A 1,153,433-nucleotide genomic window follows, 5' to 3' on the forward strand; every position below is an offset into this window, starting at 1 on the left:
CTGAGGGTGCTCTGATGTAAAAGGGATGATTTTGTATGGCAGAGGATATGAATTGCGTGTTTACTACATCGACACAGTACGTAGTGATAAATTGCTGTGTTAGATGATATCCGCTTCACGCTCTAATATTCAAGCTCCTGTGCTCAATGGGAGTGCAGTGTAACTGAGTAAGGTTCTTTCCGTATTTGACGATATGTATGTCACTTTGGGAGGTTTAGTTGTTGGTGCAATATGATGATCAGTGTAAAATAGTTTATTGCTGCTGAATGGCATGTCTGTAGAAAGAACGAAAAGGCTGGGTGCTTCCCTAGGACTGAGGAGCATCGTGACATATAGCTTCTGTGAGTGTAGGCATACGATAATTTTTTATGCTGCTGCACTGTTTGTGTAAAATGTGTGTATATTGTATTGTAAAGTTACTGTGGCTTACTTTGTGTAAAATTTGTATATATTGCATTGTAAAGTTACTATGCTTTATGTTGTGGCGTGACTAGAGACAATGACTGTTTTCCCTATCATGGTGGACGTATAGATTCAGCACACTGAATGAGAGATTTTTTACGTTGAAAATTATGTGCGCTATAGGTACTGAGATTCGTTCCAGAAGCACAGTCGTCAAGTGGAGACATTATCTGCACCTCGATTGGTGGCAGACTGTAGCAGCAATCGTAATATTTAATTGTAGTTACACTAATAAATATCTTCCTGGTTCCCAATATTCTTGTGAGTCTCACATGTATTTGATTGTCTGTAGACAATTTTGCGGGTTTAACTATCAATGCAATTTAGCAATCTGTGCAAAATAATTTTACCGCTGAAAGTCCAATCTGTAGAAAGAAAGAAAAGTTGGATGGTGCTTCGATTCTGGCAGCATCAGAAATTTGGTAGGTAAATTAGATAAGAGCTAATCATAACTCTCGATTCATTCACATCCTTTGTGTTGGAATATAAGAGCCTCTACAAAGCGGAGGGAACGTTTGTGTATGTTGAAAGCAGGAAGGATAACATGTGATATAGTGGGTACCAAGTTAGGTTTGTGAGGAAGACTGCATTCGAAGTTATTTTCGTAAACAGGTTCTGTTAGGGAAAGAATTTTCGTGCATACAAGCTGAAACGTCAAGAAAGCGAGCGTTAACTATTTCTGGGCACTATACAATTTGAGCGAGGTCGACTCGGTTCTTATCTTTTACACAGTCACGTGACATGAGTATAAGATTGAGAACCTTGTTAGATGCGTTTGCGAAGATTTGTAGCTACTCAGTCATCAACGGTAAAGACACAGCTGCCCGGAGGTGTCTCACATATGGGAGCTGTGTGAGTGCGCCTTGGAGTTCTGTGATGTCACTATAACAGTGACTGTATACTCGAATATAGAGGCAACTTTCACCTCCATCCGGTTGGGGCTCTTGGCTGTGACGGCGCGTGCGTCCATTTGTGTCATCAATGGCAGATAGGCGATCGTGTATTTCGTGAGGAATTTCTCAGGTGTCAAGTATGAAAAGGGCGCCACCGCCTCATGCGTGCATGACCTTAATGGGCATCTGTGTGTGGTTTTACAGCTGACGGCTGCGTCACTTCGCGGGGGCTGCCGTTAACCTCCTTTGCGGTCTAGTGGACAGGGGGTGGCGGAGGGTGCTTGTGCGCATTGATTGCATGTCTGTTTCATTATTTTGCAAGCAGATCTGTAGGCTGTGCTATGTGTTATTTGGACAGTTTACGATTTCGTGTCTGCACATCAGTGTACTGCATTATTTAGGAGATTTCATGTTTGTGCTGAAATTATTTCGGTAAATTAGGAGTTGTTTTCGTGTCGGAGGGCATTATTTAGTAGTAGTTTGCAGGTCTGCAGACTGCGTATTGTGACCCCATGCACATCAGGGCAAGTGTTTTGTGTCAGTTTGATAAATATACTCCATCCCTAAATAAAATATTCCAAAATAAATAGAGTACACTCCTTCCTCACTCTCCCCAGCAGCTCAGCGCAGGCTGAGACATTTTCGTGCCACTTTCCCTCTCCAGATCACCATCTCGGATTATGTCACAGGATGGATGTGAGCCCCCATCTGGTGGCAGTAGTGTGCACTAGGTCAGTTGGAGTCTAGATCTCATGGTGGAGACACTGCCTGCAAAATAAAGACTCATGTTCAGCACAGGCAGAGTCGTTTTCCTGTCATTTACCCCCACCATCTTGGACCATGTCAGAGGAGAGATGACGGCACCATCTGCTGGCAGTACTGTGTACTAGGTCAGTTGGAGTCTAGATCTCGTGGTGGAGACACTGTCCATTTGTATGCGCCGTATAGGTTAAAACGCATCTACATTCGACCTTTTATTATTCTCTTCTGATGCTCCACAATACTTGCCTTCAGGTGAGTGAATGTCGAGCAGTGATTTATTCCATACAGCTGCATCACGATCTCGAAATACCTATTGTAGAAATCCCCACCGTGTTCGGTTTGGCGGTTATCTGGGCTTTGATTTGTTCATGTGTGTAGAAAATACTCGAAAACATCTGCAGCATTTCTACCCGTTTTTGTTTTGACGGGTAATGCCCATGCAAATTTGGATTATGTATCCATAACCATTAAATATATATTTGAAACCATTATTCTCAGGTGAATATTCCCTTATATCTACAAGATCAGCCTGCCACAGGTCATCCAACCCTTTAATCATAACATGCCTGAGAGGGTACGTTTTGCGTTCTGCTTTATGTAGTTCTTGAACGACTGTCTCCATACTTATTCGATCAAATCTCTCTCTCTAAGCTCCGAGACTATTGAAACAACCTAATTTGAATTAGTTGTATTACCTGCAGCAGCTGATGCCATGAGCAGCTGTAGTCGATCTATTAGTTCGTTGGGGTCGTCATAATATATATACTGAGGGATTCGATTGTTCATTGCTTTATGCTCAATATCAGTACCATCACCGCTGCTGCTGTTGTTGTTTTCACCTTCAAATATTGGTTTTATAATGCATTTATACTTCTTGTTGGTCCGGCTTTTCGTGATCTTCTGCACACCAGTCAGGTGCAGTATTTCACTGTACGTTTCCCTGTCATTAACTAAAAATTTATAGGTTTTTTGGTAGGTCTCAGGAAAATAAGATTCATTAAGCCAGGTGTCAAACCATCTATCACCAATCTGCATTGTGTCATCAGTTACAGTTATAGGACGCATACCCAGCATGTATGGTCTTCCCCTGCTAACGCCAAATGTTCTATCTATCTGACTGGGGGTGTCACGAATAATGAATTCATCAGTGGCAACACCCTCGTTATCGTGTGTTTTTGTTTTTGCTGAGAACTGTCAGAGAGATTCAGCAACCGGCTTAAAGGTCTCTTTTAGTGTTTGCTGTCGATTCAGCAGCCGCAAATTCTCACGAACTGCTTTACACGCCTGAATCACTTTCACTGTTTACCAATCAGACATCTGTGCAGTGTGAGGCTTTATACACCCGGTCATTTTCTTCCTCCATTTACTATGATTCTGATCGCCCTTCTCAACACCAAGGAAGTGCACATCTATTTTCCTTGAATAGCATTGACCTTTTCAGTTAAGTCGGATACTTTCTTACTGACTTGATTAACTAGCTCATTTAACGCATTCACCATTCTCAGAAGAGTCTGGTAATACTTCTCTAGTTCCCTGTACATACCTGTTGCTTTATGCGCCATAGCCTGAATTTCTCTTATCCATGTACAGGCGAATATTCTGTCTGTGTACACCCATCCTCTTGGGTTGAGAGGTAGACATACGCGCGAATTTTTCCATGGTGTAGCGTAGCCTGATGTACTAACCTCTCTTCCCATGCTATACATGCAAAAACTCCTAAAAGTTTCGCCTGTACCTACCATCACACAGTTTTCTTTTTTTTATTAGTAACGAGAAACGCATACTGTGAATGATTCCAGTAATCTGCACATATCTTTACAAAATCATTGAATGACTTGTCTTGTTCCAACATGTGCCTGGTAAATGTGTTTTAAATTCAAGTTGTCTTGTTTGAAGGCTATAATGAGGTTTGCGTTATCCCTAATCAACTGTTTGGGGATCCTGGAATATGTTTGACTTAGATAAAATACATCAGCACCCATATGACAGCCGAAACAGAAGTATTTTCGAATTTGGTCTTGGTTCTCCACAGGAACATCGTCAAATATGAAAATGGTGTTTGGCTTTGCTTTTTCAGGTGGAGGGATATCACCACTTTCACTGAATGTCGTGTATGTAACACCATCTACACCACTCAGTATCTCCTGCAATAGCTGATACTTGGGTAGAAACAGTGTTCTTGAGAATACACAAACATGTACAAACTGTACCCCATATATATGTGTTAGCAGAGTCATGAGGACATTAGTCTCCCCACAATTGGAAGGACCTACAATAATTGCTCGTATATTATCAGGAAGGAGATTTACATTCTTCTTGTTCTCCTTCTTCAGGTCTTGATTTGCATCTCCACAGGCCCAGCCACCAACAACAAAGTTCTTGTGGCGAGGGTGCTTCACCCAGCCTGCCATGATACCTATTGTGTTAGGTACTGGCGTGCAATGGGCTTTTATATGACTAACAATATGTGTGTAGCGTCTATAGCCCAGTCATCTTACCAGATGAGCTACAATGGCTACACGGCTACACAATAGAATGAACTCCAAGTGGTATATTTCAAGGGAAGAGTGTCACATACATTAACGTACACAAATGTGTACTAACGTGCATTAACGTATACGACATTTTGTCTAGAGAAATAAAAACACAAACACAAATTTAAGATTGTAAATATATTTATTTATTCACCCTTAACAATTGTCATCAATGACCAAAAAAATCACTTGATTCTTTTTTAATCGGTGCAGCAGCAGTACAGTTTTTGGAAAATAGCTGATTCTTGTATCCCTCAAATTCAGCACGTATATCTCGTAATGTTATCAACACATTGCAATAGTCTGGAATTCCATTAGTAAATTTGAGTTCAACGTTTTCAACACCCATTCGAGGAATAGCACAAGACTTCGGCACTGCACTTATACAGGTACTAAAACAACTATCTATATCTTCTGTGTGAATGCTACATGTGCAAAGCCAGTGAACGATGTCACTGTATACAGCTTGAACATACGGACGCCATCTACTTAGTGTCTCTATCGTACTAGTTACCACCATGTCTAGATTGAACAATTTATCAACAGTCGAGTGCTGCATGAAAATACTCTGACACTCACCACTTTTAATTCTTAGTGTAGCATTGTCATACATTGATAGAGTATTTACAGTTAGACTGCCGCAGTACATGTCCTGGTAGGTGTGGGATGGATCATATTCAGTAGTCATATACTTCTTGATGTATGTTTTTACGTGACAGAGTTCATCCCACTCGTAGTCTGAAAACCGCACTTCAATATTTTTTGGCGCATTTCGAGCAGATTTGACAGGCTACCGTCTTGTAAACTTCAAGTCCTACATGAAGACATTTTGAACCACTAACTGTTAACACATAGCATGACGCAAATAGTAAAGGTTATGGTGCACTTGGGGGTCAGTATCTTCCCATTCACAACATCCACACCAGTGCAGTTAGCCACATGTTCTTGCACTGATGGTTGTAAGTCTCTTGTGCAATGATCAAGCCCCCTCAAGCACAGTCTCTGGCACTGAAATTAGCACCTCGCTATTCTGCTCCAGCATGCTGAGAAGCTGCACTACCGGATCCTATGTTGAAGAGTCCGAGGCCGCCACGTGTGCGGACCCCGACAGGTTGGCGCCTACTGATGTTGATGTCACAGGTGCAGGTCCTGACATGCTGGAACCCGCTGCTGATGTCAAACATGCAGCTTCTGGACAAAGAATAATATTCATAAGCCTCATATGCTGCTGCTATGGAAATAATGATAATATTGCGAAATAGATACTTACTTTGTTCTGCTTCCTCCTCCTATTCTGCTGCCACTGCTGAGGTGGCTGATGCTTCATCTTGACTGACTGACCAGAACAAAGATTGAGCAGCTGCTGAGTTCTCCTTATATAACATCCACCTAAGTAATCATGAATCTGTGTTCCTATTGGCTGAATCACACGATCACATGACCTATCGAAGTGCCCTCTAGCAGTGAGCCCATGAACAAGCTCAGTTCTTTGGTCTGCTGGATCGGAGGCTGTTGTCTCTTGTGGTCTGGGATCTTATATGGTGGCTTTAGATAAGGCGGACAGATCCAACAGTAGCAGACGTTTCCATGAGTTGGATAACGTAACTTTAAAGCATCTCGATGCAAAGCATTTATTTGCACGACTGTACATCTTCCTCTTCATATGTTCGAGCGTTAATGCCTGCTTCCATTCTACATGTAGGAGGCTATGAGGGCAGTCCTCGGCTGTATGCTTACAAACAACATAGTTGTTAAAGTCGTCCTGGTCAAACGCTAACAACTCATCAACTGAACACATTCGGCATGACCACAAAGATGGGGGTGAGCAGCTGCTCTTCAATGGTATATATCGCGTATATGAATATGTTTAAAAGAAAGCGAATTGACATCAACTGCACATCTCTTCCATTTTGGGAGAGTGAATGCTTCATGACGAATATCTCGGCAGTTTGCACATGCACATGAGCATGAGCTGGTTACGAGATGCATCCTGGCTCTATACCTCTGCATCGTCACACTCTGCAGAAACTGAATGCTTGTGCTTATTCCTCCTTCATTATCTTACTCTTTCATATCCCATGTAGCAAACTGTGGCTACAGTCCCCCTTCAAATGTATAAATGTAATGCAGCTATTGAAAGCTGCTCTAACCTTCACATTCAGCTCGATGATCGAACACATGACAATGGTTTCACAACGACAGCTCAGCAAAGACTGAATGTGCACCATCAATTCTGGTCATGTGAATGAAGAAAAAAAAAAATGCCGCCACCTTGAGTAGCGGTACTTGCGTAATCAGCTGACGTCACGGTAGTGCCCTCTTGTAGTGGTACTGTGTACTAGGTGCAGACCTCATGGTGAACACACTGTTACCCGCCATTTCCCCCCACCATCTTGGATTACATCACAGATGAGAGCACCCTCTGGCGGTGGTACTGTGTACTAAGTCAGTTGCAGTTCAGATCTCGTGGTGACCACAGTAGATAACTGTACTGCATACAATTGTTTAAATAAAGACTTATGTCCAGCACTGGTTGAGCCCTTTTCCCACGAATCCTCTGGAGGAGGTGGCGGTCGGGTGAATGAGGTTAGTGGAGGTGGCCCCAGTGACATATCTTTTGCGCCATTTTATTAGGTTAGTAGAGATAGCCCAATTGACCTTTCCTTACCACCAAAATTCAAACTTCCCATCAGGGGTTGTGGCAGGAGTGTGGCACTTGCGTCATCAGCTGACGTCACGGCCGCCATCTTGGATAACTGTACTTTGGGGTAGAACATACACAGCCCCAATACTCTCATGCTGCACTGCCAGTGACAGGCATATTGTGTTCATTTATGGTGCAGTGCATGGCAATTGCGCTTGCTCGACAGGTACAGCTGCCGGTAGTGTTACTCCATTCTGCAACCTTCATCAATATTTTCCTTCGATAGGGAATCTAAGTATTGTGGGTAGCCAGCAAAAGTATCTAACTTCTCCAAAAGTGTGGGTTTGTTTTCTGTCAAATGTTGCTTTGCAATGTCAGTAGTTTTAGCAATACTGCCTCGGAACTTTTCCTCTGCTTCCTTTAAACCTGAATCTATTTTAGCTGGAAATTGACTTTCTTTCTCTTTTAGAGCTTCTTCTATGGTGTCTGCATAAATTTTGCACTCTGACACTACCTTTTCACCTTATCCAGCATCCCAGCTTCGGTTTTTTAGTTATTTCCTTCACATGTGCACATATCTTATCTCTCTGTTTTTGGTAAATTTTGACTTTAAATGTTACTGGTCTACCGTACTTCTGTAGGTACTTTTTTGTACACTTCTTGCACTTCGCTGACTGCATCCGTCATAATTTTTACCAGCACATCGACCTGGGATTGTGTCTCCTGAATTTGAGAACATGTTTCACTAAGGTTTTGTAACTCACCCGCAAGTTGTTCCTGTTTTTCGTCTACAGAGGATACTTTTTCCGTTAATGTATTTATATTGCGGGATATGTCGGTAATTATTTCTTGTTTTAGTTGTTTGCCTAGCTCTGTCAACTTCCCAGATAGTTCGTTAGTTAATTTAGTGTGTATAGTTTTGCTCACCTCGCTGAACTGATATTATCTTTGAAATCGTTAAATTCCTGATTTTGCTATGTAAACTTTTGTCCTATATTTTCCTGATGTTTTGTGAACTGCTGTGTCATACGCTTATGTTGTTGTGCTACACTTTCCTGAAATTCCTGTTGTTTTGAAAACTGTTGTGTTATTTGTTGCATGAGTTGTATCAAAATTACATTGTTACACGTATTTACATTGTTTTTACGATCTGTTTCCTGTTCTTGCGTTTGCGAGTCATGAGAGGAAGTAATCAAACGACTTTCCACTGTCGCGCCCTTCAGTTTCACTATTTGAAAAAATGTTTCCCAGTGAGAACTGAGAAATTGTCTCACTGGGCGTCATAAAAGTGACATCGTGACTAGTTATATCAACAGTGTCATCATTTTTTGATAGTGGGACGCCAACCTCGTTGTTTTTGTTGCCATCAGCCAGTTCACAAGTTGGCACGTTACCTTCAACTGTTGCAAAACTCGGATTTCCGACATCGTGGCATATTGTAATGAGTTTTCAACACTGGCCAATTCGTTTGATTCCATTGTGAATAGTTTTTAACAAAATTATGAATAACATTTTTTTCAAAAATGAAGTTTTGTCTGTATCGTTACTTTTCAATTAAAGTACACTTAGCTGTGTATTCACTAATGAACCTGCTTATTATCTGACAGTCATAGAATTTGAATGACTTGTCTTACATTTTAATGATAACTCTGTACAAATTTTTGTATTTTCTGTAGAAATGCACTTTCCGTAAAGGATATTAATTGGAAGGAAAAGGAATTATCTAGTCATAGAGTCTGCGCAAAGCACAGCCATATAAGCTTATAGTGTAGCACCTTCCTACCTATACCATTCATTTGTAGCCAGAATTTAATTTTAATTTGCTCCTTCAGTGTTTTCCTTATTTCCAATCTCACAGACATGTAACAAATACAACGCAAAAAAATGGTTCAAATGGCTCTGAGCACTATGGGACTGCTGTGATCATAAGTCCCCTAGAACTTAGAACTACTTAAACCTAACTAACATAAGGACATCACACACATCCATGCCCGAGGCAGGATTCGAACCTGCGACCGTAGCAGTCGCACGGTTCCGGACTGCGCGCCTAGAACCTCGAGACCACCGCGGCCGGCTAAAATACAACGCAAGTTTCATTAGTTTCTTGTAACAATCAAATGAAACATTTATGTCAAAAAAATTTTTTTTTTACTAAACATCTGAAAGGTCTGTGCATATTTCGGTCGTCGCCAGCCTTTAAACGGTCGCCATTGAATAGTGGCATATGTGGGCGGACAAATAATGGAAACTGATTAATAACTGCTGTTTGAATAATTGAAAAAAACTTCTTGGAAAGAATGGTTGAAAGAAACTGGAAGGTAATTCATAAATTTGTTCACATATCCTGGGTGAACATTTAAGATCAATATTCATAATTTGAGTTACGTACTGCTTACATTATTTCCGTTGTGCGTAGTCATTGTTATACCAATGCCGATACAGGATCGTTCCTCTGCTGTTCGCACAACTTCCTCTTGTCCGAACCTTCTGATGCAGGATCTCGGCGACGGACGAAATGATTAACAGACAGGTGTGGTCGTCACGAATGTATGAATAAACTTTTCTTTCCTAATAACTTTTTATAGTATCGGATAAGCTCAGTAAGGAAGAAAGACCTGTGCTCTGTTTAGATTATGTCGCAACTGAAATGACAAGAAACTTATAGGCATAGACCAGGGTGAATGTTCCAGTAATACAGGCCACTACCTGGTCAACTTTTATGTAGTAACATTAGGCTGCATCAGCTAAGTAAAGATGCAAATAAAGCAATGCCAAAAGCAGATTTAAACCTTAACTACTCTAGTGAAATGCTCACACACTAATACTCTAGTGGGGTCTCGGAGTACCCCAATAAGAAAAACGAAACTGTATTTTAAGGATACTTTATTTTATAATTGCACTTTTATCACTGAATATTATAAAGATTTTTACATATTTGAGATATGATTACAACAATTTTGGCACACTGAAAGTCTGTGGTTGGGGCAAACATGTTTTGAACATTTTTCACGCACTATTTTGGTTTTCTTGCCCACATTTCTTGTGCACATGTAGCATCTTGCTTTCCTCATGGGTTCTGGCTCTCAAGATGTTGAGGTAAGAGAAGTACCACCAAATTTAACAACAACGTCTCTCAGTTCACGAGAAAGAGTCAGATATCTCGACATTGTATATGGGGCTTTACTAAATCCATTCGAAGCATTTGTAGCAATTCCCTTCTTTTTAAATCATTTGTTTCATCAAGTTGTTTGGTGCACTGAAGCAAGACAGTGGCATTGACTCCTGATATGTTTCGAATGGCACAAAATACAGACATTGACCATCTGCGTGTTCGCTGTGATAACGAATAGTTGGCGCACATTTGCTCCAGTGCCGGCCGCGGTGGTCTCGCGGTTCTAGGCGCGCAGTCCGGAACCGTGCGACTGCTACGGTTGTTGGTTCGAATCCTGCCTCGGGCATGGATGTGTGTGATGTCCTTAGGTTAGTTAGGTTAAGTAGTTCTAAGTTCTTGGGGACTGATAACCACAGCAGTTGAGTCCCATAGTGCTCAGAGCCATTTGAACCATTTGCTCCCGTGTGTCCACTCCTCCTCTTGTGGTATTGTAATCAATGATCATTTCAGGTTTTTTTCTGTTGAATACTATTTTTCTGATCGTGATGCATAGATGAAAGCAACACAACAGCTCGACCTTTCTGAGGAACATAAGAACAAATTGCCTTTCCTTCGTTATGCCCAAATAATGCAAATTCTACGGGGCGTTTTCTGTTTGGTTTGAATTCTTCTGGGATCTGCTGTTTATTTTGCTTTAGAGTGCCTAAGACAGTCAACTTTTTGGCTTCTAGTTGATCAAAGAGCTCAAGTGACATGAACCAATTGTCTACTGTCACATGTCTATTGCTTCCCTCAATTGGTGTTATTAATTTCAAAACATCCTGTGTTGGGATTGAAAATGTACTTTTATTTGTCCCTTTTCCTGTGTAAACAAATGCATTGCATAAATAGAATGTTCGTGAGTCACAAAGGCACATAACTTTGAGGCATATACATGCGAAATTTGCACATATCACGAAAGAATTATACGTTTGACATTTGTCTACAAAGAGTTCCCACATATCTCTAATAGCTGCAAGTCTGTCATCAGCCTTCCTAGCACCTCTTGTAGTAGCACAATGGAATCGCAAACAAGACAAAATGAATAAAAATCTGTGAACGCTCATAGTGGCTCGAAACACATCACGACCAGTTCCATCATTAGCAAAAAGTCCAACAACATTTTCGTGATTGGATTTCATTACTGTACTCCAGATAAATAAAGCAGACCCAGAAATTCTTTCAGTTCTATTATATCTAGCGGCTTTTGAACGCTGGCTTAGGAGCTCTGTATTCGTTTGACATGTCATGTATCTTGACATTTGTATTGGTGTGTATTAGTTGCAGTAAATCTTCACTAATGAACAGTTCCCAAGCAGATAATATGTCAGTTGAATCAATCCTTTTTGTTTCACGTTTACCACCTGGAAGATGACTATATTGTGAGCACAGGTACGAGTTTTTGGGGGAGCTTCTTTTGACCACTTGTAGCACTGCTTTTTTCCTAAAAAATATTCGTCAGTGGAAGGTCTAATACACGCCTCTTCATCTGATTCTTCACAACTTCTTTCTGATGTAGCTTCAGAGGTGGAATCATGATCACTTAGTATAAATTCATCCTCATCTGCTGTGGTTTCCTCATCAGATTGCAAAAACGCATGATCATTCACTATTCTTTCCAACTTGTCATCTGTTAATGACTTCGATGATGCCATTCTGAAAAATAATGCATTCATACTCACATAACCTTAACAATTAACGTTATCATGGAAAGTGTGCTGTTTCCGAAGTACTCTAAGATTTCAGTCGCGTAAAACACTAATTGAGATGGTCAAAAACAACGTAGGGTAATACTCTGGTGGGGTATTATGAGACCTCTTTTTCTTTATCTCACACAATAATACTGGAAACACCGCATTCAACACTCTTGTGTTAAAAGGCAGCACTTCACTGAGGATTACCAAGAACACAGGTGCCATCTGTTGTTCCACTCACGTACTATGTATTGTATTCTATCTTCTGGGGTTCTCCAGGACTCCACTAGAGCAGTTAAGGGTTAAAACAGGCTTCCTCAAAGTTAAGGGTATGGGAGATAAAAATTTTATATTTAATGAATTTTCCAATGAAAACATGGATATTTTGTGCTTAAGTGAACATTGGTGAAAAGAGGACGAGCTTTAGTACAAAGTATTGGATGATTACACATTACTTAGTTGCTACAGTAGAGAACATCACTTATATGGAGATGTAGCAATATATGCAAAAACACCTCTTGCACTGAACTGTGGTAAGGTAGATCTCAACACCATTTGTGCTGAACTGCATTTTGAAATGTCAGGACTAGTATTTGAGAGTATTAAGCTAGTGGTAGTAGTAGTGTACAGGCTACCTAGTGGTGACCGGCATGTCTTCCTTGAGTAATTTAAGGACCTCTTAATGTACTTCAGTACACCAAAATGGGAGAAATATACTAAAGCCATTGCACAGGATATCAATTCAAGCTTTGATGTTGTACAGTACAAAAAAAACTGTGAAAAGTTCTTAAATTTGCTCTGACAATTTAAATTATACTGTGTTAACTGTAAACCTACGAGGGGCTCTGTCTGTCTAGACAATATATTTACAAATATGAAGAGAACTTGTATGTACACTGATGTAATAAGTTTCCCTTTCTCAGATCATGATGCAGTATTTTTTAGTATTAGTAATGTAACTTCAGACTGTACCAACCAAAAAGCCAAATTTGTGACTACTAGACCAATGAGTAGAGAAAGGATGGGTAGGTTTAGACATGCCCTCATCACTTGTTTCTCTTGGGACTCCCTTTTTAGTAGGTTTTCAACATTGTTCCTCTTATATTGTTTTCACCGAGTTTTCTTGGTATTTTTAAATATATTCAAAAACAACATCCCTATGAAAAAATGTGCAGTAAATATTAGTAGTAATTACAAAAAAAGGAAAAACAAGGAATGGTGTATTCCACAGTTAGGGCAAATGAAAAATACTATTACATTATATTCTGGCCTTTACAAAAATGGTAAATCAGAAGTGTATAAAGAATTTTATGCTAGAGCTAAGCATATGTATAGGCAGACAATCAATGAAGCAAAGAAACTACATAATACAGTAAACATTGAAAAATCCAAAAACAAATTTAAAAAAGCCTGGAGTGTAATTAATTCTATTGCTCACACTAATCAAAAAGGTGATATTGCTATAACCCCAGAAGATTGTAATAAATTTTATATCCAATCCACTGAAGAAATTAGTAGTTCAATAAACAAATGTTTTGAAACTGCACTTAGTATTGTGGACAACTGCTTAGAAAAGCCTTTCTCAAGCACTTTCACTTTCACATAAGTGTATTTTGAAAATAGTGAAAAATGTAAACCTTCAGCTAGTGCTGTTTGCTATGATGTGTCATGTAATTCGTTGAAAGACATTATTGAGTGTATAATATCCTTTAATTTATTGTGTAAATAAATGTCTTGTTGAAAGTAAGTTCCTGATAAATTTAGATTTAGGAAAGGTAAATCCGCAACTGACACAGTGGATTCCTTAGTAAAATTTGTCCTAGGTGTGTTTCAGGCCAGGGACTGCACCCAGGCTACGTTTTGCGTCCTGAGCAGAGCTTTTGATGTATAGAGCATAATACTTTGTTAAATAAGCTACTCTATTACGGTTTTGATGGCAACAGTGTAAATATGTTCAAATCTTTCCTAGAGAACCGCCAACAAGTTGTGTGCATTGGCAGAGAGAAATCAAATTTGATTTATGTTAGGTCTGGAGTATCACAAAATCAGTGCTTGGATCTTTATATTGTTTCTGTTAATGATTAATGATTTGCCTTTATTCATAAATTCCCACACAATATTGTATGCTGAGGACACAACTGTTATAAATAAAAGCTCAGATGTAGCAACACTATAAACATTGACCGAAAATACCCTTGCTCAGTGTTCATTATGCTTTATTGCTAAACGAAAGTAAAACCCAGGGACTTTACTTTAGCTTGAAGGAAATCCCTAACTGCCATGAATTAGAAACCATTAAATTGACCTGAGAACCACACATCACAAATATATTGGGTAGCCTTTCAAGAGTTATTTATGAAACTAGAAATTAAAAAAAAAAAGCATGTTCCAGATAACTATGTAATACCATCATATTTTGCTTTCTTCCAAAGCATTATATCACATGGAATTTTATTGCAGGGTAGTAGTTGTCTCATAAATGACATTCTACTTTTTCAGAAGAAAGTATTAAGACTAGTTACTGATTACAGTAAATCAGAAAACTGTACAACTCTGTTCATTAAATTGCAATGTCTGACATTAGTAAACCTATTCATTTATAATGTTCTGTTGTACATTAGAAACAATGTTTCAAAATTTGTATTGAGAAGTGATATCCACTGCTATAATACTAGAAATAGAACATGTACAAGCAGGTGAAGATATAGGAATTAATAAATTGAAAAGCCTATTTCTTCTTCCTTTCTTCATGCAGATGTATCAAAACATTATCCTTCCCATAAAACAACTCGTTAATTTATCTTTGTTGAGGTCTGTGTCATTCAGTTTACATATAGCTTACATGTACAAAAAGAAAAGAATGAAAAAAAAAATCAACATCATACCTCAATGCTACATAAAGCCTCAGTCCTGTTCATATAATGTAACACTTGTAACTGAACTCTACTAATCTGTGAGTGTGAGTGTTCACTCACTTCAAATATGTCTTATCACCAAAGATAGTGCATCAATAGCAGCCTGAATTGTGAAGATGACTTCACTCACCGCATGTGCAATGGGGTCACAGTTCAGTAGAGCACATCACAAAGATTCTGCACCATATCAGGTGCACTTCCACCAGCCTTTGCATCTCTGGTTTGCAATTCATACTGTGATTTGACCTTGTGCAAACCCATCACTCTGGTCACCTTTGTTGCAGCCATTCTGATACAGATCAGTAAACAATCAATACTTGCCCCAGCAAGAAATCCAAACAAAAACACCAGCTAAATACTTACTTTTACCACCTGCAGCTCACCACACCTATACCCACGCTCCGCTATCAAAATATGCCTCTAGAAGGAGTGGTAGGACTGGATTCAGCTGTGACTGGTCTTTGACCCTTGATAAAATAATTTTTATTTCACGTAAACAAACTTTAAACATTTATTTGCCCAACATATAGTAAATTTAAGTAAATTTTGAGGAAGTTACACTTGCCAGAAAGAGAACTAGTTCATAATTAAATAACAAGTCAATCTGGACCAGATTAATACAACTATCTACCAAAACAGCCAGGTACCAGGGAAATAGTTTTAAACCTTTACAACAGGCAATACATGAAGTACCAATGGTGCTTCACCATTAACATAAATTAAAACTAAGCACATGGTAAACAGTTATTCAGTAATTCATTTGAAGCTTACCAAAATAATTTCTGAAAGACAGTACAAGAGTGACAACTGAGTCTGTCTCTACAAGCAAAACACATGGACACAAATACTGGTAATATAATGTGCACTCATCAGGCTGAATTACACTAAGTACATGCAGCTGCTGACAACTGACTAATTACAACATCAGTTGACACTCAGCAAGTAGGCTGCAGCCCCATCTTAAAACCGACTCACACAGGCAAATTCCTTGTCTCCAGGTTCTGTTTACGGAAAGGACCAGCCAGCTAGCCCTAAAACAAATTGCGCCCAGCCTTGCCATATAGTAAGCACTCAGCCCACTTGTTCCTCCATGTTGCAGCTGTCCCTGCACTGCAGCCATGACACGTATTCAAATCCAACAGCTATTTTCTCCATTGGTGTCTGCCTGCTGCTTGTTGCCTGTTTGCTCACCAGCATCAGCCTACTCATCCACTTATTTTCTCTCTAACTGCCCTTATGGTGGCATCTATGTTGCATCGCCTATGCCACAGTGCCGCCAAGGAGTTAGATTAGCCATCACTGCCACACCAGTAGCATGGATTTGAAACAACTGCTGCTTTGTGACATCTTGCAATGGCACAAAAAGGCTGGATAGTCTCATGAGATGGCATTGACGTGCCACTCTAGTTCCTGTAGGGCAAGAGATTCAGTATGAGAGATGGAATTCAGGAATTTGGGACTGCAGAGCTTTATAGATGGGCCTGATTTATATGGTTTTGTAGGACTAGGTTGCTGAGAGCTATGGACTAACAGAATTTGAAGAGATAAAGGTCATTATGAAAGGTGTTGCAACAGAGATGGGTAATTTGATGGTAAGGCCATTTGGAAGGATACCAGGAGCTAAGCAACAATGCAGGAACAGCATGTGGGATTGTATTATAGCTAGGGATAGGGAACTTTTCTGTATTGGAAGTGGTCTTTAGTGGAGGACAACAAACGCATAAAAATACATGGAGAAACATCGCAAAAAGACGAAATGAATTAAGTATGGGGGCAAAAAGATGAAATTTGAGGAGTAGGTCCAATAGTGAAAGTTGAAAATTAGTTAAAATCACATGAAAATACAATGAGATCAAAGAGAAAAATAATTAAACTGAGACTAATAGTGTGATGCATGTCAGAGGGTGGTATGTATGAAGAAAGGAAGCAACAGGTACAACTGATTTAGGTGATGTCAGTATGTTCAGGCTGGAACAGCTTCTGTGAATGTGTGTGTTCTATTTTGGAAGAATGACTTTTTTGTTCGAAAACTTAAATGTTTAGCAGTCATTTTCATGTGGTAAGTAGCACTTTACCTTTTTCATATTGTGTTTATTCCATCCTGGATTTTCCACTGTTTGATTTTGCCTAATGGCTCTCCTGCCACACAACCTACAGACATTTTCCTTTTTTTACTAATTTGTAATGCCTAATTGATTGCCCTGTATCAAAGGTGACTGCATGCAATGTTGGTGCAGCATTTCATGTCCCACATATTCCTGCACATATAATTAATCCAGACCTTAAAATTTTCTCTCTCTCTCTCTCTCTCTCCCCCCCCCCCCCCTCCCACTGCCCCCCCCACCACCACCCCCTCTTCCATCGACCTGCATCCCACTATCTTTTTATTTATTTTTCTCTTTAATATCATTGTGTTTTCATGTCAATTTTGGTTCATTTTTCACTGTTGTCCCTACACCCTCAGGTTTCACCTGTTTTCCCTCCTTACTTCATCCATTTTGTCCTTTCATGAATTTTTCGCATTAATTTATCCTCCATTATGGATCATTGCTTCTTACATGTCTGTCAATACAGAAAAGTTCACCTGTCCCTAGTAACAACACAGTCCCATATTCTGTACATGTGTTGTTGCCTAGCTCACGAAATGCCTGCAAATGGCCTTGCCATTAAATTACCCATCTCCAGCTGCAACCCCTCATTCCATAATGACATCTATCTGTTCAAATTCCATTAGTCCATAGCACTCACCAACACAGTCTTGCAAAACCATGTAAATCAGACCCAAAGCTCTTTGCAGTACCTCCTCTCCATTTGAAAATTCCTCCTCCTCTGCAATCCCAAATTTCCTTATCTCCATACTGAAACTATTGCACTCCAGTAAATAGAGTAGCATGCACAATGCCATCTCAAAAAACTTCCAACTTATTCACCTATCAATAACCATTAGTTCTACACAGGCTTCCATAAAACCTCCACCCTATCCCCTCATTGCTGAAAATCCTGTCTCACAGACCTGTTACATTCACCAAATCCTCAGAAACTCTCTCCCACCACCATACAGACTCCAGAATCTAAACAAATCTGAAATCCAGTCATGAACTTGTGCTCCAAAAGCCTCAGTCCCACACATGTATCAGTCTTTTCCAGAGGCCTTACCTTTGGTCTCACTCCCAAAGTCAATCATGCTTGACTTTTTCAAGACCCTCTCTTCTTTTCTTGATCCCTACAGTGGATCACTTTTTGCCACCTAACTTAAAAACCAGACTCAACCCAAAACCAATATTCAGGCATTCCACACTCAGTTGACTCCTCCATCCAACTGTCACCCATCCTTACTGCCTCAAAATCACTCCATGTTAACTTTCCAGAATTTCCTAACCTCAAACCTTGCCTCTCCATCATTCCCCCAATCCATCAGAATAGAAACCAACACTACATCCACAGAAAGAACTGAACTTGCTCACCTAGAAATTGATCCTGACCTTATATTCGTACCTGCTGACCATAGTTGGGAGTCATCCACAGAAAGAACTGAACTTGCTCACCTAGAAATTGATCCTGTCCTTATATTCGTACCTGCTGACCATAGTTGGGTGCAAGACTGTTAATCCATTAATCGTTAATTGATGAATTTAACTTTTTGAGTGATAGGTTAGCTTTTCAGTTAATTTTAAAGAACTTTAATAGACACTTTAACTTCTGTTAGTTTTCTTTGAATCCATTAACTGTTAACTAGGTACCTACTATTTATGACAAAAATGATGCCATGCCACCCACTGAAATCATGTTCCAACAAGTCGGATCACGTAGGTGTGTCACTATGTGACTGATACAAACAATCAATTGGAAGTGAGAATAAATAGGTATTTGCATACTATTGTTATTTACGGAGCTTGCATTAAGTACTACTTTTCGTTGCTGGATTTACTGTGGAAATTAAATCACGGAATCAGATTTTTTTTTGGACAAAGACCTTTGCTCTTAAATGAGCCTGGCTCTTAGATGAACACTTAAATAACACGTTGGTGTACATGAAGGGAAATGCTCACCTTATGTCAGACACAATTTAATTCTCCTGTATTTTGGTTCTGATGTGATTTAACACTGTTAACTAACAAACTATAAAACTAAATGATAAAGTGATATCCCCCCACAACCCACCTCCTGACACTGCACCTGACAGTCTCTAGTCCCAGCACACCCTACCAGACAGTGCTCTTCTCTCCTCCTACCTCTACCTTTCTGCCCCTCCCCCTTCCCTGCTTCACTCCAGAGTGCTATTCAAGTGACAACTGCATTTTGGTAGGAGTTGTCAGTGGTGGCACATGAATGTATGTGACGTGCACTTGCCTGTGTGTATGTTTTCTTTACTGACGAAGGCTTTGGCCAATAGCTGCATGTGTAACAGACTTTACGTTATGCCTGTCTGTAACTCAATGGGTCATCTTTACAGTGAGTATCAATCTATCCTATTCCTAATCTTGTTGTTATTTCAATCTCGAGTTTCCATTGTTTGATATTGCCTAACAGCTTTTCTTCCATCTCATAACTCTGTGTTAACTACCTTTGTTAATATCTCCAAAGCATTATGCTTCTGTGTCCTTCTCTTCCCTCGTGTGTGTTTTCATCACCTTCTGAGCCCCACTGTATCAGCAATCTTGTCTGTGCGCAACACATGGCTACATGACCGCACAGATTGTTGTTGCAAGCAAGTCATGCCCCGAACTCTTCCCATCATATTTCCTGCCTCATCCTTGCATGTTTTCGGCTTTTATTTTCCCCATTTATAGGTGCGCATGAACTCTTATACCTCATCCATTCCTTTCTCCCCATGTTTTTGCGCTTTTTTCATGTATCTTTAAATATTTTCACATTATCTGTGCACATTTTCACTTATCTATGTGTGTTTTTGCATATCTGTGGGCGTCTATGTGTACCTGTTTGTATTTCTACATGTCTTTTTCTGTTATCCAGCTCCCTCCAACCACCCATCACCCTCATTCACCCATTTCCTATGTCTTTCCCATTTCCCTAACGCCACCCCTGCCACAATGGACCCTTCTCTATCTTTCTGCACCAGTTAGGAAAACTATCCCTTTTCTTGTCAAAAACCCAGTCCCGCATCCTGTTCCTTGAATACTGCCTAAAGCATGGAAACAGCCCCAATGATCTAACCATACAAATTCCTTACTCTAGATCTTACCCCTCCTTTCACAATGATCTCCACCTTTTCAAATTCTGCCAGTCCCTATCCCTTACAAACCAGATGCTACAAAAACACATCTCCATAACACAGGCATCCCAGAACAACCTCTGCTCCCTCCTCAAGATACTGCTACTGAGCAAACCTTACTGCAAACATCACATTTCTGAAACTGAACCCCTTGCTCTCCAGTATCTGTAAGAGTAATCCAGACACCGCCTCCAGAAGTTATCCAACCAGCTGACACCCTACTGTCGGCTTGGTGCACCAGTATTCAACCTCTAACCTACCCACATTGCTCCTCCTCGTCAACCCTTTGAAGCGTCCAGATCCTGTCTAGCAGACCTTTTCAACCTGCCACATTCCCAGACCTCCCTATCAACAATCCAAACCCAGAGCCCAAACAATCCTGGAACACTGTTGCTAACCTTTCCAGCAAAATCCTCAGCCCCACAGAAGTTTCAATTTCACCCAAAGGCTTCACTTTTAGCCCTACACCCAAATTTAGCCATGTTGGACTTGTCAGAATTTGCTCTCCTTCTCCCAGCCTCTGCAATAGAAACACTTCTTTGCCACCAAACCATCCAACCAAAGCCAATCTAATTCCAACACTTAGCTCTGCCTCTCCCAGTTCATATCACCATCCAACTGTTATCCTCCCGCCTCCCAAATAACCACCCCCTGGTCACCTTCCAGGAATTCCTTACCTCAAACTTGACCTCACCATCCTTCCCCAGGTCCCTTCCTAAGAATGCCAACCTTTCAGCAGAGGAAATGACAGCCATACGCAGTCTCAAAACAGGTCCTGACCTAATCATCCTTCCTGCTGACAAAGGCTCCACCACTGTACTGATGAGTCGCAGTGACTACTTGACAGAAAGCTTCTGCCAGTTTTCTGACTGGTCTATCTATCAACTCTGCCAGAGTGATCCCACCACAGAAATCCAACACAACCTCCAATCCCTGCTTAAAGTCTTAGGCCCTTACTCGTCACCCCTATGATACCCCACACCAACCATCAGCATGTTCCCCAAAAATCACAAACCCAACAACACTGGACACCCTATTGCCGTTAGCTATAGTGTCCCCAAGGAAATCAATTCGGTCGTCATTGACTAACACCTCCAACCGATTGCCCATAATCTAGCCTCCTGAATCAAAGATACCAACCACTTCCTTCACCAACTATCCACCATATCCACCCTTTTACCTCCTGGTACCCTATTGGTCACTACTGAGACCACCTCCTCATACACCAACATTCCTCAAGCTCATGATGTTGCTGCAATTGAACACCACCTCTCCCAACATCCTTCAAACTCCAAACCCAATATCTCATACATCTTACTAACTTTATCGTAACCCAAAACTACTTCTCCTTTGAAGGGAATATACAGGGTGGTCCAGAGATACTGACCGGGCCAAATATCTCACAAAATAAGTATCAAAACGAAAAAACTACAAAGAAAGGAACTCATCTAGGTTGAAGGGGAAAACCAGATGGCACTATGGTTGGCCCGCTAGATGGAGCTGCCATAGATCAAACGGATATCAAATGCATTTTTTTTAAAAAATAGAAGCCCCCATTTTTATTACATATTTGTGTAGTACATAAAGAAATGTGAATGGTTTAGATGAACCACTTTTTTCGCTTTGTGGTAGATGGCACCGTAACAGTCACAAACGTATAAGTACATGGTATCACATAACATTCCGCCAGTGTGGATGGTATTTGCTTCATGATACATTACCCGCATTAAAATGGACCATTTACCAATTGCGGAAAAGGTCAATAGTGTGTCGATGTATGACTATTGTGATCAAAATGCCCAACGTGCGTGTGTTATGTATGCTGCTCAGTATCCTGGATGACATTATCCAAGTGTCCAGACCGTTCGCCGGATAGTTATGTTATTTAAGGAAACAGGAATTATTCAGCCACATGTGAAACGTCAACCATGACCTGCAACAAATGATGGTGCCCAAGTACGTGTTTTAGCTGCTGTCACACCTAATCCGCACATCAGTAGCAGAAAAATTACGCAGGAATCGGGAATTTCAAAAACGTTGGTGTTGAGAATGCTACATCAACATCAATTGCACCTGTACCATATTTCTATGCACCAGGAATTGCATGACGATGACTTTGAACGTCGTATACAGTTCGGCCACTGGGCACAAGACAAATTACGTGACAATGACAGATTTTTTGCATGCATTCTATTTAGTGACGAAGTGTCATTCACCACCAGCAGTAACGTAAACTGGCATAATATGCACTATTAGGCAACGGAAAATCCACGATGGCTGCGACAAGTGGAACTACAGTGATCTTGGCGGGTTAATGTATGGTGCAGTATTATGGGAGGAAGGATAATTGGCCCCCATTTTATAGATGGCAATTTAAATGGTGCAATATATGCTGATTTCCTACGAAATGTTCTACCGATGTTACGACAAGATGTTTCAGTGCATGACAGAATGGCGATGTACTTCCAACATGATGGATGTCCAGCAAATGTCTCGCTTGTGGTTGAAGTGGTATTGAATAGCATATTTCATGACAGGTGGATTGGTCGTCGAAGCACCATACCATGGCCTGCATGTTCACCGGATCTGACGTCCCCGGATTTCTTTCTGTGGGGAAAGTTGAAGGATATTTGCTATCGTGATCCACCGACAACGCCTGACAACAAGTGTCAGCGCATTATCAATGTATGTGCGAATATTATGGAAGGCGAACTACTCGCTGTTGAGAGGAATGCTGTTACACGTATGGCCAAATGCACTGAGGTTGACGGACATCATTTTGAGCATTTGTTGCATTAATGTGGTATTTACAGGTAACCATGCTGTAACAGCATGCATTCTCAGAAATGATAAGTTCACAAAGGTAGATGTATCACACTGGAACAACCGAAATAAAATGTTCAAACGTACCTACATTCTGTATTTTAATTTAAAAAACCTACCTGTTACCAACTGTTCGTCTAAATTTGTGACTACTACAGTGCCATCTATCACAAAGCAAAAAAAAGTGGTCCAACTAAAAAAATCATATTTCTTTACGTACTACACAAATATGTAATAAAAAAATGGGGGTTCCTATTTAAAAAACACAGTTGATATCAGTTTGATCCATGGCTGCGCCATCTAGTGGGCCAACCATAGCGCCATCTGGTTTCCCCTGACAAGTTTAGTTCTTTGTAGTTTTTTCGTTTGATGCTTATTTCGTGAGATATTTGGCCTGGTCACAATCAATGGACCACCCTGTATACAACCAAATCTGCAGAACAGCTGTGGGCACCTACATGGCACCCTCTTATGCCAATCTGTTTATGGGCCATCTACAGGATAGCTTCCCAGCCTCCCAAACCCCAAACGTCTGGTCTGGTTCAGGCTTATTGATGATATCTTCATGACCTGGACTCATGGCCAAGACACCCTGTCTTCATTCCTGCATAACCTCAACACCTTCTCTCCCATCTATTTTACCTGGTCCTGACAGCCCAGTGTGGAGCTTCCTGAACATTGACCTCCTCTCAGATGGCTCCATCCACACCTCTGTCCACATTAAACCCACAAACAACCAACAGTACCTGCATTTCAACAGGTGTCATCCCTTTCACACTAAGAAACCCATCCCACACAGCCTTACCAGCCGTGGATTTACAGTGCCAAGAACTGCCTTTCCCTGTATGCTGAAGGTCTCTCCAAGGTCTTCAAAGATGGGTACTACCCCTCGGACCTAAGCTGCAAACAGATTTCCTGTGTGTTTCCCCCCACACCCCCAAGCCTTCCATTGCCCCCAAGAAATACCTACAAAAGAGTGCACTGTTCATCATCCAGTACTACCCTGGACTGGACACCTGAACCACATCCATTGTCAGGAATTTGATTATCTATCATCATCAGCTGAAATGAGGGACAAGCTACGCAAGATCCTTTCCACCCCTCCCTAAAGTGGTGTTCCATCACCCAACCTACCTCCACAGCATCCTACACCACTCCCAATACCAGTCCCTATAAAAGTCCCACGTGGAAGACCTGTCCTCCCCCCCCCCCCCCCCCCCAGTACTTCCTATTCTGGTCCTATCACAGGCTTATCTTACCCCTTCAAAGGCTGAGCCACCTGTGAAAGCAACCATGTTGTCTACCACCTATGCTGCTATCATTGCAGAGCTTTTTATATTGGTATGTCTGCCAACCAGCTGTTCATCAGGATGAATGCCCACTGCCAAATGTAAGCCAAAAGCAAAGTAGACCACCCTGTGGCATAATATTCTTGATTTCAACGACTGCTTCACAACCTGGTCCATCTGGATTCTCGCCTCCTCCACCACCAGCTTTTATGAACTGCACAGATGGGGGTTATCCTTAGAACACATTCTCCGGTCCCAAAATTATCCTGGTCTCAATGTTCGGTAACCTACTGCCCCCATATCTCCCACCCAACAGTTTCTGCCCCCTCATCCTATTGTCTCCTCCCCTCTCATATTCCCTCATCCTTTTGTGTTCCATGCCCTGCCTATGCACCTGTCCATCCTTTTCCACTTTCCTCTTTTTCCGCTCCTCTCCCTTTCCACACCTCTCCTTTACCACTCTCCTCATTTTTTCCCTCTCCTTTTCCACTCTTTTCCTTTTTCACTCCTTTTTATTCCCTGCCACCCCCATCCCACCTCCTGACACTGCACTTGGCAGTCTCTAGTCCTGCATGCACTGCCAAACAATGCTCTTCTCTGCCCTCAATAATACACAACTATCCCTCCCCCTTCCTCCTCCCACTCCAGATTGCTATTCACATGACAGTCACATTCTGGTTGAATCTGACAGTGATGGCAGCTAAGTGTGCATGACATGTGCTTTGCCCATGTGAATGTGTATGTTTTCTTTGACGAGGAAGGCTTTGGCTGATAGCTACATGTGTAACAGTCTTTTTCTTGTGCCTTTCTGTAACGCAATGGGTCATCTTTATGGTGAGTAGCAATCTATCTTGTTCCTAATACTGTTGTTATTCCAACCTGGAACTCCTATTGTTTTAAATGAGTAAGCTGTTTTTCATTTATCTTTGATGTCCTACCTAGACTTCCCCAACCTAACGTTTTTATTTAAGCAACAATAAGTTTCATTCACTTGCTCATTGCACTACATCCACAGCATAAAGTTTACAACTATGACTTACCAATTAAAGACTAACTTTAACTTCTGATAAATCTCCTATAAAGTAATGCTTTAACATTTCACAATATTAACTGTTAAGTAATGGATTAATGTTGCCCATCTATGCTACTGACAAAGGCTCCACCACTGTAGTTATGAACACCAGGGAATACCACATGGAGGGCATCCGTACGCTGTCGGATATGCCATCCTACAAATCTTGCCACAATGACCCCATTTCAGAGGTCCAGTAGGATGCACAGCCCTCCTCAAATCCTTAGGTCCATCCCGGAAACTCTCTCCTCACCCCCCCCCCCCCTCCCATTCACCATTCTCTGCACTCCTCCCTCCTGCAAGCTTTCTAAATTCCTTGTACCCAACCAAACCAGGGTGCCCCACTGTGGTCCATTTCTGTGCCTCCACTGAGAAGATCTCTGTTCCCATGGACCAATACCTTCAGACTATTACCCATAACCTACCCTCCTAAATAGAAGACATCAACAGTTCCCTCTAACGACTCTCCACAGTTCCTGTTCCTTAACCCCCCCTCCCCAGCACAAAGCTCATCACTGTAAACGACAGCTCCCGTGTGTGCTTTCTAGTTTGAAAGAATAACTGTTTTGTCTGAAACCTTTAACATTTAGCAGTCTTCTGTTGGTGTGAGACCTGCAGCCTGTGAATCCCTGTCATCCACTCCACCATTCCAGTACAGACATGGCAGCTAGTACTTACAGCACATCAGCTATAGATCCTAGTTGTGACAGTTTGAGTGAATCTTCAGCACCATGGTCCTTGTGAGCATCCCTTGCCACAAGGATCATATCCCTGTGGAAGACCCAATCCACCCACTGAGGACTTTGTAATCCAATCCTGTCACTGGTTTATCCTACACCATAAGGAGCTGGGCCACCTGTGAAGGCAGTCATGTCATTTATCAGCTCTGCTGCAATCACTGCACAGCTTTTTATAATGGTATGACTATCGGCCAAGATGAACAGCCACCGCCAGACTGTGACCAAGAGCAAAGTAGACCATCCTGTGTCACAACATGCAGCTGAACATAACGCACTTGATTTCAATGACTGCTTCACTACCCAAGCCATCTGGATCCTTCCCTCCACCACCAGCTTTCCCGAACTTCGCAGATGGGAATTATCCTTACAACACACTCTCCACTCCTGCAGTTATTTCCGCCTCAATCTATGGTAATGTACTGTCCCCACACAGCAGCTTCCACTCTCTTTGTCCTATCATCTCCTCCCCATTCTCCTCTCCCACATTGTTTGTTTGCAGCCCTCTGTCAACACCCCTTCCCATCTTTCCCCACTCCTCTCCTGTTTTGCTCCTTTTTTTCCCTCCTCCCTGTCCCACAACCTCCTGACACTGCTCCTGTTGGTAATCTAGTGCCTGTAAACTCCACCTGACAGTGTTTGTCTCTCTCTTCACCTGCACACTACCATTCCTTTTCCTTCCCCACCTCCTCCACATTGTTACTTGCCTCCATGTTAGTTGTATTCTGCCCCAACTTAATGTGTCTTTATTATGGTAAGTAGTATTATTGACGCTATGTTAAAAAGTATTAATGCATTGTGGACACTTGATGGTGTAATTCCTAATAGCATTTACACCTCTACAGCTGTTACTCTTAAGTTAATTGAACCTATCCTTTATTTTCTTTTGTGATTGTTCCTTTACCATTCTGTATATAGGATAGTAAACGATGACTTCTGTCATGAACATTAAAAATCTGCATTATGTGTGTAAATTTTTCAGTAGCACAATAATTTTTCCCATGATTATTCTTCTGGAAATACCCTCAGACTTCAAAAAGAATATAATAATTCCATTCCCAAAGAAAGCAGGTGTTGACAGATGTGAAAATTACCGAACTATCAGTTTAATAAGCCACGGCTGCAAAATACTAACACGAATTCTTTACAGACGAATAGAAATACTGGTAGAAGCCGACCTCGGGGAAGATCAGTTTGGATTCCATAGAAATGTTGGAACACGTGAGGCAGTACTGACCCTATGACTTATCTTAGAAAATAGATTAAGGAAAGGCAAATCTACATTTCTAGCATTTGTAGACTTAGAGAAAGCTTTTGATAATGTTGACTGGAATACTCTCTTTCAAATCCTGAAGGTGGCAGGGGTAAAATACAGGGAGTGAAAGGCTATTTACAATTTATACAGAAAACAGATGGCAGTTATAAGAGTTGAGGGACATGAAAGGGAAGCAGTGGTTGGGAGGGGAGTGAGAGAGGGTTTTAGCCTATCCTCGATATTATTCAATTTGTATATTGAGCAAGCAGTAAAGGAAACAAAAGAAAAGTTTGGTGTAGGAATTAAAATCCATGGAGAAGAAATAAAAGCTTTGAGGTTCACCGATGACATTGTAATTCTGCCAGAGACAGCAAGGAACCTGGAAGAGCAGCTGAACAGAATGGACAGTGTCTTGAAAGGAGGATATAAAATGAACATTACCAGAAGCAAAACGAGGATAATGGAATGTAGTCGAATTAAATCAGGTGATGCTGTGGGGATTAGATTAGGAAATGAGAGTCTTGAAGTAGTAAATGAGTTTTGCAATTTTGGGAGCAAAATAACTGATGATGGTGAAGTAGAGAGGATATAAAATGTAGACTGGCAATGACAAGGAAAGCGTTTCTGAAGAAGAGAAATTTGTTAACATCGAGTATAAATTTAAGTGTCACGGAGTCATTTCTGAAAGTATTTGTATTGAGTGTAGCTATGTATGGAAGTGAAATGTGGATGATAAATAGTTTGGACATGAAGAGAATAGAAGCTTTTGGAATGTGGCGCTGCAGAGGAATGCTGAAGATTAGATGGGTAGATCACATAACTAATGAGGTGGTATTGAATAGAATTGGAGAGAAGAGAAATTTGTGGCACAACTTGACTAGAAGAAGGGATCGGTTGGTAGGGCATATTCTGAGGCATCAAGGGATCACCAATTTAGTATTGGAGGGCAGCGTGGAGGGTAAAAATCGTAGAGGGAGACCAAGAGATGAATACACTAAACAGATTCAGAAGGATGTAGGTTGCTGTAGGTACTGGGAGATGAAGAAGCTTGCACAGGACAGAGTAGCATGGAGAGCTGCATCAAACTAGTCTGTGGACTGAAGACCACAACAACAACATTCTCCTGGTGCAAATTCTTCGCTGTAAAGGGGAGGATTGTAGTGGCATGTTCACTTGCTTCTGAAAAGCACTGCCTTAAAAATCTTGTCAAGTTGTAACAGTCACCAGAATACTGCTTCAGCAGTCAGGACTCGGCACAATATTAACAACCACCACTTTGTGATTGATTCTCCCAATTAACAGTGCAGAACAGTCTGACACTGCTAGGCCTTTACTGGTCACTCATACAAGTTGCTGTGTACTTAACGCTGGCTCCATTCGTGGCCTATTAAAATGGCTGTCAACCTGCCCATAAAAAGAAGCCAGTAACACCTGCCTCATGTTGATTCAAAGTCTTGGTGTCAGAAGTTCCATCACTGTTAGACTTGTTGTAGATTTGAATTTTGTTGGGAGGACTGTCGCAATAAGTATATTGAAGTTATTTACTGGACTAAGTCCTCAAAGTTAGTACCCCAGTCAGCCAAATGCAGCTACAGATGACACCACTTTTCACAGCCGTGCCATTTCAGCCTCTGTTCAGGAGCCACCAATCTGCAGTCCCTGTAGCACCCATCTGATATGTTGTTGATAAGGCCATCCTGAAATTCTCTATTGTTTTACTCCAGCTTTGTTACAGTTATGTGGTACTGCTTTACCTGGCTGTATGACACTGTAGTTTCCATTATTTAATCTTATTGATAACTTGTTCTCTTCTAGAGGTATACTTATTATGTTGCAAGGTTCTCACTCATTTTTGATATTGTAAATAATTCACCTTTACTGTACTGGGACAAAGATGACTGAGCACACTGTAGGAGTGGTGGATAAGATCCTTTACTCTGTGTGGAGTCTTACCTTTGGTTGACTTGTTAGTTAGTCAGTTGTGCAGCGCTGAGTCATTCTTATTTGAAGTGTACTAGGATGCAGTTGAGGTTTCGAAAGAATATCGGTTTCTTTGCGTATTTGGGAGAAGCTACCTAGAATACTTTATTATGCAGATAAAGAGACTGATGTATAATATTTTCTTCTTCTTATATTGATGAAGATTTTTGAGGAAATTTAAAGGTATGTTTGTGATTTTTGTAATGAGAGAATTTTGTAATTGTGTCTCCTTGTTTTGTACTGCTTTTCCTCCATATTTAGAGTTTGATTTCTCAAAAATGATTTTCTTTAAAGGAAAACATACCTCCACAATTTATAGTACAATTTTGAATTTTTATCATGTGTGCATTGCACCTTGCACCTGAAGAAGCATTTCTGAGAAGATTGTTTACAGAAGATTATTTATCTTTAGCTGCAGCATCTGCTGATTTGTATTTGCTTTCGATAGCGTCAGTGCAAAAACAGCTAGTTGAGTAACAGGTAGGTCACTTTTACATCAGGACATATCTTACCTTGCATTCTTGTGCAAGTGGTGTGTAGCCAGGATTGTCATGTGTCATGCTAGCAAGTACATTAATTTTTAGTGGACAGTGTTGGTAATTTTAAACAGTTTTTTTCTTCTGTGTAGACAGTAATTTATTTTTGTTGATATTCTAACATTGCACTTCACATTATGCATTGTTAATAATGTACTTTGATATTGAGTTTCAGTTATACTGTTTTCATTGTGCAGACAATTAGTTTCTTGGCATTTAATTGTAGTGGTTTTCTTTACTTCAAATTCTGCGTTTTCATGAAATTTAAAGTTTTATTTCACAACACTCTTCACATTTTTGACACCAACAGTTACCCTTGCTCAACAACTGAATACGTAATCTAAAGTACACATTACATAAAGGAAAGTTTTTGAAATCAATGTATTCAGTTTTCTCTTATACAGACAATATTTCATAGAAAGCTTACAAAGTAACCTGTTACAAATAAATTTATATCAATGTTTCACAATAGCATGTGTTCATGTGGTTCTGGTAATGGTGTCGGGAACATTACATTTTATTATTTGTCCTAAATAATGGCTAAATAACTTACTTGTTCAAAATGTTCAAATGTATGTGAGGTCTTATGGGACTTAACTGCTAAGGTCATCAATCCATAAGCTTACCACTACTTAACCTAAATTATACTAAGGACAAACACACACAGCCATGCCCGAGGGAGGACTCGAATCTCCGCCAGGACCAGCCGCAGAGACCATGACTGCAGCTCCTTAGACCGCTCGGCTAATCCCGAGCAGCCAACTTACTATCTATACTAAGTTGATAATATGAAGAGCTAGAATTGCCTTTTTGAGCATGAACTGAGGGTCTGATGAGCTCGTCATAACTATGGTCTAATTCATAAAAGGTATGGCTTGTTCATTTGTTGTCATAAAATCACCTATTAAGAAAAAAATTCTAGTCTTTGGTTTTCAAGGAATTTATCAGTTTTCTATACGGACTATTCTGTTCTTCAGTAATTGTTAATTTTTTGTTGTGTCTGTGTCCAATGTGTCCTTCAAACCAGCCAAAACAGATTTGTGTCACTTGCTAATTTTAATAACTTTTCTGGCATAGCCTGCATATTATTATATAAAATGAGGTGTGGTTCACCCACAGTGCCAAATAAAAATTTTACAGGTTCTCCAGTGAAATTACTTAAGCTACCTTGGGCCTTCAGTAATGTCTAGGAAGTTATGTGACCAAAATGGTCATGGTGTTACCTTCGTTTTGTACCTCTCAAGTTGCTGTCAAGTACATTAGTGTGTTGTGACTGCATTTAAATTTTGTGATCATTGATGACACTACTTTGTGACCTAGTTTGTAATTATTTCTACCTTTGTATGCTTATTCTTTAAATTCATTACATTGACACATACAGCAGTTTAATCACATGCCTCTCATGATCTCTGCTTCCTGTATGTTTCAGTAATTGAGAAAATAATATCAACAATGTAGGAAAAGACAGATTGCTACTTACTGTAATGAAAACATGTTAAGCTGCAGACAGGCACAATTAAAAGACACTCACATAAACTTCCAGCCACAGCCTTCATCACTAAACGAGAGATGCACACCTTTCTTACACACAAGCAAGCACACCTCATGCACACATGACTGCCAACTCCAGCACCTTGGGCCAAGATACTGGAGGTGGCAGTCAGGTGTGCATTAAGTGTGCTTGCTTGTGTGTATCTCTCTTTTATTGATTAAGGCTGTGGCCAAAAGCTTTATGAAAATGTCTTTTAATTGTGCCTGTCTGCAACTTACCATGTCTTCTTTACAGTAAGTAGCAATCTGTCTTTTCTTACATAGTCAGTAACATACTGAAGAACCAAAGAAACTGGTACACCTGCCTAATATCCTGTAGCACCCCCGCGAGCACGCATAAGTGTCGCAACATGACGTGTCATGGGCTCAACTAATGTCCGAAGTAGTGCTGGAGGGAACTGACACCATAAGTCCAGCAGGGTTGCCCATAAATCCATAACAGTACGAGGCGGTGGAGATGTGTTCTGAACAGCATGTTGCAAGGCATCCACAATATGCTCAATAATGTTCATGTCTGGTAGCCAGTGACAGTGTTTAAACTCAAAAGAGTGTTCCTGAAGCCAATCTGCAGCAATTCTGGATGTATGGGGTGTCACATTGTCCTGCTGGAATTACCCAAGTCCGTCGGAATGCACAATGGACGTGAATGGATGCAGGTGATCAGACAGGATACGTACATACGTCTCACCTGTCAGAGTTATATCTAGACACATCAGGTGTCCCATATCTCTCCAAATGCACACGTCCCACACAACTACAGAGCATCCACCAGCTTGACCAGTCCCCTGCTGACAGGCAGGGTCCACAGATTCATGATGTTGTCCCCATACTCCAAACCCGTACAAGTCCATCTGCTTGATACAATTTGAAACAAGACTTGTCCGACTAGGCAACATGTTTCCAATCATGAGCAGTCCAGTGATGGTGCTGACAGGTCCAGACGAGGCATAAAACTTTGTGTAGTGCAGTCATCAAGGGTACACGAGTGGGCCTTCGGCTCTGCTATCCCGTATCAATGATGTTTTGTTGAATGGTTCACACACTGACACTTGTTGATGGCCCAGCACTGAAATCTGCAGCAATTTGCTGAAGGATTGCACTTCCATTATGCTGAATGATTCTCTTCAGTCATTGTCGGTCCTGTTCTTGCAGGACCTTTTTCTGGTTACAGCAATGTCGGAGATTTGATGTTTTACCATATTCCTGATATACACAGTAAACTCGTGAAATGGTCGTACAGGCAAATCTCCACTTCGTCGCTACCTTGGATATGCTGTGTCCCAGCACTCGTTTGCCAACTATAACAGCACGTTCAAATTCACTCACTTCTTGATAACCTGCCACTGCAGCAGCAGTAAGTGATCTAACCACTGCCAGACACTTGTCTTTACAGGCACTGCCAACTGCAGCACTATATTGTGCCTGTTTACATATCTCTGTATTTGAGATATGCCAGTTTCTTTGGCACCTAAGTGTAATAAATCACAGACTCTGAATGAAAAAACTCCTTAGTTACAGTTTTTGTTGTTTTCAGGTTATTTTTAAAATTTTTTGTACACATACAATTACAAGACTTGAGAATAAATAACACTTTAAATTTTTAAGGGAAGCTGTGGGTCGTTCGAGAAGTTTGAGAGAAGAAAAGGCATCCACAACGTTGTGAGGCATGGCAGGGCAGCAAGCTCTCACACAAAGTTAGCAGAGAACTTCATCAGCAACTTCAAGATGTTTGTAGATTCTGAGAGTTATCTGCTGCAATAGGTTTTTAATTGTAATGAGACAGGTCTATTCTGGAAAAGAATACCAAAGTCTACCTTTACAACAGCTGAGGAGAATTCATTGTCCGGTCACTAGCCAATGAAAAACCACCATCTCACACTGCTATTCTGTGCCAATGCAAGTAGTGATTTGAAAATTAAACTGCTGCTTGTTACCATTCAGAAACTCCATGAGCCTTCTAGAAGTGTAAAGTCCAGAAGAGCAGGTGAAGAGCTTTGGAAAAATCATTTCAAACATCGTTGCCTACATCAAGATGATCATAAAGGTGTCAGAAGAGTTTACCAAGAGAACTCTCACTTCTGCTTGGATGAAGCTTTGGCCGAAGTGCATTGTTGAATGTGACTCTGAGGTAATTGAGTCAGTACCTGTGTAGCCGGAAATCAATGAGATTGTGTCTTTGGCCAAGAGCATAGGACTAGAAGTCGATACCAATGATATCAATGAGCTTGTGGAAGATCACAGCCAAGAAATGACCACCGAAGAGCTTATGGAGTTGCCGTGTGTTTCACAGCAGGAAGTTGTGGAGAGGAATTTCTTCTTCTTCTTCAGAGGAGGCGGAGGAGGAGGAGGAGGAGGAGGAGGAGGTGGCAATGTTAAAGCAGTAATCTTGTGGTGCAATAAGATAAATGCTGTAAACATGGCAATCAGTTGCATCATACATTGAAAATCATCACCCCAATAAAGCAGTGTCTTTGAGTGCTACAAATTTATCTGACGATAATGCTGTGTTGCATTTTCACCAAGCGTTGGAAACGTTGGCAAAAACAAATGACTATAGATAGCTTTCCAGTAAAAAAGAATTAGTTATGTATCATGAATAATAAAGTATATAATACTGTATGCATAATTTTCTTTGAATAAATGGCACGAATAAAATAAAACTTTTAGTACTTTTTCTGCATGGATCACGTTATATTATTTTACATTAATTTTTATGGGGTATATTGTTTCACTTAATGACTGTTTTGCACTAAAAGTAAGATACTGCAAGGTTCCACTGTATTTTGGTTAGTGACATTTACATACAGAAAGCCAAAGACAAAGTTCTTGTCATGAACCTGTAACTGTATCAACTAAAACAAAAACTGGAGCTGTAAACTTGAACTGTCTGGAATACTGTCTTCATTGCAAGAACATTTTTCAGTGAGAAAACACATTATTGCAGCCAGATTAGAATTTTAGCAGCAGAAAAAAGACCTCCATCAATAATATGTGGACTGGGCCAACAACTTACAAAAATTACATCAGATTTGTAGTTTTATTTGTTTGAGCTGGCAGAATTATGCAAACTCTCCAATTAGGGGCACTGCATGCATTTTACACAGACTCAGAAGTGAAAAACCATGCAATGGCGAAATCACATTCGTCTTTGATCGAAATAATGTCAACTGCTCAAGACTGTGAAACTGTCCATGAGGCCCCCAAAGTTAGTTTTTGATGGGAGAAGTCAGCTCTTCAGCATTGGTCACACAGTGTGTTGCACCATCTCCAGCAGGCCCCCACCTGCTCCACAGCTTAAACAACTTCTTAAACAATCGTATGGCAACGGGCCACATCAGCAACAGTGCCGTTGTGCCTCACCAATAAACATTGTTTTCTTTGCAACATAGCGCATGCCACCATCAGTATGCGGACACCTGAAAGAGGTATGTTGTAGCTGTTCTGACACATATGTCTCAACCTTTGGAAGTGTATCAAGTGAGTGATACATCTATGGAAGAGCAGACTTTGCAGGACACAGTCCAGCAAAATGCACTTAAGATGCATTCATAGGCTAACACCCTGTGAAATTACTTCTGAACATTGGTGCTTCTGTGTCCTTGCTAAACCAGTTTACGTATATAACTTGATGGTTGCACCCTTACAGGCAGCCGGCAGAAATATTTGGGCCTACGGACATCATCAGGTCTCCTTGGTAGGGAATCTTTCAGACTTCCTACTGGTATCTCACCCCCAACTGGGTATGTTTTTGGGACAGATTCTATCCACACTTTAGGATTTACAACTCATGAAACAGTGCACCATATACAGGGTGGTTCATTGATCGTGACCGGGCCAAATATCTCACGAAATAAGCATTGAACGAAAAAACTACAAAGAATGAAACTTGTCTAGCTTGAAGGGGGAAACCAGATGGCACTATGGTTGGCCCGCTAGAAGGCCAGACAGGTAAAACAGATATCAACTGCATTTTTTAAATAGGAACCCCCATTTTTTATTACATACTCGTGTAATATGTAAAGAAATATGAATGTTTTAGTTGGACCATTTTTTTCACTTTGTGATAGATGGCGCTGTAATAGTCACAAACATATGGCTCACAATTTTAGATGAACAGTTGGTAACAGGTAGGTTTTTTAAATTAAGATACAGAGCTTAGCTACATTTGAACATTTTATTTCAGTTGTTCCAATGTGATACATGTACCTTTGTGAACTTATCATTTCTGAGAACGCATGCTGTTACAGCTGAGAACGCATGCTGTTACAGCGTGGTTACCTGTAAATACCACATTAATGCAATAAATGCTCAAAATGATGTCCGTCAATCTCAATGCATTTGGCAATACGTATAACAACATTCCTCTCAACTGCGAGTAGTTCGCCTTCCGTAATGTTCGCACATACATTGACAATGCGTTGACACACATTGTCAGGCACTGTTAATGGATCACGATAGCAAATATCCTTCAACTTTCCCCACAGAAAGAAATCCGGGGTACATCAGATTCGGTGAATATGTGGGCCATGGTATGGTGCTTCGACGACCAATCCACCTGTCATGAAATATGCTATTCAATACCACTTCAACCGCAAGCGAGACATTTGCTGGACATCCATCATGTTGGAAGTACATCGCCATTCTGTCATGCAGTGAAACATCTTGTAGTAACATCGGTAGAACATTACATAGGAAATCAGCATACATTGCACCATTTAGATTGCCAACGATAAAATGGGGGCCAATTATCCTTCCTCCCATAATGCCGCACCATACACTAACACACCAAGGTTGCTGATGTTCCACTTGTCACAGCCATCGTGGATTTTCCGTTGCCCAATAGTGCATATTATGCCAGTTTACGTTACTGCTGGTGGTGAATGACACTTCGTCACTAAATAGAACGCATGCAAAAAATCTTTCATTGTCCCATAATTTCTCTTGTGCCCAGTGGCAAAAGTGTACACGATGTTCAAAGTCGTCGCCATGCAATTCCTGGCACATAAAAATATGGTACGGGTGCAATCGATGTTGATGTAGCATTCTCAAAACCAACGTTTTTGAGATTCCCGATTCTCACACAATTTGTCTGCTACTGATGTGCGGATTAACTGCGACAGCAGCTAAAACACCTACTTGGGCATGATCATTAGTTGCAGGTCATGGTTGACGTTTCACATGTGGCTGAGTACTTCCTGTTTCCCTAAATAACGTAACTATCTGGCAAACGGTCTGGACATTTGGATAATGTCATCCAGGATACCGAGCAGCATACACAGCACATGCCCATTAGGCATTTTGATCACAATAGCCATACATCAGCACGATATTGACCTTTTCCGCAATTGGTAAATGGTCCATTTTAACGTGGGCAATGTATCATGAAGCATATAACGTCCACACTGGCGGAATGTTACACGATACCACGTACTTATATGTTTGTGACTATTACAGCGCCATCTATCACAAAGCGAAAAAAGTGGCCCATCTAAAACATTCATACTTCTTTACGTACTACACGACTATGTAATAAAAGAATGGGGGTTACTATTTAAAAAACGCATTTGATATCAGTTTGGCCTATGGCGGCACAATCTAGCGGACCAACCATAGCACCATCTGGTTTTCCCCTTCAAGCTAGACGAGTTTCGTTCTCTGTAGTTTTTTCGTTTGATGCTTATTTCGTGAGATATTTGGCCCGGTCACTATCAATGGACCACCCTGTATATTGCAAAAGGCCTTGTGTCATCATTAAGACTCTCTTTGCCAGATATGCTCAAACTTTTCATATAGATTAGGAAGACAATTGATTTTGAAGCTCACACCACTCTTCAAGCCATGTCTGAACCACCTTTTTCTTTTTTTTTTTTTTTTTCAGAGCTGGTCTTATGCCTTTGGCTCTAAAATTTGCTCTCCAAACACAGCTTGACACTCATAAAGGCGTGTTCATGCCTATTCCCCATTGTCAATGGGTTGTTCTCCTGGTAACAGCTCGAAAACTCAGTAGCACCCCGAGAATTTGAAGTGATTTCAAAGTAACAATCAATGTACAGGCAGAAATAGAAATTATCCCATAGTAACTCCACATGAACTCACTGGGAAATTAAACAATGACACTTCATTCAGTAAAATTTGTCTCCCACTGGTATATTTTCAAATCCCTCAGATGCAGCATCTCAGGTTTATTTCATGCTAAATGTGCCACAGGATCTTTACCATTATAAGTTACCTTTTGGAATTTGTTTAGTCCCTGCCACATTTCAGCATGTTGTGGATCACTTCTTACAAGATATTCACAACTGTTCAGCAAATCGTGACTATATTTTCTTCCCAGGTGCTATTCCATCACAGAAAGACTCTGTCACAGCCATCACCCATAGGGAATTGATGTCTAATCTCACTCCTAACATCCTGTGTGGTGTTTTAGTGAACTTAGTGCCATTCCAACTGAATGAAACAGCCCAGCAGAGCACTGTCTCGGCTGGCAATCACATGCTGCACCCACTGTCAATGCATGTCATTGCTAAGGCCACTCCCTTTCCACCATAGCATAGGACCAGAAATTCAGATATCACCAAATCTGGATCTGCAAGTGAACTTCGCCCATTATGAGTCCATTTTGTTTACAGTGGCATCTCCCCTACTGACCAATGCTGCTAAAATCAACTTCACTTTTGCCAGCCTGATCAGGAACAGCTGGTTTCTCCATCCCTGTGGCAACTTGTTCAGCTTCTCTGGCACCCAGTCCTGCTCTGCACTTCCACAGCAACACCTGTAGGTATCAATTTGTTGCCTTTCCCGGTGGTGGCACCTCTGGACTGTGCACCACCTAAATTCTTCTCTGCCATTTGTTGCTGCTGAGGGTAAGGGGATGTAGTGGCACCACCTGATGTCACTATGGGAACCAAAAGATTATTAACAACCGAGGTGGCATCACTACCCAGAGGGCACTGGTTATCTGGAATGCCCCTGAAGAGATCACACAACAATTTGGCTTGTAATATTAAAGAACAGAAAATTCTGCTGGAGAATTGTGAATTATTTACAAATAGAGGAGATGACTCACAAAAAGGCAGAAGCACTGCGTCGTTGATAGGCACACAAACAAAAGGTACAGAGCTTCGCTAGCTTTTGGAATACATTTCCTTTTTCAAGCTTGTAAGTAAAACACATACACACACACACACACACACACACAGGCCCTGAAAGGTAATCGAAGCCCTGACAAAGGACATGGTTGAGTAACGTGGTGTTCTGCCATTCACCCAACTACCCCAATATTTTAGTCCATCCTTATGCCACTCCCCCCCCCAATCCCCCGCCACAGGGATCATACCCTATAGAAAACCCAGATGCAAGATGTGCCAATCCACCTGCTCAGCACCACTTACTCCAGTCCTTACACAGGTTTATCTTACCCTATCAGGACAGGGCCATCTGTGTAGGCATCCATACTACATACCAGCTCTGCTGCAACCACTGCACAGCATTTTACATTGGTATGACAACCAACGAATAGCCGACTAGACTGAATGGCTACATCAAACTGTTGCCAAAAGCAAGGTGGACCACCCAGTGGCACAACATTCTGCAGAGCACATGAGACTGCTGCATAGCCCGTACCATCTGGATGCTCCACACCACTACCAGCATTGCTGAGCTGTGCAGATGGGAGCTATCTTTACAGAGCACATCCTTCACTATCATAACCTTACTGGCCTAATCCTAAGGTAACTGGGACCACGACCCAGTAGAGAGAGAGAGAGAGAGAGAGAGAGAGAGAGAGAGAGAGTGTGTGTGTGTGTGTGTGTGTGTGTGTGTGTGTGTGTGTGTGTGTGTGTGTGTGTGTGTGTGTGTGGTTTGAAAAAGAAAGTACATTCTGAAGCTGGCAAAGCTCTATGCCTTTTGTTTGTGTGCCTATTGACGACCCAGTGCTTCTGCCTTTCAGTGAGTTGTCACTTTTATTCCTAAATAATTTGGCATAAGTCAATTGTCATGCGATCTGTGGACTGAGCAACGAGCGTGCTACTGGTTTGGTGTGTTGGAGCTAATACCTTGGACTCTGTACACAGTGATGGCACCCATTAACAAGCCATGTGGGGTTCCACAAGACTTAAACCAGGCGAACTTGGTCACTGAGACATCAACGTAAGTGCACTATAATGCTACTCAAACCACTGTAGAATGGTTCTGGCTCTGAGACATACACAGTTCTACTGCTGAAAGATGAAATCACCATCAGAGAAGACATCGAGCATGAAGTGATGTAGGTGAGTCGTGGCTGTCAGTGTGTCTTTGATTACTATCACAGGTCCCAAGCAAGTGCAGGAGAATGTCTCCCATTGTATAATACTGCTCCCATCAGCCTGCATCTAAGGCGCTGCATGTTCTGAGCTGTCATTCACCATGGAGACTGTGTTTGTGGAGATGACCAATTACATTGAAGACAACCAACGACTTAGTGTAGCAAAAATGTGATTACCCGAAGAGTTGACACATTTCCACTGATCAACAATCGAATCCCCATGGTCTCACCTCCACTGCAACCCTAATTGACAATGTCGATGGGTCAACATGTGAACATGTAGGGGTGGTCTGCTGCAGAACTCCATGTTCAACAAAGTACGACGAATGGAGAGCTCCGAAACAATTGTGCATGTGCCAGCATTGTGTTGTTTTGGTAGAGAGGTCATAGGTCACCACCTATCCTACTTCACAGAGCAGACAAGTCTCTGAACACGTTCTGTGAACAGTCGTGGATGTCCAACCATTTAGCTCCTAGTGGTAGTTTCATTGTCCTACCTCTTTCCATAGGTGCTCACAACAGCAGCACTTAAACATTCAATCAGTCTTCACCGTTTTTTAGATACTCATCAATAGGCTCTTGCCCTTTGTCAAAGTCGCTTATCTCAATGGACTTCCCCGTTTGCAGTCACCCGGAACACCACCAGGTGGCATCCAACACTGTGCTGGCCAGTGGTCATAATGTTTTGGCTTACAGTATCTTGTTATACGTAAACCATGGTGAGTCCCTGTTAGCTCGTGTACAAATTGCCTTAAGAACTTCTCAGTATATCATCTTTGGACTGAAACTTGAACAATGCTTATTAATGCAGTATTTTTTTACCTTTCTCTCTCTGATACCTCCTTCATTTTTATCTCCCTAGTACTCACGAGTGGGTACCTCCATCTAGTGTTGTGGGTGACCTCTCCTTTTTAACCTTCCTCATCATATCCATTCCCTCCATCCTATCACACAAGATTTATTTTTTATCATCCCATCTTTCCTGTAATTTTTGTACATTCGTGTTCTCAGAATTCTCCAACTTTTGTTATTTTTTTAGCCAAAAGAGCCTCAGATCAGTCCTAGCTTCTGTCCAACTTTTCCTCCTGATGTTAAGCTTAAGATCAGACTTATCTGCACTTATACCACCTCTTAAATAAAGTTGATAATCTTTCAGTAACTATATTTTTCTCTTCTGTCTACATCTGCATCTAAGTTCCGTTCATCACCTTATGGTGTGTTATAGAAGATACTTTATGTACTACAGTAATTTCTCCCTTTCCAGTTCCAGTTGTAAATGGTTCACAGGAAAAACGAATGTGACTTGTAATTTCTCTGGTTTTACAGTCATGACCTTTTTGCGAGATATATGTAGGAGGAAGCGCTATATTGGTTGACTCTTCTAAAAAATATATGCTCTCAGAATTTTAACAGTAAACCACACTGATGCACAATGCCCCCGTTGCAACATCTGCCACTGGAGCTGGCTGAGCATTTACATGACATTTTTGTGCTTACTAAATGAACAAAACACACTGCTCTTCTTTGGATATTCTCTATTTCTTCTGTCAATCCTACCTGGTACAATATAATGACGTGCAATATTCAAGAATAAGATGATCAACGGTTTTGTAAGATACCTCTTTTGTGGGTCAATTACACTTCATGACAATTCTTTCAGTGAATCTGTCTGGAATGTCTTACCTGTGATTAGGTTTATGTGGTTGTTCCACTTTAAATCACCCCATACATGTACTCTTAAGGTAGATTTACACCTCGTTCAAAACATGTTCTGCAACAGTGTTCGTGGCTTGTGGACTACCACAGTTCACAAACTGCAGAAACTGTCCGAGATGGGCTAAAACTGAAGTAATTCCTTCACAGGAATTTCTTTTCTGAAATGTGCGTCTTTCTTTGAAACACCTGGCTCCATAATATTTATTGTAATTTCAAAATCCGAAGTTACGAACACTAGAACTGTCTTGCAATTCAGCTCACACAGCATGTCATTCCCAACACGTCTTCTGTAGTACCAGTAAATAACCTCTAATTACTTTACAAATGTGTTAAATACTTGACATGAAGCTTGTAAGTAATTTTTTTTTTTTTAAATTATGCTTATAGTTTCTTGGACGTCACTACATGCTCTCTACTACCAACAGTAATTACATCTTTTTCTCACTATGAAATGCTAGATGAACATAGTTTCGGTAATTTGGGCTCCATTTTAAGCAAAAACAAATTTTTTGCACATCTGAATATATATTAAGTCATATCTCCTGCACTGTGTGTCACACACCGATAATTTTACTCACACATTCAATGGTTATGTAGATGCTATCAGCAAACCTGTGTTGTAAATAGGGTCTGTAGTAAAAAATTGTCATGTCAGATGCTGATGTTTTACTGCATGAACAGAAAAGATGTAGTACGCCATAAACTTTCCTTTCTTCATTCTGTGGGGGGCGAGGGGTGTCAACAAGAAAAAGGTTTGGAATTACGTGCAGTGTGTGTTGGAAGTCACTAAATGCTTTCATCCGCCAACAGCAACTATGTTTTATTTCCTTATTTTGTCAAGTATTATTAATGCATCACCACATATATATCATTAGTTCTTCCTTGTTACTGTCATATGGTAGCTCTTGCTGTGACAACACAATGCGATAGGTTCGCTGCCAGTTGAGCATAACTGACTATGAATAATTATATAAAAAGGTTGGCACTAGTGTGGATGGAAACACGAACAATGAACCTTACTGCCAATATGTTGCTGATTTCAGTGGAATAGTGTTGCAAACAATGATGTAAACAGAAACATGTTTTTAAATTTAGTGTACATGCAGCTACAGGTGCATCTGCTTCCAGTGACTGTTCTGCACAATCATGTAACCCTACAATTTTGGCTCTTTCTGCCTAATTGTGTGCAACACATTACATTCATTTATGTTGGGGGTCAACTGCCAATCCCTGCATCAAACAATTGTCTGCAGGTCTTCCTGCATGTTGCTACAATTTTCTAGTATTGTGACATGCTGTACACAACAGCATCATTTGCAGAAATCTCATGGAACTTTCATCACTAGGTGATTTATACACGTTGTGAAAACACTCCTTTGGGGTACATCCAAAGTTAATTTGATGTCTAAGATTTCTCTTTGTTGAGAATAACATGTTCTGATCTGTAACAATATTGTGAAAATGAAAGTTGCTACTCACTCTATAGTGGAGATGCTGAGTCACAGGTAAGCAGAACAAAAAGACTATCACAAATAATAGCTTTCAAAGCCTTCGTCAGAATTAGACAGCAAACACACAGACACACCCATTCCATCAGAGGCCACACTCATTCCAACTTGGATTTTCCATTGTTTGACATGTTGTGATCTTTTAATAGAGACTCATCATTCCAATCACATAGCTGGTCCTATATTCCATAGACTTATTTTGTTTATTAGGGGGCACTGTCTAACTGTATCTAGTAGCTTCAGAGGAAGTCAAGGACCACAGCATCAACCTAAGTGACGCTATCTACTGCTTTATGGATCTCATTAACAAAGAGTGAACTGGATTTCACCCATATTTATTCCTTTAGAGGAGAACTTGTCTCCAGAGCCACTGTAATACACATATTCTAAAATTTTAATACAGACCAACATCAAATATACAGGCCTGTTGTTTTGTGCATCTATTCAATGAACCTTTTAGAAAAAAATTGAAATGACCCGTGCTTTCTTCCAATCGCTAGGAACATTTCCCTCCTTCAGAAAACTACATGACACTGCTGCTAGAAGAGGAGAGTGTTCTTTTGCATCATTATGTAGAATCATACTGGTATCCTGTAAGGACCAGTGGTCTTTCCTCTTTTGAGCAATATCAGTTGCTTTTCTATCCATGATGACTTATTCCAACCATCCTCATTTTGACATATTTATAAAGATTTGAAGGAGAAACCAACATGATCTTCCACAGTGAAACAGTTTTAGGAAAAGGTGCTTAGTATTGTGGCCTTCTCTGTATTAACCTCTATTTTGATGCCGTTTTGGTAACAAAGACTGTGGACAGATGGCTTCAATACATTTACTGATTTAACGTTAACATCAAAACTTCTTAGGATTTTCAGCTGAGTTGGTAGAATTTTACTTTTGAATCACGAAACACTTTATGCATGACTCTCTTTGCATTAATTTTGGTTTTCTTCAGTTTTTGTTTGCAAGGCTTTGGCTATGTTTAAATTTGCCCCCTCTGCTTTCGTAGCAACTTTCAAACATGGCTGTCGACCAATGGTTGGTCTTTCACACATCCCTCAACTTTCCTTGGCACTTCGCTGACTAATGCATATTATACAACACTAATTTGTCCATTTATGCAATGCATTGATGTTTGATAATGACCATTCAGATAAACTGTTTCCTGTTGCTTTTGCTAAGCCAAAATATCTTCCTACCTTTCTTTATATTACAATTTACTGCCTTACTCTGGGATGCTATAATGGCCTTATGATCATAGTTTCCTGGCAATTGCAGAGTCGAAAAGTTCATGTCTGTCGATGACCAGGAAATTCAATATATAATTTTTATAATTCAGTTCAACAGTTAACTGGTCAAGGCAATTTTTGGATAAGGCACTTAGAACAATATCACAGTATTTCCTGATTCTACTACCAGACCTGATTACTTGAGTCTCCCAGTCTGCAATTGACGAGCTAAAATCCCCACCTAAGACTGTCACACGACCAGAGAATTTGTGTGTTACTATCCTCAAACATTCCCCTCAAATGTTTCACCACTACTGCCCTTGAAGCTTGGGGTCTATAAAAGCACCCAATGACCATGTCTGATACAACTTTTACATGTATCTTCACCCAAATTACTACACATTTTGAATCTATACTAAATTTATTAGGTACATTTTGACTGCTATAAACATGGCTCCACCACTGGTGTTCAACCTATGTTTGTGATATAGCGTATTCTGATTGGAATTCAGACTTTAATTGCTATTAACGTCTGCTATCAGACTTGTTCTGGGACCTTTCCATTGATGCTCCTGGACTTACTGAAAGTATACTATCACATTTTCTGTCTCCAATCTGCCATGGCAAATGTCACTTTCAGTAAGTAATAGGTATAGTGCTCATCCCTGTCTGAAATCAGGAAGTATATTGTTGGGCTTGTGGAGGGAATAATCATTATTAAAAAAACCAGCGAAATTTACTACACTATCCTACTACCAACTTCTTGCACGTAAAGCATGCCTGACCTATTAAGGGAGGAGAGGGTCTTCCAATTCTCCAGCCAAATGAGGAGGTTGAGAAATTATATCCAACATTGTTAAGGAATCATCTGGACCTTACGCTTAAGTCTTTCACTCGACTCCAAACCACAGGACTGCAGTTGGTTCTGGGAACCACCCTGTGAAATGCTAGCTCTGCTTCCACCTCACAGGTAATGCTAGATGTCTTCTTCACAGCATCCACCTACCCTCTAAACCCAGTCATTCATACTGACAGGAGCCACAATTTGCAGAGCCTCCTCCATATTTCAGATGTGACCTCTCTGACAAGCAGAGTGGACTGACCTTCCTACCCACCTAACCTTGAAGAGCACAATGACAAACAATCCCACCATCAACCTTTCTGGAAGGAGGGGGTGGGGGGAGAGCGTGCAACAACCCCCCCCCCCCCCCCCCACACACACACACACTGAAAATTCTAACTCTACTGTAGTTTCTGATATTTGGTCTTGTGCCCTCATTTCACATTATGTTGTTCAATATTCCAAATGTAATATCACTTTTAAGCAGTTGCTACTTGAAAATGACACACGACTGGATAGAATAATTTTTAAGGACTTCAGAAACATTCAGAAGAAAATAATGTGACAAAGGCGTTTTAATAGCAATGAATATACATTTGTTTCCCAGTGTGATATCCTCACAGACAGCAGAAATCACTGGTCTTCTCAGTATCATATCAGTTGGCCAAGTCTCACGTGATACACATATTTAGAAAAGACAACTCTTACAAAATCAAAACAAAAACTTAAAAGTAACAGCATGAGAAATCAGGTCTAGCCCTGATCGCTATTTTTATCATCCCAGAGGAAACACTCAATGTATTGTTAAATAATGTAACAACTTCACACTAAAAAAAATAGTTCAGGATAGACAGGTAGGGAAACAAAGAAATTTATGTAATCGATAAATATGATTCACCCCAAGCAGGTCTTCATCGTGTTCACACTTCACTGCTCTCTTCAGTTACTCCTGTAGAACAAGCTTCTTGTTCTGAAAGATTAAGTTCTATATTTTAACATATACTGCATACTTGCATTAACTGCCAACTACAATCATCTGCCAAGGGTGATTCTACTGTCTATGCTCTGCATTATTAAAAATAGATATTGCTTTAAATTTTTCAAGTTATAACAGTACTGTTGTGAAAGAGCTTTTAATGTTCGCATTCAACAGACACATTGCTAAAAATCGTGTACATTCACTCTTGTCAAGTGAAACACGAAATGCTACCAATAATAAAGGAGCAGTGGAGCTTTCTTTGGCAGGCAAAAAACAACAGCACTTCAAAAGTTCCACAGCAATATAAATGACAGTATTTTAACCAGGACATACAGGATGTGACCCTGCTTCCTTTACATCTGCTTTTTGTAAGTATACACATCAACAAAATCATGCATATTGTACAATGTGCCTACACACACTGTTTGCTAATGTCAAAACACAACTTTAAACAAATTATGTCCATATGGTTTTATGCCATTAGACAGAACTGCCAGAAAATTAGGATTTGTTGAACAGGGCCTTGTGGATTGTTCCAATATCAGGAGCAACTGATGACTTCGTGCCTGTTGGCAATTTTATTGCTGCATCTGAAGTTGACCGTAAACCACTGAAACATAAAAATATACTGTTTTGTATCAATGGTGACTAACATTTTCCTTTAAGTATTTAAATGTGTTCAGAAAATTTTCAAATTACACTGTTCTAGGGGAAAAAAACCTTTTTTCTATTTCTGATAAAAAATATTGTGATCCTAGTTGTATTTTGAGTGCTAAATTGAAAACTGTTTTTGGTTTTTTCCTGTCATGGATAGTTTATGAGTAATCGCAATTTTATTTCTCTTCTCAGTTTCTGATATAGTGCAGCAAACATGAGGTAAAATTCGACAAACAAATGCACATCTTTATGATGTTATAAGTTCATAACATTAATGGAGGGTGGGATCTAACATGTAACACAGTAACCTGTGTGAATACACTTTGAAGCATTTATTTGACATGAGAAATTACAGAAAATTGACAAACAATGAGCCTTGTAATGCACATCACTTTTTTCTCTTGTATTGTGAATCTTTCTTCTCTCGAATGATATTCCAGCAATTATCTGCTAACACACTTCCCTTCATAGCGCCTTCCTTTATTTTTGCAGCTGAAAGACGGGGGAATTTGGTAGCTAGATATGCAAACCCACAGCCTGTTGGATCCATGGCCTTCACGAATTGTTTCATCAGGCCAAGTTTGAGGTGAAGCAGTAGAAGTAGTATATATATTCAGGAACTACCAGACTTTCACGTTCTACATTCTTTTCGCCAACTTTTTATCTTCGCCTAGGCCATTTCTTTTTCACGTAGTGAGAATTTCGGTCTTGACTATACCACTCGCAAAGAAAACAGGCATACTTTGTGTAACCTTGTGGCATTCCCAGTACCATAGCAATTAACCTTGAAATCTGCACATATTTTCCATTTATGTTCATTCTATTTTAATGAATTTAGCATCCTTTGTACGAATTTGTAATTCTCTTTTGTCAAACTAGTGTAAGCTACTGGAACAGAGGATATTTTATTTCCGTTATGGAGCAAAACACCCTTCAGACTTGTTTTCGATGCATCTACGAAAAGTCTCCACTCCTGTGAAATATAAGTGAAATTCAACTGTGCTCGGAAATATGACAGATAGTTACTTGTCAGCCAAAACAGCCACTCGTTAAGACTGACACAAATTGTGGCTAACACCACTGTTGTAAACTCGATGCCATGAATTGTGAATATACATACATATACATATTACATAGAAAGTATCCCTGACAACAATATTTTGTTTACATATTTGAATTTCCCACAGTAAAATGGTCTAGAAGCACATACTTTAATACCAGAAATAGAACCCATGTCGAACAGTGTTATTGCACTACTACACAATGCACGGTATGGGCAAACTCATTTTCACTTTATTCGAAAATAGCATACAAATGGTATCTAATACATAGTGCAGTTCATTAGCTTTAAGACTATGGCAATAAAAGAGACATTACACATAGTCTCTTTGCTAAAAATATGATTTGAAATAATGTAGTTGCACAAGGTGTATATGCGGACAAGTAAAAATAATTCCTGGATTTCCCGGCTAAAAATACACTTTCTCCCTGATGAAAATACACAGTATACTTTCTCTCTAAAGTGTTAATGTTTTATGCATCAGCTTAAAATTGCCAGTACATCAGTAAACTACGGCAAGTGTAAAGAAAGGAAATATATTTGATGTGCAGCAACAAGTACGCTGCATATTTTCATATTACAAAAGTATATATTCGAATGCCACCAAGCACAGCATGTTAGTTTCCAAAACATTGAAACCAAGATTGCGATGTGCTTTTTTAAGCCAATCGTAGTTCACGTCATGTGATCTCACCAGCCAATAAAAGCAGATATTCAGAGCACACAACTCTGTCATATAGTCAGTCAACAGCAACTTCACTTAAGTAGCATGAATACGCCAAGTAGGAAAATTTAAGGGTTTAAATTAATATAAAAGTGTGGCTACAAGAAAAGCTTCGCTTTCACATATAATACCGGTCTCTAAGATCAATAAGCCACCAGAAAAGCTATGCTTTCATGGATAATTTTGTCCTTTTTTAAGTGTGTGTCACTTTAAGATACATCACACAAATGAGCCAGTAAAATTTTAAATAATGACAAATATCTGGTCTGTGTGTCTGCTCCTCAAAATGTTAAATTTTAAATGAGAGTCAAACACACTGTGATTTAAGAAATTCATTACAATTCACAATATTTTCCCTTGAGCTATTAGAAACAGATTCATTTCAGCACCTGCCATTGACCACCAGAAAACAGTCGTTACTGCGTGTATAGAGATACAATGACGTGGGCAGCCTGTATGTTTATACGTTTAAAGCATTAAGAGAGCTTACATTAAGTCATAAAAGAAACAGGACTCACATTCAGAGTATCAGAATTTCGTAAACCGAACTAACGTGCACTTGAAATCTAGGAAACAGTTTAAATTAGCGAATAGTCTAGACAAACACTTTATTACAAAAAACAGACTGCCTCAGCGGAGAAGATTAATAACAGACAAATTTCTTTAGCAAACTGACGAAAATAACTTCATCATCCGCAAGGTGATTAATGCCTGACTGTCAAAAATCTGGAAATAAAATAAAACAAAAAACTGAAACTAATAACGTGTTTTAGCCTTCCATAATTATGAGGACGTATTTTAATTCAACTTATGGCTCCCGGCCACAGAAATCCATTTTGGTTTCACTTGACACGAGAGCTGCACACGAAGAGGAAACAGCAAAAATCACTAAATATAAACACTGCATGCCAGAAAATTTTTTGCAGGCAGCATTTGACTGCTTGCTACAGTCAATACAACCAACAGCCACACTTGAAGTGGCCAGAAGTGGGAGAATGTATTGTTCACATGCAACTCAACTGCGCAAACGCATGAACCCGCCGGCAACTGCTTTAACGGTGCTAATGTAAATATTTGTACATCACACTCATTGCAAACTGTTTGTTGTTATGAAGTATTGCTTAGTCTTTCGTCCTAATGCCTTTAACACATTTTGCTGTTGGAAGACACTTGCATGGGCAGAGTGTTTCACTGTACATGGCCCATTTCATTCGCAACTTATGTTTATTTTTTTTCTCTTGTATATGTTCTATTGCTGCAGTATTGTTCTGCAGCAGTGGGATACAGTAATATTCTCTGTTAGACTATCAGTTCTTAGCAGACAAAAAATTACAAAAATTTAACTGAAAACTAAAACACTGAAAAATTCCTGAAATTCTAAAAAATTCCCACGTTTTTCCCAGTTTTCTCCCAGATGAAAAAATTCCCGGGGTTTTCCCGGATGTCCTGGGTCATATACACCCTGTTGCTGTATCTTCACAGTCTCAAACAAGACGTCTTTCGGAATGTTTAAGTTTGTCAGCCACAGCCACAGAGATTTATATAGTGAATTTGCATCTTCAACACTTCCTTTAAGTAAATTTTTTTGTTTCTGGAAGCAGAACATGTCTGTAGGTGACAGAGGTGGTGGATAAGGTGAATGGTGCAACAAAGAGCTGCCCACTGTCTCTTGACATTGACATACAAAAGGAGGGAGGTGGGGAAGTGGGGTTAACAGGTCTGGCTTTTTTCCTTTTGATATTCCCACAATCTACAGTTAATACTTTTATCACAAAGCTTTACTTACTGTTCTACTTAAGAGGCACGAATGCTTTGTGAACGGTGCCACAGCCATCCAAGAAAGGGGATTTTCCCAGAAGCACAAACCCTAACCACCCGGCCTCATCCCAAAAGTAGTTTAAAATGTTGTTTCTGGAAAAAACTGCCCAACCAGTTCAATTGTCTGAGTCATCTGCCTTGGCGGCAAAGTATCCAAATGACCATGCTTAGCATTGAGAGCTACGAGTGGGGCATTCCCTCAGGACATGAGCTACTATCCGTAAGGCTTATTACATTAAATAAAACCAGGGGTTAATCTGGCAAGACTGATGCAGAGATGACACTGGGTGGCAGATTCCTTCTGTGAAGAACTGAAGCTTCAGCACCATGCAAGCAGAGTTTATTAGAGCGGTCAGTAAGCCACAACATGCTCAATCTCTGATGAGGGAGCTTATTTGCACCTGCAAATCTGCACCCGAGATCATCAAACCAAAAGCTGTGCAAGTAATAAAATAATTGCTTCTCTGACCGAACTGTAAAGTGTGTTCATTCCCTGACAACCGTACGGCTTGGAATCCACAGAAAGACACTTGCAGAGGCAATACAACTAAGGTCATGAATAGCAGGTATCACAGAGTGAAAAGATTATGACTGATCAAAGGCTTGGAGGTTGCTCAACGAGTCATTACAAATTAAAATGTGGTTGAAGGGGGCCTGTTTAATAAAAGATAGGGCTCTGTTAATGGCTATCAGCTATAAAAACACTACATGTTGTCCCTGGCAGGCAGGAGATGTAGATGAAGTACATTCCCTCCTATAAATGGTTTTAGAGCCATCAGTGAAAATGATTGTAGACCCTGATACTCCTGAAGAACACAGAGGAAAATGCCGAAAGACATGGGGAGAGAGTAGCACCCGAGACGTGATTGGTCCCATTCAGTAAATTGCCACTTAAGAGTTCATTGAATACTTTTCAATATCACCCGCAAAGAACTTTGTCCTAACAGGGTAAAAGGACTGTCCATATGTTCAGGAGTTCACCAGGAACTAAGGGGAGTATAAGTGTCAAAGTCATTTGATTTTGCTTTCGTTCCCTGGCGTGATGAAGGAGGTTTGTAAAGATTTGCACTGAATTGTCATCTATCTGAAGCCACTACCAATGTCTCATTGACAGTGACTGAAATTTGGTTTCATGAAGCCAAACATCTTGCCACCCATTGCATACGAGGGCTCTCATCACGGGAGCCAACCAGCCAGAGCAAAGGCCACCTGGTGCGGTGCCAGTGCCTTGAGTGGACAGGTTAACTCGTTACTTGTTATGTACTGTTATCCATCACCTGCCACGTGCAACTTTTAATTTTGTAGTATTCTATGAGTCACTTATAGCTGTACAAACATTTTTTAAGGAAAGTTTAACCAAGGACAAAATTGATACTACAGCTCTGATATAAGAGTAGATGAAATCACCTTTGGCCTTGTGAACTACAAACCAAAATAATATAGCAAGAATGGGACTAACACCTTAATGAAAGTGTATGAGCCACTCGAGGACAAATGATACAAATAACAGAAATTTTTGGAGAACCGCAAAGTACAGATTCGGCAGAAATAAGTGCATCACAAACAGCTGAAAATTACTCACGTGGAAGAACTCCGACTGCCACTTTGTAAGACAGGAGGTCGAGAATTCACCAACATGCACTTCATTGGCTGCCCATCAAGTTGTCGATTATGATAAACGTCTACTGCACGTAATGCATCCTCAAGTCTAGCATACACAACTTCCGCAGTGCCTGGCCGCACCAAACGTGATACAACTAATGTTCCAATGTCTTCAAACAATTCCTGCAAAACAAGCAAGAATTTTAAAAATCGAACTATTAAGTTTTGCTTAATTTAACTAAAAATAACTAACACCCGCTCCAACCCAATACAGAAAGTTAGTAAAAATTTTACTTCACAGTAACTATGAAGTAAATGTAGCTCATACAACAAAACTCCGCAAAAGATCACAAAAGGATGCTATGAGAAGTAAGTTTATTGTAGCAAAAGAACTCAAGAAGTCTACAATGAAGAGGAAAAACTATTGGTAACTGCCAATAAAGGCAAGTTCACGATTTTAGGCAATAAATACTACCACATTTATCTGCAATTAAAACATTTGACATTCGAGACCAAATTTAGAGAGCGGCAACATTTCTGTCAGGAGGAGTGAAGAGGCAAATGTTCCGATTGCAGCATATTTGACAATTTAATAGTTTTCTTTCTTCCTTCTAAAATGTTTCACAATTCCATTGATCTCACCCTTTATCCCTCTCTGCAAACATCAGAGTCCATGATGCTATCCTTTAAGATCTGTAGATAATACAGTTCAGTTATTTTCATTTGTCCTTGCTATTCTAGAGGTGTAAGGATAAAGTGACATTGTTACTGGATATCAGGCAACTGGCTACTATTAAAAGGTGAAGGAAGACTGGTGTACGAGTGTCACATTTTCAAACTGCCAAATAGTCCAAGACTTTCTTGCGAGTCAATGTGCTAAGAGACCAACATGCTAATTACAACAAACTGAAGGTCTGAATGTGAACTATAAATTATCAAAGAAAGCACGAGGAGTCTCCACTTATGAAAGAAAGGATACACCAGCTGAAAGGCAATAGAGGTATCAAGACGGAGACAGGATGATGAAAATGCAAGGAGGGATAAAGATGCATGGCTGAGAGAACAACAATGGTAGAAAAAGAAAATGGTGGTAATTGGCTTCTAGTTTAGTATTAGTATACTGGTAAAGTTGTTAAATTTCTTGTAAGTTTGGCTTGACATGAATGAGTGATTTCCATGTAGGAAAAATACTAGCATTTTATGTAGTAATTTAGGGACATCACTGAACACTAAATTCACAAACCATGGGTCAACATTTGATCCAAGCTATGTCTGGGTACAAACCCACAGTTAACTACTGCACCTCCTCAATTTGTAGCAGCTGAATGGGTAAAAGAAGTAGCCAATGGGTTGCGAAATAGAGTGTGGAGAACAAAATGAAGGACATGAAACTGATTATCTTACAGGTCACAAATGGAAGAGGAAGACAAGTGGGAAGTTACATGCATTATGTAGAACAGACAATACGAGGCATGTTTTTAACAGAACAGACATAATACGATGCATGTTTTTAACTAAGTACAGTTTTGAAATCAGAATATAACAAGTAAATTTCTGTAAGCAATTTTATTTTTACATGAAAGCCTGTACATTAATTTACTTTTCTACATAAGTCTCAATAATATTAAGACACTTATCATATTGTACAATCAACTTTGAATTTCATCCTAGTAGGAATCTACTGCCAGAATATAACTTTCAATAATTTAAACATTTTGTAACAACTGCATAAAGCATAATTTACTTGAGGAAACACATCACATAACATTAAATCATGAAGTGTCTGTTCTCGCTCATCTTTCCATTAACTTTCTGCATCAAATTATCAGTTAACGACTAAAGGTTGCCTACTTTGTTCTCCTCATGCACATTCGTAGAGCCATCTTTAAAAACTCTCATCCATTTCTGTACCATCCCATCAATGATAAGTGTCAAGAAGTGTGTTTTATGCAATTGTTACAGACCATTTAAACTATCTAAATTTATGCTCAGTCAGCACATTTTTATGAGGATGGTATTCAAAGCTGGTTGTATGGTACTGTAAGTGCCTTAAAATTGATTGGAATTATGCGAAAAGATGATTAAAGTCCAGGCTTTCATCTAAAAATAAAATTGCTAAAGAAGTTGACTGGTTTTATTTTTATTTCAAAATGGAACTTACTTAAAAAAATAGGCCTCACACATAGGTGCTGACTGGCAGACAGGCACATTTTAAAATAGTTGTGCCTCAATGCCTAGAGGCGTTCCTGTCTGCTGACCAATTGTCTCAACTGCAGTAATAATTTATCCTACTTTATATTGTTATTCCCTCCCAGATTTTTCACTCACACATAACACGTAAGTAAACACAGAAACAGCCAAAAATGAAAAACTGAAACTGAGCAATATGAAGACAACTGGGAAGACTATTAGAAATGACATAGCAAGTATTTCACAGAAGGGATGGACAGATGGACTAAATACTGTCTGAGTTTTGTTGTTACACAGTTTCAATCTGTACAGATGTTCAGGAATTGCACTTCAGTTTTACTCCACTGCAACAGCAAAGTGTGCACAGGACAGCCCTGGACTCATGACCACCAAAATAGTGAAGAAGATTAAAGGGTGTACCTCCCAACTCTTCACGCAGTCCATGTCAGACCTGCTCAACTGGACTAACATACGAGGGTCAGTCCAGAAGAAATGCACACTTTTTTTTAATCCATCTTTTATTCTACATGTTTGAAAGTTTTACAGTGTGGAGATACATCCTTTAGGAACAATATTTTCATTTCCCCACCTAATTTCCATCCCTCTCAACTGCCTTACGCCATCTTGGAATCAGCGCCGGTATACCTGCACAGTAAAATAGTGGACCAACCTGTAGGAGCCACTGTTTGGCAGCGAGCACAAGGGAGTCATCATCTTCAAACCTTGTTCCGCGAAGAGAGTCATTCAGTTTCCCAAAGAGATGATAGTCACATGGAGCCAGGGCAGGACTGTAAGGCGGGTGTTTCAGTGTTGTCCATCCAAGATTTGTGATCGCTTCCATGGTTTTTTTGACTGACATGTGGCCGTGCATTGTCGTGCAACAGCAAAACATCCTGCTTTTGCCGATATGGCCGAACACGACTGAGTCAAGCTTGAAGTTTCTTCAGTGTCGTCACATATGCATCAGAATTTGTGGTGGTTCCACTTGGCATTATGTCCACAAGCAAGAGTCATTCGGAATCTAAAAACACCATAGCCATAACTTTTCCAGCAGAAGGTGTCGTTTTGAATTATTTTTTTCTTGAGTGAATTTGCATGATGCCACTCCATTCATTGTCTCTGGTGAAAAATGATGGAGCCATGTTTCATCACCTATCAAGAAATTAATCTCAATTCTTGTACTGTTCCAAAAGTTTGCTGCATACCGTTTTTCTTGTTCCTTTGTGAGCCACTGTCAACATCCTGGGAACCCACCTGGCACAAACCTTTAACATCAACACTTTCAGTATTCCGCAAACACTTCCTTCCCCTATCCCAACGTAGTGTGACAATTCATTCACTGTGATGCGTATGTCAGCAGTCACCAATTCGTTAACTCTCTGCACACTGGAGTGTGTGCAGTACGAGGCCTGCCGCTGCAAGGACAATCCTCGATATTGTCATGCCCACTTTCATCACTTAACCTGCTCCATCGACTAACTGTACTGCGATCGACAGCAGCATCTCCATACACTTTTTCAACCTCTTGTGGATGTTTTCCACTGTCTCGTTTTCACAGCACAGGAATTCTACGACAGCATGTTGCTTCTGACAAACGTCAAGTGTAGCAGCCATCTTGAAGACATGCTGTGACGGCGCCACTCACGGGAACAGGTTGAACTAAGTTTGAAAACAAGTGGAAAGAATGTATCCACACTGTAAAACTTTCACACATGCAGAATCAAAACTGTATTTTTACAAAAATATTGTGCATTTCTTTGGAATGACCTCATACAAACTATTATCACACTACTGGGTAACACGCCACACCAATCCTGTAAAGCAAACATCAACACAATCTCTCAGATCCTGTTTTGGAATGCCAATGGTGTCAAACAAAAGAACTGAAATGGTTGCGTTCATGGAGCAAAAGGGTATCCGAATCGCTCATGAATGAAACACTGCCTACGCCTCACAAACAACTAAACATTCCAGGTTATTGCATCTATCATACCGATTAAACAGGCGGCAGGAAGGGTGCGACACAGCCATCATCATGTACAAAGACACAGAACACACGAACATTGAGCTCCCTGTATTTGAGAGACTAGAGTCTGTGGCTGTCAGGGTCAAGTACAACGGAACTAAACCCCACTCTGGTACCACTATACAACCCACCTAAAAACATAGGCACACATGATACCAGTACAGTTCTCAACATAGCACTGTGGGTAATCACTGCTGGAGATCTAATTGCAAAACACCTTGAGTGGAATTCACAAATATGTATCTCCAATGGCAAGAAACTATATTTAACACGCACTAGGTGAAAACTACATTATACTACGACCAGATGTCCCCAAGTACATGCCCACACAGGCTAGACGTGTTAAACACAGACTTTATCAATGGCATCACATGCACACTCAGTCTTACAGTTGGAAACTGATCTGGACTCAGACCACATGTCTGTAATACTTCACGTGGAAGAAACACTGCAGGACACAGAACCACACAGGATATTAAACTGCAAGAGTGCAAATTGGACTCTGTCCACGGAAATGCTTGCTAGTCATATCCCAGACACTTCTGAAATTAACAACAAACTGATGAGACGATGGAGTTTCTTACTACCAGTGTCCAATATGCAATGTCTGATGCAATTCCACATACAACACTCCAAGAACACTTGACAGCCTTGCCCAGGTAATCCTGGGTCTTCTCTTTATGAGGAACCGCCTAACGAGATACTGGCAGCATACCAGGTAATAATAGGGAGAAAATACAAACATTTAGAAACGATCAATAGGGGCAGAAACCCTCAGGGCCAGATGCCATATGTCTTGGCATGTGGAAGTTCGCCAGACACTTCACCAGGGATAAACATTACATTCCTATTCTACAAGGCCCAGACTGCCCTGCATACTTTGCGAAGGAGAAGGCAGAGCTGATGTCTTTCATGCCACATCTGGCTCCTTCAGACCCAGTATTCACACTTTAAACGGACCAGGAGGTTACACGACTTATAGCCCAGCCCACGTGTAACGAGATCTGACGTACTAGCATGAACGAAATCACTAGAGCTATCAAGTATTTCAAAGCTAGGAAATTCCCTGGTCCTGAAGGCATTCAAAACCATGTCCTCCAGTAGCTCACAGACAGAGCTGCAGAATACCTTACATACTTAACGAATGCCACCTTGTAACACCAATATGTCGCAGAGTTTTGGAAGGCAGCCAAGGTCCTGATGTTCAGAAAGCCAGGGAAAGACCACTCCCTCCCACAAAACTATCGACTCATCAGTCTGCTGTGCTCACTCAGCAAGATTGATGAGAAGGTAATACTAAAACCCATCACTAGGCACTGCATCGTCAGTGACACCTTAAGATCTGAGCAATTTGGCTTTAGGACTCAACAGCACAACTCCTCTGCATAGTTGAACCTATAACACATGGCTACAACACGAACAAAGACACGGGGGTTGTGTTCCTTTCTCAAGCACAACCGCCTCATATGCAAACTAAGTGATGTTGGTTTCCCTGACGGGCTTGTATATGTCATATCTCACAAACAGATGTTTCAACATTGACGTGCAGGGCAAACAATTGACACAACATGGTATTCAAGCTGGAGTACCTCGGGGAAGCATAATGGGGGTCATCTTGTCCAACCTCTACATTAATTATCTCCCAGAAACAAAAAACACAATGCTGGCCATCTACGCGGACGGCGCAGCCATCCTTGCAGACTGGAAACCGTCAAACATTAAATCACGATTACAGACGGCAGTCAGAACTTCCGAGCCTTTGTTGAACGGAACGTCAAAAACTGAAGAAGTTCTGTTCATATGCAGACCAAAACTACAGTGCAAACACCAACACTGTAGGCATGTAATAATACATGCATGCCCAACATGTTTCCGAGAGAAAATCAGATACCTCAGTGTCTGCCTGGACTGGAAACCTGCGTGGCGGAACCACATGGAATACGTTCCCAACAGAGCGTATGTGAGGCTCAAACAAAACGTTCAACAGGGAAAGCATACTAAACTGGAAGGTATCAAGATCCATGTACATGACATGTGATCAGACCTCTGATGTACACAGCTTGTGTCTGGGGATATGCAGCTACTACACACCTGCAATTCATATAAAACAAAGTGCTATGCATCATTAGCAACACTTCACACTGCATTCACACTGTGGACCTTCACAATGAATACTACCTTGAAACCCTCAAGAAAGTACTCAAAAAAGCTCGTCACACCACTACACAGAAACTCTTAGACACACTAACAATCCTTTTATCCTTACTCTGGGGAACTACGATCACAACCGCAGGTGAAAGCATAAGTGACTAAAAAAAAAGCTAGCCACGGCATAACCAACAATGGCAAGCTAAAAAACCGTCACAAATGACAACATCGGCCAGTCCCTGCACATCAGCAATGCCGACAAACTTGCATACTAATGCACAAACAAACCACCAATACTATCCTACACTGTGAATCTAGTGTGTGACCTATTGGACACTAACCTATGAACCAAACTGTTACAGGTATGCTGATGTAGGTTGAGAAGTCAACATCGGTACCCAGCTGTGACAGCCAAGTAACAACGCCTCAAAGTCACAGGCACCCACTTGCATGATACCCACAACTAACTTACCTAACCCTTGCATGATCTGTCACAGATAGCAAGCAAACCACTACTGCTCTCACAACCCGACACAACTACGAGAGATGTTTTTTCCCCACTTAGTGCTTCTTTTTCCCTCTGCTCTTCTCTACTGCTATGCTTCATTCAACACTCAACCTAATATATCCCCAGAGGAGCTTAGTAGTGATTTATCATAACCAGACAAATGCAAACATCAAAGTATGTACATCCTGTGAAGAACTCAGTGAAAACTAACCACTATGCAGAGATGACAGTAGACCTACTGTGTTGAACATAATGCAAGTGCGGGCATAGGGGGGCACTCGTTTTGACAGATTGAAGTTAGCAACCTAACTGAAGAGTACAGTTAGCACCTGTAAATCCAAGCATACAAGTTCAATTTGCAGTCTAAATATAGTATGTTACATGCAAGTCTGCCTATCGGTTTCCAAATTCTGAAACAGCACACGTCAGAGGGCTTCAATTAGTAGTTAATGTTGGATACAGCCAACATTATCTAGTGATAGTAGGGATGGGAAAAACCCACTGGTTAAAACAATACCGGTATTTTAATTCTGAATAATGCATTTTTCAGTATTTGTTTGGTCCTGGTTATAGCAGGTGTATTTCATATTTTACCAATATCCAAAGTTTAGCAGTTTAGCCAATTCACAAATTTTCCATTGCTTTGAAACACTATATGAATATCAACATTCAGAAACTGATCAACACTATCTTAATAACAATGCCTACAAACATTTGGCATTTGCCACAGTTAACACCAGCTTCTGTCAGATCACATGCTCTTGCATTGGTCACAGTAGCATTAATCTGCAGTTGGCATAATTTGCCAGTTTTCTAAATTTTCTCAATCATGTTCCACAGAAAGAACATTGTCTTCCATCCAGTGATTCCAATCTGGGCACACAAAGCAGCTGTGTAATACTTGTGTTTTTATCGATCTTACCAGTTGCAAAATTGCTTTGATGTCTGCCTTTAACCTGACATGGTGCAGATCCCAATACTCTAGCAGTACTCACCAATGTACCATTCAGATTAAACAGGAGATGAAAAGAACAAATGTATCTGAAAACTAGTTGACACAGCAAGAACTGCTATCCCTAGTAGACAGTAATTTCTGAGGTAGCCACTGTTGTCTGCTGTATTGTACTTCAATATTTCACAGTTTCTCTTCCTTGTACTAAGTGCAGTTTCTCTTCCTTGTACTAAGTGTATGCAATCACCGCAGCTACAAATTTTATCACAGGGTAATACACAAGGCCAGTGTTGAGCTTGGTGGGTGTGCAAAACTTCACACGTGTACGAAGTGCCATCCAGGGCTCGGCCAGTCTCAACAATACCCTGTACAGCTCTGTTTTTTCTCAGCTGTCCTCTAAATTGCTCAGTGCAGCAAAATATTTCACCTAGCAGGTTGATGCAACACTTTCTTTGTGCATATGTTGCAGTATTTTTCTGCCGGAACGACACTGCAGTTCAGCGAGTCCTGATATCAGTGGTGTTTATTCTTTGCTAGTCGCTTGTAGTATAAAGGTAATTCACAGGCCCCATGGCTATTCACATAAAAAAGAAGCAATCTCGTGATCTATTTATCACAATCTTCAAAAACGAATAGGAATCACAATTCTTTTTTGAAGAGACGTAATATAATCGAAGAATATAGCAAATTTAATACTGAATGCCATTACACCATAATGCACAAATAATTAAAAGATTTAGCTGGGGAGGGAGGGGGGGGGGGGGTAAAGTGTGAGTAGGACACACACACGCTGAGGAGGGTTCTATGAAAACAATTTTATATGCATATTTTTTCTATCCATCCTGGGAATCTAGGATCTAAATGATTTATGCCCATATTCTGAATAGATACTGTAAGGGTATTGGTCGTGGGAGTTCCAAGATCTTATCAAAATTTCTATAGTAGTTCCTTAGACTAGCCCAGACATATCAACAGAAGCGAGCAGAGGAGTTCAGTTTGTATACAGGTTGATAATTATTGAACAATATGAAAAAAAAGGTAAATTTGTTACAAACTACATCACACACACACTTTATTCAACATGTAAATGTCACTACAGATATTCTGATTTAGGTTCGGACAGATTTGACATGCCTGCCATCTTTGGTGGTGATGTGGTGCAGACAAACAGTAAAATTGCGCATGACCAGCTGACATGACAAATTCGATGCTGTTGATGACCTCCTGAATGGCTGTTTTCAGCTCAACAATGGTTTTGGGGTTATTGCTGTACACCTTGTCTTTAATATAGCACCACAAAAAGGAGTTGCATGTGTTCAGATCCGAATAATATGGCAGCTAATCCCAAACCTTCATGTACTGTTTGGTAGTCACCGTGCCATCAAAGGAATATCGCACTGTTTATTCCGTGACTGGACACTGCGCACCACACAGTCACTCATTGAGGGTTAAGAGACTTCTCAATTGCGAAATGCTGATTCTCAGTCCTCCAAACAAGCCAATTTTTGCTTACTGATGAACCCATCCAAATGAAAGTGGGTTTCATTGCTAAACCAAACCATATTCCCATCAAAGTCATATTCGTCAATTCTGTGGACAACAGAGTTGGTAAAACATAACCCATGTTCCATGGCCCTGGGGCTTAATGGCCAATGTGTTCCAATTTTGTATGGGAAGACATGCAGGTCTTCAGCAACATTTTGTTGCAGTGTCTCCTGGCTGATTTCCACCTGTTGTGCAGGCAGCTTATTTGATAGATTTCCTGATTTGAAAAAACAGCATGCGTCTTCTCTACATTTTCATGCATTTTCACCTTTTTTTGGATGACCGACATTGCCATCACTGTCGTCACGAACACTGACCGTTCTCTCAAAGTTGCAAATCAAATTATTGATTGTTAGGACAACTGGACTCTCTGACTTCAGCTTGAACTTTGTCGCAAACTTCCTCTGAACCCCACGTGGACTGTTGTTTTGACTTCACAAGCGCTATAGATATAAGCATGCTGTACCATGACTTCTTCACGTACAAATGGCCGAGAACAACATGACGCTTGTGCATATGCATACTAATTCCCATCATTTCCCACAGTCAACCACACAGTTTGAATTTCCTAACTCAAACCATTCAAAAGTTATGATGATTTTGTTTCATATACCGGGTGATCAAAAAGTCAGTATAAATCTGAATACTTAATAAAACCCGGAATAATGCATAGAGAGGTAAAAATTGACACACGTTTGTAATGACATGGGATTTTATAAGAACCAAAAAGAAAAACACCCCATATTGCTAGACGCGTGAAAGATCTCTTGCGCGCGTCGTTTGGTGATGATCATGTGCTCAGCCGCCACTTTCGTCATGCTTGGCCTCCCAGGTCCCCAGATCTCAGTTCATGCGATTATTGGCTTTGGGGTTACCTGAAGTCGCAAGTGTATCTTAATCGACCGACATCTCTAGGGATGCTGGAAGACAACATCCGACACCAATGCCTCACCATAACTCCGGACATGCTTTACAGTGCTGTTCACAACATTATTCCTCGACTACAGCTATTGTTGAGGAATGATGGTGGACACATTGAGCATTTCCTGTAAAGATCATCATCTTTGCTTTGTCTTACTTTGTTATGCTAATTATTGCTATTCTGATCAGATGAAGCGCCATCTGTCGGACATTTATTGAACGTTTGTATTTTTTAGTTCTAATAAAACCCCGTGTCATTCCAAGCATGTGTATCAATTTGTACCTCTCTATTTACATTATTCCGTGATTTATTCAGTTTTCAAATTTATACCGACTTTTTGATCACCCAGTACTTCAATAATTGTCACCCTGTATGTAGACATAGAAGGTTTAATAAAATATTTTTTACTTTCTTACGAAAACATGACTACAACTTATATTTCAAGTTTACAGGCAGTAATGTTTGTCTATGGTAAGTGCAATGTATGTTCTAATGGCAAAAACATTTTTTTTTCATGATGTAATTACAATTTGCGATTTTCAAATGTTTTTACTTTACTTTTACAATGAAACTTTGCTTCTTGCCAATTTTCACAATTCTCCATCGATGAGAAATACCTTGCATTTCTTGACTTGTTTTCACATATCAAAATACAGATGGCCATATCTTTTGACTCAATTGACTTACAAGCTTAAAATTTTTATGCTGGCAACAGACTATAGACCTAAATATGTGACAGACATAACTTAGAATGATATACCTCCTTGGCTCCTGCGAAAAAGAGTTCTTAACAGTTGGACAGTCTGAAAACAAAGCTAGTCTATAAGAGTCCCATAATAACACACTGAGGCACAAAGCAATAATTACACAATCAATAGACGATTTGTATGAGATTTACTGTTCTGCATTCTTTAGCCTAAATTTGCATCTAATGAAATTGGTGGTACGAATAATAAATGTTCTCACATCGCAACACTAAGTTTCAACAGTTTTTGATGGAACTGAAAGAAGACTATGGGGAGATTATATATTGGTGCAAAGTACGACTTAAGGGGACATTTGAATTTCTGAAGGAAAAAGGAAAGCCGGAACCAAAATTATAAGATATGGGATGAGTTTTAGATACCAGATTTTAATCAGACTAGAGTGTGTACTGCCCTCAGTAAGATGTTTTGCAAGGAGAGAAGCAACTGATCACCGACTTGATTTAAAAAGAAACTCAATTTGTGGAGCAGACAACATCTGGCAAAGAACACTGTCCACTTCCCCAAGCTCACTGGCATCAAAGAAAACATGAATTATGAGTAATTCATTGAGGCATTGAAAGAATTACAGGAAATGTTTCTGATTTTTTCAAGACACTGTCAGTCTCTCATCTGTTTTTAAGCTGTTTTCAAAATCATTTCAGTTAAAGTCTCTCTGAATGTGCAGATGGAACTGATCCAACTGCAATGTAATTCCTGCTTAAAAGCAATTCTTTGATGTTAAAATTGTCCAGGAGTTTTATGAAGACTTCGTCGTAGAGTTTCACACCTCAACAATGCGGTTGCAAAAGTGATATCCATGTTCCGGGGGGGGGGGGGGGGGGGGGGGGGGGGCAACCGGAGTGATGAAAATCTGCAAAATGTTCAAGTTTATCAGTATGCCAATAGTTTGTGCAAGACAAATTATATTGTATCTTTGGTGAGCCAAAAATAATTAGATAATACTGAAAATTTCTTTATGATCTTTGTTGTTGAGAAATATTGAACTAATTTGCATAAAAAGCTATTGTTCCATGTTTGTTTAACAACTGCATTTCCCTTTAATGCGGCACTTCTCCCACTCACAAGGGAATGATCGAATAAGACATGTTGAAACCTACCCTGAAATTTTTTTTACACAGGAAGAACACAGTGGAAGAAAAACACTGTCAAAATTTTAGCTGCTAAGAGGCACTGCAAGTATTAAGGTCGGCGGTACATTTGGAAACAGGAAACATGACAATCTGATCTTGACTTGTAAAGAACGTTTCAGTTAGTGTTCATTGATAGTTTCTCAGACACTACACTACACTACACTACACTACACTACACTACACTACACTACACTACACTACACTACACTACACTACACTACACAGTCATTATTTTCTTGAATTAGCCACTCAAGTAACATCTATTACGAATTATCAGTTGGGTTTCGCAGTATTGGTAAGTACTGACAATACAGGTAAAACTGAATTAATATTTATTGCGCTTTCGTAAGGCACGCCTGCTAATAGTACCTTGTTTGTTCTTCCAGTTTCACAATAATGTGGAATCCAATTAACGTTCTCAATTTAGCAATGATGATATATTAAGAACGTGGTTTCCAGCTGAAATCACTTACTCCTCCTGAGAACGTACATATGTTTAATTTGTTGACCGATTTCCTTGGCACTAATTTGAATGATGACATTTCATTTGAAATTGTGAATATATTAGAAGAACTAGGAAATAACTCTACTGATTCCATGAACTGTGGTTTGGACGACGTCAGTTGTGCCAGTAACAGATCCGAAGCAGAATACCTTCCAAGTCTAAAAAATACGTACTGCAACAGCTTTCAGTGACAAAGAAAATGCTGCTAAATATTGGATAAACAAAGGAGGGAAGAAATGCTTAAGTTACGCAGTCTGCAAAGGCGTTTTTGTTACGTGAAATCGGACCGTGAAGAATGAATTACACGAAATAAGAAATATGCACCAAATGGAAACTTTAAACCATTTGAATGAAAAACTGAAAGCTTTACAATTGCTCGTGAGACGCTATGCACCGTTACTGATGGGTACCTACGACCCTGTGCCCTCCAAATCACATCTGACAAATACATTTCTAATTTCCAGGCTTCATCAACCCAGCTACTCAGGTTCCAGAAATCTTATAGAATAGGAAGCCACAACATTACCAAGTTTACGTGAGTGTGCAGAGCAGCTGCCACTGATAGAAAACGCTATAGAGAAATTCATGGTTAACAAAGACGAAACTTTTAGTTATCCTCACAACTGCTGTTTATAATGCTGAGCAGTCATGTTTTGTGCAACAACTTCGTGCACACTGCACTTTACCATTTCGGGGTGATACAAAGATGTAGTCTGTTGCCCAATCAATTAATGCAATGACACACACATATACGATAATGCCAGTGATAAGTATGAGTGCAGAGGGTGGGCGGCTGTCCTAAATCCCCTTCCCCCGCGAGAATAATTCACTGTTACTGCTTGATCCATTGTCTGGACATAACGACGCTTCTCTTCTTTTGGAGTACGACGAAAAATCTGTAGATATAATGTGGAAATTGTTTCACTGATAGACAAATGTACAACATTCAAACATTATTATTATAAGGAATGGCCTACAAGAATTGTTATAAAATGTAGTGCTGCAAAACATTTCATTTCAACAAATTATAAGTCCTCATTGATGGAAGTCATCTGCGACATCAAACATTGCCATGGTTTTATTTTCTCTTCTAGAAACTTATCAGAATTACACGTGCTGCAGCAAACAAGCTCACAAGCAAGAGCAAAATAGAATTCTGTCTGGTGTACACAGTAGGCCTCTTGCAGGTCTTTCAACTAGACGCCACAGCACCTACTTACATGTCCCTAACTTTCCCCAGTTACCTACTTGGAAAATGGAGACCTACAGTTTAAAGTGATATCTGAACCACACGTCTTTCGTGGCTACTCCAACATCTGTCAGAAGTGACTGCTCGGTTAAAAATCTTAGTGAAGAAGTTGTAGTCTCAACGGGATTTGATCCCACGCTCTCTGGATCACAAAGCATGCACTTTGCTACTAGACCATATATTTTTTTAATGACAATTAGACCTTACAGTCTTAGCAGAAACACTAGCTGTGTCACCTCTTGAGACGATGCTCGACATTGGTAATTAGTGTTTTGTTTATAAATTTCCCCTCAATGGTAATGACAATCCAGGGGAAAATGGCAGCCGACATACAAAGAAAATTTTGGACCAGTGCTAAGTAGAGAGCGAGGTGCAATTCCGCATAAAGTGCACGATCTCCACACAGGTCTTCCATACAAACAGACACTTAAATTCTTCCTTCAAAATAACTGTCACAGAATAGCAAAGTTTCACACTGTGGATCTAACAAGACAAGGTTTTATCCTCAATGCTGAATATTAGCTCCAAAAACTAAAAACAACAACACAGCGTTCATAGGCAATGTTCGCTACCTCGTGTTCTCTTTCGTTCCTTCTAGTACAAACGATTCTACCCGTAAATTTCTGCAAATGCTAATTCGCATGTATTCGCTTCCATTCATTCCATCGTAAACCAGGCTCTAGATGCTTAAAATTGGTGTCTGTGAACTCCGGGTAATTCCACTATGCGGCACTGCGTGAATGATTCACCCAGTCCTCTATAAGAAAGGTAACAGAGGGTGTACACGCGAATAAGGAAAAAAAAAATTCTCACATTTTTCCAAGATATCTTGGTTAAAAAAAACTTTTTCCCGGGAGAAAATACACTTTTTCCATGCTAAGTGACAGTGGGTTTTCCGTAGATTTCCCTCGGAAGTGTAAATTTTATCAACCTTTTGAATAATTTAAGTTTTATACACTGGCGTAGAACTTCCCGGCACCAGCACTTCAGGGGGGGAAAAAAAAGAAATGTTTTGGAAAGACCTTTGATGAATAGCAAGACATAATATTTTCGTATTACGAATGTACAAATTCGAATTCCACCAAACACAGCACGTCAGTTTACTGGGCGTTGAAATCATGATTGCAATGCCCTTTTGTCAGCCATCAAATCTCATGCCTTGCAATCTCTCCAGCCGATGACAGCAGGTGTTCAGAGCGTAGGACACATGTCGTCAGTCAATAGCAAGATTACTGTTAAGTAGCATGAACACACAAACAGGAAAAGTTAATAGGTTATATTAATATATACTTAGTGTAGCTACAAGAAAAGATAAGCTTTCACATATAATATTGTGTCTCTAAGATTAATAAGCTACATGAGAAGGTAAGTTTCCACATGAAATATTCGTCTTCTTTTTGCGCGTGTTATACTGTACGATAAATCACACAAATGTGACTGTAAATTTAAAATAATGACATAAATGTCTGGTCTTCTGAGCTCAAAATTCTTCTACTGGCTGGTCCGCAATGTGTTAAGTTAAAAAAAAAAAAAAAGAATGAGAAGAAGAAGAAGAAGAGTCAAATGCTCTACAATTTAAGGAAGTAATCTCACGTAACAAAATTCATCTTGCGTAAAAGGAAATTTAGCCTGAAAGTAACGCTTTTCAAACCACCATTGGCAATAGTTTTCCGAGGCTGTTAGAAACAGGTCCATTTTAGATGTCGCCAGAAAACAAGCATTATTATGTGTATGCAGCTGCGGTGATGTAGGAAGCCCTGATGTTCATATGTATAAATCATAAAAGGGGTCTTACATTCGCCATAAAAGGAACAGGACATAAGAGGATACTCTAAGAGCACTGGGATTTCTTAAACCATACTAAAATGCATAATTTGGCTTGAAGCACACATTGGTTTGTACTGATTCACAATGAAGTAGGCTCTTTAATGCTGTTTTCGGGATGTAAATCTTCTTAGAGTACCAGTACTGTACAATCAGTTCTTTATTGTATGGCATTATGGCATATGTGGGAGAAGATAAAAACATGCACCTGAAATTCAGTAAAGATGTGAAACTAGCCAATACTGTGAAATGAAACACTTCGTTTCAAATAAACTGAGGCTCTCAGCAGAAAAGATTAATAAAGCCAAATTTCTTTAGCAAAAGAACAAAAATAACTTCATTGTTCTACAAGGTGATTAATGCTTGACTGCTAAAAATGTGCACATAAAATAAACTGAAATTAATAATATATTTTTGCCTTCCGTAATTATGTGAATGTATTATAATTCACCTAATAACTTCCAGCCACATAAATCCGTTTTGTTTCCATTTGACATGGGAGCTGTCAATGAAGTGCAAACAAGGATTCACTTAATGTAAACATGGGTTGTGTGGTCACTACCCCCACCCACGCTACAACTCTGCGCATGTGTGAATCTTGCAGCTACAGTGTGCAAGAAAAAATTCTCATAGCATGTAGCCACTTGCTGTTAATGCTCATACGGAGTCAACTGCGCATGCACATGAGCCCACTGGCAACTGCTCAAACAGACCTAATGCAAACAGTTGCGATGTCACGTTCATAGAACACAGTTTATTGTTACGAAGTATAGCACAGTCTTTGCCCTAAGGCCTTTGATTCATTTTTTGAAGACCCTTATGCGTGCATGGTGTTTCGTTGTTGTAAATGGTGCATTTCCTAAAGTTTTATTTTGGTTTTTTCTCATTTATGTCCAAAAACTTCCCGAAATTCCAAAAACTTCCCGAAATTCCAAAAACTTCCCGAAATTCCAAAAACTTCCCGAAATTCCAAAAACTTCCCGAAATTCCAAAAACTTCCCGAAATTCCAAAAACTTCCCGAAATTCCAAAAACTTCCCGAAATTCCAAAAACTTCCCGAAATTCCAAAAACTTCCCGAAATTCCAAAAACTTCCCGAAATTCCAAAAACTTCCCGAAATTCCAAAAACTTCCCGAAATTCCAAAAACTTCCCGAAATTCCAAAAACTTCCCGAAATTCCAAAAACTTCCCGAAATTCCAAAAACTTCCCGAAATTCCAAAAACTTCCCGAAATTCCAAAAACTTCCTGGGTGTTTCCCAGTTTTCTCCCAAATGATAAAATTCTTGGAATTTTCCCGGATTTCGTGGGTGATATACACCCTGTAATAGAGAGATTTCAGTAACTAATTACCCTTTCCTTCACTACTAACATTATTCTCCAAAATTTTGGAGTATGTTATGTATTCTAGAATAGTATCCCACCTCAGCAACAACATCTTAACAGTTTGTATTTCAGGAGAGTTGCTCAATGGAAAATACTATTTACACACTCATTCACCAAATTTTATAAGCATTAAAAAATAAATTGAACCAGTTGCTATTTTCCATTACCTATTTGAGGTATTTGACTTTATGAACCGCAATGCTCTCATGGATAAGATGAGGTTTTATGTAACTGACGATACAGTCAACCAATGTGGAAAGTCATATGTAACCAAAAGATTGCAGAAAGTTGTACTTAAAATTAAACCAATAGAGTCCAGGTATGTAATTTTTTCTGACTGGGGAGAAATCACATACTGGGTTCCCGAAGGCTTTATCTTAGGGCCAGTATTGTTCCTCATATATGTAAATGATGATCTGTGTAATATACAACATGCACAATCAGTTCTTTCTGCTGCTGACACTATTACTGTAATCAATCCAAGCATAAATACAGAAACAGAAGAAATGGTAAAGAAAGATCTTAAAAGAATCACCAACCTGAGGTACTACACCAATATTAACTGTAATATATGGTAGGAAAATAATGGATACAGTGGAAACAAATTCTTTGCTGTCCATACTGATGAGAATTTAAACTGCAAAAAACAGTACTCTTGGAACTCCTAAACCAACTTATTTCAGCCGCATTTGCACTTAAGAGTCAATACAAATGAGGAGAGAGAACTCACTAAGTAGACATTTTGCATATTTTCATTCAATAATGTCATATGGAATAATGTTCTGGGCTAATTGAGCTTTAGGAATGGAAGTCTCCATTGCTCAAAAACATGTTGGGAGAATAATAATACACTGCGTTCATCCAAAATCACCTTTAAGACATCTATCTAAGGATTTTGACTATTGGTTCCCAGTATCTTTATTCTCTCAAACTTTGTTGTAAATAATCTTCTACAGCTCGAAAGGAGGGAAGATGTACATAATTACAACAACAGACGAAAAAATGACATTCCTTACTCCACACCAGAGTTGTCTTTAGCACACAAAGCGGTGGAAAAAGCTGGAAGCAAAATTTTGAATCCCTTATCAAATGATAAATGTCTGACAGAAAACTTCTATTCCAAAGAAGAATTTCTATTATTGTAATAAATAAAATGTTTGTAAGTAATTCCTACTCAACACATCTGCATATTTATAAAATAAACAAACAATAAAGTGCCCTTGTAAATAGTCAGCATGTAACCATATTTACAGATTAATTTATTATTTGAATGTAAAATGACTTGTTCCACATTATTGTGATTGATCATGCAAGTTATCCACAGAAGATGGAATTCACTAATGTACATATTTGTTATCTTTCAGGTTTTCTCTGCATGACTGATTAATAATGAGCTAAGTGTCCAGTCAAGTTGTTTCCATTTTTTGCACAATATTCTGATGACTGACCCAGATGTCTTCTTCAGGTGTTCTACTATGCATACTCATTGCATGGACTCCAACCACACTATAAACTATTGATGGTCTTAGGCTTCTATTTATTACCCAGTTCGATTTCAGACGTTCACAGTGTCCTTTGATATGCTTCTTTGTTTTACAGAGCATGCACTGATACTTTGTGAAACACAAATTTCCTCAGCATTTGCCAGTTCTGGTGGGTGTGATGACTGGTGACATTTTAATAAACCGAGTGCCAGCCCCCAAATGTTACTTAAATTGAAACCTCCATCCCTGTTTATTAGGTTTTCTGAGATGTATTTCAACAGACTCCTTAATTATGCTGTCCCACAAACTCAGAATTTGCACTGTGACACTGCCCTCTTGGTATTTCATGATTGTGTTCGAGGCAATGCTCAGTGACAGATGATTTGTTTGTGGGACAGCAATTTATTAAAATCTTAGCGACCACCACATCAATCAGAGTTGGAAAACTGAGGCAATTTTCAGTGCATGCTCTGTAAAAGGGGGCGGTGGAAGTTGGGAATATGACTGTTATAAATAGCAGCATGAGACCAACAACAGCTCACACCCTTCTTGGAGTCCAGGCAGCAAACACACAACCGCAAAACTCTCCGCATCTGAGGAAGATGACTTGGTTGTTTATTGAAATATTGTGCAGGAAGTGGGAATCTCAACTTGGCTGCACATCTGCACGATCACTATTAAATACAGTTGTTACCAAAAATAATTTAACAGTTGAGATACCCTGAAGTACCTCATCCTGTGTTTCTAAAATATCAAGCAAATTCTGTTAATCAGATTAGCTATATTCTCTGTCTCATAACACATTTCATCAACACAAATTTTTCATCCCCCTGATATAAAAAATATTGAAGAAAGCTACAAACTTTCACAAAAATTTATGAAATACAACAAATAATTAATGCTGATAAGAAATGCAATGCCATTAACAAACAGGTCACTATGTTATAAAAATCTAAGGCAATACTTAAGTCTGAAGACAAATGATATCACCCCCCCCCCCCCCCCTCTCTCTCTCTCTCTCTCTCTCTCTCTCTCTCTCTCTCTCTCTCTCTCTCTCTCTCTCTCTCTCTCTCTCTCTCTGTGTGTGTGTGTGTGTGTGTGTGTGTGTGTGTGTGTGTGTGTGTGTGTGTGTCCCTTAAACACACACACACACACACACACACACACACACTACAAAAGCTGTGTACCGTGTACAATTAGTGATTCACAAAATAAAATCATATTTTAATTACATACCCTTATATCTTCCTGGGTCACACTTGGTTGCAAATTGGAAACTACAATTCGATGTCCTTGAGAAGAGGATGGTGTGTGGTGAACACTGCTGGGTGTATCAAGTCGTGCCTTCAGTTCTGAACTCATTCTGTGAGCCCATGGACCCTCCTCTTCTGAATCATCAAGTCCTGATCTGCAATGGCAATATGCAATCAACACCAGAAACAACACTAGTTCTAAACTAATTTTAGTCACAGTGTACAGAAATAATGAAGATAGCAAAATTATTAGAGGTACAGACCGCAATCTTAGGCTACTTGGTCTCAGTAAGCTGTTGTCCCGTTTCCATTCCTCTCGTTCAGAAAGCAGTAACGATCCATGATTCTGTAATTTATTAATAACGTAAGGCATTTCAAGGAACACTTATAATTATTAAAACGTTGAAGAGTAATGTGAAGTGAGTACCTTGTGTGATCGAGCTGCACTACTCCTTACTATCGCTTCAAGACTCGAAGAGTCAGGTGTAGATGTATGACGACTGGGAAGTAATGGACGACGTTCACTCAGAAGAGAACTTGGTGATGGTGGGCAATCTCGACCCCAAGAAAAGGAGCTGTCATGAATTCCATGACCACGAAATGAAGTTTCATTGTTTACTGTGCGTCTAATAACTGGTGGCAGCAGATCTATGTAATAAAGAAAGATCACTGTTCCATGGATATAATAATTGTAATTACTATTTAGAAGTAATATATCTTATATTTTTCAGTATGACTGATAAGGCAATATTTACTCCACTGTCCAGCCAGAGTGATAATCCACCATATACAGAACAATTAGTACCAAAGTAGAGTGAAAAATGGTTCAAGGAAGCATTTCTAGTGGTTGAACAAGACCACAACACATTCCGATTTCAAAGAGCAAGAGTAACTTTAGGTTTGATTACATTTCCCCATCTAGTCAACTCTTTTACCAATTCACTTAAGAGATTTTGCTATAGTAAGGAAACCAGCAGCAAAACTTGCCCCAGCTAAAGGTCTGTCATTCCACAAGCACAGACGAGATCAAAAAACAAACATCTCAGAGAGATGCAAACTATGTCAAAGAGTTCCGTAATTGTTTCAGGGATTAGAGAACACACGGGTTTAAGTGTGTAATATTTAATGGCGACTATTTTTAAGATGTAACACTGATTTAGAAGAATAAATAAAATTCTTTACAAAATAAAAAAATTAATTTTTTTTAACACACCACGTACAGCCTGCACGGACTCTGATTTACGAGGTGTGTTCAAAAAGTAAGGTGACTATACTTTTATGAAAAAAATATTTATTTATTATTCATCAATATTCATGTTGTCCCCTTCAAAGTAATGCCGCTCAGATACAATACGCTTGTGCCAACACTTTTTCCAATACTCGAAGCACTTCTCATAAGCACCTTTTGGTACAGTTTTGAGTACTTCCAGCAATGCACTTTTTATTTCTTCAATTGTTGAAAAACTTCATCCTCTCATAGGTTTCTTCAGTTTTGGAAACACAAAAAAGTCACAGGGGGGCAAATACAGTGAATATGGTGGCTGAGGCATGATTGTCATGTTGTTGGCTGAAAAATCTTTCACGAGTAACTCTGAATGAGCAGGTGCATCGTTGTGATGCAAAAGCCACAATTTGCTTTTCCACAATCCCAGACATTTTTGCACATTGCTTCTTGCATACGGCACATGACGTGAAGTTAATACTCCTTACTGGCCGTACGATCTTAAGGCAAAAATTCATGATGCCACAGTAAATGGAAAAAACTGAGCAAGACTGACATTTGATCGACCTTGGCATGCTTGTTTCAGTCTTGGTTCTCTCCAGGATGCTTCCATTGGGATTACTGCACTTTGGTTTCGATGTCATAACTGTAAACCCATGTTTCGTCACCAGTAATGACCCTTTTGAGCAAATCCAGACCATCATTGACATCATTCAAGAGCTCCTAAGTGATGCTCATGTGACAGTTCTTCTAATCAAAATTGAGAAGTTTCTCAACAAACTTCAATGGCACACCTCTTGCCCAATACATCAGAAAAAATTGCACGAGGCAAGCTGACCGGTATGCCAACATCCTCAGCAACTTCTTTTATGGTAATCTGATTATTTTCCATAAACAATTTTCTTCAAAGTTTCGACATTATAATCTATTGTTGATGTGCTGGGGCATCTGGAGCAGGTTTGCCATTGGCATCTTCACTGCCATCTTCAAAGGCCTTTTACCACTTCTAAACTCACTCACTCTCTCTCTTTTTCTTCCTTAGAGCAGCTCACCATATGCCACTTTCAACTTTTCAAGTGTTTTAGAGCAGTCGATTCCATCTTTCACACAAAATTTGATGCAAATTTTTTGCTCCATTTTTTATAATAATCTAAGATCACCAAGCACACTGAAACAGGTCTAACCTCTCTATCTGTCAAAAACAAATGAAGTATGATGTACACTTTAAGCCAGGGGCGGGCAAACGTTGCACGCGGCTCATGAGCACACGACCATGCACGTGTGCTGCTCGCGTGCAATCGTCAAACGGGACAGTGACGACAGCCGGCAAGTGTAGTACCAGGCTAAGCTGCGGACGTTGAAGCGAAGCGACCACTACATAGTGAACATTGTATTTCAAGAACCGCAAAATGCTGAGTGAATCAAGGAAACAGAAGTGGAGATTTGCTATCTTTTAAAAAGGAATGGGAGAATCATTTTTTCTTTGTGCAAAAACGTGAAAATTCGAAATCTATAATATGTGATATTATTCTCGCTGGTCAGCGGAAGTTTAATATTGAACGCCATCGTGATAATTTTCAATATGTTCCCACACTTAACACAATAAAAGAGGAATTTCTCAAGCGATTTGGGGATATATCACACTTATTTCAGGTTTATGATTAGTTCTCGGAACAATCTGCTGTTTCTGTAGATGATATTAATCCAAGTATGCAAATGGAATTAATAGATCTGCACTGTAGATTCTACAGCATAGTTCTCGTCTGAGAGACAAGTTCCTTTTGGCAAGACATCTAATAGATTTTTATCACAACTTTCCACAGCAAGAGTTTCCTCGTCTCCATCGTGAAGCCGCGAAGATAATATCAATGTTTGGCTCGACATACGTTTGTGAGAGATTTTTTCTGTTATGAAAATTAATAAGTCTCGGTTAAGAGCAAACATCAGTAATGAAAATTTACGTAACTGTTTGCATTTGTCTGTATGTAGAAATTTTGTTCCAGACATTAAATGCATTGTGAACTCCACCTGTGATAATTAAATAAAACGTATCATAGGTAATAGGTACTCTTTCAAACCATGATTTCTTTCAAGCACTCCTACTAACCTTATTCCTGCATTCAATAAAGCAGGCCAGGAAACAAAACGCATTACAGAGGAAGAAGCGGAGAGATGGTATGGTGGGGAGTGGAGAGAAGCACGTGGCCAGCTTGCCCCTCTGTGCACGCAGAACACCTGTTAACTGCACACGTGCAAGTGCATCGCACATGTGCAGGATTCCTGCCCGCCCCTGCTTTAAACTATAAACATAAGTTTGGGACATGTGCACCAATATAAAAAAAAGATCAATAATCTAATGTACATTTCCCAGGCCATTGGAGAAGTCACTTTACTTTTTGAACAGCCCTCGTATACATACCAGTTACTATATGTAGCAAGAATTCCATAACCTGTCAACCAAGAAAAATGATCTGAGACAGTTTATATTAATGTTTATAACAAGAATTTTACTTTGACTAAAAATGAAATGTTGAAATTCTAGCAGTCTAAAGCAAAAACAATTGGTATGAAATATACTCAAAGTTATATTTTCAGAGAATACAATGTGTGACCTTTGCAACAGAAATGAGTGGAAACTGTCTAAGTCAGAAGTATTTTTAACAAAGAAAGTGATTTAATCATTCTACATGTCTCATCCTCTGCATCAAGATGCAAATACAAACTTGCAAAATTAATAAAGAACCCAAATCAATACAATATATTTTTAAGTTTGCTACAAAAGACATGATTTGTTGAGTTTCCACATCTGCCTATAAAGCTTGATGTGCTTATTGTCATGGAGTTTTCAGATACTGATTAATGTAAGTTAATATGCAAAAAAGATAATAAGGGGGGTAGTACAGAGGAAACAATGCACTTCACCTGACTGACATGCCTACCTTCTTTAGAACAGTGACATTTATACTGCATCCACAGTACAAAGAACCACTAAAAGCTGACTGCATTTATACACGTTCCTGCAATTCTTATGTTTTACATACTTTACTCTGAAATTTTTAGATGCTGATACTGTATTTTCTCACAGCACAATAAATTATATGTATCAATTAATAGTAAAGATACATGTTTTGTTCCTGTACAAAACCGTTATACATCAGAAACCATTTTCCATGACTGAAATCAATGAATCTCTATCTTTGTGTTTCAATATGCCTTTGAAAAATAAAGTGTCTAGACAATTCCAAGAATTCCTTGTAAGGGCAAAATTTGAGTGGAATTGTAGACAGGAAAATAATAAGAATGGAAGGAAGTATTTAATGTTTGGTGAATTTTTAGCTCTTAACCATCTTAGAAATTAACACATTCACATTCATGAACTGTAGTTTACAATCAAAACTGTCAACGGACTTTCTTCTAATGTGTACCTAAAATGAGGGTGACATGTAAAGCTGTGCAGCTTCAGAGTGATTGTACTAGTATGAGCACTCTAAGAGCAAATTAGAATTTCCACTGTCACAACTGTAAAACTTGTGTGCATATAGGCTTTCTATTTTGAGCCACTTTCCAGCAAATTACTGTATGTGCGTTACTTTGTTTTTAAAGAGACTCTGCTGGAAAGTATTAAAATGTAGTTTTGTCACCATACTGGTTTTTTCCTCTTTCCACTGAGCAAAGTAGCCACAGAGACAAAATTTTCATGCACACCCTTCCTTCCACCTCCTGCTACAGGCTGTAGAGCAGCTCACTATTACATTCAACAAAAACAACTCCACCAACGGGACAAAAGTACAACAGATTTGGCACAAACTGCAGATACGCATATAGTATCACATCAAATTACTGTAATTTATTTGTCACTCATGAGAAATTTTACACAATGGGAAATACAAGATGGAATATTATGAAAAGAACAATTGCTGAGTCACAGACAAGTACAACAAAAAGACTGTGAGAAATTAAGCTTTCAACCAACATGGCCTGGATTGGAAATAAACAACACACACACACACACACACAGTCTCTGGCTCTGAATCCAGTCTGGCCTTGTTGGCTGAAAGCTTACTTTCTGACAGTGTTTTCATTGTGCCTATCTATGACACAGCATCTCCACTGTATGATGTGTGTTGCTTTATAAAATGTTAACTAGTTCCAGTGGCCGTTCCACTACTTTCTATAGAGCCACAGTATTATTAAAAGTAGCTTAAAGTCTGACTAACCAAGAAAATTTGGCCAAAATCCCCTCAGAGTGCAATGTTATGTTGAAAAGATACTTATGCTCACCATGTTCATCATTGAAATCTATATCCATATCCATAAGAGCTGGTGCAGAACTTCTAAAACCTCTGGAATTTGGAAGTATGTTGTCTTTATTTCTTGGCCAGCTTTCTCTATTTTTGTTTGTGCTCAATGTTACCTGCCCATTGCGATTTGTTCTTCTTGTAATGTTGGCATTAACTTGAGAGCCTGGTCTGCCCTATGGGGAGAAAGAGCTCACATATAAAAATCAGACACAAAATTATGATCAATATACTATTTAAATATTTTTACTGCTACAGTAAACACTATCACATTAACACAATACACCAAGAGCCCAATATTCCATGTTAACGTGGACCTGAGTGTATAGATCAAACAAATCATAAGATTTTGGTAGAAACGGCAGTTCAACGAATTTACAATGCCCACTGCATTACTTACACTTGACCCGCTGTAAACTGACAACTTATTTCCAAAATTACACTTAAAACACAAAGTATCTTGCATCACTTTCAAAAAATAATCATCCTGGTACCTCCGTTTCTGATTTCACATTCACTTTTTTCCTGGAAACATACAGACAGGTAACTGGCAGTGGACATGTTGCATGGGTAGAGTACCAGCATTTACCTGAAGGTTGAATGGGAAACTCCTGAAAAATACTTCAGGGATGGTCAACAGTAGGATTTGTGCCTGCATCGTCTTGCAGTAGAAAAACACAGGTCACATGGTAATATACTAGAAACAGAAATGTTCCTTCTAATTACAAGAGAATATTTCAGACCCAGTTCCTCTTTTTTTTTCCTTCAAAAGTCACTAAACTACAACAGTGTAATAAAGTATAATCCAAACCAAAACTTGCCCTACCAGCAAATATTTGACACTCTTTGTTAGCTTCAGTTTCTCACACTGTTTCTCTTTTACTTTTCTAGAAGTATAAAATGCTTGTGAAATGAAATAACACAGTAAATATAATTCAACCACATTAACAGCAAAAACATTATGAGCTATACACATTAATACTATAAAGACAAATGTTTCTTGCTTGGAAAATTGGCATGATCTACTAAAACATGCTGTCCACTGAGAGGATAAGACTGTGCCTGCTATACACACACCAGTGTTTACTTTTAAAACACTTCCCCTAAAAATCTCATTTGATAGTTATAACAAGGAAACATAACACAACACCCAAAACTGTTAATGTTCAAAGAATTTAGAGTTGGTGAAACATAATGCACATAGTAATTTTGCCAAAAGCAAACAAAAGACCACCCTCATCTTGAATTTAATCTGTGTTGCTGCCTGGAAAGTATTGTACATATATTGCTCTGAAATAACAACAGATCACTATTATTGTTCCATACATCTGCTGCACACAGATGACCCAAAGCTTTATGAAAAATCTTAACTTGAAACACAGTCATAATCTTCAGCAATGACACCAACAAGGAATTTGGCTTAGACAAGCGCACCACACTGGCACAACAGAGGGGTAAAATTTCAAACTGCAGGCATCAAAATGCCAAATTAAGAAGCTATGAAGGGTCACCATGCAGGGAGTAATGCCAAAAGATCTTAATGGCCAGTTCAAGGCCATTTCATTGATATAATATCCATCTGCCACTAGAAAAAGCGAATTGGCTACATGACTTATCCATCGATACATTACGTAATCTTATAGAATTGGAAAGTATGTGAATAATGATAAAATTTGAAAGACAGCACAATGATCTCATTTGCTGTGTTTATTGCTATTCCAACAATAGCAGTAATATGTATTCAGCTAGCACAAACTACAGTAATGGTTGGTTGGTTTAAAAGGTGTGTGTGTGTGTGTGTGTGTGTGTGTGTGTGTGTGTGTGTGTGTGTGTGTGAGGCGGGGGGAGAGGGGGTGGGCAAACTGCTAGTCATCGGTCCCTTGTTCCCAGTAAAACAATTACCCAAGGGAGAGAAGAAAGACATATGGCACTATAACAGGACAAAGTAAGAACTTTAAGAACAACAGGAGGATAACAAACACTACAATGGACAAAACACGACAAGAAAACCACAGAGATACACAAGAAACAGAGAGAAGAGAGAAAAACAAAACAAGAAAGACTAGCATGGCTGGCTTACCTTGAGAATAAGAAAGGAGAAGCCTGCCACCCTGCAACACATTAAGATCTCCACCCTAAAAGCCCTAGGGTGGAGGACACAGAGGGACAAAGGACATGCGCTAAAACTCAGATCAAATGATGTAAAACTAAAGCATCTGTAGAGGCATTGTCACCTAAAACCGAAGGTAGGGTGCTGGAAAAGTTAAAAGTCCGCCGCAGAGTGCCTAAAAGTGGGCAGTCCAGCAAGAGGTGGACAACTGTCACTTGGGAGCCACAGCGACACCGAGGTGGGTCCTCACAACGGAGGAGGTAACCATGTGTGAGCCACGTATGGCTAATGCGGAGCCAACTAAGTGAGAAGCCCGCACAGAAGACTTCCACACATTCGCAGTCTCCTTAATGACACACAGCTTGCTGTCTCCCAAAGCTGAAAAACCTTGTGGTGTAAGACAGAGCGCAGGTCAGTTGCAGAGAGCAGTTTCCGCACAGCCTGTTTGGCCAGCCTGTCAGCAAGTTTGTTGGCTGGGATTCCAACTTGTCCTGGGGTCCAAACAAACACCACTGAACGACTGGACCGTTCTAGAGCAGAGAAGGACTCCTGGATGTTTGCTACCAAAGGATGGCAGTGTTAGCACTGGTCTATAGCTTGTAAGCTGCTCAGGGACTCAAAGTAGACAAGAAATGACACACCATAACAGGAACAGATCTACTGAAGTGCATGAGGTATGCCCACAAGCTCTGTAGTGAATATACTGCAGCCAGCAGGCAATGAATGCTGTTCAATATGGCCTCTGTGGACATAGGCGAAGCCAACATTACTATCAGCCATCGAGCTGTCGGTGTAAACAACTTCAGAGCACCGGAACATGTCAAGAACCAAGAGGAAATGACAGCGGAGAACGCCAGGGTTAACGCACTCCTTAGGGCCATGCATAAGGTCCAGATGAAGCTTCAGCCGAGGTGTACACCATGAAGGTGTACATGAATGAACCTCACAGAAGGGGAGACCAACAGCCCTACAGCTGCTGCTAGGCCGCTGATGGTCACTAAAAATAGAGATACATTCAATACAGAACCCTGCGTAATGCCATTCTCCTGAAAACGGGGGAGAACTATGGGAGGCACCAACTTGGACATGGAAAGTATGGAGCGACAGGAAGTTCTGGATAAAAATCGGGAGCAGGCCCCGGAGACGCCACTCGTACAATGTGGCAAGGAGATGACGTCACCAGGTCATGTCACATGCGTAAATCAAAAACGATGGCAACCAGGTGTAGGCGTCTAGAAATGGCTGTTCAGATGGCAGACTCAAGGGACACAAGATTATATGTGGTAGAGCGACCCTAGTGTAAGTCGCCACCTTACTCCAGGACCCAACCCAACCACCAACACATCATATGTTCCAGCTTACATAGAACGTTGGTGAGGCTGATGGGCCTATAGCAGTGCACATGAAGTGAATTTTTACCAGGTTTTAGCATCAGAATGATGGTGCTCTCCCGCCACTGCGATGGAAAAGACACCTTCACACCAGATCCAGTTGAAGACGATAAGGAAATACCGCTTGTAGTCAGACGAGAGATGTTTAATCATCTGACCGTGGATCTGATCCAGCCCATGAGCTGTGTCGGGGCAATGTGCAAGGACGCTGTAGAGGTCTCACTCTGTAAATTGGATGTTACAGGGTTCACTGTGGCTTGCAGTGAACGAGACGACTTTCCTTTCCATCCGTCATTTGAGGGTGCAAAAGGCTGGGGGTAGTTCTCGGAAGCAGAGGCTGGAGCTTAGTGCTCAGCAATCGCATTTGCTTCGGTGGACAGCACGCCACTGATGTTAATGCCAGGGACATCTATTGGGGGTCCAGTACCCAAATAGATGCCTGACCTTCATCCAGACTTGGGAAGTGATGTGTGGCACCTAATGGTCAACATGTACCTCTCCCAACACACTTTTTTTCTTTATTCTATAAGCTGGTGCACGCGGGCACGGAGCCACTTAAAGGGTATTAGGTGCTCCGGGGAAGGGTGCCACTTATGTCACTGAACAGCTCGCCAGCATTCTTTAATTGCCTCAGTGACTTCCTGCAACCACCAAGGGATTGTCTTTCCCTGGGAGCACCCTGAAGATTGAGGGATTGCATTTTCCGCCACAAAATTATCATTGTAGTGACTTGCTCAATCACAACATTGATGGCACCACATGGAGGAGATTCAATGGTGACAACAGAAGTGAAGGCTATCAAATCTGCCTTGTTTAAAGTCCATGTGGGTAGGCATCCGGTGGAGTGACAGGAAGATGGGTAAGTGGTCACTACCACACAGGTCGTCATGTGCTCTCCAGTGGACAGATGGGAGAAGTCCTGGGCTACAAATTGATAAAGCAATTGCCAAGTAACTACCAAGAGCCACACTGAAATGTGTGGCAGCCCCAGTATTTAAGAGGCAGAGGTCGAGGTCGAGTTGGGACAGCAAATTTTCGACATCTCTGCCATGCCCAGTAAGGATGGTGCTACCCCACAAGGGGCTATGGGCGTTAAAATCTCCCAAAAGTAGGAAAGGTTTAGGGAGTTGATCAATCAGTGCAGCCAATACGTTCAGGGGTACTGCACCATCTAGAGGGAGATACACGTTGCAGTTATTTCCTGTGTCATCTGTATCCTGACAGCCGCAGCTTCAAGAGTTTGAAGGAGCATAGGTTCACTACATACAGAGTTCAGGACATAAACACAAACTTCACCTGACGCACTATTATATTCACTATGATTCTTGTAATATCCCCTGTAGCTGCGAAGGGCAGGGGTCCACATTGCCAGGAACCAGGTTTCCTGGAGGGCAATGGAGAAAGCAAGTGTAAAGCTTAACAGTAGCAGTAGCTCATCCAGGTGGTGGAAAAAACTGCCGCAATTCCACTGGAGGATGACATGATTGTGAGACTGTGAAGGCATGAAACACTTAATGAGGCAGTCTACAGTTCAGGGTCAGGATTGGAATGACTCCTTACCCTCTTCCTTAACACCCACATCCTTTCGTTTTTCCATCTCCTTCCCTCTTTCCTGATGAAGCAACCGTTGGTTGCAAAAGTTTGAATTTTGTGTGTATGTTTGTGTGTGTATCAACCTGCCTACAGTGTTGACCAACCTCAAAGCTGAAAGCGGTTTTTAAAATGAGATGCTGCACCATCAGTCACATACAAATGTTTAGGAAATGCATGGCCTTTGGATGCTATGTCATCAATTATCATACTGACCGTCACAAATGAGATCATCTCTGACAATAGCAAAACAGTGGGATGTTCCTCCAAGGAAGTGAGCCACACTTGTGAATATTGATATCTGTCATGTGTGCCAGTGGTAAATTAATCTCACTCTGCAAAGCAACAGACCAGTTCTCAGCAAAGTCAAAATGAGGAACAAATGTGTCAGTATTCTGGGATGTGGCTGATTTTGCTTCTGCTATGGCCTGTATCTGAATCCTCCAGATATGATGGTGAGCTATTCCTTTCATGACCCAATGCCTAACCTCTGTAACAAACTCCTCTGGCTCTAGTCGTCTTTGACAGCTCTCCTCCTTTCCACAATGCATAGGTTACGTCAATGTCAGCAACCTGATGATATAAGCTTCAACTGTCATCACTTCAGCACCAGGACACACAGCACACTCCTGCAAGCAACATTTAGCTTGCTGCTCTTGACATATACACAAAAGCATCAGGTCCATACCTGTGTACTTCTTTCCTGTGACACTGCTTATGGCAAAACAAAATTTCAAATTAGAGCAGTGAATACATGTGCACACTTTCTTCACTGGCTAGTGTTTTATCCATTTTTATCATAAGGAGTAGAACTTTGTGAGACTAATTTTTAAATTTGGGTTCTCCTTTTCCATTGGAAGTTATGCTTCTCTTGTTGATCTAGTCATAAATCTTATCATTTTAATTTTTTCAGCATTTTCACTAACAGACATAACAGCAGCCTGGTTAAGACTTCCGACTGTTGCATTCTTTGCCATCACTTGGGTAGCATTCCAGCAATAGTAAGCGTATCATCTTACAACGAATACAGAAGTACCTTTCTCATTCTTTATTTTACGAGCTTTTGAAAACAAACAATATTAGGAAGTGGGTGTGTGTTTCTGTATCTGCTGCTTAGAGTGGCTACTTGGTATCAATGTCAGTAAATGCACCTTCTCAGCACAGGGTGCTGCTGAGATAGCAGTATTTAGGTTTTGAAACAACACGTCATATTTCGTGCACATATCACTATCTTCAGGTTCTGTGTTAAGTGCATCTACACTACTGGCCATTAAAATTGCTACACCACGAAGATGACATGCTACAGATGCAAAACTTAACCGATAGAAAGAAGATGCTGTGATACGCAAATGATTAGCTTTTCAGAGAATTCACACAAGGTTGGCGCCAGTGGCGACACCTACAACGTGCTGACATGAGGAAAGTTTCCATCCAATTTCTCATACACAAGCAGCAGTTTACCGGTGTTGACTGGTGAACCATTGTTGTGATGCCTTGTGTAAGGAGGAGAAATGCGTACTATCACTTTTCAGACTTTGATAAAGGTCGTATTGTAGCCCATCGCGATTGCTGTTTATCGTATCGCAACATTGCTGCTCGCGTTGGTCGAGATCCAATGACTGTTAGCAGAATATGGAACCGGTGGGTTCAGGAGGGTAATATGGAACGCAGTGCTGGATCCCAACGGCCTTGTATCATTAGCATTCGAGATGACAGGCATCTTATCCGCATGGCGGTAACAGATCGTACAACCATGTCTCGATCCCTGAGTCAACAGATGGGGATGTTTGCGAGACAACAACCATCTGCACGAACAGTTCGACAACATTTGCAGCACCATGGACTATCAGCTCGGAGACCATAGCTGCAGTTACCCTTGACGCTGCATCACAGACGAGCGCCTGCGATGGTGTATTCAACTACAAACGCGCAAGCACAAATGGCAAAACATTTTTTTGGATGAATCCAGATTCTGTTTACAGTATCATGATAGTCGCATCTGTGTTTGGCGACATCGCGGTGAACGCAGTTTGAAGTGTGTATTTGTATTTGCCATTCTGACGTATGACCTGGGGTTATGGTATAGGGTGCCATTGACGGTACTTTGAACAGTGGACGTTAGGTTTCAGATGTGTTACGACCCGTGGCTCTACCCTTCATTCAATCCCTGTGAAACCCTATATTTCAGCGGGATAATGCACAAATGCATGTTGCAAGTCCTGTATACGGGCCTTTCTGGATACGGAAAATGTTCTACTGCTGTCCTGGCCACCACATTCTCCAGATCTCTCACCAACTGAAAACATCTGGTCAATGGTGGCCGAGCAACTGGCTCGTCACAATAAGCCAGTCACTACTCTTGATGAACTGTGGTATTGTGTTGAAGCTGCATGGGCAGTGGTACCTGTACACGCCATCCAAGCTCTGTTGGACTCAATACCCAGACGTATCAAGACCGTTATTACGGCCAGAGCTGGTTGTTCTGGGAACTGATTTCTCAGGATCTATGCACCCAAATTGCGTGAAAATGTAATCACATGTCAGTTCTAGTATAATATATTTGTTCAATGAATACTCGTTTATCATCTGCATTTCTTCTTGGTGTAGCAATTTTAATGGCCAATAGTGTATATTACACACTTCACAAAGTTTTGAAGATGTTGCAATTTCTTCCACTTTTCTTTTTGCAAACTGTTTTCTTCTTGTGCTTCTTACTTGTCCTGGACATTTAAGGGGAGATGTAGTAGGGGCTACAGCAGAAATGCAAACTTTCAACCCATCACTCCCAGAAATATAAACACCTGCAATGTCTTCTTCAGTTTCACATTTGGGTGCTGGTGGTAGTTCACATGGGTTGTCACTAAATTGTTTCTTGTAGTGAGTGTAGTAATTCCTGCACAATGGATGTGACGCTAATACCATTACTGGAGGACCATAATATCACTGCAATTGCTCTGACAAACTTCCAACAACTATGAAGTATTTTTCACTTTTCTGAAATACCATCTCCTTGTGTTTTTTTTTTTCACAGTTCACATACCTCACTCTTTCACTACTATATTTCCTCACTGACATTTTTTCTAACAAAAAGCTCAAGCCGACTACAAAACTCAATGCAGAATGTTTCATGTGCAAGTTCTCATTCTTCTGTTATAAACAGATCACTGGGAACAGTGTTGTCAACATGCATATTTTACACAAGAAATTCAGTGATGCGAAAGATGCAGAATGTTGAAAACTTGTTAACACTTTACACAAAAAAATATTGTTCACTGTTTCTGCACTGACTATGAACGTATTAACCTAACGTTTTTTTGTTTAATTCTCGTAAGTACTCAGATGGGGCTTTTCAAGTAAATAATTTGTAAAAACTCATAAACATGGAACTTTTTACAGTTTTTAGTAATAAATATTTCAATAATACAAACTGCTGGAGCAGAGAATATATTGTTTATAAATATATCAGTAGAATCTGGTAGTATGACAGAACACAGCGTTCTGTGACTTTCCGAATTGGGGGGGGGGAACTTAAATTCCGTGTTTTAATCTTAAAATGTAAATTAAAGAAAGCCCATAAGTGTGCAGATGTCAACTAAATTTCAACACATTGCAAGGGAGCTTTAATGCGAAACATTTGTCAGGTCTCCAGTACTCTAAGTTTATTAGTCACACTTTTTGCCTTCTAATGTTTACAGAGTTATTTACAAAATATACATTTTTCAAATGGCCATACCATTTACAAAAATTAAAATAAAACAAAAATACATTATTTCTTAACACTTTGATATGAATGTCTAATATACATTTTTTCCAGAGAAGTTCATAACCATGAGTTGACATGACCTGTATGATCTGAGATATTACCCTAGGTATGTGCAGTTTCCTTAATGTTTTTTCAAAGAAAATCTTACACAGATCCAGAACAAAGAAAATATTTTTCTGCAAAATTTTTAAATTTATGATTTTTTAAGTAAAATGGTGAATTAAGTCCGTGTCTATTTGTGTGTTTACGAGGCATAGTCTCATATTTAGTAACTAGTGTATAAGTTTTGAAGCCTGTATCGCTGCTATCATTTGTTCGGCTCGAAAATCCAACAATCACTGTGGAAAGCTCTGTCAGGTTCCATCCCCTATTCAGGAACCAAAAGAGTAGATCGGTTGTTTGTGTCTGAAAGCATGGAGTGAAATGGTGTCAGTGACAGACTAAGTGTTTTTGTACCACCTTTCTTATGTGTTCTCATCAAGTGTGGTAATGCAAATCCTTGGGCAACAGACAAGGTTAGTTTTCGTCATTTTTATTTACGTATTGGTTTCAAACTAATTTTAGTAACAGGACGGACAGGGTCTGTGCATCCCACTTAAGAGTTGGTCACAGTTCAGGAACAGCCAAGGATGTTGTTATCTGCAATTAGCTTTCTGCAGACTGCTACCTCAGGGTGTTGTGGCAGCAGGGAAACTGACACACTCCATGGGACAACTCATGTGTCATTTATTTTTTTCCATGCAATGTACTGCCTAGACACTTTCCAGCATACCCAACTTGGAGCAGCCACACTCACCACAGAGGAAACCAGCAAGTTATCAGGCATTTGCGTTGCTCAAAAAGGATAGTCATATGGGGATTGGCCATTTGTCCTCACTCATTCGCCCTGTGAGCGCACACATGGCTGCTCCTACAGCAAGGCCCAAGAAAGCACGTTGGGGGAAGGGATCTGCTACTTATCACGATTGTTAGGCAGATTGTGGAGCCCTTTAGGGAAATAGTATCCAAGGTTTGAAAGGAGTTCAATGTATGCTCAGCAAAATCTACAGGAAGGGGGAGGGGGGGAGGGGAGGAGGAGGAGGAGGAGGAGGAGGAGGAGGGAAGTCATGTCTGAAAGGAAGTAGAGGCATCAAGGAGGCATTCATCTGACATGTGCAGCAGCCGGCAGCTATCAACATTGAAGAGTGTAGTCATCTTCAAGTTGAGGCTCATGTCAGCATCAATGACACCTATCATGTCGGCACCAATAACACCTATCACTTGGAATCTGAGACCATCCTCAGTTCATACAGGCAGCCACTAAAAGTGTTAAAATACTGTTGGTCTCACTCGTGAGGTACAAATAGAGCTTAGAATTTGTAGTATCAAATCCATAATTGACGGAGGTCCTTAGGTTTTCAATGTGAGTGGAGAGTGTCAACCAAAGCCTCTGTCAATTCTGTGACTGTCTTGGCTAAAGACTTCTGGAACTCCGTTACAGAGTGGAGAATAGGCATAGCAATGCAAGGGGCACCCAAATTTGTTATAAAAGTCAGTAGATCACTCAAAGGACGGTATTATTCAGTACAGATATTTCGTTCATTCCAAGCAAGTGTCCATTCGTGACATTGTCCAGACATGAGTTGCTGCAATCTGAATCCATTTTAGCAAACTAATAGTTTCTCTCAGGTGATAAAATTTATTGATTATGAAACACAGGATCTTTAAGTTTATTTAGAATCCGGAAATATTTAATTAGTAATAGCATGTCATAATTTATCTGTTTAATATAAAGGTGTTTTGATTTTGTATGCAAAACGAAGTGTGAATTTGTGTGTGGCTTTTACTCCGATATGAGTTATCACTTAGAGTGTGTAACATTACAGGACATATTGCAGTATTCGATACTGTAGACTTTTAGGGGATGTCGATACAGGTATGCAAAATGTAAAGGGAAACTTTGGTGATGTTTAAATATTGTACTGTGTCAATATTAGGACATTTTGCACAGAAAGAACAAAAATAGAATTAATGTAAATATATATTAGTGTTAGTAACTTATTTTCATTCAATTTTGTAATTATATTTCATTTTGTAAAAGAAAGACTCACTGTTTGCTGTAGCTCTGATTAATTGTATAAATTTTCAGTTTTGAGCTAAATTATTTCGTAAAATATGGACAAGATACTTTTGGGGAGTCACCAGCTAAGGAGGGATGAACGTTTAATGCACACTTCTGGAACTTTCTATGGAGAAATTCTATATTATGATCGCAAAAATACGAAAACTTGTGAAAACTGTTTCATAACCTAATTTCGAAAGACGATTTGTATCAAGAAATATTGCTAAAAAGATTTATTTACGTTTTGAAACACGATTTAAATCATTTTACATATAAATAGTTGTTCTAAATCACTCAAGAAATATCCAGAATCAAATGTCAAGATATTTCTGGAAACGTCGGTGCAAATCTGGTGAAGGTTATCCAGAAGCTGGTAGAAAAATGTTATAAAATCTATTTGGAAATTATGCTTGTAAGAATTTATATGTACTGATCCTTTTACTTACTTTAATCTGTACTAAAATCCTGTAATGTCTAATTTAGTTTTAAGTCGTGAATTGCTATCGTATTGTAAACAAAACATTGTCAAAGACTCTCATTGTTTGGAAAGATTAATACACCTAGGAGTTGTCTGTTGCCAGTTCAGTTCAGTTCGGATATGCAGTGCGGTTAGCTCGGAGAGTCAGTTGTTGATTCTGTGAAGTCTGTCAGTTCTGTTTGTAAACAAACGTCTGTAATGAAGAATTACTTGTTGTCGTCACTATGAACTCTAGACCTTTTGCACGAAGCAGACACCTCCTAATGCAACGTTTTAATTTGGTGTTGAGGAGCTGAAATGTTATAATTTGGTGCAGAAAGTCCTGGGACGTTATAATTTGGTTGAGGAAGCTGTGATGTTATAATTTGGTGGAGGAGCTGGGATATGTCGACCACCCAGTGATTCTTCAAAATAAAATACGTCTCTTCTGGGACCACAAGAAGAGGATATACGACGGACCAGTCATTCTTCAGAAGTAAATACTTCTATTTTGGGGTCACAAGAAGAGGAGTGAATCAACCGAGCGAAACCATCCTGGAATTGAAGAAATTTCGCAAAACACGAACACCAACGACCGCCGACGCACACTAAGATAAGTACCTGCTTCCTAAAATAATGGAAAAGACGCAGATTTCAGTATTGACAGCGGTGTAGCGAGTACACCTATTAGGGAAAGTGCTTCCGACAGTGTAGGAATGTTGGAAATGTTAAAACAAATGTTTTCAGAGTTAAACTCGAAGATGGACGATTCTCGTGCCGAATTAAGTCAACAAATTGAACAGACACAACAACAGATGGACAGGTCGATTTCGAAGGCTGTGTGTGATTTAAAATCAGAAATAAATTCAAATACAGAACAGATTGCTCACACTAATCAGGTTCTCGAAGAATGGCGAATTACTTTAGAGTCAAACCAAAAAGAACTTAGTTGTCGTGTGGACACGGTTGAGAGCAAAATTTCTGTCCTTGAAACTGATTTAAGTAACGAAATTTCAAATAACCAGTCAAAACTTAAAAAAGTTGTTGATTTTGTAAATGAGGAAAATTCTCAATTGAGAAATGAATTTGACCAGACAAAACGATTTTTTGAAAGCGAAATTGAATCTTTCAAATCTGATTCTGACAAAAAGGTCACAGAAATTTGTAGTAGAGTAGGTAATGTCGAAAAAACTGTAGACGGAAAATTTGTAGAAATACAAGAAACTATGTTGCAAAAAGGTTTTAGTAATAGTTGTAATGGGGTATGGGGAAATTTTCCCATTAAAACTTATCCCGGTGACAAGAATATACACCCAAAAGACTTCATGCAATTCTGCAAGGAGCAGTTCACGTCCATAATGACAGATAGTGTTAAGATAAAATTTGTAAAGAAATTACTTGATGGTGAGGCGCTTTCGTGGGCCAATCAGAATTGTTCCTCGGAAATGTCCTTTGAAGATTTCGAAAAATGTTTTCTAACCAAATTTTGGTCTGAAACTGAGCAAGCTCGAATCAAAAGTGAATTCTTGAATGGTCCTAGTTACAGAAAATCTGATGGGTCAATGAAAGCCTATTGTGAGAAACAGTTGCAAAAATTAGTGCATCTGGATAAGCCATTTGATGAGCTAACTCAAACTGATGCACTAAAACGGAGACTTCCGAAAAGAGTACAATGGGGTTTAGTATATGGCCCAGACGAGTCCGTAGAACAATTCTTGAAATATGTGGACAAACTTGATAGAGCCTTTGAACAAAAACAACAGATTTAACGACTTTGTAGGTTCATCACACAGAGGGTGGGAACCGAACAGTGGAAATAATAACAATAATAGTGAACGAAGAAACTTTAACAACAACAGGGATAATTATAATAGCAATGACAGAAGAAATTTTGGTAGGAATGATCAGCACTTTAATTCAAACAGAGAATGGGAAAATCGGAACAGGTCCTGGGGTAATGACATGAGAGAAGGTAACCCGAGGCAGGGAAACGACAGACATAGGCCTTTAAACGACTAAATGCTCCACTGGGAATCTGTCAGTTTGGGGCAAGGAATTTTCAAAATCAGGCTAATTTCACCCGGAACAGACAGCACTATAATCAGAGACCTATGTTGAAGTTAAGGAGGATGTTATAAGCAATAGTGTTGAGAATAGTTGTGCCAGGAACTCTAACTACATTCCACATGAGAATCAGATTGTGCCAGTTCAGCTTAGTAATACATCAGGAGACAGGGGGGTTGATTGTGCTGATGCATCTGAGATTATTTTGAAATCCGTTTGGGACAAATTTAAAGATTACAGTGATGACAATGATGTTAAGATCAAATTAAGGGAAATTTGTGAACCAGTTTCTGCTTTTAAGCCTAATGAAATCATCAAGCGGGGTACTAGTCAGGATGTGTGTGAGGTAAATAGTAATCCAGACATTCCAGTAAATTCCAGTAGACCTAGAAGTTTGAAGAAAGTATTGCCTAATAAAGAAAACCTAAATATGGAACAGAGGTATGATGAGATAGCAGAATATCTTTTGTATGAAGAACAGGAAGAAAGGGAAAACACCACTATTGGTAGTCCATACATAAAAATTAAAGCTGCAGGTTGGGAAGGGTATTGTTTGATTGACACAGGGAGTCCAATTAGTGCCATTTCAAGCAAATTAAGAGATATAATTAAGCATGATCCTGACTTTATTGAATTACCAGTTGTTGGAATAAAAATTAGAGGCATTACCGGCAAACTGAGCAAAATTGTTAATAGACAGGTGGTGTTGTCCTTCAGTATAAATGATGTACAGTTTACTAAAGGATGTCTTGTAATAAGTGACCTAAATGAGAATGTACTGTTGGGTATGGACTGGATATTAAAAGTTAATGCAGCATTTGATTGGGAAAAGAGTTTGTTTACCTTTATTGATCCTAAGATGAGAGTATGTTCCAGTAGTGACATGTCAGTTCAAAACTGTGCTGATAAGGGAATTGAAATTAGGGACGTTACATTTTCTAAAGACAGTGGTTATTGTGTAGAGGAAATTACTGAGGATTATGATGATGGAGAATATGGGGATATAGTTCAAGAAAAATTACGGGAATCAGATAATTTGAACCAAGAACAGAAGGTAGAGTTAGAAAGATTATTGTAGAATTACTGTGATGTTTTTGATGATAGACCTGGCAGAGTAAAGAATTATCAATGTAAACTCAGATTAAAACCACATGAGCCATTCTTTATAAAACCTTATAGTGTACCCATTGCAAAGAGAAAAGATGTAGAAAAGGAACTTCAAAAGATGGAAGAGTGGGGCATCATTGAGAGAAGTAAGAGCCAATACAATAATCCTATGGTAGTTGTTGCAAAACGTGATGGCAGTGTCAGGCTTGTACTAGATTCAAGACACCTAAATAAGTATCTGGAAAGAGAGACCGATCATCCCGAGAATATAGACTAATTACTTCATACATTTGAAAGAATGAAATACATGACCAGTTTAGATCTCACATCAGGATTTCACCAAGTAGAATTAAAAAATGATTCCAGAAAGTATACTGCCTTTTTGTATGGGGGAACATGTTACCAGTATTGTGTGGTACCATTTGGGCTGAATGTCTCAGTAGCCGAATTCATTAGAGCACTTGACTTTGTTTTGCGAAAAGATCTTTTATCAAAATTAACTGTGTATGTAGATGACATTTTGATTACTGGAGAAACTTGGGAAGAACATGTTAATACTTTGAGGGAGGTTTGCAATAGATTAAGGAAAGGGGGAATGTCACTTAAATTATCTAAATGTAAGTTTGGTATGAAAAAATTGAAGTTTCTGGGGCACAGTATTTCTGAGGAAGGTATTTTGCCAGATCCTGAAAAACTCGAGGCAATTGCAAAATTCCCAATTCCAAAAACCAAGAAACAACTAAAGTCATTTTTCGGGATGTGCGGTTACTACAGAAAGTTCATTAGTACCCAAGCTCTAAATGCTCCAAGTCTTAACAGATTGCTGAAGAAAAACGCAATGTGGGTTTGGGATCAGGAATGTGAAGCTGCTTTTGAAGAAATAAAAACACAGTTATGTAACAGTCAAATTTTGTACCGTCCTGATTTAAGTTTACCTTTTTGCATTATGGCAGACAGTAGTGATTATGGCCTACATGCTCACCTTTTCCAAGAAGTAAATATAAATGGGAAAATAGAACACAGGTCTATTGCTTTTGCTAGTCGAACCTTGAAAAAACATGAGAGGCAATACACTGTTACCGAGAAAGAGCTTTTGGCCATTTACTGGGCATTTTCTAAATTCAGAAATTATTTATTGGGAAACCAGATAGTTGTCTACACAGACCATAAGGCATTAATTTATATTCAAGAATGTAGGTTGCATCATGGAAGGATTACCAGGTGGGCACTCTTGTTACAACAATTTAATTACTCAATAAAATATCTTAGAGGACCCGATAATGTAGTGGCTGATGCTTTATCTAGACTACCTGTGGGGGGTGACTTTGAAGATGACAGTGGGGAATGTGAAAAAGAATTCAAAATTATGTATTTAAGAGGGGTGGACAATGAACAAGAAATCAGAGACATTTGTAATGACATCCGAAGGAATCAGAACCACGATGAGAACTGTAAACTGGTCAAAAGTTATTTAGGGAAAAAGGGACATGAAAAAGTGGGAGATTATTACAAAATCTACAAGGGGATTCTATTCAAGAGAAACAGTGTAGATAGCGATGTATGGAAATTATGTTGGCCTGAACAGTACATCAATGTACTCATCAAGTACATTCATGAAAGTTTTGGTCATTGTGGGATTCAAAAGTGTATCCAGAAAATCCAAGAAAATGTGTACTTTAACAACATAGCCAGGAGGGTTAGGAAAATTTTGACGAGTTGTGACAGGTGCCAAAGAGTAAAAGTATCCAACCAAACTTGTCGAGGATTGATGCAAAACATCTTACCAAAAGAACAACACGAGTTAGTCACTGTCGACTTATATGGACCATTACCGAAGACCAGAGGAGGCTATTGCTACATTTTTGTTATGGTTGATGTTTTTTCAAAATTCATTAAGTTATACCCTCTTCGCAAGGCAAACAGTAAGAGCATTATTTCAAAAATCAGAGGAGACTATTTTGGCAGGGTTGGAAAACCTCAGAAAATCTTATCAGACAATGGGACTCAATTTACTTCTGGAGTATGGAAAGCTTTTGTTGAAGCTGAAAATATAAGTCACATTCTTATTTCAGCTTATCATTCGTCAGGAAACCCTTCGGAGAGATACATGAGGGAAATTGGGCGATTCTTTAGAACCTACTGCAATACTGATCATGCTAGTTGGATTGACTATGTTGACAAAATTCGAAGATGTTGTGAACAGCCTACAGCATTCCTCAATAGGGTTTTCGCCTTATGAAACACAGTATAATAGCAAACCACCACATCCAATTAGTGATTTCATTGATTTTCCAGTCTACAAACCATTAAGTACTCAAGAGAGAGAGGAAATAGTGAGAAAGACCATGAAATCTCAAGGTGATAAGAGGAACTGTAGACATGACAAAAGACTGAAGCCTACTCAATTTAAAATTGAAGACTTGGTCCTTGTTAAAACACAAGAGAAGTCTAAAGCCATCAGTGGTGAATTAAAAAAGTTTTTTGACATATACATTGGACCTTTCAAGATTCAGGACAATCCTCATCCGAATGCTTACCGTCTAGTCTACCCAAATTCTGGCAGACTGTTTGGCCTACGAAACGTGACCGAACTGAAATTGTATAAAAAATGTAAAAAAGTATTTTAGATAATAGATGTTTATAGACTTTTATATGTAATCTTACCAGGATATTTTTGTATACTTTGTTATGTTGTATTTATCTGATTCCTCAGGGGAGCATACATTCTTTGTGTGCTAAGTGTTTGGCGAGCACTAGGTCCCCTAGCTATGCAATTGTCATATTTCATTTTCGTATTCTGGCATTGCATCTTACACTTATTCTGTGATCCTGTATAATCAATTTTCTCCATCTGTCAGTCTATCCTCTCTTAGCTTTAAGAAATTATTTAGAGTAAATTTTCTTGAGTAATTAGACTTTAGAGAATTCAAATTTCTGTGTCCTTAAAAAACCGGTCCACCGACTATTAAATGCTTTTGCTAATGTTTAACTGGGTTTGACCACTGTATGCTGTATATTCATAGCGGACTGTGCTATTGCAGCCTGTGATAGCCTGCAGTGTATATGGAAACCATACGGACTGTGAAGATGAGACAAATACAGTGTGTGGCATTGAGGTATACCGACCTTTAAGGAAGAAGATCACCGACCTTCAAGAAAGAAGATCACCGGTCTTCAGGAAAGAAGACACCAAAGATATGTGTAAAACTTTTCTGTTTTGTAATGTAAGGACATCAACCCTTCCGTGTTTCACGTGGAAGTGCTGATGGGGGGGTTGTGTAACATTACAGGACATATTGGGACATATTGAAGTATTTGATACTGTAGACTTTAAGGGGATGTCGATACAGGTATGCAAAATGTAAAGGGAAACTTCGGTGATGTTTAAATATTGTACTGTGTCAATATTAGGACATTTTGCACAGAAAGAACAAAAATAGAATTAATGTAAATATATATTAGTGTTAGTAACTTATTTTCATTCAATTTTGTAATTATATTTCATTTTGTAAAAGAAAGACTCACTGTTTGCTGTAGCTCTGATTAATTGTATAAATTATCAGTTTTGAGCTAAATTATTTCGTATAATATGGACAAGATACTTTTGGGGACTCACCAGCTAAGGAGGGATGAACGTTTAATGCACACTTCTGGAACTTTCTATGGAGAAATTCTATATTATGATCGCAAAAATACGAAAACTTGTGAAAACTGTTTCATAACCTAATTTCGAAAGACGATTTGTATCAAGAAATATTGCTAAAAAGATTTATTTACGTTTTGAAACACGATTTAAATCATTTTACATATAAATAGTTGTTCTAAATCACTCAAGAAATATCCAGAATCAAATGTCAAGATATTTCTGGAAACGTCGGTGCAAATCTGGTGAAGGTTATCCAGAAGCTGGTAGAAAAATGTTATAAAATCTATTTGGAAATTATGCTTGTAAGAATTTATATGTACTGATCCTTTTACTTACTTTAATCTGTACTAAAATCCTGTAATGTCTAATTTAGTTTTAAGTCGTGAATTGCTATCGTATTGTAAACAAAACATTGTCAAAGACTCTCATTGTTTGGAAAGATTAATACACCTAGGAGTTGTCTGTTGCCAGTTCAGTTCAGTTCGGATATGCAGTGCGGTTAGCTCGGAGAGTCAGTTGTTGATTCTGTGAAGTCTGTCAGTTCTGTTTGTAAACAAACGTCTGTAATGAAGAATTACTTGTTGTCGTCACTATGAACTCTAGACCTTTTGCACGAAGCAGACACCTCCTAATGCAACGTTTTAATTTGGTGTTGAGGAGCTGAAATGTTATAATTTGGTGCAGAAAGTCCTGGGACGTTATAATTTGGTTGAGGAAGCTGCGATGTTATAAGTGCAAAAGTGTGCGTGTACAGTTCGTTGACCTGTGCGGTGAATTTTATTTCTATGATTTTGACTCAGATGGACACAAATCTAGTTCCAGTTAGACTTTACGTGAGATAACGTTATTACAAAAAGAGTCGTTTATCCCATTAGGGAAAACAAACTTGCGATCTCGATTTAAAGTACATTACACACCAGTGCGTAAGCAAGCTGCCCTGTAAATCATGTACAATAGTTACAAATGCGCCTGGACTTCATGCACTAAGTTGGAAGATAATTTTGAGACAAGTACTGATTTTGACAAAATGAACTGAAAGTTAAAATATCGAGGTCCAGTTTTAATAGAGACACGTATCACAATGTTGATTATGTTACCTAGCAACACTTTAATGCAGCTTAATTTATCTGAACGTTTTGTGATGCAGTAAGTCCCATTACACACAAACAACATGTTACACATGACTGCATGAGAATCTTTTCTTTCCATAAATGCTAATAAACTTGCAGTTTTTAAAAGTTAAATCACAAACTGTTACGTGACACACTACGGAACTTATTATATCTTATCTCTTCACCAGGATATCTCAATAAGCTGGGACAAACAAAACTATAACTAAAAGAAAAGGCATTGGTAAACAGGTATGTCACAGGTACACTAAACAGAGGAAGCAGCTACTCGTGTAGCTGAGTACTTGGGGAGAACACACAAAAGGTTTATTAGGCTAGGTGATAGTTCGATCCACAGTCAGAATTTTAGCAGTAAACTGCAAAGCATACATTGTGAAGTTCTTGACTTAATCCTTCTGGAATGCTGTTGCACTCAAATTATACTTGGAACGAAGATGCTGATGAAGCTGAAGTAGAAAGGTCTGGATTATTTAGTGATAGACGGAAAGTATATTGAAAAAACCAGTTAGCTGACACAGAAAGGGAATGAGGGGATTCACTGCATTACACAAAAAAAATTGTGTCTTTGGAGGTCTAAAGTAAGCCTGACCATGAAATTATCCAGACAACCAGGCTAAGGGAACTACATTCATTGGATGATTCGACTTAGCAGTAGTTCAATCATTGAAGGCAAGAAAACCAGAAGTAACCCCGTCAAGCTATATTATTTGGAGGCAACTTGACTAGAGGAAGGGATCAGTTGGTAGGACATGTTTTGAGGCATCAAGGGATCACAAATTTAGCATTGGAGGGCAGCGTGGAGGATAAAAATCGTAGAGGGAGACCAAGAGATGAATACACTAAGCAGATTCAGAAGGATGTAGGTTGCAGTAGGTACTGGGAAATGAAGAAGCTTGCACAGGATAGAGTAGCATGGAGAGATGCATCAAACCAGTCTCAGGACTGAAGACAACGACAACAACAACATATGTTATGTAAATATTTTAGACATTTTAGTTACAAACAAGCCTGATCTTATCAACAGCGTCAGTATGAAGACAGGCATTAGTGAGCATGATATGCTAACTACAATGGTTGTCAAAAATTAATCACTCAATTTAAATCCATCAGAACGGTTGCAGAGTTTTTGTGGTTAAAGGAGCAGGTAAGAAGTTGTTGGCCTCCCACAGAGAACAAATAGAAACCATTTAGTTCTGATGTGATTGACATAGAGGAAATATGGGATAAGTTTAAACTGACTAGAAATCATACTTTGAAGACATATGTAGATTAAGTATGGAAGAGTTTCACCTTGGTTTAGTAACAGAATTTGGAAAATGCTGAGGAAGCCAAGTGTTGCATTCTTGTTCAAAAAAGAATGTGGAAATGTTGCCAGGAAAAGTTAGTTGACTTTCATATATGTGATGTACGCAACATTCACACTCACATCTCAACAAAAGATCTTGCTGAGAACCCATGAAAATTATTCTCCTACATAAAAATCAGTAAGGGGGTCGAACACTTCTTTCTCGTCACTTGTTGATTGGCCCGATATTGCAACAGAAGGCAGCAAAAGAAAAGCTGAAGTTTTAAGGTTCACATTTAAAAGAATTGTTGACACAGGACAATTTGGGTCAATGGAAGCATCTGATTCCACCCATCTGCTTTAACCCACGACATAAGGGTGTTGTGTGTGACTTCATTATGGCGCGGAGTTTACGAGTTGGTTGTGTTTGTATATGTCGTCTTTGATGGGCCCTCTCAACATTTGTTGGCAGTAAGTAATTTTTTTGTGTATTTTTTTGTAATATTTTGTGTACTGAATGTGTTTTAATTTATGTAGAGATGTTTGACTTTTTAATTTTTGAGGTGTTGACATTTTGGTTGTTTTTCATATAGTTTTAGGTGGGTGGTTTTTCATATCAATACTTATGGTTTAAAGTTAAAGGTCAAGGTAAATGACCTATTTCAATTTTTGTAGTTTTTGCTGTAGGCATTGGTGTTTTGGTATCGTCAGCTGTGGTTGACCTATGTAGGTCAAAGCAAGTGTCCGATTCCAGTAGATTTTCATTACTTTCTTTTCGTCATTTTGCGTGGATCGTGGTGTCTTTTTTATTGTTATATTCAACTTGTCCCCTCCCTAAAACCACCAATTTCCCATGGCTGCCCTCTTAGTTCAATTGTATTTTTTGAGGGAGAGATAATTATCTTATTTATATGTATTTTCGTTTTTGCTGCCGTGTGTATGTAGTGACATCATAGGTGCCATATTGGAGATGCTTAGAATAGCCATTTCCGCCATATTGATGGTGTCATGGGTCAAAGCAGATGGGTGGAATCTGTCAATTTCATAATCACTGATGTATCATCATTTGACTGTAGCAAGGATTCCATAAGTTGGGCAGTGAAATAGAAATTCTGGCAGCCAGAAGCATGTGAAGGAGTTGAAAACAAGTCAGTCATCAGTTCCAGATGGAACCCCAGTTTGGATTTACAATAAGTCCTCTTTCACCCTGGCTCCCCACTTGGCTTGCCTTCTTCACAAATCTCTCCCCAGTTCAAAGTACCAACTAACTAGAAAGATGGCTGATAACTGCTGTATAAGAGGGGTAAAAGAACAGACCTGCAAAATTAGACAAAAATCCTTAACACTGGGTTGCTAAATAAATTTGTATGTTTGGGTTATGTGACAAGTAACACTCACTTTCATCTGTGAACACAGAAACTGAAAAAGATATTTTTGGGGCCCAACACAATATGCAACTAGCATATCATACAAAATGCTTAGTAACAGTTTCTTAAGCTTCTGACTTAACTTCCATTCTGGAGGAGACAATAATAAAATACGGGTCGACCACAGCGTCCGATCCCACCCGTCGGCTTTGACCCGTGACGTAAGGCTGTTGTGGTGTGTGACGCCACGGCGGTGCGGAATTTAGTTTGTGAGAGGGGTGTGTTTGTAGGTGTCGTTTTGATGTGATTGGTGGTGCTCTCTGGCGGTGTGTTTATGGGTAGCATGTTACGTGGTGTATGGGGTTCATTTGCGTGATAGCATTGCATGTGTGTGGTATTGGGACTGTGCTTTCAGTGGAACATTTTTCTGTGAGTTAATGATTTTAGTTTTGTTATTTCGACGTTATTGTAATCTCCACCCAAAAACCCCCAATTTCCCACACTTGTCCTATCAGTTTCATTAGGTTTCTTGTGGAACGCGCGTGTGTGTGTGTGTGTGTGTGTGTGTGTGTGTGTGTGTGTGTGGTCAGGTTTACGTAATGACGTCATAGGCGCCATATTGGAGTCATAGTGTATGATCGTTTCCGCCATATTTGTGATGCTGTGGGTCAAGGAGACGTTTGGAATCAGACGCTTCTCTATTTCCTAAATACATTACAGAATCAGATAGAAACACACTTTTTTTCTGTCTAGCTGGCACAGCCAGAACTCTAACCAAATTTTGCAATTTTTGTTTTCCACATTATCTCTAACTCCAAAATCTGCAACTGTCTTTCCGAAGTACTAACTGTTGGATGCCAAGGTTATGTTTGGATTTTTTTTTATGTGACTAGAATTTTGTAATAAACCTGATTATTCATCTGGCTTGTTTCCATGACCAGGCAGGTCACCCACATTCTCCGAATAGCAAATAGGGACCCCTACAGTTCTTAATATGAAAGGCTTCTTCAGTCTTTAAATATATTTCAGGGTGCTCTTACAAAGCAAAAACAATAGAACTTACACTTTGATTAAAATAACTGTCATTGATGTTGCGGTTGGAGTCAGCCAGTAGAAAATCTAAGGACATTCTCAAGTGCCTCACGTGTTGTCAGTTTTATAAATTGCCAGAGTACTGTCTTCACACCAGGAACAAGCCCTTCCCCATCTGCCATTACAATCTTGAGGTTTAATTTCAGTGAATACAAAAAAGAAATTGGAATAAGCACTTTGTGTGCCAATTAGTACAATTTTGAAATTGAAATTTGATTTCACACACTTCTGTTAAAAGAACTTATGAGATAGCAGAACATAATGTCAGACTTATCTATTGCTGAAATGAAGTAAAACCTAGCAGTAGTACAGATGAGCATACAGTTAAGAAACAGGTCTTTGATACTTTTGGAATGCCTGTAAACATACTAAAACAAAATTAAGATGTCAAGAGAAAAATAGCTAAAATAAAAACAAACAGAGTCAAATACACATCTCCACTGTACATCTAAGGAGAAACTAACACTTCAAAAAACAGACAGTACATGGCAGCAACAATATTACATAGCACCTGATGATGGCAATATGCCAAAATGGGCTCACTGTGAATGATGTATAAAATAAAAACCATTTAAAGAGCAGTGCAACTGGCTTATATTCATAATAATAATGTCATTAGAAGACATATTTTGCACTGCGGGCCCCAGATAACAAAAGCTATATGTCGTAGCATTTCTGATGTATACCAGCAGAAGAGTTGCCTAAATATCAAGAGAGCTTTTTGGGTCATATTTCACCTCAAAGTATCTCAATAAACCACGCACTTTAGTAAGCTAAATTTTGTAGACTCACAAAAAAATTAATACAGAAAAAGCTTCAGAAATTTTTTGTCAATACAATAAAATTTCTTTATCCCTCATGCAGTGAACTCTATTGAACTATAATGGCACTCTTTCACCCATCTGTACTATCCCATTAGTTTACCAACTCTCAGGACTACAGCTTACCTATTTAATGAAAGATGTAACCTCTTAGTTTACCTTAACTTCTGATCCTCATCACAAAATATCTAAAAATTTGACTTGCGTGCACAGCAAGTGAACTGACAATGTTTTGTCATCCCTATGGGCATGCCCAGTTAATTTGTGGTACAGTTACTAATTACTCTTACTAATAACGTAAGCATGTGCATATTACAAGTGCAGACATATTTGAGCAGGTAGTATTGATGCTGCTTCATTTTACTGTTAATTTCTAGAATTGTTCCATGGTGTTCTGACTGAGAAAGAAAGGAGGAAGACATTATTTTGAAGCAAGAGACAAATTATGCATCAACAATGTAAAGCAAAAAATAATTACTGAATGAAGCAGAATTAACGCCTAGGAAAATTAGAAAAAGATATAGGGCAACCCAATTGTAAGGGAGAGAAGGGTTAAAGTACAACAGTAAATCGCAACTCACTAAAGTAGTCAACTCTAATAGTCAAAAACGAAGTGAAATATTGTACATGGTTTTCACCAAGAAGACTTGACATTCAGCTAAAGTGAAACCAACAAAAACCTGGATCACAACTCCCAAACATAACATTAGGGGAATACTGAAGAATGGGATACAACGCACAGGCTTTGGAAAATGACGTTAGATGTTATCACATACAATACATAGCAAAGATAGTCTAACGTTAAGGAACAAAGGGATGTAGTACAGACAAAAAACATTGTTGACAAACACTTTATATGCCTATATTTCGAATCAAATTTTACATATATTGCCCCCCCCCCCTTTTTTATTTTTACAGTAGATAGGCCTTGTATCCTATTCTTCGTTTGGTCTACATAAATCATCTGATGGACCGGATACCAATACTGGCAAAGACAGAAAAGCAACAAATGTAAAATTTGTGACCTGTACTTCAGCTGACCTATACAGGTCATAAGTCAACTGACGAATAGGACACCTATGTAGTTCAACTGGGATACAAGATGCCAGTGTTGTGTGCGTCACTGTTTTTGCTTTCGCTATCACTAGTATTCTATTCTTAAGTTGGTCTACACAATACAGGATATGAATCAACCGCAGAGGAAACCAACTGAAAAAACTCATTATGAGAAAAAGGTATAACTCAACATGTGTACACAAGTGATTTGAGGTTACACAAGCAACAAAAAGCAAGCAACATCTACCTCTTTGTAAAACATTTATTTTTATATACAATTATGCTGCTTTGCCACAGAAGATAACCAATTTGTTATCTACACCTCAAGAATAAACTAATATCTATGATTAAAATACGAAAACACTGGTCAATGCCTAAGAGTTGTATCCTGTTCTTTAATTGACCCAACTTAAGGTTTGCCTGTGCATAAATGTAGTACCCTGTTAGGTACAGTGATGAGAAGACTAACTTGGGGAACATACTGAATTATTAAAGGAGCAGGGTTGCAATAATACAAGTGTATCAATATATTGTTCTTAACAGCTTACTTCTTCCTAGCCTACTAAAATCCATTACTCTACCTTAGGCTATTATTTATACCCCATTCACAAATATTGCAACTGTTGGCAAACAGCCCATGATGAATTACATACCTACGTAACTGGTTTCTTATCCGCTGACGCTATAAATTATTTGACTACTCAAACCGACACACGGAACGACAACAAGCAAACACGGGATTACTGGATAAGAATTTGTCTAAAGAGCCGAAAAGAGCACACCAATTTCTGCATTTACAAGATACCCAATTCTATTTAATAAACACGTAATTGGTATAATTTCATAGGTAGATAAGCTGTCACTAAAATTATTTTCAGTCCTGGGAGTGAACAAAGCCATTGAATCACGTAATAAGTTAAAAATGACATCAAAACCATGAGACTTACAGAAGCCGACAACAGTTACTCAAAAATGTTTATGAACACATCTTTAATTCAACGGATTAATGACGGTCTGTTAGCCGTAACCGAAACAAAATTTGGTTTCAAATGTCACAACAAAAGAGTGACGAATCTATGACTATATTTTGAAACTACCAATATTACACTCACTTTCATCCGTTTTAGTCGAAGTTTCTCCAGTTTCTCTCTAGCATCACTCTTCTTCGCGATTTCAGCCAACTTATCTCGGGCATCTGTCAACTTCTGTCGTTTATTTTGTATGATTTTCAACCGAGCATCGCTGATTTTTGTTATGCCCCCTCTCTTACGAGGCGCATTATTTCTTTTAACATTTCGCGAAGATTCATTTTTCTGCTGGTTTCTTTTCAGCCTATAAAATAAAAACCTCATAAACACTTCACCTTATAACCACTACTTACAATGCACTGAAGAGTTTTAGTATAATATTGAACATTAAAAGTCGAACTTTTTTTAATGAACATTAAATTAAATACACGTCACATACGGTTTCGCTGAAAACACTTGCCTTGCGCGCCCATAAGGGGTTTTCACTATTTTCTTTTGAATGATATCGTCAAGACTCATATCTACACTCGCCATGCTTTAACAATGTTTGGCTGTATCCAGAGACACATTTGAATTTTATTCCCACAACACCATAGGCAAAGAGACAGTTAAAAAGGGCGACATTTCAAGAGCCACGTAATACGCCTTTCTTCGTAATTACATTTGTCCTTAGTTTTACTTGCAGTTTGTTATAAAATATTAAAATTATCTGATATATCTGTAAATGCAGATGACAACAAATAGCAACATTAATAACAAACCCGATACTGTAAAGTTTGTTAAACGTGTTTTCCAGATCTACTATGTCAATCGCAGAAAAACGTTCAGAGAACTCGCTTTTGCTCTTTGTAGAAAATGAGATTGATTGGGTGATAAGGTAATAGCTATATACTGATTCTAAATTGAAAAGCATACACAGATACTTAGGTAACAGAAAATAAAATTTCAATATTAAAAGCATAGCTTTTACAAACTTTAAAATCCCTGTCTTTATTGATTTAATTGCGACACGGTCATGGTGTATAGCACATACTTTTCCTGTGTCATGAATCTGATTTACATTATCTTGGTATTTTGGATGCTTTCTACGTCCATCTTCATTATACTAAAAGTGAAACTGTGAAATAAATGTTAAGCCTAGTTTACACGACGACATTGGCTTGCGCCACTCGTTGCGTGGAATGTGCTGCACGCAAGTAGTTTCATATATGACTGCAGACACGGCAACACCAGTGTACACTTAAGTCTCGTCGTGTCTGAAATGAAAATTTTAGCAGTTGCTTGTGCGTGGAATCGCTACATAAGGAGAAAAAATTAAGAAATGTGTTTCGATTCGTGACTGGATAAAGAAAAGACGTTAGCTCGGTTGCTCATAATCCTTGCTGCAATTTATAACGGAAGACCCAAGAAGTTCTTCTAATTATCTCATAATCTCACAAGAACTGTTCACTTTTCTTCTAAATAGAGTTAATTATGCGATAAGGAGTAAAGGTATTGTAACGCATGAAGCACTGTTGCCAGAACTGAAATTACATATAATATTGTGTGCATTACAATCGAGAACACTCGGCATGATACAAGATGCGGTTTTAGGTGGTGATGACGCTTTTTCATTAATACCAATAATTATTAACAATAATAATTATTAACATTAACGGCAATAATTATTCGAAGCAGGGCGCACTAAGAAGATAGGTCGCACTATTGAAGATAGATCTGAACACTGGCATTATTTCGAAATTCCAACATATGTGAATGGAGAGCACTGCAACAACATATTAAATAGATGAATATTGAATAAAGGCTGCAGCTTTTGGAATTTGTATAGCCTTCCCTCCTGTCAACAATATTCCTTAACAAAAAGTTGGCCAGCTCGAACGATGGGATTTTAGTCTTGTAGACGAGAGCATTGCCACAGCTAGACTTACACTTGTTTGTATTTTTCTTAATACAATTATATACGTGCTCCTAACTCAATAAATTTCGCCCTGCAGCTTGGATATTGTCAAACCATCTATATTATAATCACACATGAAGGTCTCAGCAGCAGCAATACATTGCTTATTTTTGTAATCAGCATCACTGAAATCCTACAAACACCTATGAAAAGCATAGATATCCATAAAGCGAACATTATTCTCCGTTTCCCACTTCATATTTCAGTTTGTCTACACTCTACAAACACACGTACCCTCAAAACTCATGCAACTAGTGTTCAGTTTCACCAACGAGTTGCGCAAACGCGAGGTTCGCATGTGCAGTGGCCGCTACCGCAGCTGCCTGCAACCTAGTATCGTCGTGTAAATTAGGCGTTAGAGTTCAATGTCCTATAGACACTGATGGACGGGAAAACATCAGGAATGAAATCATACATGCACTTGGTAATTGAAGCAATCCAAAATTTATCGCGAGTGATTTAGGTAAGTAACGTAAATACTAAATAAGGTTTTCTGGGAACCTTACCACCAACTACCCATTTTTTGTGTACAGCAACAAGGTAGTGCAACTTCTCAGACTCATCTGACAGATTTCTTTAATCAGTTGAATTGAGAAAATTCTAACAGAATACAAATAACCCTTCACTGAACTTGACTGATTCTAAGTACATCTTGTGTGCCTGTTTTCACAAACTTTTGACCGAGTGGCGTGACGCAGTGGTTAGACACTGGACTCGCATTTGGGAGGATGACGGTTAAATCCCGCGTCCGACCATCCTGATTTAGGTTTTCCGTGATTTCCCTAAATCACTCTGAATGGGCACGACCAACTTCCTTCCCCATCCTTCCCTAATCCGATGAGACCGATGACCACGCTGTCTGGTCTCCTTCCCTGAACAACCAACTAACCAACCACAAACTTTTGGCTTCACCTCATTAAGGATCAGTTCTCACAGGATGTCAACAAGTGCAATGGGTGACAATAAGACACTTCGATTAGCCCAGTGCCAAATACTGAAAGAGAGGTTGTGAGATACCATCCAGGATATAAAAATTCGGAATATAGTATCAGAATTAAGAAACTTGCTACAATAAAGTTTATGAGCGGCCAAAGCAAATTCCTTAAGCATGTTTTCCAAAATGACTGTTAGCTCAGATTAAAAAACAAACGATATTAAATATTAAAGAATCAAACATTAATATCAGTAACATCAATCAAAAAAATTGCAATAATTACAATCAATTGCAACAGGGGTTTCTGAACATCTTTATTGACTGGTATAGGAATGCTCAATATCGATAGATACAACTTAGTTGTAGCACGTCAGGTGTGGAGAAAGGTGGAGTTTGTTGTGTAGTATGAGTTGTTCTGTTGACAGTCTTATACTGTCCGCTATCTGACTACATTAATTCCCAAAATTCACGAATTTGATCGTCAAGATATTCATATGCCCTTAGAAATGGCATTATGTGCAGTGAAAATTGGGGTGTGGATTGCCATAAAGCGACTTTGAATTATGTGGCCAATCTTTTTCGAAACTATCTTCACTTCTGATGTCTACTTTTCCTAGATAATTTATCCATTTATCGCCCTGTTGAATGAAAATGAGACCAGCCATTAATTTTTCCAACAAAACAACGCTACTGCTCATATAGCATATCAATCCCTATGGCTTTTAGGTGAAATCTTTTATGACAGAGTAATTACAAAAGGCCTTTAGCCACCACATTCTCTAGATTTGGCTCCAGCTGAGCATTTCCCCTGGGGTGCAGCTAAAATATTTGTGTATCAAAATTCTACTCTCACAGAAGTAGATGTACACAGGGCTCAACAAGCTTTCAGCAGCAAATTGATTAAGAATGTAGGGAAGTCTGCAAAGAGAAAGAAAGTCTTGTTGCTAGGTAGTTCGCATGCTAGGGGTGTGGGCCAACTTCTGCAGGATGAATTAGGGTTGGATTACCAGGTCACAAGTTTTTTCAAACCTAGTGCTGAACTTGGGCAGGTTACAGAGGATTTAGGTTCACTATGTAAAGGTTTTACTAAGGAAGACACCGTGGTTATTGTGGGTGGGCCGGGCAACAGTATTGACAGAGATCCGGGGTACAGCATAGAGTGTGACCTGGCAAAGATTGCATCGGCATCGAATCATACCAGTGTTGGGTTTGTGTCGGTTCTGGAGCGCCACGACCGACCTCATTTGACCTCTTCTGTCAGGAGAGTTAATTTGGAGTTGGAACGGCTACTTGGATCTGGTGCGGGGTCACACATTGGTGTGGTTCGTGTTGATTCACTCTGTAGGTGGGACTATACTAGACATGGCCTACACCTCAACAGGAAAGGGAAGGGTAAACTGGCTGGGCTGATAGCAGGAAATTTAAAGGGGGGAGGAACTACATCTCATGGTGGAAACTCTTTTTTAGTGTAAGATCAGTGTCCAGTGGGAAACTCAGCCATGCAAGTACTAAAGATGTCAAAAAAGTTCAAGATAGTTGCAAAAGTAAAATGAAAAATGTTAGTATATTTCATCAAAATATTGGGGGATTGAACAATAAAATTGATGAGCTTCTGCTTTGTTTAGAAGATATAGAAACTGAGAATGTAATAGATGTACTATGCCTGTCTGAGCATCACATTGTCACTGATATGCAAAAGGTTAGCATCAATGGGTACAAATTAGCTGCACATGTAAGTAGAGATAATATGATGAGAGGAGGAGTTGCCATATATGTGAAAAGCTTCCACAGTGCAAAAAATTTAGAAACTAAAAAATTTTGTGTAGAGCAACATATGGAAGCATGTGCCACTGAACTTAAACTAAAGGATGGCACTTTCATAATTGTAACAGTGTATAGGTCCCCCTCAGGGAATTTCCAGCTATTTCTGGAAAACTTGGATGCTTTGTTGTGCTATCTGTCAGACAGGGGGAAGCAAATTATCATTTGTGGGGATTTCAATGTTGATTCCCTGAAAGAGTGTAATAGGAAGAATGACCTTTTAGTATTACTCAGTTCTTTCAATTTGAGCTCCATCATTGATTTTCCTACTCGGATAACAAAGAACAGCAGTACATTGATAGATAACTTTTTTATAGACCAAGATAAGTTTAAGGACATAAATGCTTATCCTGTTGAGAATGGTCTTTCAGATCATAGTGCACAGCTTGTTACAGTACATGACATAGCTCCATGCAGTATAATAAATCAGACTTTCAAAGCAGTGCGTTCAATTAACAATATAAATATTGCAAACTTTAGGGAAAGCCTACAGCAGCTAGACTGGGATGAAGTGTATAAGGAACCCGATGCAAACTTGAAATATAACTTATTTCACAATACATTTTTAAGGGTATTTGAAAATTGTTTTCCCAAGAAAATAGTTAAACATAATTCCAAGAAAACATATAAAAAACCTTGGCTAACTAAAGGAATAAGAATATCTTGCAACCGCAAAAGAGAACTGTATCTAACAGCAAGATGGAGTACTGACCCCGAAATTGTTCAATATTATAAAAACTATTGTGCGGTACTAAGAAAAGTTATTAAAAAGTCCAGAAGCATGTGTATCATGTCTGAGATCAGTAACTCTGATAATAAAATTAAAGCAATTTGGAATATTATTGAAAGGGAAACAGGGCAACCAAGAGCACAGGAAGACTTTAGTGCAATAAAATTGAATGACAAGTGCACTAACAAACAATCAGAAATTGAAAATATTTTGAATAATCATTTTTTAAATGTTGTGGAGAAAATAGGATCTAGATCTTCACTAGAAGAGGCAAGGCTATTAATAGAAGAGGCCATACCTGCACAGTTTGAAACAGCTGTAATTCCACCAACCTCTCCCTCTGAAATCAGTAAAATAATAAACTCACTGAAAAGTAAAAGCTCTTACGGAATTGATGGCATTTCCAGCAAAGTACTTAAAGCTTGTTCCCCACAGATAAGTAGAATTCTCAGCCACGTATGTAATAGCTCTTTGGAGCAGGGTGTTTTCCCTGATAGACTGAAATATGCCATTGTAAAACCATTGCATAAAAAGGGGGATATGTCGGATGTCAACAACTACCGCCCAATCTCTCTTCTGACAGCTCTATCAAAAATTTTTCAGAAAGTAATGTATTCAAGAGTAGCCTCCCATATTTGTAAAAATAAAGTACTAACAAAATGTCAGTTTGGTTTTCAGAAAGGCTTTTCAACAGAAAATGCTATATATGCTTTCACTGATCAAATATTAAATGCTCTGAATAACCGGACATCACCCATTAGTATTTTTTGTGATCTCTCAAAGGCCTTTGATTGTGTAAATCATGGAATTCTTTTAGATAAGCTAAATCATTATGGTTTGAGTGGGGCAGTGCACAAATGGTTTAATTCATACTTAACTGGAAGAATGCAGAAAGTTGAAATAAGTGGTTCGTGTAATGTTAAAACAGCTGATTCCTCAAACTGGGGTGCTATCAAGCACGGGGTCCCACAGGGTTCGGTCTTAGGTCCTTTACTGTTCTTGATATACATTAATGACTTACCATTCCACATTGATGAAGATGCAAAGTTAGTTCTTTTTGCTGATGATACAAGTATAGTAATAACATCCAAAAACCAAGAACTAAGTGATGTAATTGTAAATGATGTTTTTCACAAAATTATTAAGTGGTTCTCAGCAAACGGACTCTCTTTAAATTTTGATAAAACACAGTATATACAGTTCCGTACAGTAAATGGCAAAACTCCAGTAATAAATATAGAATTTGAACAGAAGTCTGTAGCTAAGGTAGAATTTTCAAAATTTTTAGGTGTGTCCATTGATGAGAGGTTAAACTGGAAGCAACACATTGATGGTCTGCTGAAACGTCTGAGTTCAGCTACGTATGCTATTAGGGTTATTGCAAATTTTGGTGATAAGAATCTCAGTAAATTAGCTTACTATGCCTACTTTCATTCACTGCTTTCGTATGGCATCATATTCTGGGGTAATTCATCGTTGATTAGAAAAGTATTCATTGCACAAAAACGTGTAATCAGAATAATTGCTGGAGCCCACCCACGGTCATCCTGCAGACATCTATTTAAGGATCTAGGGATCCTCACAGTAACCTCACAGTATATATATTCCCTTATGAAATTTGTTGATAATAATCCAACCCAATTCAAAAGTAATAGCAGTGTGCATACCTATAACACCAGGAGAAAGGATGATCTTCACTATGCAGGGTTAAATCTGACTTTGGCACAGAAAGGGGTAAATTATGCTGCCACAAAAGTCTTTGGGCACCTACCAAACAGCATCAAAAGCCTGACAGATAGCCAACTAACATTTAAAAATAAATTAAAAGAATTTCTAGATGACAACTCCTTCTACTCATTGGCTGAATTTTTAGATATAAAGTAAGTAAAAAAAAAAAAAAAAAAAAAAAAAAACTTAATCATTAGTGTCATGCAATATTTTGTGTAATGTAATTTCTTGTACAGACATCTTTTATTAACCTGACACGTTCCACATCATTACGAAGTGTCGTATTCATGATCTATGGAACAAGTATTAATCTAATCTAATCTAATCTAATCTAACCCAAAGACAATAGATGAACTTAAGACAGTGATAATTATCTGCATTTGATTACATGTAAAACACTGGTAAAAGTGTTCACAAATAAATGAACTGCACCTTCAATAAACAGGAAAACATTTCCACTACCTGCTGTGTTATTGGTGAGTACAATGTAATTAATTATAATTAATATAATTAATTAATGTCATTGTTTTAGTTGTACTAATATCGAATCCCATCTTCCAACATAGCTGCAGCCACTAACAGTGAATCCCACCCCCTAGCTTATACAGCGACATGAATGTGCTACAACATTGCATGTCCCGCAAGGCAAAATACGTGGAGGTCGCCACCGCCACTGCAGAGAGACTTTGTGGACATACTGTACCTGCGGCTTAGTGAATCTACCTCCATATCGTCAGGCAAATTTAAATATGAACCAGACGTTAATAAATGAGGTATAAAGAGAAGTGCTTTGTAAACACTACAACATGTCGCCCTACAATATCTTCAAGAATGTATCTCACTGCCTCATAAACAGTGAGGAGCTCTCGGTCAAAGACTGACCATTTGAACTGAAAGGATGTGAGTTTCTGTGAGAATAATTGAAGGGGTTGTGCCTCCACAGTCGACAGCTTTTGCAGTGCAGCGCCAGTTGTGGCGTTGCTTGCATCATTGCTGACTGTGAGCTGTGTGTCTGGAAAGGGGTGGGACAAACTGATTGTGTGTGCAAACCAATCCTTAGTGAATTCGAATGTCTCCTTCGTTATTGCTATCTACTCAATCTTCCACATCCCTTGCTTGTTAGCAAGCAATGTGTCAGTGAGGGGTGCTCTAAAGCCATTGCTTGCAGCAGGTGATGCTGAAAAAAGTTCAAATTTCCTAAGAATCGATGGAGCTCATGATAATTCTGAGAAAGGGGAAACTGTCTTAAGGTGTCAGTTCGGTCCAGGATTGGTCTGATTTCTGCAGTGTCCAAGGAAGACGTTCATCACCAGACCCCCATCTCTCAGAGTAGTGAGAAATTGTTTCAGGGAGCCGGTCGCGGTGGTCTCGCGGTTCTAGGCGCGCAGTCCGGAACCGTGCGACTGCTACAGTCGCAGGTTCTAATCTGCCTCGGGCATAGATGTGTGTGATGTCCTTAGGTTAGTTAGGTTTAAGTAGTTCTAAGTTCTAGGGGACTGATGACCACAGCAGTTGAGTCCCATAGTGCTCAGAGCCATTTGAACCATTTGTTTCAGGGATCGGTTGTGGTCTTTGGGGATAGTCAGAAAAATGAGAAGTCATCCAAATAGGCATAGCATAAATGAAACTTGTCAAGTACTTCTTCAATGAAACAATGCCACATTTGTGCTGCCTTCTTCAACCTGTATGGTGTAAATTGATATTCACAGATACAAAACAGTGTGATAATTGTGGTTTTTGTGATATCAGGTTTCTGCATCAGGATTTTTAGGAAAAATTTTTGCACTCAATCACAATGAGTATAGCTGCACCTACTAGCGAGTGGATGAAATATTGTGTATTGGGTACTGGTTTCCTGTCATAGGGTTTTTACGTCTCTGCAGTCGCCTTAAGAGTCTCAAGGTGACGTCTTTTTTTCGGTACTAATTTGATCAGCCAAGCCCACAGGCCGTCAGATGGGCGTAATATCGGTGCCCGTAACACTTCGTCAAACGCCACTTTCGCATCACGGAAGTTATCTGGAACCTCGTGTCATCCTGTCGACTCAGCATCATGCCATTATTTGTCACACAAGCTTCTGCCATCATGTGAGAGTGAGTGGAGAGGGTGGTGTGGTCTATGTCCAAGGTGCTGTGCGTCGAGGCAGAGTGCGCTATACTAACCTTCATGGTGTGCCATGCCACCAGGTTACTAGCTGTACAGGTTCTGGGTCCATGGAGGTCCACAGTTGATCGGTCAGGGTGAGGCCGCGCTTTCTTCCTCACACTCATTAGAGTGATGGATGCATGAGAAGACTTAGAGGTGCACATGTGCTAGCAGGAGTGCAGCAGATTTTTCCTTGATTCATTGTAGGAAATACTCTTGGTGCAGAGTGTGTTAGAACTAGGTCATAGTCTTTGTAACACAGTTGTGCCAACATCAGTTTTTATTTCATCATGACACTCTCCCTGAATGTATAGACGTTTGTTGCCCAGATGGACAGCACATTACGTCATGTAGGAATGGGGTTCTCAAGGTGAATTGCCCTAGGATGCAGCAACCCATATTCTGCTGCAGGAGCATAGCATGTTGTATGTCTGGAGAGGGATAGAAGTGATGTAGGAAGCCAATTCCCACTGCCACTTCTGTGATGCCCATGAAGTAAAAGATCCATGTGTGTTGGTGATGAGGCAACAGTTGTAGGAACTGTGCAACATGATTTTTGATTAATTAGCCAAGTGAAACGTAGTGATGATGTTTTGTTGAATGCCAATGTGCTCTCCAGCAGTATTTGGCTAATGTTGGATCCAATGTCTACCAAAATGCCCTGTCTTGAAATTAGGTCGAAGATGTACAGTCAGACATCCAGGTGTGCCATTGAGGGGACATGTGCTTGAATCACTTGTAGTGACCTTTGGAGACTTTACAATATGATGTAAACCTATGTGTCTGTTATCACCCGCCGGCCACGGTGATCTAGCGGTTCTAGGCGCTCAGTCCGGAACCGCGCGACTGCTACGGTCGGAGGTTCGAATCCTGCCTCGGGCATGGATGTGTGTGATGTCCTTAGGTTAGTTAGGTTTAAGTAGTTCTAAGTTCTAGGGGACTGATGACCTCAGATGTTAAGTCCCATAGTGCTCAGAGCCATTTGAACCATTTTTTTGTTATCACCCAAGTCTGGATTGTGGAGGAACACACACAGTGCAAAGTAGTTACGTCCAATGGTGCAAGACTAACAATGGTACCAGCATAACTTTGACCTTGTATCTAGGTACCAATGAAATGGTATGACGGCTGCTTGTTGTTCCATTTGGAAGATGGGTGATGACGTTCTCTTGGTGAGTAATCGTGAGGATCGTGTCGGGTCAGTGAGTTGGGTGCACGGCGATGGTCATGTGCTGTGTGGTGTGAATTTATACTTGTTGCTGATTTTATTTGTGCACTACTACAGTAAATATTCTGTACGCCAGAGCTAACCGTTTTCCTTTGGGTTCAGCTTTGTGTGCTATCACTGGCAATTGTACTTTTGGCAGAAACTCAAGAATCCAGAGCATATGAAGGCCAGCATCCAGCAGGAAGTTAATGTCAAGTCACCAAAGCTGAGATGGCGTTCTAGCAGCCAATTTATTGTCACAGATACCTTGTTTTAACTGTTGCTTGGATATTCATAAAAGTCGTTGTAACAGAGCAAATTTGGCAGCATAATACTTTTTGTGGGTAGGCGGCGCTAATATGTCGTTACTGATGTTTTCTGCCAGATGATAAATCAGGAAGACAAATTGGATGATGTCATCTGAAATGCCTAGTTAACTAAATAAACATTACACGATGACAAATCATATAGCAAGTTGCTATGGTCGAATCTGTGTCAGTGTAGACTCAAAGCTGATTCTGTGAGGTTGGTAATGGCTGTGTTACAGTCGGCCAAGCTGGTGTTGGCGACAGTAGAATTTGATGAGGTGATGGCACAGTATGGAACATGGCTCCTAAGATGTCTGCATACCCAACTGCCTGTGTAGGTATGTGCAAAGCAGGTGAATGTCTGGTCGCATTATGTGCTGCAGGCATCCCAGTTAGCTCATGAAGTTAATTACTTCCAGATTTTGTGTACATTCTAAGTGAAATAAAAATTTGTTTGTTGGCTGTCATTGTAGAGTAGTAGGAATTGTTTTGGTCAGTACTCTTCTACTCATAGCCACGTTAAATTTGTGTATTATCACAGGTTGATGATCGACACAATGATTGCACTGTCAGTATACTACACGCGCATTATACCCAGGAGCGATGTTCCAAAGAACAGGTTGGTATGTTTTTACAACGAAACAGGACTGCTTTGATGATACACATCAAAATATTCATACAAAACTTTCCATGAATTGTTTTGAAGTTATCACTACGGAAGTATGACAGAAAACAGGAGTCGAGACTAGTGATGACACATATAACATGTCTACATTGTATCACCTCTCTGCTGTTTTTCACTCGCCCACAGATATTCCTGTGCTCTCTGGTTAGCGATGTGTGTAACTACCGATGTCCCAACAGACTAAACGTCTAGACCTACAATATCATTTCACTCATGAAAAAATGAATGTGACAGATCAGAAATCAGTTGAAGTGCATGTTTATTAAAGCATTTGTCAAATAAAAATGCTGTAGGTGATTTAAAAAATGAAGAAGCTTGTCTATTCTGGATATTTCCTTTCCTTAATGCGTTATGGAATCATCTTGTGGAGAATGGAACTTACAGGGACAGTATTTTCAGAAAATAGAATGACAGTTGTATCTGATGTTAATTCTAGAACTTATACAGAGAACTCTTCAAAAATCTGCTATATTGACAACTCGTTCACAATACATATATATTCATTTAAGTCCATTGTCATTACCATTATTTCTCTTTTCTCCAAACACAATACAAAGCATGAATGTAGAATTACAATCAGTAACAGCTTCTATAAAGACAGAAAGGAGTAAGATGCATGGGTATATGTTTATGTCAGCTACAAACCACCATACCAAATTCTATGTGAAATAGACAATGTAATGCAGTTTAAGACTAAATTAAGGAACTTTCTGTTGGGCACCTCCTTTTACTCCATTGTAGAGTATAAATCCTTAAATTTAATGTTTTAGCTTATTTTGTAATTAGAATTAGAACAGTAGTACAAAAAGTTATACTAATGTTATGTGTGGCAGACATTTCTGTATCTTTAGCAATTATAAATTAGCAAGCATGTACACAGTTGGTTTGGTTTTTGTACTTGAACTGAAAGGGAGCAAAATGGTTCCAAAGGATGTTATTTGATATAGACTTATCCCGTATATTTTCAATTATTTGTTTTGTATTTTTCAATTTGTTTGAGGTGTTCTTTCGGCAGTGTGAGGCAAATGAAGTTCATCTTCAGGCCCTCTTTGTCTCAGCAGGTGCTGAACAAGACTACCATCGCCATACAGTGTGTCTAGGAGAACCTCAGAGTACTTCATGTTATGAAAATCGAAGATAAAGTCAGCTGGTATGTGATGTATGAGATTATGCAAAAGATAAGGTTAGAATTTGAGCCTGTCTCTGTTCAAGTCAGATGTATGTATATCTGAAACAAGAGTTAACAGTTATTTAAACGAATGACAGTTATTTCAAAGAGAAGAATACTAGTATATTATGAATTAATTCTGTTAAAAGAAGAAGGATGTACCCAAAACAGGAGTTGTATTTCATATGGCGACCACGTTGAGAAACGAATCTTCAGTAACCAGAGGAGTGTAGTAAATAAAGATGAAGAATTGGTTACTACTACATGGTTTTTCAATATTCAGAAAGATGAAAAGACTTATTGAAATCATTTTAATTACGACTCTGTTCCTTGCTATCCAAAATTTTCTCCACTTTCATGTGACAACCATGTTGGGTAGTGCATCTGCGAGAACTGAATACATTCATTCTCTGTGGAGACACTGTCATACAGTGATCAAAACTCAATGATTGTAAAACATCGTAAGAAGTGAAGAAGTATGATTACTTTGACTTTAATATAAAACTGAAAATGGGACTGAAAGACTGTTTTCTAAATTGAGATGATGAATTATTTTAAAGTGATATTGACGTACTGTACTTCAGTGGGGCATGAGCGACATGCATAATTTTAGAGTGATAATGAATCAACATTGATAAGAAGTCACACTAATGCTTAACTAAGGCAGAAGATTGTTAAACACTTTATTAAACGGATGTTAAATAATTTTGAACTTATTAATATTACTTTCACGAAATATATATGAGAGTATTCTTGATAATAACAGTAATAAAATAAGACATCATCATAAATCCGACATTAGAGCAAACAGCAACAGCAATTGTTTGAACTGACTGAGTGGAATTTTTCTTTGACAAGTGCTTTTGTAAACATGCATACCAATTAATTTCTGACTTGTCACAGGATCCAAGAACAGAACCGTCATTCATTTTTCCACGAGTGTAATGAAACTGTTTGTCTAGGCATTTAGTCTGTTGCGACATCGACAGCAACACACATCGCTAATCAGAGAGCTGAGGAATATCTGTGGGAGAGTCAAAGATAGCAGTCATGATACAATGTAGATATGTCATATTCGCCATCAACAGTCTCGATTCCTGTTTCCTGTCATACTTCCATAGTGGTGACCCTACGTCAGCTGCAAAATACCTCATGGAAATATTTGTACGAATATTTTGATGCACATTATTAATGCGGTCACGTTTTGTTGTAAATACAAATCAGTCTGTTCCTCAGAACTTCGCTTTCTGACGTTAATGCGAATGAAGTGTGCTGACAGTGCAATCATTGTGTCAGCTGCTTGGTGCGTATCAAGCAAAACCAAGACAGTCATAAATTCTAAGAGTCTATATGTAAGTGTGACACATATCAGAGGCAGATGATAGGCATCTAAGTTACTGGACTCCAGGAAATGCAAAAGAGTTACAAGTATAGAGATACAATGATTTAATATGTTACCACCTACAGCACACAGTGTATCGCTGACTGTCTTCAGAAATATTCCGAGAAGGTAGGTTCTATATGATAGAAAAGTTTAAAACACATAATAAAAATGATCAAACCTACTAAAGCTCCTGATATGATTACTATATTACTTGAGATATTCCAAAAAGTTATGTATCATACTGTTCCATTTTATTTTCATAGTGGATTTATACTTAATGCATCTATCAAACATATCTCTAAACCATGTATAATCCTTGACCATGTTAGAAATGTATGACTTATTATGTAGCTATTTAAAATGTATGTAGCTACATAAAATATATGTAAAATGACGAAACCAATTGCATGGAAAATGTATAAAGATGGGTCAATAATTCAAATCATTATCATAGTTCTAGTGTGGCTGCAAATGTGTTAAGTAATAGAATGGTAAGTCATGTTGGTAAAAAGACCAAAAAGGCTAAAAGAAATTCTTGAGTGACAGAAGATGTATTGAATTTAATTGACGAAAGGAGAAAATATAAAGAATATACTAAATGAATCAGGCTAAAAGGAATACAAACCTCTAAAAAATGAGATCGACAAATAGTGCAAAATGGGTAAGCAGGGATGGCTAGAGGACAAATGTAAGGATGTAGAGGCTTATCTCACTAGGGGTAAGATAGATACTGCCTACAGGAAAATTAAAGAGACCTATGGAGAAAAGAGAACAACTTGTATGAATATCAAGAGCTCAGATGGAAACCCAGTTCTAAGCAAAGGGAAAGCACAAAGGTGGAAGGAGTATAGAGAGGCTCTATACACGGGCAATGTACTTGAGGACAACATTATGGAAATGGAAGAGGATGTAGATGAAGATGAAATGGGAGATATGATACTGCATGAAGCGTTTGACAGAGCACTGAAAGATCTAAGTGGAAGCAAGGCCCCGGGAGTAGAGAACATTGCTTTAGAATTACTGACGGCCTCGGGAGAGCCAGTCCTGACAAAGCTCTACCATCTGGTGAGCAAGATGTATGAGACAGGCGAAATTCCCTCAGACTTCAAGAAGAGTATAATAATTCCAATCCCAAAGAAAGCAGGTGTTGACAGATGTGAAAATTACCCAACTATCAGCTTCATAAGTCACAGCTGCAAAATACTAACACAAATTCTTTACAGACGAATGGAAAAACCAGTAGAAGCTGACCTAGGGGAAGATCAGTGTGGATTCCATAGAAATATTGGAGCACGTGAAGCAATACTAACCCTACGACTTATCTTAGAAGATAGATTAAGGTTAGACAAACCTACGTTTCTGGCATTTGTAGACTTAGAGAAAGCTTTTGACAATGTTGACTGGAATACTCTCTTTCAAATTCTAAAAGTGGCAGGGGTAAAATACAGGGAGCAAAAGGCTATTTACAATATGTACAGAAATCAGGTGGCAGTTATAAGAATCGAGGGACATGAAAGAGAAGCAGTGGTTGGGAAGGGAGTGAGACAGGGTTGTAGCCTCTCTCCGATGTTATTCAATCTGTATATTGAGCAAGCAGTAAAGGAAACAAAAGAAAAATTCGGAGTAGGAATTAAAATCCATGGAGAGAAAACAAAAACTTTAAGGTTTGCCGATGACATTGTAATTCTGTCAGAGACAGCAAAGGACCTGGAATAGCAGTTGAACGGAATGGACAGTGTCTTGGAAGGAGGATATAAGACGAATGTCAACAAAAGCAAAACGAGGCTAATGGATTGTAGTCAAATTAGGTCGGGTGATACTGAGGGAACTAGATTAGGAAATTAGACACTTCAGGTAGTAGATGAGGTTTGCTATTTTGGGACCAAATTACTGATGATGGTCGAAGTACAGATGATATAAAATGTAGACTGGCAATGGCATGGAAACCGTTTCTGAAGAAGAGAAATTTGTTAATATTGAGTACAGATTTAAGTGTCAGGAAATCCTTTCTGAAGGTATTTGTATGGTGTGTAGCAATGTATGGAAGTGAAACATGCACAATTAATAGTTTGGACAAGAAGAGTTTAGAAGCTTTCGAAATGTGGTGCTACAGAAGAATGCTGAAGATTAGATGAGTAGATCATGTAATTAATGAGGAGGTACTGAATAGAATTGGGGAGAAGAGGAGTTTGTGGCACAACTGGACTAGAAGAAGGGATCGGTTGGTAGGACATGTTCTGAGGCATCAAGGGATCACCAGTTTAGTATTGGAAGGCAGTATGGAGGGTAAAAATCATAGAGGGAGACCAAGGGATGAATACACTAAACAGATTCAGAAGGATGTAGGTTGCAGTAAGTACTGGGAGATGAAGAAGTTTGCACAGGATAGAGTAGCATCAAACCAGTCTGTGGATTGAAGACAACAGTAACAACAACATACTTATCTAAAATGTGGTAATTTCTAGCATTAACACACATTTCTCTACCACCTGTAATTAGGTTTTTAGAATATTCACCAAAGCCACAGAGGAAACAAATTCAAAAGTTTCAGTGTGAGTTTAAAAAAAAGACACACACTACATTTCGACCCTCTATATCCAAGGTTTTAATGACTTCCACAATAGAAATTCAAATTAGGGCCAGCCGCTGTGGCCGAGCGGTTCTAGGGCTTTAAACTGGAATGGCACAGCACTATGGTCGTAGGTTGGAATCCTCCCTTGAGTATGGATGTGTGTGCTCTCGTGCTGTCGTTAGGTTGATTAGGTTTAAGTAGTTCTAAGTTCTAGGGGTCTGATGATGTCAGATGTTAAGTCACATAGTGCTCACAACCATTTGAACCATTTTTTCAAATTAGGCCTACATATGCATATTTCTTGGCAAGTCATGGTTTGTGGGGACGTGATATCAATTCGTATTTTACTTCTGTGCAATGTTAGGTTGATTAGGTTTAAGTAGTTCTAAGTTCTAGGGGACTGATGATGTCAGATGTTAAGTCACATAGTGCTCACAGCCATTTGAACCATTTTTTTTCAAATTAGGCCTACATATGCATATTTCTTGGCAAGTCATGGTTTGTGGGGACATGATATCAATTCGTATTTTACTTGTGTGCAATGTTTATGCTGTCATGCACTTTATATTCGACAGATTCAATAAATTCCAGCTTACAACATTAACAAACATGTAATATTAAATGTCAAGCTGAGTCTTGGCTTTGTGTGGATAAAAGGAGGAAACACACAAAGTTTCATGGTTTGCCGAACTGGTATGATTTGTGCCTTTTGCTGCTCCCAGCCGTTTCGCAGCGAATTTTCTTTCGTTTCTCCATTTACTGACACATTTTTTTTTTTTTTTTTGGTGACCATCAGAAGTTAATTTCCAGTCGTTTCGTACCGAAAATTTTCGTTGACTGATGGTACCTTGGTTCTCATTGGTTGACTGTAGTGTTGAGACTTATCTTTGGAATGTAAAGTATTTTTCATAGACCACTGCTACTAGCGCCCAAAACAGCCTCAGAGCAAGGTCAGATATAGCAGTAACGTTAATGGCGAAGAGAGAGATCAAGAGAAAAGTAGATTATTAACACAGTCCCCATTCTAAAACCACTAATTTGTAAAAATCTTGGGATTACAACTTGATAATAAATTCGGTTGGGAGTAACATACTAACGAACTGCTAAAGCGCCTAAATAAGTCTTTGTTTGCAGTGCGAATTATGTCAGACATAGGAGATATAAATATAAAAAAACTGGCACATTTTGCTAATTTTCACTCCATTATGTCATATGGTATCATATTTTGGGGTAACTCCACAAACAGAGCAAAAGTTTTTAGAGTACAGAAGCATATAATAAGAGTAATGAGTAGTGTAACTACAAGAACATCATGTCGTAACCTATTCAAAGAATTGGGCATATTAACCACAGCTTCTCATTATATTTATTTCTTAATGAAGTTTGTTGTAAATAATAAAACTCTTTTTCAAACTAACTGCTTCGTACACAGCATCAGTACTAGAAATAAGAACAATATACATAAAGATTTAAGATCACTTACTCTTACCCTGAAAGGAGTCCAGTATTCAGCAACGCGTATTTGCAATAACTTACCAGCAACCATTATGAGTTTAGTTCCAGACAAGGCACAATTTAAACATAATTTAAAAGAATTTTAGGTGCCCAACTCCTTCTATTCCATCCATAAGTTTCTCAACAAGTACAGTAGACCATTTCAATGAAAATTTATTATACTTGAATTTTTGACAATACTTTGTTGTAAGAGCCAAGTAACTACCTACTGTGTGAATGATGGATGTATGGAAAGCAGATGTAAGTCTTAAGTCTGTAAATAGTGGAAGTTTAATTCTAAATCTTGTACATCGACTTTGTTGCTTACTGTGCCAGCAGCGCCCCAAGCGTCCAGTAAGTTAAACTGTTCAGTTCGGCACGCACGTGAAAGCAACTATTAGTTGGTTGGCTGGTTTGTGGCATTGAAGGGACCAGACTAGAGCCATCGGTCCCTCGAATATTAGTTGTTTATTTTGATTTGTACAATGGTTTTTACAATCGGGAGCGTTTATAGCACAATAAATTACAGCAACAGGAAGAAGACACCACAACTGTCTTTTTTAGGTTTCCTAAGAACCCCAAGAGGTATGTACCATCATGTTACTAAATGCAAAACTGTATTGTCAGGATTCGCTTGCAAACTACATGTATAATAATGATTAATGTTTCGTTTTAGGAGAAGGAAATAGATAGTCAATAGCAGACGACAAGATCTTATGAAAACAGACCCAGTATACCTTCGTAATAACATTGTCACAGAAGAAGCTGAGTAGCACAGTCGCTGTAGTGTAGTGGTTATAAGCCTAAACTGTTGCATGTTGGGTCGTGAGCTCAAAGGTCAGCTGAAATGAAAAATTTTAATTTCTATATTCGGTTCGAGTACATTCTAGAAGTATCCGCAAATGGAAAGACTCATTGTACTGGAACGGTCTGTAGCTGTATATATACCGTATGTGTTCTGGCGGGAGGCAGTTCGCTCTGAGCTCTTGTATGTGCAAGTACTGAATAAACCTTCATTAAGTGAAGTTAGTGGTCGTCATTCATCTACTTACTCCTTCTTCTATGTGAGATTATTCTGGTGCAGACCCTGGGTACTGGATCTTGTGATACCGCACATTATCGACGACACAGCGGCTCCCATCAGGCCACGACAGAGAGCCGTTTACGTGGCGAAAAATCAGAGTTCAAGTCATATTCAACAGATCGCAGTCTTTCCAAGACAGAAGAAGAAGAGGACGTTACGATGGCAGCAACTTTGTGCTACCACATGAGACATCCTTCTGGAATCACTGGTGACGACGGCCAAGATCCAAACAAGTGGCTGAAGGTATATGAGCATATAGCCATATTTAACAAATGGGATAACACCATGTGCTTGGCTAACGTGTTTTTCTACTTAGAGGGCATTGCCAAGCAGTGGTATGAGAACAACAAGGAGAAGTTCACAAACTGGGAAATATTCCAGGCGTAACTGCAAAAGTATTTCGACCACATACAACGACAAAAGTGCAAGGCTGAAGATCAATTAAAGTCCATGGCACAGCGTTCATGAGAAACGGCGGCATCCTACATTCAAGACGTCTTGAAGCTGTGTAAAATAGTGGATCCTCAAATGAAGGAGGAAGACAAGGTTACACATCTCCTGAAGGGCGTTGCTGAGGACATGTATCAAGCCCTACACCTGAAGGAAGTTTCGACAGCAGACGACTTCATAAAATGGTGCCAGTATATCGAGGCAATGCAAGCAGATTACCGTCGCCACAAGCTAGCCGCTGGAGAGGATGCTCCCCAACACTCAGGTCTCCATAGCCGTTTAGAAGCTCCACCCGATCATCTAGGCGCCACAAACTGGAAAACTAAAGGGTGTAGTGTAACTTGGAGGGGATGCTGCTGAAGAGAAAAATCCTCTGCCGTCGATCACAACAAAATGATAGGAACTACGTTGATAACCTCATTGATGGCTGACCAACTCAATCTCTTGTGGACTCTGGAGCGTCATATTCAGTCATTTAGGAGAAGTACCGTCGCCAGTTGCAGAAAACCGTATTCGTCGACAACAAAAGATCTCTGCTGAAGGTGGCTAATGGGAAACATGCAACACCTACAGGAAGATGTAGCATTCGTGTGGGTATAAATGGTCATACACAGCCCTTAGCATTCATCGTCATACAAGAGTGTAGTCACGACGACGTCATCCTCGGAAGGGGCTTTTTGAAAGCTTCTCAGGCAATTATAAACTGTGGTCCTCGAAGATTATGCTAGACGAGATGAGATACTGTGGACAGAAAAATGTGCATCAAAGTGTGTGGAGAATATGTGTGCTGCATGATGTGATCATTCCTGCAGTCAGTGCTAGAAAGGTAGCTGTCATGTGTCTTGCCATGCACCAACTCATGGATCTTGTAGTGGAATGTTAGAGAAGCATGCCACTGAAGAATAACTTGGTCATCCCAGCCTCTGTTGTCTCGTTTAAGAATGGATTTAGTGAATTGTGGATAGTTAATTGTTACCGAGAACCGCATCCTTCCAAGATGCATGTGTGTAGCAAATGATGAGCCATTAATTGCAGAACAGCTGAGCGTCATAGAAACCTCCCATGCCGAGTCTGTGGACGAAATTATCGCTTCTACTACGAGACAAGATCTTCTACCTCGACTATCACCACATCTCACTAAGGAACAACAGAAGAAGCTACCTGCCATTCTTCAAGAGTTCTCTGAATGCTTCAATCCAAAGGTGAAGAGCAAATTAGATAAATCGATGGTGAAGCACCGGATTAGCACTGGATACCATCAACCAATAAGCCAGAGAGCATACCGTGCCTCAGCAACGGAACGTCGAATAATACACGACGAGGTAGAAAAAATAATGAAGAATGACAGCCTTGGCAGAGCCCATGGTCGTCACCAGTGGTTCTCGTCAGGGAGAAGGATGGAAGTTGGAGCTTTTGTGTCGATTACAGGAAGCTTAATAACGTAACTAAAAAGGACGTTTCCCTCTTCTACGAATTATTGACACTAGATTGTCTGAAGGGGGCTAAGTTTTTCTCGACCATGGACATGTACTCGGGATACTGGAAAATCAAAGTACATGCGGCTGATCGTGAGAAAACTGCCTTCAGGTAATGCCGTTTGGTTTGTGTAATGCACCAGCAACTTTTGAACAGATGATGGATAATCTTCTAAGTCACCTGAAGTGGACGATGTGTCTTTGTTATTCAGATTACATTATAGTGTTCTCAGAGACATTTGATGAACACATAAGAAGACTGAGGGCCGTTCTTCAGTGTCTCCAATAAGGCGGACTTAAACTTAATTCAAGAAGGTGCCTCTTTGGAGCAAAAGAAATCAAAATACTTGGACAACTTATGTCAAACGAAGGTGTGCGGCCAGAGCCAGAAAGGGTGATATCTATAACGGAATTTCCTATTCCTAAAAGTATTAGTGATATGAGAAGCTTCCTCAGATTATGTTCTTATTACTTTCGTTTTATCAAAGACGTAAGTATCAAAGCCAGGCCACTCCAAGAGTTGTTAAAACCCGATGCTAAATTTATCTGGGGTGGTGCTCAACAAGATTCTTTCGATGTGCTGCGCAAATCTCTGACGGCTGGCCCTGTACTTGCTCTGTATGATGAGAGAGCACCTACAGAAATACACACTGATCCCAGTGGATATGGGATCGGTGCTGTTCTGGAGCAGATTTCGGATGGAAAAGAGAAGGTTATAGCCTATGCTTCTAGGACACTTACAAAAGCCGAATCTACTCAACTATAGAAAGAGAATGTCTTGCTGTGATCTGCGCCACGTGCAAATTTCGACAGTATCTGTATGGAAGGCCATTCACAGTTCTTACAGACCGTCATTCACTTTGTTGGTTGAGAGGTCTTAAGGATCCAACAGAACGACTCGCCAGGTGAAAACTACGTCTTCAAGAGTATGACATTACCATAGTGTACAAAAGTGGAAGAAAACGCCAAGATGCCAACTATCTCTCAAAAAACCCTGTGCAAGGCCATCAAGACTTTGATGAAAATAGTGAAAGGGAGGTAATGACAGTGGCACGTAAAGTGCCCTCCGCCACACACCGTTGGGTGGCTTGCGTAGTATAACTGTAGATGTAGACTGTCTCGCTGCACCCCAGGATCTCTCTGCTGAGCAGAAGAAGGACGCCAAGCTATCTCAAATTATGCTTGCCTTAAATCGGTCATAGATTGTGAAAGGACAATTTAAGATGGGCTATTCTGCAAGAAAAACTTTGATCCGTTTGGAAAGAGGTGCCTACCAGTGATTCCTAAACACATGCACTTAGTTGTTGTACAGAAAACCCATGACACACCTGAGGCCGGACATTTAGGATTTATTAAGACATACGATAGGATCCGCAAGAGATTTTTTTGGCCAGGTTTATTTAGGAGTGTCCGTCACTATGTGTCACACTGTCGAGAATGCCAGAGGACAAAGGCAGTTCCTCAGAAACCACCTGGCCGACTCATATCAATTCCACCAGCCATAACACATATCTAGCGTGTTGGAATTGACCTCCTCGGATGATTTCCAACGTCTGCTAGTGGCAATAGATGGAGTATTGTTTGCACTGATTATCTGACGCGTTATGCCATTACAAAAGCCGTGAAAACAGCCGAAGCATTTGAGGTAGCCAAATTCATTGTAGAAGACATTGTATTAAAACACGGTGCCCCAAGGTCGTTAATTACGGATCCAGGGAAAGTTTTTCAATCAAATCTTGTGACAGAGATAAACCATCGGTGCAACATTATTCATCACATGATGAGTGCCTACCATCTGCAAAGTAACGGGCTTACTGAATGCCTTAATAAGACCTTGGCCGACATGCTATCGATGTTCGTTAACGTTTAGCAGAGTAACTGGGATGAGCTGCTACCTTTCGTGACGTTTGCCTACAACACCACCAAACAAGACACCACAGGATTTACGCCATTTTTCTTGGTGAATGGTCGTGAGGCGACGACGACGACGATGGACACTGTGTTTCCGCTAGATCCTGATGACGTGGACAACGACTACATCGGGCACCAGAGCTGGGGAAGCCCTGCAGTTAGCTCGACTCCGCACGTTGCAGGCTCAAGAAAACGATCGCCGAAGGTATGACGCGAACCACTGCCCTGTTGTCTACCGGCTTGGTGATCTCGTCTTGATATTCACTCCTGTTCATGCCGTTGGTCTCTCTGAGAAGGGGGCTAGACCCGTGGTCTAGGCCTACCTGTAACATGATGCAACACCCTTATCCACGTTCCCATGCATCGACCAAACGAAAAAAAAAAAGTGTAGCGTCTTTGATTCATAATCAAAAACGTCTTCGGTCCCGTGTTCGATTTCCGCCACTGACTAAATTTTGCCGGCCGCGGTGGACTCGCGGTTCTAGGCGCGCAGTCCGGAACCGTGCGACTGCTACGGTCGCAGGTTCGAATCCTGTCTCGGGCATGGATGTGTGTGATGTCCTTAGGTTAGTTAGGTTTGAGTAGTTCTAAGTTTTAGGGGACTAATGACCACAGCAGTTGAGTCCCACAGTGCTCAGAGCCATTTGAACCATTTTCTCTGAGAAGCTTCTCAGGCGCTAATTTGGATCTTATCAGGTTGAAGGTCAGTTGTCTGGTGTTACATATGAAGTTGAAGAGTTCGACCTCAGCACAACATGACGAAAGATCAGAGATATGGTCCACGCCCTTCGAATGAAACCCTATAAGGATCCTCCAACCCAGGGTAAATTCGAAGCTCCATCGACGGGCAACAAACGGAAAGGTGACGAAGAACATAGCGATAAGGGAAGTTCTAAGAAGGTCACTGCCAGGGCGAACATTCGTCATGGGGAGTCAGAGTATGCAGTACCGATGACTCGTTCCTGGACTAGGACGACGTAGCATCGAGCTCCCAGCCGCGGCTGCGTGCGGACGGTCCCGCGCGCCGGCCAGTGCTCCGCTGCAGGCGTTGTTTACTTCCGCGTCGTAGCTTTAAGGCTTGTGTCCGTCCACCGTGAACAATATGTCGAGCGCTTACCACCGTGCGACCCTTAAAGTTTCCTTCGCAGCTCAACATGCACGGCCTCGTGCACATGAAGTTGAAACGTTCCTACGTGAAGAAGTTCGTTTAGATCCTAACCACGTTATCGGAATCCATTTTTCGATCACGAGTAGTGTCGTTCATATTAAAATGACAAACACCGAGGTGTGTGAAGATATTATTCGCCGCCATGCCAATGGTCACGTCGGAGCTGTAACACTTGAACTCGTAGAGTATGGTCAACGCACGATTAGGGTGTTTGAACTACCTTTTGAAGTGCCGAAGGACGAAGTTGTCTCTGTGTTACAACCATACGGTAACGTCATCGGTTACGTAGAGGAAAAATGGCAAACCTTCACGACCTACCATGTCCTTAATGGTGTGTGTCAGGTCAAAATTGAACTGAAAAAACATATTCCGTCATACCTGACAATTGGCAGGGTGCGAGCCATTGTCATGTACGACGGCCAACCCCGAACATGTGCGGGTTGTGGACAAGAAGGCCACTTCAGATCCGCCTGCATGCGACGCCGCCTGATCCAGACGCCGGTCGGCGAGGAAGCGTCCCCAGCGATGATCACTCAGATCCCTGTCACATATGCCAAGGTTGCCCAGGAAGGTAGCACCTCTACACAGGGTCTTCCTGCTCCGTTGACGTCGTCTGATCAGGTAGATGCAACCGCTACTGAGATTCCTTCTGAGGTGCAACAGACGCCAGATCCTGACCTGCCGAATCATCGCAGCACTATGACTGAAAATGCTACTGAGGTGGACGTTGATCCGGGAGTGATACCTACTTCTGCTTTCCTTCAGACTGGTTCGGAGTCAGACGAAAGCCACCTGCATCAGGCTCTGAACGACCTGTTCGAAAACAAGGGTTGACACGAAAGAGAAAAAATGTAACCGTTTACCCCCTGATGAATCCATTCTACGGATGGATACCAGGGATGCTGACCCGAAGATGGACGACAAACCGCTCTTTGATGACGAAAAGTCTGATGCAAATGACCCGCCACAGATGACCACTGGCAACGAACACCCCTCCTTACTGGCGCCGTCGCCCCCACAGGTCGACGTTGAAGAGTGTCTATCCGCTGAGCCGAAAACACGTCTCCTCTCTACGTGGATGATGTACACAGCCGGTACCCTACCGCAGTATCAGTCTCCTGGGCAGACGACGTGGAGATCAGAGGGACTGGGGTGGACAGTGCTGACGATGGGGCGCCCCCATCGGTTGCGCCCGCGCCCGCAAACTCTCCACAATGGCAGCCTCTTCAGCGGACCGGCAAGATCGACGACCTCTCGCTCCTGAAGATGGAGCCCCACCTGTGCCTGTGGGACTCCAACACCAACATTATCGTGTCGCAGCGAGTAACCTCGCGACCATTCGTGGGCCCCACAAACTAGCGCTGCTCCTCAATATCATTTATAATGCGGACATAGATATTGCTCTTTTTCAGGAAGTACATGTCGCCGATTTTTTACCACCACATGGCTTCACTGCGCGTCTTTCTCCCGCTTCGGACACCGGTAGTGGTGTTGCCATCATCTTACGAGAAGGTCTTCCTGCCGGAGATGTCCTATGCCTCCCCGACGGCAGAGGTATGGCTCTTACTCTCTTTGGTGTACGCGTCGTCAACATTTATGAACCATCAGGCTCCAGCTACCGTCGTGAACGCAATGCCTTCTTCGCGAATGAAGTTACACCCATTTTTATGGGACCACACAATGACTGGGTCATAGGTAGAGACTTCAACTGCACCCTGCAACCTCAGGATCAATTGCCGCGTCACTCACCATGCGCAGCTCTGGAAACAGTCGTAACGCGGCTACAATTTGTCGACACGTGGAGACACGTTCACGGTGATCTTTTGGGCTTTACGTACTACACTGCGCACTACTCTAGCCGACTGGATCACATCTATATCTCGCGATCCCTAATTCAACACACTCGACAGGCTGAAATCTGGCCTGTTGCTTTCTCAGATCATGAGGCCTACTTCTGTGACGTTGTTCTCACAAGACGGGCAGTATGGAACGGACGTGGTTTATGGAGACTGAACACGGCACTTCTTAATTCACCTGACTGTCGACTTCTCATACAAGACATTTGGATCACATGTAATAGACGCCGTCCCACGTATCCGTCTACCATATCCCGGTTGATCCAATGTGCAAAACCTGCTCTTCGAAAAACTTTGATCTGGTATGGCAAAGATGTTGTCGCCTGGAGGAAGAACACTACGGACTTTTACTACAGAATGCTCCGAGAATGCTACGAGAATGCTCCACGATGCCAGCCTCCCCTGAGCGGCATACAAGGATGAGCCATGCTAAGGCCCAAATCTCAAATCTCATGGAAAGGCATTCGGAAGGAGCGATAGTACGATCTTGTACTGCTGATTGCATGCCTCACGAACATCCGTCGCTGTACCATATCTTCCAAGAACGCCAACATCGACGCCGAAAATTGATTCACGTTCTAACAGACCACGAAGGGCGTCGCTACGTAACCCAATCTGCAATCGGGAATGTGCTTCACGCCCACTACCAGCAGCTCTACGCAATTCCACATTCCCCAAAGTTGATCGAGGAAGTCTCACAGCTCAAATTCGCTGGTATCCCAGGAGATGCGGCGATTGACTTGATGTCAGAGGTGACTGATGATGAAGTCCATGATGCGATCCGGGCAGGACCTATCAATTGCTCCCCGGGTCCCGACGGTCTTCCCCTCGAATTGTATCGCACCTTCCGTGATTTGTTAGAGTCCACCTTCACCTCCATCTGTCAGGAACTGATGTCTCCGGAAGTACCTGTGCCAGACGCTTTGTATGCCTTTTCCTTGGGATCCTTGCTATGTGGACTCAGACAACGTTTGGTAGGGTTGTCCATAGATCGCATGGTGGCAACAATCTCAGTGATTATCGGCCCCTCATCCTCCTTAACAGTGATATGAAAATCTTCACTCGCCTTTTGGCGGCACGACTTAAAAACATGGCCCAATATGTTGTGTCGCCAGACCAAGCATCTTTGGGAAGGGATAATAATATCCGCACGGCTTTATGCCGCTACAGGGATATGATCGCCATTACCCAGGCACAACGCCTCTCTGGGGCCCTTGCGTCTTTGGAATTTAGTCAAGCTTTTGATAGAGCTGACCATTCATTCCTTACAGTCGTTCTTCACCATATGAGTTTCCCAGTCGCCGTTATCACGGTAGTGATTCGCCTTCTGCAGGGTGCCTCTTCCAGGATTATGTACAATGGCAGACTCACTCCTCCGGTAAAAATAGGTCGATCCGTACGTCAAGGTTGCTCTCTATCGGCGATTTTGTATGCCTTTTCCTTGGGATCCTTGCTATGTGGACTCAGACAACGTTTGGTAGGGTTGTCCATAGATCGCTACCGATTCTGCTGCACGGCCTATGCTGACGATGTAGTCGTCTGTTTATGTAATGCCTACGAGGTTCGAGCTGTTTTGACGTGGGTAGCGACTTATGGTGAGGCGTCGGGTAGCTCTTTAAACGTACATAAGTCACAAGTTATGTTCATTGGCACGCGACTCCCCATGGAGTGCGTTACACCTCTCACCACCGTTGATACCATTCGCTGTTTGGGAATAGATTTTTCATCTGATCTCTGGCGTTCAGCCACCATCAACTGCCGATGCCTCTTTTTAATGATCAGAGCAGGTCTTATGGACCATCGCCTTCGATCCCTAGATATTCTCCAACGAGCTTGATATTTATATATCGTATCTCGAGTTCCCCATGTAGCACAAGTTCTACCTTTCCCACTTACTGTGGCACGTCGCATGTTGGCAGCGATGGCATCTTTCGTCAGTTCTGGGCTGTTGTTCAAAGTTAACTATGCAACCCTTACACTTCCCTGTGAACAAAGTGGGATAGATCTGTTTCACGTGCCGGATAGAGCTCGCGCCCTATTTGTCAGCTCCCAGATGACTGTATGGACACGTTACCCAACGAGCCTCACTGGCCTCCTCCTGTCAGCCTACACGCCGGTCTCACTGTCAGTCCCAGTGATGATATCGGATGTTCCGGCCCAGTTCCATTATATAAGATACTTTTTTCTTGTACTCAGTTATCCACACCTCACCTTACCAAGACAGCTTTTACTCAAGACAAAGGCAGTATACAATGTCCTCCAATTAGGTCGTCCACCTAACCCGATTGAATAAAAGTTCCACCAGGTTGACTGGCGTCATGTATGGCGCGTGGTTTTCGGCAGTTACCTTGACATAAATGTTCAATCTGTCTGGTACCTAACTGTAAATGGTAATCAAATCAGCCAAGTTCGCCTTCATCGTATCCACCTCACCCAATCACCTCTATGTTCCACATGTGGAGTGCCAGACAATGATGAACATTTGTTTGTTTGCGGACTGTCAGCGTAGGTTTGGCACTTGATTCGTTGTATTGTGGCTTTTCTAACGTGGGACATTCCGGATCGGATTACTCCCCTTTCATTATTATTTCCGGAACGTGACTATTTTCTTCGGACTGAGACCAATGCTGTGAATTGGATTCGTGGACATGCCATTCACTACCTATTGTGACAAACTGTAGACTCTGTACTCGATTTTTGGACATATCTCAATGACCGTCATTATGTCGTTGTACATCACCCAAAATACAGACAATTTTTCTCAAACTTCCTTGGGAGTGCTTTCCATGACCCGCCTCGCAGCTGGAATGTGTTAATCCAAGAGAGAAGAAGGTTTCCTGTTTGAACCAATGAACATTTCTGAACAATTGAACAGAACACATCAATTTCGAGAAGACGTGACTCAACATATTACCAGCGGGGCGCAGAAGGCCCCTGATCAATTACAACAACAACAACAAAAAATTCATAAAAAGGAAGATTTTGTTTTGTTTGTAAGGATAGCCCTAACCTTGAATTCCCATATTTCCCCTGGTATATAGGCAGCTCTCTGGGGTAGGATTAGTCAGGAGCCAACGCCTGAAGTGGACCAGATTTTTTTGTTATAGGATGAAAAGTAGCGGTAGCACTTAGGTTCATTTTAGTTCCATTTTATAAAAAGAAAAAAAATAGTGTAGTGGCTATGATAGTAGACTAATTTAACATTGTCATTTTCCCTCTTCCAACTAAAGTTCATGACATTTGTTTTCTTTGTGTTAGATGTCACTTTAGTGCTTATTGACCAGTCATAAACTTCCTTGAGAGTTTCATTTGCTTTCTTGGCAAGGAGTTCTCTTGTTTTCTCAGTGACTATAAGATTGCTGTAATCAGCGAAGAGGATTTTTTCTCCGTCAGTAACACTACTGGGAAAGTCATTGATGTATATCAGGAACATTATTCGCCCTAATATGCTACCTTGCGGAATCCCTATATTAATGTATTTTGGTACAGATAAGTGTTTTACTAAATGTTTAGATCTATGTGTTGTCTCTACTCTTTGTACCCTATCTGTTATGTATGATTGAAACCAGTCATTAGCTACCCCTGTTATTCCTAAAGCTTCTAATTTATTCAATAGAATCTTGTGGTCACCTGTATCAAACGCCTTAGAAGATCCAAAAAAATGCTTGTGACACACTCATCTTTATCAAGAGCATCAAGTACAACTTTTGAGAATTCTACTATGGCTGATTCCTTTTTTTTTTTTTGTCACTTCGGAAACCAAATTGTGATTCACTTAAAAGATTGTATTTAATCAGGTAATTCATTAATCTGTCTTTCATAGCTGCTTCTATTATTTTTGAGAATAGTGACAGCTGGGAAATGGGCTGGTAATTTTCTATGTCTTCGGCATTACCTGTATTAAGCAAAGGTACAACTCTTGTCCGTTTTAACTGCTCTGGAAATGTCCCTGATGTGAAGGATTCATTTATTATATTTGTTAAGGGGCCTTGTATAATCCCAATGCATTGTTTCAGTACACACATTGGTACTTCATCTAAGCCTACCGACTTTTTATTTTTTGAACAGTTTTATAGACTTCATTCTCTGTGGTTGGAAGTAACATCATTGTATTTAGTGCAACATTATTTACAGGTGTTATATTTGTTGGGGGGAATTTTTGCTGTAACTTCTCAGCAATACTTGAAAAATGGTCATTTACATAGTTTGCTAAGTGTTGTGGATCATTTATTATCTTATCCCCCTTGGTTAGCAATATGTTATTCTGTGTTTGTTTGCCTCTCCCCGTTTCCTTTTTTATAATGTCTCAGACTGCTTTGCTTTTTTGTGTGCATTATATATTATTTTGTCATTAAATGGCTTTTTCGCAGCAATCAGCACCTTCCTATAGATCTTTTTGTATCTATGATATTTTTCTAAATCTTTTGAAAAATCTTTTATTTCCATTTCTGATGGGTGTCGTTTGTAGGCTTGTAGTTTGGGGAATGATTCGTTGCCTGATTTTGCTGTTGTTATTTGGCAGAGATGGTCTGATAGTCTGAGATCTCTTACAGCTACATCACTCTTTTCTCTGTCCGTATTTGTGCCCACATGGTCAATTACTGATGAAGTCATTGTAGTAACCCTTGTTGCACTATTGTCCAATAGGGACATGCCAATACTTTGAAGGATGTTTATGAAAGTGCTGCTGGATTCACTTATGATATTAGTGTTGATGTTAATGTCCCCACACAGAATTATGTTGATTTTTGTACTTGAGACTTTATCTACAACTTACATGTCCACATTACCACTGGGAGACCTATGCACACATAAAATGATTATTTTCTTGGTGATATCAAGCCCTGTTAATTAAATAGCTCATATTTCACAGTGTTTGTCTTCACTTACTGTACAAAGGTCATGTCCCGATTTGAACTGTGTTCCTTTTCTGATATAAATGTGTGATCCTCCACCCCTTGAAATAGTTCTGCAGTAAAAGTTTGCCTTTTCAGACAATGATAATACAACATGTTGGATTTCTGTGTGTCTACACCAGTGCTCAGTAATACAAACTACTGTGCAATTCAAAGATTGGAGCTCAACTTCTAATAGTTGTATTTTATTTTTTATTGATTGCATGTTTTGATGGAGGATTGTTAAGTCTGTGAAATGCCCATGTTACTCTTTCCAATGGTTTGTTTTTCTTTGTCACATCTGGTATCTGTGATATTTGAGGTGTTAAAATCTGTCTTGTGAGTGATCGTTTCAGTATTTTTTAAAGTGCTGGAGATACTCTTTAAGCAGGGGAACCTGTTGTCTGGATTTATCCTAAAAAAGACCTACTTTTCCTACCCATGACAACAGGAACTTGGCCCGAGATCCACCCCGTATACTTTCATGAATCAGCTGTACCCTCCTTCCCTTTCCAGTCCTGTTTAGGTGTAGGCCATGCCTAGTGAAAACCCACCTGTTGATAGTCCTGAAGGGCACCAAAGAAACATGAGCAAAGTTGGCTGTCCTCAGAGCCATCCCTAACTCCACATTGATTCGCCTGACAGCTCCATCAAGATGTGGTCGGATCATGATTCTGGAACAGCTCAACAAAGTGTGCATTGGTGCCATGACTCAGGGAAGCTATCTTGTCCACATCACCACCTATGTCATATGCCCCATCCCTGTCCAAACTGTTTCCCACCCCACCCACTATCACTACATGATCCTCTTTGGTAAAGTCCTTACATAAAGACACTAGGTCCTCTATCACATGTCTTAGCCTTGCATTTGGCTTGAAGATACTGGTGGCCTGGTGTGTTCCCCCTAAACTTTCCTGTAACTGAGGGCCTACACCTCACCCACAGCTATTACCTAGCAGCAACACTTTCTTGCTCCTAACACTTTGTACATTCCTAGGCTTCTTGGCCTCAGTTGAAGTGTGCTGCATATTTTCTGCACCTTGTTATACCTGGGGCTCTTCTCCACTTAACTCTGGCAGTGGTAAATACCTGTGTTTGGTGTTGCTGATAAAACTGTCACATCACATTCTCTTTCTTCCTATCCTCCTACCAGCTGCCAGTTCCCAACCACCCTCTTCCCCCCTATCTCCCTTGATCCTTATGAGTTCCTCCTTTGCTTCCTCCAATATATATACCGTATGTGTTATGGCAGGAGACAGTTTGCTTCACGCTCTTGTATGTGAAAGTGCTGAATAAACCTTCATTAAGTGAAGTTAGTGTTCGTTTTTCATCTACTTACCCCTTCTTCTATGTGACAATATTAAGTTTTGTTAGCTACACTTTAAACAAAACCAGTTCATGAATGCAGACAATAATAAACTCATGTGGAATGCATTACTCACTGTTGGACATCCTATATAAGCCACCTGAACTGACAATGAAGAGGAAACTGCCATAAAGGTTCGACAAACCATCTAAGGCTGTAAAACAGTCCTATGACACAGAAGCAGCCAGTTCAACTCTCCATGTAGCAGTGCCAGATACATGTAAATCATCATCACAGTCCTATGACACAGAAGCAGCCAGTTCAACTCTCCATGTAGCAGTGCCAGATACATGTAAATCATCATCACAGATCTGCTTTGACAAGGAAGTTGTTAGATTAAGTGCAGTTGTTCGTATCTTAAAAAAGCGTGTGAAGTGTCAGAATGAGCAGATCACAAGAAAAGTGCCTATCATTTAAAGTACAGACAGGAACAGAAACTATGTCAGGAGGATCAAGTAAACAAGGAAACATGGATTTTGAAGACTGTAGGATCCCGATATTTAAAAAAAGATGCCCTTGACTTGTTGTTAAGCGAGATTAGTATGCGATTGAAAGAGAAACATGCTGCAGGATGGAAAAATGAAAATAAGCTGTTTACACTAAATTTATTATATTACAGCACACAGGCATATAGGTTTTTGTCAGAATGTTTATGCTTCCATCTGTGCGTACATTACCGAGGTATGTGGAAGGCATACAAATAAAAGTTGGGATAAGTGACAATGTATATACTGATAATGATAAACTAGTGAATATATCATTTTATGAAATGTCTCTAATGGCAAATTTAACGTATGACAGCACTTCTGGCAGTTTTATTGGCTCTGAGGACTTGGGGTTTACATGGATAGATAAAATTGCAAACAGTGTGTTTGTATTAATGATTAATGGTATTTTTTTCATGTTTCAAATAACCATTGCTGTACTGTTTTTTTAAAGGAACAGTGGAAGTTGCGCATTTGAGTGCTATATTTTATGAAGTAGTTAAATGACTTAAAGGAAGTTGGCTTGATTGTGAAGAATTGTGTGACTGATCAGGGTTCAAATTTTGTGGACTGGAGAAAGAGACTGGGAATTACACAAGACAATCCAAGTTTGGTATATGAGGAACAGAAAATCTACTTTTTCTATGACATGCCACATTTGTTTAAGAGTACCAGTATCAGAAACAACCTGTTTAGGTATGACAAAATTTGTACATCAAATGATGATTTGATTGGTACTGCTTCTTGGAAGGACATTTCTCAGCTCTATACCAATGAATGGCACAGAAAATAAAAGTTATCTCCCAAGCTGGCTAAAAAAGATGTAGAACTGCCAACTTTTCCAAAAAGGAAAGTGGGTAATGCAGTGGTGGCTGGTATTGACACACTTGTTTTTGTTGGTAGTATGCCATTGTCTGCAATTGGCACTTCGACTTTTGTCAGAAAGTTAATGATATTTTTGATATCTTTAATACATACCTGTGCCTCTAAGGAACTGTATTAGGAATGATTCAGAGCACCTGGATGCTCTACATGTGATGAAGTCATGTATTCACTTTTGGAAATTTGTAGACTGTGATAGAAAAGATTACTCCATGAAGATAAAATATCTAAAGGGACTTCTAAGTAACATATGCACTTTGGAAATGCTTGCTGCTGAGGTACTGACTGGCTCAAAATTATACTTATCTCACATGAAATTAACCAAGCTATATTAGGAAACTTTTTTTGAACTATAAGACATAGAGGTGGTGTTTGCACCAACACATCTCCAAGGCAGTTTTGTGCTGCACTTAATAACTGTACACTAAGTAGATTGATAAACTCTTTCAATGAGGCAAGCAGTAATTGTGAAGGAATTAATTGGGGTCCAGCAATACTGGACATGAAATCTGCTCAATCATTAAAGGTGCCACTGTTGTTATGCAGTATTGACACACGTTCTATAGCAAAGATAGGAAATGTGGAAGTTTCAGCAACCTCAGAGAAGAAAACAGTACGAGATATGTGTCTGGTTACATCTTGAAGAAACTTTTTTTCCTTGCATAATTGTGTCAAGTCAATCTACATGTAGAAAACAGCCAGAACTTCGATGCAAATGACAAATTTTATTGCCATTTCAAAAGTTATCAAGACAATTTTGGAAGCTTGATTATTGGCAATGAAAATGTTAGTTTATTTTCAAGGGACTGTGAAGATAAAATGGTTTCAGTTTTTGATGAACATTATTACAAGAAAAACTGTGGCCTTGTTGATGGCTATCCCAAGCTTTCCTCCTGGATTCTGCGAAGAAACTAAGCTGCTGTTGATACACATATTATTTAAACTGAGACACTTTTACCAGCCTAAATATTGGAATGAAGACTTAGTTTCTAACAACAAGAAAGCAAGTAAGAGACCGAAGAAGTTAGTTCATTTGGGCTGCTGATTTCTTTGGTATATATTTCATTCACTTCTCTTGTTAGTCACTTAATTTTTCTTGGTTCCTTCGTATATTATTTTGTTACGACCTTGTTCACTAACAGATTGAGAATTATTGAAATATTTGATTTTGTGTGAAATGGAATGTAATCAGCTCATTATAATAAAATTCTGTTATCTGGTTTTTACAATGTTAACTACGACGAGACCACTGACACAATGGGAGCAGGGAAGGGGGTGGATGGGCGAGGAAAATGACTAATGAAGATTGAGGGCAGGAAGGTTACAGGAACATAGGATATATTACAAGGAAAGTTCTCATATGCGCTATTCAGAAAAGCTGGTGTTGGCAGGAAGGATCCACATGTCATGTGTCACAGCTGTGAAGCAGTCATTGAAATGAAGGATGTCATGTTTACCAGCATGTTCAGCAATAGGGTGGTACAATTGTTTCTTGGCCACAGTTTGTTGGTGGCCATTCATGCGGACAGACAGCTTGATGGTTGTCATACTCACATAGAATGCAGCACAGTGGTTGCAATTTAGCTTGTAGATCACATGACTGTTTTCCCAGGTAGCCCTGTCTTTATTGGGATAGCTGATGTTTGTGACTGGACTGGAATAGGTGGTGGTGGGAGGAGGTATACAACAGGTCTTGCATTTAGCTCTATTACAGGGATATGAGTCATGAGGTAACAGGTTTGGGGCAGGGGTTGCGTAGGTTTTGTAGCCGGTGGAATCCCACTATGGGAGGGATGGGAAGGATAGTGGGCAGGAGACTTCTCATTTCTGGGCATGACGAGAGGTAGCTGAAACCCTGGAGAATGTAATTCAATTTATTAGCGTTCTTGTAGTACATCATCAAAATGACATAGGACTTGCTTTCTTGTTGTTAGAAACTAAGTTGCTCCATTCCTGGGTGGTACTGAGTTACAAGAGGAATACTCAACTGTGGCTAGACTGTGGGACTTTGGGAGATGGTGGGAGACTGGAAAGATAAGGCACGAGAGATTTGTTTTTGTACAAGGTTGGGAGGATACATTGGTTGGGTACTTGTTATATGTATCTCGCACTAGATAGTTTGACAACATCTGGGCTGCAGGTCAAACTTTATTGAGTTATGAGGACATATACAAATGATTGAAGAAAAATACAAGCAAGTGTAATTCTAGCTATGGCAATGCTCTCGTCTACAAGACGAGAGTTGGCCAATTCTTCGTTAAGGAATATTGTTGACAGGAGGGAAGGTTATACAAATTCAAGAAGCTGCATTCTTTATTCAATATTCATCTATTTAAAACGTCGCTGCAGTGCTTCCCATTCACATATATTGGAATTTTGAAATATTGCCAGTGTACAGATCTATCTTCAAGAGAGTAGTTTGCAAGCATTCTCTTCTCAATGCGGCCTGCTTACGATAATTATTGTTGCTAATGTTAATAATTATTACTGTTAATGTTGATAATCAGTTGTGTTAATGAAATAGCGTCATCACCAACTAAAAACATATCTTATAGCATTCCGAGTGTTATTGATTGTAATGCACGCAATATGATTACGTTCATTTCTAGTGACAGTGCTTCATGCATTACAGTACCTTTATTCCTTATCACATAATTAACTCTATTTATAAGAAACGTGAACAGTTTTGGTAACATTCTAAGATAATTAAAAGAACTTGTTGGGCCTCCAATTATAAATTATTTCAGCAAGGAAGCTAAGCAACCGACCCGGCATCTTTTCCTTATCCAGTCACGAATCGAAACACATTTTTATTTTTAAAAAATTTTTTTTATTTATTTATTTTTTTTCCTTATGCGACAATTCCACGCAACAAGCTTTAACTCCATCACAACTCGTGTGACGTGCAGCTGCCAAAACTTTCATTTCAAACACGACTCAGGAAGCCATAAAATGACGAAACTGATATGTTTCGCTCTGTCTACAGTCAAATATGAAACCATTTGCGTGCAACTCATTCCACGCAATGAGTAGCGCAACCCAATGTCGTCGTGTGAACTTTTTTTTTCTTTATTATTTTAAAGCCTGTACAACAGGCAGGCTGTCAGCAGCGTTCTATGCTGTTCTTCAGCCATAGGATACACAGTGAGAAAGAACAGAAAGATTACACATAGGTTACAGAATGGTGGGCAAGAAAACAGTTGACTCAGAAAGACAAACATGGAGCCGTTCACACACGATGATAATCCACGTTGACACGATACACAAACACCACTGAAGACAGTGATGGCACAGGTGAACGATGGAGTGTGACGGTGAACACTGAACACTAAACACGACGGCACACACAAGACACTGATGGCGATGATCTCCGGCGCGCAAAAGTCCACGTAGCGTGTGCGAGTCCGGGGACCTGCCAAGAGGGGAAGAAGGGCCGGGTGGTGGTCGGGGGGGGGGGGGGGGGGGGGAGAGGGGAGAACAAAGACGCCAATGGCTGAGAAGATGGGAGGAGGAGGAGAAGAGGGACAGGGGAGGGGAAGCCCAGGGGAGGAGTGGGGAGAAAGGGAGGAGGAGGGGAGGAGGGGAGGAGGGTGCCCAAAGGAACAGACACAGGAAGAGGGAAGGATGATCAAAGTTGGTAGGAGGGGTATATGGAGGGGAGGAGGACATCATCAGGGAGGGGGAGCTGGCAGAAGCCACCTTGGGAGAGGGTTAGGAGGGTGGAGAGATGGAGACCAGGTGGAACGTGGGAATACAGGCGCGGCAGCGGGCAGGGGCGGGAGAGGATGGGCGAGACAAGCGGGTGAGGAGGATCGAGTTTGCGGGAGGTGTACAGGATCCGTATCCTCTCAAGGAAAAGGAGGAGGTGGGGGAACGGAATGAGATCGTACAGGATCTGCGTGGGGGAGGGGAGATGGATGCGATAGGTGAGGCAGAGAGCATGGCGTTCAAGGATTTGGAGGGATTTGTAAAAGGTAGGAGGGGCGGAGATCCAGGCCGGATGGGCATAACAAAAGATAGGGCGGATGAGGGATTTATAGGTGTGGAGTATGGTGGAGGGGTCCAGACCCCACATACGGCTTGAGGAGATGGATTCGGGAGCGTGCCTTGGCTTGGATTGTCTGGAGATGTGGGGTCCAGGAGAGTCGACGGTCGAGGGTGACGCCAAGGTACTTGAGGGTGGGGGTGAGGGCGATAGGACGGCCATAGATGGTGCGATAGAAATCAAGGAGGCAGAAGGAAGGGGTGGTTTTGCCTACAATGATCGCCTGGGTTTTGGAGGGATTGACCTTGAGGAACCACTGGTTGCACCAAGCGGTGAACAGGTCAAGATGGGATTGGAGAAGGTGTTGGGAGCGCTGCAGGGTGGAGACAAGGGCAAGGAAGGCGGTGTCATCGGCAAACTGGAGAAGATGGACGGAGGGTGACCGCGACGGCATGTCCGCTGTATATAAAAGGTACAGAAGGGGAGATAGGACGGAGCCTTGGGGTACACTGGCGGAGGGAAAAAAGGTGTAGGAATCCATGTTATGGATGGTGACGTAGGAAGGATGGCGGGGGAGAAAGGAGCCGATCAGACGGACGTAACTAATGGGAAGGGCGAAGGTTTGGAGCTTGAAGAGGAGACCGGAATGCCATACGCGGTCATAAGCACGTTCGAGGTGCAGGGAGAGGAAGATTGCAGAGCAACGGGAATTAAGCTGTTCGGAAAGGAGATGAGTGAGGTGAAGGAGAAGGTCGTCGGAAGAGAAGGATGGCCGAAAGCCACACTGGGTAATGGGAAGGAGGCGGTGCTGGCGGAGATGCTGGTGGATGCAGCAGGTGAGGATAGATTCCAGGACCTTGCTGAAGACCGAGGTAAGGCTGATGGGATGGTAGGAGGAGACGGCAGATGGCAGTTTACCAGGTTTAAGGAACATCAGGATACGTGAGGTTTTCCATAGGTCGGGGTAGTAACCGGTGGACAGGAGTACATTGTAGAGCCTGGCCAGGGTAGAGAGGAAAGAGACAGGAGCTTCACGAAGGTGACGGTAGGTGACACGATTGTGACCAGGAGCGGTGTTGCGTTTGGTGCAGACTGTAGCAATGAGATCCTGTGTAGTGATAGGGGCATTGAGTTCTGTGTGTGCAATGTTGTCCAAGTACTGGAAACCAGGCGCGAGGGGAGGGACAGAGGTGTCAGTTCGATCGCGGACATCCGGGAAGAGGAAGTAATCGAACCGAGGATTGTGGGGGATGGAACATACATCGGAGAGGTAGGAGGCAAAGTAATTGGCCTTACTAAGGGTGTCAGGGAATGGGTGATCATCATGGAGAAGAGGATAGTAGGGGGAGGGTTTAGTTCCGGTAAGGCAACGGAAGGCTGACCAGAACTTGGACGAGTTGATAGGTAGGATAGCATTTAAACGGGTGCATGTCTGCCGCCAGTCCTGGCATTTCTTGGCCGCGAGCAAATTACAAATGTGTCGCTGGAGTTGCCGGTGGCGTCGTAGTGTGTCCGGGTCACGCATGTGGAGGAACGCACAGTAGAGACGACGGGATTCACGGAGGAGGAGGACGGCCGGTGGGGGTAAGGTAGGACGGTGGGGGTGGATGGCGACAGTAGGGACGTGGGCCTCCACGGCCTCAGACAAGGTCTGCTGGAGAAAGGAGGCGGCATGGGTTACATCATCAGGGTGGTGGTAGGTGAAGGGTTGGCTATCGACCTGGGTGGAGAGGGTATCCCGGTAGGAATTCCAATTGGCACGGTAATAGTAATGGATGTACTTTGGGGGAGGATCATTACGAGGGTCGGGGCAGGGGCGATGACCGTCGGAAATGGTGAGGAGGACAGGGAGATGGTCGCTACCAATAGGCTCCAGGACATCCACCGTCATGTGGCCAAGGAGGTTAGGTGAGGAAAGGATAACATCGGGAGTGGAGTTGGATTCGGGACGGGTGTGCTGGGGGATGGGAATGAGATCCCCTTGAAGGGAGGAGAGGAACCGATGCCACCGCCGTAACTGGGCGGCGGATCGGCTACGGATGTTGAGGTCGGCAGCGATCACGTAGGAGGAGAAGGTACGGTAAATGTGGGAGAGGAAGTTGAAGGGAATAGGGACGTTAGGACGGACATAAATGGTGGCGCAGGTGATGGTAAGGCCAGGGAAGAAGAGACTAAGGATCATGTGTTCAGTGGGGTCGGGAAGGAGAGGTTGGAGCCACACTGGGATCTGGCAGTGGTGACCAATGGGAACTCCTCCACGCGCAATCAGGAGGGGATTATCGGAGCGGTGAAGGAGGTAGGGCGACGTGTGGATGGTGTGGTGGGGTTGGAGGAAAGTTTCATTGAGGAGGAAGGCACCCACACGGTGGGTGGCAAGGGTGTGCAGGAAGAGGTTCTTGTTGGCAGGAAGGGAGCGGAAGTTGTTGAAAAGGATACGGTGCTGTCGCACCATGACAGGGATTTAGACAAGGGTGTTAAGACGGGAGAAGGTGAAATGGGCCTGGTTGTTGGAGTAGGTGGCATAAATTTTCAAGTGGAAAATGGAACGGGTGGCGAGAGAGACCTGTTGGAGGGTGTGAGGGCACTGGAAAGAGTGGACGTTTTGTACGACAATGGTGAGGAACCTGATGATGTCCTCAGCGGTGGGGGGGGGGGGGGGGGGGGACGAAGTGAATTGCCAGGAGGGGTGGGAGCGTCCAGAGGACGGACAGGGAGTCAGGAGTGGTTGGAGGGGGTCGGGCTTTACACTTTTGGCAGTGGGTGGGATGGGGGAGATTGCAGATATTGCAGGAGGGAGGGGATTGTAGGTTAGGGCACTGCTGGAGGAAGTGTGCTTGTCTACAATGCGGGCAGGTGGGGGCCTGAGGGCACTCAGCTGTTGGGTGTTCGTTATAGCGCAGACACCTCTGGCAGCACAGGGATTGAGGAGGGGAACGGGAGGGGTCAACCTTATAGTGGTGGTTGAAGAGGAGGGCACCCTCCTTCAAGAGACAGTCAATGCAGGGGGCGTCCTCGAAGAAAACCCACATAAGGTGAGTGGGGCCGGCCGAGTTGAAAATGCGGCGGACCGCCCGCATCTCCAGTGTGGGATGCGCCTTGAGCTCCGCCAGCACCTCCTCCTCCGTGATCGACGGACTGAGCTGAGTGATCACAGCGGTGACGGTCGGCTGGCGTCGCGGGGGTTGGAGATGGAGAAGGAGCAGGGGTGAGGGAAGCGTAGGTGCCAAAACGGGTGATGGGGAGGCGGGAGAAGATGTCAGTATGGAGGGTAGGGCTGGGGGAGGAGATGAGAACAGAATCCCGTCTGGGAGTGAGGAGAGAGACGGGGGCACCAGGGATGTGTTGAAGGAGGAGGAGGGAGAGATTCCGGGCCTCAAGAAGGGAAGGATCCGGACGGGAGAGGAGGTATTTGTATAAAGAAGGGGGGGAGGAGGAGGAGGAAGCGGAGGGAGCAGGGGCAGGTGGGGCGAATCCATGGCATCCTGAGAGGGGGAAGGAGGATGGGGAGGGGCCTTTTTTGGAGCGGAGGAGTTGGCGGGGCCACTAGGGCGTTTAACGGCAGCAGAGTGGTGGGTGGTGATATGAGGGATGGGAGCTATAGGGAGGTGGCAGGAACGAGCAGGTCCCGGCACGGATACAGCAGACGGCGCCGGAGATGATGACAGGGAAGGCAACGGCGGTGGAGGTGATGGCGAAGGGGATGGGGAGAGTTGGGCGTGGGCAGTGGCCCGACGGGCCACCACCCTAGCTGGAGCTACAGTGACAGGCTGGGGGAGTGGGGGGAAAGTATCAGAGGGAGAGGAGCGGGAGAAAGAAGCTGGAGAGGGGGCGACAAAGAGCAAAGGCAAAGGGAGAGTGAGAAGAGGAGGGATGGAAAGAGGGGGGTGTGACTGGGCACACCATGTAATGGTGGTGGTGGCGGCGGCAGAGGGGGACATGTAAACTATGGCTGTGGTGGTAGTGGTCGTAGTGGTGGTGGGGGCTGACATGATGACAAGGATAAACAAAGACACAGGACGAAAGGAAAGGGGAAGGGGGGGAAGAAGAAGAAGAAGAAGAAGAAGAAGAAGAAGAAGAAGAAGAAAAAAAAAAAACTGGGGACAGACGAAGACGGATGATGACCAGAGTCCCACGCTGCTGGCGCGGAAACTGATTCCGACGACGACTGGCAGGAATGCCGCAGCTGCTGCTGCTGCTGCTGCCGCGGACGAGGCAACTGCTGCTGCTGGAGGGCTGGCTGGACCGCTGCTGCTGGAGGGGAGGCTGGCTGCTACAGGCTGGACTGCTGATGCTGGCCGGTACCGCTGCTGCTGCTGCTGCTGCTCGGCTGCACCGCTGGCTGGCTGGCACGTGAAAAACTAGAGCTTCGATTAGTGCTGGAACGGCACAACAGAAGGGCGGTAACCTTGCGGAGTAACGCCGGAGAGAGTGGCGTGTGAACTAGGCTTTGGGTAGCATTCATCTCACGCTAGGTCATAATGACGTAACGCTACGTCATCGAAACGTAAATAACCTAAATCGACTAAATGAGTACGTATAAGAAGCGTCTTGCGGGCCCTGAGGAATCATGGCGTCACATCATGACATGAGGTCGTCTCTCACATTAGCCAACATCGCTGGTAGTTTTCAAAACGCGGATATTCTTTGAACATGACATGCTAATGCCTTTTGTGTGTGTGTGTGTGTGTGTGTGTGTGTGTGTGTGTGTGTGATGGCGGGTTTTGTGATTGTGTGTGTTAAATCTTTTCAGTCACGGAAAAAAATTGATAATACTTGCTGCAAAAGCAGATGTTTGCAGAAGAGAAAGGATAGTTTATATTCCAGATAATGGACGGTAAGTAACTTCCGTTAATAATCTTATAATGCTGAAGAAAAGTAAAGTGTATGGTAAATCAACAGAAATTTCATTCTTTGTGCCTATAGTATTCTGACGCATTATGTTACCCAGTAAGGTTTCTTTCAATGCATCTATGCGGATTATTTGTGGTAACAGCGTATTCTCATAACAAATGGCTTCGGTATTTAAGTTGGAATCATCATAACTTTTTCCTGATCTAAAATTGTGTAGTAACTGTATTCTAACATCAGTAACCTGCACATTTGAAAACTTTTGAATGTTCAAAATTACATCATTCATCATAGTATTTTTTAGAGTAAAATAGGTACGAACTGCAGTGACTGAATCCAGATTTTTGAGTGATGTAATCTGTTTTTGTAATGGTTGTTTCAGAGTTTCTGAAGTGAAAATTTGAAGAAGAGAAGACAGCGAGAAGTAGCTTTTTGTCTGTTTCATGGTTTATAGGCCTACTGGGGAAACTCACCATGTAAAAAAAACGAGCAACGCATCAAGCTTGGTATGTCTATGGTGATGTGGAAATCCGAGCTGCTTCTCAGAGGTAAAGTATGAATATTTACCATCCTCTGGCATGTGCGTTCACTAGTCAGTTATGGCAAAAGAAATCACTGGCTGAAAATATAATTTGCATGGTAGACATAATTAGAAATGGCCTTTTTAGCTATAATTTTACGTTTTTAGATTATAGTACTCCCTGAGAGATTATCTTCTGCATTTCTTGACCCTGACATGTTTAGTAATGGATGTTTCAACACCAGGTCAGGCATACAGAATTAAGTGTCCTGCTCTGCTGTGAGCAGCATGGTAGTCAATGTGTTAAGAAGGCATTTAGGATCTTTGAGTGTGAAGTATATGCATCTGTACAGTCGTGGCTAAAAAGAACAGCGGTTTTGTAAGACATTTAAATAAAAATACTGCGGACCCAAAAATAGTCTGGAAATGGCAAGGAATATCAAATATAAGTAAATATTTTTCCTCAGTAAGATTAAAGTGTAAAATTGCTGATACCTGATTGTTACCATATCACTGCTGGCCCCAACAGAGCAATCTGCTGTGACCACCGGCACCTTCATGCCAGCCAACGGGTTAATACACAAAACAGAGCAGTGGAAGACTTGGTCCGTAATTCTCATTGGTTGAAGCAACTAAAATAAAATTTCTGATGTGTGCTGGAACTGTGTTATTGGTATATTCCCCAGCACGATTTAAAATTTTTGCATTGAAATGACACTGACAGTACGTAATATATTTTGCAACTGAGGAGAGATACTAAAAAATTAATGTGGGAATATATTTCAAGAAACCCTTTCATACCAAACCTGACAATTATATTGACACACAAATAAACCCCCCTAATGGCACACTGGGTTACACAAGCATTAGCTGTAGGTGTAGAATAGGTAATTTACACAGAAAACTTTTCATACAAATTTTATTGTAAAGCACACTAAAGTTAAGGGAAATGTGCAATGCCATGAAGAGATAAACTTGGACATGCGAGAACTGGTTTTGCTCAGATATATGGAAAATTAACTGTAGTATCATATGACATACAACGTATCTGAGGTGCAAATTTGTGGAGAGGAGAGATTGCATTGAACCTGTTGTGTATGGTGCACATTTTGTTGCAGTGCTGGGATGATGTCATCCAGATTTCAAAATTAGTGGTCTAGTAATGAAACTCTCATCAGTTTTAATATTTAAAAATAAACATGCCTGAAAAAGGAAGCTGAATTAGGACTTTCAATTAAATTGCAAAAATGTTCTTGTTTTCCACATTCACTGCGGATGACACTTAAAAGCATGGTGTTAGTAGCTCTTATTGACCTTTGTGTCAGCCACAGTGAACATGTTGAAGGTGTTAATGGATGACAGCAGGAAACACCAATGAAATAATGTGAATTACTTAAAACAGGAACTAAACAAGTCTACATAGCTTTGAATACAGTCAAAAAATGGTTGGTTCAAATGGCTCTGAGCACTATGGGATTTAACTTTTGAGGCCATCAGTCCCCTAGAATTTAGAACTACGTCAACCTAACTAACCTAAGGACATCACACACATACATGTCCAAGGCGGGATTCGAACCTGCGACTGTAGCGGTCGCGCGGTTCCAGACTGTAGCGCCTAGAACTGCTCGGCCACCCCGGCCAGTGAACACAGTCATCTTTGATCTGGAACATGTGTCACATCTTACTTGTTTTCCTAGAGCAACTCTAGGTTTACAAGATCCACATTTCAGAATTCTGCTAATTGCTAGTCCTACCTCATGCTGAAAGTGTGGGATGATAGCTGTCTCTTCAGATATGATCTCATCAACTGCCATTTCAGAAACTTGAAGCATAAATATAATTATTCAATTTTCTGTCAGTGATGAATATATCACTAATGTATAGGTATATTCTTGATGGTATACAACAGTGCAGGTCCATCTTCTGGAACACCTGCTGGGTCGACTAAACTGTGCACTTCACATCCAGTGCATCAATTTATTCATAGGTAGTATCGCAGTACACTACTATCTCAGACTTGATTGTTGCGATGCTCAATGAAACAGCATTATGCCTTGAAGACACTAAACTAACAGCCTTATTACCTTATAAGTTTTTGAATGAAGGCTTTTTTTTGTCATCAGTCTACTGACTGGTTTGATGCGGCCTGCCACGAATTCCTCTCCTGTGCTAACCTCTTCATCTCAGAGTAGCACTTGCAACCTAAGTCCACAATTATTTGAATGAAGGATATAAGTAATATATCTAAAAACAATTTTACATTTTGCTGTCAGGAACTCTTTTGGAATCTTTCCTTTTATTATTATTTTGTACATGTGTGGCCTTTTTGTTTCCTTTTCCCAGTTTGACAAGCACATCTGATTTGCTTAATGAGGATATTTATAGTTACAAAAAAATAAAAAAAAATATGCAGAGACAATGCAACCTGCAAACCAAGATCATCCTCCAAAACTTTACGAGCCTAGGAAATAAGCACAATGATTTGGACATAATAGCATGTTTTAATAAACCAGATGTTTCAGTTATTACTGAGCACTGGTATACCAAAATAGAATCTTATTATGCACCCAGTAACAAAGAATTTCTGCTCATCTTTCAGTAGGAATATCAAACATTATGGTGATGTTGCAAAAAGTGGCAATAATTTGCGCTCAAAGATGTAATTCCTACATGTTGAAGGTGTTTCTTAACTTTCTGCGACAAGCTATAGATGGGAAAGGAAACATAATTTTAGATATAGACAGACCTCCATCTGAAAGTACAGATTTGTTTTAGCTAATCTCTATCAGTTGCTTGTAGAGAGAGATAGTAAATACTAAGGGAAAACGGCTGGTAATTAGGCTGATAATTGTTCACAGTTTAATAAAAGCTTATCTAACACAAATCAGTTTTTACTCGTAAGGATGGTGAGTGGCACACACAGATCTAACATTACTGATAGGTAATACAGGGTACCAAGGACTTTGTTCTGGGATACTTTCTTTTGTTGATTTGTGTAAATGACAAAATACTGCTCCTCAAATTCAAGGATAGTCCTGTATGCTGATGCTACACCCATTGCATGCAAGTGTAAAGATCATGAGCAACTACAAAAACTATGAAACTGCATTACAAATGAAAAAATTCAGTATTTCTATGAAAGTCATCTCATTGTCAGCACAAGATAGCAGCAGTAACAAATTTTCACCCCACAAGATTTTGAAATTCAGTTGTGCACTGGAACTGATATTGTTATCAACGAAAACTACTGCTTGGTTACAGGTAAACTTTCTATATTTAACATGTTATAACATGGAAACTAATTACTGTACAAGAACATAACTTGGCAGCATTAATGTCAAGGACATGGGGAAGAGAAATAATGCAGAAGCAATTCAATTGAAACACTTTTAATGTGCTGCTACAGAACACCATACCATTACATACCAGTACCTTTACTGGTGATGGTGACAGAGGCTGTTATGAAAAGCTTGCAATATTATTCAAATCTGATATGGTAAGTTAACAGAACTTTTGATCTATGTGAGTAAGATAATTGTGTAAAATCAATAGTGCAGTTTCTTACAGAAGTCTCTTCAGGGCCTTCGGAGCCTTTCACTTACATGTCAACATATTTACTCCCTAATAGTATTTGTTGTTCATAATAGGGGTAATTTTACTCTGTTCAGTGCAATGAACTTGCAAAATACTGGAAGGAAAAACAATGTCCATGTACACTATACATCCCTGCCTACGATTCAGAATGGAATTTCACATTCTGATCGAAAGTCTTTAACAGGTTGCTGCTAGACATCAGGCAGAAAACTGAAAATCCTAAGATACTAAAAAAAAATACAAAGTAAAAAATTATTTTATTAGCCTCTCCTTCTATAATTATAATTAAGCGTAATGTTTAGACTGAAGGATGCATATGTTAGTTAACACTAAGGTTCAAATTGACAGGGTTTTAATGTTACCATTATATGTAGGGCTGACAGTACTCATTGTAAAATTCTGAAATGCTTTGTACGAAGTATGAGAGAAAAACAGCACTTGAATAAAAACAAAACCATTTCTATCTTTCAGGGTCATTATTTCCTCTGGGAAAATGAATACGTTTTGTGACCGGAAATGAGGGGAAGATCACTTAGACCACCCGTATAGAACACTTATGTGACACATTCATGAGTACTGCTCCAAAGTTTGAGATCGAGGTCAGATTTAAGCAACACACTGAAGCAACTCAGAGGCTGGATGCTACATAGGTTACCAGTAGTTTCAAACTATGTGTGAGTATTATTTTGTATAGCACTATTGAGAAAATTTAGATGGCATGAGAAATCAGGGCTCGGATGACAGCCAGCCTTTCTTCCCTCTCCCTATTTGCGAGTGGAACGGGAAAGAAAATGATTTGTAGTGGTACAAGGTTCGCTCCACCAGGTACCATTTGGTTGCTTGTGTAGTATGTATATACATAAAAACACGGAAGAAAATTGTGACTGCCTACTACATTAGAAGTAATAGTTGAACTAACCTAAAGCTTCGTGATTTACTTCAAATGTTTAGTCCCACTGACACACTCTGACAATCAATGACTTGCATCTATAGCAGTTTTACAATTTTGAGGTGTCAGTATTGCTTCGATCTATTAATATTCCCTCATTGAGCTCTTTTTATCTTAAGATCACATAAGTTGGTTTTTGAGAAACTACATACGGGAAGATGTGTTTGGCATATATCTGTTTGTTTACAGAAAAACAACGATCAAAATTTAAGCTTATCGGTGATACACACAATGCAAGAGCACATATCTGGGCTAGAGCACTATACGGATTTCGCCCCCTCCCCCCCCCCCCCCCTTTTCCCTTGAAACCTTGACTGGAGTAATAACTTTATTTGTAGCATAGTCTGAGGTCTACATTAGGTTGAAAAGCTATAATTTCGTTGACAGTTGTGGAGCACAGTGAATGAGAAATAAAGGTTGTAGTAAAGACACACGTGTATCTTTGCCCGATATTTGTTTGCGGCATATTTAAATGCACTTTCCCACATTTAACGCATTTCTCAAAATAAAAAAAATAAAACTACTAGGTTATCCCAAAAAACATATATTAGAAAAAGAACAAGCATTCGACGTGTTTTGATGCATATTACGTACAGATATCGTACACAAACTGGAAAAATGCAATGGGCGTTCCACTACGCATCCTTTACCATATTTGATTCGTTTTTCCGCATTTGCTACTGCGTTAAAAAAATTTAGACACGTTGTCCGCATTTGCTACTGCGTTAAAAAAATTTAGACACGTTGTCCGCAAAGCGTAATGTGTGTTCTGTTATAAATCACTCTGCCTTTCGACGAATAATTTGTAATCAGTTGGCTTCAATCAATCACGTACGACTCTAATATGTAACTCTGACTACGCTGCGGATTTATCATGTCACCATAATCCAGATTATTCGCATTTAAACCTTCTTTCTACATTTTATTCTGTTAACTGAAGCTTCATTCAAACAATCTGGATTGATTTGACATTCCAAAACAACGGTTGGAGGAAAGTCTGTATAAACGCAATAGCCAACGAGTGACGTCACTTACGTCAACAGATTTGTTTACAGATCTAGTCACCAGGCAGCGCTGTCACGCTTTCAGCCTTTTTTGATGACGTCATGAAGCGATTCGTCGTGGCCCGCGAGACGCACGTGTACGTATATCGATCTTTGCAGCTGTACCGATAACGTCAAAGCTAAATGTAAATACATGTGTACAAACTAAATGCGTACGTATGTCGATCTTGTGTACAAACGAAGTTGCAGGAGTTGTGTGATACGCTCATCCAAGCTAAATGAATTGTTAAATGTAATCCCAACAATTTTGCGATGTTATTGTGTATTTCATGAACATAATTAATGTCTGAGCGAAGGAGCCATAACGAAATAGTGCATAAATCGTGTGGACAGAAATGTGATGTAATTAATTATTAAGCTGCAAACCAAAGAATGTGGGATGTTATTTAGTGTTTCGTGAACGTAACGAATATCTGAATAAAGGAATCATAACCATAACGAAAGTTAAAAAAGTGTCTAGTCATGTTTTCAATCCGATTAATATTGAATAAATCATGTGGATAAAACGTGAAATAGGAAGAAATTAAAGTGTTTCGTATTTTCATAAAATCCAACGAATTGTACATAATTCATGTGGGCAGAAAAGTTAAACTGGGAAACTGAAGTGGTTCTGAAGATAATTCTGCATGTTGCTAGAAACATTAAACCATCTAGTTCCATTTAATTTTGCCTTCGTGTTGTAAATCAACGAAGAAAGATAGTGAAATCTTTCAGACTATCTTTATGGATACGCTCCAAAGTTCTCTCATCTCCGTTAGAGCCCATGTTCAGAACGACGTACACGCTAGCAACACCGGAAAATAGGACAATGAAAGTACATAAACAAATAACAATGCAGATTCAAGACGCACACAACAGTCGATATATACAGAATGCCCATAATAGTCGATAGGACAACTCGTGAAACTCATGATGACGCTTGCCTACGTCACTATGACGTAAGGGCTCTCCTCACCTAGCGTGAGATGAGTGTTACCCGTAGATTTACGCAGAGAAAAGATTATCTACAGAGTGAAGTGAATGAAAAGGAAAGTCTTCTTCAAATGCTGCAAAAAGAAATTGAATCCGCCAAAGAAGCCTTGTTAGCGTTAAAAAATAAAACACCTAGCATATGCGCCTAAAATAGTATGATTACGGTGATTTCAGCGCCAGGAACGATGAAAATCTGCTGTGGAATGATACAAACTGTGTTTCAACCAACGATAACGATGCGTCCTGCGAAGTAATAAAACGAAAATCAGGAATACTGCGTCTAGAAAGGAATGTGTGGAACTTATTCACAATGAAAACTATGACTCAAACGAATCTCAGAACAAAATAATCAATGCAGACAAGGAAGCACGCCACTCCCGGAGGGATACAAATATGAGTTCCTGGCGAACGAGTGATTCACGTTGTGTGAATTAAAGCAAAGTGCAGACTCAGTTGGCATAAATGCTACATCAAATGGACAAGTCAAAACACGTTACAGTATTCAAAGTGCAGCTGAAAATGAATTTCTCATAATTGGCGATTCCATGTTGAAAAATGTTGTAGTGACAACCTGTAAAAGTGTTGTCAGGCGCCGGCCGCTGTGGCCTAGCGGTTCTAGGCGCGTCACTCCGGAGCCGCACTGCTGCTACGGTCGCAGGTTCGAATACTGCCTCAGGAATGGATGTGTGTGATGTCCTTAGATTAGTTAGGTTTAAGTCTACGGGACTGATGACCTCAGATGTTAAGTCCCATAGTGCTTAGAGCCATTTCAACCCATTTTTTTATCTGCCCAGAAATTAGGTCCCATCAGCTCAATAACTAGTTTAAAAACATTACAAATTCAAAAGAAAACCTCGAAAAAGAATCGAAAAAAATTACAAAGCCATTTTCATTCTTTTTTGGGTCGAATTCCCTCCGAGCATACAGTGAAGAGGAAATTATAAACGAATCAAAAAATATAATGCGATCAGCCAGAAAAAAATAACCTGCTTCCAGGATAGTGATTAGGGGAACCATAAAAAGGAGGTCAGTGAGTGATAGTTATAGCAGAATTAATGAGGAATGGGAGAGACAAGGTGCTATATTTATAAAATCAAATAATTTTTTGGGCAAGGAATGTCTAGAAAAGAATGGACTGTACCTAAACAGCCTATACTCTGTTCATCATAAGAAATAACCTGATATAATCATTAAGCCATGTTATCTTCCGCATTTGCTTGAAGCTAATTGGATTTTGCTTCACGTGGAGCAGAAGCCAAGCTGTGATCATTACAGTTAAGCACGATCATAAGGATGCATTTTATGCTGTGTTACATGAACATAGACTCAGCGATAATGCGGTACAACAGCTTTACCAGCGCATTAAACCAGCCAGTGGTCCAACTAATCTGCAATGGTGTGAGCAGTTGTACTTCAGGTGTAAAAAGAGAAGAGCAAAGAAACAATATAGCTCTGAATGTAATTTAATTTTTAAAGAGAGTGAAATAATATTCAGAGAAAGTCCAGTACTTTAGCGCGCTTCCTAGGTAACCATATGGAAAGCATAAAATGCATGCATTCTCACATGACATAGTATTCTAATTACAACCAAGAGTGATTAAAATTTCTAACTTAAATACAGGTTAATTTTTCTGAATGAGCTGTCTGTAATGCAAAAGCATACTGCAGGGATTTCACTGTCCTGTTGAATACTAAAGCCACTAAAGTTATTAATTACAGTCAGTCGCCTGCTAATCTCTTAGCTCCTTCCTTATCCGAATTCAATAAATACATTCCAGTTCTCGAGTGTCATCTGCTATGTTGATAACAAATCTGTCAACAGCAGAATCCATGAAGCCAACCAGGCGCCGCATTTTCTTTTCTTCTTTTATGACGAGCTGTTATACAGGGTGATTATAATCAAACTTTCAAAACGCTGTAGAAGTAATATAACTGATCAGAATGACGTCAAATTGCAATGGAATATTATCGGAGAAGGGGGAAAACGTATGGCGGAAGAAAAAAAATAGTTTGAAAACTGATTAATAAATGGTGCTGTATGTGGCAGAATACGTAAGTAAAAACACCTGTCTTGCGCACGACCCATTGAAGTTGATATAAACACGTCAGGTACATGGCTCTTCCTCCTTTCATTCCTGCGACATTTGTTATGACTGTCTCACTGCAGGATCACACACTGCTTGTAAAGTTGTATTACAAGAATGATGACTGCACACATGTCGCTCTGCAGAAGTCCCGGACACTGAAGGGTTTGAAAAAAGACGTTTGTCCGATGACTGCCATGTGTCTGAAGAAAATGATTCAGAAATTCGAAAAGATGAGTTCTTTAGGTGTGCAACCTGGCAGAAGGAGGAAACGAACTGATTCGATGTCAGTGGAAGCGGTGGCCTCAGCAATACAGGAGGAGACGAGTGGCGGTGTGCAAATGTGCTGTGTATGGAGAATTGCCTGAATATTGGACATATCCCTGAGAACGGTGCATTAGATCCTCCGAAACAGCTTTCTTGGCTATCCATTCAAAATTACTCATGTGCACGAGTTGCTTCCTGTCGACTTGCCAGTAAGAGAGATATTTGCTTCAGAATTTCTTGTTCACATGGAATTGAACAATGATTGGCTGTGGAAGATTTTGTGAACAGACGAAGCCCACTGCAATCTGACAGAATATTTCAATACACAGAATTGTCGAACGTGGGCAATGATAAATCTACACACAAATCAACCAGTACCACTTCTTCCTGAAAAGGTCACTGTGGTGTGGGTTTAAGGCATCATTTATCATAGGGCTATATTTTATTGAAGAGACAGGTGCTTCTTGTCCTGTTACCTGTACCATCGCTGGTAAGTGCTATGAGACTTTTTTGTGCAACCATGTCATTCCAGCTCTCCAAATGTGTGGACATGTGGATGGGATCTTTTTATGGCACATCTCTGTGCATTGCAAATCCAGTTAAGCAGCTGCTGAAGGGCCATTATGGAAATGCTAGAATTATCAGCCGCCATTTCCCTACAGCCTGGTCATCCTGATCTTAATCTGTGTGACTTCTGGCTGTGGGGCTACCTGAAAGATGTCGTGTTACGTGTTTCGTTTGCATACTTAGCAGCATTGAAGTCACACATTGTGCAATACATTCTGAACGTGACCAGGAAACACTTGGATCAGTTGTGGAATATGCTGTTTCTCGATTTCAAGTTGTTGTAGAAAACGGTAGACAGCATATTGAACATGTTTTGCGTCAGTCACATGAAAATTAATAATCCGATTTGATTTGAATTGATGCTTTTTATGTGGTTTTTGGTTTCAGGGCAATTAAAAGTCGGTCTAATTGATGCTTTTTATCCAGTTTTTGGCTTCAGGACTGTTAAAAATGGATGTGATGATGATTTTTATGCTGCTTTTGACGTCATGACAATTAAATACCAATGCGAGTGATGCTTTTTATGCAGTTTTTGGTCTCAGGACACTTGAAAATCTATTTTTCCCCTCCGATGTGATATGATGGGGTTATGTAACCAAAAATATCACATCTGTACACCCTTGCACACTGAGTGTTACGGTTTGTTTAATGTCAAATGTGCACCTTAGGCATTGTTGTATGATTCATCTGACATTTGTAGTTGGCCACTATTAAATTATGATGCTTACTGCACTATCTATTGCTACATTTTGTAACTATTTATTTTTCTTCTACCATACGTTTCCACCTTCTCAGATAATATGCTGTTGCAATTTGAAGTCATTTTGGTGTTATTTGTATAGGGGTTTGAAAGTTTAACTTTACTCACAATAACCCTGTATATCCACCAGCTTTCGAGAGTGACATGTAAAAAAGCTGGATGTGTTAGTTGCAGTATGTCTGGCAGCATAACAGTCTTGTTATTTCTCGGACCAAATCCCGCAACTTGGCCCTAGATCGGTTCTGTTGGATTTATATTGTAATTGTACTGTAGCAAATGTAAAAATTCAGCATTTGTATGATGTGCTCGATGCTGTGAAAATGATTGTTTTCCATATTTCAACGATAGTTATCTACTTCTGTGTTATAAAACGATGGACATAGTCCATATAAAGAGGATTTGGTTTTTCATTTTTGCCTTAAAAATTAAATTGTTATGCTTTCTTAATTTAAGGAACTTTTATGAACACTCTTTCATAAAACTTAGATAATTAAGAATTTGTGTTTGAAATGATAACAGGAATTTCGAGTCCAATGTGTAATTAAAAACAAGTAGACATGCATTATTCACAAAAAAATGATAAGTTTTATGTTTGCGAGATGTAGGTATTTCAAAGTGAATGGGGTGGGGGGAGGTAGGGGGAGATGATGGCACTAACTGTATTTGGTTGACATTCCATTACGTTACTGAATGCACGACACGTACAATGTGGGTTTGTGTATCAATTGTGTTATATACAGTGGCTGGGAAAACTTCAAAGACGATTATGTCCGTAAATTTATGAAAAACATTAAGAACAGCCTTTTTTACGGCATTTATAAATCGTATTCACACATGTGTGTTTCACTACACAACAAAAAGCAGCTTCAGCAATTTTCAGACTGCACATTAACAGTGTGACAATCAGAGCACAATGCTGCAGAAGCTGTGATTGTACACGATTTTTGAAATAAAAACTATGTAGCTGAAGTGTGATTAAGAAAAACGTTGTTAATACATTTGAAGATCTTAAAGTTTCATTTAGTGCGCCTTAGTAATAATATATCTAATGCATAAGTATGACCTATTTCCAAGAGCATAATAACGCCAGTTTACATTGCTATGGCTTCTGATCAATCATTGCGTTTGTTTTTGTTTACATCAGGTTATTCATATGATGAAAGGATAAAGGATCGATTACATTCAGCAAAATGTTTATAGATGTTTGTAAAATCATTGAAACAAGGGAAACTAATATTTACTGGAGAAGATGTAAAAGAAAAACGCCTGTTAACTGAAAAGAAAACTGCTAAACAACGTATATGGAAAATGTATGCTTAATACCATTAAAACAAGGGAAAATTCTTATTTGATGCACTGGAATAAAAATAGCTTAAATTCGAAATCTTCCAGCAGCCTAAGCTACAAACTTGATGACTTACAAATTCTTCTCTCAGAATGTAAAAATAAAAAAGTTATTTGTTTAAAGCGAGCCGAAAGTAGTCAAATCCAAAAAAACTGCGATTTTTTGGCTATAAAAATTAATTTGAACATTTCTCTTTAATGTAAACTTTCAATTATTGTTCTAATCACCCTGGAAGTGGAGTTATTACCATTTTCTCCCACGCCTTCAGAGGAAATGGGTCGGGCCGCTGAATGTATCTAGCACCCTCTTCTGACTTCTTGGCGAGCTACTTGGCATTTTCTCGTCCTGAAGTTGAATATTTCCTTATGTCGCCCATACAGCGAGCGTGCACGGAATGGCTACATTGTTTTCTGTGGCAAATATAGCGCTAAAAGCGAGAACATCGTCTCTGTGTTATTGATTGATTCGAATTACATAAGTGTTGCGACTGTTGTTAGTAATATTATACTTCCTCTGTAAAGTATCCTTCTGGTGACCATGCCACGTTTTAGTAATCGTGCATGTAAGAGGAGGAAGAACATGAGGAAAAGAAGTTAGCACTAACACCAAGTTGTGATGCTGCAATTACGGAAACAATGCGTTCTTCTGCTAAGTAACACATGTCTGACTATAGCCCTGAGACATCTTCTAATAAGAAGATGACTGTTGGAAGTTACAGAATTTGTGAATATGTGAGTGACAATGATAATATTAAGGATGTACTGAATATTGGTCTATTATCACCTGTGCTGAAAGAAAGTATTCTGTGCAAAATTTGTTCAAGTGTAAGAGTGGGACTAGAGATAAACGTTGATTCGCTGTGTTTTTTAGAGTTTACTGTGTGTTGAAATAGAAAATTTCATGCTTTAGTTTTTAGCTGACGTTTCTTATTGTTTATAGTGAAATATTTCAGTGAAATTTTCATTCAATGTTTTAACTTCGTTGAGTATTCCAGTGACCAATTGAATTTTTGGTTTTAGCTCTGGTGTAGTAGTATTAATACCAGTAGTTCCATTCTTAGTAGACAGAGAATTTAGAGACCACTATTGTTTGTTCTATAAATAATTCTACTGGTATAACTGAACTTAGATAATGTAGAACTATAGTTTTCTTCAGTAGCTGAGGAATTTTTCCATGAGTGAGAAGTATGGGTTCTGTCATACGTTTGTGAATAGTGTGTTACAGTGTGTGATTTGTTCAAAGTATTTTCACTGGGGTGAATGCAGTGGGGAAGCCAGTAGGCATTTTAGCGAGCTCCTCTCCTGGGAATGCAGAATCTGTAGTAGAAGTACGTTGATAGAGGAGCAGGAACGTAAGACCAGTGCCCTTCAGGTGCAGTTACAACGCACAAAGGAGGAACTAGATAGGTTGAGAAGGGTGAACTGGCAGTTGGCAAGAAGGGAGCTAGAAGGAGGAGGAGGTATTCAAACAGTTATACTTTGCATACATGAAATAGATTTGACTGTCAGAGTTGAGTGGAGAGAAGCCTCCTCTAGCTGTAGATGCAAGGAACATGCAGTAGTCCTCTACAGTTAGGAGGCCTAGATCAATTGCAAATTCTAACAAAAAGGAGATGGTTCTTCTGCTACATAGTTCGCGTGGTAGAGGTGTGGGCTAGAAGTTGTAGGAAGTGTCGGAGAGTGAGTACCATGTTACCAGCATGGTGAAGCCTAGTGCAGGTTTGGCAGGGGAGTTATGTAGGAATTTTATGAAGGAGGATCAGGTAGTGATCGTGGATGGAGCAGGGAACAGTCTTTATAGGGATGGGAAATGTGATGTAGGTGGTGACCTGGTAAAGATAGCTACTCAAACTGGTGGCACTATTGTGCACTTCGTGCAGCTGTTTCAGTGTCATGATTGGCCTCATCTTAATGGGGCTGTTAGATGCATTAACATGGGGCCTGAGAGGGCACTGATGGCAGATGGCATGGGTCACATTTCAGTGGTGCCAGTTGGGTCCATCAGTAGATCCATTGGGTGTGGGTAGGGGAGGCTGGCGCAGCTTATAGGTGACAGTGCAGTGGGTGGTGGTAGGATCACTCATGGAAAAATCCCTGTAGTAGCTGGTGTTAGAGCTGCACCTTTTTTAGATTGAAGCCAGCTGATAGGCAACTTAGAGGAAGCCCCTCTACCTAAGGCTCACTTTCAGAGGTTGTCATGTTTCCAAGTAGAGAAGGATTTAGCATATTTCATCAAAATATGAGTGGTATTAGAGATAAGGTTAGTGAACTGCTTATAGATGTTGAATCGGAAATTATTGGTATTTTCGACCACCACTTAAATAATTCAGAGGCTTCCTTTACTAGGATACATATTAGCTGACTGTTTTTCAAGGAGTTACTTGCAGGGTGGGGGAGTGGCTATGTATTAAAAAAACGGTATCCCATTTGAGCCCATAAATGTATCACAGCACTGCACTGAACCGATATTTGAATGCTGTGCATGGGCAGTTGAATTAAGTGAAACTAAACATCTATGATGGTGCAAGAGAAAGTATGTTGGTAGATCTCCTAAATTCATATGATCTGATGCAGACTGTATTATTTCCAAATAGGGTGCAGGGGAACGATAGCACAGCCATAGAAAATATTTTTATTCTTTCTTCACTGCTAGATGGGCATTCTGTTAGTAAAAGGGTGAATGGCCTTTCAGACCATGATGCACAGATTTTAATACAATCCCAAACAAATGTCACATATAATTACAAACTGTTTAGGAAAGGTAATCCAAAAGCAAGAGAGAGTTTTTTAAACCTTGTCAAGGAACAAGAGTGACTCGGCAGGAATCAAACCTGCATTTCGATTGGACTTTCTTAACTCGTGCAGAAAGGTGTGCAGTATACTGCTGCATCCATTTTCAATAAGCTACCACTCGAATTCAAAAATCTCAGCCATAATCCATGGGTTTTCAAATCGAAACTGAAGCGATTCCTCATGGGTCAAAAAAATGATTCAAATAGCTCTGAGCACTATGGGACTTAACACCCCAAGTCATCAGTCCCCTATAATTTAGAACTACTTAAACCTAACTAACTTAAGGACATCACACACATCCATTCACGAGGCAGGATTCGAACATGCTACCGTAGTGGTCGTGCGGTTCCAGGGTGAAGCGCTTAGAACAGCTAGGCCACCTGCGGTTGGCCCTCATGGGTCACTCCTCCTATTCTGTCGAGGAGTTCCCTGAAAAATTAAGCTGTCTCTTGTTGTATTGTTGATTGCATTTACTTAAATGTATGGGTTGACTTTTTTCGATTTCATAAAGGTTTCACTTTTATCTGTTATTACTTTTATATTGTAAATTCATATACTGACACGTTACATGATCATGAGAATTTGCTCCTCAATTTTATCCTATGGAACTTGACGTGTAAATAAATAAATAACAAAGCACTTTGGTTTAGATGCCAGTCTCCTTAGTGCAAGTGGGCCATCTAGAGTGTTTGATGTGAATGTTCGACTTGCATGTATTCTTTGATCCATCGGAAAAGGGTCTGCTCCTGGTAAAGTATTTTGTAATATTATGAACTTGCCATCGCCTCCAAGCATATGTGGGTACTACTGTGAACTCGTAGGGTCCTCCATTGAAGATGTGGCTTTGAAAACCACGAAGCAAGCAGTGCAGGAATCTATAGAAATGAGTGGCGGTTCTAGGGCCTTGGTAATGGCATTAGATGGTTTATTGCAAAAGAGGGGTCATATATCCCTGTATGGGGTCGTAACTGCTACTTGTGGTGATAATCCAAAGTGATAGACGTTGCAATATTGTCAAAGCATTGTAGGTGCAAAAATAAAATCAAAGGAGAGCACAGCAGTACCTGTGAGGCAAATTTTAGTGGGTCAAGAGGAGCAATGGAAGTGGAAGCAGTGAAACAAATTATTTTTCCGAAATACAATGTTAAGTACAAATACTACCTTGGGGATGGTGTTCTGAGAAGTTGGAATGCATTGGGCACGTGCAAAAACATATGTGTGTACAGCTTCGAAGGCTCAAACAAACTTTGTGTTCGAGTAAGCCCAGTGATGGAAAGCAATAGGAGTGAGAAGGCAGCTTACTGATGAGGTGATTGAACGTCTGCAGAGACACTATGGGTATGTGATAAGACAAAATTTTAGTAATTCTAGAGACATACAAAAAGCGGTGTGGGCATTATTCCTTCATATTGCCTCTTCCAATGAATGCCCTCAACACAACCTGATCCCAAAAGGACTATGATCACATGCATAGTATGCCAGCAGCTGTGATAAACCTAATAAAACCAAGTTTTCATGACTTAGCACAGCCAGAATTGTTACACAAATGTCTACATAGTTGAACACAGAATCCTAATGAGATCATTACCAATTTAATTTGGACAGTGATTCCTAAAAGGGTATTTGTAGGCTTAAAAACACTGCACTTTGGTATTTATGATGCAATAGCAACCTACAACCAAGGGACCAGTGTGTAGTGTGAAGTATTGAAGGCATTAGGTTTTCCAGCTGGGGTGAACACTCTACGAGCACTAAGAAATATTGACAGAGAGAGGATAAGAGGAGCAGGAAGAAGAGTAAACTATATGAAATATAATGGAACAACAGGCCAAGAAAAATACCAAAAATGAAGCTTTCTGAGGATGCAGAAGAAGACTCTGATAATCCACCCTACAGTACAGGGATATATTGAGAAACTTTGAAGCCATTTCCCATAAATTAGAATTTTTTGAATTAAAGGAAAATTTTCTCAAAATCCGCAAAAAATAGGGAGATGAAATTTTTATACAGAACTCATAGTGGTAGAATTTACAGTTTAACACGGCCATTTGGCAATATGTTCAGTAGTTTCACCTCAATTTAATTAAATAAAGCATTTTTTTGTAAAAAAGAGTTGGGACATTAATAAAAAAGGACATGAGAAAAGATACTCAAATATCACTCCATTATAAATGCAATGCTAAACCACTCTACATGTTAAAAAAATTTCAAAATTTTCTGTTTGGTACATTATTCATAAATGTTTCTCAGACCAAGTGATTTCAACATGAGCAGCACACACCTCCGGTACCCCTTAGTTCCAATACAATAAATATATTAAATAAAATTGAAAATTTCAATGTTACAAGCAGCTCTTGCAGGGAGAAAACAACTCACAGTGGTTGCTGCATGCTATTGGTTTCTTCTATAAGCTATGAAGTAAATACAGATTATAATCGTTTAAATGATGATTTTATATTTGAAATCAGTTGCATAGACGTTAAAGACCTTAATAAGTTAGTAGTTTCAATTTATACAACACTAGAAAAGGCATTAGTCACACCATTCCTTTCGAATTTCCAATGCTTGCTAGATAAATTAAAGAAATAAAGTAAGAAATTGTAGTAGCAGCTGGTTTTAATACAGGCACTGTAAATGTCAATAAAGAATCAACAAAATTTGTTGATTGAATAGAAACATTTGATTTTGAACTAAATGTTTTGGTGTTCACCAGAGAAAGTATTCACTCAGCAACATGCATTGATAACATTGTAACAAATTACTACTTTGATGAAGTACATAACTCTGTCAAGACTTTGGAATTTCTGATAACTCAGCCTTGCTTGTCAAACTGGCAAACAACGATAAACATAATGTAAGAAAAACTTATGTCAAAAGAAGTTTCAATAAAATAAATACTGAAATATTCTATGAGAAACTTAGTAAAGTGGTCTCTTAGGGATTCTGAGTCAACAAATGAAAACTTCAGTACATTCTTAAACAGTTTTCTTGAAGTATTTGATGAAACTTTCCCACAAAGATCATATTGCAATAAGACAACAAGTAAGATAAGATAGATCACACCAGGAATAAAATTTCCAATGAGAGTAAATGGAAGCTACACAATCAGCTGAAGTACAATTAAATCCTGGTTTTGTAAAATATGTCAGGGACTATAACGCTATTTTTTAAAAGTTGTGGAGACTTCAAAACAAATGGCAAATAATACATTCATTCTAGGGGAAATAAAACAAGGGCAATAAGATATGCAGTGAAGTCAAAAATTACAAACAAAGGATTTCAGAAATCAAATTTAAGGAAAAATATGTTGTTAATCCAGCTCAAATATCTGAGTGCTTCAATGAGTACTTCACAAATGTAGCAAAATGTGGTTTAGATGTAACAAATTACGAGCAGAAAGTAAACAGTTTTGGATTGAAAGCCAATATCAGTGAATGTATTAAAAAATTCAACACAGTCTCAACAAAATTTCTTGAAAATGTCATACCTTAAAAGACAAAGACTCTGGAGGTTGGGATGGAATATAGACCAAAGTAATTAAAAAAGCTTACGAGATAGTAGCTCATCCTCTTTCTCTCTTAGTAATCAAATCATTTGAGGAATGTTACTTCCCTGATCTCTTGAAATACCCAGAAGTAAAACCATTGTTTAAAAAAAGATTCAAAAGATGATATGGGAAATTATCATTTGTGGACTTCCAGTCACATAAAAAATATTTGAAAAGATTTCTGCATTACAGATACAAAACTTCAGCACTCTGTGTGATATTACTCCAAATCACCAATTTATCATCCAACAAGGCAAAACACAGTAGATGCAATAAATGAATTTATTGAAAAAATTACTTCATTATTAGATAGGAAAGATAAGATGCAGGAATAGTCTGTAGTCTTACAAAAGCATTCGACTCTGTAACCATATCCTGCTGCTTTTCAGACTAAAGAGTTGCGGAATAAGGGTTATTGCTGTGAAATTATTTGAATCATATCTCATGGAGAGTAAACAAAGAGTAATAATCAAATGAAGAAGATTACTTCTCAGACAGAAAACTGTGTCAGAAGGTTTTCTTCAAGGCTCGATTCGTGGACCAGTTTTGTTCCTATTCTATGTATATGACTTGCCTCTCAATATTACTCATTTTAGTTTTTTGCAGATGATACTTACACCCTAATTGAAAATCAAAATTCTGACAGTATACCACAGAGTGTCATGAATACGTTAAGTAACTTGGAGACATGGTTCAATGTAAATGGCTTCAGACTAAACATCTGAAAAATCAGCATGGACAGTTTTGAGGGCAAACAATCAAAAACTATATTCACATATAGTATCCAGCAAATAAATTCAACAGCCTTGCATTTGCTATGGAAATTTTAGCCAGTGCCACTCAAATGGACACCAGGAAAATAGCATACTATAACTGCTTTGAATCTGTGACATCGCCGCCTGGTGACTAGAGCTGTATGTAGCTCTATTAACGTAAGTAATGTTTGGAGAAACTCGGTAAATAATATACGAATTTGAAAGTTGTAAAAAACGAATCACTGGAAACATGTGCACCGCACAGCTGAGGGCACCATGTCGACCATTATTTAAAGAGCTAAAAATACTAACTGTACCATCTTTATGCATCTCTGAGGTGATTCTTTTCCTAAGCAGCAGAGCTGAGCTATTAATAAAGAAAAGACATTTTGGACACTTATATTACACAAGACAAAGAAAACTTCATGTTCACCTCACATCATTTAAAATTGTGTCCTCATACTCCTCAGTACATAGTGAGTGGTGAAAATTCACAACTTAACAAAAGGTTGTAACATAATGAATAAGACGATAAATATTTTAGAATACAAATTACATTATTTTCTAATCGAAAGACGCTACAACTCTGTGGAAGATTTCATGAAGAGCGAAATAATACTTCTAGCATGATCCCTAATATGTAATAAAAATTCATGATAGTTATAGTGGATGTAAATATTGTAAGCTTGACAAATTTTAAATAAGTAAATTGTTCACAAAGTAATATTGTAAGTGTGAAAAAATTTCAAATAAGCGAATTGTAACCTGGAAATGTCTCTTGTATATCGGCCACATCTTCTGAAAATCTGTGTGTTATGAGATGTATAAAACACATTTTCCAACTGCAGTATGCCAGGCAGTCAGTATCGTGAATATCAATATAAAAATCGATAGTCGATACTCATTCGCAGGCTCCAAGGACGTGCGCTTATTTCCTTAACGTGAGTCTTGCACTGAATTACTTCGCGAAGTTATCAAAAAGGCCGAATGCGTGACATCGCCGCCTGATGATTGGAGCTGTAAGCAGGTCTATTAACGTAAGTAATGTCATTCACCTATTGACCACAGCCTTTATACAGACCTGCCATCAGCCATCATTTTGGAACATCAAGTCAATGCGGATTGCTTGAATGAAGCTTCTGTTATGAAAATTAAATGTGGAAACAAGGTCTGAATGTGAATAATCTTGATTATGGTGACATACTAATCTGTAGTGTAGTCAGAGTTACAGATTATAGTCTTTTGTGTTTGACTGAAGTCAATTGATGACGAATTATTGGATGAATGGCAGAGTGATCTTTAACATGGCACACAATATTATGTCTTCAGGACAATGTCTCTAAATGTTTTTTTAACGTATTAAGTGCAGCTTACTGATATAACTATCACTCAGACGTTTGCAATACCTAACTATGAATTTGTCTTTGCATCCATTCCAGCAGTAGGAAATACAGAAAAACATATCGAATGTGGGTACAAGATACATAGTGAAACGCCCCTTTCATTTTTGTAGTTTGTGAACGATGTATATATGTAATATGCATCAAAATACCCATCAGATACTTGTTCATTGTCTAATATATGTTTTCGCCCATGACCGAGTAGTTTTATTTTTTATTAGGAAAAATGCGGTAAATATGGGAAACTGCATTTAAATATGGCACAAAAAACATATTAGGCAATGCCACACATTTGTCTGTTACGACAACCTTTATTTCTCATGTAGTTTCTCAAAATCCAGTTTACTTCTATGTGGCCTTCTGAAAAGAAGTAGTGAATCAGGAATTTTTAATAGATTTAAGCAATACTCAGACCTTCAAATGAGTGTATATGTGGGACAAAATAAGTCGTCTTTAACAGGGTGCAATGTATCTCGTATCTTGGGGGTGGCAGAAGAAGCCAATCCGGCAGCAGTTTTCCTACCACACTATTGGGCAACGAGCAGCAAGTTAAGATGTGTTCTGCAGAGAACTTTGTCCCTGCCTGCCCCCAAGATACTAGATATGTTGTGCCCTGCTAAACACGACATAGCTCTTCACTTGCCCGGTGTGTACTGTGTCCCTTCCGAGTGCAGCAGTATTTATATAGGCCAGACAGTTCGTACAGTTGCCGTGAGTTGTGCTGAGCACAGGAGGCATATTAAGGAAAGGGAGATCGACAAGTGACCACTGGTGAGCATTGCCTCAAAAATGGATAGAAAATACTGTTTGAGAACATGAGAGTCTTAACTCATACGTCAATGTACTGGGACTTCGGAATAAAAGAGGCGCTTCAGATTGGAATTAACAGCATCAATTTCAACAGAGGGCAGGTCACACATTGAGTAGGGCATGATGGTGGGCTTTAAATGTCGAAAGGAAGCAACTCTTGTAGGGAGGAGGGAGCGGCAGTTTAAAAAGTGGCGCTGGCCCCTCGCGCCACCTGACATTACTCGGTCCCGCGGCTGGGGAGAGCTACTACGACCTGCTCAACTTGGCTTCTGTGCATGGATGGTTTCAGCCCCCTCTGATTTGTGCCAGCAGCCATAACTGTGGGTATATAAGTGATAAATAGTTACAGCCTCAGCAGTCAGTAATTTTACTCATGAAAACGATGGCAGAGCTAGCGATCTAAAGCTCGAGAATTTTATTGGAAGTGAAGCAGCTTGAAAACTGAGAAGATTTTCTCCAAGTGCCAGATGTATCAAGGTTTGTATCTGGCGGTTTTATGTTGTGAATAAGCCTCCTACTTAGGTTGTTGTTGGTGCTGAAGCTTATTTTTACATCTGTGTTTTTGAATAGCCTTGCTAATTTAACAGACATTATTCCAGGGTATGACATTTTTACATATTTAATTGGTGGGCTTCTTTCAGTTGTGAGTGTACTTTGGTGTTGTTTGTTCAGTTTATTTTTAATCTTTTGTGACATTGCATTAGTGAATGAAGGATCATATCCATTGTTTTTCACAGTGTGCTGTTTCTTGTAGGAGTTATGTATGCTGAAGTGGAAATATGTGGGCTTTCTATAGCACTGATCTATATGGAGCTTTTTTATGGGAGGTGGGATGTGTGGAAGAGTTTGGTATAGTGATATCTGTACCAGTAAGTTTTCTTCTTAGTCTCTCTTGTTTGTCCTTGAACCAATGCATATTCAAGAAAGCCTATTCAAGGTCATCATACTTTAGATATTTTCCAGACACTGTAGTCACCCGTAAGGTAGAATCAAAATGCAAAAAACCTGCCATAAATTTAATCTTCTGCATGTCATTTCAGCTATTCGGAATGAGAAATTTCAATGACTTAATGAATATGATGAGGTGGGTATCCCATTGAAAGGGTGAAAATGTAGCAAACTGTATCTGCAGAAATATGTTTTCCACCATGAAATATGTAGGAATATGTGGTATGACCCACATAACATGATGTACAAGGGTTGATTCTACTTGGCTGTACCCTCTACCAGAGCACACACCATCATGATGTGACATGGTTTCTTACACTAGATGCGTCAGTCACATAAATCATTGAAGTACCAGGTTCTAGCAGTTTCATATTGTTTTAGGTAAGTAATTTAAAGTTACTGGATTTAATTTCCACACATAACTGGTCCACGTAATTTTTGTGGCGCTCATCATATTTTGGTACTTTCTTTACCATAACTCTGGAAACGCACTCTTCCATATAATGTAAATGTTAACAAAGTGCCTTTAGGACTTCAGCATTCGTTTGTGTGCTTTGTACGCCGGCTCCATTGTGGGGGATTTAGTTTCAATAGTTTCCTCGTCTTTTTTTTTTACTTTGTGAGCTACACAACATTTGTTTCTTGATCGAAAAACATGCCCACTTAGTTTTCCCTCCATCTGTTTGTCTATTCTGATTGAAATCTCATCTACTCCATGACAGAACTGGGACCATTCCCAATTTAGATACAATCGTTTTGTCTTTTTTCTGTGATAAAATCTGTTTTATTTAATTTTTCTGTGATATACTCTGTTACATTTACTGTGGTCACAATGCGAGTTTATTTTCTTTGATAAAATCCATTATATTTAGTTTGGTCGCTATACAAACCATGACACCTATTATTCACTCTAGTTTTGTCATCATACCATTCATTTTCTGCTTGGTAGTTAATATGATCATGCTTTCTGGGGTAGTTTCAGATTTGGAAGCTGGTAACTCATGTCATCCGACTTAGACCATGAACTGCTACATAAATCTGTCATGAAAGTTAATATATTCATTAAACGACAAAATTATTATATGAAATGCTCTCAGGTATTTGCAATAATTAGTGATGAAAAACACAACTATTAGTGATAATCGTTAGTTGCACTATATGACAAGTTATCAATTAAGAAATTGTGCTGCAGACAACACTATGTTAACACTATATCTGCGAAGTGACTTAATTAAAAATCATAGAATAGTGTAGAAAATTTACATGGCGAGAATGCAGTACATTAAAGATACTCTTATCTATTAATGTAGCTAAAGGAGAATTGCTACTGAAATTACTCATTGTAGAAATCGGCATGTGAATTTTAATAAATTTTAAAAACTATTGGGTAACTTTCATAAGCAATCCTGTTGAGTATGTCTGGATTGGTTTTTTTTTATATACGGGGTGGTGCATTGATCGTGATTGGGCCAAATATCTCACGAAATAAGCATCAAACGAAAACACTACAAAGAAAGAAACTTGTCTAGCTTGAAGGGGGAAACCAGATGGCGCTATGGTTGGCCTGGTAGATGGCGCTGCCATAGGTCAAACGGATATCAACAGCGTTTTTTAAAATAGGAACCCCCATTTTTATTACATATTCGTGTAGTACATAGAGATATATGAATGTTTAAGTTGGACCACTTTTTTCACTTTGTGATAGATGGCTCTGTAATAGTCACAAACATATGGCTCACAATTTTAGACGAACAGTTGGTAACAGGTGGGTTTTTAAAATTGAAATACAGAACATAGGTACGTTTGAACATTTTATTTCGGTTGTTCCAATGTGATACACATACATTTGTGTACTTATCATTTCTGAGAACACATGCTGTTACAGCTGAGAATGCATGCTGTTACAGGATGATTACCTGTAAATACCACATTAATGCAATAAATGCTCAAAATTATGTCCGTCAACCTCAATGCATTTGGCAATACGTGTAACAACATCCCTCTCAACAGCAAGTAGTTCGCCTTCTGTAATCTTCGCACAGCCATTGACAATGCGCTGACGCATGTTGTCAGGCGTTGTTGGGGGTTCACAATAGAAAATATCATTCAACTTTCCCCACAGAAAGAAATCCAGGGACATCAGATCCAGTGAACGTGTGGGCCATGGTATACTGCTTCGACAACCAGTCCACCTCTCATGAAATATGCTATTCAATACCGCTTCAACCGCACGCTAGCTATGTGCCGGACATCCATCATGTTGGAAATACATCGCCCTCTTGTAGTGACATCTGTAGAACATTACGTAGGAAATCAGCAAACATTGCACCATGTAGATTGCCATCGATAAAATGGGGGCCTTATCCTTCCTCCCATTATGCCGCACCATACATTAACCTGTCAAGGTCACTGATATTCCACTTGTTACAGCCGTCGTGGGATTTTCTGTTGGCCAATAGTGCATATTATGCCGGTTTACGTTACCGCTGTTGGTGAATGACGCTTCGTCGCTAAATAGAACGCGTGAAAAACAAACTGTCATCGTCCTGTAATTTCTCTTGTGTCCAGTGGCAGAACTGTACTTCACGTTAAAAGTCGTCGCCATGCAGTTCCTGGTGCAATCGATGTTGATGTAGCATTCTCAACACTGACGTTTTTGAGATTCCCGTTTCTCGCGCAATTTGTCTGCAACTGATGTGCGGATTAGCCGCGACAACAGCTAAAACACCTACTTGGGCATCATCATTTGTTGCATGTTGTGGTTGACGTTGCACATGTAGCTGAATGCTTCCTGCTTCCTTAGATAACGTAACTATACGGCGAACAGTCCGAACACATGGATGATGTCGTCCAGGATACCGAGCAGCATACATAACACACGCCTGTTGGGCATTTTGATCACAATAGCGATACATCAACACAATATCGACCATTTCCGCAATTGGTAAACGTTCCAATTTAACATGGGTAATGTATCACGACGCAAATACCATCCGCACTGGCGGACTTACACGTTTGTGACTATTACAGCGCCGTCTATCACAAAGCGAAAAAAGTGGTCCAACTAAAACATTGATATTTCTTTGCGTACTACTCGCATATGTAGTAAAAAAATGGGGGTTCCTATATAAAGAAACGCAGTTGATATCCGTTTGAGCTATGGCAGCGCCATCTAGAGGGCCTACCATAGCGCCATCTTGTTTCCCTCATCAAGATAGACAAGTCTCGTTCATTGTAGTTTTTTCGTTTGATGCTTATTTGTCCCAGTCACTATCAATGAACCACCCTTTATATTCCAAATTCTTATCGGTAACCATGTTGAATGTGCAACAAAATTTACAAAATGTGGATTAGTTTTTCTATCTACAGTAAAATTAATATAAGAGAAATAGCTAAATTAGCAATAATCTTTCAAGGTATTATATTTTAACTAAAGTTTAGTCTTGATCACAACACTTACGTCTCAATAACATAACCTATACTATTGAGTTCTGCAGGTCCAATGGAAATGCAGTTCCTAAGTTCCGTCACAATCGCCAATTCCCGTATCTCATTAAGTTTAAATTTGACATTTAATAAACAAATTTTTTGTTGAATTTAAAGACTCTTTGACATTATTGCAACTGTTTCTGCTGCACAAATGAGATACAAAAACAATTTACCTTTTGCACAACCTTGTCACCATCTGGCAGCTTATTCTGCGAACATGGATATCTAAGGGTTTTAGTAGTGAAGAAAGCTTTGTCTACCTTTTTTGTTTTCTTTAGATCATTGTAGGTTGTTATTTGCCAAAATGCACTCATCTGTACCGCTTTTATAAGCTAAATATGTTAAAAGTCATAGTAATAATTAATAGTTTTATGCTTCCACAAAATATCGCTATTACTATTACTATTACAAGAAGCGGCAATCTGCCACAAATAATTAAGCAGAAGTAATCTCTGATTGGTCAATCATAGAGTTTAAAAAAAGTACATCGCTAAGAAGCACAGAGCAGGATATTAAAAATATCGTTATAAAATTAGTATTTCTACACTGGAATCTTTAAATAAATATGAGATATTGCACCAGCGGCAATATTGGCACATTGATCAGTCTTAAAGGCATGTCTTTCAAAGGAGTCTCGTGGATATCTAGGGACATAAATCGGCTCAACAGTTCTCTTCAAACGTTGTCGCCTATTTTTGGTTGATGTGGAAGCTGGGCTGTGAAGAGAATTAGAGGTCAAAGAGTCCAGTCAACAAAATAGGAGACAATACATGTTAAATAATGGCTTCTTCTTGCACTATATGTGTGCACATCTGTAGTTGTCAAGTATTTACCTCTTTTGAATAAGCAACTATTTCAAATATATTTGTTAGGCTTTTAGCACTTTCTGCCATTTGCCATGAGAGAGTTGTGCGATGAGGTGTCATAGTCTCAGTGGATGCCGAGAAAGTCCAGTGTTGACTAATGTCTGAACAAGATCAAACAAACTTACACCTCCTACAGTTCCATAAGATCTTAGGTCTTGTGTACATATGGCAATGCATTGAGCTACAAGTTCTAGAAAGCAGGTCAGTACACAACAGTTGTGCAGAATGCCAAATATAAAGGACTGCTAATACTATATGCAATACAGCCAGAAGACAGAGTAAACTGCTGCACAACATAAGTACTGGGTGTCCAAAATGCCAACACAGGAGAATGAAAGAGGAACAAGCTGTCAGTATTGACCATGCAGAGTGAAGTAATGAGTACTAATCAGTCAAAATAATGGTTATTCAGAGCGCGGAAACTGCAGAAGACATCCATCACTACTTATGAAAAGGTGAAGTGAAAATACCTTTCATCTACAGCTCAAATGTCCAGAAAGATGCACCATCAAGAAAACTCGTCCATGTGAAGTCATCATCACCTCACAATAGGAATGCATTGAGACAGTGCTTGTATGAATATTAATACAATCCATTGACTTGATCTACTCGTAGTCAGTTCCCAGCTGGCTAGCCTGTAGGTGGGACCTGTGTCAGGACATTTTTTGTTCATTGAGACAGTCTTTGAACTCTGAGTTCTGCCAGGAAGGCATTGGCACTGCAAGCCACAGTGCTGCCATTATTGTTAAGATTGATGAAAAACTATTGTGATGTCCAAAACAAGGCCTTCGGGAGGCCTGAGGAGAGGGACTATGGAGCAGTCAACAACTGTCATCACAGAGAAGAATGCCATAGCTGTCACTTGCCTTCTGCATGTGTAGATGTACTATGATGACGTGGGACTTTGTATTGACAAATGCCACATTGTGACCTATCCTGACATCTCACACTGCATTCTGAGTTAGTGGGTGCTTATCAGGCTGCCAATTATGATGTCCATGAGAACACCCTTGTATCCCACTGCCCCAAGCTGCTAACACGTGAGGTAGTGGGGACGACACAGACTGAGCTTCAGCCTATGTCCCATGATGTTGCAGGGCATTGTGTATGTGCCTCCAAAGGTCGGAGCTGTGCTTGAAAGTGTCTGCACACTCTGGTGTGGCTAGTCGGCTTCTGCCCATCGCTGCTGCTGGCCGCCATCTCCCACAAGCTACGGCTGATACATGTGGAAGGATGATGATCAATCCTGATCCTGACATAGAAGGTCTAACACTGTCAGCTAACGTTTCACCTGCTCTGCAGACGGTTGGTTACACCTCTAAAACACCCTCTGTCCATTTTCTATGCACAAGTTCACAATTACAGAAATGGTTGCTACACATAACCAGATGTAGTGTAACGAAGCCGAACTACTGGGTGATGCAAAGAGGGAAGGGGCAGAGCACTAGGTGACACACTCCCGAAACTAGGAAAATAAAGTAAAATCCACCATTGTAAAATGTTTGTATTACCGAGCTTGGAAGATAAATCACATCTAACATATTAGTATCGGTTGTAGGAAAATGGTATGTTTACATATACAGTGAAATCTCATTTATGCGTTTATCATCTCTGCGTTTTTCACATTTGTACGTTGTATATTGTGCACTTTTTCGGTTTTGGATGCAAAGCTACTCCACTTTCAAGTTTTCCACTTAAACGTTTTCGCATTTTTACCCTTTTTCTCACCCACAGTTATCAGGAGAAAGAAAACTGGCGTTCTACGGATCGGAGCGTGGAATGTCAGATCCCTTAATCGGGCAGGTAGGTTAGAAAATTTAAAAAGGGAAATGAATAGGTTAAAGTTAGATATAGTGGGAATTAGTGAAGTTCGGTGGCAGGAGGAACAAGACTTCTGGTCAGGTGATTACAGGGTTATAAATACAAAAACAAATAGGGGTAATGCAGGAGTAGGTTTAATAATGAATAAAAAAATAAGAGTGCGGGTAAGCTACTACAAACAGCATAGTGAACGCATTATTGTGGCCAAGATAGATACGAAGCCCACGCCTACTACAGTAGTACAAGTTTATATGCCAACTAGCTCTGCAGATGATGAAGAAATTGAGGAAATGTATGATGAGATAAAAGAAATTATTCAGGTAGTGAAGGGAGACGAAAATTTAATAGTTATGGGTGACTGGAATTCGTCAGTAGGAAAAGGGAGAGAAGGAAACGTAGTAGATGAATATGGATTGGGGGGAAGAAATGAAAGAGGAAGCCGTCTGGTAGAATTTTGCACAGAGCATAACTTAATCATAGCTAATACTAGGTTCACGAATCATAAAAGAAGGTTGTATACATGGAAGAATGCTGGAGATACTAAAAGGTATCAGATAGAATATATATGGTAAGACAGAGATTTAGGAATCAGGTTTTAAATTGTAAGACATTTCAAGGGGCAGATGTGGACACTGACCACATTCTATTGGTTATGAACTGTAGATTAAAACTGAAGAAACTACAAAAAGGTGCTAATTTAAGGAGATGGGACCTGGATAAACGGACAGAACCAGAGGTTGTAGAGAGTTTCAGGGAGAGCATAAGGGAACAATTGACAAGAATGGAGGAAAGAAATACAGTAGAAGAAGAATGGGTAGCTCTGAGGGAAGTAGCGAAGGCAGCAGAAGATCAAGTAGGTAAAAAGACGAGGGCTAATAGAAATCCTTGGGTAACAGAAGAAATATTGAATTTAATTGATGAAAGGAGAAAATATAAAAATGCAGTAAATGAAGCAGGCAAAAAGGAATACAAACGTCTCAAAAATGAGATCGACAGGAAGTGCAAAATGGCTAAACAGGGATGGCTAGAGGACAAATGTAAGGATGTAGAAGCTTATCTCACTAGGGGTAAGATAGATACTGGCTACAGGAAAATTAAAGAGACCTTTGGAGAGAAGAGAACCACGTGTATGAATATCAAGAGCTCAGATGGCAACCCAGTTCTAAGCAAAGAAGGGAAGGCAGAAAGGTGGAAGGAGTATATAGAAGGTTTATACAAGGGTGATGTACTTGAGGACAATATTATGGAAATGGAAGAGGATGTAGATGAAGACGAAATGGGTGATACGATACTGCGTGAAGAGTTTGACAGAGCACTGAAAGACCTGAGTCGAAACAAGGCCCCTGGAGTAGACAACATTCCATTAGAACTACTGACGGCCTTGGGAGAGCCAGTCATGACAAAACTTTACCAGCTGGTGAGCAAGATGTATGAGACAGGCGAAATACTCTCAGACTTCAAGAAGAATATAATAATTCCAATCCCAAAGAAAGCAGGTGCTGACAGATGTGAAAATTACCGAACTATCAGTTTAATAAGTCACAGCTGCAAAATACTAACGCGAATTCTTTACAGACGAATGGAAAAACTTATAGATGCGGACCTCGGGGAGGATCAGTTTGGATTCCGTCGAAATGTTGGAACACGTGAGGCAATACTGACCTTACGACTTATCTTAGAAGAAAGATTAAGAAAAGGCAAACCTACGTTTCTAGCATACCATACAGCAATCTTTTCTAAATCGCTTTGCAGCTGATACTGGTCTTCGGATGACCTTACTAGACGGTAAATTACAGCATCATCTGCGAACAGTCTAAGAGAACTGCTCAGATTGTCACCCAGGTCATTTATATAGATCAGGAACAGTAGAGGTCCCAGGCCGCTTCCCTGGGGAACACCTGATATCACTTCAGTTTTACTCGATGATTTGCCGTCTATTACTACGAACTGCGACCTTCCTGACAGGAAATCACGAATCCAGTCGCACAACTGAGAAGATACCCCATAGCTCCGCAGCTTGATTAGAAGTCGCTTGTGAGGAACGGTGTCAAAAGCTTTCCGGAAATCTAGAAATACAGAATCAACTTGAGATCCCCTGTCGATAGCGGCCATTACTTCGTGCGAATATAGAGCTAGCTGCGTTGCACAAGAGCGATGTTTTCTGAAGCCATGCTGATTACGTGTCAATAGATCGTTCCCTTCGAGGTGATTCATAATGTTTGAATACAGTATATACAGATGAAGACACCTGTCATATTCTGCAAGTAACGAAATGAGATTGAAATAAATTGTTTCCTCCGTCGTTTTTATTGTCACAAACTTCATTCGATGTGGTTCATGTGCATAGATATTATTTGACAGTTCACAAGTGTAAACATGGCGGCGTGTGAAGGTGTAGATGAATTACCAAATTTGAAAATAGAAATTGAAAATAATGTTGAAGAACCTATGGAAACGGATGACTGCAGGGCAAACATAGAAACCGAATATTTGAAAGATGATATGGAAGAAGGTGAAATAAGTGATTCGAGGGACACAATTGAAGATGACCCAAGGCCCACAGTGTCAACACACACATCACGGGTAGAAATTGATTTTATTCACTAATTGTTTACGTGTGTATTTGAACTAAAAGTCAAACCCTTTTTCCATTATTATAGTAAGAGAATGATACCAAGTACGTTGTCGTGGCATTACAAATGAAATAGTTTGTAAAATTGTTTAAATGGTTCGTAGTTACGGTGTGTATGTGAAGTTGGCGAAGCAGTGTTCGGATGGCTACAAAATCGTGCAGGTTCTCAGTTTAACTACCCATTTGCGTGCTTACAAACTATGTTCTGGTATGATACAGAAGTGCAAAAATCAGGGCATTGCAGTTCGTGTATTAAGTTAGTGTGTTAACGAGAGATACCTTATGTTTACATGTAAGATTTTGTGTATTTACATTTTTCATTAATGATATTGTGTGTGTTATTAAGTTGTTTCGCTTTCATTGTATCGATCTTTGCGGAGTTGCTTACGAAACTGGCACGTGCATTACGTCTTAACAACATTAAAGAAAAAAACATCTTTTTAACTTGAGAAATAAATTTGTTAATTTGTAGGAATTATGCTTGATTTTAAATAGCGATTTTGTAAGGCTTGCGCAATTTGTGCCAGAGGGAGTAATACATCTAATATAAAACCTTATCTTACATTACTTCTAGTTTATTTTAAGCAGTCTTGAATTGGACTATAACAGTTACAGAGCCCCCTCATAACATTTCGCAGCTCTCCACCATAAAACTCCTAAAATTTTTAATTATATATATCCTGAGATCAAATTTCGTAAGGCTTGGTTTTATTTTGTAGACAAGTTGTGGTCGACAGAAGTGTTGATCCCCAATGTGTGGCTGTGGGGTCCACCGAAGTTTTTGGTACCACCTGTCCACTTTGACTTGAGACATAAGTGGTAGTGGATTGTGTTTGCAAGTGTGTTGGAGTATGTGGTGATGCTCTCTAGTGTGAGATTATTATTTCTAAATTGCTTGTTAGTGCTGTTAGTGATTCATTAGACTTATTGAGTGCCGTTTGTAAGAATAATATTAGAAGATGTTCTGGTAGTTTGTTAGTGGGCTATATTCACGTTGGCAGTTATGGGTATTAGATTCGTTTTTGGGTTTGATGTTATTAGTGCAGTGTGTTGATTGTAGTTGGAAATTTGACTTTATGCTTCGTTTTTTTGTTGGTTATGGATGTTACAAGGAAGTTTGTCGGTACGTCCCTGAATGCCGCAGTGAGGGACAACAAGTAGACCACGATTATATTCCTATGGTCATTCAGTTGAATTGCCAAATACGTGAAGTGTTACATTTGTGGAGAAGGTATGAGTTTGACTGGGTTTGCTGAATGTTGGACCAGTGACCACTACATCAAGTGATGTATGCAGGAAAATATATGGCATTCTATCCAAATGTGTTCCTGGTTTGAAAAGCCAGAGCTGGCCATTAAATAGATAATGTTAATGACATATCATTCTTTACTATTCCTAGATTTATGTGAATGACTTTTGTTTTTATGTAACATTTCTATGGTTTTATTGTTTTGTTGTTGTATGTATGATGTCTGTTTTCATACCTGCCTAGACAGCTTTATGTATTCAAGTGCTCCTTAAGGGATGGGGCCAGCTGTGCCAGTCCTGGATCAAATCCACATGGCAATTTAACTGCAAGAGGGAGTGATCCAGCTAGCCCATATATGGTTTCTAGGTCATTTCCCACATCCTACGAAGTGAATGCTTGGGTAGCTCATACAATAGAGCATTAGTCTGCGAAAGGCAGTAGGTCCTGAGTTTGAGTCTCGGTCCAGCACACAGTTTTAATCTGCCAGGAAGTTTCATATCAGCCTACAGTTCACTGCAGAGTGAAAATCTCATTGTGGCTTTATTGATTGCTGAGGATTTCATTGCCTATTTTTTGGTTCATAATTTGTTTTGGTATGTCTTATTGGTATGGGTGCATTATATTTAGTTTCTCCCCGCCCAGAAACTCCTAATTCTTAGCATTGTTTCACATTATTTCTTCAGTTAAATATTTCCCATTTTATTTGCGTGTGTAGTGAATGACATCACCATATTAAGCAAACTTGAAATAGGAATGTTAGCCAATTTGATGACATCATGGGTCAAAGCTGATGGGTGGTGTGCAATCTTCAGTTGTCCTCCAGTAATTTTGTAGTATGCATTACTTGTGAAGAATGCTTTAGCTCCTTTTTTAATAGATTTATTTTTGTAACCTTTTCATTTTCCTAGTGTGATTTATTATGAAGATATATTCCGTGATAGAAAATGCTAGGGTTGACAGAAGCTTCTAGGGTTGACAGAAGCACCCGATCCCACGCGTCGGCCTTGACCCGTGACATTATGACGGCGCGGAGTTTGGTTTGTAAGTGTGGCGTGTTTGTAGATGTCGTCATGTTGTGGTTTGTTGTGCCCTCTGGTGGTATGTTCAGGGTTTTCGTCTGTGTGGTGTAATGGGCTCAGTTTGCTTTTGCTCATTATCAAGAATTGTTCAAGTGTCGGCTGTGTTTGTTGTGGAATTTGTTTCAGTGAGTTAATGATATTGTGTGAAGGTTAATTTAGTGTTGTTCGCTGTACGTCGTGTAGTAATTTTAGTAAAATTAATCGGTTGTTGTTTTTGTTCAGGAATGGATATGACGGATAAAATTAACACTGTGCAGGTCAAGAGAAGTGTTCGATCCCAATGTGTGGCTGTGTATGTTGGTATTGGTATTGGGAGATGTTTTTGAGCTATATAGGCCAAGGGGAGGGTTTGATCCTAATTTATGGGATCGGGAGCTGCTGTTGAGCTATACAGGGTGTTACACGGCCAAACTTTCAGGAAACATTCCTCGCACACAAATAAAGAAAAGATGTTATGTGGACCTGTGTCTAGAAACACTTAATTTCCATGTTAGAGCTCATTTTTAGTTTCTTCCGCCTACGCTCAATGGAGCACGTTATCATGATTTCATACGGGATACTCTACTTGTGCTGCTAGAACATGTGCCTTTACAAGTACGACACAACATGTGGTTCATGCACGATGGAGCTCCTCCACATTTCAGTCGAAGTGTTCGTACGCTTCTCAACAACAGATTCGGTGACCGATGGATTGGTAGAGGCGGACCAATTTCATGGCCTCCACGCTCTCCTGACCTCAACCCTCTTGACTTTCATTTATGGGGGCATTTGGAAGCTCTTGTCTACACAACCCTGGTACCAAATGTAGAGACTCTTCGTGCTCGTATTGTGGACGGCTGTGATACAATACGCCATTCTCCAGGGCTGCATCAGCGCATCAGGGATTCCATGCGACGGAGGGTGGATGCATGTATCCTCGCTAACGGAGGACATTTTGAACATTTCATGTAACAAAGTGTTTGAAGTCACGTTGGTATGTTCTGTTGCTGTGTGTTTCCATTCCATGATTAATGTGATTTGAAGAGAAGTAATAAAATGAGCTCTGACATGGAAAGTAAGCATTTCCGGACACATGTCCACATAACATATTTTCTTTCTTTGTGTGTGGGATGTTTCCTGAAAGTTTGGCCATACCTTTTTGTAGCACCCTGTATAGGTCAAGGGAAGTGTCCGATTCCAGATGACATTGTGTTTGATGGTATTTGGGGAGTTTTGTGATATCGATGTTTTCTTGTATGGGGGTGGGTGTCTAAATTTGTTTATATTTAGTTTGCCCCCACCCAAAAACACCCCATTTTCCGCGCTTGCCCCATTAGTGTCATTAGGCTTTTTGTGGAAAGTGTGTGTGTGTGTGTGTTTTTCGATGTATTTTCGTCCTCATAATGTGTACATAACGACTTTATATGTCCCATATTGGAATCGTGGTTTTTGGTCATTTCCGCCATATTTGTGACGTCATGGGTCAAAGCAGACAGGCGGAATCGGACACTTCCGTATTTCCAAATGCTGTTTTGAGATTTTTGTTTGTTTTTCCTTCATAAGTGCGAGTCCACGTTGGCTATTGTTCCAAGATAGAACTGTTAATGAAATACTATTTGCACAACACATTGGCAGATTTACTTACTTGTGCAGTAAGGATACCCAGTTTTTTCCTGGTTATGTACGAAAGTCCTACCTACTGCTATTAGTTATTATTCTTAGCCTATAGATACATCCTGCAGTTTAGACATCATTTTCATGTTTTGGATCTTCAATCTCCAGGAAGAAATCCTATATCTAAGAATTGAGAATATATAGGAATAGTGTGTACACTTGAACAGCATGTCACTAAAAGACAATGGTTTACAAACTGGTAATAGAACCCCAACAGCATAACATGCTGATATCATTATTTTTGCCTGTGTGTGTTCATTCTGTGTTAACTGATAGACAGTATTCACATTTAAATATTTCATTTGCTACACAGTCTATAGATTAACAATATGCTTAATGCGACACAGTTATTTTCCCTCTTTACACTGAGGTGCATACTCCTGCTTGCTTTTTGTCCAATGTTAATTTATTACGTGTTGTCCCATCATAAACATTCTTGAGGGTTTCAGTTGTTTTCTGATATTAATTCTGGTGCTTTATCAGAGACTACGATATTCCTGTCATCAGCAAAGAAAACTACTTCTCCGTGTCTTACATTATTTAGAAAGTCCTATTTGATATTTACTCAGAATTTGTCTTCAGCAGGAGTGTAAACTATTTTTACCTTTTGCACCCCGCTTGGAAACATTTGTTTGCCATTCCTCATACACCTAGACCTTCTAGCTTGTTTTTTATGGTCAACGGTGCCAAAAACGTTGACAACTCTATGAATATGCCTGATATGCAGTCATTGTTATCAAGAGCTGCAAGTATCACTTTGTGAACTGTGTAATGGCTGATATTGTATTTCTTGTACTGCAGCAACCATACTGTTCTTCGTTATTGACCGTTGTTTCCAGTCCCTGTTGGCTTGGGTGACTAGTGTTCATACGACATGGTATATGGCTGTGAGTGGCACATCACTCCTTGTAAATATGTTGGTCAGTCTGCACTGATACATCAAAAAATTAGTCAAACTTTCATGGTTTTGTCATGGGTGCATCTACATCTACATGACTACTCTGCAATTCACATTTAAGTGCTTGGCAGAGGGTTCATCGAACCACAATCATACTATCTCTCTACTATTCCACTCCCGAACAGCGAGCGGGAAAAACGAACACCTAAACCTTTCTGTTCGAGCTCTGATTTCTCTTATTTTATTTTGATGATCATTCCTACCTATGTAGGTTGGGCTCAACAAAATATTTTCGCATTCGGAAGAGAAAGTTGGTGACTGAAATTTCGTAAAAAGGTCTTGCCGCGACGAAAAATGTCTATGCTGTAATGACTTCCATCCCAACTCGTGTATCATATCTGCCACACTCTCTCCCCTATAACGCGATAATACAAAACGAGCTGCCCTTCTTTGCACCCTCTCGATGTCCTCCGTCAATCCCACCTGGTAAGGATCCCACACCGCGCAGCAATATTCTAACAGAGGACGAACGAGTGTAGTGTAAGCTGTCTCTTTAGTGGACTTGTTGCATCTTCTAAGTGTCCTGCCAATGAAACGCAACCTTTGGCTCGCCTTCCCGACAATATTATCTATGTGGTCCTTCCAACTGAAGTTGTTCGTAATTTTAACACCCAGGTACTTAGTTGAATTGACAGCCTTGAGAATTGTACTATTTATCGAGTAATCGAATTCCAACGGATTTCTTTTGGAACTCATGTGGATCATCTCACACTTTTCGTTATTTAGCGCCAACTGCCACCTGACACACCATACAGCAATCTTTTCTAAATCGCTTTGCAGCTGATACTGGTCTTCGGATGACCTTACTAGACGGTAAATTACAGCATCATCTGCGAACAGTCTAAGAGAACTGCTCAGATTGTCACCCAGGTCATTTACATAGATCAGGAACAGTAGAGGTCCCAGGCCGCTTCCCTGGGGAACACCTGATATCACTTCAGTTTTACTCGATGATTTGCCATCTATTACTACGAACTGCGACCTTCCTGACAGGAAATCACGAATCCATTCGCACAACTGAGAAGATACCCCATAGCTCCGCAGCTTGCTTAGAAGTCGCTTGTGAGGAATGGTGTCAAAAGCTTTCCGGAAATCTAGAAATACAGAATCAACTTGAGATCCCCTGTCGATAGCGGCCATTACTTCGTGCGAATAAAGAGCTAGCTGCGTTGCACAAGAGCGATGTTTTCTGAAGCCATGCTGATTACGTGTCAATAGATCGTTCCCTTCGAGGTGATTCATAATGTTTGAATACAGTATATGCTCCAAAACCCTACTGCAAACCGACGTCAATGATATAGGTCTGTAGTTAAATGGATTACTCCTACTACCCTTCTTGAACACTGGTGCGATCTGCGCAATTTTCCAATCTGTAGGTACAGATCTATCGGTGAGCGAGCGGTTGTATATGAGTGCTAAGTAGGGAGCTATAGTATCAGCGTAATCTGAGAGGAACCTAATCGGTATATAATCTGGACCTGAAGACTTGCCCGTATCAAGCGAATTGAGTTGCTTCGCAACCCCTAAGGTATCTACTTCTAAGAAACTCATGCTAGCAGATGTTCGTGTTTCAAATTCTGGAATATTCCATTCGTCTTCCCTGGTGAAGGAATTTCGGAAAACTGCGTTCAATTACTCCGCTTTAGCGGCACAGTCGTCGATAACAGTACCATCGGCACTGCGCAGCGAAGGTATTGACTGCGTCTTGCCGCTTGTGTACTTTACATACGACCAGAATTTCTTTGGATTTTCTACCAAATTTCGAGGCAATGTTTCGTTGTGGAACCTATTAAAGGCATCTCGCATCGAAGTACGTGCCAAATTTCGCGCGTCTGTAAGTTTTAGCCCATCTTCGGGATTTCGCGTTCTTCTGAACTTCGCATGCATTTTCCGTTGCCTCTGCAACAGCGTTCGGACCTTTTTTGTGTACCACGGGGGATCCGTTCCATCTCTTACCAATTTATGAGGTATGAATATCTCAATTGCTGTTGCTACTATATCTTTGAATTTGAGCCACATCTCGTCTACATTCGAATAGTCAGTTCGGAAGGAATGGAAATTGTCTTTTAGAAAGGCTTCTAGTGACACTTTATCCGCTTTTTTGAATAAAATTATTTTGCGTTTGTTTCTGATGGATTTGGAAGAAATTGTATTGAGCCTAGCTACAACGACCTTGTGATCACTAATCCCTGTATCAGTCATGATGCTCTCTATCAGCTCTGGATTGTTTGTGGCTAAGAGGTCAAGTGTGTTTTCGCAACCATTTACAATTCGCGTGGGTTTGTGGACTAACTGCTCGAAATAATTTTCTTAGAAAGCATTTAGGACAATCTCGGAAGACGTTTTCTGCCTACCACCGGATTTGAACAAGTATTTTTGCCAACATACTGAGGGTAGGTTGAAGTCCCCACCAACTATAACCGTATGAGTGGGGTATTTATTTGTTACGAGACTCAAACTTTCTCTGAACTGTTCCGCAATTGTATCATCGGAGTCTGGGGGTCGGTAGAAGGAGCCAATTATTAACTTAATTCGGCTGTTAAGTATAACCTCCACCCATACCAATTCGCACAGGGTATCTACTTCGACTTCACTACAAGATAAACCACTACTGACAGACACAAACACTCAACCACCAATTCTGCCTAATCTATCTTTCCTGAACACCATCTGAGACTTCGTAAAAATTTCTGCAGAACTTATTTCAGGCTTTAGCCAGCTTTCTGTACCTATAACGATATCAGCTTCTGTGCTTTCTATTAGCGCTTGAAGCTCAGGGACTTTTCCAGCGCAACTACAACAATATACAACTATAATTCCGACTGTTCCTTGATCCAAGCACGTAATGTAATTGCCATGCACCCTTTGACATTGCAGCCCACCCCGTACTTTTCCGAGGCCTTCTAACGTAAAAAACCGCCCAGTCCACGCCACACAGCCTCCGCTACCCGTGTAGCCGCCAGCTGAATGTAGTGAACTCCTGACCTATTCAGCGGAACCCGAAACCCCACCACCTATGGCGCAAGTCAAGGAATCTGCAGCCAACACTGTCGCAAAACCGCCTGAGCCTCTGATTCAGACCCTCCACCTGGCTCTGCACCAAAGGTCCGCAGTCGGTTCTGTCAACGATGCTGCAGATGGTGAGCTCTGCCTTCATCTCGTAAGCAAGACCGGCAGCCTTCACCAAATCGGATAGCCGCCGGAATCCAGAGAGAATTTCCTCAGATCCAAAGTGACACACGTCATTAGTGCCGACATGTGCCACCACCTGCAGCTGGCTGCACCCTGTGCTCTTCATGGCATCCGGAAGGACCCTTTCCACATCAGGAATGACTCCTCCCGGAATGCACACTGGATTTCTTCCCCATCTTAATACTTTGGCTCATTTCTGTCATGCCTTACATCAACCCATCCTATTATGTCAATTCCATACAGCTGGCTCCTCCATGCCTCTTCACTGCTATGACTTCACCTTGTGCTGGAGAGTTAAATGATTGACTGATCCAAATTGACTGGTGTACCCTATTAAGGGAATGATTAATATGCTGTCCGATGAGGTGGTTTTGGCTGTGGCAGCTAAATGAAATATAATCAGTGTTGCACACAATGATGTATGAGTCGTGCTTTACTGTGTCGTGTTAAGTGCGTTATAACGAGTCTTGCTCATTTGTTGCTAATAACACTGATTATTGTTCATGTTTCTGTTATCACTGTCAATAAGTATCCTTGAACTGAATATTACACGGTCTAATTAGAGACTGCCCTGCCATATGGATATGTAACATTTAATTCTATACATTATTTTGTTTGTAGTGGAAAATAGTGTTTCCCATTGATACTAACATCACATGAAATTTTCAATGAGAAGCCTTAATTTTTGCTCACTCCATGAGCACAAAATGAAAACTCGCCTGCAGAACACCAGAGAAGGTTTTTTGACCATTCTTAGGAAAGACACTGGGGTATGTGGATAGTTTTCTATTCGTCCACTGATTATTCAGTCGAATCTTGTCAACCTGCAGCTGACCCTTAACTGCCTAGAAAAATGGGAGAAGACCCCAATTTTACTTTTTTTCAAACAAAGTTGTTATCATAAATATTAATTGATGTATTTTTATTTAAGTTTTTTATGTACCTCAACTGTATTAGGTATAGCTCTTACCTGAGAATTTATGGTGTTAACATAGACATCATACTATGTTACAAATAAATTTATTACCACAACCTTTATTTTGCAGTCATGTTCATTGGCTTCGTCAGACGCAATGAAATTGTTACATTTCAGTATAACCTATACTTTGAGCCACACCATGGATATGTAAGTCACCACAACCAAGATCTGGAGGGACTACTATCAAACTCAAACCAACTTCCACTCTCTCACTCAGAAGCTCAAAGCTCTTTGGAACTTAGATCAACAAAGTAATAGGTCATTGCTTTGTTATTTGAAAGACCAAATAATTTTTTTAAATTTAGTATGATAGATTTAATCCACATTTTTCATGAAGAAATTGTCCAAACTGTCTTCTACGTAGAACTTTCTACAATCTTAAGAGCAGTAGTGTAGGCAAATATGATGAGAGAATGAAATTTATTTGCTCTGATTAACAGTTATTCATACGATGTGCATCCATTGTCTGTACTCTGCAGGAATAGAAACTTCAGGACACTATTTGTCAGTTTCTTTGCTGTGTGGGAATCCATGTGAATAAGACAGTGAATATAGTATCAAAGGAGGCTTGTAAGAAAAAGACTATGGTTCAATGTGCCATCATCACGTAACTTATTTATCTGTTCTTCAGCAAATAAAAATGTTTAGCTCAAGTGAGGAGCAATCAGCTTTATGTTGTGAAGCCTGGGAGGCTGTCTGTTGCCTCAGCCCAGCATTTGACATACCTGCTCACCATTTAAGTAGCAACAGTAAAAGTGCAGAGTGGATTTTACAATTTTGGCTGTTGCTGGTCTACTCCGAATTCAGTTCACGTTTTGTTGCGGCTGTCCTTTTTATGCTGAAGGTTTTAAACCTTTCTCTGACTAGTTTGTTTCATATTTCAAAATGTGTACACTTTCATTTTTTGGTCCAAATTGATAGTTTTGTATTTTGTGCATATTAAGGTTTTGTGTGTGTTTGGGGGGGGGGGGGGGGATGAATGGTCACCTATCCAAGTGCTTGGACAGAGCCCAACACCGCTGGACTTTGGTGATCTGATGGGAACTGGTGTTACCACTGAGGCAAAGCTGTTGGCTAGCGTTGTAATTATGGATGACATCATTTATACTGAGCTCTTAGCAAATGATCAACAACAAATTTCTTGTGAGAAAATATGTGTTGTGCTGCTATAGTTAAAATACTATCTCTTTAAACTGTTGTTTACAAGACAATTGTGGATGAGCACATGTTATCCTTATTGCACACTTTTGTGCAATGCATACTTCATTTCTTAAAGATAAGGTAACACAGAGTACAATGTTCGTATGTTGTCATTGAATAAAAATGAGCAAAGAATGTTTATTCATTTGTGGCTCAATGGCTTGCAATACAATGAAGCAAAAAAAAGGTATAAATGTTTTTCTCTCCCCCCCCCCCCCCCCCCCCCCATCTCAACTTAATTTCTCATCAGTATGTAAATCCACATGTATATAAGATTGTGCATTGGTTACTAATTCCTGCTTATCCTGTAAATTTAATGCAGATGTCGTACCCTTTGAATTGGAGAATTGAATGTGTATCGTTTTGAGACCATTTACAGAAAATCAGTCAGTATTCCTCCTCAACACATTATTTACAATTTCTTCTTCTTTTATTATTATTATTATTATTATTATACACTTGAATTAAGATACAACCATTTGCATTGATTTTGTTAATTATGAAATGCACCATATGTGACATGTATCATTAATTTCATAAGACATCCGCATTTGAAACAAAATGTTGTGATTTTCACACAAAAATGCTGACAGGGATGGTGTGTTATGTAATCCATGTAAATTCTAGTGTATGAAGTATAGGTAGTATTATCAGTTGAGCCATGCTGCTACAGCCCGAATTGTGATTTCGTAAGTATATTATTATTTCTGACATCAAAAACTTTTCTACAGTACATTACTCAGTGGCAGCCAATGTGTAAGAGCACAGAAGCACCTGCACACCCGAACTTTTGACACTTTGCGGATTTATTGGCTATTTTTCTGTGAAAGCTGTATATGAAAGATATAGCACTTAAATCTACTGTGCTACAGCTTCTCTAGACTCCATGAAACTTGATGTCAGGGTTGCGAGCACACTTTCAGTAGTGCACATTTTAAGGAGCTTTTACGCATGCACAACTTGTGCAACATAATTGTCTTATAGGTCAAAAACATGCAGATTTGATAAACAACTTGAACGTTTCACAATGTGCACAGCTAGCCCTTGCCACTCGACTAGTAGATTACATCAGTGCCACCAGGCGGTAGAACACTGTGGCAGACTTTTATCCCCGTTCGCATGGCATAAATTGTGATAGATTATAGCAGTCTCATTAGATATGTTATTTCACTCATTGTATGCTGTAGTAAAATCTGATCGGACATAAATAAATGTTAAAGTTGTACTGACAGTAAACCTATTTTGTCGGTTGCTGAATGAGTTATAGTATATTAAGTTATAGATTTTATCATACAGTAATCCATTTGAGAAACTGACAAGGATCTCCTAATTGCACACCCCTCAGATTTGGTGGTACGATGGCTCAGTGGATAGCCCTTCAGAAACTGAACTTAGATCAAGCATAAAAACAGGAAGAAGATATAATGAATTACAAAAAGAGAAGCAACATATAAACAGTGAACAGTCTAAGCTCAACATGTGCAACATCGACCAAATGTCACAGGCAACATTGTTGTGGTTCTGTGGTTATGGTGTTGTACTACAAAGGGGGAGATCTGAGTTCAATCCTCCTTTGTACCTCATTTTTTTTCCTTTTTTTTCTACAAAATTATGAACAGTCCATCCAGTCATTGACGTGTCTATTCGCTGTATTCAAAAACGAAGGGACCTCCAAGTGTATGTATCTCCTATCTGTTCTGCATGGGTACCACTTTTTATGATTCTTGTGTTCCGTTTTGGAAGTTTTGACTCTTGAATTCCTTTTATAGTTCACACCCACTTACTTGACGTTTTCACTTTTGTGAGAGATCTGTGCAGTCTCTCGCCTGCTCTCACTTCATCACATATACTTAACACAGTAATGTATTCTTACCACGACTCAGATTCTATAACCAGTGTATGGTATGACAATTTTGAAGACTATAGAAGGAAAACAGACATGTCATTGACTGGACAGACTATTCATAACTTTGTTAAAAAGAAAGTGGGGCACGATGGAGATTTGAACACACGTCTTCTGCATGGCGTTCTGATATCATGACCACACAGGCAAGACACCTTGCTTCTTGCATTTCCCTCTATGTTGCCCTTCTTAAACTTGACCATACACTGTTTTGTTTGTTTCTTTTTACATACTTCAGTACACCTTCGTCCTGGGCTGTATTACCACTAAATCTGAGGGGAGTGTGATGGGGAATTTACCATGTGAGAATCATAAGGGCCTAAAGCACATCACTGTTGATTGAGAGATTGTGACATTTATTCATGCTTCTGAAGTCTGTTTATTTTATAGTGAGTCAGGTTTATCTGTTGTGTAACTCACATTGCATGTATGAAAATTCATGAAAAGCTGTATCACTGGTTGCCTTGATATTTACTTAAATGTGGAATCAACAGCAGTGTGCTTTAGGCTCTTTTGGATCATAGCCTCCCATTTGTATTCTAGTCAAGTGACCCATGTTGGTAGACATTACTACTTGCGATTAATCATTTCTGCAAATGGCACTTTGTGTTTGGAGTTGGTTGTTTACTGTGAAGGAATTGACTTTCATGTGCAGCATAAACATGAACTACGTTGAATCCATTTTAAATGCTAACAGAAAAGTAAAGCTGTGAGGATGGGTTGTGAGTCGTGCTTGGATAGCCCACTCGGTAGAACCCTGCCCGCGAAAGGCAAAGGTCCCGAGTTCGAGTTATAGTCTGGCTCACAGCTTTAAGTTTCCAGGAAGTTTCATATGAGCACACACTGCACTGCAGAGTGAAAATCTCATTCTGAGAACAGAAAGGTAAATTACCAGGAAAAGTTAGCCACAAAGGAGCTAGGGCCCCTGAGAATAGATCCTTTGATTGAGAAATCAAATTAGCATGACTACAAGCAAACATTTAACAAGTAAGAGTACAGTTAGCCCAAGTTGTTTGTTTGCTTGCGTGCAGTGCAAGAAGAATATCCGATTTTCAGCCCGGAAGTAAATTTGTTTATTAAATCATGTGTTAGGGATCTTGTACATTTGCCGCCCCCCCCCCCCCCCCCCCCCCCCACACATACACACAGTGCCACTACACAACCCCAGATGACCAATGTCAGAAGTTATCGGTTGTGAAAATTAATTACTGACGGGTGTGCAAGTATCATCAACTCTGTCCCCGCCCCATCTCCTTACCTACTCTCCTGTTATTTGATCAAGGGTGAGAGAGTAAGATACCAAGCAGAATTTAAGAAAAAATCTCTGTCTTTATTTATAAGAGCAGTTAATAACACTGTCTCAATAGCTGGAAGTGCATGCCAGAATGCCTGTGTTATACTCCATAGGGTAACAGATACGGAGACAATGTTCGCTACAGCAGCTTTTCTCAATAGTTGTAACAATATGTGATGCTTACGCTCAATCCTGGTCTGTTTGCTAATCTGCACATACAAGCTGATTCACTCTAGCACCACAGCAGTGAGCAAACTGCTGGCTCATGGTGACTGTTGGTGATTAACAGTGGGGGATGAGGAGGGGAGGGAGGAATTGGAGCATGTTAGCTCTGCAGGAAAAACTGTTGTCAACTGGACTAATCAGGGTTGCCACAGGTTCTGGAAATCTGGGAATATCCAACAGAGAAATTTGAAGGGAAAAAAAGCATTGGAAAAATCTCATTTTTGTCTCAGTAGATTAAATGGTTTGCTTACTGTGGTATCATGCATTGTTGCTGGCTGAGTGCAGCTGAATACTTGCACTGCTTCCCTACTCCCTCATTACTACTGCTTCTGCCCTTCCTACAACTCTTCTCAGCTTGCAGTCAGTGCCACCATCAATCACTTCTTGTCGTTAGCTTAGCAGCTGCTGGTGAGAGGCATGAGGGATGATTTGCTTGGATCTGATTCTCAGAGAATGTAGTCGCAGTGGCCTTAGACAGAGGTCATGTGTGCATGAGTTGTGTCTGAGTGATTATGTGAATGTGTGTGTGCTCTTGTTATCTGACTAAAGCTATGGCTGAAAATTTAGTTGGAAGGGGATGATTGTCTTTTCTGTGTGCCTGTCTGTGGTTCAGCAATAATTTTCATGGTGATTTGCTACCTTTCCTCATTATTATTGATTCTCAGAGTATTTGAACTAGTTATCTGTTGCCTGGATTGATCACAACAGTCTCATTTCGTCGACATGCTGTCTGTGGCTCATGAATAGCTGGCCACACGAGTGGATTTTCATGACAGGCCAAAACTGAAGGCTGTTTTTGCAGGTATCTGTAATGGATCAGGTAGGCCAGTCTGAAGCCATTTGGTTCCCACTAATGTGCAGGCCCTGCCCTTTGGATCTAGTATCACCAATCTGCCCGCAGGCCAGGTCTGAGTGTGGCGTAATTCAGCGAATTTCCATGGTTTATCCATGGACGCAGGACTGCAGTGCCAGAGGCCATGGGTGATGTATTTCACTAGTTGTGACTGTTTCACCGCAAGTATGTTGTGCAGTGTGCCATTTTATAGACTTTTATTTGTTCTAGTACATTTAGGTGCTTAGAAAGCAGTTTATATGTTACAAAGTATGGATGATAGGAAGAAAAAAATTGTGTCAGTTGCTGGCAGTTTGTACATTATGTACTCATATATTTCTCGAAAGAAGAATCACACAATTCCTGCGAAATAACAGCTATAACACACTGGGTAATAACTGACGATAACGAACGTAGTGGAACCAAAATTTCATTGGCGGTCACATACAGTGTTAGTTTACATGATTCTTCCCCTTCTTGTACACTTCTTTCAAGAGGCCTACTTTTTTCTGAGGTTATTTCTGAAATGAGTGAGGATATTTTAAATCTGTCTTGCTACTCCAAGGAAATGCGTATTTTTGTCACCAAATGTGTTTAATTTTATTGAAATAAAATAACATCAGTCATCTTAATGAAAGACACATACCATTTGGCTTGCTTTCTCTATCTAAAAGCAGTTCATTACAAAAGATGTTGAGGTTAGTACTTAAGAGTTTTGCTCACATCAAGAAACCCCATCTGCTTTTAAGTTTTTTTTGGATCTTTTCTTGTGTGTACTATTGTTTCTTGTATCATAGCTGCAAAGACGGATTGTCAACTTACATCTAACTCACCCTTGAGATCTCAGAATTTGTCAGGGGAGAATCCTAAAACTTGTCTGAAAGTCAGGGAAACATCAGGGAATTTAACTTCTGGAAACTTGTGCCAACCTTGCTATTAGACAGCCATTAATTTTAGTTCTATGGAGATGTATGGCTTCACAGTGCCCAATTCTCTTTTATGGCAGATTTATTTTCCAAGACTGTTGCACTGATGAGAAATAACAGCAAAATAAAACTTACATTGCCTCTAATTGTTGAATTGAAGAACATGGTGCAGCTAAGTACCAAACATGATATTTTTTACAATTAGTGAAGCCTCATGTTAAATGTTGTTTTCTGACGAAGGTTAAAGATTATTTAACAGTTCCTTTATTGAAATGACGTGGAACGAGTCAGTTTCTGCAATATGTGTACATTTTTAGTTGTAACATTAATGGACACATTGGTTTTTAGTTGAACTCACACAACCATATTTAAAAACTGTTGAGTACTTACGTTGCTTGTCACCAAATCAGCAGTGTCTCATACCACTTTCTGAGTGCTACTAATTTGAAGGTAAGCTTTGAAATTAAGTCTGTCATTGAGCTTCTGTGGGCAAGTTTCGTTCTCTCCATGCAGAAAACTGTTGCTCACACAAACACTCAGATGCAAACATTGGCAAAATTGTAGCTACAAACTTGGATAACCGTGGAAATTTATATTTAGGAAAATTTTCGTATAAGTCTACAAGACTCATTTTATTGTGAAATGTATTACACAATTGCTTTTTACACTGTAGATCCAAACCTTCAAATTGTAGGTGGGTATCCTTTACTGACATGTTGTAAATCTATCTGTAGTAATAATAAGACTACAAAACCATCGCGTATGTCAGTTTCAACATGCAAATAATCAAAACTACTAGACGAATTTTCATTGGGATTTCACAGATAACTTTGAGTGTAGCTTGGAGCAACATATAGGACACATTTAATCAATATTGGATCAGAGAAAAAAAGAAATTGTAATTTAAACTTCTATCTAATTTGAAGAGTTAAGCACAACATTGGGTAACATATTTATTTTTAGAAAAAGCTGTTTACTCTTTGACATTCGAACTGTGTCATATTTGTGAAAATTCTTCTGTTGATTGATATGTTTTACCTAATATGATTCAGTGTAATGAATGCAATGTTTATGCAAGCCTCAACTTATTTCTTCTGTACTTCCATACTAATCTTATTAAGTGTGAAAGTAACTATGTTACTTTTTCACTACTAAACTGCTGAACCGATTTCCATGAAATTTGTTATGGAGAGAGAGCTTGAATCCAGAGAAAGAACATAGGCTTTTGCTCTCTCTCTCTCTCTCTCTCTCTCTCTCTCTCTCTCTCTCTCTCTCCAAACAATGGAAAGGATAGTTGCTACTGACCATATAGTGGAGATGCTGAGTCGCAGATAGGCACAGCAAAAGACTGTCAGAAAGTGAGTTTTCAGCCAACAAGGCCTTATTTAAAAATAGACCAAATGCACATACACTTGTAAAATAGACCACATGCACACACTTGTCTGTGCCTTGTTAACCGAAAGCTCCCTTCCTGACAATTATTAAATTTGTTGTGTAATGTCCACATTGTATGATGTATAGTTACTCCTTCAGTTAAAAGATGTATAGATATGTGGTTCTGCCCATGACCTTCATACACAACACTTGGCAGCGACACTGTGCATGCTGCTGCGTCATGTGTTGGGGGAGTGGAATGATTGTGGGGGGGGATGTTCTATCACATATCAGTAGCTGTGCTTACTGCTTACCAGAACAGCAGACACATGAGAAGAGCTGATATTATTGTACATAAGACAGCTTACTTAAGTATCATCACTCATCACAACAAATCACTGAAACTACTGATACCCAAGCACAGCCACAGGTAACAGCTAGTTTGGGTTCTAAAAAGCTGTTCAGATTCTCACTACCATGAGACTAAATAACTTAAAATATCAGCTACATATAAAAAAACCATTCAGATTTCACTTATGCTGGCTCCAGGGTACATTCTTAGAAATCTGTCATAAACAGATTAGCAATAACAAGAAAGGGGGCTTCCCATCTCAACTCCATCTATATGCTCATTGAACTGGCCACTGAATGAAAAGTAAGTTGAAGTCAACATATGTTGACATAAGATAGTTAATTCAACAACAAATCTAACCTCAATTAATGGTAATGAATCAGAGAGAGGACACAAGTTAAGAAAGAGAGCACATAAAAAGTTACTAAAATATCACAGTCATTCAAATACAGTTCCTCTAATCGGCACGCTTGAGGTTATATTAATAACTGACATTATAAGTAGAAACAGAGGTTTATGCTTAAATTCTGCTTGCAATCCTGCTCCATCCCTGATCAAACAACAAAGGGACAGATTTACTGCTGTTCACCCATTGGCAATCAATATTCACTGCTGATAATTTCAGGAAATGGTCATCTTTGGTTGTGTGGTGGCACTAGTTGTTTACAGTTTGTGTGTTTATCTGGATATACTGTGTTTCTTGGGTGGCATAGCCCCCATCTACTTAGATCTACTTAGGGATTATATTTGCTTGAACAGCTCTTTATTGTTGCATTTGGGGCTTGGAAAAGATGGGGTGTTCACCTGTCGAAATACTGGTGATTGTTGAAGATGTCACTTAGCTGCATTCCCATAAGTTGTTTGAACTCTTTATATACCTACATCTGCATATGCAAATCCCATAAAATGCACAGCAGAGGGTATGTCCCATTGTACCAGTTATTAAGATTTCTGCCTGTTCCATTCACATTTGGAGCATGGGAAGGATGATTGATTGAATGCCTTTGTGCGTGCTGTAATTATTCTGATCATGTCCTCAAGATCCCTATGTGAGTGATTCATGGAAGGCTTTAGTGTGTTTCTAGAGTCATCATTTAAAACTGGTTCTTGAATTTTTGTAAGTAGGCTTTCTTGGGATACTTTACTTCTGGCTTCAAGATTCTGCCATTTCAGTTTCTTCAGCACCTCTTTGACACTCTCCCATGGGTCAAACCTGTTACTATTTGTGCTGTCCTCTGTATTCATCCAATATCCCCTGCTATCTCTATTTTGTATGGGTCCCAAACTCTTGAGCAGTATTCTAGAATGGGATGCACAAGTGATTCATAAGCAATCTCCTTTGTAGACTGATTACACTTCCCCAGTATTGTGTCAAGAAACGAAAGTATGTCTCCTGCTTTACCCATGATTAAACTTATGGGATCATTCCACTTCGTATCCCAGCAAAGTGTTACGTCATGGTATTTGTATGAGTTGGCCAATTCATACTGTGATCATTGATGTTATAGTCATAGGACACTACGTTTTTTTTTAATTTTGTGAACTGCACCATTTGACTTTCCTGAACACTTAAAGCATGTTGCTAAAATTTGCACTACTTTGAAATCTTATGAAGATCTGACAAGATGGAGCCTCTTTTAGAGAATACTTCATCATAATTAACTGTATCATCTGCAAAAAGTCTGAGGTTGCTATTAATATAGTCCACAAGGTCATAAATATACAACAATAATAGCAAAGTTCCCAACTCACTTCCTGGGAAGTTACTTCCATACCTGATAATGACTTTCCACAGACTTCATGTGATACACCGTGTGATTGAACTTTTGACAGTAAGCATGGGTATGGTACTGGAGTAAAATGCTTTTTGGAAATCGAGAAGTGCTGCGTGTACCTGGCTTTTAGTATGTCCTGTGAGAAAAATGTTAATTGGGTTTCACATGATCAATGTTTTTGGAATCCATGCTGGTAACTATAGATAATGTCATTTTGTCCAAAATACCTCGTTAGGTCTGAGCTCAGAATATGTTCTGAAAGTCTACAACAAATCAGTGTCGAGGATATTGGACGGTAGTTTCATGGATCACTTCCACTACTATTCTTGTAAACGGGTGTGACTCGTGCTTTCTTCCAACAACTGGGCATGTTTTTTTGTTCAAGGGGTCTACAATATAGTTAGAACAGTGGCTAACTCTGCAGCAAATTCAGTATAGAATCTTATAGGTATTCCATTGGGCCCAGGACTCATGTTCGATCAACGAGAGAAACTCAAATTTTGCAATGATACTCTATAGTTTATTAATGACGGAAGCAAAATACATCATGGATGTTCTTGACAAAGGCTGTACAGTAAATTCTCCACACTCCTGAAGACAGAAAGAATAGAAATGGTATTTTCCAAACCTTTGAGAACATCTACATCATTTTGTCTCCTTGAGAAAATACACACCAGGCAGTTTTAATTAAAGACATTTATTCTTTTTTGTACATGTTATAGGCTTTTTCTCTGTCCAGATATTGTAAAATGGAAATACCTCTTTGCTTGAAGATATTTCATTTCTGTTGTGGGAGAAGGCTAGTAGGAAAAATACTAGGTTCCTGTGCAACCTTTGCTATGTGTCAACAAAACAGTACAGACAGCAAAATAAAAATTAAGAAGACAAAAAGCACAAAATACCTTAATAGCAGATAGCTCGATGAGAATAAATGGACTCAAGATGTTGGCAGGCAACAATACAGTCCCGTTCTGTACATACTCAGGGTTTTGGAACTTCACACTTCACAAAATCAGACTAGCATTGCTGTCACTGAGCCACTCGATGCAGGTGGCAGCTGATTTATGCACAAGCACAAGGCAAGTGTTGATTTTGAGCAAGTCATTTGTGTAAAATAGGCTTTACTCTGATGTACACTCACAGCAGACCATTCTGGTGTAACTGTAAGCATACTAGGAGAGCAAAGCAGATTTGGTGGAAGTTATACATTTTCCTTTCACCAACTCCATAGTTTATCACATTGAAATGTATAAGTTTTTTTTTGCGTAAGCATAATTTTCTGTTGTACACTTTTTAGTTATTCTACTCATGTCTAAACAACCCCTCTTTGCTGTTTAGAAATTCTACTGCCAAGCAAATAATTCATGCTAAACTGAGTTGTCTACTTGTCGGAATGACTGAACAAATAATTTGCCATATTACTTCTGCGACAGTGGGTGCATTATTTCAGAGATATGAGACCTATCTGTTTTTGATAGGTTTGCTAGACTGCTATTTTTTAGTTATATGCATGAATATGAAATAAATTTACTTAATGTTGATAATTTGTTTTAATTCATATCTAGTTATAAAATATATCTAGAATTACATCCCATAAATCTTTAAGTTTATTATTTCAGGATATCGAGCGAAGATATGAGAATAAAGCTGGTGGTTTTGTGACAGGAGTGGACATTTTTGATGAAGATGAAAGGAAGAAACTTGATGTTCGAGCCAAGAGATTTGGACTCAGTCCTTCTGAGAGCAAAGCCCTCACAGAGCAACAGTTGAAAGATCTGTATGCAAGGTTGTAATCTCATGTAAGATAATTGTGTCAGTCCATTTTACCCAATGTTAATGTTTGCTTATGGTTCATTGACTTTTCTCAACAGTTTGGGAGTGAAACCTGCTGAGAATGTTGAAAAATATTATCGACTCAATGCCATACACATGCGAGGTACAGAGAATATGAGTACTCAAGACATTTTTAGCTACTTCAGGGATTATGGACCTGCATCTGTTGAATGGATAAATGACTGCTCTTGTAAGGTTTGCCATTATTCGCAATTCCTGATATTCTTACAAACTGATGAGTTGTAATTCTTATAGTGTACCTTATTTTGTTTACTTTCTCATGTTTCTTCTTTTTTTAACTATTTTTATTTGAAACATCATTCAGATTCCATGTTCTGTTTTATGTCTCCACTACATATGTCCATCAGTCATTTTGTTTATGACACAGATGTTTTTATATTTTGGTTCTGTAGATATTTTGAAAGGTGGATTATTATGCGATGTGATTAAATAGTAGCGGGATTTTTTTTTCCTTATTAAAGAATCTTTATTTATTCACCACCATCAACTTCGTCCCCTGGAAAGAAATCCTCCTCAGATATAATACAAATCTGCCAGTGCTTTTTCCAATCTTGGAAGTACTCCTGGAATTCACTTTTCATTATGTTGTTCAACTCCCTCAGCAGTTCCATTTTTATCTTGTCAATGGTGGCAAAACAATATCCTTTCATGGTTCACTTCATAGAAAGAAGTCGCAGGGGGCCATGACCGACAAATATGGTAGGTGAGACATTATTATGGTTTTGTTTTTGCCTAAAAATCGTGAACAAGCATTGAGGTGTGAGAGGTAGTATTATCGTGATACAATTTCCAAGAATTGTTTTCTTCAAATTGCTTCATGCAAACGGCGCATAACTTTCAGGTAGTGTTACTTATTGGCCATATGACCATAAGGCAGGAACTTGTGTTGCATTATCCCATTGTAATTAAAAATAAAATAAAATAAAATAAAACACATGATCGAGCTTGTGGAAATTTTTCAGTTTGGACTCATCAGGCAGTGCCCAGTGGGAAGATTGGGCCTTCGTTATGGCATCATACCCATACACCCAATTTTTGTAACCTGTTATAATCTCCTTTAGAAGTTCTTGTTACTTGTTGATTTCCTTTACCAGTTCATGAGCGATGTCTGTGTAACATTGTTTTTGCTTGAAATTCAAGAATTTCAGAACAAATTGTGCTGCTACGTTTCATGTCCATATCGGCCGAAAAAATTCCTTGGCATGAACCAAAGGATATGGTGCTGCACGTTATTCCATTTTTCAAGCAGAATTTAATTAAAATTCTTCAAGCCATCTTTTTCAAAAGTAAAAATTTGCTGATCACTCAGAAACATGTATAACCTTTTCAACTGTCAACAATAACCTTAAACATTCAAAACAGCTGAAAATTCAAATGTAACCCAGGAACATGTGTACCAAGAAGATAAAAAACAGTGATAGATGGGTATATAAATCACATAAAATTTAAGATTTCCCATTACTTTTTGATCACACAAACCGTATGAGTAGCACTTCAGACTCAAGTCTTTTACAAAGCATCAGCGCCGAGCCAACTTTTGAGAGAGGAGGGATCAGAGAAAGAAGTCTGACTCAACATATGAGGTGGATGAGAACAGTAATGAGACTGACAACATTGTGAACAATCTGACAGTGTTGTGTTGTTCCGTTAATGTGGACCATTGTGTTCATCCCTTACAGATGCTCAGTCTGAGTTTCAGCTCCATACAGCCATAAAATGATTTGTGTGGGTGCCAGCAATGAAGTCATGCTTTGCTGTATGTTACAAAAATGGAACAGCAGAATTTAGAGCGATGTTATGCAATCAGGTCTTGTGTTAAACTTGGGGAATCTGAGAGTTTGATCTTTGAAAAGTTGATACAGGCCTATGGGGAACACTCTTAATCAAGAGCACAAATTTTTTGCAGACACAAATCATTTCTGGAACACTGTGAACACATTCAAGATGAACCTTGTTCAGAGAGACCTTCAACTTCAAAAACCAATGAAACATTGAATGTGTGTGTGCTCATGTGAGATCAGATTGACATTTAAGAAGAGGATGATGAGTGACCTGTTACACAGTTTCACTGTACATCAAGTTTTGTTCTTGGTTTTGTGCATGCAAAAGGTTTGTGCCAAGAAAACCTCGCAACTGAGCAGGGCAATCGAAGAAATGTATGTGTTTATCTTCTTGAGAGGACTGCCAATGACCATGAGTGGTTCAATCGGGAACAGCAGGAATCCTGGATTTTTGAGTGCAAGATTTTTTAATCTATTCACTTACATTAAAGTGTTTTATAAAGATGTCCTTGTAAGGCCCAGGAAAAGGATGAATTAAATGAGACTGCACATTGCAGACAAATGGGTGCCACATCATGACAACACGTCATGTCACATGGCCACTTCCATCATGGAATATTTGACCTCACAAGGTGTTTCTGTTGTTCTATAGCCCCCCTGTTCACCTCATCTGAGTCATTGTGACTTTTTCTTATCCCCAAATTGAAAAAATGTCTTATAAGGACATCATTTTGTGACTCAGGAGAACATAAAAAAAATTGACGACATGTTAGAGGCCCTACCAATTGAAGCCCCTTCAGTGCTGCTACCAAGACTGGGAACAACATCTCTGATGGCACGTAGTCGTCAAAGGGAACTACTTTCAAGCAGAAATATTGTTGTTTGAAAAAAATAAAATTTTTGATAGATAAAAAAATCAATCTATCTACTTTTCTCACACCTCATGAGTGGTCCGTTCAAACAGAAGCCCTAAACAGTCATGTGCGTGTGCAGTGGGAAAATGATATTCAAGCAGTGAAACTGTTTCCAGTAGTTCCTGACTAGATGTATGCTATGTGAGTCATCACTCCAAACTGGTCATGGACTGTTGGTAACTGTCACAACTAATGTATGGGTTTTCTGTAGATTTATTGATGTACAAAAATGAGTGCACTCCAGACTGTATTTTAAATTAATGTTTAGTTTCAAGTAACGAACATGTCTGTGGCATTTATGCAGATTGGTGTAAATGGAGACTTATTGTGAGTGGTATGTGGTTTTCTTTGAATGTGCTGCAAAAAATGATTATAAAATAAGATTATAGGGTTTAACATCTCTGCACCTGAAGAAATGTTAATAGAGATGACATGATCATGACCTGAAATTTATTTTAGCTCATTTCTCTCAGCATTTTTCAAGCTGTCCAAAGCATGTAGCAAACAAAGAAATAATCCTTGATCATGACCAGTCATTCTGCTCTCTATGCCAAGGTACGCGTGAATTCAGCATGACAGTAAATTATAATTAAAGGCATGTGGGAGACACGATATGCTGAAAATTGCTAACATAGTGACACATCGGCATTTGATGCATACTCAAACAAGGGAACTGCCTTAAGAAAAGTTCCCAATTTTCTGAAATTGTAGCGTGTTTGTATATAGCTGGTCTGTAGTGTAGAATCCAAGTTTTCAACCTTGAGACCCCAGTGGTAGGTGGGGGGGTAAACCTCAAAATTTTTTTTTTTTTCTGTTTTTGTCTTTAACATTTTTACCTTGGATTCTTCAGCCAAATGCAGATGGAACTTTTTTTTCTAGCACATTAAATTTCCAGCAATTTGTGCCAGGTAAACTTCTTGTCACCAAGGTGCAGAGCTTAAAAGGAATAGAAAATTTCTGAAATTATCAAAAAATGCGGAATTTAACATCGTATCTTGTATTACAAAACATTGCTAAATAGATAATAGTGTGTGCCTCTAATGGTCAACTTTTGTTAATCCCAAGAAGCCCTCCCCTATCAGAGGAATATTAATTTCTGCTTGGGCTTATGAAGAGGCGCCATGTGCCTATTTTGTAGAGGAATACAGCTCTCCTTTTAAAATATATGATCAGTTGTTCCTTAATTAATGTAATTTAGCATGAAACAAAAAAAAAAAAATCAGATCTCAGCTGCATATGGGCATTCCATTAAATGCAATGGAAACATTTGAAAATTTGTGCCAGTCTGGGACATGAACCTGGATGCTTGGCTTCTCTAGAACGGTCAACTTAATTGCCTCGGCCATCTGACCATGCCTCCTGTCCAGCCCAAATCTCCACATGCCGCACATTATAGATGTAGCGATTCATTTAATGCAATGCCCATATTTTCCTGAGATCTGAAACTTTCTCTTTCATTCTACATATGCAGCTGCTGAATTATACAAATTGTGTTCGTTTTTTCAAATATGTGCCTTGGTGCAACATTTTGTAGGGGGTATGAAATGGAAAGATCACATTGGCTCAGTCTTGGCTAAAGCTGGTGGTGGGGCTTTGGTTTATTAGTAGAATACTGGGCAAGTGCAATCAGTTTACATAGGAGATTGCTTACAAATAAGTCATGTGACCAGTTCCAGAATATTGTTCAAGTGTGTGGTACCCATACCAGGTAAGACTAACAGGGGATACTGATTGTATGCAGACAAAGGCAACATGAATGATCACAGTTTTGCTTCATCCCTGGGAGAGTGAACTTGAAGCTCCATAAAGGTAGACATTAACTACCCCTAGAAAGTCTATTTAAAAAGTTTCAAGAACTGGCTTTAAATGATTACTTTAGGAATATGCTACAACCCCCTACAAATTACTCACATGGGGTTGTGAGGATAAGATTAGAACAGTTACTGCACACACACACACACACACACACACACACACACACACACACACACACACACACACACACACAGAGAGAGAGAGAGAGAGAGAGAGAGAGAGAGAGAGAGAGAGAGAGAGAGAGAGAGAGAGAGAGAGAGAGGGGGGGAGGGGGAGAGGGCATTCAGTCTGTTATTCTTCCCGCACTCCATACGTGAGCGGAACAGGGTGAAACCTTAATAACTGATACAATACAATCGGATGTACCCTCTGCCATGTACCTCACTGTGGTATACAGAGTACAGATGTAGAATTAGATGTAGATGTAATATCATTTAATTATTGGTGGCTGAGGCTCAGAAATTACAACAGCTTAAGATACTATTAATGGTTTATTATTTCCTTGTTGTTGTTGTGGTCTTCAGTCCTTCGACTGATTTGATGCAGCTCTGCATGCTACCCTATCCTGTGCAAGCTTCTGCATCTCCCAGTACTTACTACAACCTACATCCTTGTGAATCTGCTTAGTGTATTCTTCTCTTGGTCTCCCTCTACAATTTTTACCCTCCACACTGCGCTCCAATGCTAAATTTGTGATCCCTTGATGCCTCATAACAAGTCCTACTAACCGGTCCCTTCTTTTTGTCAAGTTGTGCCACAAACTCCTCTTCTCCTCAGTTCTATTCAATACTTCATCATTAGTTATGTGATCTACCCATCTGATCTTCAGCATTCTTCTGTAGCACCACATTTAGAAAGCTTCTATTCTCTTTTTGTCCAAACTATTAATCGTCGATGTTTCACTTCCATACATGGCTACATTCCATACAAATACTTTCAGAAATGACTTCCTGACTATACTTGATGTTAACAAATTACTCTTCTTCAGAAACGCTTTCCTTGCCATTGCCAGTCTACATCTTGTATCTTCTCTACTTCGACCATCATCAGTTATTTTACTCCCCAAATAGCAAAACTCCTTTACTACTTTAAGTGTCTCATTTCCTAATCTAATTCCCTCAGCATCACCCGACTTAATTCCATTATCCTCATTCTGCTTTTGCTGAAGTTCATCTTATATCCTCCTCTCAAGACCCTGTCCATTCCGTTCAACTGCTCTTCCAAGTCCTTTGCTGTCTCTGATTGAATTACAATGTCATTGGCGAACCTCAAAGTTTTTATTTCTTCTCCATGGATTTTAATACCTACTCCGAATTTTTCTTTTGTTTCCTTTACTGCTTGCTCAATATACAGATTGAATATCATTGGGGAGACGCTACAACCCTGTTCACTCCCTTTCCAACCACTGCTTTCCTTTTATGCCCCTCGACTCTTATAACTGCCATCTGGTTTCTGTACAAATTGTAAATAGCCTTTTGCTCCCTGTATTTTACCCCTGCCACCTTCAGAATTTGAAAGAGAGTATTCCAGTCAACATTGTCAAAAGCTTTCTCTAAGTCTACAAATGCTAAAAACATAGGTTTGCCCTTTCTTAATTTAGCTTGTAAGATAAGTCATAGGGTCAGTATTGCCTCACGTGTTCCAACATTTCTACGGAATCCAAACTGATCTTCCCCGAGGTCGGGTTCAACTAGTTTTTCCATTCGTTTGTAAAGAATTCACGTTAGTATTTTGCAGCTGTGACTTATTAAACTTATAGTTCGGTAATTTTCACATCTGTCATACACAGCATTACTGTGAGGGTAAAAATATCGTTCATGATTGAATCATTTCTGAATTCAAGGTGTTAAAATCTTGTGACATGATTTCATTACTCTAATTCCATAATTACTGTTCATTAAGGAAATAATCCCCCCCATTAACCATGGACCTCGCCGTTGGTGGGGAGGCTTGCATGCATCAGCGATACAGATGGCCCTACCGTAGGTGCAACCACAACGGAGGGTATCTGTTAAGAGGACAGACAATCATGTGGTTCCTGAAGAGGGGCAGCAGCCTTATCAGCAGTTGCAGGGGCAAAAGTCTGGATGATTGACTGATATAGCCTTGTAACACTAACCAAAACGGCCTTGCTGTGCTGGTACTGTGAATGGCTGAAAGCAAGGGGAAACTACAGCCATAATTTTTCCCGAGGGCATGCAGCTTTACTGTATGGTTTTGCATAAAAAACTACTCATTTCACAATCTTTATTTCTGTTTTACTTAATGACTATTGTCATACTTTTCAACATAAAGAATCAGAAGGGTGTGTTTTCTTTCTTGCTAAATCTCATAATAGCTGTGATGACTGTTGCTTCAAACTGCTAGACAACAATGGGGCCTTGAGAGAGCCAGCCCTGACAAAACTCTACCATATGGTGAGCAGGATGCATAATATAGGTGAAATACTCTCAGATTTCAAGAAGAATAGAATAATTCCAATCCCAAAGAAAGCAGGTATTGACAGGTGTGAGAATTACCAAACTATCAGTTTAATAAGTCACAGCTGCAAAATACTATCACGAATTGTGTACAGATGAATGGAAAAACTGGTAGAAGCTGACCTCAGGAAGATAAGTTTGGATTCCGTACAAATGTTGGAACACGTGAGACAATACTGAACCTATGACTTATCTTGGAAGATAAATTGAGGAAAGGCAAACCTATGTTTCTAGCATTTGTAGGATTAGAGAAGGCTTTTGACAATGTTGACTGGTATACTCTCTTTCAAATTCTGAAGGTGGCAGGGGTCAAAAACAGGGAGCGAAAGGCTATTTACAATTTGTACAGAAAGCAGATGGTACTTATAAGAGTCGAGGGGCACGAAAGGGAAGCAGTGTTTGGGAAGGGAGTGAGACAGAGTTGTAGCCTCTCCCTGATGTTATTCATTCTGTATATTGAGCAAGCAGTAAAGGAAACAAAAGAAAAATTTTGAGTGGTATTAAAATCCAGAACTTGCAGTTTTCTGATGACATTGTAATTCTGTCAAAGACAGCAAAGGACCTGGAAGAGCAGTTGAACGGAATCAACAGTCTTGGAAGGAGGTATGAGATGGACATCAACAAAAGCAAAATGAGGATAATGGAATGTAGTTGAATTAGATTTGGAAATGAGACATTGATGTAGTAGATGAGTTTTGCTATTTAGGGAGCAAAAAACTGATGGTGGTGGAAGTAGAGATGATATTAAACGTAGACTGGCAATGGCAAGGACAGCGTTTCTGAAAAAGAAAAATTTATTAACATTGAGTATAGATTTAAGTGTCAGGAAGTCTTTCCTGAAAGTATTCGTATGGAGTGTAGCTATGGATGGAAGTGAAACATGAACGATAACTAGTTTAGCCAAGAAGAGAATAGAAGCTTTCGAAATGTGGTGCTACAGAAGAATGCTGAAGATTAGATGGGTAGATCACAAAGCTAATGAGGAGGTACTGAATAGAATTGAGGAATTTGTGGCACAGCTTGACTAGAAGAAGGGATTGGTTGGTAGGGCATGTTCTGAGGCATCAAGGGATTACCAATGTAGTATTGGAGGGCAACGTGGAGGGTAAAAATCGTAGAGGGAGACCAAGAGATGAATACACTAAGCAGATTCAGAAGGATGTAGGTTGCAGTAGTTACTTGGAGATGAAGCAGCTTGTGCAGGATAGAGTAGCATGGAGGGCTGCATCAAACCAGTCTCTGGACTGAAGAAGATGATGACAACAACAACATACAAACAAAAAATGAATACAAGAGAAATTTTGCGAAGTGCTCTGTGCAATGCCAAGCATGATTGCTGATAGCAGTATTCATACATGCAAGTTTCAAGAGTTCAGACCGAACCAAGGATTACATCTTGTTGCTTTCGTGTGCCAAATGAAGCATGGTTTTTCGACAGTGCATTCTGAGAAACAAAAAATAGATACCTGCATGAGCAATGTGAAAGACAGTGCCCGTATGTGGGGTTTGAGAGTTTCTAACAGTTAAAATAATTTCAGATGGTCTTTCAGATAAATTTTGGTCAGTTGAACAACAGTAGACAGCTAGGTCTAAATTATTTATGCCTCCACCATATGGCTGCAATCAAGCCACTTTTATTAATTTTTGCAGAGGTATTGGGATTGTAAAGGACATTTAGTTAAGACTGTCAGAAAAACAGAACTCAGAGATATTCTTGTACAGCTGTTATCATTGCTCATCTGTGAGAGATTAGCTCTCCCAAGAGAGAAAGACATTGATTATGTACATTTGATTGTGGATCAGACTGAAGCTCTTGACACCAAAAAAGGACGGCATAAGAAAAATCGTTTGGAAATGAGACACAGAGACAATAGGGCATTGCGAAATGATCATTGTAATGAACAAAACTTTGAAGCACTGAATTGATGAAAAGATTGTAACAAATCAATGACTATCATGAAGAAAATTATGGGAGAAAAATTTAAGATGTAAAATTAAAATGAAATAATAATATTGTTGTTGTAACCACAGTTTCCTGTGCCCAGAAAATTGCAGACAAAAAATACATAGTCACCATTTTACTATCTTCCAATGAGTTTGCATTGCCAAACTGCCTGATTTTCTGAGAGAATTGTTCAGATTTGAATTTGAAGCCTTCCCAACATGTCTCTTCACAGAGAATGGTATGTGCAAGTGCACAAAGTGAGTGTTTATGCAGTGTTCAATATATGTAGTAGACCTTGCCATGCACTGACTTGCAGTGATCGATAATGGATGTCATTTATGTAATGTCAAATGCAACAGCCACATTTGAGTCTGTTTACAAGATACACTATATGATCAAAAGTATCCGGACACCCCCCAAAACATACATTTATCATATTAGTTGCATTGTGCTGCCACCTACTGCCAGGTGCTCCATATCAGCGACCTCAGTCGTAATTGACATTGTGAGAAAGCATAATGGGACGCTCAGCAGAACTCACGGACGTCGAACATGGTCAGGTGATTGGGTGTCACTTGTCACACTTCTGTACGCGATATTTCCACACTCCTAAACATCCCTTCATCCACTGTTTCCGATGTGATAGTGAAATGCAAATGTGAAGGGACACGTACAGCACAAAAGTGTACAGGCCAACTGCATCTCTTGACTGATAGAGACTGCCAATAGTTGAAGAGGGTCGTAATGTGTAATTGGGAGACATCTATCCAGACCATCACACAGGAATTCCAAAGGGCATTAGGATCCACTGCCAAGTACTATGACAATTACACGGGAGGTGAGAAAACTTTGACTTCATGGTCTAGTGGCTGCTCATAAGTCACACATCATGCCGGTAAATGCCAAACGACACCTCAGTTGGTGTAAGGAGTATGAATATTGGACGATTGAACAGAGGAAAACATTGTATGTAGTGAAGAATCACGGTGCACAATGTGGCAATCCAATGGCAGGCTGTGGGTTGGGCGAATACTAGTGAACGTCATCTGCCAGCGTGTGTAGTGCCAACAGTAAAATATGGAGGTGTTGGTTTTATGGTGTGGTCGTGTTCTTCATAGAGGGGGCTTGAACCCGTTGTTGTTTTGCGTGGCACTATCACAGCACAGGCCTACATTGATTTTTTTAAACACCTTCTTTCTTCCCACTGTTGAAGAGTAATTGGGAAATGGTGATTGCATCTTTCAACACGATCAAGCACCTGTTCATAATGCACATCCTGTGGCGGAGTGGTTACACGACAATAACATCCCTGTAATGGACTGGTCAGCACAGAGTCTTCATGTGAATCCTATGGAACATGTTTGGGATGTTTTGGAATGTCGACTTCATACCAGGCCTCACCGATCGACAAAGATGCCTCTCCTCAGTGCAGCACTCCATGAAGAATGGACTGTCATTCCCAAAGAAACCTTCCAGCACCTGATTGAACATATGCCTGCGAGAGTGGAAGCTGTCATCATGGCGGCTAAGGGTGGGCCAACAGCATACTGAATTCCGGCATTGCCAATGGAGGGCACCATGAACTTGTAAATCATTTTCAGCTATTTATCCAGATACTTTCTATCACATAGTGTATATGTGGACTACATGCAAAAATAATTGTGATTTAATGACATAGTAATTTTGGCTGGATGTCTTTCTGACATCCGTTATCAAAGCAACAAATTGATAGTGCAGGGCTTTATTGTACTTGTCTATAAAATTTGTATTTATTTATATATTTAGCGTATGGCTCATAACATCACAGTAAACATTACAGAAACAATACGATAAAAAAATATCACATGTGTAAACAGAGCAATAAATAACAGTTTGTATATAAGGACACCGCCAATTGTAAATTTACACTCACAGAAGAGCAATCACAAGCAGATGTCCAGCTTAGATAATAAATAGTCAATTGCCTCTTGGGTCGCCATTAGGAAATCCTGTGGGTCACCCTCGTATGCCCTTAGTGGGCATTCCTGCACGATGTGTTTGACCGTCTGTCTTTCAGCGCCACAGTTGCAAGCGGCCGAAGGAAGTTTACCCCATCTGTGTAAGGAGTCGGCGCATCTCCCACAGTTGGTTCTAAAGCGATTAAGAGTTGACCAAACTATGCGAGGGCAATCAAATCCTTTTGGTTTACTAAAGATCTATGGCATACTGTGGCAGTTTACTGCTGTTCTGTAGACTCTGTTAGTCTCACATGAGACTGAAGTGCATTGTTATGAAACATGTAATAGAAGATGCTGACGTGAACACTGTTATATCAAAGGATTGTTGAAAGCAAAGGAGGTGTAAAGCCCCCAGCATTCTCTACTGAAAAACATCATGCAAACTCAATCCGAGGATATTATCCATTTTTGCCACAACAGGCTGTGACACTCTTCAAACTGTTCTATAACGGAACAATAAAGTGAGCACCATTCTTGAGAAAAACAGTGCCATGTACAGGGTGACAATTATTGAGCTAAATGAAAAAAAAGTAAATTAGTTACAAACTATGGCATGCACGCACTTTGTTCAACATGTAAACATAATTACAGATATTTGGATTTAGGTTATGACATGTTCAATATGCCTGCCATCATTGGTGATGATGTGTGGCGCAGACAAATAGTGCAATTCTGCATGACCAGCAGAAGTGTTAGAACATCAGTGCTGTCGATGACCTCCTGAATTGCTGTTTTCAGCTCAGCAATGCTTTTGGGCTCATTGCTGTTCACCTTGTCTTTAATATAGCCCCACAAAAAGGAGCCACTTGTTTTCAGATCCAGAGTGTATGGTGACCAATCGAGGTATCCTCCGCTCACACCATACAGTGACTTTCAGAGTATGGATGCTGATGTTTTGTGTTTTTAGATGTGTTACACGTTGTTAATTAGAGGCACCTGCCATGAAAAAATCTTCAATTTTTCAACATTTGTACATGGCTTTACCTGGAATGAGCATTCCATTGAGAATAGCATGGGGAGGGGTAGGTGGAGACAGGGAGGGGGGTCTTGATGTTGTTAAACATTGGCCATTAGAGGTATTAACACTATCCTTTGAAAAAAGACTTGTGATCAAAGTTATAGTGCTAAGGCCTGATTCTTTTTTTTATTTTTTATTTTTATTTCTTTTTTATCACTTTCTTCCATAATTTGAGAAATTTGGGATTCCTCTGAAGCTCAGTAATTATGTGGTGTAAAAATAAGTTTAACCACTGCAAATTGTAGAAAATCTAATGCTCCACAAAAAATTCTTAAGGCCTTTTGTCATAAAAAATAAACAGTAAAGACTGAAAAAAATTGCAAAAAATAAACAGTAAAGACTGAAAAAAATTGCAAAAATTTCATTATATTTTTGCTCCTTCCCAGTTAGCATAGGGATCTTGAGGCCAAAACATGGGTTCTATACTATTCACCAGCTAAATACAACATTGCTCCCTGTGGGTCCAGGGGTTAGAATAGGCCCGAGGTATTCCTGCCTGTCGTAAGAGGTGACTAAAAGGACTCACACACGTTTTGGCCTTGATGTGATTGTCACCTATGTGGTTTGACGTCCATTTTTCAAAGTTTTCCTGAAGAGCGAGCCAATTGGGGAAGGGCACCTTACATGGTGAACTGTATCCATCATATGCTGAGACCTCTCGCATCCTTCGTCGACATGGATCTGCACTTCCACTCATTCTACAGCTGTTGGCCGAAATCACTCTCCTGGGTGCATTTCCCTCCATCCTCTGTGCAGTATCGCTTTCTGCGCTGTCGACAAGAATTGACTTTTTACCTCATTTGTGCCTGATATCCAGCATGGTAGCCAGTCTGTCATGGGGCTGTCATGTACCCTATTGGTTGTAGCCCCCCCCCCCCCCCCCCCGACCACACAGGCATCTCTCTGCTGATGCCTGCACTGTTAACTCCCCGCGTATGTCAAGGAGTGGATGCCTGTCACCCTCGGGCATCAGGACTCCCAGAAATGGCCATCCTGCAAGTTGGCTTTTGCTGCGGCTGGGTGGTGCCTGTGGGGAGGACCCCTGGTTGGAGTGAGTGGCATCAGGGCGGATGACACACCATGAAGCATAGTACGTCATCTCTTGCTGGTGGTCAGACACCAGCAGTCTCTAAGCGGTCAAGGTCCAACTTCAGTGCTAAGAAATACGACCCCAAATCATTCTTCCCCAGCCCCCCACCCCCACCCCCTGACCACACCATGCTAAGGATTGCAGCAAAGTTTATTCTTCCTGGTACCTCGTATGTATAAGAGTTGATGGGGAACCTTCTTGTCAATGAAACGTTAGTTTTTTGTGGATCATTTTGAAGGCAAGTTAGAGGAGGTGGAGGGCTTATCCGAAATGCGGTCGGGGTCGGTCTTGATCAAAACAGCTTCCTCCGCCCAGTCATGGGCACTACTCGCCTGTGACAAGCTGGGACACGTTTCTGTTTCCATCACACCCCATAAAAGCTTAAATATGGTCCAAGGTATATTTCACAGGGACCTTCTTTTGCTGTCTGACAATGAGCTGTGCGCCAATTTAGAGCTGCAAGATGTCCATTTCATATGGCGTGTCCATCGGGATCCAAGGGATAATCAGGTTGCCACCAGTTCCTTCATCTTGGACTTCAAGAGTGACGCATTACTCGAGAAGGTCAAGGTGATAGTCTACCGCTGTGACATAAAGCCAAATATCCCTCCCTCGTTACGATGTTTTAAGTGCTGGAAGTTCAACAATATGTCTTCCCGCTGTACTTCCAGTGTCACCTGTTGGTATTGTGGACGTCCTTCACATCCGAATACTCCATGTGCCCTGCCTCCCATCTGTGTCAACTGCGGAGAGCACCTTTCGCCTTGCTCGCCAGACTGCAGGATTGTCCAGAAGCAAAGAAAAATAATGGAATACAAGGCCCTGGATTGACTGACCTACACGGATGCTAAGAGAAATTGTGAGATCCTACATCCTGTGCATATGACATCAACCTACGCTGCCACTACGACAATGGTTCTACCATCTTCTGTTCTGCTGCGTGCAGTTGGCTCTCAGAGCTCCTAGACTCCACCTGCCCCCTTGATGTTGAAGGCGCTTTCCTCCCTGTTGTTCCTGCACAGACTACTTCAGGAGCAACAACCCCCCCCCCCCCCCCCCCTCCCAACCATCGTGGTTGTTAGTCCCCACTTCTCAGCCGGAGAAGCGTAAGTCTTCTCACCAAGAAGGGATCACTTGATCCCTTGGGTCACTTCCTTCTCAGGTACCTGCAATGGCTGAAGCAACCACAGTTAGCTGGTCGTAGGGCTTCACAGTCCTCCTCACTCCCTGAGACTGAGTCAGTGAAGTCCTCACTACCGGACAAACCTAAGGAGCAGCGAGAGAAACCTGAAACAGAAAATACCCCCAAGAGCCAAGGCACTGCGGTGGCACTCACACCACCACTGCCTACAAACTCTGTGTCTGAGAATGAGGTGGAGTCTCTGGTGTCCGCTGAGGACGTAGATCTCACTGCGCTCTCAGTCACAATGGATGTCGATTGCACAGGTACTCATCTAGTGGCAGCAGGGACCCTGAGGTGTAGACTGTCTCATTGAGTGTTTCATGCCATCCCAGTCTCATGATAACCTAATCCTGTAGTGGAATTGCGATGGTTTTTCCACCACCTGGCTGAGCTACCGCAACTCTTAAGCTTTACACCTGCTTTCTGTGTTGCCCTCCAGGAAACCTGGTTCCCGGCAATGCGGACCCCTGCCCTTCGCGGCTATAAGCGATATTACAGGAACCATAGCAACTATAATAGTGTGTCAGGTGGAGTTTGTGTCTATGTCTTGCACTCAGTATGTAGTGAATTTATTTATTTATTTATTTTACACATCAAGTTTCATAGGACCAAATTGAGGAGCAAATCTCCAAGGTCATGGAACGTGTCAGTACATGAAATTACAACATAAACGTAATAACAGATAAAAATAAATGTTCATGAACCTTAAGTCAGTCCATAAGTTTAAGTAAACGTTATCAGCAATATATAAATAATAATAATAATAATAATAATAATAATAATAATAATAATAAAATCAGCTTAATTTTTCAAGAAACTCCTTGACAGAATAGAAGGAGTGGCCCATGAGGAAACTCTTTAGTTTTGATTTGAAAGCACGTGGATTACTGCTAAGATTTTTGAATTCGAGTGGCAGCTTATTGAAAATTGATGGAGCAATATACTGCAGTATACTGCACACCTTTTTGTACAAGAGTTAAGAAAGTCCGATCCAAATGCAGGTTGGTTTCTGCAGAGTACTAACCGAGTGAAAGCTGCTTATTCTTGGCAATAAACCAATATTGGTAACGAGAAATGACAATAAGGAATATACGTATGGAGAGGCCAATGTCAAAATACCTAGACTCTTGAACAGAGTTCGACAAGAGGTTTGTGAATTCACACCACTTATTGCCCGAGCCACCCATTTCTGAGCCAAAAATATCCTTTTAGAATGGTAAGAGTTACCCCAAAATATAATACCATATGACAATAGCGAATGAAAATAAGCAAAGTAGACCAATTTTCGTGTCGAACAATCACTCACTTCAGATACCGTTAGAATAGTAAAAATGGCAGTTTTAAGTCTTTGAACAAGATCCTGAACGTGGGCTTTCCATGACAGCTTACTATCTATCTGAACACCTAGAAATTTGAACTGTTCAGTTTCACTAATCATGTGCCCGTTCTGTGAAATTGAAATGTCAGGTTTTGTTGAATTGTGTGTTAGAAACTGTAAAAACCGAGTCTTACTGTGATTTAGCATTAGTTTATTTTCTACAAGCCATGAACTGAGGTCATGTACTGCACTATTTGAAACCAAGCCAATGTTGCAACATCCTTTACTACCAAGTTAGTGTAATCAGCAAACAGAAATATTTTAGAGTTACCCATAATACTAGAGGCCATGTCATTTATATAAATAAGGACCAGCAGTGGCCCCAACACTGAACCCTGGGGCACCCCCCCCCCCCCTCCCCGCCACATCACACACACACACACACACACACACACACACACACACACACACACTTGACAGTACAGTACCCCACTCAGACCCCACATCACAGCCGTTATTAACATTGTGAATAATGACCTTTTGCTGCCTGTTGCTAAAGTAAGAGGTGAACCAATTGTGAGCTACTCCCCATGTTCTGTAATGGTCCAACTTCTGGAGCAATATTTTGTGATCAACACAATCAAATGCCTTAGTTAAATAAAAACCCCTTGTGAGGTGGCGCTATGCTTACAGGCCGAGGTAGGGAGGTTGAAAATTTACTGTCCCAACTCAACCTCAACCTCTGCCTCTTAAATACAGGTGCCTCCACACGTTTCAGTGTGGCACATGGCACATATTCAGCCATTGATGTCTCAGTTTGCAGTCCTGGCCCACTCCCATCTGTCCACTGGAGACCACATGACGACCTGTGGGGTAGTGACCAGTTCCCCATCTTCCTGTCACTCTCTTGGCATCATGCCCATGGATGCCTACCCAGATGGCCTTCAAACAAGGCAAAGTGGGAAGCCTTCACCTTTGCTGTCACCTTTGAATGTCCCTCAGATGGTGCCATTGATGTTGTCATTAAACAGGTCACAACAACGATAGTTTCAGCAGCGGAAAATGCAATTCCTCATTCTTTCGGGTGCCTCCAGCGAAAAACAGCCCCTCGGTGGTCACCGTAAGTGCAATTAAAGAGTGCCGACAAGCTCTACAGCTACAAAAGTGGCACCCTTCCCTAGAGCACGAAATAGCCTTTAAGTGGCTCCAACAAACTGCATGTCATTAAGGAGAGTACGAATGTGTGGAAGTAGTGCACAAAGTCCTCTCACAGGGAATCAGTTGTCCTCTGCCGGCTCTGCATTGGCCATACGTTCCTAACACGTGGATACCTCCTCTTTCGCGAGGATGCACCTCAGTGTTGCTTTGGCTCACAAATGATGATCGTCCAACTCTTGCTGGACTGCACACTTTTAGCCGCTCTGCGATGGACTTTTAACTTCCTGCGTCATACCTTCAGTGTTGGGTGACAATGCCTCAAACAGCAGATTTAGTTTTACATTTTATTATAGAGGGTGGGTTTTATCTTTTGATCTAAATTTTAGCACATGTCCTTTGACTCTCTGTGTCCTCCACCCTAGTGCTTTAGGGTGTAGGTTTTAATGTGTTGTAGAGTGGCTGGCTTCTCCTTTTTATTCTCATGGTCAGCCAGCCATGGTAATCTGCTCCCTTGTTTTGATCTCTTCTACATGTTTCTTGCGTGTGTCTGTGATTTTCTTGTCCAATTTTGTCCATTTTAGTGTTTGTTGCCCTTCTGTCATTCTTGTGGTTTTCTCCTTTCTTCCAACTGTGATTTGTATGTCTTGATTATTTTACTCACTCCTCCCCCCCCCCCTCCCCCCTTTTTGGAATTATTTTAATCGGAATGAGGGATCAATGACCTAGCAGTTTGGTTGCCCCACCCCCCCACCCTCTTTTAAACCAACCAACCAAATACAACATTCTAAAGTTCTGAGAATTCGCACCTTAAAGGTTTACTGTACCTGCTGATTGAAATACATGGGACTATTACGACACTATTGTCATTCCTCGTCTTTTTTGTATGTGAAGTAATTTTAATGTGTCTGTATAGCACAAATCACTGATTAGCAGACATGTCAGTAGCAGTATTAGTTTCAGTGTTTAAAATTTTGGGTGTGCAACAAGGTCCTGATTTACTATGTTAAGGTGGACCTGGTACTGCATGCCTAAATAAAATTCATGGTTAATCCAAAAAATATGCTGAAAGATACAGCCACAAGTATACACAGTTTAAGACCTTCCACAGAGAATATTCTGTAACATTTAGAAAGCATTTGGTATTGTATATTAGAACTTTCTTTGTATCACCACTGGATCATTTTGAACAGGAAGGATATTAACATGTAAGTGAACGTTTTTGGTATGTGATTTTTCCTGTAGCCAGTTTTTGTCTTTGAATCAACATAATGTTGAGGACTTTTTGCAGTAGTTGAAATGCTGGTGTGTATAACATTTAACTTCCATGCCTGATGTTGCATTTACACTGTAAACAAGTCATGACCTGAGGGACAGTAAGCCCAAATGTAAGCAACATACTGTTATAATGTTTAGGGAATAATGGTCAAATTTATGGAGATGACTGCTTCTTGTACAATGAGGGCAATGTTCACAGTTTCCATACTATTCAGGTTGTCATCTGCACAGTGCTAAATGTTGAGCACCTCGGTGAACCAAGTCAGCAGTGAATGAGCTCAGATTTGCTCAGCCATGTTTCTCAAATTGAAGTCTGCCCAACAGTGTTAGTTTAGAAATACTATAAGCTGTAATTGTTGCAGAAACCATGTTCAGGTATGGTAATGGAACACTGTGCTTTTCAAAGTGTGAAGAACTTGGCATAACCACCCTCACACAGAAACAGTCTGTGAGGAACTTAGCTTAACCATCCTTACACAAAAAGTTCCTCACCTTTAAAGTGAGTTGGGCATCAGTGAGGAGAACGGACACTGAGGCAGAACATGATGTGTTAACTTGGCACCAGTTACAGCCCAAGCTTCTTTTTTCTGCTCTGTAAGAGTAGAAAAAAAGGAGCTTTGAGGAGCCTCACAACACTGTGAATTGTAGCAAAGAATTGTGGAATAGAACAACTTGATGGATCTTGATATTAGCGAATTAAAGAAAGATTGGTATGACAGATGTGAAAAACCAGTTAATTTGTGTTGCGTCACAATACGCCCTTACTCTAAGAAACTCTTATAGCCTCGACATAAGATCCTACGTTTACAGTCCATTCACCACCACCATCAGCAGTGATTTGTCTTACTTACCTATCAGATTTCTAAATGCAATAATTACTGAGCTGTAGATACTTGCAGTTTGTGGCATCATGTAAAGTAACTCAAAAAGTTTTGTACAAAAAATTAATACACTTCAACATAGACTCCTTCCATAACACACAAAATGTTGAAACAATGTTCTGTCTGAACCCGTGTGCGCACTATCATGTCTGGGGTTCTGGAGCCTACTATATCCACAAATCTTCTCTGGAGATCTCCAAGGTTATTTACAGATGAAACAAACACAGTGTCTTTCATTTATCCTCACAGGAGGAAATCCGGGGATGTTATGTCCACAAATTGAGGTGCTTTCTTGGGTGGTCTGTCGTATCCTATCCATCACTGTGGAAGTGTTTGGTCCAGGAAGTCATGAGCATATAAACTCCAGTGCGGTGGAAGGTTGCATTTTGCTGAAGAAGCTGATGGACAGAAAATAGCTCAAGTATGTGCAGACAAATTTTTCTTGCTGGTGTGATTCTTCAACTTCTCCCATTGTAATTTGTGATGGAATAGTTCTCAGTCGAAGGGCCCGATGTCATCAACCAAATGGCACAATATTTTGTCACCAACCACATTTCCATCATCAGGTGTGCTAATGAATTGATCGCTTGGGGGATGGTGTAGGGCATATATTCCCTCCCCCCTTTCCCCTTTGATCTGAGTCTGTGTCATTATACACTGAAGAGCCAAGGAAACTGCTACACATGCCTAATATTGTGTAGGCCATCCCGAGCATGCAGAAATGCCACATGATAGGGCATGGACCCAACTAATGTCTGAAGTAGTGCTGGAGGGAATTGACACCATGAGTCCAGCAGGGCTGCCATAAATCCATTAAGAGTTCAAGAAGGTGGAGACCTCTTCTGAACAGCACATTACAAAGTGTCCCAGATATGCTCAACAATGTTCATGTCTGAGGAGCTTAGTGGTCAACGGAAGTGTTTAAACTCAGAAGAGTGTTCCTGGAGCTACTCTCTAGCAATTCTGGATGTGTGGGGTGTCACATTGTCCTGCTATAATTGTCCAAGTCCATCGGAATGCACTATGGACATGAATGAATGCAGTTGATCAGACAGGATGCTTACGACCGTGTCACTTATCAGAGTTGTATCTAGATGTATCCGTGGTTCCATATCACTCCAACTGCGCATGCCCCACACCATTACAGAGCATCCACCAGCTTGAACAATTCTCTGTTGACATGCAGGGTCCATTTATTCATGAGGTTGTCTCCATGCCCGTAGACATCCATCCACTCAAGACAATTTGAAATGAGACTCATCTGACCAGGCAACACGTTTCCAGTCATCAACATTCCATAGTCGTTGTTGACAGACTCACACAAGGCATAAAGCTTTGTGTTGCACAGTCATCAAGGGTACATGAGCAGGCCTTTGGCTCCGAAAGCCTATGTTGATGATGTTACGTTGAATGGCTCGCATGCTGACACTTGTTGATGGCCCACCATTTAAATCTGCAGCAATTTGCCGAAGAGTTGCATTTCTGTCATATTGAATGATTCTCTTCAGTCACTTTGGTCCCATTCTTGCAGGATCTTTTTCTGGCTGCAGCGATGTCGGAGATTTGATGTTTTACCAGGTTCCTGATATTCACTGTACACTTGTGAAATGGTCGTATGGGAAAATCCTCACTTCGTCGCTACCTCGGAGATGCCATATTATCTCTGTATTTGAATACACATGGCTATATCAGTTTCTTAGATGCTTCAGTGTAGAATCTATCGAGATTTGAGTAAGGGAATTGATGATCAATTGTGACAGTGGCTACATCCTTAGTAAAGTCTGGGAACTCACACTTAGTCTGATTCAGAAGAGAAAATAGATATCTTACAACAAATAGACTTTGAATCCCTGGATGTGACTGCTAATGTAGCAATGTGTTGGCAGTAGGAGGAGGGGAAGAAATGCTGGCTGCATGCTTTTTCCTGGGTGTGGACTGTGCAGTTTGCACCATGTCAGAGGGAGGGGGAAGATAAAGTAGAAGCCCTGGGCAACTCTAAGGCAATCAGTTCATCAGTGTAGCTGATGATGATAATGTGATCAGTCGCAGAAATATTGTGCGTGTTGGATACTGACATAATGCAGTTCACCTGTGAATTATTTTGTCGCTTTATGTTATGGTTTTTTCTTTAAGAAAAAAACTGGTCTGACTATGTACATGTGTGGAAGACTGCTTTGTCAGAGAAAATGACATTTCCTAAATAGCTGGAATTTACCTGATCCAATCCTTCTCAGTAACTAATTCATGTTGAAGCAGCAAGTCACTTCACTTCAGTACTAGCATGTAAGCAAAGCCGTTTGTACAGTACCTTGTAAGTACCATTGATGGATGTTTTAGCTCTTGTGATGCTCAGTGAATGGCTGTGATGGGTTTCTTTTGAAGGTCTCTCTTATCTTATCAGGTACCTTATTTCTCTGTTCTTATTTCTAATTACGTAAAGTACTCATGATAACGTATGTAAAATATGTCGCATGATCTGATGATAATTTTGGCCATCTACAGTTATAATGTAACAGTATATGACACGCCCTGTGGGATTATGGTAGTCATAGCGGATAATTTTATTCCTTTTTTTATGAGATATGCTTGGTGTAGAGTCTTCTTATTGAAATTTGGTGTTCAGTGTGATCTTTATTGTGAGATATGCTTAGTGCAATTCTTTCCTGTATTTATTATTCAAAAACAATATCTCTGCTTCAGGGAATTCAATGAATAGAAAGTGGTACGAAAGGAATGATATTATTATATCTTTTTAAAAAAATTGTGAATTCTTATTTTAAATTAATACATATCTGACCATAGTGTAAGTGCTTGACTTATTAGTTGAATGTTATTGCTGGTTTCTTGTAAGTATGTTGACTTTAAAATTGCAAGGGAAATAATGCCCAACAGCTTCTGTGGTCCATGTTAGCTCTGGTGGGTGGTTGTGGTGTAGCCACACTTTGCTCAGTCATTGTACAGTACACACAAAATAATAATTACAGCTACAGTTAACATACATGTAAGATGTAACTTTATCCTTTTTCTAATTCTTCAAGAACAAAAATTTAATTAGTGGCCTGACATTTTGAGTGGTGGAATATGTAGGTGGAAAACACTCACTCAGATCAGGAGGAGAGAGTGACATTTTAACAGTCCCCTCTGCCATTTCATCAGAAGTGTGCTATTCTGCCAGAACCTGTGTGTCTGTTTATGCACCCAGTAGATAGGAGATTGTCATACCGGGCTTTAGTAGTCGTAACACCTGGTGGCTCCCTTTGAAATTCACATGGGGAATTTCTTTGGACAGCAGTGGGTAATTTTGTTGCTGCTTACCACTCTTTGCATTGGGCTCTCTCTCAGGAAATAGTCATTTCTGGTAATTATTTAGCACAAACAATCCCGTTGGAAGAACATCCGCAACTGAGCATTGTACCAGAGGTTGAAAATACCGCTTCAGTTGTAAAGTTCTTTTATTATCACTTTATCAATTTTGGGCCATTATAATCCCATCTCCAGGTGTTGTAATTTGGTGCTGTGGCCCCCGATCACTGCAGTGAACATGTACTAGATGCAGTGTGCTACTTATGAGCGCAGAACAGGGAGTTATTTAGCAGTTGAAATAAAGGAATCAATTAGAAAAAAAACTTACATAGTACTTTTTGACTTTCTTTACATTTTGCGACAAATTGCAAGGATGTGTGTCTCACTTTTTAATTGCATATGGAAATCAGAGAAGTTTCATGTTGCCGCCTTGTACACTGCTAGATAAAGACCTCCTACAGACTTATTAATGTATTGTGGTCTTCAGCTATTCTGATACCTGTTGCTCCTCCTTGTTTCCTGTCATTATCTACCCATTTTCCATTAGGCCAATGAACTCCCTTGACCTGTCTGCCTACATATTCTGCCCATTCAGTTTCATTTTCAGTACAGGCTTCCCACTCCTGTATGTTCCATGATCCAATGTGTTTCTTTACTCTCCCAGTAATTTTCAACTTTTGTCTCTTCAGTGGTCAACTGCTCACCCTCAGTTACTGTATTTGCCATCCAGTCTGTAGTTAGAATTGCCATATGTATGTGTAAGAATAAAAAGACAAGAATTAAAACTACAAAGTCAAAATTGTGCTGTTTTATGCCAATTTAACTTGGTGGTTGAAAAAATGAATTCAGAAAGTCATTCCTCCACACACATAGGAAAATGATACAAGCCCCACTACTGTCAAGGGTGGAACTGAGAGCTTGTTATGATCGGAGATTGCCTGTAGATTAAAATCTTGAACCTCTGGGTTTTTTGCTGATGGGTTTTTAAAACCACTACAGTTCTACTCTGTGCGTAAAATAAATGTATTCCAGCTCTCAAGTTCATATATGTCTTTCTTTTAAAAAAAGCTATAAAACTGTAGGAGTATGTTAAAAAAAAGGAAAGTAAAGAAAAAAAAGGGTTACAGGAAAGCACAGACATACATTATTTCATTTAGTGTGTGTTGCTAGCAGAATTCATTTTTGCCATGTCACTTCCTGAGAGAAGATTTAAATAACAGCAATCTTGTCATACACAACTGATTTCTTTGGTAAAGTTTCTTCATTCTTCTTTAGTTAATGAGAAATAAGTTTTTCAATGTAATGGGGATTTCTTCTCCCAAACAGTGTGAACAATCAGGTAAGTGATGATTTTGGAAAATTACTACAAGAACAGAGAGAGATTTGAAATTCATAGAAGGTTCAGATGATGTTAAAACCTTGTCAACAAACTGTTAAAACAAGTGTCTTGGCAGCTATGTGAGAAGCAGTTAATGAAAATGAAAGCTAGATAATACCCACTAAGTCGTCGCCGAGCTTAAAGTTCTCATTCTGTGTAAAATCAGTCATTTGTCTATCCAGGTTTTTGTTGATCTTGCTGGCATAGAAATGAAAGGTCATGGAATGAAGACTCAGTTGTGTCTTGTCATAATGGTTCATCAAAGATAACTGTAATATGTTTCAGTATCATGAGAAGGGAAGCTGCTATTCATCATATAGAGGAGATGCTACACACACACACACACACACACACACACACACACACACACACACAACTGCAGTCTTAGGCAACTTGAAACTACACTGCGAGCAGCAGCACCATGTTTTGTGTGTGTGTGTGGGGGGGGGGGGGGGGGGGGGGGGGGTTGTGTGTCAGTTGTTGATGAAGGCCTTACTGGCCTGAAGCTATAATTGTGTGAGTCTTTTTGTTGTGCGTATCTGCTACTCAACATGTCCACTGTACGGTGAATAGCAACTTTCCTTCTTATAATATTGATATTTCATCTCGGATTTTCCATAATATATTTCATTTATTTGATTGTCAGGTGAGTGCAAAACAGACATATTAAAATGCCGAATGGAAAATAACATAAGTTTCTCAGTGGAGGAAAGGCCATTACATCTGAAGCAACAGAATTGTGTGGTTTATAATCCTTATATTACTCAGAGTGAAGAAGAGTCTGATTTTCTTAATAGACATTAACAGTTCCAGTTCCAGTATACCTCTCCAGTGTCAGTGATGCTCCATCTTGAATGACCTTGCTATCAATGGAATTCCAAACATGAAAGATGGAAAAATGAAAGAAATGGTTTAGAAATAGTATCACCAGAACTGTTGATGTCTAGTTTCAACACCAAACAGTAGATTAAGAATTTGTCTTTCTTACTCAATGACATAATTTTTGTGTTTGACACTCATTCGTATGTCATAGTTGTATAAATAAAAAACAGTGTGTTAAATCTTCATGTGGAACAGCACCAACCTAGATATAATCACTATGATCTGTCAAGCTTCAGTATCTACTTGTTTCTAGTCTCTCTCTCACTCTACTGACTATTGAATCTGAAAGTTTCCAACACTGACCTCTGAATTTTCTCTAGGTAATGTTGTGTGGTTAGATGAAGCATCTGCTGCAAGAGCTCTCCACGGTCTTTCTAAACAAATACAAGGACTTGAAGCATTTCATGCAAAAGCTGACCCATACAGGAAAGAGGAAAAGAGACAGGCAGCAAGCAAGGAGAGTGATAAAAATGATGATATTGTTGTTTTGGACCAAATTCGCTCTCAAGATGGTGAAATAATCATGGTTGTGGATGAAGTTGATGCTGAATCTGATGTACATACTCCATCTGAAGATGTGAGAGTGAATACTGCTGTGAGTTACTATGTCATACTTAGATATTAACTTTTAAAAAAATGCTGGCATTTATATTAAAATTAATTTTCTGTAGCAAGTGTCATCAAATAATGAAGCAAAGGATACTGTTAATGCTGTTGACATCACAGTACCAATACCACCTGGCTTATGGCGAAAAGGTGCTGACTATCCTAAGGCTAAATGTATTCTGCTTCGATTTTCTACTAGAGCAGACAAGAAGTATAGACATGCTGAAAAGTTAAGCGAATATTATAAAAAACATGGAAATCCCAACTATGGAGGTAAGTTTTTCTTCCCTAAGTGTGTGATGCAAATTTTTTTGTCTGTAAAAACATGTAAGTCTTGTCTTTTCATAGGTGTGAAAGGTATTATAACAACTTCAAGAAAAAGACGTTTCCAGGCCATTGATATGAATGAAAAAAAGTTTGATGATGATCTGGGTGATTATTCAAGTGTTCGAGCTGATTTAGTTCAAGAAACTAACAGTAAGAATCCTTGGGGTGTGTTAGCGAAGAACTGGAGTACAATGGATAAAAGTTTGCTTAGAAGACCAAGTAAGTAAAGAATATGTAACATTTAAATGTGAACTACTTTAGTTGTGTGTAAAGCATCACAACATGGCCTGTGCGAGAAGCACATACTAATTACTGAACTATGAGAGAGGGAAAACAGTAGTACTGACAGGTAAACAGACAGAGAAAATACATTGTGTCTCCCAAGTTTTTGGAATTACGTATAGTTTTTTCATTGGAAGAAAAGGCTGGCAGAAATATGAATTGATATAGGCTCCGTTAAAGGGAAAAAGGTATAATAAAAAAAAGTAGATGGCAGAGTAACCTGAAAATAATTATTTTGCACTTATCAGTTTTCTTATTTTTAAGTTGTAAATCTCAGATTGTATTTGTTTGCTCTGTTGTGTATCTGTCAGTCAAGATGCACTTTTTCATACTGTAGTGTCTCATGTATTATTAATACATTTTAATTAATTTACATATGACCATTTGATGATTGAAGGAAGTGAATTACACCACTTTTGAAGGAAACTTACGGCTCTGAAACTCTGCCTAGTAATGTGATGGCAGTGAATGTGTGGTGAGAATGAGGCCTCAAGTGATTGCTGTACTCCTTCCTGTACTCTTTCTCTTTCCTGTGCTGCAATCCTTTTTCCTTACTTGGTCTGTAAGATGGCTTCCTTGTTGATTCCAATCTCATGGGGACCGCATGCAACAATTCATGTAGCACTGTGAGTTTTATTCTCTGTAATGTCCATCTACCATGAGATATGGAGCTGATATATCAAGAGATAGTTAACATTGTTTGTCAACCGTTGCCTTTCCCAGTAATAGTTGATTTCAGTGCCCACAAAACATTGTGGGTCTGTGCTATGACTTTTGATAAAGTCATTCTAGCAAAATAAGCAATCACAGATTCTGACTTACACGTATTCAACAGTATCACTCCAATTCATTTTAGTGTGGTAAAGGGAACGTGTCCAGCTATCCGTCTCTTGATCTGTAGCTCCAGCTAGTTGAAGGAATGTTAACCCATTAGTGCCGGAATTAATTTTTTCGTGTTTTTTTCTTTTTTTTAAATTGTGTTATTATGTCTGTAAAAGGCATAAATTACACAACAGAGTTGTTTCGGCGAAAGTGATTACCGCCATTAGCGAGGTGTTGCCATATGGCAACACTAGGCGTTTTCACTACCTAAATTTATACGGAATAAAACTTCAACTAAAATAAGTAGGTTATTGAAATTTCTTATTACATATACAAGTTTTGTGCATATTTATTATTCAGTCTTCATTATACAATTTATACTTTATAACAGAACAATTAATAATCAAAAATCAAATCTTGAACTCAGCATAATTTTACATGAAATGGAATAAAACAGTCAATACACAGTCCCACATTACACTTTGAACACATTGTTCTCACAGTAGATTTACAGTCCTTGTGTGCACACCTTTTCTTCTTCTTTCCTTCTGTGTGCTGGATGAGGTGCTCAGTCTTATCAAATCTAATTGAATCAGATATGCGGCTGTCGGAACATGTCCTTGAGTGCAGATGCTCTCCCGGCTCCTTTTGGTAAAGCTTGGTGTCTTTGCAAGTACACTGTTGCTACTTCTCTCTTAAAATCAAGCTGAGAAATAGTTTGGTTTCTGGCTTTATTATACAAAATCCAACTGTTTTGTATGACGACATCTAACATCCATGTAAAGAGACACCAGTACCATTTCTTGCTTCTTATTGCAATGCGATAGCATGCTAGATTCTGACCCATCTGATCAGTACCTTCCATATATGTATTATATTTGGCTACCAGTTTTGGTCTGGGAATTATTATATTTCGCTTTTTTAGTTGCGAGAATCTCTTGACTTGGCCAACTTCTTGTGCACCTCATGAAGAAGATATCATTGTGACAACTGAGTTGTCCAGCCACCGCACATACAATAATCCATCATTCTTCTCTATTGCTGTCTCAAAATATCTCCGATCTTTCTTGGAAAATAATTTTGGGGCTCAACGAACACATCACCTTCAGTATCGTCATTATAAAGAATCTCCAGAGCCTCAGCAAGCGAGAAATCTCTTCTAAAACAAAAAAGAGAAAATTCGTCTTTTTACTGAGTACAAGCGCCTAGCATTGCCATATGGCAACACTGACGTTCAAACGGCCTAAATGAATGTAGTTTATTTCGCAGCAAGCAGTAACCTTCAAAGGATATATATTTGAATATTTAAAGCACAACCATACTAAAAAACCAAATTATATATCGTAATTTACTGTGTAAAACATACTTACTTGAACTTATACTCCATTTTTCTTCGTCATTCAGCAGACTGCCTAAGCCGCAGAATTTACATGTATTGTTAAAACTGTTGCGTTGTAGTGATCTTTACAGTCTTGCGGAATGGAATCCAGTGCTGCCAACACTCTCGCTTTGTTAATGTCGTGGAATCAACGATTTTAAAAAAGTGTTACAAATGTTGCCATATGGCAACGCACGGCACTAATGGGTTAAGATATATGTTGCTACCATAGGGACCCATGCCTCATCTTCACTGGCATGAGCCCAGTTGCATTATATCTATGGCTGCCAGCTGTCTACCAGTAATCGTGGTATTTTCTTGGACACAATTTTCATACTGAGCCTACTGTTACTGTAGAATACTTGCCAGCACATTGATCTTGAGTACTCTTTTCACTATTGTGAGATGTGAGCATTCTGCCTGTATTGCACAGAGAGTGGGGTATTACAGGTCGGGCGCAGTAAGTGGTCTCCCGCCACGGGAGTAGGCCTGGGAGACCCTCTGGCTACTTCTGGCAAGCACACCTCCCTCGCCTAACTGTGTTTTATTATGTTTCTACATCTATACTTTACTGTGTATTTGGTTCAGTGTTTCAGAGGAAACTTCTCAAGACCAAATGATCTGTCTAGCCACACCTGAATGGTTGACCAGCATGACTCAAGGTCTTCACAATGTTTTTGTATTCGTCCTTGATTTTATAATTTTTTGTTTTTACTGTTCTCTGACATGAGCATCCTGGTCGCCTTCCTCAGTGTCTTTTATTATTTTTTATTGGTTGCTTTTTGTTCACTCTACTTCTTACCTGGTTCTATGTCTCACATTATTCTGTTGTGCTTTGATTATTGAAAGAAGCAGCTCTGGATGAAGTCACTGTTTCATCTTTTTAACCTCACAATCAGTCAATCTTGTAAACAGGGCTGTGGCTTATGAACACTTTAACTGCAACAAAGTGTTACACATAAATTTTCTAAGACTGCACTGATACGAAATGCTATAATAACCAGTGAAATTCAACATTTTAAATTCTTAGGATGTACCATAGAAAATAAACCTAGCTTAAAAGTATTATATTCATGAGTTTGTGCAGAAATTTGAATGCTGCTGTTTTGACTAGGACTAATATCCCTGCACAGTTACAGTGAATTGTGAAATCTTGTCTCCTTTGTTAGATTCAACACCTCTTATTCTGAAGGCTCATAGTGAGAAGATTCTTGTGAATGTTACCATGTTTGGGTAAATGTATATAGAATATAGATTTTATACTAGAATAATATGTTTCAATTTAATGTCCATTTCATGGGAATTGAAATAAGTCAAAAAATTGTAACATACGTAAGGATACAGGGTCCTTTTTTATGACTTTATTAAATTCTGTAGTCTTTCCTGATTGCATTGATTTATACATTATAGGGTTTCAAATCAAAAATGACCTGTACATACCAAATTTTAAAGTTAAGGTCATGTATGCCGCCACTCCTCCTTTATTTCTGTTACAGAAACCAGTATTATTTAGAAAAGAACTGTGAATTTTATGTTTCCAGTGATTATACGTGTGATACATTGTATATGTTCATAACAGTGCAGGTTTCTAGTGTCTGTAAATGATTATCTTTGCTAGGATTTACTTTTGTTTCGCTGAAGCAATTTGTTCATGTGTTACTGAATGTTTGTTGCCAAAGTGCTACATATATTTGTGGAAGTACATATCCTTTAGTGTGTAATAAATACAAGCTATGCCACACATCAAGAAATTCAATAAAAGGAAATTCTGTGGTAAACAGTTCACAAGCAGAGCAAACCACACTGTTGAAAATAACTTATGTATCAGTTCTTCGGGGAAGAAGCTGCCACATGACAAGCCTCTTGGTGATTAAATTTTTGTGTTAACAATGATGCTGTTTCTAGTGGATGTGGTGTTGTTGATGTGGGCATCTTATCTTCTCTGATAAAGGAAGTGGCGAAATGTAAACAATGTGATGATGTAGGCTGCCTGGAAATAACTGAACAACACAGTAACAGAAGGGCTTAGTGTCAAAATTAGTTGTTCTGTGTAGATCCTGCAATAAATTTGCCTCGAATATAACTTAATATTGTGCTTTATTCATATTATGTGAATTTGAAGTTAATGTATTCACTGCATGCAATAGGAAAAGGAAAAAAGGCTGCTCAAACATTTTGTGGTTTGAAGTACCTTCCTCCTCCTCCTCCTCCTCCTCCTCCTCCTCCTCCTCCCAGTAGGTTCAGCAAGTACATAAAAATGCTTTCAGGTGCCTTGACTGTTGTGCCTAAAGCATCTATCAAATGTGTAGTAGAAGAAACTGTAAACATTAGTGAAGCCAGGGATATTGCTTCTTGAATGGTGTTGTAAGTGCTACTTTTCTGGAGAGTGGAAAAGTTGTTGATGTTGAGTGCTTATCTAATTACTGCCACTCGTGCCATGGTAAAACTCAAGGACATATTGGACATCAGTGTTCTAAGAATTATGATGTTTACAGTGGAGGTATGGAGTGTGATGGAGCTCTAAAAATATTACGGAGGTTGGTGCCCATTTATAACATTAGATATACCACCTAGGTGATGGAGACTCTAAAGCTTTCAATAAAATTAATAATAAAATTAATGAGTTCAATGTTTATGATGATACTGTGGTAACAAAACTGGAGTGTTATGGACATGTGCAAAAGAGGATGGGTGCTAGTTGAGGAATCTACAAAGGGAAATGAAAGGAAAGTTGCTATCTGATGGAAAATCTTTGCCTGGTCGAGGCAGATTGACAGAGACTGAAATAAACCTTCTTCAGAGTTATTATGGACTGGCCATTAGACGAACTGCACCTCTGAATGATGTTACAGCAATGAGAAAAGCTGTATTGGCCACCTACTTCCATAAGCTGTCCACAGATGAACACTCTGTTCACGGACTTTGCCCTAAAGGAGCAGATTCTTTGTGTGGTTACCAAAAAGCAAAAGAAAGTGGTCAAATATACCATCATAAGCATTCTCATCCTGAGCTTGCTAGGAATGAAATAAAACCAATTTTCAGATACCTGAGTGACCCTGTATTGCTTAGTAAATGTCTTCATGGGGCACTCTGAATACAAATAAAAGTTTCAACCATTGCATATTGGAAAGACTACCCAAGAATGTTTTTTGTAGGACTAAATACAATAAAAGTTGGTATACTAAATGCAGTGATATGTTTCAATGATGGAATGATAGGAAGGTTGGAAGTCCTGAGAAATTTAGGCATAAAATGAGGCTCTAATATGGAAGATCAATTACTTGCATGTGACAGGCAACGGATGCATGAAGCTGAAAGATTTGCTCTTCAAGTTACCTAAAAAGCAAGAAGTGCTAAAAGGAATGCCAAGAGGAGGCTGGAAGATGAAGAAATGCTGCAGGATGAAGCCTGTGCTTCAGGAATGTTTTGAGGCACAGTTTAATTGGACTCATATCTTCATTCGCAATTTCCTACAAGCTGTATTTTTCGGAATTCAGGTACAAATATTTCATATAGTTTATAAAACATTGCTGTTTTTCTTTCTCTAACTTGCAATAGTCCATACTTATGTAGTAGACATGTGCTTTATTGAAGAATCAACTAAATTATAGAAAAAATAACATTTTTAGTAGGAAAAAAATTATAAAAATAAAAATGTAAGGCATGATATTTTTTTATCCTTATAATATACATAATATGTGAAATTAAATAGGTCTAGTGCCTCAGCCATCATGTCATGCATATCTGGTAAAAATTTTGTCTCCTTCAAATGTATAACATTGGATTAAATGGAATGTCAATTTGAGGAAGCATTTTGGAAAAAAAATTGCATCAGTTTCTTTATAATATTTTTAATAACCCTAATCAGGTTCAAAAGTATTTTTACTTCTAATTTGTTTCAAAGTGTGCTGCGTTACGTACTATCGACAAAAAAATCTGTAAAACATATACATTATAAACAGTGCCTGAAAGAAATAGGTGTTGATTTTTACATAATATTGAGCCGTAAAAGTACCTTGTATCCTTAAAATTTGAAAGTAATGTTGTAATTGCCACAAAAATGTAAACTTACAATTGCTAAAATAATCTCTATGTTATTGTGAGAATGGCACTGCTGAAATTATGTAATCTTTATGTACATTTTTTTTAAAAATGCTGTCGCATGGAACTAATTTTATATGATGTTGATCACAGCATGTAACTTATGTCAGCTAGTAAATTTGGTTATGGAATAGGAGAAGTAGCTCACAGATCTGTCTTGTAAGCTCCCACTATTGCGTTCTTCATTAGCAATCAAACAGCTTACAATCGTTATTGAAAATGTGAGCCCCTGAATAATGCATACCTCTTTGGAACAAATGAAATTCCTGTAGACTCTAGTTATTCCTACTCTGTATTGCTTAATTAGTACTTGTAATGCAAGTTGTTGGTTGAAAAAATGCATTGATTACACATTGTTAATTTCAATAAAGAGTAAATATACTGTGAAGCAGAAGGTAAAGACCCAGTTATTCACATTCCTCAGTTTTTGATTTAAAGAAGTGGAAATATTCCCCTTGAGGAATACTGGAAGCTTAGTTTTGAAATTTTAATTTATCACAATAGCTCTTGGCTGCTTTACTCTCACATTCATTTCAGTTTTTTTCCCCATCAAGTAGCCTGCAGCTGCCCTAAGTAAACTTTTTATCTTGTTGCAACTGATTTTCAGACCTACTCATAAGATGCAGTTAAATAATTTTTATGATTTTTTTTCTTGTCGCTTTTGTACCCCTCTCACTGAATGTAAACAATGGAGTGATCATGCTTATCTTGTTTATTTAATAAAATTGCAGCCAAATAGCCACATATAGTTACTTTGCTTAACATTTTACATGTACTTTTGCACATTCATATATAGATTTCACTCTTTTGCTGCAAAGCTCTATGTGATATCATTCACAGGCTTCATTACACAGTTCACACGCGCATTTTGTGGTTAGGTCGTGATAATTTTTGTTTCTGCAAATTAGATGACGAAAGCCGTGAATAGATAATCTAGTTAGTACCTGTCGCAGTTCGAAGTTTGGTGCTGTCCATGAGCAGTTTGTCATTGCTTCGGTGCCATAGAGCTCTGGCCATACTTTTTCTTGTTTATCCTCCATGATCTTCAGTTGATTTCTGTGTGGCATCATATATCGAAGTTTGATGTCTTCAATTAGGAATGTCTCTCTCGCTAGCAGGTACAATAGTCTAGATGATGCCTTTGAGAGACTAGTGCTCTTTTTAGATAAGTTGATTTTACATTTTCTAGTGTTTCTAGATTTTTTTCCTGTCAAGTGATCCCGTATAACCTCCATCCCGTAGGCCAGGATTGGCAAGATTTTTGTGTTGAATAATTTCATGACAGTTTCTAGACTGAGTAATGTTTCTGATGTCTTGTATTGCTATTATTGCTTGCGTCGTGCTTTCTGTTGTATGTTTTGTGAAGCATTTGGCTGTTGGTTGCAATGTCGTCCCTAGGTATTTAAATTCTGATGAGATTTTTATTTTTTGCCCTCTGATGTTGATTTCTGCATTCGTGGGTGTTTTGCCTCTTTTTCTGAAAATCACCATTTCCATCTTTGTTATATTTATGTGTAGTTTGTGTTCACTGCACCATTTATCTATTTTCTCAATGATTTTTTGCAGCTTCTGTATATCTCTTGATCCTATGGCTGTGTCGTCAGCATATGCATATATCAGGTTACCTTGCATTCTGAAAGCTGGAGTATTCAATGGACTGTGGATGAAGCCTGACCAACAGGCATTACTTGCTTTGAGCCACAAAAATAGTGCATGGAAAGTGGCTAGCTTCTAGCTGAAAACTAGATCTGCCAATAAAATTTAAAAAGGATGACTGATTGCTGGAATTCTATAATTTACAAGTAAATATGCATATATATCTAAAAACAAAAATGATGTGACTTACCAAACGAAAGCACTGGCAGGTTGATAGATACACAAACACAAACATACACACAAAATTCAATCTTTCACAACCAACGGTTTCTTCATCAGGAAAGAGGGAAGGAGAGGGAAAGACGAAAGGATGTGGGTTTTACGTGAGAGGGTAAGGGGTTATTCCAATCCCGGGAGCTGAAAGACTTACCTTAGGGGGAAAAAATGACAGGTATACACTTGTGTGCGCGCGCGCGCGCGCACACACACACACACACACACACACACACACACAGTCACAAGCAGACATTTGCTTTTGTTTGTGTATCTATCAACCTGCCAGTGCTTTCGTTTGGTAAGTCACGTCATCTTTGTTTTTAGATATATTTTTCCCATGTGGAATGTTTCCCTCTATTATATAAATATGCATATATGTATACATATTCTTCATCTTCTCCAATTTGCAATAATTCTTCAGTGGCATGAATGTACAGCAAAGGGCTCATTGGGCCACCCTCTAAGAGTCCATTCAATTGCAAAATGAGGTTTGGAAAAGATAGATTGACTGATGTTGTGATTAAGTTGTTCGAGGATTGACTTTATTATTCTTGCCCATACGCCATCTTCTCCCATTGTGTTTACCAGTTTTCAGACTATGGAATCTCTTTCCCGTAGGTCAAAGGCTTTGGTAAAGTGTATGAACACTGTGTAGAACATTTGTTTCTTTTGTAGTGCTTTCTCGATGTTGTTTCGAAAAGCCTGACAGCTATAAGTTTGACCTTCCAGATCTGAAACCCATTTGTGGTTCTGGGAAGTGAGTGTCCATGAAAGCTTTGCTTTTTTTGTGTAATTATCTTTGAAAACATCTTGAACTGAGCATTTTCTAGGGCTATGCCTCTGTACTTGTTTGTGCCCGTTGGTTGCAGTGAACTTTTATTATTAGTGTCTCCATTGGGTCAGAATTCTTCCAAGTTCCAGGCATTTGTTGAATAGTTTGATCCATATGTGTTGGAGAGCCTCTTTTGCATCTTATCGGGACCCGCTGTTTTTTTGTTCTTCAGCATTTTTATTATTTCTTTCAAGTCTTCTTCATTTAGAGGTCTTTTTCCTTTGTTTGATGGTCTTTGTCTTCGTTGGGGGTGTTTGGACTCCTCGTTTGTCCACTATCTTACTGACGTGGTCTTCCCATCTCACCATGTCTATATTTGGTGTATGAATGTGTCTTCGTGGTCTTATTACTATGTATGGGTCTTTCACTGCTTCATCCGCTTCGCTTACTCTCTTTGTGTTTATTTTCTCTTCTCCCCCCCCCCCCCCCCCCTCCCCTCCTGTTTCCTCGTTGTGCTGCTTTCACTGTCTGTGGTGCATTCTTAGAACAGTGTTTCGTTTGCTATAGCATTAAAAATCGAACCATCTTTTTGCTGTCCTTGTTTTTGGGTTTGTTTCTATCACTGAATTTTTTAGGAGGTCTTCTATTTTGTCTGTTGCTTTTTCAAGGCCTCCTTTCTCTATTAAAGTTTCTATTTGTGTTATTTGTCCTTTTTGGTTTTTTATTTTTCTTTATCTATTTTTCTTTGTGTGATTTGGTGGGTCTTTCTTGCTGGTGGTGAGGTGGAGATATTTATTTTTATCCTCAATGGAATGTGCTTTCGTATAGGAGTGATGGAGTCATGCCATATTGGTTGAATACTTCCTTTTATTTCTCCTCTTGTTAATGTGATACCAATGGTACTTTTTCCATTATTGCAGATGTATGTAGGTATTTGTCTGTTGTTCAGTAGGGTGAAACCGTCTTCTTCTAGGGTTTAAGTGACTTGTCCTGCTTTATAGTGCTCTGTGTCTATTCTGCAGTCGAGATAGCCTGCAATAATGGTGGGTTTGCTGTTGCATTGTGTGATAAGTATGACGATTTTGTCAATTATTTCTACTGGATTTGTGTACTGTTGGAAATAGGCTGCAATTATATTTGTGTGTGGTGCTTCTATCAGCATACTGTTTTCTTGTTTTATGATTTTTGGTGGTTGTCATGCAGGGTTTCAGTAGGATAGATATTCGTCCCATTGGTCGTCCACTTTCTCCTTTCTTTGCCGTTAGGTGAAAATTGTAGAAATCTTTATGTTGCCAGTTGTCTATCAGGAAAGTTTCTGTTAGAATTGCAAGATCCAAGTTTCGCAGAATGTCTGTTGGTGTTAGATTAAGAGCACTTTTTATTTTCCCTCTGTATTCCATAAGATGGCTTTTATTTACTGCTCTCCTTGTTTTCTTCTTGATTCAGTTGAGCTCTGCTCCCTCTTCCATTGATCTTCTTGGGAAATGAAATCAATGTACTTTTCTGTTTTCAGGCCAGAATTCTAGTTCTTGTTTAATTTGTAGATCTTAGAACGAAATGCCCTACTTTAAAAGCTTTTTTGTCGCCCAGTGTGTGCAGTTCTTCTCATTCTAGTTGTCCTAGTATTCCGTTCTTGTTGAGGTGTTTCACTACTGTATCAGTTGTGCTGGTTCTCTTTGTTACTGATATAGAGCCATGTTGTTTTTTTCTGCTGCTTGCATTTCTTTGTCTTTTTTTGTACACAATATGGTTTTATTAAAACTCTGGTTTCTTCTCCTGGACTAGTTCCTTCCTATCACAGTACTCAAAGATGGTCCCTCTAGTTAATTAACCTCATTTCAGGTTTCAAGATGTTGCTCCTGTGCATTGATTTGGACTTGTGCCTGATTTTGTTGCTGGGACAGAGGATTTCTGTATATTGTCGTTCTCCATGGTTTGGCTCTGTTGTTATACTTAGTTTGTATGTCGTTCCCATCAGTTTTGGTTTTCTCTGGTTCTAAGCGTCTTCCCTTTTCTAGAGTTTTCTTTATTTACTCCTGTATTAATATCCCTAGCTGGTTTTTTAGGAAATCTGTTATCTCCTCCGTTTTATGCTTCAATTCTCCCACTTGTGTTATTTCTCTCTCTCTCTCTCTCTCTCTCTCTCTCTCTCTCTCTCTCTCTCTCTCCCCCCCCCCCCCCCCCCTCTCTCTCTCTCTCTCCAGAGTGCTACTCACTCCGAAGATGTCTCTGTTGAAGTTCTTCTCAGATCCTGTAGGTGCCTCTTCCATCTTCCTCTGTCCGCTATGTGCGTTTCTCCAACAGATGTCGCTAGTTGTTCTGCAGTCTGCTGTCCGCTATGTGCTGTTTCCCGCATTTCTCCCATAGATGTCTCTACTTGTCAGGCAGTGGAGCTGTCTTTTTCCTCACTCGTCTCTTCCTGTTGGCTGTTCATAACCTCTCTTGTAGGCTTCCTGTTCTCTTCCTCCTTTGCTTTTGTTTCGTTTTTCACATATTCTGAACATTTTCTTATTTCTCTCACCGCCTCTAGTAATTCGTTCTTCATTTCCTTCTTCTTATATTCTCCTCCTTTTGCCACTCTTCCGATCTTAATTAGAGCATTCTCAATACGTTGCACTGCACTGTCTGCCATATTTTTATCATGCTTATCTGAAAAATAGCTACAAAATACATGTCTTGGACTGGAATTGGACCAGAAATCTTGCCATTTGCAGGCAATGCTCTTATGAACTTAGCTAATGAGGCACGACTCTCAACACATTCTCACAACTTCAATTCTATCAGCAGCTGCCTCTTCCCTTCAAAATTTCACATATATTTTTATTGATTTCCTCTGCGTACTTTGCAGGACTTTAGTGATACATACCATTCCTTGAATGAGAGGTATCATACCCTTAAATACATATGCCAGAGAAAAGATGTTTGTGACTGAGAGTAGTGTGTAAGTGTTGAGCACCTCACTGTTGGGAGATGTTTTAAATTGTACGGCCTGATACCAGAGCTAATGATCCAGTAACTGTACAGAAGTGAATAGCAGTCAGAAGACCCTATCTGCTTAGGTGGAGTGGACGGTGCAGAAGAAAGAGCTCCATGAAATCTAAGAATGTGAAGTGTCCAAAATAGTAAATGTATTGTAACTGTTGATTATTAAGTGGAATATCAGATCTATTATGTACATAGTATAGAGAGGCAGTATACGAGCTGGTAGCTGCCCTCATTTGTCATATATTGGCTTGTAATTTTGAAAATAATATAAGAAAGTGAATTGAATCTCGCTTCTTGTTTATGTGGTGCAATGAATGGGAATGAGAAGTTAATTTTAAGCAGCTTTATCTGCAGCCCGTAAGCAGGCGAAGTCTGATACGAGGTATATGAAGAAGGCACATGGATTCAGGGCACATAACCTGACTAATGATACTTAACATTGACCAAATATTCAGTAAGCAACATTCATTGTATATAAAAGGAGTGTCCAGGTGGCAACTTAAAGTGTCTGGTGCATTAGGTGAAGTGTACAAACCACCACGCAGCCCAAGCCAAGCGGAAGCCCTTCAAGACTAACTCTCCTGGATGAAAGAAAATTTGAGCAGATTATTAAGTGCTTAATGATGAACCACACACTTGAAACATCAGACATTTTGCAAATTGAGCTTAAAAGTTCAACTAGAAGTGCCACTCTGTAACTGAAAGTCTGTTGTGTGTTTGAGGGCTTTTGAAAATAATCTGTTGTAGATTGACACCTTTTTTGTGAAGAATAGGATAAGCACTATTTGTGTAAGCTATTTCTCTGAGATTCTTCTGGAAAATATGTATATCTCTTATGATAATGTTCTGTATTCTGTCATAGGACCTTACGAGAGTGAATCTCCTCCCCCATCTCCAGATCCACCACCACGGCAAGTTCCTCCTCGACATCGGGAACAGAATGATTCTTCTGATAACAGCAGCAATGGTAATAAGTCTCCTGAACGTGATGATGCGAGATGGACTCGACGTAGTAAGGTTAGTCCTTTTGTCACATTTATGCCCCCATTTGGAATGTGAAATGCATAAGATAAAGAGTAGATATTCTAAATTATACAAAATATTTATATTTTCAACTGAAATTGAAGTTAAAATTGGCTCACTGAACCGCCTCGCCCATCATGTAATCATACACTATAACTTTCTTATTGCTGACTACATAAAGTAGCTGTTACAAGAAGCGTCGAATATGTTGCACTGGATACTAATAGTTTTGGCCCTATATGTCTTTAATGTTGTGCTATCTGATACCCCGTGGAAGTTACAGTCATAGGTGAATCAGTACTATAGTTTCAAAGGAACCCATTAGCCTTAACTGCTTTATGGCGCTATGACTTTTATTATGAGATTCACAGAGTACAGTACGTTCATGTGAAATCATTGTGCAGCTGCCTTTTCAACCATTATCTTTGACAGAGAGATGCCACAGTGCAACGAGTTGCTCCAGGAAAAAATACTATTGTCATTTAACCACAATAACATGCAAAAATCCTTGGATTTTTAACTTAAAATTTATTTTGTGTCTGGCTACTTATGTTAATCATGTTTAATGTTGTTGCTTGACATTAAGTTCATAGGTAAGTAGTACTTTTTTCTCATTTGGGTCTTGTCTGTTATGATGTTAAAATTGCGCAATTGTGAAGGAACATACGCTGTCCACCAATAAATATCAACTTGTGTTGCAGGACCATGAATTTGTTGTTATTCATTAAAACTTGTATGCTGATTTACATAATGTTGAGTCAATGAATAATAAAGCTAATAGTCTCACTACTCCACTAATAATTCCAATCTGTATTAACCACAAAAAACACAGACAGAAGGCTTTGCCTTCTAACCATCATCAAAAATGTCCAAGTATGATTCTATAAAATATTTTGTCAATTACACCCAAAAACTGCACCTGGCTAGAGAATCGAAACATACTCCTTTTCATATTTTCCAGCATATCAACAGAAATGTATAGAATATTCTAAATGTCAGCATTTTACCATGGCTGCTTTGGAGTTCATACTCTCAATAAAACTTATGTACTGTTAAAATTTCTTTGAGACATTTAAGTCTCATCTTTATCTACAATAATGATAGAAGCTGAAGAAATGATTTAAAATTTGTGTCATGGCCAGGACTTGAATCCGGGTCTCCTTGATTACTGGGCAGGTGTGCAAGCAATTACACCCACTGCAGCAGTATAGATAACACAGCCGCACAGACTACCCTAGTCCAATGCCCTCCAAAACACAAACTTCAATAAGCTGAACATGTGAATTGAAGTTCACGTTTCACGTTGGGGAGCATATTGGACTAGGGTAGTCCTTGCAGCTGTGTTACCTGTACTGCTGCAGTGGTGTAATGGCTAGTACACCTGCCTAGTAAGCAAGGAGACCCGGGTTCAAGTTCTGGCTGTGGCATAAATTATAATTCATTTCCTCAACTTCTATCATTATCATAAAACTTATATAGGCCACAAGGCAGTGGTGCCTTAACACATTATAATCATAATGCTAATCATGTCTCTCTCTGTTTTTCACCCAAAGCTTTCTTGCACAATATCACTGGCTCTCAGGAGTACCTGTGGTCCAGTTTCTCACTAGTAGGGTCGTAGGTGGGTCTGCAGTAGCCACATTTCTCTCAAGTGCTATATGGTGTATGCAACATAATAATTACAACCACTGTTAATACACACTATGTGATCAAAAGTATCCGGACTCCCCCAAAAACATACGTTTTTCATATTAGGTGCATTTTGCTGCCAGGTACTCCATGTCAGAGACCTCAGTAGTCATAAGACATCGTGAGAAAGCAGAATGAGGCACACCGCAGAATTCACAGACTTTGAACGTGGTCAGGTGATTGGGTGTCACTTGTGTCATATGTCTGTACATGAGATTTCCACACTCTTAAACATCCCTATGTCCACTGTTTCTGATGTGATAGTGAAGTGGAAACGTGAAGGAACATGTACAGTACAAAAGTGTACAGGCCGACCTCGTTTGTTGACTGACAGAGACCGCCGACAATTGAAAAGGGTCATAATGAGTAATAGGCAGACATCTATCCAAACCATCACACAGGAATTCCAAACTGCATCAGGCTCCACTGTAAGTACTAAGACAGTTAAGCAGGAGGTGAGAAAACTTCTATTTCATTGTCGAGTGGCTGCTCATAAGCCACAAATCATGCCGGTAAATGCCAAACGAAGCCTCACTTGATGTAAGGAGCTTAAACATTGAGCGATTGAATAGTAGAAAAACGTTGTGTGGAGTGAAGAATCACAATATACAGTGTGGCAATCCGATGGCAGAATGTGGGTAAGGGGAATACCTGGTGAATGTCATCTGCTAGTGTGTGTAGTACCAGCAGTAAAATTCAGAGGCGGTGGTTGTATGGTGCGGTCATGTTCTTCATGGAGGGGGCTTGAACCCATTGTTGTTTTGCATGGCACTATAACAGCACAGGCCTACATTGATGTTTTAAGCACCTTTTTGCCTCCCACTGTTGCAGAGTAATTGGGAAATGGCCATTGCATCTTTCAACACGATCAAGCACCTGTTCAAAATGCACATCCTGTGGCAGAGTGGTTACACGACAATAACATCCCTGTAGTGGACTGGTCAGCACAGAGTCTTCATGCGAATACTATAGAACATGTTTGGGATGTTTTGGAACGTCGACTTCGTACCAGGCCTCACCGACCGACATTGATCCTCTCCTCAGTGGAGCATTCCATGAAGAATGGACTGCCATTCCCCAAGAAACCTTCCAGCACCTAATTGAACATACACCTGCGGGAGTGGAAGCTGTCATCAAGGCAATGGGTGCGCCAACACCATATTGAATTCCAGCATTACCAATGGAGGATACCACGAACTTGTAAATTATTTTCAGCCAGGTCTCCGGATACTTTTGATCACATAGTGTAGAAACGATAGACATTCAATAAGTAATGCAATACATTTTTTTTTTTGCTGAAAGAAAATTGGTTGTATTCAGGATTCCTGTATATCATGTTATTCCCCTACTCCTTTGGCTACAAAACCTGTTTTCAACATAATCTCTGTTCAATAGGACAGTCTTATGCCATTGTACTGGACATGCCTGTATGTGGTGTGACACCACTTTACTGGTTGACATTGAAGCCAGCATTTGGTGCATCAGTAACCTTCCCCTCATCCACATACTGCTTCGTGCTGAGTGCATCTTTCATTGGACAAAACAGATGGAAGTTTGAATGTGTGAGATTTAGGCTGTAGGGTGGATGAGGAAGAACGATCCAATAAACTTGATGACTAATCGTCTGGAAAACCTGGAATTCTCAGGGAATTATGTTTTAACAAAAATCAGGGAAATATTGAGGAATTTCTGGAATTCCATAAAATCTTAGGGAATTCTGTGTTTTTAACCAAGTATTGGAATTTAATTTTGTTGAGTTCTATAAATCACAAATTTTAAAATACATAATATTTCATTGTGTTAATAATATGAATATTATTCCATACAAACTACTGATATTTAAAACTGTGCTCAAACAATGGGTTTTTGCTTGTGGCTATTACTCTCACCTGAGGGGAAAGAAAAGTCGTTATTGTGAGATGCTCCCTCCACCACTCTTAATTTATGAGGAAAATTTTGTGAAGTCATCTTGTTTTCCATACCTGGCAATCTCAGTGATTGGCTCCCCCCCCCTCTCCCCCAGTTCGAGTAGCCACCCTAAACAAAGTTTTCTGAACTATTGTTGTGTAGGCAGGCTTGTGTCATGCCTTCTGTTGCAGTGGAGAAAGAGAAGTTTGTTTGCATTTTTGTGGCGACAAACACACTGAAGTCATTTCTTCAATTTCCATAGGGTAGCACAATACACTTCAGAGTTCATCATTGCACCATGAGGGAGGATATCAAACAGAATAAATCCTTTATAGTCCCAGATGACAAATGCCATGGTTTATTAGCTGAAGGTGTGGCTTTCAACTTTTTCTTTGTAGGAGAGGTGATATGGCACCACTCCATAGATTGTTGTATTTTTTTTTTTCAGTTCAAAGTGATGAATGCATGTTTCGACATCTGTGATGATGTTCGACAAAATATCATCACAGTCAGACTCATAAAATGCAAGCAATTCTGTACAGATGGTCCTTCGTGGTCTTCTGTTAGGTGGTGAGGAACCCAGAGGGCACACACCTTGTAGTACCCCAACTTGTGGATGAGTGTGTCAGCACTACAACAGTGATGTCCAGTTGAGCAGTGAGGTGTTTGATTGTGAGAGTGTCTGCATGTTCCAATATAGCAGGAGTTACAGCTGTGTGCAGCCGGTCAGTACGCAGGAGATCAGACAGATTTGTGCGACCTTGTTGCAATAATGACAGATGCCTCACCCTTTCGTAGACATTCTGCAAGTGTTTATGAATGTCTGTGATACTCTGGCTTTCCACCAAAGAAACTCAATGACACATCTCTGCTTTGAACGCACCGCAATTTCAGACACAATTTAGAAGGCTATGTGTAGTACTGCCACTTACTGGAACTTCGTAAAAGTATAGGGGGCTGAGGTGGGAATATTCCATAATGTGTCTAACTCTTCAATCAATTCTCCTACACAATTCCCCTTTCTGTTTTACACTGCATTTTTATGATATTGGTGGCTTTCTAGTATCATATAGTCATGTTTGTCTAATTGTGATCAAGTAATTTTGTTTTAATTGAATTTATCAGTCTTAAATATACCAAATGTACTTAGAGAAAAACTGTATAATCATTGTAAAATCAAATGATGCAGAACACTTCTGTGCAGTCAATTGTCAGTGTTGTTATCCATAGCTGTGAATACCAGCGGTGAGAGTGAATCTGCACACTGTTGGGAAAAGTCTATAATTTGTGTTTCTAACAAAGCTGTCTTGCAAATTGACAATGGATGACCAAGCTTCACACATTCTTGTAAAAGGGTTGTAGTACTTCCATGTAGTCTAGGGTACCCTAATAAAAGGTGATCTGCACCCCATTTTTTGTCCGTAAGAGCAGCAAGGTGTCTTTACAATGTGTAGCCTGTGAAAATATTTATGGAAACATCTGGATTTAATTTGGTTCTGGCTATTAGAGTGGTGAGTTGCCTAGATATTGAATTTTTGTGAGATTTCGTGACATAGGGGACCGACATGAGTGTCACTGCATTCTTCTTGCCTTTGTGTCTTGTTGTTTCCTCCCATACCTGTTCATCTTCTACCATGCACCTGTGTAGGACATATTGAATTCTGTAGTTGGGATTGCAGTGTAGATGGTATGTTCTGTTATAGCGGCTCCTCTGGCTAAACGATCAACAGCTTAATGGCCAGTAATCCCAATCTGTTTGCATCCTCTTCTGTGGTCTTCTTGTAAAACCTCTTTACTGACACTAGCAGCTCGTAACATTCATACATCCTCGAGCAGAAAAGTGTTGGCATGGTGAATTATCTCTTGCATTATTGTTAAGGACTTAGTAAGTAAGCTTCTAGATTGATTAGAGAAGTTACTTTCCTGCTAATTAGGCCATTTGCAATTTTAGTGATGAAAGTCACTGTTTCAACTCTTCTCCTCCCAAATGATGACATGTTCAATATGTAAAGCAGCTCTTACGTATTCAGTTTATTTGTGGCTATCTGCCTCAAGTGTGAGGGAGAACATACTTCATTGTTAAATAAAGCCGTGCTCAAGTAACCATTGTTACATTGCTTTTTCATATTAATTTATCAAGGTACAATTTTTCATAGAAGCTCTTCTGTATCTGGTCAAATATCAGTAAGTTCCAACAATGGAATTTACTAACCAACAATCAAAACACTTTTTCTTCCATAAATACCATAAATAATTATGTGCACTTTTCAGGGAATAAACCAAAACATACATTACTTTTATCCTAGAAACCGATTTGATACCTACAACTCATAATCAGCTCTTTAGCAAATTCTTCAGTTTGTGTACAATGCAGCTGCACGTAACCACTTCTTGAGGAACCCCAACGGCAACTTCCAGCCCGTGTATTGTGCGTGACCAGTAGCGCTTTGGCATTGTTGATGTTAACTGCAAGAGATTGTCCCTGCTGGGGAAGAATATGCAGTATTGTATTACTATGTCATAACATCAAAGATAGCAGTACACCAACATCCCTCCAGGAGGTTTCTTTCAAAAAATACAAAAAAAAGTTTTTAGAAAACTGAAAAAGTAAAAACTAAAACTTGTGGAAAATTTTGACCCAGTGACAAGGTCTACGAAATAAAAAATAACCACATACTGACCAGCAATGGCTCCCTCCTCCAGAGCTATCATACTGTAATTCAGTATGCAGATAACTAGAAAACAGTATACTGCTTGATACTTTATTTTGGTTCATTGCCTTCATCAGTACATGTCCTGAAGTTGTAGAATGACAAACTTTGAGTAAACCATTATTGCTGTCTGTAGTTGTTGCTTGTAATACTATTTTTGGCAACTTTTTATAGCTGTTCAATACTTTGCTGTTGCATGTGTATTATAATATGTTATTTACTATCTGACTGTTGTAGAAATGTGAGGTTGATAGCTGATTGTTTACTCCAACATTGTTTAACAAACAGCTAACTGTCAACCTTGTATTTCTACAACTGTCAGATAGAAAAAATGTGTTATAAGTGCAACAACAAATTATTGAACAGTTATAAAAAGTTGCCGAAAATAGTATTACAGGCAACAACTACAGACAGCAATAATGGTTTACTCAAAGTTGATATATGTCCATTTACAACTTCCAGACACGTACTGATGAAGGCAGTAAAGCTGAAATAAGCTTATATACCAAAATTAAATATCGAGTAGTATACAATTTTCTAGTTCTCTGCATAATGTCCTACTGTGACATAATATATGCTGCAAGTCTCACAATAAAGAAACTTACATTACAATAGAAATATCAGACAAACTTCACATTTTCTTGTCCCTACACTGAAAATTACATTTTGTGTACATTTGACATAAACGTATATGTGATAAGTAGAGGAACAAATGTGGAAATCAAATTGGTTTTTTATCTAACCCAAATAGCAACAAAAATATCAAAATCCTGTATGCAGATGTTGCAGTAGTCATGAAATTAGTCAAAAGCTACTTGAGGCAGTTAAATAAAATCTCCCTTATATTGTTCATCCTAATCATTAACTTTTCCTGTGGTTCAGGTGTTATATTACTATTCTAAAGGCATATCCACAAAAATCTGCAGATGTTATGTGGACAGGTTGTCCAAATGCAGGATCAGTATGAAAACAATAGCTCATAAACAACTCAAAAACATTGCATTCCTTTCTTTTGTCGAGCTAAACATCACCAAAAATGCTTTCTAACACTGCAGTGATGTATGACTTACACATTGTTCAAACAGACTTTTAAAAGCTCAGCGAAAAGATAGTACTGCAAATGTACCCTGTTTGTAAACATTGGTCAGGCTATGCAACAAGAATCTACACTCATGTGAAAATTACACATTTAACCATACCTTAGTATATTGAAGCAATCAAGGAAAACATATGTAGTGATGAACTGGTAGCTAATTAGCTTCCAACAGCTTGCCTAATGTGGAAACAAATCTCAACTGGAAATTAAATTTGTCTGCTCGGACTATGCCAATAAGACAAACTAGAAAACAAGGCACAAGAGTAATTACTATCTATATCAGTATTTCAAATCAAAGAGAAGTGAAGCTTTTTACATATTTTCCAGACTATAGGCATATAAGCAAAATTGAAAATGTTTTTAAGTCTATGGTAAGCAGTATTATATGAATATTTGTGGTGTAATCATGGTTCAAATGTTATCTTGCAGGGCATTAAGAAACAGATAGTTCATTTCTTCTCTGTATTAATGTAAAACAGACAGAAAACAATAGACTGGCTGGGTGGGATCAAGATATGTGAACGCAAAATAAGCAGTCTTGCATATGCGAATGACTTAGTTCTGATGGCAGATTCGATTGAAAGTTTGCAAAGTAATATTTCAGAGCTAGATCAGAAATATAAGTACTATGGTATGAAGATTAGCATCTCCAAAATGAAAGTGGTGGGGTCATGTTACACGCATGGGAGAAGCAAGGTTACCCAAGAGAATCATGGGTTCAGCAGTAGAGGGTAGGAGGAGTCGGGGCAGACCAAGGAGAAGGTACCTGGATTCGGTTAAGAATGATTTTGAAGTAATAGGTTTAACATCAGAAGAGGCACCAATGTTAGCACTGAATAGGAGATCATGGAGGAATTTTATAAGGGGGCTATGCTACATACTGAACGCTGAAAGACATAATCAGTCTTAAATGATGATGATGATGATGATGAGACAGAAAATGTGGTATTTGCAGTTGTTGGAAAACATTGAGAAACATAATGGATACAAGTTAATAATTAGGATGCTGAAAGCGACATCCTTATGAACACATGCAGAACTGATGTTTTTACTTTGCCATGTAACACTTCAAACAATGTGGACACTCACTAACTGATGGGCATAACAGCTGATTTTGAAATTTATTACTGCTAGAAATGATTGTATGGCATTATTGGCCGGGAGACTATGTGTGGGGTTGTCTTCTTTTCTTTGACTCCTCTTCGGCAACTTACATGTGAATGAAATTGAGATGAAATGAAGAAGATAAAGTGAGTACCTTGTCTCAAAACAAAGAAAATCTCCAACCTGCTTGAGAATCAAACCCAGACTCTGTGATCTAGAAGCAGCAACACTAACCGCTGCACCACAAGATGCCAAGACAGCTGAGAATGCTGTGATTAGTGCGTTCGGGTGGCGATTGTCATGGCATGGCAGCAGTCAGTGGCCTCTTGCCTCTTTGGGGTGATGGAGAGTAAACAGAGCAAGCACACAGTCCATCTGCACACCTCCTGTTGCCTGACTGTCCATTGCAGCAAGCAAGACTTGGTGTGGTGTGGTGCTGGACTGCTCTGTGGGATTCTCATCGCCACGACCCTGCCACAAGTTGACACATAAACAGTAATATAGTTAAGTGTCTTTACACTCGGCAAGAATCAAAACGTGAAGTGTGTGACATGTATATTTTCTCACTTCCTACATTTGTAAGCCTCACAAGCTAAATAATGAAGGAAAATTCTACTGTTTTCAAGGATGACAGTATATTTTGCTGCTAGCATTACACGTACAGTACACTTAACACCAATAGGAAAAAATAAACACTCGATAAATCACTGTTCACAAAAATTTGATAGTCCTTTATTTTATAACTACCACTCAGTCTTCTTGCTGGCCCACATCATCCTCAGTCGGATCATTGGCTATCATCTCATCATCTTCTTCTGCTTCTTTTTGTCTCTCTTCTTCCACAATATAGTATTTACATCTGTGTGTCGTTCAGGCAACATCTCCATTCGGCTCTGCATGTTATGTTTTGTATTGACCTTGGCCACTCACTCTTCTGTCATTCCATGCGCTTCTGTACCACTGTGTACAATGAGGCCCATGAGAAAGACAGGCCGTGGCGCGTACATCACGAGGGTAGGCCTGAGCTTGCTCTCTTCCTTGCTCAGTTGAGCAGACCAAATGCGTTTCCAAACCTGTTAATTGGGGGTTAACATACTAACAAGAATTGCATCTTTAACTGGAATCTGCTGTTATGAAGTCTTACTGATTACTTGTGCTACAATAGACAACTGGGCAGTATACTGTAAGTTAAGATCTATTCTCGGTGTATATAGTATAACAGCTTGTTTATAGCATTTAGTCTCCTCTGCTTTACAGTCCTCATTTCATGGAAGATGTGGTGCATCATGCAACCGATAATCATTTTGGCATGAATTTAATTTTATTGTATACAGTACAATCTTAACAAAGCGTTAGTTGGCCTATGGACTTCAGATCGTTTTAAGACTGATGAACAGTAGAACTCCACAGTGGAGGATTCCAGTAAAATATTAAATTCTTATTTGTACGTAAATATCCAAGTATGAGCTAACAAATATAGAAACACAGTTTGTCTGCTGATTTGAGTGAGTGAGTGAGTGAGTGAGCGAGCTCAGCTCTACCTTTGTGACATACACGCTGTGGCCTATCTTTCTTGTGGGCCTTGGTTTATAATTAGGCAAGCTGTAATCATCTCATGCACATTCACATTGGTAATAGTGATTTTTTATTCTTCCTCCCCCTTTGTTTCCTTGTGACTCCCGTTGTTTCTCCTCTCTTTTGATATGTACAAATATTTATCCTATCTGTTCTTCAATTTCAATTTTTGCACCAGTCAAATGACTACAAACTTTCTATTGCAGCTGTTGCATTACACAGCACACAATGTGACATTCTTCATACAGAACTTCAAGGTACTGGTTTCATTCCATTTCCTTTCCTGAAAATTATGAATATATTTTGTCATACTTCAGATTGAAAAACAAATTTAAACTTTCATGTTTCATGCTTTCATACCAGTATTCTTCCAGGAACATCATCTCAAACTGTGCGTACAAGGTTAAAAAAAACTGTTAGAGTACTGTATGTGTACTGCTAGCAGCAAAGTACACTGTCATTTCCTTGCAATCAGTGGAATTTTTCATTTCTTATTTAGCATGTGAGGCTTACAAATGTAGGGAATGAGAAAGTAGAAGTGTCAGGTGTGTCACACTTTTGATTCTTGCTGATTGTATACAGTTAGCACTATAGATAGGTTCTCAGAACTGGATTTTTCTTCCGAATTCTGCGCTACTGTGTTCTCCCTCTTTTCTCAGCCAATAATATTTTTTCTCAGCCTATAATATTAACAATTGTACTTTTATTTGTTCCTTTAGAGAAGGTGTCTTCACACTTGAAAGTCATAATTACAAAATGCAAACCTTACTATCACCTCCACACAGATTGTTACACACTAAATAACTCAAAACTTAGCCTCCAGCTGCAATTTCAAACTAAGCACAGTTGGCTTTCCTGCGACACTAACGTGTATTTCTGCAACTGTTGGTTGCTGTGCTGTGGTGTGTTGCTGAAAACTACACTATTCCATGTGCATCATTGAGTTGGTCATCCCGAACCACTGCAGTCGAAAATGCGGTAGATTTTCATTTTCACATGTGATTTCCTTGGCAATAATATACTTATTTACTCCCTTCATATGTGTCTGTAACTTTCCAATTGTTGTGTCCAAAACCCTTCCCTTCACCAAAAGGTCCATACACTGTATGCCAACTTTAAATCTCCTCTAACATATTTAGTTGAGTTAATTTTGTGGCTATCAAACTCAAGTAGGAGAGTGTTACAGAGAGAACACACACAGTTATTAAAAGAACATTGCAATGTAACCTAATACAAACACGTCTCTTATACTTTAATATCTGAAAATCTCAGTTAAGAATAAATAACAGTATAATCAATATTACTTTGTTTTATTAACCTTTTGGCACATAACACATTCTCAGGCAATGCCAAAACTCGTACATTATTTTTATTAACAGTTATTCTTGCTCAAGTAACCATTGCTACATTGCCTTTCCATATTAACAGGTTAACACTGCTACTGGGAAATGAGCTTAATCTATTTAAATGTTAATATCTCCCACCAATGGAAGTTACTGGCCAACAACCACAGTACTTTTTTCCCACAAATATCATAAATAATTCTGTGCACTGGGTAATAAACCAAATCGTAAATTGAATAAAAATCTCTCGGTGTACATGCCGCGTCAATTCAGGGTAAAACTCCAAGCTTTCGACCACTACCTCCATGGTCATCATCAGGGCTAAAACTGACTGTCATGAACTAGCGAGGCTCCCACTTTTATATGCAAAGGACGGCTTCTGATTGGCTGGAATACGTCATAGCAACAGCGATATGGCGCATAGTGACGTGGTGCCCTCTACTTCCATAGATGTAGTTTCTATCCCGCGTTGCTTGCAGCGCCATCCCTTGAATCAGGAGGTAAAGTGCGGGAAGTTTTTCTCTGCGATTTTTCAATGTCCAGTGCACTCTTCCAAGTGTTACTAAGTGCATAGCCATTCTCTCTATTATAGTTATTATCGCTAAGTCTAATTTCGACTGCTTCCCGGATCACAGAGTCCCAGTAATTCGATGCGTGGGCTATTACTCTGGTTTCTTCAAATAAAATCTTATGCTTGTTGAGCAGGCTATGTTCAGCCATCGCTGATTTTTCCAAGTTCCTGTATTTCAGGTGGCGCTGGTGCTCGATGCAGCGGTTCTTATGGACTGGCCCACGTAATTCTTGCCGCATTCCCAAGGAATAGTGTAAATTCCCGGTACTCTTAAGCCGAGACTATCTTTAACTGGTCTCAACATTTCCTTAATTTTCCTAGGTGCTTGGAAAACTGATTTTATTCCTTGCCTCTTTAGGACTCTGCCTATCTTGTTTGTTGTAGCAACGCAAAAAGGAAGCCGCGCTGTGTGTTGGTCCTCTTCTTGTATATGGCCGGCATCGTGTCTTACTTTCGTGGACAATACTGATTTAATTTCACCGGCAGAATAACCATTCCTCTTGAAAACAGTCGTCAAATGGTTAATCTTGGGATTGAGGTGGTCCTTGTCGGAAATGGTCCTGGCTCTGTGTTCTAAAGTATTCAGCATAGCTCTCTTCTGAGACAGATGATGGAAGCTGTGGCTATGCAGATATAAGTCTGTATGGTTTGGCTTACTGTACACAGAATGGCCCAGTTGTCCATCCAGCTTTCGCTCCGCCAACACATCTAGAAAAGGTAACTTCCCTTCCTTCTCTACCTCCAGTGTAAATTTTATGTTTGGATGTACACCATTTAAATATTCGACTAACTGCTGCAGCGTGTCACTGCCGTGTGGCCAGATTAAAAAAGTATCGTCGACGTATCTGTAGAAGCATGATGGGCTGAGGTGAGCACTGCTCAACGCTCATTCTTCAAACTCTTCCATGAAAAAATTCGCTATTGTTGGTGACAGTGGCGAACCCATGGCTGTTCCATCCGTCATTTCATAATTATTTCCACTGTATAAAAAATAAGTGGTCGTCAAGGTATGCCGGAACAACTTCAAAATTTCTGAGGAAAAATGAGCAGCCAACAGTTGTAAAGTGTCTTCCACAGGTACTTTGTTGAACAGAGAAACCATGTTGAGGCTTACCATGATATCATTTTGGCCTATCTTCATTTGTTTTATGATATCAACAAACATTTATGAATTCTTAAAATGATGTGGGCAGTGACCAACTATAGGCGCCAACAATTTAGTTAAGTGTTTTGCAAGCCTGTACGTAGGAGAGCCAATAGCACTAACAATTGGTCTCAACGGGACGTTCTCCTTATGAACCTTTGGCAAACCGTACAGTCTTGGTGGCCTAGGTGCTCTCGGCCGTAAGTTCTTCAGCAGTTCGTTGGAGAGGCCAGAGTTTTTTAGTAGCTCCCTTGTCTTCCTGCTGAGCGCCGATGTGGGATCCCGTCTGAGAATCCGGTATGTGCTGTCCTCCAGTAACAATCCAACTTTCTTGTGGTAATCTGTAGCATTGAGGATTACCATGGCGTTCCCTTTGTCAGCAGGTAAAACAACTAGATCTTCATCCTTCTGCAACAATTTCAGTCCTTGTCTCTCCTCTCTGCTGATGTTTGACTTCGGCGGCTTGGATGTCGCTAAAATCCGACTAGTAGCAAGCCTTATGTCATCCGCTGCTTCTTGAAGAAGATGACGAACTGCTTGTTCCACTCCACTAATAATCTCAACAACCGATAACTTACGTGGAGCTGGGGCAAAGTTCAATCCTTTACTGAGAGCCAAGATAGTAGCTTCATCAAGTTCCTTGTCAGAGAAGTTGATAACAGTGCGGTGAATGCCTTTGGACCCAGTAGTTTCTTGATCACGGTTAAGCCGCTCAAATTTATCAGCCTGTTTCTTGAATTGACGCGGCATGTACACCGAGAGATTTTTATTTAAGAAATATGTTGCAAAAGACTTCGTAGCCAAATCATAAATTATTTGTACCTTACAAACCGACGTGATACCTTCAAGTCATAATCTGCAAATTCTTCAGACAGTTTATATTTGACATGACTGCGTTTTGTGGACTCTCATCGATGGTTCCTTGCTCACATACATGCACGTGACCATTAGCACTTGGGCATTGTTGGTGTTAATAGCAATACAAAGCTGCTGTCAGAGAGGAAACACAGTCAACCCCAAAAATTCCAGAAATCAGCAATGTGAAAGAAGTATATTACTACATCATAACACCAAGGTGGCAGTACTCCTTACAAATGCATGGCTTTGTATGTTACTGCTGTCCTGTGTGAGTTTTTTGCTGAGTATGATCAGATGTTCCATACCAGTGTTTTTATCTGTGCATTCCATAAACACTAAAAAAAGAACTGCTGTCATGTAACTCTCACTTGTTCATTGGGTGCTTATTTATAGTCTCTGCATTGCTGATTTTACTCAAATTCCTGTTTCTGCAGGCTGTCTGCCATTTGGACATATAGGTGAAACTGCCTGTTGTGGATCCCTTATAGGCTGATTGGTTGCCACACACTGAAATTTATCAGCTTACTGTTGCTGTTGCTGTTTCATAGGTTGATGCGTGGCAGGTGTGTCTTGGTTCTCAGCTAAGTTGACTTCACTTACAGATTTGTCCATATGGTCTTCATCAGTGTTTGGGAGATGAAGAGAACGGTAAATGGCATTGGTAACTCCCCATGGTGCTACTGACAAATGATTGCGACTCTTCAGTCGTTCCTCATCTTCACTGGAGTGGCCGCTGTCCATCTTGCACCTGTGACAAGTTTAGTAGATTCACGTGTGAAAGCAGCTAAATGCTATTACATCTCTCACCAGGAAAACAAAATAATATCTTGAAATAAGTTAAATCGTGTAGAGAGAATTTTGATCGCAAATTTTGTGGAATGGTTGTTGCTAGGCTGGTCCAGTATTTATTACAAGGTGTTTGTCTTTGTTGAGATTCCATTCACATTCTTTTATTTGACCACCTTCACTTGAAAATACGGAATCTCTCGGTATATGTTCATCTTTGCCCTACGCCCCCAGGGGCTCAGCATTCATTTGCTGAGTACGGGCTTGGCGACCCTGGGGTCCTGAGCTGGGGACTGGTCAGTGCCACCAGGGTCCTGTCACCATAAGCCCCGGACATGCTTCAGCGACCACTGTATGGCGCGGTGGTGGAATGTTGTTTGTTGTGGGGAATGATAATCTTGGCTTGACCGCCTGGATTGCGAGGAAGGCCAACCTCTATTAAAAAAAACTCAATCTTACTGTGTGCTCCGCTCCTATAAGATGCATTGCTGTTGGGGTGGAAAAGTCGCAAGCAGGCAACCTCTGGGGTACCTGCCGCACCCCAGTTGTATAAGGCTTACTCAGGCACGCGGGGCTCTGTCTGAGCGGACCTTTAGTACCCTAGCTGCTCGTGGGACTGCAATGGACCCTTCGACCTCTACATTTCCCTCTACCAGTGGATTGGGTGGGCCACTGGTAGGAAAACACACTCCATCGAAAAAGCAACTTCGTGCTGAGAGTCCTCCAGTACCTGGTGCTGCTAGATATTTATCAGACTGTCGTAACAGAGCACATGCTGATAATCAGAATGTGTTTTTGATTGTTAAATGGAAGGAGGGTAGCTTTGAGAGGGTTTCTCCCTTTTAGATCCACAAGGGTCTTGAGGGAATTGCAGGAACACTGAAATCTGTGAAGCGGCTGCACAATGGGACTCTGTTAGTTGTGACTTCTAGTTCCCGTCAAGTCGCTTCTCTTCGAAAAGCAACCTGTCTCGGAGAGTACGCTATCGAGACCGAGCTACACTCCACTCTGAACTATAGTAAGGGTGTTGTGACATGTAGGGACTTGGTGGATTTCCCCACAGACAAGTTAAAATCTGAGTGGGCTGACAAAGGTATTGTTGACGTGCAGCATATTATGAAACGGGTCGATGGGGACCTAGTCAAATTCGACTCGTTTATTCTAACGTTCAGTTGCCCGAGACTCCCAGAGCATGTTAAAGTGGGGTTCTTACGTTTTCTAGTACGGCCATATTTCCCCAACCCAATGCGCTGTTTTAAATGTCAGCGCTTTGGGCATACTACGTTGGGGAGCAATGGGAGAGCCACTTGCTGTATATGTGGTCAGCCTGCCTATGAAGGAGCCGATTGTTCATCGCCTGTGAAGTGCGTGAATTGCTCTGGGAGTCACCCTGCCTGGAGCCGGGTCTGTACCATATATCTCAAAGAATGGAAGATACAGGAGATTAAAACATCTAAGCACATCCCCTATGGTGAGGCCAAGAAGCTCTAAGACCATGCAGCCTCCTGTGTTTACAACATCTTTCGCTTCCGCTCTGAAACAACTGGTACAACTGCTACGCAAATGGAGGTTGCTAGTGTTAGCACTAATACCTGCATTTGCCAGTGCACTTGTGCTGCTGCGGTTGTTTTGAAACCTGCAGCTCTCCCCACAACGTCGGACAAGGCCGTGTTTGCTGACATTGGGGTACTTCCTGCCTCTCCCCGTATGACGCCTTCTGCCCAGGCGAGTAAAGCCCCACCTGTTGACAAGGCTCTGCATTCTAAGCCCCCCAAGACAAAGACGCAGAAGGTGAATGTTTTGCCACCTGAGGAGATTAGTCAGGGTCGGTCTGATGACGAGGCCGTCGTACTGTCTGACATCTTCCGTGGGTCGTCATCGGAGCTGATGGACATTGATGTTGACCGGGGGCGATCTTCTCGTCCCAGGAATAAATCTCCGGCCAGTACGGATTCTCCTCCAAAGCACAGAGGCAGGGTGAAAGTTCAGCCACCTTGATCACTGGCTCCCATATTACAGTGGAACCTGAATGGGTTCAGGAGGCATGTGGCCGAATTACAACTCCTTGTACGAGATTTCCCTTTGTGCTTATGTCTCCAAGAGACACATTTTCGGGCTACTGATGCTCCTTCTTTACGGGGCTATACCGTATATCGAAAAGATGGTTTGACGGGGGAAAGGGCAAAGGGTGGTGTTGCGGTTTTTGTCCGTGACATGCACCACTCATCGGAGCTCCCTCTCGTTACAGACTTGCAAGCAGTTGCAGTTGACCTTCTTGTGGGTCGGAGGCTCACAGTCTGTTCAGTTTATTTACCGCCTCAGGATGCATTAGACTCTGAGTCTCTCACAGACCTTATTAGCCAACTCCCCCGCCAATTTCTTCTTTTGGGGGACTTCAATGCTCATAATGTCTTATGGGGCTCTTCGACTTCTTGCCCCCGGCATTGCATTCGGGAAAGCCTCATGGTGTCTGAAGAACTGTGCATCCTCAACTCTGGTGCTCCCACTCATTTCTGTACTGCTTCCAGGTCGTCATCGGCTATTGACCTTTCCTTTTGCTCTCCAGCACTCGCGGATTCTGCTCTGTGGGAGGTAGCTGCTGATCTCCATTCTAGTGACCACTTCCCCCTTTGGATTCGCCTCCTGGATGAGGCTGCGGCGTTACCAGTGCTGCCCCGGTGGCATCTCTGCAGAGCTGACTGGACACTTTTCAGCCAACTGGTTGTTTTGGAACACCGTGCCAGCGTCCACGAATGGGTAGACCATGTTACAGCCGTGATCTCCCAGGCTGCTGAATTGTCAATCCCACGGTCATCCGGTCCTCCCAAGAGACGTCTTGTCCCTTGTTGGACCACTGAGTGCCGCTCAGCCATTCCAGCCCGCCGTGCAGCTCTGCGCCGCTTCAAGTGCCGCCCCTTAGCTGACAATCTTGCGGCCTTTGGGGTTGCAAGGGCCAAAGCGCGACGAGTGATTAAAGAGAGCAAACGACGGTCATGGCAATCGTTCTTGAACTCCATCTCCCATTCCACTAGTTCTACGAAAGTATGGGAAGCCATCAGGAAGATTTCCGGGAAACTCAGCCAACTACCTGTCACGGCATTGCTGCATCAGAGATGTCTCCTCACGGTGTCGAGAGACATTGGCCAGACACTAGCCATGCATTTTGCGGAATCTACCGCCATTATTAACTGTGATCAGATTTCTTCCGCTACCGCACTGCCATCGAGAGGGGTCACTTGGACTTCCGGTCTCCAAGTTCTGAACCCTACAACTGCCCCTTCACAATGTGGGAACTGGATTCGGCATTGTCTGTGGCTCATGATACTGCGCCTGGTCATGATCAAATCCGGTACAGCATGTTGCAGCACTTGTTGCTGCCATCCAAGGAAGTTCTCCTGAATTGTTTTAATATGATACGGTTTTCCGGCACGTACCCTGACTCGTGGAGGGAGGCGATTTTGATTCCCCTCCTCAAACCAGGGAAGGACCGAACGCATCCCAGTAGTTATCGAAGTATTGCTTTGACGAGCTGTGTCAGGAAGATGTTGGAACGCATGTTCAACCGTCGCCTGGTTTGGCTGCTCGAGAGCAGGCAGCTCCTTAGCCCTTCTCAGTGTGGCTGTCGGAGATGTCGTTCAACTATAGACAACTTGACCCTGCTTGAGGCAGCCATCCAGCAGGCCTTCCTACGTAACCAGCATTGTCTAGGTGTATTCTTTGACATTAATAAGGTGTATGACACTATATGGCGCCGCCTTATCTTCAATCAACTCCATCAGTGGGACTTTCGTGGCCATCTCCCCATCTTCATTCGGTCCTTTCTTTCCCACCGCATCTTTCGATATCGGGTTGGTAATGTGCTATCTGATTCGTACGTGCAGGAGAGTGGTGTTCCTCAGGGAAGTATTTTAAGTGCCATCCTCTTTGCCGTTGCCATTAACAGTATCACGTCCACTATCTGGAGTCCTGCCCAATGCTCCTTGTTTGTGGACGATTTTGCTGTTTCCTGTTCTTCCTCCAGTCTTGTCACTGCTAGTCGGCAGTTGCAGCTTACGATCAAGCTATTAGAGGCATGAACTGCAAAGACGGGTTTTACCTTTTCTGCAGACAAATGTGTGTGTGTGTTCATTTTGTCTTTTTACCTCCCCTGAATTGCATCTGAGGGACACCATTCTTCCTTTTAGGGACACTGTGAGGTTCCTGGGCCTCACTTTTGATTTGAAGTTGTCGTGGTTGCCTCACCTTAAAGACCTCAAGGTGCGTGCCCTGAAGGCACTGAATATTTTGAAGTGTCTGAGCCATCAGTCCTGGGGAGCAGATCGGGCGCGTCTGCTGCAGTTTTATAGGACTTTCGTCCGATCGCGTCTTGACTATGTTTGCACCGTGTATGGGTCAGCAAGGCCTTCGTATCTGAAGATTCTTGATGCAGTACACCATGAGGGTATCAGGCTGGCCACTGGTGCCTTCCGTACCAGTCCCATTCCCAGCCTGTGTGCTGAGGCAGGGGAATCGCCGCTCGCCATATGGCGGAAACTCCTCATGGTACGACGAGTGTGTCAATTCCTTGCCTGTCCTACCTCCTCTGTGTACCCTACCGTTACCCGACCGCCTATGGAACATCTCTTTTTCCAGTCGTCCCAGGGCAACGAGACCATTTGGGATTCGTGCCAAGCATTTGCTTGAGTCCCTTGGTGTGGAGCATGTGGCCCCCTAACTCCAAGGTTTTACCCGCCTGCCTCCCTGGTTGCATCCTTTTAGCCTTGTCAGAGTACCGGCGGAGCTGCACTCCTACGTTTGTTTTTACCTCCTTATTTTCCGATATTTTACACCAGCATCCCGACCATGTACCAGTATTTACGGATGGCTCTAAGCAGGGGGACTCTGTTGGTTGTGCTGTTGTTTTCCCTGATCGAGTCATCAAGTTACGGCTTCCTGCGGCGTTTACCATCTTTGATGCCGAATTGTTTGCGATCTTGTGGGCATTGGAGCAGATGAGATGTGTTCCCAGTCTTAAGTTTCTCATCTGTTCTGACTCCCTGAGTGCCCTTCAGATCATGCAACACTTGTACCCAGTGGATACGATCGTCCAGAACATCCATGATGCCCTACTTCACCTGCAACGGCAGGGGAAGAAGGTTTCTTTCCGCTGGGTGCTGGGGCATGTGGGTATTAGGGGAAACGAACTGACGGGTGTGGCTGCCAAAGATGCATGTTCCCTCCCTCACATTGTTGAATGTGCCGTCCCCCTCCATGCTGTTACCTCCCTCCTGCGTTTTTGTGTTATGTGTCAGTGGGAAGAGGAGTGGCTGGCAGTCGGTGACAATAAGCTGCGTCTGGTCCAGGGCACCACGTGGGCATGGCGTACGTCCTACCAATCATGCAGGCGGGATGAGGTTCTCCTCACTCGCCTCCCCATCGGGCACAGTCCCTTAACGCATGGTTTTTTACTCCGGCGGGAGGACCCCCCAATCTGCAGTGCTTGTGGAGTCCAGATTACTGTCCGCCACATTTTACTTGACTGTCTTTTATTCTCTGACCAGAGGGCGGTGGTTTGTTTGCCACCGGATTTGCCCTCTATTTTGCAAGACGATGCAAGGACTGTGGTTAAGGTCTTACGGTTTTGTGTCCTGTCCAATTTGTAGCCTCGGATTTTAGGGAGAGGTTTTTAATGTGCTGCCGGGTGACTGGCTCACCCAGGTTTTAGGTGAGAGGTCCGCCAGTCACGATTACCTCCTTGTTTCCCTTCAGTTTCTGTTCTCTTTTCCTTGTGTTTCCTTTCCTTTTTAGTGTGTTTCTTCTCCTTTTGTTTTGCCTCTGTATGTGAGGATTTGGAACTGCGTCAGGACTGTGTCCTTTAGCCGTTCTCCTTGTTCGCTGTCCATCTTAGTCCCTTCATTGCATCTGTTCCTGTTTTTATGTGTTTGGGCGTTGATGACCACGCTGTTTAGTGCCCGTAAACCTCAAACACACACACACACACACACACACACACCTTTATCCTACATGGTTCCCAGAAATTCAGTGAAAATACTTTTACAGTTTATCATTAAATCTTTCCTTAGCTAATTTTGTCATGTCTTCTGTTCTTAAATTAATGATTAATTTTACATTCTCGACCCGTAAGTTGTCCAATTACATACAACCATGTTGATGGTACTGTCATGTGTTATTCATTCCTATATTACTACCAACTCTGAGCACACACAATACAAAGAAGTGATTGGTTTATCCGTACCGTGGTTTTCAGAGTCTACATGTGAAATTGAAATAACCATTTCATTGTTTGCAAGTGAAATTATTTTATCTTACTTTCTTTTCGCTCTCCATGCATATATTTCTACAAATTCTGTATATTGTCTAAGTCTTCCATTCTTCCTGAGTTTAGAGTTTTCTGATATTACCACTTTAGAATTGCACAGAAAGCATGTATTATTATTATACGGAAACCCTGTATTTTCAGAATGAAAAACCATACTATTATATAACACCCATTAAACACTGAAAAGAATTTCCTTATTTCTTTTCTGAGAGTACTGACAATATGCAGGCTAGTTTCCTTATTGTCTTGACCTTTAGCATTATTAATGTGATGCTCGTAACTTTAACATTGCGGTTAGCATCTAGTACTTCTCTCTGAAGGTCCAGTACTATTCCACCAGGTACCAAACAGTCAGATCCTCAGATTCATATCTGCTGTGACTATAATGGATTGCTGGAAATGCATTTCATCCATGTCAGAGCTAAGTAAAATTTCCTCATCAACCTTCCTTCCTTTTAGAATCTGTTACTGGGAGTGAAGGGCACCTACATTTTCCTGATTTCCTTCCCTAAATCCTTTGGATGTCATACTAGCTCAACTTCCAGTAATCACAACTATATCTGTTCTTTTCCCCATGGCAGTTTGTGTCGCACACAAATTATTTATTGTGGGGGCTTCATTTTACACCACTTCCAACACCTCTTCCTTGAACGGTTGGTTCTCTTGGAATACTATTACAGCTGTTTTATTTGACTGGTTGACACTTGAAGTTCTTGTTTGGTGCAACTGATTTTGTGGTCTTTTCTCTTACTTAGTTTCTACTATTTGCATTGCCTTATTGTTTCGTAACTATAATTTTGCCTGTTTGTACATCAATCTTTTTTTTTCCCCCTTAGAATTATTTCTGTTTTAGTCATGGTTTTCTTCTGTACTGAGATCCACAAAATTGTTCTTTCTGTTTCAACCCTTTATCTTCTAGCTCATCTAGAAAGTATAGTAACTGCCTAATACTGTCCAACCGTTCTCCCAGCCATTGTCTTCCTAACTCTATTAGGTAAACACATGGTGATTATTTCTGTTAAATGAGATTTATTAATTGGTTCATCTAAGTACTTAGCTTCATCCAAGTGATATTCTACAAAATGTTGGTAACCACCCAGCATTTCTCTATGTGACTTTGAGAAGCTCCCCTACCTGTTTCCCATTCAACATGTCTTAGTGTCTCAGACGTGATGTTTTTAAAATTACATGCTGAAAATTTACTTTAGACAGGATAGTGCCAAGTGATTCACGCCACACAGTAGTAAGTTGTTCCTTCCCACTTTATTCACACTTGGAAAATCTAGATGGCCAATCACAGTTGTACGATACACAATATATACAGGTAAAAAGAATTGCAGTTCCCCTTCTAAAAGGCTTTAACACAGCGACACATTATTTTTTGGACATCACAATAAAAACTTGACACAGGGACAATAAACCATAACAAACACAGTACACCCATTATTGTTGTGTAAAAAGTCAGCAACATAATTGAAATATCCAGTAAGAAGGTTTCATGAAACATTCACATTTAGGTATTGTGTATTTACTATTCCATCTGACTTCAGAAGATATGTAAATGTTACGCCGTCACTTGACAATGGCAGTCTTTTACAAGTTAGTGAAACAAAGCTGTTAAGTGGTAGCTGTCTGATCCCACCTTTCACAGATATGCTTGCATGTCAACTGAACCCCACAGACTTTTTCGATATAGTTCTTATGCAGTTGATAGCATGCAAGGGATGGGAATTTTAGGGTGGGGTGAGCTATTTAATGACTTGTGTACAGATATTTGTTAATACAGAAACAACATACCGTTTTGCCATCCACACAATCTCCTACCTGCTTAATGTATGTGATGACTTGTTATTCCCTTTGATTAATGTTATCTACTTCTGTTACTGTTGGTCTTATCCAGGCAAAATTCTGATCTCTCTGCTGTCTTGCTTTGGGTACTTCTCTGGCAAACCTGCTCTGTCTTGTATCCAGCTGAAAAATTAACTGATTCAAATCACGTTTATATTTGGATCTCTCACAAGGCACTGTCCCTATTTGATCCTGAACATCCACTCTAATGAGTACCATGCCCATTTTCCTTTGAACTCTTTATTTATTGAAAACAAGTTCTCTACCTTCCCTTTTAATGCCGATTCCCTCTATAATTCGTTCTTTGTATCACCTATTGTTTGCCTGTGTTCATTCTTTACTTTGGTAATGTTTTCTATGATCTACCTAAACATTTCAAATACATTCTCCTCCTTGTTTACTACTGTAAAATAAGGTGAATAGATAGTTTTCAACCTTGAAAGAATAAAAATTCATAATTTTAAATGGAATATGAAAATTGAATATGGGATTATAGGTGTAGTGCCTAACTTCAGATTTATTAGATTTGAGACCCAGCTTTTGCTTTTATAACAAAAAAGAAAATACAAAAATGTTGTTTCTGTTCGCCCCAAAGAGAGGGACAAATAGAAACAGCAGTGTTAATATTATTATTTTTCAATTTTTTGTTGTTTGGGATGAATATAGACATGTCAAAATGTGTTTTGGATCTAGGAGAATATGAAGCAAAATTTATCTGGTTAAAGAAGAGTCTCATTTTGTACAAAAACAAAAAATACTACAAGAATTGTTATTTTTATTCTATTTTTTTAAATTGAAATGGTTATATTTTTAATTATTTCATTGTAATATTAAGTTTATGGGCTTGGTTTGTTAATGCATTAACTTAACTGCCATCATGTTTAAATGCCTTTAAATCTAAAATTGGTACCCTTAGAAGTAACAAGGAGCATTCTAACATCATCTCATGACTTCATCTGTTAAAATAAACAAAAACAAATTTATTTTTCACTCTCCTTCCCCCACCCTCCACACACACACACACACACACACACACACACACACACACACACACACACAATTGCCCCCCCCCTCCCCCCCTCAAGAAGAAGAAGCAACATCACCTCTTTGTTTTCTAAGTAACACATTTTACACACATACAATCTAAATTACTGCATAATTTTTCCCTATACTTGGTGTAATCACAGCTTAATCTTTTGGATTGACAATAGTGCCATGTGATTCTTCATTTCCATCAAATTCTTTGTCTTCTTCTGAAAAAACACTGATGATTACTGTTCCAATTGACCCAAAATATTTCGAAAACACAAGCATATATATTTAGTTATCTGAAACACAAGTCAGAATGAGCACATAAAAGATGGTTGAAGTTGGCAAGCTTTAGGAGCCAGTGGCTCATTCTTCAGGCAGAAGGGCTGAAGGGGAAGGAGGAGGGGCGAAGGAAAAGGACAGGAGAGGTCTAGAAAAAGGGGTAGATTTTGGGAAAGTCACCCATGAGAGCTTAAAGGTGGAAGACAGGGTAATATGCAACAGAGATTACTGCTTAAACATCATGCATGGGTTAATAAGAGTTAAAAGCTAAGTGCGTTGTATGTAATGGAGGTCCAAGGGGGGATGATGAAAAATAATGGGTAAAACAATGAAAGGTGTAGAAAACTAAAATGGAGTGAAGCAAAGAGTAGTTACAATGAAGAAATGCTGAGACAGAAGAAATTAACATGAATTAAGGTCAGGTGGGTGGCGAGAACCAAGGATGTGTTGGAGTGCTAGTTCCCACCTGTGGAGTTCTGAGAAACTGGTGTCTGGGGAAAAATCCAGATCACGCGTATGGTGAAACAGGCGTTGAGGTCACCACTGTCGGGAGCATGCTCTATGATGGGATATTGCGAGTATACACCCTCTGCTTATGCACTTTCGTCCTAATTGGTAATTTGGCGGTAGTCATGCAGATGTAGAAGGCCTAACAGTGTTTTCATAACTGCTGGTATATGACGTGTTATTTCAGATCTGGCTCCCCTTTGATAGTTTGTGTTTTGTCAGTTACAAAGCTGTTATTGGTGGTGGTAGGAGGGTGCATATGGCAAGTCATGAAGTGGGGCAGGTCATAGGGGTAGGAGCCATAGGGTAGGGGCATTGGTGCAGAAGGAAATTTCTGATTAATGAAATGGAATTGGAAATTTGCTTACCATATACTAAAATTAAACAACATGATTTAGATTGTTACTTACAAATAAAGTTTAGAGAAAGGAAAGCTCAGCACAACATCCTATATTTGCCATAAAGTGAACAAAACATCAACTGACAGTGTTGCCCACATTGAAATACGTAATTACCTTGTTAGATTGGTTCACTAAAAACTTAGACAAACAAGTCTTCGAATGGTACTCCTATTTGTCTTTTGACATAATATAGAACTTTTATAGAAGTTTCCTTTCTTTTCATGTGATTTTTTTCTGTTCATCCCATTTTACATTATTTATTATACACTAAATAAGCCAACAGAATTTCAGTTTATACCCGAACCAGATTTAGTTGTGTGTGTGTGTGTGTGTGTGTGTGTGTGTGTGTGTGTGATGTGTGATGTGTGATGTATGCATCCTCTTTCCGAAATGGCCCTTGCTGATAGTCATTCCCTGCACAAGTGTTTAAGACCCCAGTAATGACAAAATATCTCACCAGTTGGCTCAAGATTTTTCATAGGTCAAACAAATTTTCTATTGCCAAAAATTTTTTTCAATTAAATGGGCTATTATTTATGAATTGTGGCAGACACGTCAACAATCAATTCAGATGCTGTAGTTTTCTTTTCTAAAATATAGGAGGGGCGTGTGGTCAGCACACTGCTCTCCTGGTCGTTATGATTGTTGTCTGTGACAGGAGCCGCTACTGTTCAGTCAGGTAGCTCCTTATTTGGCATCATGAGGCTGAGTGCACCCCCCACTTTAGATAGATCAACATTTAAGTTACATTTTTCCTTTTCTAAGATGTTCAAGTAAGTTGTTTCATCCGTGCTATACACTTCAGCTGCAAATATTGGAGGTAGCATTATTGGATTCTCCATGGCTTTTCATGATTGGTTACTTATTTCCATCTCATCTCCTTCAACCAGCAGTTATTTTCTCATCTGAGGAAGAAACACCTACCAGCTGCAATTTTTTTTTATTGTTAATGTAGTACAGTTTCCAATGAGAAGGTTTCAAAATTTATTTTTTGTGAAGGTGCCTATAAATTAAATTTTTGATAAAAATGTGTTGCATATTGTGTTAATTAATTTGTGGTTTACTATGTCATATGCAGTTGTAGTGTCATTAAAATTGACAATAGTGAAGTTTCTCTTCTATAGTTTGTGCGGAAGTCTTGAGTCCAAAGTAGAATCTAGCTGGTTGGTGAATAATATTGTGGAGATGGCGAATCGCAGATACACACAACAAAAAGACTGTCGGAAAGTGAGCTTTTGGCTCAGCTGCCAGAGGGTGTGTGTGTGTGTGTGTGTGTGTGTGTGTGTGTGTGTGTGTGTGTGTGTGTGAAAGAGAGAGAGAGAGAGAGAGAGAGAGAGAGAGAGCATCAAATTTTGAAGAAAGCCTTGTTAGCCAAAAGGTCACTTTCTGACAAACTTTTTGTTGTGCCAATCTGTGACTCACCGTCTCTGTTATATGGTGAGAAGTAACTATACTTTTCAAATATTGTTGTGTTCCATCTTGGATTTTCCATTGTTTGTTCGGTTGTTGAATAAATTTTCTATACCCTTAAGCCTTTTATTCATTTGAGTACCAAGACATTCAGAAAATTGAAAGTATGTCAGAACAACAATGTGAGTGGAACTGTCTCATGTTGTTTAGTGCCTTTCATGCTTTTAGTTGCTGTGACTTTCTTTCAGATATTTGTGCTCTGATGCAAGTATTTTTCAAGTCTAGTGACAGTATGTTAACCTTAATGTCCTTAAAAAAAGTATGACTTGTGTGTCAACAAGTGTTGCTTTCAGTGTAAGCGCAAAGAAACAGAGAATTTTGCAATTGTGGTTATGTGTTTTATGCCCTTCAGCCCTTAGTTGTACCATCCCAGAGAGCTAGCTTGTCTAATGGTTTGCTGTTAATTCAGCACAGTTGTCGTTAGGCATAGTAGCATCATCGCCAAGATTTAACAGAAGCCTCTGTGAATATTTCCTGTGTCTCTTTATATGTGGTATCTCCTCCAGCTCACTCCATCTTTTAGGTGTTCTAGCCATCCTGTCCCCCCCACTGCCCCTCTCATTCCCCCTCCCCATCTCCCCACAACCCCCTCCCCCGTTTGCGTACTGGGACCTTGCTCGTGGAAACTTCCACTTCCCGGCAAGCCACTAACCTGCAAGCTGCTAAATGCCTCGGGGAGTATGCCATAGATACTGAAATGCACAGCACCTTGAATTATAGCAAAGGTGTTGTGACATGCCGGGATCTAGTCGACATTCCCAAAGACGAACTGCAACATGAGTGGGCTCCAGAAGGTATTGTTGATGTTCAACATATCATGAAGAGGGTTGATGGCAATCTTGTGAAATCCGACTCTTTTCTTCTGACCTTCAGTAGCACGACACTACCAGAACATATTAAAGCTGGCTTCCTTCGCCTTAGTGTGCACCCTTATTTCCCGTCACCAATGCGCTGTTGTAAATGCCAGCGTTTTGGGCATACCACCTTAGAGTGTAAAGGTGAAGCGACTTGTGGCAACTGTGGTAAGGCTGCTCATGAAGGAGTTGGCTGCTCATCTCCAGCCAGATGTATTAATTGCTCTGGGAACCACCCTGTTTGGAGTAGGGACTGCCGAATATTTTTAGAGGAACGCAAAGTCCAGGAAATAAAAACAACCAAGCGTATCCCCTATGGTGAGGCCAAGAAGATCTATAAGTCGATGCAACCTCCCAAATTTGCTACATCTTTCGCATCCCTGGTTCAGAAGCCTATTCCAAAATTCGATGCCTCAACGTAGACAGAGCTGGTGAGTGTTGGCACTAACACCTGCAGCTGTCAGTGCACTTGCAACGCAGCCAGTGTTTCAGAACCGGTAGCCCCTACTCGAACGGCAGACAAGGGTACAGTGGCGAACTTCGGCCAGCCCCTGTCGCCTCCAACAGCTGAGGCTGTTCCCAAGCCCAGTGCGCCAATTACCACTCCCACATCAGCTCCCCCAAAGCCCACCAAACCACAGAAAGCTCCTGTACAGCAGCAACACCGGGTCAAATCCCATGGTAAGCCGTCTGACCATGCGGCTGTTGTTTTACGTGAGGCTTCATCTGAGTCTTCCTCAGAGTTGATGGAATACGACGTATGTGTGGGGCAATCATCTCGCCCCACACCTGCCCCTCTACCTGCTGCGATCTCCCCGCCCCGTCGGAGAGACAGGTTTAAGGTGCTACCCCCAACATAGATGGCTCCCATACTTCAGTGGAACTTGCAAGGGTTCAGGACGCATGTGGAGGAACTTAGTCTCCTCTCTCAGGGTAGACCACTGAGTCTCTGTCTCCAGGAGACTTACTTCCATCCCTCATACTCCCCTGAGCTGCGAAGCTATACACTCTACAAAAAGGATGTCCTGCGTGGAGAGAGAGCTAGAGGAGGTGTAGGTATTTTCGTCAAGACGGACTACCACTCCACGCCTCTCTCGCTTATGACGACTTTACAGGCTGTCACTGTGTCTGTGCAGTTAGTCATCCATTGACTGTCTGTTCACTTTACTTGCCCCCACATGACGCACTTGATGAAGTGGCCCTCACCGACCTTCTTACACAGCTCCCCCAACCATTCATTATTTGTGGTGATTTTAATGCCCACAATGTGCTTTGGGGCTCTGTAATTATCTGCCCCAGGGGTAGAGCAATTGAGAGGCTTCTCCTGTCATCCTGTGCCTACTTGCTCAATGGAGGACAGAGTACTCATTTCTGCACAACGACTGTGTCGTTCTTGGCCATTGATCTCTCGCTTTGCTCTCCAGCCTTTGCCGCCAGTGCTTACTGGGAAGTGGTTGCTGACTTGCATGGCAGTGATCATTTCCCCATCTGGATTCACCTGCCAGATTGCGTGGGCCCCGAAAGGAGACCACCACAATGGGTGCTCAGTGGAGCTGACTGGACACTTTATAGCCAGTTGGCCCAATTCGAACACTGTGCAACTGTTGAGGTGTGGGTGGATCATATTACCGAAACGGTCCACCACGCCGCTGCAGCATCCATTCCACAGTCCACGGGCCCCCGGAAGAGGCCACCTGTGCCTTGGTGGAGTGCCAAATGCCGCTCTGCAATCAGGACCAGGCGTGCGGCTCTGCGTTGGTTCAAGTCTCGGCCGACTTCTGAGAATGTTGCAGTATTTCGGGTGGCGAGGGCAAGGTGTAGCCGCATTATTCGTTAGAGCAAGAAGAGGTCATGGCAACAGTTCCTGAACACCATTAATCATTCCACCAAAAGTTCCATTGTGTGGGAGACCATTAGGAGAATTTCTGGCAGAGGAGGGAGGTGCCCCGTAGCTGCTGTAATGAATAACAGCGCTCTCCACACGGTTCCGCGAGACATTGCCCAGACTATGGCAGCGTATTTTGCCACAGTTACTGCAACAGCCAGTCAGGATCCAGGTTTCCAGCACCGTAGGGCCGTTGCTGAGAGATGTAGTCTGGACTTCCAGTCTACCTCTCATGAAGTTTACAACTGCCCATTTTCTACGTGGGAGCTGGATTCTGCATTGAGTGGAGCTCGTGACACATCCCCTGGTCACGACAGGATCCATTACAGTATGCTATGGCACCTCACAATGCGCAACAAAGAAATCCTCCTCGCACTTTTTAATGCAATTTGGGTGTCGGGTCACTTTCCTGACGCGTGGTGTGAGGCAGTTTTAATCCCTTTTTTAAAACCTGGGAAAGACCCCACGAGCCCAAGTAGCTACCGTAGTGTTGCCCTCACTAGTTGCATAGGGAAGACCTTGGAGCGGATGGTCAACCGCCACCTTGTCTGGATGTTAGAATCCCGGCAACTCCTTAGTCGCTTTCAGTGTGGGTTCAGGAGGTTTTGTTCCACTTTCGATAACCTTGCCCTCCTGGAGGCGGCTATACAACAAGCATTCCTACTTCGTCATCACCTTCTAGGTGTATTTTTCGACATTGAGAAGGCCTACGATACCACTGGGAGGCGTCTCATCCTGGAGCAACTTCACGAATGGGGTTTTCGTGGTTGTCTTCCTCTTTTTATTCAGTATTTCCTCTCGCCATGATATTTTAGATACCAAATTGGTGACGTCCTGTCTGATCACTTTGAGCAGGAGAACGGTGTCCCTCAGGGCAGCGTTTTAAGTGTGACTCTCTTTGCCATCGCTATTAATAGCATTACGTCCATAGTGAAAAGTCCTGTCCAGTGTTCTTTGTTTGTGGATGATTTCTCTTTGTTTTGCTCTGCTCTTCTTCAAGCCTTGCAACGACAACTCGTCAGTTGCAACTTATGATCAGACGTTTGAATGACTGGGCGCGGAAGAGTGGTTTTAAGTTTTCCACCGAGAAGTCTGTATGTGTTCTTTTTAACCGTTCTTGTTCGATTTTAACCTTTCCTGAGGTGTGGATGAGGGACACTATTCTTGCTTTTAAGGACACGGTGAGGTTTCTGGGGCTCATTTTTGACTCGAAGCTCACATGGTTACCTCATCTTAAAGACCTGAAATGGCGGTCACTTAAGGCTTTAAGTATTTTAAAATGTCTTAGCCACAGTACATGGGGAGCTGAAAGGACTTGTCTGCTCCAGTTTTATAGGGCGTTTGTGCGATCTCGGCTCGATTATGGGTGCACGGTGTATGGGTCTGCGAGGCCTTCTTACTTAAAGATGTTGGACGTTGTGCACCATGAAGGGGTTCAGCTGGCCACTGGGGCATTCCTAACTAGCCCCATACCAAGCCTCTGTGCAGAGGCTGGTGAACCGCCACTTCCTATGCTACTTACAGTGCACCAGGAGTATAAAAATTTGTCCACACCATACACCCGTGCATACAATACCGTTGCTCAGCCTCCTCTGGCACAGTTATTTCATAACCGCCAACATGCCACGCAGCCCTGTGGGATTTGCGCACAGGATTGCCTCGCTGCGATGTCTATGGCTGGTCTTCGTGTTTTGCGTCGCGGTTGGAGCAGATCCCCACCTTGGCTCCTCCGGAGACCCAAACTTATTTTATATTTGACTAATTTTTAAGAAAGATCGCACACCACATTTTATGTTCCAATCTCTGTTTTTTAACATTTTAGATGTGCATCACGGTTTCACTGTCGTGTACACCGATGGCTCCAAACAGGAGAATTTCCTTGGCTGTTCTGTAGCGTTCCCCGATCAAGTTACCCAGGTTCGCCTCCCTGCTGCATATACCGCTCTCGCAGCGGAGCTCCACGCGATCCTGAAGGCACTGGAGCAGATGAATCGTGTTCGGGGCGATCGATTTTTTCTCTGCTTCGATTCTCTTAGTGCCTTACAAGCATTGCAGAACCTGTACCCGACTGAGGCAATGGTCCAGCTGATACATAACCAACTGTATTTGCTCCAACGGCGGGGTACAGAAGTATCCTTCTGCTGGGTGCCTGGTTATATCGGCATCTGGGGCAATGAACAGGCCGATCGGGCTGCCAAGGAGGCCTGCAGAGAGCAGGATGTGGTCCAGTGTCCTATTCCCTTGCAGTCAGTCATCGCTGCAATCCACAGGAAGTGCATGGAGTTGTGGGAGGACGAATGGCTGGTGGTGACGGCCAATAAACTGCGGTTGATAAAGTCAACCATTCGGCCGTGGCGTTCCTCCTGCCGGTTGCTCAGGCGGGAGGAGGTGGCCCTCACATGTCCTCGGATCAGGCACTGTCCTTTCACACATAGCTTTTTATTACGGCGGGAGGATCCACCGCTTTGTGATGCTTGTGGTGTGCACATCTCTGTCCGGCACATTTTAACAGACTGCATTTTATACTGTGATGCACGGACAGAAGCTTAAGTTGGTGGGGATCTGCCTTCTGTTTTAGCTAATGATGAGACGTGTGTGTCTAGGGTTTTTAAGTTTTGTGATGTGTCTGGACTCTGGCCTAAAATTTTAGGCTGTAGGTTTTAGTGTATTGCAGAGTGGCTGACTCCCCTTTTTTCCTTGTGATCAGCCAGCCACTTCCATCTGCTACATTGTTTTAGCTTCCTCTATAATTTTCATGTGTTGTCCATGTTTTACTGCTGATGCTCTGCTTCATCCCACGCTTTGGTGTGGGTGAGCACATGTTTTTCGACGATTGTTACCCATGTTTTATATTCCTGTTCTGAGATTTTTCTTGACACCCATCTCACTAAGTTACTGAACGGGCGCTGAAGACCTTGCTGTCGTTCGCCCAAAACCCCTCTGCTACTACTACTACTACTACTACTACTACTACTACTACCCCCACCACCACCACCACCACCACCACCACCCCCTCTCCCCACCACCCCCACTTCCGCCTCCCCCTCTCCACAGCTAGGTTTTCTGAAATGATTTGCATCGAACCGAACCACCACCTTAAATATACTTGAAATTAGAATGAAATCCAGACCATTAGCTGCTCTCAGACGTTGATAAATATCAATAGGGACAGTTGAAATTCTGTGTGCCACAACCGGGTCTCGAATTCGGGATCTCCTGCTTAAATGGCAATACGCTCCATCCGACTGACCCATCAAGGACACAGAAGATAGTGCGACTGCAGGGACTTACCTCTGGCACACTCCCCATGGACTCACAATTCCAGCTTAGTATCAACACACTACATTTGTAGTGTCCCTGCCCACTATACTCATTACTCAACTGTCCCCGTTGATATTTATCAATGCCTGGAAGCAGCTAATGGTCTGAATTTCATTGTAATTTCATTATTAGAGAGCTTCAAGACCACCAATGGTATCTGTTCTTCCAGACATGTCCGAAAAAAGAGATACCAAATTTCATATACGCATATTAAATATACTTAATCAGGTTTCACAGTAGCACCAATATGCACGAGATGTTACTTTGGGTTTGAGGTTCATTACATTGTAGTTCCATTTCAGAAAAAAAAAAAAAAATCCAATTGAGTGACGGTCTCAACTTGTCATCTAGAATCTGTCTTAAACCAAGACCGTTTGCTCATACTGCAAAGGCCGCACCAATGCCATTAGTCTTGCATATCAGCATTTTATTTTGTTGCAGTTTAAATGACCTGTACTCTGATTGATGTTTCAGTTTGGATATCCAATCAAAGAATGTCTTGCACCTACTAGTTTATATGCTATTGTCTAGTAATCAGATTTTTGCACTTTTCATCCAAAGTGAGGGGAAATATATTTAGGTCCAGTAAGCTTCAAGATCTGTGAAGAAAACATTCCATTGTAGAGACACCTGATGTACTTTGATTGCCATTACGAAACTGCTTAGAGCAGTTCAGCTGTGTTCGTGGCCCAAGGCCTTGAATTTAGTGATTTTGATTATGGTTTCATATGCAAATTTCAGAATAGGCCTACCCCAGAAATTTTGGATTCTTTTTAAAAGAGTTGTGGTATGCAAAGTAGGGTGATAGTAGTGATAACATTTTACTATTGAACATTCTCTTACTTTCAGACACAGAGATTGCTGTGGCAAAACTGGTCAGAATAACAAACTTTATAGATGTATTAATATTCTCTTTGAAAATACCAATGTAATCAACTAAATATTATCTACTAATTTCTAGATTGTTTCTATGGTGTCTTTGTCTCATGTTAATGCATATCTGGACTCATTCCACATCTCTGAAGGTTGTTGTTATTGATGGTATCTACAGAACACGATGACTTAACGAATTTTAAAAATGCCCCATTAATACCTATAGTTTCTGCCTGATATGATAAAAAGAATGTACCTCCATATTTATCTGAATATATGTGCTCTGGTAAGTGCTGTTAAGTCAGAAGGGCATCCATATGAGGTCACACTGTGAAAGGAAATCAAAATAATTAAAAAATAACTGCAGGGTCATTTTGTTTACTTAGTCTGTACAGAAGTGTTGAAAATGTGAGAACAGCGTGACTAAATATAAAGCTTTGCTTTAACCGTGCTTCTTATTATCAGACCTGTAAGCAACATTGTGAGATGTGTACCAACAGTATCATAGTAATGATTGGATCTATTGTAGTTGTCACAGGATCATATGGCTTAGTGCCTCCTGTTTTACAAATCTTGTTTCCAACCAAGATCCAGCATTCTAGACTTACAGTGCTACAATGAAAGCTACTTGGCATGTTCTGTTGTTGTTTGATGAACAAGTATATGAAGTTAAATATCTTCCATGATCTGCCCATTATCCAAAAATTATAAGCATTTATAGTTTAGGTCTGTGAATCTAGTACATATTTTCCTATCGTTCCATCAGTGCCATGCTACAGAATAACAAAGAATTCCTCTGGAAACAGTTTGTTGTGTTGTATTGTCCATTTCTTTGTGAGTCACAGCCCAGAGGTACCTTAATAGTCAATACCATTCTATTGTTTTCAGTATTTTCTAAACAGTCTATATTTATGTTCATGTTCCATCATTTGACAGCAAAAATTGTTACTAGATGGGATGCTTATGCTCTAAAAGTAGTCATCAGATGCAAGTATGTGGCTGGAAATGTTATTGTACTGCATTTATGTACAACCCAGAATTTCTCGTAACAGTGCACAGTATCTCAAAGAACAGTGGATGCATGTGTATGTGCCACGGTTTCATCAAAATCCCTTGAAAAGAGATTGGATGTTTATATAGTCCGCACTTCAAACAGGGTTCTTACAGCTTTTTCCCTCTATGCGTGTGAATCTACACAATCTTAAAACATTTGGGTGCCCATTCTGTGTCATTGTATTGTCTAGTGTCCAGGAACACACACACACACACACACACACACACACACACACACACACACAGAGAGAGAGAGAGAGAGAGAGAGAGAGAGAGAGAGAGAGAGAGAGAGTCAAAAATGAAGAGAAATTGGGTTTTGTTTCAAACAGAGATCTCATCATGCACTGTTTTTCAGGTTCCAAGAATGCGGATGTATGCTGATGAGGAACAAATACGATTGGAGAAGCGTCGTGCCATATCTCAGCAGCTCACCAGGCGACCGCGCACACGATCTCCATCACCAAGTGACCACAGCCGATCACAAGATCTGCGTCGCCGACTTGTAAAAGCACGTCGTGCAGTTACACCCGATATTATTACTACAAGTGATCTCCGCTCAAAGCTTAATTTAAAAAAGACACTTAAACTAAAGGCAAGGCAGAAGTCACCACTGCGAATAGAAATAGACAATGATGAATACTATAAATTTCTAGAAAGTGATCGAATGTAACTGTTGTATACTATAATTTTTCTGTTTTGACAGAAATAATATTCACTCATATGCTATTAAAATCAGATAAGTTGAAAAAATCAGACTGATTTTTAGTGTTAAATACATTTGAGTGTCTCAATTTTCAGTTTGCTCCCTCATACAGTACTTCCCTTGAAATGCCATACAGATTATTTTGTTAATTTTTAAATGGATGAGTGGTAAGCCTGAATGGTGCTCATAAAAATTTGTGTGGTAGATGTGAATAATAAAATTGTTTTTATTATTAATTTTCAGTGCATTATGTATCTTAATAAATGGTTAACCTGGGGCAAAATCACTGCCCTAGTTGCAGGTTGCCCATCTAATGCTTCCAAGGCCAACAAAAGTTTGTTACTCAATATTTTATACAATTATTGACAATATAAACATTCAGAAATTTGTAGTAATTACTTATTAAAGCATATAAAAATATGTTTAATGTTTAACATGGTTAAGGTAAGTAATACAGTTAGAAATTTTGTAAATGTACTGAGGCAGTGTAGTTCATGATGTGCAAATTACCCAGACTCTTCATCCAGTAGTTTCTTCTGACATTCACACACTATTTTGAACCTTTACAAACCTTTTTCTCACTTGACACCCCAACAAAAAGATGAAAAGAGAAAAGCATTTCGCTTTCTACATTTTGACCGTTTGTGCAGTAAAACATCACAATGAGGCATTTATCATTTCTTTTCTCTAGTACCCCTTCTCCCCCCTTCCCCTCTCTAGTCACAACGGTTTTTGCATTCAATATCCACATGTACCGCTGAACATCCTTGCAAATTTATATCATTGTACTACACATAGTTGAGAAAATATGATGCTATAAACATTGAGATGTGTGAGAAATTAGTTTTTGCTTAAAATGCAGTGCTAATTAACCAGTCTGTAGGGTCATTCCACGTGAAGTGTCCTAGGGCTCCCAGCTCAGCCATCTTACATTTGGATGAATTTTGTACAGTATGTACCTGAGGGTTCTACATGACCTTATGTAAAGTTTTAGGCTCACCTGTAACTTGGTTGAGTTGCTAGAGCCACTTTTGTGAAGACCAATTTTACCGAGAAAAAGTTGCAAAGAAATCTTCAAGTTTGGCATTCCACTGTTCGTAATGTAAAAGAACAAAACTTTTGCTTCTGGGTATAGTGGTACAACTTTTTGTGCTCTACACACAAATTATGGAAGTAGAGTTCAGAAAGCAATGAATTTGACGTAATCTCAGTTCAAAGTGGCAACAAATCATGTCACAAGAAATTTGTCCCATACTTGAACGAGGCATAAGTAGTGGAGAAAGTGCGCTATGGACCTGTCTTTTGCCAAACTACTGTCTGTCTAGGTGTTTAGTATATCACAAATTTGGGCCTGGCTTGTGTGTTTAGTTACTGTACAACCATCCTGTAAATTTGCTAAAAAACATGAATGTATTAAAAGTCATTACATTCATTAACACTATTCAACAGAGCACATTTCATTCTATTAGAAAAACTTATTTTCATTTTTGTGTCTCTTTGAGTGAAGTGCAAAAATGGCACCTAAACTATTGAATTTTTTTGTAATTTGAGAAAAATCCTTGTGTTGGTCCATGGTGGCTATGCCACTACCAATCTCAGTGAGTGCTAGCCACATTGCCGAGGGGCCATGCCTGATAACTATGCAAGATCAGCCATGAGTGAGTTTCTTTACTGCAGGTTCTCAAGCCGGAATGTGGGTATCCAACAGGTTTCCAAGTCTTGTTTGGGTCTCATTGTGGTTACCAAGCCATAATGCAGAATTCTTCAGTTGTTAAATGCCTTAAATTTGTTGTTGGGAACCCCGAAACTGACACACTGTTGGAGCCTCTGGCAGGGCTACCTGCACAATGCTCCTCCTTACCAGGTAAAATACAGGTCTGATCACTGCTGACCCTACATCTCTATTTAAAAGGTAAAGGATTTAGTACTGCTGATGGATTTGGAAACCAATATCAAGATGAACACTTCAGCATTGACCATTCAGAGTAGCATGGTTTCATGGCTGCACTGAAAACAGTGTAGATACCATGTTCATTGGCAAGATCCTCTAAAGGCATTTGCCGTGAGAAAGTTCATCCACATTCGTCAGTCAGTTCTGATGGTACATCCAAAGCTCTTCAGTCACCAATGTTACTATTCACACACAGTGACATACTCATACACACATACATACATATATACATACGTACATACAGCAGTTGAAATTCTTGGATTCAGGTTTGACTTCCTCCTGGTTTGTCATTTTTTTGTGTTGGAATGTTACGTGGTTAGTTTTGAATTTACTCCATGTATGAACTGTCACCCTGACCTGTGTATGTCAACTTTACCTCATAAATTCTCGAAGTTAATTACTTTCATGGTCCCACTATGCAGTGCCGTGGAGGGTTGGGCTTCATCATGTTCTTGTGATATATGGACACTGAAATAAAACTCCATGTTTGTCTAAGCTACTAAATGGCATAAACAGTTTTGCATCAACTCTTCTATATTTCATGTTTTTCTTGTTCAGCTTCAGTTACAATAATAGTAGAACAGCTCATGACAGATTACAGCATATATGTGTATTGCTTTGACATAAGCAGTCGAGAGAAAATGACAGTTCATATAACAATTTTTCAGTCATTTCTATTCATTTACATTCTTGTGCACATCTAAGTTGTGGTGTCCAAACAAGTACTCCACCACAGCTGGTGGAGAGTTTATCTGCCATTGTTCCTTGACAATGCCCAGCACTGATATAACTTACACATCATCTGTATGTACAGAAAATGAGAGTGTGCACAATGGGACATTCAGTGCTGGATGACAGTTGCAATAATTCGTATTGATACTACTACTAAATCTACAGCTACATCTTTGGAGCAGATACCTGCTCGAGATGTTTTGGGTTACAACTACTTAAACTACGTTTTCATATCTCATGAACATCTTTCATTGGTCTAAGAAGATAAAAGAGGAGCATGTTATTGCAAAGAATTCCAAATTACACCATGGATTCACCCAATTACATGAAAGATGTGTAACTCAAGATACTTAACTAATTGCAACATCACATAACAACAACATATTTTTAGATGATAATAATCATAGGTTTATTCTTATTCCTATTATCATGATTTTCTGTGCTTGAAGTGTTTTAAAACAAAATCAATTTCCATTTTATAAAATGAATCTCAATCAGTCAATCCAGTTAAATCAGACAAAGGATCAAGTTGTACATAATATACTTCATCGGGAATATTTGTCCATGTTTAATTGATCATTCATTCCTTCTTTCATAATCTCCTACATTCCAGTAAATAATTTCTCCCATTTGTATTTTATTGCGCTCTTTGTGTGGGATTTCTGTGTACATTGTTTCCCTTTTTGCAGCAAAGAATACGAGAAATAGTAGGGCTGCATATCCAGGCTACACTGTAGTTTCTCATGTGTAACTGTTCTTTTTCATTATTATTTATAACAGCATAAGTTTCTCAAGTTTATTTAGAAGAAACAGAAATGATTAGTTTTGTCTTTACCATTAGGAGTTACATCCTGACATTTTAAACTACAATCCCTTTTGTAACCTCAGATCTCAGATTTGTGATAAGTAAAATGTGCAGAAATGTGACAACAAAGAATCATCTGTGCCCAGATATGTCTATTATGTTGTTGTTGCTGTCTTCAGTCCTGAGACTGGATTGATGCAGCTCTCCATGCTACTCTATCCTCTATCCTGTGCAAGCTTTTTCATCTCCCAGTACTTACTGCAACCTACATCCTTCTGAATCTGCTTAGTGTATTCATCTCTTGGTCTCCCTCTAGGATTTTTACCCTCCACTGTGACCTCCAATGCTAAATTTGTGGTCCCTTGATGCCTCAGAACATGTCCTACCAACTGGTCCCTTCTTCTTTTCAAGTTGTGCCACAAACTCCTATTCTCCCCAATTCTATTCAGTACCTCCTCATTAGTTATGTGACCTACCCATCTAATCTTCAGCATTCTTCTGTAGCACCACATTTCGAAAGCTTCTATTCTCTTCTTGTCCAAACTAGTTATCGTCCATGTTTCACTTCCACACATGGCTACACTCCATACAAATACTTTCAGAAACGACTTCATGACACTTAAATCAATACTCGATGTTAACAAATTTCTCTTCTTCAGAAACGCTTTTCTTGCCATTGTCAGTCTACATTGTATATCCTCTCTACTTCGACCATCATCAGTTATTTTGCTCCCCAAATAACAAAACTCCTTTACTACTTTAAGTGTCCCATTTCCTAATCCAATTCCCTCAGCATCACCTGAATTAATTCGACTACATTCCATTATCCTTGTTTGCTGGCCGCGGTGGTCTCGCGGTTCTAGGCGCGCAGTCTGGAACCGTGCGACTGCTACGGTCGCAGGTTCGAATCCTGCCTCGGGCATGGATGTGTGTGATATCCTTAGGTTAGTTAGGTTTAAGTACTTCTAAGTTCTAGGGGACTAATGACCACAGCAGTTGAGTCCCATGGTGCTCAGAGCCAGAGCCATTATCCTTGTTTACCTTTTGTTGATGTTCATCTCGTATCCTTCTTTCAAGACACTGTCCATTCCATCCAACTGCTCTTCCAAGTTCTTTGCTGTCTCTGACAGAATTACTATGTCATCAGCGAACCTCAAAGTTTTATTTCTTCTCCGTGGATTTTATACCTACTCCGAATTTTTTCTTTTGTTCCCTTTACTGCTTGCTCAATATACAGATTGAATAACATCGGGGAGAGGCTACAACCCTGTCTCACTCCCTTCCCAAACACTACTTCCCTTTCATGCCCCTTGACTCTTATAACTGCCATCTCGTTTCTGTACAAATTGTAAAAAGCCCTTCGCTCCCTGTATTTTACCCTTGCCACCTTTAGAATTTGAAAGAGAGCATTCCAGTCAACATTGTCAAAAGCTTTCTCTAAGTCTACAAATGCTAGAAACGTAGGTTTGCCTTTTCTTAATCTTTCTTCTAAGATAAGTCGTGAGGTCAGTATTGCCTCACGTGTTCCAACATGTCTATGGAATCCTAACTGATCTTCTCCGAGGTCGGATTCTACCAGTTTTTCCGTTCGTCTGTAAAGAATTCGCGTTAGTATTTTGCAGCTGTGACTTATTAAACTGATGGTTCGGTAATTTTCCCATCTGTCAACACCTGCTTTCTTTGGGATTGGAATTATTATATTCTTTTGAAGTCTGAGGGTATTTTGCCTGTCTCATACATCTTGCTCACCAGATGGTAGAGTTTTGTCAGGACTAGCTCTCCCAAGGCCGTCAGTAGTTCTAATGGAGTGTTGTCTACTGCGGGGCCTTGTTTCGACTCAGGTCTTTCAGTGCTCTGTCAAACTCTTTATGCAGTATCGTATCTCCCATTTCATCTTCCTGTAAATTCTCTTTCATTTCCATAATATTGTCTTCAAGTATAAGCCTCTGCATCCTTACATTTATCCTCTAGCCATCCCTGCTTAGCCATTTTGCACTTCCTGTTGATCTCATTTTTGAGATGTTTGTATTCCTTTTTGACTGCTTCACTTACTGCAATTTTATATTTTCTCCTTTCATCAATTAAATTCAATATTTCTTCTGTTACCCAAGGAGTTCTACTAGCCCCCGTCTTTTTACTTGATTGTCTGCTGCCCTCACTACTTCGTCCCTCAAAGCTACCCATTCTTCTTCTACTGTATTTCTTTCCATCATTCCTGTCAATTCCCTTATGCTCTCCCTGAAACTCTCTACAACTTCTGGTTTAGTCAGTTTATCCAGGTCCCAGCTCCTTAAATTTCCACCTTTTTGCAGTTTCTTCAGTTTTAATCTACGGTTCATAACCAATAGATTGTGGTCAGAGTTCACATCTGCCCCTGGAAATGTCTTATTTAAAACCTGGTTCCTAAATCTCTGTCTTACCATTATATAATCTATCTGATACCTTCTAGTATCTCCAGGATTCTTCCATGTATACAATCTTCTTTTATGATTGTTGAACCAAGTGTTAGCTATGATTAAATTATGCTATGTGCAGAATTCTACCAGACAGCTTCCTCTTTCATTTCTTACCCCCAATCCATATTCACCTACTATGTTTCTTTGTCTCCCTTTTCCTACTCTCGAATTCCAACCACCCATGACTATTAAATTTTCGTCTCCCTATGTCTATTATACTTTAACTATTTTGGAGAACACTTTGACAGCATGAGTAGTCATCACTGTAAAGTGTCATACCTTTGTAAGAGCTGTGTTCACACTTTATTCTTTGGGCAGATGCTGCATAAATACCTTTTAATCTCTTCAGAGTGAGTGTCCTTCTTCTCAGCCCTGTATATAAAAGAAATGGTAGAGATAATTCATTCTCTGGATTCACATGACCTATGTATAGGCCATTCCCTCCATGGGTTCACCTCCCCTTTAATCTCCAACACCTACCCAAAATTGGGTACACCCCTTTTCTTTAAACATTCTAATGACGAAGTTTCTCTGCAGTCCAGAATGAGATTTTCACTCTGCAGCGGAGTGTGCGCTGATATGAAACTTCCTGGCAGATTAAAACTGTGTGCCCGACCGAGTTCGAGTCTCGGTCGGGCACACAGTTTTAATCTGCCAGGAAGTTTCTCTGCAGTGTACTGTCTCTACCCAGTTTTCCAAACATATGTTCCCTGACTCCTTCTTTTATAACTTTGACCTATTCTCCCTCCAGTGTCATAAGTTATGTTTGTGTAAGTACTATCTCATAATTAATAATGACTACTAAATCATATTTTCTGTATTACCACAGCAGTCGCATTGTACACGCACTAAAATACATTCTGCTGCAGGGCATCTTACTGATAACATACTCCAGTTTTCACATCTTGAGACGCATACTCGCATTATATATTAAAAGCCTAGTCTCGAGTCCTATTGAGGGAAAAAAATTTAAGTTTAGTCTTACTCTATATTAATTAAATCTTCTCTATAATTGTAAGGTGTAACACACCTACCTATTATTTCATCAGTTCATCGATTTCAGATTAAAAGCTGAAATATGTTAATAACTACTGCCTTTTATTGTATTTATTAAAATAATTTACATACCAGCACTATCTCTTCAGGGATAACTTGGCTGTAATACATTTTCTGCTCGTATATTAATCAGTCTGTTAGTGTTTCTTCTCTGAAGATAATTACATGTTCAGATATGGCCACCAAACAATTTCCTCTCTGGATAGCTGCTTTACCTTTATTTATAAGCTAGTTCATGACAGCTACCTTCACTTAGGGAATGGATTCCACTCCTGTGCTCCCCCCCCCCCCCCCTCTCTGTGTGGTTTTTTTTTTTTTTTTTTTTTTTTTTTTTTTTTTTTTTTTTTTTTTTTTTTTACTTGGCTAACATATGTATTACTTCCAAGTATACTGTCTGTGTCAGACAAGACTATCTTGTAGGTTTGTTATTGCCTCATGCTATCCTATGTTAATAGGTTGTATTTATCACAATATGGCCAATGTACAAGAAAGTTTTCAGCTATAGAAACATGTGAATATGGCAAGAGGGATGACAGGATAGGTACCAGCCTCACCCCATGATCACTTCGCTAATGGGTTCTTCACCCAGACACCAAAGGATGGAGTGTGGTCAGCATACCACACAGAATGGACTTGTCTCAGCTTCACCTGTACACACTCCAGAAATGGATGCTAATGTACACCTGCTGCAAGCATGATGGTATGGAATAACAATACATTCATAATTTTTCAAACAGTCATTGTTAAAAGTAAGTCTGTCTATTATCTCTGTCGTCGCTTGTTGCTACTAGCAAGGTGATAAATTCCTTTACAAAATGTCGTAGAAATGCAGCCATAATATGTCATAGTATAGGAAAAATAAAAAAATTTGCTTACCCCTAATATACACTAATAATCATGTATATGCCAATTCTGTCTTGTCATATACAATAACTGTAATGGGTTCTGTATTATATATGTTTCTTATATTTATGACAGAATTATGTTAAGTCTCTCTGTGGCATGTCATTTGACAACTAAAATTAGGACAGGACAGTGAGAGATACATTCAAGTTAAAGATCACAGGATAACAAGAGTAAAAGAAACTACTTTAGAGAAAATGAAATGTGAAGTAGTGAAATAATTAACTCAGACACCTGATGTACATCAAACTGCAAAATCTGCAAAGCACACAGATCCTCCTGAGATTTAAATTTCTCTACTGTATCAATATTTAATAATCATTTTCCTCATCCTGTTTCAAGGACTGCTAAAAAACTGCTTTTGGATTAGTTTGAATGGTCCACAGTATTTTGGAAAAAAAACTTTCTCTTTATATTTAAATTATAGTAATATGATATAATCAATGCACTCCAGGGATTACACAGTGACCAAGTGTCAGTTCCAGCAATTACCTTTAGTTTTCTTAACCTTACAGTCGACTCTTAACCATAGGCGCTGCTTACTTTATTCATCATGTATTTCAAAACGCTCTCTTTCAACTTTAACCAAGCATTAAATAAATAAATAGCCATGCCTGGTCAGCTTACATTGGGGTCTAGCTCTGAACTGAATAAGAGCTAAACATAACTCTGTGTACGACACTGGGATGGGGGTCCTCAACCCTGACATGGTGTGTCACAATGGTTGGTAGGGGAATTCCTGTAGATATGCAGGACAGGTGTGAATAAGGCATAGCCAAATAAGCACCCGCGGATCAACTGAGGGAATGAGGAAAATGGTCAATGGTCTCGAAGGCAGAAGAGGGGAAACCCTAATGGCATAGAGGGAGGATGAACTGACTTAAATCCACTATGCATCTCACTTGCAACAAGTAGCAAAGTGGTCAGCATCTGATCACCAGAGGTGCAGCTGAAAATTTATGTTCTGGAACTATCCACTCAAGTCCTATGAAACTGGACTATCATCCAAAACTTGATGAGCAAGTAGTGGGAGGTGTGACAGGAAACAAATGTGTACCCCAGGTGGTAACCAATCCACTTCTGCCATCAACAGCACAACCAGACTATCAGATTCTGGAGAGTCTGGCTTGACACACATACAGAGGAAAGCTGAGACCTCTGGCCAATTTTGCCCAAATACCAAAACATTTTTCAGAACATTAAATATAAATTCTCTCTTGCGTGCAGGGAAGTTGTATGAACTAGAGAAAATCCTTAACAAACAAAAATTGGAAATACTGGCACTCCAAGAATCAAGACTGACCGATGAAAATGCAGTGGATTTCAGGAACTATAGACTTTTCAAAAGCAAATCAGCCAAATGGATTCTCAAAAATACACCACATTTAGGAGTTGCTTTTGCAGTCAAAAGAGCACACTCAACTCAGTAACTCATGTGAAGCCTGTAATCTATCGCTTGCGCCTTGTCCTGCAGTTACGCAGTGTCGGCCATGGTTAACCGGATTTGGCGTGTTAATTTTAAGGGGTGGTCGGATGCCCTTCCTGCCGCCACCCAGTACCCCTCAGGACAGAATGAGTGTACCCCAGCTGTCTGCGTATAGTGTAAATCGTGACATAGTGTGAATGTGTTTCAAATGTCTGTGAGTCGTGTAACTGAGGTGAGACGTGGGGACCAGCCCGGTATTCACCTAGTAGGATGTGGAAGACTGTCAAAAAACCACATCCAGGCTGGCCAGCACACCGTCTGTCGTCGTTAATCTGCCGGGAGGATTCGATCCGGGGCCGGCGCGCCTACTCGAGTCCAGAAAGCAGCGGATTAGCACTCTCCGCTATCCTGGCAGGTCATGTGAAGCCTGTAAATAATAGGCTAATAACAATCACCCTAAAGTGTGCAAGCAAAACATACACACTGATCAATGCACACATGCGTATCAATAATGACAATAAAACAGATTGCACAAAGGTAGACCAATTGTGGGAAACACTAGAAATTCCACAAAACCACATCAAAATTTCAGTGTGCAGTTAGGCAAAGAAAGAAAATATAGGAAAACAATAGGAAACTTCCCAGCACCTAAATGGACTAATCAAAATGAATGGAGGTTGGTCGAATTCTGCAGGATATTCAATCTTAAAATCATGTCAATGTATTTCAAGAAGAAATCATCAAAACAAGTGACATTGAAATCACCCAACTCACTCATTGGTGTATTCCAAATCGATCATGTAGCAATTTCCTATCCAAACCACAGAGAAATCATGAGTATCCAAGTAAGAAAGGGTGCAAATGTAGACTCAGACCATTACCTAATAATAATCAAACTATGGTTAAAACCTCAGAGGTTCACAAAAATGAAGCCACTAATCCCAAAATTTGACACTAGCCGGATCCAACAATCTTTCACAGAAGAATTAGAGAAAAAACGCTCTAACAATTGGAAGCACCACAGAAGCAAACTAATTGAAACTGCACAAACACTGATACCTTTGCAAAAAAGAAAAAAAACACTCTTGGTGGAACGAAGACTGTGAACAATCAATCCAATCTCGACAGAAAGTTTACAGTAAGTGGAACAGCAGAAAGACTGAGAAGAATTACAGAACATTCTTGGCAGTGAGGAAAGAGAGAGCCCAATTAATCAGAAATATCAAAAGGAAATTCAAAGAGCACCAGCCACTTGAAATTGAGAAAGACTTTGAAAGAAACAACACGCAAAATTTTTAAAAGAATTTCAAAATAAAACTCACAGGATATCAGCCGCAAAATCTTTGCTTCAAGAAGGGAAATGGGCAATTTGCACTGAACAATCAAGAAAATTGCAAAGAACTTGGAAGATATTTTGAAAAGCTGATGAACTGCCCAGAACGAACACAAAGATTTCTGCCTTAAGAACCTGAATCCACAAACCCAAACTCATTATCACCAGATGTAGAGGAAATCTTCAAACAGATGAAACGTCTTAAAAACAATAAAGCTGCAGCCGAAGATGGAATAATAGCAGAAATTCTCAAATCAGAAGGCCCAAATACTCTAAAAGAAATCACCGAAATAATACAAGACATTTGGCAAACAGAACGAATTCCGGATGACTGGACAAATGCATTAATTCATTCTCTACACAAGAAAGGAGATAGATAGGGTGTAAACAACTATAGAGGAATCTCATTGATATCAGTAGCTTACCAAACTCTATCCCAGTGCCTTCTCGATAGAGCACAACAACGACTACAACCCAAAATTGGAGAATATCAGGCGGGATTCAGACCAGGCCGTTCATCTCCAGAGCAAATTTTGAACTGAAAACTACTGTGTCCAGACTAAGCGCTTGCAACTCCCGCTTCCCGCGAAGCAGACCGGTACAGCGGGCCCCGAACCGAGTAGGGGTCAGCCTCACCGGTCGTCCCGGAAACACAGACGCTTCCCAGAGACCACCAGGAGGCGTTCACGGTGCCGCAAGAGGTCGCTACAGCCGCAGGCCTCTTTCCTTCCACTCAACATGTGACTGCAAATAGAGCCAGCCATATCCATGCACCAAGCAGTATTTAGGCTGGCGCAGGAGCCTGGAGAGGCAGTTCACGCCAAGCAAGCCCACTGGTGTCATCGTAGCCACCGCATCATCGTTCACTGCCGCCCACATACCGGAGCCATCCTCGCAGACCCTCTACTCGTCCTCAGACTCAGGTGACGGCAACGTGGACTCTGTGCCGCTCTTCACGAGACGCCCGGGGCTTGGTTTGGTGAAGTTGTATGGTTACTACAGACAGTTTATATTTGGAAGAATCTCTGATTTAGTTAATGGTAGGCTTGGAGGATCAGTCCTACCTCACGAATATTGTTTTGTAGATTTTGAAGAAAGACTTTAGTTTAAATAAAAATGCTATAACTCACACTCTGAGATTTTCCTATCTGCGGATGGCGGATATATTAAAAACTAATCTTAAGACATCGGAGAATAAGTGGCAAAGATGTAGTTTGCACATTTGTTGACTTTAAAAAAGCCTATGATTCAGCCGATCATCAATCGTTATTCAAAATATTAAAAGAACAGGGGTTAGATCTGAACCTTTACTGATCAAAATACAAGTAAGGCAAGGAGGTGGACTCTCTCCAGTACTGTTCAACTGCATCCTTGAAAGGGTGATACAAGAATGGCGCAAACTGAAATCAGTCCTCAAGATTGACCAACCAATTACTCTCATCAGAGGAAAATTAACAGTAGATTGCCTAGCATTTGCAGATGATATAGCCATCTTAACTTGCAATGTTTCAACAGCCAAAAAACAGACTGAACTCCTGAAAGAAACTACGGAAAAAGTCCGCCTGCAAGTATCTTTTGAAAAGACAGAATATATGACTTGCATTAAAATTCATGGAGACAAAATATGGCAAAATTAAATGAGTCCCACAATTTAAATAACTCTGTGAAAAGATTCAGGAAAATGGAATAGAAACGAAAGCCAACAAAGTCAGATGCCAAAAGAGGGACACTGCTTATCGACTCACTCAAAATACGTTATAAAACCATCATAAAACCAGGATGCCTATATGTATCAGAGACACTAATTTTGAACAGGAAAACAGGCATAGAAAACATTCAGAAAAAGGAACGGAAGATAATTAGAAAAATTTTAGGCCCAAAACTTGTAGATGAATAGTATCGGCTCAGGGGCAAACAGGAAATCAAACAATAGTCTAATATTCACAGTGACATTAGAAAATGCAGATTAAGATTCTATGGACACATCAAAAGAATGAATCCGGACAGAATTTCAAAGCAAATAGTTGAATTCTATGAAAACAGGAGTAAATCCAAAACAGACCCAATGGAATGGATTGGCGAAATCAAAACAGATCAGAAACTAGCAGTAATTACACCAGAGGATATCCAAACCAGGGAAATCTTCAAATCCAAAATTCACATGTGACAAGCTGACTAAGAGGAGAAATCAAAGAAGAAGACTGGAACAACGTGGTCTCGAGTAAAAAAAAGAAGCCCACAGCAAAAGAATGAAAGAAGTATGGGTGCAAGGAAAGGGAAATGCATGCCACTATGTACTTCGGGTAGTCCTTATGGGCTCATTCGCAAATATATATATAGGGCTATAGTGTCTCAGGTAAGGACTAAAATTAATTAATAAGGTATTAAAGTTATAAACATAACTAAATATAAATATATAATTTTAATTGATATATAAAAAATCTGCTCACCAAGCAGCAACAGGAGAACACACATATAAAAGGTATTACATATGCAAGCTTTTGGAACCAGTGGCTCCTCCTCCTGGCAGAAGGGTTGAAGGGAAAGGAAGAGGGATGAAGGAAAAGGACTGGTGAGGTTTAGGAAAAGGGGTGGAGTTTGGAAAAGTTGCCCAGAATCCCAGGTCAGGGGAGACTTACCATAGGGGATGAGAAGGAGAGATTGATTTTTGGGACTACACCGGACGAATTTGAGGTTTTCAAATCTATGTGCTCATGAAAACTCTTCACTCCAGAGCTAAAGTTGAGCAGCTTTGTCACCTATCCTGTGTGACATGTAACAGGGAGACCTAACTCTCTTCCTCCTAAGAGGTGCATACTAATGACTGACACACATGCACCTGAGTTCCTTGTCATGTCCTGAGCCTAACAAGCAGCATTCCATCTTTGCATATACATATGTGGCATATTATTTTCCACTGGGAATGCTTCTCAAGGGCTGATGCATTCTCATTTTCATTTAATGGAAACTTTTTCGATGGCTATTTCCTTTGCTTCTTGTTCCTGCTTTCTCGTGCCTTCTGATTTACTTATACATACGCATAGCACTCTGGTTGATGACAGTGCTTTTCCAAATGGCCTTTACATCTGTATCTGCAACAATTTACTTCAGAAGTAAAGACCCAGTGGTCAATACGCCCTTTTGTAGCAATGTTGATTCTTCCAACTGTGTGGCGATTCTAACAGCTGTGGCCAGATCACATGGATTCTCCATTCTGACTCTCCATGACATGTCAACAGGGAAACCCTGTAAAAAGACATCAAGAACCAAGGGGGCTTGATGTAAGGTGACTGCATCAGCTTCTGCATTTCTCATCAACACATACGTTTGTGTATCGATCTTTCAGATTGAATCTGAGAAGGACAAGACATCAAGAACCAAGGGGGCTTGATGTAAGGTGACTGCATCAGCTTCTGCATTTCTCGTCAACACATATGTTTGTGTATCGATCTTTCAGATTGAATCTGAGAAGGATTCTGCTGATTTGTTGTGTTTCTGTGACAGACCATTTAGTTTTTCTTTGAAAAATCTCATGCTACTTTGTTTCTGGTAGCACTGCCGCAGCCTTCAGCTAGCTTTGGCCTTCAGCTAGCTTTGGAATGTTTCTGCCTTGTTATGTGCTTCACTGTACATAATGTACATTTTAGCCTCGTGCACTAACCGTAAGTTAACAATGTTTCACCTGTCCAATTTCTCAGCTTGGCATTAGCTATGACATCATTAATCAATACAGTTACATTCTTCATTGTTTTTCTGGAAAAAGGTGTTATAAAGTTGGGTGCTGAAAAATCTACAGAAGGATGGACACACTCCTTACTGAGTTTACTTTTCGTGATCCTGACTGTTGGGGGGCTTGCAGTACTTCCAAGTGCCATATAATTCTTCATATGCTGAGCATTTACTATTAATATCATCATCACTTATTTTTATAAAGCAGCAACAGACTCGCCCACGGTAGTCGAACATGTGTCTGGCATTTTGCATATTTTTCAATTGCCATTACAATAACAGAAACAATGGGAAAAACTACACTTATAATACACACAAAAAAGGAACTGCATTAGTTTTTACACTGGATCATGACCCAACATGACTCAAAACAGTGATGTGCTAAATTAGCTAGTGCTGACTTAGCATATTGTAACTCATGCCCTGATAAAATTACACCTCTCTGGTATTAAATACTTTTCCTCACAATTTCCCTTAAATAATGACAAGTCTGTAGGCTCCTGCAGTCTAACAAAATGGCGCTCTGTCAGTATTATTAATGTTCTTATTACTCATAATGGTCACAGAAGGATAAATACAATCAGAAAGACCAACATAAAAGTCCTCATGCATTGCACTGCATTGTGTCCAGATGGTATCAATGATGGATGCTGGAGACATGGTTCCATTGCCAATGAAGTCCTGAGGTGACAGCCAGTTCTGACACCAATATGTAACACCTCGTGGGTTGTGACCCTCGCGGATGCAGGATGATGATGAGTGAAGCAGGGTGGTGAAGGTCTGTCTGGCACTGTGGGTGCTGATGAGGGAGCACTGGATAATTAGACATTCATTAGCTTTAGTTTAAAATTGAATTGCCTTCTCCACATAAGTAGCAAGGGAGGCTGCAGACACTGTAGGCAGAAATGACTGCACTGATGTGTATTCAACAGTGTCTCTAGGTATGTTGGTGCAGCTCGCACAGCCGAGAGGTGCCATGCAGGGTAGCCTGCCAATTGGCTGGAGGCATTGCTCATGTGTTGTTGAGACCTAACAGCTCCATGGTGCTTTTGACTAGGGCACACTCGAGAACCTTGAAGGGGAGCTCTGCATCGGATGGCAATGATAGTGCAGAGCAGCATGGCATCTCCATCCAAGGATTGTTGTGGACGTGAGTGTCGGCTCACAGAGATGAGTCGGGGGCAGCAGCAGCTAGCACATTTCCCAAGTACAACAACAGTGTGATAGTGCATCATGCTCTGCACCATCAGTTCGGCCCCAGTGATCTGGTGATAGTAGACTCCAAGTCTTGACATCTGTGGATGAGAGGTTGACAGTTCATAGCAACTAAGTCCAGCAGACAAGGTCAACTACAATCTCAAAGATAGAAGTAGACAGCAAATCAAGGGCCCTATCTTGATGCTGGTTCACTGCAACTGGAAGGTAGAGGGACTTGGAAGCCCAAGTATTTATAATCGTCTGACAGAGGCAACAACGTTATATCTTGGCAAGGATGACCAAATGTGGCCTCATTTTCTAGGTTCATCAGCAGTCTTTGTCACACATCCGTGTCCCAACAGTGCATTTCAGCTTGGTGCTTTTGTGCAATATCAGCAGGCTGAGAGGCATTCTTGTGTAACATTTGTGTGTTGTACAGTACCTTGCAGCACTGTCAAAATGACGTTACATGCTTCCCACAGTGAGGTCATCTTGCTGAACTGATGATTCAGACGTCTTGCTCAAGTGATGTAGGTGAGGACCTCAGTTGTTTACCATGATATTGGAGCTTTGGCTCTCCTGCCTGTTTGACATTCTAGTTGAGACATTGTGCTTGAGCCTACCTTACTGTGGCTCATTGCTAGCTGGGAAAAACTTTAAATAATTTTAAATTCGCTCACTACATCCTTCTGCCATGCAGCACATCTTTCTCGTTGCTGCTGTTTAAAAGGAGATGAATATAATTTGCCTTACCAACTTCATTCATTTTATGACTAATAACACTCCAAATTGTTATTGCCTTGTTTCTGAAATCCTGAATGTTTTGTGCATAGTGCTTGTTTTTTGAGACATGGTGAAGAATTTTGCATAACTGCTGTAGCACATCTTAAAGTCTTGAACAGAGTCAGTCCTCTGCAATAGATAAAGCTATCTCTTCCTAGAATAAAATGCATTGATATCAGATGTTGCTGCCCTTCCATTGTTATTTTCCATGACCCATTCTAGACAAAAACTAGGTCCATAGTGCTGTAATACTTTTTTGAGAAAGAATTTTATTTCTCGTTTATTGTATGTAGGTTGTTAATCTCTTCCCATTTTTTATCCTGTAAATTCTCCCTGAACAGTGTAATTATGTCAGCATTTACAATTCTGTGAAATTTAACATTTTCATTTTTAGTTAAACTTGATTGAGGGGGGGGGGGGGGTGGTGGTGCTTTATTGCTGCCAGTTAACCACTATGGCAGGATAATCCACTTATTATGGGTCTCTCATCTATTTCATGAAATCTTTTGCATTTGGAAGTACATTATCAGTTACTTTTGCACTTGGTTAGAGACAAATCGGATTGCTTCATCTTCCATACAAGGCTACGCACTTGCAAATTACTTCTGTAGAAGAAATCACAAGAACTGAGGTAATGGTATTCTAATAAAAATTGGGATGAAACAAACAAAATTTAGAGTTTTCAGTATGTCACTGCAGAAAGATACTTTGAGGCAACAGTCATAGAAATTAGTGGTGCAAATATAGTTGTGTGTATCTACTGTATTGCTCTCCAAAAAGGAACTTTGAGTCATTTCTCAGTAAACTTGGAAAATAACTAAATAGGATATACATAGACAAGAAATCATTAGTACTATGTGAGGATTTCAAAATTGATTTTCTTGGAACAAACAGAAGGAAAGGACTGCTCAGCCTAACAGATACTTTCAATTTAAAACAAATAGTAACAAGTACAACAAGGATTATAACTCTGGACCAAATATTTGTAAACACAACCTATACCATAAACACAAATTTTAGTGACCGTGAAGCCCAAGTGCTAACCTTAAAAAAATCTGTGACTGCAAGAACGTTCAATACACAGAGCGTAGAAAATTTCACTCAATTATTACCAAGAGAATGGCGGGAAGAAGCTTCACAGATGCATTACATCAATAAAAAGTTTTAAAAGTTCTCTGATATTTTCAGTTATTATTTCAAAACAGCAATTCCTCTCAAAACATAGTTGGTGAGGAACATAAATCTAATAGCAAAGATGTGGATAACAAGAGACATAAAAATGTCAAGCAACACAAAAAGAGAATTGCTCAAGTGCAGAAAAAGTCACAATATATCACCTCTCCTTAGCAGTTATGTTACAAAATACATTCAGACATATAGAATAGTCATATGTCAAACAAACATAATGAGTAATAATAAGTTTATATTGGAGTGGGAAAACAAAAGCAAAGCAAACTAGAAAGTAATAAAGTAGGATGGAAATAATAAAAAGGAAAACATGATCCTGAACTGTGACAACAAGAGAGTTACTTACCCCCAACTGACTAAAAATCTCTTCATGCAGTACTATGTACAAAAAACTACTTAATAACAAGAGAGGCAGCCAAAACAACAAACAGCAGTGATTCCTATTCATAAAAAAGTGACAAAAGCATATTTAGAGAACTATAGATCTGTCTATTTAGCATCACATTTTGCTAGAATCACTGAGAGAATCATGTATAACAGACTAATGAGATTTCTGAACAGGAAAAAATTACTCTCTGATGCCCAACATGGTTTCTGAAAGAATAAATCTATTACTAGTGCCATCTCTAACTTTTTTTAAAATTCTCTAGGGCAAATGACAAAAAACAAAATGCTGCTGGTATTTTCTTAAAGCTAAGCAAAGCTTTTTACAACTTAGACCACAAAATCCTACTGGAAAAGCACCAAAAGTATGGCAATAGAGACACTACATTAAAATAGTTCTCCTCAAACTTAACAAACTGGAAACAGAAAGTAGTAATAAAACATGAGTTAATGATAGCACTAGATCACATTTTTCAGGTGCAAGAAGATTAAAAGTGGAGTCCCTCAAGGGTTCATTCTTGGGGATATCATTTTCCATCTGTGCATAAATGACCTAGATCTAAGAACTAAATTGCAAATATATACCTTGTTAGCAGATGACACTAGCATCCTTATTACAGGGATAACCTAAAGACTGTCACAAGCAAACACGCGTAAAGTTACAGACCAGATAAATGACTGGTTTGATGGAAATAATCTAATCTTAAATGCTTGCAAAGCAACTTTTCTAAACTTCTGGTGAAAGAGAGGAACCTTCAACACCTCAGCAATCATAACTCCAGCACCCTCATTGGAAACAAAATTTTTAGGTATATTACTCCAAGATGATTTTAAACAGTAGACACACATAACACAAAACAAGTGCGACACTAAAGAAAGTATACTAGCCTATGTTTACTTGCACATAAAGCAAGCTTCAACATGTTTCAAATTGCACACTTTTTCTGGTTTCACAGCATTCTACAGTATGGGATTATATTGTGGAGAAGCACAACTGCTAGCTCAGTCATCTTCTTGAGCCAAAGATGAGCTATAAGCACAATGCACCATGTGCAACAAATAGATTCCTGCAGACTCCTCTTTCAAAAGTCTTCGATCCTCTCACTCCCCTGTATTTTTGTTCTAGAAACTTGTGATTATGTGAGAAAGAAGTTGAAGGAGATTAATAAAAACTTTAACATACATGAACATGATACCAGACAAAAATACAAAGTCTGTGTTCAGTCAGTAAGGACATCAGCCTTTAAAACCTCAACAACAAGTATTGCTATACAAAGGTACAAAGGTTAATCACATAAAGCCATTTCCTCTTTCTGATAAATCCCTAAGGGCATTCTCATTAGATCACTCTTTCAATTCAGTTGCAGAATTTTTAGACACTATGAAGCTTAGCAGACTGGAAGCAAGAATGCGCAAAAAGTGACAATCTGTAGAGATCTTCTGGATGAATAAAGAATTTGAATGTATGTCTTGTTATTCCTGCCACAAATTTTAATGAGTGTGGTGCGTATTTGATGGATGCAAGATAAGCACTGGTAGCAATAACAAAACTAATGAAAACATTAAAGTTTTATGTGCATTGACAAATGCAATATTATCCAATATTTTGGGGTGATTGCTGCCAATTTTTCATGACTCTCAGCAAAATTCATAAGTTTGTAATCTATCCTGCCCTCCTTTGTTGTTGCTACTCTCTGCTATTGTGAAGTATTTTCAGAAAATTTGAGAGGAGTAAGAGTTAGAATAAACTTTTTACTTATATTTTCTTGCATGCTTGGCTCAGTTCTTCATGTCTAAAGCTAAAATTCTCATGGTTCAATTGATCTAAATAATTATGAAGAATGTCTGCAGAATTTTCAGTTTCTACAATGATTTATTGCATCAAATTTTACTATATCACACAGTTTTTTTGAATTTTCGCACTAACAAAGCCGAAATTACATTATTTATCCAAACTACAAAGATACATCTGATCATATCAGAGGCATGCTTACTACTACTTCACTCTGTGGTAATAACAATATTCCAAAGGGTTTACAATTTTTCTTGACAAATGAATTTCTATTAGTTTAGATTATTATTTTATAAATAAATCCAGAAATAAACATAATAAACAGAATTAGACTGCATAATTAATAACAGGAATTTTAAGTATGCCAAATATTTTGTAATTTCAAATATTTCTGGAAAAGCAATTTTAACTGTATATTCATAGCTATTACATATCAGTTGTAACAATGAAAATAAAGTAATTCCTTTTCATAAATTTTTAGCTTGAAATATAATGCATTGTGTATAGAATTACATGAAATTTTTCAGAAAAACAGCTGAGGTAATACTGACCTGTCCAAAATTTGAAAATTATTTCTGGTATCGACTACTTCTGTTGAGGAAAAGTATTGTTACAGGGGGATGTCCCTTTACAAGTTCACGTTTGAAATGCGTCATGATTCAGGCAAGGACTGATATATCTGAACAGGCTGTACAAGTGACAGCTGGAGCATCAAGACAAGTGTCTATCTGGCTACCTGTCAACCCTTGGCAGTGGATTGAATTGGAAGGCTTTGATAGAATGCTCACATTGACCTGAGGCTATAACAATTAAAAGTTGCTTTTTCTGGTGTTGCAGAAACAAACAAATTGTTAAGGCAAATGACTAATAACATATGTGGTACATAGTTTTATGTTATCTCAACACCATAAACAGCCTTAACAGTTTATGATAATCATGACATAGGTACACTGCTTTTGAGAGGAAAGAAGTATGAATCCAAGCCTGTCATGTATAGTACTGCTGAGCAGTGGATTATGGAAATACAAGTAGGCAGTTGTCATTATAATGAGATTCTGCTGCAACATTTTGCTGCCACAGTCTCCAAACGAAGAACAATAGAGTACAAATAGGTAGACCTACAAATGGATTATGTATCGTAATCAGAAATATTACACACAATGTTTCTGTATGCAACTCTATGACAGCAACTAATGGCTACCAGGGTGCCCTATTATGCAAAATCTGAATATACACAATTGTGTTAATCTCATACATTTCCTCCAGGAATATGTCATAAAGCTAAAACATCGTTTGATATATTCTTTTGCATTTGCAGGAATGTTAAATGTGATACAGAATGACTTGACTGCATCTGTTCCTAACACATTCATTAATAAATTAAGAGAAAAATGAATCAAATTTTGTCTCAGTTATTCTGGATGAAGCAACTGATGTCTCCTCAGTACTTTTCTATGTCACAACTGTCCCCCCCCCCTTTTTTTTGATATGATCAACACTACAACAGAACAGCAGTAAGCTGGACATTTGCATGGGCTGCAGTCATGACTGATAAACATGTTTTCTTCTGCAATATTCATTGAACATTCTGCTCATTGACTGAATTCATTTCTATCCCAAGTCATGTCAAAGATTATAGAATGCAGAATATTTTTTCTCACTTCAGATCGTCATGCTACTTCTTCCAACTCAACAAAAGGAACATGTGCGGTAGATGATGAAGTAAAGAACTGACTGCCGAAGTGTGGTATATCCTGTATACTTTTGCAGATATTTTGGTTTTCACTGACAACATATTTGATATACTTGAGAGCAGAGATGACATAGGCTACTCTGTAACAAAATTAATGAATTCAAAGAAATGTTGAAAACCATACTTGATGTATTTGATAGAATATTGGACTGAGTCACTCATGGTCAGCATACAGATGAACCAGTGACTAAATGTCTTAGTCAATTTGGAAACAAATTTTGGAAGTGTACACAACGATGTGTAAGTTACAAGATAAATTCAGTGACTAGGACTTTCTGTAATTTTTGTAAATTTTAAACATACTAAATTTTGCTCAATGTAAACAATGTTACACTGAGCCAGTTTTACAATGACTGAAAGTCTGCTGTGGATCAGTTTTTGTTTTTTCCTGTTTATGACAACAGCTAGTGATTGTGCATATTTTTAGAGAAGTCTGTTATAATAGCATTGGTGATCTGTTGAAGTTTATTGTAAAATGGGCTCCTGTTTGCATCATGTGAAATTTTTAAAACTCTTTGAACTTACATTTAGTTATTCTCACATCCGGTGTCTTAGTTGAGAGAAGTTTCTGAGTCAAAAAAACTGAACTGAATAGGCCGTGTATGTAGTTCACACTCTCAAGAACAACTTGCAAACTTAACTTTATTATTAACTGACAAGGATCTCTTGCAGTAGCTGAGATCTGAGTTTTATGCCCCATTGCTAATAAATTTGCCAGATATGTATTTTCATATTTAAAAATGACATTTTATTCTATTGTAACTACTTACCTTAACAAAGAGTTCACTGCACACCACTTTTCCCATGGACATCTGTTACTGTAGATGTCCTCAATCAGAACTGCCTGAATAAAATCAGAACAGAAGTATCCGCACAAAACAGCTTCTCAGTAATTTTTATTAGTAGCCCCTCTAACTGCTTAATGAAGTTTGAAACATTTCGTGTGCAATCTGTAGACTGCCAGAATTGATATTTTCAAATATATTACTGATGTACAGCACTCAAAGAACTGTTTAATGCAGTACTCATTGAGATCTCTGTTCTTGACCTTGATACCCCATTTTTTGTATGTAGCCCCTCCCCCTTTCTCATATTATGCCTGCAGTAACATGATACCAATCTGTATCTACTTAAAATCCATTGCTTTTGTTGATATACATCAATGATCTGCCACTTACCATGACAGGGGATTCAAAAAAATACTTTTTGTGGATAACACAAGTGTTATTGTATGCAGTGAAATGTAAATAATCTAGCTAATAGGTAAATTGTGGCTTTCAGTGAGCAGATTAAAGCTCACACATGGAAAAATTCCTGTAGTAGTTGGTGTTAGAGCTGTACCTTTTTTTAGACTGAAGTCAGCTGATAGGTATATCTGCTTAAAGGAAGTCCCTCTAACTAAGTGCTCACCTTCAGAGGATGTAATGTTTCCAAGTAGATAAGGAATTGGCATATTTCATCAAAATATAAGAGGTATTAGAGATAAAGTGAGTGAACTGCTTATAGATGTTGATGATGAAATTAGTGGTATATCAGAGCACCACTAAAATAATTTGACAATTCATATACTCTCTTTACCAGGATACAGATTAGCTGGCTGTTTTTCAAGGAGTTCCTTGCGGGGTGGGGGAATGGCTAAGTACATAGAAAACAGTATTCCGTTTGAGTCCATAGACGCATGACAGCACTGCACTGAACAGATATTTGAATGTTGTGCAGGGACAGTTGAATTTAGTGAAACTAAGCTTCTAATTGTTGTTATTTATAGGTCCCCAAACTCTTACTTCAGAGAATTTCTCTTCAAGCTAGAGAGGGTTCTTGATTCACTTTGTAGGAAGTATCAGAAATTAGTTATACATGGTGACTTCAATATAAATTTTGTATATGACGGTGCAAGAAAAAGGATGTTGGCAGATCTCATAAATTCATATGATCTGATTCAGACAGTGTTTTTTTTTCAACTAGGGTGCAGGGGAACAGTAGCACATCCATAGACAATATTTTTATTCATTCTTCATTACTAGATGGGCATTCTGTGAGTAAAAAGGTGAATGGCCTTTCAGACCATGACGCATAAATTTTTAACACAAAAAAAGGCTTTAGTACTCAAACAAATGTTACATTTAATTACAAACTATGTAGGAAAGTTAATTCAACAGCAATAGAGAGTTTTTTAAACATTGTCAAGCAACAAGAGTGGCAGGATGTTTATCATGCCAACAACATAGATGATAAATATAATGCTTTCCGTAACACATTTCTCATGCTCTTTGAGGGTTGATTTCCATTAGAACATTCTAAACGGGGGTACTAGCAGTAATAGGTAGCCCGGGTGACTGACTAGTGGGATAAAGATATCATGTAGAACAAAGCGGGAATTATATCAAAATGTTAGAGGTAGTCACAATCAAGCAGCCCATTACAGGCAGTATTGTAAGGTGCTTAAAAATATTATTAGAAAGGCCAAAAGTATGTGGTATGAAATAGAATAGCTAATTCATAGGATAAAATTAAAACCACATGGTCCGTTGTGAAGGAAGTGTCTGGTCAGCAGCACAAGGTCGACAATATAAAGTCACTTTGCAGCAAAAATATTTCTGTTACTGATAAATCAGATATATGTACAGTATTTAACAATCATTTTCTGAGCATTGCTGGTGAATTAAATAAAAATTTAGTTTTTACAGGGAATCGTGTAACTTCCTTGGCAAATTCCTCTCCGAGATTGATGTCTATATACTTCTCTGTGATACAGACAAGAGGGAGATTGAGTCAATAATTAAATCACTGAAGACTAAGGACTCTCATGGTTATGATGGAGTGCCCATCAGAAAATTAAAGTGCTGTGCTGCACATGTTAGCCCTGCATTTAGCCATACTTGTAATTTTTTCTTTAGGAATGGTCAGTTTCCTGAACGACTAGAGTACTCAGTAGTAAAGCTGCATTTTATAAATGGAGAAAGGGATAATATAGATAATTTTAGATCTATTTCTATACCATCAGTGTTTGCTAAAGTTATTGAAAATGCTGTGTATGTAAGGATAATTGATCATTTTATATCACACCATGTGCTCTCAGATGTACAGTTCGGTTTCAGAAGTCATTTAACAACTGAAAATACTATATTCTCTTTTTTCTCTGAGGTACTGGATTGATTAAATAAAAGGTTTTGAATACTACACATATTTTTTAATTTAACTAAGGCATTTGATTGTGTTGATCACAAAATATTGCTGCAGAAGTTGGACCATTACAGAATACGGGGAATAGCTCACAACTGGTTCACCTCTTACTTTAGCAACAGACAACAAATGTTGAGAATGGCTGTGATGTGGGTTCTGAGTGGGGTACAGTCAAGTCTGGGTATTTTGACATTGGCCTCTCAATACATATATTCCTTACCGTCATTTCTTGGTAACAATATTAGCTTATTCCCACGAATAAGCAGCTTTCACTCAGTTATTACTTGGCAGAAATCGAACCTGCACTTGGATCGGACTTTCTTAACTCTTGTGCAGAATGCTCTGCAGTATACTGCTGCATCCATTTTCAATAAGCTACCAGCTGAATTCAAAAATCTTAGCAGTAATCCATGCACTTTCAAATCAAAATTGAAGAGTTTCCTCATTGGTCACTCCTTATATTCTGTCGAGGCGTTCCTTGAAAAATTAAGCTGATTCTTGTTGTATTGTTGATTATATTTACATAAACTTATGGACCGACTTTTTTCAGGATCATAAACTTTTATTTTTATCTGTTATTACTTTTATGTTGTAATAGCATGTACTGACATGATCCATGACATTGAAGAAAAAATGGTTGAAATTGCTCTGACCACTATGGGACTTAACTTGTAAGGTCATCAGTCCCGTAGAACTTAGAACTACTTAAACCTGACTAACCTAAGGACATCACACACATCCATGCCCGAGGCAGGATTTGAACCTGTGACCACAGTGGTCACACGGTTCCAGACTATAGCGCCTAGAACCGCTCGGCCACCCTGGCCGGAAACCTTGGAGATTTGCTCCTCACTTTGGTCCTACGGAACTTGACATGTAAATAAAAAGAAAAAAATTACCTGCTACAAAATCCAGTTGGACTGTTTCTGTCATGGGACTCATGTACCATGGTGGCCAGTCTGTCAGTGAAATCAACCATTTCAAATTCTTAGGATTGAGGGTAGATAAAAAGATTTCTTGGAGTATCGGTTCATGATCTTGGGTAGAAACTGAATGGTGCTATCTTCATTACAAGAATAATTTCCATTGTCTCCGACAACTTTGCTTACTTTCACTCTATTATCCCCCATGGAATTATATTTTGAGCCAACTCTGTGCCCTCACCAAACATATTCTTAACCCAGCAGTCTGTGAACTATGTGGAGGCTATTTTCAGGGGTCTTGGAATTCAAAATATGCCCTCTGTTTACATATATTCTATCATAGTATGTGTTTTGACAATACTGACTCACTGAGAAGAAACTGGAACATCCATTCAATAAAGAATGATTTCCATTTAGATAACACTCCACGAAGCATTAGAAGAAAAATTTAATCTATTCAGCAGGTTTCATTTTTGGTAGGCTTCCCCAATAAAACCCAAGTCAACAAATTTAAGTTCAATATTTTATATATACAGGGTGTCACAAAAAAGTAAGTCGAAAAATCTTTATTCCCATGTTAGAGCTCCTTTTAGTTTCATCAGTATGTGCTGTACTTCCTCGAGTCACCGCCATGATTTCATACGGGATACTCTACCTGTGCTGCTAGAACATGAGCCTTTACAACACAACAAGTGGTTCATGCACGATGGAGCTCCTGCACATTTCAGTCAAAGTTTTCATACGCTTCTCAACAACAGATTCGGTGACCGATGGATTGGTACAGGCGGACCAATTCCATAGCCTCCACACTCTCCTGACCTCAACCCTCTTAACTTTCATTTATGGGGGCATTTGAAAGCTCTTGTCTAAGCAACCCTGGTACCAAACGTAGAGACTGTTCGTGCTCATATTGTGGACAGCTGTGCTACAATACGCCATTCTCTCGGGCTGCATCAGCGCATCAGGGATTCCATGCAATGGAGGGTGGATGCATGTATCCTCGCTAATGGAGGACATTTTGAACATTTCCTGTAACAAAGTGTTTGAAGTCACGCTGGTACGTTCTGTTGCTGTGTGTTTCCATTCCATGATTAATGTGATTTGAAGAGAAGTAATACAATGAGCTCTAACATGGAAAGTAAGCATTTCTGGACACATGTCCACATAACATATTTTCTTTCTTCTTTCTTTGTGTGTGAGGATTGTTAACTCCCCAAGACACTATCCAAATTGAACCCTGCCTGCAACAGTTCCGTCCTCCATCACAGCGGGACCCACCTCCTCTTCCTCAAAATCACCCTCTCCAAACCTTCCAGGAATTTCTCACTTCCAGCCTTGCCTCTCAATCTTTCTTGAAAAACCTTAATCCTACTCCCAACATCACCACAGCCGAATCCCAGGCTATCCGTGATCTGAAAGCTGACCGATCCATCATCATTCTTCCGGCTGACAAGGGTTCCACGACCGTGGTGCTTGATCGTCGGGAGTATGTGGCTGAGGGACTGAGTCAGCTTTCAGACAACTCTACATACAAAGTTTGCCGAGGTAATCCCATTCCTGATGTCCAGGCGGAGCTTCAAGGAATCCTCAGAACCTTAGGCCCCCTACAAAACCTTTCACCTGACTCCATCAAACTCCTCACCCCACCGACACCTCGCACTCCTACCTTCTACCTACTTCCTAAAATTCACAAATCCAAACATCCTGGCTGCCCCATTGTAGCTGGTTACCAAGCCCCCACAGAACGTATCTCTGCCTACGTAGATCAACACCTTCAGCCCATTACATGCAGTCTCCCATCCTTCATCAAAGACACCAACCACTTTCTCGAACGCCTGGAATCCGTACCCAGTCTGTTACCCCCGGAAACCATCCTTGTAACCATTGATGCCACTTCCCTATACACAAATATCCCACACGTCCAGGGCCTCGCTGCAATGGAGCACTTCCTTTCACGCCGATCACCTGCCACCCTACCTAAAACCTCTTTCCTCGTCACCTTAGCCAGCTTCATCCTGACCCACAACTTCTTCACTTTTGAAGGCCAGACATACCAACAATTAAAGGGAACAGCCATGGGTACAAGGATGGCCCCCTCGTATGCCAACCTATTTATGGGTCGCTTAGAGGAAGCCTTCTTGGTTACCCAAGCCTGCCAACCCAAAGTTTGGTACAGATTTATTGATGACATCTTCATGATCTGGACTCACAGTGAAGAACAACTCCACAATTTCCTCTCCAACCTCAACTCCTTTGGTTCCATCAGATTCACCTGGTCCTACTCCAAATCCCATGCCACTTTCCTAGACGTTGACCTCCATCTGTCCAATGGCCAGCTGCACACATCCGTCCACATCAAACCCACCAACAAGCAACAGTACCTCCATTATGACAGCTGCCACCCATTCCATATCAAACGGTCCCTTCCCTACAGCCTAGGCCTTCGTGGCAAACGAATCTGCTCCAGTCCTGAATCCCTCGACCATTACACCAACAACCTGAAAACAGCTTTCGCATCCCGCAACTACCCTCCCAAACTGGTACAGAAGCAGATAACCAGAGCCACTTCCTCATCCCCTCAAACCCAGAACCTCTCACAGAAGAACCCCAAAAGTGCCCCACTTGTGACAGAATACTTCCCGGGACTGGATCAGACCTTGAATGTGGCTCTCCAGCAGGGATACGACTTCCTAAAATCCTGCCCCGAAATGAGATCCATCCTTCATGAAATCCTCCCCACTCCACCAAGAGTGTCTTTCCGCCGTCCACCTAACCTTCGTAACCTCTTGGTTCATCCCTATGAAATCCCCAAACCACCTCCCCTACCCTCTGGCTCCTACCCTTGCAACCGCCCCCGGTGTACAACCTGTCCTATGCACCCTCCCACCACCACCTACTCCAGTCCTGTAACCCGGAAGGTGTACACGATCCAAGGGAGAGCCACATGTGAAAGCACCCACGTGATTTACCAACTGACCTGCCTGCACTGTGATGCTTTCTATGTGGGAATGACCAGCAACAAACTGTCCATTCGCATGAATGGACACAGGCAGACAGTGTTTGTTGGTAATGAGGATCACCCTGTGGCTAAACATGCCTTGATGCACGGCCAGCACATCTTGGCACAGTGTTACACCGTCCGAGTTATCTGGATACTTCCCACCAACACCAACCTATCCGAACTCCGGAGATGGGAACTCGCCCTTCAGTATATCCTCTCTTCTCGATATCCACCAGGCCTCAACCTCCGCTAATTTCAAGTTGCCGCCACTCATACCTCACCTGTCTTTCAACAACTTCTTTGCCTCTGTACTTCCGCCTTGACTGACATCTCTGCCCTTACTCTTTGCCTTTAAATATGTCTGCTTGTGTCTGTGTATGTGCGGATTGATATGTGTGTGTGTGTGTGTGTGCCAGTGTACACCTGTCCTTTTTTTCCCCTAAGGGAAGTCTTTCCGCTCCCGGGATTGGAATGACTCCTTACCCTCTCCCTTAAAACCCACATCCTTTCATTTTTCCCTCTCCTTCCTTCCTTCCTGACGAAGCAACTGCCAGTTGCGAAAGCTCGTAATTCTGTGTGTGTGTTTGTGTGTTTTGTTCATGTGCCTGTCTGCCGGCGCTTTCCCGCTTGGTAAGTCTTGGAATCTTTGTTTTTAATATATTTTTCCCATGTGGAAGTTTCTTTCTGTTTTATTTACATCATATATATATACTTGTCTGACATTTGGCATTACCCCCAAAGGCCTCACACTTAAAGTTCCCATCTCTGGCTGCAACCCTTTTTTCCATCAGTCCCTATACCAGTTCCAAACTGAGCAATTCATTGCCCTCACCCACCTAATCCTTCACCTACACATCAACTCAGCCAATGAACACACCCGTCAACTCCTATCCTTAATAAAAGTCCTCAATCTTTCCTCTCCCACATCCACACCGGCTGTTCAGAGCATCCTCCTACAGGCCAACCGCAAATTAGAACAGCATGCCACCCTCCACCTCAAAAAACTATCCAATCTCCTGGTTTCCCACCTCCGGAAAGGCAACTCACTCACCCTTCACAACCTTTCCAGCAAACCTAACCTCCTCTCATTGCACACAAACCCAGTCTCTCCCATCTACTCAATCTCCCACTTCCAGCTCCACTTCCTCCAAAACCTCAAAATTCCAGTCAACACAATCTGGAACCACAACACCCTAATTCAGTAGTTAACCTTTCCTCCAAACCTCTCTCCCAATCCGAAACCTCTGTCCTTTCCAAAGGCCTCACCTTCAGCCCCACTCCCAGGTTCAACCAAACAGCCCTCGTCAAAGATTTACTGTCCTACACTTGTACTTTCTGCTGGAAATTTCACTTTGCCATGAAGAAAAATGATCCTAATCCTACTCCTAATGATCCAACTCCCCAAGACACTATCCAAATTGAACCCTGCCTGCAACAGTTCCGTCCTCCGTCATAGCGCTACTCACCTCCTCTTCCTCAAAATCACCCTCTCCAAACCTTCCAGGAATTTCTGACTTCCAGCCTTGCCTCTCAATCCTTCTTAAGAAACCTTAATCCTACTCCCCACATCACCCCTGCTGAAGCCCAAGCTATCCGTGATCTGAAGGTTGACCGATCCATCGTCATTCTTCCGGCGGACAAGGGTTCCACGACCGTAGTACTTGACTGTCGGGTGTATGTGGCTGAGGGACTGCGTCAGCTTTCAGACAACACCACATACAAATCCTCAGAACCTTAGGCCCCCTACAAAACCTTTCACCTGACTCCATCAACCTCCTGACCCCACCGACACCCTGCACCCCTACCTTCTTCCTAAAATTCACAAACCCAATCATCCCGGCTGCCCCATTGTAGCTGGTTACCAAGCCCCCACAGAACATATCTCTGCCTACACAGATCAACACCTTCAACCCATTACATCCAGTCTCCCATCAATCATCAAAGACACAAACCACTTTCTCGAACGCCTAGAATCCTTACCCAATCTGTTACCCCCGGAAACCATCCTTGTAACCATTGATGCCACTTCCTCATAAACAAATATTCCGCACGTCCAGGGCCTTGCTGCGATGGAGCACTTCCTTTCACTCAGATCACATGCCACCCTACCTAAAACCTCTTTCCTCATGACCTTAGCTAGCTTCATCCTGACCCACAACTTCTTCACTTTTGAAGGCCAGACATACCAACAATTAAAGGGAACAGCCATGGGTACCAGGATGGCCCCCTCGTACGCCAACCTATTGATGGGTCGCTTAGAGGAAGCTTTCTTGGTTACCCAGGCCCGCTAGCCCAAAGTTTGGTACAGATTTATTGATGACATCTTCATGATCTGAACTCACAGTGAAGAACTCCAGAATTTCCTCTCCAACCTCAACTCCTTTGGTTCCATCAGATTCACCTGGTCCTACTCCAAATCCCATGCCACTTTCCTTGACGTTGACCTCCATCAGTCCAATGGCCAGCTTCACATGTCCGTCCACATCAAACCCACCAACAAGCAACAGTTCCTCCATTATGATAACTGCCACCCATTCCACATCAAATGGTCTCTTTCGTACAGCCTAGGTCTTTGTGGCAAACGAATCTGCTCCAGTCCGGAATCCCTGAACCATTACACCAACAACCTGAAAACAGCTTTCGCATCCCGCAACTACCCTCCTGACCTGGTACAGAAGCAAATAACCAGAGCCACTTCCTCATCCCCTCAAATCTAGAACCTCCCACAGAAGAACCACAAAAGTGCCCCACTTGTGACAGGATACTTTCCGGGACTGGATCAGACTCTGAATGTGGCTCTCCAGCAGGGATACAACTTCCTCAAATCCTGCCCTGAAATGAGATCCATCCTTCATGAAATCTTCCCCACTCCACCAAGAATGTCTTTCCGCCGTCCACCTAACCTTCGTAACCTCTTAGTTCATCCCTATGAAAACCCCAAACCACCTTCCCTACCCTCTGGCTCCTACCCTTGTAACCGCCCCTGGTGTAAAACCTGTCCCATGCACCCTCCCACCACCACCTACTCCAGTCCTGTAACACGGAAGGTGTACATGATCAAAGGCAGAGCCACGTGTGAAAGCACCCATGTGATTTACCAACTGACCTGCCTACACTGTGAAGCTTTCTATGTGGGAATGACCAGCAACAAACTGTCCATTCGCATGAATGGACACAGGCAGACAGTGTTTGTTGGTAATGAGGATCACCCTGTGGCTAAACATGCCTTGGTGCATGGCCAGCACATCTTGGCACAGTGTTACACCGTCCGGGTTATCTGGATACTTTCCACTAACACCAACCTGTCAGAACTCCGGAGATGGGAACTTGCCCTTCAGTATATCCTCTCCTCTCATTATCCGTCAGGCCTCAACCTCCACTAATTTCAAGTTGCCACCTCTCATACCTCACCTGTCTATCAACAACATCTTTGCCTCTGTACTTCCACGTCAACGGACATCTCTGCCCAAACTCTTTGCCTTTACAAATGTCTGCTTGTGTCTGTGTATGTGCGGATGGATATTTGTGTGTGTGCGAGTGTATACCTGTCCTTTTTTCCCCCTAAGGTAAGTCTTTCCACTCCCGGGATTGGAATGACTCCTTACCCTCTTCCTTAAAACTCACATCCTTTCATCTTTCCCTCTTTCCTGATGAAGCAACCATGGGTTGCGAAAGCTTTAAATTTGTGTGTGTGTGTTTGTGTGTTTCTTATTGTGTCTATCTACCAGCACTTTATCGTTTGGTAAATCACAGAATTTTTTAATATACTTTTCCCATGTGGAATAAGCAGCAAAGAAATGAATAGTTACTGAAAAGAGATGCTGAGAGCAAGGAAATTAATGTTAATGTAAATTAAGACAAGATTGATGGTGAGGATCAGGGACATGTTGTAACACCATTCCCACACATATAGTTTTGAGAAGATCTAGAAAGGGAGACTCCAGTTGGCACACTTGGTGAAATAGGTGCTGATGTCACTATTGTCATGGTGTAACATGATATTGTGTGCTGCTGATATTCACCTTCTGTCTATGCCCATTCATCCTAATTGATAACTTGATTGTAGTTACACCAATGTAGAAGGCCAAACAATTTTTACATAACAGCTGGTATATAACGTGTGATTCCACAAGTTGCTCTCCCTTTGATAGTATATGCTTTCCCCATTGCAGGGTTGGTTTAGGTGGTGGTAGGAAGGTGCACAGGGCAAGACTAACAGTGGGACAGTAGAGATAGTCACAGGGATAGAGGCTATAGGGTAGGAAAATGGGTGAAGATACTCTTCCTGTATCTGGAAGCTATAGTCTAATGGTGGTGTATGAGTGTACTGCATAGCAGGCTTACGTTTGTGGTCCTGCATCGCTGAGGTACAACTGCACCATCCAAACCTGTCAAATCTGCCTGATCTCACCCACAGGATAGGTGACATCACACTGTACACCAACCTATGAATTCTAAGAACAAATATGCTATATATATATAATACTCTGAGGAAGATATTACACTTGTGATTTATTCACAGACAATTCTGGTAAAAGCTTAAACACTGTTGAGGCTCAGTGTCCTCCAATTTTAATGATTATAAAGAATCTGCCTCAATTGCAAATAGAAACTGGATGTTGATCTAGGTTTCAGTGCGGATAACTACGCCTTCTTCGGATCACTAAAACTACAAACTGCCTAAAGAGGTATGGTCCAACATTAATACAGAACAACCAAAAGGGCAAACAACTCGCATAAAATGATGTAAAATAAACAGTATGTGTGTACCATGTCAATAGCTGTACTTAGCTCAAATGTCATAAGGGTGCTTCCTCACCCCAGCCAATGCTCAGTGGGCCGCAGGCTCACAGGTAAACTGAGGTGGCGCTGGCAGCTAGGCTGTGAGAATGTCAGAAAGGAACGCGCATGTGCAAATTGAGGAATCATCTTCTTCCATGTGATTGGCATAAAATGTGTTACAAAAGTGATCTGATGGCCAGATCAAAGGGGCAGGAAGCTAATGTGTGTGTGTATGTATAATGTCCTAGCTCGAGGATGACTTTATAGAACTATAGAATGTGGATAGGCTGAAACTATATATGTGAGATAGCAAATTCCACTGATGGTCAAAACACATGCATGCAGGACAGGCAAAATACTATCAGCTAGAAGCAGGCTAGAAATATGGGGGATGAATAACCCATTTTTCAATTACTTGGGGTCGGTGATAGTATTTGATGACTATGCTTGGGTAAGCGTGTAAAGTTACTATATTAAATTCTAAGCGCTATTGACCAGAAAAGGGTCAAATTAGTATGACAGGCTTAATGTAATTGCATGAAAGGATTTACAACGCCACCTTCATTTCCCTTAATATCTAATGACTGACAGAGGTCATTTTGAATAGTGCTATCAGATGTGTACCAAAACAGTGTAAAAAGAACCTAAAGCTAAATTAGTTTCTTAAAACTAGGTACTTGAGGTACTGAACCATGAAGCTTAATCAAGTGAGGTCTGTGAACATATATAGCATGGAACAGACAAATTACCTTCATGTTCTAATAGCTGTTGACGTGAAATGTAAAATAATGTAACAGGCTTAATATACATGCGTGAAAGGACTTACAACATTGCTTTCATCACCCTTACTATCTATTGGCTGACAGAGGTTAAAGTGATTAGTGCTAGTCCTTTCACACATGTATTTTAAGCTCGTTACATTATTTGCCCATTACATTATTGGACCATGCCTCTTTAGGCAGTTTGTAGCTTTAGTGTTCTGAAGAAGATGTGGTTATCCATGATGAAACCTAGGCCAACATCCAGTTTCTATTTGCAATCAAGGCGGATTCTTTACAATCATTAAATTATTCACGACTGCTGATGCACTACAATGTTAAAACTTCTCACCCTCCAGTTTTGTATACATTCATTACAGCAGTGGCACAAAGTTCCATCTGCTTTGGTCAGAATTCACAGTGCACCCATGATCATAACTTTTGCTTCGTGGCCCTACACTTACCAGTATGCAAGAGCAAATTTCTTGCACCTGAATGGGAAATAATAATATCCTAGAATTCGAATCTGTTTGAAAACTGTACATACCATGTTGGTCTTGGTAACACACCACCAGAATAGTTTAGGATACACGAAACAACATAAGTCTCTCCCTGGCACAATCAGATGGTCATCACAATCATAAATTCACTACACTGAGGCAGTGAACATCGTAACAGCAAAAACTATCAACTTACCAATCTCTACTGAAGTATAAGTTGGCATAAGCTTTGTGCACTGTCTGACATCATTTAATTCTGTGAATTTTTCAACAATCAAAATTACTTACAATTCCCAAACACATTCACCTCCTACATTTGTCTCACAAGTACATTATTTATGTATTAGGTACCAAGACAAAGCATATTTTGTCATAAGTGTGGAGAATCTCTCAATATATATCTGTTTGCTTCAGGATTCAGCCATGCTCTCCTCGAACAATGATGCATCCTCCCCACTGATACTTCATGGTGTTGATAATGACATCATAACCTTATCTTTAAGAGTTGTTAATTAATTGCTTCATAACCTGGGTTGTGAGTAACTAAATCCACTTTCCCTTCTTCCCTTTCTTTCCCCTCTCTCCTCCCTGATGAAGGAACATTTATTCCGAAAGCTAGGAGCTTAAATTTTCGGTTGTTTTTTGTGTTTCTATCGGCTGTACTGAGCTGAGCTAAGTACTGGCCAGCCCCTCTATCTCTTTGTTAGTAAGAGTTGTTAATTATTTTGATATTAGAATGCCTTCCATTGATAGCTCCCAGTGAAATATTGCTGAATGATATCTGCCAGAATTTTACCTCTTTGCTATTACAATCCATAACATTATCAGGCCCTACTTTGCCTCTGACTTTTTACATAATCTTGGACCTGTCCACACATTCAGAAACAACAGGTGTCCATTACTGTCGAATATGCAGTATATTTGCTTAGGGCACTGTTTATATCCATCGGGCAGCGTTCTAAATCTCCCAAATGTTGCTTCACACGTTATTGATGGCTTGCATTATCTTGGCCAACATTTGTTGACAATGGTGGAAACCACTCACTACTGTCACTATTGAATTGAGATCAATCAGGAATATCTTGAAATCTGCTATGCAGGTAACATTGTGTTTTAAATTACAATTATTCTAATAAAATACTCTATACAGTTAGGCATACTTAAACTTCCTCAGTTCTTTCTTTCACTATTTTAACATTTTTTCGTATCATGGAAGAGGTGTATAGTGAGTGTGGATAGTGTATAGATATACCACTACCATTTCTCATTCTCCCCACACTGCTTTTAAAACCTCCAAGAATTTTAAAACAGAATTATCATTTACTCATATTTTGGTGATTACTCAATGAAGTTTTCTTACACTTGAAATTTCTATATCTTACAGCCTTTATGTCTGGCACTTTCATCTTCTTTAGCAATTGACATATAAAATACCTTTATTCCAAACTTAATGTTGATACATCAAATTGCACTCATGCCATTTCTTTGCGGCTAAATACTCACTGTATTCACATTTAATTTGTTGTCCAATCCATCACATCAAATCAGACCTAATCACACTCTTTCTTGTGCTAGTGTTGAGACAGTAAGTGACAGGAACTGTAAGGAGTAACTCTAATTCTCTACTTGAGAACTACCACTGCACGTGAAACCAAGAAGGGTACCACTATACTTCACAACTGCTACCTGTTCACTCCTTTGCTCAATATTGAGTGAGCTTTACACAAAGTGTGCAAAGTGCATGAAGGCCTTACTGCACAATAAAAATGATTGTTGATGTATACCCAGAGTCTCCTATTAGAGTTATTACTTTTTGGCAAAATAATTTGTGTGTGCCTTTCCTCAGAATATGGAAAACAGTGGAAGCTTCTTGTTATTACAAAACCCATTTTCTACTGACTCATGATTGCTGCTCTTAATTCCCTCATCTCTTCTTCATCAGTCACTCTCCCGTCATACATGTTCTCTTAGTATTCTTTTTTGTCTTTACTTAATTTATGGACCTTCATATGTTTTACATCATTTAAATTAACTTCTTTGGTGCCATGGCTGTTCAGTCTTTGTTTCATTTTGACAAGCTTATAGCTAATTACAAAAAACCAATGTACAACTATTTGATGCTTTAGGCTGCTCAGTCTATTAGTTACCCAAGTATGATATGCTCAATCTGTCTACTTAATGTTATTCTGGTCCTCTATGCTGCACAGTCTTGGTTTACTTAGGTTGGATATAGACTATTTACAACTTAATCGCTTGTCTGTGCTACTCTACATTCGTTATGTTGACACTTTCTGACTGTTATTTCAGTTAAATGCTGCCTTTCTTTTTGACTCCTTACTTGTTGAACCTCCTTGAATAAACCATCAAAACCACTAATCAGAAATAAACAAATCAGAGCATTGTTTCCAGTATTCTCATTTTTTCTTAATTATATCTCATCTTTACCTCCTATTGTTACATTCATTAAATTTCCCTATGTTATTTACTTGGCTCTACTTTTAGTATTCTATATTCCTCCTGTGGCCTCCACAACTTTTTGTAACAGCCTCTGGCTACTTTTTCTTCTGCCATTTCTCTGGCCATTACTGCTTGACAATTCTCTGCTGCCTAAAGTCCCCTACAAGAACAATCCACTAAACACTACAGATAAAGCAAGAGAGGAAGAGAACAGAGCAAGGTAAAAAAAGGATAGTTCTATACAGATCAGGTGCAAACATTTTCCTGACTGTAAAGTTCCCAAAAGTATAGGAAACCGTTTATGCCTTTATGTAAGGGCAATTTACCGCTCTGTCATGTATTTATCCACCTTCCTTTAATCCATTTCAGATTTGGTTTCACTCCAATAATGCCTACACCCATTTTCCACTACTTTTTGAGCCCCAACGTATATAGATTTATATTTTGTATTAATCACATTACTCCTGGCCATATTTTGACATTCAGAGGCCCCCTTCCCTGGCTCCTCCTACCAAAAACATCGTATCATGTTTGCTTTTTCTTTGACATAAGTTTTCAAAGAATACAATTCAAAATTTACCTCACAACAAAAGTCTAGCCCAGTCATCAGGTTCACATTGAATTTAGGATTGATTAAAATGTGTACTCTATGACAACACCTTCAAACAGCACCAACTTTATGCTGTATTGAATTGGACACCTTCCCAGTAGCTCCATAAATTTTATATTTTGAGACCATAAACATTGCCATGTTCCTTTCATTTGGCAATGCTGAAAAATATTCTCGCATAACTATGGAAATTACTGTCCTACTTTATATCAATAACTCGCTGTCCAAACCTCCAATTACTATTTTTACAGTAGTCAATAGCTGGTATGGGCACTGGCTTTTCTATATATAACAAATCTTTAGTTATGGCTTTCCTATCAAGCTTTCTTCTTTACTCCTCCTGTAGCAAAAAAAGCACTCCGTCTTCAGGCCGCATGTGGCTCAGCAGGACGGTCTGCAGTGTCAGCCTCAGCTGAAGATGTGAATAGGAGGAGCGTGTGGTCACCACACCGCTCTCTCAGTCGTTATGATTGTTTCCTTTGACCGGAGCCACTACTTTTCATCTACATCTACATCTATCTGACTACTCTGCTGTTCACAATAAAGTGCCTGGCAGAGAGTTCAATGAACCACCTTCAAACTGCCTCTCTACCGTCCTACTCTCGAACGGCACGCGGGAAAAACGAGCACTTAAATTTTTCTGTGCGAGCCCTGATTCCTCTTATTTTATCGTGATCATCATTTTTCCCTATGTAGGTGGGTGCCAACAGAATGTTTTCGCAAACGGAGGAGAAAACTGGTGATTGAAATTTCATGAGAAGATCCCGTCGCAACGAAAAACACCTTTGTTTTAATGATTGCCACTCCAATTCGTGTGCCATGTCTTTGACACTATCTCCCCTACTTCGCGATAATACAAAACGAGCTATCTTTGTACTTTTTTGATGTCATCCGTCAGTCCCCCCTGATGCAGACCCCACACTGCATAGCAATACTCCAGAATAGGGCAGAGGAGTGTGCTGTAAGCAGTCTCTGTAGTAGACCTGTTGCACCTTCTAAGTGTTCTGAACGATGTCGAAAGCCTTCTGGAAATGTAAAAATATGGAATCAATTTGACATCCCCTGTCGATAGCACTTATTACTTCATGAGTATAAAGAGATAGTTCTGTTTCACAAGAACGATATTTTCTGAAACCGTGCTGACTATGTGTCAATAAATCGGTTTCTTCGAGGAATACAGTATATGTTCCAAAACCCTACTGCTAATCGACGTTAATGATAGAGGCCTGTAATTCAGCGGATTACTCCTACTTCCCTTTTTGGGTATTGGTGTGACTTGAGCAATTTTCCGGTCTTTAGGTATGGCTCGTTCTGTGAGCGAGTGGTTGTATATAATTGTTAAATATGGAGCTATTTTACCAGCACACTCTGAGAGAAACCTGACTGGTATACAATCTGAAACAGAGGCCTTTTCTTTATTAAGTGATTTAAGGTGCTTCATTACCCTGTGAATATCTACTTCTATGTTTCTCATCTTGACAGTTGTTCTTGATTGGACTTCAGGAATATTTACTTTCGGAAAACCGTGTATAATAATTCGGCTTTAGTGGCACTGTCAGAAGTGACTTCACCGTTGTTATCACGCAGTGAACGTACTGATTGCATTTTGCCACTGGTGTGCTTTATGTATGACCACAATCTGTTTGGATTTTCTGCCAGATTTCGAGACAGAATTTCGTTGAGGAAATTATTCAAAGCTTCTCGCATTGAAGTATGCACCATGTTTCGAACTTCTGTAAAACTTTGCCAATCTTGGGGATTTTACGATCTTTTAAATCTGGCATGCTTTTTTCGTTGTTTCTGCAACAACGATCTGAACCGTTTTGTGTACCATGGAGGATCAGTACCATCACTTATTAATTTATGTGGTATATATCTCTCAATTGCTGTCAATACTATCTCTTTGAAAACAATCCATAACTTTTCTACACTTACATGATCAGATCAGAAGGAGTGAAGACTTTTATTTATTTATTTATTTATTTATCCATCCATGAAAAATATATATTGTATGGATGTCGTCAGTTTAAAGAGATTTCTCATATTTTATGTAGTTTTTATAACTAGTCAAACACACATTTATAATTACATCATATTTTGGTGATAATGTCATATGTTGCTAATAATCTACTTCTATGTTAAATATTCTTTTACAGTATAACTACTTTTACTTACTAAGAAGGTTTTAAGCTTCTGTCTGAAAGTGAGGGGCTCATTTATTTCTTTAATTTCCCATGGTAATTTGTTACACAGTTTTATCCTCTTATAAAATATACTTTTTTGCATCTTTGTCTTGTTCTTTCTATCTAGATGGACGTGGTGACAAGATCTTGTTTCATGGTCATGTATTAGGCTGTTTGTGTTATACATGTTGAGATTTTTCTTACCAAACATTATGTTCTGAAAGACAGAATCACATGAAACAGAGTGCCTAGCTTTCTAAATAATTCTAGACAGTGGGACATGTTGTTGCTGTTTGTTATTATCCTTATGGTTCTTGTTTGTACTTTGAACACAGTTTGTATGTTACTGGCACTTGTTCCCCAAAACATGATCCCATAGCTGAGGACTGAGTGTAGATATCCGTAATATGTTATTTTAAGACAGGTATTATTGCATACTGGTCCAAGGATTCGAAGAGCATAGGATGCTGTGGATAATTTCTTTACCAAAATGCTGATATGGTTTGTCCATTTCAGTTGGCTGTCTACATTCATCCCTAAGAATTTGGTACTTGATACACATTCTAATTCATTATCATTAACTTTTATTCTAGTGGCATTGTGTTTTTTTGTTCAAATGGAAGTTAATATAGTTAGTTTTCTTTACATTTAGGATTACTTTATTTTTTAATGACCAATTGTGGACCTCATTGAGAGCCTCGATTGCTCTTTCTGACAGTTGTGTTGGATTTTTACCTGTTATTACTATGTTGCTGTCATCAGCAAAAAGTATTTTTTCTCCATGTCTGATACTTTGTGGGAAGTCGTTAATGTGTATAAGAAACAATATTGGACCTAATACACTTCCCTGTGGGACGCCTATATTCACATGTTCTGGGTCAAACAGGTGTTTTGCAAGGGAATTGTTTGATACTTGAGATATCTCAACTCGTTGAACTCTGTTTTACAAGTATGATTTGAACCACTTCTTTGTCACACCTCTTATTCCTATTTGCCCTAATTTATGAAGTAAGATTTTGTGGTCAAATGTATCAAAGGCCTTTGACAAGTCTAAAAAGATACCACTTACAGTTTCACCTTTGCCCAGTACTTCTAAAATTACCTTAGGGAACTGTGCTATAGCACATTGTCCGCCTTTTCCGGGCCTAAAACCAAATTGGTCATTGGAAAGAAGGTTATATTTATTCAGGTATTTTAGCAGTCTCTTTTTGACTAGTATTTCTACTATTTTAGAAGTGATAGACAGTGTAGAAATCGGCCTATTGTTCTCTACATTCTCCACATCTCCATTTTTAAGGATGGGTATAACTTTTGCTAGTTTTAGGTACTCCGGAAAGTATCCAGATTCGAAAGATTCATTAATTATGTCTGTCATGGGCCCTTTATGGAGTCTATACATTCTTTAATTACGCAGACTGGGATTTCATCGAGTCCTACTCAAGCTTTCTTTTTTAGTTGGTGTACTGCTAGTGCTACTTCCCTTTCTGTAGTTGGCAAGAGCACCTTTGAGTTTGTTGGCTGGTTCTGAGTAGGTAAACCATACGTATCTGGAAATTTCTGCTGTAATTTTTTTGCAATACTACTGAAATATCAGTTTACAAAATCAGTTAATTTTTTAGGGTTAGCTACTGGTACATCTTTGTTTTTAATATGTGAATTGAGGTCCTTTTTAGCAGAGTTAGCTGTTTCCTGTTTGACGATGTTTAAGACAGCTTTGCTTTTGTTTTCACCTTGAACTAATATTTTGTTGTTTGAAAGTTTTTTTTGCGGCTAGCAGCACCTTTCTGTATATTTTCCTGTACTTTTTGTAGAACTGCAGAACTTCTGGGTTAGATTGATTTTTTTTTTATGTAGTTGAGATATCTAAGAGATTCAGAGGATTTTTTGAAACCTGTAGTCACCCATTGATTTCTCTTTGTAGTTTTAATTTGATAAAGAGTTCTGGGAAATATCTCTTCAAATCTGAGTTTAAAAAATGACACAAACTTGATAAATTTGTGATTTGATTTAGTTTCTGCATAGACATCCCCCCAATCTTCATATTCTAGCTGGGATTTAAACTCATACAGGACCGATTTGGAAAGCATTCTTTTGTATGTACACTGTTCATTTATTTTATTTATGCATTTATTTTACATGGCAAGATTAGGGCCTTCAGGCCCTCTCTTACAACTAACCAGGCATACTCAAATTGAACGAATTTCAGAACAATAAGGACATATAACGTGTTATACAGTATTAATGTTAAAGAAAAAAATAGAGATTATAACAGTAGTACAATGATAATTATAACAAACAAAAAATAATTATAACAATCAAGAATAATAATAATAATAATAGTAATGACTATGTATGTGAAAGTAAACATATTTTTCTTTTATGAATGTCAGTCTTATTGCTAGTTGGGAATTTTCTCGTTATGTTCTTGCAGCTTGTGAGTTATTCTCATCGAGCAGACATAAGACGATAGAATGGGGTGAAAGAGATATAGAAGAGGCAGCTAGGTTAGAGGAAGAGAAATAGAATAGTAAAATTCGAAGCTATGATGGAGAGGAAAAAGAAAGAGATGAGAGGGGCACAACAATGGTGGCTATACCGTCCCTAATATGTAAGTTTTGTGATCCCTCTTGAATGAGTGGTTCTGGATAAGATGCAGATCACAGGGGAGCGCGTTCCATAGTCGTATGGCTGAGATGGAGAATGACACGGAGAAAGATTTTGTGTTATGTAAAGGTACAGCCAAGATGCTTGATGTATACGATCTGGTATTGCGGTTTTGCAATGATGATAGGTATTTAATATGAGAAGATAAGTATTGGGGACACCAGTGGCTAAGAAATCGATAAAGTAAGCACATCGTGTGGAGATCGCGTGCCTTATGTGGGCGTATCCAATTTAGCTGGGAGTATGAAGGACTGATATGATCATACAACCATATATTGCACACGTATCTAATGCAAACATTCATCACTAGCTCGAGGCATCTCGAATTTTCACTATTTCTGCCGTGTTGAACTACATCACAGTAGTAAAGATTAGGCAAGACTAGTGTTTGGACTAATTTTTGTTTAACATGGGTTGGAAATATTTTTCTAAATTTTTAGATTGCATATAGGGAGGAGAGCAATTTCCGGCATGCTGTGACTTTGTTCTTCCCAGTTTAGGTGTTCATCCAAGATTATTCCAAGGTCTTTTACTGGTTTTTTGTATGGTAGTTGGGTACCATTGAGGAATATTTGAGGAATATTTGTGGGACTGTTTCGAGAAAGTATCAGCTGATTAACTTTGGATGAGATATAAGAAAGACCTGGGATTTCTTGGGGTTTAGTTTCAGACCTGGGTTCCGTGCCCATCGAGAAACAGAGAAAAGATCTGCGTTCATACTTGCTACTGCGTCAGAAATGTTCTTGGAGCTCGCACTTATGTACAGTTGGATGTCATCGGCATATAGATGGTAGTTGCATGAGTGAATCACTGAAGAAATATCATTAATGTACAGTGAGAAGAGTAATGGACCAAGGACGGAGCCTTGGGGAACTCCAGAGCGCAAGTTTTTCCATGATGACTTCTCCGACCCACAAATGACTTGTTGACTTTTGTTTTTGAGGTAGCTGTCGAACCAGTGTGTTGCGCTGTTTGAGCAATTCAGCTGTTTCATTTTAATTAGTAATATATCAAAGTCAACTGTATCAAAAGCATGGCTAAAGTCAAGCAGTGTTAGGATGGTAGTTTCCTGTCTCTCCGTAGCATGTTTAATGTCATCAGTTACTTTGATTAATGCAGTTGCTGTATTATGGTGCTTTCGAAAGCCTGACTGATATTTATCATGGGTGTTATGAGTTTTGAGGTAATCCGTCAGCTGTTCATGGACGATATATTCTAGGGCTTTAGATATTGCAGGTAGTATGCTGATCGGCCTGTAGTCACCTGGCGACTTAGAGTTGTCAGTCTTGGGTATAGGTTGAATTAAACTTTGCTTCCACTCAGTAGGATATGTACTAGAGGTTGAAGATGTCTGTGATAACTGGAATAATAGTGTCTACGACGTTCTTAATCATGCCAATGCTCATATCATCATTTCCTACTGCCTCGGAAGAGATTCTCATAATTGCCTTGTGTAGTGTGCCTGTAGTGACATGTTTTAGGAAAAACTTGTCTCTCGAGACATTGATATCTTGGGGCTGATAATTTGTCGCTGTGTGGCAGTTTACAGCTGTTGAGAAGAAATTGTTTAATTCTTCTGCAGACGCTTGATAAATAGCGTCAGATCTTCGCTTCCCCATACCGAAACTGTGCAGCTATTTCCACAATGCAGCAGGTTTCGATATGCCGCATACAACAGAGCGGGCATGTCTGATTTTGACATTCCTCACGCTTTGCTTGGTTTTGTTTCTGAGTTTCCTATAAGCTTTGTACGCCTCGGGAGTTGGATTACGCTTAAAGGCCCTATGTGCAGCATTACGTTTATTCATTAACTGGCGTAATTCAGTGGTGAGCCACGGAGCGGGAGCTCTCTTTACCTTGACAGTGAGTTGAGGAGCATGTTTGTCATACAGTGCAATAGTTTTGCGACATAATTTCCGAATTTTTCCGTCTAAAGTCGGTTCATTGCTTATATCATGCCAAGGAATGTCTGAGCAATCCTTTTGAAGAGCGTCATGGTCAACATTTTTTAGGTTTCTGTTGGTTACCAGGTGAGATTTTTCTATGGTAGTATGTCTTGAGTAATTTAAGAATATCACGTCATGAGCAGGGAGTCCCGGAGCGTATGTCTGATTGGCGCGAATTATTTTATCTGGTCGCTTTATTGCTATTATGTCTATGAGTGTGTGGCTGTGTTGCATGTGATGGGTTTGGTCCAGCGGTGTTAAACTCATATCATTGGAGTGGAACAGTCTCTTTAGTTTTTCTGCAGAGGGAGATTTTAACTGTAAGTCGATGATTGTTTCGCCCATAATGATTATGTGTTCATACTGTGTAGAGGTGGGCCAAGCGGTTACTCTGGAGTAACTGTTATCACAGTTCCAGTTATTCTTTTATAACCGTTATTGTTAACGGTTATTAATAACTGCCAAGTTATTTTTCGCTAGCGAATACCGAATACTCTGAGGGGCTACAGTTAAATAACGACATAGTTGGAATCCATCAGTTTAGTTATCAGTATAACTGCAAGTAGTGTGAAATGGCAGGAATCTCGTATGAATCGTGTCATAACCTTAGCTTATTAACTCCAGGTACATTTTAGTTGATGTTAGAACGATTATTAGTGTTTCATAATATATGTTTGTAGGTTATCGGTCGCTATTAGAAATATTATCTTCGCAGCTGAAACAGAAAGTATGCGGAACTTCCCCACAACACTGTTTAAGTAAAATGATAACAACGTGCGTTTTTAAGTATGAAGTAATATGTAAACTGAGTACTGTAGGTTAAATTCGAAACTTAATTTCTTGTGCTGCTCACATAATAGAATAAAGTGTACAGCCTTGTAATACTACAACAAATATACGTAATGTGACAGATTCGTTTACTCCTGTGCTGTAAAAGGTAGTCCTATTGGGGAAAGTGTGAGTACGCTAATCCAAGTTTTATGTGAGATTTGGAAACTGCTAGATTTCTCCAGCTACAGCATGTTTATAACATATGAAGACATGCAGATCGAAAAAGTTCGTAGTGTTACATTTCTGGGTCTACAACTTGATAATAAATTCAGTTGGGAAGGGCATACCACATTTTTTCACTCTTTTATTTCATAAGGGAGCATATTCTATGGTAACTCATCAAACGTAGCAAAGGTTTTTAGCAAATAAAAGCGTGTAATAAAAGTCGTTTGTGGTATAAATTCAATAACATCATGTTGGAACCTGTTCAAGGAACTTTGTATTCTAACCACTGCTTCCCAGTATAGTTATTCCTTAATGAAATTTGTTACAAGTATTTCCAACCAATAGCTCAATACGTAATATCAGTACTAGAAATAGGAAAAGCAATCTACATAAAGACCTAAAATCACTTACCTTGGTTCAAAAGAGGTCCAATATTTAGGAACATGCATTTTTAATAAACTGCCAGCAAGTCAGTAACCATTAAAAACTTGGTTTCAGATAAAGCACGGTTTACAGTGTGTTTGAAAGACTTTATGATACAGAAGTGTCTGATTCCATCTCCTCATCAATATGCCGGAAATGGCTATTTTAAGTGTGTCTATGACCTCACTACATACACATGGCAACAAACACGAAGATACATATAAATAATACAATAATATCTCCCACCAAAAATACAATTAAACCAACGGCACAACTGCGAGAAGTTGGGGGTTTTAGGGTGAGGACAAGCTAGTAAAAAAAAAAAAAAAAAAAACTCTCACCATGATCCCAAAACACAAAATAAAGAACAAAAAAATTACAGTATTCTGCTACACCAACAAAAATCTGCAGGAATCGGACATTTCCCTTGAACACTATAGGTCAACCATAGGTGACTACACTAAAACACCAATACCCATAACTAAAAACACGAAATTGGAATCGGACATTTCCTTTGACCTACATAGGTCAACTTCAGATGACCGATATCAAAACATCAACACGTACAATTATGAAAATGGGAATCGGTCATTTCCAATGACCTATATAGGTCCACCACAGCTACTGATGCTAAAATACCAACACCTACAACTGCGAAAAGTAAAACCACAATCCCAAAAGTCCACAAATCAATCATCCCTACATAAATTAAATCACATTCAATACTCCATGAATACACAAAATATCACAGTTAGAAAAAAAATTAATTACCACCAGCAAATTTTGGCACTGCAAACTAGATCGGCCAGGCACCCACACCACCCCTGCGTCGTGTTTCACGATCTGCCCTTAGTAGAGAGTAACCAGTGATTCGGATAGCGTCGGAAGAAATGCTTGGTTTCAACCAAGATTCAGAGACGAGGATAATAGGGAATAGCGACTGGCATAACAGGTCACAGAACTCGTCAAAGTGAGCCGTTAGTGACTGCGCGTTCGCGTGTGCCACAAAGAGCCTGCCGCCAGAACCGGTCCGTCCCATTTTGGCTGCCTGTAGGACCGAGCGCGCTCCGTTTACCTGCTGGCCGGAAGAAGGACAAAAGCTGGATTTCGCTGGGGAAGGCATATTTGCACGTGTGCCCAAGGTCGTGGCTGACTCATACGTCTGTGGGCTAAAGGTGAAAAACAGGCTAGCAGTATCAGAGAAGGGAGCGAAAAGAAATATGGAAAGTGCAGTAGTGGTTACGAAAAAGACAGTAGTAGTAGTAGTGGTAGTAACGAGGATGAAAATAATAGATATAGAAAGGCGGATTTAAGGAGATTCCTTTTAATTGAGAATGTTAATTCCCGTGGGACTGACAATATAAATGTACATGAGCACATATGATAAAGAAATAAAGAAGCAATATTTATGGGAAACAATTGACTTATTTTAAACAGAGTACTTATGGTACATAGAGAAATAACGAAGCAATATTTTTGTTAAAAAATGAAAAAAAGAATAAAAATTAACTTATATTAGACAGAATACAATATGAGACTTTGTGTCTCACGAGATTTCGCTCAGTCCTTCAGTTCGAACATGTTGGTCACCGTTTTCATCCCTCCTTCCGTCTTGACTACTATCCTGCCATCCTGGGTCCATACATTTTGAAGGCTGAACTGTGTGATCGCAGTGTCCAAACTTTTAGTCTTTCGCGCGTCAGATCTTCCCTCAGGGTAGCCCCACTCTTGACGAGTTTTCTTTTTTGAGCTCTTTTCCGGTATGACACAAATTTTATTATTATGGGCCTGGGGTTCATGGCACCTGGTATCCTGCGCCCAACACGGTGGCTTCTGTCAATATCGGCCACGTCGATCAGCACGCCAAGTTTCTCATGCACGAGGCTAATGGCCAGGTCGCCGGTGTTTTCACGATCTTTTTCGGCTACCCCGAACAAGAGCAAGCTGTTTATTCGCTGATACTGCTCAATTTCATCGGTGGCCGCAGACAGTTTAGCTTCTGTTCGGCGGCTTTTTTCTCTTGTGCGGCTAGGGACTTTCTAAGAGACTAGATTTCAGGCGCTGTTGCGCCCGACAGACTCTTGCAGATCTCGCAAGCAAAACTGTCAGTCCTTACTATTTCCACTAGCCGCCTAAACCAGACAGAATCTACTCCAATCCAAAGCAACGCATGTCATTGGTACCGACATGAGCCACCATCTGCAGTTGGCTGCACCTTGTACTTTTCATGGCATCCGGAAGCACCCTTCCCACATCCGGAATGACTCTCCCCGGAATGCACATGGAGTGCACACTGGCTTCCTTCCCCTCCCTGGCAGCCATGTTCATAAGGGACCCCATTACGCTCCTAATGTTGGAGCTCCCAACTACCAGCAAACTCACCCTCTGTGAATGCCAAGACCTTGCTTGCTGAGAAGCTTCCTCTGGGATAGGGTGGACGACTGCATCCAGCTCAGAGACATCGTCAGCCACAGATAACACCCGAAACCTGTTCATCAAATGAAGCTGAGCTGTTCTAACCAAACAAACAAAAGCCTGTATGATACAAGGGTCGATAGCAATGGTGATACTGTACACTACACTGTTATTTAAATAGAAGGTTGTGCCTAGGAAGCACTCTAACACGCAAGAAATTGCAAAAATAAACTATCAACTACCCAGATAACTGAAAATTTGCCGCTCCTGTTTGAAGCTCGTAAAAGTATGTAACAAGCGAACAGTGTACTCCCTTAGTAGCAGGAACTAGTGGTGCGGTCTAACCGACAGTGAGAAACTCCTCAATTGGCATCATAAGGCTGAGTGCACCCTGAAAAATGGCAACAGCGCATGGCGGCCTGGATGGTCACCCATCCAAGTGCCGGCCATACCAGACAGTGCTTAACTTCAGTGATCTGACGGGAACCAGTGTATTCACTGTCGCAAGGCCATTGCCACTCTTGTTATAGACACACATTTAAACTCTCAAAACTGTCGTCATGAAGCTATAGATCACGAAGATTCTTGGCTTCTCAGCACTCAGCTTGAGAGACTAATAGCTTTGCAGAATCATTGTTCAATATTGTGGGCAGTTCATACTCATACTCTCTACTGAACACAAATTTATAAATAATGTCACTTTCCTCCAAAGGCACCCTTGCACTGTCTGATTTAGTTATGTGTTAGAGCTTTCTTCCTTGCATTTCAGCAATATTTGAAATCTTATGTTCTTTAATTAGCATTTCTGGCATCCAATGTTCCCACACTAGACAGCTCAGTGAATCGTTACCCATAATTATTTCTGTTACAGTTAATTCATATTCTTTAAACAATCACACAAACCAGTTCTCATAAGCTGCAAGGACTTTGTCAAGAATATCATGGTCACTGGAAGTCCTGTTTCTATGCTCATGCCTTCCATACAGCAGTTTTGGGGAAGTCTCTGATGCTACGAATGTTGCCCATAACACCCCTCCCCCTCCCCCACCAGCTGTTGCTCAGCCAGGTTAGTCAGTAAGCCTACTCTCTCCAACAATCGGTTCTCGATGCCGTCGAGGTCATCAGTGTCTTCCGCTGTCGCCACACTGTCTGCCCTCTATCTTAGATTGTTAACTGCATGTTTTTGCCTTGAACTTAAGACATCGGACCTCATTGTCTCTGGTCATTGCATCACCAAGACAATATCCAATTTAACAGATCCTGTGGAATAGCCTCATTCCCATGTTCTGCAGTCATTACTATAGTTTCCACTGTGCCTCCTGTTGTGTAGGTTAGCGCAGTGGCCAACCCCTGTGCATCAGACTCACTAGCCTAACACTTTCTTGTGGATTCGTTTGTGCATTTGGCCATCCACTGTTACTATGGAACCATTCTATTCTTTCCAGGAAATTCACATACTTCTCGTAATAGTCTCATGGTACTGCCACCAATTTGTGTTGGATAAAAAATGGCAGCATTCATTCTATACCTGCAGCAAACAGTTCAGCTGCCATGCCTCCATCCAGGAACTTAATATGCTTCCAGCAGTATTCTCAGAATCGTTTTATTGTGCTGTGATCTGGTTGATTCTTGTGATGTGACCAGAAGTCTTTGAGGAATTCTTACTGAATTTCTGCCAACCAGCAGTCCTTTAAAAACGTGCTCTTGTGTAAAGATGGCAGGATGTTATGACTGTCGAGATCGCAGTTCTGTGACGGGAGGTGGGAGGGCATGGACATCAGACGAATCCTCATGGCAAATACAAAGCCTGTATTTCAGTAAATAGTCACTACAATTGCTGGGTGGCCCTCAGGGTGAATTTTCTACTCCTTGTAATACACCAGCAGAGATGCAGCTTGCGACAGGTACCCAGAGCACCTGCCTTGGCAGTGTTTTGCTGATCCGGTACCAGTGCCAGCCTTCTGTGGCTGCTGGTTATTTCAGGGAGCAGTGTGGCCATTGCACACAGTGCTTGTAACCTCCCCTCACTTATCGACCTTAATGACAGTGTAATATTAAACCGCGTGTACCTAATGGAAATTTGGGAAAAGCAATCGTCACCGAAGTGAATCTGTCGGTAAAGAGGGAGGAAAGGGTTACATCTAAATGAAAGGAAAAATACAAATGAAGTTGGTGGAAATTAATTTTGAAAAGGGGTAAAGTTAATGAAGAAGGTAGATGTGGGGTCGTTACGTTAACAATTAAATGGCGTTAATTAGATATTTGAGATTTGGGGACAACTACTATAATAACTGAAAATGAAAGATTAATCCACATATATTAGGCACTAAAAGTGTGGCAAGTGAAAGTTGACATGTTTTGTGTGAAAACTGAATGTTTGTCAGAAGTAATAAATTTCGCTACACGCAGACTTAATTTAGCAAAAGAATTAATAAAACCGGAAAATTGAAAGTTAATTTAGTGACTGAAATTAATAGTGAACTTTGTTTCTGACGCACTACGAAATTCAATAAAATAAGGTTAGTCTTGGGCTACCTCAACAATTATTTCAAAAGCTACTTGAATCTATGCAATTTATAAATAAGAGATTTAACTTTGAACTTGAATTAAGTGATTCTGAACAATTAACAGTAGTAAAATTTAGTACGTACCAAGCTGAGCTGCAGTCACAGGTAAGCTAAAATATGGTAACAAAACTCGCACTCTTAATTTGTGCTTGTGTAATCTAAATATTGTAGCCAGCTATGAACACTTTAACCGAACTTTGAAATTAAAGCAGTGAAATGGAATGATATTACTTTAATGCTGGCGTTTGAATTTCAACGACACTCGGGTTCATTCCAGAAAAGGAAGGGACCCTGCTTGGTAATGCGATTGGGACAATGAGCAACAAAGGTTCGTGCCACATTGCTGTAATTTTGAAAATTTTGAAACAGTTTGAAAAGCTGAGGCCTGCCATACAGTTCTAAAACTTTACGTTCTTCCAGTCTTCCTTGTTGGTTGATTGAAGGTTTGAAGTCGTCGATCGAGGAGGTGGCGACAGTCACTCATTGTCGGCCGTCGCTGTTGCAGAAGCTGGATGTTGGCGCGCCTTCTTCTCGACACGGTCACCAGGCGAAACGGGCTCTTGTTGTGCGCCAGCTAATGCTTCCCTTCCGCGACACCGTGTCAGAAACTATCATAGCAAGTCGAGCGCAATTACATGCTGCCAAACCCCGAAAGCGCGGCAACTCGCGGGAGCGTCACACAACACACTTACTCCACCACCCTACTCCAGGCAGCCTCCCTCTGCCCGCGCTCCATGCGGCAGATTTCACACTACCAAAGATCCTAGACACTTTGGTTCTCCACACGACCTATCGATGTAATCGTTCGATAGCATAGTTTTCCTAGGCAAGACCCAGTGTAAAAATACGAATAGTATTTACAAAGCAAACCAATTATACATCGACATCAATGCATAAATATATACATACAGACAGTAAAACACTTACGATATATAAAGACACAGAAATTTCATATCTTCAGGTAACAAAATAAGGAGGATATGCATTTCCGGCATTACGTGCTGAAGAATGACATCAGCAGCAGTGAGTGGGTCTGCTTTCTTCCCTGTAGATCATATCTGAGTCAGTGGTTGTTTAGTAGGCAGGCAGGCCAGAGTATGGGGCTTGAGGCTCAGTCATGGTGTCAACTGTGTCAATGCCGCCAGATGATGTGTTACTCGATTGCCCAGCTGCATGTGACAACGATGGTCTGGTCTGCGTCCATTAAGTATACTTCTTCCCTGCTGATGTCTGCTATTTTCCTCTGGTCAGTAGAATGATGGAAATCTCTAGCATTGGGCCGATGCCCTCAGCTGATTTAATGAGAGCATGGTTAATGTACCATGTTCCATTACTTTGATGTGGAGGGTGCCATCGATTGTCACATAACACACCTGTTGTCGACCTCATATTGTCATCCTCTTGCCTGACTTGGATACTCAGCGATCCACCTATGACCCATCCTCATTCTCCTGAGTTGCTAACAGAAGTCACAGTACTTATTCAAACCTTTTTAATGCTTGTAATCAGTTTAATCGTATTTCCTCTCCACTCCACCTCTTTGCCAAAGAATTCACCCCCAAATTCTACTATTACCCCAAAAGCACTATTTCCTTATTTAAAATTGCTAGACTATTCACTTTTATATGGTCCTTGTGTTGTGGTACTATGTTCTTCACTACTTCTCTTCATGAATCCTCAATGTATTTACACATTGTATATCATGGTTTGGGGTACACTGAGGCTGTATACAGTGTAACATTTGGCTCTTCCCTGTAGGCCCTGACCATTGTTTTCATTGCAGTTTTGGTTGGTGCCATTTCTACTTGTATGAACAGTTAGGTTGAAGGTAGGCAGGAGTGAGATTTGGGCAACTTTTCTCTTGGATAGGTAGTACACAATCACTATGGCAACACAAAATATACAGGCACCTATGGTCATTCCGCTATGCTGTGAGACAATCATCTGGTACAGTGAGGTGAGTATGTTCAAGTGCCTAGTACTTTAATTTTAAGCTCATTCCTGTCTGGATCGAGACAATACAATGCATTATAGTAATTAATATTAAATAGAGATCAATTAAGTTTACAGACTGGTAAAATATGTTTCATACAAACTCTTGGCACTTGAGCATGGCTTTTTTCATGTATTTTTAACTGTGTTTCTTCTATCTGTGTTTTCACCAAAATCGGACTTCGTAATAAGAAAGCACCCGAAGTCGACGGTGGATCGATCTGGACGGGTTTTTGCTTAGAGGTACGAAACCTTTTGCTACACCAAGTCACCCATCAACCATACAATGACTAAAGATACCTACAAAATAAAACGTTCATAGGTTATTACTAACAATATATAAACACGATTAAATTATGACACTTATATTGAGACTTGCATTATGCAATGAGTGCCATGTGGTTGCAACTCGCGAATGAATTAACAAAATAATGGAGTTCCAATGGCGAAGTGCCAAAATACGTCCGATCTAAACAAGACCTAGAAAACAACAGGTGCCTGTTATTCCACCAATAATCTGAAGGCCAAAAATCTTCAAATGTTTCCAGGGACTACATACAATATTTGTACAGCTGTGGGCTATATATATAGCTCAGATTATTTCATTACTTATAATTAAGTTTCCAGCTAATAAAAGCTCAGCATGCAAATGTACCTTTAAACTGCCACTTGAGTTGCTAGGCGAAAGTACACACCTGCAGGCGAGCAACTCACTCTAAAGCACATTGCATGCATAAGTCTACAAATACACATACATACCATAATTTAATATTTACACAAACAGATATTCAATGTTTGAATGTGGCGCATGTGCCTGTAATAGTTTTATGTTGATATTGCACGTACTGCACAAAGTGCAGTACCAGAACGGCCATTGCAAAGAGAGTTCACCACACGATACTGATATATATTTATTTATATTTATATTTTGAATTTATATTTATATTTATTTGCCTGTACAAAACTGTTGTGTTGTATAGGCATCGTCAGATGGTTGTATGACATAAATTACATTTCCTTTGATCACAATCACATTTATAATAATAGAGAATCATATTTTTTCATTATGTAGGAATTCACGTATGCTATAGAATGCTTTCTCTTTCAACCATGTCTCTACCACCATTTTAAATCTATTCTCATGCAATTCCCTCGTTCCATGTGATGTATTGTAGTAAAATGTTTTGCCAGCATGTAAAAAATTATTTTGGATTTTACTCAAACTTGTCCAAGGAATGTCTAATAAGTTCCTATTTCTGGTTTCATATGAGTGCACATCTGACCTGCTTTCATACATGTGGGCATTCTCTTTGGCATGAATAAGTGCTTTAAGTATGTATAGACTGGGAACTGTAAGAATTTTGTGCTCAATGAAGTACTGTCAGCAAGAAGTTAAATTGCTCACACCAAAAATACATCTAATGGCTTTCTTATACCAGAGGAAAACATATTTTGTCCCAGCAGAGTTTCCTCAAAGAAGTATTCCATATTGCTGATAAGTATGAAAATAGGCATGGTATGCCACAAGTATGCACTCCTTACTGACACAATCCTTCAGTTTCCTAAGGAGATATAGAACTCTTGCCAACTTACTGCACAGCTTTTCTGTGTGGGTATTCCAGCACAATTTCGTATCAAGATATATGCCTAGCAATTTTACTGAATGTCTGAGTCCATTAGGTCCATCATTTATATCTCTAAGGCAAAAGAGGATGTGTTCAGTTTTATTTTTATTTAATGACAGCCTGTTTTCATGGAACCAGTGAGCTGCCTTTTCCATAATGGATTTGTTCATTTGTTTGACAACATTCACACCATTATGAGACATGATAAAAGTTGTGTGCTCAGCATACATTACAGATTTATATGGTAATGTGTTGGGCAGATCATTCACATTCACATAGCTTATACTGTCTGTGTGTTTATGTGCACAAGAAGTTACAGAGACAAGATTTATCAGCATGGATTTCACAAATGTGGATTAAGATTTAAAACAGGAACAAAATCCTAATGTCACATCATTCGTTAACATAAAATTATAAATTCTTATTGTTGATAGTCTGTTTCACACAGTGTTGTGCTTGAAATGTCTTTTTGTTTCAGATATAATGTCTTTTCACAACGTATCGTTGTTCACAGTTTCATGAATCAAAAACATACGATAATATTATAAAGGTGAACATTGATTATGGCAGTTAAATGTTATGTAAATCCCGTTGGAATTATAATTATGTTGTCACAGTTCGCAATTTTGATTGATACAGATGCGTGTGCGCCATCACTCGTGGCACAGTTTATATTTTTACACTGTTTATTTAGACTGATGTCAGTGCCCCCTCCCCCCCCCCCCCCAAGTCGTACATCACTTGATAAAAGACTGGTGGATTCCCATTCCACAGCATAAGTTCGTGAAGGCATGGAAGCAGGACCTCGGACGGCACAATGCTGGCGTCGATTCCTGTGTAGACCAGGCAAGAGTGTCTGTCAGTTCCGAGAACATTTTGCTTCTTGAGGACTCGTCCAAAATTCTTCCACCTGTCGAGTGGTCTTCATCGCTTTGGAGCAAAGCGACTGTAGGTGAAGTAGTGAACCAGTTCTTGCTATTCAGACTTGCAGACATACAGAGATGTAGCGCAGTAAATGTCAATTTGCGATGCACTCAGAAGTGTTAGTGCACTTCACTATGACAGTTTTTTTACTTACTCAGTTTGCCAGGCGATATACATATATTAGTACACATGTAGTTGTGACGTAGAACAAATGTCCGTTGACAAGTCTTTACGCAAACAATTCGTAACACGACTTTACATAAACAGTTTGTAAACAAATTTCAAACATAAATAGTTCATCACTTCTATATTCATAGCAATACATCATGAATAGTCTTTCTCAATTATGCGGTCTTGCGCACCAGTTTCCTCGTAGTTACAAGTTCAGCAACGTATAGTAAACGTCCAAAAATATATTCAGGTTATGCAAGTCTCATAACTTTTCACATATGGGCACTTGTAACAAGTGCAGATAACATATATGAGTGAGCATATGTGATTTACCTTTACCTAAATACAGATAAATACATATAAACATGTTACATATAGGTTTTTACATAGGTACAAATACTTACAAACATATTACATATTGGATTTACATATACAGAGAAAAATATTTCTCTCGTCTTCACACAATCATGATATATGTTTACATAAGTTTACAATCATTACAAGCTTAGATCCATATTTTGCTTTTGGAAATTATGCCACCTGAAATAGAGGAGGATTAGACACGACATCCCACACCAGCAATGAGACCAAGCACACAACTACAAATAATCAAATAACAAAAACAATGAACTAACATCAAACACAAAAAATACTCATGACGTGGGTGTGTGTGTGTGCTGTGTAAGCATGGCCTTAGCTACTCGTAAGTGTGTATGTTCAATGGTGAGAGGCATATCCAATCAGTTTCAAGGTGAAAGTCTAAGGGTGTATAATGATTAAATACTCACGTAAATGTTTCGTTAGTAGTCGAAGACTGACGGTGCAGATAGTCAATATCGAAGGCTGAAAATACAGTATATCTTCTTCACACCTGTATAAAAGTTAATATAAAATTTGCTTTAAAATTTTAAGTTGATGCTGTAAGTATTTGGCGAAGACGAATCTCTTTTTTTCTCCTTTGTCTGCTGACAGGAACAGCTGAAGTAAAATTCTTATACTAGAAGTACTGTGAGGTGCATGTATTTAATAGTTGTGTATAACTTTAAGCATGATCCGTAAATGTGTTTACTGTTGAGCATGGTATACTCTAAGACCACGGTAAGCATATAGTCCAATAATTCTGTTTGTTTTAGGCTGCTGCAGCAGTTATGCACCAGGATGCGGAATGCTGACAATGACATGGACCGTCGTACAGCAGATGCCACTTCACATTGCGCCGCTAAAGAGCAGACTACTTACGGTGAGTGTGCAAAAGCACTAGCATACCAACTTTAAATTCCTGCGCACATAAGTTTTGTTCCTAAGACAACGTCACACAGACTTCCTTTACCATTTCGTCGTGTGTTGTTTTCTGAAAAAAAAAGTTTTGGTAGCGACGTTGTCCAATCGTTGTATTCTTTGCAATCGAACATGAGCTTATTAGGAGTGTATGGAGTTTCATAAACATTAAGGTTGTTTTGTTCCTCTTCAAATGAAGACAAATGTGTTACCCAATTGGTATATTTGGTAGAAATGTAGGTTCTCATAAATCTGTTGATCTCACAGAACACACGTTCAGTGAGATTACACTGGGGCTAAACCTTGAGATAAAAATACTCTTAATACTATAGTCTTTGAGAAATTTACGCCACTTGTACCCAGCATAGTATGCAGCATTGTCGGATAAAATAGCTTTTGGCTTCTCCACATGAGGAATGTCGTCAGATAAGAAACAACGAATGATGGCGGTGGCAGATCTAGCAGCATACAGTTTAACATGCTTGGAGAATAAATCGTAAAATGCAAGAATATATTTCACACCACTACTGCTTGTGGGATGTGGACCACTTGTCAGAACTTACAATTTCTAGAGGTTCACTGCATAGAATAGAATGCCAGTCAGTCTTTGTAGACAAGATCAGCTGTTTAGACTTTTGACAAATCACGCATGTTTTGAGTACACTAGATGTCTAAGATGAGACAAAGTGTTGGCAATGATGTCATCTTTACCCTTAAGATATATACAATTTTAAAGTAATAGTTTTCCAAAGATAAAGTCCAGCGCAATAATCTGGGATGTACAAGATTACAAGTTAACAGATAAGTGAGACCTCTGTGGTCAGTATAAATTTTAGCGTACTTACCATACAAATTATAAAGTATAAATTTTAGTGTACTTACCATACAAATAATAACTGAATTTCTTAAAGGCCCACACAATAGAATATTTCAAATTCTGTGGTAGAGAAAGTGCACTCACATTCACTAAGTGTGCAGCTCGCAAAACCTATGACTTTCACATGTTCCATTCTTTACAACTTGAAACAAACGACAGCCTAAGCAATAGGATGAGGCGTCACATGTAATACAAATATCTAAGTTAAAATCAAGGTGATCCAAAACGTTTGCATTAACCAAAGCATGGGTAATACTACTAAAGTCTTTTTGACACTGGTCAGACCATATCCATATCTGATTCTTTTTGAGTAGGTTCCATAAATGTTTGCTGTTTAAAAGCTGGTGTGGTAAAAATCGTCGAAAGACAGAACAAAGTCCAAGGAAAGACTTCAATTGCTTTCTATTTCATGGACTAGGAAAATTCCTGATTGCTTCTAACTTACCTGGGTCAGGTATTATACCTTGAGCATTAATAATATGTTCAAGATACTGAATTTCACTGCAAGCAAATTTCGACTTTTTGAGATTATCTGCCACTCCAGCTTGTGCAAATTTATGCAGAATCTTTTGCAAAGTATCAATGTGTTCAGACCAAACCTTACTAGCTATGAGCAGGTCATCAATGCAGTGAGTAACTGATTCAACCTGTTCATCACCAAATACAGTATCCAATGCGTTGATAAATATGCCTTAACTGACGTTCAGACCGAAGGGAAGGACACAAAATTGATAGGTTTGCCCCCGAATATAAATGCAATACACTTTCTAGAATCTGGCGTCATTGCAACTTGCTAGAACGAATTGGTCAGATCCATCGTTGAAAAATACTTAGAATCTAAAAATTTCTGGTGTTACTCCTCTAAATTCTCAGGTTTCGTGCTAACAGGTAAAATAAGCACATTAATTGCACGAGCACCCAAGACAAGTCTGATATTCCCGTTGTGTTGCTTTACAGCAAGTAAAGGGGTGAAATAAGGTGACGTGGAAGGTTTGATTATTTTCCACTCTAACATTTGTTTCAACTCGTGCCACACAACAGGTCGTTGGGATAGTGGCACATTATAGATTTTGTGGAGAAAAATGTGGTGAGGCATAACTTCTATTTTATACACATATGTGTTGATCACACCAGGTCGCATGCTAAACACTTATATATACTTGTACAAAACATCGTAAACTTCATTACATTCGTCACGTGCGACAGCTGTGTGTGTGTTTGTCAACATCATCAGTGTTCTGCATTAACTGAATCTTGTACCGTGTGCAATATTTATCGTGCGTCAGAGTCGTGGTATCCAGGTCAATTTGAATTTCACCGCCCTTATCTGTAAGTATACATTTACAGTGGGATAAGTCAAAAGTGCTGTTCTTCTCGCACAATATGTCTAAACCCAAAATACAACTAGTGACCAGGTTTTGGTCGACGAGGAATGACCATTGTACGATTCAATTACCTACCTTGACTGTCACAAACACCTGTTTCTTAACTCCAGAAGACTTATTGCCTATGGCAGTTAAAATTTTACAGTTCTGGACAGAATGCTCTGGTACAGGTTCAAACTCACACATTTTCTTGTAAAAACCATAGGAGAAGACACTAACAGCCACACCGGTGTCCAGAATAATAGTAGTGGAAATACTACTAACAACACCAGTAGTTGAGGCCAAAATAATGTCATTGGATGATCAACGAAATTTTGTGTTCTCTTGTAAAAGTTCATCACATAAGTCTTCATCATGATTATACCTTATGAATAATAATGGTTGCTGTATACAACTGTCATGTACATGATTATTGTGCTGTTGCAAAGTGGATGTGTCAGATAATAAATTGAAACTGAAGTCGCCTCCCCAAATCTTCGTCAGTCACGACCTGGGGCACAGTAGTGACTGTTTTTAGTTTTGTCGTCACATTTGTAGTGGGCGAAGGCACAGCGGAGATGGAGTATCACTAGTTACTTTGATAATATTTACACTAGGGTATTGTTTATTCCAGTCTCCAAACTGTGGCGGTCGTTGCGTTTGCATGTTTTGACTCACCTGTGGATTCGTAAATGCATTCCAGTTTTGAGTTTGCACTTGCGGCGGCAGCAATTGCCACTGCCCTGTGTTATTGTTTTGGTGCGGTGGTGTCACAGTGTTTTGATACTGAGCAGCGTAGTTGTTGTTACTCCAGCTCTGTTGCTAGTTCGGTGGGGAATGATAGTTATTTTTGTCCCTCTTAAAGTTTTTGTTACCATTCTGATAATTATTATTGCCGTTGTAGTTGTTGTCGTGCCGTCTCTTATTTGGATTGCCGCCAGTAGAATAAGAAGTGTTATTATTGCTGTTTGTTCTGTCTTGAGCATGTTGGTTCTGTTGTGTATATACATTTTCCCTGTGCAGCGGTTGATTCTCTTGACTTGCGTGTCCCACAGCAGCCAGCGCGCCGGACTGGGTTGGCTACCCTGCGTACTTTGCATGGCGCTGGTGTAAACATTGTAGCAATTGCTTTGCCGTATGGAACGCTGATCCTCATAAAGCACATTAACAGAATCGAGCACCGTGAGAAAACACTCTGCGTCTTTGACTGGGATGTGCAGAGGTTTTTCTTTGATATTAAACGGCAGTCTTGCCCTCAATGCGCGGAGGATGTCGCGCTCTTCAACCGGCTCGTCAAGGAAATGTCCCATATTTTAATATTTCTAAAAATACCGTTGCAAATTGCTGGGCTTACGATTGAATGCTTCAGGATCCACAGTCTGCCTATCAAGACGTTCCTGTACAGAATCTTACCTAAATGTAGGTAAAAAGGTTCCCTCAAATTGTTCGTACATGACGCAGCTGACGGCTTCATTATACACCCATACAGCTGTGTGGCCTTGGATGTAAGGCCGGTATTAACTCCCATACAGGTGCGTGGCCTTGGATGTAAGGCCGGTATTAACTTGTGTCTACAGGGTAACAAGCAACTGCGGCACCGGAGCGGAGCGTTCGCGAAAAGAGCCGATGCTGAACGGTGCATAACTGCGGCACCGGAGCCGAGCGTCAGCGGAATTAGCCGAAACAGCAGACGACACGGAAAATGGCATGTTCGGTGAATAGCTGCCTGATGCTAGTTGCCTGTGTGGTCTATTGTGTACGTGTCGCGTGTGTTTTCGTTGTCGTCGTGTGAAATCTTCAAGGTATTGTGAAAGTGCGAAGGTTTTCTCCTTCTTGAACTAGAACAGCACCATCAGAAATATGATGAATCCAGAAAAGAGATACACATGTTCAGAGTGTGGAAAAAGCTAGCTATAACAAGACTGAGGAAACATGTATCACAGGTACATCCAGGAAAGTTAAATGATATCGCTCTACAATTAAAAGTGCAAAAGTTTTATAAATATTTATGTAGTTTATGTGGCAAACAGTTCAACCATGAGCACAAATCAATGTGCCAGGAAACAAAGGAACATGGATTGGAAAATAGTTTTATGAAAGTGAAATGCCCATTGTGCGATATTTCAGTTCTTCGAAGAAAAGCTATTATGATCACTTGTCAATGAAACATGCTGTGTCGATAGCATCTGAAGAGACTGAATTTGCATCTTTCCAGGAATTCAGTGAGTGGAAGAAGCAGACTGAGAGAAAAAGGTTGTTACTTTACGACAAAAAGTGTGAGACATATCTTACTTCGAACAATGTCACTCGGCATTCCTTAGTATGCCATCGTTCAGGACAATATCTATCTAAGAGTAAAGGTATCCACCGCATGAAAATCCAAGGCACTAACAAAACAGAAGGTGTATGTCCTTCCAGCATTGAAGTAACCGCAAAGTAACTGCAAAGTGAAATACGTGGTTACTCATGTGGGCCATCAAAATGGTGTTAGACATTTAGATTTGACAGAAGAAGAAAGAAACATGTTAGCCATTGATATCACAAACAAGGTACCATCGCAAGCAATACTCGACAAAGTAAGAGACACTTCATGTGATTCCATGCCAGAGAGTATCCATCTGATGACAAAAAAAGATTTATATGACATTGAGCAGTGTAATAATTTACGTTCCGAGGTCATGAGACAGAAAGACTATGGCATCAGTGTAGAAGCGTGGGTAACCGAAATCAATGTTAGCGTTAATCCCTGTGTTTTATTCTACAAACCACAAGATACAAGCAGCCAAAGTCATCCTCTCCTGAGAAGTGAAGTCTTTGTCCACATCATTATGAACAATGCTCAATGTGAAATTCTGAAGAAGTATGGCAGTGACTGTATTTGCATCGATGGAACTCATGGAGCTAACGATTATTGTTTCGAGTCAATTACACTTCTTGTGCTTGACGACATGAGACAAGGTTTTCCTTGTGCTTTTCTTATCTCAAACAGGTCTGATCAAGATGTACTGTCATTATTTTTAATGAAATAAAGACTAAGGTAGGAAAAGTACATCCTCAAGTGTTCATGTCAGATTTAGTTGAGTCTTTTTACAATGCTTTGCTTTCACAGACAGATGAACCTGTGAGAAGACTTTATTGCTCGTGGCATACAGACAGGGCATGGAGGAAAAATATATGTATTAAAACCAAATCAAATGAAAGACAGGTTGAAACTTATGAGCTAGTGAGGAGTTTAATGCAGAGACGTCGTAACATTTTAGCACGTATTTCCTTTAGCTCCGGAGCACCTGGTTTCAGACCCTGTAACAGCTGAGTTTGGGTTCTACCTCCAAAAACATTATGCTAAAAGCGCCATGTCCTGGGCATATTGTTACAGAGCCAACAATGGTATCAATACAAACATGCGTATTGAAAGGATGCATCGAACAATAAAATACATATATTAGCGTGGTAAACATGTAAAATGACTTGACAAATTCAGTCATGCATTAATTAGCTTCGTCAGGGACAAATTACATGACAGGCTCATTATTGTGATCAAGGGAAAACTGACAAGCAAACTCCAGGATATTCGCTCAAAGCATGACTTAAGTTCTGAAGTAGTTCAGGAACGCATAGTTGAAGAAGGAAAAGGCTGGCTTGTATCATCTACTTCTGAGGTGGGTGTCACTTATTTTGTACAGCAAAATGTGCAAGACTGCAGCTGTAAATTGATTTGTATTAACTGTCAGACCTGCATACATCAGTATACATGCTCGTCCGTAGATTCAAGTATCAGATGGAACATGTGTAAACATATTCACTCTGTCTACCTATACAAGACAAGAGTAATCCAGTTCAGTGAACGTCAGTAATTTTCATGATGTTAATGATGATGAGGATATATTACATATTTATGAAGAACAGGAATCAGTAGTAAGTGAAAAAGAAAGTGTATTGGTCGAACTTAGCAGAGTAAATAATGAATCTTCAGATTTAATTCAGGAGAAGGAGAAAATTGCTGAAGTGATTGACACAATAACTTCTCCAGAGCAACTGGAAGTTTTAAAACGCCAGCTTTCAAGCTTGACAGGTACATTAGCTGCTGTTGACTTCAATATAGATAATAAAGAAATTGGCCCCTGCACTGCTTCATCAAGAAGGGAACAAAATATACAGTGTCAGAGACGGTTGTTCTCTACAAAGAAGAGGAGGAAAATAGTGAACCATTTCGAGAAACCAAGTACAGCTGAGGCACAAGACATTACTGTTTCTCTATTACAAGACTGTTAATAGATATTGGCCCGCATCTCGTGGTCATGCGGTAGCGTTCTCGCTTCCTACGGCCGGGGTCCTGGGTTCGATTCCCGGCGGGGTCAGGGATTTTCTCTGCCTCGTGATGGCTGGGCGTTGTGTGATGTCCTTAGGTTAGTTAGGTTTAAGTAGTTCTAAGTTCTAGGAGACTGATGACCTAAGATGTTAAGTCCCATAGTGCTAAAGCTCCATGTGGTAACATGTCACATTGCAGTGAACAGAGGACAAGCGATTTCTTTGATCAAATCTACAGTGAGGCCCTAGATTTGATCAAATATTGGACGACATTTGACAAAGTTCCTATTACACCATCAAATTTCTTTGGCAAAGATTTTTGACAAAGAAATTTGATAGTGTAATACCAGCCTAACCGATGACATAAGATATCGTCTACTTTCAGGTATAAATGGCTGAGATTTTGTTTTTGAGGCTCTCCTCTTCTTTGGCACTATAGTTACGTTTAGTTTCGGAATGATTACTGTAAGGTTCAGCTGGTGAATGGCAAGGAATCACGACTGCAATACAGTGTGTCATGTCGAGATGCGTACTGTTATTTTGAGTACGTACTAGTGTGTGGTGTGTATGCATCGTAAATGTACTAGAATTCATTGCCAAACTGTATGTTTTGGTTTCTATTATAGTCATTGCACATTGGTTGTTGGTAGTAGTCGCTACTTCTGCGATTTCTGCTACTTCTGCGATTTCTGTGACTCCTGCGATTTCTGCGACTTACCACCGTATGAAAAAGTTACATCTGTCCACACAGAAAATTGCATCTCAACAAACGTGTAATTGGTAAGTATGTTTTACGTTTGTTCTTCCGTTGGCTTTAATTTTGTATTAAAGAAACAACTGTGAAAATATTAATAGTGTAATTAATATTTAAGTAGCCATACAGTAGCGTAATAGTTGGTGTTTATAAAATGAATTCTAACATATTGTTATGTTCACAGGTACCCGAACTACATTTCAGTCACTCAGTAAAGTGATAACTCAAAATATCATTGTCAACAGATCTGGAGAAATGGCCACTGCGTCTTTAGACCGTTCTCGTCAGACGAGAGGTTAGTTTCTCAGTGTTTCGATGGACTTAATTACTTCAGTGAGATCATTCTTGCAAATGTGAAATATACCCTATTGAGTGGCTTTCATTAGAGCAAATATTATCAAACTACTCTGTCAATTATATTGCTTGTAATTAGTGACAGCAAAAGTTGTTTAATAATCCTTGTGATTTTGCAGACACAGTTCTGACTCTGGTTACTGGTTGCTGTACGTATCTATCCACATCAAGGATGTTGAGAGAGACTTGTGAAGATTCAAGACAGCTCTTAGAAGATTTTGCAATTTAAAAGTGACATAATTGTGAAATAGTGTGCAGATGAGTGATTAAACTGTGTTTTATTGAAGTTGTTGTGCGATTTTAAAGGAATAATAAATGTTAAATACAGTGAGTGAATAATGAAAATCTCATTTTTCACATGTTTAAGCTGTCCTATAACCGTAATTTTCCGCCACTTATTTACTGGCAAACACTAGTTGAAGAGTGACATGCCGTGTGACATTGACCTGTAACATATCCCAAAGTCTACAATATGCATTTTGAGGCTGTTGATCTGAAAGTGGGAAGCACAGATCTTCCAGTTAAATCAGGAATAGTTTAAGTGCATTGCTTGAAAGTAACACAGGAAAAGCTTACTTATGCAGGTGGTAGTAGTGTCGGCAAAAAGTTCTAGTGGGTGCAGTTGCCGTGCAGAATACCAGGTGTAAAACTTTTCTCCAGAGTCTTGAACTGTGTCGGAACGAAAGTGAGACATTCATTTGACTCAATAATACTGTTTTCATTTCACTACACTTATACATATGTCTGAGTTCTGCTGTGTTAACATTGCAAAGTCCTGTAGGCACGAGGAGTATTAACCAAAACTGTCATATTGGAAGCAGAATCAAACACATTTGTTAAGTTACTTGATATTTTCAGGAGAAAAATGTTGCTTCTTATTAATATAATACATTCAGAGTCACAGCTGTGTTTGACCAACCATAACTGATGCTGAATGTGCATATCGTCATATAATATGAAGGGCTTATTTCAATAGTGGTACAAGTCCATTACCTCCACTTTTCTGTCTATAATGCTTCGGAAATTAATGTACTAAACAAACATAAATAAAGGTTCATTCGTAGCAAGAAGCCAAAGCTTGAATATTTCTGGTATCTCAACTGCAGATTTTTCAGCATTCATTTACCTTTACGAGTCTGTATCTCAAAATGAACAAAAATGGACTTGTACCACTATTGAAATAAGCCCTTCATATGCACACACAGCACATCGATCTCGTGAGGCACAAGGCTCTCATAACGAAGTACGTACGTCGGTCAACAGATGGCACTGGGAAAAGAATGTTAACTGCGCTTTTCAGTTGCTACTTGCGACTCGTAGTTGCGATTTGTCACAGAAATCGCAGTTTGACTCGGTAGCAAATAGCGAAGTATGACCTTTGGTCAACAGATGGCACTGCTAACTGCGCTTTTTAGATGGTACTTGCGACTTTTAGTTGCGACTTGTCACGGAAATCGCAGTTGGACTCGGTAGCGTGTCGCAGAGATGAGCGTAGTACGAACTTTGGCCAACAGATGGCACTGTTAACTGCGTTTTTTAGTTGCTACTTGCGACTCTTAGTTGCGACTTGTCACTGAAATCGCAGAAAGCAGTACGGAATTCGGCCAACAGGCGGCTCACGGCGTTGAATGTAAAGTGCTATTTGCGACTGCTAACTGTGACTGAAATCGCAGTTAGATTTTGTAAAGTTGTTAGTGTGATATCTGTGACTTCTCAATCACTGTGATTTCTAACATCCGCGATTTCCTGCCCACCACTATCTTAATGTATGACACAATAAAATTTTTAACTCGTGTGTGTAATAAGAATAAATGTAAAATTAATCTCGCTGTGTGACAATGTCTGAACAGGAAAGTAATTGTCGTAAGTAATGGTGGAATTTTGAACACTAATGGCTGCACGCCACATTACGTCGCACAGAACTAAATTCGGCCATATTGTGAACTGATAAAACTATTGTTGCACTGTATGAATAATGAAAATAATTTTGAAAACTGCGATGTAGATTAAAGTCACTGCTACAGAAACGGAAAATTGTGATAGACCTACGAAGCAAGTTATGATAATACAAAGCCCCTCGGCACGATTGCTGATGTAAAGATGCGGTGCCTTACGTTGTATCCCTGATTGCAGCGTAATTTCAGGCGTCGACATACAGTTCAGTAGTTTGTCTTCAACGTATTCCAATGGTCAAGAAAAGGGTCTCGGATCCAGTTTGTAGTATCCAATAAACATGTAACGAAAGTAAGACAGTGTAGTACATATAACAATGCGTCCAGACACGAAGTAGTCAATTTAATTTTAAGCCCGTTCGTATCTGGATAGAGACAATACAATGAATTATAGTAATGCATATTAAATAGAGATCAGTTAAATTTACGGATTGGTAAAATACATTTCATACAAACTCTCGGCGCTTGAGCATGGCCTTTTGTTTGTTGTTTAAAGTCCGTTTATGTATTTTTAACTGTTTCTTCTCTCTGTGTTTTCACTAAAGTCGGACTTCGTAATAAGACAACACCCGAAGACGACGGTGGATCAAGCTGCTTAGAAGTACGGAACCTTTTGCCAAGCCAAGCAATCAAACAATCTTACAAGGAATAAAGATACAAAATAAAACCTACATATGTTAGTAGGCCTACTAACAGTATATTGTGAAATAAAACAAATTACGTTGAGACTTGCATTCTGCAATTATGAATGCCGTTTGGTTGCTACTCGTGAATGTATTAATTATATAATATAGTATCAATGGCGATGTGTCGAAAGACGTCAAATCTGGACAAGCCCTTGTAAACAAAAGGTGCCTCTAATTCTGCGAATAATCAGACAATCAAAAATCTTCAAATGTTTTCAACAGCTACATACAATATACAGCCGTGGGCTACACTATGGCTCAAATTATTTCTTTATTTCGGTACTTACAATTACTTTTTCTGCTAATAAAAGCTCAGCATGCAAATGCTATTTACAAGAGTGAGGTGTTTTGTGGATAGGATTTTGTAAGATTATGGTCGAGTATGTAGATTAACGTATGAACCACACTGAGGATGATGGTTTCAGTTCTGATGGCTAGCAGTCGAAAAGTGGGCCCAATTATATTTCATTTAGTGCTCTTGATATCAGTACTGGTCCTAATAATTCTATTCTTTGAGTGCCATTTCGCCGCCCCTGCTCATAGCAACTGAAAATTATAACCATTTGCTTTGCTGTGGAATACGACCAATGTTGGTGTGCTCGTTGGAAAAAACTACGTGTAATGTCCTTGGCACATTCTGCGACGAAGTTCTAGGAATGGAATTATGAGAACTCACATGATCTGGGGATGGTACATATAATTTTGTAGGACAGATGGTAATGGGTAAAATATTCCGGAGGTAAAATAGTCCCCCATTCGGATCTCCGGGCGGGGACTACTCAAGAGGATGTTGTTATCAGGAGAAAGAAAACTGGCGTTCTACGGACTGGAGCGTGGAATGTCAGATCCCTTAATCGGGCAGGTAGGTTAGAAAATTTAAAAAGGGAAATGGATAGGTTAAAGTTAGATATTGTGGGAATTAGTGAAGTTCGGTGGCAGGAGGAACAAGACTTTTGGTCAGGTGAATACGGGGTTATAAATACAAAATCAAATAGGGGTAATGCAGGAGTAGGTTTAATAATGAATAAAAAAAATAGGAGTGCGGGTAAGCTACTACAAACAGCATAGTGAACGCATTATTGTGGTCAAAATAGACACAAAGCCCACGCCTACTACAGTAGTACAAGTTTATATGCCAACTAGCTCTGCAGATGATGAAGAAATTGAGGAAATCTACGATGAAATAAAAGAAATTATTCAGATAGTGAAGGGAGACGAAAATTTAATAGTAATGGGTGACTGGAATTCGAGTGTAGGAAAAGGGAGAGAAGGAAACATAGTAGGTGAATATGGATTGGGGGGAAGAAATGGAAGAGGAAGCCGTCTGGTAGAATTTTGCGCAGAGCATAACTTAATCATAGCTAATACTTGGTTCAAGAATCATAAAAGAAGGTTGTGTGCATGGAAGAATCCTGGAGATACTAAAAGGTATCAGATAGATTATCTAATGGTAAGACAGAGATTTAGGAATCAGGTTTTAAATTGTAAGACATTTCCAGGGGCAGATGTGGACTCTGACCACAATCTATTGGTTATGAACTGTAGATTAAAACTGAAGAAACTACAAAAAGGTGCTAATTTAAGGAGATGGGACCTGGATAAACTGACAGAACCAGAGGTTGTAGAGAGTTTCAGGGAGAGCATAAGGGAACAATTGACAGGAATGGAGGAAAGAAATACAGTAGAAGAAGAATGGGTAGCTCTGAGGGATGAAGTAGTGAAGGCAGCAGAAGATGAAGTAGGTAAAAAGACGAGGGCTAATAGAAATCCTTGGGTAACAGAAGAAATATTGAATTTAATTGATGAAAGGAGAAAATATAAAAATGCAGTAAATGAAGCAGGCAAAAAGGAATACAAACGTCTCAAAAATGAGATCGACAGGAAGTGCAAAATGGCTAAGCAGGCATGGCTAGAGGACAAATGTAAGGAGGTAGAGGCTTATCTCACTAGGGCTAAGATAGATACTGCCTACAGGAAAATTAAAGAGACCTTTGGAGAAAAGAGAGCCACTTGTATGAATATCAAGAGCTCAGATGGAAACCCAGTTCTAAGCAAAGAAGGGAAGGCGGAAAGGTGGAAGGAGTATATAGAAGGTTTATACAAGGGCGATGTACTGGAAATGGAAGTGGATGCAGATGAAGATGAAATGGGAGATACGATACTACAGGAAGAGTTTGACAGAGCACTGAAAGACCTGAGTCGAAACAAGGCCCCGGGAGTAGACAACATTACATTAGAACTACTGACGGCCTTGGGAGAGCCAGTCATGACAAAACTCTACCATCTGGTGAGCAAGATGTATGAGACAGGCGAAATACCCTCAGACTTCAAGAAGAATATAATAATTCCAATCCCAAAGAAAGCAGGTGTTGACAGATGTGAAAATTAACAAACTATCAGTTTAATAAGTCACAGCTGCAAAATCCTAACACAAATTCTTTACAGACGAATAGAAAAACTGGTAGAAGCAGACCTTGGGAAGATCCTTTTGGATTCCGCAGAAATGTTGGAACACGTGAGACAATACTAACCTTACGACTTATCTTAGAAGAAAGATTAAGAAAAGGCAAACCTACGTTTCTAGCATTTGTAGACTTAGAGAAAGCTTTTGACAATGTTGACTGGAATACTCTCTTTCAAATTCTAAAGGTGGCAGGGGTAAAATACAGGGAGCGTAAGGCTATTTACAATTTGTACAGAAACCAGATGGCAGTTATAAGAGTCGAGGGGCATGAAAGGGAAGCAGTGGTTGGGAAGGGAGTGAGACAGGGTTGTAGCCTCTCCCCGTTGTTATTCAATCTGTATATTGAGCAAGCAGTAAAGGAAACAAAAATTTGGAGTAGGTAATAAAATTCATGGAGAAGAAATAAAAACTTTGAGGTTTGCCGATGACATTGTAATTCTGTCAGAGACAGCAAAGGACTTGGAAGAGCAGTTGAACGGAATAGACATTGTCTTGAAAGGAGGATACAAGATGAACATCAACAAAAGCAAAATGAGAATAATGGAATGTAGTCAAATTAAATCGGGTGATGCTGAGGGAATTAGATTAGGAAATGGGACACTTAAAGTAGTAAAGGAGTTTTGCTATTTGGGGAGTAAAATAACTGATGATGGTTGAAGTAGAGAGGATATAAAATGTAGACTGGCAATGGCAAGGAAAGTGTTTCTGAAGAAGAGAAATTTGTTAACATCGAGTATAGATTTAAATGTCAGGAAGTCGTTTCTGAAAGTATTTGTATGGACTGTAGCCATGTATGGAAGTGAAACATGGACGATAACTAGTTTGGACAAGAAGAGAATAGAAGCTTTCGAAATGTGGTGCTGCAGACGAATGCTGAAGATTAGATGGGTAGATCACATAACTAATGAGGAGGTACTGAATAGAATTGGGGAGAATGGGAGTTTGTGGCACACCTTGAAAAGAAGAAGAGACCAGTTGGTAGGACATGTTCTGAGGCATCAAGGGACCACAAATTTAGCATTGGAGGGCAGCGTGGAGGGTAAACATCGTAGAGGGAGGCCAAGAGATGAATACACTAAGCAGATTCAGAAGGATGTAGGTTGCAGTAATTACTGGGAGATGAAGAAGCTTGCACAGTATAGAGTAGCATGGAGAGCTGCATCAAACCAGTCTGAGGACTGAAGACCACAACAACAACAACATGGTAATTGACCCAGTGGAGCAGTGAAGCAATTTCTGTGCGGACAAGACAGCGTGGCTGGGTCCTTTGGGAGCCGGCTATAATATCTTATGCACTTTCAGCTGCACAAATTTTCATAGGTCCTCCATGCTCCAACGTATGCATGTGAAATGTAGCATTTGAATTTACAATTGTTACACGTTAGAGGTATTTGCATCTGAACCTCCAGGCAAGTGCCTGTTTGCTTGTGATGGTCACCACATGATAGTAGAGGGACAAAAATTCCATCCTCACTAGCGTTAATAGCTCTAAGAGTGTGGACACTTTGGTTGGATCCTCCTCAATCCCTGTTGAAGCTGCTCTGGTATGCCTGAGTGTGAAACATTAGTGCTGTGGCCAGAGCACGCAGCTGCTGGCTGTTGTTCTCTATGTTGCTTTCAAGACTGCAACTGGATCATTTAGAAGTCCACTTCTTTCTGGTTGCATTTTGCCTCCCCCTATACTTGCTGTTCTTGATTCAGGACAAAACCTAATGCAAAACTGCTTGAGTCATACAAAAGTAAGAACTGTTTTTGGAAACCAGACTAGATATTAATGAATCTTTTAGTTTTTCAAATGCTGTTTCACATTCCAGTGTTCAATGGATCTTCACTCCCTTCTCAATAATTGCATAAAGGGCCTTGCAATCTCTGCAAACATTGGCACATACCATTGATAAAAATATGCGATGCCCACATATGACTGCAACTCCTTCACTGTAATGAGTGTCGTAAATTTTTTTACAATCTCAGCCAGCGACAAGTTAGTATGAACACCATCTTGGGTGAAAAATGTGACCCAAATACCAGACTTCTTGTAACATAAAATGACAGTTCCCCAAGGTCAGCGCAAAGCTTGCTGCACATAAACAGTCAAAAACTTTGTGTAAGCATACAGTATGTCTGGGATATCTCGGAATATAGGATCATATCATCCACATATACCATAAACTGCTTCAGGTTCAACCCTTGCAACACACTATTCAGCAAATCCTGGAAAGTTGCAGGGGCACTCTTAAGCCCTAAGGGCATACATTGAAATCACTAATGCCTGGTTGCCATTGAAAGCACTGTTTTAGGATGGTCTTCTGATGCCACTTCTAACTGGTGATAACCACTTCAGAAATCTAAAGTTATAAAATACTGGCACTGACGCAGATTGTCTGATGTGTCTGTAATGTTTGGCACTGGGTATGTGCTGACACTGTTTTCTGGTTCGATAAACGGTATTCACAACAAAACCAACACGCCTTATATCTGACAATTTTTTACCAGAGCAGATCATAGACTATTACTTGTCTCTATAATTTCATTCCTAAGTTGCTGATTAATAAAATCCTCCATAACCAGCTTTAAATGTTGTGGAATGTGATATGGTCTCTTATAGGTCGGGGTTTCATTCCCAGTGGAATATGATATTGTACCAGTGGTATAGCAGGCAACAGACCTGAAGGATTAAACAACTCTATGTAATCTTCATGAAGCTTCTCCATTGCCTCTCTGTCTCAACGTTCCAGATGCACTTCCCTGTCTTTTAGTGTGATCCAGTTAACAGACTCTTACAGCACCTTGTAATTAACTGTAAAATACCTGTTCAATTCCTCCTCATCTAACACTTCTGAACTCATTGTAAGAGACTCTGTGATAACTACACTTCTTTGGGGCCAAAATTATCTACAGTGAGAAGCACTATTTTGGAACCTTCCATGCCATGAATGCAGGACATGCTACATTGTACAAAACATTTGACTGTATCTAACTTTTCATTCTCAGACAGTGGTTCAATGACACACAAAGAATTTTATGGTAGATCAGTACCCACATCAGCCCAGACTGTCTTTCCCACACCATTTGATATAATATCCTGCGAGTTGACTTTAAGGGACATTGTATACAGTTTAGGTGGTTTACGCATGGACTAGGGGTGAACCTTTCAACAGCAGTGGTATTCCAGCCATAGATCCTAGATGAAACAGTGTTCCAGTTAGTTCCACCATTCGCCGTTCCAAGTCAACCTTTGTGAGATGTGCAACCAGGAAATCTAATCCAAGAGTGATGTCATAGTTGCTGCCAACTATGGGAAGAACTTCTGCATTAACCTGGAAGTTAACTTCCCCCACCTGAAAACTCAACTTCACTGATCCGAGTCAACTCACATGGCCCCTACCTTTGCTGCTTGATGTCCAACATGGTTCTTTTAACTCCTTTTACCTGAATGTACTTCTACTCGCCACAAATACTGGTATAAAAAAACTTGCACAACCTATTTCCCAAGTAGCTGGTCAACCACAGATTTCACACTTGTGCTGGTTCTTACTGGGAGCCTCATACAGTGGACATCCCATCCCCTGTGCTGTTTAAGTGCAGAGAGTGGAACTGGCCTTCCTGTCATTATCAGTTCCTGTTACCACAGCTTTGGTCAGATTGGCCAAACTTCTTGCAATGTTTACACTGCTAATTCCACATTCCCCATTTCATATGCCCTTTGAGACCACACTTAAACCATTGCTTATCTGTACTAAACACCATTTTCTTTTACCATCTTTTGGTGATAGTATCAGTTTCTAGTAATGAAAATGCAGTATCCATAGTTTGGTTTAATAACTTTGGAAGCTCCATTTGCACACCCCTCAACATTTCAGGCTGTAAGCTCCATAAGAATACATCTAGAGCCCTTTGGTTGGCTTCCTGTAAGATAAATGATTTGACTCCATCCTTTTTCCTGAGCTTATAAGTACTGATATTAATCTTGTGGATGTGATCCACAAAATCTCCAACCAATTCCCATGCCTTTGCTACACCCTACAGAGTTGCTGTTGGTAGTACCTTGCTGTGTTGTTTCTCTGATAACTATCTATCAATTCCCCCTGGATATTCTCAAATGATTTGATCTCTCCCAGAGATCATCCTCCTCTATCAATTCCAACTGGATATCCTCAAATGATTTGGCCTCTCTCAGAGAATATCCTCTCCCGATATTCCCAAAAATGGGATGACCAAAGCTGCGGTTTTGTTATCCAATGTTTGTGGGCCAGAGCGTGACTGTTCACTCTTCGCTTCTCTAAGTGCCTCCTAATCTGCCTGCAGCCAGCCTACCTGCTCTATGACCTGCTGAATGGTTTGCTTAGCCAAAACTTCCATTTTGACAATGGCCTGTTGATTCCAGGAAAAAAAAAGTATGCCCAAAGATAAAGATGTAAGGTGAAAGAAGACAGGAGAAGGGTAATACCAACACATTCAGAACAAAACTTTGAATCTGCCACTTAGTGCTTAGAATGTGTGGAAAGTCTGTGCTGTTGCAGATCTACATTGCTCATTGTCATATTCTGTCTGCTAGACCTCCACTCTTTACCAGCAGTTATCGTGATGCCAGCATAAAGGAGGAAGGATATTGTGACTGTTGGGATCATGGTTCGGTAGGAGATGTGAGAGCATGGACAGCAGATGACTCCTGATGCAAATTTATTACAGTGAAAAGTCATTGCAATTGCTGGATGGCCCTCAGGGTGAATTTTCTTCTCCTCATAATACACCAGCAGAGACGGTGGCTAGCAGCAGGCACCCAGGGCACCTGGCTTGGTGATATATTTCTGATCTGGTGGCAGTGGAATAAGACACTGCAGGGAGAAGTGAGTGCCAGCCTTCTGTGGGTACTGGCTGTGTCAGAGTGCGGCATGGCTATCACGTCCAGTGCGGTCCAGCGAGGTGTAATGTCTACTGCTGCCAGCAGATCTTTATCCCGCCACATAGACCATCTCTGAAATGACGGCTGTCTGGTGGGCAGGCAGGCTGGAGTCCCGGGCTTGAGCCTTGGTCATGGTGTCCATGGTGGTGATGGCACTGGGTGGCACAGGTAGTGCATTACTGGATTGCCCAGCTGCATCTGCCAGTGATGGGCTGGCCTGCAATGGTTAAGTATGCTTCTTCTTTGTTGATGTCAGCTGTTTTCCTCTAGTTATCAGGATTGTGAAAAACTCCAACATAGCCAATGCCCCTGGCTGATGTAATTGTGGCATGGTTACTATGTCCCATGCTGTCACTTCAACATGGAGCATGTTATCGATCTTCACATAACCCACCTGTGTCATCCTCGTTTCATTGTGCTGTTGCCTGATTTGACTACTCAGTGATCTGCTTATGACACACCATCAGTCTCATGAGCTGCTAACAGAAGTCACAGTACTTCTTCAAATCTTTAAAACACTTTTAACCAATTTAATGATTTTCCCTCTTCACTTGAACTGTTGTATATCATCACAATCATTAGCCACATCATTCACCCATGTAACAGTGTCTCTCCTACAATGGCCTGTGACTAAAGAAATTTGTTCCTGAGCAAACCAGCCTACTCGTAGCACATCCATATATTCTTGTATGAACAGTTTCGGATGCAGTTTTCTGTGTGGACTGAAATAACTAAATTTATGACAATGAATAAATGCAGCTTCCATTGAAGTAATGGGTTCATGTTATAACATAGTTTCTGACAACATTAAAATTCCCTTATCATGTTTAATCACGTTATTGTCTACGGAGTTCTTATGCACCAGCTGCATTGTTTGAAATGATTAATGTGCTGTGCACTCTGCAGTCACCAAATGTCCTGTCTCTTTTACATGTTCATCATACTTAGTATTTGATAAAGCATTATCATATTACTAACATCACTTAATTTTTGGCCTACTGCCTGCTCATGTTCTAAAACACTTTTGTATGCTTTTTGATCAGTGAAAATGTGATAGACAGTGTTATGTTCTTCCAATCTTTCCACTATCTTTCCTTCAGCTTCCCTATCTTGTGTGTCACAATTTTTGCAAGTTTTCTTCAGGTCATAATATACTTTTGAAACCACTGTTTCCAATCTCTCAACTTTCTGCTCTAATTCAAGTCGGCATTGGGCAAACTGTTTTTCCATGTCACGCCTTATGTCTGATTTTAACTTCATCATTTCTGTGAACACATGAGAATTTATTGCTTTACCTAATATTTCATTGCCCTTACTTATTTCAGTTTGCAGTTCTGTCTTGAGAATGCTAATACTTCAGTCAGTGACAAAAGATAAACATTTTACTCATTGGTACTCAACTAATGACCGATGACATGGAGAAGCAGTTGGCTCAAACTTGATTTTTGCCCGGCGCGCTGCTGGTAAGCATAGAGCAGCGCGCCAAACGGGCAATGTGCCAACAGTGACAACCCATGAGGTGCCTCACACAGAGAGCATCCCAAAGTGCCCCTGAGAGCTACAACACCAAGAAGAATCACTTCTCGGCTTGTGGCAAGATCAATGTGTAGTTTTTTTGTTGTTTAAAAAAAAATTAACAGGTTATAAAGGAAAAAGTAAGTTTATTAATCTCAAACATTACAATAATAAAACATAACATCTCCTTGGACATTACAATCATCACCCAAGGAACCACCACTCTTACACCATACATATACAGATTCTGAACTTTCAAGTTTACGACAAACACGACTTTCGGTTGTCCAGCTCTAAAATATATGGAGACTCTAAACCCGTTTCCTCCTCATCTAGCATCCTCAATGAGGATAGTTCTTTCTTAATCCTATCTGTGTCAATTATACCTTCTATTTCCCCTGGTGAAGAGGACTCTCCCAGACCCCTATCACAATATGCCATTCTGCTATGTAAAGTTACAATGCCCCAACAACTGATAAACATTATGAGAACTTAGCAGTGGCTGTGGTCAATGCTGTGTCACCTACTGCTGTCTTGTGCAATTGCCTGCAGTGCTGTCTCATGCCACCGTCATGTGGCACCACCCTCTCATTGGTCAATTGGCTGGGACCATCCATAGCTGCAGATAGACAACCATGTTCAACAATGATATCTGCTTTGGCTAAAGTGCCCGACCCATTTCTGCGCTCTTGCTTTCCTTGCCACAAATCAGATGCTTCTCCAACTCCAACTGCTACTGCTCACCATTGTGAGCCTCTACTTATACCACACTATTTTAAAACTTTCTAACTACCTTCTCAGAATATTGCTTATCTTTTTAACAACACAGTGGCCTATTTTGAAATTGTATTTTATTTTTTCTTCAGCAACAACCAAGCCATTTCTCAGATGCCTACACACCACTTTGTAAAGTATTTGGTTTCACTCTCATATTTTACATGAATTTGACTGGTTATTTTTTTCATGTCAGAAAAAATAAAACGCCTTGGTCTGTTATGAGAAAAAAATATTGATGGACAAACTATAGCCAATAACATATCACGTGTACACTTTTTTTTTATCAGGAAGCTGTAACCTAACAATTGTTCATGGATCTAGTGCATAGCAGGACTACATTTGTGTTTCTGCATCATCAGGGTCCAATCGTATTGTCCACAGCTGTCAGACTCACGTGATCTTACCCACATGACAGCTGACAGTGCTTTGTACACCAGCCTGTGAAACCTTAGTATGATGTCAAGGCCCAGTGTCCTCCAGTTTCATAGGTATACATTAGTTACAGCAATTGCACAAAGTTCAACCACTTCAGTTAAAATGTGCTCACAGTGGTCAGTTAAAGTGTGCTCACAAACATAGCTTTTGCCTCTTGGCTGTACACAAGAGACAGTTTCTTGCACCAGAATGCACAGTAATAACCTCTCACAGTTCTGCTCTGCTTGAAAACTGTACCAGCCATGCGAGTCTTGCTAACACAGTGCTAGGATTGTTTTGGAAGCACTGGCACTTTCTCAACAAATGTGAAATAATGTAATTCTCTCCCCATTGCAACCAGTTGGTCATCAAAACACTAAATTCACTACCCTGAAGCAGCAGACATCAGAACAGTAAAGACCATCATCTTACTTGCATCCATTGTAGTGATGGTGTTATGATTGGCATAAGCTTTACACATTGTCTAAGTCTCTAAATTTGTCACCAATCAAAAATACTTATAATCAACAAAAAAAATACTTGACTTCCAAATGTATTATTTCTGCACTAGGTGCAAAGACAAAGCATATTTTGCCACAATCATGGAGCTGTCTATCGATACATATCAACTTGCTTTGGGCTCCAGCCGCACTCTCCCTGAACAACAGCGTGTCCTCCCCATTGCTGCACCATAGATTTGACACTGTCACCCCCTTACCTGTTAATGTCTTAGGTATTAAAATACCTTCTTACTGGGCCCTTACTTTGCCTCTGACTTTTTACATCACTTAGGACCCATCCATCCAATTGGAAAGAATGGGTGTGCACTGCTGCAAACGAAGCAGTATTTTTGCTTAAGACATGGTTCGTATCCATCTGCTAGCCACTGAAACCTTCCAGACACAGTGGCCTCACATGTACTGTGACAGCCTGCATCACTTCTGCCAACACCATCCCACTCTTTGACAATGGTGGAGCCCGCTCTCTACTGTCACTCATGAACGGAGTGAAATCAGCTGAAATGAAACAGGAATACCTTCTGATCCACTAATCAGATCGCATTGTGGTTTTAATTACAATTATTCTAATAAAATACTCTTATACAGCTAGATAAGGTTAAACTTGTTCAGTTCTTTCTTTCATTAAGTTAACTTATTCTATCATGAACAAGGAGCACAATGAACTTGGGCTGTTGGTAGACATACCACTGCCATGTCTCAATTTGTTAGTTGTTGTGAGGGGCCTGAGGTTTTAAGGACGGACTGTAGGTCAGTTAATATCACAGAAATCATGGCGGCAGATTCTGTACGTAGGAGTGTCAGAAAGATGGTGCAGACTCTTGCTTACATACTCCTATTGGAAGGCTTGTGAGTTAGTGGTGGTGATGAAGTTGGGATAATGGGCAGAGCTATTCAAGTCAGGGGTCAGGTTTGCCGTAGGAAAGGTTTTAGATTGGGTTGCAGAATGGTGTTTCCAGCTGAAATAGTGCGTGAACCAAAGTAGCATGATTTACTGCAGATTTATGACTGAAAGTGAGACTCTTGGATGATACAGATATTCATCAGGAGAGAGGGTCACAAGTTACCATTGCTCTTGGAGGCACATATAGATGTGTTTTTTCCTGCCACTGCTTGGTGAGTATGTATTTGTTATCCATCCAAATTACGTTATATTTTTAAAAAATTAATTATTTTCATTGATGTGTTAGCTCTTACAGCTATCATTCCTTCTTATGTAACCCCCTTGTCAGTCTTTGCTGCTTATTTTCATATCGGATCTCCAGCTGGAACATAATGTCATCTTGACACAATATTTCAGCAATCCAACTGGCCGCCATTTTCAGGTGAGTAAACCATGAAACTAACTTTCCGGAACTGAAATCAAAATACAGTGGCAGTTCCTTTATAAACTGCTTGTAGGTCCACTGTGTGTGTGTGTAAAACTGCCCTCTAGTGCAAAGAACAGCAGCATACAGATGGTGATAACACATAGAAATGATAAAGTGATGTCAAACACTGTTGACATCTTTCGCCTACTGAAACAAAGACTGTTGTTTTTTAATGTCAAGTAAAACAGGGTTCCCACTCTTACTTAAAGAATACCCTTTATCTCTGTTTATAATATTGTCAGACATCCAGATTTCAATACTCAGTCCCAATATCATGACACAGGGACAACCACTTATGTCTCATCGTAAAATATTTTATCTCCTGCAGGAAGACTATGTTCTGCGACCGCAGATTTTTCTGGTTGAAATAAATTCATGTGGCAATAGTGTTCCATGCCTCAATCCTGGACTGCACGAATAATTTGTCCAGTATAGGCTTTCCCACAATAGCAGGGAATTTTGTAGACACCGGGCCTCCTCAAACCCAAATCATACTTCACCAAGCAAAGCAGCACTATAGTCTTATCTGGCAGATGCAATACACTTTTAATATAAAATCTCTTTAAAATTTTACCTATTTTTGAAGATATGTTTCCTACGAAGGGTAGGAATGCCACTGATTTTCTTGTATCTTCTCTTGGTCCCCACAAAAGTCCAATCTATAGAGCACAATGGATGTGATTGTAAGTATAACCATTCCATTTGAACTCTGCTTTTAGATGACCCAGTTCTTGTGTCAAACTATCTGCATCTGAGATGGCATAAGCTCTTTTTACTAATGTATGTAGGACCCCTTTGCGTTAGGATGATCCACAAAGCCACAGTTTTGTTCAAACTGTCATTTGTTTTCAACATTTTGTGCCAGTTTGCTGATTTATTTAGCTGTGCCACCTAAATTAACAAACAAGTTGCCCCTAAATCTATTCTACTACTGATTTTTGTGCATGTAGACAGGTCCATTGTCATTTACAAATTTGCTTGTAACTCTTTGTTTATGGTTCACTAATTGCTGCACAGCCTTCTCTTGACTGTCTTTCATCAATTGATTTGCGAATTTGACAGCACTTTTTTTTACCTTCTCACCACTTACCCTGCATATAAGTGATTCTTTCACATTTTTCACCAGTCACCACTAACAATGATTACTGCCATCTTTAGCATTCTTCTATTAGGTTGATGTATAAGTTCATAGTGTTTTTCATAAGTTTAATAAATACAACAGATACACATAACATAGACGTTAGTCATCAATAATTTATTTATTTTATTTATTTATTTATTTAACCTAATCAGATTATATATATATATATATATATATATATATATATATATATATATATATATATATATATATATATATTAAAAATAAAGATTCCAAGACTTACCAAGCGGGAAAGCGCCGGCAGACAGGCACATGAACAAAACACACAAACACACACACAGAATTACTAGCTTTCGCAACCGATGGTTGCTTCTTCAGGAAGGAGAGGGAAAGTCTTTCCCTCTCCTTCCTGAAGAAGCAACCATCGGTTGCGAAAGCTAGTAATTCTGTGTGTGTGTTTGTGTGTTTTGTTCATGTGCCTGTCTGCCGGCGCTTTCCCGCTTGGTAAGTCTTGGAATCTTTATTTTTAATATATTTTTCCCATGTGGAAGTTTCTTTCTGTTTTATTTATATATATATATATATATATATATATATATATATATATATATATATATATATATATATTAAAAACAAAGATTCCAAGACTTACCAAGCGGGAAAGCGCCGGCAGACAGGCACATGAACAAAACACACAAACACACACACACAGAATTACGAGCTTTCGCAACTGGCAGTTGCTTCGTCAGGAAAGAGGGAAGGAGAGGGAAAAATGAAAGGATGTGGGTTTTAAGGGAGAGGGTAAGGAGTCATTCCAATCCCGGGAGCGGAAAGACTTCCCTTAGGGGAAAAAAAGGACAGGTGTACACTCGCACACACACACACATATCCATCCGCACATACACAGACACAAGCAGACATATTTAAAGGCAAAGAGTTAAGGGCAGAGATGTCAGTCGAGGCGGAAGTACAGAGGCAAAGAAGTTGTTGAAAGACAGGTGAGGTATGAGTGGCGGCAACTTGAAATTAGCGGAGGTTGAGGCCTGGTGGATATCGAGAAGAGAGGATATACTGAAGGGCGAGTTCCCATCTCCGGAGTTCGGATAGGTTGGTGTTGGTGGGAAGTATCCAGATAACTCGGACGGTGTAACACTGTGCCAAGATGTGCTGGCTGTGTATGTGCGGATGGATATGTGTGTGTGTGTGTGCGAGTGTACACCTGTCCTTTTTTTCCCCTAAGGGAAGTCTTTCCGCTCCCGGGATTGGAATGACTCCTTACCCTCTCCCTTAAAACCCACATCCTTTCATTTTTCCCTCTCCTTCCCTCTTTCCTGACGAAGCAACTGCCAGTTGCGAAAGCTCGTAATTCTGTGTGTGTGTTTGTGTGTTTTGTTCATGTGCCTGTCTGCCCTTGGAATCTTTGTTTTTAATATATTTTTCCCATGTGGAAGTTTCTTTCTGTTATATATATATATATATATATATATATATATATATATATATATATATATATATATATATATATATATAGACTTCCCAACCAACTCCTGTGTAATGTTTATTGTGTCTAGCAGAATGTGCATGGGCATTATCATGGAGTATAATCACTTCATGCAGTCTTCCTGGTCGTTGTGCTTGGACTGCAGCTGCAAGCATTTAAGTTGTCATTATGTTAGCATAAAGATACCATTTCTCATCACCAGCAACAATACAGGATAGGAATGCCAGTGTTGTTCACAAGCCAGTTGATGATAAGCAAGCAGAGATGCACATATGGCCAGCTGCTGATTTCTGTGATTTTGGCTTAGAGCTTTCAGTACCTATAGACCCAACTTTTGAACTTTCTCCATTGCATGCAAATATTGCACAATTGTGGAATGATTACAGTTCATCACATTGCCAGTTTCTGAGTGCACTGATGTGGATAATTGTGGACCAATGCATTTAAATGATTTTCATTAAACCTAAGGGTCTTTCTGACACTAATGTCAAAATAATCCTCCTCAAAATGAGAAAATCATTTTCCTGCCATGCTGTCTCCAATGGCATCTCTTTTCATGGTTCAAATGTTTGTGACTGCCTCCACTGCCGTCATCCCTCTACTGAACTCAAACAGAAGAATAAATCAGAAATGTTCTGATTTATCCACTTGGTACTTCATTTCCTCACATCCACAGCTCCACTCACATCCTTCAAATGACTAAGTGACAATATGCAAATTCAAATAACAACAGTGAACTGTTGTTATGTTGTTATTGTTGTCTTCAGTCCAGAGACTGGTTTGATGCAGCTCTCCATGCTACTCTATCCCATGCAAACCTCTTCATCTCCGAGTAACTACTGCAACCTACATCCTTCTGAATCTGCTTAGTATATTCATCCCTTGGTCTTCCTCTATGATTTTGACCCTCTACGCTTTCCCTCCAGTACTAAGCTGGTGATCCTTTGCTGCCTCAGAATGTGTCCCACTAACCAATCCCTTCTTCTAGTCAAGTTGTGCCATAAATTCCTTTTTTCCCCAATTCTATTCAGCACCTCCTTATTAGTTATGACCCATCTAATCTTCAGCATTGTTCTGTAGCACCACATTTCAAAAGCTTCTATTCTCTTGTTGTCCAAACTATTTATCATCCATGTTTCACTTCCATACAAATATTTTCAGAAAGAACTTTCTGACACTTAAATCTATATTTGATGTTAACAGATTTCTCTTCTTCAGAAACTCCTTCCTTGTTATTGTCAGTCTACATTTTATATCCTCACTGCTTTGACCTTCATCAGTTATTTTGCTCCCCAAATAGCAAAACTCATCTACTACTTGAAGTGTCTTGTTTCCTAATTTAATTCCCCCAGCATCACCTGACTTAATTTGACTACATTCCATTATTCTCATTTTCTTTTGTTGGTGTTCATTTATAGCCTCCTTTCAAGACACTGGCAATTTCATTCAACTGCTCTTCCAGGTCCATTGTTGTCTCTGCCAGAATTACAATGTCATCAAAGTTTTTGTAACTTCTCCGTGAATTTTAATTCCTACTCTAAATTTTTATTTTGTTTGTTTACTGGTTGCTCAATATACAGATTGAATAACATCAGGGATAGGCTACAACCCTGTCCCACTCCCTTCCCAACCACTGCTTCCCTTTCATGCCCCTCAACTCTTATAACTGCCATCTGGTTTCTGTACAGATTGTAAATAGCCTTTTGTTCCCTGTATTTGACCCGTGTCATCTTCAGAATTTGAAAGAGAATATTTCAGTCAGCATTGTTAAAAGCTTTCTCTAAGTCTACAAATGCTATAAACATAGTTTTGCCTTTCCTTAACCTATCTCCTTTGAGAAGTCGCAGGGTCAGTATTGCCTCATGTGTTCCAACATTTCAATGGAATCCAAACTTATCTTCCCGAGGTCAGCTTCTACCATTTTTTCCATTCGTCTGTAAAGAATTCGTGTTAGGATTTTGCAGCTGTGACTTATTAAACTGATAGTTTGTTAATTTTCACACCTGTTAACACCTGCTTTCTTTGAGATTAGAATTATTACACACTTCTTGAAGTCTGAGGGTATTTCACCTGTCTCATACATCTTCCTTACCAGATGGTAGAGTTTTGTCATGGCTGGCTCTCCCAAGGCTATCAGTAATTCTAATGGCATGTTGTCTACTCCCAGGGCCTTGTTTTGACTTAGGTCTTTTAGTGCTCTATCAAATTCCTCACACAGCCCCATATCTCCCATTTCATCTTCATCTATGTCCTCTTCCATTTCCATAATATTGCCCTCAAGTACACTGCCCTTGTATAGTTAGTTAGTTAGTTATATTACTTGTTCCATGGATCATGAACACGATTCTTTCGTAATGATGTGGAACGTGTCAAGGTACACAAGATTCATTTATCCCAAATAATCGTTGTTAGTCTTATATACGGTACAATTGTTAATGCTTACTGTATTTCTTTGGCCTATGTCTAAAAATTCATCTATGGAGTAGAAGGAGTTGTCATTCAGGAATTCCCTTAACTTACTTTTGAATGCCGATTGGTTGTCTGTCAGACTTTTGATATTGTTTGGCAATTGACCAAAAATCTTTGTGGCAGTATAATTCACCCCCTTTTGTGCCAATGTCAAATTCAATGAACGGTAGTGAAGGTCACCCTGTCTCCTAGTATTGTAGCTGTGGACTGTGCTATTAATTCTGAAGTGATCTGGGTTACTAACAACAAATTTCATTAGGCTGTATATACATTGTGAAGCTACTGGCAATATCCCTAATTCTTTAAGTAATTGTCTACAAGATGATCTTGGATGAGCCCCAGACATTATTCTGATAAGACGTTTTTGTGCAATAAATACGTTCTTTCTTAGTGATGAATTGCCCCAAAAGATGATTCCGTAAGAAAGCAACGAATGAAAATATGCATGGTAAGCTAACTTACTGATGTGCTTGTCTCCAAAATTTGCAATGACACTAATAACATAGGTAGCTGAGCTCAATCGTTTCAATAGATTGTCAATGTGTGTCTTCCAGTTTAAATTCTGGTCAATACAGATCCTGTATGTACTCCAAAACAGTGAACTACAAATAAAAAATGACAATTGAAATACCAACATGCAAAACAAAAATGCTACAAACTTATGCACCAACCTAATATTTCCAAAAGCTGTATATTCCATTTCCTACAATGACTTCTTCTTTCTGTTTGCTCTGTTTTTAAGCTTGTGTCTGTTTTAACGTCTTTCCCATGAAATTTCCCAATTGCAATTTATTCCTTTCATATAGTGTGTAATTCTCATACATTCATTTTCTCTTGTTAACCCTTGTCTGTTCTCACAATTTTCTGCGAATTTTTTGACATTTTGCTGATCATTTTCCTTGTTTGTCTTCCTTCTTTCTCTCAATGTTTCCTCTTATGCCTCTTTTTTGACACTCCCATCATCTCTAATACTCTAAACCCTTCTTTCTTGTTGTGATTAATCCCATCGCATATTACATTCAGCCCTTTCAAAAACTCCTTTGCACTTTCTGAACTAAGATCCAACATTCTGTTTCTTGAAATCTGCTTACTGGGAGTTACCACCCAAAGGCTTAACAGTGAAAGTCCCTGTTTCTGGGTGTAATACCACTCTATATCGGCCCCTTTTACAGTTTCAAATACAACAAACTCTTTTACTTACCAACTAATCTGTGCTCTATATGCCTCGTCTGTCAATTTCCATTCCAACTGACTTATCTCCTTCTGCAAAATCCTGAAGTTACCTGCCCCCTATACACTGAAGTGCCAAAGAAACGTGTATAAGAAATAAAGATATATGTGAACAGGCAGAATATGGTACTGTGATCGGCAATGTCTAGATAAGACAAGTGTCTGGCACAGTTGTTACATCAGTTACTGCTCCTACATTGGCAGGCTATCAAGATTTAAGTGAGTTTGAATGTGGTGTTATAGTCAGTGCATGAGTTACGAGATACAGTATCTCCGAGGAGTGATGAAGTGGGGATTTTCGCATATGACCGTTTCACGAGTGTTCCTGCAAGATTGCGACCAACGATGACTGAAGAGAATCATTCAGTGTGACAGAAGTGCAACCCTTCCACAAATTGCTGCAGATTTCAATGCTGGACCATCTACAAGGGCCAGCATGCGAACCATTCAATGAAACATCATCAATATGGGATTTCGGAGCCAAAGGTCCACTCTTGTACCCTTGATGACTGCACGACACAAAGCTTTATGACTTGCCTGGGCCCTTCAACACCGACATTGGGCTATTGATGACTGGAAATGTTGTATGGTCAGACGAGTCTCATTTCAAACTGTATCAAGCAGATGGATGTGTATGAGTACAGAGACAATCTCATGAATCCATGGTCACTGCATGTCAGCAGGGGACTGTTCAAGCTGGTGGAGGCCCTGTAATGGTGTGGGGCGTGTGCAGAGTGATATGGGATCCCTGATATGTCTAGATACAACTCTGACAGTTGACAAATATGTAAGAATCCTGTCTGATCACCTGCATCCATTCATGTCTATTGTGAGTTATTACAGACTTGGGTAATTCCAGCAAGACAATGCAACACTCCACACATCCAGAATTCTTACAAAGCGATTCCTGGAACACTCTTCTGAGTTTCAACACTTCCGCTGGCCACTGAACTCCGCAGATATGAACATTATTGAGCATTTCTGGGATGCCTTGCAATGTGCTGTTCAGAAGAGATCTTCAGCCCCTCGTACTCTTACGAATTTATGGACAGCCCTGCAGGATTAATGGTGTCAGTTCCCTCCAGCAGTACTTCAGACATTAGCTGAGTCCATGCCATGTCGTGTTGTGGCACTTCTGCAAGCTCGCAGGAGCCCTACACGATATTAGGCGGGTGTATCAGTTTGTTTCGCTCTTCAGTGTATTTTCCTGAATAGTGTCATCTGCCAAGACAACTTCAAACTGCAACAACAGGGCAGACTTCACCTCAAAAAACCAACCTACTTTTTTCTAAACTACCTACATAGCAGTGTTTCCATTCCTGTCTGTCATCAGCTCCCTAGGCAGCCGCACCCTCAACCACCACTCCTCTCCTACAAATCAAACTTGGCCAACCTTCATAACATCCCACAGTGTTCACCATTACCTCCCAGACTAATGGTAACTAGAAACAAACACAACAGCACAGCATTCTCAACTTTTCATCTGAAGTCCTCTCCCTCCTGACTAAACTGTATACTAAAGAGTCTCATTTTCAGCCCTAAACTTGCATTTCATCTCTCTGCTCTGCTTGAGGGCCTGCTTTCCTTCGAATACAATGTCAACTGAAAATATCACTTTGCAGCTTGATTTCAATATCATTCCAACAGCAAACCTGATATAGAACCTTGAACCTTGCCTTGAACAGTTCTGCCCTTGATCATAATTTGATTCATCACTGCTACCTCAAGATCAGCCCTTCCAAGCCTTCCTAACGTTTAGCACTGTTTCACAACCCTTTCTCAGGACACTACAACATAACCCTAGCCTGTCCTCTACAGAAATCCGGGCTCCTCATTCCCTACAACCTGATCTGCCTATCCTTGTGATACAAACTGATCTACAGTCCATCTTTAAAACCTCAGGCCCCTCACAATGCCTTAACACCTCAATTCATTGAACTTCTTATCCCATTCAAACCAAGCACTCCCAGCTTTTACCTTCTTCTTAAGCTCTACATACCCAATCATCCTGGCTGTCCCACAGTTGCGGGCTTGAAAGGATCCACTGTCTTAGGTGATCAACATCTTCAACCTGTAGTCAAAGACTTCTGTTTTGTATTAAAGACAGCAACCATTTCCGAGATCTTACGCAAAAATTAACCAAAAGTGAACAATCTGCCACAAAGTGTATGAATAATCTGCCGACGAACATAATCTCTCAAGCACCAATATATGTGCAAGACAAAAACAAAAGAAATTCCAGAACATTACATAGCAAGAAAATCTCGGAAAAAATGAAAGTACTAATATTAAGTGACAGTCATGGAAGATACTATGCTCAAATACTGCAAGACAAACTAGGGCCCTCATACCAGATAAAAAGCATAGTAAAACCTGGCACCCCACTAAAAGAAGTGATAAAAAACACAGAAAATTTGACAAGAAGCTTCGGTACACGTGATACTTTCATAGTAATAGGGGGTTATAACGACATAGACAAACCTCTCGATCTAATGTTGGAGCATGTGGTAGAACCATTGGAACCAATACTCGCTCTAAGTCACAAAATGAATATCATTATCCATCCTATACCCAGGAGATATGATGCTCAAAATTTAAATAGTAAAATTAATACTGCAAACCGCCACCTGATACAGGCTCTGAATTTAGCTAAACATGTGTACAAAAAATGAATTTCTGTGAACTTTGAAATAGAGAGACTAGCCAGAAACCACTTCACAACACATGGCTTACACCTAAACAAATGTGCAAGGAGATTATTTGCAATAGACTGGCCTTCCTGACAACTATGGGGGACAATAAGAAACCAAAAGTCAGAAACCATAAACAGACGCTAATAAGCAATTGGATAAAGACAAACAAGATGGAAAATAAAAAGAGTAATAGTGGCCATACTGTGCAAACTACACTAGACAAATGGATCACGAAATCACAGGGATGGAACACAATCCCCCTGATCCCTCAATAATGTGATGGTGAACATTATCGAGACATCCATCCAAAATGTCAATGTGATGTCTCAACAGTGTGAAGTGCATGTGGATACTTTTCAGGCCCACCTGGAGGATGAGATGGCTGCCAAGGATGACCAACAGAACCAGCACAACTGCTCAGAAGTCAACATACCTGGAATACAGCACAATTTAAACTAAAGGTCAGTGACACAGTAAATATGACTTAGAGCCCCGTGAGTAAACCCCACTCAGACCTGAAAATCTATTGTCACAATGTCCAATCCTTGAGCAACAAAACTGGTGACTTAATCATTTTGCTGAACAGTGAACTCAGTGATATCTCAGTAGTATGCCTAGCAGAGCACTGGCTCTGCACTGACGTGGTTAAGCTAATCTCACTACCCAACTTCAAATTGTGTGAACACTACTCCAGAACAATGATGGACATGGTGGGGTTGCCATCTTCATCAAACAACACATTGAATACAGCCCACTTCCTACCCTAAAGGAAATAGGAACAGATATGTGCAGCCATAAAGCTTACATATCTAAATCTAATTGTAGCTACAATTTACTGTCCCCCTCCAGTAGTATTAATGATTTTCTGTTACAAATGGACTTGTTTCTATGCAAAATAAGTCAGAGGAAACAGGATGTGATTATATGTGGTGACTTTAATATAGACTTTCTCACCCACAACAGAAACAGGGAAACATTGATTAACATTGCAAAAACTTATAACCTGCATGGCCTTGTAAATGAGCCCACTAGAATAACACTCACATCCAAGACAGCTCTAGATCAAATTTTTGCAAATAGAAATAAACTTAACCCAACTCTAGAAGTATACAATGCAGGATTGAGCGACCACCAAGCTGTCATTCTAAAGGTAGATGTTAGCAAAGATACCTCAAACCCAGTCCCACCTAAAACTTTACAAAGGTTTTTCACCCAAGAGAACTTGAACAAGCTAAATGCCCTCCTTAGTAAAGAAAAGTGGACAGAGATGTACACAGTCAATGATGTCAACAAGAAATTCAACATATTTCTTGACAAAATGATCCGCCACTTTAAAGAGGCCTTTCCGCAAAAACCAGTAAGAATAAATAACAACAACAATAATAATAATAATAATAATAATAATAATAATAATAATAATAATAGAAACAAGAGTTGGATTACACCAGCTATAAAAATCTCTTGCAAACATGAAAGAATACTCCACATGTTATGTAAGCAAAGTAGTGACTCCCCCAACTAACAGAATACTATAAAAACTACACATGTATCCTAAGAAGAGTGATAAGACAAGCAAAAAGGATGCAGAATGATGAGAACATTGACAAATCCAGCAATAAAGTAAAAGCAAAGTGGAATATCGTAAAAAGGGAAAGCGGGGAAATGAAAGCTTCACACACGAACATAGAAATCAAACTCAACAATGAATCTATATCTAATCCCGAATTTGTGGTGAACTCTTTCAACAATTTCTTTACAAGCATAGCTGAAAAAATGGTCCAAAATAATCCTAACACAAATTACCAACCAGCAAACCAAAAATATCACAGATGTGCAGAGTCAATTTTCATTACCAATGTCACTGAAAATGATGTTGCAAAAGCCCTCAGAGAGTTAAAAAATTCATATTCAGCTGGAATTGATGGCATCCCAACAGCTGTAATCAAAAACTGTGAACACACAATTGCTGAACCATTAACTCACCTCTGTGACTGTTCTTTCCAGGCAAGTATCTCCCCTGAAGCCCTGAAACTTTCCAAAGTAATTCCTGTCTTCAAAAAAGGTGATAATAAAGATATGAATAACTACAGGCCTATCTCAATCTCATACTGCTTTTCTAAAGTTTTTGAAAAAATATTGTCCAAAAAAATGATGGACTTCATTGAAAAAAAAAAAGATTTACTAAGTTTTGCTCAACATGGGTTCAGAAGCAACAAATCTACTGAAACTGCAGTATATGATTGCATAAATACGCTTTTAGAACTTTAGATAGAAAACAACCCATAACAGGCATATTTATGGATCTGTCAAAGGCTTTTGACACAGTTGACCACAAAATATTACTGGTAAAATTAGAACACTACGGTATCAGAGGAATTGCAAACAACTGGATTGCTACATTCCTAACCAATTGGATGCAGAGAGTCAGCATGAAATATACTAATAGACAAAGCAACTCAATAACCGAAATACTATCAAGTAATAAAACTGTAAAGCAAGGTGTTCCACAGCGCTCAGTATTGGGACGCCTACTTTTCCTCCTGTATATTAATGACTTAAGCCTGAATGTTGATGCACACAAAACAATAATATATTTGCTGATGACACAACTGTACTCCTCAAAGGGGAGAATACAGAGGCTGTGCAAAAAAGCTGTGAACTTGGCTACTGATCAACTCAGTAACTGGGCAAAAAGCAACAGATTAACTATCAACATCAAAAAGACAGCTTCCATGAACTTCCACACAACACAAAATGCAAATTCCTCTCAACCATTTGTCACTATAAATAACCAGTCAATAGATACCGACACTGTTTTCAAATTTCTAGGTCTGTGGGTTCAAGATAACCTGAAATGGAATACACATACAGGAAAGGTAAATGCCAGAATTTGTACTGGCTGTCATGCATTGAGTGTACTGAAAACAGGTGCTAGCCTGAAAACATTAACCAGTGCATACTATGCTTACATGCAAGCCCACCTAAAATATGGTGTAATATTCTGGGGAAATTCTCCAACTACTCTGAGCACATTCAGAATCCAGAAGAGAGCAATGAGGCTTATTACTGGGAGGAAACCCAGAGAATCCTGCAAACCCATCTTCAGAAAGTTGGAAATTCTTACACTGCCTTGCCTCTACATTCTTGAGACTCTAAAATTTTTCAGAAAACACATAGTGCCAACTGACCCCAGAGTCATAAAAAATAATGAAATACATGAACACAACACCAGGAAAAATGCAAACCTGCATGTTATATATACAAACACTCAACTGTGTAAAAAGGGAGTTTTCCACATGGGCCTCCAACTGTTCAACAATCTTCCCACTAGTATTAAGTCCATCAAAGACAACATAAAATTTAGCAAAGCCGTGAAGTCATATTTGTTGTGTCACTGTTTTTACTCTGTAAATGAATACTTAGAACAGTTATCTTGCTGTTTGTGTTAAATAGAAAACATTGAGCAATATAATACATTAGGATACTATAGGCCTACGTAAATACATGTTAACAATGTTAAGTGATATTTTCCGACATCTGCAACACACTGTGTACCATCAGATCACATGGAATAAATAAATAAATAGATCATCTGATGTCTATGTCCATCTCACCCCCACCATGAATTTTGGTTGTCACCACTGCACCACTGGCCACCTCCTTCTGTACCAACATTCCCCATGTGTATGGTACGTCTGCAGCTGAACATTACCTCACTAGTGACAATCTGGTTCCAAACCCATGACATCCTTCCTACTCTGTAGCTACATCTACATCTATACTATTCTAACCACTGTGCAGTGCATGGTGGAGGGTATATTCCATTGTACTAGTTATTACAGTTTCTTCCCATTCCACACATATATGGAGCACAGGAAGAATGATTGTTTCAAAGCCTCTGTGCATGTAATTATTCTAATCTTGTCCTCACAGTCCCTGTGTAAGTGATAAGTATGGGGTTGTACTATATACATAGCATCATCATTAAAAGCTGGGATAGTTTATGCCTACCTTCAAGAACCTGCCAGTTCAGTTTCTTCAGCATCTCGATAACACTGTCCCATGAACCAAACAAACCTGTGACCATTCATGTTACCCTTCTCTGTATACATTCAGTATCCCCTGTTAGTCCTATTTGGTACAGATCTCACACACTTGAGCAATATTCTACAATGGGTAACACAAGTGGTCTGTAAACAATCTCCTTTGTAGACTGTTTGCACTTGCCCAGTATTCTACCAATAAACCGAAATCTACCACCTGCTTTATCCATGACTGTGCCTATGTTTTCATTCCATTTCATGTCCTTATGAAGTGTTACACCCAGTTATTTGTATGAGTGACTGATGCCAACTGTGACTCACTGGTATTTTAGTCATAGCATACTATATTGTTTTTTTTTTTTTTTCATGTTGTGAAGTACAACTTTACATTTATGAACATTTAAAGCAAGTTACCAGTCTTTGCACCACTTTGAAATCCTATCAACATCTGACTGAATATCTACATAGCCTCTTTCCGACAGTACTTCATTACAGATAACTGCAGAAAGTCTGAGGTTACTATTAATATCATCTGTAAGGTCATTAATATTTAATCTGAACAGCAACTGCTGAGCACAGCTTTTTGTTTGAGGGACCTATGATCAATCAGGAACAGCAATATACAACAAGAACTTCTCTGGGGCTCACCCGAAGTTACTTCTACATTTGACAATGATTCTTCATCTGAGATAACATGCTGTGTGTGCCCTAACAAGAAATCCTGAATCCAGTCACAAATTTTGCTTGATACTCCACATGACTGAACTGTTGACAATCAATATAGGCATGGTAATGAGTGAAATGCTTTTTGGAAATCAAGAAATACTGCATCTGCCTGACTGCGCTGCTCCAAAGCTTTCAGTATGTCACGTGAGAAAAATGCAAGCTGAATTTCACATGATCAATGTTTTCAGAATCCACACTGGTTGACACAGAGGAGATAAGTCTGTTCAAGATCCCTCATTATGTTTGAGGTCAGAATATGTTCTAACTCTACAACAAATTGATATCAAGGATATTGAATGGTAGTTTTGTGGATAACTTCTACTTCCCTCCTTGTAGACAGGCGTGGCCTGTGCTTGCGTCCAACTGGGTGTGGTTTTTTGTTTGAGGAATCTATGATAGATCATCCTTAGAAGAGGGGCTAACTCAGCCACAAATGTAGTGTAGAATCTGAAACGAATTCCTTTGGGCGGTGGAGCGTTGTTCAGTATTAATAAATTCAGCTGTTCCTCAATGCTACTGACACTAATACTGACTTCACTCGTCTTTTCAGTGATATGAGTATTAAATTGGGGCATTTCTCCTAGGTTTTCTTTTGCAGAGGACCATTTGAAAATAGACTTAAGCATTTCAGCTTTTGCTTTGCTGTCCTCAGTTTCAGTTTCTCTCTCATTTGCTAGGCACTGACACTAACTTTGGTGCTACTAACAACCTTTACATATGACTAGAATTTCTGTGGGTTTTGTGAAATATCACTTGAAAATATTATGCTACAGTAGCCACTGAAGGCATCTACATCTACATCTAAGTAGATACTAGACAAGCCACCATACGGTGTGTGGCAGATGATACCCTGTACCACTACTTGTCATTTCTTTCATGCATTGCTCTCTTGACAGCCAAATGCGCTTCATTCAACATCTCTCTAACTATAGCCCTATGCTTTGTTTTACACGTATGTTGCAGTAATCTCTGTTTATTTACAAAATTTCTTTACAGTGACAGTATACCATGGAGGGTCTCTCGTATCATGAACTGTTCTACTCAGTACATATATGTCCATTGCATGGTCAGTTGTTCTTTTGCACTTGAGCCACTAAGAAAACTGCAATTTTCTCAATTGATTGTTGGATGATTAAGAGTTCCACCGATGATTGTAGTATGACTAGGGAATTTATATATAAGCAAACTGAGGTTTTCTCTCAAGTTTCTGATTACATCAGGAGGCAAGTCTGGCGAACGATAGGAGAGAGTTACCATTTGATGCCTGCTGCTGTTGCTGAGCCTTGCCCAAACAATCACTTTAATCAACTTTATACTTATAAATAACTACATTACCTTTGAGGGAAAACATACAAATAGATCAGGGACATGGTACTGAGATGTCTCCTTCCTATGCCAACATTTTCATGGGTTGCTTGGAGGGGGTTTTCCTGGGATCTATGAACCTTTAGACTCCAGTTTGGTGTAGATACATTGATGACATCTTTTGTCATATGAACTAGTGGTCAGCCAGACCTGCTAAAATTTTTGGAATCTCTAAATATATTCTCCAAATTAAATTTCACATTGTCCTATTCAGAACCTCATGCCACTTTCCTTGATGTTGACCTCACCCTCATGGAGGGTGAACTACACACTTCACATTAAATCTCCTTAACAAACAACAGTACTTACATTTTGGCAGCTGCCATCTTTTCCACATCAAAAGTTCCCTCCCAGGCTTGGCACTTGAGGGGAATGTGTTTGTCCAAATGCAGACTCTTTACAGCAATGTACCACCATTCTCACTTTGGCCTTCAGTGGACATAATACCCCATCAGCCTTGTTCAAAAGCTGACTTCCCAGGGCATTGCATCTCATCATGGTACTGCTGATACCTCCAAAAAAACAGCTTAGAATTATACTTCTTCTCACTCACTGTTACTCAGCTATTTTGACAAGCCTATAATGAGCCTATACTCGTGAACCCATTTCCTTACCCTACGGTCCCTACCCCTCCAATCGTCCCCACTGTAAGTCCTGCCCTATGCAGCCTCCTAAACCAGCTCTGTAACAGGGGAAACATATACTATCAGAGAGAGCAACTTACGGAATGATATGTCATGTACCATCTGTTAAGTTAATATTGTTCGGCCTTCTACATCAGTGTGACTACAACCAAGTTATCGTTTAGGGTGAAAGGACATAGACAGAGGGCGTACAATGGCAACACACAATGCAGTTGCGCCTCAGTACCTGTTTCACCACACTTTCCATCTGGGTTCTCTCCCTTTCTGTGTCTTATCAAAACTACACAGATGGGAACTGGAGTTATATGTCCTTGGCTCTCACTGTGCACCTGACCTTAATTTACATTAACATTAGTTTCTTTGGTGTTGGAATCTCTTTTCAGTAACTGCTCCTTTCTTCGCTCCCTTTATTTTTCTATGGCATTTATTTTCTGACCTGTCTATTTTCCCTCAGCCCCCACCTCACTTGTCTGCCATGTACAATGCACTTAAATTTCCATTCTTACCAATTCTTGTCAGTAATCTCAGTCTTGCTTATTACTATTCTTTGGTCTTTAAGCTCTAAGTTTTTGAAATCTTGTCCATTACATTGTTCAACAATCAGACTTTCAATCTCATCCCATTCGGTAAGTCTCTGCTGACCCAGTGTTCTGGATGATTTTTCTGTAATTTTCCCATTTCCGAAACCTTGCCAGTCCTTGTGCATCATCTGTCTTCCTTCCCTTTGAAAGCTTCTGCTAGAACTAGGAGCCACTGATTCTTAAAGCTTGCACATTTCCTTGACTTTTATGTGTGTTTTCTCTTGCTGTTGCTTATTGAGTTGACTTTTTATCTATCCCATTACAAGTATTTTCTCTAGCTGCTATTCATTTGTTTATTCACCCATAATTATTTTTACATATTATTAATTTTCTAATAAACATACTGTGGACTATGTACTAATTCCATGAATAACATCATAGCTCTAGCTCACTTCGCCCCACGCAACATGATACATAAAAAATAAAATAATAGGAACTTCTCTTTCTGGAACTTCTTATGTTCCATAACCGCCATGGTCTGAATCTTAACTAATCCCTGTTCTCTTACCTCTTCACCTTAACAACTCTCCTACCTTGGCTCCTCCATCTCTTTGCTTTCAGTTTCAGTTCTTCTTAGTAGCTTATCTTACCTCTTATTTTATTTTTCATCATCCTTTGATGACTCCCCCCCCTCCTCCCCCACCTCTATTTTCTATTTGCTTCCATGTCCTCCTTTCAAAGCGTGGCATAATCTATGGCTTCTCACATTTTCCTTCTGTTATCCAACTGGTAAGCGCCGCCAGTCCCCTGTCACCGTAAGCTCTGGGCATACTTCAATGACCACCATGCGGCGCGGCGGTGGAATGTTGTGTGTCTCAGGGAGTGGGGATCTTGGCTTGGCCGCCCGGATCACGAGGATGGAATAAACCTCTATAAACAACCCCTCAATCTCAAGGTGTGCTGCGAGGCGATGAGATGCATGGCTGTTGAGGTGGAACAGTCATTAGCGGGTAACCTCTGGGGAACCTGCCGCACCTCAGTTGTATAAGGCTTACCTAGGCACACTGGGCTCTGTCTAGGTGGACTTCTAGTTCCCTAGCTGCTTGTGGGACCGAGATGGAGCCTTCAAAATCCTCTTTTCCTCCTCCCAGCGGAAAGGGTGGGCCACTGGAAGGTTCTAACACCCAGTCTCTGAAGAGGGCTCATGCAGTCAGTCCCCCTGACTGCAGCACATCTTTGACAAGTGAAGTCTTTAGTAACAGAATGCATTCTGGTACTCAGAATGTGTTTCTCATTGTGAAACGGAAGGACGGTAGTTTTGAGAGGGTTTCACCCTTTTATATACAGAAGGGTCTAGAGGGCATCTGTGGCTCCTTAAAATCAGTGAAGCTTTTGCGTACTGGGACCTTGCTCGTGGAGACTTCCACTTCCCAGCAAGTCACTAACCTGCAAACTGCTAAATGCCTTGGGGAGTATGCCATAGACACTGAACTGCACAGCACCTTGAATTATAGCAAAGGTGTTGTGACATGCCGGGATCTAGTCGACATTCCCAAAGACGAACTGCAACGTGAGCGGGCTCCGGAAGGTATCGTTGATGTTCAACATATCATGAAGAGGGTTGATGGCAATCTTGTGAAATCCAACTCTTTTATTCTGACCTTTAGTAGCACGATACTTCCAGAACATATTAAAGCTGGCTTTCTTCACCTTAGTGTGCGCCCTTATTTCCCGTCACCAATGCGCTGTTTTAAATGCCAGCATTTTTGGCATACCACCTTAGGGTGTAAAGGTGAAGTGACTTGTGGCAACTGTGGTAAGGTTGCTCATGAAGGAGTTGGTTGCTCGTCTCCAGCCAGATGTATTAATTGCTCTGGGAACCACCCTGTTTGGAGTAGGGACTGCCAAATATTTTTAGAGGAACGCAAAGTCCAGGAAATAAAAATGACCAAGCGTATCCACTACGGTGAGGCCAAGAAGATCTATAAGTCGATGCAACCTCCCACATTTGCTACATCTTTCGCATCCCTGGTTCAGAAGCCTATTCCAAAAGTCGATGCCTCAACACAGACCGAGGTGGTGAGTGTTGGCACTAACACCTGCAGCTGTCAGTGCACTTGCAACGCAGCCAGTGTTTCAGAACCGGTAGCCCCTACTCGAACAGCAGACAAGGGTACAGTGGCGAACTTTGGCCAGCCCCTGTCGCCTCCAACAGCTGAGGCTGTTCCCAAGCCCAGTGCGCCAATTACCACTCCCACATCAGCTCCCCCAAAGCCCACCAAACCACAGAAAGCTCCTGTACAGCAGCAACACCGGGTCAAATCCTGTGGTAAGCCGTCTGACCATGCGGCTGTTGTTTTACGTGAGGCTTCATCTGACTCTTCCCCAGAGTTGATGGAATACGATGTATGTGTGGGGCAATCATCTCGCCCCACACCTGCTCCTCCACCTGCTGCGGTCTCCCCGCCCCGTCGGAGAGACAGGATGAAGGTGCTACCCCCAACATAGATGGCTCCCATACTTCAGTGGAACTTGCAAGGGTTCAGGACGCATGTGGAGGAACTTCGTCTCCTCTCTCAGGGTAGACCACTGTGTCTCTGTCTGCAGGAGACTTACTTCCATCCCTCATACTCCCCTGAGCTGCAAGGCTATACACTAAACAAAAAGGACGACATGCGTGGAGAGAGAGCTAGAGGAGGTGTAGGTATTTTCGTCAAGATGAACTACCACTCCTCGCCTCTCTCGCTTATGATGACTTTACAGGCTGTCACTGTGTCTGTGCAAGTACGTCATCCATTGACTGTCTGTTCACTTTACTTGCTCCCACATGACGCACTTGATGAAGTGGCCCTCACCGACCTTCTTACACAGCTCCCCCAACCATTCATTATTTGTGGTGATTTTAAAGCCCACAATGTGCTTTGGGGCTCTGCAATTACCTGCCCCAGGGGTAGAGCAATTGAGAGGCTTCTCCTGTCATCCTGTGCCTACTTGCTCAATGGAGGACAGAGTACTCATTTCTGCACAGCGACTGGGTCGTTCTCGGCCATTGATCTCTCGCTTTGCTCTCCAGCTCTTGCCGCCAGTGCTCATTGGGAAGTGGTCGCTGACTTGCATGGCAGTGATCATTTCCCCATCTGGATTCACCTGCCAGATGGCGTGGGCCCCGAAAGGAGACCAGCATGATGGGTGCTCAGTGGAGCTGACTGGACACTTTATAGCCAGTTGGCCCAATTCGAACACTGTGCGACTGTTGAGGTGTGGGTGGATCATATTACCGAAATGGTCCACCAAGCCGCTGCAGCATCCATTCCACAGTCCACGGGCCCCCGGAAGAGGCCACCTGTGCCTTGGTGGAGTGCCGAATGCCGCTCTGCAATCAGGACCAGGCGTGCGGCTCTGTGTTGGTTCAAGTCTTGGCCGACTGTTGAGAATCTTGCAGTATTTCGGGTGGCGAGGGCAAGGTGTCGCCGCATTATTCGTGAGAGCAAGAAGAGGTCATGGCAACAGTTCCTGAACACCATTAATCTTTCCACCAAAAGTTCCATTGTGTGGGAGACCATCAGGAGAATTTCTGGCAGAGGAGGGAGGTGCCCCATAGCTGCTGTAATGAATAACGGCACTCTCCACACGGATCCACGAGACATTGCCCAGACTATGGCAGCGTATTTTGCCACAGTTACTGCAACAACCAGTCAGGATCCAGGTTTCCAGCGCCATAGGGCCATTGCTGAGAGATGTAGTCTGCACTTCCAGTCTACCTCTCATGAAGTTTACAACTGCCCATTTTCTATGTGGGAGCTGGATTCTGCATTGTCTGGAGCTTGTGACACATCCCCTGGTCATGACAGGATCCATTACAGTATGCTATGGCACCTCACAATGCGCAACAAAGAAATCCTCCTCACACTTTTTAATGCAATTTGGGCGTCAGGTCACTTTCCTGACGTGTGGTGTGAAGCAGTTTTAATCCCTTTTTTAAAACCTGGGAAAGACCGCATGAGCCCAAGTAGCTACCATAGTGTTGCCCTCACTAGTTGCATAGGGAAGACCTTGGAGCGGATGGTCAACCGCCGGCTTGTCTGGATGTTAGAATCCTGGCAACTCCTTAGTCGCTTTCAGTGTGGGTTTAGGAGGTTTCGTTCCACCTTCGATAACCTTGTCCTCCTGGAGGCGGCTATACAACAAGCTTTCCTACGCTGTCATCACCTTCTAGGTGTATTTTTCGTCATTGAGAAGGCCTACGATACCACTTGGAGGCGTCTCATCCTGGAGCAACTTCACGAATGGGGTTTTCGTGGTTGTCTTCCTCTTTTTATTCTGTCTTTCCTCCCGCCACGATACTTTAGATACCGAATTGGTGACGTCCTGTTTGATCGCTTTGAGCAGGAGAACGGTGTCCCTCAGGGCAGCGTTTTAAGTGTGACTCTCTTTGCCATCGCTATTAATAGCATTACGTCCATAGTGAAAAGTCCTGTCCAGTGTTCCTTGTTTGTGGATGATTTCTCTTTGTTTCGCTCCTCTTCAAGCCTTGCAATGAGAACTCGTCAGTTGCAACTTACAATTAGACGTTTGGATGACTGGGCGTGGAAGAGTGGTTTTAAGTTTTCCACCGAGAAGTCTGTATGTGTTCTTTTTAACCGTTCTCGTTCGATTTTAACATTTCCTGAGTTGCGGATGAGGGACACTATTCTTACTTTTAAAGACACGGTGAGGTTTCTGGGGCTCACTTTTTACTCGAAGCTCACGTGGTTACCTCATCTTAAAGACCTGAAACGGTGGTCACTTAAGGCTTTAAGTATTTTAAAATGTCTTAGCCACAGTACATGGGGAGCTGACAGGACTTGTCTGCTCCAGTTTTACAGGGCGTTTGTCCGATCTCGGCTCGATTATGGGTGCACGGTGTATGGGTCTGCGAGGCCTTCTCACTTAAAGATGTTGGACGTTGTGCACCATGAAGGGCTACAGTTGGCCACTGGGGCATTCCGAACTAGCCCCATACCAAGCCTCTGTGCAGAGGCTGGTGAACCGCCACTTCCTATGCGGCGACGGCTACTTGCAGTGCACCAGGAGTATAAAACTTTGTCCACACCATACACGCCTGCATACCCTGCCGTTGCTCAGCCTCCTCTGGCACAGTTATTTCATATCCGGCAACGTGCGACGCAGCCCTATGGGATACGTGCACAGGAGTGCCTCGCTGCGATGTCTATGGCTGGTCTTTGTGTTTTGCGTCACGGTTGGAGCAGATCCCCACCTTGGTTCCTCCGGAGACCCAAACTTGTTTTAGATTTGACTAATTTTAAGAAAGATCGCACACCAGATTTTACACCCCAATCCGTTTTTTAACATTTTAGATATGCATCACGGTTTCACTGTCATGTACACTGATGGCTCCAAACAGGAGAATTTCCTTTGCTGTTCTGTAGTGTTCCCTGATCAAGTTACCCAGATTCGCCTCCCTGCTGAATATACCGTTTTCGCAGCGGATCTCCACTCAACCCTGAAGGCACTGGAGCAGATGAATCGTGTTCGGGGCAATTGATTTCTTCTCTGCTCCGGTTCTCTTAGTGCCTTACAATCACTGCATAACGTGTATCCGACTGAGGCGATGGTCCAGCTGATACATAACCAACTGTACTTGCTCCAACGGCGGGGTACAAAAGTTACCTTCTGCTGGCTGCCTGGTCATGTCGGCATCTGGGGCAATGAACAGGCCGATCGGGCTGCCAAGGAGGCCTGCAGAGAGCAGGATGTGGTCCAGTGTCCTATTCCCTTGCAGTCAGTCACCGCTGACTCCACAGGAAGTGCATGGAGTTGTGGGAGGACGAATGGCTGGCGGTGACGGCCAATAAACTGCGGTTGATTAAGTCAACCACTCGGCCGTGGCGTTCTTCCTGCTGGTTGCTCAGGCGGGAGGAGGTGGCCCTCACACGTCTTCGGATCGGGCACTGTCCTTTCACACATAGCTTTTTATTACGGCGGGAGGATCCACCGTTTTGTGATGCTTGTGGTGTGCACATCTCTGTCTGGCACATTTTAACAGATTGCAATTTATACCGTGATGCACGGGCAGAAGCACAAGTTGATGGGGATCTGCCTTCGGTTTTAGCTAATGATGAGACGTGTGTGTCTAGGGTTTTTAAGTTTTGTGATGTGTCTGGACTCTGGCCTAAAATTTTAGGCTGGAGGTTGTAGTGTATTGCAGGGTGGCTGACTCCTCCCCTTTTTTCCTTGCGGCCAGCCAGCCACTTCCATCTGCTACATTGTTTTAGCTTCCTCTTTCATTTTCTTCCTGTGTTGCCCATGTTTTACTGCTGATGCTCTGCTTCATCCCACGCTTTGGTGTGGGTGAGCACATGTTGTTCAACGATTGTTACCCATGTTTTCTGTTCTGTTTTATATTCCTGTTCTGGGATTTTTCTTGACACCCGTCTCACTAAGTTACTGAACGGGTGCTGAAGACCTTGCTGTCATGCGCCCAAAACCCCTCTACTACTACTACTACTACTACTACTCTGCTATCCAACTATCTGCAGTCTACACTGCCACTCCTGTAAATTGCATTTTTGGTTTTAGAATAATTCCTGTATTCATCATCATTATCATCACCATCGTCTTTGTCTTTGTCATCACTACTTTGCCACTCTATGCTTAATATTTTAGATTGCTGCTGTTCTGTTTTTTAAGTCAGTAATTACAAAGAATATACTCTCACTGATGAATTGTAATCTTTAGTAGTAACTTATTATAACTGATGGAAAATACTGTAATTATTTAAGGCCGTTAATCACACTTTAGGGGTTGCAACTGCTTTTCTGAATAATAACAAAAGTGCTTTTCTGGATATAGAATTCAGTTTAATTAATTTGTTAGTAGAGTATGTCAACAAATTCATATGAATAAGAATAATTGATAAAAATTAAGTGCTTCATTTTTTCTTAAATTACCCATACTGTGCTAAACTTGTGCAATGCTCTTTAAATTATTAAAATTTCATAAACCAAACCTAAAGCTATGCTAACCACAGCAGGTTAAAGTGAACAAAATTTCGCACTTTCTACTGTACTGTATTTCTACAGTATGATATGTCTACACTAAATGAGTGTTGTTACCAGACTGTGGATGACTGTGCAGGGATAAGGAAAAATTAAACTGATTTAATTATAACAACTTCTTTATTAGACATTTATCACAATTACAAGACTCACTCACAGTTAAGAATTATTTCAGGCCTCTGGAAACAGAGTATTTCAGAAGTTAAATTAAAGCAACTGCTTAATTTGATTAATACAATTATCATAAATGGCACAGCATACCACCTTTACCCTTCACCGAAAAAAATTTTGAATGAAGAGATTCCTAATATTCAAAAGGAAAAAAAAACAGTATCCCTTCAAAATAACTAACAGAAGCACATTAGTACAATCTGGTAGAAACACATAAATTACACTGCAGAATGTGCCCATGTTAGAAACTTTGTTTTTACAGAATAAACAGCAGCTTGCTGATATAACACAATTGAAACCACTGAAAATTCTGCAATTTTGGCATTATATACAGAAATTTCTTTCCAGACAAGGTGGTATGCACAGCATAGGATGAGAATTCTTCTGTACAATACATGAGGCAAATGTGACCAACTCATGCATATCTACAGCTACTGTAGCAAAATGGCAGTCTTTTATGGGACAAACATTTAATAAATATTTAAATGAAGATGTGATGAAAATAGAGTGAAGGCTGTCAGTTTTGCTGCAATCTAATTGCAAATGGAAGACTTGTTATTCATGGCTCTAGAGAGGTTCAAATCTTTTCTTCATGTTACAGCAGATAAATTAATAAATATTATTTAGAAAATTATTTGACGTTCAAAACATCATACTTCTTTATTTGTGAAGGTGTGTAATGATGATTGCAAAACTGGCAGGCATGTTTACCATACTGTTTTTTATGATGAGTTAATGATAATTTGTGACATGGAATAGTAGAATATTAGCATAAGTAACAGAAAAGTATCTGACACAAACAACAACATAACACACAAAATACATATCAACATTATTCACATTTATTATTTATATCATTGTAACTACTCAAATCCTCCAATGGCTAATTCAGTCAAGCTCACAATGCAGCAAAGAAATCTAGCTTAGGGGTACAAGATGTAAAATAATAAAACCAATAGCATAAAAGTGGAGGCAATCCTACATTAATGACCAAAATCATAATAAGTTTAAGTCTGACAGTACGTTTTAAGTCTTGCAATACCAAGATTTTCAGTATGAACTACTATAAAATAAACCACCACCACTGCTATGTGGAACAAACCCTATTTCGTGTCATTTACACAAAGCCATTGGAGGAGGTGACTACACTGTGGAAAATGCATTTTAGATCTTCAGATTATGACTACAATATGATCTCAATTGCATTTTCACTTTTCCTCCTTAGCAACACAACATACATACTATACATTCTGAAAATAGTCCATTAATAATTGAAGCTAACCATTGTATGAAGGAGGAACTAGTTTCTTTATGTCAGTCATAAACTGAGCACCAGAGTGATTGATTCAGGTCCCACATGTTTTACTTGAGTAAAATATCACAAATCACGTAAGATAATCAGGCGAGGGTTCGGCAACTGGTTCTGGTGTTGTAAAAAGTGGATTTGGGAATTCAGGAGGATGAGGCAATGGCCCAGCCAGCTTTGGTCGTCGACGGTAAGCTACGAGCCAACACGATACTGCTACTGCCACAGCTACTAATGCAAGGAGAGCAGTTATCACAAGAGCAATTATGAATCCAACCATTGATACACATATGTCTTCAGGTTTCTGTGTCTCTGGTGCTGTAAAATTAAGGAAAATTTTTCTTTTTTAGATAAAGGAAATGATCATTAAATTAATAATAATTTAGTATTAGATATGATTACTGAATGTTGCATTATTTGTAAACATTGATTCATTCATTCATACGACATGTTCCACATCTCTATATGCTTCCACACATAAGTGCACAAAAAACACATAACTATGTTAGCAAACCATAAAATGACAAACTTTCATTAAATAGTGATGAAAATGAAAAAGTTGACAATGTTGCTCAGATTAACCTATCAATTTCAAAGTGGATCTTTTGTACACATTTCCTTTATGTGTTACTTCCTCTCTTCATTTCAATTGCTATGTCAAAGCATATATTAACAATTTAGTGACTATTTTGCTGAAACTATCAATTAACAAACTGAGATATATGAAAAGCACCTGATAACTGCCAGGAATTATCATCACCAGTCACACTTGCCTTATCATTTAATTTTTAAATCTGGCACATTTTCTACAAGTATATGTACCTGTCGAGCCCTTGCTTATCATAATAGTGGTGCATACACTGTAAGTAGCCATTACATATATGTAAAAGCCCATAAATGTTTGTAATATCTACCACACTTTTGCAAGCACTGGAGGAGGGGGATACTGAAAACATGTTCACACCTGAAGACTGAAAGACAACCGAATAATCTATGCAGTGTGAATAGTCCATTTAAATGTGAACTAAAGAAGTGCCAGCCACTACTTTACAGACACCTTCTTCCTATGTTCTAATCGACACCATGCTTTCCTTTTTCCTTGGGAATTTCAATCTTCATACACATCTTGGTCATCTGATGCCTTCCATCCTATCTCTCTAGTTACTGGAGCCACAATAGTTGTCTTGTTTCTATGGAACATATTCACTGTCATAGCTTCTTCTACCAAATTGTTTCTACATATTCCATCCTAAACATGCCACAATTTTTTGTACAACAGTGACCCCAGTGCCAGCAATCTTCTTTTCACTCTGTCCTTAATTCAGCTCACAGACCTTCACATTATATATGGCAATTCTTTTGGTAATAGTTTTGTAAATTATGTAGTGTTCTTTCTCTTACACTGTTCAGCTGTCATGTGTACTTGAATCTTTCTTACTGGTCTACATCTAAATGGATACTTCTCAAATCACATTTAAGTGTCTGGCAGACGGTTGATCAAACCTCCTTCTCAATTCTCTATTATTCCAACCTCATGTAGCACATGGAAAGAACAAACAACTATTTCTTTCTGTACGGGCTCTGAGTTCCCTTACTTTATCGTGGTGATCATTTCTCCCTATGTAGGTCAGTGTCAACAAAACATTTCCACATTTAGAGGAAAAAATTGGTGACTGGGGTTTCATGATAATACAAAATGTGCTGCCCTTCTTTGAACTTTTTTGATGTACTTTGTCAGTCCTATCTGGTAAGGATCTCACACTGCGCAGCAGTGTTCTAAAAAGAGGACAGACAAGTGTAGCATAGGCAGTCTCCTTAGTAGATCTATTACATTTTCTAAGTGTCCTGCCAATAAAACACAGTCTTTGGTTAGCCTTCCCCCAAATTTTCTATGTGTTCCTTCCAGTTTGAGAGGAGGAGGAGGAGGAGATTAGTGTTTAACGTCCCGTCGACAACGAGGTCATTAGAGACGGTTCCAATTTGAGTTGTTCGTAATTGTAATTCCTAGGTCTTGGTGATATGAAACCTACAAATGTTGGAAAAAATGTGGTAATTTTAATGGTAGTTTTTTTAAGCCTGTTAAAGTCACAGTCAGTATATTTCATTCTCTTTTTCCACATACTGTAGAAAAGTTTTTATCTTATTACTTTAAGACCCATAGATGTGTTTTTCTCCCAGTTTACAAACAATCAAATTATGCAATGAAGTAACTTTCACAATAAATTGCTTTTGTTACTTTAAAGAAGATATTTAATGTTCTCAGTTTCTCATTTAGTTCTTTCGGTCCTCACTTTTTTTTTTTTTTTAAATCTGACAGAATGTGTACTGAGATATCTTATTCTTTTATTCATTGTATTAGGCCACATTTAAGACACATTGCATATATGACATGTGCAATATTAATGTGTGGCATGGTGGCCTTCATAATCTTAAAATGGGTACAAACAAACTAAGTTTACCCTTCAGTGACTTTCTAACCCATTCAGTCTCCTCTGTGTATGTTTCACGTAGCTGCATACCACATAACTCCTGACAAAGGTCCATACACTTGAAAATTTGCTTTCAGTTTACTAAGTTTTTGACAGGATATGATTAGTAAATGTTATGCCTATCAATTGTGGACCACTAAATATTTTTCACTTTTTCACAGCAGAGATCTGATAGCTTGAGCTTCTTCTTCCTCACATAATATGCCTTTTGGGTCTAATGAATATTTTTAACTTGTATGACTGTACCCTTCAGCAATTTGCATTATTTTTTTATATGAAATTCTGCAGCTGGATTGTGACAGTCCTTTGTACTGTTATATAGATGCTGACCTCTTCTGTATGATATTTTAGCAACATTACTAATCAAACAGGTGGCATATTAGCAGTATACTTCTGCTTGCATGTTTTAATGAGAAAAGCCATTTGAAGTGACTGATGAAAATTAATTAACAAATATTACTTCTCTCTAAAGTTGTATAAATTGGAGACTTTCTGCTAAGTATGACTTTGAAGCTGGTTTGTATATGACTTTATTGCAAGTGAACATGTATTTCTAATCTTTTGTTTATCACTTTGGGATATGATTATATCTTGGTTCAATGAGTCAGTTATTTTTGCGACACGATTTGAGAGACTGCGATGGATTTTTATCATAGCATATCTCTCAACTAAAGAGCAACATATGAAGACCCTATTCTGAATTGTGTCCACATTCTAGAAAGTACATTATCTGTACCAGATTGAAGAAACAAAGTAGAATTAATAATACTCTTATCACTTGGAAAAACAACACACACACACACACACACACATTTCTTAGGGCCTCAGAATAGTATGAACTTGTTTCTACTCACTTACTATTCATTTAATTCTTATTTTCGAGCTAAGCATACACTCTGAGTCAGTTAATCTTGAACATACAAACTCTCTTAGACTAAGGGAGAGAGACAGAAAACTGGTTAAGATAATATCCAACACTACATAATAAAATAATTGCACATATTATGACTTTAATTACTCACCATCAGTTGAGGCTGTGTATCTTTCCTCCCTTCGTTCGAATGTCAGTATTGCATTGGACTGTATTGTTATCTCTTCTCTGAGCTGCCCTTCATACATTGACTCTGCAATAGCTACATTAGTGTCATTCTCTGGTGCTTCAATTTCTCGTTTCCGTCGGCCAAATGCATTAGTGTCTCTACAATTTACCTTTATACAAGAAATTAAATATTAGTAATGGTGTACTGAAAAGAACACTATAATAAAATATTTGTTGAAAATTACTGCAAATGACAAAAAATTTATCCCTGAAGTATTACAGTAACAAATAAAAATTTGTGACATACCGGCTGACATTTTCCAAAGCAAACTCTGATGTTGCACTGAAATTTGATGTTGTCACTGCTAGGAAATTTGAATGCATTGAAACTAGCCACTAGAGACTTTGTTTCAGCATTGTATTTCCATTCTCCAAATATCGTTGGATCTGTGGCACAGCCATTTTCATCAGTAACCATATATTCATTTTCTACATTGTTTTCAACAGTTTTTGCGATACAGCTTCGTGCAAAACCACCATATATATCTGTAGAGAAAAAAAAATTGTGTCACTATCTTAAACAATTAAATCTTTGTTTGGAATCTAGCTTTATGTTCATCTCATAATTAACTACTAGAGAACTAAATAAAAATCCTACAAATACAAGCCTTTAAAAGTTTTTTTATTTTATTTTTATTTTTTTATTTTTTTTTACGTAATAATACTTACTGGATGGTGTCACCTCCACGTGAAGCTGCAAGTTTTCACCTATTTCAGCTGATCTAATTTCTTGTCCAGCATTGGTAATTATCTTCATTGTACACACAGGTGGTGGCCCTGTGTTTGCTATAGTGCCAGCTGTTGTGAGCATTGATACATTAAATCCTACTGTTACATTCTGCTCACCAGTTTGATACTTGCAAACAATATGATATGCTTGTGCTGTAGACGTTACAAGTTTAGGGTGTTTCTGTAGCACAAGGAGGAAACTTGCTTCTCTCTGAAAAATATTTTTGAAATACAGTTAAGAGCAGCCCAAAGATTGATGAAAATAGCTAGTCGTGAGTAAATAATGAATAATTAGCAAAAATAAATCTAAATGATATTTTGACTCTTTTTTAAAATAATTTTAGGATTAACTATTGAAACTGGTTCAGAAGCTTCTATTCCAAATTGGAGTTATGATCTAGCTCATTCCAACTCTTTAAAGCACAAGAAGGACAAGACAAAATGAGCATACTTACATTGAAATGAATAAGACCACATGTGCCAAAGTTTACTTTAAAAAGTAATGATTGAGGTGCAGAACCAGAAGATGGGGTAATCAATCTGCTGCAACGATCATCTTTGCTATGGCCTTTCACATAGAGAATACCATTAAATGTCTGGTCAGGCAAGCTAAATTCAACTTCAACCCCGTCTGACTTGCAGTTCACAGTGATCTCAGGCTTGGGGAATTCTGTTCTTGGTACACGTGAATCATCTGTAAACATAAATATAACTAATATAAAGAGGAACATGTCATGGCATAGAAGCTGCTAATTTACTAATCAATGGGTGCCTGTAAATATTAAATTCAAGAACATAAAGAAGAAAGACTGGAAGTTTAGGGTTTAAGATGTAAATGATGAGTTCATTAGAGACTGAGCATAACTGTGGAATGGGTAAGGAGAGCAAATTAAGATGGCTATGAAAGATTCAGGCTTTTATTTAAACATCTTTAGGGAAATCACAAAATATGTAAGCCCTCTCCACAGTTTACACAGAATGGGTGGAGGGAAATGAGGAAAGGGTCAGAGAGGACAGGGGGGTGGGGTAGGGAGAAGAAAGGACTTTTGTAGGGTATTAAAGCATTTGGTTATAATCATAAAATGCAACAGAATTTCTGAAATTAATTAAACAAAATGACACTGAAAAATTTTCCCAGGTTCTTAAAATGAAAAGTAAGATAATACTGCTCACATGGAATAGAGTCATAAAGAGTAACTTTTGAGAGAGAGAGAGAGAGAGAGAGAGAGAGAGAGAGAGAGAGAGAGAGAGAGAGAGAGAGAGAGAAAGTAGACTTTTTAAATTCCAGGGACAGACTTTTTAAATTCCAGGGACAGAAACTCTTAAACTCTGGTGAGGCTTCCAGTACTTTAATGCCTTGCTAAAATTGTGAATGCTATGTCATGTTTATAATTGTACAAACTGCATGACTGTGATGAAAAACTGTGCAGCATAAAATGTGTGTATTATTATGAATGACTATGTAGTGAAAGGAATGGAGATGATGAAACTAAATGCCAACATGCGATTAACTTATTTCAAAGAGCATTAATGGGTCTTTTGACTTCATGTCCAGATCTAATAGGTATATTACTATGAATTGTTTTGTTATGGAAGGATTTGGAATTCAACTCCACATAATGGTGTGCAATCTGATGAAGAGCAACTGCACATCGTAATATTCATCCCCTGACCTCACAAATTCTGGCACTGTCAATTTCTTCCATCACAACTTGTTCTGGAGCAATCATTTCCCTAGTCTTCCTAGTCAATATTTACACTTTGGTTCTCCTGGTTGATATTCTGAAGCTTTCATAGAGTATTGGCAAGTCATATCCCAGATGGCCACTCCCCCCCCCTCTCTCTCTTTCTCTTTTTTTATTTTTGTACTAGAATCTTATTTGCCATGGAAATTATCTTTGAGGTAGATCATGCAACTAATCTGAACATCTGATATAAAATTTTTCTTCTAAATATGCTACCTGTATTCACTATTTATTGCATTGTATGTGATGGTTGTTCAGAAAGTAACCTTGTTTAGGCTATAAATAAAATACTGCAATGGTCAAAGCAAATTTATCACACAAATCTTAGGGCTACACCTTTGTATTACTTCTCTATATAACCCACAATATAATCACAATTCGTAGGCGAATTTCCTTTTTATAAAATTCTGCCACTTGAGGTAGCAGCCAACCTGTGGAAACATCTTGAAGTTCTTTGTTGGAATCAAAGCATTTGAAGCCAATATACTTGTCCATGATCACGAAGAGTCAGAAATCACTTGGAGCCAAGCCTGGAATGTAAGGCTGCTGTTCAACAATGCCCAATTTGAACTGACACAAATCAGAGTTTGGGCAAACATTCCCATGCAAATACATGACAGTAGCAACTTGATTTGAATGGATATTCTCACTTTTTGATTGTTCTTCAACATTCGATAAAATTCACAAACAAGATTTCTTTATTGTACCAATGGCTGACCATTTTTTGCATGCTTTTTTGGTTTAGTGGATAAGTTGATATGACCCACACCACTGACTGCTTTTTATGTCTACTTTAGCAAGAGAAACCCACATATTTGCTCTTGTGATGTGGAAGGAGAAGGCCAACTGAACAGAGAGAAAGGAATTTTGCAACTCAATGAGCACAGCAAATCTGGTACTTTTAAAAATTTAGTCACAATCTCAAGCAAAACACACCATTGAGAGTTGAGATATCATGAAATACCCATTTCAATGAATATTTTCATCAATTTTTTTATACCTGTTTGTTGATAACTACATACAGACAGCCAGATTTTTGATGATCATGAACATTTGTACTTCAAATCTTACACAAATGACACTGTTATATGGAAACGAAGGACTGTTACTCACCACGTAAAGGAGGCAGTGTGTTGCAGATAAGGTCCTTTCTGTAAAATAGGAGATACACGCATATTTTCACACAAGCATAATTCACACATACACGGCCAGTGTCTACGGATACTGGAGGCCAGCTACTGCAGTGCCTAGAGACAGTGGTCATGTGTGTGTGAGTTGTATGAAAATGTATGTGTGTTTTCTATTTTGGAAGCAGGACATTGCCCAAAAGCTTAATATTTTAGCAGTCTTTCTCATTGTGTCTGTCTGCAACTCAGCACCTTCTTTATGTGATGAGTAACACTCTATCCTTTCTATATTATAGTATAATTTGTGTAAGAATTGAAGGACAAATGTAGCCTGACTATGTGTGTGTGCGTTGTGCTTTGTGAAAATGGGTGTGTGTGTGTTTCCTGTTTTGGAAGAAGGACCTTGTTCAAACACTTAATATTTTAGCATCTTTTTTGTTGTGCCTGCATGAGACTCAGCACCTTCTCTTTGTGGTAAGTAGCAATCTATCCTTTCCACATAGTCGTTATTTCATACAGGACTTTCCATTATCTGACACACAACACCTATGGTCATCACATGCCATCCATATTACAGTATATATTTCCTGAGGGAAGTGGACAGCTTGGATATTGTTTGTCACGAGAAACTAAATTACAAAATGGATTTTACATTCGGTGAGATTTTAAATTGCAATGCTCATTTTGACTGCTACTGTAGGCACGGATTTCTAATTTTCATGGCCGTAAGCACAGCTCCGACTGTATAAGTTAGTGTAATGATTGTTCCATTGCCTCCTGCTTCTTCCCACACTACATGAAATGGGCATTACTTTCCAGATAGCTCTAATATTTTTTGTCATTTAGGAATGCGTTCCTTATCTTGTCTTTTCCATAGCACCTTTTAACAGCTCTAAGAAATCTCACCTTAATATCCTGGACTCTTGAAATTTTGCTTTTCTTAGGTGTCTAAGTTCAGATTCGATAGTAATAAAACTGGACAAGTTAGTGTGTCGAAGTTTATCCCTGTTCGTCTATTGTCTTGTTGTTCAGAAATTTTTGTATTGTTTCACTTATCTGACTGACATTAGTGATTTTGTCATGGTCCAGTATCTCTATCACAATTTAAATTGTATCCATGAAATCTGAAGTCTGATTCTTGTTCCACCATCTTAATTTCAAAAAGACTGACAAATTTTGTCAAGTGAGTTGGAGCAACAAAAATTTGAACACCATCCAGGTGACTTAGTAGCTCTCTGCCAGAAAATCCTACTCCTACAACAAAAAGGTAGAAGCCACATGTTTCCTGGTCATCACATGCTGAAAGTCGCTGATGCCTTAAAATTTGGCTTTCTGACTAAGGGGGAAAAATCCTGACAGAGAATGAGAGGTTCTCCAAGGAAAAGAGAAGCAACTGAAAGACATGACAACAAATAAGTTGCCTGGTCCAGATGGAATCCCAGCTCAATTTTTACAGAGAACACTCTACAGCACTGGCCCCTTACCCAGCTTGCATTTATCATGTATCTCACACTCAGTGGAAAGTCCCAAGTGGCTGGAAAAAAATGTAGGTGGCTTCCATACATCAGAAAGGTGCGAGATTGTATCTGCAAAATTACAGACCAATATCCTTAACATCAGTTTACTGCAGAAACTCTCGAACATACTCTCAGTTCTAATACAATAAATTTCCTTGGGATGGAAAATCATCTTCCACAAATCAGCACAGCTTTCAAAAGAATCGCCCGTGAGAAACTCAGCAAACCATGGATGAAGGTAACATACAGATTCCATGTTCCCAGATTTCTGAAAAGTGTTTCACACAGTGTCTTACTACAGACTGTTAATGGAGGTAAAATTATAGGGAATCCCCAGATATGTGAGTGGCTTGAAGAAATCTTAAGTAATAGAATCCATTATTTTGTCCTTGATAGTGAGTGTTCATGAGACAAGGATATTGTTGGGAGTGTGATAGGACCACTCTTATTTTCTACACAAGGTGGTCCAAAACAGTTTTAAAAGCTTTTAAGTGTTGCAGGGCAGGCTGTGCGGAGAAACAAATGTTATGAAAAAAATTCAAAAGGTTGCACTGTTTCAGATTTAAGTAGTGTTCAATTTAGTCAGTCAGGTCACTGTGCATGCAAATTCAAGCATGTCACAAGATGCAATTAGTACAGTTACTCTCATAATATAGACAACAGCGACAGGGAATGCTCAGCCTTTGGCTTGGATTCGATCCTTACTATGGCCCCTTGTCCAATTTTTGTATCACTTTCTTGTTTGGTTTTAGGACACCAAATGAAGAACATGTTTGGCAACACTATCATTGGTGGGGTGCTTGAATTTGCATGCACAACGGCCTGAATGGCTAACTTTGATGCTAATTTACTTCAGAACAGTGCAATTTACTGAATTTTGTCCTTAACAGTCATTTCTCGGCAACAACCCATGCTGCAACACCATTACAAACTTTTCAGACTCATCCTGGCCACCTTGCATACATAAGTTCTGACAGACAGGTGAGCAACAATCTGCAGCTGTTTGCTGATTACACTGGTGTAGAGAAATGTGTCATTGTTGAGTGATAAGACGATTTAGACAATATTTCTAGTTGGTGTAATGAATGGCAGCTTGTTCTAAATGTAGATAAATGAAAGTTAATGTGGATAAGTAGTAAAAACAGTCCTATAAGGTGCAAATATAGCATTAGTAGTATGCTGCTTGACACAGTCATGTTGATTAAATATCCAGGTGAAATATTGGAAAGCAATATAAAATGGACTGAGCACAGAAGAACAGTAGTAAGGAAGACAAATAGTTGACTTAGATTTTTCGGAAGAATTTTAGGTAACTGTTGTTCATCTGTAATGGAGACCACACACAGAGTAATAGTGACCCATTCTTGAATACTGCTTGAGTGTTTAGGATCCGGACGGATTAAAGGAAGACATCAAAGCAATTCAGTAGTGCACTGCTAGATTAGTTACTGATAGGTTTGATCAACACGTATGAATTATAGAGATACTTCGTGAACTCAAAAGGGAATTTCTTGAGGGAAAATGACATTCTTTTTGTAAAACACTGTTGAGAAAATTTAGAGAACCAGCCTTTGAAGCTTACTGCAGGACAATTCTACAGCCACCAATGTACATTTTTTGTAAGGCTACAAACATAAGATAACAGAAATTAGGGCTCATATATGGAGGCATATAGACAGCCATCATCCCCTTGCTCAACTTGCAATTGGAACTGGAAAGGAAATGACTAGTAAAGATAAAGATGCAAACCATCATGCACTATGTGAAGTATGTCAGTAGCCGCAGGTGTATAAATTGGGGTATTTTGGAGAACATGTATCTCACCCACGTAATTACTCATAGTATGAAAAGAAGTGTGAGCATGAGATGTCAGGTAGAATAGATGACACAAAATTTAATTAACCTGTAAAATTAAGTACTTACTGCAAGCAATTTCAGGGTTTCCAGACCATCCAGGATGGCACACACATACTGCCTGGTGGTTACTTGCACTGCAGTATGCATCCACTCCACACTGTTTAGTTAGACATGGATTCTCACAAGTCTTGGTTTCCTGATTACAGTACATCTCATCGGCACAATCATCATCATCATTACATTCTGGAGATTTGTCTGTTAAAAACAAGATAAAATTGAAAACTAAACTTCATGATATAGCATTGTTTAAACATTTTTAAAGAATTTTTTCTGTACTGAGATCTTTAAAGAATGTGTGAGCATTCTCTTCTTGTAGTATATAATAACAATGTTAAATATTGCAGGACACAAATTGAACTGATGATAAAAAGTTATGCAAAGATGCCCCCCCCCCCCCCAGAAATAAATAAATAAATAAAATAAAATATATTTACCTTTTACACAATATCCCTTCTCATCCAAATGATAACCCACTTGGACTGGACAGACACAACGACCACGTTCATCTATGATCATACCTTTCTCCAGTGCACAAACACATTGACCCTTTTCATCAATTTTGAATCCTTGTTGTGCAACACAACGAATACATGTGTCACTGTCATCTAAGCCATAACCAGGTGGACAAACACAGTTGCCCTTTTCATCCAGAACTTGACCCTTCCCAACTGGACACGTTCGAGCTACACAGACAAACACTTGAGTAAAATTCACTGTGAGAGTTACATTATACGCATATGTATATGTTACAAGTTTTTTCGTATGGAGCTAATAAAATTTGGAGGTGAGCACCTAGTAATTATTAAAAAAGAAAGGCAACATTATACTGCATACTAGCTAATATACTTAATATGTATGTACCATGAAACAAGGATGTATCTTCATTCTCAGAGTTCCTGCATGTAGACAAAGTCAAGTTTTCTAGAAGGAACAACATAAAAATAGATGTTTTATTTATAGGGTGCACAATAGGCCTACTGTCTACTTCACTTATGATTCTGCAAGACCCCTAGGTGATTATAAAAAGATAAATATGTATGAAAATAATCATTCTTCGGTCTCATTTCACTATCTAAAGATCATCACAAAACTAAAACTTTAGCAATTCGGATACCACATTTAACATCAAAGTTCCCTTAAAGATTTTCCACGATCTTGCAGATAAGGGTATTTGTACAGAGTAATATGTCAAATATTTTAAAAGTAAGGGCAATATTTGCAGCATACAAAACCAATTATCTGTCATTTTACCGGTATTTCCTGCTTTTGTTGAACCTACACATGTCAAGAGTGTTCAATCACTTCTCTTCCAAAAGTTCCATTTAGAAATGGAGAACCAGTTGCACAAAAGAATATTCTCAGGTAAGAAACAGTACTTGTTACACACAGAGCTAGTTCTGAATGTTGCTGATAGCATGAAGAAAATAAATAAATAAAAGCCCTGTTGGCATACGTTTTAAATAAATGCACTGAAATCAACCCATCATTTCAAACTCTTACAACTTTCTTCATGCAGCCTTTGCCAGTATTGTTAACACTACTTGCAGTTTGGAACAGATGAGTGTGTACAACATTTCACAGTGTTTCAGACTATTACTCTTACTGTTTCTCCAGTATGACACTGGGTAATGCTCTCTACAAGATGGCATTCATTTCTACACCCTTTCATGTCTACTTGACCATCACTGTACCTCAAATTGAAATGAGGCTCATCACAAAAGACAATTTTTTATCAGGTGGCATATCACTGGTGTACAGATCAGACCATTCTAGTTGCATATTGATTTGACATCAAAAGTATCTTGTATAAACAAAATTATGCACATCATCCTCATTGCAGCAGAAAACAGTATGGGTAAAAACAGCACAAATGGCATACTGCTCCAACAACAATGTTTGAGATGTAGCTAAGCAGTATACCACTGCAGATGAAGCATATTTCAACACATGCTAAAGTGACTGAGACTGAGAGACTGAGACAGAGAGACTTATAAATAGCTCCAACCCCACAATTTAAATCACTGTTTTGGAATTGCTACCTTCAGTTATCAGACAAATGCTCAAACTGGTAATCCCCTTCAAAATATAAGTTTACTGACCAAAATATTAGCCACCCCTCTAAAAGAGCATATTAGTCACTTTGGAGGCCTGTAGATGGTATAGAAAAGTTACCAGGCAGTCACGTGAGCCTCTATCCGTGACATAAGTCACAACAGTAAAGTGGTGTGTATATGCCAGTTGGTTATATGCAATTAGTGCACCAGCAGTAAGGTGGTATCATGTTTGGATATGCCCATGAGCACACCATGAATAACATTGCCCTATTGGTGGACTGTCCAACATATTTTCAAGCAATAGTGTACCACTAGCAGTCACGTAACCATTCCTGTAAAAAGTCAACAAGACCTGGAGAAGAGTGTCACACCTTGTCAATGACAACTGGTTTCAAACCAACTGTCAGTGAATGCAGGTCCATCACAACTAGTTTATGAGTTATATTTGAAATTGGGCAACTTGCAAAGGGATCTGTTTCTTAGCATCATAGAGGTGCATGTCTTCAATACGCCACAAAATACAGAAATGAGGAATTGGCAGACCATAAGTGTGGAGTCCAATGAGGCATGATTTTGCCTCTTAACAAATGATGAAGGGCATCGAGTGTACCAAAGGCCCACCGAAGCATTGAACTCTACAAGGAGTAATTAAGGCTGGAGGTGGTTCTGTATGATCTTGAGGATGTTTTTTGTACAGTGACTTGGGCCCACTCTTTCAGATTACCACAAACATGAACCAGGCTGTTTATTTCAATATTATTTGTGGCCAAGTGTTGCTCTTCCTTCCACATCTCTATAATCTGCATGCTGTGGACACTCCTGTCTTCCTAGCTGACAACAATTGTGTTCACAGGGCTGCGTTCTTACATATTTGGTACTCTATTGCACATTGACTGGCCCAGTAAATCAGCTAATCTTGTTCCCATATAAAATATTGGGGACTATTTGGAAGTGGTGGGTGAAACATAGCAATCAAATTCATCTCCACAGTTTGGTAACTCTTTGGGACCTAATCATTAATGAGTGGTTTCGGCTGGATGTGACATAACTAAAGGAACTTGCACACTGTCTTCCTAGCTGACTACATTCTTGTTCTATATGAGTGCTACAAAGTTCACATTCATACTCTTGTTCTGTACATTATATCATGTAGATGCCGTAACCTGTTCCCAATGTACCACAAATTTCATTTACATAATTTGTATGTGGTGGTGTCATTATTACAAACTGCAGTGGGTATTAGTAAAACTGCCAATAAAAATGTAACAGTAAGTGGGGCAGGTTATTTTACCAAAGTCACGAACAGTTTACCATTCCAACTACAGTACAAATACAGTAGAGAAATGCTTGATATTTTAAATTAAAGGAAATACTATTCGCACAAATTGAGACAATGGTGTCACCAACTATGTAATTCTGAAGGAATTTTATTCTGCATCAATGTGCACACTGGTTTGAAACTTTTTGGCAGATTAAAACTGTTTGCAGGACAAAAATTTGAGCCTAGGACCTTTGTCTTTAGGGGGCAATACCTCGACCGACTGACCTATACAAGCACGACTCTCGACCCACCCCCACAGTGTTACTTCCACCAGCACCTCTTCTCCTACCTTCCAAACTTCACAGAAGTTTGTGGGACTAGCACATCTGGAAGAAACATCTCACATTCAAGTCCTGGTCTGGCACACACATTTAATCTACCAGGAAGTTTCAATTTAAATTAATTTTCTTACAGAGCTTGTTGCCTACTTGGTTAATGAAAACAAATGTCTTTTACAAATATCTTAATATGTAATATTTGCTTTCATTAATGAAACCTATGTACCAAAAACTAAGTGTATCAAATAGTATATACAAAACTCTGCAATCTGTATTCCTTTCAGAAGTCAAAGCCTTTAAAAGCTTCCAACAATTCAGCATGGATGGCATCTGAATAAATAAATACAGTCGCTGGTAATAAAAATTATAGCATATATCAGATGTAATGTGTTCTATATAATGACAACACTGGACTTTACATTTCAATTACTTAAAAAAAAAAATTGGAAATATACACATGGCCCTTCTAGGAAACATATCTTTCAAAAATGCTCTCCCAATAACACGTGTAATGACCTAAGATTCATAATTTTCTCTGTGTACTCATTGTCCTTGCTATCTAAAATAAAAATATTGGCAGCTTGTAGTAATTATACAGTACTGTGCCTATCATTTTGTAAGGAACTCAGTCTAAACTGCGTATACCTCACCTTTTTCGCATTTCTCAGCAGCATTGCCCTGATAACCAGGAGGACATTCACATATCATTGTACGTACAGGCACTGTATCAAGCACTTGACAGTTTGCATTATCACCACATGGCTGAGTAACTGAACATGGGTTAACACAGCTGTCATTAATGCATGCCATCTTTGATGAACAATCACTGTCAGCTTGGCATGTGACATTTTCTGTGGAAGAAAATGACACATTTATTAGAGTTTTTGCTAAGCAGACGCCATTTAAACTTACTGAAAAACATAATTCACTATTGTAATGATGAGAAAAAGAAGAGAAAATAGAAGCAAAATAATAATGTAACACAAAAAGAACTATAGCTGCATACTAACTGGTGAAAATTAATGGCATGAACAATGTGATTAATTTGCAGTACATTTGTTATAGCAGAATATCTAGGAGTAAAATACTTTGTGGAGATAGCTTTCATAAATTTCAGGAACTACATCATTGCATAAAAATATATGTGAACATGCTGCACTATATGTGTAGTATGATGGGCAATTTATCTCAGGAACTGTATCATCACATAAAATATATTACATATGTCAATATATTGAATATATAATGTGCAGTATGGTGAACAATTTTATTTCTTGATATACAATAATGATCTAAAATATCTTTTAAGCCATGTATGTTACTTACATAATTGTCTACATAAGTGCACATGGACATAAAAGACAACATAGATTGTATTTTTTAATGCTTAAAATGGATAATAAATAAAACACAACTGTTCTTCTCATTTTATTTTTGACTACCAAGTTTGGTCAATTTCGGACCATTTTTGGGTCATCTGTATCAAAGGAGAAGAGCATACCATAACTATACATACTGCCTAATAAAACTTTTTTTTTTCACTGAACTTATGAAGCACTATGCACAGGTATTGTATGCACTTTATGTATAGTTGTCTTCCTTTTTTTACAGAGGAACTACAGCTATGTATTATATGATGTTGTTCCTGATATCTAGGAACGCATATGGTCATACAGTCTAGAAATATGATTACACACTGAACTATATCTACATACGACACCACATAACTAGGGATTGTAGAAAATATTCTCTCTTCATGAATTTTCCATACATGTTTATAGATATACTGAAATTCATATTTTTTTCATTTGTGTCACATAATCATGTCATTGTGATGTGTTGTTGGTACTTATTGGGCTATCTGAAATACCTAGTTTCTGGTCATCACTATTCACATGTCTTCGGTGAGAATTAGTAATTCATGTATGTACTAAAATTAAACAAGTTGAAATGAAATTGTAAATCCATTTCCATGCACACTGAAAGTGAAATATTTAGTTTCATCTTCACGCTTACAAATTTGAGTCAATCTCCTGCCAGAACGCAAAAATATATGGAGTGGGTTGGGGGGGAGGGGGATCAGGATCAAAAGAGTCCTGTAGGCTCTGTGTGTGAAATTTTCAAATTTTAAATGTCACTAGACACACACACACACACACACACACACACACACACACACACACACAGAGAGAGAGAGAGAGAGAGAGAGAGAGAGAGAGTTCAGTTTGTTAAATGGAGGTTCTGGTATTGTGATCTGGGGCTGTCTTTTTGAAATTTGGATGTCTTTAAATGTTATTTTAACATTTTGTCCCCCCACCCCCTGTCAGATATACTGGTATGGTTACTGACATGCACTGTCACAAATTAAGCACTGTATAAGTGAAATGATTGTATGGCATTGATGGCTGGAAGCTCCACTTGGGGAAGTTTAGTTGCAAAGTTACTATGATGTCTGCAGTGGCTGATAACAGCTGCCTCATAACTGTGATGAGTGATTAGTTGTAGGAACTTTCTACTGTGACAGGGAAGCTACACTGTTTAACAGGACACACACATTTATTAAAGGAGCTGTCAGACACTAGATGAAGCCTGTTGTCATTGTTATACCAAACCAGAAAATTGATTAGAGTGCTAAATAAAATGTGATGTGATAAATAGCAGTATAGTGCGTATGGCCATGTAGGTAGCTGTAAAGGAGCCACTGAGAACTTGCAACATAGGGCTTACTCAGATGAGTCTTCATACCATTTCTTTCAAGATGATAAACAGAGTGGCATATTCACAGACTTTGCATTATGCTGGTTAGTGGTGAGTCCATACAAATGTAGGGTCATTTCCCACTGTATTTGTCTTCTTAAAAATTGTCAGTGATAATGGCTATTGTGGAAGCTGCTTGGACAAATGGTCCTTATGTTGAAGGAGAAACGTTTATAAATCATTATCATATGAACTCAAAATGTTGACTGGAAAAGTTTCAAATTGCAACTTACTTTGAAATGCCTCTCTATCTAAGAACTGATGAATATAAATTGAAGCAATAATTTTATATTGTCTATGGACACCATATTTAGTGCATACCATATAAATATAAACAATGCTTAAACTTTTGTATGGTGTAATGTTTTATGAACTCAAATACTGCTCAATTCTTGTAACAGTTTTCAGAGTGCAAATAACACTACACATGCACAAAAGCTTTGACATTGCCGAGAAGTGTGAAACAAAATTAAAAGGTCACAACATTGATACAATGAAAACAAGAAATTTATATTGTTATGAAAGTATGATAAGCAAATTCTTCAACTGCAGCAAGCGGTCCATTTATTTTTGCTTACTGAGTTGATCAATTACTTGGGGGAGGTAATAATAGAGCTGATGAGGCAAATCTGAAATATGAAGGACTTTTCCTGGTATGATGCTTCACTTTTTACACCTACTCAAGAGCAAAAGAATACATCAGAGCTCATTTCTATTGCATACTCTAAGGACTACTTACGTTTTGTGCACAATGTTCCTGTAATATATCCATCTCCTATGTAGCCTGGTGGACAGATACACTGTGCTTCATGTTTGTAAACTTTACATTCAGCTGGTTGTGCACATGGTGAGGAGCTGCAAGGATTAGCACAAGTTCCAGAGATACAGCTGTGCTCTGCTGGGCAGTCAGAATTTGCTCGACATCCCACTGCTACACAAGCCTTTTGTGGATTTCCCAGCAGCCCAGGAGGGCACTCGCAAATAGCACGGTGTTGAGCACCATAACATAATGCGTCTTTACCACATGAACTTCCATCAGATGCACAAGCTGGTACACATATCCGTTGCACACATTGGTGCTGAGGTGAACAGTCACCATCAGTACGGCAGCTCACTGAAAAAATTATGTAAAGCTGTGAAACTGTGTAACTATAAAAACGTTGAATAAGTCCTTCAGCATTGAATAAACTACATAAAATTTCTTGTGTGACTGATGGCTACCATTTTAATTAAACACTTTTTTCCATTACATAAGTAGATGAATTTAAATGAAACATTTCTATACATTCAAGACAATGGCAAAGACAATTATTGTCTGCTCGTAAGAGCAAAGCCTGCAGAATAATTTTCTTTGATTTAGTATAAATAGTCATTTCAACATAAAACTAAATGAATTTGAGTTACATCTCTTTTTTTCATACAGACTAACCTTAATTATGTCTCTGATAATGATGTACCCAAATGAGTGCAAACAATGACATTCAGAAATGAGATCTCTTACTATAGTAGGCAAAAAGAATCTCTATGTATCCAATGTGAAACTTAGCAATGGAACTTGGTATATTCAATGTCAATAGTTTATAAATACAATCAACTCCATATCAGAAATAAGAAAACTATATGATTTTCCTGTTAAAGTTTAAGAGTTGTTAGTCTTATAATATGAAAGTATATTATGGTAACCCTTAACCTAAGAGGAAACAATGGGTTAGTTTTTGTACAGAAGTAGTGTCAAAAGCATAAAACTCAATTTGTGAGTAGATACATTTAGGATGCAGAAACAATAACTCGGCATTAAATCCTCAATTTTCAGGTGTCATGGCTTGTGATAGCATGCCACACATACTTAATGCTGCTCCTAGAATCCCACCCATTGAGTGTCTTTAGACTGTGAGTGGCCAATTCTGCTACTGTACAACAGTTATGTTTCTGACTAACTGCGGCGGCACGTATGAATGGATGACAGCTCAGTGGAAACTCTCCTGTTATACCTCTGGCACTGAGGCAAGAACATAATATTAAATTACAGAAAGTACCCTAGTAAATGTGATTTGAACTACCATATACTAGCTGGACCAAAAATACATCTCCCTACCACTAAAAATCTAATCTAAACTGCTGCCGCTTGCAATTAAAAAAAAGAGAGGAATTGTCTCATAAGCGAAACAAAGGCAAGAGACTGCTATTTGTTTTTACTTACACTGCTGCTTTCTTTGATAATGATCAACAAGAACCAAATAATAGACTGCGTTTCATAGAATTTATTCCGAATGAGAGTTTAGGGAAAATTTTTCTCCGTTTGAAAATGTTTGCAGACGCCTCTTTAGTACGTTACATTCTTCACAGAAATTAGTCATCTTACTTTCGTGCTTCATTTTTTACTGTATCACTGTTCAGCATAAGAATATAAACATGACATTATATGTCTATTCTTCCGCGTTTGCTGTTGTCTCACTCTAGTTTCGTAGTTTATTAGGCAGACAGGATTTAAATGAGACAGCAGCAAACATGAAAGAATATACGGCATAATGTTTACATTATTCTGCCTTTTCTTTTAATTTATTTACTGACGCATAGGTTTTGGCACCAGTATTTATCTTTGTGCCTGCAAAGCATGCCTGAGTAGTGCTACATATATTAGACGGCAGAAGTTAGTTTTGGCGGCACCTACGAACATTTTTCAGAACTTCCGCTTACTTTGCACTCGATTCTAAGCCGCACGTGGTTTTTTGGATTACAAAAACCAGAAAAAAAGTGCAGCTTAGATTCGAGTAAATAAGGTAGCAAACCTGACAATAACTCAAAACACACTGCAGTCATTTTCACAACTGTGGAAAAGAGTAACTCACTGAGTGTGACATCTAGTGGCAGTGTGAGGTACTTGGTCGCGGGATATTATGAACCATGACCTCAGAAAGCTCAGGATTTAACTTCAGTAAAATATATCTTATATGTTGACAGAATAAACCAATCCTATAAGACAATGTTATAAGTCAACATAAAAACTCAGATTATTGTGGACATATTTAGTGGCAGATAGGCCATAAACAAGTAGTGGAACATGATAGTTCAGCTATATACACATATATACAGGCAGCAATGTTATCTCAGTCCTGCAGGCTAACTTGATCAGTGCTGAGACAGTGTGGTAAGGTATGCATTCTGAAGGGAAATAAAAGTTTGTAAAATGTGCCACCATATTCCAGTACTTATTCATGTGCCTTTCTACTGCTGAATGCCTACATATGTGATGAAGGCTATCTCTACTCATTTCACTGTTTGATTTTTCATTACCACATTAATCTTACCATACAAATATTTGAGGAAGTGAGTGTTTCTGCACAGAGTCATGTAATAAGAATAATATGTGGTGTGCACTCTACAATGTCTTCTAGCCAACTCTTTCAAACAGTTGGTCAAACTAACAACAGCTTCACTGTTCATATACTTTCTTGTGAAGGTTGTTATCAACAATCAACCACCACTTGAAGTAGCAAGAACATTCATACACACTGAACTAGGAGAAATTGCTTCACTCAGGCTTAGTGTCACACAGAAAGGTGTGATGTACTTATCCATGAAAGTCTTTGACTACCTACCTGGTGATGTAAAACATTTAATTGAAAGTAAAATAAACTTCTAACACAAACTGAAATCACACCTTCATGACAACTCTGTCTACCCCCTAGAAGAATTCCTGAACATGTAATAACATGGTGAGTGTGGGGAGTGGGGGCTTAAGGCAGCCACATAAAGAAGCAGAATGTTGCCATATTTTCACTGAGAAAGAGTACTACAATTGTAAAACTGACTTGTTTCAGATCAAAGTGAGAGGTCACAACTATGATCCAGGAGCACGTAAATAACTACTTAACTAAATCAAATGTGTTTCCAAAATTCACATCTTACACATACCTCTTACACATTCTACATCTGCATTGCCGTCAAATCCTGCTTTACAAGTGCATGTAGGCCTGTGATCTTTCACATGACAATCGGAATTAGCACCACATGTGCAGGGATTTTTGCAAATTCCTTGTATACATGTCTTGTCATCAGGGCAGTCTCTGTCAAATGAACATCCACCAATAGCTACGACAGAGGGAGTCGGACGACACACACCACTGCCTGAACTCACGTAACCAGGAGGGCAAGTGCAGAACATTGTTCTTACTGGCACAGAGCTAAATACTTGGCAGGATGCAGGCTTGGAACATGGCTGCAGTTCAAAACAAGGGTTACGGCAGTGGCCCTGAAAACAGTTTCCAAAAAAGAATATAAATACAAATAAATAATCTGACAACTGGAAATTGTTAATAACTTTAAGCCACATTTACAAGATCCATGGCAAGAACAAATTTTGTTTTACTTCAGTTGACAACACAATTAACATACTATGTTAATGATATCTTAAAAATGCATGTAATTTTCAAGAGGAGTTATAAACAGAAGGTAGTACATACATCAAGGCATGCAAGTCTTGGTGGGCAGTCTGGATCACCATTGCATTCAGCACGAATCTTGGGTCGACAAGCAATATATGGATTGCCAGCAGGTAATGCTGGTGGACAACGGCAAACAGCACGGTGAAGAGTTGGCTTGCAGAGTGCACCTTGTCCACAAGGTGCTGGGTAGCCATGTGCACATGGATCTGCACAACGACCTGATAGGCAGGCACGGTCGTAAGGACAATCAGAGTCCACACGGCAGCCAATGGCATGGCAGCCCTCATGAGGGTCTCCCATAAAACCACTGATGCAACGACACTCAGCACGGTTAGAAAATGTGTAGCACTCTGCGTGTTGTCCACATGGGTTGGATACTGTACATGGATCTACACACACACTGTTCACACAAGCTTTGCCGGAATCACATTCAGAGTTTGTGCGGCATCCCACTGAAAAATAAATGATACATTTTAGAAATTCAAGTTATTAAAAATATAACAAAATCAAATAGCCCTGAATTTAAAACTGAGTGCCCAATATATACTTAAGACCAAAGATTAAATTCCTTAAAAATTTTTTAAAAAATATATAAAACATCAAGAAGAGAAAGATAGATAGATAGATAGATAGATAGATAGAGAGAGAGAGAGAGAGAGAGAGAGAGAGAGAGAGAGAGAACACTTTTCTGGAAACCTCTGAACTGATAACTTATGATTCAGATTTGTCTTTAACTTATGTGAAGTATCTGCACAAACAGATAATTATTTTTTGTCTTGCATTAGTCAGTAATACATTTAATTGCATGAATGTTTGAAGCAATTGGAACTGACAAGACCTTCAAATTAACTGACTGAAGACTTTTTGCAACAGAAGTTGTTATACCAATTACATTTGCTTCTTTTCACATTTTGATTGTTCACATATATTGCTAAATAGTGTAAGGATTGGTGAATAGTACATGTTGCAGATCTGGAATGTAATTACTAACCAGCATAACAACCAATGTTTGGATTCCCATCATATCCATCTCGGCATGAGCAAATTGGACGATGGTTTTGGACAAAACAGTTGGCATTTGTACCACAGTCACAAGGATTTCTGCATATTCGATTAATACATGTTTCATTTGTTGCACAATTCTCATCAGATGTGCATCCAGGAGGTACAGGAACCACAACTGAAATATTAAGAAACATAGATTATCAGACAGACACTTACATATAATGATATCAACAAATTATAAGTATCGCAACTGAACTTGATTACAATACTTGCACTTATGATTTGTTTAGTTTTAATATGAGTACGTATGCAGGAGTTTTGAAATCACACAACTGGTGATATGGAGAGCACAATGCAATCATAGTTAATTGTGGATCTAATTTTCGTTCATCTTGAAAAGTATCATCATAGTTATGGCTTTTACTACTTGCACAAAACTTTGTTTTTGATGACAAACTTATTTCGGGCATATTGATGACATCTCAGAATTTTACTTCAGAATGGAACCCAGCAAATCAACATCACAATACTCATTCTAATTTCTGTACCTTATTTTTAGTCAAAAGTCTTATAGGAGAAAATAAAAAATATAGCCATGAGTACACAGAATAAAAATGTTTTGTATATGTTACATACTCATTTTACAATGTATCACCAATCAGAAAATCATTTTAAGTTTAAAATACCATATTGAATCACTACTGAGCCCAGTAAAAAATAACAAAACCGTTTAAGATTCACTGTATCAATGATAGTGCAGTTTGCTCACCAGGCCGACATTCCCCATCGCTGCCAGGAACCCAGCCTTCAGGACAAGTGCACACCATAGTTCTTACAGGTACCGTGTTGAGAACTGAGCATCTTGCTGTTGTTGCACATGGTTTCAGTTCAGTACATGGGTCGACACAATGTGATTTTAAACAAGCTTGTCTGCTAGGGCAGTCAACATCTAGCTTGCATTCAGGTTCTTGTTCTTTAGCATGTGGCCTTTTCTCACAGAATGACGTTGGATCACCAAGTGGTACATCTTCTGGGCAGCGACATGCAGCTGCATGGTTACGCACCACACATATTGCATTTGATGCACATAATGAGGCCACAGCACAAGGATCAACACAGTGGCGTTGCACACAAGCTCTAGTAGAAGGACAGTCACCATCAACACGACATTCAGCTCTTTCACAGTGCAACAACGGGTCACCAACATATCCCACAGGACAGCGGCATGCTGCACGGTGATCTGTTCCATAGCACTCGGCATTGACAGCACATACTGCTCCCAGTATGCATGGGTTCACACATTCACCATTGTAACATTGTGTGTCAGTGGAACAGTCATCATCTGATTGGCACTGAACTGTGTGAGACAAATAAAAGATCTAATTAGAATTTATCATCAAATATACTTTCCGTTTTACAGTACTAATTTATTTACATTAGCAAGTAAAATTTGAATTCTTTACTACTGCATCTTCTCATACATTTACTTTGAATTCCTTGTTTTAATCTTTTTCTTTCCCTTACTGATCTGTATTTGTTCAAATATTTATTTCATGAATGTGGAGAACAACACTGGCTTTGTATGGAAGGTATGCAAAATTCATTATCTGCCAACTGCCACAACATGAGGAGCTTATTTATTTCTGTTTGTTTGAGTAACTATACGTTAGCAACTGGATAGGGTGTGCATCAAACAAATATTGTCATCTAATGGAGAGAGACAAGAGTAGAAATTTTAGCATATAAATACTGTAATTTATGTTAACAAAATGAAATACTTTCAGTAAACTTGCAACACTCTTTACTTTAATTGTCTCTCTTACTTTTCTGCATCACATTCTCAAATCTTAAAAGTTCATTTCATGATGCATATAATTAACTAACTCACCTTTAATGCAACCAATTAGAGGATTTCCAGAAAATCCAGGTTTACAGTAGCAAGTGGGGAAATGATTGCTGACTCGGCACTCAGAATTAGGTCCACAATGGCATGGACTCACACACAGTTGATTAACACATGATTCTTGTTGTGAACAATCAGAATTTGCTGTGCATCCAAGAGGTGGTCCAGATACTATTGAGAAAACAGTTATTATAAACAACTGACTAGTATATATTGTGTCTTACAGTTGATCAGTATTTCAGCTCATAACTGTGGTGGAAGCTACAAAACTGCTTCAAAACATCCAAGATAATATACAGACTTTTAATAAGAAGGAAATAAAAGAGCATTACATTAACTTCAAATAAATTTCATAATGAAATTTTATCATATTACTAACCTGGATGACACTCTTGGTGAGGGTTTCCTTCATATCCACTAGCGCAGCGACACACAGGTATATGGTCTTCCACATGACAAAAAGCTGTAGCTGCACATGGTGTTGGACTTGTTGCAGAACATGGGTTAACACACCTACCCAACTGACAAGCATGATCTGCTGAACAGTCTTCATCCATTATGCACTCTGGAGGTGGCGGTGGTGGTGTTGGAACTGTAACATTCAGAACAAGATATAAATACCCTATGCCTCTGAAAAGCAACTACAGGGTATTTTGTGAATCTGCCCCGTGCCTGAAAAGTTTTTTCGTTTGGTTTAGTTTAGTTTTAGTTTTAGTTATGTAATGTTCCAAGGATCATTTTCCCCGATTATTTTGTTGATATGATGTGGAACAAGTCAGATTACAAGATATATAGAGGGTGTCACAAAAAGGAATGGCCAAACTTTCAGGAAACATCCCTCCCACACAAATAAAGAAAAGATGTTATGTGGACATGTGTCCGGAAACGCTTAATTTCTATGTTAGAGCTCATTTTAGTTTCGTCCGTATGTACTGTACTTCCTTGATTCACCACCAGTTGGCCCAATTGAAGGAAGGTAATGTTGACTTCAGTGCTTGTGTTGACATGTGACTCATTGCTCTACAGTACTAGCATCAAGCACATCAGTACGTAGCATCAAAAGGTTAGTGTTCATCACGAACGTGGTTTTGCAGTCAGTGCAATGTTTACAAATGCGGAGTTGGCAGATGCCCATTTGATGTATGGATTAGCACGGGGCAATATCCGTGGCGCGGTATGTTTCTATCGAGACAGATTTCCAGAACAAATGTGTCCCGACAGAAAGACGTTCGAAGCAATTGATCAGTGAGCACGGAACATTCCAGCCTATGACTCGCGACTGGGGAAGACCTAGAACAACGAGGACACCTTCAATGGATGAGGCAATTCTTCGTGCAGTTGACGATAACCCTAACGTCAGCATCAGAGAAGTTGCTGCTGTACAAGGTAATGTTGACCACGTCACTGTATGGAGAGTGCTATGGGAGAACCATTTGTTTCCGTACCATGTACAGTGTGCGCAGACACTATCAGCTGCTGAATGGCCTCCACAGGTACACTTCTGCGAATGGTTCATCCAACAATGTGTCAATCCTCATTTCAGTGCAAATGTTCTCGTTACAGGTGAGGCTTCATTCCAACGTGATCAAATTGTAAATTTTCACAATCAACATGTGTGGGCTGACAAGAATCCGCACGCAATTGTGCAATCACGTCATCAACACAGATTTTATGTGAACGTTTAGGCAGGCATTGTTAGTGATGTCTTGATTGGGCCCCATGTTCTTCCACCTACGCTGAATGGAGCACGTTATCATGATTTCATACGGGATACTCTACCTGTGCTACTAGAACATGTGCCTTTACAAGTATGACACAACATGTGGTTCATGCATGATGAAGCTCCTGCACATTTCAGTCGAACTGTTCATACGCTTCTCAACAACAGATTCGGTGACCGATGGATTGGTAGAGGTGGACCAATTCCATGGCCTCCACGCTCTCCTTTCTACACATTCAACTACATTTAGAGGTACCTTTTTATACAATTTCTGTTACAGAAACTCATCCATGGAGTAGAAGGAGTTGTCCAAAAGAAATGATTTTAAGTTAGATTTAAAACTTGATCTACTACCTGCGAAACACTTTATGTTGTTGGGCAAATGATCATAGATTTTTGTTGCTGAATAATGTACTCCTTTTTGAGCAAATGACAACTTCAAAGGTAATTTTTCCCTCTAGTGTTGTACGAATGAACATCACTATTCTTTGCGAATTGAGATGGATTACTTGTAACAAATTTCATTAGTGACCATACATACTCTGATGGTGCAGTTAAAATACCTAACTCCTTGAAAAGGTGCCTACATGACATCCTTGGGTGAACACTACTAATTATTCTCACTGGTCTCTTTTGTGCAATCAATACTTTATGTCTACGTGGTGAGTTACCCCAGAAAACTATTCCATAAGGCATTATTGAGTGGAAATATGCAAAGTACGTTAGGAGGCTGATCTGTTTATTACCAAGACTAGTGAATATACAAAGAGTGAAAGAAGCTGAACTTAGTTGTTTGAGAAGCCTAGTAATATGCTTCTTCCAGTTGAAGTTGTCATCAATGTGAACACCCAAAAATTTGTAGAAATTTACCCTGTTAACTGAGCACTGTTCATATGCTACACCAATTGTCGGTATGATTCTATTTGGTCTGCAGAACTGGATGTAGCGCATTTTTTTTTTTTTAATTAAGGGAGAGTCCATTTTCTGAGAACCACTTAATAATTATTTGAAAGACATCCTTAACAATATCTTCAGCTGCTTTTTCTGGAATGGGATTTATTATAACACTCGTGTCATCTGCAAAAAGTACTCGTTCCGCTTGCTGAACATTGAATGGGAGGTCATTCCTATGAATAAGCAACAGCATAGGACCCAAAATTGAACCCTGTGGGACTCCCATTGTGATAACTACCACTAGAAGTTACCACCCTCCCAACATTATTTGTGCTATTCAGCAGTACTTTGTGCTTTCTGTTCTTTAAGAATGTTCAAACCAGCTGTGTGTATAGCCTTCAATTCCATAAAACCTGAGTTTTTCTAAGAATGTGACATGATCCACACAGTCAAATTCCTTGGAGAGATCACAAAAAATACCAACTGGCGATAATTTGTTATTTAGGGATTGTACTATTTGATGGGTAAATGAATCCGAACTGTGACATGCTGAGTAAATTATTTTCACCTAAATGTGAGACTATGCTTGAATACACAACTTTTTCGAATATTTTAGAAAATGAAGTCAGCAATGACATTGGTCTATAATTATTTTAGTCACTCTTGTCCCCTTTCTTATGAAGAGGTTTGATAATTGTGTATTGCAATCTGTCTGGAAAAATTCCCTGTGCTAGCCAAGCATTACATATATCGCTAAGGACTCCACTTATTAAATTAGTTCAACACTTCAAAATTCTGTTAGAGACTCCAGAAACACCACATGAGCTCATGTTTTTCAGTTTATTTATAATTCTCTTAATTTCAGTGGGGGATGTTGGTACTATTTCTAAAGGCCTGAAGTCCTAGGGAATGACATTTTTAACATATTTTTTTGCTTCTTCAACTGAACCCTTTAACCCTATTGTTGACTCTACATTCGGAAAGTGATTGCTAAAAATACTTGCAACTTGTGAATTATCACTCACAACATCATCATTTAGCTTTATTGCTATGGTATGCTGTGCACTGTCAGGCTGCCCTGTCTCCCACTTCCCAAAAGAAATCAAATGGCATAATTATGAGTGAATAGAAAAGGTTGATGAAAAATGTGTCCGCACCATGACTTAGTGATATTAATACTATTAATCTCAGAACACTGTAGTAAAAAAGTAGGAAAAATGTTGTAAGAATCAATCTCTATCATATCTAAAAGCATTTTGTGCTTCAGGTGTATTTCTTGCAAATGATAAGGTAACTAAGATGTGTTAGTCAGTTCACTGGTTATCTATTAAATTTCACACTTATGCCAAAACATCTGGGACAACATAAAACAGCCAATCCACATAAGCAAAATAAGACGATTGATCATTAACAATTTATGCACATTTGGAGGAAAACAGTATTTCCTGCCTGTACCCATAATGGGCAAATTAAGAACTGCTCACTATCCTTAGTCCTGTACACCAATGATGATTGACATTTAAGTGTGCCAAAGATGGACACATCTATGGGAATACAGAGACTTCCATTTACATAAATGGTAGCTGTGATAAGATGAATTTTTTCCAAAACCAGGAAGCAATAACCAACTAAAATATTATCTTTCCTGACAATTACTGAAAGGAGTAAATGGGTGTAATAAGAGGACGTGTTCTCCTACAGTCATAATCAAGTATTTTAGCTCTATCTTTAGCTTTCAGTAAGATATATGTATCTCATATATATAAATGTAGTATCATGCATGTAACTGTGAAGACGGACTGCAGTAAGAGTATTATATCTCACAGGATACATGTTCTAAAGCAAAATATATTATTTCAGTTCACATAATCACTACAGCATCAAGCCAAAGAACAATGATAAAGATGTAGACTTACGAATGACACAATCAACTCGTGGATTTCCTGTGTATCCAGGAGGACAACGACAAACAGCTCTATGGTCATCAGACTGACAGATAGCATTTATGCCACAGAAGTCAGTGCGGCAAGCTTCCACACATGTACCCCGTACACACTTTTCAGTATTACCACATTCTGAATCTGTCACACATTGTGGTTCTCCTGGAACTGAGGAATATACAACAAAATTATTATAACACAACAGAAGATAAAATTAAACAACGGAAATTACGGTTTGGAATATCAACAATGTAAGGAAAAAATATATTGCAACTTACCTAAAGATGACATGTTGAGTTGCTGTTAGACGCAACAAAAAGACACACATTAGCTTTCATCGAAAAAGAAACACACACACACACACACACACACACACACACACACACACACACACACACACACACGATTCATTCTCACGAGCATTCCAGTTAGCTTCCAGAGATGGCTGTCATGTATGCATGAGATGTGCTAGCTTGTGTGAATGGAAGTGTGTGTGTATTTTCTTTTTCTGACAAAGGCTGTGACCAAAAGCTAATATGTAAGTGTCTTTCAGTTGCACCTGTCTGCAACTTAAACTGTCATCTTTATGACAAGTAGCAATCTATCTCTACCCTACATTGTAGAAGATAAATTAAAGTACTCAGTAAATGTATCATTTCTGGTATTAACAAATGGCTTACAAGTGTTTTGTGCAATACTTATCATATCTATAGCACAATTTTGTATATATTTATCATTTAAATTTCAAGTACATTTAGAATCTATAATACTAAGAAAATTTCAGTAAAATTATTGGTTGTAGTCAGATACTCACCAACAGGTATACAATACCCTGAAGCATCAGCAACTGCATCGTGAGGACAGTGACATGTCACTGTTCGCAGAGGTAATGTATCAAGAACATGACATTGTTGATTAGCTGGACACACTGATGATACAGCCACACATGGATCTTGACATACAGCATTTAGACATGCTTGCTGTGATGGACAGTTATGATCAGCCTCACATTCAGCTGGAACAGTTGGTACTCTTGCAGCTGTGAAAAAAAAAAATACTTGTCAGTTTTGTCCATTTGTATTTCACATCACAGTGAGGAGGTTTCGAGCTTATGTATCAGTTAGTAGATGAGTGAGCAATAGTTCAGTAAAATATAAATATAACTTTCTATAAAAAACTGAGAAATAAGTAACATATGAATTGTTTGGTATTTTGAGGAAGGACAGAAGAAAGGATGACACAAAGATGAAAGACATAAAAACTGATGGTACAGGTATGAATGAGAGTGCTGAATATATCACACACTTTCAGTATATTCACACAGGGTGCAGTAGTGTTTTTACCAATAAGGCAATTCTGATAGCATACAGACATGGATAAATTTTTTACACTCTAAGGAAAAAAAATCAAATGCACCACAAAGGAATTATCCAAATGGGATTGAAATTGGGAAATGTAATGCGCGCACGCCCCCCCCCCCCCCCCCCCCCCCCGCCACACACACACAAAGAGAGAGAGAGAGAGAGAGAGAGAGAGAGAGAGAGAGAGAGACCAAAAAATAAAACTTCAGAAAAATGGATGATTTATTCCAGGGAAAGAGCTTCATAACATGAGCAACTCAGTAGTGCAATGGTCCACCTCTGTCCACTACACAAGCAGTTATTCAGTTTGGCATTGATTGACAGAGTTGTTGGATGTCCTCCAGAGGGATATCTTGCCAGATTTTGTCCAATTGGCACGTTAGATCATCAAAATACTGACATGCTTGGAGGGTCCTGCCCATAATGCTCCGAGTTTCTCAAATGTGGAGAGATCTGGCGATCTTGTTGGCCAAAGTGGGGTTTAGCAAGCACAAAGACAAGCAGTAGAAACTTTTACTGTGTGCAGGCAAGCATTATCTTGCTGAAATGCACAGGCTGGCTTGCCATGAAGAGCAACAAATACATTATCATCAACATACTGCTGTGCAGCAAGAGTGCTGTGGATGACAACCAAAGGTATCCTGCTGTGAAATGAAATGGAATCCCAGATCCTCACTTCTGGCTGTAGTCAGGTTGGTACCCCATTGCTGTCTGAAGCATCCCCAGACACATCTTCAGACTGGAATCCCATTGAATGGAGTAGAAATGTGTTTAGTAATGAGTTCTGCTACAAACTGAGGTCGAGTGAGCAGTGGGATACCAACCTGACTGTCACCCGCCATACGGCCCGAGAACCAGGAATGACGGTCTGGGGTGCCATTTCATTTCATAGCAGGATCCCTTTGGCTGTCATCCACAGCACTCTTACAGCACAGCAGTATTTTGGTGATATTCTACAGCCCATTCTGTCACCCTTCACAGCAAGCCAGCCTGGGCTTACATTTCAGCAAGGTAATGGCCAACCACACACAGTGAGAGTTTCTACAGCTTGTCTTTGTGCTTACTAAACCCAACCTTGGCCAGCAAGGCCACCATATCTCTCTCCAGTTGAGAATGTTTGGAGCATTATGGGCAGGGCTCTCCAGCCATCTAATGTGCCAATTGAGTAGAATTTGTCACAATATCCATCAGGAGGACATCCAACAACTCTATCACTCAATGCCAAGCTGAATACTGTTTGCATAAGGACTGAAGTAGACTAATACATTCCTGACTTGCTCAGTTTGTGAAGCTCTTTCTCTTGAATAAATCATCCATTTTTTCTGAAATTGTAATCACTTGTTTTTCTGTACATGTGTATCCTTAGTGGTGCATCGTTTTTGTGTCTTAGAGTGTACATACAATTTCCTGGAAGTAATGATTGAGTGAATTAATAAATAGTGATGGCATGATGCTGATTTAACATAGATGACATAGAGAATGAATCGAAACAGAATAAAAAGGTCAAAGAGTAGTGCCCTGATTGCAGATAAAAACTCTAACAAGCGTACTGCGTTCTCAGTTATCCTAGGCAAAAACCTTTTGAGAACAATTCAGTAAAAGTCAAAAATATATTTCATTTACAAGAGCTAAAAATAAGAATAGTGACAATGAATTCTCTTATTCTATGCAGATTACATGCTGTGCTGATTATATATGATAATTTAAAACTGTGTGCCAGAGCAGGATCAGAGTACAGGAGATAAGGAGCATGAGACAAGTTGAAGTTTTTGAGTCTATCTACCAGATGTTTTTTGAAGGTTAAATTGGAAATGCTCTGCCTGCTAGATGAAGTAAACCATGTTTGAATACCAATCTGGGACAGAGTTTAAACCTGTCAATATGTATGTTGTGACCATATAAAAGGCCTGTTTGGAAACTTTCTTGTTTTTACATTTAAATATCAGTACGTAAGCTTTTTAATGTGATTTGTTGCTACAAATAAAGTCAATTTCATGTACTTTGTCCAATGATTAAAAAAGTAGGATTTATTTCCAGTCTTATAATAAATTGGTAAGAATCCATAGTCAGATTAAATGTTATGTACATAAAGTACGTAGAAGGTAAGTGGGTGTATTTTCCAAAATAATTGTTTTTTGTGTGATAAGTGAGATGATGGTTTACATATATTTTAAGAAGAAATGAGTAAAACAATGTCCTTAATAATCATGTAAAGAGACAGCCATTAATGACAATTTTACAGAATACAAAGTAATTTATAAAAACTGTTTTACTGATGGTTAATTTCATGACTAATTAAACATAGACAAAAGGCAACCACTCACCTTTAGCACACTGATGAGTACAACACAGACATATGTAACAAAACACAGTATTAACTAGCTTTAGAGCTCTGGCTCTTTGTTTAGCAGAGTGTACACACACAGATATCCAAATGCATACTATCACAATGACATGTATTATCAGGGAGCACCTGCTTGGGCTAATGGATGAGGAGAGGAGGCAGTGAAGGACACATGAGGCAAGGAGTGGTTAGTGGGATAATGTGAGCAAGAAGCAGGAAAGTCATTAGACTCGATAACTGCAGAGCTCTATTGGATGTTTGTGTGATTGTGTGCATGAACATGTATAGTTTCTGCCAGAAGAAGAGCTCTAAAGCTAATGAATACCATGTTTTGTTATGTGTGCCTATCACCACACATCAGACTGCTAAAGGTGAGTGGTTGTCTTTGTGTATTGTTCCATCCAGGAGTTTCCGTTATTATTATAAGCATAAACAAGGATTCTTCATCAGCTGTAATCTATGAAGCATAATGTATGAATGAATAAATAAAAGCAGATAAAGTATTTTTCAGTAAGTTTCTGGCCAGCTTTGTAAGCTGCAGACAAACAATAATAATGCATCGGCTGAACTTTTACAGTTGCAACATTTTGGTACAACATTTAATGGCAGGCCATTAACTCCTGACTGAAAAGCTTACTCATGATCTTTCATTTACATAAGGTGCATATTGTTTTAGGGCAGACATAAAGTGTAAGATTTAATGACTTTCTGGCAGGAAGACCAAATGCACAACTTCTTTTTTTCACTTTAAAAAGGAAGAAATTAGCAGTATCTGTGATGACAGTATGGAGAACTAACTGCAACTTTAATAAAGAACTTTATAAGTCAATGTTTTCTTATTAATAAGCCTAACACCCCCACCCATTTCTCATCCACGTATAAATACAATGAAAATATGCGTAAGTGTGTATTAGCATTTCCTAAATTTATTGTATAGTTTTTGCTGTATTATAAGTAATTCTCAAAGGACTTACAACTACATTCAACATATGGATTTCCATTTGTGCCATGAGGACAAGCACACGTAGGCTGATGATCTTTCCCAATACACACAGCACCAGATGCACAAGTGTCTTCTTCACAGACAGGGCGACAAATACGATTCAGTCGATCGCAGGCTTCATGTCCAGCACAATCTTCATTGTACTGACATACGCCAGTGACACAAGTGCGATATGGATCTCCCTGGGAACCAGGAGGACACTGACAATGAGGTCTGTGTGCCTCTGTGATACATTCAGCTCCGCGTCCACAACCAGCATGTTCGCAAGGATCCAAACAACTTCCTGAATCACATGCCTTGTTGTATGGGCAATCTGCATCATTTGTGCATTCAGCTAAAATAAAAGAGCATTTGTTTAGTTAATAAACAAATAAAAGTACATGTTTAATTTTGGAAGAAGTTAAGCAGGAACTTTCAGTGCCCCATATGTCTCATCATTAAACAAGTTTAGTGTCATTTACAAACAGCTTGTGGAATATCCTGAGAGTTTTAAACAAACATTATTTATTCAAAAGCAACACTAAGCAAAAATTTTGTGTTTTTTCCAAGACAAATAGCTAAAAATTTTGCAGTTATGCAGCCATAAAATGCAACTAGCTCAGCTATATAATTAAGAACACAGCATCACCTGACAGTAGACAGCATAAGATACAAGGGTAAGATGAAAAGGGATGATAAGACCAGTTACTGCCTGGCAGTAGTCATAGCCTGGGAATGTGCCTAGCTCACTGAGTCATGATTAGAAGGTAAGTAGCAAATTTAAGATTACTGAAGGCCTCAGTGGTGTCATTGTTCATTTAGGCCTTTTTGAGAAAATATCTTGGTAAAGAAATTCATGTAATTAATGTTGGGTGTGTAGGTAACAATTTGGACAGTAATTTCAGACATTCAACTGAGGATGATATCAGACACATAACTGACAATGCTTCTCATATTAGTTTGTGAATCATGTCATTCTCAGTGGCATACAAGCCTTTGATCCAGAGTTCTATGAAACATGTTAATGTAGAGTCTGGACAGTCACTCAGGAGAGAGGGGTGTTCCATTGGGCCAATTCTCAACAGGTAGTGGAACACATTATGAAAGACTTAACAGCTGAACATAGCAAAAGTAATGGCCATCAACTTTTACATTGCTACTTGATAAAATGAATAATTATTATCTGATAATTACAGTTGTTGAAGGCCACATTTTCATTAACTAGTTACATCCATCTTTATCAATTTAGTACCCTCTTATTAAACTCTCCTAACAGATCCAACTAGATTACGACATTTTAAATCTTACTCTGTCAATACATTCTTGACACAGATTCTCGGTTGTTTTCTCTCCATTATTCTACTTTGCCTTTCCAGATAACTTTGACATATTACCAATCCCATTGGGTCTGCTTGCATCCAACAAGCCTTGAAATGCAATGTCTGTCCATCATATATCATACATCTTTGGTTGGCTAATGCTTACACTTGCCTCCATTTTAATTGCTAAAAGCATTCACACCATGACCTTTCCTTTGGACAGGCCAAATTTCTTTCCATCAGACTTTCTATCTGTCCACTGTAAAGTACAAATGTGGTGCTTGTACATCTTCATCTTTGTTATTTATGAAAGTGTTATGAAAGTTGAAGTATCCAGTACACAACTTCTATCTTCTGCTTCTATCCTATCTTTGAAACTGAAGTGTAATTCATTGTATGTTAAGAATCATTCTTCCAGGCTTGGTACCTGAATGTCCTTACTGGGTTGAAAGTAATATACCTAAAGAGAGTGTGGTTTTGTATTCCTCCTCTTTAGTGTTAGTACGTACTGTCATTAACCTAAAGCCTACTTTTGCAGCCTGCGGCATTTTTGTAGCCTACCATCATCCCCAGCTGGCCTCTGACTCATTTCTTCACCACAAGTCATTTGTACAGGCTTACCATTATGTGTGTGTTCAGTTCAACACCATTACACTTTCCTATATGATGTTTGCTTTCTTATATGATGTTTGATGACCATTCCACAAATTGTGTACAAATCTAATATAAAAAATAGTGCAGTTATTTCTTGTGCATGGCATTATTTTCAGTTAAATACTGTCAGAAATATAATACTGAAAATAACAAGGAACATGCCACAAAGATAAACAAGAAATGTATATTAAAACAGCAAACGACAAGGAGAATGAAGTCATGGTCTGTATTTGTAAATGTCTATTCTTCAGTTTGCAGCTTTGGATGTTTTTTTTCATACATATTTTTTTTCTCCTGCCTTCACTTTCCTGCCCTTTCTTCTTCTTCTTCTTCTTCTTCTTCTTCTTCTTCTTCTTTCAAGTTCATTTATGAAGGAATGGGATGCTTAAACTATAGTTTTAGATCTTACATTTATGTTTGCCACGAAGTTTATAGACTTCACAAAAAGTTTGTTTTTGTAGTCTCAGTTGCACAACATACAATTTGTTATGCCACTGAGACTATAAAAATAAACTTTAATAAAAGTATACAGTTGTGGTATGTTGTCCATTATTTTTACAGTCTTGGCTAATACATGCCTTTTATATTACACATAAAAAAATGTTTTGTGTGTTTAAACATTTGCATTACTCTAATGGTGCATTGAAATAGATTTGTTCACTTCCTAGTCAACATGTATGGGTACATTGTTTCCAGATGATTCAGTTTGTATCTGTGTCTTGTGAACAATATTTATTTATAAATAAAGTAAATAAATGAAGATATTACTGAACATCAGAGTGTTTTGTGCTTTTTTACATGTCTCAAGTTAAATTTTAACAAAAATGTAGAAGATGATAATTTAATTTTCAACTTACGTCTGTAGCAAAATCTTTCTGGATTTCCAGCCCAGCCATCTGGACAACTGCAGATAGCACGATGGTAACTTGAATGACACAAAGCTCCCACACCACATCGAGAACTGACAGTGCAGGGGTCAAGACAGTGTGCAGAAATACAAGAATGTCTGTCTGAACAATCCATATCTGTTCTGCATTCTGATTCATTGAGGTGTGCTAGAAAAACAAAAATAATAAAATTGGTATTATGCATTTTAATGAGTATTGATGGTAAATGTACTAATAATATTTGTTAGATTCTTGTCTTTTAGTCTCATTACTTGTAGTATTAAGCATTTGTAAATGTATGTGTAATGACTGTTATTAAAAGCAGACATAAATTCTGGCATTTAACCACCAGTAAATTAAAAAGAATCATGTCAACTTATGAAGACACATCAGGTTTGAAACCAATGAATTCTGAGGGATACTTTCCCATCGTACTGATCATGAAGCAATTTTCTTTTGTGGGTCTTAGTTTTCAAGACATTTATGTAGGAACAGCATTTTTAATGGTTTGTGCTGAACAACTACTTTCTTTGATGATTTAAAAAATGCAGAGTGGAGTTTTGAAACAGAACTATCTCCTTTTGTTTTCCAATTAGTAAATATTTTCCTTAGCATGCTAGTCTCTAAAAGAAGGTAAACTCTTCATGAATATATTGAACTTCTAAATCACCATAGAGTGCCTGGGAGGATATCTTGAATCATAAATTCATGTAATTAAAACAGATTGTTAATTATAGCTGATTTTCTCCTTGTACTGGGTCTAATAAATAATAGGTAAGTCTGCTGGCACCAAAAAAAAAAAAAAAAAAAAAAAAAAAAAAAAAAAAAAAAAAAAAAACAATTGAGCTTTTCTGGATTCTAAGTAAAGATGCAGGATGGTGTCCTTGGGTCACTTGATGAATGTTGTTAATTAATTTATAAAACTAATCCCCTAGATATAAATATATGTTCATTATTTTCTTTTCAGACTATATCTTTAAAAAATATACTACTTCATCACACTACAACTCTGTTCTTTGATATTTTGGCATACTGACTACGGTAGGCAAATTGTATTTAGGATTAAAAAAAAAATGAAATTACTTGCATCCGTAAGGATAACACAGCAATCATCTGATGAGCATGGGATTATAAAAGGAATATTTACCTGAATAGCAGTTGCTATATGGGTCACCGACTAGGGTACCAGGGCAGACACATGTCGCTTGATGGTTTGTTGCTTGGCACAGTGCATTTGGTGCACACAAACTTGGATTCAATGTACATGCATCGGAACAACGTCTGTTCACACAAATCTCGGATAATGTACAGTCTGCATCAGACTGACAACCTTCCTTTTCATCAGGAGCTGCAAAAACACATATCCAAAATGAACATTCATTGTAACAATTATCTGTCATCAGTCAGACCACAGAAGAGTACTTGCAAGAGACAGAATACACCACACAAAAGTATTATACCGCACAGTATTAAATGTCAACTATAGGAAATAAAAAGGAAACCTTCACCACATTATCTTTTTTTCTTTTTCTTTCTTTAAAGAATTTCCTGGAGTTTGATAACAACAATTTTCTGTCTTCTCACACTTAAATAACCATTTTTAGCCTTTTTATATTTATAACGGCAAATTTTAATGTTCATGTTTATATGGGCTCTCCTAAGCTGAGATAAAGTCATGTTCTTGTAATACAAAATGGGTTGAAGGAAGTCATATGTTATGAAGCATAACGCAACAGCAAAAGCAAAATACATTATACTTATAAATGTTATGACTGTAAGCAGCAAATTTAAGGTATTAATTGAAATCATTGAAATGAGATTAAGTACTCTTCATTGAAAATGGCATGCAACAATACAAAATTGCCCATTTCAAGTAGGAAACAATGTTAGGTAACATGTTATGTAATATCAAAACTCTATAGTTCATTACTACAAAAAACATTAAGTGTGTTGCTGTTTATCATTTAAAAATGTAACTTTGGGACAGGTAAAAAGTTAGTGAGGTAGGTGTGCTGTTATCACCATCCCTCCCACCACCACCATCACCAGTGGCCACCTGGAAAAAATATAAGCATTTTATTTCATTTGTTAATTTCCAAATCTAAAACACTTATTTTCAATAGTCAACATCTTATTACCTGGCTTGCATTCGATGTCTGCATCCCCTACATACCCCTGTGGACAGCGGCAGGCCATAGTCCTGAGAGGAAGAGTGTCTACAACCGTGCATTCAGCATTTGGACCACATGGTTTTGTTTCAACACATGGGTTTCGACAGTTTCCACTAAAGCAAGCTAATTTGCTTGCACAGTCAGCATCAGCTCGACACTGTTTTGGCTCCATAATTTCTATCAAACGTCAACAAAAGAAACAATTATTATAGCCGAATAACTGGAAGCATCTGACGAATCAACAGCAGCAAGCTTAAGATTTTACATTTCATACAAAAAAGAGGGAAAATGGAGAAAGAGGAATGCAATGACATTGTAATTAACTTTGTACATGCATAAAAAAATCCCAATAATGTTTTTAATCTTATGGAAGTAAATGCACTGTATAACTTGCAATTTTAATTTTTAAATATTGTTAACTGCAGGAAACAATTCAACCATAAATCCATGAAAATAATTAAACTATGCAAAATGAATACTACCAAAATTAGTGATCACAGAGGAGCACATGCTTACCAGTTGCAGAACTAGGAATAAATGGAAATGAATTGGCACAAAATGATATCTTTCAGCACAAAATGGATTGTAGGGAACATTACATCACCCTTGATCTAGAATTTTAGGTGACTTTTCCTTGCCTTGTACTAGTTTTTAAATTGTTTTTACATATGACAGCTGGATATTCAATCACAATTATATTTTTAATTTGTGTGACTGCTAGGCTTAAACTATCTTTGACATTTTTAATCATGAATGTAATTGACCGTTTAACACCAAAACTTTGCCACTTCAAACTGCGAAGTACGGAAACTGTTGTAACGGAATGTTGGAATATATTTTGTTAACAGGATATCGACTGTTTGTGGATTTAAAACTGAAAATATATCTCAGTACTGACTGACTCACCAAGAGTGCATTGTGACCCAGGATTTCCAGTGTAGCCTGGTGGGCAGTGACATGTTGCCAAATGGTTAGTAACAGTGCAGATAGCATTCTGACCACATGCACCAGGACAAGGATTTTCACATCGATTGCCAAGGCACGCTAGGTTGTATGGACAGTCAGCATCAGATGAACATTCTGGCTTTCTGCACAGTGTGTGTGGATCTCCAGTCCAACTTTCAGGACAGCGGCAACGTGCATGATGCCAGCCATCAGTCTCACAAAGAGCATCGATACCACAATGTGTGTAGGAACATGGAGACACACAGTTGCCGTTCACACATGCCTCTGTGGGTGGGCATTCTCCATCTGAGCGACAACCAACTGTAAAAGGCGCAAAATTGAACAAATTATTAACTTAAATAATACATTTGTTATGTTAAATGTGTATATTATGAATGCTATATCTTTCCTACATAAGCTAATGAAACTGTTTGTTATTTTTTGAGAATGACACATTCTTATACCTTCATTTATCATTCCTGAACAGAAAGAAGCTACCAAAATGAACTGTTAAGAAGACAAACTTTTGTCTTAGAATTCACTGTGTGATCTACTATACTCATTCAATGTTCCACGATATTAATAAAATATCTGTGAAAAAAATAGTAAACACTGTATGTAAGATGTGCATTTCTTCCAGAACACCCCTTGTTCTCTTAGTAACTCTTAATTTAAACCAATAATGATAATATGATAACTAATTATTGTAGCTTTGCCTACTTCAGTGGAGTACGACTGCTATAAATATCAAACGATATCCAGAAATGCAAGTTAATTTATATTATAAAGTATATTTTAATTTTATTTATAGCTCATATTATGTAGTCTACTACAACAAAATGTATGTTGTTCTGCTGCATGGAAACAAGAGTATAAAAAGTATTCAGTATTTTACTCACTCTGATAACAATGGCCATTGGCATTTCCAGTAAATCCGTCCTTACAGGTGCATATTGGCCTATGCAACTGAACATGACATTGTGCATTAGGTCCACAAATTCCTGTATTCTCCAGACAAGGATCACGGCAAAAATCATTTATACAGGCCTTGTCATTTGTACAGTCATTGTTTTGAGTACATTCAGGGCGTGGAGCTGAAAAGTTAGAAGGGTTTTGTCACATACTGTAGCAATTTACAAAAGTGTATAATTTAAGTGACAATGCAGCTCTGCAAGAGCTGAAAATGGTTTATCACAGTAAAATAATATATATGTGAAACAATTACTAACAAAGAGATAGAGGGGCTGGCCAGTACTTACCTCAGCTCAGTACAGCCGATAGAAACACAAAAAACAACCGAAAATTTAAGTTCCTAGCTTTCGGAATAAATGTTCCTTCATCAGGGAGGAGAGAGGGGAAAGAAAGGGAAGAAGGGAAAGTGGATTTAGTTACTCACAACCCAGGTTATGAAGCAACAGGGACCCTTTCTTTCCCCTCTCTCCTCCCTGATGAAGGAACATTTATTCCGAAAGCTAGGAACTTAAATTTTCTGTTGTTTTTTGTGTTTCTATCGGCTGTACTGAGCTGAGGTAAGTACCGGCCAGCCCCTCTATCTCTTTGTTAGTAATTGTTTCACATCTTTATATGAGATTTTCCATTAATTAGTTAAAATAATATATATTCATATATTACATGATGTAGTGTTGTTAAACTCATAATCTGTTTTGAAAGCTTTTTGTAATGCTAAAGTATGTTTAGTTGCAAGGAGCTACAGAAATTTATTCCTATAAGCAGACAGTTAAATCAATAAATAATACTCCTGAATATTGGAACAGTTTACACACAAATGATGAAGTCTGTACTCTCATTGGTAATAGTAGCAGAATAAACATTGAAATTTTTTAGAATGATTTTGTTACTAAATAGTCTTAAAAGCAGCCACACCAACTGAGAACAGTTAATGATTAACAGCAGGTAATACACATACCTGGAGGAGTTACAGGCACTGGGTGGCACTCCAGCCTAGGTTCTCCTGTGTAACCTGCTGGACAGGAACACACAGGGACATGACTGACAGTTTGACATAGTGCGTTGAGACCACAGACAGTTCCCTCACTGCAAGGATCTCGACAACGTTGAGCAAAACAAGCCTTGTCACGAACACAGTCTTGATTGATTACACATTCTGGATATGTGCAAACAGCAGCACCTTTCACAATACGACACTGTCCATTTGGTCCACATGGTGAGGACTCACAGGGATCGCTTGGAACAGCTGTAGAATAATTAACAGTTGTTGAAAATCAACATTTTCTCTTTATTTTTAACTATAATTGAAATTTCAGGGTTTTACTGTCTAACAAATGAGAAAGATGAGAGTGTCTTGAAAAAAGCCAGTAAGCAAGCAAAGGTAGGTGGGAGGAAGGATGGGTGGGGTGGGGAGGGGGGGAGAGGTTGGGGGAGGAAAACAGAGAGGGAGAGGGAGAGAGAGAGAGAGAGACAGAGAGAGAGAGAGGGAGGGAGAGAGTACATAACTGATAAAAAGAAATTTTCTTCTCCTTACAACTCAAGGCATGAAACAAATTTAGTCTATTATTTATTTTCACTGATGATTAATATTATGATAAACATATTTTATGAACAAAATAATTTTGTGATTAAGAGGTATAGTAAGCAGCTGTAAACTGGTGATCATTTTGACTGTGGGTATCTAGGCTAATGCAGACATTCTGCAAGACTAATTTATTTTTATTCAGGAGATTGATACATCATTAAAATTCCATTTAAAGAAAAAAATAATGGCTTTTGCTGTTTTTCATAAAGAAGTTATTTTTCAGATAAAGTCGCATCACAAGTCATCAACACCACATAAAAATTGCAAAAGGAGAATAGCAAAGTGATAAAGAAAGAAAAAAGATATTCAGTTCTTCTAAAATTATTTGTTATTGTTAAATGAATTGATATGCAAGCATTTAAGATGAAGAAAAGAAATTTGGCAGATCAAATGGAAGCAAAATAACATAAAAGAATGTTATGTCACTGATCTAAGATTGCTGCTAACTAATCATGCAGAATACTCTACATATATTAAAGGGAAATCAAAACTTCAAAATGATTTCAACAGTAGAGTAGTAAGATACTTACGTGGTTGCTCTGTACATTGTACAAACGGATTTCCTCTTGTACCAGATGGGCAAGAACAAATGGGGCTGTGGTTTATAACATTGCAGTTGGCACCATAACCACAGGCACCTGGACATGGGTCCCGGCACTTGCCACTCACACACGCCTTGTCACGTGGACAGTCAGCACTGAGGACACACTCAGGCCTGCATCCACTTCCATCTGGTATACCCTGATAACCTGGTAAGCATTCACACAAGGCAGCACCAGAATCACCTGCTCGGCAAAGTGCATTTGGTCCACAGGGTGAAGGTACACATGGGTTACTTGAACCTGGCACCGGCACTGCAAGGGAAAGAAAATAAAAACTTTAGCACTATTCCAACCAAATTTTTACGGCAGACTAGTGTTCACTAAAATAATGCTCTGACAGTTCTGACATATTACAATAAAATGATTCCTAGATTGCATATGATACGATGTACTGAAATGTAAAATGGTGACTATAATTTTAATACCTCTTAGCTCAGCTACCTACCATTGCAAAATTAAATTAAAAAGCCACAAAAGGAGGTTATGAGAGGGATCACAACTAAAATAAAACAATGATCCAATGAAATGTTGTTGAATTAAATTAGGCAATGTTGAAGGAATCAGTTAGGAAATGAGACACTAAAAGTAGTACATGAGTTTTCCTATTTTCACTGCAAAGTAGCTGATGAAGGCAGAAGTAGAGAGGGAGTAAAATGAAGACTTGTAGTAGGAAGAAAAGTGTCTCTGAAAAAGAGAAATTTGCTAACACAGAATACAATTTCAGTGAAAGGAAGTCTCTTTCTGGAGGATTTGTCTGAATGTAGAATTGTATGAAACTGAAACATGGATGATAAACACTTCAGACATGACGATAACAGAAGCTTTTTAAATGTGATATTACAGAAGAAGGCTGTAGATTAGATGGGTACATCAGATAACTAATGGAGAGGTACTGAACTGAATTTGGGAGAAAAGAAGTTTAGAACACAATTTGACTAAAAGAAAGGACTGGTTGATGGGGCACACCCTGAAGCATCAAGATATCAAAAATGTGGTAATGGAGTGAAGTATTTAGGGGGAGGGGGTAAGAACTGAAGAGGGAGGCCGAGACTTGACTACAGTAAACAGGTTCAAATGGATGAAGATTTCATTGTTGAGTAGGGATAAAGGAGCCTGCACAAGATTAAATAGTGTGGAGAGTGGCATCAAACTTATCTTTGGACTGAAGACCACAACAATATATACTGATAAGATAGTGTGATCACCAAAATAAGGAAGATCATTCTAACTGTTACAAGATCCAAACCATGTACATATTCACAATGATTATTCCATTTAAGAATATCTCATGGTGTAAATATCACTTCTTGCCACACATCTTTTTACACTAATGCTGTTTTAACAGTTTTTTTGAACTAAGCGTATAAGTTACCATATATCTTCAGCACAGATTTTGTCACCTATGATTATCCTCCCCTGATTTTTCTATCTCTGACCCCTCAGCTTCATCCCCACCCTCCTTCCTCCACCACACCCAAAATAAATTTCTAGTGTCCTTTTAAGAAAAGGGCACATTTGCTTTACACATTATTTTGTTTCTAAACTATAAATTTGCCTCTTTACATTTCTTTGTTCTTCTTTTTTACTCATATTAATAATATAAGATTGTGCATAGTTAGTGCCAACAGCTGGTGAATACAATTTACATTTCCTTTGTAATATTTTAGTGCATCCAGTCACTGTGAGAAATTAAAATTTCCAGCCATTACTGTTCAGACATATACTGTGATAATCTCAGTCTATATTATGACTTAATTTGAATATAAACAATGTAAATAAAAATCTCCTTGTTCCCTCTTCTAACCAAATGTATAAAGTCTGAATGATACTCACGTATTACAGGCTGACAAAGATGGAAGGCATCTCCTGTTGTTCCCTCAGGACAAGAGCAAATAGGAATGTGATTTGTAACAGAGCAGATGGCACCTACACCACAAGTTCCAGGACAAGGATCCTGACAGTGGTTCTGTATACAAGCACGATCCATAGAGCAGTCCGAACTGACTAGACACTCAGGTCGGCACCCATCATATGGGTTACCATAGAAGTCTGGCAAGCATTCACAGGATGAGAAACCATTTGATTCAACACGGCAGTTAGCATTTGGCCCGCAAGGTGAAGGGTTACAGGGGTCAGTTGGAGTTCCTTGTGTTGGACCTGTGAAAACAAACATAAAAAAGCTTAGAAGTTTGTAAATAAGTATCTACATAGCAGCATTGCTGCATTGATGAAAAACTTGCAATATATATTCTTTATCCAAACTCCCAGTTTAATCAGGTGAAATTTTCAGTAACTGAAGTCCTCTAAACCTGTAACTAACTACTTGTTCCATGATCATAAAACCAGCTACTAGTAAAATAATTACAACAGGGTTACATGCATGATTTTTGTGTTACAACTTGAAGCTGAACAGCATTACTGAACAACAAAATATCACATAAACTGCTAACAAAACAGAGAAAAAAACTGAATTATATTGTAATGTGTGCCTTTGGGATAAGTGGTTAAGTATTAACTATGAGTCCAATAGATAGGTGTCTGATCCTGTGTGCCTTTGTGGCTCAGTGATTAAGCATTAACTATGAGTCCAATGGATAGGTGATTGATTTGCGGTCAGTCCTAGAATTTGATTCTGCCACATGTTAGCTCTTTCACCTTCTTCAGAAATGCTTGTCAATACGAAAAATATCACGTTGCACTCCTGTTGGACCATAGGGCAGTAAACTGACTGGGAAGTCAGTTCAAAGGTCAGAGGTAGGCTGAGGCTTACCACCTCCAGTAATACCATGTGCAGTAGCACTGGGGAGTTCAAATCAACCATTGTGTTCAACACAACTTTATCTTTTTAATTACCTTTATTGTAATGTATGGAATCAACTTTTTTTTAGTTTCCTATACTTGCTATCCTTAGAAAATAGTTGTAACTTGTCTTCACAATTTGGCAAATGCTTTTTTTTCCAGTTTCATAATACCTCACTGTCATCTTCTACCCCACTTGATCAATGATCTTATGTGATTTTCCTAAATATTTTGTTTTCTCCAACCATTTCCTCTCCTTTGCATTTGGGCCATTCACTGTCCATTTAAATGTGAGAAAGAGATTCCAGAGAAAATGTTTGTCTTGCTGGCAGTTTAGAAGCAAGAAAATGGGTGATTTTGTATGGATAACAGTGCAGGATGTGTCGCAGGATTTTATGCACCGAGCTCACAGGCATGTTCATCTGACCCCTCTTGCAAAGCTGTGGCCACATCTTCAGTCAGTTTAGCTGCTTTCCTCTGTTCACCACATTGCACTTCAAAAGAAGCCATCTTTCCAAATTCTGTAATCATTTGCTCCAGACCCTTAGCAGACATTGGAACAATGGCTTTTTTCATACCCATGAGGGCCTGGAACTTTTGCAGGGCACTGGTGCACAGTTACTGTTCCTGTAAAAGATCTTTACCAGCACTGTGCAATTTTTCATAGAGACAGTGAGGTTGGGCACCTCAGACACAAACTGAGGAACAGCCATGTGCCACATGTCTGCTGGTATGCATATTCTGACACTTACGGCGCCATCTATTGGTCAATTTTTTTTCCATGTGTTTGCCTCTGTGCCAATAACACACTGTTCAAATTTGATGTCATTCTGAATGGCAATACTCTTGGAACTGGAATGTTCAAATTTGATGTCATTCTCAGCAGTGGTTCTCTTTCTACAGCATTTTGAAACTGGAACTTTAATTATGGAAAAAAAAGGTTCAAATGGCTCTGCGCACTTTGGGACTTAACATCTATGGTCATCAGTCCCCTAGAACTTAGAACTACATAAACCTAACTAACCTAAGGACATCACACACATCCATGCCCGAGGCAGGATTTGAACCTGCGACCGTAGCAGTCACGCGGTTCTGGACTGAGTGCCTAGAACCGTGAGACCACCACGGCCGGCTTTAATTATGGACACCCTGTATGTTTAAACTTGGCTTCTAATACACAGAACGGAAAAGGAAGGAATCTTAGACGCCATAAGAAAATATCTAAAAATGTAATTAATACACTCTCCCTCTTTACCTTATATTTTTAGCATAATTGTATTGTATCATTTTGACTTGCTCTTTGATGTATACTTTACTGGACAATGTTTGGTATCCATATCAATCAGTATAACAGTATATCAAGGGCATTTGATTTTCTTAGGTTTTCGTTGTCTGTCTCTATAGTCTTAGACCTCAGAAAAAGACAGTGAGAATGTCCTCCACAATCCAGTAGATTTCTTTATATTGACCCTATCTACAGTTACTGATTGCATTTATGACTTGCTCTTTATTTGATCACCTATTAAAGCAAATGTCAACTGAATGAAGTACAAAAACTAGAGATTAACTAAGAAATTTCATGTGATTAGTCTGAGTGTGTACAATATCGATCATCAAAAGTCTATCTCATTTTCTACAATGGTCAAGATAGATGTTTTTTACCTCCGAGTCTGAATACAGAACAAGTAATATGAGTTGAACAATGTATGGCAGCTCTGTATCCATGATTTTGTATTAAATAGTATTCTAGATCTGTGCTCTGCAAGCCATTTTATGTGTGTGGTGGAGGGTACATATCTCCCCTTTCCCTGACACATTTGTGAATGGTGCATGGGAAGAATGACTGTCAGCAAGCCTCTATACTCAACATTAGTCAGGCCACAGTTACAAGACAACTGTTCAATATTCAAATAGATTCCACTAACCGTTTTTATGCATGGCAAAATACTTTACGTGATGTGGAAGAGTCTATGGTATTTTAGCAACTATAGATGTCATAAAAAATCACGTCACCATCTTTTCATTTGTGGACTAAGTTTATCACTTAGTACTATGGCTTAATTTGAATATGTGAAATAGGTAATTTTTTCATCAATGCAAACATGTACTGCTGCATGGTAGCAAGACTGTAGTCTGAATAACACAATATACAAAAAATGAATGAAACAAAATTTATCATGCAATGGCAATGCTTTGTTTTTCAAAAGGCATGCATCTTCATGTCATGGTATCATTCTCAAACTGAGACACACAAAAACTGGCTGGCATGCATATCAATCAGCAAAGAAGTACATCACTCAGAATAACATGCAATCATGCACATCAACTTATTAACAAAATAACAAGACTCATCATTATATGTTAATCCAACCCAGTCAGACCATCACACAAAACATTTAGTAACACAGTTAAATCAAAATGTCCATAGACATAATCTTTACAGAATTATGATGTTGCCACTCTACCAATCTGTGTAAGTTTAATGAGTGAAATATGCCAAGGCAGCCTGCATTTTCAAGTAAAATTTTATAATTTGTAGCTATTTATTGTGATGGATTATGACCTGATACATTATATGTGCATGTCCAGTTTGCTTTATCTCAGTGTATCGGTATTTTAGGGTGATAAATCCTACAGATTCGAAGGTTTTTGTTCTTGTATGGCTCAGCAGCTAATTGTTAACATGAAAAGATTTCCTGAACTACAACAGTGGCACAAAGTGTGTCATTTTCACACCTCACTGTACAGTAAATGAGAAATCAACAGAGACACACTAATGATTAAGGACACATTCACAAAATGTGGTGAAACAAGTAGTTGCTGATGACACAGAAGTTTTCAACTGCAATAGTTGCAAAAACCAATATACCTATGATTAAGTAGAAAACTTAATATTCACTGGATTAGTTTACATTTTAATGTCACAAGTACATATAGATGTATGTCCCAGAAAAGACAACCAACACTGAATGAAAAATGATATAACACTGAATGATAAATGATATGAAATAATTTAACTGTACTAAAAGAACAATAAATTACAATAAAATCATGACATGGATAAAAGCTAGAAACTAAGTCAAAATGAAATGATGCTCTTTCTTTAGAGCCTGCAGGCAGGTGACTCTAAAGTGAGAAATAATTTGCAAGCACTTTTATGGGTTTCTATTGTATCTAGGATACAGTGTTCCAAATATATCAATTCATATCAAGGAAATTACAGCCTTGCTACAGTTTAATGCCCCCCCCCCCCCCACTTATGTTTTTGTACCTAATATTTCCAAGATGTATGCTGCTCAAAAAGCTAGTTTAGTTTTGGTTTGAATATTAAATGTATTTTGCACATTCTGAGTGAGGTGTATACAACATGATAGTAATACTTTTTATAGCTTCGATTTTTATTTTATATAAAATTTTATGAGGTTACACAACATATCAGCACATTTGCAAAGATGGGCCAAAATGTATTTTGGAAGTGTAGCCCTACCTGTAACTATAACATATATCAATATATTTCTCATGAAGACGCCAGATTTTCAACTAAGTTTCACATAAATTTTGTTTAAGTGAAGTACAAGATATGTAAGACAGAATATACGATGTGACTTACCAAACGAAAGTGCTGGCAGGTTGATAGACACACAAACAAACACAAACATACACACAAAATTCAAGCTTTCGCAGCCAACGGTTGCTTCATCATGAAAGAGGAAAGGAGATGGAAAGACGAAAGGATGTGGGTTTTAAGGGAGAGGGTAAGGAGTCATTCCAATTCCGGGAGCAGAAAGACTTACCTTAGGGGGAAAAAACGACAGGTGTGCACACACACACACACACACACACACACACACACACACACACACACACACACACACACACACATCCATCCGCACATACACAGTCACAAGCAGACATTTGTGTTTGTTTGTGTATCTATCAACCTGCCAGTGCTTTCATTTGGTAAGTCACGTCATCTTTGTTTTTAGATATATTTTTCCCACGTGGAATGTTTCTCTCTCTCTCTCTCTCTATGTGTAACATGAGGCTGAAATGAAAATGAAAATAAAAATATGTGTGGAGAGATAAAGGTGAACTAGAAAGCAACTATATTTCTCACATGGAATGTTTCCCTCTAAAACAAAGATTCCAAGACTTACCAAGCGGGAAAGCACTGGTAGACAGGCACATAAAATAACACACAAACACACACACACAAAATTTCGAGCTTTCGCAACCGGCAGCTGCTTCGTCAGGAAAGAGGGAAGGAAAAGGAAAGGTGAAAGGATGTGAGTTTTAAGGGAGAGGGTAAGGAGTCATTCCAATCCCGGCAGCGGAAAGACTTACCTTAGGGGGAAAAAAGGATAGGTATATACTCGCACACACACACACACACACACACACACACACACACACACACACACACACACATATCCATCCATACATACACAGACACCATGTATAGATGGATATGTGTGTGTGTGTGTGTGTGTGTGTTTGTGTGTGTGTGTGTGTGTGTGTGTGTGTGTGTGTGTACCTGTCGCTTTTTCCCCCCAGGGTAAGTCTGGATTGGAATGACTCCTTACCCTCTCCCTTAAAACCCACATCCTTTTGCCTTTCCCTCCCCTTCCCTCTTTCCTGATGAAGCAACTGTGGGTTGCAAAAGCTTGAAATTTGTGTGTGTGCTTGTGTTTGTTATTGTTTCTATCAATGTACCAATGCTTTCATTTGGTAAGTTACAGAATCTTTATATGCATAGACTCAAGGTCAAACACAACATGATCACAGGAAAAGTATCCATGAAAGAAAGGAAGCCTAAAACCACGTTAAAGAAGACAATGCAGAAGAAAGCAAATGGCAAACATAAATGTAAATGAAATGAAAATTCTTGATTGATACACAAAGGAGTGTACAGAATACATGTAATGGTTAATCATTGGGACTGACACTGTAAAGTGAAAAATTTCCATTTACACACAAGTTCCATGAGAAACCTGTATCTCATCTTGAGATGACTGTATTTGTTAAATGAAGGTTCTTGTTGAAAAATTGGAGAGCTTCAGTTTGAATAAGAGAATTGCAACTGAGATGAATTATTAAAGAAACACTTCACTAGTATACAAGAACTACAGTTCAGAACTTTCATTTTAATCAGCTGAGTTTTCAGGTTACTAGTCCATTTTCTAGTGTTGTATACCAAAAGCAGGTCATGTAAAATAAGAAGTTGTGAACAATTGTGTTTTCTTGTTTAATAATTATGGTTCATTATCAAGAACTCAGGTCAGCTCATTACAAAGACTTTATGCACAAGAAAGTGATTTACAGTGGAATGATTAACAGCTGTCAGATACTCAAATAGTTTCTGCATGATTTAATTTCCCTATTACTGCTTCTAACTCTTTCTTCATCTTATTTTATTCCATACCAGACAAAACTAAAATCTCCAGGTTAGTATAGACTCGGTATCTTTAACTTCTTAAAGTGCTTCTGCAGGTGTAAGCACTAAACTTACTGTTCATAAGTAAGGTCCCTTAATTAAACATTAGTCATATGTGTCACTTTCATTTCCAATTCATCATAATGGTTGTAGGCATGTAATTTTGAGTAATAGTAATTAATAAATACACTCCTGGAAATTGAAATAAGAACACCGTGAATTTATTGTCCCAGGAAGGGGAAACTTTATTGACACATTCCTGGGGTCAGATACATCACATGATCACACTGACAGAACCACAGGCACATAGACACAGGCAACAGAGCATGCACAATGTCGGCACTAGTACAGTGTATATCCACCTTTTGCAGCAATGCAGGTTGCTATTCTCCCATGGAGACGATTGTAGAGATGCTGGATGTAGTCCTGTGGAACGGCTTGCCATGCCATTTCCACCTGGCGCCTCAGTTGGGCCAGCGTTCGTGCTGGACAAGCAGACCGCGTGAGACGACGCTTCATCCAGTCCCAAACATGCTCAATGCAGCACAGATCCGGAGATCTTGCTGGCCAGGGTAGTTGATTTACACCTTCTAGAGCACGTTGGGTGGCACGGGATACATGCAGACGTGCATTGTCCTTTTGGAACAGCAAGTTCCCTTGCCGGTCTAGGAATGGTAGAACGATGGGTTCGATGACGGTTTGGATGTACCGTGCACTATTCAGTGTCCCCTCGACGATCACCAGAGGTGTACGGCCAGTGTAGGAGATCGCTCCCCACACCATGATGCCGGGTGTTGGCCCTGTGTGCCTCGGTCGTATGCAGTCCTGATTGTGGTGCTCACCTGCATGGCGCCAAACACACATACGACCATCATTGGCACCAAGGCAGAAGTGACTCTCATCGCTGAAGACGACACGTCTCCATTCGTCCCTCCATTCACGCCTGTCGCGACACCACTGGAGGCGGGCTGCACAATGTTGGGGCGTGAGTGGAAGACGGCCTAACGGTGTGCGGGACCGTAGCCCAGCTTCATGGAGACGGTTGCGAATGGTCCTCGCCGATACCCCAGGAGCAATAGTGTCCCTAATTTGCTGGGAAGTGGCGGTGCGGTCCCCTACGGCACTGCATAGGATCCTACGGTCTTGGCGTGCATCCGTGTGTCACTGCGGTCCGGTCCCAGGTCGATGGGCACGTGCACCTTCCGCCGACCACTGGCGACAACATCGATGTACTGTGGAGACCTCACGCCCCACGTGTTGAGCAATTCGGCGGTACGTCCACCCGGCCTCCCGCATGCCCACTATACGCCCTCGCTCAAAGTCCGTCAACTGCACATACGGTTCACGTCCACGCTGTCGCGGCATGCTACCAGTGTTAAAGACTGCGATGGAGCTCCATATGCCACGGCAAACTGGCTGACACTGACAGCGGCGGTGCACAAATGCTGCGCAGCTAGCGCCATTTGACGGCCAACACCGCAGTTCCTGGTGTGTCCGCTGTGCCGCGCGTGTGATCATTGCTTGTACAACCCTCTCGCAGTGTCCGGAACAAGTATGGTGGGTCTGACACACTGGTGTCAATGTGTTCTTTTTTCCATTTCCAGATTTCCAGGAGTGTATATGCAGCACTATATACTTGCATATAAAAACATTCACATAGCTTATAATACATGGTGACTGAATAGTACTTACGTATCTCTGGTGGGCTGGTACAAAATGTAAAAGGATCGCCTGTGAGTGGTGGTGGACATGAGCAGCTTGGAACATGAAGGATAACATGGCATTCAGCACTAACTCCACATGATCCAGGGCAAGGATCCCTACATCGTTGACCAATACAAGCTTGCTGTGGACTGCAGTCGCCGTTGGATAAACATTCGGGACGACACAGTGGTGGGGTGCCAATATAACCATCCAAACAAGAACACAATGGACTTAAACCATCGACTGATACCTGGCAGACTGAATTAGGCCCACATGGTGATGGCTGACATGGTGTAATTGGTTTTGGCTGTGGTGGTGTTGAAATAACTGGAAAAAAAATTATTGTAATGAAATGGGAAAAATGTTATAAAAGTAATTATGGGAACAAATACATGAGTTGCTATATGAGATTTTTCTCATTTGAAATTAATGTTCTCACATAAAAAACAAGCACTTTGAAATATATTTTTGTTGTTGCCCAAATGTATTCTCCTTATTACTGGTATCAGATTGTGATAGTGAAGTCTATCCATTAATATAAACATAGTAAAGACAACAAAATAAAATTCTGCTGGCAAAACACCTAGCAGAATGTTTGTAAGTTTTTGTAGACCAGCTATGACAAGTAATTCTGGTCATTCATTTACATTTGAAAACAACAAAAACTGAACTATATCTGAAGAATAAATTAAATAAATAAAAAATTAAGATAAAAAATATTGAAGTACAACAAGGTCCCCAGTAGCAGTAATTTTAGACTTCGTTACATCAGATGTAAACATTAAATATGTACATATTTACCCCTTGGTGATAATACTTACTTATTGAGGAGCACCTGGTGAAGGGATCTCCAGAATAGCCTGCAGGGCAAGAGCAGATTGGATTGTGGTTGACAACATGGCAATGGGCATTGATACCACATGTACCAGGACAAGGATCTATACAGTGTTGATTGAGGCAAGCCTTTGTTAATGCACAGTCTGAGCTGACAGTGCACTCTGGATGACATGATGGTGGTACACCCAGAAAACCGAGCACACATGAACAGACAGCCTGTCCATTGATTTCCCGGCAGACTGCATTAGGACCACAAGGTGATGGACTGCATGGTTGCCTTTCTATAGGAGCTGAAATGATATGGCACATCAAGATATATGTAAAGCATACAGTGTTTTTTATTGAACTACAAAACTAAACCTTTTGCAAATGTTTTGGACAAATATAATACAAATTAAATACTTCTAAACCTATGTTTGCTGATAAAATATATTTGATCTGATAGTTTTGTTGGTGCTTAACATCATGCTTATGTTACACTCAGGGGATAGATTCACCTGTGTGATACTGGCAGCTACAATTCATTTTTTTATCCTGACAATTAATTTTTACTTACAGACAGTGTCTCATTCTTCATACTTCCTAAAACTTTATTACTCTTCCCCAGTTATAATGATCTTTTATGTGGAATATTATGACACTATATTTTCTAACTATATGACTGTTCTGCAACACTTTATCCTTTTTTGGTGGTTGCAATATTCCTCTTAATACCTATTCAAATTTTAAAAACCAACAGTCTGATTACAGAGGCCACACATGTGTAAGTTGTGGACATGTGTGTGTGTGTGTGTGTGTGTGTGTGTGTGTGTGCGCGTGTTCCTAAACCTTATAACTTTGTCTACTTCTAAATGTGCCTGTCTGTTGCTCAGTATCTCCTCTATGTGGAGTAGCAATCTATCCTAGTTCATATTGTAGTTCTTTATATCTGACAGCTTAAAAACTGAATAATTATCATGTATTGAGGCTGTTTGCTGTGGTTAACAAGCACAAGACTCTAATAAGAAACAGATATTATTATACATTTTTTGGCATTTACTCTTGTTACCACAATAATTAATGCCAAAATCCTTTACATTTATAAAGAAAGTTCTTTTTCACATTCGTTACAAACTTTTAATAACTACATTATTGTTTTTTTAAACATAAATAGTAATAAAAATTAGATTTACTTTAAAATTACCTTCTACTTGGCGGCAGTAAACAAATGGATTGCCTGAGAGCCCCTCAGGGCAACTGCATGTTGGCACATGATTTATGACTTCACATTGAGCATTTTGTCCACAGGTTCCTGGGCAAGGGTCAGTACACTTATTCCTAATGCAAGCCTGTTTCCTTTCACAGTCAGTGCTGAGGACACACTCTGGACGACACCCTGCATATGGGTCACCTTGGTATTCAGGCAGGCAAGTACAAACACCTTCATGGCACTGAGCATTGGAGCCACATGGCGAAGGTTTACAAGCATCTGATGGTACGGGTGCAGGTACTGTAATACATAACATATTTTTATCAGACAATCACTAAAATTAATCAACCCTCATTTCAGTTTAATAGTCAAGTAACTGACAAATCAATATCCCTGTTACCTGCTGTTGGTTTTGGGTAGCACTGAAAGAATGGATCCCCTGTGTAGCCTGGCAAACAACTGCAGACAGGTGTGTGATTGATAACAGCACAATCAGCACTGACACCACAAGAACCTGGACAAGGATCTCGGCATTTCTCTCGTAGACAGGCACGATTATGTGGACAGTCTGTGTTGACAGAGCATTCTGGTCGACAATTCGGTGGTGTACCAAAGTAATCTCTGATGCAGGAGCAAGATGGGACTCCTCCAATGTCCCGACATTGTGAATATGGGCCACAAGGTGATGGGAGACATGGATCAATGTGCAAAGGAGGGGAAGTGGGTTCAGATGGCAGAGCTGAAAAATGAAAATAATTTTGTCAGCCAACATTATAAGACAACCTTAGAGAAGTTGTAAGTTGCAAAAAGACTTTATGTAATAAATAATATTAAATAGTTCATTGTCCGGAGCAAGTATTTAGATATGATGACACCAACATTTTTGACAGAATGCTGCTTATTATTGAAACAACCATTCTTAGGAATGGAGCATATTCCTGATAATGAAATCTCAGAAGAATGTGGACTGACCACCAGGAACTGTCTGTAGAAACACCCCCACCAGTAATGAAAAGAGCAAACTTCTGGCTCAGAAATACAGTTTAGTTGTACTCAGAGAGATAATTTTAGTGTATTAATTTATCTTAGTGTAAAAATTATAAACTTACTTGGTATTGCATAGCATCTCGTGAATGGATCGCCAGTATAACCAACATTGCATGAACATATTGGGCTGTGGTTAATAACTTCACACCGAGAGTTGAGCCCACAAGTTCCTGGACAAGGATCAGTACACTTGAGATTGTTACATGCTCTGTTCTGTGCACACTCTGCACTCACAGTACACTCTGGGCGACATCCAGGTGGTGATCCAATGAAGCCAGGTTGACATGAGCATACTGCCTGCTCATTAGCAATGTGACATGTGCTATAAGGACCACACGGACTCGGAGAACATGGGTCTACATGCTCAGTTACTGTTGCTAAAAGAAAATATAAATAAAATATAACTAAGTTTATTGGCATTAATTTTTAAATTATACACAAATTTTAATATAACATGAAACATAAATTATAACTACCACAGCAAAATATCTAGCAGCTAATAAAACAAGAATATTTTTTAGTTCCTTAGGCACTCAGATAGACATAGAAACACAATACAGTATGCACATTTTCAAAGATGTGATGCACTCTTATACAAGGCTAAAGCACATCTATGTAATACAAGAAAAATAAATTAAAAACAGAACTTACGTTCTTGAGACATGCTGCAGTATCTAAATGGATCTCCAGTAAACTTTGGCAAGCAATAACAAGATGGTATGTGATTAATAACTTGGCACTGAGCATTTTGGCCACATGTTCCAGGACATGGATCTTGGCACTTATTTCTGATGCAAGCCTTTGTTGCAGTACAATCAGTGTTCAGTATACATTCCGGCCGGCAGCCTTCGTATGGGTTGCCAACATAGTCTGGCAGACAAGAACAGGAACCAGCACCATTCTGTTCCCTGCATATAGCATTTGCACCACATGGCGATGGTATGCAAGGGCTTGTCATGTCAGCTGGTCTAGGAACTGAAACTGATAAATATTTTTTCTTTTATTACAACTTAGCAGATACTACAAGTTATTGTGTTCTTCCAATGAATACAAACATTTTATACATACCCTCAGGAATAACACAGTGTTGGAAAGGATCTCCCGAATATCCTGGAAGACAAGCACAGTTTGGTGTGTGACTGACAACTCGGCATTCAGCGTTTGTTCCACAAGATCCTGGGCACGGATCTTTGCATTTCTGACCTATACACGCTAAATTACTTGCACATTCACCATTACTAACACATTCAGGTCTACAGTTTGGAGGAGTTCCTTTGTATTCAGGTAGACAACTGCATGTTGGGCTTTCTCCAACAACTTGACACTGAGAATATGGTCCACATGGTGATGGCTGACAGGGATCATTTGATATTGGTGGTTTTATCTCTGCTGCAAATGGAGAACATTAATGGTGAGTAAACTAAGTATAATTTTTTTTTTCTATCCGACAAATATAAGGGTAGAGAGTGACTATGTTACCTTTTGGCTGACATCTGACAAATGGATCACCAGTGTAGCGAGGTGGGCAGCTACATATTGGATTATGATTCACTACTTCACAGCGTGCTCCTATCCCACATGTACCTGGGCAGGGATTCCTGCATTTTTGATTACTGCATGCTTCGCTCTGGCCACAGTCAGAGCTAAGTATGCACTCAGGTCTGCATGCTGGAGGGCTTCCCAAGTATCCAGGTACACATGAGCACACAGCCTGACCATTGATCTCTTGACAACGGCTGTTAGGTCCGCATGGAGATGGGTTGCACGGTTGTGTCACCGGTGGCTCTGTGATGAGGCAGTACATATTAACAGACAACATACGGACTTAATGTTAAATGGAGGAGTTAAAACAGAGAACAGAAATGCTGCATTTAATCTTTTGGATCATACTTACGTGGAATAGGTCTACACTGAATAAAAGCATTGCCAGATGTGCCCTCTGGGCAACTGCATATTGGAATGTGATTAACAACATCACATTGGGCATCTTGACCACAAGTTCCTGGACATGGATCTACACATTTATTCCTTATACAAGCCTTCGTCCTATCACAGTCATCACTGAAGATGCATTCTGGGCGACAACCTACATAAGGATCTCCTTGGTACTCTGGCAGACAATTGCATTTACCATCATTGCATACAGCATTTGGTCCACAGGGAGAGGGGTGGCATGGATCAACAGGCTTAGGTCCTGGTTCTGAAAATAAAGGCATACATCTACATGTGAACCAAAATTTATTGAAAGCTGTGCTAATTCATATATTTAAGTGGCAAATTAGGTAGTATTACAACAACTACTTCAAAATTTTTTGAAAGAGAACATGACTTACCTGAAACTGGAGCAGGATTACAGCTGGTAAATGGATCACCTGTGAAACCTTCAGGGCATGTACACACTGGTGTGTGGTTGACAACAGAGCAGAGAGCTCCTGCACCACAGGAACCAGGGCAGGGATCGCGACACTTTTCGCGCAAACATGCAAGACTACTTGTGCAATCTGCATTGATAGCACACTCCGGACGACAACCTGGTGGCACTCCCATGTAACCAATAATGCATGAACATGATGGTGAATCACCCACAGCTTGGCACACTGAGTGTGGCCCACATGGTGATGGAAGACAAGGGTTCACTGGCCTTGATGGTGGTTCTGAAATAGCTAAAAGAAAAACATGAACTGTAATGACTGTAGAGATATAAAACTTTTAACAATGAAATAAATATAATCTGCTCCATATATGTGTGATAAACCCTTTAATATACTGATTTCTTTTACAAATTATGTTCCAAAAAATAGAATTTTTATTATTGAAAAAGTCCTTTAATGAATGAAATTACATACAAACACATAAAGATAATTTAAAACTCAAAACAATATGTTACAAATTTATGAAAATAACCTTTAATAAAACCTTAAGCATACTTGTGCACTGGACCCTGATTAAGGTATCCTGAAACTTAAAGTCATCCTTTTTTTTAAAAAAATTTCTGTGTAGATATTAAGTTGAACCATGTATCTGTCAATGATTTCCTATGAACAGAAATTTTGGAGGAGCTGTCATAGCACAGGAGACATATTTATCTTGTACCACTGGCGAGTACATGTCAGTGATCCAATGAACAGTCATCATTTTGTCTCCAATGAAGCAATATCACATTCTTCTTCACTTTATGATCTGCTAAATTCAATGTCAAAGGGTTGGGTTGGGTTGTTTTGGGGGAAGAGACCAAACAGCGAGGTCATCGGTCTCATCGGATTGGGGAAGGATGGGGAAGGAAGTTGGCCGTGCCCTTTCAAAGGAACCATCCTGGCATTTGCCTGGAGCAATTTGAGGGAAATCACGGAAAACCTAAACCAAGATAGCCAGACACGGGATTGAACCGTTGTCCTCCTGAATGCGAGTCCAGTGTGCTAACCACTGCGCCACCTCGCTCGGTTAAATGTCAGACTCAAGATCACTATAGCCATCCAGTTTTGGGAGCACTGCCTAAACAACAATACAGGATAGAAGCTGAAAGTGCGTATTTTATTATCAAATACCCAAAACTGAACACAGTTATTGTTATATCTAGTTGCAACCATCTCAACTATACCATAGGAGTTGATCCTCTCTAGTGGCTGAACACTTAACTGTCAGTGCTGAAATGGATATAAATGAGATTTTTTTTTTTTTTTTTGAAAGCCTGTTATTAAGTTGGCTGGGTATACCTGAAATTTTAAATTTTTATAAAAATAATAAAAACAAGGTAACTTGGGCCTTTATGTTAAGGGGCTAATGACGAAAGTGGCCTTCAATTTAGAATAGACAATGGATAGCCAGGCAGCAACAGCTGCAGAGACACAAGCAGTAATAGTGAAGTAACCTATTTTGTGACATTCTACAAGTTCCTAACCAGGAGCAAATTGTATAGTTTCATCTTTGTACTTTCATTGTTTAGTTTCTTGCATTTCTTTGTGTTAATTTAATATTTGATAAACACAGTTCTTGTGTTTTTGTTTCTTTTGGAAAATAAACTGATTTTGTTACCTATTAAAAGTTCCTAATCACGAGGCAAATTATTTAGTCTCACCTGAGTGCTTTGGTAGTTCAGTTTTTTAATTTCTGCATGTTGATCTAATTAGTTACACACAATTCTTGTGTTTTCAGTAGAGTTCTACAGTAGAGTTCTGCAGTGCATGTCAACAGTCCTTCATTTGTCTGTGTAGTGGAGATCTCCACGGTCCTTAGTATGGATAGGGTCAGATGGTTCTGCAACTATGCACACTGCAGATTCCTGACTTACGCCGTAGGGTGGTGGGGTTTTGGGTTCTGCTAAATAGGTCAGGAGTCCACTACACACAGAAGATGGCTCCATGGGTAGCAGGGGCTCTGTGGGATGGAGTGGGCAGTTTTTTAGGTTAGAGAGTCTCGGGGAAACACAAAAAGGGTTTCAGTCTCAAAGGGTGTAGGTCGAACACAGGAAGACTGTAGAACCAGGAACAATCAGTATAAGAGTTGTAAATTGTCATAGCTGTGTTGGGCAAGTGCCAGAGCTCCAAGTGCTACTCAAAAGCACTGTCGATAAAATCGTTATGGGCAATGAAAGCTTGATAAGGCTGGATATAAGTTCAGCTGAAATTTTTGCGAAGGACGTAACGGTGTTCAGAAGGTTAAACACAGTTGTTGTTGGTGTGTTTGTTGCTATTAGAAGTAGCTATTTTGAGCAAAATTGAAGTAGGTAGTTCCTGTAAGATAGTATGGGTAAAGGTATTTCTTGGAAACCAGAATAAAATAATAGCTGGATCCTTTTACCAACTTCCCAACTCAGATGACACAATTTCTGAAAGAAAATTGAATCCAATTTCAAACATTTACACGACTCATACAATTATAGTTGATAGTGACTTCAATTAACCTTGATTTGTTGGAGAAAATACATGCTTAAATCCAGAGGTATGCATAAAATATCATCCGAGCATTCTTTGGTTCTTATTTCATGCAGTTAGTTCATGAGTCCACTTGAATAGAAAATGGCTGTGAAAACACACTTGATCTCTTAGCAACAAATAATCCTGAGCTAATAATGAGCATCAAAATGGATGCAGAGATTAGTGAACACAGGGTTGTAATAGTGAGGTTGAATACTGTAACTCCAAAATCTTCCAAAAAATAAAAGAAAAAATATACCTATTGAAAAGAGTGTAGACCAGATGTGGCTTGAATTCAAAGAAATAGTATTGACAGCAATTGGGAGACTTATACCAAATAAATTAACAAATGATGGAGCTGATCCACCTTGGTACACAAAATGGGTTGGAACACTGTTGCAGAAGCAGAGAAAAAAGCATGTCAAATTTAAGCAAATTAATATCTTCAAGATTGGCTATCTTTTACAGAAGCTCAAAATTTAGTGCTGGCATCAATGCGAGATGCTTATAATAATTTCTGCAGTGAAACTTTGTCTCAAAAACTGGCAGAAATCCAAAGAGGTTCTGGTCATATGTGAAATATGCTAGTGGAAAGACACAGTCAATGCCTGGGCGACAGCAATGGGAATACTATCGATGACAGTGTTGCCAAAGCAGAATTACTAAACACAGCCTTCTGAAATTCCTTGATGAAAGAAGACGAAGTAAATACTCCAGAATTTGAATCAAGAACAGCTGGCAATATGAGTACCTTAGAAGTGGATATCCTCAGAGTAGTGAACAAACTCAAATTACTTAATAAAAGCAAGTATTCTGGTCCAGACAGCATACTAATTAGGTTTCTTTCAGTGGATGCTGATGCAATACCTCCATACTTGCACATCATATACAACCACTCGCTCAATGAAAGATCCATACCCAAAGGGTGGAAAGTTGCACAAATCACACCAATATTCAAGAAAGGTAGTAGGAGTAATCCACTAGATTACAGGCTCATATCATTTACTTCGATATAGAGCAGAATTTTGGAACATATGTTGTGTTTGAACATTATGAATTAACTTGAGAGAGTGGTCTATTGACACACAGTCAACATGGATTTAGAAAACGTCATTCTTGTGAAACTCAACTAGCTTTTTACTCACATAAACTGTTGAGTGCTATTGACAGGGGATTTTAAATTACCCTTCTGTATTTCTAGATTTCCAGAAGGCTTTTGACACTGAACATCACAAGTGGCTTGTAGTCAAACTGCATACTTATGGAATATCATCTCTGTTATGTGACTGGATTTGTGATTACCTGTCAGAGAGATCACAGTTTGCAGTGATTGATGGAAAGTCTTCAAGTAAAACAGAAATGATTTCTGACGTTCCCCAAGGTAGTATTACAGGCTCTCTGGTGTTCTTTATTGATACAAATGATTCAGGAGACAATCTGAGCAGCCATCTTAGGTTGTTTGCAGATGATGTTGTCATATATTGTCTAGTGAAGTCTTCAGAAGATCAAAACAAATTGCAAAAAAAATTAGGAAAGATATCTGTAGGTTTGAAAATTGGCAGTTGACCCTAAGTAATGAAAAGTGTGAGGTAATCACATGAGTGCTAAAAGGAATGCATTAAGCTTTGGTTACATGATAAATCAGTTAAATCTAAAGTCTGTAAATTTGACTAAATACCTAGAAGTTACAATTATGAACAACTTAAATTGGAAAGAACACATAGAAAATGTTGTGGGGAAGCCGAACCAAAGACTGCATCTTATTGGCAGAAAATTTAGAAAATGCAACAGATCTACTAAAGAGACTGCCTATGCTATGCTTGTCTGTTCTCTTTTGGAGTACTGCTGCATAGTGTGGGATCCTTACCAGACAGTATTAATGGAGTAAATTGAGAAAGTTCAAAGAATGGCAGCATGTTTCGTATTATCGAGAAATAGGGGACAGAATGTGTCACTGACATGATACAGGATTTGGTGTGGACATCGTGCCAACAAAGGCATTTTTTGTTGCAGCAGAATCTTCTCATGAAATTTCGATCATCAACTTTCTCTTCTGAATGTGAAAATATTTTGTTAATGCTGACCTACATACAGAGAAGCCATCATCGTAATAAAATAAGGGAAATCAGAGCCTCCACGGAAAGATACAGGTGTTCACTTTCTCCAAGCACTGTTCGAAATTGAAGGTGATTCAAAGAAACCCTCTGCCAAGCACTTAAGTGTGATTTGCAGATTATCCATGTAGATGTAATGCAGACTTTCACAGTAATATTTTATGCTGCAAGAAGTAATACCTGGAAGCACATTTAGTATTGTTCTTGAAGTTTGTTATATTTGTAAATGATTTAAGTGACCTTGCACAAGAAGTAAGGCTGCCTTCGAACAAAATTATGATTTTTATAAATAAGTGAAAACGATTTGTGGTTTGAAAAGAGTAGATACAAACCAAACTGAAGTTCAAGAGGCATTTGAGAGAGACATTGACAAATGGTATCATTAAACTCTATATTTCCTAAACAACATTCAGTGTGTCAAAATACACTAACTGTTCTGAAGAAAATATTGTCAATTCAAAATGAAAGTAATCTGCTTCTGGCATTCTCTCTGTGCCATAGAATATACTGACAAATGCATAAGATATTCTGGAGTGCAGAATATGCTGTCGCCAGTTGATTCTATCTTTTGATAAAAGCCAGTTTTTTTATTTGCTTTAATTAACATTCAATGAGAAAGGTTGCAATATTGTTAATAATAATTTATTACAAATTCTTTAAAGCAGGCAGCTGCTACAAAAACAAAAACAAAAGTTGCATATGATATACAGAAAAATATCTGGATTGTTTTTTATTTGTGCAGTCTCATAACTATAAAATGTACCAGTTATTCCTATAAATTTACAGACAGGTTTCTGTGAGAGCTTCACACTAGTGCTCCCCATTAGATCAAAAATAATACATAAAGTGAGATTGTTTTGTTTACAATCAGTTACAAATGAGCAAAAAGAACTATGCAGTGTTCAATTATGGCTGTATATGAAATTTCCACTGGAATTTTTGCTTTAGCTATGAGTGGATATTTTACTGTGAACTGTATTTCTGTATATGCAGTCAGATATGCTGGTTGGAAAAATATGATGAAATAACAAAAGTGAATACGCTGTTGAAACACTTACGAGGGAGAGCATAGCATCTGGTGAAGGGGTCTCCAGTGTGCCCAGCCTGGCAACTACAGATAGGGCTGTGATTGATGACCTCACATCGTGCACTGAGGCCACATGTTCCAGGGCAAGGATTGACACATTTGTTGTTGACACAGGCTTTATCACGTGGGCACTCAGCACTTACAACACACTCAGGCCTACAACCTGGTGGTACACCCATATAGCCTGCTTGACAAGAGCACACAGCCTGCTGGTTTGCTATGCGGCACACACTGTTTGGACCACAGGGTGATGGTTGACAAGGGTCCCTTGGCGGAGTTTCCACACCTGATTACAATAAGCACAAGGTCAAAAATATCAAACTTCTTCATGTAGCTATTTATAATGATTACTACTGATACCTACCTACTATGACAGTACAGTGTCTGAATGGGTCACCCGTATACTGCTCAACACAAGTACATGAGGGAAGGTGGTTTACTGTTTGACAGTAGGCATTGGTACCACATGTGCCAGGACAAGGATCCTGGCATTTATTTCGTATGCATGCCCTGTCAGGAGAACAGTCAGTATTAAGCACACATTCTGGTCGGCATCCTTCATATGGGTTGCCAACATAGTCTGGAAGACACGTGCATGAACCTGCACTGTTTTGTTCTCGGCAGACGGCATTTGAGCCACATGGAGAAGGAACACAGGGTGTTACCCTCTCTGCCTGTATTACCTCTGTAAAAAGGTAAGAACATTACTTTCCCATAATCTACTGATATTTCAGATGTGCATTAATTAAAACTTGAGAAATCACTTACCCTGTTTGAAACACTGTGTGAATGGGTCACCTGAAAATCCTGACAAACACACACAGTTTGGTGTGTGACTGACAACATGACATTCAGCATTGGCTCCACACGATCCTGGACACGGGTCTCTACATTTCTGACCAATACATGCCAAATGACTGGCACATTCACTGTTACTAACACATTCCGGTCTACAGTTTGGAGGGGATCCTTTGAACTCTGGCAAGCAAGAGCATGAAGGACTCTCACCAACCACTTGACACACAGCATTCTGTCCACATGGTGATGGAACACATGGATTTAGTGGTTCTGGAGGGGCTTGAGATACTGCAAAAGATAATATCAGCGTAAATATTTTCCTGAAATAAAACATTCTGTTAAGATCCTTAGTGAAGCCAAGTGTACTTACTTATTGGCAGACATCTGACAAATGGATCACCAGTGTGCTCTAATGGGCAGCTGCAAATTGGATTGTGATTAACTACTTCACAGCGAGCTCCAATGCCACAAGTACCGGGGCATGGATTCCTGCACTTTTGATTACTGCATGCTTCATTCTGAGCACACTCGGAGCTCACAATACACTCAGGCCTACAAGCAGGAGGACTTCCAATGTATCCTGGTACACAAGAGCATACTGCCTGACCATTGATCTCTCGGCACTGGCTATTGGGACCACATGGAGATGGGTTGCAGGGCTGCATTACTGGTGGTGCTATAATAAAGCAATAAATGTTTATTTATAAATACTTCAGTGCATTTAAACACTTTAAAAGAAATAAAAGTGCAACAAGTGGCACACTTACGTGGAATAGGCCTGCATTGGATAAATGCATTACCAGACATTCCATCTGGACAACTGCATATTGGTATGTGGTTAACGACATCACACCGAGCACCCTGTCCACATGTTCCTGGGCAGGGATCATTACATTTGTTCCTGATGCAGGCCTTTGTTCTATCACAGTCTGCATTAAGAATGCATTCTGGGTGGCAGCCCAGGTATGGATCACCTTGATAATCTGGTAGACAAGTACATGTACCATCTGTACATACAGAATTTGGTCCACAAGGTGATGGGGAGCAGGGCTCCTTTGGAATCGGTTCAGGACCTGCAAAAAACATTAGTCAATGAAGTTTTCATAACTTTAAAAGTATTACCAACAGTTAACATCATAGCTATTTTTTCACTTACTTGGAGGTGGCTTGGGATAGCATCTAGTAAATGGATCTCCTGTGTAACCTTCTGGGCAGGTACAAACAGGGGTGTGATTAACAACAGTGCACAAAGCACTAGCACCACATGATCCTGGGCATGGATCCATACATTTCTCCCTGATGCACGCCATATTGCTGGGACATTCAGCATTTATACTACACTCAGGTCTGCAGTTTGGTGGCATTCCAATGAAGTTTGCTAGACAGGCACATGAAGCTGTACCACCTGCATTTATGCACTGAGCATTGGGACCACAGGGTGATGGAGAGCATGGGTTAACTGGTCGAAGCACATCTGCTGGAGGAGGAGCTGAAAATAAACATGGAATTTATAGCTGTGATGATAGTAGATAATTTTCATACTTAATAAGCTTGTGTAGGTGTATTCAAGAAAATTACAAAAATAAATGTAAGGGAATCCAAATTACTATCTGAAATTGCAATAATACTTGTCTCAAAATAGTCAAATGTTCACTTATTCACATCTAGAGAAAAAAAAATGGTACATGTGAAATGGATGCCAAAAAGAATATTTTGATTAAAAGGAAATCCTTGTACAGAAATGTGAAAAATATATAGAGATACAATTCACATTAGCTCAGTTCAACTGACAGTCATACAAAACCAATGAAATTAAACAAAGAACCCTTTGCTTCCTTTCCCTTGTTACCTCATAACTTAGGTTGTGAGTGACCTGCAGCAACATTCCTCCTCTATATGACAACCCACCACTCTCTTCCCTGATCAAGGAACACGTCTCCAAAAGCTAGGTTTTATTTATTCTCATCACTTTTATGTCACTGTCAGCTGTACTGAGCTAAGGTAAGTACAGGCTCATCTGCCTCTGTATATTTTTCAAGAAGAATATTTCTTCTTACAGCATTCTATGTTTACCTGGCACAGCAAAACAGCGTGTGAAGGGATCACCAGTGTACCCAGCTTGGCAGCTGCAAATTGGACTATGATTAATGACTTCACAGCGAGTGTTGAGACCACAGGTACCAGGGCATGGGTCAGCACATTTCTGTCTAATGCAAGCCCTATTTTGCTGACATTCTGCACTCACTGTGCACTCAGGTCTGCAATTAGGAGGTGTGCCCATGTAATCCGGAAGACAAGAACATACTGCTTGACCATTTACCTCACGACATGCACTGTTAGGCCCACAAGGAGATGGCACACAAGGGTTACCAATTTCAACTGGAACATCTGCAAAATTGAGTAGCTACATGATAATTCTGAAACATTTCTTAGATTTGCTACAAAGCAAGGAAGTTGTGTAATAAACTTACGTTCTATTATAGGACTGCAGTACTTGAATGGATCTCCAGAGTACCCTTGAATGCAAGTGCATGAAGGCAGGTGATTGACCACTTGGCAATCAGCATTTAGGCCACAAGTTCCTGGGCATGGATCCTGACATTTGTTACGTATGCATGCTCTATTGGATGGACAGTCAGTATTCAAAATACATTCTGGTCGGCAGACCTCATAAGGATTACCAACATAATCTGGGAGACATGTACAAGAGCCAGCTCCATTCTGCTCTTTACAAACTGCATTTGAGCCACATGGTGATGGTATACATGGTGTTGGTCTTTCTTCTGGCACAGGTGGTTCTGGAAAAGAAGTCAATGATTATTGTCATATATGCTGTTCAGATGTTTCAGTGACATGTAGCTAGAGGCATAACAGACTTTCTTCTTAATTAAATTGCTCTTACCCTGTAATAAACACTGGATGAATGGATCTCCAGAAAATCCTGGAAGACATGCACAGTTAGGTGTGTGGCTAATAACTCTGCATTCTGCATTAGATCCACATGAACCTGGACAAGGATCTTTACAGTGTTGCCCAATACATGCAAGGTGGCTTGCACACTCTGTGTTGCTAATACACTCTGGTCGGCAATTAGGAGGTGATCCTTTAAAATCGGGCAAACATGAACAAGATGGACTGTCACCAGAAACTTGGCAAACTGCATTTGGTCCACAGGGAGACGGCTGGCAAGGGTTTGTTGGTTCCCGTAATGGAGTTTCAGCTGTAAGGAAGAATTTTAGTAATTATATTCCAAGGTATACTTCTTTTTGGTTAGAAGAAATGTATTTTAATTGATATAAACTGTATTGGAAACTTACGGACTGGATAGCATCTTGCAAATGGATCGCCTGTATAGTGTGAGGGACAACTGCATATAGGATTGTGGTTAACAACCTCGCAACGAGCTCCAATACCACATGTTCCTGGGCAAGGGTTCCGACATTTCTGGTTGTTACAGGCTTCATTTTGTGCACAATCTGAGCTCACAATGCATTCTGGTCTACATGCTGGTGGACTTCCTAAGAAGCCTGGCACACATGAACACACTGCCTGGCCATTAATCTCTCGACATTGGCTGTTAGGGCCACAAGGAGATGGGCTGCATGGCTGTGTCTTTGGCGGAGCTATAACGAGATACAATTTATTATAAAATTACAATACTTGTAAATGTAGTAAACATTTACTGTTACAGTATCAAAACATCCACTGGATGGTTTGGACATACTTACGTGGAATAGGTCTGCATTGAATAAATGCATTGCCAGACATGCCCTCTGGACAACTGCAGATTGGAATATGATTGACAACATCACAGCGTGCATCCTGCCCACAAGTCCCTGGACAAGGATCTGCACACTTGTTTCTTATGCAAGCCTTTGTCCTCTCACAATCTGTGCTCAGGACACACTCAGGTCGACAGCCAGCATATGGATCACCCTGGTATTCTGGCAAGCAAGTACACACTCCATCATCACACTGTGTATTGGAGCCACATGGAGATGGATGACATAGGTCAGCCTTCTCAGCTTCTTGGTCTGAAAGTAATTTAAGTAAGTCATTAAGTAAGATCAGTGCCTGCATTTATCTATTTGTTCAATTTATACAATAGTCTTAAATTTTCAGTAGTCCTTTTATACACAAACCTGGTGGTTTGGGGAAGCAGTTGGTGAAAGGATCTCCAGTGTATCCCTCAGGACAGGTGCATACTGGTGTGTGGTTGATCACACTGCATTGTGCACTAGCACCACATGAGCCTGGACAAGGGTCACGACATTTTTCCCTAATACAAGCCTTATTGCTAGGACATTCTGAATTAACAGAACATTCTGGTCTACAGTTTGGTGGAGCACCAAAGTAACCAGCACTGCATGCACATGAAGGAACTCCTCCTGAGTTGATACACTGTGCATTCGGACCACAAGGTGATGGAACACATGGGTCATGATATACTGGTTTTTCTGAAGGAATTACAACTGCAAAGGAAGACAATGTATAAAATTACAAAACTTTGCAAACAACTGTGTCAGATGGACCTACACAGAGTCTTAGCCAAATTTAATTGGAGCTATTACATACCTGGGTTCAAATAACATTGTGCAAAAGGATCTCCTGTGTAACCTGGTCTGCAGCTGCAGATTGGGCTGTGGTTTATTACCTCACAAATTGAGTTCAAACCACATGTGCCAATACAAGGGTCAGCGCATTTCTGATTGGTGCAAGCTCTGTTCTGTGGACACTCTGAGCTTACCACACATTCTGGACGACAACCAGGTGGTGTGCCAATATAGTTGGGCAGACAAGAACACACTGCTTGCTCATTAACTTCACGACATGCACTGTTTGGCCCACATGGTGAAGGTGAACAAGGAGTTTTAGGTTCCTCTGGTGTTTCTGTAAATAAGAATCATATACTAGTAAATGGTTGTAATCACCAATATTTGTTATTTAAACTCAAATACTGAACTTACCTCGTACTATATTGCAGAATCTAAATGGGTCACCAGTGTATCCTGATATACATGTGCATGATGGTAAATGATTGACTACGGTACAGTCTGCATTTTGTCCACATGTCCCAGGGCAGGGATCCTGGCATTTGTTTCGGATACATGCCCTATCTGGTGTGCAGTCAGTGTTTAAGGTACATTCTGGGCGACAGCCCTCATATGGATTGCCAATGTATTCCGGTAAACATGTGCAAGAACCAGCACCATTTTGTTCTCTGCACACAGCATTTGACCCACATGGGGAAGGTGAGCAAGGAGTTGGTCTTTCTTCAGGAATAGCTGGAAAACACAAATTTATTATTGAAAAACTTAAACAATAATAATCAACTGAATAAGTATTTGCATTTGCTGGAGGATAGATTACTACCTGGTTGAGGTGAACAGATAACAAATGGATCTCCAGTATATCCTGAGAGACAGAAACAGTTAGGAGTGTGACTAATAACGCGGCATTCAGCATTAGCCCCACATGATCCAGGACAAGGATCTTTACATTTCTGTCTTATGCACGCAAGGTGACTGGCACATTCACTATTACTCACACACTCAGGTCTACAATTGGGTGGTGATCCCATGTATTCTGGAAGGCATGTGCATGATGGAGTGTCTCCAATAACCTGACATTGTGCGTTTGGACCACAAGGCGATGGAGCACATGGATTTAATTGTGCTGGAGGAGTATCGGCTGAAAAATGAAACAAAATACATTTTTATTATTTAAGAATTAATATTACACTCATTTTTAAAATTTGTAAGTATATGTGTCTTACAGATTGGCTGGCATCTGACGAATGGATCACCAGTATATCGTGTAGGACAACTGCAAATTGGATTGTGGTTAACTACTTCACAGCGAGCTGAAACACCACATGTGCCTGGGCATGGATTTCTGCACTTCTGATTGTTGCATGCTTCATTCTGACTGCAATCTGAGCTCACAACACACTCTGGCCTGCATGATGGAGGACTTCCAAGGTATCCTGGCACACAAGAACACACTGCTTGGCCATTAATCTCCCGACACTGGCTGTTTGGTCCACACGGAGATGGGTTGCATGGCTGCGTCACCACAGGAGCTGTATGGGAATATAAAGAAAATTACCAGTTACTTTATACTTATCTAGAAATTAAACATAGTTAACAATGTATTTAAACTTCAAATGTCAACTGCTACAGTTAATGTCACATTGCAGATCAAAAACAGCAGAGCCACGAATCTCATAAAACTTACGAGGAATAGGCCTGCACTGGATAAATGCATTGCCAGACATTCCTTCAGGACAACTGCATATTGGGATGTGATTGACAACATCACAGCGGGCATCCTGTCCACATGTTCCTGGACATGGATCAGTGCACTTATTTCTGATGCAAGCCTTTGACCTGTCACAGTCAGAGCTTAGAACACACTCTGGCCGACAGCCTGCATAAGGATCACCCTGATATTCTGGCAAGCAAGTACACACTCCATCATTACATTGTGTGTTTGGCCCGCAGGGAGATGGATAGCAGGGATCACTCTTTTCTGGTTCTGGTTCTGTAAAAAAAAAAAAAAAACAAAAAAAAAAAACCAATATTGGAAGGTAGAAGTGAAACATTGTGCCTATAGCTAATTAATCATTCAGTTTATGTTGTTATCTAATTTCTATATCATACAAACCTTGTGACTTTGGGTAACAGCTGGTGAATGGGTCACCTGTGTAACCCTCAGGACATGTGCATACTGGTGTGTGGTTGATTACACTGCACTGTGCACCAGCACCACATGATCCTGGACATGGGTCACGGCACTTCTCCCGGATGCAGGCTTTGTTGCTGGAGCATTCTGAGCTGATGACACATTCAGGTCGGCAGTTTGGAGGAGAGCCAATGTAATTAGCCAGGCATGAGCATGAAGGTGTTCCTCCAATGTCTCTGCATTCTGAATTGGGGCCACAAGGAGATGGAACACAGGGATTTGTGTAGGTAGGTTTGGTAGTTGGAGGCTGAGATGCTGCAAAATTTGAAATTAAAAATTACATTTCACTCTTTTTATTACCTTTACAATTACTATCAGTATCTTATAAATATAATTATGGTGTCATATTTTGAGCAGTTATCTTTTGACCTTGAGGATAATGAAAGGAAGTATCATGTTTCTTGCTTTTTAAGCAGTTAACCCACATATATTACTGTCTATCTTCCGCAACAGCATATATTTCAAAGGAGGAAGTATGATACATTGTATATATTTCCAAGTTTTAAATAAAATGTCTATCAAATTGCTGGCCAAATTCAAATCTTAAGCCTGTATTCTTTCAAACACAGGGTAGTAAACTGATACAATCAAACACAAATAAGTTGCTGTGAACAGAAACAATAGTTTGCAAAACCCGGTGAAAGCTGTATAAGGCTCATTTGACATGTTCCTGAGAGAAGTGGAAAGTAGTAAAAAATTGTTTATGGCAGTCACTGTCTTGGTTTTATCACATTTCAAGTAAGCTTATTGACAAATATATTCTTTTGAAATTGGAAATGAAGGAGAGTATAATAGAACAGTGAGGTATGGTTTACTTTTCATGGACAATGACTGTGAGTGGCAATATATTTAATATCACTTCTCTTTGTAACCTCCAGTGAATATATCACATATCTGTATTCGTGTGTATTGGTTTAGCAACAGCAATTCTGCAATGGAGACTGCAGCTCCAGCGTGTACAACACATAAGACAGTTTCAATATGCCACATTTTTACTAAGCATACATTAGGCCTTATCTTGGAAATGTGACATTTCTCAGAGCAGGAAGGTTTTACTTGGGCGAACATAACTATCTGGTATCCTTCCAAACACACTTAAAAAAAGATAAAAAACTGAATTTAGCAACTAAAAAATTGTTATGATTCAAGGATATCACACTGACAACTTGTCAACTGTGATGAACTGGACTCAGACTTCAAGAAAGGTCTCCACGCTGAAAGTGAAAACACAAGTCTTGGATATAACAGAACAAAATCAGTTTTGGCTGCAAGTGCCTTTCCTCCCTTGCTAATAATTCTAATTAAGTTTAGCCATGGCTCATAAATATTGTCAGTTTGTAATTGAAAATGATTCATAAATGTAAATGAGCTTTTACAGTATACTTATTTAGGAATTATAGTGATAAATTACTATGTCTCATCTTATAAACCAAATACAATGTTTAGTCATGAGTATTCTTATGTAAACAAGGTGGAGGAATCTTGGTTTGGCAGCAAAAGACTGTTTATGCAGTTAAAGGTACAGCTTCTGGGTCATTAGGCAGCATCATATACCTCTTCAAATCATTTTCCAAATACAATGTTTTGACCCCTTTGCTGATACCTTCTTCATTTTTTTAGGTTATAGGCTGCAATTACTTTTTGGCATAGACTGCATAATTAAGTCAATGTACTATGATGCTTTCCAAGAGAGTGGATTCCATCCCTAAACTGACATTTGGAAGACCAACATAATGGGCATCAAAAGCTCACTCCCAGCCTCAGTGCCATTTTTTCCACTGTCAAAATTTCTCACACAGAGGAGCATCATGAAATAGAACCTTTTCTTCCTTTCGTGTGTAATCTGGGCTCCTGGTAGATTCTTCATCCAGTTGTCCAAAAGGCTTTTGCAGTTTTGCTTAACCTTTGAAACATAATATTAAACAATATGCAGAATGCCTTCTGTGTTCCAGAAACAAAAAGGTTTTCTTTTTAGTGTATGAAATCAACTTTGCTATTCCACAGTCTTGCCTTATCCTGCAGTGGATTTACTTGGCACAATGCTGGAAGTGGCGGAATTTCCAGATTGCATTTGGTCAGCATCCAAGAGATGTGGCATACTCTTTCTTGTGATATGTCTTTGCTTCAGCTGTTTTATACCTCCTTCATTCTGGCTGTCTAATATCATGATACACATTTTCTAAATGTTTTCATCTGTGGTTGATTTGTAAGATGTGCTCCATGTTGATCATCTTTTGCTGTATTCAGTTCAGGTGCCCATCTAACAGAGATAACTGGAGGAGCAGGCTCCTTACATATCCTCACCAACTTCAGATGAAATCCATCTAGGTGCTTAACAGTTCAAAAAGACAAATTTTATAATTGTAGAATATTTCAATATACCCACTTGAACAAAGCACACATAACAAATTTATCATATATCATACCTAGTTGACATTGCACTTACATTGTTGCACTGTATGTATCAAAACAATAACAGTAATATAAAAATGGTCTCTGTGCCAGGTTGACAAATTTACATGATGAGGACAATGTGAAAGTAAACACGTTCTCTGAATACATTTTATATCAACTTGACTACAATTGATAGTAGGCAGAACTGCAGTAGCTTTTTTGGTAAGAATGCAATCCAAGAATCAGAAACTATAAAGTGTGAAAGTAGTAGACACTCACGTGGTATTGGGTAGCATCTTGCAAAGGGGTCTCCAGTGTGTCCAACCTGGCAGCTGCAAATGGGGCTGTGGTTGATGACTTCACAGCGTGCGTTGAGACCACAGGTACCAGGACATGGGTCAATGCACTTGTTGCTGACACAGGCCTTATCACGTGGGCATTCAGCACTGACGACGCACTCGGGCCTGCAGCCCGGTGGTGTTCCCATGTAGCCGGACTGACATGAGCAAACTGCCTGTCCATTTACCACACGGCACACGCTGTTTGGTCCGCACGGTGATGGCTGACATGGGTTGCCGATTTCTGGTGTCACTGTGGATCCATTGTAACAATGCATACTTGGAAGCCAATAAAAACATACAGCAGTCATGGTAATTTAATTCTTATGATGTAAGGTAACAATAGGGTTTAATAATTTCAATATGGCACAAGAAAAATACAGGCTCGGTCACATCACTTCCTTGTTATGAGTGTAATCTGGCAACAATGTTGCAAATACATACCATGAATCTGGCAGGATTGGAGTTTTCAGGGAAGGACAAAGGATGCATGGTGAGACTCCTACTACTACAGCTAGGAAAAGTTACTTAAATTGGTAATCTGAATAATTTGATGACATCAAAAACAGATTTTTCGCAGGTGACAGTATGTGAAGGGATAATTATTTTCCCGTATGGTCGATGTCATAGTGTTACATACCTTAGTATTCAAGCAAGATTATTTCTTTAAAAGGGGCAATGTTCTTTTGAATTACGTTCTAGTATTATGACACCTTTTTTTTCGGTGAAACTTTTCATGATAGGGATGGAGATTGCTTTATATAAATGTAGACTGCAAGTACAGTGCAGGTTCTGTCTCGTGAACCGTGGCGCCGAAACGAGTAAGGCTGTGCTGTGTTGTCGATCATAGACTTCACAGACATACAGTTTCTCTGAAAACCATTAGAAATGCCATTTCGTTATACTTCTCCTTCAAGAGTACGGAACTCCTAGTGGATCTTGGTAGGTATAAACGTTAGTTCTATCACACGAAGAAACATTGTCTTCATCTACATCTGTACTCTGAAAACCACCGTGAGGTGCATCGTAGAGGGTCTCGATATTAAACGCGCAAAATAAGGTTGACACTCACAGCGCTGGCTGATGGAGCGGCTGTAAATGGGAAATGCCTTTGCAGTCGCTCCCATCAGCCACCGCGCCGAGTGTCAACTTTGTGCGTTTAAATATGTATCGGTTGGTCGCCGCGTTGCGTTCCTATTGGTGCTTCTGATGTGATTTTTAATAACTAAAAACCGAAAAGATTCGACATACATAACTCAATAGATGTTAAATTTATGTTTCACTTATTTATTGCATTACTGGAAGAACAGGATTGTTGTTTTAGCGTGTAGGACTGGTAGTCCGCAACAATAACATCCATAGCACTAACTAGCAAACTTTCCGCTGGATGTAGTTTTGATCCTGTAATTACTGTCATAACCATTTTCGTATGAATTTCTTACACAATGTGACCGTTACGTTTTGTCGAATATACAAGTTAAACTGTGCGTGCAATGGGGAAGGTTCAAAATCGGGTATATAGGATCCGCAAGCTCCAAGCTAATATCACAAAAATTTGTCAGTGGCATATGTCCATCTTTGCTTGCTTATCATCAGTTGGCTCGTTAACACCGGCGACGATTCCCACCCTGTACCAATACTGGTGACGAGAAATGGTGTCTTTATGCTAACGTAAGAAAAAGAAACGAATGGCTGAGCCCAAACAAAGCGAGGACTCGGCGTATGAAGACCTGTGCGCATCCACTAAAGATGATGTTATGCACCTGGTGGAACAACAACGGTGTGGTGTGCTACGAATTGCTTCCGCGAGGCGCAACCATCACTGCTGAAATTTATTGTCAACAACTGAGACGTCTTGCAGACGCAGTCCAAGAGCAACGACCATGAAGACTGCGTTAAGTGATGCCACTTCACATTAACGTCCGCCCGCATTCTGCTATATTCACACACACACACACACACACACACACACACACACACACTATACAAGATTTGGGGTGGAAGTCATTCTTCACCCACCTTATTCACCTGATCATGCACCCTCAAATTCTCACCTTTTCCGCTCTTTATCGGACAACCTGCAAGAAACTTCCTTTGCGGATGAAAATGCGCCCCGAAGATGGCTCGACGAGTTCTTCGCCTCGAAGCTACATGATTTCCGTAGTCGCACAGTCGGAAAGCTACCTGAGCGTTGCAGACTGTTGTAAATAGTGAAGGACAACATATTACCGATGACTAAAGTCTCTGTTATGTGTATGTATTGTGTTTATTAAACTTATGGAAAAGCGCTACGAGTTTATGTACTTACGGCCGGGAAAGAGGCAACACCTCTACTATTTTCGTAATTGTCAGTGTTACTTTATTTTTATCCTTGATCGCAGTTTCCATAAATGTGAAAACTCACGGTACAGTGGATAAATTATTATAAAGCCCTTTTTCGCTTGACATGAGCGGTGAAACATCGACAAAAACAAGTCCGCCAACTAGTTAAATCTGCTGCCAGTAAAAATTTCTCTCAGACACGTTTTATGTTTGACAAACACATCAAACTGTGCCGTACGCGGTCAAATGTTTGACAAACCTATTGAAGTTTGGTAAATTGATCGTGCAAATGCCGGTTTCAAACCATAACACAGAAGAGAGAGTGGTGCGTGTAGTCTGTATGTACTGTATCCATGGTCTAAGAGGCCTGTGGCCTGTTTCTCATAACATCTAGTTTCCAGGAATGTGTATTTTGTGTAAGTTTGTTAGCGATTGTAGATGAACGGTTTCTTACCGTAATATATCTTTACACAGAAACCTCTTCGGGCCAAAGACCTTAAAAGTACAGTGCGCTCACACGTGACTGCAAGCCTGATCCTCACACATGATCAAGAATTTGCTGGAAGCACACACAAAAATTCCTTTCGCCTCTACACAGGGCTAACCATTAATTTGTCTTCCAGCCATGTTGTGTCTGACGACCATGATACGGTCCCGCTGTTCGGCTTTATCTTTGCCGTAAAAATGAAAACAAAATGGAAACAAGAAACATTACGTCTGGTGTAAAACTGATTAAGGACATAATAAACCTTACCCCAGGTTAATCTACTCAGTGATTGAAGAAATACTCATGAAACCAGCGTAATTACTTCTAAATGGGTGAAGAAACGTTAACTGAATTTACTGTCACTCATTAAGTCCTTTTGTTAAAAGCAGCGGTCATCCTGAAAGAAGCTATAGTATCACGCGAAAAACTGACAGTAACATTGTGACTTCCCAAGACTGCATGCAGCTAATTAAGAGGTCAGATACACGTCTGTAATACTAATTTGTTGGTTCGTTTGCAGTAGTCCTGAATGGATCTATGACTACTTTCCTGCTCTTTCTCCTCCTGCTGCGTTTGGTCCTCAAGGACCTGATTTTAACAGCGGCATCTTTGTAAGCAGCAGGTTCAATTACGGAATTAATGCTTTTGAGAAGGGCAAATCGTAAATACTATCTCTCATTGTTTTGTAATAATGGGATTTTTTATTGATGCTCCAGAGACCATATTGGTTTTGATACGTTGGAATAAACCTTTCCAGTAAATCGCAAGAGATTTGCTACAGACTGCTCTACATGATGCCTCCACACAGACTGTTCCAAGACTGACGCTTGCTTGAATAAGCCTGCAAAGTTGGATTAAACAACATTTTTGTCATTAATGGATACGGTATCATGAGATTGAGAGATCCGTCTATGACAGAACTTGTGCTACAATCACTATTTTAGATAACTGACAACCATATTACCGGATTCAGCCACTGTTGGCCATCTTAAATCGGTATTGCAGCGTTGTGCTTGAATAAGAAGCTTACAGTAGTGAAAATGAAAATTTCTTGACAATGTGGGCATTCTAATTACATGTTGTTCTTTTGTGCTGCTACAAGTGATAACGCGATTGAGATTTTTTCCAGATCATACTACATCTACATAATTACTCTGCAATTCACATTTAAGTGCTTGGCAGAGGGTTCATAGAACCACAATCATACTATCTCTCTACCATTCTACACCCGAACATTGCGCGGGAAAAACGAACACCTGAACCTTTCTGTTCGAGCTCTGATTTCTCTTATTTTATTTTGATTATCATTCCTACCTACGTACGTTGGGCTCAACAAAATATTTTCGCATTCGGAAGAGAAAGTTGGTGACTGAAATTTCGTAAATTGATCTCGCCGCGACGAAAAACGTATTTGCTTTAATGACTTCCATCCCAACTCGCCTGTCATATCTGCTACACGCTCTCTCCCCTTTTACGTGATAACACAAAACGAGCTGCCATTTTTTGCACCCTTTCGATGAATTACTTTCTGAAGATGGCCCACAGCGGCTGAAACCGATAATTTATAGGGTCGAAAGTAAATGTGCAACCGCACTGAAAGGTGTGGATTCACCGCCCATCGAGGCGCATTCATATAGTCACTTAAAATAATTTCTGCGTTTCCTTCATGCCTCACGGAGGTCGCTTCCAACTTAGCTCCGCGTTACACGTTAAGTAACAAATGGCAGCCGATGTAGCAACACAAAGCTGCCGAGTGACAGGTCAAACAACGTTTTGGTCAGACTGTGGGCATAAGTCGTTTCTGAAAGTATTTGTATGTAGTGTAGCCATGTATGGAAGTGAAACATGGACGATAACTAGTTTGGACAAGAAGAGAATAGAAGCTTTCAAAATGTGGTGCTACAGAAGAATGCTGAAGATTAGATGGGTAGATCACATAACTAATGAGGAAGTATTGAATAGGATTGGGGAGAAGAGAAGTTTGTGGCACAACTTGACTAGAAGAAGGGATCGGTTGGTAGGACATGTTCTGAGGCATCAAGGGATCACCAGTTTAGTATTGGAAGGCAGCGTGGAGGGTAAAAATCGTAGAGGGAGACCAAGAGATGAATACACTAAGCAGATTCAGAAGGATGTAGGTTGCAGGAGGTACTGGGAGATGAAGAAGCTTGCACAGGATAGAATAGCATGGAGAGCTGCATCAAACCAGTCTCAGGACAGAAGACCACAACAACAACATGGGCGTAACGTCTACCACCGTGATACAATTTGAGGTGTTGATGTTGGCGCTGATTGATCAAATCGCCACAAACTTTCCCGTAATTAAGACCGTTAACACTCTCCATGGGGCTTTATTGTCTCTTAACTTGAAACAGGTTGTGTAGTAGGAAGGAATATAAGCAAACTATACGCAAGCAAATGGCGTAGTAACTCTGTTCTGGAGACTTATTGAGGCATTCTCTGGAAGTAAAGCTGGAATGTACTTACGTGGTGTATGCATTACGTTGCAATATCTGAAGGGGTCTCCAGTAAATCCGTGGATACACGTGCAAGTCGGCAGGTGGTTGACGACCTGACACTCGGCGTTCTGCCCGCAAGTACCGGGACAGGGGTCCTGGCACTTGTTACGGACGCACGCCTTGTTAGGAGCGCAGTCCGTGTTGAGCACACATTCTGGTCGGCATCCTTCATACGGGTTGCCCACGTACTCTGGCAGACAAGTGCAAGACCCGGCGCCGTTCTGTTCTCTGCATTCAGCATTTGAGCCGCAGGGCGAAGGCAGGCATGGCGTCGGTCTCTCTTGCACCGGTGGCTCTGAAATACGAGAAAGCCTAGTTACTTATTGCACTTGTATTGTGTATCCTGTGCTCTTACATATGATATACGTGTTTTCCGCAACAGACCAGTATTTCTCTATTATCTACTCGTCTTTAGATTGTGAAATAGTTGGAACCACGCACACACTGGCAACATAGCGGTAAATTCACTTTTCGGAGTTTGAAGGGCTTCTCATTAAAAAGGATGGTGAAAAGTACTGGAGGGAGCAATACAGTTAGATCGTTACAACGACTGTGCTTGCCTGCTGCTCCAGTTGATTTGCCTCGCACCAGAGGCCTTCTAAATTAAAGCATGGTTCAGCACCAACTGACCCTTCTTGTGAACAGCTCGGTTGTCCAGATAAACGACTGCGCGTCTGCCGTGGTGGTAATGGTTGCAACGATTCAGTAAATTTTACTCCTCTGAATCTGATTAGGTTGGTCATTTAGTGAATTATACCTATGACAAGTTGCTTGGAGTATTCCTAGTTACATGGCTGCCACTAATATTTCACCAAAAAAACAAAATATTGCGACAAAGTTTTTGCAAGTTGCTCTGCACAAATGGGCAAGTAATTTGCTGTATGCTTAATATTTGTAACCTTTTCCCTTACTATGGTACTGAAGCGCCTAGTGTTTTACATGAAACGACGAATTTAAAGAATACTACTCCTTTTGCGGACTATTAATTGCTCACAACTTTGTTTCGGTAATATGAATCGTTTGTGAAATATAGAAATACCCATGTGAAGTGTAACATCTGTATATTCGCTACATGGGCTGTTGTAACAATTACAAAACGAACAGCTTTTTACCCGGTCATGTTGCTTATAAATGCTTACCACGAAAAAAAAAATACTAGAACTGTTGAGTAGTAATCAAATATTTGCTGGCAAATTAAGCGCTGCTGTATTAGTTTCAGTTAATTTATGTAATGCTGCATACATACAGACACACTCATTCACACAAAAGCCGATAAAAGAGCAACAGAATGCACAACGCCGGTTTTACGAAATGGAGAGAATGTGAAGGATCCAATCATTGTGATTCCAGCCCTTCAGAGACTGAATACCGGTAATATGTATACCTGCCCCGTGGAGTAAACCACATTTATTGTGCTAGTTTCATGTTATGACCCAATATGCACAAGTATTAAATGCAGATAAAATTATTCAGGTATCACAGTTGTCGTTTGCAGAATTTATCTGGAGGTTGGTGCTCAGTCATATTGGCCAACATGCCCACATTGGCAAATATGCCCGAGAAACAACCGTCAGATGAATTCAACACTTCAACACTAAGTATAAATGTTGGACGAACTTACTACCTTCATCTTAATATTAACATAATACAGTCCCTCTACTGTTTATTCTTTTTATTTCAGCCTGTAAGAAATGTTCCAGGAGCTGTAACTGACATCAGGAACTTTAATGTGATACGTTTTGGCCGCCCAGGGTGGCCGAGCGGTTCTAGGCGCTACAGTCTGGAACTGCAGGACCGCTAAGGTCGCAGGTTCGAATTCTGTGTGTGATATCTTTAGGTTAGTTAGGTTTAAGTAGTTCTAAGTTCTAGGGGACTGATGACCTTAGAAGTTAAGTTCCATAGTGATGAGAGCCATTTGAACCATTTGATACGTTTTGATGTTCAGCGTGCATCAGCTTTCAGAAGCTTCAATTTCAATGTGCCTTTATGAGAAAGTTAAACATAGTGACAATGATCTTTGACATCTGCGGAACATGTCAGAGAAACGCAAACTTTATAGTGGATTAATTGCATAGAATTTAGTTTCGGGAGTGGGATAATATTTGATTGAACGTGAGACAAGAGGTTCAGCTCTGCACGTTTGGAAAGTTTTGACTGACGCAGAAAAGTTATCACAATAGCCTCATAGAGCAGTGTGTCGCAGTGGAGGTAAAATGTCATCTCATTAACACCCCTCTGGCTATGGTTGAGTCGAGCGTGGCCTTATAATCAGTTTCCAAAGGTTGTAGTCCCACAGTGTACGAGAGGACTTGGATTAACATTTCTTGTCCAGCAATCCAAATTTAGTTTTCCATTGACTTTCCTAGATCGACCACGGCGTTCCACTGAAAAAGGAAACGTTGAATTTCTTTCCCCATCATTGTCGTATCTGAATTACTGCTCTGTCTAAAAATTTCATCGTCGACGGGCCGTCAAAACGTGTTCTTTCTTCCACTATTCCTCCGTAAAAGAATCTCCTGTAAAGTTTGAGGGTTAATTAGAGCAACTAATGTAAAAAAAAAAAAAAATGGCTCTGAGCACTATGGGACTTAACATCTTAGGTCATCGGTCCCCTTAGAACTTAGAACTACTTAAACCTAACTAACCTAAGGACATCACACAACACCCAGCCATCACGAGGCAGAGAAAATCCCTGACCCCGCCGGGAATCGAACCCGGGAACCCGGGCGTGGGAAGCGAGAACGCTACCGCACGACCACGAGATGCGAGCGACTAATGTCAAGTTACAACTTTGAGTCGGCCTAGAGTTTCTCGCCTGGAACAATCTATAGCACAGTGCTCGCGCAAGAAGGTGATGCGCCACAGCTCGTAAATATCTGAAAAACACCATGATTTACCACAGCCAGGAGTTGCTGATAACATTTCTTGGTTGAGCAACGAGTTTCGTTCCACGGACCGTCATCAGGTTCATAAAACACTTGCAGCATCACACTAGGAGTCGCAAAATCAATGGCGTCAATTTAAAAAAATCCATAAATTCGTTGTAGTTGTCAAATAGTAATATCAATTACACCGTCAGTTATAAAAATGTGGCAAATAGGGCACTCACTCATGTTATAATAAGAGTTTTACTGTAAATAATAACCAGCTGTGCAGTCGGCAGTATATAGAATGTCTCCTTTCGTAACGTTAATGCTGACTGTTAGTGTAACATGAATGAGTGCCCTGTTTGGCACATTTTTATGATTGGCGATGTAACCTGTATCACTACTTGACAACAACGACGAATTCATGGATTTCATTGACGCCACTGATTTTATTTCGTCTAGTAAGGTATTGCATATGTTTCATGAACCTGTCCATGGTCGATGAACAGAAATCGGTTGATAAATAAAGAAATTTTACCAACAGCTCTTGGCGGTAAATCATGACGTTCTACAAGCACGTAGCCAGGTTCCAAGACCGCCATGTACTTTTAATTTGGCAGAACGCTAACAGTAACATATATGCCGCTATAGATCAGTAGCATGTAATTATATTACCGTATTCAGTTTGTTGATCAAGATGTGTTTGACAGTGCCTTCAGAATAGATATTGGTCTCCAAGAAGTTTGACAATTTTCTGTCACACACTTCTGGACGTAATAGAAGGGTTAATAGATAAAGTCTTACACATGTATTTCCGGAAATGTTACGAGGAAACAAATCTCCTCATGTTTTTAGCTTCGTAACTAATGCTGATGTTTCTTTGGAAAGAAATGACATATTATTAAAAGAAAATAAGTGTTTTGCTAATTACTGTCTTTTATTTTCTTGCGAAAAGAATCAGAAAAGCTTTTCAAAATTCAGTTAATGCTTTCGACGAGCCAGCGGTAACAAGATTATCTAAACTCACATGCTGCAAAAGGTGACAAAATTTTCATTGTATTGTCAACATCAGTGTGCAAGTAGGAAGCAAGAAGAACAAATGAAACCGCCACTAACGAATTCCATTAAAAAAGGTAAAAAGAACATCCGTCACATCAAAATCAAATCTGTACCAATAGTTTCCAAACAATTAAAAAATAAAGTAAACGCTGATTACCTACGAATCGAAATCTCGCGCATCAAACAACTTCAAAGATCTGATTACTTTATTGATGAGTTAATGTGTTGCATTCTTGACGTTCAGCATATAAGGAAGAAAAATTTTCATGGAGGTTTGAAATTACGTGTAAAGTTTGTTGGAAGTCGCTAAGTACTCTCTTTCAAAAATACTGGACCAATATATTCTGGGTATTTTTGAGCGCCGTGAATTACGCTGCCTCAAACATATGTACAGTTTCTATCTGTGGACTTATCCCACTGTGTTACACCTTTAACGTAACATCACAGCTCTCAATGAACAGTTTCTATCTGTGGACTTATCCCACTGTGTTACACCTTTAACGTAACATCACAGCTCTCAATGAACCGGATTTTTAATTTTTAAATTCGGTCATTAAGGTATGAACTATTTAAAATCAAATTTTTATTGCCCCTGGGAGTCTTTAGATACGCAACCTGCAACTGGAATCGGGTGACCGTGCCCTGAGCTAGCCGCTTACTAATTTAGATAGCCAAGACATCAACAAGTTAATACCATAACAAATCATTGTATACTTCTCAAGCGGTTTAATTCACTACATGGGTTTTTTTTTTTCATTGGCACTCTACGAACTAATTTAGATAGCCGAGACATCAACAAGTTAATACCATAACAAATCATTGTATACTTCTCAAGCGGTTTAATTCACTACATTGTTTTTTTTTTTTTCATTGGCACTCTACGAAAGGAACGTAGCACCGCTCCAAATTTATCCATAAGTAGTACTATTCGCGTATATTTCGTGGGGGGAAATGTGGCGCTACTGTTTGGAATTAATATGGCGAAACATAAGCAAAAACGAAAAATTTAGTGCCAGCAGAGAGGCGAGCTAACTTTATTCGGAAGACATGGCAAACACCTACTAATAATCCGGTCAACAAAAACAAAAAAAGGTCGATTAGACAAAAAAATTGTGTAGTCGCAAATTTTTGCGCAGCGGTAGGAGGGAGGGGCGTGAACAACATACTATAAATTCTGTCCTGTGGGACGTGAGCGCGGATTTGGTCGGCGTTTAATGGTCACATTTTTATGATTTTCTTGAATAACTCGAAAACCACGGTTTGTAGCGGAAATATTTCGCAGTAAAAAATTAAACTAAGTCAAATTTATTACTGAAAAGGTCTAATTAATTTTTTCTCCATGACTAATAGTATACGCATTGTAAGGGATGGAAAAAATTGCAGATTATTAAAACCTGGTAAACCCTGTTTCTTTAAAGAATCAAACTCTCATGTAAAACAGCTGCAAACGTCTGATTACTTTACAAACGAATTAATGTACTACATATTTGCCTTTAAACAAGCAAACGAGTTAATATTTAGAAAATATTTGAAATTACGCTTTAAGGTTTTTGGAAGTCTCTAAGTGCTCTCATTATGGAACAACGTAAGAATGTAAGCTGGGAAATTTGTATTCCATTTTAGGAAAAAGCTAATTTTTTACGCATCTCAATGTTTATGATGTCATGTCTGTAAACTATGTACTGAACAATGATAAAATTTTGCAGGTATATTCGATGATACATGTAGATACTCTATGGGAAGAGTGTTCCGGATAGAGTTAGTTGTAAAGGAGCAATAAATTAAACCGTCATTTGAAACGAAAGCTAGTTCTACACGCATCTCAGAGTTTATGCCGTCGTAATTCCCTGAACTATGTGTCATGTGCTACGGTCGCAGGTTCGAATCCTGCCTCGGGCATGGATGTGTGTGATGTCCTTAGGTTAGTTAGGTTTAAGTAGTTCTAAGTTCTAGGGGACTGATAACCACAGCAGTTGAGTCCCATAGTGCTCAGAGCCATTTGAACCATTTTATGTGTCATGCAGGGACGTAATATTGCAGGTCCATTCAGTGATCTACACGGTACAGTCACATTAATATGACCACCGCCTATGCAGTAACTACTCAAAGACGGTGGGTGGAGGGAATATAAGGCGTATCGCGGCGGGAGGGGTGTTGTGGAAAACAGTGGAGTCGTTGTCATAATACGGAAATGGGAGCGATTTATCTGACTTCCAAACGGGCCAAGGGTGGAAGCATCGGCGAAACGGCTAAGTTTGTAAACCGTTTGCGTGCCACCTGGTTAAGGCATACCGTGCATGACAAAATGGTGCTATCCAAAACCGGAACGAGGCAACGAAGTGCACCACGGATCTCCCGAGGAGATCACGAATGTAAAATTAGAGAGATTCGAGCGCGCACGGAGGCTTTCAGACAGTTGTTCTTCCCGCGAACCATACACTACTGGAACAGAAAAGGGAGGTAATGACAGTGGCACGTAAAGGGCCCCCCGCCACACACCGTTGGGTGGCTTGCGGAGTATAAAGGTAGATGTAGAATGAACGACGGCTGCGGGGATGTGTATGGGCAAATACACGTGCAACTGTTGAGTGAATGACAGGCCAGATGAACCAAGGGGCTACGAACAATGTCTCCTCAACGACTGTTCGGCAAAAGTATGGGCCTACGCAGCAGGTGCCTGGTTCATGTACTCATGCTGACTGCTGCTCATCGGTGACGAAGGCTGGAATTGGCACGCCAGTCTCCCAACTTGACGCACTAAGTGGCCTTTTCACATGAATCATGTTTTATGCTCCAACGGACGGATGGCCGTTGGCGTGTACGCCGTGAAATGTCCGAAAGCAAACACCCTGCACCAATCGTCGGAAGGGTTCAGAGCGGAGGAGACAAGAGAATGGTCTGGGTAATGTTTTTATGGCATTCCCTGGGCGATATTGTCACTCTGGAAGGCACACGGCATCTACACAAGTATGAATCTATCTTTGGGGACCATGTCCACTCCTATACGTAGTTTGTTCTTCCTCGGTACAATGGCATCTACCAGCAGGGCAATGCATCGTATCACACAGCTTGCAGTGTACGTGTGTGGTTCTAATAGTGCCGGCATTAGTTAACCGTGCTCCTCTAGCCGCGAAAACCCCCGGATTAAAATCCTATCGAGAATCCGTGGGACCACCTCGATCGGATTGTTCGCGCCATGAATCCTCAACCGACAAACCTGACGCAGCTGGCCACGGCACAGGCGTCAGCATGGCGCCATATCCGTCTCGGTACCTCCCAGAACTTCACTCACTTTCTTCCTGCGTGTCTCGCAGCGGTCCGCGCTGCAAAAGATTGTTGTTCATCCTTTTCACAGTTGGCCACATTAGAAAGACAGGGCAGGGTTTGTTGAAACCTTTCTATGTGTTTTTTGTTTATTTAGCATAATCCAGTTTCTTGATTACAACAGTGGAACTGTAGATAATGTCTGCAAATTACGTTACGAATAGAATTAGTTGTAAGGTTCAAATGGCTCTAAGCATTATGGGACTTAACATCTGAGGTCATCAGTCCCCTAGAACGTAGAGCTACTTAAACCTAACTAACCTAAGGACATCACACACATCCATGCCCGAGGCAGGATTCGTAGCTGCGACCGTAGCGGTCGCGCGGTTCCAGACTGAAGCGCTGAGAACCGCTTGGCCACCACGGCCGGCTAGTTGTAAGGAAGTAATAAAGTAAAACATCCTGTTTGGTGCTGAAGTTTGATTGCATGAACAGCGAAAATGTAGTAAGCAATAAAATTTCTTTCTTTTATCATTTCGTGTGGGGATGCCAAAGAGAAAAAGTTTCATAAAGGTTTGAAATTAGATGCTCTTATTCTCAAACCCGGATGAATGACTTATTGCCGGCCGCGGTGGTCTCGCGGTTCTAGGCGCGCAGTCCGGAACCGTGCGACTGCTACGGTCGCAGGTTCGAATCCTGCCTCGGGCATGGATGTGTGTGATGTCCTTAGGTTAGTTAGGTTTAAGTAGTTCTAAGTTCTAGGGGACTGATGACCACAGTGCTCAGAGCCATTTGAACCATTTGAATGACTTATTGTGCTAAACTTTTATCGTAGGATTAACCCCTTAATGAGTAGATTACGACAGCATTCTCAATTTTTAAATTCGGTCAGTAACTAAGCGAAATACTGAAAATCAAATTTTTGTTGGTACCGTTTTCTGGGATAGAGTTTTAATGGTATAAAAATAATATCCGATGTTAAATAAAATGGGTTAAGAACAAGTAGTAAATGTTTTTACTACGTCTAAGTGCAGTAGAATCGTACTAAGAGGTATATTGTGTTCTGGGGATGTGACGGTCTTGTGGGGCGAGGAAGGGGTGGAGGAGGAGAGACGCGTGAGGGAAGGTAGGTCGGCTGATAGTGTGATCATGCACTTTCCTCCTCCGTAGGTCTGCAAACTGAAGAGCGAGCGCCGAGTAGGTGAGTTCTACGACGTCACAAGAAGTAACTATAGAATGTTCCACAAAGTTACACCGGCTCTTCCAAAGCGCGCCTTGTGAATCACTAGCGATGTAGTGTACGGACATGCCCACAGGACGTCTGTCCTCCACGAAGCGCGTTATGAGTTAGGCCTACTAAACACTCTACCCAAAGAAAAACATATGGGCAGATTCTGCGTAAATCTCTAAACACTGTTCTACATTGCTGAAGATAAAATTGATTGCTTTTCAGTTTACAGACTCGCCATACTTCCTCAGCATTTCGTGTCCAGTTTGTTATATTAGAAGACAAAATAACTTCACTGACCTTGTGTTTGTATAGTGGAGCTATTTTCTGTTTGGTAAGTGAGTACTTAATTGCAGTTATTAAATGAAATTTTACATAAAACACGTTCCTATAAACAATGACTAAAAAGTGTTTAGTTTGTAAATGTGATATTACCAGCGACTTATGTAGTGTTGACGGGAAAGGGATTGGGCTGGTAAAGGTGAAACAATACTACTATCATTGACAGCGTGTAGTAGAGTTGTGGTGAATTATTGAAAGATGACAAGGTTACTGCACTTCTCTCGCCATAAATTATGTTAGTGGTTGATTGCTTAAATCTCTTCCATTCAGGAATTTCTGACACTAGTTAATTAGGTTGCACTGAGTGAAACAACTTAAGCACTTGCAGAGTCTATCTTGCAAGGAGGATTTGAACATGTCCGATGAAATTAGACTAATCATGTTCAAGTTTAGGACAGTGATCTGCTGTAATGCTGAAACGTTCGAAGTTCCATAACACCTAGGTGACGTACTTGTGTTGCAAGGGATCCAATTTAAGCTTCTGAACCTCTTCATCTGTTATGAGAGTTGAGCTAGGGTGATGCATTTAGTACCCCTCAAGCTGTGAAAAATATTCGAGCCACTGTTAGTGAAGGCAAAGAAATCTACATTGTCGAATGCGAATTGTGGACAAGCTAGATATGGGGCAAGATTATCAGAGTGATAGACGGTTAACAGTTTCAGCAGTTGAACTCTTTCACATAACAGAAGTAAACAAGTACTCACATAATAAATAGAAAATAACTCTGTACATAAACACTGATGCAGTGTAGTTAATTGGTCTCCCCGTAAAAGAGAACTGGATAAGAAGTGTTCGTGGTGAGGGAAGTCGCCTTTCCCGAAAGAATGCTATAACTGAAGTACAGACGATCAACTTTCCCTCGCGATTCTTTCAACTCCAGTCCCTTTCCAACATGTCAAACCCTCAAAATACAGTTTATTAACAGGGTTGTACCGTACGCAAATCTGATACATACATTTAATACTTCCGCTTAAACAGTTCCATTCCACAATAAACATTAATTATATATCAATAAAAAGATAATTTTAATAATCTGCAATGTCTCCAACCCTTGTGAAGTGGAAAATATTAGTCTGCGAGGAAAAATGAAAGGGATTTTTTTGCAGGAAATAGGATGGAGTTTAATTTTATACTTGGAAATATTTTCGGTGGAAGCAGCAATTTTCAATTTATTCAAGAAAAACACAAAAAATTACCTTTAAACGCAACCCCACCCCCACGCTTAAATCCATACAGGTCAGAAGTTTCAGTGTGTTCCTCAGTACCCCTCCTCCTACCACTGTAGAATAATATGCTAATACACGAATTTCTCCCATATTTTGCCTTCGTTGATTGGACTGAAAAAATTAAATTAAATAAAACGATCTTAAGGCATTTGTTGGCCAATAAGTCCGAAACGGGATCGGTCGAGTGCAAGTCTTATTTCATACGGTGCCACACTGGACAACTCGCGGTGGATGATGAGGATGAATTGATGACAAGGACAACACAACACCCAGTCCACATACGGAGAAAATCTCTGACCCGCCCGGGAATCGAACCCGTCCCCAGTGTATAGGAAGCAAACATTTTACCACCCAAGTAAGAAGGCGGACGACGAATGTACTGCAACAGAATCTACGAACGAACAAAGCTAATGCCACCAAACGTCAATGAGATTAACAGCAAAGAAATTAACTAGTATAATTCCCACTGACTTACCATAATTAAACTCAGAGAAACTAATTCAAATACTAACAATAATTAATACATCACATATAGAGCAACATATATTAAGGCAAAGAAGACAAGGCACGGCGCAAAAAAACAATACGATACCAATGCTTCCACTTAACAGTAAAAGGATAACATATATAATTATAAAAATCACCAGCTAAATTAAAATCAAAAAATGTAATGAAGTGGCCACAGAAGCTTACGTGAAGAAACAAGACACTTAGAGAATGGGTCCCCAGTGAATCCAACTGCACACACACATGTAGGCGTGTGGCTGACCACTCTGCACTCTGCGTTTGACCCACAAGCTCCTGGACAGGGGTCTTTGCACTTCTGCCCGATACAGGCCAGATGGCTGGCACACTCGCTGTTGCTGATGCACTCGGGCCGGCAGTTTGGAGGCGAGCCCTTGAATTCTGGCAGGCATGAACATGATGGGCTGTCTCCAGCTACCTTGCACTGAGCATTTGGACCACATGGTGAAGGCTGGCAAGGGTTCACTGGCTCGCTGACCACAGGGTTCTCCGCTACATGAGGGCAAAACGAATATGTGAGAACATTAACGCGGCACATCGACATAAAATTTACAAGGTACCAACTATGACATCAGTACAAAGCAAAACTTTCGTCAATCTGGTGCTTACGTATGGGCAGACATCTGGAGAACGGATCGCCGGTGTAACGAGGTGGACAGCTACAAATTGGGTTGTGATTGACCACCTCACAACGCGCTCCAATTCCACACGTTCCTGGGCAGGGATTCCTACATTTCTGGTTACTACATGCTTCGTTCTGGCTGCAATCGGAGCTCACGACGCACTCTGGTCTGCACGCCGGAGGACTTCCCAAGTATCCAGGTACACAAGAGCACACTGCCTGGCCATTAATCTCCCGACATTGGCTATTTGGTCCACATGGAGATGGCCGACATGGTAGTGTAACTGCAGGAGCTGCATAGGAACAAGAGAACCCTCTGTCAGTCAGATGCATTAGTTAGAAGACATACACAGTACACAGAAGAACTTGAATCGTAGGAGGATGTTCTCTCTCCTCAAGTAACTATTTTATGGAAATAGACCCAGGCACTATTCGGACGAGTCACTGGCAAACTTGACTTAGTCCTCAAATTTACGTCGTCAAGAACGAAGGACTCACTCTTATCCTATACCACATCTCATATTACATGCTAAACGTGAGCGACAAGGTATTGTTAACAGATAACAGAAAGTGGTTCCTCTCTACTACTAGAAACACAAAACAAAAACAGAAAAGCGCTCGACTGTCGGATAGGACATCTGAATCACCATTTGTTAAGAGTCAAGAGCATGGTGACCCCAAAAGTACTACTTCAAAGGCACTAAATTGGAAGATGTGCGATTACGTACGTGGTACTGGTCGGCACTGGATGAAAGCGTTTCCAGAGGTGCCTTCCGGACAGGTACAGATGGGGATGTGATTAACTACATCGCACCGAGCATCCTGTCCACAAGTCCCTGGGCAGGGGTCAGCGCACTTGTTCCTGATGCAAGCTTTCGTCCTGTCACAGTCAGTACTCAACACACACTCTGGCCGGCAACCAGTGTATGGGTCTCCTTGATATTCCGGAAGGCAAGTACAACTGCCATCTCGGCATTCGGCGTTAGGCCCACAAGGCGATGGATTGCATGGGTCTGACTCCACAGGTTCTGGATCTGTAGGAATACCGAGAACACAGTCAGTACCACTGTAAGTTCCAATCTGTTGTTGCTATATTTATCACATGGCACAATGGCTCTATAAATTACAGATAGCTTACTTGGTGGCTTCGGGAAGCAGTTACTAAACGGGTCTCCAGTGTATCCCTCAGGGCATGTGCAAACTGGGGTGTGATTGATCACACTGCACTGTGCGCCAATGCCACACGACCCTGGACATGGGTCACGACACTTCTCCCTGATACAAGCCCTGTTGCTGGGGCACTCCGAGTTGATGGAGCACTCGGGCCGGCAGTTTGGTGGAGCGCCAATGTAGTTTGCCAGGCACGAGCATGAAGGACTGCCACCTGTATCGCGACACTCAGAATATGGCCCACACGGCGATGGGATGCAAGGATTCACAACCACTGGGGCACTCGGCCTCTGAGGTGGAGCTAAAATGAGAAAGGAAACAACGTTCTAGGTCATTCCTGCGCTGTCACCAAGGCTATATTGCAACACACACTGCAGAAAAACCTAAGGCTCCAGAATCTTACGTGGAATTGGATGGCATCTGGCGAAGGGGTCTCCGGTATATCCTTGTTTGCAGCTGCATATTGGGCTGTGGTTGATCACCTGGCAGCGAGTATTGAGGCCACACGGCCCAGGGCAAGGGTCCACACACTTCTGGTTCACACAGGCTCGATTCTGCGGGCATTCAGAGCTAACCACACACTCCGGTCTGCATCCTGGTGGACTGCCAATGTATGACGGTAGGCACGAGCACACAGCCTGCCCATTCACTTGGCGGCATTGGCTGTTTGGACCACATGGCGATGGGTTGCATGGATCTCCCGGTTCAGCTACCACAGCTGTGCAATACAAGAGCTCGTCAGTCATATAAATACAATCGAAAGAAGGCTTGCTTACAAAATAACTCAATCCAGACAGAGAAATGCTTTCAGTGGAAAGAATAACATAGAAGTTGGCTCCTTACGTTCGCTAGCCTGCACCGTGCAGTATCGGAACGGGTCTCCAGTGTATCCTGGCCGGCATGTGCACGATGGCAGGTGATTGACAACCTGGCAGTCTGCGTTCGGGCCACATGTGCCAGGGCACGGGTCTTGGCACTTGTTACGGATACATGCCTTGTTGGGGGCACAGTCAGTGTTCACCACGCACTCTGGCCGACAGCCTTCGTACGGGTTGCCCACATACTCTGATAGACAAGTGCAAGATCCGGCGCCATTCTGTTCCCTACACACTGCATTCGAACCACATGGCGACGGAGAGCAGGGCGTCGGTCTTTCCTGCGGCGCGACCACAGCTGAAATCCACATGTTACATTTACTGTCGGTTACATTGACTCTCTGCACAAACGTGCATTTACAACCACACAAATGAAAAAGAAGGTAAATAGGACTCAATTCTTACGCTGCACAAAGCACTGAGAGAATGGGTCTCCAGTGTATCCAACTGCACACACACATGTAGGCGTGTGGCTGACCACTCTGCACTCTGCGTTTGACCCACAAGCTCCTGGACAGGGGTCTTTGCACTTCTGCCCGATGCAGGCCAGATGGCTGGCACACTCGCTGTTGCTGATGCACTCGGGCCGGCAGTTTGGAGGCGAGCCCTTGAATTCTGGCAGGCATGAACATGATGGGCTGTCTCCAGCTACCTTGCACTGAGCATTTGGACCACATGGTGAAGGCTGGCAAGGGTTCACTGGCTCGCTGACCACAGGGTTCTCAGCTACATGAGGGCAAAACGAATATGTGAGAACATTAACGCGGCACATCGACATAAAATTTACAAGGTACCAACTATGACATCAGTACAAAGCAAAACTTTCGTCAATCTGGTGCTTACGTATGGGCAGACATCTGGAGAACGGATCGCCGGTGTAACGAGGTGGACAGCTACAAATTGGGTTGTGATTGACCACCTCACAACGCGCTCCAATTCCACACGTTCCTGGGCAGGGATTCCTACATTTCTGGTTACTACATGCTTCGTTCTGGCTGCAATCGGAGCTCACGACGCACTCTGGTCTGCACGCCGGAGGACTTCCCAAGTATCCAGGTACACAAGAGCACACTGCCTGGCCATTAATCTCCCGACATTGGCTATTTGGTCCACATGGAGATGGCCGACATGGTAGTGTAACTGCAGGAGCTGCATAGGAACAAGAGAACCCTCTGTCAGTCAGATGCATTAGTTAGAAGACATACACAGTACACAGAAGAACTTGAATCGTAGGAGGATGTTCTCTCTCCTCAAGTAACTATTTTGTGGAAATAGACCCAGGCACTATTCGGACGAGTCACTGGCAAACTTGACTTAGTCCTCAAATTTACGTCGTCAAGAACGAAGGACTCACTCTTATCCTATACCACATCTCATATTACATGCTAAACGTGAGCGACAAGGTATTGTTAACAGATAACAGAAAGTGGTTCCTCTCTACTACTAGAAACACAAAACAAAAACAGAAAAGCGCTCGACTGTCGGATAGGACATCTGAATCACCATTTGTTAAGAGTCAAGAGCATGGTGACCCCAAAAGTACTACTTCAAAGGCACTAAATTGGAAGATGTGCGATTACGTACGTGGTACTGGTCGGCACTGGATGAAAGCGTTTCCAGAGGTGCCTTCCGGACAGGTACAGATGGGGATGTGATTGACTACATCGCACCGAGCATCCTGTCCACAAGTCCCTGGGCAGGGGTCAGCGCACTTGTTCCTGATGCAAGCTTTCGTCCTGTCACAGTCAGTACTCAACACACACTCTGGCCGGCAACCAGTGTATGGGTCTCCTTGATATTCCGGAAGGCAAGTACAACTGCCATCTCGGCATTCGGCGTTAGGCCCACAAGGCGATGGATTGCATGGGTCTGACTCCACAGGTTCTGGATCTGTAGGAATACCGAGAACACAGTCAGTACCACTGTAAGTTCCAATCTGTTGTTGCTATATTTATCACATGGCACAATGGCTCTATAAATTACAGATAGCTTACTTGGTGGCTTCGGGAAGCAGTTACTAAACGGGTCTCCAGTGTATCCCTCAGGGCATGTGCAAACTGGGGTGTGATTGATCACACTGCACTGTGCGCCAATGCCACACGACCCTGGACATGGGTCACGACACTTCTCCCTGATACAAGCCCTGTTGCTGGGGCACTCCGAGTTGATGGAGCACTCGGGCCGGCAGTTTGGTGGAGCGCCAATGTAGTTTGCCAGGCACGAGCATGAAGGACTGCCACCTGTATCGCGACACTCAGAATATGGCCCACACGGCGATGGGATGCAAGGATTCACAACCACTGGGGCACTCGGCCTCTGAGGTGGAGCTAAAATGAGAAAGGAAACAACGTTCTAGGTCATTCCTGCGCTGTCACCAAGGCTATATTGCAACACACACTGCAGAAAAACCTAAGGCTCCAGAATCTTACGTGGAATTGGATGGCATCTGGCGAAGGGGTCTCCGGTATATCCTTGTTTGCAGCTGCATATTGGGCTGTGGTTGATCACCTGGCAGCGAGTATTGAGGCCACACGGCCCAGGGCAAGGGTCCACACACTTCTGGTTCACACAGGCTCGATTCTGCGGGCATTCAGAGCTAACCACACACTCCGGTCTGCATCCTGGTGGACTGCCAATGTATGACGGTAGGCACGAGCACACAGCCTGCCCATTCACTTGGCGGCATTGGCTGTTTGGACCACATGGCGATGGGTTGCATGGATCTCCCGGTTCAGCTACCACAGCTGTGCAATACAAGAGCTCGTCAGTCATATAAATACAATCGAAAGAAGGCTTGCTTACAAAATAACTCAATCCAGACAGAGAAATGCTTTCAGTGGAAAGAATAACATAGAAGTTGGCTCCTTACGTTCGCTAGCCTGCACCGTGCAGTATCGGAACGGGTCTCCAGTGTATCCTGGCCGGCATGTGCACGATGGCAGGTGATTGACAACCTGGCAGTCTGCGTTCGGGCCACATGTGCCAGGGCACGGGTCTTGGCACTTGTTACGGATACATGCCTTGTTGGGGGCACAGTCAGTGTTCACCACGCACTCTGGCCGACAGCCTTCGTACGGGTTGCCCACATACTCTGGTAGACAAGTGCAAGATCCGGCGCCATTCTGTTCCCTACACACTGCATTCGAACCACATGGCGACGGAGAGCAGGGCGTCGGTCTTTCCTGCGGCGCGACCACAGCTGAAATCCACATGTTACATTTACTGTCGGTTACATTGACTCTCTGCACAAACGTGCATTTACAACCACACAAATGAAAAAGAAGGTAAATAGGACTCAATTCTTACGCTGCACAAAGCACTGAGAGAATGGGTCTCCAGTGTATCCAACTGCACACACACATGTAGGCGTGTGGCTGACCACTCTGCACTCTGCGTTTGACCCACAAGCTCCTGGACAGGGGTCTTTGCACTTCTGCCCGATGCAGGCCAGATGGCTGGCACACTCGCTGTTGCTGATGCACTCGGGCCGGCAGTTTGGAGGCGAGCCCTTGAATTCTGGCAGGCATGAACATGATGGGCTGTCTCCAGCTACCTTGCACTGAGCATTTGGACCACATGGTGAAGGCTGGCAAGGGTTCACTGGCTCGCTGACCACAGGGTTCTCAGCTACATGAGTGCAAAACGAATATGTGAGAACATTAACGCGGCACATCGACATAAAATTTACAAGGTACCAACTATGACATCAGTACAAAGCAAAACTTTCGTCAATCTGGTGCTTACGTATGGGCAGACATCTGGAGAACGGATCGCCGGTGTAACGAGGTGGACAGCTACAAATTGGGTTGTGATTGACCACCTCACAACGCGCTCCAATTCCACACGTTCCTGGGCAGGGATTCCTACATTTCTGGTTACTACATGCTTCGTTCTGGCTGCAATCGGAGCTCACGACGCACTCTGGTCTGCACGCCGGAGGACTTCCCAAGTATCCAGGTACACAAGAGCACACTGCCTGGCCATTAATCTCCCGACATTGGCTATTTGGTCCACATGGAGATGGCCGACATGGTAGTGTAACTGCAGGAGCTGCATAGGAACAAGAGAACCCTCTGTCAGTCAGATGCATTAGTTAGAAGACATACACAGTACACAGAAGAACTTGAATCGTAGGAGGATGTTCTCTCTCCTCAAGTAACTATTTTGTGGAAATAGACCAAGGCACTATTCGGACGAGTCACTGGCAAACTTGACTTAGTCCTCAAATTTACGTCGTCAAGAACGAAGGACTCACTCTTATCCTATACCACATCTCATATTACATGCTAAACGTGAGCGACAAGGTATTGTTAACAGATAACAGAAAGTGGTTCCTCTCTACTACTAGAAACACAAAACAAAAACAGAAAAGCGCTCGACTGTCGGATAGGACATCTGAATCACCATTTGTTAAGAGTCAAGAGCATGGTGACCCCAAAAGTACTACTTCAAAGGCACTAAATTGGAAGATGTGCGATTACGTACGTGGTACTGGTCGGCACTGGATGAAAGCGTTTCCAGAGGTGCCTTCCGGACAGGTACAGATGGGGATGTGATTGACTACATCGCACCGAGCATCCTGTCCACAAGTCCCTGGGCAGGGGTCAGCGCACTTGTTCCTGATGCAAGCTTTCGTCCTGTCACAGTCAGTACTCAACACACACTCTGGCCGGCAACCAGTGTATGGGTCTCCTTGATATTCCGGAAGGCAAGTACAACTGCCATCTCGGCATTCGGCGTTAGGCCCACAAGGCGATGGATTGCATGGGTCTGACTCCACAGGTTCTGGATCTGTAGGAATACCGAGAACACAGTCAGTACCACTGTAAGTTCCAATCTGTTGTTGCTATATTTATCACATGGCACAATGGCTCTATAAATTACAGATAGCTTACTTGGTGGCTTCGGGAAGCAGTTACTAAACGGGTCTCCAGTGTATCCCTCAGGGCATGTGCAAACTGGGGTGTGATTGATCACACTGCACTGTGCGCCAATGCCACACGACCCTGGACATGGGTCACGACACTTCTCCCTGATACAAGCCCTGTTGCTGGGGCACTCCGAGTTGATGGAGCACTCGGGCCGGCAGTTTGGTGGAGCGCCAATGTAGTTTGCCAGGCACGAGCATGAAGGACTGCCACCTGTATCGCGACACTCAGAATATGGCCCACACGGCGATGGGATGCAAGGATTCACAACCACTGGGGCACTCGGCCTCTGAGGTGGAGCTAAAATGAGAAAGGAAACAACGTTCTAGGTCATTCCTGCGCTGTCACCAAGGCTATATTGCAACACACACTGCAGAAAAACCTAAGGCTCCAGAATCTTACGTGGAATTGGATGGCATCTGGCGAAGGGGTCTCCGGTATATCCTTGTTTGCAGCTGCATATTGGGCTGTGGTTGATCACCTGGCAGCGAGTATTGAGGCCACACGGCCCAGGGCAAGGGTCCACACACTTCTGGTTCACACAGGCTCGATTCTGCGGGCATTCAGAGCTAACCACACACTCCGGTCTGCATCCTGGTGGACTGCCAATGTATGACGGTAGGCACGAGCACACAGCCTGCCCATTCACTTGGCGGCATTGGCTGTTTGGACCACATGGCGATGGGTTGCATGGATCTCCCGGTTCAGCTACCACAGCTGTGCAATACAAGAGCTCGTCAGTCATATAAATACAATCGAAAGAAGGCTTGCTTACAAAATAACTCAATCCAGACAGAGAAATGCTTTCAGTGGAAAGAATAACATAGAAGTTGGCTCCTTACGTTCGCTAGCCTGCACCGTGCAGTATCGGAACGGGTCTCCAGTGTATCCTGGCCGGCATGTGCACGATGGCAGGTGATTGACAACCTGGCAGTCTGCGTTCGGGCCACATGTGCCAGGGCACGGGTCTTGGCACTTGTTACGGATACATGCCTTGTTGGGGGCACAGTCAGTGTTCACCACGCACTCTGGCCGACAGCCTTCGTACGGGTTGCCCACATACTCTGGTAGACAAGTGCAAGATCCGGCGCCATTCTGTTCCCTACACACTGCATTCGAACCACATGGCGACGGAGAGCAGGGCGTCGGTCTTTCCTGCGGCGCGGCCACAGCTGAAATCCACATGTTACATTTACTGTCGGTTACATTGACTCTCTGCACAAACGTGCATTTACAACCACACAAATGGAAAAGAAGGTAAATAGGACTCAATTCTTACGCTGCACAAAGCACTGAGAGAATGGGTCTCCCGTGTATCCAACTGCACACACACATGTAGGCGTGTGGCTGACCACTCTGCACTCTGCGTTTGACCCACAAGCTCCTGGACAGGGGTCTTTGCACTTCTGCCCGATACAGGCCAGATGGCTGGCACACTCGCTGTTGCTGATGCACTCGGGCCGGCAGTTTGGAGGCGAGCCCTTGAATTCTGGCAGGCATGAACATGATGGGCTGTCTCCAGCTACCTTGCACTGAGCATTTGGACCACATGGTGAAGGCTGGCAAGGGTTCACTGGCTCGCTGACCACAGGGTTCTCCGCTACATGAGGGCAAAACGAATATGTGAGAACATTAACGCGGCACATCGACATAAAATTTACAAGGTACCAACTATGACATCAGTACAAAGCAAAACTTTCGTCAATCTGGTGCTTACGTATGGGCAGACATCTGGAGAACGGATCGCCGGTGTAACGAGGTGGACAGCTACAAATTGGGTTGTGATTGACCACCTCACAACGCGCTCCAATTCCACACGTTCCTGGGCAGGGATTCCTACATTTCTGGTTACTACATGCTTCGTTCTGGCTGCAATCGGAGCTCACGACGCACTCTGGTCTGCACGCCGGAGGACTTCCCAAGTATCCAGGTACACAAGAGCACACTGCCTGGCCATTAATCTCCCGACATTGGCTATTTGGTCCACATGGAGATGGCCGACATGGTAGTGTAACTGCAGGAGCTGCATAGGAACAAGAGAACCCTCTGTCAGTCAGATGCATTAGTTAGAAGACATACACAGTACACAGAAGAACTTGAATCGTAGGAGGATGTTCTCTCTCCTCAAGTAACTATTTTATGGAAATAGACCCAGGCACTATTCGGACGAGTCACTGGCAAACTTGACTTAGTCCTCAAATTTACGTCGTCAAGAACGAAGGACTCACTCTTATCCTATACCACATCTCATATTACATGCTAAACGTGAGCGACAAGGTATTGTTAACAGATAACAGAAAGTGGTTCCTCTCTACTACTAGAAACACAAAACAAAAACAGAAAAGCGCTCGACTGTCGGATAGGACATCTGAATCACCATTTGTTAAGAGTCAAGAGCATGGTGACCCCAAAAGTACTACTTCAAAGGCACTAAATTGGAAGATGTGCGATTACGTACGTGGTACTGGTCGGCACTGGATGAAAGCGTTTCCAGAGGTGCCTTCCGGACAGGTACAGATGGGGATGTGATTGACTACATCGCACCGAGCATCCTGTCCACAAGTCCCTGGGCAGGGGTCAGCGCACTTGTTCCTGATGCAAGCTTTCGTCCTGTCACAGTCAGTACTCAACACACACTCTGGCCGGCAACCAGTGTATGGGTCTCCTTGATATTCCGGAAGGCAAGTACAACTGCCATCTCGGCATTCGGCGTTAGGCCCACAAGGCGATGGATTGCATGGGTCTGACTCCACAGGTTCTGGATCTGTAGGAATACCGAGAACACAGTCAGTACCACTGTAAGTTCCAATCTGTTGTTGCTATATTTATCACATGGCACAATGGCTCTATAAATTACAGATAGCTTACTTGGTGGCTTCGGGAAGCAGTTACTAAACGGGTCTCCAGTGTATCCCTCAGGGCATGTGCAAACTGGGGTGTGATTGATCACACTGCACTGTGCGCCAATGCCACACGACCCTGGACATGGGTCACGACACTTCTCCCTGATACAAGCCCTGTTGCTGGGGCACTCCGAGTTGATGGAGCACTCGGGCCGGCAGTTTGGTGGAGCGCCAATGTAGTTTGCCAGGCACGAGCATGAAGGACTGCCACCTGTATCGCGACACTCAGAATATGGCCCACACGGCGATGGGATGCAAGGATTCACAACCACTGGGGCACTCGGCCTCTGAGGTGGAGCTAAAATGAGAAAGGAAACAACGTTCTAGGTCATTCCTGCGCTGTCACCAAGGCTATATTGCAACACACACTGCAGAAAAACCTAAGGCTCCAGAATCTTACGTGGAATTGGATGGCATCTGGCGAAGGGGTCCCCGGTATATCCTTGTTTGCAGCTGCATATTGGGCTGTGGTTGATCACCTGGCAGCGAGTATTGAGGCCACACGGCCCAGGGCAAGGGTCCACACACTTCTGGTTCACACAGGCTCGATTCTGCGGGCATTCAGAGCTAACCACACACTCCGGTCTGCATCCTGGTGGACTGCCAATGTATGACGGTAGGCACGAGCACACAGCCTGCCCATTCACTTGGCGGCATTGGCTGTTTGGACCACATGGCGATGGGTTGCATGGATCTCCCGGTTCAGCTACCACAGCTGTGCAATACAAGAGCTCGTCAGTCATATAAATACAATCGAAAGAAGGCTTGCTTACAAAATAACTCAATCCAGACAGAGAAATGCTTTCAGTGGAAAGAATAACATAGAAGTTGGCTCCTTACGTTCGCTAGCCTGCACCGTGCAGTATCGGAACGGGTCTCCAGTGTATCCTGGCCGGCATGTGCACGATGGCAGGTGATTGACAACCTGGCAGTCTGCGTTCGGGCCACATGTGCCAGGGCACGGGTCTTGGCACTTGTTACGGATACATGCCTTGTTGGGGGCACAGTCAGTGTTCACCACGCACTCTGGCCGACAGCCTTCGTACGGGTTGCCCACATACTCTGGTAGACAAGTGCAAGATCCGGCGCCATTCTGTTCCCTACACACTGCATTCGAACCACATGGCGACGGAGAGCAGGGCGTCGGTCTTTCCTGCGGCGCGGCCACAGCTGAAATCCACATGTTACATTTACTGTCGGTTACATTGACTCTCTGCACAAACGTGCATTTACAACCGCACAAATGGAAAAGAAGGTAAATAGGACTCAATTCTTACGCTGCACAAAGCACTGAGAGAATGGGTCTCCCGTGTATCCAACTGCACACACACATGTAGGCGTGTGGCTGACCACTCTGCACTCTGCGTTTGACCCACAAGCTCCTGGACAGGGGTCTTTGCACTTCTGCCCGATACAGGCCAGATGGCTGGCACACTCGCTGTTGCTGATGCACTCGGGCCGGCAGTTTGGAGGCGAGCCCTTGAATTCTGGCAGGCATGAACATGATGGGCTGTCTCCAGCTACCTTGCACTGAGCATTTGGACCACATGGTGAAGGCTGGCAAGGGTTCACTGGCTCGCTGACCACAGGGTTCTCCGCTACATGAGGGCAAAACGAATATGTGAGAACATTAACGCGGCACATCGACATAAAATTTACAAGGTACCAACTATGACATCAGTACAAAGCAAAACTTTCGTCAATCTGGTGCTTACGTATGGGCAGACATCTGGAGAACGGATCGCCGGTGTAACGAGGTGGACAGCTACAAATTGGGTTGTGATTGACCACCTCACAACGCGCTCCAATTCCACACGTTCCTGGGCAGGGATTCCTACATTTCTGGTTACTACATGCTTCGTTCTGGCTGCAATCGGAGCTCACGACGCACTCTGGTCTGCACGCCGGAGGACTTCCCAAGTATCCAGGTACACAAGAGCACACTGCCTGGCCATTAATCTCCCGACATTGGCTATTTGGTCCACATGGAGATGGCCGACATGGTAGTGTAACTGCAGGAGCTGCATAGGAACAAGAGAACCCTCTGTCAGTCAGATGCATTAGTTAGAAGACATACACAGTACACAGAAGAACTTGAATCGTAGGAGGATGTTCTCTCTCCTCAAGTAACTATTTTATGGAAATAGACCCAGGCACTATTCGGACGAGTCACTGGCAAACTTGACTTAGTCCTCAAATTTACGTCGTCAAGAACGAAGGACTCACTCTTATCCTATACCACATCTCATATTACATGCTAAACGTGAGCGACAAGGTATTGTTAACAGATAACAGAAAGTGGTTCCTCTCTACTACTAGAAACACAAAACAAAAACAGAAAAGCGCTCGACTGTCGGATAGGACATCTGAATCACCATTTGTTAAGAGTCAAGAGCATGGTGACCCCAAAAGTACTACTTCAAAGGCACTAAATTGGAAGATGTGCGATTACGTACGTGGTACTGGTCGGCACTGGATGAAAGCGTTTCCAGAGGTGCCTTCCGGACAGGTACAGATGGGGATGTGATTGACTACATCGCACCGAGCATCCTGTCCACAAGTCCCTGGGCAGGGGTCAGCGCACTTGTTCCTGATGCAAGCTTTCGTCCTGTCACAGTCAGTACTCAACACACACTCTGGCCGGCAACCAGTGTATGGGTCTCCTTGATATTCCGGAAGGCAAGTACAACTGCCATCTCGGCATTCGGCGTTAGGCCCACAAGGCGATGGATTGCATGGGTCTGACTCCACAGGTTCTGGATCTGTAGGAATACCGAGAACACAGTCAGTACCACTGTAAGTTCCAATCTGTTGTTGCTATATTTATCACATGGCACAATGGCTCTATAAATTACAGATAGCTTACTTGGTGGCTTCGGGAAGCAGTTACTAAACGGGTCTCCAGTGTATCCCTCAGGGCATGTGCAAACTGGGGTGTGATTGATCACACTGCACTGTGCGCCAATGCCACACGACCCTGGACATGGGTCACGACACTTCTCCCTGATACAAGCCCTGTTGCTGGGGCACTCCGAGTTGATGGAGCACTCGGGCCGGCAGTTTGGTGGAGCGCCAATGTAGTTTGCCAGGCACGAGCATGAAGGACTGCCACCTGTATCGCGACATTCAGAATATGGCCCACACGGCGATGGGATGCAAGGATTCACAACCACTGGGGCACTCGGCCTCTGAGGTGGAGCTAAAATAAGAAAGGAAACAACGTTCTAGGTCATTCCTGCGCTGTCATCAAGGCTATATTGCAACACACACTGCAGAAAAACCTAAGGCTCCAGAATCTTACGTGGAATTGGATGACATCTGGCGAAGGGGTCTCCGGTATATCCTTGTTTGCAACTGCATATTGGGCTGTGGTTGATCACCTGGCAGCGAGTATTGAGGCCACACGGCCCAGGGCAAGGGTCCACACACTTCTGGTTCACACAGGCTCGGTTCTGCGGGCATTCGGAGCTCACCACACACTCTGGTCTACAGCCTGGTGGACTGCCAATGTACGACGGTAGGCATGAGCACACAGCCTGCCCATTCACTTGGCGACATTGGCTGTTAGGACCACATGGCGATGGGCTGCACGGATCTCCTGGTTCAGCTACCACAGCTGCGCAATAGAAGGGCCAGTCAGCCATACAAATACAAACGAAAGAACACATGGTTACCAAATAACTCACTCCACAGAGATAAAGTATTTCAGCAGAGAAATTGGTCCTTACGTTCGCTAGCCTGCACTGTGCAGTATCGGAACGGGTCTCCAGTGTATCCCGGCCGGCATGTGCACGATGGCAGGTGATTGACCACCTGGCAATCTGCATTCGGGCCACACGTGCCGGGGCATGGGTCTTGGCACTTGTTACGAATACATGCCCTGTCGGGAGCACAGTCAGTGTTCACCACGCACTCTGGCCGACAGCCTTCGTATGGGTTGCCCACATACTCTGGTAGACAAGTGCAAGATCCAGCGCCATTCTGTTCCCTACACACTGCATTCGAACCACATGGCGACGGAGAGCAGGGCGTTGGCCTCTCCTGGGGCACGGCTACAGCTGAAAGCCACAAGTCACAATTATGCTCTGCACGAACTTGCATCCACAATCGCACAAATACAAGAGAAATGACTCAGGAGTTCATTCTTACGTTGTACAAAGCACTGAGAGAACGGGTCTCCAGTGTATCCAACCGCACACACACACGTAGGCGTGTGGCTGACCACTCGGCACTCAGCATTTGATCCACAAGCTCCGGGACAGGGGTCTTTGCACTTCTGCCCCATACAGGCCAGGTGGCTGGCACACTCGCTGTTGCTGACGCACTCAGGCCGACAGTTTGGTGGCGAGCCTTTGAATTCTGGCAGGCACGAGCAAGAGGGGCTGTCTCCAGCTACCTTGCACTGAGCATTTGGACCACATGGTGACGGCTGGCAAGGGTTCACTGGCTTGCTCACCGGCGAATCAGCTGCATGAGGGAAAAACCAATGTGTGAGAAGAACAAAGTAGTAGCTTACATTGTTTTCTGATATGACAGGAAGAAATGTTTCATCAGTATGGTTCTTACGTATGGGCAGGCATCTGGTGAACGGGTCTCCCGTGTGGCGCGGTGGACAGCTACAGATAGGGTTGTGATTCACCACCTGACACTTAGCCCCAATTCCACACGTTCCTGGGCAAGGATTTCTACATTTCTGGTTGCTGCAGGCTTCATTCTGGCTGCAATCGGAACTCACAACGCACTCTGGCCTGCACGCCGGTGGGCTTCCTAGGTAGCCCGGCACACATGAACATACAGCCTGGCCGTTAATCTCCCGACATTGGCTGTTGGGACCGCATGGAGACGGGTTGCATGGCTGGGTTGCCACGGGAGCTGAGTAAAAATACAAAAGGTATTATTCTATTTGGTCTGTCCAAGCTATTACTATTCTACTCAACGCGAAGGTAGTGTATTACATTACATTTATTATCTATTTTCGAGTTATCAGCGTATTGTTCTATACTCTTACAAACGATATTGGCGTAGTCAAGATATATGGTAAGCGTATCGATCCTCTAGATCGTTACTAAGCAAGCGGTGCTGGATGTACCTTGCTGTGTAGCACAGCATCCGGAGAGCGCGAGACAATCAGTAACTTCTTGTGACACGCTGACGAAGAATCTCTAACCACGCATTGCACGTCAGGTGTTAAGCACAATGGCGTAAACTAAGGTCCGCTTGTGTATAAAATCTCTTATGTAATCTGGGGAATGTGTTTGACACAGCAGATATAAAGAGCCACATGGGCAGTTTCCTCATAGTACCAGCAAAACCCGAGAGTTACTCTTTGTGTTGTATTACTGGGACATCTACATCAGTAAATACAGATTGTCTCACCTTGACCTGCTGAGATTCTGAAAAGTTTAGCTACGTCGATAGCATTGTTGTGTGTTCCAGTAAATACTATCGGTGTTCGCTTCAATAATTAAGATGGCGAGGTGAAGGAATTAATTCTGAATTATAGTTATTTATCTCGTTTAGCTGACCTCTTGCGTGAACTGGAATGATGCATTTCCCACATTATCCAAGTGTTTTTAGCCTTTAGCAACCACAAGGCACGGAAAAAAGTTTAAACTAATCAGTCTACACGGACACAAACAAAACAGTGTCAGTGGCCGGTCTTCACTCTACCGGATGGCCAATTTCTTGAAAACCCATGTCTGGTAGTTACCATGGTATTAAGACCGATCTTAATACGAACAGTATACACATGAAAATCTCGTTTAATGGATCTGCTGTTGAGGAATCGCCGCCAGAAGATGATTGAACTTGCATCGAGAATGTTGTGCCTCAGCTAGCGCAGTAACTGTAGCCTCTAGCACACTACAAATACATGAGTATGTAGATGAGCATTGAGAAAATTGTCAGGAAATATTTTCTCAAGCGAACTGAAGAGTGCAGCTTGTTTGGCAAAGTGTTGATACCTGATGCCTAGAGCTACTAGGATGTCACTTGTCATTTGAGAATTCGATGGGATTGAAGAGGAACTTGACATTCCCCAATGACTTGATAGGAAAAGTGCTGAACACTAAAAACTAGGACAAAGGAGAGAGGAAACTCGCTGACAAGAAGGTGGACCAGTCTTAAATATCACGGACGGGCCATCTCTTGGTAAGATTCGCGGCCTGTTATATTGCATAGCACTGTGTTACTTCAGTCACGGCTTTAATATCAAGAGAACAGTTGCCTGAGATGCTCAAGAATGAGATCAATCAAGGCAAATCCGCAACAGCTCGGTGTACCATTACGAAATACAGACAGTGGCTCCCACGAAAGCGTCGACAGCAGTTCTTCTAGCCGCTACTAGAATTATCTGTCGAAGCAGATATGTGTGTAGCAACCAAAGAATTCGCGACGAAGAGAGGCAAGAGAAGAACGGTACGTGTGTGCGCGACAGTCAAGGATGACAGACTCCCTTTTTCGTCAGAACAACATATTCTCCAGCTTCCACAGCAGATCACTACGTGGACACAGAAAGCTAAGTTCTAATCTCACTACATCTAGCGACTGGTAACACTCCGAAACGCCACAACCTGCACACTTTTAGTCCCATAATCCAGTTCTATTAATGCAAAGCTGCCTCGATAGAAAGACAATGAATTTCACGCTTCAAAGAGTGACCACACAAATAATGTTGTATAATTGCTGCTACTTGCACAATGAGCACTTCAGTCGCATCTTTTCTAACAGAACGCAGAAAATGAGAAGAATGGACTCGCTCTTACCGGGACAGATACATTCCAGGCGAGTTGCACATAACGCTTTAAGGTGCTATTTAACTTCCAGCACGTAAACCCACATATTATTAATCGGGTTTGGAAAGGAACACATAGACATGATGCAAACGGACAAGATATAGTTCTTGTACAACTGAAAGTGCAACGACCGTCTGACTGAATGTATTGCGTCCAAATGTAGGGAAAACAAACTTGCCTGTCCAACCACTTCCCGACATCGTGAGGAAAGACAAGTTTGGTCTGGCAGACACTGAATTGTATCAGCCATGTTAGTTGCCCATGTTTCACCACCACAGCATATTTGTACCACAGAGGGTTTAATTGAAATAATGCATTAAGGCAAAGAAAACGGTGGGCCTATCATATACCTATGAGCCTCTGTCCGTTTCGGATGCTAGACTACAGATTTAGCTCTGCAGGTCCACCGCTTTGATGTTGAAATGGAGCAGGAAAAATCTGTGTGCGCAAAAAGCAGTGGAGCGTGGCTATACACGCCGGTTTCTCGGAACTCACAGTTCAGTTGGCGAAGAGGGGGACGATCATCCATCTGCTGAGCATTAGAGACACAATAAAGCATAGAAGGAAGAGTTTTCCTTGTATAAAGGTAAAACACGTTAGTCCTTTGGAAGTAACATATTGCGTAGTGAGGTAACATTCCAAAGACAACAGTGGTGATGATAACGATTACCATGACAAGGCGAGGCATAACCGCTGAACGTTCCCAACCGTATGACAGACAGCCGCCGAAAACCCCACAGTTTGGGAAGGTCTTCTTTATGAGCAAACCAACAGTGAATAAGAGAAATGAGAGCGTGACAGGTACATTTATATTTACTGTGAGAGAATTTCCATACGCGAATGTCCAGACCATTCCTCCCAACCCCCACAACAGATGCTGACGGAGTAGATCACTATACATCTGGTACATACGTGGAATAGGCCGGCACTGTATGAAGGCATTTCCAGAGGTGCCTTCTGGACAGGTACAGATGGGGATGTGGTTGACTACGTCGCATCGAGCACCCTGTCCGCAAGTTCCTGGGCAGGGGTCAGCACACTTGTTCCTGATGCAAGCTTTCGTCCTGTCACAATCAGTACTCAACACGCACTCTGGCCGGCAACCAGTGTATGGGTCTCCTTGGTATTCTGGAAGACAAGTACAACTGCCATCTCGGCATTCGGCGTTAGGCCCGCAAGGCGAAGGATTGCACGGGTCCGATTCCACAGGTTCTGCAACTGTAAGCAATTTGAAGAACGAAGTGAGTTTGACGTGAACACAATCTGGAGTTTCTACTGCCACATGAAATTAATTTGAAATCATACTTTGCGTGGTTTAAGCTTTCTTACTTGTCGGTTTTGGGAAGCAGTTGGTGAATGGATCTCCTGTGTACCCCTCAGGACATGTGCACACTGGGGTGTGGTTGATCACACTGCACTGTGCGCCAATGCCACACGACCCAGGACATGGGTCACGACACTTCTCCCGGATACAAGCCCTGTTGCTGGGGCACTCCGAGTTGATGGAGCACTCGGGACGGCAGTTTGGTGGAGCGCCAATGTAATTTGCCAGGCATGAGCATGAAGGATTGCCACCTGTATCACGACATTCAGAATACGGCCCACATGGTGATGGGATGCAAGGATTCACAACTACTGGGGCACTCGGCCTCTGAGGTGGAGCTAAAAAGAGAAAAGAAACAACGTTCTAGGTCATTCCTGCGCTGTCACCAAGGCTATATTGCATCACACACACCAGAAGAACCTAAGGCTCCAGAAGCTTACGTGGAATTGGATGGCATCTGGCGAAGGGGTCTCCGGTATATCCTTGTTTGCAACTGCATATTGGGCTGTGGTTGATCACCTGGCAGCGAGTATTGAGGCCACACGGCCCAGGGCAAGGGTCCACACACTTCTGGTTCACACAGGCTCGGTTCTGCGGGCATTCGGAGCTCACCACACACTCTGGTCTACAGCCTGGTGGACTGCCAATGTACGACGGTAGGCATGAGCACACAGCCTGCCCATTCACTTGGCGACATTGGCTGTTAGGACCACATGGCGATGGGCTGCACGGATCTCCTGGTTCAGCTACCACAGCTGCGCAATAGAAGGGCCAGTCAGCCATACAAATACAAACGAAAGAACACATGGTTACCAAATAACTCACTCCACAGAGATAAAGTATTTCAGCAGAGAAATTGGTCCTTACGTTCGCTAGCCTGCACTGTGCAGTATCGGAACGGGTCTCCAGTGTATCCCGGCCGGCATGTGCACGATGGCAGGTGATTGACCACCTGGCAATCTGCATTCGGGCCACACGTGCCGGGGCATGGGTCTTGGCACTTGTTACGAATACATGCCCTGTCGGGAGCACAGTCAGTGTTCACCACGCACTCTGGCCGACAGCCTTCGTATGGGTTGCCCACATACTCTGGTAGACAAGTGCAAGATCCAGCGCCATTCTGTTCCCTACACACTGCATTCGAACCACATGGCGACGGAGAGCAGGGCGTTGGCTTCTCCTGGGGCACGGCTACAGCTGAAAGCCACAAGTCACAATTATGCTCTGCACGAACTTGCATCCACAATCGCACAAATACAAGAGAAATGACTCAGGAGTTCATTCTTACGTTGTACAAAGCACTGAGAGAACGGGTCTCCAGTGTATCCAACCGCACACACACACGTAGGCGTGTGGCTGACCACTCGGCACTCAGCATTTGATCCACAAGCTCCGGGACAGGGGTCTTTGCACTTCTGCCCCATACAGGCCAGGTGGCTGGCACACTCGCTGTTGCTGACGCACTCAGGCCGACAGTTTGGTGGCGAGCCTTTGAATTCTGGCAGGCACGAGCAAGAGGGGCTGTCTCCAGCTACCTTGCACTGAGCATTTGGACCACATGGTGACGGCTGGCAAGGGTTCACTGGCTTGCTCACCGGCGAATCAGCTGCATGAGGGAAAAACCAATGTGTGAGAAGAACAAAGTAGTAGCTTACATTGTTTTCTGATATGACAGGAAGAAATGTTTCATCAGTATGGTTCTTACGTATGGGCAGGCATCTGGTGAACGGGTCTCCCGTGTGGCGCGGTGGACAGCTACAGATAGGGTTGTGATTCACCACCTGACACTTAGCCCCAATTCCACACGTTCCTGGGCAAGGATTTCTACATTTCTGGTTGCTGCAGGCTTCATTCTGGCTGCAATCGGAACTCACAACGCACTCTGGCCTGCACGCCGGTGGGCTTCCTAGGTAGCCCGGCACACATGAACATACAGCCTGGCCGTTAATCTCCCGACATTGGCTGTTGGGACCGCATGGAGACGGGTTGCATGGCTGGGTTGCCACGGGAGCTGAGTAAAAATACAAAAGGTATTATTCTATTTGGTCTGTCCAAGCTATTACTATTCTACTCAACGCGAAGGTAGTGTATTACATTACATTTATTATCTATTTTCGAGTTATCAGCGTATTGTTCTATACTCTTACAAACGATATTGGCGTAGTCAAGATATATGGTAAGCGTATCGATCCTCTAGATCGTTACTAAGCAAGCGGTGCTGGATGTACCTTGCTGTGTAGCACAGCATCCGGAGAGCGCGAGACAATCAGTAACTTCTTGTGACACGCTGGCGAAGAATCTCTAACCACGCATTGCATGTCAGGTGTTAAGCACAATGGCGTAAACTAAGGTCCGCTTGTGTATAAAATCTCTTATGTAATCTGGGGAATGTGTTTGACACAGCAGATATAAAGAGCCACATGGGCAGTTTCCTCATAGTACCAGCAAAACCCGAGAGTTACTCTTTGTGTTGTATTACTGGGACATCTACATCAGTAAATACAGATTGTCTCACCTTGACCTGCTGAGATTCTGAAAAGTTTAGCTACGTCGATAGCATTGTTGTGTGTTCCAGTAAATACTATCGGTGTTCGCTTCAATAATTAAGATGGCGAGGTGAAGGAATTAATTCTGAATTATAGTTATTTATCTCGTTTAGCTGACCTCTTGCGTGAACTGGAATGATGCATTCCCCACACTATCCAAGTGTTTTTAGCCTTTAGCAACCACAAGGCACGGAAAAAAGTTTAAACTAATCAGTCTACACGGACACAAACAAAACAGTGTCAGTGGCCGGTCTTCACTCTACCGGATGGCCAATTTCTTGAAAACCCATGTACTGGTAGTTACCATGGTATTAAGACCGATCTTAATACGAACAGTATACACATGAAAATCTCGTTTAATGGATCTGCTGTTGAGGAATCGCCGCCAGAAGATGATTGAACTTGCATCGAGAATGTTGTGCCTCAGCTAGCGCAGTAACTGTAGCCTCTAGCACACTACAAATACGTGAGTATGTAGATGAGCATTGAGAAAATTGTCAGGAAATATTTTCTCAAGCGAACTGAAGAGTGCAGCTTGTTTGGCAAAGTGTTGATACCTGATGCCTAGAGCTACTAGGATGTCACTTGTCATTTGAGAATTCGATGGGATTGAAGAGGAACTTGACATTCCCCAATGACTTGATAGGAAAAGTGCTGAACACTAAAAACTAGGACAAAGGAGAGAGGAAACTCGCTGACAAGAAGGTGGACCAGTCTTAAATATCACGGACGGGCCATCTCTTGGTAAGATTCGCGGCCTGTTATATTGCATAGCACTGTGTTACTTCAGTCACGGCTTTAATATCAAGAGAACAGTTGCCTGAGATGCTCAAGAATGAGATCAATCAAGGCAAATCCGCAACAGCTCGGTGTACCATTACGAAATACAGACAGTGGCTCCCACGAAAGCGTCGACAGCAGTTCTTCTAGCCGCTACTAGAATTATCTGTCGAAGCAGATATGTGTGTAGCAACCAAAGAATTCGCGACGAAGAGAGGCAAGAGAAGAACGGTACGTGTGTGCGCGACAGTCAAGGATGACAGACTCCCTTTTTCGTCAGAACAACATATTCTCCAGCTTCCACAGCAGATCACTACGTGGACACAGAAAGCTAAGTTCTAATCTCACTACATCTAGCGACTGGTAACACTCCGAAACGCCACAACCTGCACACTTTTAGTCCCACAATCCAGTTCTATTAATGCAAAGCTGCCTCCGTCGAAAGACAATGAATTTCACGCTTCAAAGAGTGACCACACAAATTCTGTTGTATAATTGCTGCTACTTGCACAATGAGCACTTCAGTCGCATCTTTTCTAACAGAACGCAGAAAATGAGAAGAATGGACTCGCTCTTACCGGGACAGAACATCCCAGGCGAGTTGCACATAACGCTTTAAGGTGCTATTTAACTTCCTGCACGTAAACCCACATATTATTAATCGGGTTTGGAAAGGAACACATAGACATGATGCAAACGGACAAGATATAGTTCTTGTATAACTGAAAGTGCAACGACCGTCTGACTGAATGTATTACGTCCAAATGTAGGGAAAACAAACTTGCCTGTCCAACCACTTCCCGACATCGTGAGGAAAGACAAGTTTGATCTGGCAGACACTGAATTGTATCAGCCATGTTAGTTGCCTATGTTTCACCACCACAGCATATTTGTACCACAGAGGGTTTAATTGAAATAATGCATTAAGGCAAAGAAAACGGTGGGCCTATCATATACCTATGAGCCTCTGTCCGTTTCGGATGCTAGACTACAGATTTAGCTCTGCAGGTCCACCGCTTTGATGTTGAAATGGAGCAGGAAAAATCTGTGTGCGCAAAAAGCAGTGGAGCGTGGCTATACACGCCGGTTTCTCGGAACTCACAGTTCAGTTGGCGAAGAGGGGGACGATCATCCATCTGCTGAGCATTAGAGACACAATAAAGCATAGAAGGAAGAGTTTTCCTTGTATAAAGGTAAAACACGTTAGTCCTTTGGAAGTAACATATTGCGTAGTGAGGTAACATTCCAAAGACAACAGTGGTGATGATAACGATCACCATGACAAGGCGAGGCATAACCGCTGAATGTTCCCAATCGTATGACAGACAGCCGCCGAAAACCCCACAGTTTGGGAAGGGTCTTCTTTACGAGCAAACCAACAGTGAATAAGAGAAATGAGAGCGTGACAGGTACATTTATATTTACTGTGAGAGAATTTCCATACGTGAATGTCCAGACCATTCCTCCCAACCCCCACAACAGATGCTGACGGAGTAGATCACTATACATCTGGTACATACGTGGAATAGGCCGGCACTGTATGAAGGCATTTCCAGAGGTGCCTTCTGGACAGGTACAGATGGGGATGTGGTTGACTACGTCGCATCGAGCACCCTGTCCGCAAGTTCCTGGGCAGGGGTCAGCACACTTGTTCCTGATGCAAGCTTTCGTCCTGTCACAATCAGTACTCAACACGCACTCTGGCCGGCAACCAGTGTATGGGTCTCCTTGGTATTCTGGAAGACAAGTACAACTGCCATCTCGGCATTCGGCGTTAGGCCCGCAAGGCGAAGGATTGCACGGGTCCGATTCCACAGGTTCTGCAACTGTAAGCAATTTGAAGAACGAAGTGAGTTTGACGTGAACACAATCTGGAGTTTCTACTGCCACATGAAATTAATTTGAAATCATACTTTGCGTGGTTTAAGCTTTCTTACTTGTCGGTTTTGGGAAGCAGTTGGTGAATGGATCTCCTGTGTACCCCTCAGGACATGTGCACACTGGGGTGTGGTTGATCACACTGCACTGTGCGCCAATGCCACACGACCCAGGACATGGGTCACGACACTTCTCCCGGATACAAGCCCTGTTGCTGGGGCACTCCGAGTTGATGGAGCACTCGGGACGGCAGTTTGGTGGAGCGCCAATGTAATTTGCCAGGCATGAGCATGAAGGATTGCCACCTGTATCACGACATTCAGAATACGGCCCACATGGTGATGGGATGCAAGGATTCACAACTACTGGGGCACTCGGCCTCTGAGGTGGAGCTAAAAAGAGAAAAGAAACAACGTTCTAGGTCATTCCTGCGCTGTCACCAAGGCTATATTGCATCACACACACCAGAAGAACCTAAGGCTCCAGAAGCTTACGTGGAATTGGATGGCATCTAGCGAAGGGGTCTCCGGTATATCCTTGTTTGCAACTGCATATTGGGCTGTGGTTGATCACCTGGCAGCGAGTATTGAGGCCACACGGCCCAGGGCAAGGGTCCACACACTTCTGGTTCACACAGGCTCGGTTCTGCGGGCATTCGGAGCTCACCACACACTCTGGTCTACAGCCTGGTGGACTGCCAATGTACGACGGTAGGCATGAGCACACAGCCTGCCCATTCACTTGGCGACATTGGCTGTTAGGACCACATGGCGATGGGCTGCACGGATCTCCTGGTTCAGCTACCACAGCTGCGCAATAGAAGGGCCAGTCAGCCATACAAATACAAACGAAAGAACACATGGTTACCAAATAACTCACTCCACAGAGATAAAGTATTTCAGCAGAGAAATTGGTCCTTACGTTCGCTAGCCTGCACTGTGCAGTATCGGAACGGGTCTCCAGTGTATCCCGGCCGGCATGTGCACGATGGCAGGTGATTGACCACCTGGCAATCTGCATTCGGGCCACACGTGCCGGGGCATGGGTCTTGGCACTTGTTACGAATACATGCCCTGTTGGGAGCACAGTCAGTGTTCACCACGCACTCTGGCCGACAGCCTTCGTATGGGTTGCCCACATACTCTGGTAGACAAGTGCAAGATCCAGCGCCATTCTGTTCCCTACACACTGCATTCGAACCACATGGCGACGGAGAGCAGGGCGTTGGCCTCTCCTGGGGCACGGCTACAGCTGAAAGCCACAAGTCACAATTATGCTCTGCACGAACTTGCATCCACAATCGCACAAATACAAGAGAAATGACTCAGGAGTTCATTCTTACGTTGTACAAAGCACTGAGAGAACGGGTCTCCAGTGTATCCAACCGCACACACACACGTAGGCGTGTGGCTGACCACTCGGCACTCAGCATTTGATCCACAAGCTCCGGGACAGGGGTCTTTGCACTTCTGCCCCATACAGGCCAGGTGGCTGGCACACTCGCTGTTGCTGACGCACTCAGGCCGACAGTTTGGTGGCGAGCCTTTGAATTCTGGCAGGCACGAGCAAGAGGGGCTGTCTCCAGCTACCTTGCACTGAGCATTTGGACCACATGGTGACGGCTGGCAAGGGTTCACTGGCTTGCTCACCGGCGAATCAGCTGCATGAGGGAAAAACCAATGTGTGAGAAGAACAAAGTAGTAGCTTACATTGTTTTCTGATATGACAGGAAGAAATGTTTCATCAGTATGGTTCTTACGTATGGGCAGGCATCTGGTGAACGGGTCTCCCGTGTGGCGCGGTGGACAGCTACAGATAGGGTTGTGATTCACCACCTGACACTTAGCCCCAATTCCACACGTTCCTGGGCAAGGATTTCTACATTTCTGGTTGCTGCAGGCTTCATTCTGGCTGCAATCGGAACTCACAACGCACTCTGGCCTGCACGCCGGTGGGCTTCCTAGGTAGCCCGGCACACATGAACATACAGCCTGGCCGTTAATCTCCCGACATTGGCTGTTGGGACCGCATGGAGACGGGTTGCATGGCTGGGTTGCCACGGGAGCTGAGTAAAAATACAAAAGGTATTATTCTATTTGGTCTGTCCAAGCTATTACTATTCTACTCAACGCGAAGGTAGTGTATTACATTACATTTATTATCTATTTTCGAGTTATCAGCGTATTGTTCTATACTCTTACAAACGATATTGGCGTAGTCAAGATATATGGTAAGCGTATCGATCCTCTAGATCGTTACTAAGCAAGCGGTGCTGGATGTACCTTGCTGTGTAGCACAGCATCCGGAGAGCGCGAGACAATCAGTAACTTCTTGTGACACGCTGACGAAGAATCTCTAACCACGCATTGCATGTCAGGTGTTAAGCACAATGGCGTAAACTAAGGTCCGCTTGTGTATAAAATCTCTTATGTAATCTGGGGAATGTGTTTGACACAGCAGATATAAAGAGCCACATGGGCAGTTTCCTCATAGTACCAGCAAAACCCGAGAGTTACTCTTTGTGTTGTATTACTGGGACATCTACATCAGTAAATACAGATTGTCTCACCTTGACCTGCTGAGATTCTGAAAAGTTTAGCTACGTCGATAGCATTGTTGTGTGTTCCAGTAAATACTATCGGTGTTCGCTTCAATAATTAAGATGGCGAGGTGAAGGAATTAATTCTGAATTATAGTTATTTATCTCGTTTAGCTGACCTCTTGCGTGAACTGGAATGATGCATTTCCCACACTATCCAAGTGTTTTTAGCCTTTAGCAACCACAAGGCACGGAAAAAAGTTTAAACTAATCAGTCTACACGGACACAAACAAAACAGTGTCAGTGGCCGGTCTTCACTCTACCGGATGGCCAATTTCTTGAAAACCCATGTCTGGTAGTTACCATGGTATTAAGACCGATCTTAATACGAACAGTATACACATGAAAATCTCGTTTAATGGATCTGCTGTTGAGGAATCGCCGCCAGAAGATGATTGAACTTGCATCGAGAATGTTGTGCCTCAGCTAGCGCAGTAACTGTAGCCTCTAGCACACTACAAATACGTGAGTATGTAGATGAGCATTGAGAAAATTGTCAGGAAATATTTTCTCAAGCGAACTGAAGAGTGCAGCTTGTTTGGCAAAGTGTTGATACCTGATGCCTAGAGCTACTAGGATGTCACTTGTCATTTGAGAATTCGATGGGATTGAAGAGGAACTTGACATTCCCCAATGACTTGATAGGAAATGTGCTGAACACTAAAAACTAGGACAAAGGAGAGAGGAAACTCGCTGACAAGAAGGTGGACCAGTCTTAAATATCACGGACGGGCCATCTCTTGGTAAGATTCGCGGCCTGTTATATTGCATAGCACTGTGTTACTTCAGTCACGGCTTTAATATCAAGAGAACAGTTGCCTGAGATGCTCAAGAATGAGATCAATCAAGGCAAATCCGCAACAGCTCGGTGTACCATTACGAAATACAGACAGTGGCTCCCACGAAAGCGTCGACAGCAGTTCTTCTAGCCGCTACTAGAATTATCTGTCGAAGCAGATATGTGTGTAGCAACCAAAGAATTCGCGACGAAGAGAGGCAAGAGAAGAACGGTACGTGTGTGCGCGACAGTCAAGGATGACAGACTCCCTTTTTCGTCAGAACAACATATTCTCCAGCTTCCACAGCAGATCACTACGTGGACACAGAAAGCTAAGTTCTAATCTCACTACATCTAGCGACTGGTAACACTCCGAAACGCCACAACCTGCACACTTTTAGTCCCACAATCCAGTTCTATTAATGCAAAGCTGCCTCCGTCGAAAGACAATGAATTTCACGCTTCAAAGAGTGACCACACAAATTCTGTTGTATAATTGCTGCTACTTGCACAATGAGCACTTCAGTCGCATCTTTTCTAACAGAACGCAGAAAATGAGAAGAATGGACTCGCTCTTACCGGGACAGAACATCCCAGGCGAGTTGCACATAACGCTTTAAGGTGCTATTTAACTTCCTGCACGTAAACCCACATATTATTAATCGGGTTTGGAAAGGAACACATAGACATGATGCAAACGGACAAGATATAGTTCTTGTATAACTGAAAGTGCAACGACCGTCTGACTGAATGTATTACGTCCAAATGTAGGGAAAACAAACTTGCCTGTCCAACCACTTCCCGACATCGTGAGGAAAGACAAGTTTGATCTGGCAGACACTGAATTGTATCAGCCATGTTAGTTGCCTATGTTTCACCACCACAGCATATTTGTACCACAGAGGGTTTAATTGAAATAATGCATTAAGGCAAAGAAAACGGTGGGCCTATCATATACCTATGAGCCTCTGTCCGTTTCGGATGCTAGACTACAGATTTAGCTCTGCAGGTCCACCGCTTTGATGTTGAAATGGAGCAGGAAAAATCTGTGTGCGCAAAAAGCAGTGGAGCGTGGCTATACACGCCGGTTTCTCGGAACTCACAGTTCAGTTGGCGAAGAGGGGGACGATCATCCATCTGCTGAGCATTAGAGACACAATAAAGCATAGAAGGAAGAGTTTTCCTTGTATAAAGGTAAAACACGTTAGTCCTTTGGAAGTAACATATTGCGTTGTGAGGTAACATTCCAAAGACAACAGTGGTGATGATAACGATCACCATGACAAGGCGAGGCATAACCGCTGAATGTTCCCAATCGTATGACAGACAGCCGCCGAAAACCCCACAGTTTGGGAAGGGTCTTCTTTACGAGCAAACCAACAGTGAATAAGAGAAATGAGAGCGTGACAGGTACATTTATATTTACTGTGAGAGAATTTCCATACGCGAATGTCCAGACCATTCCTCCCAACCCCCACAACAGATGCTGACGGAGTAGATCACTATACATCTGGTACATACGTGGAATAGGCCGGCACTGTATGAAGGCATTTCCAGAGGTGCCTTCTGGACAGGTACAGATGGGGATGTGGTTGACTACGTCGCATCGAGCACCCTGTCCGCAAGTTCCTGGGCAGGGGTCAGCACACTTGTTCCTGATGCAAGCTTTCGTCCTGTCACAATCAGTACTCAACACGCACTCTGGCCGGCAACCAGTGTATGGGTCTCCTTGGTATTCTGGAAGACAAGTACAACTGCCATCTCGGCATTCGGCGTTAGGCCCGCAAGGCGAAGGATTGCACGGGTCCGATTCCACAGGTTCTGCAACTGTAAGCAATTTGAAGAACGAAGTGAGTTTGACGTGAACACAATCTGGAGTTTCTACTGCCACATGAAATTAATTTGAAATCATACTTTGCGTGGTTTAAGCTTTCTTACTTGTCGGTTTTGGGAAGCAGTTGGTGAATGGATCTCCTGTGTACCCCTCAGGACATGTGCACACTGGGGTGTGGTTGATCACACTGCACTGTGCGCCAATGCCACACGACCCAGGACATGGGTCACGACACTTCTCCCGGATACAAGCCCTGTTGCTGGGGCACTCCGAGTTGATGGAGCACTCGGGACGGCAGTTTGGTGGAGCGCCAATGTAATTTGCCAGGCATGAGCATGAAGGATTGCCACCTGTATCACGACATTCAGAATACGGCCCACATGGTGATGGGATGCAAGGATTCACAACTACTGGGGCACTCGGCCTCTGAGGTGGAGCTAAAAAGAGAAAAGAAACAACGTTCTAGGTCATTCCTGCGCTGTCACCAAGGCTATATTGCATCACACACACCAGAAGAACCTAAGGCTCCAGAAGCTTACGTGGAATTGGATGGCATCTGGCGAAGGGGTCTCCGGTATATCCTTGTTTGCAACTGCATATTGGGCTGTGGTTGATCACCTGGCAGCGAGTATTGAGGCCACACGGCCCAGGGCAAGGGTCCACACACTTCTGGTTCACACAGGCTCGGTTCTGCGGGCATTCGGAGCTCACCACACACTCTGGTCTACAGCCTGGTGGACTGCCAATGTACGACGGTAGGCATGAGCACACAGCCTGCCCATTCACTTGGCGACATTGGCTGTTAGGACCACATGGCGATGGGCTGCACGGATCTCCTGGTTCAGCTACCACAGCTGCGCAATAGAAGGGCCAGTCAGCCATACAAATACAAACGAAAGAACACATGGTTACCAAATAACTCACTCCACAGAGATAAAGTATTTCAGCAGAGAAATTGGTCCTTACGTTCGCTAGCCTGCACTGTGCAGTATCGGAACGGGTCTCCAGTGTATCCCGGCCGGCATGTGCACGATGGCAGGTGATTGACCACCTGGCAATCTGCATTCGGGCCACACGTGCCGGGGCATGGGTCTTGGCACTTGTTACGAATACATGCCCTGTTGGGAGCACAGTCAGTGTTCACCACGCACTCTGGCCGACAGCCTTCGTATGGGTTGCCCACATACTCTGGTAGACAAGTGCAAGATCCAGCGCCATTCTGTTCCCTACACACTGCATTCGAACCACATGGCGACGGAGAGCAGGGCGTTGGCCTCTCCTGGGGCACGGCTACAGCTGAAAGCCACAAGTCACAATTATGCTCTGCACGAACTTGCATCCACAATCGCACAAATACAAGAGAAATGACTCAGGAGTTCATTCTTACGTTGTACAAAGCACTGAGAGAACGGGTCTCCAGTGTATCCAACCGCACACACACACGTAGGCGTGTGGCTGACCACTCGGCACTCAGCATTTGATCCACAAGCTCCGGGACAGGGGTCTTTGCACTTCTGCCCCATACAGGCCAGGTGGCTGGCACACTCGCTGTTGCTGACGCACTCAGGCCGACAGTTTGGTGGCGAGCCTTTGAATTCTGGCAGGCACGAGCAAGAGGGGCTGTCTCCAGCTACCTTGCACTGAGCATTTGGACCACATGGTGACGGCTGGCAAGGGTTCACTGGCTTGCTCACCGGCGAATCAGCTGCATGAGGGAAAAACCAATGTGTGAGAAGAACAAAGTAGTAGCTTACATTGTTTTCTGATATGACAGGAAGAAATGTTTCATCAGTATGGTTCTTACGTATGGGCAGGCATCTGGTGAACGGGTCTCCCGTGTGGCGCGGTGGACAGCTACAGATAGGGTTGTGATTCACCACCTGACACTTAGCCCCAATTCCACACGTTCCTGGGCAAGGATTTCTACATTTCTGGTTGCTGCAGGCTTCATTCTGGCTGCAATCGGAACTCACAACGCACTCTGGCCTGCACGCCGGTGGGCTTCCTAGGTAGCCCGGCACACATGAACATACAGCCTGGCCGTTAATCTCCCGACATTGGCTGTTGGGACCGCATGGAGACGGGTTGCATGGCTGGGTTGCCACGGGAGCTGAGTAAAAATACAAAAGGTATTATTCTATTTGGTCTGTCCAAGCTATTACTATTCTACTCAACGCGAAGGTAGTGTATTACATTACATTTATTATCTATTTTCGAGTTATCAGCGTATTGTTCTATACTCTTACAAACGATATTGGCGTAGTCAAGATATATGGTAAGCGTATCGATCCTCTAGATCGTTACTAAGCAAGCGGTGCTGGATGTACCTTGCTGTGTAGCACAGCATCCGGAGAGCGCGAGACAATCAGTAACTTCTTGTGACACGCTGGCGAAGAATCTCTAACCACGCATTGCATGTCAGGTGTTAAGCACAATGGCGTAAACTAAGGTCCGCTTGTGTATAAAATCTCTTATGTAATCTGGGGAATGTGTTTGACACAGCAGATATAAAGAGCCACATGGGCAGTTTCCTCATAGTACCAGCAAAACCCGAGAGTTACTCTTTGTGTTGTATTACTGGGACATCTACATCAGTAAATACAGATTGTCTCACCTTGACCTGCTGAGATTCTGAAAAGTTTAGCTACGTCGATAGCATTGTTGTGTGTTCCAGTAAATACTATCGGTGTTCGCTTCAATAATTAAGATGGCGAGGTGAAGGAATTAATTCTGAATTATAGTTATTTATCTCGTTTAGCTGACCTCTTGCGTGAACTGGAATGATGCATTCCCCACACTATCCAAGTGTTTTTAGCCTTTAGCAACCACAAGGCACGGAAAAAAGTTTAAACTAATCAGTCTACACGGACACAAACAAAACAGTGTCAGTGGCCGGTCTTCACTCTACCGGATGGCCAATTTCTTGAAAACCCATGTACTGGTAGTTACCATGGTATTAAGACCGATCTTAATACGAACAGTATACACATGAAAATCTCGTTTAATGGATCTGCTGTTGAGGAATCGCCGCCAGAAGATGATTGAACTTGCATCGAGAATGTTGTGCCTCAGCTAGCGCAGTAACTGTAGCCTCTAGCACACTACAAATACGTGAGTATGTAGATGAGCATTGAGAAAATTGTCAGGAAATATTTTCTCAAGCGAACTGAAGAGTGCAGCTTGTTTGGCAAAGTGTTGATACCTGATGCCTAGAGCTACTAGGATGTCACTTGTCATTTGAGAATTCGATGGGATTGAAGAGGAACTTAACATTCCCCAATGACTTGATAGGAAAAGTGCTGAACACTAAAAACTAGGACAAAGGAGAGAGGAAACTCGCTGACAAGAAGGTGGACCAGTCTTAAATATCACGGACGGGCCATCTCTTGGTAAGATTCGCGGCCTGTTATATTGCATAGCACTGTGTTACTTCAGTCACGGCTTTAATATCAAGAGAACAGTTGCCTGAGATGCTCAAGAATGAGATCAATCAAGGCAAATCCGCAACAGCTCGGTGTACCATTACGAAATACAGACAGTGGCTCCCACGAAAGCGTCGACAGCAGTTCTTCTAGCCGCTACTAGAATTATCTGTCGAAGCAGATATGTGTGTAGCAACCAAAGAATTCGCGACGAAGAGAGGCAAGAGAAGTACGGTACGTGTGTGCGCGACAGTCAAGGATGACAGACTCCCTTTTTCGTCAGAACAACATATTCTCCAGCTTCCACAGCAGATAACTACGTGGACACAGAAAGCTAAGTTCTAATCTCACTACATCTAGCGACTGGTAACACTCCGAAACGCCACAACCTGCACACTTTTAGTCCCATAATCCAGTTCTATTAATGCAAAGCTGCCTCGGTCGAAAGACAATGAATTTCACGCTTCAAAGAGTGACCACACAAATTCTGTTGTATAATTGCTGCTACTTGCACAATGAGCACTTCAGTCGCATCTTTTCTAACAGAACGCAGAAAATGAGAAGAATGGACTGGCTCTTACCGGGACAGATACATTCCAGGCGAGTTGTTTATAACGCTTTAAGGTGCTATTTAACATCCTGCACGTAAACCCACATATTATTAATCGGGTTTGGAAAGGAACACATAGACATGATGCAAACGGACAAGATATAGTTCTTGTATAACTGAAAGTGCAACGACCGTCTGACTGAATGTATTACGTCCAAATGTAGGGAAAACAAACTTGCCTGTCCAACCACTTCCCGACATCGTGAGGAAAGACAAGTTTGATCTGGCAGACACTGAATTGTATCAGCCATGTTAGTTGCCTATGTTTCACCACCACAGCATATTTGTACCACAGAGGGTTTAATTGAAATAATGCATTAAGGCAAAGCAAACGGTGGGCCTATCATATACCTATGAGCCTCTGTCCGTTTCGGATGCTAGACTACAGATTTAGCTCTGCAGGTCCACCGCTTTGATGTTGAAATGGAGCAGGAAAAATCTGTGTGCGCAAAAAGCAGTGGAGCGTGGCTATACACGCCGGTTTCTCGGAACTCACAGTTCAGTTGGCGAAGAGGGGGACGATCATCCATCTGCTGAGCATTAGAGACACAATAAAGCATAGAAGGAAGAGTTTTCCTTGTATAAAGGTAAAACACGTTAGTCCTTTGGAAGTAACATATTGCGTTGTGAGGTAACATTCCAAAGACAACAGTGGTGATGATAACGATTACCATGACAAGGCGAGGCATAACCGCTGAACGTTCCCAACCGTATGACAGACAGCCGCCGAAAACCCCACAGTTTGGGAAGGTCTTCTTTATGAGCAAACCAACAGTGAATAAGAGAAATGAGAGCGTGACAGGTACATTTATATTTACTGTGAGAGAATTTCCATACGTGAATGTCCAGACCATTCCTCCCAACCCCCACAACAGATGCTGACGGAGTAGATCACTATACATCTGGTACATACGTGGAATAGGCCGGCACTGTATGAAGGCATTTCCAGAGGTGCCTTCTGGACAGGTACAGATGGGGATGTGGTTGACTACGTCGCATCGAGCACCCTGTCCGCAAGTTCCTGGGCAGGGGTCAGCACACTTGTTCCTGATGCAAGCTTTCGTCCTGTCACAATCAGTACTCAACACGCACTCTGGCCGGCAACCAGTGTATGGGTCTCCTTGGTATTCTGGAAGACAAGTACAACTGCCATCTCGGCATTCGGCGTTAGGCCCGCAAGGCGAAGGATTGCACGGGTCCGATTCCACAGGTTCTGCAACTGTAAGCAATTTGAAGAACGAAGTGAGTTTGACGTGAACACAATCTGGAGTTTCTACTGCCACATGAAATTAATTTGAAATCATACTTTGCGTGGTTTAAGCTTTCTTACTTGTCGGTTTTGGGAAGCAGTTGGTGAATGGATCTCCTGTGTACCCCTCAGGACATGTGCACACTGGGGTGTGGTTGATCACACTGCACTGTGCGCCAATGCCACACGACCCAGGACATGGGTCACGACACTTCTCCCGGATACAAGCCCTGTTGCTGGGGCACTCCGAGTTGATGGAGCACTCGGGACGGCAGTTTGGTGGAGCGCCAATGTAATTTGCCAGGCATGAGCATGAAGGATTGCCACCTGTATCACGACATTCAGAATACGGCCCACATGGTGATGGGATGCAAGGATTCACAACTACTGGGGCACTCGGCCTCTGAGGTGGAGCTAAAAAGAGAAAAGAAACAACGTTCTAGGTCATTCCTGCGCTGTCACCAAGGCTATATTGCATCACACACACCAGAAGAACCTAAGGCTCCAGAAGCTTACGTGGAATTGGATGGCATCTGGCGAAGGGGTCTCCGGTATATCCTTGTTTGCAACTGCATATTGGGCTGTGGTTGATCACCTGGCAGCGAGTATTGAGGCCACACGGCCCAGGGCAAGGGTCCACACACTTCTGGTTCACACAGGCTCGGTTCTGCGGGCATTCGGAGCTCACCACACACTCTGGTCTACAGCCTGGTGGACTGCCAATGTACGACGGTAGGCATGAGCACACAGCCTGCCCATTCACTTGGCGACATTGGCTGTTAGGACCACATGGCGATGGGCTGCACGGATCTCCTGGTTCAGCTACCACAGCTGCGCAATAGAAGGGCCAGTCAGCCATACAAATACAAACGAAAGAACACATGGTTACCAAATAACTCACTCCACAGAGATAAAGTATTTCAGCAGAGAAATTGGTCCTTACGTTCGCTAGCCTGCACTGTGCAGTATCGGAACGGGTCTCCAGTGTATCCCGGCCGGCATGTGCACGATGGCAGGTGATTGACCACCTGGCAATCTGCATTCGGGCCACACGTGCCGGGGCATGGGTCTTGGCACTTGTTACGAATACATGCCCTGTCGGGAGCACAGTCAGTGTTCACCACGCACTCTGGCCGACAGCCTTCGTATGGGTTGCCCACATACTCTGGTAGACAAGTGCAAGATCCAGCGCCATTCTGTTCCCTACACACTGCATTCGAACCACATGGCGACGGAGAGCAGGGCGTTGGCCTCTCCTGGGGCACGGCTACAGCTGAAAGCCACAAGTCACAATTATGCTCTGCACGAACTTGCATCCACAATCGCACAAATACAAGAGAAATGACTCAGGAGTTCATTCTTACGTTGTACAAAGCACTGAGAGAACGGGTCTCCAGTGTATCCAACCGCACACACACACGTAGGCGTGTGGCTGACCACTCGGCACTCAGCATTTGATCCACAAGCTCCGGGACAGGGGTCTTTGCACTTCTGCCCCATACAGGCCAGGTGGCTGGCACACTCGCTGTTGCTGACGCACTCAGGCCGACAGTTTGGTGGCGAGCCTTTGAATTCTGGCAGGCACGAGCAAGAGGGGCTGTCTCCAGCTACCTTGCACTGAGCATTTGGACCACATGGTGACGGCTGGCAAGGGTTCACTGGCTTGCTCACCGGCGAATCAGCTGCATGAGGGAAAAACCAATGTGTGAGAAGAACAAAGTAGTAGCTTACATTGTTTTCTGATATGACAGGAAGAAATGTTTCATCAGTATGGTTCTTACGTATGGGCAGGCATCTGGTGAACGGGTCTCCCGTGTGGCGCGGTGGACAGCTACAGATAGGGTTGTGATTCACCACCTGACACTTAGCCCCAATTCCACACGTTCCTGGGCAAGGATTTCTACATTTCTGGTTGCTGCAGGCTTCATTCTGGCTGCAATCGGAACTCACAACGCACTCTGGCCTGCACGCCGGTGGGCTTCCTAGGTAGCCCGGCACACATGAACATACAGCCTGGCCGTTAATCTCCCGACATTGGCTGTTGGGACCGCATGGAGACGGGTTGCATGGCTGGGTTGCCACGGGAGCTGAGTAAAAATACAAAAGGTATTATTCTATTTGGTCTGTCCAAGCTATTACTATTCTACTCAACGCGAAGGTAGTGTATTACATTACATTTATTATCTATTTTCGAGTTATCAGCGTATTGTTCTATACTCTTACAAACGATATTGGCGTAGTCAAGATATATGGTAAGCGTATCGATCCTCTAGATCGTTACTAAGCAAGCGGTGCTGGATGTACCTTGCTGTGTAGCACAGCATCCGGAGAGCGCGAGACAATCAGTAACTTCTTGTGATACGCTGGCGAAGAATCTCTAACCACGCATTGCATGTCAGGTGTTAAGCACAATGGCGTAAACTAAGGTCCGCTTGTGTATAAAATCTCTTATGTAATCTGGGGAATGTGTTTGACACAGCAGATATAAAGAGCCACATGGGCAGTTTCCTCATAGTACCAGCAAAACCCGAGAGTTACTCTTTGTGTTGTATTACTGGGACATCTACATCAGTAAATACAGATTGTCTCACCTTGACCTGCTGAGATTCTGAAAAGTTTAGCTACGTCGATAGCATTGTTGTGTGTTCCAGTAAATACTATCGGTGTTCGCTTCAATAATTAAGATGGCGAGGTGAAGGAATTAATTCTGAATTATAGTTATTTATCTCGTTTAGCTGACCTCTTGCGTGAACTGGAATGATGCATTCCCCACACTATCCAAGTGTTTTTAGCCTTTAGCAACCACAAGGCACGGAAAAAAGTTTAAACTAATCAGTCTACACGGACACAAACAAAACAGTGTCAGTGGCCGGTCTTCACTCTACCGGATGGCCAATTTCTTGAAAACCCATGTACTGGTAGTTACCATGGTATTAAGACCGATCTTAATACGAACAGTATACACATGAAAATCTCGTTTAATGGATCTGCTGTTGAGGAATCGCCGCCAGAAGATGATTGAACTTGCATCGAGAATGTTGTGCCTCAGCTAGCGCAGTAACTGTAGCCTCTAGCACACTACAAATACGTGAGTATGTAGATGAGCATTGAGAAAATTGTCAGGAAATATTTTCTCAAGCGAACTGAAGAGTGCAGCTTGTTTGGCAAAGTGTTGATACCTGATGCCTAGAGCTACTAGGATGTCACTTGTCATTTGAGAATTCGATGGGATTGAAGAGGAACTTGACATTCCCCAATGACTTGATAGGAAATGTGCTGAACACTAAAAACTAGGACAAAGGAGAGAGGAAACTCGCTGACAAGAAGGTGGACCAGTCTTAAATATCACGGACGGGCCATCTCTTGGTAAGATTCGCGGCCTGTTATATTGCATAGCACTGTGTTACTTCAGTCACGGCTTTAATATCAAGAGAACAGTTGCCTGAGATGCTCAAGAATGAGATCAATCAAGGCAAATCCGCAACAGCTCGGTGTACCATTACGAAATACAGACAGTGGCTCCCACGAAAGCGTCGACAGCAGTTCTTCTAGCCGCTACTAGAATTATCTGTCGAAGCAGATATGTGTGTAGCAACCAAAGAATTCGCGACGAAGAGAGGCAAGAGAAGAACGGTACGTGTGTGCGCGACAGTCAAGGATGACAGACTCCCTTTTTCGTCAGAACAACATATTCTCCAGCTTCCACAGCAGATCACTACGTGGACACAGAAAGCTAAGTTCTAATCTCACTACATCTAGCGACTGGTAACACTCCGAAACGCCACAACCTGCACACTTTTAGTCCCACAATCCAGTTCTATTAATGCAAAGCTGCCTCCGTCGAAAGACAATGAATTTCACGCTTCAAAGAGTGACCACACAAATTCTGTTGTATAATTGCTGCTACTTGCACAATGAGCACTTCAGTCGCATCTTTTCTAACAGAACGCAGAAAATGAGAAGAATGGACTCGCTCTTACCGGGACAGAACATCCCAGGCGAGTTGCACATAACGCTTTAAGGTGCTATTTAACTTCCTGCACGTAAACCCACATATTATTAATCGGGTTTGGAAAGGAACACATAGACATGATGCAAACGGACAAGATATAGTTCTTGTATAACTGAAAGTGCAACGACCGTCTGACTGAATGTATTACGTCCAAATGTAGGGAAAACAAACTTGCCTGTCCAACCACTTCCCGACATCGTGAGGAAAGACAAGTTTGATCTGGCAGACACTGAATTGTATCAGCCATGTTAGTTGCCTATGTTTCACCACCACAGCATATTTGTACCACAGAGGGTTTAATTGAAATAATGCATTAAGGCAAAGAAAACGGTGGGCCTATCATATACCTATGAGCCTCTGTCCGTTTCGGATGCTAGACTACAGATTTAGCTCTGCAGGTCCACCGCTTTGATGTTGAAATGGAGCAGGAAAAATCTGTGTGCGCAAAAAGCAGTGGAGCGTGGCTATACACGCCGGTTTCTCGGAACTCACAGTTCAGTTGGCGAAGAGGGGGACGATCATCCATCTGCTGAGCATTAGAGACACAATAAAGCATAGAAGGAAGAGTTTTCCTTGTATAAAGGTAAAACACGTTAGTCCTTTGGAAGTAACATATTGCGTAGTGAGGTAACATTCCAAAGACAACAGTGGTGATGATAACGATCACCATGACAAGGCGAGGCATAACCGCTGAATGTTCCCAATCGTATGACAGACAGCCGCCGAAAACCCCACAGTTTGGGAAGGGTCTTCTTTACGAGCAAACCAACAGTGAATAAGAGAAATGAGAGCGTGACAGGTACATTTATATTTACTGTGAGAGAATTTCCATACGTGAATGTCCAGACCATTCCTCCCAACCCCCACAACAGATGCTGACGGAGTAGATCACTATACATCTGGTACATACGTGGAATAGGCCGGCACTGTATGAAGGCATTTCCAGAGGTGCCTTCTGGACAGGTACAGATGGGGATGTGGTTGACTACGTCGCATCGAGCACCCTGTCCGCAAGTTCCTGGGCAGGGGTCAGCACACTTGTTCCTGATGCAAGCTTTCGTCCTGTCACAATCAGTACTCAACACGCACTCTGGCCGGCAACCAGTGTATGGGTCTCCTTGGTATTCTGGAAGACAAGTACAACTGCCATCTCGGCATTCGGCGTTAGGCCCGCAAGGCGAAGGATTGCACGGGTCCGATTCCACAGGTTCTGCAACTGTAAGCAATTTGAAGAACGAAGTGAGTTTGACGTGAACACAATCTGGAGTTTCTACTGCCACATGAAATTAATTTGAAATCATACTTTGCGTGGTTTAAGCTTTCTTACTTGTCGGTTTTGGGAAGCAGTTGGTGAATGGATCTCCTGTGTACCCCTCAGGACATGTGCACACTGGGGTGTGGTTGATCACACTGCACTGTGCGCCAATGCCACACGACCCAGGACATGGGTCACGACACTTCTCCCGGATACAAGCCCTGTTGCTGGGGCACTCCGAGTTGATGGAGCACTCGGGACGGCAGTTTGGTGGAGCGCCAATGTAATTTGCCAGGCATGAGCATGAAGGATTGCCACCTGTATCACGACATTCAGAATACGACCCACATGGTGATGGGATGCAAGGATTCACAACTACTGGGGCACTCGGCCTCTGAGGTGGAGCTAAAAAGAGAAAAGAAACAACGTTCTAGGTCATTCCTGCGCTGTCACCAAGGCTATATTGCATCACACACACCAGAAGAACCTAAGGCTCCAGAAGCTTACGTGGAATTGGATGGCATCTGGCGAAGGGGTCTCCGGTATATCCTTGTTTGCAACTGCATATTGGGCTGTGGTTGATCACCTGGCAGCGAGTATTGAGGCCACACGGCCCAGGGCAAGGGTCCACACACTTCTGGTTCACACAGGCTCGGTTCTGCGGGCATTCGGAGCTCACCACACACTCTGGTCTACAGCCTGGTGGACTGCCAATGTACGACGGTAGGCATGAGCACACAGCCTGCCCATTCACTTGGCGACATTGGCTGTTAGGACCACATGGCGATGGGCTGCACGGATCTCCTGGTTCAGCTACCACAGCTGCGCAATAGAAGGGCCAGTCAGCCATACAAATACAAACGAAAGAACACATGGTTACCAAATAACTCACTCCACAGAGATAAAGTATTTCAGCAGAGAAATTGGTCCTTACGTTCGCTAGCCTGCACTGTGCAGTATCGGAACGGGTCTCCAGTGTATCCCGGCCGGCATGTGCACGATGGCAGGTGATTGACCACCTGGCAATCTGCATTCGGGCCACACGTGCCGGGGCATGGGTCTTGGCACTTGTTACGAATACATGCCCTGTTGGGAGCACAGTCAGTGTTCACCACGCACTCTGGCCGACAGCCTTCGTATGGGTTGCCCACATACTCTGGTAGACAAGTGCAAGATCCAGCGCCATTCTGTTCCCTACACACTGCATTCGAACCACATGGCGACGGAGAGCAGGGCGTTGGCCTCTCCTGGGGCACGGCTACAGCTGAAAGCCACAAGTCACAATTATGCTCTGCACGAACTTGCATCCACAATCGCACAAATACAAGAGAAATGACTCAGGAGTTCATTCTTACGTTGTACAAAGCACTGAGAGAACGGGTCTCCAGTGTATCCAACCGCACACACACACGTAGGCGTGTGGCTGACCACTCGGCACTCAGCATTTGATCCACAAGCTCCGGGACAGGGGTCTTTGCACTTCTGCCCCATACAGGCCAGGTGGCTGGCACACTCGCTGTTGCTGACGCACTCAGGCCGACAGTTTGGTGGCGAGCCTTTGAATTCTGGCAGGCACGAGCAAGAGGGGCTGTCTCCAGCTACCTTGCACTGAGCATTTGGACCACATGGTGACGGCTGGCAAGGGTTCACTGGCTTGCTCACCGGCGAATCAGCTGCATGAGGGAAAAACCAATGTGTGAGAAGAACAAAGTAGTAGCTTACATTGTTTTCTGATATGACAGGAAGAAATGTTTCATCAGTATGGTTCTTACGTATGGGCAGGCATCTGGTGAACGGGTCTCCCGTGTGGCGCGGTGGACAGCTACAGATAGGGTTGTGATTCACCACCTGACACTTAGCCCCAATTCCACACGTTCCTGGGCAAGGATTTCTACATTTCTGGTTGCTGCAGGCTTCATTCTGGCTGCAATCGGAACTCACAACGCACTCTGGCCTGCACGCCGGTGGGCTTCCTAGGTAGCCCGGCACACATGAACATACAGCCTGGCCGTTAATCTCCCGACATTGGCTGTTGGGACCGCATGGAGACGGGTTGCATGGCTGGGTTGCCACGGGAGCTGAGTAAAAATACAAAAGGTATTATTCTATTTGGTCTGTCCAAGCTATTACTATTCTACTCAACGCGAAGGTAGTGTATTACATTACATTTATTATCTATTTTCGAGTTATCAGCGTATTGTTCTATACTCTTACAAACGATATTGGCGTGGTCAAGATATATGGTAAGCGTATCGATCCTCTAGAGCGATACGAAGTAAGCCGTGCTGGATGTACCTTGCTGTGTAGCACAGCATCCGGAGAGCGCGAGACAATCAGTAACTTCTTGTGACACGCTGACGAAGAATCTCTAACCACGCATTGCATGTCAGGTGTTAAGCACAATGGCGTAAACTAAGGTCCGCTTGTGTATAAAATCTCTTATGTAATCTGGGGAATGTGTTTGACACAGCAGATATAAAGAGCCACATGGGCAGTTTCCTCATAGTACCAGCAAAACCCGAGAGTTACTCTTTGTGTTGTATTACTGGGACATCTACATCAGTAAATACAGATTGTCTCACCTTGACCTGCTGAGATTCTGAAAAGTTTAGCTACGTCGATAGCATTGTTGTGTGTTCCAGTAAATACTATCGGTGTTCGCTTCAATAATTAAGATGGCGAGGTGAAGGAATTAATTCTGAATTATAGTTATTTATCTCGTTTAGCTGACCTCTTGCGTGAACTGGAATGATGCATTCCCCACACTATCCAAGTGTTTTTAGCCTTTAGCAACCACAAGGCACGGAAAAAAGTTTAAACTAATCAGTCTACACGGACACAAACAAAACAGTGTCAGTGGCCGGTCTTCACTCTACCGGATGGCCAATTTCTTGAAAACCCATGTACTGGTAGTTACCATGGTATTAAGACCGATCTTAATACGAACAGTATACACATGAAAATCTCGTTTAATGGATCTGCTGTTGAGGAATCGCCGCCAGAAGATGATTGAATTTGCATCGAGAATGTTGTGCCTCAGCTAGCGCAGTAACTGTAGCCTCTAGCACACTACAAATACGTGAGTATGTAGATGAGCATTGAGAAAATTGTCAGGAAATATTTTCTCAAGCGAACTGAAGAGTGCAGCTTGTTTGGCAAAGTGTTGATACCTGATGCCTAGAGCTACTAGGATGTCACTTGTCATTTGAGAATTCGATGGGATTGAAGAGGAACTTGACATTCCCCAATGACTTGATAGGAAATGTGCTGAACACTAAAAACTAGGACAAAGGAGAGAGGAAACTCGCTGACAAGAAGGTGGACCAGTCTTAAATATCACGGACGGGCCATCTCTTGGTAAGATTCGCGGCCTGTTATATTGCATAGCACTGTGTTACTTCAGTCACGGCTTTAATATCAAGAGAACAGTTGCCTGAGATGCTCAAGAATGAGATCAATCAAGGCAAATCCGCAACAGCTCGGTGTACCATTACGAAATACAGACAGTGGCTCCCACGAAAGCGTCGACAGCAGTTCTTCTAGCCGCTACTAGAATTATCTGTCGAAGCAGATATGTGTGTAGCAACCAAAGAATTCGCGACGAAGAGAGGCAAGAGAAGAACGGTACGTGTGTGCGCGACAGTCAAGGATGACAGACTCCCTTTTTCGTCAGAACAACATATTCTCCAGCTTCCACAGCAGATCACTACGTGGACACAGAAAGCTAAGTTCTAATCTCACTACATCTAGCGACTGGTAACACTCCGAAACGCCACAACCTGCACACTTTTAGTCCCACAATCCAGTTCTATTAATGCAAAGCTGCCTCCGTCGAAAGACAATGAATTTCACGCTTCAAAGAGTGACCACACAAATTCTGTTGTATAATTGCTGCTACTTGCACAATGAGCACTTCAGTCGCATCTTTTCTAACAGAACGCAGAAAATGAGAAGAATGGACTCGCTCTTACCGGGACAGAACATCCCAGGCGAGTTGCACATAACGCTTTAAGGTGCTATTTAACTTCCTGCACGTAAACCCACATATTATTAATCGGGTTTGGAAAGGAACACATAGACATGATGCAAACGGACAAAATATAGTTCTTGTATAACTGAAAGTGCAACGACCGTCTGACTGAATGTATTACGTCCAAATGTAGGGAAAACAAACTTGCCTGTCCAACCACTTCCCGACATCGTGAGGAAAGACAAGTTTGATCTGGCAGACCCTGAATTGTATCAGCCATGTTAGTTGCCTATGTTTCACCACCACAGCATATTTGTACCACAGAGGGTTTAATTGAAATAATGCATTAAGGCAAAGAAAACGGTGGGCCTATCATATACCTATGAGCCTCTGTCCGTTTCGGATGCTAGACTACAGATTTAGCTCTGCAGGTCCACCGCTTTGATGTTGAAATGGAGCAGGAAAAATCTGTGTGCGCAAAAAGCAGTGGAGCGTGGCTATACACGCCGGTTTCTCGGAACTCACAGTTCAGTTGGCGAAGAGGGGGACGATCATCCATCTGCTGAGCATTAGAGACACAATAAAGCATAGAAGGAAGAGTTTTCCTTGTATAAAGGTAAAACACGTTAGTCCTTTGGAAGTAACATATTGCGTTGTGAGGTAACATTCCAAAGACAACAGTGGTGATGATAACGATCACCATGACAAGGCGAGGCATAACCGCTGAATGTTCCCAATCGTATGACAGACAGCCGCCGAAAACCCCACAGTTTGGGAAGGGTCTTCTTTACGAGCAAACCAACAGTGAATAAGAGAAATGAGAGCGTGACAGGTACATTTATATTTACTGTGAGAGAATTTCCATACGCGAATGTCCAGACCATTCCTCCCAACCCCCACAACAGATGCTGACGGAGTAGATCACTATACATCTGGTACATACGTGGAATAGGCCGGCACTGTATGAAGGCATTTCCAGAGGTGCCTTCTGGACAGGTACAGATGGGGATGTGGTTGACTACGTCGCATCGAGCACCCTGTCCGCAAGTTCCTGGGCAGGGGTCAGCACACTTGTTCCTGATGCAAGCTTTCGTCCTGTCACAATCAGTACTCAACACGCACTCTGGCCGGCAACCAGTGTATGGGTCTCCTTGGTATTCTGGAAGACAAGTACAACTGCCATCTCGGCATTCGGCGTTAGGCCCGCAAGGCGAAGGATTGCACGGGTCCGATTCCACAGGTTCTGCAACTGTAAGCAATTTGAAGAACGAAGTGAGTTTGACGTGAACACAATCTGGAGTTTCTACTGCCACATGAAATTAATTTGAAATCATACTTTGCGTGGTTTAAGCTTTCTTACTTGTCGGTTTTGGGAAGCAGTTGGTGAATGGATCTCCTGTGTACCCCTCAGGACATGTGCACACTGGGGTGTGGTTGATCACACTGCACTGTGCGCCAATGCCACACGACCCAGGACATGGGTCACGACACTTCTCCCGGATACAAGCCCTGTTGCTGGGGCACTCCGAGTTGATGGAGCACTCGGGACGGCAGTTTGGTGGAGCGCCAATGTAATTTGCCAGGCATGAGCATGAAGGATTGCCACCTGTATCACGACATTCAGAATACGGCCCACATGGTGATGGGATGCAAGGATTCACAACTACTGGGGCACTCGGCCTCTGAGGTGGAGCTAAAAAGAGAAAAGAAACAACGTTCTAGGTCATTCCTGCGCTGTCACCAAGGCTATATTGCATCACACACACCAGAAGAACCTAAGGCTCCAGAAGCTTACGTGGAATTGGATGGCATCTGGCGAAGGGGTCTCCGGTATATCCTTGTTTGCAACTGCATATTGGGCTGTGGTTGATCACCTGGCAGCGAGTATTGAGGCCACACGGCCCAGGGCAAGGGTCCACACACTTCTGGTTCACACAGGCTCGGTTCTGCGGGCATTCGGAGCTCACCACACACTCTGGTCTACAGCCTGGTGGACTGCCAATGTACGACGGTAGGCATGAGCACACAGCCTGCCCATTCACTTGGCGACATTGGCTGTTAGGACCACATGGCGATGGGCTGCACGGATCTCCTGGTTCAGCTACCACAGCTGCGCAATAGAAGGGCCAGTCAGCCATACAAATACAAACGAAAGAACACATGGTTACCAAATAACTCACTCCACAGAGATAAAGTATTTCAGCAGAGAAATTGGTCCTTACGTTCGCTAGCCTGCACTGTGCAGTATCGGAACGGGTCTCCAGTGTATCCCGGCCGGCATGTGCACGATGGCAGGTGATTGACCACCTGGCAATCTGCATTCGGGCCACACGTGCCGGGGCATGGGTCTTGGCACTTGTTACGAATACATGCCCTGTTGGGAGCACAGTCAGTGTTCACCACGCACTCTGGCCGACAGCCTTCGTATGGGTTGCCCACATACTCTGGTAGACAAGTGCAAGATCCAGCGCCATTCTGTTCCCTACACACTGCATTCGAACCACATGGCGACGGAGAGCAGGGCGTTGGCCTCTCCTGGGGCACGGCTACAGCTGAAAGCCACAAGTCACAATTATGCTCTGCACGAACTTGCATCCACAATCGCACGAATACAAGAGAAATGACTCAGGAGTTCATTCTTACGTTGTACAAAGCACTGAGAGAACGGGTCTCCAGTGTATCCAACCGCACACACACACGTAGGCGTGTGGCTGACCACTCGGCACTCAGCATTTGATCCACAAGCTCCGGGACAGGGGTCTTTGCACTTCTGCCCCATACAGGCCAGGTGGCTGGCACACTCGCTGTTGCTGACGCACTCAGGCCGACAGTTTGGTGGCGAGCCTTTGAATTCTGGCAGGCACGAGCAAGAGGGGCTGTCTCCAGCTACCTTGCACTGAGCATTTGGACCACATGGTGACGGCTGGCAAGGGTTCACTGGCTTGCTCACCGGCGAATCAGCTGCATGAGGGAAAAACCAATGTGTGAGAAGAACAAAGTAGTAGCTTACAATGTTTTCTGATATGACAGGAAGAAATGTTTCATCAGTATGGTTCTTACGTATGGGCAGGCATCTGGTGAACGGGTCTCCCGTGTGGCGCGGTGGACAGCTACAGATAGGGTTGTGATTCACCACCTGACACTTAGCCCCAATTCCACACGTTCCTGGGCAAGGATTTCTACATTTCTGGTTGCTGCAGGCTTCATTCTGGCTGCAATCGGAACTCACAACGCACTCTGGCCTGCACGCCGGTGGGCTTCCTAGGTAGCCCGGCACACATGAACATACAGCCTGGCCGTTAATCTCCCGACATTGGCTGTTGGGACCGCATGGAGACGGGTTGCATGGCTGGGTTGCCACGGGAGCTGAGTAAAAATACAAAAGGTATTATTCTATTTGGTCTGTCCAAGCTATTACTATTCTACTCAACGCGAAGGTAGTGTATTACATTACATTTATTATCTATTTTCGAGTTATCAGCGTATTGTTCTATACTCTTACAAACGATATTGGCGTGGTCAAGATATATGGTAAGCGTATCGATCCTCTAGAGCGATACGAAGTAAGCCGTGCTGGATGTACCTTGCTGTGTAGCACAGCATCCGGAGAGCGCGAGACAATCAGTAACTTCTTGTGACACGCTGACGAAGAATCTCTAACCACGCATTGCATGTCAGGTGTTAAGCACAATGGCGTAAACTAAGGTCCGCTTGTGTATAAAATCTCTTATGTAATCTGGGGAATGTGTTTGACACAGCAGATATAAAGAGCCACATGGGCAGTTTCCTCATAGTACCAGCAAAACCCGAGAGTTACTCTTTGTGTTGTATTACTGGGACATCTACATCAGTAAATACAGATTGTCTCACCTTGACCTGCTGAGATTCTGAAAAGTTTAGCTACGTCGATAGCATTGTTGTGTGTTCCAGTAAATACTATCGGTGTTCGCTTCAATAATTAAGATGGCGAGGTGAAGGAATTAATTCTGAATTATAGTTATTTATCTCGTTTAGCTGACCTCTTGCGTGAACTGGAATGATGCATTCCCCACACTATCCAAGTGTTTTTAGCCTTTAGCAACCACAAGGCACGGAAAAAAGTTTAAACTAATCAGTCTACACGGACACAAACAAAACAGTGTCAGTGGCCGGTCTTCACTCTACCGGATGGCCAATTTCTTGAAAACCCATGTACTGGTAGTTACCATGGTATTAAGACCGATCTTAATACGAACAGTATACACATGAAAATCTCGTTTAATGGATCTGCTGTTGAGGAATCGCCGCCAGAAGATGATTGAACTTGCATCGAGAATGTTGTGCCTCAGCTAGCGCAGTAACTGTAGCCTCTAGCACACTACAAATACGTGAGTATGTAGATGAGCATTGAGAAAATTGTCAGGAAATATTTTCTCAAGCGAACTGAAGAGTGCAGCTTGTTTGGCAAAGTGTTGATACCTGATGCCTAGAGCTACTAGGATGTCACTTGTCATTTGAGAATTCGATGGGATTGAAGAGGAACTTGACATTCCCCAATGACTTGATAGGAAATGTGCTGAACACTAAAAACTAGGACAAAGGAGAGAGGAAACTCGCTGACAAGAAGGTGGACCAGTCTTAAATATCACGGACGGGCCATCTCTTGGTAAGATTCGCGGCCTGTTATATTGCATAGCACTGTGTTACTTCAGTCACGGCTTTAATATCAAGAGAACAGTTGCCTGAGATGCTCAAGAATGAGATCAATCAAGGCAAATCCGCAACAGCTCGGTGTACCATTACGAAATACAGACAGTGGCTCCCACGAAAGCGTCGACAGCAGTTCTTCTAGCCGCTACTAGAATTATCTGTCGAAGCAGATATGTGTGTAGCAACCAAAGAATTCGCGACGAAGAGAGGCAAGAGAAGAACGGTACGTGTGTGCGCGACAGTCAAGGATGACAGACTCCCTTTTTCGCCAGAACAACATATTCTCCAGCTTCCACAGCAGATCACTACGTGGACACAGAAAGCTAAGTTCTAATCTCACTACATCTAGCGACTGGTAACACTCCGAAACGCCACAACCTGCACACTTTTAGTCCCACAATCCAGTTCTATTAATGCAAAGCTGCCTCCGTCGAAAGACAATGAATTTCACGCTTCAAAGAGTGACCACACAAATTCTGTTGTATAATTGCTGCTACTTGCACAATGAGCACTTCAGTCGCATCTTTTCTAACAGAACGCAGAAAATGAGAAGAATGGACTCGCTCTTACCGGGACAGAACATCCCAGGCGAGTTGCACATAACGCTTTAAGGTGCTATTTAACTTCCTGCACGTAAACCCACATATTATTAATCGGGTTTGGAAAGGAACACATAGACATGATGCAAACGGACAAGATATAGTTCTTGTATAACTGAAAGTGCAACGACCGTCTGACTGAATGTATTACGTCCAAATGTAGGGAAAACAAACTTGCCTGTCCAACCACTTCCCGACATCGTGAGGAAAGACAAGTTTGATCTGGCAGACCCTGAATTGTATCAGCCATGTTAGTTGCCTATGTTTCACCACCACAGCATATTTGTACCACAGAGGGTTTAATTGAAATAATGCATTAAGGCAAAGAAAACGGTGGGCCTATCATAACCTATGAGCCTCTGTCCGTTTCGGATGCTAGACTACAGATTTAGCTCTGCAGGTCCACCGCTTTGATGTTGAAATGGAGCAGGAAAAATCTGTGTGCGCAAAAAGCAGTGGAGCGTGGCTATACACGCCGGTTTCTCGGAACTCACAGTTCAGTTGGCGAAGAGGGGGACGATCATCCATCTGCTGAGCATTAGAGACACAATAAAGCATAGAAGGAAGAGTTTTCCTTGTATAAAGGTAAAACACGTAAGTCCTTTGGAAGTAACATATTGCGTTGTGAGGTAACATTCCAAAGACAACAGTGGTGATGATAACGATCACCATGACAAGGCGAGGCATAACCGCTGAATGTTCCCAATCGTATGACAGACAGCCGCCGAAAACCCCACAGTTTGGGAAGGGTCTTCTTTACGAGCAAACCAACAGTGAATAAGAGAAATGAGAGCGTGACAGGTACATTTATATTTACTGTGAGAGAATTTCCATACGCGAATGTCCAGACCATTCCTCCCAACCCCCACAACAGATGCTGACGGAGTAGATCACTATACATCTGGTACATACGTGGAATAGGCCGGCACTGTATGAAGGCATTTCCAGAGGTGCCTTCTGGACAGGTACAGATGGGGATGTGGTTGACTACGTCGCATCGAGCACCCTGTCCGCAAGTTCCTGGGCAGGGGTCAGCACACTTGTTCCTGATGCAAGCTTTCGTCCTGTCACAATCAGTACTCAACACGCACTCTGGCCGGCAACCAGTGTATGGGTCTCCTTGGTATTCTGGAAGACAAGTACAACTGCCATCTCGGCATTCGGCGTTAGGCCCGCAAGGCGAAGGATTGCACGGGTCCGATTCCACAGGTTCTGCAACTGTAAGCAATTTGAAGAACGAAGTGAGTTTGACGTGAACACAATCTGGAGTTTCTACTGCCACATGAAATTAATTTGAAATCATACTTTGCGTGGTTTAAGCTTTCTTACTTGTCGGTTTTGGGAAGCAGTTGGTGAATGGATCTCCTGTGTACCCCTCAGGACATGTGCACACTGGGGTGTGGTTGATCACACTGCACTGTGCGCCAATGCCACACGACCCAGGACATGGGTCACGACACTTCTCCCGGATACAAGCCCTGTTGCTGGGGCACTCCGAGTTGATGGAGCACTCGGGACGGCAGTTTGGTGGAGCGCCAATGTAATTTGCCAGGCATGAGCATGAAGGATTGCCACCTGTATCACGACATTCAGAATACGGCCCACATGGTGATGGGATGCAAGGATTCACAACTACTGGGGCACTCGGCCTCTGAGGTGGAGCTAAAAAGAGAAAAGAAACAACGTTCTAGGTCATTCCTGCGCTGTCACCAAGGCTATATTGCATCACACACACCAGAAGAACCTAAGGCTCCAGAAGCTTACGTGGAATTGGATGGCATCTGGCGAAGGGGTCTCCGGTATATCCTTGTTTGCAACTGCATATTGGGCTGTGGTTGATCACCTGGCAGCGAGTATTGAGGCCACACGGCCCAGGGCAAGGGTCCACACACTTCTGGTTCACACAGGCTCGGTTCTGCGGGCATTCGGAGCTCACCACACACTCTGGTCTACAGCCTGGTGGACTGCCAATGTACGACGGTAGGCATGAGCACACAGCCTGCCCATTCACTTGGCGACATTGGCTGTTAGGACCACATGGCGATGGGCTGCACGGATCTCCTGGTTCAGCTACCACAGCTGCGCAATAGAAGGGCCAGTCAGCCATACAAATACAAACGAAAGAACACATGGTTACCAAATAACTCACTCCACAGAGATAAAGTATTTCAGCAGAGAAATTGGTCCTTACGTTCGCTAGCCTGCACTGTGCAGTATCGGAACGGGTCTCCAGTGTATCCCGGCCGGCATGTGCACGATGGCAGGTGATTGACCACCTGGCAATCTGCATTCGGGCCACACGTGCCGGGGCATGGGTCTTGGCACTTGTTACGAATACATGCCCTGTTGGGAGCACAGTCAGTGTTCACCACGCACTCTGGCCGACAGCCTTCGTATGGGTTGCCCACATACTCTGGTAGACAAGTGCAAGATCCAGCGCCATTCTGTTCCCTACACACTGCATTCGAACCACATGGCGACGGAGAGCAGGGCGTTGGCCTCTCCTGGGGCACGGCTACAGCTGAAAGCCACAAGTCACAATTATGCTCTGCACGAACTTGCATCCACAATCGCACGAATACAAGAGAAATGACTCAGGAGTTCATTCTTACGTTGTACAAAGCACTGAGAGAACGGGTCTCCAGTGTATCCAACCGCACACACACACGTAGGCGTGTGGCTGACCACTCGGCACTCAGCATTTGATCCACAAGCTCCGGGACAGGGGTCTTTGCACTTCTGCCCCATACAGGCCAGGTGGCTGGCACACTCGCTGTTGCTGACGCACTCAGGCCGACAGTTTGGTGGCGAGCCTTTGAATTCTGGCAGGCACGAGCAAGAGGGGCTGTCTCCAGCTACCTTGCACTGAGCATTTGGACCACATGGTGACGGCTGGCAAGGGTTCACTGGCTTGCTCACCGGCGAATCAGCTGCATGAGGGAAAAACCAATGTGTGAGAAGAACAAAGTAGTAGCTTACAATGTTTTCTGATATGACAGGAAGAAATGTTTCATCAGTATGGTTCTTACGTATGGGCAGGCATCTGGTGAACGGGTCTCCCGTGTGGCGCGGTGGACAGCTACAGATAGGGTTGTGATTCACCACCTGACACTTAGCCCCAATTCCACACGTTCCTGGGCAAGGATTTCTACATTTCTGGTTGCTGCAGGCTTCATTCTGGCTGCAATCGGAACTCACAACGCACTCTGGCCTGCACGCCGGTGGGCTTCCTAGGTAGCCCGGCACACATGAACATACAGCCTGGCCGTTAATCTCCCGACATTGGCTGTTGGGACCGCATGGAGACGGGTTGCATGGCTGGGTTGCCACGGGAGCTGAGTAAAAATACAAAAGGTATTATTCTATTTGGTCTGTCCAAGCTATTACTATTCTACTCAACGCGAAGGTAGTGTATTACATTACATTTATTATCTATTTTCGAGTTATCAGCGTATTGTTCTATACTCTTACAAACGATATTGGCGTGGTCAAGATATATGGTAAGCGTATCGATCCTCTAGAGCGATACGAAGTAAGCCGTGCTGGATGTACCTTGCTGTGTAGCACAGCATCCGGAGAGCGCGAGACAATCAGTAACTTCTTGTGACACGCTGACGAAGAATCTCTAACCACGCATTGCATGTCAGGTGTTAAGCACAATGGCGTAAACTAAGGTCCGCTTGTGTATAAAATCTCTTATGTAATCTGGGGAATGTGTTTGACACAGCAGATATAAAGAGCCACATGGGCAGTTTCCTCATAGTACCAGCAAAACCCGAGAGTTACTCTTTGTGTTGTATTACTGGGACATCTACATCAGTAAATACAGATTGTCTCACCTTGACCTGCTGAGATTCTGAAAAGTTTAGCTACGTCGATAGCATTGTTGTGTGTTCCAGTAAATACTATCGGTGTTCGCTTCAATAATTAAGATGGCGAGGTGAAGGAATTAATTCTGAATTATAGTTATTTATCTCGTTTAGCTGACCTCTTGCGTGAACTGGAATGATGCATTCCCCACACTATCCAAGTGTTTTTAGCCTTTAGCAACCACAAGGCACGGAAAAAAGTTTAAACTAATCAGTCTACACGGACACAAACAAAACAGTGTCAGTGGCCGGTCTTCACTCTACCGGATGGCCAATTTCTTGAAAACCCATGTACTGGTAGTTACCATGGTATTAAGACCGATCTTAATACGAACAGTATACACATGAAAATCTCGATTAATGGATCTGCTGTTGAGGAATCGCCGCCAGAAGATGATTGAACTTGCATCGAGAACGATGTGCCTCAGCTAGCGCAGTAACTGTAGCCTCTAGCACACTACAAATACATGAGTATGTAAATGAGCATTGAGAAAATTGTCAGGAAATAGGTTCTCAAGCGAACTGAAGAGTGCAGCTTGTTTGGCAAAGTGTTGATGCCTGATGCCTAGAGCTACTAGGATGTCACTTGTCATTTGAGAATTCGATGGGATTGAAGAGGAACTTGACATTCCCCAATGACTTGATAGGAAAAGTGCTGAACACTAAAAACTAGGACAAAGGAGAGAGGAAACTCGCTGACAAGAAGGTGGACCAGTCTTAAATATCACGGACGGGCCATCTCTTGGTAAGATTCGCGGCCTGTTATATTGCATAGCACTGTGTTACTTCAGTCACGGCTTTAATATCAAGAGAACAGTTGCCTGAGATGCTCAAGAATGAGATCAATCAAGGCAAATCCGCAACAGCTCGGTGTACCATTACGAAATACAGACAGTGGCTCCCACGAAAGCGTCGACAGCAGTTCTTCTAGCCGCTACTAGAATTATCTGTCGAAGCAGATATGTGTGTAGCAACCAAGGAATTCGCGACGAAGAGAGGCAAGAGAAGAACGGTACGTGTGTGCGCGACAGTCAAGGATGACAGACTCCCTTTTTCGCCAGAACAACATATTCTCCAGCTTCCACAGCAGATAACTACGTGGACACAGAAAGCTAAGTTCTAGTCTCACTACATCGAGCGACTGGTAACACTCCGAAACGCCACAACCTGCACACATTTAGTCCCATAATCCAGTTCTATTAATGCAAAGCGGCCTCGATAGGAAGACAATGAATTTCACGCTTCAAAGAGTGACCACACAAATCCTGTTGTATAATTGCTGCTACTTGCACAATGAGCACTTCAGTCGCATCTTTTCTAACAGAACGCAGAAAATGAGAAGAATGGACTCGCTCTTACCGGGACAGATACATTCCAGGCGAGTTGTACATAACGCTTTAAGGTGCTATTTAACATCCTGCACGTAAACCCACATATTATTAATCGGGTTTGGAAAGGAACACATAGACATGATGCAAACGGACAAGATATAGTTCTTGTATAACTGAAAGTGCAACGACCGTCTGACTGAATGTATTACGTCCAAATGTAGGGAAAACAAACTTGCCTGTCCAACCACTTCCCGACATCGTGAGGAAAGACAAGTTTGATCTGGCAGACCCTGAATTGTATCAGCCATGTTAGTTGCCTATGTTTCACCACCACAGCATATTTGTACCACAGAGGGTTTAATTGAAATAATGCATTAAGGCCTGAGCCTCTGTCCGTTTCGGATGCTAGACTACAGATTTAGCTCTGCAGGTCCACCGCTTTGATGTTGAAATGGAGCAGGAAAAATCTGTGTGCGCAAAAAGCAGTGGAGCGTGGCTATACACGCCGGTTTCTCGGAACTCACAGTTCAGTTGGCGAAGAGGGGGACGATCATCCATCTGCTGAGCATTAGAGACACAATAAAGCATAGAAGGAAGAGTTTTCCTTGTATAAAGGTAAAACACGTTAGTCCTTTGGAAGTAACATATTGCGTAGTGAGGTAACATTCCAAAGACAACAGTGGTGATGATAACGATCACCATGACAAGGCGAGGCATAACCGCTGAATGTTCCCAATCGTATGACAGACAGCCGCCGAAAACCCCACAGTTTGGGAAGGGTCTTCTTTATGAGCAAACCAACAGTGAATAAGAGAAATGAGAGCGTGACAGGTACATTTATATTTACTGTGAGAGAATTTCCATACGCGAATGTCCAGACCATTCCTCCCAACCCCCACAACAGATGCTGACGGAGTAGATCACTATACATCTGGTACATACGTGGAATAGGCCGGCACTGTATGAAGGCATTTCCAGAGGTGCCTTCTGGACAGGTACAGATGGGGATGTGGTTGACTACGTCGCATCGAGCACCCTGTCCGCAAGTTCCTGGGCAGGGGTCAGCACACTTGTTCCTGATGCAAGCTTTCGTCCTGTCACAATCAGTACTCAACACGCACTCTGGCCGGCAACCAGTGTATGGGTCTCCTTGGTATTCTGGAAGACAAGTACAACTGCCATCTCGGCATTCGGCGTTAGGCCCGCAAGGCGAAGGATTGCACGGGTCCGATTCCACAGGTTCTGCAACTGTAAGCAATTTGAAGAACGAAGTGAGTTTGACGTGAACACAATCTGGAGTTTCTACTGCCACATGAAATTAATTTGAAATCATACTTTGCGTGGTTTAAGCTTTCTTACTTGTCGGTTTTGGGAAGCAGTTGGTGAATGGATCTCCTGTGTACCCCTCAGGACATGTGCACACTGGGGTGTGGTTGATCACACTGCACTGTGCGCCAATGCCACACGACCCAGGACATGGGTCACGACACTTCTCCCGGATACAAGCCCTGTTGCTGGGGCACTCCGAGTTGATGGAGCACTCGGGACGGCAGTTTGGTGGAGCGCCAATGTAATTTGCCAGGCATGAGCATGAAGGATTGCCACCTGTATCACGACATTCAGAATACGGCCCACATGGTGATGGGATGCAAGGATTCACAACTACTGGGGCACTCGGCCTCTGAGGTGGAGCTAAAAAGAGAAAAGAAACAACGTTCTAGGTCATTCCTGCGCTGTCACCAAGGCTATATTGCATCACACACACCAGAAGAACCTAAGGCTCCAGAAGCTTACGTGGAATTGGATGGCATCTGGCGAAGGGGTCTCCGGTATATCCTTGTTTGCAACTGCATATTGGGCTGTGGTTGATCACCTGGCAGCGAGTATTGAGGCCACACGGCCCAGGGCAAGGGTCCACACACTTCTGGTTCACACAGGCTCGGTTCTGCGGGCATTCGGAGCTCACCACACACTCTGGTCTACAGCCTGGTGGACTGCCAATGTACGACGGTAGGCATGAGCACACAGCCTGCCCATTCACTTGGCGACATTGGCTGTTAGGACCACATGGCGATGGGCTGCACGGATCTCCTGGTTCAGCTACCACAGCTGCGCAATAGAAGGGCCAGTCAGCCATACAAATACAAACGAAAGAACACATGGTTACCAAATAACTCACTCCACAGAGATAAAGTATTTCAGCAGAGAAATTGGTCCTTACGTTCGCTAGCCTGCACTGTGCAGTATCGGAACGGGTCTCCAGTGTATCCCGGCCGGCATGTGCACGATGGCAGGTGATTGACCACCTGGCAATCTGCATTCGGGCCACACGTGCCGGGGCATGGGTCTTGGCACTTGTTACGAATACATGCCCTGTTGGGAGCACAGTCAGTGTTCACCACGCACTCTGGCCGACAGCCTTCGTATGGGTTGCCCACATACTCTGGTAGACAAGTGCAAGATCCAGCGCCATTCTGTTCCCTACACACTGCATTCGAACCACATGGCGACGGAGAGCAGGGCGTTGGCCTCTCCTGGGGCACGGCTACAGCTGAAAGCCACAAGTCACAATTATGCTCTGCACGAACTTGCATCCACAATCGCACAAATACAAGAGAAATGACTCAGGAGTTCATTCTTACGTTGTACAAAGCACTGAGAGAACGGGTCTCCAGTGTATCCAACCGCACACACACACGTAGGCGTGTGGCTGACCACTCGGCACTCAGCATTTGATCCACAAGCTCCGGGACAGGGGTCTTTGCACTTCTGCCCCATACAGGCCAGGTGGCTGGCACACTCGCTGTTGCTGACGCACTCAGGCCGACAGTTTGGTGGCGAGCCTTTGAATTCTGGCAGGCACGAGCAAGAGGGGCTGTCTCCAGCTACCTTGCACTGAGCATTTGGACCACATGGTGACGGCTGGCAAGGGTTCACTGGCTTGCTCACCGGCGAATCAGCTGCATGAGGGAAAAACCAATGTGTGAGAAGAACAAAGTAGTAGCTTACATTGTTTTCTGATATGACAGGAAGAAATGTTTCATCAGTATGGTTCTTACGTATGGGCAGGCATCTGGTGAACGGGTCTCCCGTGTGGCGCGGTGGACAGCTACAGATAGGGTTGTGATTCACCACCTGACACTTAGCCCCAATTCCACACGTTCCTGGGCAAGGATTTCTACATTTCTGGTTGCTGCAGGCTTCATTCTGGCTGCAATCGGAACTCACAACGCACTCTGGCCTGCACGCCGGTGGGCTTCCTAGGTAGCCCGGCACACATGAACATACAGCCTGGCCGTTAATCTCCCGACATTGGCTGTTGGGACCGCATGGAGACGGGTTGCATGGCTGGGTTGCCACGGGAGCTGAGTAAAAATACAAAAGGTATTATTCTATTTGGTCTGTCCAAGCTATTACTATTCTACTCAACGCGAAGGTAGTGTATTACATTACATTTATTATCTATTTTCGAGTTATCAGCGTATTGTTCTATACTCTTACAAACGAAATTGGCGTAGTCAAGATATATGGTAAGCGTATCGATCCTCTAGATCGTTACTAAGCAAGCGGTGCTGGATGTACCTTGCTGTGTAGCACAGCATCCGGAGAGCGCGAGACAATCAGTAACTTCTTGTGACACGCTGACGAAGAATCTCTAACCACGCATTGCATGTCATGTGTTAAGCACAATGGCGTAAACTAAGGTCCGCTTGTGTATAAAATCTCTTATGTAATCTGGGGAATGTGTTTGACACAGCAGATATAAAGAGCCACATGGGCAGTTTCCTCATAGTACCAGCAAAACCCGAGAGTTACTCTTTGTGTTGTATTACTGGGACATCTACATCAGTAAATACAGATTGTCTCACCTTGACCTGCTGAGATTCTGAAAAGTTTAGCTACGTCGATAGCATTGTTGTGTGTTCCAGTAAATACTATCGGTGTTCGCTTCAATAATTAAGATGGCGAGGTGAAGGAATTAATTCTGAATTATAGTTATTTATCTCGTTTAGCTGACCTCTTGCGTGAACTGGAATGATGCATTTCCCACACTATCCAAGTGTTTTTAGCCTTTAGCAACCACAAGGCACGGAAAAAGTTTAAACTAATCAGTCTACACGGACACAAACAAAACAGTGTCAGTGGCCGGTCTTCACTCTACCGGATGGCCAATTTCTTGAAAACCCATGTACTGGTAGTTACCATGGTATTAAGACCGATCTTAATACGAACAGTATACACATGAAAATCTCGTTTAATGGATCTGCTGTTGAGGAATCGCCGCCAGAAGATGATTGAACTTGCATCGAGAATGATGTGCCTCAGCTAGCGCAGTAACTGTAGCCTCTAGCACACTACAAATACATGAGTATGTAAATGAGCATTGAGAAAATTGTCAGGAAATAGGTTCTCAAGCGAACTGAAGAGTGCAGCTTGTTTGGCAAAGTGTTGATGCCTGATGCCTAGAGCTACTAGGATGTCACTTGTCATTTGAGAATTCGATGGGATTGAAGAGGAACTTGACATTCCCCAATGACTTGATAGGAAAAGTGCTGAACACTAAAAACTAGGACAAAGGAGAGAGGAAACTCGCTGACAAGAAGGTGGACCAGTCTTAAATATCACGGACGGGCCATCTCTTGGTAAGATTCGCGGCCTGTTATATTGCATAGCACTGTGTTACTTCAGTCACGGCTTTAATATCAAGAGAACAGTTGCCTGAGATGCTCAAGAATGAGATCAATAAAGGCAAATCCGCAACAGCTCGGTGTACCATTACGAAATACAGACAGTGGCTCCCACGAAAGCGTCGACAGCAGTTCTTCTAGCCGCTACTAGAATTATCTGTCGAAGCAGATATGTGTGTAGCAACCAAGGAATTCGCGACGAAGAGAGGCAAGAGAAGAACGGTACGTGTGTGCGCGACAGTCAAGGATGACAGACTCCCTTTTTCGCCAGAACAACATATTCTCCAGCTTCCACAGCAGATAACTACGTGGACACAGAAAGCTAAGTTCTAATCTCACTACATCTAGCGACTGGTAACACTCCGAAACGCCACAACCTGCACACTTTTAGTCCCATAATCCAGTTCTATTAACGCAAAGCGGCCTCGATAGAAAGACAATGAATTTCACGCTTCAAAGAGTGACCACACAAATCCTGTTGTATAATTGCTGCTACTTGCACAATGAGCACTTCAGTCGCATCTTTTCTAACAGAACGCAGAAAATGAGAAGAATGGACTCGCTCTTACCGGGACAGATACATTCCAGGCGAGTTGTACATAACGCTTTAAGGTGCTATTTAACATCCTGCACGTAAACCCACATATTATTAATCGGGTTTGGAAAGGAACACATAGACATGATGCAAACGGACAAGATATAGTTCTTGTATAACTGAAAGTGCAACGACCGTCTGACTGAATGTATTACGTCCAAATGTAGGGAAAACAAACTTGCCTGTCCAACCACTTCCCGACATCGTGAGGAAAGACAAGTTTGATCTGGCAGACCCTGAATTGTATCAGCCATGTTAGTTGCCTATGTTTCACCACCACAGCATATTTGTACCACAGAGGGTTTAATTGAAATAATGCATTAAGGCAAAGAAAACGGTGGGCCTATCATATACCTATGAGCCTCTGTCCGTTTCGGATGCTAGACTACAGATTTAGCTCTGCAGGTCCACCGCTTTGATGTTGAAATGGAGCAGGAAAAATCTGTGTGCGCAAAAAGCAGTGGAGCGTGGCTATACACGCCGGTTTCTCGGAACTCACAGTTCAGTTGGCGAAGAGGGGGACGATCATCCATCTGCTGAGCATTAGAGACACAATAAAGCATAGAAGGAAGAGTTTTCCTTGTATAAAGGTAAAACACGTTAGTCCTTTGGAAGTAACATATTGCGTAGTGAGGTAACATTCCAAAGACAACAGTGGTGATGATAACGATTACCATGACAAGGCGAGGCATAACCGCTGAACGTTCCCAACCGTATGACAGACAGCCGCCGAAAACCCCACAGTTTGGGAAGGTCTTCTTTATGAGCAAACCAACAGTGAATAAGAGAAATGAGAGCGTGACAGGTACATTTATATTTACTGTGAGAGAATTTCCATACGCGAATGTCCAGACCATTCCTCCCAACCCCCACAACAGATGCTGACGGAGTAGATCACTATACATCTGGTACATACGTGGAATAGGCCGGCACTGTATGAAGGCATTTCCAGAGGTGCCTTCTGGACAGGTACAGATGGGGATGTGGTTGACTACGTCGCATCGAGCACCCTGTCCGCAAGTTCCTGGGCAGGGGTCAGCACACTTGTTCCTGATGCAAGCTTTCGTCCTGTCACAATCAGTACTCAACACGCACTCTGGCCGGCAACCAGTGTATGGGTCTCCTTGGTATTCTGGAAGACAAGTACAACTGCCATCTCGGCATTCGGCGTTAGGCCCGCAAGGCGAAGGATTGCACGGGTCCGATTCCACAGGTTCTGCAACTGTAAGCAATTTGAAGAACGAAGTGAGTTTGACGTGAACACAATCTGGAGTTTCTACTGCCACATGAAATTAATTTGAAATCATACTTTGCGTGGTTTAAGCTTTCTTACTTGTCGGTTTTGGGAAGCAGTTGGTGAATGGATCTCCTGTGTACCCCTCAGGACATGTGCACACTGGGGTGTGGTTGATCACACTGCACTGTGCGCCAATGCCACACGACCCAGGACATGGGTCACGACACTTCTCCCGGATACAAGCCCTGTTGCTGGGGCACTCCGAGTTGATGGAGCACTCGGGACGGCAGTTTGGTGGAGCGCCAATGTAATTTGCCAGGCATGAGCATGAAGGATTGCCACCTGTATCACGACATTCAGAATACGGCCCACATGGTGATGGGATGCAAGGATTCACAACTACTGGGGCACTCGGCCTCTGAGGTGGAGCTAAAAAGAGAAAAGAAACAACGTTCTAGGTCATTCCTGCGCTGTCACCAAGGCTATATTGCATCACACACACCAGAAAAACCTAAGGCTCCAGAAGCTTACGTGGAATTGGATGGCATCTGGCGAAGGGGTCTCCGGTATATCCTTGTTTGCAACTGCATATTGGGCTGTGGTTGATCACCTGGCAGCGAGTATTGAGGCCACACGGCCCAGGGCAAGGGTCCACACACTTCTGGTTCACACAGGCTCGGTTCTGCGGGCATTCGGAGCTCACCACACACTCTGGTCTACAGCCTGGTGGACTGCCAATGTACGACGGTAGGCATGAGCACACAGCCTGCCCATTCACTTGGCGACATTGGCTGTTAGGACCACATGGCGATGGGCTGCACGGATCTCCTGGTTCAGCTACCACAGCTGCGCAATAGAAGGGCCAGTCAGCCATACAAATACAAACGAAAGAACACATGGTTACCAAATAACTCACTCCACAGAGATAAAGTATTTCAGCAGAGAAATTGGTCCTTACGTTCGCTAGCCTGCACTGTGCAGTATCGGAACGGGTCTCCAGTGTATCCCGGCCGGCATGTGCACGATGGCAGGTGATTGACCACCTGGCAATCTGCATTCGGGCCACACGTGCCGGGGCATGGGTCTTGGCACTTGTTACGAATACATGCCCTGTTGGGAGCACAGTCAGTGTTCACCACGCACTCTGGCCGACAGCCTTCGTATGGGTTGCCCACATACTCTGGTAGACAAGTGCAAGATCCAGCGCCATTCTGTTCCCTACACACTGCATTCGAACCACATGGCGACGGAGAGCAGGGCGTTGGCTTCTCCTGGGGCACGGCTACAGCTGAAAGCCACAAGTCACAATTATGCTCTGCACGAACTTGCATCCACAATCGCACAAATACAAGAGAAATGACTCAGGAGTTCATTCTTACGTTGTACAAAGCACTGAGAGAACGGGTCTCCAGTGTATCCAACCGCACACACACACGTAGGCGTGTGGCTGACCACTCGGCACTCAGCATTTGATCCACAAGCTCCGGGACAGGGGTCTTTGCACTTCTGCCCCATACAGGCCAGGTGGCTGGCACACTCGCTGTTGCTGACGCACTCAGGCCGACAGTTTGGTGGCGAGCCTTTGAATTCTGGCAGGCACGAGCAAGAGGGGCTGTCTCCAGCTACCTTGCACTGAGCATTTGGACCACATGGTGACGGCTGGCAAGGGTTCACTGGCTTGCTCACCGGCGAATCAGCTGCATGAGGGAAAAACCAATGTGTGAGAAGAACAAAGTAGTAGCTTACAATGTTTTCTGATATGACAGGAAGAAATGTTTCATCAGTATGGTTCTTACGTATGGGCAGGCATCTGGTGAACGGGTCTCCCGTGTGGCGCGGTGGACAGCTACAGATAGGGTTGTGATTCACCACCTGACACTTAGCCCCAATTCCACACGTTCCTGGGCAAGGATTTCTACATTTCTGGTTGCTGCAGGCTTCATTCTGGCTGCAATCGGAACTCACAACGCACTCTGGCCTGCACGCCGGTGGGCTTCCTAGGTAGCCCGGTACACATGAACATACAGCCTGGCCGTTAATCTCCCGACATTGGCTGTTGGGACCGCATGGAGACGGGTTGCATGGCTGGGTTGCCACGGGAGCTGTGTAAAAAGACAAAAGGTATTACTCCATTTTGTCTGTCCAAGCTATTACTATTCTACTCAACGCGAAGGTAGTGTATTACATTACATTTATTGTCTATTTTCGAGTTATCAGCGTATTGTTCTATACTCTTACAAACGATATTGACGTGGTCAATATATATGTTAAGCGCAGAGGATCGATACGAAGTATGCAGTGGTGGATGTATTTTGTTGCTTAGCACTGTACCAGGAATGTGGGAAACAATGAATATCTTCTTGTGGCACTCTAAAGACCTGACGATGAATCTCTATCCGTGCATTACATGTCAGGTAGCTACATTGTCTACTATACTAACTTTCAGGCAATGGTGTACGCTTCGATTTGCTTGTGTTATAATCTAGTGCGAAATGTGAGTAACGTGTTTGACAGAAGGTATCTAGCCCCACATGTCGACCTGTTGACATGCTACACGCAAAAGCCTCCTTGTGTAGAATTACTGAGTCACTTGCAGTGACGCTATAACACAATATCGCATGCTGACCGTGCTGTCTTGACCCATATCTATACAGAGTATGTTTTAGTGCTGCCCAGGTAGCATGGTCTCCATATCTCTCGCCGAGTGAAAACAACTGGTCATGGACTGCTGAGAGACTGGCACGCCTTAACTCGTCAGCCTCTACGATTTATGAACTCTACTGTAGAGTTGAAGCTGCTTGGATTCGTATGGCCGTATATGTCATGAAGCTAAGTTAGATTCGATACACAGCCAGATAAGAACCGTTGTTGCTGCCAGAGGTGTAGTTCTGTGTACTAAGCTGTACACCCTATACTGACATAAACCATCTACAAATTTAATAATGTGTCCTTCCGTTTGTAGTATACAGGGTGAACATTCATGAAATCGGCAAACTGCACGGACGGATTCCTGACTGGAAATGGGAGAAAAAAGATCCTTTGAACATGAATCCGGAAATGCACCGTTGCCACGGTAGATGGTGCTGGCGAATGACGGTTCCTCTGTCCACGTGCTGTGTCTCCTTGTGTGTTGGAGGCTGTGTGACTGAGACAGCGCACTGTAGGCAGCAGTTTGGTACGGTACTCATGTCGGAAACAAGCCGAGATGGTGTTTGTGTGCGGCCAAGCAGAGGCAACACGGCTATACCAAAACAGGGACCCTCACAGACACCAACCTCATCATACATTTTAATTCCGTTCTGGATGTTTGCGTGCTCATGGGTCCTTTGAGACAGATGTATGCGCAGGCAGGTGGTGGACTATACATACATCAGATTCGGAGTTTGTACTATGGTTCGTCACAATATTCTGTAGAATCCTGTCCTCCAGATCTGGAGTACGCACCGTCAGCCGCTTCACTGCATGTTCCTCTGTCTGAAAGGACCCATGATCACACAAACAACCTAACGAGCTTAAAATGTATGATATGGTTGTTGTATGCAAGTTTACTTGTTTTCGTATGCCTTGCTGCTTCTTGACCTTTTCCATCTGCTTGGCCGTACGGAAACATCATCTCGACATGAATACCAGACCATTCTGCTGCTTACAGTACGCTTTTTCCATCACACAGCCTGCAACATACAAGGAACACACGGCACATGGTCGGAAAAACGCCATCTAGCGTGGCAACGATGCGTTGCAGGACACATGTTCATGGGACCTTTTTTTTCTCATTACAAGTCACGAATGCGTCCCAGCAATTTGTAAGTCTTATTATACACACACAAAATGAGTATATTTTCTGGTGATGCAATTTGAATGGGCGGCAGTTTATGCAGTTATTTCCCCCTCACGCTTGTCATTATCACTGTCTATTCAATGTTGGGGTATTTCTTAAAGCTCGAGAATCTTTCTTTAAAAGGATTGGCCGCTTAGCTATAAGTGTTGTAAGTGGTTACAGCGAACGTCATTGTTCCCTAAGAAGTAAGGGATTACTGTTATTATGAAATATGGTTTCTCTGGGAACTTATTCTTAATATACGTTTTTCTTCAAGAAATAAATATCTTGTTTCGATTGCATGCATGAACTGCCTGACAAGAAAACTGTGCCGCGTTGTCCAATTACGGAAACCGTGGATTTTCGCTTTATCGAGTAAGGCATATGGCATGCTTTCTACACATGGTTCGTGTTTAGCTGTAGAATCATAGTAGTTTTTTTACTTCAAGTTGTGGACTATGAAATAGCTTCATAGATGTGCAAGCGATTTTTTTCTGTAATTTAATATTGCGTGAGAGAACGGTGCCATGCTGCACGTGCAAGGAAGAGTAGGTATGTCTAAATTGATCGATTGTGTCTCACTCTACACGAAACAAGAACAAGATTGTCAGGTGTATGATTATTACACATTCATAGTTTTATTGGCTTCTTCCGGGCATTGAGAGAATTTTTTCTTCTACTACACAAGTCGGACGAACTATGGATCGTTTAGAACTTGGGGTTTGGTCCTCTCTCATCTTGTTTCCCTTTAGTTCTCGGGTAACTGGGTGGATTTCTAGATTTACCTTAAGTATTATTATTTTTGAATGCATTCGAATGCTCTTACAGCTAAGTATACAGTATATAAAGTGTTTGTTTTTTCTCACTGCTGAAATTCGCATTCTATAACGACGGAATATAGGAAATAATTCACGTCAGGTATGTTCTAATGAGGAGGTACTGTGTAAAATCGGGGAGACAAGAAATTTGTGGCACAGCTTGACCAAAAGATAAGATCAGTTGATATGACACATTTGAGACATCAAGAGATCAGCAAATTAGTATTGGAGGGAAGTGTGGGGAATAAAAGTCGTAGAGGGAGCCAAAAGACGAACACATTAAGCAGATTCAGAAGGATGTGGGCTGCAGTAGTTATTCGGAAGAAGCTCGCACAGGATAGAGTATCATGTAGAGCTGAATCAAACCTCATCGGACTGAAGTCCACAACAGCAAAATGTTTCATTTGCTCACAATATTAAAATATACTTGAGCAAAACAATACGTTTTCACATGTCTTAATACCGCTGCACTTACTACTGATGACGAATTGTTTAGGATGACGCCATGGAAAACAATGTCTGCATTTTACTAGTTTTGGAGATTTGATGTTTTACAATTGCAGGTGAACTGAAAATGCATCATGTGATGTAATAGGAACAATACTTCTGAAGAAGATATTTTTACAAGTATCAAGGGGTAATAAACCTTTATTTGCAACAGGTTGGCTGATTTTTCAACCTATACTGAAAATACTTCTTTTTATGGGACAAACGTGGTTGGTTGGTTGATTTGGGGGAGGGGACCAAACAGCAAGGTCATCAGTCCCATCGTATTAAGGAAGGGTTGGAAAGGAATTCGGCAGTGCCCTTTCAAAAGAACCGTCCCGGCATTTGCCTGGAGCGATTTAGGGAAAAATAATGATGGCCGGACGCGGGTTTGAACCGTCGTCCTCCAGAATGTGAGTCCAGTATGCATAACCACTGCGCCACCTCGCGGTGGACAAACGTGAGGCCATCGTTATCATAATGTAAATAGCAACTTATACGTCACGAGGGGGGGGGGGGGGCTTGAAGTTCCTTAGAGTAGAGTGACCAGAACATTTAACGAAAACGTCAAGGACCTGCATTGGAGGAACTTGCAATAGATGAAACCTATATTCTATCGAAGAATATGTAAAATAAGAGACAAGAAGATAAGAGCAGAGATAGATACACATTTCACAAGTGAAAAATGACTAATGTGAGGAAGATAAAACTACAAACAAATAGAACGTAAAAATATAGCCAAACTAAATAAATAAACGATTTAACAATGAAGTATATGCGATATATACTGGTAAAAAGAACCTGTAAGTAGCGAATAAACCTTTACTGATTGATCCTCTTATTGCTCATGGTGCAATTGAAATGCCCGACATCTTAGAATGATCACAGATCTATACAAAAAGGTATATTTGATGCGTGTAAAATGGTCTATTCACGAAAGTACTGGTTATGAGATTAATATGCAGAATTTCAGCCACAATTAGGGGGTCAATGGTGACACATACAAATGAAGCCAATGTATCACCTGAAGATGAATTTGTTCTCTGAAATGCATTCTGGGTTATATAAATGTCTCAACAGTATCTGCTTGCGATAGTTTTCCTAACCTATAAATATTATACAGCTATCATACGCAGTACTAGCACGTTAAACGCGATGATGTTTCAAACTGACACTTGGGTAATAGAAGACGAAACGAAGTACAATGTGTTTTGCAAAGATTCTTCCGATGTCATAAGTGTAGGTGTTCTACATGAATGAAGATGGAAATTTAGGGTGAATTTTAATTACAGCATGTAAAGTAAATGCTTATCTTTGGAATAGATGTAATATTCTGCTTAATGCAATCTCCCTGGAGCGGTTATCTTGCTCGCACATTATTCCGTGTGCGTCTAATCGAACTGACAATAACACATGAACAAAAGGCATTTTGCGTTTTCCGCTTCAGAAGGTGCAATTCAGTTACTACCGTGTGGTATGTGTTACGTCGAGAGGACGATACTACGAATCATACACCTCAAGACATTCGATAACGGCAACAGCAGCTTCAAGTCACTCGTTGTTTATGTGAGGGGAAATCCACAGGACGCCCTCGTGAGTTCGTTCAAGACGTACTTGTAGAGCGCATTCAGCAGTTTTGCATGTAGTCTCAGAAGTCTACGGATAATACCAACCGAGAGTTAACCATTTCTTTTGTCACTGTCAGCGTGTTATGTGGCGACTCTTGTGTTGCAAACCGTAGAGTGATGGAAAAATATAGAGTGATGGAAAAAGATAACTATTTCCTTTATCTTTAGTGTTCAGTGATGGGGTCACACTCCATTAAATGGAAAAATGAAGCACCACAACATAATAATATGGCGAAAGTAGCAGCCACATACCATAATCAAATACGAGCGAGATCTCTAAAACCGTGATCATCAAACGTTTTTATTCCCGAGCCAATACAAACATTGTGGGACGGCACCTCTGACCGCATATGTACTGACCTTATTCATAACTGCGAACTTAAAGAAATTAAATGTTATGAGTCCCCAACGCAATACCTACAGCAAGGACGCGGTGAGTTGGGCGTCGCCGCGCGAAGTGGCTGCGCGGTTTAGGGCCCCATGTCACCGATTGCGAGGCCCCTCCCGCCTGAGGTTCGAGTCCTCCCTCGGGCATGGGTGTGTGTTGTTCTTAACATAAGTTAGTTTAAGATAGATTGGGTAGTGTGTAAGTCTAGGGACCGATGACCTCAGCAGTTTGGTCCCTTAGGGATTCACACACACACAGTTGGGCGCCATCGCTGGAATACTGATCGTTAAAAGTAGGCATGATTTAGAACCCGATTGTTCCCTGTTGTCACTCTCGGTGACCCCGAAGTTTTGACACTGCACTGCATTATGTAATATGAGTGACGATCACAAATGTTTAGTAAATGTTTTTTAAATGCCATTTTTCTTCTACTCATTGCATTGCATTACAATAGCCTTAATATTGTGTTACTCCTTGCTGCAGATATGTACCACAATTAAGATGATCCACTATTTAATTCACGAATCCACGTTACTTCCGTCTGAAATTTATACTATAGCAGCTGATCGCTATGAGAGACACACGTCCATGAGTTGTCAGCACTGGAGAACAAGCAATAAAACACTCAACAAATGTATTCGCAACTGCTACATGATCAGACTCCAGCTGCACAGTGTGTTGGTGACAAGGAAAATCGGGACTCGAACCCGGTTTTCCCGCTTTACGCGAGCTGTCGCCTTAACCGCCTCGGGCATGCGAGAACGTATCCACGGCCGACCCAAACTTCCATTTGCTACTGTGGTTCTACGTCCTGTACTAGCACAAATGCTGTGATGCATGTCTGAAGGGCACTGCACAGTACATCGTAAAAACAGAGGCACTACAAAATAGTATAATATAATAAAACTTCCCCCTCACACATCCCCTAACCCCGCAGTGGCCACGCCACTTACCGTTCTGCCTCTGACGTTAGCATCTAAAGTTACTTAGTTCACGGTCGAATTCCCCAACGTCAATTACAATAAAGCACCTCTTAAAATATTACTATCTCTATAAATACTTTTGTTTGTTGCTGAGAAGGAAAAGCTCATAAGTCAGCTGATGTTTCTGGATTCGGCTTTTAGTGGGTAGATGCATCTTATTATAAAATAGGCTCTTATTATTATAAAATACGCTGAGAAATGCGGGCCGCACGAATACTTGATTCGGACCGCATGCGCCCGTGGGCAGCGTTTTGACGACCACAGATCGAAGGCTTCATGTATTTTCCGCCGCTTCCAGAGAACAGATTAACGTCCCATCCTTTCCTTCGAAAATATGTTTACTGGAATCAATTATCTTTTATATAGTTGCGCGAACATGCTGAAAATATCATTTCTCAACTGGTGGAGCACCATCGCACCGGTATCTGCATGTAAGAACACTTCTTAACAATAAGCTGCCCGGATCGGTCGGAAGCGCTGCGCGAATCTGGCATTGCACAATAGAGTGCATGTGAGTGCGTGAGTGTGTGTGTGTGTGTGTGTGTGTGTGTGTTTGTGGTGACCGGGTGCTCAGGGCCGAGGTAATTAGGGATGGGCAAACTCGTTCATCCTTGGGAACTAGTTCACTGGTGATCGCTCTTTTTTGGGAACCGTTCATTTTCCCTCGTTCACCGTTCATTTGTGCTTGGTATACGGTTCTTAAGAAAATTTGAACATTAGTAGCATAGGTGACTGAAGATGGAAGGCGCCAAGAGGGGCACTTGCCTCCGCCCTGGAGTACAGAGTCTTTATTCATAATATAATTCTCACAAACTTGTAATTTTAGTGATTTTGCAAAACCTCTCGTTTAGCCAACTGTAGCGTTATGTGGCTGGTCGCAATGAAATAATATAAGGCGGCGCACGAAAAACTGGCCCCGAGTACAGACTGCTCGCCAATTACCCATGATCTGTTGACCGCTACGAGCAGAATAGATAAACTTGTAATAATTAGGCAGTGAAGGAACAACAAATAAGCTAATGCAAACAATAACTTCGAAACAACAGATGGCGATTGGTAGCGATAATGAACAGTTTAGTACTCGGGTCCGATTTTTCGTGCGCTCTCCTGTACCATTGAAATAATATTGTAGACGTTATCATATTCTCTTTACAAAATGTGACACCAGACACTCGATTATGGAACGCGGACTTCATTCAGTTGTAAGTCGGCCTGCCTTCCATAACAATGAACATGCTCTTTTACCTTGGATCAAAAAAAGACGGAAAATGGCCACTCGTGTGTGACATGCCGACTTCCTTTACATGTATAATAACAAAAAAATCTTGCCTTTTTAAAAGTATTTCTTCTAGTGTTTATCGAAATAGTGAAGTAAGTTTATATTCCGTTTTGTTACCTGAAAAGATGTATGTATTACATACCACATAATTTTATGTAATTTACGTAATTATAAAATACATTTTATTACCGGTCAGACACTGAACAGAAAACGAAAACAAGTTCAGAGTTCAAAAAAGGTTTGAAACAGATCTAGAATGGGCGCGCACAGCGAACGTAACGAACGACTCTGTACTGAACTAACTATGAGCAGTTGGCAGTGGAACTGTGACGAGTGGCCACGCGAATAAGGACGAGTCCGGCCGAACGAGACCGAGACAGATGGGAAAAGGACCGAGTCTGGAACGAGACTGGCCGACGTGCCGTTGTGGGAACGAGACCGACCGTTTCCCGTTCCCGGTAACTATAACCAGAAAGCCACGACCGAAGTAAACTATGAAAGACGGTTCCTTAGAATTCGTTCATCGCTCATTCCGTTCATCTTGATGAACCGTTCCTTTGGACCCGTTAGTTCGCGAACGACCCATCTCTAGAGATCACCAACGTCCTTACAAAATTGAAAGAAGCGGATGTGGATGAAAGGGCTAAAAATGCTGTCACCGTAAGAAGTAAACCTGCAAAATGAAACTCGCTCACTCCCACTTCACTCGCGTTGACCCACAAAATCACTCAATCTCACTCGCCGTAAAGCCCGTTTTACTCGAACGACTTCCTGGTCAAAATCGACTGCTTGGAGTGCGTGCGCCTTTCGTGCCTGCGTATAAATCAGCAACCAATCGCGACGCGAGTGTGTGTATGACGTCAATGATTTATAGATTGTGCCCAGTGTCGGGTTCTAAATTTGAGAGTATGCTACACACTGCGCATGCGTAGAAACAGGGGTCTACGGCGGCGTCTGCTAAACATTAGAAGTTAACGTATTCTGGGGGAGCTCACTTCTATTACAGAAATGGGTTTTGTGTTTTCGTGTCTTCTTAATCTTACTGTGCAGTTTGCTTCGTTTTCTTGACACACTGAAAGTGTTCTCCAAACTAGAAAAAATATCTGAAAGAAGAAAGGTATTTACGTTACAGACAAAAAAGACTACACGATGCATAAATAAGAACGCAAATAGATAGACGGGTTTTGGTGAAAATTATTTCGACAGTGAAGAAGTCAGAAATATTTGACGCAAAAATAATTTCTGTGTTATTTGGCTCTTAGCCAGCAAACATGATACGAATGATAAAGCAAAAATGCGCTATTTACTGCGTGCTAGTAATTATTGGATGTGTTTGCAAGTATGTCTTTTCTCGAGCAAATGTATGTATATGTTCTGAAATATTTGGGTGACGCTTTCGCCGCGCGGAGTGGCCGCGAGGTTTGAGGCGCCATGCATGTCACGGATTGCGCGGCCCCCTCCCGCCTGAGGTTTGAGTCCTCCCTCGGGCATGGGTGTGTATGTTGTTCTTACCATAAGTTAGTTTAAGTAGTGTGTAAGTCTAGGGATCGATGAACTCAGCAGTTTCATCCCTTACGAATTCACACACATTTGAACATTTGATGATACTTTTCCCATTCTTTCGGTTATCAGAAGTTCAAGGGACTTAGCAAGAACTTCCACAATGGATCCTCCTTTGGTCACTAATAAGCTCTATTATCATCGCTTTTTCCTACATTTTGATACTATAGTTAGGTTTTTTCGTAAAAAGGATACTCTTATAACCTCACTTTCACTGTTCAGATGCCAAGTTTCTCAGCAGACAGCTCTCAGAACACACAATTTTGATGCTGGCGTGTAAGCGAATATGAACACTCGAAATAGATCAGACTCAGCACAGGAATAGAACAACAGGGGTGCTGTAGTAGACTCACTTGCCCCGAGTAGTCAAAGGAGGCAAGAAAGTCGATTGTGTAAAAGGAGCTAAAGGCAACGGAGAAAAGGGTGAAAAGGCCATACCTGGGATTAGAGCAGAAAGAAAAGAGGCGCTAAGACAACAGCAGTGGGAAATCTGACCGGCCTCCAAGTTTGGCTGGTCTCACGATATGTGATTTTCTTTTGTGGAGGCTTGTGAAAGACTCCGTCTATGTACCGCCCTTCTAGCAACTTTTAGAGAACTGCAGCGTTGCACAGCAACAGTAATTAGTACCCAGCCATTCTCACAAAAGTATGGGATGAATCGGACTGTAGTCTGAATGTTTACCATGCTTCCAATGGAGGGCAAACTGAACGTTTGTGAAAGGTAAACGAAAACTTCTATTCATCAAGTAATTGTAAAAAGTACCCCAAAGTTATATGTGCACAAATATAAAAGATATACAATCATAAAATCGGATGTTTTTTCTGAAAATAAAACTTTGTAGCCAGATGCGTGAATAAAAAATCCCTGCGCCACAGTACCGTAGAACACCAAAAGGGGAGACAATCAAAAAAGTACATTCCATCCCAACTTTATCAGCGGGCTGCCGCTATTTTATTTTCAGTCCTCTTGTAGCCTTCTAGGGTACTGTTGCGCGGAGTTTCAGTGTTTGCCAGGACTGCAGATACGTAGGGCTCAGATTACAAACAAACAAACAAACAAAAAATTAATTTTGTAACTTCGTTTTTGAGGTATGACAATTAAAATTTATGACTACACCTCGTAACTGGTCTCGAAGTAGAGGGAAGCTTCATTGGAATAAAGCGCATGCGACTTTGTACCTCGAATAGTGGCGGTCAGTACTCTCCACAGAGCCTCAGGTTTCTCTAAAGTGGTTCTCGACGTGGATTGCTGTACGAAGGCGAAGGCCACTGAATGCGACAGATGTGAGGATTCAGGCGTGCTCATTCAGGATAATATCATTTTTGGAAGATGTACGGAGCTTTATTTGCTACCACGAAGTACCGCAAGTGTTCGGCATTGTCGGGGTAAGATCTTTGATCGTCGTAATAAATGATTCACACAAGAATGCAGAAGATAAATCACCTTGAAAAACGATAATCTACGATCGTTCGGTCTGTCTAGTAGACTAGTACTAAAAGACCGCAATTCTATCAAGCCAGCAATACCTCACAACCTTAATCCTATCGAGGATGCAGGAACGCTCTCTGTAAGCGTCTTTCATTGGCTAAACAAAACTGAAGAACGGGTATGGACGGTATACCAGTTGAAAAACGATATACAAAGACAATGGGAGGCAGCTAACAATCGAAATGATTATGGCTCTGAAGTGCGTGCAGCACTGTTCTGAGGGTTTTGCTGTTCCGGTTGATCATATTCTCCATTGGACTTGAAGGCAACTTTCGTATTCTATTTTAGATTGATCTTTTACGGTGTTACATAAAATATTAATTTCTCTAAAAATGTATTTGCATATTTTAAACATCGGCACATGTGTGTTTACAAGGTTTATTTGGTTGTAAATAAAATATGTACACAAGAATTTGCTTTTTTAAATTTTGTATAATCTGACTTGCGTTCGGTAGTTTCTCGTAAGTGGGTGTATCGTGTCAAGCACGACCGTAAAAATGCTCTAGTCTTTGGGCTTGTGCCTCTACACAATAACGCTTGTAATAAACACATATTATTCATGATACAGTATTATAATCCTAACATAATAGTCCTAATTATAGAAGTCGCTTCACATGTTAGTTAGCTGAACATTGAAAAACACTGGATAATCAAACTATTTCAAATTTAATAAGACTATAGATATATGAAAGAGAAATCTTGTACATACGTGGTACTGGTCTGCAAAGCACGAAAGCGTTTCCAGAGGTGCCTTCCGGGCAAGTACATATGGGGATATGATTAACAACATTGCATGTAGCACCCTGTCCGCATGTTCCTGGACAAGGATCTGTGCACTTGTTCCTGATGCAGGCTTTCGTCCTGTCACAGTCAGTGCTCAACACACACTCGGGGCGACAGCCCGTGTAAGGATCTCCTTGGTACTCCGGAAGACAAGTACAGCTGCCATCTCGACAGAGAGCGTTAGGTCCGCATGGTGACGGATTACATGGGTCGGTTACCACTGGCTCTGGAGCTGTAAGAAGCAGGGAACTGTTATTCTGCTGAACTGAAGCCTGACACAATGTAGCCTACTCAAAACAATACTTAAGACGGATAACATCAATTGGTTGTGCTTACGTTCTGGTGGTTTTGGGGAGCAGCTTGTGAATGGGTCTCCTGTGTATCCTTCCGGGCAGCTGCAGATAGGAGTATGATTCACGACACTGCATTGAGCTGCAATTCCACACGATCCAGGACACGGATCACGACATTTCTCTCTTATACAAGCTTTATTCTTTGGACACTCTGAACTAATAACACATTCAGGTCTGCAGTTGGGTGGTGTACCAATGTAATTCTGCCGGCACGCACAAGATGGAGAGCCTCCGACGTTGCGACATTCAGAATACGGACCACAGGGAGAAGGCATGCACGGGTCGACATGCACAGGCTCGGCAGGATGCAAAATAGGCGCTAAAATTCAAGACAAACATTCGGATAGATGTACAGTAACACAAGAAGATAGAAAAAGCCAGAAATAACAGAACAGAACTTTTTAAAGATGTGAAAGAAATAGCACTTAAACACCAAGAAGTCACATGAATGGAAAACTCTTAAGGAGAAGAAAGAGAGCACGAGAAAATCATCATTTAATGCACGAGTACATCATCTGCCTTCGTGCAATAGTGCTTGGGAAGCTAACCACTGATATAAAAATAATTTTAGTCTTATATATATATATATATAATAATAAAATTACCACGAGCTTGTTTAAAAAGTATCTCATAAGAATGATTTTGCTATGGTGTTCACCTTTTTTCTGTGTTTCAATTAATTTTCCTTTGAAGTGTATTTTTCTTCGTAAAAGTGATTCTGATTCAGGACGATTACCTAAGGTCGCTAAGTCAGTACCTGGTGACCTTAGGCCGCAGAGCCGGGTCTCGCCGTATTTATGTTGGTGGGTTTTAATGAGTATCTCTAGATGACACACAGTGTTATCTTTTGGCTTCACCTGATGCTGGACACTAATCATGCACACCTCAGCTTACAAGAGGAAACAGTCAAGGAAAAAGAAGCCATGAACCATGTAATCAGTGAGAACTATCTCAAAATCCATACTTCAATAACAGGGTATCCCAGAAATGTTAAGAAAAAAGTGATCGAATGTCAATGTAACTTCGTACACGTATTCACCGTCGGTTGATATGTAAATGATTAGAGTTGAAATCCTCTGGGACAGGTACAACGGCCACCAGAGAGCATTAGTGTCGTTCGAATTTAGTGTTGTTATCTGGCCTAGTAGGGTATATAAGGCGAATGAAGAGCGTCATTCATCGAATTGTATAATGTCTAGAGTTATGGAGAATTCGGATGTGACAGTGGCCCGATGATGGACTGCACGAGGGCAGGCAGGCAGACATGGGAAAAATTGATAGAACGTCTCTTATTCTCTACACACATAGACGATCTGACGGCTAGGGTGAGTAGCAATCTACGAATGTTTTCTTACAACGTTGTAGTGTACGGAAAAGTGTCGTCGTTGAGTGACTAGGAGGATACAGGATAACTTAGTCATAATTTCTATTTGATGTGACGAGTAGCAGCTTGCTCTGAATGTAGAAGATGTAACTTAATGACTATGCCGGCTTCTAATACAGTTCACGATACCACCACGAACGTTCGTTGTATACCACCACTTAATGTACTGAAGGAGAAGATTATGTAATGGTGTAAAGACAAGTATGCGGCTGTTCAATGTATTGCAAATTTTTGATACAATTATGTATGCCGTAATGATATCTGCTGTATCCTCGCGTTTTCGGTCCCATCTTTGGAGATCCGAAGATGGCAACAGAGAATTACCGAAACTGTTTATCTATATGAATAAATGATTTCAGCAATCTTGGCAGTTAAAAATTTATTCAGTGTTCAAATAATTTGATGAAGATGAGTAGGAAAAACAATCGTGTAACGTTAGAATACGGTATTCGTGACGTGATGCTTGACACAGTCATGGCGATTAAATATCTGGCTGTAACGTTGCAAAGTGGTATGAAACGGAACGAGTATAGAAAGTGAATGGTTGACTTTGCTTCATTGGGAGAATTATAGGAAAGTGTAGCTCATCTACAAGGGAGACCGCGTGTATAACACCCATTCTCGATTACTGCTCGAGTGTTTGGGATCGGATTAAAAGAAGAGATCAAAGCTATTCTGACGTGTGCGGCTAGATTTGTTAGTGGCACGTTCGATCAGCAGTTGAGTATTACAGAGGTGCCTCATATGGGAATCCTTGGAGGGAAGACGATGGCCTGCAGTAGCTCGGATGCCCGTCGTCGGCGAGTGAGGGAGTGGCCTGGACGGAGATCCCATCCTTCCAATGCTTTGTAGAGGCACAACAATGTTACTACTGGCGTCACTGTTTGGGGAGCCATCGGGTTTGACAACAGGTCACGTCTGGTAGTGACTTAGGGAACACTGATGGCACGACGGTGCGTCACGGGCGTCCTGCGTCCTCACGTATTACTCTCGTGCGTCAGCATCGTGGTGCCATTTTCCAGTACGGCAGTGCTCGTTACTCCTGTGGCCAGATAGAATACGTGTGGGATAAACTTGTACGTCAACTCAGCCCATTGCCAGCATCCAGGATATCAAGGACATGTCACAATAGTTGTGACCCAGCTCGCTTCAGGAGGGGATACAATGGCTTTATGACACACTTATCAATCGAATAACTGCAAGCATCAAGGCCAGAGTGGGTGCAACGTCCTACTGATAACTGGACTCACTCTGTCAAATTGTATGTAAATTTGATTCAGTTTTGAATCTACTGCAATAACATGACATATCCTCGCAATCCGCGAAGTTTCATTTCGTTTCCTCCCCCCCCTTCTGGATGCTTCACTTTTCTCTCGGGCAATGTTTATCAGTGGTTAACTTCCAGCAACATTTCTGAATTCTCACTAAAAACAGAATATGTGAAGAAAATATCACAGTTAAAAAGAAAATCGCAAATTTCTTTCACTTTGATTACCGACATTAATTTATCGGTCAAGTCATGAACCACAACGACTTGCCTGAATGACCTACGATATGTCTCAAAGTACGTATTCTAAGCCAATGCTTGAGTTTTTCTTAGTGTCATGTTCACAAAAGTACGTTACGATCTGAGGTAGAATCCGTTTTACTGCACTAGCAAAGTGTTCCACATTTTCGTGTGCGTTATGTGAATGACGCCATATTTGTTTACAAAATGTGACAGTGTACATGTGATGTGTTACGACAGTGAAAGGAACGTGTGACCACTGGAGGCAGTACCACAAATTCTTCCAAAAAATCGTAACAGAACACATACACAAATGTCATAGTAACAAATGTAAAATCCACGTGATGTTGGAGGTTTAAACCTTTGAAACGCGTCGTGGAGATAAATAAACAGTGACTGGTAACAGTAAACTTGTTGTTTAATTTAATGTCAGTTGCGCTGACAAGAACAAAATAATAACGTAGTTTCACTGAACTACGCCTCGTATGAAAGAAATTTGCGATTGTAAGTGTAGAGTATAGTAACAGACAAACAGTTTGTAAGACAGAACAGAGAAGTAGTGGAGCCTTACGTGGTGAGGGATAACATCTGACAAAAGGATCCCCCGTGAGGCCAGGGGGACAGCTACAGACTGGGGAGTGGTTTAGGACACGGCATGCAGCCCGCTGGCCGCAGGGCCCGGGACAGGGGTCGACGCAGCGCAAATCTACGCATGCGCGCTGCGGTGGGCACTGGGCGTTGAGCGTGCACTCTGGCCGGCAGGCGGGAGGCGCGCCCACGTATCCCCGCAGGCACGAGCACGCCCCGCGCCGGCACTCGCTGAACGGGCCGCACGGCGACGGCCTGCACGGGTCTTGAGGTTCGGCCGCTACAGCTGCGTGCACATGCGACATGCTCATGCTCATGCTCACTCACACTCTCCCTCTCGCTCTCTCTCTGTAACCACACGGCACTACCTGCCAGAGCTCCTACTGGATCATCTCGTTCCGCTTGTATTGTGTACAATTTGCATGTAAGTCACAGCTATGGTACCTCCTATGTTCAGATAAAATGTAAAGACAATCTTTTGGCAGCAAATACCTTATGATCAATACTGAAATAGTGTCAGAGCGATCGTATTTAATTCGTGTAGGTTTTTTTATACTGACCCAGGCCGCGATTTAATATGAGAGACAAAATTGACCTTCTGTACTAACTGGTCCAACCGATTTCTCAACAATCCTCATGGCGTTATTTAATCTATGTTCGGTTTTGTGAACTCAGCGGCCGTTAATTATAGCTGACGAATAACGCAACCAGCCATAAATACTTTTTAAATGTTTTCATTTAGCGTCACAAACGGTTTCGGGCTACCATGCTAACATTTTTAGTTACACAGCTATTTTGACCAACAGCATGTCGTCTGCTCTCACAATAAGTTCCAGCAGATGGCGATTTGTTTTGTTTTGGTGCATGTGGATTTCCAGGTCGATGTACATGTAGTTGAGTTTCATACACACACATATTGTAAAGAAATTACTGTAGTACATTTAAAATATTCCTAATGTCAGTACTGAGCATCACACATGTGCTGTACACTTGATGTTTTAGTTTGCAAGCGTATAGCACATGAGTGATGCTCAACACTGACATTAAGAATATTATCAAGTGTGCTACAGTAGTTTATTTACAATATGTGTACTGTGTGGAGTTCAAACACACATACCTCGGCTTGGAAAGACACATGGACCACAGCAAAACAAATCACCATCTACTGGAACTTATTGTGGGAGAATACGACATGCTGTTGGTCAAACATATGTGTAACTAAAAATATTAGCCAGTTGAAGATGGGTATGGTGGACCAAAACTGTTTGTTGCGCTAAAATAAAACATTTAAAAAGTATTTGTGGTTGGTTGCGTCATTCACCAACGGTTCTGAAGATGTTTGGTCAGCAGCAAGCAAGTACTGCTTACAGTCATCTTTACCGTGCAGTGACCAATTACAAACCATAACTCACATACTAATGTAGATAAATGATTATATAACGATGTCACTAAAGTTGTTTGAGACCATAGAGCCTTTTGCTGGTGGTGGAACTGTTTAAAAATTAGCTATTTATCCAACGAATTTACTAGCATTACTTACGCTCTATATTGGAGCTATTATTGAAATTATATAATTGCCATGTTCTCTGCGGCGGCATGTACCATTTATGATATGCGTACTAGCAGAATTTTGATCAACTGTGTCTTAATATCTATACCGTTAGGGCGTTCGTAATAAATGGCCACAATATTAAAACGAAGCACCGCTGGTCACCTATGCATAGAAAATTATGTACAACTTCGCAAGCGCTGTCTTTTCTGGACTGTAGAGGTACAAACATTCTTAAGAATCGAGTGAATGCTTCTGTAATGTATCAAGCAGTAAAGAAACAGTCAAATCTTCGCTTGCATTGGACAACACACTCTTCTGCTAATGGTAGTCATATGGAAGGTAGTATACTTCTTCTCTTCCGCAGGGCTAGTATTCAATTTTATGTAGCAATCCCAACACATGACCATCTTCATATCTACGTAAACCTTTAACGAAGTTAAAAATCACAAAATATCTTAAAAAGTCCTGCCCATCCCCAGTGTAAATTTTAACTGGACATCATCAAATTTCTGTCCTGAGGCCATTAACATGAGTCAGCAAACCATATAATAAGATAATGCGATCACCCACACTTGTATCCAAAATTAAAGCAACAAACCGCTATCTCCCCGTCCTCTGTCTAATTCACGATATAATCATACAAACTGCCAACCAGATGTCCGTACGATCGGGTTCTGCACTGACAACCATGTTAACGATGACGTCAGGGCGCCTATGCAACGAGATAATGTTTGCCGGGCAGCCCCACATTCACAATCACTGTATACACTGTCACAGACGGTGCAATATGGCACAGAGAAGATTCCTACCAGACTCTCTGCGGTGGAGAGCCAGAGAAAGAACGAAAGCAGGGCAGTCGCAAACCATGTGGCCCGATGGTTTAGTGTGAATCGTTCTGCTGTTTCTCGGACGTGTCGACAGTGTGTAGAGATCGAAACTGTATTCCGAAAACCAAGGCAGGGCTGTCCACTTGTGACTACAGAAGAGAGGACCAGTATTTGACTATACGGACACGACAGTACCGACTTAGTACTGCACAGAAACTGGCATGTGTACTCGCAGCATCCACTGCACTTGCTGTATCGAGGCAAACAGTGTGCAGAAAGCTTCGACAGAGTGGCCCTTACTCTCGGAGACCTGCTGTATGTCTGCCTCTGATGTACCTTCACTGTAGGGAGCGTCTAGAGTGGGGTCATCAACATGCCACCTGGACGGTCGAAGAGCGGGACAATGTTGTTTTCACAGATGAGTCCCGATTTAGTCTGGAGAATGATTCTCGATGGATTCGCATCTGGACAGATCGTGGAACAGGATTTCTGGACACAAGCACTGTGGAAAGAAACTGACATCGAGGAGGATCCCTAATGATGTGGGCAGATATCATGTTTACCACTCGAGCCCCTCTTCATGAAATTGTGCGGGCCAATCGGCAAGGTTTAACTGGTGTCAGCTAACGTGATGAGATATTGGGAGCTCATTTACGGTTGTTGCGAGGTGCTGTGGTCCCAGGCTTTGTACTGATGGGCGATAACCTCATAGAATACAGGTGGTTGATAGAATGAAATTTTCACTCTGCAGCGGAGTGTGCGCTGATACGAAACTCCCTGGCAGTTGAAAACTGTGTGCCGGACCGACACTCGTACTTGGGACCTTTGCCTTTCGCGTGCAAGTGCTCTACAAACGGCATTCCGGTAGAGCACTTGCATGCGAAGGCAGAGGTCTCGAGTTCGAGTCTCGGTCCGGGACACAGTTTTCAACTGCCAGAAATTTTCAGGTGATTGATGTTTTCTTGGAAACGGGAGATATCGCACGCATAGCGTGGTCTGCTCGACTCCCGATTTGAATCCCATAGAGCATGTCTGGGATGCACCAGGGAGACGGCTTGCATCACGTCAGCATCCACTAACCACTCTCCAAGACTGCGAGCAGCTCTCCAGGAAGGAGGGGCGATATTGCCTGAGCATGAGACTGATGACATGATTCACAGCATACCCCGCCGTTGTCAGGACTGTATTGCTGCCAGAGGGGGTTGCACCCCATACTGAGCACGTTAATCATATGTCGGAATGCGTGTGCAAATCCATTAAGTCGGAAAAAACGAGGAACATTTTTGTCTATCGTTATGCATGTTGTAGTTGTTTACATTCTGTATTCGTCACATTGTTTCTACTTTATCGTCACCTGTTTGTGCTGTTTTGTACCAAAATAAACAGAAGCTTGCAAAATTTCTGTTTGTTGCTTTAATTTTGGACACCAGTGCAGTTTTACAGTTCTGAGAAGAAACCAGTGGGAACAACTTTTGCGTCTGACTTTGAATTTCGGTTTTCTTTCATCGAGGTTTACTGTTGATTAACGTGTCATCCAATCTTTAAAGATTTCAACCGCAGTGCAAATGAATTCTTACTCTACACGTGAACCTCTTCTAGGGTGCGATTGAGAACTGGCGTGACGCCTACAGCAAGATCAGTTAAGATGCGACAAAAACATGGAACATTGTGTAAACTATATATATTGGACCTCATACCCATATTCTCATGTTAATACAACTTCGTTGTTGACGTTTCAACAAGCTGAGTGGTTGGGACCAGCCGTCAGCCAATTGTACTTCATTCCTTGGAGCCACATTCTCGTTGCGTCGCCTGTTTCGAAGGTACATAAAGAGCCTTCTCATGCGTGGCTGACTGGTCACGAGTGAAACTGCCATTTCTCAGTCACAAATTTCTTTCTTTCGTGTCTCACCAGACTACATTTTTCGCATCACTGAATTAAAAGAGTCAGTCTAAGTTTCAATTCTGTACTCGGCGTTTCATTTCGTCCAAAATAAATAAAAATGTATCAAGGCTACTCCTACTGGATTCAATTATTCATTTTTTCAGTACTCTTTTACTTTGTTATCCGCTAATCATCAAAATCTGGAGGTTCTATTCTTCTGGCGCACACAGGCCAGCAACACATGCATGAGTAACACACAAAAAACTAGGAAATTGTAGGACATTAACATAGGCATGACAACACATGCTATTATATTGGCGAAAAACTATTTCCGATTGATAAATCATAATCACCACAGCACGTTCTCAACGCAATATGATAGGTCGATGTTTTCCACGAAATGTACGATGGAAGCATCGACTGAATTATTCTTCACATATTTCTTGCTTACGCGTAATAGAACGATACGTCAAAATCCATCGAGAGGCGCAGTTATAGGAAAAAACAGAAACAATAGGAGCTCTGGCTGTTTTCTAAAGAGTGGCAGCGAAGAGAAGAAGATTTTATACACATTACAAAAGAATGACAGATGCAACATTAAGAAAACTCAACATGCACTTTCACTAAACGTGCACTGAGTTATATTATCATAAAAAGAAAACATATATTGAAGAAACTAAAACTGGAAGAAGAAACATGCATTGAAATCGAAAGTAAATAGGAAAAACAAACGTAAACATGCATTTAAATAAAAATTAATAGAAATTGAAAATAAAACCACACATGTATTGAAATTAAATGTAAAGGAAATTAAAGACGAAAACACATGCACTGGAATTAAAAGTAAAGGTAATTGAAAAGAAAAAAATAAACGTATACACATACATGCAATGAAATATGAAAATTAAAAGACACAGAAAAAATCAAGGCATATTTTTCCGAAAATAAGGCAGCAGATATATAAGGAAGAAATCAGAGGATGAGTCATTAAGTCGAGACACAGAGATTATTGACATGCAAACTGGTATAACTTTTTACATGCAGCCACGATCTTAGTTTGATGTGTGCATCCATTTATCATTGATTTCAGACTTCACTGACCCATTTCATCCATGTCCGTAAACGACCGAGTGGTGATTTCCTTCCTTTATTATTTTCAGAAGCAACACTGGTCTACTTTAAATCCACAATATGAAGAAGAGCAGGTGAGATCAGAAACCACTTGAGATTCGTTTACAATAACACCTCTAGTGTTATTTCTTCTACTTCTCCTCTTGTCATTATTACAGAAGGCTGCGATAGCATCCAATGTCAGCGAGGCATGTTAACCTCGTTTCCTCAGGTTCCACGTTGTTCAGAATTGGAGGCGACAGAGTTTTCCACGGTTTGCCAGTTGCCAGTGGTTTTAATCTCGTGTCCTCGCTTAGTGACTCTGCCTCGTGCACGCGCGGCGTGGCTCGGGTGGAGATCTTACGGGCTGTGGGCTCCGGCGAACACTGGCGGAAGGGGTCGCCAGTGAAGCCGGGGCGGCACGAGCAGGTGGGGGCGTGATTGACGACGGCGCAGTCGGCGTTGAGGCCGCACGTGCCGAGGCACGGGTCGGCGCACTTGGAGCGCACGCAGGCTCTCTCGGGCGGGCAGTCGGAGCTGAGCACGCACTCGGGCCTGCAGCCCTCGTACGGGTTGCCCACGTGGTCTGGCAGGCAGGAGCACGAGCCGGCGCCGTTGCGCTCTCTGCACACTGCGTTGGCGCCGCAGGGGGACGGCGAGCACGGCGTGGGGCGCTCCTCCACTGCCGGTGCTGCAAGGCGGGGACCAGTCCGACATGGCTCTCATTGCTCTGTGAGGTGTCAGTCTCGCTAACTACTCTCCTGTGGCCATCCAGGTAAGCTGTGGTTAGTCCGTATTAGGGCGGCTGGTGCCTTGCGTACTGTGACAATTGCATTAGCAGTTACTTTTAGTGCTACTCTCGGACCTTGACGTACCTTTAAGTGGAAGCATTGTTTCTTGTGACAGTGGTATTAGCGGTTATTTTTAGTGCTACTTTTCGACCTTAATACACCTTTAAGTGGAAGCATTGTTTCCTGTGACAATAATATTAGCGGTTACTTTTAGTACTACTCTTCGACCTTAATTTACCTTTAAGTGGAAGCATTGTTTTCTTTTTAAATTACTTTTAGAAATTAATATATACAATAATCGGTTAATAGGCTCGGCTCAATGTTACATCCACCATGAAACATTCGTTCTCGGACTTAGAAGAAAAATAAGCCCTCAGGTAACACAAGGAAATAGTACAGTATGTAGCGAAAGTGAATACCACGAGTTGTATAATCGACGTTGCTGCTAACATGGGTAACACCAATACATCGTAATAGTTTCGGTTTTTAAAAAATAAGTTTTCAGGCACGAAAGTATGGGCGACATATTTTCTTTGTTGCTAATATTCCTTATACCGATATGTAAATGACTTTTTAATGAGAACCGTGCACTCTTCTCTTTGTTGCATTTGAAAGTTGTTGAAAAGCAGAACGCATTAGTTTAACATTTGCCAATGACGTCGTCTCTCGCTAAAAGTTCCAAGACAGTGCACTACGAAAATGATAACGAACGTGCCATTCCTCGGGATGGTTTTCTCAGTTTATATAATCAATCTGTTGATGTGGTGAACCATGCACAGCTATTTGTACATTTCCAGAGTGCTCGCCGTCGCAAACACATATAGATCTGGGAATGTATTTAGTGGTTATATCGCCCACACTAGTTTTACGTCATGTCATTATCTCCTGCAAGTGCAAACCTTCCCGTTTTATCATGACAATTTTCCTGTCAATTTTTGTCCGTTTGTTTCAGTGAAAACTTTCGTTATAAACACCAGCAAGTGTCATATAAGTGTAATTACTTCGTCGGAATCTTAGTTACACCGCAAAGCTATCACTATCAAACATCGTGCCAGTTATCTTGAACCATTCATGAAATACTGTGGGTACCCATGTCAGCTAACGCACTATGTAGGCATACGAACCATGCTTCGTTTCTTTATTATTTCAAACAATTTTCCAGTAGTGTGCAAATAATAACACATCAACTTCTGAGTACTTCGTTTTTTATGCTTAGGTTCTCATTTACAGATGAAAACGGTTCCAGTACACTATTGAAGATATAGTAGTAAAAGACTTTGTCGTTAATTTCATCTGTAAACAAAAACCTCACCCCAAAAGGATCAGTGTGATGTCATTATTTCAATGCTACTGGGAAATCCCGCAGAAATAATAAAATGGGATACGAACGTAATTAATAAATTATTCACATTAATTTCGTGTCGTCATAAAGTGAACCTATTCGTTCTAGTTCCCGTAGATTTCACGGAGATCGTTTTCTTCCTTTTGTCCAAGAACTCAGTTTCATCAGGTAAATCACTAGTTATCAAATCTCTTCGGTTGGCTCTGTATCAGCGCCTCACTGTAACACAGCAACTTTTCATATCGCCGCAGTACATTAAATGTACAGCTTCGGGCATTGCGAGTGACAGTTAACAATGTTTCAGTGCGACGTTGAAACTGAAAACAGTCGAACAGTGTGACTAGACGACTGTCTTATCATTAATAAAATTTCAGCTAATGTTTTGTAAGACAAATTTCCCCACCCAAGCAAACGTTTTTCGACAGATTCGGAGACTCAACGATGGCAGCAGACAGGAATGAATCCTGCGACCAAAGGGAAAGAGTTTTTGCTTACTTTTATGCGCTGATTCCTCTTCTTGCTCCGGCCATGTGCTACAGGTCTCTGCCTAGTTGTATTATCGTTAACTACTCCACCTTCGAGAAAAATTTAAATTAGTTACTCAAACACCCACGTTCTTTTATGTTCCTTCCAAAAAAAAAAAAATGAAATGACGTTTTGTCCTCTTTTTTTCGGTTTTACAAGTGACTCATTTCTACCTGAGAGGTAAGCGAAAAATTAATTCTTTATTAGTGGCACAATCTTTTTTAACTGTTTAGTATCTAAAAAATATGGAAGTTTGTGCAAGGTGTCCATCTTTCTATGGCTGTTACCCTAAAACAGTGGGTGGCAACAAAGAAAATTCTACGTACACTTATTTATCAGTTGATGTTAACACAGTTTCAGCTTAAAGAATTCAGTGACCAAGTTGTATATCGTGAGAGATCAGTCCAGTGTACCCATCTGCATTTTCCTCACACGACGTATCAACACGCACATTGAGAAACTTAATGTAATCTGTGTTTGACATAAGTCTCAGTATTTCTTTTTAATTGTGGTACCATTATTGCAACTGCATAGTGATCTTTGTTCCGCACTGCAACGCAGGGGAAAAATTATGGAATGTAGAGAAAATTATTTAATGAATGTATGTGGAAAATAATACCAGTATTGTCACGTGAGATATAGGCATGGACGAAGTAATTGCGACGATAAACAGCTTGATCACTGACTAAGTTATGAAAACTGTAAAAGGAAATCAATCTGGACAAAATAAACACTTTAGGATAAATCCTAACGCGGTTAGAAAATAATTATATTGACAATAATGGAATTCGTACGTTACACTATATTTACGATATGTAAGTATATCCAGACTGCTCCAAACACAATCGTGGCACAGAAGTAACGGTTTATCCTTGCAAGCAGTCACACAACGAACGAACAGATGTCTATAAAATGTTTGCAGAGACCCGTTTGCTGGGCACATGGGCGGAGCTAGCATTCCATCGGCGAGATGACGTTGGGGGTCTCATAACTTACCTTTGGTGGGACCCCTTGCATGCTCGCCGATGTGGACAACGTCAAAAAAGGATGCAACGTGCACATTCATTTCACAGACACACAGGCTATATACAATGCAACATGCAACATGCAAAAGCGTTAGCGGTTACCGCTGCCTACCTGGCCAAGTACCTCTCCTGAGCTGAAGGGAAAAAATAATCGCAAGTGTTTACAGCAAAATCAGTATGCTGACATAATAGAACAGTATTGGGTACAAGCGTAACCTCCTTAAGTGAGCTCTCGGCCTAGTTTCCGTAATATCATTAACATTGAAAAATTAACCTTTTATTCCTCATTATACACAATAAATGCATCGCCTCTGAATATCGAAGAGCTGTTCACGTGTAAGTTGTTTTGGCTGTCAGTGGCTTAATTGCGTTTTCGACTTCTGTAGATCTAAGAGTGCTGGCACAAAAGCAGCTATCAACATACAGGGCTATTCAAAAAGATGGAACAGATTTCAAACATTTATTGCTCCAGATTTCAAACATTTATTGCTTCCATACTACAAAATTCCAAAGACCCTGGAAAGAGAAAAATTCAAATTTGTATGCATTCAATTTGAGCAGCATGTGTTACACGATAAATATCAAAACGATGGCTCATTTCCTGCCGCACAAAAAGAAGCTGGTCTCTCTTTACCGAATTCACAGCTTTAACAGTGCGATGTCGCAGGCTATCAAGAGTGTCAAGCACAGAGGGAGATAAAAACGCGGTCTTTTACGTAACACCACAGATAAAAGTCACAAGGTGTGAAGTCTGGAGACTTGGGAGGCCATCAGCGATGAGAATTTCTCGAAGCACGTCCGACGTTACCTGAATGACAATTGACACCTTTCCAGGATGTTGAATTGGAAGAGGAGATAAGCATTGCCGGTGGCCTCCAAGGTCTCCAGTCCTCACACCTTGTGACTTTTATCTTTGAGGGTACTTTAAAGACCGCTTTTATGCTTATCACTCTCGAAAGTCTGCGACATGGCATTGTTGAAGCTGTGAATTCGATAAAGAGAGACTAGCTTCTTCATGTGTGGCAGGAAATGAGCCACCGTTTTGCTATTTGTCGTGTAACACATGGTGCTCACATTGAATGCATAAAAATTTGAACTTTCCTCTTTCCAGAAACGTTGGAATTGTGTCTCTATCGTTTGTAATTTGGAAGCAGTAAATGTTTGAAATCTATTCCTTCTTTTTGAATAGCCCTGTATTATGAGTTTCTACTGTTTAAGTTCTACCCTCCTGAAATTACTATTAGAGGAGAGTCCCTCATTTTTTGTAGTCTGGTAGGTCCATGTTATTCATCTATTTTGTGAATTTCGCGAAGTTTATGGTTCAAATGGCTCTAAACACTATGGGACTTAACATCTGAGGTCATCAGTGCCCTAGACGTAGAACTACTTAAACCTAACTAACCTAAGAACATCACACACACCCATGCCAGGGGCAGGATTCGAACCTTCGACCGAAGAAGCAGCGCAGTTCCGGACTGAAGCGCCTAGAACTGCTTGGCCACAGCGGCCGGCCGCGAAGTTTAGTCTTGACTCCGTTTCAAATTGCCTTTCTTGTTCGTTTTCGTTCTCTGCTCTTTTTTAAATATCATGTATTTGAGTTTATTTAATACACTGCACATTTTTCTGTTACCATATTATGATAAAATGAGATAATAGAAGTTACGTCTATTGTTGTCTACGTAAGTGATTTTCATGGCTGGGGAATATCGTTCAGCCTGGCACGTTGTTAGTAACTTCCGTTTGTTCGGAAGAGATGTAATGTACGTAAAATGATTCAGGATATTTGTGAGAACTGGTTATCTTCATGCTTTCAGACTCAGGCAAGATGCATCTCACTCTGGAAAATACGGTGATAAATAAAGAGATAGCCGCACAAATAAAACTAGAAAACATGCAACATGCATTACTCATTTGTTGGGGACATGCCCAGGACACGAGAATGCTCATGCACATATACGAGGATGCACATGCTCAAACTTCTAGAAAATTGCACACTTCCAAGTGGTATGTGACTCTGTTCTTTTCAGTAGGCTCCTCAATGAAACTGGACTCAGCATAGTACTAAAATTATTAAACTGCTGTGAGTTAATTTCACTCAAAAAGAAACTAAAACTAATGTGGAAGTAATATTTCCTCTTTTTGCTTGTAAATACGAGGTCGTCTCTTAACGTTAAGTACTCTAAAACTGGAAAAACCGTTCAGGATATCGAAATAAGGTTTGAAACGAGTGATAGCACATACGGGAATAAATATTTTACCACGTGGTTCACACCGGAACGTTTTTTTGTCTGCCGAGCAATTGAAACAACTACATGCGTTTATTTAAATGGAGAGATGCACATACAATGTACAACGCTTGTTAATTTTTGCAGCCAGTGATTTCGTAAAAGTTAAATGTGAGATAAAATTATGTGGACACGCAGACACATTCACCATGCCGTCACAGAGGCATATCGATGAACTTTGCTGGAAACAGCATTTTCACAAATAGACGTTAGTGTGCTTATTTTATTTATTTATACTTCTTTTTAGTTTCCGCGCCGTAGCCTCAGCCAAGTTATGGTCTAAAAACTGGTCGAAAAGGAAGAAATATAAATAAATAAAACAAAAACAATATAGAGTAGCCATGGAAATGATAAACCCAGAAAAATTCTTTATCAGCTACGGTTACACACAAAATTCTCCTAAAGTAACTGAGAAGAACATGTGCATCAATGTATTTGAAAAACATTAATTATTTAAATACTTTAAATGAAAAACGTTACGAACGTTAACCATAAAACATACTACCCCTCTCTAAATTACTTCCAATCGACAACCTTATTCTGATCTCTGAACGGTTTCTCAAAATTTAAAGGCTTGTACGTTACGTGGGAGACCCTGTATGGGACGTTTTCTGTATCCTCTTGCATTCAGTTTATTTCGATAAAGATTTTTCGGAATGAACACACTGGAGCTCTAGGGGAAATAATAACGTTTTTCCAACTACTTTTCCTTTTTTAAACAGAATACTCTATGAGTAAGTAAACAGGCATTTGATTCTCTCAGTTTACTGCGAGACATGGCGATTTTGGATAATTCTTGCAGCAGACGTTCAAAATTGTAGTGGTAATGTGACTCGTAATATTTTACCTAATCGTAATAAAGTTACTAGCACCAAATCCTTCTGTGGAAAGAGGATATTAGGAAACATTTATTCGTGTGTAAGAACTAGAGCTGTCGCGTGAGAATTGCATTCTCTCTTTAAAAAGGTCACTCACTTGTGTTGCTGACGATTGTTTTAGCGGACGCGAGCGTAACGGCAGTGGACGGAAATAATTAGATGTAAGAGTGCATCCTGATGAGAATTTTGAGTCACCTAACATTTAGCAGTAGAATTTCATCCGGGAAGGAGGTACAAAGGCCGTTTGGCAGACCAAGCGGCCAACCTTTGCATGCAACAAGCAGTTAGTAGATATAAGAGAGAGGTGTGCTTCCTACCTTGTGGAGCAGGACTGCATCCGGTGAAGGGATCTCCGGTGAATCCAGGGACGCAGCTGCAGACGGGCGTGTGATTCACAACGCGGCACTCGGCATTCGAACCGCACGATCCCGGACACGGGTCAGCGCAACGCTGATTGATACACGCGAACCTACTTTGGCACTCGGGATTGATGGTACACTCGGGCCTACAGGAGGGCGGTGCGCCCACGTAACCGTCGAGACACGTGCAAGCGGGGCCGGCCCCTCGGACTTGGCATTGCGCGTTCGGACCGCACGGCGAAGGCAAGCAGGGATTCTCCGGCACTGTCGGCTTGTCCTCTGGAACTGAAAACAAATCAGCAATTAATGATACAGCTCTACGGAGACGAGACGCATCTGCTGCAGTTTTGTCAGCAAATTTATTAGTCTGGCAGAAATTCAAAGTATTTGTGGGACAGTGGTACTTTTGTCCCTTATTGCAGTTTGTGGGTGACACAGAGAGGAAGCAGGGTAAGTATCTGAATTGTGATGCCGCAGGAGAGTTTTAAAAATTAAATGGACAGATACGTCACAAGTGGTAAGTTCCTAAACATACAAGGAAATGAAAGGAGGGACAGAATTACAGCAACCAGGAACACTTGACTTGATAGGAACAATAGAGGGAGAAAATTTGTAGTCAGATAACAAGCAGAAATTGAAAAACGGATTGTGGCTGTTCCTGCCTATATGGAGGTGATAGGATTAGCACAATATAGAAAGAGACTGAGGATGTTAACAAATTGAGACGTTGACGACTTACAAAATGTCACTTCGGCCAGCCATTTGTCAGTGTATTATTTATGATCTGTAATACTAGCCAAAGTAAAAAAAAAAAAAAAACAGTGATTCATATTTATTGCATTTTCAGATTGCTGAATTCTCTTGTCTCTTCAACGTCGAGAAAAATAGCTCAACTCGCCCACATTAGACAATGATGTGTTAAATTGTGACGCTAATGCAAATCTTGAGTGACAGAGGTTTCTGCAACTGTACTTCTTTACATGTGGACATTATAAAAAATAATGAACCACCTAAAACTTTCACCGCAAACACTGCGGAAATGGAAACTGTTATTGATGTACGGTTTTGACAGAATGAATTAGTTGATAGGGGTTCGTGTTGTTAGCCAATCAACGGATTGTAATAATATTTAGAAAGTGTATTTTATGTGCAAATACACACCTCCTTTAAAAGGACCAATGCTTATTGACATTAACTAAAAGCACGGTAAATTGAAAGTCAGTGGCGTTTGTTGCAGGGTCAAGCGCGAGTCGTTTACGAGATATAGTATTTTGAAAAGTTCCCACATGACGATGACAACTAGGATTGTCAAAAGACGAATAGTGCGATTTATCTGGCCGAGATTGGTAAATATGGCTTCATCACTAAACAAGATACATGATACATCTGTAGTACCCGGTCTTAATGCTAGTGTATTGAAGTTAACTCCATTCTCACAATCGTTTCCATGCAGCTTTTGCTGGAGAGAGAGGTGATATGAATGGAACCTATGTCGATCGAGAATGCGTAGGAAGCTTGCCGGACTCATGCCACTTCCTCGTGTAATTGCGCGGGATTTAACGTGCGGATCAGCTGCAACAGCAGCAAGAACATTAATTTCCTCCTCTTATGTCGTCACTTGTTTCCTTCTGTTACGTTGTATAGGTGTTACACTTCCACTTTCACTAACTCGTTGAAGATGTTGATAAATAATTGCCAAAATGTTTGACATCTACTGGGATATATTGCGGCACACACCGTACAAGAACTAACTGCATTCTTTCTATACTGTTCGTACACTATGAGCATGTCGTTTTTTTCTGCATTGGTAAATGCCGTTGTCAAGTCAAGTAGTACTGTTTGGACTGTAACACACTAAGTAAATAGCAAGTCGCAAAGCACGCACTGAACACACAAGGACACTGTAAGCAAACGTAACACCATCGTACCTAACAACTACGCAGCTTGAATGCCATAGACAAGTGTCGCTGTGGATACGATATTTCGTAAACGACTTGCACTAGAATTCTGCAACAAATACTACTGACGTTTTAATTTATCCTGCTTTTCGTAGGTTAATGTCAACAGGCAGTGTTCTATTTAGAGAAAGTGTTTGTCTGCACAAGAAATACACTTCCTAAGTATTATTACAATCGGTTGATTGGCTAACAATAAGAGCCCCTGACTGGCAATCCTTTCTACGAAAGCCTCACATCAATAGCACCTTCCATTTCTGCAATATTTATGGCGCAATTTTAGGGGATTCACCCCGTATTTAATAATTTCGTCTCGTAAATCCTAACTGCATATCGGAAGACCAGCAGACTTTTCGAAAATGCTTGTATCAACAATGAAATTCAAGAAAGCTGGCGTTTCTGTGGCAGCCGAGTTTTTATTGGAACGGCGTGAGCTTCACCGAGGTTAGATACAACACAGCCTCAGAGTTGCGATACGCACGCAGGTACTCACCTCGCTGCTGGAAGCACCTGGAGAAGGGATCACCGGTGAAGCCCGGTGCACAGGAGCAGATGGGGTTGTGGTTGACGACCTGGCAGCGCGCGTTGACGCCGCAGGTGCCCGGGCACGGGTCGACGCACTTGGTGGCGAGGCAGGCCTGCGTGAGCTGGCACTCGGCGCTGACGACGCACTCGGGCCGGCAGGAGGGCGGCGCGCCCACCAGGCCCGGCTGGCACGAGCACACCGCGTGGCCGTCCACCACCCGGCACAGCCCGCCGGGGCCGCACGGCGACGGCTGGCACGGATCTCGCGTAGCTTCTGCAAGCGCACCACGTCCGTTACCACCGCCTTCGACCGACACTGCGGCCGCAATAAATCTTACGATTGTTGTTTACTTTGCGTAGGATGACGTTTTAGGATAGAGTACGCCTGTCAATAAGGGAGGGCATCATCTACGAAAAGGTAGAAGTGGGCATTAGAGCTTTAGCGTCCCGCCGACGACGAAGTCATTAGAGCCTCTTCTACAGATGCTCGGAAATTAGAAAGATGAGGAAGGAAATCAGCCATGACCTTCTCACAGGAATCGTTTTAGCATTTGCTGTAAGCGATTTAGGGAAACCACGGTAGTATATCTGGATGGCTGGACGAGAATTTGTGCAGCCACCTTTCAGAATGCGACTCCATTGTGTTACCTGTTGCGTCACCTTGCCCAGTACCGTATATAGCGAAAACAATGTCAGGGAATAGAACTTTGCTATGTGTCTTGTGACGAGCTAAGTGTCGTTCGTTCAAAGGAAAAGGAGGTTTTTAGGGTTTAAACCTCAATCGGTAGAAACGAAACCCTCACCAGTATCGTTTACCTGTCCGTCTGTCTGTCTGTCTCTCTCTCTCTCCGGCTGTTACGAACCCTTTTCTCTCAGGAACCGGTATATGTACCTAGTTGAAAATATTTAAGCTTCTAAGTCAACGCAATCAAAAGATACGACTATTCATGTTACGTGTTTTGATACTCGCAAACTCTCTCACCAGAACCTACCGGGTACTCCCCATTCACCTGGAATTACGAAATTTGGCAAGAAGCAAGGTTTCACAGTACAAGTAACGAAAAAGTCCCAAAAGGGTTAATTTGTAATTACGTCACTAGATAAAAAAATATTTTTTGTCACTTGCGATCCGACTGTCTGTCTCTCCATCTGTTAAGACTCCCCTTTTATCAGAAGTTACAATAGCAAATACGAAATTTCACCAAAACGTTTAAACTTAAAATGAAATGATTCTCTATTGTCTTGCAATTCCTGGGACTGATGTCTTTCCAGTGTCAATATCGAGAACAGACAAAATTTGACCAGATTCTCCATTCTCGGGATCTAATTACATAATTAAGTTTCTGTGGAAACCTCAGAGTGTGAGTTCTATTCACTACTTTAAAGAAAGATCCAAAACTTGATGTGAACGTGTTAAAATAGACGAGTATCATAAAAAAATTGTAATGCGTCTTATTCTCTACAATAGAGTAACCGTGAAGTATAATGAACATGACGTTAGTCGCATAGGAGAAGGATGATGACAAACTGTGAGAGGGCAATCGACACCAGTAAACCGGGTGTCCCTCCTAAGACTAGTCAGGCTCACTGTCTCTGACGTTTCGGCAGTCTTTTGCAGTCTATGGCTCGAATCAGCCCCCCCCCCCCCCAACCCCCCACCCCCCGCAAAAAAACACTGGTCATCTCGTCTTTCATGTGACGCCCATTGTCGACAGAAAGCATCGTCTTGTTTCCAGTTACAAACAAAATCATTTTTAAAGTAGAAATTTACGGGCTTATTCGACAGAACAGTCTCAAACTAGTCTAGTGGGATATTTGTTTTTTCAGTATAAGTTAACAGGGACAGTAAAACACGGAGAATAACAAGTAGTCCAGTGGTGAAAGCACCATCTTGCCCCGCGCTGACTGCTGCCGCCATGTAGTAGCGCTGCTCAGTCGCTGTTGGAGTCTGGTTAATCGTCGTGTATTACTGTCCCTGTCAATACATATCGATGAAACAAATATCGTACTAGACTAATCTGAGACTGCTGGAAACAAACCGCTGCTTTCCGTGGACAATGACGTGATCACCAGTATTTGTCTGGGTTGACTCGAGATATAGACTTCAAAAACAAATTTGCAAAAATCTGCTGAAATACCAAAGAAAATGCCCCTGATGACTCTTAGGTGAGACACCCTGTACAAAGCGTAAGACACCTAATGGTTTCACCTCATATAGCTTTTGATTCAGTAAGAACATACGAACTCCATTTACACGTGGGCAAAGAGTGAGCAGCGGCTCATATTGTAAGCCCCAAACTGTTTTCGTAATGTATAAATCACCGAGGTACAGGAATTATGCTCCTTCTTTTGCAGCCAGAACAGCAAAAATAGATGAGACAAACTCAGTTATATAATTCCTTTGGAGGCCTGACAAGACATTAGGTGATTAATATATAGTAACTAATATATGAATAGTTTTCAAAACTAGATGGTCTTTATTTTATGACCTTCTAAGTGATCGAATAGTTTTTAACTAAAATGTTTTGCACCTCAACCTCTACGGAGGAAAGTTCTATACCATAAGGCTGCACGATGCGGCACAGGAATATTTTCACTTACTCCTGGAAACGCAAATTATTCTTCGTGTTTTCCTTTCACCATCATTAAAAATCGTCGAATTAGGTGTGTTACCAGGCTATTTTGAGGCTGATTTACGAATTGGACATACACAGTTTCAGTTTAGAAGACAGAATTTTGTTTGTAAAGAGAACGTAAACGACATGTCCCGTTTGTAACAAACGTCTTACGATACGCGCTATTGCAGCCTCTGTTTGGATTGATTTCACCAGCCTTTAGAAACAACAGAGAAATGAAATCTAACGGCATACATTATGTCACAAAACTATACCGACAGATACATGAAATGTATTCGCAGTTGCGAATACGGGCAAACATCAACTGTGTAATGGAATGACGACAATGAAAATTTATGCCGTACAGGGACTCGAACACAGGTTTCCCACTTTACGGGTCTTAATCAGTTTGGTTATCCGTGCACGACTCACTGTTAGATCCAAACTTCCAGACGTCGTCGTTCATGTGTCAGAAGATGCACTCGTACGAGTTACGAAATTTCCGCACAGGGCACGGACATTTTGACATGTTGCGAAGAAGTACGATGCAGTGTTCCTTCGGAAGTAACATAGAATCGTATTCCTTAAGACTACAGGCACTTCTGTATCGTATCGATACAGACAAACTTCTAAGAGCTGTAGAGGGAACAAAACGAGTATAGGAACCCACGTCCGAAACTATTATACAATGGCTGTACAGAGGGCTCCAGTTTTATGGGGCAACACCCCTTCGGCACCAAACGTGAGTTTGTACTCTGGCAGGCCGCTAGCAGAACCTCTCTCTCAATGTGCCATATAGCAGTCGGGAGGTTAGGTGGCGTCTAGACGTCCTCAAATCTCGCAACTACACTTTAGGGGCTTCTCACCTTACTCATGTCAGCGTAGAAACTCACGTTTGAGGGTGAAGGGTTGGCTTTGCGGCAGGCCTTGGCACCTATAACTGCGACGAGCTTTTGAGCCGGTGTATGATGTTTGCCACCAAGCGCAATCTGGTGCTCAAGGCCGCCTCTACAGCTCCTTGAAATTCGTCGGCATCGTTTTGTGGCATTTTGTACACAAAAGAAAACTCGTCCATCAGCAGAAAGGCTTTTTGTTTGTGAAAAAGAAGACTTGTTGGATTAAAAAATGGTAATCGTTAGTCAACACACTTATGGCTTTATGTTATAGTTTTTTTTTTACTCCGCTGTATTGGTAAAAGTATGAGAATTCACGTACCGACAGCCTGTACAGTTCTGCAGAGAGTGAAGGGGTCGCCAGACGTTCCCTCCGGGCAGGAGCAGGTAGGGATGTGGTTGACGACGTCGCAGCGCGCGCCCTGGCCGCAGGTGCCGGTGCACGGGTCGACGCAGCGGAAGTTGGTGCAGGCGCGGTTGCGCGGGCAGTCGTTGTTGGTGGTGCACTCGGGCCGGCAGCCGGTGGCAGAGTAGGGGTCGCCCTGGTACTCGGGCGGGCAGCTGCAGCTGCCGTCGTCGCATCGCGCGCCGGGGCCGCACGGCGACGGGTTGCACGGGTCTTCTGGCGGCGGCTTCTCCACTGCAACACGCAAAAAATGCCCTTAGCGCTTCTGACCGGATGTCCTTAGCACGGGTAAGTGCGAGGCATTGTGACGTGCACCGAGACGTATTTGTTGATTATATCCTGTTCCAATACCAAAACTGTCTCCACGTTGCTATAAAATGGTTCAAATGGCTCTGAGCACTATGGGACTTAACATCTGTGGTCATCAGTCCCCTAGAACTTAGAACTACTTAAACCTAACTAACCTAAGGACATCACACACATCCATGCCCGAGGCAGGATTCGAACCTGCGACCGTAGCAGTCGCGCGGTTCCGGACTGAGCGCCTTAACCGCTGGACCACCGCAGCCGGCCCACGTTGCCATAGTTAATAGGATTATGTTGTTACTGGATGAAATAAATCTGAGTTTGGCTGCCAAAAGCCAACATAAAACTACTAATTTATTGTAATAATATTTATTCTATCAAATTGCCACATTAGCGAGACTACAGAATAGCTTAAAATATATTCAGTTCTTTTACAATGACTCTTCATGTTGCAAGAGTATTACTCGAGAGAATAGGGTCCTGTTCCGTGATGGTTCTGATTTCTTTAATCAACAGTTTACAGGTTTAAGATTTATATCTGAAGAAGAAGTGTAGGATTCCACTCTTACTGCGCTAACGTCTGATATCATTCGTCGGAACACTGAAAGCAAACACGTAATTGATTAGGGCATTTAACAATTACCAGCTAAAACTTCTCACACAGAAGAAGAACGAACATTATTTCGTGCTAAATATTTTACACTGAGTGAAAGCTGTGTTTTTTTGCATTTGCCTCTGTCGTAATCAGCATGATTATTAGACTCAGATATGATTTGACTCACCTCAAAATCCTACGAGGTTATCATACCTAAGTCGAGCGACCCAAATTCTGCCTTCAGAGAGTTCATATGTGCCACGTGATTAAGATCTCTCCTCCGTTTACTCTTTGTACTCAAATTAAGCCAATTCTAAACCAACACGAACATAATGAGAAATTCTGAGAAGGCATCTGGAATGTAAATGTTCATTACTTCTCGGTTGACTCAGACGGACGCTATGTTTAATAATACGCATTATTCTTTGGTAGGTGTAGGGTACATTGCAACATCGTTTGTTAAGTGACAAGGGAAATCTTCTGCTTGCGAGCCGGAAACATTGCTGCCGTAGTACTTACCCACGAGCTGCGTGCACGTGACGAACGGGTCACCAGTCATACCGGCAGGGCAGGTGCAGGTAGGGATGTGGTTCTGCACGCGACACTCGGCGCCGAAGCCGCACGAGCCGGAGCAAGGGTCGCGACACTTCTCAGCCACACAGGCCTTCGTTGGTGCACAGTCTGTGTTGACTACACACTCCGGTCGACACGAGGGAGGCACTCCGATGTAGCCAGGTCGGCAGGAACACGAAGGACGGTCTCCCTGTAGGTAAACGGAATGCTGTCTTACCTGTTTGGCAATATGCCAAAGCTAAAGCGGCAATAAAAGCTACGTTTTCTACTTTATCCCAAAAGATGTTCACAATTTGAATGTGGAAAGTCCTGCAATGGCTGCTTATATGGAAATACAGAATATTTCAAACTCTACCATTACGTGCATTTAAACGGGTTATTGCCTACCATGCTATCTTTTTGTTCCATAAACTGTGGTGATGTAGTCACCAAGACCAACGGCTCAGACACTAAGTTGGAACGCGTAGAGAGACAATTACGTTCTTCCTAGCAATTCACAGACATGTAAATCTAGCATGCGTTGACAAAATCAAAGAGAACTTGTTTCAACAGACAACTGAGTATTTGATCCAAAAGCTACATCAGATATTTGGGAAAAGCTGTCTCACACACTCACTTCTCCGATCCGCTGTTGTTCATTGCCTTCTTATTCTCCCAGAACTTGCTGCGAATGCTTCAAACATCCTAAGGCTTTGGAGGTAGATGAACTGGAGGAAATGTGGACGTGTATGTAAAACGTGAATATCCCTACCGCATATGTGTCTTAGTAGTCAGATGAAGCAAAAATAATTCAAACTAGTCAGGTAAGTTAACTTGTGAGGCTAGGATATTATTCAACGCTATCCGACGTGACGTGGGGAAAGTCGCAAACAGCACTGTAGCAAAGACGTTTCCACATTCTAAAAGAATGAGCAGCAGTGACAGCGGAAAGTGCGTACCTGTGGCTGGCAGTCTGCGTTGGGCCCGCACGGTGAAGGCCTGCACGGGTCGACGGGAGTGGTCTGCTGCACCGGCTCGGCCGGCTGGCGGTAGCAGCGCGCGAACGGGTCGCCCGTGTAGCCGGGCGGGCAGGAGCAGATGGGGTTGTGGTTGATGACTTGGCAGCGCGCCTCGAGGCCGCACGTGCCCGGGCAGGGGTCCGCGCACTTGAAGCGGTGGCAGGCGCGCGTCTGCTGGCACTCGGCGTTGACGACGCACTCGGGCCGGCAGTTGGGCGGCGCACCGCTGTAGCCCTGCTGGCACGAGCACACAGCCTGGCCGCCGACCGCGCGGCACTGACTGTTGGGACCGCACGGCGACGGCTGACAAGGTTCTCGAACTGTCTGCGGCGTCGTCACTGCCAAACACAACTCCAGCTACTAAGCCTCTGAGACGGAACACATTCTCAGTCAGTGACACTGACACAACAGCTTACAACTGCACCACTAACAAAATGTTTCCTTACATTGCAGGATGACTTCAAAGACCATATGTTGCTTACCGAAATGTATTTGTTATGATGTTCTCTACCTCCTGTATAAATTTGAATGAATAGTTTCGGAACACCCTGTGTATCTTCACGATTGACGTTAGAATGTTTAATTATTCTTGATTGACTTAATTGTGTCTCTTTCATTTCTTATCTGTTTTGCTCTCTTCTTCTCAGAATATTCATTTCTGCAACTTGTTTTTGGTTCAAATGGCTCTGAGCACTATGAGACTTAACATCTGAGGTCATCAGTCCCCTAGAATTTAGAACTACTTAAACCTAACTAACCTAAGGACATCACACACATCCATGCCCGAGGCAGGATTCGAACCTGAAGACTGAAGCGCCAAGAACCGCTCGGCCAATCCGGGCGGCCAACTTGTTTTTGCCAGATGTTGGAGACAGAAAAAAGCTGAGATAGTATTAACTATTTGCATCCCTTATCGCCGTAATAAACTATGCTGACCTTTTAGTTTAGTGTGAAACCATTTCATTCCCGATATGCCATGTGAATCATAGTAGGCTTTGAATGCAGGTGCATCGAGCGAGGTGGCGCAGTGGTAACGCTTTGGACTCATATTCGAGAGGCCCATGAAGATTTAGCTGTGCTGTGATTTCCCTAAATCATGTGACTGCTGGGATGGATGCCTGAAAGAGCACAGTCAGTTTTAACTCCCCACTCTTCTCGAATTTGAGCTTTTGCACTGTCTACAATAGTCTCCTTGACAACGCGACAATCTGCCTTCATCTTGTGCAGGTATCCTCAGCTCAGCCCCTTCGTGATAAATGACCGCAGACAGAAAATATAAACGCTTGTTTTATAGGTTGCGTTCTCTCAGCTGTACCCCCCTCCCCCCCCCCCTCTCTCTCTCTCTTCAAAACAATATCTGTAGCGAGCCTACTAGAAGCTCTACAAGATGACCGCCGAATTTGTGAAACAGTGCGTCGTTTTTGCTTACCTGCCGGCGGCGTCCGTGTGCAGGTGGCGAAGGGGTCGCCCTCGTAGCCGGGCAGGCAGGTGCAGGTGGGGATATGATTGATGACGGAGCACTGCGCGTTGAGGCCGCACACGCCCGGGCAGGGGTCCTCGCAGCGGTTCCTCTGGCAGGCGCGGTCCGTGGGGCAGTCGGAGCTGAGCACGCACTCGGGCCGGCACGCCTCGTACGGGTTGCCCTGGTAGTCGGGCAGGCAGGCGCACGAGCCCGCGCCGTTCCGCTGGCTGCACACCGCGTTCGTGCCGCACGGCGACGGCTCGCACGGGTTGCGCGTCTCCTCGGCGGCTGCAATATACACTCATCGTCATGTGAGCAGTCACTGACACTCGACGGATTCAACTGCCTAACAGAAACTCAGTACTTTCCCCCGTCCTTAAAACATAAGTATTCCATAATTTGGGATCTTCCATTTTCTGGAATTGATACTTGAGTCTAATTAAACGGAGACTGAATGGAAGAGCTTACATTTCAATCACATTTTTACTAACTTCGACAATATTCCACAGGGAAGACTGGGGTTAGACCAGATACGCAGGTCAAACGGGGTACCTCCGGATCTGTGGTACCATTGCACTGATACCATTGGAAACCACTAACAGCCGATATTTCGGGGAATTGCAGATAATCGTCATTAGCGGACGCCTGTTCCTTTTCTTCCCAAACTTTTTAAACGTTTTTTGTGCGTTGGAACTTGTAAGAGCAGAGTTTTAAAAAGAAACAGTACCTGATAAGAAACAGATAAGTAATAATTTCGATTAAGCAAATTTTTCATTGTATTTCAATGTTTTTATGATAGTCGTAATGTGAATCCTAACTTTCTAATGCTATGATTTGTTCAGGGCAAAACGAGTGGAGTACACCGCGCCAAACACAAAGCAAAACACCACAAGGGGAGCCTCAAAGGCCGAGAAAAACAAAAACAAAAAAGAAACACACACACACACACACACACACACACACACACACACACACACACACACACACACACACACACACACACACCACTTCCTTCAAACCAACACGCTCCAAGACAAGTGTAAGTAGGCTGTTTAGGTTTTCTTATTGGTAACGCCACGTAGCGCTCTGTATGAAAAATCACTGGCTGTGCCGTGTGCAGTCTGTGGCTGGTTTGCATTGTTGTCTGCCATTGTAGTGTTGGGCAGCGGCAGCTGGATGCTAACAGCGCGTAGCGTTGCGCAGTTGGAGGTGAGCCGCCAGCAGTGGTGGACGTGGTGAGAGAGATGGCGGAGTTTTGAAATTTGTAAGAATTTGTGTCATGAACTTATATATATATATTATGACTATAAAGGTAAATACATTGTTTGTTCTGTATTAAAATCTTTCATTTGCTAACTATGCCTATCAGTAGTTAGTGCCTTCAGTAGTTTGAATCTTTTATTTAGCTGGCAGTAGTGCGCTCGCTGTATTGCAGTAGCTTGAGTAACGAAGATTTTTGTGAGGTAAGTGATTTGTGAAACGTATAGGTTAATGTTAGTCAGGGCCATTCTTTCGTAGGGATTTTTGGAAGTCAGATTGTGTTGCGCTAAAAATATTGTGTTTCAGTTTAAGCGCAGTCTTGCACAATTTTTCTAAGAGGACGTTTCACAAGGTTTCCCAATTCCCTACAACCGAAAAATTTCCAGAACCGTAAGATGAATTGGTAACTGTTTCTGGGACTTCAGATATGACACTGGAGAGATTGGCTGCGATTGCTGTAACGTTTGGTATGCCATCGTCGTTCTCTGTCACCAAAGATTTTAATGCGACCTCTAAAGGTTGACTTGGTAAAGAGTGCAAAGAAAATTACTGATAGGAAAAGTAATACTGACTACTCCCCATATTAAAAAATATTTGCAAAGCGAGGAAAAGAAGAAACGAAAAACTCATCGACAAGGGCCGAGTGATAAGGAAGCAGAAGCAGAAAATGACAGTTGGGAAGACAAGAGCAGCTAAGAAAAAAAAAAAAAATAAAAATAAAAAATAAAAATAAAAAAAAAATAAAAAAATTTAAAATGAAACTATAGAAGATTCTATGACTTCCTTGGTTGAAGGAGACCCATATGAAGCATTCATATTTTGTAATAGGTTATATTTCGACTCATTATCGAAGGAGGCATGGATCGAGTGTCTATCTTGTCGTGGCTGGACTCATGAGCAACGTTCCACTACTGAGAAAGAAGACAAGCACTTCATTTGCGATTTCTGTTCTTAATAAGTTTGTTTCTGTTTTTTATTAGGACCAGTTATTGAGAAATTTTCCTATATTACTGTAATATTGCGAAAATTCCTACTTAAAATAGATTTATGGAAATTGTATTTTTAAAGATTTCTGTACGTTTTCATATATGGTGGGTGCAGCTACTCACAGAGGTCCAGTGTGGGCAGTAATTATCGTACAGCAGCGCAGCTTGGTATACATTGTAATGCGTTGATGCGGAACCGATTAACACTGGAAAAATTAGCATAATATTGATTTTATTATTAGCCGCCACTTTCTTAATACGTCCAATATGAGCACCGGAGACGCTGAAGATGCTGTAGAATGCTACACTAGCATCTCGTGGCCAAAACTGGAACTAGTTTTTTCCAAAGTAAATCGGTTCCACGTTAACGCATTAGTATATCTACTAAGTTTCGCTGGTATGAAATAATTACAGCCTACACTGCATGTGCGTGGGTAGCTACAATTCAACGATAACCACCTTGCATTTTATAGTAGAATAAAACTTTTTTCCATTCATGTAAATGGGTAACCCATTTTCTTTCCAGGGATGGAGAAAAAGCGGGTATTTTGTAACTAATGAGGTTATAATTTTAATGTTGAGATGGTTTATTTTAAGCTGAAACCGGACTAGTATCATTTTCTTGAATACACAAGAGATCTGAATAACCTGTATGCGAAATTACTGATCACTGAAAATAATCTACACTGTTTTGCCCCACTTTCTTCTAAAGACGTGAATAGCAGCTCTTAGCAAAACAAGTAGTTCGTAAATGGTTTGTTTGCGGGTCCATGTTTACTGGAATGCTATTGATTCTGCGACGGCATACAAGTAATCGTAGATTCACAAGGGTCGGTCTGTGGTGGTGTGCATAAAATTATAATAATAGTATCGTTTAGGCAGTGGGAGCTCACTGAGATGTCAACTCACGTATGTGTGGCGTGCACTGCACGAAGGGATCGCCGGTGTAGCCAGGGGCGCATATGCAGGTGACAGCGTGGCTGATGATCTGGCACTGCGCGTTGACGCCACAGGAGCCGGGGCAAGGGTCGCGGCACTTGCCGTTGACGCACGCCAGGTTTGACGGGCAGTCGGGGCTGATAACGCACTCGGGCCGGCAGTTGGGCGGAGAGCCGACGTAGCCTTCCAGGCACGAGCACGACGGCACGCCTCCAGCCGGCTGGCACTGCGCGTTCGGACCGCACGGCGACGGCTCGCACGGGCTCACCGGCTCATCCTTCGTCGGCGCTGCGGACGGAGCAACAGTCACATTTGGTGTTCATGATCTTCTGCCTTACTTTTCAAGGAGAATTTTAGCGGCGGGTCAGAAGCTGTGAAAATATTTGTTTTGCAGGAAATAAAAGTTCCACAGATACCCTTTTTTTAAAAATTTCATTTATCTTTCGTCTTTGCTACTAGTTTTGGAGCCTTAGCTGCATTTAAAAAAATAATTTCTTCCATTGAGTCGAGCCGTTAGGCTGGGCCCCGGCATCACCACTGGTCAGAGCCAAACTAAAATTGTATTCACTTTAAAATTTCCAGGCTGACAGGCCGTGATCGTTGCATCAAACTTTCCCCGAACTTTTCACCTCCTACTGTGAGGGACCTCTACAGAGGTAAAGCGGTAACACTTTACTTCTGAAGATGTCTCCCATAGTCGTAGGTGAAACGTTAAGAGAAAACTTCATGCACAGACCACGGCCTTTAAGCCCGAAAGTTTTAAGTGAAATCAGCACCAGCCATGAAAGCCTACATTGTGTGATAAAACTATATTCCTATTCCTGACGGTAGGAATGGTTGCTTGAAAATGGAGCTACGATTCAGAAATTTGCAGCAAGGACAAAAGATAAATAAATTAAAACGAGACTAACTATGGAACTTTTTTCCCCTAAAACCGTGAAGGCTTGCCAGAGAAATTCTCGCTACACTACATTGAAAAAAGAGAAATGGTACTACAGAGAAGACGCTCATTGAAGTGGCTGCTGGGTATACCTGAATCGACAAAAATTGAATGTCGTCGATTGATACTGACTCCCTTCTGGTCATTGCCAACGCTACGTAGAAGACTACATTGTGTTCACTGGGTCTGCATCAACGAAAATAAGTGACATGCAGAATTAACGTTATATGTAACTTAGTTTGAAATAAGCGTGTCTCCTGCCATGTTTGTCGGTTTAAAGACTAATATGTCTGCTAGCTACTTTTAGCAGCAACGGTAAAGTATTCAAAACCGATCAAAAAATTTATATTCCTATCGACTAAACCACTCCCGTTTTCTGTCTACCGAGAGACATTTTAGACTGTCCAAATGGTAATTTTGACGCGAAATGTCTTACTACAAACGGACACTCTAAGCTCACTGTTCTGATACTATATTGGCTTATTACACTGCTCTATAAAACGGTAATCAACTGAATGATTTACTACCGAAACTGCAGATGAGTTCCGTACTTGCTGCCTAAACTGGGCAAAAGGCCCGCAATATCTGTGATGGGGCTACTTGCTACTTGCAAGGAAACATCACCAACTTGATCTCATATTTTTTGAAGAAAAAAACGCACAAGCAACACATGGCCCCGGCAATCGATACCGGAGAACATTTGGGCCATAATTCTGCCAGTAAGCAGTTATGACCTTCCGAAATCACAGATTTTAAACTTTCACGCGCACCATTTGTTTGTCACTCACTCTGCCCCATTGTAGTCGCTTATGTCCGAGAGCGAAGTAGAAGGGTAGTGGGTAAGACATTTGTGAAATACTATTTTCACATTGTTAACATGCTTCGAAAGTGCAGCGGATCTGACGATGTTAACTAAATGTTGCTTCAACTTTTTCTTAAGGTGGATAGTAGTGGAAACACATAAAGAACACATCCTAGTCCTGATCGTTGATTTCGGCTTTTGAAACTGGACCTCTGCTCCTCCTTCAAATTGGCATCAAGGAACAGTTTCCAGTCCTGTCACCAAAGAAATCTCCCTGATAGTACTGGGAACAGAATCTAGAAAACAAAATCGTCGCATTAGTGGCATCAATAAAGTCTCCAACGTGTTCAGGAGCTGAAAAGCCCACGAAAAATTGTTTCATCCGTCAGATCCGACTTTAGCAGACGTATTTCGTACCTCACGCACCTGATAGCAGTAACGGATTGTCAGCAAAGGAACTACGAAAACAGGTAGCACTGCTGCCTTGCAGCTTCTAGCAACGTATACAAAAACTTCAGAACTAGAGTCGTATCGACGGGTGCCATTTAAATTTGAATTCAGTGCTGTTCAAGATGTGTTAAGAGAGGAAGAGCAAAGCTTGACACAGTGAGGAAGTCTTGAAATGTTATTACAGCCTGGTGCTGGATGTAACCACTCACGTGGTAGGTCCTGGCAGCTGCGGAACGGATCGCCAGTCTGGCCAGGTCGGCAGGAGCAGATGGGGCTGTGGTTGATGACCTCGCAGCGCGCTCCCAGGCCGCAGGAGCCGAGGCAGGGGTCGGTGCACTTCTTGTTGACGCAGGCGCGCGTTTGCGGACACTCGGCGCTGACGACGCATTCGGGCCTGCAGGAAGGCGGCGCGCCCACGTAGCCAGACAGGCAGGAGCACACGGCGTGACCGTCCGACTCGCGGCACTGGCTGTTGGGCCCGCAAGGCGACGGCCTGCACTTGTCAATCGGAGACGGCGGTTTCTCTGCAACAAAAGGCACCTCTAACTTCAACACGTGCGCAGCTTGCTGCAGGTAGGACGAAGCGATACTCGAACGAGTACCTTTTAGTTCGGTGAGAACAGTCGACCCCTTGAATAGTCTGGTCCATCTAGCGGCGTCGATAAGATGGGATGGTAGCACTTTTCAAATAACACTTGTTGATGGTCGAAGAGACATAAATCAAAATGGGTGCAACAACTAGTGTGCAAAAGACGTCAATTTTTATTATTCATTCGACAAAGAGAACACTTCAGCCACACACTTAACTAAAGATTTTTACTAACAAGCAGCTTCTACAGCTTCTATTCACACATTTCACTATCGTCTGTACCCGGAAGGATTGTAAACACCTCTTCTCCCCCGCCTGCATACCATCTCTCTCTCTCTCACTCACACACACACACACACACACACACACACACACACACTCACACACACACACACACACACACAAGAATAGCCAGCAACGACTGAGTGACGCTGTTCCATGGCAGATGGCGGCAGCATAGACACAATGCGGAATGTGACGTCACAAAAGACGGCCCATGCGCCAGTCTAACTGAGTCGCTGTTGGAGCACTGTGTTTAACAGTCGTGTTTAACTGTCCCTGCTAACATCGTGTCGTCAAATTTCCACTATAAAAAACCTCTTTTGCAACAAGAAAGCGAACGAAATTTTACGTTTGTACTGAGATACGCATGAAAGACCTGTTGAGCAGTATTTGTTTAGGCTGGCTCGATATACACATAGGATAAATATTGAAAATTTCCCAAAAAAGGACAGTTTGCAACTGACGTCTTTTACTATACAGGGTGGTCAGAAACAGTCTGAAAAGCTTGTAAGGGTTTTGCGGGGGAGGCTGAACTAAGAAATAATTGTCAGAAAGAAAATTCGATATGTTGCCGTTTCCTAGTTATTTGGCATTGAAGTTAGCCAACCAGGTCATTGCGCGCTCAATTCGAGCACTTGAACGCGCTAAAAAGCGGTAATGCACAGGCATCTGTGCCCCTCTGTGTTAACCACATTTTCAAATTACCACTTCAAGCGTATAGTTTTCGGAAATGATAAATTTTAAGCTAGGCGAGCGAAAGCTACGTTGTTCGGTTTGAGGAAACCAAACAAAGTACACGTTCGGTGACACTGTTTCTGGGAGACTGCTCGAATTTGTGCGAGTGACGATCTGACTGGCTAACTTCGATGCTACATACCACGGAAACGGCGCAACGTATCAAAAATTTTTTTAGCAGTTATTTGGCAGCGAAACTCTCCTGCAGAATCCTTGCAAATTTTTCAGACTGTTTCTAATCACCCTGTACATACTGTTGTCTTTCTTGACGTATATAAATTGTCGCTTTTCTCGGTTTATCTTGTTGCCCATGGCACTTTCTCACTACGTTTTGTTCAAAAATTGACTTTTCAGCTTTACTTGGGTGCAATTCTTGTTCCGAAAAATCATGTTCTTGGTTTTGTGTAAAACATCTATCGAATCTTCATATCTCTATTGAACGTCAATATGATTTCTTGTAATATGTTGGTAGAGTTCTTTGGGGTAATAATGACGGAACAGAGTAAAACGGCTGAAAGCCAGTAGTAGACCAGGATGGTGGGGGTACTCACCTGTGAGGGCGATTCTGCAGTTGGTGAAAGGGTCGCCGGTGTAGCCGTCGAGGCAGGCGCAGACGGGGATGTGGTTGACGACGTCGCAGCGCGCGTTCTGGCCACAGGTGCCGACGCACGGGTCGCGGCACTTGCTGCGCAGGCACGCCTTGTCGCGCGGGCACTCGCCGTTCGTCACGCACTCCGGCCGGCACTCCTCGTACGGGTTGCCCTGCATCAGGTGCTCCTCAGCAACACTCCCCTCACTCACATATATTAACCCAATGTAAATAAGTGCTTATTTAAGTAGGAAGGCAAAAGGAGAAGAAAATAACAACCGCCTTCAGTCACAACCGTGATTTTCTTTCAATGCACGACCCATTTCGGACCCCGGTGGCACATCTCCAGATGTTTTGACAGTCTAAATCTATTATTTTTCCTGATCTTGGTTAATTGAGGTCTGTTCCCATTGGTGGATGCAAGCTTTTTGAAGCGCATTTTAAGTAAACATGTTTACATACATATAAACACTTATCGTTCTACAACACTTTTTTATACACAGGTCAAATTAAAATGAGAAAACATTAACAGAAATTCGAAATTATTATTTTTACTGAGTAGTCAATTTTTTTAAAAATAATGCATATTCAACAGTTTGATAACGATTCTTTTACTTTATGCACAAGATGTCCTAATTATGAATATCACATATGCTCATCAAAACCAGGTGTTTTTACTTTTATTGTTAATGTTAATAATGTCCTTTGAATGAAATTTATTTTAACAACTTAATGGTCCATGGTCCATACTTGCGTCTTGCCCCCCCCCCCCTCCCCGCGCACCCTCTCCCTAATTCTACTCCCAACATTCGTGAAATAAATATCAGTGCAATACGAATTGGCTTTTGTAATATGTTGTGCACGATCAGAAGATGCCACAAAGAGTTTCAGGCTGGTGTAGCAGACGTTCTTATAACTCCTGGCTGAGTGTTTATTTTTTAAAAGTTTTTATGACTATTCAGTAAAATTAAAGTATCGGATTTATGTAAATTTTTGTCCATTTATTTATCTCAACAAAAAAAAAATGGTTCAAATGGCTCTGAGCTGCGGACATCTATTTATCTACATAAATAAGTGCCTATTGTTATTTTAGCTTAATTTGCAGTTCTGAATATGATTATTGAATGATCGAGGCTAGTCATCATTTATGACCTATGCAACTGAGACTATGAGGTAAAATTTATTGATATATACCGTTCCGGTATCTCTCTCGATGAAATTTAGTCCTTCATCAATATCACATTAACCTAATCGTTGAGGAAGAATCTTGTGTACTCCATCCATCTGCAGTTTGTGTGAATTAGGTTCAATTTGTTCCCGCGTATTGACTTAATGTATTTAGGGGTTGAGGAACCAGCTACGTACTCGCCTAAACGGCTCTGAGGAACTTCGTGAAATCGACTACAGGACGCCTAGAGTTATCGCTATCCGTCAGCGAACATTTTGTTTCTAACAAAAGTCGTTCCCCACGACGTGATCTATCACTCCTAGACCTTTAATGCAAAGACTTTGAAACATCCTTTTCTTTACTATTAGGAGGATATCGTCCTAGTGTGCACACATATCCGTATGTTTCACTTCATCTATGTAAGGGTAAACAATAAAGAATATACATTCACACGCCTCGTGTTAATTTATACTCTGAAAATGGCGCACATGCCGAAATCGCCAGTCCAGGCGCCAACTGTTGCTGCTCTGAAATACTGTGATATTGTGGATCCAAGTAAACTGAAACAGTTCGTCCTATTCAGTATCTAACAGACTGCTTGAATAACACTTTTATAATTGCAAGTACACTTCTCGGATATGCCGCCAGATCATGTTGTGTATAACCCCAAAATATTTCGTCGATACAACTGTTCGACACTTTCAGGTGGTGGTAAATGCTGTTCTTACTGCTAAAAGACCCGACTGCTGATAATCACATGCCGGGGCCGAAATTTATCGGGCGAGGAGCAGGCATACGCGTGCGCGGGAAGAAGCTCTCAGTTTACTTGGAGCTGCATTCCTCCAACTGCGAGCGTCTTCCCGCTCACGCGTGTTGCCTTCTCCTCGCCTGATAAAATTTCTCCGCCGCCGCGGGATTACCTTAGTCGCGTCTTCTAGTCGTGAGAACAACATTTACCACCACCTGATGATGTCGATCAGTTGTATAGACGAAATATTGTGGGATTTGCGCAATATAATCCGGCGGCGAACCCGAGAACTGTGTTTGCAACAGGTCCGTCGGGAAAGCCTGAAAAGTCACACTTCTATAACCGAGGGTGGATCTCGAACGTACCTGGTAGTCAGGCAGGCAGGTGCACTCCCCCTGGCCGCTGCAGATGGCGTTAGGACCGCAAGGCGACGGACTGCACGGGTCGGTGACGGTGGCCTCGGTGCTGGGCGTGACCGGGATGGGGTCGCACCGCGAGAAGGGGTCACCGGTGAGTCCTGGCCCGCAGGTGCAGACGGGCACGTGGTTCTGGACCCTGCACTCGGCGCCGTGGCCGCACGAGCCGGGGCACGGGTCCTGGCAGCGCAGGCGCACGCACGCCAGCTGGCTGGGGCACTCGGAGCTGAGCACGCACTCGGGCCGGCAGTTGGGCGGCGAGCCGCGGTAGTCGGGCAGGCACGAGCACGCGGGCACCCCGCCCACCATCTGGCACTGCGCGTTCGGCCCGCACGGCGACGGCGTGCACGACGGCGGCCGCGGCGTCACCGGCTGGTCCACCACTGCCGCTGCGAACACCACAAGCGGACCTCTATCATCTAGATCTGCAAGCGCTGTCCAGATAATGTCCGTGTTGAGCGTAAATGAGTGTGATGACTGCTTGTGTAGCTTCAGGGAGTCCGTACGTTGCTGATGGCGATCAGGGAATCGGGACGGTGAGACCCGGTACTGTCAGAAAGCCTGTTCCTCTTGAATATAAACCAAGGAAACTGCCGAGTGTGGTGTCACCACCTGACGGTCTAACCACAATCAACAGTGCAGAGCACCCGTGCTGCGTGAGACACATAGGAGAGGTTTCGCGTGTAGCCCAGGATACTGATGCGAAGTCTGGTGACCAGCAACAAAAAGCCCCCAGCTCTCTTGGCCAAAAGTGGCGATGAAATTTTCTTCCAATATCAGGATTCGAACCGGCTACCCCAGAGTCAAGTATCGTTGAATGAATGTACATTAGTGCTATCTGTTGCGGAGTCGAGTAATTGGTATGTGACAAAGTTTGCGAGAACGCAGAACGAAGCGCTGCTTGACAGTCACCGTCGGCTCTGATGAATAGGACAGGCGTCATGAGCAAGAAAAACAGATAATGTGTTGACGGTGAATGCAGTTTTACGAAAATTGTGAAAGTGTCTGTGATGAAGAATCTCTGGGTGGTCATCCCTCGTCCACGACTGGCTTGAGTAGCAGGAGGAGCACTGCGTGAAGGAGAACCGTTGCTTTAAGATTACAGAACAGAGTACCGCTTGCTTGGAAATATCCTGTTGCAGGTTCTGTTAAAGCACCATTCAGAAAAAAATAGTAGAGTTTACTATGTTGTGGTGTTCTGATCCACTCAGCCACATAACTGCTCTCTGCACGTCAAATTTGCAACAGGCGTTCCACTGGGAACCGTTTGTCGCTGCATTCTACAGTTCTGTCGTTATTCCCTCCGATTACATCTACTGTACATCTGAAGAAGTTACTGTCCGGAACATTTAACCAAAACTGGAGAGGTTGTCACACTATAGTTCCAATCCCAGTAAGCAGACTGGTATGGAACTAGAATCCGAAAGTTGATACCAAGGTAATGAGAAATATCTTAGCTACTGCTGGATCTGTTCCAGTGATGCTTTCCAGATGATATGTTTTTACTCTGTTTACTGCTGTAAAAAAACGTACTTTCTGTATAACCGTGGTATTAACTCGCAGGACACGATTAATTGTATTAAGACAATACAGCAACTCATTCATAGTGGGACACAAAAATTTCATCATCGACTGTGAAACATTCAGTAAGACATAGATCTATTACCAGAATTCCCCTTCGACAAATGAACTGTCGCGGTCACCGCGTCATTCTCCGCGAAATGGCGTCATATGGATGCGGTATGGAGGGGCATGAGACCAACACACCGTTCTACCAGCCACTGTCAATTTTCCCTATCTACTTCTCATTCAAGTATCTCCTCAGTTGGGCTCACGAGGCATCGTGCATCCCATTTCTTGGCAGTATTAGAAGCTGAACCCAGTCCCACATCTTGGCAGCCGGACGCAGCAATTGCTCACCCATGGAGGTTGACAAATGATTTTCCGTAAACAAAGAAAACGGTATTCAGCTCATTTGCGACCATTTTGTCCACGTCAGTTGTATTAGTCTCCCTTATTCTCCTTCAAATGTCACCATGAGTATTAGGAGACGGCAGTCCATAGTATTTATTAGCAACGAGGAGGGTATTACAGATGATAAAAAATAGCTGTGTCAGTAGGGAGTATGGGGAGACTTACGTAAACGCGTGCACCTGGAGAATGGGTCCCCGGTGGTGCCCTGCGGACAGGCACAGATGGGGCTGTGGTTGCGTGCGCTGCAGCGGGCGCCCACGCCGCACGTGTTGGGGCACGGGTCGGCGCACTTGTTGTTGATGCAGGCGCGGTCATCCGGACACTCGGAGCTGACGACGCATTCGGGCCGGCAGTTGGGCGGAGCACCGATGTAGCCCGCCAGGCACGAGCACACAGCCTGCTCGTTCACCACGCGGCACACGCCGTTCGGCCCGCACGGGCTGGGCACGCACGGGTCCACCACCGTCTGAGGGGCTGTGCCGCAACAACATACGTACGTCACTAACGAGTGAAATGATATTTACATTGCTCTTCATACGAACACACACACACACAAACGCACACGCACACACACACACACACACACACACACACACACACACATATATATATATATATATATATATATATATATATATATATATATATATATATATATATACAAAGCTTTCACGCTCGTTAGTGTGTTATGAAAACTGAGAACTCTGGAGTTACGGCAGTGTCAGTGATTTCGAAATAGGTTTGTGTGGTGGTCAATACTAAAACCATAAATTACAATATTCTGACTGTCAGCCTACTTTTTCACAGTTTCAGCATTTTAGCTAGAACAATGTCAACTATAATAAGCAGCTGTGGACAGCAGTCAGTTCTAGTGCCACCAGAAAATGTTTCTCGGAGGTAAGCGCCAGGACAAAACGGGAAATGCAAAAGAAGGGGAAAGAAGCAAGGTCAGAGTTTGACATTAACGTCACTGCAACGGAGGCACAGGCTTAGTTGGAGAAGGATGGAAAGGTATGTCCCCTAAGCAACCATCTTACCATTCGCATTGGGTGGTACAGAGGAACTACCGTAAGCTAAATCAAGATGTCCAGGTTGTAAGCCCGCTTCCCCCAACAAAACAAATGCACTATGCTGTTCGGTTGCAAATTAAGAGAATCACACCCATTCTATAAGGAGACCAAATACAGTAAACACATCTGTAATCATTAAAATAACAGGTTATAATAAAATTACAACAGACAAATATTGCTGTGAATGCAGTATAATTTATGGTTGATGAAACTCATTAATTCCCTTCAAATGATAAAAGCATGTTGAAAAAGTATAATTACACAAGTATCACTATTGCTCGCTACGTGCTCTTTGTTTGAATTAAGTCTGTCATTATCCTGTGCTACTGCAACTACAAGCCACAAACGTTACTTCTTCAGAGACAAAAAATGAATGTTTCACAAGTAAGTGAACCAATCTAATCATCTCGCTGCTGTATCTGGATCTCGAAAGAGCAAGGAAAAACAAAAGAACAGTAGACTGTTTGCTGAAAGAAGAAACTTTCATACATAGACTTAACTAAGCGACGGTAGTCGGATTTGCAGACGAAATTGATTGTAAATATTTTACAATATTTCAATCAGTTTCTTCCGTACTGGCTTCTGACTAAAAGGAAGTCATACTTCTACAAACAATTTCTCAATCGGAACACTAGCACTCGGTCAAACAGACTTTCGTGACACGGTAGAAATGTTCAAATGGTTCAAATGGCTCTGAGCACTATGGGACTTAACATCTGAGGTCATCAGTCCCCTAGAACGTAGAACTACTTAAAACTAACTAACATAAGGACATCACACACATCCATGCCCGATGCAAGATTCGAACGTGCGACCGTAGCACCAGCGCGGTTCCACACTGAAGCGCCGAGAACCGCTCTTCCACCAGGGCCGGCGGTAGAAATGTTAACCTGCTGATTACGGATCTATTGTCAGGAGCCATAATTGGTCGTGTTCGATCGTTAGTGAGTCATGATCCTCAAGCATGGAAAGTCATAAACCAAAAACAGATATGCTCACGTTCATTCCAGAGATCTTAAGTAACTTGGCCCTGAAGGACACTGAAAAATAAAATATCTTTAACATATTTTCATCTGAAAATTAATAATAAACTTGTCACGAGTATATCAATATACATGCCCTGAAGTGCGTTAAGTTATTATGTTGCTGTAGCCGCGTATAATCATCAGACCACATTACTACACTAGAGATGTGTAGAGGTCAGATTTGACGTGAATACTGATATTATTTGATGTTATTAATATATATCATTTGGTTGTGGTCAGGAATTTGTTGATATAACAGAAAAGGACGGAAGATTGGGGTTTAATGTCTCATCGACAGCGCGGCCACTAAAGACGAAGCAGAAGTTCAGTTTACGGAAGGGCTGGGATGTAAATAAGCCGTGTTGTTGTCACAGGAACCTTTTCGGCAGTTGCCTGCAACGATTTAATACGGCAGAAGGAGTTGTACATCACTAGATGCCTTAGGCTCGTTTTAAATTGTAGGCCTATTTTATCAGCATCTGAACGCTTTATGGCTAATAATAAGTTGTCGACAAAGTGTGTTTCTGAATAATGGAAACCCTAATCGTCAAAGTATGTAAACAAATAAATGTTACATGGCTAGCATCTATTTGAAATCACTTTTGCTGCTTACAGTATGAAGGTGATTCTCATTTGGCCTCATGAAGCTGAGCTGAGCACATCCCACCCTTCCCTCTACAGAAAAATGTGAAGCGGTTACCGAAATCGTACACGGGACTTGGCGGTAGTAGGTAGCGGCGCTGTCTACTAGAGAACGAAGGTGGTTAGCAATGTAAGTGACAATAAATCTTTATTTAGATTCCTATTATTTCCAGGTTGCATTGCTGAGAAAATGAGTTTTATTATTTATGACGAACTTAATTAAAAATAATTACAGTGGGAAGTAGTAGTAAGTAGTTTCTTAAACAGGCCCATAGAGGCTCTCGAGGTCACACGACAAATAATTTGTTTTGCATTTTGATTCGCTAAACGTTAGACTGTTCGATGAATTACCCCCAAAATACCGTCCCATATGACAATATGGAATGAAAGTTGGCGAAGTATGCCAGATTTTTATATCACCTACGTGTGACGTGGTCCGCATATTGGAAGGCAGGAGAGGTAACTGGAAGACGAAAAGGTGAGTACGAGAGCGGTAGACTTGAACTCACTGGTGACTTGCACACGGCGGCAGGAGAAGAATGGGTCTCCGGTGAAGTCGGGCGGGCAGTTGCAGACGGGTACGTGGTTGGCGACGGTGCAGACGGCTCCGACCCCGCAGGTGTTGGGGCAGGGGTCGACGCAGCGGTAGGCGACGCAGGCCAGCTGCGGCGCGCAGTCGCCGGACGCCTCGCACTCGCGCCGGCAGCCGCGCGCGCCGTCCTTGGCGTACGGGTCTCCCTGGTAGCCGGGCAGGCACGAGCACGCGCCGGCGCCGCCGCGCTCGCGGCACTCGGCGTTCGGCCCGCAAGGCGACGGCTGGCACGGCGTCGACGCAGGCGTGCGCTCCGTCGCTGCCAAGGGAGAAACACGCTCGTACCCAGTCCCGACCATCTCAACTGTTCTTCACTTCCACCACACTCAACGTGTCTTCTGAACGGACGGGGGAAACATCGGTAACATGTAGCGAGAGGGGCATATGCCAACGGCTAAGACAAATTAAGAATACACGCACACACACGCAAGCACACACACACACACACACACACACACACACACACACACATTGTACGTCAATGTTTGTTCTTATCGCGCCAATTGCAATTATGCAATTCTACAGAAATACGTGACACTCGGTTGATTTTTAACAATAAATAAAACTATTTTCGTCACTTGCAGACAGCATGGTCAAACAAATAACTATCACTCGTCTCTACAGAATGTGCATGCCGGGCTTAGACTTACAAATTAAGATCCGGCAGGATATATCAGCGCTGGCACAGCAGTAGTGAAAGGAATTTTTCATTGTTGATATGCTCAGAGTAGCTTTGTCAGCATACCCATATTTTACCGATTGACTTTCATGACCTGAGTTAATATGTCCTTAGAAAATTATTTGAGTACGTGAGTCCTCGAAAAATATTGTACTGTGTTCAGAATATGTCCTTAGAAAATTATTTGAGTACGTGAGTCCTCGAAAAATATTGTACTGTGTTCAGAATCTGTTTGCATCATGAACCCTTCTCTCAGCTACAGATATAAGCAAATGTAATCAATATGGTCGACCACGTTTGGTTCTTAATACTACTGCTTGGTACCTACGGATTCCAACTTTAACAGCGACATAGTGTTTGCATTGCAACCTCGTTGCGACGACATGAGTGTCGCAACCTGCACGAGACTTTGGAGAAATTAAAGACCAATCGCGTCTTTTTGTACTTCTTATACGGTGCGTTTAGAAAATTATAAACATACAACTTGAGTTAACTCGTTTATGCTATTAACTAATTGGATACTCGTCTAAGAGAATAAACGAGCACAGAAAGTGGAATCAACACCGCTATTTGAATACATACTGTCGTCAACACTGCTGCTGTAAATTTTAGAAAGAATAAACAGTTGGACAAAGCCTAGACAATTCTTTGTTTACGACATTCTGGCTCACTTGCCAAGAACCATTTGCTAACCATATCGCAGAGCCTTGGTGTATATGGTGACGAACCACAATCGAAATCTCTCGCAATGAGACTGACACCATTGAGGAGATTTATAGCGTCGGAAGCTGCCACGTTTACTACAACACTGTAGAGACCGACAGCGCCGCCGTGGCAAAGGCATCAACGTACAAATTTACGTTTGCTGGCAAACGGTGACCTAGCGGCCGACGTTGGATCCCTAACTTCGAAGCTACGGAGCTGGATGACTTTTCCGCACATGGATTCCCACACACCCGCTACAACGCCTCTAAGTCTGACGGTATCGTTTCGAAGTGAAAACGTCTGTACGGTTGTTACAGTGATGGTCGAACTGTCTTCTGAAATAAAATACCGTCAGATTTGAATAGAAAATAACTTCGAGACTAATAATTCATAAATAATAGTTGAGCCCACAATGAACAGGTCATGTCTGCACGTGTTTGTCCGCCAGTATTTGTTTTGGCTGTGACGTCATCGTACCAGCTTAGGGTCATGCGTTTGGTTATTACAAATTAGTTTTGTCTAGAGTTATAAATCAGTGTGTCATGGAAAGACGTTTAGCTAGAACATTGATTCGGGTCTTATTGTGAAGAATAACTAACAGACACTTCCGCTGTTGTTGGTCTTCATGTCGAGTACACAACACGAATCTTTCCATTCACTGGTGACACTAATTGTTTGTCAGCTGCATATAGGGTAAAGACAGTCAAGAAGAAGAGACAGAAAGTGAAGATGGAAGCAATCTTGACATTCAATACAATTAGAAGACCGTCAACAACTTGAAGGCTGTAGTGCACTCGTGTATGGAGGCGGTAATGGTGAAGGCTGGGTAAGGGAGCTAAGGCTGCGGGGTGGAGCCTTACATGGCGGGGCGGGCACGCAGTTGGTGTTGGGGTCGCCGCGGTAGCGCTCCGGGCAGGTGCAGACGGCGCGGTGGTTGGCGGCCACGCACATGGCGAGGAAGCCGCACGCGCCTCGGCACGGGTCGACGCACCGCAGGTCACGGCACGCCCTGTTGCCGGGGCAGTCGCCGTCAGAGGAGCACTCGGGCCGGCAGTTGGGGGCTCGCCCCACGTAGTTGGGCAAGCAGGAGCACGCAGGCTGCGAGCCCACGGCGCGGCACTGCGAGTTGGGTCCGCACGGCGACGGCGAGCAAGGGTCCCTCGGCGGCGCGGGGGGCGTCACGGGCTCTGTAAGGGACGCGAGCGGGCGGCGGCTCAGCCGGCGTGGCGGCACACGAGGCTTCCTGAGAGCAGTAGCTGCTTCCACCAGACAACCTTCCCCGATGGCCTCTCCTCAATGTCTGCCATTTGCAAGAACTGTGTCAATTTTGATATGACGAGAAAGTGGTTACGGCAGAGGTTGCTTGCTCCCTATCTCCCTAGCGCCCCGATAACAATTTGAATGACATATTCTATAAAAAAACACCTCTGTCACTATCATTTTGTATAGGGCAATCAAATGAAAACGAGACACGTGGAGAAAAGTAACTAAACTGCTTGCTATTTCAAAAATAATCGCCACAGTATTAAAACTTTTATTCCATAGTGAGACAAGACAGTCAGTGCCTTCATAGAAAACTATTTGCGGCTGACTACGAAACCATCATTGTACCCAAGCGAGTACCACTTCGTTCGAAGCAACTCGACGGTCAGAAATGTCTTTCTTCAGTATGGCAAATCGCATGGCGAGCGATCGTGACTGTATGGAGGCTGTCTAAGGGCTTCCCAGCACAACTTTTGTAATATAGCGGAAAAACAGCCATGCCAGTGTCGGGAAGGTCATAATAACAGTTTTCTTTGACTGCAAAGACTCACTGCTCATTGACTTTCTAGACATGACGCCACAATTAAGATACAGCGGTACAAGGACACTTTGCAAAAATTGAAGCGCGCCTCAAGTCCAAACGCTCAGGAATGTTGAGGAACAGCATCATTCTGTTGTAGGACAATGCTCCCCCACATGTTGCCAAGGTTGTTTCGAGCACGCTGCACAAGTTTCATTGGGAACCCTTACACATCCTTCAGACAGTCTAAAGCTCTTCCCATGCGATTTCCACATTTTTGGAGCCTTGAAGAAAGACATTCGTGGTCGCCGATTTGCTTCCGGACGAAGAGGTGCACGCCTGTACACGATCATGATTTCGTAGGCAATCGCGAATATTTTTCCTTGAAATCATCGACCGTCTTGTCTCACAGTGGGATAAATGTATTAACAGTTACGGCGTTTACATTTGAAATAAAACAGTTTACTTACTTTTTTCCGTCTATACCGTTTTCATTTGACTGCCCATTATAAACATTGTTTTCGTCAGAACAGCAATCTGTACGATACAAATTCAGCGTTATAACTGTTTCGGAGGTCTGTCAATAAATAATGGAGTACATAAACACTCAATATGAGGATATTTTTGTGCGCTTGCTGTGACCGTTAAGCGGCCTACAAACCAAAATTTGAAGCCAATCTTTGCGCGGAAACTGCCATCTAACTGATTTTCAGCAGTGTAAGTAGACAGACTTTTTTGAACAAATTGCCTCTCTCTGCACCATTTTCTTGTCACATCAAAATTAGCCTAGTTACTGCAGATAGAAGAGTCAAGTGGCACACCTTTATATACCGCATCTCCTTCTTCAAAAATGAAAAGTACCTTTTCCAAGCGTTTCTAAAGATATTCACATTCCCCTCCCTTGAGGTGTAGACAGAGTAAGCCAAATAAAGACTCTTCACTGGGTGTTTATTGTGTGGTCGTGTAGCAACGGAAAACGTTGTTTTGGTTATAATTACAAACACAACTCTGTCTGACTTGAAATTTAATCTGTCCAATAAATAGAGTAATCTCAAATTAGTCTGACGCCATACTCAAGTTAGAGACTTTTATTGGAAGTGACAGCAAAACACAAGGAATAATAAATGTCTTAAAACACCCTTTAAACAGCAGTCTGATGGAACTATGAAAAGACAGCACCGAGGGATACAGCGATAGTACTCAATTACTACAGATGACACTGATTATTTAGCGTGTTTTGCTGTCATCACCAGTAACTTTCCTGATCTGAAAATAGCATTACAATAATATGAGATTCATATATAGACATATTAAATTTCAAATTACACAGACTGAGTAACTCATCCGCAGTAGATTATGGGCTGTTTCGAAACTTCCTAATGGATTACAACTGCTGAACTGAGTAAAAGTGTTTTTGTTGTGAATATTAGAACAATCAGAAAAGTACTGATTTCCTGAAAGTTGTCCTTTCGTATGACAAATACTTTCCGTTCCTTCTGCCGGATAATACAATTACCTACTACGCGATACTAGCTAATCAGTGACCGCTAATCATCTTTTCAAAAATAACTTCACGTGGAGGCACGGATTTCTGAAGAATACACATACCGTCGATTACGTGTCTGTGTTAGGTAGGAAAACCTAAGAAATTTATGTGACTAGAAGAAGCCTGATGTGTCAGTTCTTTATCATCGTGCAAGCAGCATTGAATGGTGGAAGCATGGCTTTTGCTCGCAAGGCAGCTTCGACAGAGAAACAAGAATGCTTGAAAACAAAGGAAAGAAAACAGAGAAACAAAAAAGTAGTATTGTCTTGTCTAGACAGCATAACAGTGGAAAGGATTCCTATGGTATTTTTCTTGTTCTTCGTGGCAAGATTGTATAATATACCTTCATCTTTTTGTTTTTTTATTTATTTAACTTGGTTCTGTACCTTTTGGTTAAGGGTAGAGCTACGAATTTAAATCGAATGCCACAAGATATACATGCATTTCAATAGTCGGGGTGTGATCTGACGCAGAAAATTTGCTAGAAGTATCGCAATATGTAATTCGCCTGCTTTCTTTTGTTCATTGATTTTCAAATGTTTGCGTAGTAAATATGTGGGGTGGAATTGTGAAAACGTCGCGCTCGGCGAATGGACACCATATAAAAATCACATCTGGGGTGAACGATTGCTAAACCGGTGCATTTATTTGATTTTGGTATGGGGGAATTCCACTACGGGAATAGGTTATTAGCAGCTAGTGGATTCTAACTCCCAGACCACCATTTAGAGTGAAGTAAGTCTCCAATGGGAGCATGCCAGCAATGATTCTGTAACTTATGATTTGATTACGTTGAAAGTGTGTATACCTGTAATTAATCAATTCTTTACCGTCACACTTTTCTTCGCCACATCAGTGTACTAAAGCTAAGGAAAGCTGACAAGCGAAAGCGTTCTTCCTTATCAGTATTGTTCAACTTTTGAATAACACTGAACAGTGGCTACCAGTATTTCGTTCACGACAATACAATCCAAATGGTTCAGTCCTTGAACTGTATGTATTTATATACAGAATGAATCAGAACTCCAAGGACAAAATTGCTTGGGTTGTCGAGGGATATTTACCGAGTATTTTGATGCAATGTACCCATTGTCTCCCGTGGCACGTTACAGAGTAATTGCATATTGTTTAATTTCTTAGCCCTTATGGTGATATTGCGTTTAAAATATCTGCACAATAGTGAAAATGCCTCGATGTGCGCTGTGTCTCGTTTGGAGACAAACTTGTTCCATTTACTCACGGATCGTGCTGTTGACAACAACAATTCCCACTTAACTCTTGGCTCTCAAGCTTGAGTTCACTACTGCGCGGTCCAGTCTCGGAATGGTTTCCTGGAGTGTTAGTTGTACGTTAATAGCGATACACAAGTGTTGACAGGCTTACTCACGAAGCATCGGCCTATGTGCATCTCGTCTATGGGTTCATTGAATGCAGTGGAAAAACGGCACGAAGACGATATGCTCAGCTGTTCCCAGAACGGCGTCAACAACATAACAGTAGTTTGCCATCTGTAAATAGGCGTCCGCGAGTAACCGTATTCTATCGCGTTATTACGCTTTGTCGATTGGATATTACAAAGTTTGTGGCTGTTGCGAAAGTATTTTCCCAGAAAGGAAGATAATTCTGGTAATAAATCCAAAAAAGTCATAATTATATTATTACTTTATAACGAGCCACCAGAGAGACGGGGTCCCCGTATCAAAATGCTCAGTAAATATCCCTGAACAACCTCCGAAATGTTGTCCGTGGAGTTCTGATTCAGCCTGTATATTTCGATACAGAATAACTCATTAACCGGAAAAATCGATGTCACTAAATTAGGTTCCTATTTTCCATAAGACTTCCCATAGCATTCTCATCCGTTCGGGGCCTCTTTGACATTACTGCATGGAGGAAGCATGATAGCTTCCTATCTTCATATCAAAATTTCACCGTTTTATCTGGAAATAGGTGCAAATTATTAAGTCTTTAAATCAACATGACAGTCGTTTTATCACCGTTTCTAACACATATCGCGAATGCGTTGATCCAGGTGAAGAAGGTTTGTACATAAACTTCTGGTATACTGTGTTGCAGAAAATAAAGTTACACATTTATCCCTTGGGCATGAAATGTGAAAGAATTTTATTAAGTAGGATATTCCACTATGTACGAGGAAAGTTTATTTAGGGAATGTTAGCAACCGTGAGCTATTTGAAAGATATTCTATTTATAACCTACAGAAATCACGTGCAGCAAAAGCGTGTTTTGAGGTATCAGTATGCGCTCTAGACAAGACTGAAGGTGAGAGAAATATACATGTAACACAAGGAATAAGACAGCTAATAAAATTGCCACACTAGACAGATAACTGAAGTGATAACAATGTAAATTTAGGACAGAGACACAGAAGAAGAAGAAGGCCGGCTTACGCTCTTTGACGCAGCGGGAGAAGGGGTCTCCAGTGTATCCCGGCGGGCACGAGCAGATGGGGTTGTGGTTGACTACCTGGCAGCGCGCGGCCCTGCCGCAGGTGCCGGGGCACGGGTCTACGCACTTCTGGCGCGAGCACGCCCTGTTCTGCGGGCACTCGGAGCTCACGAGGCACTCGGGCCGACAGTTGGGCGGCGCGCCCACGAAGCCGGTGCTGCACGAGCAGACGGCGTGTCCGTCCGTGACGCGGCACACGCTGTTGGGCCCGCACGGCGACGGCTCGCACGGGTTGCGCGGCTTCTCCTGCACGGCTGTAGGGCGCAGCGGTCAGTCCCGGCTAGGTGCCGCCCGGGACGGGACAGGCCGTGGAGGGGAGGGGGTGGGGGCAGGGGTGCGTCCCCGGCTCAGCAGGTCCTGTGCCGCATACTCAGGTCTGCTCTACCAACAGGTGTCTTCTGACGAATACAGGTAATTCGACTAAAGGTGTAACTAGCATCAATTGAATGATGACAACGTCAAAACATTCCTTTTAGCAACGTGTGGTGGTGACAGTGTATTCTATAACAATAAACAGAGTACTGCTCGATAATACTGTCCTGTTGAACCACTACTGTCTTCACAAGTTATCATCTGGTGATAATAACCACAGTAACGAGGAACTGTACATCAGTACACACTGTGACATATCTGGAAAAATCGGATGACGGCCACTGGTGGATATTACCAGTTAACGATATAACACATTTTTTGTGATTGTGTCGAATAAAAGTTAAGTGCGGTGTATCTCGTTATTGTACAATATTAAGCATGAAAATCTGTATTGAGCAGTGTATGGCTGTAACCAGCATTTTGTTATTCATGCTAATACTGGCTTCGAAGATGTGTTTTGTGAACAAAGAGTACCACAATAGAAACGTCTATATGATGAGGGGTATTGTTTCGAATGTCCAGATAGACTGACGGTCTCATTTTTACGTAAAATACGAGGTTTGGAACTTTAATAGTGGCAGCTATTTATTTACAACTTATACAAAATAGAGACATGCTTCCTTCAGAGTAGTCACTAACATTGTATATAGCCCGTCTCCAGCGATGTGGAAATCGCATGATACAGTAGCAGCGCCAGTCATGTTGACAGCGCCAGTGAAGCGGTCTATTGTTCGACTAGTCTCTCCAACAGTTCTGAAGCTAATGCTAAGAAGTGCTTTCTTCAATTTAGGAATCAAGTTATAGTCACAAGGGCTTAAGTCTGGGGAGTATGGTGGGCAGTACAGCACCTTCCATCCCCATCGATTGAACAGATCACACGCACCTTGTCCCATATGCGTCTGAGCATTGCCGTGCAAAACGGTTTGAGGGCACTGCAAAAGTGTCATCTTTCTGTGAGCTGGTCGCTGGCTGTGTTGCAAAAAGGAACAGCTCAGAGAAAGAAGCGGCGACACTTTCTGCAGGACCCGCCCATCATTTGCACGACAATGCTCAGGCGCGTAAGGAGCTAGGTGTGACTGATTTGTTCGATCGACGGGGCAGGGAAGTGCTGTATCACCCACCACACTCCCCGCAGTTAAGCCCTTTGGACTTAAACTTGATACCTAAATTTAAGGAGTCTCTTCTTGGCATTCGCTTCAGAACTGTTACAGACACTCGTCGAGCAATAGACGGCTTCACTGGCATTATCAACACAACTGATGCTGCTAAGGGTTTTCTACGACTTCCACATAGCTGACGACGGGCTATACACTATGCTGCTGACTACCGTGGAGGAGAGTAAAGTTGTAACTAAACAATTGCCACTACCTTTTCTGTCGTCACTGAAATACCTGTATCCTCTTAACGTTTCCTTTTATACTCCCCTGCTTCATTCGGGGACGCACTCCTGAATTTAGTTTGAAACAAGAAGAGTTGGAAAGGGAAGTGACAGAGTACACCAAGAATTGGAAAAAAACACAGGAAAATGTTGAGTGGACTAGACACAGTAGTAAACACATCATCGAAGAGAAAGACACTTAAACCCAAAGATACAGAATATGTAAGAAGAAACTGTAGAAAAATTAAACACATAAATTACAGCGACAATATGTATTCGTGCAACTCAGGTACTTCCCTGTCCTTACGAAGAGTAAGGCATCACATTGATGAAGCAAACTACAATAATGTTTGGGCGTAGTTACTGTGTTTAAGTTTCATGTTATGACTCTGAGTTGCACAAACACTTAGTCGTGTCTGCATAAAGATAAAGTTAAGTAAAGACAAGTCACTAGTGGAATAAAGATACAGCCACAAGTTGTGTAGTATAGATAGTACAGATGAAGAATCTTACTGGGCTCCCTGTGTACGCATGCAGTGAGGGGATTTCCAGAATATCCCGGCAGGCAGGTACAGGAAGGCGCGTGGTTGACAACACGGCACTCGGCGTTGGTTCCGCAGGTGCCGGGACACGGGTCCCTGCACTTGTTGTTGACGCACGCCTTGCTACGGTCGCAGTCTGTGTTGAGCACGCACTCGGGCCTGCAGCCCGTGTAAGGGTCTCCGAAGTACTCGGGTAGGCACGTGCAAGAGCCCGCGCCCTGGCGCTCTTTGCATACGGCGTTCGCACCACAAGGCGAAGGATTACATGGGTCTCGTGGACCTTCCGTTGAAGTTGGTACTGTAAGGATAAATTGTACACCTCGTATTGGTTTCTTTGCGATCTGTTACTCAAAATCTGCACTTGTTGGACAATACCGTTTGACAGTTTTTCATCCTGTGTGTTTAATTATCAACAAATAGTGTAAATATCTCGGAATACAAACAATCACACTGGTAGCAGTTACAAGTCAATACACATACCTCGACACTGTGATTGAAAATATTGGCGGCAACAAAATAAATGTTAGGAACTAAGAATAGAAAACAACTCAGTGCAACGACAGAGAATTGTTGTGCCATAGCTTACTATCAAATAAATGCGTTAAACACTTGTTCATCGTATTAACTGTCACACACATCTTTTCATAGTATCAGACACTAGATAAATACAGTACTTCTTCAAGCATGCCAAATATACTTATGGAAAACTGCGTTATTTCAACTAATCAATACAGGTGTCTTGAATACGGAAGTCTAGGAACTCACAGGTATTTTCTGTGTTGCTTATACGTAATAATAACACGTTTGAGACATGAACTCTAATGCCAACTTGCACTGTAAATTGCCAGTAGTTACTTCCATTTACAAAACCTTAATAGTCTAAGAAAGCCTACGAAGAAATCTAAAATTAAGTTTAGTAATTAATTAACCCGACGAAACAAAATGAACGCGTTTCACTCTGGACGACTAGATTTGTATACACATTCCTCATCGGATTTCAGTAACTTGTATTCAACACAGTAAGTTTCTTCGTACGGAAGAGGATGCGAGGTTTGAAACTGTGTGATTGAGTAAGGCAAGGCGTTGCCTGATGCTTGCTGTGCTCTGCCGTCGAATCTAAACTCACGAACATCTTAACTTACCAACTTCCAATGCTGTTGTCCTGCAATGACCCAGTCTTTGAGCAGATATGTTAGACAGGCTCGCACTGTTCAATTGACAGAGAATTGTTAACGAAAAGTAGAAATCCTGGCTCTCGACCTCGACATAGTCTCACGTAGTTCATTTCAATGATCACTCCGAAGTCGAGTTAAATGACCTAATTTGGCTATCAAATTACTTACTACCCTCATTCTTGCATCAATGAAAATGTGTGGAATCTTCACGTAGCAAATGATCTTAATATTAAAAGACCAAACGACCGAAATTTTCCTTGTGGTAGCAACACATGAGATCTCTGTGGGCATTTAAACTACCTGTTCAAAAGTGTCCGGACACCTATTAATGGACATTAACATAGGTTGTGTCCATTAACATAGGTTGTGTCCACCATTCGCTACTATAACTGCTTGAACTACGTTGTAGACACTTTCAGTGAGGTGCCTGAACATCTGCGGAGGAATCAGTCGATTCTTCCTCAAGAGGTGAAACCAGAGAAAGCAGTAATGTTGGACACTGGGGTCTGGAGCGAAGTCGACTTTCTAACTCATCCCAAAGGTGTTCCATAGGTTTCATATCGGGATTCTGGGCAGGCCAGTCCATTTCAGGAATGTTATTGTCCACAAATCATTACCGCATAGGGTTGCTTTATGAAAAGTTACTCTGGCATGCTGGTTCAAACACGCAACGTGTTCGAATCACAATGTTGTAAAATGTGTTCATATCCTTCCGCATTTAGTGCTTTGTGAAAAGATACATTGTCATGCTGATTCAAACAGCCGTTGTCTTCATGTTCCAATGCGTAAAATGTGTTCATATCCTTCCCCATTTAGTGCTTTGTTAAGCGCAATAACGGAACCACACCCTAGCCACGAAAAAGACAACCATATTGAAACACCACTTCCTCCGTATATTACTTTTGGCGCTACCTTTCTAGCGGATGGCCACAGAGTATAGCGTGATTCATTATTCTAAATCACTGGTCTCCAGTCATCCACTGTTGAGGTGTGTCGCTGCTTACAGCACCTCAAACCTCGCTTAGCACTGACTACAGATGTGTTTGGCTTTTGATGAGCTGCCCAATCGCTGAACCCGATCCTTTTTAACTCCCTAGGCTCAATATTGTGCAAGCCGGACTTCTGGTAGCACTTTGGAACTCACGAGCGATTCCTTCTGCTGATTTCATGAGATTTCTTACAACCAACCTCCGCAACGCTCGGCCGTACTTGTCCGTCAGTACATGAATTCTGCCTGATCTTGGTTTGTTTGGGTTGTCCTCTAGCGTTTCCACTTCACAATCGCATCAGCAACAGTCGAACTGGGCAGCAGTGGAAATGTTGAAATGTCCCTGATGGATTTATTACTCCGGTGACGCATTCGAAATCATTGAGTTCTCCTGAGCACCTCAGTCTGCTGTTATGCTTCTCTCCTGACAACACAATACTTGCCGCGTCCTTTTATAATGGCGGTCCCGCTTTTCGTGGCATCTAATGATCAGTTCCACATCAGGTACAGCGTTCGGACACTTTTGATCAGATATTGCATCTGGTTATTTTGTTAGCAGATGAGATGTCCTTTATTTAATAAAGAAGCACTAAATAACATGGCACTCTTTTATAGTTTTGTTATTCCCCCTTTCAGATTTCTGTCCTTGCAGTCGACACAACGAGGTTTAATCAGTGACAAGTGCCTTTCTGTAACGAAACGAGGTTGAACTAATTGATATCTGTGACGTGCCACAAGCTTACGTTGTATAATCTGGGAGCACCCGCTGAACGGGTTGCCGGTGAAACCAGGCCTGCAGAGGCACATGGGCGCGTGCTTGACGACCGTGCACGTGGTCTGCGCGCCGCAGGAGCCGGGGCACGGGTCCCTGCAGCGCTCCGACTGGCAAGCGAGGGCGCTGGGGCATTCCTCGTTACGCGTGCACTCGGGCCGGCAGTTGGGCGGACGCCCCACGTAGTTGGGCAGACAGGAGCACGCGGGCTGAGTGCCCACGGTGCGGCACTGCGAGTTGGGCCCGCACGGCGACGGCACGCACGGGTTCCCGCTCGGCGGTTGTGCGACTGGTTCTGGCGGGCAAGCGCGGATACGGTGAAGGATCGTGCGGGACGCAAGCGTACGAGGGAACAAGAAAGTGCACAGCCCCAGGGACATATCACGGCAAGTGAGGGACCTCCGTCGGATCAAAAGGTCACTTCGAACTTCCTGACCTTACTCCCTGTTAGACGTGTGCCGCCTCAACGCAAGCTTCTAGATTCTGTTGTCTTTTACGGCATGATATATGATGAGATAAATGAAATTATTCAAATAGTTAAGGGAAACGAAAATTTAATTGTAATGGGAGACTTGAACAGAGAGTAGGAATAGGAAGAGAAAGAGAAGTAAAATGTGAATATGGGCTGGGGGTAAGGAATGAAAGAAGAAGCCGCCTGGCAGAGCATAACTTAATCATCGCCTACACTTGGTTTAAGAATCGTGAAAGAAGCTTGTATACGTGGAAGAGTCTTGGTAACACCGTAAGGTTTCAGATTGATTATATAATGATAAGACAGAGATTTAGGAACCAGGTTTTAACGTGTAAACATTTCTAGAGCCAGATGTGGACTTCTGATCACAATTTATTAGCTGTGAACTGTAGATTAAAACTGAAGAAACTGGAAAAATGTAGGAATTTAAGGAGATGGCACCTGGATAAACTGAAAAAAAACAGGTATTTTAGAGAGTTTCAAAGGGAGGATTAGGAAAAGATTGACAAGAACAGGGCAACGGAAAGGGAGAAGAAATAAAAACCTTGAGGCGTGCCGATGACACTGTAATTCTGTCTGAGACAGCAAAGGACTTGGAAGAACAGTTGAACGGAATGGACAGTGTCTTGAAAGGAGAATGTAAGATGAACATCAACAAAAGCAAAACGAGGATAATAGAATGAAGTCGAATTGAGTCGGGTGATGCTGAGGGAATTAGATTAGGAAATGAAACACTTAAAGTAGTAAAGGAGTTTTGCTATTTGTGGACCAAAACAACTGATGATGGTAGAAGAAGAGAGGATATAAAATATAGACTGACGATGGAAAGGAAAGCGTTTCTGAAGAAAAGAAATTTGTTAACATCGAGTATAGATTTAAGTGTCAGGAAGTCTTTTCTGAAAGTATTTATGTGGACTGTAGCCATGCATGGAGGTGAAAGATGGACGATAAATAGTTTAGACAAGAAGAGAATAGAAGCTTTCGAAATGTGGTGCTACAGAATGTTGAACTTTAGATGGTAGATCACATAACTAATGAGGAGGAACTGAATAGAGTTGGGGAGAAGAGGAATTTGTGGCACAACTTGACTAAAGAAGGAATCGGCTGGTAGGACACGTTCTGTGGCTTCAAGGGATCACCAATTTAGTATTGGAGGGAAGCGTGAAGGGTACAAGTCGTAGAGGGAGGCCAAGAGATGAATACACTAATCAGATGCAAAAGATGTAGGTTGCAGTAGTTACTCGGGAACCAAGAGGCTTGCACAGGACAGAGTGGCATGGAGAGCCACAACAACAACAGCAGCAACAACAACGGAATGACATATTCATGTGAAGCGAGAACTCATGGATTGAACAACCATCTGAAGATAACTGGATGAAGAAATGTTTTCGGTGCTCGACTGAGAAGAACGCAACAAACTTTAGGCGGTAGTGCCGCCTTTCAGTCATTCATGGTCGTGTCAGATGTAACACTTTCGAGATGCACTTTTGTGGAGAGCAATCGTTAGGTATCTTACTACATAATTTGAGAAATTCTAGTCGCCAATATTTACAGAACACTTCTCTGCTTGGTGGCTCAAATGTTTAAGTAATACTCTAGGTGTCTCCCCTAAGTGTCGTCACGTGGCTTATCTCCGATATTACAGTAGATTTTTGCAGTGTACAGATGATCCCACCCGAAAAAATACTATTCATAATGTGTTTCGTGTGACACCTGGTGTCAACTGAAAATATGTGGGTGCTCCTCGTTACAACACAAAGTAACTTTTTAGGTGGAATTTTGGGTGTTTTTTCGATACAGAGATCTTGAATTAGTCTGATGCGATATTTGATTTAATGATCCACTGAGTACTGCTGCTGCGTCAGACGGTATAACACACATCGGCACATGAGACGGGAAACCCGGTCAAGGAAGGTGTGGCCAACAAATTATACATAAGTGCCAAAGAGCATATCTTTAAATCGAATATCGTACTTGAAGAATTTGGGACTGCTCTACACAATGGTAGACTTTACAAAAATCGACTTTAAATTTTTTGTTATTTTTAACGAGGAACAAACCGCGTATCAGTAACACAGGAAGTTGCAGAAAACATGCGATAAACGCTGTATGTAGGTTGACTCCATCTGCCCACTGTCATTATCTGTCGGGACACCAAAGTACGCCTAATGACTCTTGGGGGAGATGCCGCTATGAGAAGCAGAAGGTCTCGAGACATATTTGTCCTGGGTGTCATGACACTTCACGTATCTTTAACGTTTGAAAAGGTTTTGCGTTTGTGAGAAATGTTAACTTGTATCATACTTCAGACTTCATGTTAACAATGAGCGTGGTAATAGCTAGAAGAGGATGAGGGGAAGGAATAGCCGGTAATCTCTTCATTGGAAATATTCTAGTACTCGCATGAAACGATTTAAAGAATCTGCAGTAAACCTAAATCTGGACAGTAGGATGGAAATCTCAATCCAGGTTCACTCAGATCCGAGCACAGAACGGTAACCACTGCATCATCTCGTCCGATTTTTTTTAAAGATGAAAAATGTAGTTATTAAGCTATGTCCGTAATGAGATAATAACTGACTACTCCATCTGAACATGCTTTGTCACTCATTATGACCTTATACAGCTGCATTTCAACAATACGATGCAAGATTCTTGGAATGTTGAAGCTCATTACATTCTATTTTGAAATGGAGGCTGCGAAGCTGATACAGCCAAGGACGAGATGTTATCAACATTAAAAATCCTGATAGCCATTAGGAGAAAACCTGTAGTAACAAGGCTATGGATCTTGCTCGAACCGCCTGCGTCTTAATATTGCCGTGATATGTCACCTGTGGCTGTCAAAGTGTGAGAAATAAAACATAGAAAGTTCATGCTTACTTTCTTCCTTAATACACCTAGTGAATGGATCTCCAGTGAAACCAGGGGCACAAGAGCACAGAGGATTGTGGTTGACGACTTGGCAGCGAGCGTTTATGCCACATGTACCAGGGCAGGGGTCTGTGCACTTCTGCTTGACGCACGCCCTGTTCTGCGGACATTCTGTGCTTACGACGCATTCCGGTTTGCAGGCGGGCGGAGCACCTATATAGCCCTTCTGGCAAGAGCAGACGGCGTGTCCATTTGTCACGCGACAAACGCTGAACGGCCCACAGGGAGATGGCTTGCATGGGTCCTTCGTCGGTTCTTCTTTTGGTACTGGCAAGACGAAAGAACAGATGCAAGAAATTGAAGAAGCAGAACAAGCTGCAAGAAAAAAAGAATACAGAACAGTGCAGGCGAGGAAGCAGGAGAAATAGAGCTCGCTGGTAGATATTGCTGAGTCTTTAAGTTTAAAAATAATGAGCGACAAATTTCACACCAGAAGACTAGAGGGAAAACAGGTGACAGTTAAAGGCAAGCATGAGATCATCGAGGCACATTGCTCCTGCCGCCTCTATGCAGATAAATAGATAACACAACAGGTATCAGACAAGAGTATAAAAAGAGAAAAGAGAAAAGTTGCTTACTAGACGGAGGGAGATGGCAAGAACTTAGAGGGTTTCCAATGTATCCTGGTAAACAGCTGCAAGAAGGTGCGTGGTTGACGACGCGGCATTCAGCATTGAGACCGCAAGTGCCGGGACACGGGTCTCTGCACTTGTTGTTAACGCAAGCCTTGCTACGATCGCAATCTGTGTTGAGCACGCACTCGGGCCTGCATCCTGTGTACGGATCTCCGAAGTACTCAGGAAGGCAGACACACGAGCCAGCGCCTTGTCTTTCTTTACACACCGCGTTCGCACCGCAAGGCGATGGATTACACGGGTCTCGTGGCGTCTCGACGGGCGCTTGAGCTGCAACGGATGAAACCCTTAGCAGATGTGATCTACCGTCACTTATCGTTTAGAGAGTTAATGGTAAGCGTTCTTACATGGTACAGCTGCGCAGCCGGCAAATGGGTCTCCTGTGAAACCTGGGAGACATGTGCATATAGGTGCATGCTTGACTACGGTACAAGTAGTGTGTGCTCCGCACGAGCCTGGACAAGGGTCTCTGCAGCGCTCAGACTGACAAGCCAGCGCACTCGGGCACTCCTCGTTCAGTGTGCACTCTGGCCGGCAGTTGGGTGGCCGTCCCACGTAGTTTGGCAGGCAAGAACATGCAGGGGACGTCCCGACAACACGGCACTGCGAATTGGGCCCACACGGTGATGGCACACACGGGTTGCCACTAGGCGGCTGTGCTATAGGCTCTGCAGGAAGAAAGAGTTTGTGAGAACAGGAGAAACATAAGATATAAGCAGACAGTACAGATTGTCCTAGGACGAATGGTCAACATTCAGAGATGTGACAGGAACGCTCATTTGAAGCGAAAAACCTCATATGCACATATGCCCTATTCCGAGTGGTTTACGAAATGGAACACATTTAATGAACGTTTGTTTTACGGCTACCAACGCACGCTTGTGTCTCTGACGTACCCCAGCTTTTGATGTTTTATTCTAGCCCAATCTACCTCGTTGCTTTCAAGCTCGTTACTCGGGATGTGTTTCTGCTATATGAATAGGGGTGGACTTAAAATCAAAGCCTGTGGGACTCTGTTCGCGATTTCTCCCCAGGCACTAAAGTTTTCTACCTTTTCAACATTGCTTGAATTACTCAGCAGTACGTTTTGCATTCTGTTCGTTAACTATGACTCAAACAAGATGAATGTAAATCCCTCTGTTCCATAAATTATAATGTACTTAAAATGTGGTATACCTCAGAAACCATTTGGAATACAGCATACGCCTATAAGAAGTTTTTAGCTCCAAATGATCCTTTTTGTCACAACCATCAATACTGACCCTTCTTCCTGGGAAGCCCGATATAGTGAAATGAAAAGTAAGATGAGTCTAGAGGCTAAGTAATGGTGTCTGTGACCTTTCGTTAATACAGCTACTTAATTCTTATTTTTACCAGTGTCGTCGGGGCCTCTAAAAGAAGGAATATTGCATGTTATTTATTTAAACCAATTGGTTTGAGTAATGTGCACAACATTCTGTTTCTACCGTAACGAAAATTGTTTCTACACTATTTTATATGGACAATGAATGACACTTCTTTCAACTATCAGTGAAGCATAGCACCGATACTTTAATTCCCGTTGAGCACTGGATATCAACGAAGAACTGCCACTGAACTATGTTGTGGTCTGGATGCAGAACAGGAGTACTAGTCTTGCAGCTGTCTCCAATAGAGATGGGAGCAATTCTAAAAATCTTTTTTTATCCTCTGTGTACCCACGGAATCTCACTCGGGTCTGACAACGAAACGTTAGTCAGTTTATGTAGTTACAATGCCAGTTTTTGCTCGAGTCAAATAATATTATATATGAAACTTCCCAGCAGTGTCAAACTGTGTGCCGGATCAGGACGCAAACCCGCGGGCAAAACTACTACCGACTGAGCAATCCAGCCATGAGTGAAGAACCGCACTCAGTTATCAGTACCTCTCTCTTACTCGCCAAACTTCTCAGAAGCTCTTCTGCTATCTTGCTAGACTAGCACTCCTGGAAGAAAGGATATTGCCGAGAACGGGTTTGGCCAGTGCCTAGGGAACTGTTTTCGAGATGATTCTTCCGCTATTCAGCTGAGAGTGCACTGTTTTCAAACTCCCTGGCAAATTAAAACTATGTCCAGCACACAGTTTTAATAAGCCGGGCAGTTCCAAAACAGCGCTCGCTCCGCTATACAATGAAAGATGGTCTCAATTGTTGAGAATGCCTTTAGTGTATCCCTATAGCGATTTATCGTTCAATTAATATTGACACTCGAGAGACTTGCAGTTATGATAGTGAATAAGCGTTCTTAAGTAAAGTGTTTATACGCTTTGAATGTCTGTAGCTAGATGTTATCTTTCTACAGCAAAAACCATACCATAATATTTATTATATTAATACAGAAAATTTGCGACGGACCAATCTCTTATAATCATGTGGGGTCACAGACGGAAAAGAAAATGTAAACAACAAAGTCACGAATGAAGTAAACAAAAAGTAACAGATTACAAGTTGGAAAGTTGACAGAAAAAGGTGAGAGGCGCTTACTCTGCTCCTTGATACATCTAGAGAAGGGGTCTCCTGTGTAGCCGGGAGCGCAAGAGCAAATGGGGTTATGGTTGACGGCTTGGCAGCGGGCATTGAGGCCGCAGGTGCCGGGGCAGGGGTCGACGCACTTCTGGTTGACGCACGCCTTGTCCTGCGGGCACTCTGTGCTGACGACGCACTCTGGCCGGCACGTGGGCGGCGCCCCTACGTAGCCGCTCTGGCACGAGCAGACGGCGTGTCCGTTCGTCACGCGACACACGCTGAACGGGCCGCAGGGCGACGGCTTGCACGGGTCCCGGGGCGGCTCTGCGGTTGGAGCTGGCGTGCACGATAGACAGCGGGCGTACAGAGTCGGAAGGACAGACACAGAAGGCGAGGCAAACAGGCTACAAGCTAAGCTGCAGCTACAGTTACAGTGCTAGAAGAAGGCGTAAACTCTAGACATTTGTTTCGCATTTCAGACACAGAAGAAAAGAACAGGATTTTAAGAATGTACTCACTTCATACAGAAAAGCACATAACAATGGAGAAATAAAAATATAGCAGAATTTCTTCGTAGCTAGCAGAACTAAGCAAAGCATGCACTCTAGAAAAACCAAATGTATTTCAATCAGGCAGTAAGATCAAAGATAAAAACCTGTGAAGGAGAGATCGGAAGTTACACGATTTTTTCCATGCTTAAAATAGAGTGAAGATTTTTTAATAATATGTACAAGGCAAAGAACATTTCACTCCGTTTCCGTCATAGCTCTACAGTCAAGGCCGATGAATAGCCTTCGGTTATCTCCAATTCCAGGATATGTGATGCGGAATGATTGGGCAAATACAGCTATCTAATATTTTTTCTAGTACTTTGTGCAAGTTAATATTTTCCCCAATCTTCCGTCTAACTTGGATGATTGTTAATAAATACCGAAAGAAATCTAAATAAATTATAGATCCCAACAGCCTACATTTAAACGGCTAATTTTCGTAAGTATAAAGGTAATCGATCAAAAGAACGCATAAAATATAAATTTCAAGACATGTGGTAGTTATTACAACATCAGTTTCTGCAATATAATTGGGATACACACGTTATATTAAAGCAACAGAAACGTAATTATGAGCATTGATTAGCGCTTCTGAAGAAAAAGGTCGATTCTTAATCAAATTATTCTGATTTGTTTTGACTATCTGCAGTTAGAAACATCAATACTGTTAATTTTTATAGCTACTATAATTTCTGCAAATATGTAAGTCATCCACACTGAGATAAAGTTACCCGAATTTAAATATGGAATACGGTTTATTAATAAACGTTGTTATTAGTGCAGTTTTGTACAACATATTACTGAACATTCGCAGTACGTGCTCACCTTTTGGAGATTTATCCCATGCTGCCGAAATACTTTCGAAAGGAGCGAACATATTGCCCCTGTGTATAGCTGTGACCACACTCGTGTTAATTATTTACCAAAGAAAAATCGCCAAAGAGCCGTACGTTTTCAGAAGTTACTTTATTTAGACAAGCAGTTTCGGCATCTCATTAATGCCGTCTTCAGGTACCTGTACACTCCATGTACAGACAGTCAAATATATCTATCATGCATAACAACTCAAAGTTATCAAGTAAACACTGCGCAATCGATTCACGAAATCCATGTATTAATGGCTTCAGTTATGCATGTATCGCTATATCTGATTGTACATACATGGAGTGTAAAGGGGCTGAAGACGGTATTAATGAGATGCCGAAACTGGTCGGCTCAATGAAATAACTTATGAAAATAAACGGCTGCTTAGCGATTTTTTCGTGGTAAATATTTGACCAGCCGCTGTTCTGCGTCAGCTACGGATCAACAGATACTCTTGGTAAGTTCGTGTTAGAACAGTTGCTATAGAAAAGCATCAAATGTTAATTAGTCCCCTGCCTTTTATTAAAAATGTTTTTTACGCGCTTTCAGACGATTTCGAGTGAAATGTTCTTCGCTCTTGTGATCATTGCAGAAATGAAAGTAATTAAAATATAAAAGAAAATGTGAAGAAACAGCAGCTTACTAGGAGGCAGATGGCAAGAGTTAAGAGGGTTTCCAATATAGCCTGGAAGACAGCTGCAAGAAGGCGCATGGTTGATGACGCGACATTCCGCATTGATGCCGCAGGTTCCGGGACACGGGTCCCTGCACTTGTTGTTGACGCACGCCTTGCTTCGGTCACAGTCGGTGTTAAGGACACACTCTGGTCTGCATCCTGAGTACGGGTCTCCGAAATACTCAGGAAGACACACACAAGATCCAGCTCCCTGCCTTTCCTTGCACACTGCGTTGGCACCACAAGGCGACGGGTTGCAAGGGTTTCGTGGTGCTTCGACGGGTGATTGAGCTGGAATTAATGAGCGCAGTCAGACACGAGCAGGTAACCTCAAGACAACTGTAGTGACAGAGTGAAAGACCTAAGTGTACTGCATCTTACTTGGTGCTGGTATGCATCCGGCGAACGGGTCTCCCGTAAAGCCTGGCAAGCATTTGCATATTGGCGCATGTTTAACGACGACACATGTGGTGTGTGGTCCACAAGAACCTAGGCAAGGATCCCTGCAGCGTTCAGATTGACAAGCCAAGTTGCTAGGACACTCAGCGTTCAGCGTGCACTCTGGCCGGCAGTTCGGCGGACGGCCAATGTAATTGGCCAAGCATGAGCACGCAGGCTGTGTGCCCACCACACGACACTGTGAGTTTGGACCACAAGGAGATGGAACACATGGATTGCCGCTCGGCGGACGAACTATAGGTTCTAGAGAGAGAGAGAAAGAGTGTCGCAAAACTGAAGGTTAGACAGACAAGCAAGAACAGTAACAGTATTATTATAGTAAGAAAAGAAAGAAAAACAAAGCAAAATGTGGGAAAAAAGTTGTACTCTGTCGAAGACTGTGTACGCCTTGTGTGCTGTGTTCTGTTGTAATACATCTATAATTTATGATAAAAGGTTATTTCATTTTATTCCTGCTTGAGTAGTTTGGGCTAAAATGGTGGAACAGTTCGTATTCATCTTTACCAGTCACAAACATTTTGAGGAAATTCCTTTTCCTCCGATTGGTTTACCCGAACCGAGAGACGACGTCCTTCCTGAACTCCAAAAGCTTCTTTCCTAAAGCCCATTTTCTTAGTTTACAATGATTTGTATCACGTACACCATCGAGTCGCGAATTCTGTGAACTCTCTACCATGTCTTTTAACTGCTTGGGTATTGTGTACGTGTGACTGAAATGAAACAACAGTGTTCATTCGTCTAGATGAAGTGCACACAGCACGGTTTTTATGACACAAAAGCGCTTGTCTACAATCGACCCAAGTGTGCGGAGAAGCACGACTCGGCCCCGTTTCTGCTTCTAGAGGTAAAATCTGTCCTCTCATTTTTCACTTTGTAGGTACTCTCGTTTTGTTTGACTGTGTCAACTGATAACTGTCTCACCCTACCCCTTGTTCCATACTCCGCGTCAGTTTAGATGGTGTTCGCTTGCTGACCCATATGATACTCTCTGGAAGCCAATTTAGCAAACTAAGGTAAAAATTCACTTTCTAGAAAATCATCTAATCTGTTTATTATCGCAGCAGCCCCAAGGTTGAAGTTCAGGAGAAGTTTCCTCAAAAGCTTTCCTGCCTTGCAAACAACAGCAGCTACAGCAAGAAAACGATTGTGGATCTCTCGACTTGAGAATAGCTCTGCCTGGCTCCTCCCTTCAGAAACCCTCCCATCTGGGCATGAACGGAACTGGATGGTGTGGAGGTCACTCAAAAGTTTTGGTTTTTGGTTCCTCTAAAAAAGTTATTGGCTTCCGGTACCAACCCACACAGCAATCTCTACGGTGTAATGTCAATTCTGACGTTATGAACGAAACGACAACACAATACCCAATCCTCGAGCTTAGAAAAATCTCTGATCCACCCGGGAACCGAACCCTGGCCCCTAAGGTTAGTAATTTGCGGCGCTGACAGTGCAACTACCGAGGCGGACCAGCGGTCTTTGTTCTGGAGTTGGAAGATCCATGAGTAACTTCCAGCAATGACACTTCCCTGCGGATATCACCAACCGTGAATGTGTAGAACCACAGACCATGGAGCACCTACTGGACTGTCAACTATGCCGTGCGTCTAGCACAGAAGTTCTGCTTGTGACACCGGTTGAAACTGAAGTTATAAGATTTTGGTCAAAAGTAGTGTAGATTGGTAATGCTTTCTTTCATTTGTTTGTAATGGTAATTACCATGTATTATATTTGTTTTCTGATTCGAATATTTAAATAGTTCAAGCCGTGAACAACATGTATACGGGTATAATGTAGCTGAGGCAGGAGAAACAGGGGCACCGTTCCAAACTGTGCGAAATGTCAATGGAAAAAAGCCTACAAATCACAACCGAAAACTCTCAGCGCAAAGTGCCGTCGGACTGTGAATTGAGTAAGCGATTTCAGTCGCTGTGCCTAAGGTATCAGATGTCGGATCATTACTACAAACTAAGCTTTCTGAACTTAATTGTCTCATTGAACGTACAGATTGGACAATTCATTTTGAGAACTAAAAGGAGTGTTTCTGTTTGCGTGAGTGTAAGAAAAGTTGCAGTTGAAAACAGTGAAACAATGAAATACATAATAAGAAACTATACAGAAAGATAAGAACTAAAGATGAAGCTACGAGCAAGTAAATAATGACAGTAAAGATAAGAATGAAGAAGCCCCTTACTGTCTTCCTTGTGGCAGCGCACAAACGGGTCGCCCGTGAGTCCTGCAGCACAGGAGCAGATGGGATTGTGGTTGACCACCTGGCAACGCGCGTTGAGCCCGCACGTGCCGGGGCAAGGGTCTACACATCTCTGCCTTGTACAGGCCTTGTCCTGAGGACAGTCTGCGCTCACAATACATTCGGGGCGGCAGGTGGGCGGCGCGCCGATGTAGCCTTGTTGACACGAGCAGACGGCGTGCCCGGCGGACACGCGGCACACGCCGAACTCGCCGCACGGCGAGGGCCGGCACGGGTCTTGCGGTGGGGGCGGCGCTGCAGGCCATAACGGACACGCTACACACGACGCGTGGGCCACCACTACCGAGTGCAAGGAATACTTACCAATCTTGGCCTCTTCCAATTTCCGGTCATGGCAAACAGACTTTGGTTTACGAGCAGTTGCAACACATGCTCTGCAGGACTGAAAGAAGGTCTTCATAGTTGAACCTAAGAACTCCCGGAACCTAGATTTCATTCGTCAGACGCGCTCGAGCCTGATACTATCCTTGACGGTACGGGGAGCTGGGAAGCACATTCACATTTACACTTTTTCTAACTATCTGGAGGAAATAAGTACTTTCCACCAAAGGCTGATATAAAGGCTGACCCAAACCTTAAAGTTAAAAATTATGCTGATATTACAGGATCCCCCACTGAGTACTTTGAAGTCTGAAGTGAAGATTTTTTATATGAAGATAAACAACTACCACTTTACAGCAACAATTTATTCTCGTAATACGGATTTCGGTGCCGGCGTACTGCCCTGGATAACCCATTGACAGATCAGAACTCTGAGTTCAAAATCATTTGGTTCCAATGTTTATACCTATTTTTATAATGCTGTGTAACTACAGCACCAGCCCTCTGCATTCCAATGCTTTATTTTACGGACCAGTTGATGGGTACTTCTTGCATACGATCCAATACCATCGCTTCAGATTTTGTTGTGAGGACAAACCTTTTCGAGAGCCTTTGCAATCTCTGTGAGTTCAAAGTTCCAGTTTCTAGTAAATTTCTGTCAATGGCTATAAATTGTCGTCTGTTTCGAAACTTCACTTTGTGGTTTCCTTCGGCTTTCCGGACACTACATTCTGCTGTCTTCTTCTTCTCCCTCTCTTTTGCCTTTTCCCGTTTCACTGTGGACTCGGTATTGTTATACGGCTTGAAGCTACATCGGTAGCAGATACCGACACACATCGGGACGGAAACTGTATACTCCATCTGTTTGCGTCGAGCGTAAATCTCATGTTCAGGTATAAGAACGTTTTCTAAATTTTTGCGTAATGAGTATCTGAGGCTGGACATTGGTACCAGCGTGGTATCTACTTAGGCAGATGTGGGAAACCACCTGAAAACCACATCGTTGCTGGCTGGATTACCAGCCCTTGTCATTAATCCATACAGCCATCTCAACAGTCTAATGTCAATTATGACGACTCGAACGTAAGGGCAACACAACAACCTTTCCCAGAGTGGAGAAAATATCTGACCCGGCCGGGGATAGAACCATGACTCCTTCGGTTAGCAATCTCCCGCGCTAACCGTGCAGCTACCGAATCGGACCAACCATCTTTGTTCTTGAGTTGGAAGATCCAGGAGTAGCCTCCAGAAATGGCACATTTCCTTATGTATAACACCAACTGTGACTACGGAGAACCACAGACGATGGCGCACTTACAGGATTTCCAATATGCCTGCGCCCTGCACAGAGGAATCCCGGAAGCGGCGCGCTATGGCACTCGGTTATCCGGGTGGGTCACATTACATTCTGCCGTACCTAAGATTAAATGCATGTCTGTTTCGAGAAATGATACCCCTTCGACAAGCAGGCAGTATAAATAGTAAACAGTGGTATATTTGTTTCTTATTGAACATAAGCTGTTTACAAAACGGTGCATAACACGCATTGCTCATTGAAATTTTACTGCCGCCTAAAATGTTCACTTCATGACCGTTCTTTGGCTGAAAATAATCAATTTAGAGTCCTGTAGGTCTGTATAATTTTCACCCTAGACGTTTGAAACACCCTGTGTATTGGCGATTTACGGAGTGGACGTGTATCCTTGACTGTTAAAAATAACACTGCTGCCTATATTACTGATATCTGGTGGCAATGAACGCAATAAAAAATGCAGGACGCGAAATATACAATTCAGTATTTTGACTACAGTGACCGAAATATGTTACAGTACCTACTGCTGACGTTTATCGAAGTGGCCGAGGATTGCGCTGTTGTGGATCGAGTCGACGATTGCCAATGAACTCGTCACGCAGAGAGACTGTACAGTTAAGTATCCCACAATAGACTTTAAAAATCTCGCGCAGAAGGACTTTCAAGGGAAATACTTTAATCCAGCCGCTACCAAGAATTTAATATGCATCTGTAACAATACTATTATCAAGAGTTCTTATTACAAATGACAGGAATGATATACTATTCGGTACAAAGCAGATTTAATATCTCTAATAACGAAAGGAACCCATTTTTTTCGAGGAGTAGTCATCTTTCGTTCTAAGTAACGATTCTATCGCAACATTGTTGTTTTTCGTACGTCTTCGATAGTTCTATCAAAAAGCGGATAGAGCAAAACATGTCGCAGTGACTTACTCACTTTGACCATTGCCAGTCGAATGAAGAGTTCTTCTAAATCATTTGCTCTGACTTCCCTAAATAAAGAACAAGTCTATCCTAAACCTGACCAAAAGAAAAAAGTTGATGTTAATATCGCGTTTATATGTGCAACATCAAAATTCAGGCTGTACTTACAGCGCATCTAACAAATGAAATCCATCTTGAGTTAACGACTTGAACGGGAACAGACAGTGTGAAATGTGCTGTTATACTACTTTCGTTTTGCTGAATGGCACTGTCAGTGAAAGTTTGACGCCGAATTTAAAGTCATAAATATCCATCGTCCATACCCAGGCCAAATGAGGCATGTAACCTTGCACTCGGTTTGCAGACACTAACAGACACAGAATGAAGAAACGAATGTGACAGAGACAGTAAGACAATAAGTTGAAAACTACCAGTGAAAATAGTGTCCAAAGAAGAATATGAAAATAAATTTTACAGATAAAATAAGAATTACTGAATAAATAGATAAACAGAAATGCAGTACTCTGGTAAAGACGTAAACATGCAGTAAACTGAGGAACACAGTTGAAATTGAAACATTTTGTACCATACCTTAAAATGATTTCCGTATAAAATTATATTTTTCTGAGGACTATTCAGTTAGTTGCGTTTATTACTAGCAGCTCTCAATGAAGTAGTTTGCAGAGTATTTTACATCCAACTGGCATTCACACTTTCATTTTGCCAATACTCCTTGCTTAATAGAGTTAATAATTCGTTCTTTGAATAAAGAGCGAGGTCAGAAGCATTTGAAGGTATGGTACTGGACAGACAGTAAAGTATACAGAAAAGTAAGAAAATAAGTAGGTCTTACGAGTCACAGAAATAGCTTGGCAACTTTTGAGAGGGTTGCCTATAAAGCCAGGAAGACAGCTGCAAGAAGGCGCGTGGTTGACGACGCGGCATTCGGCATTGAGCCCGCAGGTGCCGGGACACGGGTCCCTGCACTTGTTGTTGACGCACGCCTTGCTACGGTCGCAGTCTGTGTTGAGCACGCACTCGGGCCTGCAGCCCGTGTAAGGGTCTCCGAAGTAACCGGGCAGGCAGGTGCAAGAGCCTGCGCCGTGGCGGTCTTTGCACATGGCATTTGCCCCGCAGGGCGATGGATTGCAGGGAGTCACTGGCTCTTGATGGACAGCTGTAAGGTCATGCAGTAGAATCTTAGAATCATGGTTCCGGTTGAACATGGCAATCGCCAGAACCTTCCAACTAAGCTTCTTAAATAGTATTTACAGAACAGAAACATGTTACTGCAACTAACTGTGATATCTCTTAGTTATCTTCAATATAAAGCAGCAAGAACGACGTCTCGTGGATCTTGTGGCACGTCACAAAGTTTGAATCCTAACGATAATTAAATAATATTCATTACCCTTCTGACATGTCAGTTATCATTATAAATACTCTTGCTAGTTTTTTGCCTCACGAGCATGAAATACATCTCGAACTCTGAAGATTACACAACAGTGCCTGATGCCACTTATCTGTAGAGGAGGTAGATAATGCATAATGAATATCACAACTCTATAAATTTTGTATATCTTTTCCCTGTACGTATAAACTGAACTATATGAGACAGAAATCCTGAAAAAGATACAACTTGTCTTTAAAGACCTAACGCTCAGCTTACCTCACCCACGAAAAAAGATTGTTTGCTCTATTTAGTCTACTCTGCAGACGTATGTAGCTGCCCACTCGTTGATTCAATCTTTGTATCTGCTATTGACTGCAGTGCAGTGTGTATCTGTACAAGGTGGTCAAAATAAAATTGGTCCGGATTATGTACACCAATATTACTATTTTGGAACAGCTGTTCAATCTAGTGATGAGGATTTCTGATGCGTAATGGCGTCTGTTCTGTGAGTCTGCATGCCCGGACAGGCTGAAGCTGGCTTCATCTAAAGAAATGAGAAACTGAAACTCCTGTGATCACAACACCCCTTCGTCCAGAAACTAACAACGCAAGTGAACACGCTCAAGTTTGTGTAGCAACGTTAACACACACATCAGAAAATTTCAGGAATAAAGATGCAAGTTCTTTCTGATAATTTTCTGATATGTGGATATTTTAATTTTCATCTGCATACTTAGCTGGCTTTGCGACTGTTTTGATTTTTCTTCAGGCAATCTTTTACTTCAGCAAAGATTCTTGGTATTCGGAAAGTTTTCTAGTTATCTCTTTGCTGTTCAGATTACGCTCTCGCGAAATAACGAAACCTTTTCGGTCCAGTTTTATTTCAGGTACTCTAAATATACGACAATTATTCTCTAACGATGTACTATTTGAGGCAAAAAATCTGAAAAAAATGCAGGTTCGATATGTCCCTTACGTACATGCAAAAACATTAACCATTGTTAACAACGATAAAAAGCAGCGAAAAATATACTTATTGATACAAATACCTCTTACATTGTAATGTAAGTCTCGTGAATGGAATTCTAACACAAATGCAAAAGGAAATTTGTCTTAATGAAATACTCATGGCAGATATGTTCTCTGTTGACCTAATATCAAAACGGTTGCCAAAACTCAAAGGTACATTCCTAAACTTCATTGTTTTTTTTCACAGTTTACACGAACTGTAAAAAGTGGATTTCATTCGAAGATACAATTTCGACAGTGGAAGCAACTGAAATAAAAAATAAAATACAGTCAATAAAACAGAAACCATGTCTAGTGAGTAATATAAACTGAGCAACAAAATTAAAGTGTTACTTTCTCGAAACCCCTTCGATTTCTCTCGTTGAGAATCAAAAGTGGGAAATCAGGCTTGAATGTGCTTACAACCTCTATAATGGTGTAAAAGCGTGGCGTTCTACGGTTCTTCGAACAGCTAGGTGTCGACACTTGATAAAGAAGGGAAAAAAAGGATTGTCAGTTCATGTGAAGTGCAAGGTGGGTTAATGATGTCATATTTTACCAAAATTCTGCCCGACGCCACCATGGACGTGTCACACCACGGGAGGGTCGTCACATCCATCCTCACGCGCATCTCACCCGTTCTCTTGGCGTCTCTGCACAGGAATTTAGAACCGCGGTCTCAGCGTTGCAATCACGCGGTTTTATTATGGGTAGCCGAGGAAAATATTTTCAACATCGCTGCTCCGAATCGACACGAAAAGGTCTTACAAGGTGTCATGAAGGGCGGGACTGAAGCCACATATCTCCTTGGGGTGTTCATTTCTACACATTTTACAGTCGAAAACGACGATGTGCAATGTGATGTGTCAACGGATGAAATCACGTTAATTGGGGTTGGAGCCGCACGATGTCTTTCGAGAAGAGTTGAATCGCTGTGGGTTCCAGCAGTGACAAGGTTTGTCAAGAACATCATCCTCTTGCACATCGCACTGCAAACTACTGTTTACGACCACAAAATGAGTGGAAATGAACGCCCCAAGGAAAGGGGTGGTTTCAGTCACGCCTTTTATGTGACTTCCAGAGGTCTCTTCGTATCGATTCTAAACAGCGGTGTGTTCGAAATGTTTTTTTTACGGTTACTTCGGCTACCCATAAGGAAACCGCGGAATTTCAACGCTGGGCCTCGCGGTTCTGACCTCCGTAGCGGAGAGAGGCGTTAAGAGAAGTGAAGTATAAGTAAAGGGGGGTGTGACGACCTTCCCACGACAAGACACGACCACGGTAGCGTCGGACAGAACTGTGGTGAAAGTGTTTATCTTTTTTTCTTTTTTTGTGTCGATTCCTAGCTGTTTGATGCACCGCAGAGCCCGGGGGTGACGTTGCAGGGCACCACCCTTTTCCACCACTACAGGCGAAGGTTTTAGGCATCTTCGAGTCAAATTTCGAACTTCCGTCTCAAAATGGCATAAAATGACATAGTATCAAGAAATTTTTAAATTCTGATGCGCAGTGCATTTCACCGAAGTTACAATGGAAGCTTTGCAACAGCGCGTTTGTGTGCTATGTGTGATACCACACAGAAATATTCAAATCTTTTATATACGTTGACACTTCGTTTCCTGTAAAACTAAAAGATAAAAACAAGTCACACATCTCATAACCAATATTTCCATAAGAATAACTATTAAGTGAGGAATCATCTGAAAAAGAAGTCCTTAATTTTATCCTGACACAATAAAGAAGCCTAATCAGACACAGCAATCCGATAACCCTTAGCTGCAGCATCACAGTTCTCATGGTAGCTGAAAACGCAGAGATGAAAGAATGACATATGTAGCAATATGAAACATGAACAGGAACAGCGGTATTACTTGCTGCCTTATTATACAGCCAGTACAAGAGCTTACTTGGAGGAGCGATAGTGCATCCTGAGAAAGGATCACCAATATATCCGGGTAAGCACGTGCAGACAGGCCCGTGATTGACTACCCTGCAGACGGCGAAGGGTCCACAGGAGCCGGGGCACGGGTCCCGGCAGCGCATGCCCTGGCAAGCCAGGTGGGCGGCGCACTGACCGTCGATGGTGCACTCGGGGCGGCAGTTGGGCGCGCGGCCCACGTAGTTGGGCAGGCACGTGCAAGCCGGCCTGCCGCCCACAGATCGACACTGCGAGCTGGGGCCGCACGGTGAGGGCACGCACGGGTCACTGCTCGCAGGCGCCACCACGGCAGGGGCTACACGGGAGCACCGGCTATCAGCTCTACACTTAGGCTATCACTGGAGGGAGGAGGAGACGGGTGGCTGGAGAGTTAGGGCTTCAGGCCGTGGTTGGCGACTTGGTATCACGTGTCACATCGTCAGCGGACTCATCGCAGGAGGATCCTGACGGGTACAGGTCAGTGTAACGAGATTTTATTGGCCTATGTTGTTGGTGAAACAGGGTTCGGAGAGGTGGTTTGAAGTGGTTAATTTAGAAGCGAAGGATTCAGAACTGTTCACAGAAAATATATACAGGAAAATAAAGGATAACAGCTGTACGAAGGGTGTATTATACAGTGCTACTAAGAAATAGTGTTGTTATGATAAAGCCATTCTTAAAAACGTGAAATACTTATTTATCCAAAAGTCAAACATCATTTCTTTTTTTTCTTTATGGCGATTAGTATTTTCTCTATTAATTGGCATTACAATGCTGCTTGTATTGACATTCAGGATTACTGAAGTACACAGTTTCATCAAGTATTACAGGAACAGTGGTTTCTGACACTCTTTTTTCATATCAAAGCAAAGAACCTTTGAGGTTCCTTATTGTTATACCAAATAGTTCAGCCGCAGCTCGTTGTGAAGAGCTTCTGAAAATATAATTATCGATTCAATATTTGGTAAACATTATTACTATAGTTTTTGAGGAGGCTAATAAGTACTTCACGTTTTCTTCAGTGCAATTAACTAGATGCTATCAGGAAGACAATTATAAATTAGATATTTTTCAAAGAGCACAAGCTATATTTTTGTCTGAAGTTAGAAACGATGCATCAGAGGAATAAGTAATTTTTCAATGTTTGTGGAGGATTTGCATCAAAACTGGTAGCAAAACCATGAAAGACATTTAGTTTCAAGGCAAATAAATAAATACATAATGGAAGGATGTTAATTATTAATACGAGACTGAGGCATAAGTCTCGCAATAAGATGTTTTCTTAAGGATAATGTGACTAGAATATAACAACAGATATCGAGAAAGTGCCGCTCATATTGTGCGAGAATGGCGTTAGAATGTAGTTAAGATGTGTCGCTCAGCTGACAAATACAGATTAGTGGTCAATCAGTATCTGCGTAAGATGAATATCAGCCGTATGAACAACATTCTTATTCCACATTTCCCATGTCGTGAATGATTCTTCTATCTCATTTGATCGTTCACACGATTCTCGTCAGTTTCTCTTACACAATCTGGAGGCTCATAGATACTAGCAATATAATGGTTTATATTTGTGGCTTTAGTCACTGTTTCGCGTTCTACAGTAAGAAACATATTTGCAATTACGTATGCCTCAATCTTCGTATAACAGACGAAAGGAAAGAGAAGGAAGTATTCAGGGAAGGCGATTACTTAATAATTAGCTAATAAATACTATTAATGTACAAGAAAGATCATTTAGTCTTTTCAGTAATTTAGTATCAGTTAAAGTATAAAATTTAGGAAGTGCAGCTTCATAGCTTAGGAGCTGAAATAGCAAGAACTTAAATAGTAACATGAAGAATTGTTGTAGGCAACTACTACTCTGTTAATTATATGACTAAGAAGTTTAAAGCTATTAGAACATTTGGAAATACAGATGACTATTATTTGTTTTAGAGTAGTTAAGAAAGAGGTAAGGGAATTTGTAGCAATGGTTTCTAAAGGATTATACGTCATACAACCACACAGAGTTATCAGTATAGCAGGCGAATTCGAGATTAATATTGTTGTGAGTCTTATAAATGGAAATAAATGAAATAGGAGAGAATGGAACATGTAGTAACGCTTTATTTGACGTAAGAATTTCTTCGTTCTTAGGTTCAAGAGGGTCTCTAGTCAGGAAGAGATTTTGGTATAGGTTACGTGAAAAGCACAATTATTTATCTGTATGACGAGGAGGATGAGTACTTAACAAAGAGAAGTATAACAGCAATTCTGTGCTACGTGGTACCTTGGCGTCTGATCACATCATTCTGCTTTGCCTCTCGTATTTTTGTCATTGCGTGCGTATCATTAACAGCACCAAGTACTGCCTTGTGTTTGTGTTTCATGTTGCCAATAAACGTTGGTTCTAAGACATCCGCACGTTCTCGTTCGTCAGAGTTTACAAAGATTTCAATTAATGTATGGAAATTCTATTCTCCTAATACTGAATATTTCTGTTTCAGCTTTGTCTTGAAATACTACGGCTTTTCCACAAATCAGTTTCGAAGATAATGTGGATTCATAATCAGCTGACACAAATTTCACTTCATTTACTGGACACTACCAAATTACAGATACAACACCATATAAAAACAGAAAGAATTAATGTACACTTACTGAAAGCTCTCACAAGTTTATATATGCCGTTAGACATCACCTAGAGCACCACGTAGACACCATATCGCATAAACCGGCTCCACGTTAAAATATAAACAAATACCTTTTACATAACAGAGAACCTACAGAACGGAATAAGTGAAGTTCCTCTTTTCAGTCCGTAAAAAGTACACAGCTCGTCGAATTACTGCAATGTTAGCGTCCATCCCTTGACAGAACAAAGGAGATTCAAACTGGAGGCCAATGATTTTTTGTTCGGTAAATTGTTGTTAAAACACATTTCAGCGTTCATGTGGATGTCTGTGCATAGGCAGTAGCTTTGTTAGGTGAGGATGGAGCGGCCACAAGATTTCATCAATGAATAACATGAAACTTCCTGGCAGATTAGAACTGTGTGCCGGACCCTTGCCTAGAGGGCAAGTGAACTACCATCTGAGCAACCCAAGCACGAATTACGACCCGTCCTCATAGCTTCAATTCTCCTACCTTCCAGATTCCACAGAAGCTCTTCTGCGAACCTTGTAGAACTAGCACTCCTGGAAGAAAGGATATTGCGGAGACATGGCTTAGCCACAGACTGGGGGATATTTTCAGAATGAGATTTTCACTATGAAGTGGAGTGAGCGCAGATATGAAACTTCCTGGCAGGTTAAAACTGTGTGCCGGACCGAGACTCGAATTAGAGACCTTTGCCTTCCGTGGGCAACGTCCCGAGTTCGAGTCTCAGTCGGGCACAAGGTTTTAACCTGCCACGAAGTTTCATATCAGCGCACACTCCGCTAGAGTGAAAATATCATTCTGGGAAGGAAGGACATGTGTGTATTGGGAGCATTTATAAAAAACTAACACGACAGTATGGTGCAGGAAATTGCGCTAATGTATGTTATCAAAAAATCTTTGCCAACTAGTTTGGATATAAAATGAACACAAACAAGGAAGTACAGCAAAACATCATTATTGAAATTTATGTTCGGACCTATTGAGATGGAGATGGTTTCCGATGAGTAATGTGGCAGATAAAAAAATTGACTCCACCATTGACAATATTCACGTAAAATTATCCTCACCCCGAAGGTAGATGTGAACACCACAATGCTTTACCGGATACGGTCTTAATGAAAGTGTATATCCTCCGACTGTTGACCAGACAGTTACAGCGAGACCCATAGTTTAACATGGACTCAGAACCACAGTCTGATCAGCTGGGGTTTGAACCTCAGAGGACTGGATTTGAAATGCACACATGCCCGTCGAGCATTATCAAACTAAATTACAACGAAACAAAGCCAGACTACCAAATGGCTCCACCGCTGTCATAATGAAATAAAAAACGATACGTAGGAGCAGCTGCTCGATGTACTCTAGGATCGTGACAATACATGCCCTTAGTTTTCTGCAACATACAGCATTGAGACAGTGAAGAGGAAAACAATTAAGCCTTACATAATTTTCAGACGTTTTTATTAGCAGGAATTAAGAAATGCCCAGACCTTAAAGGCAGCTGTATGTAAGAGCTTTATTTCAGTAAAAACCAACGTGGCTTCGTTACTGTGGATATTATTTTTTTACAAACTAATGTGGTTTTGAGTGATGTCAACCACTTTCTCATTCGATCGCCTCATTTGTATGCACGCCGTTTCCAACAAATCGCTCTATTACAATAAAGATACGAGAAGCGAGGGTTATGAATACGACGTTATTATAAGCGCACTGCACGAATGTGTTTGCGTTCAGTAATTCAATGCTTTAAATACAGCTATAGAGCATTGAAAAATTCGATATTTTATGTAAAAGATAATCACGCTTCATGTGGAGCCAGCTGCTGATTGTGTTGAGAAGAGATCGAAGTTAAAGTTTTTGAAAAATGAAGCAACAGCAAAGGATCGATTGAGAGAGATTGTTAAATGGAAGAATCTGCTATTGACTTACTGCTGTTTTATGAAACCGCTGGTAGACGTAACCTCTTTTCCTCCTGAAAGTATTTGGTGGTATGGCGTGTTTGTCTGGTTTCCAGCTTCCAGCTGGTGACTAAAAGATACGGGAGGCAAACGATGAGTATGACGTTACAAGCAGAACAATGCACGACTGTAACTAGGATTCGGCTGAAAATACGACACACGTAGCATAAATTACCATACCGGGAAAGCCTAATCGGTTATAACTTGGTTGTATGACGCTATATCGGGAGAAGGGGGAGGGGGGAATGAAGGAAAGGTTGAGACAGCGTTTCCTGGGAGGGGACAATGCGGGGCGCTTACTTTGAGGCCTGACGCAGCGAACGAAAGGGTCTCCTGTGTAGCCCGGAGCACAGCTACAGACGGGGCTGTGGTTGACGACAAGGCAACGCGCATTGCGGCCGCAGGTACCGGGGCAGGGGTCAACGCAGCGCTGCGCGACGCACGCCCTGTTGAGCGCGCACTCGGCGCTGACGACGCACTCGGGCCGGCAGTTGGGCGGCGTGTTCACGCAGCCCGGCCTGCAGCTGCACACGGCGTGCCCGTCCACGACGCGGCACTTGCTGTGCGGACCACAAGTCCCGGCCGCGCACGGGTCGCGGGGAGCCGGCGGCGCTGCGGGCCGCATCGTGTTAGGGCAAAGGCGGGTCAACTCTGTCTCGTCTGGACGCTACCGGGGGATCGGCAAACGTCAAAGCGTCAGCCTCGCATCTCACGTTAACATCAACGGCAAAACTATCACTGACTCTCAGTTAGTGATTCTTCACTTCCATTACGTACTTACTGTGTAGAATGGATAAACATACCACGATGTCCACTCGCAGTTTCTTCGACTTTATGTATCGTACTCAACATTTCTGTGAACCAGAAGGACGTAGTTATCGAAACACGGAAACCTCTTACAGATTTAGTTTACTCTGACTACTGGAAAATGTTGAGTGTAGTTTGAGGTTTTGTATAATTCTCATTCCGGTAACAAACAAATTGAGAACACTGATTATGACAGTCCGTATTATAAACGCTAGGAGGGAATGTAAACTTCACGGTCTCTTAAGAAATCGAAACACAAGCCAAAAAAGCTTTGCAAGGACCCTGGTTTGAGGATTAACTATTTTCCCACGAATTTATTTTGTGTAATTGGCGCATTCAATTTCGTAGTTCAGTTTCAGGTATGTTCCCCAACAGTAACTGAAAGACTGACACCATCCTAGACAATATTTTAATTGCAACAAGGTCCAAAATAAACCGTTTGAATGTCAATAATCTGCCCCGCTGGGTGTCGTAAACATTCTTTTACTTTCTCCTTTTCCATCACACAGTTTCATCTGTGTAGGTATACTCAAGTGTATTTAGAACCCGTCAAACTGGCATATTCGTGTTACAGTCAAAACACAAATATGTTCTTTTGACAGGTCATATCATACACTTGAGAATGGGTACAGGCTGAGACTGTGTAGCGGAAAAGATAAAGTAAGAGAATGTTCTAATCCAAGTTACAGCAGACAGTACGGCAGATTATTGTCATTCCTGAAACTAGACGACGACGACATGCTTACACCAGAAAAATCTGAAGCGGTAATCAGGAAATGAACCCTAGACGTCCCCGTCAATAAAGAATCTCGACCACTAGAGCATTTAGGTAGTCCACACACTATTTATATCCTCATTAGCTTACAAACTGTTATCTACTTAAAGCTTAAATAAATTGGTGAAATACCAGCTTTCAACCGCGATTTTAAACGTGTTTAACGTGTGGACCAAATAATGCATTGATTCGGTTACAAATCCAACAGGCGGCCATGTCCTTACACGACGTCAACACCAACAGCATTATAGCATGTGAGACACCACTGTAATAGACTGATTTCAAAATTTCGACTTTTTCCAATGCTGCCAAGGTGTTGTAAATGCATACAGAGAATACGAAATGTCGCGTGCTTGTATGCAGACCAGTGGAAGCACACTCTCAAGGTGGTCGAGAACAGCACTATGGTACTGTTATTATGAGCTGAATGAAAAAAAAAAAGGTTCCGGTTCTGAAAAGCATTTCCTCATGCCTCAGGATGCATTCCGAAATACCGTGAACTATTCGAAGACTATCACTCACTTCCCTATATTTGGTTTACACGAATATTTAGCTGACAGGCAAAGCGAACCGCAAGACAAGTTTTGTGCACTCATGCTGGGTTCTTACAAAAGATGCATGTCTTAAAGCAACGAGAAAGCATAGAAAGGACACTAAACGCTTCGTGTGGTGGCCAAAGGTAATTAGCACGTTGCAGGTATCCATTCCAGACACAGCTCTCGTAATGTTCAGTACGATTCACAGAAATTAGTCGGTTTTCGTGTAGTTCTTATGTGCTGACCGACATAAACAGTTGCTGATCTAAGGAGGAACACCACAATGTCAATTGAGCTACAACTCAAGACAGCTTTCATACAAGAGAGCGGGAAACTCAATAATCGATGTAAATGTCTTACGACGTTTAACAGCGAGAGTGGTTAACATTTGCCTTTCTCCCCGTTAGCGTTCAGACGATTTACTGGATAATTAGTGCGGTAGTAACGGGATTTTATGGAGCAGTGGTTGAAAGGATAGTTTAGGAAAGATGTAAGATGTACAGATGTCAACATTAAAAGGAAATCAAGATACATAAGAATTAAGTAGCAAAGTTTCATCTATTTGTGAAGATATTAATAATATGGAAAATAGTGCTGTTACTGTATTCACAGATTTACAGACTGTACAGCAGTTTACGTGTTATCTTAAGCACTGAGTGCAGTATTAGCGTAGATGATTTTAAAATATTATAAAGTTTTTGAAATGCTGTATCTAGAAATTTTAATTTGCGAGACAGTGTGGTTTCTAAAAGTAGATGCAATTGTTAACAATTAGGTAATTAATTGGCAAACTGAAGTAAGAACTACAATAAGAATGAAGATAATAAATAGCTACAGTTACAGGTAAGAGCTAGAACTTTTTACAGTAAGGACAGATTTACAAGAAACGACACCCTAGCATTGTGGGCTACAGCTTTGAAAACAAGAGTACACAAGTGTGTTCACCACGAATGATAGATCCTTTAAAATACGTTTTAGAAAATCAGACAGAGTGCGCAGGATAAGCATTTAAGCACAGGTGGCAAATCTCTGTAACTTTTCTTGCACTTATACATGTTACATTTGTTACTGACCATCTCGAGCGTGAGAAACACACCTATTTTGAATGGCTGTATTCATGTTTTTTCACAAAGCCGGTACGAGATGACACTGGATTGGTTTGTTGTTACTAATCTTAGTAATAACAAGGCACATTTTCAAGTCCCTTTGAGTAAGTCAAAAACTATTCAAATAAAACACTGACAGTTTAAGAATTATGTGTTATGTGGGTTAACTGCTTCTTTCTTCCTATGCAAACAATTTGAAGTTGAACAATATTGTACTATTGCCATGTCAGGGCAATGACCAATCGGCAGTTAAAAGAGAACATGCGCCCTAGTAAAATAAGATGTGTTGTTTTAAGTATATACAAGAATGACAAAAAAAGGGCTGAACGCTAATGGTCAATAAACCGCTTTTTTTTCAAAAAGACAGACCACATATTACCGACAGATGATATTCCATATATCTGATGCAGAGCAATTGCTATTGTGATGGTCAACAGAATACATGATCGTCATCTATCGTTCATATACGCTGTTTAATTTTTTAAATCTGTCCATCAGTGTTTCGTCTTTTGATTTTTTCTTCTCGTACGCACCTGGATTAACGTATAGCCTATCATTTTTCAAGGGGTCGTATACTCTTTTTGCTTGTAGATGTGGCAATGTTCCATAATTGCGTTAGTATATTACTTTACAACCCCAAATGATTAAAATGAATTTTTTGTATTGAAAATGGACCTATGATGTTATGAATCTACTATGCAAAATAAAAATATTTCGCAACTCTGACTTGACTTTCTTTTCTCTCATGTTTGTAGATCTAGGATTTATGCTGACTTCTGCCTTAATAGCAATATGCGTTATTAACTTTCTTTTCTTTGCTGAGTTATTGTGTACGTAAGTAAGAGTCAGTCTGGAACATTATATCGTAAACCGTTGATGGGCAGACATTGTCTACTGCTGTGCCTTCTCGGTCTCTAGCGTGTCTAGAAAGAAATAGTGATGTTTCCTATAGGACGAAGTATTCCAGATGTCACTGCAGAATGTCCTGACATACCACGATACCAGAGTCGTTACCATCGACACGTTAAATGGGAAATATCTTACCCCTCCATATAGCCGACAGAACATTATGTGCGTTCGGAGCTTCTCGGAGCAGTAACCTCGACAAGTCAAAAAACTTCCTGGGAACGTGGCCATTATTTACGGCATCGAAAGTTGTTAATGCCTCTACATACTGACATTTTAGTCAAGTTGAATGATAAGGTTAGGAGCTGCAGCCCACAACGCCAAGGAGCGCGAAACAGGGCAGGTGGTGTAGAGGTTAGCAAGCTTACTGGCAGGTATCGGAAAACAAGATCGGGTAGCGTCTCCAGTGAAGCCGGCGGGGCAGCCACAGGTGGGCACGTGGTTGGCGACGAGGCAGAGGGCGCGCACGCCGCACGTGCCGGGACACGGGTCCCGGCAGCGGTTGGCGGTGCAGGCGAGGTGCCGCGGGCAGTCTGACGACAGCACGCACTCGGGCCGGCAGCCCGCATAAGGGTCGCCGTGGTAGCCGGGCCGGCACGAGCACGCGCCCGCGCCGCGCCGCTCGCGGCACTCGGCGTTCGGCCCGCACGGCGACGGCTGGCACGGCCTGCGCGGCGCTTCCACCGCTACCACTGCCACAACGCAACACCGGTTCACACACAGCGACCTCACGTGTTGCCACCACCGACACCGTCTCGCGTCCCACAAGGAAGCGATCTTTACACTAGTTCAAGTTTGTTTCATTTATAAAGATGTTTTGTTGCAGTTTTAATCAGTTGTAAGGAGGATTCCTCAATTATCAAACATTGCAAGTTGCTGGCGTTTGTGGAGCATCATACCGCAAAACGTAACATGTTTCACCTACTGGTGAGAGGACACTCTTCTCACTTTATTGTTCTTCTGTCACCGCTCTTCATCCAGGTGCCCCACCTAACTCCGACATCTGTAGGTACTACGAGGGCCATTCGGAAAGCAAGGTCCGATTGGTCGTGAAATGGAAACCACTGATAAAATAAAAAATGTTTTATTTGCAACAGTTAGCTACATCTTCCAGCTATTTCCCTACATAGTCGCCGCCCCGACTTAGATATTTGTCGTAGAGTTGTACCAACTTTCCAATACCTTCATCACAGAAGGTAGCCGCCTGTGTTTTCCGCCAAATCTCTACGCTCGTTGTCTGTACCAAAATGTCGTCTTCATTAGTCAGTGGCTCACAGAGATGAAACACAGAGGAATCCAATTACAGGTTATATTGTGGCTGATCAAACATTTCCCACAGAAAACGCTACAGGAGTATCTTCATTGCCATTGCAGAGTGCGGCCGAGACGGAGAAGGAAACGCGTCATAGTTATGTTATGTGGGTTGCACGACATCAGGCGAAATCTGTCACAAGGCCCTCATACTTGGCGGAAAACACTATTTTCAAGGTACCCCCGTGCTCATTGTATGCTCAAAACTGAAACCAGCGACATCACGTGATCGACTGAGCTACTAGAGACATTGTTCAACATATCTGTGCAAAGCTTCATCGGATTTTTACTGGGGTTTCCATTTTGCGTCCGATCGGCTTTTACTTTCTGAATAGCTCTCATGTGTTGATTCGACGTGCCCTGTCTCTTTATGGTACCGAAACGCATTTGAATGATACGTTCTAAAAATACAATGGTCACTAACATTTTTAAATATTTATTTGCACCAAAATGGTAGGCCTATTGACACAAATCTAGTGATACAACTTGGATCTAATAAGAAATTATGGAGTAAAAAATAGATTGCATATGGGGATTTTTGTACATTTGCTGCTACTGTTTGAATAGAAGCTCACTTGGACTTTTACACCACTCTCCGCAGAAACTGGTGACGCATAGGCAAGTGAGACGTGATGTTTACACCACTCTCGGCAGAGTGGCTTAAATTTAGGGGTGAGGCCTTTCAAACAGCTTCAACAACAGCACAAAAAGTCCCCATACTCAATGTATTTTTACTCCGTATTTTCTCCTCAGATCTACATAAAAAATATGTCACTGAATTTGTCTCACACAGATTTACTATTCTGGAGAAAAAAATGTCGAAGTTCCATTTAAAAATGGCATTGACCGTTGTAGCAGTCAAATGATTTTCGGTAGATTAAGCAGACATCGATTTTGGAATCAACCTTCCTCTGAACTCGCATCGAATTTATCAAAGTTGTTGCGGATGACAGGGCCAGGTGGGACACACTGTAGATGGAATTATTGACAACAGCAATAGAAAGACAAAATCTTGAATTAAATCCTTGTAACATCTGCAAAACTGCAAAGATACACACCCAACTGGACGATGTAACTTAATTACATATGTCTTTTTTTTCTATAGAAAACCACTATTGTTGGTCACGTTTAAGATCTTACAGGCTAACTCCGTGGGGTACTGCAGTACAAGGAGAAGCAGAGAAATTAAACTATTCATTTGTAGACGGAGGGTACATGCCGAAATTTTCTTTAAAAAACCAACGCAAAGTGGAGCTCCGAAACTTTTAATCTCTATTAAGAACTGGTGCTAAGACACGTCGTTAAGATAGCGAAAACCTGTTGAAACAAATTTTTCTTAATTTATCCTTATTAATATCATATCTTTTAGTCAAATTCTTTCACTATTTTGCTTGTTTGCCAATATACTAGTAATCCCATATTCGTAATAATGTGGTGATGGATACACTAAATATTCAAGTCTGAATGGATGTGGGCTACTACTTTAAATTAGAACAGAGACAAATTAAACATCATTCAACATCTCTATCTGAAGGGTAAATGACGCGACAGACGCCGATATAACTGATCCCTTCTCGAGGCTCGAGTCGGATGTATATTAAACCTCATTTTCTTATGTTTCGAGTGAGGGAGGAACATTGAACTACTTAGACGTAAGGGAAGTTTTAAAAGTGGAATGAGATAGTTTAAAGAACAAACGAAATCAGTTCGCCATTCTTACTACACCTATAAATGTAGAACGAAAATTCTCTTCTTTTTGGCGGTTGCCCACTGGGTAACATGCCGAAACAGAGCAGAAGTGGTATTCTTCTCGTCGTTGCATACAGTTTCTCGACCTGTGATAAGCTGCAGTGATATGGCATGACAGAAACAAAAGGGGAGTCTTAGGGTACAACGCTGTACTAATTTCTTCTTTCCAAGGACATATCTGAAAAATGGTGCGTTTGGTATGTAAGACGTCACTGTAACCATACAGTGTGATTCAGCTGCTCATACCCATTGATTTTATGTAACCCGCAGTGCCTTCAGATACCACAAGCAAGATTTTCATATTCTCTATCTCGCTTCGTGGAAAGTATTTGTCCTATAGAAAAAATGAACAGGATCTTTTTGTAGAAAATTTACTGTAGTTTACTTTGTACTCGGAAACGTTTTCGCTAGAGGCCATAGTTTTCGAATTATTAAAGAAAAACGTACAACAGTTGCCTTGAAACGTGATTTTCTTGAATAGCTCAACAATCGTCGCCTCCAGCGAAAACGTGACCCAGTACAAAATTTAACTGCATTAAATTTCCTACAAAAAATTCATGTCCCTTGTTTTCTGTAGCACTAAACTATGATTGTAGCGTGTGAGAGAATATGAAAATCTCGCGTGTGGTTTTTTAAAGGTGTTACATAAAACCTATTGATAGGGGAGCTGATTCAACCTGTATATTCCAGGTGAGTGAATGCAAACTGACTATGGGTGGTGCATGTTCAACACTATAGAGTTGTCTCCAATCTAGACTCATGATTTTTTTATTTTAGTACACACCAGATGTGTCAGTTACCAATACGAAATAATTTTACTTTCTCGTTGGATGGAAAAGGATGTTTCATGTCCTGTGTACAATGACACCTTTTTATTCTTTTAATTTTTTGTATGAGGCGACTTGCACAATTAGTAAGTGTACAGGACTTGCTCAGTATTGAAGGGAAACCAATTTCTATCTGTACCTCATTTAATTCTCCAGCTGCTCCGTTCCAGAAGATAAAAGAAGCTACTTAAAAGTATGTCACGAAACGAAAAATGTATGCCAGTTGGTATCTCCTTATTGTACCTCAGCCGCTTGCAGCGGACAGTTTTAACAGCACAATATCCGCAAGCTCAGTACCAAAAATAATACTTACCTACTAATAACGAACGACTGAAACCTGAATTACCATAGTAGAGAAAAGAAAAAATTCTTTCCAAGTACACATTCTGAATGGACACAAAGGCGCTCGCCCTTCTCGGTAAGAAGAACGCAATGTTACAATAGCTTCAAGTGAGCGAAGTTCACTGACTCCGGACAGATGCTGGAAATTAGACGCTCAGGCTGAAACAAGTGGCACTGCACACGGTGAGCGACAAGCACATTTCGTGGAGCAGGGCTGGGTGCGGCGGCGCGCGGTCCTACCTTGCACGGGGTTGCAGCCGGAGAATGGGTCGCCCTCGAAGCCGGGCAGACAGGAGCAGACGGGCTGGTGCGCGCGCACCTCGCAGCGCGCGTTGAAGCCGCAGGAGCCGGCGCAGGGGTCGCGGCACCGCGCGCGCACGCACGCCAGCGTGGCGGGGCAGTCCTCGTGGATGACGCACTCCGGCCGGCAAGAGGGCGGTGTGCCAAGCATACCGGGCGAGCAGCTGCACACGGCGCGCTCTCCAGACACTCGGCACTCGGCGTTCGGCCCGCACGGCGACGGCAAGCACGGGTTCTGCGGTACCATCTCCGGCCCTGCAATCGCCAATAAGGCGTCACACCTTTCTCCGCGTTTATTCTGTCCCAAATGCCTACTAGCGCTATATACGACTTCACCTACACCGCACAAGCCACATTATGGTGTGTGTCGGAGGTTCCTCTCGGAACCCCTTTTCAGTTCCATCAACGAATGGTGTGTACGAAGAATGACTGAAGGTAAACCTCCATAACTACATTGCTAAAAGGGCACGGTCACTCGGTACCAGTTGCAGGTCTAATTTATCCCAGGGCCAACAAAAATTTGAGTTTAAAAATTTCATATAACTACTGATCGAACTTGAAATTCTGTCATAATACGCTCATTGAGAGGTATAATCTTATATTAACACAGCACAGCAAGCACTACAGTTAGAAATAGGGTATGTGTCCTGAAGCAACATAGCTCACACAAACCTTTTCTTTCAATTTTTTTCTCGCTGACGTCCCTCACAAATGATGAAAGGGAAAAAATTTATCGCTTACTACATACTCGTTGTTCATGCAATAAAATTTCAGCATCAGGCAAAATGTTTTAATTTATTACTTACTACTCTACTCGCAACACATTTTGCAGCCAGTATCCACATATACCACTGAATATGCCTAAAAATTATATAATTGTACGACATATAGTTCAGGAGAACGCTGAGATACGTGAAAAGCTGTATTTTGCTTTAAAAGGAGCGAAAGTTACTCTGACTATACTCACCCACTATTTCAGAATGAGAGGACCTTTTCTAAACTTTCTCTTACATGCTTGACGTCAAATACATAATACATTTACTTACTTGTAAACTCATCAGACGTTCAGAATTATTTTATACATGGGAGTTCAAGTCTTTAAAGAATAGGGGGTTTACTGGTGTGGCCTAATTTCTCTGATTCTCTAGTAGTGGTCATTTCGTGAGACATGTGTGGGAGGAATTAACATGTTGCCCAAATCTTCCTGAGCATACGATAACATATCTGCTTCTCAAATTTTCGGATGAATTCTTTGGAAATGCGAAGTGCAATTTCTTTAAACTGTGCTAAGGCTATGTACTAACCATGTTAACGCAAACAAATTTTTATAATCGTATTAAAATGTTTCGATACATTATTAAAATCATTGGCATCTATGGCAGGTTAAAAGCTGGGATGACGGCTAGTTATGTTGGGGGAGAGGGGAGGGGAGAAAGATGATGCGACAGTAAAACACTGATACCTCCATCCCTGACCCCCCCCCCCCCCCCACAACACTTACACTAAAAAAAATTAATCCTGGATCTGTCCTGCTCCGTGACCGTCTCGCTCTTATTACACAAACCCATGGCGAAGTGTACCATACTTCTTGAATCTTTCCTGTCTCCTCTAATAATCCTGGCTGGTAATGGCATCCTTCACTGATGATCTTGCAAGCTAGAGGATTCTGTTTTGCACTTTTGTCTCCTATTTGCCGTGAGGTCTCGAAAATTGAAAGCATTACGTTTGTGTAATAAATAAACTTTGTTATGGCTGATGGGTTATCATTACAATTTTTTTTTTTTTGAAACTTGTGGTAAGTTCTTATGGGACCAAACTACTGAAGTCATCGGTCCCTAGGCTTACACAGAACTTAATATAACTTAAACTAACTTACGCTAAAGATAACACATACACCGATGCCCGAAGGACTCGAACCTCCGACGGGGGGAGCCGCGCGACCTGTAGCAAGGCGACCTAGACCTCGCGGCGTTATCATGAGACTGATCCTTACAATTCATATACAAAAAAGATGTTGATGTTTAGCGTTCATCTATGCTCATGCCTCTATTCTACTATTAGAGTATAAGCAATCACGCTTCGATTGAAACAACTTTGACGTTTCAGCAAATTGAGTGGCAGGGCCAAACATCAGCTAATTTTACTTCTTTCTCGAGCTCCCTATGTTTTAGTTTTGTAGGTGCATGCAGGTTTTTGTGAAGTTTTCGTGGCTGCGCTCCGAGAGGACTGTCAGTCTATCAGTAACAAAGTTGCCCTGACCGAGATGAAAATGTGACAGAAATGTGAACCTACACTGGCTAAAGCAAGGTTTGTAATACCTTTTCCAAGAGTTCTCGTACTGAAACTTGAAATATGAGTGCCGCAGAATACACTTACCTTTAGCCACGTTGCAGATGGTGAACGGATCCCCAGTGTACCCAGGCGCACAGGAGCATATGGGATTGTGGTTGATGACCTGGCATCGTGCGTTAAGGCCGCAGGTCCCTGGGCAAGGGTCGACGCACTTGCGATTGATACAAGCTTTGTTTTGAGCGCACTCAGAGCTGACGACGCATTCGGGTCTACAGGAAGGCGGTGATCCCAGGAAGCCCTGCTGGCAGGAGCACACCGCGTGTCCAGACACAGTGCGGCACACGCTGTTCGGTCCACAGGGCGACGGTTGGCACGGGTCGGTCTCAACCACCGCTGTACAAAAAAAAAAGACCATCTCTTAGCTGGGCAGGTGACGTAGGAAGTAATGAGATGTCTAGACGGGAACTGCTGGAAACAGTTTGCAAACTGAACGACGGGTTGCCGAAAGAAGCGATAGTTATCCATAATTTTAACGGGCAAAGGAACACTGACTATAGTAGATATACAGAGTCACAATTCATGTTACACACTTCTAGAGATTGTAGAGGGAACTTAGTAGATCTAGTTTTACAAAGGAACCCATGTCCGGAAACATCACCCGAAGACGCTACAGAGCGTCGACATTATAGGCGCCGATGCCCATAAATTTACGAGCGTTGTAACTTTAATAGTGGCAACTATTTATTTGCAGTTCGCACAAAACAGATACGTGTTTCAAAGTTTTATTGACCTTCAAAGTAGTCACCATCATTGTGTATAACCCGTTGCCAGCGATGTGGAAGTCGTAGGATACTCTTAGGAGTGCCAGTTGTGTTGACAATTCGAGCGACGCCGTCTATTGCCCGACGAATTTGTAGCAGTCCTGAAGCGAATGCCGTGAAGTGTTTCCTTCAGTTTATAAATCGAGTTGTACTCACGAGAGCTTAAGTGAGGGGAATGTAGTAGGTGGTATAACACTTAGCAGCCCCATCAGTCAAACAAATCAGTAACAGCTTGCACTGTAGGTGCTTGAGCATTTTGCTGCAAAATGATGGTCAGGTCCTGCAGAAAGTGTCATCACTTCTGTCTCTAAGCTGGTCGTAGGTTATGTTCCAAAAATGAACAGTAAAACTTTGAAACACGTATCTATTTTGTACGAGCTGTAAACAAATAGTAGCCGCTATTAAAGTTCCAACCCTCGTATATAGGGTAATTCTGTGATGACGTTACAAACTCTCTAGGATGATGGAGAAGGATAAAAATATCAATTTGAGGTAAGAGTCCCTGTACTGGAAACGAACGATTTGAAAGTTATAAGCGAAAACCGTTCTGATACCACTGACAGTGCAATACACTTACAGGTACTGTAGCTGCTAAGACTGTGGTGTAGGCAACTTTGAGTGGTGGTAGTATGGACCAAAGCAAGGAAAATACGTCCCGTAAACAAGCGGTCTAAAATGCATATTTGAGGAGTTATAAGCACTTGTTCGTCTTTGCAACTATGAAACATATCCCCTCTATTGAACAAAAGTTCGTGAGCATTTTAGAGCCCATGTTTAATGGATTTTTTTCCTGGTTTTGGTCGATACAACTATTTTGGTCGATACAACTATCTCTCAAAGTTGTCTACCCTACAGCCTTAGCATGTACTCCACTGTCAGAAGTATCAGAACGGTTTTCGCCAATAGCCGTCGACTCGTTCGTTTCCAGTACGGAACCTTTACCTCAAATTGATACATTTATCCTTCTCCATCATCCTAGACAGTTTGTAACATCATTACGGAATCACTCTACACATATTTACAGGCACCGGCGCCTCTAACGTCGACGCTGTGTAGCGTCGTTGGATGACGTTTCTGGACACGAGTTCCTATGTAAAACGTGATCTGCTAAGTCTCCTCGGCAACCTCTAGAAATGTGGTACATGAATTGTGAACACAACATATAGAAGAGGTAAGACTAAGACTTGGTGTAAGGAAGTGCACGGAAAGTTTTAACATTCCGTCGTAGAGCTGGTGATTAGAGGGAAATCACAGGCTCCACAAAAGGGAAGAATGGAGAAGGCAATGTGTCGTGACCTGTTCAAACGAACCGTCCCAGCATTCTCCGTTGTAGATTGTAGGATGTAGCTGTTAGGTAGAGATAAATGTATTTGCAGTTCATTGACAGACATAAGTATTTGAAGACCGCTGTCGGGGTGCTGTCACTTGTTGAGTGGATAGAACGTTAGGAAGGAAGCTCGGAATACTCACGAGTGGTGGTCTCGACCCTGCAGGCGCTGAAGGGGTCGCCCTTGAGCCCAGGCGGGCAGCTGCAGACGGCGACGTGGTTGACGACGTCGCAGCGCGCGCCGGCGCCGCACAGCCCCTGGCAGGGGTCGCGGCAGTGCTTGTTGACGCAAGCGAGGTGCGCCGCGCAATCCGAGTTGATGACGCACTCGGGCCGACAGCCCGTGCCGTAAGCGTCGCCGATGTTGGGCGGGATGCACGTGCAGCGCGCAGCGCCGTTCTGCGACGAGCACTGCGCGTTTACGCCGCACGGGTTCGGCATGCACGGGTCCATCGGGATGTCCACAGGCTCTGTGTACCACAACGCTAAATACAACGAGTGTAAACAACCGCAGCACAATTCCGAAACATCCAACGTACATCCAAATATATTCACCAGACAAAACATTAGCACCCCATTAAAAGAGAAAACTGGTCGCTTTGGGGCGCCGTAGACGGTGTATCACTGCTATCAGGAGGTTACATGATCCTCCACAAACAGCGTAAGTCAAGGCAGTGAAATGGTGTGTCTGTTCGAGTTAGTTCAAATGGCTCTGATCACTATGCGACTTAACTTCTGAGGTCATCAGTCGCCTATAACTTAGAACTAATTAAACCTAACTAACCTAAGGACATAACATACATCCATGCCCAAGGCAGGATTCGAACCTGCGACCGTAGCGGTCGCTCTGTTCCAGACTATAGCGCCTAGAACCGACGGTCACTTCGGCCGGCTCGAGTTAGTTCATCGGAAACATCGCATTATGGAGGGACGTGATGGAATAAAAGAAAGCATCCAACGTTTACAAGGAATGGTGTATCACTCACAGTCACGTAATTCGCATAAGAACAGTAATTGTATAAGAGGCGATCAAAAAGTTTCCATCCGAGGGCGTTGCTGCAGCGTATTTGTAACGTAGCGCGACTCTGACACGAGTATATAACCACCGACATGTAGGCAAGGGATCAATAAGGCATTCGGGTCTTTCCGACGTGCGTGCAGAAAATGCGGGAACGTGAACTATGGCGACGTTGTTACCAAATGCGTCCAAACAGGACCAACGTGATGTTATTCTTTCCTACGACGCCTAAGGACAAACACCGGGAACATCCAGCGGAGAGGGAAGAATGTGTATCGGGCAGCATATCTGTCGAAACTCACTGTTGTAGAATGGTGACCCAGGGGTGCTGCTGCTTCATGATGACGCACTTCCCTATATCGCAAATGTCGTAACACAGAAATTATGCCAACTCAAGTGCGAAACACTCGAGCACGCGCCCTATTGTCCTTATCTCTCCTCATGGAACTATCCGTCCATTAAAAAAGTGCTTGAAGGGTCGACGAGTCCTGTCATACGAGGATGTGCAGCAGACAGTTGCAGACTTCTTCACGCATTGGGACACAGTGATTTACCAAACGGACATCTTCGACCTTGTGCGTCGGTAGAATGATTGCCTCAATGGTAAAGGCTATTCTACCTGAGTTGCATATCGGTTCTGGACTGTGCAGCCTTCGAACGAAAACTTTTTGATCCGCTCTTATTAAAAGATCCCAACCAACAAGGGAACCGGGACCAGCGATGAATGTCACGTCTTATCAATGAAAATCGGTTTCAAACCCGACAGGAACTGGCACTGTTGGTGACTACAGGTCCACTCAACCAGTTACTGAGCGAAAATTACTAAGGGAATGGAATGAGACATTCAGAGTCGGGTACATAGCAAAAGGCCAATGCACACAGCGGCACAATTATCTTAGCGTCATCAGTGGGTCAAAAAACACAGAAACTGGACAGCAGTCGACTGGAGATGTTTAGTGTGGACCAGCTAGCCGCGACTTGGCTTCTTTTCAAGTGTGTCGAGTGCACCTGCGGCCCAATGAATCGTGTAAACGATAGTGTGTAGAGCGCGTAGTCCACACCATATGTGGTTCGACGACGTTTTTTGTCCTGTTTCTGGACCATGAAATTTGGTTCACGCATTCAAGTCACCATGAACATGAACCAGAGTGTTTATCTTAAATTCTCGGCGACCCAGTGTTGCTCATTCTTCTACATCTGAATCACCCGATCTCACCTCATAGAAAATGTCTGGAGCTATTTGGAGCAGCGCGTGAAAGGTACCAAGCAATATCGCCATATTTTTCTAGCACTACTGGATTTAGTCAACAATGGCTTCAGCTGGCCGGCCGCCGGTTCTAGGCGCTTCAGTCCAGAACCGCGATGTTGCTACGGTCGCAGGTTCAAATCCTGCTTCGGGCATGGTTGTGTGTGATGTCCTTAGATTAGTTAGATTTAAGTAGTTCTAAGTCTATGGGACTGACGACCTCAGATGTTAAGTCCTATAGCGCTTAGAGCCATTTTGGTTTCGGCTGAACATGGCATCCCTGAAGATACTTGAGGACATTCTTCCTCGCTGGAAGATGACATAAAAGTTGGATGCGGTGTTAGATTGCGTTAGCATGATGTCTCCTGGAGATGCTAATGTTTGCCCAGTGTATTTACAAATGCTCATATTAGCGGTAGGACTAATTGTTTCATAATTCTAATAATTTGCTTTTTATTCAGTTAACAATACAAGGGGCAATTAAGGGGTTGGACAGAGGTACCCACCTCGCACAGGCGTACATCCGACGAAAGCGTCGCCCTCGAAGCCGGGCAGGCAGGAGCAGAAGGGCGTGTGGTTGACGACGTCGCACTTGGCGTTGGAGCCGCACACCTGCTGGCAGGGGTCGCGGCAGCGCTCGCTGATGCACGCCTTGGACGGTGGGCACTCCTGGCTGAGCACGCATTCGGGCCGGCAGAAGGGCGGGCTGCCCAGGTAGCTGGCCTGGCACGAGCACACGGGCCGGCCCTGCTTCACCACGCACTCCGAGTACGGCCCGCACGGCGTCGGCTTGCACGGGTCGCCGCTCGGCTGCTTCGATTCGCCTTCCACTGCATCATCCCATAACACAGGGTCACAGTTGTTGTCTAATCTCAGTGGCTACCTTACTAAAACCTGGGGCCTGCTCTGTTTCAGTGGCGATGTTTGCAACAATTTCTAGGAAGCAGATATATACTGCATAATTCCACACATTCAGCATCTTTCGCTACGCAGACGTAATTGGTATTCATTTTTATGTGATCTTCCGTTCTTAACTACTATACATAATACACATTCCCTAAGAATGCCGATGACAACTGGAGAAATGAAACATTCACTTACTGAAAAGAAGAATAATTGGTTAAATAAAAATAGATCTTTGACATCCACGATGTCAAATAGAGGTAAAAATTTTAATTTCTCCTAATCCCACACAGATAGTCCTGAAAATCTGTGATTGTGAATTTTTAATAGCTACGCAATTACTTGTAAGATTTAAAACGAAAAACGTGGGGCAAATACAATACGTAATTGTTGCATGAATATATGGTTCGTTACTTTTATCTACTGGATGCGCCCAACTTTTTTCGTTTTTAATCTTACATAGCTCTTCAAAATCCACAATCACAAATTTTCAGGGTTATCTACATGGAGTTAAGCATTGTACGTGTTAAAGAGAAATTATTATTTACTTTTTAGTCCGATTTAAAAACGTGGTAATTAAAATATTATTTTTATTCACACAATTATTTGCTGCTCTTTAGTCTGGAGTGTGTGAAAATTTGCAATGAGTTTTAAACGTATTGATTAGATTACAGGAGAGAAATATGTTAAATTTCAAGTTTTTATTTCAGTATAATTTCACCTGATAATGTCGGAAATAGACTAGTGTTATATCTACTGACTAATTATATATCAATTTATTCGTTATTTTCCTAAGAAAATAAAATAAAGAAGTAAGCAAAATTAATTTTATATGATTCTTTCTCAGATTTTTGTTTCAGTACTAACTTTATACCCACAGCTTCGCCCTTGTACGCATATGTCCACTTATTGCACACCTCTCCCTCCTCTGTCCTCTCTCTGTTATCTCTTTCCCCCTCTCTCACTCTGTCAATCTCCTTCTCCCCCCCTTTTCTCTGCTCAGTTCCTCCTTTCCCTCTCTCTGGCTATCTCCTCTCCCCCCCCCCCTCCCTTGTGCCTGTCCATCTCTTCCCAGACTCTTTCTTTGTCCATTTCCTCTTCCGCATCTCTCTGTCCATCTTCTCCCCCCCCCCCCCCCCCCCCCCTCGCCACCGCCTTTGCTCAGCATGCCTGTCCACATGTGTAACTGTTGGAACACATTCCGCACGACACACTGGTCATACAGGGAATCTAATTTCAGGCGTTACCAACCTTTCTCACCCCCACCCCAACCAAACAGACTAACAAGAAAGCGAGTTAATATTGCACTGTTATGCAGTTCTGGACTGCTGCTAGATCATCAGCATGGTAATTTAAAATCAATAAAAAGTAGGTTTGTCTTGGTCAACATTTTGTTAACCACTAAACAAGAAGGGTTGTGCTATGCTGCAGGCTCTGGATACAGTACATTTTGAGCAGAACTGAAAAATGTAATTCACAAATCTCAGATTTCCAAATCTGAGTGGCTTTCTTGTAGAACAGTGCTTTCGTTTTGTACGTTCTTTGCAGTAATTTAGAGCCTGTCATTGCAATTTCTTCATACTATTTCAATATGTAGTGCATATAGGATTCGAAAAGCAGTCTACGATCACCGGATGACTGTCCAAGACTTCCCACAAACATCAGATGAACAAATTTTCTATGTATTGTTAATTTAAATAAATGTGCCTGATTGTCAAGATATAATCTTCTGAAATGTACAGTGAGAAAAGATTTTTTAACCAGTCTACAAGTAACAGTACTGAAACTCGTGTACAAAGTAAAATTGTACTCAGACAAAACAGGAATTTATATAAGCGACTAAGAATGGAATTCATCTAATTAATTAATTGTTTTGAGTTACTTCACTAGCAGTGGCAACATCTGTGTAACTTATCTGTCTCTTCCAAATTTCGCTCCAATTCGGATGTAAGACATTTCATAAGATTCCTCAGTTGTCATCAACGAGTTTATGTGGACAGTAGGTTCGGGTGTATGCGGTATTAGCTAGGCCACCGACAGTCAGCTATTTGAAACGTGCCGCGAACACTTACCAAGAGGAGGGTGGCAGCTGGTGAAGGGGTCTCCCTGGTAGTTGGGCGGGCACGAGCAGATGGGGTTGTGGTTGACGACTTGGCAGAGCGCGTTGAGCCCGCAGGTGCCAGGGCAGGGGTCGGCGCAGCGCTGGCTGAGGCACGCCTGCCACTGCGGGCAGTCCGAGCTGACGACGCACTCGGGCTTGCATACGGGCGGCGCACCTACGTAGCCGGGCAGGCACGAGCACGCCGCGTAGCCCTGTGAGGACGGCAGGCAGCGGCTGTTGGGCCCGCACGGCGACGGGTCGCACGGGTTCGTCGGTCGCGGCAGCGTCGGCTCTGCCGAGCACCGACAAAGCACTCGTTATGCGCGTGACACGGAACAGTGTTAATGGACTACTGAAATAATGAGAACTTAATACTCATTGATATATAATACTATTTACAACTTTTACAGAAACCAGGCGCCAGTCGTAAGAGTCGAAGGCCATGAAAGGGGAGTAAGCATTGGTTGACACGAAAGCGAGGTGGGGTTGTAGTCTATGTCCAATGTCATTCAATCTGTACAGTGAGAAAGCTGTGAAGAAAACAAGTAGAAATTTGGAAAGGGAATTAAACTTCGGGGCGAAAAAATAAAAATTTTGCAGTTTGTCGACGACATTGTAACAGACAGTAAAGGAATTGGAAGTCCATTTCAATGGAATGGACTGTGTCTTGAAATGAGGGAGAAAGATGAACACTGACAAGAGCCAAGCAAGGGTAATGGAAAGTAGTCGAATTAAAATAGGCGCTGTTGAGGCAATTAGATTAGTAAATGAGACAGTGAAAGTAGTAGAAGAGTAATGGTATTTGGGAAGTAAAATAATTTACGATGGTCAAAGGACAGAGGATACAAAATGTAGAATGGCAATGATAAGCATTTCCGAAGAAGAAAAATTTGTTAACCTCTAATATAAAGTGCTAGGAAGTCATTTCTGAAGGTAACTGAAAGTGACAAGTAGAGGATAAGCAGTTCAGAGAAGAAGAGACTAGGAGCTTCTGAAATGTGGTGCTCCAGAAGAATGCCGAAGATTAGTAGGTAGAAGATTAGTAGGTATAACTGATGAGGAGGTACTGATGTAACTGGGCAGAAAAGAAATTTGTGGCACAACTTGACTAAAAGAAGGGATCGCTTGATAGGACACATTCTGAGACAGCGGTTAATGGTCAATTTAGTATCATACAGTAAGCAGATTTAAATGGGTATGGGTTGAAGTAGTTATTCGGAGACAAAGAGGCTTACACAGGACACAGTAGAATGGAGAGACGCATCAAACCAGTCTTCCGACTGAAGGCCACAACAACAACAACATAGTACGAATTCATTGAAACAGCTTGTATCAAATACTAACCAGGCTTGAACGGGAAGCAGTTGACGAACGGGTCTCCGGATGTTGACGGTGGGCAGTAGCACACAGCGACGTGATTGATGCACTGGCACTGGGCGTTGAGGCCGCAGGCGCCGACGCAGGGGTCAACGCACTTGCTGTTGACGCACGCCTTGTCGCGCGGGCAGTCGGAGTTGATGACACACTCGGGGCGGCACGCCAGGTACGGGTCGCCCGCGAAGCCGGCCACGCACTCGCAGGCCACGACGCCTCCGCGTTCGCGGCACACGGCGTTGGCGCCGCAGCGCACCGTCGCACACGTGTCCGTCTTGTCTCCAGCAACTGAGAAGCGCACAAGGACAAGATCAGAACGGGGACTGTCGACTGCCTCATTACATCGAACTGCCGACAACACTAATCGGGGACGCAGGATCTCTCCATAACGGAACTGAAAAGACAGTCCTGTTGTAACAGTGATCACTACATAAACTGGATGTCGAAACGTACACCGGATAAAGCTCGACGTATTTGGTTTATTGTCTAACTACATCATGGTGGCCACGAAGCGAGGTTAGAACACATTAGTCTGTTGCATCAGATACTCCAGAAAAGAACAAAATGAATATTTTCAAAACTAGTGAAGAAACCATGACTATTCTGCTCTGTCATTTAAAACTCAAGCGTGATGTGAACAATGATTAGTTGATTAGAAAATTCACTCTGCTTTTTTTGGGTTTCCGTTTTACTATCACATTCCACTATTACATACAACAACGACATGGGATGCAGCGTGTATCGATAAATTAGATACTATATTAGCCAAATGTAATTCGGTGTATCAAGTGTTGCAAATAATAGAGACGCATGTTCAACAAAATTGACACTGATCACACAGACAAGAACTAATTAAAAATTTAAGGATGTACTAAGCAAGTACTTATTAAGTCTCAACTGATATTAAAATTTGAAATTTCTTAATCTAAGGTGGAGCACATTTTTACAACTTTGTATCTGAAGCGATGCATTGCCTACCAGCAACAATGTTTCCACTGAAACTTCCTGGCACATTAAAACTGTGTGCCCGACCGAGACTCGAACTTGGGTCGGGTACACAGTTTTAATCTGCCAGGAAGTTTCACATCAGCGCACACACCGCTGCAGAGTGAAAATCTCATTCTGGAATGTTTCCCCTCATTGTCACAGAGGCATCCACTGGAAATGCTACGCCGACATTCTCTATGCAGGACATTTGATATCGACTTTTCAGGAAGATTATCTGCACCTCTGAATACTACAACCAGTGTCATTTGTAAAGCACAAGGAGCTCGCTGTCGTATTTTTAATTCTGTGGCCGATAGAAAATATAAACGGAGCCTGTCAAGTGCTGCGAGTCAGCACACAGATTGACGCTACAGAAATAAATATGTAATCCTTAGATGTCCTACCGGCTGATGTACCTGAAAAGCTCGAAAACTAGTTTATGGATATAAACAAATCTTTGGTAAGTGACCAATCGCAATTGTCCGAATTTGTGTTCAATTAATACACAGCCAAGTGTTATACATTATCCGAATCGATAAGCTCAAATCAGGACATGTTCAGAGCTCTCCATCCAGAGTGAAGAGATCACAATAGTTAAGAATCTAGTCGTTATGTTACTGATTTTGAAGTTCTTACTGATTCAAGGCAATATTTGTTTTGCAAGATGCCGTTTGCTTCAATTTATTAAGGCACCTTCAGAGGAGTGAAATAAACATACATTTTCATTTGTATGAAGCGTTTTCAGTTAATATATTTTGTTACTGTTATGCAAGCTACAAGCAGTTGTAACCAACAAAAGAGAAAGAGCTCAAGTAGAACAATATTAATACACATAGTAAGTCATTAAACATACGAGGAACAGCTCGGAGCCGATCCCTGTTGGTATCAGCACGATAATGGTCACTGTCATAAAGCAGCATCTGTGAGGCAATAGTTTGTAGACAATAACAGTCCTGAAATGGACGGACCTGCCCTGGGCCGAGACATGAACTCTATGGAATTCGATTGGGATGAATTACAACGTCGACATCGCTCCAAAACCAGTATCCACTATCACCATCTTCTCAGTTTTTGAGTCGGAAAGGACTCATTCCTCTGCGGAGATTCAGACACCTCGTTAAAGTGTCCCCAGCAGAGATCAAGCCGTCATAAAGGCGAAGGGCTTGCACACCCCTTATTAATATTAATAATAGGTGTAGCGGTACTTTTGATCCGACAGTGAAGAATAGAATAATATGCAAGTAATGAAAATGTATGCGTATTTCACGCCATTGACGATGCCATAAGAAATTTGGCGAAGACCTTGTGGTAAAACAAATATTGTCTTTATTCGGTTGCATACAAACGGTCCGAATATAACAATCAGTAACATGATTTTAATAGCAGCTGAGGCTTGACAAATGAACAAAAATAAAGATGTCACTAGGCAGTCAAGGAGAGGCTGAAGCGGCACCTACCAGGCTGTACGCAGTACTCGAAGGGGTTGCCGCGCAGTGGTGGCGGGCAGCTGCAGATGGGCTGGTGGCGGACGACCTGGCAGACGGCGCGCAGGCCGCAGGCGCCGGGGCAGGGGTCGACGCAGGCGCGGCCCACGCACGCGCGGTCGAACGGACAGTCCGAGTCGGTGAGACACTCGGGCCTGCAGAGCGGGCCGCGGCACGGCAGGCACGCCGCCACGCCGCCGGACACGGCGTCGCACGTCTCGCCGGCCAGGCACGGCGACGGCGAGCAGGGCCGCCACGCCGTCAGGTTCGCCTCTGGCGGCGGCGAAGCTGTGGACCACGTGAGCGCTCTAGCAACACTACTTCGGCGAGCTGAACCCCACTTCACCATGCCTCGACGCCACCGATGATTTTACATCAGAAAAATGCTAACAATAATGGACATAATCATCATTTTACGGGGCTCTCCTCGAGCAAGGAGTAACAGTGACCAAACTTTTGGAAACGTGGGTCTCTTTCCTGTGGATGTCCAATACGTGGACGGCGAAGGCAAAAGCAGTCACAAATGAAATTACAATGAAATGCACACCCTTAGCTGCTTACAGGCGTTGACACACGTCAACGGGGACATGAAAATGTGTGTCCCGACCGGGATTCGAACCCGGGATCTCCTGCTTACGTGGCAGACGCTCTATCCATCTGAGCCACCGAGGACACAGAGGATAGTGCGACTGCAGGGATTTATCTCTGGCACGCTTCCGGCGAAACCCGGGTTCGAGTCCCGGTCGGGGCACACATTTTCATGTCCCCGTTGACGTGTGTCAACGCCTGTAAGCAGCTAAGGGTGTTCATTTCATTGTAATTTCATTCTAACGAGCTGCATGGTCACCGAGGGTATCTGTTCTTGCGGACATGTCCGAAAGAACAGATACCATCTTAGTATATATATAGTTAAGGCTCACCGTCCACTTGACCATCTTCTTCTTCTGTGTGCCCGAACTCTTACGGGAATTGGCAATGCGCCGCGAGTAATGAGTATAATGGGCGGGGGCACTACGAATGTAGTGCGGGACAATACGTTGAGAATGGTCACCATCTTAGTATATAGTCACAAATTAAATAGTGGAAGGCACGAAGTGGAAGGAACTAAGATCGCTGTGTAATTTAAAATTTTAAGAGAATATTTCGGCTCAGCTCCTCTTATAACGTTAATCGCCTTAAAATTATATCACATTAAAAATGGCCAGTAGCCGAACAAGAGGCTTTCAAATTCGGACGTTCCCTCATCAGAATAGCCCAACGAATAAAAGTTGTATATCGTTTCACAAATACAAAATAAAATAAAAATTGAGACACACCACTCTTGTTTACTTACTTGGTACTCCTCTTGTCGGCCACCATCTCTGTCGAACCATACAGTTCAGTATGCAGGGTCATTCAGCTGCCGCTACCTATGTGCTTTATGCAACCCACAATGCCTATAAATACCACAGGCAAGCTTCCATATTCTCACGCCTGGTACGTGCATGACCTTTTCTAGCAAATTCGATGTAGTTAAATTTTGTACTGGGATGCGTTTTCGCTACACCTCGTAGCTTTAGAATCATTTTAGATAAATATACAAAAGTAAGCTTCAACTGAAAACCATGGCCGCCGGCAAAAACGTATCCCAGTACAAAATTTAACTCCACTAAATTTCCTACAAAAATTGCCTGTTTATTTTTTCTGTAGGGCTAATACTGTAGCTTGCATGTAACGAGTGAGAGACATAAAAGCCTTGCGTACGGTTGCTGAAGGCGTTGCAGGTTGCGTAAAATCTCTCTGTAGGAGCAGTTAAATTACCCTCAATAGTCCAACATACAACTGGTCACAATGAACATGGTAACTGACACGGGAACTGACAAGGGAAGAAAACGAGAACATATTCCTCTGATTTCTTCTTAATTTTTTTGATTTAGGAATCCATTTGCATCACTAACATTTTAAATGAGTCGAAGTTGGTAAAGGATTTGGAAGAGAAGTTTAACGAAATGGATAGAGTCTTGAAAAGATTTTATAAATGATTATCGACAGAAATAAAACAAGGATAGCAGAATGCAGCTGAAGTAAATTACACAGTGCTCAGAGAATTAGAACTGAAACTGAGACACTAACACTAAGGATTTTTTTGTCATTTGAGCAGCAAAGTGCATGTCGGTGGTAGAAGTAGAATGGATATGAAATGCAGACTGGTAGTCTCAATAAAAGCAATTATGAAAAAGAGAACTTTAATAACATAGAATGTAAATTTAAATGTTAAGAACCCTTTCCTGGGCGCATTGTCTGAACGGTAGCTTTCCAGTGAAGTGAAATGTGAATGACTGATCAGCCAGGAAGACAATGGGTGCTTTTGAAAGCGTTGATACAGCAGAATAATGAAGGTTACATGTGTAGCTCGCGTACCTAATTAGGAAGTATTGAATAGAATTGTGGAGGAAAGATATTATGGCACAGCTTGCGTCTAGGAAGCGTTCACTTGATAGGACATACGAAGCATCAAGGAATCGTCAGTCTGGTAATGGAGGAATGTGTGTGTGTGAGTGGGGGGGGGGGGGGGGGGGTGTACAAGGAGGAAAAAACGAAAGGGAGACAAGGCTTGACTACCGTAAGCAAGTTCAAATGGATGTAGAATGTGGTATTTATGCAGAGATGAAGAAGCTTGCACAGGACAGAGTAGCGTATGGAGCTGCATTGGACTGAAGGCTACAACAACAGCATTGCAGAAATAATTCGATTAGCTATCCTGATTCTTGTGATGGTATGTCTGAAGATAGAAGCTTGTTGTTCTCCAATGTGTCAGTTTTAATGTACTCACTTTTTAAGGTGATTAAGATTGTAAGTGTGGTTGAGCCAAATTATTTTCTTAAAGTGTAAAAAACAAGGCGTAATGCTGAAGCGTTTTTGACGCAGCTACTCGACCTATCTAGTAGCTCAGCGTCGACCGTCTAACTCCCGCACTACTAACTTCAGCGACCATTTGTGGAATGTAATCCACGACTGTAGTGTGTTGAATAAGAATGTGATGGAGAGAGGGGCGGGAAGGAGAAAGTGTACTCACGCCTGGGCACGCACTGCAGGAAGGCGCTGCCGATGTAGCCGGGCGGGCACTCGCAGACGGCGGTGTGGTCGCGCACGTTGCAGACGGCGCCTAGGCCGCAGAGCGAGCCGCCGCCCGCGGCGCAGGGGTTGACGCAGCGCATGTCGAGGCACGCCTTGTCGGGCGCGCAGTCAGAGTTGAGCGTGCACTCGGGCCGGCAGCCGGCCTGCGGGTCGCCGAAGAAGCCGTCCAGGCAGGTGCAAACGGCGCGCCCGCCCATCACCTGGCAGCGGGTGTTGGCGCCGCACGGGCTGGGCTCGCACGGCGACGCTGGCAGACCTGTGCCACCAACCATATGTGCATACGCCGGACATCGAGCAACAATACTCACTATCATAATATACAGGCAACTATCGTCTTTACCAGGTGCCAACAGAGTTCGCGCGTGTCTGACAGTGATTCCGGATCAGCGTTTGTTTGGGACACTCTCAATGGGAATACAGTATTCCGAAATTCTAGACGTATGTTATCCCCTTTCTTACACACGGTGACTTGCACACCTCGCCCATACCCAATGGGAATCAATTCGGAATAATATATAAACAACTCATTTCAGACTCAATGGCACAGCAAGGTAGTTAATTCTTTTGAGATAGGTTTTGTCACCCGTAACAATTAAATCACGGTCCACTGCGCGACGGAAAAATCGAACACTGTCTCGGCAAAATTCTTTTCCCTGTGATACATCCTGTTCTAAAGAAAATGTGCTAGTGTTCTTCTCTTGGTCACGTTCAGCCCATGACTAAAATTTCAATGTGTCGCGTCGCTTTTTTTAATATTCCCAGTACGGTAACGTGTTGCTTTCCACATCAGCTCGTGCCCAAAACCATTCGTTACACTCAACGGAGATTAAAATGAAAATAACTTTATTTTAATTGAAATGCAGTGCATATCTTACAAAGCTTAGTTATTTACGTTGTCTTCGGGTGCTTTGAAAACTATAATACCTAAGATAACATTCTCCATTCGCTGCAACAGTACCTAGATACAACAATGTAGGCTACAATATTCAATTAAATTATGAGTATCTTGCAGAAGAGCTGGCATCAGTAAGAAGTATTTGCCTCGCTTATTCATACTCTGTACTTATCAAAACGTATGAAAATTGCATAATTACTGAAGTTGAGACCACTGGCATTTATTTGATAGCAGCGTAATTTGAAGAGGATTTATTATGAATTAGGCACGATAGTTCAATGCTCCACAGACATAAAGTTTAGAATTATTAGCCTCAGAATATCATCCTCACCACGGTGACCACAGCCTGAATATTCACGACCTTCACAATGACATGTACATCTACTTATTTGAGATTTTTTTTCAATCAGGTTGCGCTTTTTTGCCGCCTGTTGCACTCGGATTAATTGCGGCAGTTCGTTTCGTGTACGGGTGATCAAATGCCTTCTGCGATCGTAAAGATTCTATTAACAGTAGTCCGCAGCTCGTGGTCGTGCGGTAGCGTTCTCGCTTCCCACGGCCGGGTTCCCGGGTTCGATTCTCGGCGGGCTCAGGCATTTTCTCTGCCTCGTGATGACTGGGTGTTGTGTGATGTCCTTAGGTTAGTTAGGTTTAAGTAGTTCTAAGTTCTAGGGGACTAATCACCAAAGATGTTAAGTCCCATAGTGCTCAGAGCCATTTTTTATTAACAGAACTATCGATCCTGCAATAGGATTATTTCCTCTATACTTCCTCCTCCAACAGTCTCCTAAAGACGCAGCCTACCGATTTAGCGCAGCAAATTTTCCCTGACCAAGCTACGATATCGCTGTTGGGTGTACTGCTGAAGCAAATTACTTGTAAGTGGTATCTGCAAATAATTTAATTTGCATGAATCAGTGCAACGTGGTTTGCGTTTTATTTGTAGTCCTCTGTTCGGTGAATGCAATTTGTCCAATGATATTTCAGCTAGCAGATTCTATTTTTGGAATGCGATTCTGGAACGTTCGCAAAATTCCTTTCCTCAGCTGCGATAATCTCTCTACCAGAATCAAAACGTCTTACTGCCGCAAACTTCGTTAAACGAAGGAAAAGGTGGAAATGTGGTAAATAGGATTGTTTTTCAAGTATTCGAACTATAAATACTCCAGTTTTTTGCAATCCCAAACCACGATTCACTGTTCTGTCTTTCCACCTGAGAAAAAGTGCAATCTTACCTTTGCCGCAGGAACACCGACTTCGATAAACTGTGCTGACTGCTGTTTAATTTCTAACATGGCGTGGCAGACCTACGTCTCATATACACTAACAAATCGGCCCAAAGGATTTATTGGCAGATTTGTATTCGGTCAGCATGCACCACAGGAGGGATATATCTTCCCTAAGGTTCTCTCGTAGTTGATTATTCATGTAAAATATATGGCATATACTCATTTTTCTGATACACCTATGGGTTTAGCTGTTTTATATACTTTTAATCGCTGATCCTCATTTTCATCTGTTGTTGTACTTTAGGATGTCCTTCACATGTATCTCGTCCAAGAAAAGTAAGGTCACATTTTAAATCAGCCACTCATATCTAAGACTTTGTAAATGAACGGGTCTGAATTTCTGTTGGCAGTAAACCATCCAGAACAAACAATAATGTGGCGACATTTGAACCAAACAGCTGACGTAACCAATTGTCCTTTGTGTGTAGATAACATTATTCCGTAGATCGAGATGGTATTCGCATCTCATGGTCGTGCGGTTGCGTTCTCGCTTCCCACGCCCGGGTTCCCGGGTTCGATTCCCGGCGGGGTCAGGGATTTTCTCTGCCTCGTGATGGCTGGGTGTTGTGTGCTGTCCTTAGGTTAGTTAGGTTTAAGTAGTTCTAAGTTCTATGGACTGATGACCATAGATGTTAAGTCCCATAGTGCTCAGAGTCATTTGAACCAATCGAGATGGTATTAGACGCATGTCATTGTGCATTATGTACGAAAGTAATGTATATTGCCTAATGGTTAACCCGATGCAGTGTCAGTCAGGCCTAGTAACAGGTTGCCTATCTATCTGCTTCCAGGGCAATGAAAACACGATTTTCAATACTTCATATAATTATTGACCGAATTACAGACTTTAAAAAGCTGTCATAATCTATTCAAGAGGTATAGTCGAATGCTGAAGGTTTAACACATCTACATCTACATTTCTACTCCGCAAGCCACCCAACGGTGTGTGGCGGAGGGCACTTTACGTGCCACTCTCATTACCTCCCTTTTCTGTTCCAATCGCGTATGGTTCGCGGGAAGAACGACTGTCTGAAAGCCTCCGTGCGCGCTCGAATCGCTCTAATTTTACATTCGTGATCTCCTCGGGAGGTATAAGTAGGGGGAAGCAATATATTCGATACCTCATCCAGAAACGCACTCTCTCGAAACTTGGCAAGCAAGCTACACCGCGATGCGGAGCGCCTCTCTTGCAGAGTCTGCCACTTGAGTTTGCTAAACATCTCCGTAACGCTATCACGGTTACCAAATAACCCTGCGACGAAACGCGTCGCTCTTCTTTTGATCTTCTATATCTCCTCCGTCAACCCGATCTGGTACGGATCCCACACTGATGAGCAACACTCACGTATAGGTCGAACGAGTGTTTTGTAAGCCACCTCCCTTGTTGATGGGCTACATTTTCTAAGGACTCTCCCAATGAATCTCAACCCGGTACCCGCCTTACCAACAATTAATTTTATACGATCATTCCACTTCAAATAGTTCTGCACGCATACTCCCAGATATTTTACAGAAGTAACTGCTACCAGTGTTTGTTCCGCTATCATGCAATCATACAATAAAGGATCCTTCTTTCTGTGTATTCGCAATACATTACATTTGTCTACGTTAAGGGTCAGTTGCCACTCTCTGCACCAAGTGCCTATCCGCTGCAGATCTTCCTGCATTTCGCTGCAGTTTTCTAATGCTGCAACTTCTCTGTATACTACAGCATCAACCGCGAAAAGAAGCATGGAACTTCCGACACTATCTACTAGGTCATTTATACAGATTGTGAAAAGCAATGTCTGGCGGTTCTAGGCGCTCAGTCCGGAACCGCGCGACTGCTACGGTCGCAGGTTCGAATCCTGCCTCGTGCATGGATGTGTGTGATGTCCTTAGATTAGTTAGGTTTAAGTAGTTGTTCTAAGCTCAGAGCCATTTGAACCATTTCAAAAGCAATTCTTCAATCCAGCCACACAGCTGGTCTGATGTTCGGTAGGGTCTTACTTTGTTTATCAGGCGACAGTGCGGAACTGTATCGAACGCCTTCCGGAAGTCAAGGAAAATAGCATCTACCTGGGAGCCTGTATTTAATATAACAGTGTATATATACAGGGTGTTACAAAAAGGTACGGCCAAACTTTCAGGAACCATTCCTCACACACAAATAAAGAAAAGATGTTATGTGGGCATGTGTCCAGAAACGCTTTATTTCCATGTTAGAGCTCATTTTAGTTTCGTCAGTATGTACTGTAGTACTTCCTCGATTCACCGCCTATGACTCGCGACTGGGGAACACCTAGAACGACGAGGATACCTGCAATGGACGAGGCAAGTCTTCGTGCAGTTGACGGTAACCCTAATGCCAGCGTCAGAGAAGTTGCTGCTGTACAAGGTAACGTTGACCACGTCACTGTATGGTGAGTGCTACGGGAGAACCAGCTGTTTCCGTACCATGTACAGCTTGCGTAGGCACTATCAGCAGCTGATTGGCCTCCACGGGTACACTTCTGCGAATGGTTCATCCAACAATGTGTCAATCCTCAATTCAGTGCAAATGTTCTTTTTACGGATGAGGCTTCATTCCAACGTGATCAAATTGTAAATTTTCACAATCAACATGTGTGGGCTGGCGAGAATCCGCACGCAATTGTGCAATCACGTCATCAACACAGATTTTCTGTGAACGTATGGGCAGGCATTGTTGGTGATGTCTTGATTGGGCCCATGTTCTTCCACCTACGCTCTATGGAGCACGTTATGATTTCATACGGGATTTCATACGGGATACTCTACCTGTGGTGCTAGAACATGTGCCCTTACAAGTACGACAAAACATGTGGTTCATGCACGATGGAGCTCCTGCACATTTCAGTCGAAGTGTTCGTACGCTCCTCAACAAGAGATTCGATGACGGATAGATTGGTGGAGGCGGACCAATTCCATGGCCTCCACGCTCTCCTGACCTCAACCCTCTTGACTTTCATTTATGGGGGCATTTGAAAGCTCTTGTCTAAACAACCCCGGTACCAAATGTAGAGACTCTTCGTGCTCGTATTGTGGACGGCTGTGATACAATACGCCATTCTCCAGGGCTGCATCAGCGCATCAGGGATTCCATGCGACGGAGGGTGGATGCATGTATCCTCGCTAACGGAGGACAGTTTGAACATTTCCTGTAACAAAGTGTTTGAAGTCACGCTGGTACGTTCTGTTGATGTGTGTTTCCATTCCATGATTAATGTGATTTGAAGAGAAGTAATAAAATGAGCTCTAACGTGGAAAGTAAGCGTTTCCGGACACATGTCCACATAACATCTTTACTTTATTTGTGTGTGAGGAATGTTTCCTGAAAGTTTGGACGTACCGATTTGTAACACCCTGTATATATATATATATATACAGGGTGAGTCACCTAACGTTACCGATGGATATATTTCGTAAACCACATCAAATACTGACGAAACGATTCCACAGACCGAACGTGAGGAGAGGGGCTAGTGTAATTGGTTAATACAAACCATACAAAAATGAACGGAAGTATGTTTTTTAACACAAACCTACGTTTTTTTAATGGAACCACGTTAGCTTTGTTAGCACGTCTGAACATATAAACAAATACGTAATCAGTGCTGTTTGTTGCATTGTAAAATGTTGATTACATCCGAAGATATTGTAACCTAAAGTTGGCGCTTGAAACCTCCGACGCTCAGTTGCCTGTTGTAACAAACACGGGCCACGGTCGGCGAGCAGCATCTGCAGGGGCATGTTTACGACGACGGCCGTGTTTACGAGTGTGGCTGTAGTGCACTGTTGTGGTTTGGTCTAGCTGTCGCAGTGTCCGCATGTAGCGCTTGCTGCTATTATTATTCTGCATACGTCTCCGCACGCAGACCAACTGTAGTACACCGTGTTACCAGACGTCTGTGACAGTGTAGTGTTGTAGGAACTGTGACCATGGTGTATTCGATCTCTGAAAAGGCGGAGATGATACTAATGTATGGCGAGTGTCGACGAAATGCAGCTGAAGGCTGCACGGTGTATGCAGAACGGTACCCGAACAGAGAGCATCCAGCGTGCCGCACATTGCAAAACATCTACCGCCAACTGTATGCAACAGGTATGGTCGTAGCATGCAAACGGGTCCGTAACAGGCCCGTCACAGGAGAAGCGGTGTTAGCTGCTGTTGCCATGAACCCACACATGAGAACACGGAACATTGCGAGAGCCGGTGGACTGAGTCAAAGTAGTATCATGCGCATACCGCATCGTCACCGCTTTCACCCGTTTCATGTGTCGCTACATCAGCAATTACATGGTGATGACTTTAATCATCGAAGGCAATTCTGTCAATGGGCATTAACAGAGAATGCGTTGCAGTTCTACCTGTTTACCGATGAAGCGGGTTTCACAAACCTCGGGGTAGTGAATCTACGGAACATGCATTACTGGTCCGTGGACAATCCTCGCTGGCTCAGACAGGTAGAGCGACAGCGACCGTGGACTGTAAATGTGTGGTGCGGAAAAATTGGCGACCACCTCATTGGTCCTCAGTTCATTGCAGGGGCCCAAACAGCTGCAACATACATCGCGTTTCTACAGAATGATCTGCCAACGTTGCTCGAAAATGCCCCACTGGAAACGCGTCGACGTATGTGGTATCAGCATGACAGTGCACCTGCACATTCCGCAATTAACACTAGGCTGACCCTTGACAGGATGTTCGACGGGCGTTTCATAGGACGTAGAGGACGCATAAATTGGCCAGCCCGTTCTCCTGATCTTAGACCTCTGGACTTCTTTCTGTGGGGTACGTTAAAGGACAATGTGTACCGTGATGTGCCTACAACCCCAGAGGATATGAAACAACGTATTGTGGAGCCTGCGGCGACATTACACCAGATGTACTGCGGCGTGTACGACATTCATTACGCCAGATACTGCAATTGTGTGTAGCAAATGATGGCCACCACATTCAACATCTATTGGCCTGACATGTCGGGACACACTCTATTCCACTCCGTAATTGAAAACAGAAACCACGTGTGTACGTGTACCTCACCCCTCATGGTAATGTACATGTGCGTCAGTGAAAAAGACCAATTAAAAGGTGTTAGCATGTGGACGTAATGTGCTGTTTCAATCTCTTCTGTACCTAAGGTCCATCGCCGTTCCCTTTGGATCCCTACGTAATTCGGTGCTCTCCGATACACACGATCGAACAGCTGAGGAGTGGTACACAAGCGTCAACTTTAGGTTACAATATCTGCGGATGTAATTAACATTTTACAATGCAACAAACGGCACCGATTACGTATTTGTTTATATGTTCAGATTTGTTAACAAAACTAACGGGGTTCCATTTTAAAAAAAACTCAGGTTTGTGTTAAAAAAACATACTTCCGTGCATTTTTGTATGGTTTGTATTAATCAATTACACTAGCCCTTCTCCTCACGTTCGGTCTGTGGAATCGAATCGTCATTATTTGATGTGGTTTACGAAATATATCCAGCGGTAATGTTAGGTGACTCACCCTATATATATATATATATATATATATATATATATATATATATATATATATATATATATATATATATATAATAGTGTATACGTCCTGAGGCAGCACAGATTACCCGGACCGTAATTATTATTGACCTGGTATTTGAGACTGACCTTGCGGAGGCGAGCAGCGCAGCAGCGGGTTGCCGACGAGTCCGTGCAGGCAGGTGCAGACGGGGTGGTGCTTCTCGACGCGGCAGGAAGCGGCGACGCCGCAGGAGCCGGGGCAGGGGTCCCTGCAGCGCAGGCCGGTGCAGGCCAGGGTGAGTGGGCAGTCGTCGTCGGTGCGGCACTCGGGCCCGCCGCAGCCCTTGGGACCGGTCGGGTCTCCCGAAAGCCCGGCGGGGCACTGGCACATGGGCAGCCCGCTGGGGGTCACCTCGCAGCGCGCGCCGGGGCCGCACGGGTTCGGCTCGCACGGGCTGGGCGGCTGCGCCGTGCAACCCGAGTACGCGTCTCCGGAAAAGCCGGGCCGGCACTCGCACTCCTCGCGGCCGCCCGACACCACGTAGCAGACGGCGTTCGCGCCGCACGGACCGGGCTTACACAGCGTCTTGGTGCGCTCTGAAAACACATCAAAAATGTCTCGAGAAAGGTTTCAATATTGCCGTCAAAGCGTGGTACTGATGGCAGCGTCGATATTAACCGCCGAGCTTGTAATGGTACTTGAATTACGTAACCATTACGGCACCTCATCTCAACCTCTCGATACCAGCAATATTGTATTGTGTTTCTGTAAAGTAGTTGACATATTTCTGAGACAACATTCAGATTTGATTTCATTAATGTAGAGGTACTTTGATACATCGATATGTTTGTATTGCAATGATATTATTCTTATGTGTATTCTTTCTTTTGTCACTATGATCTTTGATGTACTTGTAACTCTTGATTTTCGGGCGCGTAAGCGATTATTAGGTAGTTAGTTAGAGAGTCGGACCTTGAGAAAGTCAAGTCTTGGACGTCATGTTGGAAAGACGCATATTGTAGTCAGTTTATAAAATGTGAACTTTAACAGTGAGGAAGTGTTTTCAAGTATGTTTTGTATTGTGAAGTGATGTTTTTGTGTGTTACGTGATATTGCAACACAAGCAATAAAAAGGAAGTGTAACTTAAATTCGGAGTGCTGATTATTTTTTTATATCACCATTGTGCTAACTTTGAAAGGTTTAATCTTCAAGAATAGGTTTGTGAGTCGCATCTACAAAACTTTTGAATATAGCGGAATAAAACCTAGGCCTCTTTGCATTCGAGCTTGGAATCATTACCACCTAGATTTTCGACGATTGAGCTATGATTTTACAACGAGACCAGCGTGGGAAACAGGAAAAGATGAGTGCCTAGTTTATTCATTATGACATGAAATGACATTATTAAGTGTGCTCTAATGACACCTGCCACATAATAACTTTGTTGTTGCCCGAAAATGCAGTATTTAGTAGAGTGAGCAACACCACAATCATTATTAAATTTTGACTTTTGTTGTGGTAGGGTTGTTAGAAGCTCTACGCCATTCATCGAGCTATTCTTTGCATAGTCGACACTCCACTGGACGAACTCTTAATAAGTAACGAGTTGATGAGCGCCTGCAGTCTCTTACGAGCCTCCCCCCCCCTCTCCCCCCATGAGAAAAACTATTAAATAATTTGGCACACGTTATACTGAGAAGTCTCGACAGAGAAATAGGTCTCCGTCAGCTGGTTCATCTACTACAATGGACGCAGGGACATGTTGATATTAAGGGTAACTACTTGCAGACCAACTAGCGAAAATTGTGCAGCATCTACTTTCCGCCGACATAACCATATCACATACTGATTTCCATAGTATACTCGCCAGTCGAGCAAAAACCGAATGGACAATGTTAGTGGACATGGCTCTAACATAAAAGGCACATAATACTGGGCGATTCAGCAACATACTCAACGCACCATTGTTTTTTTTTTTTTTTCAAATCAGGCTCACAAGAAAAGAAATTGTGACTATTAAGAGCAGGTCACATGAAAAGCCATTAGTAAAACGAGACATCTGTCTATATTAATACGCTATTTAAGATGTGATTCTTGACTCACTGACAAGGACATTGTTGATATACTGACACAATGTGATAAATGCAGTATTCCAAGAACAATTACACTCTACAGTACTTTAAAAATTAAGGATTATTTTTCTCTTAGATGAGCTTTTCTTGTGTTTCATTGTGTGTATACGAAATTGCATTTATATTGAAATTTTTTTTGCTTTTTTTTGTAAAGGTGCAGTCAGATTAGTGTACTCTGTAGATTAATTATCTTGCACAATTATGTTTTGTATTTCGTTATGTAATCAGACAAGTGTCCTGTTTGTGTCATTACGTGGCACCTTGTATCTGGTGAAGTGGGTTTAGCATGAAATAAGTATTTCAAGAACAATTACTCTCTATAATACTTTAAAAATTAAGGACTGTTTTTCTCTTAAAATAGCACCTGGTTCCATGGATAGGTCCGTTGCCAAATGTATTTGCCATTTGATTCGTCTTTGTACAAAAGAATTTTAAAATCTGAGCATCTTTCCTTATGAATCAATACATTCTGAGCATCTTTCCTTATGAATCAATACATTCTGAGCATCTTTCCTTATGGTTCAATACATGAATATAAGATTGTATTTTATATTAAAACTTCCCGATGTTATTCAATCTGTACATTGAGCGAGCCGTAAAGGAAACAAAAGAAAATTTGAAGTAGGAATTAAAGTTCAGGGAGAAGAAATAAAAACTTTGACTTTTACGAAGACACTGTAATTCTCTCAGGGACAGCAAAGGACTTGAAACAGCAGTTGCAAGGAATTGACAGGGTCTTGAAAGGAGGGTATAAGATGAACACCAACAAAAGCCAAACGAGGATAATGGAATGTCGTCGAATTAAGTCGGGTGATGCTGAGGGAATTAGGTTAGGAAATGAGACACTTAAAGTAGTAAAGGAGTTATGCTATTGGGGAAGCAAAATAACTGATGATGGTCGAAGTAGAGAGGAAATAAAATATAGACTGGCAATGGCAAGAAAAGCGTTTCTGAAGAAGAAAAATTTGTTAACATCGAGCATAGATTAAAATGTCAGGAAGTCGTTTCTGAAAGTATTTGTATGGAGTGTAGCCATGTATGGAAGTGAAACTTGGACGATAAATAGTTTAGACAAGAAGGGAATAGAAGTTTTTGAAATGTGGTGCTACAAGAGAATGCTGCAGATTAGATGGGTAGATTACTTCACTAATGAGAACGTTCTGAATAGAAATGTGAAGCAAATAAATTTGTGGCACATCCTGACTAGAATAAGGGCTCGGTTGGTAGGATATATTCTGAGACATCAAGGGATCACCAGTTTAGCACTGGAGGGAAGTGTGGGTGGTGGAAATCGTAGACGGAGACCAAGAGATGAATAGAGCAAGCAGCCTCAGAAAGATGTAGGTTGCAGTAGTTACTCGGAGATGTAGAGGCTTGCACAGGATAGAGTAGCATGGAGAACTACATCAAAGCAGTCTTCGGACTGAAGACCACGACAACACAGGACTGCGGACTTGTAACCGTATAAAATCGAAAGTTTAATTACGTAACCATATTTTTTCGCGGTTATAATTAAAATTTTCTAACTTCTCTTCACATGCTTTTCTTTGTGACAGATGCCCTCCTTGTTGCTTAGTACTTAACAGCATCAAATGAGTAAGAACACTACATGAGTTCGATTCATATAGTGAGACTGCTGGGCACAGACGTACCTGCACAGCCACGGTACGGGTTCCCCACGGTGTTGTCGGGGCAGTAGCACGGTGGGTCGCGGTCGGGGTCGCAGGCGGCACCGGGCCCGCATGGCGACGGGTCGCAGTGTGAGCGGCGAGGCACGCAGCCGCGCACCGTGTTGGGGCTCTCGACGAAGCCTGGGAGGCAGGTGCAGCGTGCGATGCCGCTCTGCTGCACGGCGCACTGCGTGTTGGGCCCGCAAGGTGACGGTTCGCACGGGCTGGCCGGCGGCCCGCAGGGACGCGCTGGCGGGCTACCTTCGAACTCAGGCAGGCAGAAACACACGGGCGACCCGGCCACGCGCCGGCAACCGGAGTTGGGCCCGCACGGGTTCGGCGAGCACGGCTCGCCCTCTGGAACTGTGGAGCACAAAAGCACTTGGTACAGCTGTATGCCTAAATGCGTATCTGTAACTTTTTAACCAATTCCTTTACTCGGTAACAAAGCGAGATCAGCTGTATAACGATTTAAACGATGAAATAATTCCTTTACTCGGTAACAAAGTGAGATCAGCTGTATAACGATTTAAACGATGAAATAATCCGCCACATAAGTTTTTTCTTGCATAGTACGAAGCTTCTAGGAATTTATTTCCGTTGTCATGTGCTGTGAAAGTTTATATTAGAATTATAAATAATATCTGCGAATGTGTTGTTTTGTTTCTCTTGCCCTGCAGCCGTCTTTATATGGCATAAGTACGCATTTATGCTTACACCTCGCAGCTTTCCCCTAGCAGGCATGGCCCGCCTGTGATTAAACAAGCCCACAGAGTCTTGTCGGCCCACATAACCTGACCATCACTGTTCGCAACGATCCTCTTCAAGCGTTGATATCAAGCTGGTTTTCTTTCGCGACGCGACCATTGCTGCAAACTTGAGTCGTAATTGGCTGCTTCAGTGTCACGGCAGCAGTGCAAAATTTGACTCCCCTAGCACTCTGCTACCTTGTGAACAACTGCACAGTAATTATTTTCGATGAACAGCTCCAGGCGAGCAACAAAGCGCCATGTTCCAGTAGCTGGCAGCAAGGTGCTAACAGCGTGGCTGCATAGCGTTATTGTGCCTCCTTTGTTATGCAAAAATTCATACAAACTGATTGCCGTACTTAAAATCGTAACATGGTACAAAAGCAAAACGTGTTGAGTGAGTGTTTACGTGTTTATATACTTCTGCATAACGGTGGTGCCGGCTTGTGTGGCCGTGCGGTTCTAGGCGCTTCAGTCTGGAACCGCGTGACCGCTACGGCCGCAGGTTCTAATCCTGCCTCGGGCATGGATGTGTGTGATGTCCTTAGGATAGTTAGGTTTAAGTAGTTCTAAGTTCTAGGGGACTGATGACCACAGATGTTAAGTTCCATAGTGCTCAGAGCCATTTGAACCATACCGGTGGCACAATACCTTGAGACTATAAAAAAACGAATGGGTGGTCGGAGAAACAGAACAACAAACATGCAGAGATTTCATATAATAGTAGTGTAACTTCCAATAGCACTTGAAAATGGGGATAAATTCCTGAAATGCGTCAAACCATGCATGGGAAAACCATAAAATCCTTCTCGGCGCAGCTGCAGGCTTTCGAAAAACATCGTTTATGACTACTGAAACAAAGAACTAAGTGTATGCCTTTTGGTTTTAGGATCTAATCTCGAAGTGTAGTATTCTATAATATAGCCTTTACAATTGGCATTGCACTGATTATCACAGACATCACAAACGCACAAAAACAGCTTGAAATATTTCAGTAACGACAGGGAAAAACTGGATTAAATTAAAAAGATAAACTAATGTGGCGTGATTTGCCAGGAATCCTCAAAAGCCACTTCAACCGCTTGTTTGCAAATTATTTCAATTGACCATCACTTTGGCAACTTGCGCGCAATTAACCTACAATCCTATGTGGGAAAGGGGGCCTTCAGTTTAACGTGGAATCCGAACCAAGCGTCGATCCCGGCATATTTTCGCGTCATTGAGCTGGACTGCAAATTTCTCGGAAAAAAGGAACAAGACTGATATAAAAACAGAACCAGGTATGCTCTAAATTGGTAATAATGAAGTTTCCTGTCTTAGAGTATTTAAAATATTTAGATGAAGGAGTCACTGAAAATTGTAACAAAAAGAAAATAGAAAACACATTTTAGGTTACAAAAAAATTACCTTCCCTAGAAATGGAAAAATCCAACATTATAAACAGTGATCAAACTTGAAGTACAATTCATATCAGGCACACCTTTCACCAACAAAAAAGAGTAAAACAGCGCAAACAACTTAAAATTATTAGAAAATGTTAGGACCAAAAATAAAAGATTGAATTCATAATCGAAAACCCAGAACGGGAATCTACAGGCAAATATCTAAAACCACACTTACAAGGAATCTAATTCATGGGACACATAGAAAGAATTGACACTAAAAGTCTAAATTGCATTACTGTATCCAACAGGTACAAATAATATAAAACGGCCAGTTTTATAGGACCGAGATGCAATCAGGCAAGCTGCACAAGCTGCTTTCGAGGAAGAAGAGAGGACGAAACTCCAGACATAGAGCAATGGAAACACTCTCACTCGTTACGCACAAAAGATGCCGGGCTTATTAAAGACGAAAATGAGTCGATTCTTCGGGGTCCTATGCGACCTACTCTCGAAAAGAAGGGGAGAATCAGTTCCTGACGCTGAAATGTATTTCACGAATTCTAAGTTTTGGATCTGTTGATGACAGTATCCGAACTCGTAATAAATGAAAGAACATTAAGAGACCTATAAGAGATTATTTACAAATAACTAATGTTACTTATACATCGGAAATACTTCACACGTTAACTTTAAGGTACAGCTAAAACTTCTGAGTGTGTTTTGATACACTGTTAGTGGATTTTGTATTTTGCAGATGCTGGTTAGAAAAGTAGAAATCAACACAGCAATCTAGCTATATAGGAATTAGGGTTGAAAACTATGTTGCACAGGATACGCAAAATTAATTTTAAGCAAACAATCCTAAATAAGTGAAAATAGCAGTCACGTAACAAATATGGCAAGCATGTACGCTTATGAGGACCGTGTTTTGAATTTGCTCGTAATTCCTGCATTGGTCATCAACGAGACTACTGTCTTTTGGAATGAACATACCTTTGTTGGGAGGAATTCATTATGTTTCACCTTCCTTATCAAAGGTACAGTTATAGTTACAAATGAGTATAGAGAATTTTACACAAAAAATAATTTACCTTTTTACAATGCGCAGGCTGTAGGAAAACAGAGCACGAGAAATTAAAAAAAATCTAGTTAATCACAAAATGGCTCTCCTGATTCGAACAACGCGGGAAATCTCACCCATGACCATTCATTTGTTAGTCAGTGGTACTTTGACTCTACCTATATTGCACAGCGCATGCTAAAATGCCGTTGTGGGATAATAATGGAGTAGCAGTGCTATCGAAAAAGATATGTTTTGCTCGTGTAAAGAAACAGTTATCCCTTTCGTTTTGACAGATCACTGCAAAAACAACTAGACATTTTCTTGCATTAATTATTATCATACAGTAGTTTTGTCTCACGTGAGTTAATGTTGGTTAATATCATAATCTTTGGTTTCGATTAAAAATAAAAGAAAATCAGATGTTTTCCTGATTATGATGTACCTTCCCAGTTGACTCTTTCTTTTGGTCCCATTGCGAAAAAAAAAATAACTTAACAACAGAGCCAGCCAGACTTTTGTGCAATAAGACGTAAAGGGCGAGAGAGAAAGAAGGGAACATGAAAGGTGTACGATATACAACGCAACTGATTTAGTTTTTCAAGTCAGCATAAGCTACTTATAAATTTGGCTGCATGGTGCAAATCTTTCCGTACTATACACTGTACAATAATCCTTATTATAGGAATTCCATGCTATTGTTAAAGTACACGGAAATTTTATTGTAACTGATTATTAGTGGTACATTTAAAAAAAACTACGCAGTACTGTCAGTTATATTCATAGCTGTGGTCTTCTATGACGGGTTCACTTTCTTCATGTGCTACAACAGGAAATACTATCACCTGTCTCCTATCCGCTTATAAGTTACTGCTGGTGAGTCCCTATTGTATGCTGTCTACTGTTTGTAATTACCATATTTAAGCGTTTCAACGCAGTGATTTAAGCTGACAGTTCACTTAAACTGATGGTCATAATATTAGAACTTAAGTATGGTACAGAAACTTATTGACTGAAAGAAGAAAGAAATACTTACTGCAGTTTTTGAACGGATTGCCAGTCATTCCCTTAGGACAGTAGCATATTGGGTTCCCATTGTCAAGTTCGCACTTAGCATTTATGCCACAAGGGTTTGGATTGCAAGGATCCGATGGAGCTGAAAATTATATGCATTATAGTTTCACGTATAATGAATTATAAATTTAGTTACACACATCATATATTGCATTTTGCTGTGTTTAGGAGATAACCATCGCAGATCTCATTGAATGACAATTTTTTTGCTCACAATGAAATGTCAAATGGAGCATTTCTGTGCTACAGTACTTACCTCTACATTCCACTTCCGGGTTTCCTGTATATCCTTGTAAACATTTACAAACTGGCTTATGTTTCAGAACGTTGCATACTGCGTTAATTCCACACTGACAAGGATTTCCACATCTGCCATTAACACAGGCCTCATTTGTAGGGCATTCATTGTCACTGCGGCAGCCTGCAACTGAATAAACAAGAATTTATTTGTTTGTGGCATGATTACAGTGAACTGATATCCTGTAGCTCAATACATAGTATAGACACCAATGACTTTGGTCTTTGACATACCTCTGTTGCACTGTACATAAGGATTTCCTGAGTAGCCAGCTAAGCATCTGCAATCAATAGCATGATTTGTTGGAACACATTCAGCATTTTCGCCACATGCTTCTTCCAAACAAGGATTTATGCAAACCCTGTTCAGCCTGTCACACAGCTTGTCTGGAGGACAGTCCTCATTGTACTGACAAACGTTCTTTGGTCCTGTTACTGATGAAAGGAGATGATTTGAAACATTTTTTCTGCTTACAGTTATTGTCTTCTTATTGAAATATTTTGGATACATTGCAACTAACCTGGCACACATCCCACATATCCATTCCCATGATAGCCTTCTGCACAGCTGCAGTCTGTGCCATGATTTGTGTTGATGCAGACAGCATTTTGAGCACAAGGATTGCGAACTTCACAGGGCCGTTGACATTTTTGGTCAATGCAAGCTTCGGTCAGGGGACAGTCAGCATTGCTTGCACAACTCACTGTATTGCGTTGATAAAATAATCAGTTAACAGTTGTACAAGATCACAGAATAAGTTATGGGAAAGGAAAAAAGAAGACAATCTACCTATATACAAAGTTGATTGTGCAACATCATTGTGAATTTCTTACAGTTTGTAACTAAGTATGTACAGCAAAGTGAATGATCTGTATGTTTCTACAAATGATAAAAGTTATTGTACATAAAATGCTAAAAACTAATTTTTACTCGTTTAGGAACTGTAAAACCATTGTGGTACTGTCAGACAAAGCACAGCTTTTGCAGATTATTCAGCATGTTATTTAATATTGACTAATATTACTGCCTTTGATTACTGTATGCAGCAGATGTTAGACAGAACCATTAAGTATACATAAATTCCATTATTTAATGATGGGTACATGCCGAAGCACTGTTTTGATACTCATTGTTATATTCTCTGAAATTTCTGAATGAAATTAATGGTTCTTTCCTTGTTTGTTTAATGATTAGCTGCTGAAGTTAATAGGGGACCAGCGATCAAATGGTAGATTGTCATGTGATGTAACTGGCTGTATCACCCAGTTCTTGTTTTAGATGTCTAAAGACGGACATATTCACTTTGGAAAGACAACCTCACATAGGAGAAATAAACTTTCACTTAGGGACTTCATGAAATCTACCATTTGAGAAACCAGATACCCCTGCAAAAATATTAGTTTTCTTACATGGTTCTGACAGGAAGCACTTTACTGCAGGATCGCCTTCGTAGCCAGTGGGGCAAGTGCAGACTGGCCTGTGTGCCTTTGGTTGACACTTAGCAGTGGGGGCACATGCCTTGGAAAACTCACACGGGTCTTGGCACAGCTGCCCGTAGCATGCCTCCGAGTCGAGGCAGTCATTGTCAGATTCACAGGGGCTGGGTGCCTTCGGCAATCCTGTGGGTTCTGGGAGGAGCATTTGAGAAGGGCTACATTAGTGTGACTAACCAGAAGTGCTGGGAATTTGTTAGCATATTATGAATTATTTTATGGCATGCATTTTATTAGTGCAAGTAAACTATATACACCATTTACATGCTACAGTTTTGCTTTATCCTCAATATTTTAAATATGAGGTAGAAACACAATTTAAAGGTTAAATGTGACATATACTACTTGTTACAGTGTAAAAGTTTTTGAAGAAATATTTGACTCCTAGTTATGTGTTACTGACTATTCCACTTTTTGAAGTACAGTGAAACTCAGCTTTAGAGAAGTTATTTTAAGTGCAATTTTATGTATAGTGCCACAAAAGAATGGACTGTGCTACATTTTAAGTACACTACATTGAAAGCACAGAGTAAGAAATTCATGTATTTTACAAGACAAGGTAGAAAACTGAAATCATTCTGAAAGACAGGAATAGTCAAGAACTGAAGTACGACTGTATTTACAAAATAATTGTTTTCAGTATTCACTGATTAATAGTATGGGCTTCAGTAATTTTTTAGTACCTCGTTGGCAGTCCACGGTTGCATTTCCAGGGTGCCCGATTGGGCAAGTGCAAAGTGTGGTGTGGTTTGAGACTGTGCATATGGCACCGGATCCACAAGTGCCCACACAAGGATTGAGACACAGGCCATCCCGACAGGCTTCAGTCTCAGGACAGTCTTTGTCAACAGTACATGGAATAGTTGTAGTAGTCTCAAATCTGTTGTCAAAGTCAGTTGGAGTAGTAGATGTTTCTGTTGTACTTGTAACTGTCTCACTTTCCATAAATTCTGATGTCAGTTCTAGCATACTCTCAGCTGTTGTTGTGGTTCCTGCACTACTTTCTGTTAGAGGTGATTCAGTTACACTAGGTGTGGTATTTGGATTTTCTGTCTCCAAGTCAGTTACAGAGGATTCTGTGTCAGTTACTGTCAATTCATTACGCACTGTTGTTGTCTCATATGCTGATGATCCTGTTTTGTAATCATCTGTGGGCTCTGTGGTAGTGAGTGTCACTGTGTCAGGCTGTACTTCTGCTGTAACTGTACTTGCTGTAGTCTGAGTTGTTGCTTCTGGCAGCAGTGTTGTTTGTTCATTCATTGTAGTTGTTTCAAATGTCGATGGGCTTGCCTCAGTTGTTACTGTACTTTCGTCCTCTTTCTCAGTATACTGATTAATTGTGTATGCTTCCATTGTTGTTGATTGATCTTCCAAGATATTAATCCTACTTTCTGTTGTGGTTTCTGTTTCTTGCGTCACAGTTACTACTTCATCCATTCTGAATTTAGTGGTTTGCATTTGTTCTGTAGTTATGCCAACAGCACCTTCGGATGGGGTACTGGTCTGTATGTCTTTTTCTGTTCCTTCAGTGTTCTGTGCACGAGTACTTGTTTCTGCAACGTTATTTATTGTAGTCTGATAATCAGTGGTTGTTGTTCCTATGTCACGTGGTGAAATCTCTGTTTCAGTTACAATATTTTCTGTTGTGGCCTCTGATACTGGAAAGAATTCTGTGGTTACCTGTGTGGTGCTCTGCAGAGTAGACTGGCCCACTTGTAGGTTTCTGTCTGTTGTGAAAACCTCTGGTGTTGCAGTTGTAGTACTTATTTCAGATGGATAGGCATTTTCGTCTTTGGTTGTAGTTTCTAGGCTTGGAGTGGTATTTATGGAAATATCAGTTGTGATAGTGATGTCAGGAGCAAGTGTTGTTGGAATTTGATTACTGTCATTTATATTTTGTGTGAAACTAATTGTAGCAGTTGGCAGAGTTGTGTCTGTTGGCACATCAGTTATATCATTCACCTTAGTGTCCGATGTGCCAACAGTGGTTTCATCATTTAATTCAGTTGTCATTTCCAGTGATTCTGTGCGCATTGTACTACTTTCATCTGGTTGTCTTGTCTCAGAAACCTGTCTTGGTATTTCTGTGGTCATACCTTCTCCGAGTTCTACCTGAGTACTGCTGGGTAATTCTTGTGTTGCCGCCTCTTGCTGAGGTGTACTTGTGTATTCGAATGTTGTTGGGGCTCTTGTGGGTTGCTGTGTTGTACCTGTCTCTGTACTTCCTTCAGAAAACTCAGGCTCTGTTATCAGATTCATAGCACGTTGTGTTGTAACTTCTTGGTTGTTATAATCCATTTCTGTGGTTTCCCTTACAGGTTCAGTTTGGGCATCTAAAATTTTTGTCTCAGTAACTGTTGGTGAAGGAGTTGTAATTGCCTGTTCTGATATGTCCGTGGTAGATGGTACTAGTGGTTCTGACAATTCTTCTCTGCTTGTCACTACTGTGGTTCCTGATGTTGTGTCTTCTCTGGTTGTCACTAATGTTGTCCCTGCTGTTGTGATTTCTGTTAAACTTGCCTCTTCGCTCATAGAAGTTGTTGTTAAATTTAAGTCCCTCCCAGAGGAAGTTTCTGTAGTAATTGTCACTGATTCAAAGTAACTCTCATCATTTGCTGCTGTAGTCACCTCTGCAACTTTTGTGATAAGAGATTCAGAGTCTGTTGAAGTCTCAAAATTGATTTCCCTCTGTGTTACAGGTAGTTCAGTTACAGATTCTGTTTCCATACTTGGTTTTGTTGTGCTAAAATCCTGTATTTCTGTTACCAGACCGGATGTAGAAGGTTCTGTTTGCACAGTAACAGGAACAGATGTCGGTTCTTGCGCCTCTGGAATAGCTGTAACAGTAACCACCTCTTCATTGGTTGAACTTTCCTGTGTGGCCGTTTCTGTTGGCATTAATTCTATAAGAGGTACACCTTGTGTCGTTTCCGTCACTCCCACAGACACTGCCTTTGTTGTCATTTCATTAGATGTTGACTCAATGTCACCTGAAGTAGGCAATATTTCTGTATTTATTGCTGTTGTACTTGCCATTTCTGTTGTAGAGAATATTTGAGGTCCTGTGTCGGAAACTTTTTTATCAGATAAAGTCACATCTGAAGGAGGTTCTATAGTCGTGTTTTCCTCATCCATGCTAAATATGGTAGGTACTACTGTGTTTGTTTGTGCAGTTCCTTCAGTGGTTAGTTTGGTTGTTTCACTTATTTCTGTCATTGTCGGGGTTACTGTCTCAATTCCTTTTTCCACAATGCCTGGGCTTGGCTGTGTAGTAATAGATGTGCCACTTTCCTGGTCGTCGGTTACTATAGATGAGTAAAAGCAAAAAAAAAAAGAAAAAGAAACAAAGTTGTTAATCTTGCTGAGTGAATTTTAAAAGAAATTTTAAATTGTTAGAATAAAAATTAAGTCCAAAGACAGTTCTGAGATAAAGTATATATGTACAACTACAATTTAAGTCAACTATAACTCTAATATACAAAGATTTAAAGAACAGAGGAAGTAGGTGAACATTAATATAGAATGCAATTTCTTCTATTCCAAATATTCTGTTTTATTTAGGAAACAATATATTTTAATGAAGAAAGACATTATATTTACAGTATTGGATTTATGTTATTTTAGGTATAGAAGTTAATTATGCCCACAACAAAAAAATCCCTGCACACAAGCAGTTTGCCATTTACAGCACAGAAGCAGTCAGGCAAAAGCCAACACCAAAAAAGTTTATCATGCGAAAGTGACTAATTAAACAATAGTCTTTGTACTGGAAACTGTTGCTAGAGCTTATAGATGAATATATTGCTGTCCCACATGCTATTACTGTACAAGTTGTACAAAATATTTCTGTATGTATAATATGACACCGAATTGATAAATATAGTCACTAAAATATTATTTAATAAAATAATAATAATATTGTTGACAATATGATTACAGAAAAGAAAAGATTTGTAGGAGTGAATAAAATAGTTTTTTTGTCTTTATACATATAATATTTGTATAATATGAAAAACTACACTCACAGTAAGCAAGTGTGAAAAAAAAAGCTGTGAAGGAAAAAAAAAGAGGCACAGTGTGGTACATCCTTATAACAATATACCTGACCATTGGGAGCTGTACCATAAGTCTTCTTATAGGACCACTATTATTTTAAAGGAAATTGATCCATTTCCATCCAAAATACAGCAGTACATGAAGACGATTGCAACTGGCTCTGGTGCAATAATTTGTTACATGCATAAATCTACCATATTAACACTGTAAGGAGATACTGATGTGATTGAAGGGATCTGCTTAATTGATGGGCATTGAATGTCATAATCTGATATTGAATGCTTTCCGGTTGCTGCCAACTGCAATTTGCAGATAATACTATATTTAGTGCGGAAGTGAGGCATGAAGTTAGTAATTGCTGAAATGTTTTGGGAAAATTGCATTTGAAATTGTCTTATTTATTAGCAAAGTAAATGCACTAAGTATAATTTTGTCTGCCTGCTACCATCGGCAGTGGTAAAAAATCATGCACTATTGGGTGGACAACTCAACTATCCCTAACAGTCATGCCACTCAGTACCTTCTTAAAATGTGCGCGTAGTATTGCTTTTCTGTGATCATACTGTCTTTCAGAAAAAAATGCAGATGTGTAGTAAATAAGGAGGCATGATATACTTTAAATGCATTTTTTCAAGCATTACAGTATTATGCATAAATTACCATCAAATTACTCATATATCCACTTCATGCAATTTGGTATACCAATTTTTTAAATTTATGTGCTGTCACCAAATGAAAGCACCTTGTTGCAGCTGATACTTTACATTAGCCAATGATATTTACTTATTATAACTTCAGATGAATTAGAAACTGAAATTGAAGTTCCTTCCATTCAGCATTATATAACTGCAGTTAGCAAACTCAGTTCTTACTTCAAAATGGCTTAGGATCTGAGAATATTGATATAAAAAATTGTGTTTCATGTGGTTCTGTTTATGTAAAATACTGAAATACGTGCTCACAGGAGTATGCAAATAAGTTTCAGTTTATTTTTTATCAACAGGTAACAGTCTCAGGAATTATTCCTAAATAAAGTTTACAACCAAAGTTCTTTATCCTTTTAGGGAAATGAATCACACATGCAGGAAAAAATGGTTTGTTCAGTGACTTGTCATGTAAATTACCATGCAAAATTATGTGTGTTGTATGCAGTGTTATATTAACATAAACTCATTAAATCTTATACATAAATTATCAGCGCAACACTAAGTTTGAAAAGCTGTAATGTGATTAATATTACATTGTGTGATATGAATTTTCGATACACATTTACGTAATGAAATCATACGGAGTAGAGCTTAGACAATTATACTGATGTTTGAATGTGACTCAGTCTAGCTCTAGACTTATTTTCGCAGAATCCTACCATAGCTGACATCTGACTATAAGTTTCATTAAATTTTTGTAACTGGATGAGCATCTTGTCAAGGTCCTGAGAACAATACTATGCTTTATTTTTCCCACCACTGCAGTCCTAGATATAGCTGAATGCTTACATTGCTTATAGTATACCATTGGTATTCAAAGCAACAATCCATCACCGCAAAACCTGCAAGACATGCTTGTTGCCATGAAATGTACACAGAGCTGCAAACTGCTTTCAAAGACTGTGCTTCAGTGTCTTGTTGGTTTACAATGCCCAGAAAGCTAAAATGCAACACCACACCTTCCTAAATGCTCATTAAAGTGTCCATGCATGTGTATTTACAAACTTTCACTGATAAGCAAATGTGTACAGTTTGGACAGTGTGTAGCTTAAGTGAAAAATTTTAGGGTAATGTGGACCAAAAACGGTGATTATGCTTCACTGTAATGTTCACAACATAATGCTGTTGCATAATAACATATTGGAAAGTTTGATGTGTGCAAGAATGATTTGGAAAAAAAGCTCCCAAGTACAAAATCATTAAAACTTTTTTTGAAATTATACTCTCAAGCAGTCATTTGTGATGACTGAGTTCCATATGATAGAGAAAAGAAGCTGAAAATATTTACAAAATGAAAAATGAGTTTTAGGGAAAGACCCAAGATCATACAGTTCCAAAAATATTGTTCCTGAATGGTCGTGTGTCTGAAATTAAATCTGAAAAAGGAAAAATTAATCATTTTAAAGTTAATTATGAGGTTCATTTTTGTGATATAATTCTGAAAATTAGAGTTTGTTACCTTTTCTGTTCTGTTCCATGTATATATTAGTACACCTTGGTAACATAATGCAGCTTAGAAAATGCTTCATTCACCATACAGCACGTGATATTGGCATGAGAGGTATGAGATGAGCAAAGGAAATTGGATAACTGAACTCACAGAATTCAGTTGTTTAAAGGTAATGTGGGATGTCCCTTATTTAGAGGAAACAAAACAGCAACACACCATGTTTTCTAATGTTAATGACTCAGGAAATTTTGTCCTACCTTTGTAGCAAGCACCAGTTGTTGGATTGCATAACATGCCAGGTGGGCAGTGTTCACAACCAGATGGTACCACATTTGGTTCGGTACCTACCAAAGAATAAACTGGAATAAGTTGAGTGTGTTGTACTATAGTTTTAGATTATTGACTTTACCCTCTCCTATATTTGCAAATCAATTTCAAAAATATATTCAGTCCACAACAGTTTGAGGATGATGATGATAATAACAATAATAATAATAAAGTTAATGTATATAGAACAAACTTATAGAGCGATGGGTTGATCATGCTTTTGAAGTAGTTGTGTTGATATTTTTGGTAATACATACAGTCTATGTTGAAATCTATGTTTCAAATTGTTGATTTGGAGGAAACTGCTTTCAGTTTCTCAGAACAGTAGGACATAATGTTCCTCCTGTCTACATGTGATACTTTTATTCTGACTGATTGGTTATTTCTAGTTATTTCCTTTTATAAAAAACATGTATATGAGTTGAAAAAATCTCAAACAGTTCAATTACGCGTCTTTCAGTTAATTCAAAGGATGAGTATGTTCAAAAAATTTTTATTCTGTTGGCCCACTACTGGCTTCAGTATCAGTCAAATCACCCTCACAGTACACAGTTAAAATGTTATTTAAGAAACATTTACAAAATATTTTTACCTTATCATGGGAAACACATGGTATGAAGAACAGCTTTAAAGTAGAGGTATTCACTTACCCAATCACAATCTAAAAGTACAGGTCAATGCTATGCTTTAAATAGATGCAAAAATGCATGCAGAAGTGATAAGAGTGCCCCGGTTTACAGATATTTGTTCCTTTTTATTTAAAAAAGGAAGTCACAGTGTAAAAGCTTTCTAAGAAATTGTAGGATGGTCTGATGATGGTATTTAGTATGGAAAATATACAAAATAAAAGTGCGAATGTAGACTAAAGCAAATAATTGTTTTTCTCGTTGTCATTTAACTGTATAGGGAGGACATAACTTTCAGAGTTGTTGAATCAGTAGCAAAAAGATCTATTTGAAGTTATAGAGTTGTTACCATTAGTTTGTATTTGTTTAAATTAATCACATTATGGAGGAACATCAGCAATTGTCACTTACTATGAAGAAACTTTATGTTCAGTCATAATCACAATCAACTTTTGCAGTTATTACCAGTTTTAATGTTGTCTTCAAACAAACAACCATGTAATGGTCATTGATCCAAATGATAATGTCATATTCAATTAACTTCTGTGCCGAACATGTAACTGCAGATGAGCTCACTAGCATGCACAGCTATAGAAGATTATTGGTACCATTCTAATGACAGTGTGTCCCTAGATGAGTTAAGAGCTACAATTGGGCTGTCTGTCTGAAAATGACATAAATGTTTACACTGGTAATCACTGCAAAAAATTGTTTATTATTTTGTATATCTAAATCTCCAATAGTGAATGTTTCAAATGAAGGTACAGGAAAGCTGCAATTTTCTTTCACAAATACATAACTGACGTTAAATTATTTTTGATAAAAGTATTCATTATGAGACAGAAAAATAATCAGGCTAGAGCCTGAGAATTGCTCTAACTCTGTATTCACAAATGACATTTTTTTTAATTTTTTAAATACAAATTTTACTTTGAATGTGTTGTAGCATTCTATAAACATTAAGATAACAAGAAGATGAACTAATGTGCACTTTGAAAAAAGAGTCTTACTTGTAGAAAGACAGTTGCAGCCATCACATATGAGACCAGATCTGCAGTCACTCGATTTTTGGCAGGAACAAACTGCAGAGCAAAGCAAATGGAACATTAAAGATGAAACAATTACTAAATGGTGTTCTGGTTCTGAACGGTCTATGTATCAACAGCCTATTATAATTGTCATCCAAAATTAGGTAGTTGCATAATAATAGAAATGAATGTCCTTTATGAGACTGCTGAGTGTATTTCAGTTGAACATTTAATACATACTTAACTGCTAAATACTAAATCTAGACTTATCGAATGTTTATTAACAGAAGAGGTGAGTGTAGGTGAAGCACCACTTAATTACAATATTTCAATGTTTCTCTACAAGGGTGTCAGGGAAACAAGCCACATTAACCAAAGTCTCTGCATGAAACATCAAAATTTCACAAATTTTCTGAATTTTGCATTTCATTGCTGAACTACCATATTCAGTAAGAAATCACAGTGAAATCAGTTATTAAGAAAGTGTGATGTGACTGGAACATTTGAAAATAAGGCTGTCAGATCAACTTGGTTTGTACTAATTTATTGGGAAGGGGATGTGAGGAAGGGGATAGGCTGTGTGAGTTTATGACTTCAGTCCCAGGGCAATAAACATAGTTGTGGCTATCCATAGCTATAGTCGCCTTGGATTCAGAAGATGATTTGCAATGCTCGTATGAGAGAGGGCTGAATTGTTAAGTAAAATGATAGAGATATTATTTATACAAAAAACAAAAATGCACTTCTCAACATAATGCACAATGAACTCATTATTTCTCAGAAAAGTTCAAGTTACAACATTGCATATTAATTATGATAATAATTTACAACACAGATAACCTCTGCATTCAAAGAAAATTTCTTCCTTTCAAGATATTTCCAAAGTTAAGAAAAACAAAAGTATAACTTGGGACCAAACCAGTAAGGGGATTGGGTTATTAAATATGTTTTTATTTCTTTAAAATTTAAAGGTACATTGTGCATCATACTATACATCAGCCCATGAGCTGGGGGGTAGCGTCTTTAAATGGCAATCAAAATGGCTTGAGTCCCGTGTTCGAACCCAGGCACTGCTTAAATTTTGAATAAAAATCATCAGCAATGGTGATGAAAGATTTCCAGCAGAAGTCACCTTCATTCTGCCGACGGCATTTTCAAAGAGGGGAAAGAGGTTGACACAGGTTCAGGGCAATCTCTTGCACTTGGGGTGGGAAACTCCCCTAAAAATTCTAAAATCATATGGGGAAATGAGGCTATATGACTATTCAAGTTGATGTATAGATTTTATGAGACTGTGGATTTACCATCAGACTTTTGGAAAATATCATCCACATAATAATGTAGATATCAAGGGCAGATAAAGTACAAGAACTCTTGCACAATGAGTTTAACATCTCTTTCATCCAAGCTGTTAACAAGATTAATATACACGAGAATGGGAAATAAGATTGAGGACCTGTTACATGATGATTAGGTTGCTTTAGGAGGGATACAGGCATGAGAGGCTGTCCTAACATTCCACTTGATAATGGGAGAAAGACTGAAGAAAAATATATGCTTATAGTATTTGTCAGTCTAGTAAAAATATTCAACAATGTGAAATGGTGCAAGATCTTCAAAATGCTGAGAAAAATAGGAGTAAGCTACAGGGAATGATGGGTAATATTCAATATGTACAATATGGAACAATAAGATTGAAAGACCAAGAACGAACAGCTTGGATTAAAAAGGGTGGAAGTCAGGGATTCAGTCTTTCACCCCTACATTTCAATCTATACATTGGAGAAGCAATGGTGGAAATAAAAGAAAGGTTCAAGAGCAGGATTAAAATTGAGGGCGAAAGGATATCAATCATAAGATTTCCTAGTGGCACTCCTATTCTCAGAAAAAATGAAGTAGACTTAACCAGGATATGTTGAATGGAATGAACAGTCTAATACGTACAGATTATGGAAAAAGACAACAGTAATTAGAAGTAGCAAAATGAGAATATTGAGAAACTTAACATCAAAATTGGTAGTTACAAAGAAAATGAACTCTAAAGAATTCTGCTACTTCATATGCAAAAAACCATGATGGATAAAGCAAAGAGGACATAAGAAGCATACCAACATAGCCAAGGAGGGTATTCATATCCAAGAGAGGTCAACTGGTATCAAACATAGGTCTTAATTTGAAGAAGAAATTTCTGAGAATATACTTTTGGAGGACATCATTGGTAGTGAATCATTGACAGTTACAAAACCAAAACAGGAGAGAACTGAAGTGTTTATCACGTGGTGCCACAGAAGAGTATTGAAAATCATGTGGACAGACAAGGTAAGGAATGAGGAGGTTCTTTGCAGAAGTGGTGAAGAAAACAACATATGGAACTCACTGACAAGAAGGGACATGATGATAGAACATGTGTTATAATGTCAGGGAATAACCTCCGTAGTACTAGAGAGAACTGTAGAAAGTAAAAACTGTAGTGGACGACAGAGACTGGACTACATCCAGCAAATAATTGAGGACATAGGATGCAAGTGTTCTCTGATATGAAAATTTTGACACAGCAGAGGGATTTGTGGTGGGCTGCATCAAACCAATTACAAGGTCACAAGACACAGAAAAAGAAAAAGAGTCACATGAGAACTGGTTGAAGACTTTTGCATCAGTATCTCATTCTGAAAGTTAACAAGGAAGTAAAGCATACATAGAAATTATTTTTCTGTACTCGTTTTTGGTTGTGTAAATCATAGCACAGCTGAACTGCTTTCTGGGTTTAGCAACAAGTGTTATCAAGACTTACAGTGGTAATATCTTCTTGAAGTGACATAAATCGTAACACAGGATGTCTTAAAAGAAAGTTTATATTTGAAATTTGAAGAGCTCTCTGCACATGCTTGGCCTGCAGGAATTCAGTCAATATGGAGTGCTTCTCAGGAGCAGCCTGCTTGTTCTGTGTGCGAGAATTTTATGGTGATTCGGCAAGTGTAGCATGGACGAAATTTTGCAGTGATGGTGGACTGAATAATGTAATTGATGCTCCAAATGTTCCCCTTAACCAGAAATAGATCAAAAAGTTTGAGGAGATCGGTTCAACACTGGCCCAACCAAAATCTGGGTGACCAGGGCCATCAAGAATGGGCAAATCTGTGGAGAGTGTAAATCAGCCTGTTTGTCATGATCCTAACCTCTTTGTTCATAAGTGTGTAAGTTCTGTAAATCTGCATAAATCATCAGCGTACTGAATTCTGCACCGTACTGAATTCTGTATCCTTACAAAATTCAACTGGTGCAAGAATTGAAGTGTCAGGCTGCCAGACATATCCTGGAGTTTGCTAAAGATGTGACTGAGTGTCCTTCATTTAAGAACATCTTGTTTTCTGATGAGGCACATTTTCAGCTAAACAGTCATGTCGATAAGCAAAATTGCCGCTACTGAAGTGCAACATATCCTAAACAGAAGCAAGAGAAACCCCTTTATTCGCCAAAAGTTACTACTTGGGTTGCAGTGTCAGTTTGGGAAATAGTTGGTCTATACTTTTTGAGGAGGTGAGTGGTTGAGCAGTTACAGTGTATTCAGTGCATTATGTGACAATGTTAAATGACTTACTGGTACCTGAATAGCAACATTTTCTGAGCTGCAACCATAGAACATGAGTTCAGCAAGACAAAGCCACAGTACACAAGTCCAAAGTGTCTATACTGTGAGTTCGTGAAATTTTCCCAGGCAAATTGATCTCCAGGAGGGGTGACATAAACTGGCCTTCACGCAGTTCAGATTTGAGCCCCATGGATTTTTTCCTATTGGGATATGTCAAATCTGAAGTGTATGTCAATAATCTGACCTCTCAATTGAAAGAAAATATCTATAACAAAGTGGCAACCATCCAGGTGTGTACATGCCAAGCTCTTATGCAACATTTTGTTCATCATTTAAAGAAGTTCCATATGTGTGCTGGATAACATTTAAATGACATTATTTTCAAGAAGTGAATTCGTATACTGTATATTTCAATAATAAATAAAGATTTTGTCTATAGACTTCAACCACTATTTTATTTTGATGCATCAGATATAAACTTTCTTTTGAGACATCTGTAAATTTCATTCTCATCACTCTCAAGTATCCCATTAACAAAGCCACATGTGAGGTGAAGCAATGGATCACCATAATCATTTCTTTACAAAACATCAAGAAATCACTTTCTTTCCCCAGTTTGCTCAATTTCCTGGACTGGCCATTCCCATCACAATGCAGTTTGTAGTTATGTGATGGGACAGTGAAATGCCATAGGAATTTGTGAACTGATAATGTATGATTCAGTGATCACCCAATGTGTTTTGACACTGTCACATTACTTTATCCACTTTCAAAACTACAATAACTGTTTTATGAATGGGACACTCCATGTACCTCACTAATCAGTAACAGACTTTGGCAGGTGGATGCATGCTGAGATTTGTTACTGCTTTAATTAGACTGTAAACAGTATTTAATACAAAGAAAATTACAACCCCCTTCTTTCAGTACTTTGAAACAAAGGGCATCAAATTTAAATATGGCTTACCTTTTATGCAGACAGGTTGATGATCACGTACTTCACAATCGTGTTGAGTGCTGCATGGATTGGAGACAGTGCATGGATTCTGACATTTGCCTTTGATGCATGCAAATTGAGCAGGGCACTGATTGTTGTTGATGCAGCCAATAACTGTTATGCAAGAGTAATTTAAAATATCTCTACATAGTAGTATAAATAGTTAATAATTATGTTTAAATGGTAAACAAAAATAGATTGCAAAACACATTTAGAAAGCAATCTGTGAAATGCACTTGTTGCATTAAATTCCCTATTTCTCTCATGACAATCAGTCAATTGTCTCAGATTAAGCAGAACAAAAAATATACTGCAGAGTATTGCAATGTGTCACTGCCACATTTTTAACTTGAGAAAAACTACAAGATTTGACTGTAACTTTTTATTTTCCTATTTTTCCACACATCCTAATTTTAAATACCCTTTGATGCAATGACAGAGAATTTTCTTCTTTGTATTTTGTTTTTGTTACACGTAAAGTCTGCCTGATTAATGTAAAACCACATGTTGGTTACCCACCAGTCTTGTTTTCTCACTCACCTCAGCTTCTAGTTGGCTGTGACAAGAAATGATACTTTTTTGTACTAAATTGGTGTCTTAATAAAAATGTTTTTGACTTAAGTGTGTCATTTATGAAACACAAAATAAGTGACAAGCAAAGGTCATAGGGGTTTCTTATTTAATGAATGGTTTTTCTGTGGTATTACACTAAACATCTGTAACTTTTTTGAGAAGTTTAAGAGTAGTAATTGCTGTCAAGTTTTTGCCATTTCAGACATGTTTAAGAATTACAGGAGACATTATAAACTGTAGTTAAAGAATTCTGTACACAGAAATTGAACATTAACCTGTGAACAAATTTGTGGCAATAAGCCTGGATAACTAATTTGGAGCATGGTGTTTTACTGTGCTTGTGTGCAAATAAACATTATACCTATGAAAATTATATTTCAAGAAAAAATTCTGTAGAATATGTTTCAATAATTTTTAGAAGTGTAATATTTTAAATGCATGTTTGACAGAAAATTCTTGATTATCATTCTGAAGAAATATGCTACTAATCATATTTACTAAACATAAACAAATTTTATGTATAAAAAAAGCAACTGTATATATAATAGCTGAATAGCAAGCATATTTAAGAAGCTTATTTACAGAAGCAAATCTGTAAGCCAAAAGCCAAAAGCACTTAGGAGTTTGTTCATGCAAAAGTTATGCACCACACCACAACATCAAAGCCATTGTTCCAAGTTACCTGATGTTATTACATGGAATACATCAATATTTTCTCCAAACAGCTTGCTGATGTAACAAAAATATGTGCAACATTTATTACATCAAAAAAATGCATGGGTTTAAAATAACTACAAAGCAAAACATAAATATACTGAAACTGCACTCCCACCCTAAATGTATGTTTTCCCCCAAACATTGCAGGAACTGGAATCAAAGTAGAATTGAAAAACATTATGTATGTTTAGGTCAGCAAATATCATTTTGTGTGAGGAACTGGAATAGGCACACATTTCAAAAGTATGTGTCTGATGCAATGTGCTGCATATAAAGAGCCCAAAGTACAATGAAGGATGATAACTGCATGCCACTGAACTTGAAGATATGTGAAGCAAGTATTGGAAATCAAATAACCATAAACCATAGAATGAATACAGTCTAACAGAATGTGGAAGGAATCATATAACACTGCCAGTAGTGTACCATCATGCAATGAGGAATGTTGCAGGGCCAGATACATCCAAGGAAGAAAAAATAACTGGAATCCAAAGCTGCAGTTGAAGAAATAGGGATTTTTGTACTTCAGTCCACATAATTATTCCAGTGAGACATAGTGAAGGAAGTGGTATGATGCCCACATATTTATGAGATATGGGCTCCTGTCTCAAATAAGCATTCTCCATGACAATAAAATATAGTTACGACAGCAGACAAGAAGACTGCAGGAAGCATTTCAGAATTGCATTTATAGATTGATTGTTGCACAGAGTATTAGGAGATTGAATGAGATGGAGCTCTCATAAGGTAAAGGAAGTGTTTCAGAGGGATGTTGTGCAGTGTTGTGTTTACCTGGCAGTGTTCTACATTCAACAGTGGCTGTGGTCTGGTTCTCATGTGATGGACAAAGGCACACTGGATAATGGTTTCTGACAACACAGGCTGCACCATTTCTACAAGGGCTATTGATGGAACAGGGGTTCTTACAACTTGCATTGATGCATGACATGTTACCTGGACAGTCAGCATCAGAGAAGCACAATGGAGATTCTGTCTGATGTGGGATGCTCTCTGTGTGTTTGAGAGTGGTTCCCATTGTGTAATCCAGTGTGTGGGTGTTTCCTGTTATGAGCTGTGCTGGCTGAGGTTCAGTAGTTTCTGAATGTTCAAAAATGGTTCTGTTCAGTTGTTCAGTGTGTTCCAGTGTAATAGTAGTTTGCACCAAAACAGCTTGAGTTCTTAAGTTAGTTTTTGGGCTGTATTCTACCAGTGTCTGCTTTGTCGTTGAGTCTGTTACTAATGTCTGATGAGGCTGTGAAGTATGCTTGGCAATATCAGTATGTTGCTGCATAATTATTTCTGTGTCATTTGTAAGAGTTTGTGTATTGAGTTTATTAGAGTATTTTCCATCCTGCGATCCTCCGGCCTGAATGATAGGTACTGAAGTGACATGTTCTGTATCTCCCGTGATACCTGCTGTTTGTGACTTTTCAATATTTTTTGTAGTAAGAATGTTGTAAGAAGTTTGCTGCTGGTGGTTCTTTGCATCATGTCCTTCACTTGTAACAATAATTTCGTTTGTCTCTGTGGTACTGTAGTCAATTCCTTCTGTATCATACTCATGTAATGATGATAATGTTGTCTTTACCTTATTTGTCATTACTGTTCTCTCTGTTCCTTTTGCTTGTGAGAACTGTTTATCTGAAATTTCAGCAGTAATTCTTTCATATTCAAGAGTAGGTTCTGTTTTGTAATGTGTTAACAATTCTCCATAGCTAGTGGTATGTGTTCTTGAAATTTGCCCTTCATCACTGGACACAGTCCATTCGTTTGATCTATCTGTTGGCAGAAATACTGTTTGTTGTACATTTGTCACTGTTGTAGAATCTGTTGTATTTCCTTTTGACATTCCAACATCACTGGAATTTTCTGACTGCTGTCTGGTTACAGACCATAGTTTTGTTTCATGACTTTCAGAAGTCTTATCAGTCACAAGCTGCATTACTGATACATTGTTTACTTCTGTATTTCCATTTGGGGTGCTCACTGTTTGCTCGTTTAATACTGTACTCGCAGGTTTAAAGATTTGAGAAGTGGCTCTTGTAGAACCAGGGGAATATTCCTCAGTATCAGACTGTGTGTACTGTAATCCTGAAATTTCAGTATTTGTGGTGGCGGAAGGAGACACCTTAAACACTATTTTGTAATCTGTCACGTCTGTAGGTAACGTGCTTTCAGCTGTATTGCCTGTCACTTGTTGATCTGAGCTAATGTAGACATTCTCAGTGTGCTGGAAATACCCATCACTTTCTGTTGTTCTCCTTGGGGTATTGATTTCTTGTGTGGTTGGGATCATGTTTGACAGTTCTTGTTGCCTTACGGTTGAAACATCTTGTATGCTGTCTGTAACTGTCATGTGGTCATTACCAGTGCGAGTAAATGGTTCGTTTCTCTGATTAGGGACTGTACTCTGTGAAGGAAGTGTTTCCCCTATAGCAGGTCCGAATGTTTTTGCTGCGGTCTGACTCGTAAACATGTCTTGTTCTGTTGGCTGTTGATTTTCGTTTGTATGATACTTCGTTACAACCTTCAGATGTTGCTCTGTGTGGGGAGTACTAGTGGGAAGAATATTGGTAGAACGAGGTATAAATAATGAAGGATCCATGGTTACTGTAGGTATTTTGATCATAAACCCTGTTGTTTGTTCGTAACCGAACGGTTCATTATATGATGATTTGGACTCATACTGATTTGTTACTGAGGGCTGCATTTCAGACTTTAGAGTCCCTTCGTTGTTTGTATCGGTTGATCCCTCTCCATCAAAGTGAATGCTGGTGGTCGACGTAATACTCTGCCCTGTGATGGTGTAATAATTGTTCTTTCCATCTTCTTCAGCAATGGGAGTAGTTACTGGGCCATGATCATATTTTGTGGTGATCGTGCCAGTGTCTTCTGTTCCCACAGACGAACCGTGTACAAAATTTTTGGTTGTCCCTAGGAAACCAGGATACGTGTATGCCTTCCCTGGCTGTATCGTTTCGTCTTCTGCCCTTTCTGTAATGATTTCTGTAGTATCTGGTGACTTTGATGTTACGCAGTTAACATTTCCCACAGAGTTGGAACAAATTACTTTTACAGTAGAGGGAAATTCATGTTGAGTGTAATCCTTTGTTGGTACTTCGATCATGTCTCCCCAATTAGAGAGTTCTTGGTTGAGTTGTGACGTGCTAATGGAAACAAGCGATTGGGTATGATCGTTTATAAATACTTCCGGCGCAGTGGAAATCTCCTTGGGTTCCGTTCGTACTATAGCTTCTCTCACAGTTCCGAGAGTCTGATGTGTTGTCTCTGCTGTGAAATTGGAAGACTCCTCTGCTTGGTTTGTAGTTGTTGCAGTCTGTATAGTTTTTTCCTCCTTTGCTCCTTCAAAATCTGTGGGTAGATCGTTTCTTTCCGTTGTATGTGGCAACAAGTTTTCTGTGTCTTGGAAGTTGTTTGTGTTTGTTGCAATATCTTTGTCAGGCGGAGATGTAGGAAATGGAGTTAGATTTGCTTCTGACGTTACTCCTGGCAATTGGCCTGTAGCCGCTTCATACAACGGTTCAAAGCTTTCGCTCGATTTTGTTGTATGTTGAAGGTCTGTCGTATTTTCATCATGGGTACTTGAACCTCTTCTTTCAAACTCTGTTACACCAACGCTTTCGCGGATTGGGCTATCAGTATTTAGTTTTACCTTTGCTGTGATGTGATGCGTTTGATGCATTTTGGAAGAATCATCCGGATATTGTGGTGCAGGATTTGTGTAAGAAGACTTCATCTTATCTGCAACAGTATTTACATCAATCCAGTATTCTGTGGATTGGGGGGCTGAATCAGGAAGCAGCGGTTTCTGTTTAACATGAGAATCTGATGTTATTTCATATTGTTTTTGCAGGGTCGATGATGGCTGAAACGGTACAAAAACTTGCGTTGAAATTTTCTCCGTGTTTACTGCCAACGAAACAACATCCGTGTACCGACTTGTATCAGTAAATACCGTTTTCTCCGTAAGATGCGAATCTGCTTTAATTTCATATTGTTTTTGTGGGTTCGTCGATGGCTGAAACGGTACGAAAATTTGTGTTGAAATTTTCTCTGTGCTTCCTGCCAACGAAACGGCAGCATCAGTGTTCTGAGAAATTTTAATTGTCGTTGGCAAGGAGATGCTTGGAGTTTTGTGTGTTGCAGTAGCTTTTAATGTGTCACGTTCCGGAGGAAATTTGACTTTCGGAACCTGTGATATATTATCGTAAATTTCAGTTGTACTTGTAAGTGGAGGAAAGGACGTGCGTACATTTTTGGTGTTACTGGACGACGAATCGAATGGTACAGTTGTTTTTATGTTTGGCTGCGTAATTTTTATGTCGTCTTCTACAAAGACGTGAGATTGGTTTCCGCTTCCAGATTGTCTGTCATCACCTGTTGTAGGATTTCCATCGCTAAATGTTCCATTGTCTTCAGACGTCTCACGAGGTAACTCTTCATTTGTGTAATCGCCGGAGGTACCTGATGACGTATGAGTAATTTCGGTAGGTTGAGAGAAATCTAGTGTTACTGATTCAAAGGTAGTTTCTTCTTGGACTACCCATTTGTTTGTGTAATCTCTGATGTCGGAAACAAACTCTGTAGAAGTCCTTTCCTCTAAATCATTGCGCCAAGTTTCCGCTTTCGTTGGAGTAGTTTTTATGTTTTCATCCTGCTGAGTCGTAATCACACTGGTTACCTCTGCATCTGAAATTTTATTTGTTGTAGATTCAGGTATCGTCGTTTTGGAATCGTAGGGTAATGCAACGTATTCTGTTGTAGTTGCAGATGCCGTGTCTGTTATTACTGCGACCTGTGAGTATGGATTTTGATGTGTTTCTTTTGTAATTCCATCATAAGTAATAGTTACTTTTGGTACAGACACTGTGTAGTTTTCAGTACGTTTAATATTTTGCGTAGAACTCTTCTCTTCTAGGTGATTCTCTGTTATCATTGCATCTACTGTTCTCTCATTGGAAGCTGGTGTGTTTATTGTCGATGTTATAATCTCGGGAGATTGGTCTGATATTTGTTCGGTACTTTCTTCGACAATAACACCTATGGTAGTAGAGTGCTTGACCTGCGGAAGTTGATCTGTAGGTTTGTTATTGACTTCCGGTAACCTGATCTCCTTTGTAGCTGAAGGAGTTGTTACAGACTTCTCATCTATTTGCGGTGACCCATAAGTTTTCTTGTCTTGTGAAACAGTTGTATGTTCCTGCGATGTTGAGGTGAAGTTGTCTGTTGTAACAAGAGTGTAGGACGTCAACGTTTCGGAAAAAGTACTTGTTTCTGCTTCCGTTATTTTTTCATCGGTTTCTGGTGACGCAGTGTAAACTGTCTGAGCGTAAACTGGTACAATTTTCGTCGTTACCTGTGTTCTATCGTGATCATTAGTTTCAAAAATAAGCTCGCTGCTACTGTTGGTGAGTTCCGTACTTATTTCTTCAGCTTTACTTGTTTCTGTAATGAATTCTGTGTTGCGTTTCTCATCGACAGTCGTGATTTCTTCGTCCTGTTCTGCTGTTTCCTGACCATGATGTCTATGTCCTTGAGGTAAAGTTGAATTCTGTGCCCATCTTTCTGTCGGGAAGGTGGGGTTTTCACCAATTCTTGTAGACATTACACTGCTTTCGGTCGTCCCTTGCTGGAAATGTGTAGCCTCTCCTATTGGTGGACTTTCTTTTGGGGTAGTACTACTAACTATGTCATGCTTTATGACCGTCGGCATTGAGGTGTATATCTTTTTTTCGTTATTGCCAAACATTTTTTCCGTCTGCATGTCTGTGTCCTTGTATGTTGTATCCAGTATGTCGTCTGTGTCTGTTATTCTGTATGTTTTCTGAGGTACTAGGCCATTCTTGTGTTCTTTTTGCAACAAATTGTCCTGTTGTAAAGCTGTTCCTTCACTAACTTGAGTAAACGAGTATACTCGTTCGGTATTAGTTGAATTATCAGCTACATTTTCCGTCGATAGGATATCGTCAGTACTGATGATGCCGCCCTTTGGAGGTACAGTATGTTGCGCAGGAAATAATTCCTCATTTTCATTTTTTTGCTTTGTGATATTTTCAGTTGAACCAAAATTCGTTTGTGGCACTGTGCCTTGCGTTTCAGTGAAGCCATCAGTAGCCATTTGCACAGTGTTCTCTTTTTCTGTCGGGTTTGTGCTTTCAGCACTATCAGTAATGTGAAGAGGAGTCACGGTGTACACTTGTTCACGTGGTGTGTAGTTCACAGGGGTCACTGTAACGACTGGTCCTCTGTCACGTCCGTGCTCTGGCGTAACGGTTATCACGCGGCCTTCGGTGGCACTTTCCGCCGTTATTGTCGTACCTTCCACTCCATTTCTATCTGTTTCGTAAGCAGGACCGTATTCTGTCGCTTCTGTGTTGACGTGTAGTTGGATGTTCTCGCTTGTATGGAAGTCATACTCAGGGTTTTCCACGGTCGGAACGGTACTTCCATACTGTGGCGATTTCGTGTTTTCTGTGGCAGTGGATGAATAATTATCGACTAAAATGCTGTATGGCTTTTCTTTGACCGGCGTATTTGTTTCAGCCGTCTCGGTGAACTCTGGTGTTACTGTTATTGTTTCTAATACTGTAGAAGTTTCCGAAGTGGCAGCACTGCTTGTCCACGGTGGCGCCGAAGATGTGTCTTTTCCTATGTTATGGTCTGTAGAAATTTCATTGAGAACCACCTTGCTTGATGGAAAGCGCGCTGTGGAACTCTCTTGAGTCCCATCTGCACCACCTACAGTAGCGTGTGCACTACTGACCGATAATGGTGAACCTGTAGCCCTCTCCGAGGTGAAATGTTCGACCTCTGTTGTAGTCAGTGAAATAGCGTGGGTCGTAATCCCAGTTTCCGTTTTTGCTTCAGGAACATACGAATGGTCGTTTTTTGTGACTAACTGATGATAGTTTGCAGATGTCGTTTCATGTACTCGCTGATCAGTGACGCTTTCTGCTGTTGATCCTTGATAATTTACGGGAAGCGTGACATCTTGTCTGCTTGTGATTCCTTTGTAGTCACTATAATATTTTTCTTTGAAAGTTTCTGGTTGTGTCAAGCGTGGTGTAGATGTTTGTCCTTTACTGACGTGAGAAACAGCCGTCACAGGAATATCGTATGGAGTTAATGTCGTTTCGATCTGTTCCCCAGATGGCCCGTAATAACTGTAATACGATCCAGTGGTTTGATATTCCTTTTTTTCAGAGTGTAGCTTGGTAGAGCTAGGTAATGTGGTATGGAGTGCTTCATTTGATGTCATCATACTTTCAATATTTGTTTTTTCTGTCAGGGTGCTGAACAATGTATTGGCTGGTGTGTCAGAATTTCCATGTTCGCTTGCCTCGCGTATATCAGACGTCACTGTACTCCGATAAACCATCTCCGTTACTGCCGTGTATGATTCTCGTGTTGTTTCTTCTGTGTGTGGCAGTCTGCGAGAGGAGTACGTGAAAGAAGTAACAAATTCCTGACTGTCAGTGTTGTATATACCACTAGACAGGATATCTTTTGTGATTGGAGTAATCTGAGTAGTAGCGGCTTTGTCACCCACTTTTGGGGCTGATTCTGTTGTGTCGGGAGCCGAAGTTAGCTCGTCGCTAGAGAATAACTTGACAGGTTCATTAAAGGGCGTGACCTCCAAATCAAAAGAAAAGTCCAGTGTCGTTTCTGATTCGTTTGTTACGGCGGTCGACGGCTCAGATGTAATCGTCGTATGCCCCTGCAATGTTTCCTGTGAGTCAGAGGACGTAGCTGCTTCTGTCATTCGAGCCTCGTTTGTCGAAGTCTCATAAGGTATCTCATTTCCTGTTGCAGGATGTCTTGCACTGACTTGAGGAACCGACGAATACGTAGTTGTTTCAGCATTCGTTGTAGTATCGGTAAGAATATCTACTGTCCTTGGGGCCTCTAATGTGGTGTGTAAGTTATCTGTTTGTATTGTGGGATTGTCTGTTGCCAGTTTATATGTTACAGTTGTCCCCGAAGTTGTATCTGTAGGTAAAGAAGAACCGTGAATGGATACTGTAGGAGCAGCCTGAGATGTCGAGAGAGCCGGAGGGCTATCGGCGGGCGTGCAGCGAACGGCCGCATCCCCCCGGTAGCCCACGGGGCAGAAACACACTGGCCGGTGGGCCTCCACCCTACACCGAGCGCTCAGACCACACTTGTTGGTGCAAGGATCTACGCATTCTCCTCTAATGCACGCCAGCGCACCTGTGCACTCGTCATCCAACGTGCACTGAACCGGTGCCCTCGTGCTTGTGCTGACACCTGCTGTGAATAACCAACATAATATACATATATACACACACTTACATATATTTACAAACTCAATATTTACAGAATGTTAATTTAGGGAAGTTGTTAGGAAGAACTGAGAGAAACTGAGTGTTACTGTTACTACATCGATACTGTGTTATAATCGGATGCAATGTAGATAAAAAAGTATATACACAATGTATCTACAGATAATTACTGAGTGATACATATTTACAGACTGATCAAGTGAGCGACAAGGATTTTTAAGAGAAAAGAAAAAAATATCTCTAGTCGAACAGGGAAGAGGAAGAGGATATGTCTACCTCAAAGGTCTGTGTCTTTTTATTGCCTACATCTCGTCTCGCGGTATTTTGAACGGAAAACACCTGTTAACAGATTTACCGGTAAATTTGTCAGAATGACGATGTTGAGGATAGCTTTTATCTTTGTAAATCTGTGAGATTTGTGAATCGGTTTTTTTATTTGCATTTTATGCGCTTATCTTTTCTTTATTTATTCTAGTTAGTGCCGCGCCGGGTCAGTCATCCGTAACCAATATTTGTTTTTAGAACATTAGTCTATTCTAAATCCCCGTGCGTCGTCGCGGCCCCACCCTCTTACGCGACCGTCGTGAGTCAGCAGTCGTGTGTGTCGCGCCGTCCGTCCGTTTACCTTTGAGGCATCCGTATTTCGCGTCAGGGACAAATCCTGCGGGACAGAACTTGCAGACGGGCGTGTGGTCCTCGACTCGGCAAGGCGCGCCGGGCGCGCAGCCCGCGCCCTCGCACGGGTCCACGCAGCGGAAGTTGCGGCAGGCGAGGTGCGCCGGGCACCCCGCGTCGCGCAAGCAGATGGAGAGCGCGGGGTTGCACCGGCGCACGCAGATGCAGACGGGCCGGTGGTCGAGCACGTCGCACGCCTGGTCGGGCTGGCGGCAGGGCGGCGGCAGCGCCGAGCAGGGGTCGACGCAGCGGCCGGCGGCGCAGGCGCGGTTGGAGGCGCAGTCGGCGTCGGAGGCGCAGGCGGGCGGCCCCGAGGCGCACGCCAGCTCGCCCGCGTCGCTCAGCACGAAGCCGGCGGCGCAGACGCAGACGGGCCGGTGCGCGCGCACCTCGCAGCGCTTGCCCGGCTCGCAGGGGCGCACGCAGGGGTCGGCGCAGCGGCCGCGGACGCAGGCCGCCGCCGGCCCGCAGTCCGCGTCCGCCGCGCACGGACCCCCGCCCGGCCGCGGCTGCTGCCCGAGCCCGCAGCGCGGGTCCGGGTCGCGCACGCACTGCACGTGCGGCGACCCCACGTGGCACTGCGGGCACGAGCAGCGCGCGCGGTGCATGAGGGGCCGGCAGAGCGCGCCGCGGCCGCACGCGCCCCGCGACGAGCACGGGTCGGCACACTCGCCGCTCACGCAAGCCTTCTCACTCGGACAGTCTACGTCACTCGCACAGGTGTTCTCTGTTGGTGAGTTTTCGTGTCGGGTCGGGCCGGGGTCGAGAGAGAGAGACAGAAACAAACACAGCGTGTGGTGAGTGGGGAGAAAGAGAGAACAGTCGTCGTAAGAACTGTGAAAGGAAACGAAATTCTCACGTGCACAGATGGGCCGGGAAAACACACAGGCTCTGAAGGAGGTCAGCCCACATCTCCACGGAAAAGAGAATTTAGACACACAAAACTACATAGGCTTCTCACAAGCAGGAAAAACTATTTACAAAAACACAGACATCCGGGTGAGTGCTATGACGGAAAGATGATTTCTACTGTACATGTAGTGTGAGAATGCTCCTTTCACAGTTCCCAATCTGACTTATCGGTTATATTTTAACACAGCGGCGGCGATCGCGGTGTATTGGCTTTACTGTGTCAGGGAACATTATTTCTGAAGTAAGTTAAACAAAGGCTGTGAACGCGTCGACGTACAATGAAGAAAGAACGGCGTTCTAAACACGCATTTAGCAGTGGTATTTCAAGATTCTGTTTTTCTGTTAAGTGCTGTGGAAATCTTCCGAAAATGCAGGGGGACACAGTACAGATTAAATGGAGTACGTTTAGAGAGGGGTGTGAGGTAATTCCCATGTCACTCGGCTTTGTGTATTGTGCTTTACAGCAGACCATGTGACAAGACAGATTGGAATACTGTGGCAACATTCTGCACGTGAGCCTACTAATGTGCTACGAGGTTATACGAAGAGACAGTGAGTATTTACAACCTGAAACATGAAACATGATGACAAAAGGCGTAATGCTGCAGACTGTTATACAGTGAGTGCCGTAATAACAATTTGCTGTCAGTATTAGTGTTATTGTAATACCCATTTCCTAATCAGCAAAATGTATTCACATGTTATACCCCGTGCACAGTAAAATACCAGCGGGTTAATGGGACGTGCTTACCGTAATTCAGCAGCAAACGGCAACGAAAACGTAGAAGCATGCTTTCTTCAAAACAACCTCATTTGTGCATGCCCAGATCTGTGGTTAACTCGACGGCTTACGGTACAGGGTATCGTCGTCGAATCCTGTACGCTCATCTGTACAGCAGTTACGCTGTTAATTCTCCTTGCAGACTAATGGCGGAAACCCGTAGGTATTTACAAGATATTTGCTAGGGCTTAGGCTCGAATATTATTAACGCAGCGTTTGGCAGCTGCCGCGGACGAGCTCCGGTTCTGGTGGCGGTCCACAGTATTGTTACGAGAGGGTGGCGAACGGGAGCTGTCCGCGGCGACAGAGCGTCAGGCAGCGTAGCAGATCACCGGCAGAAGGAGAGCACCTACCTTTGCGGCAGCCGACCTCGGGGCGGCCCGTCGTCCCGGGCGGGCAGCGGCAGACGAAGGCGGCGCCGTCGCGGATGCACTCCGCGCCGGAGCCGCAGCCGCGAGTGCGGCAGTCCACGCCGGAGCGGTCCGACACGCCTGCGGAACGCACCCATCCAGCCTTACTTCCACCTCTCCCACACACTGAATCGTTCTTTAAGTTCGACGCGAACGCCTGCTGCGATAATCCTCGGCTGACGCGAGGTTCTGAGTTACAACAATAATTTATTCCACATTCGACATCTGGACTTGGCTACCGAAACAGCGCCAAAAATGTTCAAACCTCGTGCAGCCATTATAAAATAACAACGTTCGTGTCCGCGGGTAACAGTTTAAATGAAACTTTCCGCTAACACTGGATCATGTCAAAAATGTTTTCGCCCAAATGGGGCCAGTTTGCCGGTCATCCGACACATGCATTTTCATCAGTCACTGCCGGTCACCCAACACCCGCATCCTGTCATCCTGCAGCACCTCCACTCCCCCCGGCAGTGCCACCCTTCCCACCGCAAACTACATTCTACACATTTACCAGGAACAGTTGGTGAAGTTGTCATGTTTTACGCCATGGAGCAGAATCGTAGTTCCTTAGCTCACACTTCCAAGTCAGAGCTCACTAGAGTCACACGAGCCTCTTGTGGATTGTAAACAAACTCGCTGGGCTTGTACTGAAGCAGTCATGATTTATAGATGAGACTGGAAGAAAGGAAGCTTCCTTAAGCACGACTGGAAGGGGGTGGGAGAGGACGTAGGCCGTGGCCTGGACTGACGCGCAGCGACACTCTCCTCCTGGTGCGATTTACGGAAAACATAAATCAGAAGAGCGTCACTTCGTACCCAGTGGGCCTCTAGGAGACAGACGCTGCTGATAGCCACAGACTAGGAGACTAATACTTCAAAGTCTGGGAAGCAAGACAGTCTAGAATGTACAATGGGAAACAGCTGCAGTGTGAAGACTTTAATGGGACCAGAGGCGTATGCCTTTTTCTTGATACTAAAGAGTCAAGCAAGATGTTGGTCTGTGTAAGAATCGTTATTTGAAAAGAGTTTCTGTAAAATGGTCAAATAACAGAAAGAGGGAATGCAGATGAACGGTTAAAACTGTAAGCAGTGATTCGCTTTGCCCCGCCACTGCACGTAGAGGGTCATCTTTTACTGGCTGCCAGCGCAAGATGTTATTTTTAACAATTCATAAATATGTAATGTGGAAAAGGTGATGGAGTAGAGCTACAGTCACTATATGGAGCCTCTACGAGCATGTTTTACTGTGCATTGGACTGAACAGCACCAACTAATTGCAGTAAAGTATCCGATTAGACGGATTGAAAAGCGAAGGATATTTCGTTACTTTTTCCTTCTCAGAAAATGTGATGGCAGTGTGTGCTGCCTCTGCAAGAGACAAAATGAATCGTAATTCACACATTACATGGCTTTAGTGGCTATGGCATGACAGATACGGACACAGAAACTGGTAGATCTGTCACAACTCCTTCTTTCAATATTTGATGATCCCTTAGTAGCTTCTTTACTGCTCTTATGAAAGGAAATCGGCCTCGGGGTTTCTTTTTGAGGGAGTATATGGTACACAATCCATGCTAATGATACCAGCTGCATACAAGTTATTTTAAATTTCGCTATAGTCTTATCTTTTCCCTGAACGTATGTTTCGTCCTAGCACGAACAGAAAGTGTGGAGAAGTGACTTACCTGTTTTGCGATCTAGTGAGCTGACATTCTGACAGATTTTGCTGAAAAATTACTGATGAAAGCCTCAGGTATTTCAACTTTTTGCTTGCATACAGAAATACAAACATTTGTAGTAACTTCTCTGTCACACAACAATTGTTTCTTATGGAATCAGACTAGTACGTAGCTCCGAAACTTACAAGCGCAGTCTTAAATGTCTGAATTAAACGACCTGAGAAGCGAAATACTTAAGAACATTATAAGGTAATGGCATTTGTACTTTTTTAGTATTTGTTACTTGAGAAAATTCGTCCATCAACTGCAATAAATTGTGCACGAGAGGTACCTTTCTAAAATGTGTCGTGACGTGTTTTCTTCTTTGAAGTGACTTTTACACCACCTTGTGCAATACTATTTTGTTGCTAATTTCTATCGCTCCTGCTGACTCGGAGACGTTTGATAGATTCAAATCGGTTTCATCTATACTCCCGCAGGGTTGTTCGGTGGTAGCCATATGTAGACGAAGCAGACGGTCCGGTAAAGCGACGTCGACAAAGCGAGAGAGAGGTACTCACATTCACGCTCGGGGTTTCCGACCGGGAAGTTGGCAGGGCAGTAGCACTCGGGCCCCCCAGAGGCGGTGACCCGGCAGAGGGCGTTGGCTCCGCAGCGGTGTCCGGCGCAGGCGTTCTTGAGGCCGTCCTCGCAGAGGCAGCCGCGGTACGGGTCGCCGGTGCAGCCGGGCGGGCACGAGCACTCGTAGCCGCCCACCACGTCGCGGCAGCGCGCGTTCTCGCCGCACGGGTTGCGCACGCAGTCGCCGCCGCCTCCTGCAACCACAGCGCCGCCGCCGCTCTGTACACAGCCCCTGCTGCACTAACGACATCCCGTTCTCTCCTGTCGACTCTTACGGATACAGAACCTGAAGTGGTAAACTACAGACAAACGGCACCGTCGTTTATTGGCACAAGAAACTGATTTCCCTCTTTTTGAAAGTGAATTAGTATGAACAGTCAGTGTTTCAGTATCATCTTTTGGGCGATGCGGTGCTTTCTTTCGTAAAGTTCAACATTTTTACTCTAGTATACAGTCTTTAATGCCGTTTGTAATATGAATTTTAAAGCTTGGATAAATGCATTTAACACTGTGCTGTCTTCATTACCGGCTCCGATATGGACATGTTCACAGTGTTAGCAGAAAAACGAGAACAAAGTGAAAATTGTGAATCTCAAAATACACTACTGGCGATTAAAATTGCTACACCACGACGATGACGTGCTACAGACACCAAATTTAACCGACAGGAAGAAGATGCTGTGATATGCAAATGATTAGCTTTTCAGAGCTTTCACACAAGGTTGGCGCCGGTGGCGACACCTACAACTTGATGACATGAGCAAAGTTTCCAACCGATTTCTCATACACAAACAGCAGTTGACCGGCGTTGCCTGGTGAAACGTTGTTGTGATGCCTCGTGTAAGGAGGAGAAATGCGTACCATCACGTTTCCGACTTCGATAAAGGTCGAGTTGTAGCCTATCGCGATTGCGGTTTATCGCATCGCGACATTGCTGCTAGCGTTGGTCGAGATCAATGTCTGTTAGCAGAATATGGAATCGGTGGGTACAGGAGGGTAATACGGAACGCCGTGCTGGATCCCAACGGCCTCGTATCACTAGCAGTCGAGATGACAGCCATCTTATCCGCATGGCTGTAACGGATCGTGCAGCCACGTCTCGATCCCTGAGTCAACAGATGGGGACGTTTGCAAGACAACAACCATCTGCAGTTCGACGACGATTGGAGGAGCATGGACGATCAGCTCGGAGACCATGGCTGCTGTTACCCTTCACGCTGCAACACAGACAGGAGCACCTGCGATGGTGTACTCAACGACGAACCTGGGTGCACGAATAGCAAAACGTCATTTTTTTTCATATGACCCAGGTTCTGTTTACAGCATCACGATGGTCGCATCCGTATTTGGAGACATCGCGGTGAACGAACATTCGAAGCGTGTATTCGTCATCGCCATACTGGCGTATCACCCGGCGTGATGGTATGGGGTGCCATTCGTTACACGTCTCGGTCACCTCTTGTTCCCACTGACGGCACTTTGAACAGTGGACGTTACATTTCAGATGTGTTACGACCCGTGGCTCTACCCTTCATTTGAGCTCTGCGAAACCCTACGCTTCGGCAGGATATTGCACGACCGCAGGTTGCAGGTCCTGTACGGGCCTTTCTGGATACAGAAAATGTTCGACTGCTGCCCTGGCCAGCACATTCTCCAGATCTCTCACCAATTGAAAACGTCTGGTCAACGGTGGCGGAGCAACTGGCTCTTCACAGTAGCCAGTCAGTACTCTTGACATTTCATCGTATTGAAGCTGCATGGGCAGCTGTACCTGTACACGCCATCCAAGCTCTGTTTGACTCAAAGCCCAGGCGTATCAAGGCCGTTATTACGGCCAGAGGTGGTTGTTCTGGGTACTGATTTCTTAGGACCTATGCACCCAAATTGCGTGAAAATGTAATTAGATGTCAGTTATAGTACATTGTATTTGTCCAATGAATACCCGTTTACCATCTGCATTTCTCCTTGGTGTAGCAATTTTAGTGGCCAGTAGCGTACTTTTGTCCCTGTCTAGGAAAGGTCATGCTGCATACGACTGTTGGAGACCCGCGTGTTTCTCTGACGTGTCTGCAGTGCTCTGACGGCATATTGTCAGTTGTCATGTACGGCGTGTTGATCTTTATTCATCGATTGTGTAGTCTGTTAGTAAGTTGAGCTCACGAAATCGTACATTTCCAGAAATTAAAACTAAAGTTGTTACGCGGTATGCCAGTCACGTCGAGAATGATTCCAATAGGGCCGCGGTAGAGGTCTCGTTGTGTGGTGTTAGGGGACAGACACGAGTGGAAAAGGGACGTACCTTGCTTGCATTCGAGCTTAGGGTTTCCGTAGTATCCAGGTGGGCACGAGCAGACGGCCCTGCGGTCGGCGACGCGGCACTGTGCGTTGGTGCCGCAGGCGTCGGCCTGCAGACACGGGTTGCGGCAGGCGCCGTCGGCGGGCGAGCAGAACTGGTCGGGCGGGCAGTCGGCGTCGGCCGAGCACTGACCGGCGGGCAGGCAGGCCTTGCTGGGCTCGCCGCGGTGGCCGGGCGGGCACAGGCAGACGGCGCGGTGGTCGGCGGCGCGGCACAGCGCGCCCGCGCCGCACGCCGACGGCCCGCACGGGTCGCGGCACTGGCCGGCCGAGCACGCGCGGTCCTGCGGGCAGTCCGCGTGCGACAGGCAGCCGGGCACGCACGCCCCGCTGTCGCTGCACACCTGGCCCTGCAAAGCGCCACACCCCGCCGTTACCGCCGAGCGCAAACCCAGCTCCAGTAGAGTCGCCTAATGCTCGTTGACGATGGCGGGACCGGCATGGACACACAGGAAATATCGGCGGCACACCCCCACACGGTTTGCAACGCATAAACTATTAGGTTCGTAGTGATTTTGTTTCTCATCTTGGTATTCCGATCGATGTGGGTTTATTTATCGATTGGTCCGCCCCCGGTAGCTGAGCCCGCACGGTAACTCAGCGTGTTCGGTTAGAGGGTTAGCTGCTCTCTGTAATAAAAAAACTGAGTTAATTGATCAACGACGAACTGAAACGGGTGTCTTGCGACGTCCGCCCCGAGCAGATACAACGAACAAAAACGAGCTAAATGAGATGCCGGCACGGTAGCTCAGCGTGTTCGGTCAGAGAGCCGGTTGGCCCCTGTAATTAAAAAACTGAGTGGAACGATCAACCACCGAACTTGGACAGGAAGTCTTGCGACGTCCGCAAGGGCCCGGGTTCGATTCCCGGTTGGGTCGGAGATTTTCTCCACTCACGGACTGGGTGTTGTTTTCTCCGCTCAGGGACTGGGTGTTGTGTTGTCCTAATATCATCATTTCGTCCCCATCGACGCGCAAGTCACCTCAGTGGCGTCAAATAGAAAGACTTGCACCCGGCGTACGGTCTACCCGAAGGGAGGCCCTAGTGAAACGACATTTTTTTGTTTTATTTCTCGATTTCGCTTTTTATTTGTATTTCGCTGTTGCTATTTGATCCAATAATTAAATTTTCCTCGTGACATCTTAGTTTCGTCTTTATGTACGATATTGGCGGAAGCAGAATAAATGCTTTAATTTTTCTGCCACGGCCGGAACTTGAACCCGAGTTTCCTTGATACTGGGCAGGAATCCTGACTATTACACCATCGCAGCATTACGACCAACATTGCTGCACGTACCGCTGAAGTCGAATATTCTCCCCAGCACAATCTTCAGCTTATTTTCCTCCTGAATCGCTATAATAATTACTTTCAAATACATTATGGGAGTGACAGTGATCAATGTGTTACAAATATTTACTATAAAAACAGTCTTGATCACGATTTATTTTTTAAGGTGACCGGTTTCGACCACAACTGTGGTCATCTTCAGACCAATGAGTAGGAACCTCTTTCTGCTGGAGAATCACTAGACGCAGCACAAGTAGCACAATCTGGGACAGGCAAGAACGCTGCAGCGTCCTTTCTAAAGGAACTAACCCAGCAGTTACGTTAAACGATTAAGGGAAACTACGGAGAATCTGAATCTGGGTGGCCGGACAGAGATTGGTACTTTGTGCTGTAAGAACTACAAAGACGTTTTTGAACTTAATATTTATGTTGTGCGTCATGTCACATGTGCCCAAACAGAGATAGAACATACCGCTGGTAAAGATTTAATTATCACTTAGAGAAAATTAGTTGCATAATTAATTTCTTTGTGTGTTTGGAGGTACATGCCTGCACTGTTAGCACACACTGAAATTCCCGCGCTCCACTACCGAAGCGCGAAGAGCCAGAACAAAATGCAATATCGTGCGGTAATTCGTTTTCGGTAAGAATGGAATTATCGCAGTTGTGTTAGGCCAGTCTGGACTGCTAAATAATCATCTAGAGTGGCCTGCCGCAGCTGCAACATTTCTGCTGCTACCGAAAATGAATTACGGAACGGTACCCCACTTCATGTATGGGCGGCGCCATTTAGATTTAGCCCCTCTAGCGACTTGGTACAGTACAGTGCCGCGGGGTTACATTGTATATCAGGAGTGCAGGCACGTACTTGCAAATGGACAAAAAGTTAAATACGAGAGCTAATAGAAAAGTAATACTCGATAGGTCGCGACATAGAAACGACAGTGAAAATCAGGCGAAGCTTTGCACAGATGTGTCGGGCAGTGTCTCTAATACGCCTGTCGATCGCGTCACGTCGCTCTTTTCAGTTCTGGTGACACAGTGAGCACGTAAAGATGCCTAGAACAATAGTGTCTGCGCCTAATGTGGGTGTGCGCTGAAGGGTTTCATGACAATTCTCGGCCGCACACTGCAGGGGCAGCGACGAAGCCCTGCAGCATTTTCGAGGCCAAGTGTTTGATCACCCACCATACAACACGGACTTGTCTCGCCCTGATGTTCACGTTTGTTCACATTAGCCGTTGGCTGTGAAGACAAAATTTCGGCACAGCCAACGAACTGTAGACCAGGGCAGGGAAGTGGCGGAAAGCTGCCTTCTATGACGCGGGTATTGGAAACTGGGTGTAACGCTGTAAGAAATGTCTAAGTCATACGGCGACTATGTAGAGAAGCAGCTGGAAAGTGAAGCAAACAGTTGCATATAAAATATTTGCGATTTTCACTGTGGTTTCCATTGTGCGATTGAGCTAACGTTATTTTCCAAATATCCCTCGTATGTCATTTTAATGCTTTGAGGTGGTATTTAAAACATAATGACCACGCCTTCTATATTAGTTTTGGAATTCGTAGCGTTGCTGGGTTGTTTGGGGGAGGAGACCAGACAGCGAGGTCATCGGTCTCATCGGATTAGGGAAGGACGGGGATGGAAGTAGGCCGTGTCCTTTCAAAGGAAGCATTCCGGCATTTGCCTAAAGCAATTTAGGGAAACCACGAAAAACCTAAATCAGGATGGCCGGACGCGGGAATGAACCGTCGTCCTCCCGAATGCGAGTCCAGTGTGCTAGCCACTGCGCCACCTCGCTCGGTGTAGCGTTGCCGAAGACCTATGTTAAGTTGGAATGTAACTCTTAGGTTTTGAAACGGTGAAGGCAATGAACGTGATGAGTAGTTCAAGTCCATTCGGGAGGGGTCCTACTGTACTACAACAGAGCTTTTCATAAGCAGACGGCCTCTGCTAGGCTGTGAACAGTTGCAGGTAGCACGTGTTGAGAAGTGTGCGAGTGAGCCGTACCTGTGGGCAGGCGCCGGCCGGGCCGCAGCGGGAGCGGCAGCGGCCTTGCACGCAGGTCTCTCCGCAGGCGCAGGCAGCGTCGTCAGAGCAGGGCTGGGCGCAGAAGCCGCCCTCGTCGCAGTCGGCGGGGTCGCAGCCGGGCGCGGGGCAGCGCGCCGCCGGCTTGGAGCACGCGGACAGCGGGTCGCCCGCGAAGCCGGCCGGGCACGAGCACTGCATGCCGTGCTTCGACACGCGGCACTCCGCGCACGCGCCGCACGCGTTGGGCGCGTCACACGGGTCTGCAACACGCCGCCACCTCTCAGCACCTGCACACGCCCTGAGCTGCGCCCCCCGCCCACTTACAAGTCAGTCAGTCAAGTACGTTAACGTCAGCGTCTTGTCTGTCTCTGCCCTACACCACGCGTTACCTCGTAGAAATAGGCAATGTTGGTGGTACGCTTCTGACTCCCCCTCAAAAACTTAGCACAGGGTATTAGAAGGCCGCGCGGGATTAGCTGAGCGGTCTCAGGCGCTGCAGTCATGGACTCTGCGGCTGGTCCCGGCGGAGGTTCGAGTCCTCCCTCGGGCATGGGTGTGTTTGTGTTTGTGCTTACGATGATTTAGGTTAAGTAGCGTGTAATCTTAGGGATTGATGACATTAACAGTCAAGCCCCATAAGATTTCATACACATTTGAACATTTTTTGTGGTATGAGGGGTTTAAGTGCAGAACGAGGCGTGTTTTTTAAGTAAGTACCGTTTTGAAATTTAAAAAACACGTGCCAAGGTATCTGAATAATTTTATTTTTACATGAAAGCCTGTACCTTAATCTACGTACACTCTGATTCTTCCTTGTTTACGTTGTGTACTGAGTGCTGCCTCTGATATTCGTGAGTCCCGCCGACTGTGAAGTACGGGCAGTTATAAGATTTCTTAGTGCTAAAGGCCTAAAAGCGATCGATCTTCATCTTGAGATCTGTGCAGTTTACGGAGAAAACATAATGAGTGATGGAATGGTAAGAAAGTGGGTGATAGCATCTAAAGATGGCAGCACAAATGTGCATGATGAACAACGGAGTGGGCGTCCTTCGGTCGTTAATGAAAGTTTGCTGCAAGAAGTGGACTATAAGGTGAGAGAAAACAGACGCTTTACCATTTCCTCCTTGCGGGATTACTTTCCTAATGTTTTTCTATGGCATTGTGACCGAGCACTTGAATTACCGAAAACTGTGCGCATGTTGGTACCGAAAATGTTGACGGTTGTGCACATAACCAAACGTTTAGACAGTGCATTGACTTTCCTTGAGCTGTGCTACAACGACGGTGATGACTTCTTAAGCCAAATTGTTACGGGCGATGAAACATGGGTGGCCTACGTCACACCAGAATCAAAGCAACAGTCCATGGAAGTTGAGCAAGGGCATCGTTTTGCTGCGAGACGATGCCCGTCCGCATCTACATCTACATCTACATGACTACTCTGCAATTCACATTTAAGTGCTTGGCAGAGGGTTCATCGAACCACAATCATACTATCTCTCTACTATTCCACTCCCGAACAGCGAGCGGTAAAAACGAACACCTAAACCTTTCTGTTCGAGCTCTGATTTCTCTTATTTTATTTTGATGACCATTCCTACCTATGTAGGTTGGGCTCAACAAAATATTTTCGCATTCGGAAGAGAAAGTTGGTGACTGAAATTTCGTAAAAAGGTCTCGCCGCGACGAAAAACGTCTATGCTGTAATGACTTCCATCCCAACTCGTGTATCATATCTGCCACACTCTCTCCCCTATAACGTGATAATACAAAACGAGCTGCCCTTTTTTGCACCCTTTCGATGTCCTCCGTCAATCCCACCTGGTAAGGATCCCACACCGCGCAGCATGTGGCGAATCAGACCAAAGACCTCATCACATCTTTTCGATGGGAAACTCTGGATCATCCTCCGTACAGCCCCGATCTTGCGCCCAGTGACTACCATCTGTTCCTGCACTTGAAGAAACACCTGGGCGGTCAGCGTCTTCAAGACGGTGACGAAGTCAAAACAGTGGTTAAAAAGTCAGGAGGCAGACTTCTATGAGGAGGGTATTCAAAAACTGGTACAACGTTATGACAAGTGCCTCAGTATTGACGGAAAGTATGTATAAAAGTAGATTAAGGTACAGGCTTTCATGTAAAAATAAAATTATTGAGATATATTAGCACGTCTTTCTTTAATTTCAAAACGGTACTTACCTAAAAAAACACGCCTCGTATTTCTGTTGATGACTGAGGACAGTGTACTGCACAACATTACATCAATATTTAATTCACTTGCAGACAAATAATTATAGGTATTATGAGTAATATGATTTTAGATTGGTTAGTATCTCTAAGTATGTATGGCACAAACAAGCCATTAACATTTACATTCCCCTGGGTCGCAGATCCGCTATTTAAGTGTGGACACGAGGACACAAAACGGATAGTCTATACTGACAAGCGCAGTTCACTTCACGGCATACTGACAGGTGTAGTTCGCTTCATGGCACAGTTACGACCGTGCAGAAAACATCAGTTCTACATCTACATCTGCACGGATACTCTGCAAATCACATTTAAGTGCCTGGCAGAGAGTTCATCGAACCACCTTCACAATTCTCTATTATTCCAAGCTCGTATAGCGTGCGGGAAGAACGACCACCTATATGTTTCCGTACGAGCTCTGATTTCCCTTATTTTATCTTGGTGATCGTTCCTCCCTATGTAAGTCGCTGTCAACAAAATATTTTCGCAATTCGGAGGAGAAAGTTGGTGATTGGAATTTCGTGAGAAGATTCCGTCGCAACGAAAAACGCCTTTATTATAATGATGTCCATCCCAAATCCTGTATCATTTCTGTGACACTCTCTCCCATGTTTCGCGATAATACAAAACGTGCTGCCATTCTTTGAATTTTTCGGTGAACTCAGTCAGTCCTATCTGGTAAAGAACCCACACTGCGCAACAGTATTCTAAAAGTGGACGGACAAGCGTAGTGTAGGCAGTCTTCTTAGTAGGTCTGTTAGTTGCGGTGAAGTGTTTGCGGGAAGACCGTTAGACGCAGAGAAAAGGCAACTGACTCACTCAAGTGGGTACAGATTAAGGTACCAATTATCAAAAAATCTGTACGTGTACCATAGGACCCTGCATATTTGCATAACTATTTTATAACTTATAAATATAGTACTATTTGCATAACTATTTTATAACTTATAAATATAGCACTTTGCTTTGCGTCACCCATAGCAGACACTACAGGTTCACTTTACGGTCAATAACTTGAATATAGAGGCTAAATTTTTCATGTCACTCTCAAGTGCACGCTTTGGACATATTTGTCAGAATGACGCTATTGGCTGGTGCTTAACATGGTACACTACCGTTACTACTAGGCACCGCCCCACCACGCACCTTATGCAACGTGTTACAAAGTTTTTGCATCAAGAGACAAATTGTTCCCCGACCCTGCATTGAATTCGCTGGCCCTGAGATGATTATTTTTTAGGACTATGAGTTTTTTAGCGAACTATCAGGGATGCTAACTAGGTGTGCATCTGCGTACTACCTACCCCAGTAAACTGTCAGAGTGATTTTTAACAAGAAACATTTAAGAGTGAGTGTCTCTAAGCGAAGGAAGATATTTTAGAACGAAACAGGAGATTTAATTTTCCCCTTTCACACAGAGAAAATGTTTGAATTGTGCACAACTGGCATTTGTGCACAACAGGCATTGTATACACACGCAGCAGAGAGCCTACGCCCTACTGCCTCTCAGGGATATAACTAGCAATAAAAGACGCCTAGAGTCACACGAAAGCGTCAGCGAACATTTTGTCTCTAAGAACTGTTGTTCTCTAAGACGTGATCTATCACCCCTAGATGTTTGATGCAAATATTTTGGAACATCCTATGTGTACACTTTATTTTAACTTTTGGCACAAGAAATATTAATGCTCCAGAAAGCAGGAGAGCACTATAACGAATGTCACTTTGAGTGAAGGCCGCTTCGATGGCTGTTCATATAATTATGATATTAAAACTCAATGTACAACATTTGGTCAATATGTGCGTTCTTTACCGACATTAGTTAAAAAGCTACTAAGATACTGTCGACTTATTGTCTGTTATACTCATTTGTAATGGATTTCTTATTATCCTGTGAGAACAGCTTAACAAAAATCTACTCTAATGAATAATTAATGAGTCAGATCCCATTTAGTTTCTTCCGTTTTGTCATTTATGGCTTTACCAGGAAATGGTAGAGACCAAATTACTAGTCTCAGCAAAAGCGAAAATTATCATAACTGGGTATAGGGATTCCAGAAATCATTGCAACAATTCATTTCTGAAGGTCTTTGTAATCCTTTGTCCTGCATTACTCGTTCATCATTATACTGTGTTAGCTGCTCTCTTTCCTTTTATTGTTACTCGTTTTTGTCGTCGCCATTAAAATTTCGTGAATTCCTGAAGTTTGACTACAAAACGAGTGGATAGTTGCGAAAAGGTACTTTTCATGTGTTGAAAATAATAACATATGATAAAAACTTTTTAAAGCCAATATTGCAACAATATTTCTATATTTACAAACAAACGGCTTCGACTGACTTTGCTGTCACCTTCAAGCCATCAAAAAGTTATGTTATAAATACGTTCATTTTGAGTTGGATATCACGCCAAATTGTCCAAAAACATAAAATTACATAAAATTTTAAAGTCCTGAAGATAACAACCAAATCTGTCGAAACTGTTTGTTTGGCAATAATGGAATATTTGTGCGGTCTTGGATTTAGAAAGTATTTACCAGTAAAAACACATCACTTCTGCCAATTTCTCAGGATGAGAAAATCCAATTAATTTATGATTCAAGCACGTTGAGATAAACAATAAACATGTTACTCTGTACGAAACGAAAAATTAAGCTGCTAGCAGTTTATTCCTTGGAGGATGGACAAGATATAGGGTGAGCATAACCTCGTTATTATAAAGGTATAGGCCACACAAAAGACGATATTTTCTTACATTCAGATATTTGTGGAAATGAATTTTATCTGGACGTGGCCTTCCGTACATTGGGGTAAAATCAAGAACAAGTATGAGAAAACCAGGCGACTTACTGATACACTTGTTGTTGACGCACGCCTGATTATCGGAACAAACGTTGTCACTTCGGCAGCCCACGACGCACAGTCGGTTTTCACAGATCTGTCCGGAACCGCAAGCAGCGTCACTGTTGCACACTGTTTTACACAGCCCTCCGACACACCGTTCATCAGATAGGCAGGACAAGTCGCTGCGAAAATGGAAAGAAAAAAATGTTTAACAAAGAGCAATTGTAAGTAGAAGCTTAAGGTGTAGCCGCTTAATAGCGTAACCACGGCATTAGCATCTACTGAGATAGCTCGCTGAGAGACACTCACTTTCTGCAGGTGGTGTGGCATATACCGACGTAGCACGTCTGCCCGTCGGAACAGTCTGCTTCCGTCTGGCACGTGGTGGTGGGCTGGCGGCAGCTCACGTTCGGGTCTCCCACGAGAGGCTCCGGACACTCACACTGCTTGCCGTGGTTCGACATGGAGCACACTGCGTTTGTACCGCAAGCCGTCGGCGACGCGCACAGGTCTGTACAGAGAGGAGGAGACGGCGATTAGAAGCTGCGGAGAGATGGACTCTGGCGTCAGAGATTTGCCTCGTCCGACGTCTCACCTTGGCACTGTCCGTTGACGCAGGCGGCGCTGGAGGGGCAGCCGGAGTCGGAGCGGCAGCCGGCGACGCAGACGAGCCCCTCGCACACCTCGCCGCGGCGGCAGGCGTCGTCGCGGCTGCAGGCGGGCCGGCAGACGCCGGCGCGGGCGTCGCAGCGCTCGTTGCCCAGGCAACCGCCGTCCGCGGCGCACAGCGGCCGGCAGGCGCCTGCCAGGCACGTGAGCCCGGGCGCGCAGCCGCGGCTCTCCAGGCACGGCGCCGCGGGGGAACGCACGCACGCCACCTGCCGACGCCGACATCCGTAACGCCGGAGAAATTCTCCTCGGCTGATATCAGCCCGCCCGGTCAATCGCTCTTAACAAATTACCGTGACCAATTTCCTGCGCGTTTGGGGGCATGCTACAGTACTCGGGGAGAGTCTTTCGTCATCACAGCGTGTCATGCGTGTATCTGTGTTACGTGGACGACGACAGTGATTGCTTGTTCAGTGTTTTATAATCTCTGTGGTGTTATAACTGGTTACGAGCCTATACCCAATGTTATTCAATCTGTACATTGAGCAAGCAGTAAAGGAAACCGAAGAAAAGTTATGACCCTATAACTTCTCATAGAAGACAGGTTAAGGAAAGGCAAACCTATTTTATAGCATTTGTACACTTAGAGAAAGCTTTTGACAATTTCGACTGGGATACTCTCTTTCAAATTCTGAGGGTAGCAAGGATAAAATACGAGGAGCGAAAGACTATTTACAGCTTATACAGAAAACAATATTGCAGTTATACCTGTCGAGGGGCAGGAAAGGGAAGCAGTGGTTGAGAAGGGAATGCGACAGGGGTGTAGCGTATCCCCGATGTTATTCAATCTGTACACTGAGAGAGCAATAAAGGAAATAAAAGAAAAATTTGGAGTCGCAATTAAAGTTGAGGGAGAAAAATTAAAAACTTTGTGGTTTCGCCGATGACAGCAAAGGGCTTAGAAGAGTAGCTGAACGGAATGGAAAGTGTCTTGAAAGCAGGATATAAAATGAACATAAACATAAGCAAAACGAGGATAATGGAATGTAGTCGAATTAAATCAGGTGATACTGAGGGAATTAGATTACAAAACGAGACACTTAAAATAGTAGATGAGTTTTCTTGTTTGTGCAGCAATATAAGTGATGATGGCCGAAGTAGAGATGATATAAAATGGAGACTGGCAATGACAAGAAAATCGTTTCTGAAGAGGAGAATTTGTTAATATCGAATATAGATTTAACGCTTTGACTACCAATTTTATTTCAAAAACATTGAGGTATTATTATTTAAGTAAGAAGCAACAATATGAAAAGAATATTTCTCCCCGTTTCGTTTCCCAATGGGTTTGGAAGAGGGGGGGGGGGGGGGAGTAGGACATACAGGATTATTCATACGTACTTCTAGGGTTCCAGAAACGATTGAGCAAAAACTACAAGAAGTACTGATAACAGACACATATCTTTGGACAGAGAATCTACACAAGTTTTTAATTTACACTACAAATGCTCAGTTTGTAATAATGCGAGCGTCAATTCGTAGGTGCAAGTCGTTGCCACGATGCGTTCCGGAAGGAAGGCGCGAATGCAGCCCGCTTTGCGATTCTAGCAATAAGGTTGCCTATCTGCAGTTATGCACAGTTGTATTATAGAACCTTATATTTGTTAAAGATTGTTATAATTGTCGTAAATAACTAAGTTCTCAAATGATAGAAGTATCTTTGTCGTAAAGAATACATTTCGTTACAATTAACCTTCGCACATCTGCAGCCAGAGTAAGCAGAGGACGTTTCAGATATCTTTTAAATGAACTTAGGTTATGTTACTTATAATCCGTCTTGATTGCAATTTTTTTTATTCATATGACCGGTTTCGGTTCATTCAGAACCATCTTCAGATCTGATATTTCATTTACAGGAGTAACCCGTCCAAATCCAGCAACTTTCACATGGTGCATCACATACATGTGAATATTTCAGATCTGAAGATGGTTCTGAATGAACCGAAACCGGTCATATGAATAAAAAAAATTGCAATCAAGACGGATTATAAGTAACATTATAAAATCACTGATTGCTGTTATCCCATTAGACATTATGTCTGTTTTTGCAAAACTTAGGTTATGTTATCGGACTCGTGTTGTTTGCTGGTCTCCATGTGCAATGACAGCGTGAACCTTAAGATGTAGGTGCTAACAACTTTGGTTAGAGTGTCGTATCGAGACGCACCTGTGCTGTTGGGCTGGGCACAAGCCCCTGCGGGCACGAACACACGGCCCGCTGGTTGGACGTCGAGCAGATGGCGTTGGGTCCGCACGGCTTGGTGGCGCACGGATCGACGCAGCGGCCGCCCATGCACTGCTCGCTGGCCGAGCAGTCCTCGTCAGACTTGCAGCCGAATATGCACATGTTGTTCAGGCAGATGTGGCCCAAGAAGCAGTCGTTGTGGACGCGGCACGTCACTGCAGACGAGAACACCACCCGTTAGTCTTTTGCGGGCTTCGCACTTACTCGAAAATGTATTTTTATTTAAAAACACTTACGCATGCAGTTGCCCTTGAGGCACTTCTCATTGAGGGCGCAGTCGGTGTCGGCACTGCACACTGGTAGACACATGCTGTCTCTACACGTGTTGCCTTCAGAGCAGTCCTTGTTCGATTCGCATGATACAGGTACTGTAAGAGACGAAGGCATGATGTAGAAACCTGTCCACGTGCGCTTTTATCGTTCTCGGTGACTACGTGTGAGCTACTTTACTTACTCCTGACGCACTCGACGGCCTGGTTTCCAGTGAAGCCCGGCGGGCAGCTGCACTGCTTGCCGTGGTTGAGCACGCGGCACTCGGCGTTCATGCCGCACGCACCCCGAGCTTCGCATGGGTTCACGCACTGGCCGTTCACGCAGTTCTCCGTTAGGTTGCACTCGCCGTCCGACTGGCACAGAGCTGCAACCGGAAAAAAATCATCGTGAGTGCACTGTCCCTCGTGACAAGTGTTTACGTTTGTAGGAGCCTCACTTATCCGATTTCGTCTGTCAGCATGTTTCACCACAGACATAACTGGACTTGCTTGCTATTGTCTAGAACCGTATGAAATACTCAATCTAATCCGTAATGGGAATCGATGGTCACAAATGTTTTGCAAATGTCCTTGGCTCTACGAAATATCCACTTTTACGACCCCCAAATGATGTATTTTTCTCGTCATTCTTTCGACTGTTTAGATTCCGTCAGCAAATGTGCTACACTCTTCCACTGTGCTTACAAGCCACAGCAACATCATCGACAGTGATATTTTCAAGTAAATTTTTGTCTTTCAATAAGTCTACTGCTACCAGGTGAAATATTATTGGATGCATTATCTTTGTGCCCTGTTAATCAGTGCCTCACTAAGGAAAAGTTTTGACACGCTTGTGTCTTCTCACATACGCCTTCGAAGGCTTTTCATCTGTCTGAAGGAAATAACTACAACCGTCGACACTTTTTGACGATTGTTTTATTTCGCCGCAAATAGTTTCGGACCTGAGCCCATCATCGGACGCCAGCGAAATCCCTTCTCCAGATTTCTTGAGGAAAGGTTGTTTTGAGGTATTACAATACAGGGTCTGCATCAGTTATATGGAGCACGCTGAATAGGAGCTTACCTAAAGACAAGATGGCAGACAAGTGGGTTTACATCTGACGTTTACGAAAACAGTTGCGGTGTTTTCAAACCATTATGGATAAAATAATGTTCTTCATTTCATTTTTCTCTGTCAATGTCAATTTGAATATCTGTTTGAAGCACCACAAATAGCTCAATTTTCTTTTTTCTCTTTTTTTCTCACTGCCCACGATTAACTTCTGTTCATACTGTGGTGTAGACGCAAATTGCTCTTTCAAGTCAGCGCCAGTACTTGATACCAATAAATTCTTTCGTAGAAGAAAGTCTTCTTCAACAGTTGTGTAAGTTCCTTTCTTGCTTCCTGTAACTTTACTTCCTTGTTAGCAAAATTAATTGACTACTACCATATGTTGCCATTTTTGATGTGTTGGCTAGCGGCTAACTACTTTCTGCAAGTCATCATTTTTAAACCTTCCCAATCTATATACCACTTCTAAAGTTAGTAGAGACTACTTCAGAGCCTCCATATTCAGTCTGAATAGTTAACAGTTATTTCTTGGGGTCATCAGTGACGCAATTGAATTTTTCGCGTCATTTTGAAACATTAAACGCACAAGTATCACTCTTTCCCACCTTACGTACTATTTCGTAATGAACAATTTGCTTGACACTTTGATAGAAAAGTCATTTGGAGACAAGTTCGAAAAGGTGTTTGTCTTTTTCTTTAATGACGATTGTCTTCGGTGCCTAATGTTGTAGAAATCAATGTTTCTGTGTGTCAACACTTTATATGGGATATCCCCCGTTACTGTAATCCAGGATTCGAAACACAGATAGATACGTCGAGTTTTGGCAGATATAAAATTATAAATAAGTGATACTCAAAGTGAGGTTACAAATCCTCGTCGAAAATATACTACCGGGTGATCAAAAAGTCAGTATAAATTTGAAAACCTAATAAACCACGGAATGATGTAGATAGAGAGGTAAAAATTGACACACAAGCTTGGAATGACATGGGGTTTTATTAGAACAAAAAAAAAAAAAAATAAAAAAAATAAAAAAATAAAAAAAATACCCCATATTGCTAGACGCGTGAAACATCTCTTGCGCGCCTCGTTTGGTGATGATGGTGTGCTCAGCCGCCACTTTCGTCATGCTTGGCTTCCCAGGTCCCCAGACCTCAGTCCGTGCGATTATTGGCTTTGGAGTTAACGGAAGTCGCAAGTGTGTCGTGATCGACCGATATCTCTAGGGATGCTGAAAGACAACATCTGACGCCAATGCTTCACCATAACTCCGGATATGCTTTACAGTGCTGTTCACAACATTATTCCTCGACTACAGCTAATATTGGGGAATGATGGTGGACATATTGAGCATCTCCTGTAAAGAACATCATCTTTGCTTTGTCTTACTTTGTTATGCTAATTATTGATATTCTGATCAGATGAAACGCCATCTGTCGCACATTTTTGAACGTTTGTATTTTTTTGGTTCTAATAAAACCCCATGTCATTCCAAGCATGTGTGTCAATTTGTACCTCTCTATCTACATTATTCCGTGATTTACTCAGTTTTCAAATTTATACTGACTATTTGATCACCCGGTATTATAATGACTTGAAATGCATGTGTGTTGTAATATAATATGCAGTTTACCTACAGCTACAGTGTTTCGAATCCTATACCACAAATAGACGGAAAAAAGTGATATTTTCATTTTCTACTTTGGCCAGTGTTGCACTACAGTTCTAGAATCGACCGTTTTCTGAAACACAGCGTTTTATTTTACCATATGTGCCTAATGAAGTGCTATTAGTGGAAGCACCACTTGCAAGAAGATTACCTTTGATCGAAAGCATTCGCTTTCGCTAGCTTGTTAGTCACGGTTCTGAACAAAATAGATAAGGCATCAATGAAGTATGACATTTGCATCTCTCGAAGCTTTGGAAATGAAATCTAGACAAGCGCAAATTGAGATAGGGCAGACAGTGTGTGTGTGTGGTACTGACGCTTGCAGATGTGTCCGTAGCAGTAGGTGCTGGCGGGGCACTCGGCGCTGCTCTGGCAGGGCAGCGGCCGCGGCCGGCAGCCCACGCGCTGGTCGTTGGCGTCGCCCTCGTAGCCGTCGCGGCAGCGGCACGACGCTGCGTGCCCGGAGGCCACGCACTCGGCGTTCTGGCCGCATAGCGTGCTCTCGCACACGTCTGCAACAACAGGGCATTCGACGTTCAGGAAGGGTTGACAGAGGGTTGTTCAACTCGTTTCGTCAAATGGCATTATGCGGTAACTATTGAGAGTGCCAATCTGGCCACTGATGACTAAAACGGAAAAAAGCGTTTGAGGACACAACGACTGCAGCACTGAACAACGAAGTTACCATATTTAGTGCTTCATTTGAAAGTGGCTGTAACTCAATAACTGATGCTATAAACACACGCAAAATATTTTTCCAGTTTCCTCTATAGCGAAAGTAGAGAGTTAGGCAGAGAGAGAGAGAGAGAGAGAGAGAGAGAGAGAGAGAGAGAGACGTGGGGTGAACGAAGTAGAAGGACTCTTTACAAATGATGCTGATAAATGAGAGGTCAAGCAGTTTTGCGTAAGTAATATGAGATCAATATCATTAAAATACACAGAGACAGCAAAGGACTTGGAAGAACAGTTGAACAGCACACAACACCCACTCATCACGAGGCAGAGAAAATCCCTGACCCCGCCGGGAATCGAACCCGGTCGCGGCAAGCGAGAACGCTACCCCACGACCACGAGCTGCGGACCTGAGGGAATTAGATCAGGAAATGAGACACTTAAAGTAATAAAGGAGTTTTGCTATTTGGGGAGCAAAATAACTGATGATGGTCGAAGTAGAGAGGATACAAATTGTAGAATGACGATGTAAAGGTAAGCGTTCCTGAAGAAGAGAAATTTGTTAACATCGAGTATCGATTTAAGGGTCAGCAAGTCGTTTCTGAAAGTATTTGTATGGAGTGTAGCCATGTATGGAACTGAAACATGGACGATAAATACTTTGAACAAGAAGAGAATAAAAGCTTTCGAAATGTGGTGGTACAGAAGAATGCTGAAGGTTAGATGGGTAGATCACATAACTAATGAGGAGGTATTGAATAGAATTGGGGAGATGAAGAGTTTGTGGCACAACTTGACTAGAAGAAGGGATCGATTGGTAGGACATGTTCTGAAGCATCAAGGGATCACCAATTTAGTACTGGAGGGCAGCGTGGAGGGTAAAAATAGTAGAGGGAGACCAAGAGATGAATACACTAAGCAGATTTAGAAGGATGTAGGTTGCAGTAGGTACTGGGAGATGAAGAAGCTTGCACAGGATAGAGTAGCATGGAGAGCTGCATCAAACCAGTCTCTGGACTGAAGACCACAACAACAACAGCAACTCGAAATTTAAATACTGGTAAGGCCAGACATAAAAATCAGAATCGCTCAATTCAAAGAAGCAAAATTAAAACCAATTAATGTACACCTTTCATTACGTACTGTGCATACTCAGATACGGAAAGGGAAAATATACAGAAATAACATGTCCAGTAAATGCGATTGGGTGATGACTCCATGACGATAACAAGATTGATGACACAGACATAAAACTCACAAAAATCTCCTTCTTAACAATTCATAAATGGTTTTAGGCAATACAAAAATTTAAAAATCTTAAGACATTCGACTCATCATCACATGAAATATGTGAAAGATTAACGACATGTCGATTGCTGCGCTTCTGTCTCAACGTTAAACATTGAATTGAAATATGGCGTACAGAAATAATTGTGACACGAAGAGCAGAAGCTGCTGTGCCTAATACATATAAATAAGACAAGGTGGAGAAGTTAAAGAAGACAATGAACACTACAACAGACGATAATATGTGCAAGAGGTACTAGGCTACTCGGCCGATGCAGCCTTCACTGAGAAGTTCCTAGAAGCCTAGAATATAATCAAGATTCAGGAAATAAGGGCACGGGAGGCGGGAAAGCCCGAATCGGACAAAGTGTTGATTAAACTTAGTAAAATTGTGCACAACGGAAACGTTGGTTTGAACTCCATAGTCCTTCACTTTTCATGGTCCTGTTGGAAGTGGTATGTCCTTGTCTTCCTCCGAAATTTGATGTGACGCACTCACTGGACAAAATGGGGACGAAATACTACATATGCTCTACAATAGAATCATGCAAGACACGAGTTAATCGATGTAGAGAAGTCACGAAAATGTATTTGTGTATGGGCACATTAGAATTGGGCTCCACCCAAATGCGAGTGCTGTGCCATAACCACTGCGCCTTCTAGCTCAGTATGACTCCATCATCCTGTAGGGGAGTGTAGGCAGCAAGTAACAGAAGACTGCCACTCACAGTATATGAACAATACAACCTGGTCAGTCGTCAGAATATTGGGCGCAGAGACAGAAGCGTCAGCTCGGCTCGAAATCCGAAAAACATACTCTCAAATAATCATTCCAAGAAAGGCTCACATATATAAAGATTTCTGAATTGATAAGAAGAAATATGGAGAACAAGACAGATAACAAATTTTAACAGTAATAACATGTGTCCTTTATTGATATCGCATTCGTTCCATTGATGCGAAATAGAAAGGAAAATCACTCTTTTTTGGACGTTCCGTGAGTTGCTAACAACAATTTAAAGTTGGTAAATAGATTTGAAAGGTAGTAATGTGAATAGAGTCGTTCATTTCGAGAGCTTCGTGCAAAAGGGCGCCGCAAGCAATATAGTTGCTTACAGTTTGAAAAGTGCGAGTAAGTGCAGACGAATTATGAGTATGAGGCAGTAAGAGCAGTTGGAATGTGAGCATTGTAGGAGCCGGTGCTGACCTCTGCACTTGGGCACTCCGGTGATGGTGGAGCACTGCGTGGCGGCGGGGCAGTCGTCGTCGACCTGGCACTCGACGGGCGCGCGGCAGCCCTCGCGGGCGGCGTCTCCTACCGTGCCCGGCGGGCACGAGCAGCGGAACGAGCCGCGCGCGTTCTCGCACAGCGCGCCCGGCCCGCAAGGCGAGCTGGCGCACGCGTCCACCGGCTCGCAGCCGCGCGACGCGTCGCCCGTGAAGCCCGGCTGGCAGTGGCACACCTGCAACCGCACACCGCCAGTGCTGTGTTGAACCGTGTCCGTGTTGGCGTGCCGACACCATTACTACTAGTGCTCTCTAAACTGTTTGTGTCACCTACCGTCATTTGGTCCTATGACTGTGAATCCGTAGAATGAGGCTGTGTTTTCGGTGTGATTGCTGGCGACAAAGATTTGGGTACATATTTGCCTATGCCGGATTAGAACGTCGCTCCACCCAAATGCGAGCGCCTTCTAGCGCAGTGATGTGGATAGTCTCTGAGCACCATAAGCTTCCGGAAATAGTCACAGGTCAAACAGTATTTGGCTTGATGGAAGACGTATTTTAGCCAGCCATACGTGAGGAAGCCTTAATGTACATTTCACATATCGTTTTTGGGTTTTACATGTTCGTGTTTCAGTGTTATTCACATTATTAGGGATAGAGTTTGGTTATGACAGAGCTCTGAACAAAAAATTCTTTTACTTGGCATAATATACTATTTGAACATAAAGGGTTCAAAATGGTTCAAATGGCTCTGAGCACTATGGGACCTAACTTCTGAGGTCATCAGTCCCCTAGACCTTAGTACTTCAACCTAATTAACCTAAGGACATCACACATATCCATGCCCGAGGCAGGATTCGAATCTGCGACCGTAGCGGTGGAGCGGTTCCAGATAGTAGAACGTAGAACCGCTCGGCCACGCCGGCCGGCCCGTACATGAAGGGTGTTTCGAAGTTTTTCCCAAGGTTGCATTTAGACGCTGCGCGATCTGAGGCGACTTGTCACAGTCCGTGCGGTTCCTCCCGTTGGAGGTTCGAGTCCTCCCTCCTTAGCGTAAGTTAGTTTAAGTTAGATTAAGTAGTGCGTAAGCTTAGGGACCTCAGCAGTTTGGTCCCATAAGACCTTACCACAAATTTCCAATTTTGCATTTAGACAACTAAGGTCGCCATCTCATTAATGTTCGCCACCATAGCTGAGTATTCAGTTTGGTATAATGCCGTGCGAGAGGCCTGGGTTCGATTCCTAGCTGGGTCAGAGATTATCTCCGCTCGAGGAGTGGGTATTGTGTTGTATTCATGATCATATCATTCTCATCGACACCCAGGTCGTCGAGGTGGCATCAACTAAAAAGGCTTGCACTAAGTGACGGGTCTAACCGACGGGAGACTCTAGCCACACTACATTTCATTTCGGCTCATTATTGGTAAAATCTTTGCATCAAATGTTTAGGGGGTGATAGATGGCGTCATCGGGAACAACTTTTGTTAGAGACAAAATATATGCAGGAGTGCCGGCCGGAGTGGTCCCATAAGCACTGGCCGGCCGCGGTGGTCTCGCGGTTCTAGGCGCTCAGTCCGGAACCGCGCGACAGCTACGGTCGCAGGTTCGAATCCTGCCTCCGCCATGGATGTCTGAGATGTCCTTAGGTTAGTTAGGTTTAAGTAGTTCTAAGTTCTAGGGGGCTGATGACCTTAGATGTCAAGTTCCATAGTGCTCAGAGCCATTTAACCATATGCCGGAGTTTTATGGCGGCGCTAGACGTCCTTCAGTATTCGCCAATCCCGGAACAACATGATTTGCTGGGCCTGCCCCCTCTGAAACTGAGCAGAAAACTGGATAATAGGCGAAACGCAAGACATACGCACACCACAGAATGCCTAAGCTTTGCAGTCTCTCAGGGGCACAACCAGTACAAAAGGACGCTTAACGTCACCAGGAAGTGTCAGGGAACATTTTGTCTGTAATAAGATCAGTTACCCTTGAAGCGATCTATCACCGCTTAGACGCTTGATGGAAAGACATTGAAGCAACCTGCATTATCCGATACACCAGGTGGTTACCCACACAACATATTATAAATGGCATTAGAAATTCTTCCAATCCATATGTAGCATACAGCAAACAAGTACATAACAGTATTGGTTAAAAACAGTCCTGGTTGCAATTTTATTTTTGTATTTTTCAACGACACGTTCCGTCTTATCTAGGCATCTTCAGGTAATCTATTCTAGATGGACGCCAGAGGCACCAAGATCTGCATAACGTGTTCCCGTTCACAGGAGCGAGTTACAGAGTAACATGGAGGCTCAGGTAGTAAGCTTACACGTTATGTAGAGCTTGGTGCCTCTCGCGTTCATCTAGAAAAGATAACCTGAAGATGCCTAAATAAGGCGAAACGCGTCGTTGAAAAATAAAAAACTAAAATTGCAACCAAGACTGTTTTTAACCAATACTATACATGTCATTGATAGATTTACTGGTACACATAAATACCAGTGTTTTGGAATAATTTGTTAAAGATTGCTCCCTCACTACTCGTTCAGCTGGCGGTTCAGTTTATTTTCATATGTGTCAGTAAAATGAAGTCGACAGAAGTGTCCTTTTATGCGTCAACTGACATCGCCTACGTCCCAGCAGTCAACAACTGAGTAAGTGTCCAATATTCATAGCCAGGTAGCGTTTCTGAGGGAAAGCAGACATCTTGCAACGTGAAATAATCATATTGGTGACATTTACACCTGCGGTAGGGATAGCTTCATTGGGGGATAGAGAGAGAGAGAGAGAGAGAGATAGAGCAGGTACTCACGGGTCGGTGGTTCTCGGCGGAGCAGAGCGCGTTGGAGCCGCAGGAGGCTGCGGGCGGCGCGCAGGCGGGTTTGCAGGAGTAGTCGTCGCAGCGGCGGTCGGCCGGGCAGTCGGCGTCCGCCTGGCACTCCTCGGGCCGGCAGCCGGCCAGCGGGTCGCCGCGGAAGCCCGCCAGGCACGAGCACACGGGCCGGTGGCGCTGCGACACGCACTGCGCGTTGCGCCCGCACGCCGCCGAGCCGTCGCACGCGTCGCGGCACTCCGCCTGCAACACCCACACGTCCGTTCGCCCGTCTTCCCTGCTGCGTAGTCACGCATCTGGACAATATCGACGATGTTTCGTGGAAGTGCACATGAAACTTTTCAGGAACTTTCTGGGCATTTCAGGTAAGCGTAGGCTTCTGTGTGGTCCTGGACAGGATGTGTAGAAATACAGGGTGTTCTATTTATCTCACGACCGCACACACAGGGCAGTAGGCGGCGGGCAGTGAGCGCTCAGTTTCCCGCCGAATCAAATGCCGTGTCGTCTGTCTACTATCGCAATACTAAATTTAAAATACATGCAAATACTCGCTCCTGTCATGCAAGGAGATGTTGCAACTGCCTGCCGTTGTTTTCCGCACATTTCTGACGTCTACTCAAAAATGATTCGTCACACGATGTAATGCCGTTTCAGAAACTGAATTACCTGACTCGTAGATATTATCCTTGAGTTCCAGTAACGTGCAGAGATTTTTTGTGTACACCTTTTCGTTTAGTGCTCCCCAAAAACAGAAATCACATGGGTTTCAACCGGGACTTCGAGTGCGCCAAATATTCTTGCTGATAACTCTGTTATGAAACACGTCGTGAATTACGTGCAAAGAAACATTGGCCGTATGAACCCTTGCCGGTTTCTGTTGAAAAAGCCCGACGCTTCGTCCTCTTTCATCCAGTTCACTATGCAAGGTTACGAAATGTTTTGCGCATATCTTTCACTGTTAACTGTCTCATTAAAAAAATTAGCCTGTCATTCTGTCACCACTAACTGCGAACCACAGTGCTATTTTCTGATAGTGAACGGGTACCTCATGAAGTAGAATAGGTCTACCGGCGCTCCAATCTCGAAAGTTTTGCCGGGTTCGATTCCCGGCGGGGTCAGGGATTTTTACCTGCCTCGAGATTGTGTGTTTGTTTTGTCCTCATCATTTCATCATCATCATGAAAGTGGCTAGTATGGGCTGAGCAAACGTCTGGAATCTGTACGGGTGCTGATAACCGCGCAGTTGAGAGCCCCGCAAACCAAACATCATCATCATCATCGAAAGTTTTGAGAATTAAAATCGCCGTGTAAATGGAAACAAGCATCCTCTGAAAACAGAATGAGGTAAGGGTTCTTATCACCATCATGCACTTGTTTCAAAACCTATTCGTGAAACCTAACCTGTGCGTGAGATCACCAGGTTTAAATTCTTGTACCACTGTCACTTTTTAGGGCCTTATCCTAACTAACTTAGCAGCTATTTGTACAGAGCTGCAAGAAATTTGCGTTTGTCGTAAAAGCTGTCTAAGAGGCTTTTTGGGAAAATTGGTATGCAACGCCATCGAGGTGAGCTTCTATGAACATTGTACGTTGTCGTTTACACTTCTTGTCATGAACACGTCCCGTTTCACGAAACTGATTCACTATTTTGTGAACTGCATCACGACTCCGGACTCCAATGCCTGGAAACTTTTGTTCAAACAATCTCCAGACAATACGAATGGACTGTGTACGCACATACGAATCGTAAATAAACACTCGTTGCGGAATAGAATAATTCCGTCTTGACATTGCTGCGTTCTCGGACTTCACTGTTACATTTGTGAGTTTGTTTCTCTGTTCGAATGACACTGCCCGAAAAGATGCGTAGAGCAGCATTAACAGGGAAACGCTGCACCCATTCTAGCGGCCTGCACGGAGTCCGGTGGCGGCAAACACAACTCCCGCGCGTACGGTCTTCAGATAAATGGATCTCCTATAGATTGCAAGCCGCCTTTCGTTACATCAAAGAAATACGGTTTGCATTTCCTACGATAATACGCCGCTGCTTTATGATAGGGATTTGTCCATTCTTAGAACTATCCTTAGATGGTATGTGGTGAATAAATAAAAAGAACAAGTAAAAAGTGTGTACGAAAGTGGATAATGCGGATAGTGCAGTGATGACTCTGTGCACGATGAAACAAATCGGCTGGTCGGAAGAACTGCGCGTCGTCGGTACAAGAGAGTTAAAAACCTTTGTTAGAACCAATGTTTGATTGCTCATAGGACCAGAGAAATTCTCGACGCGAGATGTAGGGAAAAAACACATTTAGTCACAAGCTATAAGTCTGCGAGAAGTAAAATAAATAAAATACGAGGGGGCTTCAGGAGTAAGTCATACATTATTACGGCAGGACATGTAACTTTTATTGAACGCAGCTGTACAAAGTAGCAGAGATAAATGCTACTTTACCAATCGTTCAATCCCTCGACGCTAGAAATTCGCTTCTCGGTCATTCGAGACCAGCTCATCGTTGGGGAATTTGCGATTGTTGCGAATCGGTTCCTCGACTGTTCGGACACTGCCGTCTGTGACCAAAGCCGACGACCTTCCCTCCCGATCAGCGTTATCCACGTCTATGCGGACCATGTCACTACAGCTAAAAGCGACATTGCACTAGGTCCGTACACCGCGAATTATTACTGTAAATCTCTGTGCAAGTGAAAGGTTTCGCGCGCGAGAATTGTACTGTTCCATATACTTCAACTTTGGGATACCGTACTTTTCCAGTTGCCGCGCTAATTCACTCGCACGCTATGATGCACGTTTTAATCGTTACGCAGTAGAACTCTGTAGGAAAAACAAAATACGTACTTTCTTCTGACAATGCGCCACTACTGTTTCGCAATGATATTACTGTAGGACGACATGTATAACTTACTGTCTGAAACTGCTCATCTGAAAGAAAAGTCCGAATGCCTTAAGGTAATATTTCCCATTTATTGTATTTTGTCAAAGTGTTCTTGCTCTTTTGTCTACTCAGATGACATTCTATCCACAAGCGCTAAAATCCAGTTGCGATAGCGAGATAGGATCTGCAATTACGAATAACTGTGTCTCGTCCTTTCTTTCTTTTTAAAACATTAATTATACCCCTGCGGAACGTTGTTACATGTGCACGCTTCCCAGGAAGCAAGCTCATTTAACTTACCTTTTAGTGGTCTACTTGATATGCAGTGGCGTATTCAGTCCTGTGTTCTGCGTTGAAAGGATTGAAGAGCGTGTTCGGTAAAAACTGGGAGTGGCATTAGTGGAATCACAGCATTTTGTACAATGAGGAGATGGTCTGCAACCTGCCGATGGCGGGTACAGACGTGGAACGCTGAGGCAGGAGCTTACCTGTCCGAGGGCGTTCTCCACACACTTCTCGTTGTCCGCGCAGTCGCCGTCAACTCGGCAGCGCACTTCTTGTATGCAGATGCTGTTCTGGCACAGTTGTTTCTCCGGGCAGTCGGAGTTGGCCTTACATGTGGGCTGGCACACACCTTGTATACACAGCTGGTCCGTGAGGCATTCGCGGGCCGAAGTACATTGTGCTGCGGAACAAAGGGAAAAAAAATGCCAGTCAGTATTCTCTGCCGAACACTGAAGATTGCTTTGTGAACAATGAACGTCGTAGCTGAATGTACGGGAATCATATAAACGATAAAGCCCTGAAATGATTCAGTGTACAAGTATTACTGTTGAGAAAGCCCATATATTCTCAGCTTCTGTTAGCTATGTCTGTGGCTTTTAACTGTTTATAGATCCAAAATATGAATAAGAAAGCAGCCTAGCTTTCCCCTCGGTTCGAGAAAAATCACTCACAAACAACAATTTATGTACAAGACAAACGAAAGCTCATTCAATTTGATAATTCAATGCCAATCTGACTAATTCTAATATTGGTGCGATTGTCTATTCCCATACCGATCGTTGATACAGAATTTTACATGAGAGCTTTATTACGACCAATAAAAAGACAATAATGATATTAGGTGGTCTAGCTCTAAGAGACACGCAAAATCAAAATGTAACGACATGCCTTGCTACCGTACCTATGTGATATGTGTTTGTGTCGAGAAACTACGGTGTAGTCCTTGTTTCGTCGGTGTTTCATGCTCTTGAGTATACCTCTATTTTATACGTACAGAGAAAAACGCTTATTTATTTCCGTTGATATGAATGATTAGGTGAAATTATATTATCGGATTAGGAGATACTTTATTCTCCTCTAATGTTTCATAAGACTAAATTCCACTTGGCTACCACTAAGATTTTTGCTAACCGTTTTGGAAGAATGTTTTTTTCTTCTTTTTTTCATTGTACTATGTGAAATGTGCAATGCACGTCGCCCAGAGTAGTTGAAAATTAATTCCCTATTCACTCTGTATCTCCAAGTACCACTGGTTTTCTGCATAGCTATCCTACGCGACTGGCAGACATATATAAATACGGAACTACCCAAGATGTAATGTATGATTTGTCAATAATCTCTAAAATCAGCACCCCTTTAGTCTGAAAGTGGGATAATTAGTCGTCACTCAAATGATGGATTTCAGTCTGTCCATACCTACGTTCTTAACGCAACAGATTTCAGTAATGCTAAAAGGTCAAAAATTATTTCAGCATTAGGAACTTCGATAGTAATGTTAGTCTTGGAAAAAGTGCAAAGTAGAAGACATTTGCAATTGTTTAGCCGGATTTTTGTAACCATTTTATGGCAGAATATTTTAACACTTGAACCTAGTCTTCCTCGGATGGTGCGGTACGACCGTTTTACGAGGGGTAGCCATAGAGTTTTAATTTACATATCAAAAAATTAAATTTAATATTTTCCTTTGTTTGTAGGTACATGTGCCTAGTGATACACCCATTGGTGTCCTGAGATGTTATGGGCTCTAGTTTCACTGTGTGGCAGGACTGCAGGCATATACTTGCAAACAAAAAAATTAATAAATATTTTTTCGAGATTACGGTTAAAACTTCATGACCACCCCTCGTAGAGAAATGCGTTGCTCGCAGAGTCTCTGTAAAGAGTCCAGGTAGCGAACAAACCTTCAACTGTAGCCCGCAGAATTTGCCGAAATGTTATGAGGGATACCTAACGCAGAGTGGGCTCGGCAGACGTGATACTCACACTTGCAGAGTCCGTTGTTGCAGGCGGCTCCGGCGGCGCACTGGGCGTCGCTGGCGCAGTACTGGAGGCCGACGCAGCCGAGGCGCGGGTCGCCGGTGGTGCCGGGCCGGCACGAGCAGACGCCCGCGTGGTTGACGGCCACGCAGTCGGCCTGCGCGCCGCACACGCTCGCCACCGAGCAGGGGTCCACGCAGCGGGAGTCCACGCACGCGCGGGTCGCCGGGCAGTCGGCGTTCTCGGAGCACTCCAGTTTTACGCACTCCACCTGCACAGGCCGAGATACTCCTAGTAACAGCTTCGACAACCGTCTTCTTGCTTCAGCATCTACAAGTGCAGTGTAAACTCAAACAATTTTTCCCCATTATACCACTCCCCTTCTCTTACTTCACAGCTAGTGTCTTTCAAACAGACCCGTTACAGCGAAGCCAATTGAAGCGGTACTCTCAAACATTAGTGGACTTGTATTCGGGACCACATATGTCATTCTTCAAGTGCGAGTTTTACATATCTGAATTCTGCTGATTTTATTTCTGTGTATGATTTTCGGTCATCATAAGTACTCTTATATGGGGTACTATTTTAGTATGATGTATGTTATAAGGAATGGCAAATTACTGATCAACAGTTACCTTTACCTCATAGACCTAAAGTACATGAAAAAATAAGATCGTAGGATGGAAACAACATCATAGTATGTAGTGATCTATGTCTGGCTTCCCCGCCTTAACCTCTGTATCGATTTCAACTATATCTGGCACACAAACAGCAAACTTCACGAGTATCAGCAGTGTGTGGTTTCTCACCAGGTGTTTATTGTGGAAATAGTATTCGCCTGTCTCATCAACTTGCTTTGCGAGGCAGCCTGTACATCGGAGGAAAGAAACAGTTTTACGTTTCTGACATGTAGAGTGCCCTGCACAACTGGCGTGTCATGTTGTAGTAGTATCAGCCTGCCTTATCAGTCTGTTTTTAAGGGGCTACACGTGAAGATAGGCACAGCTGGTGAAATGATGAGATGGTTAGAGATGGGAGGGAGAGAGAGAGTGTGGACTAGGAGTTGGATGTAGAGAGGACTGGATGGACTAAATGGCCAGAGAGTTGGATGTCAAGGGTCAGAGAGAGAGAGAGAGAGAGGGGTGGGAGCGGGAGTGTAGAGATAGTGTAGAGGAGGAGGCGATATAGATAGGAGATAGACAGAGGAAGGGATGGACAGAGAGAGGTAGAAGAAGAGGTGGTTAGAGAGAGAGGGGGAGGGGATGAGTATAGAAGGAGGGAGTATAAGATATGGTTGGGGAGAAACAGTAGAGATGGACAAAGAGGGAGAAGAACGAGATAGAGTACTGGGAAGATGAGATACACGATAGAGGTAGGAAAATGAGGGAGCTGAGCGACAGGGGGAGGAAGAGGTGATGTGTGCGGTATATGTGCCGAATATGTTTGCAAACAAAGCCATGGGGAAAAGGTTAATGTCATTATAAAAGAAGCAGATTCAAAACAGATATCTATGTGGCTGTCAAGGGTCCAGTCAAACGAGACATTACGATTATCAAGCACTTTGTGTTTATGAAATATGTATCACCAGTCGCATGTTATAGGAATCTTTTGATAGGTTACAAACTATCTGTCAAATGACGACATTTCTCTTTCTTTTTGCGTTACATATTTTGAGTATAAGTGAGGAAGAAGAGTTTGATACATAACTGAAAAGCCACTGCATGTAAAGTACGCCTGACTGATGTTAAACATCGTAAGCGATAGGGGTACTAAAACTAGATTGACTCTTATGAGCCACAATACCCTTTCTGTTGAGATTTGACGCAGAAAGACTTATGCACACATATTATAATTCTAGGTATACTTTATACTTAATTTATATGAAATAATACGCTAAATGTTTAATTAAGGAGGTGAAGTTCTGTGATAGATGTTACATGAGTAACGACGTTTTCGAGGGAAAGAGACGGTTGGCAAAACAAGCCAGTGTATTTCAGTTTGTATCGCTTTTTAAAAATTATTGTGCACGTTCTGCTTCACTAGAAAGAACGCAGCGCACTAAACGTGTTCGTCTGTAGAACAGAAAGATTCAGATGTATATGTCCACCTCTATGAATAAGGCCCACTTGGTTTGTTAGCTGTGTCAGATCAGTGTCAGCTTCCAGCTTCGTCTTCTGACAAATCTACTGACTCCCTTGTGGGGTTAGTGAACCATGTTATATTGCCAATAAAAGACATACAGTAAGATTCTTAGATGAGTTTGCGATCGTTATGAACTTTTGCGAATAATAACATGAGGATTGGTATTACATCTTTTATTTATTACATACATGACGTGTTTCAGGTGCTGTCGTCGTTAGAACTTGTGAATGAAATTTGCTTCAGAAATTATAAGTTTCGTAACTAATGACGGCAGTACTCGAAACATGTCAATAATGTAATAAATAAAAAATACATTACGCGGTTTAAACAGTGTTATTCTTAAAAACACGACGTTATTGTTGGTTGTTTCTGATGATGAAGGCGTAACGCGCACCTTGGGGTCTCCCCTGGTCTGCTGGGGGCAGCGGCAGAGCGGCAGGTGGTCCTGCACGAGGCACTCGGCGTTGGCGCCGCAGACGGGCGCGGCCGCCTCGCACGGGCTGCGGCAGCGGTTGTCGACGCAGGCGGCGCTGCTGGGGCAGTCGGCGTCGCCGAGGCACTCGCCGGGCTTGCGGCAGCCGCCGCGCACCGGGTCGCCCACCAGCCCGTCCGCGCACTCGCACGAGAAGCTGCCCGGCGCGTTGCGGCACCTGCGGCACGCACACGCGCGTCACGCACAATTCTCACTGTGCCACAGTGCGTAGCGCGCACTCTGCAGCTGGGCTACTTACACGGCTGTGCTGTGGCACGGGCTCGAGGCGCACTCGTCGACGTCGGCGCACTTTCCGTTGAGCAGGGTGTAGCCCTCAAAGCAGGAACACGTGGCTTCGTGGTTTTGAACTTTGCAAGATCCTCTGCCGCAGTTGACTTGGTCGCACGGATCTGCCCCAAAGAAAAGAAACCACAATTTTACAACTTCAGAACTGCTTCCAACTCAGATAGTCAAGTGTCTATAAGAGAATGTAGCTGACTTTCAGTAAAAATAACAATGTTCCACCGTCGAAAAGAAGAAATGGGAATAAATTTATTCTTCGATAATGGAAGAATGTCGTGTGACGAGGGCCTCTCGTCGGGTAGACGGATGCCTGGTGCAAGTCTTTCGATTTGACGCCACTTCGGCGACTTTGCCGGCCGAAGTGGTCGTGCGGTTCTAGGTGCTGCAGTCTGGAACCGCGACACCGCTACGGTCGCAGGTTCGAACCCTGCCTCGGGCATGGATGTGTGTGATGTCCTTAGGTTAGTTAGATTTAACTAGTTCTAAGTTCTAGGGGACTAATGACCTCACAAGTTGAGTCCCATAGTGCTCAGAGCCAATTTCGGCGACTTGCGCGTCGATGGGGATGAAATTATGATGTTCAGGACAACACAACACCCAGTCCCTGAGCGGAGAAAATCTCCGACCCAGCCGGGAATCGAACCGGGGCCCTTAGGATTGACAGTCTGTCAAATCTCAGTCTGGAAACATCCCCCAGGCTGTGGCTAAGCCATGTCTCCGCAATATCCTTTCTTTCAGGAGTGCTCGTTCTGCAAGGTTCGCAGGAGAGCTTCTGTAAAGTTTGGAAGGTAGGAGACGAGATGCTGGCAGAAGTAAAGCTGTGAGGACCGGGCGTGAGTTGTGCTTCGGTAGCTCAGTTGGTAGAGCACTTGCCCTCGAATAGGCAAAGGTCCCGAGTTCGAGTCTCGGTCCGGCACACAGTTTTAATCTGGCAGGAAGTTTCATGTCAACGCACACTCCGTTGCAGAGTGAAAATCTCATTCTGGAAGCAGTCTGTCGCGCTGACCACTCAGCTACCGGGAACGGACTTCTTCGATAATGATAGAAGAATACATGATTATTGTTGATCTCTAGCAAGTGTAAATAGTTATAGCAAGTGCGAATGAGGGGAAACATGATGATACAGTAAACAGTAATTAGAATGCATAATTGTGTTGAATTTCCGTATTCACCCACTACGTACAAGCGATACGTACCATCTTCCTTAGATATGAACACATCTCAGACATATCGTTTTTATGCAGTTACGGGTCTAGGACACGACGAGAGCAAGACCACTAGTTTCATCTGATTGCAAACACCACCGAGTGTAACGTAGCAGCTACGAAACTTCTAGAAAGCCGGTGTTGTGAGACAGTTCCATCTATGGAATACCTCAAGTAGTCACGAAATCGAGTTATCTAGTGGTGGCGCTAAGGTCTGCAAAAACAAATATACTAGAGCTCCCGAAAGGTGGATGTTCACTCTAGATTCCCAGATGGAATTCAGATTCTGTCCCTTTGTTGATTTTCAGTATAGCCAATATTTCTCTAGAAGTTATGTTTTTTTTCTATATTTACTCCACGGATCGATTTTGAGGTGTTGCTAATGGAGCAGGAGGCCTTTGTTTTGTATAATTTACATGTTGCAGACCTCTTTAATCATACGTTCTCAGATAAGTTTTTGTATAACTCTGCGGTAGCCAATAACAGCCCCGCCAAGTAGACTTTCCTGTTACAATTCCAAAAGCTGTCGTCATCCGCGATTAAGGTGAAATGATTGGTAACACCTTAAAAAACGTTCACTGGTAGTATCTTGCAAGGGGCTCTGGCGAGAGTAACGGCGAAGACTACACCAGTCAATGGGGCCAATGGCGGCAGGCAATCACCATGGAGTTCGAAGGAGTAGCCCTCTCTGTTAGGATTGGTGTACAGAGAATCTTTATACTGGAGGATGGTACGTTATCGCTAGTAGTCAAAGGCTGCAGAAATGAAGGGGCTTGGTGCAGTAATTGCGATACTACCTGCACGGATGTTGGGGACAAATTTAACGGCTGTAATACTACAATTAGAAGGTAACAGGAAACCAATGTATTGTCTGTCCTCAGTAGATGCATTCCTCTCCAAAAATATTCTCAGCTCATGGTCAAGCGATAAGCTTTGCTGTCTTCTAGGCACTGGGGTTGCATGTTCGATTCTCGGTCATCTAGGAGATTTTCTCAGCTCAGGGACTAGGTGTCGTGCTGTCGTCATCATCATTATCATCATCATCATCATCATCATCATCATCAATGACGCGGAAGTCGCCGAAATGGCGTCAAAAGAAAATACCAGTTGGCCGACCTACTCCTGGTCAACAATGCCATGTGATCAGTACATTTCTTCCAAAATGACATGATGGTTTACTGCTAGGTAAAATATTCCGGAGGTAAAGTGGTAACCCCATTTAGATCTCCGTGTTACAAATTCCGATCTCAGTACTACAATTTTTAACTACGCAAAGTAGCGGCCAACAATAAACAATAAAGTCGACGCAATGGTGCAGATCAAGGCAGATTGGCCAGTAGTCAGGGGAGATAAACAGAAAACGTTATCAATAATTCTTGACAACAGTTCTCGTAGAGAATAGCGATATGGCAAAAAGTACTTTAAAAATGCACACAAACTGTGTCGACAAGAAAAACATTTATTTGGACGGTAACCAGTTTCCGTCATTTTTTGACATCTTCAGACTCTTATACCTTGATGATAGGCGGTGACAATGAATGGAGTGGGTGTTGACATTCGCGGAGTTACAAGCCCCGCTCCATTTACCGCCACTGCCTACCTATATGGTATGAAGATGGTCAGAAACTGACCGAAGCCAGTTACAAAAGGTTATTTCAACTGTTATGCAGTTTTGTTAGGTATTTACCCATATAATAACCAATACAGGATACCCGTTTCATTATACAAGTCAGCACAAAAGAAAATCAGAGAGTTCCGAGAGAAAGGTAGGCGTGCAGAAGGTGCGGCAACTCACCGATACACTTGTAGCTGCGCTGGTCGCAGGTCTTGTCGCGGGCGCAGTCCTCGCTGGTGGTGCACTCGACCTTGAAGCAGCCGACGTCAGAGTCGGTGGGGTCGCCGAGGTGCCCCGGCGGGCAGCTGCAGACGGCGGCGTGGTCGAACACGTTGCAGAGCGCGGAGGGCCCGCAGGGGGCGGCGGCGCAGGGGTCTGAGCAGCGGCCGGCCTGGCACGCCAGGTTGTCGGCGCAGTCGGCGCTGTCGTCGCAGGAGCCGGGCGCGCGGCAGCCGGGCTCGAGGAAGGGGTCGCCCACGCTGCCGGCCGGGCACTGGCAGCGGAACGAGCCCGCCGTGTTGGCGCACTCCGCGCTGTGGTGGCACGGCGCGTCCTCGCACTCGTCCACGTCCACGCAGCCGCCGGCCGGGCCCGACGTGAAGCCCACGCCGCACCTGCCACCGAGTGCTCTTTCGAGTGCGCTTGCCACTGCGCGGGGAACAGTGGGAGAGGCGGCGAGAGAGATTTCTCACAGGGACGCACAAGTTGAAAAGTGTGTGCGAGGGGAGACATACTACTGCGCCATAGTTTCATATAAAGGAGCCCAGTACGTTGTCCTCGGCGGTGAGTGTTCATCGGAGGTCAGGGTATCATCTGGAGTGCCCCAGGGGAGTGTGCTAGGTCCGCTATTGTTTTCTATCTACATAAATGATCTTTTGGGTAGGGTGGATAGCAATGTTCGGCTGTTTGCTGATGATGCTGTGGTGTACGGGAAGGTGTCGTCGTTGAGTGACTGTAGGAGGATACAACATGACTTGGATAGGATTTGTGATTGGTGTAAAGAATGGCAGCTAACTCTAAATATAGATAAATGTAAATTAATGTAGATGAATAGGAAAAAGAATCCGGTAATGTTTGAATACTCCATTAGTAGTGTAGCGCTTGACACAGTCACGTCGATTAAATATTTGGACGTAACATTGCAGAGCGATATGAAGTGGTACAAGCATGTAATGGCAGTTGTGGGGAAGGCGGATAGTCGTCTGCGGTTCATTGGTAGAATTTTGGGAAGATGTGGTTGATCTGTAAAGGATACCGCTTATAAAACACTAAAACGACCTATTCTTGAGTACTGCTCGAGCGTTTGGGATCCCTTTCAGGTCGGATTGAGGGAGGACATAGAAGCAATTCAGAGGCGGGGTGCTAGGTTTGTCACTGGTAGGTTTGATCATCACGCGAGTGTTACAGAAATGCTACAGGAACTCGAGTGGGAGTCTCTGGAGGAAAAGAGGCGTTCTTTTCGTGAATCGCTACTGAGTAAATTTAGAGAACCAGCATTTGAGGCTGACTACAGCACAATTTTACTGCCGCCAACTTATATTTCGCGGAAAGACCACAAAGATAAGATAAGAGAGATTAGGGCTCGTATAGAGGTATATAGGCAGTCATTTTTCCCTTGTTCTGTTTGGGAGTGGAACAGGGACAGAAGATGCTAGTTGTGGTACGAGGTACCCTCCGCCACGCACAGTATCGTGGATTGCGGAGTATGTATGTAGATGTAGATGTATACATATACTACGACATCTGGGAAAAGTTGCAAGGGTCGATCAAAAAGTTTCTGTTCGAGGGCCGTATGGTCCAGAATCGGTACGTCAGTCAGGCAAAGTCGCAGTCAGCATTGAGGTAATCATTCCACCGATGCATCACATTGAAGATACTCGTTTGGTACAACACTGTGTCCTACTGCTTGGAGAAGTTCGTAACTAGTTGCTGCTCATCCTAGTCCAACAGGTATCGTCGACACTTCGATGCCTTTTTTAAGGGACCAAAGGTGTGATAATCGCATGTTAAGAGATTAGGACTATAGGGAGAGTTCTCGAGTGTCTCCCATTTGGGATCTCGTAACTTCTGCTTCACGAAATTTGCGATACCGGGACGTGAGTTATCTTGAAGCAGCAGCACCCTTGGCGCCCCATTCCACAACAGACTTGCTGCCTCATACACATTCTTCATTCTCCGAGGGAGTCTTCCGGCAGCCAAGAAAAGAAGAACAGCACGTTCGTTCTAAATTTGGCAAACAACGTCGCCATAGTCCACGTTTCCCTTTTTACCGCATGCACGTCGGAAATATAGGAATGGCACACTTATCCCTTGCCTAAATGTCGAAGCTTGTGTACCAGGTCGGAGACAACACAACGTTGGATATAAGCTGCAGCAACACCTTCAAACTGAAACTTTTTGATCGCCCCATGTATCTTGGGACCTGAAGGTGCTGCAAACAGAAAAATCGAGGAGGTAGACACTCGCTTGTGAATACGCAGTATAGTGAATTTTTGTCTAGAAGATGCGCTTGTTTGTGGATAAACTACATCGATCCATTTCGAGTGCTCGCGGAGGCTTTCCGGCAGTCGTTCTTCCCGCGAACCATACGCGACTGGAACAGGAAAGGGAGGTAATGACAGTGTCACGTAAAGTGCCGTCCGCCACGCACCGTTGGGTGGCTTGCGGAGTGTAAATATAGATGTAAATGTAGATGTAAACACGGTGGAAAAACCCTCCTTTGATTAGAGAGGAGCCTCTCTTTAGGCAGTATTCGGTGGTATCTGGGAACGTAGCATATTGAGATTGGGACGTTGGAGCGGTCGTACGAGTAAGATGGGCTCGGACAGGAGCGCTTGGGGTACACACCTGCACTTCCCGCGGAGGCAGACTTGTCCGAGCGAGCAGTCCTGGTCGGTGGCGCAGCCGGGCCGGCAGACGCCCTCGTCGCAGATCTCGGCGGGCAGGCAGTTGCTGGCGGCATGGCAGACGCGCACGCAGTGGCCCAGCTCGCCGCAGCGCTCGCCGAGCGCGCAGCCGCGGTCGCACGGCCACACGCAGAGGCCGGCGGGCGAGCAGGCGTAGCCGGGCGCGGGGCAGTCTCCGGGCGCGTGGCACGCGGCCGGCTGGCGCACGCAGCCCTGCTGGGGCGCCGGGCTGCCCGCGAAGCCCGCCGGGCACCGGCACTCCGTCGCGTGCTCCACGCACCGGCACTCCGCGTTCGGCCCGCACGCGCCCTCGCGCAGGCACGGGTCTGCAAACCACAACACTCCACTTCAGCGCCACGCTCGCAAGCGGCACCGCTGGACTACAGTAGTACCGTGCTCTCGTTACATTCCAGAGCACTTCACAATGTCTCCTCTGATATCTTGCAGCTTCCAGCATGGTGGGAGAAATGACGACGTCCTCCGGTAAGAGTGTCGCGGAGAAAAATAAATAACATTAGTATATACCAAGATGGTATCTGTTCTTTCGGACATGTCCGAACAGATACCATATATAGTTAAGGCTCACCGCCCATTTTACCATCTTCTTATGTGCGAATGCACAAACATTGTCCGAACTCTTACGGGAATCGGCAACGCGCCGCGAGTAATGAGTATAATGGGCGGGGGCACTACGAATGTAGTGCGGGACAATACGTTGAGAATGTGGGTTTCGCGGGAGGCGTGCCAGAGATAAATCCCTGCAGTCGTGCTATCCTCTTTGTCCTCGGTGGCTCAGATGGACGCCGGCACGGTAGCTCAGCGTGTTCGGTCAGAGGGTTTAGCTACCATCTGTAATTAAAAAAAAAAAAAACTGAGTGAACGAATCAACGAGGAACCTGAATGAGTGTCATCTGACGTCCGCCACGAGCAAATTCAATGATCAGAAAAAAAATTAATTAATTAAAAAAAGATGGATAGAGCGTCTGCCATGTAAGCAGGAGATCCCGGATTCGAGTCCCGGCCAGGGCACTCATTTTCGTCTGTCCACAATGACGTATGTCAACGCCTGTAAGCAGCTAAGGGTGTTCATTTCATTGTAAATAACACTAATTCCTTTTGAGACGTTCCCTTTTTCCAGCTGTCACTAATAGGACTCTCTGCATCTTCCTGTCAGGACGTTTCCAGTGGATGCTGGAAAGTCACAAGCCCTTAAACCAGCCTAGTAAGCCTTGCCTACAACCTACTTACAATAATACCGGCCCAGCATCTCCCGGCAGAACATAGCCGATTTCTACCAGATACCGGAAACCAACTGTGGTGTAGAAAGTAGCAAACAGGCCGAGACAACAAGCTTTCTCAAAGTTGCTGTCTGTTTCAAGATCTTGACGCTTCGTCCTCAGAACGTGGACATCAGTACATAGCACTTTCACATTTTCATTGAATACGGTATTTTATACTTGAAGATGAAGCTTTGTGTCTTCGAAATCGATTTCTATTAAAATGGAAGACATAAATTATAGCTGTTTCGATACAGAGCTTAAAATTGAAAAATTGTATTGAAATGTTGCCATGCAAATGTCTTTCCTCTGTTTTCCAAAATCTGTTTAATAAAGTTTCCACATACTGACCGGAGAATACACACAGACTCTAACAAATGTAAGTGCAGACGTTTCTATTGCTGACTTAGGTTGGTGTACTCAACAAAATTATATCAGTATTCATGTCATTTGCAGACTAATAAGTATAGCTATTACTAGTGGTATGTTTTTATGTTGTATAGTACCTCCAAGTAGATATGGCAAGAACAAACCATTAACGTTTATTTTCCCCTGGTCGCAGGTCAGGAATTGAAGTGTGGACTCGTGGATGTAAAACGGTTAGTCTGTACTGACAGGGGAAGTCCACTTATTGTTGAAGTTACGATCGTGCAAGAGATATGAGGTCGTAAAGTTCGTGACGTGTTTGTGGGAAGACTGCTCGACGCAGAGAAGTAACCAACACACTGGCATGTCTACATATTAAGGTAACAATATAAAAATATCTGCACTTATACTCGTAAACCCTGTATTTTAAAGCTAAAGTTTGTCTGTTTACTATTAACTTCTATTTCATTTTTAATTTTAGCTTTATATTTTCATTTTAATGTTTATTATTATCATTATTATTTCACCTCTGTAGTCTCCCATAACAGATAATTTATCAAGTAATCAATTGCTGGAACATACACACTTTAATTTTACTTACTTAACGTGTGGTAAAAAACCTTACAACCATGATATATTATTTAAATGTTGATAACGTATTTATAGATAGTAATAAATAAATTAATGTCTGAAAATAGAATAGTTTGTGAAGCTGGGTGGGCCACAGAAACCGAATTCCACTTGGAAGAATATATTCCACCTTGCCTTTGCTATAAAACAAATGAATAATGTTATGCATCTCACTAAGGAGTGCTATTTCCCTCCTGTAGGTTGTGGTAGGCACGCGCTCAGACGATCACTAAACCCATTCTCATTGTGAAATGACAGACCCGTGTCGTCATTATCGACCGGGCAGCTGGTTTCAAGAACAATATGTAGGCTATCTTCATTCGTTTCGAATGGGCGAGTGACGTCTTCTATGTATAATTTAGCGTAATGTTAGCAATAAATATTGAAATTTTTTGTAAAACTCTATTTTTTCTTAACTGTGAAACTCCACTGCACTTGCACTGCTAGCACTATTAGGGAACGGCAATTTCTTGTACCAGGAAGTTGCCCTGGTTGTCTGCTTTCCAGGCGGAATTTTCGTAGCAGACTTACACAGTTAAATGCTTTACCACGTAGTACCAAACATGCAGATATTAATTTAAGTTTACTGGAAGTTTATTCTTTCTTAAATAAACTGCTGATTTTCTCAGAGATGTCATGAAACGGTAACTTAGATTAGTATGTGATATGTAAGATTTAGAAATGAAACCTTGCTTCATGCACTTTTGAACGTAGCACTCTTTCATATGACTTCTTGTCCGCCGTCTTTTTCGCCAACCACTATCCATATACTAATATTAATACAATCGGTTCTTTTTCATCTAACAGGAATTATTACTGTTCTACAATAGCAATCAGTGAGGGCACGAATTTTATATATTTTGCGTTGTCTCCACTGTCGCTCAATATTTTAACGGAAGAGTAATCTTAGCATAGTCTCCGAAGGTTTTCCGAACAGAAATAGCATTGAATCAGCGTATTTCTCTCCACCAGGGTAATAATTAGACTGTATGTCACACATTTACTGCAGCTACATTGGTTATGACTCTTTTTCTCAGATGACGCAACTTACCTTGACATTTAGCGTTGATGCAAGCCTGGTTGCTGGGGCACTCTTTGCTTGAGCGGCAGCCGAGAAGACAAGAGCCGTTGGTGCAAGCAAGACCTTGAGGACACTGCGTGTGGCCCACGCACGGTAGCACGCACAGGCTGAGTACGCATTTCTCACCATTCGAACAGTCGTCAGAGTTTCTGCAGGCAACTACAAAAACGAGACTCTCATTAACTAGCTATCTATGGTGGTCAAAGGATACAAAAAATATGCAGCTGTAAGAATATATTTTATTTTTGTTTGTAATAATGAATAACACAACTTTTCAGCGATAATCGATGGCTAATTTGATTTGAGCTTTTCATACAAATTTAAAGCTATAAAAAAAGTCAGTTCTTATGTATTTATGTTGTATAGGTGGAGCAACAGTAGCTTTTGAAATCTGGAGTTAATTACGAAACCAGAAGTGAACGCAATGAAATAGATGAAATCTTATACTAAAAATATTCTATTAAAAAAAAAACTTCCATCTTTAGTGCTAAATGCTCTCATGTAACGGAAGGATCACAAACAATATTGTGATGTGCCTGCATTTCATTGGACAGTGCGTAGGAGATTTCAATTGGTATTTAATCAGAATTCTGAAGAATAACCTGGCGACCAGGAATTCAAAATCACTCTCCTCCTAATAGTGTTCTTTTTCTCCTCTTCTTTCTTTTTCATGTTCTTATTGTTGAAAGACGTCAGTTTTTCAGCCAATCTAATACTGTTCAACTCCACATTCTATTTTTTCGCTTAACTACATCTTCCACACCTAACATACTCGATAACCTCTAATCTTTGCAGGCCCCTACAGTTTATCTCTCACACTTACCCAAATACCAAGTTAACCGTTCGGAGGCCTCAACAGGTGTTTCAGTGGTCGATCCTCTCACCTGCTAAGGCTTTCTCATCAAATGATTCTAGCTTTCTTCTTTCCGAACTTTTCCACAGTTTAGAACTCGCTTCTTTCTCAGTTGAATATCAGTATACCCTTAGCAGCCGTATGCAGAAGGACGATTTTTTGTCCGCATCTGTATGCTTCATATATCTTTCTTGTTCCTACAATCTTGTCTAAAGTTGCTTCTTTATTCCTATTCAGTTTCGTTTATTCTCAAACGAATTTCTAAACTAAGTTCCTTGAACATTTCCTTTAACGCTGTTCCTAAATATCGCTTCCGGTTGAAGGTATCATATCGTCTGTGAACCTTGACATTGGTATCTGTCCATTTGAACCTAGATTTTTATTATCAAATTTCGTTTCACTTCATTCATTGTTACTTTAAATAGGACACAAGTCAAACAAGGAAATGTACTTTACATCCCTCTTAACGAGAATTTGTTTTTGTTAATTTTGCACTTTTATTACCCCGACTTAGTTTCTGTAGAAATTTTAAGTTACTCGTCGGCACGTTTTGCAATTTTCTTGCAGTACCTTTCAAGATTTTATTTCAGTTTTTCTCGTCAGGTTCTACGACCTTCTGTAATTAGATTGATCGTTAGATAGTTCTCCCCTTTCTTGAATAAAGGCATAGATACTGATGTTGGAGATCCGCCTGTCGGGTGGATTTTTTAAGCTCGTCTTCCACCTTAGCAGTATTGAGAAGGGGTAGACCATATGCGAACGCTAGATATTACCTAACCACTTCGTTTCATTTTCATAATTATCAATAACAATAATTCACTGGAGAAACATTTACGGTAAACAGAGACTTTTAAGGTGTCGTCCATACAAAACTCAAAGAAAAAGTGACCTGAGGAGTTACTACTGTTTTGTGGTTTATTACTTTTAGGACGAAAATTTAGAATGTAAGTTTCTCTCTATTTCGTAAACACTGTAAGACGATTTCTACCTTTCTTTTGCTTCCTTTTGTTCTCAGTATTCTTTTCGTCTTTCTTTGTATAATTGCATAGTTTATTTACATTTATTTTCTAGCATCTTCTCGTCTAATCTGCATTGATTTGTCTCGCCTAGGTCAGGAGGCTATTCTTGAGTGTCCTGCCTGACTTCTATTATCCCTCACAGAATCTTATACATTTGTCAATCTTCAGGATGGATTCTGCTTGCATCGTTTAGCTGTCGGACTGCGTACGGCTACAGCAGTTTTGGTGAAGAGCCTTTCTTTTGTAGGTACTTGTCTTACAGTTCAACATGGATGTCTCGTATACTGGCCTATCAAGGAGCACCCAGGGTACAGCTTACTCATTTATTTTGTACAACTTGCAGGCGTTATACGTTTTTTGCACATAGCCACATTAATCAATATAATAAGGTTCTGCATTTACACATGTACTCCTCAAGTAACTGTAAAATGCATGGTGGAGGTATGTTTAGAGCAATGCGATCGATTCTCTTTTCTATTCCATAAATGTGTTCAGCGAGGGAAAATGACTATCTATATGCCTCTATCGTCTTTTATGTTACTTATATGATCCCTGAGCGAGGTACATGTTAGGGGCAGTCATCTCAGAATACCAGTTCTGTAAATTTACAGAACGGGGTTTTAGAAAAACTATGTCTTTTTTCTTTGAAGGATCCCCACTTACGTTCTCGAGTATTTCTATTACTTATGAATTATGTAATACAGCCAACCGATTACAACAAGATTTAACTTGGCATGGTTTCGACCCCGATTATGGGTATCATCATCAGAAAAACCAAAAACAATTGTACGAGTATGTAGTGACAAATGAAAACACATTTGCGAGCAATATGATCTCATCACATATGATTTCAAATATGATTTTATGAAGTTACTTTATATGACAAGAGTATTTTGCTCGAAAATCTGTTTTCGTCTGTCACAAAATATGACTGTTTTTGGTTTTTCTGATGAAGACACCCATAATCGGTGTCGAAACCAAGTCAAGTTAAATCTTGTTGCAAGCGGTTGGCTGTATTATATTCAGCAAATCATATTCAAGTACGGTTGCTGGATCACAATCATGTTTAAAATTGTAAGATTTCTGTTAGACTTTCGACCTGTTACGACTCTGACGGTTCTTCCTGAATTTGTTCGCTGTCTGCCATCATGCCTACCTACTAACAACACCAAACGCTGGAGCAATACTCTAGAACTAGCGTCTTGTATGCGACTTTGTTTACAAATGCTATACACTTTCTCGGAACCATTCCAACAAATCTAAGTCCGCCATTTGCCGGTAGGGTGAATTAAGGCTATATACAGGTTTTTTTTGCTTATGCTAAGCTATTTAATAGGACGAGTGTAAGTTGGAAGTGTGAAGGAAAGAAGGACTGTCCGAGTAGACGACTAAGCGGGGGTTTGGGCTAGTTGAAGGTAGGAGAAGACGGAGCGTACCTTTGCATTGTCCTCCGTGGCAGATGTCGCCGAGACAGTCCTGGTCGCTGTTGCAGGGCGCGGGAGAGCGGATGCAGCCGCCGGAGACGCCGTAGGGCCCCGGCTGGAACTTGGCGGGGCAGGAGCAGACGGGCCGGTGGGCGCGCGCCTCGCAGAGCGCGTTGGGCCCGCACGGCCGGCCGGCCTCGCAGGGGTTGACGCAGCGGCCGCCCTGGCAGGCGGCGGTGGCCGGGCAGTCGCGGTCCCCGCCGGGGCAGCGGCCCTCGGGCCGGCAGCCCGTGGTGTACGGGTCGCCCACCTGGCCGGCCGGGCAGCGGCACACGTGTCCGTCACCGCCCGGCGCCGCTTCGCACGTCGCGCTCGGGTGGCACGGGCTCGGCTGGCACACGGCTCCCGGCGTGCACTCGATCTGTGGGCGCACACAAACACTCGATTACAGACCTGCGTTACGTTTCGGAGACAAAAAATTACTCTTTACGCAGCATATTGACGACAAGAAGTCGGCAGCTCAGAAGATGATTCCGTTACTGAAGAGTAAGGATCTCCACCGTAAGACTAAACTCCAATTGTATAAGGCAACGGTGGAACCTTCAATGTTATTCCAAACCCACCTTAACCAGTTCACCACTTGGTGTAACCAGTAGTTCCTCCGTCTCAACCCCTCCAAAACCCAGGCAATCGTCATAGGCCGCACCACCCGCTCCTTTCGTCTCTATGATTTCTATCTCATCCTTTATGGTCGTCCCATCCAGCTCACCCCCACCCTGAGATACCTTGGCCTCACCTTCGACCGACACCTCACCTGGACACCTCACCTGGACACCTCACCTGCAGACCATCCAACAGAAAACCCATTTCCGCCTCCGCCTTCTGGAACTCCTGTCTGGCCGGACATGGGGATTGCATCCTCCTACCATCCTTCACATCTACACAATCCCTCATCTGTCCTATCCTCTGTTATGCCAGCGTTGCCTGGATCTCCGCCCCCACCCGCTTTTACAAGGCCCTCCAAATCCTTGAACGCCATGCACTCCGCCTTGCCTTCGGTATCCGTCTTCCTCCCCCCACACGGCTCCTGTATGACCTCATCCTGTTCCTCCAACATCTCCGCATCCTTTACATTGTCCGCAGGCTTGATCCCCCCCACCCTTTGGTTTCCTCATTCCTCTCAACCCCCCGCGCGTTGCCGCGCCTCTATTTCTGTCTCCCTCCCTCTCTCCACCTCCACACCCTCCATCTCCTTCATCAGGGCATGATGAACTTCGCCGTGACATCTACCCTTCCTTCCAACTATAACCTGACCTTGTCCCCCCCTCCCCCACGGCCCCCTTTTTCCTCTACCCTGCTTCTTCCAGAGCGGATTTTCCTCTTCCCCCCCCCCCCCTCCCTCTCCCCTGAGACCCTGTACTCCATCCTTGCCTCTTTCCTTCAAAAAAAAATGGTTCAAATGGGCCTTAACATCTGAGGTCATCCGTCCCCTAGAACACTACTTAAACCTACCTAACCTAAGGACATGACACACATCCATGCCTGAAGCAGGATTCGAACCTGCGACCGTAGCAGTCGCACGGTTCCGGACTGAACCGCCTAGAACCGCTCGGCCATCGCGGCCGGCCTCTTTCCTTCCCACATCCCTCCTCCCTACCTGGCCCTCTTCAGAGCGCCCCCCACCCATCTCCCCCCTCTCTTCCCTCCCTCCCTCCCTCCGGTCTTCCTCATCTCCTTGCGCTTGGCAGATCCTCCGTTTTGATCTTCGTCAGTGTGCCACGTCAGTGTTGTGTTTAGCGCTGTTTCTCCTGTGCATCAAGAGGTGTGATTTTAATTGTGTGCTGCCTTGAGGTTCGCTGTCAGTGTTTGTTATGTGCTACGCCATCCGTCGATACTTTTATGCTCCGCTCATACTGTGCCTTGTGTTCTTTTAATTGTCCCAGTGTGTGGTTTTTTGTGTGTGCTATGTTTTAACCGTTTTTATCTCCATTTTACAGTCGCTCCTTTTTTGTCTAATGCCTTCCATGATGTTCCCCCTTTTCTATATCGATGTTCACCATATTCTCTCCTTTGTATAATTTTAACTGTCTTTCATTGTTTGTTCTATGTCTTTCGGCTGAAGAGCAGCGCATATGCTGCTTCCAGCCCGCCCCGATGGGGAATTGAAATACAATAAAGAAAAAAAAAGAAAAAAAAGAAAAAAGTACAATGTTATATGGCTCCACCTCGTGGGGAACTACGTGCATCTCCAACTACAACAAACTCCAAACGCTGCAAAACATTTGCTATCGATGGATCACAGGAGCTCCATGGTAGACAAGAATCGTCGACATCCGCACCGCACTCCACGAGACCACTATACAACAGAAGGTCCATGACAATGCTCTACGAGTTTTTGACAAAATCGATGCCCTTAGGGACGAAGTTCGACAATGAGAATCGGTAGGAACGGTAAACCCTGCAACATGGCACAAGTATCGAGTACCGAAGTCAATAACGTTTCACTCCGCATAGACATTCTGTCATAATACGAGGAAACAGTCACACATAACAGCCTAGACACATCTCACCCTCCACAGCAGATAGACATCACCAAAGACAGCAGGCTAAAGGATCCATTGAGTGCCCAAGCTTAACTGAATGTGTAATAAATAACGTCATCAAGGGTGATCTCTTCAGCCCACACTACACAGTAAAAAAAAAAAAAAAGTTTCGGAGGTGACAATAGAGCACCGTTCACAAAAACAAGCGCTGCAGGTCCTTTAACAGTATCATTTAGAAATATTATTTTATCTACAATGGCCAGTCATTCAGTAACCGACTGTGAGGGATGCCTATTTGCCGTAGACATGTACGACGAATTCAATTTATTCTTTCGTTTGAGAGGCACTAGCATGACTGAAAGATACATTGAGGACAGTAGGTATTTCTTTGATTTAACAAAAGCATTTGATTTTGTGGACCGTACAATATTTTTACACAACTTGAAGATTAAGGAATATTCTCCGCAATGGATCACTTCATTTTTGTAACGTAGGAAGAACAGTTTGGCCCGTGTTAATAAATGGAAAGGAGTTAGAATCACATTGGCGTCAAGAAAAGTTACGGGTGCCACAGGGTTCTTTTCTCGGTCCGTTGATCTTTGGATACACTGCCACTAAAAACGATAGATGGTTCGGAAAATTTATTCTTTGCACATGGCTGTGAAAGACGTAGAATGTAATGTAAATGACCTAGCTGATAGGGTAGTCGGTAAGATCAGTACTTGACTTTTATCAGAGAGCGGATTAACCCTTAACTCCAACAAAATGCAATGCATTCAGTTTCTGGCACCGGACTGTAGCAAAACAAAATTTCACCGTCACATGGTGATGAAGAAGAATGAGATTGACCAATTTAAATTAGTAGGACTGAGAGTAGCTTTCAGGATCTTTTGAAAAAACTAAATAATGATGTCCTCACTATAAGATTACTCCCGTCTGTCTCTGGTAACGGGCTGCGTAGGCTCGTTGGCTTGCTTACTTTCACTACATTACCTCTTGTGCTATCATATTTTGCAGCCACACTGTCCTCTCTTGAAAGATATTTTTGGCTCAGAAAGAGACAGTCCTTCCGGTCTGCGGTGTCAGTTCGCGATCTTTGTGTAGTTCATTGCTGAAACGTTTTCACCATCCTTGTGCGTATACTCCGTCGTGGAATTTGTTGTTGGCAATAATGATTGATTGGCAAAAATGCAACATTCACTCAGTGAACACGGTACTTGAGTAATACTGCCTTGATCATTGTACACGAAGTGTCTGTTTTGAATAGGACTCACACACGCAGAGAAAAGTTCCTGACAGGTTAATACTGTGTACCGGACCGTGACTCGAACACGGCACCTTTGCCTTCCGCGGGCAAGTACCCTAGTGCTAAGGTACCTCAATTGATCGAGCACTTGCCCAAGGAAGGCAAAGGTCCGTGACTCGAACTTGGGACCTTTGCCTTCCTTGGGCAAGTGCTCGATCAATTGAGGTACCTTAGCACTAGGGTACTTGCCCGCGGAAGGCAAAGGTGCCGAGTTCGAGTCTCGGTTTTAATCTGTCAGGAAGTGTCATATCAGCGCGCAGTTCGCCGCAGAGTGAAAATTTAATTGTGATTTACAATATAACCTCCACACACAGCACACAGAATATTTCCAGTTTCCGTTAATACCATACCACAGGAAACGCTACGTCTTGGCACGGTTTTTTAAAGTTTATCTGCAGTACGTTACGGAAAACAGCTGCCAACGCAACTCATAAAGCAGTAGCTTAGTGCTCGCTACTTCGCTTGCGTAGATTGTACGGTCTACACAGATTTTTTTGTCTTTCTTTCATAGAATTTTATGTTACCCCCCAAACTGAAACACCTTCTAAACTTTTCACGCTAATTAAGGCAATAGAATCATGGTCTTCTCCAAATGTATTTCTGACCATAAAGCGATTCTGGTAGATTTTTGTTAAACAGATCTTTTCCGTTTCGTGTGGTGGTATTTACATAGAAAATTTTATCCCTTGACACATATTTCTTTATATCCAACCGAGAAGTGAAATACCAGTTTTCACAGATTTAACTTACATTTTTTTTAATATAACGAAATAGTTTCTTAAAAGTTTCCACCTTCTATTTCACTCCCCTGAGGTTGATGTTCCAAATACAGTGAAATAGGCCTTTTTATTTATTACCGAGGAGCCAAGTACGAATTTTCATTGATTTAGCTTTGAAAATGCTTTCGTAATTAAATAATTATGTAAAACTTTTCATCCCCTATTTCACTCCCTTATGAGGCAGAATTTCCAAAAAACACTGAAACTCCTATTTTTTTCCTTTTCTTAATCTATAACCGAGAAGTCAAATACAATTTTCATAGCTGTAGCTTTAAAAATGCTTTAGTAGTTCTTTAATAATGATTTACTTTCAAAATCCTTTCACCCCCTGCTTCAGCTCCTTAGTGGTTTAATGTTCAAACATGCTGAAATACGTATTTTTAAAAAAAATATCTGACTGAGAAATCAAATGCCAATTTTGGTAGTTTTAGTTTTAAAACTTCGTTAACAGCGACATATTTTCAAAAAGCCTTTCATCCCCTATTTATTTCTCCCCTTGGGAGGGGCCTGTAGTGTAATATCAATACCATTAGCAAATGTCTAGTTTCTATTCTTGCTGTTTGGACGGGGAGATGATGAGTCAGTGAGTGAGTCAGTCGGTCGAGACCTTGCTTTTTATATATATAGGGATTGCAGAAATATTGGCCCATTATCTGTTGGCTGGGCAGAATCCTCCGGATGCCGGATCCGGCTATGGCGACCGTAGTAGTCGGGGAACGACGTGCTACAGAGACAGCGGGACGCGACGGCTTACCTCTGGGTTGCCCCTGTATCCCGGCGGGCACTGGCAGACAGCCTTGTGGTCCTCGGCGACGCAGACGGCGTCGGTGCCGCACGAGTCCTCGTGGCAGACGTCCATGCAGGTGTGTGAGAGGCGGTCGCACAGCTGGCTGGGCGGGCAGTCGATGTTGTAGACGCAGGGCACGGTGCGGCAGCCGGCCGCCGCGTCGTACGGGTCGCCGGCGTACGGGCCCGGCGGGCAGCGGCACTGCGCCACGTGGTTCTGGGCCGCGCACACGGCGCCCGGGCCGCAGCGCACCGCCTGGCACGCCGGCCGGCACGAGAACGAGTTCGTCTGCGCGTCCAGTCGGCACACCTAGGTTACATTACATTAGATTAGATCCATGCTGAGGAGATCTTCCTGTATGTGGAACATGTCAATATTTTTTTAAAGCAGAAATAACAATATTAGGGAACAGCAGCGACCTTTATCTTGTTATAATTAAAATAATAAGTCGTGATCGCAAATGATGTTTTGTTTCAGAGCTGTGGCATATGCCGTGAGGCAGCAGTCGTCAAACGCAGTTCACGAGTGGTCGCTCACGGCATATACCACAGCTCTGCTGATCGTCTACGCGAGTCACTAATAGTGCCTCTATTATGCGAAGATGTCTACTAAGACTTAAATGGGACACCGTTGATGAAATAAAATATCATTTCCGATCACAACTGATGATTTTCATTAATGTTTTACGGGATAATTTACAGCTTACTTCAAATGCCCAATCCGGTTTTTCGGCATTTCCGTGGTCTTCCCTGGTAAGCTGTAACCATTCGTACTGCCCTCCTCTGAGTATGTTCAACATTCCTCGTTATTCCTCTTTCGTATGGACCACAAAGCAGGAACTCCATTTTAGTTTCTTATGGCGATTCCACTTTGGTGGCTTTTTCTTGTGTACATTATTCTTGTGATCAACCAGTTTGAAGTCACTGCATAATTTTTTTTAGCTTTTCTCTTATCTACCTTCTATTTTAATTGCCAATTTTAGAACATGTCTACTTTCACGCCATCTTAATGCACGTGAGTCATTGTAATCGAGGGATTATCGTGACATTGGGGGAGAGTGCGTGTACTTGAGAAAGACTTACTACCCCTAGTATTCTGACTTTTAACATATTCGTTCCTATTAATATTTGTAAGGGCGCTGAGAACCACGCCGTTGGGCGCCGGCTAATACAGCCACAACCACACACACACACACACACACACACACACACACACGCACGCACGCACACTGTTTACGCCCTCAAAAGATACTTTCTGTAATTTTAATTATGATAACGAACCTTGTAATGGTTCTCTATTTACATGACCATTACGGCACTCCAACCCCAGTTCCCGATACCAGTAATATCGTATTACTTTTCTGCGAAGTAACAAACGTATTTTTGTCACAATATTCACATTTGGTTTTATTAATGTATAGGTACTCCAATGTATCGATATATTACAGTGATATGGTTCTTGTGTGTATTCATTTCTGTGAGACTGTCATAATCTTTGACTTAATTGTAACCGTTTTGGCGCGAATGCGCACAGAGCAGTCTTTGTTTCACTTTGCAGAAGTTAAGTTGCTGTTTCGTTTTGTAAAAAACTGTCAAGTCTTGTGTATGCTTAAAGTGGAAATTAAATATACGAAGATTGATACAAAACTGTTTTCTTGATGATATGACAAATAAGAAGAAGTATATGTGAAGTTACAAGAAGTTTAATAAAAAGGTGGATCGTGAACACCAAGTCAAAATTTATTTCTACCATACCATTGTTCCGATCTGGGATTGTTTGATCATTGAAAAACGCATTTGTTAGGTCTTCAAATATTGCTAAAATATAGATCTCGACCTTCTAGCAGTCGAAGTGGAATCACCCTAGAATCAACAAGATGAGCCATAACGACTTCGACGAAATCTACGTGGGAATCCATTCAAGATAAGTGCCAAAATTAATGACCTTTTTTATAGTGACTGCATTATTTCCATTCTGACTATACCATCCACAGTCAATAACTTTGTTGTTGCCCGATAAAGCGAACATATGCTGCGTGAGCAACATTATTAATCTGATTTCTAATCTACTTTGGAAGTGGTGGTATTGTTAGAACCTGAAGATGGTCAGTAACTGCTCGAAACTCGTCAAGTGCTAAAATGATCGTTTCGTAAAGTACGCTGTGTTGACGAAATGCCCAGAGTCGGGTGCTCACCTCGGCCTCGGCGCAGTTGGCGTCGCTGGTGCAGGAGTTCCTGGAGGCGGGCACGCAGCCGGCGCGGTCGGCCGGGTTGCCGGTGTAGCCGGGCAGGCAGCGACAGGTGGCGCGGTGGTCGCGCGCCTCGCACTGGCTGTGCGGCGGGCAGGAGAGCGCGGCGCAGGCGTCGGCGCACCGCAGCACGCCCAGCGCGTCGGGCCGGCACGCCGCCGCCGGCCCGCAGTCGCCGTCGCTCGCGCAGTCGGGCAGCGACGGCTTCTCGCACGCCGACGACACCGGGTTCCACACGAAGCCGTCGCGGCAGTGGCACACGGGGCCGTGCTGCGCGTCCAGCCGGCACACCTGCGCAACCGCCACACGCTCTCAAATGACTCTGAGCACTATGGGACTTAACGTCTGAGGTCATCAGTCCCCTAGACTTGGAACTACTTACACCTAACTAACCTAAGGACATCACGCACATCCATGCCCGAGGCAGGATTCGAACCTGCGACCGTAGCAGTCGCGCGGTTCCACACTGAAGAGCCTAGAACAGCTCGGCCACAACGGCTGGCCACACACTCTCACCTCGCCCTTATAACTGGAACACCCTCTGGCCCGTAACGTCTACATTCGTGAGAAATGGAGCAATACAACACACATCGATCAAACAACAGCGAAGGCTATGCATGGAGTTATTCAGTAAACTAACCAATATTGCACAAAAACATTTCATTTACTGGCTTCGTCGATAAAACTATACCACAATCGTTTGTTAGCAATTGTGTGCATGACTCAAATGCATGGGTCCACAGACACGTTCTGGTGAGGCCAGACATATCAAAAAGAAGAGTTCAGAGAAATGTTATTTTAAATGTGTGGCAACCTAGGACTCTGGGTGCACTTGGTACATCGCCCACTATTAGTTTTGTCTTTTGGATCTCGTAATCCAGCTAAGGACAGTCTATTAATACTAGATGTGTGGGTGCATTTCGCACAAATCTCGTTGATGGACTATTAGTGATTATGGTTCAAATGGCTCTGAGCACTATGGGACTTAACTGCTGAGGTCATCAGTCCCCTAGAACTTAGAACTACTTAGACCTAACTAACCTAAGGACATCACACACATCCATGCCCGAGGCAGGATTCGAACCTGCGACCGTAGCTGTCGCGCGGTTCCGGACTGAGCGCCTAGAACCGCGAGACCACCGCGGCCGGCCAGTGATTGTGGGATTTCGTGATTTGGATCTTATAAAAAGGCACAATGCAGCTATACAGAGCGTTGTATTAATAGTAGTAGTAGTCGCTTTGTAGTATATTTGTTCAATAAGTGTGGTGGAGGGAAGTACACAATAATAAGCGGTAACAGTTAATGAGTAGGGCTGGGCAACATCCAGGGTTTAGCCCAAGGTATCTAAGTGGTCCATTATCTCATTCACATGTACAGTGTAAAGACTGTGCACTAAACTATTACACTGTAAGTAGGATAACAACACTCAATAGTAATTCAGGTAGTGGGCTTACACTGTAACATCACATGTAAACAAAAATGTCTTTCGTGCATTCTGGTTCTATTGTCACTGCCCACCTTCTACTAAATTTAGTTCTGAGGATTTGAAATATTGTTCTCACAATTTATAGTGTTTACCTAGGCAGTGACCCTGTACCTGCATTACGGTATGGCACTGTTGACAAATGTTGGTGTTGTTACGACTGAATACTGTTAGGGGTAATCCATGAATATCTTCCTAGTCAATAAGCACATTTACAATCAAACAAGACGAGCGACTGCAGTGCTTACTACCCTCACTGAATAATAGGAAAGTGTTCTCTAGCTTGGTCACTGTACACAGAGATAACACAGTGAGAACAACGAGCTCTGTTATGCAGCAGGTTATGTTTATTATTAATGGGTCGTCCAACCGTGGAAAAGCTGTAGGACAACTTAAATGAAGTCCGAATACAACAGATTTTTATTTCTTGTAATTATTGGACACAATGCACAAGTTGTTAATGGACTGCAAATTTTTCTAAAAGTCTGGATTGAATTTACTCAAAATGACGCTAACTCTGCGGGAAAGTACCAAATTAGACGGAAGACTGCACGGAGAAAATGGGAGAAGCTTTATTTATCTGTACAATGTTGGAGACAAAATCAGCCATTATAATGAAATGTGGAAACTTAAATTGCGTGCCACAACGAGCAAGTAGCGAGCTGCTCAGAGTGCAGGTAGTGCTACAAAAGATTGCGACTATTTCCCCAAATCAGCAACGTGTGAGCCCATCAGCACCAGATTGTAGCTGGGAGACGAATTGCACATCAGCCGGAGCACGGTTGCCATGAAAAGAATTTGTTCGTCCTCAACTCCCTACTTTCAAAAACCTCTATAAGGAAGAGACAACTCAGTGCTATTGACAATGAGATAGACCAGAATATCGTTTACTTCATGAGAAAACAGGGGAACACAGAAGAAACTTCCCACTCTTGGTGTAAGAAATACACATTAACAATCGTTAGGCTGGATCTGGTTTCGAGCAGTGTCTCCTCAATGGGTCGGCCTCTTCATCCCAAGCACCAAGTTCGACTGGATGATCAAAATCTTGGAGTGAAAGTGACCATCTTTCTCATGCTGGTTGGGTGGCAGCCGCATCTTCTCGACCTTAGATGTTCGTAAAGAAAAGACAGGAATGTCATAGTCAGTTATTCTATGGAGGCGGCAGTGAGGCACAGCTTCCCTGCCCTCAGGTCAGCCAGGAACCGGCTGTGCCCGCAAAAATAAGAAGCAAACGGCAGCCTCTGTTCTGCGAAAACTGCCCATCTGGCTGCGAGGCTCCCATCGCCTAATGAGATGCACTGACTGTCTTCTGCCGACAATAGGCCCTGAGACCACACCGGGAGTGCATCTTCCCAGTGCCAAAAAAGTAAAGCCTTCCTCCCAAGTCCACAAGTCCAGTACTCCCAATAAAATACCTATCAAATATTGGCAGAACATCACAATTCTTACTTATTCTGAATTCCCAACCACAGCATACAACACACCAATCACACATTTTATACTGTAGGTAAGTGACGGAAGACTATTTTGGTAGAAGTGCAGTTGACCAGTCGCTGAGAGGCTTTGCCAAACGCACCTCGTTGATGGCGCAGGCGACGCTGAGGCAGGGGTCGACGCAGGCTCGGCTGGCGTCTAGGCCCAGCGTGCAGGCGAGCCCCGGCGGGCAGTCGGCGTCGCTGAGGCAGCCGCGCTTCGGCTGGCCCTCTTCCTCGGGCCGGCAGCCCAGCACCAGGTCGCTCGGGTCGCCGCTCGTGCCCTCCGCGCAGATGCACGATGAACGGTGCTGCTCGGACACGCACAGCGCGTTCGGCCCGCACTGCGCCTTGCTGCACGCGTCCACGCACTTGCGCACGCCGCTAGAGCCCTGAAACATGTAGGTCAACACGTGTCGTCACCTCCCAGTCTCCCTACAAGCACGCTAGACTAGAGAGTAGGTTGGGGTTGGGAAGGAGGGGGGGGGTGTCGCCGGGTTGGTATCCTCAGGGTAATGCTGCGAGGTAAAGAGCCCACTCACACATTTATTAATTATTTTTTTTTTAAAAAAAGGATGAATACAAGATAGGTGAACTCTGTTTACAGAACTTTCAACTTACAGAGAGAACACCATCATGTCTGTTTGAAGGTAAGGAGAAGAGCACTCTCGTTTCTCTTTCCATATTACCGGGAAAAAATGGAGGCATTTAAAGAATGTGTACTTTTGTGCCGTGCCAAATTACTTTAATGGCTTGTTCAACATGGTGTCATGTTGTATTGTATTGTATGTTAACCGGGGACCTAGAAACGACGGAGAGGCTCCGTCCCCGCCGCAACCGCAGTGGTCCACAACCCCACGACGACTACCGCAGTCCACTTCACTCCTCCGCCGCCCCACACCGAACCCAGGATTATTGTGCGGTTCGGCCCCCGGTGGAACCCCCAGGGGACGTCTCACATCAGACGAGTGTAACCCCTATGTTTGCGTGGTAGAGTAATGGTGGTGTGCTCGTACGTGGAGAACTTGTTTGCGCAGCAACCACCGACATAGTGTAACTGAGGCGGAATAAGGGGAACCAGGGCGCATTCGCCGAGGCAGATGGAAAACCGCCTAAAAACCATCCACAGACTGGCTGGTTCACCGGACCTCGACACAAATTCGCCGGTCGGATTCGTGCCGGGGACCAGGCGCTCCTTCCCGACCGAAACGCCGTGCGTTAGACATTCATGACTTTTCTGTGATCTTTTTTCATCTCTTCCGAGGCATGCGTCTAGAAGATTCGTATACAGGCACAATTAAAATTAACGTACATGTCTGTTCCTGCAAGTTCTTTAAAAACGCAAAAATGGTTCAAATGGCTCTGAGCACAAAGGGACTTAACATCTGAGGTGTCCCCTAGACTTGGAACTACTTAAACCTAACTAACCTAAGGACATCACACACATCCATGCCCGAGGGAGGACTCGAACCTGTGACCGTAGCAGCAGCGCCGTTCCGGACTGAAGCACCTAAAACCGTTCGGTTACATGAGATGGGTTAAAAAAAGGAAAAAAAACGCACAGGACACCAATTAAATTATGACTTAACCTGTAACGATCTTTCACAGTGTCCCGGTCGTGAGACAACTCGTCTCTACTTAACCATGTCAGTTTCACGAATAGCGATTTTGTAATTATCATAAAGGCTTGGATGCAGTGAAATCAATGCACCGTATTTACTAGGTGTTGTGTGTAACGAAGCAGTACTAAAACTCCGCTAAAATGTCTGTAAACTATTTCTAAAATGTTTTTGTAACCATAAACTTTTGGAAGAGTACACAGATGTGTGGTTGGGTTAGTCTGTTTCGCAAGCACTATACGATACATGGCGGAGGCACTTTGTACTAATATTAGCGACTTTCTGCTTTCTCCTTTCTCGGACAGAGCGAGAGGAAATGACTATTTGGGTCGGTACACGTGCTATTCTCCTTCATCTTATTCCCACGGTGCCTACACGAAACTCAGCTACGAAGGAAGCTGCAAATTTTGCCCAAGAGGATTTCCCGAGAATAACACTGCATTTTTTTTTTACAAAGATTCGCATTAAATACACTAAATATATTTTTTACATTTTCACCTTTAAGTGCCGACTTTGTTAGATCCCAGCAACGCGTCCCCGAATTCCTATGAAGTTTGCTGCTATGAGTTCTTTTCATGGAGCTCAGAATAGGTGACACTAGTCTCTTGCATGTGATTTTATTTACAGGTGTACTGCAATTTCTCAGATATCCTCCAAGAAATCTATGTCTTCAGTTTGTCTTCCGTATCTCTGATACCATGAGCTCGTTCCATTTCAGATTGATTCTCAGGATTACGAATAGTTTTTTAGGTGACGTGACACGCTCCAGAAACTTAACACCAACCTTTTAATGGATAAATGTCGACTTCTTTCTCTTTTTTGTGAGAATGATCGTACATTCACCCACTTTTAAAGAGAGTTGCAACATAGCATGCTAACTGGAAACAGTTCAAGTCGTTTTAAAATGAATTTTTAGATGGAACTAAATGTAAACGGCATTCGTCTTTTTATTGTTTAATTCATTGTTGTTGTACAGATTAAAAGAATCGAATTTTGAGCGAGGCTCGTATGAAACACAATACGAGAATTTAGTCGATGTTGTAGAAGAGTGTGTGATATCTTAATTCAGTAGTGATCTCGATAAATAATTTACTGTCTTCCTCAAAGTTATTTTCTAATTGGTGCAATTGACGTAAATGGCTCTTTACTACAGACACAGAAAATTCTATTACTGTCCACCGAAGGCACTGCAAGTTTAACGGCCGGTTAACAGACTACAGGCCATGTTTTAATGTGTAACATTATTTGGAGAATGGTGAGAAATTATTAAATGAAGATCTTTTATTGGGTGAAAGAAAAAAACACTTACCTTAACACCCAGGAAGTGGAAGCAAATCTCTGAAGAGCCACAGTCCAGGTCGTTGTTACAGTGGCCGAGCGGCTTGCAGGCTTTGCTGCTGGCGTCCAGGTTGTATCCCGCAGGGCAGATGCACTTCCCGGAGTCGCAGGTGGCCATGGAGCCGCACTTCACTCCAGCGCACAGGTCGCGGCACTTGCCCTTCTCGCAGGAGAACCTGTACGTGGCCAAGGTGGTCCTTATAAATAAACACGAAGGCTAGTCTCTGCTCAGTACCCCTTCATCCTTCAGACTTTCCTCAAATTACGTCAATCTTCAATATAACGGAGGGCCGCTTGTTTTTTACGATAGTAACATCAACGAAAGCCGATATACATCACGATTAGGGAATAATTCTCTCCTATCTATTGATCACCAGAACGAGGAACCGTTTCTTTTGCCTGTGTGACCTTTTTGCACATACTTTCTTGTATTCACCCTTAGCCTCTCACTGACTGAGAGCGAGTCAGAGGACATGTCTCTGACCATAGAAGAGCAAAACACGCAATTTCGTCGGATAAACCTGAGGACACACTTTAAAATGTAGTTTATTTCTGATTGTGCACTCTACGTTGCTGCAACGACAGCATATTTTCATTTGCTGTAAATATTTAATCGTGTTGAAACCTGCCCAGGTCCTGGCCTAAAGAGAATTCCTAACTCAGGCACATTAATGTAAAATGAATATGCTGGAGTAGAAGGTCAGTGTAGTGACAGTGAAACTTATTGGGCAGCAGGTTTATTCGGGAAAATATTAAATAACGTAAATAAAATTAATTTGTGGAAATGTATGGAACGTGAAAGAACAAAGTCTGGAGAATGTTTAAACACGAAGAAAGCCAAAACTTATCTTATCGATGGAATGTTGAGAAGAACTCATATTAAGCTTCAGAGGACGCAGTTAACTTGATCTGGCTGGCAACGGAAGAAAAATCAGGAAAGGCAGGAAGATGTGATTTTGTTTTGTTTTTTTCTTAGTAATTGCTCCCTTTCCCCGTTTGCTTCTATTTTTGTCGTTCTCCGCCTATCCTGTTCTTTTTCTACAGTTTCCCGATTTATTTTCGTCGTTCCGTATTCGATATAATTTCTCGTCCTTCTCTCTTCTCTGTTCTGTCGCCCCTGTGGTTGTTGTTTTAGAGATTGCAGACTGAAATAAATGTTTATTGTATAACTTCACATGGCCTAGCTAAGAACCACGTGTTCTTAATCTCCAATATGAATTTTCTTCGTCTCGATCGCAAATTAAAATTATGATTGTCGGTTTCTAACGTTAAATTATCATCTTCACAAAAACTTAATTACCACAGTAACACGTCGCAAGCAGCGTATGTACAAGCTATGTTACTAAAACTGCTGCTGCCCGTGAAGGGAAGGAAAACTTTAATCTGCCACCAGTATGCAAGACAAATATAATATGTATGCGGATCTTTATGGCTGATGTATGTGTGCGTATCCATACACGAAGAAAAATCTCCTGTTCCGTAACCAGTCTGTGTAGCCGATTACAGCTCTTTAAACGCTTGCTCGCTTGCTTGTGTCTAGTGGCTCTCAAGTATTTATTAATTTATTTCATTAACAGAACAGAATAACCCACCGCCTTGAAATGTAAGGTGGGTCGGATGCTTCTGAATCTAATAGCAAAGACTTCTCGTTGTTACAGTCTTATTGGTATACAGTTGTTAATGCTTTTTTTTAATAATATAAAGAACATAATATTAAAGATTTCTCTGAGATTACAGAAAATTGAATGCTTAACAATGGTTAAAATGGTTCAATATAATTTGTTACTACGTAGTTTATGAGAATATAATTTATGCAATGCAAGTGTCAAAGAAAAAGAAAAAAAAGAAAATTTTACACAATGAGCGTGGTTAAGAATAATTTGTAATATATAGAGGGAAGTGATATGCTGTATTTGGATGAGTAATACAGTCTAAGTAGCATGTTGGTTAGTAATGCCCTATTTCTATCTATTGCAGATGAGAAGGTCTCGGTACAACCTCGAGCTATTCTCATCTGAAATGGTTTGCGCTAAGTAGAAAAGGACTTTTGCTATGTGGGGAGCAAAATAACTGACGATGGTCGAAGTAGATAGGATATAAAATGTAGACTGGCAATTGCAAGGAAAGCGTTTCTGAAGAAGAGAAATTTGTTAACATCGAGTATTGATTTAAGTGTCAGGAAGTCGTTTCAGAAAGTATTTGTATGGAGTGTAGCCATGTATGGAAGTGAAACATGGACGATAAATAGTTTAGGCAAGAAGAGAATAGAAACTTTCGAAATGTGGTGCTACAGAAGAATGCTGAAGATTAGATGCGTAGCTCAATAACTAATGGGGAGGTATTGAATAGAATTGGGGAGAAGAGGAGTGTATGGCACAACTTGACTAGAAGAAGGGATCAGTTGGTAGGAGATGTTCTGAGGCATCAAGGGATCACCAATTTAGTACTGGAGGCATGAAACCAGTCTCAGGACTGAAGACCACAACAACAACAACAATGTATGTTTGGACAGATTAAATGCTGATTGAGCACTTCATACATGGAATAAATGAGTTTTATCTTCACATGAGAAATACACTTATGTTTGTAACTCGTTAGTTGAAATATAACAGAGTTGATTGGTACTTGATGTGAAGTACAGGGAGCAGAGGTAAGAGAGAGGGCTCACCCTGGCGGGCAGGGCACGTCGCGGCCGCACTTGCAGGTGGCGGGGTCCGTGCAGGGCCCCGGCCGCACGCGCAGGCACACGGCGAACGGGTTGCCGGCGTAGCCCTCCTGGCAGCGGCAGTCGTAGCCGCCCGCCGTGTTGATGCACACCGCGTGGGCGCCGCACGCTCCGGCGCTGCTGCACTCGTCCACGTCTGTCGGCAAACAGAGCCGCTCTATCTCAACAGCACGGCGCAGGCACAGTTTACTACAAGTCCTCTCAGACCGCATCCCCAACAAGAACGCGCTACTGCGATATCTTGCAAAGTGGGGACTGAAGGTTCATCCTTGGAACAGAGAAAATAGTGGATTGCTGCATGGGCCGTCAGGGGGAGAGCTACAGGTGCACTGCTTTTCGTGTGTTGGGGAGTAGTCTCAGACTAAAGCTGTAACATATACACTGGACAGAAACTATCGGACTGAAATAATATCCTCTGTAACCTTACCTCCAGTAACTGAAAAGCCCATTCTATTCTCAACATTTTGCTCTGTTCCTCTGCGCTGGTGTTTGGGACGTTCGTATAATTCAGATAGGCATACTCCAATCGAGTGGATACAGCCGGTAGTGAAATTTCCCGGATGGTTAACGAGTGATCGAGACTGATATTATATGAAAGATTTAACTGCCTGCCTCTTATCTCACCTCCACAAATAAGAAAATTGTGGGAAGAGTGCTGTAAATCTCAACTGAATCCACCAGTTTATGGACAGCGACCTTGATCTAAAAGTTCTTGATGCAATAATTTACCAACAGCCGTATATATTGTAGAAATTCATTTTTTTACGAACTTCTATGTGCTACAAGTTTCGGCATTATATTGATGCCAACTTCAGGCCCCACTCGTCATAGTCGTAAAACCGCTATACGTGGAAGGAGCCATATAACTGCATCCGAGAATCCATTCGTCCTGCAACAGCTCTTGGTGGCCAGGCGACACAGATGAATATCATTTTATCCTTGCTCAAATGGAAACAGATGAATCTTTCGTTTCAAAGATTGTGTTTAGTGATGAAGCAACTTTCCACACTAACGGGAAAGTCAACCGTCGCACTGTCTGTATATGTGGCACTGGTAATCCGCGGGAAACAACTCAGTATGAACGTGACTCGCCTAAGGTGAACGTTTTCTGTGCCATTTCAGCCAATAAAGTTTTTGGTCCCTTTTTCTTCGAAGGTGCTACTGTAACTGGACTGCAGTATCTGGAGATGTTAGAGAATTGGCTGTTCCCTCAGCTCGAACAAGAAGCACAACAATTCATATTTCAGCAGGATGGAGCGCCACCACATTGGCACTTATCTGTCCGTAACTACCTGAACGTCAACTACCCGAGGCGATGGATCGGCCGCCAGGCAGCCCGTGACAGAGCACTTCATCACTGGCCTGCAAGAAGCCCTGATCTTACCCCCTGCGATTTTTTCTTATGGGGTATGTTAAGGATATGGTGTTTCGGCCACCTCTCCCAGCCACCATTGATGATTTGAAACGAGAAATAACAGCAGCTATCCAAACTGTTACGCCTGATATGCTACACAGAGTGTGGAACGAGTTGGAGTATCGGGTTGATATTGGTCGAGTGTCTGGAGGGGGCCTTATTGAACATCTCTGAACTTGTTTTTGAGTGAAAAAAAACATTTTTAAATATTCTTTGTAATGATGTATAACGGAAGGTTATATTATGTTTATTTCATTAAATACACATTTTTAAAGTTGTGGTATTCTTTTTGAATCACTCTGTATTCTGCCAATGAATCGCAGTCTTTGGTTTGCTCTACCCACAATATTATATATGTGATCGTTCCAATTCAGATTGTTTAGAGTTGTAAACAGTAAGTATTTAGTTGAATTTACAGCCTTCAGATTTGTGTGACTTATCGCGTAATCGAAATTTAGCCGATTTCTTTTAGTACTCATGTGAATAACTTCTCACTGCAAACATTCTTAACACACATTATCTTGTAATAAACTAGTAATAGTAATTTATTCGTGTGAGCTGGGAGTGGATTTGAATTTGTGCCAGCAAGAGCAGCGTTGTCGCTACTACGGTGGGAGTAGGCGGACAGAGGGGTTTGTTTACCTTGACAGAGGATGTAGGGGTTTCCGGCGAAGCCCGGCGGGCAGGCGCACTGCATGCCGTGCGGGCCCTGGCTGCAGTGGGCGCCCTGGCCGCAGGCGGCGCTGGCGCACGACGCCTTGCCCTGCGGCGCGCAGCCTTGGTAGGGGTTGCCCTCGTGGCCCGCGTCGCACACGCACACGTTCACCACGCCGTACTCGCAGTGCGCCTTCTCTCCGCAGCCCGGCTCGCAATGCGGCGGCAGCACGGCTGCAACAAATACACTCACGATAATGCACATCGACCGGCAGCCGCGCCGCCGGCATCCAATCCAAAGCCTGTGCGATGAATGAGAGGTCAGACAGAATTTTACGACACAGAAACCTGTTAAACGATAGCATATGTGACACAGTCGAACATAAAATATTTTTTTTAAATGTACGAGGGTTAGTCGGAAAAGTAAGGTTCGATCGGGCGCAAAATTGGGAACGACAGTGACCAATCCGATCAGGCTTTGCTTTGCGCAGACGCTTTGAGCAGTGTCTCTAGTATGTCCATCGACTGGGTCTCGTCGATCTCTTCAATTCTAAGATCACAGTGAACACGCAAAGATGCTAGAACAAAAATCTCTTGGCCGCCCGGTTAGAGGCGCCACGTCACGAATTGCGTGGCCCCTCCCTCCGGAGGTTCGAGTCCTCCCTCGGGCATGGGCGTGTCTTTGTTGTCCTTAGCTGAAGTTAGTTTAAATTAGTTGAAATAGTGTGTAAGTCTAGCGACCGACAACCTTTGCAGTTTGGTCCCTTAGGACTTCACACACATTTGAACATTTTTTAACTATAATCTCTCCCGCCAAGTACGAGGGCCTGGTGAGAGTTTTTGCCTGATGTCATTGCAGCCCACGTAACCTAACTGTCATACGTTTCCTTTTTAATGACAATTTTTTGCCGCACCCAGCAAGTGCAAGCGCTTTCGATGACATGTGTTTGATCCCTCACAAGACAGCCTGTCATTGGTTCTTTTTTGAGATTCATCTCTGTTCACGTGAACCGCTGGCTATGAAGTCGGTATTTTGGCACGGACAACGAGCTGTTGACCAGCGTACAGAGTTGGTGGAATGCGCAGGCGGTTGCCTTCTATGACGAGAGTATTGGGACGTTAGTACAACCTATGACAAATGCCTAAGCCAAAGCGGTGACTACGTAGACAAATAGTTGGAAGGGGTTGGTAACTATTGCAAATAACACATTTCTGATTTTTCACTCTTTTCTCTTTTTTTCGCGACAGAACGTAACGTACTTCCCGAATAGCCCTCGTGTCCTCATTTCAACTAGTTCAGCTCTATATTAATATCTCTACTATCACATATAAAAATCTATAACTTTTTGTTAAATCCTGTAATTTCACAATCGAGCTAGTTATTACGCAGGGGAAAATGTTCCTAGGGAACAGAACTCCATTCTTAGTGACCTGACTCAGTGGGAACAAGTATTGATGGTAGGTTTTGTATTCGTTTAAGAAGCTGGCCTTGAGAAACTTCCTGTCATTATTCGCAACCAGATTTGATTATGAATAGCGCAGAACACAGTCAGTGATTGGCTTGTAAACTAACTTCTAAAAACGATGCTACTCTGTCGTGCACAATACTCTTCACGCAACGATTATTTGATTGTGAATAGCAATTACATGGAAGTCTGAGACTGGAAGCACAGTGCTATCTTTTGTAAATATAGGACCACAGTGTCCTTAAGGCGTGTTCTTAGTTACCCTTTTCAGGAGAACTGATCGGTTCAGACTTTAGATTACAATACTATGACATTTTTTATTTATCTTGTGAATCAGAATAGGTTCCAGTCTTTCCGTCCGAAGTATTACTTGGCACAGTACTGTCTTCATTTCCAAACTTATACTCTGTTTGAGGTAGAATGTTGTTGCCTCAGCTGTTGCATTTTCACTCGTAGAAACATAAGCTCCTCCCCTTCACCCCGATGAATTGGAACACAACTTAACAGTCTGCCGGCATCGCAGTTTTATTGAAGGCACTCCTGAGGCTTTCAGATGTGTTCAGTTAAGATCTTCGACAGAGCATGATGAATCCACTGGAATGTTGCGTTCCGTACAATGTCTCATCCCCGGGCAAAACGTCTTCCACCGTTGTTCGATATTGGGGCGTCGTGCCATACACCTGTGTGAGTGACCGCAGAACATTTTCCCCGTGTTAGTAACTTCCCTCAAGCGGAAGGGTGCTGGCAGTTAGATTAACACAGCGATGAGCAATGTAAAATATGCGGTTCGTGGGAATGACTTATAAAGCATATCTGTTTCGGGACATCAAAGTCTATGGGCTTCTGGTGTTGACGTCCCACATGTTTACACCTCACTGTAAACTGAGATAAAGGTCAGTTTGGCTGTTGAAAATGTCTTGAAGGTTCTACAATGACTTGTGAGCAGAAGGGGGTTTATCATGTGATCATATTGGAAGACTGCTCTTTCCGGGCTGTAGCTCCATGTCGTTAAAACGCCATGTGCTGTTTGTACATTGCAAGCTGTAGATGACATATTCTATATTTACATTTACTCAATATAATGGGAAAAAATATTCTGGTCACCAAGTGCTGATCCCAGTGTAATGAAAGGCAAACGATTTGGTTCTGTCGTATTTGTAAATTAAAAGACGTGTGTGACAGTAACGCGTCGTAATATTCAACTCAGATCAACACTAACGTCGTCACAGTGAGATGAAGTGGGAAGATTAACGATTCATAAATTAACAGATAGCTGTGCAGTGTGAACCGCGTAGCCGAGGTACTCACGCGGCATGCAGATGAGGTCCGGGTTGCCGACGAAGAAGGGGTCACAGACACACTTGTTTGTGTTGCGGTCGCAGGAGGCGCCGACGCCGCAGACGACGCCCTCGCAGCGCTCCTTGCAGCGGCCGCCGATGCAGACGCTGGGCTCGGCGCACGGGTTGCTGGCCGAGCAGACGTCGGGCACGCACAGGCCGCCGGGGAACGGGTTGCCGATGAAGCCCTCGACGCACTTGCACGTGGCGCCCAGCGCCGTCACGATGCACTGCGCGCCGCGGCCGCACACCACGCCCTGGCACACTGCGCAGGCACAACACAGTCCTCTCAGTCTCCGTGCCGACCGGGGCACCCAGCCTTGAAAGCTATGACTCTTCGTTAATCATCATTTCGTAATATAGCCTCTCACACGGGACACCTGGCTACCAACAATACAGAAGTAGACAAGTACATTTGAAGAATGAGATTTTCACTCTGCAGCGGAGTGTGCGCTGATATGAAACTTCCTGGCATATTAAAACTGTGTGCTGGACCGAGACTCGAACTCGGGACCTTTGGCTTTGGCGGGCTAGTGCTCTAGTTATCGACCCTGAAGCAAAGCTTTCATAACTGTACCGGTATAATTAGCACATTCTGGTATTACTATGAAACTGGTGGACATTACAATAAGCGTTTAGATTATTATACAGCGTGTCCCAGCAGGAATGGTCAATATTCAGGTACATGACATGGGCGATTATTCGAAGCAAAGAAGTCTAGCAAACATGGGTTCTAAAATGCGTATCTTAAGAGCTGTGAGCACTTCTTCATGTTGGATACTGCGCAACAAATGTCTTCTGCGCTTTGCTTTCCCTCCTTCTAGAGGACAAAAACAAGAAAAAAAGTCCTGTAAAATTGGACTTTCAAGTGCAATCCCTAAGAAGTATGAGCACTTGTTAATCATCGCTCCGCGAAACATATCTCTTCTACTGGACAAGCCTTTATAGCCCTTGAGCTATACGCTTTAGAGCCGAACTTTGTTAGACATTTCTTTCCTGACTTGGTCTACACTGTATCCTCTCAAAATATGGAAGGGAAACAACTTACCAGTAGAAGACATTAGTTTCGCACTATCGAAGATGAATACGTACTCGTAGTTCTAAAGATACTACAGCCGATGTTCACTAGACCTTCGAATAGTCGTTCCTGTCATATCCCTGAAATCAGGATGTATTGAATATTATGATGTATTTGCTTACTATCAAGTTCTCTAGCTCCAGAGTGCTACCAGTGTAAGCCAGTGAACAACAACATTTGCAAAAGTTTTGTGCCGTGTTAAAAGCGTCACGGTAGATGATGACACTGGTAGATGATGACTCTGGCTCTCTCTGACAAGCCAGTATGACGTCATCAACCAATAGACGACAGGATTATTGAAACTCGTCATGGACAAATAGTCATACTGCGCCTTTTTGGCGCCAGTGTCATCTTCTTTTCAAATATTTGCACAAAATCAGTTACATGACTCTAAGTTATAAATTATGGAAGTATTATAAAAGTCTAAACCACGGCACCGATGTAGTTCTGAAAATGAAGCTCATGGTCGGTGAAGCGAAGCAATGCGTTGAAAACTGTCGGACCAGCGCCGAAGAAGAATGTTTCCGAGGCTGATGGTCATGTTGCATGCATTTTCGGTTCGAGACAGCGTTGGTACACTTGTTTTGGGGTTCGAGAACTTCTATAATGTAACAGGATTCTTGCTAGAACACAATGGGACCCTGGCGATGGTTATGCAGAGGATGGGAAACCTTGATGAAGGGAAGGGTACTGAGGAACTGGCTGAATTCTGTGAGAAGGATACATTTCAGATCGGATTTAGTGGCTGGAAATCAAAGTTGCTGTGACAAAAGGTTTGTTGATGCTTATCGTATGGTGGAATGGGAGGAGGAAGTGTTTGTGCAGCTTTGTAGCGTAGCCGGATTACATATTTTGGGGAAGTCTGTGGGATAGTTTTTATAGCGTTTGCAGAAGTATATGATGTATGTATGTGTTCAGTGCCTGATTGGAGTGAGAAGCGTTTGGTTCAGCTTACAGATTGTCTGTATTGAGGTTGCTAAGCAAGATAGTGCATAACAGACGAAGGAATAATGCGTAAGATGCAGACTACCGGTGGCAAAGAGAGCATTGCTCGGCGGAAGATGTTTAGTAGTGCCAAACATAGGCCTTTGTTTGAGAAACGAATCTGCAGAGAATACACTTCTGGAGCACAGCACTATATGGAAGTGAATCATGGTCTGAAGGAAGCATGGAAAAGAAGTAACTCAGTGCTTTTGACGTGTGGTATTACGGAAGTTTGATGAAAATTAGGTGTACAGGTGAAATAAGAAATGGGAACTTTCTGTGCAGCATCGGCGAGAAAAGGAATGTGTGGAACAGACTTGCTAGATGGAAGAGAGGGCGATAGGGGATATTGCAAGAAATCAAGGAATAGTTTCCATGGTACTGTGTGAGCTGTAAAGAAAAATGGATAAGACAGAAATCAGAATACATTTAACAAATAATTGAGGATGTAAGCGCTTCTCTGGGATTAAGAGTTTCACACAGAGAGGAAATGCTTATGGGCAGCATCAGGCTAATCAAGAGGCTTATGACCCAAAAGAAATGGGGTTCGCTGCGTTCAAAACTTTTAAGAGAAAATTAGAAATCCACTTAGAGATTTAAGTTGATCAAGATATTTTGGAGTGGTTGATAGTGTTTATTTTTTCCATATGAGAAATATATAGTATCGCTGATTGCTGTTAATGTAGCAGAGATCCCCTTCACTCGTTTTGTCGTGTTGCCCTGGTGCGTTAAGGCAGAGAGTGTGAGAGTGGAGACAGAGTGGGTGCGTACCTGAGACGCACTCTCCGTTGGCGGCCTCGGTGTAGCCGACGGCGCAGCGGCACCAGGCTGCGTGGTTGTCGGCCTCGCAGTAGGCGTGCGGCCCGCACGGCAGCGTCGAGCACGGGTTGACACACGCGCCGGACACGCACGCCAGCTGGCCGACGCAGTCCGCGTCGCTGGCGCACTCCGCCTTGCCGGCGCCGTCCGCGTTCACGCCTGCGCAGGCACACATTCCCTCCAGTTACGTCTCACTAAGTAGCACATCACTTTTACATTTTCTTCTTTCGACTCTTCCTACTTTCACTAACCACACTTTCGTGAGCTTTTGGTTTGTACTGTTTGTTCGCTGAGTATGCACAAACCTTTGACAATCAAATACTGCAGTGAAGCCTTACAATTTTTGGAATATCTGCTTCTTCACACACACACACACACACACACACACACACACACACACACACACACACACATGCCATGTGCCATGTTTGACGGCGGATGGGGACACAACTTATAGCCAGTATTTGTTTCTCCGACAGTTTTGGCCTGTGGTTGACTCCATCCTCCTACACTCTTTTACTAAAGTTATTGCATCTGATCTATAAACGACTACACAGGGCGATTCCATGATGACGGAGAAGAGTAAATGTACCAAGGAACCCTGGTCCTAGACGACAGAGTCGGAAGATGTAGGCTAAAATCGTTCTCTTCCATCTAACAGCCTACTTCTTCAACTGAAAGCTCTTTGCTGTTCATATTTTGGAAGGAGGTAGTACTGACCAAAACAAGAAAAAAAGACCAGTAAACATAAGCTCTAAAGTGCACACTTTAAGAGCTATGAGCACTTGTTCATCTTTGCGTCTGTGAAATACATATCTTCTACTGAAAATATCGCCTATGGTACGTGTTTTTAGACCCCATGTTTACTAGGCATTTTTTCTTCTTTTTGGGCCATCTAGCTTCTTCAAAAATATTGAAAGCAAAGCGCTTGCAGTAGAGGAGATCTACTGTCAGACGTATCACGAGTTTTGTATATAACTTTCGACTTGATTGTTTCCGGACCAAAAAAATGGTTCAAATGGCTCTGAGCACTATGGGACTCAACTGCTGTGGTCATTAGTCCCCTAGAACTATTAAACCTAACTAACCTAAGGACATCACACACATCCATGCCCGAGGCTGGATTCGAACCTGCGACCGTAGCAGTCGCACGGTTCCGGACTGCGCGCCTTTTTCGGACCAAGGTCCCTTGTCTCACAGAGATACGTACCATTCTCCATCACCATCACGGGGTCACCCTGTATATCTCCTTTTACCGATATGTGGGGTATGTGCATTGGTTGCGTTTTCAGTATTTTGAGCAGGAATATGATTCAGTATGTTCCAATGCTAATGGTCTGGGCTTTGGTTAGTCTTCAAGTAAATACCATTCACTTAAGACTCTGTAGCATGAATAAGCGTCCAATGTCATCAACAGCCTGCGTGGCAGTGATATTGTTCAAACCGATTTTCTGTTGGGTTCCACAGGCTGAGTAGATACCATTTGTTGACTATCCTGCTCCAGAAGCTGCTACGTACTCATTGGAAACAGCTTCCCCTTTCAAAAATCTCCTACGCTATCAGCGGGAATCGACTCCGCGCTCCCAGTGTCAGTAACTAGTGACGCTAGGTAGTTGACCATTGAGACGTAAATTGCGTGGGGTCAGAGAAATATAGAGCGTCCGAGCTAAACATGTGATAATATATAAACTGTAGTAACTTTAGAATTAATTGAGATATTTATGGACGGTATGTCTCTGCAAGCATGGTAAATCAAAATGTTTCATTGTTTTTCCTTCATATCTAATACAGCAGGATGTGTGCACTATTAATGGCGCGAGAGACCTTTTAGTCTTTATTCCACTTCTCTCCAAGCGTTTTGCAGTACTGCAGACGTAACATGCGCGAGTACAATGGCGCAGATCCGGTAGATCACGAATTCTTGATACACCCCACAGAAAAAAATGAAACGGCGCCGTGTCTGGACTTCTAGGGGCCCAAGGACTCGATGGACTACCTCTCCCAATCCAACGATCTAGGAACTGATGATCCAAGAAATCCCTCACAATGATGATCTAAGAAATCCCTCACAATGTTCGCAAAAGCCTGCTTGCTTGCCAGATTGACCTGCGAGATCTACCGCTGAAGAGACGTACCGATTAATTCAGCAGTAGCCTCTGGAACTACGTGGTTGGCGTGGTGGCCCAATATCGAAAGCAAACTCCCAGTTTCTCGAAGTCGCTTGTCCTATTTCTTGATTGTTACATAAGAAGGAACGTCGTCAGGTGATCGCAGTCCTTACGCCGGAAACGGCATTGTGCCATGGTCACAGACTTTAGCTCCGCGAGAGAAAGCACACGCAACACTTTCTGCTGTGGAGTCCACACGGCTAATGTCGCGCGTCTACAGGAACAAAGCAGTTACGCGCATGCGCACGCGATACCAACAGCCGGAAGCAAACACAGAAAACAATCTGAGTTACCGTACTTGTGGAAGCAGACCACCAATGCGTATCTCAATTACGCCTCGATTTATTACATTGTATATTATTATATATAACATGATTGTAGTGCTGACGACCTTCGTGGATGCGTTCTTCCACGTTATGTGCAGATGTATTGGTAAGGTACTCACATCCAGATCGGTAGGGGTCGCCGGTCATGCCCTTGGCGCAGACGCACTTGTAGTCGCCCTTCCCGTTGAGGCAGTGCGCGCCGTAGGCGCACGGGCTGTCGGCGCACTCGTCCACGTCGGAGCAACCGGTCAGCGGGTCTCCCTTGTAGCCCGGCTCACACATGCAGCGCGGCGGGTCGCTCGGCGTGCACTTGGCGTTCAGGCCGCACGGGAAGCGCTCGCACGGGCCTGCCGCACACACACGTGCGTCTCACACATAACAGCTACTTACTACTTGAGTAAAAAATTTTGACTACCTACCTGTTATGAGCAATAAGAGCATCATTAGGTCCATAAAAATGGTTCACATCGCTCTAAGCACTATGGGACTTAACATCTAAGGTCATCAATCCCCTAGACTTAGAACTACTTAAACCTAACTAACCTAAGGACATCACACATCCATGCCCGAGGCAGGATTAGAACCTGCGACCGTAGCAGTCGCGCGGTTCCCGACTGAAGCGCCTAGAACCGCTCGGTCACAGGTCCATAAAAGTTGGAGGCCCTGTGCTGTGCTTAGGTAATGAGGGAAATAATGAAAAGTAATCCAAATCGTGCTTTTATAATCATATCCGCTGATAGAAACTCATTCGGCCTCATAGCTGTAGCACCAACAGCCTTGCCGCAGTGGTAACACCTGTTCCCATGAGATCACCGAAGTTAAGCACTGTCGGGTTGGGCTAGCACTTGGATGGGTGACCATCCGGTCTGTCGAGCGCTGATGGCAATAGGGGTGTATTCAGTCGTTGTGAGGCAAACTGAGGAGCTACCTAATTGATAAGTAGCGTCTCCAGTTTCCTAGACTGACATACGGCCGGGTGAGCTGTGTGCTGACCACATACCTCTCCCACATACGGATCCGATGATGCCTGTGGTTTAAAGATGACACGGCGGCCTGTCGGTACCGTTGGGCCTTCATGGCCTGTTCGGGTGGAGTTAATCACAGTTATAGTGGCCGATGCCAATCACTGACATCTTTTGACTGCAACGATTATAATGGGATATGATTTTCAGGCGGGGGATATGATTATAGAAGAACCACTTAGATAACATTTTATTACTGAAGTAACTGTATTGACTAAAGTGCATCGCTTCGATTTTTTTATGAACTTGATGATACTCTAAGCGTTTGAAACTGGTAACGAATACATTATTATTATCGAAGCAGTAGCTTATCCTGACTATCTTGAAGTTCTTTACATACTGATAAACTGTGGCGCACCATCTGCATAAATTTTTTAGCAGACTGTTATTTCTTCATTGCTCTTTTGCATCACAGTAAAAGGACGATGACAGAACGATGATGCGCTTGCTTTTGCCTTGTCATGTGCAGTAAACGTAGTAGATCGGCAGCAGACATTAAAGGACTATATGTAATTACGTAGACAGACTGATCAGCTTTTATTTGTAGGAGCTGCAGATGTCCAGGTACGAGTACTCACTCTTGCACTTGTTGCCATCGAGCGGGTCGACGAAGAACGGCGGCGGGCAGACGCACTCTCCCGGTTGGACGCACTTCTCGTTGGCGGAGCAGTCGGCGTGGCTGACGCAGCGCACCTGGTCGGGCGAGCAGACGCCGTTGTAGGGGTCGCCGCTGTAGCCGCGCGGGCACACGCAGCGGTGCGAGCCCGCGCTGTTGACGCACTCGGCGCCGTAGCCGCACACCTGCCGGCCCTCCGAGCACTCGTCCACGTCTGAGGGAGAGACACTGTCGCTACAGCACGCTCCACTGCCGACACTTACCTTCCAAAATCACGCCAACAGCCCCGCTGTTCGGCGCCCAGTTAAGTAATTAAAACTGTCTCCAATGAAGAACAGCCCACAGTTGCACTAAAGCACAAACCATCGTCAAGGTTTAAAATAAACATAATTTAGTGCAACTGTGGGCTGTTTTTCATTCGAGATAGTTTCGTAACGGTTGTTGTTGTCGCTGCCATGATGAAAACAATGTAATTAAAATTGCAAAATGTGGACAGTTCGGACAAGTGATGTATCAAAAATCTTTCTGTACATATCAGTGAAGCGAAACCATCGAAGTGTCGCCTAATTGATTACTACCTGGCATATACAGGGCGAATTTTCAATTTCAAAGGGCCTGGAACGTCACCTGCCAAAAGTAAACATAATCTGCAGACGGAAAATCTTCTTCCACTTATTTGCCAAGAGTTTAATCAATAATTAAGATAAAATTGCTTTGGTCAAAAGAAGGACGATGGAAAATCCTGTGAACAGCACAGGTGATCCCGTGCTGATTTCAGAGCAAGGAGCTCCGCAGAAGAATTCGTGGTTCATCTTGATTGTAAAAATGGATTCGCACTAGAAAAAGCATGCCAAATTTGCTCTACGACATCCGAATACCTTTGCCGGCCAAGCACGGAGATCGTACGTACAATGTTCCTTTTTATATTGTGACCGTTTTACTTTCTTTGCGCTTGTCGTTTGTGAGCTACAAAAAAAGTAGTGATAGTTGCATAAATAGCAGCTTGCGAGAAACATGTTACATAATGTTCGTTTCTTTTCAGTATTTTCTGTACTTGGAAGCATCAATCGCTACTACAGTCCGCACATCGCGTCCTAATACGTCTCTGTACAAAGAGAGAGAGAGAGAGAGAGAGAGAGAGTAAGGAGAGAGAGTAAGGGGGGAGAGAGAGAGAGAGAGAGAGAGAGAGCGGAGAGAGAGAGCGATAGTGAAGCGTGGAACAGATGAATTTTGGGGTGGCAGTGAGGTGGCAAACATCTTCCATGTTACCAAGCAATACACTGCGTTACTGGGAACAGCAACGAATTGAACTGCATCGGCACTGAAGTGTGGCCACGTCATGGTTTAGAAGAGAACATTGAACGCCTCCAGTGCTGTTCACGGAATAGCCTCCCAGGTAAAAACGTTGGCTGCCGAATGTTACTGGCAGGACATTCACTCATTGTTTCAAAACAATGCCTCCTTCGAATGTGATAAGCTCTATAATAAATATATTGACTCGCTTAAGTGGGATTTACCACCACAACCTAGATTAAAAAACCGTGAAGACCACAAGTTCCTGAAGAAGGCCCCAGCAGAAGAAAAATGACGCGTCCTATCTAGAAGATTTTACCTTCAAAATAAATAATGTCAATTTTTCAACGAAATATCGCCACCATTTTATTATAACTCCTTAATACTCATTTATTTCACTAGCGCGATTTCGGCTTTCGAGCCATTCTCAAGTGCAAACTGTAGAAAAACGTCACTAAATACCCGACCTGCCTGAATTACATGTCATCGACGAAATATTAAAACACATATGTAAACATATAGGTACCAGTCATCTCGTAACAAGATGTGAGTGTGAATGAAAAACAGAGGTTGCGATTAACATTAAGCGCTGCCAACATGCTTTAACGCAATACACTGATGTGGCAAGCGAGACCCTGTTCTCACGTTTCCACTTAAAAATGCCTCTGAATCAGAAAACACGATAGTGTAATAAATGAATATTAATAACTTAACAGTCAAATGGCGTCAATGATTTCATTCAAAAAGTATTGAAGGCTGTATTCACTCCCGAAGGTAAAATCATTATATACCGCCCGTGTTCGGTACTCTTCTGTTTCCGTATGTATGAGAATGTACGTCAGATGATTAATGTCTCACTACTGGTAGATTCAATCGACCTTGTTCACCAATTAATTCTATGAAGCGGCCTTGTGCCGTTTCAGTCGGAAATCTTCCCTTTTCCCGGGGACGTAAATAAAATTACTTTATTAGAATAAATAAGCCCTCGGTCACAAATATTAAGTCAAAATTGACCAGGTTTCGACGCTACTATGAACGTCGTCTTTAGTATTAAACTAACTGTTCTAAACCATAATAGGTATATAAGACATTAATAAATTGAAGTGTGTACTGACTGGAAAGAGATGCAGTACTTACAAGTCACATTTTAAAAAATCTAAGCCGGAAAGGCGACGCCATGAATAGTTGTGAATAAGTTAAGTTGGCAAGCCGCTAAGGGTTGCAACCCTTGTTCACTCTGGTACGAGCAGCCCTTAGCGGCTCGCCATCTTAACTTATTTACAACTATTCATGACGTCGCCTTTCCGCTTTGATTTTTTTTAAATGTGACTTGTAAGCACTGCATCTCTTTCCAGTCAGTACACACTTTAATTTATTAATGTCTTGTATACCTATTATGGTTTAGAACAGTTAGTTTAATTCTGATGACGACGCTCGTAGTAGCGTCGAAACCTGGTCAATTTTGACTTAATATTTGTGACCGAGGGCTCATTTGTTCTAATATAATTCTGACACGGTCACTGAACCTTAGCAGCTATGTTAAAAGTTTTAATAAAATTACTTCCGTGAACAGAGTACAAAGTACGAGATAGCGTAAGGTCAGGGAATGGTCTTTTGAGACAGACGGAGAGTGTGGTACTGACCTTCGCAGGAGCCGTCGTGGCGTGTGCGGAAGCCCTTGGGGCAGGCGCAGTAGCTGACGCCGCCCGCGATGGTGATGCACTCGGCGCCCGGCGGGCACTTTTCGCCTTTGGAGCAGCCCGCCAGCACGCAGTTGCCGTCCAGAAGCTGGTACGGCGGCTGGCACTGGCACTCCAGCGTGTTACACTCTGCAAGCACACACAGACGGTAACGCACTGCTCGGAAACGGGACTCGCGTGGATTATATTTGGTTGAGGGCGTTTACCTTCGCAGAGCAGGAAGGGGTTTCCGTTGAAGCCGGGCGGACACTGGCACTCGTAGCTACCGGGCAGGTTCTTGCAGACGGCGTTGAGGCCGCAGGCGGGGCGGTCGCGCAGCTCGCGGCACTCGTCGACGTCGCGGCAGCGGCCGGAGGTGGGATCGCGCGTGAAGCCGCGCTGGCACAGGCAGACGCTGGTGCCGGCGTACTGATCGGCGACGCAGTGCTCGCCCAGCGGGCACGGCCGCTGCTTGGAGCAGGCGGCGGGCGCGGGGCCGTGCGGGCGCGCGCAGCCCGCGCCGCGGTACGGGTCGCCGGCCCAGCCGCCGGGGCACTCGCACGAGAAGCCGCCCGGCTCGTTGCGGCAGACGGCGCCCGGCGCGCACGGCGTCGCCGCGCACTCGTCCACGTCGACGCAGCCGCCGGCGGGCGCCGCCGCCGCCGTGTAGCCGCTGGCGCACAGGCAGCGCGCCGCGCCGTTCAGCAGCAGGCACTGCGCGTTCGGGCCGCACACCACCGACTCGCACGGGTCTGGAAGGCGGAGGGTGGCACACTCACAACACGTGCTGCACTGCTCGAGGACGCTAACTACATCTCCTCTCAACTACGGTATTGGGACGTCAATTGGACCATCCTGAAGATTCTCTCTTCTGAAATACGATACTGCCACGTCAGCTGTACCATCCTCAATATGTTATTGCAGCAATCTACTGACTGGTTTACAGGTCAACTGGACCATCCTGAAGACTCTCTCCTCTGAAATACGATACTGGCACGTCAGTTGGACTATCCTCAATATGTTATTGCAGCAATATACTGACTGGTTTTTGTTTTCGAGCCGAGTCGTCTAGTTTTCTCCGTCAGGTATCAATTTCGTGGCTCCCTTTTTCAACTATAACCAAACTGTGCTCGTAAGACGCTGCGCGCAGCGCTAGTTATTGTTCCTCGGTGGAGCTACGATAGCGTGAAGCGTCCACCCATCACAGTTTGGTTGGACTTCAGACAGCCAGGTACGAAATGTTGCCTCGATACCTGACGAATACAGCGAGGGATGTTGTCGAAATATATCGTACAAAGACAAAAATGACAACTTGGCTGTCAACCAAAAAACTGACAAACCATTAATTTTGACGCGGAAACCTGAAGCATCAAAGCACGCCAAGATGTGGTGTGATTCACAGCCTGGTGTGAGGATTGCGGCTTGTGTGATTTGCATGTCAAGTGTCCCAAGTGTAGCTGTCTGGTACACTTGGCTGTCACTAGGTTGTGTACAGTGATAGTTTTTGTTTTATCCAGGAACGTGGCACACCGTTTATCCGTTTACAGCTTCGGAGTCGTGTTCGGGAAGAGTGGAGTTCAAACAAATCTCCTCTTCACAGAATAAATTTTCACTTTGTACCAGAGTTTGCCCTGATATGAAACTTCCTCACAGATACAAACTGTGTACCGCACTAGGACTCAAACCTGCGACCTTTGTCTTTCGCGAGCAAGTGCTCTACCGACTGAGCTATCCAAACACGAATTATGACCCGTGCTGTTTGGAAGGCAGGGGATGAGATACTGGCGGAAGTCAAACGTATGACACCGGGTCCTGGGTCATGCTTGGCTAGATCAGTCGCTACAGCACTTGCCGCATGAAGGCAAACGTCTCAGGTTGTAGTCTTGATCCGTCCACATTTTTATTTGCCGGAATGGTTCTTATTTCCTGTGGTTACTCAAAATCATCTCCTTCGAATGCCTGCCTGGGTTCCTTGCTTCTTCAAAAAGTTAATTACCTTCCTTGCTCTTGTTCAGCTGAGGTAGTGTTTTAACTCTCATGCTGCTGACGTCGACGAGAAATTAAATTTACTATCGCTACCCAAATACTGTAGAGCAAGATGGTCCTTCACTTGATATGCAGAAACTGAATTACAAGATCAGGTGGTTCAAATGACTCTGAGCACTATGGGATTTAACATCTGAGGTCATCAGTCCCATAAAACTTAGAACTACTTAAACCTAACTAACCTAAGGACATCACACACAGCCATGCCCGAGGCAGGTTTCCAATCTGCGACTGTAGCAGTCGCGCGGTTCCGGGCTGAAGCGCCTAGAACCGCTCGACCACAGCGGCTGGCTGAATTAGAAGATCCATATGAGAGAGCTTGAAGAACACACACACACACCACACACACACACACACACACACACACACACACACACACAGAGAGAGAGAGAGAGGAGAGAGAGAGAGAGAGAGAGAGAGAGAGAGAGAGAGAGAGAAAGAAAAGAGGTACTCACGCCTGCAGTCGGGTCCGACGTTGGGCTCGGGGCAGAGGCAGCGCTTATGCGGGTCGCAGATGGCGTTGCCGGGGCAGTCGGCGTCGGCGGCGCACGTCACGACGGCCACGCACTTGACCTTGGGGTCGGGGTCGGGCACGGATCCCGGCGGGCAGCCGCAGCTGTACGAGCCCACCACGTTGGTGCACACGGCGCCCGCTCCGCACGGGCTGCCCGTCGCGCACTCGTCGATGTCTGCGAACAGGCGGCCACCACTCTCACAAATACTCCTCTTCACACACCGGCCTATACCGCTACCGTGATTAAAAAGATCAGGAGGCAGCGTCCAGGATATGACCGAGATTATTTTTATAGTGCAAAAGTAAAATTTCAGCACATCGACATCTACATCTATATTCTTCAATCTATTGTGAAGTCGATATCATAAGACACTTCCCATTGTACAGTGCATTAGGGTTTTATTCGCGTACCGAGCTCAGGAAGAATTTCACCAATCTATTCTTGTCTTCGCAAACCTTAGAGGAGCGATTTGTGAAGAGCCGAAGAACATTCCCCAGATTCTCTAACTATTGGTTCTTGAAACTTTGTAAGAAGAGCTTCAGGGGTTAGTTGACGTTTTTCTTCAATTGCCTGTCATTCCAGCCTTTCCAGCGTTTTCACAATTCAAAGGAAGGCAGACGATGGTTTCGCGAAACACAATTCAGAAAATTTAGAGAAACGAAGTTTGTGGCTGACTATCGCTAACGCATATTTTGGGTACGAACCGCGGAGACAAGATAAGAGATATTAGGACATGCGTGGAGGAATATATATAGTAATTTTTCCGTAGCTCCATTTGCTAGCGGTACAGTAGGTGGAAAAAGTAGTAGTGTAGAAGTGGCCTCCGCCACGCACCGTGCAGCGGCCTTCGGAGTATGCGTTAAGTTGTAGATGTAAATAGATTATGGACTACTTATCAAGTAGCCTTCTAGTTCTCTCCCGCCTCACCCTGATTTTTCACAGATACGCCATTGGCTGCAGCTTATTCTCTCGTTAGCCATTTTAAATTCTTCTTGAACAACGTTTAACTGACATCTCGTGGAAATTGGGTTAGCTGCCTGATATCAGCGTCTTCCAAACACGATATTTCGACGTCAAGTAATGACGTCGAAATATCGTGTTTGGAAGACTCTGATATCCGGCAGAAAACTCGATTTCCACGAGATGTCATCAAATCGCCGGGAAAGTCTAAGAAATTACAACATTTAACTGCTGTAGATATGGACCGTTACGATATATTTCTGCTCATGTTTTGTCATCAGTTTAATGCCTTGCTTATGGGAAGTGACAAGTAAGACAACAACAGTGTCCCGTTTCATGAGCTATAAATATTTATTTAATTAAGAAATAACTGGTTTTCTTGCGCAGTTAGGTGCGCAAAAAATTGGCAATAAATTACGAAGTTAATGATTGTTACAGCACATTACTCAAGGATACGGTAGAGACGCATTGGACTGATAAACAATAGGGTGCAAAAGCAGACACCGGCGCCGTTCTTACCTAGACACTGTTTGAATGCATTTCCAGTAAGTCCAGGCGGGCACTGGCAGCTGAAGCCGCCTGGCGTGTTGGTACACAGCGCATTGGCACCGCAGCGCCCGAAGGGTCCATTGATCTTGTCACACTCGTCGATGTCTGCGATCAAAAATTCATCAGTAAGTAAAACATGTAAAAAAAAATCACCAAACAAAAACACGAGTAGACTTACCTCGTGATTTGGTCGAGTACTTACCAACACATCCTGCTGTTATATCCAGTGGATTGAACGACCAGCCGTCCTCACAAATGCAGTAAGCTTCTTGACCGTCAGGCTTACAGAAGGCGTGGTCTCCACACTTGACGTCTTCGCACGGTGCTGCAAAATGAAAATGATATTTAGAGAATCTACTTTATCTGCAAGTAGTTAAGTCATCATCAGAGGTTCTGAACTAGAGCAAGTAACTGTTCCCTAGCTAATGGTTCAGGCTGACCGTTTCATGCCAGAGATACAGAAGATTTTCGGTGCAACTTGGAACTGTTATTCTGTGAGCCTATAAAATGGAGGTTACAAAGCAATTACATATCAATTACAGCGTCTGGACATGCAGCTGTTGATTATTTCTCCTATTTATTCAGAGTAATTACTGCTGAATACGACGAAATATTTGTTATTGGTAAGGAAGTGATGAATAGTTCAGAGTAACAGAGATTCATAGTAGAACTAGCGCAGAAAACTGTATTACCGTAATCCGCATTGCACCAAAACAAAGACTAGGACAACAAAAAGAAAGGCAAAATATGAGTGCTTTCGGATAATATGAAGAATACAGTCTGATTTTGCCAGTTTATAAGGCAGAAATCCAATGATAATTAGAGATTTTCAACACAGCATTAAATTCGGTTTGTGTCCTTTAGTTGCCAATATATGTTTGAGTAACATTAATTCACTGGTATATTAAAAGCTGCTTTGCGCTTTAATATCACAGACATTTCACATTTATGTAATTGTAAATATGTTAACTTATTAAATGAGTAGTAAACATAGTCCTTTATTGTCGATAATTCGCTACTGAGATTCTGCAAGGAGCAACTATTATGTAAGGTAACAATATTTAGGAATAATAAATAAATACCTAAGATATCTGACTTTTTATAATCTGAGCATATTTTCTGTTAGAGAGAGCAAGGAAAAAATTCAGAATTTAGCGTCACTTGACGTAATTTAGAAAAACGAAGGGAATGCCGTAAAGCAAAATAACCAGACAGATTTCACCCTTGCTCTTCTCAAATATTTTCCTAATTGTTACGGTATTTCACTCCGTTCCCAATAGGCTAACGAAATATCGGTGTGTGTCATAAAAGATGCTATATAACTTTTCGACTCTTTTCAGTGTCATCTGTGACTATATGTGTGTATGCATACCTTATCTCGTAGCAGAATATGCACATGACGTGGAACTGTTCATGTTTGATAAATATTTTGACAGAAGCCCTGCCGAAAAAACTGGAAGAGATTTGGTGTGATCTTTCCACATAGGAGCACTCGCGGAGCGTGTTCAATGGTGAAATTTTATTAGTTTTGGCTACTTTATACACTACATAGTTAAAGACCTGTTACCCAGTATTTTAAACAGATCGTACGATTACCATTTCCATCTTATCATAATATAAATTAGTGCATATTACGGACACAGAGGTCAATACTATTTTTAACAACGTTTGTCACACAAATTAAACAATAAAAGTGATGAAATGACTTAAAAAGAAACTTGAGCAAACTGTAAATTGTAGATTAGATGGACTAGTTGGACGTTGTTAACCACATAATTTCACGAGAGGGAAAAAGGGCCCATAATGGAATGGGAGGAATCTGGATAATCTCTGGACCATTGCGAACGGATATGGACACCTCGGAACTGAAAATCGACCTGTAGTATCTAATTTTAGGTAAGGAGTCCAGCAAAGTGATTGAGCCACGATTCCGCACAGGGCCTGTAGTGTTAGTAATTTTGGCGCTACTCCTGCGTCGCAGTTAATTACTGTCGGTGATGAGACGCCGCCAGCTACGCACCTTTGCAGGGCAGGCGCGGCGGGCTGCCGACGAAGCCGGGCTCGCACTCGCAGTGGTAGCCGCCCTGGACGTTGGTGCAGCGCGCAGACGCGCCGCACGGCTGCCCCTGCGAGCACTCGTCGATGTCTACGCAGTCGGCGGCGCGCGCCACGAAGCCCTTCTGGCAGAAGCACTGCCCGTCCACGCACTCCGCGTTGTTGGCGCAGTCGAAGTTGGAGCGGCAGAGGATGTTCACGTCGACCTGCTCGCACGCCACCTTGGCGTCGGGCTTGCCCGCGTAGCCTTGCGGGCACACGCACGTGTAGCCCGGCACCGCGTTCTGGCACAGCGCGTTCGTGCCGCACGGGCGGTCCAGCGCCACGCACTCGTTGATATCTGCAACGGGCACGTTCACACTCACTTAGTCTGCCAACAGCGGGCGGTACCTGGAGCTTAGCCACCAACATCATTCGACGGCTAATCTGGGTCGTGGTTCCTGATGCGCAGCCCCAGTAGCAGATTGCCTATCTAACTGCTTCCAAGGCCAACAATAATGTGATTTTTCATATTTCATACAATTATTGACCAAATTTCACAAATTTTAGATGTTTACATAATCTACTCATAAAGGTGTATAATCATATGTTAATGATTTAACAGAGCAATACAGGTATTACAGTTAGAAACTGCGTATAAAAGATTGATTTAGCTGCACCTATGGACTTTATGCAACCCGCAACACCTTCAAATACCATGAGCAAGATTTTCATATTCTCTCTCTCGCTACGGGCAAACTATTAGTCCTACAGAAAAAATGAACGGGGCCTATTTGTAGAAAAATTTATGTAGCTTGGGGCCCATTTGTAGGAAATTAATTGCAGTTAAATTTTGTACTGAGGTACATTTCGGCTAGAGGGAAGTTTTTGAGTTATTAAAAAAAACGTGGTTGAAGGTAACTTGAGGCAACGTAACTTGTGGCCCGCAAATACCCAGACTATATTCAAACAGAATGACAGCACTTAGGGACTTCCAACAAACTTTAACCATAATTTCAAGCATTTTCTAAACATGATCTCGCTTACATGCTTAACGACAAATACGTAACACATTAAATCATTCGTAAATTAATCGTAAGTATGAATCTGTTTTATAGATGGGAGCTCGATTGTTTGCAGAATCCGGGTTTACTGGTCTCTATATGGTATGTAGGAGAGACTTTGCAGTATATGGAAATTAGGAGCCCGATACTGCCAGTCCTGAAGCTTTGTGCGGGACTGTGCACCATTCCTGAAAATTTAGGTTAGAACGAGCAAGCGTTCGAGTTCAGTCTATCAGCATATCTTTTAATGACGTAGCTTCAGGTCTTAATCCTACTTCCTGGTTCCTTTTTTTCTGCGCGATTCTTTCGTGACCTCGTAGTCTTCTTCAGATGCTGCGAGCTGTGATTTTGTGAAGACATATAACAACACATCTTGCAGCACTTGAAGGAGACGAACTACAACTTGGCCGAAGCCCCCAAAATGTATCATTAAATATGCAGTCTGCGAAAACCTGACAGATCAGCATATCTTTACTAATGAACTCAATTTAGATAGCGTATGTTATTTATACTTCACAGAGTAACAGCTTCGGTCCACCGGCCGTCGTTGCATCATCACTACGTCAAACATCTGATATTGTGTACCAGGTAATATACTCTAGGGTACAATACTGTGAGATGTTTGACGTCGTGATAATCTTGCGATGGTCAACGGAACGAAACTAGCAATGTATTAAGTATAAAAATAAAAGTATTTCCTATCTAGACTGAATTCAGTAACGAAAGTGTCAAAATAGTATTTTTCTGTTTTCATTTTATACATCAGCAAATCCTCCACTCTGGAGTGAAAATTACATTCTACAACGAATAAAATTGCTGCGCAGGCTCGTAAATTCTTCAGATCTCCATCGTTGCTGCGTTACAGATATTGCTATTCTTCATTACTGATAGAGCGAGATGTCCCAATGGTTAGCAACCTGCACTCGTACGAAATCTGCGGTTCAGATACCCAACCGCCTTTCCAGACTCGAAATTTTTATTATTCCTCAACACTGATTGGAGAAATATTTTATTTTGAAAAGAATACTACAGCCTTCCTTTCCACGTCCTGGATGAATTCAAGCTTGTACAACCATAATGACTCCGTCGTAAAAACGTGTTGCTAAAGCAAATCTTCTTTCCTTTCTTTTTCCCTTTATGAAACGGAAACTTTTAAGTTTTCCCCTCTCGAGTAGCTATTAGCCTGCAAGTGAAGAATAGTGACAGTAGGCGAAATACAGTAATGGTAAGATTCAATGCGATATACTCTTCTTGTGCCACGTGATTCATGAAGAACCTAATACCTTTCTCCAAAATCATCAATATTTTAAACTGACAGGCACTAGTAAGAAAAGGTTTAGTCATGCCAAGTCCTCTATGTCCTTTACTTGCCATCGGAAGAAGTCATCAGACACATCCGAATACAGTCTAGATTCTAGATATGTGACACTGCGCTTTCTATAAGGAGCGATCAAAAAATTTCCTTTCCAAGGACACACTAACCCCTTGCCTACATGAAGGTGCTTATATACACACATCGGAGTCACTCTGGTTTGCATATATGCTGCAACAACAGCCTCAAACGGAAACTTTTTGATCGTCCCTTATTTGTCTGCTGGGTCCAGGTACAACGTTATGGAACTGTGTTTCCTTTTTTTCTCCAGATCCACTGTTCCACTTCGTACTATCTGTGAAAACCTTGCCCTTTTAAAGACGGCAATTTAAAGCGAGGCTGTTTGTTCCGAACTATAAATGATATAATCGACAACAGAGGCTCGTAGTCAGGAAAAAATCTGCAAATGAATAACCACTGACGCTTTAACTGACTGAATACAATTTAGATCTATGGGCAGGGGGAATCACCTATAACGAGGCATGTATAAGAGCAGAAGTAAAATAAAGTATTGGAGGCAATCATTACGTATGTTAGCACTTACTTTATGACTTCTCTGACTAGCGCTTAAGTAAACGGTGGCTATGATGCATATATTTGAAGCATTTTTTTATGTGCACCAACATATATTAGGAATATGATCGATTATCTACCTCGTGTTGTGATGTCCAGTATCTGATGTAAGTATATAACTTACCAGTGCAGCCCTTGAAAGCGTCTCCGGTGTAGTCTTCCTTGCAGGTACAGATAAAGCTGCCGACCGTGTCAGTGCATATAGCGTTCTCGCCACAAGGGCTGTCATCGCATTCGTTTACATCTGGAATATTTGCAAAAATGAACAGTTAGAGCCCGAGCTAGAGATCATTTCAGCCTAACATAATGAAGCGAAAGGCGACATGAAGAGGAATTACATCTGACCAAAACCGGTACAAGGCTTATGAAACTGTACTACACAATACGAGAGAGAAATGTGAAGATAACAGAGGCACAAGGCGTTTGTAAACAAGCTCGGAAAGAAAAATACAGTCATCATAATGAAATATTTTCAAGATATTGAGACCAATCTATAAAGTCAAAGATAAGCGAAAATTCCAGACAAAATATTTAAAATGAAAAATCGACAACATTATTGCACAATAAGTGTACGAGAAAAATGTTATTGAACACTTGTTTTTAATGGGAGACGACAATGCTGACCAGCAGTGATATGATGTTTCATTCTGTACCAGATTATCAAATCATTTTGCGCTAATTAAAAGGAAATACTATTCATCATTCATTGGGTGGTTAACATCGTCATCACTTTTTAATCCTAGAATATAAGTAGCCGAAAATCTAAAAGCAAAGAAACATAAGGATACACAGAGCTTCATAAGCAACAAATTTAAAGAGATTATTCTAAGAAAAAGTGAAGTCTGGAAAAGAAAAAGACACTTATTACCTTTCTTCAAATCAAGAAGTGTTCTTACAATTATACCAAAAAGCACAGAAAATAGAAGTTTGTTCATCGATAAGTATCGTTCTCAAGCTGTTCTGTAAAAGAAATACATCTCTCGAAAATAAGTATATTAGTTATAAAAAACAAACATAAGGGCACCTGGAAAAAACATGCCGTTAAATAGCAAGACAGTTTTATGTAGTACACAGACTGTCGTCATCTTAACCATAGAAGGCCACAAAGAATCGACAGTGGCTACAGAAACAGGAAAAGCACAAGAACTCACCCCTAACCACATCACAGAGAAGCGACGCTGTACAGACATTTAGCAATACAGATCGCGAAATCGATGGTTGTTAGTCTGTGGTTATGGATAAATGTAATATATTCACAAATAAACGCACTGAAATTTCTGCATGTTGACGAGAGAAAAAAGGGTGCTAAAAGGGAGAAGTGGAGAGAAAAGGGTACCATAGCAGGAATAAGAAAAAAATGGAGCCTAAAGCGAAAGAAAATATGCAGAGGTAGTCCGTAAAGGAGAGCAGAATGGTAATCTGTTCTTTTTATCCTTTATCTACATTTCAGCACATATTTCAAATATTGGCATTGTATTACCATACTGTCTGCAGTACTATTAAAGGAATACGAAAAATTTACATGTTATTGTTGTTGAAATAAGCAAGAAAGGATACGAGGGAGAACATACATGTGTGAAGCGAAGACGACAAACAAATAAATGAGGAAAACAACATTGGAAGAAAATCAGGAAAGACAGACAAGTACAATGAAAGCCAAATTGAAAAAAATAGTCCAAACGCCAGTCCCGCAGCTACTAAAACGAGAACTGAAAACCGTTCATACTGTGGAGAGCAGCACTTCGGGCACTACAACGTACATGTCATAAACTCTACGATCTATTTGTCTACTTTCCGTGATTCGCATGTACAGAATTTTAGAGGGCATCAGCTTTCAATGAGAGCGGGAATTTTCTCAGTATATGTGAGATTAAGAAGTAAACATTGTTGGTAGATCAAACTGTCAATGTAATCTGTTCGCATCATTCAATTTGATTGCCTTAGTTTTCTTCTGTCGCGTGCAGTGAATAGTTTGCCCTTGTATACGGGAAAACATTTCAGAACTTGTTGATTGTTTACAAACAAAATGGTTTCGACAAACTCATTAAAAGAAGAGGCACATGTTACTTCGTCATTTTCTATATGTAGTGTAGTATATAGCTAATATAGGGTATAGGGTGTTAGAGAAGGATAAGTGTATCAATTTGAGGTAAGGGTCCCTGTTTCGAAAACGAACGAGTCGAAAATTAGAAGCGAAAATCTTTTTGATACCTCTGACAGTGGAATACACGTAACGGTGCTGTCGTTGCTAAGAATGTAGGGTATGCAAATTTCAGACGAGGTAGATCGGACCAATGAAAGAAAAAGTCTAGTAAATATGGGCTCTGGAGTGCATACCTGAGGAGCTATGAGCATAGTTCATCTTCACTAGTCTGAAATTCATTTTTTCTCTGTAACAAGCGTGCATAGTTCTTAAGATATGCTGTTTAGAGCCCATGTTTACGAGATATTTTTTCTTGTTTTGCTTCATACTACCATCTCTACAAGTTTCCCACCTCAAATTCTTAGCAATAACAGTACCGGTTCACGTATTTTACTGTCAGAGGTATCACAACGGTTTTCACCTATAGCTTTCGACTCGTTCGTTTCCGATAGAGGAACCCTTACCTCAGACTGATCATTTATCTGTCTCCATCATCCTTGAAAGTTTGTAACACCATCTCGGAATCACCCTGTACGTAGATATAATTACGGGTGCCGGTACCTATAACTTTAATGCCATGTTTTCAGACTTGGGTTCCTATGTTAAACATGATCTGATACGTCCCGTCTACAATCTGTGGTAGTGCAAAACACCCTGTATTAGTCTTCAGTGGCCATTTTTATTGAAGTTAAAACTGGGTTGTTATACCACGTCATATTTCACTTCAGACTTGTCCAAAACTCCAAGTTTCGCCGTCTCTGGTGGCTGTCTTTTTCAGAAGGTTTCCGATGTCGCCAAGTGGCTGAATACTATCAAAAACAAGTGTCACGTCACTTGTTACAGGCTTCTCTCAAGTGCCAGGAAAACAGCCTTCAAACATTGACGCGACGCGTTTTCGACTGTGTTCAGCGTCCCGGGACACCGGAAGACTCCCTGAGGAAGATTCCAGCATACGGGTCGAAACGTCAAGGTTTGGAGAAGTTGCAAGAGGAATATTATGCGGCGTAAGATTTAAACTCCAGGAATAAAACATTGACAACTGTTACCCTCCTCCGCACAACGGAAAGAAAATAAAAGTGAGGTACTACACGTGTTTTAAAATTTGAAATGCTGCCTGAAACTCGCGATGGAGGTCCCACTAGCTGTGAGACGAGACGCGCGTGGTGCCCGGTGCCGCTCCCGCAGTATTACTAACTTTCGCAGAAGATGTTGCCGTGTCCGGAGAAGCCCTGCGGACAGATGCACTTGTAGGAGCCGGGCACGTTGATGCACTTGGCGTTGACGCCGCAGCTGGCGGCGCCGGCGGAGCACTCGTTGATGTCGGTGCAGGCGAGCAGCGGGTCGCCCGTGAAGCCTGCCGGGCAGGCGCACCGCGCGCCGCCGGCCTCGCCGTCTCGCCGGCACTCGGCGCCCTGGCCGCACGCCGCCGCCGCGCACGCGTCCTTCGCCTCCGGCTCTGCGCAACGCCAACACACCTGCCACCACCTGCTCGATGCCTGCTCTTTGCCGTCCTTACCGCCTAGCCAACTACACGAGGACACAGTGGCTCCAGGGCACACGCTTTCAGTTTCTACAGGATATATGCTGGAGAATTTCATACTGTAAGAAACAGTGCACGTATTTTATCGTGCCTTCCAATGATGTGAGTCGGCGGTCGGTCTCTCTTCTGAAGCAGTAGGGTAGTAGAAAGAGAATGAGTCAGCTGTGACCTAAAGCATTCGCCAAGCGGCCGTCGCGTTGCGTCAATGCTCGCAGTACAGTCTAGGAGGACTTCGAGGTAGGCCGACCTCAATATGTGGTTATTGAGGAACAATGATCGGAAATGCGAGATGAATATTGTAATGGAAGACAAATCATTTACAAGAAATGCACGCAGCCGACAAGAGATGCAACGTCTTTAGTTCTCAGTTGACCACCTACAGTGTAACACATGTTCATCATGACAATGCGACATTAAAACATTTATTTATTGAAAAAAATGTAAATATTGTGAAATATGTAAAAATGATTGGACACGAAGACGATGTTCATTTACACTACTGGCCATTAAAATTGCTACACCACGAAGATGACGTGCTACAGATGCGAAATTTAACCGACAGGAAGAAGATGCCGTGATATGCAAATGATTAGATTTTCAGGGCATTCACACAAGGTTGGCGCCGGTGGCGACTCCTACAACGTGCTGACATGAGGAAAGTTTCCAACCGATTCCTCATACACAAACAGCAGTTGACCAGCGTTGCCTGGTGAAACGTTGTTGTGATGCCTCGTGTAAGGAGGACAAATGCGTACCATCAATATCCGACTTTGAGAAAAGGTCCGACTGTAGCCTATCGCGATTGCAGTTTATCGTATAGCGACATTGCTGCTCGCGTTGGTCGAGATCCAATGACTGTTAGCAGAATATTGAATCGGTGGGTTCAGTAGCGTAATACGGGACGCCGTGCTGGATCCCAACGGCCTCATGCCACCAGCAGTCGAGATGACAGGCATCTTATCCACATGGCTGTAACGGATCGAGCAGCCACGTGTCGATCCTAGCGTCAACAGATGGGAACGTTTGCAAGACAACAACGATCTGCACGAACAGTTCGACGATGTTTGCAGCAGCATGCACTATCAGCTCGGAGACCATGACTGCGGTTACCCTTGACGCTGCATCAAAGACAGGAGGGCCTGAGATGGTGTTCTCTACGATGAACCTGGGTGCACAAATGGCAAAACGTCATTTTTTCGGATGAATCCAGGTTCTGATTACAGTATCATGATGGCCGCATCCGTGTTCCGCGACATCGCGGTGAACGCACATTAGAAGCGTGTATTCATCATCACCACACTGGCATATCACCCAGCGTGATGGTATGGGCTGCCATTGGTTACACGTCTCGGTCACCTCTTGTTCGCATTGACGGCACTTTGAACAGTGGACGTTACATTTCAGATGTGTTACGACCCGTGGCTCTACCCATCATTCGATCCCTGCGAAACCCTACATTTCAGGAGGATAATGCACGACCGCATGTTGCAGGTCCTGTACGGGCCTTTCTGGATACAGAAAATGTTCGACTGCTGCCCTGGCCAGCGCATTCTCCAGAACTCACACCAATTGAAAACGTCTGGTCAATGGTGGCCGAGCAACTGGCTCGTCACAATACGGCAGTCACTACTCTTGATGAACTGTGGTATCGTGTTGAAGCTGCATGAGCAGTTGTACCTGTACACGCCAGCTAAGCTCTGTTTGACTCAATGCCCAGGCGTATCAAGGCGGTTATTACGACCAGAGGTGGTTGTTCTGGGTACTGATTTCTCAGGATCTATGCACCCAAATTGCGTGAAAATGTAATGTCAATTCTAGTATAATATATTTGTTCAAGGGATACCCGTTTATCATCTGCATTTCTTCTTCTTGTAACAATTTTAATGGCCAGATGTGTAACTGTGGAGAATATGCAGGATGTTAGGGGTATGTCGTGATCATTTACAGCTTAATATGTACCCACTTAAGCGTGTTAGTTGTTTTTCTCTGTAGCTAATATTATTCCCACAAACACGTGACATAGTTTACTACTTGATGTTTGCTGCACTGTAGTAACTGCACCACTAAGTGGACTGCTCCAGTCATACAGACTAATCGTGTTATGTCTAAGAGTGCACACTTCACTTCAACAACTGACCTGCTGCCCAGGGAGATTAAGCACTAATGGCTTGCACTCCCCATATGTACTTTCAGGTACTAACCATCCTAAAAATATACTACTCCGAGTAGCTATAATTATTGGTCAGCAAATGAACTAATGTTGTAAGTATACTGTTCTCAGTCACCCAGAAAATATAAATACCGCATATTGATGACAGTCATGTTGAGTTATAATCTGAAAATGATACATACACTGAAATCGAATTTGGAAAATAAACAAATCCAGTCCGGGCAGAAAACATTGTCTTTGATGTCAAGTATTTGAATGTTGATGATGATGCAGCCATTTACAGCGTTGAGCATGACGTGATTCAATGTAGACAACCACCACAATCTAAAGATGACCTTTTACTGCTGAAACCGACCTCGATAACTTGTTCCATTCCACAGAATTGACTGTAATAAATAATCAGTTTAACAGATATTATGTAGACAGATATTTGGCTCTAAGTTTAGAAGTTTCGTAGTGTAATCGGGAAGGAAGAAAACTACAGCAATTTCCAAAACGCTTCGTGGAATGAAACTCATAGCACATTAAGATGCTTATAGAAGTGCATAATGTCTACTACTACAAAGACTCAGAGAAAATGAAGGAATTACATTCTCATAATTCCATAATGAATGATTTTTTACTCTAAATCCTGGTATTGGGTCGAGTATGTTAATGAAATTGACAATACTAGTCACGTATTTAACAGGTTTTACTGTGAACGATGTTATTTGCAATGGAGCTGGCAGGTGTCCATGCTGCAAACTATTTGCAGTTACTACTGGTACTTTGTACTCTTGTTGTAGGAATAAAATTGGAAGAAACTACTAATTGCAGTTAACAATGTGACATATTTCGCTGCTGAAGAATTTGGATCTATTGCATATTTCAAAATAATAACTCAAATTTTGTTTCGAAGCCTAAAGTTGTGAAGATTGATGTGCTTGACAGAAGCTTACAGAACAGCAATGCTGTCGGTGGGGAGGTAAGCATCAGAAAACAGCAATATCCTACGGATGTCGTGGGGTACGAGACAAAGAACTTACAGCTGGTATTGCAGCATTTACTTGTTTCTTCTTACAAAATCTTTCAAATTAGAGTTTTACGTTGTTTGCCCCAAAGTAGAGGAACCCTTGTAATGGAGGAATAACTAATGGGTAGAGGGTTAACAAAGTCATCAGCAGCCAAAGTTTATGAAAATTCCTTGAACGAATTTGTCTGAAATAAATATCTTTCGCTCAAGATGACAGAGTCTGCAGTTTGGTAGGGCTGGCAAGTCAAGCTGCATTTGAAGTGCCTCAGACAGCACGTAGGTTTTTGTGACAGATACTGGAAGAGACATTCTAATCTTACTGGGGCCATTATTCGAAGCTGTAGATCCACTGATCACATAGTTTCCTGCTTATAGGATTTTTTTCATTGATATGCCATGCTCCAGTCTTACCGTTGGCTGTTAGGACAATGGATAACAACCGAGGTGCTTACTGTCATTCAAATTGGAAATGTGGTAGACCGCTGTTCCAGTTGAAGGGTAGGATTCCCAGATTCGCATGAAAGGTAAAAACGATACAAGAATTTAGACATTTTATGAGGGATTTACATGGGCAGGTTTTCTTCATATTGCGGTAGCGCTGAGGCACACATACTTACGTGAAAAGGCTCTATAACGATGTAAAATTCGAGCAATATATCAGAAATTGCGAAGCACTGCTGTAATTGGACGGCCGCTGTGTTAGAATACACGGTCAAAAAGAGACTTTGTGACAACGGCTTACCTTGGCAGGCGACGTTGGGGTCTCCGTCGTAGCCGGGCGGACAGGTGCACCTGAAGCCGAGGTCGTGGTTCGTGCAGATGGCTCCGCGGCCGCAGGGGCTGCGCGCGCACGCGTCGGGCCCGGCGCAGCCCTCCGAGTAGGGGTCGCCGCCCACCGAGCCCGGCGGGCAGTGGCACTCGTGGCCGTCCAGCGTCGCCACGCACAGCGCGCCGGGGCCGCACGCACCGGGCAGCGAGCACTCGTCCTGGCGCACGCACTGCCGGCACACAGCGCCGCCTTATCTGCTGCTCTCTCTTCGCGCCACCACAAATGTTATACGCCACTAAAGAAAACTTCCATTCATTGTCATATCATTTACATTGCCTCTAGAACACGTGGATCGTAGTATGCAACTTACGTTGGGCTGCATCCTGTCGGTGTCTGAATATGAAGCTGAAAGCGACTGTCAGAAATACACTGGCGGAAACTGAAAATATTTAACACAGTGCAGCACCAGTCCGATGTTTATCAAACTTTGTGAAGATGTTCATCATATAAATAATTAATCTTTCATTCCATTTCTTTTAATATACATTATCAACGTCGGCATGAGGTGCAACCCGCACGAGCATGAATAAACAGTTGTAGTCGTTGTGGAATTAAAACAAACAACCTCGAATATCATCTTGAGGAATTTTTTGCCGTCTCCGAAACACACACTGAGTCACTTCATAAATATTGCTGGCTGGCGCCATCGCATCCCAGACAGGCTCTGCGGTTGAGTAATCGACGGACAGTACAGGCAGATCAAGGATAGATAAATTCCTCAAGGTACCTGTGGTGTGAATTTTAGAGTGGGAGTGCGCTGAAATGTGCCATTCGGTACAGTGTTCATTAAGGGTAAGAGAACTGGGTTTTTTCCTAGAGGCGACTGCTCGACCGCGTCTTGTGATCACTGTTATTGCAGGCAAGTAGCAACACCAAAGACCGTGTTACAACTGTCTGTATCGCGTCTCACAAGTGAAATCGAGTTTCATTCAGTTGGATGACGGTAGCGTGTTCAGAGACTTCGACGCTTGCGCCAAGTGACCGGTACTGCTACTGAATGTCAGTGTGGCCCAGAGCCAAAAAAACTCTGTTGTTAGGCGGAAGCTCCAGTATGGTACGATGTAAGTGTCGTAGGAAATTCATATTTCTTACTATGTCAGTATAGGATTCATACTATACTTATCTGGAATCTTGAGTCCCTGTTTGTTATCTGAATGTTTATTGTGTCCTTTGCCACACAATCTGAGAAAAATGAAACTGAGGATATGATCTTTGAATTTTCATACATCGTGCGGTGTCCTGTATTAACGCAGAGCTCTGCTTTTGCAGATTTACGGTTGGCCCAGGCATGTAAGACGATGGTGCTCATCACATCTGCCTCTCACTGTACAACAAGTCTGGGCATAAAAGGTGCTCCCGCGAAAACCCGAGAACCGTATATTAAACATATCTGCGAGGAAAGCCTGATGGGTCACGGAGTTTCGATTTTTTGGTACATAAAGGCGAGCATTCAGCCTCTCTTCGAAAATTACCAAATCAATCGTGTTATCATATCCAAGGGAAGGGTTGAAGGGCAGTAGTTCTGAGTTGGAGATTTTTGTAAACTGTTTTCATATCTCTCTGGAGAAAATTAGTATTAATGGCAGATTTCTGTTAGCCACTGGTGTTCTAGTTGAACGTTGGTCATTATGGGGCGTGAAGACGGGCGGCTGACGTGCTGCGCTGCAACAGGTCACCGCCGAAACTCGCCAGATGCACCAACATACTGGAATCAGCTATAACGGTTCACCAGTTTCTGGTATGTACGAAATTCTAAAGTCGAAAGATGGCTTTTTTTATCTATACTAAGAATGTCGCATCGGTGAAAAACAAACAAAAACAGGGGCTCATCAGACAACATAGCCATTCGACAATCAGAGCTGACCAAATATTTTTTAAATTTTTTCTGGCACAATGACTCTATGTTTGCTGAATAATCTCGCTACTTAATCTTTTTATTTATTCACACCGTAGGCTCTGGTTGCGTTGCACTGAAATGTGCTCCTCTGTGCCATGCTTGACGCTGGTGCTACTCTTTCGTCACAGACTGTTGTCCCTCGCAAATTGTGACATGCTGTGACCCGCCATCTGCACTCGCTTGCTCCTACTTACACCAACTGATCATGCACCATCACCCCAACACTATCGGAACGATTTCAGAATCGTGCTGCTTTTTGACCGGATTCCTAAAGTCATCCTATGTTGTAGCCTGAAAGATCTTTCGTCGTACTAATAACAGAAACGAGAGCGACGGTACCTCTTACGAAATCTTTCCCTACGTCACCTCTGCTTAATAGGCTTATTGACTGATTCATTGCTCCTAGTTACACCAACTGATCATGCACCATCACCCCAACACTATCGGAACGATTTCAGAATTGTGCTGCTTTTTGACCGGATTCCTAAAGTCATCCTATGTTGTAGCCTGAAAGATCTTTCGTCGTACTAATAACAGAAACGAGAGCGATGGTACCTCTTACGAAATCTTTCCCTTCGTCACCTCTGCTTAATAGGCTTATTGACTGATTCATTGCTCCTAGTTACACCAACTGATCATGCACCATCACCCCAACACTATCGGAACGATTTCAGAATTGTGCTGCTTTTTGACCGGATTCCTAAAGTCATCCTATGTTGTAGCCTGAAAGATCTTTCGTCGTACTAATAACAGAAACGAGAGCGACGGTACCTCTTACGAAATCTTTCCCTACGTCACCTCTGCTTAATAGGCTTATTGACTGATTCATTGCTCCTAGTTACACCAACTGATCATGCACCATCACCCCAACACTATCGGAACGATTTCAGAATCGTGCTGCTTTTTGACCGGATTCCTAAAGTCATCCTATGTTGTAGCCTGAAAGATCTTTCGTCGTACTAATAACAGAAACGAGAGCGACGGTACCTCTTACGAAATCTTTCCCTACGTCACCTCTGCTTAATAGGCTTATTGACTGATTCATTGATTTGGGGGAGGGGACCAACCAGCGAGGTCATCGGTCCCATAGGATTAGGGGAAGAAGGGGAAGGAAGTCGGCCGTGCCGTTTCAAAGCAACCATCCCGGCATTTGCCTGAAGCGGCTTAGGGAAATCACGGAAAACCTAAATTAGGATGACCGGAAGCGGGTTTGAACCGTCGTCCTCCCGAATGTTAGTTCAATGTGCTAAACACTACACCACCTCGCTCGGTAATGGGCTTGTGCCCCGGCGTTAAATGCAGGAGGTGGTTGTGATAATGCAACTTGCAATTGCATTACCACTTGTAAGTACGCAGCTCCTGCGTCTTATTCATCGTAAACAGAATTATTAGGAAAGTATCTGCGCATCAGCCGGTGCTTGACTTAATCGTCTTCTTGAAGAATTGATTTGAAAGGGTTGATGTGAAAACTGTTAAATAACTAACGCTATTTTGTACTGTACTGTGAAAACTACTAGGGTTATTCAGATAGTAAGTTTGCCCTGTTTCCAAAAGGTGGCAGCCCATGTAATGAGAAAGGCGAGCGCACCTGAAAGATAAGAATCTGACAATTGTATTCGACTTACCATTTGCAATATCGCTGCTGTAGCAGATGAAAATAACACCTACGAATTATTCTTCCACTTACTGCAAACTACAGTTCTTCATAGAATTTCCGAACGCGCTTAATGAAACACTTCAGCTACTTGGTCGTCGGGATTACATGACCGAGGAGGTGGAGTGCTATTGGCGAAGGCATCAAAAAGCAGGCGTCAGAACGACAGCGACAAGGAGCGGAGTGATTGACCATATCACAGCAGCGATGCCCTTGTGAAGTAAGTGCTTCACAAAGACGAAATTCAGCTACCATTTCTCGTATTTACCTCGATCTCAGAACCAAAGGTACACAGTACTTAGTACAGGTGATGTGCTGACCCAGGATAACGCTCGCCTATATAAGACACTGCGCAGCACACATATTCTGCGGACGTCACACTGGAAGCGGTCTGGGATCCTTCTGTAGTAATAATTTCGTCCCCGCCGATGGGCACCCCGCTGAGGAACGTCCTCTCCGCTGAATATTTTCACAGTTTCAAAATCAGGTGTAGACGGCCGCCTCACACTGGTTTCAATCCCAAAAAGCAGATTTCAATAGCACATGAATACAAAATTTGATTCCACTATATTCAAAGTATTTCATTTCCTGTGCTGGGGTAGTAGCTCAACATTTGAAGTAAATATTTCGAACTATCTGTCTGTCTTTCATTTTACACCCTTCACTTACTTCCTGGATAATGTTTCAATTGCGTTCCTTCTGTGAATTAAGTTTATCACGTATGCCGAATTTAGCGTCAAGCAGCATACCTCAGGCTAACGATAGTTATTCCATAGTTTACTGTTGCTGGTCGTTTACTCCGCACTTGGTTTTTTAGTGGAAAAATGTGCACACAAATGACGAGGCACGTGAAATAAACTTACCCCATCATACGGATTTCCGACAAAGCCGTCCAGACAAGTACACGTGTAGTTTCCAGGCAGGTTGGTACAGTGCGTGTTGATTCCGCAAGCACCAGGCAGTTCACATTCGTTTATATCTGTCAACACAAAAGGTGGTGTTACGGTATTTAGCAAGTAAACACAGAGAACTTCACATTTGCTTTCTCTCTCTCTCTCTCTCTCTCTGGCTAACACACACACACACACACACACACACACACACACACACACACACACACACACACACACAAACAAACAAAAAACAATTACTGATGTGTTAAGCAAATATGCACGCAATTCAAAACGATCGCAACTTCTTTCCATGAATGATCAGTAGAAACATTTAATGAAGAATTGAGAGGCGAGGTGCTTAGTTACGATGTTCATTTTCAGCATTTGCTGTTTCATTCTCGTAATAAAAGTGAAATTAATGTCTGTATAAAGTGCACATTCCCGTCGAAGTTGTCGTAATTGTACCGGCTGTCGGGTCCTTTGATGTTTAGGAGCCGCATTAGCGACATCTGCCTGCACTTGGAGCGGCAGAAAACACCCTCAGGACGAGGGGTACAGGCTGTAATTTTGAGGCGGCGAAGGATTGTTTATGACTCGTGTAATGAGCGATGACGTGTCGGTATTTCGGGAGATAACCTCGTTGGGCAGGCAACAGGCGAGCGAGCGTTACGTCCGAGCGGCCTTCAGGAATGTCGCGTCATCGCCGATGAGTGCAGGACCGGCGCGGCGCAGGAAAACCGCGACCTCTTTCCCCCGAAGGCTCCGACTGCCGCATCCGGCTGAGAAGCGGTCGCAGTGCCGAACTTGCTGCGTGATCGTGTTTTAGGCTCGCCTTTTGTAGTATACCGCTTTTTATTAGGAAACATTTCGTGCCATCTCTCTTAAACACGATGGTCGTCTAATTTAGAGATGAGAGACGACCCATGTTTTTCTATAGTGTAAACTGAAATTCTAAATGCGCATTCTATAGAAAATTGATGTGCACGAATTTTTCTTTCGGTTTACTGCTTTTAATTGTGAGGTAATAATCACTGCCCTATACGAAAAAAGTTCTTCTTTATCAACTCTGCAGGCTTAACGACAACTTGTGAACTCTCTTTTCCGAACTTGTAAAAACATGAGTCGCTAGTACTAATTAATCCGAGCCTCTTTAGTGCCGAATATCTGGACCAAGTCAATTAGTTTAACCATTTAGGGGTTATACAAACTTTCTTCCTTGTAGATGGTAACTCCAAGCTGCAGCAGAAGATAGAAGTGACTTATAGAGAACATTCAATCAAATGTCAATTTACTACCATCACAGTTCACTTGTTCTTAATGCATCTTTCACTTTGGAACGAACGGCAGCAAGGAAACTGTTGAAGCTTGTTAAGACCAAGTCTCGTAAGACGTAGCACCACTTTTATTTTGTGAACGGTTCAGGATATCTAAACGAGATTTTAGGCAAATGACGGCACACAGAGAGACACGTAATTTTGTTACGTAGTTTATACTCCAAAGTCTTGTATCAACAGAGGTATCAAACAAATATTTTTTAATGGAACCACATACTTTTAAAAGCATTCCAAAGTTGACATTGAACCTTTTCACAAAAATAGCCGTGAAATGTACTAGAACTGTAAGTCAAGGCGGCCGCAATCCGCCGTTGCCGTGTAAACACCACCAAATGGAGCTCTCGTGCCTTTCACCCTTTTACTTCTTCCCACAAAAGGTGTTCACTTAAACATGAGTAAACTATTCCTAAGACTCTTCTAATAAGCTAGCAGTTACTGTACAGTTCCGTTTACAACGGTCTTAGCTGACCCTGTATGTATATCTTACAAATAGAGTCCAGAGAAAACACATCTTATCTTAGCAGCGTAAGCCTATTCCTACTGCGCATAACGACGGAGCCTGGCATAAGAGCACTTGGCGACGTTTACACCGAAATAGCAGATTCCAGCCATCTTGCCTTGCAATTTAGCACATTCTTGGACAGTTTTTCGAAAACTTTGAACTTCAACAGTAACAAGTCTCATATCACTGTACTCGTCTTTTAAATGGCTTTCTAACGCCGCTAAAAAAGAACATCGTACTATTCTAAATATATTTGCTTCCGTATCTCGGTCTGTACAGAGCTTAATAATATGTTAGTAGTTTGGACTGTTTATATTCACATAACATACAGTGAAAAGATTTAACTGAAGTTACAGCCGCAGAATCCATTTTCTACCCCGCAAGCATGACAGTCATGGCGTGCATTTCTAAGAGTGTCATTTACTGCAGGCCAACAGAGGTGTTCGTCTCTTCGCGAGGAACTTCTGTTGGGCAGTAATCACAACCCCGGACGATCGGCTGACTTACCTCTGCATTCGACCTCTCCGTCTCCCTCGTAGCCCGGATTGCACTTGCAGAAGAAGTGTGCCGGCAGGTTGCAGCACTCGGCGTTGGCGACACAGCGGGCCCTGATGGCCGGGTCCTCGCACTCGTCGATATCTGCACAGCACACGAGGTGTCATAATGACGAGCAGCTCAATTTCTAGGAGATATTGTTCTATGAAAATGAATGTGAAGTAATGTTAGTTCAGTAACGTGAAGCCACGGACTATCTGCTCGCTTTCTTGATCATTTTATTCTCGTTGCCTTCGATGGATACTAAGTTTGATAATACTACTGAATTTAAATGTATATCTATATTCCGCCGTGGTTACTTTGTGTATCACTGCCACTCCTCCCATTTCCTCTTGCAGTCGCGAAAAGTGCGCAGGAGAACCAATTGTTGGCAAGCCTCCGTGTGAACTCGAATGTCTCTAATCTTGCATATATGGCCTTTTCGCAGAAATATACTTAGGATGAAGCAGTATATTAACTGACTCTTGTACAAACGTACGTTCTCGGAATTTTAACAATGATGCGCAACGCCTCACTTGCAGCGTTTGGAACTGGATGGGGGAAAGCGTTTCTGTGACGCTTTCACGCTTACTGAAAGAACCTGTGACTTACTTTAATCACGCGAGGAACAAATTTTCTGGGAAAGAAAGCTTTTATTAAAGACAATTTCCTGCGACTAGTACTCGACTACGGTAAGGGTGAAAATTATGACTTAAATTTTTCCTTTTCGGCCCTACGAGTGCGTTGTGGCAGGTATTATCCGTATATATGTGTGCGCGGGGGGGGGGGGGGGGGGGGGGGGGGAGGACGAGGGGAAATTCGTATTCTTTCATCACTTACGTGGCAGGTCTGAGAGTACAGTTTTTTAACGTCCTCCGTTTCCATACTCTGTTCCAAGAAGAAAAATTATATTCCAAAAATTGTATTCCATATCATTTCTAGGATAATACCCTTCTAATTCGAAGAAAAACTTGAAAATACCTCTACAGAAAATTACTTTCTATTACTACTGAATATGGTCATCATTTCAAGAACTCTTGCTTTCCGGTCGGTACTTCCGATATTCCCGAAAGTTTAGGCTTTTTAACTGTCAGATACCTTTGGCTGCGGGGTATGTTAGGCAATTGTGCTTTAAGAGAGTTTCATTCTTCTGAATAAGCAAACCTAAGAAGTGTGGAAAACTTCCACAGCACTCGACTAGTAGGTTCGGTGGAAAATTAATCTCGCCTTTAGGTCTCCAGGCGCGTGTGTCTTCTCCAGAGACACAACAGTCACATAGCTCTGAGGATACTCGGTAATCTAAGCACGTTGTCGACCGGGTTTCATATTAAGCGACTGGCGGCTAAGGACTTTCCCAGTGGCATTCAGCCAAACCGGTGGCATCACCAGCTTATTTATCGAAGCGGGGACAGGAAGTGGCCCTGACCCTCCGCATCCCCGAGCGGGAGACAGCACCCTGGATGACTGCAAGTTTACGGCGTGCCATCGCATTGCAGGAACACGGGCGGCAGGCGGGCGCGTGCCAAGGACGGCTGCACCTCTGCCTGGCACAGGCGTCTCCAAGCGGCGTGGCGGGCTGCCTAGCGGCCAGGCGCTCCCAGCGACGACATGGAGCACAGTGCTTCTTCCTCCGTGTCTTACAGCACTTTTCCTGTATCTTGGGCTCGGCACTCCTAGTCTAGTTATGTCATCCTGAACGTATTTGCGGCATTTCAGCCCCAGTCCCATAGTTTTCAGGTCGTTCTTCACGGACCTAACCACGTGCTAATCAAAGTAGTCGCATTAGCAACAATACCCATTCGGCCGTCCATCCGAGTGAAACACCCGAGCGTGGATCATAGATCTAAACGGATGGTTTCTTTGAGTGTACGGATGAGTGCGTTTTGTTGCCAATGTGGTTAGTGTCACTATCTTTATTGCTGTTACATCATACGGCTCATACGAGAGTTCATCATCAGATACTGTCTCTCGCCATGTTTAACTTTTAGTTCAAACAGGAAGGAAGTCGCCAAATAGTCGCGATACAATCAGTTCTTTATTGCATAACTAGTTTTCAGCTACTGTAGCTATCATCAATGCGCAAGTAGTAAGACTCAATAGGCTTGCAAATGCACGTGTTATTGCAAGACCTTAGCTTAATTGAATGAAGTTATGTATCTCAGTCGTTGAGCATAGCAGTTTCAACGGAATTCAACCTCATTATCATTTGCTTATAGTTGCCTCAGTTCATTCTACTGATAACATGGTGTAATATAGATTTTCTGGAAATTTTGCTTTTAAGAAGTTTTTTTAGGTGAAACTTTTACGTCAAATTAGGAGCCCTATAAATTTAGTTTTTCTTCTCTGTAACATGCTGATGTGCGTCCCTTCATTTTAATTTCGTATATTATTTTTCATTGGACTTCCTTTCAGTCTAAGGTGTTTTTTGTGGCTCTCTACGTAAGAAATCATATAATCCTGCGACACCCTGAAATCTAATACTAAATATTTCATATATCCAAAAGAACAGTTCATACATTTGAAAGAACAGTTTATCGTACCATGACAATTTGAAAAGGAAAATATCTGAAATTTTTATGACTTTTCTGTATAAAACACGGAATTTAAAGATACGGTTAATCATGTGCTAATGTGAACGATGAAGGCATCAAATTTATTTATTTTGAAATTCAGCTGGTAATATATAACAGGATAAAAATCTTACATTAAGGAACTCCAAATGAATACGCATCATTGCAAGCATTCATTACGTTAACCTTCAGCTTGTGGCGGTAAGGAAAATAGGTTCAAAATGCTTTCAGTGGCGGTGAACAGTACTAACAAATTGGTGGTAAATATAACGCCATTGGCATGGTTTCACAAACGTGATAAACTTGAGATAACATACCTACCAGGCGTTTGCACCTAAGAGGTCGAGGCATATGCTACGACATAAGATAAAAGATCGTTGGAAGATTGGTAATTAGTTACAGAAGCTTATTTTATACACATGTATTATGATGCCATAGTCAAAGCAGTACTGTTTCAGTAAGAAGCCGAAAACACTTACGGTTATCTTTTTTGCTCTTTCCAAATATAGGGCATAAACTACAACGACGATATCTGCTTTCTAGAAATCCGTGTCGTTACAGAGGAAGAACATGAGAAGCAAACGAGCTTGCGCGCGCACTCCGCGCTTAGAGGGCGTAACCGGTCCGGTCCGGTCCGGCACGATATCGGCAGATGAATCGCTCTCTCCATCCACTTCCTCAGCAGTGCTGGGTACTCGTTAGCACTGCACGTGTCTCTAGGCAACCAGTACAGTTAACAGACACACGCTCGGCCGCTTCCACTCTGGTTTTCCTCGCATCTTGCACGAAATGACGGGGCACATGTTTTGGTATGCCAATTGACGTAGTTTCAGGGTTAACGGATTTCCAAATCATCGTTCAGTCTTACAAATTTAACCTATTTAGATCGAAAATTCTTGATGAATGAATCGTTTTTTACTGTTAAAAAAAGGTCTGAACAAAGGACATTAATGAATTTAGAAATATATTCAGCTCTTTTTCTCCCGAAATACCAGGCGTTTATTTCTCTGCTGGAAAGATATCCTTGCCCATTATTGTTGGAAGATCTGGACATATCTTCTTAATGAGCGAAACATCGAAACGCCTTCATCGAATCCCACACTCAGAGTTTAGACGTTGTGAAGTTTCAGCACATTGATTATTGGAAGAACTAAAACTAAAACAAAACTCCTCCCGAACAAGCCATGAAGGCCCAACGGTACCCACCGGCCGCCGTGTCATCCTCAGCCCATAGGCGTCACTGGTTTCAAATGGCTATGGTCATCAGTCCCCTAGAACTTAGAACTACTTTAACCTAAGTACAACACCCAGTCATCACGAGGCAGAGAAAATCACTGACCCCGCCGGGAATCGAACTCGGGAACCCGGGCGCGGGAAGCGAGAACGCTACCGCACGACCACGAGCTGCGGTGCGCATATGGAGCGGCATGTGGTCAGCACACCGCTCTTCCGGCCGTATGTCAGCTTCCGAGACCGGAAACGCTACTTCTCAATCAAATAGCCTCACAAGGCCACAACGCTGGGCAGACCTGATGGTCACCCATCCAAGTGCTAGCCAAGCCCGACAGCGCTTAACTTCGGTGATCTGACGGGAACCGGAGTTACTACTGGGCAAGGTCGTTGGCTGTATTGAAGGAACCTCACACGTTTTATGGGTCTCCACAACGATCATAATTTGGACGTCAGGAACTCTGTCGTTGCATGAGATCCTTTTGAAAATAATTTTCTCCGCTTTGTGCAGTTACACGAAGTTTTGAGGAAAGCTACAGTCCTCAGGCATTTCAGTAACTTAAATCACATCTGTGTGGCTTTTATTTTTTAATTTATCTGTTTTAAGTTTTTTTGCTCTTCGAAGAGCTACGGGCCATTCGATATTAACTTGAACAGTTAACTGTTGATCGTGGTCTTGCAAAAGATATTGACGCTACTGCCCTGCATCTATTTGTATCGGAGATAAGGACGGTCACAGAGCGGCAATGCTAGTGTTAATAAAGTTTCTGTTAATTGGTGGATGATTGTTATGCTAGAATTTATCGTCGTGACTGAAGGACGTAGGTATATTATCTGGCAGAATTTTTCTGGTTTTCAATCCAAATATGTTTCGCATGATAGCCGCGTACTTCTTGACTAATCATGGCTGAGATAACGGCACAGAGATGAGGGTAATGTTCTCTCTCTCTCTCTCTCTCTCTCTCTCTCTCTCTCTCTCTCTCTCTCCCCTCCTCCCCCCCCTCTCTCTCTCTCTTTCTTTCCCTTCTCTGCCGATGAAAACAAGAGGAAGTGGAGGGTCAAAAGCCATGCGAGTACGTGGTCTTTAACTTCGGAAATGCAGGACAAATGGCGGCAAGCACAAAGTCTCCATTTAATTATCCAGTATTTCGTTATCAGTACTGTTAGATGACCGCAGTAATACGTGGTTTCTAGTTTTACCTAGTATGTTTCCGCTCAATGTAATGAACACACTGTGGCATTTCTCCACTTAACGACCAATTCCTGATGATTACAGAATTACACAGGAAACCGGGAGATGTATATTACATAGGCCTGCAGAAGTGTCCTGTTTATTCTCGCATGTTAACACATTTCCTTGACGAGGTATAAGTCTTGTATCTTAAGTGTGAGTCGTGCGGGGTCGTATCGGTAATGTTTCTCCACAGCTATCTATGGTAGTTGCCCAACAACGGGTTCTGGATCATCTCCCGTGAGACTTGAAAGCACTCATCGCTCCGGTTCAAGGAGTTCCTTTCGTCTTCGGACGGAAGCGGATGGGAAGTGGCAACGCTGGCCGAGTGCAGCGCACCGGGGTAGTGCGGAAATACAGGAGGTTCAAATGGCTCTGAGCACTATGGGAATTAGCATCTGAGGTCATCAGTACCCTAGGTTTAGAACTACTTAAACCTAATTAACCTACGGACAACACACACATCCATGTCCGAGGTAGGATTCGAACCTGCGACCGTAGCAGCAGCGCGGTTTCGGACTGAAGCGCCTAGAACCGCTCGGAATACAGAGGGAAGCAGAACTACTGGGTAAAGGCCACTTGAATGGAGTATGCTGTGGGGCAAGTAGCACGATCGGCCGCAAGCAGCGGTTGGAAGCACTGGTGAACAGGCTATAAATTTTCAGCACCGGCCAGGGTAGGTGCGAGAGAATTTGGTGAGCACGTTTCTGAACATTTGCTTCCGACATCTGTGCGCTATGGGTGGCATGCCTTGGCGAGTTCGTTTGGTCCTTTGTATCAGCAAGTGTAGGCTACGGTGGATACTGATGTAGCTGTCACGCATTCCTCTCCTTGTATTAGAAGTTCTGGTCTGAGAACTTAAATGGGGTCTGTTTTGTCGTTTAAAGCTGTACGGGTTAATTCGGCTTTAAAATTCCTTTTATTTTACTCATTATTGTGGATTATTAGAAACTAAATTCTCTGGTGTTTATTCAAAGCTGTAAATTTGTTGTTATCAAATTCCTGAGTTTCACAAATCCTCACTAGTCAGCTATCTTAGTTCAAGTTAACCTAAACTTCTTAACATCTCTCACAAAGTTGCCGAGGTTCTTGGACCCTTACTAGTTAGATTTGTATACCACCGCTGTCTGGGCGTCTCCAGACATGTCTTCTGCCTGTAATCTCACTGAATGCAGTAGAACTGTCTTCAGTGATGACTCTCGCTTCGAATTGAGCCCCGATTACAAATGAAGATGTGTATGGAGACAGCTCTGGGATACTAAGCTGGCTGTCGGCCGCCGTGTGAGCCGACAAGCAGGGGTGCCATTTTATTTCATAGCAGGACCCCTTTGGCTGACAACTGTGGCATACTTACAGCACAGCGGTACGTCGACGATCTTCTACGCCCCGTTTTGTTGCTCTTCATGGCCAGCCATCCCGGAGTTACATCTCCTCAAGATAATTCCCGCCCTCAAAGGGCGGGAGGTTGTCTTCGTGCTTGCCAAGCACTACGTTGGCCAGCAAGGTCACCTCATCTCCCCCCAACTGAGAACGTTTGGAGCATAATGGACCCGGCTCTCCAACCATCTCGACATTTTGACGATATAATTCGCCTTTTGGACAGAATTTGGCACGATATTTCTCAGTAGGACATCCAACAGCTCTATCAATGCCAAGCCAAATAAGGCCAGAAGTGGACCAGAATTTTATTAACATGCTCATTTGGTGAAGCTCTTTCTCTTGCATAAATCTACCAATTTTTCTGAAATTGCTTACATTTGTTTGTGTTACATGTACATTAGATCTACCGATTTCCGTCCAATTCGAATAATTCCTTCGTGGTGCGTCGTTTTTTTTTCTCTTAGAGTATATTCTATTAACTACAAATCCTCAAACAAAATTATCTTTCAGAAATAAAGGAGAAGTCATATTTTGAGAATGTTTCGTTTTCCTGAAGAGGAACGCTGCTAAATCGGTCGAAACGGCGATTTTGTTTCATCGTTGCTTTTAGCCTACAAAATGACTCGGTGTAATACCTAGAAGGTTCTTATTCAAGTTGACACTTGGAAGAGGGGGACTTGTCAACTTATTCTTCAGTTGAGCAGTTATTTCTTGTATGTCTAATTATGGCGCTGAGCATTGTACGAGCGTGTTTGAAACGCGTGAAAGAGAACTCAGTTAGTACTGTGTGGAGATTGTGCCGCCCTGTAGAGAATGTCCAGCGAGAAGAACGCAGCGGCAGCCACTGGCACTCTCTGCGTAACAGGTTTGAGGCTGGGACCGCTGTGGCCTGCTGGCGCAGACGCGGGTCAAGGAAATCCGGCTCGCCGCCTGCTGTTGCTGTTGTCGGACCGTTACAGCCGCGCGCCGTTTGATATACCGAGCGTTCACAGCGTTCCGCGGAGGCGAATTAACAGAGATATACGGCCAGTCCCGGCTCAGCTCAAGTCTCCGACGTGGTTTTATTGCAGAGACAGATGCTTGCCTGGAGAGACTCAGAACCTCGGCGGCTTCTTTAACGTCAGGGGAAATGTCACAGCTACGAGTATGACTGTCTAAAATCACATGTGCTTTCCGTTCCGGTTAAAGTACACAGTCTCCACCTGAAGTGACACAGCAATAAAATGTTGGACACTAGCTGAAATGGCACAGCGACAAAATGTTGCGCTTGGCATCAGACAGATCGCCATTTCATTTGGAATGTAGCACCTTTAACAATTTGAGCCCGGTCACGCTTCGCTGGTTGTTGTCAGTTAAGGGGCAAATTAGTGACTGGGTATACTGAGCTGATTTAGCAGCCATGAATCAACACAAGACATTCCGACAACTGTGTACAAGAGTATTTGCTGGTAAAGGGTAATGTGTCATAACTGTTTGAAAATCAGGCTTGCGAGTGATTTTTTATCGTTAGTCTTTTGACTGTAGACTGATGACTTCATCATCTAGGAGTAGCAATTCCATTGATCCATTGTCCAAAAATGGTTCAAATGGCTCTGAGCACTATGCGACTTAACTTCTGAGGCCATCTGTCGCCTAGAACTTAAAACTAATTAAACCTAACTAACCTAAGGACCTCACACACATCAATGCCCAATGCAGGATTCGAACTTGGGACTGTAGCGGTCGCCGGCTCCAAACTGTAGCGCAAACCGCTCGGCCACTCCGCCCGGCTCCATTGTCCACATTTGTCTGTTGTATACATTCGTATCTCTGTCTTTCCCTACAATTTTTGCCTTCTACTCCTCTCTCTCTCTCTCTCTTTTTTTTTTTTTTTTTTTTTTTTTTTTGTCATCAGTCTACTGACTGGTTTGATGCGGCCCGCCACGAATTCCTTTCCTGTGCCAACCTCTTCATCTCAGAGTAGCACTTGCAACCTACGTCCTCAATTATTTGCTTGACGTATTCCAATCTCTGTCTTCCTCTACAGTTTTTGCCCTCTACAGCTCCCTCTAGTACCATGGAAGTCATTACCTCATGTCTTAGCAGTTGTCCTATCATCCTGTCGCTTCTCCTTATCAGTGTTTTCCACATTTTCCTTTCCTCTCCGATTATGCGTAGAACCTCCTCATTACTTACCTTATCAGTCCACCTAATTTTCAACATTCGCCTATAGCACCACATCTCAAATGCTTCGATTCTCTTCTGTTCCGGTTTTCCCACAGTCCATGTTTCACTACCATACAATGCTGTACTCCAGACATACATCCTCAGAAATTTCTTCCTCAAATTAAGGCCAGTATTTGAGATTAGTAGACTTCTCTTGGCCAGAAATGCCTTTTTTGTCATAGCGAGTCTGCTTTTGATGTCTTCCTTGCTCTGTCCATCATTGGTTATTTTACTGCCTAGGTAGCAGAATTCCTTAACTTCATTGACTTCGTGACCATCAATCCTGATGTTAAGTTTCTCGCTGTTCTCATTTCTACTACTTCTCATTACCTTCGTCTTTCTCCGATTTACTCTCAAACCATACTGTGTACTCATTAGACTGTTCATTCCGTTCAGCAGATCATTTAATTCTTCTTCGCTTTCACTCAGGATAGCAATGTCATCAGCGATCTCTAATATTATGGAAGCTATTCCCTGATATCTCAACAAGGGTACTGTTATCCAGCCCCTTCTTCTAACCAGTATTGTCCATATATTCTGTACCGTGTCGATTCTGCGCAGGACCTCCTTCATTTCTTGTCAGCCCAATTAAGTTCACCACATCTCAGAACTGGTAGAAATCTGTTGCTCATATTATGTCCTACATTAGAAAAGTCTGCAAGCCGTTGCCAATTTTGATAAAATCCTCTCAGCTGTTACGCCCTCGCCAAGGGAAGATCCGAGCAGGGTTGAAACGTCGAGCATCCTAAATTTTGGAGAGGAATATGACGCAGACAGACAATGCAGAATATTTTGGTATCATTATTAGTTTCTTTTTGTCAAGGAATGCTCCTTTTGTCTGTGTTAACCTCTTGTAACGTCATCCTTGATTTATCTGTTATATATTATTTTCCTTTCAACGTAGTAGGATTCCTTCACTTCGTTTACTTTTAAGCTGATGACTGATTTCATTTCTGATAGTCTCTCCTGTTTCTGTCTTTCTATGGTTCACTCTCAGTCCATATTACGTGCTCATTCCATTTGCTTTTCGTTCACTTCACTAGGTCTTGCAATTCTTCCTTACTTCCATTAGCGAACCTTATCACTGATATCCTTTTACCCTCTAATTTACTCCCCCTATTGGACTACCTTACTAACACCCTAGCAGATGCTGTTGGCAATGCTTCACTGTAACGCAAATGACTATTCAGTATCTCACATGCTTCCGCGTAATCTTCCAGATCCGTCATGTCAGGTAGTGTTGCGGAGAGTCAATCGCAGACCCGTGGACCAGCCGTAGTGCAGGCCCAGCAGGGTCCAAGTCTGCGCCGTGACTGCGACGGGCCGGTATGAATCACGGTACCCCGGGCGTTCGCGGCCCGCGCACACTTTCACCCGTCGCCAGGCGCGCCGCGCTCACGCCGCTATTGGCTTTGGAAAGCTACACTGCAGCCGTTGCCGCTACAAAATTCAGTGCCTGCTTCCAGATTGTATTGTTGCGCTTGAAGAAAAGTGGTGTAGATACGAGTGATGTACGTTCAGTGGGACATGTCCGACATAACATATATCACTCACCTGTAATTCTAGGGGCGCGACGGCTGTTCGATGAAAACGTTTCAGTGCGGATGCACAACCAACGCTCGAACTCCTATGGGAATCATAAATCTACGAACTGGGCGTTTATGGGCGGGGTGTCGTTGCGGTGCGGCGAGCGGAAGTTGGGAATTTGGGGTTGAAGGAAATCGTGACCGGATGGCAGAGGCGGTTAAGGTGACCTTTCTATAGAAGCATAGCATCAGTGTCTGAGGCCAGGGGCTGTAAAGAGAATCTGTAAGGGCACGCCAGCATAACTGCTACATCGTAGTAGAAATTACCTTGGCAACATGTGTGTGTGGGGGGGATTATCCTGCAACAGAATGACGCCGGCCGTCAACATTGCTGAGCGTTTGGACTTGATGACGCGCGAAGGTAACGTGCGAAGGTACGGAGGTACGTGAAACACGGCAAAAATTGTAGCGAACTATCAAGTCCAAATGCCCTAGAATGTTGCTCCAATCTATTGTAGGACAGGAAATGACCTCCCACATGTTGCCATGCTGCAGAAGTTTCGTTGGGAAGCCCTTACACTTCTTCCATACAGTTCAGATCTCTCCCCAAGGGATTTCCATATTTTTGGGTCCCTGAATAAGGACATTCGTGGCCATCGATTTATTTTGTAGGAAGAGGTGCACGCCGGGGTACGATCATGCTTCTGTTAACAGCCGCATACTTTTTCCACGGAGGGAGTGACCGTCTTGCCTCACAGGCGGATTATTTTTTAAATAACAAACAGTTCACTTACTTTTTCTCCATCTCTGTCGTTTTCATTTGACTTTACCATATATTTCGCTATGAAATACGGTTTTACTGTATTTTTATACGAGATGCAGGCTTCATGATCGCCGTTTTACGACGGTTGCATCGTATCAACCTACTCCTTCCAAGTTAGAATCCGTTGCCTTAACCAATGGCCCATCTCGCTCGCTGTCTACTACTGGAGATCTAGCAGATGTACGTCAACATGCGCTTCTTGTTGCCATCCAGCTGCCAGTTCCAGAACAAGACGTTGAGTGTGTACCGCATTCTCAGGCGTGGTAGAGGCTGTGCTGGCTGTGGCAAACGGTGATTCACGGAGCAGAAGCAGGCGGAGCCGGGAATAGCGTTCTAATAAGGCGAGCAACAGGTTGCGTGCCCGCGGCTGCGGGTTCCGGCGGCCGTCCTTGGCGCTGCGACAGGCCGCCGCCGCCGCCGCCGCCACTGCCGTTGCCGGAACTGCCCGCCGCAATCACACGCACCGCCTCCTCGTGCTGCCTCTGTGGGCCATCGCTAGCTCTCACAGGCATCTGCACACCGGGACCTTACAGAGGTCGGGCGTCAATGAAAGCCCGGGTAGCCCTCGGAAAACTCCACTGGCCGATTAAAATACAACTGCCAAGCGGTCTAAGGCGCTGCAGTCATGGACTGTGCGGCTGATCCCGGCGGAGGTTCGAATCCTCCCTCGGGCATAGGTGTGTGTATAATTTAGGTTAAGTAGTGTGTAAGCTTAGGGACTGGCGACCTTAGCAGTTAAGTCTCATAAGATTTCACACACATTTTTGAAATAAATACAACTACTATAAGAACAATGTTCTACTGAAGATTGTTTGAAAGAAAAATAATCGTCATCAGCAAGGCTTTTGCACAAAGCAATAGTGTTTCAGATTCAGTTAATCTGTCATGGTTCTAAAACTCTGACACAGTTTACAATAAAACGGGCGTTTCGAAAGACGTTGAAGACGTTGCAGGTAGCCTTAACCGGAATAACGACACTACAGGCCACTAAAATTGCTACACCACGGAGATGACGTGCTACAGACGCGAAATTTAACCGTCAGGAATAAGACGCTTTGATATGCAAATGATTACCTTTTCAGAGCATTCACACAAGGTTGGCGCCGGTGGCGACATCTTCAACGTGCTGAAATGAGGAAAGGTTCCAACCGATTTCTCACACACAAACAGCAGTTGACCGACGTTGCCTTGTGAAACGTTATTGTGATGCCTCGTGTAAGGAGGACAAATGCGTACGTACCATCACGTTTCCGACTTTTATAAAGGTGGGAGTGTAGCCTATCACGATTGCGCTTTATCGTATCGCGACATTGCTGCTCGCGTTGGTCGAGATCCAATGACTGTTAGCAGTCGGTGGGTTCTGGAGAGTAATACGGAACGCCGTGCTAGATCCCAACGGCTTCGTATCACCAACAGTCGAGATGACAGGCATCTTATCCGCATGACTGTAACGGATCGTGCACTCACGTCTCGATTCCTGAGTCAGCAGATGGGGATGTTTGCAAGACAACACCCATCTGCACGAACAGTTACACGACGTTTGCAGCAGCATGGACTATCAGTTCAGCCATGGCTGCGGTTACTCTTGACGCTGCATCACAGACAGAGCGCCTGCGATGGTGTACTCAGCGACGAACCTGAGTACACGAATGGTAAAACGTCATTTTTTCGGATGAATCCAGGTTCTGTTTAAAGCATCATGATGGTCGCATCCGTGTTTGGCGACATCACGGACAACGCACATTGGAAGCGTGGCGTGTCACTCGGCGTGATGGTATGGGGTGCCCCTGGTTACACGTCTCGGTCACCTCTTGTTCGCATTGACGGCACTTTGAACAGTGCACGTTACATTTCAGATGTGTTACGATCCGTGGCTCTACCCTTCATTCGATTCCTGCGAAACCCTACATTTCAGGAGGATAATGCACGACCGCATGTTGCAGATCCTGTACGGGCCTTTCTGGATACAGAAAATGTTCGACTGCTGCCCTGGCCAGCACATTCTCGAGATCTCTCACCAACTGAAAACGTCTGGTCAATGGTGGCCGAGGAACTAGCTCGTCACAATACGCCAGTCACTACTCTTGATGAACTGTGGTATCGTGTTGAAGCTGCAAGCGCAGCTGTACCTGTACACGTCATCCAAGCTCTGTTTGATCCACGCCCAGGCGTATCAAGGCCGTTATTACGGCCAGAGGTGGTTGTCCTGGGTACTGATTTCTCAGGATCTATGCGCCGAAATTGCGTGAAAATGTAATCACATGTCAGTTCAAGTATAATATATTTGTTCAATGAATACCCGTTTATCATCTGCATTTTTTCTTGGTGTAGCAATTTTAATGGCCATAGTGTACTTGTTTTTGTATTTTTTAACTGTCAGATGTTAATGGTATTGTATCCCACCGGATGGATTGTTGACTGTGAGTGTTTCAGGAAGGCCATAGTAGCGGAAGCAATCATCAGTATTAGAGTTGTGATAGTTCTGCAAGGAAACAATATTCATCATGAATGAATAATGAGAGAACCAGCAGGACAAAACGCAGTACTACTAGTTGAATAATAGCCACTTTTACAGACGTGTGGGCTGTACGGCCTATTTAAGCGGGTTGCAACTGAGAATAATAAATAAACAAAGAAATATCCCCAGCGTCAGCTGATCCTTCTAGCCACATACTCATCACAGCACTCGGAAGTGCAACCCGCGGGTGCAGCCACTCCTTCGGCTGGCAGCCGTTGTCAAACAGCAAGCCCATAGAGTACGTCAGTCATCGCGTTTCCTGTTGGGGATCTTCTTGCGATCCAAACAATGTTTCTCTCGTTAATATTTTAGCGATGTGACTTTCTGTAGCCGTCAGATGCTTAAAGAACCTAATTTTTAACCCTCAGCTGTACAAACAAACCTTTACACTTTACCGCTTTCGGTCTCTCAGAATTTCTTCACAGAAAGAAAAGGCAAAACATTAGATAGAAAAGCAATTAGATGGCTCGAAAGTGCACAACGTTACAATAAGTATACATGACTGTCCATCGTATCCCATGACCTTAAACAACATAAAATTAGTCTTACATTAATACACGACAGAATGAGAAAGAACTGTGACGAAGAATCTCATGATAGTTCATTCACATCGGATCCTGTATTATTGTAAGATTATTATTGAAAGGTCGATTTGACGCTGTTTAACGTCATGGTATATGATAGATGGTCACGTGATTAATTGTTACATTGTGGACTTTCGAAACACTTAAAAGGAAATTGCTTTCATATTTGATGTTCTGCCTTTTCTGTCTGTGATGATGGTCTGAGAGACTGAAACGGTAAAGATTACGATTTATTAGCACAGCTAATGGTCTGGCTACCCTGCTCGATTCCGAGATTCTGTAAATAGTTCTGGACTGCCACACACAAACTAATTTTCTGCCACCACAATTTATTTATATTGACATAGCTGCGTATGACGTTCTTTCTTTGCCAAATGTACTTTAACAGGTCCTTCAGTGGCGCCGTTGGAGACCAAGGTGCTTTCGTAGCTCAGTTCATAATCACCTAGTGAGCGATATGAATGTCTGTTGCTTCTCTCGTGGAACGTAGATAATCTCGGCCTGTTTGCTGCTGTGGTTACTCGGATGGTGCCTTCCCTATGGAATATCTTCATTATCCTGCCGCTGTCACTCTACACGCACAGTAAGTGGACGGTTTAACACTTTTCTTCCTCTTCATCTCTTCTCCCCATGTCTTCTGTTGTCATTTTCTGAATAACTCTCCCTCCCGGCTCAGTTCCCTCTATGTGCGTGGAACATAGCTTCTGTAGTTCACCTCGCAGGTTTCAGAGACTCCATAGGTAGTGGTGGTAACTCTCGAATCCCAAAACTCCTCTTACTTGGAACTTGGTGAGCCATGTTGAACAGACTAGTGCGCTTTCTGAAGATCGTATCTACAGCTGTGCGATGTCGTGTCCAAGCCCAGCAATGCTGTTTATCGACTTCCTCGAGTTCCACTGCAAATTGCGTGTTGAAGGCCCGTTGTTAGGGACTAATTTTCCCCTACGTTGAAGAATAATTATGTCGTCTACGTAATTTTTGATGCAGAGGAATGAAGAACAGGGGCGTGCCTTCAGAACTCATGAGGAACATGACTGTTGCTATTTTCAAGAACCCCAGTTCTACTATTCTTCTGTCTTTAAGTTTTCACTTAACTCCGTGCAACGCAAGCTTAAAAAAAAAAGTGACGTCAGACTCGATTAGGCACGTGAATAAGCCTTAATGTTACCATACACAAGTATCAGAAGGTCGTTGGTTACATTCGGTAGCGAGCCAAATTCTGTTAATGCAGAACCATAATTTCCATCTCTAATCAGAGACATCTAAATGTGGCTAAAGGCTAGCCATTGACATCACTTAACCTTCCGGGCTGAGATGCCGTGGTCCATACATAATACTCTCCCCTGACGTTTCGCCTTCCGCAGTCGAAGTGTCTTATGTATGGACCACGGCATCTGCCGTGAAAGCCTTCATTCTATGAACTAGCCATTGAGTTCGAAATGAAAGACTATTGAAAGGTAGAAAACGTAATAAAAGTTTCACTTCAGGAGTCAAATGGCTTCTTAATGGATTCACTACCGCGGTCGTACTCGCAAGTACTACGTAGTAAATGTTTTACGTCTGTAACAATTTTGGCGCACGTAATTAACTGTCTAAATTTACCAGCCTTCTTTGATTTGCTTTCGCAAATATAACAAGAGCGTCTGATAGAAAAACACAGGTAGCCAACATTTGTTGTTCTGAGATTTGTGTTAGAGCAATACCGCCATTCCAAACCAGTCTAAAACGAGACAGTCTTGTACCACTGCCAAGGCGAAGTACGTTAATTAGACCTTTGTCTTTTCTTCGTTAAAGAGTGTAGCAAAACAGAGATTGTTCTGGTAGCTGTCTACAGCTTTTAGAACAAAGGCGAAGCTTTGAAGAAGCGACTTTCGGGCAACTGCAGTGCAGTTTGGCAAGCCGTTGCGAATTGCTGGACAAACAGCAACGTGCGGAAAGCGTGAAGTCTTCCTCTCGGGGTTTGCCAGCAGAGAGCCGTAAGCCGCAGAGAGCAACGACATTCGCAAACAGCGAGCGGCCGCCGAGGTGGGAACTGTAAACAGGGCGGGGCCCTCCAGCGGAGCCCAAGGCCGCGCCGCCGTACTGAACACCTGTCGGAGAGCGGCCGCGCCACGGCAAAGAACTGCACGCAAGCCTTTGCACAATGTGCGAAAAACCTCGCCTGTCCCTTTGCTCTCTGCCCATCTACAGAGCGGATCATTCTTATTTCCGTAGAGACGGGCTGCCGATGATAGCCGCCTTAGTGTTACGCTCAAAAAGATTACTGTCGAATACGGGTGGATTTCTCACAACTCGGATCTGTGGCTCTATTAGTAGGAAGTTAGTGTTCCACACGTCGACGAAGAGCCGAGAAAAGCCATAGTACGTATAAGTCCGTATTGGACAAAGACGGGTGGGGTAAGTACTTGCGGCCTATCACAAGAGCCATCTTAGCGTTCCCCATAAGCGATTTCGGAGAACAGGTCGAAGGTATTTGAATCACCACTTTCCACGAATGCGAATCCAGTGCTTTAACCACTAAGCTTCTTTAATTGGTACCTCAGGTAATGTACATTTCAAATAATATAACACTGCTGGACCATCTGGATTCTGAGCCACTTTATCGTTTGTTTGCTTGTGTAATGAGGAACTGCTACGAGATAAATTTCTGAGTGATAACCGTGAGCCGACCGCGGTTTCCGAGCAGTTCTAGGCGCTTCAGTCCGGAACCGCGCGACTGCTACCGTCGCAGGTTCTAATACTGCCTCGGGCATGGGTGTGTGTGGTGTCCTTAGGTTAGTTAGGTTTAAGTAGTTCTAAGTTCTAGGGAACTGATGACCTCAGATGTTAAGTCCCATAGTGCTCAGAGCCATTTCAACCATTTTGATAACCATGAACAATGTTCTTGATTTATGCCTACGCAGTGTTCAGGCGACAGAAATAGTTCGCACGTAGATCACTGTTCTTTGAGCAATAATAGAAGAGATCACTGGCTGATGCACGGAAATATTCTCTAAAATTGGCTGTCGATGACAGCATTTCGCAGACAAACCTGTGCTTTTCTCTTGTCTACGCTCCAGTACGTGTGGAACACTAACTCCATACTAAAAGAGTCACAGATCTGAGTTATGTGAACTAATTCCTCCGCTAGAGGATCTGATTATATGGTTCCGTTTCTAATGAAACTGTACCTACTCCATTTCTAAGCGGTATAACTGCATCTTTGCCGGCCAGCGAAATTTTAAACAATATTTGCTTCACACTAAAAATGTTCGAATCACTTAGTAATCTATGCCATTACGAGTCTGCCCATTTTCAGAAGGGGTATTTCATGTGAGTGACACACCACATGCTCAATTTTGCTTCCTCAGTCACTTCCGTTGATTTAATGCGCGACAGCCATAAGCATGTGCCTGCTTCAAAACCGTATACCACAAAAGAGGACTGAATACGTCAAATCAGATTGCCATAGTACGAGGGCTATTCGGAAAGTAGTCCGATCGGGCGCGAAATGGAAACTACAATGAAAATCCGAAGAAGCTTTGCACAGGTGTGCTGCGCAGTGTCTCCAGTATGCCCGTCAACTGTGTCACGTCACAGTTATCAGTTCTGAGCGCACAGTGAGCCCGTAAAGATGCGTAGAAAATAACGTCTCCCGCCAAGTATCAGGGCCTGGTGAGAGGTTGCGTCTTATTTCACGCAGCCCATACAGCATAACTGTCATGCGTTTTCTTCGTGACAATTCTCGGCCGCTCTCTACAGGGACAATGAAGATGCTCCTACAGCGTTTTCAATGGGAAGTGTTTGAAGAGCCACAATACAACCCGTAATTGTCTCCCCTGAGTTTCATCTCTGTTCACATGAATCGCTGACCATGAAGGCAACATTTAAGCACAAACAACGAGCAGTAGACCAGCACAGAGAATTGGAGGAAGGAACAGGCGGCTGCCTCCTATGAAGAGGGTACTGGAAATCTGGGACAACGCTACGACAAACGTCTAAGTCGGAGCGGCGACTATGTAGGGAAGGTGTAACTAACTGTTGGAGGTAAAACATATTATTTATGCAGCGGTTTCCTTCTCGCGACCGAACGGACCATACTTCCCCAAATAGCCATCGTAGTATATACCTTGCTGGAAAAGCCAAACAGTCTAGAACAATTGGAGAGAAGGTAAGCGATCAAGGTTTCAATCAAATTCGTAAGAAAAGAATAGCGACAGGGGCAAGTCAATAAAAGAATAATCGCAATTAAAAAAACAGGCACATTTACTACAATTAATAAGATTATTTTACTGATTACTATTGTCAAGGAAGTTTTCCTGTTTCAAAACGAACATTTAATCAAGGATTACAGTTTTTTTTTTTAACGAGTCTGACTAAGAGTCCGTAGGGTTGTATTGTAGTACACCAGCGTACGTCAACTTGAAGCATATACGAAATTTTGTAATACATATAAAGCTGTCGTAAGTATGAATTATAGTCCGTACATAACAGTACTTCACTAGGCACGGTCTTACGCTAGGCACGAAGCGTCTCTATGGCAAATAACTACAAATGTTTGTAGTTTTACGTAAACTGACAGACCCGCATATTTGTATTATAAGCAAAAGCTTAAAAAAATTAAGTAAAATGAAAATAAGATCTGTTCCCCCCCCTCCTCCCCCCCCCCCCCCCCCGGTCACCAGAATTTCCCCTTCTGCTCCGTAACTATGCAGTTGTGATCGTTGATCCTTACCCTACAGAGCGCCCGCCCCTGGCAGCTGAGTGGTCAGTTCGACGGAATGGCCGGCTGGTGTGGCCGAGCGGTTCTAGGCGCTTCAGTCCGGAACCGCGCTGCTGCTACGTTTGCAGGTTCGAATCCTGCCTCGGGCATGGATGTGTGTGATGTCCTTAGGTTAGTTAGGTTTAAGTAGTTCTAAGTTCTAGGGGAATGATGACCTTAGATGTTAAGTCCCATAGTGCTCAGAGCCATTTCAACCATTTCGACAGAATGTCATACCTAACGCTCCGGGTTCGATTCTCCGCCCATGGATTGGGTGTTGTGTAGACATTATCATTTTCATTTCAACCTCATCGAGACGCAAGTCGCCGAAGTGGCGTCAACTCGAAAGACTTGCACCAGGCGAAAGGTTTACCCAACTGCCCTAGCCACCATTTACTCTACAGAGCAATTCTGTGATACTGAGCAGAAACAGCAAATGTTTGTATAAAATATTGAAAGGGGGATGGCGAGCGGTGTGCTGACCACACGCCCCCCTATCCGCATCCTCATCTGAGGATGACACGGCGGTCGGATGGTCCCGATGGACCACTTGTGGCCTGATGACGGAGTGCTTGCTTGAAAGGGGGATGCTGGTAACTACAGAATACTGACGAGTACTGTACGGACGATTCAGTGTTTCTTCCAAATGTTAAAAGAAACTCACCTCTTTTGTTTCTGCTGTCTGACTGCGTTCGTGTCATGTTCAACGTGTCAGTCGCATAAGGTATGCACGGGAGCTTCTGCAAAGTTAATTCGAATGTAGGAGAGATGTACTAGCAGAACTCAAGGTGTACAGAGAGTCGTGAGTTCCACATTAGAGTCTCGGTCCGAGCACAGCTTCAAACTATCAAGGAATTTTGAAAAAGCGCACATTCGGCTGCAGAGTGAAAGATTTACTTCGTAACCGTTCCTGAGGATGAGTCACAAAGTGATTCTGTTATTGTGCTCGGAACTTTTGTTCTCTGCACGCGGCTGTCTCTAGCAGAGCTATAACGGCTGTTTCGGCGCCTGTGACTTCCGCTCGAGACAGCAGGAACGGCGTCGTGGCGTGTCGGCGTTCGCACTGTGCGTGGAGGCGGCGCGCATATGCCGGAAGCGAGCGACTCTGCAAGCAGACCACGACCGCGCGCGGGGCTGCGCACACGCCTGGCCGCCTGCTAATTGCTCCCGATGCGCTGGCGGCTCCTCCCCGACGAGCAGGCGCCTGTCACTTGTCGCGCGCTGCCACGTCAAAGCTACATGCAATCGTTGACTCATATTTCGGTGCTTGTGTCATGTGAGAGGCAGTGCTACCCGAAAGAATTTATTTAAAAAATACTGATATTAATCTTTCTTAAAATACGAATATTTATGAAACTTCCCAGTTTCCCTTAGACGGATGAATCTGTGAATGCTTATTATTGTTACATACTATCTTGTTAAAACTATCCGGACACCTATTGGTCGATATTAACATGGGATGTATCCACCCTTCGACTTTGTGACGCCCTGAACTCTGCTGGGGTCTCTTTCAGTGAGGTGTCTGAATGTCTCTGGAGGAATGGTAACCCATTCTTCGTCAAGAGCCGAAACCAAAGAAGGTAGTCATGCTGGACGTTGGCATCTGGAGCGAAGTCGACGTCTGAACTCATCCCAAAGTCGTTCCAGTGGTTCAGGTCGGGCTCTGGACAGGGCAGTCTATGTCAAGAACGTTATTCTCTACAAACAGTTACACCACAGATGCTGCTTTATGACAGGGCGCGCTGTCGTGCTGATACAGTCACCGCCTCCGAACTGATCCTCTACTGTATGAAGTACACAGTGCTGTAACATCTGATCATATCCTTCGCCAGTTACCATTTTCTGAAGTGCTAAGACCCCCCCATTGTATAGTATTCTATCGTATAGAACTGGGGACTTAGAAACGACGGAGGGCTTCGTCCCCGCCGTAGCCCTCAGTGAACCCCACTAAAGGCTACAGCAGTCCACGCACCCCACTGCCACCCCACACCGAACCAGGGTTATTGTGCGGTTCAGCCCCCAGTGGACTCCCCCACACCGGGAACGTCTCACACCAGACGAGAGTAACACCAATTTTTGCGTGGTAGAGTAATTTTGGTGTACGCGTACGTGGAGAAAGTGTTTGCGCAGCAATCGCCGACATTCGCCGAGGCAGATGGAAAACAGCCTAAAAACCATCCACAAATGGCCGGCACACCGGACCTCGATGCTAGTCCGCCGGGCGGATTCGTGCCGGAGATCGGCACGCCTTCCCAATCCGGAAAGCAGTGCGTTAAAGCGCACGGCTAACCGGGCGGGCAAAGACTACCACACTGTAACACCACCTTCTCCATAAATCACTCTTTGGATGGGAGTTAACGCTCTCCAGGTAATCATCAAACCGAAAGCCTTCCCTTTGATTCCCACAGGATGTACCGTGATTCATCACTCTAAATCAGTCACCCACTGTCCACTGCTGTCGCCCTTTGCAACGCTTCAGGCGTCTGTTAGCACTGACTACAGAAATGTCTGACTTACGATGAATTGCTCCACCATCGTACCCTATTCTTTTGAACTCCCTAGCTGTTTCGAACTCACATTGATTCCTTCCGCCGATTTCGTGTGGTTTTCTACAACCACCCTCCGCGATACTCGACGGTTGTGGGTTTAGTTAACCGTAGCTGTTGCTTCCACTTCACGATCACACCACCAAAAATCGAATTGAGCAGCTTTAGAAAGTTTGAAATGTCGATGACGAACTGGTTACTTTGGTGACATACAATGACTAGACCACTTTCGAAATCGCTGAGGTGTTCTGACCGACCTATTCTGCTGTTTCTGTTTCTCTGTTGACAACACAGTACTCTCTCCCTCCTTTCATACTGCCGGGTCCGCATTTTTGGCGGTCATTTCACCGTGACCTGGACGGGGAATGTAATCAGCAGTTTCGCTTTTCGTAGGCGGACTTTACCATTTTATTTTATAATATTCTTACCTATGAATTCTATTTCCTTTCTTTGCTGACTTTACAGATAATGTTTCAAAAAGCCAGTAAGAGACTAAACGGAGATTGTGAAATTTAAAACTTCCCTGTTGTATACATCGTTCTATGACATTTCGGACCAGCTGCCAGATATCGTGTCAGCAAGTTATTGTCATCAAAATTTCGCCCAAAGTTTCATGTAAAACACGGAGGTAGTTAGCGCTGTTTGTTTCTAGGATGATGACCAGACCTAGAACTTGTCAGAGCGCAATCGAATTACTTCTGGGCTATAGCCTACTGTGCACAAGATGTGACTCTTGAACCTTGTCTCCTATGTCAGCATTTATCAAAATTGCTTGTCGAATACAACAGTGCACAGAGTTCATACGAAAACGCCTATTGCCAGTTCTTTCACCGGCAGTGGTGAAATCACGTTGCAAAGCGCGACTGTGTGTCGCAAAGACGTGTTTAGCGGCACGAACGTACGCTACGCCACGCTGTTAAGGAGAGGCGAAGCGGAATGTTACAAGCTAAAACGCGAAGGTTATTTCGAGAAGGACATTCAGTGATCCAGCAAAGTCATGAGAAACTGTATCCAAAATCGGAAAAGTGATAATTTGATGTCCTGCTGAACAAGGAAAGAAAGCTGAAACAAGTTGCATTGTGTCACCAGCATTTCTTTAAAAGTGGAAGGCAGCCAGAAAGGTGTGTTTGTCTCTCAACATTCCACATTTTCTTGGAAATTACCATGCGTCACGCAAGTGGCATGAGGCAGACCCGTTGTTGGCTCATGTGTATTGGTATCCAAATGAGGAAATGGAATGAAGTTTGCGCCGCAGAGGTACAATTGTATATAAGACAGGGCTCTTTCTCCTAGTGTCGTATGTGCTTACAGTTATTTATCATCATTAGGCAAAATCTTCATACATGTCCTTTGAGCAGGTAATTTATTTGATAATCGAGTGAAATACGATTCTTCGGGCAATGTATAGCATCTATATCAGTTTCAATCACTTGAGCCCTGCAACACATCTTATGAGTTACTATTCCAGGTCTCACAAACCAGACCATGTTTCATTAAATGACCCCAAAATGCAGACGGAATAGGGCCGTTACTCAGATGGTGCAAGCGCACAGTCGTGTTAGTTCATCAACGAATCAGCTTTCCTTTCTTCCTGAGTTACAGTGCGTGGTTTCCGACGTGCAGAAGGTCATACTTTGCGTGATGACCGTTGATTCTGCACTGAACGTTAACACACGTCTCATACCTCAAACTCAGCAGCAAGCATCGAAGTACTGCCTCGTTACATCGCGCCGTAACGACTTTCTTCACAAATAACTGCCGGCGGCAATAACAGGAACCGGCATCCATCCTTGCCGTGCTGTGCAGCCCATTAACTGCCTCGCCGCAGCTCTTTCAGTGTCCAGAAAGTCTCCTCAATCACCAACTCAGTGCAGCGGCAGTCAGCTGACTTCATTTCTACGCCACGATGAATTGCTCATCTGTTGCCGACGTGGCAACCAATTTCTCGTTGGCTGGCACATAATGACTCTTCCTCAGTCTCTCGTCCTCGGAACTACGTTATCCATCGAACTTGTACTGAGTGTCCTTCTAATTCTGGGAAAAAAATTCGTAACCCTTTATCTCAAGTTAAAAAATAAAAAAACAAAATAAAATTGAAGGCAGAGATAGTCCTGGCTACAAAGAAGCAGTAATGGATCAGATTTAATGCGGTAGTAATCGATCTAGAGTATGCAGGAAAACACCTACAAGCGAAGCTGTTAATAATGTTCGAGTTGTTTCCATTAGGGTTCCTGTGCCTACAAACCTGACAATGAAACATACAGTTCTGACGCTAAGGCCGCGCTGGATTAGCCGAGCGGTGTGAGGCGCTGCAGTCGTGGACTGTGCGGCTGGTCCCGGTGGAGGTTCGAGTCCCCCTCGGGCATGGGTGTGTGTGTTTGTCTCTAGGATAATTTAGGTTAAGTAGTGTGTAAACTTAGGGACTGATTACCTTAGCAGTTAAGTCCCATTAGATTTCACACACATTTTTTTGAGTTCCGATTCCTCGCTATCAAAGGACCAGCACTTAGTTTGATTTCTGAAGAGGAGAAATTTGTTAACATCAAATGTAGATTTAAGTGATAGGAAGTCTTTCTCTGAAAGTATATGTATGGCTTGTAGCCATGTACGGAAGTGAAGTATGGACGATAAACAGTTTAGACAAAAAGAGAATAGAAGCATTTGAAATGTGGTGCCACAGAAGAATGCTGAAGATTATATGGTAGATCGTGTAACTAATGAGGAAGTGCTCAATAGAAGTGGGGAGAAAAGAAGTTTGTGGCACAAATTCACTAAAAGAAGAGATCTGTTGATAGGACACAGGTCACATTGCGAGACATCAAGGGAGCACCAATCTAAAATTTAGTATTGTGCGGGGGGGGGGGGGGGGGGGGAGGGGGTTGGAGTGGGAGGCGGGACGGGATTTTCGAGGGAGGCCAATAGATAAATACAGTAGGCAGTTACATACGGATGTAGGCTGCAGTAGTCATTCGGAGAACAACAACAACAAGGTAAGTCATGGTGTTGATGCAACTTTGAGAGACGTCGTACATGATTCTACAGTAGTATGTATGTTCAGTGTTTCGTATTTGACTGTTGTAATCACAAAACAAGTTTGATATCCCCAGTGCGCCGCGACTGACTAAAAGTCCAATTGCTAAAATACATTCCGCATTGCTGGAATATTAGAGACGATCTTTCATGTTCACTTGTGTTCAGTTTACTGATGTTATGCCTCCTATTTTATAGTTGCGTTGTTGACGTGTGTTCTGCTCAGTCAACTTCTGTTGGTCATGTTACAGTCAGACTGCGTTCGTTAATTAATTTCATTTATCTAGTTTAGGACACAATTTTTCCAATTCTGGTCATGTTAAGTTTTACTCGTGCTCTTAAACCAAATTTCAAACAACTTGACCCACCAGTCTTCGACTGTTGTGATTCCTGTCCTGAAGATATGAACGACCATCACAGATATTGTTCAAAAGACGCGCCTCAATTTCCACGTTGTATGACAAAACTGCGGTGACTCCGTCTGCAATTGCAGTTGTAGACGTGACGTTTCGAAGATACTGCGTTTATTGCAACAGGTAGTTAATTGCTTTTCGCTGAACAGGGCCAGTAATCGGTAATGTGAGGAAAGCGGACCCGCCGCGGGATGTGGGCCAAGGACTACCGCCGAACCAAGGCCCCTCGCGCTCCCCGGATGACGTCTCGCCATCACGTGTCTCTCTCTTAAAGTGGCTGGGAAAAGGGAAGACTGGGCTGCAGTAAGCGACTGAAAATTACGTAACAATTGCACGAAACGCCATTCGTCTGTAGTATCTCAAGTGAAGGATTTAGAAATGTACTGCGGTTTCAGCCGCATCCAAGTGAGACAACAGAAATCTCTCCCTTCCTCCCACCCTCCTACTCCTCTCTCCGGCCATTGCCCTAGGATACGGGGAAGACAGGAGAATAGCTGTCGCAGTGGCCTTTAAATCAAAGATCTTGTTGTACTCACCTTGACAAGAGAAGCCGTCGCCGGTGTACCCAGGGAAGCAGGAACAGTGGAAGCTGCCTAGAGTGTTTGTACAGTGCGCGAACACGTCGCAAGGACGGTACTTGCACTCGTTCTCATCTGAAACAATACGAGACACGCCGTGCTACAAATACCGAACATTCGAGGCTACAGTTTGAGGTGTAATATGAAACCATTGATCTAAGGAATACATTCATCCTACTTACACTTTCATTATCTTCAATATTTTCATGAAAGCATTTGCGCTGGGCCGCTTGAGGTTGAAGAAACAGTTAACATGTTTAGGTACAATCTTACAATCGTTACCGAGACTAAATGAAACAAAGAAGGAATCATGGCAGAAACGATGAAACCTTTCGTCACTCAACACGGAATGTAAATAGACAAAGTGATAAAAATGAGAAACTAAAATGGAGAAGAAGTCTGAAAACGTAAGCACTTGGAAATCATTAGAAATACCACGAGAGAACTGATTAATCACTCTTTCCGATGACGTAAAAAACCATTTTTGATGCGAATAATATTGTTTCCGTCTTCAAGAAAAAATGTACTTTAGAGATTTTGCCTTGATAAATTTGAAATCTCTTAAAACTGAGTTAATTCCACTGAGGGAAATTAAAAAAGAAAATTTGCTCGAAATTACATTGTTGAATGTAACTTCATTGCAAGTCCAATACACGTGAGGAGTTTGACGTAAAGGCACTTTTACTTACTTCGCAAATAGGCGACACGTAGTGGCAAACAATTATACATTAAATAGCTTCCGAGCAGACCATACGTGAACATCAAGCAGTATAAAGAAACAGGGAGAAGAGATGCGGTGATTTTAGTAACTGCCAATTATGTTGAGTAAGTCCTATCTGCAAAAATCCTGAATAAGGTATTTATAACAAACCGGAAAGTGAAACTTATCATATCTAAATGCTGCATGACAGACACAGTTAAGAGGTATAGGACCTTTGAAGAAATGGCGACGGAATGCTATTATACAGTTGCCAAATTTTTCCTGTTGCAGCAAATCGGAAAAGAAGCGTTATTACATAAAAAATACGTGTTTGGAAAAACTGTTCTCCCAGTCTTCTTTAAGAGAAAATTCATAAAGCTAGCTGCAAAAAAGGAAACCAGAGCAGCTTCTATACCACATGTTGGCAAAGACTTAAAATAACAGAGAAATAGTTAAGGTAAATATTTCATTGGAGTTCGGTAAAGTATGTTTTGGACGCGATGGAAATGAGTTTGAAAATAAAACGTATAGCAGGTTTTAGGAGAAGCGTGCTTGTGCTTACCTGGAACTTCGCAGCCGCAGCCTCCAAAGCCGTCGTTGCAGTGGCACTGGGAGTCGAGGCAGGCGCCGTTCTGGCACTTCACCTGGCACGTCGGGTGGTCCGGCAGCAGGCCGCAGTCATCTGCACGCAGCAAAAGCACACCACTGAGGGCCACACGCACACCGAACATTTACAAACGGTGAATACAGTTGTAACGGGTGCAAGGATAGATACTTCTACTGGTGACCGCGAACAGTGCACTGAACAACGTTACATTAGTATTTACTTCATTTTCGGACTACTTGTTATAGCCGTTATGAGTAATACGTTTTTAGGTGGGTTCTACTTTCAAGTTCATGCGGCAAAAGCAAGCCATTAACGCTTATTCTCCACTGGGCTCCAAGGAACGTGTTGTATAGTGTACGCGTGGACGCAAACCGGGTAGTCTATGCCGTCAGGCGTAGTCAACTTTGTGGTGCTGCTACGACCATACTAGAAGCATCAGGCATTAAATTGTGTGACATATTTTTGGGAAGACTGTTCCACGGGGAGAAAAACAACTAACATTGATGTGTGCACATATTAAGGTACCTCATATAAAAATATCTCCACTTATATCCGTTATACCTTGTATGTGAAGAGTGAATGCCCCATACTTGCAGACTCTCCCACTAAGTGCCCTCACTTACCGAACTATCAGTTTCATAAGTCACTGCTGCAAAATACTAACACGAATTCTTTACAGACGAATGGAAAAATTAGTAGAGCCGACCTCGGGGAAGATCAGTTTGGATTCCGTAAAAATACTGGAACACGTGAGGCAATACTGACCCTACGACTTACCTTAGAAGCTAGATTAAGGAAAGGCAAACCTACGTTTCTAGCATTTGTAGACTTACAGAAAGCTTTTTACAATGTTGACTAGAATACTCTCTTTCAAATTCTGAAGGTGGCAGGCGTAAAATACAGGGAGCGAAAGGCTATTTACAATTTGTACAGAAACCAGATGGCAGTTATAAGAGTCGAGGGACATGAAAGGGAGGCAGTGGTTGGGAAGGGAGTGAGACAGGGTTGTAGCCTCTCCCCGATGTTATTCAATCTGTATATTGAGCAAGAAGTAAAGGAAACAAAAGAAAAATTCGGAGCAGGAATTAAAATCCATGGAGAAGAAATAAAAACTTTGAGGTTCGCCGATGACATTGTAATTCTGTGAGAGACAGCAAAGGACTTGGAAGAGCAGTTGAATGGAATGGACAGTGTCTTGAAGGGAGGATATAAGATGATCATCAACAAAAGAAAAACGAGGATAATGGAATGTAGTCGAATTAAGTCGGGTGATGCTGAGGGAATTAGATTACGAAATGAGACACTTAAAGTAGTAAAGGAGTTTTGCTATTTGGGGAGCAAAATAACTGATAATGGTCGAAGTAGAGAGGATATAAAATGTAGACTGGCAATGGCAACGAAAGCGTTTCTGAAGAAGAGAAATTTGTTAACATCAAGTATAGATTTAAGTATCAGGAAGACATATCTGAAAGTATTTGTATGGAGTGCAGCCATGTATGGAAGTGAAACATGGACGATAAATAGTTTGGACAAGAAGAAAATAGAAGCTTTCGAAATGTGGTGTTACAGAAGAATGCTGAAGATTAGATGGGTAGATCATGTAACTAATGAGGAGGAACTGAACAGGATTGGGGAGAAGAGATGTTTGCGGCACAACTAGACTAGAAGAAGGGATCGGTTTGCAGGACATGTTCTGAGGCATTAAGGGATAACCAATTTAGTATTGGAGGGCAGCGTGGAGAGTATAAATCGTAGAGGGAGACCAAGAGATGAATACACCAAGCAGATTCAGAAGGAGGTAGGTTGCAGTAGGTACTGGGAGATGAAGAAGCTTGCACAGGATAGAGTAGCATGGAGAGCTGCATCAAACCAGTCTCAGTACTGAAGACCACAACAACAACAACCCTGTATGTGAAGAGTGAATTCCAAATACTTGCAGACTCTCCTACTAAGTGCCCTCACTGGCTCGGACCCATTGCTAAACTACAATGTAGAACCAGAATGGATGCAGAAAGAGCAAAAACAGAAGAAGATAATGAAATCAATAGAATTCGAATTCGTCATCATCACCATCAGGAGCAGCAGCTGCAGCAAATTACATCCATTAAGGGTCCTTCAAGACTTTTCCATACATTATCCTCTTCTGATATCCTACTCCCATCTTCCATTACGTCGTCTATTCTTTTTACTACCTCTTAATAATCAGCCAAGAATCTCTTTTGAACATCAAACATTCAGTCACCTGTCTGTATATCTCGCCCACCTCTACTTCATTTCCGCTGCAGTAATAAAACATGACATTGCAATCAATGCCCCACAGGTAATATAAATAATTTCAATATGGGCGAATTATACTTTCAGAGTCTAAACCTCAGATGATTGCCAATAAACTCGATTAAATCCGGGAGAGTTTATGTCGTTGGTAGAAAGTGCCATGATACCAGAAGCAACTAGGTTTTCTATACAAATTTTAAGGAATTCGAACGTGATATTCTTTCTTTCACAGATCAATTTTTGGACATTATATTTAAAAACCGATGTCTCTAGAGGATAGAGATAAAATGATATAGCTACAAAAGTTGTCTGGATCAGTCTACTTATTTCAGGCACCAATTAATTAGTAAAATAAACGTCTCACTACCTTAGATGTCTGAATACGCTTCAGTAGACCCGGGCTCCATTTTCGGTGCTACCAAGGACTTTTTCTTGGCGGGAGCACTGCGAAGGAACCCACTCAGCCCCGGGATGCCAATTAAACAATTACTTGAATGAAAAGTGGCGGCTAAAAGCCAGTAAAGCTGACGACGGATGGGAGCACAACCGGATCACACCATTCGGTAACGTCAAGGTGGCCAGTCTGTATTGCTGAGTCCTCTGGTGCTGATCGCGGAGCTACTTTTGTGTTATTACTATTTCAGATTTGCTTTTGGCATTACAACGAAGGCTTCCAAGACGGTTGTTCAGTTTAGTTTAAAAGCGTAGGTGGGAGGTCGTGGTCGATATAATTCTTTCTTTTACCATCCCTTGAGTAACAGTTCACAGTAATTAAAAGCAATCTACATTTTATATCCTGTCCAGTTCTGACAGTCACGTATTCTACTGAGCAAATAGCTAAATATATCCACTATTTTTAGTGGCTCACTTCCTAATCTAATTCCCTGAGCGTCGATTGATTTAATTTGACTACATCATATTGCGATTGTTTTACTTTTGTTGGTGTCCACAGTTTATCATCTTTTCAAGACACTATCCACTGAAAAGGATGAAGGACAGGGGTGCAGTCTTTCGCACCTACGGCGAGTTAAGAAACAATTGGAAAACACTAAAAAAGGAGGACTAATGAGGGAAATGAAGGAAAGTTTCAAAAGTGGGTGTGCGGTTGGTCCCGGCGGAGGTTCGAGTCCTCCCTCGGGCATGGGTGTGTGTGTTTGTCCTTAGGCTAATTTAGGTTACGTAGTGGGTACGATTAGGGACTGATGACCTTAGCAGTTAAGTCACATAAGATTTCACACACATTTGAACATTTTTCAAATGTGGGATTAAAATTCAGGGTGAAAGTATATCAATGATGACATTCGCTGATGACATGGCAGCCCTCGGTGAAAGTGAAAACCAATGTCTTGAATGGAATTGCCAGTCTAATGAGCACAGAATATGGATTGACAGCAAATCAAAGGAGGACGAAAGTAATGAGAAGCAGTATAAATTAGAATAGCGAGAAACTTAACATCGGAATTGGGGTTCACGAAGTAGATTAAGTTAAGGAAATGTTACCTATCCATGACAGACGGAGCAAGGAGTAAAGGAAAGCAGGCTAACACTGGCAAAAAGGGCATTCCCGGCCAAGAGAAGTCTGCTAGTATGAAACACAGGCCTTAATTTGAGGAAGACATTTCTGAGAATGTTCGTTTGGAGCACAGCATTGTAGTGAGACCTGAGAAAAGGAAAATAAAAGAATGGAAGATGTGGTACTACATAAGAATGTTGAAAATTTGGCGGAGTGACAAGGTACAGCGAGTTAAGAAACATATGGAAAACACTGAAAAGAAGAAGGGACAAGATGATGGGACATCTGTTAAGGCATTAGGGAATAATTTCCATGGTACTCGAAGGAGCTGTCGGCAGTAGATACTGTAGCGGAGTACGGAGATTGGAGCCAATCCAAAAAATAATTGATGACGTAAGTTGCAGATGAAAAGGTTTTGCACAGAGGAGACTGATGACCCGAAATCCTTTCTGTTCAGCTCAGAATCCAAGTCTTTTGCATACTAAAGATAAATTAAAAACCTACATCCGCGCACATACCGGGACCCAGATTATGCAGGCTGGCTCTAACAGGGTGGGAGAGCTGGATGGCTGAGCCAGGCGCCCCTCGCATCTGAGCCGTGTGGCGCGGCGCGCTGTCGAGTCCCTCTGCCGCCTGTGGGTTAGCGCGGCGGCTGCCAGTTGCCGGCTGCCGCGTGCCCGCGTTGCGGAATCCGTCGCGGGCAGAAGAACTGCCGCCTGCGCCGCGGCGCAGTTAAGCGCGAAAACGCTTTCTCCCGCTAGTTACGCACGTGCTTTCTCGGCTACACGCGGCTCACTTACGGCACTACGCGTTCCGCGGCGCCTCGGCCGTTACGTTCATTGATAGCGCGGCTTTCGCGGGAACTCCTGCCGTCCCGGCTCAGTCCTTGCTACACCGACTAACATGCCGTGCACTTCTCTTTGTGACTGATACTTAACTGGTTAACAAATCCCTTCCGTTTTCGGCATTAATTTAGAAAGTATTTTGAAATACATTACACCGGTACACGATCAAACTCTATTCATTATGCTATTTTCTGCTGTCAGACATGATTTTTGTCATCTTTGAGAGTTAGTTTTCAGCATACATTATTCATCTGAATCACATACAAATATGATAGTTATTATTTGATTCCTAAAGCACTCAATAAGAATATGACTATTTGATGTAAAAGTTGAGCTCTCGGAACGGTGTACCTTTTACCAAAAACGATAGTTCTCTTGATGATCTGAAAGCAATTACAAGATGCATTCAATAAGTGATCCAACACTTTTTTTCTCTGCCTATTTCGATTGAAAAATGCCGAATTTGTTGTGGGACACGGGGGAATGTTTCTGCTTCAGCGCTTATAGTTTCATGAAATTCTGGTAGGTGGGGGCACTATATGTAGCCTTCAAACTGGCGGCTGTAACAGACGTACGTCCCAAGCAGAGAGGTGTCACTGTGTTTCGTTTGGTGCAGGTATTCATATGCGGATGCAGGAGGTCTACGGAGACCTGGCGGTGAACAAAAGCGCGGTGAGTCATTGTGCGAGGCGTCTGTCATCATCGCAACCAGGTCGTGCAAACCTGTCCGATGTTTAGCGTGCCGGCCGGCCGCGCACAGCTGTGACACCTGAAATCTTGGAACGTGTGGACACTCTGATTCGAATGATCAACGTATCACAATGAAACACTTAATGCTCAGCTGGACGTTATTGAAGTAACAAGACGTTGGATCCTACGTCGATCAGTAGAATGATATAATGCAGACGTAATGCCGTCGAAATGAACGGAGATTATGTTCAAAAATAGTGTTTTGCAGCCAGAAGAGTGGAGAATAATATGGTTTATTGGAATTCTGAACGAAATCAACCTGCTTACAGAAAAAAAATGTGTTGCCCTACTTATTTAAAACCTCTCGTATTATTCCACACAAATTTAACGCAGTCCTGGTTCCGCTCACGACCGCAGCCTCGATGATACTTTTTGTAAAAAAGATTTCATCCACCGCCGTATTTGTAAAATTTTATATTTGGCCCAAGACGGTAGTCGTAATGTTGTCCGGTTTTACGATGCAGTGTAATCTTTGGTAATGACTTGATTATCGGCGCTAAACACAATACTGAGTGAAAACTCTCCTATCATATTTTTTATACTTATCTGTCAGTATCTAGACGTGCTAATGTTGAGTGAGATACGAGAAAACATTAATAAATGATTCCAATTATAGTCGCAGTGAAATCGGAAATATGAACTGGAGATTTATTTATGACTTATTCACAAGAAATCAGTGAAATCCGAGGAGGAATGAAGACTAGCCTTTAACGTCCCGTCGACATCGAGGCCGTTAGAGACGCATCACAAGCGCGGGATGTTTTTAAGAATGGGGAAGGAAATCGGACGCGCATTTTCAAAGGAGCCGTACCAGCATTTGCCTGGAGTGATTTAGCGAAGTCACGGGAAACGTAAGCGATTCTAGGCGCTTCAGTCTGGAACGGCGATAGCGCTACGGTCGCAGGTTCGAATCCTGCCTCGGGTATGCAAGTGTGTGATGTCCTTAGGTTAGTTAGGTTTAAGTAGTTTTAAGTTCTAGGGGACTGATGACCACAGCTGTTAAGTCCCATAGTGCTCAGAGACATTTGAACCATTTTTTTGGGAAACCTAAATGTGGATTGCCCGATTGCATCGTTCTCCCGAATGCGAGTCCAGTCTACTAACCACGGACCAGCAATGGAATGTAATTCTGCACTGTGTGAACCATATTTAATGATTTCGATGTTTAATTTGCTCTACAGTTACCGAGAGTCATGTATTCTGCTGACACTTGTTTGCTCATCTGAAGAAAACAACGATCGGCAAATCAGCGTCAGTACATTGTCCTATCACGAGAGTAGCTAGCGAAACCGCACAATACCGCATGGGCTCTCATATCTATATCTTCGGCAGCACCGCCTTGCGTACAAGTTTGCCTATTCCTCGTTTTCTGGTAGAGTGCTAATCTTTGACTCAAAAAGGGACGTAAACAATTGGTGTACCACTTCAAACGGCATATTTTTTTAATGCGCTACTAATGAAAGTGGGTCCACCTCCCAAGCTGAACGATCAGCACGTTTGACTCCCATGTGGAGGATCCGGGTTTAATTCCTGGCACTGAAAGGAATTTTTACTTGGCTAGGAGAAATGGCCCAGTGTGTACTCAGCTTCGTGATGCCAATAGACAGACAAATTGAACGAGAAGTAACAGCTCGAACTGTAAAGTTGAAAACAGTTGGGAGAGTGCTGTGCCAGCGACATACCCCACGATACCGCATGCGAGTGACGTCATTGGCAGAGGATGTTGCCACGGCCAGGTGACTTAGTGTCGTCCTCGGGGCCGGAACATGAAGTTTGTAATATTTGGATAGAGTAACGGATAGATAGTGTCGTTCTGGAGACACGTATGTGTCATGTTTTCCAAAGCTGTTCTCGAATGGATGTGGTGCAGTGCATAGTGCATTGCGGCATGACTGAATCGGCCTGGGTACTGCTCTTGCCCGCTGAAGTATTTGCGAGTGTGCACAGTGCCGGCTGTCGAAGGAGTGGGCGCACGCACAGTGCACGGGAAGCGGCTGCGAGTAAGGAGCAGCGCGGGCGCTGCGCGGCTGCTGAACCCGCGTCCCGTTACCTGCCCGCCGTCTCCGTAATGACGCCTCGCCTCGCCCGCCACAGCACGCAGCCCGCTTCCTGCCCACCGGCCCGGGACACCCTCCCAACAGGTCGCCTTACGTCATCCAGCCGAGAGCACTGCTGTCTGCTCCGCTGTCTTCAGTACATACGTCATCGTCTCATATTATCGAGGCAGTTTTCTAGAGGCGGCGTCTATACCGGACAACTCTTGACATGTGTCTTGCAGTTCCTGCCCTATCAAAGACACGTCGCTGAAATCAACGATATTTTGTATTTCTCTCGTTGCTAAAAGCTGCGCGTTACTGCTGAGACCAAGAGTCGTGAATGATAATACCGGGGCTGGTCAAAAATATGGAAGTCATCTACATCTAAATGATGGTTCTGCAGTTCACAATTAAATGCCATCGAACCACCTTCTAGCTATTTCTCTACCGCTCCAGAATGGCACGTGGGAAAAAACAACCCTTAACCTTTCTGTGAGAGCTCTGAATTCTCTCATTTTATTATGATAATCATTTCTCCCTTGTAAGTGGGCACCAACAGAATATTTTCACACTCTGAGAAGAAAGGTAGTGATAGAAATTTTTTGACAATATAATGCCGTAACGAAAAACGCCTTTGTTTTAATGATTGCTACCTTAATTCGCGTATCACATCCGTATCTCTACCCTATTTCGCGATAATACAAAACGAGCTACCCTTCTTGGAAATTTCTCGATGTCCTCCGTCAATCCTATCTGATGCGGATCCCACACCGCACTGCAATACCCCAGAAGTGGACGGACAAGCGAAGTGTAACCAGTCTTTACAGCAGCCCAGCTGCATTTTCTAACTGTTCTGCTAATGAAACGCAGTCTTTGGTTTGCTTTCCCTACTACATTATCTATGTGACCGTTTCAATTTAAGTTACTCGTAATTGTATTCCCTAAGTATTTACTTGAATTTATAGTCTATAGATTTGAATGATTTGTCGTGTACCGAAATTTAGTAAATTCCTATAAGTACTCTTGTGGATGACATCGCGCTTTTCATTATTTGCCACTTTTCGCACCATACGCATAAATCATTTTGTCATTGATCATCTGATGACTTTATAAGACGGTAATGATGGCATCACCTGCAAACAGTCTTAGAGGGCTGTTCAAATTACCTCCTAAATCTTTTGTATAGATCAAGAACAGCATATGGGTTATATTACTTTATATAGATCAGGAACAGCAGAGGGCATTTATTACTTTCGTTTTACTCGGTAACTTTCCGCGGGAACTGTGGCCTGTCTGAACGAAACCACGAATCCAGCCTTACATCTGAGGCGATATTCTGTAGCCATGCAGTGTGATCAGAAATTGCTTGTGAGGGACGCTGTCAAAAGGCTTCTGGAAATCTAAAAACATGGATCAATTTAACATCTCCTGTCGATAGCAGTCTTTATTTTGTGAGAACAAAGAGCTAGTTGTGTCTAGCACCAACGATATCTTCTGAATATGTATTCTCTGTTTGGCAGTAAACGGTGAGAAATCGCTGCTTGAACATAAATGCATATGATAGCCAAACCTGCACGTTGCACTGCTGTGCTTTACCAGAGACGGCAGCTATGCATTATCCGCAATACGTTGCAGGTGTCGGTCGTGATCAGATCAATTTTCTGTACAGCTGTGCGTGCATTATGTCGGAGTTAAGTAAACTGTTGGTTAAGTAGCCAAGACAGCCGACAAGTTAGGTGTTTCAAGAGGCACCGTATACAAGATTTGTACTGCATACAGAGAAATCGGGAAAAAAATCATTCGCAAAGTGACAACGTGGACGAATGAGTGTGTTGAGGGATCGTGACGGACGGTCATTGAGGAGGTTTATGACGATAAATGCTACAGATCTGAATCTCGCACTCGCGGTCCTGTCAGCATCAAAACAAGATAAAGAGAGATCGACCAGTCGAGAATTTCAGGGCGAGCTGAAATTCCAAAACCACACTTCAGTGAAGCAAATTCTTGTAACAGGATAACGCGGTGGCGAAGCAATGAATCCTGAACAGTGCAGCAATGGATGAAAGTAACCCCAGTGGTGATGCTGTATTCCAACACGACAGGGCCACTGTTCAGAAAGCTGTTTTGCGAGCGCTAGGATGAATTGTCGCATTCCCCTGGCCGCCTTAGTCACCAGGGTTCAATATTTTTGAGCCTTCGTGGCCTGCTTTGGAGAAAATGGTTCGTGATCACTGTCCACCTCCATCATCGTTACCTAAACTTGATACTAATTTACAGGAAGAACGGTGTGAGATTCCCTTGGAAACCATACAGGATCTGTATTTATCTATTCCGAGACGACAGCAAGGTGTTTTGAATGCCAAAGATTTTCCTACACTGTATTGGTAATGGTACTGTATTGGGTTTTTGATGTTACCACGTTTTTTTCAACACCTGTATGCCTGTGAAGCGTGGAAAGGTGTGGCGCTTGGTTCTCTCCGAAGTTCCAGAGCTTTGCGACACATATCTGTTCCTGACTAAAAGATTTAAAAGCAACGGTGGCATAATACTGTTTAAATTTTTAATTCGCCTTGCATTGTACTTCATTTTATCGTGATAATGCTGTTTTTGCGGAGAGTGACAAGCAACTCTTTTACATTTTCTCGGCTACAGTAACTGGGCAAGTTTGTTCTTACTGATGCAGATAATCACTTTCGTATGCAAATTACTCAGAGATCCTTGGATCCATGCTGGAATCCTGACGTGTGTCGCGATTCCGAAAATTCTTTCAAATTTTCTAAATACGCTCAGTGACAAAAAAGTTAAGCTTCTACAGGTAGAGGGGGAACTGAAATTAAACTTCCCACTTTGAAAGGTTATGTAGTTTTCTTTCACTGATCAGAAAATCTAGTCAAATGGGCAACGAAAGTGGCTTCATAAAGTCACTGCAGGTCTCTTATGAAGAGGACGCTTCAACCCTGTGGGCCTAAACGAGTGCGATGATTTGGTTGGTAAAGAGGTCATCCTCCAGAGACAAATTGACCAACAAGTATTGGAACTGACTCGATGGCCGCGCGGCGTGGCCGCGCAGTTTGAGGCGCCATGTCACGGACTGCGCGGCTCCTCCCGCCGGGGGTTCGAGTCCTCCCTCGCGCACGGGTGTGTGTGCTGTTCTTAGCATAAGTTAGTTTAAGTAGTGTGTAAGTCTAGGGACCGATGACCGCAGCAATTTCGTCGCTTATGAATTCCCATGCATTTGAACATTTGACTCTCGATGTTCTGGAAGTGGTGACACAGAAGTTCTATTCATTGGTGACGGGTTGAAGGACCTTCCTTGTCAACCCCAATGTTATGTAGGCAGTTTATAGACACAAATGCCGCATGAGGATGAGTTTTGCTGTGTCTGAAGACTGTTCTATTACACAGTCTCCCGAGGACGTAAACAATCTCCGACGTACTGCTGTGTCGTCAGAGTTCCCTGAATCATGGCTCCCCAGGCATGGATTCTAGGGATAACAGCAGATGTCTCTCCAGAAAGTTGGCTCCTGTGCCCTCTGCACGCCATAAGGCAACCAGTCGTCATCCGATGTAGCGCAGAACTGTCGCTTATGGCTGAAAATGACGTCATGGCGCTCGTCACTACTTTACAGGTGGCCGCCTGTCCTGGGTGATAATGGCAGCCTACGCATCAGACGTCCATTCAGAAGCTCACCTTCTACTAGTCTTCAGTGGCACGAAATGACAAGGGTATTTGTTACCATTACTTGTACCCGGATGGCAAGAGTAGATGTGGAACGGTTACGATGAGCTTGGTGCACAACAGGAAAATTCCATAGTGTGGTCAGACTTGGTTGAAGACAGGCCTGAAGACACGTTTAGTTTTTCAAGTTCTCATTCAGTTGTATAGGGTCACTGTCACATTAAAACGCCTCTCATAAGGGTATACTGCACAGTTCAGCTGGCTGGCCACTTGCAGATCCACAATCATGCCCCTTTCAGACTTCGTCAAGTGTTGATAACGTTCTCTCATGCGAACACGCGGCATTCTGCCTGATGCTTCACACTGCTGATTAATCATCTGACGCATTGTTCACAACACTGGCAACGTTAATCCACCCGTGTGACCGTTCGTCACAGATATTTGCTGCTCTAATCATTATTTTGTGAGGAAGAATGTGTTTACAATTCGTATCAGTGACTGATTTCATTCTGTCGCCGGGAAGTTGAGGTTTCTTTCATTTAACGCGTAATAACCATGTAAATGATGGACAGGCAAAGTTGCTTGAGCAAAGTTTTTCTTTTATGCTTCGAATCAAAAAAGTTTTCTGCATTTTTGCTTGTTGGCTAAGGCATTACTATACAAAGCTACCATTCTGATGGAGGAGCTGCACTGATAGATAGATGGCTTGATCCTGATGCTAATTATCCTTCCTAAAATCAGCAGCTCAGCGTCATAACGGTGTCAATAACTGTCGCTCCAGAGGCAACGCTCCGTCTGAACCGTGAACGTCAATCACCCAAAAGAGCGAATCGATGTTCTGTGACACACAATCGTAATTTTCTAGAAATGGAATTGCCGTAGCGTGGTGGTGCGTGAGAGGTACGAACGGGTGCGAGGAGAGCGATTGACGGGTGTGGACACGGGCGATGCGGAAGGAAGAGCAGACACCTTATATAAGGCGCGGACCCGTTACGATGCGATCATTTTGGCGCGGCCGGCGTAACGGCAGCTGCCCGCCGGAAGACAAAGGCGTGCCGGCACGTCGCACGTCGCACGTCGCACGTCGCCGCCTCCGGTCTGGACCAGCGAGGAACAATGGCCACGCCGTCCGAATACCAAGCGACGGCGACAGGATGCAGGATGCAGGGGAGGCGGCGCATCCGCCACTTGCTCTTCCTCACTGCGTCATTGGAAACCGAGCCACTACAGTGCATCCCGACAAATAGAAGCCTCAGATTTCAGGAATTCGTCATTACTGACATAGCTATGGCGTTACTGGCTCCCAGGGCAGTCTTCAACATTGCAACCCCCTCTTCCTGCCTATATATCTTTTTGGTTAATCCTTATCGCTGTTTAATTTGATATACGTTTATTGAGATCTACACGACTTTACAACGAAATAAGAGGTACACATTTCAGTAATTCTTTTTTACGTGATGTAATTCCAAATATGGAACAGCACGTGGTTCAAAGCGGCATAGCTCGCAAGAATGACCTAATTTGTTTGTTATTCTTTTGCTGCTAACCAATGCAATACCGTAACGAACAAAACCGCAAACACAAAATACTCTGCCTGAGAAATAAACTGAAGCACCCAAAAGGGCAGGAGCTAACGAAATAAGAATTCAAGGGCTCGAGATTTCAGTGATTCCAGAATAGTCAAATTTACAAAGAACTCGTCCTCACTAACGTGTGACAGCGACCCCGTCTACAGAAGCAGCGCGTAAGAGGTCGCACTAGAGCACAAGCTTGTGATAGCTCTACTTTTACCTGGGTACACCACAGCTCAAATCTTTCATTAATATGAAGATGTTAAAGGAAATACGAGCGCAATGTATCATCTGTGTCACCTCGCTCGGCCATAAATAATAGCGTTACGGTATCTTACTAATAAGTTATCTTAATGATGGCTCCTGAGCCGGTAAAAAAGCTCGCTGAACGGCGGGAAACCGGTTTGGAGACTCAATCCCTCATCCACGAGATTGTAACATGACATTCATCTTCAATTAATCCGGACAGTGGTCTCATTCGAGTTACAGATTACAGCACCTGGGGGTGTTCTTGGATTCTCAGAAATGCGGTCACTGTACTGTATATTATCCATTTGATATAAGGACAATCAAAGGAAAACGAGACACATGGCAGAAAAGTAAGTAAATTATTTATTATTTCAAAACGAATCACCTTAACTGTTAATGCAGTTGTCCCACTGCGGAACGAGGAGGCTAACGCATTCATGGAATAGCATCTGTGGTTGTCTAAGGAACCATGGTAGACCCGGGTGTGCACCTATTCGTAAGATGCAAATCGACGGATACTAACGTCTTTCTTCAGGGCTTCAAAAATATAGAAATCCCACGGGGATATGTACTTTATGAAGAGTGTGTAAGGACTCCCCAGCTAGATTTCTGCAGGGTAGTCGAAACAACCTTGCCAAAATGGTTCCACCGGCATATAAATTTTCCGTAAGGCATGAAACGTCTTGTCCCACAATGGAACAAATGTATGAAGAGTTATGGCGATTAATTTTGAAATAATAAATAGTTCACTTACTTCTTTCCATCCGTCTCGTTCTCATTTGATGTCTTTTATACTACGCACACTGCTGCGTTGAATCAAAACTACCAGGCAGACGAAGAATAAAATATGTGGTACCGTCTTACTAAAAGAGGAAGGAGGCGTATTAACTAGTTACTTTAGGAATGAAGGGAGCTCTACAGGCGAAAATTTTCTGCGGATGACGTAGGTTGCTGTATGTATCCCATTATTATTATGTAGGTACATTTAACGTAATACGCTAGAACGGTATCAAAGAAGACGAAAGACTAAGAATTCGGAAAGAAAAGAGCAATGGTATCCCTATATTTGACTTTTACATGCGTCTTAAATATAGGATTGGCCTACTACTAACGTCGGTGAAACTGAAAAATGTTGGAGGCAAAATCATAAGTGAGTATAACCAATGACAAAGTATGGCCATGAAGTGAAATATGAAATGATGATCTTTTTGAAACGGTGTTTCCATCCAGCGAAGTGGCGCTGTGTTACGACACCGGAGTCTTGTTGGAAGAAGAAGGTTCAAATCGCGGTGCAGCCTACCGGGTAGTTTCTCGCTGATTTCCCTAAATCCATTAAGGCAGTTCTTGAAATAATGGTTTCAAAGATCACAGCCGACTGTTTCCCTTGTGCTTTCCCCTTCCGAGCTCGTGTTTCGTCTCTTAAAGACCAGGTCGTTGATGGAAGATTAAACCATAATTTTGTTTCAGCTCTTTCAGATCTGTATTTTTTCTGGAGGAAGGAAAATTTTTCTTTGTGTGGTATACTCTCACGTGACTTTTTAACGATTTTAGATGGAAGATTTATACAAAAATAAGTACCTGTTTCCTAAACGTACTTCGTACAATTGGCTTCAGTCTATGGACTAAAATAACTAATTACGAAATATTATCTATTTTAATAAATAATAAAATGATCATTCAGTAATTACCGTGTAAAATAACAATATTCAGTTATACAGTGGAATATAGGGGGCCAAGCTAATCTGTGTGTACTGATGGTCACGAGATGCTGCGCACTGCTACATTGACTTGCTGATATTTTTATAGTGATGCACAACAGTTGGCAGCACTTCCGCATGATGAAAGGATTGAACATTAACAAATGTGTACCTCAGGTTTCCATTGGGAAGTAATGCTTCTGTTGCAGCTGGGACACATTTAAAATTAATGTACTCAATTGTAGCCAGAAGATCTGACAGAGTTACATGCAGTTTACTCCTGAATTCGTCATCACGAACTACGGTTTAGGCATTCAACTACGTTAAGGCAAAGTATAAACTACCGAAAAGCTTGCTGCCCGCGATGAAAAGGATAAGTGCACAAATAGTGTCGAACAGGCGAGAGAACACTGTCTGTGACTTACCTGAACACTTTAGCTCGCGCCGCAGCTCGTCGGATGCCTGGAAACAGTCCGGAACTCCGTCGCAGAGCTTGGACAGTTCGTACAGTTGCAGCACATCGGTCGATTCATTCACCTGGCATCCGAAGTAACCGTCTTCCAAGTTCAAGAAGAATATTTCGTGTTTGATTCCATGGCCGAGTCCGTTATATGATAATACCTGCAAAGCAAAAGAAAAAATATCTGATTACAAATACTGCGTCACCGAGTATATTTCATCACTTTACAGAGTGCGTCACTTCTATTTTACATGTATTCTATCATTGAAAGTCATTTATATTTATGATCTTAGAAACATTATACTTAAGATTGCTAGTTGTTGCGACGATAAAATTATAAATCAGTAATTCATCAGTTATGAGGCACGCAGCAACAATATAGATTTGTAGCTTCCTAGAGTGACACGAAATTTTCTTATGTTAGTGTTTCTACATCTACATCTCCAAAATTAGTCTGCAATTCACACTTCAGTGTTTCGCACAGCGTTCAAAGACCCGCTTCTGTACCGTTCCACTGCGCAGGGGAGAATAAACACCTAAATCTTTATGTATGAGCTTTGATTTATATTTTGTCAGAATGGTTATTTCTTCCTTAATCGGTGGGAGCCAACAAAATATTTAATTATTTGGAGCAGCAGACAGTCGGTGACTGTAATTTTATGTAAAGGTCTCGTCGCACTGAAAAGCGTCTTTGCTTTATTGCTTGCCACCCGAACCCGCATATTATATGCGTGACACTCTCTTCCCTATAAAGCGACAATACAAAACGAGTTGTTCCTCTGTGAAGTTTTTCAATGTCCTCCGTCAATACAGTCTGGTAAGGACCTCATAACGTGCAACCGTACTCCAGAAGAGCACGGACAAGCATGTTGCAGACAGTTCCTTTAGTAGATCTGCTGCTTCTTCTAAGCGTATTTCTAAGAAAAATAAGTGTCTGTTAGTTTCAACAACAAATTTTTTATGTAATCGTTCCAGTTTAAGTTGATCGCAGCTGAAACCCTTAGGTATTTAGCTGAATCGACAGTCTTTAAATTTTTTATATATGTAATGTCTTTCGGACATCTGCGAAAGAACAGACACCATTTTGATCCAGCAATCATTATGAATTACGATACGAAGGAATTACAGACATTGTCTGCAGGAGGGCATTGACTGAAGTTGAAAATTTGGACCAAACAGGGATTCGAACCCGTGTCTCCTGTTTAGTAAACAGATGCACTGACCACCAAGCACTCTGGACACAGAGGTCAGTGCACCTGCGAGGAATATCCTACCAAGCCTCTCGACAGAACAAATACTCGAATATCCACACATTACTAATGTAGCGCCCTCTGCCCATTATCCTCGTTACTCACGGCATTTGGCACACATATTCGCATGTGTCGAGACGGACAATGTCTCTTCAGTGCAGACGCTGACCAGGCTCGAACTCTTACGGGAATCGACGAAATGCCGCGAGTAACGAGGATTATAGGTAACGGGCACTACATTAGTAGTGCTTCCGTGCAGTTGCAATGACCACTGCGTCCGGATGGCTTCGTGGAGACCTGGGTTCGAACACCGGTCCGGCACAAATTTTCAACTTTTTCCATTGATTTTAGTCTTAACCTTTCAATTTTGTTTGATTCATCGTGTTATTAAAATCGGGACGGAATTTTTAGTACTGATATGGAAAACCTCACACTTTCTAATGTTCAGGTTCAGTTTCATCGTACGAGGCAGATATCTTGTTTAAATCATTTTGTATTTAGCTTTGATCATGTGTCGACATTACTAGACGGTTAACGATAGCATCATGCGCAAACAATCTAAGAGAACTTCAAATCTCGGAAAGTAGAGACAATGAAACTGGATGCACAGCGGGTAGAAAGCTTCGTGTAGCACCAGCAAAGGCAATACATTTCCTGCGTATCTACCTGAGCTGTTTAGCTTTGATATGCGCTCTGAATAGTTTGCTTCCTGACCCGAATGCGTGTTTGGCTTATGTCTATGAACATTTTGTAGGTGTTTATATGAAGGTAACAGAAAGTTTAAAAATTTTTCTTTAAAGAGAGCAAAATGAATATGCTATCTTCCCCCTGGCTATTCGTTTGTGAAACAGCGCTTAATGCACAGTACAATAAAGTGTATCCAACGATTCTTGGCTTAAGTGTACAATACGCTGAGTTTACGGTATATAGATATTCAAAAGAAGCACTACTCTGAAAACAATGACATCAACTGGTGCCGTTTTGGAATCTATGGTGGCACTATTCGAATGACTTACTCAGCAGTGGCATGTAAGTAGAGAACGTGATAGGCGAGAACAAAGTTGCCTTTAGAGTCTGGAGGCGGCTGCAGACAGTGAGCCTTGCTTGTGTAGAGCGGAGCAGAGCAGAGAAAAGCCGTGGAAAGGAAGTGGATGGACTCGGGACGCCACGATCGACGGCGGGTCGGTTGGGCGATCGACGGCAGCGCTCGCCGCCTCGCCCTGTTTTTACGACGAAGCCGCAGTGAGAACGCCAGAGCGCTGAATAGCGACGGCGCTCGCTCATACCTACTCCGGTGCAGTTTTTCCACGCCACGAGCATTTCGCGAGCCGTTTCCCTTCGAAATGCACATGCCGACGCTGACTGTTAAGAGTGAAAGAAAAATGAAATCGTCGATCAAAGGCTCGTTTCTGACGGACACAGCTCGCTATCCTAATCATTTCTCAAGGTCTGTGCTGCAAGATTGTTCGACATTAACCCCATCAACGTGGGCACGCTTTTAAGAAACCAAATTCTGGCAATCACAACCCAGCACAAAAGGAAAAGCAATGGAAGAGTAACGATTCTTTAAAATAACATTGCCTAATAAGGTCCTTTAGTTGGGTTACAGGCGAAATGGCAAGGTTTTTGACAATAGAGAAACGGAAGAGTGATAAAAGCGCGTTAACAACTTCAGTTCCGTTACGAGGAAGGAGTAAGAAGTGAGTCGACGAGCACTTCTATAAACAATTAACTGTCATGTTAAAGCGACAAGATAGAGACATTATCAGAGGAGGTTCCCAGTATCTACAAGGCTAGGGGCGCAAACGGTCTGAGAGTGAGATATCTGTACTTGGTTGTTAAAAAGGATTCAAATAATGTATTTCTAACGGTTCTACAATCACTGATATGATTTCTAATTACCATATTGGCCAAACGTGGTCGCTTCTATGACAAGCGATGGAGTGGAACATATTTTATACCGGGCAGGCCTTAGTCACCCTGTTGCGTGGGTAGACTGTGGCCTTCCGCTATGACGCACGTTTCTGGTTCAGGAGTGCAGTATAGTGAGAGGCGTCTTGCATGAGGGAATGGGAAGCAAACGAAGATTAGAATAGGTTGTTGGGAACGGAGGGCGAACTCGGATCAGGAGAAGGATATAGAAGGAAATGGACTGTGTCCATATCCGAGGAACTACCCGTTCATCCTAAGTGGTTCAGGACGCATCATAAAACCTAAATGCTTGACGAGCTGGAAAGAAATGAACAGTCTATTAAGAACCCACGATTGACTGAGAGTTAACTGTTGAAGGCGAAAGTGTCTAGGAGCAGCAGAAATTCTATCTTGGGAGCAAAATAACACATGACGGAGGAAGCAGGGAGGACATAAAAAGCAGACTAACACAGGGAAAGAGGGCATTCCTGGGAAAAAGAAGCTTACTACTATCAAACATCAGCCTGAATTTTAGGGAGAGATTTCTCAGAATAAGAGAAAAAAGAAGAGAATTGGAACGTTTAAGATGTGGTGCTGCAGAAGGATGTTGAAAATAAGGTGGACTGATAAGAAATGGAGACCTTTTCCGGAGAAACAGTAAGTACAAGAAAATGTGAAAAACATTGACAAGAAAAAGAGGCGTGTTGGTGGGACACCAAAGAATAACTTCCAGGGTACCTGACGGGGCTATAGGGTTAAAAACTGTAAGGGAAGACAGATTTTGGAATCTAACCAACAAATAATAGTGGACACTCACTATGTTGATTACACAGTGACAATGATGATGTTCTACTTTCCTCCCTCCGAGACTAGTAAAGATCATGCCACGGAATAGTTAAACAATATATGCAGCACCTGCTTAAGCTTCTTTCAGTCTTCATGGACTGCTTCATGCGAATACCGATCTTGGAAATCCCTTCCTCTTACCGCCCCCCCCCCCCCCCCCCCCCCGCATACTGTCAAACACACATCCAAAACTGCTCTGGAAACGATACTCATGCGGCGATCTTGCTATTCACATGGCGGGTGTGATGTAGATGCGTATTCGTAGTGACATATGTACAAGGTGAGTGACCCACGTATCTGATTATAAGAGAACACAGAGATCAACAGACTGAAATAAAAATTATTACAGTAATATGGTATCGAAAATGGTTTCTATCTAGGATGGGTACGTACAGAAAACTCAGACTGCTGTCAAGCCGATGATCTAAGACCACTTTGTGGTAACTGCATTGCTCACAAGGCGTTGCCGTTAAAAACTGAGTAACTGGAGCGTGGAGAAACTGAATACAGTGATTTATTGCAAGAAAACGCAATATACAGCTCGCAAATATCATTCACCGAAGCGAATGGTGAGCAAAATGCGCACAAACAGGATCTAGACCAACGACTCGCTGACTGATGGCTCCCCGTTACTGCAACGAGTTTTTCCGCTGCGGAGGTGATCCGGCCGTCCTGTGCCACCTGCATTGTCCTCGCGCTCTGCCCCAGCCATAGAACTGACATCGCCTCGGTTCTCCATTACTTTGAATAGAGTGAAATACGGAATCAGTAGGTTCATTCCCACAATCGCGAAAAATTTCGAAACAATCTTATCTGTAAATCTAGTTCCCTGGACCGCGTACACAGCAATAAAAATTACTTAAGCCTTCTGCTTGCTCCAGTAAGCCTGTTGTGTCTTGAAGTATTGGAACGCACGCGATTAAAGCATAGATGCTTCCGACGGATATCAGAAAACTGGTTGTCAAAGACTGATTAATCATGCCCGCTAGTAACGATTTGACATATAATTTATATTCCTAAGTTAGTATGGTGAACAGTTATAGAACCGGTAATTATGATGTCTGTTTTAGTCACCTCGTAATGAAATAGCATTAATACAAACAATGAAAGGTGATTCCCGACGAAATATTTTTTTGTAAAGGATTTAACTAAATTAACGAACTTTGGAAGAATTAGATATTCATGGGGCAAGGTCAGAATGGTAAAACAGGTACCGAAAGAAGAAAACTATGGAAAACAAATTACTCAATACGTAATTTTAGCCTTGATTGGTTTCACCTGGTTTTATTTTCAATGTCAACTGGAGACTAGAAGACTAGTCTTTCCATAAAGTGTAGTTCTACTTGTGCCATCTCAAGTTATTTCTGAAGTTAATTTCTAGCAAATACGTGCTGATACTTGGAAAGGAGACAATGTCTAACACATCTTACTTTAAAGTACAACCTGTAGTCAGAAATGCGTAATTATCTTCAGAAATTAGCATATATCTTCAGCAAGTGTTCCAGCACTGGTATTTAAAGGTATATTTAAAGCCAGGGACGCAATTACACAATCAGTTAAATATTGGCGTGTGCAATAGTGTAGATGCAATCACCCTCACTCAAATGCAAAAAAAAACCGAATAAAAAAGTGTAACGACATTGTTTGACGCCATTTTTGTATATGACTAACACCTCCTGAAATCTTGCTTCTTTTGTATCCTGCGAAGATAGCGGCCGCATCGAATCCGATAGTGAAATAACAGAAGTTTACGGCATTTCAGACAGGACAGGAAGGGAGGTGTCCGGCCTGGAGGGAATCACTGCAACGGAACACTGATCGAAATTCCGGAGGAACTAGTCCGCAACGGCACTACCAGACGGTGCACCACTTACTTCACGTGGGCGGATCCCGTGCTACAGGAGAGATCGTCACAACAGGAACCGCCGGACGGAACGACCACTTACCCGCTGGGTTGTGAGCTCCCACGACCTCTACTACAGCGCTGCAAGGGTCCTGAGTGTTGTCACGGCATTATGACTGCTGGACTGTGGACCGGACTGTTTACCGTGTGCTGTGGGCTAAGTTGGCTTCTGATTACGGACTTGAAAATCTTCCGGGCCATTTTTATCCTAGCCTGTGCTCAATTTGCATTTGTTTGTTTATAAGAACCCTACTTGCTACGTGTCAATAAACGCTGCCCATCACCGTGCTACAAGAAAAGCCGCGGATTTATCAGCTTCATCCTCTGAGTAAATGATGTCCTATTTCGAGGGCCACACACTCCCGTCTGTTACGTTTGCTTTCAGTAGAGTAGCTCCTTAGTTATTTTCGAGAGGCCCTTTCCAATCTTCCAATTGAGGGTCGTTCCTTAAAGCCATCGGAAATACTGCAGAAATGTCGACTTCTCTGTCGAAGAGGCACAGAAAAATGAAATGATCGAATGAAAATGTCACGGTGCTAGGAATGGTATTATGAGGAATTTTGACCTACAGAACTCTAGGTTAAATGAAAACCTGGTAAATAGTTTTTGCTTCGCGATGATTTTAAATTAAGCGAAACAGTCTTCTAAACGAGTTAGCGTGTTAGGAACGGGAAGCGGATGATCATCGAGAAAGTAGTTACATTCACTTTACAAGTCACGACTGCGAAGAGCAAAAGGAGTGATGTGGCATTGTCAGTTTCTGCTGAGGTTGCGTCAGAGGCACTGAGAGTAGCTTCGGATAGCGTGTTCGTGTTGTGATACCACGGCAAGGCACAAGTATTAAGACGTTTAGCGCAAAGTAAGAGGACCGGACCATGCCGGGGGCGACCGTGTGGCTGAGAGGTGTAGTGGGGTAAGGAGAGAGGTAGGAGAGTGGGTGAGCAAGAAAGATAGATAGAGAGAGAGAGAGAGAGAGAGAGAGAGAGAGAGAGTGGCTACGGCTACGTGATCCTGCGCGAGAGGCCAGGCGGCGGCGTTACGTAAGGCGCGCACCGTTAGCCCAGGGCGGGCGGTGACGTCGGCGACTGGCCTTTGCGATGCACTCACACTTACTCCTGGCCAGGTGAGGGAGGCAGACCTCCCCTTTAGTCGCAGAGCTCAGCGCCGAGGTGCTCAATCGCCGCGACCAGAGCTTCCTTCGCCTCTCCTCTCCGCGGTCAATGCCGCGCCATTCCTTCCGGCCATCTGACACGCTCATCGGTTCCGCAGGCAGCGTTGCCGACAGTTCTGCTGGACGACTGCGCGAAATGCGGTCGCTGCTTCAAACAGAGACCGCCTTCTGCGAGCTGCCAGAAAACTACTATTAATAGCCTATCTGTCCCTATCCATCACAGCCGAAAGATGCGTGGATGCCTTCGTGACACGTATGCTAACGTGTCGAATCCTTAAACAGGAATTTAGAATATATCAGGAAAAGTCGAATATCATCTTGTCCAACTAAAGCACTGTCTAGATCACGTGCGTTACTAATACGACTGGTTTCGGCCAAATCAGATCTAAAATATGCAGAGTAGGATAGCTGTCACCAGCGTGAGCTGGTGGTTGTTATGAAAGCTGACGGACATTGCCTATTAATATGAAACTTAAAATCAATGAAGCTCTAGAGAAAGGGGAGTTCTGACTAAAGTTTTACCGGCCGGGGTGGCCGAGCGGTTCTAGGCGCTACAGTCCGGAACCTCAAGACCGCTACGGTCGCAGGTTCGAATCCTGCCTCGGGCACGGATGTGTGTGATGTCATTAGGTTAGTTATGTTTAAGTAGTTCTAAGTTCTAGGGGACTGATGACCTCAGAGGTTAAGTCCCATAGTTCTCAGAGCTATTTGAACCATTTCAACCAAAGTTTTAAAAGCAGATCTGTCGATACAGTTTAGTAGGCATACTTGTTTGGCATTTCGTTGCTTTTCTGCGACCTAAGAACCGACTCGCACATTTATTTATAGAGGGCCCTATAGCCTAAGGCAGATGTGGGAAAACAGCAGTCCACGGGCCGCATGCGCCAGCTGGTAGTACTCGTGCGGACCACTAAGGCAGTCAGAATGTTTATGCAACCACATATACCTTTCCTGAAATACAAAGTTAACTAACGCATGCAAATATTTTACAAGGTATGACCCTCCGCTATCCTCTGCTTCCCCAAGTAGAACTGCTGATCGGTCACTAATGACTTTGGCGTCGACGGGATGTTAGACTATGAACGTCCTTCGAAATTTTCTTTGCGCTGTCTAATATTTATTACTGCTCATTGCTAATTCTCTTTTAGTTTTAATATTAATATTTGTATCACTTCACATTGCTAGGATAAGAACCACTTCACCCAGAGTAAAATCTGCGCGTTACGGTAAGGGTCTTCTTTAATTTCAAAATATTTCTACTAACTCCATCTTGAATTAGTTGACAAAGATCGTCTCTATTTGTTTTTAGGCAACCTGTTTGTCTTTCAGTTACGGAGTCACCTTAAAAATAAAAAGAAGCGATCTGCAGGCTGAAATTTGACAGTTTTGTATAAATATGGCTTCTGGACAATTTTTACTGAGGAATATGCCTAGCTTTGAGCTAAGAAAGCGTTCACATTTTTTATGTATTTGAAAATTAACTCATTTGCTGCATCACTGAGTCCATGAACTGAACAATTTCCATTTATTTACACAGTTATATACTTTTAACGGGCACAGAAATAGCAGATGGTAACTTTTTCACTTGATAATTTCATTGTTTATTGCAAATGTTAAAGAGCTTTGAAACGATAATGACAAACTTGGTGGAATAGCGCTTCTCTACTTTTCGCCAATGGAAATTTCACTATTCATGGCCATCATTAATGATTCAGGTTACTACTATGTGAGCGTTATGATGGCTTTTGTCAACACGATATCAACAGTTAGCGGTGTGAGGTTAAACTGCATTAACACGGCCTAATGTAGGCAGATGGGAGTCATAGGACAAAAAAATTCGAAACATCATTACCGCCTTATCGACCTTCTTTTGCTGTGTACGATGAAATGGTGCTCTGTTTCCTGTTGAACGCAAAGGTCGCCAGCGGAGCGACATTCAGCCCGCAACAGCTGCTCGGTGTCCAGTTATGGCTTTTTGCACGAGTGAGTCAAGTATTGTGATCACCGCCTATTCTGTTTCGAGCGCGCCTCGTTGCCCGTTACCCAGAAGGTCGCGCGAGCGAAAGGTAACTGCTGAACGGACAGCCGCCAGCCTTGTGGTCAAACAGCTGGCGGGGCTTCGAATCACCGCTGTACTGTGCAAGACTATGTGCCTTTACCGCTCATCCGTATGGACGCGTGGGATAAAGCCGCGAGTGTCAGAGACGTAGATTTCTGTGCAAAGCATGCCACGTTTCACGACGTTGTTTCAATTGTCAAGAGCCCCTCCGTATGTTCCAGCGCGATGTCTGGACGTGTAAATCATCTGCGTTTCACTGCATTTTGGTAATTTATTAGGAATTCTTAGTGTGTTTTGGGAGCAGTGTTAAAGCTGAAATATTTACAGAACATGTCAGCATGTCTAAATTGTAAAAGATTTCAGATTTACTGCTAATTCCAGCAAACACTGAAATTTCGAGGTTTTTCAGAAATTTTTGTCCAATTCTGCAAGACATTCGTATTGAAATGTACATTATTACACAAGCGTATGCTATTAACACAGCTCTTGCTTATTTGTCTTCTTATGAAAGTAGAATTACAGAGTTGCAGACATCGAAATAATATCATTTTAAACGTTCAAAATTTTAAACCTGAGATGATTACTGTCTTGTGAATTATTTATGTTGAATAGAATATACCAGTTGATATTAGAAAAACTTTTAGCTGCTGATGCATTCAACGATTTCTTTCTTTCCAGTCTTCTACTTTTGTTGCTAACATTTTTTGCTTTTTTTTGTTATCACTATTCTTGAGAAATATCTGCTCTATAAATGAGCCGCTCATGAAGATATCACTGAAGTTGACTGGTCAATAGACAAATTGCGCAGAGGCAGGAGAAGTTGAAAGGGAGCTGTACAGTATATTGTAAAACCCTTCATTTATCACGACCTTCAGCAGTAGTCGATGTTTTGCCAGTGTGCTGCGGACGTGAATATATCTTTGCCATCCGTCTGTGTGTGATAGATCTTATTTTGGTTTAGCCATGAAGTATATGTCATTTAATAAGTATCAGAACACCGTGCGGGCCAAAGATGCAATGTAAACATGCCCGACCCAATAAGAGATATGTGCGAACAGGAAGATGGACATATACATGTATTCCAATGTTCCCTCAAGGCAATGTCAAATTTTTCCACTCTTCAACTATCGATCTCTTCCCGTCCTTGGTGCTCGGTGGACGTGCAGCGTGTATGTCAGACAACAATATATATTTGTGTAAAAGTTTTTACAATATATCTTCTGGAAAGGGAGGCAGTTTCTTTCATTTATAAATTATTTCATCCTGAAAATGATACTTGGACACGTCGTAGCCTGCAGACTTCGGAAAACACGTCGACATTGTTTATGATTTATTATACTGCATCCGTTATCACGGATCTGCACGGTGCATCCTTCTTTCAAGAGAGAATAGGTAAATACAGGTATCACTCTGTTCGAAGGAAAGTTAATATATCAATCTATTTAGACTGTTACAGTGGTAATCATAGCGAGAGACTTTGAAGTTACGAACTTAGACGCGTGAACTGGTGCTGGTGAAAATATCCGCCGGCCAGACACCTCGAAGTAATCCACTATTATTCGCACCTGCTTAGGGCGCCAGTACTTAAACACCAGTATACGATGTTGACTGTCGTAGCAAGTATCGATAGCTTTTCAATGTTTGTTAAGTTTGATTTATGCTTTACTCGCGCGACGTGATGTCGAGCATTTACATCCTACAAGCAAAGAGAGTTGTAAATGGCACGCTTGAGACACTTGCTGGCTAGGTGTTACGGGAGCCGGACGCAGGATGCAGGACGCGGGGAGTTGATGTGGTATTTTCAACAGGTAATCTGTGGTCATCCAATTCAAATGCAGTGATACTGGCAAATGAAGATTATGTCTTGCATGATCGAGCCATACTGCCAGTGAATTGGAGATGGTTTGCCTATGGAGCCTGCTTCAAATCACGACATTCCGTGGCACAAGAGTTCCTATGTGTTCGTTTCAGAAGCGTACGCTCCCGTCTGCCAGTGCAAATGAATATGAACTTCGCTGCTTCGCGTAATCAACTCAGTAATTTTCCCCAGTGTAGGAGATTTATTTCGTAATATCCAGCTGTCAGTGTCTGAGTCTTCAACTCACGCTGTCTTACGTATAGTGTGACTACTGTGCCCTACAACCAATGATTTCTAGATTCTTTAAACTTCATTGTGCGCTTATGACAAACAAAGTAGAAACATAAAGAAATGTAAATATTGCCCTTGGTCGATCGACCTTTTTTTTTTGACGATCCCTGTTCTGATTTAGTATATAAAAACGTAAAAAAGAGACTTTCATGAAAACGTAAATGGAAGGAAACTTGCAAAGGCCACGCTGAAGAGAAGTCACTCTCAGAAACGCGCAGACTGCCTGTAGTGGCTGCGACGTCCGGAGGCGAACAGACAAGACGAGAAGAGGCAAGGGGATGCGCGCACGCAACTGCGATTTGTGTAACGAGAGTGAAATTGCTCGGTGCTCGCTTCCGCTTCTTTGTCTGGAGGAAATCTTACCGCCCCAACCACGCCGCTATTCGTTCTTGCGTCACTGCGAGCATCAGATTACCGCCCGTCAAGGATCGTGCTTGCGGTACTGTCGGAAGTGTGGCGTTCCGTCACGTTAGCTCGCGATAGTCTCACTCCGTATACCCCCTGCACTGGTGCGACACATCTGAGGCGACGGGAACGGAATCACCATTCCGTCACTCAGCACAAAGAGACCGAGCTTAAGACAAGTCGCGTGTTCGACCGACAAACACGAGACACATATTCGACAATCAATAAAAGTATAGCTATTGTTCAGTTGCAGATTACGGAACTGTTCTCTTAACGTCTGAAGAGACGAGAATTTTTCTTCGCTTTAATTGCATCTAAATCGCTCTTAGTTAGTCGTAGCCTGCTGCCGATTGAAGTAAAAGAGATTTTTTTGAGACTTACGGCCCAGCCTAAGAGACGGAAGTATAAAACAAATTTTTTTCCACATCCAAAACGAATCCCAGATGGGTGAGGGCAGATACGAACTTTGACATGGGTGACGAGTCCTGAATGGAAAGGATGGTAATGACGACCAACCTGATATCAGCCGTTTAGTACGAATTAAGGAATGGGTTCCTTCGGAATTATGTCTAAATTTTCTTGGAGTACCGTACGGCAGTGAATTTAGCAATGTGGACGCCGTATTAATGTTATAAGTCGATACGTCATACACATGGTGTGCCTCGATAACCGTATCACGCTGAAAGGTCAGAAAAGAGGAAAAGAAATTCTGGAGCACGCCTCAGTATTTTTTCTTAACTTACCTGAAAATAAAGGACTACTGCATAAAAATGCAAAAAATCGCACGTTATTTGTCGCGACTTACGCCCATCCGTTATTTCGGAAACGCAAGCAATTTATTTTTCACATTATACGAAGGTCTAATTATAAGATACTGAGTAGCAGGTGATCAGAAGGCCTCGCTTTTAACAGAGCGTTTTTCCTCTTTTTTCTTTGGAGTTATTCCCGCTTCTATTGCTGATTGGACTCTCATCCTCGCGTTAGCATCATTTTATTTCTGTGGCCGCGTGTCATTCTTGTCACCATGTAACGATTTAGCTTGAAAATAAGGCAAACTGTCTGTTGATAATGTAAATTTTGTGTGTGTGTCGTCGAATTATAATCGCTCGTTATGGTTCTGAAGCGACAGCGGATAACATCCGATTGTAGAGTGAATATCCTACTTTGGAATAACTGCCAATCAGCCACGATAATCTACTCAATGTCTGGCTTGCCTCCCTAATCGTGAGCAAGCGCACTACGCCTTAGGATGTACAGCGTGATAAGAGAGATAAATGGTTATCATCAGAAACAGGTCAGAGATTTGTACACCATTCGATGCATGAACTATGTTTCCTGGAGCAAAGGGCATTAGATTTTAACCGTTAGCGGACACGCTAATGTAGGATTCAACTACATTTGTTTTGGAGTCCTCATTTGCCAAAAATCGGTCAATAGCTAAGCCACATATGCACTACGGTCATGCGTCACATTTACACTTCAGACTCAAACGGAAGGCTACACCTGCAGTGTGTTTACGATGGCTACGTTGTAGTCCTGGTGGCACATATTTATACGACCAGGCGTATGAGGTCCACAGATTCTATTCCCAGAATGCGACTGTATGTTCTGCCCCTTAAAAGGTTTTCCGGTACTCTTCTTATATGGTGACTGGATGCTTTTGGGTATGTAAGCTGTTCGTACTTCGCTGTATTCACAGAAATCTTTTGTTTTGTCTGGGGTGACAGTGTTGCCACATTGTGGGTAGCCGAGTACATCCAGCTGTAAAGCAGGAGAACGTACCTACTGTATTACACATTTTTGCGAAGATTTTGCAGGTACCTGCTATGGACAGTAAAATTGCACGTACGAGACGGCGTAAGGTGGGAGAATCGTTGGTACAGAGGCTGCAGAGTTGGGGCCAAGGCCAGTCGCAAGATGGCGGCGCGGCGCGGCGCTGTCGGCTAACGGGACAAACCGGCGTCCGCCACATGCAAAACTCCAGACGGTCAACGCTCCACACCTTCGCTCCTTCCGCACTATCTTCTCCATTCAGGCACTCCTTCCGGTCCAAACGTTTGAGAAATCAATCTCTTTGTCATACGCAGTGACGTTTTCACTAGGCTTCTTAATTTTGTCTACATGGAGTGATCTAAGCCTAATCTTCGAAAGAACCTCACACGAATAAATTGTACACTGATAGATTCTGAGAACTGGATGGTTGTCTGGAGAGTGTATTGTCCACGCCCGGTGGTGAGCGAATTATCTGCCTATCTGGAAGTGACAAACATAAAACTGGTACTCTTTCACGTTCCGTAGCAATGGGATTGAATTCCACCTTGTTGAAAAATGAATCTCTGTTTTGTATCTTCCACTGTAAACGGTGGTATTAACCCGTGTTCAATCCTCACCCCGTAATAGTTCTCCTGGCAAGATGAATGGGTTTCAGGGAGAGCTGAACGTTCAAATTACGCATAAACGTCAACCAAACAACAGGAATGGAAACTCTTTCTCTTCCCACATATGTAAGCTCACACAAGCTACTATTAGTCAGTAAAGAAGTCATGCTGGGCAACGATGGCGACGTTGACGATGACGTCCACATTTCCCACACGAAGAGATATATTTGAGTGTTAACAGCGAATTTTTAAAGCTTCCCCTCTGAGTTGAATGTGTAATCTTGTATTTATGACATGTCATAAGACGATTCAGATGCCGTTTTTGGTAAAATGCGTTTTTATTCCTTATCCACAGGAGTAATTTCTTTAGAACGTAATGAATCTGAAGGTGATCTTAGAGGCAATAAGCCAAATTTCAATTACTTTTTTGTGTTTTATGATCCGAACAGAAATAATCAGGAGCCGTAAAAAATATTTACTTTTCACCAAATACTGCAATGTGAAATGCTATTGCAAGGAGCTTCCCCCAGCTATTTCCATGCAAGTGGTTTGTCTGTCTGATTTCCCTTCATCCACGTGAGTTGCGTACAGCGACAGTACCGTTGCAGGCGCCGATTCTTCATGAAGACAATAGCTTTGTGCGCGGGAATACAAGCATGCGTGTGTATCAGTGTGTGTGTGTGTGTGTGTGTGTGTGTGTGTGTGTCTACGAGCAGGAACTTGGATCGGAGGGTAAGGATACCGTAAAACATCAACTTCCTTACTGTATTTATTTTATGCTAATATGGGTCAACGGTACGATACTAGGACCAACTCAATTTTGACTCTGTTTCGGGAAGAAATCTTATGTGAGGGGAAGTAATTCTTCCCATTGTCACCTACCTTCCAAAGAAATTTGTCTCTTTGTAATAGAAAGTACAATTTTTTAAATGTCGGCAGTCTTTTTATTGTATCTATTCTCAAATTAATTTATCAGGACACATTCTCACATTTCCAATAATTTTTTTACAAACAATTTACGTATACTTGTTTCCGTGATTTTTATTTTTAGTACCTGTTCGTAGGACAACTTGTCATTCCTTTTTTTAACATTCTTCTGTAGTATTACTTTTCAAGTGTTAGCAGTTTTATTTTCTGTAGTCTTCCAAAACTCTAGGTTTTACTTACACAAACTGATGTAATCTACACACGCAATCTTAGAAATATCTTCCTAAAGTCGGTGTTGAAATCAGGCAGGTGCAGACCTCTTGTGCAAAGAAATATTTCTTCGCTTCCCACAGTCTGCTGCTTACGTCTTTGTTGCATTGGCTGTCTTGCGAAACATTGTTTCCAATCATTTCAATTCATTCCCTTCTGTGTGTTCCCCAGTGTGGAGGTTTAGCGAGTCGCTGTGCTCCGTTCGACTACTATGGTATTCATCAGATGGTTAATAACAGACTAAAGTGGAAGAGGGTTGCACCGTTTTGTGAAAGTAAGACACGAGAAATGCGAATGAGCGCTTATTTCTTGCAGTGGGGCCTGTTTCGATTTCGCAGATGATGGATCACAATCCGCCAGAGATAAGGCCGTTCTGAAACACATTTCTATAAGTCTGGATGGTTCGCGCTTCAGCCGTATGTGGCCCATTTAGAAACTTTCTGATTCGTGAAAACTGTGTGCCGGACGGTGAACAGCACCCTGTTCCTTGGTTTTATCGTATACAGCTCTTATCGACTGAGCTATCAAGTCTCGGCTAACAGCTCACACTCACAGCTTCAGTTCTGCGTGTACAGTTTTTATCTATTATAACGGCTCATTTCAGTGCATATCTGATCGAGAGATTTCAAGTAGTAATCACACGATATTCAAAGCTGCTGTGTGTATACGTGCTGAAATGGGAAAAGTCACGCCGTACAGAATTACGAGGGTCACTCCAAAAGAAATGAACACTATTTTTTTTTTAATTCTACATGTTTGAAAGTTTTACAGTGTGCAGATACATCCTTTAGGAACAATATTTTCATTTCTTCACATAATTTCATCCCTCTCGACTGCCTTACGTCGTCTTGGAACCAATACCTGTATATCCGCACGGTAAAATTCTGGACCAACGTGTTGGAGCCACTGTTTGGCAGTGTGCACCAAGGAATCATCATCTTTAAACCTTGTTCAACGAAGAGAGTCTTTCAGTTTCCCAAAGAGATGACAGTCACGTGGAGCCAGGGCAGAACTGTAAGGCGGGTGTTTCAGTGTTGTCCGGAGTTTTGTGATCGCTTCCATGGCTTCTTGACTGACATGTGGCCGTGCATTGTCGTGCAACAGCAAAACATCCTGCTTTTGCCGATTTGGTCGAACACAACTCAGTCGAGCTTGAAGTTTCTTCAGTGTCGCCACATACGCATCAGAATTTATGGTGGTTCCACTTGGCATGATGTCCACAAGCAAGAGTCCTTCGGAATCAAAAAACACCGTAGCCATAACGATTTCAACAGAAGGTGTGGTTTGATTTTTTTTCTTGGGTGAATTTGCATAATGCCACTCCATTAATATCCTCTTCGTCTCTGGTGAAAAATGATGGAGCCATGTTTCACCACCTGTCACAATTCTTCCAAGAAATTCATCTCCACCCTTCTCGTACTGTTCCAAAAGTTCGCTGCATACCGCTTTTCTTATTTCTTTGTGAGCCACTGTCAACATCCTGGGAACCCACCTGGCACAAACCTTTTTTTAACGCCAACACTTTTAGTATTTTGCAAACACTTCCTTCCCCTATCCCAACGTAGCGCGACAGTTCGTTCACTGTGATGCGTCTGTTAGCAGCCACCAATTCGTTAACTCTTTGCACACTGTCTGGCGTGTGTGCAGTACGAGGCCTACCGCTGCGAGGACAATCCTCAGTATTGCCGTGCCCGCTTTCATCACGTAACCTGCTTGCCCACCGACTAACTGTACTGCGATCAACAGCAGCATCTCCATACACCTTTTTAACCTCTTGTGCATGTTTCCACAGCACAGGAATTGTATGACAGCACGTTGCTTCTGACGAACGTCAAGTGTAGCAGCCATCTTCAAGACATGCTGTGACAGCGCCACTCACGGGAAGAGGTTCAACTAAGTTTGAAAACAAGCGGGAAGGATGTATCTATACATCTTTACAACTTTCACACATGCAAAATGAAAACTGTATTTTTACAAAAATAGTGTGCATTTCTTTTGGGGTGACCCTCGTATTGTGGTGGCGAGAGGTGGCCGTGAGTATGATTCGACTCGACGAAGTGTAGAAATGAGCGGTACCGCTGATGGATCCGGTTTCGCAAGCTGAAGGTGAGGCGGCTTTGAGGACAATGGAGTGAGCGAGGTTCGAGACCCGACGTGCGCTTTTTGTGGGTCGCGCGGCTGGCCTCGACCGGCTCATACGGCAGCCCTTTCCCCCAGAGCCGCGCTACGCGCGCGTCTGCCAACCCAGCCGGCAACGGCGTTTTGCCGATTCCGTCGCTCTGCTGCGCCCTCACCCCTCGTGCTATGCTGCAAGGGAAAGGAAGGAAGACTAGAGTTTCGCGTTTAACACACGCCGAGGTCAGTGGAGAAGAAGTGCGAGCTCTGATGGACGACGAGGGCAGACGAAACAGCGCAAGTCCCTGCTGCAGAATTCATCGCCTTTTTTTAACAGTTAAATCAATGGGAACCTACGATGGCAGCACGGAAATTTGCACACCAAGTTAGATCCAATATCTTTTCTTTGAGCCATTCCGTAAGATCTTATGGTAGCAACCTTTCCATGTTCCACGAAATCTGTTATATTCATTTTAAAATTCTACGTTCCATCATAAAATTCTGCTACGTACGTTACATCTGTAACACATTTGTTGTTGTGTTCTTCCGTCCGAAGATTGGACTGATGCAGCTACTCACGCTGGTCTATCTTGTGCAGGCCTCTTCATCTCTTCTAAACTTCTTCAACCCACGTCCACTCGAACCTGTTTACTGTGTTTAAGACTTCTCCTCCTCTTAAAATTCCAATACTTCGCCCCATTATACTTGCCTCCATTATAAAAATCAACTATTCCTTCATGCCACGGAAAATGTCCCATTAACCTATTACATCTTTTAGTCAAGTTGTGCTATAAATTTCAATTTTCTCCGATTTGATTCAGTCCTTCTTCATTAATAATCCGATGTACATAATATTCAGCATTCTTTTGTAGTACAATGTTACAAAAGCTTCTGTCTCTTGTTCTCTGTAGTACTTATCGCTCTCGTTTCACTGTCATGTAGGTCTATACTCCAGATAAACACCTTCCGTAAAGAATTCCTAACACATAAATTTCTGTTAGATGTTAACATGGAGTCAGCTATTACGAGTCATTTGGTATCGGCAATGTTTATGTATTTGCCAAAGATCTGTTTCAAATAGTACAGGCTGAATAAATGTTACTAATCAAAAGATTACATCAGCAATAGCAGACAAAGAGGAGAAAAGAAAATATACTTGTGAGTAACATCGTTAACCATTTATTGTCCTGTCGTCCTCAGTTGCGTGTAATATTATGTTGATAATTGTTACTTTAGATCCATTTATCACAACTGAACACAAAAATTTAAAAAAAAGATTACTTGCTATACATGTTTCGCCTATATTATTTGCAAGTCTTTTTCAGCATTTCCCCTCGTTGGCACTGAAATAGAGTAATTGTCAACTCTCCGCTTTCAAAAGCTATTCGACATAAACTGTTACGGCAGCGTTTCTCAATAGTGTGAAATACAAGTCAGTGTCTTGTTCGCTCCATATTGTAAATACTGGCCATTTTGTGCCAAAATGACTTATGGCATTTCATGTAATCAGGAACTGAATGCATGTGTTTAAACAATTTTGCTTTACGTATGGCAAGAAAAACTGTTTCAATAATAGACGGATCTAAAGAAATAATTATCAACGTAATAATTCCGACTTTTAAATTAACCAAGAGAAGTACGTACGTACATCGATGCAAATTGACTGAGTCTCACCATTATTATTACGATTTTGGTTTGGCTCTTTTCTGGAATGCACCAGGATTTCTCCGATAAGTAAGGTTACTGTAGCCATCACACATCTGTGTCTGTAAATTGGGGTTTGGGTGTCAGACAAGTAAAACCTGTACAACGTAACTGTGTGAAAAGGAAATTTAGTCCTGCAATAAACTTATTCATTGCCCACGTCGAAACGCTATTTTAACGCAGTTTTATTGGATTTAAAAACTGTGAAGCCATTTAACGACTAAAGTTCACAATGGATAAAATGTCTGCTTGGGAAATCTAATTGTAACTTTAAGTGTTGGGGTATACGAGAGGGCGGAGTTTACCAAAGGCCAAGTGAAATTAATAGCAATAACAACTTCTTTCCATTCCGGACGGGCATGTAGTGTTCGAAAAAGTAACCATCGACGAGCACCGGAACTGTGTAATAGTCCTTCTTGCTCAACTATCCATGGCTGGAAAAAAAGTAACACCTTTCGATTATAAAATCTCCGGTATAGTTACGAAAGAATTTCGAAGCTCGTCGGAGAACGAAAAAATAAGGTGTTTCAGTGCGTGTGTTGCAAGCGCTTCAAGTACCTTGTGAGCTAAGTGATGGTATTATAACGTCTCAGTTCGCCGCCCGAAGACGACTTTCAAATGTGGCAATCCGCCTTTCCAGAGATCACGATGTTGCAATCGAGCACGCAATAAAACTCGTTCTCTTCAGCGCTCTCGAGCAGGTCGTTCGTCGCCATTTATTACCGGTAATCTTCAAGCCTTACAAAGGGCTACGAGTGCTACGTGCGGATCTACTAACGTAAGTTCAACCAGAATACGTAACGAAGACATCGTGGTATGTGTGCGTCCACGAGTCACCAAGCGGCGAGGAATCGAGGTCGTTTGGCGTGGAGGCTGCCTGTCTGTCTGATTAACGAGCGCTGCTACAAATACCACACTGTTCACACAGCATTTCGCAGCGTGGACGCTGAGGTACGAGTAATTGTCAACTCTCCACTTTCAAAAACCAATCGACGCAAATGGTTGCGGCAGCGTTTCTCAATAGTGTGAAATACAACTCACTATCTTTTTCGCTCCTTATTGTAAATACCTGATATTTTGTACCAGAATGACATATGGCATTTCATGTAATCGAAAATTATTACCGTACTGACACGTGAATTCTACTGTCGTAGTATCAAAAAAGCACTTGAAATGTCGTCTGTGGTAGTTATGACATCAAGAAAGCAAAACAAGATCTGTGCAAGACAAATGATACGAGTCTTAAGCCCTGAAAGCAGCACTATATCCCGCGACACAGTAAATGGAGCTGGAGCACCCGTTCTGTATTCTCTATAACTTTTTCCTGCAATGCATGCAATAAGTAATTCTTTATTTTGCGGTCGATAGTGTTACATTTATTAATAATATTTCATATACATCTTTGCAACTAAAATAACATATTTCTTTTACCGAATTCGTTCCCTTTTTTTTTATTTAAAACATCGCCAGTGGTAACATTCTTGTTTGGCGTAGCTTACATCTGGAGGATTTGCTTGCACATTTTGCAGGTATTCCTGCATTTATCACTGATGGTTTTGGCTAATTTCGATTGGCTGGCAGTGCTACGCAATCCTTGGTGTGGAATAGACAGTATTGGTATACACAGTTGTAACTTTTTACTAACGCAGTCGCTAGTAATGTTTCACAAACGGAACGAGATAACCAGGGGCTACTTTTATCTGCTTTGTTACTCTAAAGGCATATTGAAGCAACCAGCCTTCTGAAATGAACGAATCACTGTCACCATTGAATTCGAAAACACTTGAGAAGATCCGCGTGGAGTGGCCGCGCGGTTAGAGGCGCCATGTCAGGGATTGCGCCCCCCCCCCCCCCACCGGAGGTTCGAGTCCTCACTCCGGTACAGGTGTGTGTGTGTGTTGTTCTTGGGATAAATGAGTTTAAGTAGTGTGTAACTCTAGGGTCCGATGACCTCAACAGATTGGTCCCTTAGGAATTCACACATTTTGAACTTGAGAAGAGTCCAGTACCGAGGCGCTTGTTAAATTTTTCACAGGAGATCTGCTGACAATTAAGATCAAGGCTGCTGGCTAAGTGCCTTAGAACCGTTTCCGTCCAGTCGTACATAGTTTACTTGTTGTCGGAGAAACCAGTGCTGATGTACTTGGCCTTTCAGTATACTATTCTGTTTCATAATGCGAAAGCTATAATACTGCGAACAACGAGCTGGTATATCACTACTCACCTCACTGCAGGAGCTGCAGCATTCCGGTAAAAAGTGATACGGTTCCGCAGTAATGTATTTGCTTCACTGTCTCTGTAGCTAAAAGAATCTACGAATAACATTCAGTAAAATCTCAGTACGTGTCATGTGGCAATCCTAACATCAGTACACCAACAAATTAAATTGAATCACGATCCGTACTGGGTACAATATATATGAAGGCCAATTTTTTTCCATATCACAGTGAAAATCAATTTTTTGCAACATTTAGCTATATCTTCCAGCTACTTCTCTACATAGTAGCCTGTAGTTGCCGGAAATTCCCTACGCCTGTCTGCAAATCGTTGTCTAAGCCAAAATGCTATCGCCTAGCAAGTGGTTCACGTGAGCGAAGCAATTAAAATCACATGAGTCAAGTCCGACCTGTATGGTGGCTGATCACACACTTCCTATCGGAAGGGCTGCAGGAGTTCCTTCGTCGCACCTGCAGAATGAGGTCCAGAATTGTCATGCAGAAGGAAACGCATGACAGCTACGTTATGTGGGCTGCACGAAATCAGGCGACACCCCTCGGCAGGGCTTCACGCTTGGCGGACACACTGTCTTTACGTACTCACTGTGCGCTCGGACTGGGAAAGTGCAACGCGATGCGATAAACGGGCATACTAGGAGACAGTGCAACATATCTGCGCGAAGCCTCAGGGGATTTTCCCGGCGACCAATCGGAGGTTGAAATAGCACTTGTATATTTCTACGTTTCGTAGGTTGTGCATTGTCATTTCTGCTAATAGACCGAACGTTGTAGGTTCGTAAGAAATAGAGTGGAGAATTACAGTGTGTGCGAATTTTCGATGGGGAGCCCTGAGACTTTGGGAATGGCAATATTTTCCAGTCTTACATACGGGGAAATTCACCTGCGGAGCTCAGTGGTCGACATGTCTGGTTGCCATGTAGAAGACCCTGTTGGTGCCAGGGATTTTTCATTGTTAGGACTGCGGAACTGGGGTGCTCTGAACCTCGTGGTGCCTGTTGAGGAGCTACTTGACTGAGTAGCAGGGACTCCCAGGTCAAGAAAGCCAGCAATGGCCGGGAGAGCGCTGTTGTCCACATGCCGCTCCATACCTCATCCGAATGACGCCATTGGCAGAGGATGACTGGCTGTTTGTCGGTTCCGATTGGCCCAGAAGGGACAGAGCGCGGAGCTTTGATTTGCTTTTTTATACGAAGGGGGAAGTTGTCGTGCTTTATTTATCGTTGCCATAACACTTTGGGGCTATCTCCTTTACAGAATTAGCTGAATGCCTCCCTGTCGCTGTCGGTGATACGCCACAGACAAGAGATCCCCGTTGAGGACGGCGCTCCTGGCATCGGCGACATGCCCGTCTGCGGCGCCTGACGTCACGGTGCGAATATGGCAGCGAGCGCTCGGGCGGAAAAACAGGCCGTGAGGCGCGGCGACTCGCGAACAGTGTGGACGCGAAGCCGCGGCATTTCCGCTACGGCGCCGCTGACCAACTCACTTTCTTCACGGGAAGACGGTGCCTCGTGGACAGTCACCAGAAGCACTGCGGACCGCCCGAAGCGCCGGGAGACAGCGCTGCCTTTCTAACGGCAGTCTTTCACTCTGCAGTGGAGAGTGCACTCTAATGACGCTTCGTGACAGATTAAAGCTGACTACGGCGAACCAGTGACGAGAGCTTTCCCTGCGAAAGGCAGAAGTCCCGTTTTGAGATGACGTGAACGAAGGAAGATCAAAGTTCAGCATTCCTCGGCAATATTATTAGAAACGGAGCTCACTCTTAGATGGTTCCTCTTTCAATCTGGATGACAGGAAAGGGACTCGGAAAGTTGTCCTCCGGAAAGGCAAGTCAGTGTTTTACCGCTGCTCCGCCTCGCTCTGTTGACATGAGCAGCAGGACATAGTTTTGATCTGTTAAACCTCGCTGCTAGAGTGGAACATCCATTTCGGAAACCAACTATAGGCTGTGGCTGAAAAATCCTCCATGTGTTATTCCAGTGAGCAGGAGGTGCTCTGTGGAATTTAGATTGGAGCTCCCGCCAGTATCCCACACAATTTGTTAGGATGTTTATTTCGACTTGTGATAGCAGACGGTCCCACTGACTACCATCCTCGGAGATTGCACAGTTTTCCATAATTTTATTTTCTTTGCTATTTTCTCCCTTGTGAGTAGGTCTAACGTGTCATTTACACAATGATAGCTACAAATGTAGCATTGTCTCCGGTCTAGGAGAACATGTGAGAGGAGGTAGGGTTGAAGGACTTATAGGACGCTAGAGTCAGATGTTTCTTCAAATACTTCTGTCTCCACCGACATAATCAGTAGGGCTGTTGGCTGCCATGTCCTTCATCTTACTCGTACCTCTGTTTAATCTCAAGAATGTTTTCGGAGACATGTTTTACTGTAGAGATTTCTTTCTAATTTATTCTAAGTTCTAAGTACTCCGTCGTAGAATTAACATTTTGGCACAATTCGAGTTGGTGTTGCTTCGTGTGAGAGAGATACTACTTTTTAAACATCTGCGGTACTAGTTAAAGTCGCGCTCAGATTCTTTCGTAGTGAGGAATACTGAAGGTAGAGAAAAAGTTGGAATACGATCAATATTCTTTCAGACCTACAAATGGTTTAACGAAAATATTACACGTTACATTTAATTGCTTGGTCGTATGAGAGAGTGCAGAAAAAAATTATTATGCCACACGGATTGACATCCAGAAATAGCTCACGAAAACACTTAAACTTTATAGAAGAACTAGTTGCAACGATTAGTTTGGTGAACACGTGTATGGCAAAGAGATAGATCGCCAGCAAGAGTGATAAAGATTGATTTGTCAGTAAATTCGACCAGAGAGGCGTTACTGAAGAATAATGCCAGTCATGGGTCCCAATTACACGTTGCTGCAAGTTCAGTTAACTCGACGGTCCTTACGGCGAGTCCCGCGTGGTAAAAGGTGAGACTGCTCTGTGCCGTTTGGATTTCCCCTGCGAGTTGCGTAAAGGACGGTGAGATCAGCGGGACAGAGGCGCGTCGCCGCCTGCTGCGCGCCGCTGAGTGACAGGGAGGGCCGTCCGGGCAGAGCGCTTTCCCCCGCGTAGCCGCCTCCGCTCCTCCCCGGCAACCACACTTCCAGTCACATTCTCCTCAGCCAGTACCGATCACTAGTTAATATCCTGCCTGCTGTTACCAAAGTGACTGCAATATTTATATTTCAAGAAATTTGAGCATCGTGACCTAGTGGTTATTGATTCTTCAGAGCTGGGGTCGTGAAATAGCCATGAGCTAGTGACGAGTGAATGAACTGAAGAAACAAGTGGCGATGACCCAGCCCCACATTCCAGTGTTCCGTAGAGCTCATCAGTGATTTTTTTTTTTGCAATGAAAAGAGAATTTATAACTACATATGCATTTTTTATGATAGTGGCCGATTATACGAACCTCCTAAATTTGGTGTTGCTTTTAGGAATATAAAAAGAAAGACTGGTATCACATTTTTGACTGGCAGACCATGGGGTGTTATCAAGGAACTTTACTGGAAAATGGTCCTTGTTCCGTACACACTAGCACCCTTGTTAACGATGTCGTATGTCTCACGTGTATCTCTTTTCGACGTAGATGATTTGAAGTATTCGTGCACGGTGTAGCATTGCAACCGAAGGGGGTGAAACGCGAAGCCCCACACCATTTTGCCTCTCGAATGCTAATGAAGGAGCCATAGAATCCAAGGAAGGAACCCACGGACTGATTTTTAATATTAACGCGGGACGGGACATACAAATTGATTACCACTCGATGTACGTTATCGCACCTCCTCCTGTTGACGCCAAATACAGGTCACGAATATATCTTCTAAAACGAGGATTCGCACCAGCTACCTACGGATCTAGAGTATATCTTACTAGAAAACTTAACCACGTAATCGTTTCACATTGCAGTCTACTTAGATTAAATAATACTGTGTTCACTGTTTTCCTATGAACATTTCAACCTGAAACCACCTTTCTGAACAACTCTCTCAGTACGTAAGATCGCTGAGAAGCATATTATGTCAATGTATAAAATATACTGTAAAGTCTCTTTCTGAAAATATCTTCATCTTTGTAGCCACAGCTTCTTCCCTGTTGTAAGGGGGTCGCAGTGAGTGAATGTAGACTAGAAATTTTCTTACTGGTTTCCATTTCACTGCCAGGATGGTGGTTTTGCTCACACAGCTTGGAGATTTTAGCCACTAATAAAAGTGTTACGAATGCCGTGCCCTTTAAATGCGCTCTATCGTGAACAGACGTGGCACGTCACTGTACGGTTTCCCTATAGATTTTCCTCAAGAGCAATGCAGTTGTGTGGTTCCTTAATTTTTTACCTGTGGAATTCTGAGTTACACATGCAAAAGCACTTACAATAACCTCAACTAGTTACGTAAGAATAGAGGAGGTCAAATGAAGTTGTTTCTAGTACGGCGACATGGGCACATTCGTATAGCCTGTCATATATGCTACATGCGACACACGTATGGTATTTGGGCTGCCGCCAGACCCATCTTCGTGGGAAGCATGCAGCAAAGATGAGGGAATTTGCTATGAATGCCAGTTTATGCAATTATTCATTTTGTGTCATCATATTGTAAACAGATATGTCGATTTCTTCTAAATACAAGTGTCTTACTTCCAAATATTTTTGTTATCACGATGAACATGAAAGCGAACTACAAACCTGAAAAAGCAAAATATGAACGTAATTTTAGCTTCCAGTTATCTTTAAAAAATGATACTAAAATACTAATAGCCGACCCAGGTTATCAATTTGTTATTTACAAATTAGGCCGTATGTTACTTAACTAATTCGTGAGTCGGACAGAGTCCATAAAGGTAACCGTTGAGATACCGAAAGAGAAAGGTCTCTAAAGAAAGTGAATTAAGCATGCGAAACTTACGTCAGTTACGGGTAGGTTTATTACACTATAATATCTGCAGATATCCGCCGTAGAGAGAATCTGTGGCGATATAAAAGAGAGACATAGGGAAGTAACATTTTTAACGCTCTAAAGAAGTACAGTTTTAATGCAATAGAAAGCCTTGAACTATCGGTTGAGTCACAGATTTCCAACAGCTGAAATTGGGAGATCAGAGCTCAGAAATACTTATAATGAAGAGAAATTTTGTACCAGTTGTGTCGGTTCTTGTAATTAATTAGTTTAACGACGTATATTATTAATTTTTACTTTTGTTTATGACAGAATTGTGTTTTAAAAGCGGAAGAATATAATTTGAATTAAATGCGTTCTATGCATTAACACTAACGTTACGTGAACATTTCATAAGCACTATTCAGTAATTTTCAAGTATATCAGTCCCAGATGACTTTACTGAAAATCCACGGGTTATTAATTTCGCAGCAATGGGCTCGAAATATGGATTCCTCGTTATTATTACATAAAATATGTGACACGTATGTAACATATCAATATGCTTTAGCAGAAGCGTGACTTACATTAATCGCAGTATTCTGATAATATTAGATTAGCTTTTAACATACTTTTATTATGATTGATTGGCCCATATTAAACGAAACCTCTTACTGTCTAATAATCTTCAAACCATTTACTATTTAACAAATGTAATCAAAGGATTCGAATCATTGTTACTACTGTGCGAATACGCGCGTTGGTTTATGTTGGGCGTCATTATTATTGAGAACATATTGTCATAAAGGCAAATTAGTGGTAGCGTTGTAATAATGTTTTGCTACAGATTGCATTATGTTACCAGTAAATGATTACACGATAATTATCAAACTGCTACGAAAGAAGACGTGGTCAGTAAGTGACCCCCGTCGCGAAACCAAAGCCTCATCTACAGGAAAATGAATACGCCGTGGCTATAAAAACTAACAGATGATACAAATTCTAGATGCTGTGTGAGTAAGTGTGCAACACTTTCACCGGGCATTACAGCAACCGGATGAAATGAACTCACAGTAGAGAAGACCCCTTCAGCATTCCAATTGTTTTCCTCAGTCACAGTCGGCATTTCGTGGTCGTGCTGTAGCGTTCTCGCTTCCCACGCTCGGGTTCCCGCGTTCGATTCCCGGCGGAGTCAGGGATTTTCTCTGCCTCGTGATGACTGGTTGTTGTGTGATGTCCTTAGGTTAGTTAGGTTTAAGTAGTTCTAAGTTCTAGGGGACTGATGACCATAGATGTTAAGTCCGATAGTGCTCAGAGCCATTTGAACCATTTTTGAACCTCAGTCACATAAGGGAAATATTTCTTCCTTTTCCATTGACAGTGCAGTGATCAGCTTCCATTGTTTTCTCTGGGGCACCGCGTGACTGACAAGCTTCCCGAACAAGTCCTGCAGCCGTGCGCTGCTTTGAGTCAGCAGGTTCAGTACATTCGCAATCGCATGCGGTTGGTCACTTGTTACAATAGGCACTGCAGGCGCGCCCGGCTGTTGCCTAAGTGCCGTACTGCCAGTTGACTAACAGGGGGAGGCAGGGAGGTGGTGTCCGTGGGCGTGACTCCCACAGCGAGGCGCAAGAAATAACTGAGGTGGCTGACCGGTCAATTAGCGAAGACTGCGGGAACCTGTTCCAAGGCTCACACCGATTTAGGCAGAAGACGTGGGTCTGAATCGACGATGATGATGACAGAAGCAACTTGTCCAATTTCACAGAAGAGACTAATGTTCAGTGTGTACCTATTACCTGTAGGGGAAAATACGATTTGAGGTAAAATACATGGCTTTAAATCATTCCTCAGTAACTTGTGCGATGCATCTATCTTCAGAAGTACAGTGAAAGACAAAAGACTGTGTTCATGTCCAGTACCGCAGGCGAGGGACAGGAAGAAGGGGCGAAGCGGCGGGCCTTCAGTCAGAGCGCCTCGCGCCGCCACCGCCTCCGAGTTTGTTGACCTCGATGACCGGCGGTGGACAGCGCCTCCTGTCGGAAAAAATAGCCGCAACCGACTGCGAAAGTGGCTACGCTCGGACACTGGCCGCGGTATTCGTAATCGAACATGAATTGCTATGATTGTGGCAACTGAAAGAAATTTACTATTCTGAAGCATGTCTAAGTGTATTACGTCTTTGGGGACATTGCTCTAGCGGCTAACGTTGTGAGCTCTTACCCATATATGAGCTTGAATATTAAGAGGCCAATAAGGCCACCTTTTTTAGTTGTGAAATACCTTTAGTAAAAGCTTCCATTCAGTACGGCAATAATCGTAACCTGCAGATTGCAAGAAGAGCACACTGAAGTTTCAAAAGTCACGGCATAGTGATATGCACATATACAGATGGCGGTCGTATCGCGTACGTAAGATATAAAAGGGCAGTGCATTGGCGGAGCTGTCATCTCTTCTCGGATGATTCATGTCAAGAGATGTGCTACGTGATTATGGTCGCACAACAGGAATTAACAGATTTTAAACGCGGAATGCTAGTTGGAGCTAGATGCATGGGACATTCCATTTCGGAAAATCGTTAGGGTATTCAAAATTCCGAGAGCCACAGTGTCCAGAATGTGCTGAGGATACAAAATTTCCGGCTTTACATCTCACTACGGACAACGCAGTGGCCGACGCCCTTCACTTAACGAACGAGAGCAGTGGAGCATGCGTAGAGTTGTTAGTGCTGACACACGATCAGCACTGCTCGAAATAACCGCAGAAATCAATGTGGGACATACGAAGAACGTGTTCGTTAGGACAGTTCGGTGAAATTTGGCGATAATGGGCTGTGGCAGCAGACGATCGACGCGATTGCCTATGCTAACAGCACGACATCGCCTGCAGTGCTTCTCTTGGGGTCGTGGCCATATCGGTTGGACAATAGACGACTGTAAAGACGTGGCTTGGGCAGATGAATCTCGATTTTAGTTGGTAAGAGCTGATGGTAGGGCTCGAGTATGGCGCAGAACCCACGAAGTCAAGGAGTATGGCACAGAACCCACGAAGTCAAGAATCCAAGTTGTCAAGAAGGCACTGTGCAAGCTAATGTTGCGCCATACTCATGTGGGCTTCGTTTACATGGAATGGATTGGGTCCTGGTTATCTTCGGGTACTTGGAGACCATTTTCAGACATTCACGGACTTCATGTTCCCAGAAACCGATGGAATCTGCTATGTCAACGGGCCATAGTTGTTCTCAAATGGTTTGAAGAAAGTTCTGGACAATTCAAACAAATGATTTGGCCACATAAATCCCATCGAACATAATCGAGAGGTCATTTTGTGCACAAATCGTGCACCGGCAACACCTTCGGAGTAATGGGCGGCTATGGTGGCAGTATGGCTCAGTATATCTGCAGGGAAGTTCCAGTGACTTGTCGAGTCCGTGCCAAGGAGGTCCGATACAATATTAGGAGTATCCCATGAGTTTTATCACCTCAGTGTGTATGCATCACTTTTCACGTGGCTGCTACCTTGTTAACTAGTGTTGGCTTTGCAGTGGTTCTGGGGACACCGTATTGAGGACAACTTATATCCGGCAGCGATGAAAAGTAATGCTGTTTGCAGTACCTTGCAGTGACACGTAAACTAGTCCTGTACACATCAGTACACATAAGACTAGTATGTCCTTTCTTCCATATGTGTTTACATTGATTTTTTGCATCTCTATGGGCTTATTATTTCGTAATTTGTCTCTCCATTTAAGCTTTAACGTTCTTCAGGAGCTTTGCCGGATTTTCCAAGAGCCAACTTCCCACAATAACAAGGTCTTTCAGTATTATTTTCCTATATTCCAAGGCAATATTTGATACCAAGGATCTCTTTCGTTGAGGAAAAAGCTAATAACTTGCGCTAATTTGGTTTCAAGTTTCCAGCTAAATCCTAGCATCTAGAAAGTATTTCAGCGTAAAACGAAAAGGAGTTTGAAACAATGAAGTTAAATTCAGGAAAATAAATTTTGCTGATTGTACCACCTATAGATCACTACACGTCTGCTTTACAGAAAAATGTAAACATGCCACAGAAATAACTTCCTACAAGAAATTAACATAAAACACTTCTCAAATAGGACTGCATACGTTTCATACGATACACCATCCGTTCAAAACGTTCTGAGACTGATTTTATTCCCAGCGCAGTAATTATGATGACAGCATGAGCTAACAACTGTCAACAAATGTAAGCGTTCGATCAGTTGGCAGTGTTAAGTAGTGGACGTGCGCTGCGTGTGTCAACGTTGTTGTGTCCCCAATCGCAATGGAGCAGCATTTCTAAAACGAATGCTCAAGATTTGAAGAAGGGAAAAGTGTCTGCAAAGTTTGTTCCAAATACTTTGACTCTCGAACAAAAACAACGACGCTTAAAGGCATGCCGCGCCTTGACTGAATTGCAGAACGCGGACATTTCTTTTCCGGATAAAAATCTTCACAGGTCACAGGGCCATCAATACGAACCTACCACAAAACGACAAAATACAGAAATTGACATGAAGGATCAATACTTTGACGACATAACCGCCACTGACGCGCGAGTTGAACAACTTACCAAAGAAGGACTTTGCTGATAGTTTTGCATGGTTGTATGAACGTTATGCACGTTGTACTCAAGTGAGGGAGGGACTTTTTGTGACATCTGAAGTTCTAAAATCACCTCTTCACTTTTCTACAGTTTTTATTAATTCAGTCTCGAAACTTTTTCGGCTCACGGATTGCATCTACTCGTTTTATTGGCTTCGATACATCTGAGGGAGATAGCCATTGCCTTCCCTATTTAATGTCCAAATCTGCCTGTATGAATCGAGCGTAACGTGTCGATAACGGCTTGTTAGTTAAAAATTAAAAGGAATCAAAAGACCGAATTAGGGCAATTTTGAGGTAACAAAAATGATATATTTCCTCCTAAATTTTCTCGTTGGTGTAATGTCAGTCCATTGACAAACGAACGTCGTGAAGAAAACTGAATACATCCAATATTGACTATGCTGAAACATCCTCTTCAGTTTTATTTTCCTGGATAACAATACGGCTTCATACGACCCTTCGTGATATATTTTCTCCCCGGAAGACAGAGAAGCACCGCCTTCGCATGAGTTGTCAGGATGCTGGAAGCTAATTTTATCGTAACGATCTACGCCGTGAACACTTCCTCAACTCCTGGTGGAAATAATTGCAACGCATGGTGGCTGCTATGCCAAAGAACGCACCGTTAAGTTTTCGCGAGCACTTGGCCGTTCGTTGACCTCGCAGCGCCTCCACCTCTCGGCATCAGCCAGCGCAGGGCACGCCATCCTGTCGGTCGCGAACAAACGACGGAAACCTAACATGATTGTGGATGGCCATCAGTGCAGTAGTTAGGAAAGGTCGCTTCTAAAAATATCTTCTCCTTTAAACTCCGTGCTTTCTTTTTTTTTTTTTTTACTTCTTCTAACAGTGTAGGTGCATTCCGTCGGTTTTCTTCAATTGTTGACCTTAAAAGCTATAGATGGCACAATGATTTCTAATAGTTAGTGTCCTAAGATCTATTCCCTGACCAGTTTTTGCTACTTGTACTTGTGACTGAGATTAATTTTCTACCTCTTTCTGGCAGATCTTCAGGCAGTTGTTTAGGTAGGTCATTGCTTTAGCTTACTCAATGGATCTGCAGCCGTGGACATAGCCTTTCTCGCATAATGGCTAACAGATTCCTATGAAAAATAGCTGTCTCTAATGACTATGTCACCTACGAGATTTCTACTTCTAATCTTCCTTTGTTTTTTTGTGTTCTGTGAGTTCAATCGAAACAGAATAATTCATCTTAAATTGCAACCAGTTGATCAGCATTGGTCGCAGAGCTGCTCAAAAACTCAATACTGGTGTTAAAAGAGGGAAATGATAGAACCACAGACAACTTGTACCTTGAAAAGGATTCAGTACTATTTTACGCGTGTAGTCATTCATGCTTATACTTTTGACGCCTGGTCAGTCCTTTTCCTTTACTACGTTGCTGTAGGTTTCTGTGCCCCTTATGCCTCTGTTTCCTGCTCAGTTGACTGCCAGGTTTAAAAAACAGTCCTGCATTTTACCTAAAAACTTAAAATTTTTGAGTAACACGTTCCTGACTTCTATCTGCGTATAATTTCTGTGTGATCCTTGTTTCATTTATTTATGAGGAATTGTGGATATGGATAACGCAGCAATTGTTGCTATTAAAGGGCCTTTGTACCCTGCAACAGTTACCAGCGGGTCGTGAGTCATGCTTTGATAGCTCAGTCGGCAAGAACATAGTCCGCGAAAGGGTTTGCGTACCGGTCCAGCACACAGTTTTAATCTGCTAGGAAGCTTCCAGATGGCGCGCCCGCGCTGCAGAATGAAAAACTCATTCTGGACACATTCTATTAGGTTGTAATTAAGCCACTTCTCCGCAATACCATTTCTTCCAGGAGTGCTAGTCCCGCGACGTATGCAAGCGAAGTTCTGTGTGGTTCGGGAAGTACACGAGAGATACTATTAGCATTAGAGCTGCACTGGTGGAGAGTCGAACTTGGACAGCTCAGTTGGTAACAGCATAGACCAAGGAAGGAGGCGTTCCTACTTCGAGTCCCGAGACAACGCATACTTGTGACATGCTGGGAAGTTCCAGCCGCCACGTCGTTTTATCAATAGTTCCATCGACGATTTCGAGCCATTGAAAGTTGCTTCACGCACTAAACCGCTCTTGGAGACTGGAAGGGATACCACTTCTGCTGTGTTCGCATTATGGACACCAAAAGTGTTTCCACTCGTGCAGTGAAACAGCACCCACGTTTCGCCAAACACGTATGCGTCATCGTAACTCTTCTCCCTAGCCCTTGGGGGGAGAAACTGTATGACGAATGCATTGGTGCGTCAGTGACAGTTTGCTGACAGTGTGACAGAATAGGTGGCAGCGATATGGGCCAAGGCCGGCGGAACAGCGGCGTGGTCCGTCACCTGGTGTGGCCACGAGGCCCGCAGCTTCCCACCGCCGGCCGGCCGCCTCGTGTGAAGAAGACGACACGCGCGACCTTCAGCCGCCCTCACCACCGCAGCTTCACCGCCTGCGGGGAAGTCTGCCTGTGTCTGCAGACAGCCACAATCTGGCACTGCGTTTCAAGTGGCTCATTCTATTGTCATTGAGCGATGGATGCCCAGTCATTCGTTATTTAATAAAATATGTGAAACGTGCTTGCAGATCGCTTGATAATTAGTGTTTACATCACCGTTATCGGCAACTTATTGGCATCTTCGGATTTGATTAATTCAATATATACTGGCCATTAAAATTGCTACACATTGCTACACCACCAAGACGGCGTGCTACAGACACGAAATTTAACCGACAGGAAGAGGATGCTGTGATATGCAAATGATTAGCTTTTCAGAGCATTCACACAAGGTTGGCGCCGGTGGGGAAACCTACAACCTGCTGACATCAGGAAAGTTTCCAACCGATTTCTCATACACATACAGCAGTTGACCGGCGTTGCCTGGTGAAACTTTGTTGTGATGCCTCGTGTAAAGAGGAGAAATGCGTACCATCACGTTTCCAACTTTGATAAAGGTCGGATTGTAGCCTATCGCGATTGCGGGTTATCGTATCGCGACATTGCTGCTCGCATTGGTCGAGATCCAATGACTGTTAGAAGAACATGCAATCTGTAGGTTCAGGAGGGTTATACGGAACGCCGTTTGGATCCCAACGGCCTCGTATCACTAGCAGTCGAGACGACACGCATCTTATCCGCATGGCTGTAACGGATCGTGCAGCCACGTCTAGATCCCTGATTCAACAGATGGGGACGTTTGCAAGACAACAACCATTAGCACGAACAGTTCGACCACGTTTGCAGCAGCACGCACTATCAGCTCGGATACCATCGCTGCGGTTACCCTTGACGCTGCATCACAGACAAGAGCGCCTGCGCTGGTGTTCTCAACGACGAATCTGGGTGCACGAATGGCAAAACGTCATTTTTTCGGATGAATCCAGGTACTGTTTACAGTATCATGATGGTCGCATCCGTGTTTGGCAACATCGCGGTGAAGGCACATTGGAAGCGTGTATGCGTCATCGCCATACTGGCGTATCACCCGGCGTGATGGTATGGGGTGCCATTGGTTACACGTCTCGGTCACCTCTTGTTCGCATTGACGGCACTTTGAACAGTGGACGTTACATTTCAGATGGCTCTACCCTATACTCTATCCCTGCGATACCTTACATTTCAGCTGGATAATGCACGATCGCATGTTGCAGGTCCTGTACGGGCCTTTCTCGATACAGAAAATGTTCGACTGCTGCCTTGGCCAGCACATTCTCCAGATCTATCACCAATTGAAAACGTCTGGTCAATTGTGGCGGATCAACTGGCTCGTCACAATACGCCGGTCACTACTCTTGATGAACTGTGGTATCGTCTTGAAGCTGCATGGGCAGCTGTACCTGGACACGCAATCCAAGCTCTGTTTGACTCAATGCCCAGGAGTATCAAGGCCGTTATTACGGCCAGAGGTGATTGTTCTGGGTACTGATTTCTCAGGATCTATGCACCCAAATTGCGTGAACTTGTAATCACATGTCAGTTCTATTATAGTATATTTGTCTAATGAATACCCTTTTATCATCTGCATTACTTCTTGGTGTAGCAATTCAGTTAAGGGGTCTGAACGTCATCAGCTGACCATATGTCACTATTAGTTTCTTTTGATTAGGACGACATGAGGTTTAATGCATTGACATTTTTTGTATGACTTCATGACGTTCAAAGTCATAACTGGATTTGTTATATACATTGTCGGGAAGAAATTAATGCGCCCGTTCAGAGATTTCCAATTCACTCAAGATTTACTGTTGGAACAGTGCATATTGAGTACATAAAATGCTTACATTTTTTTGATCAACAGCACAAGCTGTTCTCAGGTACCAGGTATAGACCCATGCTGAACCGTCCATTTTAGTACCTGGTGCAGCCTCCACGTCGGGCGACAATGCAGGCGCCGACTCTGACATCCAGTCAGTACAGATGGCAAATCTTGTCCTGGGGTACCTTATGCCACGCCTGCTCGACCTGTTCACATAGTACTGTAAGAGTTGTTAGTTGGCGAGCCGTACGAGTCACTTCTCGTCCTACCATATCTCACACGTGCTCGATTGGAGACAAGTCTGGAGGTTGTGCTGGCCAGGGAAGTTGCTGCACATCTTGCAGAGCTCGTTGAGTTTCACGAGGAGCGTAGTGATAAGCATTATCCTGTTGGAACAACAATTCGGATAAGCATTATCCTGTTGGAACAACAATTCGCATTCCTGTTATTTTTAAGTGACCCTCTGACAGCAGGTCGAGCCGTGGGCGCTGATGCTGTGGTGTGAGTGGAAGGCAGGCTAGAGGCGTGCTTCCCCGTTGTCCAGCTGCTTATAACAGGTTCGCAACAGTTTGTGTAGACATGTTTGGACTCACAAGCCCTCTTACCTGGGCTGTGATAGCTGTACGATCTGCAGTACTGCCTTCAGAATATGACGCCCGTGGTGGACGTCTGTGCTGCGCGGACGTTCAGAACCTCATATATAGGTGTCAGAATGTTCACATGACCACTAATACCAGCGAAGTTGCAAAAACTGACGCAGTACATCCAATTTGGTTGGTAATTCTCCGATAGGACCATCCCGCCAATCGGAAGGCTATAATTTGACCCCATCCAGACTCGCTCAGTTGGTTGTAGGAGGCACGAATGCTTCTTCGTGGCGAGGGTTTCCCGCATGCTTCACACGTTTGCTCCACACTGAGGCATCTGACTATAAGCATTCCCTATTAAAGGGTAGATATAGATGGTGCTCTAGTTTGCTATGCTTGTACGCTTATAATTGGTGGACGACGTTTGAACTATTATATGTACACCTACTATCCCCCAGGTGGCATGTGCCGTAATCGGATCAAAATCGACTTTGTCTTTCCAGGGATACTTTTCTTGCAGTGTTTTACGAGGAAATTGTCAGCGGATTACTCACATTTGAAAATAATAATCAGTTACCGAAACCAGTGATATGAACATTAGTATTATTAAGCGATCTCGACGTAATAAATTGATATATAAAAATTCAAAAGGTTGCATTTTTTGGATCATGAAAAGTATGTTTGTAACACAGCTCTGTACGGTTGCGAAACATGGACAGTCGGCAGTATAGAAATGAAACGATTAGAAGCCATTTTAATGTGATGTTGTAGGAGACTGTTCAAGAATAGGTAGACTGACCTTATAAGAAACGACGAATTGAGTGAATGAGAAAAAAGAGTCTAACCAAGAACACAACGAAGTAGAGGACTGCAGCATACCAAACTTAGGTTGACGATCGAAACACCAGCAAAACTTGCTTGTGGTAAGAAAAACATTTGCTATAGATTAGAGCTACAGGCTATTCTGAGAGAATTTAAAAAAAGGCTTATGTACTTAAGTAACATCAAGTCTATGAGGTGTTTTGATACGAAAAATATAGTGCAAATATCGTTGGTTCTAGTAACTGTCGTTTAAAAATTGCGTAGTCTAAGTGTAAAGCTTAGTAGTGTAATACGTATACAAAACAAAAGGGCAAAACCTTAGCTGTTCACGCAATAATTTCTCAAATGTAGCGTATTTCTGTAATAAATTATAGGTTTTTCAACGGGAAATTCAATTATTTCAAGACTCGTAACATAGTTACGTTTCCGAGAGCTGCAATGAAGAGCTAATGTACAAATCTGTTATATGAAGATGAAACAAAGACACCGAAATACTTCGCCAGTAATAAACATAAACCCAGAGTGCTTCTGTTGCTTTTGTGATACGGTACTAAAATGTTTTCAAACCACGTCGTAGGATTATTTTGATAACAGATAGTGGTCCTCAGAAGGAACAAGATAACGGTTCTTTTCTTGTAGCTGACTCTCAAGCGACGAGGAAGTGATAAAATAAGGCGCAGACAACAGCGTTCTTCCCTGATGCTGAACTACTTGTGATATCTCCCGGTCGATCGCTCCCGCGCTCTCCAGGTGGTCCGCCACCTTAATGGTTTGTTGTCTACAGGCATCTGCCAACACTAGATTACTGATGGGCTAGGAAAGATGCAGTTCTCTACGAAATTGTGTCAGGGGTCTGTTTATATGGTAGCAGATCATATAAAACTACTTTAGGCAGCTAGAATTTAAAGTATCCGAAAGCTGTAGTGCGGTGTACGTCTGACAGTACACGGGCGTTTACTCTTCCCAGAGTAACTACAATTTTAGCGCTACAATTTTAATCTCGTAGGTAATGCGCACCTCACATTCGGCTCCCAGTATAATACTAATTTTGAATCCACGAGCAGAGCTCTGTTTCCGTTAACGCCCCGCTGTTTAGAGAAAGTCACTCGTCCTACTCCGCGCGTTGCTCAAGAGGGAGCGGCTTCCTGAAAGCTACGCGCGTGTTCCAGCGTTGCGCTCATATGTTACTGAGTAGCGTCCCAGATTCCAAACTATTTGGAATATCTCTTAGGCCTCTCTACTCGCGAGCTAAACGCTTAAGAACTTACGTGTTCGTAACAGGTTTGGCCCCTCCCGCCGGAGGTTCGAGTCCACCCTCGGGCATGGGTGTGTGTGTGTGTGTGTGTGTGTGTGTGTGTGTGTGTGTGTGTGTGTGTGTGTTGTCCTTAGCATAGGTTAGTCTAAGTTAGTTTAAGTAGTGTGTAAGTCTAGGGACCGATGACCTCTGCAGTTTGGTCCCTTAACAACTCACACATTTTTTCGCAACAGGTATCCAGCTTTGCAGAATCTACGGGAGGAGACTGTAGAGGAACTACTTATATTAATGTGAAAGTTTATTAGTTCGTACGATTAGGGCACAAAGACGCAGTTCGGCGATCCTAACGAGAAGATACCGTCACTGTAAATTTTTTCAACAACTTATATTCAGCTTTTGTGCGAGGCAACACATTTGAATCTGTAGCCTATAAAATGGGAAAACAGCAATACTTCAGATAAATTTACTTCATTAATTGCGAGAAAGGTTAGTGGAGGTGCGAAGTAGACTGTTCTGGGATCCTTGTGTGATTAGTTCTTTCGAGAAACTTGACTGTTTGGGATTTTCACTAAATCGGGTAAAAGAGATTCTGAGACGTGTTGCTGGATTCGTGTCCGACTCCTGTCATTACGAGTCTGTTACGGAGAATCGTCATGTGTGGTACGTTGGAAGGCTTTGTTCTCACTAAACACTATCGAACAAATTTATATAACCACAATTCGGGACAGGCTGCTAAGCATTTTCACTGGCTCTTCCATATTAATTGTGGCACAACCACGAAAAGAAGATAATCGAGAGTAGGGTGCGCACGGACGCCCATTTTCCCGCGGCCTGTTCAGAACTGGAAAAGAAAAGCGAGAGATATATAACCATAAAAACCAGTCTTCGCCATGCACAGTCATATGGCGGGGTCTTTATGAATTTAAGCACAGACTAAAAGCAACACAAATTTCTGAAGCTGTGCGGTATAGTGATTTATAGATTGTCTGCTGGAGTTACTGTAATGCCAAACCGTAATGGAGTAAATGAAGTTATAAGTCACGGTAAGCCTTGTAGAAAACCTGAAGTCACTGAATTGACTGTAGGATAACAAGGAATTAAGAGTCACCTCAACATATTTAGTACAAACACATCTTGCGCAAGACTATTCTAGTGTGAAAATAAATTGTGTAACTGACTGAAATTTTATTTTGTGGTTCTTGGAGATCCTATTGTAAGAACGTGAGCAGGTTTCGGAATTAAAACCTGTGAAGATACGGCAGTGGCTGAACAAAGCGGGATGTTATGAATTTTTGACGACCAGACAAAAGAACATTATAATTTCTAAAACCCAATGGGTCGGTTAGCTTTATCATTCTTCCGAATTGGCGAAATTGCAGTGTTTCGTGTTATTGTTCTTACCCGGTTTTTGTGAACAGATTTTAGAGAGCACTACAGTTACTATTTGAGTATCGAAGCAGGAGGCGGTACCTTCCCGGATAGCCGCGCGTGCTAAAATGCCGCTTCCTGGTCGGGGAGGTGCGCTGGCCCCCGGATAGTATCCGCCGGTCGGATTAAAAACAAGGGTCGGTGTGCCGTGTAACCTGGATGTGGTTTTAGGCGGTTTCTCGCATCTCACTAGATGAGTACCAGACTGATTCCAAAGTCTGGCTTAAATCACGCGATTCACAAACATTTAGAAACTTTCACTCACTTTCACATGAATAACACTATAAGCAGACAATTGGGGTACAGATATTCCATTCCGTGGGGTAAAACCTGGCGACAGGAAGGGCATCCAGCCACACCTTAAACTAACCATGCCAAATTCGTTAATAACCATGTCGACCCTGCGTCGATGCCGCTCAAAGGCACACGAAAAAGAAGAAGATCGAAACAAGAGACAGCGAGCTGATCCCAAGTGATTATTGCTTTACAATTTCAACACATGCAGCAATGTACAATATATAGAAACTCTGCTGTTTACCTTTACTCGAACAAGTGACACACAACCTTTGCTCTAAATTCTGCATTTTGCTACCTTCTGTATTTGTCTTTCAAAGTAATGCACCGCTCTCTTTCTCCTCTAAGTCTGATAATTGTCTCGATTCCGTTCAGGTAAACTACCTTGGAGTATTCCAGTCATCAGTACAGACCGCTTAATGCCGCTTCCGCCTTAGCTGTTGTTGAGAGATACTGACGCATTTCTAATACAGGTAATTAGTTTTAATTAAGCTCTCAAGTAATTATCGGGGACGTTGTTGCTTCGTTTCAGAGGCCATGTCGTTTCCATCCTCCTTCCATATTTCTTGTAACGACTTTGTTTACGTTTTATGTAACAGGCTTCTTGTTGCCGAAAATAGTCTGAAAGCCGTGTCATGTTCATTTGTTCGTCGCACACTCAGTGCTCAGTGCTATGCTTGGGAGGCTGTAAAAAATTACCATTTGTGCAGTTGACTAAGTTGACCCGAGGGTCCGCTTCGGGTATTAGTAGTCTATAGCGTTCTAGAGATAATCAAAAGGTATGAAGCTTGGAACTTCTGTTGTCAATGTACTAACTCAGGTCGCTTGTAAGAATGGAACTTAACTTGTTGCAAAACCGGTTTGAGGCAGTTTACGTCAATCTGTCGTAAAATTGCCTGCCAAACATCGCAAACGGGTTCAGTTTCTGGAGCACTGGAGTATGTTCATCTGAAACATCTGATCCTCCTGGGAAGTGTGCCGTGGGATTGTTAGGATCTCTGCTTTCTAAAGAAGAACAAGAATTTCAGTGGGCATGTTCGTGCTTCTACTTTCCGACAAGTGAACGACCTCGAAAGCTGATTCAGTTGTTTCTTGCGTAACGTGTTCGCCCAAGGCATGATCAGTACTCTATACTGTAGAAGGACGAACATTTACTTGCCACAGCTACACGACTTACACAACAGTTGCCCTCGGCGTCTCTCTTGCAAACTTATTTCCACAGAAAACCAGAAATGATTTCTGTGTACAGGCTTTTGTAATACTCTCTAATTCACGAGATATTAAGACAATAATAGGAGAGCAAAAGTAAAAAAAAATATGCTGACTCAATATTAAATAGTATGTGGAGGATCGGAAAACCTTGATCAATATTCATTTACGTGATCACTAGCTTGAACGCTTCTGTCATATTTTATCCATTAGAAATTATACTTATTGAAAACCTCCGATTGTACAAACTATACTTTAGTTTTCAGTTTCAAAATATTTGCCGCCGCAATATTTTTATTTAATTTTCGTTGTTGGATTCATTAACCAAAAATTATTATTGGTACTAGCATAAGCGTTGATGATAAAAACGGTAAAATCCCAAATACCTTTACTGAAAATTAAAAAGGTAATGGATTATAACCGGAAGCAGTTGCTCACACTGAGTCGTGAGTTGCTAGATTTTTTTTCTGAATTTGATTACATTAGAGATGCACTAGATCTCAAGGTGCACTAGAAATCAATTCACGAATATCTTCAGTTGGTAGAGGCAATCAGTACGTCCTGAGGACATGGTTAGATTAAACATATACTGCACACATTAAGGAAGCAAACAGTGGTATTCAGCTTTTTGATATATCAGTAAATCACTGCGATGGTTATCTAAGGTTCTGATCAAAACCCTGTTCCAGCTGTCGAATTTAGGTTTATTTGAACTCAATTTAATACTGATGCCGTTCTTAAACAAGGTCACAAGTGTAACTTTCACTAATTCTTGTCTGGCTCGAGTACGCTTTGCGACTATAGCGGGTTTCATCTTTAATGGAGACAGGTACCGAAAATCAAGTTTCTACAGTTGCAGTATTAATTTCACTGTGTAGAATTCTAATGTCTCTGCATCATGGTATGGAATTTCAGCAGAATAAAACGTTGCTGTCCACTTCTCAAGTAATAAGGAATACAGAAAACCAGAGAGAACGTAGAGGAACCTAAGTACCACTTATCAGGAGAAGTGCGGAAAGAGGACAGAAAGCAGACGGACGGCGGATAGAAGTAATCCTGCAAATATTTCATTGTGGTTAGCAATATATACTATTTGAAGGAAAGACATAGAAGATAACTTCTTACTATCATTCACTAAATCACCAATTGCACAGAAACAGAAAAACGTCTTGTCACGTTGTTACTACCGATAACTGCCTATGCGTCTGATTCTGTAGACTGCCAAGCAAACAAATTTTATTTAAATTTATCGACGTTATATGGATATTGTTTGAGGTCTGCGACTATATTTCTAGATTATGTGGAATAATTTATACTGCTGCAGTCACTTTTTACGAATATTTTACTAGCACAATGCATTTCGTCAGCATGCTGCCGTCATCAGGTGCATTATATAGTTACAGAAACTGTGTAATGCACCTGATGACTGCAGCCTGCTGCCGAAATGCATTGTGCTAATAAAATATAATTAAAAAGTGACTGCTGCGGTATAAATTATTCACATAAAACAATTATATGTGACTTAGTCTGGATGGTATTTTTCATAGAATTTCACTTCACTGTTCGTGATCGGAAATGATAACGCCCAGGCACTAAATCATAAGAACGATGTGTACGACACAGCATAGGTGTAGCGAGCATCCTCCCGCAGCGGTAGTTATCTCTCTTGGGATGAAGTCTCCTAGTGATTTCCTCAGATCATTGTATCTATCAACAAAGCTTCTGTGAAAAAAAGGGGGATTTGAAGCACGAATGGTTAGTATGTCCACCACATTCACTAAGTCTGTCGCCTGCTGGCACCACCTAACCCCATTTGTGACTGTAAAAAACGTTCTGAGTCCATCGAAGAGATTATACCAATTGTAGAGCCATAATTAGCATTTATTTCAGAATAACGTTCCACAGATGGAATTTATCCTAGGAAGCGGGGCTCAACAAAGCGTATTCTCCAAAAGTGGACTTCTCCGAAAAATAATTGTGTTTTTCCCGCAAAAAGTAAAGTCTTTTCTGTAAGGGACGAAAATATTCCACATTACCCTAGTACGAGTCAGGATGAAATCTGAGATCTGTACTGAAACAATACCGATACTCAATTCCTTCCTCGATTCCTTCTCTTAGCCGAGCAAGTGTTTTCCTTGGCGCCAAAGGGTGAAACACTGGACCGTGTCACAAGCATATGAGTACAACACGCCTGATAAGTTGTAGGGATTGTGGACGGTGTTAAGTCGACAAATCTGTTCCGTTCGCCTGGTCGCGGCTTGTGTCTTGGTGCGGGCTAGCTGAAGCCACCCGGGCAGAGCAGAGACGGGTAACGGTGCCCCCGGCCGAGCCAGGAATTCCACGAGCCGTGCCAATCTGGGCTCCCATCAGCGGCCTAATCCTCGCACAATGCGGAAGCGCACCTGTTGCTCCCGTCTGTTTACTGCCAGCAAGTCGGAAAAAAAAAAACGCGCTCAGGGTTTCCCTCGTTACCTCAGATCGCACGCACAACGGTGCATTTACGGTTTCTTAGCTGGCCCACTACTACTGGAGTATCGTAACTGGCACCCTTTGCCATAATATATATTTTAGGCACCGTTTAATTAATGGACCTGGGTGGACTTAGACTAGTTTGGCACCGAAACTGTTGTCGGAGTGAGATGACGAAAAAATTGAGGCAGTAGACTCGTCTTCCGGATAAGTGCAGTTTAAAACCCAGTCTGTCGATTGTGGTTTAGTTTTTACGTGGTTCACTACGGGGTGAACAGCGGGTTGATTCATTCGATAAGGACACGGCTGAGCTCTTCTCACGATCTCGTTGGATCCGAGTTTCTGCTAAGACTCTGGTGATATAGATATCGACGTGAAGTTATGTTCTTGCCATACTTTTATTCATTTTCCATATCAATCAGTTTGTCACTATCATCATATCATCATCTTCAGATCGTGAATTGGGTCTGTCTGTTGACACCCATCGATTTTTGTGCCACCCAACAACTTTTATTTCACCCGGGTGACACTTCAGGATGGCTTTCGGGACATGGTAGATACCTAAGCGTTGATGTGAGAGGACTCCTTTTATAGATATTCATTCACGCTTGCATTTAACGACCGCATGTGTATCTCATTTCAGATAACTCCATTAGTGAAGTGTTTTGTGCAGCCGTTAACTTTCTTTCATATTTCCTGCCAATATCCATGCTTCACAGCCTACTGTCGGGGTTAGAGCTGTCACTGTTTAATACAGGTATATAACTGATATACGTTTGTAGGCTTCCACGACCAGTGGCATTTTGAATATTTTTTTTTGTTGTTGTCTTCCAGTCACCTACCAGAGTAGCACAGTAGAGCAGCCCCTCCGTAGTGCCTCTCTTCGAATTGTCCAATGACATCCCACACATGTCATGTCATTAGTCATCAGATAACCGAAATAGGGGAAGACACTCAGCACTATCCAGCAGTTAAGCGCCTTGACGAGGACCGCTGCAAAGTAGGTCTAAACGTTGGCAATGCTAATGCTTTAGCGTTTTGTGATGACGTGGCGTAATACTCAAAATTATTTTTTCAGTATTTATGTTTTTTTTACATCACAGAAATTTATATCTACGTTGTGTTATAGTTATGTTAGACGTGAGTCTAACCCAAGAATAAACTGAAGAAAAACCGGAGCAACATTACGCGTTCAAAATAAGTTAAAATGGGGTTACGTGTATGGAAAAGATCTGCAATAGATTTTAGCTTTGTTAACGTAACTTTGAAAAAATGTAAACGTAGTGGAAATTATAAATTTAAGTTGCTGGCGCTGTGCCATAAGAGCTGGAAAAGAAGAGAAACAAGCTCATCAAAGTGGCTATAACTGAGGATGAACCACAAGAAACATCAGGAAAGTCGAATCGAATGGTGCGAACAGTTAACGCAAATTGATGGTGTATCTGTCTGATATTGTAGTTTATAAGTGAAGAAAGCACAAGGAAGAGCGTCCAATAAGATTAAAAAATTACTTGTAAAGAACTCCACGGATGAATGTCTGGATGCACGTTGGGTGGACGACAGGATGCGGTGGGAATGTGCACAGTCAGTAATGATTTAGCATGTGTGTGATAACGATAGCTCAACAAGAGGAAGACCAACAACAGGTAATGAATCTACCCATAGGGTAATGCAAATATCTTGATAATGCTAACAAGCCTATGTGACAGCTTTTGCTGTTACAATGGTAGAGCAAATATCGTATAGTTCAGGGTGAAAGAAAAGCAATTGCCGGGGTGAATGAAGGAAAATTAGTAGTAGTGGGCACCTAGTTTAGAACCGCCCAACGGTACGTAACATACCGGTTAATGTCTTCCTATACGATATGGCAATCAACACGGTGGACTAAATACGAAATCCACGTGCAGCAATAACTAGCATAATATCCTAAGAGATTAAATCCGGAATCACTGGTTTCAAAACAGATTTATTATCCGTCTCGATTGCAATAATTTTTTTAAAGAGATTGATTTCGGTTCGACATGAACCATCCTCAGATCTGATTGTATCAGTTACCAGATTGACCCGTATGTGATATAGCATGTGAATTTTGGTAATAGTTGGAAGGGCTACTCTTGCAGTCGATCCAGTCAAGTCTGATGACGGTTCGCATAGAACCGAAACAAGTCGTTTTAAAAAAGTAATTGATTCAGTACGGGTAATAAATGTTTCACCCACTAGTAGCTCGTCGCGTTGCGCCAGGCGCGTAGTGCTCGGCGAGGTTACGTCGCTTGTCTGGCGGCCGCGTCGGGGCTGAGACAGTGTTCGCCGAGCGCCATTAGCACCGACGCTAATAGCAAATTGGAGGTGCGAGCAATCTCGGTGAGGAGCGGAGAGTGGCGCGAAAGCCATCTGGCACGGTGCCGGCGCCTGCGAAGGGTGGCCGGACATTGCGCACGGCCGAGGTGGCGCGCTTTCTCGCCGCCGCCTTTGTTCCTCTGCCAGAATGGCCGGCCGCAATTTTAGCTCAGAAACAAGACTAACGCGTCTGCTGGCCGGCCGCTCTCGGGAGCCCCGGACGCGGGAGTGGCAGCGTGTGATTCCACGAGCACCCTGAAAACCCTCCTGCCCGAGTTCTCAGCCCCCAGAGGCCAGAGCGAAATTTCACTGGTGTCAAAAACGTAAGGACGCGCGCTGTCTCACTGTGACGTAACATAGATCGATTAATCTGGACCAAACGTAGAAAGAACTGCTACAGTTTAGCACAGAAGGTAACTGAAAGAAATAAGCAATAAGAAAACAGGATCGGCGCTTTTACTACAAGGCAATAATTACGCTCGTATCAACGCGATTCGTGGTGGTAGCCTGGACATTACAGTAGGCGGGACTTGGTTCTTAATGGAGTATATGATCGCCACGGCCCGCAATGCATGCTCTGCAACCTGTTCCCATGCCAGCCGCAGGGCTGGTAATGACGATGATGTTTGGTTTGTGGGGCGCTCAACTGCGCGGTCATCAGTGCCCGTACGAAATCCCAATTTTTTCACAGTCCAATGTAGCCACTGTCAGGAATGATGATGATCATGAAATGATGAGGACAACACAAACACCAAGTCCCCGGGCAAAGAAAATCCCAACCCGCCCGGGAATCGAACCCGGGACCCCGTGATCCAGAGGTAGCAACGCTAGCCACTTTTGTTCGTTGTATTTGGTCCTAGCGGACATCACATGACATCCGCTGAGGTTCGTTTTTCATCATTTCACTCAGTTTTTTTATTGCAGAGACCAAGAAGCTCACTGACCGAACACGCTGAGCTACGGTGCCGGCAGCCACTGGACCACAAGCTGCGGACACACGGCTGGTAAGTGGAAATCCATTAATTAAGTCAGCCGAGAATGAGGGGCGGGGGAGGGGCGAAAAAAATCTCGCTCACTTAGCCCACTTTCATTTAAAGGGGGAAGACAAAGAACATCTCATATCAAGTTTTTAATTCAAGAAGTATACATTACTATAACGGATAACATTTTGTTTTATATAAGTAATCTCGAACACAGACGATATTAAAGTGCCCTCCAGTTTTTATGGCCGCTGAGAACTGAACTGAATGCTTTACACGTGCACACGCCTGGGATTTCCCAATTTGAAACAAGTTTCAAACCAGTGTTATATTTCATTTCTGGGAGTTCCCTGCAGTGCTGGTCGAAATCACTGCGTGTCAGTCAGTTAGACGGTCGCGATATTCTGTAACACCTGCCAGCTCGATGTTCTTGTGTTCAATACGAATCTATATCAAAACTTTTACTACCGTATGTTCAGAGGCCTGCCAACAAGTCGAAACACACGTGGGAAAACTGAAGTTCACCAACAAGAACTCTTAGTGATCATATAAAACAAGAGATTGAAAAGCTACATAACCATACGGTTCACAAGAAAGTACATACAATGGTGTCTTTCATTGGCAAATTAAGTAAAGGTACAATTACATTTAGTGTATATGACGTACCAATAAAATGTCAATTTTTAGGGACTCATCGAAACAGTTAATACTATTTTCGTCCGTCTGTCTCTGCCTGTGCGTCCAAATACTACTCAGGGTTGGCATGTTTAAAAACAAAATGTTTTTAATCACATGTTAAAAACAATGCTTAACATACTTTGTAAATAAAACATTACTTTATTTAAGTGTTTCAATTAATGTTTAAAACGAATTTTAAAAAATTCATTTTTATGTATTGTCACCCGAAGACAGGGCAAACATCTGGTGAGAGGGGAGGGGTGCAGCGTCAGACCACACATTACCAAATCTCATCAGGACGAGGATCGAAAGTTGGACATTCCCTAAGAAGATCTTGTGGTAGGGCGTTCGACTTCTCCACCAGCGCGGTTGACAAGTGCTGCATGGTCGTTGGTGAATATGGACGTCTCCCCAGTCCATCATCTAAGTGCTCGATCATGTTCGACTACGTTCCTGCGTGCATTACGTGTTTCCACTTTCGCCATATGAGGACTGGTCTATAAATGTCCTCGCTTCCCCCATCCCCCACCCTCGTTCATATCTACTGATTCGTTTGCAACATTTTGGCGTTTGGACTTCAATAGAGAACAGCGAGTTAAATACACAACTCACGTTGTGCTACCTAGCAATTTCTATGTTCCCGACATGCTTTGAAACATGAAAAGCAATCGAACTGACGTACAACCACGAAAATGATATTGTCGACGCAGCGATTTTATAGCAAAATATGTTCATGTGTGAAAACAACGAGAACGTCACTATGGCAAAACAGAGGTATTATTTCATTACGAGATGGCTTATTCAGTTTGTTTCTCAGTAACGAAACTTCAAAATCTTGTTACTGTAATAAGCAATTATTCTGTTTACTGACTTTCGGAGCCCACGGTCTCTACTGAATAAAATCATTTTGGGTATTAGAGCGTGTCATCGTCATTGTGGAACACGAAAACAACTAAAATGCCGACGTTCGACCGATTTTGCAGCGGTCCTCTTCAGTGCACCTAACTGCTGCTTTCTGATAACGGCTTCCCCTTGTATACTATTCTGACTGTCAGGTGGCTGTCGATGTCACATTCTGGGATACTCAAAATTATTTTATTCAAATTGACACTGGCATGTTTTAATTTCTTCCACGTTTGAATGACTGTACGGAGGTTACGTGTGAATGCTAAGAATTTGTGCCCCCAAGCCACGCCGACGCAGTGTAGAAATGGAGAGGTTTGGGCTGGAGGAACACGCTGCGTGGCGGCGGCCAGGGGACGTTGACTCCAGCACACACGCAGCCGTGAGGCAGCCATTCCGACAGGACATTGACTTCGCATGCGACGGCCCGGACCACCCGTTCCCCGACCCGCGCCATGCCGGCATTTCTGCGCCTAGTCACTGCTATAGCGAAACGCCTCATTCCAAACTCGCTTATATGGATTTCGTTTACACGACCGCTTAGAGATTTCGAAAAGTCGAACACACCTCTCTGGAATGTTTGCCAGTTCTAGTTGTGCAGTTCATAAGATGATAATATGAGAGTAATAAGTGACTGTCTGTACCATATGAAGTATTTTGCCCAGATGACGATTGTATACTGCCGGCGCTCCTCTTCTGTTCGTGCATCGATGTCTCCTGATTTCATGCTTGTGACAGCTGCAGAAAAAAAGAAAAACATCTGATCGACGAAGTTTCGAACAGTTGTGTCCAAAGGGAGTAGCAGTTATGGGCTTCAACATAAAATTCGTAATCATTTATGTTAGCAGTTCTCTGCTACGGACTGTAAATTTAGAGTGCTCCTCTCTTGCCCTAGCGTCGATGTCTCTAGGATTCATACGAACGTGTTAGCAGTGCTAATAAACTGAGTGTATAATAGACACCAAAAGTTTCCATTTGGTAGTAAGCAGACTTTGTCGACTTAGATATGTTTGTGACCTTCTACGATGACACTGCACCCTACAACGCTACATCTCATGTGACTGATATTTAGCACATTCCTACCTTGGTTTCTTTTCTTAGTGAGCTGGAACATAAGTCGGTTCTTATATTACGATGTCATTATTGCCATACATATCTTCAAACGGTACAGATTAGCTAACTGCAAGCAGAAGAAAGCAAAGGATGTCAGAAAGAGCTTGCATTTTTGTATAAATAATACTTTGATTAACACTTTCCTAAAACATGAATCTTTAATCGCTATAAGAAATAAATGGAAGGATCTGTATCTCTTATTCTGTAGAGAGCTGCTTCCATGAAAGGAGAAAAAGACTGCTAACCTGAAGCTTTGAATCAGAATGTAAGCCGAAACCGGATGGCTGAGGTGTTAGAACACGCATTAGATCCGGCGCTCCATTTCGATCTCTCGATCTCTGCAACGTGGAAATTTCGTTCTGGTATCTTTCATTATTACAAGTATTAAAAAATAAACGGGCTGATGCGGCTCGGACTCGCGCACTGAGGGTTCTGTACAAAAGTAAGTATGTACTGTATACACACATCTCTTGCATTGCGGGAATCGAGAATCTCGACCATTTCTGCCTGTTATCGATACTGATATATCGGTCGCAGGGATTCCAAGATATCGGTGCCAGGTATTCCAAGTAATGTAATGTAATGCAATGTAAATGTGACGTAAAGTGATGCAGGAGGCAGGCGACCCTTATTATTATCATCAGTAGTTCTCCATTCATGCTGACTGAATGACGTTGTTAAAAGTCAAACATCGCGTAAAGAATGACTTTATTCCTTATATGACGCAGACTAAGTTGTATGTGAATCACCCCTGGATATCTGGTATGATCAATAGAGAAATTCCTTGCCCGATGTTTGAGTTTTACCAATGCGACCCAGTCAGTCTCAATGAAGAAGTACTGATTATTTTAATTTCAACTTTGACGTCTGATAAAAAATGACGAAAGAAATATTTCTTCGTTTGATATAATTTCAATCAACAAATTTCGTATTTGTTCTTTACTTGTACCGTGAAACCTTGCTTCTTGGCAGATTTAATGATTCTAGACGAACGGGAAATACCATATATGTCTCGACGAGTGAGTTTGCGAGTGTTAAAATATCTGACATAAATAGTCGAATCTTTTGATTGCATTAACTTAGAAGCTTCAATGTTTTATACCGCGAAGGGAACGTAGACCTCAGTATGTGACATAAATTTCAACCCGTTCCTGAGGAGAAGGGTTTTCAACAGTTGGACGGACAGACAGACAACAAAGTGATCCTGTAAGTGTTCCGTTTTTACCGATTGAGGTACGGAACCCTAAAAATACGAAGTAGAGAAAACAAGTATGTCGCAATTGTTTTGATGTTTCTCTCTTCGATTTCGCTATTTGTTGTTGTATGTAACAGGGACGCCCCTGCTGCGACGCAGGTAGATGAAACAACTGATGGAATTAGCGGGAGAGAGCGGGACCCCCGGGGGTGGACCCTGGACGTGAGGGCGGGTAGGGTGGGAGGCCCTCTGAGGCTGCGTCTCGCCGAAGGTGCGAAAGCTGCCTGCAGAGCTATTTACGACCAGAGGGCGTGGATTTGCAACCTCTGCGGCTCCGCGGGAGAGCCGCCAACTGGAGCTGATTTGTGAGGTGCAACAAAGGAGCTTTCTGCCTGCCAGGTATTTCCCTTTTCTTGGAACGCCACTTGTGTTAGCGAGAGGTTTGCAGATCTCCCTCTTTCAAGTGTGTACCAGCCGTCGCTGTTGGTTCCGGGGAAGATGAAGCTGCAGCATCAAATTACTCCTATTCTGTAGAGACGATCTGCGATTTCTTGTACAGCTGACTTCGAATACAAGTGAAAGTTATCGAAACAGCGTTTTCCATGGCTATTTATCGTAGTTTCTGTTATGAGAAGTACTTTTATGAAATTCGCGCACCTTATTCATCTCGACATACAACACTATTTATCCCTACAATAAAAGTCTTCCAAGGTCCACATAACATGGAGCAGTTCACGCTATTCAGAGAGTTATTAGTTGTTTTGTTACTTACAACTATCCAGTTTCGTGTGATGATAATTCGACTGAACGTGTCCGCTTACAGAATGAATTTTCACTCTGTAGCGGAGTTGTGCTTGTTCAAAACTTCCTGGCATATTAAAACTGAGCCTCATCGGGGCTCTAACCTTAACCTGACTGACTAACGTGATTGGATTGGGAAAAAGCCCTAATAACCGGTACAGTGAGAAGTACCCACTGCCGCTCACTTCACAGTGATTCGTATAATATAGATGTGGATGCAATAACAACAGCGTGTGCTGTGAAGGCAGAAGCTACCGCCTCAGCGCGGCACCTGACAGTTAGCAGCATGACTTGAGGCCGTGGAGGCAGCACCAGGAATGCCGAGCGTCGCCGTCTCCAGCCTGGCTCCCACCGTCTTCAAACCGACAAACGGCTGTCCGTCTTCTGTTTTACAACGCGTCCGCGAGAAACTGCTTTCTACTCGTGTCTCGCCACTAATGCGGTGCCACTCGCGCCGAGGTGTGCACTGAAATGTGCATGTACGTGCAAGTAATACAACGACTGAGCTTGGGCAGAAACACAATGCACAGGGTGAATTATGGCTTAGAAGAGTCGTCTTCGGTACTTGGAGACAATGTTATTCTGATCTTATAACTCGTAGAGTCCTTTACATAATATTGAGAATGCAGTGGGAACGTTTCATCACAGCTTGCAGCGTTTGCCTTTAGTCTTAAGATGATTAATGGCTGGTCGAAATAGGTTACCGCATTCTGAAACGATGATATAAATGTTTGATATAAACCATAAAAATGAAAAGAAAAATACTGATATTTTCTTTATTTGTTTAACTAAAAATAATCTTCAGAGTGGTTTGACGCCGGCTGCTGTGATTTCTCATTTTACTCTCCTGTACTAAGCTCGTCAACTTACACTCAGTGACACAGTTGTTTGTTAGATATACAGCATGTATTACAACTTTTGTCTTCCCCTACAATTCTTGCCCTCTATTGCTCCCTCCAGTACTACGGAAGTTATTCCCCGATATCATAATAGATGTCCTTCTCTCAGTTCGCGTTTCCACATATTCATTTACTCGCTGATTCTGCGTAGAACATTCTAATTTCTTATTTAATCAGACACAACAGTACAAAAAATCGATTCTCTTTCCTTCCGATTGTCCCACAGTATACGATCCACTTCCGTACAATTCTATGTTCCAGATGTACATTCTTGGCAGTTTCTTTTGGAAAATAATGTTTACGTTCAATACTAGGACACTTATTTTTGCGAGAGATGGTGTCTTTGCCTGAACCAGTCTGCTCCTTGTTCTTGCTTCGCTCGTCATGCATTATTAAGCATCCGAGTGAGAAAAATCTCTCTTCCTTTTCTACCATATGATCCATAATTCTGATGTCAGACTTGTCACTAAAATCATTTCTGCCACTTCCCAATCCATATTCTAGGCTGACTGTGTTCATTCCATTCGACGGCTCCTGCAATTCTTTCCCAATTTCACAGAGGACATCAATGATCCAGGAAGTCTTTTCGTTGATATCGTTCATTTCATTCACCATGTGCGGATTGAACACTGCAGGAGTGAGACTGAATCTTCGTCTTAGGTCCTGTTTCATTTATTTGGTGTGAGTAAAGTTAACAGACTGTTAATTTTTTGTGCTGCGTGGCAGCAGGATTTGGCGTCACCCTGACCGCTGCGAGATTCCGCCATCAGCGTGGCGGCCGGCGCGTTTGTTCTGCAGCCTCCTGCCGGACCGCAAACCGGTCTGCGGCTGGCGGCTGGCGGCTGGCGCTGCGGCTATTTATAGTCGCCGTCTCCATCTGCGCCTGTGTCTCCTCCTTTGGTCAACTCTGCGTCGACAAACGTGCAAAACCGTGGCCGCGGGGAAGTGACCGTCGTCCTAACATTTGCTTCACGCCACTTAAGAATTTTATATTCTGAGCGGGTCACAATGTCATATTAGTTCTCCTAATGTCGTCACATAAAGCAAATGGATGCAATATAGTCCTTAAAAAACTTCTCCTACTCTCTAGGATACGGAGGTGCTGTTTCTCTGCCCATTCGGGCCACTTGTGACCGAACGATCGCCGTGTCATCTGCTGCCAATGGAGTTATTAGTTTGCGCGATGGAGGGACATATGGTCAGCACATCGCTCTCCTGGTCGTTATCACCTTTCTTGACTTTGGAGCCACTAATCCTCAATAAAGAGCTCCTCCACCGGCACTACGAGGCTGGGTGCCCTCTCTTCTAGACTTTCCACCAAGGGAAACTCCATGGCAGTACCGCGTATCGAAAGTGAGTCCTCTTCATAGCAGCCAGAGCCGCTGACTTCGAAGCTAAGCGGGCGGATTGGTGTCTGTCTGAATCAAGTAATAATTTAAAACCGTTTTCTCGAGTTTTTTCTATCATTGTAAAGTGCTCCATATTATTATCAGCCAACTACAAAAAACATCTCTGTGTAAACTGAAGCCGTGCTCTGTGGCCGAGCGGTTCTAGGTGCTTCAGTCCGGAACCGCACTGCTGCTACGGTCGAAGGTTCGGATTCTGCCTCGGGCATGGATGTGTGTGATGTCCTTAGTCTTAATATCGAGTATTGATTTAAGTGCCAGGAAGTTGTTTCTTAAAGTATTTGCGTGGAATGTAGCCATGTATGGAAGTGAAACATGGACGATAAATAGTTTAGACAAGAAGAGAATAGAAGCTTTCGAAATGTGGTGCTGCAGAAGAATGCTGAAGATTAGATGGGTAGATCACGTAACTAATGAGGAGGTACTGAATAGAATTGGGGAGGAGTTTGTGGCACAACTTGACTAGAAGAAGGGATCGGTTGGTAGGACATATTCTGAGGCATCAAGGGATGACAAATTTAGCATTGGAGGGCAGTGTGGAGGGTAAAAATCATATAGGGAGACCAATAGATGAATACACTAAGCAGATTCAGAAGGATGTAGGCTGCAGTAGGTGCTGGGAGATGAAGAAGCTTGCACAGGATAGAGTAGCATGGGGAGCTGCATCAAACCAGTCTCAGGACTGAAGGCCACAACAACAAGTCTAGGGGACTGATGACCTCAGATGTTAAGTCCCATAGTGCTTAGAGCCACTTGATTTTTTTGTAAATTGGAGGTGGAAGGAGCAGAATTGAAAGGAAAGGCAAGGTAGCATCGGGACTGTATGTGGAATCAGGGACGACGAGTGAAAACGTGTGGAGGACTCGAGCCCGGAATCTCCAGCTTACTAGGCAATTACGTTACCTATTGCGCCATCCGGACACTGTGTTTATCGCAAATGCGCGGACTACCCCGGCAAGCTCATCGGCCGCCTCACATTCCCACCTAACGCTACCACTTATCTGTAGCCCCGTCCATATCCTCCGTGGTCGCTAATTTTAGATTCCCGCTGGAATTCGAACGTAAATGTGCATCTGCACTGATGGTTGTGCATTAATAGCCTATCTAGGCGTATCAGTTACATGAATGCTTCGTGTCTGTTCTTTCGGACATCTCTGAAAGTACACACAGTACGTTCTCATACAAGAAAATGTCATTAACCCCTCAATGAAAACCTGAGGACCTGGCAGTGCTGATGAGACGCCGTGTCGACCTAGACCAACGCCGTCTGTGTTTGGAGGGTCAGAGGCATCACATCACCCTGTCCTCTGGCCGGGTGTGCCCTGGTTCAGTCCTCCCAGCAAGAAAAAATTTCTGGTAGTACAAGGAAATGAACGGGGTTGTCCGCATTGCAAGCAGACATGGTGACTAAGATATGGACGTAAATTGCATCGTTGTCAAGAGTTCATTTATCTCATTGGTACATCAACACTGACACTCTCCAATTGTCACGTATTGCTCCCAGGTGTTTCTAAGATATCGCGTGATAAGTCACATAGGATGTTCGAAAACAAAATGATATTAGGTAAAGCGGAGATCGAAGAGATATAAAATGTGTTCTTTGTTTAGATTGGCTGTTGACGTCAAATGTCGACGACCTTCACTGAAACAGCAAGGATTCGAAAGAAATTAATCATAATCGCCCTCCAACGTATAATCAAACAGGACTAATGGCGCTAGGCTTCCTGCACCTCTTTCAACGAATGACTGAAAGAGGACTTCTCGGACAGCCTGTTTTGTGGAGTCAGTTTCCTTGCGTGAGACCTGGTCTGTTGTGGCAATGGAAAAAGATGGAAAAAAGATGCTTTTTATTTCATATACAGGAAAATTCTAAGAGACCTCATGCAATTCTTAGTATGATGTGTCCCAAACGACCGTCAGATAGCTGCTGACGGCGAAGTTACGCAGGTAGCAACTGCTCGCCATGCACTACGGTGTACACGGCTGGGGATTGTTGGTGGAACTCGTTATGATTTGGAAGAAAGCGTGACCGCTGCGGTTTAAGCTCTGTGGCCGAGAGTCTGAAACGAAAAGAAATTCTGGCGGATACGCTCACCCACAACCCTCCAGGGAAACGGACGTGGCTTCCTCAATAAAAAAGCAATGAGGGGTAAATCGATCACTTTCAGTAAAGTGAGGTCTCCGAAACTATCTGCGTACCAGCCGTACTCATGGATCTGTCGTCCTCGGAACGGAAAAAATTATTATCGGTAGTTTGACGATTGACCTATGTTGTGTTCTTTGCAGAAGGAGCACAATGACTGTGTCGTATGTTAGAGAGGAAGGATATGCTGCAACCATTCACCATTTATAAATAAAATTTGCTATCTACGGAAACTGCACATTTAGTTTATTACATAAAATAGATAGCAGCTCTAGTATCTGTTCTCAACACTGGCATTTTCTTCTTCCTTTCATAAGCACTGTTATCGAAACGTGAACGCAGTGAAGTGTAAAGTAAACCTAAAGAAGCGGTACTCGCCACAAACTTTAACCATTGGTACTGGTATCCAAGATTTCAAAAAGAAAGAAGAAAATGTGAGTGCTGAGAACAAATATTAGACCTAGTATTTCTTTTATATAATAAACTGAACATGTACCTTCCATATATGGGGGGGGGGGGGGGGGGGGGGGAACACTCGAAACTGCTAAAGGGTAATAAATAGTGAATGACTACTGCATATCCTTCCCAGTAGTATGAGATAGTTTTGACCTTTAGAGTTACTGTTCCTGAAGGTTCAATGCGTCAGAGTTTTCCTGTCGCCATACTTTCAACGAGGAGACTTCAGTATTTGACCTTGATGTTGAATGATATCTCACAAATTCGTCTCCACATCAATACCTCATCAAAAAGCATTTAACATGTGACACATTGCCGCGTCTTCTCACCGGGCAATTTTCAGAAGACTACATCTGCTTCGATACTGCTGCTCTCTCCCCCGCCCCCCTCCCCCCTTCCCTCTCCCGCTCCCTCTTTCACTGAAAGAGTGGCTCATTGAAAAAAATTCTGGGCTCGAATTGGCGAGGACGACTGTTCAAATCAAAGTCCTGTCGTCTACAGTTAGGTTTTCTGAGATTCCCTTAAATTGTACAAGTCGACACCCAGGCTGATTCCCTTTAAAGGGCACGATCGGTTTCCTTCCGCATTTTTCCCAACGCTACTTTCTGCTTTTTTAATGATCCTGTCGTCGACAGAATGCTAAACCCTAATCTACCTTCCTTTCTCTTTCTCCCCCACCCCCCACCCCCCCACCCCCCCACCCCGTGTATAACAGTGATTGCATTAAATTTTACCGTCGTAGCATCATCTTAGACGTTTATGGATAGAAGAAGCAACCAAAAGTGACATTTCGGAGGAACTGTTACTGCGTTTGTCGGAGCCACTTTGGAGTAAATTAAATAAAACTTAAACCACGGTATCACAGTATAAAGTGTGTCGTTTTGAGACTCTGTCGTCTTGTCTAAGAGACAGGCGGCATAGTATTTGTATCCAGGGAGCGACGTCTCTCGAAATGGCACTACAACATGATGTACCGAAGGTACCGAAGGTTCTTTTTAATATTTGTCAATGACTGACGTTGTGATGGTCATACCCTGCTCTTTACAGATGATACAGCAGATGATTCAGGGTAGAAATTCAGCTTGGGCACTTAAGGATGCTGATATTTTGTTTGAAGAGCCAAAAAGTGCTTCAAAGCAAACAGAAATGAAATTAAATGAAGATAAAACTCAGAAAATATTATGCGGCCTTGGTCACGGTGGACCCACAGTAAATGTTGATAGTGTCAGACTTCTGGGAATCACAATTGACAATAAGCTGACGTGGACCGAACACACTGCACATGTGTGTTCTAAAGTTCTCAAGAGTAATTTATCTCCTCATGAAGCACAAAGGCCTACCACCGGATTTTCGAACATTAACACTGAGGGTGTTCAGAGCTAGACTGACGCCTGTGCTCAGGCAACAGCCACTAAATTCTGTAAATAATTTTTCTCTGCAAGTCGAACTGTAGACTGGTAAACACGGTATATCACTTGTGAACATTATACCACCACATTGTGAAGCCACAAGCTGGAAACAATTAAGAGCTGTAAATTTTTGTTTGTAACCATTTTTATAACATCAACGTTGTGTAACGCTTGTTGTCTGTTATGTTAGTTTTAGTAATGGTTTTAATATATAATCGCTAAGATGTGATGCAATCTGTCTGTCCATAGCCAGTCAACGATGTTGACTAATTAATAGTAATATGTTATATTGCTGATGTCTTATTATTTTGTTTTACAGTATACATTTTAGTATGACAGTTCAAATTGCAGTATTGCATTCATTTTATATATTATTTTAAGCTTGACGGTGCTGTCCAGTCATTGCTGATGAATGACATGGAATTGGTAATAAAGGTAGTAAATGATTCTCCTGATTACTTCTACATCTACATGGACACTCCGCAAATCACACAATAATTCTCCATAATTACTTCCCCGTATTTAACCACTACGAAACATCCTGCTTTGATCCAATTGTGTTTACTGTTGCCACATTACCCTAGTAGCCTCTGTAATATCTGCTTGTGATGTGTGGTGCGTTCAGTCTGCCCTTGAATGCTTAATGCACAGCTGGCGCCGTAACGCACGTCAGGTCCCATGATTTCGTTTCCAGCGAACAGCTGCGCATAAGTGACAGCGGCTTTGGAATCAATCAGGCGCGACTGCGCGGCAGCGGTTTCACTTTTGCTCAGTCCCGTTAGCGGCTCTACTTGTGCCACGCCTCGAGCCGCTACACTCCGTTCAGACAATATCGACAGAACAGCTCGATATTTTCGAGCTGAACAGTATCGGTGTAGCATAGCACTTTCACTCTGTGCACGGTCCAGACTGCAAACGCCATCTGAGTGCTGCAGACAAACGCAGCACACGTTCAGTACAGACATTGCAGCCGCCGTCGGAGTTGTAAAAAGACCTTTTGTACCCTATCGGAGAATATGGTGAAGAATTGTGACACATTTTCGGTTCCAATGAAGAAAACAATGGATGTTGGCGCTACAGGAGAAATGGCAACATTTTATGAAATGATGCAGCATAATTAGCTACTCAGAGTTTTACTCGTCGGCATAGCAACCTTCTCCCGTTGAGAGTACTGGTTAGACAAAGCATATTTACGAGTCGATAAACTGTATAGCCGACAGATTCAGAAGTAACAATATCGTCAACTCTGAGTTCAATAAAAGCCAGCAAGAGGCAAGTCATTTACGTAATACTTTTACCACCCAGTGAAGACTTCCACTTAATTTAGATATTTGTGATTTGTCGAAATCACATACGGCAGATTCACGGGTTATTCGTTCTAGAGAGTCACGCATCCTCGTCAAGTGTGCTTGTGCTTAGTCCCTAATGACTACGACGACGTTAAAATCTAATCTACCTTTCATTTTTTTTCTATTTTTCATTTTATTGACTCTATCGCTATATGTTGTTGCCTTCAGTCAGATGAAGCACGAACTATACTATTCTGGAAATCCATCTGGTGTCTATGTTGCAATCGGTAGAGAATGGACATTATAAAATTCGGTACATAAAATTTCAAATTTATATACTTTCGGGTTATCCGTTACCAAAGAGTAACGCCTAGTGCCGAGACTTCTCTAAATATTACAAATTCAGGAATATCCCATGCATAAATTTTGTATCATTGCTTACTGACGCAGTGCCATGTTCCCGTTGTTCTTCTTTGAAGTTAGTTACAATGAGATGACAGACGTTGTGGGATACCTCGTAATATCTTGTCGGACCACCTTTTACCCGGCGTAACGCAGCAGCTCGAAGTAGCAAAGACTCAACAAGTCGTTGGAAGACTCCTACGGAAATGTTAAGCCTTCCGCAACTGCAAAGGTGTTGCCATTGCAGGATTTTTTGCACGAACCGACCTCCCGATGACGTCCCATAAAGGTTCGATTGGATTCATGTCGGGCGATCTGAGTCGTCCAACCATTTTCTCGAGCTATCCAGAATGTCTTCAAACCAGTCACGGACAGTTATGGCCTGTAGACAGGCTTGTTGTCTCCCATAAAATTCCGTCGTTTTTTGGGGGCGTGATGGCCATGAATGGCTGGAAATGGTCTCCAAGTAGTCGAACATAGCCATTTTCAGTCAACGATCTGTTCAGTTGCAGCAGAGGACCCATTCCATTCCACATAAACGCAGCCCACACCAATGTAGAGCCAACACCAGCATATACAGTCTCTTGTTGACAACTTGTGTTATATGTTGATATACATCGGCCACGCGTTTCCGCCGGAGGTTCGAGTCCTCCCTCGGGCATGGGTATGTGGGTCGTTCTTAGTAAAAGTTAGTTTAAGTAGTGTTTAAGTCTAGGGACCAAAGACCTCAGCAGTTTGGTTCATTTGGAATTCACATACATTTGAACAACTTGTGTTCATGACTTCGTGGTGTCTGAACCACACTCGAACCCTGACATCAACTCTTACAAACTGAAATCGGGACTCAACTGACCAAGCCACGGGTTCGCAGTAGACTAGGATCCAACTGGTGGTGTGCGGTTAGAAAAGGCACTCGAGTCGGTCGTATGCTCCCATAGCCCATTAACGCCAAATTTCGCTGCACTGCCCTAACGGATACGTTCGTCGTTCGTCCCACGTTAATTTCTGTGTTAGTTCTCGCAGTCTTGCTTGTCTGTCAGCACTAACAACTCTACACAAACACCACTGCTCTCGGTCGTTACGTGAAAGCCTTGCATTGTCCGTGGCGAAAGGTAATGCCAGATTTGGTATTCTCGGCACATTCTTGACACTGTGAATCTCGGAATATTGAATACTCCTAAGGTTTGCGAAATGGAATATAGCACGCTTCTAGCTCCAACTACTATTCCGCATTCAGAGACTTTTAATTCCCGTCGTGCGGTCATTATCGCGTCGCAGAGCTCTTCACATGAATCGCCTGAGTGCAAATGACAGCTCCGCCAATTCACTGTCTTTTTATACCTTGTGTACGCAGCATTACAAATACGACGTTTATGGTAACTGCTTCAGGCAATAGAAGAGTGCGGCAGAGTTGTGTTTGTAATCTTCCAAGTGAGAGTGCGTAGCCTACTAACTCCCTAAAGTTGCCCCGCGGCTCTTTGTGCATCTGGGGAGAAGTGGGGCACCCTACACCGCATTCACATTCTTTCCGGTAGCCTACTTTCAGAGGAAGCCGGCTGCAGGCACGGTCCCATTCACTGCGGCATATTAGTTCACAGGTCCATTAACTGTCGTAATCCCATCTCCGTGGAGAAATTCAGCAGGCGCTTTTGACCGCAGAGAGGCCACGCAGAAACGGCAGAATAACCACACGCGGCCAAGAAGATGCGCTTCTGTGAATTAGTCTTCGCAACCGCAGCTACCCGACAGCAAGGAGCATGTGAATCACCGCAGAGAAAACAACCCTCGTCTGCTTCTGTTCGCATCTTAGTCCGAGCCTCATTTACGAGCCTTAGTTACTGTCGTTCTTAATCGTGTCGTGCATTCTTTTTTGTCTCTAACTGATGTTTTTTTAGGTTAAAATGAATTTCTATAACGGCTCACTTTTGTTGTTGTTCTCACTAGATATTTCCTGGTTTCCAAACCCCATCATCAGGAAGACTGATTGATACTCCAGTATATATCCCAAGCTCTTTTGTACACGACATTGTGTGACTTATGGCTTCGTTAACAGACAAATAAAAAGCAAAAACAAAACCCATTGTGCCCTAGTAATTAAACTGGAAGACTATGATACTGAATAGTTATGGCTACTTTTACAACTGCAGTTACTGCAACATAATTAATGCGAACGCGTTTTGGTTTATTTCAGCAGACTATCGTTGGAAACTAACAATCGGGGTAACTTTTTTATTACCTGAAACGAGTCTGGTAATAGACCTGATGTAATTTTGACTTTGTAGTACTCTCATTTGTCTTCGTCTCACGCCGTTCCTAGATACTGGCTTCAGTTTTCCGTTAGATACCACACGGTATATAAGCATTCTTTGGTTTATTTCGTAACTGTGCACAACAACCACAAATTAGCAGGGTTTATGCATCAAAACAACTACTTACGTTGTATCTAGAGCAGTCTTGTGTCTGGCGAAAAGCTTTAGCTCTAGTGTTTGAAACAAGCAATGTGAGTGACGTAAGATGACGGTAAACATGTGTGCCATAAAGGCAAAATTATGAGTAAGAATGTTTCTGGCATCGTTTAACCAAATTACAGGCGAAACTGTAACTTTCTTATTGCCCATTGATTATGCTCTGGAAGTGAGCCGAGTTTTGTTACATTAAACAGACTTAATGCAGTTTCAAAAGGGGTCATAACAACGGCTACGATTTGGGAATTGGGGTGGCAATCATTATAGCAAAGATATTTTCCTTTGTGGCAAAAACATCTCATGAAATTTCTGTCATGTGCCTTCTCCTCAGAGTGTGAAAATATTTTGTTGGTGTCCTCCTACATAGGGAGGAATGATCATGACAATAAAATAAGAAAAATCAGAGCTCACACGGAACGATTTAAGTGTTCGTTTTTCCCGCGCGGTGAGTGAGACTGGAAAGGCAAAGAAATGGTTTGAACTTGGTTCCATGAACCCTCTGCTAGACACTTAATTGTGAGTTGTAGAGTTGTAATACGGGCGTAAGGGCACAAAGACAGACATTTTTTGGGGTACACTTGTACTTCATGATTGATACAATTTATTCAAGTACATTGCTATATATGAGTGCATGTGAGTCGGATCTTGTAATTTCGATACTTATGTCTGCGCGACTTTCATCCTTGTAAAGTAAAGAAGTATAAATTTTTTTAATGTAAACTATGAATTTGTTTCATTTCTGTTGCAATATTATACTTGACAATAGAAAATATTTACTTTTTATAAACGGTTAACGTAATGTGAGTGGAGTATAATTATAGTCTATGATAAACGATCGCGGAACTCCAGCAACCGAAACTGCAGCGTTGCCAAGTGTCTGGCATGTAATAGTATAAATACACTGTGGAGCGATTGTAAATTGTATGTATGGAGTGTAGAAGCACATTCAGTATGCAAATGAAGTCTTATTTCGGAATTAATTGTCCCGCTATAAATTGTAGCAGCAATAAAAAAATATCTCCGATATTGTAAAAAAAACGTGCCTAGTTCTGAATGTGTTAAAATATGGATGAAATTCGCAAAGAAGCTTGTGAAAGGAAGTAAAATAGGCGCAAAGCATAGAATTCAGAAAGCACGTGGTAATATGTGTAATCAGTTCCTTTTGAACTTAAACAAATCAGATCAGAATTCATTTCCCGTCTTCAAAGATTTTCGGTGATGCGATTAAACTCTGCTACTGTGAACGGTATATATTAATTACATTGCACTAATATTTCACTGTTATATCTTGACTACTTTTTCTACTTCTTTGACTACATTTTCGTTTTCGTATTGGACAAGTCAACGACACATTTAATGACAGGAAAAATGGAAGTAATGTCACTGCAAATAGCAGGTCCACCGTTTATATCACTCCATTCTTCTGTTATCACACACCAGCCGCTTGAAGCGCTAGCATCGCTGCAACTGTAAAAACTTTTAACAGCTGCAGCGATGCTAGCGCTCCTGGCGGGTGGCGTGAAGTAACTCGACCTATCGAGTTTCGATACCATTAGTTGTAGACTTGATTTAATAAAATCTGTGTTCACGCACAAAATCTTAACGTTATATCCATTCATCTTTGACTTCAGTGTGTTTTTCGCGATAAACTTAGATGTGTGGATGTAGAGGCGATATTTTTGTTTTGGTTCGTTTTTTCTGTGTACCAGAGGTTGGAATGTTTATTCGCGACAGATGTAAGTTATGGTTTATTTCACAGAATGTGTATCATATCGCTCATTCCTAGTATTTATTTCGTCATACTGGGTCCATTATTCTCATGATAACGAATCAGGGCCTGGCAGCCAAGTTTGATTTATAGTTCTTTTAGCAAATGTTCCTTTTCTTTAATTTCAAGTTTCTAGCTAGATACCCTTCCTGTCCACTCGATCGTTAGTTAATCGTTCGTGCATCATATTTTCTGCGGTTGAGGTTGCGGACCAATCTATCATTCGCTTAAACGAGCGTGGAGAAACACCTAAGGCCACACTCAAGCTACAGATGTACTATACCAACGGTTGTTATTGAGCCGCATATTTTAAATCAGGGTCTTGCTCGTCTCCCAGCTTCATGATCCTGGGAGTTGCACAGTTATTATAGCGGGTTGCACTGAATGTGAGCCATGTCGAAAGTATTAAATGTTGGTCTTTAGATCACAGTAAGCATACCGCATTTAATGATGAAAGTAATATGACAAGATAATGTGTAATTAGTAGATGGCAGCATGCTGCTCTTGTTGCGAGAGTAAATATTTTTATTAAAAAGTGAATGAAAATTTTAAGAGTGGTGGTTATAAAATCTGTAGAGTCACTGATTTCATCTACTTCTATGTGCCATAGATGAAGTAACCTTGCAGTTTTAGGTTTTCCGCAGTATCCCTATATCGATGCAGGGATAGAGCCTTCGGAAAGGCCACGGCTGATTTCATTAGCCATACTTCCTCGATACAATCATATGTTCTGTCTCCATTGATATCAAAGCGATGATACGCTCTTACCCTCCTTTCTTTCCCTAACAGCTGATGTGAATAAAGTCGTATGCTCGTTCAGTATTGCAAAATTACCGTGGTTCAGTTAAGTGACGTATACAGCAACAGTAACCATTACGTTCAGAAACGCCAAGTCGTGCAATTCGCAGGATAACAGTGGTTACACTAATAAGCATTTAATGTACAGGTACAGCAGAGCCTTTGTTTTTTGTCTTTTGTCGCCGGCCAGAAGGAAAACGGGTCTGCTGGGCGGTCTCAGTGGCTGAGTTTGGCAGCGACAAGTCTGTGGAGGCCGCGGACCGCCTGCCTGTCTGCAGGGCAGGGCGTGTGTGAAGGCTGGTGGCTTGCGGCCACACCCAGCCCGGGCCGGCCTGTCGCTGACCCACTTCTGCCACCTGGCCGCCCACTCACACACCCCCGCATTTGCTATCGCGCCTATCGGAACTTGCTTAGCGCTGCATGTACCGCTTTTACACCCACTCACTATCACAGAACCTTGAGCAATCTAAAAAGACTTCTGTTCTACAAGTTTCCAGTGGGAAATTTACTTCATCACCCGCATCGACCTTTGCAAACCTCTGTTGAGGTTATTGTTGTTGTTGTAATCATACATAGAAAGAACGTTTTGATGCGTCATTTCACGCTCGTCTATCTTCCACAACTCTTGTCATTTCTCCGTAGTTGTGCCATCCTACGTTCATTTGAGCCAACTTACCGCATCAGTTAGATCCTTCTCTTGTGTGACCATATTGTCCGTAGTTCCTTTCCAATTCCTGAGAGTATTTTTGATCAGTCGTCACAACTACAAGAAAGTGCCTGTTTTTCTCAGCAGATGCCTTTTGCTTGATTGGAGTAAACCATTATCAATGGCCTGTAGTTAAAGATATATACAATCTGATTTCTTTTTAAGATCGGAAAACAATAATTAACAAGTTACGGTAATTTCTGCTTGGTTTTCCGCCTACCTTAGGAAATGCCCTCTGCTGGCACATCTTCTATTTCGTGCAAGCAGATGGCATTTCTTGACATAGGGGGAAAACCAAGTAAAAATTACCGTAAGTAGAGACCAACAAATTGTTAACGAACTGTTTTCCGATCTTAAAAACAAGTCAGACTGTAAATATCTTTGGTTATATACAATTGATGATGCTTTACTTTAATAAAGTGAGCAGCGTCTGGTGAGCAAAACACACAATTCCTTTAACGATAGATAAAACGTACCCTCAGGAATTATCATATCAAGCTTGGCCTACCTTAAATAAAAATAAATTGTTTATTTGTTATTTTCCTAAAAAGTAAGGAAGCAAACAGAATTAATTATATGTGACTTTTTACTAGATTTATATTTCAACATTAGGTTTAATTCTGTTTCTTTCACCTTGTATGTGTATGTCTGTACGTTATATATATTGCACACATCTTCTCCTCCGCCTCTCTCTGTCCATATCCTCCTCATCCCTCCTTTTCCATTTTCTTCTTCCCCTCTGTTCATCTCCTTCCCCTCCCTTTCTCTATCCATCGCGTCCACACCCTCTCTCTCTTTGTTTCCTCCTCCTCCTCTCTGTGTCTCATCTTCCCCTTTCACGGTATACTTCTCCCCCACCTCCCTCTATCGTGTCAGCCATGCCTGTCCTCATGCATACCCTCTGAAACACATTCTGATACTACTTGCACAACACACGAATCAGGGCCTGGCAGCCAAGTTTGATTTATAGTTCTTTTAGCAAATGTTCCTTTTCTCACTCGTAATGCAGGCAGCCTAAATGTCAGATGTTGCCAATGTTTTTTTTTTCACACCTACCCTACTCTAACAAACAGACCGACAAGAAAGCGAATTAATATTATATTGCCATTAAGTTCTGAGCGATTTGTAAGATTCCAGGCCTCTAGCTTATTGGAAAGTTAGTTTGAAATCAACTGCAAAATTTGTACTGAACAAGAAATCGGCCTAATAATGTCTTACAATATGGCCACAAGCCATAAAAATCAAGAACAAAAACATTTATCATAGAGCTATGTCTTTATTTATCTAACTACCTAGGTTTCGTATTATAACTATCAGATTATTATAACATGCAATAACTATTAAATTATACGTAGTTCTGACTGATAGCAGAAACACTATCAGTCATGACTGTATCTCTCTTTTAATTTTATCTCTTGTTTGCTTCTTTTTCTTCCATTTTTTTTGCAACTCACATTATAAATACGTTTTTGTAATAACATTCATAATATGAAATCTTGGGTGTAGGAACACGAAAAGAATTTTAAGTCCAAATGAAACAAAATTATGCAAATGGCACAAAACCCATTGTATATTATAAGACATAGATTTCTATTATGGATCATGCATTTCAGTAAGACAGTGGGGAGTCTGTATTGCTTGTAGTCTGAGAGCAGACCACAATTAGATTAGAGCATAATAATAGAGTCTAGTACTAGTTTGTAGAAGTTTGTGATCGCTATACATTTGTAGGTGTTTCACGTGACAGAAAATTAAAATTAAAGTCCCTGGCATTAACAATAATATATATTGGAATTTCTATTTTACGTTACTCGTTCTCTAATAATCTATGGAAGTAACATTGTATATGTCTTTATTAATTTTTATTTCCACTAGTGTTTTCCTATTAGTTACTACTGTACATAAATTGCATCTTAGCCTGTGTTGGAGGAATAGGATCACTTTTTTTCTCGTTTCTTTGTAAAAGCTGTGAGTAAGTGACATAACAAGAAATGCTATAGTGGCAAATAAAAGTGAACATCTAGAAGTGATGGTATCTTCTAGGAACGTAATATGTAATGAGTCGATTGAACTTTTCGCTGATGTTTTTCAAACTACTTTGTGGAACGGAAACGCCTTGGAATTAATATATTTGGAGGATACTGTCAGAAAGAACAGTACATATCGAAACACTCTCGTTCTCTCTCTCTTTCGTATACATTATTGATGTAAACCTCTTATTCATTTTCATATTCACCAGTGTCAACAACATCATAATTTCGTGTCTCGCAACTCAATAATTTGTGAAGACATAAAACTGAAGCAGATACACGTTTATTGATCCGTTTACCTGAGTAATTTAAACTAATGTAAAAGCACCGCCATGAGTTGAACATTCTGATTACACTTGCTACATCTATTGCACACGCAGACTATAAAATAGTCACAGTGTTGGCTGTTTTCATTTATCCGTAGGATCATTCCACACGAAACAGGAGAATGAAAATAAAATCGAATGCTGATAGGCCTACTATGAAAACAGCCGACACTGTGAAAAATTATTTATAAATAGTCAAAAGTACTCACGTTTGTTGTCGCTAGCGTTAACCAAACTACTAAGGCGAGTAGTGCCCTCATTTTTGCTGAAAAATAAAAATAAAAGAGATTAGGAAGACCTGAAAAAATTGATATATTTGAGTTACATGAGAGGAAGAAATTACGAAATATAAACATGCGAATTAAGACACATTCAAAAGACAGTTTTATTTTCGGCATTGACACATTGTTGTACTATTTGTGACTACTCTGACTACTATATATGTGACTGTCCCCCCCCCCCCCCCCCCCGCCTCCTCCATACAACGTAGAAAGTGAAAGACGCCGAATTTATACTAAGGACAATCTGTGTTCACAGAGGAAATGAGCATAATGGGAACTTAATTCCCGCTAACAGTGGGAAGTTCTGCGTTCTTGGGAATACCTTGGGAAATACTGCGGAAATGAAAACTTTTGTCTCACATAAAATCAAAGAATTTTCGCATTTCTTCCCGTATAAGAATCTAAGCTTCCAGAGTTCCTAATGGCTATCTGCGAGATTGCGAAAGAAAAATACCGACGTTTCTACTGCAAAACATCCTTCCGCAAAGGAACGGTTGAGGCATAAAAACATTGTACAACGAAAAATAGTGAACAACTAGTACGCCGAAGAGATGTCGAATCTTCATTTTTTGTTCAATAAAGTCGTCACTATATACATTATGATGTAAAATGTAGCTAAGTAATTTTACAGACGGCTCCAGGAGACGTAGCTCCATTCCGAGTTGCATTAACGTAGATTGAAATGTACTTCCAAATTACATCAATTGCTTCGATATTCTTGATGTCTTTGAAGGACTGGAAGGATTGTTCGGTACCTGCTTGAGACGTTCCTGTTGTCAGAGGTACGACTCTTTGTTCTTAAGCTGCATATCTCTCTAGTTGCTAGCTTCATACCAAAGAATAACTCCGGTCCCTTTCTGTTTTGCACACTGCTTCCCTTGTCCGTCCGTTACAGAAATGAAAACAATAAGATTTTAAAAACCCACTGGAGGTCGAAAATAATATGGCAGTGGTAATCTAAAGGGAGGTTGTTACCAATGTGAAACTGAATAGCTAATTAATGTGTACCAGAAGAATTGGTGTGTAAAATACAAATATGCAAGGTTATACATTGCGAAATTACCACCTGTAATTTCTTTTGTTCGGTGTTCATGCCGAGACGGTGCCGTAATTAAGGCCGTTGATACCAGTAACATTATACTTTTTGCTGTATAGAAACAGGTTGTTACAAAGTTCTGGAAGTAGTGCCAGAGAAAGAAATTGACGAGTAATCGAACATGTAGCCCATTCAGTGAGTGGAAAGAAGTAGGAACCGCTGTTTCATGTATGAACGTTCTCAGCCTTCTGTAGATCAACTGAAATGGTGACAGAAGTATCGCGTCAACAGTTTCAGTGAAAAAAAAAAACTTTTAAGGATAAACACGCCACAACAGAGCGCATTAGTTAATACAATAGACTCGTAATCGAGAGCAGTCAGGTTCAAAATACCGCCTGTCCCGAAATCACTTAAGACAGTTTTTGGGATGTTCCCTGTAAGAAGGCAGCGGCGATATGTCTTCCCCATCTGTGTCCAAATTAGTTCCTTCCTCGTCAACATTGTCTATTTAAAAGAGTCGCCAAACCTTAACGGTTCTTTTATAGATCCATGTCGTTGCAGGAAAGCAATCCTGCTATCTACTAGTTTGGTTGCCAGAACGTTGGCGACCTCTGAAGGGTTTGCGGTGGTGGGAAGCGCTTCGGCCGGCACTGTTTTCAGAGTCGTTTGCTCAGGTCGCATCAGCGCTCCGGCGGAGACAATTTGTGCCTGACTGCGCTTCATTTCTGGAGAATCACGACGAGTCGTGGCACAGCGCTTCTCTTGGTTTACCCGGTCCAGGTCGGGGGTCATGGCCAAGGCCATGTCAAGGGGACGAGAACGATGAGGAACAGTCTCTCCACGGTCAAGTCTGGCGGCTCCATTTAGTTGCTGTCGCATAAATTAGAACGGACGGTGAGGTTGCTAGGGAGTAGTGACATTATGTGCATTTCAGTCGCGACCGTGCTGATAGTGCTGATGCTCTAACCGGTCAGTTCGACTGATACAATTTTAAGATTGTATACTAACCTTGTCTGCTTTCACAAAATTGATCTCAAAGTTAACTGAACGCCTTGTTATTAGTGGTAATATACGTTTCAGCTGTTATTAAGAAGCTCTTATTTAGACTCCGAACAAGATTGTAACAATCCTATAAATTTTGCATGCAATCATCGGTTATTTTAGCTGTGCCCTGATACTGTTTTTCAGACAGATGTCCATGTCGGAGATGAGGCTCTTAATTCGAGGAACACTAATGCTGTCTTCACGCGGGACCTGGTTCTCAAGGCGAAACATCGCAAACGTAGTTTCCAACGAAGCTGGTGCATACTCAGAAATGAGCTGTTACATCACACGGAACGTGCTCCTCAAAGTGATTTTCGACCGCACCGATCTCCAGCAGTAGTTGTCGGCTATAATTGGAGTGAAAACCACGCTATTTGCGGAAATGGAAGAACGTAAAATAATTAGATTATGTCTGTTATCGATCATCGAAGATGCACGGAGAAAATATACTGTAATGTCGCTACTCATTGGTCCATGTTCCTTGTCACGTCATGAAATCGAACAAATTCACTCCCGAACGGAGAGGGCTCTTATTCATAAATGATGTCGATTATTCAATGAGTTCCAAAAGAAATCCGCTGGAATTCGATTACTCGATAAATAGTACAATTCTCAAGGCTGTCGATTCAACTAAGTACCTGGGTGTTAAAATTACGAACAACTTCAGTTGGAAAGAACACATAGATAATATTTTGGGGAAGGCGAGCCAAAGGCTGCGTTTCATTGGCACGACACTTAGAAGATGCAACAAGTCCACTAAAGAGACAGCTTACACTACACTCGTTCGTCCTCTGTTAGAATATTGCTGCGCGGTGTGGGGTCCTAACCAGGTGGGATTGACGGAGGACATCGAAAGGGTGCAAAAAAGGGCAGCTCGTTTTGTATTATCACGTAATAGGGGAGAGCGTGTGGCAGATATGATACGCGAGTTGGGATGGAAGTCATTAAAGCAAAGACGCTTTTCGTCGCGGCGAGATCTATTTACGAAATTTCAGTCACCAACTTTCTCTTCCGAATGCGAAAATATTTTGTTGAGCCCAACCTACATAGGTAGGAATGATCATCAAAATAAAATAAGAGAAATCAGAGCTCGAACAGAAAGGGTTAGATGTTCGTTTTTCCCACGCGCTGTTCTGGAGTGGAATGGTAGAGAGATAGTATGATTGTGGTTCGATGAACCCTCTGCCAAGCACTTAAATGTGAATTGCAGAGTAATCATGTATATGTTGATGTAGATCTATGAAATTAATAACACAGTCACAGTATTATTTAGAAAACATATAATATTTGGAGAAAGAGGTCTCTATCCACTTTGCTACAAATGAACAAAGCTATATGAAACTATCTTTTTGACCTTGCTATGTCCTGAAGGCATTAACCACCTGTGTGTCATTACCTGGCACTTAATTATGGCAAATCGTACCAAAAAGGGAACTTTTCTGATAAATCTTCAATAAACCTTTCATTTGAAACGGCTTACTTTTATAGCACACAAGTTATAATATGAAAAGCCTTTAACCTTCGATATGTCGTTTGCGGCAATTTTATTATAGCAAATAGTAATAAAAACGACACGTTTTCGAGATGTCATCAATATACCAGTGTTTTCAAACGGCATGTGCTCATAGTACTTAGATAATAACATAAAAACCACCAAATACGGGCTTCAGCCACAAAGACGTAATCCTTTACGCCGTCTCTTAAGTTCTGCTTGTGCTCTAAAAAACGATCTTGCACCTTATTGGCCACTTTCCTCTGCACGCTGCAAAAATCTGACTAGTCTAATGCTGGCTTTCACGCTTTAGACTGCTCCACAACGCGGAACTACACCTTGTGACAAGTCTGCCAGGTTCCTTTTCACGCCCCGTGTGACGACGATTGAAGCCGAAAATTACGCGAGCTGATAAAGAAGGTCCAGGCGACGTACCCGCTGTTGCGGGAGACCTCGTTGTGTTGCTCCTGGCGACTCGAAGTACATCCCTGAGCCGCGCGACCAGAGAGGTGGCTCACAGCTGAGAGGCTAGGCGGATGTGAGGAGCGGCCACAGCTGGTCCGCGTTGGCGGCGGGTATGGAACAGGCAGGGCCGCGCCTATCCGCGCGTAGGCACCGACCCGCTACTCTGTGGCGCAACGTCTCCGGCCTTTCACCACTTACCGCCGAGGCCATCTTCGCACAAATTGATTGTGACGATGCCGCGGGAGGAAGCCGACTTCTGACATTTTGTGGTGCAGCCGGTAATCCTCTCCGGAGTAACGAGAACGTGCAAGTGAATCCTCGTTTTAATAACTGTACAGGTTTCTGCACATAACGATGTTGAGTCGTCAGTGCTTGTCCGTAGGTAGGTAGAACTCATCGATTAAAATCTCCCGTCTTACTATTTACTGAGAATTTCGTCAGCTTTCTTTACGCTGGATTCCACAGCTGTGAAGGATTCGATCATGGGTGAAACCATACTCCTACTGGTGCTGTATACTATTGTCAAAATTTAATTGACATTCACCAAAGACTTCTCAATATACTGAAATATACATGTGTCACAACGAGTATAACTTGGCAGTGGCTTAAAAATAGGAACAGGCGTATAGTTAGTGTCAATAAATTATTGATGTTGATAAAAACTTTACTGGCTTGGTGAAATCATCGATTTCACTTTCATCAAACTTATCCACTTCTTCTAAACCTTGTACATCTTTGGAATGATAAAATAAAAGCTCAATAATCTATATTACCAAACAATTAACTCGATGCACGGTCACCTAATACCAGTTTCAGGTTGCATCTCTACTAGGGGCAATAAAAATTTAATTTTCCATATTTCATACAATACTGACCGAATTTAATAATTTAAATGCTGTCATAATCTACTCTTTAAAGGTTTAACACAATAAAACAAGAATTGAATTTAGAAACTGCGTATATCTTGGGGCAACATAACTCATGACACGCAATTTACCGAGAATATTCATCCAATATTTGAGAATGACTTCCAACAAATTTTACACACAGTTTCAAACGTTTACGAAACCATTTCTCGCTGATACCCTGCACATTATGATGAAAGAAAAAAAGATTTTCGCTTACGACATTTTTAGCTGTCCATACACCTAAACTTTAATATTACGCATGACGTTTTCATTAATTACCACTACCCCTATTCGCAGCACATTTCGCAGCCAGTATCCACGTATACCTCTGAATGTACCTGCAAAGTTATGTCATTATTCAGGAGATATGAAATCCCAAACATTGAGAGACGTGAAGAGCTAGCTTTTGCTTCAAACGGAGTGCAAGTTACCCAGAGTATATTCATACACGCTTGATAATGAGACTTCGAACAAGCTTTAAACTTGATTTTCATCGCTTGCATGCATAACAATATTTAATACGTTACACAACTTTTAAAGTAATCGGACGTTTGAAGCTGTTTCCTCACACGAGTCTGATTCCTTAAAGAATCGAGGGTGGGGAGTTTACTGGTAAATAAATATGCGACACGTTTTGTAGGAACCATATAATGACGCAGTATGGACCACTGGAGTATGTAGAGAACGAGCGATTTTAGCTGTTTCATTTGTCATGCAACGATGGAAACTGACCGGCGAAAAACTATGTCTTGAGAACAATATTATTAATCCCAGACAAGATTTCTAAGTGTGTATCTTCTCCCTGACGGACTACTCTCTTGAAGTAGACTGGTAAGTGCAACACTGCAGGGACATTTTCGTATGTGCTCATTGGCCGCGCGGCTTAGGGCGCCTTGTCACGGTCCGTTCGTTTGCCCCCGTCGGTGGTTCGAATCCTCCAACGGGCATAGGTGTGTGTGTTGTCCTTGGCGTAAGTTAGTTTCAGTAGTGCGTAAGCTTAGGTACCGATGACCTCAGCAGTTTGGTCCCATAAGACCTTACCACAAATTTCCGAAACATCTGTTCATTAACTCAGTGTGCATGATGGTCGCCTGGAGAAGGTTGATAGAACACAAGAGACCAATTCCCTCCAGATACACACGATCCATTGCTTTGAATGCTTACAATCCATGTTTCAGCCATATAGTACAGTTTGATGAAAACTTCATCTGAACAATAGTCTTATAGCACGTGACATTAACGCGATGGTCTAAGACATACTCAAACGGCACTAGATGATTCGAATGATGATCCAACTGTTGTAGACACGTATCATGACTGATGAAGCCAAGTCCCATAAATGTGGATACAAGGTAAACTGAAATACCATTACTGGAGAGATAAAAAAAACACCAGTAGATGTTGAAGTAAATAAGAAGTCTCGGATTCCAGATCATATAGAAAACTGTATTTTTGGGCCAACTGACGAAGTTGTGACAGTAACAAGAGATATTTATCAATGAAAAGCTACAAATATTATTATGTTGCTGAAGAAGGTATCTCCCCTGTTTACGCGTGGTGCACTGGATCACTCATATTTCCGGTTCAGAGCGAGCTCTACTGACGTGGTAGATTTGGATTTTCAGCTTTAACTCATTTAAAGAATATCCTAGCACGGCACGAAGGGCAAAAATAAATGTTGATTTGATGGATATTTTCGATGCAGACATCACTGAACTATGTGCTTAGGTAGTAGCCACTTAATAATATGCTAACATTATTATTTGGATGAAGGAGAAATGTCACGCTGTAAAGTCTTGTCGATATCCAGCTCATTAGAGAAGGAACACTAGGGATGTACGAGCGTGGGGAAGGAAACCGGCCATAACCATATTAACGTTTATAAATGACCTAAATACTGTAATGAAATGAGTATTTATTGAGGCATGCAGCTTTTTAAGGCCTGTTTTGGAGCGTCGAGCTGTAAGACTGTTGGTGCCGAGAGACTGTTTAGTAATGACGATGGTAGGCAACACGATTGCTCGTGAAAGTGGGTGTCGGGTGTTGCAGCGCGGCGAAGAGAAGGGCTGCCCAGCGGCGTCGGCCTTCCAGGAAGTGCGCTGGGGGCACAGTGGAGGAAATTCTTACAGCCTAACTTGTCGCCGCGGCAGTCTTTCTGGACAGGCGCGTGTGCTTTTGTCATACGAAAGAAGAACTGCTGGCCATGCATCTCAGTTCATCACAAAGGAGCCGGAAGTAACGGCGACAGTTACCGAGGGGACGGCAGACGGATACACGGGAATAAGTTGTACGCTGAGCGTGTAACACGAAACTGCGCACGGGTTAAACAGACTTACAAATACAGATCCTGTCGGACGCTTTTTAGAAATAGCATGTTATTCCAAAAATCCTGAAAAATGCGTATTAAACGAAAGTCTAACTTTATGCAGATGTGTTGCCATATACAGTTCCCTTATTTTTTATGGACAGGGTAGAATTGAACTGTATTACGGAATATTTTAGAAGAACACTATTATAGAACGGAAAGACACACAGGGGACTGAAACTTCCTGGCAGATTAAAACTGCGTGCCGGACCGAGACTCGAATTCGGGACCTTTGCCTTTCGCGGGCAAGTGCTCTACCATCTGAGCTACCCAAGAACGATTCACGATACTGGATACAGGGGACTGTCAGATACTCATTAAAGACTATTGAACGGATTGTCTCATCAGCTTTAGAACAGTAGAAGGGCGTACTGAAAATAAAGAAAAAGCAACAGACAATCTCTAGTAGGTTGTTTCCTTTATAATGAGGTTTCACTTCGAGTATGGAACCACACAGTTCACACCGCCTGCAAGAACCTCAGTTCTGTGTCTCATGGCGATACCAAATGAGCGTCGCTATTTTGGAGCGTGAGCCACGTGTGTGGACTACTCTCAAAGTTTATCAACTGATCGAGATATCGAAACAGGCTACTACACGAAAGGGCGAGTATTTGCTTGTGTAATGATTTTAACTTTTTTCCTAACTAAATATAGTGACAACTGAAAGACACTGTACTAGCGCGTTATGGATCGGCCTGTAAAGGCCTGTTACCAGATGACAACAGATTTGTATTTTTCTAGCGAGAGTTGAAGTAAGGTGTGCTGCTGTGCGATATATGTTACAAAACATATACATTCAGGTAAAGTTTCGTTTCGTCTGCAGACCTCACTGTGATGGCACCAACTTTGCAGCTCGCAGCTAATTTAATGCAGGGCACGTTATTATAATAGACCCTAATTGCTGAATAAGTATTATCATTCCGAAATGAATATCAATTTAAATATTTTATTTTTTTCATGGAATATAGAAAACTACAGAAAATACACACACATTGGCCTTGGTCCAAATTGATTTTACGCAAATATTAGTAGAGTCTAACTCACGTCGACATCGTCTATCTACAGGTATAGACGAATTGCTAGTGCAGCCATTTGATCAGACAGCGATAGTCTGAAATTGGTTCCGTACGAAGTGTAGGCGGGTTGTCAGTAAGCACAAAGCGGTCTATTACAAGAAGCCGCGTATTGAGAACGGCGGCGAGAGGCGGATCTGCGGCGAGTGCCGCCTGCCGTCTGCCGACGCGCGCCCCATTGTCGGCGGCGTCTGGCCACAAAACCCGCACAGAAGCACAAGAAAAACACCAGCCCAGTCACTCTTCCCGCCTGAACGCGATTGGGTGCATCAGGTAATGGACTTTCACAGCGAATTTGCTCCGTGCCGACGTCCAACTGTTAGTACGGCATTGAGACCGCAGTCCCTAGTCACTGTTTCCAAAACATTCTCACTCACTTCTACTCCCAAACACGAGCCTTGCGACTGAGTACCGCCGAATCTTGTGGTGAGGGTTTTGCAGAAACACGAGACAACTATTATCATCTACATCGTATCATCCGTTCTGTTTACAGACGGGGAATTTCTAAATATCGCTGAAAACGTACTAGAATTTCGCCGCCCTACTACTTTGGCATTAAACAAGTGAGCAACCAGCGATATCTGTCCGTCAGTGATTCAAACACTTCCGGGCAAAGTTTGCTTCAAAATGTGCTTTACAAAATCACAAGAGGTGTAGAGGACGCCAGTAAGTGATATGGATGCGAAAGCAAAAGAGGAAGACCGACAATCATTTAAGGCGTATCTGGGAATTATAGCTTTTGTAACAAACTAATTGTTGTGGCGACACTGTCCAGAGGTAATGTGTGCGGCCAATGTTCACTACTCAGCAATTCACACTACGTACTCTGTGTATCTTTGTTACACTGATGTCAACATCCCGTTCTATTACTTCGTCAGAAATTACCGCAAAGAATAGACGACACATTAATTACGTAGTTGACTAAAAATATAAAAACCTGTAGAGCCACAGTCTACTGTCATCATTCTTCCATTCTGCAGACTTACTTCTTCGACGTGGATTTGTCTTCGCGCTGTTTTTACCCAATGCCCACTACCCGGCGCAGGAACCCTTAAGGGTAATTTAGAATCAGTTTGAACTATGCCGAATTCTGCCCCCTCGTCCCGCCCCCCGCCTCCTCTATTGCCACCATCTTTAATTGAATCTATTACTTGTCGAAACGTTAGAATTTTTGTACGTTTCCATTAGAATATACTGATTATTGCATTGTGAGTGATTCTAGTACACAGCTTGCTTTGTGATTTAATAATGGAACTACCATGAAAGACGTCGGAGGCAACAGCAAGCTTGTCTTGGTTCACGATTTAGGAGCTTAAAACACTGTTTCAGAAGATGGCTCATAGTTTTGTTAAGGTCTTTGCGTAAAAGGGCAAAGAAAAATATAAATGTAAAAGTAAAGTTAAAAATACATCCTGTGATGACAAGTTCCTTTTCCTGCCGTGTTATTTCGCATACCTTATAGCGCTTTGTAAACACTGAAGGAAGCAAAGACGGCGTCTAGAATCTAATAACTGCAAAAAACATATATCAAACTGATCTCAAAGCATAGTGGAGATGCTTGATTACATAGATGAACGGAAATGTAAGTGTAAATATCTCCAGTTTTCAAGAGGTATGTTCTAAAATAATGTTCTGTTATTCTATTCTTCTGCTAAACGATGCTAGAGGTTACCTCAAAGCGTTATCACAACACACAAATATCATATTAATTCACATAAATCCACCTCAGTATTTGCACACTGATTTTGGCCCTAAGGCCCAGAGCCCAGCGGGAGGAATGATACACCCCGAGCAGGCCCCAACGGTTGCGCGGTCCCCGTCGCCTGTTCTACCTACCAACCTCCCTACCAGCTACCTTATAAGTCAGGCCGGAGAAAGCGACGCTTGGCAATCCATACTGCGTTTCGCGGCGTGACCTCAGCATTTAGGAGGAGGCATCTGCGACACACGCTCCGTTACCGAGAAATCACCTCCGCTCTCAGCCAGACGACCTACAACAAGGTTTTGAAGAGGACACTCGTGTATTCCCGCTGTCGTTTCTTTTTTATTTTATTGCCGGCCACCACATACGACTAATTCTAGTATCCGATAATTGTGGAGAGAAAGAGAGAGACAGCAGCACCTATTTTTATGGAAAGAAATATCACGATTTCGGTGAGTTTCGGGCAACAGTGAGCGAACAAAGAATTAAGATAGGTTCTGAAAGAATACTTTAAACTTGTCTCAGAAGTGATGAAACGGCATTATAATTGTGTTAGCAGAAGCCTGGTACAACAGGTGGTGCTTACACCTCTCTCTGGAACGGTGGTGAAAGTCAGTGATTCATACAGCAACCCTGTCTCCCAAAACTTCTCCTACACTTTCTTCGTATTCTGGCTCGAGCTGTGTACGACCTCGCAGTATCTTCAGTGATACTGTTAAAGCCGGGTTTTCCCGCGGTAGCAATTTTTTTACCGTGTTGTATGCAACACGGTTGGCGTAGTGTATCGGCATCTCAACAGCTACAAAATAGTGCAGGCATTTTTCGACAGAGCGTAGTGCACCAGCGTGTTAACGCCGGACATGATAGGTCAACTGCTTCTGGATGAGTCCAATGCTTTGTACGCTTCGGCCTGGTGATGTAATTTCTGCAAGCCGGGTAAAGTTGATGTGAGAAATGGCCACAAAGTGTAGTAAAGCTGCAAGAACGTTTCAGTACCAAGGAAGAATAAACTGGTAATTGACACAATGTCAAAAACAAATTAGTGGTTGTTTTTCTGCGCTTCGCGTAAGTCTGATACAAACAATCCTCCTCTTCATTGCTCATTCTTTGTTTTCTTTTATTTTCTTTGACGCGATCCATCAATATTTTATAGTTCGAGGGCGTGCTGAAAAGTAATGCCCTCGATTTTTTATGCGAAAACTCTAAAATATGTTTAAATAAAACAAACTTTATCAACATTCTACATTATTCTTCGTGTCTACATATTTTCAGCACCCTGCTGCCAGTGGGCCTTGAATAGTAGCGTGTAACGTGACAGTGTGTAACGTAACTATGTCGGTGTGTGGGAGACAGCTTGTTGTAATCGAGTTTAGATTTCGAATAGTTCGTCCACACATGGAGCACCCTTTCGTTCAGCATGTCAGCATACAATGCCAAACCACACACGAACGCTGCGACATGTGCAACTATACGACGCATTGCGTTCACTGTCATCGATCATCCTCCATCGATTTCCGACTTGGTCCCATCCGATTTTCATCTGTTAAAGAACTCCGAGCACTTCAGTTTGATAGTGATGAAGCGCTGTAAGCAGAGGTGAGGTTGTGCCTCCGTCAACAAAGTGAAACATTACATAGTGACGGTATCAACAGACAGATCTACCGTTGGGAGAAATTTTTTCGTCACCAGGGTGACTATGATGAGAAATAAATATGTAGACACGAAGAATAAAGGTGTAGAACGTTAATAACGCTTGTTTTATTAAAAAGACTTTAATAAGAGTTTTAATATAAAAAAATATGGGGCATTACATTTTGGCACGGTGTCGGAACACGCAATACTTATGGATCCCTTCGGAGTAAAGAAAAGGAAATTAACATACAAGGGACGATAAAGAAGAGGATTACTTGTACCAGAATTATGCGATATTAGCACTTTGGTTAAAGTAACAACAGTTTGTTTGGTCACTCTTCCCAGGCTAGACATCTGGAATGACAAGTTAATGTGCTTGCCTTTTTATTTTACGGAAACGCAGAAATGCACAACGTATTTAAGTTTTGCGTCTCTGCTGACGCAAGACGTCCTGTTCGCGGGGCGCAAGATTCCGGCTTTTAGGAAAACCCCGCTTAAGGCAAAGTATATTTTACTCCGTTTGCAACTGCACCTCGCTGGGCGTATAAATGAGAGATTTCGAATTTTGACACGGTGGGTAAGAGATAAGTGCCGGATTTGAATCGCGGTTTGTCAGAGACTCTATCTTTAACTCAGTTTCTTTACATTATTCTGTTTGAAGCACTACTGTCCTCCAGCACTGCTCGTTATGCAAACGAAACTAATTGACGTTCTGGATCATTTTCAATACCCGAGAAGAATTAGACACAGTTTCTTGCTTTACTCAGTACTTGTCAAAAACTATGGTTTATGACTGCATTCTACAATTATAAGCTGCGCATCTCGGTGTATTACAATATGCTGTAAAAGCTCTTTTTGACGCTTGATTCTCAAAGTTCTCGTACTGTTTAACAGTGCAAGTTTGGGACAATGAGACGCAGGTAAAGGCTAGATCGTGCTGCTGGTGTATGTAATACAGTTTTATCACCGCGAAATATAGTTAGTGAAGTAGTGTATTGTGTTCATTTTTTGCCAATTTAAGGGAAATAGATCAGATGAATTACAGCGCAACACAAGCATTTGAGGAGTCAGTCTTTCCGCGTTCCATACGCTAATTGAACTAGAAGAAGCCGTAATACTTAGGTCCAATGGGAAGTATTTTGTGCGAAGCACTTCACAGTGGTTTGTAGTATGTGAATGGAGATGGAGAAAAGAAAGACGTTTAATTGCTGAGGCCTGTATCAACCAACCAGCGGAAACTGCATAATACCGCTCCAGTTCCAAGAATTAGAGGGGTGGTGGTCTTGAACTCTTCCAGAAGTGTGACAGACTTTGCTTGAGAGCTGTTTGCCGATGAAGTCTAAGGCTGGTGTTGAGAGGTGTGAGTGTCACTTCATTGCCGAACGTCCGGCAGCAACAGTAGTTATTAATTCCGATCATACGCGCGAGGTGGCGCCGACCTATTGTGTGAGGGGACAATGTGCGCTGGCACTTCGCTGTGGGGAAACCCTCACTGCCTACGTCAGCGAGCGCCACTGTGCTGACACCTGGGGTCATGTTAGGACAACGTGGCTGGAGTCACACCGGATCTCTTCTTCTCAATCTTGTTTTCCTTTTTGCACAATACTATACGAAAGAGTGCTACATAAAGGCCATTGCAACGTATATTCGTATCGCTTTTCCTTCATTATAGTACAAGGGAGTAAAAGGAAAACTAGCCATCCTCTCGACATTTGAAATGAGCAACAACGTGTTTTACTGGGTCTCCTCCTAAAGAAGGTGATATGCCCTGACCCGTGAACTAATTACACTCGAATCTGAAGCACGATGCAACTTGCAATTTGTAACAAACATAAAGCACCGTTAGACACGCCACGTGCCAGAGAAAATTTCTAGGAATATTTGCAGTTTGACAGCGACACACGTGCAATTAGGAGGACTAATTACTTTCTCGTAAACGATTATATGAAATGTTCAGGTAATGGCCCGTAATGTGATGCAGACGATATACATACTATATGATACGCATACATTCTTTGTATCTCCCTCTTTCACTGTAACACAATATCTTTTTAATAACCAATCATAGTACTATCACCTCTTCCAGTCTTAATTTCCGTTTTTTGTGTGTGTATCATTTCATAGTAGCTAAGTTCAAAAAAATGGCTCTGAGCACTATGGGACTTAACTTCTGAGGTCATCAGTCCCCTAGAACTTACAACTACTTAAACCTAACTAACCTAAGAACATCACACACAGCCATGCCCGAGGCAGGATTCGAAACTGCGACCGTAGCGGTCACGCGGTTCCAGACTGAAGCGCCTAGAACCTCTCGGCCACTCCGGCCGGCAGTAGCTAAGTTATTAGCCACTAAATTACTAAGGGAAGTTTAGATACAACATAGTTTGTTAGATAATATACGTTATACGTTTTCCAATAGATCTCGGTAAGACGCTTAAAGCTCTCTGTTATTACCAAACACTTCATGAACTTTGTAGTTACTTTAGTATGCAAGATTTGTATCACTTACACAACTGCGTCTTTCTCGACATAAACTAGTTATTCGTTGATGGCCTAACAAGCCGAATTCCGGTTTGAAACCACATAAACTCTAACCAAATAATCTCAAGAGCTATATTTTTAACGTCAAAAAATGTGCTGAAAAACGTAACTAGTGCAGATTTCACGTTCCTCAGCTTCCGAATTGTGCTACGCTCATCATCCTTGCCAAGTATGACAATGAATCTCAGACAGTGAGCGATCTCGAATAAATAGGGAACATATGACACTGAACAGAGTGAAAGAGGGCATTTTACACATAACGTAGTATTGGCAACGAAAATGAGCAGCGCCTAACGTTGATAAGAATGCAAATTTTCCTGCAGTCATTCCGGCAATTCATGTACAAAATTACATACAGCAAGTTGGTGCAATGAACGAGACAGTGGATCCATGTTCGTCAGGAAAAGTGCATTACATGCGGATTTAGCCTTGTTCTTTCTTGCTAAAGACTTAAAGAGTCAAAGAGTCACTTCGGCCAGAGAGCAGGGTGCTTTGTTCAAAAGGCTACAGTCACTGTCCCCCACCCCCCGACGCTCTTTACCCCCAACCATATTCTTACCCAGTACGCCATTTTTTCTGCAACTGAGATACTATTCCGTCTTTACTTACATTGGCGTTAGGAAGACGTTAAATTGCTTCTTTCCTTTCATAACAAAACTGAAGTGCACGTGTTCTTATTTTATGGTTCTGTTGGCACTACGCTAGTGCGGTGCCATATATCGTAGAGGAGAAAGGAAAAAGCGGCGGATGTACGAAGAGGAGACACAGCACAGCACAGGCCAGCTGTCGCGACGCGGCAGCTGGTTAGGGGCCGCCAGTCAAGCCTTTTATATAAGCTGGCCCGCCTTTCACCGGCATGGGTGACGGGCCATGCTGGCGCCGCAGTTGCTGGCTAGACAGTAGCTATGTGCGGCTCACCGAATGCAGACACCGTCACAGAGACCTTCAGTGGTGTTGATCGTACCTCTCAACTCTTGTAGCATGTCCACTGCAATAAGGTACAACTGTTGCCTTACGTTTTCTGTGACCTGTTATTTGACACACAAGAAGACGGCTGTGCGCGTCTTACTGTAGATTCAGTAGGAATGCAAGGCTTTGTGTTATGTGTCATATTATACAAATAACTGGTGTAACAATTTGTAAGGATACGAAACGGAATGATCACATAGGCTAAGTAATAGGTAAGTCAGGTGACAGACTTCGGTTCATTACCAGGATACTTGAAAAATTTACTCTGCCTAGAAGGCAGAATCAGTTGTGTGCTCCATCGTAGAACACTGTCCAAATGTGCGGGACCCATACCACACAGGGGTAACCGAGGATAGTGAAAGTATACGAGAGGGGATGTCACGAATGGTCACAGATTCGTTTCACTCACGAAGCAGCTTCACGGGAACATTGAAAAACTCTTGAATATTCCACGAATACATACCTACGAAGTGCCAAGAACCAGTACTGAATGAACAATCAAGATGTATTCTTCGGCCACCGCCGTACAGCCACCGTAGGGATCGTGAAGCCAAGATAAGACTAAGTACAGTGCACGCAAGGGGTGGTAAGCAGTCGTTCTTCCTGTGCTCCATACACCACTGCCATGTGAAACAATCCTCACACGTGGTAAAATGCTAAGCACTCTTCCACGCGCAAACCACAGAGTTGACGGAGGATGCATGTAGTTGTAGAAACGGAATAAGCAGGCACTGCAGGGTACGACATGTATGTATAAGGCCTTTAGCTAAATTGTCTTATGAAATCGTCTCGTGTTATTGTCTGAATAATCTCATCAAGAGAGTTTCAAATACTTCATTAGCTCCCACCTTCAAAAGGTTCAAGTAGAAGAAGGTTTAAGCAGGAGGAAGGTAAAGTGTCGGCGGTGTTCACATAACGCGTAGATTTTGTAACATGGCAAATGAAGACGGTCAGTCGTGAGCCATATGCAGATAGCCAGTGAGGATGTCATGCGTTATTTCTTTCAGTTCGTAAATAATATTAACTTGCATTTTGTATCGTAATGACATAGATGTTGATATTCATCTAGAACGCTTTTTCCCATTTCTTTCGTTTCGTAAATCAAGTTGCTGATATTTTCTTTGTCTCGTAGGAATTTAAAATTTACATAGTGTATTTAGTGCTGTGGTGTTTTGGAGTTGATTGTAATATATTCCGTGATACATTCTGACTGGCAGTCTTCATTGCTCATGATTCATCGCAGTATTACCAACACGTATTATTCGTGCAAACAAAGATGACACTCGGCGCGGTGGCTGATGGGAGCGACTGTAAATGGGAAATGCCTTTACGGTTGCTCCCATCAGCCACTGTGACGATTGTCAACTTTGTTTGCGCGTGCCACATAAAAACGACGGCACGGTAAGTAAAATTTTACCAAGGAATCTCACTACTCTTTGGATTGTGGTGTCTCATATTCGTGCTTCCTGCGTAATCTTTGTATAATACACGAACGTAACCATTTCTCGACCAAATGAATAGTAAACATATCTCACGCCGTCAGCCGAGCAATTTCGTCAGTAAGTTGATCTCTTTCGGTAAGCTGATTACCTTCCATCTTTGCCGGAAAATAATGTCTTCAATCTACCAAAGCGTTGCATTCCACCGATTTGTTAAATCACCCTACACTTCATCAAGGTAGGCAATTCACAGGAAACTACAGTTGCCTCAGCCACATGCAATTTACACGGACTACTGTATTATACGTCGACTCAATAACGTCACACGTGGTTCTCTTTTCTCAATCGACCTGTTTCTAAAGAACGCTAACAACAGTTACCGTGAGAACGATGTTTGGAATTTTGTTGCTGCAAGGAACAGCGACAAAGCCGGCAGCTGCAAGCAATACTCGTACCGTTCGCAATAGCCGCAACGCAACGCCCTCTGCAGGCGTGTCTATCTCACTGCAGCTACATATTCGCACGCATGCCGCACTGCAGTAGTGGCGGCAGGCAGCTCGGGGCAGCATCGCAGAAGATAAAACATCTGTGCTGTGTGGGCAGCACATACAGGGAGCGTGGTACCCCGCAAACGTCGGTCGCACAATGAGGCGAGCGCCGGCGAGTCTCTGCGGTACCCTCCCGTCGCTCTGCACGCATACCACACGAAGGAGAGTATGCCTGCTCAAGAGCATTCCCACGCTTCGCCCACGCTTCACCATGGCACTGATATAACACAATGAACTCTAAATCGAAGGAGCTTTAGTAGAAATCCCCGTCCAGTATTCAAGATATAAATTTTCCTTTGTTTCTCTACGCCGCGTAAGGCAGAAGCAGAGACGGTTCCATTGAAAAGGACACGGCCGGTTTACTTCCTCATCTTTCCTCCAATCCAACCTCGTGCACCGTCTCTAATGACTTCGTCGTAGACGGGACAACAAACTCTAATCTTGCTTCCTTCATTCCCATACTTGTCAAAAAGCTCATACGTTATGCCTCATTAGTCTTTTGTTTTAAATATTTACCAACTCGTCGACCGCGTGTGCTTCAAATCGAATAAGGAACCAACAGTTCAGATGGATTGGTTTTGGCTTTAGTCTTCCAGTTAATCAGAGGAAACCTATTTTGGGTTGTTCCTGAATAGCAGATCATTGTCTTGCTTACCGTGACCGAACCCCTTTAGCCCCTATACACATTTGGCAGGTTCCAATTCCAGTCCTGTCATCGAGATATAGATTTTCCATAATCTGCTTAAGGCTAATTTGGGCTGGTACCTATGTAACGGCACAGACTGTTTCCTTCCCCGTTCTTCGCTAATGCGAACCTGTGTTCCATCTCTAATGACTTCGTCGTAGACGACGGGTCGTTAAAGCGCTAATTTTCCTTCATTCCTTCTCTTCACTCTTCACATACATTGTAATTTGTGAATGCACCTTACGTAGCCCAGAAGTCTTTAAGTGCTGTACTTTTACTATTACTCTGGGTGTCGCACAGTTGTTTTCAAGGTTACTTTGACAGACAAACTCGCGTTAAAAATCTCGCAAATATCGGTAATTAAAAAAATTGTAGGATGTGCACTGCTGATGAAAGGGGAAATGCAGTGAAACACGATATGGAAGCTGCGTGTAAGTGAGTATTACGTCGCAGCAGTCGATTTCGTAAGAGCTATACTTACGTCGTGACCATACGCTTTCAAACTTTTCCTTAGAACAATCTGACAACGAGAGCAAATAAAAAAGAAAGTGGAAATATTGCGCTAATTACGTAAACATCTTCACTGCGATTAAGGTGAAAACGATTTTCCAAATCAAATATTGCTGCTCGAAGTTTCGGGAGGAGAGTGAAGAGTGTAGAATATGCTAACTACACGTGGACATCAGGGAAGTGTAGTATTGTAGCGTTTTTGTGAACTTGTGTGAAAACTCGCGCATAATAAGCAGTGGTGTAAAACTGTTACTGCGGTACTGGAGCGTAGCGGATTACCAGTGATACTCAGTACCCACCTCCGCAGCCGAGATCGCTAGTGCATACCTGCGCCGTGTCGCTTGACTCGGAGGTTATCCAGTTCGATTCCTGGTGCCAATAGTTGGAGTAAAGTCCCTGATTCTTCAGTATTTGCACCAATGTACTGGATTGAATTCCAAATCTCTCCGCAGTATCACACGGAGTGACGCCATGAATGGTGAACGTCCGTCGGATGGAGAATTAAGATCTGTCTCCTTGGTGCTATTCGAGAGTATTAAGCTATGTGGCGGCACCTGATTTCAACCTCTCCCTTCTCTCATCATCATTATGCAACACGAACATTACGGTACGCACTAATCTATTACACTCACCTGCACACTACAAATGCACATATGAAGCAACTGTCACATATTCGTAAGAAAAGGGGCCAATGTGCTTCGAGGAAGAACACCTTTTCCTACAGGCGACTGAATCCACCCCACGGGTCATCCCAGCCAAAAAAGCCGTCCGACATTTACGTTTAGTGACACTTACTCTATAACCGTAGAAGTGATACTGCTGTCAGAAATGTGAAATTTTAAAATGAGGTAACTTCGGGAACTCTGCTAACAGTAAAACCCTTTATGTTTTACTGGCACGACGATGTGAGAAAACAGTAGCGTGAGGTAGTGGTGAGTGACTGACAGAACGTGGAAGATACCGAATGTCACTCCTGTAACTTCAACTTCACAGACAACGTGTAATTAGAAATAAAGTAATTAATATAGCTTGAGAATACTAAAAGATTTTGTGCTTTTGTCACGTTAGTAAATACCAACGGGTTCTTAAACACTTTTCCGCAACATTCAGTCATGATCCTTTTGTCACACTACATTTCAGTGCTTAGAGTCTAAGTAGTGATATGTTTTTCATGTTGTCTAAGAAATGATGGACGACTGAGCTTGAAGCTGCCCTCTAATAAGACACACCGTAAAAATCTCATCCACAGATTTAGTAGAACGAAGTGTAAGAAATGAAACGTATATGTGACTGAATGTAGCCAGGTTCGCTGTTAAAATTTTACAGAGCGGATGTGACTTGTCCATCTGTTCGTACAGTAGAGAGTTCACCCGGTGTCGAAGGCCACGCCGTCGGTTAGCGTGGAGCTGTTAACAATCCGTGGGTCCGTCGAAGGCCGACGGTAGCCGGGAGCGTGTATGCGCTCCGGAGGCTGCCTGGGAACTCAGGTTTCCCTCCACGTTTCCTCTGCGTCGAAAATTGTTTGCTGCAGCCACAGGTGTCTTCTGTTTGTCTAGGCGGGCGCCGCCTGTCTGGGACCATTAAGGGAAATCCTTCCTGTTCCTACAGGAGAGGCGGAGGAGGGGGGAGGAGGTGGTAGAAATGCTTTCAGTGACATCCAGCCGTATCGGCGGTGTTTCTGGAAGCTTCATAAATAAGAGCAAACCTTGTTTGTTTTTTAGTAACTACTGACCGGGGTGGGGGGAGGGCTGTGTATTTTGTTTCTGGAGGGATTTATTTTCCTTTTGGAGCTGCTGACCTTGAAAGCACGGTGGCTACAAAATTAGACTCCAACTCGGGGAGGAGCGAAGATCGAATCTCCATCTGGCAATCCTGATATGGGCTAGCCGTGATTATGCTGGGTCACTTAAACAGGCCACTGCAGTTTCGTCAAATTGAGCAGGTGCTGAATCTGTACTGACCTCTTCGTAAACGAGACGTTAAACCTTAAACTTATTTCCATATTTTCGGACCTTAAAGTTTCTTTCCTAACCTCATATCATATGCTTAGTTCATAAATGTGTGCTCCGTTATGATTTGGAAAATATTGGGATAGTTAAATTATTTTTCGCATTCAGACCCGTTCTTGGTGAATCACTGCTTTTGTTAATGCATTGTCAGTAACAGACTGACTACAGGTTCTGGTCTTTGTGATATTTGCCCCAAAAAGTGCCTCTGCAAAGAGCCAACAACTCACGTTTAATCGAAGGATCCACGAGCTTTCATTTCGAATGCGCCGGTAATTGTTGCCCTATTAAAGCAAGATACTGAATGTCGGAAAGCAGAACTAACCGAGCCAGTGGCGACGCTTCGTCCATTCGACACGAGTACGACGTACGATCGTCGGTAGGCACGCTTGTTCCAAATGTATGCTGTCATCATTATTCTCTAATTCTTCCATCTTACATTTTCGGATAACAGACTAAGATATTGCGCGATAGAAGCACAAAAACCACAGGTAAATTGATGGATTCACGTTTCATCTAGTGGAATCTGGCATGCAATTTTCGTAAAAGGACACTATTAATCTTTATATTTCGTTATTATGAAATAACAACACGTAATAGAATCTAGAAACATATAAGTATCACACTAGAAGGGAAGAGTGGTCTAATGAGGAAAATGCACGATCTCGAGGATTTAATAGCCAACATTACATCTAGGTGCACCAGATTTGAAAATAAAGGATAGATTTTTATAATTCTGAAAAGGACAACAATGAAAACGAAAAGTTTCCAATCATGAGCCGACTAGGACATTACTGTCATCAGCACGTTACAGTTACAAAGTTTACAAGGAATACGCAGCACATAACTTCAAAAATCGATTGCTGCTACGTAGAAGATGTCACGGAATGTCAGTGGAGAGATGAACGTAAAAATGTTGGCAGTTCCTCAAAACAAAGTGTGTTTAAATTTGGTACACACATCAATACACTAATTCCTGCATCAGCTTCCGTCAACTGAAGCGATAACTTTCAGCCATCGCATGGCCGTAACCTCTGGTCACATAAAAATGTCTCGCAGGTGGCCTGTTTATCACGCTACGGGATAACCACCGTCCGCGACGTAACCACACAGCATAGAAGGAATACTTCTATGATCTGTGGACGCAAATGCTCCCCTTTCCCCTCGTCTCCCCCGTCGACATCGCCATCAGATCGGGTGTTAGCAATAGCAGGCGGCTGTAAAGGGACTTCGAAAGTGCCCAAACAACGGCAGCCGAGTTCCGCCCAGTGAGAGCTGACCAGGGCGGGATAGATTTCTATCCGCCGCCCATGTATTGTCTCCACATCGGGCACACCCACCACAATGGCCCCTTCTGAATTAGCTTTTCATAACTCGTAGTCTCAAAAATCTCACTGTAAACATCTCGGTGGCAATGTATAAAGTGTCTATCGTTCTAGACTCCATTTACAGCATTATATTTTTTTGGTGAATCGTTGCGTTAACGAAAATCCGAGCTTTCGACAATGTTCACCATTGTTATCTTCAGAAAAACAAGTGACTGCCAAAGTAGTGACAGAGTTACACATAAGTAACTAATATAGCGGTACCCCCTGCAACCAGAGATTACATTGGCACTAACGATGAAAGTTCGCTGTTAACCCTTTTGTTTCCATCACATATTCCTATGCAGTCTTTTACCCAACTTAAATAGAGATTGAAACATGTCTGGGGGAAAAGCTCTATATCGATTGCCCGCTTCGACGCAACGCTAATTGATAATCTGTCTGCTATATGCAGTAGTAAATTTACTCACACAGACAGTTATTTTAAGGGGCACAATTTCCATCATGATGCCCAAAAGAGAGCTCTTCTAAATACTCTGAGGCACACAGCTAAAAGAATATCGGACGAGAACGATCTCGGCGTCGAAATAAAATATTTAACGCCTGTGTTAAGATAAAATGGCTATCGGACAATTGAAAACGAATCGGGAAACGCAAAATCCAATTTACTCAAGCAACATGACGTCAGCACACAACGTTTCTTCTGTTTTGCGATGTAACTTGTTTTTTCAAATTAAAAAATTCAAGAATTACTCTGTTTTTATTTCTAATTTATTCTCTCTTCAGGTGCCGAGAGAGAAAGCTTATGTCCCATATTATAAATCGTGATGTATGACAAAGATGTTGAGAGTGATTTTTCATCGTTGGTGTCAATGTAATCTCTCATCGCATTGGGTACAATCTCTACAGTTACTTTAGTTACCCGACAGTCATTTGGTTTCCTCACGATTAACACGGTGGATACTGTCGAAAGCTCGGGTTTAAATCTAGAATTAACTCGATAGGTGTAGGAGGACATATAATACAACTAATCTGTCTCGAAAGACATCGTATTTATGTAAGTAAGAATGTCGATGAACGGAATTGTTCTATAACAGAAATGTACATTCAAATTGTCCGTCTCCGCAGGTGAGAGGTCAGCGCGGCTGCCTGCTATGCTGAGGATCCGAATTCGATTCCCGCTGTTGACAGTGACTTTTCCTCGGTGGGAGGACTGGCATGGGGTGTGATGCCAACTAAGGAGATACTAGACCAGGGAGTAGCAGCAGCAGGTCGAGAAATTTCACAACGGCCGGTAGAGCGGTGTGCTGAGCCCACGCCCCTCCATATTGAACCTAATGACTCAATTAGCGGAGAATGACGCATCGGTCGGTTTGTGTCGACAGGCAGCCAGGGCCTGTAGACGGAGCTTACAGAAATAAGATCTCTATGCTAAAATCTGTTCTTCAATAATAGTCTACCGAATTTCCTGCAGAATTCGATTACAGGAAGTCATTGGAGTACTTAGCCAGCCGTTCAAGTCAACACTACAGTGTTACTGAAATTATCAGAGAACTTAAATGAGGATCTTTGTCCAGCTTGGTGCTAAAACTGTCCGCGTTTCGCGCAGTAAATGCAGCTGCTCCTCCAGCGCGCTGGATGGAAACAGCTGCAATAAAATAGGAGCTGAAATGTATAAGAAGACAACCGCACCTCTGCAGAGACGAAGTTGCAGGAAATAAATAAACCTTTTACAGGCAGTGGAGTACTTTGTGACAGGCGTGGGTGGCTGGCTGCGTAAAGGAGGAGAGGTGTCAGGGTGGGAACGACGCCAGACGCGGAGGCGGCAGCCGGCGTCCAGCGACGCGCGGCGTGGGCGCCGAGCGAGGACGCCGGCCACCCTGCCCTGCCCTATATGGCGTCCGCGTTCATCAGCGATGCGTAATTGCCGGTGGACACGCCGAGGTCGGGCGGAATTATTCAAAAAAATTACGCTTTGTGGATCACCTTGTCTTCCTATTCAGCACAATCTGAATTGATCAGGCTCCGAAGGAATCTGCAATTATAGCCTGAACTCACTTCCATTCTGAAAAGGTAGGCAAAGGAAATGCAGTGCGGTGGAACGGATAGGGTTCATGATACCTGTGTGTGGTTATTAGTCGGAACTGAAACTGGTATAAATGAAGAAATATTAATCTTAAAGTGTCACAATGAAAGGCAAAGCAATAATTGCTGATTTCTATATGAGGTACGTGATTTCAAAGAATTTGTTCGTTTTATTTTTTACTCCATTTTGAGATTGGACTCTGTTTCCCTTGAAGCGCTCTTGCAGAAAGTGGAGACTGTATTTGGCTGGCACGTAATCGTGTTGGTGTCCGACACATCTACCAAATGTTGAAGTCCTCTTGTACGAACACTTTATTTGCCAAAATCGCAGTTGTTTGGTCAGCGACGACTAGTTTCCGTAAATTTGAATTGACATTTTCAAATCACGCTGGCACAAGCAGTAGCGTCTATAGCGACCATTATGTTTGTTGTAGGCGCTAGTGCTGGTACTAAAGTGATTTGAAAATGTCACTTAAAATCTGCCGAAACTAGTCACCACTGTACAAACAATTGTGATCTCGGCAAATAAAGTTTTCATCCAAGTGGATTTTAACATTATAATTACAAATCGCTTCCTACAAGACTGACTACGTCAGGTAATCGACGTCTACCGAAGACCACCAAGTCGACCTGATGTGTTCCTTTGTCTATTGTATCATCGCTTGCCGCGTCAACGATAGAACGTGAAGCATTTTGTGTCTGGATTCCATCTCGCTGTATCAACCTGCTCGTCAAAATCTCCTCATCTAGAGTATTGGCAGCTGTCATAAAAATTACAAGCGAAGTAACTACAAGTGACACTTAGAGATACGATTGAGTTCCGTCTCTAATGCCTCCTTCTTTTCGAAGAGGGGGAGGGCGACGACGAAATTTTTGCCTGATGATGATATAGCGAGATAGTTTTACTGATGTCTCTTGATAAAGGAGCATCAAATCAAAAGTCAGAGTATGTGATACAGCGTTGAACTTTGACGACATGGAAGAAATCGTGTTCCGCTCTCTTAGACAAGTCGTAGAAGATACTGCATGCCCGAGCTATCCTCCGACCTTCAGTGAAGTGTCGAGTGTGAATCTCTGTTTTGTGGATGGCTGATGAGTTCTCGCGCAGTGCACTATTACGTCTGCGTTTTAATCGTGAGTGAGTATGAAATAAAGGGAAGGGAGTGACTGAAATGCGATACGAGCAGATAACCTATATCGTCCCAGGAGCACAAAGAGATCTCAGAGTTCACAGTTCACGTCCGATGTAAGGATAACCGTCTATAGCCTCTTACGTCTTCATCAGACACACTGGACCGACTTGCGCGCTGCACAGTTTGAGGTACGGAATTGTATTTGTCTACCTTTCCTTTCGTTGCCGACCAACTTCTTGTGATCAAATGCCTTGCACAGCCACTGCTCGAGCCGTCCGTTAGCGATCTCTCCGCGGAGGCAGTCCTGAAAATAGTTACATAAACGAATTTGCTTACGTGATACAGAAAAGAGCACGGCCACTCATGCGTTTCATACCAAACATTCGAGTTTCTGTTGGACCACCGAGGTTAACTGCCTACGCCTGAGCCAATGTCCGTAATTGGGCAGTAGGTGAGTGCGGCCGGCAGCATTGAGTAACCGCAGCGCGGGGTGTCTAACTGTGATGTGCAGCCAGTGGCGGTAGCGCCGGCCCCGCCCCTGCGCCGCTGCCGGCCTTGGCGGAGCGCGCAGCGGGATCCGGTTTAATTTGGCGGCCGCGGGCCACCGGCAGCCCACGCCGTCTCGCAAGGCCGCCGCGCCGGCCGCTCCTGCCGATGCGCGGCTTTCCCGCAAACGACCGTTATCCGCAGGGAACTGCAGTCAGACTGACTGCTGCGCTACTTCACAATGCCCAACTACACTGCCGACATCGGCCGGCTTCCAACACTTGCACTCCGACTTGTGAAACTTTCAACCAGACCTCGGCTCTCGTTTTCTAACGGCTCCGTTCTGTCTTAGGGGATGAAATGGGAGAACAAGTCTTATAATTCGACAGAATTCCTTTATCAAAGATATTTTCAGCGAACTAAGGTTTTGTAACAATTTATTTAACAGTCACAATGTGTGGATCCGCGCGATCGCTACGGTCGCAGGTTCGAATCCTGCCTCGGGCATGGATGTGTGTGATGTCTTTAGGTTAGTTAGGTTTAAGTAGTTCTAAGTTCTAGGGAACTGATGACCTCAGAAGTTAAGTCCCATAGTGTTCAGAGCCATTTGAACCATTTGAACAGTCACAATCTGAAATAAAAAGAAGTGGGGAAGATGCCCCGGTTCGAACTTCTACCACCATCAGGTTTCCGAGACAATCTTATTAAATCTGTAGCTTCCCGTGGTCATGTCTGCAGATACCTCAAGCCATTAAATTAATACTTGTACAGTTACGAAATAACGACACATTAAGTGTGTAGTGCACAGGCCTTTGCTCGACGGTATACCTTCGGTGGGGAAAGTGATACGTGAAATTGATGTGTACAACCTGCCTATGCCACATGTACTGCAGGTATGTGTAATTCACAACTGCTTAATTACCCTAAAGCGAAGTGAGCAATATGTGTTATCCTTGAGGAGCGAATCAAGTGTGTGTGAAATCTTATGGGACTTAATTGCTAAGGTCATCAGTCCCTAAGCTTACACACCACTTAACCTAAATTATCCTAAGGACTAACACGCCCATGCCGCCCGAGGGGGGTCTAGAACCTCCGCCGGGACCAGCCGCACAGTCCATGACTGTAGCGCCTTAGACCGCTCAAGGAGCGAATCAACTAATAAAGTGCTGCTACATTGACTGACGCTTTACTTTCGTAGATATCTGCAGCTCATCAACTAAACTTGGATTCTGTTGGAGAATATTACAGAAGACACTAAAATTCACCCTAGCTGTATCTTTATACGAAGAATGTTCAGAATGTAATGCAACACGTATTATCTCGGCCAATTCAAAATGGCGTCTAAAATGGAGGTGCGTTCCAACCAGAGATCTGTCACTGAGTTTCCTTTGGCGGAAAACCACGATATCGCAGATATTCATAGGCGCTTGCGGAATGCCTACAGAGACCTGGCAGGGAATAAAACCACGGTGAGTCGTTGGGCGAGGACTTTGTCATCATCGTCCGATGTCTCGCGTGTCGGCGGGCCGCATGCAGCTGTGATTCGTGCAGTGTTGGAACGTGCGGACACTCTTATTCGAGGTCAACGACGAATCACTGTCAGACTCCCCGCCGTCAGCTGGACGTCTCTGTTGGTAGTGCTGACACGCCCGCCCCTCTATGTACTCAGAGGTGTGTGTCCGCAGGGCTCCTTGCCGCCTGAGGGAAGACCACGTAGAGCAACGAAGGACCACCTTTGGGGAATTGCTTGCATGTTACGAGGCTGATCATGACAGCAGGCGATGAAACGTGGGTTCATCACTTCAAATCGGAAACAAAATGGCAATCCATGGAGTGACGCTGCACCCCCCTCTTCTCCGAAGAAAAGGTTCACAACCGCACTGCCGGCCCGTAATGTCATGGCAGGACTCTGAAGGTGTTAATCTGTTTGATGTCTTCCCTCATGGTGCAACAATCAACTCTGAACTGTATTGTGTGCTATCATCAAGAAATTGAAGAAACGGCGCAGCGCGTGCGTCGTCACAAAAATGCAGACCAACTTCTCCTTCTCTGTCACGACGCAGACCTTACAGTAAACCACAGAAATACGTTGATACCGACATCGACTAGTCGAATGGTAACATGGGGACATACAGGCCCTTCCTATAAGGTGGCGTGAGACCGTCACATTGAACGAAGATTAAGTTGAGAAACAACGTTTTGTAGTCAAAAGAGTGAGGAATAATATGATATATTGGAATCCTGAATAAAAACAACCTGCTTCCAGAAGAAAAGTATTCATTATTTATTGAACACCCCTCATATATAGCATAAATTTTCTGTTACACCACCTACTTAAACCAATATGTAGTTTCGTACATACACTTCAGTCAAAGGTATGTACTGTCCGTCCAAAAACTTGCGAGATTGATTTTATTCCTGTCTTATAAATGAGGTGAGCGCAGTAACTACGGTAACAGCTTGAGCTGCCAACTTTAAACAACAGGTGTGCATTCGACCAGTCAGTTCGTGAGGAGGCAGTATCAAGTAGCGGTCGTGTGGCTGTAATGTTCTACGTTGTTGTGTCACGAATCAAAATGGAGCTGCTACATCTCTAAATCAAGTGTAGGACATTCTCCAGTTTGTGCATGATTTGTCCCGCTCGCCTTGACTTCCGAATGAAAACAACGACTACTCGACGCCTGCCGAGATTTGCTTGAAATTAAAAACGCAGAGCATTCTTTTCTCTAAAAAATCTTGACAGGTGACGACACTTCGTGTTATCAATATGAACTTGCCACAAAACTTCAGTACGCAGAAATTAACAACATAACTGACATTCAAGCCAATGTGACGCACGATCTGAACGACGCCCCAAAGAAGGGCAGTTCTCATAGTTTCACATGGTTGTATTCAAGTGGGCGGGGGGAAGACTATAACAGAAAATCTGAAGCATAAAAACAACCATCTTTAATTATTCTCAATTTTTTGATTAATCAAGTCTCGAAACCTTTTGGACTGACTGGGAATGCTGAATTCGGTATATTGCTCTTGACGTCTCGGGAAAGTTATTTATCTCGTATTCTATTTATGATAGTGCAGAATTCTCCTCGTAAATGTGTAAGAAGTATTTACAAGAGACATATTAATTCTCCACATTCTCATACTTTAGTACAATGCTCGTAGACTGAAATAATTTGATAAATGTTGATACGTAAATTTAATTGAAACGTAAATGTAAAAACTGAAAATATTGAAATAACGATAACAATAATAGGGGCATTTAGTGTCCTGGTTAATGTAGCTTCAGTATTTAGCCATTGTGTGTATGATCCGAAGATGAATAGCTTTGAAGAACTCCCTGAGAAAAGAAAAAGTCCCTTTAGAATATATTTTACAGAAATGAGGCCTCTACGACTTTTCCCCATAGCAGTTTAGGCGACCTGACGGCTGTCAACGGCTGTGTTGGGTAGTGAGGACTGACAACAACAGACCGCGTGAGTCAGCAGGCGCCGCCGCAAGGATTGTACGGGGAGAGTAGAAGGGTGAAGGAAAGTGAAGGTGGAGGTGGAGGGGTGCCGGCTGGCTACCAAGGCCGCGGGGGTGTCCACCGCTCAGCCCCGCCCCGCTCTGCCCTCAACCACTTAGCACTGATCTGCCTCCAGGCGGATGGGTTACGGGCTGTTGTGCCATCTTGCTGATGCTTCACACCATTTCTTGGATAATACACCGTGTGTGCGTGGGTCCAGATCCACGTCACAATATTATTTACAGCAGGGACGCACCGATTGGCTAGTAAGGTAAATAGGTCAGTGTGAGATCGCCTGTTCCTGCAGATACACGGCTCATGTCAAGGTAAATTTGTATGTGCCTTATACATCACAAACCTAGAATCAGCCAGATTCCCTTAATTTGTGGAAACAACTCGAACGTGATTGTGTTAAAGGAAGATTCCTACCAACAGTCAACTACTGTTGTTTATCGCTCTGTGTAATCGTTTCTCCGGTATTCGTTGTTCTACTGGAACCACGAAAGCATCACCGAATTTCTTCTGAAAATTCTGGATGATGTTCTGGCAAAAAGATTCGGCTGTGCGCAGTGTTCTGTCGTTACCCTTTCCTGTAGATCCTTACTTCCTTGAATTGATTGTTTTGTTAGGCACGGAATGAAGAGTTCAACAATGACATAAGACAAAATGATAAAGTGAATGTGTAAGCAAGACAAGACGTTATTTAAAGTTATTTAAAGCAAGAAGAGCGAAGAATCTGGGGAAAACGAGAAGAACGAAGGGATGTCTTCATGTGTAACTCTTCTCTACGGTAGTATTCTATTTTTCCATGACACGAAGGGTAAACGCAGTTAGAAATCTATTACTTGAGTTTACAAAACGTTTTTTCACAATAGGGCAGTTCTTAATTAATTTTTAGTACTTTCGTACTTGCTTTGAACTATGTGAGTCACAGCACGAGTACGACTGTTGGGTGCATACAACAAAAAAGCAAATATAGTATCGTATCTATCATTATATCTCTGTGATGTTCATACAGTTTATGTGTAAAGGGCATAATACATTTATTCTATTGACTACGCTGTGGATATTCGCGAAAAATAATTTCAGGGAAAATACGATTGTTTGCCCATTGTTTCCATAATTATTTATTTTCATGGTCAACGTTTTAGGCTCAACTAGAAAATGGGCTAATAATCTGTAGGTTAGACCGCAAAGCCGGCGGGGGTGGCCGAGCGGTTCTAGGCACTACAGTTAGGAAACGCGCGACCGCTACGGTCGCAGGTTCGAATCCTGCCTCGGGCATGGATGTGTGTGATGTCCTTAGGATAGTTAGGTTCAAGTAGTTCTAAGTCCTAGGGGACTGATGGCCTCAGAAGTTATGTCCCATAGTGCTCAGAGCCATTTTAGACAGCAAAAACAGTATATAGTAAACAAGTACAAAAATGTTTTTCTCAGCATAATACATCATACGTCAGAGAGTTTATAATCTGAAACACACAAATAACTACGGCCACACAATCTAGACTTAAATATTTCCGCACAGAGCAGTGTTACCACTACAACAAATTTAAATGATCCCAATGTCCCCGTTCTGACTAAATATGACAGGAGACTTCCCTTGGTTGTAAGCAAATGCCGAGAATGGAAATTCGACCGCAAACGTTTGCAATTAGAATTATCTCTGCTCCACTCCAACTCTTTGAGATCAGGCGTTTGTACTTTTAAGATATGTTTGGTGGACAGACGTTTGTCCAGAATAGGTCAGTCAAGAGCCTTGTACCTCTGTTACTGTTTTGAGATGCTGTACAATCGTAGATGCATCATTACCAGTGAAAACACGCAGTTGGACTTCGATGTCATTGAATTACATTACCGGGATACATTTCCATAAAGTCCTCTGTTTCCTTTTCAATCTTACCACGTTTCAACTTCGCCCACAAAACTGCTGAGAGCTTTATTAACAAATGTATATTATTTCAATAATTTCTTCTTTTCAGTTGGTATTTTGGACGTAATGTTGTAAATATGGCCGGTACGTAAACCGCTTCACCAGTAAATAGAGTGTTTCGGTCATCTTACATTCGGTACATCTCGCTGGTCAGGCTGTTTGAGAGAGTCATGCCGGAATGCGCCGCTCCGCTAGCTCTGAACAATGCCGGAGCGAAAGCGAACCTCACGGACGAAAACAGCCTCTGCCAGGTACGGGATCCTCACAGGCACCCAATTACATCCCTTACAAAAAAGATTGTCGCTCGTCGAAATCTTACCCAGGCAATAATGACGGGTTTGCACATAACGCGTTTCATAGCGTCGAAAGTCATAAGGGTTGGGTTGTTTTGGGAAAGGAGACCAAACAGCGAGGTCATCGGTCTCATCGGATTAGGTAAGGATGGGGAAGGAAGTCGGCCGTGCCCTTTGAAAGTCATAAGGTTAAACCATGACGCTGCATATGTGTTGATATCTCATGTCATCGACAATTAGAAATGAAAGTACATACGAATTTTTTTAAAGAAATAGTTTTTGTTTTGTTATTTAGTCTTCTTGAACTCAAAAACGGTCTCGTAATCTGACATACGGCCGGGAGAGCGTTGTGCTGAACCCCATGCCCCTCCATGTCCGTATCCATTGACGTCCGTGATCTGACGATGAAACGGCGGTCGGTCGATACCGTTGGGCCTTCATGGCCTTTTCGGGTGGAATTACGTTTTTTTAACTCCAAAAAGTTTTTCTATTACTGCATCGCTGTTTTTATGTCATTAATGAAACTGGTTAAAAGTGGTCGATATCTGTACCACTCCTTCCAAAAAAAATATAGGGGTTTCAGTAAAGATTAGAGTCCTTTTCTTTTGGCAATTACAGAACATTTACCACAGGATTTGTAGTTATTAAAAATCATGATAATTTACATTCCAGAAAATAAATACACGTTCTTAAATGACATTGGCGGTTTAAGTTCGCAGCAAAATCTCGTATGGTATCGATGGTATTGATATTCATCACTGCAGGGGAAATATTTGTTCCATGCTCGTCAAAAGTAATACGAAATACGTTTAACGTAGTTCCAGCAAACATCTCAGGTTTTGAACAGTCAACTGTCTCAGAATTGGGGCGCTTCCAAGACCAGTGCTGCCAAAGAGTGTGAAATGTCTTTCTGGATGTTCTGCTATGACATCCAGTATATGTTGAATGCTGTTAAATGCGTGAATACTGAGCTTATTTCCTCAGTCACCGAACGAAATATACCTCCACAGAGATACAACTATTCATTTCAAAACGTAGGCATACCATATGATCATTTCAGAGGACTGAGGGCGAAAAGTAGTACGATTGCTTCGATTCCACGCGAGAAAACTTAGATCGTGCAGACAAATTGTTTAGTCAACTTTTGGCAGCATTAGTACGCTGCAAACCTTCTTATGTTCTGTGGTGTATCGTGACTTCCGTTTCTTTCCCCAGTTTTACTTGCGAGCGTTGGGGAAGGGGGATGAGCGTTAACCGACAACAAAAATTAGTGTATTCAAACGAATGTCTACAGTTTTCTATATAAACTGGAAATGAGGTCAAGATTGTGTAATGTTAATAAAATATTAACACTTGGTTCAGCCACATAAAGGTCACGATAAGATCAAAAGTAATACAACGACTTTCTAGAACAGGCTATCGTATTTACGTAAAATATAAAGGAATATTTAAAAATGGCTAATACTTTAACAACGCAATAAAAAACAGTAAAACTGTGGACTTGGCAGCCTGCATCTTAATTGACATACAAAGCTGTCCAGATTCTGCTGGCACCATTGAATCCACGTACTTTTTATTAAATCAATGGCTCTTGACAGTTCAGCAAAATGATTCAAACTTCTGCAGCAGGTTGCATTGTACACTCACTACGTGCAGTGAAACGAGAAACGTAATTTATACCAGAGTAAAATAACAAACTAAGAATTTCAAGAGGAGTGGGGAAATGTGTTCTGCTTTGAAAGGTGGTAATGAATACTTAGGAAGGTATTCGAAGCTACTGAATTAAAATAAGTACATTTCTGTATAGATGCAATGGGCGAACGCTGCAGATTTTACCAACGCTAGAGATACGGGGAAATTAGTTTATGTCTTCCCGTGATGGAGTGAAAGCTAAATTCCGTCAGACTGTAAAAAACAATTTAGCCTTTCACACGAAAAAATCTCTGTGAGAATCTGTCGGAAATTTAAAAAACACATGATCACTGTGCGAGGTGTAGGATTGCGAGCGACAAGAGTGTGATGAAGAGAAGAAGAATGTTCGATATTACCCTCTGTGTAGTGGAGGGGGGGGGGGGGGGAAGACAGCGCGAAGCACGTAGCGTGTCAGCTCAGAATTGCTTTATACCCGTGTATTGGGTAGCTGTCTTGCGTGCGATACGTGTATTGCGCAACACGTGCGCTGTTTGTATGTGGGAGACAGAGGCGCGGAATGCGGACCGCCTGCTCGGCACGCCATGCGTGTACGCACACGCACGCGCTCATACTCTCCGTCACCGCCTACGCCTCCCCCACCTTCCTGCCTCCCCTTTTTCTCCCGCCCCATCCAAACATCGGCACTATCCGAGTACGCAGCTCGCCGCCCACGCTAGGTACAGCTGTGGGACTAAAAACAGACAACAATAATTATTCTGGCCTCGGTGGGAGGAGCGCACACGCCACGAGATATGAGTTCCGTGCACGGGTATGGTAGACCGTCGGTGCACCGTGGCGAGCTACAAGCATACCAATGCGCCTCCTCGTTGCGTACATGAGTACTGCAGTTGACTCGTAAAACGAGTCGGCCGTAGTACCAACTGCAAGTACCAGAGTAAACGCGCGTCTTATACGGCTGCATTGCCTAAGGTGACAGTAGGTACCTATGTCAGTCCCTTGTGGTCAATGCCTACCAGCCGTGCACTGAATGGGGAAAAAGCCAAGAAATATACCGAGAAAGGAAATACCTTACTGTTCCCGCATATAACGTAAAATATGTCGAATCATAATTGTGGATTCCACCGTCGACCAACGTCGGCCGAAAGTGGCCCATGTTTTCAAATCAATCTCATCGCACTAACGTACAGACTTCGGACGACAGTCGGTAAAATTCGAATCAGTTTGTTTTCTTCCGTCATATCGGCCGACACGTTACAAAAAAGTATAGACTGTGAAAAACTGACACATTTAGTCAAAAAAATGACTTTGTGGGATCCTGAGGCTGAAAAATGTCATAAGCGGAATACTGTTCCGAATGTGTGGATTGAAATCACATGCCTATTGGATGCCACAAGTAGGCAAAATCTTTACTGGAAATTTTAGGCGTAAATAATAACCTCAAGAAACCATTTATTGAAGTAAGAAGGGTGGCGTATCTTACTGTAGGGAATTCTTTTTGAGGCTGTGGTAGATGGACATTAGCTGTCTACAATTTACCGTTACTGCTTATAGGCGTTTTTGTCTCAGTAGCATGGTCATTCAGTTACATGAAGTGCTTTGCAAATGTCCCGTATGTTTTTCCACGTTTCGGTGCTTTACGTGTTCAGATGATCTTCTTCTAAAGTTTGTATTTGTTTTTTACGTGTATGTTGAATGACAGTTGTTGAAGATTAATTGACGTACCTGTGCTTAACTTCAAATAAATTCAGCAAAAACAGAGCTTTTGCAATTTCCATTTCCAAGGTCACCACGAATCATTCCGAGTATGTAACAGAACGGTTCTACCTTTAAATGGTTAAATGACTCTGAGCATTATGGGACTTAACATCTGAGGTCATCAGTCCATTAGAACTTAGAACTACTTAAACCTAACTAACCTAAGGACGTCACACACATCCGTGAACGAGGCAGGATTCGAACCTGCGACCGTAGCAGCCGCGTGATTCCGGAATGGAGCCACCGCGGCCGGCGTTCTGCCTTCATCTCATATACTGGTAAAGGTTGTCTGGTAATTTCAGGGACTGAGGACAGAGCGTACTGTGCTCACCATGTTATTTTCGAGACAAATACAGCTCATTCCGTGCATTCGGCACCTTTTTAATAGCAAATGCTGCACTGCAGCACTCGTCTTCAAGCACAAGAGGCACCGTGGTATCCAACCCACCTTAGGAGGTAAAAATCTAACCTACTTCATACATAGAATAGATTATAACCTCAACTAACCCCCACAACTCCGCCAAAAAGTCACGGATATACGACACACTGTAACCAAGCTGTCGGACGATGTTACCGGACGACTTCTGGCGACGCCGTCTGGCGACCGCTGTTGGTACATCTGTGAACGCAACCCACGTATACATAATCGAATTTTAACACGAGGCTAATGGGGTAGAGATTTACAGTTGTGGTCGCAAAATTAATGGAAATAGCATTCCAGCTCGTTTCACATCCGCCCCCTATTCTCCAAACTTGGCTCCCTCGGACTACGATTTGTTCCCCCGTTTGAAGAAATGGCTGGCGAGACAAAGATTTTATTCAAACGAGAAGGTGATTGCAGCAACCATAGCTATTTTACAGACGTGGACAATTCCTATTATCCGGAAGGGATCAACAAATTAGAACAGCGTTGGACGAAGTGTATAAGTCTTAAAGGAGACTGTGTCGAAAATTAAAAAAGGGTTTACCCCAAACATGTAAGTAGTTTTTATTTTTGCTCGGACTTTTCAAACGCCCATCGTAGGTGCCTGCAGCTGGCTAGGTTGTTCAGCTCGAATGTCGGACGAAGGCAACGACATACCACCTCTAAGAGGACCGTGCCTAGTAAAGCACTCAGCTCTTCAAACCAACGTTTGCGTTGTTGACTGTTTTACTTTACTTCCACCACTGATATGTATGCACGTATGACCCTCTGCCCCTCATACCTTCCATGTTGCACATATGTATATCGCACTTCGTATTTTAATGTAAATAAAAATAATAAAAACATAATACCCGATCAGAGGCAGGGGCGTTTAATGCGACTGGAAATTCGTAGTACTTCAGCTCTACCTGGTATATTGTAGTCGCAGATTTGACCGAAAAAAAAAAGAGTCAGTAGTCGTTACAGTGCTGGCTGCAGTAGACTGAACAGGAGACATAACGCGGTGCCAGAAGTGTGTATAACTGGTCATCAGTGAGGGCAGGTCGGCTACCTGGCTCACGGTTCGGAACAGTTTCCGCATTGCTACCTCCGGACACTGAGATAAAGCGTGTGAGTGACACGCGCGGGTGAGCCTCCCTCAGCTGTGGCTGACAGCTGCAGTGGGGCGCCCAGAACGACGTAAGCTGTCACAGGTGACCAACACTTACTTCCCGACACCGCCTTCCTGCCTGTGGCAATTATACCTTAATACATTCGGAAAGTCTTATCTGGTCCGCCTAAAGTCAACTTAAAAATGGAACCAACAAATTCCGTTAAACTGCGTGTCACAGACGTGTGTTTTATAATTAGTGTTGTGGGGACACTAGTATTGTCTGATCGGCAAATTACTTCAGAGTCTTGCTCATAACTTCCCGCACGCTATTAATGTGTCCTAATATGTGTGCATTCAAATCTCGTTTGCATTTTCTAATAACTTTGCCGATGAAAATATCTGTGGCATATTCTAAATAAGCATCATCCTGTGCATACGAATCATGGAGCACGCTTATGAAGGATTTTAATTCTAGGTCTAGATTTATAGCTTAGCAGACAGTTTGGTCTTTTCATAGATGAGAAAACAAATTTATGAAAATTTTTCGAAATGTTTGTGTGGAGAAAACTACCTTACACCAACGAAGAGCCAGATGGTACTGTATGTCACTTACTCTGTATGTATCGTAAAAGTAACTTTCGGCTTAAAATATTTAATATTAACGATAAGCTTTCCTCGGCCTTTTCGTTTTTCAGTGGAACACCAACAGAAACTTGAGTGCAGTCCTTGAGAATAGAGCTGTAGCAACGAAATATGGCGGGCATCATAAAAATAATAATCACACAGTGAATGGATCCAAGTTATTATTATTAGATACTGCACGTACTGATGGCGCAAACTGGAGGTGTTGGTTGAGAGGAAGAGTTTGAAACATGACAAGAAAACATGATACTTTTACTCAGTACATTTCAACAATGTGGAGATTACGGAAGGAGAACACAAAGTATCCTCCGGCACACACCATAAGGTGACTTGCAGAGTATAGACGTAGATGTAGGTTCGTTTTACTGAAGCGAGTGGGAAGAGAGTACCCACTCCAGAAAAGAAGAAACTAGGTTCCCTCAAGAAGTATTCCACTGACGGTATGCATAAGTGCGCTATTAGGCAGAAATTTATGCAACATTGTGCGCAGAATAAAGGAACTACCAATTGTGAGAAAAGTTCACACGTTTTGCTGTATTTCAAGGCTAGAAGAGAAACTCTCAGGTTAATTATTGTAAATATTTCAAATGTGTGGTAATAAACGAGTGATAATTTGTGAAGGACTAGACATACTTTTGAAAATGGTGTAACGGGGCTGGATTAGATTTTTCAAGGAAATAAAGTATTGGAATTCAAGTGGCCACTGGTTTATTTAAATCAGACGTGAATGCACACGAAATTCACTATGGCTAAATGACGGCAAAATGACACTGTCCAAAGAGTGTTGTCGAAAGAAAATGGTAATTAACTTTAACTTTCGCTGGATGTTTAGCGTTGAACTGTTTTCCGTTTGTAATAACACTAGTTTGTAGAGTATTTCATGTCTTTGTTACTCGGCCGTAAATACAGCAGTGTTGCCACCCTCATCGAAACTCCGGTACCTCTTATCGAGTAATACTTTCCGGAGGAGAATTATGTCAGGTTCGGATTAATATTAGTGGATTATACAGACGGTCAGTACGTACTTGACTCCCGATCACCGCGTATGCTTGCTATTCGGTCTAGGACTATATTCTAGATTGTGCGTTGTTCCGTAGCGATGCTTTTCATTCGTCACATATTTCCTGCATTGACAACAGCATTCACAGACACATACGTACTACTATAAGGAACTGTGATAATCAAAGCTATATTCATAGGTAAGCGGCAGAATAAAATATCTGTCAACAGAAGCAGGATGAATCTTCGTTAACAGTGCCTGCGATTAAGGAGTCGTCGATATTGGCGGAGATACCGCGTGACCTGCTCGCGGCACGAACCATTCAGTCTATCCGACTTTCCCTTTCGTTCTTCTCATTGTAGGCCCCTCCGTCTGACCTACATCCCCCGAACGGGGAGGCGTCTGGGGAAGTTTTTTATGACCGCCAGACTGCCTGCGGCGAGGGTGAAAGCGGCCGAGGGTTGCCGAGCACGCCCGGAGCTATATCGCTTTATGTCGTCAAGAGGGTAAGGTATACTTCACGCATGGCCACCTCCACTACTAGTTGATTTGGCTTCTTCCGCCAACCTTTACCAGTAGTTAGGTTAAAGTGAAAAAACACACCATAGCAAAACTTTTCTTAGTTCATGCACTTTCTTGGTCTCTCAGCCTCTTCAATGAATCAAGTAAAATCTCAAGTTCGTTTCTTTGCCCTACATCGAAGTCTTCAAAGTTTCGCAGCGCAAAAAACTTTCAGTACGCATAGATTTATGAGTCTCTCTTGCGAACGATGTGCGAATTATTAGTGAATACTTTCATCGGAGCTAAGCCAATTAATAGGAATGTGTTTCGTTAGGTTTACAACGTTTTAGCTGTTGGGGTGACGAAGCTTATTGCCTGTCTTTTGAGGGAGCCTTTGCTCATAAATTTCCACCGTGTAGGGCAGCTAAGCCTGTGAATATCCAGTACTGTGACAAGGTCGATCCTGTTGTGCGAGGGCGGCGATGCGGTGCGAAGGAAGGCCGAGCCAATTACTGCTGGCTGGTAGCAAAGTGCCCGCTTTCGCAACAGTCCACAGTCTGGGAGCCTCATGTGGCCGCACGTCTTCACAAACTGCTATTTTATGCTACCCACAAGAGTATCCACTCGAAACGGTGATTAATAAACCTACTTTAGGTTCTGAACGTAAACCGATTCTTTCTAATGGATGTAAGTTCTGTGATGGAATATCCTTTTCCCCCTATCAATGTTGATCAATTGGAGTTTTAGGCATATACCACTGCGTACCAAAATTCTTAAACTATTTCTTTACTAGTCTTCCAAATTGCAGAGTAGTGCCGCCAAAAGCAGGCAGAAACTAATGCAAGCTACGGGTCGTTTCGAGAGAAATGTCCAGGTGGATCAGATAATAAAAGTCCACACACGACCTAATACAGAATCTCGGTCTATCGCACCGTTTAAATATGTTGCCAATGAGTGCAGAAACTAGTGCAGTGAGAAGATACCCTTCAGTTAAGGTGAAATGCGTATGCAATCGCGTCATTTTGGCTCAGATAAGCGGAGTGTGCTCCTGAAACTTAAGGGACTACAGCTTCGTATATTTGATGAGATCAAGCTAAAAAGCTACTTTTGTATGTCGATGACAAGAATACTGTAGTAATGACAGTTCGAAAATGTTACGGACCTATCCTGTCATAACAGAACTTCAGCATAGTTCTTCAGTCAGCCTGCTGTAGACGTTGCCTCGGGCGCAGTTTAGTGACATCAGATAAACTGACACCTTCTTCTTCTGTTCGACATTACCATTTCTGCAGGTAAAGCGAGAAAATGTGACGGAATAAATAAGTGTCCGTTGGCACATTCTTATAAATATCTGTGGGGACACCTTCTCCTTCTGTTCGACATTACCATTTCTGCAGGTAAAGCGAGACAATGTGACGGAATAAATCAGTGTCCGTTGGCACATTCTTAGAAATATCTGTGTGACGTTTGGGAGCTATTATGACTCAATGATCTCAGTTTTTAAAATTTTTGCATAAATTTGGTTCCATTTAGTTTTTATTAATTTATCCCCCAAACGATTGATTCCTAGACATTATAGGTCCCCAGTTATCGAGATGACGTCCATATTTGGTGGTTCTTAAGGTTTTATCTAGTTATGGCTGATGTTACTATTCATCTACTTGGAGTAATATAAAGGTTCTTTTAAGGGCGACTGTGTTTTGATTAATTGTAACCGTTTAATTTCGTTATAGTGAATCATCCACTTTTAGACCTTTTTTTAAGCATAAAATATGGTGACTGTCACATAACTGCTTTGAGCATCACCTATGTGCGTCGCCTGTAGACATTGTGTGCAAGCCTCATTCCATTGCCCGCCTGTGTGCTCACTTGATGCTCCTGCCGCGAAGTTACGGCGGCACCGTACGATGTGTTATGTTTAACTGTGTACACTTCTTTGCTAGTGTTGTCCAACCATTGCACAATTCTGGCCTCGTGGTACGGCATTATTAAGGCATGTCTCATTCAGTTTGACTAGTTATTTAGCGTTTAATGCCACGCTTACACGATATTATGTTAGCTGGTTTTGACTTGGTCTCTGTGGGTTCACTAATACGATGCGTGCTTCAGTCTAACACAGAGCCGTTTTATGGTTTATAAAATGTAAAAGGAAAGTTTTAAGCTCAGTAACAATTGTTTATTTACATTTAGAATCGTACAAGTTAGGAACATATCCTAATTTTTGCTCATTTCTCTATATAGAAGCTGAAGAAGCCCCACAAAAGCAAAAAGTCGCTTTGTTGTAGTTTTGTGGCGTTCAGTCCGAAGACTGGTATGATGCAGTTTTTCATGCTAGTTTATACTGTGCAAGCTTCTATATCTGTGCACAGCTACTGCAACCTACACCCATTTATATCTACTTACTGCAGTCAAGCCTTAATCTACCTGTATGATTTTTACCCTCCCCCACACATCCTTCCATAACGAAACTGACGATTCCTTCACGCCTAAAAATGTGCCCTGTTAACGGATCGCAAGTGAAGTTCTTCTCTCCGCAGTTCGATTCAGTACCTTCTCAATAGTTCCTATCTATATCTGTTCAAAACCTAAGTATCGAGTAAATCGATAGTATAATTCCGCGCATTCAGGAATAATACGCACACACAATTCGTAGATAGTATGATGATGATGTCTGGTTTCTGGAGCGCTCAACTGCGCGGTCATCAGCGCCCGAACGAAGTCCCAATTTTTACGCAATCCAATTTCGTACACTGGCCAATTAAGCCACTGCCCACGAATGATGATGATGAAATGATGAGGACAACACAAACACTCAGTCCCAGGGAATCGAACCCGGGTCCCCGTGATACAGAGACAGCAACACTAGCCACTAGACCACGAAATGTGGACTGCAGATAGAATGCTAGATATGTCCGACAGGTTAAAAAGTTCGGGCGACCATTTAACATGAACCATAGAATGCTATTGCATTTTTTGCATACCATGTTCCAAAATATCGTTAAACGGCAAGAATTTGTACAGATTCGACACAGGCTCATTGAATCCAGTAGCACTAAAGTGGCATTCCGGCAGCTACCTGCTGTGGGAGTTAACTACACACTTCTGAGCGAGCGAGATTGCGCAGTGGTTTGTATTTGCGAGGACGACGGTACAAACCCGTGTTCGCCCATCCAGATTTAGGTTTTAAGTGGTTTCCCTGAATCGCTCCAGGCAAATACCGTGATAGTCCTTTGAAGGGGCACGGCTGATTTCCTTCCCCATCCTTGACACAATCCGAGCTCGTGTTCCGTTTCTAATGACCTCGATGTAGACACATTTCTGAAGCCGTCCCATCTATTGCTTTGACAGAAGTATGGTCGAATAACACCGATATCTAAAGAGTATGATTCGGTGTACTGTACGTCATCTCCGAACATACAAAAATTCTTATCTCTTTTCCGGAATCTGTAACTTACATTGATCTTAAACAAAATTAATACTTAGTTTTCGCTCCAAACATTCATCTCAGATGCAGGCCTCACACAGTACTCCAATTACTAGTTATTGTAACGTGCTGTTGCGTCTATTAAAATGCATTATCGTCATTTTCTCGGCTTCCTTAGGGAGGCGTGATGGAACGCTTTTAATATTCTAATGGGCCTGTTTCTGTGAAGGAGGTGCCCTGGTGAGCTCATTTTCCCGTCGGAGCTGTCGCGCTGAGAGAAATGCAAGACACGGCACGTACGGTGGGGAGGTGGACCGTGCCTCTCCGGGAGAGGGACGAAGGCGTGTGTGCGTGTGTATGCGTGTGCGTGCGTCAGGCGAGGTATGCCGCAGCAAGAGCAAAGCGACGGCGGCGGCGCCGAACCCGTTCCCGCCGCCAGAGTCTGGGCTCTTGGACGCTCCTACAACGGACACGTCTGCCCCCGCCTAATGCGCGAGCCAACGGCTGCCGATCAGTCACACACGCCGCCCACCCACTGCTGTGCTAGCGGAGGCGAAGCTTACAGCCCTACTGAACTCTCTAGACAGTGGAACAGTGCTCGTCCAGCTGTTCAGGACTTCCACAGTAACTTCGTCGAATAATGCACCCAGTATCAGGCGACGAAAATTGCGATCTTCTCCATTTTCGTATTATTATGGGCCCATTTGTGATAATAATATTTCAGGAGAAAATCTTCCACGGCTACAGCTGAGTCTCTTATTTATTTATTCTGTCATAACAAGTTTCCAGGCCAAAGCCTTATTATCAAATGCTGCGTGACGTAGAGCATTTGCCATAATGGGGCTTCCTCCTCGGAATTGTTTATGACAGAACTAATCAAGAAAGAAATGAACTCTAGACATGGAACGTTTATTTCCAGAAATAGATGACAAGAGATTCTAATTAGTCAGTGACAGCAAGGCCACAAGGAAAACCGAAATGAATGTTTTTTTTTTTTTTTTTTTACACAACTTTCGCGTATTCAGTGCAACCGCAGACGCCCAGTAAATTCTCTATGGCCGCTTGCCGTATGCACAGAATCGAATCTTTGGTTAAGCTAAAAAAAAGGGAGTATGGAAGTCGAACTTCAACGCCGCATCAAGATCTAGATAATTATAGATGAAACACTAGAGGTTAGCCGTTGCGCTCTATGGAAGGAGCGATTCCTGCGTTGGCGTGGAAGAGATTTAGGTAAGCGAATATCAGTGTGGCATCTGAAACCATAAATATGTTGCAGAAACATTTCTGACCCAAGGCTTAATATGAGTAATATAGGGAAGAACACACCCTAGTTGTATTAGCGAACCTTCAGAAAGTCATCTGCAACGCAGTTTTCTGAAAATCTCGTAAATTTTAGCTAAAGCTTTCGGTTACCAGAAGGAACGAAAGAAGAGTAACTAAATTCCAAAACAATAACAGAACTGAGCACCGCACGGGAGATTCGAAGGCAACAGGTCTTATATGAATGAAAGTAAGGACAAAATGGTTAACGGAGTTGACAATCTATATAAAACGGTATCTGCGTTAAGGATAAACAAGACAAAGACTAAGAGGCAAGAGAACAGCGCTTTGTTACCCGCAAAGTAGACACAGTGAAATAATGTTGCTAGCTTGGAAGCAAGGTTACGAAAGACGGTTGAAAAAAAAACAAAAAAAATCAGAGTATCACATTCGACAAAGATTTATACTACAAAAGTGTCTACTGTCATAAAATATTGTTATTTACTGGAGTGACAAGTTGCTGTATGTATCACGCTTTATCAAAGCGAAATTATGAAAACCAGCGAACAACAAATGAAAGCCTGAAAAATGTGGTTTTAAGATATTTAAATTACGTGAACAAATACATTATGAAGAAACGTACTTGGCAGACAAGGTGAGGGGAAGTGTCTACGCCCTACTTCATTACCTCGCAAGACTTTATCGCAAGTTAATAGTATGAGTGGCTAAACATCTAGCAATTACAGTCTGACTTTCAAATGTGCAGCAACGCGGAAAATATTAAATAGGCAGCAGACTATTGAAGCATGTGAAGGAGTCTAGTGTGAAGGCTATTGTCGTGAAACGAAAAGATGTTTGCAGGATAAATGACAGAAGGACTGGAATAGATAGATGATTACACGCAAAAATTCGAAACACTAGAGAATAGTTCTATCAACAAACATAAACAAAAGGGGCCATACTAAAAGGTTAATATGAGTAATATAAGAAACGTTAATCGGAGGAAGCTCGCCTATAAATCAACAACTGCAAAATTCAGCTCTAAAAGTTCGTGAAAATAGAACGTGCGGACGTAGAACGTACCTCCCACATGAAAACAAGTTAAACACACCGTGGTGAATTGCTCCCGTAGCTGAATAGCCTTCATTTTGGGAATGCTCCCGACTAATAACGAATAGGCGTATGATGAGTGTAGTTGATATTATCCTACAATAGTACATCATAGCTGAGCGACCAGCTGCACTAGCAGCTGCTCCACTACAATTCAGCTCGTGTGGTATAAGCCCCCGTTACCGGCACTTACGAAATCAGTGCTGAGTTTCCTCGTATAGCCGTGGGTCTGCTTAGCGCGGCAGGTAAAGAAATGCATCATTCTGTGCGCGTTTCTGGATGGGCGGTTGGCAGCTGTGGGAGAACGCACAAACAGGAACTACACACCCAGACGGCCAGATGGCGAATTTGGAACAGCTGCGCGGTGTGCCACGGCGCCGCCGTGTGCTCAGACAGCACTCGTGTCACGCCGTTGCGCAAGTCTGCCGACTGGTTATGTAGCCACAGTGGCTAACGCCGGCTGTTTTACTAACCAGACAGAGGGCGGACTTAGCGTGGCGCGAAAATGTATTTTCGCTCAAGACAACTATAGCCACTGCCACTAAGACATAGTACCGACTTGTTGAAATGACGTCCGCAGTCTGCATGAATCTATCTCACACAAACTCTGTATGTAAAGCAGTTGTTCTGTATTGATCCATTTCTGAGTTACACTAGCGACCAAATCCCAGGTTAATATTAAAATCAGACACACACTTTTTGTTACAATGTAATTTTCTAGTATTATCTGTTTCAAGCGCATAATTAATAAGTCTTAGGCCGACCGGTGTGGCCGAGCGGTTCTAGGCGCTACAGTCCGGAACCGCGCGACTGCTACCGTCGCAGGTTCGAATCCTGCCTCGGGCATGGATGTGTCTGGTGTCCTTAGGTTAGTTACGTTTAAGTAGTTCTAAGTTCTAGGGGACTGATGACCTAAGCAGTTAAGTCCCACAGTGCTCAGAGCCATTTGAACCATAATAAGTCTTAAGAACTTTTAAGTCAACAGTCATCTGTACCACCTACCGAAACGAACGAAAAATGGGAGTGTGACAATATATGCGCTTTAGGTGTTACGAGACTTTTGTGGCTGCACCATTTGATTCGTAGGCGACTGCAGTTCAGTCAAAACCAGTCACAGTACGACTAAAAACTGTGATATTCATCTAGATAAATAAGAGGAAAAGGAAGCGAAGAGAAAAATGCGTCTGTTTGCTACCTATCGTTAATGTTAGAGGGTTAGTGAAGATGTTAATTTTTCGCGTTGATCCAGAAACTACGAAAACTGCACTGGAGTTATTTGTATTTCCATAGTAGTCTGGTGTAAGCTAGTGTTATTTAAGTGTTGAACTATGACCGTTTAATAAAATAGTTGCTCTTTTTTGAGATCTTCTGACCAGAAGAGTATACTGTTTTAATAGACAATTACTTTGGTTTTAATTCTGTCCGTATTTCGAATAACCTTTCAGGTCATCGAACGGGTTATATCAATGCAATCTTTGCTTCGTACATGGAATGAAGACAGAAAGAACGAGAAAAGCAATAAAAATGTACACAACACTTTTTGCGTGACCTCTCCGAATTAGGTGTGGCTTCCGGTAACATAAACCAAGACCACCCTTTTCTAAAGCGTTAAACTTTTATATCCTACTAGAGAAAACACTAAACGCGGAAAGAAAGTTTTTATTATTATTAGAATTATATTTTCGAAACTTATGTGCTGGAAATGACAATACGTGTTCGCAGCAGCGTCCCCTGTGTGGACAAGTTAGACTTGCAGGTAAGTCCTGATACTATAAGATGCAGCTGACGTAGGATGATTGCCATAGTGTCACAATGAAAGGCAGTTTGTTGGAAAATATACCAGAATTTAAGTTTCAGATTTTTGGCTTCACTAGATCTCACGTAAAGAATGCATTTTATTCTTATAGCTTTTTTTCCTGATTTTTTGTAATACTTAAATCAGCTCATTGCAGCTATTAATTCAACATAATTCTGCTACAGTAAGGAAAAATGTGTAAAGGAGCGATTTCGGCTGAGTAGCTCTGTTGCAATCTCGCAATTGCCTATTCCGTAGAGTGCTGAGCGGCCATCCTCTGTGGACGAGGACTGCTTCATGCCTGTGGAATCTTGGAAAGAGTCCACCAAGGACGTGTTTCACGGGACGGGCGCGCCGCGTGGCTTCAGGCCGTATTTGTGACCGGGCTGTCTTTGGCGGCCAGCCTTGAGGGAGCCCACGTCACGCGTTTTCTCTGTTATTCCAACGTCACGGGCCAGCCAGCCAAGCGCTGCCGCTTTGCTTCAGCTGCTGGGCGTGTACTTCATGGCTTTATATTACTGAGAAGCCCACCAAAAGGCCTAGAATTCCTTGCAAGGTAGTCTTCTCCCTTGTTCCGAGCTCCAATGACTCATTAGCTGTTAATGCTTTTAAGTGTTGTATCACGCACTGAGGTGGTAAAAGTCATGGAACAGCGACTTTATTATGGTCTCACGTCAGCAATTAACAGACATTGAGCGCGGGATGGTTGTTGGAGCCAGATACATGGGGCATTGTATTTCGGAAATCGTTCAAGAAGTCAATATTTAGAGGTCCACAACGTCAAGAGTGTGCTAGAATATCGAATTTCAAGCATCAACTCTCACCACAGACAAATGCACTTTATGCCCACCTTTCAAAAATATTGTAATCTAGTCATGCACTTTAGACTTTAAAATTAAAAAAAATTGTTTATAAACACTTATTATACCAAATTCCATAACTGTTTTGAATTATTTGGTGACACACAACCCAAAATCTTAGGTAGGCTGCTAGTAGTGAATATGACGTTTTGCAATTAGTGTCATGTTCACATTCTCAAGTTCAGGGCTCTTCTCACACGTCTTTATATATGTAAGAAGTATGTTGCTAATAAAACTCAACGACAATTAAGAAACTAGTATTTTTAAAAAATTTTATTGTGGGCATATAGTAGCCTTCCTCTCAGTCTATACATTACGGAAAATGCGTTGATACTGTTGAGACTGTGCTGAAAGATATTTTCAGCTTCAGGACCCTACGTATACATCAGTACCTATTTAAAAATATTTTGTCAGTAAAAATATTTTTGTGATGTGCACAAAGTAACCCCCCTCCCCCATCCACCGTGGTACTACGCATTATGGAAAATGTGGTGATGTTTCTAGGGTTAATGGCGTGCTTCCGGGTGTTCTGCCGAGTTATTGTTTCCATTTTATGGTCAATATTTCGTCCGCCGGCCCAGACATCATCTTCAGGCGCTGCGAGTTTAATTGTTGTGTTATTTTGCATAACATAACAGCAAACTCGCAACACCTGAAGAAGGCGGTTGGGTCCGTCCTCGAAATATAGAGCATAAAATGGAAACGATAGCTCGGTAGAACACGCGAAAGCACGCTATTGATTCTTGATTTGGCAATAATTTTTATAAAATTACGTGTTTTCAATAAGTGCTATTAGAAGGCCGTCTAGATTATGGCGACTGACTCGGCCAGGACTTAAAAGCAGTGCATCTGTTTTGCCTGTTCAGTAATCAGACAACTTCTTTCACTTCCGCTGCGGGAATTTGTTATGCTCACGGTAGCTTAGCAAGGCTAACGAGTTCATTAAAAAGGAAACTGCTTAATAAGAGTGAGCAGGGTTTTCTAATTAAACTTGCACGTGTGCAGGCACACAGTGAGACAGACGGTAGGGTCTTGACAATGCAGCGAGTAGTGCGCGCTGTGCAGTGATTCATCCACCATGATTCGGAGAAACACATATTATTTCTTTATTTTATTTCTACATTATAGGATTTAGGGCCCATGTTCTATCAATAATGTTGATTATTTGATTATATTTATTTATTATAAATCAACGTGCACCACAAAAGTCTTAGCCTTGTTGAATATCACACAGAATCATTATACGTTCTCCCTGCTGTGTTACAGTTGATCGGAAGATGTTCGTTTGGTACTGGGGAAACCGGTTGTATACAAACTTGTATGTGGTAGTGACTGGTAATAAAAAATATTTTAACATATACAACAATGGCCTTCGTCCCCACGTGATGAAAGATCGTATCTCTTAAGATTTTTTTTTGGGGGGGGGGGGGGGATCTGTCCTTCCAATGAGCGCAATAACTGCTTGGTTTTTGTTCAGGATCTTACTGTTACGCTTACATGTAACTTGGATACCGTAAACATTCACGATGCAGAACTGGAGTTATATTTAGTTGGTAACACTCGGAGAACACACTTTTCGTTATATGATGAACACCCGGAACCAATACGTGACATGTTTGTCTACAGAGATATAAAATCAACTTCTAATTTTTAAACAAAATTCGCTAACTTCTAAAATAATCAACCATTGACACGCTTTGTTCCTGTTGTGGAGTGCTTAGGTGGGAACGGAGGTGTCGTAAGGCTAGTCCTAGCGCATTAGCCGACAATTGTTGCCAAGGATTTCATATTTAGTGTCGATAAAGGTTACGTGCCTCGAATTTCCCTCTCAAAAGCTACCTAACATAGTTAAAAACTACATCATCACTTTGAAAAACAGCAGTACTCCTTCATTTCAAATTAAATTTTGCAACTAGTAACAGCAGAGAAAAACGCGCCCCTTCAGGTACTTGTCGGGTCTCTACGGAGTGTGACACACTCTGTAAGTCTGTATGCGCTTCATCTTCATCGATGTTCATATTCTCGCTCCCTTTATTCTGCTCACTACAGCGCCATACTTTCGACATAGTTATTCATGTAGTCTGATGCACACCAGTGGTATGTAATGTTTTTCACGCTTTGGCATTGATCTTACCCTACATTAGCCGTAAACATATCCCAAATGACAGCTCTCTCTAAGAACGGAACATTTCTGTAAAGTTCCACCAGCGACTTACCATACAGTAGCCTCGGCGTGAATATAGGAATCTATTATTTTTGGATTCGCGGAGGGTCATATTATACGCTGACATGAGGTTAATTTTTTTGTACTTGCGATATGTAGAAATTCTAGTATCTTTATGTTTTAATGTAGACAAGGACTTGGTGTATTTCTATAGGAATGCGCAACGGCTGCTAGAGACTACGTCAGGCTGTACTTTTCCGAAAGTTCCTAAAGATGGTACTGAAGTCCAGAATCAAAAGGAAAATTGTATCACCCACTTATACCGGACATTATCCAATAGAACATTTACTTGCTATCACAGTGATTGACTCTTTCCGTTTACTTAATAGTTGTCAGCCAGACGCGTGTACCAAGAAATATCCTATAGAGCCTTTTTGTTTTAGCTAACTCCTGTTTAATTAAGTATTTTATGTCACAATTATGTTATAGTTCTATTTAAGCGGGAGGAAATGACACGTATGGTCATGTAGATAAGCATACGCCCATGAATGGTTATTATTCCTTTAAAATGTTTCTAGACAATTTGTCAAGGATGTAGAAAGTGTCCATGAGCCATTGTCCCAAGAAAATTAATTAGATAGAATAACTTTGCTGTCTCTAAGCATTTTGTTCATATTCTGAGGGCGCTGACAGATAACGATGCCGTTGAGCGCTCTGGAACTAATACCACCACCACCACCACCATCATCACCATCATCATCTTCATGCTAGTTGACGGAGCAGAGATAGAGTCGACCATCCCTCGAGTTCCAGCATGCTTAACGACCTTTGCCATAATCTCATGAGTCGTAAGATCTAGCTAGTTCAGTTATGTCACTGCGTGAAATAAATGTAATGAAATGTGTGTAAAAAGAGGAAAGCATCCAACATCGTTTGTCCACACAGTGGTTGGGCAATGTCTAAGATCAATCAGAGCCTTCAAGTATCTGGATGTTTCTGTGCTGTGTGATTTAAGGTGGAATGACCAGAGAAATTTAACCACTGGAAATACAGATGCCATATTTGCATTTGTATGAAGATCCCTAAGGAAGTGTTACTCATTTAAGGATGAGATCATTTGCAGTTTCCTTAACAGACCGATTCTTGTGTACTGTCCATCAGTATGAGACCCTTGCCTAACTGAATTAAAAGAACAAATAGGAAACAGAAGAGCTGCACGTATTGTCACGAGTTTTGTACAGGTATAGGCAGCGTGAAAGTTGGGTAGAAATGCCTGTCGTACTGCTGCGGAGCTGTTGCAATGGCATCCACGGAGGGAATGGGAAAGGGAGAACGTGATGGTGGTCCACTGTGTACCTTCCGACTTTGGTACGATGTGTTGCAAACACCATCTTTGGAGTCAGTGGAGAGACGTGCGTGTGGGGCAAAGTAGCTGCTGGGTTCGGTGCCCTGGGCGGGACCACCCTGTGCTGATGTGGGCTGGGCTGCGGCCCCAGATACGCGGAGTGCGGCGCCCGCCACGCGGGCCGCGGCTGCGCGCTGCGAGGACGCCCCAATGTCGCAAAGCGATCGCCGTTAACGGGCTGTCGATTCGTAGTCATAGCCGCCATACTTGCGGCTTCCGCCGTACTCGGCATGTGCGATAAGCGTCCGTTCATAGGCGTCACTACAGCGCTTCTGCTCCTGCAGCATTCAAGAAAGCGCCTAGTGAAGTCACTAGCGCTGCCTCTACTTTGAATCATCACCGCCAAACACCAACGCCCTCGTCAAGCGTAGTTGTAGTTTAATTGAAGTCACGTAGAGAAGAGTAGCAGTGACCTTTCTATTTTTTATACTTTCATCTCTTCCGAAACGATTGCTCGCAGGGACTTACACTTGTTCTACTGTACCCTCCATACAATCGCCTGCACTTGTTCTTTGTCTAGTATAGAGAACATGCAACCAGTACTGTTCCTTCAGCGGCTAAATAAACGGAAAGTCCCTAGATATGATAGCTGTCTTAGCGCACAGTTTACTAGCAAAATAAAATGACGCGAAATTATAATATTTATCAGAAACAATATATAATTTCAGTGCTCACTCAAAACGTTTTTCGGAAGCTGAGCGAATGTCTCTTACCAGGGAAAAGTCTGGGTTCCATTCAACTGCAGCCGGAACTACTCATTCGAAAGAAGCGACGAGGGAAAATGAAAAAGCGTTTCCTCTGCCGTAGCCACAAAGTTACATGAATTTCATGAATTAATGTTATCCATCGTTTCGGATTAGCGATGTAAAACGAATTATTCTTTCATATGTGAAGCACTCAATTATGTTTTTTTTCCTTGTTTTCTGCTCAAAGTACAATGGTTTTATTTGGCGATGTTTGCAGCCAGAGCCACGTTTCATCGGCATGGTGGCTAAATGGTTAGGTGCCAGACTGTAAACCAAAAGATCCAGGTTTGAATCCTTGGTCTGTCCAAGGATTTTTTTTTTGTCAGTAATTGCTTGTTTCAGCTCTGCCTTCGATTTGTTAATGGGAAAAAAGCCAAGTCGCAGCTTGAGACCAAGTTAACTATACATCTTCCCTTATTAAGTGGATGGATCAGTCAGTTCAAAATCGACATAGCATACGGCAGCGCACAGTAAATCGGTTGAGAACAATTTACTATGTAATCAATGTTTGTGAAAACTATTCAAGGGGATAAGACATTCTAAAGGGATGCAGTTTTTGGCTACAATCAAACCAGTTCCTTGTATGATTTCATAGTGTTTACTAACACCATCATACGACAGTTTAAAGTGCAAGAAAAATGAAAATAAATACTTTTAAGTCTCGTATTTCTAAATTCTAAACCGTACGCCTCCAACGACATACGTGTCTTCCACAAACACAGTTTCGTGTATTTACATAGCTTTCCTTACAACGGTCTATATTAAGCAGAATTAGTAGACGTTTTTGTATTATGCTGTTTTTTTGGGTCAATGCAAGTATTCGAAAAAAAATGTTTAAGTTTTCCATAATTACAGTGAATCAAAACATGATTTTTGTTGCACTCATCTTCGCATCTATTAGGAATGCGGACGAGACAGTTCAATTTACAATTTACTTCCTTTTTTATATGTTAGTTGCAATCACTTACGAAGCAGTCTAATTAGCAATTTACTTCTTTCTTTCTGGGTCAGCTGTAACAACAGGATCAAATATTAACTTTAGTTCACAGAATCGTTAAAATGACGTAACTCCTTTTTTTCTCTGGTGTCGTTTTGTCAACGAGAGTACTGAGACAAAAAGGCGAGCTTTCGTAACATTTGTGGAGCTGGCAATTGGCACTCCGTGCGCAGTAAGTGAAACAAATCCTGTGAAATCCAAGTTACACCACTCGAAAGTAATGTTTCTGCACGATATTCGCCGTGCCTTTGAAAACGAGGCTGGCCTGGAACGTAGGAAACTAAAGTATATGTACGGAGCGACGAAGCTGCTGCCTGTCGCGGACACACTGGGAGAGAGGCAGGCGGCAGCGTGGTCGGGAGGTCCGTGTACTGTGCCGTGGGGGACGCGGCTGCCGGCAGGAAGCGAGGCGACGCCTGCGGCGGGTTTTGTCTTACCGACCCGGCGTGCTTTTTGTGTGCGCACCTGTAGGCCGGCTGGCGCCGCTACGGACGGCTACCGGCCCGCCGCGCTCCGCCGCTCCCGGCAGCGCGCCACAGCTGGACGTCATTACGCGGTAATGACCTATCACCCGCTACAGGCACTCACCACAGGGCGGGCACTGGCCAGTAACTGCACGATCGTGTAATCAGATCTGGAGGTGACGAAATGAATGAAAGCTGAGGAGAAGGAAGGTTACCATGAAACGTCCAGTGGATGCCGAGCAGACAACACACATGTGTAGTCGGATTGGTAAGACTATGGGTCGGAAATGGAGTGCGTTGAATCTGCCGAAACGGGACGACAGCGTTAACTCGTAACGTAGTGATGATGCGCATGATGAGTGTTAACACACGTCCGTAAACGGTCACAGAACAAGACACTATGTTAATTTTTGGTATGTATGAGAGGCGTTCAATAAGTAATGCGACATATGTTTTTTCTTCGGCCAATTGTGGTCCAAAAAGTGGAAAATTTGTTGTGAGATCTCGTGGAATATTCCCGTTTCAGCTCCTATACTTTCACGAAGTTTTGATAACTGACGGCGCTACACGTAGCCTTCAAAATGGCGTCTGTAACGGAGGTGCGTTCCAAGCAGTGAGCTGTCATTGAGTCGCTTTTGAAGGAAAATGAAACATTGCAGATATTCATAGGTGCTCGCAGAATATTTACGGAGATCTGGCAGTGAACAAAAGCACGTTGAGTCGTTGGGCGAGGTGTCTGTCATCACCACACCAAGGTCGCGAAAACGCGTCCGATCTCCATTGTGCCGGCCGGCCGCACACGGCTGTGACTCCTTCAGTGTTGGAACGTGCAGACACTCTCTTTTTTCTTCTCCTGCCTCATGACAACGCGAGGTCTCACATGTTTGCGCACTCGAGAGGATCTCAAAAAATTTCATTGGTCTGTTCTTCCTCTTCCATCCTATACCCCGAATCTCACACCTTCCGACATCCTTCTGTTTCGTCGCATGTAGTATGCCATCCGCAGGAAGCAGTACATGGGTGATGGGGAGGTTACTGAAGCAGCAAGATGTTTGTTCCGACACCGATCAGTATAGTGGTACCATGTCGAAATACGGGTCATCCCTGTAAGGTGACGTAAGGCCGTCGCATTGAACGAAGGTCATATTGAAAAATAGAGTTTGGTAGCGAAGCGAATGTGGAATAATATGGTGTATAGGAACCCTGCATAAAGCCTACCTCATTTCAAAAGAAATGATCTGCATTACTTATTGAATGCGCCTCGTAGTTTGTGGCTAAAGACTGACACGTAATGAAGCTTGAGGCCTAGGATGAACTGACAGTTCGATTATCAGTTGGCGTAGCCAATGAATGTGGATATGTAATTTAGCAAGTAAACGTATTGGACTCTAGCGTAGCTCGAGGTATCATTTCGCGTTGACGTCATCAGAACAGCTATAATCTTGTTATGGCAACAAATTACATTAAGATGATTGATATGTATCCGCCAACTGATGATGTCATGGGTCAAAGCAGACGAGATGGTGTTGTTTCCATACTTCCCTTTGTTTTCTGTAAGGGTGGCTACTATCATCGCATGACCATTATTGTTGACAGCAGTAATCCTTTATATTCTGAATTTTAGCTAACTGGTTAAGGAGCCACCATAGCTGAAATGCTAATTAACACACGGAGGACTGGAGTTTGATTCGCTGGATTTCTCCTGAATGGGAAGCGTGTAATCTGGTACCGCGCGACCACTTCGGTCGCAGGGTCGAATCCTGCCTCGGGCATGGACGTGTGTGATGTCCTTAGGTTAGTGAGGTTTAAGTAGTTCTAAGTTCTAGGCGACTGATGACCACATAAGTTAGGTCGCATAGTGTTCAGAGCCATTTTTTTGTTGAATTGTGTGTAACTGTAAAAACTGTGGCTTACTGTGATTTAGCGTTATTTTATTTTCTATAAGACTTATGCCACGAAGTGCACTATTTGAAATAGTGCCAACGTTGCACACAACATCCTCTACTATCAAAGTGGTGTCATAAACATACAGAAATATTTTAGGATCACCTGTAATACTAGAAGGCACACCATTTATATAAGCGAGGAACAAGAGAGCCCCTAGCAATGATTGCTGGGGCACTCCCCATTTAACAGGGTCCTGCTCAGACCCCCCCATCTTAGCCATTCTCAACACTGTGGATAAGGACTATTTGCTGTCTGTTGTTAAAGTAAGAAGTGAACTAATTTGAGCTACTCTACGTATTCCATAATGGTCCAACAATATTTTGTGAATCACACAATCGAACGTCTTTGTTAAATCAAAACAAACTCATTAGTTCGTATATTGGTTTCTAACCAGTGTCAAACGTGACAAACGTTGGTTTGATAACAATTACAATTAGTTATTCTACTAAAACATGAAGCAGAGGAAGGGTCCACAATGTTCTCTCAGATCGTTGCACTCCACTGAGACCCCGTATTAGACAACAAAAGATATATTCTCTCAATTAATTCAACTCTTAAGTTACCGAGGATCCAATATAATGTGAGAACTGTGCATATTTGTTAGAGTAGGCAGAACAAGTGTCTGTTATGTAGGAACAACAGCACTAAGAAATCGGAAAAAAACACGCTCGAAGCAGTGTAAGAATGAGGCGGTGCTACGGTTGTTAGCAGCGCCTGTTACCTGCAGAAGAAAAGGCAAGGCGTTGTGAACCTCCTGCGACTGCTGGCGTCTCCGCCCATCCATTCGACGGCGCTTTAGTGGCTTACGCGGAACAGCAACAGCTAGTCTTTTAGCGGAGGAACCACTTGTTGCGATTAGCCTTTGACGAAGCAGGCAGCCGTGGAGAGGAAAGAAAGTGTCGCCCTGGGCGCTTTCACCGGGGCGTCAGAACAACAACATCCTGTGCAGAGGGCCCGCTAAGTGGAGCAATGAGATGGGCCGTCACGGGGCACACTGTTTCCTAGGAGAGGCTTCGGCACTGTGCGCGCGCCTAACGACTTGTGCTGCAAGTGCACAGAGAAAGGGCGCCGAAACGTCTGCCGTCCACCCAAACACCACAAAGCAACACTCGAGTGAGTTAAAATACAAGTCGAAAGTTAGTTTGCTACCTTCAATACTCCACTTGCTACTTTCACTATTCGACAGTTTCACGTGTTAGTGAACACAGGTCTTCTGCAAACACGCAGTTATGTACCTAGTTATCTACTGCGAATGTCTTATTTATCTTCGGGTCGGTCTTTGAGGTGCCCCGGAAGTATTCTTTGAGTTCCAGCTAAGCCGACCGGTCGAATCACGGCCTAACTTTCTGGGAATGCTGGGTCGTGAGTCCTGGCGTGCTTCTAGTAAGACTTATTTTGGAGTCTGAGGCCACAAATTGCTGTTTGCTGTACGGTACGGTGGTAAGACGTAGTTTAGCTGTCTACAGGAAGATCACACTTGCAGGACGACTTTGTTAATCATTCACAGCAAGCGTATGGTTCAGGCGTAATTACTTTGTTGCTTCGTATTGCGAAGTTACTAAAACTTTCACAGTCTGGACGAATGTGTGTCTTATGGACATCCAGTATTTGTGTCTTCGTGAGGAGAGTATGTTTCGAGATACGGTACAGAATCAGTTTGCTATTAATTCATCCATATGGTAGGACAATTAATTCCGTCACACTCCCTATCACTCTACTTTCGTCAATGTTTTGCGACTTTCTTTTCTCACATGCTAGAACTCCGTATGCAGAGCGTTAATATTACATCTGCTATTCTGAACTAAGTACTTTTGAGTCAATTATATGGATTTACATTAAAATAACGTTCGAGAACAGATTCTCCTTGGCAGTCACGTTCCACTTTAGAGGAGTTTAAACCGTTTAGCACTCGGCTGTTAGTGTACAATCATTTGGTGCGAAACGTACTACTTGCCTTCAGCGACTAATGGAGTTTTGTTGATTGCTTACTACAATCAATTTCAAAACCAGCCCAAATTCCTGTGAATATCGTACTTCGCTTTCGTTGCACGATCTTGCAGCAGGGAAGGTATTGATGTAAAAGGCAAAACCACTGTCCTGAATTCTAAATAAATGTTGTTTGCCGGCCGTTGTGACCGAGTGGTTCTAGGCGCTTCAGGCTGGAACCGCGCGACCGCTATGGTCGCAGGTTCGAATCCTGCCTCAGGCATGGATGTGTGTGATGTCCTTAGGTTAGTTAGGTTTAAGTAATTCTAAGTTTTAGAGGACTGATGACCTGAGATGTTAAGTCCCATAGCGCTCAGAGCCATTTGAACCAAAAGTTGTTTATCTGATGTCTTGAAATTGTGAGCTATTATAATAGGCTGGGTCCACATACAGCACTTCACGCAGCGATAAGTCACGTTGCTTTACACGTTTTTCACGCATAGTGACATGCCTGTTTCTTTTAGTCTAGTTTCATTTTGCTGTGACCATTATAAAAGCTTGTGCAAAAATATGTTTTCATTGTGTAGGTCACTTTCTACAAACTCTTTGCGGTCAGATAGTGTTCGTCGATATAAACGTTATATATAAGAGAGAATACCTTTTAATTCACGACATACCCAGACTTACTGTCACAAGTAATCAATCTCAGCCCTAACAGGAACCTTGCAGTGTGCTTCGTACTTCTGACTTGATTACATGGGGTGTCCGATGTAGCTGATTTGTACAATCTTCAACAAAAGTCAGCGTTGTGTAGTGGATAACCGTTAACACCAATAGTCCGAAACACCTCCAGTGTTACTCTTAGAGTTGGACATAGACAAAAGCAAGGGACACGCAGTAGCAAAGAGAAAATAAAATAAAAAATTAGAAACCGCTTTAAGAGGAAAGTATTCCGACGACTTACGGTTATAACAGACTCTCTGACACTCTCAGCAAAGACCATGAAAAGAAGCTAACAACCAAATTTCTGAGAGCTGAATTAAATTGATGGTGGCTTTATTGCAAGATATGACCGAGCATTCTCTTCAGGGGATTTACAGAAGGAAACCTGCTCTCGATGCCAGTTCGAACCCAGCTGCCTTCCAATACGAGTGCAGTGCTTTGGCCACTAGATCATGTCTCTCGACACGACCTTTCGAATACAACGGTGATGCAAGAGTGGCGGTCATAATGACTTAAGCGCCACACAGCGGAGCTTTCGACTATGGAACCATACAGGCAGCTGAAAATGTCGCCCTCGCACGCAGCTGCATACCGGATTAGAAAGCTGGACCGCCCGGTCCGAAACGGCTGTGCCGGAAGGCGTCTGGCTCAGCTGGTGCTCAACCACGCCCTCCTCCCACGCCTGCCGCGCTTTAACCACACTGACTGCCCAGAGGGTCTTCTGCGAACTGTTGAAACACAGCCTCCACACTGCGAATGGATTTGATCAGTATTTGAGCCTCGCGACGTGTCTTCTTTGGAAACAGCAGAAGCAAGTCTTTCGTCATGACTTTTTCCAGAAGTTTTTGATCGCTTTTAACCACGAAATTGCCGCAGACGTAAATCATTACAGAGAAGTAACACAAAAGCGCGCCATGGAATTCATAAATTTGTTCGCCGAAGAGACACTACGATTTTCCGCGAAGAGTTTAGTCTGCAGCATCGAACTGTTTGTGAATTTTTATTATATTCGTGCACAACTATTTGGAGTACGGTATCACTTTTGGAAGATGTAAACGAAGTTTTGATATGCTAAGAGAGACACATCTCTCAAGAACGGGACAAGTCTGATAATTTCGCTATTCTTCGGCACCAGAGATGATGTCAAGGCAATACAAGGAAGTTGGCCATTATTCACCTGATTTGAAACAAATAGGGGAACCACAAGCGTGGTATTTGTAACTACATACATTGAATGCTTTAAACCGTTTATTTTAATAAATGAACGGTTTATTATTCCTCCCGCACGAAAATATATTTTCGATAAGGCGACTGCAGTTGACAGTATCTTTTCATAATGGCCTCGACCTGATGAGTAATAGAACCCATAAAAATCTTGTCCTACATGCGCCAGTAAATAGATCCACAGACTACATAAGAAGTACTGACTTTTAAATAAAACTTTCTTTTCTTTTCCTTTTTTGCCATTGAGGATCAGAGCACCAACTACACATTCCTTATCATCGGTTTCATGGGCAGTAAATTATGATGTATGAATTCTGTGATTATTCATAGGTGACTTCCATGCTGATTACTGTCTTTACACACTCTTCACATCAAATTTGAAAACCTTTTGTCCTCAGAAATAATCTAGTAAAAAAAAGGAAGGAAGACTGGATATAACGTCCCGTCAACATCTATGTCGTTAGAGATGGAGCACAAGCTCGGATTGCGTCAGGGATTGGTAAGGAAATCGGCCGTGCATCTTCAAAGGAACCACCTTGGCATTTGTGTGGGGCGATTTTGGGAAATCACGGAAGACGTAAATCTGGATGGCCAGACGCGGGTTTGAACCGACGTCCTTCAGAACGAGAGTCGAGTATGTTAACCACTGCGCCACCTCGCTCTCTGAAGTAATCTAATGGATTGTCATATCATGCCTGAGCCTTCTCTATGGTTCTTAATTTTCCAAAACCGAATTTTATGTGGAGGATGTACAGGATGCAAATAGTCACTTAGTACATTTTTGAATTCATTTATTGTATCAGAAACAGTAAATCTGTATCCTATTTTTATTTGTCGCAACAATCGCCAAACCACATAATATCAATTATCTCCATTTCCATTCTTAACTGAAGCATAAATGACCTTTAATGATGGTAAGTCCATTGGCATGTATAGATAAATAATTAAGATTTGTGCAGACCATATACAGTTGTTATCACGTACAGACGAGAAAGGATTAACTGAGTATGGTGCAGTATGAGAAGTGCTAATGAACACGTCGATACTTCGGCAGTACGTGTCCGCTTCCTTCGCTAGAAATCCCCCCCCTCTAGAGCAGGGACAGATCAGCACTCGGTGCGTGCAGAAGTCGGTGGCAGCCGTCCGCTGCATGTAGTTGCCCTTGTACTGTACTGTGAATTGAATGGGGATGTGAGATGCGTGTAGAACGGCCAGTGCCGAGAGAGGCTCCGTCTACGAAGAGGCGTGGGGGAGGAGGAGTGGTTGCGGAGGCATCTGTTGCAAGCGCCTGGCGCCGCGGCCCGGCCCGCGACCTACAAACCCGGACCGCGTGCAGGAAAAGTGGCCCAGCGCCGCGCCGCGAGCCACGCGGCTCTCTAGCCGGGGCCACGGCTCGTCTCATCTCACTTGTTGTCCACTAACTAAACACACATCATATACCCCACTAACAATATTTTGGGAGCTGATACTGTCTCCTGTCCAGCAGTGCGTTTCTCGGCACAAATATTCAGTCAGATCGTGATAAAATTTGAAAGTCGTACATAGTTTAACAACTCCCGTAACATACTCAGAAATGTAAAATTGTGAACTTCACAAAGCAAAATACCAGAATCTTGCCTGATCTTTTAATTTTTTGCTTCTTTACTGCTAAGTCTATTCACAACACTTTTCGCAGCCAGTAGCCACATATACCACTGGATGTACCTGCAAAATTACACAGCACTTAGTTAAGGAGATACGATGTCATAATCATTAGGCTGTGTGAAAATGAAACTGCTGGGCGAAATTCGCTAGAGATACACTTGAAATATGTGTAAAAACATGTGCGAAATATGTTAAAAGTATGTGAAAAATATTTGACAGGTGCGTACGCGGGCAAAGCCACGGATAAGTAGTTCATCTTCAACTCATGGAACGATTTCTTTCAAATTTGGCACACGTATTGTATTGTATTGAACTGGGGACCTAGAAACGACGGAGAGGCTTCGTCCCCCCCCCCCCCCCCCCCCCGTAACCTGCAGTGGTACACAACCCCACAACAGGCTACAGCAGTCCACTCACCCCACCGTCGCCCCACACCGAATCCAGGGTTACTGTGTGGTTCAGCCCCCACTGGACCCCCTCGTGAACGTCTCACACCAGACGAGTGTAACCCCAATGTTTGCCTGGTAGAGTAATTATGGTGTAGGCGTACGTGTAGGAAGTGTTTGCGGAGCTATCGCCGACATAGTGTAACTGAGGCGGAATAAGGGGAACCACCCCGCAGTCGCCGAGGCAGATGAAAAACCGCCTAAAAACCATCCACAGACTGGGCGGTTCACCGGACCTCGACACAAATCCGCTGGGCGGTTTCGTGCCAAGGATCGACACGCCTTTCCTCCCGGAAGGCAGTGCTTGAGACCGCACGGCTAACCGGGGTGGTACACATATTAGTTCCGATCTGGAAAGAAGCACTGCAGGCATAAGAAACAGCGGCGTCCTATTGCGGTGAGCGTGATAACGTCGAGACAGAAGGGGGAGTGGGAGATGGCAGAGAGAAGGCAGAGAGTAGAGGAGGAAATGGTCAAAAATGGAAAGTGGAAGAGATAGGTAGAGAGAGGGGGAGAGAAGGTGATGAACAGAAAGATGGGAAAGAGTAAATTGACAGAGAAAGGGAGGAGGGGGAGATGGACAGAGAGAGGGGAGAGAAGGAGATGGTCAGAGAAAAGAAAGAAGACGACAGGAACAGGGGAGAGAAGGAGATGGAGAGAGAGAGGGCTAAAGAATGAGGTGGACAGAGACAGGAGGACGGAGGAAATGGATTAATAGAAGTGTGAAATAAACACTTATGTAGGTAACGACAGATATTCAGCTGTTCAGTGTATAAAGGAGATTGTTTGCAAAACTCTCGTTCGGCCCATCGTAGAGTATAGGTCAAGTGTGTGGAAATCACACCAAATATGGCTATTAGGGGATGCTGAACGTATAAAAGGAAGAAGAGCAGTGGGTCTGATCACATAATTGTTTGATCCGTGAAAGAGCGACATGGGGATTTTGAAAAATCTGAACTCGCTTGAAGACAATCGCTAACTATCCTGCGAAAGCCTACTTAGTCAGTTTCAAGGAACAACTTTGAGGAATATAGGAGCATACTAAAACTCACTTACATACTGTTTCCATAGATACGGAGAAGACAAGATTAGACTAATTACAGTGCGCACAGAGGCACTTAAGAAATCATATTCAGTGCGTGCTAGATGGTACATACTGTGCCAGTCCCATTTTCTCCCTTTACTATTATTTTCCCTCTTTTAAAACGTTGGCTTTTGTAATTTTCTGACTAAGGTGGTCCGTGATACATATCACCTCACTGCAGTATTTTTCACTGTTTTGGGAATCATGAGAGTGGGAAAGAAATGCTCAACAAACCCGTGACGAGTGGTATAACACTTCTTTGAATCTTTTCTATCACTTCCGTCAATCGAACTTTCGAGTTGTTCCAGAGCGATGAACGCAGGAGAATGGGTGGAGCCGGCCGGAGTGGCCGTGCGATTCTAGGCGCTACAGTCTGGAGCAGCGCGACCGTCACGGTTTCTGGTTCGAATCCTGCGTCTGGCATGGATGTGTGTGATGTCCTTAGGTTAGTTAGGTTTAAATAGTTCTAAGTTCTAGGGCTGATGATCTCAGAAGTTAAGTCCCATAGTGCTCAGAGCCATTTGACTCCCCTTCCCTAGAAAAAAAAAAAGATCTTCACAAACTAAACTCGAATCCTGTCCCACCGCACAGACAGACGTATCAACTCGGAATGAATTTCAAGAAAGATGGAATGAGTAGTGGTTACTGCGTTCTAGAAAATGTACATAGAAACACATGACGTGAAATATCAAAACTGCTTAGCCTTACGAGTATGTCCACCTCTCCCCATTCTTACGCCCAGGCTCACATCGCGGACAGACTCTTCTACTTTAATGTAGTCACAGATCCCAACAAATGATAGCAGATCGAAAGTCAAACGATATCTGATCATTTAGCCCATTCTGCGTAGTCTTAGGTGCATTAAATTTTAGATGCCAGTATTTTCTCTAGGCGATGATCACCTGAAATGTCCCTGACAGAGGAGCAGCAATCAAGATTTGGCGATTCGAGAGCCTAGTAGAACCTGGGGACACGGCCGGGGTACGAGGTGAGCGGCCAGTTAGGGGCAGACGGCCGCCCGCACAGCCGCGGCGCTGGAGAAAGCCAGCCAGCAGCCAGCCAGGCTGAGCTGGGGCCAGAGCGGGCAGACACAGGGTTCCAGCGCTGGCCGCCGCGCCGGCTGGTTTCTCCGGCACTTTCAACACCGCAGCGCCGCACCGCGGCTCGCTTTAACGGTCCACGGTCCAGCCACAGCCACAGCCTGGCCTTGCAGCCCGCGTCTCGCCCAGTTCCGCAACTATGCGGCTCAATCTCCTCTCCTCCCACATTCATACTCCTCAGCACTCATACTCAGGACCGTAGTATTGGAGGTGAAATGATTAGGTTAAATGCTCTCGAAATGACTGCTTGATCTTGCTACATCACTTTGGGTGAATCTTGCAATAGCGAATGAGTTTTGTGTGTGTGTGTGTGTGTGTGTGTGTGTGTGTGTGTGTGTGTTTCTGGAAGAATGCATACATATCATAAGAGTACATGTATGTCTCTGTATTTGTATATATGTATGTTTGTTCGTTCGCTACACATCATCTAAACCCTTGTATCGATTACGACCAAACTTTGTAGACATATTACTTACTATCTGGAAAGAAATAATATAGGGGTAACAACTAGCAATCTTCTAGTAGGGTCGGGATGATAGCTTGGAGATTTGAGGAAGAGGAGGAGATGGATTGAAAGAGGGGGCAGGAGAAGATGGACAGAAAGGGAGAGGAAGAGATGGGCGGAGAGGGGGAGAAATAGATGGACAGAGAGAGGGTGAGGGAGGAAATGAGCTAATAGAAGACTGGAAAACATATATACCCTGGCAACGCCAGGTACTCGGCTAGTAGTAAATATTTTAGACCATAATATCGACTAATTCAAATAAAACATTACTCATACCATGTGTCCCATATGCATTCGTTACATATATACAGTTGGTTACAGAAATATATTTTTTATTTCGCGTTTTGGCATTCGATTTGCTATGGCTTTATTTACCGGTCGTCATATTTCTTTTGGGGTTCTAGTTGTGAACTTGTGCTTATGCTTCCATAATTCAGTTTTCTAGCTCTGATTATGATTTGTTGGACGACACTATTGCACCGTTTAAGCACCTTTTACAGGTCTCTGTTATCTAAACACTCTTGTAAACGAGCTTCCAGCATTATCGGAATTCTACAAAAATCGGTAAGTTCTTACAGTACGACGGGACCCCTGCGTATTGTAATCTCAACATCACATATCATCTGAACCTAGCATTCTTCGGGTGATGGACCGACGGGGAATGTCTCGTTTCGTTGCCACCAAGGTCCCCGGATCTTACCCTTATATTTCTGTCTGTGAGGACGTTTGAAAAGCAAAGTCTACAAGGAATAAGTAAAAACATGAAACGAATTGGTCTTTCGGATTATGAAGAGAGCTGCTCTAATAAAATAACGGCAAGACCACCTCAGAACAGCTGCACGTGGTGTTGTCAAGACAATTCGGAAGTGCACTGAAGTCGCGACGCAGCTGTATCTCTGTAACGAATAACCTTTTGTGCACCCATTATCATGCTTTCTAGGCACTATATCAGACGGTGGGTTTTGTAAAAACATTTGCGCATAGGTGCATAATGAAACCATACTTCAGCTTCCAGGATTACACGACGTCACAATGACATCATCGAGTGCTTGTAAATATTCACCACCTGACGGGGAACCTGCAGTGACTTTAAAGTGGGCTAGTGGGCAAATAAAAGCTTTTAAATGACATTCTAAACCGTACAATCGCAGTATAAATATACATTATGCGCTGTTCGCATCTCAGTCTTAGTCTTCAGCATCCACAGCGACTAAGTCATATTCTGGCCGACGACTGTTTTCTACATCCGTTGTCAAACTGTGCTATTGTCCTGAGTATCGGTTTGACATTAAACATTCATCATTTTTACTTTTAAACACAATTATTCTACTTACTATTTACATACATTGCATTCTCAAAAGTAGCAGAAGCTAACCTGCAGCACGATGAATTAATGCATTTGTTCAACGATTTAATATCGTTTGAATATCTAGAGTAATACTAAAGAACGTTATGAAATGATTAAGCGTCTCAAATCAGTGGCACAAGCGGCATAGGGGCAACTTGATATTTACGCGGTGTGTTCTGAGGAAATGCGGTGCATCTGTGGAAGAGACCACGCGCTGGGCGCTAGGGTAGAAATTCTACAGTACTGCCCAAGTGCTTCGAATTATTATCAAGTAGGCATGATAGCAGACCTCGAACTAATCTGGAGAAGAGCAACTAGGATCGTTAGAGTCAGTGAAGTTATATCAGAGGCGCTCAGGATACTTGTAGGGATGACTTCGGAAGAACCAAAACGTGTTCTCTAAAACACTCTTATTGAGTTCATCTAAAGAACTACTATTCGAGTAAAATTATGCTACAGTTCAGCTGCTCCGTCTAGATAAAAGGCATATAGATGTATACAATGACTCGTTACACTAACGGAATAGGACAGCAAGAGCGCCTTTACGATTGTTTGTACGGACGGGGTAGCAGATCGGGAGTATAACGTATTTTCAGTATTTTGAAAGGTGAGAGGCGGTTTGTAAGTAGCCAGTTACAACCCTGTTAAAACCGACTTTTAAACCATTTGTAAAGAATGGGGAGTGCGGCGCCCTTGTTGGGCAGCAGACAGACGACTACACACAACTTACGCATGAATGGTGCGGTAACTAATAAAACTAATTTACTTTTCTCCTAAGATTATTACACGGCGCCGTTGCCGTGCTACTATTAGTATGAGTAGTAGTACAACTATGCTGGTCTGATATTACTGTAATTTCAAGTTTGACCAACAAGTTGAAGCTCACATATCGTAAAGCCTTTCAGGTAAAATTTCATTTTACATCATGGTTAGATTTTTAAACAGCCATGACTAGATAATTTGATTCAATGGATTAGTGGTATACCGAGCCAATAATCTTCGTTAGACTATGCCAAGCAAAGCTTCATGGCGTTTCGACCGGATTTCGTGACGTTACGTCATAGAGGTAAAGAACGATACGGCATAGAAATCTCCAGAAGGTTGTCGAAAGCGGATTCTGAGCGCAGCTATGGTCGACAGTTATCTACTTCCGTTGAAAAATTCCGGAAGCTATGAGATTTCTTGCGGAAATGAATATGAACAGCTCGGGCGATAGACTGGTACTCTGTACTCTTCTACTTCGGATGTGCGTTTCGTAACGTTAGTTTCGCAAGATGGCCGCGGTCTGTACTATACGATTTGTTAATAAACAGGATTTCTGAAACTGAGTGCTCAATACCCGCAACAATTTCCACCTTATTACCTATCTTCCACCAACCTGAATGACGAGGGGGCCTCATAACATCTCCTTCACGTGCTAGGTGGTGGTGGTGGTTAGTGTTTAACGTCACGTCGACAAGCTCGGGTTAGGGAAGGACTGGGAAGGAAATCGGCCGTGCCCTTTCAAAGGGACCATCCTGGCATTTGCCTGAAACGATTTAGGGAAATAACGGAAAACCTAAATCAGGATGACCGGAGACGGGATTGAACCGTCGTCCTCCCGAATGCGAGTCCAGTGTGCTAACCACTGCGCCACCTCGCTCGGTCTTGCGCTAGGTTCTTACTGGAAAGTACACTCAGGTCGCTTTGAAACTTCATATCTGAACCATGCTCGTTTCTCATATTATCTGCAAAAAAAGCACTTTTTCTCCTCTTTTGAAGACGACGTGTAGTGAAACAGTTTATTTTTTGTCTTTGCCCGTCATAACATGTTCCATACATCGCAAAGGACGAGGAAAAGCTGGGTCGTTATGTCCAAGTCGTACAAAATTTTAGAATCATAACTGACTGTTGCGTAAAGATCAGGCAGGAATAACTGAAATGTTTTATAGAGAGGCAAAAAACAGCTTTTAACTGTAAAGTAAGGATTCATAGCAACTGAATGGGGTTCTACGAACTGCAACCTGGTGATGAAAGCATAAATGGAACGTGGTGCTTATACTCACGAAAATGTGAATCCAGACAGACACAGATGTAGACGACTAGTTGAAGAATGCTTTACACGTTCCTTGCTCAGCACATGCCTTGCTCAGCCACATGTCTTGCTCAGCATTTTTGAGTGAAATAAGTTACTCAGCTGATTCTGCTATGGGTGACAGTACAATCTTTCTCCAGTGATGACAGTAAATGATGAACACGCTATACATTGCTCAAACGAAAGGTAGAGGAGGTACCTGAGTGCATTGGGAAAAACGCTCCATGAATGGCTACGGACTACAGACAAGCTAGAATGTAATTTGTTTCAGTTCAAAAGATATGTTACCAAAGGTATGTTGGAGTGTATTTTCAGACGAGGGCATATAAGCTCTTGCATATGATGCAAAATAGTAAAAGAACGTTACAGTTACGATTCTTAAACCAGTAATTATGTGATTTAAAAACAGTTAAATTCGTGATGAACCGTAAGGATTGTATTGTTGATCTTGGATGCTGTGAAACGCAATACCAACGTTAAATAAAAAGAAAATCCGTTGTGTAAATCAATGACAGCGGAAGAAGTTTGATGTTCAGAACTACGTAGCAAACAGTTTGTGTGAGTCCTGTTCTAAGTAAAAATAGCCAGAAAATTGCACGTCGGTTTACAATATCTGAAAGCAAAACCCCGAACTTTGATACGATACAGCCGAACTATGCATGTTGCATCATTCACTTTCGTAACGGAATGCTCGCTATCATAGAGCAACTAGTCACTTCTGGAATTGACTGAATGTTCAAGCACTTACATAATTAATGTTTCTTTACCACTGTCAGCCCAAGAAACTTCGACTAGTCCTTTCAGCGCGCTAGTTAATTCTCTTGGATTTTCTGTTGATTCATGTACAGATTTATGTGGAAACAATCCTTGAGTATAATTTATGCAATGGAAAATTTTGTTGAGGGAATATTGTACAAGGTTAGGAGATACACATGTAGATTAGGATCTAAGAAGCATTAGACGAGCACTAATTATTAGTATCACTTCTCCGTAGCGTTAAAAGCAGCAAATGTAGCTGCTCAACCCCAATCCAAAAACTTACGTTAAAGAGGCCTCTGTACACTGGTTTCCCTTAAACTTGGTTCTGGGTTATTTGCCGGCGGCCGAATGTCTATAGTTTATCGTAGCAGTAGGGTTTGCATTCTGAAGTTATCACGTAATTGTGCAACAGTTCCCAGAGACAAAGAAAAAAGAAATAGGATTCTGAATCGACCTTTTAGAGTACCTACAGGAAGTTTGTCTTCTTAACTCCACCCACTTTGCAATTGGGGAAAAAAATAAATGCTTGCTATCTCCCAAGTTAACTCTTTCGGCGATCAACGTATTTTTTCCATTTGGCAATTTAACAGGCTAATTTTGCTTGTTCGATAGAGCACGGTAAAAATTCTTAACTTAATTTCTCACATAATCAATGTGATGTAACGCTATCAGTTTCCTCTTTCCATGTTCGTATATCCCGAATATAACATTGATAGTATTTTTTGTTCTTGGCACATGTTTCATTTTGATACAAAATGCTCTTATATCCCTCGGCAGGAAGCAGTTACAAGGAAGTGCCTTCCGTAACGGACAATTCGTTCTGAAAACATTGAACTTTTCCACAAATGCTTGCGTCTCTCTGTCTATAGATAGCTGCCACGTTAGTGTTCTTACCATTACATAAATCTATCCGGAATGAAGTTCTATAGGCACGTACCAACTACTGCATTCACTAACCTGCTAACTGAATTTCAGACGCGGGACACTGTAGAGGTGCTGATAACATTATGTCATTTGTGCAATTCTCAAATCTACTTTTAGTTGAATAGACGAACAATTTTGTCCACCACATTGATAGTCGTATGAATTTCTTCACTTTGCATATGAATCACTTTCTGTTTTCTGTAGCTCCATTTAGGCTCACGATAAGCAATACTTCTTTCTCTTATAGCAATATACGCGACCATTCACGAAAGTCATAGTACAGTATGCGAAAGACACATCGTATTATTATTAGTCTCTTCCTTGTACGATTTGAGCCTAGGAGAAGTAAGTGCCTCCTTACGCTCATTGGTCTCTCGACCAAGAACATTTTTGCAAAGGGTGTGATGAGAAGCAGAGTGCTTTTCTTATGTTACTCAAAATCAGTTTCTCTTCTTTACATTTGCAGTTCGACGTTCGTTGGGAGTCTATCTTTCGTCATAACCGTGTCCTTTGAGATTACGGTCGTGACATTCTCTTACCAATGTCCGCTCACCATCCTAGCAGCGGATCTACGGCTTCTATCCATCTGTCCCTTCATTACAACTCGTGAGCGCATTCATACTCTCTAACACTACTCAAGAATGGATACCGCAGGCTTTGTACGTATTGTTATACGTAGACTCGCTACAATGGCTCTGAATCCGTCTCTTTAACATTGGTCATTACATACTAGTATTAACTTGGCCTTTCATATGGATTTTCACCACTGTCAATGAGTATCTGACTGTTTTACTCACAGGGAGATTGGCGACGTAGTGATTAATTATTGTTATTTGATACGTTGTATAATTTTGAAACTTAAACATAGATAAAATAATCAATTTTATCCATGATGGTAATGATGTTTCGTTACATACACTTGTGGCGTAAAGTAGTCCAGTCAGTTAGTTGCTTTCCGATATCCCTATATTATCTTCTAAGTACAATTTCCGTGACATTTCGGAATTTCTAATCGCCGTCGCGATTAATGCACTCGTACCAGTCAGTGATAATAATTTGTGACGATCTGTAAAAAAAAAAAAAAAAAAAAAAAAAAAAAAAAAAAAAAAGGTTCAAATGGCTCTGAACACTATGGGACTTAACATCTGTGGTCATTAGTCCCCTAGAACTTAGAACTACTTAAACCTAACGAACCTAAGGACATCACACACACCCATGCCCGAGGCAGGATTCGAACCTGCGACCGTAGCAGTCGCGCGGCTCCGGACTGAGCGCCTAGAACCTTTAGACCACCGAGGCCGGCTGACGATCTGTACCGACGAGATATTTTCTTACAATGTTTTGATCACTACACAAAACTCAGCCTCTGCTAATTTCACGTATCCTTAGGTCGTGGAACCTGCTGTTAAAGTTCTGCCTAATACCAAATTTAAAAACGTCTCTTGGAGGGCTAGGAGAAACATCTAATTGGTTTGCCATTGCGACTTACGACATTTGATGGTTACTAATTTTTCCACCACAAGAAGCTTTAGACAGCAAGAATCACTTCGGTGGCCTGCAAGGTGTTATCTTGCGGTGCACAAAAAGGGGATCAAGCAATCAGTCACTCTGCGTCCAGTAGACAACACTAGCGTCACCACTGCCGAAGCACAATCAGAATGCAGGCGGTAGAGGTTTTAGTCGCACTGTAAGCACAGACACTGAGCACAGCTACGACGGCGGTGGTTAGCGGCAGGTGGAGGCTGGTCTTACCCGTGGAGGCCATGGCCCGGATCGCCACAGCTGCAGCGCGGCCCTCGGCGGTCGCCTCCCGTCCTGTTGGTGGCCGGCACTCTCAAAGTCTTCAGACAGACTGCCGCACCCGCCGCACCCGCTCGCGCACCTCTCGCCGCGGCTCCCGCTGACGTCACTCGGCCGCGCGCGCCCATTGGCCGAGCCGGGCGTGCCGCCTTCGCATCGCCTTGTACGTCTCGCGACCGGTCCTCGGCCGGCCTCTTCCTCCGCTACAAGTCTTTTACGAAATTTATTTCTGCAAGTCTTTAAATTTGTGGCTCCGGTCAGTCCAACGTTCGCCCGCGCCTCCACCGCGACATGTAGTCTCTGCGATAGCTCGGGGATCTTGCAGCTTGCTGCGCAGAGAAACTAACACCGATAACGGGGGAAAAGCGTGACCGTAACCTTTAACTGTACTTCACCCTTTAATGTATGGCAGTGTGATTCGGCGACCACGCCTCACTATCAGGTGATATGCAAAATCCTTTCTGTGATTAGCCTGATACGTTTGCGGTCACGGCAATGTGTGTTGTTCTGTACATGGGCACAAAAGTTTGTTAGCTATTGTCGCTAATTTTACAACCATCAGTAGAAAAATTTGGATATTACCATGCTGGAAACAGAAGCATGTAAGCTACGAAAAGAACTTGTACAGCAACTGAGGATAGGTTATGATCTCCTAAATGATGTGGTTTCCCTTTCCCCCTTTTTTTTATCACAGAGAAGTTCTTTCGGTGCAGTGAGGACTACTAGCTTTCCCATTTAATACAGACCTACCGAATGGGTGTTGGAAGTGTCGTAGTTACCATTTTACAGCAAATGAATATTGCTAACGGTAATTAACTTTTACCACTCAGATATATGGCTACTTTGCGGCAGCAGCGAAAGGTTTTGCAGATAAAGTTCCGAAAGACAAATGTTCTTGGGAAATTCCCTGTCCAGCACACGGATTTTATTTGAGAATACCTTTCATTTCTCTATAGTCAATGTTGCGAGAAAACATGTCCCGCTACACTTCAGGAACATAAGGTGACATTCACGCTAGGTAACTTGTAAAAAATAAAGAAAAGGAAAAGTGCAAAACAGTAACGTAAAAGGTGAAACAGGGATGAGAGTAGACTTTTTTATGATTGCCTCATCATAGCCATACTTGACTTAGGATCTTAAAATGAATCAATATCAAGATTTTCACTGTATGGTATTCTTGTTGTTGTCCCATTAGGAAACGCAGTCGTACTCGTTGATATATAATCCATGACAATTCAGCAGTGTGACCTAAAAGATGGGTAACTGAGGCTTTGATAGTCAACACGAGAGATGTACTATCGGTAATTTGTCACCATTTTTAGATCCTTGGTAAAGCTAGTGTTGGGTAGCCCATCACTGTGGTCATGCGCTGACGCTCTGTGCTTATGAAAGTGGAATGCGGAACTGTGGTTATGATCGGTCAGTGTCCCAACGCGACGGCGCACATAAGCGTTATTTCTATCTGATTCCTCATATTGGCTTGGAAAGTAACCAGCATTACAAAGCTATGTAGTGCGGCATTTTCTGTAAGGCGAGAGGAAAACTGCTAAAGAAGCACAAAGAATTATTTCCCTTAGCGTTCACATTTGGATTTATGAACTTAAACTGTGTCAGTTGGTGTTGAGTTGGAGACTACATGCGTTGCAAGTGCACTATAAGGGGTATTCAATTTTTATTTCAAAATCAATCTCCATAACTGTTAATACCTGTGTCCCAGTGTGAGACACGACGGTCAGTGCCTTCTCCCATCATTGGAAAAATATGATTGTACCCAGGCGTGTACCTCTTCGTCCGAAGCACATCGACGGCCACAAATATCTTTCTTCAGGGCTCAAAAAATATGAACTAGCACAGGGATAAACCGGGAAGTTATAGAGGATTTATAACGGCTTCTCAGTGAAACTGAAGTGTGGTCTAAATAACTTTGGCAACATGTGGGCGCGAGCTATTCTGCAACAGAATGATGCTGTCTGTCAACATTCCTGGACATTTGGACTCGTTGACGCGCTTCAGAAAGTCAACGAACGGTCGACCCTTGAAGTCGAAGAAAGAAGTCATTATTACTTTGTCGGAGCTGGCGGGCATGGTTTTCGATTTTTTCGGTAGAGGTAAATCCATGTGCTTCTACTGTTGGCTCTGACGCTTGCTATCCGCCTCAAAACGATTTACACTATTTTCATCTCCTGCAACAATACAGGACAGGGAACTGTATTCTTCACCGTAAAACCGTTCCAGCTGCTTTAGTGATGCCAACATTCTATTCAGCTTTTGTTTCTTCATCACGCTGTGGGAAATCCACTGTGCACAGATTTTCCGGAATTTCAGATGCTCTGTCATGATGGCGTGAGCGGTACCGAGACTGGTGCCAAACGTGAGTCCAGTGTCTTCCACCGACAGCCCTCAGCTATTTCTGGCAGCAGCACCCACCGCAGCAGGGATAGAAGGGGTAATGACAGGATGAGCCGTACTGGCCGACTACTGTCTTTCAGTAACACACGACCTGCGCGAAATAATTTATTCCACGCTAACACAGGCTCACGTGACGTACTGTGTTCGCCATACATAGCACACATTCGGGCAGGAATTTCGCTACCTGATACTTCATCGGCAGTTAAAAACCACGCTACACCTCATTGTTCCTCTTTCCCGGCGTCTGTAGTTAAGACATGACTCGCAGTACGTGATTGGCTCGAAGACTTTTTCACTAATAGAACCAACATTATGTTTACTAGACGACGAAATTAAAAAAAAAAAAAACATCGGGTATGTTCCAAGGAAGCGTAATAGGACTTTCAATGTTTTGAACACACACAAACAATTCATCAGACAGTATCTGTGGCACTACAAGATGGTTCATTAGCGATGTACAGGAAAATATCGTAGTCAGAGGTTTTTTGTGTCATCAGTCTTCTGACTGGTTTGATGCGGCCCACCACGCATTCCTCTCCTGTGCCAACCTCTTCGTCTCAGAGTACCACTTGCAACCTACGTCCTCAATTATTTGATGGATTTATTCCAATCTCTGTCTTTCTCTACAGTTTTTGTCCTCTACAGCTCCCTCTAGTAGCATGGAAGTCGATCCCTCATGTCTTAACAGATGTCCTATCATCCTGTCCCTTCTCCTTATCAGTGTTTCCCACATAATCCTTTCCGATTCTGCGTACAACCTCCTTATTCCTTACCTTACCAGTCCACATAATTTTTAACATTCTTCTGTAGCACCACGTCTCAAATGATTCGATTCTCTTCTGTTCCGGTTTTACCACAGTCCATGATTCACTACTATTCAATGCTGTGCTCAAATACTTTCTCAAAATAGGGCCTATATTTGATACTAGTAGTTTCCTCTCGGCCAGGAACGCCTTTTTTGCCAGTACTAGTCTGCTCTTTATGTCATGCTTGCTGCGTGCGTCGTTGGTTATTTTGCTGCCTAGGTAGTAGAATTCCTTAACTTCATCTACTTCGTGACCGTCAATTCTGATGATAAGTTTCTCATTTCTGATACTTCTCATTACTTTCGCCTTTCTTCGATTTACTCTCTGTCCATATTCTCCACTCATCACTGTTCATTCCATTCAGAAGATCATGTAATTCTTCTTCACTTTCACTCAGGATAGTAATGTCATTAGTAATCGTATCATTGATATCCTTTCACCTTGAATTTTAATTACACTCCTGAACCTTTCTTTTATTCCATCATTGCTTCTTCGATGTAAAGTTTGAACAGTAGGAATGAAAGACGACACCCCTGTCTTACACCCTTTTTAATTCGAGCTCTTCGTTCTTGGTCGTCCACCCTTGTTATTCCCTCTTGGCTCTTGTACATATTTTATGTTACCCGTCTCTCCCTATAGATTACTTCTATTTTTTGCAGAATTTCGAACATCTTGCACTAGTTTACATTGTCGAGCGCATTTTCCAGGTCAACAAATTCTATGAACGTGTCTTGATTTTTCTTTATTCTTGCTTCCATTTGCAACCACTACGTCAGAATTGAGTCTCTGGTGCCTTTACCTTTCCTAAAGCCAAACTGATCGTCATCCAGCATATACTCAGTTTTCCTTTTCATTCTTCCGTATGTTATTCTTGTCAGCAGCTTGGATGCATGAGCTAAGCTGACTGTACGATAATCCTCACACTTGTCAGCTCTTGCATCTTCGGGAGTATGAGATGATATTTTTCCGAAAGTCAGATGGTATGTCGCCAGACTCATACATTCTACACACCAACGTGAATAGTCAGCTTGTTGCCACTCCTTCCAATGATTTTAGAAATTATGATGGAATGTTATCTATCCCTTCGGCTACTGTCTTATCGGGTTGGTACAGGCCATACAAAAGTGTAATAGAGTTGCTTACGGAACATACCGATTTTCGCCGAAGACATTGCGACATTTCTACGACCTTTCGCGCAGTGACTATAGGAATATGAGAGATTGGAGGCGGAGGAGGGAAAAACATCTTTCACTTACGTCGTACGAGCGTTGACTATGACAGATAATTACTAATATTAGTAAGAAGTCTCTCCACAAAGCAGTCTACTATAGATTTCGGAGTATACATGTTGACATAAATGTTATTTTAGTGTGTAAGGATCCATGTTTATTAACACCGGTATTGGGAAATATTTAAATCGTAAACGAGAAAATAGCGGACAGAACAATAACTAAACTAATCATAATAGAACACAACCAAAGTTTTCCGTAAATAAAATTCATCTCCATAATAATCAAATCACAACATATCGTGATAACTATTATTAGGAAGTGCTTCAGAACTGCACCTAGTAAACTGAGGTCGCGCCTATGTCTCTTGAGTTGAGGAAAATTTAGGAAGCGAGAGGGCCGCACGTGTATGCGCGGAATAAGTGCACAAAAGTAATCTTTTTACTACTGCAACTGATTTGCCTTTTTTGACCTTTTACCTTCCGTAAATTATTTGAAGAAATGGAATAAAAAGCAGAAAGAAAATAAATAATGTGAAAGATGGCGGGAGAATGAGAAAACAAATATTTTTTTTTTTTTGCTTTGTTCCCCTTACATGTACCGTGGAATAGAGCAAACATTTTATACCAATTCTACATTCAAAGGTTTCAAATGGCTCCAAGCACTATGGGACTTAACATCTGAGGTCATCAGTTCCCTAGACTTAGAACTACTTAAACCTAACTAACCTAAGGACATCACACACATCCATGCCCGAGACAGGATTCGAACCTGCGACCGTAGCAGCCGCGTGCTTCCGGACTGAATCGCCTAGAACTTCTCGACCACAGCGGCCGGCCCAATTCTAGAAACATTGTTGAAAGAGACTGCATTCAGGGAATGTGATAACAAATAACGAAGGTGGCTGTGATAGTGAGCAAGTCATTTAGATTTAACACTATGAAATTCGCGGAACTGTTGCGCTGTGTCACATGCAGTATCGTCTTGCAGTAGGCTTGATGACTGTTATTTGCATTACATGTATGCTCCGGTACGTACTGCAGAACAGGTAATGCTTCTATTTCAAAGCGAGATGTTTTCGGTCAGTAACTAGTAGAATTCTCGCTGGCAGCCGTTCCACGTTTCTAGATATTCCCCTGTTTCAGTTTATAACTTTAACGGTAAGTTTTCTCCAAGAATCCTTATCGTCACTAACACACTTCAGTATGCAAAAAAAAGAGGATACATCCGTATGTTAGGTTAACGGAAGTGATTACCATAAAAAATCTAACTAGTGCTTCTTATAGTCGCGGTGGGTGGAGGTAGTCACACACTTAGTATTTTACTCATGAAAAGTTTTTGATTCAATAGCTCATCTTCGCTTGCTGTAGAACATATGCTACTAAATGTAATGCGGCTTTTAAGTTAAAATTGATGTCATAAGCTTACATAATTTGAATGGAAGTGGTCGTGATAATTATGGAGAGACTGGTAATGTTTTTAATTTGAAGTGCTCAGACAGTATGTTTATCTACTTACACAAATCTTAGTAAGAAAAATTTTCAAAGTAAGTTTCACCGCGTTTTCAGTGGCACTTCGCTTGTCCTTGAGTTTCAAATCATCGCACAGTAGTGTCAAACAAGTTGACTTGCGGAAAACGGAACTGCAACTGTCGATCAACAAGAAACAATGGAACCACTGATCAAATGCAAGATGTAACGAAGAGGGCTTTAGTGTACAAATTACTCACTGGTACGTGAAACAAATCGTGCTCATACAAGACTAGCGTTCGTGGGTGACAGTAGAAATAGCATCTACACAGGAAGTGCCTCATCTGCTACAACTATTTGCTTAAAAGCTCTTTGCGTGCGTACAAAGTTTAATTCCAAGGAGTCATTGCTATTTCATCCATACTGCTAGTGAATTTATCTAGGAGGATTACCTAGTCGGAGTGACTTGCAGATGATGTAGTTTAAGGCATTCTTACTCTCTTATGCTGCTGCGTTAAACAAGTATTCATATAATTTGTTTCGACTACAGCTTTTATATGAATTGAAATCTATAGGTCACTACGCCAGACTGGAAGGGGAAGAGGAGGGGATACAGTGGCTATTTTATTAATTAACATTTTTTCCCATTTAAATTTTTCCTTTCAGTACGCATGTACGTACAACTCAGGTGACCTACGTGACGAGTAGAACCATCATCTCAGAATAAAGTTGTTTCATCGGTAATCTGCTGAGCCAAGTCTGCACTTGCCAAGTGTGAGTGACCATGGGGAGCGTGGGAGGAAAATCGCGTGTTGCTGCGACATGCGGTTAGGGCAGCGGTCGACAGACTCGATCCGGTTCCCGCTTTCAGCGAAGCGTCACGTCTTTTCCCTTCCTCTCTCTCGAAACAGCGTTCGGACTCTGCTTCGTGACATGCCATGACCGTGCTGTCTGCCTTGCGTCCTGTTCTCAAACTCCAGGGCCTACTAACATTTTGTCTCGTATATAACTTCATCCGGTGCCCATGCTTCTGGTAACCATCCCAGACATCACTCTGGTCTTGTACAGAGTAAACAAACTTAGTCTCAAACAGTAAAAAATCGACGCCTCCAAGAAACTAAAGCAGTTTAAAACTAACAGTAACATGACGAGTTCGGGAATTACCTATCCACGTACAAAACTGTTTGGGAGATGGAACGTATACACCACTACTGCAGTACCAATTTTAGAAGTAGGATGACCTCAGTAGTTGTTCAATTTCTCACATTTAATTTTAACTGGGAGAAAATTTACAGCAGTTGTTCTATCTACAGGGCCGATGCTAGGGGTTTTGCCGCCCTAGGAGAGGACTGAAAAATGACACTCCCTCTTTTTCACTTCCACCTGTCTCCCTAATATCCCCCTACCCTCCATAAACACCAACGTCTTAACAGCACAACAATGCAAATCTCCTATTATACGTTTAACCATTAAACTAAGGTGACCAGATGTTCTCATTTTCAGGGGACAGGCTTAATTTTTGCGCTCTATCCTCACTTCCTTTAAAACTGATTGAGGACAACAAATGTCTTCAGTTTCTTATATCTTGCTCTCAATTTTTGAAATTTCCCAAAATAACTGAAACAGGAAGGATGTTCTGAACATTTAAAACTAGGACACAATTGAATATACCAGTACAACCAAATTTGGCATCAATATATTTCTTATTTTATTTAATTGCACGAAAATGGGCTATTTTCTGGTGCGAATGAATTTTTCCTTGAATTTATAAATTATGCTACACTGACGAGAGACATGCTGTTGCAGCATCAGAGTAGGTCATCTGGTTAATCCTGGTAGTACTTCGTTTCTATTTCAACTGAAATATTTTTAGAGTGAAGAATAAATCTCATCGTTTTCAGCGTCCACATCAAATAAATGAATGGCACCATGTTTTCTTTTACTGTTGAGAGTTCTACAACTTTTATTAACTTCCCTGGTGGTACAAGCGATTTTCACTTCGTACTCAGTAGCAACTGCTTTAGTTTTCATGTAGACTTAGGCAATGTGATTCCTTTCGTCAAAACTAAGAAAAGACTTATTAAGTAATTGTTTCATATGCTTTTGAAAACACTTCGGTGTTTCAATTTTTCCTCTTTTTCTCCTCGTTTGCTCAATTTTTTCGCTCTTTGCCGCCCCCAAAAATTTTGGCGCCGTAGGTGGCCGCCTAGTCTTGCCTAGTGACAGAAACGGTCCTGTGAATCTGCTAATTAAAGTGGTACAAAATATAACCTCAAATTGGACTGTAGTCTCATTGTGCATCAAAGATTTTTTGTGATAGTTACTTAGTGTCTTACTTTTTTCTGAATGATCTAGAGAGTAAGGAGAAGACAACCTCATGATGGCAACGTTCATATTTATCTTTGTAAATGGAGAGTTTCATCAGTTGTTCGCAATGAAAGACAGTAATTCTAATCAGCAAAAAGATCATGGTTGATTATCAACTGGAACTTCCGGAGAAAACCTGTAAATATGCCGTCAAGAGGGTGGTAATTCATATTTTCTTGCAAACATTTCAATTACTTTCATTTCCTCCAAAATATAATGCTGAGACCACTACCTAAGGATTCGGAACCTAGTTATTACTACCTAACCGGGTTGCTCTGTGTCGATTTTGGATTCAAGCTGTCACTATTGTATTAGATCGCGTTTGTGCCGGACTGCTTTTCCGCTACCAAATCCGTGCTTCCTGATGTGCCAAGGCTTTTATAGTTCGCTTCAAATCTGCTATAGCCAAAGTCGAATGCAATGTGCCACCATAAGTGAATTTATTTCAGATTTCTTAGTTAATGTCGCCCTTATGCTTCAATTACAGAACAGGAAGGTTAAAATAAACGACTGTCCTCACTATTTATTGCACAGTATGTGTCGGTGGTCATCAATTAAACCTGCCTAAGAGTGAATATTAGACGCTTCCATCAGTTTTAATCCTACAACAGTTTTTAGATCTGTCTCAGTGATGGTAAAAGACATTTTTTCTCAACGATCAGTAATTTCGATTACGAGGAAAGAGAGAAAACTAATTGGAGGAAACAAGCTACAATGTTTTAAATTTCGAGCTAGTAGTAAGACAAGCAGTGATGACTGACGAGTCTTCACCCACGCTTTCCTCGCCTTCCTCTAAGAATGTGTGACATCAGCTAGTGGTGAAACTTCTTTGCAGTGCTTGGCAAACTGCTGATGAAATCTTTTGCATTGACGGTCTGCTGGGAGAGAATACACGAAAGGCGGTTTACGGAGAATATGTCAGGTATTTTCAGAAATCACCAGTTTGTATTTGGATGTTCAGCCAATTTTGACGTTAACAGTAATGAACTAACAGTGATAGACGACTGAAGCAGCCTTCATCTCTGGCTTCCGATAGGATTTTGGTGTTGCGTGACTGCCACGTGGCTTTTCACAACAGTACAGGAAAATAAGCCTACTCGGGTTATTCGCATTTACTGTCTCAAACACATATCAGACATATCAATGAAAAATGAAAAAAAATAATTGTCTAAGAGCTTAAGTAATAGTGCAATAGGAACACATTTAAGAATTAATAAATAAGGTGGGAAATGCCATGGAGCATCAGTGAATACAAACAGCATACAGAACTCACAGCACATCACGAAAAAGATTACGCCTTCCCGCTGCAAAAAATGGTTCATATGGCTCTGAGCACTATGGGACTTAACTTCTGAGGTCATCAGTCCCCTAGAACGTAGAACTACTTAAACCTAACTAACCGAAGGACATCACACTCATCCATGCCCGAGGCTGGATTCGAACCTCTGACCGTTACGGTCGCGCGGTTCCAGACTGTGGTGCCTAGAACCGCTCGGCCACTCATGGCGGCTTTCCCGCTGCAGCTAAAATAAATTTACCAAAGCCTGCACCGCTTAATCAAACTGCAATTACTGTAGACCACGTGATATCAAATTCTTAATTCGTGAACACTGCGGACGAGTACGAGAAAGTAATGGAAATTCCGTCGGGTAGACCTTTCACCTGGTGCAAGTCTTTCGAGTTGACACCACTTCGGCGACTTGTGTGTCGATGGGGATGAAAGGATGCTGATAAGGACAACACAACACCCAGTCCCTGAGAGGAGAAAATCTCCTACTTAGCCGGGAATCGAACCGGGGCCGTTATGTATGACACTCCGTCGCGCTGACCACTCAGCTACCAGGGGCGAACTATGAGAAAGTGGTACACCGCTACAACCTCAAAACAACATGCACAACTAACAAATGATATTGTACCATTTTTTCCCATTGAGGTAAAGTGCGTAATTTGCTGACATCTACCGCTCATGTTAAACACAAACGTAGCAATAACGCGCGAACACACACACACACACACACACACACACACACACACAGAAGAATAACTTAGAGCAAGTCCAATGCAACAACAGCAAGTGTCGATATTAACATACAATAATGTTTCTTACTTTAGTATGTTTTTATTTACATTTTTGATCTAATTTGCAATACAGACATTGTCTTCATAATATTTTAAATTCAGGTGATACCTGCCAATCCCCTTAGTGAAATTCTGAATTTGTAGGTCGAATTCTCATCCAAAAGTGACATATTGCACACTTTGGTCAATGCGGAACAGTAGCCAGGCATCCTCTCTTCCATGGAGCAGGTGCTTGGTATGAACGGAACGTGTCACCTATAAGTATGCTGCTTCTGTAGTGCTTAAAAGATCCAGCTGACACTGTAATTCAGTCTAATTCATTACGAATGCGGAAGACAAACTGCTGTAAACATCTGCAGTTCCTTTTAAACGATCGATATTGGCTCGTGATTTGCTGTATCCAACAGTACTTCGTTTAAATGATACTTCATGATGACAGTTCCCTTGCTTTTTGTATAAGTATTCAGACAGGCAATACAACAAAGACGCTAGGAAATTAGTATCTGAACAATTAGGATTTAGGTTGTTTCCTGTTCATCCAGAGGACACCTGCTAAGTAATATGCGTGCTTACCACGGCACCATTACGCAAGCGGGGCTGCGCACAGTCATCTCCACATCGTTCATTCGTTGCTCGGCGAGTAACTGACAAGGAACACCTTGAGGGCGAAGTCACAGGTTCAGTCTTTAGTGAGGCTCATTTGGAAGTGCTGTGTTAGCAATTATGAGTGGAGAAATATTAGCTGCTACTTGACTCACCATGTGCATCAGGTGGGCTACATCTTCTATGGGATGTATGTATTACACCTCACAAAATGGACACCGTCGGCATTCAAAAATGTTCAAAATAAACCATTAACTTGCTGTATGAACATCGAATGAAAAATGGCTCTCGACGGTTGAAGGCGAATGCGAATTTCATAGGAGCTACTAACCATGCAGGACGTTCAGCTAGGTCCCCACTCTCAAAGAATGCATATAGAATCACACTGGTGTAACGGAGTGATGAGAATTGATAGACTGTGATGTCATGCAATCGCGAACCTGGCTATCCTCTATGGCATAGCTGCAGATAGTGCGATAATATCTTTTGTAACCACGGAAATAACATCCAGAGACTGAATTTGTCCATTGTTTCCAGGCCAAGCAAAGGCAAGTTTTTTTTTTTTTTATACCAGCTATCGGCCAAAAGCAGTGCTCATAACATAGTTGCAGTTCTCTTACCCACATTTTCCCTATCTTTCTCTCTGTGACGTAAATGTTTCCTTCTGCTCTAGCAAGATCATGCACAGGAGAAAGAATCGCAGCACCTCCAACTTCTCGCAGCACAATAATTAACTTTCCAGACAATTTACCATCCAGATGAACTGTCGCTATAACTCTATATGAATGCGTTGACACGTTATTGTCAGTTGATCTTGATACGACTCACTTGGTACCTCTAACTTCTAAGGGTCCTGTCATATGTATATCCTCTTCGAATGCTGATTGGTCGGTGTTGAAAACAAATTCCTTACTGAACGACGGGATATTTTTTTTTTTTGTCCCGTCTACAAATTTTTAGACCGATTCTGATGTTTGCTGTGCAGCGTCATGTTGACGCTTTGTTTGAAATGTCATTGTTTATGTATTCCAGTTGTGTACCATTGTCTGAAGTTATGCAACCATCCACTATTTCTGTAATCTACAGGGTGACAATTATTGAACTATATGAAATGAAATCGACATAACTTCTGAACGGTTTGAGTTAGGACGTTGAAACTGCACTGTTGGTCGCGTGGCATGATGGGAATTAGTATGCACAAGCGTTCGGGCCTTGTTGTTGTCGGTCATTTGCACGTGAAAATGTCAAAATTGGCGCATTTGGGGGACTGTGAGTCCGCATTTCGCGATCGAGAAGTCTCTTCACGTTTAAAGGGTGACTGTGTGGTGTGCGGTGTCCAGTCACGGAATAATCGGTGCGATATTCATTGACGACACAGTACGTGAAGGTTTCGTAAGATGGTTTCACCCCCATTATTCAAAGTGGCTCTGATTTCTACAAGTTGTAGTTCATCCAAGATGGAGCTCGACTCCATCGAAACAGGAGAGAGTTTGATGCCATATAGTAGCACTTTACACACCGCATTCAGGTTCCGTGGTACCCAGAGGCTACTACTGGCCTAGGTCTCGATTAGTCGCCATGTTCTGCGGGTGTGAACACATGCGACTCCTTTTTGTGGAGCTCTATTAAAGAGACGATGTACAGCAATATCCCCAAAACTATTGCTGAGCTCAAAACATCCATTAAGGAGGTCACTGACAGCATCTGTGTTCCTACACTTCTGCGCGTCATGCAGAATGTCGCTATTCGTCTGCGCCACATCATCGCCAATGATGACAGGCATATCGAATAAGTCATAACCTGTCATTCCCACTCTGGTTAATGCGAGACTGGCGACCAGTATTAAGATTATTTTCTAATTTAGTCATGCAGGAAGTTTATTCGGACCCATCGATAAACATTGCCCTGTGATTCAGTGATGCCATGGGTCGCGTAGATTCCAGTGGCGGAAGCGCATGAGAATTCACTTGAAAAGACAGCATCAGAGAGGAAGGGACGAAGGAACGTCATCAGTGGGACTGATAGAGGAAGAGAGAAGACTCAAAGAAAATCAACACGTTTCATCACAGGTTGGTTTTGTAAGAGCGGACGTGTCACGGAAAACCTCATCTAACTGCACTTGCACACGCTACAAGAAGGCCGGCCGCGGTGGTCTCGCGGTTCTAGGCGCGCAGTTCGGAACCGTGCGACTGCTACGGTCGCAGGTCCGAATCCTGCCTCGGGCATGGATGTGTGTGATGTCCTTAGGTTAGTTAGGTTTAAGTAGTTCTAAGTTCTAGGTGACTGATTACCACAGCAGTTGAGTCCCATAGTGCTCAGAGCCAGCTAGAAGAGGTGTGTGTGTGTGTGTGTGTGTGTGTGTGTGTAGAATGTAAGGAGTTATCCAGGAGAAATGATTTTCAGTTACGTTTAAAATTTGCTTTTCTTTCTGTCAGACATTTTATGCTATTGGGCAAATGATCAAAAAATTTTGTCGCTGCATGTTGAACTCCTTTCTGAGTCTCCGGCAGCTTTGACAATGGCTAATAAAGCTCATTTTTACTTCTAGTGTATTAAGCATGCACGTCGCTGTTCTTCTAAAATTGTGGTGGATTTGACTAATTTCATTAGTGAATATATGTATTGTGGCAGTGCAGTAAAACGCTTAGCTCCTTGAAGAGATACCTACGTGACTTTCATGTCTGAACACCTCAAATTATTCTTATTGCTCGATTTTGTGCGATCAATACTTCCTTTGTAAGTAATGCGTTAACCCAGATAATTATTCCATATGGCATTATTGAGTGGCAATATGCGAAACATTTCAGGAAATTGATACGCTTGGTACCAAGTTTAGCAAAAGTAACTCAGTGAAACTCAGTAATATGCTTCTTCCAGTTCGAGTTTACATCAATACTACACTCAAAAATTTGGAGCATTCTACCCTATTTACTGACTCCTGCTCAGGTGCTGTATCAATTGTCGGTGTGGATATTTGTTGTACTGAAATGAATGTAGTGTGCTTTTTTAAAATTTATCGCGAGTCCATGAACAGGAAACCAATTAATAATCTTCTGGAAAAATCATCTAGCAGCTCTTCTGTTGTTTTCTTACTAATGGGATTTATTACAACACTGGTATCGTCTGAAAAAGAACCAATTTTGCTTTTTGAAAGTTAAGTACAAGGCCATTCCTAAGGAAGAAGAGTCGACCCAAAATTGAACGATGTGGGACTCCGTATGTGATTTTTTTTCCCCTGTCACAACTTTTTTTTACCTTTCCAACATTGTGTGAACTATTCGGCACAACCTATTGCATTCCGTTCGCCAAGTATGATTCAGACCAGATGTGTGTACAGCCATTAATTACATAACAATCGAGCTTTTCTTTAAAGAGAGTAACGTGATCTTCACATTTAAACGCCTTGGAAAAATCACAAAAAATAGCAACAACAGCGTATATTCCTAGAGGAGTCAACCGATATATTGCTTCCTCCTTTATACATCACGCGAAGAGAACGTTAATATGGAATTAGAGAGATCTAAGCTCACACGGGTGCTTAACATTTACCAGCGCTAATTCCTGCCGAGCACCTACTAGCGACTGGAGCAGAAGAGAGGGGAAGTGACAGCGATACACAAAGTACCCTCTGCCACACACCGCTTGTGGCGTGTCGGTATACACACAGATGAAACCGATCCCTCTGATTTAAACTGCTGGAAACGAGCATCGTCTTCCACCGGGTTGACAGGGCACGCCAGTAAGATGGACGGGCTCCGCTGAGAAAGTGTTAACAGCAAAGAGATTGGGGAGGAAGGATGGGTGTCAAGGCCACGGCAGGTGCGTGCGAGTGTGTGCGCCGGCGATGCGCATGGCGGGGCCCAGGCGGCCCCACAGGAAGCGACGCCAGCCGCTCCGGGGAAATTGAAAGTGCGCGCCACAGGGTGTGCAGCAAGCTGCGCCGCTCTCCGCTGAGGCAGACGCAGACGCAGACGCCCCCGCCGGCCGGCCGATAACATCTCGGCCAGCGAGAGGAAGGGACCTCCAGTCAACAAGTGTCAGGCGAGGAGAGCTCCGATTATCACAGTCCGCGGACTGCCAGCGTTTTGTGGGTCTGCTTCAGCTGTCGAGAGGCTACCACAGTCGCCTTTGTTAAGGCAGCAACCAACTACTGCCGTTCAGTTTATCAGGAATTACAATATAAAACCAAGAAATATACAACGGAAGTTAATTTCGCCCTCTTCTGACTAACGGGCTACAATACCCTTATCTCAGCAAAAGACATGACACTCGTATCTATAAAAACAGCACATAAAGTTATCTGGAAACTTGAAAAAGGGTATGAAGAGCAGAAATGGAGTACATTCTCAAGGGGCAAATGTAATATTCGTCAGGAGAATGAAAAAACCATGTCTATCTGTACATATCTCTTTCGTATTCAGAAAATTGAGAAGGTATTCTGATACTGCAAAATTATACTGCTCATCGCAAAAAATGAAACAAATTAGAAAATAAAATACTTTATTGAGAACGTTGTAAATGCCGCATCAGGAAACCTAACTGCTTCTAACTGCTGATAAGAAAATTTTTGCAAGTGCATTCCTGCAAAGAAGAAAACAGCTACCAACCACCATTCGTGATGATATTTGTGTACAGAAACAGCTCTGTTACCGGTTTCGAAGCCATAGGCTGATCTTCAGACGGCAGTTCACGTTTGTATTACATCTGGTGTTGTAGATATTAGTTGTTGGCTATTTTATCCCAACAGCTAACGTGAACAGCAACAAATGTAATATAAACGTGAAGAAAAAGCTGCCTGTTCGAAACGGGTAACGGCGCTTTTTGTGTAAATACACTCTTTTTATTTAAAAAAGACATACAAGAAAGAAATTATCCGAATGGTACGGAAATCGGTAGATGTGAGGTGCATATACCAACAAACAAATGTTTACAATTTCAGAAAAATGGATGATTTATTCAAGAAAAAGAGATTCACAAAGTGAGCAATTTAGTAACGCGTTCGTCCAACTCTGACCGTTGTGCAAGCAGTTACTCAGCTTGGTCTTGATTGATAGAGTTGTCGGATGCCCTCCTGATGAATGGTTTTGTGCCAAATTCTGTCGAACTGGCTATTAGATCGTCAGAATTCCCCAGATGTTTGGATTGTTTTGACCATAACGCTGCAAACGTTCTCAGTTGTGGAGAGATCTGGCGACCTCGCTGGTCAGGGTATGGCTTGGCAAGCAGACTCTCTCGTCGTGTGTGGCCTAGCATTATCTTGCTGAAATGTAAGCCTAGGACAGCCGCGCGGGGTAGCCGCGAGGTCTCAGGCGTCTAATTACTGTCAGCGCTGCTCCTCCCGTCGGAAGTTCGAGCCCTCCCTCGGGCATGGATGTGTGTGTTGTCCTTGGCGTAAATTAGTTTAAGTTAGATTAAGTAGTGCGTAAGCTTAGGCACCGATGACCTCATCAGTTTGGTCCCATACTACCTTACCACAAATTTAAAATTTTAAGCCTAGGATAGCTTGCCATGAAGGTCGAAAAATCGGCGCGTAGAATATCGTAAACGTACCGCTGTGCTGTAAGAATGCCTCAAATGCTATGAAAAGAAAAGGCACCCCAGACTATCAATCTTGGTTGTTGGCTCCAACGGAGGGCGACAGTCAGATTGGTACCCCACCTCTGTTCAGGACGTCTCCCGAAACGACTTCGCTGGTTAGTGAACTTCCAAGTGGAACTCATCTCTGAAGAGTAAATGACATTCCAGACAGAAGACGTGTCTAGAGACGCTCCGGACAGTGGCGGGACACGAAACTGACTGTCGCCCGCCATACCGCTCGACAACCAGGCGCGTTGGTCTGGAGTGGCTTTTCATTTCATATCAGGACACCTGGTTGTCATCGACGCACACTTAGAGCTCAGCGGTATGTTGACGATATTGTATGTGTTGCTTTGTTGTCCTTCACGGCAAGCCAGCCTGGGCGTACATTTCAGCAAGATAATGCCTGCCTGCACAAGGCGAGACTTTCTACTGCTTGTCTTCGTGCTTGCCAAATCCTGCCTTGGCCAGCAAGGTCAATTGAGAACGTTTGAAGTATTTATGGTCAGAGCCCTCCGACCAGCTCGGGATTTAGAAGATCTAACGCATCAGTTGGACGGAATTTGGCACGATACCCATCAGAAGGACACCTAACAACTCCCTCAATCAATATTAAGCCGAATAATTGCTTGCCAGAGATGGACCAATGCGTTATTGACTTGCTCAGTTTGTCAAGTTCTTTCTGTGACTCCATCATCGAGTTTTTCTGACATTGTAATCATATGTTTGTCTCTATGTGTACGTCGCATCCGTCAATTTCCGTCCCATTCGGATAATTCTTTCACGGTGCACTTTTTTGTGTCTAATAGCGTAAACAGAATTGTTAACAGTGGCAAGTTGCTGCTGCCTTCTTCGCAAGAATCAAATAGCTACGCCTTAAAAATGACAGTTCTCGACAAAATAGCAGGAAGAAAGTGTTTGTTCCAAATACCATTAATAAGTGCATTAGGTTTTTTTTTAACTAGAAGAACTACAGTAACGAAAACCACTTTTCTCATCTTGTAAATGTTGCAACTCCAGAGGGTTGTGCAGCTTGGCAAAGACACCAAGTGCCGGATATTTGGAAGACATTTGCATGGTATTGAAAGGTTGACATATGTTAGTGGACTGCGCATTTAGCTGCGGATAGTTTCAGAATGAGTGGAAATTTTATGTTATGAGAGCGATGCAGTCACGTGTCACATCTGTTGAGTAGTTGACTTACGGCAGTGAGAGCAGTATCTCTGAGCTTGTGCATCTTTGGCTCAGTTGTAGAGCGGAGAGAAGAAGAGTCTTGGACATGGAGTAAGCTGGCAGAACTTATAGCATAGTGCATTTTGAAGGAGGATTTCACTGAAGAAAATTATTAGGAATTATTAATCTGATGGAAGAACTTTCAGACTCAGCATTTGTGGAACAGAGAAAACGAATTTACGTTATGGATATGTTTTTAAGATAATAAATTTTGCAGGCGCCTACTGATAATGTTAGCGATTCTTGCAACAGAAGAGTCCACCTACCCATCTCAGTTTAGGTCATTTCAGTTTGATTCATTTCAATTTGCGTGATCGTAAAAGCATTGCCTTGTGAGAAAGTGCAGTTTTTGGTTTTCTGCGAGGTTTATGTTTTTGTGAAATAAGAGTTTAAAATACAGCAGTGTCATTGTAATGAACGGATTAGTATTTTCATTCCAAGTAAGAAGTATTTTTTTTTGTTGAGAATATTATCCCAATCTTTCTCCCAGTAGTTTAATTTTATTGTAGCATATTTTAACTTGCGCTATTTCTTCAAGCCGTGCTGTTGCTGCTGGTTATACTGTAAGTTTTAGGTGAAATTCTTTTCATATCTTGTTGGTTCTTTCGTTTCACGTTTCCATTGCTCAAATTCTCATCATTTTCTTTGTTACTCAGATTTTTAATGGGCCAGTGAAGAGTGGGTGTTTTATAGTGTTGCTACGTAATTTTAATGTTTCAATTTTTTTGGAAGGTGCACAGTTTGTTTTTGGCAGTCGTTTTTTAGTAAAAGTTTTCATTAAATTTCCTGCACAGTGAACGCCAGTTAGTTTTGTCTATATGTCAATGTGTGCACTGACAGATACAGTTCGCGATAGTAACTTAGGTTCAACCCTTTTATAACAGAAGACAGTGCACTCACTTTTGAGTAAAAAGCATGCAAACATTTTAATGCTCACGACCGAACGAACGATCGAGTCAGAGGAAATAACTTTCAGAATGGCACCTTTATCATGTCTATTGACATGCAACAGTGTACCCTGATCACATTAGCATCGAAAACGCGTATTAAGAAAAAATGGCACTTAGATTGTATGAAAAATGGAGATGGAAAACGTTCTATCGGGTTTACTCGGCATGATCGATTTGGGTGTGGAACCGAGTTGTCGGTTCCATTTTTCTTCACAATATTTCGACGACCGATCTATACGGCTTGTTAAGATGCTGTGGTCTCTGTTATTATGGGATCCCTGCCTACACTCCAACTTTGCTGTGAAGCATTGTTGGTGTCCCGCCGTTATTTGTAGGTGACATCCACTCCCAGTACCCGCTATGGTCTTTTGTTTTTCGAAGCCAGCACCTTTCTTCCGTGAAAAGTACTTTTTATCTTCGTATACCTCTGATGAACGAACTGACCGGCGAGGTCTTAATGAACTGACTGTTGGGACCGAAGCCTTGCTTAAAATGAAACCTACGTCCCAGTTTATTCGGGCTTCTCATATCTTTATTTCGAGAGACTCCTTAATTACACTGCCCCATAAACTATTTGAACCACGTTACTAGTGTCATCGGATTACATTTCATGGCTAGTTCCTGTAGGAGTCTGCTGATCTTCCCGGAAATTTGGGAGCATAAGCAGGTAAATGATTCTTGTTTCTCTCATTCTTTTGCAGCCTCTAGCTCTTATTCAGCTATCATTGAGTTAGACTGCACCACCCGCTCATTTTGTCGACATAAGCCCCAATATCTTCCGAAATAGGATTTGTATGTGTTGTAATTCTTCAGCGAGGCTCTATTTGTCTGTCTCGTTAACCATCTCCGCCATCAGACCTGACAAACATTGAAATAATATACGTTTCACGGAATAGCAGTGCGGGCTCCGAAAAGCAAATGGGCATCGGCGGGTCGGACGATGGAAGTCGAAATCGGCCATGTATGGTGGCGAGACACCAGAAAATACATCACGTTCGGGCTGCAATTATGGCAGCGAATATGCTTAAAACACGGCTCACAGCTTTCAAAATATCACAGCACTTCAAACGTCGAGCGGAAAAGTGGCACTGTCGACTCGCCTAAACACCGAAAGTGTAACATTAAAAAGGTGCATTTAAAAAAACCTCTGAGCAGCTCTATAGGATTGCAAAATAGTGTGCCGCCAGTACCAAAGTGGTCACTCTAGAGCTGATCTAGCAGTCCAATAATGTGTCATTCATTCAGAGCAAAAACGTTGTATTTAAAAATTATGGAACTGAAAACCTAAGAGAGGAACCAAATTCATGTTGCATGAAGAACATGCAGATAAAGTTAACAAAGAAGCAGCTCCATCACAAACCAAGGATGACTGATGTCATAAATTATCTACAGGAAATTAATAATCATCAGGCGACGTAACATTAACTCTGTCCCTCTGTCTCTTTGTGTCTATTAATTTCACTGTCATTAACTTCTGATATCCGTCTTCTTGGGTTTGTGATGACGCTAGAGTTTACAGTATGTGTGTGTGTGTTTTCCATAGTTTCTTTGCAAATCGAGATTTTAAATTCATTTCCATGGGTGAGCTCCTATCGAAATATCAACGGCTTTCGATAACGTTACCAAGTTACGGTTATTTGACTATTGTACACACCGGGAGAAAGTCTGGTCTCACATTGTTTACCTGTGTGTGGGGGGAAACCACCCATGAACCTGGACCTTGTTGTTGCTGGGGAGGCTTGCATGCGTCACCGATACAGATAGCCATACCATAGGTGCAACCAGAACGGAGGTTCAAAATGGCTCTGAGCACTATGGGACTTAACTTCTGAGGTCATCAGTCCCCTAGAACTTAGAACTACTGAAACCCAACTAACCTAAGGATATCACACACATCCATGCCCGAGACATGATTCGAACCTGCGACCGTAGCGGTCGCGCGGTGCCAGACTGTAGCGCCTAGAACCACTCGGCCACCAGAACGGAGGGGTGTCTGTTGAGAGGCCAGACAAACGTGTGGTTCCTGAAGAGAGGCAGCAGCCTTTTCAGTAGTTGCGGGGGCAACAGTCAGAATGATTGACTGATCTGGCCTTGTAACACAAAAAAACGGCCTTGCTGTGCTGGTACTGCGAACGACTAGAAGCAAGGGGAAACTGCAGTCGTAGTTCTTCCCTAGGACATGCACCTCTACTGTGTGGTTAAATGATGATGGCATCCTCGTTGGTAAAATATTCCGGAGGTAAAATAGTCCCCCATTCGGATCTCCGGGAGGGGACTACTCAGGAGAAACGTCATTATCAGGAGAAACAAAACTGGCACTCTACGGATCAGAACGTGGAATGTCAGACCCGTTACTGGGGCAGGAAGTTTAGAAAATTTAGAAAGGGAAATGGATAGGTGAAAGTTAGGTATAGTGGGACTTCGTGAGATTCTGTGGCAGGGGGACGAGACTAATGATCAGGTGAACACAGGGTTATAAATAAAACACCAAATGAGGGTAATGCAGGAGTAGGTTTAATAATGTATAATAAAATAGGGACGCAGGTAAGTTACTATGAACAGCAGAGTGAACGCGTTATTATAGCGGAGATGGACATGAAGCCCGCATCCAAGAAGTCTTTTGTGAAGTGGAGAGAGTGCGTTTAAATGACTCTGATGTTCTAGTACGTTTTGATGTGGTCTTTCTCTTCACCAGCGATCCTCTGACTGATTGATTATGGTTGACTGAGTTTAGGTTAACGTTGAATTACCGAATCTATTTCGACATGTGTTGACTTCCACATACTTTTTATTCAATGACCAGAACTAGGAGCAGACAGGTGGAATTGCGAATCGAACCCTGTTGTCTCCTACTATTGCCGAATTGTTTATGGAACACTTCGATGTACATGCCTTGGAGTCGGCGTCTTAGAAACCTGCATGTTTTTTTTTTTCAGATATATTGACGATACTTTTGTTGCGCAGCATTTGGTACATTGGACATGCGCAAATGAGAGGCATGATAATTAATTTAGCAAGATCCACTTCGGTTGTACTAATTATCTATTCAAACAACGACTGGTTTCGGGATTTTAAAATTCCATCTTCAGGTGTATGAAACAGTAACGCACAAAGAACAGGAGGGAAGAAATATCATGCGACTTACGTGTAAAATCACTGCATGCTTGTGGAAGTAAGAAAAGGGGAGGGCCTAATAATCAGACCAACCTAAAAATGTAACATCCATGTGTGTAGGATGAAGGAAACAGTAACCTTGTTCATTCATTTTACCTGTATACTATCGCCTTGTTGCCTAAAAACTTCATATTATAACACTATACTTCAACAGTTCAAACAGTCACGATACTGGAAAAGCCACGTATAACAATATTACACGGGGAATTGTGCATGTAGTATAATGTTACCCCTTTTATTGGATTTGACCGTGAAGTATGACTAGTGGATATGAAAATTAGACTATTAGTTCCTTTTCCTAAGACTTTTCAACCTGTTAGAAAGAAACGCAGTAAATATGGAATAATACGGAATATAGGATGTTTCTCTGTACCAATTTCATTGAGTGGTCTGTCTAATAAATTTACGATCGCCAGCCTATGGAGGCAAAGAAATGGTTAAGTTTCAGAAACGCAGAAAAGTAATTTGGGCTACTTTCCTGCTGTTCCTTAATACAACTTCACAAATAAATGTAACTATGAGGATACAGTTCTAAGAAAGACACAGGAATCTTTTGGCTAATACACTAACATACAAAGTTACATACGAGAGTTGAAACTTTAATAGTGGCACTCGTACAAAACAGATACGTGTTTAAAATTGCTACCGACCTTCAGAGTAGTCACCAGCATTGTGCATAACCCGTTGACAGCGATGTGGAAGTCGTAGGATAATCTTAGCAGTACCAGTTGTGTTGACAGTTCGAGCGGCGCAGTCTATTGCCCGACGACTTTGTAACAGTTCTGAAGCGAATGCCGTGAAGTGTTTCCTTCAGTTTAGAAATTTTGGTGAACTTACGAGGGCTTAAGTCAGGGGACTGCAGTAGGTGGTATAGCACTTAGCAGCTCCATCAGTCAAACAAATCAGTAACAGATTGGACTGTACGTGCTCCAGCAAAATGATGGTCACAGAAAGTGTCATCACTTCTGTCTCTAAGCCGGTCGTAGGTTGTGTTCCAAAAATGAACAGCATAGAGACAGACGTGATGACACTATCTACAGGACCTGACCATCATTTTGCAGGACAATGCTCAAGGACGTACAGTGCAAGCGAAATATGTTCAGGATTCCATTTTAAATTGTACATCTCATTTTCCCGGGACTGAGTTGTAGTCGGGTTTGGTGGTCTAGCAGTCAACATGCGGATTGCATGTGCTAGTTTTGTTTACATTCTACGGCCGTTACTTCCGTGTCGTCTTTTACTCCAGATCAGAGGTGAATAGATTCCGTAAATCAGAACTCCGTTTCACGTTCTGCAATTACTACACAAGGCAGAAGGCGCTCGCTCTAGGAAGAGCGCTTTCTTTGTAATGTAGTTAAAATCCTGACGAATAACGTAGTGAATTTCCACTTATTTATACTGGAAGCATGGTGTGTGTTAGTCACTGGTGACGCGACTTGCGGGAAGATTCTTCTGAGCAAGCAACGAGACTCAGTCTCTGTCACGCTTACGGTAACATCGGTCCGGTGACAATCGGTCCCCTCGATTAGGCATGCAGACAATTCGGGTCTTTGAACTGCCATTCGAACTCCCAGTGGCTGGCATCATTGACGCCTTCAGTACATATTGCACCCTTCATGGTCATGTAGCCAAATGGTAGTCACAGTTTCGGACATACCTGTTTGTCAATGGCGTCTGCCAGATAACCATAACCTTCGTCGTCTTGTACCATCTCCAGATATACGGTTGCCTTCTGGTCGTCACTTAAAACGGCCAACCCCGGACTTGCTCAGTATGTGGCAAGGAAGGGCATGTTCGATTAGCATGTCTTCAGTGTCGCATGACACAAACGCCAGTCTCTGACGTGACGCCCGCACCACTTCCTTCCATTCTACTACGCGACGTCGGTTGTTGCACCCAATATTTCGCACCACCGCCTGGATCATATGTCGACGCCCTTACTGGACGCCACAACACGTCTGTTGCACAACCTGCACAGCAAGAAACGGCTATGTCGACAGAAGCCGATCATATCTCAGACGACGTGATGGGTTTACGTCAAAGATAGCACTGGTGACAGCTTTTACGCCAGAACGCCATGATGCGCTCCCACCGTGGAAGGCTGGTCACGGAAGCAGCGATCACCCAAGCGCCGTAAACGCTGCGGTCATCCAAGCGCCGTAAACGTTGATGTCGCACGGTCTCAGACTGGAATGCCTCGCCTTACAATGGCGCCTCGACTGCAGTTCCCATGGACGATCATTTGTTGACTGGACCCGATGACACCAACGTAACCCCAACTCCCATGAACGGACAGCCATCAACCAACATCGTCAGAAAGTCAAGGGTTTATCGAATAGGAGGATGTATCCATCCCATTGGATGCTTCTTCATCAGTCAAGCCCCCTACACCACCAGAGCGAACGGATGATTCGCCAGGAGTCCGCATTTCTGCGTGCAGCGCCGAAATAGAAATCGACGTGACCTCCCTCCAGACGGCGGCGGCGCCTCCGGCAGCCACGACGTAACCATACCTAGGCTGTAATTTTGGGAGCTGGACGGGATGGTCCGTGACACCTGGTACAGCTTTGTTTATCTAAGTAATGCCGAACCACTCCTTACCACGCCAACAACAGATTTTCAATTATCAACACCAGCCACATCAGTTCGCTCTAAAGTTATCTGTATTACGAGACATGATTTCGGAATCAGACGTTGACATGGAATTCCTACAGGAAGAACAAATGGCTGCTCTTCCTCACTTTGCCGGATACGTACATTGCCAGCGCCCCCCTTGGCAGGGGCAAGGGTGCATACGTTCTTAAAGGAATCCCCACCACAGATCTCACCATTCTCCCAGTGGCACGAGGGACGGCCTTCACCACTACGAGCAGACGAATCATCGACATCTGTGCCCCATCCATATCCACCAGCCAGCAGGAAAGAGCCACATTCTACTCCAAAGGCACTGCCCCTTTGTTCTTAGTGCTTTATGCTAGTTGCATATTGGGAGGCAACTTTAACCGTGTGTTGCAACAGAAAGATCAGGCGCCTCATCACATGCAGTACCCTCCTATTGATCCGATTGTGGAGAGGTTCGGGGACACCGTGGCCAGGCCTCTATTACGAGCCTGCCCTTCCTGCCCTCTGTGTCCGCTGATTGGACGGATGTATATCCAGACTGCTCCTCTCCACATCCTTCCCTTATCGTCTTCATTATACTGTAAATGCGATTTTCTATTGTTCCTCAACGGTGTTCGCTAATACAGTTACTTAAAAAAGACAGCGGTCTAAGTCGCCAGACTCAAGGATCACATTGCTTGTTAGAACTGGTCAAAGTATTCTGGTGCTCGTCTGCGGGCGTGGGTTCGAGTCCCATTCCTGACAAAAGTTTGAGAGAGGAATAATATTACGAAATGTACGGAAATTCCCCGTAGTTTATTCAGCTACGTTAAAAAAAAAAAGGCTGTAAAATGCGGGAATGTTAACTGAAAGGCTGCGGTATCGAAACCTGGTCAGACTAAGGATTTTTATCCTGCCAATCGCCTTTCAATGGCGTGGAGATAAGCCGAAACGAAACGTGTTTTGGATCTCACATTAAACTTTAGACCACCTTTTCCCAGTTGGATAACTGGTTAGGAAAACGAAAATTGCCAAAGTGACATCCAACTGAAAGACTTGCACTAGGACATTGAGCCAAGCAAAATCATAATGTCGAGAATCTGTGCTTGTACACATGTACTCTGCTTCTATACATGTTAGAAAGTTCCCTTCTGCCTTTCTGTGCCTCAAGTATGTAGACTATTCTCAGGAACTACTGTGGGAATTTTGATACTGGTTGCGACTGCCGCGACAGCCCCGCTGACAAATTAACGACGGCCGGAGGCGCGGCGCCTTTGATGCACGGCTCGCATTGTTCACGGGTTGCTGTCTGACAGTCCGCTCACGCCTTTAAGGGGCTGCCGCGCGCCTGTTAATGGCGTTTTCCTCTTAAATCTTTAATTTATATGAAAGTGATGAAATTCAGTTAAATACTGTTGCTCTCTGATTTTTAATCATAACTCTAAGTAGTGCCCAAACAAAACTACCACTACGCCCGATTCGCCTTGGGCGAATGGTTATTAAAATATAGTCACAAAGCACCATTTCGTGGTAACGCTAAAACAGGTTAGTTGGCGTGATTCTGTAGTATAAACAAACAAGCAACAATTCGAATGTGAAACAATTGAGACGTTCTCTTGATATTCCCGTTGTAGAACATCACTACCATTGTCTGACTACATGCTGGTTGCTATTTGAATAAACTTTCGTAGACAGCTCGACTCCATGATGCTGAATAAGCTATTTGATCATATTTGGACCGGAGCAATGATACGTGCTTTCTGTTATCGGTGTAGTGGTAGGCAGAGAGTTATTAATTATCGTTTCATATTCGTGGGATAGCAGTACGCAGCTGTCAGTGGTGACAGACAAGCAACACTGCGTGAAATGACCGCAGAAATCAATGAGTGACGTACGAATGATGTATCTGTTAGGACAGTGCAGTGAAATTTGGCGTTAACGTCATATGGCAGCAGACGACCGACGCGAGTGACTTTTCTAACGAGATCGCCTACAACGCCCCTGCTGGGCTCGTGACCATATCAGTTGGACCACAGACGACTGGAAAATCGTGATCTGTTCAAGTGAGCCCCGATTTCAGGTGGTAACAGCCCCCCCCCCCTCCCCCCCCCCCCCCCCCCACTGAGCTCAAGGATCTTCCGTGAGTTCGTGCAAGGCACATACAGGACCCCGAGCTGCATTTCCTTCACCCTACACCTAACTGGAGGAAGAACTACCTCCCTAGTGCCTACTGCGTGGATTCCTCTCTCCCCTTCCTTCCCCTCTTCCTTCCATGCCGTAGCCTTCCTCCACCGCATTAGGTCACAGCACATGTAGACAGTCCATGTGGTGGGGCTGTTATGTACCCATCTAGCTGAGTTCCCTGACGCAAGCATCATACTACTGACACCTGAGCTATTCCCTTCCCATGTAAGCCAAGGAGTGATTGCTTGGCTTCCTGGAGCCTCGGAACTCCTGGCGATGGCCACTGTGCCAGGTGACCCTTGCTGTGCATGGGGGAGCCCCTGTGCTTGGTATCAGGGCGGATGATTGATGCATGAAGCTTATCAAACTGCAAAAAATCTGCCCATTCTCAAACTGCCATCTCTTTGAATAGTGAAGGATCATTGAATGCTGCTTCATATGACTCGACAGCCTCCACTTCCCTAACTACACCATGAGAGGAGGGCAAGACGCGCCATCCTGGGATGAAACGCTTTCCCTGGTACCTCGTCTGTACTACAATGGACGGGGACACATTCACTGGAACAAAGCCGTTGTTTTTTTATGGAGAATATCACGGATAAGTTTGGTGAAGCGGAGTCTCAGTATGATGAGGTCTGGCTCGCTGTTGATCAAAGCTTCTTCTGCCGCCCAATCTGCACCTCTTCGGCTTGTGATCTTTTTGGCAATGTTTCAGTGTTTATTACCCTTTACCAGTCTTGAATATGGTCCAGGGAGTGATTTTCAAGGGACCTCGTCCTACAACTCTGGGCTAATCTGAGTGAACAGTGTTCATTTTGTTCGACATGTGCAGAAGGGTCACAAAGACAACTGCACCAGTAGCGGCACCTTCATTCTGGCTTTTGATGGGGATAACCTCCCAAAGAAGGTCAAGGTTGTAGGCTACGGATGTGACATGAAGCCCTATGCCCCGCCACCCATGAGGTACTTTTGGTGCTTTCGTTTTGGGCACATGTTTACCTGTGGACCTTCTGTGTGGTGACAGGGAAGCCCCTATGTTCTGCCACCTGTGTGTGTCAATTGCCATGACCGCCATATCCCTTGCTCGCTAGATTGTGCAGCTTGTAAGAGAGAAAAGAAGATCCAAGAGTACAGGTCCCTGGATCACCTGTCTTATGCTGAGGCTCACCTGAAATATGAAAGACTATCCAGTGTCACTTTCTTCAACTTTTGCCGCTGTTACATCCTTTCCCTTTCCTACCTCTCTCCTACTCCTCTACAGTTCCTATGACCTCCTTTCCAGACGTTGCACCCCATCCCTGGTCGAAGAAGTGCCCCCCTTCTTTGGCACCTGCTGGTGATGGAGCTCCCCCCCCCCCCCTGGGACCCCTTTCCTGGTATCTCTCACGCCAGAAGCCTACTAACACAACTCGGCCTTGAGGTGCATTGTGCGACCTGCTCTCTTTCGCTTCCGGATTTTACAGCTGCCTGTACTCCCTGTGTCCTCCCCTCCTCCACCTCCAAAAGAGAAGAAGAAACTTATGTTGCAAGACAAGGACCCCGTTCCAGTGCCCTGGAGGTGCTACCTCCCCCTCACAACTTGAGTCAGTCATCTTATTTATGGATGTCACCCAATCCTTGTCGGTGACGACCACTGACCAAGTGACATGATATCCTCTGAGCTTTTTTCTGTCTAACTTGGCCTCTCACCTCACGATAATCCAGTGGAATTGCAACGGATACTATCGTCACCTACTGGAAATACAACATGTTGTTTATTCCTAGTCTGCATTCTAACTTACTCTTCAAGAAATACATTCCATGATGACCACACTCCAGTTTCCTAGTTATCGGACATTCTGTTGAAACTGTGCCGGCCACAGGATAGTATTTGGACGGGTCTGCAGTTCGATTCACTCGCATATCATTAATGACTGGATCCCTCTCCATACCAACATGCAAGCAATAGTTGTTATAGAGCAAACGACTCCAGCAATCACCAATTGCAATGTCTCCTTCCCTCGAGATAGGTCACTTCCTTATGTTGAAGTGTCTACCTCAATAAAGCCACTTCAATGGGTAGGGGCGTCCTCATTGACCATTGTATTACAGACTAAGATTTGTGTCTCCTCAATGACGTTTCCCCTGCTTTAGTGCCCCTCATGGAACCTTTACTGCTATTGCTCTTACAATCTCGTTCCCGATTCTTGTGGCTCCCCTAAACTGGTCACCCGATGATGATCTTTGTGACAGTGACCACATTCCAGTGATCATATCGTTCCCCCTCCATCGTCAGGTGGACAGACCCCATGTTGGTCATTCTACAGCTTCAGTTGGTCTTTATATGCATCTGCTGTGCACTTTGACACCTCCCTCTCGAACTGCTTGATGCAACTGTGCAAGGCATCTCCGCCAGTGCTCTTCATGCTGCTGGCTCTGCTGTCCCCTTATCCACAGGTCCCCCTCGTCGTCAACCAATACATGATGGACCAAGGATGTAGCAGTCACTATCAAGGACCACTGACGGGCGCTGCAGCGATTTAAACGACACCCTTCACAGACCAACCACCCCGCTTTTGTGCGTTTATGTGCTAAGTCTCATTACCTTATTAAACAGAGTGAAAAGGAATGCTGGGACGCTATGTTTCTTCCCTGGGGACGTTTGCCTCTCCATCACAAATTTGGTCCAAGGTCCGTAGCCTTCTGGGCTGCCAGCGACAGTCAACAGTCCAGGGCCTTATCCTCCACACCTCGCGACACACTTTGCGACGGCATCAGCGTCCTCTTTCTGTTCCTCTACCTTTTTCTGGCAGAAACACCAAGTTGAGCAGACCCCCCTCTGTTTCAGCACCCACCGCACTGAACCCTATAATGAACTCTTCACTGAATGGGGATTATCTCTTCACACGAAACGGCCACAGGCCTTGATTCCATCTGCAACTAGATGACCCTACACTTGGACGTTACCCAGAGGCAACATCTACTCAGGGTCTTCAACTGCTTTCCTTTCGCAATGGCGAGACATTATAGTTACCCCTGTCCTTAAGAACTCAACGTCTCTCAACTGCTACCGCTTCATTATCGTGACGAACGTACTTTGTAAACTGCTTGAGAGGATGGTTAGCTTCCGATTATGTTGGGTACTCGACTCTCGGGGGGTTTTGTCCCTGTATCAGCGTGGCTTCTGAGAAGTTCGATCCCCAACTGACCATTTACGCAGACTGCAATGCGACTTGCTTTTACTAACACTAGCACCTTGTCGTGATCTTCTTTGACTTACATAAGGCATAGGACAGAAGCTTAATGCTCTCTGCCTCCTGGCCTACACATCTTAGGATGCAGACTGTGCTACCCTTCTCCGTCTCCATTGTGTGCTGGTCTTGTCCACACTAGATTATGGTAGACAGGTTTATGGCTCAGCAGCTCCTTCCACTCTGAAAATACTTGACTCTGTTCACCATTGTGGGGTGCATTCGGCTATTGGTGCCTTTCGCACCAGTCCCATTGACAGTCTCTTCGCAAAAACGGGGATTATCGCTCTACAAATACGACGGAGCGGACTCCTGGTGTCTTAACAATAACCATTCGCCGATTCCTTGACCGTCCCATGTAACCTGTCCTCTTTGCAAACAAGGGATATGTCCCTCCTCATAACTGCCCGTGGGTGGAATTGCTGGCTGGAATGCATCTCACTTCCCTCTGTCGGTAGTCGGTATCTCCATCTCCACTCAATGGAATGTGGCTTGTGTATTTCCCCCTGCAACCCCCCCCCCCCTTTCTTCCGCTCTTGATTGGTGCCTAGACCACGGATTAGAACCAAACCTATTCCAGGTGTAACGTCCCCCTTCCCTTCTATAGACAATGTTAGAAATATATGACCGTGTAAGCATGTGCCTATACAATTGGAATAAAATTTTGAAAAGGCTATCGTTCCGAAGATTCAATATAAAGTCGATAAATGAGGGGGAGGTTAACAACAAGATGCCTTCTAGGACAACTTATTCCGCCTATTTAATTAGTGTAAAATTTAGGTTCGTGCTATCATTCACGTACTGTGCCAACGCGAAGGGCTACCACGTGGATCGGAACAGAATAATAAGAGTTACTGAAATAATTAAAGCTAAAAGAAATACGGTCGCCAGCCCAATTGAGCAAAATTTCTGTTCAGTAGGTGACTTAATGAGCCGAACAGTCAATGTGAAGAAGTACTCGAACACGCGTGGCCACAGAGGGCTACACGCAAGGTAGCAAAAACAATTGAAACATTTACGTGATAAAGTGAGAAAGAAAATAGTTTGCACACGAAATATGATTAACTAATAGCGCTCAAATTTTGAAAACATACAAGATAACACTTAGATTAACGGTTAAATACTGTTGTAAGTGACAATGGCGCTACCTCACAATAACGTCTACTATTTTCATATGAATTTTGGAAAATGGCGAAAAATAATAAAAAGAAACTCTGTTGACTTCTGAACAGGGAAGTAGAAATTGATAATTACTGCATCAAAAGGTGTTTATTATACTTCAGCACAACTGCTAGTCAAAATGTGAACCAGAACTTTACTAACAACAAATTACAATAATCACTGATATTTGCACTCACTCATTAATTCTAGTTCGTGCTTTTGTTCATAGTGCCAGGAATAATTTTAATTTGGTTAGTTGCAACAATTAGATCGCCTCAGATTAAAGTTCAAATTTAAAGTTAGTAAGACTGAAATTACTGAATGCTTTAAGTTCAAATCTTTAATCTAACTGAATCATTTAGTTCATAAGCAAAATTAACTGGCACTGCAATTTTCATTTTTCATAAACGGTACTCGGATTATTGTAACAATAGGACAGGAACCTACTTGGTGAATGATTTTAGGAGAATCACGGATAAACAGTTTTGATTAAACTATGCTAATTATTCACTCGCAAAACACCAGAAAGCTGAGTAACGCCGTTACAAAACTAGTTGACAATAAGCTGTGATGCAGCAATCTTACTTCAGTCCATTCTCGCCGTGGCGACGTTGCTGACGACGATACTGCTGCTAGTTCCTCTCCATGATAATTAGCGAGCACGGGAGTTATTGGCAATCATATTCGCGTGGCGCGTTGTTGATGTTGCTGTAGCCAATATTTCCACCGCCCACGCTCATCACTTGCCATGTGCCGCTAAACAATCACTCCTCCAGTACAGTGCACGCCATCCACGCGTCCACACTTCATCAAGTCTCACACCAGAGTCCTTTCTCTGTTTAGCGCGCGCTCTGACGTAAAATCCTCCCGCGTCCAGAGACGCCGCTACTCCAACGATCCTTATTCGTTGACAGAAACCTAACGTTTCCCTAACATGCCCTCAGCGATTACTCAGCGATATATACATAATATACAAAATTGATTATACAACAAAATAAACAAATTAATTCATACATCGTGTACATATAAATTGACACAAAAATAGAAGTAAGTATATATACAGTAATAAATTGTCAAAGAGCACATCGGAAAGAAAGTGTTACACAGGCCTCTGTCTCCCCCCCCCCCCCCCCCCCCCCCATGGTTCTGGCGTCTTGTACGTTCTATTCTTGCAGAGGTCCATGGTGCTACCATTTAAAAAAATGGATAAGGCAGGATACGTTCTCGCTTCTCCTACTGGCTTAGAGCACCATTTATTGCCAGAATCGTGCTGTGTGTTGACAGCACAACTGTTAGCAGTTCACAGGGCCCTCCATTTTGTTTCTCAGGCCTCCCTCCACAATGTTTTAATATGTACCGACTCAATGAGCACACTGAAGGCAAGCGACTGATACTACTCTGGGCACTCTTTGGTCTCTGCTATTCATGACCTTCTCTTTGCCTTTGGCCGTGCTGCCTGTTCAGTTGTCTTTCTCTGAGTACCAAGTCATGTGCACATCCCAGGGGATGAATTGGCTGACCGCTTGGCTAGAGAAGCAGTTACTTACCCCCATTCCCTTTCATGATTCTTGTTGCAGATATGCGGAATTACGTCAGACTTCTCTTTGCCCAAAAGTGGAATAATATCTGGTGTGCTACCATTCTCAGTAATAAAGTCTATACAATCAAGAAGTCTACTGCTGTCTGGCGCTCTTCCTTCCACTACTCTTGGAAGGAGTCCTCTGTCTTATGCCGTCTACGCATTGGTCATATCCGGCCCACTCATTGTTTCCCTTTGCGTAAGGAACCAAGCATGCAATGTGGTTGTGGAGCCAGACTGACTGTACCCAACATATTGATAGAATGTCTCTTGTTTAGGCCCTTCGTACTAAGTATAGTCTTCCAGATTCCTTAAATTTAATATTAGCAGACAATTCATGAATAGTTGAACTGGCCCTCAGTTTCCTCCGTGAAAGTGGTTTTTATTTTCAGATATAAGATTTTGCTTTGCTTCTGCAGCAGGGGAAGGGTGGTTGTGAATGGTACCTATCTTCATGTTTTCTCAGTTAAGGACCCATGAACACTTCCCCTTGTAAAGACCGCTCCCTTATCCGTCTGTTTTCCTAGTTTATATATTTGGGCTACACTTTTATACCTTCTACTGTGTGTGCTTTAACTTCCTCGTTTTATAGTTGGATTCCTCTCCAATTTTAGCCTGGAATACTCTCTTTCAAATTCTAAAGGTGGCAGGGGTAAAATACACGGAGCGAAAGGCTCTTTACAATTTGTACAGAAACCAGATGGCAGTTATAAGAGTCGAAGGGCATGAAAGGGAGGCAGTGGTTGGTAAGGGAGTGAGACAGGGTTGTAGCTTATCCCCGATGTTATTCAATCTGTATATTAAGCAAGCAGTAAAGGAAACAAAAGAAAATTTCGGAGTAGGTATTAAACTCCATGGAGAAGAAATAAAAACTTTAAGGTTCGCCGATGACATTGTAATTCTGTCAGAGTCAGCAAAGGACTTGGAAGAGCAGTTGAATGGAATGGACAGTGTCTTGAAAGGAGGATATAAGATGAACATCAACAAAAGCAAAACAAGGATAATGGAATGTAGTCGAATTAAGTCGGGTGATGCTGAGGGAATTAGATTAGGAAATGAGACACTTAAAGTAGTAAAGGAGGTTTGCTATTTGGGGAGCAAAATAACTGATGATGGTCGAAGTAGAGAGGATATAAAATGTAGACTGGCAATGGCAAGGAAAGCGTTTCTGAAGAAGAGAAATTTGTTAACATCGAGTATTGATTTAAGTGTGAGGAAGTCATTTCTGAAAGTATTTGTATGGGGTGTAGCCATGTATGGAAGTGAAACATAGACGATAAATAGTTTGGACAAGAAGAGAATAGAAGCTTTCAAAATATGGTGCTACATAAGAATGCTGAAGATCAGATGGATAGATCACACAACTAATGAAGAAGTATTGAATAGGATTGGGGAGAAGAGAAGTTTGTGGCACAACTTGACCAGAAGAAGGGATCGGATGGTAGAACATGTTCTGAGGCATCAAGGGATCACCAATTTAGTATTGGAGGGCAGCGTGGAGGGTAAAAATCGTAGAGGGAGACCAAGAGATGAATACACTAAGCAGATTCAGAAGGATGTAGGTTGCAGTAGGTACTGGGAGATGAAGAAGCTTGCACAGGATAGAGTAGCATGGAGAGCTGCATCAAACCAGTCTCAGGACTGAAGACCACAACAACAGCAACAACAACTCTCTCTTCCGTGTGTAATGTTGGAATCGTGGGACTGACAACCTCGCCGCTTAGCCCCCTAACACCCGTCAGTTAATTAATCAATCAGTCAATTAATTAATTAATCAGTTGGTAAGTTCTGATGGTACGGTTCGATAGTGGCGCAGACCCCATGAAACCATGGACTCAAACTGTCGACAAAGAAGGCACTTTGCAAACTTGTAGTGGCTCCATAACAGTGTCGGCTGTGTTTACATGCAATGGTCTGGGTCTTCTGGTCCAACTGAACCGATCATTGACTGTGAAATGACTATGTTCGGCTACTTGGAGACCATTTGCAGTCATTCATAGACGTCACGCTCTCAAACAAAGATGGATTTTTATTGATGACAATGCGCCATGCCACCAGGCCACAGTTGTTCGCAGTTGGTTCAAGCACATTCCAGACAATTCGAGATACCGATATAGCCCGGCATGAATCCCATCCAACGTTTATGGGACATAATCTAGAGGTCAGTTCATGCACAAAATCCTGCTCTGGCAATAATTTCGAAATTTTGGACAGCTATAGAGGTAGCATGGTTTAATTTTTATGCAGATGACTTCAGACGACTTTTTGAATCTATGCTACGCCGGACAACAGGAGGTCCGACACGATATTATGGCTTACGCTATGAATTTTGTCGCCTCAGTGTAATACTAAGATACCGGTTTGTGTGAAAACATGGCAACGTTTACGGAAGGTACTCATGAAGTTTCAGGATTATCAGCTCGATATAAATAAAGTCATAAATTTAATTTTCGTTGTTTTTGCGGGTCCATGTCTGAAGTCGTGGTACAAAATGAAATCTCTGCTGCATAGTATCGTGGCAGATCACGGGGAAAGCCAACACGAAATTACAGAGTCTACCTACACTTGATCAGAACTACAAACATGTACCCGCAGACAAACAAAATTATTAACTACGTAGATTCATATTTTAGAGATGAAAACGTGTAACTCTCTCAGTACGGTGCTGCACATGTTTCATTCATGAACATGATTATATATATATATATATATATATATATATATATATATATATATAGAGAGAGAGAGAGAGAGAGAGAGAGAGAGAGAGACAGAGACAGAGACAGAGAGACGGCCGGAGTGGCCGAGGGGTTCGAGGCGCTACAGTCTGGAACCGAGCGACCGCTACGGTCGCATGTTCAAATCCTGCCTCGGGCATGGATGTGTGTGATGTCCTTAGGTTAGTTAGGTTTAAGTAGTTCTACGTACTAGGGGACTGATGACCTCAGATGTTCAGTCCCATATATATATATATATATATATATATATATATATATATATATATATATATATATATGAGAGAGAGAGAGAGAGAGAGAGAGAGAGATGAGAGAGTACAGAAAATCGTACAGTAATAGAAGTAGCCTATTGTAAAGTTAGTAGTTTACTTGAGCTTACTGCTTGTCAACGTGCAGTTTGACACAAAAGGTATGTCTCATTTTAAGTGCTTTCTCTTCCTCTTTCTCCATATGTTAATCAAGCAGAACATTACGACCAACTTCCTTACAGTACACTCATCCAGTCCACGAAACAAACCAGCTACACTTCATTGTGATGTGGTTTTTGAAAGTCCATCGAACCTGACCGTAGGTGGATTACACCAAATATAACCTCAACATCAAGTACCTCCTGAACCTTACCAGATGATGATGATGATGATGATGATGATGAGCTTGCACTGGACGATTTCCCAGACGTTTTAACTAAGTATAGTCGCCATGGAATTCAGGAGTCAGAACGTTAACTAGAATTCAGCAGCACGCCTCTCCAAACATTGGCACCCCAGTTTGGCTTTGTTGTATGTCCGAATGTAGACCGGTAAGTCTGAGACGGAAGCAAATGCTCAGTAACCATACTATCATGGCTCGCAACTTTCGTGAGACATTCTGCGACACACTCAGCATGGAATATGGCATAAGTACTTCCCTTTAGTGCATATCCTTGCTACAGACGGCGTATCTTGACACAATCATCGTCGTGATGTGACAGAAAGTATGATCATCTCAACAGGATTAACGTTACTTTGCTAGGATCGCAATCTTGTAATTTTTTTAAGGACCTCATTTATTCACCAAGGTTACAACTGTAATTTCTGCCTTGTGGTAATTATCAAGTGGAACAGTAAGAAAAATAATGCTTCAGGACATCTCATTAACATTAATCTCCTGCCATCAGTACAGTGAACATACAGAGTGATTTAACATTATTTATGCAAAATATGATAAGAATGTTAAATACGATAAGGACAAGGTATACATAAGTCGGATAGTTTCAAAATTTTGACATGAGTTTAAGCATATCTGTTGGCAATATTCCACTTGATAATAGACACACAGCTGAGACTGCAACAGTGGATTTAAAGAATAATTAGTTTTTCACCGTGGAAAGCAACCATAATGTATAACAAGTGTCACCAGCAATTCGTCTGCATTGTAACATGATCAAACTAGGGTGTTCTCACTAATATTGCGACAGTATCAAAACTACATATTTGCGACTCGCCTGTTACAGAGTTTCACTACAACAGTATTTAGTGAATAGGTTTTTCAGAAATACTCGTGTGTTTTACTACACATTCATTTCCTGTAGTTACAGACGGTTTTGGTAGGCAGAGGATGCAAGTTCACGACGTCTGTGTTCTGACATGTAACGTCAGGGTGTAACAACTCTTCGTCTGCTGGCCCATTCAGCTGTCTGCTGTCAGTAGATGCTTGTGGCGGCAGCACATGAACATTCGACTATAGTTTCCATTTCCTTTCTAATCAAGCCCAGCCGTCTGACTGTAACATTCGAAAGTCACTTAGATAAACAGTTTTTCCCATTACCTAGACACGTGGACGACTAAGTGGTGATTGTATATCGCTGGCACGTGTTACGTGAATTTCGGAACGTCATGAGAGGCCTAGCTACGCTCATTTTAGGAAGAAGAAGGGGAGGAGATTATGTTACCATTTATTATCAGTGATTTTCATTCCATAGCTCTGAAATTCTTCTCGTATTTCGATCTCCAGTAGATATTTCTAAACTATTTCCTTACGTTGCCTATTCATCCACATTTATGGCGTCATGTAGGTCGTTTATTAACGTAAGGAACTCCATGAATTTCCTTTCGGTTCGTCTGAACCTGTTCCTCGGTCTTCCCACTTCGAACTTCATAATAGTCACTGAGAAGCCCTCGGTACTTGCCCTTTCTATTGTACAGTGAAAACGGGGCAAATTGAAGATATTAACGTTTAACCACTTTTAATTAATCCACTTTTTGAGATATCTGTATTTTATTTGCATGTATTAGCCGAATGATATTTTACTGTATTCTACGTAGTGTTATAATTTATTTTAATGTGATATCAATTATTTTGCCAATTATACAAACGAATGCAAAAGCGTCATCTTGCCCCACTATTGGAGAAAGATGACTCTGACCACGGGACAAGATGGCAGTACTGATAAAAGATTAATACATTTTTATTCATTAACTGCAATCCCGATTGTGGCTACTTTGCAATAACCAGCACTCAATGTGGACGATGGCACCAACTTTCCCCACCCGTCTTGCCCCAACCGGCTGCATTAATTTGACATGTTTTTGGTGTAGGATCAGTAGGAGTCGGGCATGAGTGAGTAGTGGCTGCAAACGCATGCTGTGGGAGGTGGTAGTCTGTAGAAAAGAACAATCAAATATCTGTCATGTTCCAGAAGAGCTTATGATGAATACCTTGAAAATTATGTCACGCATAATATACCAAACTGGCGACAGCGTCTTCGCTGTTTGAATTTCTAGTGTCTTACATTATGAAGCCTCCTTATCCGAGTGGTGGCGCTGATAGTAATTGTGTTAAGTTGCATCAGTTTCACGTATTTATTCATCTTCCTATCCCTTCTCGCTTTTCTTAAATACTTTTTTTCCTCTGTTTAAAGGCTACTTCAGTTCGTGTGTGAAAATCACAGTATATGTTGCTGTCTCAGTGGTATCTATAGGCACTAGTTGTAGAAATATTTTTTACATTTATCAGAAACACCTTTTTTGCATACGGCAGCCATGTCCTTCATATGCACTTCCAGCCATTTTTATTTCTTCTTTGTCTATCCGATACTTGTTCATACTCTCATTCCTCCAGCTTACCGCTGATAAAGCGATCCGCAACTTACTCATTTACAATTTTTGATTTATTTTGTGAAACAGAGCCAATCCTATGCTGCCAGCTGTCGACTTTTTTACAAATTCCGATTCGTTAGCAGTCTCCTTTGACTCCCTAGTGTGATATACACGACCACGGTCTCATAAAGGGAGTCGAAATGAGGGATAGAAGACTCTGATGAGCGTCGATGACTTTTAGTAGCTTTATTTGCTTGTATTTTTTTTGCTTCATCTATTACGGATATTTTGCGTCCCTCTTCAGAAGGTGTACAATTCTTCGGTGACCAATGGTTGGTTTTAAGTTAGACCCGTTGTGTTAGCTGTTATCGCATTCTCGCATATTCTCATTCCTCTTTTTTATTTGAAAATTTATTGTAAGATGCGTTTTGTTTGTACGTTGCTTTGCAGTTTTGCTTGTGTAGGAAAAGAGAAGCTAATAACACGTTGTGCTAACATGGAAACAGAGTCACACTCGCGTTCGTATACAAACGGTGTAGTGTGTTTACGAGCTTGTGCACCATGTTTATCAATAATTACTGTGTTTCTCTAATCATTTAAGACCAGTGGCAAATTAAATGACTGTTTTATGTGTAAACTCCACATGATTACATAAGCTTTTCTTTTTTGTAAATTATAATGATTCAAAAATTATTATGAAATGACTTCCAGGTAGTGTATGCACACAATTAGTATATACATGACTTTCTTCCATAAAATGGCGAATAAATAACATAATATTTATTTGTTGTTAATGAAAGATGTGCACCTACTCATCTGTGTTGACATGATCCCAGTCTTGCAGTTTCGTAACTCCGTACATGATGAATAATTGGCGTGGGCCAGCAATCGAAAAGTTACAGACTCCGTATCGCATTCTTTCTGTTTGCGGCCGCTGGGGATGCAGTCACGACGCCGCGGGCAATAAAATTTTTCAATTTAAATCGGCATCCTGTTTGCAGAAGGGGCGCTGGCCCCAGACGTGACGCCGCCGTAAACGCCGCCAGCAGCAGACAAAGAAGTGACGCCAGGCAACCCGGCTGTCTCTGGGGCGCGCTCGCTGAGAGGAACGCCGCAACCTGAAGCTGGCGCTCTACGTTTGTGCCGTGTAACACCCTGAGGGCGCGATTAAATCAGCGATGTAAACGTTGTAACAGTTCTTTCGTAACTATACGAAAGGAAATTGATTTTTAGATGTCATACAGCATACAAAAGATGCCCACTTGAAATACGGACTGCGTAAGAACGCTGAAGATTACACTGAGATGGCAAAAGTCATGCGATACCTCCTAATATCATAACGGACCTTCTTTCTCCCGATGTAGTGCAGAAACTTGACATGGCATGGACTCAACAAGTCGTTGAAGCCCCTGCAGAAATACCCAGCCATGCTGCCTCTATAGCCATCCATAATTGCCAAAGTGTTGCCGGTGCAGGATCTCGTGGACTTATTGACCTCTTGACTGTGTCTCATAAATGTTCGACGGGATTCATGTGGAACGATCTGGGTGGCCAAATCATTCGCTCGAGCTGTTCAGAATATTCTTCGAAGTAATCGCGAACAGGTATGGCCCGGTGACATATTTGGGAGCACGAAGTTCATGAATGGCTGAAAACAATCTTCAAGTAGCTGCATATAACCATTCCAAGTAACGTTTTTGTGTGTCCATCCTTTTGATTGGAGGTTTGGCGGACTGCAGGCGCTATTATTGTAAGGAAATGAGAAATCTGCAGAAATCTGTAGCTACCAGTTTCGGCTCTCAATGCAGCATCTTCAGGCCTTACTTGATGCTGAAGAAGTTATCACGAACCATATATACAATGCGTCAGTTGTTGACAGTTGATGGTTGGAGACACGACATTACAGTTACAGATAGTCTGCGTAAACCAGTTATGTTGGCCACTGATGCATCGTGTGTATGGGTCATGATAACCCCTTCAGCATCAGCTAAGGCGTGAAAATGGTGCCTTGAAGCGCCGGAACTGGTGGCTACACAGTAAATGACATAAGGATGGCTGTACCTGTTTCACAGTCTTACAGTTCCCAGTAAATGATCGGTTCCGTTGGACCAGAGAACCGAGTCCATTCCATTTAAACACAGTTAACACCGTTAAGAAAGTCAACATCAGCTTTTACAATGCCTTGTTGACAACTTGGGTCCAGGACTTCGTGGAGTCGGGGCCCTACTAGAACCCTACCATGAGCTCTCAGCAGCTGAAATCTGGACTCGCTTGAACAGGCCCCGGTTTTCCAGTCGTACAGGGTCCAACGGATATGGTCACGAGCCCAGGAGAGGCGCTGCAGGCGATGTCGTGCTGTTAGCACAGGCACTCACGTCGGTCGTCTGCTGTCATAGCCCATTAACGCCAGATTTCACCGCACTTTCCTAACGGATACGTCCGTCGTACGTCCCACATTGATTTCTGCGGTTATTTCACGCAGTGTTGCTTGTCTGTCAGCACTAGCAAATCTACACGAACGCCGCTGCTCTCGGTCGTTGAGTGAAGGCCGTCGACCTTTGCCTTGTCCGTGGGAGGTAATGTATGAAGTGTGATGTTCTCGGCACACTCTTGACACTGTGCACCTCAGAATACTGAATTCACAAACGATTTTCGAAATGGAAGTTCTCATGCGTCTAGCTCCAACTATCATTCGACGTCCAAAGTCTGTTAATATCCATCGGGCGGCTTTAATCACGCCGGAAACCTTTTCACATGAATCACCTGAGAACAAATGACAGCTTCGCCAATGATCCGCCCTTTTATACTTGGGTACGCGATAGTATCTTCATCTGTATACGTGCATATCACTATCACATAACTTTTGTTAAAAAAAGAGATTAAAATGGTTCAAATGGCTCTGAGCGCTATGGGACTTAACTTCTGGGGTCATCAGTCCCCTAGAAGTACTTAAACCTAACCAACCTAAGGACATCACACACATCCATGCTTGAGGCAGGATTTGAACCTGCGACAGAAGCAGTCGCGCAGTTCCAGATTGTAGCGCCTAGAACCGCTCGGCCGGCTAACTTTTGTCACCTCGGTGAAGATGGATAATGGTGTGCTTTCAAGTATCTAATTGAGTTGTTTGCATTTTGAAGCACAATGATTTGACGATATACTCAGTCGCCTTGCGCAGGTGCTGCGGGTTCAGTGCTTACGCGTACATGCTGCCTGGAGTCCAAGCAGTGTGCGAACTGCTGTTGGTGTCATGCAAAGGATAATAGGAGCAAGGGACGCCAGCGACAAATCCGAATAAAACAACCGAGCAAATCGGCTGGCGATGTCCACTTCCTGCAATATAATCATGAAATGAAATACGATGGGACCGGTATCATGGTCAGACAGTATAATCAATGTCTATTGAAATAAACATTTCAGAAAACGTTTTAGTTTAAATGTTTTGTGTCTGGCATTCAATATGTTTAGATTTCCTCGGCCTTCTCATAAACCAGAGCTGGAAGACACTGAAAGAATGTACGCTGCGTGGAATAACAGTGCTTAACCTGGAAAACAAATAAGCATCAAAGGGGTGTAGAGGGCATCGGTAGTCAATAACAATCATTCTTGATTTAAGAGGTAATGAAAATTTTTCTGTATTTTATGGTAATGACGAATGATTGCGTAATATGGTGACACATATATTTGTTTTGGGGTCTGTGGAAGGCCCAAGTGGGAGGAAGTTTCGAGGAATCCCACTGACTGTACAGAATGAATGAAGAGGGGTTAACAGAATCAAACCGGAAAGTCAATTAGAAAGGGGGGCTAGTTAGGCGAATTGTGTGTGTAAAGATGTCTTGGAACAGTACAGAATGACACGAAGACAAGGTGCAGAAGCGAATCACCGGCGCAAAAAATGAACAGCCAACAGCCGATACCGTGTAGCGTCTCGGACGGGAGCGGAGAGAAGGGTCTCGAGAGATACTGTGACAGAGAAGGTATCACTGTAATTGTTTCAAGAATTATAAACAGTTCGTTACTTGCGACAAACATTACTGTTGAGGCGTCCACAAACATCCATGTAGTTTTCAATATCCAAGACCGCTAAGAGCATCCATCTTTCTAGTGCACAGAACGACAACGAAAGGCAAGAATTTCGAGCGACGCCGTTTGCAGTCGCTGCATACATTGAAAGACGCCGGCTGCAAGATGTCTCAGCTGTGAATACCTACAAAAAGACTGCCCAGTGAGACTGTACTAAGTGTATCAGCTTTTGGAGAAGAAAGGTAAATGTTATCTGACTTCACATTCACAATAACACTTCAAGATACCTTCGAAAGCAAATACTGTAAAAAACCAGTAATTCGTTTTCGTTCAGTGTCCAATATAAAAACCGTCCTCTAGTAATGCTACTGCTTTTTAAAACTATAGAAAACTGGGGCGCTTTGTAATTAGTTTTAGTCTGTTGTGTGTAGTTGTACATCTGTCGATCCAAACTCGGCGACTTTATCGAGTTTCCTGCGTTGTGGCTTATAAGGTGAGTGGAACCACATGGGACAACGCGGTGACAATGCCGTTCAATTGCAGAAGGTTGCTGACTGTCGTTAGGTGAACGTTTAGAGAATCAAACCTTGCCGCCAACGCAGTGTTGGGTGCAGAGAACGGAAGACATTTATAAGATTTGCGTGGTGTGGGGCAAAGAGGTCTCCGCAGTCCGTGGCAGTTTAGGGCAGAATTACAGCAGCAGGGGACCAACCGAATGTGCCGACCGGGCTGCGACAGCCCTATTGGCTTACGCTGTGTAAGAAGAGAATCAACTCGAATGAACGCAAATCGATTACTTGATCGATTCAATTCATAGCGTTCACCAGTTACTTCGTACTTGCAAATGCAATCTAACTGGGCACAGCGTTGGTCTCTCGGCTAGAAATTCATGGTACAACATGACTAAAAGAAGTGTTAGGCTGACAGGACATATCTTATGTTATCAAGGAATAGTTAATATGGAAGAGGGGGGATGTGTGAGGTCTAAAAATTCTAGATCGAGACAGGAATTGACTACAGCAAGCAGTATCAAATGAATGCAGTTTGCAAAAGCTGCGCACAAAATAAGATGCTTGTGTACCATGCACAAATGTATCACACCTGTTCTCGGACTGAGGATCACATCAGTCCTATTTTACCCATACCAATTATAAGAAAGTGCTCACTAAACGACGTTTACTCTGGTGTCATTGTGCTGTAAACTGCAGAGAAATTGATATGTATTTGTTTCTTTCCTCCAAATGAACTCTAATTACTTTTCCTTCAAGTAGGCTATGACAGATCCAAAAGAAACGCGTACAACTATGTTTCACTTTTCCACATATAGTAAATAGTTTTAGAAAAATTACGTAATTTAGAACTTATGACTTCTCTGTGCTGAACATCAAACTCATTGTTGTCTTATGTGGACGATCATTATTTCACACCTAAATAGCACAAAACTCGTCCCGGATAAACAGAACGTTACATCAGCGCGATAACGGAATTAAAGGGGCAAAAAGAAATGCGGCTTAATATTTTGGCTATCCACGATTTTAAATTTGGTTTTATTTTCTCATCGGTGCATCAAGCTCGAGTGATCACACACCTGACGCGTCCACGTATGACCGAACCGAAGATTTTTATTGATACTGTCGCAGTGGTCAATGTAAGACCTAATTTTTTGCCTTGACTCGTTAATATCGGAGCGGTCGTTCGTGAATCATCGGATTAAAGTCTATAACTGTTATACAATCCTCAAACCCCTTTCACAGCTGCCTCAAACCTCGCAAACAAAATTAAATTTCTTATGGTCATACAAAATCAGTCACCGAGAATACAGTCAAATAATAATCTAAGTGCAGCGAAAAGTTAAACTCTGTAACTCGTGCTCACAGATTTATTCCAGATCCACTTAAAAGTTAGAGAATGTAGTTCACGTGACTGCGACTTTCAATTAAGATGTCCTCCCCTGCACAGGAATAACATAATGTGTGTACGAGTACGGGTTGTGACCACAGGGATAACGACGTAGTTGTGGAAGCTTGGGTGTGGTCGTGAGTTAGCCAAAGCGATTAAGGCGACCGCTTGCACGACGCCGGAAATCTGGGTTCGAGTCTCGGTCCGGCATAAATTTTCATCGTCGTCGTTCCCTTATACAGCTAATGGTTGTTCGTACTGGCAACTGCGAACGCATTTATTAATGTCCACAAAAATTTCATAAACCGAAATTTCTAAGACTATACTTGATTTGGTATTTGTTGCGATGTTTGCATCATCTCTAAACAAAACACTGTCGACTTCTTACAATGTAACTCATGAATGGTCATTAACATACACAGGAAAAAGTAAGGGCTCTAAGACAGAACGCTGTCGAACACCAGATTTAATTAGTGCCCAGTTGGATGGTAACTTGGAACTCAATACAGGACTCTTTCCTATAGATACCCTCGACTTCCTGTCAAAGAGGTATGATTTGAAATATTATGAAGCATTTCCTGTTACATCATTTACAACATAGTATTCTAATTTACTTCACAGGATGTTCTAATTTACTCAGACAAACGCCTTTGACAGATCAGTACTTCAGAAGTTCACTGTATAACGAATTAAATACATTTATCAATATCTGTGTAAACAGCCTATTCACTATCGGGAAGATAAAGAAAACTGACGTTGACAGTATCATATTTGTAGTCAAATAGTTAATAAACTGCTAGTGCATTACCTTTCCTAAAATTTCGAAAGCACTGGAAAAATGTATTTAGATGGCAGTTCAATGGTATTTTTATCTTCTTTCTTATAAATACGCTTTACTTAAGTATATTTCAGCCAATAGGAGATGTTACAGTCATAAAATAGATATAGAACGTTGGTGTGACCCTTTCTTCTCAAGTTTTTGGGATTCCCATCAGAACGGCTTAAAGGAAGTAATCGAAGCAGTTCAGAGGACTGCTGATAGATTCTTTGCCTGTACCTTCGGTAAGTACGCAAGTATTTCAGAGATGCTATGTGAACTCAAATGGAAATCCTTGGAGGGAAGATGACGTTATTTTTGCAAGCCACTATTGAAGAAATTTAGAGAACAGTCGAGGCTGGCTGCAGAACGATTCTACTGCCGCCAGCGTACATTTCGCATGAGAAACAAAGGGACAAGATGAGAGGGATTAGTCTTGTACGGAGGCTTATAGATAGTCGTTTTTCCATCGCTCTATTTGTGAATAAAACAGGAAAGGAAATTACTCGTAATGGTATGAGGTACACTCCGTCATGCACCATATTTTGGTTTGCGGAGTCTGAATGTAGATGAAGATAAGTGACTGCTTTCAGAAATAACTCTATATGCTACTAAATTTAAAAGAACACTTCTTAATTAATAGATATTCTACTATAACTACCAAAATCTTTTAATTTTAAAATATTTAAGAATGCATACCACTTCTTCTGGTATCATCATCATGATGTTCATCGTCATCATCATCATCATCATCATCATGTGTTCTGCCCTAGGGCAGGTTTTCACATGTTGCTCTCTATGCAATCCTGGCGTTTGCTGCCTTCTTTGTTTTATCATAATTGTTTCCTCTCCATACACTATCCACCATATGGTATTTACTGCGTCTTCTTTTTCTTCTTTCATTCACCGTTCCTTCAATCGCATCCGTCAGCAAGCAATTTCATTTCATCCAGTGTCCAAGTCAATTATGTTTCCTCTTCCTGACTACCTTTAAAATTTCTCTTTCTTTCTCCGCTCCTCTCACAATCTTCACATTTCTCACGTTGTCTGTTTATCTTATCCTTTATATCCTCCTCCAACTCTACATCTCTAATGCTTCTGTTTTTCATTCTTCCTTCTTCCTCAGTGTACATGTCTCGGCTCTATATAAATCCACACTTTACATGAAGCACTTCGCCAGTCTCTACCGCAGGTTTCTGTCCACGCGCCCATATAGAAGCTTCCTCCTCATTTAAATATCTTCTTGAGAATTGCTATACGTATTTTCACCTCCTTATTACATTTGACGTCGTCCTTAAGAATGCTTTCCAGATACCTGGAAGCACTTTTTCTATATCGTCCTTCTAACTTGATAGTTGTTCTTACTTTTCTTGCACTTATCATCACACATTTTGTCTTTTTCTTATTCTCACTGTGAATTCCTGACAAGTCTTATTTAACTCTTTTAACATTCCCGTCATAGTTCTTTCTCTCCCTGCCAACAACACCATACCATCTGCATATCGAATACACTCTATCTTCCTATCACCTGTTATAACTCCTCTATTTTGTTTCAAACATTTCTGAATAATATCATCCAAATATATGTTAAACAGTGTTGGGGAGAGACTGCAGCTTTTCCTTACTCCTCCTCCAATTGTGCTTCCCTCTAACATCTTATTCCCAACCTGTACTTGCATTTTTTGTTGTAGGTGTAGGTTTTTATCCAGCTTTCTAGCCCTCCAGTCGACAACATTATTAGAATACACATTAATTTGTTCCACTGTACTCTACAAAAGGCTTTCTATAAGTCAATGAAAAGAGCATAAATTTCTGTTCCTCTTTCAGTGCATGCCTCATCTATAATTCTCGGTATTACAGGTGCATCTCTTGTACCTTGCCCTCTTATAACTCCATACTGTTCTTCTGCAACCCTTTTCTGCCAGTCTTCCATGAATTCTTCAATTTATCACCCTTAATAGAACTTTTGCTGCATTAGAGATCGAACTTAACCGTTCTATAGTCCTCACATTTCTTGGCATTACTCTTCTTCTCCGTCGGTAACGTTACTGCCGAGAGAAAACCATCCGGCCATTCACCTTATGGTATAGTAAAGGTGATATTCATATTTCGGAAGTTATTGGTAATGGCTGGTCGGAGGTATTCAATAATAGCATTCAGTGAACCTGACAACCCCATCTTTTCAGTAACAGCTATGAATTGCTCGTTATAATGTTAACCAACACTGCACAGATCATTTGATCTTTAAGCTGTCTGGTCCTCATCTCTGGTTCTACCAGTCTCCTCCTTCACTATATCCCATACTATCTTTGTTACCTATATTTTTTCGTAACGCATTTGCTTTGATGTTTGTATTACTATTGTGCCGTGAATTACGCCACATTAGTTTCCAGACTCAACGATGGGGATGTCCATCTTTTGCTTGTCGCCTGGTCGCCCAAGGGCGCATGGATCGCGACTGTCTGATTAGTGCCAACCCGCTCGAACTGCAAAGGAGTTTAGCGGAAGCAGGAAGTCAGTCTGTGGAGAGCCAATGGGGAATAACTAGATAAGAGTGCAACGCAGACGGCAGTGTGGGCAATATGGATGTAGGTGCAAGTCTGCATGGCCAGAAGTGGGGCAGCATGGTGTGCAATCCAGTTCTGAGTTGGCGGCTGCGGCTAACTTGTTAGCGGCACGCTAACATCGGCTGCTGATGCAGTTAGGTGGCTGGTGCTTGGTTTCTTGCATCCAGTGCAGACCGCTCTCTTCTCTTGAAACACAAGCGGGTGTCGTGACAGCGATATTCCGCCGAAATATTGGTAATGCTGTACTCGCAGACTATCTCCTGCAATTACAACTACTTGACAACGCAGCCGCACTCGGAGAATTGCCGCGCTACAGATCCACATGGGCAGGAGGCGCAGCTTATCAATCACAATACTAATACTAAAACACGGCCGGAAATGTCATGTCCATTATAATTATCCGGGCTGTTGTGCCGTGGTTGGTTGATGTATTCTGTGTCAATTCCCAACGTTTCCTCCCCGTCTGTGTAGGACATCTTCAAGGGGGTCTGTAGCTCGATGGAAGGTCCAACGCATCCACTGGCTCGCTACTGACTGCCGTTAAATTCCGTGTCCGAGCGCTCCCGTGCCGAGGCGTGACGTCACGTGTTTCGAAAACGTCAGTGCAATTGGCTGCTGTCCGCTGCTGTCGATCGCCATTGCCATCACCCAGTGGTGGACGGGTGGTACACATCTTCTTCAACAACAATCGAAAGGAGGAGGGCGTGAAATTAAACGGTATATGGATGCCGGTGTTGAAGAAGATGTGTACCACCCGTCCACAACTGGGTGATAGCAATGGCGATCGACAGCAGCGGACAGCAGCCAATTGCACTGACGTTTTCGAAACACGTGACGTCACGCCTCGGCACGGGAGCGCTCGGACACGGAATTTAACGGCAGTCAGTAGCGAGCCAGTGGATGCGTTGGACCTTCCATCGAGCTACAGACCCCCTTGAAGATGTCCTCCACAGACGGGGAGGAAACGTTGGGAATTGACACAGAATTCATCAACCGACCACGGCATAACAGCCCGGATAATTATAATGGACGTAATCATAATACTGGCCGACATCTGTTAAATGTAAATAAATACAAACATCTATGTACACACACCGACTAGCCAAAGTGTCTATAAGCCTTCAGTGGGCTCTCCAGGCATGAGGGGAGCAGAATTGGCGACACTATCTTACCTATGTGGATCGCGTGTTTACCAAAGCAAAGTAAGTATCCGTCCGCTGGGCATGTTCTGAAGATGCTGTCTGGCCGTAAGCCAAGCCGTTCTCATCGTGGAGCCACAGTCGAATCTATTTCTTACAGCATCTGGAGTTCCAGCCATAACATCAACTACGGAGGATCTTTTCAGCAGCACTGCAACGAGCATCCAGCAGCTGCTACCAGAGCGGTCGCCTCAATCGACAAGGCCCCACTGAGCACTATGCTCATGGGACGGTATATGCTGCTTGATCTTTGTCAAGCAATTGTCTTCAGCAACAAGCGTGTGACCGGACCTAGAATAATTCATGAGTTGTTCATCACAACGATGAACTACGCTCATGCTCATAAATTAAGCATAATTGCAGAATGTGGTGCCACACAACGTGGCAGTACACAAAACTGGCGCTAATAGTAGAGGCACATAGGGAACACACAGGACAAAGATCTGTAAGTCCACGGTATTGGTGATAAGTTGAGAAAACCGTCCCGAAACACATGTGCTACAAAACGTCACTGTTTCCTGCGCATGTACCTCGGCATCATTATGGGATATGATAACCTTGCACACGTACACAGGCCGCACTACGGGCTGACATAATCTGGATCAGGTGGTCGAGCAGTCGCTGGGGTACAGCCTCCCATTCTTGGACCAGTGCCTGTCGGAGCTCCTGAAGTGTCGTAGGGGTTTGAAGACGTGCAGCGATACGTCGACCGAGGCATCCAAGTCGTGCTCGATGGGGTTTAGGTCTGGAGGGCAGGCAGGCCACTCCATTCGCCTGATACCTTCTGTTTCAAGCTACTCTTACACGATGGCAGCTCGGTGGGGCCGTGCGTTATCATCCATCAGTAGGAAGGTGGGACCCACTGCACCCCTGCAAAGGCGGACATACTGGTTCAAAATAATGTCCCGATACACCTGATGTGTTACAGTTCCTCTGTCAAAGACATGCAGGGTCTGTACGTGCACCAATCATAATCCCACCCCACACTATCAATCGACGACCTCCATACAGGTCCCTTTTAAGGACATTAAGGTATTGGTATCCGGTTCCCGGTCGGCCGAGGTGGGCGAGCGGTTCTAGGCGCTGCAGTCTGGAACCGCTCGACCGCTACGGTCGCAGCTTCGAATCCTGCCTCGGGCATGGGTGTGTGTGATGTCCTTAGGTTAGTTAGGTTTACGTAGTTCTAAGTTCTAGGGGACTGATAACCTCAGAAGTTAAGTCCCATAGTGCTTGGAGCCATTTGAACCATTTTATCTGGTTCCTGATCCACGCCCGACGAGAATCACTGTTCAGACTACACCTGGACTCGTCCGTGAACATAACCTGGGACCACTGTTCCAATGACCATGTACTGTGTTTTTGACACCAGGCTTTATGGGCTATCCTGTGACCAGGGGTCAGTGGAATGCACCTTGCAGGTCTCCAGGCGAAATAACCATGTCTGTTCAGTCGTCTGTAGACTGTGTCTGGAGACAACTGTTACAATGGCTGCGGTAAGGTCCCAAGCAAGGCTACCTGCAGTACTCCGTGGCCGTCTGCGGGCGCTGATGGTGAGATATCGGTCTTCTTGTGGTGTTGTACACTGTGGACGTCCCGTACTGTAGCGCCTGGACACGTTTCCTGTGTGCTGGGATCGTTTCCATAATCTTGAGATCACACTTTGTGGCACACGGAGGGCCCGTGATATGACCTGCTGTGTTTGAGCAGCCTCCAGTCGCCCTAGTATTCTACCCCTCATAACGTCACAAATATGTGTTCTTTGAGCCATTTTCAACACACAGTCACCATTAGCACGTCTAAAAACGTCTGCACACTTACTCTGACACCATTCTCTGACATGCACCAACACACCTCTGCATATGGGGACTGCTGCCAGCGCCACCGTGCGACGACCGCAGGCCAAATGCACCCCATGGTCATACCCAGGGGTGATTTAAACCCTCAAACCGCCCACCAGAGCGTTGTTTTACTATGTATCTGCATTATCCTTAATTTATGATCATGATTCCCGGCGGGGTCAGGGATTTCCTCTGCCTCGTGATGACTGGGTGTTGTGTTATGTCCTTAGGTTAGTTAGGTTTAAGTAGTTCTAAGTTCTAGAGGACTTATGACCATAGATGTTAAGTCCCATAGTGCTCAGAGCCATTTGAACCATTTTTAATGATCATGAGTGTTGTAACCTCAGTGAGCTATAATGTTCTTGTGACTATTCAGGAAGATTGCATTTTGTGTGCCCTCCAGACTTGTATCGAATAGCATTCCCATGGACATTTATTTCTGAATTACTTCCATTTTCTGTATTATAAACAAAGTGTTTGTTGTTGTACTACCCGGGAAAAATTATTTTTGCATGTGCGGTCACAATCTGGTCACTGCTGGTTGTGCAGTTGCCGGTAGTCTGTATGTGATTCACCTTTAAGCTGTGCTACCAGTTAAAGTGTTTTCCTGTTTACTGTTGATTTAATGATGTGTCTCTGTAAGGTCAAATTGTGCTTGTCTGAAATAAGTTGCAGTTAGGGAAGGTTCTATGTTAAATTGGACCCTGGGGGCGTGATCTTATATTGTTGTTAAGTATGTTCAACCGATTAACTTTTCTTACATTTAACCGTTGGCCTAGTGCTTTTGCATTTGGGAGTCAGTTTGTTTCTCACCCCGTTCTGGCGTCGTGAAGAGCTTTGTCTGTGTTGTTTAAATTTAGTATTTCTTGATACATTTTAGTTTTTAGTTGCAGAATCAAGCCTCGCATTTGAATGTCTTCTCTAATTTATATTTTATTTAAGAGACAGTGTTTCGTGAACCTGTGTCCAGAAACGTTGTTTAAGCTGATGCGCTTTGATTAGCTATGTTACTTTATAAATCAATAACAGTGAGTTCTTCTACTGGCGCAGCCTCTTCTGTACAAATTCATTTTGGAAAAGGTCGTCCTCATCCCAGTTTGTGTTTCATGACAGCGGTGGGATGAGGACGACCTCCGATAATTTAGTGATTTTATTTTTTACACCAGTTGATGAAAACGTAATTGTTCCGAAAGCGGTCGGGTACCCAATAAAAGATTGTGTATTAAGCAACTGTCCTGCGGTTTTTTCACTTTTCAGTAATATTGAAATGGACAAATATTTATGTCCCCACAACGACTAGCCACCTATCACTATCTACATCTACATCTACATCTATACTACGCAAACCACTGCAAAGTGCATGCCAGAGGGTACGTCTCACTGTACTAGTTATTAGGTGTTTCCTCCCGTTCCGTTAACGTATGGGAATAATGAATGTTTAAATGCCTCAATGCTCGCTGTAATTAATCTAATCTTATTCTCACGATCCCTACGGGAGTGATACGGAGGGGGTTGTAGTGTATTACTAGAGTCGTCATTTGAAGCCGGCTCTTGGAACTTTACACGTAACCTTTCTCGGTGTTCAAGAGTCTCCCAGTTCAGTTCCTTTAGCATCTCTGTGATACTCTCGCCCGGATCATACTTACATGTGATTGTTCGTGCTGCTCATCTCTATCCTCTGTTAGTCCTATTTAGTACGGTTACCACACACTTGAACGATATTCTAGGGTGGGTCGCACTAGTGATTTGCAACCAATCTCCTTTGTAGATTAATTGAATTTCTCCAGTAGTCTACCAATAAAGTGAAGTCTATCACCTGCATTACCCACGACTGAGACTAAATGATAATTCCATTTCGCACCCCTACAAAATGTTATACCAAGGATTTCACCCGTGACTCACAGATACTACAGTCGTAGGACGCTATGTGTTACATTTTTTGAAAATTTAAAGCAAGATGCCAATTCTTGCATCACTTTGAAATGCTACGAAGATGAGATTAAATATTTATACAGTTTCTAACAGACAGTACTTCATTATAATTAATTGCATCATCGGCCAAAAGTCTCAGGTTACTGTTAATATTCAGTATTTTGTAGTATGACTGGTAATGATGTATATCATAAACCACAGAGTTGTTCCTGATTGGTAGATACGGTTTCTTTTTTGTCCTAGAAGACACCTTTATTCCTTGGGCAGTACATGATTTCGTAGACTTCGATCTAATCTCTGTTAACTTTGGGGAAGAACAGTTTTCGAATAACGTAAGAGATTTATTATTGAATGTGTTGCTGCTTTTCGTACTTATGCATCATACTGGAATTATATAGCTTAGTTTCTTTCTCAAACTTGGTGAGTCAGTTTGTCTGTCAGTAACATTCTTCAGGGTTTGTGAACGCACTGTAAATATGTAAAATTGCTCAACATTCCGGCCACTGTTGCAAATGGCCTTCTTCAAGGTGTTTCGCTGGCAGTGAAAATATCTGCGGAAGCCTACGCTTACACTGACAGTGGCCTGTTGTATCATGCGTCAGTTACTCACGGGCAATCTTTGCTGTAATATCTGCAACCACTGGTCGATTATCCGTGTAGTCGCGCCTTTTTTTGTTGTTGTTGTAAAGGTTAGTCTTAACTAAATCTTTGGTTTGGAAGTTTGACGGGAAAAGTTTTTTTTTTGTTCTAGTCTGTTCTGCTCTAGTTTCGCTGATGTGCGTTGTGCTGGCCGGGGTGGCCGAGCGGTTCTAGGTTACAGTCTGGAACCGCACAACCGCTGCGGTCGCAGGTTCGAATCCTGCCTCGGGCATGGATGTGTGTGATGTCCTTAAGTTAGTTAGGTTTAAGTACTAAATTCTAGGGGACTGATGACCTCAGATGTTAACTCCCATAGTGCTCAGAGCCATTTGAACCATTATTGATGAGCGTTTTCTTATGGGTGTTACGCTGTGGCTGCTCGGAATTATGCTGGGACAGAAGGAGAGTGATATATGGAAGCCGCACTGGGTTTGTATATATGAAATTATGCTGCGTTCGTGATGCGACCAGCTGCCCTCCAGCAGGAGTCGGATGGCAGGATGGCAGCTGGCTCATACGGCAGGTCAGCAGCGCTGAGGCACCAAGTTCCACAAGGAATGCAGTGCTGCGTATGGCTGGTTCCACCCGGACTTAAACTCAGGGCTGCTGGTGGCGATGCGCTGTCGATACGTCGTCTGGCGTGGCTCTGGCATCATGGTGACGCTGCTGGACTCTGAAGTGTCCCTGACCTGTTTACGTACATGCCTCTAGCACGCATTTGTTGCATCAAAACCTGGCACATAGTCACGTAACCGATAGTAAGAGAATTGCCCTGGGTTGGTGATGTTTAGCCGTAGTTATTACTGTTGTGTGGTGCAGTTCCGGAAAGTGTGGCGGGCCCGTCTAGCAATCTGTTCGTGTGCATGTTATTCTGACCCACATATCACAACTCTACAGCCATCCGCCTATGACTGCTATTGCAATATTTCATGGTGGCTTTCTTTCATCTTCTTATTAATTGCTCTAAAAAGTTGGTAGCAGCACTATGCTGCCTCCCTCCATGCAGAAGTCCCGTTCTTCATGCCTTGCTAACTACTTCCATCCTTAATCTATACAATACTTACACGTTACTTGACTGACTGTTATTAAGCGCTACAAAATTACTACATTAATCTTTAGAAACCCAATAATTTTATCTCTCATCTCTTGCCAATACTGCTTAATTTAACGACATTTCTCTAGGATCCCACACCCACCTCATTAAAGCAAATAATACGAAACATATTTCGACTGCTAGGCCTCTTGCCCTGCTTATATACACACAACTTTTAACTATTCATTTCATACTTACGAACTAAAGATGACACTCTTTTTTTCATAATAAATTACCTTAACTTATCAACTTCAACGAAACGTGATCTGGCTCCATTAAACTGTTAAATGAAGATCAGATTAAAGGATGACTGAAAATTTCTGTGATCCTGGAGGAATTCGATCCGTCCATTTCACGGTTACCAGTCACGTAGTTTAACACTAGAACACCAAACCCAAACCAGCAATTAATGGAAGGTGGATATGTGACAAGAAATCATGCAGGAGCAAAAGGGATGCGTGCTCTGAAGACAATAGTCCATAGAAAAGCCTAGAGAAGGTCTTTATTCACCAGTAGATGTCAAATGTCTGATGGCTATGGACCAGTATATAATCTGCATGGTGACTGATCTTCACGGTATCTATTGAGGATACGAGTAAACGAGTGAAACTAAAACTGCTCTAATGATGTTTGAGTAGCGTGTCAACGAAAAGAACTGATGTGGTCTTTTGAAGGAACACGGTTGCTCAGCGATATAAGTGATATAACAACGGTCATGTGAGACATTAGTATGACAGGCAGTAAATCCGATATTTTCCCCAATGCTTGACAGGCCACACAGTACTCGAAGAACGGAGCATCGAGGAAAGCCTCTATTAAGCTACCCTATCGAACATAGGCGCCTCCTGTATTGACTCCTTGTGAAGTACCCTGGTGGACAATTGTCTTCCCCCCCTCCCACACACAAACACACACACACACACACACACACTTCACCCTCACAGTCCGTGAGTGCGATAGCCCTCGACCCTTCGGTGACAGTTTCGAATAGTAGTGGCGGAATAAAAGTTAAGTACCAGCATTGTTTTAGTAAGGAACCAGTAATCGTAAAGCTGTCATCAGTTGGAGGCTTTATATGAATAGCACAGTGATCGACTAAGAATGATCCTATTGGATCCGTGGTCTTCCTCCAACCTTTACCTTTTAGCGGGGATCCAAACTACGGTTTATCTCTACGTTTCTTATGTTAACATGTACTGACAGAGATGAAAGAATTGATACAAGGCAGAAGAAATTGTAGGACTGACCAGGAATAGAACCCGAGACTTTTGAATCCATTGTCTTGCATTCTACACTGAGACACCCAAAGTTCTTCACAGTATCCCAAGTACTATTGGTGTTTATCCGCAGAAAAATGCGATAGTGTTATTTCAGAGGATAAAAGTATAAGACGACAAAATCTTTAATACGAACAACATAACAGTGCACTCTACATTGTGAGCATGTGTTCTGTTGCGTCAACTTTTACAGTGTTCTGTAGAAACAATGAGAAGTTGAAATTCAGAAATATAGGACGTCGCGAAAAACAGAAATGACCTATAAGTTATGCTGGGCAGTTGCAGCTATTGAATGATCGAAAGAAATGGTGTGCTCTGATTAACATGAGGTTTCAGGAATCAAATTCTCGCTGATTCACACTTTATAGGATCTTGGTTTTAACTTCTGTGGCTGCCGATCTCACGTTGTGGTCTACTGCGTGGCGAGTCGAACTAAAGCCATTAAGGTGATTATTGTCATTATCTCGTTGCTGTTTGTATAATGAAGGGAATCATAAAATTAGGGGTTATGGGTTTCCTTACTTTTCGAGGCCTGCTGTGTGGTATTACTGGATCGTTACAGGGATGTAAACGTGCGCATTACCCGTCGTAAAGCAGGTGGAAAAACACACGGAGGGGCTTTGTACTGTCCGCCCAGATACGCCGCAGGTGCACAGTCGCCCTGTGGGCTCTGTTCTTGCCTCTACGACGATTCTGCTCCCTGAGCACAGTGGAGGCTGCGGGTATCCCAGGTAACGGCCGTCTCCAGTGTCTGCGGTCACGATATCAAACTTAGGTCAGGGAGAGTCACTGACAGTCGGTATGTCTTACGTGGGTAGCAAGCCATGTCTCTTTCAGTGTAGCTTGGTGATTACATGTCAATGCTGTCATGAGAACTCATGTTGTTCGTAGTAGAAACGGTACTTGAACGTAATTTGGTATCAGCAACAAACCTGAGAGCACAAATATTAAACCAAACGGATGTACAAATTAAAGCTGTCTACGTGACTAGATTTAGTAAATTCGTGTCATGGTTCCATCCACAATGTCTGCCACGGAGACCCGCGGTCCATCCAGTTCTTGTAGGATTGCCTCCGTATTATGGCCAGACTAATTTCCAAATTACTTCAGAACTTTTATTCTGCCTGAATTTCCATTATTGAAGATGATCACTGTTTCATTGACCCCAATCTTCAGTGTTTTCAAGCGCATAGAATCGTTTTTGGGCATCCTGGTCTTTACAAAATTATTGAAACATTCATTTACGTTCTGAGTTTTTCTTCAAAAAATGGCTCTGTGCACTATGGGACTTATCATCTGAGGTCATCAGTCCCCTAGAACTTAGAAATACTTATACCTAACTAAACTAATGGCATCACACACATCCATGCCCGAAGAAGGATTCAAACTTGCGGCCGTAGCAGTCGCGCGGCTCCGGACTGAAGAGGAGTTTTCCTTGTGAGACATTTCTTCAGAAGATCTGGATGTGCTAGATATCTATATGCTGGCTATATTAATGCTCCAACAACTTCAGGGATGGTGTTTCTACGGATATCTCCGGTTCCTGCTGCCTCAACATTGCTGTATTTATACCAATCAACTGAACACAAGTTGTGCAGTGGCTTCTCGTCACTTGACCTTCCTGGTTGTTTATTCTTCCTGACGGCTTGGCCACAGTATTTTCTAAGCTCATTGTTTGTTTTGTCAGTCATATCGTCCTCTAATAGTCTTCCCTTCTCCAGGCTTTCTACTACAAATGTTCTATCTCATTTTGCGCAGACGGGTACCCATTCTTTTCTGCACATGATGGACGTATTCTAACTTTTGCTGTGTTAGGTATCATAGGGCCTGCTATTAATTAATGATTTGAGTGAACTAGAATCGCCATCACCAACGAATTTTGCATAGCGAAGCCCAAGTTGTTTTTGAGCGTGGAGAATAATCTCCACAGCTGAGGAAATTTCCATTCCTCATACATTTTCTTTCTTTTAATTAATGGTATCCAATTTTGTGAATTCACGGCAATGTTCTGACAGTACTTGAACATCAAGCACATTCCTCGTACCGGTACTTACTGCAACTGCACAAGAAATTTTAGATTGATGGAACCAATGCTGTCACTATCCGTCAAATGCTATGCAAACGTCTTTGTTACCATACTTTTTCTTGTACTGCTTCCACTATCGCAGATTTCATTGATTATTCTGCACATATTTTTACTAAGGCATCTGTGCTTCTTGAAACATTAGGAGGGAGGTATGAGAGATTCATAAGAGCACGCAAAGTTTTCCCATCCCTAGGGTCCTTACCCATGCATCACAGCCCGCAGAAATATCTTATGTTCGTATCAAAAAGGTTATCGTTTTTACATTATTATATGACTAAAATTCTTTCTTATTCTCACACCTCGAACAAGAGATCATAGGGTGAAAGCTTTCACGTCTGCTACTGACATCACTTAAAACGTTTCCTCTCCGACTGCGGGAGATATCTTCAGAGGTAAAGTGGCAATCTGCAACCAGATCTCGAGGGAGCGCCGAATGTATGTGCGGTGTTGAGGGCACCATTGTCCATCTCGTGACGTCGGCTGCGAGATTATATCTCTTAACGCCAACAATATCGATTGAAAGTAATCGATCGTCATCCTTATGCTGCAATGTTGTCATTTAAATTTTATCTAATTTAACACCTTTCACTTTTCTGTTAAAATTATTACGATATTCATAACTCTCAATAGCCTCTCTACACATACGCGCACGATAATGCAGTGTTTTCGGTACTACACTCCTCTCAGTGAATTTTGTTTCATGACCATCCTCTTGGTAAAGATGTTTCTCAACGGCGATTTATCCGTGTGTCCCAAATGGCAATACTTCTTGTGTTCAATTAAACGGGTGTTTACACTTCTTTTTTTGATTCCAATATAAACTAGTCCGCAACTACAAGGAATTGTATATACTACCGGGGGAGCCAAAGGATGTCGTATATCTTTTGCCTATCTTAAAAATTCTTTTATCTTCGTGGTGGGTCTGATGTTAGTTCCCACAACAAACTTTGCCAATGTGATCTGTAAGCGTATTGATGAACGGAAGAAAAACTTTCTCTTTGGGCGGCCGTAGTTCCCCGTACATTTACACCAAATATTAAACTCATATCACTGACACTGGTTTCACTGTAAACGTCGTTACTGTTCGCAGGTCGCTTCTTGGAAGCACTTGTTGGTGGAGAGCTAGGTTCTGTGTTGCTTGCCTTAACCTCATTCTCTTCATGTAAGCTTCCGACAGGACGTGTTCTGTAGAAACTATTTCCCTCATTTCTTCCATTCTTAAATATTCCCTTTGATGGAGTCATGTTAAAAAATGCAATTGATGTATATAACATATACACGACAAAAGGTGTTCATCTGGTTCAAATGGCTCTGAGCACTATGGGACTTAACATCTGTGGTCATCAGTCCCCTAGAACTTAGAAGTACTTAATCCTAACTAACCTAAGGATATCACACACATCCATGCCCGAGGCAGGATTCGAAATTGCGACGGTAACGGTCACGCGGTTCCAGACTGAAGCGCCTAGAACTGCACGTCCACACCGGCTGGCACAAAAGGTGTAATGCGCCTTACAAAACGTTGGTGATGCCACGCATTATACCACAAACGGGAAGTGATATCACAGGAAACAACGTAGTAAACGTATCCAACAGGATGTTTAACATAAATGAACATAAATCACCACCTTCTTCAGCAAACAGTTCACGATATTTCGTGTCGTAACTGAACAAGTGCCCATGAAACCTGCAGAAATTACTTCTGCTCTAAATTATTTCAACATAAATTAGAAATACTTATAGCCATCCAAAATCAACAAATAATATACATTAAATTAAAGAGAGAACTCCAAACAGCAATTTTCAGCAGAAAATAAAAATGGACATTTCATATCCACACCACCTTTTGTACTCCCATTAAACAAATTAAATATGAAGTGGTAAATTGATTTAATTTATTTGGTATAAATATATTTTATGTACTAATTTGGTTAAGAAGTAAAACAATGATTTGACTCAAAAACTACGGTTATGTTGTCGATACTTGATTTATGGAGATGCACCAACCATTCTTAATCAACAAGTGTAACTTATTTCCTTTTTTATTAGTGAATAAAACTTACAAAACCTTAATATACAACTTTCCACCTACACATTTTTGCTCTGTAGAATTCAGTTTCTCCAATAATGTTTCGTTGCTATCAAGAAAATATAAATTTATTTGCAGAAACCGAAATAAAAATTATTTTGAGTTCGTGAATTTCTTATATATCTATACCTACATCTACATGGATACAATGCTAATCACATTTATATGGCTGACAGAGGGTTCATCGAACCATCTTCACAATAATTCTCTACTATTGCAATCTTGTACAGCGCGTGGAAGAAACGAACTCCTATATCTTTCCGTGCGAGCTCTGATTCCCCTTGTTTTATTATAATGAACGCTTCTCCCTATGTAGATCAGCGTCAACAAAAATTTTCGCATTCGGAAGAGAAAATTGATGATTGAAATATAGTGAGAAAAATCTATAGCAACGAAAAAGTCTTTGTTTTAATGATGTCCACCCGAGATCCTGTATCATGTCAGTGATCCCCTTTTCTCGATATACAAAACGTGCTGCCCTTCTTTGGACTTTATCGATGTACTCCACTAATCCTATTTGATAAGGATCCCACACCGCGCAGCAGTATTCTGAAAGCGTAGTGCAGGTAGTCTCTTTAGTAGATCTCTTACATTTTGTGAGGAAACGGACGAGTCGACGCGCCCAGAAAATATGAGTTAGGAGGAAGCAGTGGCCGCGCGGACCGCTCGGCCAGCCGGGGCACGGCAGCAAACACGTGGTGCAGAACGTTAGCCGGACGACAGGGATAGCCCCAGCGAGTGGTCCATCGAGCACGTGGCTGGGAATTCCTTGGTGATGCTGTGCGCCGAGAGGGCCAAAGATGGCGGACTTTGTGAAACCTTAAAGGCAGACATTTCACAGTTCGTATTGACATGATACCTAAAAAAGAAGCATGTACATTACTGTTGTTTGCACGACGATACTAATGGTGTAATCAGATTTCCAATATCTTTATTAGTTTAAAGTTTGGTATCTGACGATAAATTATACAAGTAACACCCAGCAACGAATTTCCAAAATATAAACGCTTCATCCGATTTTGTCGATCACCGTGTCTTTAGTAAGCTATTAGTGTAAACCTAAATTAGTATGAATTACAGGCATGTAACTTGAATAGTACTTGAGTTATTGGAGATCAAAGTGGTCGATTACTATCGAATGCGTCAGGCTATAAGTACTCCACAGTTACACCAAGAAACGGTAGCAGCATGCTTATAAATATATTTATTCACCTATGTCTTTGTTTACATCCAATATATGCTATTCATGAAAAAATAAGTTAAATATTTACAGTGTTATTGAAAGCACAGAGAGATTAGGCTACTGGCCTACCTTTTGTTCTATTCCTTTGATGTATGTTTATTTAATTTGTTTATGTATCTAATAATGTGTGTTAGAGCATGTTTATGGTCCAGCCGTAGGAATATTTATTTAATTTCAAGTTATTTTCATGTAAATCCAGTATTGCGAAAGTGTATTATGTTTGTGAGTGTACGTTAGCTTGGAGACGTGGAGGGAGCGTTCTAGCCAATAACAGCGTTCGTTACTGAGGGAGGCGACTACCAAAGTGAATGGGAGGGAGTACGGAATAGGACACGGAAAGTGCTGTACGCGACGGCGCGAGGGACGCACGATCGCGAGACTTGGAGAGTGGAGAGGTTTGCGCGTAGTCGCGGCAGATAGAAATACTCTGAAGTGCTGACTTATGCACTTGTGAGATTTTCGTGGCTTTTACAGTGAAGACGTAGTGTGCGTTTAGGAGTGAATATCTCACGAGCTGTGTTGTTGGTCATAACTAATTACGTGCTGTAGGAATCTAATGCTTCCCTGTTATTCAACTTATATTTTATTTAATTGCTGGACCACCGACACCAGTAAGTGTTTTGCAGAAATATACCGCATTCTCAAAAGTACTTCTGCAGATTTTATTTAATTGTAATCTTTCATTTACAAATTTGGCCTGTAACGCGGCAACTACGTATCCCAGCCCTTAGACAACGAAACCAGCCAAAACTTTTAATATTTCAACTCAGAGTCGGAGGGTACACAGTTGAGGGCCATCACACCATCACATCTTTCATTATTATTGTTTTAGAAAGCCCGCAATTTTCTGTGTCCTGCTAATAAAACGCAGTCTTTGGGTAGCCCTCCCCAGAAGATGTTATCTGTGTTCTTTTCTATTTAAGTTGTTCCTAATTGTAATTCCTAAGTATTTAGTTGAATTTACGGCTTTTAGATTTGACTGATTTATCGTGTAACCGAAGCTTAGCAGATTCCTTTTAGCACTCATGCGGAAGACCTCACGCTTTTCCTTGTTTAGGGTCAATTGCCAATTTTTGCACCATACGGATATATTTTCTGAATCGTTTTGCAGTTTGTTTTGATCTTCTGATAACTTTATTAGTCGATAAACGACAGCATCATCTGCAAACAACCCAAGACGGCTGCCCAGATTGTCTCCTAAATTGTTTATTAAATAAGGAACAGCAAAGGGCCTATAACAGTACCTTGGGGAAGACCAGAAATCACATGTTTTACTAGATGTCCTTCCGCCATTTACTATGAAATGTGACCTCTCTGACAGGAAATCACGAATCCAGTCTTCTAACAGTGGAATACTGCTTCGATTTGTGAACATTTGTCACGCATGGTTGCTGAAGTATTCTTACAACAGACGAACATTCCCGACTCACGATAACCGAGCCCCGGTACACTACTCGGGCCTGGATTCTACTCTCTCTTCTGAGACATGCGATGGCACCTCCCCCCCCCCCCTCCCTCTCCTCCCGCTCACCGTCTCTACGCACAGCTTTAAGTTGGTCGGTACCTCTGTGCTACGTGAGCACCTGAATAGAGCCGCGAGGCGAGGCAGATGCGGGTGATAGAGTGCAAGCGTCTCTCCTGAGATGTGTTCTAGGCACTGCTTGTTGCTCCACCGCGAAATGTAAAAGTTTCTTTGTTCTTGAGGAAATGACTGCTAGCACAGGAAGCGACTGTACTACAGTTCATATTTTAGAGAACGTCATTACTGCCGCACAAATACAGCGATGATTGGTGGTGTTTTTGAACCATGTCGGGAGACACGTAGTCTTTCAATACGACTGACAATTCGGTAATAAAGATCAGTATTTATTCTTTCAATAATGTGTTGTATGTGGCTGACGTATTGCTTTCCTGAAACTTAGACTACCGCTTGGAATACAGTCCACAGGTAGTTGATTATTCATTCACAGTCCTGGTAAATCTTACATGACATAAGACAAAACTGAGAAATAATGTTCTTCCTCTGGTAACAATACTTAACTCTTCTACCAGCTACTATAAAACAAGTTAAAATTATAAACAAAAGACAGCAAACGTAAACAGCTGTGTATTGCCTTTATTAATTTCAAAACTTCTATGCAGAATTATTTTCACAGCCAGTGCAGTGTGTGTAGTACTTACTGAATAGACCTTATAAGTAATACTTAGAAGATACATAAAATGGGTACTGATTTTTACTTTAGTATATGTTATGTTATGGTTTATGCCTAATTAAGATACACGACCTCTGTTGAGATTTAGTGTGGACCTGGTGTGAATGGGCAGTCACAGGTAACACAAAATTTGCTCTAAGGTAATGTAAAATAAACAGAAGTGTAATTTAATCAGTAACGGCGAGTTTAGTACTTAAATTCACACTGTTTTTCTGCGTCCATACGTCGAGGAAAAGAAATCAACGTACACTGACAAGGCTACTACTTTTGTGAAAGATGTTTTGAGGAAAAAAATTTAAAACGTGTTCTTAAAAGGAGTACGCTTTTGCATGATTGTTTTTTGTAAAAACGGGAGCAGAACTAACCACTTTGTTAGTGTTCTAGTATTTTTACTTTTTACAAAAAAATTTGAAATTGTTGGGGATAAATTGTCTTTGTCTTTGCAGCTTAACTTTCAGTTTACTTAAGTACCGCAATATCTGAAGAAAAAGATAAACCATGCGTTGTATTTTTTGTGGGCTTCATCTCTGCGTAACAACTACAACCTATATCCATTTGAACCAGTTTTCTATAGTCATGCCTTGTGTTCCTCTTCAATTCTTACCCCTCAAACTTTCCTCTGTTACAAAACCGACGATTCTCTGATGCCTCAGAATGTGTCTTGTCAACCGAGCAATTCTTTTAAGCAAGTTATGCCATCATTTCTTTTTCCCCGATTCGATTCCTTACCTAATTAATTATCTGATGTACCCACCCAATCTTAAACTTTTTTCTCTAGCATCACATTCTCTACTTCGTCTGTGCTGTTCTGTTCTGTTTCACTTCCGTAAAAGACTACACCGTAGACAACATCTGAACACTCGAATTTCTATTAGTTATTAGTAGTTTTATCTCCTTCAGATAACATTTTCTTCCTATTGCAAGTCTGCATTTTGTATCCTCCTCATTTTTAACGGCGTCAGCTATTTTCCTTCCCAAATATTAAAACTCTTCTACCACTTTCAGTGTCTCATTTCCTAACGTAGTTGCCTCGGCATTTTCTGATCTGAGATAGACATGTTCCATTGTCCTTACTTTACTTTTGTTGATTTTTACCCAATAATCTCTTTTCAAAACACGGGAACCGCAGTCGTATTAAAATGTTTTTACTTGCCTTCTGCGTTTTCTTTGAGCACAGAAAGTCTGCAGTTTCATGCCTCGGATAATAAATACTTTTAACAATGTACTGTTATTAAACCGCAGTATATCATAACAATAAGACAAGCTTCGGTTCTGAAAATATTTGTGTCAAAAGATCCTGATTGTGAATAAATGCAACTAATATACAATTTTTCTTCATGAAATCGTTTGAACCATGTGTAACGGCTGATGCAGCGGGAAGTAGCAGTGCATAGTATGAAGGCAGATTTTTGAAAAAATGCATGTTAATATGGCTCACAGAGCAAGGCGCCTTCATAAAGATTCTTACCCAGTCAGTCTTCCTATGACTTAAAACGTCATGTGCTGTGGGAAATTCATTTCTTTAAATTAAAAAAAAATACATGATTACTTCTCACCATCATAAGAGTAAGAACCTACAAATCAGTTTTATTTGTAAATGATATCATTTTCAACTAATCTTAGCTCGAAAAATGTACGAACTATTTACATACTAGAACAACACTAATTACGTAGGTAAGATCGGAAAAGATCTGCGGTGTCCGAGCCTTGGGGCAGTCCTGTTTCTTAACACTGCAAGGGATGTGGAAACCACGGATGTCCGTGGCCCCAACAAGCACTCGTTCGTCTTGGTAGCGCGTGAATGAAACTAATACTACGCCGCCGCCATCAGGTCGCTAGGAGGTCGAGTGTCTCTAAGAATATTTTCTAAATGTGTTTCACAAAATGTTGATTATAGAAAACAGTGGAACATTTTATGGGACTAACAACCATATCACTGATGAAAGTTCTCAGGTATTAATGAAAGTCGCCTATCAACCAGAAGCGCTCCAATCGTAGAGCACAATACAGCCTCCAGTAAGAGCAACAGCGGCACCTGTTCAGTATACATAGTTTGCTTTAACAGTTTTGTTACGACCTATTGAAAATAAGTGAAAAACAATTGTTTATTTATCTTTTTTAGTTGTGTTATTAATTTATTCTACGAGTTCGCGTATTTTGTGAGATTTATTTTCGTGTGAGATGAATTTTTTGTGAAGTAGAAGCCTAGTAGTAGTATCTAGATTGTACCTACAGATTGCTTGGGTTAGTAATATGTTTCTTGTCGGAAAGCCGAATGCAGGTAAAGATGGACAGGGACTACACTCGTTGTGAACTGATTTAAGGGGAATAGGCCACTCTCCGCAAACATTACTTTGACTGGCATTAAGATGTTGCCCTGGGTTGTAGTGGCGTTGAGGCACCTGAGACATATCTGGTGCCTAGAGGGTCCCTGATGTCGCAGCGCCTCCCGATACTCCTGACATCGCCGACTAACCTTCAGCTGAGAGTGAATGACGAACAGTGATAGCTCGCGTAACTCTGACCGCAAGCGAAAATACTTGGTGACCTCAAGGCTGTACCATTACTTCATAAAAACAGATTCGAAGCTGAAAGTACATCCTAGCCAGCAACAGATTACTCGTCTGCTGGCATTGGGCCAGTCCTCCTGAAAGATGTGTACAGGAATAGCGGCTTAGCATATCAAGCTCCAACATTAGGTGGTTATGAGGCTCCACGGTGGAACATCGGACAGGTATGCTTCCCATGCGTCTCATCCGAGACGTAGAAGGTGCTATGCCGGCGACTATTGAGCACAATGGAGCAATCGGCTCCAATTCGTACCTCATATCGCCTTGAATGGCACCTGCTGCATGGGTTCAATGGACATTCTCCAGTCCTATGGGTGGGTGGTGGTAGTGAAGAGAGCTATCCTCACAGAAGCTGAGGGAGCGGTTTGCAGCATCGTTTCCAGAACCGGAGTTGACTGGAGGGTTTAAATAAATGTAGCCGATACTGGGATGAGATTGGATATTGGATTTTTTGATTTCCACCCATCAGACGCAAAATTGTTGCCCCTCACGCCCTATCCCTGCCTTAGCAGACAACGAATGCTGTACATAAAGTAAGCGGGTACTCGGGTAGCAGAGAACATTTGACTTGCCCAAGCGAGTTTCTTAGAATTGAGTAGCTTCTCCACAGTCCCGATTAATCTGGCACTGAATTCGCATAGCGTCAAGTATCTGCCAATTTAATTACAAATGGTAGCATTCATCGTAGCAGTTCTGAGAAGAAAATGTTAATTTGGTATTACTTAATTGTAGGAGCGTCCACGGGAAGGTCCCTGAACTCATTTCGGTTATAAACGGTATTAATGCCCGCATAGTACTAGGATTAGAAATCTGACTGACATCAAAAATGAACATCAACGTAATGTTAAATTCAGATCGGAATGAATATTGCGAAAATAATTTGGGCATCCCCCATGAACCATGGACCTTACCGTTGGTGGGGAGGCTTGCGTGCCTCGGCAATACAGATAGCCGTACCGTAGGCTCAACCACAATGGAGAGGCATCTGTTGAGACCCCGACAAACGTGCGGTTCCTGAAGAAGAGCAGCAACCTTTTCAGTAGTTGCAGGGAAACAGTCTGAATGATTAAGTGATATGGCTTTGTAACATCAACCAAAACGACCTAGTTGTGCTTGTACTGCGAACGACTGAAAGCAAGGAAAACTGCAGCCGTAATTTTTCCCTAGGGCATGCAGCTCTACTGGGATGATGGCATCCTCGTGGGTAAAATATTCAGGAGGTAAAAGAGTCTCCCATTCGGATCTCCGAGCTTGGACTACTAAGGACGACATTGTTATGAGGAGAAAGAAAACTGGAGTCCTACTGGTGGGACCGTGGAATGTCAGATCTCCAAATCGGGCAGGTAGGTTAGAAAATTTAAAAACGGAAATTGATAGGTTAAAAATATGTACAGGGTGGTCCAAAGATAGTGCTGGGCCAAATTTCTCACGAAATAAGCATCAAACGAAAAAACTACTAAGAACGAAACTCGTATATCTTGAAGGGGGAAACCAGATGGCGCTATGGTTGTTCCGCTAGATGGCTCTGCCATACATCAACAGATATCAACTGCGTTTTTTTAAAAATAGGAACCCCCATTTTTTTATTACATATTCGAGTTGTACATGAAGAAATATGAATGTTTTAGTTGAACCACATTTTTCGCTTTGTGATAGGTGGCGGTGTAATAGTCACAAACGCGTAAGTACGTGGTACACGTAACATTCCGCCAGTGCGGACGGTATTTGCTTCGGGGTACATTACCCATGTTAAAATGGGCCGTTTACCAATTGCGGAAAAGGTCGATATCGTGTTGATGTATGGCTATTGTGATCAAAATGCCCAACGGGCGTGTGCTATGTATGCTACTGGACATCATCCAAGTGTCCGAACCGTTTGCCGGATAGTTATGTTATTTAAGGAAACAGGAAGTGTTCAGCCACATGTGAGACGTCAGCCACGACCTGCAACAAACGATGAGGCCCAAGTAGGTTTTTAGCTGCTGTCGCGGCATCAGTAGCAGACAAATTGCGCGAGAATCGGGAATCTCAAAACTTCGATGTTGAGAGTGCTACATCAACATCAGTTGCACCCGTACCATATTTCTATGCACCAGGCATTGCATGGCGACGACTTTGAACGTCGTGTACAGTTCTGCCACTGGGCACAAGAGAAATTAGGGTACGATGGCAGATATTTTGCACGCGTTCTGTATGGCGACGAAGCGTCATTCACCAATAGCGGTAACGTAAACTGGCATAATATGCACTATTGGGCAACGGAAAATCCACGCTGGCTGCGACAAGTGGAACATTAGCGACCTTGGCATTATGGGATGAAGGATAATTGGCCCCAGTTTTATCGATGGCAACCTAAATGGTGCAATGTATACTGATTTCCTACGTAATGTTCTACCGATGTTACTACAAGATGTTTCACTGCATGACAGAATGGCGATGTACTTCCAACATGGTGGATGTCCGGCACATAGCTCGCGTGTGGTTGAAGCGTTATTGAATAGCATATTTCATGATAGGTGGACTGGTCGTCGAAGCACATGGCCCGCACTTCCCTGGATTTCTTTCTGTGGGGAAAGTCGAAGGATATTTGCTATCGTGATCCACCGACAACGCCTGACAACATGCGTCAACGCATTGACAATGCATTTGCGAACATTACGGAAGGCAAACTACTCGCTATGGAGAGGAATGTCGTTACACGTATTGCCAATTGCACTGCGGTTGACGGACATAATTTTGAGCATTTATTGCATTAATGTGGTATTTACAAGCAATCACGCTTTAACAGCATGCGTTGTCAGAAATGATAAGTTCACAAAGGTACTTGTATCACATTGGAACAACCGAAATAAAATGTTCAAACGTACCTACGTTCTGTATTTTAATTTAAAAAACCTTCCTAACTGTTTGTCTAAAATTGTGAGGCATATGGTTTGGGTTGGGTTGTTTGGGGAAGGAGTCCAGACAGCGAGGTCATCGGTTTCATCGGATTAGGGAAGGACGGGGAAGGAACTCAGCCGTGCCCTTTTAATGGAGCCATACTGGCATTTGCCTGTCGCGATTTAGGGAAATCACGGAAAACCTAAATCAGAATGGGCGGACGCGGGATTGAACCGTCGTCCTCCCGAATGCGAGTCCAGTGTGGCAGCCACTGCGCCATCTCGCTCGGTGTGAGCCATATGTTTGTGACTATTAGAGCGCCATCTGTCACAAAGCGAAGAAAGCGGTCCAACTAACACATTCATATTTCTTTACGTACTACACGACTATGTAATAAAAAAATGTGGGTTCCTGTTTAAAAGAAATACGCAGCTGATATCCGTTTGACCTATGGCAGCGCCATCTAGCGGGCCAACCGTAGCGCCATCTGTTCCCCCTTCAAGCTAGATGAGTTTCGTTCTTTGTAGTTTCTTCGTTTGACGCTTATTTCGTGAGATATTTGGCCTGGTCACAATCAATGGACCGCCCTGTATATTGCGATTTAGTGATCGGTGGTAGGAGGAACAGGTCTTCTGCTCAAGTGAAGACAGGATTATAAATACAAAATCAAATAGGGGTAATGCAGGAGTAAAAAAATAGGAATGCGGATAAGCTGCTATTAACAGCAAATTGAATACATTATTGTATCCAAGACAGACACGAAGCCCACACCCACCACAGTAGAACAAGTTTATATGCAAACTAGCTCCGCAGATGATGAAGAGATTGAAGAAATGTATGATGCGATAAAAGATATTATTCAAATAGTTAAGGGAGACGAGAATTTAATAGTCGCGCGGACAGGAATTCGATTGCAGGGAAAGAAATGAAAGGAAAGGAAAGGTGAGTATGGACTGGGAGAAAGGAATGAAAGAGGAAGCTGCTTGGCAGTTTTTTGCACAGAGCATAACCTAATCTTAGCTACTACTTGGTTTAACAATCATGAGAGAAGGTTGTATACGTGGAAGAGCCCTGGAGACACCGGAAGGTTTCGGATTGATTATGTAATGGTTAGACAGATATTTAGGAACCAGATTTTAAATTGTAAGACATTTCCAGGGGCAGATGTGTACTTCGACCACAATTTACTGGTTATGAAAGGCAGATTAAAAGTAAATAAACTGCAAAAAGGCAGTAATTTAAGGAGATGGGACCTGGATAAACTGAAAGAACCCGAGGTTTTAGAGAGTTTCAGAGGGACCATTATGGAACGGTTGACTAGAACAGGGGAAAGGAATACAGCAGAAGAGTCGCTAGCTGTGAGAGGTGAAATAGTGAAAGCAGCAGAGGTCCGAGTAGATAAAAAGAAGGGGGCGAGTAGAAATTCTTGGGAAACACAAGAGATATTGAATTTAATCGACAAAAGGAGAAAATATAAAAATTCTGTAAATGAATCAGGCGAAAGAGAATACAAACGTCTAAAAATGACCTCGACGAGCGGTGCAAAATGGCTAAGCAGGGATGGCTAGGACAAATGTAAGGATGTGGAAGGCTATATCACTAGGGGTAAGATAGGTACTGGCTACCAGAATATTACAGAGACCATTGGAGAATCGAGAATCACCTGCATGAATATCAAGAGCTCAGATGGAAAACCAGTCTAAGCAAAAAGGGGAAAGCAGAAAGGTGGAAGGAGTATATAGAGGGTTTATACAAGTGCGATGTACTTGAGGACAATATTATGGAAATGGAAGAGGATGTATATGAAGATGAAATGGGAGATACGATACTGCGTGAAGAGTTTGACAGAGCACTAAAAGACCTGAGTCGAAACAAGGCCCCGGGAGTAGACAACATTCCATTGGAACTACTGACGGCCTTGGGAGAGCCAGTCCTGACCTGGTGAGCAAGATGTATGAGACAGGCGAAATACCCTCAGACTTCAAGAAGAATATAATAATTCCAATTCCAAATAAAACAGGTGCTGACAAATGTGAAAATTACCGAACTATCAGTTTAATAAGTCACAGCTGCAAAATAATAACACGAATTCTTTACATAAGAATGAAAAAACTGATAGAAGCGGACTGCGGGGAAGATCAATTCGGATTCCGGAGAAATGTAGGAACACGCGAAGCAATACTGACCCTACGACTTCTCATAGAAGATAGGTTAAGGGAAGGCAGACCTACGTTTCTAGCATTTGTAGACTTAGAGAAGGCTTTTGACGATGTTGACTGAAATATTCGCTTTCAAGTTCTAAAGATTGCAGGAGTAAAATACAGGGAGCGAAAGGCTATTTACAATGTGCAGAATCCTGGTGGCTGTTATAAGAGTCATGGGGGACGAAAGGGTAGCAGTGGTTCAGAAAAGAATGAGACAGAGTTGTAGCCTATCCCAGATGTTATTCAATCTGTATATTTGGCAAGCAGTAAAGAAAATAAAATATGAAGCAGGAATTAAAGTCCAGGGAGAAGAAATAACAACTTCGATGTTTGCCAATGACATAATAATTCTGTTAGATACATCAAAGGACTTGGAAGGGCAGCTGAACGGAATAAACAGTATCTTGAAAGGAGGATATAAGATGAACATTAACAAAAGCAAAATGAGAAAAATTGAGTTTGTAAGTAGGCTGTTTAGATTTTTATGTTGGTAACGCCACGTAGCGCTCTGTATGAAATTTACTGACTGTGCTGGGTGCAGTCTGTGGCTGGTTAGAATAGTTGGAATATTTGCTTTTGTAGTTTGAGCAGTTGGATGTGAACAGTGCGTACCGTTGCGCAGTTGGAAGTGAGCCGCCAGCAGTAGTTGATGTGGGGAGAGAGATGCCAGAGTTTTAAGCGGACGATATGGACGTGTGTCGCCAGAAAAAGGAATTTTGTAAAAATGGATGTAATGATGACTTTTGAACACTTTTAAGGTAAATACATTGTTTGTTCTCCATAAAAATCTTTCATTTTCTAACTATGAGTATCAGTAGTTAGTGCCTTCAGTAGTTAGAATCTTCTTTTTAGCTGGCAGTATTGGCGCTTGCTGTATTGCAGTAGTTCGAGTAACGAAGATTTTTGTGAGGTAAGTGATTCATGAAAGGTATAGGTTATTGTTAGTCAGGGCCATTCTTTTGTAGGGATTATTGAAAGTCAGATTGGGTTGCGCTAAAAATATTGTGTGTCAATTTAGTGATGATCAGAATAAGTAAAGAGAGAAACGTCTGAGTACGTTCAGTTTTGCTCAGCTGTTTGAAAATCAAATAACGTAAGAGGTTTACCAGCACTGTCGTTTATAAATTTTTTTAAAGGGGTGTTTCAAGTGTAGTCTAATTAAATCAGGTGATGCGGAGGGAATTAGACTAGGAAATGAGACACTTAAAGTAGTAAATGAGTTTTTCCTATTTGGAAAAAAAAACTTCTGATACTCGAATAGGGAGGATATAAAGTTTGGACTGGTAATGACAAGAAAAGCGTTTTTGTAGAAGAGAAATTTGTTAACATCGAGTATAAAATTGTGAGTAAGTCCTTTCAGGAAGTATTTGTATTGAGTGTAGTCATGTATGGAAGTTAAACATGAACGATAATCAGTTTAGAAAAGAACAGAACAGAAGCTTTTGAAAAGTGGTGTTACAGAAGAATGCTGAAGATTAGGTGGGTGATCACGTAGCTAATGAGAAGGTACTGAACGGAATTGGTGAGAAGAGAACTTTGTGGTACAACTTGACTAAAAGAAGGGGTCGGTTGATAGGACACATTCTGAGGTATCAAGGGATCACCAATTTAGTACTTGAGGGATGCATGGAGGGTAAAAATGGTTTAAGGAGACGAGATGAATACAGTAAGCAGATTCAGAGAAACATAAGTTTTTGTAGTTACTCGGAGATGATGAGGCTTCCCACGGTAGAATAGCATGGAAAGCTGCATCTAACCAGTCTTTCGACTGAAGACAACAACAACAACAACGACAACAACAACAACAACAATTTGTGATTCAGTGTTGGAGGCGTGACTGCAGCCGGATATAGTACGATCTATACAATATTCAGTGAAGTTACTACGAATTCCTGTAGAGAAATCATTTGGGCAAGAAGAAGGAGGATCAAATATGGCAGCCGTGAGTTTTTGTTGAGCACATGTCTCAGGAGATACAGTGGCGTCTTGGAGAAAGTAACGCGTGTTGCTGTTGTATTAGGGAGCGACTTTAATTTACTCTATAGACTGAGAAACCCATCCTATTAGAGCGGTTTGTCAGAACAGGGATCCGCGTGATATTGTTTTCAATGCTTGATTCCAAAATTGTGAGTAGTTAATCAGAGCACTGACTCCCGAGAGTAACATCCCAGGTCTCCTGGTTACAAACAGGCCCTGCTTTTCCTTTAAATGTTGGAGCATGGAACCAGTGCTCAGGCCGTTGTAGCATCCTCGACTACGGAACGCAGCACGAGTGTTAAGAAAGGTAGGAAGATATGTCTCCCATATTACCTGAGCCGTGAACATCGAATATTTATCTCAGACTGAAAATGTAGAATATAAATGGACGAAATTCCACAGTATTGTACAATACGCCTCAGGCAGATATATACCGGACTAAGCTATGAGGATGGGCAAGCCCCAGCGTGATTCAACAACTGCATAGGACAGTTGCTCTGAAAGCAACAGATCTTCAACATGGATTTAAATGTAGCCAATGCCTTACCAAGAAGCAAAAACAGGACGACGCTAAAACGAGTGTTAAAGAGAGCTATGCGAGAAGCGTTCGCGAATTCGGAACTAAAATTCTGTATATCGATACGACAAAACATCGGAGAAGTTTGCGGCTTAGATTAAATCAGTAAGTTGATCATAGCCATCTATCCAGTCACTCAGTAATCATAGAGGCACCGAAACGGAGGATTACGGAGAGGAGACCGAAATATTAAATTCCGTTTCCGAAATTGCTTCAGTGAGGAAGAATGTATGCAGATGCTTCTTTCTAATCACCATACGAACATCAAAATGACGTATCGAAATAATTGTCCGTGGACGAGAAAACCGACTAAAACCACTGAACAGAATGAAGACCATTGGACATGATTGGACACCCATACGATTCTATAAAAAGTGCGTGAAAAAACATACTCCTCTTGTAACAGTAATCTACATTATGTCACAGGAAAAACGAAGTATTTAAAATGACTGGAAAACCGGCAGATCACTCTGGGCCACAGGTGCACGTAATTGTAGAACTATGTCGCTGACGGCAGTCTGCTGTAGAATTATGGAACATGTGTTATTCTCATGGATTAAAACCTTCGCAGAGAAGAATTTGTAAAAATCGACGTTTACTCCGTAACTAACGACAGTGTGAAATACAGCTCGCTCGTTTCGTCCACGGTATCCAGGAGACTATAGACACGAACGATCAGGTTGAAGCCGTGTGCCGTGAACTCCAGAACGCGTTCGACACAGTTCTGCGCTGTCGCATGCTGGAGAAAGTACGAGCTTAGGGAGTATCTGACCAGTTTTTCGGTATCACTGAAGAGTTCATAGGTGAGAGAACACAGCATGCCTTTCAAAACGGAGAGAAGTCTTTTGACGTAAGTTTGTTTTCTGTCGTATGCTATGAGAGCGTTACTCGACCATTACTGATTACATTTTACGTAAATGACCTGTATCAAAAGATACACATGACTGTTCGTGGATGATGGTGTTGTACGAGGAGTGTTGAATAAATAACACAACACTTTGTTTCTTGGCCACTTTCGGTTGAAAACTACGGAATTTGTTGTGGGACATCGTGAAATAGACCCGCTTCAGCCCATGTATTTTCGTGAAGTTTCGATAGGTGGCTGTACGTAGCTTTGAAAGGGGTCTGTAACGGAGGTGCGTTCCAAGCAGAGAACTGTGACACATTTTTGGCGGAAAACTAGAGCATCGCAGATGTTCATAGGCACTTGTACAATGTCTACGGAGATCTGGCAGTGAACAAAAGCACAGCGAGACTATGGGCGAGGCGTCTGTCATCATCGCAGCAAGGTCGCACAGCACTGCCGGCGCGCAACTCTGTTGCTGGCCAAAGAAAACCTTAACAATGATCGGGATGCTGAAAGTTCGTGGTGCTCCAGGCAACTTCGCACAATCAGCGTGGATATTTGTCCTGATGGACACAAGCACATTTCGAGGTTCAAGGCTGTAAGAGCTTGCATCAACGAGCGAACATGTTGGAGTCAAGTTCTCGTTGAAAAAATCAGCGTCATCCACGTACTGCTTCCCACGGAGTTTATCCTGCCCATAAAAGGTGGGAAATGCTGGCTGCAGGATGGATGAGGAAGTACTGTCCAATGAAGTTCTCTCAGGCGCTAGTCATGTGGAGCCATGGAGATTCTGATTAGCATCATGTATGGTCGTCTTGAACTCTTGATGCCTTTTTTGCATGTCACCCACGGGATCTCGGCTAATACGAGTAGCAATATCGCAGAATAACAAACCGCAGTCTCGATAGACCACGATCCAACCGCTGCAGCTTTCCGATTCGTTAGTAAATATCTATTCTTATTACACGGGACATACGAGGGGCGTTCAATAAAAATGGCAACAAATTTTTTCCTGAAAGCAGTTCGGTTTTACTCAAGAGTCCAGTATATCATATTATTCCCCACTCTTTTGGCTACGAACCCCTATTTTTCAGCTTAATCTCATTTCAGTGAGACGGTCTGACGCCACGTTAGTGGGAGTGCCTGTATGCCCACCGCTCTTCTAGTCGACTTTGGAGTCAACTTCTTGCTGCAAAATTACCTCCTCTTCCCTCTATCATCCGTGTACTGTTTCCCGTGGTGTTCGTCCTTCCCAAAAAGGTGGGAAATCCGGGCTGTTGAGTGGATGAGGAAGAATTGCTCAATAAAGTTTTGTGAACACCTCTGGGGTGCGCGGACTTCGGTGAGGGTTTGTGTTGTCATGAAAATGAGAAGTTCGTTAGCACTGTTTTGGTGATGAACACAGTGAAGCCTTTCTTCAGTTTCCTGTGGGTAGCGCAGTACACTTCAGAGCCACTGCCGGTCGCTGTGGCCGAGCGGTTCTAGGCGCTTCGGTCTGGAACCGCGCGACCGCTGCGGTCACAGGTTCGAATCCTGCCTCGGGCATGATGACCTTAGGTTGGTTAGGTATAAGTAGTTCGAAGTTGTAGGGGACTGATGACCTCAGATGTTCAGTCCCATAGTGCTCAGAGTCATTTGAACCATTTTCAGAGCTGATCGTTGCGCAGTGAGGGAGGACATAAAAGAGAGTAACCCCCTGAGTGCCCAATTATACAGCTGCCATGAATTATACAGGCTGAAGGCGCGCCTTTGAATTTTTTCTTCGGGGGAGAGGTGTTGTGGCGTCACTCCTCGGAATGCCGTATTATTTCTGGTTGGAAGTGATGAATCCATGTTTCATCGCCTGTGATAATGATCGAGAAAAAATTGTCACGATCAGCCTCGTAATGCGCAAGCGGTTTCCCAAAGATGGTCCTTCATTGCTGTTTATGGCTTCTCTTAGGCGGCTAGTAAAATCAAATGGTTCAAATGTCTCTGAGCACTATGGGACTTAACTGCTGTGGTCATCAGTCCCCTAGAACTTAGAACTAGTTAAACGTAACTAACCTAAGGACACCACACACATCCATGCCTGAGGCAGGATTCGAACCTGCGACCGTAGCGGTCACACGATTCCAGACGGTAGCGCCTAGAACCGCACGGCCACTCCGGCCGGCAGGCGGCTAGTAACTCAGCGGGCACACACCTTTGAGTACCCCAACTGACGGACGCGTGTGTCAGCACTACCGACAGAGACGTCCAGCAGTACAGCGAGGTGTCTTGATTGTGATAGTAATGTATCACCTCGAATGAGTGTGTCCGCACGTCCCAACATTGCAGGAGTCGTACCTGTGTGCAGCCGACCTTCGACGATGGCAGGCGCCTCGCCCAACCACTCAGTGTATTTGCTCTTTGCCACTTCTCTGTAAACATTCTGGAAGCGTCTATCAGGGTCTTCGATGCTCTGGAGAAGTCTCTGTTCAGAACTGACCTCCGTTGCAGACGCTATTTCGAAGCCTACGTATAGCGCTCCACCTTTCGGAGCTTCATAAAACTATATAGAGACAGAAGCAGGAATTTTTCACGACGTCCCACAACAAATCCTGCACTTTTTCAACCGAAACGGCCGAAAAAAAAAAGTGTTGCATTACTTATTGAACACTCTTCGTAACACGATTTTCTCACCAACAACCAACATTCAAATGCGACTTATAAATGAGAAGAAATCCACTGCGTAACCTTTTCTTGTAGGCTACGCGCGATGTAGACGGGGTTATTCGTACCTGCTTTGCACGGATGTGCTGAAATGTTCATCATTTGCGTATCCGTGTAGCACACTTGGTGCCAATGCACAGTTAGTTGTGTGCCGCTATTAAAAATACGAGTCTTGAGAGTATGAGACAGGGCTGGAAGAAATCGTCGCGTGTGGGCAACAGCGGCCGGCCATGAGCAGGAAGGAGTTGCTGCGGTGCTGATTGCGAGTGCCCGTGCCCAGGCCGCCAGCAGAGGGTCGGCCTGCAATTACCCGGCGGCTTGGCCCGGCCCGGCCCAACCATCTTGGGACGGCCTGCTTCTGCTGCCACGCCGTTTAATTACCCTTCCTTGTTATCCAGAATTACAGTCGTGCGTTGCTCCGCACGAAAATTCCATAGCGTTACCTCCAGAGTGGACCAATTGCGGGTCGATACTCTTTTGATTGTCTTCTTGTTTCTTTCCTGAAGCCCGTGTTTGCTGCCTCGATTTTATTTTTTTTTTCCCTTTTCTATAAGAAGTCATTGGCAATACGGACACATAAGAAAGAAACAGACAAATCACTAACATAACAAACGTTAATAATTGCAAACAAATGCTACTAATATAACAAAGTTTAAGGATTACAAACAAGCATCAAGTCTATTAATATAATCTATCGACTCTGGAGTTGCGAGCAGAAAGTCGTCGGGGCTCTCACTATAGGCTCTTCTGGAACACTCTTCAACAATATGGCTGATGGTCTGACTTTCTCCGCAGTCACACTGAGGGGATGGTATTTTACCCCATTTATACAGGGAGTAAGCACATCTGCCATGACGAGTTCTAATCTTATTTAGAGTGGACCACGTTTTGCGTGGTAGGTCAAAACCAGGTGGTTTTTGTGTGATGCAAGGCATGTTATGATTTTGCCATGCGTTCCATCTTTCAGACCATGCGTTTGTGATACTGAAACCTTCTTGTACACAGTTCGTTGCTGTTCTTGTTGGCGGGTTCCTAGGTCGAAGCCTATTAGTGTTTGCAGCCTTAATGTCTTGGTGGATTGGCAGGCTTCGATTTCCCATGATGTTTTTGTGTTCACGTACAAGGGCGTCAGTACGTCGCAGGTGTGGCGGCGGGATGTGGCCTAACACTGGGAGCCATTGCGTTGGAGTGGGTTTAATTACTCCAGAAATCATCCTTAGAGTGTTATGCAAATGGACATCCACCTGTTTTACATGTGGGCTGTTTAGCCAAATCCGAGCACAGTTTTCAGCAGCCGAGAATACAATTGCTAAAGCAGAGGTGCGGAGAGCCCGTTGCTCCCCAGGTAGTACCACAGAGCTTTTGAATAATGTTGTTTCTTTAATTTTTCGGCAGTCTTTGTCGGGTGCTCTTTAAAAGATAGTGTTCTGTTCAGCGTCATGTCCAAGTACTTCGGTGTTTTAAAATCGAATGTTGAGTTCCTTTCCAGCGAGTTTGTTGTTGAGATGGAAGCAACTAACCTCTGTTTTGGAGCATTTGGTTGAAGTGTCCACTTACGGAAATATTCACCCATTATCTTCAGGTCTTTCGTTAGGATATCCTCAGATGCTTCAAGTGAGCTACATCTTGTAGCGAGGGCCCAATCGTCAGCATACCCGAACTTTCTTGATTGTGTTTCCGGCAGGTCTGCAACATAGAGGCTAAACAGCGGTGGTGCGAGCACTGATCCTTGTGATAAGTCATTCTTTAGTTTTCTGATGGAGCTGTTGTCAGTGTCCATACTTATTTGGAACACCCTATCATTGAGCATGCAGTTTAGAGAATAATGCTTTTACACTGCGATGTCAGCTTCCACTGGAGTTACAGAGTGATGACAATGAAGTACATAAAATACGGTTTTTGGAAATCTTGCCAGAGCTGTTTCGGCTGATGAACAAATGTTATCACTGACGAGTGATCAGAACTGGAAATTTAAAGAAAAATTTGGGAAAGGAAAGTAAGTAAATAAGTAAATAAATAAATACGAAGCTGCCAGTTGTTCATGAGCATGCACTGAATCAGGTAGTATGACCCAATTCCCTCACTTATGGTCAATCGATGGAGATTCGTACAACGTCTAGTGAGGTGTTGTGCTGTATATATGAGGTGTGAAATTATCACTCTCATCAGTTATTGCTGTAATACGTCGAGGAAATAAACTGTACAAGTAACATTCTCTTGACGGTATTCATGCTGCGTTTTTGGTTGAATCGTGTGATTTTTGAATTTAGATCCTGTTTTGATGAAAATGTATCTTGAGTTGACATTTGGTACTAATGTGAATAGCATGGTAGCTGTGAAGAAAAATTTTTCATTAATGTTCTAGGTAAGGACGTGAATAACGGTGGATCGATACGTTACAGACGCAAAATACATTGTCAAGTAACCAGTCGCTATCAAACCTCACACCGTAGCGGTGTTGTAGCGTGCTTGTTCGAATAAGGAATCTATATATAAAAAAAGCAGATAACTGTGGTCGTCTAGATCATCAGGAGTTCTTCATCCATATTATCTTCTAGAAGGCAAACGATAATTTACAGCAGAATAAGGGACTGTGTCGAAGTGTTTAGAAGAGTTTGACGATTTATGATACAGATTAAGCTTCTCATGAATTCCACTATCCCATAATCTCCCGCAGCGCGGGATTAGCCAAGCAGTCTAAGGCGCTGCAGTCATGGACTGTGGGGCTGGTCCCGCCGGAGGTTCGAGTCCTCCCTTGAATATGGGTGTGTGTGTTTATCCTTAGGATAATTTAGGTCAAGTAGTGTGTAAGCTTAGGGACTGATGACCTTGGCAGTTAAGTCCCTTAAGATTTGACAAACACACACATTATCTCCCACAGCTAAACTAAACTGATTGAGTACAAGGCTTCATGCGCCCTTTGCTACGATACCCCCATATGCCTTAGGATCCGCTGGAAACACCGTGACTCCAAACACGAATGACAACAGAAAACATCACAACATCAAAATGAGTATTTATGACTCGCTCTATGCTGCTAGAATCGTTTACAACTCTACTGTGCTGTGGTAACCATCATTTTGTAGCTATCCATTTAGAGCATTTAAAAAAAAACTGTTGACCACCATTGGCTATTTTACTCATAAACTTTACGTAGTTGTCTTTATTTCCTAAACAGGGGGAATACGCATCAACTTTGTCAGTAGTGGTTGCAATAATGTCAGATGCTTTAGCTGAAAGATGTTGTTTTACTTAAGACAACCTCCAAGTACTTAATGAACTCCGGAACATGAAGTGGCAATCTAATGATGGACACGAAGTTCTGAGTGTTCCTTACATTTTTATACGAAGACGAGAAAAAAATTGAAGCAGATTTTAAAAAAGAAATGTCCAGAAAAGACAAAGTAATCAATAACAAACTAAAATAATTTTTTTTACTTACTTCGTCCACCGCAATGAATTCGACAATGTTTGTCAATTTTTCAAATTCTGATTCGTATTCAGTGACTTAAAAAACGTTGTCTTTCAATATTCTTATAAAGCAAATCCATCGTTTATATTGGGCCGAATTTTAGATAGTGAGCATGATCATGTGTATGAAAAAATCTATTACCATTATAAAATACCATACAATTGCTATGAATTTGTTCCCCCAGCATATGAGTAAGCCGTCAATGGTTTAGATAAACCTTTGAAAGTTATGTGTCACGTTCACAATTTTCATTGCCCTTCTAAATTATTTCGTGTGTTGTTAATCCGCAGGTTCACTGCAAAGATACACAATGCACTGTACGCAAAACATTGTTGTCACATATGCAAGGTTGTCGGAAGGATTTTTGAGTTCTGGTCTCACGAGCCAACTAGCTTCTAGTGCGCCTCGCGCCGAACGGTGCAACGGTTGGTTTGAAAGACGAAACAACGTGCATAGTATAATCTTGTGTCGGTCGCTGAATGAAGCACTACGATTTTACTGAAATGGTACATGACTGAACAAAAGTTCATTACTTTTGCAGTGTGTGTTCTTTAGTCATCACGGCTATGGTGTAGTAAATACTTACCGAGTTTTCTTGTCCGTTTTGTGAAGTTTAGCTAGCGGACTTGCTGCAGTAGTAATGCATGTTCCCGTCAGATCTACGAAATTAAGCGCCGTCGGGCTTGCCTAGCATTTCGATGGGTCACCGTCCGGTTCGGCCGAGTGATGTCGGCAAGCGGGGTACACTCAGCCCTTGTGAGGCCAGTTGAGCAGCCATTTGACTGACAAGTAGCGGCAGCGGTCATGGAAACTGACAACGGCCGGGAGGACGGTGTGCTGACCACATGCCCCCTCCGTACCTGCATTCGGTGACGCCTCAGAGCTGAGGCTGACACAGCAGTGGTCGGTATCGTTGGGTCTTCAAAAGCTATTCGAACGGAGTTTGTTTGTTTGTACCACGAAAATTAAGGGGGAGAATTTCACAGAATGTTTCATGACTTCTAAACATGTATTCCAAGAGGAGACGTCACTTTTGTCCTCGGTGAAGAGAGTAGTAGTTCATCTGTTTGCTACCATTCGGATCGAATAGAGCATTTAAATGCGACACATTCCCTCCTAATAAGCTGTAATCAATAGTGTTAGATATGTCTGGACATCTTTATGTTTAACTTTTCATGTGTTGTAACCTCTTGTATGACGCATTCTAACCACAAATGTTCTGTCTGCGATCGTGTCTTAAGTACAATGCCTAACAAAAAATGAAGCCCAAGGGGAAGAGGAAATGTAATAAAACTTCACGGGCTGAGACTGTATGTGATACTACCGCAGTGATTACGATATCGAGTCAGATTCACAAAATATTTCGCAGTAAGCTCACTCATCAATAAGACGTTCCACCCATCTGCTCTGGATACATGCACAGATTTGCTTGGGAAGGGTATCACGAAGAAGTTGAACCCTCTCCTCAGTCAATCGGGCCCACGACTGTTGTAACTGATCTTTAATGTCTTGGATACTTACACTGGGACAGAGTTGGTATCCGACCTAGTTCCCCTCACATTCTGTAGTGTGCAGATCTGGGCATCTTGCTGGTCATCAGACAGTTCATACAGAGATGTGCTATGTGTGAATAAGCAATGTTCTGTTGAAAAATAGCATCACAGTACTGTCGTATGAGTGGTAACACATGCGGGTACACGATATTTTTGATATACCATTCTGCCCTTAGAGTTCCCTCAATCACCACCAGCCGTGACCTGAAGTCATAACCGATGGCTCCTCACACCATGACACCATGACACCAGGAACAACACCACTGTGCCTCACCAAAACATTGGGAGGGTGGGACCTATTCCCGAGTCGCCACATTCGTCGCCGATGGTCACTCAGGATGTTACAGAACGCAATTCACCACTAAACACAATGAGGCGCCCACCATCAGCAGTCCACGCTTCTAGGTAACACGTCACCGCACCAAACGCAGCCATATGTGTTGACGGCAGCCCATGCGTGAGGCTGTGATTCCCTAGCCAGGCTTATGATAGCAGTGGATGACACAAAACGTTGCAGGGAATCGATTACTTATTTTCAGATGGCAGGCGCAGATGTGAAGGAGCTATAATATGCTTGATGCACAATACGGCGATCAGTCCTTGTGCTGGTCTGACATGAGTGACTGGAACCAACAACCACTCACTGTCACACCTGAGTGCCCCACAAATCTGGATTGTGCCCAATTAGAGCAGCTGCCAAAATGTAGGTCACAATGGTGCCGTTCCAAACTCTTTCAGGTGCATAAAACGCTACCTCACATGAGTACGAGCCAGTTTCCTATCCTTCATAGTCATTACTTAACATCTGATGCTATTGACGCCCCCCTTATATACCCTACCAGGCCAGATAACACTAATCACTCTAGTGGCCGTTATACCTTTCATAGAGAATTGCAAACGTTATCACTTAAGATATCATCTACGCTGAGTACTGTAGGGAAGGAGCCTACTCACGCTGTATAAAATTCACATCAGTCCTTTCATTGTGTGCCAGCCAGTCCGCTGTAACTTGCTCTGACGTCATAAATGTTGTGCAATACTTTAAAATCAAGTAAATAGCCTGAAACGTTTCTAGCATGTCAGGAGTAATACTAAATCAGTATGTGTTGAATATCAGTTCAATAACTTTAACCACCTTCGAAATTTAGACGTTTTTCTGTAAAAATCATTGGCGCAACAGAAAAGAGCTAGAAACTCAAAAATTCATATTTAGATTCCGTTTGCATAACAATTTAGTAGAAATAGTATTCTGGATCTCACAAATTAAAATTTGAGTTGAAATTCATGATTTTCTGGTTTCTGTCTTAAAAATTAAGGAAGCATGATAGATTAAGTAGGTGAGTAAATAAGGCTAGGATGTTTAAATTTAAGTAGAAGGGAGATACGCTACAATCATAAAGATGTGAGAAATTTCAATTGCATAGCTATAAAACTATAGCGATAGCGTATCTCCAAAGGGCAAGTTCAGAGCTCGTCTACTGCGTGTAGTGTAATTAAATTAATTCTCTCGCCCTAAATATTGGACTTAGCCACGTCAGACTTTTATTATGATTACTTACCTGTGTGCTGATTGCACATTTAAATTGAGAGCTTCATTGGCCATCAGCAAAAGAAGCAATGATTTATTTAATAACTTAAAGTGGTGCATTACTAGCCCAGCGGCTAGTCGGGACAACGAATTTAATCAAGCGTTCCCGTAGCCGTCCGCACCGCGGCTTTATATATAAGAACGCTGCGCGAGGAAATAAGGCCCCAGTTCTCTCCAAACGCTGATTAACGCACCACCTGTGCTGGGAGTCCCGTCGCGTCGGTATCATTTCTATAAGCAGCCTCGGATGCCGTAATAAGTTACTCGGGATACGCGTAACCATTCAATCGTTATAGAGTGAAGTGTTAATTCTGAGATGACTTTAATGATCTATCTTCAGTTCGCGTATGTCGTATTTTCACGTGCCGCCGCGGGACAGACTTTCTACCATTATTTAGCGAGGCATTTGATGAACATTATCATCAAATTATGGCGAGCATTCACTTAAGCATTTAATTTGAACAGTTATAGTTGCATCACCGCATTAGACTCTGAACAGCTCTGGTAGTTGGATTGTGTGGATTCCTTTTGGTCTGTGACTTTCAGAATATAGTGAACATTTTTGAAAGAATCGTTTTTGATTATGAATCCCAGACAATCTCCTAATTCCTCAGAGCTATAAACTGTAGATATAAGTGAATTTCTCAGATGAAGTGGGCACTAGGAATTCTAATTACAGGCTTCAAGTTTTGCTAATCACTTTCTGGTTGCCAATATTGTAGTTAGAGAGCCAGTGTTGAGAACGGCAAACAACAGCATTAAATAAATCATAGGAACATTTTAATAATAACAAATATTTCCATACGCCGCCCCACATATGGTGCATCGTTGGGAAAGATATTCCACATTCATCACATCAAATTTCCACCCGCCGCCCCACAGTACGCATATGAAGTTACATCGACGTGCTTCGCCTTTTTGTGCAGCAGCATGATACTATGTTCTACAAGGTGAACATTTATATAACAGACAAACTACAGGGACGGATTCCTGACTGCAGATGGAGAAAAAAAGATCCTATTGATATGTGTCCGGAAATGCATCGTTGCCACGGTAGATACCGCTGACGAATGACAATTCCTCTGACCACGTGCTGTTTGTTTCGTGTGTGTTGCAGGTTGTGTGATGGACGCAGCTTTCTGTAAGCAGCAGGATGGTCCGGTATTCATGTCGGGAACTATCTGTGATGGTGTTTGTGTACAGCCAAGCAGATGGAAACACGACCGTACCAAAACATGTACCCTCACAGGAACCAAACACATCACACAACGTTTCAAGCCCTTTTTTGGCGTTTGTGTGATCATGGGTCCTTTCAGACAGACGAACGTATAGAAATGCCGCCGACTGTGCGTACGTCAGATTTGGAGGACTGGATTGTGCAGGATATTGATACGTACCCTAGTACAAGCTCCAGCCAAGTGGCTTTCCAACATACAGTAAGCCAAAGTGCGATTATGTGTATCAAAGCATGACAACCGCTACTACCCCTATCACTTGCAACGACTGTAAGGATTATAAGCAGCGGAATTCCCTCTTCTAGAAGGATTTAGTCGATGGTTTTTGCACCACACCATCATAGTTATGGGATTTCTGTCGTCAGTTCTCTTTACCGACGAACTGTTGTGCTGCTTACAGTACGCTGCGTCAGTCACACAGCCTGCAACACACAAGGGAAGTCGTCGGAGGAATTTACATTTGTCAGCGCCACCTGCCGTGGCTACGAGGCATTTACGGACACATGTTCATGTGACCTTTGTTCCTCAATTTCCAGTCAGAAATCCATCACTGCAGTTTGTCGGTTTTTTCAACATTCACCCTGTGTAGTTGGAGTCACGAACGATGGTGGTAGAGTTCAGGTTTACTCTGCGCACCTACGTCCCGCTTTCTCCGACGGTCAGTGGGCATCCGGTGTGAATGTCGTGGCCAATGTAAGCATTACATGCCATTATAGCCAGGTTTTTAGTCAATTTTTATTCCATTTGCTGCGAGTTCTCATAGTTGATGGTGGAGGTAAGCGATAAATACTGCACAAGTAAGTGAGAGACATAGTTTGTACTCTACATGCTTTCTTGAAGCACATAGCACGTGTATGCGCTTACCGTAACCATCGCTTGGAACCGGCAGCGGCAGCCTTTCGTGGCTCGGACTGTAGTCAAATATTTTCTAACTCAATTGAATTTCCTTGCCACCAGTTTCTGTTCAGACGAATTAATGGGGAGTTGCAGTTTGCATATAGCACAATTACGCTCGATGTACTGTACTTCGCCATTACCAAAAATAAAAATATTGTATCTTAAATTATTACTACAATAAACATCAAACTATTTACCCGTTAAGGTGAACACTAATCCTCGTATTTCCAGAAATGTTTTTCAGAAAGAAGGTAAGTGACGGAGCATACGGAAGTGGCAGAGATGTACTTCACATCCAACATATAATGGGCTTGTTTTACGTCTGGTATTTGTGAGTTATGCTAACAGTCTGGATGTATCAGCCAAATGGGCTGTAATCACCGTTGTTTACACGCTTTTAAAGTTAAGTTTGATGTTTACCACGACTTATCAAGTTCACGCTAATCAATTTAGTATTTGCTACGCCCATTGTAAAGTACTTGCAAGTTATCTTTTCTAAGTATTGCAATCTGATCACGTTACTTCGTAAAGTCATGTGTCTAAACCTATGACGAGGGCGTTCAGTAAGCAAGGCAACACATTTTTTGCTGAAGGCAAGTTGGTTACATCTTTTGGCTACAAAACCCTACTTTTCAACAAAATAATCTCATTTCAATGGGATGGCCTTTCGCCACCTTTCTGGGAGGGCCTGTACGCTCTCATGGTATCACTCTACTGTTTAAATAACCTGCCCTTGATCCACACACTTCTTCCTGAGGAGTGCATCATTCATTGGGCCAAACAGATCAAGTTTGAAGATGCAGGATCCGGGCTGTGGGGGGGGGGGGGGGGGGAGGGAGGAAGGGGGGGGGGGATGAGGAAGCCAGCAGGCACACAACTCTGAGTACCCCAACTAGAGGACGAGCTTGTCAGCACTATCAACAGAGACATCCTGTCGACCCGTGAAGTGTTTGATTGTCATCTGTCGACGACCTCAAATGAGTGTCCACACATTCTACCATTCCATGATCACTACTGATTGCGGCTAGCCGGCACGTGGGTTATGGGACAGTTTTGCGCGACCTTGTTCCGATGGTAACAGGGGCATCGTCCAATGAAAGCGTTGGGTCTCCTTAGACATTCTGCAAGTGCCTTTGAACATATGCGATGTTCTGGTTTTACACCAAAAGAAACTCAATGACAGCTCTGCTCGGAACGTACCTCCGTTACAGACTCCATTTTGAAAGCAACGTACAGCGCTACGACCTATCGGAACATGAGCACAACGGCTCAGACTTCAAAGTGGCACAGCAGAGTAACGATTCAAGGAATGGGTGCAACCCGCTCGTAAACAAAACACCGTGTCTCTATAGTAGTGGGCTCCTGTGTAAGCAACTTCATGTCATCTGTCGAATGCTTGGTTTTGCCAAAGATAACTGACACCTTGCCTGAACAAATAACTGGTTCCAGTACGTGGCACTTGCCAAATGTACAACTCCCGGATCGAGAGTTTTGGTCGCCTGGAAAGATCAACGTGTTGCTAGGAGCAGAATTTTGCCCATACATTCACAAATCATGGACTATCTCCGCAGGAAGTCATCATCCTGTGCTTCAAGAGACAGAATTAGGTTGGGTCATATGTGGACAGTATCATACGGTAGAGCACAACATTTTGCCACGGCGGCCGGTCGTGTCGTGCTTTGTAAAAACGAACACTGATATTCAAACACTCTTGAATAAATTATGGGAGGTAGAATAATTAAATCGTGATGTAATGACGAAAGAAAAGAAACAATGTGAAGCACACTTCGTGCAACACACAACGAAAGATTCCACAGGCAGATTCGTTGTCCATCTGCCGTTTCGCGAAGAGACAAGTGAATTAGGCGAATCTTTCAACACTGAAGAAAAACGCTTCTCTCAGATTGAACAGAAACAGGCGAGATACCCGAAGCTTAAAGAAAGCTACACACCGTTTATGAGGGAATATGAAGATGTGTGTGTGAGTTTCTAAGCGACCAAACTGCAGATGTCATCGGTCCCTAGACTTAGACACTACTTAAACTAAATGAAACTAACTTCCGCTAATAACACACACACACACACACACACACACACACACACATATATATATATATATATATATATATATATATATATATATATATATGCCCGAGGGAGGACTCGAACCTCCGGCGGGAGGGGCGGTGTAATGGGTGACGTGGCGCCTCAAACCGCACGGCCACTAAGAGCGGCTGGAATATGAAGACTCAGGACATATGGAACCAGTAGCTACACCTGCTGTCATTTCATACTACATGCCACACCATGCAGTTCTTAAAAAGCCAGCTCGACTACCCAAACAGGGGTGGTTTTTGATTGTTCGGCCAAAACGAGCTCTAATTTGTCGCTAAACAGTTTGTCGATGGTCGTACCAACGATTCAGCAAGATTTGTGCTCCATAATATTACGTTTCCGCATGCATCGCACTGTCTTCACAGCTGACGTAAAGAAGATGTATCGACAAGTTCTGGTAGCGGATGAAGATCGCTCCTACCAACGAATACTGTGCAGGAGTGACAGATCTGCACCACTGCAGGAATATCAGTTAAAGACAGTCACATACGGAATGGCCTGTTCACCTTTTCTTGAGGTACGATGTCTGTTACAATTAGCTCATGAATAGGGCAGATGTAACAAGGCAGCAAACATTCTTGCTAATGACTTCTATGTGGACAATCGTATCTCAGGTTGCGATACAGTAGAGGCTGCAATCTAAGTCAAGCAAGATCTCACGAAGCTTTTGAAGAAACGTCATTTCTCATTACGGAAGAGGTCCAGTAACAGTGTGGAATTGTTCGAAAATACCCCTCAGAGTTAGACACAAGTACCCTTACGGCTTGATAACGATGAGGATATTAAAACTTTAGGTTTACTCTGACACCTAGCTGCTGATCATTTCCAAATTGTGAATAATGTCAAGCCAGCACGTAACGTCTACAGCTTCACAAAACGCATTGTACTGTCTGTCACGTCATCTCTTTTTGATCTTCTGGGATTAATCAGTCCCATTGTTATTACATTCAAAATCTTTTTGCAACGTGTGTGGCAGCTTCAGTTAACGTGAGGCGAACCCTTGCCTCAAGAGTTGAATCGCATGTGGCAGACACTATATAGAAGGGTTCGTATGAGAGATAATATTCGTGTCGATCTGAGAGTAATTACAGAAGGAAAACTTCTCAGCATTTAACTGCACGGATTCCGCGATGCTACAGAGAAAGCTTACGGCTGTTGTTTATACGTATACACGATCAATTAATCATCATGGCATCACATGTGACAAGTTATTAAGCTCCAATACATGAGTATCTCTATTGAAAAAGTTGTCCTTACCTCGCCTGGAATTCTGTGGTGTTCTCTTGCTGTCGCGGCTACTACAGCATGTTGTTCGCTCGCTGGGTATAGACAAATAACGAACTTACTAATGGACTGACTGATCCCTCGTATTGGCATGGCTCGCATCTCCACACAAGCAGTGGAAGACATTTGTGGGGAACCGTTTCGCTCAGATACAGGAAAATATAGCTTCTGCGGTATGGAACCATGTATCTACAATGGAAAACACAGCTGATTTGTCTTCGCGAGGAGTATCTCCTGCAGACCTGCAAGAAAACAGCCTGTGGTTGGAAGGATCAGCTTGGCTTAAGGAAGCCATCACTTCATGGCCTGTGATAGACACCTCTAGCGATTCTGCAGCCCAGGGGCTGCCAGAAGAAAGGGCTAAAGTCCTCTGTCACATCAGCAGAACAGCTCAAGACGGTATCATTTATCGATTCTCAAAGTTGTCACGAGTACAGCGGATAATGGCATACTGCCTTAGATTCATTAATAACTGCAAGGCTGCAAAGGAAATGAAAGTAATTGCTGAAATGTCTCGCAATGAACTGCAGGACGCTTTTCTACAGTGTGTCAGTGGAACATTATATGAATATGTCCTATATAGTCGGATCTACTTTGCGTCACGTGAGTGTAGGGGGGTCGAAACCAGTAGTGATCCATGACATATCAACTTGAGATTTTTTTATACATGTCATTCATTTCTAAATTTTATTGATTATTTACAAAGTAAAGAATTCAATTATGTACAACATTTAATAGGTAATGAGTTTTAATGAGATAGATATAAATATGTTTCGACATAGCAAATAACCTTGTTGCATTATGCATGATATGTTTTCTCTTTGTAAGAAAAAATTATTCTAGGGAACCACGGCCCGACTTTGGTGCAAACAAATCGCGCGCGAATTCTCAAATATTGGCGCGAAGTTCAAGATACGCGGCTGGATATCGAGCGTTATCGCCGCGTATGTGATTCAGTAACTTTAACCGCAATTTACGGACATTAGCTTGATAATAACGATCAAAAACTTAATCTGAGCGGCATAGTAATCATCTTGATGCTTAAAGCTAGCGAGAAGCGATTTACTGTCGGTATACGACAAATAGTAAACATTGCATAGTCAGCTTGTTGATACGTTGCTTAGCAACTCATAAACGGAAAGTGACAGAATTACTGAAACGATCTTTTAAGTATTAATTACCACTACACACACATTAGAAACTAATTACTCTGTGAGTGACTTCTGGATTCCATGAGTTTTTTATTTCAGCTAATTGGTATTAATAAACTTCTTTCGATATTGAAACTTCATTAAGGGTGTCGCGCTCATTCAGTTTAGTAGAACGAGAGATAGTAGTAGCTACGCTACTATTTATAGTTTTAAAAGAAAAGAGAGCACATACCTGTTTTTCTTTTGAGAAATGTTCGTACTTCAGTCTTCTCAAACCAGAGGCACGAGTGATGCTCCCTCACAGCACCATACACATGTGCCCCCTTCTCACTATATTTCTGCATTGAAAACCCTGAAATATAGCCGCGGTACGAAGAAGGAAGGAAGAAGAGGAAAGATCAGCGAAAGAAACGGAGCAAAGAGAGAAGGGGAGGTCACATTTGGTGCCCAAGGAGTCGGCCTGAGTACATTGCAGGGCAGGAGACATCTGGCCTCAACGTCTAACTTCGCACGGACCGACTGAATAAGTACTCGCTATTGAAATGCGAGACTCGCAAGTATGAGTAGACTAGTGAATCAAAAGTTGTTATTATAGTCTTTTGTGTGTGTCGTAACGACGTCAGTAGCAGAAGTGAGTTGGGAGATTTAATTAGTGAAAATGCATATTCGAAGAAAAAGATATTTGAATAAGAGTGCGAAAAATATAGACGCAGGGAGTAGTGATAAGGAAACAGAACCTGAGCCTCAGAGAGAGGCGTTACAGGAATTAAATGTGGGACAGACATTGCATGGGCTAAGTGAGGAGAGCCATGAAATGTCACATGTGAAAGAGAATCACAAAAATCAGGTTTGGGTGAAAGTGATGTGCATGATACTGAAACAGATAGGGAGACAGGTGCCACAGCAGGTGGCCCAAGTGAGGTAGAGATGTCCAGTAGCGTGATAACGGACAGGGACACCAACATATTGGATTTGTTGGTGGTATTGAACACAAAAGTGCGTTCACTGAACACAGATATGGGTTGATTGAAAACAGACGTGTGTTCACTGAACACAGACCTAGGTTCATTGAAAAAGGAAATGAGTTCCCTAAATGAGAAATTTGAGAAATTACAACTTAACTGGGAAGTCTAATTAAATGCTAACTTTGAAGAATTTGAAACAAAAGTATCTAACGATATTAATGATTTACATTCTGAACTTTGGAAAAATAAATGAAGTAGACAGTAGATGTGATATTATTTTACAAGGGCATACCGATTTAACAAACAGTCAGTAGTTGCGAAAGTAGTTGTCTGAAAACCGGTGTGCAGATCGAAGATCTGTCCGCAAAAGTGACAGATTTCGAAAAGGATTCTTGTAAGGGTATTGATAAGTATTTAAAGGAACAAACTTGAATATTGAAGGAAGATCTCAGAGAATGGATTGAGGTTAAGAATAAAGAGGTTGACGAGAAATTTAATAACGCTCTCGAAGTGAAACGATCCGAACTTTTCGAAGGGAAACAGTCGGAACACGACGAACGAGTCAAATTGTTTACTCATGAATTTCAGGCTATTAAAGAAAGAATAATTGAAGAACTGCCGAAAGGGCAAAGGACACGAATTTTGATATGTCTGATTTAGGTCGGAAGTCATCACAAAATGTTTTGATTGACGATAATCATTCAATCGACAAATCGGAAAACAGTAGACACTGTAGTGAGAGTAAATGTAACTGCGGTACCACGGTACCTGATAAATCTTATGAGCTTTACGAGAATGAACACGATCCGTCTGTACAGAGAGGGTATCTAGCGTCTCTAAAAGTTGAAACTACCACATTTAAAAGCAGAAAATTTCCGACATTTTCGTCAGAGAAGGACAACATCCGTCCCAAAATTTTCATAAATAACCTCAAGCGTATTTTTCCACATAGTTGGTCGGAACAAGATAAGCTTCATTTCATCGTATCCAAAATTACAGGTGAAGCAGCACTGTGGGCTGCAGAAGCAAGCGAGGCCTGTAGTACTTGTGCAGAATTTGAGCAGCTTTTTCTGTCAAAATGCTGGTCTAAGAGGAAACAGGAACGGTTGCGTAAGGAAGTGTACCAACGTGACTGTTATAAAAGTAAGCGAAGTTCACTGCGACAGTATATCGAAAAATACATTAACAAAACGAGATACTGGAGCGAGCCCATTTCACATCGGGAAGTAATACGTATTCTAAAGGGAAGATCGCCAATTCATATTCGCGAAAAACTGATAAATGTACTTGGTTGTGATGTGGAACAGTTTTTGTGTGTAGTTGATTCTATTGATCTGATTATCGAAGATGCCAGAATTTGGAATAATAATCAATGGTCTATTACACAGAGTAATGATGCGGGTATTAAGAATAGTGGTTGTAGTTGTAATGACGACAACAGAAATAGGAATGCTAAACCTACACTAAGAAAAGGAAAGCAAACGACGCACTATGACTATCATAAAACTTACAATCAAAGTGATCAGTATAAACACGATGGTTATTATACATCCACGGAGGGCGAAACAATTTGACTGGCTGCCGTTCAAGATTGAGAGTTGTGGTCACAGTACAGTGATCCGCAAAGGAAGCTGAGATGACTTCAACATTAAGAATACGATCGCTCAGGCAGTCTGAGGGCGAAACAATTTGACTGGCTGCCGTTCAAGATTGAGAGTTGTGGTCACAGTACAGTGATCCGCAAAGGAAGCTGAGATGACTTCAACATTAAGAATACGATCGCTCAGGCAGTCTGATAAGTGAAACCTATCCAATCTGCTACTAGAAGTCGCAGTAAAGTGGTTAAATGTAACTAACGTCGGCTATTTACATATACAGACGCCTTTTAGGCGTAGGGAGCGGACCAATTCATGTAATTCAAAAGAGAAATTAAAATTTGGACATTGATCAGCAGGACGCAATACACAGTTAAAATCCCCACCCAACAGAATACCCGGAGGACTCTTACACAACAGATAAACAATATCCTCTTTATGAAAACGCGAACGATCCACTGCGCGACCAGTGCCAGAAGGGGCATATAAAAGAATTAAGATAAGATTAAAAAGTTGACAGTCTGTACCCTTGCTAGAATCCAACTTTTCCACCTCAGCAATAGGAATGCCTTCGCGAAAGAGTAAGGCGGTCCCCGTAGAATATCCGGGTGCTACATTAAAGAGCATCCGAAAACCAGGTAAGCAGAAATTACTAAATAACACCTGCTGTAAGAAGGTCCGCACATGAATCATAAATGAACTGATGCAGAGAAGCTAATCGCAATTCTGATTCCACACGATTAACATTGAAGGAAAGGAACATGGCTTGGGTCACTGATCACAGATACACAGGGACGTAGGGACGGTATTCTGCAGAATTAGGTAGACAGATGAGCATCAAGGTCCACTGCGGAGTCCACAGATGAATCAGACATCGGGGGACCAGAACCCCCCTCATCACAACCTTTTTTCTTATTTCTTACGTGCCACCGCAGAGTCAGGTTGTATACGCCGTTTCTGTCGGCTACGTGGCATGGCGGCCTCTGCAGACGGAGGTGTGGGAGGGGTTATAGGCACAGCCTCCTGCCACTCAGAACCTGGGTCACGTACTGCAGGTCCAGTCACTAAGACGGAAGCATTCTGTGGAACTACAACAGGTGATACTTGGTCGCTAATTTTATTCTCCTCAGGAGTTGTTGTAGGCGGCAAATTCGGAAACCGTCGGCGTCTGAAGACAAAGGAGTAGGAGGACATTGCGTTGTCTCAGACTGTAACGGAGGACACAAAGACGAAGGGGTGACTCCGCTATCTCTCCACACACAGGCAGCCCAGGAGAAGCCACTTCGCGAGCAGGAGGAATGCTGGAGATAACTTCTGGGCCACTCACAGTATCACGCACGGAAGGTATCGTAGTGTAAGTAGGCTGTTTAGGTTTTTTTATTGCTAATGCCAACGCCACGTAGCGCTCTGTATAAAAATCACTGGCTGTGCCGTATGCAGTCTGTGGCTGGTTTGCATTGTTGTCTGCCATTGTAGTGTTGGGCAGCGGCAGCTGGATGTGAACAGCGCGTAGCGTTGCGCAGTTGGAGGTGAGCCGCCAGCAGTGGTGGACGTGGGGAGAGAGATGGCGGAGTTTTGAAATTTGTGAGAATTGGTGTCATGAACTGATATATATATTATGACTATAAAGGTAAATACATTGTTTGTTCTCTATTAAAATCTTTCATTTGCTAACTGTGACTTAGTAGTTAGTGACTTCCGTAGTTTGAATCTTTTAGTTAGCTGGCGGTAGTGGCGCTCGCTGTATTGCAGTAGTTCGAGTAACGAAGATTTTTGTGAGGTAAGTGATTTGTGAAACGTATAGGTTAATGTTAGTTAGGGCCATTCTTTCGTAGGGATTTTTGGAAGTCAGATTGCGTTGCGCTAAAAATACTGTGTGTCAGTATAAGCACATTCGTGTATAATTGTTCAAAGAGGACGTTTCACAAAGCACAGTCGTGTACAATTTTTCTAAGGGGACGTTTCAGTAGTATAGAGAGGAGCAGGGGGGACAATCGATACGGAGGAGGGTGGGGTAGATGGCACAGCTAAATCCTCACCCTCATCATCTTGAGTGTGACGTCGCTTGTTTGTCACTGTTACGGGTCCTATCCTGGGGGCAATAGGATTCTGAACCTGTCGCGGGGGTAACGGTGGAAATTCAGTTACACGATTACAATGGCCTACGAAAAATTTTCTTTGAAAAACTTTTTTTACTCTGGTAGTGATCTTCATAGATTTTTACGAGCTGAATCCAAATGTAGCCTTAGTTTTTTTTGTATCACCCATAGTTTTTGAGCAATATGCTTTTCATTATGTAGTATAAAAATCCTATGCTATAACGTAAACGGGTAAATTAATGAAACGCTTTGTTACCATATAAGCATAGTTTGTATTTACATTAAGCTACTTAAAACAATGATATGTGTTAATAGAGGCTTCACTTGTCAGCTGGAATAGGTTTCTACTTTTTTTTCTCTTTTTTCATTGAAGCTTCTTGTGTAGCTTTTTCTATGATGACATTTAGGAACCTACAAGACCTTGCAGAAGATTAAGGAGCATCTGACTTTGCCGTCTATTGACCAAGCGTTAGAGAAATGGGTTTTTCGGTGTCAGTTGTGTCATATAGTCAAATCGAATGACGCTCTTCAACAGGGGTTCCTTAGTTCTGAGTGTCTATCTTGCCCTATGGACAAATTCTATATTGATTATGTGGGGCCCTTACCACGCACGAAAAGAGGCCATCGGTGTGTATTAGTTATTATTGACGCATTTTCGAGGTTTACCCGGGTTCTTCCTAGTCATTATGTAACTGCTGCTACCACCATTGCGCATTTAACTAACATATTTCGTTTTTATGGACATCCTAAGCAAATCGTTAGTGATAATGCAACGGCCTTTCTTTCGGCTCCCTTCAAGGCCTTCTGTTTTCAGAGTGGTGTTAAGCATGCAACTACCACTCCGTATTATACACAGGGGTCCTATGAGGAAAGGGTCAATCGTAATCTCAAATCCGCGCTGATTATCTTTCATCAGAAATCTCCCAGTAAGTGGGATTCTAGTCTGCCTTGACTTAGCTTTGCCTTCAATACCGCCAGCTATGAGGCTCTGAAGGCTACTCCAGTTTCCTTGATGTTTTCCTGTTAATTCCCCCCTTTCGAACTTATAGGGGATTCAGTATCTAATCCCTTTGGAGATAACCCGTCAGGTCGTCAAAGAAAACTGGAATCGTGTGAAGCTCAATATTCTCAGGGCCCGCAACAGACAAGCTGGTCGTTATAACTGTAATCGGCGAGCCGTCAGTGGTAAGCTAGGAGATCAGGTGTACGTCCGTAATTTTCCTGAGAGGGCGATGCATGTTGGCAACCTTGGTAAGTTTACTCCCCGTTTTCTGGGTCCGTGTACGATTATGCGGATTTTAGGCCCAGTTAATCTTCTGGTTAAGGATAACTGTATCGATAAGCGATACCGGGTCCACCTTAATCAAATTAAGTTTGGTTAGGCCGCTACTTGGGTCTCCTAACACACCCCACGGGTTTCTCCTTGAGAGGGGGAGGTTGAGTCATGCTGCCGCCCGCGTTGGTGCTGTAGGTAGGTTTCCGCCCCTCCTGTTCGAGGCTAGACCGTATCGTTTAGTTGGCATGGTTGCGGTTGTTTGTCTTCTTCTCTTGTTGACTGGCGCCACTCGTTTCGCAAGTGTTGCGTAAAGTGAATGCGACTCTTGGCTACCTATCTCATCGCTCGCAAAAAAGTTTGTTCCCAGATCCTCTCAGAGGTCGATTACTGGAGCAGCGTCTGTGTCCGCTTGGTTCTTCTGTTTCATTATCTTATCCCCCCTCCCCACCCCTGCTGATCAGTTGCACATTTTTTTTTTAAATTGCATTTCCTGTTTTACAGCAGATTTCTAAATTTTTTAAATATTATTGCCGTTCCTGTTGTGTGATGATCAGTTGCTTGTCTTTTTAAATTGACCTTTGCTATTGTATTTGCTGTTTTAGAGCAAGGTTTTAAATTTTTAATATAATTACCATTCTTGGCGTTACAGCAGGTTTTTAAATGATTGTGTCACCAAGTTTACCATAATTTTATCTCACCCGTTTGGTGATCAGCTAGCTGCTTGTCCTTTCAAATTAACCTTTGCTATTGTATTGGCTGTTTTACAGCAGGTTTTTTAAATATTTCTGTATAATTGCCGTTCCTGGCGTGTAAGGCCTTCAACTGTGATCACAGTGGCTTGTTTTTTATTCTTTAAAAAAACATTATTCATATCTCTGTTTTATGGGGATTCGCTAAATTGTAATACACTGAAGACCGTATTATTCACACAGTTGTTTTAATAATGTGTGGCATTTTTTTTTACTTATGGTTGACTCTGTAATTAGTTTTAAAAATAAATGTTTGTAACTGTAAAAGGCAACAAATAGTAACTGATTACGGCCCGTCCTCAATCGTAACCGAATCCTGCCTTCCTCAACTATCAGGTTTCATTCTGTAATAAATAAATCTTCCCGTGTGTCGTCTAATCCATATGTATGTCTTCCTGCTGAAAATGAAAAAAAGCAATAAAATTTATGAAAAATTTACTGAATCTTGAAATAAATGGAGAATTATTAGAGTTTAGTGTTCCGTCAACGTAAATTTCAGATGAACAAGAGTGGAGAAGAAAGTTCACCGGGTATTTTTCGAAAGACCATACTGGGAATTTAACCAACTCTTACGTCCTCCTTCCGAGAGCAGTTTTACATGAGTGCCCATTGCGGGAGATAGCACACCACGGTTACGGATAAGTAAAAGAAGGCCGTTGTTCGTTAACGTAGCTGTTATTCGTTCTGAATTAAATAGGGACTTAAGTAGTTGACGACATAGTGGTTACCTTGCAGAACGAAACGGGTGTTAGTTTTGAGCACCATCGTGTAAATCACAGCATTCATATGAAAATGAAAATCTTAATTTTGTCTATATCACGAGTTTATAAAATAAGAGCTGTTTCAACTGTGCTAGCATATCTTCACATCTAAAACAGACAGAAAAATATTGCTCATAAAAAGTTCTACCTACTTCAGTACATTCTGTAATACATATGATCAAAGTGACAAAGAACACACCATAAAATGTCACTACAAACTTACTTGTTACATGTACAATCAAGTACTTAATCATTGAAACTGCTGTATATTTCGTGATGTTGCTATTTAAGACAAAAAACTGCATCTGTATGCACAATTACGAAGTAGAATTTATCATAAAAGTTTGAGCAATATACAAAAAAATATTGGCAAGTTAACTTAAATAGCAAAAAAAAAAAAAAATTCAACTGAAAATAATAAAACGTGAGGAGAATATGTGGGAGTATAAAACAATAATTCTAGCGGACAGGCTGCTAAGTGATATTGGAAGGTGTTCCTTAGTAATTACGGAGTAACTTCACAAATAAAATGCAAAGCCCAAAAAGGAACTCTGATCCGTTATAAAGTTCATTGCATGTCAGTAAATTGCTAAATAATGTGACAAATACAATGCAAAATACGACGCGTTCATTGCAGGCACCAGGGGTCGCTTTACTGGGCAACCTGTGACTTCTTGTTGCCGCCAGTCGCCGAGGCACTGTGGACGAGTGGAGGAGGGCCCAAGGGGAAGCAGTCGGGTCGTCTTCCCGCCTTCACACGAGGCAGTAAGAGTCATAACCGCTCTAGTTTCTGTACTTTTTTTTTTTTTTTTTCATCAGTCTACTGACTGGTTTGATGCGGCCCGCCACGAATCCCTTTCCTGTGCTAACCTCTTCATCTCAGAGTAGCACTTGCAACCTACGACCTCAATTATTTCCTTGACGTATTTCAATCTCTGTCTTCCTCTACAGTTTTTGCCCTCTACAGCTCCATCTAGTACCATGGAAGTCATTCCCTCATGTCTTAGCAGATGTCCTATCATCCTGTCCCTTCTCTTTATCAGTGTTTTCCACATATTCCTTTCCTCTCCGATTCTGCGTAGAACCTCCTCATTCCTTACCTTATCAGTCCACCTAATTTTCAACATTCGTCTATAGCACCACATCTCAAATGCTTCGATTCTCTTCTGTTCCGGTTTTCCCACAGTCCATGTTTCACTACCATACAGTGCTGTACTCCAGACGTACATCCTTAGAAATTTCTTCCTCAAATTAAGGCCGGTATTTGATATTAGTCGACTTCTCTTGGCCAGAAATGCCTTTTTTGCCTTAGCGAGTCTGCTTTTGATGTCCTCCTTGCTCCGTCCGTCATTGGTTATATTACTGCCTAGGTAGCAGAATTCCTTAACTTCATTGACTTCGTGATCATCAATCATGATGTTAAGTTTCTCGCTGTTCTCATTTCTCCTACTTCTCATTACCTTCGTCTTTCTCCGATTTACTCTCAAACCATACTGTGTACTCATTAGACTGTTCATTCCATTCAGCAGATCATTTAATTCTTCTTCACTTTCACTCACGATAGCAATGTCACCAGCGAATCGTATCATTGATATTCTTTCACCTTGTATTTTAATTCCACTCCTGCACCTTTCTTTTATTTCCATCATTGCTTCCTCGATGTACAGATTGAAGAGTAGGGGCGAAAGGCTACAGCCTTCTCTTACTCCCTTCTTAATACGAGCACTTCGTTCTTGATCGTCCACTCTTATTATTCCCTCTTGGTTGTTGTACATATTGTATATGACCCGTAGCTCCCTATAGCTTACCCCTACTTTTTTCAGAACCTCGACCACCTTGCACCATTTTATATTGTCGAACACTTTTTCCAGGTCGACAAATCCTATGAACGTGTCTTGATTTTTCTTTAGCCTTGCTTCCGTTATTAGCCGTAACGTCAGAGTTGCCTCTCTCGTGCCTTTACTTTTCCTAAAGCCAAACTGATCGTCACCTAGCGCATTCTCAATTTTCTTTTCCATTCTTCTGTATATTATTCTTGTAAGCAGGTTCGACGCATGAGCTGTTAAGCTGATTGTGCGATAATTCTCGCACTTGTCAGCTCTTGCCGTCTTTGGAATTGTGTGGATGATGCTTTTCCGAAAGTCAGATGGTATGTCGCCAGACTCATATATTCTACACACCAACGTGAATAGTCGTTTTGTTGCCACTTCCCCTAATGATTTTAGAAATTCTGATGGAATGTTATCTATCCCTTTTGCCTTATTTGACCGTAAGTCCTCCAAAGCTCTTTTAAATTCCGATTCTAATACTGGATCCCCTATCTCTTCTAAATCGACTCCTGTTTCTTCTTCTATCACATCAGACAAATCTTCACCTTCATAGAGGCTTTCAATGTATTCTTTCCACCTATCTGCTCTCTCCTCTGCATTTAACAGTGGAGTTCCCGTTGCACTCTTAATGTTACCACCGTTGCTTTTAATGGCACCAAAGGTTGTTTTGACTTTCCTGTATGCTGAGTCTGTCCTTCCGACAATCATATCTTTTTCGGTGTCTTCAGATTTTTCCTGCAGCCATTTCGTCTTAGCTTCCCTGCACTTCCTATTTATTTCATTCCTCAGCGACTTGTATTTCTGTATTCCTGATTTTCCCGGAACATGTTTGTACTTCCTCCTTTCATCAATCAACTGAAGTATTTCTTTTGTTACCCATCGTTTCTTCGCAGCTACCTTCTTTGTACATATGTTTTCCTTCCCAACTTCTGTGATGGCCCTTTTTAGAGACGTCCATACCTCTTCAACTGTGTTGCCTACTGCGCTATTCCTTATTGCTGTATCTATAGCGTTAGAGAACTTCAAACGTATCTCGTCATTCCTTAGAACTTCCGTATCCCACTTCTTAGCGTATTGATTCTTCCTGACTAATGTCTTGAACTTCAGCCTACTCTTCATCACTACTATATTGTGATCTGAGTCTATATCTGCTCCTGGGTACGCCTTACAATCCAATATCTGATTTCGGAATCTCTGTCTGACCATGATGTAATCTAATTGAAATCTTCCCGTATCTCCCGGCCTTTTCCAAGTATACCTCCTCCTCTTGTGATTCTTGAACAGGGTATTCGCTATTACTGGCTGAAACTTGTTACAGAACTCAATTAGTCTTTCTCCTCTTTCATTCCTTGCCCTAAGCCCATATTCTCCTGTAACCTTTTCTTCTACTCCTTCCCCTACAGCTGCATTCCAGTCGGCCATGACTATTAGATTTTCATCCCCCTTTACATACTGCATTACCCTTTCAATATCCTCATACACTTTCTCTATCCGTTCATCTTCAACTTGCGACGTCGGCATGTATACCTGAACTATCGTTGTCGGTGTTGGTCTGCTGTCGATTCTGATTAGAACAACCCGGTCACTGAACTGTTCACAGTGACAGACCCTCTGCCCTACCTTCCTATTCATAACGAATCCTACACCTGTTATACCATTTTCTGCTGCTGTTGATATTACCCGATACTCATGTGACCAGAAATCCTTGTCTTCATTCCACTTCCCTTTTCAGATTTTCTAGTTTCCCTACCACGTTCAAGCTTCTGACATTCCACGCCCCGACTCGTAGAACATTATCCTTTCGTTGATTATTCAATCTTTTTCTCATGGTAACCTCCCCCTTAGCAGTCCCCTTCCGGAGATCCGAATGGGGGACTATTCCGGAATCTTTTGCCAATGGAGAGATCATCATGACACTTCTTCAACTACAGGCCACATGTCCTGTGGATACACGTTACATGTCTTTAATGCAGTGGTTTGCATTGCCTTCTGCATCCTCATGTCATTGATCATTGCTGATTCTTCCGCCTTCAGGAGCAAGTTCCCACCCATAGAACAAGAGAGTGCCCTGAACCTCTATCCGCTCCTCCGCCCTCTTTGACAAGGCCGTTGGCAGAATGAGGCTGACTTCTTATGCCGGAAGTCTTCGGCCGCAAATGCTGTACATCTATGTATCGCATTTTAGCACACGACGTCAAAGTATTAGATCACGAAAGCAGATCCTCAAAACTGCTGAAATCCTTGTTGTTTAAACTCCTACTGTTCATTCAAAATCTGTTCCGGAGAGCACTTTTGTGACGTTTATGTCTAAAGTAAGGTGTGGCGTTTATGTCTAACAAAGAAGAGTTAGATCAAGTCGTGTGCTGACTGCGTATCTGATTACGTGCATCTGTATATATACCTGACCCTGTTTTAACAGTCTACTAGTAAGAAAGCAATATCAGTAAACGGCAAACTAATTAAAACCTGTGCGCGATAATGACAAATAGTCAATCTTACTGTTGTTGTTGTGGTCTTCAGTCCTGAGATTGGTTTGATGCAGCTCTCCATGCTACTCTATCCTGTGAAAGCTTCTTCATCTCCCAGTACCTACTGCAACCTACATCCTTCTGAATCTGCTTAGTGTATTCATCTCTTGGTCTCCCTCTACGATTTTTACCCTCCACGCTGCCCTCCAGTGCTAAATTTGTGATACCTTGATGCCTCAGAACATGTCCTACCAACCGATCCCTTCTTCTAGTCACGTTGTGCCACAAACTTACTTATTCTAAGCAGATTATCAAGACTCCTAAATCTGAATACAGGAGAATATTCAGTCAACCAAAAATTGAGTGTTTTAGAAAACTGCTCAAAGATATGAACTGGAAAGATGTTTATAGTGCTCATGACATGAATGAAAAATATAACACATTCATGAAGAATGTCAGTACCATGTTTGAAAACTGTTTTCCTCTAAAAGTTACTCAAATTAAACAGAAGTCTATAATAAAACCATGGATCACACAAGGAATAAATATTTCCTGTAAGACAAAAAGGAAAATGTATCTGTCGACCAAGAATAGCTCCAAAGCTGATGATTTAGCTAAATACAAGGAATACTGTAAGATATTAAAAAAAGTAATTCAGGCATCTACACAAATACACTAGGAGAAGAAGATAGCAATATCAGGGAACAAAATAAAAACAAGGGTACTAAGGGTAGATGACATTAGTAACCGATGGGCATAGTGTGGCAAATCTATTTAACAAGTACTTTATATCAATTACTGATAGAATGGGATTGTCAGGATCAGTAAATAATACCCTTGAATATCTGAAACTAGCCTTTACAAATAGCTTTAGGAACATGAATATGTCACTCACATCACCAAAAGAAATAACTTCCATAATAAAATCTTTAAAAACAAAGCATTCTAGTGGTTACGTTGAAATATCAACAAAGTTAATTAAGGCATGTTCTTGTGAGTTTAGTACAATTCTAAGTTACTTGTGTAACCAGTCAATTATAACTGGGACATTTCCTGACTGGCTGAAATATGCAGATGTTAAGCCTCTATTCAAGAAAGGGGATAAAGAAATGCCATCATACTACAGACCGATTTCACTTTTGCCACCATTCTCAAAAATTTTAGAAAAAGTAATCTACAGGCAGCTTCTCAACCATCTGACCACAAATAACGTATTATCAAGAACACAGTTTGGATTTCTGAAGGGTTCTGATATCGAAAAAGCTATTTACACCTACAGTGAAAATGTACTTAATTCATTAAGTAACAAGTTACAAGCAGCAGGTATTTTCTGTGATTTGTCAAAGACATTCGATTGTGTAAACCACAACATCCTTTAAATAAATTAGAATTCTATCGTGTCACAGGCAGTGCTGCAAAATGGTTCAAGTCATACCTCGCTAACAGGAAACAAAGGGTGTCAGTGCAAGGGACTAGTGGACTAAGTCATCAGTCATCATCAGAATGGGAAGAAATTACATGTGGTGTCCCACAAGGATCGATCTTAGGGCCATTGCTTTTTCTTGTGTACATTAATAATCTCTCATCAGTTACACTGCCAGGAGCAGAGTTCGTTTTGTTTGCAGATGACACAAGTTTGCAATAAATAGTGTGTCGAGTGTAGTTCTAGAAAGATCTGCTAATGATATTTTCATGGATATTAATAAATGGTTTAAAGCCAACTCACTGACATTAAACTTCGAAAAGACTCACTATATGCAATTCAGAACCTGTAAGAGCTTTCCACCCAGCATATGCATAAAGTACGAAGAAGAGCAGATAGAAGAGGTTGACAGTCTTAAATTCCTGGGATTACAACCTGATAATAAATTCAGCTGGGAGGAGCAAACCACAGAACTGCAGAAACGCCTTAACAAATCTGTATTTGCAATTCGAGTGTTAGCAGACATAGGCGACATAAAAGTGAAAAAGTTTGCATACTTTGCCTACTTTCATTCCATAATGTCATATGGTATAATATTTTTGGGTAACTGTTCAAGTCAAACAAAAGTTTTCAGACTCCAAAAGCGTGTAATACGTATTACTTGTGGAGTAAACTCACGGGCGTGTTGTAGAAACCTCTTCAAAGAACTGGGCATACTAACTACTGCCTCTCAGTATATTTACTCCTTAATGAAATTTGTCCTAAATAATATATCTCTTTTTCCAACAAACAGCTCAGATCATACATACAATACCAGGAACAAAAATGATTTGCATAAGGACTTAAAAGCACTTACTTTAGTTCAAAAAGGGGTCCACTACACAGGAACACTCATCTTCAATAATTTGCCAGCAAACATAAAAAATTTAGTTACAAATAGAGATCAGTTTAAAAGGAGCCTGAAAGACTTACTAGTGGCCAACTCCTTCTACTCAATTGACGAATTTTTTAATAGAAACAAATGATGTGTTGTATATATTTATACTATTAGTATTGTTATTTCAGCTTTAAAAAAATAAAAAATAAAAAAGGTGACACGTTCCACATCCACGAGGATCTTCTCAACACGGATCTATGGAACGAAATCTAATCTAATCTAATCTAATCTAATCTACTATGGCACGGTAAATCTGAAAAAGTACAAAAGTGGTCCCTGTGCGAAAATCCATGAACTATGTGAAATAAATTTCTTACCGAGCATTTGTGTCGCCTTGAATAGCTCTTTGTTCTATTCTCAGCACTACTAAACTAACTACAGTTGCAAAAGCCAAAGTGCGAGATATTTGACTGACTGTGAGAGACATTTAGAACTTGTTTAAATAAAAGAGGACTTGGAACTGGGAGGCAGAATGAGGAGAATGACTGTAATATCTTACTGGAAGATCTTACTATATTGTGAAACTGACCTGCAATTCTTAAGCCGTATCATAAAAATTACATTTACGAAAACAAATGATCTTTACAAAAACAAAAAAATGTAATAAAAAACGTGGGGTTACATACAAAGCTGCTCTCATTCAAATTCCTTCTACAGCAAAAGCGCATAAATACATGAATATTGATTACCTTATTGTAGATGGATGTAACAATATCTAAAAAGATTCTTCGTCAGAATTTCATAATAATATTTGTCGCATTTTCTCAATTTAACCTCAAATCTTATTTATTTCATAAATCAGTAATACACAACACTGAAATTAGTACGTCGAATATTTAATACTAAGTGACTGCCCAATCCGAAACAACGCAGCAGACACTGCCAGCCCCTGGCGCGCTACTCCTGCAACTCCCGAGCAACAACTTAACATAAGCTCTTTATTACACATACTCTGCCCCAGCAACAGCGGCCTCGCAGCGTTCTTTCACACGCACTTCTTTGTAATCGATATATCGCTTATGTTCTTGGATAATACGTTACAATTTACAATTTTCTTTATATGTATCTATTTTACTTTTTCCTACTAAAGATCTGAATTTGCTGTAGCAGTCTTCTTTTAGTTGCTGTATGCAGCACTTCCATGTTCCGTTCTGTGTTCGTTGTACAATGCTTTTTGATGTAGATAAATTAAAGTTATAATTTATTTCTGCTTTGAAATCTGGATGGATGTAGTCTTTGAAAAATTAACATTTTATCTTTAGACTCCCCCCAAAACTGAGAAAAAATGGAAACGGATTAATAGAAGTTGCTAAACGATTAGCGCATTCGATGTTTTCTAATCTCACAGCTTTCTGGAAATAAAAGTAACTTTTCCTTGCGACTCTGATTTAAAACAAGGAAATCTACTCCAATAGCTTTGCCTCCAGTTTATAACAAGTCATGCAGGCCTCTTGTGCTTTAGTACTTCACTGACTTCACTGAGCATTATGAAAAATTAGTCCTTTTGTCCTGAATGTACGTTTAACACACATTGATCGTAAAAGACACTGCTCACATACACTAAGGTGACAGAAATCACGGGATAGCGGTATGCACGAGTACAGATGGTCATAGTGGCACGTACACAAGGTATAAAAGGGCAGTGCATTGTCGGAGTTGTCATTTGTACTCAGGTGAAACACGTGGAAAGGTTTACGACGTGATTATGGCCGCACGACGGGAGTTAACAGGCTTTGAACGCGAGATGGTAGCTGGAGATAGAAGCGAGGGATATTCCGTTAGGGAATTTAATATTCCGACATCCACAGTTCCACGAGTGAGTGCCGAGAATAACAAATTTCGGACGTTACATCTCACCACGGACAACGACCGAGAGCAGGGGTGTTTGCGTAGAGTTGTCAGCGCTAACAGACAAGCAATACTGCCCGAAATAAGCCCAGAAATCAATGTGGGACATACGACGGACATCTACGCTAGGATAGTGCGGCGTAATTTGGTGTCAATGGTCTACAGCAGCGGACGACCGACGCTAGTGCCTTTGCTTACAGTACAACATCGCCTGCCACACCTCTCCTACGCACGTGACTATATCGGTTCGACCCTAGACGACTGTAAAACCGTAGCCTTGTTAGATGACTCCAGATTTCAGTTGGGAAGAGCTGATGGTAGGGTTCGAATGTGACGCAGACCCCACGAAGCCATGGACCCAAGTGGTCAACAAGGCACTGTGCAAACTGGTGGTGGCTCCATAATGGTGTGGGCTGTGTTTACATTGGATGGACTGGGTCCTCTGGTCCAAACGAACTACTTGGAGACCATTTGCAGGCGTTCATGAACTTTATGATACCAAACAACGATGCGCCATGTCATCGTGTTACAACTGTTCGCAACTAGTTTGAAGTACATTCTGGACAATTCGCGTAAGCGGTTTGACCATCCAGATTACCCGAAAAGAATCCCATATGGGAAATATAACAGACAGGTCACTTCGTGCGCAAAATCCTGCACCGACATAGTTCCACAATTGTGGACGCTATAGAGACAGCACGTCTTAATATTTCTGGAGGGGCGTCATATGGCTCGTTGAGTCCATGTTACGTAGAGTTGCCGCACTACTCTGTGGCTAACAACTTAAAGATATGTAACATTTTCAGTTAAGATTTCATATCATGATGTCTTGAAACATACGACAGTGTCTACATCGAATCGTCACACGTTGAAAAGCTTTATTTTACAGTGTGATGATATGATGATGATTTTTGGTTTTTGGGGCGCTCACCTGCGTGGTCATCAGCGCCCGTACAAAGTCCCAATTTTTACAGAGTCTAACTCTTTTCACAGTCCAATCTAGCCACTATCACGAATGATGTTGTTGATGATGATGCTGATGAAATGATGAGGACAACACAAACACCCAGTCCCCAATGTGACGATATGATGTAATTATTCACATATTTCAAAAGAGTTCGTGATGATCAGAACGCTTAACTGAAAGTGTTGTATGTCTGTTAATGAATTAATCACATCCGAACATGGCAATCAAATAGTGAAAACGGTAATGGGAACATTGTAATTTGTAAGCGGTCTTTAATGTAATAAATTATCATATGAGGGAATCAGAAGGTTCTGTTAATAAGAGGTCAAGGCAGATTTGCATAGGAGAAAAAAAGTCCAAGGAGAATGGATGCCATTACAGTGCCTTGAGGGAGGAATTGCCCTTTACAATTGACGGCAAGACGGAACACCTGTTGAATAGGACTAAGGAAGGAAGTAAATTAGCGTGCAGTATCCCGTCAACGAAAATTCCATTAGAAACGCGCACAAGGAACCCTGCTGGAATTAGCCTTTAGCGATTTAGGTGACCACGGAAAGTCTAAATCTGCATGTCTGGACGGGCATTTGAACCGCCGTCCTCCCGAACGCGAGGCATAGGTTTACTTGAATGGCGCAGGCGAATAATCTTATTGAAGCAGAAGTGCTCTGTAGGTGTTGACTGGTAAACTGGAGCGGAATACCGGTTGTGGAGCACAGCACTGCGCCGAAGTGGCACATGAGCACTGACAAAACTGGATTGGAAGAAACTGGAAATATTTGAAATGTGGTGGTGTAGAAGGATGAATAGATAAAAGAATGCTAGAGGGGAGAAGTATATGTAAAATCCAGAAGACAGTACAGTTGATTGCTCTTTGCTGTGGAGAGGAGCTGGACTGTAGAGCAGCAGAGTAGGAGTACTGTAAGCACTCAAAAGATGTAGAAATTGAGTTTACAGTGGATATTTGGTGTAGTATATCATAGATGAAAATAACCGATGAGGAAGAGATGGAGATGACATGCAACCTGCCGAAACCAAGACGGACTGCCGTGTACCATATTCTTGTCAATATCGAACAGGTAACTGTATGTTAAAAACGACCCAGGAGAATTTTCACGCTAAGAAATGGAGAAAAGACGTCGTCATACGAGTACCACACGAAACCCAGCCTTGTGGCACGGAAATGAGTCTGGCGTGCGAACACTGCCGTTTTAATATTTACGCTTGTCAAAGGGTCACTTCACGATCTGAGTCATGGTATGCACTTATTGGTTAAAGTGAGAAGGTATGTGGTGTTTTTGAAATGTGTTTTGTGCATGTACTTATAAAGGGCATAAGAAAAGTGCAGGTTTGTGCGATTAAATGAATTCTCGAGTGGTGCGTGCTATGGCGTGTATCTTTGAAGTTACAAGCAACGAACGGTGTGTTTTTTTGTGTGTGCTATTGGACAATTAACATGTAATCAAAGACGTTCGATGTTATTCGTACATCACATTTATCAAAAACCGTGTTAATTTCATATTTTAGGGTGTGACGCGGATGATCTACAATGTTACCTTTCGAACTGAATTCAGTTAATAGTAATACTTTACAACGACTTAAACCGTCTACAAGCAATATATTGCCAGGAGAGCTACTGCAACAGAAAGTAGAGACGCTACAGACATTAGCTACTTTTTCCATCCATTGACTTCTCCTTCTGTAATACGAAAAACTAGGGGCGTTACTTTGCCTTTGGCACTACACTTTTTAAAACTTTGATAATCTCGTCCCTACGAATTTCTTATGAGAATTATGTTAGTATTTAACACTCTTGATTAAATATCTAAAGTTTATAAAATGTTATTTGTAGTCATATTCCGGTTATTGTGTGTCCGGTCCTGGACTACATTTCAGTTATCTACTATTGTAGTTTTTTAACATAATATAAATAAATGTTCGCCCCTCAATTGTACAAATAATCTTCTCTGCATGAAACAATTTAAATGAGTAATTCATGTTTGTTACTGCATTAAAAAGTTCAAATCTCATTTAACGTAGATTTCCTGGTGTATTCTTATAATTGACATTACATAACATGGATTTTTCAGTTCAGTCACTCTTCTTTTTAGTCCCCTGCCCTTTCTAATGGCACAAATGCAAAACTCTACGGATATGTTGTGATGGAATCAAAAAAAACCTATGTTACTCAATGTATTACCATTTTATGCCTCAAAAAATAGCGTCTTAAGCGTCTTATTGTCGAAGTGTGATTGATATCGGGCAGCCGACACAGTCTCAGTTTTCCAAAGTTAATGCGACATTTCGTATAAGCGTTAATAGTGTAAGGTGGATTTACATTATGTGGTCGGTTTAGTTGACCATTGCACGCTACTGTAAGTCTGTAGGTTGGTAAACCACTAAATCGCTCATGAACATTTTCAGAGCATTTCTATGGCTACCCTAAGGACACAGAAGAGCTGGCACCGTAAATAGCCTAAAAATGCTAATGAGCTCATCTGTGGTAGCGTCAACAGGCAGCATGCAAGCCACAACCTGCTGTGAGTAAATCCTTCGTGTTCTTGAATGGTGACCAACGGTTACGATTTTCAAACCTTTCAGGGTACTGAAAATTTCAGGCTTTATCAGTGCTCTTGTTAGAACGAAGGAATGCTGCAGGGTGCTATGAAGTAGGCGTTGATTCAATTGCTCATTCTGAGGGTAGTGATCAAACTGGAGGAAGTGAACGAAGCCTCAGCGAGAAACTGTGTCCGGGTGCGCTTCGTGTGCATGTGACTTTGGGAACACGGCGGCTTTACAGGCGGCTGCGGGTGTCGCAAGTCCTGTAGCTGGCTGGGCCTGTCGGCTGTGGGACGCCGTTACAGTTGCTGGCTGGCGGGTGAAAGGCGGCCGGTCACCTGGAACAACGACCGCGGTGGACACCGCCAGCGCCGCACGCACCGGAAGGCGGCGCGCGCTCGAGATTACCGCCCCAGAAAAGTGCACTCGTCTCGAAAAAGGCTCTTCCATTTGTGAATTTTCATGCTTTCCCGACGGATCTGCTGCAAATATTCTTCTCGGGTTTGCCGCCGGATTGTATTGTGTAACTCGCACAATATTTCGTCGATGCAACTGCTCGACATCATCAGGTGGTGGTAGCTGCTGTTATCACTGCTGCAAGGTGCTACCGATGATAATCGCACGGCGGTGACGGAATTTATCATGCCGGGAGCAGGCAATACGCGTGCGCGGGAAGACGCTCGTAGTTGGAGGGAAGCGGCGCTCCTGGTGCCCCCTGCTGGGAGCCCCAGAAAGGCCATCCGCGCGTGCGCTGTGGGCAATGACTGTGCTGCCGGACGCTTCTGTGGTTAAAGTCCGAACTAAACCTCAGTTGCGCGTTTCGTCACTTGACGGATCGGAAGTTCTTGTTTCCCTTTTTTTTCGATTTAATGGCAGCCAGTGCTGGATTCCAGGCGGCGGTCAAAACAACAGGCCAAGGTCCGCCAAATGTCGAAGTATTCTCGTCTCGAGGCCCTACAGCAAGAAGGGAATGCGCTACGTCGACGCACCGTGTTTAATCTCACGGGCAGAACTCTGGATGACGCAGCTGTTGCAGTGCTCGAGAAACGTTTGAACTATGCACCAACACCACGGACAGCTCCAGTCCGAGATGTCATAGCTGGCATAGAACAGGCAATTTTGAAGCTTCCCAGTGACGTTGCAGAAGAGATTAGGAGGGACACCTGCCGAATTTTAACACGTGCCCCACCGAGCAAGTTCAACATCAGATCAGCAGAAAGGAAGGCTCTGCGAGACTTTAGAGCGGACAAAGAACTCGTCATTTTACCTGCCGACAAGGGGAACGCCACCGTCCTTCTCTCACGAGTTGAATACAACAGCAAGATGGAGGCGCTGCTCGACGATCCTGCCTATCGCAAGCTAAGAGAGGATCCCACTCGCAAAATCCAGAGGAAAACATTAGATCTTCTCAAGATGAGTTCCATTCCTTCTAAAGTGACCAAAAGTCTACGACAACAGGCTGCAGTTCCCCCAAGACTCTACGGCCTACCCAAGATACACAAGGATGGAACACCACTTCGGCCAATTGTGAGCAACATTGGAGCTCCCACATATTTTCTGGCCAAACATCTTGCTACACTGTTGGGTCCTCTCGTAGGCAAGAGTGATCACCACATCCGGAATTCAGAGGACTTCATAGGACGCCTGAAGACACTTAAGCTACAAGCGTCGGATATTTTAGTTAGTTTTGACGTTATATCTTTGTTTACGAAAGTGCCTCTGCAGGATTCGTTAGAGCTTATCAGCAACCAGTTTGAGAGAGACATAGTGGCATTATTTAAACATGTGCTTACCTCAACTTATTTCTTATTCAATGACCAGTATTTTGAACAAGTGGACGGTGTTGCCATAGGAAGTCTTCTATCTCCCATGGTGGCCAACTATTTTATGGAAGACTTTGAGGAAAAAGCACTGCAGTCGGCAAGTCTCAAACCTTCTTGTTTCTGGCGGTATGTAGACGATACCTTTGTGGTGTGGCCCCACGGAATGGAAACATTACCTGTGTTTCTCCGGCATCTGAATTCGCTCCATCCCAACATTCAGTTCACCATGGAAGTGGAAAGGGATGGCACCTTACCATTCCTCGATGTTTTAGTCAGGAGAAAAGCGGATGGTACACTGGGACACAGCGTCTACCGCCAATCAACTCATACGGAGCTATATTTGCAGGCGACAAGTTGCCATTACCCTGCGCAACGCGGTAGTGTCCTACGCTCTTTGGTGCATAGAGCACATGTAGTCTCAGATAGCGACAGTCTACCTGGTGAGCTACAACACCTGAGAACGGTATTCCAACAGAATGGCTATTCCAATAGGCAGGTACGCCATGCATTCCGTTCCAAGCAAATTCGAAGCAGGGATGTAAATGAAGATGAGGAGGCACCCACTGCAACAGCGTTCTTGTCCTATTTTGGCGGCATGTCTTCGAGAATAGAAAGAATCCTCAAAAAGCACGATATCAAGTGTGTATTTCAGGCCACCAGCAAAATTGAGGAATTTATTGTGCTCGGTCAAAGACGATCTTGGCCTTAGGAAACGTGGTGTGTATAAAATCCCATGCCAATGTGGAAAATCTTACATTGGACATACATGCCGAACCGTGCAAGAACGTTGCGTCGAACACCATCGTCACACACGCCTGGGGCAACCTGATAAATCAGCGGTAGTGGAGCATTGCCTGGACACGGGACATCGTATGCTGTACGAACAGACGGAAATTTTATCCCCAGCGTCATCTTTCTGGGACTGTGTTGTTAAGGAGGCCATACATATCCGTACAGCTGACAATCTTATCAACAGGGATGCAGGGTTCCAGCTAAGCGCCGCCTGGAATCCAGCACTGGCTGCCATTAAATCGAAAAAAAGGGAAACAAGAACTTCCGATCCGTCAAGTGACGAAACGCGCAACTGAGGTTTAGTTCGGACTTTAACCACAGGAGCGTCCGGCAGCACAGTCATTGCCCACAGCGCACGCGCGGATGGCCTTTCTGCGGCTCCCAGCAGGGGGCACCAGGAGCGCCGCTTCCCTCCAACTACGAGCGTCTTCCCGCGCACGCGTATTGCGTGCTCCCGGCATGATAAATTCCGTCGCCGCCGTGCGATTATCATCAGTAGCACCTTGCAGCAGTGATAACAGCAGCTACCACCACCTGATGATGTCGAGCAGTTGCATCGACGAAATATTGTGCGAGTTACACAACACAATCCGGCGGCAAACCCGAGAAGAATGCTCTTCTATTTATTTAGCACCAAGATAGGAAACTAGGCAACTGGAAAACCGTAGCCTGGTCAGATGAGACCCGATTTCAGTTGGCAAGAGCTGCCGGTAGGATTTGAGTGTGGCAGAGATCTTATGAAGCTATTGACCCACATTGTCAACAAGGCACTGTGCAAGCTGGCGATGCGTCTGTAATGGTGTGGGCTGTGTTTGCTTGTAATGGCCTGGGTCCTCTGGCCCAATTGAACCGATCACTCAGTGGAAATTGTTGTGTTCGGCTACTTGGAGACCATTTGCAGCCATTCATGGACTTTGTGTTCCCAAACAACGATGTGACATCACTGGACCACAATTGTTCGCGATTTGTATGATGGACATTCTGGACAATTCGTACGAATGATTTGGCCACCAAGATCGCCCGGCATGATTGCTATCGTACATTTATGGGACGTAATCGAGAGGCCAGTTCATGCACAAGATCATTCACCGGCAACAATTTCGCAATTGTTACCGACTATAGAGACAGCACGGCTCATTATTTCTGCAGGGGACTTCCAACGACTTGTTAAGTCCAAGTCACTTCCAGTTGCTGCCCTGGGCCGAAAGAAAGGAGATCAGACACGATATTAAGAGATATCTGACAGCTGTCACCACCTACTGCATAAGCACTCCATTGTCTAATGATTATTTGCTAAAAGCAGCTGAATAAGTACAGGTTGTTGAACCTCGAAGGTACAATAGACAGTTTCTGAACGACTTCACATCATGGGACGATGTTTTGTATTCCAGTGAGGGGAATTACCTCATTAAAAATGCCTGGAGCCTTATCTCCAGTTTAGGACTGCTTTGTGGCAAAGACACGCTTACTTGCTACACGCGTGAACCCGAGACGAAACCGCTGTCTTCCGTATCAGAGATTGCTAACCTTAAGGTGGACATGTCTAGACAGAGGAATCTTCTTCTAGTCATACAACGTAAGAACAGCGCATTTGGTTATCAGAAATCAACTTCTTCTGTTACATTAGCACAGGTACACTCCACACATCGAGCAACTTCAAATTATATAACTGAATACATAAACAAATATATCTGCATCTACACTAGTTATTGTTTGGGACGTATTGTCCAGCAGTTAATTGAAAAATAATTCGCATCATCTGGTTCGTAGATTTTGTCTTTATTATAAGGCAAATGGCCGGCACTTGGATGGGTGACCATCCAGGCCGCCATGCGCTGTTGCCATTTTTCGGGGTGCACTGAGCCTCGTGATGCCAATTGAGCAGCTACTCGAGCGAAAAGTAGCGGCTCCGGTCAAAGAAAACCATCTTAACGACCGGGAGAGCGGTGTGCTGACTACACGCCCCTCCTATCCGCATCCTCATCTGAGGATGACACGGCGGTCGGATGGTACCCATGGGCTACTTGTGTCCTGAAGACGGGAGTGCTATAAGGCAAATCCTGGCCGTGTGGCCGAGCGGTTCTAGGCGCTTCAGTCCAGAACCGCGCTGCTGCTACAGTCGCAAAGTCTAGGGGACTGATGACCTCAGATGTTAAGTCACATAATGCTTAGAGACAATTTTTAAGCCAAATTCCGTGATTGGGAATCTTTTGCAAATATTCCCAACTGGAACGAACTCTGCTCCGACACCAGCTTGACTGGTTTCTGAAGACTCAGGCGTTACAATAGGGCAGAACTGAAAAATCTGTTCTGTCCAAATGTAATATTTTGACTTCAATTTGACCGTACAAATGTCGTCTCTTTCATTAAAGACCTTCTCCAACTACCTAATGGCTACAGAATCTTATAAGAGCCCTTTGTTGAATGAGCACGTGCACACACTAAACCTTAACACTTCCCCAAAATTCCGGGAAAATGATTCACAATTCAGTGCCGGCGAACGAGAACTCACTTTTCGTATTGAAAAAGTAACTATGTCGGTAACATTCGAAATATTAATTACTTCCAAACACTGTCCCCACCCTAGGTGGTCCACAAATTGGCATCTACCACCTCGGAGGGCTACCGGCCGACTTCTCGATGTCGCGACCACTAAGCAGCTCCAAAAATTGTTGTAATATTCAGGCCTTCCAACCAGTCACCATCAGGCACAAAATGCACTTTTTGTTGACTATTTCCTGACTGCTGCAGCAACACTCCTCTGGAAAGTGCTGTTTCTTATCGGGAATTTCCGCAAGTTCAATTACGACAGGTGCTAGAAAGTACCTGGCCTCATGCGGAAGTCACTACCAGTTCTTCGAGACTATTAGGATTACTTGAACCAGGTTAGGAGAAGACGGACTCAACAGCTTCAGGCTAGAACAAGCCCCGTATCGGTACACACTGATTGCCAACAGCCGTTATTATTAAAGACCCAATGGGTGTAGCTAAGAATCACATGGCGTATAATGACAAAGTTATAAGAAAAGATAACATTTACAAAAATCGAGAAATGAATCTGCCCGTAAACTAATTTAAGTTCGCAGCACTGTCTTTTACTCGAACAGACGCAACCCCCATATCACAAATCCTTAATCCGGTGTAAGAAATGAGATTGCCTAGATATATTGCTGATCAAGTAAAATGTCCTCACAGTCACCTTGATAATTTACTGTTGCAGATTCCTGGTGGAGAACTAGTGAGTGTTATGACGGTGCAGCTGCGGTCTAATGAGCAATTGTAATGTATCGTTCCTGGCTGCACTGTGGAGTCTTGGCTGTAGCGGATGTCAGAGACAGCATATGGGTTTCAGTTAAAGCTAGTTTTGTCCACGAGGTATGTCCGGCCTGGAGCTGATGTGTTAGTCTTTCCTTAATGTGTCCTGAGCGTTTTGCTGTAGATGCTTACTATCCAGGCTTAAGGGTCAGTAACTTCCCAATGACGGTAGGTTTTTCGAAACACCTTTTGTGCACAAAGTTGAGAAAAGTCCTGACAGGTAGCAGCACTTCCCAGAGAAGTACTTTTAGTGAGAGTAAAAAAGTGTGCTTGCTGCTCCTGACTTTGGCTGAAAGGCGTGAAACTTAAATTTGTGGGACTGTTTGCGGCTCTCAACACTGCGAAGTTCCCTGACAGTTCTCCCAGGTTGCTTTGGGATGGGGGTCGTAATAAAAAGTGCTTATCATTTCTGAAATTGGAAATAAGTGATACTGCTTTATCATCAAAATTACTTTCCCAAGACGGAGACTGCAAGAAATCAAAAGATAATTTCTGTATACTGACATGAAATTCTAATTAATCATTTTCCGATCTTCTACGCGAGTTTTACAGATCAGTTAGCGTGAATGTGGCTGTTTGGAAGAATATTGAAACTAGATCGAAGATCGTATAGCCGGCTGTAAGCGCTGCTGAAGAGACGGATTTGAACTGAAGCCAATAAATTACATTTATTTCTGTCGAAACATCAGATATGGTTTTTGTCTGACTTTTTATCTCTCGACTTCGAACTGTTATCCTGTCTTTTATTTGTGGATATTGTTGGTTTATGCTACCATCCAACTGGAGACAGCGTATTGGCTGTTATCAGTGTACATTTTCCAGGCAAATGGGGCGATCTCGGAACGCTGCGACTGCAGTTAGGTAGCTACAGGCCTTAAATCATTCTTTTTGGAGCTATGACTAATCTAACCCCGTCCCTCGTTTCAGCGCGAGGACCAGTGACCCTTATTAAGGCTGTTTTGTAGCTAGGAAGTAAACTGATGCCGGTACTCCAAGAAACGTTTCCTAGATAATCTCCGGAGCATTATTTGGGGTTAGGCCCACGTGACACGCGAGCCAGGAACCGTGGATCTTGGCTGCGTATATAAGTGGGTCTTCGTCTGAGGCCACGAAGCTCCAAGTACAAGACGGACACTGTAATTTTGCTCTAATGGTACCTGCAAGTAAGCGTCATGCTGCAGCACCATGTACTCACTGGAAACATTTATGAATGATGTATTTGGCTGTCCTTGAATCTGACACGCTGGTTCTCATCTATAACTCGTAGCTGCTTCGCAAATGGGCGCTGATTGCTCATTGAAAATTACTTCCATTGTCGTTTGTCTTATATTAGGTGGACAACGTAAGAGAAAAGTACTCACGTCACGTTTACTTGCACTAAGCATATTAATAGATGTGCTTCATCTAAAAGGCTAACTTGAATTTGAATTGAAATATACTTGGATTTCGATAAATCAAAGTGTTTCTTTATCCAACTGATAAAGGAATTTTGTCTGGTATTTTGGCAGGTACTTGGCATATAGTTTTCTCCCTGTGTAGATGTTGACAACCCAAAAAATACTACGCAGAAAGAATCTGATGCGGAAGAACACTAATTTGTTCCTCATAACGAACAAAAGTTTATGCATTCAGTCGATGACCGGCCAAAACTCATTAGGTATTTAGTTTCACAGTACGTATTATCGGGCCGGCAAACCACGAAAAACAGCAAGTAGACCAGAAGCGACTGACTGTCTGGCCCGGGCCGGTACATGAGGCAAGTTTGGCAAGGAAGACGTGGATAATAAATTTTTAACACTCTTTCTGTATCTATCCGTTGCTATAGATTTCATTAGAGACTAATCGACGGCAAGCACACAGCTACGGTGCTAGTGCGACTCAAGACAGTGTATGTTTCTATAAATTTTATCTAAACATTGAAAAAAATTAAAATGCAAGTATCCTCACAAACAGAAGAGAAAATGTTCTTGATATTTCCTAGGAGACACACGACGTATACACTCAAGAAGTGATGAGGATTGAGAATTAGAAAATAAGATTTCTTTCTCTACTTATTTACACACTACTTCATAACCCATTGGGACGTCTCCTAATCACTTGCATGCACAAAGTAAAGCCAACTGACTGGCAGAAGAGGTATTAATCAGTAAGGAACCATATCACATCTTACCAACGGAGTCAGCTTGTCCGAACTTATTTTCAATGTTTTACACAGAAAAGAGCAGTTTCATAGCGGCGAAAGTCTACCTGTCCCACGTAGAACAAACCAAGTAATGGAGAAAGAGTTTTGCCCCAAGCTTGAGGAGAGGAAGGCTGAAGAAGCAAAAGTAGAAGCATAGAGAAAACCATTCCTAACTCAAGTAGCGGCCTCAGGAGAGTGGTCAGAAGTACAGTACTTAGCACGCTTCATATGCAGAGTGTCCGACTTCATATGCAGAGTGTCCGCCCTGCTACCAGCCAGTCCATTCAGGGGCTCACCTGTGTGCTCCACCCAGCCACGGCAAGGGTCACCTGGCATGGGGGCTGTTTGCAGGAGTTCCGAGGCCCCAAAAAGACGAGCAGTCACACAAAGGCATCTATGAGGCAGTGACAACTCAGGTAGCAGGAGTGTGATGCCTGTGTTGTTAGGGGCTCAGTGAGATGGGTGTATGACAGCCCCATCGCAGAGACTGCCTGTACATGCTGGCGACCTAGCAGGGGAGGGGGTAAGGGCTTTGGTGGGGAAGGAAGGGGGAAGGAGGGAAGGGAGAGGAACCCACGCCAGAGATGCTATGTAGAGAGTTCTTCTCCAAATATCTCACACTATGGAACCAAAGTTTAGAAAGTTAGGGTAAACGCCAAGGGGGACTAGAAGAAGTCGAAAGAGTGGAAAAACAAGACACGAGACAGAAACGAAATAGCAGAACTGAGGGAATAGCCGGGTATCTAAAGGGACATACCGAGACATAAATAGGAGGCTGAGGAGTAGGAGCTAGTATAGGAAGGAGCGGATGTGGGGAAGGGAATACAGCCACAAAGAGAAGAAAGGCTGCACTAACTCTGAGTCCTGCATGGGCCACACTTATCCACAACAGAGCTGTGGGCCTCCTGGGGAGGGGGACGGGGGGGGGGGGGGTGCGTGATATTATGGTCTATTAATTTGAGCATTGTTGTATTTGTTTCTTCTGCTGTTACACTTTAGTATTTCACCAGCCTTCTACGAAGTATCCTTTAGCGCCGTTGTATCTAAACCAATTTTACAGCCCTCATTGTATTACAATCTAATTTGCCAGGTCCACTTGCAAATATATTGGTTGAATTTTCTTCATTCTTTGCTAGTTTTGCTTACTCTTCGTATTTATTAAGTTGCTATTTGAGCAGGTGCATGTTCATAAGCATGTCTTCTAGTCCACTATTCGTTTCATGAATAACTTTTTCTTTGTCTTATGTTATCAGTAATTTGTAATATTTACTTCAATATTTAATTTTATCTCAACATTTCAGCACCAGCAAATTTTTTTTACTGCGTAATCCTGTATACCTTATCATGTGCTGCAGTAATATTATTTTTGTATGGATATAAAGTCCCCTCAGATTTTTTGTGCCTACTCTTTATGATTAAACATGTTAGTATCACATTTGAGAAGTTTCCCATTTTAATCTTTTTATTGAGAGTTATTTTATCAGTGAAATTGTGCGACAATGAGATTGAGAAATATAAAAAATTTTGTCCCATCAAACCCTTAAGACTATCATGTACAGTTATCGCACTGCTTTATGCAACTAGTGAAGTGTGCGTGTTACGGTGTGTAACGAACAGGATGTAGAAACGAGCTGCTGATATCTTTGTGGAACAGTTATTTCGCTGTTAGGTACGGTGTGTGACACAGTTACTACTAACGATATAATGATCCAACAGATGCTACTAACATCAATGATTTAATTCCTTCAACGATTGTACTACCTAATGCTAAGAATTATGGTGGCGTACAAATATTTTGGTTCACGAGCAAAACAACACAACAGTAACTATGGCAATACTATTGACACTGCTTCAATTATTGCTGAAGAGGCTACTTATCCCAGAAATTAATAGTACCGCCCACAGAAACGTTATGTTTTCTGAATTTGGCCTGTCAACGTCTTTTTGTTTTTGATCCTATGTGACAAAAAAATGAGTATCTGTTCGTATGATGTGTAGAATATTCAAATCACGAAGAATTTTACTGGCTGATCACAATGCACAATTAATGTGTTCCTGTGAACACGAGCAGTCATGGTGACGGAAGAAGTCAGAAGGGTTCTGCGTTTCTCAGGCCCGAAGCTAACCAGGCGCCCAGAGCGCGAAGTGTAATGACGTCACCAACCTTCGCTTCGGGTGGCACAGGTCACTCAGCGAGACCTTTCTTCCGGCGCCGGCGCGTAGCTAATTGCCTCCTTTGGGAGCCTTGGGCTCTGCCGGGACCTTGGCCACTGTTGCCGCAAGAAGCGCCTGCTGGTAGCAGTAAGTGCTGACGATTAGTTGTGGCTTCTGCTTTCTGTTAGATCAGCTACGGCAATACGGATACCTTGCTTTTTTTGTCTCTTTCTTTCTTTGTGATGGGTACTGCACGTGTTTCCAGATAAATGTGGAATAATAATAATAATTCATCCTTTGATGATTTTGTTCAATGACACAGGTCATTCAGAAAGAAATGTTCAATACGCAGACTATGGCCATCTTCATATGCCTATAAATAGAGATCTGCGCGGATGCGGATATCCGCAGATTTATCCGCGGATATCCGCGGTATTTGTTACTTGGCGGATAAAATCGCGACTGGCGTGGATATCCGCGGGTCATCTGCGGATAATGAGCAAGGCATCTGCCCAGTACGTATGTTTGCAATGTTGGTTCAAAACTTCAAGTCTGTTGACATTCTTGGAATCTTGCAGGGCCCGGGTAGAGCGGATGTATGTTGTCCTCAGCCCCTGGCTACGACCGACGTAGCTGTACCCAAGAGACCTGCGCCTAATCCGTTTCCGCGACCGTGTCTTTTGTGTGGCCTGTGAAGTGCTCTCTGGGTGGCAAACCTGCCCACTGTCTACCAGACAGGTGCCCGTTGCAATTTTCCGCTTCCTTCAGTTAGCGCATTGTAGTGACCGAGTGACAACGTGCGTCGTAGCCAATATCAGTGAGACTTCTTTCTTCAAATGAACACCATTTCGATGGATACAATTTCGTGTAAGGTGAAAAAAAGGTGATTTTACATTAGGTGATTTTTACCTTAGTAAAGGAAAACAATTTCGAATTTGCGTGTGGATCTGGGTTTCTCGAGACGGCACGGTTTCTTATTGATGTGGGGGCCAAGTACGGTGCAGTGAGTGCTAAAGAACTGCCACCTCATCCAACCACTCCTAATTTCTATAACCACTGATTTTGTTGTCACTCTTCGGAAGAGGAGTTATTTCTTCTGGACAACATCAATTATTATTGGCAGTTTAACTTTTTCACAGGTGCGCCAGCGTTTTGCAGTGTAGCCCTAATACTGTAAATACTTTCAACTGGAAATGACGAGGACTGAACGTGTAAGCTATAATATAATCATCAGCTGACATGAATGGCTTCAAAATTTGGCACATCCAAGCAGTGAGTACAAAAAAAAAAAAAACTGTCCTTGTATGATATAATGTGCTAGTAACAGTTCAAAACCATCTTCATTTTCAGCTGCCTTGGCACAAGAGCAGCGAAATATAATTGTTTCTATACACGTATTTTCATCATTTAATACTATTACGTTGAATTTTTTTTTTAAATAGCGTTTCCAATCTCACGAGATCCGAACCGCTACTGTGTGTGCTTCGGAGCGCCAACGCTTTCCTGTTTGGAATGGTCTGCTTTAGAGTAGGTAAAGAGCATTTATTGTCATTTACGAAGTCAAAAGTACTTAAGTTGTCGCAGAAATGGCATCCTAACATAACTATGCCACTACATACCATAATTCTAAGTCCATTACCATTAATTACTCATTCAAAACTTAAACATATGCGGATGCGGATTAATTGCTGCGGATGCGGATGCGGTTGCGGATTGCACTTTTCTTATCCGCGCAGACCTCTACCAATGAGCATTACCCACTCAACAATCCTTAAATATGGTCCAGGAGACTATTTCCCACAAGGAAATCTATAAAAAGGATGGGAAGATTCAGGAATTCAGAACTCTCAACTGACTACTGACTACTAACTCTGAGGCCCAAGAAATTCGACCATTTCCATCTGGTTTCTAACGTCTGCCTTTGTTTTTGTTGCGTCCTTTCTTCCTCCTCCTTCCTCCAACCCTGTGTATTGTTCCCCTTCCCTTTCCTCCTCCAGTGGGGTTTCTGTTCCCTCCACTCACAGAACCGCCTCTACTCCTCAGCCGGAGAAGAAACCCTATTCTCTGATACCCAATGGGGACAGGGCTTCCTCTAGGAACTCCCTTCTCCAGCCTCTCCAGAACAAGAAGCCTTCTACTTCGACTCAGATGAGGAATCCATGCTCTGTTGGCCTGAAGGCCATCCATTCTCTTTTAGATCGTGATACTGCTGTGACTTTCTCTCTTTCTGATCACACTTCCTCTCGCCCTCTGGAGGAACAGGGTCAACCCTTTGTGAGACTCTGGTCGTGTTGTATGTTGATCTGCATGTACATTGTTAGTTCCTGGGTTCATACTGCACTGGAAGCGGTGGCTATTGAGATCCATTTAGACTCTGCAGTAATGATATGCAATCTTTATCTCCCTTCCCACAGACTGGTCTCCTCTGATACCTGCTCTTCTTGATGTCCTTTAACAGCTCCCTCGCCCCTTCCTTCTCCTTGGGGATTTTAACTCCTATAACCCTCTTTGGGGTGATACTGCAACCAATGACCAGAGCAGGAATGTTGAAGACCTGCTGGTAGGACTTGATCTCTGCCTCCTCAGCACGGTGGCCTCCCCCCAACGTAATTTAGTGTGGTACAAGGCACTTTCTAAGAAATTGAGCTTTCCATCTGTAGCCCTGGTTCCTCTACACCAGTCAATGAGGGGTTCATGAAGACTTTTTTGACTGCAATGATTTTCTGAATGTGGTATTTGTTATTCAGCATCACTCACCCAGACACCCTTCCAGGTAGGCCTTTACTAATTCAGACTGGGATGCCTTTTCGTTGGCTGACACCCCGATGATTCCACTACGTGTCCACATTGATGAGTCCATATGTAGTTTCACTGATACTATTCTTTCAGCAGCTGATTCACCAATTCATTATTCCTCAGGTTCTCCATGATGGGAGACAGTCCCTTTGTAAATCTCTGAAAACTACCTAGCTATTGAAGAGTACTATCATCCCCCCCCCCCCCCCCCAATGCTACAAGTCGCATCCATCTCTCTACTCCTTCTTTATCTTCAAACAACTACCTCACTATACCTATTATGAGTCAATGCCAGAAACAGATTTGTTGGGAACGATATGTCGCTGCCATAGGGGAAAATACTAGTCCTTCACAGTTATGGGCCAAGATCAGGCTCACTTTTGGCCAATGTCCTTCCACAGGTGTCCTAGTAATTCCCATGAATGATTTTATCCTCACCATCTTTGTCTGTCACTGAGCATTTTGCTTGGAATTTCAGCCAGGGGTCAACATTAATCCATTATCTGCTTTCATTCCATCTTCTCAAACCCCATCTAGAACAACAGCCTTTATCTTTCGTTCCCCACCGCCCAGAGCCTTATGATGCCCCATTTCACCAGTGGAAATTTGCTGGTGCCCTTGCTCTCTGCCCCAACATAGCTCCTGGACTGGACCAGATTCATAAATAAATGTTTCAACAGAATGAAATTGTTACTCTGCAGCCGAGTGTGCACTGATACGAAACCTTCTGGCAGATTAAAACTGTGTGCCGGACAGTGACTCGAACTCTGGACCTTTGCCTTTCACGGACAAGTGCTGTACCATCTGAGCTACCCAAGCACGACTCACGACCCATCCTCACAGCTTCAATTCTACCTTACCTCGTCTCCTACCTTCCAAACATTCCTCCTACCTCCAAAGGTAGGAGGTGCTGGCGGAAGTGAAGCTGGGAGGGCGGGTCGTGAGTCGTGCTTGGATAGCTCAGATGGTACAGCACTTGCCTGCGAAAGGCAAAGGTCCCGAGTTCGAGTATCTGTCTGGCACACAGTTTTAATCTGCCAGGAGGTTTCAAATGTTTGAGCAATTGTCGGTGGCTTGCCATTTTAACCGTATATGGTGCGAGGGGGAATTCCCTTCCAAGTGACAAGAAATCGGGTAAACTGCCACTTCAGATGAACAGCTATCTCCCGATCAGTTTAACCAATGTCCCAGGCAAGTCACTTGAACGTATGGTGAGTTGAAGGCTGTATTGAATCCTTGAATCCCTGGATCTTTTGGCGTCGACCCTGGGTGGTTTTCGCAAAGACTGCTCTACTGCGACAGTTGCAGGCTTCTTTGGCCTCCATAAAGCTTATAATACCACATGGCACCACCTCATCCTTGCTGATTTACGAGAGTGGGGCCACTGTGGCCCCCTCCCAATTTTTTTCAGAACGTTCTTTCATGTCGCACTTTTCGGGAACACACTGGCACCTCCAACAGCATCTCTTATCTGCAGGAGAATGAGGTTTATGCAGGGTTCTGGTTTTAGTAGCCCACTACTTTTAGTGGATATCAATGGTCTAGTAATGGCTGTGGGACCTACGGTGTGCCCCTCTTTGCATGCTGATGATTTCTGCATTTATTTTTGTGATGGGCACAGCTGAACACAGAGAGAGGCTGTCACTCGGTTTCTAAATTTTGGATGCCAAGACCATATTATGCATTTCTGTCATCGCTGTACAGTCCATCTCCATCTGGTTATGTACCTTGATGCCGACATCCCTCAATTTTGTGGACTCATTGTTTCTTGGGACTGGTCTTTGCTGCCCAGTTAACATGGTTTTCCCACCCATTTCCATCAATTCAAGTGGACATGTTGGTCGCTTCTCAATGGTCTTCAGTGCCTCAGCAACACTAATTCGTGTGTGGACCACTATTCTCATACAGCTCTACAAAGTGTAGGCCAGTCCCATCTAGTCTAATACAGCTGGGCTCACCTTCTACATTACGAATTCTGGACCCAATACACCATATGGGGTATGATTGGCAACTAGAGCTTTGCACACTGGCCCCGTGACCAGCCCCCTAGCAGAGGCAGCGGTTCCACTGTGTGGGCCCAGAGCCCACAAGAGTTGATTGCTTAGGAATTATGCATCTGCTGCTCCACGGAGCACCCTAACTACCACCTCCTCCTTCCCGATATGGAGATCCACCTTCAATGACTGTGGCACAGGTTTGGGGTTATGATTGCCATCTGCATCCAGTCCCTCTTTCCTGAACTCCAGCTTTCCTCTCTACCATCTCTTCTTGCCAACTTACATACACCTCTGTGGTGGGTTTCCTATCCACACCTCTGTCTGGACCCATCACAAGGCCCTAAAGACTCAGCTCATCCTGAGATCTCCCACTGTCAGTCTTTCTCCATTCCCAGCACGTGCTGCGGTTCAGAAATACTCTATATACTGATGGCTGGATGGTTGCCAGTTACACGGGCTTTGCTTACATTCATGCAGGATGTAATGAACTCTTCTCCTTGACAGATGGCTTCAGTGTTTTCACTGTGGAGTATGTAGCCGTCTCTTCTGCCCTTTGGCATATCTATTCCTGCACTAGTGAGTCCTTCCTCATCTGTAGCGACTCTAAACAGTTTACAAGCTGTTGATCAGTGTTCCCCTCAGCATCCCTTGGTCCTGACTATCCAGGATTCCTTTTTCACCCTCGAACAATGTGGACGCTCAGTGGTCTTCGTTTGGACCCTGGGTATTGAAGGGATCCCAGGGAATGAGCTTGCTGATGGGCTTGCATAATTGTCTGCCAGCAAGCCACTCCTTTATGTATTCTGGAACAGGACCTTTGGTTGGTCTTTGGTGGTAGTTAGGGTGCTCTGTGGAGCAGCAGATGCATAATGCCGAACCAATCAACTATTTTAGGGTCTGAGCCCACACAGTGGAACCGCTGCCTCTGCTAGGAGGCTGGTCTTGGGGCTAGTCTGCAAGGCCTTAGTTTCCATTAGGTTCTAGGGATCTGGAATATGGAATGGTATACATTTTGCTGAACAAACTATGTGTAATAAAGGAGACCACCAACTAGTGGAGGTCCTACATGCAGGCCTCTCACAAGGGTTCCATTGTCCTCTGCTACTTGTCAGTCAGCCATACTTGGCTGACTTATGGTCATCTCCTCCATAGTGTGGATCTGCCCCACTGTTGTTGTGATGCCTGTTTAACAATGGTCCACATTTATCAACACTGTCGTAAACTAGCTGCCCTGTGGCAGATTGCTAATGTTCCTGACTCACTACACCTAGTGTTTGCGGATGATGCCTCAGTGGCTGACTTGGTTTTACTATTTAGTCGTGAAGGGGTTTTCTACCACTCACTAAGGGATCTTCCTTGGCCCATTAAGAGGTTGGCAAGAAGCCATGTCTTCCTCCTCTGTTTTGGATGGGCAGTGGCTGGCTGGGCTTGATAGTCTGCTCCAGCCCTCGACCTGCCTACTCTTCTCCTGTTCTTGACACTTCTCGCTTGTTCTGTTTGACTTGGTTTTCTTTCTTTGTTTTTATGTGCTTCTCTAACCCGGTCCGTGTGATAGACTTAGAGGCGAGAGTATGTTTTCCACCGCACTTTCTGCATGTGGGGCCTCTGGCCGCACCTTTAATGGGACACCTCACCTGCCTTTCCTTCTTTCCCCCTTTTCTTCTTCCTTGGTCATTTCTGTAGACTTTTTTGATCGCTGGTAGATTTTGGGGTTTTCTTTCCTCGTCTTCCACGCACTACGATCTTCTTGGGTGTGTTGTTTTGTTGACTTTTCTTTTCCAGGCAGGAGGAACTGATGACTCTTAGTTAGGTCCCTTTAATCATTGAACCAACCAACGCTAATATCGATTTTCTGTTTCGGTAACTCCTTATTTAAGTTCACCACGCGTTTCGATGCTAATGCCGTAATTATCAGCTGATTCAACTATGGTTTAAATCTCATTACGAGCTTGAAAACATTTGGTAATAGACGTTCTTGAAGGGCAAAACAGGAAGTAAAACTCAGCAAAAGCAGAGAGACTGGGAGAAAAGTATGTGACAAAACTTAGAACAAAACTTTGTCCAAAGACCGGCAGAAAAATTAAAGAAATGCATCATCGTGGGTAACTAAAGAGAGTTTTCTAATTAATATCAAAAGTACAAATGGGAAATTACGAGAACACTTTTAGGTCAGAAAAAAAGAAATAGTGGCAGATGGAGTATTATCTTGGAACTTACTCATTGTTGACGAATTGCCCAGCAGCTTTATGGAAAGAGACGATAACTTATGCGGATGCAATGTGGCTCTCAGTGTTGACAGAGCAATGAAAGGCTGGATTTTGAAAGCTAGAATCGCGACTGCACTTTGAGCTAAAGAGTATTAAAACGCGGGTACACATTCATTATGCAAAACGTCTTACCCATAATGTCTTTCACAGTTACAAATGTTAATAATCTTGTGGCGTTATTGGCCGGGTTAGCGCGTCTGCGGCAGTTGGACAGTTTTTTATTTGATGCCATTTCGGCAACTTTCACGTCGGTGATGGTGGTGGTGATAATGATGATGATACACCCAATCCACGAGCGGAGAAAATCCTCAAACCGGCCGGGAATCGAACACAGGATATCACGATCTACAAGCAGCAAGCGTGAACACTAGATCACTGTCTAACATTATGAAGCAACCTGGGCTTAGATTAACTCTTACGCACTACGTAACTTCTTTGGTTGTGAAAACAAGTGATCCTTAAAGATAACAGTACGTACATGTAATTTATAGAGTTAATTAAGTGGTGTTTCATGAACATATAATCACAGCTAAGTTGAAGAGGGCCCAATTTTGAAATTTAAAAGGTAAGGAGCTGAAATCAAACTACTGTCAGGCATTTTGTCATATTACACAGGTATCTTATCGCTGAATCTTTTGTCCAATAACTAACATCTTTGGCAGGTGTCTTTGTTGAAATAGTGGGACCCTATGCTGCAATGACAGTGCCTTGTACTACCTGTTCTGTAACTTGCCGATCTCGTTTCAATGTGTTGCGGAGAAATTATGAGCGCACTGCAATTACGGGGTGTCACGCGGTCCACATCCCGGTTTGCTGAACCCTGTGGCACCTGGCCGTTCAGCGCAGCAGGCGGTGGCGGTGCAACCCTGCTCCAGCTTCTCGCTCGCAACACTCTCAGGGACTGTATGTACTTAAGAGGCTAATGTCGTTCACACGAGCAGAAAATAAACTTATTCACGTTCCTTACATGCGAGGAAGAGCTTCTCTCGTCTGGAATTTTGAATTCCTTCTGTCATAAATCAGAAGTGACTGAAGCTGCCTGTTAAAATTATGACGCTGGGGGCTCACTTCTGATGTGCTTCCATAACACATGAGGTTCCTACAGGATGTAAAAATATTTATTTGCGTGTCTTACTGTCGGCGTACACCTTTGAGTCTCGAACAATTTAATGGTTTTGTACAATACTTTCTTTTACAGAGTAGAGGGTTCAGCACTGTGAAGATTTTGCAGCAGCAACACACCAAAGCCAAATCATGAAATAGTATGTTTATTTCCACAGCACAGACTTTATGACATGATAGCTTCTTGTTGAATTTGGAGGTGAGTTTTACAGAGTGCGAGGCAGTATTTTCGCCTATGACGGTATATTTTAAAACTGTTAAGTGCTTTGCGTATTTCACTGTGGCATGAAAGGAGTGGCGCTTCTTGATTCTATCTGTTAATATCGGTAAAGCTCTAGAACTACTCCAGTTTATTAGTCCTAATTATGTTACATGTATAGCTTCCCTGTCAAAAGTTATCAATTTGCTTATAGTCAACGAATAAACTGCCTTACGTGATCTACTGTAAGGTTGAGGGTAACTACCTATTTAGTAACGCGTTTAGTAAATCGTAGTTCTCGAATGAAGGTATGTAACTGCCCATAATCATTACGCTATAGCTGTTTCACTAACAACCGAAGAATTTATTCTCTTGCGCTTTCTCTCTGGCTCATGGATCTACGCGCACATGTCTCATTCAAAAAACTCACTGTGCCAGTAGCAAGAGAATGAGCAGCCGTGCCTTATGTGGAGCGTACGTGACACGACACAAACGCTAGATAATATGTTTGCATCAGCAGTGAAGTAGTTGAGTTGGTTTCTTCGTAAAAAGTGGAAATGGCTACTCATCTACGCAATTTTAATGCAACATAAATTCTTATGGCTCCGCAACTCGGAATGAGTATCAGTGTTTTGCATGTCTTGTCAGCCGATAACGTACTCCTGCCCTCAATGTAAGGAGAAAGGAGAAAGTGCAGAATGGGTAAGCAGGAAAGTCTGGAGGACAAAGCAATGCTGCACAGGCATACGTAACTAGAGGAGAGCTGGATGAATGCAAAGGAAGATTAAACCCTTTGGAGGAAAGAGATACTCATTTACTAATTTAAGGGCTCTGATTGCAAGCCAGTACTAAGCAAATAAGGGAACATTCGAAGGTGGAAAGAACATACAGAAGCACTAGACAAGGGAAATGAACCTGAAGTCTACGTTATAGGAAGGGGAGAGGAAATAAATGAAAATGAGATGGGAGAAGAAGTTGACAAAGCGAGAGCCGGCTCCGACAAGACTCCTCCATCTGATGTGCAAGATGTTTGAGACAGGCGAAATACTTTCACACTTCAAGAATTATAAAATAATTCAAAATCCAAAGAAGGCAGGTGCTGACAGGTGTGAATACTACGTAACCGTCATTTTAACTAGTCACGATTTCAAAATACTGACATGTATTATTTACAGAATAGTAGCCGACCTCGGGGAAGATCAGTTTGGGTTACGGAGAAATACAAGAACACACCACTTAGTACTGATTCCATGTCTTTCCCGAGATGACAGGATAAGAAAGACAAACCTACGTTTATTGCATTTGTAGACTTGAAGTAAGCTTTTGACAATGTTGACTGGTTTGTGCACTTTTTTAAGGTATGGTGGATGAGACACAAGGAGCGAAAATTTATTTACAACTTGTACAGAAACCAGATGGAAGCTATAAAAAAGGAAGCCGTAGTTGAGAAGGGAGTGGCGAGGTTTGCAGCGGTTCCCCGGTATTATTCACTCTGTACTTTGAGCGAGCTCTAAAGGAAACCAAGGAGAAATTTGGAAAGAAAATTAAAGCTCAGGGAGAAGAAATAAAAACTTTGAAATCTGTAGTGACAAGACGGCGAAGGACTTTGAAGAGCAGATGTACTGAATAAACAGTGTCTTGAAAAGAGTTTATACGATGAATATCAACAAAAGTGAAATAATGTGAACAGAACGTACTCTGATTAGAACAGGTAATGTTGAGGGAATTTGATCTGGTTATGAAACATTAAAAGTAATAGAAGAGATCTGATATTTGGGCAACAAAACAACTCCTGATTACTAAAGTAAACAGAACTTTATTAAAAAAATATTACACACAATTTACAATGTTGAAATAAGTTTATTGGCATTGTACAATGCTTCTGTTACTTTTCTACACAGTTTCCAGGTTTTTCAAAGCAAGTTTTTCCAAATTAATTTTGTACCAGGTCGGGTTCTCTGCTCGTAACCAGCTATTCACTGTTGTGATTTCATCATCGATGTTACAGTGCTAACCTCCAAAATGACCTCCGAGTAGGGGGAAAATGCGGTAATCACTTGAGGCAAGATCTGGTGAATATAGGGGACGCGGGAGCATTTCTCAGTTGAATATTTCGATCTCTGCGTGGGTCCTTCGAACTACATGAGGCCGAGCATTGTGCTGAAGGAAAAGAAACTTTCGAGACAAAAGTACAGAACGTTTTCTTTTGATGGCATCTCGCAGAGTGCTCAGGACATTAAAATACCTCTCGGCATTCATTGTGGTGTTGCGAGGCATATAATGAGAGTGTAACAGCACCTGACAATGCCGTGCTCTGCGCTCGCTGACGGTAGACCGCATCCTATGCACATTCAACGCGGCGTTCGCTCTCACAGCACGAAGTTACCACACCTGATGATGGCATGTAAGAGCCCGAAACAGGTCGTGGTTTAAGTATTGAAAAATAAAAAGAACCTTACAACTCGAGCGGTATTTTCAACCTCTACCATAAAAATGGTTGCTATAACTTTTCCTGCCGAATGTGTTACCTTTGCCTTTTCTGGGGCACTTTCGGTAGATTTCTTCCACACAATGCACTGAAGTTTAGTTTCATTGGCCGAATGACGGACCCAGGTCTCTTTCCATTTTGAACGCTCATAAAGCCTTCCCCGTTGAGGTTAACTCTGGTGGATATCTATAGCGGATATTTGTTTTACTGCGAAAAAAAGGACGAATGACAGATTGTAGCTCATAAGCGGACATACTTCGTAGCGGCAACTACATGCTAACTTGCAGCAAGCTGGCAAGATACTGCGGTATGCATCGTAGGCCGGGATGAGCGTTTTCAATACACACAAGACGAACTTGCCAGCCCAAATATGTCATGGGCACCGTTTATTTTGCAGAGAAAAAAAGGGAACATAGTTATTGGACGATACTTATAAAATGTAGACAGACAGCAGTAAGAAAAACATTTACGGTAAAAAGGAATTTATCATCTAATACATCTTTATTTACTAGGAAGTCTTTTCTGAAGGTATTTGTCTGGAGTGTATCCTTGTATGGAAATGAAGCGTGGACGATAAGTAATTCAGGCTAGAAGAGAATAGTTTTTGAAATGTGGTACTGTAGAAGAATACTGAAGATTAAATGAGTAGATCGAATAATAAATGAGGGAAAGTATTTATGGCACAACTTCGTGTTGATGGGAAACACCCTGAGGCATTAATTAATGGAAGGAAATGTGAGTTTTAAAAACTGTAGATGGAGGGGAAGGCTTGAATACAGTAAGCAGGTTTAAATGGATGTGGGTTATGGTAGTTGTGTAGAGATGAAGTTTTCACAGGATATATTGCATCTAACCAATATTTGGACCGAAGACCACAACAACAAAACAACAGAACAGGATAAAATCCCTAACTGGCAATTAAGGGATGGGCGCATCATTTCTAATCCAAAGACATGAATGTCGGTTGCTTAGAAATAAACAATAGTCTGTGGCAGCACTGACAGTGGCAACAAACTCAAGGGAAGGCAGCATTGTTTGCTAGCAAGCCCTTCACCGGACGCTGTATGCTACGGCGAGAAGCTGATGGATGATGTCTTCTCCAACGGATTTTGTCTATTCGCAGTAGGACAAGACCCTCCATTACGATGCTACAATCGTACGACAATGGTCAACTATAGTAATGAAGCAGCAGAAACAGGCTAGACACAGTTCCGCATTGCTGCCTTACCAACAAAATACGATTGGACGGAATACCAGACCAACTGTGTGACTGGATTGAAGGGCTCCTAGCAAACAGGATAGAGCTTGTCATCCTGGACGGAGTGAAGTCTTCAGACGTAGAAGTGACATCCGACGTCCCCAAAATGAGTGTTATAGGACCACTACTTTTCACATTATATGGAAATGAAGTAGTAGACAACGTTGGAAGTTGTTCGAGGCTTTTCGCGGTTGATGCTGTTGTGTGTGAAGATGTCTAAACGCAGGAAAACTGTATCGAAATGCAGGAAGACCTGCAGAGGATCAAATGGTTCAAATGGCTCTGAGAACTCTGGAACTCAACATCTGAGGTCATCAGTCCCCTAGAACTTAGAACTATTTAAACCTAACTAACCTAAGGACATCACACACATCCATGCCCGAGGCAGGATTCGACCCTGCGACCGTAGCGGTCGCGCGGTTCCAGACTGAAGCGCCTAGAACCGCTCGGCCACACCAGCCGGCTGCAGGGGATCGACGATTGATGCAGGGAGCAGCAGCTGACAGACACCATAAACGAATGTAACGTATTGCGAATGCACAGGTAAAAAAATCCTTTATTGATTACACGACAGCAGAACAATCAATGGAAGCTGTTACTTCCAAAACATATCTAAGAGTATGCGTACGAAATGTGAGCGTACAAGCTGTGGGGACAGCTTAGAGCGGCAGTTTCTCGCCGCAGAGCACGTGGCTGGCGGTTGCTACGGGGCTGTGACGAAGGCTAGCGTCTACGCGGCCTTGGAAAAGCCGAGCGGACGTTTGGCAGGGGCGCGTATAGCTGTGTTTGCGCGCGTGGAGAAATTTATGTCAGAGAAAACTTGATAAAAACAGAACTAGGAGTGACACGGAGTTGCGAGTTGGCACTCATGGACAGAAAAATATGTAAAGCTAAATTATCTAGACGCCCCACAAAAGTATATAATAGTTTAAAAATTATTGTTATCTTAAAAATTGTAAATTTATGAAAGTTCAAAACCTAATATCTCGGCTGATTAATATGAACAAAGTGTTTACGGATGCAACTAGTAGAGCTGCATCGAGTAATCATAGCCGATTTAGCATAGCGTGTACCATTTTTGAAGGAGAGGTCGGAATATGGGATTCGACTGAGAAAGTGTGTTTTTGGTAATAAATAAATTTAAGAGACGAAACTAGCGGCAGCATTCTAAAATTTAAAGAGGTAGATCAGTAATTAAGTACATATTTTTATTTGTTTATTTATGCTTAATATAAAAAATCCGGGAAAAGCAAAATCACGCCACAAGAACATTATTTGTGAAGAAACGGTGGCAGATAAAAAAAGGACTTTAAATTGCTATTGCCCGGAAAATTTACATATTTTTCAATATATCATGTATGGTTTTGTGTTTAGTTTTAGAGTATTCGTAATTTTTGTCAAACATTGTTTTGGTTAGTTCAAAGGGCTCTGAGCACTATGGGACTCAACTGCTGTGGTCATTAGTCCCCTAGAACTTAGAACTACTTAAACCTAACTAACCTAAGGACATCACACACATCCATGCCCGAGGCAGGATTCGAACCTGCGACCGCAGCAGTCGCCCCAACCGCCGTCTGCTTCACGTCTGCTGTGTAGCGAGCTACCTTAATTTAAGTATTAACTGTATTTTTCTTACTTGTCACTTCTTCTTCTGCGTGTTTTTGCTTTTAGGAAGCTTTAATAGTCGAGTGCTATTAAGTGTTCCATAGATTTCGTGTTTGTTTTGAATACAGTCAGAGAGAGTCCCTTTAGTCAGCCATAGTGCCAGTAGTGTCAGTGTCGCCCAATCCGCCGTCTGCTTCACGTCTGCTGTGCAGCGAGCTACCTTAATTTAAGTATTAACTGTATTTTTCTTACTTGTAACTTCTTCTTCTGCGTGTTTTTGCTTTTAGGAAGCTTTAATCGTCGAGTGCTATTAATAGTATTTCATAATTTCGTGTTTGTTTTGAATACAGTCCAGAGACAGGTAGTGCTATTTTCCTTGTTTTCTACAAGAAGTGGTTAGCAATCACAGTTTAGTCAATGATCAACCGCCTTTAGTGAATTAGCAGTCTAGTTAAAAGTTGATTAACACTCTATAGTAAATTGATTTCTTAGGATGGATAGGATGTGTGGCTGCTGTGTACGGACGCAGGAGAAGCTGGCCACTCTTCGCGAACAGCTGAGCGTGTTGATGGCCGCGGTCAGCCGTCTTCAGGCTGCTGCCTCGGAGTGTAGCGGCAGTGGGGAGTCTGGTGCGTCGCAAGGTACACCCCAGGTGTTACATGCTTCACCCACTGTCCCTGCTGTCGAGACATCTTCGCGGGTACCGGGCGCGGTTGGGCCACCCTCTCCCCAAGGGGAGTGGCGGGTTCAGCGGCGTTCGCGGCGCACGAGGCGGAGGGTCAATGTGGAGGCTGGCCGTGTGGCATCGCCCGCTCTGCCTGTGAGTGGACATGTGGCCGCTCCTTCAGCAAGGTCCGAGCAGGCACACGGGGGGAGGGGTTTATTAGTTATTGGGAGCTCCAACGTTAGGCGGGTGATGGAGCCCCTTAGGGAAATAGCGGAAAGGTCGGGGAAGAAGGCCAGTGTTCACTCTGTCTGCTTGCCGGGGGGTCTCATCCGAGATGTGGAGGAGGCCCTACCGGCGGCGATAGAGAGCACTGGGTGCACCCGACTGCAAATTGTTGCTCATGTCGGCACCAATGACTCCTGCCGTCTGGGTTCAGAGTTCATCCTCAGTTCGTACAGGCGGTTGGCGGAGTTGGTGAAGGCGGAAAGCCTCGCTCGCGGGGTGGAATCAGAGCTAACTATTTGTAGTATCGTTCCCAGAACCGATCGCGGTCCTCTGGTTTGGAGCCGAGTGGAAGGCTTAAACCAGAGGCTCAGACGATTCTGCGGAGAGCTGGGGTGCAAATTTCTCGACCTCCGCTATCGGGTGGAGAAATGTAGGGTCCCCCTGAATAGGTCAGGCGTGCACTACACGCCGGAAGCGGCTACGAGGGTAGCGGAGTACGTGTGGAGTGCACATGGGGTTTTTTTAGGTTAGAGAATTCCCTTCCTAGGCCCGACAAGACGCCTCCTGAGACGCGGCAAGGCAGGAGTAGGCAAAATGCAACAAGGAATAACAATATTAATGTGCTAATAGTAAACTGCAGGAGCGTCTATAGAAAGGTCCCAGAACTGCTCTCATTAATAAACAGTCACAACGCCCATATAGTACTAGGAACAGAAAGTTGGCTGAAACCAGACGTAAAGAGTAATGAAATCCTAAACTCGGATTGGAATGTATACCGCAGAGATAGGCTGGACAGTGAAGGGGGAGGCGTGTTTATAGCGATAAGAAGTGCAATAGTATCGAAGGAAATTGACGGAGATTCGAATTGTGAAATGATTTGGGTGAAGGTCACGGTTAAAGCAGGCTCAGACATGGTAATTGTGGCTCAGCACCTGAAGAATAATTTGGAAAATATTTCGAGTAGATTTCCCCACCATGTTATAGTTCTGGGTGGAGATTTTAATTTGCCGGATATAGACTGGGAGACTCAAACGTTCATAACGGGTGGCAGGGACAAAGAATCCAGTGAAATATTTTTAAGTGTTTTATCTGAAAACAACCTTGAGCAGTTAAACAGAAAACCGACTCGTGGCGATAACATATTAGACCTTCTGGTGACAAACAGACCCGAACTATTTGAATCAGTTAATGCAGAACAGGGAATCAGCGATCATAAAGCGGTTACTGCATCGATGATTTCATCCGTAAATAGAAATATTAAAAAAGGTAGGAAGATTTTTCTGTTTAGCAAAAGTGACAAAAAGCAGATTACAGAGTACCTGACGGCTCAACACAAAAGTTTTGTCTCAAGTGCAGATAGTGTTGAGGATCAGTGGACAAAGTTCAAAACCACGGTACAGTATGCGTTAGATGAGTATGTGCCAAGCAAGATCGTAAGAGATGGGAAAGAGCCACCGTGGTACAACAACCGAGTTAGAAAACTGCTGCGGAAGCAAAGGGAACTTCACAGCAAACATAAACATAGCCAAAGCCTTGCAGACAAACAAAAATTACGCGAAGCGAAATGCAGTGTGAGGGGGGCTATGCGAGAGGCTTTCAATGAATTCGAAAGTAAAGTTCTATGTACTGACTTGGCAGAAAATCCTAAGAAATTTTGGTCCTATGTCAAAGCTGTAGGTGGATCAAAACAAAATGTCCAGACACTCTGTGACCAAAATGGTACTGAAACAGAGGATGACAAACTAAAGGCCGAAATACTAAATGTCTTCTTCCAAAGCTGTTTCACAGAGGAAGACTGCACTGTGCTTCCTTCTCTAGATTGTCGCATAGTTGACAAAATGGTAGATATCGAAGTAGACCACAGAGGGATAGAGAAACAATTAAAATCGCTCAAAAGAGGAAAGGCCGCTGGTCCTGATGGGATACCAGTTCGATTTTACGCAGAGTACGCGAAGGAACTTGCCCCCCTTCTTGCAGCGGTGTACCGTAGGTCTCTAGAAGAGCGAAGCGTTCCAAAGGATTGGAAAAGGGCACAGGTCATCCCCGTTTTCAAGAAGGGACGTCGAACAGATGTGCAGAACTATAGACCTATATCTCTAACGTCGATCAGTTGTAGAATTTTGGAACACGTATTATGTTCGAGTATAATGTCTTTTCTGGAGACTAGAAATCTACTCTGTAGGAATCAGTATGGGTTTCGAAAAAGACGGTCGTGTGAAACCCAGCTCGCCCTATTCGTCCACGAGACTCAGAGGGCCTTAGACACGGGTTCACAGGTAGATGCCGTGTTTCTTGACTTCCGCAAGGCGTTTGACACCGTTCCCCACAGTCGTTTAATGAACAAAGTAAGAGCATACGAACTATCAGATCAATTGTGTGATTGGATTGAGGAGTTCCTAGATAACAGAACGCAGCATGTAATTCTCAATGGAGAGAAGTGTTCCGAAGTAAGAGTGATTTCAGGTGTGCCGCAGGGGAGTGTCATAGGACCGTTGCTATTCACAATATACATAAATGACCTGGTGGATGACATCGGAAGTTCACTGAGGCTTTTTGCGGATGATGCTGTGGTGTATCGAGAGGTTGCAACAATGGAAAATTGTACTGAAATGCAGGAGGATCTGCAGCGAATTGACGCATGGTGCACGGAATGGCAATTGAATCTCAATGTAGACAAGTGTAATGTGATGCGAATACATAGAAAGATAGGTCCCTCATCATTTAGCTACAAAATAGGAGGTCAGCAACTGGAAGCAGTTAATTCCATAAATTATCTGGGAGTACGGATTAGGAGTGATTTAAAATGGAATGATCATATAAAGTTGGTCGTCGGTAAAGCAGATGCCAGACTGAGATTCATTGGAAGAATCCTAAGGAAATGCAATCCGACAACAAAGGAAGTAGGTTACAGTACGCTTGTTCGCCCAATGCTTGAATACTGCTCCGCAGTGTGGGATCCGCACCAGGTAGGGTTGATTGAAGAGATAGAGAAGATCCTGCGGAGAGCAGCGCGCTTCGTTACAGGATCATTTAGTAATTGCGAAAGCGTTACGGAGATGATAGATAAACTCCAGTGGAAGACTCTGCAGGAGAGACGCTCAGTAGCTCGGTATGGGCTATTGTTAAAGTTTCGAGAACATACCTTCACCGAAGAGTCAAGCAGTATATTGCTCCCTCCTACGTATATCTCGCGAAGAGACCATGAGGATAAAATCAGAGAGATTAGAGCCCACACAGAAGCATACCGACAATCCTTCTTTCCACGTACAATACGAGACTGGAACAGAAGGGAGAACCGATAGAGGTACTCAGGGTACCCTCCGCCACACACCGTCAGGTGGCTTGCGGAGTATGGATGTAGATGTAGATGTAGATGTAGACTGCGCGCCTAGAACCGCGAGACCACCGCAGCTGGCCATTGTTTTGAGTTAGGCAGTCGTTTCGAGGGTGCATAGGTCAATCATCTGTGATGACACAACAGTTGGATGGTGAGCGACGCTAAGAGCCGGATGTGCCGCGCATCTGGACGTAGTAGTGGGTTGGTAGCCACGTTCGGGAACAAGTATATATGTAGCGACGTACGAAAACGATCAAGTGGTGCGAAGTATAGTGGTTTAGGACAGCAGACAACAGTGTATTTTGTGAACTGTGAACAGACTCGAGTGTCACGATTGCGACATATGAATTTTATAATGAACTGCTGTAGCGTCATTTACTAACAGCCGCCCTTATGTAAAAGCCCTTCAGACTGCATTTTAAGTGTTTAGTGAATATACTGAAGAAAAATAAACTACATGTTCAAATTATAAATCAACGTGAGTGATTCAATATTTTAAATTTCACCGCAATACCTGCCTGCCTTATTTTGTTACATTTTATTTCAGTTTAAAAATTGAGTTTACGACAGGTGTGAGCTGGCACCCTAGGACGAAAACGTAGCCAAAGATTGAGACCAGCCACATCTCTGGGCCACTCAATTAAGCTGAGTGTAACAAATATATACATTTTCGTGCCATAGCACGTGGGGGCTCGAGCCAAATATTAGAAACTTTAATGTGTAGTGCCCAGTACCGTCGTAAGAGCGATTGGAAGCGGGGCTACTATGTAAAAGTCATGGTGGGTAAGGCAGTTGCCAGACAGATTCATTGGATGAATCCTCAGGAAATTTAGTCCATCAACAAAGGAAGTAGCTTAGTAAACGCTCGTTCTATCACTACTTAAATGTTGTTCGTCAGTCTGGCCTCCGCATCAGACAGGATTGATGATATAGGAGTAGAGAAGGTCCAAATAAGAGCAGCACTTTTCGTAACAGCTTCACTTAGCAAGAGCAAAAGCGTGACGGAGGTACTCGTCACAAGTGGCAGAGCCTGCAAGAGGGGTGTTCTATATCATGGTATCAGTCAATCAGTCTATATCGCTTTCTCCTCCGTATATCACGCGTAAAGACTATGAAGAGAAAATGAGACAGGTTTACCAGCAATCGTTGTTCCTGCGAACCATATGAGATTGGAACAGGGAAGGGGAACTGACAACGGTATAATAAGTACTCTCTGACATACACCGTAAGGTAGCTTCGGGAGGGTAGATGCAGATGCAGTCAAACAGGAACTACGTTTACTTCCTGTCATTCATTTTCACAGAAAGTATGTTAGATACCTGAGAGAGGGACTAGTCAATGAATAGGACAAATTGTCTAGCGGGGCAAGGTGACTAATCGCTTAATTGAAATTTATAGCTCGAGGCACCACCACCGTACGGTTGCTACGAACGCTTCACATGATGAGTTGCTGTAAACTCGCACAGTTGAAACCACTGACGTTAGTTCAGTGTATGTTAGGTAATTGTCGAGTCCATTTGCCTAGCATGTAATTATATTCAAGACGTTCAACATAAGATCTTGTGGAATAAGAGGTAAGATGATTATTGCTAGCTATACGTGATTACATTAGACATTTTCACACTCACTATTTATTCATACCTTGTTCTCGTCAACCCTGTTCCAAAAATCAAAGACTTCTAACACTGTCGACTGGGACACGATGACTAGGAAAAGTCGAAGGCTTCGTCATCCATGGGCATCTTTTGAGAACCGCTTATTTCAAAGCAACTACAGTCGGTAATTCGGTTAGTCGGTTCAAAGAATGTGGGAAAAACCTTATGACCTCCTTATTTTTAACGAGCACGAATTTGTTGCGGCGAAAAATAAAGATCGTGTTCTTGTTACCGACTGTGCCGAAATAAATTATTCCTGCTCAGACTAGTACACCTAAAGAACAACCCCTAGGAACCGCTAATGAACCTTCGTTTGAGAGAGACAAATGAAGAACCCGAAGCTTCTACTAATCATGCTCCTGGTAAACCAAAACAATGCCCGAGGAAAGACCGTGTGCGAGAAAATGGAAATATCATAGTGGATGAAGTGATTGTTTTAGAATATTTGGTATGGTGGCCGTAACGAGAGGAAGTGCTCAAAATATAGTATGTGGTATACCGTTTATTTTTTTATTTGTGTAATGAAGCTACACAACATATGACAAAGATATAGTTGAATAAGAAATAAATTTTATTTCTTACTAATTCCAGTATATAGTAAGAACCAGTGCTAAAAAATCTAACAGAATCGTGATAAAACAACAATTATTGATTATACCTAAATGAAAAGCGAAAATTGGGCATTCTACTAGAACTTCAGTCGGTATATGGGAGAAGGTAAAAACAAATGCAGACGGCATTCTACTAGAACTCCAGTCGGTGTATGGGAGAAGGTAAAGACAAATTCAGATTTCAAGTCCACACAGCTGTAACCTGTGATCCGTAATGAACGTGGCGTTTGCTCCGCCAAAATATTAGGCCTTGGAGCAACTGTTGTTAAGCAGGTAGTAGTGACAGTTTTTCGTTGCCTCCGCAGGGGTCAGTGTAGATTGGTGCCATGTGGAGAACCCGGTTTCGAATCCCGGTACTTCTAAAGACTTTTTCCTTGGCAGGACGAATGTTTCGGATCGGCACAGCCAACTGATTCCAATTGAAAAGCTACTCGACCGGGTTGTAGCGGTTCCAGTTCTGCTAACCCGACAACTCCTGGAGGAGTGGCGTACTGACCACGCGTCCCTCCATATCGCATCCGTGTGACGCCATTGGCTGATGGATGACACGGCGGTCGGTCGGGCCCGATGACACTTCTGTGGCCAGAAAGGCGGTGCTTTCCATGCTGTAGTGTGGTATGCTGACTTTTTTCATACTAAAAAGTTCTACGACTACTCATGCCGTGTATCTCAGAGAGAATTAAATGAATTTTGTATGCTGTATAGTAATCCAGAAAGTCTTACACCCATTAATTGTGAAAATTGCACTGACATTAAGGAAGTGGTCTTGTAGTCGTGTCGTGCTGGATTCAGATCTCCATTTTCCATGGCTTTCATAAATCATTTAAGACTGGCATCTGTCCTTTGCAAATGGCGCAGCCAGTTTCCTTTCTTATGCTATTTGTTTTGGAGATTGTGCTGTGTCTCTAATGAATTCATCAGGGGAGAGACGTTCAACACTAATCTTCCCTCCTTCCCTTTCTTTACATTTTATTGTACTCAGTCATTTATTGTGATTCTTAGGGGATGACGTCAAGTTGTCAGACAAATGTGATCATGGAAAACGAGTCTGTGTTGATGATAAAACGAATTTCTAAACAGAACTGAAGATGATTCGATGAAAAGGAGGTAGAAAGTAAAAAAGAACAAGAAGCACACACTCCCTAAGTTCGGTACAAAAACTGCTTAAATTATCTACAGTTAAGTACTGAGGCTGCTGTACGTAGTTATGTTGGCTCTAGCGTGGTAACCGCATATTTGCCACTCAGACGTCAAATTATGAATTTTGGATGTAATTTCCCCTTTGTTGAGCGCAGTGTGTGTAGAGCAAAAAGTTCTCCAACTACGTAGATCCGTCCGTCAGATGTTGAAAAGCGGTTATGCTGCATAGTCATGGCCCTTAAAAGGCAGCCACTTAGATCTCGACATATTCAGCTTACATGACACGAACTGGAGAATTTTTGTTATTAGGCTATTCTGAAAGTGCCTTGGTGTAAAATTTGCATTAGTATAACACGTTAAACTGCCTGACCCTCTTATTAATGTCACTTTATTCCGTCGTATTTCTGTGGCGGAAACTGTGATAACTATCGCTCCCCGATCTTCATTAAATAACCATTGACTTAGACCGTACACAATAAATTTGTTTTAAAATAAAGTGATGGAAATAAGTCGTGTATCTTAGAGATACTTTAGTTGCAACAGAATTACGGACACCGGAAAGTGCGAGAACTGAATTTTGTTTTTTACACGCTTGTGAACATAGATTTGTCAAGTTTCTCGGCAAATGATATTCTACAGATGTCCATATTCGCACCTGCGGCAAAGGAAGAGAATCTCACGAGCCAAATGTTATTTGACGGCATCGTTTTCAAATTGTAACAACAACTCACCTCTGGATAATGTGACACCTAACACGCATACGACTTCAGAGATTCGTGTGCCGTGTATATAACCTATCTATCTGATGCTGGCAGTATCCAGCCTGTCTACCGCTGCCAAAATGTCGACGATTGGGAGCAGCTGTGGTGGGACTAGACGTCAAGTAGACAACTCTTTATGCAGTGAGCAGCCTGCACGACTCTGCTAGTGAGCGACTGGTGACCAGTAAGAAACTGGAAATGTGTGGTAAGCTCTTATGGGACCAAACTGCTGAGGTCATCAGTCCCTAAGCCCGCACACTACGTGATGTAACTTAAACTAACTTACGTTAAGGACAACACACACACCAATGCCCGAGGGGGTCTCGAACGCCCGACGGGGGAAGCCGCGCCGGACCAGTAAGAGTTAATGAGCTGCTGCGTGACGTCACTGAGCAGCTTGTGCTGCCAACACCGGCCGTCGCTTTTGCCTAAAAATCTAGTTTTATTCCGTCGATCCATGCTATCTTCCGAAGTTAAGCGCACAAAGGGAGCCAATCGTCTGTCGTCTCTAGTCATAGCATTGCTGCATTAGAGTGGTTCAAATATCTCTATCTGCGTTGGTGTGATGACCGTGTCTGTGAAAGCAGACATTCAGGCTTATTCTGTGGATTAGTAAGAATCGTTATTTCCACCATTCACTTGTAAAACAAATAGGAATGGGGTATTTTAGTGATGTACGATGTACGTACGCTTCGTCACACATCACAAAGTGGGTATTCCAGAAATTACTACAGAACTGGTGTTGCAGATGTAAATACTATTCGTAATTCGTTATTCACTGGTAAAAGTGCAAAGTAACCCTCGTTCATTGTAGCCAGATTGGACTGGTAATGATTTTCCTAAGACATCATTTGGAATACCAGTACTAGCAAAGACTACTTTGCCAACTCTACTGTCCAGAAAGACGAGCAGTTATAAAAGTTGGGAATCACGGTTTGAGTGGGAGCCGCATGAAATCTCAATGAAAACTCTTTTGGAATGGATTCCTCATATTTAAGAAAGTAATTGGCCATGGCTACGGACTCTCATACATAAATAGCAGCTGAGTTGTCTGTATGTATTGTGTTGGTTTCAGCCTAATACTTCTTGTCTGAGTAAATGAAGTGCGAAGCCTTGTTTACAAATGGTACACAAGTAAACCGATTGAGAATCAATGCTTCTGGATACTTCCAAGTCATGCGTACATGGTATCTGGTCGACTCCAACGACAGCATGTTTATTGGATCAGTAGAGTATGACGCTGGCTGCAACGAAGTGGCTATAATATACACGAACGCAGAGTCCAAGAGCATTTATTATTTAAATTGTCTGAGAGAACTCTATGCCAGGCGCAGACAGCAAAACCGCAAACAATTTGAAGAAGTCCTTAGTGGTCGCGAGCTAATGTTGACACTTCGTAAAGACAAGACTGCGTTCGAGTCGAACTTTGGACATAAGTGTTCGTTTTCTGTATAATTTATTAGACTGCAAGTCAAGTGAGACATGGGCTACAAATAAAATCTGACAATTACGATGTGCGCTAAAAGTATATCTAAAGGTGGCAGGCATTTAAACGCTGATATGCAGAGTGTAAAATCGAATAACCAAAATGTCATCTACAAAATAAGACAAAATATCTGGGGTAACTCATAGTCGCATAGGCAGACGTGTAAATTGTACGTACCTATGAAATACAGGTTGACGCAAAGAAGTAGACGAACTCAGCGGATTATGCCTCTGTATTCAGTACTAAGGATCGAACCTCTGGAGTCAGCTGAATGAGCTTGGACGTACGGATGAGTATGCCGTACGTCAAGAGAAAAGCTCCAGTACTATATTATCTACACCATTTACAAACCTCCCCCGCCGGTTATCCCGCATAGTGGCTCCTGAATCTATGCAACAAGACCTCCAGGCTCTAAGGTGTTCGGTTCTTCACGGGTGAGACAGAGCATGGTTCCAATATGTCCCAAAAACCCGCTCGCGAAAATGCGATTTTTCAGGAGGTCATACATCGGGTTTTACTGATTACAGAAATAAGGGGTCAATTTTTTCGAATAGCTCCTGGCCTAGCAACTATTTGTGTACCTACCGGAAGAACGGGATCCTGTAGCCATTCTACAGTATAGGGTCAAAATTTAAACATCACACATTTTCTACAAGTGGTTCTTTTGTAATAGAATTTAGGACCTTAGGTGGCTTATAAAGACAGCATTTCTTTATGAGCGCTTCCTGAGAAAGCACCGCAAAACTGTAGTTTTTGAACACGAGAAGTGCCAATTGTGGGGACGGAAACTTCTATAATTTCTGTTCATGGCAAATTGTAAAAACAATTTAGCACCAATATCTAGGCAAGATAATCTGAAACCCAGAAACACATCAATTGAAGATTTAACACATTTTCCAATAACTCAAGAATAATTAAGTTACAGCAGATTAAGCAAAATTTGCTCATGGTGAAGGCCACGGCCAGTTTGTTGATCTGTCACTGTAGATTGTTTGACTTTGTTGGCGGAGCCACGAAGTCACTTCCGGTTGCATCGCTTCATCACTATGAAAGTGAATTCCTCGAAGTTGTTCTTAACATCATGGAAAGAGATGAAAATCGAATGGGGCGAAGTCGGTGTTGTATGGAGGATGATCGAAGACAGTGAACCAAGTTGTTGAGTTGTTGCAGAAGTCGCTGTGCTCGTCTTTGGTCTGGCATTGTCACGGTGAAGAAGAGGGTGCTCCTACTGTGGTCGAACTCTTCGAATCAGAAATTCGATTGCAGCACGCTGTTTATCACGAATTGACATGGTTACGTTACATACCGCTATTTTACACGCTACAGTTCGGAGCCCTCTGGTGGCAGAGGGCTGCAAATATGTAGACCTGAAGAAGAAAGATGTAGAATGTTAATAAAGTTCGTTTTATTCAAAAAAAGGTTTAAGAGGTTTGATGTAAAAAATTCGTAGGCATTACTTTGCAGCATGCCCTCATGTAAATTGTTAGCTCGATTACTGACGTTACTGCAATCAGTGGGTACTTTTATTTGTCTTTGTGTCTAAAAATTCAATGATTTCGAAGAGAATAGACGTGTAAACCTCCTGGAACTGTCATGCGGGTGAAACGGCCGTTAGCGTATCAGATTGGGTCGCTCCAGCTGTATGCGCAGGCCAAAGTGAAAGTCCAGCCGCTCTACGGCCGACATGTCTGGAATTAAAAGCACCGACCGGATGATGTTTTCCCACCGTTGCGCCGGATGATGCAAACAGAACAGTGCCTCGTGCAAGACTGACTTCATTATCCGTGGACATAGGACTTGAGGAAATAGGCATAGCATGTGCTGGGCTCGTCATATGGGCGTAAAAGTTAAAATTAATATCGTCCTCAGGCCCACAGGACAAAGTGATTCCAAGTGGCCGCCTTACAGCGTCTTATGGATGAGGTATGGGAGGGCATGGGGTAAGCGCACCTCTCTCCCAGCTATTGTAGGTTTTCCAGTCTTTGAAGCCGTTACCTCTCTTTCAAGTAGCTCCTCAAGCGGCGATATGAGGCTGAACGTATCTCTCATCAGTCCTCTCACTAAGCAAAAAGCCCTGTAAGTACGAGGAGGTGAACGCGGGTCTTGCGCATGGCATTCAAATGCTCTGACTACTAACTACGGCGGCGGTCACCTTTCTCTTCCTGCAGCTTATACCTGAACTAAAGGGAAATTCTGATCAAATAGTAACACAGGAAGCTGAGCTGCTCGAGACTAACATGCGAAAAAATCATCAAAATTTGCAAATGCACGAGGACTTTAAGTACGTGCTAAAGCCAGTAGTTCCAACCTGAAACTAGGTGATTATTCAACTCTGGACATTGATCTTCGTAGTAAGCTGCGCGAGTCAAATGATGAGTCGTCGCTCCACCAACGTATCCAACAAAAATCTGTAGGAGTAGCTGTTAGGCGAAGAACAGTAATTATGAATGCCACTTCTGAAATTAAAGGAGGGCTTAAGATAGCTCCATGAAAGTGAGATAACGTACATTTTAATGTGAATTAACTGAATATCAAAGCGCTACCCTCTAGGATAGCCGTGCGACTCGAAGCGCCGCTTGCAGGACGGGGAGGTACGCCAGCTCTGAATCAAATCCGCCCGGTGGATTAACGACAGCATCCCCCGTTTCCTTCGAAGCTGAGGTACTGTTTCAGTTCAGTTTTACAGCTTCTATGATGCTGTTAGAGTGCAGGGGGAATACCAAGTGGCGTGAGGTGTGAATGGGAGGAGCGAGGCGTGCTAGGGTAATCTGTGCAATGCAAAAGCAACTGTGCCAGGGTGGCGTAGTGGTTAGCGCATCTGTCTACTGAGCACGAGAACCAGGTTCGGATCTCAGCCTTGGTACAAATTTTCATTTGTCGCTTCAGTCTGCATATATACATCACATATGTATGAGACTTGAAATGGTCGTTGAAACAAAGTAGTTTCGTTTGATTTAACACCTATGCCTGGGTTTCAGGCAAGATCCCGGTTCCCTTCGATGGTGTGGTGCTATTCCAATACTGTTGGAGAGCCTCTGCAATGCTGTTGGAGGTCAGGAGGAATACCAAGTGGGGTGAGGCGTGAATGGGAATTTGGATTGAGGAACGTGGGATGGCGTGCTGTAGTAGTCCATGCAATTGTGCAGAGCAAATATTCCAGGATGGCATAGTGATTAGCGCTTCTGCCTAGTGAGCAGCAGATCTGGGTATGAATCCTGGCCGTAAAACAATTTTTCATTCGTCGCTTCAGTGTGCACATACGCATCATGGTTTCAAGAGGGAGAGGTTTGTAACATCAAAGTAACTGCGTGCATATATTTTAGCTGTTATTACAGTTCTCACTCGTCTCCATGGATGTGTCCTATTCATAGGTCAGTATTATGGTTTCGATAGTCACCATAAGAGAGGCTTTTCTAAGAATAAGAGCAACTTTGAAGAAGGGTAGGAGCAACAGAGTTTCATGTCTCGCTAAATCATCATAGACGGGTCGAGAAAGTTGAGGAGAGTTGTCTGTTTAAAGCAGCATTGCAGGATTCGACAGAAGCTATTTAGAATGGTTCAAATGGCTCTGAGCACTATGGGACTTAACATCAGAGGTCATCAGTCCCCAAGACTTAGAACTACTTAAACTTAACTAACCTAAGAACATCACACACATCCATGCCCGAAGCAGGATTCGAACCAGACACCGCAACAGCAGCGCGATTCCGGACTGAAGTGCCTAGAACCGCTCGGCCCCAGCGACCGGCTAGTTTAGAACACCATGCGAAACTGAAATCATGGCGCCCAGAAAGGAAACCGTATCCCCGGTCAAGCAACATTTCGCGACGGCCGTCGTCGATCCAGCACTGCTGGTAGCTATAGGACACGGACAGACTTAAGACGAAACGTTTACTGGAATACTTTGCTAGAGGTTCTCCTGTTAACATTTCCTTAGTGCCCAGTTATTGTCATTCTGTTAACATAGTGGTGGTTGTTAGTGTTTAACGTCCCGTCGACAAGAAGATCATTAGAGACGGAGCGCAAGCTCGGGTTAGGGAAGGATTGGGAAGGAAATCGGCCGTGCCCTTTTCAAAGGAACCATCCCGGCATTTGCCTGAAACGATTTAGGGAAATCACGGAAAACCTAAATCAGGATGGCCGGAGACGGGATTGAACCGTCGTCCTCCCGAATGCGAGTCCAGTGTGCTAACCACTGCGCCACCTCGCTCGGTCTTGTTAACATATTTTAGGAAACTATAGGAAATAAATATGAGAAACTTGTTATTTAGATGAACATCTGCGAAGTGATACCTTGAAGTTCTAAAAAGAGAAAGGAAAAAAATGCGGCATCTTCCTCAGGATTTGTTTTTAAATCATGATTTACGGTTGTGTAAGATGACGATACGGAAAATACAAGATCATTGTGGACGGTGATACTGTGTGACAGAACAGAGCAGTCCGTAGGGTATCTGTGCCTAGATTTTTCTCCCACAGCGCACAACAGTGTACAGGAAACGAGCTAATGGGCTTATGATTCCGGATCTCTCTAGTGCATTTAAGATATATTAAATAGACAAACTGCGTGTTTCGTTAAGGGGCTTCGGAAAGCCCTCTCAGTCCAATGTTAAAATTAACCTAAAACTCTGAACTCCGTTCGAACGGACCTTGGAAGGCCCAATGGTACCGACCGGCCGCCGTGTCATCCTTAGAACACAGGCGTCACTGGATGCGGATATGGAGGGGCATGTGGACACCACACCGCTCTCCCGGCCGTATGTCAGTTTACGAGACAGGAGCCGCTACTTCTCAATCAAGTAGCTCCTCAGTTTACCTCACAAGGGCTGAGTGCACCCTGCTTACCAACAGCGCTCGGCAGACCGGTGGTCATCCATCCAAGTGTCACCACTACGGCAAGGCCGCTGGCAATATTTAAATACCACTTTCTCAGAAAGTATTTGAGTTAGGAAGTTGAAATTTTTACAGGTACGCGCTTTGCGCGAACTCTCACGGGACTCGTCAGCTTAGGTTGGTGCGAGTAATGAGTGAATGGGCAAATAGGAACACTACGAATATAGGTTGTGGACAGTTGGGAATATGGGTCTCACGGGAGGCGTGCAAGGGATAAGTCCTTGCAGTCGCACTATCCTTGTTGCCCTCGGTGGCTCAGCTGGATAGAGCGTCCGCCATGTAAGCGGGAGATCCCGGGTTGAAGCCCCGGTCGGTGCACACATTTTCACTTGTCCACATTGATGTATATCAACACCACCTGTTGGTAGCTAGGGGTTTCAATTTAATTATCATTTAATTTCTAGTTACTTTAAGTTTACCCATGATAATCTTTCAATAGAACAGAGGCTTCAATGAATAGAATTCACTACGAATATTTTGAGGATTACAAAAGAGTAAATAAACATTAAACACGACAATCGAGTGAGCGATATATGTTGATCTATCACAGGTTAGCCATAACACTTATTTTATAACACTTATTTTCTCTCACGTGATGAGCATGTAGATTCATGAGTACAACATTTGGCAGGAGTTTAACAGCGCCACAATTGATAACGCCCATGCAGAGCATATATCAAACATATTTTAAAAATAGTAGTCTCCTAAACTGAATAAATTGTATGTCAACTTGAAGGGGACAGTCTGTAGATTTTTAAAATGCAAAAAAGTAAAAATTGAACATCTCATGATTTTGAAATTTCGGAGCCCATTAACCAGTTTGCCGTTAACCGTATCCATATACGGACTCTCCATGCAAGAGTAATTAATAAAAGAGTAAACATTTCAAATATAACAACTTTCTTGTAGAACGGCAGATTAAAATGATCTTATTTTGGATTTTTTAAAATAATGTTTTGGTTTATGTCTAGCTCACTCCCTGCGTAAGAAAGCTGTGTGAGGTATATTTTGTGATACTGTTTGAGGTGAAGTTTCTGCTAGGCGACACAAAATCAGATCCGCCGTGGTGCGAGGAAACTCATAAAACGGTAAGTTTTTGTTGTTAAAGTTGTTTTATTGCTCGTGCTTTTAACTGCAGAACCAACGAAGGGCATTAGACGATTAAGAGAGTTCTAGGTAAAGTTTTTCAAGTGGCTGTAACATCACGTAATGACAGTCCCTGTGAACTTCAACTTCGAACGGCTTAGTCGACTTACGCAAACAAACAGCTACCTTGTTCTTTCCGTGAGCATATTCCCTATAAGCAAGTTGTTCATATAAAGATGTGTTTGTCTCATCGTCGGCCCTCTGAACATTTTGTTTATTTGTTTTGCCATTGCTCTGTCACTTATTTGTTGCCATTGACAAGGCGGCAGCTACAGGCTAAATATTTGAGAGGATAGACGCAAATCGACACACTCAGTAGAGTGATGTAGGTGAAAAATGAAAACGTACACGTCATGCTGGCTGGATGGAATTTTAATCACCATGTTCCGATACGAGAAGCCATCGGCTGCCTGAAAAACCCTGAAATGGTTGAGCAACTTCAGACTTGGACAACGGCTGATGAAAGCAGCAAGACGGTAAAGAAACAACTTTGACTTTTCACTTTGAGGCTCATTAACTCTTTTAAGGGCTTTAGTAAGGGGAACGCGCTATAAATATGATTTAATATGCTATATTAATGAGATTTCCGGAGAATTCAAAAAGTTAAAAGCATTGGTAAGAACTTTACACAGAATAGTCTAGGAAACTAATATGTGTAAGAAAGGATAGGATGATAGGGAATTTCTTAAGACAGAGCCTGGCTTCCACGATACTAGGTATGGTAGAGTGCAAAATAAAAAGAAAGTACGGAGATTGTAATCTATCCAGCAAATAAGTGAGGATGTTGTATGTAGGTGTATGTTGTATGTAGATAAAGAGGGTCTTACAATAAAGGAATTCGTGGCGGGCCGCATCACATTGATCAGAATACCGATGACTGAAAAACAAAGAAATAAATGAATGAATGGTGTGAGTGAAGTTTCTTTACAATAATTATTGTTGTGCGAGGATGTAGGCGTTACAAAGAGATTGCATCAGTCTACTCCTGTCTCAAAAGAAAGATGGGCTCCCAGTATTTTCGTTTCCATTCAAGTAACATATAATCAACGGTGTGTAAATCCACACTCCACAAGGAAGACGACTGCCGCAAGCTAGAGAGTAAGGGAGTGTGTGCGGCCGCTAGGTAAGTCTTTTCCAAAGATTCTGACCACCAATATTCTTTCCATCATCAGGATTTTTGTCTGGTGTAGCGAGATAAATCCCTCTTTAGTGACTTCGGCAGTCGAAATAGGGGCTAACTAAATATGAAACTATATAAATGAAGACATTGGAGAAAAATTCCATTCTTTGTCTGGAGATAGAACAATGCATGTTTTCTCAGTACGTAGCCAGTGACGTAAGTGTTATAAAGAGAACAGTCTATGAGCCATACCAGTTACACTTATATAATTATGTCTAGAGGAAATAAAAATAAAATAATAAGGTTGTTTTCGCTCTTGGAGCCATTTTGAGTAAAATAATTATAGACTGCGGTTGCAAAAGATTTTTGAGCTGCAGGTGCCCGCTATTTCGCAATGTTGTCTCTCAGCTTTCAGTTAAACAGACATACAAAGAAATCATCCGTTATCCATTTATGCTGTAATGACCCCCGGAGATCACAGATCGTTTTTATCAAAATGTTCAGAAAATGTCCCTGAGAAAACTCCAAAACTTTGTTGTTGGACTTCTGTTATACCATAATCTGACTCTTGAACACGTATTTGTGTGGGCTACTTGGAAGCACTTTAACTGTAACTGAAAGTCATTTCTTTCTTGGAATGACACGTAGGGAGTCAGTCAGTTGCCCATAATGATTAATTTCCTACCTTGTTTGAACCGTATTCTAAGTACTTGGCTACACGTGTGCTGTCGTAATATGGTATGCTTGTTTCAGATGTTCGGATGCATGCTAGCGGCTCATAGATCGCGTTTCACCCGTACATTATGATCCTGATTTCCTTTTTTTATGGGATTTTCCTTTGCTGGGAATGACTAATCTTCCATGTGGTTGAAACTTCGTGGCAGATTAAAACTGTGTGCAGAACCGAGACTCAAACTTGGTACCTTCGAACACATGGAATTTTTCTAGTGCCATTGTCGTGACCTGTTCTGCAATTTTGGTCATTATCATATGTACTGTTCAGAATTCAAAAGTTTGATATTTTGTTGTCCCTTAACAGTATCTAATGCACTTGGTCCCTCCTCCCCGTATATTCCCCATATTGTTCCCTCTCCCCATGAACCATGGACAATGCCACTGTTGGGGAGGCTTGCGTGCCTCAGCGATACAGATAGCCGTACCGTAGGTGCAACCCTCAACGGAGGTGTATCTGTCGACAGGCCACACAAACTTGTGGTTCCTAAAGAGGGGCAGCAGGCTTTTCAGTAGTTGCAGGGACAAAAGTCTGGATGATTGACTGATCTAGCCCTTTAACACTAACCAAAACGGCCTTGCTGTGCTGTAACTGCGAACGGCTTAAAGCAAGGGGAAACTACAGCCGTAATTTTTCCCGAGGACATGCAGCTTTACTGTATGATTAAATGATGATGGCGTGCTCTTGGGTAAAACATTCCGGAGGTAAAATAGTCCCCCATTCGGATCTCCGGGCGGGGACTACTCAGGAGGACGTCGTTATCAGGAGAATGAAAACTGGATTTCTACGGATCGGCGCGTGGAATGTCAGATCTTCAAATCGGGCAGGTATGTCAGAATCTTTGAAAAGGGAAATGGATATGTTAAAGTTAGATTTAGTGGGAATTAGTGAAGTTTGGTGGCAGGAGGAACAAGACTTCTGGTCAGGTGAATGCAGGGTTATAAATACAAAATCAAATAGGGGTAATGCAGGAGAAAGTTTAACAATGAATACGAAAATAGGAGTGGGGGTAAGCTACTACAAATAGCATTGTGAACGCGTTATTGTGGCCAAGGTAGACACGAAGCCCACGCCTACCACTGTAGTACAAGTTTATATGTCTACTACCTCCGCAGATGACGAAGAGATTGATGAAATGTATGATAAGATAAAAGAAATTATTCAGATAGTGAAGGGAGACGAAAATTTAATAGTCATTGGTGACTGGAATTCGGTAGTAGGAAAATGAAGAGAAGGAAACGTAGTAGGTGAATATGGAATGGGGGTAGAAGAAGAATGTGTAGCTTGGAGGGATGAAATAGTGAAGGCAGCAGAGGATCAAGTAGGTAAAAAGACGAGGGCTAGTGGAAATCCTTGGGTAACAGAAGATAAAGTTAATTTAATTGATGAAAGGAGAAAATATTCAATTGCAGTAAATGAAGCAGGCAAAAAGGAACACAAACGTCTCAAAAATGAGATCGACAGGAAGTGCAAAATGGCTAAGCAGAGATGGCTAGAGGACAAATGTAAGGATGTTGAGGCTTATCTCACTAGGGGTAAGATAGATGCTGCCTACAGGGAAATTAAAGAGACCTTTGGAGAGAAGAGAACTACTTGTATGAATATCAAGAACTCAGATGGAAACCCAGTTCTAAGCATAGAAGGGAAAGCAGAAAGGTGTAAGGAGTAAATAGAGGGTCTATACAAGGGCGATGTACTTGAGAACAATATTATGGAAATTGTAGAGGATGTAGATGAGGATGAAATGGGAGATACGATACTGCGTGATGACTTTGACAAAGCACTGAAAGACCTGAGTCGAAACAAGGCCCTGGGAGTTGACAACATTCCATTAGAACTACTGACGGCCTTGGGAGAGCCAGTCCTGACAAAAGTCTACCAACTGGTGAGCAATATGTATAAAACAAGCGAAATACCCTCAGACTTCAAGAAGAATATAATAATTCCAATCCCAAAGAAAGCAAGTGTTGACAGATGTGAAAATTACCGAGCTATCAGTTTAATAAGTCACAGCTGCAAAATACTAAGACGAATTCTCTACAGACGAATGGAAAAACTGCTAGAACCCGACCTCGGGGAAGATCAGTTTGGATTCCGTAGAAATATTGGAACACGTGAAGCAATACTGACCTTACGACTTATCTTAGAGGAAAGATTAAGGAAAGGCAAACCTATGTTTCTAGCATTTGTAGACTTACAGAAAGCTTTTGACAGTGTTGACTGGAATACTCTCTTTCAAATTATAAAGGTGGCAGGGGTAAAATACAGGGAGGCTATTTACAATTTGTACAGAAACCAAATGGCAGTTTTAAGAGTCGAGGGACATGAAAGGGAAGCAGTGGTTGGGAAGGGCGTGAGACAGGGTTGTAGCCTCTCCCCGATGTTATTCAATCTGTATATTGAGCGAGCAGTAAAGGAGACAAAAGAAAAATTAGGAATCGGTATTAAAATCCATGGAGAAAAAATAAAATCTTTGAGGTTCGGCGATGACATTCTAATTCTGTCAGAGACGGCAAAGGACTTGGAAGAGCAGTTGAACGGAATGGACAGTGTCTTGAAAGGAGGATATAAGATGAACATCAACAAAAGCAAAACGAGGATAATGGAATGTAGTCGAATTAATTCGGGTGGTACTGAGGGAATTAGATTAGGAAATGAGACACTTAAAGTAGTAAAGGAGTTTTGCTCTTTGGGGAGCAAAATAACTGATGATGGTCGAAGTAGAGAGGATATAAAATGTAGACTGGCAATGGTAAGGAAAGCGTTTCTGAAGAAGAGAAGTTTGTTAACATCGAGTATAGATTTAAGTGTCAGGAAGTCGTTTCTGAAAGTATTTGTATGGTCTGTGGCCTTGTATGGAAGTGAAAAGTGGACGATAAATAGTTTGGACAAGAAGATAATAAAGGCTTTCGAAGAAGAATGCTGAAGATTAGGTGAGTAGATCACACAACTAATGAGGAGGTATTGAATAGAATTAGGGAGAAGAGAAATTTGTGGCACAGGACATGTTCTGAGGCATCAATGGATCACCAACTTAGTATTGGAGGGCAGCGTGAAGGGTAAAAACGTAGAGGGAGACCAAGAGATGAATACACAAAGCAGATTCAGAAGGATGTAGGTTGCAGTAAGTACTGGGAGATGAAGAAGCTTGCACAGGATAGAGTAGCATGGAGAGCTGCATCAAACCAGTCTCTGGACTGAAGACCACAACAACAACAACCCATCTGTGGTGTTGGTTAGTCACACGGACGTTGATACGATTGTAACTAGCTCCATTTCACCACTGCCACAATTTTGCACTAGACATTTAGAAGTCGTTTCCATTTTCTACAAGTAGTCATACAGTTGCCCATAATGTCTAATTTCCTACCTTGTTTGAACCGTATTGTAAGTGCTTGGCTAGACGTGTGCTGTGGTAGAACAATTGCACAAGACAGCTGGCGTGTACCGCTCACGTCAGTATGTTTTAGAATTCTTGAACACATTTTATGCTCACGTATTATCATATTTCTGGAGAAATAAATCTGTATAAAATGACATGAATGATCGGGTGAAGTCCAGCTCGCTCCATTAATCTATGAGATACCGACGTCCAAGTTGATTCAGCGTTCCGCACCTTCCAGAAGGCTTTCAGCACAGTTCGTCACTATCGCATAAAGAATAAATAAGAGCGTACGGAGTATCATATCAGATTTGTGATTGGATTGAAACAGGGCACATCGCTCTTAATTGAGACAAATGTTCAGACATAACAGTTACTTCGGGCGTACTCCAGTGAACTGTTGTAAGACCATTACTAATCACAATACATACAGGGTAGGCGAGAATTAATTTCGTGTTAGAATGGTTCATACATATTTTTATACTTAAAAATATTCATGAACAGAAAAGATTTTGTTTCTCATAACAGTAGAATCGTTACAACAGTAGAATTGTTACTTATTGCTAAAAGTCAACATAGGCACCAAAATTATCTACCAGTTTCTGTAAACGGATGTGGATACTTGCTACAGGCTTTTACAGACAATTCAACGGTATGTTTCCAATTCATCAAGAGTTTTTGGGTATGTACAAAAAACTACCTTTTTCGCCCACCCACAGGTGAGGAATGGCAGGGTGTTAGGCCAGGAGTCCTTGCTGGTAATTCAAGGTGGCCACGACGTCCCAACAAGCGTCCTGGAAAATGGATGTCGAGCCGCGCGCAGACAGGATACGCGAAGTGAGGCGGAACTCCTACTTGGATAGAGATTAGGTCGTTGTAATTATTCCACGTGGATACTACATCATGGACATAATTTTGAAGAAAACACCGTTCTGCATTCATTGCGTCCCGACTGAGATACGCACCAACAACTGCAGCACACTGTGACCCTTGCGAGATGTTGACTTTTGTCAACAACAAACACTCGGATCCTCTGTTGCCGACTAATAATAACAACTATGCTGGTTGACAGATCCTGTAGCAAAAAACACGGTTTCATCAGACCACAAGATATTACCGAAAATATTGGAGCAAACTTCATATCGAGCAACGATCATCTCGCCATATTCCAATCGATGACCTCAGTCTTCTGGCGACCATTCCTGGCAGTAATGTGGTTCCCAGGGACGAAAATTCAATACTTTATTTATAAAACTTTGGGTTGTGTATCGGGTTAAGCTATTTCCAGGAAATGCCTGTGTTTATGATTTTTGAAGACTTCGAGTTAACATTTCCCAGACCACTTGCACTTTTTTCACTGTCCTCGATTTTGGGGGTTCCCGCTTCTCCTAAATTACCAGATTTTAATCTGACAAGTTTTGAGTCCGTTTGCTTCGAATGGCAAATCATTATGGTCTTTGGCTCTACCGAGACACGAAGTACTTGAACACTTCGCCACCATCTCTGTACCTGTTCCACGGATTGCCTTAACTCGTGCCGGGAAAGCAACTGAGCCTGCTCGCGCAAGGTTACACCTTGCGCCATGGTATGCCACTGGTATTTGCAGTGACATAAATGAGATATAATGCAATAAATTCTGACAATGTAAGGAATAAAAGATTTTTCCTGAAACTTATTTAAGTAATACAAAAGCTACAAAGAAGTTTCAAGAGAGAGTTAATTCTCGCCCACCCTGTATAAATGACGTAGTAGATAACATCCAAAGATCCTCGGGGCTTTTCGCGGATGATGGTGTTGCATACAAAGAAGTAGCGACGCTAGAAAATTGTAGCGAAATGCTGCAAAACCCGCAGGGGATCGCCGCTTCGTGCAGGGCGGACAGTTGATCCTCAACAAAAACCAATGTAATGTACAACGCATAAATAAGCAGAAAGACTCATTTCTGTGTGATTACACGATTGCAGAAGAATCTCTGTAAAGAGTCAAATCGATTAAAAATCTGAGAATATGCGTCCAGATCGATATAAAGCGGAAAGACTATGTAAAACTACTTGCAGGTATTACAGATGCCCATCTGAATTCATTGGGAGAATCCTCAGACAGCGTAGGCCACTCACAGAGTATTCGTCTTACATCACCGTTGTTCGACCAGTACATGAATATTGATCTTGTAGCCTAGTATCAGTACCAGGTAGGATTGACAGATCAAATAAGGAACATCTATAGAAAATCAGGGCATAGCTTTATAGGTTTCTTCAGGAAAAGCGAAAGCGTCACGGAGATGTTAGGCCAACTTCAGTGGCGGAAGCTGCAAAAGAGGCATTGCGCATCACTGTATGGTTTACTGTTAAAATTCCAAGTGCGTTCGTTTCTGGAAGAGTCAACCAGTATACTACTTCTTACTACGGTGGAAAGTAAGAGAGATACGAGTTCACACAGAGGTTTACAAACAATCGTTTCTCGCGCTGACAATTCGTGACTGAAAACGGAAATGGGTACAGTGGTAGCTCAAGTACCCTCCACGACATTCCATAAAGTATCTTGTGGGATATGGATGTACATGTACGAATCATATAGTTCCTGTAAATAACTACTGCGTGTTGGCATTTAATGGTGTTCTTTACCCCTCATTTAGGTTATCTTAGATACAAGAAGACAATAGGAGCATTTGTAATGTGGTGGTACAGAAGACAGCTGAAGATTTGATGGAGGGATAGGATAATTATTAAGGAAGTGTTGAACCGAATTTATGGAAAAAAATGAGTGAAGGACGCTCAGATGGTGGACACATCTTAATGATGTAAGGAATTGTTAATTTGATAAAGGAGGGAAGTATGAGGGTTGAAAATGGCAATGGGACACAAGGTTTGAGTACAGTAAGCAGGTTGAAATGGGTGTAGGTTGGATTCCCTACACAGAGATCAAGACCCTTGAACAGGATAGACTAGCGTTGAAAGTGCATCAAACCAGTCTTCGGATTGAGGAGCAAAACAATAAAAACAATGTTATCCTCTTTCCCGCGTGTATTTGTGCTGCTCCCAGCAGCCTTTCGACTGCAGTCTCCAGCGGGAAGAAAACAGAAGTAACGGTAGTGTAAAGATTCATAAAGTAACGGTAATGTGAGCATTGATCAAGTGCCGCCACAGAGAAGCATCCGCCGTGCTGTCCTTGAGGGCGAGGCAGCGCGGCAGGCTGTTTAGTCGCGCCGGGCCGCCGCGGCTCTTCACGGCGCTGGACCCGCGCTCAGCTCATCCTCAGTAGTACGCCGCGTCACGCCCTTGACTGCTTCTCGCCGGACACGAGCCTCGTAATGGTGGAAGCAACCACCGGTACGTCTGCCCACCTGTACAGTTGTTCTGGAAAAGGGAGGAAAACAGAATTGCTCAATAGCTGTGCACCTCCCTCACGACTCGCATAGTCTCCCTCTCCCTCCCTCTCTCCTCCCCCCCCCCCCTCTCTCTCTCTCTCTTTCTTTGGCTGACTGATTTGGGGAAGGGAACCAAACAGCGAGGTCACTGGTCCCATCAGATTAGGGAAGAATGGGGAAGGAGATCGGCTGTGATCTTTCAAAGGAACCATCCCTGCATTTGCCTGAGGTGATTTAAGAAAATCACGGAAAATCTAAATCAGGATGGCCAGGTTCTCTCTCTCTCTCTCTCTTCTCTCAAAAACACACACACACACACACACTCTCTCTCTCTCTCTCTCTCTCTCTCTCTCTCTCACACACACACACACACACACACACACTGACTCTCTCTCTCTCTCTCTCTCTCTCTCAAACACATACACACACACACACACACACACACACACACACACACACACACTCTCTTTCTCTCTCTCTCTCTCACACACACACACACACACACACACACACACTCCCTCACACTCTGTCTCTCTCTCACACACTCTCTCTCTCTCTCACACACACACACACACACTCTCTATCTCTCTCTCTCTCACACACACACACACACACACACACACCGACTCTCTCTCTCTCTCTCTCAAACACATACACACACACACACACACACACACACACACACACACACTCTCTCTCTCTCTCTCTTTCTCTCTCTCTCTGTCTCTCTCTCTCTCTCTCTCTCTCACACACACACACACACACACACACACACACACACACACACACACACACACACTCCCTCACACTCTGTCTCTCTCTCACACTCTCTCTCTCTCTCACACACACACACACACACACTCTCTCTCTCTCTCACACACACACACACACACACACACACACACTCCCTCACACTCTGTCTCTCTCTCACACTCTGTCTCTCTCTCACACACACTCGCACACTCGCGCGCGCGCGCGCACACACACACACACACTCACACACACACATTTTATCTTTATCAACATTTTTAAAATCAAAAGAAATTGCCAAGTAGAATCTCATGTGTAATGAAAGTAAACGTAAACCAGAATAACTAAAGTGCGTCGTTTCCTACTATAAATACTATGAACATAACTATGCGTCTCGTGTACAGTATTCAGTCTGGAAAAATGCCACGGATGGTCACTTCCCGCTTAGGACGTGCGCGCTTTGTTCCTTTACGGCAAGAAAGGTTGTCATCGCGGGAGGTTGCCTACCAAATTGGCGACAACGACATCATCTGGATATTCAATTGCTATCGTGAGACACAAAACGTTACTGAACAGATCACCCCTGGCTGACAACACAATCGGACGATCGCTACTTCCAGAGCTTTATTACTAAACGACTAACCCAATTTCAGGTGGCCTATCTAAAGACTTACAGCAACAACAAAACTTTGATTTTCAGCAATTCATAGAGTTATTAAGCGACTTTAGAAACTTGAAGTGCTGTCATAATTTAGTCAGTGAGAAGCATAATTTTACGTTAAAGTAAACCGCTTCTAATATCACGACCGGTTTCAGCCTACCAAACGCCCATCATCAGATGCAATGTTAGTCGCGTCTTGCTACTCCGAGTGCCGAGGGACTGCATAGAGCACAGGCGAATACAAGCAAGAGCAACGCACGGCTGTGGTATTGAACAAATAAAAGACTTTTACTAAAGAATCGTTTTATCTCAATATTTACTACGATGCTCAGTTCATTCAGCAACATTACTTACGTTAGCAGTTTAACACAGTAAGACCAGTTTTACCATTAGAAACTGTTTATGTGTTTTGGGGCAACGTAACTCATGTCGCCAAAATTATCAGAATATATGTTCATATAGTATTGCCAATAAGAATACTTAGCGACTTCCAAAAAAAACTTTAGCACATAATTTTCAAACTTTTACCGTGCTTTTACGCGCTAACCTCCTCCGTCCCCACAAAGTAAGGGATGGAAGAAAATTTGTAGCTTACTAAATTTTCGCTATTGATGCAGTAAAACTTCAGTATCAGGCATAAAATTTTAATTTATTACTTATTTACTACTAACTCTACTCGCAACCTATTTTGCAGCCAGTATCCACATATACCAATCAATGTACCTGCAAAAGAATGTCATTGTACGCTACAGAGTTGATGAGACATGACATCAAAAACATAGAGATGTCTAAGAGCTGGCATTTGCTTTAAACGGAGCGCAAATTACTCAGACTATGCTCATCCAGCGTTTGATAATAAGAGCATTCAGAGACGTAATCGGTGTCATGGAGGTGAACCGTGCAAGGATAGAATAGCTGCCCTTCTATCCTGTAACGTGGAGGGGTTTCAGAAGTTGAAACTACTCATATTAGAGAAATCTGAAAAATCACGCTGTTTCAAGGGAATAAAATAGCTTCCCACGACTTATCGCACCAAATAAAAAATCACGTAACAACTCACCATCATTAGAACATGAAAAATTGATTTTTTTCCCCATCCAACACGACACCAAGATTGAAACATCAGACCATGGCATAATACAAATTTTAGAACTCTCTAGTGCAGACAAATTGTTTTGCTTGTGCTGGATATCACTGATAAAGGAGAGAAGGCGAACATAACAGTTTTGATAGCCGTAACAGTGATTGATAAGGCCTGTAAAATGACAACCCTACCACTCTTTATAACTACTTCGGAAACCACTGTTTTGTAATTCAAAGAGAACACGCAGAACAACCATTCAACTTCTGCCCAGCTGTAGTGAGTTAACCTTTGAGAATTTCGGTCATATTGACGATGACATCGGTGTCCGCGGTGTTCTGACCAATGCTGAACTGTCGGCCTATTAGTATGACGACGAGAAAGATAAAGAACGAGGGCGAATTTCAATCAGATTGAGCGAGTCAGCGTCATCTGTCGATACCTGCGCTGCTACGCCCTCAAAAGGGAAGCGAGTGATGTCTTCTTCTCAGCTCGCACCACCATCGAAAATTCGCTGGACAATGCTAGGTAAAAGTTGCTCTCTCAAAAGAAAATCACCGACTATTTTTCTAGACGATCTGTAACATTTTCATGCGTATGTTTTTCATATGCTTTTCGCGAATGGCCGCATGTATGTACCATATGTATAAATGCATTTTCATCATCATCATTTAAGACTGATTATGCCTTTCAGCGTTCAGTCTGGAGCATAGCCCCCTTACAAAATTCGTCCATGATCCCCTATTCAGTGCTAACATTGGTGTCTCTTCTGATGTTAAACCTATTACTTCAAAATCATTCTTAACCGAATCCAGGTACATTCTCCTTGGTCTGCCCCGACTCCTCCTACCCTCTACTGCTGAACCCATGAGTCTCTTGGGTAACCTTGCTTCTCCCATGCGTGTGACATGACCCCACCATCTAAGCCTGTTCATCCTGACTGCTACATCTATAGAGTTCATTCCCAGTTTTTCATAAATGCATTATTCTGCAGATTATTCTAGTAAAGGTTATGTACGTATGTATGTAATAAGGATCGACTAAAATTTACTTTTACTCACATTCTCGTTTATCTGAATTTTTTGCTCTGTCTCTCTCGTTTAATAGAACACCCGTTATTTTGAAGTGTCAGTAATTTGAACTTTTTCGCTGGCCAGTCGACTTTCAAATGATTGACAGTCGACTATACACAAGGTGATTGTAATTAAACTTTCACTACTTGAACTAGTGTAGACAGAAAACTATTTACCGTTTGGGTACCCAACGTTGCAGGAATGATATTCACACTGTGCGCTGCAGGGTTTGCGTTGTTTTTAGTGTCATGACTTGTTGCTAGTTGGGTCATTGTCAAAGAAATAAACATGAATCAATCTTTGTTCACCATAAACCCCAGCATAATGTTATACCCTGTTATTACCACATTCAATCAGGGGTCATACATACACTCTCTGCTGCATGCCTACAAAATTAAAGTGGGAAACAAAAATGTGATGGGCATACCATCTTGTCATATTCTTGTAGACCCAGAATTTCATGACAATTACTAAATAGTTACAGGATCCTGCAGACATTTATCTACTCACTCATCCTGAAATTGGGGCCAGAGAAGATTATTTCCCTAACCAGAATATAATATTGTTATCTTGAGGATTGTCTGCCCCATGGAAAATTACTACCTTTGCTCAATTACACACATGACTGCATTCATTCCTTGACAGAACATCGATCACAAACGTTCTCACATTCACCCAATATAATATCAGACTGTTCATGCGCCATGTGTCATCTGTTCAGCTTATTTTTTTAACATGTGTCAGTCTGTTCCTTTAGTACAAATATGTAAGTGTCAATAGAACAAAAAGCATATAATTGGCATAAAACAAGAAAATTTTTACACAAAGTAATACACGAGTTCATTAAAAAAATAAAACTTGGTAAGAAAACAGAAAATATATGTAATCTTATAAAAAATGAAATCAGCAAGTCACATATAAAAGAAATTAATTGAAAACAACAAAACCTTCTACAGCTCCTTTCTGAAAGGTCTATTGGGAACCCGATTTTTAAATTTACAATTGTCACTCAAATATACACACCACTAAACATGTCATGTAACAGGTTAGTTGTGACAGCTAAAATGGTTCAAATGGCTCTGAGCACTATGGGACTCAACTGCTGTGGTCATCAGTCCCCTAGAACTTAGAACTACTTAAACCTAACTAACCTAAGGACATCACACACATCCATGCCCCAGGCAGGATTCGAACCTGCGACCGTAGCAGTCGCACAGTTCCGGACTGCGCGCCTAGAACCGCGAGACCAACGCGGCCGGCTGTGGCAGCTATGTGGGATGAGTTTGAAAAGATGGGTTACTCCTTTTTCTCGGCATATACAGTACACGCAGCACCCTCAATGTGGCAGGACCTTGTCTGTGGGCAGCATATCAGTGGCATCTCGATTACTGACTGTCATTCATGACGTGGTAGTTGGCAATGCGTTGCTACTGTCGGAAACTTTCATGGGATGACCCGGGCACCATATGGACATAGGTTTGAGGTGAATCACCTCCCGCCATCGCCGTCTGCGTCGACCCGTATCTCCAGAGATTTCCATTCAGCACTCCACAGCCTTGTCCCTGTGGCGTGTGCTCGCCCTTCCTTTCAGCAATAGGGCCCTTGGGACCTTGGGAGCCGGAAGCGGCGGCGAAAGTGCTCGCATGCCACCAGGGCACCAGCCCTTTGTTGACAGCTCACGGCGCGGAGGGGCTCGTTCCACACCTGCCTCCATTCACGTCGCCTGATGATGTCATGTTGACCAGCTGCCCTGCGGTCGTTAGGTGGGTCACCACTGCCTACTGCGCTACCCCCAGCTGCTATGGCCGCTCTGGTGTCAGCGACCTCTCCAACTGCCTGATATGTCACCATCCACTCAGCTCCTGTAGTCTGCACAGTGCATACATGGGGACTTAGTGTCGTGTTTTTACAAATATGTTTAAAACATAAATACAAAGAGAATTATAACGAAATTGTAAAGGATTGCTTTATATGATTACTCCAAGAATAAATAAAACGAAAATAGTTTACAGAGCTCTTTTGACAAAAATAAAATCTTATTCCATTCTACAATTGTTCTTTGCTGGTATTACAGCAATAATTTTAAATGATTAATTTTCTGTGTTTAAATCTTTATAATCTTAAGTAGTGATGGTAGTGTAGTGTTAATTTCCCACAACCTTTCAAAGTACTAAGCCAGCTTAGACAACACATTCACTTCAGTCACTCTCATACTATCTAAGTCTACTAGTTATTAATGCAACCCGACTACTATAAAAGATATGCAAACTACTATACTCTCATTTTGTTGTCGTTAAGGTGCCAATAACGCTGGTGTATGGCGTGAATGTCGATGAGTGCCGACGTCACGAATCTATTCGCTGTCCTATGCGGGAAAAATAACTCTTCTGCGAAATTTTTTGCTGAAACTGACACAAATATGTACAAATTTTCCACTCCAGCTGCTGAAACAAACATTAAAAAAAGCACAAGGTATTATCGACATTTGACTGCAAAGCTACATTTCTTCTGTTCTTCACTTTCTCACTAATTGATGGTGTACCTCGCCCACTCTGAAAAAACATACCAAAGTGACATACACATTCCGTGCTCACACCATAATACAAACTATCGCCCAAGATCTACCACTCAGACACTCACGAACTACTCGCGAAAGCCCACACGAATATCATCACACAATAGTGCGGAAAACCACATGCGAAAACCACAAGCGAATAACCACAGTGAACAACAATCATATAAGACGTGATAGCTCATCTGTGTAACCACACTCAAATAAAATATCCCATTCACGAGACACATCGCTCCAAAGGCGACATCCATAGACGAAAAAACACACCACAAATGTATCTCGGCACTGGCGGTGACAATAATCAACATCAGCCCACAGCGAAGACACACTGGACTGGGCAATAAAAATGAAATGTCGTGTGGCTAGGGCCTCTCGGCGGGTAGACCGTTCGCCTGGTGCAGGTCTTTCGAGTTGACGCCACTTCGGCGACCTGCGCGTCGATGGGGATGAAATGATGATGATTAGGACAACACAACACCCAGTCCCTGAGCGGAGAAAATCTCCGACCCAGCCGAGAATCGAACCCGGGACCTTAGGATTGACATTCCGTCACGCTGACCACTTTTTTTTTTAAATCTCATTTTGTTCGTTTTGTTCGTCTCAATTGTTAGTGGCGGACGTCACATGACGCCCATTGAAGTTCGTTACTGATCCATTCACTCAGTTTTTTTATTACAGAGGGCAGCTAACCCTCTGACCGAACACGCTGAGCTACCGTGCCGGCTGCCACTCAGCTACCGGGGCCGGACGGCTGGGCAATGATCACAAGACACAGCGAAACACACAAGAAAGTCAACACGCCTCTCGCGTAGACAACACGCGACCATCCTGCAAAATACGTCCATGGGTCTCGCAAACTAATCTCAACGACGCCCCTCTCACACACTATACTACGAATTATATACCGGATTTGTACAAGGGCGTGTACAGCGAAAAAATAAACAGAAGAAATATGATTGTAGCTTAACTCCAAAATGTTATGAGAAGAATTCCGTCCCAAATACTCGTGCACTAGTTTCGGAGACTAAGACATAAAACTCTATCGTTGTTGTGACATCTGTCCGCAGCTCGTGGTTGTGCGATAGCGTTCTCGCTTCCCGCGCCCGGGTTCCCGGGTTCGATTCCCGGCGGGGTCAGGGATTTTCTCTGCCTCGTGATGACTGGGTGTTGTGTGATGTCCTTAGGTTAGTTAGGTTTAAGTACATATAAGTTCTAGGGGACTGCTGACCATAGATGTTAAGTCCCATAGTGCTCAGAGCAATTTGAACCATTTTTTTTTGTTGTGACATCTGATCCTGTCGTTCCGTGCAAACTGCAAAAAAACTTCTATGAGACTATATTAACTCGCGCGAAATAGGACAAAAAAAAAAAAACAACGACGTTTCCGTCGTGAAATCCGCACATTTCTACTCACAACAATGGTAATTAGTCAGCTCAGGGATGACCATCTGTACATCTATAAAACTTGATACATGTTACGAAGGAATACTTTTACAGTGAAATTCTAACAATGCCTAACTCTTACGACTGTCAGTAATGGAAGAAGTGTCTATGACAATTAGAACAGTGAATCATAAAAAAAGTAAAGAAACGACTGTTGCCTTTAAAACTATTGTAATTAAACAAAACTTATGCTACTCTGCTTATGTTCGGCTGTCACCGACCATTAAACTTTCTGTAGCTTGTACAGAATAAGAATCTTCCAGCAACATTTCTTCGAGATCGTCGTATCAATGCGCAATACAATTATGAGGCTAGGTCCGAGTTCAGTTGCAGATGCGTTTTGTGCCTCTTCTGCATATTCAACCTCTCATTGACGTTGGTTGACATTTCCTCGCGCGTCTCGTCCTGGGTTCGGTCCCCGAATCTCAATTTCGTCGGCCTGACCTCCATTACCGTTTCCTCCGTTGTTCATTCGCGTCCATCTTCTATTGGCATTGAAACCGGATCCATGGTTTCGCCATCCGTTGTTTTGTAGTTCATAGCCTTCACCCATTCCAGCCTCTGTTGCGTAGTACATAACTAATGTGGTTCCCATTCCAGTCTCTTCGTTGTTCCACTTCATTACTCCCGAAATTTCCCGACCGTGAATGGTTTTCGTAAGGCGTTCCATTTCGTACATTTTCATTCCAATTATTGTAATGGTTATGTTGTGGATGCGACATAGAGCCTGCAACGTAACTGTCAGAGTTCCTCCTGTGTTCCCTGATATTCTCTGCTCGGAATGCGTACTCTAATTCATAAAGAGTGTCACGGAAAGTGCCGAGCTCCGCATTACACCTGCCAGCTAATACTTGTTGATATGCTGACGGAAGTTTGGTGTAACTGTGACGTATGACTTCATCGGCAGAGCATGGTAAGTCAAGATCCTGGTTTTTGTCAGTCATTGCATCGAGGAACTTGACTGGACTTTTGTAGCCTGAACTCTCGAAATCATAGCCAACAATCATCTCGTACTTTATGCGCTCTTGAGTCTCCTTGGACCAGTAGATATTTTCGAAGCTGTCCTTGAACTACTGGTAACTTCTACACGTAACTGATATTCTGCGCATTTGCTCCCCAACTGACCCTTGCAAGTGTCTGCAGATAAAGTCTATTTTATATTTTAAAGGCCAATTTGGAGGTAAAGAGAGATAAAGTTGTGATATCCAAGTACGTGGATGTGTAAAGTTACCCTCATCTCGGAAAATTTCGAATCTTCGGACTTGTAAGAATTGTTGAAAATCAAGTGGCGTTTCGTCGACAACTTCCGTCCGACGGAAAATATCAGTCCTTTGGATGTCCCCGTTCGATGTCCACTCATTTTTGCTGCCTCCACGGCTTCGAGAAAATGCGACGTTCATCTCACCACGTCCTCTGCTCGCTGCTAACGGTATGCAGTTATCCATCCCGTCCGAATTTGTTTCTGGTTCTGTTGCGTTCGCGAATGGCCCCATTTGAAATTGTTTCCTTAGCGCCTCGTCCAATTTCTTCTCCATACGCGTGTTGATAGCTTCCTGTTGAGATTTGAACGAAAGAAGAGTCCGAACCGCTTCAGTCTCGCTCAAAAGGAGTTGCAGTTGACACTTCCGCACCAGTCCCTACTTTGCGCAGCTCATATTCTAATTTGTCCTTGGGTGCTGTGGCATGAAGATCGGAGGCTTCACATATTTTCGTGTCGATGCGCTGCTCCACGTCATTTTGCCGCTTTTCCACGCTTTCGACCTTCTTATTCAAATTGATCACTGCATCTCGTCCTTGCAGTTCTGTGCGTTTAATCGTTTTCAATGCTTCAGGTGCTCTCGCCTTACGGAAGTTGCTATTGCCCTGGCTCCCTCTGCTGTCTTATTAGCATCACGTGCAATGATTTAACTTTAGATTGCTTTGGTGTTTACCTTACGTACGTTTTCCTGGAGCTTAACTGTCCAACGTTTCTCTCGCATCTGATTTACCTCAGTAACGATATTTTTTATGTCCGTCCTCGTCTCATTAATTTTCTCCTCCATTCCGTTAGGCACCAGATTGAAGTCCTCTTCCTTTTCCTCAGTACAGCAGTCGACCGAACTCATACTTGATATCTGTGGTGTTGTATCCGTAAAATTATGTTCTGACGCCCCCCTGTGTACTCTGTCTGGATCTCTAATAATCGCCTCTGCTTAGATATGTTGTAGTATCCTCACATCTTCTATCACACACGATATGACACATTTCGCTTACGTATCCCTAATTTCCTTATTGCAAATCGTTGGCGTTAACACTGTTCAACAGCAACGTCTCCCTACATTCAAACTGTGGATCTACCATTTCATTGTGCTCTTCCTCCATGGCGTACGCTTTATTTTCCCGCTTCCAGTCTACTTGTCTCCGTGCCTACTTCTCGTTATCATTCAAATTCCCTATCATCAACAAACTTTAATTATCCGTGCAACAGGTGGACAACCATATTCTCTAACTCACAGGATATATGCAGTACAATACAATGACGTCAAAAAATTAGCAAAGCTGTATGCAGTTCGAGACTACGACAATGGTGCACTATATCTAGAATCAACAAACAACCAAAAATAAAAAAATTACAATAGTAAACACCACAGAAATAACACGACAACACCGTTGGCAACGACGGGAAAATGGTTGACAAATGACACAGAAGTCGCTGACACAAATGCATTGTAAATAAAACAAATAAACGCATAAACAACACAATCAGAGAACTAAGTGTCTACAACATACTACTAAACTATATTTTTAACTAACATAATGTGGACCTGTTTGGCAAGAACGCAAAATCACAGAATTACAGAAGTGCCAAGGGCCTAAATGCTGGTAGTGTCACCAATTGCAAACTTCCAACTCTTAATTGCAATCATGACTTTAATAAAAAATGGCAAAGGTAATGTTAATCAGAACACTGGGAGGAGTTGTAGTCTAAATAAAAATAGATTTATTCATTCTTAAGATCGCAAGACAAAAAAAGGCTAAAAAAACGACACTCAAGCGTTTTTATTCGACGAACGCTTTCACTAATATATGGTCTATGGGGAACAAAGTGATCAGCTGGGGATCAACACACCACACTAAACAGAAATAATCGCTTTATCTGACTTCATAAATGTGAATCTGTGGTATGGCCGAAAAACTACGCCAATGTTAAAGATCTATACCCTACTCTTCAATAAGAAAAATATGGTTCCAAAGAACAGGACGCTGAGAAGCATGTATTGCAGACCTATGCTGTAGCAGCGAATACTTTACCCTTCTGCAGGTCGGGGCAGCACATCACGATGCACTCTCCGACTGCAGTCTTTGACAGCGACAATCTGTTATTAAAAGTGCCCAGAACTGTGCAAATACGCGGTCTCGCGTTCTGCTAATTCAGAATGTAGATACTTCTCTATGCGCCTCTGAAACCCCGGTAGATTCCAGTGAGCAGGTGGACCCATTTTCTGGTCTGCAAAACCAATTTGACTCTGTGCCATGACTATGAATGACGGAATATTTCAAATGTTTAGACGGCCGCCACAAAACAAATAAGTACACCCATGCATCATCAGTCGTTGTCTTTATGATGCAAGAAGCAGTACCTCTGATGGTTCAGATGGTGACTGGCACAGGATCTAAGTGGCACACTAGCAAAAGACACAAGTCTCACCGTTTAGGTAAAGACTTGCCGTTCTTTACTAGCGAAGCGCCAGTGCAAGAGTGTCCTCCTCCTTTTTCTCTCCGCTTCCCTCGCCAGGTCTGTATCGTAGGACATTTGCATGCTTGGACTACTCCCACATCAGTACAAGCCAATCACGAGCTGGAGCGCGGCATTTGAAGCTGGGAGAACGCCCCTTGCTCTGCATACACAGATTTGACCAACCAGAGACTTTAAAAATAAATTGGGAGCAAAGGAAAAAAGATTCAGCTTCACGGCATTTTCCCCATGCATTTACGCCGTGTCTTTGCTAAAAGAGTGACCTGGATGGAACCACTGCCCTCCATAAAAAGGTCTTTATCTCCCCTGTTGCATCCATTTCGAATATTCCAAAGAACGGCCACCAACTCGCTAAAAGCCTTGTGCCTTCACAGATATGTTTTGTAGCAGAGACTGGATGCCTGGGTGCCACTGACCTGTCCCACAGAAATTCGCAGAAACTCACAGTCATCTCATCTGCTTCCTGCCGAACAAGGGCAGACCTCTGCTTTATTTCCAGTCATCAGTGCTCTGCTGATAGCAGCATCGACTCCTCGGCGCTAGTCAGCCTACCTGGACGCGTCCGGCGACCGACCGGCGCCATCCTACTTGTCTGCACAATGAGACCGATGAAGTGAGCAGTCCTGAAACGTTTTCACCCAGGTTCCCCAGAAGAAATGCTCTCCTCGGCCCTCAGCCACTGCACACTTTTACTGCGGCCGTTTAAATCAGTACCCTCTTCCCTTGAATGGAGGTAAAGTTTACCCCTATTTCTTCACTAGAGCACACAAACAAGACCGTTAACTACTGCCAACCAGTTCATCATATGAACGATGTCATATAGTATCCAATATAGCAAGCAGGTACATTACTGGCCATTAAAATTGCTCCACCAAGAAGAACTGCAGATGTACACAGGTATTCATTGAACAAATATATTATACTAGAACTGACATGTGATTACATTTTCACGCAATCTGGGTGCATAGATCCTGAGAAATCAGTACTAAGAACAACCACCTCTGGCGGTAATAACGGCCTTGATACGCCTGGGGTTTGAGTCAAACGGAGCTTGGAATGGTGTGTACAGGTATAGTTGCCCATGCAGCTTCAACACGATACCACAGTTCATCAAGAGTAGTGACTGGCGTATTGCGACTAGCCAGTTGCTCGGCCACCATTGACCAGACGTTTTCAATTGGTGAGAGATCTGCAGAATGTGCTGGCCAGGGCAACAGCCTTACATTTTCTGTATCCAGAAAGGCCCATACAGGACCTGCAACATGCTGTCCTGCATTATCCTGCTGATATGTAGGGTTTTGCAGGGATCGAATGAAGGGTAGAGCCACGGGTCGTAAAACATCTGTAATGTAACGTCCACTCTTCAAAGTGCCGTCATTGCGAACAAGAGGTGATTGAGACTTGTAACCAATGCCACCCCATACCATCACGCCGGGTGGTACGCCAGTATGGCGATGACGAATACACGCTTCCAATGTGCGTTAACTGCGATGTCGCCAAACACGGATGCAACCATCATGATGCTATAAACAGAACCTGGATTCATCCGAAAAAATGACGTTTTGCCATTCGTGCACCCAGGTTCGTCGTTGAATACACCATCGCAGGCGCTCCTGTCTGTGATGCTGGGTAACCGCAGCCATGGTCACCGAGCTGAAAGTCCATGCTGCTGCAAACTTCGTTAAACTGTCCGTGCAGATGGTTGTTGTCTTGCAAACGTCCCCATCTGTTGACTCAGGGATCGAGACGTGGCTGCACGATCCGTTACAGCCATGCGGATAAGATGCGTGTCATCTCGACTGCTAGTGATACGAGGCCGTTGGGATCCAGCACGGCGTTCCGTATTACCCTCCTGAAACCACCGATTCCATATTCTGCTAACAGTCATTGCATCTCGACCGACGCGAGCAGCAATGTCACGATACGATAAACCGCAACTGCGATAGGCTACAATCCGACTTTACCAAAGTCGGATACGTGATGGTACGCATTTCTTCTCCTTACACGAGATATCACAACAACGTTTCACCAGGCAACGCCGGTCAACTGCTGTTTGTGTATGAGAAATCGGTTGGAAACTTTCCTCATGTCAGTACGTGGTGGGTGTCGCCACCGGCGCCAACCTTCTGTGAAAGCTAATCATTTGCATATCACAGCACATTCTTCCTGTCGGTTAAATTTCGCGTCTGTAGCACGTCATTTTCGTGGTGTAGCAATTTTAATGGCCAGTAGTGTAATAAAGATCATCGTCTCTAAGAACATTAAGGTGCATGGCACTGTATCAGAAGTGAGAGTGCCCTGCAATCTCTAAATTTATGCAGTAATGCATACATTCTTACACTTTTATGTGTACACCAATATGAGAATATAGTTAAAAATATTGAACGTATATGTGCGTGAGTTCGATGTATTACATAGTGATATTACGTACTCCTCTGTCGCATAAAATAAGGTGTTCCCGAAGAAGATTTCAGACGTGATGTCCTCCCTCTCCCCCTCCTTTCGCATCGCCGTCAACATTCTGGGAACAGGAGAACCCTGGTTGACATTCTGCTGTAGAGTACTTGGAGGTCGGACACGAGGCGGCTGTAGTGAGGTGGGGAGACTAACAAACAAACGGTGTGCGTGAATGTTTAAAAGTTGCACAATCAGAATTACGTCCTAAATTTGCGTGTGGGATCGATTGCTGAGGCTTACATGTTGCTTTCGTACGTTTTTCTCCTTAAAATATGAGTTAGAGTTGGTGATGTTTCCTTGGTAATCTGGAGGTGATGGGCCAATGTTTCCCTAATCCTATTGAATGAGCTATGCTTGAGTCCTACAGGATTGGCTCGAGGGCGAGTGGTTCTCCCAGGATAACAAGTGCTTCCCAGTGTCTTTCAGAAATAAAGTTTTGTAAGGCCCTCGCAGGAAGCAGAATTCTGTAGCAAGTTGAATTATCGGACACACGAATTTGATAATAGAAGTGCCTAAATTCCACTCTCGAGGTTGATTTAAATGCCTGAATTTTAAAACAGTTTCGTGGATAGGCTCTGGAAACAAAGGAAACAGTAGGAGTTGGCTGAACGCCCTCGCGAAGTTTGGCAGAAGCGTGCAGTGGGCCTTTAAGTGTTGCGCACACGAAGTCAGGAATGAGCGACCTTCAGTGACGACTGAAGTTGTTTTGCCATAACGGAAAGACTCGAAAGTGTTCGCAAGTGCTTTACCTGTGCGCGGTTATGGTATGCTGTCAGAGTCGTTTCCAAGCTCTTAGCTTGGTCGGCCGAGGCATTGCATGAGACCTCGGATCCAATTGCTAGTTGGATACGGTTTTCAATGAACGAAATGAACTTGCTAAGATTTGATTTTAGGAAACAAATAACATTACTTTCAGTGGAAATTGAAGTCTGATGTTCCCGTGTACGGCTTTATCTCTGTTGATTTTAAACTGCGTTCATGTTCTGGTTCAAAATGGTTCAAATGGCTCTGACCACTATGGGACTTAACATCTATGGTCATCAGTCCCCTAGAACTTAGAACTACTTAAACCTAACCTAACCTAAGGACATCACGCAACACCCAGTCATCACGAGGCAGAGCATCGTGTTCTGGTGTTGTGGGAATTATCGGCTTAAGTTACCAGGGAAGAGCTGGAGGCGATGTATGAACTGTTAGCAGTGTACATTTTCCAGTCTAGTAGTCGGATCTCGGAATGTTTTGTGAAAGTAGTGAGACAGCTACAAAGTTTTCAGTTGTTGACTTAGTTGCGAGTGGAACAAAGCGAGGTAGGCGACCCTATATTCAGACTAATGTATTAGTTATTTACATTTAATGACGAACTACCGTTTCAAATATTGAAATGTATTCCTTAAATTCAATTTATCCGCAATAGGTGTAGATGAACTGTATAAAGCGACATATGAATATACAGGGTGGACCATGATCGTGACCGGGCGAAATATATCACGAAATAAGCGTCAAACGAAAAAACTACAAAGAACGAAACTTGTCTAGCTTGAAGGGAGAAACCAGATGGCGCTATGGTTGGCCCGCTAGATGCGCTGCCATATGTCAAACGGATATCAACTGCCTTTCTTTTTAATAGGGACCACCATTTTCATTACACATTCATGTAGTACGTAAAGAAATATGAATGTTTTAGTTGGACTACTTTTTTCGCTTTGTGATAGATGGCGCTGTAATAGTCACAAGCATATGGCACACAATTTTAGATGAACAGTTGGTAACAGGTAGGTCTTTTAAATTAAAATACAGAAAGTAGGTACGTTTGGCATTTTATTTCGGTTGTTCCAATGTGATACATGTACCTCTGTGAACTTATCATTTCTGATAACGCATTCTGTTACAGCGTGGTTACCTGTAAATATCACATTAATGCAATAAATGTTCAAAATGATGTCCGTCAATCTCAATGCATTTGGCAATACGTGTAACGACGTTCCTTTCAACAGCGAGTAATTCGCCTTCCGTAATGTTCGCATATGCATTGACAATGCGCTGACGCATTTTGTCAGGCGTTGTCGGTGGATCACGATAGCAAATATCCTTCAACGTCAGATCCGGTGAAGGTGCGGATCATGGTATGGTGCTTCGAGGACCAGTCCACCTGTCATGAAATATGCTATTCAATACCGCTTCAACCGCCTTGAGCTATGTGCCCGACATTCATCGTATTGGAAGTACATCGCCATTCTGTCATGCAGTGAAACATCTTGTAGTAACATCGGTAGAACATTACGTAGGAAATCAACACACTTTGCACCATTTAGAATACCATCGATAAAATAGGGGCCAATTTTACTTCTTCCCATAATGCCGCACCATACATTAACCCGCCAAGGTCGCTAATGTTCCACTTGTCGCAGCCAACGTTGCTCAGTAGTGCATATTATGCCGGTTTACGTTACCGCTGTTGGTTAACGACGCTTCGTCGCTAAATAGAACACGTGGAAAAAGTCTGTCATCTTCCCGTAATTTCTCTTGTACCCAGTGGCAGAGCTGTACACGACGTTTAAAGTCGTCGCCATGCAATTCCTGGTGCATAGAAATATGGTACGTGTGCGATCGATGTTGATGTAGCATTCTCAACAACAACGGTTTTGAGATTCCCGATTCTCGCGCAATTTGTCTGCTACTGATGTGCGGATTAGCCGCAACAGCAGCTGAAACACCTACTTGGGCATCATCATTTGTTGCAGGTAGTGGTTGACTTTTCAGATGTGGCTGAACACACACTGTTTGGTTAAATAACGTAACTATGCGGCGAACGGTTCGGATACTTGGGTGACGTCGCCAGGATACCGAGCAGCATACGTAGCACACGCCCGTTGGGCATTTTGATCACAATAGACATACAACAACACGATATCAACCTTTTCCGCAATTGGTAAACGGTCCAGTGTAACACGGGTATTGTATCACGAAGCAAATACCGTTCGCACTTGCGGAATGTTACGTAATAACACGTACTTACACGTTTGTGACTATTACGGCGCCATCTATCACAAAGCGAAAAAAGTGGTCCAAGTAAAACATTCATATTTCTTTACGTACTACACGAATATGTAATATGTATATGCCTCAGCCCCACTTCCCGACCGCGATGCGGCAGCCACGAGTGTTGTACTGGAACTCAGTTCCAGTACAACACTCGTGGCTGCCGCATCGCGGTCGGGAAGTGGGGCTGAGGCAGCTTCAGTTAAGTTTTTAAATATGGCGACACTTGGTGTATTTGTATTTTTAGTTTGACAATGACCATTATGGACAAACATTAGTAAGTGTAATTCTGAAGAAGGTTGGGTTACCCCAATTGAAACCTAGGTAAATCTAGGTAACTCCGCAACTGAGGCTGTTAATTTTGAATTTAATAAATATTTTTCTCTAATGTCATAATTTCCTGTGAGCTTTATTTAAACTGGTAGGGAGCGTACTCACTCTTCAGTTTTAATGACTGATTAGTTGTTCTGATGGTTCCTGTTGCATTGGTAGAGGACGGACTTCACTTTTCGGTTGTAGTAGCTGCTTTACATTCGAATTTAGCTGTACTTCTTGACTCGATACAGTACTACTTTACTAATGGAGCGATCCACATGGAGTGAGTACACTGAAGTGGTTGGTGCTTACTACGTAGCGATACGATCTTCTACATCCGCAATTTACAATTCTGAACTAACAAGGAGACGTCCCCAGCGGCGGGGTCGACTTTTTGAAACCAAATACACGTTGATGAAGGACAGGATCTCAGCTATCACTCCCTGCAACCATTAACTCTCGTGGGCCATCGTTTGTGAGTAACTGACGAAAAAAATTTGGAATTTGGCGTGTTGCTGGGTAAGTGGTGTTATATGGACTGTTTGCGCGGTGTAGTTCATAGTATAATAGCTCCACACGCAGGAGGTTTTCGGTTCGAATCTCGTCAGGTGCAGTGAATTCTCTATTTTTAAATCTTTATCGAGATAACTTTGATCTCTATTTTTATTCACTTAATAGGTTTAAATGTGGTTTTTATGTCTATTCCTTTGTAAGGTAATTTTAATCACCGTAGGAGCTATTTCGTTTGTTTATTTTTTTCTTTCTATTATTCTTTTTCCAATAGGAATTTTTGTGAATATGAATTTAATTATATTTATCCATTACAATATTCGATTATTTGAAAATTCTGATCTAGCAATTAAAGAATTAAAGATGGTATAGTCTATTTATATTGGCTGTGCAATGGTGGGAAAAATGTGTTTTTCGTTACCAGATGTCCCATTTTTTTACACGATAATCTTCGTACAAACATTTTGAACATAATTTAAATACCTATTGCACTATGAACAAAATAATGCAGATGATGATTTAAGTGAAAGAAGCATTTATATGTAAAACGTAATAAAAGCAAAATGAGAAATAGATATAACGAACTCAATAATGTGGACGAAAAACCAGGGTGATAAAACAAAACATATGAAATCGAAATTAGTACATAAAATTAATTAAAAACACCTGACAAAAGATTTCTAATGGAAAAGAATGATAGGAAGAAAAATGAAACCACATGAAGAAGTTGATAATACAATTAAAATTATGTGACAAAGGCACAGAAATTAAAAAATAACATTTAACTCAATTAATGAATAAAAATAATGATCAAAGTCGTTTCGATAACGATTATCATATAAAGAAATTGCTGCACTTTACGAGTTTCGAACTTATAACCACCTGCATGTGAAGCTTTTATCCTATACATTATCCAACATAATCAGTCTTTGCAAGACGACATATTTAACGTTACTGAGCATCATTCAAAATTCCGAAATTTTCTTTTCGTCAGTTACTCGCAGACGAGAGCCTACCAGGGTTAATGACTGCATCGTATGCTTTCCGGGAACTTAACGTAGATAACCGTACAGATGGCTTCAAAGAACTCGAGCGCACGGCAGTGGACCTCTCCTTGTAAGTTTAATTCCACCTATCACGTTTACTCGCGCCCATCTAGTGAACTTCTGCGTGAATGTGTGGACAGGTGATGTTGGTAAGTGTTTAACTACGTCATGTCTACTACGTAAGCCACTAAATGGCATTACGTTGTCTTCGGGAGAGCATTCCCAGAATTGCTGGATACCGTTCAACTCGCTACAAGACAGCACATGTGGTTTTAGCGTGATGAGCATCGGCGCATTTCAGTTGTCTCGAGCGTAGGTTCCTGATCCGAGAAAAGTGGATTAGCAGACTTGGTCCTGTACAAAGGTCTACTTTGTACTTTTTTGGTGTGGGTAAAGATATGAAACCATGTTTACAAAACCACTGTTGAGTCATAAGGGGATCTGGTTCCCCAGACAGTAGTAACAGCAGCATGAGAAATGAAGGAGACCCCTGAGTCTTTGACTGTTTTAGACAGGACGTCTTCCGCAGGTGTAGCCTTCGTTTACAAGTCAGTGGAGGCAGTTTTGAAGTAATTGTGTGGTGTTTAATTGTTGTCTCTTAGTAAAAAAGAACGACAATTTTCTGTGTTACTTTTTGTCTATTGTAAGTAAGATGTGATGTGCTCATAAGACGGTGCCTCACAGGAAAACACATTAGGCAAAGTGTTTTCGATGTTCCATACAGCCTTCCACAGTTGATTGGTTTAATCAATTCTCATCCGGAGAATACTTCTTCTACAAATGGTTCAAATGGCTCTGAGCACTATGGGACTTAACTGCTGAGGTCATCAGTCCCCTAGAACTTTAGAACTACTTAAACCTACCTAACCTAAGGACATCACACACATCCATGCCCGAGGCAGGATTCGAACCTGCGACCGTAGCAGTCGCGCGGTTCCGGATGAGCGCCTAGAACAGCTAGACCACCACGGCCGGCACTTCTTCTACAGATTTAAAAAATTCTCACAGGAAAATGTGACATTACAGACAACTATTTGTTTTGTTGACCTGTGCAATCTCTCAGAGTTCGTCGGATTACATAATGTACACCCTATACGATATCTACTACAGTTAAGTTGAATTTGAGGAATAAATTTAATGTTTTAATAGTGTGGAAGAGTGGAAGATAAATAAGGGTCAGCTAATAAAGTATTCAGAGTATATCAGCAGAGCAATGTCGCATAATTCGTTCCGCGGCGCAATCGTCGGGAATGCGTAGATTCTGGCCGCGACTGCGAGTGTGGTTTCACGTGAGGCCACTGAATTTTCTAGAACTGCCAGAAGGAACGTTTCAGACTCTCTAAACACACATCTCGCAGACTGTTAGTGTCACTAATAGCACTGTTCCCCTCTCAGGGACCATCACTTCTCCTATAAATCACGGAATGGATCTCCTCGAGCTGATTATTGACGGCTCAAAAGTCCAGTTCTGTGTCAAATGGCGGGATTTTATGCAAAAGTTTTGAAAAGACTTTCACGCTGCCAAAACTGTGCAAAACAGTAGTCTACATAGAAAAATAATCAGAAATTTCATATATTTGCCAATTTTAATCTGTATTTTTGTGCTCTTATGTTGTCAAATAGCAATCCCGTTTGAGGCGTTGTTTGCTAATTGGAAATTAGAAGGCTAGAGAATTTAGTGCAGCAACGATTACCGCGTCTAATGTCTCAGAAGGCGAGTCGGACGCTCAAAACGGACCTGTGGCTCATTTAATTCAGTCAGCGAACGCAGTCGTTAATTAACGGTAATGTATGGACGCCACCGGCCTGGAGCTGCGCATTGTCTTCAGGGTAATTGGCTCATTTGCTTTAACGTACATGGGCAGTTTCTCGTGTGGGCAAAGCGGGGAAATGCTTTCAAGCTTTTACACACTTTCTCGTTAGCCAGGAATCTTGGCTACCAAACAGAGAACTTCTCACGATTTTACCTGTGTTACAAGGGGAAGCCGGCTCTTAACGTTTGGTATGTTCACCATGTTAAGAAGTGCTATCATGTTCTATAGATACGGTATTTCAAATATCTTTTTAACAAAATTTTCTTCGACATGCTCGCGTCAAATCTGTCTCTCAGAGTATGACACCCCACACACACACACACACACACACACACACACACACACACACACAGACAGACAGGGCGGCGCGCACGCCAATAACTTAAAATGTGATTTGGTTGGAAATGTTATTCGCACTTCAAACTTGATAAAAACTTGTGTCGAAGTCAGCTCGAACTTCTATCTCTGTACGCCTTTCGTGATAAGTACCCTACCATATGAGCAATCCAATCGCACCGGCAGAAACGTTTAATGAAATGAATACTTTTCCGGAAAATGAGTTTATTTGGGATATATGGAAATGTTTTGTAGTTAATAACGATTAATTATTTTTATTTTAATAGCTACAACGTATGTACGATCTGACATCTCCTGCTAAACACAGTCGTGTTTCGAAGACATAAAACTGAACATGTATTTGAAACGTTGGTAACTTGGTTCTTATTCTTTTCTCCAAGTATATGCGGAAAACGCAAATACTGAGTTCAGTCAGAAGCGAATGTATTGAGCAGGTTACGGAATACAATTCCTGCACTGGCCCATACAAAAAATCGCACCTTTGCGCAGAGATAAAGCTTGTAGTGAGGAGATAGCAGCTTCTGGACTCTTCTGTCAAAAATTACGATTTAGTAAACGATTCGACGGAGCAGATGGCTTCCAAGACGAATGGCATTTGAGTGAAATATGAAAATCGGAATATACGAAAGATTTTATTTGTGAGTGCGGTATTACCGTTCTTTGTCGGGAACAGACTTGACCTCCGTTCATTTCAACAACGATTGTAGGTGATTTTATCACCTACTTCAAAATCTCTCATTACATCAAGAATGAATTTTGTACATTACCAAAGATCTTTCACATTTCATGTTTCTTCACACGAAAAGCGTCTCCTAGACATCGTTAGTTAATCACATCCTTCGGCAGATATCTGAAATTTAGAATATGTAGCGTGCTTATGAAGTCAGCTCTACCATCAACTGTTTCATTCGCCGGAAAACGTCTCTACGGTTCTCATGACAAACATAGTGTTGTTTTTAAAAGTATAATTTTATGTGCTCTGTCGACAGAGAATGGCATTATATTCAGTCCCAAGATATTTATCGTCGGTGAGAGCACGATGAATAACGATCATCTCCGGCATCTATTGAATAAGCCGCGTGAGGTCTTCACAGTCACGTCATGTAGCAATTACGCTGGAAACGCTGACCATTCTTCACGGCTTTCTGCTGTCGTCAATAAATACCTTTTAACTGGTTGTTTTTTCAGTCTATTTTAAGACTACTCTATCGACTGCGAATACGGATATAAGCGTTATAACATTTAGTTTGTAATGAGAACCAAAACAACTTTTCTGTTGAGAGTGGCCTCCATATCGAACGATGTGGCGCAGTGGTAAGGTACTGCACACATTCAAGTGGGCTTTTGTTCAAATTCCAGTAAGGTCATCTTCAATCAGGATTTCTATTGTTTCCGTATACAACGTAAGGTAAATGGCGAGATGGTTCTTTTGAAAAGGATCCGACCGAATTCCTTCCCCAATCTGAGACAGTACTCCCTCTCTAATGACGTCTTCTACATCGACATGACGTCTATGCAATTCACGTTTAAGTGCCTGGCAGAGGGTTCATCGATTCAACTTTAGACTATTCCTCTGCTACTCTACTCTCTAATAGTACGTGAGAAAAATGAACACTTAAATCTTACCGTACGAGCTCTGATTTCTCTTATTTTATTAGGATTAGCTTTTCACTCTACGTAGTTTCGCGTCAATAAAACATTTTCACATTCAGAGGAGAAAACTAGTGACGGAAATTTCGTCTAAAGATCTCGCCGCAACGAAAAATATACTTATTTTTGTATTAGCCAGCCAATCTCGAGTATCATATCCGTGGTGCACTCTCCCCTGTTCATCTGTGGTACAAAACAGCTCTTCTTTGAACTTTTTCGATGTACTTCCTCAGTCCTATCTGATAAGGATTCCATACCGAACAACAATACTCTACTAGAAGACGGACAAGCGTAGTGTACGCAGTGTGTTTGGTAGAACTGCTGCATCTTCTACCAATAAAATGTAGTCTTACTTGGTTTGCCATCCCCACAACATTATCTATGTGACCGTTCCAGTTTAAGTTATTTGTAACTGTAATTCCTAGGTATTTAGTTGAACTTTTTGTGATTTATCGAGTAACCAAAATTTTAACAAATGTCTTTTAGTACTTATATGTATGACCTTACACTTTTCCTTCGTCAATTTCCACTTTTCACAGCATACAGATATCATGTCAAAGTCATTTTGCAATTGGTCTTAATCTTCTGAAGACTTTACTAGATGTTAAATGACAGCATCATCTGAAAACAATATCAGGTGGCTGTTAAGATTGTGTCCTAAGTCACTTATATAGGAACAGTATGGGGCGTGTAAAAGTACTTTGGGTAACGCCAGATCCAGATATCACTTTTGTTTTACGCGATGACTTTCCGTAGATTACTACGTACTGTGATCTTTCTGACAGAAATCACGAATTTAGCCCCACAACTGAGACGATAAACCATAGCAAAGAATTTGATTAGAAGTCTCTTTTGAGGAGCAGTGTCTAAAGCCTCATAGCCTTCCCTATTATGTCTTTGTTTGGGTGGCCCTACCTACGTGTTACGAGAATGAAATTCAAAATAACTTACGAAACATCATAGAAATGGTACCTAACATTTCTTAGGAGAGAACGCAGTATGTGAATTATTATTTCGCCTCTGTTTCCACAGTTTTGAAGTTATAATTGTTTACTAAGTGTTCTGCACTATATACAGTATGTATAACACTGTGAACAAAGTATTTCAAAGCTCTCCATACGATTGCAACCCTTTTTTTGCCCTGCGAGATGCATCTGCACAAGAAAACTAAATGTAATATAATTCTGATACGCCACAGTCGCTTGAAGCTCTACATTTACATAGCTGTCTTCATTCTCCGGCAGTTATTTATAAATACAGTTTGAGATACGTCAGGACTGAGGACATAGTGTATGAAGGACTATCTAATTTTTGATAAGAGCGATAGGGAAAAAATCTACTCGTATTTTCCCGGAGCTATGTGCTTAGAGCGATTTACATGGAGAGCCTAAATCGGGATGGAAGGCCGAGACTGAACACGAATCTACTGCCTTATCACACTTTCCATGTTTTCTACAATTACAGTAAAGAGAATATTCTTCATTAACTACCATTCATTGCGGCATATATTCGTTAGGTTATACTGATACGAAGCAACGGAAATTACATTTTCGGTTCCACCGATGTGTACTAAAAATTTTTGCAATAACCTCGTTGAGATTAATCTATTAACAGGGATTGGGGGAATTCGTTATCAAAGTGGGGCTCTCATTCTAATAGTCTACCCAATGTAACCGCTATATATATTATTGTTGCCTTAAATGTTTCTGAGACAATGGCCTTTCGGTTCGCTGCGAAGATGAAATATTGCAGTTACGTGTTATAGTAACCTTCAGTATTCCTAAGAATTATTATTTCTTCTCTTTTTGTTGTATTATGTTTGGGATCGACTCGGAACAGATTGATGTATCTAGACATGAGTTATAAGAAAATGAGTTTAATGACAAAAAAAATACAGGCGTTGTGAAACAGTATCAAATGTCTGCGGTTAAAGACAAGAAAAGTAAGTATAAAATCATGGAAAGCGCGGTAGAGTACTACGGATTATGCTTGCATCAACAAAGATAACAATCTTCTACGCACTGTTAAAGACGATGTAGGTCTCCGAAAGCCGTGTCTGTACTTCCACACTAATGTAGCATATCTTATATGGGGCCGTGTGTTGAACAGTCGACGGCAGCAGATAGGAACAACTAAAACAACCACAAAAACCGGCTGTTGCCGAGAACTAACTTGAGTATAACCATTAAATGAAATATGATGAGACCATTAACGTGGTGAAAACATGAAGGTATTGGTACAGGACTTCATCGAAATAAATAAGTCGAAAAAATCTAATCAACTGAGGTGGAGGTTGTAATTTAAAGAAGGCTTTGGGCACGGCACTAAAATAATTAAGATTTTGTAGCCATATCACAGACCAGCACTGCAAAACACCGAGAGAATGTTTTTTTCACGGAATGACAGTCAAGGCTCCGAAAAATAACTGAGCATCAACGGACGTACAGGGCTCCGGGAGTCGAACTCTGCTGTACGTGGTGTATACTACTACTACAGTACATAATAGCGGCGCGGGAGCAACAATAATTCTTCGTCTGATCGAAGTCTAGGCAGCGATACGCATAACAACATTCCTCGAGTCAACTGAGGAAGACTAGGTCGGTCGTCGAAATATCGTGCAAATAAATGGAACCCATAACTATGCTACAAACCCGACAACACAAAAAAACCTAGTTTGTCCAAGCTGAAAATTTCTTCCAGTGCCATTAGCGCAGTTCTGTTTGAAATCCTTGGGAATAGAAGGTTGTATTCGTTACCTCTGTGTTCACGACATAGTTCCACCAAGAGCGTACCATAGCAGCGACACTTTGACAGAAATCAGAAGTTTTTAAATTATATTCATGAAGTCATTTCTGCAGTAGCGAATTTGCTGCTTCTCAGTCTCCAATGCATCAATATATGTACTTGAAAAGCTGACAGATGTGAAGATATGTATGACGTAAGTTATATGTAAGGCGTTGATCGTTGACGCGATGATGATTGATAGTACCGGTCTGACGTGTACTACGATATTTCTGCTACTGCAGCCCTTCATTGAAACTGTAGGCTGAACATTTCTTTGAGAGTCGTTGAAAGCAATGATGATGAAAACGTTGGCGAAGCTACTGTGGCTGCCAGTATGATGGATTCGGTTTTGACAGAGTGAGTATGTGGATACGTGGGAGAAACAGAAGTGGAAAGAACGATCACGAAAGTAGGATTAACGTCCCGTCGACATCGAGGTCATTACAGACGGAGCATAAGCTCGGACTGTGTCAAGGATGGGGAAGGAGATTGGCCGTGCACTTCAAAGAAACCGACATTTGCCTGAATACGAGTCCAGTGTGATAACTACTGCGCTACCTCTCTCGGGCAGCATAGGTCATCGGAAACTTATCATGAAGGGAAGAAACCATGGATATCATATTAGCTTGGACCACTTATTGGTGTGGCGATGGATAGTAAATAAAACCGCTGTTTTTGACAGCAAAGATTAATTTAGGTTCTCATTTATGTATCTCAGGGAGAGAACATGTTGAAATTACCTTTAGAGAGGAGATGGAGAATTTAAAGGAACGTAGGTATGTAGGACAGCTATGGCTAGGTTCTTGACTGACGTGATACCTCAGTTGTTTTGAAAATATTCAAGATGGTTTTGGTTCAAATGGTTCAAATGGCTCTGAGCACCGTATGAGTTAACATCTGAGGTCATCAGTCCCCTAGATCTTAGAACTACTTAAACCTAACTAACCTAAGTAGATCACACAGATCCATGCCCGAGGCAGGATTCGAACCTGCGACCGTAGCAGTTGTGCGGTTCCAGACTGAAGCGACTAGAACCGCTTAGCCACAGCGGCCGGCTGTGGTTTTGGGGAGACGGGAATTTTGCTAACTGAGGGGAGTGCCTTTACTTACATCATAGTGATGATTATGGGCACCAACCAGAAGAGATCGAAATGTCCTGTCCAGACATTGATGCTGTGCAGGTCTTAGTACCGGTAAGGGAACAATCGTGGTCAATCACTTTATGGGGACCAAATGCGATGAGTCAAAGTCTGCAACTCTCTCGACTAAATGCGTTACATGTAACTTGATGACTGTTAGATGGCGTTACTGAGTAGATCCTTGGGTTATTCTGCTGACGCATCATTAGTATGCGAACTGGTCGTGTTGATCCCGAGCTTTGAGAAGCCTTCAGCTTTAGGATGAAACTGCTTTGCCGAGGTTTAACACTGTTAACATGGCCCAACAATCCTGATAGGCTAGTGTATCGTGTGTACTGTTGCCATAGTCCCTACTATTTTCTGCGACGTAGTTAATCTGACCTGGGTGAAAGTAGTGTTCTGAGGAAACTGAATCAGTTGCTTTAGACCTCGGGGACCATGCAGCTAATACTGTGCCCGCACTTTGCTACGTCTGGTACGACTGAACAGGTTGTAACAGAGCCCTGTTAAAACTAATTGCTTCTTACTTTCCATTTAGGGACAATATAACTGTAGGATCTGATGATAGGCTGGTGGAGTTGAAAGAAGATGTACCAGAAGGGTGGCGAGAAAACGACTATACTTAATTAAAAACAATTCATATATTTAATTACAGGTACATGGGAACAGAGCGCTGAAGATTCAAGTGTAGGTTTCATGCTGGAAAAAAGTGCTGTAACGAATATACAAGATTCACAAAATAGGAAGACTTATTTTAAAATTAAGCGAAAGATAAAAGAAGTCAGTCATTGAGGTCTATGCACCAACGTGCCTACGTTGTGATAATGAGGTAGAAAGCCTCTATGAGAAGTTATAGAATCTGACAAATAACAGGAACTTGCAGTGTATGATGATACTGGAGGCAATTTAATGCAAAATTAGGACACAAACAACAGAATTGTTTCTTATGGAGAATGGCTGCGATCACAGAAATGACAGAGGCTGAATCTGCAATCCAGAAGAATATATATATGACGTGGACTCAGTAAAGACCAAATGAGCCTAAGAATGAAACCGACTATCTAATAATAAACTATCTAATAACAAACAATCGACGTAGCATGTGAGAGTCCAAAACCAATTTCCACTTGCAAGTGATAATATACGAGGCGTGTTTTTTTAAGTAAGTACCGTCTTGAAATTAAAAAAAAGACGTGCTATGATATCTCAATAATTTTATTGTTATATGAATGCCTGTACCTTAATCTACTTTTCTAAATAATTTCCGTCAATATTGAGGCACTTGTCATAAAGTTGTACCAGTTTTTGAATACCCTCCTCACAGAAGTCTCCCGCCTGACTTGTTAACTACTGCATCACCATTGTTTTGACTTCGCCATCGTCTACGTCATTGTCATCGTCTTCGTCGTTGCCTTGTAATGAGACAATCAATGCAGCAGCTTACTATAAGATATTGCACTATCTGCGCCGTTCAATTCAAATCAGAACGAAAGACGTGGCAAGTTGAGCAATGGCATCGTCTTGCTGCAAGACAATGCCCGACCTCATGTGGCAAATCAGACCAAAGATCTCATCACATCTTTTCGATGGGAAATTCTAGATAATCCTCCGTACAGCCCCGATCTTGCACTCAGTGACTACCATCTGTTCCTCCACTTGAAGAAACACCTGGGCGGTCAGCGCCTTCAAGACGATGACGAAGTCAAAACAGTGGTGGTGCAGTGGTTAACAAATCAGGCGGCAGACTTCTATGAGGAGGGTATTCAAAAACTGGTACAACTTTATGACAAGTGCCTCAATATTGACGGAAATTATGTAGAAAAGTAGCTAAAGTTACAGACTTTCACGTAAAAATAAAATTATTGAGATATCTTAGCATATCTTTTTTTTAAATTTCAAAACGGTACTTATTTAAAAAAACTTGCCTAGTACTTACAAGATGCAAAGAAACAATGAAGGGTTCGGGGGAAGAAAGTGCCGACAGTCATTTAATAAGGATTAGCTTGATCACACTAGCTACTGAACTATAGCAACCTTTCCGTATCCGGTAGCTGAGAGCTAATAAACTATTTTTGAGAATTTGTGTATTTAATTAACTGTTTCAAGCGTGTAGCGTGTAAATGTTGTTCATATCTGACAATTAACAAGTTGTGTATTTTAGCAATACTATTTCATTAATATTGAAAAAGTATTCTGAACTTTATCAGTCCTGTAGAACAGTCAAGAATCAGATTAATCACCGAGCTGTATAAACCTTGTGAATAATGTCTTTCATTTGCGTCTTAGGTAGGTTACATACGTATAGCTTAGTGCGGAATTGTTTAAACATGTCTTCATTGAATCTAATCAGAATATTTCCCCTGCTGGTCTTCATGGCGGTGTCTGGTATCAGCTCGGTTACGATAATGCAGCGGCTTATCTAGGATTATCTCTGAAATTGTTTTTTATGTTCGCTTTCCGCATGGAATCATCCGTGTTGCAGTGATCAATATGTCGACGGACTATGGATGGCAGTCGCCCCATAACATACAGATTTATAGATGCAGGTTCTTTACCAGCATCCAGAAAGCATCGATCCATACGACTTACGAACTACAACTCTAAGAAGTACATGGGTTTCATTAAATGAAAATTGACACACGTATCTTTGATAATTGTCGATCTATATTTTGAAACTATTAACATATAAAAGCGCTAACACTGAAAATATAATATGAGATAATAATGATAAAAATGTGTCTACAAGTTTAACACGTCTACTTTCATCCAAGTCCCAACGCCATCCTCTCAGAATTCATCTTGATGCTTTTTCTTCCCCCCCCCCCCCCCCCCCCCACCACCACCTCTAGTCCCACGCACGGAATAGACATCAGTCCACGCCAGCTTCATGCTCTAGCAGTCGTAATTCCCACACTCTCACTGCACGCTTTGTTTAAACAAACGCCAGTATCTGAGGTCCCGTGGTATAGTACACGGTTGTGTTTTCGAATACACAACACGCTGATTGGAGGTAGTTCCGTATGTACCGCTAGAGAATGTGTACAACATTACATTGCTTTACGTTACTGTACTGTTGCATTTTATCTTTGAATTTAACCAAGCATATAATATACAGAAATGCTCCGCCCTTCAAATATATCCGAGACTAGGAAGAAACACCTGTCAGTTAGATATATACGGATCATGAAAATTTGTTGAAGAGGGGGGAGCTATATAGATTAAACCATGAACATAATATGGCTCGTTGATTCAGCGTGAAATCGCCAGAATATGAACAGGGATCAAGATCAAGTCCGTCTTAATCTTTTCGCTATCACTCACGCTTTTCCACACTGGCAATAATTTGTGAACGTAAGAAATGTGAAGTGCACTGTGTTTCGTGCTACAGTTGAACTGTAGGTCCTTCTATAAACAACTGGATCGTTAAACTGGGAAAATGAAGAGTGAGTGTTAATGGAAAATTACTCAAATACTTTCGTTTTCCTGACGATATTTTACTGTATGTCTCAAGTGCAGATAAACTCTAAGAATGAAGTGATCAACTTAATGGAATATGTTCGAAATGCGTAACCAACACACCGAACACAAAATAGTAGCTACAAATTAACATGAAGTCATAGAGTTAGTGAACGGGGTTTATTTTGGTGCAGCTGAAGCCAGTGAGTAGATGGGCAGTGAAAGAAATTAACGCAAGGGGAAAAGTGGTGCAGAGTGCTTGTGGCGAATTAGTAGACGCTCAAAATTAAGCTTCTAATGTACCTGAAAAGGAGAATTTTCAGTCAGTCTATATAACGAGCACAATACTTTTAATGTGAAAAATACTTAAAAACTGAAGTTTGTTCAATGTGCCATGGAGAGATTCGTGTTGGGAATTACCAGAAGCGACAGGAAAATAATCAAGTAGATCAGAGAACAGACTGGAGCATAAGACATTTTTATGACAGCAGCGAAAAGGAAAAGACATGGATAGGACCTGCTGGCGGGTATGCAGTTGATAAGGTCAGTTGCTGGATTCCAACACACAAATTCTCGAGTTGACGCACTAAGGCACATGGTGTGGATTAGAAAACATGCAGATGCGATATCAATGACTGTAGCGGAAGATTTTACTATTGGACACCGTCTTTATGGAGCAGTTGATGTCAGATGGCGATGTTAATGACATTGCGTGCTTGGGTGTTTGATTTCTGGATATAGAAATGAGCTTATGGCAGTAG

General features: G+C 42.2%; 3 protein-coding genes, 1 long non-coding RNA gene and 2 other non-coding genes across 10 annotated transcripts; 3 read left to right on the forward strand and 3 right to left on the reverse strand.

The window, feature by feature from the left end:
* Positions 1–45,687: 45,687 nt before the first annotated feature.
* Positions 45,688–104,248, reverse strand: LOC126270205 (uncharacterized). 3 transcript variants are annotated; one of them, XM_049974053.1, is made up of 8 exons: positions 103,846–104,248; positions 103,470–103,689; positions 77,361–77,553; positions 72,285–72,505; positions 72,121–72,203; positions 71,841–72,012; positions 51,951–52,153; positions 45,688–46,719 (listed from the first exon to the last, which is right to left on the reverse strand). In XM_049974053.1, exons 1-8 carry the CDS (start codon positions 103,917–103,919, stop codon positions 46,611–46,613), a joined length of 1,275 nt encoding a protein of 424 aa, XP_049830010.1. In that variant the 5' UTR covers positions 103,920–104,248; the 3' UTR covers positions 45,688–46,610. The 3 variants fall into 3 exon arrangements, with proteins under 3 accessions (XP_049830010.1, XP_049830011.1, XP_049830009.1); XM_049974054.1 differs by having other exon boundaries at positions 72,285–72,490; positions 103,846–104,220; XM_049974052.1 differs by having other exon boundaries at positions 71,841–72,203; positions 103,846–104,221.
* Positions 104,249–176,586: 72,338 nt separating this feature from the next.
* Positions 176,587–272,102, forward strand: LOC126270242 (nuclear cap-binding protein subunit 3-like). Of its 3 annotated transcripts, none has more exons than XM_049974056.1 (8): positions 176,587–177,056; positions 197,716–197,882; positions 197,968–198,119; positions 222,689–222,963; positions 223,040–223,247; positions 223,323–223,520; positions 236,376–236,530; positions 271,519–272,102. In XM_049974056.1, the coding sequence occupies exons 1-8, from the start codon at positions 176,850–176,852 to the stop codon at positions 271,831–271,833; spliced, it is 1,677 nt and encodes a 558-aa protein (XP_049830013.1). In that variant the 5' UTR covers positions 176,587–176,849; the 3' UTR covers positions 271,834–272,102. The 3 variants fall into 3 exon arrangements, with proteins under 3 accessions (XP_049830013.1, XP_049830012.1, XP_049830014.1); XM_049974057.1 differs by having other exon boundaries at positions 176,690–177,056; positions 222,689–222,945; XM_049974055.1 differs by having other exon boundaries at positions 176,680–177,056; positions 223,040–223,520.
* A 63,847-nt stretch (positions 272,103–335,949) lies between these two features.
* Positions 335,950–336,610, forward strand: LOC126318205 (uncharacterized). The gene is made up of 3 exons (XR_007557225.1): positions 335,950–336,081; positions 336,240–336,350; positions 336,529–336,610. It is a non-coding gene; the product is annotated as an uncharacterized LOC126318205 (long non-coding RNA).
* Positions 336,611–374,461: 37,851 nt separating this feature from the next.
* On the reverse strand, positions 374,462–964,407 carry LOC126270278 (uncharacterized). The gene is made up of 218 exons (XM_049974059.1): positions 964,326–964,407; positions 894,330–894,385; positions 826,806–827,001; positions 811,722–811,841; positions 810,418–810,534; positions 785,058–785,189; positions 782,685–782,800; positions 778,184–778,439; positions 773,915–774,175; positions 770,701–770,820; positions 767,554–767,928; positions 765,736–765,858; positions 765,504–765,638; positions 763,965–764,198; positions 761,691–762,215; positions 761,428–761,613; positions 758,454–758,705; positions 756,973–757,200; positions 754,312–754,518; positions 751,450–751,743; positions 748,664–748,909; positions 746,551–746,743; positions 743,854–744,058; positions 741,030–741,317; positions 737,913–738,257; positions 735,686–736,027; positions 730,316–730,724; positions 726,978–727,166; positions 723,595–723,979; positions 720,928–721,361; positions 717,884–718,034; positions 717,547–717,802; positions 715,017–715,281; positions 713,237–713,433; positions 709,834–710,097; positions 707,008–707,263; positions 704,159–704,353; positions 701,303–701,485; positions 701,085–701,216; positions 700,771–701,003; positions 698,530–698,812; positions 698,244–698,445; positions 697,941–698,116; positions 692,821–693,101; positions 689,466–689,871; positions 687,106–687,360; positions 684,807–684,944; positions 682,711–683,487; positions 674,554–682,053; positions 672,442–672,585; positions 667,868–667,939; positions 666,162–666,248; positions 660,375–662,996; positions 659,608–659,826; positions 658,719–658,901; positions 658,432–658,632; positions 658,157–658,327; positions 657,863–657,982; positions 653,615–653,995; positions 649,976–650,425; positions 642,071–642,388; positions 638,989–639,303; positions 636,515–636,832; positions 635,142–635,462; positions 632,673–632,996; positions 630,046–630,372; positions 627,839–628,147; positions 625,403–625,717; positions 621,302–621,625; positions 617,104–617,415; positions 612,189–612,515; positions 608,734–609,057; positions 605,243–605,554; positions 602,977–603,297; positions 602,563–602,886; positions 600,523–600,840; positions 598,367–598,687; positions 597,963–598,289; positions 597,334–597,651; positions 593,950–594,273; positions 591,015–591,341; positions 588,694–589,005; positions 583,814–584,140; positions 581,487–581,828; positions 578,406–578,714; positions 576,216–576,655; positions 573,897–574,107; positions 571,949–572,263; positions 569,518–569,835; positions 566,330–566,650; positions 564,841–565,238; positions 563,849–564,092; positions 562,345–562,662; positions 558,483–558,788; positions 555,993–556,319; positions 549,194–549,520; positions 543,439–543,741; positions 539,960–540,295; positions 539,550–539,855; positions 512,445–512,750; positions 512,010–512,345; positions 511,607–511,930; positions 511,180–511,494; positions 510,745–511,077; positions 510,328–510,627; positions 507,187–507,492; positions 506,770–507,087; positions 506,349–506,678; positions 505,922–506,236; positions 505,487–505,819; positions 505,070–505,369; positions 501,897–502,234; positions 501,494–501,809; positions 501,097–501,414; positions 500,664–500,978; positions 500,229–500,561; positions 499,812–500,111; positions 496,671–496,976; positions 496,254–496,571; positions 495,833–496,162; positions 495,406–495,720; positions 494,971–495,303; positions 494,554–494,859; positions 490,149–490,454; positions 486,656–486,668; positions 485,739–486,040; positions 485,318–485,641; positions 484,891–485,196; positions 484,456–484,788; positions 484,039–484,344; positions 480,899–481,204; positions 480,482–480,799; positions 480,061–480,384; positions 479,634–479,948; positions 479,199–479,531; positions 478,789–479,094; positions 478,048–478,353; positions 477,610–477,930; positions 477,173–477,502; positions 476,733–477,047; positions 476,298–476,630; positions 475,888–476,193; positions 475,147–475,452; positions 474,709–475,029; positions 474,272–474,601; positions 473,832–474,146; positions 473,397–473,729; positions 472,987–473,292; positions 472,246–472,551; positions 471,808–472,128; positions 471,371–471,700; positions 470,931–471,245; positions 470,496–470,828; positions 470,086–470,391; positions 469,345–469,650; positions 468,907–469,227; positions 468,470–468,799; positions 468,030–468,344; positions 467,595–467,927; positions 467,185–467,490; positions 466,444–466,749; positions 466,003–466,326; positions 455,291–455,617; positions 449,936–450,247; positions 447,185–447,517; positions 446,756–447,061; positions 446,295–446,600; positions 445,892–446,209; positions 445,486–445,803; positions 445,094–445,408; positions 444,661–444,990; positions 444,247–444,552; positions 443,836–444,141; positions 443,421–443,738; positions 442,990–443,316; positions 442,592–442,906; positions 441,675–442,007; positions 441,286–441,591; positions 440,889–441,194; positions 440,489–440,806; positions 440,085–440,405; positions 439,692–440,006; positions 433,940–434,269; positions 433,501–433,806; positions 433,086–433,391; positions 432,675–432,995; positions 432,258–432,587; positions 431,669–431,983; positions 430,960–431,298; positions 430,554–430,859; positions 429,355–429,660; positions 428,522–428,860; positions 420,430–420,753; positions 418,525–418,848; positions 417,368–417,655; positions 416,340–416,534; positions 415,402–415,761; positions 414,463–414,672; positions 413,472–413,672; positions 412,295–412,492; positions 409,457–409,819; positions 405,592–405,816; positions 404,754–404,945; positions 400,603–400,815; positions 400,209–400,394; positions 399,090–399,677; positions 398,307–398,495; positions 397,334–397,767; positions 396,786–397,122; positions 393,610–393,984; positions 390,764–390,964; positions 386,895–387,143; positions 386,467–386,655; positions 380,610–380,848; positions 380,095–380,365; positions 379,673–379,911; positions 379,349–379,535; positions 374,462–376,155 (listed from the first exon to the last, which is right to left on the reverse strand). Exons 1-218 carry the CDS (start codon positions 964,336–964,338, stop codon positions 375,917–375,919), a joined length of 72,528 nt encoding a protein of 24,175 aa, XP_049830016.1. The 5' UTR covers positions 964,339–964,407; the 3' UTR covers positions 374,462–375,916.
* Trnat-cgu (transfer RNA threonine (anticodon CGU)) lies at positions 639,614–639,688 on the reverse strand. Its single transcript has one exon. It is a non-coding gene; the product is annotated as a tRNA-Thr (tRNA).
* Positions 718,768–718,845, forward strand: Trnas-cga (transfer RNA serine (anticodon CGA)). Its single transcript has one exon. It is a non-coding gene; the product is annotated as a tRNA-Ser (tRNA).
* Positions 964,408–1,153,433: the final 189,026 nt, after the last annotated feature.

The sequence above is a fragment of the Schistocerca gregaria genome, chromosome 1 (assembly GCF_023897955.1).
Source record: "Schistocerca gregaria isolate iqSchGreg1 chromosome 1, iqSchGreg1.2, whole genome shotgun sequence".
NCBI lineage: Eukaryota > Metazoa > Arthropoda > Insecta > Orthoptera > Acrididae > Schistocerca > Schistocerca gregaria.

Coding starts and splice junctions, on each gene's coding strand:
- LOC126270205 (XM_049974052.1), bottom strand. CDS start 103,919: ATGGCGAGTGTAGATATGAGTCTTGACGATATCATTCAAAAGAAAATA. Junction 72,506..77,360: donor AGATTTCAATGATGAACATG/GTGAGCATAAGT, acceptor TTTATTACATAG/ATCTGCTGCCACCAGTTATT. Junction 72,204..72,284: donor GTGCAGCTCGATCACACAAG/GTACTCACTTCA, acceptor AATAAATTACAG/AATCATGGATCGTTACTGCT.
- LOC126270242 (XM_049974055.1), top strand. CDS start 176,850: ATGGCGGCGTGTGAAGGTGTAGATGAATTACCAAATTTGAAAATAGAA. Junction 197,883..197,967: donor TTGAAAGATCTGTATGCAAG/GTTGTAATCTCA, acceptor TTTTCTCAACAG/TTTGGGAGTGAAACCTGCTG. Junction 198,120..222,688: donor ATGGATAAATGACTGCTCTT/GTAAGGTTTGCC, acceptor AATTTTCTCTAG/GTAATGTTGTGTGGTTAGAT.
- LOC126270278 (XM_049974059.1), bottom strand. Junction 701,004..701,084: donor CCTCAAGGGCAACTGCATGC/GTAAGTGTTTTT, acceptor TCTCGTCTGCAG/TGACGTGCCGCGTCCACAAC. Junction 471,246..471,370: donor CACGGTGCAGGCTAGCGAAC/GTAAGGAGCCAA, acceptor TGTATTGCACAG/CTGTGGTAGCTGAACCGGGA.